The following is an 847980-nucleotide window of genomic DNA, read 5'->3' as shown; positions in this document are numbered from 1 at the left end:
AAAAAAAAACTAGTTCGGAGATCGATTCGTACCGACGGAGCGCGCGAAAATGTGATGGGAAACGTTGCTGACGTAGGCATAGAAACGGAGGATAACGAAACGAGGCAGCTGTAGCTGGCTTCGATGCCGTAACGAGAAAATTACAAGAAGCGTACGACGTCGTAACTTGGCGGTGTGTACCGCACGCTCTCTAATTGTCGAGATCAAAAGTTCGGAGTCTAGACCAGTGTTAGAGCTGGTGGTGATTATTGGCGAGAATATATCCCCGCGGTTGTTCACGCTGACTATGGTCAGTCGGTGAAAGGATCGTTGCAGCCTGCACCTTCCGACGCGACGCTTAGACACGGTCCATGGGAAAGTCGGCGAGACGACGACGACGATCGCGGATCGTCATCAACGCAGGGGAGGCTCACGCCGCACGATTCGAACACCGCGTACGATGCATCGGAGGAGCCGGTATAACTTCATCTGTAGGCTTTTACGATTTCTCGCGATCGTTCGACCGTTCGAACCGAAGCCAGACCGCCGCCGCCGCGAAGCGGACACGCGTCGCACGTACCCGGTTAAGGTGTAACAGGGTGTATATGTGTGTCAGTCACACTCGGGGTGCGTTAGCTTTACTTTAAAACGTCGATATTTTCGCCAACGCCGCTCGCCTCGCGTGGATTAAGAAAGAAGGGCAGGGGGATGAAGAGGGAGAGTAGGGAGGGAGGGAGGGGAGAAAAGGATGACGGGACGGAGTCGGGAATCGAGTTTGAGAGAGGGAGAGAGAGAGAGAGAGAGCGGTGCCAGCCAGACAGAGTATATCTTGCAAGTAAGTACGTTATACGTATACACACAACATTCGCTCGGGTGTTGGTATATATATACACATATAGTATATACATACCTATATTCGCCTACGTTCAAGGGGTACTGTACACCCGCAAAGTTTAAGGGTGATTTTAGCCGCCGCGCGATTCGCAGACGGGCAGAAAGGGGGCGCGGGGTGTGGGGCGCCCGGGTCGGTTTGGGGGTTTGGGTTTGGCTCGAATTTCGCCTCGTTGGCTTTAGTTCGGATCTCCGTGCCCGCGCCCGTAGCTTCGTCTGGGAGTACCTGTATAATCTGTTGCTTTTCATACACATACGCACACGGTTTCGAAATACGAGTGAAAAATGTTCACTCCGAGTTACCTCGCCTTTTTTTTTTTTGTATTCGACGCGATAAATGAAGGAAAAATGAAGGATAAAGGGTGGCGCGTCCGGATCCAGCTGTACGGCAGCTCCGGAGTTCAAGCGGTCTGCGTTTAAATGAAAAATTGGCGAACGCGACGCGAAGCGACGCGACGATACGAAACGCGATGAAATCAAATGAAATCGAATCGAGTCAAATGGAATGCGGGGGGGAACGCGGACGCGGCGCGGCGCGTTTTGCCGGAGGGAAATTTACGGAGGCAACCCCGGGCTAATTTCGATGATACGCGCGATACTTTTCGAAACTCGTGGCGCACGTTGCGTAGTTCCATCGGCTAGCTTCCGAAAAACAAAACTACCGATCGAGAGAAGCAAACTGTAAACGATCAATTGTACCTACATAGGTATTCACAAAATACAGGGTGAATTATTACAATATGTCAGCGCTGATCGTTCCATTGTAAACTTTGATTCGAACATTTTGATCGCGATTAATCGCGAAATTTCAACGAGGGCGAACCAGAGGGGGTGTCGCAGGTTTTCACAAAGCTATATAACCGACACACCGTGCCAACGTTATACGTTTCGACTTATTGTAAAATGAATATTACTATTATTCTCTCGGGCCGATATAACGACGATAAAAACGACAACGACTACGTCGACGACGACGACGACGACGGAAACAACGGGGATAATAATAATTCTTAAATAATAACAATAAATCACGCACACGACCGAGCGTTGGAATTAAATTCGAACGAACGAATCCGAAGACAAAAGAAATCCATATACGGGTATACGTGCGTAACGTACCCCCTGTGCCAGTGTAACGTGTAAACTAAATTAATTTGTAAGCACCGATTCTCCGTCTACCCGGTACATAGCTAGCTATTATAATCCCCCCCCCCCGCGGGGGTTTTAACCCAGCAATTTATATAATACACACTCGTATCACCCGATGTGTGAGAAACACGCATTCGTCTACGCTCTACACCTATATATGAGCGTCGCGTTGTACGAAACGGCATACGGCGCGCAACGCGACATAAATTGCGGGGGACGCGATGCAACGTTATTTCGAAAATAAGTCGACGATAGCGTAATCAAGGCGGAAAAATCGCTAGAGAATCGGATAATGAAAGAAAACGAAACGGAAAAATCGTTGGAAATCCGATGTAGTGCGCCACACGGGTCAAAATATCTCGCAAATCTACCGCGATGGACCACGTCGTGTCTATGATAAGGTGTATGAATTTAAAAAAAAAACGTTGCAACCGCGACGCGAATATCCCAACGCTGATACACAGGTGTGTTCTAGACACACACGGACGTGCGTGAGTACCGATACGGAAAAATTGCGCGGGTCGCGTCGCCTCGTATTTAATTCGCGAAAGGGGAAAAATAATAATTTCTTTCCTACGAACGACGACTACGACTACGACTACGAGCGCTCTATAATTTCCCGTCCCGTTACACGCACACGCGCAAGTTCGCCTCATTCCCGTGTACCGCTCGTATTTATCGAGGTATGAAAAAAAAAAAGCCAGCCGGCTGCAGGTGGGGTCGATAACGTATTACCTCGCGGACGCTGTGTACGGGTATAGGTATACGTTGTACACGGGAATCATCGGCGAGAGTCACAGTTTTCCCAATAGTCTCAATGACTCCGAGTATTCACCGGAGCCGCCGCGGCGTCGAGTGAAGCCGCGCGGGCACGGAGATGATCGTGCAGCGGATGGATATTGCGGGCGATGGCGGGTCGCGAGGGTTGCAACGCGTACGCGGCAGCATCCATCCATCCCCCCGTTTCGTGTACGACTCATCGGCGCGCCGATACGGAGTCGAATCGCCGCGAGCTAACGACGAGGGAAAATGAACGACAGGCGACGGTCACGGTTCGCTGCGCCGTGCGACTTTATTTTCCATTTTCATATTTTTTTCATCTATTTTCATTTTATTTTATTTCATTTCATTTTTTTTTCGATATTCCGATTCCAGCCGCGTGGAAACAACGAGCGCCGAAAATTGGCGAACTCTGCGCGGTTTGTGCGCGACCACGAAATTTCGGAGGTCCGAAGAATTTTCAAAGTTCGCGCTGCTTCGGAAAGTGCGCGGCGACACGCGTCCGTGTCCCCGTAATTTCCGTATCTTTGCGGGAATTAAGAAGTAGTCGGGCAGCGCGCGGGTCCGACCGCAACCGGTGTGTACCTGTACGGTACCGTCGGAAGACCGCGAGCCAGTCCGCAAATCCGCGGTTTCGGAGCACCGGAGAGAAGGTTGTTCTCGCGGGAGCGCAACAACCTTTCGCCGCTGTCGTGTATCTCTCTCTCTATTCCGCTCTGTTCCGCTCTACGTACGCCTTTCACCCCCCCGAATCGAATTTCGTCAGCCTAATCAAACCTGCGGAGGTCCGCGGACCTGTACCGCTTGGATGTGGTTTCTTTCTTCGTACTCGTCTCGTCGCCGGAAGACAGGAAATCGGGTCGATCGAGAGGCAGAGAGTGACGCCGCACGGCTTTCGGGGTGGATTAGGTCAGAGGTCGAAAGGGTGGCGGTGGTGGGGGTGGTGGGGGGGGGGGGGAGGGGGACCCGATTGAGTGGCGTGTGCACCAAGTCGGGGAAGGGTGACGCGCCGTACGTAAGATCAGAGGAGCGGAGGAACTGGAGAGCTTCGAACGAAAATTCGACTCGACGTCATTTCAATTACGGGCTCCGAGAGAGCACTTACGATTAATTGACACTTGTACTCCGCTCGGATGTACAGGTATATATTTATATACATATATATATATATAAATGTATAGTCGGGGGTGACGCTCTAGTCGCGAGAATAGACCGAGTCGAGACCAGTTTTGTACAGGGTTTACCCCGTCGGGGTTCGCGATATTCGACGGAAATTTGTCGATCCCATCGAATTATAGATTTTTCTTCTCATTCTTTTACTTCGTGAAATAGTTTCGTTCGGTCTTTTAACCCGCGCTATCGCGTCACAAAGGTACACGCGGGGACATAGGTGGTGGGTAGTCACGTGTACACGTATACAGAGAGTCATCGATACCCGCTCTACACCGCGCTCCACGGAAAGATCAGAGGCTGAAAGTAAACGAAAAAAACGAAGCAACGAAAAGGGAAAACAAAAAAAAATAAAAAAAATAAAAAAAATAAAATAAAATACCCACGAAAGAGGAGAAAACTCTCCACTTGCGGTGGCTGCTGCGAGTATTGATTGTCGACGGATGTATGTATCTCTCTTCGCCGACCCCCCCCCCCCCCTCTCCCTCCCCCTCCCCTTTCCTCGTTCGCTCTCCGAAATCCAGGATTCGGAATGTCCCCCTCCCCCGTCCATGTAATACGTACGTGTGCGAAGGAAACGATGAAAAAAAAAGAATTAACAAATATATATAGGGAGAGAAGGAAAAAGAAAATAGGAAAACCGCGAGGACACCGCGATCGGGAGAAGGAGACCGCGTGTACTCGATGAAAGAGAGGAAAAAAAAAGTTCGATACAAAATCAAAGGAATAAATAAAAATGCGAAAAATAACCGGGGAGATCATACTCCGCTCGCGCGGGTTGTTTTCTTTGTTTTTTTTTCCACCACGTTATACACGGTGTGTAGTTCGAAGGGAAAAATGAAAAATCTCGACGCGACTACTTATCGATATTGGATATTATATGCGCGTAGCTCGCGGCACACGCGCGCGTTCACCCGAGTCATATGTATATACCTATACGGTATATCGGGTACAGGGTCCTCTTTTTTCCCCGACTGTTATCGGGAACGTATGTATATATATTTTTTTTTCGCTAATTTTTTCACCCCCGCGACGCAGTCGGCGCATGTATCGCCGCCACCCCATCCAGCAATTAACGAGGAGACCTACCGGTCGCGAGTTATGCCTGCCCCCGTTTCGCGTTCGCCCGATCCTCCCGTTCTACCACCCCTACCCCTCCCCTGGTTTCTGCTCGCGGAGCCGCCGTCTTTATTTTCACGTTTTTGTTTTTACTGTTTCAGCTCGCACGGCGTTAATCGGGGCGTAAAAAAGTGGATTAAATTCAGCTGAAATCTCGCGTGCTGCTTCGGTTTCCGCGATTCTCCGCTCGCCCTCCTCCTCCTCCCTCATCTCCTCCTCCTCCTCCTCTTCCTCCCTCCGTTGCCTGCCGTTCGTTCGTTCGCCGCCGCCGCCGCTGCCCGTATATCGTCAGCACGCGCGTTTCGCTCTTACTTTTCAGCCGCACCGACTCTCCTCTACTCCTCGCGTTTTACGCGGGGATGACGACGCCGAGATTTTTGCGTCCTTTTTTTCCCTCCTTTATTCGTCTTCTCTCCCTTTTTTTCCTCTCTCTCTCTCTCTCTCTCTCTCTGTGCTCCCCGACGCTTCTCTCACTCTCTCTCTCTCTCTCTCTCTCTCTCGCCCCTTCAGAAACAGTCATATCGACCCGGCTCTCGTTCGTTGCCCGACGCAGTCTTTGCGCCGCTATAGTATACGTTACACACCGACAACCGGAGCTCCTCTAGGTATATATTACTCTCGCCGCACACATCGCGGATTCGTATCACTAGCGAGTGCCGGTCGTCCTCAAACAGATGGAGAGAGACGAGCGAAGGAGAGGAACGAAAGAAGAAACGGAAAAAAACGAAAAAAAAAACCAAAGAGAGAGAGAGAATGGAAAACACACGGAAAGAGAAAAGCTTCACCTCCATCTTCGATAGATCCGCGCGGGGATACTAAGAGTGTCATCCCATCGACTCCGACACGACGACTAATCGTAAGCGTATACCGTATATGTATACGTTAAGTTGGCGTGTAACGAGCGAATACGTACGTATAACGACTCTGCGTACGTGGAAGAATAACTCGCGTTACGTAGACGACGACGACGACCTGTGGAGAGACACCGGGTATCATCATTCGAATCCGTCTCGTTCGTATAATGTCGCACGGACGGCAAGCACGAACGTGTTTGCGCCGAAGTGGGAGTTTTTCAATTTTTCGTTACAACGATGCGAAAATCGATAAAAATTTTTCGGTAGCGGGTGGACCGAGGCGACCGGCGATCGCTCGTTATACTTTAATCAGTATGAATAACTGATCGAGTTCGCTGGTTCAACAACGGCGCGTCGGTTTACGGCTCTAGCGCCCCGAGTCGTTTCTCGTCATTATTAAAGCAAACTCCGTCTGATTTATGTAGGGCCTCGTTATCACCGACCAAGGATCTTATACACGATGGCGGGGCTAAAACTCCGCGGAAACTCCGTCTTAGCTTGCAATAGACACGCGTATAATATGTACAAATATGATAACCGCGCGCCCGTAGTTCCCTCTCCCTCCCTCCCACCCTCCCTCCGGTTAAACTTTCTCGATGTCGAACGTCCTCGCTAAACACGGAGAAGGTTTTCACCGGCCGAGTTAATAATTCCGTTTCTTTTCGCTACGCTGTAAAAAAATTGTTTTTTTTTTTTTTTTTTTTTTAAGAAAGATCGTTTATATCCGGTCTCGTCCCACGCCCGGATACACGTCCGCGTTGCGTCGTACGCATTTTTATGGAATTAAACTCGAAACAATCGAGCACAATGCGAACCGGTATAAATACTGGGTCACGATCCGTCCCATGGAAATCTTGGCGAAATTGTTTCCGTACGTAGAAATTTTCCTGGAATAAGTGAGAAGAAAATAAGAAAAAAAAAATGTAGAAATCTATTCGAAGCTCGTACGGTCGTTCGTACTCCGTCTTGTTAGATTCGAGAGCGTTTTAGGCGACCGTACGATCTTCTTACGATTCTCTGGTCGCCTGGGCAAAAATTTCTAAACGCGCGGGGTAGTTACCGGCGACTCCTTTTCCCACCCCGCGACGACAAAATAGTAAAATAAATTGCGGATTGCGCGTCGTACGTACCGTCGAAGGTCGGTCACGCTTTGACGATTTGTTCGGCGAGAGAGAAAAAAAAAAAGAGCCCAGGGAAGGAAAGAAGTCGGGAGCGGCGGAGCCGGCTACAGTCGCGTCGGGAAAGATTCTTCCGGAAAGATTTTATCGGGAGTTTTGCGAGGTGGTGAAAAACAAAAAACAAAAAACAAAAAAAAGAAAATAGTGGATGCAACGATTTTCGGTGCGGCGAGGACGAGACTCTAAGAAAATCAGGATCGCCGGTTCGGTTGAGGCTGATCCAGGCTAATTGTTACCGCGCGTCGTCCTTCTCCGTAAAATCATCGTTTCGCTCTGCTTTGTTCCTTCGCCGTTGGACGCTAGACTCGTTCGCGGGGCGAACGAGAAAGAATTATTAAAAACATAAAACACACGCGAAACATGTCGTCGGAGGAGGAGGAGGAGGACGGACGGACGGACGGACGGTTCGCCGTGATTTTCAACTGAAAAGTTTGTACCCAATTCGTTGGGTGGCGCGTAGTTACGGACCGCGCTCAATTGTCTCGTTGGTTAATTAGCGGCGACGACACGCGGGACGCAATTAATAAGGAAACGCTAACTCGTCACGAACGCGGCGGTATTTTTTTTTGCCTTTTTTTTTTTTTTTTTCTCATCCCTACGCCGCGCAACTCCGTACAACGGAGTTGCGTTTTGAAGCGAGCGCTTTGAAAATTCCGATTCCCTAAATTTTACGTTTCCGGACACAGAAGCGTTTAATTTAATTCGAACGTTATGTTGCGTATTATATTGTACGCGTGTATTTATATATACATGGCGTAATTAATGGAGTTCCGCTCGGAGCCCCCAGGCGAATAAATCGTTCGTCACAAGTGTGCATTATTCATCAACGTCGATCCCGCTGCAACGAAGGCGAATATACATTCCGCACGTTGAAATACTTTCTATTTCTCTGGACGGGTTTTTTTCCTTCCCTTTGTTTTTCAGAACAGTACGCGTACACCGTGTACGTGTGTAACATTCGTACCAGAGACATGGCAGCACGGCGCGTGTGTTGAGGAAAATGGCATTTCGGTTCCACAGTAAGTCTACCGTACTCGACGCTAGAAGATATAACCGTGTTACATGTACCGCCGAATGATAAATTAATATAAAGCAATCTTACTTTCCACTCGATACGGTGTATCAATAAATACACCGACTGCAGCAGCCGTGAGAAGTAATCGAACTACGGATACGTCTACTGCTATGAAAAACGAATATCGAAATCAATTGGAATTGAATAATTTTGTGGATCGCGCACACAAATCCCAGGACACGCGTCCGCTTTCGCGGATGAAAATTAAAAGTTCTTTTTTTTGTTTTTTTGTTTTTTTTTTCCAAAGAAAAACGAAGGCGAATAAAATTTATTCATTCACCTACTCCCCGATTCCCCCGGGCAATTCGTGTTGTGGAAATTAAAGACGATAAATAACACGCATACGTCGCATATATGTCAGTATGTAATATGTATATAGCATACATATACATGGTACGCGCGATTCGGCCAACTGGGATACTAAAACGGCGCGCGGAAGTGCTCGAAATTTATCCGTATAGTCGATGAAAACGTCACCTCAGCCGTCACGCGATCCCACGGAAAATTGAGAGGGGATAAAAATATCGACGAAAAAGGAGGAATAAAAGATGACGAATGAATGCAGAGAGTGGGTGGCAAAAAGGGGGGGGGGGGGGGAGGGAGCGCGACGCTACATCGGGAAGTGAAAAGATCTAATAATGGGCACGTGTATCTCATCGGCGAGTTCCTCGGCGACGACGATGATTCACATGTACACGCGAACTCATCTCATTGTCATTGAGAACGTGTATCTCTTGGCGAGCCAGACGTGACACATATCCGCGTCAAGCGTCAATCCATGGGATGTGCGCGGCGCGCGGTGTGCGTGTAAACGCGTACGCACGTTTACGCGTACGTTTTCGCACCCACGCGTATCTCTCACCTACGCACGAAAGTGACGAGGGTTGTGGGGGGGGGGGGGGGGGGACGACGAGTTTTGCCAGCCTTTCGAGTAAATCGGTGAATAATTAAAAGTGTTCCGATATCCGAGCAACCCTGGCTCTGAATCCTAAGGATATATCCTCAAGGACGGGAAAAAGGGTGATCCGTCCAGAGGTTTGCCTCTCGTTCCTTTGCTAAGGAATATTTTATTTCTACAGAGATGACTTTTTGCCTTCGGACGAAAACAGATATCGGATCCGGTTTCGACTGATTGATCAGGAGGTTGAACGTAACAGAGGAACGGAGCGAAATAGAAGAGGGAATCATCTTTGACGGGATTCGAGTTCGGAGGTAATTTTTTTTCATTTTTGTTCAATTTTTTTCTAAATCTCTCTCTCTCGCCCGTTTCTCTCCGTATCGGTTTTTTTTTTATTTGCGGTAAATATAACCCCAAGTTTAATTGGAGGTCAAGAGTTGGGGGAGGGGGAGGGGGTAGGTCGAGTTCGCGCTATCGCGGCGTTTGCATAACGTATATAAGACGAATCAAGGCGAATGATATACGAGGATTAATTAATTCAACGTTCTTGTAAAGTAATTAACCGATAACGATAATGATAAATAATCATCGAGGCGAGATATCGCGAAACGGAGAGGGATATACGTACACGTATAGAAATGCAGATGTAACGGCGGCCGGTGGTGCGCGTGTAGAAAATCTTTTGTTCCCCCAGTTCGAGATGAGGAAATTTACATTTAAATTAGATACGTGTAATCTTTTGTCTAGTGCTTATACGGCAAAAGGCGCGCTCCCGTTTACCGGAGATTTTCCACCTCGAATTTCCACCTTCGAACAATTGAAACGCGAACTTTCGTCTGTATTCCATCGCCGCCGTCGCTGCAGCAGCGGCTCTAGCGGCATCCGGCATCGCGACGCCCGTTGATTACCGTAAATAATCGCGGGCCGGCGATCCCCATTAATTAATCGTCGTCGTCGTCGTCTCGCAACGATCGCGTTCCGTCCTCGCCGATAAAATCCGAATCGCGACGAATCGAGCGAAGACCGGACTCATTCGTACGAGGCCACCGATCGCGTCCACGGGACTCGTTCCGTCCTAACGGAACGGAGGGAACGCGGTGACGCGAAGCCCCGCGCGGAACGTTCGCTACGCGAAACCCGCCGGCGGGATCGGCGGCGGCGGGGTACCCCACGCGACGTATGGGAATAGTAATTTTTCAAGCCTACACGCGTTTTAGAGAAAACAAAGGGGTTATTGTCTCGTAGCCGAGGCTCGACTCCGCGTACTCCCCACCCACCGTTCCCCTACACTCGGCGACCCGCTACCGGATTTCATTCCCTTTACTACCAGAACTCCACCAGGGGCGCCTCCTCGGCATCCGACGACTCCAGATTTCGGAAATTACGACTCGAGATATCTCCATTGATTCGTATACCTCGCCCAATTTTCGAAAATAACGACAACGAAATAGTCTGCATTCGTTCTCGACGTTGCGGACGTTTCGGCTATCGAAAGAACGCAGGTGAGACGCGAGAGCACCGTACAAGGGGGGAATTGATCGGTTGCGGGTGGCGGAAAAAAGCAGAGTAGGAAACGAAAGGAGAGGAAGGATGAAAGAAATGCTCGAGGTTGGACGCGAATAAGCAAGGTGAGCGTCCCTTTGCGGTAACCATGACGACGACCCACATTCTCGGGAAAACTTATCAAGTTAGCTTCCCGTTATTATATCGGTCCACGGGATCCACGTCGAGTTGTGCTAAAATCGTTACACTCACGTCCGCAAAGTTCGCTCCGCGTGAAATCTACTCGCGTGTACAACCGTCGATCGTTGATCCGACGCGGACTTTCGCCCTGTTTTCCTATTTTCGATAATTCCTCTTCACTCTCCGCGTACACCGCGAGAAAAAAAGATCCGTTACAAATACGCGCGACGATCCGGGCCTTCGAATACACCGGGGCGTACGTCGTAGGAGAGCGCGGTCGACGATCGCGTTTATGCGGCATAGTCGCGAAGACGTACGTGTGTTCGAGAATTTCGAATGCCGTGTGGATACTCTCGAGAAGGACAAGACTGCTTACGGAGTAAAACTCGAGGGGGTCCTCGTCGGTTCGGCCCGACGGTAGGTAGGTAGGTAGGTACGTACGGAGCCGGCTGCAGCCCGAAGTTGTCGGGGTAAAAAAAGAAGCGAGGGGTGAAAAAAGAAGGGAGAAAAAAATTGAGGGGAATAAAGGACGAAAGTCTGGGGGCGAAACGGGGTTGAAAAATAGGAGAGGGAGGAGGAGGAGGAAGAGGAAGAGAATAAGAAGAAGAAGAAGAAGAAGAAGAAGCCAAAGAAGTGCGAGAAAATAAGGAGAGAGAGGACAGTCGGTCGGTGCCGAGGCTACGGCACCGCGAATTCCTCGAATCGCCTCGAAGATACGCGTACGTAGAGGCGGAAAATATCGACCCTTTTTCGGGGGGGAAGGGGACGGTCGGTGCGTCGCCCGGAATACGGGAGTCCTGCACGGAGTCTGGGGCGAACGCCGCGACGGAATTGTTGAAAAAATGAAACGAGATTCGGCTGATCTACCGGCGCGTCGCGTGTCCCGAGGAAGGATAAAATCGAAGGAAAAAGAAGAAGAAGAAGAAAAAGAAGACTGAGATCTTTGATCTCCGGGCGAATTTATCGATACGCCCGGTCGACGTGACGAAACTATTCCGGGATCGTTCGCTTCGACCCCGTCGCCTGTCGTCCCGTGAGGGAGAAACGCGCGAGGCCGCGTTTTCTGCTCTCGCCGATTTCCCCTTTGTCGCCGATTACCCCGTTAACAACACGGGTACGTGATATTTGCGGTATAATATTTTTGAATCGAACGGAAAAATTTTTACAAAATTCGCCAACGGATTCTCGACTCATTCATACTTTATTTCATCCCTTTGACTGCTCCGTCTGGCCAATTAGGCGGGTGGGGTCTGGACCCCGTTCGCCCCTCCGGAGACTCCTCTAGTGCCGAATATAAAGAGCTCAAGATCCAAGAAAACCCGTGAATAACATCTAATTGTAAGACTCGTACTAGTTTGCACGGCCTCACCCCCCTCCTCCTCCCCCTCCCCACCCTCCTCTTCCTCCTCCTCCTCCCCCTCCTTGAAGGTAAGAAGGTGGCGCGGGTTAGTGTGGGTGAATCCGTGACTGAAACTTGTCTCGAGTAGTCGTGAGAAAAAGTGTTTGCAATTTCCTAGGTGAAAACTTCATCCGACGCTGAGGAATTAACGGCAGAAGGTGGGGGAGGGGGGGGGGGCAGGGTACAATGAGAGTCTGGAGAGAATCTGGGGAGAGTCTCCGAACGCGAAGATATAATACGAGAAATCGGACGAATAAACGAATGACTGGAATCGCGATAAAATTTAACGAAAAAAAAAATAAAGACGAAGCAATTTCTACGTGGAGGAGGCGACGCGCTCGAACTCTCCGGTGTAACCGCGAGTGCGACGTTAGGGTCAAAGTTCACGGTGCGTGACGTGGAACAACGAGGTCTCGAGGTCCTCGGTGTGCCGTTGGCTGGTGTACAAGCGACACCCGCTCGGAGCCCGAAAAAGCCGCAATTTATGATTCGGTGTTATTGCAAAAATGTCTGGCGGCGACGACGCCGTGTCGTAGCAGTCCCTTAACACCCTTCGGAATAGTTACGGTATCACCGAGGCGATCCTTTACTTTTATTTATAGCGCAACACCTGGCTAAAGCCGTTGCGACGGTGACGTTTTCGCCCTCCTCTCGTAGCGATTTTCGTCGTCTCCTTTTCCTTTTACCAGGCGAAGGACGACGACGACGATAACCCCGAAAGGGACACGGCCGTCCCGACAACGTTGAGAAAGCGAAAACGTGAGCGATGCCCCCCGTCGACGAATTTCTCTCCGTTCTATTGATCTCTCTCAATAGTCCTCGCGAGTGGCGGCGCGCGCGAACCTTGCGGCCTTCATTAAACTCGCTCGGCAAAAGTATTTCGTAACGGAAGCACATTATATCGTAAGTCGTCTATTCGAAAGTAATCGTTGTCGCTCTTATCGCAATTAGGGGACCTACGGTTCAACCGACAATCGAACACGTCTCTGCAGAGAATCTGATCCCGCGGAGGATGCGACATCCCCTTATACCGAGAATCGCGCCTCGACGAAGGACATCCGAAAGGATCACCTCGAAGGTGGCTATACGTAGTTTACCGAAGACTGGCTGACTGAAATATTCTAAACTTCTCCCCGTACGTACGAACACGGGGGATTACGCGTAGTTTAATTTTGACGAACGTCGTTTCAACCCCCTGGACGGAACGGAGGGGGGCGAGAAGGGGGGGGGGGGGGGGGGGGGGGAGCGTTTTAGCTGCAGGCGGTCGAAGAGGAGAGGAGAGGAGAGGAGAGGAGAGGAGAGGAGAGAGCACGGGATAGACGTCGACGTCGGTTGACAGTCTGGCGCTCGGTGCCGCTCGGTAACGCCGTTAACGTAATGGAATTGCGTAGCGCTCGCTGATTGGTCCGGGTCAGATGGAGCGCGTAATAAGGACGCGGGCGCTTCCGGCACTTCCTGTTTGTCCCCGTCAACCCCCGCGTTCGCTCGATCCCTCCTCGTCACCCTCGCCCTCGTCGTCCTCCCCCTCCCCCTTGCCCCCTCCCTGCCGATCCCTGCAACAAACTACCGTCACTCCTCCCGCGGGTTCGCTCATCCCTGAGGAGGGCCGCGTAACGGGCGCGCATACACCTGAGCGACTCGTCGTCGTTCGGGAGCAAAAAAAAAAAAAAAACAGAAGTCGACGGAGGTCAGGGATGAGCCGAGAGAGATCGAGGGGACGAGGGGTGACATTTATCAGACAACAAGGAGAGGCGGAGGGACCGGGACTCGCTGTTGTGAAGAAGATCTCGATGTCGGATGTCGCGAAATTAGCGATCGACGATATTTCGACTGTGTATATCAGGGTATGCGATCGAGACTCCGGAGAAGGGGAGGCGCGGTGGCGAACTGAACGAGGCGACGGACGATTCGAGGACGACCCGTCGAGCCGTCGTTATCTGTCCTCGATTCAGGAAGCGATCTCAACCCTCCCCGCCAAAGCCGCACGCATATTGCTTCCCACCTCATCGCACCCTAATTACCTCTTTCCGCCCTCCCACCGCCGACGCCGCCGCCGCGCCGCTCAAACCCCCCCCCCCCCCCCCCCCCCCCCCCGGTTATTACGTAACCGAAAATGTTATTACGTCTACGAGTCGGGTTGCAACGCGGCCCGGCAATCCACCCCCTCCCCCCCCCATAAATTATCCCGATAATACGGCTGCGTCGACGTCGTCGACTGCGACGATTTTTGCGTTTTCCGGCGCGTTTTTCACCGCGGCAACGGTAAAAAGCGATCGAGATTTTTCTCTCGCCAGATCGGCGTCGGGATCCAGTCCCGTAACGTGACCGACGTGCGTCCCCCGGTGATCCCTCAGTCGCCGGTACGAAGGAGGAGGGCTGGGTGGGCCGACGTTTCTTTCCCCGATAAGTCGTCGTCGACGTCGCCGTTTCGAGTGTATCGGTTCGATCGACTGAATCTCCGGCTGTTACAGACTCCAGGGGGGGGGGGGGGGGTGGTTGTGGTGGTTGTGGTGGCGGTCCGTCGAATCGAACCCCGGAAAACGTCGTCTCCTCCTTACGAAAAAATCAGCGAGCCGGTAAATCCAGGGTGATCGGTGTAGCCGATCGATTGATCGCCTCCGCGATTAACCCCAACCGCCAACAAAGTACACGAACCGCACGCGCGACGCAGAGTGCGATCGAATACAGCGTTGCGTATCGGTATAGGTATAGACGGTCGGCGTTACACGCGCGCGGGTTTAATTTTTGTCCAATTACCAGCAATACGCCGTCGAAATTCGCGGGATCCGATTCCCTTTGAAGGCGGTAACGCGGGCGCCGAGGGTAACGCGATATAGTAGCGGGGTGAAAAAAAAAAAAAAAGGAAAATTGGGCCATCGGACCAGCCGTTCGTCGTAATCGCAATGAATTTCACGCCGACGGAGCGAGCGACGCGGTATCCCGCGATTATCGCCTACCCACCCACCCACCCCGCGTGTCGGTCTATCGATTGATCGCGACACTCGAGATGCACACGCCGTAGGTAAAACACAAGGCGGTGGGAAACACGTCGAACGCCGACTCGACGTTTTAATGACCCTTTTGAATTTCGAAGGCGGGACGATGACGCGATTCTATCGAGACGGTACGGGTGAAGCCCGAGTGCCCTCGACCCCGCGCACACCTCCGACCTCCCGCAATTTGCATCTTTCGCCCGTGGGAAGAAAGGGGAGGGGAGGGGAAGGGAAAAACGGTCGACGGGAAAAATTCGAACGCAGTCGCCGTGATCGAGGGGACGTATTTTGCGGAAGGAATCGCTCTTTATAGGTGAATATCGGAGACGAATCCTGGAATTCTTCGACGAGCTAAAGATGCGGTAATTGAGGAGGACGCTATTAAAAGCGAAGATCTTGGCAGCGAGCTCTCAACCGACTCTGTCTGGACCGATTCCACCCCCGACTCCGCTCGAACGTTGCCATCGCGAATAATATCTCGGGCCGATTCGGGCGACCCGACAATTTTTCCGAAACCGAGACGCATCCCGAGTGAAATCGAATCCAGGAATTTGTTTTTTTTTTTTTTTTTTTTAGCTCCATTAAACCCGCCGGCCAACCTTCGTTACAACGTCGTGGGTTCGTCGCGCCCGATCCCGACGTCGAGTCGGAGGTTGAAATATTTAATCGTTGCGACGTAGGCGAGACGCGGGTCGACCCGAAAACCCTTTCGAGCAAAAAACGGGACCTCGCACCTGTCCGTGGGCGGTCCGTCGGAGTTGCCAAAACGGCGAACATATACGCACGATCGCGTATGTACATTCACTAATCGGCGATCAATAATACAATCGATCGTTAATTATTGATAATTCGTTGACGAGATAACGGACGCGACAGACCCGGAGGTGATGGCAAATATTCACAGGTTCGTGGGTCCGATTTTTTCGACCTCGTCCCGCAGTTTCCCGCGGGCGAAACGCCGTACCCTCGGTGTGCGACGGCTGAGACGACGAGTCGTTGCAAACCCCCGTCCCAACCTGCGCCCTGATTAAAATCGTCAAACTTCGGGGGATCGGAAAGACGACGAGTCGGGGTAATAAAGAGGGGAGGGGGGGAGGTGAATTAGATTACGTAGTGAAATTCACTCTCGAATCCCGCGACTCGAATCTCGTCGTTTCGTCGTTTTCACCCCCTTACATTATGGCCACGGGATACGGACGCTCGTTACGCGGTGGAGAAGCGTTCGCCGCACGTCTACGCGTCCATTTTTCACTTTCGACGAGGTTTCGAATAAACAAATCACGGAATCGCCGTGTACCGCGACACACGCGTAACTTTCCTTCGACGGTAAGCAATCTAGAATGAGTTTTTCAAGACGCACAATGAGCAAGCTGTGCGCGCTTCCGTTCAAACTTCGGCACAGCTTTGAAACAACATCTGCCCGCGACATTTCGCTACCGCTAGAATCCAACGGGAGTAAGAAAGGAGCCTATGGGAGGGGGAACAGCGGAGGTGCGAGGGTTCGGAAATTATTTCAGTTTAATATTTGAATTGAAAGGAGAACGTACGCTAGACTGTGCCGCAGGTTGAGGTTTCCAGGACTTTCTAAAATTAATCAACGCTGTAGTCGAGCTCTGTGCGAGAATTCGTGCGTTGTCGCCGATAAAGAAAATGATTCGCACGTATATATATTTTTGGAAAGAAACGTACACACCTGCGGAGATTTTCGAGCGATTAAAAATACGGAAGTAGAAAACTTGCGAGCGTATACAGTCGCGTCACGTACGTTGAATTGAAATCCGCGTAGGTTGGGTGACTTTTTTTTTCTCGTGGGTAAAGGACAAGTGTGCATACACACGTGTATATCTAAGTCATTTGTGACGAGGCCGCGTCCTTTTTGTCGCTATGGCAACCCGAGCAACGGAAAAGGAAGCTACACTCGGCTTAGAAATTGCCCGAGGGTTCGTAACTTGGTATATAGCCTCCATACTTCAAGAATTGGAAAGACGCTCTAAAGCTGTCTTCCGGTATTCGACCGATATATTATGTATATCGCATTTTTTGCTGCTCCGAAAGGCGAAGAATTGGCGACAACTCGATCACTTTTGCAGATATACCAATTTCACTTGCGGTTTCGTATTCCTCGGATCAATATACGTGATACCCTGGACAACCCCTCGAGAAAAAATATTTTTTTTTCACCCAAAATCGAAGAAATTTCAAGGGGTACACCTTTGGATTTTTTCAAATTTTCGGCACAATTTTTTATTCTTTAAAATTGATCGAATGGCACTTTTCTTATGTATTTTGACCCCAGGAATCCGAATCTGGAAGAAAAATTGATCTATCTCTAAAATTGGCCGAGTTATCGCCAATTTTCAGCTTTTTGGGGTCAAAAATAAAAAATTGATTTTTTAGTCTATATTAATGTAATTCGAGCTCAGGAATGCGAATCTGAAAGAAAAATTGATCCATCTTCAAAAATGACCGAGTTATCCCCATTTTTTCGCATTTTTTGGCATAAATTTGAGGATATCTCGAAGGGAAAAAATCGTAGCTCATTTTGGACAACGGATTCGTGTTCCTGAGGTCAAAATACATAAGAAAAGTGCCATACGATCAATTTTAAAAAATAAAAATTTTTGGCCAAAATTTGAAAAAATCGTAAGGGGTACCCCTTGGAAAAATCTCAAATTTTGACCAAAAATTTTTATTTTTTAAAATTGATCGTATGGCACTTTTCTTATGTATTTTGACCTCAGGAACACGAATCCGTTGTCCAAATTGAGCTACGATTTTTTCCCTTCGAGATATCCTCAAATTTATGCCAAAAAATGCGAAAAAAATGAGGATAACTCGGTCATTTTTGCAGATAGACCAATTTTTCTTCCTGATTCGGATTTCTGGGCTCAAATTACATTAAGATAGACTAAAAAATCAATTTTTTATTTTTGACCCCAAAAAGCTGAAAATTGGCGATAACTCGGTCAATTTTAGAGATAGGTCAATTTTTCTTCGAGATTCGGATTCCTGAGGTCAAAATACGTCAGAAAAGCATATTAAACCCAATTAAAACAATGACTTATTTTTTGCTCAAAAATCGATTTTTTTTTTTGGTTCTTCAAGAGTAATTTCCTACATTATCAGGTCAGGATTCCAAAACTGAAAGCCAAAATCATCTACTCATGCAATCGATCGAGTAATCATCAATTATTCGCTGTTGGGAGCAGAAAAATTATAAGACATATCGATCGTTTTTAGTCGTAGACCCACTTTGATTCATCGCAATTCATGCATGGGTCGAAATATTCGAATTCTTCAATTCAGCAGCAAACCCGAGCTTTGCTGGAGTCAGCGTAGCTAGCAGCGTAGCGGTTTGTTGTGGGACGTCACCTCTGCTCAGTCCCGAAGGTGACTTCTCACAACAAAGCGCTACGCTTGCTGACTACCTGACTCCAGCAAAGCTCGGGTTTGCTGCTGACTTGAAGAATTCGAATATTTCGACCCATGCATGGATTGCGACGAATCAAAGTGGGTCTACGACTAAAACCAATCGATATGTCTCAATTTTTCTGCTCCCAACAGTAAATTATTTACGAATCACTCGATAATTATTTCGATAATAATATCGCGAAGGCTGCACGAATTATTTCAACGAACGTATACGGACCTTATGTGATTATTCGCTGGCCCGGAACCATGGGAATGAAAAAAAAATATAAAAGGAAGAAATAAAACGGTGGACGACCGCAGTGAATTTTTTCGAAGGTCGCCGGAATTCCACCTGACAAACGAGAAAAGCAGAAAAATCTATTTGCAATATTAAAGAAAGTGAGAGTACACAGAGCGACGTACGCGGTATGAAAGAATGAAAAAGAAGCTTCAGAGATCAAGTCATGTAAAAGAGAGTATAGCGGGGAGAAAGGAGAGTCGGGAATACGAGACTACGTGGAACAAAAGCCGTCCTTATCAACGCGACAAAAATAAAAAGGGGAAAAAAAAGAAAAAGAAAAATAAAAAAAGAAATGAAGATACCTCAGGTCGTGACGGGAAAATGAAAAGAGACGAAGTAGAAAGTTGAATTCACCCCGAGGTACCGGGGTGCGGGCGAACATAGCGGGGGGGGGGGGGGGGGGGGGGGGGCGGTATTCATCATCTCCGATTGATTTTCGCGAAACGTTTTCCTCCCTTAATTCTTACTATATTTCTGGTATTTACGATCGCCGGAACGAGGTCGGGGAGGTCGCGAACCTCCGGATCGCGCGGCGACGAAGAAGACACAAAAATTAGGGGACTAATATTTATTTTTCAATTCGTTGTCCCGGTATCCCGGTTCTCCGCACAAACGTGACTTTGTTTTATCACCGCGAGATAGTTTCCGTCGCGTCCAACGTGGAAAAAGATTTATCGCCGGACTCGCTGGCAAGGACGCGGCGGCTTCTAATTCCGTATGGAAGAAGGAGCAATAAATAACCAATCAGAATCCTAATCTCGCATTTCTAGTCTCCGTTGCGACACCCTACGGCGCCATTCCGCTACCACCCCTCCGACTTCCGAAAACGCTACAACGCCAAAACGCCGCAACTGCAAACGCGACCTTTTTCCTCCGGCTCTCTCACTCTCTCTCTCTCTCTCTCCAAGTTTTCCCGAACATTTTCCCCCCCCCCCCCTCCCCCCCCCCTCCCCATCGTCGATTCGCTCTACCGTGTCCTCCGCGCTCTCGACACACAGGCCCATAAGTAGTTCATGGTCTATCGCTGCCCGGAGGTCTCGCCGATATCCGAGGGTGACGACGAGTGCCGACGAACGAGGTAAGAGGGAGGGCGCCCCTCGCATCCGTACACCTTAGCGTAGGTGTAACGACGCACAATAATGCTCACGTACCGGTATAACGCAGGGTACGCGTGACGAGCTGAGCGGAACTCTCGAGGTACTCGGGGGGGCGGAGGGTGGATGGGGGGCGGTGGCCTCCCCCGCCGGCATCTCGTTACTCTTCGTACTTCCTCCCCCCCCCCCTCTTCGAGGAGCGGAGAGTTTCGCGCCCCCTAGCCGCTACGTACCCCAACCCTCGCGACGCGTACCACCGGCGGGGCTTCGCTACGCGAGGATGGAATTACTCGTTAGGGTCACCGCTGTTTTTGCGACCGCCGGCTGGCCGCCCTCCCTCTCCTCTCCCTCGGGAGGGTCGTTCGTTAGCCCCCCCGGGGGCCCTCGTACTCTCGCGTTTCTCGCCCTTCTCCTCTCGTTCGCACCGCGAGGCGACGGGGGGGCCCGCGGGGGAATCGCATTCGAGGCGTAAGACTCGCGGACGTTCGAAAATATTGAAACGGAGCGGGCGAGCGTTCGAGCGCCCGATTACGCGGATTCGCGCGGCGATCCCGAAAAACGAACGAGCCTCGGTGGCACGGAGGCGGTAGTACGACGCGAGCGCGACGAAAATCCGATGTTTACTCGTAGCCGATTTAATAATTCATCATCGGGCAGCGGCGTGTTATTTGTGCACCGTCTGGCCCTCGTCGCAACTATAATGTATACGTATACGTATACGACCGTGTGGCGACGCGACGATATGACTGTACCGAACGCAACGCGAAGCCCGTATTAGACGTGCAAACATTCGGCTGGAACGACCTGTCCGCGAATAACGAGGGGCGAGGGGCGAGGGGCTGCACCCCCCAATTAGTAGAAAAGAGTTCGAAAAAGCCCCGCGCTTGTACGATACGGACTTTTGCGTACGTACTTAGAATCTCCGAATCGACGGCTGTCGGTTACAACTACACGTAGACGTCGTACGTTACAGTCGAGAATTTGGCGAGATTTGCCGGTAAGTAAAACGTACGAGTCCGCCGGGCGTGAAGAGAGGCGAAGCGAAGCCGAGCGAGGAGCATTATCTGCTCCCTTAACGCGCGCTCGAGTATCGAGTATCCGTCACTCCGTCGTACAAATTGAATTTTTATGCCCGAAAAAATCGTTTCCGCCAAAAACCTATTTCGCCCGGCAAATAAGTACAACCGAGGCAAAATAACGCGAGAGCTCAAAGAAGCCGGAGAAGAGGGTGAATGGAACAAAAAGCGTGGGAAAAAAAAAAAAGGAAAAATAAAAAAGGAAAAAAGAAATAAGGGAAATGAAAAAGAAACAGTTTCCGCGAACCACCGAATTACCCGCGTAGGTGAGATCGCGTACCTACGGCCCGTTTCGTTTTTCTTACGCTTCTCCAGCCGTTCCGTCTGCTTCTCTCTCTCACCCTCTCGTATAATTGGTCGGGACGTTTCTTCTCCGAATCGATCCTCTCTCCCGCGAGTTACCCCCCTCCCCCGGGGGTCGGTTGGGGCTTCCCTTTCGACGGGGGCCGCAGGCCTCTCACGTCTCCTCGGTTTCGTCCTCGCTCGCACTTACAATCTCACGAACGCACCACCGCGTTGGGTGTGTGTACCGATTTCGAAACGACTCAGGTTCGCGTCGAACGACGCGAAGCGAGGCGATCGGCCACCCCGCGTGTGAGTCGGGGTGGCTCTTTGCGGCTGATCAATTATTAGTGAAATTTTACCGGAAACAACGTCGGAAGGGCTCGAAGTAGCTGCGCGTGCAGGCTTCGCACCTGGCTAAAAAGCGGAGCGTATAGGAGACGGGGAAGGGGATGGGAATGGGCGAAAACGAGACGCCACCAGGTGGTTTTCTGAGCTCGCTTTTACGCAAAGTCGAACATTTTCCACTCTCGTCTGATCGCACGTAACTAGCACGACGACGACGACGGAATGAGAAACTCGACGGAAGCTTGCTTAGTACGACAAACGTGACATCGAGGAAGCCCGTTTTCCAACTGAGTGAGATCAGCTCGCTCACGTCGAACGATCGTCGAATATTTCGGCTATTGTGTAACGCCGTTTCGCGCGATAACGAAATAGAAAATCGGCGAAATATACGCAGATGCGGTCGTAGGGTGGGATGGGGGGGAGGTGGGGGTGGGCAGGTGAGGCGTACCGGTTGCCACCATCGTTTGGAAATCAATGACAGAGAGAGAGTTCGTTAACCCTAAATCCACTTGTCGAAACCGCTGACAATGACTGGTATTAATAATGGCTATAGTGAAACGGGTAATACCGCGGGTATAATCCGCGATTAGAACCGAACTGCCAACGCTGCATTCGCCGGCTCTTGCGTACTCGCTGTACCCTGTTGCGGAGGTAAGAGAAACTTGGAGAAACCTGCGTCCGGAATAGACGAAGAATCGCGGCGGAACGCGAGCCGCGAATCGTCCGATGACGACGACGTTCCAGCTTCCGGATAAGATTTAAGAAATTGGAAAAATTCGCATCTACTACAATAGCCACGCGTAGCTGTTGATTTTCGATAACGCGTCGCGTCCGATTATCCGGCGTTTGGTCCAACGACTCTTTAGCTAGCTCGAGGACCGTTTGCCGAGGGTCCCAGTGTTTACGGGGCTACGAAACACCGAGGTCATCGACCCCGATAACCGCGCGCTCCGAGATAAAAGTTCGACCGAACGAAAATTCAAGTTTCTCCGTATACTCCGAAGTAACGAACGACTCTTTTTAACCGCCGGGCCGAATAGATCACCCTACCCCCCGATTCGTCAGGGTGGCTCGATTTTTCGTTTATTTTATTTCATTTATTTCTTTTTAAAAAAAAAAAAAAAACCGTTACCTACTCTTTTCGCTCGAGTCAACGACACGTTTTCCGTTTATCTTCGTTTTCTCTCTCTCTCTCTTTGCTTTTGCGAACCCTCGACGTCGTTACCCTGATTCGAACGTTATCGTAGCACCGATTCCTTTCAATTAACGACAAACCCGTCGAGCCACGCAGTCGGCGGACAAAAAATTCCAGCGTTCTAATTTACGTACACGGATATTGATTACGTATCGTACAATTGCGTTGTGCTTGAATTTCTACGGTACGACTGCGGGTGAAACTGGGGGGGGGGGGGGGGGGGGGGCGTTCTTCTCGTTATTCTCTTTATGGATATTCATTGTTAATTACCTATGTCGCCTCGTCCCGCGATTCCGGGACTTCAATCTTCGGCCAAAATCCGACGTTCGCCGTCGATAATCATATTCCAATGTCGTCGAGCTAGTGAGCCCGACGGCTCTGCGAACGGTAGGCGAAACGGCTGCTGAACTGGCGCGACGAGTGCCGCACGAATTTCATTCCATAAAAATCCGTGCTTCCTTGTTCTACGGTACGGTGGAAATCCCGATCCCGATCACGTAGCGCGTCGACGCGACGATAAAAATATTCGAGGACATTCGCCGCCTCCGCCGTATCGAATCGTATCGCGTTCAACGCGTTTTTATCGTTACTCTCCTCCTATTTACCACCCCGTTTACGTTCATACCGCAGCTGCGGGTTCGGGCGGACGCGTAGCCAGGGTTGCTTCCGACTGCGGCGAAGACCCTTCGCTCACTGAACGTCGCCGGGGGTTCTCTGAATCAAGGCGATGATATTATTCGGGGTGGCTCGCGTGGCGGGGAGGAAAAAGGGGGGGGTGGCTGGACGGGGGAGGCGGAAATCGAGCGCGCGCACTCCTTAAAACGGCTATATTTGCCGAGAGCGTAACAACCCGCCTCTGTGTAACGGAGAGATCATGCCCTCCGCGGAGGGGGGGCCAATCGATACGCCCGACGATCGCCGATCGGATTAATTGCCGGACGCTTCGCGACCGACCCCCCCCCCGCAATTTTTTAGTTTTTATTTGCCGCGCATTCCGTTTCCATCTTCGAGCGTTTTTTTATTTTTTCGTTGACGACCGTTGACGAATCGCGTTTGGAAACTAGCGCACGTGCGGAACTGCGTTACCGATAACACCTGAAATTAGATCGCGTAAGAACACCTGCAGCGAAATAACTTTGGCGCGATATTGTAACGGGGCGCGAGTGTAGCGAAAAAAATGATTTCGTACGAAAGAGAAAGCCGCGCGATTTGTTACGACGCTCTCGTCGTCTGGGTGGAATCTTTTTATCAATTCTCGAGTTCGCTCTCTGCGACGAGACATCGATCAATTCGGATTCGGTGAGTTTTTCCACGCGTTTGTGTTTTCCCGACGATAAGCGTAAATTTTTCATCAACGAAGGGGGGGACCGATTACGTCGCGTCGCCCCCCCCCCCGATCTACGTTCAATTTCCTCTGGAACGCGACCGACGCGTCTGTCTGTTCGAATCGTCGTGTTTTTCCCTCGTTTTCTTAATGGGAAAAGTTTTTTGATCGTAGGGCCCAATTGTACACAACGGCGCGTGACGTCCCCCTCCCCGGATGGTTTTTTCGAAAACTGAATTTATCCTAAAATAAAATGAGGGAATAGAATTGTTTTTTTTCAACGAAAACGCGGAAGCATAATCGACGGAAGACGCCGAGGAGATCGGAACGATAAATATAGAGGGTTGGGAATATTTCTCGGTTAAAAAGAGGACTTAGTGGCCAGGAATTATTCAATATCTTAAGAATTCCCTCGGAGCTCGAACCGCGCGGTGGTATAAGCGATCGTTTTCTACGGCGATGAGCAACGGCGGCCGTGGGGCCCTCCGTCTCGCTTTGAGTCTCACACAAGCCGTCGTTATACGATTCCTTTCATTTTGGCATACCGTCAACGTTGCGCGAGCTTCTCGAATATGATTTCATAGTCCAACGGAGACGCGGCTGTAACGGCGGGGGGAAGGGCGAAATTTATCGAGATTCGAGTGCAGCTCGAACGGTCGCCGAAAGATCGTCTCTCCGACCACTCGCAAATATGTATATACATTTTCATAACAGCGTCGAGCAGCGCTGAAAAAATCGAACGATATATTCGTATTCGTCGAGCGAATCGGTCGCCAGCGGCTACGACGGGAACGCATCGATCCGCCGTTGGAAAATTATTCGTTCATTTTTCTTTTTTCATAGCGATCCGCATTCTCGCCGTTCTTGTATTTTCCCCTCGATTTTTTTTTGACAGCCGTCAGGCACCGCGCCGAGTCTTACCTCCGATTCGGTCGAACTCCTCCGGGTTATTCAGCGCCGCGTTGAGATCGGCGAGCCGCCGAACGAGCGCGAAGAAAGAAGGAAAAAAGGGGATAAAATGCTCTAAAAACTTTCAGCGTCGGAAAAGCTCGCTGACGACGAAGCGACGAATCGGAGAGAGAGAGCGATCATCGCCGCTAAAAATTAACCTGCAAGAGCGAAGGAGTCTCCGTGAAAATTTTCATCCTCCAAATGGAATCCGAAGGACGAATTACGTCGGACGACGTCGAAGAGACGACGATTGAACTGAACGACGTCGACGCCTCGGAAAATCCGGACGCCGATCGTCGTCCCACCGACTCCGAGGGTCGGGCGATCGCCTCGGTTTTCCTCCCCGAGGCGGAGGCGACGCGCTGCGACTGGGTTATCCGCCGCTTGCGAAATATTTCGGCGACAACTGCGATCCTCGGGGCGCGTCACCCAAATTTCACCTGGCTGACGATATTCCACTGGGCAACGAACCTCGCTTCCGCTCTGCTCTCGTGGGCCCTGCTCTACTTTTTATTCGGGGATCCGGCCGCCCCGGGGGGCGCCATTTTCACCCTTCTTCTCCTGGTCGCGGCCGCGTACTGCCTCGGCTGGGGACTGACCCACGTCCCCTACCTCCATCTGCCCCCCGTTTTCGGCATGCTCGTGGCCGGGGTGATAGCGAGGAACTCGGGCCTCTACAACATCCGGGACACCATGAGTCCGAGGGCCATGGGTGCCGTAAGGAACTTTTGCCTGACCTTCGTTATGGTGAGATCCGGCATACAGCTGAACACAACGCCCCTCCGCAGCCACCCCGTGTTCCTCCTGATCTTGGCCCTGCTCCCCTGCACCCTGGAAATGTTCGTCGTTACCTTCTGCTTCAAGGGACTGCTCGACTTCCCGTGGGACTGGGCGTTCCTCGGGGGGTAACGCGAAATTCCGTTTTACATCGCCGTTCCGAAACGCGGTCAGAGCCGGGCGAATTTCATCGATTTTTAATACCGGTGTTTTTTTCAGATGCGTTATAGCCTGCATGTCGCCCGTGGTTACCGTCAACTGTCTTCTCGCCCTCGCGGATCAAGGATACGGAGAGGACCAGGATATCGCCGGACTCCTGTGCGCGGCGTGCTCCATCGACGGGGTTCACATAGTGGCCGTGTTTTCGATAGCCTTTTCCGTGGTGTTCGATGGTTCGTCGGAAGCGACGTGAAACGAAGAAGCGAACAACGTCTCCGTTACATCCTTTGTTATTATTTATTTATTTTTTCTCTTTCTTCTTCAGATTCCACGGGGAACCAGTGGTGGGCTTACCTCCCTCGCGGTCTTCGCGACATGGTATTCGGTGTTATTCTCGGCACCGGTTTGGGACTGTTTTTCGTATTTTTCCCACATCAGAGTTCGGTGGGTAAAGGACCTTCGACTATCCGTCGCCACACGTCGTCTTTCCCCCCCCCCGTCGAATAATCCCTGCTCAGTACACGCGATTTTTTTTTTCTCTTTCCGCAGAAATACGCCACGTGGTATCGCACGATTAATTTATTCCTGGGCGCGCTCTGTTTCAGTCTCGGTGCTGGCACATTTTTGATAACCGGCGGCGGTTTTCTCGCCACGGTATTCATGGCATTTGTCGCCTGCACCGGATGGAAAGTCCTCGTCGACAACTTCGACGTGAGTGTCCGATCTGATTATCATCACCCCCTCCCACGATCGCTCTGTCGTCCTCCCCGTCTGTTACAATTTATCTAACGAAAGTTCAGGTGGCTCCGATTCGCCGAGTTACCGGTATCATCTGGCACCTGCTTCAGCCGGTTTTGTGCGGCGTGATCGGGGCCGACGTCAATTTTTCGCACTGGACGCTACCTCGGACGGCTCTCTACGCGTTCTGCATCCTGATAGGACTGGCGGTAGGTCGCTGAAAAAAAAAACGGGGGAGAAACCGCCCTCGCTGCGAGAGACGCGTAGATCCGCTAGTGTTTGCGAAGGGAGGAGAGAGAGAGAGAAAAAAAAAAACGAAATCCCAGAAATGACGGTGCGAATTTTCGCAGGTTCGACTGGGGTCAGCGGTACTGTCGACGCTGAAAATGCCCTTCACGATCGGCGAGAGAATTTTCGTCGCCCTTTCCTGGCTGCCAAAGGGCACCGTGCAGGTGAGAACGAAGGAGTTTCTCCCGATCGCGTATATTCGAGGCGTGTCGGACGACATCTCAGTTTCTGTTGCGAGGTCAGGCTGCGCTGGCACCTATGGCGTACGAGCACGCCCTGGCGAAGAATAACACGTCCGAAATCGAGCTGGCGGAGGACGTGGTAAAAATATCGGTGATGGCCATCGTGTTTCTGGCCCCCTTCGGCGCGATGATAATGATGCTGACCGGGCCCCGTTTGCTGAAACGGATATCATCGGACGCCATAGAGGAACGGAGGCTCCAGAGCCTGAGGGTGTTGACCATGAAGGTCAAGAGTCCTAGGAAACGCGAAAACCCGGCCGATCGAATCGACGAAAATCAAGAGTAAAATTAAGCAACGGAAAATGACTACTGAACCGCGGTTCGTTCCACCGACAAGGCGGGAGAGGGCCGACCCGGTGCCCTCCGCGGGGCTCTCGAGGTACAACGAGACTCGCGTATCCCCCCCCCCCCCCCCCCCCGTACCTCTGCCGCTCGCCGCACTTCAAAAAACGGCGGAGAGAACGGTCTCGGCAGCAGCCAGCTTTCATCTCTCAAGTTTCTTTCTTGCCGGATTTCTCGCTATTTCCGGGGTAATGTTACGTATAGCGTGCTCGCCCCGTCGAAGTCGGTCGGTAGCGTCGGTGGCTATCCCCCGAAAAATACCCTGTCCAAGACGCGAAGGCTACGTCGTACTTTCGCATCTTCGCTAAGACGTTTCAAAGGAGATCCTTAACCCGCCCCCGGGCTCTCGAACGCGACTCTCAGCCACTTTTTTTCGGTCGGAAGGGAACTCGCCCTACCTCGCCGTACTCATCTCGCGGCACGCGAATTCTCGCGAGTACAAGGAACAAATTTTTATCCGTCGAAAAGCATCGACCGATAAAACGGGGGGGGGGGGAGGGGGAGAGAAGGAATCGACTTCGCGCTTCTTCGTCGGTACCGAGGGGCGCAGGGACGAACAACGGAAGCGGAGATATAAAAGTTGGCAGAGATAGGCGAGGGTGCAGCTCTCGGAAACTTGGAAGCGATATACAGAGAAGCGGTGCACGGGGAGACGCGAGTCGCGAGATCGGTGTGTAAAATAATCATTATCGGTAAAGCGAAACTGGGGCATTAATTATACGAAGGCGGTAGGGTGCGAGGCCATTGTCCCTTGTAGATTGAATCGAAGCCGAGAGACGTCTGTGTGTACGCGCAAAACTGAGATAAGGGGAGGGGGGGGGGAAATTATATCGTCCCAACCGATCGGCGGCGAACGTTACCTGCGACCGCAACGCGACTCACTTTACACTTGTACATACATTCGCTCCGCTAGAAACAATTTCAACGAGATATTCATATCGCATCGGATACGTATCCGGGTGTACCTGAGCGCGCACAACTTCTACCCGTTACACGATGACTCGAACGAGTGAAATACGAAGGGAAAACGGTTGTCGTAGGAAACGAGACATCCGTTAAAAATTTTTGTAAGCTGCGGTCAAGGATATAAAAATAATCTAAGTGAGAAAAAAAAGCACAGCTCTTCAAATTTGATTTCTCCGTTCGTTGTACCCCGACGTTACGCGTGCACACCTGTGATGTTTATGCCGCGTCAGGCCTCGCGTCCCGGTCCACACAGGTATCCGCCCAGGTGAGATATTTTATTAATCATTTGGACGGCGGTGTTGATAGACGCGAGGTTGCAAAGGGACGCGAGGAGGTGGAGCGTGCGACATCGGGTCAAAGAACAAAGCATCCCCCGGTTGGACCGGAGCCCCGGCGAGCTCGCTGCAGCTAGTTAAGAACGGCGGTTCACAAAGGATTGGTGAGAGGTTCTCGCCGGTCGGCCCTCACGTTTCTTCCGCGTCGAGCTTTAGCCCTAACTAGCGGAGTGCCGCCGCGTGGCGGGGGTCTCCCTCTACCCGGCGCGGTCTCGTGGCCCCGAGCCATCCCCACTCACACGTTGAAACGTCTGATCGTACCCAACACACCTATGCAAAAGCGAAAGCTCACAGTTGTTTCGCTAAAAGTGCACCGCTTCGGAGCTGGGGGGGGGGGGGGGGGGGGGCGAGCGTGACGCCGAAGCACCGGCTGCATCCGATTACCGATTTTCGTCGGACGACCAAAGATCCGAGTCAAAGTTCACGGATTGCTACGTGGATCGGAGACCGGAGCTCGCCGCGAAATTGGTGGGTGAAAACGCTGTGAATTATTCGGAAGATGATTAATATTTTTTGCCTCCTTAGTACTCTGTCGCAAAAATTGACGGCGGAAAGGTCATCGGTATCGGTATTCTATTTCTAGATTCTCTGAATGCGATAACGCCGATTATCGAATCGGTTTCCGGGATGCAGTGGGTCGTTATCCGTATCACCCGACCTTCGGGAAACGGATCTGGAAATCTCGTGGCGTGTGACGTTTATTCGCGATTTTCGGTCACGAACGATTTATTCAATCCTCGCAGTTTATCGCCCGTATTTGATTCGGCTACGCCGAGACGCGGATGTCGGGGAGGAGGTGGAGAGGTGGAAGCGGAGGTGAGCCCGCCCTAGGTAAACGCGCCAGACCCGTGCGATTTTTATACGTAGGAAAATACCCGAGTATTCCCATTCGCGTGTACACGGTTGTATTTCGTTTTGTACCGGTGTACACGGTATGCGCGGGGTTTCCCGAGTCGTTGGAAAATATCCAACTACGAAATCCCAAGCATCCAGAAACCGTCGACGATGTGCTCGACTAAAAATTTCCCTCGGGCCGGAAGAGAAAAAAAAAAACAATTTTCGAGGCTACGCGGTGCGGATTGACGCGATACCTACCACCGGAAACGGACCGAAAATGCAGCAAAGGCAGAGAATCAGAATCAGACGCGCTTGATTTTCGCAACGATGCGGATATTGTGATTTTTTCGCAAAGGCGTATAACCGTCCGATGAAATTAGAGTACGGGCATTTTCTTACGATAATCTGGAATTTCCAATATGCGGAGAAATAAATCGAATAAACTAAATATACCGCGGTGAATTATCGGCTGTCTGCGCGTCTCTATATGTATGTATAACATATCCGGAACAACTTTTCTGCCAGGACGATTTTCAATTTCAGAAAATGAGATCCGGTTAAGCTCTTCCACGTAAATGCTCTGCGTATCGCGCTTACGATGCAGAAAACCTGTAACCCCCGCCCTCTCTTTACCCTTCGCTACGAGGGATAAACATCGCGCACGAATAAATTCCAACTGACCAGCGAGTAGTTTTCCGAAATCACCTGGATCGCGATCAGCAGCATTGGTATCGATGATAAATAGACGATACATTTGTCGGCATTAATTTTCTCATCGACGTACACGGGGGGATGATTTCTTTCAATTGTAGGATCTGATTATCGCGTGGAACAAAAAAGTTTGTCGAACGACAAACCGTAAACCATATGAAATCACATACCTACATTACTGCGTTATAGGTGTAGTTTAGGTCGATAAGTTGGCGTGCTGCCAGCCAGACGCCTGCTCTGTGAGTTTCCTTTTAACAATATCACGAACGAGCGCAGTGGGCTCATATAGCACTGCGTGAATAGAAGATAAACAAAGCAGCACCCCCGTTCGTTGAGTTTATAGAAAAGAAGATATCCACTTTTTATCGTCAGCCGAACTCTTACGCTGCGAATATAAAATGGCAAAATGCCTCACATACCCTTGCAGCGTTTCAGAGAGACATCATCGTTATACCGGTGGAATACTTCGTCTCTCATTAATGGATTTCACCCCTACCCGTTTAATTATCATATTTATCTAATATCACCGCTATATTGGAGAACGGTAGAATGCGTTCAGCATGGAACTACATCGGATTCGGTACACGGACACAGGCGGTAAATACCCAGCGAAATATAACTGGGAAATCGATATGGAAATTGAATACTTACAGGTTTGAATTTGAATCTACCGGAGATTGCACTGCACACGACGGTGCGATTCTTTGCAGTCAACGGTTTTCACCTCAGCAAACATTGAGCGATTGGAATTTTCACGTATACCGTGAAAATTCTCACGGAAATTTAAACTAAGTAGAAATCACGAACACAAGGCCCGATACACCAATTTTACACTTACTCGCATTTAATGCGTTCCAAAGTATTCATCGGTCACCAGTCCAAGTTTTTCTCAATATCGTCAGGGTCTGTCGCTGAATCGGTAACAAACTGTTAGTATCTTGGAGACCTGAACCATTCTGGTACACCCGATGACAGAAGAAACACAGCCCGACATACATCCTTTGCGGTAGAAATCTTCTTAGGAAAACACCTCGCCTAGTCCGATGACCAAAAACAAACAACTAATCAGACTAGTTCGAGATTTTCATGAAAATCACATATATTCTAATCGGACATCCTTAGCAGGCTCCTACCCATAAATGCATAAAGATATTCAATTACAAGGCGTATTTTCTGCAATACTCACTCTGCAGAATATCAACTACCAGTGCCATAACGTGGTAAATCAATGATTTCGATACAATAGTTAGAAATAAATAAATGTAAACTATAGTTCCGCCATGTCACGAGATGGAGAAGATTGAAGACACATAGACATCAAAATCAATACATGAAACTTACCGACGCTGATTCTTTTCTTCTCACTGCACCACAACTTGGAGCTGATTCCCATCAGGTCCGACAGCTATCTGAAGCTTGAAGCTCGCTCAGACATCCTCTCAGTACTCAAGTCGTCGCACACCGAACAGCACCATTGACTTTCATGTGCGACTCTCAGTCGCATGAAAATTACAACTACCTACTTACTAACTAAAAATGTATTGATAACCACTCACTACTTCCACTCATAAGTGACACGGCAATGGATTCGACTTCTTGTCCAAAGCTGATTCCCTTTGGCTGGACTTATTGCCACGTCGAGATGCCTCCTAGATTCCATCTCTCCTCCTCTCGTACCCCTCTCATCTACTTCCTCGCCGCTCATAAAAATATAAGCTTTCAGGATGCTAGTTCTGCACATTTCATTAAAACGCAGTTAGTCAAATACCTCATGCATTGATAATGCATCAAATCGATTCTTCCATAACTACTGCGAGTTGTTTGCTTTCATCTACATATCTCAATAAACAAATTACAATCGCTGGCCGTTACACTGAACTCGATCATGGAACAATAATTGATAACCACTTGCTACTTTCACTGATTCGACATGATATTTCTTTTAATGATCATTTCTAATAATTCAGTGATTATCTCGCACGAAAGTTTATCCAATAAATGTAATCGGTCTCTTTACCCTGGCGCGTGGCGATCGAGAGTAGCAACCGATCAGCAACTAAATTAATTCAATATTTCTACTCACTCAACGTCGCTGGTAGGCCGACGCGTATGCCAATTCGTAAATAGAAGCTGTAGCTCCACAATTATCAACAATTTGATGACTATTGCGAAATATTTAAACAATAAAACTTACAAATTACCTGGAGTGATGAAGCCAAGCGTCCGTTAGCGTCAACCCTGGGGATATGACGATCGCCCGGGCGATCGTCGTTTGTTTCCCGCGCTCAGCGAGGCCTCTGTGATTGCGTTCGTGAATCGAGCGATGAGTAAATTATCCACCAAAATTAGATGAATCACGCAAGTCCCTGAGCTCATTAACTCTCTAAAAAAATGATGCGTTTAGCAGAGAATAAATTGAAATCCACCGATCTGTCGCGATTTACTTAATTCAAAAAAGATTTTCCACAGAATAGAGAAACCGAAGTCAACTTCCGCACATTCAGAATCAGTCACACCAACGATTACGAAGAGATCGAGTTTTCGAGAAAATAATCATGAATACCAATATTGTTATGAATACTCACCGCAGTTCAACTTACTGATAGTTTGAAATGATCATCTTTCGCAGAGTTGTGACCGTAATATTCTTTTGAACTATCGTTTTTTTTTCTTGTCGTCGACCAGTTCGGTTTACAGCCCATTCGAATACCGCGTTCAGTAGCCGAACACTGAAGAACATTCACCGGATGTTACTCCCTGCGCTCTCTAGCGTCATTCTAGACATGCATCAGCCCCACGTTTGATTTGAATTTTTTTTTTGTTCTTCGCAGCTGTCGGCAATGCCGTGGTGCAGAACGTTGGTAAAAAATGGAGACCCTTCCTAGTATTGCGTGCAATCTATTGCACCGTCATCTGGCCGATGTTCTAGGTACTGATAACTACGGAATGCGAATACATTTCCGTTGCCTGCCTCGTCCGTGCTTTGGCCCCAACGTGCTGCTTTGCTGCGGGGTTCGAGTCTCGTCGTGGCTCTCCTGCAAGTCTCCGATTCTCCACCCTCTGCTCCTGTCCCTGCGACCCTTGCTTCCCTGCCATGCCATGTCAAACAGGACGAAACTGACCTGCCGGCTGTTCGCTGGACCCGATCGTGTTTAAATCCAAATCCGTAGGTCTCCTCGCGACTCCTCTCTCCAGAGTATAGCTCCGCTGTGTGTCGTGTGGGCGCATTGGTAAGTTGTTGGTAGTGGTGGTTGAGTGTGGTGTAACGTGAGGAGAGGACAGTCAAATAACCAATATAACGAGTAAAATAACGAGCGAGGAGGCGGCGAGACCCGCTCCACACTCCACAGCGGGAATCTCGCTGAACGAAGGGGCTGTTCGCAGCCCCAGCCCACTGCTGACCGTATGGTGTAGAGCTCGTAAGGCGATCGGGTGATCCTCGTCACCTCCTTGTGTGATCATGATTCCAGTGGTTCTGTCACGTCAAAAGATCGTAACCCGACTAAGTATGATAATTTGTAATGAAGAATTGTAATCACTGGGAGCTGATCGAACGCCTCTGCGATATCACCTTTACCCGAAGAAGAAGCAGGTAAAAGAGCGAGTTGGCCCTGGTGGCTGTAGATCATTTGAGTTTTTCTCCTATTATTAAATATAAAAAATTCCTCTAGTCGTCTCCTATTATCGAGTGAAATGTAAAACGATATCCCGCTCGTGCACCTATCTACCTGTGCAGTGCATTGTCTCGAATCGGATTTTATGAAGACACGATCAACTTCCTCTTCCCTGTGAGATAATACGTCGGAGCTACGGAATCTTTTCGAGTGAACCGCGAATACTCTTTTGTTGATGAAAAGTTCAGTGGTCAGTACCATTCAGTACTAACTCGAAATGTCAAATTCTATCATGTTAGTACATGCAACGAATACGGACGGTCTCAATGTCTCTTTATCATCACTTTAGCCTCGAACCAAATCAGTCGCAGTACGCACTCTCGTTTTGTGTTGAATGATTTTGGTAAATTGAATTTTCAATCCACTTTCGACTTGTAAAAACAATACGGGAAATGTGAAGACCCCCCATGATTTTATTCTCATTATCCCAACCTCCTAACATCAGCTGACATTTTTTACGAATTAGGGTAACTTCTTTATAATTTTCAACTCATACTTGATCTCTGCATTATAGGACCTACTTTAGGACCTACGACAACGAGGTTATTAATTGCGCTATCCAATGACTCGCACGCGAATTATTAGAATTTTTCGCTAACCTTTCGACCACTACTACGTATCGTTGCTTATCGCGTTATTTTTTTTTTGTCTTGTTTAATATTAGATTGTAACTTTCCTTATAAGTTATGTCATGGCTCAACCTTAGAAGTTCTTTCGTTTTGTTTTTTTCCTTGTCTCAGGTGGCTTGACTTTCGTATACAGCGTTAATATTTGTTTTTCTTCCATCATCTGCGCTATCAACAAAATCGCTTATCCTTGACCCATGAAAAACTGCGCATCTTTCTGATGTAAAAATCTTTTCATCACCAAAGTTGGTAGCTGCTGCAACACATACTTATTGCATCACAACCTGCCGTTCAATTACAATCTAGCTCTTCACTCAAAAAAATTTTAAATACCCAGAAAGTTTCAATACAAATTATTTTCCCCATCTCCCACAGGTAGCCACATAAATGGGGAAGATCCGGAAGAAACCTGACCTAGTCCATTGTAGTCGATCTCAAAATGTACTCAGAAATCTTATGTTGCGAGAGCTTGGCCTTCGTACAAACCATAAAACCAGTACTAAGGAGTTGGAGCCGAATGCTGAAACCAATCTTGTATTGAAAGACCATAAAGAGCTGGTAGGTGCTGTGATGAGATGTGAAGTAATTACACACAACAAAACTTTGACAGTTGAAGGTCATCTACTTTTTTTTCAGAAATGTGATGTTCCTGGTGTACCAAGAGCTACTTTCTTGATGGTTTTTAGTCCTGATGGGTGAGTTGATAGACCTTACATTTTGCAATGTCTTAGCTTTTGTTGTATTGTTTCTTATTCCTCAGGTCCAAAGTTGCGTCTACCCATGGAAATCACAATGTTTATATAACAGATTTAACGTCAGGAAAAAATATCAGAACGTTGGCCGGCCATCCTAGAACGCCATGGTGCATTGCTTTTCATCCTTCTTCAAACGAAATTCTGGCATCAGGTTGTTTAGGTGGACAAGTCAGAGTCTGGGATCTCAGTGTGAGTGTCCCTTTTTCTCTCTGTTATTTATACGAATTTAGCTGAAAGAAGCCCAAGAGTGAATCGAAATTACGTCAAGATTGGTATTTTATTTGTTCCTCAGGGAGGGAGTGAAGTTTGGAATGCCGATAGTGAAACCGTTATTGCATCCCTCGCTTTTCACCCATCGGAAAGATTACTTGTTATCGCAACGTACAATGAGGTACATTTCTGGGATTGGAGTCAATCCGAACCCTTTGCCGTGGCTACTACAAGAAATTACAAGGAAAAAGTCAGGTATGTTGTCGCAAATTTTGATTCATTTATGTGGTGAGCCAATGAAATTAGCTACCAGCATTTGACACTTGCAAGCCTCTTGTGGTATTCTGACACTTTATGTTAGGTATGTGGCGTTTGATAATTTGGGACGGAAATTGATCACTGGCATTGCTAATGACCCACAACTACAGTCACAATGGGATCGCACACCGGCAGATATAGTTCCACCTTCAAGAACTAATCTTTTTAGGTATGACGTGCTATCCTATTTTACATAGATTATCCGGTCAGTAATATCACAGTCCTGGGCGTTTCACAAGCCAATAGCTGGTTAATATTCGAAATCGAATTTACTAATGTATTGATACGAAAACTATTTCCTCTTAGATTATCAAGAGAAAGATCCCAAGATCTAGAAAGTTCCCCGAGATATCACCTTTGGAATCAAGGATTGTTTTACGGTGGAAGATGGAGAGATAACTTCAATGATCGAAATTCACGTAGTAACGATTTTAGGATGCAATATCGAAGAAACCCTCCACCCGATGATGTTCCAAATGTAACTAGAACCAATAACAATAATAACAACATCGGACCCACTAGAAACAGCGACAGATACTTTGACGAGTACGTTAGAATGCGAAGAGAGCTAGAGGCGCACAGATGTCGTTCTGACGGAGAGCAGATCCACAGATTACTACTCCACGTTAAAGAAAGAGATTTTCGAGTTCGCAGAAACCTCACGGACGATGCACTAACTTTACTCCGCAGGCAATACTTTCTGCACAGGATTTGTGAGAGATTAGCTCCTCTATCCCAGTCCAGGAGTTCAAATAACGATAGTGGTGCTGGACCTTCGCAACCTCGGGATCGCCAATCGCCAACTCCACAGCTGGGCAATGTAATGATTGAAGTTCGTAGAAATAACTATCTCAATTCCGATCCGGACACGCAACGAAATAGCTCGAACGTTTTGCTTGGAAATACTGACAGGAATGTGAGGCCAGATAGCGAAGAAAATAATCAACGCATCGAAGAAAGATCAAGTGAAGACAGCAACAATGAGGAATTGTTATCTGGTTTGACGCGAGATAATACATACCCAAACTTTGTAAGCGTAGAACAACGTCACAACAATTTAATTCGTAGATCTGAAAGTCTGGATCAACGCATAGATAATCTTTGGGAAGAAATCAACGAGAGACTCGAAGGTGCCAATGCTCGGCGTACCGAACGTCGAATAAATTTGTGCTACAGAGATCTCGTTGATCAATATGAAACGCTTGTTCGGAGGTATTTCGACATCTCCAGAAATCATGATACCGTAAGTATTATTTTATTCTGGATTCCCCCTTCCACGAGCCAATGTAAACCATTCTTTTCATAGATCAACCCAATGTTATTGTTTCAGATCGATCGTGGTACAGACCCAATGGATGCTCCAGAGACATCTCGGCCGCGTTCAGCTGAAGATATTCCAGACTCGGAAAGGAGCGAGCCAGCAACAGAATCTTCGATTAGGAGATTGAGGAATGCTTTGAACTCTAGCGCCCAGGCGAATAACGATAGCTTAGAGAGGTTACAGAGATACAGACGTCTGCTTATTCAACGTTCTCACGGACAAAGAACTGAAGAGAACAGTGTAGAAGAATCGCTCCGCAATTTGCGAGGTGCCTTGAACGCTACAGCTGAAAGTAACAACTCTTGTGTAGCTAGGCTCCAGCAATTACGTGAGCGATTACAAGGACATACAGCGAAGCTTTTCCCAAACTCTGCCACCCGAAATTCCAGATTGGAAAGATTGAGGTATGTTCTCAATCTTGAAATTGAAGCTCTGAACATCATGGAGGTTCAGTTGACCACCACGAGTTCTAGAATCGAACAGCTGAGAAATGAATTGCCCTTACTCAGGCGACATCAGAGAAATCGTCAAAATGCTTCTGATCCAGGTGACATAATTACAAGTGAATCGCAATTATACCCTCTGCGGAGACTAGATTCCTCTGTTTCCTCTTATAACATTGATATTTCAGCAAACAATGAACCTCAGTCCTCAACTTCGCAACAGGATAACGAGATATTTGCCGAAGATTTGCTGCCCGAGGATGGCAACTATTCTGCACAGAATGAGGACCTACCTTCAAATTTTCAAAGTAGTCAGGAGAGAGTCGAAACTGGAGCAGACATAAATTTATCTGTTGGAAATCAAATCAGGCCAAATGTATCTGCAGAAAGTAGCAGATCCAGGGTATTTAGACCCAATAGACGTAGACTGTTCACTGATTCTACAGCGGACGAAGGGGAACCACCTAGACTGCGGCAACGCCGCGAAGAACGCAGTGCATTGTATCCCAGGTATAATGCCAACACTCGAACCTGGATGGAAATACATGGTGGGTTTTAGAGTTCTATGTTCCGCTAGTGAATATTGTTGATCATTTGCAGACAAATTCATTTCTGAGTCTTATTTTTCTCAGGGGATAGTTCTCAATCGAGCGACGAAGGATTTTCTGGAACAAATACCCCAGCTACGTCTAACTTCACCGTCTCATCTAGGTCAGCATTTCAGCCAAGTGTACCTAGACTCCTGACGCAGGATCAACGTTCTTCTAATCCAAGTGGGCAAGATGGAAGAAATATGAACAGAAACGAAGAATTGGCCGATGTGAACAGAAACGAACAGTCTAACGACTCTATTAATGAGTTGAATGAGTTCGATGTCAGAAATAACAGATCGCTGAGAATTAGCAGAAGTACGCAAGAGATTGGGCAGGACTTGAGAAGATTTTTAGATTCCTTTCAGAGAAATTTAAACACAGATCAACCAGAGGCCGAAAGGGCTGTTCAGGAAGAAAATTTAGTGGATGAAAATCAACGAGAACAATCTGAAAATGGGTACTGGCTATTAGAAGAAAACAGCAACTCTGATTCGAACCATGAGGAACCTGCTGCTAATTCAAATGCTAATTCTAATACAAACACAAATTCGAGGCGATGGACCAGCCGCTGGATAAGCCTGGAACGTAGTTCGCTCGATCCCGGCAGAGCTTCCGATTCTACAAACGAGCGTCTTCAAACTTCTGGTACCCGAACTCGTACCCTTAGTGAAAATTTAGAGCAGAGAATCCATGTTTTTAATCCTCTCGACGAACTTAGGAGTGGAATAAGCAGAAACAATCGGGATCAGTTGTCCCCAGTTTCAATAAATCCGACTCGCTACGAGCAACCACCCCTTTTTCCTTTTCGAAGTCTGAGAGAAAATCTCTCGAGAAGATCGGAGTTAAGCCAAGGTAGTACTGCAGATGTGAATCAACAATTAGGCACAGATTCTAACATGCTGGAAGAACCAACTATAGTCGTTCCGGAAATTCCAGAACGAACCGTCGAAGTTTCTTCAGTGGAAAATGATGTTTCGCCGGAAGAAGTCCAGACAAATCATGTTCGGAATGTTGTCGATATCAGCGAACAAGAGACAGAAAGTAATCTGCAGAGGATACTTGATTTCGAGAGTGAAATATTTGACCCACTTACTGCCGCTACCAATAATCTCCCAGGCACAGATGCGCATGCAGCGGACGGTAATCGCGAAGAGGAGGGGTGGAGAGGTTGGAGGGTCTGCCCTCGAAGACAAAGTCAAGGTCAAACCGATGCTCTAGGAGTTCGTCAGGGGATACAGTTGCTGAGTCGTCATATAGATAACATGCAGCGACTGTGTAGAGCTAGACTGGAAATTGTTCAACTTCAACAGGTGCGCCGAATGTGGGAAGACCTGCAGCGGCAAATACGTTCCCTCCATCTAACGGTCAGAGTAGAAATGCAAAATAATGAAGCTCAGGTACAGGCAGGAGCTAGCGGTAGTAGAACGGTCACTCCTTCGACTTCCGCACAGAGTCCCACACCTGCTAGTGACTTACAGAGTGAAACGGCAAAAAATTTCAAGAAAGCAATTCTAGAGAACTATCAGAGAGAGAAAAGTGAGACTGATAAAGATTCTGGCAGCGTAGCCGGTGCTACACTTGACCAAAGTCAACCCTCAACCTCTAGGGGCATATCCCACTCCTCGAGGACCAACGACGAAGAGAAATCATGTAACTGTGACGAGGCCACGTGTATTAGCTTGTCTCATTTACTACCCAGCGAGTCTGAGCTCAGACTCTTGAACTTACATCCTAATAGCTTATCTGATATACTAGGAAACTTGTACTCCCCAAACTCCCAAGTACCGAACGAGTCGATGAATCTTGACTCACAGTCTTCAAACTCAACAAACGCAACCAATGATCACACTTATTCTAATTTAGCTACAGAAGGTGGCTCGACTCAACTCCCCAGCATCTCAAGTCTCGTTTCTAATATAGCAAGCCGCTTGAACTTACCGCCAATTCCACCTGGAGTTGCATCGTCCTCAAATTTGACCGAAGCATCCAATTTTGTCGCTCCCCTCCCAAGTATATCAGATCTAGTTTATGCGAATGGCAACCCCAGTGTGCCAAGTACTTCAAATCAATCGGAGACATCGAATTCAGGGACATCACCCGAGTCTCCGACTAACAATACGAATACTCGTGGAAGACAATACACTTACCAAAGAGTTTGGAGGTACGGTCGGAGAATGTATCTAAGGTTTGTAGCGTTTTTTAAGGACTTCTCAAATTTGACCATGCAAAGGTAACGTATACATTTTCAACTGATTGCAGAAGACCAAGACTCTCAACATTGGGACCGCGTAGCATGAAGCGGGGTTCCAGAGCACAAACATCTTACAATCCCTTTCGTGTTCTCGAAAATGCTCGTAGAACATGGCCGTTGAGAATGAATACTCCTGCTCGATCCATGGATAGAAGTCGGGAGCAGACAACCACTGAATCCCTGCAAGCAATGATTGTGAGACTCGAGTCTCTTGTGCAACAACAACGAGCATTGGCCAGAAATAGTAACGCACTTAATAGAGGTTCGGACAGTGACAGTCAGCCGGAAAATACAAGAGATACCAATAACGACAATCAGGAAACGGAACAAACGAGAGAAGTTACCAGACTTCGTGCTAGGCAAGTCGAGTTGTGGTCATTATTCGACCCAGGTGTTGACTATTTCATCAATTATTCGAACACGTCCATTGCTCCAAATGAATCTAACTAATTATTTGTATTTCTAGACAAGTGCTTAGTTTGATGGTCGAGAGGCTCAAGCAATTCTTTGAAGAAAATCGTCCGGGGAATGGATCTCATAACAGCGTACCTTACGAGCAGATTTACAGTGAGTAAATATTGCTGCATGATAAAATGAACATGAGGAGTATCTGACCAACTTTGTGTTATCTTTGCCTAGAAATGTATGTGCTGCTACACTTGGCATTGGAGTTGACCGATCTTTTGCTAGCACAATTGGTGACGACGAGGCGTGAGTTGGAATCGAGTCAATATGGCCCATTCAGCTCAGACTTGTCTGCTTCGAATCAAATTAGAACCGACGAGACTCGCAATAGCAACGTAGATAGTAGTCTACAGACTGAGAATAATCGAGACAACACTGCCAGGAGCGGTAGCAGCGGAAGTAGCTCGGAAAGACGGCGGACTTTCAATTTCCCTCGACGGAATTCCGACTCAGCAGTTGCGGGGGATACCGCGGGTCCATCGCAACCTTCTGCCGAAGATCTTCTCTCGAATCACACCAATAGACATTATCGAACTCTGGCAGCGGGGCTGAAAAGGCTGATCAACATATCTTTGCAAGATGCGATATCCACGCGAACCGATGGTGCCGCTTCCCCGAATCAGAGTAACAATCAAAGCACATCAACTGCCGCTAATGATGCAACTAATAATCAAAGAAGTAGCTCGCGGACCCAAGCGAACTCGAGTAACGCGGGTAACTTGTCAGCTGAAAACGCGTTGTCCGCAGAAGTACAAAGTATCGTCGAGAGAATTCAGAATACCGGAACAATCGATGACGGCGATAACGAGGATCAACATTCGCGCGGATCTGTGCCGCTATCTGTCCGTAATAGTAACAACAACAATAACAACAATCCTAGTAGTAACACAAACGAAAGTGAGCCATCGCGGAATCAGCGAAACAACCGAAGTGCCGATAGAACAGATCGAAATAGAGATAGGGAAAGAAGTGGTAGAAGAATACTTTATAATCGTTACCGTAGATCAGCGAGAGCTCTGCTCAACCTTGGAAGATCTTCGGCATCTCATCCAAGTTTGAACCTCACACCGTCCTTGTGGTTGAGACCTACAAGAAACTCTCCTCTTCGCAGAGAACGGCTTATATCCGAGCCAAATTTTGGAGGTAATGCTCACAGCAGAGATGGAGGGATTAGCAGACAAGAGTTCAATGTTCCTGTTGTCCAAGTGAACAACATCCCAGTTCGTGATTTCGAAGGATCGCAAACCACCAACACTCGGAGAAGACAAAACACGCCTCCAACTCCTCCGCAAACTCCGCCACCATATTTGATTAATAGCTATTTAAGTAGTAGAGAAAGAGGAAATACTAGTTACCCCATCGACTTCAGTGATCAACCAGGACCAAGTTCGGCTCAAACTGGAAGTAGCAGAAACCAGGTATATCTCCGTCTTTTCTTATTATACGCAGTTTTTAACGTATTGCAAATTATAATATTCAGTTTCATTCATATTCATTTCATTTCAATCTCTCCTTAAATTACAAAATTACGTGATTCAATATCTTATTTTCATTATTATTTTTTTTTTCATTTATTGATTTTTTTTTTTTTTTTCTTTTGTGGATCAATATGATTAACACCTGAATTAGGATGTAAACGGACGTCAGTCAGGGTGGTATCGCAGACCTCTGACAGGGACTGTATCGTCACAGATTCGTCGATGGTTCATAGCGCAAGCAACCTGGAGAGGATCCCGATTCCTTCATCCTCGTTTTCCTTATGGGTATCACGCAAGCGGGGCAGGAGGAGGTGGGGGAGGAGGGGGAGGACCAGGAGGAGGTGGCGGACCTAGTGGTGGTGAAGGAAATGGCAGAGGAGGCGGTGGAGCGGGCGGAAATGGAGGAGGTAGTGGAGCAGGTGGAAATGGAGGAGCTGGTCCAGATCCAGTGAATGACGACAGCGATGATCTTGACTTGAGAGGTAATTGCACATAATGTATTGAATGGATATCGCAGGTTTCGGAAAAGAAATGCAGCAGAGTGGTGATCTGTGGACAAAACGTTGCTTCAGATTTGTTTGAATCATTTTTGTCACTAGATCATGTACCGGTGAGTCCATTTATGGCGACTTTCAATGGTTTGGAGGTGCAAAGCCATCGAGTTCAAGCTTGGGACTTTTCTGATGGAGATATTCCAGACATTACGGATCGTGAGTGAAAAAAGATTGGACTATTAACTAATGTATTTCATTGCTAGCATCGTCTGAGAAACATGCATTTACTTTTTCAGCTGAAAAAAATATAGTGGTTAAAGAATGCAAGATCCACAATGATGCTAGTGTGGACATATCTTCCGATGGCAAGCTATTAGCGACTCTTCTCCCATCAGGCCGGCTTAGTGTAACGACAATGTTAGGTAATTCATTATTAGGGAGCCTTACTCTCATCAATAATGACGACTATTCACGAGCCTATCTGTTTTATTTTATAAAAACTGCTCTCCTTTTAATGAAACAGGCGTATACAGTCTTCAATGGGAAACATTGGGCGAAAGAATTTACGCAACCAAAATTGATCAGACTGCTGTATCGGTATCAATATCACCGACTCGACAACATTTACTTGTCGGGTTAGCATCTCGGCGTATTCTGGCTCCTGCTCGTCCTCTACCAATGGCTCTAATATACAAACTTGTTGATAAAGAACCAGACGATGACCCAAAAAATGCGTCAGAGAGCGTAGAGAGAGGATACTATCCTAACGACTATATTCCAATGGATGGTTATCGCCGGGATGGAATGCTTGAGAGCTTGAGCAACTATTTGATACGACAGAATAGCTCAGACTACGTATTACAAAATCTTGCTGACTGGAGAGATGAACGCCCACGGACTGATCCCAATATTAAAGATAACAGGAAAAGTATGGTGCTTCTGAGAGAGCTGACGAGAAGCAACAGGGAAACTACGGGCTACGTCAGTTTGAATTGTATCAGGTGGGCTCCTGAGCCTGGCCAAGGTATGGTATACGCTACTAACACGGGCCAGCTCAACGTCCTACATTGATGATGATCATTGAAATAAATGTTTTTTCAAAATATACTACACAAAAATAATAATTTCAAGTTTACAATTTTTAAAGAGTCAGAGGAATTTACAACGCTGTAAGAATTGAATATGTGGGTGGTCAAGATGACACCCAAATATATATATATAAAATATATGGTAGGACAACCTACACCACCATAAAATGTATAATTGTTCACTAACTACTTCTCCGCTCTGTAGACTGAACGGCTTGGTACATTTCTCTTACTTTTAATACAATTATAGTTCGGCCCAAAACCGCAACGCAATCGTATGTGAAGCTTTTAAGTTTCTTTCTATAGGGCTGTGCTGATTTCACTCTCTAAAAACATTGATTTTTCGTTCTGATATGCAAGTGTATAACAATATATTAGTGTGCTATGCGTTTATTTAATATATATATATATAATACTATATATATATATATATATATTGATATGTGTTTAGTTTGTAAGATTTCCCATATTTGTATTATTTAACATAACATAACAAACAACACAAAATTACCATCATATTTTTAATACCAGGATAACTTTAATTTGTTATCATGATCTGAGTGTTGTTTATTCATCTCAAGAAAATTTCCAGAAGGATACAAGAACGAGGCATACATACATTATGTGATAGAACCAAGATGATCGTATGTCCTTGTGAGATCACTGCACTTTTTTACGTGGGTATTCTATTAACAATTTGTTTCATCCAACAAACTTGCGATACTTGATTAAAAACTGAGAAGCTTCGAGTCATATTGTGCCATTCAATGATTTATTATTATTATTATTATTATTATTAGTGGTTATTGATTATTATTATTAGTGGTTATTGATGATTATTATTATTAGTGGTTATTGATTATTATGATTATCATTATTGTTGTGCAAAAAGGATTGCTGTCTTTGCGTGTTTCCATGTATCATGTAAATTAAAAATTGAGAGTATTTTATGCATACTGTATCGACACAATATGAACCTGATGTGATACCACAACCTTTGACCAAGTGGAAATATAACAGTATGTAGGAAAAAGGGCGGAAGAAGAAAATATCAATGTAAAGTACAAGGAATAGTTGGAGCCTATATTTCGTCAATGAAGAATATAACCGATTTATAGCGTTTTTCAAGTAGAGAACACTCATATCATGCAGCAATTATCATTTGATTTTATTTTTTTTTCAATTTTTTCAGTCATAAATTATACTATAATATAATGTCGCATCATTCTCTTATGTATTAACAGCATGTAATGCAGTTACAGCAGTGAGATTAAGAAAGATGTAATTGTAAAAATAAAAATTATTTCATGTCAATTCAAAAACAATTTTGTTGAATTGTTTTTAAGATCTTCAGATAGGTAAAAGATGGGAAATATCTCAGTGCTGTTTTTTTGTTGTTGTAATACTTATTATCAGGCATAACTATTGTCTCAATTCATTTGTGTAATCAGTTACTCGTCGTACAATAGACTGTGTAATAATTCCGGCGTTTCTGGTTGTTTTAAACACATGGAAACTTTTTCTTGCACAGCAGATGGATACTTGCTACCATCCAACTGTTGCAAATCTTGATCCAACATAGTTTCAATTTCCTCATCCATATAGATTGGACTCTCATAGGATTTACTTAGGAACGAGTTACCCTGAGTTGTTGAATTGATTGTTTCATTAATAGTTTTCTGTATTTCACTTTCTGTGATGTACACAGATTGGAAATTATCCAGGGAAGTATTAGAGCCCTCCAGATGCCCGTCATTACTCAAGTGCTGCCGACAATTCGAAGTCTCCGATATAATACATGTAACGTGATGGCACTTGAGTTGGTGTGTTTTGAGATTCCCTGTCTGTGAGAATGTGCGATCGCAATATGGACATCGATAGGGTCTTTCTCCCGAATGGCACCTGCTGTGACGTTGCAATTTGTACTTGGTAGCAAACATTTTTCCACATTCTGAACATGTTAGAGACGGATTCAGTGCGGATATACACTGATGATCTAAGAATGATGAAGAATCTGTGTCCGTATGAAATGTAACAAGATGCGATTTGAGTGATATTTTATAGCGAAACGACTGGTGACAATTTGCACACTGAAACTGCTTACGCCCCTCATGCCTTTCTTTGTGCTTTGTCAAAATCTCTAGCTGATTAAAAGACATGTTGCAAATCTGCAAAAAAGAATAAATTACTATCCATACAGATGAGGTAAATCTGTTTTCTACTCTTGAGAAAATACATTTTACAGGTGAATTAATACTGACATCGCAAATAAAGGGTCGAGCCCCTGTGTGAATACGTTTGTGTCTGTTTAAATGGGCTTGACATCTGAAGCTCTTAGCGCAAATATCGCACACAGATTTCCGTTTTTTCAAACATGGAGCCGATGTTTTAGGCATAATGTTGTTTTCTTTCAAGTGACAAAGCATGTCCTATAAAATTGTTTAATAAATTTTAGCCTCTTTGTGAGGCGAATTATATTATTCGAGTTGGTCCGTGTTACCTCAGCGAAGTGAATTTCTAAAGTAGGAGCAGTGAGTTGCTTCTGAACATTAGCAACTGTTAGACAGAACTCATCAAATACATAAATTTTCTGTTCGCAATCAATGCAAACAAATTTGGAAAACTCGTCTGAGGCTAATATATTAATCACCTGTAATACAAGAGAAGAGAGCTCAAGAGCTGGGCCTTTTACATTCAACGCATTGAAGTTCCTTAAATCAACTCAAAATTACCTCTTTTGACAAATATTTGTTGATTATCGATATTAAAACAGCTCCCTTAACCTTGTCTTTAAATACCTCGGTTCCTAGATGTTTTTCTTTGCCACATAAGCGGCATAATTTAATTGGAACTTTATGCGGCATCATTCTGTCATCCATCAATGAAGTTACACACGCAAAGTGGAAGAGAACTACGCGTCCCTATAAAACAGTTTTCGAAGGACTGTTGCGGCGTTTGACAGAAAATGCAGAAGGCCAAACTGAACGTCAAACTTGGTAGCTGTCGTATGTTTTGTACGCAGGCGCAATGAAAGTCGAGGGTCTTTAAAAGGCTGTGGAAAAACAAAAGAACTAGTTTCGTGGTTTCTTGATCGTTGAGTAATCGTGGCGGCAGTGGATCCTAAAAAATGGCAGACGTCATTGATTGTAATTTTCCTGTTTGGGGTCTTTTGCCTAAAAAAGAGACAGGTGTCACACAGTTTTTAACAAAATATCCAGAATATGATGGAAGAGGAATTACCATCGCAATCTTTGATTCTGGCGTCGATCCTGGTGCACCAGGACTGCAGGTCTTATGAATACATGATAAACCTTTTTGGAGGCTAGCTTTTCAAAGCTCGAAGTCATCTTTAATATTACGATTATTATACGAAAAACTAATCTGTTATTAAATTTTGCCAATCCAAACAAATCTGTTTTATTCCTCCGTAACTTCGTCAATCATTATAGTGTGAATAATAATTTCAGCATTAAGATTAATTGGATTTTTTACATCAACGAATACTTTGAGCAAAAATTATTCTGTAAATCTGTTTCTCCAAAAACAAACTGTCATTGCCCGTAATATTAATACTTTGCTAACTGCGTTAGCATTGCCAATGGTACAAATTTCGGTTCTTGCATTCAAATTGCAAAACAACTAATATCAATTAGATTTCTTAATTGTAATTATTTGTCAAAATTCTCGGAATTTTCTATCACCCTATCGATACTTACCTCATGATTTCAAAGTCGATGCAAGTTTTATTTTTGCTTAAGACTTTCGTAGTTGTGTATTCCAATATCCAAATGAGTAGCAGCACATTACCTAAAGCATGATAAATATCTTACGATCATATATCGTAGGTGACCAGTCATGGAAAACCAAAAGTCATTGAAAGATACGACTGCAGTGGTGCAGGTGATGTTGACACTAGCACCGTTGTGCAAACTACAGATGGCTACATCACTGGTCTTACTGGGCGTAAATTGAAGGTATGCTTTTCTGAATAATATAATCGAATGCACGTATCATTGGGCATATTGATTCAATTGCTCCCAATATTATTTCTTTTGTCTACTGTTTGCGGTTTTTTTTCATCTTTTTGCGGTACCTTGTCGGCAAAGATAATATCGATCTGATAATTGGAATGCAAGGCATAGTTACGATTACCAATATTGTCATGCTCGAATAATTTGACATAGATGTTGTCATGGATTTTAGAAAAAAGGAGCTGTTCGTAATTTCATTATAATTGGTGCCTCATTATTTTATGCAGATTCCTTCAAGCTGGAATAATCCTAGTGGAGATTATCACATAGGAACGAAAAATGCGTTTACATTGTACCCTAGCAAATTACGAGAGCGGATTGAGGCTGAACGTAAAGGAAAACTTTGGAATAATGGACATAAAACAGCTCTCACTGAGGCAGCACGAGAATTACAGGTGAGTCCCTTCACTTTGGCATCAATATCAATCGATGTGTATGAATTTTTGTGTTAAATTTTTGTTGCTACTTCCAATGACCTGTCCCCTTATACAAAGATGTATTGTAATTAGAATATTAGATCGCAAGGTCCAAAGATAGTCAATGAGAGTTACGTACAACTCATGTCAGGTGTTATTGAACTAGGCCGAATATTTTGCAACTCCTTCTTACCATTACTCCCTCTGCATATCATGCTATATTTATATTTGGCAAGTCGTAAAATATTGCAATCAAACGTATTGTGTAACTTGACCTAAGCACAAATCACATTGCTCGAGATGTATGTCAATAATAAACAAAGGGCACTCTGAGATAATTTAGGTGAATCAACACGTACTGGTTTGGGATTGATTGAAAATTTGATTATTGGATGCAAAAAAATACCGTAACGTTTTGAGAAGGTTCATGGTTGTCCAACTTCTGTTTACTCTGATAGGAATTTGAGACAAGAAATCCACAGCCTACTAGTGCGGAGGATAAATTATTGAAGGAAGATCTAGAGGCCAAAGTCGAAGTTCTAGTAAACGTGGATAAGAAGTATCACGATTTCGGTCCAACCTATGACTGTGTTGTTTTTTATGATGGACAAATGTGGAGGTATGAACAACCTACCCTTTTGTAACTGGGGCTTTCGTTAGAATGTTTTACAACATGGCTCAATATATGCATTGATTCGTATAGTTTCTGAAGTGTGTTGAATAAATTTTGTGTAACCGTTCCGATAGAGCATGCATCGATACATCTGAAGAGGGAAATTTAGAGGCAGGTGTTTTCCTCGGGGAATACTCGATAACGAGAGAGTACGCCCCTCTGACCCCAGAAGATCAACTGAATGTTACCATCAATGTACACGATGATGGTAACACCCTGGAAATAGTATTCATGTGTTGTGAGTATCTTGGTTTTTGGGTATTCTTGGTACCAGATTATGATATTAATCCGTCATTTTTTCAACAGCAAGCCACGGAACCCATGTAGCATCCATTGCTGCCGCTAATTTCCCTGAAAGTCCAGAGCTAAACGGTGTGGCGCCTGGAGCCCAAATTATTTCTCTGACTATTGGCGACGGTCGTCTTGAATCTATGGAGACCGGAACTGCCTTAGTGAGAGCAATGGCTAGGGTGATGCAGCGCAAGGACAAAGTTCATGTCATCAACACTAGCTATGGTGAACATGCCCATTGGTCTAGCGCTGGAAGAATAGGAGAAATCATGAACGAGGTTATCGACACACATGGGGTCATCTGGGTCTCGTCAGCTGGAAATCACGGGCCTGCATTATGCACCATAGGTAAATTACGCGGTCTTGACTCAGTAATCCTATGAATTCCGGATTTCGAGCACGTTTTGTAACCTTTTTAATGTTACTCGCTAGGATGTCCGCCCGATATAAGCTCGAACAGTATAATCGGCGTTGGCGCGTACGTCTCGCCGGATATGATGATAGCCGAGTATTCTCTGAGACAGAAAATGCCAGGTATGCCATACACCTGGTCTTCCAGGGGCCCAACGATCGATGGGGATATCGGAATCACGGTGTGTGCTCCAGGAGGTGCCATTACCAGTGTGCCTAATTTTACCCTCAGAAAAAGTCAGCTAATGAATGGAACGAGCATGTCTAGTCCACATGTCACCGGTGCTATAGGTTAGTTGATCGAGCGTTATAAATGCCTCAGATTGTCTGTAAATTTTATATTTTTTTACATTCAATTTTCCAGCTATACTGTTATCGGGCCTCGTCGCTAAAGGCTTACCGTTTTCACCGTACAGTGTAAAACGAGCGCTTCAAAATTCTGCAATGTACATAGAATCTATGGATCACTTCGCCCAAGGCTCAGGTCTCTTACAAGTTGAACGCGCTTTCGAGCATTTGGTTTCATGTGCTAATGCTGACGAAAGAGATGTCCGATTCTCCATCTCCTGTAATTTAAGTAACGCCAAGGGCATTCATCTGAGAGGAGGTGTTTTAGATCGTCCAAGAGACTGTCCCATTACTGTAGAGCCCATTTTTCTAGATAGTGAAAATGTTGGTGAGTTGAAAGGATATCGAGCGATCGCATGAACATTAGCGATGATACTTGGCGGGCAATCGTATTCATGTGCTTTGTTTTTACAGATCCCGCCCGTAAAATAAATTTCAATCTGAGATTATCCCTTGTTTCCGATGCATCTTGGGTACAGTTTCCCACGCATCTGGATCTAATGCATATGCCACGCGCCTTTGCAGTCAGAGTCGATCCGAGCTCTTTATCCGAAGGAGTTCACGCAACTAAGTGAGTAATTTTCATTCAGAGTAACCAAATGAACAAATTTCATGGTCGCGAAGAGAACAAATTTCAATCCCCGTCTACGATACTTTTTTACAGTATCCGAGCCTATGATGTGACAAATGTGAACAAAGGACCGATATTCCAAGTACCTGTAACCGTTGTCCAGCCAATGACATTACCTAAGGCAGCCATTCTTCCGGACTTACATTTCACTAATGTGCTTTTCAAACCCAATACCATCATGAGGCATTTCATACTTGTGCCAGACGACGCGACATGGGCAGGTCAGAGTTCGATTCTTGAATTGATTTATGCAGTCAGCGAAGTAGGTGATTCAGAAAGTTTTTTCACTTATAATTTTCTGGTCCGCAGTCCTCAGATTGAAAGGAACTGAGAAGGACAAGAATGGAAGATTCGTCATACACACCGTGCAGCTAAAACCGAAATTGTATTGCAAAGCTCTCGAGTCCACCAAGATGACCAGCGTCACAACTCAGTCAGAAACTATTCATGGATTTTCCGTCGAGGTATGGAGAAAGTCATAAAGAATTTTCAATCGATTGCTTCTTGGCTCCGTACCGAGTTAACAGTAATTTTTTAACGCAATTAGGGAAACATAATACTGGAAGTAGTCGTGGCCAAGTATTGGGCAAATTTGGGTGACATGGCTCTAGATTATTGCCTAGAGTTCCATGGGGTTCACATGACCTCCGGAAGCCTCACTATGCAGGCTGGCGATGGTATAAATCGTATGGAAGTACGTACTTCTCTAAGATACGAGGAGATAGTTCCATCTGTATCTCTGAAATCTTTTGTTCAAGTTCTCAGGTAAAAGTGCTGTCTATGAATTAATTATGAATGAAAAGGAAAACACAATTAGCTAACAAGTTATTTTCGTAAAATGAATCTTCGAACTTTCCTCGACGAATTTTTCTGCACCGCCAGGCCCACTGAATCGAAGATCAGTCCGTTACGAGCTCGCGACGTTATCCCGCCCGCACGTCAGATCTATGAACTTCAACTGACGTACAGTTTTCACGTAGCTAAGGCTACCGAAGTGACCCCAAACGCGGCATTGCTCAGTGATTTGCTTTACGAAAATGAATATGAAAGCCAACTGTGGATGATCTACGACGCCAACAAGCAACTCTTGAGTTGCGGAGATGCTTATCCATCGAAGGTACGTATTTTTTTCCCTGATTCCGCTGACGAAATGCACAAAGTTTTCAGATTACCCAATAAATTACTTTATCCACAGTACACCATTCAAAAAATGGAGAAAGGCGATTACACGCTGAAGATGCACGTCCGTCACGAGAAGAAAGACTTGTTAGAAAAGCTGACTGACATGACTATATTGTTGAGTCAAAAACTCAGTTCCCCAATTAACTTGGATGTGTTTGCCAGTCACTCACAGGCAATTATTGGCGGCAAAAAAATGATGGGTGCAACCATTCCACCTGGTTTATCACTGCCGCTGTACATTGCGCCGATTGCAAATGAGAGCAAGTAAGTGTTCCCTTTGTCCACCATTGAAAAATTCGTCTATATATCATGTCGAATATGATATCTGGTTTTTTTTTTAGAGTATCGAAAGGTGCATCGCTTGGTACATATCTTCAAGGCACATTGACTTTCTGCAAGGATGAGATTGGTAAAAAAGTTGATCAGTACCAGTTCAAATATGTATTATCAGAACCGGCCAAGAAACAAAACGGACCGAGTAAGCCCGAAAAAGAAAAAACCACAAAATGGGACGAGTACAACGAAGCTGCCAGGGATCTGAAGTGCAACTGGCTAGCCAAACTAGGTAAAACCATTTTTTTCTCGAACAGTCACATCTTCAATTCATTATTTTTTGCCGCATTGTGCATTTATTATACTTTGTTTTGCTCGTTATCATATTGAAATTGGAGTAAATATTCAAACATCATGAAACCGTTGTGCAAATATTTGCACCGTTCAGCTGTCATATTAAGTCTACTAAAGCAACTGAAGTATGACCTGAATATCACCAAATATTTACGTTTAATATTGATATTCATCTCCTTTTATTCTTGGGATTCTGCGTTCACCTAGCTCCATCAATAAGTAAGTTTTCTCTGATATCTGGCTGCTGTATTTTCACACCTTATTTAACGATTTTTCGATTCAATGTCTCCGTAGAGTACCTTTTCATGTCAATTGTTCATCAACGTCGTGATGTCGTACTCACATATCCGTGAACTTATTTGTTACCTGAAATCGATAATGCTCCGATACCTCCAGTCTAATTGGCTCTTGCAAAGTCTTACCCTATTTATCGATGATTTTTTTTTCATTAATCTTGTCGACTCTACATCTCGAGACTCTTGAATTGCCCCTGGTATTGCAGTACACGTGATTAAACTTGGCCAGTGATTGTACTCGATTACTTTTCTACCAAAGATTTCTCTAATTTTGCTCTCATCATCGACAGAGGCTGGAGAGCACGCCACCGCATTGTATGAAGAACTGAAATCGACCTACCCCGATCATCTTCCTGTTTACACCTCCATGTTGATATCTTTGGATTCTCCCGAGGCTCGCTTCCACGTGCCTCACGACGACCTTACCGAGAGCACGATTTCACACGCAAATCAGATAGTAGCTGTTGCCGACATTATCATTAACGCCATCGACCAAGAGAAGCTTCTAGCTTACTATGGTTTGAAAACTGACCAGCGTCCGGATGCAGCTAAAATCAAAATCACAATGGAACGACAAAAGAGCAGCCTGATAGAAGCATTGGTCAAAAAAGGCTGCGCCTTGTCGAGGCTCTATATTCATAGCACAAAGGATGGCGAAGGTGACGGGCAACACAAGACTTTACTCGATAATATGACCAGGGCGTGGAGAGACGTTCAAAAGTTTGCCGAAGCAACAGATAGCAAGGTATTTTTTACATGAAGTTACGAGACGTTTTTGTTTGCCCAGATTTCTGAGCATCGCCGTTAACTGATTCGTTGTTTATCCAGGTCATAATTCTATCGTTGTGGCATGCCTATCTCAACAAACAATATGGTCGATACTTGAAACTTTTGCTGCGTTACTACGAAGATAAACCGCTGAAAGAAATAGACGAAAAATGTATCGAACTAGCCAAAACAGTGGGATGGGATCACTGGGCTCGCCATTTAACCAGTTTGATTCCCACACGCTATCCTAATTCGTATAAACCCTTTTGGTGAGCGATATATATTGTTGCGATGGACCGACAGTGCGTGAGGTACACGAACATCTTTTGATATTTATTTTATTATTGCAGATGCGCTGACTTTTCTGTCTTACCCAAGGCAGTGAATTTGTAGTTGCCAATGCAACGAATAATCATCATCAGAGAAAACATTTGCAACAGCAATACGCAACAATTAGAATGAATCAGTCAAAGATTCATAAAGTTTAATTATAGGAGGAGAATTATTTAGCTAAATATTATATTATATTTATACAAATCTTCAATTATCATTATGTATACGTATATTCATTTAAAATAGTCCAACCGATGTAAGATTCGGTAATGAAACTGATGTATGACAAAATGTCTCGCTATTAGATCGACTGAGCTTTCACTTCACGATAGTTTCTATACGCAATAATCGGCTAGCTTCAGAACCTAGATTCTAAATTCAAGATGCCTGGAAGAAAAAAAATTTTATAATCGTTTAATCCATTTTTACACAATTAAAAATTTTGCCTACGTACTACTTGAAATAACTAAATATGAAATGGCAAGATGATCTTTCTGTGCGAGCAATAACACTTTTGTTAACGCATCACGGTGGTATAAAAAACGAGCCACTAGTTTAATCATACCTGTCTAATAGGAGGATATAAACTGCACGTAACGTGTATTAATTAGTATTTGGGTAAGATGAAAAAGAAAAAAAAAAGAGAAAAAATTGTAGGAATTGTTTATACTACATGTAATAGTAAGTTACAAAACCTGTGACCTATTTCATTGTCGTCATTGTATAACGTGAATCGTATCATAATGTTACACACTGACTTACGATGAAAGTTTGAAAACTTAAGTTGAACGAGCACTTCTTATTTCATCGTCGATTGACCAATCATTTCAATAATGATAATAAAACAATGGATCAATTAAAAAAAATTTATTTGATTTAATTCTATCATTTTTCCATACGAGTCTTACCAGATAAAAAATACTTTTGGCGTGTAAAATAGTTTTTATTTCTTCTTCTCTCATTGTTCGTTTTGCCCCCCCCCCCCCCCCCCCCCCCGCCCAGCCCTATGTACAAACATCGTTACAACGTCGAGCTCTGAATCAGAATTAGATTAATAAGTGATGTTACTAATTACTTTTGCAAAATATGTGGTCTTTTTTTACAGAAATATATATATAAATTTTTTTTCTATTAATCGTTTTCGTTTAAGCTAACGCAATTTTTCTGCAATGGCGAATAATCAAGCCATTAACTCTGATTTGAATAAAAGTGCACACTATTTCTTATGAAATAATATCAGGTGAAGCATTCTACTTGCTACTACCACAGATAGCTTCTAAAATTATTCTACTTACTTATAACAAGAAATATGATTCAACAATTTTTTTAGCTCACAATACAAAGCTAGATATGACATAAATTGCACGTCGACTCTGTTTCGAAACATAAGGAGACAACTGATCTCGTCGATTGTATATACATATGCATACTCAGGAAGTGAAGAATTGCAGAATTACTGAATCAATTCGTTTTTTTTTTCAATTATGAATGTATAAATTCAGATTGTTACGTTGAATCACGTTGAAATCATACGTACACACCTGTTTTTTTTTATGTATAATTCAAACTAGACAAGTCTTCAGTCCATATATTCATTCTTATTATGTTAAACCATGGGGTGTTACAGGTTTGCAGTGATAATCTCGAAAGACATCAAAACAATACAAAATTATCTTTTGCAAAAATCTCTTGTGATTTTGCAAAGATAATATAATCACTCTCATGTTATTCATTCTGCATGTTGCCCTTGATTGAAATTATTTTTGTATAAGGATGAACACAGGTCTCACCTAGAATATCTATAACTATCCTCACTCTAGTTTATTTTTTTCTACTGAGATGAGAAAGAAAATTAATTCAGACTCAGTTTTAATTTAAACAGAATTTAAAAAAAAAATTGTTTTTCTCTGCCAGAAATTACTGTTATTATTATCAATGATATTATACATACTATTAATCACTTTATAATGTGAACTATAATTATTATTACCATTCTATGTGTACAGCGACTAAATACCAATTGTTAGTAATTTTGTACTAATGTTTGAAAGGTATAAGCTTGTTCCAATTTTCTTTCTTTTTTTTTGTTTTTGTTCAATTATATACCACAGGAGAGTTTTTAAAATTTTCAATATTAGCCGTAGCCAAAAAAACTCGAGCAATCTTATCCTAAAAATATAATCTGTAAATCTTTGATATAAAGTAGCGTTTTATACGATCCAAACGTTATTTATATTCTATTATTACTATTATTATTATTATTATTATTATTATTAGTTCTTACTATTATTACGATAATTATGATTACTATCATTGTTATTTACACCAAATTTTTTCACCTAAACATTAGGTAGTTAGAGATAATTATTTTTATTCCCGTCTCAATCGTAAAGACAACTTTTTTGACCTGAAAGGTGGGACTAAAGTTGAATCTGATTCCCTACTATACTTTTCTTCCCCATTTTACGAAGAAAAGTAAATTTGCGGGACGAAAAGTAAAGTCTCAAATGCAATGCAGGAATAAAGCTAATCATTCCCTTGGACTTACTCCCTCCCGAAAATTCCCTCCAGCGAAGCGAGGGCAGTAGAGTCGTCCGCAGGAATAAACTGCAGCTTTATTCCCTTGTTGCATAATGTACTATTTTAGACTGCATGAGAGAAAAAACGATTCGCGAAAAATGAAAAAAAAAAAAATCACTAGAGCATGATTTTTCGTCTTGACCAATATTAGATGAGTAATAACGACTTTTTAAATTCTTGCTGCTTTTCCTCTTTCACGGTTATTTCAAAAAAAATTTCCTAAGGGACAGCTAACGATTTTACATTATCTGAAAACGTGTTGGTGTTCGTCATCCACATAGCGTAAGTTTTTAGTTTGATTTTAACGGTTTTTTTTAACCCGGTAACGGTTTCTTTATATGTACAAATCACGTATCATATTATGCGAAATATTCTTATCCGTGTTGTGCACATACTATACTATAGTATGACGTGGGATATTTGGAGAGTCTATTACATATCATATTCAACCCTGCAAACTTTGACTGTAGATAATTTATTTTCTTCTACTGTTCTTCCTTTTTTGTACATAATTACTGAGTTTCCTGGAAACTTGAATTTTTTAAGTATAGAGATTGAGACACTTTGGAAACACCATCACTCTATTCTTCGTTACAACTGGAACGATACAAATAATTCGCATGTAAAAAAGACTAATAATTTTTTAATAATCAAACAGGCTTATCAATCTATATGTACGTATTCACATACATATCATGGTCGCAGCCCACACCTGATTTTGTTATTTTTTATTTATTTTACAATTGGTTTTTTTTTTATGTTTTAATGTTCTTTTTTATAAAAATTTCTAGTCAATTTATAACATTCAAACGTGATAGACTTTAGAAAACTCGACTAACACACGACGCTGCTGAAGCGTCTTCACATACATCGTCACACATCAATTTGTACGTCACTGTCTTCAGCCTCGCTTTCCGTACTAACCATTGCATCTTCACCAACGAGAAGTGCGGCTGGTAAATTTTGAGGTACGTTATCAATGTCTAGCCTAGGCGTCGAATATACATTCAATACTTGTATTGTTGTAGGAGATGTGGAGAGACACTGCTGTACCGAACTTAATGGATCCGAGGTCAGTGAATCGCATTCTACCGGCGTTGATAATTGAAGTTGTAGATTATGGAGTTCAGGTATATGCGGACGAATCTGGAAGCAAATGAGTTACGTATTTGCAGTATAGTGCCACTTAGCCATCATGGAATTTTGCACCGCCGAGGGAACTGTGATGGAAAATTATCGTACCTTCAACCCATCTGCCGTATGGGGATTCCGGCAGCCTCTACATCTGCATTCGATGCAAGGCTTGCTTTCAACATAACAGGGACATCTCTGCCCACAGCATGTTAATTTCCCTGGTACCGCAGTCGCATTCCCGCATCTACAACCTTTTCTTTTGCTGCGTGTCGAACTCGATCTTGGTTTTTTAAAATTACCTGCCGACTAGAAATAGAAAAAGAAGAGTGGTGAAACTTGACTCGTACTGTGAGTGGATCGAATACAATATATAATGACAAATACTTCAGCTACGGTAATTACTTTGCTGCTCTTTGAAGATTTTTTTGGAGACGATGCCCCGTAGTTGAGATGAGACGATGTGATACATTTGACAGTTCCAAGAGAGCTTTGAGCCGTTCCATCGACCTCTTGTTGCAACAATTCGGTATCATCCGCAGCTGCCGCTTTTCTCTTAATCGTTATTTTATTTCCTGAACCAGCATACATCACTGAATATATCGACGAACCATTGGAAACTGTTCGAATAGCAGGTGACTCTACAGGACAGGTAGAATATACAAATGTATCATAGAATGAAACAAGAACGGATGTTTAATTTCATAACAAGATCAACGAGTGAACTTTACCAGGTATGACAGGAGATATGCTTTCCGTTGTTTGTACGGAATTTCCTTGAGTTTGTGTGGATGTCGTGCTGGTGTATATACAAGGCAATATACTATAAGCTGATTTAGAAAGTCCAGCGTTGCTCTTAAACTCATCTTTGAATCCTGCGCCTTCCTGGATCAATTCCATCAGACTAGAAGCTCCCATTGTGGATGCGCCGTTGTTTGGGTTATTAGAAGATATCGACAGTATTAAATTTCGGTATATATTGGTGCTTGATAGATACTCGCAGAGTTTTTTATAGCACTGTAAAAGTATTCTAAGTTGCACATTCTCCACATACTTGTCGTAGTCTTTACACCAGCTGCAGGAGGGCTTTAATTTTTTTCGACCACCCTTACAACTCTTGCATACGTGGTGTTGACAGTTTGTTTCTGTCGGTGTATGAGGTTCGATTAGCAAATTTGAACATACTGTACAGCTTAAACTTTGTCTCAAGTAGGGAACTAGTCTGTACAAATCTGTCCATGAATTAGCATCCTCGGAATCGGCTTGCAAAACTAATCTACACGTCGACACATATAAACTTGTAGCGTTCATTTTCTGTATTTATCCCCTTTATTGTTCACTCGCGCCAAACAAAAATATATGTAAACATCGCTATCGTTGCGGCAACACCAGCAATTCCCTACACAAACAAAACATCGGCCATGTTTCATGCTGCTTTTTAAGAAGCATTTCGCTTTTTTTCGTTTTTATTTTCTATTGGTCGTTGACTATATTAGTGTAGACTTTTTTCTGGCTTTTTAAACGGGACTAGAAACCGACTAAACCTTGCAAACTAACGCCCCCTAACAATTGATACCCATTGATAACCAGTCCGACTTTCAAGAGCGCAAGAGCAGAGGGTAATAATGGTGCGTCCCCACTCCAGTCGCAGGTAATGTTACCCACTGTCTTCAAATGGGAGTTCGTATTCACCCGGGAATATTGGAATATTCGCCCTTATTACCATGAGCGTTGACTGAATAGGGTGCAATGTCATGCTGACACTTAACGCAGCTTTGTAGCGTCAAATGAAGTCATGTGGTATTATTTCGACAGAAGCGTCATCGAGATTACGTCGTTAGTAAATGATGTATGAATATTACATTTTTGAAAGAGAAGCTATGAACAGATATATGGAATTTGAAAAGGTGGTAGTATCTCGATGACGCTTCTGTCGAAATAATACCACGTGACTTCATTTGACGCTACAAAGCTGCGTTAAGCGTCAGCATCCAATTTTTCTCCTTGACGGTCGAAACGTCTACTTTGCACAGCGTAAATAAATGCATCTATTGTTGAAATATCCTAGATGAGATTATGGCATCGCGATTTAGTGGTGCTCTTCAATTGACGGACTTGGATGACTTTATCACCCCATCACTGGTGAGCCTTGAACTTTTTTCTTTTCATGATATTGAGGAATTAAAAAATATCTATTCATTGCTGTTGACAATAGTTTGCCACAAATTTGAAACAATTTTTCTAGGAATGTATAAAACCAATCGAAATACCAAAGTCAAAGGCCAATACCGGAGCTAAAATAAAAATTCAAGAAGATGGAGCTTACATGGAACTGAATGAGGTTTGATTAACAAGAATGTCTGTTGAATCTTAAAAGCATGCCAACTGTTTTATTCAATGATTTTTCTTCAAATCATCTTAATCTCATGCAGTCCGGAGCCTCTGAAAAGCTACAAAAAGTTGAAATCACATTGGCTGATTGTTTGGCATGTAGCGGCTGCATTACAACAGCTGAGAGTGTGCTTGTCACCCAACAAAGTGAAGAGGAGTTATTGCGTGTTCTACAGGAGAATCAGAATCTCCATGAGGTGATAATTTGAAAAAAAAAAGCATGGCATAAATTTGTCAACAGTTCTACTAATAAATTTTATACACAGAATGGCAAAGCAGAAGAGGCAAAATTGATAGTTGTCAGTTTATCCGTACAACCAGTTCTCTCTGTTGCTGAACGTTACGATCTGCCACCAGAACTTGCTGCGCGTAAATTGGCTGGACATTTCCGTAAATTAGGAGCCGATATGATATTGGATATGACTGCTGCAGATGATTTTGCACTCTTGGAATCTGCTAGAGAATTTGTTGAACGATTCAAATCATCACAAGATGGTACAAAAGGCCAAATTCCGATGCTTGCATCTTCTTGTCCAGGTACAATAATAAATTTGATCACTCACGTATTAAACGCAAATAAAGTACAGTTCAACCACGCTACTGGTATTTGTTTGATATCACATTTTTATTTCAAATCTCCTAGGCTGGGTATGTTATGCAGAGAAGACGCATGGCAATTTTATACTACCGCATATAAGTGTGACAAAGTCCCCACAACAGATTATGGGGTCTTTGGTGAAGTATCATTTAGCCAAATGTAAAGGTCTTTCACCGGAACGCATTTATCATATAAGCGTTATGCCTTGCTACGATAAAAAGCTAGAAGCCTCTCGGGAAGATTTCTATAATGAGGTCAAACAGACAAGAGATGTCGATTGTGTTATAACATCAAGTAGGTAAAACTCGTCAAAATTATTGAGAATATGTATGTATTCTCGAGCATGGTAAAACTCCTACATGTTTGTAACGCCGAATTTTTCTTAGTCGAAGTGGAAAACATGTTGATCAATCAGGGGGTGTCTCTAAATGATGTTGAGGAGAGTGAAATTGATAGACCATTCGGTGTATATGATAATCAACAATTGGATAAAATTCTTTGGGGTCATCAGGGCTCTGGATCCGGAGGTTATGCTCACTTCATATTTCGATATGCCGCTTACTATCTTTTCCAAGAAACCAACCCTGCAATCGAGTTTAAAAATTTGAGGAATCCAGATTTCAAAGAAGCCGTTCTTGAAAAAGACGGGAAAATTTTATTAAGGTTTGCTATTGCCAATGGATTTAAAAATATCCAAAATCTCGTGCAGAAACTCAAAAGAGGCAAATCTCCATATCACTATGTTGAAGTTATGGCGTGTCCCTCAGGTGAGGCTTATAGAATAATTAAAGGATTAAACTGTAATAGTACAAAAATGTTTCGACTATTTTGCATAATCCTTTGTTTCCAGGCTGCCTTAATGGCGGAGCACAAATGAGGCCGCAGGATGGCTCCCAGCCACGTGAACTTGCTGCAAAACTCGATACTATTTATCAAAACCTTCCACAGAGCGAACCAGAAAAAAATCTTGTCATCTCAAATTTGTATAATACTTGGCTGGAAGGAGAGCACTCTGACAAGTCAGTGGCCTTTCTTCACACGCAATATCATGAAATAGAAAAAATGAATACGGCACTAGCAATTAAATGGTGAAGATGGTTGTGATACGGCTTGTGAGTTAATTATCTATTTGCACATAATATTTTTGCTTGTGTCATGTGAAAAAATAAACATCTGTGAGAAACAGAGAAATTTCATCATCATAATTGAAATATATTAATATTTATTGACATCTCTGAAATATATACAAATAAATATTACGTTAAATAAACATATGTAATATAATTCTAAAACGAGCCGACACGTGTTAAAAATTAAATTTATAATCAATTTGCATTCAGGTGCTACGAAATTCAATATTCCTAACATAAAAAGATTGTACTTTGTGTATTATGCGAAGCTCAACAATATTAGCCACTTATTTCAAACATCCGCTACGATTATCGTCTTTCTAACATTTATTTCCGGTTATATACAATCGTAAAATACCTCAATATTTTCAAAAGTATACGTAACTGAAGGAATGTCCCCGACTAAGGATCTAAGGTATTTGCGCGAAGTTTACCTATGAAAATAAATTTTACATCAAATTTTCTACGTGAAAAATTATTACATATTACTTTACGTTACAGTATTGCTTTCCATTTTATGAATTGGACCATCTGTTTCACAAACCCACTTATAATCAAACAATTATAGATCTCAGTTCACTTCTTATTTGCAGAAAAAAAAAAATTTCATTCTTGAAATCAGTCGTAATTTTTCATTGATTTATAAAATCATAGAGAATGAGTTTGAAAATATTTTTTCCCGGTTATTTGACATATTATTTAAATTTTTTTGGTTTCAATATTATACACCAAGTTACTCGCTGTGCTTTCATTGCTTTGAGCCACTTAAATTATTGTGAGCGCAAACATCAAACAGACAGATCATGAATTCCTGTGATATTTCCTACAAACAATCAAAGTTCGTTGATTAGAAAAGCTGGCTTTTATAATTCTGTAAAGGGGAATTTCTGCATATGAGTCAACACAAAACATCAATAAGGATATATCGAGTGACATTCAATACTGAAACTAAATCAACGAAGTTTCAGTTTGAAAGAGTTTGAGAGTATGTTCGATTCGCGTTCTACGGTGAATTATAGTGATTATTTTATACGTAACACATTTGACACACACATACAATGTGCAATTTTCTTATTTTTGCACAATTATTTTTAAAGTGGATACAAACTATTCGGCGTAATTTGCAATAAATACTAAATGATAAATGATTAAAAATAAAAATAATACAACCAAACGACGCGGCATTAATCCTCAAGTTGATCCGCAATATTCTGTAGACAAATTTTCGTATTTTAGAAAGAGTGATGGTAGCCAGCTCACAATATGTATTTACACACAATATCAAACCTATTAAACATCCATTGCCTATTGAACATCGAAATTGTTTTTAGATTTCTAATGAAGAATAGAACTTCTCGATAAACAAATAAATAAAAAAAAGTTCCCCTCCAATGATCATTACTTTTATCATTGAAGGTACTGCAATAATTTTATCGCACAAGTGAAGATATCTGATGGTGTAGAAATACTGTTATATCGATGTAGCAAAACACGTGTTAATTATAAAAACGCGACCTAAAACGCTGAAATCAGTCGGATATTCAGTCATTTTATTCGAGTATGATAATCATTTTGTTTGACTACTCATTCCGTCTGAAATTTGAAAGTTGGAAAAAAAAGGTCGCTGCGTTTTATTTCAGAACATTTTCTCGTCATCTCAAACATTTTTGACACCGAACACTACATTTTATCAACTTTGGTGGTTGTCCATTTCGACTCTATTATTTTGAAAATCACTCTCTGAAGGCATACTGTCTTCGATATATTGAATGGAATCTTCATCAGCATCATTTTGCAGACTGGCTTGATATGGATCTAATAACCAACCTTGTTTACTGTCAACCTCCTTAGATACAACCAAAAATAACTCTTTCTCCTTACTGTCTATTTGCTCTTTCAAATATGCTATCAATTCATTATCCTGCAAAATATAGAAATGATATTCATGCGAAATGTAATAGTTATAAAATGAATAAACTCACATGGCGTGCTTACCTTTCCGATTAGCTGAGGGCTCTCAAGTTTGGAATCAAGATTGTAAAAAGTGCCACTTATTTTTCGTAGAGCAATCCAGTGCCGTCTTTTAAGAGGTAGTAGAACAAATCCCAACTTATATTCAGTGGGTACGTTCAGAATAAAACCTTCGATATTTTCGAGACGGAGGCATTTTGGGTCTCTGTGAGAAATGGTACAAATTGAACATTGCTCAATTCCTTTCATTATCAGCATTTATGATAATTAACTCATTGAGCAGCAGCTGAAAGATCAGGCTCTCTGTTACCTGCGCTTATCAAACCACACTGCCTCATGGCCTTTACGCTGCAGAGCTGCCATGATAACATTGATGTCATAGTTGCCAAGCCCCAGTAATGACTTGTGCGGATTTATCCAAACATCAGGGCTTAGGCTGTAACATATCTGGTCTAGTTCTTGCTTGGTGAAACCGTGTTCTTGGAACAAGTTGTTTAAGGCATGTAAAGCGCATAGCTCTTTTACCTGGAATTGAATATAAGATTATGTTGGATATATAGCAATGAAAAATTAAAGTTTCAGGGATGGCCTTCAACATTAATTACCTGGCGCTCATGATAGATAGACCCATTCATGTCAAAATCTATGTTTTTCACCATTGTAACTACATAATTAAAGTAATACTGCTTTATTATTATTTCAAACTTTCCTAGATCAAATGTAAGGCACAAACGACGATAGTATTGTTAATTTTGTTTGGAAACGAGAAAATCGAAATCGTTGAAATAATATTTACATCGCACACATTCAATAACATTAATAATTATAACCTCTTTATGCCTGACACTCCTGACAGAAAGCGAAACTGACCACTGTTTATACTAGAGATGTAGCTGTTTATTCGATATGCTATTTGTCCAATGAATCTTTTGAGAGCATTTTTTGACCGCAAGGAACAGCAGTTTACAAAATACAATTTTTGACATTACCAGTGGCCATCTCACGAAATTTTACAACCCGTGGAGGCGGAGATTATCATAACCTATTGCAAGAAAAACAAATATCACAACATCAGTTTGTCATCAACTACTTGCAAATTAGAATTTTTTAAAAGATTGAACTTCATTTGCAAAAACTCGTACAATAATTATCTGTAAGTTTTTCCGAGAGCTTACTTTGTTATTTCTCATGAATGAATTTAAAATTCTAAGCATTTCGTGCTGATCACCACTGATCCTAACCTAATGTAATGTTTCCAATACGACATTATTTTATAATTTCAAATATGTAATTGTTTAGAAGTTAGCTATGCGACAACGAGTCGTATATTTTTCTATACAATCAAGTTCTGGCATACTAATGTAGATATTTTATTGGATTCTTCTGAGCAATATTCTGTTCAATTAATTTTCAGGATCTAATTGCTGCATATTTATTATTTATTAACGTCACAATGATAGAAACTTCAGAGTCGCATGCTATCGAAGCCACAGCGTCTGTCATCACAGACCACGAGCGTGAGTTAGCTCAAAATGCATTAACAGATTTTCTCAAAGGTGCTTATTCATCCTGTTTGAGTAATCTCAATAAGTTGGAGGTGCTCAGACCTAAAGATCTCAAAGTAATGCATAATAAAGTTGTTACCGAGTACTATAAAACTGACCGCAAAAAGACTGAGTTATTCAGAAAAAGCCTCAATGCAATATGTGGCCAAATAAGTACAGCTGATATCGCAGATGGTGTCGATGATGTTGAAAAATGTGTCATGCGATATAATCAAGCAGTTTTGCTATATCACACAAGACAATACGACTTGGCACTCAAAATTGTTAATAAGCTATTCACGTTCGTAGAACCAATGGGTGAGCCCTTCTCTAACTTATTATAGCATACATTTTTCCTAACCATCTGTTTACTCTTGGTAAAGCGTGAGTATTTTTATTGCAGAAGAGAGCTTAGCACACAAAGTGTGTTTATTACTGATAGAACTTCATATTGTGACAAACCAACCTGACGTGGCGTTGTCGCTATTAAATTATATTGAAAGTCAATTTGTGTCCACGGATACATCAAAAATCACCCCAACTGACAAGGAGAATGCTATCAAGCCGATTAAAGAGACGCCAGAGAAACGAGACAATGTGGATGCAGCCACTGATGCGTTCAGGATAAAATTGCTAAAGTACAAGGCTAGAGTTTATTTAATGACACACCAATTAAAGTTATGCAAGAGAGAATGGAAGGCCTTGGTTTCTTCCGGGACACCTGTAGTGAGTTTTTTCCAAAGTTGATAATTGTCCATGTCCTTTTGTTCAACAATTAGTTATCATGTTAAAATCATTTTTAGAACGTATCGTCAATATTTCTAAAAGGGCATCTAGAATACCTAAGAGGGAATTACAGAAAGGCTATTAAAATACTGAATTCCACCACTGTTGAATCTCTCGAATACAAGTAAGGGTGTCTTCATCTTTCATTGCAACCACAAAGAATTAATAATCTCAGTCCACTGATGATATTTCAATATTCCCATAGAACTAGCGGAGAATCAGCAGCTGTTTTATATTACAATAACATGGCCTGCCTACACCATGCGATGGGGAAGCCAAATTTGAGTTGTTTTTATCTACAAAAAGCATTGCAGGAGAATAAAACTGCTGTGGAGAGTGTACATGTCAAAGATGCTGGTAAACTGAATTTTGACAGCGCACCAAATCAAAGAAAACCCGTCGAAATAATGGTATTGATGTTCATCCATTCTTTTCAGATGCTCTTTCATCACAACCATTGTATACTATCGGTGGTAATAGACATTATGAATTGATGTACAGCTTAGGGGTATCACTCCTGCACGCTGGACGTGCTGCGCAAGCTTTCGAATGTTTCACAGAAGCAGCCCAACAGCTCCACAACAGTCCACGGCTATGGCTTAGAATGGCCGAATGTTGCATATACTGTCACAAGCCAGTGAGTGTTTCTATTAGTCACACATTCAGGATTGATTTTGCTTCATTGATACCGTTTGGTCAAATATTTTCTTTCAACATTTACAGACAAATGAGGTTGACTTCAACGTGCAGAAGCGACGAAAGGACTTGGTGCAAAAAGTAGTCGGCAATGGTATTTACAGAAAAATTATTTTGGCGTCAGCTTTATCTAAAGACACAAAGTATCACACCGAAGGTTTATCGTACGCAATACCTCAGCCTACTTTAGAATTTGGAATGTTATCGTTGAAAAACGCACTTTTTCTCTTGCCTGACGATAACGAAGTTAATTTGCCATTGACGCCTCTGGCAGGACCACAATCCGTTCCCATATCGTTGACGCCCTCTCATGTGTTAGGTATAAAATTTGGATAAAACACATGCAATGCTTTATTTATTAATTTTACACCAATAGAATGCCACGGTATTATGTTTCCTGCAGGTGGACAGCATGCGACACAGGTTTCCCAAGCAACAGCGCTCGAAGCATTAAATTTGAAAGCTAGTGTTCTCGCTGCCAGTGCGTACATTTCCTTGTGTCTTGGGGACCATGTTGTGGCACTAGAGCAAGCAAGAGCCTTATTATCAATGACCAAATTACCAGGAGCTTACAAGATGCTTGGAAATCTTTACGCTGCCGAGAGTTTGATACTCATGAATAAAATAAGCGAAGCGATAGAATATCTCAAGCCAGAAAACATTGAGGACATAAGCACGTTTCTACCGATACCTGAAACACTGGACAAGGATAAAGATAAATATGAGGAACCATTTGTAAAACCGGTTAGAAGTAAGTAGAAATATTTGATTCTACGTTAAAATTTTACCAACTGGGAGAACGGCGATGTTGTAAAAAACAACGTAATAACGATATGTGGATCTGATTACTAATGCATCATTCAGGTTGGTATCCAAATAGTCTTCCTACGGGAAAAGCAGTGCTTCAATACAATTTAGCCGTAGCTTATGCGATTCGTGGTGAGTTGGATAAATCGGGAGAAACTTTGAAGCAGGTAATTGAATATATTTGTCGAACTGTAAGTTACTTTGTACAGATGAACATGAATCGGATGATTGAAAATCTCTTTAATTGTCAGGTGTGGATTTCGAAGGGACCAGACTGTGACATTCCAATACATGTTATAATGTTGGCGTTGTACATAGAATTACAATTAGGTAAATAACGACCAGCCAAGCTTTTGATTAATTTAAAAACCGTCTAATTGTCGACGATTTTCTTCAGGTAATGCCGACGTCTCGAGATCATTAATAAAGCAACATTGCCCGCAATATCAATGAATTCCGACGAATTGTAGAAAAATAGACTGATTATGCTCATCGATATAAAATCTGCGACAACAAAGGGGTCATCAAACCATTGTGTTATATTTTGTATAATAATCATGTTGATACTTGTAAATTACAAGTCGATTTTGTGATTGTACAGGTTCCTCTGACGCTTAGCGTAAATACAAGTTCACCGTTCAATCAGTTCGTTGAACGCATTGAATCTGACGATATACACGAATAATATTTATATAAAATTCTTCAATAAATTCTACCTATCACTATAGAATTATATATTTTTTTTACTGTCATTGATCAAACAATTCTTTCAACTTTTTATTAATCCTAACATCTTCCAATAGTTTAAATCTCTGAACTTTTGGCCAGGATTGTATTGTTTCCGTCAGAGCCCCCCCTCCTCCATCACAGAATGGTCGAGCCAATCAAAAGACTCGTCCAAAAGTCGGTCTTGCTGTGGTAATGATTCCGCATTGTCGTACGGCCCAGTGTACGAGAAGTTCTCAGACAGGACTGTCGAGTTTTGTCGGTCATTCGTTGTGTCGTTCGCGCGCGTTGCACCGACCAGAGCGTTTCGTTTGGCATTTTGCCTGATATTGGTATTTTGCATTCGAACGGTTTGTTTATAAAAACTGATAAAAACGTGCATCGATTATTAGCTTGATAGTCGGGTACAGTTTATCGAACACATTTTCATGTAGTACAAGGATTTAATAACCGTGTACGCGATAGTGGAATCTGAAATAAACAAGAAACGGTTTAACACCGCTGTGAGCTTCTGAGCTTCGTGTTCCAAAAAAAAATCCTGCGAATTACTCAAAAATCGCCCAGACGCCAGTCAGACAGCTTGTTTGTTTACTTTTTTGTTTTTTTTTTAGTTTCGTTTCTTTTTTTTTTCGTTCGCGAGTGATATACGTAAGTGAACATAACATAGAGAAGTTGCAAAAACCGATCGAAAATGTGTCCTGACTCTACAGAGGTCACGGATCAAGTGTAGACTACACAAGTTCTTGTGAAAATCTTTATTCTGAAAAGAAAACGTAAAATAAAAAACAAAGCAAAATAACAAAAATTCATATCCAGCGTTAAAACGACGATCGAGGAGGAAACATGGAAGTCAACATCGAGAGGGAGTGCAGCGCGCTGGGCGGCCTCTTTCAACAAATCATCGTCGATATGAAGGTGAGCTAGCCTCGATTTATGCACTGGAATATAGTAAAATCAAAGCGTTGAATAACCCTCCGAATAAACGCTATTCCCCTGAAATCTGGTCGTTAATTTATCATGAGCCAGCGCAAATCGAATTGGGCATTTTGCAGGCATCGTATTCGGAATTCGATTTCGTTTCAAACCGCCCCTGGTCGTTGCAACAATTTAACTAAAAATTTCAACCGAACTCTATTGTGTTTTACATGGAGAACGAAGTGAAGGTAACAATGGTAACATTTCACCGTTTTTCTGTCGCTGGTACTATCTAATAATTCGTGATTGAGGTTCTGGCGCAAGCTTCGGCTACTTTCGTACCAAACGATCGAAATAGTAAACAAATGTTTTACGTTCGATTTACGACCGCATTTCTATTATTTTCTTTTTCACTCATAATTCTTCTTCGTCCTCTACCAGTTTTCGAACAGTTCGACGATTCTATTTCAATTTTCCGTTCTCTCCATTGAAATTATCGTTCAAACTAATATTTCGAACGTGACCGATACCCAAAACAAATCACCGATGCATTTGTTATTATTTTTCCCTTCTTCCGTTTCAAAAAAGAAACTGAGACTTAGCAACTGCTGAGGAATTTCGTTCGTCGATTTGACGAGCATGAATTTAACCGGTGAAAATCGACATGATCGTGAAATGGAATTCAACTAGGAGGAGATGTTCCTCGGCATTCTAATTATGATATAGTGCGGCGACGCGCGCGTTATTTTCTCTTGTAATTTCAACGAAAATTTTTGTCTGCGTCGCGTCGCCTCTTCACTGACGGCTGTCATACGTTGATAACGCCGTTACGACGGTTATCTGTGTGTATTTTTACCGCATATTTACCGATGTTATGACCAGCAATATGTATATCCGTCTATGGTTGATATTAGCGATTTTAAAAACCGCCTCAAAAAACAAACTAAAAGTGACAACCCTATTCCTGCATCGAATCAAAAACTATAATTACGTATTACGAAATTTTTAACCAAATTTAGGTCACACACCGCTATCGTCATTCGTTCAAAAAACACATTCGAGATTATCCGCAACCGCTAATTGTACGAAATGTATCTGTCTGCTTAAAAACCTTGAACAAAATAAATGAACAAACAAATTAATTAGAAATAAAAATATCTCACTTCTATCGGATACGAAACACTTGAATACATAAAAATATGTTACTCTCGAAGTCACGTAGATATTTTTCATTTTATGAACGTAACTTCTTCAATTTTTCATCCCAATCAATCCAAAATTTTGAGAAGGTAGTCTTATTTTTACTTCGAAGAGTTTCATTCGATTTTTTTCTTTATTTTTTACACAACACGTTGAAAGCTCCCAATTATTTTATTCACTTTTAATGAACCTGCTGTATGAAAGGAATTTTCAAATTCCTTTTCAAAAATATTTTTTGTTTCACCGAAATACTAAAAATCTTTCCCACTCTCACTGCTCTGTCGGTCCGTTGGTTGCATTTTTTCGTCTTCAGATTTCGCTTTGAAGTTTGAAATCGAATGACTCTGACCGTAGTAAAAAACGAAAAAAAAAAAAATAGAAAAAGAACCGACATTCTTACACCCGAGAAAATGAGGGGAAAAAAAAATTGTATCACTTTTTTCAGACTCACAAAATAAAAGAAATCGATTCTTATCGCCATCTCGAGTTGGTACAGCTAGAAAAAGAAATTGATAACATTTTTTTTTTCTTCGATTCACCGATGTCATATCATAGATATATAATTGCATTTCTGTTCATCTTTATCTATTTATTGCTTTGCTTACGATTAATCTCATGCAAAGTGCATCATCACACGATTATTCGATAAATTGTTTTCTTTCTCGATGAAAACCGTATCCTCTTTTTTTTTTCTACGTTAGTCTACGCCCACGGTGGATGAGCGCATACTTTAACATATTATCAGTTGTTCGTTCTACCGGAATCATAAGTAGAAAAAAAAAAAATAAATAATGAATAAAAATAATATGAATAAATAAAAATCCGTCTATTTTCGATGCGCATTAATTAAGCGTTCCACAATCTTTTTATTATGCTAACCGCCGTTGCAGTATGTAAAACGTACTACGGACCGCGGTCAGGGTGACAGATAAAAAACTCGCTGTGGAATACGTAATCAAAAATGTAATGTGATTGAGAAAATGTTTCATAACATCACTAATTTATTTACCATTATATGTATTTGGTTGTTGTTTTTTTTTTTTTTCAATTCATTTGCCATTTTTTTTTTTTGTTGTTGTTTTTTTGGTTTTCATTTTACTCTGTCTGTATATTTGTTATCTTATCCGAGTTTTATTGCACGCGGAATGGGGGAACGTTTTGCGACGAACAACGAGTAAGTGTTTCTCCAACAGTGAAAAGTATTCCTAGGCAAATTCTATGTGCATCGACTTTTCTCTGAAACAAAAAAAAGCCAGAAATATCAAGAAATTCGGAAAAATCGTTCCACAATGATGTACGTGGTCCATTTTTTATATTTTTTTTTTAATCCACGTGCAAGCATGAATTTTTTATAGAATTCTAAATTTTAGTCTAATCGTATAGGAAAATGATGAAGTGAAAAATTGAAAATATCGTTTCGTTTGAACGAGCGAAAAAAAGTTTGATAATTTTTCCGAGTCGGTCTAATGCGCGCGTACATAGGTACGTATTCGTACATAAGTACACGCATAGATATGTTGTATACGTATACATACATGTACGTATGTACAGCACGGTGATCCACCAAAGCTGAACCTGCTTCTGCATAACGTAAAACGTACGCGCATGCATCGTCACGCATATTATACATCCGTTCTTCCGCTGTTGCTGGTGCAGTTGCTTGTGTTTCTGGTGATGCATTTGCGTTCGTTAAACTCGACGAATTAGAGCCTGCAGGAGGAGTCGCCGGTGCCGCTGGGTTTACTCGTCTACGTCGGGGTTTACGGTAGTTGTAGCAGCGGCGGTAATACCCTCTGCCTCGGCGTTTTAGTCGGTTCGTTCGTTCCTCAAATAATCCATATTAAGATTAGTAGTCTGTTTAGTATTAGTTTTTGGCGGTTGGTTGCAGAGAGGAGGCGGTCGAGGCTCCACGCGAGGCTGTAATGGTAAAATAGAGGAGGGAAAAGAAGAAGAAGGACGTGTTAATGTTTCAACACACCCGACCCTCCCCGACCCTTGTTCCCCTCGCCCGATCTCGGCCACATGTATACATGTATATGCAAACACGACGTACACAATTATTACATGGAACATTCGTGTATGTATAACGGAAGCATTTTTTTTTTTTTTCTCACACTTGCGGAGGGCACGAAGCGAACAACCTTTATTTTTTTTTCTCGTCAATTTGTTATCGAGAAATGAAAATTTCACGTTTTTTTTTTTTTTTTTTTTTGTAATTTCCATCCCCCTGCAATACCGTGGCACGTTTCCACGAAATAGGTAGAGAGACTTCTTCTTCGACCACGACGACGACGACGACGACGACGATGATGATGCTGCATCTTGCACACCGAACCCAAACCCCAACGTACGCGCATCCTGTTTCAAAAGCCACACAAAATTTACTCTACTCTCCGACCGACTGTGGTAGCCGACGCCTGCTGCACTTTGCACCGGTCTTCTTCCTGCACTACAAAGAGCGGTAAATGAAAACGAGAGGGAAAAAAAAATTGTACGTGTTTCGTTTAGTTTAATTTTTTTCCATTTTAACCAAATCTTTTGATCTTTTTTTTTTTGTTTTTTTTTTTCGTTCCTCAAACGGCAGGATGCCGCCATTTCATAACGTTCTCGCTCTTTTTTCTCGACAGGATAACTCGGATTCAGGTATTCCATGTACCGTTCAATTTTTGCATCAGATTCGCGAATGTCTTAAGGATTGGGAAAATCTTGGAAAAACATTACGGAGGAAAATAGAGAAAAAGACGAATCATGGCAACGGAAAAAATGCATTTATTGTATCTGGTAGGACCGGAAACAGGAGGTGGATTGTGTGATTCGAAAAAATAGGAAATGCAACGCCAGATTTTTTGGCCAAATCTTTTATTTGGTTTCGTCGCTGGACTCGCTCTGGTTTTCTTCTTTCTCGTGCATCATTTTATGAATTTTCGTATCTTATTTTCTAACGTCGCGGTCGGACCGAGAACAGGTGTCTCGTTATTGGTATACTACTAATCTGGGGTTGAAAACTCGTCGGTTTACACGACCAACCCGCACGAAACTGAAAGACGCGTAGACTGGTTTTTAAACTTTCGTTCACGATTGCAGTAGCTCTGATAGCATTGTCGCACAGGTATAATCGAGAATCCCGTCGTTCAATCCCCACTTCATTTGAATTTTTCTTAATTTTATCAACCGCGTTTGACGCCGCACCGCCGTACGTATACGTAGTGTAACGTTTTTCGCCAAATACGCTATCGCAATCATCGTCATCATCATCAAGTCATAAATAATAAATGACGGAAGTCGCTAAACGAGTCAGTCAGTCGGTCGTTATCGTCGACGTCTGTAAGTACATATGCGTATACGCGGTAAATCTCAATGATAAAAATTATAACGTTCGTTCGTCGTCGAGACGAATAATGAAGAAGTATGAGAAAAAAAATAAAAGAAAAAAAAAAAACAACGTAAAGAAATGAAAAAGAAAAACTGAATAACCGAAGGGGGAGTCTTTCGACCAATTTATTTTGATCATCGACGATGGATCGTGTATCTCTCGTTGTTATCATCATTATCGACGTTGCGTTGCACGCGCGTTACGTCCAAACCGATACTGTACTAGGTATAATTCCACAATAGTTACATCATTGAAATTATTGAACTTTGACGTTACGGAGAGAGAGAGAGAAAGTTTTCGAATTTATTTCCAACCGTACAGAAATCGTTTGCAGTGGTTATTTCAACGCGAGTTGATATTCCTTCTCTTTGTTCTCTCTCTCTCTAATTCCTTTTTCATTTTAATTCATCTTTTTAATAACTCGCTCAAAGGGGGATGTATAATGCAAAGCCGGTTCGAATCGCGAAACCAGTTGAACCAGGTGGAGACGACGGTTAGTCTGGTCCGTTCGACCGACTCGTCGTTGTCACTGTCGTCGCTCCGTCTATTCGTCGTCGTCGTCGTCGTTTCTCCGTGTCTCGCTCTTCGCCCGCCCGTATAATACATCAACTCTCGCGAGTCTCTCTGGATTTACCGCACCTCGCGAACGCTTTTTTTACACGTTCTTTTACCTCCGTTCCTCTTCCCTCTTACCGCCGCGTCCCACCGTCTCTCCGGACACGGCCTGCCCCGGCGGAAATGCGATAAAATATCATCGCGAACGGGACGGGAACGGAAAACAGGGTTCAACTGCACCTGAACCTGAATCGAAGTGAACTTAACTCGGCTAAAACCGCCCGGCCGATCGCTACCGCTTTGAGAGAGAGAGAATATACGCGCGGCGTTAGCTAGCCGCGCTCAGCTCCACAAGCTGGACTTCCAGGCATCAAATGACAAAAAAGCTGGTCCTACCGGTATAATACCTCTCTCCGTAAAGCTCAAAGCCATGAACCTGAAACACTCGCTGCTAATGCCGCCGTACCTTATTCGCGGTCTCTCTCACAGCGAAGTGAAACTTTGGCATTGTTATCCACGCGCGTCGTCGCGTCTCTCCTTCGATCCAATTATCATTTTCACATCTCGACGGTTTTCGTTTTCATTCATTTCCTTTATTTTCTTATTCTTTGAAAGCGAAAAGTACAACGAGGTTCGGATTCGCTCGCGGCAGGGGTTGAACCCTGTTCTTTTCTCGCTCCAAAGTCCGTCGTTCGCGTCGGATTGTAGGTAACGGTCGACGTGGTAACGCTCCGCGTACCATTTATATAAATCGCGAGAAACGATTGGCGCGTCACTTGTACACGGTGTACTAGGTCGCTCGAATTGTGTACGTACGTACATTGCAATGGTTGCGCTGATCTTTTGATTTCAATTCGTAGGATTCTTTGATGGATAACGAGGCACGTGGTGTCGGACGCTCGTGTGCAATTGACCTTTGAACTTGTAAACGATTCTGATTGAAGGTCGCCCCAGTTATAGTACCTCATCCTTCTCGGTCTCGTCGTCGGACGTACGCTTTGTATTTTGCGGCTCCCGTGTATTCCGATCGTAATTCATCTACTGGAATGTAATTTTTTTTTTATCTCTCTACTCCGTGTGCAGTCGCAGAAAAATACACGATGCAATTTTGATCCTTCGACGTCAAAGTTTGACTACGTTGACTTATCTTTTTTTAGCTTTGCAGTTGTGTACCGTAGGTGCGACGACGACTCCTAGCCGTAGACTTCCTTGGATTACCGTGTCGTCGTCGTCGTATAAGAACAGATCGGAAAAGCAGGCGTTCTCTCCGTATCCCCGCAAAGTGAATGTTGGCTACGTACCTACGGGGTACACGCCGAGTGAGCAGCGCACGTTTGGTCCTGCACGAATAACGCGGTAGAGGAAGATTGCCGTTGCGAATAGTTCTTTGCTAGATTTATCGTGAGTAACGGAATAGTTTCTGCATTATATCCATCGGTATAACTATGCAGTTCGCTACCGCCGATGCGGCTACTTCTACCACCGTATAACCTGCCGCGCTCACCTCCTTCGTCGCCCGTCGAGCTGAAACCAAAATAAAAAAAAAAAAAAACTGTACATTTCGTGCGTCTCGATCATTCTTCATCCCTCACAGATTCTCGTCCGTCCCGCGCGACTTATGAATCAACGGGGGGAAAAAAATCGAGTGTAACGTTGTCGAGAATCGAATGAAGTACGATATTATTTTCTCACTATATGTATGTACATAAGAACGCACGAGTAAATTTACCAGTTGGAATAGAAGTCCTAATGGACTTATTGTCATCCAATTGAATCTCGCTGCAAAAGGCGTTGAACTTGTCTTCTTCGTCGTACACGTATATACGTACGAGTAGATACGTGTGCCGCCGATAATAACCTCTCGAACGGAGAGAGAAATTAGGAAAATTTTTTCGAAAATTCAAAATGTCTAGTGGGTCGTGAGATTTTTTTTTTTTTTTATAGGGGGGGGGGGTTGTTTTTTTTCCACCTCGGCAAATCGGTCACGATCTTCCGATCGACTGCACGCCTCGCGTACCGAACTCGATAGTAGTAGGTACAAAATGTTGGAAATAAAAAGAAATGTAGAAAAAAACAGCAACAAAAAAGAAGAAAACTAATATAACTGAACTGCAAACCACTCGTATTTACAGTTACGACAAAGCCATGATCTTTCTTTCCGTCAGCGGTAGCGCAACACCGGCAGCAGCAGCTTCTTCCCTCCCTTCATCGATATGTACTACCTGCCGCAGTGCCGAGGAAGATTATTATTACCTTCGTTTTATCGCCGCGATGCTACAGGTTGCACACGCGCAACACGAGTAACACTACATTTCTCCAATTTTTGATAAACCGAGGGAATTTCATCGCACGCGGTGGAAATTTTTTCAAATCAGCTATTCGATGAAATTTTTATTCGCTTTTCTTTCACTCCTCTTTCCGCGCGCGATAAGAAAATATCATCCACATCGAATCCTGTGTTTTTTCTAAATAATAATCGCCTCGCTATCCGCATCGCGCATACCGCTACCATTCGATGCACGTAGTCCGCTCATGTGTGTGTAAATGTAACGCGAATGTAGGTGTAGCTGGATGTGTGTCACGTGTCGGTTTTTGTAATGCATACTTACGCTGTGCAGACCGTACGGCAGAGATAGGAGATTTCGCGGTAAATTAATACGGATAAAAAGTATCGTCAATAGCAGCGTACGCGATTTGTAACAATGATTTATCAGAAACGGATGAGTAGGAGGAAACCGCGAGCGTCTGCACGCTGTTCAACGGATATCTTATCTGTCCCACCACTTTTTTCAATTTCCGCGTATCATGCGTGAGCACACGTTGTGCGTGTACGCGTGCTCGAGTACGCGATGAGCGTCGTAACTGTACGTGAAACGTTGAAAGGGAGAAAAAATAGAATAAAATGAAAATTAGAGACCAACAGGAAGCTCATTCTGCCCATGAGACGTAACAGGGAGCTTATATTTATAAAGGTTCGTTCTCTTCCCCCGAGCTACCTCAAAAATTTTCTTCTCGCCAAGAAGAATTGAAACAAATTACCATTTTTTTTTTCTTAAAATTAAATTCTAATTCGATGCATAATTTGTGTAATCTAATTTCTGCTTTTTTTCCGTTGCAGAACGGCACACCTCTCTGGGAAGATCTGATATCGAAAGCTACGAAGTTGCACACGTGTTTGAGGTGAGGAAACAAAAAACGTTGAAAATTATTATCTCCCAAATGGATGCTCGGCGTTGTTCCAAGGCGGATGCACGTTTTCGTTGGGGGATGTAAATACCATACATAGCGTATAACGTATGTACGTACGTGCGGCACATGGATCATCGTCGGTGTGCGTGAATTGAAACAATATTTAATGGCAGTAGTTATGTCAAGTTGACTTATGTTGGAGTCGCAACACCTACCTACACGTGTAGGTACGTACCTTTGTACGTACAGACGATACGTGTATCTCTCTTCGTTCTTCCTTCGTCCTCTGTCGACGCACGATTCGAAACTCTTTACGAACTAATTTAAAACGCCGACCTCCCTTTCCTCTATTCGTACGTATACACGAGATCCGCGCATGTGGTAAACGTTAGCATGTGTATATAATGTACCAGCAGTACGTTATATCATGTTCTGTCTCATTGTTACAAATTGCTTTACGAATTGCTGCTTCCCATTTTTTTCGTTCTTTTTTTTCTCCTTTACCTTTTCATTTTTTTTCATTCATTCATTCATTTCTTCTTTTCTCGTCCTTCCATTTTTTTTTTTTTTATCGACTGTACAAAAATCGTTGAAGTTTTCCAATTTTACCCAGCGGTAAAGTTTGACGTATTTTTTTTTTTTTTCAGTAAACCATTTTCTCCATTTCTTTTTTTCACCGGCACGTGCTACACGCGCGAGATATTTATTCACGTGTCCGCGGTGTTCTTTTATCGCGCATCTGTGATATACGGCATATTTTCCTACAGGTATGCATGTACCGATATTTTCGTACGTACATATATATATACATGTTATAGATAAATGTGTACTCGTAGTCGATTTTCTTTTTCTACCGATTTTGCTGCGGGCAAAAAGCTCCGCCCGAGGCATATGGAACGTACGGTAGTCGCTCCGATACCAAGAGACGAAGCTTTTTTCATTTTTAGAACCGCCTCTGGTGTAATTTCTTCGTCACGAGAAGAACGCATAGGATGTAAAAATCCACGTTTGTCGCCCATGCACACGACACACGTTACGCCTACATCTGGTGATCGTAATCTCGCGGGTCACGCGCTTCGGTATTTTACATTTTAGTTTCATTTTTTCTCTTACCGGACCGAACCGAACCAGCAACTTTAGCGAAGAATCGGAGACAGTAGGGCGCGAAGCGTCGCGACGCGGATAAGAAGAGAAAAAAAGCATGTAAATAAGAATAAGGAGAAGCCTCAGTTATGCGAAAAAAGAGTAACGATCTTAAATAAAGGCTTCGCCTTGGTTTAAAATAATAAAATGCCTCGCGGTATAATCGTGATGTACTGTAAACACACACGTGTGGGTATATGCATGTGCATTTCTATCGTCTGTCATCTCTGCGTCTTTTTCGTTTTTTTCTCGCAACGTTATCTTTGAAACTTGAATGAAAAAAATGAAAAAATGAAAAAAGAATAACACTTTTATAACGGAACAATTTTTTAATGGTATATATACATAAGCGCATGTGTATACAGATGTGCCGTATGCATATCGTATTATTTATTTATTTATTTATTTGTTCTTTTTTCTTTCACCACCTGCACATGGACGTGTACGGTTAATTTAGATAGGACAATTGAATCGTTGATTCTTTTATTCCACGGTTTAAGAGCAACGGGGTTACCCTTGATTTTTCCGCTTATGGTTTGAGAAAAGCAAAGATATTAAAAAGATTAAAGAGAGAGAGAGAGACAGAGAAAAATAGAAAAATTACTCAGGGCAATTATAAAACACCATTGAAACTGTGCACAGTTTTAACCTTTTTTTTTTTTTTCTTTTACTTTTATGGAGTCACGTTTCTCTTTTCGATAACATATGCATTCGTATATTCGTATGAACTGAGGATATCTTTTAGTCGTTTTCATCGTGCGTGATTTAACGAAAAAACAAAATCTCCGCAATTGGATAATGTGGATAAAAATGGCACATGACGTGGATCCAGTTCGTTCTTCTTTCTTCTCCTGTCGGTTCTTTTTTTTTTTTTTCAAATCTTACTCTGCCATTGTAATCTTGAAAGTTTAAATGCTACAATCGTACCACTTTCTCTGCGCCTATACCACACATGTCACGATACGCTCTCTTTAACGTTCTTTTCACGTGTCTAAATAATATTTTTCTTTTCTCTTTTCTTGACTTATTTTGTTTTTTTTTTTTCACGACTTCCGAAAAATTCATCCGTATCTACGTACGTACTTGATTGTAAGTTGTATTTTTTTTATAATTTTAATACCGCACTTCCTTCCTTCTTGAATTTCGATGATGCTGAATTTTCTCACAATCAGTCAATTTAAAGTAAACACACCTTATAATTTGTCACGTGTTAATTGTGATAAAAACATTTATTTCGTACAGCAACGCGCGCTTTTGTCAATTTGGTTAATTAATTCAAACGTGAAACACCAAAACGGTGTTTTTGTTGTCGTTATTATTGCTATTTTCTTCTGTTCGTCTGTACCCCCATCCGGTTTTCATGCACATGAAAATTTTAAACTCGTATGTATGTGAATATAAACTCTCTCCTTATAATTTCAATCACGGTTATCGAACGAAGTTGTTGCTATTGTTATTAATAATATTCGTGCTACCTAAAATTTATAGAAAAAAAAAAAACGAGAAAGGTCGGAAAAAATCTCTGCATCGTTAATTTTCAGATAAATTGACGAAATTACGTCATATCGTGCAGCCCCATATATTAAAGAGTTGAATAAACTAAGCGATGGCGGTTAATTTATTAAATTAATGATGTAACCTCAATTAAAATTTTCCCATATTACATGATAATCAGGTTTATACTCATATACAGATGTACGTATTATATAGAGTACATAATTCCGCAGGATGTAACATTATTTATTTTATTTCACTTAACATTAATGCCGTATCTTCATATATTTGATATTAATGACCTACATACATTTTACTTTTTTTCTTAGTTTGGTAAATGTAAAAAATATGATTATTCTTGTTTTTTACAGAGCTGCGATTCTGGCAATCTCCGCCTACTTGGAAGCATTTCAAAAAATTGCAGATGCAGCCACCAGTGCCCGAGGTGAGTTTAAGATTATTTTGTCGAAATAATTTATCGACGCTAAGAACAAATGGTGATAACAATAATAATAATAATTTCCAACATCTCTCTTCTCCTCATTTACAAAGATATCCATTATTACTCGGCCGATCGAGTTTTATTTATAAACACGCTCGGATCGCGCGATCCAGAGATGACTGAAAAAAAAGATGCGGAAGTAAAAATGAAGAGAAAAAGTATGAGGAAATAAAAGGAAAAAAAAAAATTGACGCCGCATATTACATAGAGGTATAAACGTATAAGAGTTGGTTTCCCGCTCCCGCTGGATGCGGAGGAGCCCGGGGTTACAAGTTTAGGAGTCGAATTTGGATTTGGGTCACGTCTACACTCGCGTTTACGTATAGGTTTTATACACCTATGTATTACATATAAAATACATAGACGTGTAACCCGTGTAGCTGCATTATTATTTCTCTCGTGACTCTGAGCTTCCCTGCGACCGCGACGCGACGCGCTACCATCATCCGGATTCGGCGTTTACGGTGTTTTGCCTGCGAAGATAGATGTAGCTGTGGAAATAGATGTAGAACGAAAGAGGAGGACGTAGAAAAAAGGAGAATATACCGTCCGAAAAATAGGAGAAAGAAAGATGGTGAGAGAGGTAACTCGACGACGCGAGGGAAACGTGCCGCCTCCCAGGGGAAGCGAAAAACTGGAACACAAACTCAGAGTGTAGGTAGCTAGTAGGTAGGTGGATAGGTGGGTCGTACGCGTTCGACGATGTAGATCAAATATGATCGGAACGAACGTCAGATGATTCTTCGTGCGGATGAAAATTTGCTATTTTTTCTCACCCTCGACGTTACGAAAGGCTGGGGGGAGGAGGAGACGAAAATATTTCACTCTTATTACGTAATATTACGAATTATGAATTACGTATTAGGTAGTTTTGTGTATACGCACCTTATACGCGTACTACGTACAGACATCAAGGCTAAACAAATTGAATCGATGGAACGGTCAACGAACTCGTCGAATTGCTGAATATTCGTCAAAAATTTTCTCATTTTTTCTTCTTCTTCTTCTCGTCGTTGTAAGTGTAAAAGAAAATCGTTTATTTTTTCTCTTCTGATTTCAACGTTCTTGAAAATTTTATCGACTTTTTTTCCTCATGGTATCCGACCGCTAGTTCCTTACAATAATTGATAGATAATTGTGTACGTTTGTCGTTTATGTACATAATTTTATGGGGGGTTAAGTCATCGCTGGTTATGGAGTATAGACCGTGAAAAATAAGAACGAGAAGAAGAAGAAGAAGAAGAAGAAGAAGATGACGACAACGACGATATTACAAACTGTGATATGTGCAGTAAAATAAATTCTTCTAATACATCTGCAGTGTAATGCTTACGTAATGTGCACGCGTACGGTATATGTATATGAGTGAAGAACGGAGAAGAATAAATAGTAGATGTAAAATTAAAGGGGGGGGGGAAGAAAACTATAAATTATAAAATCTATTGCACGCAGAATTTAAATTCATGTACTTCGAGACGCCATGTGTACGCTTGTATACGACACCGACATATTTTGTACATCGCGTAATACCTATATTTAAAATATAAATCACAGTACACGCGTATAATTGTTTCCATCGCCATTATTGCCGTCGCTATTATCGTTACAATTTATCACGTTGTTTTTTCTTAATTGTTTTTATTCACTTGGAACGAAGAGAGAGAAAAAAAAATCGAAATGCGTCAGCCGGAGCTGCACCGCTTTTTTTTTTTTTTACGTAAAAGCGCGCTTCGTTCAACTTCTCAAGTTGATCGTGCTCTCGAGATTTCAAGTGTGGAAGATGGAAATAAATAAATAAATATTATAAAACGCAAAAAAAAAAAAAAAAAAGAAAAAACTCATAACTCAGAAACGCACTGCAGGCTTCTCGAACACACCGCAAGACGAAGACCAGAACGCTCAGAATAAATATTATAATTGAACGAATTGAAAATTTTTGTTTGTGCCCGGTATTATTCGAGCTCCTGAAGCGCAATGGTTTTTTTTTTTTCTCATGCCGATTTTTGTTGACTTTTTTTTGTTCCCCAACGCACGAACAACAACAGCTGCACCACCTGCGCACGTTTGATGGACCCGTTTTTTTTTTTTTTTTTTAATACGATCAGTTAGTCATCCCTTATTAATTGATGAACTCTTGGGCAATTATTTTCGCTGCACCTTGCATGCACATACCTTGTTTTTTTTTTTATCCACCCTCCGTTATCCTCGGTAACCGTCTGGTCGATTCTGCATACGAGTTTTTGCGATTTTTTATTTCTGGTTTTTTTTTTTTTTTTTTCTAACGTGTTCCAAGTCGCGTACATCTGCATACGTGTACATAATTTAATTTTGTTAATTTTTCCACGCAAGTCGCAGTCCCGGTGCAAGGGATGCTCTCACGTCGCGCAAGGGTCGTGTCCGTCGGTCTTCCGCGATTTTTTGCAACGCGTGAAACCTGCGAAAGCAGATGTCAAACTGATGGGTGCTGTTCCTGATCTTTTCCTTTGTTCAAAAGGCAGCTGAACGACGACGACGACGACTACGACGACGAAGACCAGGACGATCAACGATATCGTTCCGTTGCCTAAAACCCCCCGGCCTCTAACGTTCGGGTCTAGGAAAATTACGTCTCCTCTTTTTCACGGTTCTATTCCCTTTTCATTTTCTTCTTTCTTTTTCCAACTATCATTACAATCGGTTCTTCGTGTGCCTGGTATGAATTTTACACGTTAATCGAGGGTAAAGTGTGTGCGGTGCGAACGAAGTGACGTACATTAATTGAAACGAAACTTTTTTTTGTCCCATGGGTTCCGACCGTTCTGTCTTTTTCCTTCTCATTCTCTCTCTCTCTCTCTCTCTCTCTCTCTACGTTCATTTTCTATGATTTTCAGTCACGATTCCACCGCGAGAATAGGGACATTTATCCGTAGCAATCTCGTACAACGTTACCTATGTCCCTTTGTCGCTTTCTACCTTCTCTCCCTCTGTACTTTCTTTTCTTCTATCTTTTTTTTTGTTTTTTATTTTTATTCTTTTCGTCGGAATACGCGAATCATATATTGGGACAATTTCACGTGCACGATTCTTTCCTTTCAACGCTTCAACTTATAGTTGATCAATTTTTTGTTTTCTTCCCGTGTACATAGATAAGAATCACCTCGCTCATTACCACATTCCGTATTGTGTCCGAGTCGACATTGTGTCCCGAAGTGAATGGGCTGTGAAGCAAGTTGATTCGATTATATCAGAAACGCAAAAGAGAAACGAAATATAAATAATTGTATATCGTTGGAATAGAGAAAACTAGATAGAAGCGAAAAACTAGGGAGGTGGGGTGGACTAGGGCAGAATGTGCCGAACGGGGCATGTCCCCTTTTCCTCAATCTCATTCTTTTCTCTTGTTTTTCGTTTTTTGTTTTTTGCTCTCGTACAAGTATCAGCGGCCACAGAGCAGCACGAGTAGAAAAGAAAGAGGAATAAAAAGAAAAATGAGAGAACGGAGGAGGAGGAGAAGGAGAAGAAGAAAAAGTGCAATGTATAGGGGCGCACGGTTCGAGTTTGGAATGGCCAGTAGTGCAGTAGCAGCAGCGGCAGCACATCGTCCCCTAGGTTTGGTTGGGTTTGGCCCAGTTGGGCAAGAACCCGCCAGGGGCTGAAGCTGAACGTTACCGGGACGTCGACCCCCAATTCCATTCTCCACTCTGTATTCCCCGGTATTGATCCTCCGATATAACTCTCCCCTAACCATTTTCCTTCCTCCTCCCCCTGCCCCCTCATCTCCTTCCCCGGTTCAACACCCTCTCGACTGCAATTCGCCAACCCCCCTTTTTTTGCACCCCCTGCCCCCCACCTCCCCCCTCCGGGCAAATTTTCTTTTTAAGTTTTTCCATATTCCTTTTTTCTCTCTCCCTTTTCTCTTCTTCTTCTTCTTCTTTTTTCTTTCTTTCCTCTTCATTTTAATCCGTCATCATCCCTCTCCACCGTTCATTCACACATCCCTGCACCGCCTCACTGGGTCATGCACTTGTTACCTTATTCCGATATGTACGCGATATGTGTGTACATATGTAGTACACTGATATGGATGCGCGTACCTATATTTTACAGTATATGGGGAACATACGTAACGTTGAAAACGGAAAGAGAAACGAAAAATGAAAAATTCAATAGAGAAAATAAAAAAAATACCCCACGAAACGAAATAGTTTATTACATTACTATGATTATTGTTGTTATTATTGTTGTTGTTATTTCCAAATAAAATTTGGAATAGATAAGTAAATAACGCGGAATGTGAAGGGGCGAGGGGTAAGGTCACAGCGTAAACAAAATCGTTTTTACAATTGGATCATTACATCCGCTCTATTCACCCCTTGAACATTTCCTGTCGATAATTACCTTCGATTTCTGATGATTCGCTGCGGTGTCAACGTACGTACACATGCAGGTAAACATGCAGGTTGAGTTAGGTGACGCGTCAAATGTGGGGTAAAATTCTTTCGTTTCACAATACCGCGTCACTATATTAAATACGTCATCGTCCCGCAAACCCTCGTCATCGAGTTTGCGCGTAATTTGTTATTAATTTTTTTATTACACCAAGACGCGAGAAAATATACGAGGAAATCATAGACGGGGTAACCGCGAAGTGCCTCACATCCTCCGTAACATATTATATTGCATACTCATCATCGTTCCGGTTATTCGCGTGTTTTACTCACGCGGCATTTCGAGACAATCCTAGGAGGTTGCGGATGTGGTTCGAAAAAGTAAATAAGAGAGGAAAAAAACGAATTGTTGAAACAAATTGATAATTAATAATTGACCTGTTATTAACGCCGCTCCACATGCCGATGAGTAATGATCGCACTCGAACCGTGAATGATGAAGTAACATTGCGCCCGTTATTTTATAAATTAACCGTTTTACGTTGATCTTGTACAATAGATACATTATTCGAAGGCGCGTGTATGAGTGGGATAGTAATTTATAGAAAAATCAAAAAAAAAAAAAAAAACCATGCAACAATCTCAGACGTAGCGAAATACTGCAGCGCATCCGTGTATCCCGGTGTACGAATAGGTGTATTAATAAAATTCTTAATTAACAATGCATTCTAAACCGGAAGAAAATATGTACGTGTAACGTACATATTTATAATCATCAATTAGATGGCGGTTGATGTTATCCAGCTGATTATACATACGGTGTTTGAGATAATTAGTAGACCGTTCTTCGTTACCATAACAAAGTACATCGTGATATATATGTTATGGATATTTTTATTTTGATTTCATCTCCCCTCTCTCTCTCTCTCTGTTGTGCGGTACAACACAACCCGCGATTGGATTTACATAATATTTTTTTTCTTCTCTCTTCGCGTGCATTCTGCAACGCATGTATATACATATGTATGGGATATAAAGTAGGTGACCTTGAATAAAAAAAGAACCATAAACTTAAACAAAGAATGAAAAACTATTAGATACGACACGATGATCCAATTTCATTTTTTATACACCTTATTTTCAATCTATTATTTTGACAGCTGTACCGCCCAAATGTACCGCATTCACATTATTTCTTTATTTATTTATTTATTCATGTACGCCTATATTTAGTCAATTTTGTTTGTTTCAGGGGCTACCAAAGAAATTGGAACTGCTTTAACGAGAATATGTTTGCGTCACAAAGCTGTCGAAGCTCGTATGAAAACTTTCACAAGGTATGAAGCGTCTAAAAGAAAAATATTACTACACTTTATACTTTTTATTCTTCTTTAGAATATCAATCTCATTCGACATACCGCAATTGAAACAATAACTAGCTATCATTAGATATATTAATTACATCTGTCAAATTTACACCAAATACTGGACGATTTTGAAGATGAGAAAATTTTTTGCCCTATAGGTCTACTCGAACGCGAATTGTCATTGACTGTATTGCAGAATTGAAATTTAATCATGTTTTATTTTCTGTTTTCTTTTCTCACATCTTCAACCGTTATGTCAACGTACTTAATTGATACCGTGTACGGAATGAGATTTTGGCAGAAACTCGAACTTTTCTCAATTTTTTTCTCCTTTTATCTCGTTTTTTTTTTTGTGTTCGGCACGTGCGTCACAGTTTCTTCGAAACACTTTTATCTTCTCTTATAAAGATTTATATTTTCTCTCTCATGTTTTTTTTTTTCTTTCTTTTTTTTTGGTTATAAACTTGTACGTATACTCGTATGTTCGCTTGGTTCGTTTATAAGTATATTGCAGCGGTGAAGTTGATTTTTATGACCACGATAATGACGATAACGATAATAATGATAATATAATATTTGTAACAACCACCGTTAAGATTTTTTTCATCTTTCTTGTTTCTTTTTTTTTTTTTTTCAATTTGTTCGACTTACCTGGTTTACATTATTCACCGTACGTATAACTTGAACTTTTGTATCGAACTGCACCTCGTAATAACGTATTGAAAATAAGACGTTTCCATTTTTATTCGAACATTTATTATTTTGCTGTGATTCTTTGCGTTTCTCTAATTCTTTGAAAATTTCTAACAGTGCCATCATGGACTGCCTCGTTATGCCGCTACAGGAAAAACTCGAAGATTGGAAGAAATCACTCGTCAATTTGGACAAGGAACATGCCAAAGGTCAGTTGAAACGAAGAGTACGAGTTTCGGAATGAAGAAAATGACGAAATTAGGCAACTTAAGTTTGACGATTCTTTTTCCGTTTGGTTGATTATTTGTTCAGTGAAGCTGCAACGTATTTTAATACGTTGAGTAGGTATTCGAATATTCCATGTGTAAATACTGAAAATAAGGAGAAAATGTTTGTAGGTATGTTTAGGGAGGTTGAAAGGTATAAAAAGGAAAAAAAAAATGTTTGAAGGGTAGTATGTGCGTACGTTATGTAGGCTACCGAATAACTTCCGGTTGATCAAAGTCAATTATGAGCGGTTCAATCGGTACGATTCGAGGGAAATGTTACCCTCGATGACAACCCTTTAATATTGGCTTCCCAGTTTTCAATATCACCGCGGCCCTTGAATTTCCTCCACGACGCATCCTTCAAAAACCCTCTCGGGTGCTCCTCTATGTATTTACATGTACATATGTATACCTGTGTACATAGGCTAATACGTATATATACATACGTATATTCGTGCATGCTCTAAGCCCTTTCCTGTCGTCTACGCAGCCCTTGCAACCTTGCTTCTTTTTTTTTTTCTTTTTCTTCCCGTACCTATTTTTTAACCCCATACGCATAGTCATGTAGACGTACTTGTATAAGGGGTGATGTGCCGGAGGAGAATCTAATGGAGGGGCATCCTTTCCATTTTTATATACTTGCATACATACGTAGGTAAAGAGAGAATTGAAAATAAAATGAATAAATGGAATAAAAAAAAAACGTAATCATTGTTTCGTAATCGTTGAGACGTTGCGAAATATCGAGTAAGAGGAGAACCTTTTTTTTTTCAATTCAAAAGAGATGCCAAAGTTACGAAATGTAACAAAACGAGGTGAAGCTTTGTGAATATACACGTTATGTGTTCATTATGGAACGGCGTTCGATTTGCCATGCGAGTACACTGTAACCTATATCCATTCGAATTATTACCTATGTTGTGTCGATTTTTTAACCGTGGTGTGAAATGCGTCGAGTAAGCGAAAATTAAGTGGATAAAGGAACGAGTGAATGAAGGTGGATATTTATATTGAAATATAATATGGAGTGTGTGTGGAACATATGGAATATTTAATTAATAACTAACATTTGAATATATATAAATATTCAGAGGGAGGGTCAAAGCCCAGATCTCCGAATGAAACATGGATGAAACCGAGCGTCAACCCCTTCGCGTTTCAACTACTATTAACAATGAATCATCCTAGACTTTTGGAACAGGGGTGCATTACTTTAATGATATTTTCACATGCTAAAAGCATGGGCATCCCGGGATCCTCGTGGGGTGATTTTTGCTTCATCATCATTCTGTTTCCCTTCTCTTTTCGTTCTTCTCCGACCGCGTTTTTTCATTTTTTCATTTTATTTATTTATTCTCTCTTTCTCTGTACTGTTACGAACGAACTCTCTTTGACGAATTTTCCAGCAGAATTTAACTCCGGCTTTTGAAGTCGATGCTTTGGAGATTTGCAATATTTTTTTTTCCTCCCCTCTTTCGGTAAAAAAAAATTCAATCTTTTTTATAGATATGATTCTTGGTTGTTTGATTACATGGCTAGATGGCGGCGAATATTTATTTAATGGATCTTTTTTTCTAATACCCAAGAAAATAATTATAAATTTTATATTCTTGCGCAAACAAATTGATGAATTATTGTTGATTTTTTTCTTCGATCGTTTTTAGAATACAAAAGGGCGAAAACAGAACTGAAAAAACGATCGACGGACACCTTGAGATTACAAAAGAAGAAGGCTCGTAAAATTCAGGGTCAAGGTCAAGGACAATGTACAGGAGGAGATTTGGAATTATGTAAACTTTTGGAATCATCAGCTGCGGTGGTCAGAGAAAAAAGACTTGGATTAGAAGAAACTGAAAGAAAAGCTGTGCGAGCTGCGCTCGTTGAGGAACGTGGACGATTTTGTTTACTAGCCAGATTTCTTAAGCCGGTATTAGTGAGTATCTAAGAACTTGAAAAATTTCGATTAAAATTTCGCTCCGTCAATGGGTAACCGATTTGATTTTAGGACGAGGAAATTGCTATGTTAATGGAGCTAACACACCTTCAGGAAGTGTCGGATCAACTACAGAGGCACACCGCATCCCCAAATCATCTGCCACCTGCTTCTGAACAGGTAGTTCTTCGAAAATATGAAAAATCTTTTCAGATATAACCGAGATTTTATCCGCGTTTTCAGGTGATCACGGATATCAAGGGATGCGATACTACACAGTGGTCGTTGACCACACCTCCTTCGAGTCCCTCCCTATCTTTAGGGTCGAGGAAAAGTTCCATGTGCTCCATAAGCTCACTCAACAGCAGCAGCAGTGGTTCGTGCAAAAGTCATCCGAGTCCGTCTGGCCATCCGTGGCACAGGTCTCTGTCTCAGGTAAACTTTGATGATTTTATTAAGAATAATAACTCGTACGCAACCTTCAGTATAACGTCGCTCGGAACCGAGGCTTTTTTTTTCAATTTGGGAATAGGAATTATGAAATTCTTTCAACTGGACTCTTTCTACGTTGGGTTTATTCGTCAGTAGTGCAAAACGCCGTTCCAAATATCAATGAGCGCTTCTTTTATGAATTATTTTTAAAATGATTTTGTTGAAATGATCGGGAGGGGATGTAACATTTGCTAATGCGGTATGAATCTTTGTGCTCTGTAAAACCACTTGGTCGATAGAAGAAATCTTTCATTTTTTTCCCTTCGTTATTCTTGGACAATGAAAATACATTTGCAGCATGAGCCAGTTCATACGTGTTTGTGTATAGCTTTAGTGCATCATCCGGCTTTGTATTTTTCAGTTATAAAATCAATGCACTGTATAAATTATCTACTCGTTATTAATCACATTATCAGTTTGTATGCCTTAGTCGTTAGCTTAGCAAATGAATGCAGTAGTTGATGTTGTACTGTGTAGCCTGTTGGTGTATCTATAAGGCCAATCAGCACAAGTGGGATGGTTACGTTGCGCCACTTGACTAGCGGGAGTTCACGAGATTCCGGGTTCACTTCTCAAGACACTCTTTATGCCCAGCCTATTAGCGAACATCAGGTAAACTATTCGATCGCCAAACGAACACCAGTTCGTTGATTATCAGAATTTTTCATGACTTTTATCCCTGGAATGCACTTATTTATTATTTTCACCTCGACGAATTCTAATATAAAAATTCCGTCACTTCTTGAATTCTATTCATCGTTCACTTTTAGGTATCGAATGTATCGTCACACAGTAATCAGAGTACAGGATCTACCACCATGAGGCCCGTTACTACTTCCACATGGCCCGATTTACAAGAGTCATCTATTCAATTCGACAGACAGGGTCAAAATACGATTAACGAACGACCGCATACCATATCTTCTGGTGAGTCGATATTTTCTTTTATCTCCTTGTTCTACGAGCGAAGACTGGAAAATTCGGACTTCCTGGGGCGTTCGTTACGTTTATTTGCATAAAAAAAATTTTCAGCATACGAGAAAGGTCATCATCAACGGCCAGCGCTGAGCGTCTACACGTTTCAAGCACCGGAAGGTACTGGTACTGGGTCAAGTTGTTGCCACAGTCAACCGGCGTCTCCAGTTTCTTCGTCTTCTTCATGTTCTTCGTCGAACCAACAGCAAACTCATCTGCAAAACCAACAACAAACTCATGTACAAAATCAACAGAATCGTGTTCAACTACGAAATAACAGACCTCCGATCCCAAGTCGGTGTTCTAGCCTCGAGCGACCGATCGTTCCGGCTAAAAATGATCCTCCTGGGAGTCCTAGAGGAAAACCTAAACTTCCGATACCGGCACACCTCGCTAAAGGTATTATTCAGTTTTTCTCAGTTTCTTTTTAAGTTAATGTGCTTCCAACGAATCGGTTTACCATGAATCTGTTTATTGTTTATTTTTAGAATTACCTGCACATCAGCTACAACAACCGATGTATGTAAACATGCACGAATTGGCTAGTCTGGCTGCTAGTCGGGCACAAGAAATGCAACAACTTCCACCTCCGCCACCACCAGCTTCCACCGCTCATACAGATAAAGTACGACTTCATCCCAATATGCGGATGTTGCACATTTCATTATTCAACGATAACTCATATATCTGGTTGTATTTATTGATTACAGACCGATGCTTCAGAAAAAGACGGTGGCAGTTTGACTTCCGAATCTAGCCTGGAATCTAGTAGCGGTTATGGTAGTCAGACAACTCTTCCTCATGTTCAACCTCAATCGCAAATTTCATGCCAAGGAGTTGACGATGAAAATTCCATGAATCAACAAGAGAAAGGTTGGGAATAAAGTCACGGTGTACACCGTTCAATATATCATTGCTTTTGGTTTGTCGTACAGTACAAAAGTCATTTTTGTAACTTGAGAAATTTATATTGCACGTTTAAGAAGATCAATTGATCAGCTCTCATCGTGGTTTTGATTCAGGGTTAATTATTTTTTTCATCTTTGTATGTTGAATTATGTAATTTTGTTCAGTGTTTCTCGCTAGTAGCATGTGTGCTTTGTATGTGTTCATGTAGTGGCCATAGATCCCGAGGAGAATGCTGCTTCTCAATGCACTCTGCGACGTCAAGAAATGACTAAAACGTCACGTCGTCCATTGTCTATGAGTGGTGAGTCCTGAGCCCTTTGATCCTTTTCTCCTTATTCCAATTTACTGCATGTCGCCTGTCGTTTTGTCGCTCATGATCCAAAATAATTACATTTAAAGAGCAGAAACTCTTACTTAGAAGAGACACAGGACTCGCTAAATTTCATGACTGGCATCGTTCAGTACATATGATTGCTAATAGTAATTTGATGCATGAAAATAGCTTTTGGCATATCAAAAACTCTTCGAGATACTCTCTGATAAGAACTAAAAATTTACGATCGTGTTACAGCTGCCTATTCTACTGGTTTGGGTTTAACGAGACAGCAAAACCAAAACCAAAATCAGATGAAAAGTGCTACTTTATTACCGCGTAGAGGATCTATGCAACAAGCTGTAAGACCAGCGCCACCGGTCAGACGTACATCTACGATTATTGGCGGTACGTTTAACCCACTGATTAACAACCCCAGCACATTCAACAGCGATGACAATAATAAGAAAGATGGAATCAAAGATGACGCACGTGACGAAGCTGATAATCTGCCGCCACCGCCAGCTTTCTTACTGGAAAGCACTTCCCCAACGCCAACGCCCACTCCGCAGCGGTGAGTTGACATTTCCGTAACACCGATGGAAAAAAGAATATGGATTGTTAGGTTTTCCTTGCTTTGTTCTTACAGATCCATCTCTGTATCAGAGACTGTTCGGACACTGACTGAGCTCCGTCACACACCAGCGAGTCCATCTTTCCTACGTAAGCTCGCTAATTCTCAACAAAATAATAATTCGGTAACAACCACCGTTGCCTCTACTACAGCAACTACCAATACATTGATAAGGCGAACCCAAAGTATAGATCGCACAAGTACAATACGTTCGCATTCTCAAGATCGTAGCTCCTTATCAACAACGGTGGGCCAGCAGGCTTACAGCCAAGGAGGGGGTCAAGGTCCCGGGGGAGTTGGGCAAGGATTTATGGCTGTACTTAGTGCTAAACTAGTCCCATCCTCTCTTTTGTCTAACAACGTTACCGGTAGCACAAATACTAACGTTAACAGTGGAAGTCCAAAATCATCGCGGCGACAGTCAGTTGAACAACAATCTAATAGAAATTCCAGGGCTCCGTCCAGCTTCCTTGGAACCTTGAACGCCAAACTGGCCCACCAACAGCAGCAAGGTGGTCAAAATCCAGTTATTAATACGGCAAATCGGTCGGCAAGTGTTAGGCGAATAATGGGTAACAGAGTTCCGATGGTTGATTTGGATCCCCTGCAGGTCAGGGATTCTCTAATGGATCAAATAAGGCGTGGTACTTCCCTACGGAAAACCAGCGGGCCCATTAACGACTGTTCTGCACCAAAAATATACTAGATTTCTCATTTGATCGACTCGCGAAAACGACAAAATAAAATAGACAACTATGAGAACGATAATCAAAATACATAATTAAAATAACAAACAATTAATTTATATTGTTAATAAATATTTTCTATCTTTTGTTTTCAATTTTTTAATTCATTTTTTTTTGCGCACAGTCTCGTGTAATTCTGTTTGGTATAATACTGACTAAAATTAACATGACCGTTCGAAAATTCGAATAATAACGAGAAATGAGATGAAATTAGCGTACCAAACGAAGATATCTAATCTGATTATTTTCTCATTGCTTTCACTTTGTTATCAAATTTCCTTATTTTTTACTAATGTGCTTATCGATAAGGTGTGTTCTTGCTCCAACTGCCAATCTTTACAAGCGTTGATAATATAATCTTAATATTCAGCCATCATTAAAATGAAATGAAAATATCAGATCGTGACATTTTTCATTTTAGCTAACCATACGCGTAATGAAAATGTTAAAATGATCGTCTGCTCAAAAATTACGAGCGTTGAATACGTCCTCCATGATTTTTTTTTTTTTTTTCTAAATGATTTCGGCTTCTATGCTGCTATAATATTCAATGATTCCAATTTGAAATGTAATAATTGAAAAAGTATTGATAATGTAATATAACTAGATACAAGAAAGAAAAAAAAAACACAAAAAAACAACAAAAAAACCATGAATAAAAATAAACATAAATAATAAATAAATAAATGTATAAAACCGAATATACACATTCATCTTACAGTACTTGAGACAAGGCCGGAAGGTTTAGTAGGTGTTGGGATATTTGTATGTTATTTTCATACGTAGAAAATAAACAATAATTTATTTGAATTGACAAATGCCTTAGGTACAAATATGTATAGAAACTTAATATCTCTCCGATTATAAAAAAAAAAAGAAGAAAACATGTAAGTAACGAAAATGGGTTTATTTACGTTAATTATTCTTTAATTTGAACTAAACAATTTATTTTTTTCCAAAATCTAGCTCTGTATTCCTTTATTGATAGTGTCTCAAATTTGTTATAGACTATATCGACTATTTTTTTCATGATTACGATTATGATTAGGATTATTTGTTCTTTTGATAAAAGGATTAAAGAAAAAGTAAGAGAGAAAAACGGACAATACTAATCGATTAGAACGTCTGTATATTGTTATTAATTGATAATAATAAAACGTGATAACTGAAACGTCTAGGATGTTAAACATGAAATACGAAATAAGTCAAATCGCGTCATTGTAGTATAGCTTTGATCTGATTGAATGATTGTCAATTGTGATTTGTTGTTTATGAAAATGCGAACAAATAATCTCTCATTAAAAATGTTCGTTTTCATGTTATATTTTTCTCATTTATTTACATATGTATAAATCACCTCACTGGCACTGGGCAGAAATGTTAGGGTATCCCTATATCTTGTAACTTCAAAATCATTCCTTTCAACTTGTACTAATTATCAAGAAGTCTTGTATGTACACAATTAACTGAACTTTTGTATGAATAATTTTCTTCTCCGTCAGACATGTTTGTTACGTTTCCAGAACTTTATTCGCCCGGAGTAAATTAGTGAGTTTACACATATCGACAGGTCAATGTAAATGACCTAGCATTGTATTGTTAACAGAGACTAAAGTCAACAATCTTAATCACATTTAAATCGATTTTAGTCTTAAATTTGTTCGCAAACCCCCCCATGAGAATATTGTATAATGTGTGAAAGTGAATAATAATCATTACGTAAGACTGTGCCACTTCAATGGCTCATTATGATTGAAACTTTGGTTCCCAAAATTTTATGTAGCAATCACCAATGTATAATATTAATGTCCGTAGTAGTTATACACGCATAAATATTGTGTATTATAAATTATCTGTTACTATTAATAATAATAATCAGAACAGTTACGCGTAATAATTAATGTTAGGGTCGAACCATTTGGTGGAAATACTTTGGTTTTTTTTTGCCAAATTGTCTGATAAAAGCTTCGAAGAAGCGATTGGAAACGGTTACACAACTTAAAATACACTTGATTCGATTATACCACGCAAGTTATTTTGTATGATACGGTTTGATGAATAGACGAGGACAAGAAAAAAAAAAAACCACCTAACCGAGCACTGTAAATATATTCTGCTACCTTCTAGCTTAACGGTTTGTGGATTTGATAAATATATGTAATCTATGTATGCGAAAACATGGAACTGAAAGGGCAACAAAAGTAAGAATAGATGTGTCTTCGTTGCACGGTTGGTTCATTGCTTTTACTTTCTATTTATTTATTTTCATTTTAGTTCATTTCATCTTCTTACGTTATATATTTTTTTTTTTGTTTTACAATAAATTCCTCGCCCTGATTTATAGACATATATTATTTCAGCGATCAATCTACAAGATTTCTATGATCAAACTGTAAAGTCTGTCGATACGTAAGAGACATGATATATTGATCTGTTGCAACGTCGTCTGGGTTCATTTATATCATTTGTATTAATTTATATTTCTTTTTTGTTCAAGAAAAGCAATCCTATGAAATAATAATAACTATAACGATAATAATTCTAATTCTAATAATAATAATAATAATAATAATAATATCTTACTAATAGTACGTAAGTGACGTAAAAATATTTTTCTTTCATATACATTTTTTTCATCCAATTAATAAAAACAAAGATCGACGATTAAGAAATACACGAGAAAAAAAATAATTTAAATAAACTTCGAGAAGAGGAGAAAATATAATCGCTATTATTTACTAGGGGTTCCACGAAGCCAAATGATGAAATATTATATCGCAATTACAGACTGTAATGTCGAAACATGAAATAAAACGATGATTAAAAATTTTTTTGTTCTAAATTACTGATTTTTGAGGGATAGAGAAAAATTGAAGAAAATTACTGGTTTAACGATAAACACCTTTCAAGCACTGTTGCTATAGGATTAGGTATTTTCAATATACATCATAGGACATGTACGTCGATTCGTGGTAATGAATTGATATTTTATTTAAAATTAGTATCTGAAGATAATGATTGTTAACTTGTAATAACTATTAAGGTATCAGTGGAAAGATATGATGAAAGAAATCGGGGGGAAACAAAAAATAAATGAATAGGAATAAAAAAAGAATAATAAATCACTTGACAAGTAAATTACTAGCTGATTTGATTAAAACCAAATGACTGGATTAATCGATTTTTTGTTTTTATTTCGACGAAACAGCCCCGAGAGTAAAATTTAATACCTCAATAATTCTCCCTAAAGAATCAGACGATATTGAGACTCTTTGTTCTGCGTCGGAATTGAAAGATTTTCTTTATTATTTACAGTTCATTATTTCAGAAATAAAAAAAATTATAATGTAGTAGTATCAACTTTGATATATCATGAGTTACTTATAAACTAACTACGAAATATCGTATATTGTAACAGCGATAAACTAATTACCTTCGTGGCATTACCGATTAAAATTAGATATCGGATAAGACTAAAGTTTGTCTCTTTTTCATCGTTTTTCTTTTTTTCTTCTTCTCTGTATATAGTTTAAAATGTTGACGTCAACGACAAAAAGAAATAAATAAATACATTTAAAAAAAAAGTAGAGTAAAACTCAATTTACGAAAATTTGCTTGAACGACAAAAAATCAATGAGAATTGTCTCATTTAATAAGGGGTGGGGTACCGTTGACAAAAGAGAAAAACCAATAAATAAAGGAAAAAAGACAAGCTAATCCTAACGTATCTCGCGAAACAGTTCTTGTCTACTTATTTTCACCGAGTGATTTTTAATGTACCTGAATTCTATACCAGTCCTTACGACCATGTTGTTTAGCTTACAAAATTGGAAAGTTTTTTCTTTTCTTTTTTTTTCTGTTCTCTACAACCCGCCACACTCAGTGATTAGCACAATGCACGGGCTTGTTTTATTTCTGGTGGAAGACCCTGCGTGTTTGGTAGTTTGTATATAGTCACGCTCTTCCCCAAATGTTGCTCAACGTGATCTACCAAAGACGCGAGAGTGCTATCTTTTTGATCAATTAGTAGCGCGAATCCTCCCGCTGCAAACAATTTTATAAATCGAGTAAAAATGTTAGACAATTGTTGTTTTTTTTTCGCTGTTAGATAATGAATCAATCGTGTTTGTAATATAATCGAGTACTTACACGTGTCAATTATTTCACACGAACAATCTGGATCAATAGTCAAGTCAATTGTGGAACGCAATCGGCTCGTTGACCTGCTCGCATGAAGATCCAATAGTAATCTTGCTTTATGGAATCGTCTGATTGCCACTTTAACTACGCTTTTTGCCTTACAGTATATTTCACTTATGTTCTTCGGTATGTTTCCCAAACAGGTCGGACATGATGTCTTTAAACTTGAAGCTGAAAATTTTATTTCATTGTTATTATTGATTGCACCTATCGTCATCGGAAATAAGAAAGCATTGCGGACATCTCGATCTCATGAAAGCTAAGATGGAAGTTGTTTTTTTTCCCGAATATCTACTAACGTGTCGAAGGAAGCGATTCTTGCTCAATCATGAATTGTTCAGGTTCTACGATCATTCCGTCTTCAAGATTTTCGCCGATCGTTCTCGTCGTCTCAACGTCTTGGCCGTGAGACACTTTTTCGTACGTTGGTTTGGTTTGTTCTGGATTTTGGATGTCGTCATTTGTTACCGATGCATCTTCGCCACGATCTTCGCCATCGAACGTAACCACCTTATCGGGTTTTACAAACACCGGTTCAGGTCCTTCTATTCCATCGGGCAATTCCAAATCGTGATCTACCTCCACAAAAGCGGGATTTAGACCGAATTCTCGTTCGTTCGGTGCTTCCCCGCTTCCCATATCTTGCATAACTGTAAGTAATAATTGTGCAATGAAACAGAAAAAAAAAAACAATTTAACGGCGATGCTCTATAGCCAGCTGCTTTCAATTATGTACATGTGACAATCGGTTTACCGTCTATGTGTTTGAAAATTTCATCGTTGTCTTTCTTATAAGCTTGTTTGAATTCTCGAACCGAATTGTCGTTCTCGGTTCTGACATGCCCAGTTTCTTCGAGTCCGTCACTGTTCATTTTTATATCCGAATTTTCTACCAGAGAAACATTTTCAAGTTTTGGTTCGATTCCTGTCGTCATAAGTGTACCATTAACTTTGGCCTTGATTTCCATATTTCTAGCGGCAATTTTCTCTTTGAACTTCTCTATCAATTCCGTGATTTTCGCCGGTGGAACCGTTTTCAATTCTGGCTTATCGGTAACCAACGGTAAAGCCGCTACCACATTTTCCGGAAGTTTCGAATCACTTCTCATGTTCTTGGCGTGCCTTAAGACAGCAGGTCCCTCCGCAACGTCCGAATGAGCCTCAACGGGCAAAAGCACAACGTTGATATCTCTATCTGTGGTACTGCGAGCAGTAGATGTGGTGGTCGGAGAGTTTCCACGTGTAGTGGTATTTCTGACATTTGGTTCGTTTGGCATTGGATTTGGTATTCCCGGACCCTCGTTTACGCCGGAACTACTGCAGGTCGGTGCGAAGTTATAACTCTGTAAATATCATGAATTTGAATTGAAAGCGAATTCCACGACAATTTTCGCGAAGAAAGTTCGTCTTCAAAATCCCTTACCGAAGACACGGTGAGTTCCTGTTGGTAGTAATCGTACAATTTAACATTCGCCGCTTCGGGGCGATCGACAACATTTTCTCTGGTCACGATGAATGATATGCAAGTTCTTTGAGTGGTTAATTTTTCCAGGTAGATACTGACGACGTCTCGATCCTCTTCGAATCTCTTGACATCTGTGAAATGAGCCATACTTAGGACCGGTACATTCGACTTATCATTGCGGTCTCGCAGACTTACACGTGCTAGGATTTTCGAGGAGGGAGTGCAGGCTGGATCTGTCGGGTATGTACCCACTGATCATGCCTATGTCGATCAATGCCATGTTGCTCTCTTCATCGGCCATTTTGTATCGTGCACAGACAGTTATTCTCTGCATCGCACACTCGTCGACGGATGCCACGGATTCAGCATTGACCGAAAGATCGAATGCGTCCGATCCAGTCGCATGTGGTACGTTGTATTTCAAGTTACTCTGAAACGAAGGCAAAAATTAATGACGAATTCGATTTGAAAATATCTATTAGCGATTATTTTACCTGCACTAGAACGCATCCCTCTCCGTCCGCAAAGATTTCAACCGTCGTCGGTAGAACGGGCAGTTGAACTTGCCTGAATAAGAGTCTGTTCTCGTTTTGCATTTTGAAGGCATGGTCAATCTCGTTGGCGGTGATCAGTACGGAGAGATCCGTATTCGCCAGGCTCATAGCGGACGCGTACTTTGTGAGCGCCTCGAGACCGAGCACGGTATCTTGAGTCGAGGTAAAACCACCCTCGGCGTTTCGCTGTTTCGATATCCAACGGACGGCTCTTAGCGCAGTCACCATATTCGTTTCCCCGCCAATTTTTACCAGCGATAAAATTGCGTACGCCGTCATTTCAACGCTCAAACCTACGGACGGCTTCGTTTTATTCTCCCACCATATCAAGTCCTGGAAGAAAATCACCAAATTAAATCGTGAGATTTTTTCCATGCGTACAACGCGTCGTGTCTCTGTGCAGAAATATCTGACGCGACCTGACCTGATGTTTAGTCGCGAGCCCTATCAACGCCTGCAAACTATCGTTAGCTCTCGGGTGTTCCAATAACGTCAGAGCGTAGGTTGTCAGCGCCAAAGTGTAGGGATTGCCGTCGCCGCTGACGGAGTCTTTTTCCAAGCAGTGTAACGCGTTGTTCGTCAACGCCGGCTGCAACGGCACCCCGGATTCGAGTAGAGATATTAAGACGTACGCGGTCAGTGCCAAGGAAGAACCGTTGTCGTCTTGAAGGCCACCCTGTCGAATGAAACGTACGATAAAGTTATCGGAATCGTACCCGTGAAATTATTTCTTTTTTCGACGTACCTTCATGTCCTTGTGAAACACTTGACCACGTACAGGGAAACATCCATTCTCCAACTGACGTTTCGTGATCCATTTGACGGAAAATTTCAAATCGCGCTCATCCACGTGAATCAAGTGTTGCGCTTGAGCCAAAGATTTGACAACGAAAGCGGTCAGCCACATGGATCCTTCGGTGGACAGATTGTCGGCACCGAACGCTGAGTAAGAACCGTCCGGATGTCGGTAGTTCAATTCTCGTTGATATCCTTGATTGTAATAGAAATGTTAAACAGTTTCGTAGAGCCTCTTAGCAATACCGTTTGCGAAGCGCACCTTTTTCCATGTTTTTGATCGCCTTGGCCTTCAGCGCCGAATTCTCCATGTGAGTCGCCTCCAAGTAATTAATGACGTGAATGTTGGGTACGAACAATACCATGTTCTGTTCTCCGCATCCCATGGGCAGACGCACCAACTTCTCCAAATTTTCTAAAGCCGGCCCTAAAATATCTCCAATCAGAGAAACGTACGCCCTCGCGCTTTCCGCTACCAGGTCTTCGGGCAAATCCAAATTCCATACAACAAATGAATCATCGACAAAATCCTTCGGGCAGATGAATGCCGATTTGGTGACCTCGACTGGGAAACCTTCCGGCAGTACAAGTATTGGTTTTGTTATAACGTCCCTTTTGAGCAAACAATATATTCAGTTACGAGATATTAAAGAGTCGCACGATATGAGGCAGAAATTATAAACGCTCGGCAAACCTGGTATGAATCAGGGTGTCCGGTCCGCAGGGGTCCGGGTACTCCGCGTCAACCGCTGCAGAAACTGTTATGTTCACGTCGCCGAGGACGCGAGGTCGTAATATGTATTCGTGGACGACGCTCGATCTCGAATCGACGCAAAACGAGACCACGGAACGCGACAGATGCAAATCGAGCCCCCTCGCATCTTCCAACTTAATTTTCACCTGGGAAATTCATCGGTCCAATAAATCGCACGCGATCGTCGATACGGGGGCTTTTACCCCGCGGGGGACAACAGCGACGTCGACTTACGGGTAGACTGTGCTGCATGTAATTGAAGAGGGACACTTTCATGTGAAGCATTTCGCCGCGTTTCACGCTGTACGGCAGGGTGTAGTCCAAGAAGAACGACTGGAATGCGGTGATCGTCGTCGGCGGGGCGATGCCGAGTCCGTGTCTCGGGGAAATGCAGGTGGTGTAACCCACCCAATCCGTGATGGTATGGGGTAGTTGACGCTCTATCGTGACCGTACCCTCCTTCCTACATTCACACGCTGCGTTAAATATTATCGAAAATAATCATTTGCTCCACGACGTCTGCTTAGAATTGATAATATACCGACCCCGTTTGCACCAACTCCCAGAGCCAAGTCTCGGGAAAATAGGACCTTATAGTCGTAGCCGTGTCCGCGGTGTCCGTAGGATCCAGATAGTCGTGGTTCAACTGCGCGTCGAACGTCAGCAGCGGATAGGCGAGCGGCATAGCGCGATGTCTTATGAACAGGGGACCGCCATCTAAACCTTCGAGTTTTTCGTTATGTTAGCGAGGAACCCGGTGGCAATTTTAACGATAACACACTCGGTTTGCGACGATACGACTCACCGGTATCCGTCTGTTCCAACGTCATCGCCGTACGCTGCGTGGAGAAATAGACCCCGGAAATTTGAGAGCACGGACGGGTTTCGAGCGTCAAATCGCTCATCACTATGACTCCGAAATCCTGAAAAGTTGAACGAATTGCGTCGTTGTAGGAACTGATTTAAAGTTGGATAAAAGTGTTTTTCTCTCACACTTCCAACTCACATCAAATGCTTGCATGGCGTCGATGTAGTGAGCACGGCCGTAGTACATCGACCGTTTTCTTCTGCGTAGATCGTAAAAGGGAGGCTCCTCTTCGGCGGGCCTAGGTAAATGGTCGACTTCCACCTCCTCTTGCGATTGTTTTTTCACTTCTGTAAAGGTACAATCGAATTATTGAAAGTTAATTTCTTTCATTGCTCGGTCAACGCGCCGAACAAGTTTCGAAGAGAGATACTAGGCGACTCACTCAAACAGTAATTGAAACGACTTTGAATGGGTGAGTCCGTGGGCTTTATGTGGAATCTTTTGAGCTGGTTGAAGGCATCGTCCTTGCTCATCATATTAGTCTTTCCTCCGCGTAGGAACATCGTCGATTTATCGAGAGCGGATATACCGCAGAGCGAAAACGGTGCCGCTTCTATGTGGAACTGAGTTTTTCCTCCCGGACTTTGCGACTCCTCGTGCCACGCGGTCTTCACTTTATTTCCGAAACAGTTACCGACGACTATCGTGTAGGTCGTTGCGACCGTTTCTCCATCCGGACGAACGTAGTACAGTAAAAGTTCCGAGACAGGGGCCATGCTGGGGGTTACTTTGACGCTCAACGGGAATCTGTTAATTTTACCAAATTTTACTGACTCGAATACTCTCCGTTCTCCCTCCTGGAACTCACCTGTGCACCACGTGAGTTTGGTCAGTTCTGTTCGCCGGTGTCTCAACGGCTCCAAGGAGGTTGCGAAATTCTGAATAATTGAGAACGGAGTCCTTGTGGGGCTTGTGTTTAACGTGGCCAAATATCAGTAGATCTCCCTTTGAATTCACCGAATAATGAAAGGAGATCGGTTCGTTCGTCTCGTGGTTAATCGGCATGGTATACATGACGTTGAACGAGTATTTTTCGCCACAAACGATCGGCTGATATCCGGGGGCCACCGACAAGTAGCTGTCCGATGGCGAATACCACGGACTGGTGTCCATGTAGGCGGATGGTTGATCCATGAAAACCTATTCGGTAAGAAAAAACAAAGAAAACTACTCGGTCAAACACCGCAATTCGAAGGTGAACTTACAATTAATGGAAGTGTGGGAGATAGATGTACATTCGAAAATCATATTTCATTTGAAAATGTGACTCACTCGCCATCTCTTATCCGGAGAGTAGTATTTCGTTGGATATTCAACCCCAGCTGCAACAAAACTGAGGGACTCGATATTTTTATGCTGCGGGGGCACTATGAAGTCGATAAATCCATCGGAGGAGGACGTAAAATTTCGACATTCTACGACAACCCTCAACCAGTCGTCTTTTCCCCTCACCTTCAGGCAAAGTTGGATCTTCTCATTCGGTGCCGGGGTATTGTCTTGCTTCAGTACACGCAACTTGCGAGAAAAAAATAAAATGGAATTGTAAGTTGGATACGTTAGAATGTGGACTGCATCGAATCTCACCATCTTTCACTTCTTTAATACTATTATCTGTAACAGACCTTTCCATGATATGGTAATCCGAGTTTGAAATATTGAGGGGTGTGTGGCAGAAACTCCAATTTCAGTGACTGATGGACAACATTTGTTCGACTGGTAGCAGTTTCAACAACTCCTGTTCCTGCCTCGGTGAAGTTAGCTGTCAACATTATATTGTTCGGCAATACCTTCCAGTCTGCCAAACCAAGTTCTGAACCAGTAACGGTAAATTCGACGCATCCATCTTCGGAATTTAACTGAAATAGGAAATATTTACAGATGTGATATTGCGCGAATCGACGATGACGTGGTGGGATAAAATTATCCGTTGTTATCAGTATCCTTACCTCGGTGAGGTAATTGATTTCTGGCAGGTTTTGCTTTCGTCTCCATGTGGGCGTCTGTGGTGTCGATTTCAAGTGAAGCGAACCCTTTACCGGTTTACCATAGCTGTATCTGTTGGGAAAAGTAGTGAAATGGGAATTTTGAATATCGCTGAAATTATTTCTACGAGCTACCACGGAACGGGAGAGCGCGTTTACGTCAAAAATTAATCTTACTTGGCGCAAACGTTCCACGTTACATTTTCAGCATTGGCGAGAATGTATCCTGGAGGAGTAATGGACACTTGGAACCTCGGAAGCACGTACTTTTTCACCTCGAAAGTTTTTGTGTCGATAATCGGTAGGTGGAATTTTTTTTTCTCAACTTTGATCTTCCATATACCCTGCAAAACATCCGACAGTCGTATTATCGAACACCGTCATCTTAGCCATCAATCAATCGAAATCTTACCGGGCTAGGTTCAGGTGACAAAGGAAACGTCAATTGTACAAGACCGAGATCTGTGGAAACATTCAACCATTGGGCCACTCTGACTTCAGAAGGGCTTTCGATCCATATTTTAGGAATCTAGAGTTGTTGGATGTTTTAAGGTAATTTAAATTTGAAAATATTGACCTCTAATCTATCGATACGTTATGTTCATGATTTCTCACAGGTTTTTTCCACGGTTTCAAGTCATGTTTCACCGTGAGGATTCTAATGTTCACGTCCTGTCCGGGCTTGTAAACTGGCTTATCTGTCTCCACAAATGTGACGTGCGAATCGTGTTCGATGTAAACATCCTTCTCAGAATTGATGGTGTAATCCGGATGCTTATCAAATCTGACTTTTAATCGTAGCCTCGCCACCGAGTATTTGGTATGAGGTACCAGAAGCTCCAGGCATGCCTCCACACCTAGAGAATATGCGGTGAAACAAGTAAGTTGCAATAACAATCGAAAATCTGTAAATTTGAAAAAACGGAGGGAGGAAGAATTGAGCCAACGTATTCACTAGCCAGTTGCACCTACGCGCGTGTACATCTTTTTCATCTCACTTTTCAGAATACTCGATACGATTGCGCACGGTGTAACAAAATTCGATCCATCAGCCTGATTTAATTTGTTCAAATATAACTTCCAGGGCGAAGGCCAAGCCGTTTGACATAACGTGAAACGGAAAATAAGTGTGGAAAATTTTTTCGTCAATTCATTCAGAAGCACCCCGTGTGCCTGTAAATAGACTCTACGTCAGGCGATGGGTTATTTCCCCTGTGGATAGGGAGATACTGGCCAATTGAACGCCTGCAGGATGTAGGGACAATTTAAATTTACAATTTATTTAAAGCGTAGTGATCAGAAGCGGAGGGAGACAAGACAGGCGAGTGGTTCGTTACAAATTATTATTTGCCGCAAGGACGCCGATAATTTGACATCTGCAGTCATTTACGTACCCTGCATATGCACGCTAACTTTGAATCGATATTGGCTCCGGAGATACTCCGCGAAAAATGTCTTTATACATCAATGACAACAAGTTAGGTCTTGAAAAGTGTCATTTTTAAATCCATCAGTTACAAGAGGTTGTTGATAAGAAGTTTCCGATGCCAGAACATTGAACTTTGACGCAGCTGCAAACGCTGTAGCAGCAATTGAACACGCGCGATACGTCTATTCCTGAATATAAATTAACAAGACGTTTATTTGCAGATAGCAATGAGTGCTCAAAGCAGCCGACCTGCACTACTCGCGGAGGGGAATACCAGCCAGACATAAAATTATCGAATATCAACCCTATCAAACGGAGAGTCAACAGAGGAATTGCATGCCCCATTAAAAATTGACTTGCCAGTTTCGAGAGTGAAGCTGCTGGCGGCCAAGATTTCTTCCTCGGCGACATCATCTGTGGTGAGGAGTTCCAGAAGAGCATGAGCAGGGGTGGATAAATGATGAATCGAGAGACATCCGCTCTCCGTTTCGCCGGCAATGAGCCTCTTCGGCGCAGTAAACACGTAGCCCCTGTTAAACGAGTTTCTATTTTAATGGTAGGATATCAAAAAGCAGCAAGATCATTACACGATTAAATATTAATGCTTCAATATTCCGCGTTCCAGACGTGGGCAGTTAATGACTGCAACTTTAAATCCGTTGGATGCATGAAATGGATGAAAATGATACCGTCAAAATTAATCGAGACCTATTTGGTTATCGCTGCGGTGTGAAATTTGAAAAAAGATCCAAGTACAGAAGCGTGATACTCCGATGCGCGCATTTGTTGAACGACTTAAACGTTGGTGTATTAAAATTAAGTCTGAAGACTTCTAATGTTAGCGCAATGAACTAAAATGATGCTGACAATTTAAGACAATTACTTTACTAATAACAAGTAATGGGCTGGGTATAATTGCATCCGCCTTCGAACAAATTGTTTTACTTGTACGTCGTAGTTGTACCTCTACGCATATGCGGAGTGTTATACTCTCGATAAATTAATAGCTGTTTACCGAGATGGTATTTTATAAATTACCGCTTCAGGAATTTGAATTACGTTCATAAAATAATCGACGCCGTTTAATTAATCGCATATGTATAATCAATGCGCGCAGGTTCTGCACCCGTCGTGAATTAGCAAAATTTAAATATCTTATCTTACAATTACCATCAGTTCGAATAGCCATGAATATTACTACAGTATAATAAAACAGTAAAATATTCCAACCTGTGCGGGTTCGCAGCCGTACCCAAAGGTGATTGCAGAAAATATTGCAATATCGCTAAAATAAATACCATTCGCGCACCACTCGACATATTGTAACGATGTGCACGCGTTAAAAGCCAAAAACTAAAATAATAATAAACGAATGCGTTTTAAAAATTCGCCAATCGGTCTACCGCATCTCTACACAGTGATTGTATACGAGTGCAGAATTGCCGCGTTTGAATCACTTAAAACGCTATCATATTTTCGTCAGTTTTTCTGCCTCTTTTTCCAATAAACGGTACAGGACACTCTCTCGTATCTTCTACGAGACAAAAAACGCTACGATCAGTTTACTCTATTCTCGAGACAAACACAAATATAAAATATCGCTCGCGGATGATCTCCTTATGAAAACTGTCGCCGAAGTACTGAACTCGGAGTGAAGCTCTAGTCTTATCAATGTGCCACTGCTATGCCGGTCTTCACTATATGTGTGATGCGTGAATGATGCATGTATAATCTTTAATGTGTATTGAATCCCTCCGGTCTCTGATGTTCCCCAATGGCTATAGATTCGCTTAAATTTAATACACCGGCTCCTGTTGCTGCTGCGGTTGCTAATGTTTCTGACTTCAACCATACGAACAACAGATTATACTCATATTATATGATAATTATTGTATTACCCCGGATGCAAGAATTTATCAGCAAACAAAAGAGGCAAAGTTTTTTTTCTTTTCTTTTTGAATCGATGAACAAAAGTTTGGTAAAATTTTTCATCAAATCTAGAAAGTATAAACGTTATCATAATTCTTAGTGAACAAAGTTATTTCAATAATGATAATAAGGATAATAACACGCAGATTGACGTGTTGCGAGAATTCAAATGTGATATAATTTATATCTAGAATCACCGAGCCATTATTTACGACTTAAACTGTGTATGTATGAAATTGCGACTGAATGTATAATATAATAAGGAACATTGATTGATAGCGTGACTCACGGGTCACCCTATCGCTGAGATAATTAACGGAGTGATGGCATTTAAGTAATTCCAAAGCAGTTGTGGTCTCATAAACAAATGCTCGATCCTGCATCTTTCTCTATACTACATAATACACGTATGGACGCAGCGTCATTTAGCGATCTTTGATCTTATGCAGCCAGACCTGAACTCATTGGTTTGAAGACTCTTTTTGGCGTTATTAGGCGGCCCGTTCTATTGTGAGCGGCCTTCCGCAATGAGCTCTTCGCGCTTCAGTGTATTATGATTTTGTTAATACCTGTATGAGAAAACGAATTAAAATATGAATTACCCATCAATTATGTAACTGTGAACGCATTTTGTCGTATTGAACGATTTAACTCAATAATTCTGCGATATACCCAATTTATTTCCGAGTTTTAACTTTCTTCTCTTTTGTTACAAGAGCGAAATTGACTGGCTCGGGATGAATCCGCCCTGCATCTAGAACACAAGACTTGACCGTGCATCTACATGATGATTTCCGAATCAGAATACAGGCATCATTTATCATATAGTCATAGATCATGTACTTTCTGAAATAACTGATATGATCATACAATAGAGAACCTCTATAATTTGCACTGTAGAACATTTATTGTCAGAGGACATTTTTCGGTGTCAATAAATACTTGATATAAGTTATATTGTGTTGAAACTTATTGTCTCCCTTGCATTCATCCATCACTCAAGAGCCCCTTAAATTGATAGTTCGATTAACACTGAATACATCATTACCTTTCTGTATGAGCAACACATCACAAAATGAGACAGCCTGGGTCTCGGAATACCTCCTCGAGTATCCTGTTCTCCTGATACAACAATAAAAGAAAAAAAATTTCGAAAGAGATTCTATACACAAGATCGAATGCATAGACATGATCAGGCACCCGGTCTCGGAATACCTCCTCAGGATTTCTGTTCTCCTGATACAAATTTTTATTTTCGGCGAAAATTTTTGTTTCCGAATTTGGAATACCTCCTCGGTTTTTCTGATCTCCTGATACCAAAAAAAAAAAAATTTTTGAAAGAGATTGAATACACATGATTGAAGGCAAGCACATGATGAGGCACCCGGTCTCGGAATACCTCCTCAGGATTTCTGTTCTCCTGATACAAAATTTTGTTTTCGGCGAAAATTTTTATTTTCGGATTTGGAATACCTCCTCGGTTTTTCTGTTCTCCTGATACCAAAAAAAAAAAAAAAATTTTTGAAAGAGATTGAATACACATGATTGAAGGCAAGCACATGATGAGGCACCCGGTCTCGGAATACCTCCTCAGGATTTCTGTTCTCCTGATACAAATTTTTATTTTCGGCGAAAATTTTTATTTCCGAATTTGGAATACCTCCTCGGGTATCCTGTTCTCCTGATACCAAAAAAAAAAAAAAAATTTTTGAAAGAGATTGAATACACATGATTGAAGGCAAGCACATGATGAGGCACCAGGTCTAGGAATACCTCCTCAGGATTTCTGTTCTCCTGATACAAATTTTTATTTTCGGCGAAAATTTTCATTTCCGAATTTGGAATACCTCCTCGGGTATCCTGTTCTCCTGATACCAAAAAGAAAAAAAAAAATTTCGAAAGAGATTGAATACACATGATTGAAGGCAAGCACATGATGAGGCACCAGGTCTAGGAATACCTCCTCAGGATTTCTGTTCTCCTGATACAAAATTTTGTTTTCGGCGAAAATTTTTGTTTCCGAATTTGGAATACCTCCTCGGGTATCCTGTTCTCCTGATACCAAAAAAAAAAAAAAAATTTCGAAAACAGATTGAATACACATGATTGAAGGCAAGCACATGATGAGGCACCAGGTCTAGGAATACCTCCTCAGGATTTCTGTTCTCCTGATACAAATTTTTATTTTCGGCGAAAATTTTCATTTCCGAATTTGGAATACCTCCTCGGGTATCCTGTTCTCCTGATACCAAAAAGAAAAAAAAAAATTTCGAAAGAGATTGAATACACATGATTGAAGGCAAGCACATGATGAGGCACCAGGTCTAGGAATACCTCCTCAGGATTTCTGTTCTCCTGATACAAAATTTTGTTTTCGGCGAAAATTTTTGTTTCCGAATTTGGAATACCTCCTCGGGTATCCTGTTCTCCTGATACCAAAAAAAAAAAAAAAAAATTTCGAAAGAGATTGAATACACATGATTGAAGGCAAGCACATGATGAGGCACCAGGTCTAGGAATACCTCCTCAGGATTTCTGTTCTCCTGATACAAAATTTTGTTTTCGGCGAAAATTTTTATTTTCGGATTTGGAATACCTCCTCGGTTTTTCTGTTCTCCTGATACCAAAAAAAAAAAAAAAATTCGAAAGAGATTCTATACACAGGATCGAATGCATAGACATGATCAGGCACCCGGTCTCGGAATACCTCCTCAGGATTTCTGTTCTCCTGATACAAAATTTTGTTTTCGGTGAAAATTTTTATTTTCGGATTTGGAATACCTCCTCGGTTTTTCTGTTCTCCTGATACCAAAAAAAAAAAAAAAATTCGAAAGAGATTCTATACACAGGATCGAATGCATAGACATGATCAGGCACCCGGTCTTGGAATACCTCCTGGGGTATCCTGTTCTCCTGATACCCAGAAGATTTTTTGCCCTAAATTCTCAACTTGAGGACCGCTGTTCTAAAGCTAAAAATTATTCTTTAGTTTTTTTACGGTCGATTTATTGAATAAATGACTACACAGGCAGGCATGTAGTTAGTCCTGCAAAGAATCAGTCGCTGTCTATCAGACTGGAAATAATCATGAAGGATTGAATGCATGCACATGATGAGGCACATAGGGTCTCGGACCACCTCCTCGGGTTTCCTGTTCTCCTGATACAAATTTCCACTTTTGGAGAAACTTTGCATTTTCAGGGCCGGTATTCTAGAGCTCTACATTATCACTTCCGGTTTATGTATAAGCATGATTGATCTATTGGATACAAGCAGGCATATGCTTACAATTAGTCTTGAAAGCAACTGGGTAATGTCTTGATGATTCGGTGAATGAGGTGTGGAAGGGTGTAATGGATAGAAAATTAACCATTGTTCATTGGTACTTGTTCATATTTATTAATAAATTGACGGTCAAGAATACATTTTAAGACAGCGTAATACCTATTATATTATGGATTCATTTCCATGGATACATTTGTTTCTTCATGGTCATTACGAGTTAAATTAGTATGGACAATACTTCCATTTCGATTAACATTAGTTTATCAGTATGATAGTTCTTAACAAACAATCACATTGTGTACAGGACGATCATGTGTAAATCATAACTTATTCATACAAATAATTTGCTCCTATTCTATATCATATGATCGGCTTGGTAGATGTTCTAAGGCTAATCTTGCATTCCCGATGTGGGCCAAACTGCCCCGGAAATTGCATGAGTGTTTCCTGAAAACAAAATCAAACAGAGATGAGCATAAAGGATGAACAAAATTGCAGTTTCGGGAAAACTGAGATATCTCAAGAAAACTCGAAGCACTTGAAAAACCAGCTTAAATCATTTTAAATAGATTCAATTCTTCTATATCCGCTGTTTGAAATTCTGCTAACAATCAGTTTTCGCTTTGGATCTCTGATTTTCTAGCGCTGTTCGTCGACTAGATAGCGTTGCAGACCCTCCGCACTACTGGATTGGAGCTGCACGAAGGTGAAAGATTGAGTACCACCGATGCGACTATGTAGATCACAATATAATTCTGGACTTATTTTTTGATTTTTTTTTTTTAATATTATTGTATAACAAAGTATCGTCAGGCATGTCTCTGTGAGGCATGGTAATACGACCAATTACGGTAACAACGTGCAGGACGATTATTAATATACTTGAAAAAAAATAAATTGAATAAGAAATTATACACATTTATACTAATATTTTCGAATAAATCAATCAGATCAATGTGAAAACATTTTTCGATCAAATTTTCGTGCTGATGTTTTCGGTTTTTTTAAGTTTGCCTACGATTTCTTCTAGTTTTCTACGTTTCACCGGCGGTTTAGCCTGATGAAGGATATTCGGAGCCTGGTTCTGAGAGCCAATCGATTGTGACTCTCTCCGTGTCAACCTGTTGATCGAATCATAGAATTATCCACTGATATACATATTAAAATTGACAAATGTAAGGATGATCTATAACACCTATACTCATCGTTAATGTACGAACGGGACATGAATCCTGATAAATACGAACCGCGACTTAAACTTACCCAGTACGTGGAGGCCACAGGGAAGGGGTGGAATGGACAACTTGGGGCTGTAAATGAACAAAAAATTAACCATTTACAACGGTTATTTATAACGGACTGTTAGTTGATTATTTCAAAGCATTATAACGAGATGTTCCAAGTACGAGATTGAGAAAGTAATTACTCTGTTAGGTAACTGGGATTGGCCGATGACAGGAAATCTCCAATCGGTATTTCTGAACCAAGGTGGACACACGGGCTGCATTGATTGCTGCCGAGAGAATTGGTGACCCATAAAAATTTGGTGTTGGTGACGTCGAAGAATCTGATTTCGTTGCTGTTGCTGTTGCAAGTAATTGTAATAGTACGGATCGAACCCAGATGGGCTTCTCACGGAGGAAATTGCCAGGGAATTTGCCACTGCAGCTGTAAATGTTAGACACGACTCAAAATAATTCATAGCTGATTAATTTCACCGTATTAAAGGGCCGAAATTGAGATTACCTTTTGCCTTCTGAATGCTCAGCAACGCATCGTAATATTGTTTTTTATAAGCTGCTAATTCAGCCATTGTTGTTGCTGGACTAATAACAGCGGGTGGAGTTTGTTGAGTCATAGAATGGGGAGACCTGAAAAATAAAGTGAAACGTTCGTTGTAATTTCAACATTGCATTTTTTTAAACTCCAAGCGTTGCCCTGTACCTGTTTGCAAACTCCTGTGAACTGCTATTCATTTGTGTAGCTAATATATTCCGTCTGTTCCCACCAGGGCTAAAGTCATCTTGGACGTCAGACAGCGCCGATGGTCTCCTTAAAGCAACCCTTTGACTTTTTGACTTTGTCGTTAGCGCGTCAATTTTCTTCTTGCGTATGACACGTTTCGGCATAGAGACTGATACCGGCAGTCCTAATTTTCCTGTCTCTCTTCCGTCGACAGGTGAAACAATTGTTGCGTCCTTTACCAAAGGGCCTTCCAATTCTCCAAGAGCCTCTATGGTTTTGGTAGTTACTGCATCGTCGACACTATCTAGGGCGTTTTTTGAAGTCAAAAGTTTCCACAAATTAGATTCAGATGGGTGCAAGACTATCGGCTGCTGAATAATACGGCTCAATGCTCTGGTCCTTGGGAACGTTGGTGTTTCTGCAAACATTCTCAGAGATTATATTTATCCGGGCACATGAAGCAGCTTATCAGTGCGTTGTGCAGTAGATGAGTCTTCAACACTAACTCACCAATTATTTCTTCGGTTTTTACACGACCGAAAAACTTCTTGCAACTAATCCTCAGCTCCTCACTTGCTGTCAGCATTTCAGGTGTTATTGACTTATGAAAAAAATAAGTGAGATCTTTCAGTTAGGTTTGGCGTCATTCGAATTGTGTGCGACTCAAATTCACTACTTACATTATCAACTTCTTCCTGAAGAAACTTCCCACACTCGGTATGAATGTCACTACACACGATATCCATTTTAAATATATCTTCCTGTATGGCCCGCTGTCGCAATCTGACTTCTTTTTCAAACTCTTCAAAATTTTCACTATTCGTCACTAGATTTTCTACGGTAACTTGGCCCTCTCTATTGCTTGGTGCATTATCATTTCTCTCGTCAACAGTATCCAATGTTTCTAACTGATGATTTAGAATTTCTGTCTGGACGTCTGCATTGCTACTCTTCAAATTGACATTGCTATTGGTTTTTTTTATGATAGAACTGTCTAGGATTGTTCGCTCTTCTTCACCTGTAGCAAATTTATCATCTAGGGCTTCAAGTTCTAGGTTTTCTCGACTGTCGGCTGGTTTTTCTTTGACATTAGCAGCTAGAATATGGCCTTCGGACTTTGTAGAGAGCCCATTTTTTGGTAAAATCTTTTTAACATCTGCCTTCTGAAGATTATGGTGTCTTACTTCTTCGAGCAAACCACTAGTCACGGTGTTACTCCTATTCCTCAAAAGATCATGTGCCGAGTACAAATTCTACAGATGTACCGATAAAATTAACGTCATATGAATTAGCTGCACTCTTGAATTTGAGTGTGGAAATAAAAACAAACATGTATTCCAACTCAGAATGTAAAAAATATTACTGACCTGATGAGATGCATGCGAAGCGTTGAGGTTCACCTGATGAAAATTGTTAACTTTCGAGGCAGGTATTCTAACATACTGGTTGTTAACTGTCTTTAAATACAAATCCTGGTACTGCGGTTGTGGGTAAGAATTTTTGTGAATCAAGTAGGGATTTGGAAACCATTTTGGTCGATATACACTTTCTACCAATCCTGTACTGAAGGGTTGTCGAGTTTGTCCTGAACTTTGACCAACAATTCGAGCAAAGTTTACAAAACTAGGCCTAGGTTGAGAAAAACTATAATTTGTTAATGGCCTGTAGAAATTTGTCATGCTCTGGACATGACTTTGAGTGTTGAATATTTCACTTGGTGGAAACCCTCGAAAAACTTCTGAAGAATCTTGAGATACCTGCAAAACATTGAAAATATGTATTTTTTTGAGTCATTAAAGGCCCGAGACGCACGATGTACCGAACAGTAACTTCAAGATGAGTATTAGCTACAATTTGCTCTAAGTTTGGAACTACCTGAGGAGAGTTTTCTTCTTGGTTGACAGGAGCAGTTTCACTTGGATCTGCAGATTTAAGCTGTTTTGCAATCTCAGTGACAGCTACTTCCTTTGGTGGGGAACCACCATCTTTTTGTTCTTGGATGACAGGACTTTGACGGAGAGGCACATGGATTTGAGATGCAGTGGAAGAGCATGGCTGAGGTAAAAACTGAGAGTAATGACTGCCTGGGATTGGTGTAGGCGTGCTGGATCTAACACTGGTGTACTGGGTATGAGTACTGAAAGGAACAAGTATGAAACAGATTTTGTTTTGTTTTGAAACCAGCTTCTCTTAGGGGAACTAGAGGAAATGTTCACTTTTTATGAAATATTGGGGCATCAACTCGCACAAAGCCGGTAGCAGTATAGAATACTTCTTTAACTATCTCATCGCTGACACCCTTTGGTGGTGGTACCATAGAAACTAACAACTGGAGTCCATTGCTGTCAAAATCTTCAAGAAGGACGAATAAGGTTCGAAGTAGTCTTTCATAAGCAGTAACTCCTTCTTCGGGCTGATACATGTGTAGAAGACGAGCAACGGTTCTGGTTATATTCGTACCCTCATAATTTACTCTGAGGGCTGTCCATAATGAAGTAAATGCTTCTAGGTCAGGTCTTATAGCGTCTATCACCTCCCCTGGAGCATCTAGAAGGCATATCATAGTACAGATTTTTTAATCTAATAATTTTTCTCATGCCTACACAAGAATACGAAAGAAACTTACGAGATGCAAACATAGTCTGCATTTTTTTCGGACGAGAACTTCCGCACTTTAGTCTGAAAAATCTAAGACAATGCCAATGAATAATACTGAATTTACCCAGTGTCCAACCTGTGTAATTGAATCAAACATGATTTATTGGAATTACAAAGAAACAACTTAAAAATCGGGTGGTAATTTCTAAACGTCATCGGTGATAAGTTACAATGTACGCGCATCGCCGCTACTGCCTGACCTTGACAAAATACAATGTAAACGTTGAAACTTTTGGAAAATGTATTGAAACGTCAAGTACCAAAAAGTGAAAGAATTCTACGATAATAACTTTTAAAGTTTAGGAAAAATGTAAGGTACGTGTTATAAGTAGTAATTACGTATAACTAACAATTTTACAACCGCAACTTATTCGAATAATGTCCAAAATACTCACGTTTTACCACGGCGGGATGTGAACGTGTTTATAATATTTCAAATCTACGTTTGGTGGGTATAATTTCCTCCCAAAGATATTCTAGCAATAAAATTGGAAACCGTATCCGACAGATTTCAGGATACAAACAATATGAGGCACAACAATATGGACAATAGAAAAAACGTATTCTTGCTGACAAATGAAAAAGAGAATTTTTCAGGCACGATTAAATAATAGCCTGGGCCAATACGCTAACATATTTCAAATGAATCCAGTATACCAGGTGTATGAAGAAAAAAAGAAATGGAAATTTTATAGAATCGTTAGAATCTAACGTAAAGCCTCGGATGGCTATGCATTCCTAATTAATGATACGTGTAGTTATTTTTAAGCAGTAAATTAGCAAGACCTCTGAAATGCAGCTGTCATATCTAATCCGCAGGTGTAGCCGGTGAAAGAATAAGTCGTGGATTAATATAATATCTGTCTGCGGGCAACAAGTTGCATTCCCAGCCCGTGAACTCCTGGAGAAAATAAAGCAATAACTAGAGATTTGCATTGATTAAAAATGAATAATGATATAAAAGCGAAAGAATAACGAACCAAGTACCACAGTTCAGCAATGATCGGGAAACAACTACGATCGTCTTTTGCTTTGTTGGCTATTGTTGCCATGCAGGTGGCGGGCAAACCACCACCGCCACCTGATGCACCGTGGGCCAAATTCGTTAGTAAGCCCGGTAAGTTTGAACTAATTTTTGCCACCCACTCATTGTTCCATTTTTGAAAAATAGTTCCGTTAACTGAAGGCCTCAGCCAACGATAATCTATTTGAATCATTGAGTAACCTTACTAGCTAGACAATACTTAAATTCTTGGTTTTCCGAGAAAGCTGTCGAGGGCATTTGAAGTGGACTCAAACTGACCTTCTTGAAATGAGTTCGAACCTCATGAGAAGTTGACGTTGGTTTATTTATCTTATACAAACATGTTCGTACAAAGAGCACATGATACAATATCATTTATTTGATCATTTTTAGAAGTTCCATGAGTCGAAAAGCCTGCTACCAAATAAAGTTCTATTTTTCAACTTTCTGGCGCCTCCAATGTTTTCTACGGAATGCCCTACGTATACATATAGCCTCCTATTGTAAACTCTGTAACAAAAATTGCTAGCTGTATTTATAAATGATTATAATAAATTTCAGCTTTCACGCGATCTTTGGGACCTCCTCCGATGTCTGGAATCGGGACAATCTCGATCCCGTACGTTCCGAAGCCGATGATGTTTCCAAAATTTGTTGACCCCAGAATAATGATTAACAAAAAAGCGGACCTCCTCGCTAATTTATTCGGCGGACTAGGACCGGTCATGGAACCTCCGGGATACATGTCAGCCCCTTCTTCAGGATACGCTTCACCTTCAGATTATACTGGCATGTACGGGTCCGACGACGTTGATATAAAGTATGCTGATTCCGTATCCCCTGCATCATCTGTCAAAACTGGTGACAACAATTTCCCGATTTCTTACACATCATCAGGTTTGAGTGAAGAATCTGGTAATTTTGGTACGGATGGCGCATCGGAGGGTAATATAATGAAGCGAGGTTTCTTCAGTCCGATGGGCCCAAAATCCTTCGGAGGACCTCTTGGTCCGAACTTTCCAATGTCTGGACCTCTTTACGGAAGTAGCGGATCCTTCGAGGCTTCTGCAGGAGCGAATGGCTCGCCTTATTATAAACGGGGTCTTTTCGGGCCACTCGTGGTTCCGTTCAGCTCCCCAATTTCAACTATGAAGGAAACAGCGATCAGCCCAAAGGATAAATCAGCAGAAGATCTGAGCGCAGCTGTAAAAACCGATTCTTCAACGGATAAAACCGAAAAACATTCCACGGTCCCTACGCAAGGACCGCCACCGTCCTACCCCGGAATGCACGTTATTCCAGAAGAAAATGAAATCGTTGACAAAGAATCCACGGGGTCTGGAACGCAACCTGCAACCGCTAAGGACCTCGTCAAACGAATGATTACCGAACCGAGCACTGTACCCAAGGAATATCTTCCAGGAATGTTCGGGCCAATGGGGCCGATGTTCGGACCCCCAGGAGCATTCGCTTCTCCAGGAATTTTTGGACCAGAAGCTTTTATGAGCAAGAAATCAATGTTCCTGGATACCTTATTCAAGAATTTGGCGACTACTACTCCTCCACCTGTTACTACCGATATCCCGATACCAAAGAGCACGATAGTTCCCCCTGGATTTTGGATTCCAGAGAGTGTCGTTCCCGATCCAGATGCATACAACGCGAAAGTTGCGACATTTCTAGAAAAATTATTCGATTCATTGAAATTGAACGCTTCATCTACACCCGGTGATGGTTCCCCTCTTCAATCACTTACTTACGCGGAATCAATATCCGCGGGATTTCCAGGAGAAAAAACAGACGTTTCACGGTCTTTGCCTTTCGGATATTTCGGGGGCGGCAGTTCTTCTCCGTATCCGAACGAAGTCCCCATCTCCACTCGGTCGCTGGCCGATCCGGAAGCGGTGGTCGCTGCTAAAGACCAGATCGTTAATTCCATCATCGGAGAACTGGGAGTCCTCAAGGACAACATGATTTCGACTTTCAATGACTTTGTTGCTTACCAAAAAAACATTTCAACGCCGCCCCCAAGTTCTAAACCCTTCAAACCTTTCGTACCACCTTTTTGGCCTGGTGCAGCAGCAGCAGCAGCAGCCTCAGATGTTGGAACTTTGGCTTACAAACGACGGATGGTTATCCTCGATCAAGTTTTCGACATGTTAACTGAACTGCAAACGAACGTGACAGCAGCGGTAAATGAAGTCGTCAAAGCAAGCTTCGCCGATTCTTCATCGACAAAAACTGAAATGACAACGACGCCTATGCCAGATGTTTCGGGCCTCAACATTTCTGTTTTGGATGCAATTCAAACTAAGTTAAATGAGCTGAATACCATAAGCTCTGCACAGCCGATACCCAAATACTCCAGAGCTATACCTGCATCGCCAACTTCTTTCTGGGTCGCTTATCCTGGTGGCGATAGTGCACGCCGAGGTCTTGCCGAAGATCAAGAAATTCCTCGGCATGCCAAACAAGATGTTGAAGAGACCCCGAAGGACATTGAAAATCTCTTCACTGTTGGGAAGGATTCTCGGGCTATTAAAATGCAGATGCATCAGGGATATCAGAGTTTTCCTCCGGGAACCATCGAGTCCATCCAGGCTGGGGGAGGATCTGTACCAGGACACGAAGGCGGTGGCGTAAAATTACTGGTGAGTTGAGTTTAATTTTTACATTGGTCTACATTTTTACATTGGAACGAATTAATTCTGTCGTTTTTTCTCTGCTGTAACAAAAGGAAAGGGAGAGAGTCGAAATTTTTAGATCATCCGTAACGGGATAATGCTGGTTTATAAAAAGGATAGATATGTTCGTTCAATATAAATCTCATTTGGTTTCAGATTAAAATGCCTGCTAAAGATACAACGATGAGAGATGTCTAAAATGTTAGTTTCTCCATGGTGGTCAGGATAAGTATAACGATTAATTTTTTTTTTTAATGTTGCATGTTCTAGGGGGGTACACGCGATTACGAAGATTATAAAAAATGGCAAGATTGGTCCAAGAGCATAGCAATGGAAAATCAAAATAATCATCATCGTCACAATCACCATTAAAATGAGTGATCGAAAAGAATTAATGCAGCATATTCTAGTCACACGCCATAAATAAGGAACAAATGAAAAAAAAAAGAAAAATGAATTTAGAAAAAGTTAGTATGTAGCAATAGAATCATAAACGAGATGTAAAATGGATATATGGCATTCAATAAAGAATTCACATACCTATAGCTGCAGATGATTGAAATTATATAAAAAAGAACTTTTAAAGTTTCATATCCCCAAGTATTAGCAACTGTACTGTATCGGTGAAAAACGTCAAAAAAAGATGTAAGTTACACATAGATTATTAAAGATGAGGAAATGACCACTCCAAGCCAAGTCAGAAATATTCAAAGGACTATACATATTTCTACAACTATTCAAAGGGATACCATAAACCGTACCGCATACAGGTGCAATCCTGCATCAAGTGCGTTGCTGAGATTTGATACTATCAGCAATGCATTGCTCGCAGGGTAGCATCGGTGTGCTCTGGACATCGACTGGATAAACTTAAACATATGCCTGAATAGATGAATTCTTCTGCACCCACCTGATTTCGTCGGCCTAAGAGTCATCCATGAAAATGTCTACAGTGAATAGAAAAGATGAAAGTTTTAACAAATATTTTTTCTCGGATGAAATGATATATTACTTTTTACAATTTTATAATATCATATTTGTACCAATTGAATAATGCAAAGATCTTTCTAAATACATAATATAATCTTCATAATCTTAAACATACCTATAGCAGATTATTTCAAAACATTCGGTAATCTCTAGCGTGAAGTGCTCCGCTCAGCGAATCACGGGTATAACTTGAGCCTCAATGAATTTGGTAAAGTACACTTAGCGAGGACGTAACTCAACACATTAGACAGCATCGATTTGGGGGTTCTACAAGTTAATCGATAATTATAAGAATGAGTAAGATTCTCGTCGAGTCCCTAGAATGATCAAAGTGACATACATGAAATTTGATAAATTCCTGGACAATAATTTTACGGCAAAGATAGTCTCACATATTCTAAAATTATCGCCCAATCGATTCATTATGCTTCACTCAGTACCTCGTAGTATAACATTTTTCAGATGTTAACAGTAACACGCATTTAACAGAATCACACTTTTTCAATCATCTCTATTTCAATATAAACTCTAATCACTGTTCGTCCACAGCCCAGAAGTCTGCAAAGTTTCTTCATTCACAAGAAATTCAAATCAGCACTGTCTAACTCTAATTATTCATTTTTCTTTTCATTTCTGTTCGTCAACTACCGCGATGTAGCACACGTTAAAAGCATACCTGTTAGTTCACAGGTCATTCTTCGTGAGAAGCCTAAATTTTCTTGAGAATATCACCTTACTTTCGATATTCGGGTTATAAGCTTATCAACCTGGTGATGTAATCTTGTCAACAGTAAAAAGGATACCATCACGCTGCCTGTTGTTACCATGAATGATAACCCCTCAAATATGAGTTTTGGGCAAAATATATTCCAAACCATTAAATGTCTGCAGTGAATTGTAGCGGCCAGCATACAGCCAAACGTCTGAAACGTTAATAAAGCATGTCAAACGTCTCACTTTCATAGATAGATAATCAATGCTATAAACATAAACTTAGTTGATGCCCACCCGAATTTCATGGAACAGCATGTATTTAGCCGATATTGTAAATGCCGTACTGAATAAACTGCCCTCGTACTCATATAGTAGAATTTCACCTCTCCGGAGATCTTTGTCTGATTGAAATTTATTCACAGCAAGACTAGGAAACATGAAGTAAAGCGTGAAGGGGGCAATGACTACCAGAGGTAAAGTAGCTCCCAACACAATGTGGGACCCAAATGTGTTGATACCTGTGAAACAAATAATTTTCTAAGGTAAGTGGAATTTGGTAAGATGATATAAAGGTATCAAATAAGAGGTGAGATGAGTAACCTACCTATGAGCATGGCAGATATGACATTTGTTTGGAAAACTCCTCCGGTACCTACAAAAGCCGCATCCCAATGAATTTTCGAAAATGTTGGCTGGTGACCGGTAGCGTAGAAAAAATATTCTGATATCAAGAACCAGGAAAGTAGCGATGGTGTTGGAATATTGAATAATTCATCTGTTGAAGAATCAAACAAATCTTTTTCAGTGACTTGATTGTTATTGGCTACACCTTTTCTCGAAGTGGACAACGATACTTACTGATATTTGTGGCATGCTGATATCTTTCTATAGCTGTGATTCCCAGTATGCAGACACAAACCACGTACATGATGATAATTGATGGCGCCAAGGTATCCCCGAGCAATAGGGTGCATAGCAGAGTTAGGAAGATGCTTAGAGAGACAAATGTTGCGCTGTAAGCGGTACCTAAGCCATAAACAACTGGCATTGCTTCTGTTTCAGTTTCTTTTTTGCGATAAATAAGGCTTTTCATTCCATTAAATAACTGAGGTATGATATTTTCTCGTCCGTAGACGTTTAAAGACTCCTTTCGTTTTGGTAAAAGATACACACAGAGCGGTTGTAAACATATTAGCAAGATTCCAGTGGAAATACACAAATAAACGACAGAAGTGAGCATATCCACTTGCCAAGGTCGTACAAATTTGATTTTTGAAGATTTAGGAACGTGCTGTAGCACCCAGTATCCACCCATACACACCACAATTATACCAGGTAGATAACGTGTAGCTGTAACATTGGGAGAAAATCCTGCCAAATTGCCGCAACTGTGCATCCAAATTCTCACAAGCGATATGAACAGGGCTATTACAACTAGAGTAGCTAATACCACCATGCGCCCAGAGGTTCCAAATAATACATCTGGCTTTCTTAGTTCAAAAAAATTACACGAACGATATTGTTCATCTCGACAAGACCAAAAGTAACTCGAACATCGAATGAGGATGGTGGCTACCAAGCCAAATGATATTGTGACCATCCAAAGTGTGGACCAGTTCAATTTCAATCCCGCCTTCAATTTTTTTTCAACGGATCCAACCTTATTATTTTTTATATTGAAGACAAGCAGCCAAATAATAGTTATCAGAAGAAAAGAAAGTACGAGAGATTCATCGACAATATAACTGTTTGAAAATAGCCCACAAACAGTCATGAGCAAAATGACTCTCGAACAAAAATTTAGCCACTGACGATTTTTTCGATTATTATACCAATTTGTAGAAATTACACCCCAATTTTGTATCACTAGCATAACAAACATGCATACTGACACCATACCAGTGCCAAAAAAAATATTATTTTGTAAACCATCAATAACATTAAACAAAAACAAAGCTGTTACAACTCCAACTGCTCCAATATTTGTAATTGCAGAGATAAACAGAAAAGAGGACTCAAAGATTATGGGAATTCTATCCTTTGGAATCCCATCCACTATCATATAGGAGAAAAATATAGTGCAAAAGGTGAGAATAAGACCTCTTGACATTAAATCTGAATCAAACTGGACCCATACTTCCACGCACATTTCTCTGATTGTATCCAAAAAGGTCTCAGCCTCTTTGGCAAATGATTGAAAACTCTGAAAACTATCAACAATTTTAACACGTTGAGAAATATCAGAATACATGTTGCGTATAACATTCAATTTTTCCTCTGGAAAGAGGGAACTATCCGCGGAGTAAGTTTCTACATACGTTTTCGTTTGAACTACATTACTCCACAAGGAATGTGAAGCATATTCAAAATCTTTTAAATTTGTATTTTTCTGGAAATTGTGTGGCAGCATATCGAGTATTGTTGTTCCCAAGTTTGAAAATGGTACTGGAATCCCTAGAATTGAAGCTACAGTAGGAACCAAGTCAATCTGGTTAACTTCTCTAAGTTTACGTCCAAACTTTCTATCTAACAGAGGCACCTTTGAATGTACAAACATTGCAGCTTCAACCTCCAATTTAGTATCCCCACCATGATCACCGCTCCTAGTCATACCATGATCACCAACAACGATGAGCATAGTATTGTTGTCGATATTGGTGATCAATTGACTTATCAAGTCATTCATTTCATTCAACTTGCGGGCCATTTCAGGATGACTTGCACCAAATCTATGCCCGCAATGATCAACTCCAAGAGTATGAGCAATCATCATAGACCAATCTTTCTTTTTTAATTCGATAAATATATGTTCCCTGACTCCGTTGTCCACAGTATCCAAATCCCAAACATTAAATGACGGATAAGGAAAGTGTCGCAAAAATCTTTTGGGGTATAATCCATTCCATGTGTCATCCCCCATGAAGACGACTCCGGCAGAAGAAGCTCGGTCAATTAAATTGTCTTCATCGATTTCTTCGGTAGCAAAGTTTGATCCAGCATCAATGAACGTAGGCAAAGACCCAGTTGTCAAGCCTTTAAGACGTTGCATAGTGGTTGTTGGAGGATCGGCTAAGAATTTATAAAAGCGTGTTGACTCTGGTTGCTTTTTCAAAGTCTGTTGAATTACAGGTAGCTTATTTTGGTAGTAGGTAGTGTTTTCCGGAGTCAAAGTATCGTCCCACACTGCAAACTCGTACTGTAAAGCATCGATCACCAATAACACAACTCTCGCTTGTTTTCCAAGACATGTTTTGGCTGCTATTTCCTCATCCTTGAAAAGTTCCTCAAAGTCTATACCTCCGGAGCAGTTTTGATCCGGCTGAAAGCCACAGGGCGTTAATGTTTTCGTACAGTCACTGACTTCCTGACGGGTTATTCGACTCAACAGGAACCCTCTTGTGAACAGAATTAGTCCGGCAATCATTAGGTACGTCAACCATGCTAGGAACGTAAAGTAGACCCACTGTTTCGGCATGCTTTGGATACGCGCATCACTTTTGGTCAAACGTTTGATACTTGTATCTCTTCACACAAGTGTTGATTCCATGTAACTTGTCACGCCCACGAGTGTTGCGTGCTTAAAAAATCACCGAAAACTTCGTAATTTCATTCACAAAAGTGAAGCTTAATTATCACAAATTCTTTCAGTTCCAGACCTGACGCAATGTGATTACACACGCCGTTGTTTACATTGGTATCGATGAAATATCCAAACTTCACGCGTGTCACCGATGTATTTATATTTACGTGAACCCATGAGACCCACAAACGCCGGCAGGATAGCCGGCACTGACTCACTGAGCATTTCGTTCAGCCACGTCCCGAGTGGGGGCATCTGTGCAAATGTTTCATGTGAACAGCGGAGCCGTAGATTTGTCTTGCCGAGAAGTTACGGAATACGGCGAAGGTAACCGATTCCCACGAGCACGTGTTGCGGTAAAAAATGTCGTACTTTAAAAATGGTTTAATGAACGACAGGCCACGCTTGGTTCTAATATTGGATGGATCGTATCTAAATTGATGCTATACGCTTTGGAGACCGAATAGAACTGTACAAATATGTTACTTGTTTCTTTATGGATAGTTCAAAAAGTACCAACAATCGTTGCTTTGCATGAGGGACCAAATAGGATCATGGAGCTGTTAAATTTACCTTTATGATAGAGTAAAAAAAGAAATAAAACATCCAATGAACTATTTTAGTCATAGGCGTCCATGTGGACGGAAACATTCGGGAACGTTAAGTTCCAAATAGTCTCGTTAAATCAGATTACACCAACCACAAGAGACAGTATCGTAGAGTAGCCTGAAGTATCTTACACGGTTGGCTTTTTGAGAGTATCGGCAAATGATTTATTCAAATTATGAAATGAAAAGTTTAAATTTTGAAACGAGTATGGAATCATAATTACAAAGCAGCTTTGATCTCCCAAGTAAATTTAATTCGTTACATTTGTGATGATAGATCATTCAAATTCTTTAGGGTGATGCTTTAGATTCTTTTTAATAAGAATGACGTTTGTAGTTTTCATTTCAATTCAACTTTGGCACCGTGTTCTAGTTTATTAATACAAAGAGTACATTGTTTGGTGCAGCTGAGTCTGGAGATGTGGAAATTCCTCTAAGGATATATCGTCCAAAGTAGTTTATGTAACACAGTTGTTACGACACGCAGTGTGCCTGATATCTCTGAATTACAGCATTCTGAATATTAGAACAAAATAATGACTAACAAACACTTAAATCTTCAAATAATCCTCGTGGTTCAATGACTAATTCATCAGATTACTTGAATTCTGAGCAACTGCCGAGTTTTAGAATATGACTATCATGCAATTGATGCAAAGTCGTAATCAAAAATGGATACAAACTCTCTAGTTATGTGAGTATAATACCATCAACTTTGAATCATTAAATAATGCATCTCTCAAGTAGAACGTGTGGACTCTAATTTAAAGAAACAAACCCCAATTGAGTTTTTGAACAGTTTCAGCTGCCTGGTGGTCTTAAGTTTTCAGAAACAGACAATTAGCAACAATGATGTTATCTCCGAAGACGGATATTACTTAGACGCTCTTAATGAAGTTCTGCCAGCATCAGCGTCAGAAACTTTACAATGTCCTTCGACAAATGTAATAAGGACTCGTTATAAATGCAGGGGCCTTAATAACGACTGGGTCGATTGTTCAAGGGCTCATTGCTGCCCTGAACATACATTACTAAATGGCCAGTGTGTACCAAAAGGCACCGATCCATGCAGTCTCAATTTATGTGAACAACAATGCAATGTATTGATGCAGCGAGTAATTTGTACTTGCTGGGATGGCTACAAGTAATAAATATTTTCGTCTCACAACCATGAAATGGCATATGAAAATTTGTAAAAAAAATTATCATTCTCACTGTTGATGTTATTGGTGTTAACAGATTTAGTCCAGAGCGTCAGAAATCAGGATTAAAACCAGTATGTATGGATATAGACGAATGCGCAGAGAAATCGGCAGACTGTGAACAGACTTGTACCAATATTCCGGGAGGATTTACTTGTGGTTGTAAAAATGGATTTGTTCTTAGAGGCGACAACAGAACTTGCGAAGAACAAAGTAAATCTGATGGTGATACAGTCGCAGCTGCATCACGATGTTACGCCAACTGTGACACAGTTCTAAGACTGCATGATAAGGTAGGATCAGGCCTCTAAGACAAAAATATCAACTTTCTGTAAGAAAGATGTGAAACAATTAGTATGTGGTAGTAAGTGGACAAATTCAACCAATATTATTCGACAGGTAAAAAAGTTGCAAGAGAAAGTTGTTGCTCTTAGCACAGCTATAAGATTGTCAAGTTATGTATCTGGACCTCCAGGTCCAATGGGACCACCAGGTGTTCCAGGGCCACCTGGGTTACGGGGTTTTCCCGGTGTTGATGGGAATACCCCTCAACTTAACGCAGAAGGTTTTCGACCTTCAGAACACTCAGAGAATGAACAGGCATACTCAATTTTCAATTCCTTCATACCAACAACTGATGGCTACTGCAAATGTCAGCGAGGACCTGTGGTAAGTAACGTTGTGTATATCCATACTCTTTAGAACTGTCACGGAAGTTGATATATGTAATATTCATGAGGGCAGATGTCAGATTGGTAATTTCTTCGATTCCACAAATTTCTGCAAACAGGGACCCGTTGGAGCTCCAGGGAAAACTGGAGCCAAAGGCGATTTAGGTGAGCGAGGGCCCAAGGGTTCCAGAGGTTCAGCTGGAAATTTTGACTTCTTATTGCTCCTTTTGGCAGATGTTAGACATGACATTGTATTGCTGCAAGAAAAAGTTTTCAAGGATGTGGCGTGAGTACGAGAAAAAATTATCAAATTTATGGTCGCTGATAGTGTTACAAGGTATATCTCTGTATTTATCTTTAATATTTTACAGACCACAAAGGTTTGACATCCACAATGCCTTAAAAAAGCACCGTTTTAATAAACAAAGATCTAAAGTGCACAAGCAGCGTGGAACACCCCGAAGTACCACAAAATCAGTGTCATCAAAAGAATTGATGAATATTTGGGGCAGTGAAATAGAGGAATTCAAAAGTGCAAAAATCGACCAATTTCCAGACTACTCCTATGACGAGGAACTTGAAACATCCGGGGACGACGCGTATTGACACGATTAATATGAACTCTGCTGATTGAAATATTTGTACCATTCATCCGTGTATTGTTCAACAACACAAATAGGTCTGAAAAATAAATATGAATACCCAAATTCAATCCACATCCGGAGTTTATTGAAATCGGTATCCACTATACCTGTAGTAATCGAACTAGAGACTTTTTACTTCCTTCGAATTGAACTGCAGCCACTATAGCCATCTATCGCTCGTAAGTTGCGTGCGTGAAATCTCGAATTTTGGAAGTGCAGTTCTCAACATCACTGCTCAACACACATTCAAAATGATAATTGAATCATCAAACGATTCTGAATTTGAGAATAACGAGAATTTGCCACAGATCGTCAAATTTGATTTATTATAATCGTAAAGCTCGAGATTGTTCAGAAACGATTCGGCGCGGCTCTCGCCGGAAATCGAGTATGTTAACCGGAAAATATAACTACGCATGCATCAGGATAAAACGGTGGAACACTTTTCTATTATCAGATAAAACGTGAATCCCCGGCTTCCGTCAAGACATGCCAGACGACTACCGTATTTTTATGTTCAGTGCGACCGGTGACCATTCGCACTTCGGAACCGATGTAAGCAAAAAGCGTTGAGCAAAGAGTTTCAAAGTAAAACTGTACACTAAAACCGTATATTAAAATGTTAGCGTCTGTGAAACAGCCATCAACTTGGGATACATCTAAATCTTATATTACATATCAGTACCATTTGGTACCGGTTTCCAGTTTTACTTCAGAGTTTGATGCAGTTGCAAGTTACTTTACCGAACCCAAAACTCAAATAAAAACTGTTGAAAGAGTACAAAATCCATATCAATACGGCAAATTTATTTTATTTCAACTTCAGAAAGGTGGAGTACAAGAGGTAAATAAACATTCACCTTCGATTACTTAGATCATTTTTGTGTGAGTATGAGAACAACGCCTTGTAGAAATTACCTGCCCTCTTGTTCTGTCGTATATTTGACACCAAAGAGAGTCATTCGTTTTCGTCTAAAATGTAGATAATCTAAAACTGTAAAATTGTTAATTAAAGTCGGACGAACACTACACTAACTTTCTATTCTTTTTCTCCTTTGTTTGAATATTCTAGAAGACATTGTTTATGCCTGTAAGTCAGGAAAAACTCACCACTGCATTAAAGCACAATTGCGATTTTCGTCGCCTGAAGCACCGGTGCGATATGTTTTACGAATCGCCTCAGGATTTGCCATCTGACAGCACGATAATCATAATTCTTAAAACACTAAGTGGGTATTCTTGTTACGATGCTGGGCGGTACCCCCAGTATATTGTGACATTAAACACCGATCACATTGAGATCCAGTAATAGATAATTGGGATCTATTATTGTCAGAGAACTCACATTGAATATCAGCAAAGACTTGTGGAAAATCATCAATACTATTGATTATATTTATCATGTTACACTTTTGTACTGTCTTGCATTTAATTAAACTTATGTTGGTTTACAACATATATGTATTACTACATATTTTTAGAAACGCAAACAACACATCTCACAGTAGCTTCTACCAAATTTGTTCAAAGTCTAATTACTTCTTCCAAGTTTATCATTTCGTTTTTCCAGTCAACTTCTTATCTCGATATCAATTTATGTGGGCAATGTTTTTGAGAGTGAATAATTTGATTTCTAATTGTTGGGAGGTATGATGTTTTTATTTTGTGTTATGGATCATCGAACAATACAATTAATGAAGTACTTTTTACGCTGCATAGGTATAGTAAGTTTCAGTAAAATGTGCAAATTCGATTATGTTGATATAAAAACTTAACAAGATTTTGACACATGGTCTGTGTACTTGATAATTTTCTCAGTTTGATTTCAGTGGTAAATATAGTCTGCTTTTTGAAAGGTATTGTGCGTAAAAAACTTGTTTCCTATTGAATTGTGATATCCTTTAGCAATTATATTGTGTACTAATTATAAGTTATTACATAATTATATGGACTTTAATGCGTGTGATCTACTAAAGCCCTTAGCTTCACGATTACCTGTAATGCAATATGGTCGCTTTTCTCTCCGTAAGTCCTTAATAGTAATATGCACTTTTAAAATTGACTCAGTATGAAAACATTTTTACAACATAACAACTTGTTCTTTTCATTTTATTTTTTTCAAAATTTACTTGAGATAATAAAATCAGTCCTCCATGCCAAGCTCTTTTGCAGATTCAGTATTATAATTGGCAAAATATTATGTCCACATCTTTAATTGATCAATTCAAAGCTTATTCAAGTATTATCATTGAATTTGGTAGCTTCTCCAAATATTTAATAGTTCATATAAAAATGAATTCCAAGACTTTATTTCTCAAAAAAATAAGATACCTTAGAAATTGAAAAAACTTTTCCAATTTGCCATGTTCAACTCTGTTATCAATACGTCATTTGTGAACAATGATCCACAATCAGCTTTATTTCCAAAGAATTATTGAAAAAATAATAGACTACGAGAAAAGTTTTATTATAATGTTAACTAGTATTCTCAAGTACATCGATTCTGGTGCAAGACAATTATTTAGTAATAAGGTACGATTGATACTTTGTACGTGTTTTGTATTATTATGTCTAGATTAAAAATTTTCCAAAATTTCCTAATATTCTGGCTTTTTATTCATTAAATTTGGATAAATTATTTTTTGTGATATTACTGTTCTGAGAAAGATAAATGATTTATAATGTATTTCTAATCAAACCTTTGGTTATATTTATAATCTAAATCCATATGAAATATTGTATGATATAGTTTTTTACTTTAAGAAAAACTATAAAATATTTGTGCTCTGAATTTGAAGGCATTGGATTACGGTTTGCTTTAAATAGGTATAAATATACGTACATTTTAGAATAAATTGATTGAATATTGACACTTTTTCTCGAAACTATTTCTCTAAACTTTTTCTCCATTGAAACTATTTCTTTGTGTTACTAAACCCATAGTTTTTCTAATTCCATGGATGTCGAATATTTTTAATTCGAATACTTTCAATTGGACGGCATTGTACTCGGTACAGTCACATGTTTGCTGGAGCGTAGGCACATTTCAGACTTTGATGATCTCAAATTACTTTGAACCTGAAAAAGATGTAATGTCAATTAATGTGGGTTTTCAACATATTCATATTTCATTGTCAGGCCAATTTGATTCCTTTTTGTTACAAACTTTTTCCATGTATGGCATTTCTGAATTCGATTTCTTCAGACCACTTTCTGTATCAAAGACTTGAGAATTTTTAGTATTGAGCCCAACAAAAGCCAATAATTCTGATAATTTATCAGAGTATTCACTGTGGCCTCCGACAATAGAACTCAAATCTATGTTCATTATTTTCTTGCACTTAATAGGCATCAGTCCTGCAACCCCCGAAGACATGGAAAGGGTACGATACAGAAAACGTAATAGCCAATCCTCGCTGAACAAAAGAAAAATGGATATCACATAGGTTTTCCATTGTTTTCAGAGGGACAGCCACATCGTGCAGTAAGTACAACCATAAAAATTTCAATAATGGTGAATTACCTGCAATACCCATTGATAAATTTGCCAGCTACTACTTTCGAACATTTTTCCCATTCGCTTTTGTTATTGGTCACTGGCGTTCCCAATAATATCGCGTCCTGTATAATTCCTTTACCTCCACCTATTTCTGCCATTTCTCTTAAACAATAATAAATTACTCTCGCACCCAGACTAAAGCCAACCAATGTGACTGGCCTTTTACCATGTTGCTTAGCTAATAAAACGTGTGCCAATTGTTTGCCAACTTCAGAACTCCTACGACAACATACTGACCAAGGATTATCTATCACAGATGCTATGGACAGTAGAGCAGCAGGCCAGGCCACAGCACTGACAAGACCTTTGAAAAAAAGGAGGTGACAATTGTAATTACATAGATTTAAAAAATGTAGGACAATATTTTCAGAAACTTACTAGATAGAATTGTGTATTTTAGTGCCTCTTGTGTAGCCAACGAAACAGCCATGCTTAGTATGTACTCTAGCGCTTGTCCTAGTTCAATTAAATACTTCGTTTCGTATCTTAGTGCATACTGCTCTCTAGATGCTGCAAGAGCCTGCCAAGGTCTGACAACGTTGTCGTCGGCCTCGTCATTCAACCAGCCAGTAATGGCAATCGCGATGTGAAGCTGTTCATCTATGGCCCCATAATTCGCCAATGTTAATGGCTGAAATTCGAATTCTTCTACTTCTCCGACTCGCTTTTTCATTTTGTAACCTAAATGAGTGATTGAACATTGAATGCGCGCGAAAAAAAAAAGAACAGAGAATCGAAAGATGACCATCAAGAAATCAAACCTGTGAGTCCAGCTCCAGCCACGCCAAACAGAGAACCTATAATTGCAACACCTGCAGTACTCCCTAGCGCAGCTGCACTGGCACCTCCGAGTATCGTTCCAACTCCAATACCGATGAGTGGTGCTGCTAAGCCACCCGTTAAACCAAGCAAAGTACCACCTCCTATGGTGGCCAAGCTAATAGCCGCATATCTCTTTATTTTGCGGACCTTGTGACGTCGCTTAGTCTCTTGTTGCTCCACGCTACGTTAAACAGAGTGATTGACTTTTGTTTTATTCTGAATTAGCATACTGAATCGACATTTCAATCTATTATTATTGTAAAATGTTTGGACAGGGTGAGTAGATTATTGTTTCTGATCAACAAAAGCATTAAAATTGTATTCAATTCAAGATAAGATACTCACTCGGTTTGAACATTATGATCCTCGCTCAACAATCTGACTAAAGAATGCTCATAAAATTCTACCAGTTGAAATGGAACATTTAATAATTCTGAGATACGTCTCACTAATACTCTTTGTCTGGAATCATATTCACCTGCAGTAAGATAACATTAACAGGATAAATAGATTTCATTATTGATGAATCATCTATGGGCTACTTATGCTATTGCTGATAATATTCATAAGATTATTACCTGACACAATCCCTGATGAAATAGTGAAAATACAAAAAACAAATAATATGAAATATTGGTTCAATGTTATTTTTAAAAATGGGTGATAAAAATTCATACACCAAAATTCGGATCAAAGGCTATACGGCTACACTGTATGAGTATTATGTGGTGTATGAAGAGGTCAGCTTAATGATGATTTTACATGATACCTGAAATTATGACAGAAGTGAAGCAATATTTTCACCACCTTGTAGAAAATGGCCAATTGTGAATTATTCTGTAGAAGAATAGATTTTAAATTCATCTCGACAGCACCAGAATTTTCAGCCAATTCTCTCCTAGTGAAAATATGTTTGAATGCATGTTTGTATGGAAACTAAATTTGTTTTTTAATGAAGTGTTATCAATTAAATTACACCATTACGTAAAAAAAAATTTTAAATAACTACCCAAAATTCATTCACAATATAACACAAATGTATTTACCATTGTGCACAGCCAATAGTACAAGGTCTTGAACCACCAAAATTGTCTTGCCCTTCAAGTTTGATTCTTCCAATAATAAAGCAATATAAGTATTATGAGATTGCCCGCTTTGTCCTTCACTTAGGAATATCATCACAGGTTCTACGCGTTCGTTCAATTTTAAATGCCGACAAATCATCTTTACGCAAAGTCTATTGTAATCATGATCGCAGGGATCTGGGAATAGTTCAGCTAATGTCAGTGAACAGGTGGCTGCATATGCATATAATCCAGCTTCAGAAATATCCAATTTCTTGCCACCTCAAAACGTAAACAATGGATTTAAATTTACTTCACATGGTATATACTTACATGACCGTGAATTTTACTCTCCATTTGTAATGCAGAAATGGAAACAATACTTACGTATCACCTCCGTAGATGTTTGTTGATTCATGTTTGGATTCTGACAGCTGTCTTTTGATGACATCTTTTGCGGGTAATATAAAAATTCATGCGTAATAATATCGTGACTAGTTGTAGAGTTTAATAAAAGTAGTGACTTGTATCTTTATATGAGAAACCTTCGTAATCAGTACATGGTATCAGTGTATCACGCAGCTGATGACATCTAAACAGTCACGATTAAAATTTAACGCCAATAGAAACTTGACGTAGCGTGACGGAATAAACGTCATTAGACGCAACAGTGGACGTAACTTAACCTGAAAAAAAAAATTGAAAGTAGAAAAAATATTTAAAAAATTGTTTGTCACAGTACGAATATTTGAGATAAGTTACGGGATACCTCTAAGTAAATAATCACTCACATTAATTGATCGCCAAATATAAATATATACTGCTTTACACGAGGATCATGATTTACCTTCACATTTGCGAGCATGGAAATACGCTGACGCGCAACGGCTTGAATTCCAGGGTGGGTGGTGTCAAATTCTTTCACTCGCAACTGGTTCATTAATCATTTCCTACCATTCCTGTAGGATGCAAGGGATTCCCAGTAGCTGGGGTTACGAATAGACGCGTGGGATAAGGAGATAAACAGAGCGAAGCAAACAGAAGAGGAAAATTTCACGATTTCAGTAGACAAGAGTTGACAGTGTATCAATAATGGCCGCTATTCATCGAGAGGCAATCCAAAAACAAATCCAACAAGATTGGGCAAACCGAGAATATATTGAAGTGATTACGGGAAGTATTAAGAAAATCACGGACTTCCTCAATTCATTTGGTACGTTTTTGTCATTTCAAAGTAGGTTATGTTTGGTCGTTTCAACTGTCCAATTGTTTCCGATGCTGTGTACTCAATCCTACTTGATCTGACAATTATGAACAATGATTCATCCAAGGCGCTCCAATATTACGGTTGATTTTCGAAAAATTCAAAATAAACCCGTAACCATCCCACCAAGAGAAAAATAGATATTTTGTTTTACTGTGTAAACTTTTTTCCCTCTTGTAGTTTAAGCCATCAACTGTTTGAGTCTGAAACGATTGAAATATGAAATTCGTACATCTAATCTTCATACCTATTATTTTCAGATATGTCCTGTCGATCACGACTTGCAGTTTTAAATGAAAAACTTACAACGTTAGAGCGGCGAATCGAATATCTGGAAGCTTGTGTAAGTACAGGTTTGACTAGCAAATTCAATAAAAGTGTACACATTTGTATGATGTTTCGAATTTTACAGGTGACAAAAGGAGAGACCTTAACATAACAAAGCGATCCATTTCTAACTGTAATTTTAATTCATTGTCAATATCATTTTTGGTAATATTATTGATAATAGTAATTACTGATATACGGAAAATTTCACTTATACGAAAAATAATAATGATAAATAATTAATACTATGCAAAATCAGAAATGTATATATATTTCTTTTTCACATAGTGTAACATCAGATGTATGGTAATGACAACATCCATTCATATTACAGTAGCACTAGTATAGCAACATTGAGTTTAATCATGTCCGGTGGTCCAACCTTTCTCACCAATTGGAACGAGACTACTATCTTGAAACGGATCCCTGTGATTTCCGTACTCCTTAATAACATTATCCAAGTTGAACGGTTTAAATCCTAGGTCGTTGGCATGCTTGTGTGCTGCACCTGCCAGAGCAAGAATTACACTGACCGTGTAACCAAGCCGCCCGGATTTTATCCATACGCCATAGATACTTCCAGCAACAACACCTTGGAAATTGAAAAAATTCAGGGCAATCAATTGATAAACTACAACAAAACAAGTTGTTGCATCGAACTATACGCTGCACAGACGAGCTTGTGTGGATAATAAATGAAAGTTTCTTTCTAAATTATTCTTATCCACAACTAAACGTAATATTCTTAGTCGATGAAAAGAGATGTTTATCATATAAAAAACTCACCTCCTAACGCGTTATTGAAGACGTCATCTTTTCCTCGAAGTTTTAAGGCAGTATATGATACTGCTGCATAACTTGTAAACATTGCTGTCGAAGGTACAATAAACATTGCCACTCGACTCATCATAGCATAGAATGAAAGGTGGTTCGAATATAGGCTTGTATCCATTATAGATAAGAATGTTCCAAAGCCAAGACCATATTTTGCGGCCACAAACAATTTCTTTTCAATATCCTGACCATCAGGAGTATCATAGTATCGGTACTGTAAAAAAAATCGATTTAAAATGATACGATCGGAAATAACTCTTCAGTCCCTTCATGCATGCATACTACGTACAATTTATTTACTTAAATTTAAATTGTTGATTAAACAGAGGATGTTTGATCATTATTGTAGGACCATGAGGTTAATGAGGAGTACATGAAATTGACAAGGTCAATATCCAGAACATCTAGATGGACAAGGCTCTGGAGTACTTACTTTGAGCGCCTCTAATTTAGATATCTTCAATAGCCAGGGTTAATAATCTGAATGTTTGTAATAACAACCTTACCGGACGTTTTTTATCACGCCATTCTTTAAATTGCCCGGTGCTGAGAGGTAGGTTTAGGACTTCTAAGAGGGTCAAATCCTTGGGATCTCGTGTAGGATGCATGTTGACCTTTCACTCCGATGTGTTTCAACTCTTGAAGATTTCAGCTGAGGTCGACCACTATCATATAAATACGAATAATTTTGTTAGATAGAATGGGATGGACAAGATTTTTATCCCGTGTTAGATTAGTTCTAAATACCATTTATATGTGTAAATATATTTAAAGTAATTAAGCAAGGGCTGCAAATAACACAAATCCAGACGGGTTACTCAGGTTATGTTTATCCGGTGTTAACACTATTACTTCCGTTTCATATCCGAATTCAGAACTTGTCAATTATTATCTAAGTGTATTTCAGGTATATAAATCAAACATGTGATGCTTTATAAATTCTCTAAATGTACCTCGTAAATCACCGTCGTTGAATATAAAATAATTCAATGGATAATTACATAAATATCCATCGACCTTTCTGCTTCGCCAAGATAGGAGCCAATCACAAACCTTCCAACAGTCTAGCAGACGAGGCGTGTACGCAACGCCCTCTAAATACGAATTTTTTCTTTGACAATTTGACAGTTTAACCATTTGACTGATCATAGGAATTGAGCATTCGAAAACTGGTAATTGAAAATTTAACCGATGCTGATTGTTATATTCAATTACGTATTGAGAGCACGATGACAGTGATACTTAATTTAAGGGCTTCCCTGCAAACAGTGGTATAGTCACAATGTTGGGAATAATACTTTATCGAAATGATGAGGCTGAGTCCAAAAACTGCTTTATATTGTGATAGTAAGATCATGAAGCCGGCTCAGGTGATGTTTTAAAAATTCTTTTCATAGTTATCCACGTTGCTAGATGGTTAGGTTTCCAATTGAGGGATGAAAACATATTTTCAGATATAGTATTTCCAACCACTATAGATAGAATCGGAGATATTCCTCTTTCTCCGAGCCATTTAGCCAGTGCAAGAACTACTACTTTAGCATAGCCTCGTTTTTTATATCTCTCCTGTGTCTGCACCATTCCCAAACCATACCATTCAGAATGAATAGCCCACGATACTAGTATATCTCCTTTTTTCAAAAAGAGACCAAAACCCTTATTGAGTTTTATTGTGGTTTCCAAATATGCCATTGAGTTTTCGGGCTGTTCCGCATCAATATGTGGATATATCTTATGTATTGTTGGAACGTGTGATGAATTCAAATCTCCCAAATAACACTCATCTGGCACTCTGTATATCACATAAAATTTTTGATCACTATATGTATATTCGCTTTTTAGTGCATTCCTCTCTATGCTGTATTGACATAGGAAAAGGAATCTGCTGACAATGAAACAGAATATAAATTTAACATCTGTTAATAAACATACCGTATTTTCATATTAGCAGAATCTGAAGCAGTTTTGAAATAAAAACATCCTGGCTTTTCTTCGTGTATTTCAATTCCTCTGGTAGTTTCAAGGGTTGCTAATGCAGAAAACACAAACGACTGCACGCATTCGTGAATTCCGCTGAATGTAACCCCTTTATTCCAGTTGATTCGGTTTGTTTCAACTATTGCGTTGTATAATCGTTGTCCAGAAGATTCTCTTGTGAAAACAACAATACTATACATTGAATGCTGCAAATATATTCATTTCATCGTTGGAATAGGATGCAATACAAGATATTAAGAAAATCAACTGTCATCCATATTAGGAGAAGCCAATATGTATGTACTTGTAAAGGTTTTACTTGTTTTATCTTCTGCTATTAGCACGGAGGAATATGTTTGAATCTATTTTGATTAGTGAATATAAACTCGCCTTGGATATTCCGACAAACGTTGCATCATTTTGATATGTTCCTTGAGGTGCATACACCTCGAGGTCCATACCTGGATCTCGTGTTTTCCATCTTATAGAATTTTCCATCCAGTAATAGTACTGAAACAGACTGACTCTGAATATCTGAATCAACTACGATACCTTTTACAAATATCTGACATATCCCAATGAAATTCATTTGAATAATGAACTCCACAAAAAATAAACACTATGTCCACCACGAAATAGGTTTTAAAGAATCACATCATACATTACTATACATTGGCCAGTCAACTTGTAATAATTTCTGAAGAGATGACCACTCCTCCAAGGGAATCGGTTGCAAAATGTCAGAACTGAATTCCTTCTCCATTGTCATGATTTTCAGTACCACACAAGACGTGTTTTATTGTGACTTTCTCTCAGTCTCTATGAAATTCTGGCAAAGTTGATTAATGGAAGTCTAACTAAAGTATTAACAAGCTGAATAAGCGAATGTGATTCTAGTTTTCAATCAACGAGAGAAAAGAATAGAGGCGTAAACACGTGACCATGTAGGTTGTGCAGATATCTAACCACATTTGTAGTGATAACTATGGTTGGATAATTTGAGCAAACTCTCACAGTCCCCCACCACACAATTTGAGGCTGGAAAGAGGCATAGTTCTCATGTAAACAATCAGAAATTCTCGATTATTGATGAAGAATATAATAGTGATCTCATAACTTTAACTAATCTAGTCAATTCCAGTCGATTGCAGCCAAACTTCGTATAATTTTTTGCCCCCTTGATAACATTGATTAAGTGATTATGTGATTATATTTTCTATTTTGTTCAAATTCTTTTACTATTTTGTTATGCAAATGAGGCAGACAACTCCGCGTATGGCAGAATCACATTAAGTCACATGCACATAGCGAATACTTTTCAACATTTCACCATGGACTTGACAATAATTTTTACATCAATCGTATGATCGACATTTTTATTTTTCCTAAATAATTCTAAGGCAATGAGGAACCGTTAATAATCTAGAATTTATAAATTTTTGTTTTCTAATTGTTATTTCTACTTATGGTTTTTTAATGGTAATTTGGCACATTATTTCGGTTTACGGAATATGCTGCTTAAGCGGCGGCCCTTCGGGGTTCCTGTAACATTCTTTTGGAATTGATCGGTAATTAGATGAGATTTTACTCTAAATAAGATTCGTTAAGAAGATTTTACGCTACATAAAATTAAAATCAATGTCAAAGTAGACTTCTTACTTCATCTTGACGTCGTGAGCTGCCTCCACCAAATATATCTTTCAGGCGTCTGGGAGTAGCAGTGGCACGCCGATCAGCATTTCGCTCTTTCAGAGCTCTTGAATTGGGACTTTTCAATTCGTTGCCCTACAATAAAAAACCAAACTGAATACAAATTTGTAGCATTAATTGATATTCAGCGCACTAAAAATCAGTTCAACGGTGAAAAGTTTGTGAATTTTTGAATGCATATAGTAAGTTCACTCACCTGCAAAGATAACCTGCCCCCATTTTTACTGGGAGTCGGCGGGCCCGGTCTTTTGTACATAGTCTAAAATGAAACACAAAATTCCAAGACCATGACCGTACAGACATTTACAAGATGAATGTCGGTGAACACGAAATTAATAATTTTTAACACAAAATCTAAATAGCTACTCACTTGAGTCCTATCTCGCTTTTTCGTCTTTTCGCCAGGAAGCAAACTCTGGCTTAGGCTATCATTGAAGATATCCTCCATGGCATTACCACTCTATAACAAACACAGAGGACATAACAAACGAACATTCACATGATAATTGTCTAACCAGGGTCAAACTAAACACACGGATACAAATAAATGTTGTGGTTAATAAGATTTTAGACCTTTCCCAAATCTTGTACAAACGACTGAAGACTTAGCACAAACTAATAGCCTCTTCCAACAATATGAGGATTAGACCCACCTTAATATCTTCTTCAGTAAATGTGCCTGGCTGAAACTGGGTCTCTGCTGGATACGATGATTTCAAGTGTGGTTTACACTGAGCGTTTCTCATCTGCAGCACCGACAGCCTCTCTAAGTCTGAAGTAGCGGAACAGCGACCTGCTTTCATATCAGCTTAAAAATAGAAAGAAAATGATGAAAACAATCAAGAGGGTTTAACGGCTCCTCATTTATCATAATAGTTCTAAATCAGAACAAAACACAAATCTAGATTTGGATGAGTTATCAAACACATACCCAAGTAGTTTGTATTGAAGACTTCCCCCTCTTCGTCCTCGACTTTAAAAGCATTGCCCATCCCTTGGATAGCTTGTACGCTTTGAATACTCTCACGTCTTGAAGAAATTGGAAATTCTTCTTTGATTGTTTCCACTAATCGGCAGGATCCTTCTTCACGAGTAGCTATTCCAAACTCACGCCGGTCTAAGCTGAATTAATCAATAGAAGAAAAAAATTTAATAATAGTACAACTAAACGAGCCAAAGATTTTGCGTTACAAGTTCTCATACTGAAGTTGTCGTTAAAAGACTTACCTTGATGTTTTACTTCTCGTATTTGGAACACCCTGAGAATTACCATTGTTCGGAGCAAAATTTCTTTCGTATTGGAGTTGCTTCTTCAATTCATGTAGCTGTTGAGCCAAATGTTCTTTTTGCTGTTTTTCTACCAACAATTTCTCACCAACATCCCAGAATTCAGAACTCAATTTAGTGACGTGGTCTTTGTACTTTGTAATCTCTTCAGCATGCTTACGGCACTGTTCTTCTACTAGTATTTTTTGAGCGTTAAGTTTTTCATGCAATAATTTCTCTTGATCACGGCTGACTTTTGCTATTTGTTCGTTGTACGTAGTTTTCTGGAAAAAATTTTCAGTCGGGCTAATTTATACCGAATGTGATAAATAAACAACTATTCCTTATCAAAAATGAATAGACGACGTATACAGTATAAGTATTAACTTACCATTTTCTGTTTGATTGTGTCCAACTTGCGATCATATTCAATGTGTACTTCTTTCAATCGAGTATCAAAGTCTTTTTCAGTGGGCCGTTCAGATAGTTTTTTCTTTTCTGCTTCGAGTTCTGCTTTTTCAAGTTGCAATTTGGAGATGATAGCCTCCAATTTTTCTGCTTCAGCTTTGCTGCTTCCAGACAACTTTTCGGATTCTAGCTTCTTATTCTCTTTCCTCAGTTCATCCAGATTTTTCTCAAGCTTTGCATTCCTCACACGTATGATATTCAAAGTCTCTTTGAGTTCTTTTTTCTCTCTGACTTGATTTCTGTTTTCTGTTTCTAATAATTCACATTTTGTTTCTAAATCCGTCCTCGTCTTTTTTTCTCCATCGTACTTAGAAGCCATTGTAGTTTTCTCTTCACAAAGTTCCAATATGGATTGGTTTTCTTTTTGAATCTGTACCTGCAGTTTCACAATAATGTCTGAAAGGCTCGCTATGTTACTCCGAAGATTTTGGTTTTGTGTCTGTATATTCTCTTCCAGGATCAATTTTTCCTTTTTTAATAAAGCTAATGATTGATTAACACACTGCAAGTTATTAACAAACAACTTTTTTTCTTCATTCAATAGATTAACTTTCGTCTTTTCCTCAGATAATTGCATTTGCAGCTTTTCCATATCATAGAGCAGAGTTTCCTTTTCTTTCACAACTAATTGTAAACTAGACAGCTCTTTCAAATGTTCTGAGATTATTCGCTTATCTTTGAATTGTGATTCCTCAAAATTTACTAAGTCAGATTTCAATTTGGACACATTAGAATTGAGGGTTGAAATAGTTGCTTCGAATTTCTGTAAATCAGTATTCTTAGAATGGAATATTAGTTCCAAGGAATCGGTAAACGTTTGAAGCTGCCTCGCTAGATCTAATATCGTTGAATTATCAATCTTCAGCACTTCAATGCCAGTTAAATAACCGCACCGATTTACTAATTCTAGTAAAATCGTCTTGCAGCTTTGCATTAGATTTTTGTGTTCAATATTTTCCAATTCCAATTTCTGAACAATAAGGAGGCTTTCTTTTCTGTTGGACTCTGTCTCCGCTAATAGGCCTTCTAAAGCGTCCACTCTGAAGCTTTTGGCACATAACGTATCTTGAATCGACTTCATCTTCTCATCTAGATCATGCGACTTTGATTGAAGTCGTTCAACATGCTTTTGAGTTTTTTCTAATAATTCTTCCTTTGAAGAAGCTTCTGTTTTAAGCTTCTTGATTTCCTCTAGTAAGCTTAAATTTTTTTCATTCAATTCTTTGATGTGTTGATTGAGTTTCTCTTCAACTTCACACGAATTTTGAATCTGTGTTTTGAGCAAAGTTATCTCAGCATTACAATTATTATTCGTGTCTTGGAGAATCTTGTTTTCTGATATGTGTGTTTCAATAATCCTGGTAGTCAACGATTTCGTTTGGCACAGTGAAAATTCCAAATCCTTAACCATTGTTGTTGCATTGGTTAATTCATCCTGGATAGTTTTCATTTGTTTTTTCACATTGATTAAATCCACTTCAAGTGTTGCATTACGTTTTTGTGACTCTACTAATAGTTCCTTTTGTACTGTCAATAAATTTTCAAAACGTTCAACATCCCTCAACTTTTCTTGTTCTAAAATGACTTGCTTTTCTTCAAGACCCTGATAATTCAAGAGATGTTTCTCGAGAAATTCTTCTTTGTCTCGCTTCAAATCAATTACAGAAGCTTCTAATTCCTTGCATTGTGCTCTCTCTGTATTCAGAGCATCCCGTAAGCTTTGAATTTCATTATTCAGGTCTCTTACGTCGGATAATAAATCAGCACTATCTTGCTGAGACTGCTTCAATAAATCTTCGTTGAATGCAATTTTCTGATTCAGATCTTTGATTTGTATCGATAGAGTTGATTTTTCCTGTTGGAGATTTGAATACTCTTTTTCAAGATCTTCATATTTTGACGATTGCTGTTTAAGACTTTCTCTTTGCTCTGATTTCAGTCGAATTATTGTCGACTCTAAATCATTGCTCCTGGATATCTCTTCAGCCAGTGAATTTTGAATAGTCTCCAAGTCTAAAGCCAAGATTGCCACCTTCTCCTGGGAGTTCTTTAATAATTCTGCCTTTGATGCAATTCTTTGGCGTAGATTTTTAATCTCATGCGACAGGTCGATCTTTTCTTGTTCCGAATTCGCATGCTTGTTTGTCAAGTTTTCGTACCTCTGTAATTGATCTTTGAAGGTTTCATCTTTCTCTCGCCTCAGTTGTGCAATTGTTAGTTCTAAATTTTTGGTGATATCTCTTTCATCATTCAATAGTTTTTGCAGTTTGTCGAGTCTGTTATCACGATCTTGTAGATCTGACAATAAATTTTCTCTCACTTGATGAGATTCCGCTAACAGATCTTCATTTAACGTGATAGACCGATTCATATTCTCAACCTCTTGCAACAGCCTCGTATTTTCTTTTTGTAAAGCTGTATACTCTTTCTGAAGATTTTCATTCTTCAATACATGCTCTTTGACCACGGCATCATACTCCGACTGTGCTTGAATCATTTTAGATTCCAAGTCATCAATCCCAGATCTCTGTGTAGCTAAAAAATCTTGAAGTCTTTGTACCTTGCTATTAAGGTCTTGTAAGTTTAATTTCAAGTCTTCATTCGCTTGTTGAGACTGCTGCAAAAGAATTTCAGTTGCTGCAATTTTTTTGTCTAGGTCTTTATTTTTTTCCAATAACTGTAATTTTTCTCGTTCTAAATTCACATGCTTTGCTGTCAGGTCTTCGAATCTTTGTAACTGCTCCTTGTAGGTTTCCTCTTTCTCTTGGGTTAAACAAGTGATCGTCAATTCTAAATTCTTGGTACACTCTCTTTCATCGTTCAGTGAATCTTGCAACGCTCCAAGTTTGTTGTTAACAACTTTTATATCGGATAATAATTTTTCGTTCATTTGTTGAGACTGCATTAATCGATCTCCGTTTGATGTGATTGTTTGTTTGAGATTTTCAGTTTCTTCCAATAGATCTCTATTTTCTTGCTGTAAATTCTTACGTTCCTCATCAAGACTTTTATTCCTTGACAGTTGCCCCTTGAGCATGCTGTCATGAGTTAATTTCATTTGACTTATTTTGGATTCCAAACCTTTAATTCTAGTTCTCTGTACATCAAAACTATCCCGAAGACTTTGCAGCTTACCGTTCAGGTTTTGCATATTTGTCTCCAGATTCACATTCGTTTGTTGAGACTGTATTAATAGGTTTTTTTTTGCTGTAAGTTGTTGAACTAGGCTGTCATTTTCTCTCGATAGTTTTAACTTTTCTTCTTCCAAATTTACAAATTTTTCCTCAAGGTTGCTGTAGTTTAGTAATTGCTCCCTAATATTTTCTGCATGTTCTAATCTCATACGATTTAGCGTAGACTCTAAATCCTGAACTCTTGTACTACATTCCGCAACAGAATCCTGTGCCCTTTGAATTTTGTCAGCTGAATTTTGCAAATCTGCTTCCAGGCTGTCATTTTTCTGCTGAGACTGGTTCAATGATTCCTCTAATTCTACGAGCTTCTTCTTTAGATTCTCATTCTCGTGCAATAGACTCGATTTTTCTTGCTTTTCATTTACGAACTGTTTTTCTAGCTCTCGATGCTTTACCAATTTATCAGCAAGTGCTTTTTGATGTTCTAAATTTATTTGAACTACTTTAGATTCCAATTCCTTCACTAGGAGTTTTTCTGACGTTAAAAATTTTGTTACAGTTACCATTTCATTTTTCAAATTGTGTACATCTAACTCAAGTGTTTCCGTACGTTGTAGAGCTTCCTTCAAAGAATTTTCCTTGAGATTCTTCAAATATTCGAGTTCTTTATTTTTGGTCAGTAAATTCATTCCTTCGTCCTCTAATATAATATACTTTTCTTGAAGTTTCTGGTATTTTAACATTTCACTCGTATGAAATTCCTGTCTCTCAGCTGCTAGTCTTTCTAAATTTTCCACCTTGTCTTTTTCTTTATTCAGCAAGTTGTGAGCCACTTTTATTTTTTCTTCTAAATCGTGCAAGGCAGCAGTCAAATTAGCATTACGCTTCTCAGAGTCTTTGAAGAGTTCTTCTTTTGATAAAAATAATGTTTCAAATTTTTTAGCTTCTTGCAACAATTTTTTCTCAGAACGTTGTAAACGGTTTATTTCAGCCTGTAAGCTGTTATTCGTTTGTTTGTAGTTCACGTTTTCTTGATTAGTGTATTCTAATTTATTTTGTAATTCATGCAGTTGAAGTTTGCAGGCTTTAGTTTCTTCTTTAGCTTCTTGCAATTGAATGTCAATTACAGAACTTAGAACTTCACTCTGATTTAATGATGTTTGGGATACCGAAATTTCATTCATGTCCATTTCAAAGCTTTGTTCTGAAATCTTTTCCTTACTCAATTCTTGAATGTGACTGCGGAGTTCTTCAATATGATTTTTGAATTCTACCAGTTCTTGATCTTTGGAATTCATTTCAATCAATAGAGTTTCCAAATTTCTTTCGTGCATGTTCGCTTTTTCTTTAAGTGTATTACAATGTCTGTCAGCGGAAGTCAATTTCCTAGCTAAGAATTGTTTTTCCTCTTGTAATTCTGTAATTTCACATTTCAACGTCTCTATTTCGTCCATAAGAGCTTGACTCTTTAAACTTAAACGCTTGGGAGTTTTATTATCTTTTTTTTTCTTTGAAGATTGTGGAGTTTCAAATCTCATTGTGTCTTCTTTCATTCTCTGTATGTCTGCGGTCTTTTCCTGTAATCTCAGATGTAGGCTATTTATTTTTTCCCGTTGAATCTGGAGGTCTTCTTGTAGATCTGCTTTCTCAAATCTCTCTGTTTCTAATTCAGCTTTTAGCCTTCGCAATTCTCTCGTCCGTTCGTCTAATAGTCTATTAAAATTTTTTCGTACTGTTGTTGCTGGAGAATTCAGAAATTCCTTCAATGGTCGCATTTTAGGGGTCATTGGTGGCGTCTTTATAACGTTATCAGATATTTCTGCAATAGCAACATCTATATTTTGTTTTGAAACACTGCTTCCATACTCTAATACTCTCTCCAAAAATGATTTAATTTTAAGTTGGGTGTCTTGACTCAGCTTGATACACATCGGTCTGTGAAGCTTGGGTTCTCCAGAGGAATGTAGCAGGAGAAGTGAGGCCAAATGAACATCTTCATAAATGCTCTGTCTATCCATGCTCTCCTTGAAAAATATAGGATACGTATCTAGAAAACATCAATTGTTTTTAGTAGCATTATACCTATAGCAGAGGATCAGTTATCGAACTGAATGAAAAATAGTGTAATAAGCATTCCGTGCAAATGAAGAGAAGCTAGCAATGTAATACCTTGTACAAATCTGGATACAATATTGTCATCATCGAGGTCATCATCAAGTTCTTTTGGCGATCTAGAAGTGAATCAAATTTTTTGTTGGTAACGTTTGTTACTGTATAAACATAGTCAAAACTAGTGGAATGCAAAAAATAAAACTTACAAAATTTTAACGAGTTTTGAATAAAATTTTCCATCCTCTAACTCCTGCAAACTATTTACATTTACATCCAATATGTCCAGACAGTTTACCTGTAATCAAAAATTCATAACTATCACTGGTAGCATATTCAAAAATGGGTTTAAACAAATAATTGATGATGTCAAATTCGAGAACAGTTTCAACATTTGATGTGTAACAAATGGTTGAAAGAAAATACACTCGATAGTATTTCGAATCGTAGGATTCAGTGTGGCAGCGACTACGAGACGTCATAACAAGTTGTTTTAATTCAAAAGATTTGTAGGTCGTACCAAATGAAATGCTTACCCATTCCAGAACCGCGGTAGACCAGGAAGACATTATAAAAACGTAACAATTAGTCTATTTACAAGATAAAGTTATTATTCACAAATTACACCGGAGGTACACAACAAATCTCAACGTACATTTTTCGCACAACTGCGTCCCTTCCAGTCATGGCTTTTGAAACTTTTTAAAAACAGAAACAACAGCTAACGCCAACTTCAGGATCGCGACTGCCTCTAATTTTTAACGGAAGAACGTTGCACTCCAACGGGTGATGGGTAAAGCAGGCTAGACAAGTTGTCAAATCCTAACCCTAACGTGACTACTCATCCAAATTTGAATAGTCCTAGTCAAGTACCAAAGCTTATTTCAATTTGTATTTCCTACAATCAATAACGATACTTCAATTACCAGATATTATAAGAAGAGTGATCCAATATTCACCATGGTCCCAGGAAGGCCTCCGGTTCCAGGTCAGCTGATAGTCATTCTACAGCAAACAGAACTTATTAATTCATAACGGTCTAATCGAAATGTCACCGACTATGTTGGATATACTTACAGATAATCCTCTAGCGCTCTCGTGGCATGACAGTGCCTGGATTCCGATGCTTAATCCAAGCAATATTATGGATTATTTTTCAGAACGTAGCAATCCGTTCTTTGATAGGACTTGCAACAATGAAACTGTTAAGATGCAAAGACTCAATCCTGATCAGTTGACGTAAGAATGGTTAATATTCTTTCAATAGTTTTTTGAAACGTACTTCTATTAATACTCAATAATTATTAACAGGAACATGACTGGATTTGAATATATTTTACTGCATGTACAAGAGCCAATTCTCTATGTGATTCGCAAACAACATCGACATTCGCCCACTGTAGCTACGCCTTTAGCGGATTATTATATTATAGCAGGCGTTGTTTACCAAGCACCAGATCTAGGCTCTGTTGTCAACTCGAGATTGGTACAGTTATTCATATAATTTCATGGAATAACAATCTATTTCTTTGCTTGAATACTACTTTAATATCGAACTCAAACTATTTTATTTTGGTAGTTATCTACAGTTCACCACTTGCAGTCAGCCTTCGAGGAGGCTAGTGCATGCTCGAGATATCATCCAAGCAAAGGATACACGTGGGATTTTAAAAATGGCAAAGCATTACCAGCCAAAAAAGAAGTACCGGTTAGAGAGGAGCCTAGTTCACTGTTTCAACGTCAAAGAGTAGACATGCTGCTTGCCGAACTGACTCGTAAATTTCCATTGCCTGTACCAAAGCCTGTACAACCGGCTGTCGAATCTGGTAAGCATTTTTTAAATTATGCATCTAAAAATTTCAAACGTCTCTTCCTACCTCACTTTTATGATTGAATTATGTGTAAATTGTTATGTTCTATTACTGCAATTATAACAAGCTGTTGTACAATTAAAACAAATACATCAATGATCAATGATTTCAGCTGTGGAAACCAAGCAAGAAATAAAGACTGAAAAGAAAGACATGAAACCACCTCCTGAGAAAAAACCGAGAATTAATTAAACTTATCAGATACTGCAACAAATGTACATACTATATAATTCCTATGAAGTTTGTTTTATGACCACAGACTATTAAGAGTTTTTATTCAGAATATGATCAAAATGAATTTAAGCTGGAATAACATTTTTATGCTCAATAAAACAATGCATTTTTTATCCATGCTAGAGCCTTCCATTGTTTTCTATATCTAAGAGGAAACAAAAATGAAAAATTGAAAAGCTGTTTTAAGTTGAACTATTGCACATATTGGCTATGAATAGAATATGAATATACTCGGAGTTCAGAGCTAAACTACTCGAGGTTATATTATGAACTTTAGCATCCGTAGAACGGATTTTTTTATATTAACTTAAGCCTGATACTTTAGTAGCGTCTAACGTATTTGATAAAACTATTGTGTTATGACGTGCATGCAGCGTTCCAGCCGATTCGAAACTGTAGATTTTGATAGCGATTTTGGAGATAACGTTGAAACTTTTAGGCCTCCCAAGGCAAATGGAGATGTCATTAAACGGATACGTCATGCTAAATGTAAGGTGATACAATTAGCCCGTGAACAGATACGACGATTCAATGAGAGACAAGTATGGTGAAAATTATTATTTAATTGACCTGATTATTATTAAAGATATTTTTCTTAAAAACTTATCAATATCGCTACGCTTACAAATGTTACCATAAGACTCTTCGAGTGATTACCATAGGTATCTTCGAGTCCAAAAATACTGATACCCTATGATACTGAGTATTGATATTTGTACTGATGTTGGTTGATGTTTCCGAAATCAGGCAAAACTCGAAGCGAGAATGCGAGCAGCAAATACGTTATGGAATCGAATACGAAAACGTGGGCATTTGATTGCAGTTGCCATAATAGTTGGAGTACTTTTGTGGATGTCTTTGGTTTACGGAGCACTACTTGGAGTTTCCCTCTGCAGTAGTGGGCGATCATGTTTTCCATTCATGTCTTTTCAAACGACAAAAGTTAAACATTCTCTTTTCTAGAGTAATTTATGAAATTTTTAATGAAGATTCTAATCAATCTATAGCTTGAAATACTATGACAATGGAAGATTCAACTAGCAATCTGTAACTTTCACACAATAAAATCGACCATTTTGAAGAAAATTAGGGACTTTTATTATTTGGACGGAAGAATTTTAAGATGATTTCAGCAAAAAGGCAAATTTTACTTATGAATAATTTACAACGATAAATCTTTAGATTTAAAACTTAATGCGATGATCGAAGATACGATAAAGTTATATAAACTATTTTATTGTTTATTGAGAACCAATCTGTTTTACATATCTATAGAGCGTATAAAAAAAAAGTAGGACTACTAAAATTGGCTACATTTTTACTATACTTTTTACCTTGTCAATGCGGTTGTATCTTGTTAACTGTAGATTATTTTTAAACCTAGAATATGCATACGCAATGTATTTATTTATCGATTTTTATATACAATTTAGTTGTTTCAATGAATTACTTTTATTTATGGACTAAATGTATTTTTGCAATTGAAGAAATGATGAGCAGTTTAAACTAATCGAAAAATATCATTTTTTGGAAATATGTGGCTTTGCGATTCAGTAAGGTAGTTCTAAAAGTAGAATTGCACGTGGCGTGGGTATCATACTGAGGCATAAATAGTCTACTAACAACGGAAAAATGAAAATTATTGTATACGATGTACGAAAATGTTGAAAACAATCAACGGCCCTCGCAAGTTTCCAAAAAATGATCGTGTAGATAATTTTAAAAAATTTCAGTCCGGAACAACATAACACGAAAGCGAAAAAAACTACGAACGAGTTCTTCATCGTAAATTTCGGTCAATATTTGATCTAAGGTTTGCGAATTACAAAATAATAATTCGAGCAAGAAAATCCATCTTCGATTATCAGTGGTATAATAACATTCATTGTACAACAACCTAAACCGAAATAGTTTTTGATTTTCAAGGGGTATTAAAATGAAATTGATGTCATAAGAATTTGTTATAAATAATTGATGGAAGCAATTAATTTTTTTTCTTCCTTTCCTTCTATTTACAAAACCGTCTAATTGTTTCCTGATTATATAGGAGGTATTAATTAACGTTTAGCTACAGGTATGCTGAAATTTGATCAACGTCATCACTGCAAACCAATAGAATTTTACTATGCTTACTACATCATGAATGCACACCACACTCACATGAAACTGCGTAAATTAGATGAACTATTATTAACAATCCAATATAAAGATACACCAGCGATAGAAGGTATATCGATTTGTGAAAAGCACAGAATATTGCTCTCTATTTTACAGGTCTGTCCACATCACTCAAGCTCAATATGTCTTCGACAAATGCTGCCACATCTGTATCCTTTGCAGCATGTACAGTTACAAAACTGAACTCCAACAATTGATTATAATTAGGTCTTGCGGTGTAGTCCTTCATTAGGCTAGAATGAATACAATACTGTATGTTACAGTGTGCAAAGGAAGCTTATTTCCTCGACCAGAAAAATTAGATAATGTTCTTCCGTCGAGCTTATCAATAGCACTATCGCATCGTGCCATTGTGATATGACTTGATGGCAATCGAGAGACTAATTAAATCACCACGATTGTTTTGTTGGACTTTTAGCTTTATACGTGGTTATGAGATTATGAATAGACTCACCATTTGTTGATGAATTCCTCAAAATCTGACGAAAATTTACCCGAAGGAAGTTTTGGAGCGTCATCCTTAACGACTTGCTTCAGTTGTTCAAACGGAGTACCCCAAGAAGCGTAAGGAAATTTGCCAGTTGCTAACTCAACGAGAGAAATTCCTAATGACCAGACATCCGAACGGATATCGTACTGAGAGGGATTACCTGTAGGGTCTATCCTTTCTGGCTAGAAGAATGATTCAATTTTTTTTTTTTCCCTCAGATTAAAGAACTATTTTGTTATTATCAGGCGATTGGGAACCCAGGGAAATGACATTAATTATGTTCAAATTTTAGTCTTGAAAAAAGCAGAGATACATACCGCCATATATGGTTTGCAGCCGGCATCTATGGTTTTAGCGACTGAATCCACAAGGTAACCTGATATTCCAAAATCACAGATTTTTACTTCTCCTTTTTGATTTATCAGAATATTACTAGGTTTGACGTCCCTATGTATAACTCGCAATTGAGAATAAAGATAGTGAAGCGCGCTAACTACCTGTGGGTTGAAATGATGTATTTTGTGTAAAACTGTCAATTGGATAATGTGATGAAATGATGCACAAATGGTATTTCAATACTCACAGCAAAGGCAATTTTTCCAAGGATGTCTTCTGGAATTGACCGGCCATGTTCATAAACTTTCATATAAAACTTGTCTAAGCTCATATCCATAACTTCCATACATATCCAGACATCTCCCTCCCTAAATAATGCACCATAAAATTGTACTGTGTACGGACAGGCAGAGCTTCGCATTGAAACATCTAAATCCATAAGCAATCTTTTTTGCTCCTGCGTATTCACCGTCGCTGTTATTCTCTGCATAAGTTAAATGAATAAAAAATAACATAATAGTCCTAATTGTAAGACATGGGATAACTTTGGTGTGAGTTAATTTATTCAACTATAAATTGTAATACACATGACCTACCTTTACAGCCATTATAGTACCGCTCTGTTTATGCTTCATTTTATCAACGACACCGTATGCTCCACGACCAAGAACGCATAAGACTTCGAGATCATCGGCTTCAATGTTGAATACTTTATCGTCAATTGTGATCGTTGTTCGTTTGTCCAAGTTTCTAGGTGGAGTTCTATCATAGTGCATGAAATAAAAGTATGTCAATCATAACACTGAGAGCTAGAACAGCAGTCATGAGTCGACCAAATTTTCTGTGTTATGGATACACGTGACTATTGAGAGATGATTTTAACTTACAATGAGGTTGGCGCCTCCTCTGAAACTTGAAGTTTCAAATTTCTTTTTCCTTTACGTAGAGCCATGCCGTTGATCTATAATGACCAGTAGACCACAATAGTTATGCCTCACCTCAGTACCTTACATGCATACTTGATTGATCTGCAAAAAATGAATGAAATATTGCGGTAAAATAAGTGTAACAAATTCACAATATAAACAATAATCAAAGAGTACCTGAGTTCTGTAGTGAACTTAGGTTATATAAAAGATGCAAATTAATTCGGTTTGTTAAACGAATGAAAATAAGGTGAAACATGTTGGTTCGTTGTATGCCATAAATAGATGAAATAATAGCGTGTTAATAAATGTAAATCTTGATATCACCTGTTAAAAATAATGGGTAAATTCCTAAATTTTCTTGCCCATATATGTATGAAGTTATTAATCAACTCAAACTAGAGATTGAATTTGGTCACAAAGTTAGAGATGATTACCAACATAGAACAATTCAAATGAGCAGCGTGCGAACCCAGACGAACGAAGACGATTTTATTTAAATTCGATGTTTAAATTCTCAAACGTGAACGGTAACACAAACCAGTCTGATGGATTGTAGCAAATGATTAGACTTTTTTCCATTGCTCATAATTGCAATCAAAGTATGTTCTATAATTTTATAAGAGATTCCTTACAAACAAACTCTATAGCATCAATCAGCTTAAGCCAACGGTTCAAATTAATATTTTTGCATCTTATTTTGTTGGCTATCTGGAATACTCAAAGATACGAAGCAATAATTGAGCACCACTTGCACATTATGCACATTTCAGGTTTCTTAGAATTGAAAATTCAAAACTTTTCTCGTTACGTATTTGTAGTTCAACACGACTGGCAGAAGTGGCGGGAAAAGCACAGTTACCATCACTAAAAAATACGGTAACACAAAGTTTGTTTGACATTAGCAATTACAAACACCTCCATTTCAGTGCTCTGTTCGAAGAATCTTTTGTGTCGACCGGAGGACATGATATACAGAAAATAGGAATGTTATGCGAATTGTTACAATGATGTGACAACGATTGGTTGCAAAGTCTAACCTATGCCTACCCCAACTAACCGCCAATTGCAATCAAAGCAAGATTTTGAGTTTGACAGGTAAAAATGTGACAACAAAACTATTCTGTCCAAAGATACTGTAATTTTTGACTCAATTATTGTACTCACTTTGCTTACAATTGATATTATAGAGCAACCTTAGAGGTAATAAGATTACCGTATGATAATTTTGGTCCATTTCTTTTTGGCGTAAAATAAGCTATGACCAGTGAAGGAAGCCAGATAGACTACGACTTGAATATATATTTTGTTATAACACACAAACAAAAAGATGAAAATGATTGTTCAAAAGACATGTGGCACGCATATAATGTAAGTACTCATATTAATCTTGATGAATAACCATATTGATATCGCATAATATTCATCTTGCAGAGTTGCGATGAGCATGAGCTATCACCGAAGTGGATCCAAGAAAAAATGTGCAACACTTTGGCACCAGGTAAAAAGGACGTTTTCGTAATGGAGGACTTTGAAGGACCCACATTTGATAAACTGTCTAAATTGAAATGCTTGTAAGAATCTGACTCAGGAATTTTATGTAACAATTATCGATTCTAGATACCATATTGAATCTTCGATTGGAAAGCCTCCCTGCAGATTACCAGGACTTTATTTAATACAGTTATTTTTTTATACTTTCAATTAGCCATATTGTATTTAAGTATTGATAATTAATACTCACGTTACAAATCGCAGCTGATGTTCATTGATGTTTCAGCAGAATAGTTGGCCCACGATGTTTATTGAGCTGCTTCATGACAGGAGAACCGATTCCCGAGGGAAATAGCCCGATATTCACAACAGCAATGCGAGGTCTAACTGTTAGTGTTTCTGGACTTTCTCCAGAAGCAAAGGTAAGCAATTTAATAACAGTTACCATTTGGTTAATGATAAAACATCTTGTTAATTTCGCTGTAGGAAAAAGTAGGCCAAAAGGTTGAGTACATGGGAGGTGTATTTACCCGACAATTTCGAAGCAGCGTCACACATCTGGTCGCTAATTTCGTAATGTCTGCAAAATACGAGGTGAGCCAGCTCAAACGTAATTCTTAGAGCGGATTGCAGACACAGCCTCCCCTAACATCGCGAATTACCAATTATACGCGTTATTACAACGTTCTTCCATCTTTCATAAGAGATCATTTTATCTGCCCTCAAAATTATTTTTTTATTTACCTTCTGTTACGGCTGATTTTCAGGCAGCCATTGAAGCAAAAATACCGATAATGACTGAAGAATGGGTAACAGCGGTGTGGGAAGCAAGTCTTGTAGAAAATGTGCGTGCTACCAGTAGCAGGTTTGACAAATACAAGTGTCCCGTATTCATGAATCTTGTTGTCACATCGACAAATTTATCAAAACGGAGAAAAGAGCAAATCGAACAATTGATTCATGCCCATGGTGGGGTGAGTCTTGAATATTAATTAATCACATTGAGATTATTTCAGCACAAAAACTTAACTAAACAGGCAATTTACATAGGTATTTATGAGAATTCTTGACGGCGAGAAAGTGAAGATTGTCATAGCACCAGAAAAGTCAGTTCACAGTCAGAAGCTCATGTATGCATTGCAGAACAACATTGCTTGTGTAAAACCAGAGTGGGTTGAGGAAAGCATTAAGCACGGTTATGCGTTGCCATTCTCGAACTTCCTGATTACTTCGACGAAAGGATCTTCCACGCCAAAAAAATCTCTTGGTTCAGTTTGATCTTGTTTTTTTTTTTCACTCTTATTGGTTTTGACCAAAATAATATAGTGAAATAGTAAGAGTATAACATAACGTCTCGTATGTATTACAGGAGATATACCTTTGGACTTTTCAACCATAAGCACTATCCAGGGTGTCGCACCTAACAATTGTATCGATGAAACTAGAATGTCAACAATGTCCTCTACGATGAATCGTACGCACATGGAATTAAAAGGTCCGTTTACTTCTCATACACTATGTTGAAATTCTTAGCGATATTGAAAATAATTAACAATTATCACACCAAAAATGATTTAGAATTCATCAGGTTCTCATTTATTATCCGTTCACAATTCATTTAGCTGCCTACGTAGAAGTGTTGACTCGGCTCAATATCCAGGCAGCAAAAAAAGCAGGTCCATTTCTGGATGGATGCAACGTAAGTAGCAGAATAAGCCATAGATATATTATTTGTGATTTTTTTCATTAGTTTTTTTACTCATTGATTAATTTCATTTTTTCTCGTTTGCAGATTTATTTAACAGGGTTTACACTGGATCATAGAGAAAAACTCAATCGCATATTGAATGTGGGTAGTGCTACACGACTTGATAATATTTCAGATGCCGTTACTCACGTCATTGTGGGAGATCAAAATAAAGCGTCGGTCGAAATGAAACAAATGAAATCTATGGGATTGAGGTACTATTTTTATCAATTCAATGCAATGGGGTCTCGTCTACTAAAATTCATTGAGGTACACAAAATTTAATGATATAATATCGGTAATACTTTTTTTCAGTCCACACTTTTTAACAGTAAACTGGCTAGAAGAGAGCATAAAATTAAAGAGTACAGCTCCCGAGGAAGACTTCATGCTCGATATAGATGAAGGAACATCTGGACAACAAAGAACGGAACCACCTTCCCCGCTAAGTAAAAAGGTTCGTTCATTGGACCTAAATAATATTGACTTTTTTATTGTGATGTGATAACGATACGTCACACGTTTTCATTTGTTCAGAATTTACAGCTTCTGCAAAAACCTAAACGACCGCCGATACCCAAGTTTGATATAGATAAAGAAAGTTATTCTCATAAGCCAATTGAGCAATCCGACCTCATTGAAGAATATCGCACATCTAATGCGCCTGGTAAGTGATGTTATTATAATTTCCTTATTTGAAGAAATAAAGTCAGGAATTTACGAGAGTTTTTACATTCCATTATCACCATAGGTCCCAGTAAAAAATCGATACAGCAGCTGTTAGGGTCAACAATTAAGATGACGCACTTGGAAGATGAAATATCCAGGAATGTTGGAAATAATAGCGAAGATAATAACTCATCTACTTTACGTGAAAACGATCATCAAGTATCTATGACCAATAGGTATAGTAAAAATACCAACACCAGTGTTGATCGTGGAGACAATAAAGAGCGACTCACTGAATGGGCGAACGATTCCTCAAGACCTCAAACGCAACCGTCAGAAATCAACGAACGAGTTCTTGAGGGTGCGTATATTCCATAAATGATGTTCTATTTCTGAAGATAACTGTTTTTTATCTGCGTAATTTAACGTGGAAAGTATACCCGATTATTTAATCACAGGTTTGACATTCGTCTTGGCTGGTTTTGATCAAGATCAAGAAAATTTAGTCGAGAACATAGAGACGATGGGCGGTCGTGTCGTTCCCAGTTTCTTCAAAGGCATACCTGATTTTGCCGTAGTTCCATTATTAGGTGCTCCGCTGAGGCACACGGTAAACGAAATCGTCACTGAATTATTCATTGTAAGTATCGCGTGCAGTTCTACCTAGTTTAAAAAATACCAAGACGCAATAGGTCAGGAAGATGATCGTGGCATTTTCAATTTTTCCCCCAATGAAATTACAGGATGATTGCATAGACCAAGATACCGTTGTTGAGGTAAAATATTACCACAAGCCTATATCCATATCACAGAATATCGCGCCCCTAGCAGATTGCGTGATTGCAATGAGCTCGTACATAGGCAAGGAACGAACGTTTTTATCCAGCGTAGCCGAGGCTTTAGGAGCAAGGTAATGTGATAAGTAAAAACCGAAGAACAAATCGGTAATCGAAAAAAGAAAACCCGGGACTTGCAGGGCAGGAAAAGTATTCTGGTTAACAATTTTTGTAGTTTAAACTATCGTTGGTACCGATTATTTGTCCGTTTAGGACCCAGGACACATTCGCACGTAGAACATATCCAGAAAGGAACACTTACGGTTGTTCCCACTTGGTCTGCCCAACTCCCGAAGGCAGTAAATATAATGCAGCAGTTAAGTGGAAGCTCCCGGCCGTGACTGCAGATTGGCTACTAGCTTGTTTAGCACAACAACGTCGTGTACCAGAAACGGCGTATCTCGTTGGTGAAAGTATAGGTAGTAATCATTTGTAAAGCATGTCCGTATTTATTTGTCAAAGGAACTTAGCGATGCGGAAATCTAACTCCTGATAATCTACAGCTCAGGAAACACCGAAGGAAAGCAACCAAGAAACACCGAATCAAACGAAAAAATCAAATTCTCTGTCAGGACCACCTTCCGATTCAAATGTAAGACAAATTATAACGCCAAAACGACAATTACCGTTGCCACAGGTAAGTGAACATCCGGTACGCTGTGCAGAGATTCTAGTCGGTTTCCGATTGATTATAAACTTCATTTATTCTCGTACTTATTGTTTAACGTTGACTGTTATTTTCAGGCATCCGGAACAGCACCTGGAACAACACCAGGGATAACACCGATAAACAAACGGCTCAATATTTCTGATTACAAAACACCGCCGTCTCCGTTTCATGTATCGACCCCGGATACACCATATGGCCAATTTTTGAAGCCAAATCCTTCGCCTGATACGAGAAAACGTTGGCTTAAATGGGCCGACGACTTGCCTGATATGAGGGTCGTTGAACCTCCATTGAAACGCAGGGCACCCAGTACTGTACGTTATACTTATAGGCTCGTAATTTTCACGGTATGCAAAATTGTGAGTTAATAAATTTTTACCCCTAGCCGCTATCCGAACTGAAGAGGCAATTGTGGACCAAAATGAAGGAGCCTCTTGATGGTAAAAACGTGAGTCTTGAGGCTGAGAGAATGATTTTTTTTCTTGCAAAATAACTGACTAATTATTGTCAATGCTGATTCTGAATTACACAGGAACAAGCATTGGAAACGGATGAAAAAAGTATAAACGGATCTGTGGAGTCGCAGAGAGTATCACAGAACAGGAGTATAAGTTCTTCATCCGCGACCAGTAATGCGCAAATACCGAAAGAACTTTCATTCGGAGAGGAGAATAGCCCCACTAAAACGGATCAGATTAATCTGTGAGTATATTTTTTTTTGCGATTTTTCACGTGGTCGAAAATTATTTAACCATGTGGCTAATTACGAAGAATTTTTCATTTCAGGCAACTTGCCCAACTGGATCAATTACTCCAGGCATCAAAATCTGAAACGAGACATTCGCTGTCTTCGGAATCTGCAAAACAAGCTATATATGATTCCGAGCCTACTGATCACATACCGAAATGTAAGCGATTAACATCCGATCAATTTCCTACAAATTTCTCTACATTATATCTGAAAAATATAATTCTTAAATGTGCCAATTTAGGTGCAGTCAAGGATTCACAACTAGATACTGTTGGGTGGGAGGATCCAGTTCACACTGCTTTACGGAGAAAGGTCAATTACTAATCCTACTAAACGATCATACCGGATTTCATTTGTTGTGAAATTTTCTCATGTAATTTTTTTCTAAGCAGTCAACCGTACCTGAAGAAACTGAAGCAGAAGTTGGAGCAGATACTGAAAATGTTGAAGAAATAACATTGCGTGAATCAGTCGATAAAGTGACATCGAAAAAGCGGACATTCATGTTATCTGGAATAAAGGTTTGTGGTACAGATATTCGATATTAAGAAATTCAGATAACTAAATGCACTTCATTAAAATAATTGATCATAGGAACGGAGTAACTACGAACAAGTTATATTAGCACTTGGAGGCAGTGTATCAACGGAAGCACACTTTGTCCCAACAGCGACACATTTATTATGTGTCAAGCCTGCACGAAATGAAAAACTTCTTTCGAGCATAGCAGCAGGATTATGGATACTTAGTCATCATTATTTGAGAGATTGTGAAGCCGAAGGCAGGTTTCTCGATGTGAGTTGGACTTGATCCGTAAATCCGAATACTTGTGACGCTGAAAAGCGTTTGGTATTATTGATCTGTCCACTAATAATAACTGGAATTATACATTGAAGGAGGAGAATTATGAGTGGGGTAACCCTAAGAGTAAGAATATTAATCCAGAACCTGCCACAGAGACTGAAAGGCAGTTAGCAGCTGCAGCCCACCGATGGAGACTATGGTCATTGGAAAATCTGGGTGGCGCATTTCACGATATGGTAGCCCTGCTCATAGGACCCGAAGAAAAATGCCAGCAATTCGAAAGAGTAATTCGCGCCGGAGGGGGGAAAGTTGTGGAAGCAAAGTAAGTCTTTTCAAATTAAAAAAAACACTGAGATCACTTATTCTATGGGCAGTTCATTGTTCACTTATCTATGTCTTGTTTGTTATTAGTATTCTGATTTTCATTTCAGACCACCTTACAACATGAATTCAAAGTCGGAAAAAATCACACATTGTTTCATACAAGTCAAACAGGTGGATCAGCCGGTAGATTGGGCAATGATGGCCAGTAAGGGAATTCTATGTTTCTTACCACAGTTCCTCTGCGACCAATTAACTGCTGAACAACCTTTGAATCCAAGAGAATGTGTGCTTCCTGAATTTAGAAAGTATCTTTCACTATTACCTAAATAAATAGCAATGGAACGCCAATGTTCCAACACAAAAATTAAAATCATTCTTGTTGATAATAAATTTTATTTATTAGAAATGAAAAAATTTTACGCGTGGTTTTTGAAATTACCATTTCCGTAACTCGTTATAACTTTCGCGCTGCTGACTTCACACTCGTTTTTTCCTATTATTTTCCCTTTGTTCAGGATGATTCCTGCCCAGAATAGATCCTCTTGGAGCTTACCGGTAGCATCTGGTACGAGTCCTGTTTGATCCGTGTCTTCTAAGCGTAGAATAAAATTTACTAGGTTTACCTGAGCCGTTGCATAGTTGCACAATGTTGCACAAAGCTGTATGGAGACCTCCGGGATGCAGGTAACCTGAAAGCGGTATCGGAGTGCAAAGAATCAAATCAGTGAGAGGAAAAACAAGATCCTCATCTTTCGACTCACAAGTAAATGTTTTCTCAGCTCACCTGTGGTGCATCGAGCAAGCCAGACACGAACTTGTTGTCTTCAGAGCAGCCTTTTGGAAAGTGTTCGAGATTCAGGAAGGAGAGTAGAGTACGCTGCACTTTGTACATGTAGCTGAATGTCACGCGTTGGAGATTATAAATTGAATGAATTCTCTCAATTTTCTCTGATCTGGGGGGTTACCTGCAAACGTCATTTGCGCCTGGAGCCACACGCATCAAGGTGAACGAGAGAGACCATCAAAATGCCAACAAATGCGACCCAGCTGCACGATTCCAGAATTATTTCCTAATTTTTCCTTGTTCCTTCGTTTTTTGAATTTAATTTTCAATCACCGCATCTTCCCCTGGCCTTAGAAGCGCTTTATAATATACAACTGAAGTTACACCATCCCAGATTAATTTCCGATTTTTTTTCTATTTTTTCCTAATTTTTCTAATTTTTTCTAATTTTTTCTGATTTTTTCTGATTTTTTCTGATTTTTTCCGATTTTTTAATTAATTATTCAAATTCTCCCGCTTATTTCTCTGGGCGCCGCCATTTTCTCTAAGCTCCGCCCACCAGGAGTACAGCTAGCGCCATGTGGCGGAATTTCGGCGAACTAACCCCCAGAAAAACGCGAAAGTTTTGACCCTCCTTCAAGCGCAACCTGAAAAGTATTGACCACTTTCCCGAGCAAAAAAACGTGAAAGTTTTGACCCTCCTTCAAGCGCAACCTGAAAAGTATTGACCACTTTCCCGAGCAAAAAAAAACGCGAAAGTTTTGACCCTCCTTCAAGCGCAACCTGAAAAGTATTGGCCACTTTCCCGAGCAAAAAAAACGCGAAAGTTCTGACCCTCCTTCAAGGGAACCCGGAAAAGTATTGACTATTTTCTCGGGTGAAAAAAGCAAAAGTTTTGACCTTTCTCCAACTGAAACCGGAAAACTATTGACCACGCAATACATCTCTTTCACGCAACACATTGCCTGACGTCAAGGGGCAAGAAACCTGGGATTTTAGTTCACGAAAATTCCGCCACATGGCGCTAGCTGTACTCGCGGTGGGCGGAGCTTAGAGAAAATGGCAGGGGTTGAAGAAATGAGCGGGAAAGTTGAATAATTAATTAAAAAATCGGAAAAATTTAGAAAAAATAGGAAAAAAATTAGGAATAAATCTGGGATGGTGTAACTTCAGTTGTATATTATAAAGCGCTTGTAAGGCCAGGGGAAGATGCGGTGATTGAAAATTGAATTTAAAAAACGAAGAAACAAGGAAAAATTAGGGTGGCTCCACGCGCAACTGACGTTTGCTGGTAACTCTGGTTGCAGGGAAAATTGAGAGAATCCATTCATCGTAGACATCGAGATTAATTGTAGCGTCTGCTACATTTAAAAATCTGCGTCAAGCGTCAGCATGAAATTGCACCTTCACGGTTGTGTTTTGATGCTCAATTTTCTGACTTTTCACAACTGACAAGTCCGCGGCAGGTTTATGTTAATAGAAGAAATTCATAAATGTTTGACGGCACTGTCGGCACTGAGGTTCATAGCGAATTCATCCATTTCGACCCAATTTCATTTCCTTCGCTCGAGGTTAGGATATTTGACATTTGTTTATCCCGTAAAAGTCACTGTCATTCGTCAATTGCATTGTACATCGATCAAATTCAAATACTCTGCCTCTTACTATGCAATATGTAATTTCATCTACAACGACAGTGAAAACTCTCCATAATCCGAACAGAGTCACATAATCTTGTTTATCTTTAATACATGATTGCAAAATTATCATTCACCTCACAACATGAATAATTTCAATTTTCAGTGTCATCTAGAAGAAGTCAGTGGCTTCTGCTCATGATTAGCTGCTAGAACAGCTTGACTAAGGATTGTCGATACTGGATGATTTTAGCGGTCGAAGATTGAAAAAATGTGGGGAGGAGAATTGACTGACGTTGTTCTACCAACGGTATCGACAATGATTATCTTTGTTTTGACTGTAAATATCGTAAGATATTTAATGGCTGAGCCACATATCCAAATACGAGACGCAACCAAGGAGCATTCTTGGAAGAATATCAAGACAATGTCTAGGGTATTTTATAATTGTTTTTTCAACACGGAATTAATTCCTGCTCAAACATTGAAATCCTTCACTACTGTTGACAATAATCAATCCATCTATTTCCAGGCATATTTCTGTAGCATTTGTGAATCTATGCTTTTGAATGTAGACAGTTTGTACTGCGATTCATGCGGAGTCTGTGCGGATCGTGGTTGTATCAAATTAGCTAATAAGCGACTAAAATGTAAAGTGATTACACTAGCCAGTGATCAGCCTATGAAACATCATTGGGTCAAAGGTTCGTAGCTGTATTATGAGTTGCGGGACGTGAACAGATTATATTTTCCGGGATTAAATGACAAAAAGTTTGTTGATAACAGGCAACTTACCAGCTACAGCGATGTGCGATGTCTGTGATGAAGAATGTGACGCCGAACCTGGACTCTTTGATTGGTGGTGTTGCTGGTGTCAACGTTGCGTTCATGAATTGTGTAAATCTAAACTCCCTGAAGTAAGTTCTTGCACTAATTCTAAAGTGTGTAATTGATAACTCTGTTCCTATTTTCTTTTTTTAGCGTTGTGACTTTGGGTGTTTCAAGCTGATGATTGTACCTCCCGGCAGCTTAGAGGTGGTCAATACTCGCAGCACTATGCGTCGTCGCTTGCATTTACGTAAAATCATTCCTCCATTATGGCCTAACTGGAATCCGCTAATTATAGTCGGTTAGTAAAACAGCTCGACGATTATAAAAATTTGGCGATTAATTGTGAATTTACAATACTTGCAGCTAATAGAAAATCAGGAAACAACGACGGCGCAGAAATATTATCGCTATTTCGACGACTCGTGAACCCTGCCCAAGTAGTTGATCTCGCTGAGCGTGATCCAGTTGCTGCCCTGGAATGGTGTCGTTTGCTCGGAGATGTTGCATGTAACATTCTTGTTGCTGGTGGCGATGGAACTGTTGCGTGGCTTCTCAATACCATTCATAAACTCCAACTGAAGGTTATTGAAAAATTCTGTGATGACACAAAATAGCGGCAATGTTTTTGAGGGCATGAAATAAATTTTTCAACTCATTATGTCATATAGCCCATGCCATCGATAGCCATCTTGCCTTTGGGAACAGGCAATGATTTATCTCGCGTACTGGGATGGGGAAAGGAGCATGACTCAAATTTAGATCCGGTGGAAATATTGCAAAAAATCCAAATTGCCCAGAGAGTAAATCTTGATAGGTGAGTCTCGAGTGGCTTAAGAATACCAACGTTCTTACAGCAGTTTTGAAATCTGCTAATCGGTATATTCTCCAGGTGGAAAGTCTCAGTGACACCATTTAGAGGACTGGGGTTCAGGGGATCCAACAAGGATTCTTACATGTACAACTATTTGAGCGTTGGAGTCGATGCACAGGTCACTTTGAGTTTCCATAAAGCCAGAGAGAGTTGCTGGTATTTGTTTAGCCACAGGATATTCAACAAGGTAAATTGGTACGGTGATTCACAACAATTGTAGTAGTTTCAGAGTAAGTATTACCTTTGTAATGTTCACAGTTGTTGTACTTGGGATTTGGTACACAACAAGTTGTTGAAAGAGAATGCAGAGATTTAGATAAAAAATTGGAGCTATATTTGGACGGGAGAAAAGTGGAGTTACCATCGCTCGAAAGCATTGTGATACTCAATATACCTTCTTGGGGTGCTGGCGTCGATCTCTGGAAAATGTTACCGTTAGGTTCGTTTCGGTTATCAAGTTATTACTTGGTGATAAAAAAAACAATATCGATACTAAATTCACATAATATCACTCCAGGAACCCTGGGTGTAGAAAAACAGAGAATAGATGATGAGAAATTGGAAGTAGTGGCGATTTATTCTTCCTTTCATATTGCCCAGCTACAAGTTGGCCTTTCACAGCCTCATTGTCTTGGGCAAGCCTCAAATATCAAGGTGATTCAAACGTGGAAATTTCAAACTAAAATTGTAACTCGGATGGGTGAAAAATAATTACCAAACGTAAATCATATTCTCAGATAAAATTGCTCGGCTCATCTGCGGTCCAAGTAGATGGAGAGCCTTGGTATCAGCATCCCTGTGAGTTCAACATTTCGTATTGTGACAAAGCCTCTATGTTGAAGAATACGGAGTAAAGATTCGTGGTATCGACCTAATCCTTCATCGAAGTCCTTACAATTATTCCTTGATGAATGATTTTCGTAACCATTGAATTTGTGTAAAGTCTTATTTCAGTAAGTTAACAAACTCTAGTCATTTTAATTAGCGTAATATAATTTCGTATCAATAATTTTCTTGTTATTTCTTTCATTCTTACGAAATAACTATTTTCAATATCACAGTGATGGCATTTATTTTAACATTGTATTGTATTTCAAATGGTTATCCTTATCAGACTTTGCGTGAGTATCAGTCTGTAATATAACAAAAAAAGGATTTATAGAATAATTGTTGTAATTTTAATCATTAGCGTATGTCCTGTATCGTAACACTGATATTTCTATTCTGCGTCTATGTTATGCAATATTATCCAGGGAAAAAAATGATTATCTTTATGTTAGTACGTATTGGAGTCATGTATTGTGATCAACATTATTTTACGTTCCACTGTCATCATTCCTTTACGACAGAAAGTTCTGTCGTAATGTTTTCTTGTTTTTATATCAGTTTTTTTTTTTCTAAAATCTTATTTTTTAGAAATCGTGGAATACTCTATAGTCTCTTGACTCGAAGTCAATGAGCTGAGCGGTGCAGAGCGCTGCAGTTTCTTGTTTGCTTATGAACTTGAACGTCTGTCACGTAAATTTAAGAATCTCGAATTGCCATGAAAGCATTGAGAGAATATTGAAAATTATACGCACCAAATCAGATACAGTAGATTGGTGATTTTCATAGATCTGTAACGTCAGCTTCAAACACAAAAACAAACAATACCTTGTTGTAATGTACATCGAGATTGAAAATCTCATGTCACCAAGTAAAGCCAATGTAAATCGTTACCATGAATGTGAACGTTGTACAAGTAAAGTCTTTGTATAAGGAAAAATTAAGCCAAATAAATATTCTGTTACATTAAATATCGTCCAACAACTTTTTATTTCATGTAAATTATTAATATTACCAAACTTCTCATTTTTCACATTACCGACCGAAACGGCATCCAGCGTGATTTACAAAAAAAAAAAAACAAACAATTTGTCACAAACTAATATCTATGTATAAAACTGTAACAATGATATATTTCATTCAAAATGACTATGTACAATTAGGTGGTCACTGTTACGACCATTTGCGGTTTGCAAATCATAAATGCGGCGTGTAAAAATTAAATCAATATTCTAACTAATTTGGATATGTCATAATTGTGCAATGCGATGGTGTACGCGGAATATGGAAAATTACTCCGAAATTACATTTAGTTTATTTTTGTGTTAAGGTGATAAGGCTATGGACTTTAAAAGTGGGCATGATACCTGATAGGTACGTAGATCAGTAAAATTATATCGTATTATATCAAAGCACTTATGTATAAATATAGGTATATGCCAGCACAGTATACACAGCAAAAATATGTTCTGTGGAATGCAACAGCTGGAATTATTTGTTTATTTTTCCTTCGTTGGCAATAAATTAGTCTATCCTGTAGACTATGAATAATCCTATGTTAAGATCCATAAAAATAAATTCTACCTTCTTCCCTCTTCCCGCAACGGGAATAATTAATTTAACCACTGGAAAAAAAAATTACAGTGGAATTTACTAGTTCAGTGCTACTGAATTCATTCACATTGGCACCCCCGTTTCATAATTAGTTTTACTTTCTCATTAGACCTAATTTTTTCTCGTTCTTATTGTTGTATTTACACAGGACTAATGTACCGGTTCAATTATTTGTTACCTATTTTGCTGCATCATTGAGTGTTAGGTAAGAAACCAAAATTCGTTCTCAGTTGTTCTAAGAAAACAAAGGTAAGGATTGTGTGCGGCGCAAGTCGCACAAATGCTGGTACGTATCCCTAAAAATAGAAATTAGAGGTTCATCTTATTTCCTAGTAATTGTTGATTCAAAACTGAATGGTTCAAAAACTCAATTAGATTTACCTTGAAAAATCCCAGAGGTCCAAGTTTAGCGGTATAAAGAACAAGGTCCATCATATTCTGAAATAGTATTCAAGTTTCACTCTATAACTTTGTTTCATGATTTCAACTCGACTGACTTACTTTGAATTCTCCAGGCTTAGCATTCATCGCCCGTGTTTTCAGGACGTCTAAGGGTTGGGTAAGAGTCGTGGCAATTGCACCCTGTGAAAGAATGGGATACATTTGTTTTTTCTCAGTCAAATTTTACTGTTAACAATTAATTACGTGCTGTTCATCGCAATGATAGTACCATTATAACAGATAATCCATGATTTGCAAGTATAATAAACTCACCGCCGACAAGCTTGATAGAAAATGAGTCATGGGATTATCGCTGAATACGCCAGATTGTAATAGCAGCATTTTGATCTGATCGTAAAAACTTAGCTGTCCAATTGTCATGAGGGCTGCTCTACTTGTTGCTGTTGAACAACCATTGAATAATTTCAAGAAACCTTCCTCCTTCCAAACTCGGACTAAGCCATCCAACGCATGTTTGTAGCTGTAATGTAAATGTCAAATCTCCCATGGAAACAGTTGAATAGATTTCACTATCTAAGAGACTTCGAAATAAACCTCACTTTCTTCTTAATTCTGACGAAAGTTTAATGTCATTCTGCATTCGAACATTAATAAGATCTGCAGGAGTGCCGATAACTCCTCCCGCAGCCCCGGATACTCCTGCTAACAATAACCTCTGGTGGAACGGTAAACTGTGACCAGGAGTTTCGAGTGACTGTTTTCCAACCTGTATAGTAGAAAAGGGAATTTAACCGAAATATAAATTACTAGTGCTTGAAAATTAACAAGTTATTTCAAACGTTGAAAATCACCTCGTAAAAACCAAATCTTGTGGTGGAGTAGGTAAGTTGACGTAGGAGTGATGCTGTAAGCCCGCTGTAAAGTGCAAGGACTCCTTGTTGCTGGATTATTTGCACAGTTAATTTTGTCACCGAAGTTTTGCCAACTTGTTGCGTTTGCAAGTGAACCTGAAAAATTTATTCAAATCCAATTAACAAACTTGAAAAAATTTCACTTTACTTTTTCAGTCTCTGTATTACCCCGCAAGTTTTAAATATAACTATAATTGTTGTGTGAATAAAATTTGCAACTCGCTAATAAAGCTGTGAACTCTACAGTGAACTAATTTACGCCTAGCTACATTTTACCTATGGTTGATTTATACTCTTCTACCAACTAAGTTTACTACCAGCTCTTTCATAAATGAAAATTTATGCTTGCGTCTCAAAAGTTACAGGTGCCAAATTACATAACACAGAGTATTTGCAAGAACTTTGCGTTAAGGATACTGTTACAAGAATTATTAATTACTTCAAACGCTAATGTATGTATAAAAGTTGATACCACAGGTCAGGCTTTTTTTCTGTTTGTTAGTGGAACAGTATTCAACTTATGTGCATGATACGTCAATGAAATATGCAAATGGTTTCATATTAACGATGGTATGAGTACGATACAATCAGTTGATCTAGGATTCAAAGATTAAAAAACTCCAGCAGAGGCCTTGAAAAACCCATCTGAAATATAGTATTTGTGTAATGAAATAGAATTCGGATACACTGTAACTCGTGATTCTATCTTTAAGCTTGGCAAATTTTCACGGTTGAACATAAGTTACATAATTGATATATTTGGAAAAGTATATTTTGATGTTTCTACCCACAATATCCATTTCCTATAGTATAAATAGACACCACGTTCATTTCATAGCTGCCATATAGAGTAGCGTGTGTTAATAACATTTAATGAAATTTGTCGACCCTATGCACTTCCTGTTAATTTAAGCGAATAAACAACAGATGTAGCCTGTTTATCTAAGAAATCTGCAAAGTATGTCTACTACATTTAGAGTCTGGTAGAACTATTTTAGTCAAATTCCTAAGTCTTTGCTAACCTTCACTTTGAGGATTTGTTCGTTTATGATATTTGCTACAGCCCTGGCATATGTAATACTGTATCTGAATGCAAAATTTTGTAATTATTTAGCTATGATATGCAGCCTCCAATGAAAACAATAAACACTTCGAGGTATGAATTAAATATAAAAACCAAAAGCTACACACAGTATAATGACATTGGCCAATAAAACCGAAACAAAGTAAGTTTTATCTCCTTATGTACAGTGAATTTATATCCATAATTATTCGATGATTTTTTTGCCAAACCTCAACTGTACCTTCAACAAATCCAACGGATGGGTGACACATGCGGCACCTGCAGAAGCCAATCCCCCAAAATACCAGCGGGATAGTTTGTCATTCTTTTTACTACCCATTTCTAATAAATAATGTTGCTTACGCTCCTCTATTGTAACAAGACTATAAAACTGAAAGTAAAATTTATAATAAGACCATCATTTCTTCTTAATTTATATAAAAAATATTGCATAATGTTGAAAAAAATATCACATCTTGAGGATAGAGCTAATTTCCAGACCTACACACATGAGATTGGAGGCATGATAATGAGCATGAACAATAGCTACATTATGTGAATAAAATTTCTGACTTTGGAATGGATTGGCATTACGTATCATCATAGATATACATAAACCAGAGAACCAAGTGTCACATGCTATTTTTTAATTGGACTGAAATTAATCCCACGCACAAAGGCTAATACTCATTGGTGCTTGACAAGTCCAAAGATAACTGAAAAGTTTGAATTTTCAGGAGAATGCTCAAGGTTCTGAGGACATGTCTAAAATAACTGAAAACGGTTCATACTTCCTTACATAACACATTACTTCAGTATTTGACGTGTTTCTGTGTTGAGAGAAAAAAAAAAATTACCAATGACGTGAGTTGCTTCTGACATAAGTGATCGTTGTGGAGTGACATCAACTACTAGTTCTTCATTCGATGAAAGTGACCATAAGTTTGGATACAGAATTGTAAAGTTCGAATTTCGTACTGGTCATTTCAAACAAAGATAGTACGTCAGGGTGACAAATAATTTATGTAATTCGAGATTACTCAAGTGACACAGAGTTGATATTCAAGATAAGCTGCATTGTTATGAGATAAATAATCTACCAGATAGATTTTATCTGCAATTTTGAAATATCACAGTGTTTGGTAATACACATGAGAGGACGTATTACTATTAAGGTATAAAATATTTTTAAAGTAAATATGATTATCATTCTCAGCTAATGCAGAATTATACTGCAATATTTTACTATACGAAATATAATGCAGAGCTTGATTCTGCTGAGGTCTTATTAAACGGAAGTGAGCAACGTGTTGTAACTAATTTAATTCATAACTCTTTACAAAATGTAGAAATACATGGATTTTTGGGGTCTGCGCCTCTATGGACAGTTCTATAAGTTTGATTTATTTTTAACATTGATCAAATGATTGGCATGCATTTTCACTTCAATGATGTAAATTTAGTAATATTTTCTACACAAAGCTAAGACTCTAAGAGATAACTGCAGCTAAATCTTAACGTCTATTTATTATCAGTTGTTACATAAATTCATCTACATGTAAATATTCGAGATAAAAACAACATTTTTGAGTCAATGGTGATACCGGCGAGGAACTCACCAGACTGGCTAGAATGATTCACTGTCAGCCTCTATCCACTCTATTCATGGATGTTATTACAAGCATGCAGAAATATCTTCAAAGTAATATAATTCCAAAGTAAATATAAAATAGTAGTCATAAAAATAAGAAACCTGCACACTCATTAATAAACTTGGACAGACAAAGGTGACAAGGGGGTGCAGTCATCATCTTTGAAATCTGAGTAGCAAAAATTTCAAACACACGAAATGTTACTCAAATCACTCTATAAGTAATTGTAAATGAAAGAACTTTGATCTGCCCTAAGCGTTTGACATAAAACAATTCAACTAGTACCTATTCGATCTACTCTAACCATGACCTTAATTCAAGCGATTCGCTTCATTTCCAATAATCGGGGATGGTAGAAATAATTGTTTTTGCGCATACTCGATGTGGAGTATACGTCAGAGAGACTTGAAAGTTAATATTGTAAAAAAGATCAAAGAACTTACAATCGGTACGGTATATGAAACAAGTGGAGTGCTGTAAAGTAATATAGTCAGCACTTGGAGATCCCCTCAAAGATAGAAAAATAAGTTCGATCAAAAAAAACGGACAACAAACTCACTAGCACCCGTTGAACAGCATTTAATTACATGCAGATCTCACCTCTTGGACCTTCTAAAGGCCACTGTAGAATGCAGGGCTCGCCCAGTCGCCGCGTTCGCGAAATCCCCGCCATGTCGAATGTAAATCGAAAATATTATCGAAGTTCAAACGACGAGGCACGAATGAACCCGTGAACGAACGATGGCTCTTGAGATAACAGCTGATGTTGGAAACAAGAAGGGAAAAAGTGATCGTGAAGAAGGAAGCCGGCCGTTGCAGGGAAAAAGGAAGAGCGAGAAGCCAAAGAGAAAGAGAGAAAGAGAAACGAGGGCACGTTTTCGCGTGGAAACGTGGATCGTGAAATGACTGATGTAAGAGCCGACCACGAGTCAACGATATTATAATTGTTGATACCCGTTAAAAGTGTAGATTAACAGTTGACCATCGATGAAGATTTATTTCTGAGTAACCTTGCCCGTTGAAATTTCAAGGTGACGAATTTATCAACGATTATGTAAACTGTCAATAGATTCGATCTGAGAAACAATTATTGTTGTTAGGTTAGGGTTAGGAATACTGTCAAATCAAACGTAACGTCATACTGTACGTGCTACTTTTTATGGAAGACAGTTTATAAATATCATTTAAACGTGCCCTCAATTTTATAAAACATGAAATACAACATGTCTTCCTGTCTTTCGTGAATGATTTATAATCGTTAATTAATTATGGAAACACGTGGTTTCCCCATTACCGCTATTCTCATTCGAAGTTTGCCGAATAAAAATAATTCGACCAATCAACTAAATTTGTTCACGGTAGAAAAAATTTTACACTCCATATTATGCGGAACATTTGGAAGAAAGTGAGAAAAATAAATTTCTATTTCAGACCCTGAACTGCGAAAATGACGGATTCTGTATGCAGCGCACTAGGAATCGATCGGGTAGATATGTGCGGTAAAACCGTATTGATAGAAGAACAACACGGCAGTGATGCAAACTTTTTAGTGAATGCCATTGTATCCGGAGCTCTGGAGAAAGGTCAGGGCATCTGTCTGGTCCTTTTCCACAATACATTTGGTCACTATCATAATGTCGGCATGAAGCTGGGCTATAATATGAAAGTACTGAGAGAACGAGGTCAGGTGACAGTTGTGGAACCGATGAAGATAGCAGCGAGCAATGTCGAGGACCTGGGCCATGATTCTATAGATGCGGCAAATGTTGACCTCACCAAATCTCATGGGAAAAAAGTTCCCGCGGAAGAAATTGGGGTACCAGATATTATGAAGTTGGACACAACTTTGGTGCGGCAGCTATTTCTACCTGTGAGAAACAAAGTTTATGAAATGCTCGAGTCCATAGGGTCTGTCAACATAATAGTAGATGATCTGAGTCACCTTTTTGACATGAGTTTAAGCCTCAAAGACGTATGGTTCTATGTCAGATATTTGAGGTCCCTTATGGAATTCGAACCCATGATCGCCGTGTGCATTATGACTCACACTTACAGAGCAGATCCTAACACCTGCCAGCCTGACATGATCGCTATAGGGCTGAAGCACATGTCCGACTTGATAGTCAGCGTTGAACCTCTAAGTACAGGTCACGCAAATGATGTATCTGGAAAAATAAATATTAGATGGAATGCAGATGAGGTGCGAAAGAAGTATCACTGGGCAGACAAAACAACGTATTTATACAAGCTGTTGGATCGTCAAGTGAAAATGTTTGCCCCTGGAGCATCCACTTTGTGTTAGCAGTGATTAGAAAGTTGCAACAAATCTGAAAGCCGGATCATTCATTGTAGTGAGACTTCCTGCTATCATCGAGCATTACTTGCTATTCATATCAGATGGAATGAAGTTTAACCCGGTTTCAAAGAGCAACAAACATTTTAACATTAATTATAACGAACATTGTCTATATCACTTCTATTTTTTTTCTTCATTCAAAATTTATTTACTACTTATATATGCAGCTTTCGACAATTAAAAAGATTTTTTATTGTTGTGGATTACGTTTGGTACTTTTACCCTACTTATATTATGTATTTATTGAAATATAGGAATAACAATTTCGTTAAAATATGGTGCGCTCTTAGTTTTTGTTATTTCTCTTAGTATTTGATTTGCTAGCCATATAGATTCAAGCCAGACATACATTTTTATCATTTCTTCAAAGGTAGATCTGACCAACCGACACTATTACTACAGGTGACTGTTTCAAACTTCACGAAATAAGGGATATTTCTTTCGTTTTATTGTCAGGCATCTCCACTACTTCATTAATTCTAATCTCCAAACAAGGAAAACGGAGTTTCAATGGGAAAACTATGATGTATTTATCTCATGCTGCATGTTTTTTTTCTCATATGTACTAAATGGAATCTTTCGTACTACCTGTCTATACGGATGATAAAGAGAATCTTTTCTCTTTTTTTTTTGATACGCGTCAAATGAAAAAATGGTTTCCATACTAAGTATAATGTATTGTTGTAACATATGATGGTATTGCGAATTCAATTGACCTCGAAATAATTTTATATGAGCTAGTGTTTTTAAACGACATTATTATATAAAACAAAGAGGACTACCGATATTTTAATTACCCAATTAATTTCACTGTAATTACACTTCACTCCAGTGTAGTGTAACAGCATCTAACAGTTATTATTTCTCATCAAAGTAATCCAAACAAATATTTTATTTCGATTATTTACTATACAGTGACATGAATTTAATTGTTCAATATCTTTTTCCTCTCAAAGTTTCTCATATTGTTGATAAAATTTCTTCAGAGAAGCATAGCTTTTCTGGTCCATTATTCGGTTTCATCCTAAAGCTTGTATTTTATTGATGCTCAAACAAAAGATAAAAATAAAATTTATTCAGCTCAACTAATACTGTTAGATTATAAATCCGCAAATGTAAATAACACAATATTTGCAGTTTCATCTACGTTTGAAAATATCGAATTTCCGCAATACCTTTGTGCGGAACACAACAATATATTGTTCGAGTAACTAGTTCGTTCCAAGGGATAATATCGCAAAAATATTATAACACATTTGTGCGTATGCAATTTGGGGTGAATGAATTTGAATTTTTTTTCCTCGGCTATCATCTGTTTGCTACTTTTTTCAAATTTATTGCTGCTAATTTCACCGCCACTTCTACGTTGTCTTCATCTTCATCTTCGAATACATAATCCATATCAATATTTTTCGCGTTAATTGCGCGACCTACGGAATTTCGTGGGTCGTTATTCGTGTATCAGGTGCTATTTTTTTGGAAGCTCGTGCCGTAGCTCATGCTGTCTTCGCTAGCCGTTCTTCTGAGCTTTTTGTCTCTGTAAATATTATGCGAAGTGAAGAAGAATTCCGTACGATATGAAAAAATGGTAGGTCATCGTCGAGAGTGTAGAATGTAAAAAGTATAATTTACTCACAACTTTCTACTACCAATAGCTGCTGATATTGGCGGGAATCGATCTCCTATTGACGTTAATGGATGTACGGCGGGTCCCATTATTTGACTGACGTCCGCCGGCTCCTCGATTTGCGGCAGAGGAGAAGGTTCCCATTCCGATTCTGTAGAACTATTACCTTTAATCAATACCTTATCGATCTGCTTTAGCTACGCATGTGCCACTCGAATTATCGGAAAACAATCCGATGGAAGTTAATTGGTTTAATGTTAAACTTTTTTCGTGAAGAAATTATAGAAGAATATCAGGTGCCTTTCGAGACTTGACTTTTAGTGCTTTCTTTCAGTTTTTGTCTACGTACCTATTATTTCCACGGTAATCGGTCATTGCACTGTCAAAACCGAATCTGAAAGTAAATTCGCAATTTTTGCGATATAAAATATTAATTCTGTTCCCATGGTAAAAATCGAATACCTGGTGGATATGGGGGGTAATTTTTTGGCGAATCCAGAACTGGATCCCGGTTGGTCGTGAATATTCGACTCGGCGTATGTCGTGGCATGAATTTCTTGTTGATACATCGAGTACAGTTCCTGCAAGTCCGCGGGAAGAGTTAATCGCCCATCTGTTTACAGAAATACATGAAATAAAAGTTATGTATTTTTGAACGAATGAGTTTGATTATTCCAAAAATTCAGAGATGGTTTGTTATGGTCGGTATTATTACCCTCCATCAACTGCCTCTGTCTCGTGATTATTTCCTCGGATATTTGACGCTGTCTGTCGTATCGAAGTATCAATAATTCGCGTCTCCGAAGTTCGTGTTGTTTCACCAATCTTTCGCTCTGTAACATCATTTTGTCAGCTTCAAGTTCGTGAACTCGCAGCATTAATGCCAACAATTCTCTCTCCTCGTCCGAACTAATTCGCGAAGGCAATTCCTTGAAAAAACAATTACACATTTTCCATAAAGAGCAGAAAAGGTTCTTTTTTTTTTTAATTATCGATGACTCACGTCTTCGAGCAGTAAACTACGCTGACGACAATTTTCCAATTCTCTATCAGCGGCGGCGCGCATTTCAGCGTATCTTTCTTGCTCTCTATTAATTTCCGCAAGCTCTGCCCAAGCGTGCTGCATGGCCGCGTCATGTTCGATTTCTTCAAGGAAATCTGTCGAATGAACGAAATAAAACATTTCATGTCATCGGTCTAAACTCTACTCTAATCTAAGCGACAAAGTATCGATCGATAATTTTAGGTTCATAATATAAAAGAAGATTCTAAATGGGTTATAATGAATAACCTCTGTCATCGTCGACTTCAAAGTTTTCCACCCCCATTCGTCGAGCGGTTGAGCTTCTGGTGTTTTTATACAATTTATTATTACGTGATTCCCACTGTGATATTATAGCATGTTGTTGTTCCGCCGCCATTTTTAATCCAAGAAGATGACTGTCGAGTTCCATTAGCTTCCGCCTGACACAGAACAAATTAGATTTCGTAAAAAAGAGAACAAAAAAGCTGCTGTTGATGGAAAAAATGTAATTTAAATTCCTTAGAATTCGCACCTCAACCTCATCTGTTCCCTGAAGGTTGACACAATTTTTTCTCTCAGTGTTTTCAGATTGCCGGTGTGCTCGTCGAGAGCTTCGTTGGACCTTGGCCTGTCGTCTTGCATTTTGTTGCGCAGTCTGGATATTTCGTTTTTCAGATCACTGATGATATTTCTATACTGGGAGACGTGATAGCTGACGTCGAGAACATTTCTTTCGACTTTATTTGATATGGAATTAGCTCTGTCGGCATAAACTAAGGTGTTCTTGCTCTCATCTCTGTGCGTGCTGGAAGGTGATACGTGGGCGATCATAACAGTACGGCAATTACCGCTCAGTGCTTCCTTCAATAATCTCGTCAATTTTGAATCTCGGTAATTTACGTAACGTGCACCACCTGACAACGCATTTATGCAGTTTCCGAGTGCTAAAAGCGAACGATTTATGTGCGCACCTTCCTGCAGCCGTTTACCTTGATTCTAAACGAACGAAAAAATCCAGTTAGAAGGATATTAAACTAAAAAAGTTATCTTATTATCAGTACATGCGTGAAAATATCATCAACTAATTCTTCAGAGTATTGCACCTTTGTTTGTTTCGCCCTTTCAGATCCGGCCAAATCGATCATGAACAGACGTCCTTGTTTTATGCGCGTCCTTACTGCAGGTCGATCATTTTCTTGAATAGGATGAGATTGTCTCACCGTGACGCTCAATAGAGCGTGACTTCTGGATGAAGTTTTATTAGCAGCCGTCGGTTCGACTGTACGAGCTCGATTACCTTTGTGCAGAAGTTGCATCACCTGCGATGGCGAATATAATAAAGTGAAAAAATGTATGCACATCGGGCGCGACAGATGAGACGAGATGAGATCTGAATTACCTCTTCCGTCGAATTGGTCGATATTTCGGAAAGTCCTGACACTTGAATATTTCTCCCTCGCGAATCTTCGCGCAATTCCAAGTACCCTGTTCCCGGGTTCAAAAGGTCTCGGATATTCTCGTTGTATATTTCCATGTATGACATCGTTACCTGAATAAGCAACGAATCATTGCTTGATCGATTGATGGCTTTAAAATTTGCTCAATTATAACGCGGGGTAGTAATTTGAATTCGATGCGATTCAATATTTATTATAGTACCCTTGATCGAAGAATTGGTAATTTTACTCGGCTTGTATTCGATATCACGTGACGACGTACGTAATTTATCAGTAGAATCGTTTTATGAATTATCAATAACTCTAATCCATCGGGGTAACTGTAAAGCTGTATAGATAGTTTGAAAAATCGTTGAAGACTCTTTTATTGCAACGTAGAAACGAAATGCCTCACTTTCATTATTTCTCACGTTTCGTCATTCAGGGTGGTACGCAAAAAAAAGGAAGAAACGAAAAGAGAATGTATGGAAAATCACATTCGCCAAGTCTCCCGCAATTCTTCTCGTTTCAGCTGATTTTTACACAATACACGGTTTTCATTTCATTATTGATAGTCTTCCGTATACTTCAAGTCAGGATAAATAGTAATTCAAAGGACATTGAACCGACGAACTACAATGTGCATCGTCGTTAGAACACACTCACAGCGTGTACGCTCTCTTTTTCCCTCGGCTAGATAATTTTTATTGGTTTTTTTTTTTTTTTTTTTTTTGTTATCGTCAAATTTCGGACGAAACTAATAATACCGCAATATCGAACAGCCCCGTGATCGGTCGAAGACTAATTGATCCACGCACGATAAGATAAAAAAAAAATATATATATATATATATCTTCAATTTTCAACGAATTTTTTACACCGTGTAAATTTTATCGTCAATATACGAATACCATTGGTTACAATTACCGTGAACTCTACATTTGCGGGTAGTTCCCTAGCTGCGAGGAAGACGTCGTTAAGAGCCCGCACCATCGTTCCAGGTTCCGACGAACTTCCAACCATCGTATGAGTTTTTCCAGCTCCGGTCGCCCCGTAAGCGAATACCGTCGCGTTGTAACCGTTCAAAACATCCTGAACAAGGGACCTGGTCGTCCCACCGTACACTGCTTCCTGAACAAAAAAAAGAAGAATAGGAAAATAAATGTTCGAACCACTTCTACCATTGCCCGTATGCGTATATACCTATGATCAGTGCGTATACAGTAGGTCGCTAAATTTTTAGTAAAAAAAAATGTCGATGCTATCTACGCACTTCGAAGAACAAACGAACGTATATGCATTGTTTTTTCGAAATGAAGTATAGGCAGGATGTTGGAAAAAAGTTTGACGTGCACTTTGGCTGTTACATTTATATACCTGTGAGGTTTTACAGAATTAACCTTGACCTCAACCTTGACCATGCGTGGTTGAAGTTGAACACGCGACTCGATGCGTGGACACAAAACGATATTGTCACGCTATCGGTTCACAGTATCAATCGGGGTATCAATTATCAGTACGCGTCAAAAATGTTGAGAATCTGAAAAATTGATTAAAAAATTTTTCCTAAGGTTCGAATATTCATATACATCTGTATTGTTTTTTTTTTTCTGTTCGTCCGCATTATAGTTTAAAACTTTAACCACCTTCATCTCATTGTAAGTATGAATCTAAACATGGGAAAAATCTCCAAAATATATGTAAGTATACGGAGATACGAATGAAGTTATGTAACATATGTCTGGCAAATGATATGTACATTTTTTTTTTTTTTAATTTAATTTTGTTTTACCCTCATACATAGGTAAGTATAAGCGTATTTACCCAATGTTCAAATATTGACGTGTCAAACATTATAATCCTATAGCTGATATAAAATAATCAATACGGAATATGATACTAATATATACTGTATATTATACATATACGTATATTATGCATCGGAAGGGTAAAATAAATATTTACATTAATATACAAATATGTAGAGTAAAAGTTTCAAATAATTATACTGGGCGTATTCCACGTCAAACGGGCCACATTTTTCAAGATATTTTTTCAACTTGACGGAATGAGGGGTATCGAAAAATGGCCCGTTTGATCCACGGATACCAAGACGCGATTAGTCGGGATAGTTTTGAATCTTTTATCCATTCATTTGATTCAATAGTTATTTCTCGATTTATCGTCAATTGATATACACATTTCTATGATATACATACTTGGGTCGAATCTTCACCGAACGCCATATCGTAAAGATATTGACGCGAAGCACCCCGTTTTTGTCGAAGAACATCTCCTTTCTCACCGTCAACATCCTCAAGAACGACCATCTGAAACGTTGATTGAATAACGTGTAGCTGTACGCGTATATGAGAACTCACAGACCACAATTAATGACTAATTGAAAGAAACTTGAAAAAAAGAAAAAAGAGATTAGAAAGCAAAAATGAGAAACTTTTCACTCCGCGTTTCATGGTCAGACATACGATATTTCATACCTTATCGTTGATCGCGTGCAGAACCCTAGTACCTCCATCTTCGGGTTTTAAAGGTCTGATGCGTACTGCGACCTGAAACATTTCCCTCTAACTTTTTAGGTAAAGTCAACGTTTCTGTAACAGCAATTTGCTCTACAGTTTTACTCATACCTAACCACCAGTGTACGTATATAACACCGCGAGAAATGGATTGTAAGTTAAAATTTTTATTCGTTCAATTATTTATTCATATATTTAGTTTTTTTTCATCGCTCAATAAAACGCGAAAACATTATTACAACTGTTGAACTTTGGACTCGGGTATGTAATCGTTGGCAAATATAATTGAAAATAACAAAGGTGGTTCGCATCGTGGGGTAGTTTTGTCTTTAATTATGCAAAATGATTAAACTCGATTATGCTCGAGGAGAGTAAACTTTGAAAAAAAAAAAAAAATCAAACAACTATTAGATTCATATTTTGACAGAATCGAGGCGTCGTTTATCAAAAGTTTCGTAAAAATTCACCTCGACCAAGTTCTCGTGAGTATAATCGACGTAGAAGTTAGCGGCGAACTTTTTATCGGAAAATCGGAGACCGCGAGGTCCGAAAGTGTTTCGGTGTTGTTTGAAAATATCGTCCATAATTTGCAGCTCGATGTGAAAAATAGGAATGTACAGCTCTGCGTTATTTCTAATATATGTCACGTCGTCCTTACGATCAAAACTCATAATTAGTTGCTCGCGGCATATCATACCAATATGGTTTCAACGTGGTAAGTATATTCAGCAAAGAAAAATGTAACGCTTGGTTTCGCATGATTATTTTTTCTCGCTACTCGTTATATTCCAGCCCCAAGATCGCCACGCTAGCAATTAGCACGTGTACGGGTACGGGACATCGAAGAAAATAAAGTTCAAGTATGCGCAACGCATTATGTGCAAAATAAATAATCAATTAATATTTCACCATCAATTTCTCTTCCGTGGATCGTTGTGATCGATCGCCAAGGTCATGTTGACCATTGCTACTCGTACTACTTCCACTACCGCTGCTGTACTGCGTCATTTTCTTGTCACCGCCGTATTTGATATGCTATTTAAGCCACATCCACCGATCATACACAGAAGCTCTCCTCTATAATTTAACTGCCTATGAAAGTGCACTTAATAATTTAAGCGTAAAAATAATAACGCCGATGCGACTGACATTTTCATCAAATATTATCAATTAAAGTTTTATACTTTCGGTCTGCATCTTAATTAATCAATTGATACGGTTACTGTCAATTATCTCCTTCCTCTTATTGCCACACGGAGAAATCTTGTTAAACTTTTATTATCTTCAGCTTGTACACGAATCGTTGAAAATTTTTTTCTCCACGCTTCGCGCGATTATGTCGTCATTTAAATTCGTAATGATTTGCTGCGGAGAATTTTTCTGCCGGTCTACTAAATTCGTAAATTTGGACGAGAAAAATTCGTGATCGGCGAATTCCTAATTTCGCGCCTTATCACGGTACGTGTTCATCGTGGAAAAGGCGATCGTTGACTGATCGCAATATTGTGTAAAGTATAGTGCGCGAGACGTGGTTGACTTCGGCTTCGGTTAGGGGTGCGGGGTCGCCGTTGTTATTATTATCGTTACTCAGGTATATCGTCAATTACAATTAGACCCCCGGAAAAAAAAACAAAAATACCGTATTCGCGATCACCCCGATTTGTAATTTAATCTGATTTCTCATTTACCTGCAAGGACCGATTCGAGTGAATTCCATAATTATCATATCTTGGGAATTTATTTTTCGAATGTGATTATATTCACCTTTCCTCTCGGGATGATTGACAGATAAATTTCAATCGATCATTCGATTCCTCCATCTTATTCTAACGGCGATCTTTGGGGAGAAATAATTAAAATTGCATACGTATGTTATTTTTTCTTTGAAAGTCAACGCGCATAGCGCGACTTTCTGATAATTCGATGTTATCAATGACGATCGATTTTTCCATACCATCTGCAACTTGTTATAGATATATAAGTGAACGGAAAGCTCCGCACGGTTATGACCCATATTGTATGTGATATGCCAATTAAATACCCATAGAGCAAAGAATTTCATTGCCTTTCCTCGTATCGAATTAATTTGGCATAAACTTTAAACAGACAAAAAAGCGAATTTCACAATTTCCAAAAACAGAAATTACCAATACATCGCACCATGTGTCGTATCTAATCAAATCTTAAAGCTCGAATATCGGGAAGAAAAAAAAGAATGGAATTTTTAAATCCTAGGACGCGGACTGAATCTCCTTGAACGATACGAATCGGTGGAGAAAATTCCACCATTTTGTGACCTCGAGAGAAAAAAAAAGAATATTTTTTCAAATCTATGGGCGCGACGAAGAACGATTATTATCGCAGCTCCCGCCTCACACGCGGTCTGACCCCTATGGGGCGTTATATTTATGTGGATAGTTCGCTATTTCTCCCTATTCACGTATAGGTTTATACATACCCTTACAAACACGCGAAATAATCGATGTTACTTATATAATATGTAAATGTAAGGTATATAAGTTGTTCAGACGGTGATGGTGGTTAACGTAGCGGTCGGCGGTGTATAAAAAATGAAGTTTTGAAGAACAGAAATGTAACAATTACCTAAGTATAAGTCATTTACTTCGTCAGGTGTGGGCGTTACCTACATGTATACGAGTAACGTAACGTATTCAAAGCTAAAAACCACGGAAGTATATTTTAAACTTGACACATTGGTCCCAATCCTCATGTTTTTTCTTTATTCATCGCTTCCAGGGAAAACTGTAACATACGAGTAGTAAAAACGCCCGGGCGTTCCGAATGCGTCCGTTTGAAAAGTGGAATATTTATACTTTGGACTTTGATTTTTTTAGATTTTCGACAAACTCCAAAAAAACGAACCTTCGAAATCTTTGTTATTAAATCAAGAACTGATTTTTCTTTCTTTTCTATTTCTCCAAAAATAGTCTCGATCAAACACAGAAGAATCTTCGGAATTTTTCGGCAGATTTCGAAAATCACCGTTTTCGAGTTAGTCCGATTTAATCTACCTTACGTATAACAGCTCCCTTGGAATTCAGAAACGAAAATTGCAGTGAAGATATTCCGTTTTTTTTTCCGAGCGCTATTACTGGCCGAAAAATGGAAAAAGAAGGGATAGGAAGGAAGCCGCTAGAGCTTGCACGGAATATCCTTGGGTGAATTTCAAGTGGAACGAAGGCTGTGTGGTCAGCCCTAACGACGCGTATTTCTACCGCAGCACGTCGCGTCGCCTCGTGCGGTGGCTGTACGCTGTGCCGGTGTGTTGTCCGACCGTAGAATTCCGTTACTACTGCGGGTCAAAATATACAGGGTGATTCGGAAGTGCGGTGATAAATTTTTTTTCGTTCAAACATCGCACGTCATGTTCACGAAAACGAATGTCTGACGATCGAATGAATATTTTTAAGAAATTATCTAATCTCGATTATCTAATTCGACGTCGGATTCGTAATTAATATTTGCAATCTTTCACAACCGAAGTATAAATATTGACAGAGATACGTATGAAATCTTAGGTGCATGAGTACATGCCTGACGTAGACGTGACATGGATGTCGTACCTAATGACGAATCTTTCCAGGTATATATGTCTCTATGTGTAACGTAGTCGCTATACTTGGATTGCAGATATCTACTGCACGCGATGAGCTTTTTTAATGCTCTGAGTCAGGGGCTGTCGAATCCCGAGATTCCAGTACTAGAATTTTTAGAATATTTCTTTACTTCGTGATGCGGATCAAACTATGCACCGATGCTATTGAACCGCAGCACGTGATGGATTAATAAATTTTCAAAGAAATGAAAACTCAGAACTGGATTTCCGGTCATTGTAAACGAATGAATTGAGGCAGTTCGTAAATTACGTCTGTAAAAAGGGGTGCCCTGATATTAACGGCTGCAATTACGATCGTCCTTCGGCGGTATAATTCTTTATAATTTGCCTCTACGTGTATCAGACGGAGAATCGTATCTAAAAGAACAAATTATGAGTTTATTTCGACGTAATTACCCCCAACAGCAACTGCAATCAAGAAAAGTAAGGTGAGCTGCCTGCGAACTTCGGGGCGTCTTCATTCAAGGCGTTAATCCTTCTCACCTTAAAACGGTTTTAAAAATATAATTTTTAACCGTAATTGTCATCCGATATAATTTTTCCACATTCGGCGAGTGCAGTCGTAGAGATAACCGTGTTCGTTAGTTAACGTCACAAGGTGGTGCGATGACTTAATTGTTGATTCGTATCTCTTATCTTCTGGATTGTTCAAATGAAACAACGTCATGATATGTCACGATAATAAACTTCGGGAGGTAATACGCTAGAAGAAAGGAATTGTTGTTGGTGCCGTTCTTCCCCCTAATCATGGTGAATAATTAATACAGTTTCGAACGTTGCGAATATTTCGCACCCTTTGCGCAAGGTATCTCAAACTACCCTGTACGTACATCTGGTGAAGTTCACTTTATCGACCTTCGTTCCGTTCCCTTAGTTTATATTTCCGAATATTCATCACCTTGTGGTAGTCGCCAGCTGCTGCACACGCACGTGATGGTATCTCTACGGTACGAGAACGTCAGAGACAAATTTGAAATTCAAATAAACCTACCGAGCGAAGCCTTTTCTAATTCTCTCTAATTTACAGATGTGAGTTTCTTGCACGAGAGAAGGGCGACATTGGAATACATGAATTATTCGGCTGGTGTGACGAGTTGCGAAATACATGAAAATCCGAAAAATATAAAAGTATTTACATTATCGGAGCCCTCTCTCGGCTGGTGAAAAATAAAACACATTGAAAAGCCTGACAATAAATCAGCGGAATCGTCGGTGACGCAAATTTTTCCGCACAGTTCAGTATCAACGATATCATGTTGGAAAATAAATTATTTATTCTTATTCTAAATATATTTTCATACTTAATAATTAAGCGTATACAAATAGGTGTAGATTAATAGAAACCTTGGTATGAGATTTGCCTCTCTGACTTTGAATACATTTCAATATAAAATCATCACTTTGGCTGCCCATCGCGCGCCAGTATCGAAACAATTCGCATATTTTCAATACGATATACGCGCATCGGCATGGCTCGGCAATTATCGATTTTTGATTGAGGATTCACTATAAAAATACTGATTCGAGAATTTTCATACACGTACCGCTAGTGATACTTATTCTCAATAGTGTTATCGTGATATGAAATTATTAAGGGTAGAAGATAATTCTTAATCACTGTTACAATAATCTATACATCATATGGCAATTGAAATCAAGCAAAATACTTTTATACGAGTTGTGCTATTCTCAATAAACACGAATAGCTCTCGGAACGAATTCGTCGTACAATTCAAATGATAGGCATAGGAAACCACGCGAATATTTCACCGGGTCTATTTTTCGTGTAGGGAACCAAAGAGGACACATCGTTATGTACATCTGCCAACAAACTGAAATACGCAAATGCCATATCGATCGCATTCAACGTCCACGGTGGCCGAATGTGCATTATTTTCGCGAACGAATATCCTTGGGCATCGCAAGGGAAGCGGCCTAATTAAATCTTTATCGTCTGAGTATTTGAGCGGTTACTTTAATTCTCTCGGACACGTTCATGACACTCGGGTAACGCAAAAGTGTATTAGGGAAAAATTTGAAAACCAATTCGTATCGCAATGAGCCGATAATCGTCCACCGCAGCGCGGAGCGATAGGAAAATCGTAAGACTCGTTAGTCGCTTTGATTACAGTTTAATTTTTAGTCGAAAACGTTCCCGAAGCTGCGATCTAATTGTAAGTACATTGTAAGTATCATTCGATTGATGCTGCGAATTCGCAAAAATGGCTACGACCCGAATCACGTTTCAGTTTCAAATAAATAAAAACAAAAAAAGAATAAACCGTTCTCTCGCCCCTGAAGTTTAGGTCTTTCCGCAAAGGAGATAGGAATCGTTCGGTAACTCTTCGGAAGTGCCGATTTCATATCCATATGAACGACCAGTAAAGAACATTGAATATAAGGAAGGCAACGGGGAATACTATTCGACTGCGTTTGTCGATCCACTGGGCTATTTCTTGGGGTGTCATAGTCGTGAAGTTGTGAAGTTGAGCAAGCGTGGGACGACGGTTTGCCGGTTTCGGTGGCGGTGCGGCGACGGTATCCAGTGTGACGATACTTCCGCCGGAGTCTGCGTCTTTGTCATCTTCGATGGTTACCGAAGGAATGTTCATGCTGCTTGGGAAACTCTGTAAAAAAGAAAATATAGCCAACTTTCGTTACGCGCTACGACCGGAGCACGGACGCCTTCCTTCTGGGTAGAAAATTTACTAACGTGTACGGTCAAGTAGTTTTGACTCGTATAAACCGATTCGGTAGCGTTCTCGTGATCGAGAGAGGACCAAGAACGCGAACGCTCTAGTCCGGTGGTATTCTTTTGAAATTGCTTCCGGGCAAGCCTCGGCGTCAACGTGGACTTGAGAATGTACTTGCTGTTAACTTTCTTGAGGGGCACGTTTTTCCTGCGGGTGACGATAAGATTTTAGAAAATAGAGGTGGTAGATAGTGACGTTTCAAACATCAATGAATCATTACTTTCGTCTGTAGATAGTGTTGACGAATGCGAATTCGACCATGGCGGCGAACAGGAAAATAGTGCAACCCAAAAACCATATTTCACTGGCTTTGATGTACGACACCTTCGGCAGTGAATTTTCCACCTTTGACGCAAGTGTCATAAATGCCAGGATTGTGTTCGTCCCTGAAAGATAATGAGTTGAAAACGGACGGCACTTCTGCCGCTGGAAATGCTCGTCGAAATAAATACATCCCGCGTGACGAGCGAAGTAGAAAAAAAAAAAAAAAAAGTAGAGGGGATAGGTACGCAATTTTTCGAAAACAAGAAGAATCATACCTAAAACGATTCTCGGTGGACTGGCGTCCATGTGCAGCCAGAAGGATACCCATGAGATGACGACGATCAGTATCGAAGGTATGTAATAATCCATGATGAAGAAGCCCATCTCACGAGCAAGTTTAAAGGTGATACTTATAGAGCTGAAATTTCCGGCTGCAACAACGAGAATTTTATGACAACCGGTTCGTCGTTGAATAGTTGAACGCCGAAAGCGGGAACGAAGTATAATAATTGAATGTTATCAGGTAAAAAAACAAAACGGAGAATTTCTCACAAAACGTAAAGTATAGGCGTACCGAAATGACCGTAGTGTTGTTGCGAAACTGTGTACGAAACTTGGGATTTATTGACCCAGTTTGCGACAAGGCTGTACTCGGTAAGGTGAAGCTCATCCGCTAAGAGAATCGGATTCTCATCCCACTCTAGCTCCATTTCTTGAATGTTGTAAGTCCCTGATAAAGAGAATCAAATGAGACTCTGCATAAAATTTAAATAAATGATACTATGAAAGAACGGTGGCATGGTATGATCTGGATTAGGCATATCTGACATCGACGTACAGCTCTCAAAAGTCAGTGGACACTCTTGAACGTCAAACGGAAACTTTTGGAGCCGCAAACCGCAGTTGAGTGTAGCCGCTAATCTGAAAAATGATACATAACTGGAATTAATGTCTGTGTAACAGCTATTCTCCGTCAAATGCTAGACAAGTAACTCTGTGAGTCGATTGTTCAATTCTGTCAACGGAGAAAAGCCTTATAAACTTGAAACGGTAGCGTCCCATGCTCACCTGGTATTGAGAATAACGACGCCCGATGAATCAATGGATATGAGTAAATCTTTGACACCGTTACCCATTATGACCGAACTTCGCTCGTTCGCTACGTGAACCGAAGGTGTCCAAATAACGTCGTGTGCCGATTGCCCACCATTTATTTGAGTAAAATTCGGCGCAATTTCGGCAAACCTCAATCGTTTGTCGAGATATCGAAATTGCAACATCATTTGAATATCAAACTGCTGCAATAATAAAAATTAACGTCATACCGGGTAGGTAGAGTGGTTCGAGCCGACCAGGGTACATTACGAGGGTTGATATTGATTCTCTATCGTTCGTCAATGACCCGATCGGTTTCTCCGATCCGACAATGATGCTGCTCTAATTAGTTACCAGTGTCTTAGCCATGTTCGATTGTATGGCGTATATGTACGCTCGGGACGATACCACGATGGGATCACTGGCATTATTTTCACCGGGTGGGCGAACCAATTTATCGTATCGGCAGTCGTTCGTTAATTCCACCAAAAGTTCCGTCTGTGTTAAAATGTTTGCCGTGTTCAGAGCGGAACAAGAACTTCTCCTGCAGCAAATATACGTGTTGAATAAGGTTTGTTCGTTACTTTGTACACCGTATGTTCATTCGGGGCAAATACAATTATTTTGTAGGTACATAATTAACTGTGCACACAGAATTATACTCATACTTCTAGGTATTTTGTTCAAGCTCGAATTGCCACAAACGTTGAGGAGAGAAATATGGGGACGTAAGACGCTATGAGTGTTCAATAATAAAATTAATATTCAGTAAGTTCCTCCGTAGAAATAATGGTTCATTATCGTATTGTATCTTCGCAGATGACATAAATGTCGTTTACATAAACTTCTGCACATGACCGAGCTAGTCACGTGGATAATATATGTATATACTCATGTACGGAACAATCGGAGGGTGTTGTGGAGAAAATAATTAACAATCTGACGAAGAATTAAGGCAAGCGCTACGGTAATCGTTAATCCCCCGAACAACCAGATAACGCGTTCGGCGTCCGTGAGAGAAGTTCCAGATAACTGGAGATAGCTCTTCTCGCCGGGGAAGGATCGATAATTAAAAATCTCTGCGAAACTTCCAGCCGAATTATCTCGGCGATTGGAACTCCGGCCGTAATGGAAGTCAAATAACTTATTGTTTTCGACTACAATAGCAGCTGCGTCACGGCGGCCTGTGTGTTAATAAACCTGTTTAATTTACCGCGTATATCAAAAGATAACAGCGGAGAGAAGAACATCTTATATCTTGTCGGTTGTTAGACTCGGTAGTCGACTTTCAGCACACATGTTTAATAGTGAATTTACAATTTATTTATATTGATGCTGTGCGGAGGTAATATCAAAAAAAAAAAAAATAAAAATATTACCAAGTTGTTAAATAAAACAAACTTCAATGCATACAAAGATTAATTCGCTTCAAAGTATTGAAAAGCACGTGCTGTTTGCTCAAGGCTCGTTAAACCAATATGACCTAATAAATTTTCTCATCTTTATCTCACATCCGGAAATTTATAATGCTAAATATTGGTTCGTTCGTATGAATTATTGATACCTGTATCTGACGTAGCCAGTGTTTCCATTTTACGCCACATTTGTTCGAGTTAAATAACTCTACAATGCCACCACCCTATTCAAGAAAATTTTACGTAAAATAACTGAAAGAACTGCATTCTTTGAGGTATAACTGCCATTGTTCAGCTACGCGAAATGAACGGTACAATAACAGACGCCACGGTTTAAAATAATGAATTCTGGTAGAGCGACGAATGATACGAAATATAAAGTTGAATAAAAAGAAATTAACAAAAATTAGGGAAGTTTATCGATGAGTATTTTTAAACACACGTCGGTGTACGTATTTCAAGATCATATTACAAGTTCCAATTATGTTACTCGCCGGGGTGACATTCCAGTTTTGGCCATACTGTTTGCACAGGTGAACCTAATTGCTATTGGCAAAAATTGCGAAATAAAAGATATTACATTTTTCACCCAAATCCAGAAGGTCTAATACCCACGAACATGCCAAACATGTTTACAGAGGTGTAGGTATTCGTGTATCAGATCATTAAAGAAATATAAAAAACAACTTTACATGAATTGGAAGAAAAAAAAAAAAAACTTTACAACCAGACGAGAATTTGAGAGAATTTATAAGTTACGCAGATCCCCTGCACCTCGAAGAAATACTTTGCAGGAAACTGCCGTTGATCCGTTATTAGTTTCTTAACGTCTATCAATACGTATGCGTGGTTTAGGAATCTTTTTGTTCATGGGGTTGAACGAAGGCTAGATATGTCCGTCGTGCTCTGATAAGTTTGAAAGTATCCGTTTTGTACCGGTACAAAAAAAAAAATTGCTCTTGAACTTGCCAGGTCACAAATACTAGTTTATGACTTTCCGATCTATCTTTTTTCTCGACAAAAACCCACTGACATTACAATGCATTTTCCGTGGGTATATAAAGATCTAAACTCAATAAAGATCGATTTGAGTATATCGTATCACTCGACGGAGCTCGTGGTTTGAAACATATAATAATCTTCGATGTGACCATGAAAATACAACAGACATAAATATCTATTAGTATAACGAGGAAGTTCTTGTAGGAATTCTTTTCGAGTAACTACCAACATATTATATTATTTGTATCGAGGGTTCCAATGGCTTCAACTGTGCCATTGAAAGATGCGTTCCAACGAGAAAGATGGAAGCTAGAAATTGAGGATGAATATCGACGACAATTTATCGTTAGCAATAGGTCAAGACTCTGTAATTTAAACGCATCAGAAATTCGCTAGTGAGAAGACAGTGCAGATGTAGCGGAGCATTCTCAGACTGATCATAACAAATCTTTGTACACTCGCCGAGATTTGGTCTGTGATTGAATATTATTCTTTTGTATCATATATGAACGTATAAAACGATGCACGTTTTTATCAAATCGAAACAGGAACTTTACAACAATTGAAGTACACGACGAATGATAAAATATCAAGACAGAGAGAACGACGGAATATTATTTTTAATATTTATATTTCTGTACAACATTGGATATACAAATTTTCCTAAGGCACGATCTAGACAGGCGGAGATCGATCGACGAAATCTTCTATCACTCGATGTGATTACAATAGTTGGGGATCTTTCGTCCGTCAAGAACGTTACAACACGAATCGTTGGGTATTACACACTATTTGAAAGTAGCCGCGATCGAAAAATTTCATTATTGAATATCGTTTGATGCTACCCATTTGAAAATACGCGGACAGTCAACTGGACCAATATTACTTATAACAAAGAAAACATGATATCGACTTACACGTCACCAGCTTCCACCGAACACATTATTTTAAATAGAACAAAGATCGCCAAAAAAATTATGCATCTCTCCCGACAAGCCATTTTGAGCTTCTTTCGCGGCAGTCAGATTATCTCTGGCTGGTTTTTCACACAGAGCGTTTGATACTCAGGAAGGCGAGCTTGCAAGAAATATGAACAACTAAACGTAGCTCCCACTTAGCACAGTTCTCTGCTTAGAGCACACAATCGTACTGAAACACGAGGCTGGGCAGCAGCTCAGTATGCTCAAGGATTACAGCTGCAGACGTTTTCACAGATCATTTAGTGTCGGTGGGTACAATTAGTAATTGTTATCATAGTAAACTTTGTTTCGGCCTAATCTAATTTATCGAGTTGGAAAAAAGCAGAAGAGTTAAAATAATGATTTTAACAATTTCAGTGTTCTACTGTCGGAACGGTGGAGAAATTATTTTCAAAACGATGAGCTACGACGATCTGACCGAATTGGCAGGATATTCCGAGGCCATAGATACTCCCCGACCGCAATTTAGTGCCCATTCCATCAATTAATGAAAATAAAAAAAAATTAAAAAAAAAAAAAAAAAAAGAACATGTTATAAACTTTTTTTACTTCGTCTTTGAATATTGATAAGAAAAGAGCCGTAACAGCTATATTATACGTCATGAATAAACTGTTAAGAAACTGTGCCGCCAACAATGCAACCCCACAAATAAAAATTGTGCAAATTGTAAAAAAGAGGTATAACACCTACATTATAGGTATGTCATGAATAAAGTATTGAGAAACTGTGCCGCCAACAATGCAACCCCGCAAATAAAAATTGTGCAAATTTATTCAACCTGACATAAGAAGAACAAGAAAAGTATTCGAGGATCTATTCTTAGCATCATCAAACTCCAAAAGATATCACACAACCTCTGACTAGTCGGTGAATAACATCCGGATTCATTGTGATGTGGCAAGACAATTTGGCAGGTGCAATAGCAATCGACAAAAAGGGGTATCAGAAAGGTGTAGATACTCGTCACCTACCAACGGATAAATTTAAAGATGAATTTCAACTCTACAAGATGGACGCGAATGTGTGAAAATCGAGGGCGTACGATGATATCGGAATTCGGCGTAATGGTGAATTATCCAACATACAAAAATATTTCGTTAATTAAGATGCAAATATCACGCGAATGATTCAGATCGAGACGTTGAAAAATCCTGGGTAAAATGGGGAACCACAGTAAACAGGATTTTGTGACGAGATAACACGAAGCTATTATCGTTCGAAGTGATTCGTTCAGGTGGAGAAATTATTCGCATAATCCAGCAAATTCTTCGTTTGATTTTTTCCATAAAAAATTTCATTTACAAATTTAGATGATAAACCGCAGACTTTAAGTTATCCGATGCTAATCTCGTCTACATTAACGCGTTTATCACCATCTGCAATTCATTGAATGTAGAGTGAAATAACGCCGTAAAAAGTATAAAAATTAACACTCCGCCCTAAATTTTTTCGAGAAACGAGATAAGGCGCTTATATAAAAACAAACGTCAATTCGGAACATTCTGAAAATATTCTAAAACCTCCCAATTTTTGCTTCGTCGAATGCGTTTTAGTGATTGCGTGAAATACCTGTAAAGACGGAAGGTAACGAGTTCCTATGACGCATTCAAGGAATACCTCTGTCTACGGCTGTTCAAATTCATGGGTCCATTCCCTCTGGAGACCTTTCTCACCTTTTCAGATAACGTCTACGTAAAAATGAAAAATAAAACACAAGTATTACCTAGCTCTAACATTTAGCAAATCAAAATTTATCCAAATAACTGCTCCGTATATTTGTAAGAATAACTGTTGATATACCTGCGTTCATTTCAAAATTGATCTATGAAACTTATCTATGTTCCATGTGAAACATTGTTGACTAATGCATTAATAACATTAAGCTTCTAGTTTACTGTCAGGAGAATGTAATCAATTTGAGTGCTGTCACTAATCATCTGTATTATTAATACGTTGATGGAATCAAATCGAATAATATTGTCAGTTTTATGCTGATGGAAAACGATGAAAATTAGTTTTTTTCACAGCGCGGTATAATCAATCCTTCAAGTCATGATCCGTAATTTTTCTTGCACGATAGACTTCAGATGATTGTGAGGAACGCAGGGAGCAATTGCAAAAATATCAAAAATGCCTTACGCGAGAAAGATTGTAAATTTGAAAAGAGATCGTCCCAGTTATCAGGAGTTCATTGAATCGTTCAAAATAGTGAATTTCATCGGGCAGATGGTCGGACTATCGCCAAATGAGGTTCGAGAAGTGAATGGTAGTTTGGAAATCAGAAAATGTGTATTTGTCAGGATGCTTACTGTGACATTAACTGCATTCTACAGCTGGAGTGTTTTTTATCACGCCTCGAATCCTGTAATGAGCAATCATTACAAAGGAGTTTCACGGTTTTTAGATACGATGGGGCTCATTGTGTTGGAGATGACTTTTTACACGATACTGCTGTCGGTTACCGTTAAGCAAAAATATTTTCTTGAAATTTCCAAAGATATTCTGAAAGTTGACATCCTTTTATTTCAATTGGGAGAACGTGTGAATTATAAGAAAGAATTTCAAATAAATTTAATCACTATTGGAGTATTGTTGACAACTATGATATGCGTCTATACTATTCAATATCTGAACTATTATCAATCAAACATTCCTTATACAGTTCATGCTGCTTTATGGATTGTACCATCGATCATGATGTTCACTATGCTACTTCAATTTTCAATTATTGTGTATTCTCTGAAACTGCGTTCTTCTAAGCTCAACAACTACGTATCGAAGATAATTAAGTCAGCTACAAAGTCAAATCTGAGTGTAATACCATATATTGATCATGATTATGAGAATTCACGATTCACCCACGATACGCTTGATAATAGAGTTTGGGATGTGTCAGTAATTTACGATCTGATTTGCGAAATTACTAAGGCTGTCAACGAATCATATTCACTTACAGTCACAGTTAGTTTGATAAGTTCATGTATTTTCATAGCAGTTGGAACATATTTCATAATTCCATGCATGAAAGATTCAGTGGACCTATGCCAGTGGACAATACTCCTAGGAAATTGCTTAGGAATTTTGCTTCAGCTTCTATCCATTTTTATGGTAACGTATTGCTGCAATGGGGCTCAAGATGAAGTAAGTATCATTGCCCGGTATGGAAAAATCTATAAAATAAAACTAGGAATTTTAAAAGTTTTTCTGTCATAACTGTCAATGAAAATTTGGTACCACATATTCCAAAATCTCCTCGGCCGCATGATTTCTAAACACGTATGCTCAACATTACGTTAAATAATTCCATTCTAGACCAACCAAGTAGCCGTTCTAGTGCACAAGATAAATGCTAAGATACCTGAGCATCGAACAGCGGTAAATTGGCTCAAATTCTTCGCGTTCTTGATGAAATTTACCTATGAATTTATTATTTGAATTAATGATTAAAAATTTTTTTTCAGATTAACACATTTTCTCTCCAATCGCTACATCAAAAGGTTCAGTTCACAGCATGCGGTCTCTTCAGCATTGATTATACTTTTATATATCTGGTAAGAAAGTTATGAATTATGATATCAACACTCGAGTGATCGATGCTTCTTCTACTCAAGGTACTCTCTACAGTAATTACATACATGGTGATTCTCATGCAATTCGACCAGCATTAAACAGTTCTGAGGAATAACCGTGATTAATGGCAGTTCGAAGAAGAATCTCATAAGATTGAGTCTAGTACTAATCAGGGGGATGAGAAACATTTCTGACTTGCCTCCCTTTCAAAATATTTTACACCATTAGTCTTTTTGCTTGCGGAACTATGAAGATCACTGAATTATCTGAAAATTAAATATGTATCACCTCTATTGATCGTCAAAATGAATGAGTCAGGTGTTACACATAATATCTTCACTTCTTTTTACTGTTTATGATAACTGCGTGTCACGTGTCTAATCTCAATTTTGAATTTTGTGGCTATTAAATACGTAAGAATAAATGTTTCAACGAACGAAAATGTTTTGCAACACATGAATATTATAGGTGAGTCACGTGCGCAAGTTATAAAATCCCAAGTACCCCAGGGCAGTCTGGAATTCAAACGTTTAATTAAGATAACATACGGTAATATTAGTCATTTGGATCGTATAAGTGATGAGTTTGTTTGCATAATGAGCAGAAAAAGCGGATGTCGACCATTCGTACCTATTCACCTCGATGAAGGAAATGGGAAGAAATATTTAACATAATTGTCTTCAAAAATTCGGAAATATGGAATTGTATTTAATGGAATAAGATTTTATTTCAAGTAGAATTCGTAATAATTAGTTTGGATTTATTTTGCTATGCGGCTGCATACAAGTAACTGTGTAAGAAAGAAAATGCAGGTCCTGCATAAGCTGAGTAAGTCGTTTGAAGTGCCTTTCCGTGTAAGGAATCATAGCTTCTAGAGAAGATGCTAAACCAGTTACCTCGAGTTCTCCACTACTGATCTCATCCAATAGCACATTTATTACCAGCTGCAATGCGTTAAAACACATAATGAAATTGTACCGTGAAACAAGATAGCGCTATACTATCAAACGAATATCCAGTCATTCAATTGTGAGCGCTTTTTCAAATATTCCTAAAATACTAAATTTTCACTCTTGTGAATGAGATTTGGAGATTGGGTACAATACCTGAGCTGACTGAGCATTACGGCTATTCGTATTCCATGTTATTGCGCATTTGAGCAACGATTCTTTTTGCAATGGTTTTAATTCATGGATCGTCTCCTTAAGACCATCTTCACCTTTTTTAATAACACCTGTAAACAAGAACGCAGTGATTGTCTATGAAAGTTAACATCAAATGTGTTTTTCGTCAAACACCTATCACGAAGAGATTGAAAAATTGTTGGCTGGCAAAAGCGATCGATATTTTGGATAATTACTTACTATCGATGATCTTTAAAACCTGGAAAGGTCGTTCTAATTTGAGAGCCAACTTCAAAGCAGCGAGTAATTTATCAGCTTTGAGTAAATTTGAAAGCTTCTGTTCTTCCAATGCCAAACGTTCAGCTTCTGCAGCGGCTGCAGCTTTTTTTTCTTCGGTAACATCCTTCCATTTAACCAACACCGAATCGCTTCCTCCACTTATGACATGACATTCTTTTTGAGACACTATGACAGTTAAAAAAAAACAAAAAAAAAACATGAGGTCAATACCGACAACTATAACGCAAGCCCGCAGGTACGATGAATCAATATTCATTTTCTAGTCCATGCAAGGTCAAATGTGGTTCATATTTTCTTACCTGCAAGTGCCCATACGCGATTTTCATGGTGGTCTAGAGTGGTAATACACTCAGACGTCTTTACGCTCCAGAGTTTAAGCAGCCCGTCTGCACCAGCTGTGATCAACTGCATTCCCCGAGATAGAAATTCAACCCTCAGAACAGACGATTCATGTCCTTCTAGTGTCTAATAAACTCCCAAGATATTATCAATCTTATTTTACCAGTATCCTCGAGAGAGGTGAGGAATTATTTGAGATTGGCAGTACCTTTAGACAGGAAATATCGGTTAACGACCATAATTTAATGCTACAATCCGCTGAAGTAGTCAAGAGTACTTGATCTATCGGTGAGAACCTTACGCACCAGACTCCTCTCCGATGCCCACGCAAAACGCCTACAAGCTGTAGACCATCTGCAGTCCATAGCTGTGAAAGGCGATTACTTACAAGTAGTGTACATGAAATCAAAATAATATATTAGAATAATAGAAAATATACCTTGGCCGTTTTATCTTGAGATCCTGTCGCAATAAGTTTATCGTTTGGTGAGATTGTTACAGTATTGATATCCTTTTGATGTGCTAATTCTGTGCAACGGACGGTCAATGTATTCTCCTTCTCTACAATATGAGAAATTCACTTAGTTTTCACATAGCCTCATTAATATTTCGCAATTACCCACCAGCGGATGATAATTTTTCCGGCAAATCCCATACTTTAAGACACATATCTTGACTAACAGAGGCAAAAAATTTCGCTGATGTTTTTGAAATGGCAACTGATCCAACAGATGCTGTGTGTCTAACAGCCTGGGCGACTGATGAAACTTCAAATGTCTGTTCATCCATGAGCCATAATCTTACGCTGTTATCCTACGAAAGAATGATGAGATCAAGCTAAGCACATTTACTTTCATGAGATTCAATGCAGTCATTTTTATAGGGAATCATGAGAGATCACCTTTGCCGAAGAAAGTAACAAATTGGGATTTATTGTCGTAGTGGCAAGAGATAAAACCAAATCAGTGTGACCACGTAATAGCTGACAATTCATTGTATTCAATTCGTAAAGCTTTATATCAGGACTGTTTGTTGCTACTGCTAAATGTGTGTCTTGATCACCCAAATATGCAATGTCTAAAATCTCATCGGTGTATCCAACTAACTGAAAATAAAAGATTGCAAATCCATGTAACATATTTAAATACAAATGAAACTCACGCGATACACTACGGTTCATTTGAACATACCTGTTTTTCACATTTAAAGGTATTCAACTCATGGATAATTATGTTGTGTTCGGTAGATACTACAGCAAAACTGTTGGTAACATTATTAAATAAAAGTTGAGTTACGGCGAGACCGCCTTCTTCTTTGGAAGCTGATACCAGAGAATTGTTTTGCTCGTAAATTGTGTTTCCAGTTTTCATATCCCATATTTTTACTACCCCTAAAGAATTTAGCAGGTCAGTTTGAATAATCGAAATTCGACGAGACAGTGTTTGTTTGGTATTTTTGTCATTGATTACAATATCCGGTAATCCAATGATTTGAGATCAAAGTTTTCTTTAAGGAAAATTCATTCGTGTTCAAATTATCATGAGAACATTCATTAGGGATAAGTTTTACCTTTCTCTCCTGCACCTGCAACGCAGACGCCCGCAGATTGGTTCGAGTTTATGAGTTTGGTGCTATTTGGTGGTAGAAGAAACGTACTCTCAATACTTTCATAAACGGGAACGGTACGAACTATATTTCCTTCTAAAATATTCCAGAGTATTAATACTTTGTCTCTTCCAGAACTATAAAAATGAGTAAATAATCACTGATAAGACATGAACAGTTAGTGGAGGTACCATCTCTTTCGAACGCAGCGAAAATGTTAAATAAATATGAACATGTAAATTTTACAGCATTAACAATCGCCAGCAATGTTTCCATGTTCCCGGAGTTTTAGAGAATAGAACGACTCAAAAACAGTAATTACCTGACTAAATGGACTCCATCATTGTGAAATGACAGCGATGTAATTTTACTGAAATGCCCATAAAGCGCTACCTTTTGCTGACCAGTTTTCCAATTCCATCCAAATATTTTTGTGTTGTCTCCAGTAGCAAATATAAGCTCTTTGTCTGTCTGTGGATGGAAAGCTAAAACGCTGAAACAAAGATTGGGATACTTTAACCAATTATACGCTCGTTGATCTTGTTTATTTCAATGCGTTTTTTCAGTGTTCCGACACAAAAAAAGCAGATCTAACGAACAAAAATAGTTAATACAAATAACCCTATGTCAATTTGATGTTACAGAATGAACCAATTAGGAAGCACAAAAATCGCAGAGAACAAGGAAAAGGCAGACTTACCTTACAACACCTTCCACACCCTTCAAATTATGTGTACAAGCTTGATGAAGCAGGTCCCATAATCTGACGCTACCATCGCTACCGCCACTTGCCATTAAATGACTACTGCCAGAAAAAGTGACTTTAGCAACGGGCCCATTATGAATTGACTTCCACATCTTCTTGAGCTTTACTTCTACCCACAGAAGAAGCAAAGAGTATTTTAAGAATTAGCAACATACAAAAAGATTCAACGTTTTGAACTGGAGTTGTAACAAATGATTTTGTGCGCTACCTTTCCAGTTCCATAATTTGAAAAGCCCACTTTTATGTTGAGTAACCACATCTTCACCATTGGGATTTATTGCAAAGGTATTTATGGCATCATCGCTTTGTTCAGCGGAAGTATCTCCTAAGGTGCATTCAACTTGTCCAGTTGCCAAGGATAAAACATGCACAGATCCACCGTTCTGGCAAAAGAATGATTTGCCATCGGAGCTCCACTAAAAAATTATTGCACAATTGTCAACAGGCAATCTTTTATTCTGCACTACATAATTTCATACAAATTGACAATGCAAGAAATGTTCAGTACAATCGTGGTTAGAAACAATTTCACTAGCAAGTTCTGACGTTTTGATATCAACAAGACCTAGAGATTTTTAATTCGGCAATCTAATATGATACAGACCTCGACATTTCCTCCGGTGAAAAATGGTCCATACTTCGATTCAACTTCGTAACTGGAAATAAATTCGACGCATGTAATAAAATATAACCTCAGCTCCAGTCACGCAAACATGTTACTCAAAGAAGAAAAAATAAGAATTGATCACTCACGATTCTTTGAGATTGGTTGGGCTCATGGTGTTTGTAAAGTCCTTCAATGTACGAAGTAATTCTTCAATCAACGGTCAAGCCTCGAAATCATTAAGTTTTTCATGGAACGCACGTGGGGCTGACAATTTACCTGTGCATCTGTACGCTTGGATCATATGTTTGCAACATAACTGTATACAGAATAGGTCTGTGTTTGTAAGGCGCGCATGTCTCTTCGCTGTTTAGTCCGCCATTATCAGATAAATTTCCGGTGAATTTGAATTTATGCCGCATGTGAAACCCACATGAAGATGTACTGCTATATGGCTAGACTCTTTGGTCAAACCACAATGACAAACACCCATCACTGTCGTTGGGCCCCATTCATGGACCAGTCTAATAGAATTAAACCTGTAAAAATATGAGACATAGAAAAAAAAGAAAAATAGACATTCTTTGAGAAAAGAAAATATCAATTCTAGACATAGAAATTTCATCCTAAATCACATAGCAATAAATTGTGTTTGTCACGATTAAAAAGAAGCACATAATAATGGACAATGAAACTTGCACATGACAACACACACGTTTACATAAAACACAAACACCTACAAGACATGGTACCACATCAAACATGAAACAATGAAACATGGAACAGAACAGACATGTAGATAATCATGATCATCATTATATATTATCAATCATCTTATTACTAAACATCCTTATCAAGAATAGAATCAAGCAATAAAAAATTTGTGTTTCAATGGCACAGCCTCTGAAAAGTGAAAAAGCATTTGTCAATTGATTCCTAACACATCAAACCTGGAACATACAAACAAGCGATTAACATATTAGTATATTAGATGAAATTGCTGCAACGAAAAAACACAATTATCAATTAATTTATGGAACATAAAACCTAGAACATACAAAAAAGTAATCAGAATATTATTATTAAATTGAATTTTTGCAAACAGAGAAAGAGCAATGTTAAGTAAAATAATTTTAACTGTCAAAATGTAGAGATAACAGTCTGTGGTTGAAGCCATATTATTTCTAGAATAGAAAAATAGAAAACAAAGTAAGCAACATGCTGATGGCTGGAACATAAAATAAATTGCATTAGTAGCCAGAGACAGCCTGTGAATAACATCTGATTAGTATTGAAACTGAGAATCTGAAAGAATCCCAAGAGTTCTTCAGGAGTTTGAATTCCTGAAATCAGAAAGCAAATTGCATATTAGTAGCCAGAGACAGCCTGTGAACAACATTGGATTAATATTAAAACTGAGAATCTGAAAGGTAAAGGTAAAACGGTTGATTTTTAGCCGATGAATGCCTTGAGATGGTTTAGCAATTGGCATGTATTTTTGTAACCCAAGAAATGTTCGTATCAATTCCAATTTATTTGACTCGAGAAACTTTTTTGAGAGTTCAGATATCTGAAATTAGAAAGCAAACTGCATATTAGTAGCCAGAGACAGCCTGTGAACAACATCTGATTAGTATTGAAACTGAGTATCTGAAAGAATCTTGAGTTGTTCCGGAATTTGAATTCCTGAAATCAGAAAACAAACTGTATATTAGTAGCCAGGGACATCCTGTGAACAAAATCTGATTAGCAATAAAACTAAGAACTAAGACCTAACACCTGTAAGAAAATTTGAATTAGTATGAAACCTGAAAGTAAGAACTATTGATTAGGACCTGTAAGAAAATTTTATTAATATTAATAATCTGAAAGGTAAAATTTTGATTAGTATCTTACAAATAATCCCGTGGAAGTCAAGTACCAGGCACAAAAAGGTGCGATAGTACTTGATTCCTTACAATTTTTCGGCTTTTGGGTTTAAAACGCATCAAGCGTTGTCATGTATATTTTAAGCGCCAAGTCCGCGCGCATACGAGCAGCAGCGACGGAACTTGGGTTTTTAATTCTCTTTAAATTCCTGAAAGAAAATCTCTCACATCAAGTTTTTAAAGCGCCTTGCAAGATGGCAAGTCACGCTAGTTATTGTTTTAAAAATGGCCCAATCGGGCGTACAAGAAATAAAATATATAAACACATAACATGCGATTCCTCGTCCGCGCGCTATATACCCGCGCGAGCAGCGTCAGACTTGGAATATTTATGCTAATGGAAATCGAAGAAATGCAATTTTTAATCGCATCCTTCTATTCCAATTAACATTGGGGAGTGGAACGGAGAAAGGTTTACAAATTTGTGGCGTGACGGTCGGCGATCCTCTTCGACGCGACGTCTTCGAGCTCAACGTCCACCTCACTTCCATGCACCACGGCTGGTACGGAGAGCAAGGCGGACGCATTTCGCCCATTCCAAGTGACCAGGAATGTTACAGGGAAGCAAAAAACTTAATTTAATTTGATTTGTTTGTGAATTGTTGAAAGGAAAATGATCTAGTAGATCTCAGCAAAGAGATCTAATAGACCGCGTGAAGAGACTCATTTGAAAAATATGGAGTTAAATGTTACATAAAATTAATTAACGGAATTTGATCGGAATTCTACTCAATTGATCACTTGGAATTGCTGTGGAAAGAAAAGTTGCGCTCCCGATTTCTTGCCTACCCATTTTGTGGAGCCCACATCCCACCCAACGGTTAAAACTATTATTCACATACACACTGCTTATAAATGCCCTCGCGATGCATGAATTTACCTATACCTGCCTTTCACCTATAATTATCCAAGAAATGATTTTACTGACGAAAACCCCAATTCATACTTGCGCCGGCGCACCGAGAATTTCGTCTCACTCACATCTCACATTCATTGCCGTGGTATCTCGTTCAAAAAACTTACTGTTGACCTGTTGTGTGTGTGGAAATATAAAGGCTGCCCATGCCCCGGCCGAAGCCGTAATTTATTTAAATTTTGAGAAAAGGTGTGTTTGCTATCTGGCCGAAATTTAAAAAACATCAATGATCTTTAAATGAATTTAGTAAATTTACTCTTGAGTAAATATCATCAGGAAGAAAATGAGATTAATTAATCTCATATAATATTCATTAAGCAAGAAAAAGTTAAGGGCTGAAAATTGTGTGTAAGGGAAGAAAATACCTGAAATGATTAGACATCCTGTTATAGTTCTAGTGAATTTACTTATCGGTACCTAAAGACGGGTTCAAGTTTGATCAAAATTGAGTTGAAAGAATTCAAATTTTGAACATGCAAATAGATAAAAAAATATAGAGATCAAATTCAAAATTGATTCAGCTGATGGCTGATCATTAAATTGAGACTAAATGAATTCTGACTACTCGCGGAAGCTATCCAAGTCAATTCCTGGTGTACCTGAAAAAGCTGAATCTATGGTAATGACCATCATTCGCACGACAAAATTTTATTACCGATCAGTGATCGACGCAAACGAGATCGGTCACCGAAAATTATAGGAAATTTATAAAACGCGACAGTCGATTGAACGACGGCCTTTACCGTTGCCTATGAGCTGCGCACTCTTGCACTTAACTTTATCAAAGATGTGATTTATTTGAACAGTTCATATTTGACGAACTAATGATTAACTACTGAAATAACTGATTGACTAATGAATAAACTGACCTACCGACTGACTAAATCATTCATTGATTTTTTCACTTATTAATTTGAAGGAAGAGTTTTACATGATTGACGCTACAGGGTGCAGATGCGCTATGCTCAACGACAACCAACCCTACAATTACCTGATATAGTGAAATTGAAAACAGAGTACCGCCACGCCACGTGACAAAAAGGGAAGGGGGATAAAAATATATAAAATACAACGACTCCAACGCCAGCGTTCACCATCGCGTGAGCTGGCAAAGAAGTCGAGGAACTTTAACTGCGCTCACCATCGCTGCCGGTACCAAGACCGGACCCGAGCCGGTTCCCAGGTCTCGGGGGTCTTGGATTTTATCCGGATGTCTCTGCCTCCCTGATGGCTATAGCTGTGTAGTAGGTTGAAACGTTATAAGTTGAATGTAGTGGGTTGAATGTAATAAGATGGGAAGTTGATGCGATGCTCCCACGAAGAACGATGCTATAAAAATAGAAAGAAAAAAACACGAATAATGAGAATCGAAAATTTGTGAATTAAAGGAAATAAAGGGTTGTAGAAAATTTTAATTACCGAGATTTTCCACTTTATGTGCGCGGTCGATAATCATGCTATGTACGTACGAGGTGACTCCATTGGATGCAGTAAAAACGATTGTCTGTAATGAAAAATTTTAGAAATTTTTGTATAAAGAATTTCAGAATTTGCAACGAATGCGAAAAAAAATATGACGAACTAATGGTTGACCACTTAAATAACTGACTAACTAACTGATTCATTCATTCATTGGGAAATTGATTGACTTGAAGGAAGAATTATTTATTTGTGATGCTACAGGGTGCAGGTGCGCTATGCTCAACAACAACCAACCCTACAATAACCTGATAAAATAAATTTGAAAACCAGGGTACCGCAACGCCACGTGACAAAAAGGGAAGGGGGATATTAGGGTGGGTTGAAATTTTTTTTTTTTTTTATTCTCTTAGCATGGAGGCAGAATTTGTACCTTATAAAAAAGAAAATTTTTCAGATGTGGGAAGAATTTTTTACTTGATATTTTGAGGTAGCCCACTCATTTTCGAATGAATAATTAATCAAGTGGGGTACTTCCAGCAACAAAATTTTTTTTTTGGTCAAAAATCAGAAAATATCTAAAAATTGTCGATCATGATTGTTTTTTACTCGTTCACTGTTAGCTTTGCTGGAGTCAGCGTAGCCAGCAGCGTAGCGCTTTGTTGTGAGAAGTCACCTTCGGGGCTGAGCAGAGGTGACGCCTCACAACAAACCGCGCGCCCGTGGCTACCTGACTCCAGCAAAGCTTGGGTTCGCTGGTGAATTGAAGAATTCGAATATTTCGACCCATGCATGGATTGCGACGCATCAAAATGGGTCTACGACTAAAACCAATCGATACGTCTTAATTTTTCTGCTCCCAACAGCGAATAATTGATGATTACTCGATCGATTGCATGAGTAGATGATTTTGGCTTTCAGATTTGGATTCCTGAGCCCAAATACAAAAGAATAGCATGAAAAATCCTCGAAAAAATGTGGTTTTTCCCCCAAAAATTGAAAATTCTCCAAGGGTTACCCCTTTGGATTTTTTCAATTTTGGACCAAATTTTTTTATTTTTTAAAGTTGATTAGACAACACTTTTCTGACGTATTTTGACCTCAGGAATCCGAATCTGAAGGAAAAATTGATCTATCTCTAAAATTGACCGAGTTATCGCCAATTTTCAGCTTTTTGGGGTCAAAAATAAAAAATTGATTTTATGGTCCATTTCAATGTAATTTGAGCTCAGAAATCCGAATCTGAAAGAAAAATCGATCTATCTGCAAAAATGACCGAGTTATCCTCATTTTTTCGCATTTTTTGGCAAAAATTTGAGGATATCTCGAAGGGAAAAAATCGTAGCTCAATTTGGACAACGGATTCGTGTTCCTGAGGTCAAAATACATAAGAAAAGTGCCATACAGTCAATTTTAAAAAATAAAAATTTTTGGCCAAAATTTGAGATTTTTCCAAGGGGTACCCCTTACGATTTTTTCAAATTTTGGCAAAAAATTTTTATTTTTTAAAATTGATCGTATGGCACTTTTCTTATGTATTTTGACCTCAGGAACACGAATCCGTCGTCCAAATTGAGCTACGATTTTTTCCCTTCGAGATATCCTCAAATTTGTACCAAAAAATGCGATAATTCGGCGATAACTCGGTCATTTTTGAAGATGGATCAATTTTTCTTCCGGATTCGGATTCCTGAGCTCAAATTACATTAATATAGACTAAAAAATCAATTTTTTATTTTTGACCCCAAAAAGCTGAAAATTGGCGATAACTCGGTCAATTTTAGAGATAGATCAATTTTTCTTCCAGATTTGGATTCCTGAGGTCAAAATACGTTAGAAAAGTGTACTATAATCAATTTTTAAACTACTTTACTATGGGCCCAAAAATCAATTTTTTTTTTGGTTTTTCAAGGGTAATCTCACGTATAATCAGCTCAGAAATCCAAATCTGAAAGCCAAAATCATCTACTCATGCAATCGATCGAGTAATCATCAATTATTCGCTGTTGGTAGCAGAAAAATTATAAGACATATCGATAGGTTTTAGTCGTAGACCCACTTTGATTCGTCGCATGGGTCGAAATATTCGAATTTCTCGGTCTACGAGGGAGCCCGAGCTTATCTAGCTAATTGCACCACGGACGCCAACAAATACGAAAACTAACGTATAGAAACAAAAGATTAGTTCCAAAACGGAATATCAACAAGACGGGATAATCGTATGTTGCAAAGCAGTTTGAACGTACGAATGACCGTCACGAGTCGAGCCGAAGATACCTGGACGCCATGCAGCGCGAATGCCGTAGTAGAAAAGTTTTAAGAAACTAATAAAATCAATACTCACCATTTTACGCAGTAAGGTGGTTCGTTACGGATGTTTACGTTGTTAAATATTCGTATGCACCCATCCAGATCATGGTAGAGATGGCCAAGTTAAGTATGTTGAGTTAGAAGAGCTCAGCGGTAAACAGCAGAAGATTCAAAGTTCGACGAGAAAATAAAATGGCGTCGTTGCGTGATGCGCAGTATACTATGCCCACCTCCTCGCGTTTGGTGGCGCGGTAGACCGAGCGGCTCCCACTAACTTTGATACGTCTGATTACCTTACTTGGTTTGTTTAATTGAGGCATGTTATTCGTTTAGTTGTAGTGAGAATTCTCCAGTTGATTTACAACACTTTTAGATCGTGATTTTATTAGGGTATAATTGAATTTACGAGGAGTCTTGCGGATACGAACCAGACGATTCGAAGTGCGGAGAGCGACTAGGGTCGCTGCGTTCATACAGACGGCTCCCCACTCTTCATTGACGGGCCAATCAGAGCCGCCCAGGGAAACGATAGACCAAGTTTCGTATGAGCTCGATGCTTGTACACATTACTACGAAATATTTATTCGACCTTTTCTCAGCCTTTGAGGATTTCTGAGCGAAAGAAAAACAAACCCATTGTTCAAAATGATGCTTGAATAATCGAATACGGAATTCATTCTAGGACCATACTATACGACCCATGTATACGACGCATTATCATTCGATTTTTGATATACTTGTCAATTCAACTTGCTGAACAGGTTGCATATCATTCATACAAGACAGACAGAATACATCAAATCTCACCTGAACGCCTGAATTCTCATTCTTTTAAAGGAGGAAGAGGACAGGGGTATCAATTTCCTTCAAACATTCCATCAATGCAATAAACGAGACACTTTATCACTTATACCCAGCACTTCGAGAAAAAACGAAACACAAATGCTCGTACCGCTGTTCCGCACTCGGTTTGTAAGGTTTGCTCACATTTCAGTGGGTTTCCTGTTTCCTGCATTTCTAGCGGCATCTGTCCACATCTGCGCAAGCTGTAGAAGTCTCACCGCGTAACCTAGAAATAGTATCTCAACATTGAGACATGTAAGATCTTCCTTGGATGGTTCTTACTGGTTTTGAATGATCATAATTTTTGAATTAGGGTAATCATTCGATGTCAAGCAATTAAAAAAATTCTTCGGGGGCCCGAAGTTGATTAGTCGTTACCCGATATTAAACACAGCTCATTTAGCAAACATGTCTTTCCTATTGAATAGCAAAACATTTAGAATGAAACAATTGATGATTTGTACAAGTACAAATTGGAGTAAAATGAATCAGCCCGTACGATTGTTATCCAACTCAAAGACTCGATATCCTGATTATGAAACAATTTATCAATTTCCATTAATTCGAGTTGCTAGTCTTGTTAACAAATTGAAATTTTGTCAATGTGTTATTACTGGTGCTGGGATACCTGTAACATCAGTCCTTGCGGCATCTAACATCATCACCACAGATGCAGCTATCGTGTTTGCAACTTTTGGTAATTGCTGAACTTAATATTCTTCTCATCTCTGCTTCTCGACAGAAAACTATTTCAATCTGCTGATCTCAAACTCAAGATTCTCTTCCTTAAACACCCTATTTGCTATCTACAGGTATCACGTTGTGCGCAATATTATACACTGCTGGTTTCCTTGGCCACAATCGAGTTGGCTTCATATATCTCAAGGATGACTCGACCAGCATCAAAATTGCATACACAGATTTTTGGGGGAAGAGGGTTGACATTGAAGTACCTGTTAATGATGTTTGGCCGATGAGTGATATACCAATTTCACCATTGAATCCTTTTTATTACGAATTAAGGCGTTATTCTAGTAAAGAGACTTTAAAGTTTAACATCAAGGGTGCAAATATTCTCAATTATGAAAAGTTTCGACTAGTGTTTGGAGATACTGTCCTGACTTGAATAATAGATTAGATTCTAATATGTTATGTACATTGAATAAATTTTCTGCAAACGAAACAGCTCGTTATTCATTGTATATCTTATCGTTGCTGAGAGTATTCAAATCCTTGGGGCTTGAAATATCTCAGAATTCGAAAAATTGATCTTATGAATGCAAGAATTAGATCAAGGATGGAAGAAAGTGGATCGCCAGGTATAAGAATCATGGATTTTATGATACCTAAGGACTTTGAATGAAATACTTGACAAGGGGATTTCCATAAACTAAGTGTTTAGCTCCATCGATAATGAGCGTAGGCTCGATTTGCTTCGCATTGTCTGTGCAAGTCTTGCTTCTGCTTGATAACGCGGCCCTAAAATGAAATTCGTTCCAGTTAGGGTTTTCAATGATTGAAAATGTGTTGTCCATGAACAGAATAGACAAAGTCTACAAACTTGATTATTGAATGCATCAATAAGTTCCCAGGCCAACTTTTCAGGAAGATGAATCTTACGATCCTTATCTTTGGCAGCAGTAAGCAGCCATTTCATAGCTACCCATTGTGCATTCTTATCAGATATTGGTACTGGAACCTCAAAAATACAAGAAGAGAAGTTCAAGAGATATATGAACACTAAACAGTAGATTCATAATTTTGTCAGTGATTATACCTTGTAGGTGACACCACCTCTTCTGATCGAGGTGAGTTTGAGGAGTGGTTTGGAATTTTCAACAGCAGTATGGAAGATCACTTTGGGATCTACTTCTATAAGTGCTTGTTGAGAGGGATTCGCTTTGTTGTATCGTTCCAACTGAAGCCTTTTAATATTTTCAAATGTTGACTCAAGCAACTGGCGTGCTAAGACTTTCCGACCACCTTCCATTATATAGTTGGTGAATTGTCTAGCCACAAACAAACAATTAAGTTCAGTCAGGATACTTATAGATGTTCAATACTTCTCAATTAACTGTGATTGCATTAATGTGAATGCAAAATTGGGCATTCTTAATGCTTGTGTTATATGCTACCTAGTAAGATCATCATAGAACGCTGAACTAGTTTGATGATTTTTGGCAGGTTTTATTGGTGTATGAGCTAATTTTTCACCCTCTTCAGTTCCTTCCAGCAGTGATTGTTGTTCTTTTCTAAAAACCGGCTTTACATAATATGAAGGAAAAACGCTGTAGTTATTTTTGAAACTGATCTCTATCCATCTGTAACCAAAAACGTTTATCAGTAAAGGATTCAACTACTGTGTTCTGATACTATTGATGTGTGATATTTCTGAACTGTTCACTAAAGATCAAATCTTGAGAAAACAATAATGTGATTCTTCTAATGCGAGACTAGTCACTAAAAAGAAGAAGCATCGTACTCAAATTGAAAGAATAGTTTACATAAAATCATTGGAGAACTACCATACAGAAAAACATATAAATATTCAAATCCTTTTGCAAAGTGATATCAAAGGTTATGACCGAATACGAGATATCGGTAAAATAAATTATTACAAGAAACCAAAATGTGTAACGACACATTGATGTGAACTCTTCGGAAATATTCACCGAATTTGTTACAGATTGACAACCAAGAAACAACGAACCTGTTTATTGATAAAAAATATCGAACCGGAGCTACGGACTTCGGAAACATTTTAAGGGCGGCCATTTTTATACGTCCCCTGCCTCCACCTCAGCTCGACAGGCGAATGCAGTAGACACGGGATTCGTGACGGGGACGGGATTAGGGAAAAGTGGTTCCGGTTATCTGGTGTTGAGACGTTGTGAAATATCTTTGGAATACCGTAGGTACAAATAGCGCGTAAAATCGTGATTCGGACAAATGATTCGTACGTTAAAGACTGCATCTGCTAGATTCATAAGTTCCCATGGAAAGGTCTCCTAAGTTAAAAGGAGAGCCTTGACAAGTGGTTTTGTGTACAGAAACGGGACATTTAAAAAACTTCAAAATGGCAGAAAATCAAGGAAATTCTTCACATCAAATAAGCCAAGGTTTGACTTCCATAATAACGTTCTAAGATAACATTGTCCTTTCAATTAGGTATTTCCCCGCGGTAACAAATAATCTTCGCTTTCAGTCACTTTCCCAGATTTGAACAATACTTTCCTAACTATGATACTTAACACTACATATTTTGACAGATTTCGATTGATTTTCGCTTGATTAAAACATTGCTATGGTCAAAATAATTAAAACTCGGCAACGAGAAATTGTTATTTCAGATGTATTATCATGACATTTTCAATAACGTCATAAACAGCGCCAACATCATCGTCATCATCATTGTCATCATTACATTATTATTATCATCGGTGTAGTGTTGTTATCATTATCATCGTTACTATGTGGATAGGGTATGAGGTTAGCAAAGAAGGCGGTAATAAGGTGCACAACAATATAATTGTAACATATTCAGACCCAGCATTCTGTTTAATGTTTCAGGGGCTGGACGAAACTTCTTTCAACGATTGGATTTCTTATCCAATAGCGATATTCAGAATGAATTGTCAGGTAATAAAGTATTCTTATCAGATTCTGTGCAGTCACCACCTCCTCCGGATGATCGATTATAAATTGGATATTTTGGTTCATGTGTCGACAATTTTTTGGAAGAAACACAGTGAGGATTGTTCTTAAACGAGAACCCAATGGGTCCTTCATAGCAATTCTAATCTATGTTCATGATCAATGAGGACAAATGAGTGGAATATCTAGAGTATTTTCCAACCCTGTAAATCATGTAAAAATGAAATACATAGGTGTTTTAAAAACAATCATTGAAATCCAGACAGTAAAAGTTTTGTCATGATATCCTTGTCATGATAAATCTTTAATGATTTTTTTTTTGACTCTAGCAGAGAAGAGGCAAACATTGAAGATTAATCTGGGATCTGGTAGTCTGTCTTTCTCAAATTCCACAAACTCGACCCACTCTATTTCCACTAGTATGTCAGCATGCCAGCCATTGCCGTGAGTAACCGTATCAAATGTATAGACCTCTGCAACACAATTTCATTCATTCATAACAATCAACTATCATTTTTGTCATTTCAGTATACACAAGCTTACGTTTTTAATGTGCTTCTCTGAATCTCATATTGAGTTCCAAAATTACTAATTCAAATAATTTTAGAGAGATTTTCATGGTCACCTGAAATCATTAGGCAGTTTGGAATATAAATTTCAAATAATGTTACTATACATAATAGGTCGTCTCGTCCTAGCTTGCCTCTACCCCTGCCAAAATTGCCAATCAGGCCTCGGCCGGCAGCACAGCAAGAATTTCTCCCAGATAAAGCTAGGTAATACAATAAAATATATATCTTTTCAAATATAGTTGTTGGAAATATATCGACGATGTTTAAACTACAGTAAACCTGGGCAAATGAGGTATTATTCCAGGGAAAAATTGCGGATGTGTCAATCCATGCAGAGCACGGGAAAGCTCCAATTATCTCCTGATACAATATACGACTTCACCAGCGAGGATTTACAAGACTTGGGAGAAATTGGGCGCGGAGGTTTTGGTACTGTAAATAAGATGATACATAGGATAAGCAATACAGTCATGGCTGTGAAGGTAAGCAAAATGTTTCAACCGATTTCTCGGACACAAAATCAACTTGAATGGGCTTTCATATTAACAATTATACAGAGGATTCGCTCCACGGTAGATGAAAGAGAACAGAAGCAACTTTTAATGGATTTAGAAGTTGTCATGAAATCCAATGAGTGTCCCTGCATCGTGCAATTCTATGGAGCTTTATTTAAAGAGGTAGCTTTAAGATTTATATTTTAAATTTTATCTGATTCCTCCCACTAATGCAAACGTATTTTTCGATTTCCTTAATGTTGTATTTTGTTGTGTCCTGTATAGGGAGACTGTTGGATTTGCATGGAATTAATGGACACGTCTCTAGACAAATTCTACAAGTTTATATACGAGAGATTAAATGAAAGGATACCCGAAAGTATCCTGGGAAAAATAACAGTAGCTACAGTAAAGGCATTGAATTATCTCAAGGAGAAGCTCAAAATTATCCATCGTGATGTAAAACCTAGCAATATATTGCTGGACCGCCGTGGCAACATCAAACTTTGTGACTTTGGCATTTCTGGACAGTTAGTGGATTCTATTGCCCGAACACGAGATGCTGGTTGCAGGCCCTACATGGCTGTAAGTTCTGATGGAATATGGATCGTTACATCTTCCACGTTAATTTGTAACAGTCTTGTGTCTGTAACGACTAATATCGTAATTATCGTATCCCATTACGTAGCCCGAAAGGATAGATCCTCAACGTGCAAGGGGTTACGACGTCAGAAGCGATGTTTGGTCGTTGGGTATAACGCTGATGGAAGTTGCCACTGGGTTTTTTCCATATCCCAAATGGAATTCTGTATTCGAACAGCTCTATCAGGTTGTGCAGGGAGATCCTCCGCGCCTTTCTCCCAACGAGAATGGGAATCGTTTCACTATGGATTTTGTGAATTTTGTGAACACATGGTAATAATATCTGCAATTGAGTAATGACATATGAGTTTATGAAATTTTTCGTCTCAAATTCAATATAAATAACAATTGGTTACAGTTTGATTAAGGAAGAAACCCAGCGTCCGAAGTACAACAAGTTACTCGAGCATCCGTTCATAAGGAAAGGCGAAGAGGCAACGATAGACGTAGCTGCATATGTCAGCGGAGTCTTAGACAGTATGACCAATAACGGGGTGACACCGTTCACCACTAACCAGCCTTAAAAGATCTGCATTCCATGGTCCTTTGTAATAATAATGTAGGTAATTAAACTATGTTCTGCTTGGAATACAGTTTTACGCAAGGGCCCCATACCCTCCCCCGAACCCCGTTATAGAGGACTTTCACACCGAGATACTCCATAGAGAGTAGAAGGTACACGATATTCAATTTATCAATTAGAACAGGAAGAAAAAATAAATAAATAAATAAGGAAAATAAGAAGTAAAGGAGAAACTCAGATATTGTAATAGCATAATTTCCTATCAGACACCAGAGTTGCTGCATGGCTGGCGCCCATACCTCCTCAATAAATATTAGATATCATCTCCAGAACGATCCGTAGTTCTTGTAATATTGAAATTAATCTTCAAATTGTTGTGAATTGTATATATTGTTTAATGTTTTAATTCCATGTTTTATATGCATATGACTTGGAAATAGTTCGCCAAAACAGTACAAAGTACCTAATTGCTCGTTCTGGCGATTTTATTAGGACAAGCTTATACCAACGTTAAAATACTGTACTGTAAGATTGATGAATAATAAGTAATAGCAAACCGTAAATCATGACGTAATAATTATCAACCTTCATGCCCCAATCAACTGGAACCGGTTTCGTTCACACGACACAGTCTAAAAATTTTTATGTCATCCATCCGAACTCGAATTTCCGTATGATCGTCAGAGTCAACGTCAGTAACTGCAATCGAATATCCTTTGCTCCGAGACTACTCCAAGCGGGAGGAATATTTTTTTCTAATTAATTAATTCAGACATTGAATTAATGAATGATTGGGGAAAGCCAATCACGTTAGCAGAGTATAATATATTAAATCCATCAGCCCGATCGAGACGTGCGGGCTATCGGTGTGTACAGACGTAAGAAAATAATCAATCGCTTTAATAAATTAGGAGCCATCTACTAAGGGCGCAGCAGTCCGCGTTATTTGAATTGCGTAGTAAACGTGGAAAACTAGAGCCCAGGCTGATAATTTAAATCAGATGATTTTTATTTCAACGCAAATCCGAAAATTTTGCGAAACGATTCGACTTGTAAGTTGATCTTTGACTAAAAATTTTAAGAAGTCTCATACGAATGAGATAGTTTCGGACAAAGATAACTGATTATTCAACATTTGAATTCTAATGTCTCCCAATTCTCGTTAATTTTTTTTCCTTATCCTTTAACAATTAAAAAAGCAAAGCTAAAGCTCAAGTTTCGAGGTGAACGCCTCTTTGGCAAAGCCATCAGCGAGCCCGCATGGTATCTACGACGCAGAAGGTCCCAAATCGTCCATCCGGTTGTAGATAACCGAGTAAATAAGGAAGGACGGCGATATTTAAGTGAAGACTAATAATAAACACATACTTAGAAGTCTCGGGCGCCTCGAGGGTAGAGTGCCAAATGGAAATATATTAATAAAAACTGCGGGTACAGGTGGCCGCATTCTGCGTGTACGTCGAAGAGCGTGTGTCGCAGGTATAGAGCTGATGGCTGGCCTGAACAGGGTGACAGAATTCTAATCAATATTCACCGTACCCATAGCTGAATATACACCTGCTGCTGCGGCTGCTGCTGCTGCTGGTGATGCGGTGTAAGAAGATGGCGGTCGAACATGAGGACTCAGGAGGCAGGAGGCAGGAGGAGGTGTGAGTTGCGCTGGTCCCAAAGGAGAACCACCGCCGCTTCATTTCATTGAAGTTGTGCGCGAAGGCGAAGCGGTCAACCAGAAGCAGATTAGTCGGTTGGTCGGTCCCGGGGTCCAACTAGTTTTTGAAGAATAGTAATTGAAACAAAAAGGAAAAATCAAAATCAAAGATATAAATCGATTTCTTTGGCGTTCGGGACATTCTGGATCCCTCAACTCCGAGGATCATCGCCGACAGGTGTGAAGAACAGAATTATACAAATAATTGTAAGAAGGCTTTACGACAATATAAATCATCGATCACATAAAAAATTAATTGGCTTTCAATAACGGTATTGCTGACGGCAATTAAACCGCGCCTAATTCAGGGCGATATATTCGTTCAGCACGGGTGAGTTAATTATTTATTTGAATTGTTTAGGTATAATATCCATCGCTCCTATTGATTTTTATTCTTCGCACATTTTCTTAAGTGGAAATTTTATTTTTTTGATTAGAGATTGTAGTTTTTGAATCTGGAGGGCAAGCTGCACGCTCTTGTAGAGTGAAAAGTGTGCCATTTTTGAAGTGAGAATGTGCAGTTTTATTTCCAAAAAATTTAGTGACTGTACCATTGTTGATTTGATCTGGATATGATGGAATTTTTGGATTTTAAAATTGATCCGATCTAATCAAACATAAAAGTCGCGATAGATAGGCGTATACTCGCATCTTCATCATGTTAAATATCCGATTGATATAAAAAACCATATTGCGAAATTTTTAACTATAGACTTTCAGTGAACGATTTCGAATATGTCATCGTAATTCGCTTTTATTGAATTTGATCTATGGCACGATTCTTCACCCCTGTAAACTTTTCCATCAATTAAAAGTCTGCATGACAAAATAAGATTTGATGTTTTTCAACGTTCGTATATTCATCATCTATAACATTAGAGCACGCATAGAGTACCTGATGTAAAGCAAGATTAATTGACACAAAGACAAGGTATCGAGTTTGAAAATTGCCAGCAATTATTTTCACCTACGATTTCATAGAAAGAAGTCTACGCCAAAAGAACAATCCCGAATAATAGATAGGTCAGTGGTTACAATTATCCATAGTAGTTCAGCATGCAAAATCAGTTTTCAACCCTATTGGTGGCTAATTCGCGGTTCGAATAACTTTTAAAACTATGCCATTCAAATTTTATAAGGTGGATTTTGAAAATCCACGAGAAGTACGATCCGATCAAACCTATTATGAATAATTAATTTCAATCCTTAGAATCTTTAGAGCTTACAGGAATTGCTAATAAATCTACTGAACTGAGGTATACCTATAGCCGGGTTGTGATGCAGATGATGTGTACGACGTGGTCTGCATATCGCGCCCAGTAAAATACGTCCACGTCTGGTTCGAGGGTTTGACGTAATATATTAATAAAGTCATCGTTTCACATGTCACCGGACAATTGTTTCTGTGAGACATCATGACCTCTGGCAAAGAACAGAAGGAATATCTCTCTCTCTCTCTCCCTCTCTCTATCTCTCTATCTGCCTCTCTGTGTCGAATAATCTGTAAAAAAGGGATCGAAATCATTACATTTTTATTGCGAAAAAAAATCCACGCGGTCAACCGATATCGGTTCGGATGTGATTGCAGCTAAACTTTATTCATCCAAGCAAACCCGTTTCAATCGCGAGAAAAAATACTTCGGATCGACGACGATAAACAAGATAACTTTTCTGTTAATTAATCTACATTTCATCCACATTCGCGCGCCGCAGTGGGAATTCAAATAATTCTTTCTCCTACGCGTATGGATGGAACATTTTCAAATAATTTGGACAGCAATTACCGCGCTAAAGTATAACTAATTTCTGAAATCGGGGAAAAAAAAAAATTATTTCTCGAATCATACGACTGACACAATGAGTCAACCTGGATGGCGCAACCTGGCAGGTGCTACAGAACCAGCTCAGGGGGATGTTCCCAGGATTATTGATCGTTCCTCCATGTAGTACCATTAACTTGTGTTGGTGTCGAACTGACAGACGGACACACGGACGGACCTACGGAGTACGACCAACCGATCGCTTGTGCCGGACACAATAGCCACGCGTTCGCCTGAAAGAACCAAAAAAGGGAAAGAAAAGAAAAAAAGGAATCTATTTTCATTTCGAATAAAGAAATTCATCAATTTTATACCCCGCATTTCATTTGCCAGCTTCCGACACTTCCGGCATTAAATGTATTCGCGAATTTGATAAATTTTGAAAGAGTTGCTATTGATATCCGAAAGTGGTACGGAAGACAGCAAAAAAATGCGCATCTAATAATAGCGAGTTTATAAATTGATTATTTTTCCGTAGATCGTAACCTGATTAAGATTAAGATCAAGAACCTCTTAAGTATCACGGATTATATATTAATTGACAAAGTAGAACTGATGATGACAATGATTTCTTCAGCCTAAAATTAGGTCTCTATTACTGCTATGTTTTGAAGAGCGTAATCGATTGGGTTGGAAAAATAAACTGGAAAACTCAATGGAAATGAATGAATGGAAGAATGAACATTTGTATAGTTCTGTTATGGTTTCGTAAAACATATCTTTCTTCGTGTACCGCGATTCCGTGTAGATGGTCGAAGTATTGAATTTTGCCTGCATTTTATTTGGGTAATTTCAATACGGGGTGCCGGTTCATCTCGCGAAAAAAGAGGAGATGGAGCTATAAGTGAGAGGTACGAGGAACACCGAGGGGGTGAAGTCAGTCAAGCTTACTTGCCTGACTTTTTGCTATCTATACCGTCATCGACCCACGCTAGCTGCTGAACTACAACCACCGAGACTACCACCCTCTGAATAAACCCCATGAACCGAATCTTTATTACCAACCCCTTCGCCAGGACCTGTAAGACGTACCACGCACCCCACGCAGGAATTCTTTATACGCATATATCGAGGGCTAAGAAACAGAAGGGCACAACTCAAAATGAGTACGATTCGTATGTTTCCGGGGTAGATGAATTTTCGGAAATAGCGCCGATTTTTCAGTCGGAAGGGCGAGTCGGTTTTCGAAATCCGAAGGTCGATCATGTGTAGATTTTTCACTCAGTCAATTGAATCTGTTATCTGAATTTGCAACGCGATTAGAAACTCGTGTCGCAGATTCATTTGCGATCAGACTTTAACTATAAGTATTATTACGTCGAATGGACTCTACGAACTGTTGGGATTAATTCGATTTGTAAAATTATTTTAAAAGTAGGAATGATCGTTGCCATTACCGACTTATTTTTTCTTTTCCTATCATTTTGTGCCTGGCTTATACTTCATCCATCGACAAGCCTTTGAATTCTAATAGATCGGTTTAATCGATGCAGTAGAACTTTAATAGAAAACAAAAGTTCTGTTCGTCGGTCGAACAACAAACGTGTTTGGTTTTCAATTAACAAAGAACTTATGTAGAAATCGAATCATCGAAATAATTGTTCGTTGGGGAAACAAAATTCTTCTGCCGATGGAAATGTACAGAAATTGGGATTTATTCGACATTAATTCATCGAACTACTGTTGGGAGAGGGTTGTTGTGCATCCAGTTTGGTACGCTTGTACCGTTAATATTCGGAATCGCGGCAGGAGCAACGGAACTTCCGGTATAGGGGTAGCCCTGCTGTTACAGCCCTGGCCTTCTTTGTTCAGGGATGGGAAATGGGAAATGGTAGCCAAGGGTGACGAAGTGTGGCGAAAGGTCCACCTGCGAGTCGCGACATATGTATAAAACATGCTGCACGTATAATACCGCAGCCCCCGGGTGCGCACCTGTCCATCGCACGCGCGCACAGATATCATTACAAATATAAGTATACCTACGGGTAGCCGAGTAAGGGTAACGGCAGAAATGGAAATAGAAAGCAGAGGGTTGTGCGCGGGAGTCCAATTTCAGCCAGCGCATGATCTGGACTAATATTCTGTTTTTATCCTTTCGTTTGCGTGTTACTAAATTTTTAACAGTTCTTGATCTACATTATTTAATCGTGAATCCGGAGTGTCGAATTATTTTATAACGCGGTTTCTAAGCTTCTTGTTTTTTGTTGTTTATTTTTTTTCTATATTTGCCATTGCCTAAGAAGGCGCTTAATAATTTTTTAAAAACCACGTGCTTGGTCGATTAGGGGTGAGTAATTTGTACTGAAATTTTATATCGATTTCATATAACTTGTTATCAAACGTTCTGGGGGCAGGTTTAGTCGCGTGTATAACGCAGAACAACCCCTCATTCAAATAAGTATGAACTTCAAATCTGGTAATATCTTTTTTGGATTTGAATTTCAAGCTGATTATAAACGACGGATTTTTAATCGCTTGTGTATACAGTGAAAAATTTGCCAATATTATTTTCACTATTTTCATAAACAGTCTGAATTGAAAAATGTTTTGCTCAGGCTTTTACGAAATTATTACAAATATAACACAATTCAATAAAGCGAGACGCTTGTAATCTAATGACTCAACTAATAATAATCATTTGGTACTCACTGAATACGTTCTTTCATCTTGATTTCAATCTGCTCATTATCAGCGAGTCGGAGTTGGCGGCAAATGCAGTCTCACATCCAAATTGGGACTTTGAAATACAAAATTTTTTTTGTAACACATTCCAGTTATTTTTAGTTGAATTAATATATGTGAATTTTCGTTACCTTAGTTTGTACATCCATCTTAGTACTTCTACATTTCTTAGAATGGCAAAGTTCATTTTATCTTGCAGGCCACCCGTGATATGACATATTGAGAATGCGAATTGAAATGATCGAAGGCCTCTCGGATGAGGGATCTCTGTCAGAGAACATGGATACGGAGAGCTACGGAGTTGAAGCAGAGCTCACAAGCCTCTCCTGGCTACAATCTCTTGATATCACTAGTGCCTCAAATTTACCAACTCCACCTTGCTCGCCTTCGCCACCTCCGGTTACTCAGCATGCACCAAAAAAAATGTCACCACTGCTTAAAGCTGAGCTAGGTACAATGGAAAAGTTCATAGATTGTATTGGGATAAATTTTACAAAGTAGTAGTGGTAGATTCAACATACCTACACTCGACGAGCTTTGAACAAGTTATTCAATTTTGTTTTCACAGATCTTGTTGAAAATGCTGAAAAATACCGATTGGACTCGGATGCAAAACCTCCGTTTTCATATGCAACCCTAATCTGCCTCGCTATGCGTGCTAACAACAACAAACTAACTTTGTCAAGCATTTATAGATGGATTCGGGAAAACTTCATGTATTATAAACATGCCGATCCCGCATGGCAGGTAAGCACATGATGGTCATTTATTGCCACGGACATCTAATCATCACACTACATCCCCTAAATTGATGTATAATTTATTCTAGAATTCTATCCGTCACAATCTATCGCTAAACAAATGCTTTGTGAAGTTACCTCGATCAAAAGATGAGCCTGGCAAAGGAGGTTTCTGGAAGTTAGATTTGGAGCGATTAGAAGAAGGAAGGCGTTCGCGAAGGCGTGCGTCGTCTCGTCGAAGTAGCACAAAAATGCCTGCTCCAAATCAAAGCTTGACACCTGCTCTGTACGAAACACCACCGAGTAGCGTCTCTCCACCGATTCCTGACAGTTTACCAGAAGTTCCTGAATCCACTCAGGTAAGTTTAAGTGAAGATGATCTCACAGGTCTACTGATCGCAACTGTAGGTTGGGACGAGAATCAGCTAGATCTTCTTGATTCTCTTTTGGATTCGTTGTAAGGTAATAATCGGTTTTGCACTAATCCGTGTAACGAGGTGATACGAGATGTGAGCCTACACTAGCCAAGTCTACGTGTTACAAGAGTACTTGTGTAGTATTCAGACAACCTTTTTAAGATTTCTTCATAGGCCTGGGATAAAAAAAAAAAAAGAAACGCGTGTAGAAAAGCCAACGAATCGCGATTGAGACAAATGAGAAAAGTTTGTTATTTTACAATACTGGCTGCAGTGTAATTAAGTTTAAAGTAAAAAAAAAAGCTGTCAGATGATAAATTAGATATGCTCAAAATGTAGGAAAATGATATTTAATGTTATGTCTACTGGCAAATATTTTGTCGATTGAAATCGCAATATCTAGAGCTGTTGTGAAAATTATTTGGCAATAATGACACGAGTGGCTTGCTAAGCAAGGACCTCTAAGGTATAAAAAAAACAAAAGCAATTTACAAGTTGAAAAAGCAATTAAATATTATTCTATGTACTTACGGTCTTTACTGTAGCATAATCTAGTTATATTCATACACAAGTTGTAGCATAGAAAAGTGATACCTTTGCGGATGAAATCTGTTATTTACTACTCAGCGTTGTAGAACCCTTGTTGTGGAAATTGTGAAAAAATGTGGAAAAATTCCTTTGCTTATGAATTGAGGCTCTTGATCGTTGAGTCCATTGAAAAATTAACATCGGGAATCTGTAGCAAAGAATGAAATAAAACAAGGGTTATCATGTGTCACGTCAAGCATGCTCAAATAAAAATTATTCGAAAGAGTATAAATTTAATAAAACAAAACAAAAAAGTTGTCTGAATATTCAGAAATGGATCGGCCCCCGGTTGAAAATATTTTCAAAACAAATTTGAATAGAGTTGGATGTTGAAAATGTGCGCCTAGCTCACATTCAAGTATTATTAGATGATATGTTTTTAATAATAGCCAGTGTAATAATCTTGCAAATGGTCGCAACGAAACAAAATAAAAACCATTTCATATAAAGTGAGTATCAAATTGAAAAAATGATATATTTGAAATATTGACAAACTAGATGAAAATTGAAACTTTATTATATACCTATACTTATATCTGCTCAATGATCATTTTCAACATCCAAATTAATATTGTAGATAAGAATATATATAATGAATTTTATGTTTTATTTATAAATGTATAATATATTCATGAAGCGATAACATCGGTGTGATATTATTTGAATTGGTGTGTGTTTTTGCGCTCTAGTTCACGCCTTTAAGAATCCGTCCAGTTGTATGAATACGATTTAAGTATAGTATAATGAGATAATACGATTATTAAATATACCATTAATTTACATTAAATATCTAAGTAACATACATCGCTAACTATATCTCTGTAATATGAAGTGTGCCATTAATGCCTTGAAACAAGTAACAAAATCATACAATTGAATAGTGGCCTTAAACCATTGCAATAAATTGTATTATTGCAGATTCTAGTGTTTAATTTTGTTTGACTCGAATCATTTTCCTGTTAGAAGGAACCTATTAATGCATTTCAGTGTATAAAACCAAAGTCTAAAGCAGGGCAGTGGCCCTCCGAAAGTTCGTTTTTGTAATAAATCTCAATATTGTAAGTTCCATTACCCAAGCTTATGGAAATCAACATTGAAAAGTTGTTTATTATGTGATTAAGTTTTGTAGTTCAAATATAAGATAGTCAGTTTGTTGTCTATCATACATGCTTAGGTTGTGATTTTAATGCAAAGGATTGTTTCATATGTATACTTTTATGAGAATAATTTATCCATACTCTATTTACAAAAAGTTAATTACTGTCAAAAATATTTCAAGTCAATCCGATATGACACGAGATAAATACAATTCTTCATCAGTTAATACTATAGCAACAATTGTGTCAGAGACAAATGATTTTTATTTCATCATACTATAGATGAGATGTTTGTATTAAATAATGTAATCAGTAACAGTATAGAGTGTAAATTATGTTGTATTTCATTATGAAAGTGCTCAATGCAGTATGTTAATAATTTCCATTTGTATCAGAATAATATATAAAATGTAGAAGTGAATGAATCGAATAATTTTTATTACCCTGAACAACTTCCAAGTGACTTCAAAGGTTGATAATTTAATGATATTCGTACATTTTCTCATATCAATATAGTAAATGGTGCATGATATCTGAAGCATGGCATTGGAATCGTTTCATATTGCTGTCCTTAATCAACAATTTCACAGCTTTTTCTGCAGACATGACCACTGCTGCGTTAATATTTCCACTCGGTAATTTCGGAAACACCGACGCATCTACTGCATAAAGGTTGTCCATGTTATAAACTCTGAAAAATAATCGGCAATTCTTGTCACTCTCGCAGATTTTGGTGATCCCTAAAAATTCTTTCATTCGAAACTTACTTAAATGATTTATCAACAACGCTGCCCATGCGACACGTGCCTGCGGGATGATAGGAGGTCAAAGTCATATGCCGAATGTAACATCCCCAATATGATGGTGAGTCGAACGAAAATTCTTTGCAACCAGGGTAGTGTTTTTTGTACAAAACGGCACCTAGCTTCTGCATTGCTTGTGTTTCAATTAATTCTTTCACAAATTGTATGCCTGAAAATTGTTTATCTGATTCAAAAATGTTCTCGATGCATTCAAGGAAACGACAATACTTTTTAATCACCTTCTATCAGAACGTCAACGTCATCTCGTACAGAAAGATATCGTGGATCGATAATAGCAGCATCGATAGGATCAGAACTACGTAATTTGATCTCACCAGAGCTTTTTGGGTGTAGTAGAACTGGTAAAATACTAACAGCGGTTTCGTGGGTCAATGGGGAAAAATATTCCCGAAAAACCTGAGTTTGGGGCCAAGAAAAGAATCAAAGCATCTCAGCATAATCCTCAGTACAATGTTGACTAAAATTCAATGATACCTCTTCGGTGATTCCCATGGATTTCCTGAACGCCATTCCGTTATCATGAGAAATTCCAACTGGCATGACCATAAACTGTAAGTCTGGAGGATCTCGTTTGTCTTTCACTCGTGAGCTTCGAAACGTACCTATTACTTCGATTCCTGCAGATGTCCATGGACCTGAAATTACCATTCGAGTGATATTTTTTTTAAAACAAAAATATCACTTATTTTTGGCTGCCATCTTAAAATTCAAGAAATATATACCATCGCCGTTAAAATAGTAGTTAAAGGCTGATAGAGGGTTGAGAATGTTCACGACATTTAGTGGTAAAGTAGTATTAAGCACAACCATATCCAGACCAGTAAGGATATGATCCACCAAATTCTGGCCCACAGGTAAATCGTTGATTACCTTGATCTGAGGCATACATGTAGATACTGTTACATACATAGAATTTATCTGATCCATCTTGCTCTGAAGTTTGTGACTCTACACTCTTACAAGCAATTACAAGCATTAATTGTAGTAGCGTCATCTTCAATTTAAATAGCTTTGGTGAAACAAAAAAGGAGTATTGAACTGCGGTAACCTTTAGTTCTTGGAGATGTTTCTTTGGACCTATTCCAGAGAGCATCAATAATTTCGGGGTGCCTACCACTCCAGCACTAAGCACAACTGCTTTTTTGGCCATGGTTTTTAGGTGTGTACCTAGTTTCACAAATTCGACTCCAATCGCTCGTTTTCCCTTCAACAACACCTTGAACAATAGGTATATAACAAAGTCTAGCTTCTACGTTGCAATAACAAATAATTTTTCATAAAATTGGTAACAAATATTAGTATGTTCACCTTTCCAACATGCGCATTAGTGATAATGGTCAGCTTAGGATTGTTTCTATCCAACAGTCTGTCGCTGCTCCATCTTTCGCCATCCTTAATGGTTAACTCTGCTTTCATAAAACCTGATTTCGAAATAAATGTAAGGCCAATCACTCGGATTTGGTATTCTGCAACGTGCTTCATGATGCGTGCACTCACCGATATCGAGCTCGTCATTGATGTTTCCAATATTTTGTCCTAACTCTTTAGCTCCATCTAAGACTGCATCAGATAGTTCAGTATACCACTTTGCATATTCGGCATGCAAGCACCCATACTTTTTGTTTACAGGCTCTATAACATTATGAAATTGATTCAAGAATTTATAAATATTTGAGAAAAATATGAATCCTACTTAATATGGAAAAAACAGACTGAAATGAGTTATTTTATTGTTTGACTTCTAATTTTCCAATCAATCACCATTGACTGATCAGGTTTGTATCCAAATGTAACAATATCCAAAGACCTGCTTTTGCTGAACAAGTTTTTCATTTTGTCTGCCCCCAAAGTAGTCATTTGAATCAAAGAATTAATACCTTCAAAATCTTGTAACCAGTCACTGTAGTCCTGTGCATGACCACGAACATAAGCCATATAATTAAGTCTGCTGGATCCTCCCAAAATTTTACCCATTGGCCATTTACTTTGCTGAAAAGTAATGCATTATTTTCATCCACTACTACCATCAATTGAAATGCAGAAGAGTACTCGAAGTAAGAAGTCAATTACATTATTAGTTAGCCCCTTACAGGCATCCTTTTGTGGGACTGTGGAGTATTTCCAATCATAAACAGATTGTTGTAACAATGGAGCAAGCACAGGTATATTCAAAAACAATGGAGCTGCACCCCCAGCCTCAAGTAGCAATGTCTCTTTGCCAGCCTCAGCTAATCTGGCTGCTACTACGGAACCGGCGCTACCAGCACCCACTGAAATTCCAATGATTACAATTCAAGGATTAGAACTCTAAAAATTGAGCAAATATTCATAGTCGACGAACTCACCTACTATGTAATCATAGATTTTCAAATCTTTAATATCGCTGTGTGACCAATTAAAGTACTTGTCATAAAAATTCGCGCATGTGAGATAAAACGTAAATAAAACAACTATACAACCGTAAATAAATAGGGCAAGGGTCTTCAAAATAAGAACCATCTTTCGACAACTTAAATAGTAGTAAATGCCTTCAAACCACACAGGTTATAAACCTAACCGTGCGGTTTATCAAGACTTTAATCCGTTTGAGCCATTTAAACTTTAGGACTCAAGATCAATATCAATCACCATCGATCATAAATCATTGTATACTGAACATTGTATATATAGTTTTACATTTCCAGCATATGTATATTGTTCCGGTGAATACATAATTCAATCGTAAACATTCTAGGCCGGTTTTGGAACGGGGAAGTATCAAGTATGGAATCAGGGTTATGTTGGGTTTTCCGCTGATGTGTCAAATGTCGATGGCCAAATTTCAAAATCTCCACAGCATGTGACCTGATGCAGAATTAATTGATTAAATTTTCAATCATTAAGAAGAAACATGCGAAGTTGTGGTCTTCTTAATAATCATGGATACAGACACGAGTATAAGACAAAAAGTTATTCAAGAATTCAATGCAGAATTAGGCTCAGACTTGAAGAACCTCAGCAAAATTGCACAGCTGCATAAAAAACTAGAAGATGAAAAACACGAAATCCAGAAATCAGTAGGTCATTAAACCTTTTACTCACTAAACTTAATTTCAATTTAGTCAGTTATAAATAATGGTTTTGTCATTGATTTGAAGCTATCACTGGCATCGACAGAGGCACCTTCCAAAGTCAAGGCGGCTATAGAAGGTGCGGACAAAATAAGTCATGATATAAACGAGATGCTGGAAAAATGTCGATCCTTGCAAGAAACTCTTACTGAACAATTGAAAGAAAATTGTAAGATCGATGGGATACAGGCAAATGTTGACAAAGTAGAAGAACTTGAACAAGCGCTATCTTATTTGTACCTGGTTAAATTCGTCAAAGATTTATGGTAAGGGAATAGATTCGTAGATCAATAGGAGTATTCCATTGTCTAAGTACGTTTATTTTACAGCAGAGAGATAGAGGCATCATTATCAGCAAAGGATGACGAGTCGACTATCACTTTGTATAATAAATTGAGCAAAACTGCTTCTCAATTGCAACCAACTGCTTGTCACCATCTTGTTATCTATCTACACGATACCCTACACTATTGGCATAATCACCTTAAGGATAAATTCTCTATGTAAGGTTCCAAAAAAAGACATCTTGGGTTGAGCTGAGAGTTAGTTATAAAAGCTTCTTACTCTGTTGAGTAGTTATTGAGCAGCTGTACACCTCTAATGTTGGTCTCAACAAATTATAGAGAATACAACGACATCCTGAAAGCGTTGAAATGGCCGTTTTGTGGGAATAATTTGACTGTAACGAGTTTACATTCACCAGATGTAATCGTGAGATTCAAGGTCGTAACCACATACCTATTACAACTACAGCTACCGTATCCTTTGCAACGAATCAAATTGTCCTGTGCAATGAGGGAAGATTTCTCAATCCTGATTTACAAAATTGATTCTTTAATTTGATATATATCAGAGAGGAGACTGCAAAACCCACTGTTACTTCCTCACTTCTCACAGATTTCATACCACCAAGCTTACCAATTCTACTGCTAATTCGTCCCCTACGACGCAGATTCATCTATCATTTCACAGGTTCAAAGCAGACTAATCGTCCCGACAAACCTGAATGGTATTTTACTCAGGTGCTCACTTGGATTCGAGATCATGCTGAATGGGTACGCAACAATGTGCAACCCATTGCAGATTCTTTAGGACTCTGCCACTTTCATGCAAAGGTAAGGTATAAGAACTAACAGTTTAGAGCTGTGTTTCAATCCCTGATCAATGAGACGTTCATACCTACGAGTATATGTCCTTGATTTATGAAGGTCGAGTTCATGCGTGGGCTTGTCCAACTGGCTGTCGAAAAACTTCAATCTGAGTTGCCAAACATACTTTACGACGATGCTCTCTTTGCGCATTTAGTTGACGAAGCATTGGGGTTTGAAAGAGAGCTGAGAGATACCTTGTTGTATCCTTCCAGTCAGCCAGCTACCGTTTCTGTACTTACTCAAGCACAGATTTTCGTCAAGTGGATCAATATGGAAAAAAAGTGTGGGTATCCTGAGAGAAACCTGAGGGTCAAAAGGGTCAGACTTGTATGTCGTTAATGATTTTATGTAAACCTCAATTTTCAGATGCAACTGAGAAAATGGACGCTATATTGAGCTCGGATACGGCGTGGCAAAAGTTACTGGGACCAGACATAGATGATATGAAAGTGACAGAGTGTGCAGAAGCATTTCTTACCCTGCTGATGACCATTACGGATAGATACAGTCATCTTCCGCAGCCTGGCCATAGGTAAATACCTATAATTGCTCATCTAGCGGTGCTGCTTCTGCGTTCTGCGTTCTTCGTTGCTATGTATTAATTATCAATTACAAATTATGACTGGATATTTGGTAGGTTACAATTTCTCGAACTTCAACTTGAATTGGTGGATGACTGGCGGGTCCGCTTACTGCAATTGCTGCATGAGAATTACGAAGATCCGTTGACGTCTACCATGCCTAGAATATTAAATACTTTACACTACGTCTCCAGTGTTTTGGTAGAATGGGGATCTACCGTCGTAAGTACATAGAAAAACAAACATATCAACTAATTGAATCGTGAAAAAAATGTTTTTTTTTAGCATTTCTTACAGCTTTACTACTTCAAAAAACAATGCGATGTAGGAAAATTCGCACATGAAACTTTGGCAGATATTTCAGATAGTATTGCTGACGAAGAAGGTTCAGTATTCTGTGAAGCTCTGGCACTGCTGCAGAGATTGGAACGTGAATTAGTAAATGAAATAAGTGATTCTGTGACACTTGATGTTAAAGCCAAGAGCAGACCTTATAGAACAGACAGGTAATGTCAAAAGTTATCACACTTGCTAATTTTTCAGTTATTCATGGGCAAACCCATCTTATATAGCAAACTTCGTGATTGTACTCTACTTAGAATAATGATATCACTCTACGTCGCTCGTGTTTGCCCTTATTGTTAGATGGTTTGCGATGCAGTCTGAAAAAGACGTGGTGTCATTATCGGTAACTTCAAGCGGATGCCCGATGTTCCATGAATTAGCTGCTCGTCTTCACACACTTCAGGAAATCCTTGCACTGCCGCTGTTCAATCAGGCTTGGAAAAATTTAGCGGCTCAACTTGATCAAGTGAGTGATATAATTCTATCAATCTGAAAAATTCCGTTTCAACAAAAACTGAACATAATGATCTTCACATATTTTCAGTACCTGCTAGAGGAAGTTGCAATGGTGAATCAATTCAACTCAGGCGGAGCAGCACAGTTGCACTACGATGTTTTCAGAAATCTGCTGCCGCTTTTTGGCTTGTACACTAATACTCCAGATGCCCACTTTCCACTGTAAATACTGAACACAAATAGATTCTTTTTGCTATAAATTTTATTTTAACAAAAAATTTACTTGTGTTTTGTAATTTCCACACAGGATTAGAGAGGCCACGATTCTTTTGAATATGGCATTGGGTTCAGCAATGCTTTTGCTACAGGCATTGGAAAACAATGAAGATGTTACAGAGGTACTAGTGGATGTTGGAATTTACAAACTTACAGTAGACATTGCAATAGTCATATTAAAAAACAGAACAGATATAAGCTCGCAATAGACAATGGTCAAGCAGCTGCTATTTGCTGTATATAAATGGAAAAATTATACTTGGAATTTAAATCTTACTATCTATATTCACATTATTATACAATATAAAGTATTTAGTAACACAAGATTGTACTATGAATGAATGATATTGTGTACATTCTTACTTGAATAAAATTACTTTTGTCAATGATCATTTTAATTCTTCATCGTATACTAACGGTTACCACTTCAATCGCAGACAATTAAATCACCTTTTTGTCCTTTATACGATTTGAAACTCTGATAGTAGTTTAGAAAAATAGGAACTTCCTTTTCATCATTCGACAATTTAATCTCAAATGAATTAGCTACTTGTTTGTCAGTATGCAGTTTTTCATCGAACTCTAAGTATGGATAATTTTTCATAAAGTTCACTTCAGTGTCAAAAGTATATTCTAATTGAAGAGGACTTTTTACTGAAGAGACTTTTTCCAGAATTTTGCCAACTTCATTTTTCAATACACTCAGTGTATCTGTTATTGTGTTGACATGGACAATCCTTGGCTCAATACAACACACTATTTCTTGTACCACATCATGTATGGAATTTAGTTCCTCAACTTTAATGGTCTTTGTCTGTGCACTCGTTGATGGGATGTTTGCATTAGCTACACTACTCAAGTCTGGATACAACCTAGTAGTTGTTGATGTTTTTGCAGCCAGCGATGTAACTGTAGAGAGTATTTTCGAGTTTGAATTTATGAAGGCATTATCCACTACAACAAAAGATTGGTCCGATTGCTTTTGCTGATGAACTGTTTTTTTTTTTGGTTTGGAATCGGTAGCTCCCTTGACCAATACCTCTGTTGTGAGTTTTGTACGCTGAGGTATCCAAGGATCTATTGCAACAGGCTTCTTGGACTCATCATTTTCGTTCGAGAAGGCTTCTAATGTATCCTCAGCAATATCCAGCCCAGACACATCAGATGAATTTTTGGATTTCTTGTTTTTTTTTAGAAGGCGAAACAAAAACATCTTGGTTAGATTTAAATTTCTATGTTTTCCCAACCAACTATCCGACCACTATTTTTTTTTTCTTAGGGAATGGACCGTACGGTCAACTCCAATGTCTGACCACTGTCCCACTGTTCTCGAGAGTTTTGTCGATGCGTTCGTATAATCAAAAACCGGGTAAGTACGTACAGCATCGTCACCAAAATTGCGAATCACAAAACACATTGATAACGTTGAGTGTGATGTACCGTTGAGTGTGACAGCCACAGTGCTGACAGCCCATATTCTCATTGGTGCTTTACATTCAACCCCATAATATTGAGCGCGATGTTTGAACGCAGCAAAACGCCCAACATAATCTGACAATGAGCACGTGATTTTGCCAATCATTAATAACTACTGATCTAAGATCAGAATCAATAACCCATAGATATTTCCTGCTATCAATTATTTAGTTTATGCTTTGTTTGTTCTCTTTCGCTCTCAAATCTGTTAGTCCATGTATGTTCCTCATCCTGATCAAAAAAATTCTTGAGATAGTAAGAGTATCAAAAATAAAAATACACAATAACAATAAAAATAAAAATAACAATAATCAAACAGCCGCACTACTAAAGAATTGAAAGATGAACGGGCAATTAACTAGGGAATGTGAGCAGAGGAACATAATCATTAGATCAGGGAGCTACACACCTAGAACCATAAACGTCAGATCTTGGTGTATGGTGTCATTCTTTAAATTAATCGGTATACTCTTTCGTAAACAATCTATTGCTCGCTCTACTTATTGTTGATATTATAGTAGCGCAAGAAATTATTTGACGTGAATGAAAATGCGCGAAACAATAAGTAAACCTTTCACTATACTAATTATACAATTGCTAGTATTATTGTAATTTTGGATTCCCAATTCAGACGACGAGCTAGATGATTTCCTTGAGGATGATCAGTGCTGCAGGATTGCCGACAAATACTTAATCGCCATGGTCTTTACGTATTTTTTGAGGGCTGGGCTGCGGTCAGATGAATACACAAGATCAAATTTCTTCATTGCCCTGTAATTTCTTTACACATACTTGGCTCCAATATTCAGAAGCAAATAATGCGTATAGTTTGGTAATTTGTTGATCTGAACAAATTTCTTCAATCTGTGCTCTAATTGGCCTGCTTCTAGGTATTTGGCTCATGATATGGAAGAGGATACAGATGAGTATCAAGTGATGCTTCGTGATTACATAGAGCTAGATGATGCAGGATTTGGTTGTACACCCTCCCTATTCTTTGAAAGGCGTGATAAACTCTGGGAGAGAATGCAACATCGCGCTGTAGTTTCCAAATCATGCTGCGACAAGGTGATGAACATGATTAGGCCATATCACAAGATATGGTCCCGCGAAAGACACGTCAACCATTCGGGGGCATCCAGAGTTTCTGAAAGGTGTAAATCATTGTTGGATCCTTGAATTTTTCCAGAACATTCAAAACAAAATTCACAATAGATCCCAAACACACAAATATGTAACTCTTGTATTTTTGCCTTAAAACAGAGAGAATATCTCCTGCCCAAATTGCCCTGCAATGATCATCCCACAGTACTCAAACTCTTCCACCGAGTTCAGTCCGGAAGTAGTTTTCAATTTTCTAAGACCAAGGACACTGAACAGTCGGATACTGAATCAGCATTATGCTTTTGATTTTGAGTAGACGGAAGTGTAATTACTGATGAAGTTTGTTTTTAAATTTTCAGAGCTTCAATAGATTCAAACAGTCACAATTACGGTAGAATAATTATAAACTGTTGTAACATTATATTTTAGCTAGTAAAATGATATTATTCACTAGTTTGTGGGTTTATTACAACTTGTTTTTTTTTTTTCTAAACTTCCTATAATTCTATAGATGTTGTATCAGATGAGTTATACATAAATCATACATTAATCAGTTGTATGAGAAGACAGATCACAATAGCAAAATACAGAGAAATTACGATAAAAATTATAAAATATTGAAATGGCGTTTCATTCGTTAAACTGTTTACATTCAAACAGATATCGGTTGCACTTTCGGGATATATAAAATTAAACATTATCTCATTTCTAACTCACAGACTTAGTTAATTGCCTCGATTTGAACGCGTTTCGAGGACTCTGTCTCTTCGGAGTGTTGAATTGTTCAGAGGTAAAGGCTAATGCCTTCATGGGAGTACGTTTGCAGTCAGTTCCCTGTTTTCTGATTATTGGCTTTACATCCTTTCTAGTCTTTGAAGTGAGAGTACGTTTAATGTGAGGTGTTTTGCAGGGCGTGTTTTCATCTGATTTTGAGATATTTCGGTTTGATTCTTTGAAGCTGCGAATCGTGCTCTGGTTTTCTCTCAGACAATAATAATTATTTGTGTTGACTTCCATCAAGTCTGCGCAGTCTGTGTCAATCTTTAACTCATTTTCCAACGCCACTAAACTCTGTGGATCATACTTTTGAGCCTCGTGACTGATATTTTGCTTTTCAGGCTGCAAATGAATGTTCTGCTGAGACGGTATTATAGTTAATTTCATTTTCAACTGCGGGGAAAAATCACCAGAGGACTGAGACACCTTCAATTTAGCATTGCTCTTTGAGCTCTTATGGGACTTTCTACGAGGTGGTCCCAATATTTTTGAGACGGTTGATTCGTCCGAATCTAAACTTTTGACTATCCTAGTACGCCCTAATTTTGAAACTTGCCTTCTGGAATTCTCTGCTCTAGTGTCACAACTTGGATTGGGGCAATAAATTTCTTGCTTTGACGTTTCGTCGAAGAGCTTCGCTTTTGCTAATACCATTCCAACATTTTGAGTTCTTAATTTTGCCACCGAAGCCCTTCCAGTCTGTGGTGCCGTAGTGTTGGTCCCGTGATCAGACTTAAAATAACAGTCTGCATCTTTCCATTTTACAATTTTTCCCGTGGGTGTTTGACTCCCTATTTCTTTCCTTCCAGAAATAGGCTCGTCATCCCGACCCACATCTTGCTGGCTGCTAACATGTTTTAATTCCTTTGTTTTATTATTCAACTGTCGACAGTCGCCTATAAAATCAGACCCATGAAAAGATGAAGCCCGACGGACGACCGATTGCATGACAATATCCGAACTATTCACTAGCTCCTCTTGATCATCGATGAAAGTGGCGTCATTGCTCAGTGAGCCCTTTGTGTGTTCGGCGGTGTGTGTTATCAATGTGTGTAATTGTTTTTGCAGGAAGTCAAGCCTCGCGATCGTTTCGTCGCTGCAAATTGTATTGCAACTTGAAAGTGTTCGGGCACCAGGTTGCATTAATCCCGTGTAGACAGTGTTGGGTCTTCCACGTTTCAAGTAGACCTTAGGTGAAAAATTATTCGGTTCTTCTTTGGATTGTTCCAAATCCTGCTGTGTTGAGACACGCCACGAGACATGACGGCTATTACGTTTGCTGTAGACAGAACGCAAGCAGAGATTCAAAGTTTTGAGAAAGTAAGGATACATTGTAAGATATGGTGAATCAAATTACACGTACCAAACAGGTCTTTCTTGAGATCGACGTCTGAGGTTCCCAATTTTCCTGGCACTTGGTGACCTTATTATCTTGTGCTCTGCAGATCTTCTTATTTTCAATTCCCTACCCAAACGTTTGGCAAGATGATCTGCATTCAAGGTGCTGCCAATACTAGCTCCTTCCAGCGTTTTTTCGTAAGCACACTGTACTTTTCTGGCAGAGCACTGAATGAGATCTTGGCTAGTATTGTTTGATTGTGAGATGCATTCAAACTCTTGAGATATCCTGGATTCTATTGCACAAACTCTACTTTTTATGTCTTCGTATTCACTTTTTGGTATAGTAACGTATTCTTCCTCGTCAAAATTTACATCGCAACAAAGTCTAGATTGGAAGGCGGTGTCAATTTTTTTAGATCTTGTATCCACTTGACCATTTTGGTAGTCTAGCTGATCTTTCTGGCGCTTGGGGTACATAAAATTATCCGATACTTGACCCACTGAGGCGCTGTCGTCCGATAAGTTGACATCAGCATCCATGAAGACTTCATCCTGCTCAGAACCATTGACAAAACCCTCAAGGGATCTAGAAGGCGACTTGACTCCGAACAACTCTTCGTGCAGTGCTTGTTTTTTATTTAACCATGAAGCACCGCTAACGGAACTCCACCGTCTTTCAATTTTTGGTGAATTTGAAATTCTGCAATCTTCAGTTTGTGGATCTGCGACTTTCTGGAAAGTAAATCCAGAAGATAATGAGGATGCTAACAAATGTTTGCCATGCATAATTTGTTATAATACTTATTTACTTCGACTAGGAAGTCTCATACTCACAAGTTTACTTTTTGAAACAAGCCGATCTAAGCTGAGACGAATCTTCCTGGTTCTCTCGATTTTTTCTTTTACTCTCGGCATATGTATAGAGCTTCCATCTTTGCAGGGACTACAAAAATGCGAAAAAAACCGATATGAATTAATGACAAGAACTCACAAGAATATGTAGAAAGCAGCATTGTAAATAATTACAAAAACGTAGAGCATGCACTACATACTTTGGATTTAGAGAAACTATAGCTGTGAAATGATTTTCTTGGAGTGGACAACCACAGTCTGGTAATACTTGAAGAATTTCTCGTCTGTGATCAAATATAATAAATAGCAAGTACAATCACAGAAAAGGCTTTCAAAGATACTACCGAGGACTAGGTTGTTGAGTACAGGAGACCAAACACTGTACAGAATACAAGGTGCATCAACAAAATAAAGGATTGCTACACCCCCTCCTTCACTCTTAGTATTTGTAACTTACTTTTTTTTTGCACTGAGAGGGGCCAGAGATTCGGCAACCTTACGTTTTTTTCCTGTTCTGATGGAAGGAGTATGTAATGAGTTGAAAGTGGTTGGAACAATCTTATTGGTTACGATGCAGGATTCTTCTGGTGAGTTACTCTTACTGACCATTTTTTTCAGCCCATTCAACATCCCTATAACACATTGGAATTTAGAATTTCATTATTTTTTGAGAGAAGTATGTATAAGGAAATGGCTCTGTGGTAGTGATTACAGAAAAAAAATTGATACTTTGGAACAGTTGAAATCCATTGTAAAAGGTAATTTTCGATGCTAAAATGTGAGTTAAACCCAGAGGTATGGACGTACTTAGGTTGATATTGGAGGCACTTGGGTGTGGCTTACGTGTAAGGCTTCCGCTGCGACGTTTCTTGTTTTTCAGCTTTGCCTTTAACAATGAATCTAAAGCATCAGATTCATTCTCAACGTTACTGGTTGTATCAAACACCATTTGTTCCGTTATATTATCTGGCAAAACACCAATATGTTCGGCATTCTCAATCAAAATCTAAAAAACATTAGAATCAATGAAAAACTCTACACCTCACTTTTGACATATGCCGTGTACCTTTTGCACAAACAGTATTACCTTGATAATAAGAATATGCGTTTCTAATCTAGATTGGACAGCAGATATGGTAGCTTCTTGAAGTGGCATGATATTCGGTCCTACAACTTTGGCCAGATTCTCTACGCTCATTTTGTTCTGTTTCTCATGTTCAGCTATTCTCTTGAGAAATCCAGCAAAGTATGCCAATGTGTTTAGGTGGTAAGGGGGAAGAAGAATGCAGGCCATAAGTAGTGCCTTCACACTGGAATTCTTCAGCAATGCACACCGTACTAATAATTCGTGATAGGACCAAGGTATTAAGGGTACTGGAAGTTCCCTGAAGAATGTTTTCAGGACATTAGCTACATCTATAACTTGGTGTTTATCTTCTAGAGGAGCACCAGTATCGAGAAGAGATATAATCTCTTTCTGGCGACGATGAGACCCGGCCTTTCTGAACAGGCCTTCGTGAGTTATACATTTTTCAATAAGGGCACAAGCCTGGCTCACAAATTGAGGTACATGAACGAAAGACCCAGAGGGGAGAATAACAAGATCTGACGGTAATTGTGTGAGGTGGGATTTGAAAACTTTATCGGTTGATTGAATAGAGTGACCATTCTCCTCGTTTTTGTCTAGTTTCGATAAGTAAGGCTGCTTCTTCACGCGCCGCTTAACCCCCAAATTCCTCAAGTTACTCGCGATTATTTCATAGACCTTCTCTTTGTTTACAACATCGTATATCAACATTTTTACGGTCTCAAAGCGACGCACAGTTGTGTAGAACATGCGCCCACACGTCCTAGGTGCGGTCGATCAGGTCTGAATGAGTTCGTAGCAAAAATGTTTGGTATACAATCGGCGACTCAACTAATACGCTCAGAGTTTGATCACTGTATGTTGAGTGGAGGCTGCACCAGCACCGATATTCATCCAGTAGTTTCGGGCACTGTCCAAATTGGTCCATACTATCGCGCCATAGTATACTGGCGCTTCTTTGCTGGTCCTTCGGCTTGGTACGGAAGCCTGGTGGGGACATCTATAATATCGAAAGCTCGGAGAGTGGGAATGAAATTTACGTCTATGGGGATAAAAGATAAAAATTGAACTTAACCTGTAGTGATCAACTGATCATACGGAGTCCACTAGAAACTAAACAGTACGCACGCCAAATTATGTGCTTGATCTTTCAAATTCATCACCAAGAGTGCTAGTGAAACTAGTCAAGAGAGCTTCTCCTGGTTGACATACAATACTTGTTGTCATCGGAGATACACATTGGTAAAAATGTTCGGCAGGCTGATAAAACAACTTTACGCCGGTATTCCAAGATATATGATTCTCCCATCACCGAAGACTTGGCCAGCACCTGCTTCATTGGACTACTTCTTTCCGCTGAAAGTTAGCAGCAACAATTTCTTACCTGGAAAATGTTTCTTCTGTTCTTCATTTTGTTCTCCAGATATTGAAGAATCTCACGAGATAGAAACTCCCGAAATAGAACTCAATTCAATCACTCAACTCGATGAAGCCAAGCTACAAACCATTCTGGATTCTGACCACACGCTGAATCAAAAATACAAAATATTACAGCTAGAAATAGACGTGATGCGACAAACTGGGATACAAGCACCTGACATTATAGACCCTGCACAATGGTTTCAGTTACTCAAATTAACAACCCGATCTTCCAGAAGGTTCATAGCATTATTCTATATATCATGTATTAGACTCCTCATGCATTCTGATTTCACCCCTAATTTTTCTTTGCAGAAAGTATCTAAAATATTTATTCAAAAGAGAAAAGGGCAAGCAAAATTCACGGGCCAAAAAGGAGTTAGCAAGATCAGCAAAGAAAACAAGTATGGCAGAACGTACAGAAAAAAACAATGATGTCTATGGATTACAAAAAACAACATTGTTTTTACGAATATATGATACTACGATACACAAATTTCACAACACAAAATTGATGCAAGCTACAATGTTTGGCTCAAAGCTTGTAATAGACTGTGGATACCATGCTCAAATGACGAATCAAGAGAGTACGGAATGCGCCAAACAGCTAACATATTTATTTGGGGACAATCGTGTTCAACGTGAACCTTTTGATCTCTACTTTTGTAATGTGGACAAGTCTTCTCAGCTTATGCAAAAATTTCATCGTAATGTACCGAACGCATATGAGGAAGATTTTCCGCTAAACATTACCGAGGCTTCATATTTGGACATTTTTGACAAAAAAAGATTAATCTACTTGACCCCCCACTGTAACGTAGAGATGAATGAATACCTCCCTGACGCCATTTATATCATAGGTGGCATTGTTGATAAAACCAATACTAAACCTCTCTCTTTGGCTAAAGCGAAGAAAGAGGGACTAAAAATGGCCAAATTACCTCTTGATAAGTATTTGTTATGGGGCCCTGGCGCAGGAAAACGACTACCACTAAATCACATGATAAGAATCTTGGGTGACATCAGGGCTACTGGAGATTGGAAAAAAGCACTACTTCATGTATCCAGAAGGAAACTGGAAAAAGGTCTTGACGAACTGAATCTTGAGAAAGTTCAGGAAGAGCAAGAACTCCAGAGGAATTTCAGGCAGCATAATCACGATAGGTATCATCGTTTGGATACTAGTGAGCTATTGAGGTACCGTAGACATACAAACGATAAACACGGAACTGATCTTGTCTCGTTCACTTATCAGGATAGACGAAAGAAACCCTTGTAAATATGTAAATTGAGACAATTTGGAGCTTAATAAATAGCTATGTTTATATAAAGTCCATTCCACGCCATGTTTGGTGAAAACAAAAATGAAGGAGTCATTCCACCACTCAGTCATTCCAATGAACGAAACTTCACAAGATAAGTTTTACTCATTGTACATGATAGTATAAAAATTGGATTTATCCAGGCGTACAAAACCTTGTTTACTTCAGGGTTGTGCTCACAAAGTTTACTGTTGAACTCAGAGTTAACAAGAGTCTACTCACCATTGTTCACAAATTCAGCGAATACCAGACCGAGCTCAGACTAGAACATTCATAAATTGACCAGAAGTAGTCAAAGAAAAAGATAAAGTGAACGGTTTAATCAAAGAAATATTTAATGTTAACAGTAATGGTTGTAATTATTATCATATCTATATAGTACTCGGAATATATGCTTATAATAAATAGCGATGAGTGAAGCGATTCACGCGCAGTCACAAGATACCGCGGTTATCAAATAGGAAATTCTTTTCTCATTGTCAGTATCACAACGGGCTGCCATACTTTTATATCAGTGGTGCTTATCCGATATGAGGTCGAGATCCTCATCGATCGAATACCACTATTTTATAAATCAGCAGACCAAAACTCGACAGAATAATAACAGAACTTATGAAAACTTTACTTAACTTGCTTGAAAGCTGCGTTTGATAGATACTTGAGGATAAAGCTGTTGCCACTCGTGGATTTTCAAATCATTGATACCCTCACAAAAGCTGAGATCGATCATTTCTAATTCAGTACAGCACAAGAGGAATCGTAGACATATATCTGGTGTAAGTGATCGTGCTCCAAGTAAATCTAGCTGTCTGAGTTTTGGACATGCTAGGAATGGTTCTAGGTCACGATCGACCAGACCGCGAAGTGCCGCAAGGAAAACTTTCTCAAGATCATGACAAGATGAGGCTAACGCACGAAGCGAATCACCTGGAGCTCCGATACCAAGACTGTAGAAGGTAGAACAATATATTAAAATCATACAAATCACCAAGTAGCTATTCCATTTTCGAATACTCACCACCATCCAAAATCAACTTCTCTGAGTTGTCTGCAACGCGCTAGAGCTCTAACTCCATGAGGTGTGAGGCTATGACTTTTCCAAAAATCTATACTCTCCAGTTGGGGACAGGAATATGCAACTTGGATGGCAATGTCATCCATGTTGAGAATGTGATCGCAGGCTGCAAGATTTAAATGTCTCATGTTTCGATTTCCTTTCAGAATTGCGCAAAGAGACGGAGTCTGTATCATTGTTCTATAAAGCTCCAATCTTTCTAACTGCTGCAAGTTTGCCAAGGGCCAAAAACCGTCCTTTGTTATCTCCAGGCAGTTGCGGAGACATAATTCTAGTATTTCAACAAGTAAACACAAATTATGTATCATCTGACAAATCAGTTTCCCTATTAATCATATACCTTTGAGATTCTTGCATATAACCGAAACTTTTAGGATAACCGAGTTGTTAACAAATTGGCAGCAGTTGAATCTGAGGTTAGTTAGTTGGGTTCCACTGGAAGTTAGAAAGTCCTGTATATCCTTGGAGGTGATTGTATTGTAGTTTCCACACCAGGAAAGATCAATACGTTGCAAGTACTGACACCTTGAAGACAAAGTATTCAGGGTTTTTCCATCCACGCAGTACCAGTATGGTTTCATATTAAGACTGGTATAGAGAAGTGCGTCCTGAGCTATGTTGTTGAAATGTCTATTTACTTGACAGCACCGACTCAGCGATTTAAGGTCCAGGTTTTTCAGAATCTTGAAGACAGCTTCATTCTAGTATAACGAGATGAAAGTAAATTCAAAACTTGACAAAATAAAAATTTTTTTTAGCACAGACTTACCGGTAGCATGGAAAAACTGCCACAACTGTCGCTTGACGGTTGAGCTGTACCTGTCTTTTTGGCTGCCACAAGACGAGTCCCAGATGATGATAAATTGATATCCTGCATAAGTTTTGGAAAATCCTCTTGGAGAAACTTGTGTAAGCTTTGAACAGCTTCTTCGATAGGTGGTATACATTGGAAGTCCGTTCCTAATTTGTCCACGATCATTCCTTTTTGTATTTTCCCTGTTACATTGCTGTAAAAAAAAAAGTATCGCTCAAACCCTAATAATTAACAGATACAAACGCAAATACTAACCCATTTGATAGTTGGCAGTGTTCGTACAATATGTTTTTGAATTCTCTCAAGTCTCTGTGAGTCTTGAGATAATCTGGTGTTAAATTGTGAATGTCATTACAGCTATAAGTACTCCTGTCAAGTAGCTGGAGAAGAGAACTCAAGTTGGTGTTATGAAATTTAAAGTGTGGTTGTATTAGCTCCGATGTTCCAATTAAAAGAATTGCATCTAATTCCGTATAGTAGTCTAACTTGCTGTGGTTGAATTCCAGTCGTAGCATCCTTGTTTTGAATTTACACTCCTGTAGAGGAGGAGAAAATATCCTTGGCTTGTGCGATACTATCTGTGGAGGTCCACTCCATAGACGCCTCCACCTTCCATTGCTCTCCATTGCCCATATCCCGACAACACTTCCCGGGTTGTAAGTCTCGTAAACCGAGACTCGGATGGGATAAACTTCGCGATCATACGCCACATCTATAAAATACAACCTCGGGTCATTATCTAGTAAGAATTCTTGAAAATCATGACCGTTACCAATATAATCCTGACAGACCACATGCTCATTGTTTTGTGGCATGTAGTCGATTAGCTTCGAAGGTGCTTTGTCCCACCAGCAACCGTAGGTCCTCTAAAAGTTTAATCACTCGATAGTTAGTTCCAACAATAACCTATCGACGACAAATCTCACCATGACAAATGCTTGAGGAAAATCGCCATAGTCGGGAAATTTACTGGGGTTTCCTGCCACATTGTAGGCAGTGTATGAAATGCTTATATCGCTTCCGTACTGAGAGCTGAAGTGGTGTACTTGCTTGACAAATTGCTCGGTGAATATTATCGAAGTTTCGTCATCTTTGTTACCCGATTTTTCCCTGGCCACAGATATCAGCTCTGATTTTTTTTCGTCACACGAAACCATACCGTGTATTATATTTGAATAGATAAAAGCCGCATATGCTTCAAAAAGATCAGATTACGAGGGGATCCCGTTACAACTTACAAGTAATGGTGTTTTTGTTCCGAATCGAATATGTATGAAAACAAATCTGTATTTATCGGATGAGTGATGGACCATCAAGTTTAAGTAACTTTAAACAGAGATGGCGTTCCATGGTGGGCCTAGATAGGGATCATGGAGGGTGAAGGCGTCTCAAAGTCACGTTTGGTACCAGCATCCCCTTTGGTACCAGCTACTGAACTATGAGTAGTAATGTAGTTCAGTGGTACCAGCCCGTACGTAACGTACAAGTGTGATCAGCTTTCGACACGTCCCTATTCTGTGGTAGTACACATCTAAAATTTAAATATATTAACTGGTATCCAATTCGTATAATTCCATCCATTCACAACAATGATTTTATTCCGCCACTTCATCACATCCGGTTCAGCCAAAAATAGCGGCGAGACGTCCGATCGGAATCCCGTGGTCTGGCTTTGGTCTGGCACCACTAAACGGTCGCAACTTGTCGGTAACAGCATAATACGCATCGAAGAGAATGGAAGAGGATTCGCACGTGCTCCAACGATATTAAAAATGGAGTTCAGAATGTTTTCGATGAGGGTACAGGGATGATCGATCAAGTGTAATGTATTCATGCAGGATTTAATACTTGGACAGCCCATGATATTAAGGTGCGTTACACATCGAATCGTCATTACAAAGTTGTAGGCAGTCACAGCTGATGGCTATTGGTATATTATTATAAACAGATGCGGATGTTGACGAAGACGTAGATGTAGATCTCTGCGGATGTAATCGTCACAAGCCGATGACGTGTGGAAGTAGGTAGCTCAAAGGTTTACGTAGGAGGAATCTCGTAGCCATTCGAGTCCCTCGCGAATGCCCTCGTGAGGTAGACAGAGATGGTTGTAACCGTGGTTGTAGCATTCTTTGCCTATGCTGGTACTACTGCAGCCGTGGCACTTGTTGCACTGGCAATCCAGGCTCTCGCCGCATTTTCCCCACATGTTGTGACGCCCCCCGCATCGCTGTCCCGGACCCTACAACCCAATCACAACCAACACGAAGGTAATTTTGAGAGCTTGCTACTTTGACGGAATAATATTACCTTCCCGCACTCAACGAAGTTGCATTCTTCGGCGAATGTGCTACCCCACATACATTCGTCACACTTGTCGCCGCAACTCTCGCGATTCCTGCACACCCCGGCTGAACGGGCATCGCATCTGTCACAATTTTTTAGAAACGACAAGGAATGTTAAAGACAAATCTTCATCCCTTTTATTATTTCACGATATTATCCGAGTAAACGTAACGCAACAGCGACAAAGCTGACGACGGACAACGACAACGACAACGACAACGACAACGACAACTACGAGAGCAACAACTGCAACACAACAGATTAACACAATATGATCAAATTCGGCTTTCAACAAATAATTATCATTCAGCTCTTAACGTAAGTTGCATCCTTCGGCAATCATCATCGAACATTCTTCATTGATACTCACGTGAAGAGAACACTTGCGAGCATGGTGAAAATTAATGGCAACGAGACGAGAAGTTCGGCAGAGTGCATTTTGTCCTGGAGATGACGATGTAATTGTATATCACCTGAAATCAATTGAGTCGTGTAAGGGGTTGCATTGTGACAATTCACCACCTCCACAGGTTGTAATAATTCGATCGATTGCGCGGATGCGCTGCCTGAAATCCAAATTTCAGATATCTACAAACGTGTGCTTCTGCATACGGTATCATTGACGTCGTTCGGATGTTTCTAGTATTCAAATACATGTGCAAATTCCTTGAAACAATAACGGACGGATATATTCCATAGGAATTACGCCTCCACTTTACATACATACATATCTATGCATATGTAAATGTAGTATATGCATGCTGAGGTAGTGAAAAAATACCTTGCCGGTTTACTTTTGGGGACTTTTACGTATGTGCATACGTACATGCAAGGTGTGAGATACACGGCTGGATCGGTGAATGAAAGTCCGATCACCTCCGACGCATACATGCGAGATACGAAGGATTGTTAGCGAGTAAACGCGTATACGAGAATCGTATAAATAATACTGCGCATTCGAACAATTTTCGTAAATAGTTGGTGTTTTCGTTGGTATATAGATCAGCGCATTAGATCTCATGCCAAGTTTGTCAGTTAACCACGGTCTCACGGTCAACGGCCAGTGCCACTCCAACGGTCCGACATTTCGGTCCTGCGATCCTGAGCTAGCTGAATTTTCCACCTGCGATTTATACATCTCGCTGCTGTGCATAAAGTCCATTGCTGTTGAATCTGTTCATTATCCGGAATTAAAAGTACGTTATACCCTTATCGAACCACCGCTTTGTCCTACGCTTTCACCGTTGAGCACCGGGATTATTAGACGAAACTATCAAACGGTAGCGGCGAACAACGCTCCGAGAATCCGGCGACGCAATTTTTACCTGTACCGCGGAAAATCAAAGTTCGAGGTGAGTCGAAAGGAAACGTCGAACCTTAATAGCAAACGTAACGCGAGCTGATCAATTTATCCTCAAACTCCTCGTTGATCGAACGTTCTTCCACATTTTTATCTCTGTACGTACACACCTATTCTCATGTACTCGACGTGTACTCTCTAGAAGGACGTCTATTAGTTTTCACCTCTAAATTAGATGGACGGGGGAGAAAAAAAAAAAAATACATAAAGCAGCCCTTGCTCTCTCGAAGGACTTTGAGTTTTGATATCCCCGGACAATATAAGTATAATCGTATGTATCCGTACGATTATATTACCCAGATTTATTGATGGGGTTGTGGGCTGAAATTTCCCATGATTTCAATGAGCGAGGCTGAAAGCGTTCGGCTGATTTGGTGGACTTTCCGGCTTCTCCCACAGTCTCGCATACTTTTCTCACAGTATCGGTACTTACCGAAGTAATGTACGTGAAAAGTGTTAGACAAGAAGCTTTTTCAAATTTATCAAGATTGACCCTCCGTAGTCACCCTGGGTCAAATTCATCCAGTCAAGTTCAAATGGTTGCTGGGTGAAAACTATCAGTCGGGTCGCGATTGAAGAAATACTAGAAAATACCTTGAACATTTTCGAAGATGTTTCAAAAGTCTGTAAACTCGTGAAAAAATACACCGAATAAAAAAACAGGTATGGGTAAAATTTACCTACGCGGTGACCAAGGAGTGTTAAATTCTTCAGTGCGTCGAAAATGTATTCGTTAAAATGAAAAAAGTATCACGCAATTATCTGCAGCGATTAGAAAATTGAATACGAACTTATTATCGGTCAATACTCAATCTCCCAAACGGACAAAGCTCGACTCGATTCGGGTCATGTCATTAGAGGAAAATCCCAGATTATTTCGTTATTTGGATTTCTATCGTATGTGCAGTAGCACGCGCGAGCTTTCGATACCGAACAGTAAACAGTTTTTGAATATCACGGTTAAAAATAACGCCTAAAATAGACGTATTTTTGTTTACCCCGTCAAAACCAGCGAGTGCATATTTGTATTTCAAAGCTTTATTCATGCATCGTATCCCGTATGTATTATTAATTGTAAACTCGAGGATTCGCAGGAAATGATGACAACGGTGATTCGTCGATCCAAAACGAAAATACCTTGTGGGTAAATATTGTAGTTGCACCAGATCATATGTTGATTCATACATATGCGTATTTATCAGGATTCGAGCCAGTAAGACGAAGAAAACCAAAAATGCCAATTTCCTCGTACATGGCACATACCTATACCATGTTCACACGTATACTTATAGGTACATTAAGCTATCTCACATTCATACGCACGTATGTCATACAATAAATCTGTGTGTATTGTGTGTACTATACCTATTCCGGACGCTTGACCTGTTTACGTCGTGCTTTTTAAGCGTCATCAACGTCATCGAGGGCGTTAAAAATAATCCAGTGAGTAAGCATGATGTATACGAATGCAACGAATACAGGTGTATACGTACACGTTCATCTCGGTTGCGGCTTATGCATTCATTTTACACGAGTTGAGGGAACGGATACCCGAATACCTTTCATCATAATCGGAAGTACCCGTACCTTTGTTTGCATAAATATATCTACGAATACAATTTGTACGCCTCACCTAGTTACATGCGAACGTAAATTTTATAGGCAACGACATGCACCCTAGTAGCGTTGCGTATCGATTGATCAACGATTCGAATGGAGGAAGAAGCTTATCCTCGGTGTAGCTAACTTGGAGCGTATGAACTGATTCGTATAATTATCTGTTTTGCAGGAGGTTCGATCCGCGATGGGAATGATAAATCGAGTGAGGGGACGCGTTAGAGCAAATTCTGTGACCGTCGACGAGGAGAGGACAGCCCAGAGTGTTTGCCTTCTCAGCGCTATTCTCCTGCTGCCCTACTGTCCCAGGGGACCGTTGCCCCTGTTACCGCCCCCGGCTCCAGCTCTCTACTCTGCCCTTGTACTGCCCTTCGTACTCAGCGCCAACTATCGATATCCGGTATCGGCTCTCAAGACCCTCGTCGAAGCCACTAAGGGTACCTCCACAATTTTTCATTCAAATTAGTTACGTTTGAATGTGTAGATATCCATACCTCTACCTCTACCTATATTCCTACCTACCTACCTACCTACCTACCTATCTTAAAAAACAAATCCGTGCACAATTATACCGATATTTATATGCTTTGGCATAATATCTATTGTGCCATACCTGTTCAACGGGGATAATTGCATAGCAGATCATCGAATTAAAAAATCTCTTACCTTGCAATAATCGTTACGAGTTGCTTTCGGAACTAGAGTGGCAGGTCCTTTTATTACAATGACGACGTTAGCTGCACACTTTTATTGTTTGTTTATTCTCTTTTGACTCTTCTCTACTTTCTTCTCGAGCTAGTGCAGGCTTCTGCGGGATTCGAGTTGCCGGTGGACCGGGAAGACGTTGGTAACGATGTAAACGAAGAAGATGGAGTGTATCAAAGAATAATCACGGGCTTCTTTTATACCCGTTCGCTGTAATCAGGTATTCCCGAAGGGTTTGTGGGTGGGTTTCCATGCGGCGAAATATGGTACAAAATTGTGCTCCTTGTCTTTTTCCTGCCCCTGCAGCCCCGTTCGAGAGAGAGTGCGTGTCGCAAAACCGTACCAACGTTCATTAATATGTAAATTTTTATCACTTGCAAAAAACAAATAAGATTCGCAGCGACGTCACCGAACAACGATTATTAATGCCTGATTATCTTCCGCAAAAAAAAAGGAATAAACTACGTTGACCGGTACCTTGCTGTCCCGTCAATGTCGGGTGAACTTGTATAACTTTGTCCCGCACTAATTATTTTGATCATTACGGCGGTTAATTGACTTGGACGTTGAATATTGATTCACTTTGGGGTATCTTGGAAATGAAACTTACAAATAATCGTACGATAGAAACTAGAAATATCGTACTTCTGCATCTCTAGCCAATGCCTTGTCTTCTATTCTGATTACAGGTGGTGTCAAAAAGGCGTGGAAGCCTCTGAGCGGTATTTTCGGGCTTCTCTACGCGCCCCTGGATCATGCAGAGAATTTATTCGTTAAAATGCGTAACATTTCTGTTATGCTGGACCAGATAGTGTTCCTGACATTGACCGACAAGATCCTCGTACCTCGGGAGAGGATGACCTGTCTTTATACTTTGATGTTTTATAATGTGATAGCGTACTGCGTTGGCTACATTAAGGAACTTGCGGAGAAGGAAGACTGGTCGCCGTACATAACTTTGACGGAGAAATCGCAGATAAAGCACTTGGCTATGTCTGCGACTAAAATTGTTTTGGAATGGACCAAGGCTATAACCTTCCTGATCACTCTCACGTTCGTGCTTCTTGTATTTGGACTCGAGCAAGGTCTGCAACATTACAAGTAAGTTGAAAATTGTCCTCTGCTCATCCTCGGGTTGGAAAGCACCGGGAACTATTGGCGAATACTTTTTTCGGCCTCTCCCGAAGTTATTTCGCCAGTTTAATGGTATCGGCGTGTTACTTTCAGACCCTCGGCGTTCTACACGGTCGTTACCTGGGCGTATTACGCTTCTACGGAAAAGGTCTTTGTGGAAATGTTTCCTGGGATTCTGAGTTTCCTAGAGCTCGATGCCCTGGAGAATATCGAGAACCTCTACGCGCCGGTAATCCTGCGTGGTTTCACAATTGCTGTATCTGCATTGTTCACGTTGATCCTGCTGCCGAGTGCTTCCTGGAAATTTTTGCTGTTCGCCGCTTATCTCAATGTGTTCCTGCGATCTAAGGACCTCTTGCGAAACTCCGTTGCCGTGCTGAGACAGGAGCGGGAAATTTTAAGGCGATATAGAAAAGCCACTAACGAGGATATCGAGAGGTTTGACGACGTCTGTGCAGTCTGCTTGTGCGGAATGGTGAAGGCTCGCATTACCCCTTGCCACCATCTCTTCCATGCGGATTGTTTGAGGCAGTGCTTGAAAAGCAGCGACAAATGCCCCATGTGCAAAAGGGAGCTGAAATTTGATTGAGGAGCCTTGCAAAGTGATCAAGGGGTCGATGATCTTGAATTAGAATCGAAAGCATTTCATTATAACCGTCGTGTTGATCGAGGGAATTTTGAATGTATTAGATTGAAGATAGACGGCACCCATCAAGTAGATAGCTCTCGGTGATTATTGACTGCAAAGTAGCAGTTCAACGATTCCGACGATCAAAATCAAATTGTTAAAGGATCGATGCTTGAAGACGGCCAAGGTGTGCGTAATTAACGGTATTCGCAAACTAATTGTGTAGAAACTTCGGTTAATATGAAGCACAGATTCCTTTAGATTAATGTTACTGTGATAATTTTGGATGGGGCACTGTCTACCAAACTGACCTCAGAATAAGTCGCTTATATTCATTATTTCTTCTCACCTCCTACTAGTACTTCATTTGTAAAGATACGTTTAGTATATAACAAACTATTTTATACCAAGAAAATAAAGCTAGTTAGTGTCACGATTCAAACAAGTGGCCCAAATTCTGTGCTAGAATAAAACTGTCGAAACCTATCACAGGCAAAGTATGCTGTCGATTGAAATATAGGGGACAGTGTCTCTGGTTTCCCATTTAGTTTTATCATTTCCACTTTTGTTATTTCCAAATCATTTATTTAACACTACAGGTAATGCACGTATTTTTTGTCAGCACAAGACACTTGAGATGAAATGGGTGTCTTTGAGTAGATCAATCCCAAGTTTTGGAGATGTTTTCATACTCGCCATCTGGGCTTGGATAATTCTTTATTGGAGGTGTGGACACCGGCCCTTTAGCGATGTATGGAAGTAGGTCGATATCCGGCTACAATGGGAAAAATAAAAAATTCAATTGCAAAATTAGAGAATTGACGACAAAAGGCTTTGTGTCGACATCTTGGAATCCTATAAATATTTTTTTCACAGCTTAATACGATTGATATGATTTACTTGTATAGCTTCCATGTAAAGTTCTTCAGATTCCATCCTGAGCTCGTCGAGTGCTTTTTGTTGCGATGACAAAACGCTATCTATCATTTGAACAAGAGAAAGTTGCTGGTGATACTTATAAGCACACCAAGTCTTCTTCAGCAGTTCTCTCTCCTCGATTACCTCATCATTCAAGATCAACTGCTTTCGGATTCGTTCCCTGTAGTGCGATAGAACACTTTACTTCTGTCTTAGAGTCTCAGGGCTGTAGCCGGATGACCATCTACTTACTCTTTTCCATCAATGAGTTTAAGCGGAACCTCGCATTCATCTATTGGTTTCAACTGTAGGGCAACTTTTTCAAGCTTTCGTATTTGTTTCTCCAATTTTTTTCTCCTCTTTTCTTCTCGCTGTTTTATGATAGCTGGATCTAAACGTTTTTTTTTCTTCAATGGCTCCGCTCTATAATTATCAACATTAATACTGTAGAGATATCGAGACTAACAGGTAACACATGGAGTTACAGATTTGTAATAAATACTAACCGAAGTATATTCGTAGTTTGGAAGAACAGGGGATTCGTATTTGTGGATATATGTCTAATAGTACTTGAGCTGTTTCCATTGATAAACAACCTGTAAGCATGTAATTTACAATGTACAGGTAGTGACAATTAAGATGAATGATACAAGAGACATCCTGTTATAGCTAACACCGATGCATCTTCCACAACTTTTACGTGCGTAAATACCTGGAGAAGTGTGACAGAAAATATGAGTAGCTCATATTGAAGCAGTTCTAGAATAACCACAAAAAAATATGCGGTAATAGTAGCTCGTCGCTTTACATAGAGAAAGAGGATACGGCCACGGTGATCCAAAGAAAACTAAGGAATCAACAGCTTGAACAAAGAGTACAGAGACATACAACAGTTTCTTTCAATATTTTATTTCTTGTTGGCTCAAATTCGACCCTAATTTTGGCTCTCACCCTCCGGTGGGAACATAACCCAAGCAAAGCAAAAGCAAAGATCTCGCGACTTGCGGCACTGCGCGACACCGACACCGACGTCACTGCACACCGGATTAATAGAATTGAAAAAGGGATCCTCGATTGAAATATATTGCCGCAGTTGAACGTATGCTACGTACGCATACGTCGATCAAGACTGAAAGGAGTCTGATTTCGTTGACTGAAAGCTGTATTCATTCGCTGCAATTGTATAAAAATGAACACACTACGTGCGGATTTTCAGCGGGACGTAAGTCTTTAGCTATTGGCTTCTGAATTATCGCTTGCAAATTGAATTTTTTTCAATCCGATCCAATGTTTTTTTTCGTCTACAGCTACCCATCAACTCTCCACCAGTTCTCTGTAACCTGGAAAATCTTCTTCAAGGGTATATAGAAGGTCCAGAACAGTTGCCTATTCACGATGTCCAAAAGATTCAGTCCTATTGGCCTAGGCAGCCAAACATTTTTGCGCTTCTTCAATCAGATCTGGCACCTATTGAAACGTACATTAAATTCAAAAGGGACACAATAACCGGGTTATTCGGTGATATGTATGAAGACTACATACAAGGTGCTGGCGCCACGCCTAGGAACTCGGTGTCTATGCGTCGAACTCCTGTCCCACCTGCCGAAGGAGTGAGAGGTCATATACTAAGATTGCATCACTTTTTGAGTAAAATCCAAACTTTTCCATTAAAGTTTTACCATAAATTTCCATTAAATTATACAAAAAACTTTAACCATTATATTATTCAATGAAATTTGAACTGATCCTCATAAAATATCTCTATCCTCGTTCAGGTAACGCAAGCAACTTTCTGTTTTGGCCCGGTGGATTCGATATGCCTGAGCCAACGCAGGATGGTCCTAGTGTGGAAATCAATTTTGAGAACAATCTAAGGGTATTGGCAAAAGGTTTCAAGTCTGGAATAAAATTTTCGGAAGATAAGTGTTCACCTGAGAATGCTAACAAAGCAGATATCACCAACCCAGATTCTCTCCCGCATCAGAAAGAGATAGAACCCTGCAGAAAGACCATAAATTTGATGGCCATGGTACACGAGCAGGAGAATTTGATCGGCTTATGGTCCATGGCTGAGGTAAACACACCCAAAGAAGATGAGCCTCTCAAATCGTCTCTTGCAGAATTGCCTGATCTAGAAAAAATAGTCCCAAAGCATTCTGCGTTGGCTGATTTGCCCGTTTTAGAAATAACAAAGAAAGTGAACGTTGCTAAGATATCTACCGAATGGGCTGAAGTCTTGGATGTTTCACTTCCAGTTTCAGACTTTGAAAAACGCATCCCAGATCCAGCTATCAAGTATCCCTATGAGTTGGATACATTCCAAAAACAGGCGATCCTGAAACTTGAAGACAATTGCAATGTTTTTATAGCTGCCCATACTTCCGCGGGAAAAACTACCGTTGCCGAGTACGCTATTGCTTTGAGTCAGAAGCACATGACCAGGTGATACTTGCGAGAAAACATTCTATTCATTACCTGTATAAAATTGCGAAAGGAAACGAAGAGAATGATTTTACATAAAAAGTTGTTCACACAGTTATTTGGTTGCAGGTCTATTTACACATCTCCTATAAAAGCCTTGTCAAATCAAAAATACCGTGATTTCAAAAAGACATTTGAAAGTGTAGGACTAATTACTGGAGATCTACAAATTAATCCAACGGCATCATGCCTCATTATGACAACCGAAATCTTGCAATCAATGCTGTATTGTGCCTCAGAAGTAGTCAGAGACCTGGAGTATGTGATATTTGATGAAGTTCACTATATAAACAACGAGGATGTAAGATAGATCGCAGAATTATCCTCTTGTGCAACAAAGCTTTCCTCATAATATTGTGTACTTCTGTTTAGCGTGGCCATGTCTGGGAAGAAGTATTGATCCTTTTACCACAAAATGTGAGCATAGTAATGCTGTCTGCAACTGTTCCCAATACCTTGGAATTTGCAGATTGGGTTGGTAGAACTAAAAAACGGAAAGTTTACGTTATAAGTACTCTTAAACGTCCGGTGCCGCTGCAGCATTACTTGTATACCGGCTGCGGTGGTAAAAGCAAAAACGATCGATTTTTGATAGTCGACTCGGATGGAAAATTCAAAAAGGATGGGTAAGTTCAAAGATTTCAAATTGTTTGTAATCCTATTTTTTTTTTGTTAAATTAAAACAAGGGTTTGGTTGCAGCTGGGAAAAAGCGTCAGCGGCTAAGACAGCAAACACGAAAAACCCAGGTGAAAGGAAGTATCAGCTGAATCCAAATCAGGAAAAAACCTTGTGGATCGGCTTTGTAGATCATCTCAAGAGAGAAGTAAGCTCAGGATACTTTTCTAGTTAATTGAATCATGAAACTAGTCGCTGAAACTTCTTGTGCACCACCCGATCTCATTCTATGTGTGAGGATGATTGTGAACTCCATCTATGCAATAACTGGAATTTTTAACATTGAATCGGTCTATTTTCAGAACAAGTTACCAGTCGTGGCCTTCACTTTATCGAGAAATCGCTGCGACAAAAATGCGGATGCTATGAGATCCGTTGATTTGACAACAGCAACGGAAAAACATCAAATCAGAAAATTTTTTCAGCAATGCATAACTCGGTTAAAAGAACCAGACAGAGAATTGCCACAAATAATAAACATGCAACAACTATTAGAGCGAGGAATAGGCGTGCACCATAGCGGAATTTTACCATTCTTGAAAGAAGTAGTCGAACTATTATTTCAAACTGGAGTTGTGAAGGTAGGTAGATAGAGAAGTAAATCCCAGATGACAATGTAACAGAAACGTGACACAACTTGATGGATTTTCCCTGCAGCTACTATTTGCCACGGAAACTTTTGCAATGGGTGTAAACATGCCTGCGCGTACTGTGGTCTTTGATTCCGTGAGAAAATTTGACGGTACAGAGTTGCGAACTCTCCATCCAGCTGAATATATTCAAATGGCGGGTCGTGCCGGGCGTAGAGGCTTGGATGACACGGGAACAGTGATAATTCTTTGCAAAACAGACGTGCCGGATACGCTGGTACTACAAAATATGATGTTGGGTAAGCCACAGAAGTTGGAATCTCAATTCAGGATGACGTACGCTATGATATTGAACTTGAGAAGGGTGACCGAGTCCGTCACTATAGAGGGAATGATGCGCCGATCTTTCAAGGAGGTCGCACTTGTTGCTCATGAGAAAAAGTATAAGGCCGAACTTGAGGAGGTAGAAAAACAGCTTTCAAACTGCGCTGATTTATCAGACTCACAAAAGCAGCTCTGCAATTTCTACTCGATTGCCACGGAGTATCTAGAAGAATGGTGCCGATTGAGACCCTATCTTTTAGACACGAAGAAGGCTGCCAAATATTTAACACCCGGTAGAATTGTACTAGTATCGCACCGCGAACACTACAATAAACTTGCTTTACTCTTGGCTACAATACATCGGCGGCAGGACACACTTTACAGAGTTCTGTTACTTACCAATATTCGGCAATCTGATTCTGAACAAGGCATAAATCCAGAAGTCATGGAATCGAAAATTGGTGAAGAAAAGTCGGACAACTGGTACAAGATTATTGGGTTCAGCAAGAAAGAACTATTTGTACCTGAGGGAGTTGCTGGTCACCAGATTCTTGTCATTTCAGCTTCGGATATTCTAGAAATTACTTCACAAGTGATAAAGATTGATTGTCAGCTCATCATAAGTGACTGGGAAAAGAGGCAAATCCCCAGATTCAAGTAAGCAAAAAGCATCAGCATATTTGGCACGCCCGGTGTTTCTCTTAATCTTTGTCCAACGCTGGTAATATATATATTTTTTTTTTCCTTCAAGGAACGATCCCCCGGGTCGCACATGTTTAGCTGCTATTCAAGAGCTGACAACGATATCATTAGACGCGGTCACGAACCACGAAACGATCGAGCCTTTCGTAGATTTAAAATTGAATGAACCGTCTTTAGCTCCTAGAATGCAGTATCTAAAAAAATTGAAAAATAAATTGGATGAAATAACGTGTACGCACATTGCCAATTTAGAGGAACAGTTTGAAGCTGTATTCACTAAGAAAGAATTGGAAGCTAGAAGAGAAAGACTCAGCTTCCGCCTCAGCCACGAAAGTCTGTCACTCTACCCAGAGTATACAAACAAGGTTGCCGTCCTCAAAACATTACGCTACATTGACGATGACGAGAGAGGTAATCAGTTTGTACAGTTTCGAGATCTTGCCAGCGTCATTTCTCGGTCGAGATTAACATAAACTCTCATATTTATTTCAGTTGCACTTAAAGGCCGAGTGGCCCTGGAAATGGGGACACATGAATTGCTCATGACTGAACTAGTCTTCACAAACGCTCTGACAGCGCTGCAGCCAGCTGAAATTGCTGCTCTACTTTCTGCCCTAGTTTTTCATCAAAAGACTAATGTGGAACCGCAGCTGATCTCATCTCTGAAAAACGTAAACCACTCAACCCTCTCAATTAAATTTGATCAATTCACAAGGTTTCATGAACAATTCATTATGGATGTTTTGCCTCCTGCAGGGATGTAAAATCATAGAAAAGGTTCAAAACAGCATTGCATTGGTGGAACAACAAAACGCCGTTGACGTGGAAGAGCCATTAAATTTCGGATTAGTGCAAGTTGTTTACGAATGGGCAAGGTCAGAACCGTTCGCCAAAATAATGGAACTGACAGACGTCCAAGAAGGTATAATCGTAAGATGTATACAGCAGTTAAACGAAACCCTGAGATATGTAAAAAACGCTGCTATCATTATTGGCGACCCAGTGCTGAAGGAGAAGATGGAAGAAGCATCTTCTGCTATAAGAAGAGACATAGTTTTCGCTCAATCCTTCTATACCCAAGATTAAATGTGCTCAGTTCAATAGCAGTAAGTAAATTGCTGTTTTTTCTACTTACTTCAGCGGGTACATTATTGTACAGTGATTCCGGAATCTTTATTTTCGATTTATAACCTGTTCCTTCCTGTTTTCTCATTAGCATTCTCTAGTTTTATGATAAACCATTTAGTAGTAAATTGTTTTTTTTTAACAATAACATTTTCTAAAAAGATTCATTCGTCTATTCATTCGAGATACGATATAAGCTTTTGCCCAATACTTGAATGAACTTTGAGTCGGGTGAAAACATACATTACCTTGGTTGCTAGATGTGTTGTAAATCGATGTTACACTATTTTTTAGAAAACCAAAGAGGTGCCTCCTATATTTGATTAAAAACAATGATGGTTCTCTTTGCACATAATACATGGTATATTTGTTGGTATAGATTGCAGAATCCGATATGATTCTATCTCTTCGTTAGCTATTTAATTTATAGCACTCGTTGTTCCGGATTATTGAGGCTCCCTTGTCCCTTGTTCAGTTCTGAAATACAGGCCCATTGACCCTCTGAGTTTTCTCGCCACAGAGACACCTTATTATCCCCCCCGCTGACCGCCAGGATCCCTCCTGTTAAAGACCAACTCAAATTCCATACAACGTCATCAAAAACATTCAACACCGTAGAAGTCCAACTCGTGCAGTCTGTTGATGTCCAAACTACTACACGACGATCTTGTGAACATGAAGCTAATGCCGCTCTTGGGGGTCCAACCGCTGGTGCCCAGGCAACATCTCTGACCTAATAATGTTTTTAACCGAAAGAATTAGACATGAATGCAGCCAAAGATCGAAGACTTGGAATAGATCTCAGATGTAATTCTATCCCTTGCACTTACCCAATCACTGTGTGCTTCTAGCTTATTTTCTTCTATCCATCTGTCGTTTTCCTCTCTCCATATTTTCACCAAATTGTCGCATCCCCCTGTTGCAAGTCTCTTGATCGGTCCACCACGTGGATTCATTGCAGTAGAATCATAGCTTGGTTCGATAGCAGGGCACCAACTGACGGCATTGCAACCAATAGTATGAGCGCTTGGAATTTTCTGGGCATCCCAACTATCTCCGTTGTTTGATAAAATTGAAATACAACCGTCGGAACTACCACAGGCTAGTATCAAGCCAAATTCGTGGGGTGCCCATGCTACAGAATTAACTGACGAATCATGACTCGCATGCTCGTAGATCTTTGTCCATTCTCCAAGCTCTTTCCATATTATGACTTTTCTGCAAAAACGGGTGATTGTATGAGAATAATTCAAAACTCGAACGCAAATCTTTCTACCTCTTGGGCTGGAAATTACCTATCATAGCTGCAGGAGGCAATTATATTCCCAAATTTGGGGTGGGCCCAGGTGACTTGCCAGACCGGGCCAACGTGTCCTTTGAGGTCAGCAGCGAGAGTTTGCGTCCCGTTCTTGAGATCGAAAATCTTCACTGAATTGTCACTCGAGCAGGTAGCTAACCTTAATCCGTAATAGTCCATTTCAGCGTCATGTATCATGTCTTCGTGGCCCGTGTCCACGGTATTTAAAACCGACACCATTCCGAAAAAATAAGGGTTTACTTATATTTTGTTTTAACTGCAGTCAGTAAATAACTGCAAGAAAAGCCCCTTTCAACTGCATGAAAACTGTTCCCAGACGTAGCAAGGGAGTCCGTATACTCGATTACCCGAGAAACAAAACTGACACGTGGACAGCGCGGAGGAACGAAGAGGGAAGGGCGGCAAACATCGCGTTTTCAATGATTAACGAAGTCAGTTTGGATTGTGTATGAATAGCATAGTAGAATTTATTACACACACATTTGATGTCATATACCACTCAAGATTAAATAAACCGACTATCATTCCAAGGGTCTTCACAAGTTTTTCAAATAATTCTCCATTTTTTCCGATCTTTTTTCGTTATTTGTCATTGATACCGCCCCTGGGCGGGGCCTATACAACCCTCGATAGACCCTTATCAACGTCACTATTTTGAAAAAAAGTAAACAAATTCAACATGTGGCGCCGCGTCATCCCACGGAATATTTCCGAATTATTCTCGACAAGAATCAATCACGTCACAATAAAATTTTGCCTCACCCATTACAACGCGATGATAGGATTGTCTACACGTTCTGATCATTGGTCGACTTTTCCGACACTTCCAGACCACTGAACTATGTCAGATGAGCCATAATTCAAAAGGTTTGCAGATCTCTTGTGACGATGCTTGTAACTGTTGGCTGAGTTGTTGCGAGACAAAAATCACTCGAAGGTTACATCACGAAATTCTATTTTGTAGTTGCGTAGGTTTATTACTTTTCCTGAGCGATAATGTTATTAGACCAATAAAACTGCCAGCTATTCGGTATGGTAAATGATAAAATTTTACGCTACTAAATTTTCCAAGTTTGATACGTAGTCCCAAATCAGTCACTGTAATAATGACAATTCTGTTAACGCTAATAGAGAAACGATGAAATAGAAGTTTCACATAATTGTTGCTGCTGCTGCTGTTGTTTCTGTCAGAGGAGTAAAATACCACCATCGTACTTTATTGAATATAATTATAACGCCGATTCAATTATGGTCTTATCCTCCGTTCACGGTTAGTAGACACAGTATACCATATATCAATCCGAAGTCCACCGGTCTCACGTAGAGGTTTCCAAGTCCGGTAAGACGCGAATATGTTTTTCAAATTTTTACGATACTTCTAATCAATTATGAATGTTTCTTCTTTGATGAAAAACTCGACAACTTCCTCTTCAACGTTTTTTGTGTCAGAAGAGAGTTCGTCTGTATCAATATCTGTGAGAGAAAAAAAGTTATAGAGTAAGACAGGATGAGATACTTGGAGATATCATAATCATTATACGTACTGAACCGCAGCTCAAGACGGCGTTTCTTTGTACTCATCCATTCCTCGATGCGTTTCGAGCGATATTCTTCGAATTCTTTCATCAGCGTACAGCGTTTCTCGATAAGTTCCTGAAGAAATAAAATGGTAATGAATCGACGGACCATGTTTGTGGATGAGATTCGATATTCTCAACTGCTGAAACATGATCTCAACGCACCTTGGAAGCCCGAGTAAGCCTCATCCGGTCCTTGCTTTCAAACTGTGCGGAATACTTCTTCAGGCTCTTTTGTATGTCCTTGATCTGTTTGGCGGATAGAAGCGTTGCGGGTCTCGGGCGCCACAGTAGCTGATTGAAAGCTGTCAAATTGACTCTTTTCAAAATACGGCCTTGGAAGGACCAAATCCAGTACCCGTTATCCACGCTAGTTTTCCAGCTCGACACTCCAGTCACCACATATCTTTGGAGATAAACTTGGTTTTAAACTGAGTTCGTTATAGAATATAATTTATTCGTTGATATCTCAACGCTTACCGTCCAGTTGGATCCCACTCAACATCTGACGTTTGATAATGATCTGTGGTATTCATAATGGTGAAATCATTGGTGTCGATAAACTCAAGTGCTCCAGCCATGGTCGTAAGACCAGCAAGAACAATGAACTGTCCAGCTGGTGACCAGAACAAGTGATTGCAAGCTTTTTTCTCCAGTTTCTCTGTAAGATTGGCAAAGGAGTATTAGCCTCGGAATTGAAAAGTTTAAATTGTCTTGAATTCAACAAAATCAATGCTTACTAAGGAGATCTGGATGCAATCCAGGGCGTACGCTGTAGAAACTCACGTTGACACTAGGAATTTCACCGTGTATAATCGCAAACTTGCTACCTACAGGTTCCCAGGCAAAAGCGTGAATGGGTTCTTTCATTTCCACGCTGTCTATGGGAATCTCTTTTTCGCGCATGTGGAAGATCTCAAAGTTGTAAGACATTCCCTGCAAGAGTCGAATGAATTTGAAGAAGCATTTTTAGAGGCTCGCCCGAAATTTGATATTTATTTAAGGTGATACTCACCGTGTACTTCTGCTCGGTCTTTTCTTTACGCTTAGCAAAACGATCGACTTTAACGCACAGATAGTCACCGCACTTTTGCCAGTGTATCTTGCAATCGGCAACATTGAAAAGATTTTTGCTACGAATTTCTGCGCGGCTATAAAATAGACATCATCCATAAACCTTTGTGATACGTTAAAAATAAGATTTACGAAACGTCGACTCACCTGGGAATCTCCAAAAGAATCACTCTTGCCGGAACATCCTTATCCTCGGGTACCCAATAAGCCAGGATGTTATCGGTAGGAGACCAACTAAAATCCCTTATTCCAGGAACCCTGATGCTTTTTTTGTCCAGTAGTCCAAAATGCTATGTGATACAAGAAAATTTATGGTTACGGAATGAGATAAATCAAATGATAATCTGTATAGCGACAAAAGCATTCCAAATTACTTACGGGAGTCTCGTAAATGCTAAGAACGTCCTCGCCCATACGTGCCAGATATTTATCGTCATGTGACCAACGGAAAATGGGCCAAACAGAGGAGTTATCGGGTTGAAAAGAACGTTTCTCTTGTCCCGAGAGAATGTCCCAAACAACGAGTCGTTTCTGATCGGCAACACTATCCGCCCTGGGAGAATAAGATACCAGGTAACGTTCGCATGGTGAAAAATCTACGCACTCTGCACCTCTTTGACCAAATTTCGCTTTCTGCACGAACTGTGGTCCACCCCATAATGCAACGCCAGGCTTATGGAATGTTGCCAAGTACGTACCCAACGGAGACCACTTTACGTAAGTCTCGGTCCATCTCTGGAATGAATAAAATCATGTTACAAACTATTGATGATAGGTCAAGGTATTGATCAGGTTTGGTAAATATTACCGCGCGTTCTTCTAGTAGGGTTGGGTCTGGAGCCGAGTTTTGCCACATTTGTACGGAAACGTTTGATCCATTGCCTGAGAGAACACAGAACTGATCATATGCATCGGGATCCAGTAGATAATAGTGAAGATCTCCACTGGATGTGTATGGCTGAGGTTGAGGTGGCTCCCAATCGTCCGGTATATCTTCAAACTTTTTAAAATCAGTGAAAAGATTTACTTTGAAAGTATGTTGCTTATCAAGCTTGTAATTGTTGGTCGATGAAACAGCTGCCAGCGCATTTACGGGGCTGTTGTACTCCAGAAATATGTATCTAGAGATAATGAGCAGACGGTTAAGTTGGTGAAACTTTATGGTGATCCATAAGATTATTCAGCAATATGATACCCTTTGATCAAGCCATCCTCGTTCTTGGGGTACCACTCATTTACGATGTCTCCAAACTTCCGATAAATCTTGTTTATAACTGACTGCAACTTTTCCAAACGCTCAGGACCAACTTGTGGCACACCATCCACAACAATAACAGCCTCTACGCCATCCGTCTCCGATGGTTTCTGTTTGATCAATTCACCAAGTAGTTCTACACAAAATATAAATAATTTGAAACCATTTTACATTAAAAGTTGTAAAACTGAAGCCGGATAAGCCGGCTGGTGACATAAGATAAAGCATCGATATTTTGACGAAATTAAATTCGTCTGCTAAAATTATCGGCACAAAAAATACAGAACGTTGGAAGATTTAATGGAATTTATCCCGAGACGGCGGGTCTAAGGGTTATGATGAGGGACAGCCATGTTAACGATGAGCATACGCAATGCCACGCCATGCTGAAAGTAGATGTGGTTTGGTAATGAATAGTGTCTTAAATACCTTCATCGTCAATATCATCGACGTACCCCTCAGGGTCACTGAAGTTTGGCTCGTCGTCGGAGTTGGTTGTATCGTCCTCATTTTTGGAGGGATCTTCATTTTGCGGCGTTTTGTCCGCCTCCCTTTTCTTTGCCATTTTGGAAACCTCTCTGTACCGGGTGAAAGTGGCCGATATGAACTTCCGTTTTTGACATATCGTTTATCGAGCTTTGACCACCCTGAAAACTCTCGATTCCCATGGAGCTACTGGTTAATCACGCCAACTTCGCGATGAACACCTATGAATCTGCTTGCTGAGTTTCGCTTCGATGAGCGTTTACCGAAGATCGGTAATGACAAACAGCCCTGGGTAAAACTTTGTCCGCACAAAGCGGGTTTGTTATCGAAACCACCCCCTGACTTACCAGTCGAATCTGCCAGATTTTGGTATGGATAGTGGGGGTAGTTTGGCGCAATTTCTATATCACGTCGCTACCAAAGGGAATTCGCCAATGATCAGGGTTTCAACAAATTGCTCCCGCATTGTTCCTAATTGCTCCAGAAAAATAGATAAATCATTAAAAAAAATTGCCTCTTTAGACGTTGACTGAAGAAACGCCATGGAAGAAACAAACTCTAAAGAAGAGTTGCAGAACGTAAGAGGTGGTGCGATACAACAAAAATATCCGAAAATGTTCCACTACTGAGCTTCATATTTCAAATTTCATGTCGGACGATATCGCCTCTAAGGAATGTTGAAAGACTGTTGTACATTGCATCGCACAAATGCTTCTGAGCTGAAACAATTTTCCACTCTGCAATCCATCCCCTCATTATTATCTCCAGGATTATCTTCGTTAATATTACTCGATGATCACCCTCACTTACACATCAGTAATCACCCTTTTGTACAATCGGACTTCCTTTGCCTGTCTTATTGTGTGATCGTAACATCAGCGACGTTGCATGGTATAAATCGTCTAGAATGGTATAAGTAATAACTATAAAATTGAAAATACGATTATTGAATCATTAACAGTTTCATATCGTGAGGAGCGAAAGAATTATGTACCCATCAAGTGAAGATGTATATACCTATATCGTCTATGAAATTACAGCCTTGAATGCGTGAGACAAAAGTTGTCTGGCTAGTACCAAAGATATATTGCTAGTGCCGATCGGAACTATCGACGAGGCAGCTAATTCATCATCAGTCAAATTCCAAGCACCAAGCACTAAGCACGCTGCGATAGCACAAGTTCAGAGATCACGATCCCAACCCACATTCCATCACCTTGAGAAATCTCCAGATCTGCGCATTTTTATGGTTTATTCCGCATCGATTTATTGTAGGATAAAATTTCTCAATGCACCCGGATTCCACAGGCTGAGTCGAAATCTTCAAAATGCAAATCATCTCCATCGTCGGAGGATTCGTTCTATTGTCTTTTCTCATCGATCCAGCGATATCCAGAAAAACAGACTACTGCTATGCCCACAATGATCGACCGTATGTTAAAATGTCAACAAAAACTGCATACCATTTCGTTCACGGTGGAAGAACGCGATACCAAGAAATACCGGGTAAGTCAAATTTTTGTTTTTACTAAAATCATAAATTATAACTTGATAGTTTGTTTCGTTGAAAATATGCGAGTGTCATTGCGATCTAATCGTAAGGTCTCTGAATTAGTAGAAAATTATTGTCTTGTCTATGAGGTCTACCGATCGAATTACTATCAGTCTCCGAATTTTCACTAACGATTCCTCTTGTACCCTAGGGCCACGAGCGATTACGAAAACTAAGATTCCAGGGAATCTACAAACATTAATTACTACTAGGTGATATAATTTCTTTGCCTCACCATGTTCAACATTTTTCCGCAGATTGTAAGTCGATACAAATATGGATGTTCATACGACACGGGACAAGGTATCCAAGTTTGAGCACAATTCCAAGCCTTCTTTCGGTTCCGAAACTCCGGGATGAGATAATTTACAATCATAAAGTTCGAGGGTGTAAGTGTTGAATGGGATTCCCTCAAACCGCTTCACAAAAAAAAACTATCGAACATAACTTATCTGGATCGTGATTCCAATAGACGGACGCCTGTGCGATGAGGACATAAAAAATCTCGAGGATTGGCGCATGGATCCAGGTGTGAATGTCAACAATGCTGATACCATTACGGCGCAGGGAGTAGAGGATATGAACCTCCTTGCTAAACGTATAAGGGCCAACTTCCCAGAACTCTTTTCGCCATTCCCTTTAAGTAATATCAGTTCACATGACTATAAGGTATCACGTGCAATCCAAAGTCTTCGGTTTTTGATTTAACTGGAATTTATTCAAACGTTCCTCATTGGTTGCTGCCTTGTATTCCGTTTCAGTTTCGTGCGGCATCTAAAGATCGAACTTTGGACAGTTTAGCGGCATTCATGTCAGGAATATACGGGAAAGAAGTATCTCCACCCCAACAAACATCACTCGATGATACATTGTTTGCAGTTAGTTTTCCAAATCTTCACTTCTTCAAAAAACAGGTTTTCAAAGCATAACTACAGATTCTTTTAAATCTCATAAGGAATTCTCCTGACTTTTTTCCAGTCGTATAAACGCTGTCCAAATTGGGTCACCGATGTGGCAGCAAACCCGAAAAACATTATAGAATGGACGACGTTTGGCAAAGGTCCGGAGATCCAGAATTTGAAATTTCAAGTCAGCGAACGAATCGGCTTCCTGTACAATCTCACAGATGGTAAATTGACACCTGGAAATGAGAAAAAAAACTTTATGAGCTTTTCAATCGGTATGAATTTAAAATTGAATTGCGCAGCTACCATTTTTGCCATGTACGATATGTGTCGTTACGATATATCTTGGAGGCCACTCAGTCCCTCGCCGTGGTGTGCGGTATTCACTGAAGAGGAATTAAGGATTCTGGAGTACAGAGACGACTTGCAAGATTATTACAAACGTAGCTACGGCCACGAATACAATACAAAGTTGGGTTGCCCACCGATGAAAGACATGTTCGACAGTTTCAAGTGGGTGAAAGTTAATCATGTACGATCCGAATGAAGCATGTGATTACATAACGATCACGAAGAAGCCTCACTTTACAGGGTTTTTGTTTCAATGTTATCAGGAGACTGGAAGACGCAGAATACGCCGACGAGCCGAAGGGAATTTTTAATATCGGTACCTCCGGTAGCCTCCATTTGTTCATGACAGCCTTGGGCCTTGCGAAAGATCCCGAGCCTCCTTTAGCCAGCAATTACCACGCCATGGGCAATAGGCGATGGAAGACTTCAGAAATCGGATCGTTTGCCGCTAATGTAGCTGCAGTTTTTTACAAGTGAGTAAACGTGATAAAAACCATTAGATTACTCACTGCTATCAAGAGGGTAATAATTTTTCAAAAAATATTCACTCAAACTAGATGCAACGATAGCAGATCTCCGAACAAGGTGATGATCTATTTATCTGAGAAACCAGTCATGTACGAAGGTTGCGACCTAGGTCTCTGCGACTGGGAATATTTGAAGAATAAGTTTGAGAAATTTGCGACCCACTGCGAAACAAATTTCTGCTTCTCGAACAGTGCGATACCCTCGCTAATTTCACCCGCAGCAACTGTTTTGCTCGCACTGGCCATGTCAGTTTTTTCAGCCCATTGACGATGACGGATACTTAATGAATTTTATCGTGGAAGAAAAAAAATAAAGACGAAGAGAAATGAAGGGATTTATTCTTATAGGCAGATGTCTTTGTTATTTTAGGACCACCTGATTCTCCAATCATTCGCCGCTGTACAGGACCCTAAAAAAACGCTAGAAAATGTGTCAATGCCCACTAGTTTTCGTAGGGTGATTCCTGGTAAAGACCCTCAAGTCAGAGATCGAACACCTCGCCTCCATTTGTGTCTAAACCGGATGTGATGAAGTGGCGGAATAATATTGTTTTGAATAGATGGAATTAGACAAAACGATAAATTTCGCATTCAACATTTGTTAAGGACATGTATTTGTTCATATCAGTAACGTGTCAAACGGATTACACTTAAACGAATATTTATTGTACAGCCGTGGATTGTTGCTATGAATGTGCGATTAGGGTTCATCTTTATATTTATAATTGCCTGCTCTTTCTATCCTATACACTTTTCTCTGTTGTACATCCAGTTTAGACACAAGTGGCGGGACTAATCATGCAAAAGTTCGATACTTGAGGCAACGCTCGAGGGTCTCTAGTTCCTGAGAGCAGGTGACCCACCAGACGGTACGGAGAGAACGGTCCAGTCGCGACTTTTTACCGTAATCTTTAGATCAACGACAGCTTGAGAAGAAGTGGGAGGCAATTAGTTAGTAACTTTACAGACATGGGAATAATTTTCAAAGTCTGTACGTGTCCGAAGCGGCGATGACGTTCACATAGATATTCTATAACACCTGTGATCGGAGATAGCTCAGATGAATATTAAAATTACAACGAACATTATTTCAGGTTCGTTACACCTGATGTTCGAAGCACTATCGTCAAATGATCCTACCTACATCATTCTTCTAATATTTCGTTATTAAAAGAATCAAACCGAGAGGAAATGAGCTTCTACGATTGTGACCTGTAGGTCAACCGGACTTAGCTCTTGGCTTCAATGCCGCATCATTCGTAGAATACATCCAGTGGAGAGATCGTGGCCGCAGAGCTAGGCCGCCAAGCTTCAAGTAAAGTTTAACGGTTGTTCGGCCGCCACCGCCCGACAGAGCGAATGTTTGTAATCGAACACAAGAAGTAGCAGCACGTAAATGGATAGCACCTGGCAAATACACGTGTGTAGCGAACTAAATGTTTAAATACATGTTTAACTAACAGTTACATGTTGATCGGAGTAATCCAAATCAAACAAAAAATAAGTACTTCGGCCATCCTACTTACTCCGGTACTCCAAACTTAAAAGTTCGTTCATTGTGGAGCCACGCCCTCGAAATTTCGACGTAATCTCCGATTGATCGTTTCTTCATTCGTTTAGGATACGCCAGATATGTATTTGTTTTCATATCTTACTGCAACCTGACAAGAATGTTGAAAAGTATTTGTACGATCGATTAATCTAAACATCGTAAAATAGGTGCACGCGCCTGTTGTATACAGGAAACGCGTTAATTAATTAAATAACAGTGACCGCTGAATCGTAGGACGAAGGCGTACATTCATTGTTGACCAACTTCGAATTACTACGTGAGGTGCGATTGTTGTAATTCAGGATCACCACCCCTGACACACAAAATCCAGGGATCTCTCGACGGACTTCCGCTGGTGGAATTTGCGTGGCTTCTCGTCTAGCTTGATATTTGCCGTATCGCTGAGACTCTAGTAGATCAGCCAAATTTCTTCAAGATGCAGATCATCCTCGGTGTTCTCTTATCTTTTCTTGCTGGTCCAGTGATCTCCAGAGACACCGACTACTGCTATGCTTACAATGATCGACCGTATTTGAAAATGGGAGGAAAAACTGCATACCATTTCGTTCATGGTGGAAAAACTCGATACCAAGATGTACCGGGTGAGTTTTGTAATTCAAAATTCTTCTTTAACATCACCTAATTTATAATGTGAGAAGATCATTCATCGTGGGATGTTTGGAATTGCGCGAACGTCTAATTGTAAGATTAATCTAATTACATTTTCCACCTAGATTAACACACGCAAGAGGAATAGTTGACTGGACTCGAATTACGGTCTGGTTTTAATCAAAATGCGTCTCGTAATGTAAAAGGCACGAATTCCATTACGAGAAATCCTTAAAAAAACAAACTTAAATACTTTTGGAAACCGAAATTCCAAGCTGCGCTGCTAGATGGTATTGTGATTTTAAAACCTCACTATTGTTTATATTCCTTTGCAGATTGCAAGCCGATACAAATATGGATGTTGATAAGACATGGAGCCAGTTATCCGAGTCCTCGCATAATTCCACAGCTCATTGCGGTCCCTAAACTACGAGATCAAATCATTTACAATCATGAAACTCGAGGGCGTAAGTTGAGCCATGTAAATGTTTTATCGTGGGCTTTTTGAAACTAGATGTGTAAGTCTCCTTGAACAACCCAATAGAAGGTCACCTGTGTGATGCGGACTTGGACAATCTGAAGTTATGGAGGCTGGATCCAGGTTTAAATTTTGAAAAAGCTGATACTGTCACGGAACAGGGTATGGAGGATATAAATCTTCTTGCTAGACGTATTAAGACCAACTTCCCGCAACTCTTTCCACCGCTCATAAGTGACATCGGTTCGCAGAACTATAAGGTATCATATGTTTGTTGGTTCAATTTAATTAATGCAATAGTAAAATCGAAAATAAAGACCCTATTTTAAATGGCCAACTTGTATTTTATTTCAGTTTCGGGCAGCTCCTGAACAACGATCTTCCGAAAGTTTAACGTCATTCGTGTCTGGAATATTTGACCAAGGAGAGACCCCACGATGGCATACACCGCTCAATGACTCGTTATTCGCAGTTAGTTACCGATAATAAAAATTCTCTTAAAACCAAGTTCAAAGTGGTACTTACATATCTGTTATGGTATGAAAATTAAATTACATCCGAGTGTCAATGAGATCTCACAGATTCGATTTCGTTTAGTCTTCTCAGATGTACTTGCAGATGCTGTTCTTGATTTAACTCAATAACAATGACATTAAAACTTAGAAAACATGTAAATTGATTACACAAGAACAGTTTTTATCTACCATTGAATTTTTTAACGCTAAATCTTTAGTATCGGCAATAAGTGCGAATATTGGCAAAGGTTTCCATGGTGAAAAAGTTTTGCTGGTTGTCGCAGAGGTGTGGAAAATAGGAGTAATAAAATAAGTTGAATGTTCGTAGTCGAACACCAATTGTCCAAATTGGGAAACTGAGGTGGCAAATAACCCGGAAAACATGATGGAATGGACAAAGTTTAAAGCGGGTCCGGAGTTTCAGAACTTAATCTCCAATGTCAGCAGACGAGTTGGTTTCTTGTACAATCTCACAGAAGGTAAATTTATTTGTAATTCGAAAAACGATTCGACTCCTAAAGGCCTACAATCAAATTAATTTTTGCAGCATCTATTTCTGGCATGTACGATATGTGTCGTTACGAAAAAGCTTGGAGGGTAAGTAGTCTTTCCGCATGGTGCGCGGTTTTCAGCGAAGAAGAACTGAAAATTCTGGAGTACAAAGATGATTTAGAGGATTATTACAAACACAGCTACGGCCATGAGTACAACACAAAATTGGGATGTCCTTTGATGAAGGAGATGTTCGATGGTTTCAAGTAGGTAGTTACTTGTATAAATCAAATGACAAATCCCATCCGACATCGAACATGAGTTGGAGTTTAAGTTTCATAGAAAATGATTTTTTTAGAAAACTGGAGAATGATGATTATTCCAAAGAGCCAAAAGGAATTTTTAGTATCAGTCACTCTGGGAGTCTGCATTTCTTCATGACGGCAATGGGTTTTGCAAAAGATCCTAACCCCCTCCTTGCCAGCAATTATTACTCTATGAGCAGAAGGCAATGGAAAACTTCAGAAATTGGGTCATTTGCTGCCAATATAGCTGCAGTTTTTTACAAGTGAGTCAACAAATTGAAGAAATTCAGACTTCTTACTCCTATGAAATGTGTAACAATTATTTTAAATTACTCTTCGAACCAGATGCAACAACAGCAGATCTTCGAATAAGGTGATGTTTTATCTAGCTGAGAAACCAGTCATGTACGAAGGATGTAATGTGGGACTTTGTGACTGGGACTACTTGAAAAACAGATTCCAAAAAATCACATCCAATTGCGACACAAGCTTCTGTTATGCGAATGGTGCAATGTCTGTGCTAATTGTACCGACAGCGACTATCATGCCTATACTTACTGCGTTGACCTTTTTCGTCCATTGATTATTACTAATTACTCTATATTTCTTATTATCCATATCAGCATTAGTACATACAGAATGGATATAATGCTAAATATTTGATATTTACATAACAACCAAACCTTAAAATTCGCTCCACAATGTGTCAACATCGTTTTTAATAGCATTAAATCTATTATAACTGAAAAACCGAAATATTTGGTATACTTGATACTTTGCACCATGAATTTTCTAAATTGATTCTAGATTCATAATCAATTTGCAACACCATGATACTTTGGCAAAAATATAAAATAGTGAATAAATGATATTTTACACTGTAAAAAAATCAAAGTTTGTTCCCTGCTATTTGCCTACTATCTCAACCCAACTAAATCTAGGAAAAGCTGAGATTTCAACTTACCAACCTCCGTCACGTTGTTTCAGAAGATTTTCTAGACCTGGTCGGTTTTTTCTGCTTGACGTTTTCGGCTGTGCAGTCGTTGTCGGAAATGGATGAATCCCTTAAAGTTTTTTTTCCACGACCAATGTTCCTTTCCTCATTTTCAGAGCCAATAGATTCACGGTTTGATTTTCGTCTCTGGCGTTGAGGTGGCTGATTGTGTGTCTCCATAGCTTCTCGCAAATGCTTTCGTTTTGCCTCCCATAGCATATCCTGTCGCTGAGATATTTCTGGATACCTAAAAGAATCAGGCAATCAATCGTTAGCTATTTCATCATGCAGAAATGTTGAATAAGTAATAATTTACCTGTCTAAAAATTCCTGGTTACGAGGCAGAATTAGAGTCCACCCTTTTTTGGGCTGATGCCGGGCAAGATTTGTAAATATTTCAGTCACCTCTTCAGAAGGCAATTTTATTACTGATGAAATGGGCTTACGATCAATATACTGAGATTCCGTGAAGGCCAACAGCTGTGGGAATCAGAAATATTTATTAGTGAAAGAGGAGCAATGACTTTAGATAACTATGCCTGGGCTACATACCACGTAATCTCTGGCTCTACACATTAAATCTGTAGGAATGCCATTATGAGCAGAAACTGTATCTTTTGGGTAGACAAGTTCGCTGTTAACGACCCAGTTTCCCTGTACCAACACAGCTACTTGTTGAAGGTATTTCAACACCGCAGCGGGATCATGACCAGGCGACAGAAGGCTTTTTAGCTGAGTGAAAGCAATAACTTTGGCTGCAAAGTTAAAAACTCATATATCTCTTTGGCCTTGTTTTTTAGCTATGATCTGGTGGTTTAGAGAGAACACAAAGTTGTTGATAATTACCATCCTTGACAAAAACTTTAATCTGATCAAGAAGAGGAAGTGTCCGTATATACTTCAGAGAGGTACTCGGGGTTAGTACAGCAGCCTTAGTAACTTCATCTTCTTTATGAGGTGGCGCTAAGAGTGCCAAATATTTTTCGCTAGACAAGTTCAAATTGTTGACAGAATCTTCGTTCGAAGAAGAGATCATCTCCATCCGTGCCAACTGTGAAACAAATATGAAGCTAGTTTTCCCAGAGAATTGTATTATATGATCTCAAAAATAAATAGAATTTAGATATATACCTCTGCCTTGGGTGCGTTTACTGGTACATAACTGGTATGTACCCATCGTTCTTCTAGGCTCTTTTTTGAATAATGCTGAAACGACTGTTCCCTTATTTTTTTAAGAAATTCAGGCTCCTGCCTGGCAAAAGTTACATTCACTTGTTTTGCGCTATCCTCTTCATCCTCTACTTCTGTGGGGTAAAAAAAGAGTAATAAAAGTGGAAAAACAGCCTGAGGGATAATGAAGTAATAACAGCTACCTTCACCCATGATTTTAGCCTCCTCTTTGGCACGTTTGTCGCTTTTGTCAAGGTAGTTGAATTGAGGACGCATTTGAACTATGCCTTTTAAAGACGTGAGGTGTAATTCCCCATCTTGTAATACTCCAATAGCGTAATTGGAGCAATCAGGAAGCGCCCGCATAGAATGAAGCACTGTTTTGTCCATAAGCTGACTGAAACCGTGGGAGAAACAGATTGGAGTTATTATGCCAAATTCAAAATTAATTACAGTGAAGTGCGTTTACCTGTCAAAGGCTTTATCAGTTTCTTTTTCATGTTTCAAAGAGCCGTCGACATTTATTGCTATCTGTTCTCCCTTACTGTGATCGTAATTGACATTTTCAGTGTCTACCGACACCTCAAGTCGCACCTCCTGGTTGTCAGGTTTAATTGAAGTTTTCAAGAAAGTTACATTGTCATATCCCTCGCGTGCTGACCGAATAGGATACTGAAAAATGAAGAGCTTCTCTGCAAGAGTCTTTGAGAGGTAAACAGGGATCTGAAAAGTTAATACCAAAGCACGTGATTCACTACATTTTTCTCTGGCAAGGTTATGAACCTGGAAATAAAATATAAATTGAAAAAATTTGTAATGGATAATAGCAAACCTACCTCGCTGACCACCGAATCGGAGTCCCCATCTTCCATTTCGTCAGCCCGTGGTTTTCTCGACTACGATGCGTTGTTTTATGACATCAAAGCACTGATTAACATCACATCATCGTGGCTATATCAAAATCCGAGCATGTGAGCAATCATTCGAAAACTTGATCTATAATCACAACAAAACCTTACATCTCAACTCGATTCTAACCTACTCATGCCGTTCTTTGAACAAGGCGCGGAACGAGCCCGAACGAAACGACTGATTTGAACCACGGAACCAACACGCAAGTTGGCGAGATCATAGCTCTGAATTTGGCTCTGAATTCGTTAACGACGCAGCGACGCAAGTATCGTACATACAGAAATAGAAATTATTTAAGATTTATTATTTGCATTGATGTGACATTTAAAAGCAATTACGAAACTACAGTGACCAATTTAAAGAAATTTTCATTCTCAATATTTATTTCCCTGTCACTAGTACATACATCCCACAATTTTTCTCATGGCTCTTAAGAAGTCCTGCATTTTGCTTGTGAAATTATCAATATCTGTCCGTAAATATTAGTTTTTGTTGAAGCATACTATTTCTGATTAATCATAATGATGAATTTCATCAAACAAAATGGTTCAGATACTGGCTTATAGCTACGATATACTCTCATCATCTCCAAAATCATCTTCATAAAAACATAAAATTTTTCAATATACTTTTATATATATACAACAAACGTTTGCTGAAGTTATGTAAATGGAATAATAAATTAATTTCGTCATGAATCTAATTCTACTCTGGTTGTTAAAATAAACTCTGTATTCTGGAATCAGGCGACTTCCGAAGCACGTTTCATGGCAGTTTTTCCACAACCAAGTCAAAGTCATCAATTTCTTGAAAAGTTTTGTTAACGTTCTTCACCCACTCGTTGATCTTCTTCTCTTCCATTTTGTTGAGTTTTGTAGCTTTCTTTTTCTTAATTATAGGTGCTGCAAGATCATCGTCATCATCCTCTTCCTCTTCAAAAGAATAATTATGGTTTCGCGTTCGCTTCTTGGCGTATGACCGTCTTGGTGGCTGTAATTGAACAAGAAATCAACATACTAGATCCAAGATTATCCATAGCTTAGTATCAACTAGCTGAATACCTGAGTAAAATGAATGGGCTCTAGATCTGTAAACAATGCACATTCCGGTGCCAAAGATGATTCATCCCCGAACTGCCTACTTTCAGAAAGTATATCAAAAGTGTCGGAGAACTGAAGAGCATTGGGAACGTCCACTGATTCCATGGCTGGCTTCAAACCCATTGTTGTTTCCACCTTTTTTGTTATTAACAACTTCTTCTCCTGAACATCTCTGAATTTTATATCCTTCCTTGGATGGAGAATGTTTTTAATTTCTTCAAGAGACATTCGCCCAGTTTTGGGGGACTCGATGACTTTGGCTTTCAATTCCTGAGGAACTCTTTTGACAGGTATTTTTTGTTTTTCATCAAACCTCAATGACGAATTTTCATTTTCAGAATAATCTTCATCGAATCCAAAGTATTTTTCAACATTAGGAGTTGTTGAGATTTGGTGAGCCTGGGATTTTTTTATTGGCGTTGAATGAGCATCTCCAAATATCCCGTGGCTAGTACTTATTCTAGTACTCTCTGGCATTGCATCAAGATTCAAAAAATTGTGAAGATTTGACTGACGCAGCTGCCTGTTCTCTTCGGGTGCTAAATTCTCATCCACAGATTCTTTTCTTTGCACTGCTAAAGATATAGATGGGGAAAAGTTGTTCTTATTATCTTCCTTAGTTCCGTTCCTCTCGTTCATCATCGGTGATTTATATAGTCGGTCTCTAAAGCTAGAGTTGTCCCTGTTCTCTCCATAACTCAAAGAACGATTTATGGAGAAATTTTTAGTTTCTTGCAGAAAAGGGGCCATTTCCTTGAAACTTAAGCTTCCAGCTAATATATTCTCCATATTGGTTCTTCTGACACCTAGAGGGTTTCTTTTAGCATGATTTATGAGAGAAGATTTATTCTCTATATTCACCGAAGTGCTCGAAACTACATTTTCAATATTTTCATGAATTTTTTTGTTAATTTTTTTTGGTTCCCCGAGACCAGAATAAGAACGGACCAGTTCGGGTCTAACAATAGGACGGGCGTCTCGTTTCAACCAGGGAGTACTTTGGACGACATGCTTGACAGTTGAGAAAGTATCAGGTACCGATGGTCGCCATGGGCTGGCAGCGTCAAAATGAGGGACATCTGTTTTAATTGGAGACATGGATTGGTTTTGAAATAAGTCTCCTGTCTTGTCGTTTTGGTCTATTGTGGGCCTAGATTTGAAAATAGACTGGGTTGCTCTGAAGGGATTGAATTTGGTCAACCGTTGATATGAAATTGTGCCATTAGGCTTCAAATTCATTTTCTTAGCGCCTGTTAATACTTTAACTTGAGATATTTTTGGCCTTGAACTTTTGTTCTCTAAACCTGTCATTGGAAGTGTATCAACTTGCAGAGAAACTGTGCCTGATGCTGTGCTTTCTTTATCCACTACTGCCATCACATGATCAACATTTTCAACTTCTGTACAAAGCGGGTCAACGTTCAGTTCGTTTTGATTATCTAGAACTCTTGAACCTTTCATTGGGTCAGGGGGCATAGGATCGGTTTCCTTGGTAGGGACAGCCTTAGCCACGGTAATCGTGGCCTTCTTGTTAGTCTTAGGTTTCTTGGATACTTTTTTCTTCTTATTTTTCAGAACCCGTTTTTCACAAGGATCATCCTCTTGAAACTCAAATTCATAGATACTGGACTTCGTATCTTTGGAATACCTATCCGAAAGTCGAATACCCTGGTACACAGGCACTTTTCCAGCAGTTTGTTGAGGCAACCTCTCTATTAGCACTATGCTATTTCTCTTATCGGGTGAAATACTTCGTTCAAGTATTGAAGGGTCATCATATTTCTTAGCCTTGTTACGTGGTCTCAGCCTCGTGCGTACTGAACCCGTGACAAAAGATTCTGACAGCTTGGTCTGCCTCAAAACCGGAGAATAATTAGGCGACAGAGATTCTTTCTCTTTGATCCTCTTAGACCTCCTAGCGACTTTTGTGTTAGCAACGGTTTTCTTCGCCACAGTATTCTTCAGGCAATCACCAGCGGCCGGTGTTTTGCTTTTGAAAAACTTATTTCCAGTCATCTCGATGTCAATCAAAAAACTTGTCACAGAAACTTGAACAACTAGCCCAGCTAACAAAGTTTCAACGATGCTACAGCTTGTTATGTTGCTTCCACCGGACTACCACGGACGAGTTCGAATTTTCGACGCAGTTGATGCGTGCGTCGCTTGGTTCAATTCCAGTCATCCAGAAATCCAGGGGATAATAACGGAATCGTGGAATGGTGGAACAAAATACGATTTGAAATCTTCGAAATATGGTGGAAAATTTCGCATCAAAAATCATTTTTTTGATTTACCTCGAACCCTTTTGATAACGTCAACGATAGTTAATGTATTAATAACGTATCCACAATTTTTACATGAAATATATTACAGTATTGTTAATAAATAACAAATTCGATAATAATAATTTATAATTCAGCGATGATGAAGCTGTTTGTTTCGTTATTATATTTTCTATGTTGTCACTTCTTTTTTTGAATTAATAAATTTTATTAAGTACGCGTACTTCATGCTTTCGTATAAAATCAAGCTCCGGTACAACTGGCTAAATTATTTAATTTCCAACTATTCATTCAGCCAACATATTCACCGTACGTCTACTCACTATATGAATACCTGTGTATACTTTATCTGTATAAGATTCTCATTCTCATTTGCTCGCGATATAACTCGTGATTATATCCTTGTCTTTTTTAATGATTGAACAATAACAGCGCAACGATATCCGTATATCTTGCAGTAAAAATTATACTGCACCAGCAATACATAAAAAATTACCATAGAAAGCATTTGAGTAGAGAAATGAATGGTGACCATGTATGATGTGTACCTCATTCCATACAGAGTTCAGCTAGGACTAAAAATGACACAAATAATGTATCGTGTACATACCTATAAACTAAAGAGGAAGTAACTCGATCTTCAACAGATACCGCATAATCTTTAAACTCCAATAGTCGATGTATGGTATGTCTAGTGTACTTGGATGTAGTAGGAGGATCGAAATATCTAAAAAAAATTAGAAGGTAATACAAAGTGTACCCATTGAGATCAAAAAAATCAATAGATAAATGTTCTGAATGTAATAAATTGCACATCATTGCAATGTGCGGTGATCAAGATTTAGATGTGGATATTAACATCCTACATGAAGGTGACTATAAATTTAAAAACGGTTTATATATTTATAGTAATACAGAAGAGCAAAGAGCCAGTTATGGGCAGGTGTTGGTCTGAACGCAAGTTTGAAAGGTAGCATTAGAATTTCGTTTGTTGATACTATAGATTTCTCCTAAAATAAATGCATTATTGGTTCCGATTTGTTGAACATATCTTAATATTTACTTTCTTTCGTAACTTTCAAATTAGCGTTCAGACCGACGTTACTCAGCCAGGCATCTTTCTGTTTATCATCGCTCCCAAGTCTTGAACGATCTGCTTCTGTTCTGGATTATACATCAATGTTCTGGCACTTAGAAATGAGAGGTCAGGCAGCTGCTTTAACACTTTTACAGTCTCTTGCCTTACCGTCATTGGTCTACCAAGTCTATCTGTCACGATATGTTCCTGCATTGAATGATCTCTTTTAGTATTCACTAAAGATTTTCTGTTAATTTCACTGTTCGATAATTCCACTTTTCCAGGTTCTAGCTTACTTATCGCTGAGGTTACTTCACTACCGCTGCTACTGCTACCTGTGCCTGAACTTTGTTTTGAGTTCATTTGTGTAGTGCTTGCTTTACTCGGCTTCTGAAGACCTTGCTTAATTTTTACAGGGTTATCAATCTCTGTTCTCTTATGCCACTCTGTAAGACTTGGACCAGGTAAGGGCTCAATAATTTTGGCGTGTTGAAGGGACTTGAAGGGTTTCAGAGGGCTGTCGAAAGTATCGACAGATCGTTGACTTACGTTTTTTGCATGCCGCTGTTCTGATTCATCTATAAAAGATTGAGAAATTTTCCTTTATCACACTGTAAATTAGCTTGTCCGATATAAATAGCTTAAAAAAGATTCAAGCACATTCAGATCAAAATGACTTTCAAATCAAGTTCAAGAGAAATTATAAATCAGAGGTTTAAAATTTATGTTTAAAGATGAATAATCAGACTTTTGGCTTCGAATATTTCAGCATATCTTATTGAGCTGTTGTTGTACAAAAAAAAAATTATGTGCATGCCAGGAATCGTAGTCAGTAGGGTTTCTAGCTTAACACTTACAGTAGTATACGGAGCTCCTGGTACAAGCGGCGTGATGATAGGATTTGGAGGATGTTGAACATTGAGGTGTGAGGAGGGGATCAAAAGGGCATAACAAGTCCAATGAGAGCAGGGCAGACAGCCCTCCGCCTTTTACGGCATCAAAAATTAATGTGGATGTCCGTTTCAATAAACATATAATTAACCGAGAGAAATTATGTGTAGAGGAAAAAATGAACAAAACACGGTGATATTGTCAATAGTGGAAGGAACCAAGGATGGACGTAAAATCAATAACAAACTTGTGTTAATTAGATATTTACAAGCAGAATACACCACAATCGCTTACATCGCAAGTTTTGGAACTACCCAAAATAATAAAACAGTGATGTCGTAGTGACAGTAATAATAATAATAATAAGGAGAATAATGAAAATAAAAATAACAACAACGACAACGACAACAACAACAACACAACAATAATAATTATAATAATGAGCTACTGTAAGATGTTCATGTGTCATTAGTATCTCAGTAAGCGATTGATTTTCTGTCATGAAATAAATTAATTTATAAATTTTACTCACTTGCATCTAACGGATTCACTAGGCCAGAGCTGTTCCAGTCGAACTGAGCAGCTGGTACTTCCTATAGAAACGGAATAGAGAGTGAATATTGATTAATCTTAATATACCTCATAGTCAGAGAGGTATTATTACATTAGCATCACTCACAAAACTGCTTACTTCAGAGGTCTGTGAACCCTGAAGCTTAGAGTTACTCGTCCCTACGGTCTGCTGTTCACTTAAAGCTTTTATAGGCTCAAGAGGAGTGAATCCTAAATTGGCAGCGAATCTTGGAATGTTGTGATTCCACCTTGGTCCAAAAAGCTTAAAAATAATCATTATACAGTCAGTTACGGAGTGTTGATCAAATTTTCAACTTTACTTGTATTATCTACTTACAATGTTACGAGAATCAATGCCTAGAGCACCCAAAAGTGTATTATTACTAGCGCTATTTGACCAGTGATAAGTTAGAGCATTCGTTTCCTCTATACTCCTGACTCCCTCCCAAATTTTATCAGACTTTTCAACCAGTTTCTTTAGCTCCGTTTCCTCGACGTTTGGTACAATAGGAAACATATTAGTTATTATATCTTCTATTTTATTAGCCACCTGAAACGAGACGAAGATAAGATTCAATTGTCGATGGTAGTGTCTTCTAGTTAATCGGAAACACAGTCTTGAAGTTACCCGCACATTTTTATTCTCAATTCTGATCATAGATTCTCGGAACTCAATACCAGCAATACTTGGCACTTCAAGAGATGACTCAAACTCTCCAAATTCACTAAAGTCTCCCAGGTCGTCATTGCTAGAAATTTTTGGCTCTTGGAGATTCCAATTTGAATTGGTTGAGACAGGCACTGAAGCACTTGAAAAATCTGCAAAATCATCCAAATTTTCCAAATCATTGTCTCCCTGACCTCCGCCAAACTCTAAGATCGATCTAGGTTCTGTCTTTACTTCCGGAGAATAGTTATCATGGTTTTCTGGCTCTTTGAATGTTGGGACATTATCCCATCTTGATCCATGATCTTGCGATTCACTTGTAATCTTCGAAACTTGGTTGTCCAGTTCCAGATTACTGGCGATCTTACTTATGGAAATTCTATCTTCGAAATTAGAGTGCATAGCATGTGTAGACACATCATCATATATTTTATTTTTCTTCGAGCATCGTGCACCATATTGAAGTTCAGGAAAACCATCGTCAGGTTCAGTCACTTCCAAAGTGTCGCTCCTATCTTCTTTCAAAACTAAATCAGCCTCCAAACGGCTCACTTGGGAGCATTCCCTACTTTCAGCGAGACCTGCCTCGTGATTGCTGCAATCGAATTTAGTAGTTGTTTCTTGCTGTCCTACTACTAGGTTTTTTTCTGCTTGCAATGCTTCACTTTGAACAGTTTTTCTTTTACTTTCCATAATTTGATCTACAGAATACAGTACAGACTTTGTTTCCCACTGAAGTTCAGCTTCATTGTCATTGCTGACTTCTTCTTGAGAGATAACAAAATTAGAAAAATTGATATCACTCTTTGAACTCTCATGTACCGTTTCATTAAGAGATGATACTTTGATTGTTCTTTTTGAATTTTCACAGTTTTCGGTGAGCTTGGATTCTTTAGCATCTTCCTCCATGTTTTCCTGGATGTTTTCAAGCCCCAAAGCATCACTGGAGTTTCCATATACATGGAAATCATCGTCAAGGTTTATCTGAGTATCTGATAAGCACCTAGGATCGTCCAGTACAAGACTTAGGGGTTCAAAGTCATCATTGATCTCTAAGTTATTTGACAAATCATCCCTCTCACTATTTGTTCTTCCACTATCCGCCAAACTACTGTCGCAGCTACCATCTAGTTCGATTCCAATAGTGTAATCTTTATCTCTTGTATCAACGATTTCTGGACTGCCATCTTTCCTTTCTCCAGAATCACCTTCAGTTCCATCATTTCTGGTATCTTCTTCCACTATTACTTTTTTATCGCTTGTCTCAATTTTATTACTAGAATTCAAACCTCTTATTCCATTTTGTTCAGACTCTTTGATCACTAAAACCTCATCATCTGAAAGTAACTCTAGATTGTACATTGACTTCAGGTTTAAATTACCAAGCCTATCCTGGCCTATAATGCGCTCTGAGATTTCACATGACTTTGGAGAAACTGTTTGAGAAGATATAGGCGTCTTGATCGGAGTGAGGTGCTTTACAGGAGAGTCTGAGGCTATTGATAGTCCTGGAGTAAAGTGAAAAGTACCCATTGATTGATTGCCCATTGTCAATAGAAGAATATGACCATATTTACTTACCATCAATCCCTCCGGCAGTGAAATCTCCAAACTCATCATCATCGTCATCGCGAATATTATCAAGGGGTGGCGGAGTGCAGCTAACCAGTGGCGGAAACGCCATGGTTTCGTTTCAGGGTTTTTGATTATCTGTAAATCGAATGATGACATACATCTATCAAATTTTCATTTGATTTGCGAACGTTTATAGTCACGGATGAAAAATTTTTATCTGTCAAACGACCGTAGTTAATTCAGCATCGTTCATACTGCACAAAAAATGATTTATCGAGGAACTCATTACGGTTAAATAGAGATCTATAAACCACAAATAATTTCACTAGGTTAAAATCACGAAAATGATTACGTAAAATCGGTTTCGTGAAACCACGTACCGAGTACTTGACAGCTGAGTGCCTCAGTGCTGTATAAAAATGAATTCTGGGTAGTAGCACAGTAGTAGCAATACGATGCACTACGGCTGATCGCCGATACGAGTATAGTGAAAAAGAAAGAGGTGAGTGGTAGTCGTCGGCCTACCTACCACAGAATATACCTACGTAGTATGTACCTGTATTATTTCCTCCACACGTCACGCACGTCACTTACCTTGTTTATTATTCATTTCTTGAAATGCAAAGTTGAAAAGTTTTGAATAATCGTTAAAGTAGACATTGCGTAGCACGAAAATAATGACTCCGTACCACGGACGACCCAGCTCTTGTAACCGTATAATTTATATCCAGTAAATCGTGGTTACGTTTAATTAGATAAAACAATATTCGATTTGCAGACTAGCAGACTATCATTTACACGTATGGTTGCAGACACGACGTTCAGTCCCACCAGAAATGATCACCTGTCGTTTCATGCGCGATGCGCAGGCACTCTGCCTGTCTGCTCGATACATTTCAGTGCTGCTCGTATCTGATGGTATCTGTTCATTGATTGCGGTGTTCGCGGCGCCGTTCAAAATTTCCGTGTCGAGATTAAAAATTTTCAAAGGCACTTATCCTAGGTTTGCAAAAAAACGTCACTTTATATGCTGCCTTAGATACATGTATAAACTGCATGGATTAAAAGTTTTTTTACAGAATTTCTATGCTTATGATTCAACCTCAAAGCTTATCAATTAACAACTATTTTAGAAAAAATACAAAACAGAAAGACAAAATTCGTAATCCCAGCTTTAAAACAGATCCCAGACGTCGTAGACTTCATCAGTCAGGCTCCTTGGTTGAACTTTAAGATTTCACACAATTTCATGTTTAGATACATGTTGAGTGCGCCTATGCTTCCGCATGTCACCTTTTTGCCTGAAGCATCTACCACAGACATCACAAGCGTGAGGTTTTTCACCGGTATGAATCTTAATATGGTTATTCAATGCCTCAGTCCTAGTGAAAGCTTTTTCACAGTAGTGGCATTTGTACCTACGATCTCCTCTGTGGATCAGACGGTGCTGATAAAAGACAGACCCAGTCAGAAAAGCTTTGTTACATACATCGCATTTGAAAGGTCTTTCCCTTGTGTGCTTCTTTCTTGTGTGATCAGCAAGATCTGGTTTAATTGTAAATCTTTGATCGCAGTACTCACATGCATAGGGTTTAACACCCATGTGAAACCTTTTGTGCGTCCACATGTGGCTTGATTGGGTGTAACTTTTTCCGCAAATATTACAAACATAGGGCCTGAGCCCACTGTGGCGTCGTTTATGAGCATTCAGAGAATTAGCAGTGGGCAAGAGGCTGCCGCAGATATCACAGGGAAACTTTGAACATTGCTCTTTCTCATGATCCTGTATATCTTTCATTTTATCAAAGGTATTTCCGCACAATTCGCAGAGAAACTTCATTTCACCTGTATCTGATCTTTGTGGCAGATACTGATGTCTTTTCTGCTTATGTTTATATAGAAGAGATAGTTCCTTTATATCTTTGCTACACCTAGTACATGAAAACGCCACAGCAACTTTAAAAATCCTTGGGTGTTCCTTCCAATGTAAAACCGCTTCTGCAAAAGACTTGTAAAAAGTAGCACATATGTTACAAGAGTATGGTTTCTCGACAACGTGTTGAGTCTGGTGCGCTTTCAAACTGTCGAGATCGGTGAAAAAACTGTTACAGTATTCACACTGGTACATTTTGGATGTTGAGAGTTCCTCAATTAGAATTATCTTGTCATCATGTATTTTGTAGTGGTTGTCCGCCTCGTTGCAGGTACTAAAGGCCTCCCCGCATTGAACACATTTCCATACAATCTGCGATTCTTCTATGACAACTTCGTGTCCAGCTACGTGTTTGTTGAGTCTTGACTTTTGGGTAAAACTTTTAGAGCATTGACCACATTTATAGGGTTTTTCTGGTAGGTGAGTAACAATGTGTCGTTTTAAAGTGTATCCATCCGAAAAGCCCTTGTTGCAAACGTCACAGACATGGGGCCTCGTTTTACCATCGATGCAAACATGAATTCTTAAATGTTCTTGATTTTCGAATAATTTTCCACACTGAAGACATGAGACCGTAGTATCTTCGCAATGGTATCTTTTGTAGTGATAAAAAAGCTTCAATTCTTTACCAAACGTTGTTTTACAGATTTCGCAATACAAGGCCTTTGCACCGGTGTGAAATTGCATGTGAAAATTCAGTCTCTCTTCAAACGTAAATGTCACAGAACAAACAGGGCATTTATATGGCCTTGAGGTACTCGGAACGTTTGGTTTACACTTATGACCGTCTAAGGTCTCTTTCGTATGGTATAAATTCATGCAGGCCCTACATTTGAGGTACTGCTGTCGGTTTCCCAGACATTGGAGCATAATCGAATTTTCCCCAAGATCTTTGTCAGCCGATAGTTCCTGAAATGCTAATTCCTCATCGCTGCTTTGAAGCACTATGTCGCTATCGTATAATTCCGCATAGCTGGGATCACTCCGGTTTGGTTGACCAGTCGTCATTCGTCCATCCAGGCATAAAGGACACGACTTTTCGTCACACAGTATTTCGTTTGTGATGATCTCTGGTATCTCAAAACGACGCTTCTCTTTCAGCATAGTCAGCAATGTCTCTTCGGCTCTCAAACACTGTGTATCAAATTCATCACAGTACAGGATTTTCTCCACGCAATTATGACAGAGCTGTTTAGGCAACGGATCAGTTCTACAAACCTGAAATCAATGTCGCATTCTTATTCAAATTCACACTCACTTTTGCCATGTTATTTAAAGAAACATTTCATACCTTCACGCTGAGACAAACGTTCATTTTATGAGCAAGTTTCATTGATTCACCGATTTCTGAGTAGATATAAATGGGATTCACAGCTCTACCAGCGCAAAGTCTACATAATAAATTACCAGCATCACCTATCGTGGGTACATTTCCATCGATATTCATAATCTCATTTGATGAGAGCGGATCTTCCTGCGACCAGATCATTGAACCATCCAAGAGGTCCATCTCATCACCATCATTGCTCAGCGTGCTCAAAGACTCTACTTCCAACATCTACATAGAAGAAAAAATAATTCCATCAGGATGTTGGGATTTACTTGTCTGTCATTGTTGTATTCCAAAAGATAAAAAAATGCTACTCTTATAACCCATCCATGGGAAAGTATAACCAATGCTTTACTTCAATACAACTTTCAAGTTGAAAAAGTTCAGAATACTGTGAGAGCAGATTACCTTATCCTTGAAAAGAAGTCAGTGTGTCAAAGATCTTTCATGGCAAACTTAGAAAATGTATTGTATGAATCGAAATTTCTGGTGCTCCCAAGATCCAGCTTCTTTAATAGTGATGCGTTGATTTTGTTTTGTTTTAAAAACACATCACCATGGAAACAACTGTTTCTGGGGTATCTTCAACTGTTTTGAATGAACGAACCAGAAACAAGATATAGCAGGTGCCATTTTGGGTAATATTTAAACCCTTCAATATTCAAGTAAGAAAATTCGCACATTATGTATGATATAACTTTTATGAAACAGTAAAAAAATATTTTCGTAATGTACACTGTATATAATTGAATTCATTTAATAATTAGATAACGGCTAGTTATGATTATCTTGCAAGTTTAGCGATTCAAAAACTGCATATTGTATAGCTTTTGCTGCCCTCACTTCCCGCAGGCGTTTGCAATGTCTTAAGACTGTTAATAAGTTCAATTTCGTCTTATCGAGCTTTGTCTTGGTCTGCCGGTGATAGTCCTCAGCAGTAAAAAAATACACCTTTCCTGCGGAGTGTGATGAAACTTAGTAATCCTAATACCAGTATAAAATGTTAGGAGTATAGAAACAGAAGTAACCTTTTCCCTTTGCATCAGTGCTTTCTTGGCTTCTGAAGCTCATGTATAAATCGAATTCTCCTTTTTTTTTAGCCCCGTTTTTCCCTAGAGCTAAAAGGCTGTATTTTGCCTTGAGAATGGAATTAATGGTGACCAAGAAATTATTCAGAGTTTCCAAAGTCTGTCTGCCGATCATATACTTGGGCAATTGGTTGAACTCTTCCTGGGTTATTAAGCTCAGCTCTGGATAACAGGTGGTAGGTTCATTGAACAGTGTCATTTTACAGTTGTGGTGTTCTTCGTATCTATCATTCTGTTTGATTGCTGACAAGGTATGTACGGAGTGCGGGGTAAAACTTTCTTGGCTTGGTTTTTTTACCCCCATGCGTGATATATCTGTCATTCCTGACAAGGTTCCAAAATTGCGCAGATAGTCAGATGGTACATTATTCTCCATATGAATGATCTTTGCGTTCAATGACTCTAAAAGCACTGATAATTTCTGAAATATCAACAAACAAAAACTGTCATGTGTGAAAGTCTGGATACCACGGAGCCAATCAAAGAAAATTCAATACCTTTAATGAGCCATTCTGGAGATTTAATACTTGCAAATCACCTCTAGCCAATCGCAATTCAGCTTTCAGTGAAGATACTTCTTCCTGCACCCCCGCCAGTTCCTCTTGAATACTCGAATGACCTATAATAATTAAATAATCAGATTTCATGAAAGATGATTATTAATTTGTAGATCTGTCGATTCGTAGACCGGTTGGAAGGAGGGAATATCACGTTACTCACTTCTCGTGCTCAGTATAAGATTCGATGCCATCCTTAGCTCCACAAGTTTCTTGGCTTGCTCACCCAATACATCTTCCAGCGATTGAACCATGTTTACCGAAATACTGAGTCAGCGTTTCGTCCGTTTCATCAGTAAATCAAATTGATGCAATATCAAAAAATTATAACAAACGAGCGATAGGCAATTAAAAATAGTTTGCGAAAGCGGCAACCGTCAACTTGAAGAGTTCAGTGGTCGGGGGTTTCTAAATACAGCAACGTTGTTCGGAGAAATGAGGAGCGGTGCCATCTGCGACGCGTTTTTAATCATTTTAATCTAACTACAAATTTTGTCGATACCCCTCGTCATACATCCCAAATCCCATGGTGGTATGCTAACCTAAAAAATTCAAAAAATTTATTGAAAGAGATCAGAGGAGCGAATACGATTGAGACGGTGTATTGCATGGATGAACTGCAATCCGCGAGAAAAATGTACCCTATAGTATTTAAGGAAATGTTAAACCATGTAGGAGAGCGACATATATAAATTGCGACGAAAGTTTGGAGGGGTAACTTTTCTCGTTGTTGCGTTCAACAGAAGTGGACGCCGGGGTTGCACAGTCGGCTTTCGACTGTTCGAATCGTCTCATCAAGACACCTCGTGGACGATTGTGAGGTATTTCCAAACATTCGGTATTCAGGGTAGTTGAAAGCAGCTAGTCCTCCGTTCTTTTGAACTGATTTTAGTAGAAAATCATCCCTTTAATTGGAAGTTAAGACGAAGTCTACGCACCCGCAGATGTGCTGGTAGGTCGCGTTCCGCCCACCCACGCACCGTGATTCGCTCGCGATAGGGCATATTTTAGGATTGTATCGCCGTCGACTGTAGTCTCGTCGTCATAGCCGTTGTACGACAGGCAGAGTAACGACGCATAGGTACACCATATCTTGGTGTAGGTGTGCGTTCGCGAATAATACACGTAGTTAAGACTGAAAGAGATTCCGAAACCAGACGAAATAGCAGCGTTGAAAGTGTAAAGAGTTTGTAATGCCTACGTGTGGAATGCGGCGTGGGGATCCTGAGGTGAATTTACGTCAAGAAAGAAGCTGTTGTAATTTGTGATATTCTGGTTGTAACACCCGGAGTTCTTCGCGAAATCCCTTGGGCACCCCTCGAGTCCCGTTTCAATGGGCTCGACGAGAGGAATATGACAAAAGGTGGCATCACTGCTGGAATTGGGATACGTGTTGGATGTAGTACAGCGCGGACCGCGCGGACGGAGCCGCATTCATTGATATTGACGCCATTTTACTAACCTTTTCGGTACTTTGGAATTAACCAGCAACATTTATAATACTACTCAACGAACAAGGGACACCGCATCAAGGATTGGTAATTGTGGTGCATGATATCTACATGTGAATCAAGTGGTTAGAAGCGACTGGGGATCAATCGTCGTTCGTCGAGGGTCCCCATATCCGTCGACTTACGCGGTATAGGGGACAGGGAAAGTACGTGGATCTAAATTCGCACGCAAAGAAACTGAGTTGTGAAAGGAAACACCGCCAAGGTTCGACATATCCTAATTCTTATCCTAGCCAAACTTTGTTCTGTTAACAACTGGCAACGCATACGCGATCACCCTACGAAATTCCTCTTTTCCTAACAACAACTGTTTGATGGTACATCAAATTATATCATAACCATTCACTACAATGATTCGATAGAATTTAGCCATTGACTTGAGATTTGCATAGACGAAGTGTTCTTCATTCTAGGACCAAATACTTTCGAGTTCATTTCTTTGGATTTGTTCCATCTCAAGCCCGAGTCAGGACGCTCATGATTTATCCAGTCGTAGCCCATGTTTTATCACACTTCAGACTCGGTCACTTCTCAAATCGTTGAATCAAGTCAAAGGAATACGTGCAAAAAATAAGGTAAACAAATATTTTCCAAATATATAAATCTATTATCATCAAAGTTCCATGAACCTAAATGGTCATTCAAGCATAAATTTGAAACATTTTCAGGAGAATTTTTCAACATTGGAATAATTTATCAAATTAATTGTCATTCATAATTACAGGTGACGCTGCAAAAGCAGTTAGCATTATTATGGAAGATGGAGATGGTGACAATGAAATTATGGATACGAGTGTTGTGGCCAACAATCTGCACAAAGATATCAACTGCCAAGAATCAAACCGTGAAGTAAACTCGAATCTACGTTCGGATCAATCTCATGCAGATAGATTAGAGACTTGTGATTTGTCAGAAAGTGAGGATTGTGCAAACAAAAGCCTAGGTAATGATTCTAAAATAATATTCAAGGGTTTTAAAAAACGAATCCTTGCTCAGACGCAAGAAAACAAATCAACTACATCTAGAAATGATGACAATGAAACAAAATCACAGCCGACAAACGTGACTCTGAGAAGTGTCAAGAACAAAAAATCTGATACGAAAAGAGGAAAAATTACCGAGTACGCTCAATATTTGGGGCTTCAACCTGCGGCAAAATATAAGTGCCTCAAGTGTCAATCGGCGGCCACGTTCAGTACAATGTCAATGCTGAAGCAGCACCAGCGAAATTGTACTTTGGCAATGACTCCGATGCAGGGAGTTTTAGGAAGCTCTGAATCCTCTTCGACGCCACTAGCGTCAAACTTCAGAATTACGCGAAAAGTTTATTTATGTTCTGCATGCGGCACATATTTTGAGAATTGGAATCTTTTTCTCCACATGAGGGAGGTTCACAAACGTCACATATGCCTCTTTTGTCTTGGAATGTTTGGACAAGCTGAAAGGCTCTCGTACCACTTATTAAGCAAACACGGTGTACCCGAAAAGGAGTTTCAATCACTTGAAGATTTTTACGACACTTTTAAAGGATCGTGTTACTTAATCTGCTGCAGTTGTGAAAAAGTGTTTTCTGAAACTGACGACTTTTACAACCACTTTTGTTCATTGCCAGAAAAGCAAACTACTGGCACAGTGTGCTCTGTATGTAGGGAAACGGATTCTCATGCATCATCTTGCACCTTGGCCATAGAACAAAGGCTAACAACGGGTAATGTAAATTCACACCCCTCAGACAGTACCTTGCCTACCCGAACAAATGCACAATCGAGTGTTGGCAATAGTAGAGGAATTTCTAAAAGAATCAGTCGAAACAAGAGGCTCAAGTCAAGTGATTCATTGAAGACTGCTAGTCCTTCTCATCAGAAGTCAACCGAAATCCCAGTGATAGATAATCGAGTTCAACCACCTTTGAGACATCAAGACGAAGACGAAATTGATCGTTCAACAAGTGAGAGCTCCAACAGTGGGTTGAAAATCGATTCGTCCAGAGACACAGTTGCTGAAACGATTATGGAAGTTTCAAGGTATGTCGAAGGAGTAGATTCAAACCATGCAATTGGTCAAAGTGAAAACCATCACGAAAAAGTCACAAACAGTGAATTGCCGAGTGATGTCAAAGAGTGTTACGATAGTGTGACTGAAACAATCATGGAAGTGTCGCGATTTCACGAAGATCCCAACCAAGTTTCAGAAAATAGGAACTCAGAAGTTGAGAACATTTCCAATGTGAATGAAGTAGCAAAGAACATGGATTCGACAGGTGAAGAAGGAGCAGAATCATTGAGTGGCAATGTAGAGCTGGATGAGCGATTAAATTCAGAAAGCCCAGTGAAAGATGTATTGGACAGTGAAGATAGAAAAGATAGTAAGACATCACCTTCTCAAGATGCTGGTGATGATGATGCAGAATCTCAAGTTTCTGACAATTCTGTTGCTAAACCATCGGCACACTCATTATTTAGTCCTCAACACCAAGCACAAATGGCAGAAGTCAATTTAAAAGAAAGTCAACTGGATGAATCAGCAGAAACTGAGGAACATGATGAAACTGGAGAAGGAGATGAACTAGAAGAGTCGACTGAAAAAGAAGAAACGAATGACGATCCCAGTGAATCTCAAATCTCGGTATCTTTTAATTCTGTGTCAGCGACTGATAGAAGTCTGGTGATTAAGATCTGTACAAACCGAGTATCAAAGTTTTCCGTGGCAACGACAAATGCTCCAGTTAACAGCAGTGCGAATTGCGATACAAGCAGGGAATCAGAGGAGAATAATAATGGTAATGGTTCTACATCAGAAGAGAAAACGCCAAATGTATCAGAACGTGAGAAAGATAGCGCCGGTAGTTATCGTTTGAACGAAAGAGAGAGCGACAGTGACTCTGAGAAATTAGCTGTAGTCGACGTCACTCCAGAGAAAACTGAAGTAGAAGCCCAAGAAGCAGATAAAACAGTTGAAGCCTGCAGTGATATATCACAAAGCATGAACCAGGATAAGAGTGAGTTTGAAACAGATGGAATTATATTAGCAGGAGAGGAAGTCCCAAGTATAGATCTCAATGTCCAAGGCACCATGGAGAGTCTTGAAATCGAAATGCTTCTGAAATACTGCATAGATGCAGCCAGTTCAACTTGTGTCTACTGTAATCATGCCCGCCAAATAGCCGTGAATGGAAAGCAGCTAGGTCTTCACATGCTTGCGGAGCATAGGTTCCTTCCTCAACATCCAGCAATTATTATTCAGAGAGAGCAGTTTACGTCTAGGATAAAAAAGGCTCTGCATGAGGTCGAAGCATACTACTTTAACTTGGACAGCTACAACACTGTGGAAGGGACCTACAATGTTCCAAACACTCGAACTTACGAATGCTTTCATTGTCGCTTCCACTCCTCTGTACACAAGGAATTATATTTACACAATCGAAAAATGCATCAGAAGACTATATTGATATGTATTATGTGTAAATCAACATTCTACAGTTATAGCGAATTGCTGTGCCACTTATGTCCAGGGGTTTATTCCCCAAACATAAACGTCAAGTACCGCTGCTGTCTCTGCCCTATCAATAATTTACCTTCTGCGTTCAGACTAATGGTGCACCTTAGAAAACGGCATCACGCATGCGACGTCTGCTTAGAAGCCACTGGAAATCAACAGCGGCTATCCAATCATGTGTGGAAACACAAACTCCATCATTTATGTTACAGATGTGGTATAGCTTACAGGAATAAACCGGACATAACAAAGCATCTTTTTTGGAAACACGGCACAGAAAGTGTTCTTTGTAAAAAGTGTCTACAGAAAAAATGGCCCCATGTCTATCACTTTTGCATACCACCAACAGCCTTTGTCTGTGAAGAATGTGGCTCCAGTTTTTCTCGTGCAGTTGCTTTAAAAGTACACAAACGATTACATTCTGGAGATACACCTCACAGTTGCAATAATTGCGCGGCACAATTCATATCGAACAAGCTGCTGCTCAAACATCAAGAAATCCACAAGGAAATAGTTAATGTCCAAATGGAAGTCACTGATCAAGGTGATGCCCAGCTGCCTCCCGATGAAGTGAAGGAAAAATTAACCAGCGATGAACCAGCATCGGAATCGCTAGACAAGTCTAAGGATGCTAAAGAAACTGTAAAAAAAGTTGTAGATGTCTATGATTTACCACCCTTGAATCTATCTTCGGACAGTGACTCTGATAGTGATAACGAGAAAGATGAGCATACTAAGGAAATAGAAAAAATTGTGACTTCTGAGGATAAACTCGAAATGAAGAAAGTTGCTGAAGATGAAAAGTCTGTTGAACCAGCTGAGTCGCTACTTGACGAGCCCAATGTAACTAAAATGGATATTGATCCTAACGAAGATGAGAAAAAAGATGAGGTCCAAATAATTGATGGGATTTGGGATAATTTCAAGTCGTACACCGCTAGTCTTGAAATGAAAGAGTCTTCTAAGAACCCGGAAAAAGAAAGAGAGGCTGAGTTAGAATTATTACGCCAAATTATATTGGCAGACCATGATTACTGCGTAATTCCCACCGAGAAGGAAAAATTGGATACGCTGCCTGGAGGAGAAGGGCCATCAAGATCAGAGGGTAACAATACTCTTGGCGAGGAACACGACTACATTGGAAAACCTCCACAAAGTCCCGGTACACAGTTGGACACTGCTCTGACTACAGGAGGGGAAAATGAGGGTGGTAAGAAGAAGCCTAAAACGCCGCGAAAGAAAAAACAAAGTGGAAGTACATCTTCTAGTGAATCATCAAGTGATAGCGATTCTAGTTGCTCGTGTGGAACAAATTGTAGCTGCAGTAGTTCATCTTCTGGAACTTCTTCGAGTTCATCAAGTAGTTCTGACTCTGATAGCTCCGCGTCAGAAGGGTCACCACGCAAACAATCGAATCGTAAGGATCGAAGAAAGGCTAAGGAACTGGCAAAACGAACCAAATCTGATTCTGTGGAACCAGAGCCCCAGCCAAGCCAAGCTGAACCATTACAAATAGAAAATGGTACAGATGCTGCCGAAACATGCGCCCCTGTACATCCTCCTGAAAAAGAAACCCTTCTCAGAGAGTCTGATCTTGACACAGATGAGACCGAAACTGATGAAGATTTCTATGATGAGCACCCTCAACAGTTAGCCAACAAACTTTTAGCAGAAAAACGCAATCAACTAATGCTTCTTGCTGCTGTGGCACCTGCTTCTACCGATTCACAAGTATCAGCACCTCTCAATAATGGATTCGTTGACACCGACGAACACCATACCAATCGTGCACCTTCTCCGATTCCTGCTCCCCTTGAAAATATTCCGCCACCAAAGAAAAAAGTGAAAACAAAGAAACGGAAGAAAAATGAAAGGGAAAAACAACGAACTAGTACTCCCACCGTAGAATCGATAAAATTAAACATTCCCAAATCCTTTTACCAAACCAAGCCTGGATTTGCCTCGTCATCGCCAGCTTTTATAACCGTTGTACCCAGTAGATCTTCCACTCCAAACCTCACCACTCCTGCCACCGAAGTAGCTTCTGGTAAAGAATCCCAGAAAGCAAAGTCAAGTACTCTCCAAGCCGTTGGTAGCGGATCAGAAACGGACAATAAACGATCTTCGAAGAGGAAGCGGGTTCCAAAACGTTTTTATGGCGATTCGAGTGGAGAAGAATCGGAAAAGCAACCAGTATTAAAGTGGCGCAAAGTTGAACCTCCATCTTGGGTTACAACTCCAGTTGCTGCGCCATCGCCTCCGCAAATGGCATTTCCTGGAAATTCACTTTCCTATAGTGCAGAAACTAAGAATGATGAGGCTCTACCCACAGCTGCACCATCCGAAAGTGAATCTGAAGCACAAGCAGACAGTAGTAGTGATTCTAGCGAATCTGAGGTGGAATCACCACCTCAAGATCAACAGCAAGTACTACAACAACAGCAACAACAATATCATCAGCAACAGCAACAACAGTACCACCGCCAGGAGCAACAGCATCATTATCAGCAGCAGCAAACCCCTCATCACCCACCACAGCCACACACCTATAGCACTGAAAATAATGCTCCGGTATTGGAACGTACAGACAACTTGTATTGTTACTGTCAGTGTCCCTATGATGAAGTATCAGAGATGATAGCCTGCGACGGAGATGATTGCAATATTGAATGGTTCCACTTTGAGTGTGTGGGGATAATGGTACCACCGAAGGGCAAATGGTATTGCCCCGATTGTCGGAAAAAGCTCGGTATCGTTAACACTACTGATGATTATTTTGACTGAATGTGTCGTAAATATTATTTTAAATTATTGGATCCGTATTACGCTGATAAACAAGTTAAATCCTGTTATTTTGAAGCTTGCTAACTAGCTAGGTAGAGTTGATTGATATTCAGCTATAGAAGTTGGAGAGCCAAGAGATGTTCACGCCAAAGGGATCAGCGTTGTAATTTTATGAGCAGCTCAATTGTGCGAAATATTCTCTCCAAGAGCTCTATTAATTCACTGTTAAATATTTTCAAACAGACGGAGTAGGTGGATTGTTGTTCATTGCAAAGATAAGTTGGAATGCTAACAGCTATATTTACTATTTCATCATTCTCCGTCACTCGGTTAATAATGCGATGGTTCCATGTTGATATTTTTCTTAAATCAACAACTGTTTGTACATAAATGTAAATATGCCCTAGAGTTTATAACAATGAATCGAAGTTTCAGTGTAAATTTATTTGTACTCCTTTTAATGACATCGATGTAAATTACTTTAGGTAGGTCATAGAATCTTAGAGACTAGCTCGCATACGCTATAGAAGAGGTCTGGTTCAAGGCAGAGGTGAAGATGGAAGTTTGTGAATTTCGAGGATTTAGGACGGTTACTGCGAAACCCATAAGATGACTACTAATCTAGCTGCTGGCGGCACTGCTGGCAGTGTCTAGGCCGCTATTCGTATAGTATACATCTAATTCCGTTTTACACGTACAAGTTTATAATTTCCATTGATGTTATGTTTCGAGACTCTTCTTTGGGTTTAAGCAACATGGTTTGGAATTGGCCATTATGGATAAATCTTAAATTATTTGTTACTCTAATTTTTTTCACATCGTCGCGCGTACCTAGCATAATATTATTTATTTTACGTGTAATTTGCCACTTGAAAATTGTTCGCCAAGGAACAAGCGAATCAATTATCTTGAAAGTAATTGAATTAATGAATAATTAAAAATCAGTCAATGATGGTATAACTGCTGCTATCAAGAATGCAGGTAGTCAAGCAGTTGGAAAATGTGCGATAAACAACGAAAAATGAAATCAAATCAAATGACTTCACCGTGTGTATGAGTGCGTACCTGTGGAAATCTATTCGGAAATCATTATGTTAATTTGGCATAGGATAAAACTGAGCAGCGATAAACATATCTTACAGACTTTTCTATTCCACAGTTTATTCTTGTGTTTCTTCCTCTCGGTTCATTATTTACGATGGATGTTATTTCGATGGCGTTCAAAGCTTATTCATCATTACAACTGTATAGCATGAACAATTTATGTTCTATGTCAATTTAAATTGTTAACATTATATAGGTATATATTTACGTTATCAAGTTCTTGGCGTATTATTATGTATTTTATGGTATTTTTAAGTCATCCAAGCAGCCATTGTAAGATGAAGATATAATCATAGAGGTGTAATGTTTGCTTTGTTATCCTCTACTTATTCACGCGTTAATTTCAATTTGCAGTTGCTTTTCTTTTACCTATTCGTGCAAAAGTGTCGCCATACGGATCCAACAGTCTCTGCCTGTACTCAAGCCTCATCAGCAATTATTCAAAGATACATCCTCGAATTCAATCTGCAGTTAACTTAATTAGGCGTGATAAGATTGGTACGAGGGTCTTAAACCCACCGTGCAAGAACTGAAGTAAATATTAGTACAACCTTAAAAAAAAGGCGAGTCGATGTGAGAAAGATATGTTAAAAAGAATTCATCGAAAAATTGTTTAATTTTAAAATCAAAGAAACTAATAATGATGATAATCTACTTTAAAATAACGTCAAGATTTGCTAAATCTAATAGGATCGGTTGATGAATTTTCAAATAATCAACAATTGTTTTGCAACATTCCGCAAATTTTTATTGTCTAATTAAATATTAATAATATCCAAACTGTGTACTAATTAAATCGGTATTCAATAAATAATTAGCTACGACAGTTTTACTGCGATCCTATACACACATACATATACTAGGTAGTAGATGATCTCGTATTATCAAAATAGGGATTGAAATTTTATAATAAATTTAAAATCATCAAAATAAGAATCGCAGCCATTGTCAGCTCGTGGGATCCGAAAACTGAACTAAATGATGATTGAACGTTTTTTTGCAAATGATGATTTTGAACCTGCAGCAATTATGACGCTTTAGGGATGATTCAGCTATGCGTGTTGAATTAATGTGTCTGTGGAATATCCTTGCCTGGCGAGGAAGAATTCATTTCCTCTACAGGTTCGATCCCCAAGATGCCCACAGCAAAATCTTTGTAAGATATATCCTGTACCATAAAACAATACACTATTATAAGTAATCATATTTGTATCAACCTCTTGTTTTATCCTATCACTGACTTAGTTTCAGAATATTTGTGTCTAGTGCAAGCAATCAGTACAGTAAATTACCGCAGGTAAAAAGGAGAAGTTTAGATCTACAGCTTTGTTCTCTCTTTCCTCTTGCGGCATCAGAAGTCTGAGGGTATCATGTGCCTGACTGACGGTCATGCGATCTCCTAATTGAGGTTTTTCCACGTAAGAATTATCAATATTTAGTTATTTCCTATTTTTTGTTGCTGGTTAAATTTAAGTGATGATATTTACCCAGCGTGGTTAATATTTCGATAAACTTTTCTCTAGTTATAACTAGATCCTTCTCCATTTCAGTATCGCAAAATGCGGCGAATGATCTTCTCACGTGTTCCATCGAGAGACCGAACACTGGACGATAGTTTACATACAATTTAACAAACTCTTCGAAAGTAATTTCTTCAACCAACTGCCCGGTCTTAGCGTAATTCTTAAAAACTACCTCTGTCATGAGCTCCTCTACCTGAATTCGGCAATTGAAAAAAAAAAAAACAGAGTAAAAGACATTATGCATAACGCATAAACTTTGATTAACCCGCAGCGGACCTACTTCGTTAGAGTCGGGATAATAACCGACAGCCCTCATAAGGTTTGGCAGTTGTGCAATGGGCACTTTGTCTGTCACTATACGACTAGCAGTCGTCTTTTCTCCTTGGTGTAATATCTGAGCGTAATAAAACAAATCCTGCATTTCGTTCAAGAGCCAACCCTCCTGCCCTCCGTCGATCATACAATAAAAAGGGGAGAGACTCTGACCGCCTAGTTTAGCCATGACGTCCACTGCCCTAGAAAATCGAATTCCAGAAAAAAATATATCCACGTTTTATGATCATGAACAGAAATATTTTCACGCAATTGGATTACCGGGGATAAATCTTCCACATTAAAACGCAGGGGTCATTGTAACCGAGGGTGAAGAGATACCCGCCGCAAAAGCTGGTACATATTCGAGTGATCTGAAAAAATTTATTGTGATTTTGTCTCTGAGAAGTGAAAAACGTTCAAACTATGTTCCACGAATTACCATTTTGGGATGACCGACAATTCCCACGATCTCAAATGGGTTACCATCGAAAGGAAGTAGCTGTAAGCCTATTTGAGTGTTCGTGGAAAACACCAAGTAAGCTTGATTGTGCATATTTCTCATTGGTAAAAACTATTAAAAGATATTAAAAAAATTATGATCAAACAAACGAGATGTATTTCTGAGGATGACTAATTATTACCGCAATTCTATTCACTGGAGAGCCAAAAGTGGGACCGAGGTACGTTCCTTGTATCAATTTGGTACAGTCGTTCAATAGTTTGAATTTGTACTGTGAAGGAAAACTTGTTGACACATCAGCTTAACTTCCTAATCATTTGAGTATGACGAACCTCCGTATTTGAGAATACAAAAAATCTCTCCACTTCAAACTTGGGGTACCAAGACAAACTGAGAGGGACGGCCGAATGTTCGACACGAACAGTTTTCAAAATTTTCAAGCCAGGCTCCGGATATGGTCCACTGTATTCGAATACAATGAATTCTCAAAGAGTTTATGAATTAAGGTGTATTTTCATAATCGATTGTACCTAGTTTCCAGATCATATTCGATCAAATTACGGTCCTCGGAGATACTGAACAGCCTAGGAACAGAGCTACCACTGTACGCTGGTCCGAAAAGAACCTCTCTTATTGGTAAAGAGTGAGAATGTAGTTTTCCCAAAAATTTCCACCCCCCAGAAATGTCCTCAGCTTTGTGTGGCTCTATGTAACGATAAGCTCCAATTGCAGTGCCGTCATCCTGAGAGTAAATTCGGTAACTGAAATGGTCTGTCCACGTGACACCGGTGGACACGGTGGAACGTACCCTGTACGCCATGTAATCAGAATTTTCTGAAAATACAATATCAAGGAGAGACCTCGAAGAGTGCTTGAATGGAATTTCCCATTCCGCATCCAAGGTATCGGGATGCAGAATCCATAAGGCACCACTCTGCATACCACAAGCCAACTCCCGGCCTAGAAATGATGAAAAAAGGTAAGTCGAGTACAAGATTTTGTAAGCCTGCAACGTAGAAAGAATTATCCAACCATTAGGTGAAAATTTCAGAGCCGTGACTCCCGTCAGGCTCTGATGATGTTGCGGACAAGTGACGTGATCCGTTATCAAGCCAGTAACATCACGAGCAATTAATTCCTCGAAGGATGGTAACGCTGGAGTTTGTTTTGAGACCAAAAGGTGATGGTTGTTGTACTCGTAGAGGGAAATACGCCCCACCATATTTCCGGTCACAAAAAGATCCCTGCAAGAATATATTGTGGCTTGAACAAATTTCGATCAGTGACTCTTTGGATTTGAATAAACCTGTCGGGATGCGTATCGAGGGCTGTAACGGCTGCCTCAGACTGGTGGAGGATGAAATGACATTTGAGACGACGGATCTCGATTCTAGCAATTCTGGACGTAACTGTAGCTGGAAGAAGTTGTATGGATGAGAGAATGTCTCTGTGGATGGACGTAACTCGTAATGCACAATTCAAACACTTTTCAAGGCTTACAGACAATGAAATCTTCCACACAAAATGGATTTCGTTTGAGTGTATAGTCTAGAGGTACGTTATCAGGGCGCTTGCTGATCGCTTGGACCTCTGGGCGAACTTGATTACCCTCTGGTTGAATTTCCGGGCCCAGATCCGCCAATATTGTAACGTTTGAGCTAAGATTTGCAAATTTTTCACCCCTTTCTATCAGGTACTTGGATCTTCTGGGCATTGACGTAACTTCCTTCGTTTGGTTCTCATCGATGTCAACTTCTTCTTCTTCGTCTTCAGTATCATCTTCCGAATCGATAATGTAGTCCAAATCGCTGCTCGTCGAAGCCACTGAGTGAAAAATAATCTTATATCTCCACTAACAATAAGTCGAAAAATACCATCATACCAAGTGATTCACTGACGACTTTTTCAGGCGCTCTCCGATGGGAAGACAGGTGAAATGATATCGAATTAATTTCATCCAGACCAAATTTCTGGCACGAAAAAATCAACTTCAATTGTCTATCGTAGAACATGAGATGCCCCAGGGCATTGCCAACGATTACAACACTGAAAAAATCCTTCAATCAATTCTGAGATTAAAGTTGTTCGTTTCGTCTGGTTTGAACGTTTCGAGCTGAAACAACGCTGACGTGGATCGTCACTTTAAACAAGGAACTCTACTCTGAATGATTAACGATCGCTGTGATTCCAGATGACTGAAGATGCAAGGATTTGACGTGTTTCTTGTTGTTGCTCACATCCTGCTTAATCTCAGAAGATTCTCTGTAGAAAACGTCACTCCATACCAGCACGTGCCCTGAAAATTATTTCTATCTATTCATCAGGAGTTAACAATAATCTGTAAAATAGAAGATTCATCATTGCACACCATTGCTAGTTCCGGTCAAAGCCTGATGACCATCTCTGACGTACGTGGAAACATTCAGCGTTCCTAAACGCTCGATATTGTCATTAATTTTTGCCCGCGTCCAGGTCAGTGTCCCATTTGCCTGAATAAGTTAAAATTATGCTTTTAATGCCGTATTGTTTTCACAATTTAGAATAAATATTTCAGACAACGTATAAACTGACCCATACGACGAAGACGATGTTATTGTCAAAGCCGAGTAGAAAATGATTCGGACAATCGATATTGAAGATGATTTCCTTTACCCTGTCGCTACCAAAGCCGGTCAAAACGGTAGACGCTTTGAGAGAATGGACGATTTCAATCATTCAACCGGGACATGGGGACGAAAAATCAATCTCACCATCGGATTCGTCACGTCCGAATGACCACAGCCAAAGATTTACTCTTATCTCAGTTTCGTTTCCAACCGTCACAACGTACTTTGCATCTGGGCTGATTTTAGCTGTTAGGAGTTCTTCGACGCCGTGAGGATTAAATAGCGTGCATATCGGCAATCTGTAAGTACGATCATAAATATGTACGATCGTTTGTAGTTTTTTTTGCATTCGTTGGGATTAATTTTTGTACAGCATTGAACCTCGATTCCGTATCCCAGACAATGACGACACTTTCAGCCCCAGCATCGGCCGTCAACAACCACTTGCCCTCCGCATCCGTGGACATCGTCGACACGTAATTTTGCTGAAATCGAGACGGCGCGATGAAATATATTTCGCTCGTACTTATCGACTAGGGATGTAAATGATATATTCCAACGTGTCCCTGTAGAAGGTGCATGTCTCTCGACGTATAATCGTAGATAGAAGTGGCGTGAGAACAGGCGAAAGCTATCAGAGACCGATTATCCGACGTTAAATTGACGATGGGAACTCGTGGATTGACTCCGTATGACCATCGAAGTTTCTGCGGAGCGACAAACGAAAAAAGTAAGAAATTTACAATGAAAAAAACCTTTGGATTTTATAGAAAAATAATATAGTGCTAACAAACGGCGTCAGTTTTGGATTGTCGAATGATGAACTTCGTCGAGGTGAGGGAGGTTTTGACTCCTCTTCATCTTCTATCGACGTACCAGATGAATCAATCACCGATTCGCCAGTAATCGAAGCCAGATCTTTTGACTCATCGCTCATTTTTCGTAGGATATATCCGCCTGGAATAAATTATACGTTATAATTACGATGAGTAACGATGCCTGGGAAATGTAATCAAAGTGTCACACGGATTACCGCATGAATCATTTATCGATAGGATAAAAAGGAAAAACGGATTCGGGTTTTTCGTAACCAATTGTTATTAACAAATGCGCTGACTCACATCGTCATTGAATGATTTTTTTTTAAAGATATACGTCGTTTGTGTATTACCGTATAAATATGAACGAGGATTTTATCAATGTCAGGTCACAGACCTTGTGAAAGGGGCGAGCTAAGGCGAAGATGAACAGAGAACGCGCGCACACAATATAATAATCTCATCTGTATTTGTAATGAATATAAATTTTGTTTACAGTCCGTTATCCGTATTTGTGGTCTTAGAATTATTCGCTGTAATATTGAAGAAATTTTTTATTCACATCGCTTTAGTCATATAGAACGGAAGTTATTTTATTTAAGCTTCGGAATGTACTTTCATTACGGTCAGAATTGGAATACACCAGTTATCTCGATCAATCCACAAGACGTGGTTTATAATGTTTAAAATATATGCCAGCAGCATATATAAGCACATATGTGGAACTTAATTTTTTTACAAGCTGTCCATCAGTCCGTGTGATCTCAACAATGGTTGGAGTGTTTTAAAACAGTGTTTAATCGGGAGTGTGAGAAAATAAAATTCCAGTTTTTCTCGGTTTCAGTTACTGTTTACCATTTACAATATTAATTCCGAGTCCGCTTATTGAATATTTACTGAATAATTTACCGAAATAAATTTACAATCACTTAATGAAATAGATAAATATGTCACGTGCTGCTGATAAACTCCGGATGAGATTCGATTGGAGATCAAGCGTCTTTTTTCGAATCGAAATCATAGTCTTCGCCTCTGTTCTCACGATTTTCAAAATTGATGCGGCGCCTATTTCTCAAAGGCATCTATCGCTCGAGGTGCCTCCGGCTCACGCGGTGCTTTTAAATTGCATTCTCAAATTTTAACACCGAATAAGATGTTTGTACATAACTAATTCATTGTATCCAACAGTTGGAGTTTATGAAAAAATTCGGGTACATAGCGAAGGGATCGGATCGTGTGGAGGCGCAGTATAGCCAGGAATCGATGTCAGAGGCAATAAGAACTGTTCAAAAATTCGGTAATATACCTCAATCGGGAATATTCGACAACGCTACACTGAAGGTACGCTGCAGTTTCATTTGAGGTGATGTAATGTCTCGACCGAATTTTCACAAACCTTTTTCCTGTTATTCCGAAGTTGATGCAATCACCGCGATGCGGTATTCCTGATATACGACCCGATTATTCGAGCACTCGAAGGAAACGTTTTGTTATCGGTTCTAGCGGTTGGAATAAACGCCGTATCACTTACTAGTGAGTTGCATTGATATCTTTTTCGCTAAATCATCGACCGTAATAATATTTAAACTGTATTTTAATTGCAGTATAGCGAATTGGAGTGCAAAATTAGGGGAAGAGGCAGTCGCCGATGAAATTGAAAGAGCCTTCGGTGCGTGGAGTGGATATTCACGTTTGGATTTCAAGCAAATAAATGACCCGTCCGCGGATATAATCGTCGCTTTCGGTCGGGGTAACCACGGCGATGGGTAAGCTGACGCAAAATCCATGTTCACCGTACAATTAAATCGAACAGTCTATTGACCGAACAGATTTTTTCCATGTATCTCAGATACGCCTTCGATGGTCCAGGAAATATCCTCGCGCATGCATTTTTTCCCGATGAAACGGGGTCGTACGCCGGCGACCTTCACTTCGACGATGACGAAGACTGGAAAACAAGACCAAACGATTTTCAGGGACAAACCGATTTTTACAGTGTCGCTGTTCACGAAATCGGTCACAGTTTAGGACTCGCTCATTCTTGGGTACCATCGTCAGTCATGTTTCCTTACTATAAAGGATCCACACCAGACATTCAGTTGGATTACGACGATATCCTGGGACTGTACCAGCTCTATAGTAAGAGGAATTATGATACTAATTATTTGATCAGGTAAACAATAATTGTTATTAATTTATTTGATATTCCATGAACAGTCACGCGACCATTGGAGGGTGATCATCTGACGAATACACATTCAGGGATATCGGAAAATGACGATGAGATTCCTACAGAAACTATCCCTGAAGAAACAACTACGCTTGAGTCTCAGGTAGAGACTACGACAAAGCATTTTCATCAATTAACATACGAAGGGGATTACGAAACTGTTGATGATTTTCTTCGTCATCAAAGTGAAAGTGGTCGCGATGTTTCCCAAATAACATCAAGGCACATCCCTCGACCTACACTGCCGTCTATTCCCGATGTCTGCGAGGGCAATTTCGATGCCATCAGCGTCTTCAGAACAGAACTTTTCGTATTCAAAGGAGAGGTGAGTTGACGCAAATTCGTAAGCTCGATTTTTTTCAAATTGGAGACCAAAAACTGATATCCTGTTTGCAAATTGATCTATCTATTAAAATGATCAAGTTATCGTCCATTCATCGCTTTTTCAAGAGAGGATTCAACTGTCCATTATCTTTTCAGTACGTTTGGCGGTTGAGTAGCCGCGGAGTAATTATGGACGGCTACCCAGCTAAATTTCGCCAGTTATTTTGGCAGCTTCCCGAAAATATAAGAAGAATTGATGCAGCATATCAGAGGGAGTATGATGGCAGCATCATACTGTACAGCGGTGAATCATATATTTTCTTTGCAGACTGATTTCGTACAAGTTTCAAAATTTACACGTTATTTTTATTATCTAGGAAATCAATACTGGATTCACGATGGATATTCACTCATTGAAGGCAGTCCTCGGCCCCTGACGGATTATGGAATTGACGAAGCTGTTGATAGGATAGATGCGGTGCAAGTTTGGGGAAAGAACGATGAAATCTATCTGTACAGGTGAGGCATGAGCTAATTCCTGCTTCTCTGAATCGGAACCTAGTTAATATTTTCGTTAAACCACAGAGGAGAGAAGTTTTGGAGATTTAATGAAACCTCCCATACCCTGGACGCTGGTTACCCACGCAATATCAGGAGCTGGCGGGGCGTACCACCTAACATTGATGCGGCAATGACTTGGCTTGACGGTAAAAGATGACTCAAAATATCCAGCAAAAACCGAATCAAATTTTTCACATAATTAATAATTTTCTCCTGCCAGGTCAAACTTACTTCTTCAAGGGCAAGCTGTTCTGGAAGTTTGACAACCATTTGATCAAAACAGATAGTCATTATCCTCTCTCAGCTCCACAATATTGGCTAGGCTGTCCGGAACAGCAGGATACAGTTCAGCGGTAAACTATTGATTCGATAATTATATTCGAGATGGTCGAAAGAATATTCGAATTTTAGGTTTCGAGAAGTTAATGTGATAACTCAAGAGTTGAAAATGTGTGGATTTTTGAATTTAGACATCAGTGTTTATTTTTGTGTCACAATTACCTATCATATAAATACTTTCCTAGATATAAACCATATGAGGAGTAATACCTCGCCACGTGAGCAAATTGTAATAATATAATTTTAGGAATAACCGTACCATTTAAATCAGTTAGTACATCTCGCCACGTTGATGACATGAAAAAAACTATATTTAATCAAAATTCACTGTGTTACAACTTTATACAATTCTGCAAAGCATATTAGTACACATGATACATCAGTGACTTTGGTGCACAATTTAGAGTGCGACGTACAAATTATCTGAGTTCCAGAAATGTAAGAAAAAAGTGATCTATCTAAGAACTGGTCAAGGATCTTGTCCTTATGTTGCCGTTGAGTGACATAAATATCAAAAATTGGTCATCAAATTGTCTTTGTAACCTGAACTTTAACTGCAGCAGCTCTGGGGGGTTGGGTCCAGCCCCGATCGCTTAGTGATGCTTATTCTCGTAAATTCTTCAGCTGTCGTTGGGTGGATTCCAACTGTAGACTTGAGTGCTCGGAAAGTCAAATTGCATCTGTAAACACAAATATAATTGATTGGTGAAGGCGTTTTTACGTACAATTGTTATCAAATATTTTACAAGAAATAACTACTCACTTTATTGCTGCAGCGAAGCCCTGGATTACTTCACCTGCATGAGGGCCGACAAAGTGCATTCCGATAACTTTTTGGTCATCCTTTCGTAGAGCAACAACTTTCACGTAACAATGCTTAACATTCTTCTGCGGTACAAAGAATTCAGTAGGTTTGTAATAGGCATGGTAAACCTCTATATTATCATCCCCATGCAAGGCAATTGCATCTTCTTCACTAAGTCCGACACATCCATACTCTAGCGGGCTGAAAACAGTCGTCGCAACATTCGTGTAGTCCATTTTCTCGTGGGAACCACCAAATAATCTCCTAGCCAGAAGTCGTCCAGCGTGAATAGCGACTGGGGTGAGTTCTGGTTTTTTCTATTATAAGAAATCAAGATATTAATATTCCTTGTCACTGAAATCCAAAAAATGTGGTTATCAGACTTGTACGTACATGAAGTACATCGCCAACAGCATAGATATTAGGGATGTTGGTTTGCTCGTTGAGAGCATCAATTTTCCCAGTATCCGGTATCAGTTTCAGACCAACATTCTCAGGTTTGAGTTCTTGGGTGAGTGCACGACGACCAATGGCAAATAGCACGGTGTCATAAGCATCCTGGTGGAGAGCGCCATCCTGATGTACGACAGAACTTTTGTGAGAAATCTATTTTTCACTAATATGATCTTGAACTAACATTATTTGAATTTTTGTTACTTACACGGTCGACCCAGTGAACGAGCAGACGTCCATCATCTTGCTTTTCGATAGCCTTTGGTTTGGCTTGATAAACAAAATGAACACCACGCTGTTCCATTTCTTCTGCCACGATGTTTGCCATCTGCTGATCAAATCCTCTCAAGACAACGGACCGTACAAGAATAGTAGTATCATAACCAAGACCATTCAAAAATCCGGCACACTCTAAGCCAATGTCTAAGAATCTCTATTAAGGATAAAAAATTCTTCAAGTGGGTCTATCACAGTGATATCTGATAGAGATTTAACTCATTGTCAGACTTATTTGTTTTCAGATTAAGGATACATCCAGCACCAACAATCAAAGTTTTTCCAGGTGCTCTATCTAGACTGAAAATATCATCGCTGGTTATACCATATTCTAAGGCACCAGGTATATCTGGGTATCTCGGCCTGCCACCAACCGCGATAATGATATTCTTAGCGCTGAGAAGTTTTTCCTCTCCATTTTTTCCAACACCAACAACGGTATTGGCATCCTTAAAATAACCCAGAGCATTGAGGTATTCAACTTTCCTGATAAATGACAAATAAAATAATGATTATAGAAAAAATAAAATGTTTTACGCAATGTAAACTTTAATTTTCATATACACACTTGTTACGGAGTTCAACACGTGTAACCCAATTTACAGACTTGACGTGACTTTGCACAGCATTTGTCAGGGCAGACCAATCATTTTGAACTGTATTTGGATCCGGCAGTTGCCATCCATAAGCAACAGCTTCCTACAACATCGGGCAAGTTCACAATTTTTAAAGATCCTTGAAGTACGATAGCAGATGACAACTTCAGAATTTAATTACTCACATGGACAGCTTCTCCAAGCAAAGCTGCCTGGTGCATCAACTTTTTGGGAATGCACCCGACATTGACGCAGGTTCCTCCCAGACCCCATTTTGTACCTTGCGGTGACGGAGTAACAAAGTCGAGTACAGCAACTTTAGCACCAAGTTCAACAGCCTCTTTAGCAGCAGCTAAGCCACCAGAACCTCCTCCAATAACGACCAAATCGTAAGTCGAACTTTTATCAGCTGTAAAAGAAATGAAAAACATTGCAAACTCCCACCGCAACTCTGTGAAAATTAGACAAATGACGTAAATATTTGCGATTATATACGTGCATCATCTAAGGTAGTGCAATCGTAATTAAAATTAAACTCACAGCAGAAACAAGCTGTTAATTTTTTATCAATCAGAAAGTAATTCATTCGTGATTTGTGAAGAGCTAACAATTTTGACGGTCTGCTACGAAGTGATATAAATCTCAGTGGCAGAGTTAACGTTGCCATGATAACGATGACAATTAGAAACAATACGATGATGTAAAACCGGGGGCGTGAGCGGCGATGATTTAATTGTAAGTTTAACTAATAGAGAACTCGAATTGAGTGTAAGTTTGCTGACGTCACTTGGCAATATTTCGCCTGTAAATCCTTCGCGTTTAAGTTTTTTTTTTCACTGTTTCTCTTCGTTTTCATTCGGTCTCTCATTCGTACTTCGGTAATACGCGGACGATGTACATCTGTTGCGATCTACTTTCTACCGACCTTGGAAATACCGTCGGCTGCGCCGAACACCTGATTTCGTGTGATCAGCGTCACGAGAAAAGAGGGAAATACTATCTATAGATTACAAGTTTTACAACAGACCCAGATTAACGAGAAGACGATAATTGCGGTGGAATAATTCCGAGTGAAACCGACGATCATTTGATACTATGAAATCGGTACTGATTACGGGATGTAACCGGGGGCTGGGTCTTGGTTTTGTAAAACACTTCGCAGCGCTCAGGATACCGCCCGAAAATATATTCGCTACGTGTCGATCGGCTAACAACGCTCCGGTAAATCATCACTTCTTCTCATATCATTATCAAATTTACGTAATCACAATACAAAGCACGAACGCAAACACGCCCCATGCGGGCTCCACATTCGACTAACAGTATCGTTGATAGACGAAACACATTTTTGACCATCACAAGAAGCACCGAGACTAGAACACTCACCAATTGGGGCCATTTTCCGGCGATTTTGTTAAAAAATTTGAGAATTAATATCAATTCGGATAAATTCTACTGTCAAATGAGCTACTCCAGTCAAGGAAGTGAAAATAACTGACGATCAGTGACGTTAATGACGTCAAAAGGAAATAGTAGTGCTCACTAGAAGCGGCAAAGTCGAACTAACGAGGAACATTTTCTACATGTAGGATACGAGTGCCTCCATCTATTGTTATATTCATATCTGACAAATATCTCCCTCCCTTTTGAATCTTGCGCAATAAGGGAGCGTAGGATGACTGGCATTGCTACTACCTTTCACATTTTTTATACAATAGCTAATGATAATGAACATGATTACATGTGGTAAACGATGACGACGCGCATCTGACGATGATGACGACAATGTGACGATGACGTATCTTTCCTCCACTTGGTATAAGCACCGATCTGTTCCGTGATGTATGTACAATTTCCTTTCGGTTCCGAAGTCGTTCTTTCAATAACAAACTAATGATTAGCTGTATTTTCAAATACAGACGGTAACATTGCATTGCATTGCGCGAACTTAGGTATTCGCGCTTTGTCGAATGATGCAATGAGGATCGGACGATTACTTGTTCTATTCTAATAATTCAATTGCACAATAATTGCAGGAAATCAAATGAGAATGCAGAATTGAAATGCACGATCGCGAATCGAGCAATCGCAATACTTGCTTGAATTTCGAGAGCTTTTACTCGGGAGAAAAATCTAAAGGTGATTCAAAATATTACCCGGCAGGAAATTGTACGTATTCTTACCTTGCTTGTCAAATAATCGATTCAATTTTTTTGCAGGAATTACAGGCGTTAGCCGAGAAATGGAAAAATATTCACATCCTGCAGCTTGGTGAGTATAATTTGTGAACATATCCAAAAGGCACATAGCGAGCGCGATGATTTTTACATTGGAAATAAGCGGTAACGTGATTCTTTCGAGTGCATTTTTCAAATTTGGACGGACCATGATGTCCTTTTCCCTGAGATTCAATTTGAGATTGCTGGTAGTAATTCGATTTTCAATTCTTCCTATGAATTCTATTCTACTATTGTAGGTATGCGCACGATCATCGAGATAAATAACAATACGTCGTTATATCACATGTTCTGAGTTTTGCACGCGTGTACGAAATTTATTTGCTAAGTTCTTTCAGCTAAGCGTCAAAGACCGGTTTGATTAACCGGTTTGCCGGCATTTTTTTTTTTTTTTTCGTATGCGTACACTTGAATGCTACATATCGAATAATAAAAAAAAAGTCTCGATGTGATTCAGTACAATGCATTAAACAGGTGCAGTACAGGTCGTGAGAAGTTTATCGATATATTTCTAGACCTTATTTACTTAAATCGGAAACTTGATTTATTGCTGCCAAAGGAGCACGCACATATAGGAGATACTTAGAAAACACTGAGCATTCCTCAATCAGATATTTCGCGACGCTAACTTAGGAATAAATATTCGCAATCTGCATGCGCGTGTCAAGTTCCTCAAATAATATTTCAATACAATCTTTAAGTATTTATCACTCAACCTTGAGCATATTTAAATTATAACGTTACACAACATAATAAACTTATAGAGTATAAGGAATTACACCGACAAACAGCAACAATCAATTGTCAAAGCCTGCAAATTGATGCATAATAATTTGCAACGATCAACACCTGCATACCTGTCTTTGGCAATTTTGCTTTCAGTTCCAATGTCACATTTTCGTTTCCATTTCTCGGCTCATCCTCTCCAGAATCGTCGTCAAGTGTTTGAGGTTTCTTACGACAAAGTCTCCAAGATTTTTCCTTTCCCGTTCTGCGTTCGCTCATGATTTTGACCCCCACCGATTTTAACTTTACGAGAGGTATTGCAGGACCACGATAGTAGCCTAAATTCAACGTCGACGACCAAGCCGCTCTCGTTTATGGAACAGAATAGCTCGGTCTATCTTTCGATTTTTCTATTGTACAAGCTTATCTATTGACGCAGAGCTTTAGATACATACATATTGGTATAACTTATGTCTCGGCGATCATCATTTGATACACTTTTACAATCAGTGCGAACAGAGGTGTTTTTTTTTCAGTTGATAATAACTGATACCTTTCAATTGAAAAGTTATATGTATATTATCTAATGCTTTTACTCCTGCAGCGAGTAGACAAATCGATATGATAAATGGTAACATGTAATTTTGATTTGCCTTATTGTTAGAAAGAGAGAAGCCCTGACCCAGATTTCTCATGAAATCGAGCGCGTGAAACGGTAACGATTTCAAGGATAAAAGGTGAAATATTTTTTTGAGACAGCGTCGACTGTCGGTTCGGGTGTTGTTTTATTTATTTATTTATTTCTGCGTGAAATGGATCGCCCGTTTTACTACGCCAGATACTCAAATGGCGATATTTACCAAAACTCGAATTAATCTTTCAAACAATCGACTATTATATCATATCAGTCTGATAAAATATAGTAATCGCAGAATCTGACGCACGTATCCTCTGCTCTTGAAATAATTCGAGCTGCTTGCGGTGATTAATTATGACGACGGTTCGGTCTGGCTGATATCTGTAGCGTTGTCTGTAAAGTTCAAACGTTTGATAATCTTCTAATGCCCCGAATAAAGATAATTGAGTTAAGATCGTACCGTAAATATTTTTATCGAGAGCGGATGTGGGGTATTGGTATTTTCAATTTTATGCTGTTGTATGCTGCAGATCTCAAAGAGACGAAAACCTACAAGCAAGTTGTAAATTCAGTCGCCGAGAAGGTTGGGGATGCTGGTTTGAACCTTTTGGTGAACAACGCTGGAATCGCCGGAAAATTTTCTCGGCTTGGCCTCGTAAAGGAGCAGCAATTGACAGAATCCTTTTTAGTCAACACTATAGCTCCGATTCTGTTGACGAAGGTAATCTGATTGAATTCCACGTTTTTAATGAGGAATATACTGATTTTAAAGATTCCACATGAGTTTACAACGTTATTCTCTCTAATGGATCGTCACAATTTCGGTCTCTGTACAGAACGTCGTAAATACACGAGAAAAAATACATAAAAACTTATTCCATATTTAATCTCCGGGCAAAAACAGCCCTGCCTGATTGATGAAAAATTAATAACTTGAATGATAGTTGTGTGTGAGTCAATTAAGCTGAATTTGCATTTTAATATTTGCTGAAAAAGCGTCGACACCTTTCCGAATAAAATGCAGTAGCATCGAAACCTTTCTATTTCAGTAACATGAAAATATCCAGACAAGGTATAACTTAAAAAATTGTTTATCTTATCTCTCAGGAGTGTTTACCACTTCTGAAACAAGCCGCTTCGAATTATGGAAAGCAAGGGATGTGCATAGAACGTGCAGCGGTCATAAATATGACTTCTATTCTCAGCAGCATTGGTGACAATACTCAGGGTGGATACTATCCCTATCGATGTAGCAAGGTACTTGATCAAAGAATTTTCTTCATAATATCGACAATCGTACGTTTCAATTACTTGACTTCGGCTTTTTTCAGTCTGCTTTAAACGCGGCGACTAGATCCATGAGCGTAGATTTACAGAACGATGGAATTCTAGTAGCCTGTCTGCATCCTGGTTGGATAAAAACCGATATGGGTGGTAAGAATGCTCCGATGGAAGTCGACAGCAGCATAAAAACAATTATATCCACGCTGCAAACTCTAAACGAAAGCCACAACGGATCGTTTTTGCAGTATGATGGCACCACTTTGCCTTGGTGATTGATAAGATGAACGTTAATTGGGTGAGACTAACACAATGCAATAAGTATCTGATATTTACGAATTGAAACCGTACCGCACCCTGTGATGGATACGACTTTAATAAACGTCCAGCATAATAAGAGAATTTCCTCTTTGTAAAGTAGATATAATATATTAGTTGATTGACAAATGCTGTACAACTGTGATGGGCAGGTACGCTAAACTGCTTCAGCGATAGTATTCCATCCAAACAAGGATGCATATTTCATTTTCATCATTGATTAATTATCTTATTTGCCAAGTTTTTTGCAATGCAAGATTACGTTCCACCATCTTGAGAAATTACACACAACTCCACAAAACGCCACAATAATTTAATAACCTCATAAATATGATGTGGAGTGAACCTTAATCAGTCTTAAGCCTCTTGGGTGTCGGTTCGCTATTCTGTGAATTTGAATCTTCGGAGAAACCAAGATGTGCAGAAAAATCCGTCAACCCTTGAGAGTCGCTGACAGTTGAAAAACCTACGTAAGCCAATAGAAAATTTTATAATTTGATATCATAGCAAGTTTTTTATTTAAACGGCAAATGAAATAATGAAATAATAGTCGGACGAGAACTTACAGGTATTAGAGTCTTCGGCAAGGCCAAAATTTGAGTTGGAAGAATCCATGCCACCCTTTCTGGCTATACTGTTTTCTTTGTCACCAACCACTTTTCCTTTTTTTTTCTGCAACAATTCGTTCATAATTTATTTATAAACTAGAAATAAGGATAGTTAAAACATTTGGAGAAGACCGATAAAAATACCTGATCAAGAGTGGATATTGGCACCCATTTGTAAATTTTCATAGTCGTTTCACCGATAGTAACCCACTTCTTCTCCCTGGAATAATAAATGCGGGAGATAGTATGCAGGTTTGTGGATTCAAAATATAACAAAATTTCATATTTTTTCAACGAATTCACTATTTTGTTTACCAGTGTCGGACTTTATCAACAACCTGCATAACCCGTTTGATATCATCTTTCGCGCGACTTCTCGTCTCTGCTCTCACGGACCGTGACATCATTATATTTTTCCTAGCACCCGGTCAAATACGCTCCTCCGGTGTATATATCACTAATTTCAGGTACGTGTTCACTCGATCATTTTTAATATTGGTTAATTAGAAAAAGGCGTCGTTCAGAGGTTAGAAATTGGTCGGGTAAACGTCAAAAATGGTTGCGCGTCACTACTAACGAGGATCACCATCGGGCATCCGGACTGCTTAAAGGTCTCGGTAAACTCTTGTGCCGGGAACACGAATAGTTTTTAAGCAAAGAGATCAAAGTTAAGGTTTTGCGAGAAGTTCGCAACACTGGCTTGCGAATTCAAAATATTATTCGATCGAAACACACCATCGGCAGGTTTCTTGATTAAGTGAGGTTACGCATGGAATGATGCATTTTTTCAACACCTCCCCGCCATCAACGGATCTTCAACAAACCTGAACCTCGCTTTGGTCGAATCCGATTTCGATTGTCGCACCGCTCGTTTCGTGTGGATTCCTAACCCAAACCTAACCCGATCTGACTCTACCTGGAATTGATTGCACATAGTAATTGTGGTTTAGATCTTTTCAATTATTAATTTATCACGATGGCAGAACAGGCTCAAGTCAAGAATCCCTTGGAATACGAATGGATGGTACGGTGTAGAATAGAACTAACGCTTTTCTTTCAGTATATCTGCCATTATGGTTGTGCTTTCTATGTTCTTTGTGAATTCACATGGATTTTCGATTGGATCCAACGTTGACCCCTTTGAATCAAAATTGTCACGATTATTTCCTATGCGTAATAATAATCCATTCATAGGTGAGACCCTGTTTCCAATACAAAGATGAATACAGCGACTGTACGAGTATAAAGAGTCGGTTCAATCAGTATTTTGTCCATGGAGAGAACACAAATTGTGAGTCATGGCAAACTGATTACAATAATTGTAAATTATGGAAACAATTGCAGGACGAAACGGCGTTTGTAAGTTTCAAATGGAATGCTAAATTTGATTGTCTTTCGAAAAATGCCGACTGATAGCTACGGTGTGAAATGATTTCATCTATAGAATGCTCTGGTGCAAAGTGAGGAAAAGCGTCGCATGGATAGATTGAGACCACACTACGCTAACTCCGTGTGGAAAAAGCGTCAAGAACCACCTAAGAATTGGAATACACCATTGCCCGATTGGTTGCAGGAAGAGAACGCTGTTTCTTTTCTTGGTGTTAAGGTAGAGGAGATGCAAGCAAACAAAATTATCGAGAAGAGAACTATGTGCACAATTTCATAGCACAAAACTTTGTTATTCTGAAATTATGTAATTATTTATTGTAAATAAATCAAGTACTCTTATGCGATAATTTAACAATTGCAATAATAACGATGTTTTTAATGTTTGTAACGTTGTTCTAGACCAAATAATCGACCCACGGTGGAAGAGGTCATTTGAATTTCCCTCCCACCTCTACGAGTGCCATCTATGCCAATGCATTTGAGTTCAGCCAGCCATGCGCGTTGGGTGATCGTCAACTAGCGACGAACTTCATTCCGTAGACATTGTGAGGATTCGAGTCTCAACAGTGAGAAAAAAAAAGTGAGGAGTACACGACGCGTGACGAGAGAGAGAGTGTTTTTAATTTTCGATCCTCCCTAGAAAAGTTGGTCGTATAACAGAATAGTGAGTGTATCCCTGTTCGGTTCTTTTAGTGTAAAATTGAGCGTGTGTTGAGTGAGTGACGTAATCAAAGTACAAATACCGCATATCAACGAATATTTTTCTTAAACGATACATTAATCAAAATTTGTATAGGGGTGAGAAAAATCACCGAAGTTAGTTCTTGTGGAGGACAAGAATTTAATAATCATTCCCGTAAAGAATTTGGTTACGATCAGCTCGGTTCGATCGTGACTGTCACTTATTTCGGGCCGAATATTATCCTTCGAAAAACAGAAGAGCGTCTAAAAATGGCTACAGACTGTGGGGACGGTGATTACCTCCGTGCATACCGCCGGTTTTTCGTGAATTTCGTCGCCGATGTTGACCCCGATGATCAGCTGCCTGTCAAAGTGAGCACTTACGATCTCACGGAAGCTGAGATTAGCGGCGAGATTATTGACTGGACGTTACAATACCTCAATCAACAGTAAGTTCAACTTGCAACAAATTTAACGACTGTCTGAGCTATTGGTTTGTTTACACTGAATTTTATCAACGTTGTTTCCAACAATGAACAAACAAATTCAACCAGTATACACGAGATAAAGAGAAGGAAAAATCGCGCGAGTTTCTTTCAGTCCGAATCAGATAACACCAACCTGTTATCGTTGTTTGATTACACACAGTCCTCTTCCACAAAGAGTAAACTGTTTCGGACGACGAGGAAGTTGAGCCGATGCGCATTCGGCGGTCTTTGGTATTCGGTGTGAGGTTGCCCACTTAAATTATCATCGGTGTTTTCTACCCCCAACACAACCGAACAGATGCACGATGCGTTCTAATCTTTTCAAGTTTTATTCCCCCTACTCACTAACAAAATCGTTCAGCGATCTTGCTACGATTTCACGTTACTCTACTACGAAGTGGGTGTGCCCCGGATTCGATAATATCCCGAACACCGACTCTTTCAACGCACATGCCCTCCCGCTATCGTTACTCATACATTTTCCTCTATTTCATTTTTTATCTTCGTTGTTCGCACGCGTCGTCGACCGCGCCCCATAGACCATTTTCTGAACGCAGTTAGAAAAACCCGCCAAGTTCGATGTCTCGTCAATAATTTTCCACAGTTAATGTCGCCCCCTTTGCCAGTACGTAGTGTAATGGTCAGTTTCCTTAGCAACACCCCCTGACCGCGTATACGTCACCTGTTCGAGTATATAGATTGCGTCATACTATACGCCCAATTTTACTTTTTTGATTCATTCATTGTCTGGTTTCCTGATGAATGATTCAACGAAACTGTGCGGTCATTCTGCGAGTTCGGCAGGTGATCAATGGGGTTGATGGCTGTACCTTTTTTTTATTCCTATTGAAATTGTGTTCGTTAATCGAAACAAACATCGAAACCCGCGGTAGTAATTCTTCTTCGTTTTGTTTTCAATAATTTTTTACGTATATAACATGCAACTCCTCGAATGCATGTTATTATCACGACTGCATATAACGACAGGTGGTATTTCCATCGTGATTCATCACGCCAAATTATAGAGACAGCTGCATTTAATACTGGGATCGATCCGTTACGGTTTGAAAATTATTTATTCAGTATTCGTAGGTTGCGAGAGCGAAGGATTTGATTGAGCTTCCTTTATCATTTGATGCTCTGTTTTTGTAGGATGTACGACAGATGGAATATCTGAGGGATGTTATTCCACATCCTGAGCTGATATAGCGTTTCTCTCTAAACGGTTACAACACGCTTGTAGTATCTCTTGGCAATTTTCCCGCTATTCTGGTGTGTCATCGTCTGAAATAATTAATATTATGATTTTGAAGTATTTCTGACGCGCATGACACGCTATCTTACTTTGTATACCACATTTATACATGCTCTGTTCCATTTTGGCATAGTATACAATTTTTCATCGACAAATCAAACATATCATACACTCTCAGAGATATGTCCGATTCATTTTTTTTTTTTTTTTTTTTCCATGCGTAAGATCTTTCGGAAAATTTTCAAAGAAATTTTAGAAAATGCCGCGCGAATTGAAATTTAATTCCCGAGACTGACGAGGCAAAGAATTTGCCAGCGACTGAAGGGCGTGTAAGAAATCAAGAAGTTCGGCCACGTTTGTTTCGTGAAAGTCGACAATTTCCTTCGTCTATTGATCTGGGGGTCTGTAGGACCACCCCACAGAATTACCCTGAGCCCTTCGCTTTCTGGGCGGGCGGGTGTCAACTCCGAAACTCGAACAGAATTATAATAAAAATCACTACGAGTTGGCCCCCACATCACGTATCACAGATACATCTCTACAGGGAATTTGAAGGTCGATTTCTGCCCTCCAGATCTCTGGCAAATGAAAACAGAAAAACATGCTACACTCACCAATACAGCTGTTTCTGGGGTGAAATCGTATCTTCGTGTTATCAGCGAACCGTTCGGAGCAACCGAGTTTGTTACCAAACTATCCCCTTCTATGGTCGTAACGTTCTGCATCAGAAAATGGAGATGTAATCTTTTTTTTTTTACCTCTATCGATCCCGCACGAGTTTCTAACGTTCTAAAGCAGGCGGCAGATGTAATATGACCTTGAGCTTGTCACCGGATGGCATCGATTCCTCGTATTCAACGCCAAGAGCAAACGTCATCTCCAACGTGCGCCCCACCGAAATACTTCGAATCGTCCATTTGTCTTCGTTTTTCGATATTTCCAACCGTGGACTACTGAAAGACATCATTTTCCTTCCGACGTATGGAACCCCTGGAATGTTAATTTGATCGATTTAAATTCTCTTCACCTGCATAGAAGAGTATTTAATAGGGTGGGTTGAAAAAAAAATGTTTTTCTTTTATTCTCTTAGCATGGGGGCAGAATTTGTACCTTATGAAAAGAGAAAAATTTGTCCACCTAATGATTACTCGATCGATTGCATGAGTAGATGATTTTGGCTTTTAGATTTGGATTCCTGAGCTGATTATATGTGAGATTACTCTTGAAAAACCAAAATAAAATTGAATTTTTGAGCAAAAAATAAGTCATTATTTTAATTGGGTTTAATATGCTTTTCTTACGTATTTTGACCTCAGGAATCCGAATCTGGAAGAAAAATCGCTCTATCTCTAAAATTGATCGAGTTATCGCCAATTTTCATCTTTTTGGGGTCAAAAATAAAAAATTGATTTTAAAGTCTATCTTAATGTAATTTGAGCTCAGAAATTCGAATCCGAAAGAAAAATTGATCTATTTGCAAAAATGACCGAGTTATCCCCATTTTTTCGCCTTTTTTGGCCTAAATTTGAGGATATCTCAAAGGGAAAAAATCGTAGCTCAATTTGGACAACGGATTCGTGTTCCTGAGGTCAAAATACGTAAGAAAAGTGCCATACGATCAATTTAAAAAAATAAAAAATTTTGGCCAAAATTTGAGATTTTTCCAAGGGGTACCCCTTACGATTTTTTCAAATTTTGGGCAAAAATTTTTATTTTTTAAAATTGATCGTATGGCACTTTTCTTACGTATTTTGACCTCAGGAACACGAATCCGTTGTCCAAATTGAGCTACGATTTTTTCCCTTCGAGATATCCTCAAATTTATGCCAAAAAATGCGAAAAAATGAGGATAACTCGGTCATTTTTGCAGATAGATCAATTTTTCTTCCGGATTCGGATTCCTGAGCTCAAATTACATTGAGATAGATTAAAAAATCAATTTTTTATTTTTGACCCCAAAAAGCTGAAAATTGGCGATAACTCGGTCAATTTTAGAGATAGATCAATTTTTCTTTCAGATTCGAATTCCTGAGGTCGAAATACGTCAGAAAAGCATATTAAGCCTTATGAAAAAAATGATTTATTTTTTGCTCAAAAATCGAATTTTATTTTGGTTTTTCAAGAGTAATCTCACATATAATCAGCTCAGGAATCCAAATCTAAAAGCCAAAATCATCTACTCATGCAATCGATCAAGTAATCATCACTTGTTCGCTGTTAGGAGCAGAAAAATTATAAGACATATCGATCGTTTTTAGTCGTACACCCAGTTTGATTCGTCGCAATCCATGCATGGGTCAAAATATTCGAATTTCTCAATTCACCAGCAAACCCGAGCTTATCTAGAGTCAGGTAGCCACGGGCGCCGCGGTTTGTTGTGGGGCGTCACCTCTGCTCAGCCCCGAAGGTGACTTCTCATAACAAAGCGCTACGCTGCTGGCTACCTGACTCCAGCTAAGCTCGGGCTTCGAAAATCGAAAAATTTCTTGCTGGAAGTACCCCACTTGAATAATTATTCATTGAGAAAACGAGCGGGCTACCTCAAAATATCAAGTAAAAAATTTTTTCCACATTTGAAAAATTTTCTTTTTTTATAAGGTACAAATTCTGCCCCCATGCTAAGAGAATAAAAAAAAAAAAAAATTTCTCCAACCCACCCTAGTATTGAAAACAAAAAAATAGATACTCCGGTATTTTCTAAAACTTACCGATGGCCTTGAGATATTCATCGAGATTCTCATTGCGCTCGTGGGCATAAGCTCCGGTGATGTTCGACATCGGAAGTAATCGCGAAATGCGACGGTAATTACGAAATGATTTCGATTCTTCGGGCTACCGTGGAGCGATTCGTCCCTTATCTTGCCTCTGCTGTTTATACGCGACCGGCGAGTGAATATTATCTCGTCTCGATGGAGATTTGTACATAATTTGTACCGAAGTAGGAGGTACAGTCGACTGCAGTTCACAGTTGAAACGCTCTTGCTTCCTTCTTCACCTCACCTCTAGTTCATATCTCGAAACGAAGATACACGCGCGATATCTCTTATAATCGCTCTTTGATCTAATCACGAAAACTGCGTGAGTCGGCCGATTCGCCACGTTATACAACAATGCGGGGAAAATTGCACCACCTTCGTTCTATTTATTTGATGTTATTTTTTTGTTTTTTTTCCAGGTGCTGTCCACCTAGCCTACAATCGTACCTGGTCCACCTCGTTATGGAGGAGGTGAAACTGTTGTGCAGTAAACAACCGGAAACATGCGGCTGGCGAGTCCAGGAGAACAGTAAATATGACTATTTTTTATTTCCAGTCATTCTTTGGCACGTGGGTCGATCCGATCGTACGGTTGTTCAACAATTACCAACGATTAACGATCCTCCAATTTTTTTTTCCAGCATTCGCTCCCCTGGGGCTCATGCACGCGGTCACTAACAAGGTCAACGAGATCTGCATGCGGTATCTCGACAACAGCAGACTGGCATTACTGCCACCACCTCCTTCGACCCCAATTCCGCTTGTCTCGAGATGCGCGATTAAAAACAGCAGACGGAAAATGGAAGATAGACACGTCGTCATACACGACTTGCACACATTATTCAGTATTCAGGTATGCGTACGGAGATTGATTTAGAAAAAGAAAAAATACTCATGCAAAAATCAGTGAGATGGAATCGGGATGTTTTTTCGAATTTTCAGGATGACTCCGTGGGTAATTACTACGCGGTGTTCGACGGCCACGCCGGACAAGATGCTGCGGTTTATTGCGCGGCGCATCTTCATCAGTATTTAGCAGAGAGTATTCATTATCCTACAGATCCCGAACGTGCCTTGCGGGACGCTTTTCTCACCACCGATGCACATTTCATCGAAAAATCAAACAAACAGGTGCGAATGATAACGAGGAGGGATTCCGTTTCGATGGAAATTTTGGAAAAAAAATCAGTCGACCGTTCGACTCGAGATGAATGATTAACCTTGCGGTTTTATCTGATTTGCAGAATCTCAACAGCGGTACGACCGCAGTATGCACTTTAGTGTTAAATAGAAAGCTCTACGTAGCCTGGGTCGGCGATTCCCAAGCAGTACTTGCGAGGCGGGGCCAAATTACTCAGCTCGTGAATCCGCACAAACCAAACAGAGATGTGAGTTGATTGGCAAAGGATTAAGGAAAGATATTCGTCGTTGAATAGGCGTGAAACGAAAGTAAAAAAGGAAGCTACGAGAGAGAGAGAGAGAAAAAGAAATTGTGACGCAAGTAGAACTGACGTAACAAATTTAGAACGATTCGTTCTAAAGTCTTCTACGTACGACGTGATCGTAGAGTACAACTTGTTCGTAATTATCGGATGAGACATCAACTCGTGTCGTACTCGTGCCAGGTGAACGTTGGAAGTTATCGATGGATATCGTGGTTCTATCGTGCAGGTTTTTGAAAACAAGCCCCTCGCCGGGATCAATGAAGGGGTGAAAATTCGGCGTATCGTTGCAGACCGTCTTACCCATTCTCCAATGATAGTAAGCCAGGTCAGTCGGCGAAGGCCAGAGCCTTTTCCTCCCTTGAAAATACGACGTCCAATCCTCGGCGTTCAATCTTTGCCTGTAGTCGATGTAGCCCGACACCTCGAATCCGTACCTTGTCAAGTGTCGTAGAAACACTATCGTCGTCAACGTCCCGAGCCTATTCCCTCGTTCGCGCAGCGCCAATTCGCGGTGGAGGTCGCTCACCGGTTTTATCAATTCCGAGCAGATTTCGTAAGGGCCACGAATCGGATGCAACAAATTCTGGACGGCCGTCAGACGCCTGTTGAATTCTTGCTTCGTAAGTGTTTCCCCTATACACCTGTAACCCAATTCTGCGACAGATCTGGCTATCGTTGTACTGCGAAGATAACATAGATCCACCACAGTCACTAGGGAATCCAAGTACTCCTCGTACGTTCGGAATTCGAGCAATCTACGATCCCCGTCAATTTGTGTACCTCGTTCCGTCATTGTCTCGGTTGAAAGTAGTAAGTTGTTTGTGGTTGTTTTTTTTTTTTTTCTTCCTAATTTTATAACCCCCTACGTAACACCTATTCGGATTCTGTCGGGTCAAAATTTATTCGCGAACTGTCAAACAGGGGCATCGGTAATTGTATTTTTTTACACCTAAAAATAAGAGAATATCGTTGTTCCCAGTATTATTTGAGATATCCTTAACCTGTTACGTACTGTTTGAAATATTCGTTTATAAGAATTCCGTATTTTCTCGTTGTTTGATTTTTGTTTTCTTTTTTTCTTTCAACTTTATCTAAAATAATATTTTATTTTCAGGACGAAAGGGAGCGTATCATCGATATGGGAGGAACGGTTATGTACTGGGGAACATGGCGAGTCAACGGACAGCTCGCAGTATCGAGGGCGATAGGTCTGTATCATATACGTTTGGCAACTTCCATCAATATTTGAACGGAAAAAAAATAATTATTCTTCCCAATGATCTCATTGGCGTAAATATCAATCTCAAGGCTCATCGTGAGAAACAACTTTCTCACTCGAAACGGATTTAATAAATTCTCCGAAAAATAATCAACTTTTAATCACTATTCACCGTACAATAGACGTGCGATTGTTGTTACACGTGATGTTATAAAACTGACGGAGAACGGAAACGAAGTTCAGTCTCGTGACTGGAACTGATACTCCATTAAAACCGTGCATATTTTTCAGGATTCTATCTACCTAGGAAATTCTTCGGTAACGGAGATGAAAGAATAAAAATTCTCATACGTCTACCGCTCCTAACAATTAATGTACCATATTTTATATCTTCATGCGTACTGTGTGGCCAGTTTTTTTTTTCTTTCTTTCTTTCTTTCTTTTTTCTTTTTTTTTATGTTTTTGTTTTTTGGGTTACGATGTACGAGGCAAAGTCATTCCGTACCGCAAGATGGTCAGGGTTCGTGATCACGAGCATATCCGCTTCGCAACGAACTTGCGATGAAACGTGCAAAATGGTTTTTTTTTTTTTTTTTCTCTTCGCTCCCGTGGAAACGCGATAATCCAAACGCGGATCGGTACATTTCATTTCGTTGATTATTTTTTTGTTTTTATCCCTAAGCTTTAAAATTCGTACGAATCAAATTTGATCGACTATCGACTCCAACTTGTATTTGTATAGCGAGGCCATTTAAGGCGTCTTTGGGGCAAATAATTGGCGCCGCGTAAAGGGGTCGTGAAAATTCCGTACGCGTGTATTGCATCCGCCAGAAGTTCGCCTTGCGGTTGACACAATCGTACGTGCAGCGACGCAGCTTTACGATTTTCACAGCGGAGCTCAACCGTCCTCGGTAGGCGCGTTTACACGTTCGGAATAATTAACGGACTATCAAACGGTCATTCGAACGAACCGGTGACGCTACTCCTTCCCATAAGAGAGAGAATTCAATATTCGACGTACACCTCTACCCACGTCTTCGCGTTAATCGCTCGATTCTCTAGTCCTTAGGTTTTCTTGCGTTCGCGCGCGCTGCCGTTCCGAGGTGGTGTAACGGGCTCGGCGACCGAAAGTCATTTCCTGTCGTCACTCAAGAGCGTGCAGTATATTTACTTATAGACACGGTGTGGAATCCTCGGAAACTTGGGGTTTTCGTTAGCGATAATCGCGACGCGCGTGGGACTTTGAGAGAAAAATCCGATGCCCCTCCGCGGTTTCGTAGATATAAAAAATGGCAGGCAGGCCGACCATCCCCGAGTTTAATATCCATAGGGACGCCAAGGCAGGAAGTGACCGCGGCAGCACCTAGCTTCGTCATTATTTAAATTAGTTTATACGCGTTCATTAATTAGATAATTAAATTTAATTACAACTAAGTGGAGAATACTGATGCGATATCGCGTGTTCGGTTCTTCCACAGTTCTTCATCTTCCCAGATACACGTGCGAAATTCGAGTTGTCGTTTTTCTTTTTCATTTTTCCTCCCTCCCTTTCTAGCGATAAATTCCAAAACTCGTCACGATTGCGACCTTTACCGACTCGCGCGTGCTAAAATAGCACCGGATAGGGGGCTGCGTAAGAAAGAAAAAAGAAAGAGATCCACTCGAAAATTTTTCAAGAGCATCCGATACGGCGGCGGTGCTGTTGAGCCGGGGGGGGGGGGGCTACCTGTGGTCGAGTTAAATTTAGGCAGCGCATGCCGAGAGATAATAAAACTCGGGGGTCGTCCAGAGGTCATCCCCAATTAAAATAGTTCGAGGTTTAATTGTTTTTTTCATTCAATACAAATACAATAACCCCGGTTGTGAAAATTCCTTCAATCTTCTCAACGGTTATTCTTATCCCCTTAATTTTGTTTTTCTTGTTTCATCTCTCACAGGTGACGTACAGCACAAACCCTACGTAACCGGGGATCCGGATATAAGGTGCATCCCCTTCGACGGAACGGAAGACTTTTTAATCGTCGCATCGGACGGTCTCTGGGACTTCGTAAACGAGGCTCAGGCGACGACGCTGGTCTACGAACAACTGCGAGAAGATCCACGTGAGTTTTTGCCGAATTTTTCATTCGCGCTTGCGTTGCTGATCTTTTCTTCCATCGGGTTTGGCGTCGATTGCGACCGCGTCATTCTCTACGGAGGTGGATTGAATCGTCGAACGTTCTCAAAACCTCGGAGAGAGATTTTACGATGTGTATTGAGATTCTGCCGGTGTGAATGGCCGCGCGGAGTACTATAAGTACCACCACCACCTTATACTTGTGCGAATGAAGCATGAACGGTAACAGTAATTGCCTGGAAGCGGGTAAAATGCGGTTGCAACGAGCTCGGAAATTCATCGATGCCCCTTTTATTCGGAATCGGTTGTTCCAGCTCCAACTTTTTCCATTCCCACTTAAGTTTCGCCCATCTTTCATTCCGCCTCGGAATTATTCAACGTACAAAGAATCTTCCTCTCACGTGACTCGCCGTTTGTACCTATCTCACCTTCCTCCACTTCTTCTTACTATTCTTTTGAGCCTGTGTAACAACTTCGCCGGCTTTTTCCCCAGCGGGACGAGAAGCAGAGCGTGACTCACGTCGCCACGCCACCGCGCTGACAATGAGGTATACGTACATTTATTAACGTGTGTGCGTTAGGCGTGTGGATTTTACGTACGTACGTACGTGTCTACTACCGTCGCGTCGAAATACCGAGGGTTCGATACGTGGAGTCATAGTTCGAGATCGTTTCGAACGAACAGCCTTCCACTCCCTTCGAAAATACATGCGGCCGAGAAAATGGAATATCGGAGAGTGAAGTTTTTAGTACTTTTAGGCGGCGGATGGGCGATGGAAAATCATTTCGTGCCACCAGTTTCGTGCAACGATGAAAAAATATCCGACGAATCGAACGGCTGTACACACCGCCGCGTGGCACGCCGTTGAAATTAAGACATAGCAGTCGATCCTGTAGAGTTTAAATAGACCGTACAATCGTCGATAGAAATTATCGTGACCGCAACTCGTAACTAATCTCATAACTTATACGTATAGAAACTATAATCATTACCGCGGTTGGTAAACCGTGATTGTTATTAATGTAACGGGCGCGTTATCATAGATCTATGATCTACGATCGTACATAATATCGTCAACCGCTACCGAACAACAGCAGACGCGTATGAGATACCAACTCTTTACGATTAAGCAATTTTTTTTCTATATCTCGTTTCTTCTCCGTCTTACTATCGATCGACCGTGGACACGCGTTTCATCTGGAACAAGAAAGTCGTTCAAACCATTTGGGAAAATATAGAAATGTACGTATGTCACGACCGTCGTCTGTGACGTGCAATACCGATTCCAATTTCATTCCGTGCATCTGTGCCGTTGCACTCGTGTTCGTATTGATTTTCAAACATCCGTCGCGGACGATACGAACGAGACGCGTTTCCATCGGTATACGGCTGCGTGTGGGTATACAAAACTGTGGAGAATAGGGTATATATGTGATCCGGGAAACAATGAAAGAGTTTAGCCGTTTATTTTATCAGATAAATTCTCATTCGTGATTCGTGTACAGTTTCGTTCCGTTCGAACTTTCGCAGTGGTCTGTAGGTAAAGAGGTACCTGTGGGAAATGCGTGGATACAGTGAGATCGTTAGTACGTTTGACAGCTGAAATTGCGCAAGATTAATTATCGGAACAACGCGAAAATTGATGGAGCAGAGTGCGTTAAATAGTCGAGGCTTACGAAATCGACTATGTAATAATTTAACGAGCAACTATAATCACGAAACAAGTTAATTCGCGAACGGTGGAAACCGACGACTTTTCTTCAATAAGCCGGATTCGAAAAAGCTTACTATACAATACGAGTATCGAAATTAAAAATGTACAAAGTATCGCAGAAAGTTTGCGGATTGGAACGTCGTATAGGAGACGTGTCAATTAAGCGATTCGTCGTCGACCCTCTTTTTCGTTCCCGGGCAAATAAATATGCCAATGTTACAACGAACGTTACATAGTATACATCAATTTTGCATGTACGTCGTACATACATACGTATGTATGTATGTAACGACGAACAGCACGCGCGGCTAACTATTTTCAAAGAGGGGAATCTGGGATACGCGCACGCTCCGTGACAAAACGTCATACAATGAGCTCATCGACGTGTGAACGGTATACCCCACGTTCTCGGCGTTCTTCGCCCTACGATACAGCCACAGCTGATACGCGGGACTCTATCTAGGCACATGTGTATATCTCTATTTTTTTTTTTAATATATTCGCCCGATGACGCGTCAAACGAAAATTGGGAGGATTCGGAGAGATGTCGGGAGATCGGCGACAGGGTATATAATCGAGGATAAATATTTGAAATGGGCGATGAACGTCGATCGGACGTAGTTTCGTAGAAATTTCGAACGATCGGTATACGGAGGATCTTTGGATCGTGAAACTCTGCAACTATTTCAGCTGAAATAACAATTGTAATTATACCGTTACACGAGAGTAATGTACAAGATGTGTAGTTCTCCCCGCATTCTATAGCCTAGATGTTTAGTCTAGATTAATAATTTAGAAATTATTAACTCACGGCTCGCGCGCCTCATTTTCGAGAGGATATACATATATTCACAACTGTATCGGTCGAGTCGGTGTACGCATTCGCGATTTAGATATAGAAAAAGAAAAAAAAGAAATAATAAGAACAATACTCGTTTAAAAATCACATTCTTTCTCTCTTTGTTACACTCCACAGTTCTCGCGTTTCTAATCATATAACGAACGAACTGAGAAGAGTTGCAAAGGAAAACAACAATTAAATGAGACATTGGCGTAAAGCGAAGGGAAAAGCTTGGCGAGGAGAGATACGACGGGTACGTAGAACGTCCCTCGGATACGTTTGCCTCTGTGTAGATGGTGGTGGGGTATGTATCTCAACGTAGCCAGGATACGGCGGTGTATATACGTACGTATACCCATACCCCGAGTACTTTTGCTCCCTGTGGCTGTAGCGGCGAAGTCGGAGCTTCGAATAGGATAGGGATAAACCACTCCGTGGCGGTTCCCCGGTTGCATTCACTTCGCATCTGTTGGCCGGGCAGGCCGCTGGAATATTATCCCTCCGCAGCACTCGGTCGTTACCCGCAACATCCTCCTACTACACTCACGAATACCGTACGTCCGTGTACACCTATACATACGAACGGAGAACGCGTACAAATATTCACCAAAAAGTATATAGCTGTGTATGTATATATATTTGTATATAGATATATATACACGCAAAGTATATCTACGAGTTGAAATTTCACCGTATTCCGACCATCTCACCTGCCCTCTTCGGGGCTCTGGAATTGGCCGAAATACAAACCGGATAAAAACAGCTGACCAACGACCACACGGCTCCGACTCGGCAGAAGATCGGCGTTGTTGTGTCTCGAACGGGGAACCTGCAACTTGTGCGTTGTAAAATTAAATTTCGTTATTCTTCTGTGCCTCGTTTAAATTATCATCGTTTCGTCGCTTTTCTCCTCAGCGGGATTCCGGTGATTGTCAAAGTGTCAAGTTTTGAACTATTTTCAACAAGTGATTCCTGTGATCCTCGTCGTCGTGTTCATCATAATTTTTCACTCGACGATTTCATTACCCCTTTTGGCTGTCGGCGCGCCGTACCGGTTTGCACGGTAAACACGTATTCGGTAAGTGCCCGCTTACCGCGGAGAACAGCAGGTTATTTTCATTCGGATGTTGTGAGTTATATTGTGACTGTAAACAGCGACCTGCCGAGGGTTCTCCCTCTACCCTCTAGTTTCTCTCGAATCTCGTTTCGTCCGAATTCCATCGAAGTCGATATTTCGAAGGACCGGAAGTTGAAAATCCTTCGTCGCGTGTTATTCGCAAAGGAATTTTCGGGTGGAACGGCGTACGACCGCGATGCGAATGTGTGGGGAAAAAAAATTCTCCCAAGAAATTATCCCGCCGTAAAAATATCGTCCAATTTTCCATTGCGGTTGCAATCGGTTTCACGCGTCAAAGATTTTATCCAATTACACGGCGGGGTTCTGTTAGCTGAATATTTCTACTTTTCACAATAATTATATCGCCGTTCATTCGCAGCGGTTTCTCATCGATCGTAAAATAGATACGCGGCGTATCTCGCGCTTCGTCGTCCCGAGCCTTTCTCGTTGTACGGCAAAACGATTTTCTTTTTTTTCGCATTTGATTCGCTCGCGTTTCGCCAGACGAAATTATCGACCGTGTCTTCTCCCTTCCCTTTTTCTTCGGGATGCACCTTGCGCCGTACTCGGGGAGAATCTTCGTTATATTATTTTCTTTCTCTCTTCTCGTACCGCTCGCGGTGCAAACTAACGACATTATCGAACATCGACGTTATTACTTTATGCGACGTCTTATTGGAATTATTCTACGACGAGGTGGCCGCAGTTTTTCAGGGTATCCGCGGCGGAGACGAAGGTATCGCTTCAGTAACCACGTCTCGTGGTTCAGTTCCGCGAAATCCTTTGTTTAATGCTCCATTGCGATATTTAGTTGCGACGAGGCCGCCTGTTGCCAAGGGTATAAAACACGGAGAATCTACTCAGAAATACTTTTATGCCATTTTAAAATCAACATCCGCGAAGCGTGTCAATTTATTTCCTCCGTCTCGCCCGATGTATACGCAACACTCTCGCGATACACGGATTTCCTAATTATTTTGCCCACGATACGCATTCGCGATGCACACCGTTGTCTTTTCTTTTTCCCCCGTTGGATATTGTTGTACAATACTCGCGTTGCACACGTGTACACGTAGCGATAAACCGGATCCCGTTGCACCGGTAACGTGCTCGCGAGTAGCCCGATCCGTCACTAGAATGATAACGACGACAACGATCCCGATAATGCCCCCGTACAATCGCATTCGCCGTTTCGCTATTTTCGGAATGGGACACAGTTCATCGGCTCTCTCGACTCCGCGTCGAGAATAAATGGCGAAGGATAAGCAGCGGGGCGGCGAGCGTATCGAATCGTAGCCCGTTTGAGAGTCGCTGTTACAATTAGCGATTGTCTCTCTGTTTACTCGGAAGACTCGTCGAACGACCGAGGGAGTGGAACGCTTCTCAAATAATGATTCACAGCGTTGCGTCAACCTTACATTTCGCCAAACTTCGCTACGCGGATTCATCTCCGAAGAAGTAATTTCGTTCGCTTGTTGGGTGTACGAGCGTACGTACGTACCCGCCACCGTCCGCGTTATCTTTTTCGCCGCGGAGATCGTCGTCGTTGCGAACGCCGTTCGATCTAGGGCTGCATCCGAGTCGGCGGCGGCGGAGCGGAGTCAACGTCGAGTCACGCCGGAGTGCGAATTATATTATTTTTACGATCTCCGCGCGCGTGTGTCGCGTGTCCACCGCGGAATAGGTTTCGAAGATATCGGGAAAAACAGATTTATTTCAAGATAAGATTACGCAACTGTAAAATAACTCGAGCGGCAATTACTCCACGCGAACGTAGATGATATTTGGCTTGCAGCGTTCGTTTTCCTCTAGCTTTTTTATCCCTACTCACTCTATTTCTCTCTCTCTCTCTCTCTCTCTCTCTGCGTACTTTTCAAACTTTTTCATATATATATATTGAGCGTATGACGACGTACGGGGCTAATTATAGACCCCTCGGGCTCTAGAGAGTCTCACGTTCTGAGTCATACGCTTCGGCATTATACACCGCATTCCTACTTCTGCTAGTTATCCTCGCTGAATTTCGTACGATCTTTTTTTTATTTTTTTTTTTCGTCCTTTTATACTTTTTACGAAACCTTTATTTGTTTATTTATTTTTTTTTTTTTATCCTCTTTCGCCAACAACACGCCCGATTCTTCGCACGCCAGCGTTCCCCTGCACCCCTCGAATTTTTATCTCGTATCCGTAGCGGGTCGTAGATGCGGAAAATGGGGTCCAAAAAATTCCCGATAACGCAACAGTGAGATCGATTATTTATTGTTATTATTATTATTATTTTTTTCTTATTATTCTTTCTCTCATATCCCGCGCGTCGTTTCGCACATTAAATTCCATCGGTGCACAAGCTAGCGCCCGATAGGCTCTGTACCACCCGTACGAATCGAATAATTTATCCACGCATCCATAACTTCGCCTCGCGAACGAACGTTAACCCGTTGAATTGCGTTATTGTTGTTATCCTAATTTTTATTCTAATCGTTATCCGTGGCCATCTCGTACTCTTAGCACGTTATTCCATTCTTCGTCGCGCATGCGTTCGCCGGTAGGAAAAATTCCGAATCCGTTGTCGCATTTTTCTTAAAAATCCTTTCTGGTTTTTTTGTTTTTTTTTGTTGTTGTTCACAACGCTCTACGGTTATCCTCGTTGTACATATTTCATGTATAGTCGCACAATTATATTAAACTATACGAGAAGCGTACAAGTTTAGCTGCGGACGTGACAGCTACTCGTGTCATGCGATGTATTTCGATGTAATTTAACCCAGTTGACGAGAGAGAACATGACGCGCGTTAACATTACGTTATATCCTTCTACTTGTTAGTCTCACGTGCATCGTGCGACACGTACGCGTCGTCTACCTGTCCCGCAGGTTTTAGCTTAAAACAATTTACGTTCAATTAGCTAATTGGCCGCCTTAAAAATTCGGGGTAAAAATGACGGTGGCAAAAAGAGAAATTAAAAAGTCCGAACCAGAACTAACGTCGGATGGAATTTTAGGCGACACGATGAGAAGACACGCGAAATGATCCGAACGAATAAAACGACTTTGGGTGGCTGGTAGAATTATGTTTTTTTTTTTCTTCTAAAATTACGTACGTACACGTAGACGAGGCACGTTTATGCATCGAACATGCGCGATTACGTCATGGTAAACGGATTTTACAGACACTTCGGTACTGCGAAATTTATTATCATAACTGAAAAGAAAGAGAAAAAAAAAAGAGAGGAAAAGATAAAAAAAACTTGAGCGGTTATTATATTATGCGGAGACGGAGTTTACATTTTTCTCGTGTCTCGTAACGTCATCCTCCCCATCTGGTTCGCTTCCTTTTGCCGCCTGGTTCACTCTCGGAGTCTGACGATCCGACGATCCGACGATCATGTTGCTAGGCGCGCACGCTCCGCTGCCACACCTCTAGCTCTGCACTCGTAGACTTGAATGAAAAGAAGAAGAGAGAAAATAAAAAAAAAAAATGAAAATGAAAATGAACAAACGATAACAGTCGATACGTGCGATGTAAAATTTAAATGTCCGCGCGACACGCGCGATAGATTTCAAAAATCCTGAACCTCGTTCATTGTTTTTTTTCTCTCTCTCCGTTTATCCCAAACCTTATTCGTCGTTTGATGACAAATTGAGGGATTTTGGATCGACGATTGCGTCTGCGAAATCCGAAATTCAGGGGATGACGACCGTACAGTGGGATACGAGAGTCGCACGCGACGGTAATTCGTCATAAATCCCGCCGCGGACAAAAAAGGGCATCGTATTCGCGGCTCATTTCTCATACCGTACGTACGACGATTACGAATCAACCGCGACTCATTAATTGAACGCGCTATGAAATTCAATCGCACCACGCTACGTATTATCATATTCTACGGATGTATGATATTTCTATATCGCATCGTACGGTGTGTCAATGAAATAGCATTTTTATACGTATAAACGCCGTGAAACCGTCGCGACGTCTGCGCTATGAAATGTTCACTTTTTTATTTTTTTCTTTTTTGCCCCCCGACGACCGAATCGACCCGTTTTTTTTCACAATTCCAAAGAATTTTCATCCGTACTACGGCGGATACAGACGGGGGTTCGTACGTACGTACAGACGTAGCGCTAATTAAGGACGTCGCGATAATTAATCAGGCGTATCCTCGTTAGGGATAGATCAATTTTAATACACGTCGTATTCGTTTGTCATCGTACCGTTCGTCACATCGCGTAATTACGACGCACCGCGTAACGTCAAAACGACAAAATTTGCAGCGATATATAATCCACGTTATTACGACGCCTGGAATCTACATATTATCCTCCCGTTATCGATTACACGTATCACCTGCGGGGCACGCGTCAGATTATAGAAAGATAAGCGGTTGAAATTTATTCAACGCGTCCGCTTTGGGCCATACCTCGTCGTCAGATCCGCCGCTACGCGCGTGGCTACTTTATATTTACGGAGTAAAATGTATACGCGATATTATACACGATATACCTGCTCCGTTTTCATACATTGTACGTCGGTCGTACCGCGCGCGTTCGATTCTCGATTCTGTATATCGCTCACGGTCAACGCTAACGCATTTTAGTTCAATTAGCCGTTCGACGTTGGCGAATTTTTCGAAGTACCGTGTCGGGGCGGGGCAGCCGCTGTTCTACAGATCTGCGAGCACCTCGGTTCCGTCGCTCGTACGCCGCACCCCTGAAAATTCCGAGCCCTGTGTACGAAATCTCTGCCTCGTTCCGCGGACGGCCTCCCACACCTCCGATCTTTGTCGTCGTTAAATATTTTTTTGCGCAGGTCGCCGCAACGCCCGCCAACCCCCTCCGATCGCGCGTATCTATTTTACCGTCTCGACGATACGATTCGAAACGCGATTGTCAAAGCGTTCGAAATTCGTTGGAAAGGACGTGTGACGATACTCGAAGGTGACGGGGATTGATTGCGATAATACCTGACGACGCGTCGTCGTCTGTGTACGGTAACACCGCGGAGCAGCGAGCTCGCCTCTCCAGGGTTTTTCTTCCTTCCCTTCCCTTTTTTTTTTTTTTTTTTTTTTTCGTTACCTTCGCGAAACCCGAGGGAGTAAAGTTGCACGGCAACTTATCCACGCCCACGTATCAACGTACTCACGTGACCGCGGTTCTTCCCCCGCACTTATTTTTTCACGATTATCCGCTTCGACGATACGGGATAAACGCGTGCGCTCGTAACGAGCTGCGAACATCGCGATGCAACGATGATTTTATCTTCGAAAAAAAATTCATCAAATTTTAACTCGAATAATCCAATGGGCGTATTTTTTCTCTACGCACACCTGGTCGGACACGTAGGTACAAGTCTACACCTACGTGTACGCGGGGGTGCAGGTTGAGGTGCGTCGGGAATACGTGAAAAAAAAAAAAATAAATAAAAAAAAAAATCGTCAGGGATACGGGGAGTGGAAGACGAGCGAAGGGGAAGGGGAATGGGAATAGCCAGACGGGGTTGAGTCGTGAGTCACGTAGTACATGGGGATACTAGTGGGGGTGGGGGGAGGGGGGAGGGAGGGAGGGGGTTTTTGGGGGGTGCCGCAGGGAGGGGGGCAATACCGTGTCGCCGGTGGAACCTTCGACAGTTCGTCGCGAAACGCCACGCCCGTTGCATTGCACGTTGTGACCGAGGAGCTTTATTTTTTTTTTCATTCCGTATCACACACACCTATTTGACAAAAAAATAAAGAAAAAGTACGTACGTACGTAGGTATATATAATATATATATATACTTAGATATATGTACATGTGGTAAACGCACCCTGGTTTGTTGTACCGCTGTCGGTTCGCACCGTACAGAAAGAAGGGGAGACGAGATAATTTGAAATTTACTAAAAAAAAAAAAAAAAACCACTCGTCGTACATCGCATCTTGAACGACACCCGGCGATTTTTATTCTCGAATCGTACGTACGTCGGAATTTTATCGCAACAATCGATTTGCCGTTGAAGGAATTGGATATTACACACTACCCTTGTTTTCTCGCGATATTTTTCACGCGTCCGGTGTGCTGCATTTCGTACGATGGAAATACAGCGAATACCTAAATCCGAAACGAAAAAAAAAGTGCGGTACAGTGTTCCGCGTGAAGATGATGACCGGGATAACGGTCGACCCCCGAATCGTTTGTTGTTTTCTTCTACCTCATCTATAAATTTCTCGTGCTGTTCGATACCATGGATGGATTTATTGTTAGTCCAACACGTGCAGACCGAATGAGATATGTACGCGTCTGCAGATCACGTTGTTATCCGGTGTAATGAATTTGAAAAAAAAAAAAAAATACATAAGGGGAACGATTCGTTCGGTTACCCCGAGACTCGACGTTCAATACAAAATACACCCGGTCGTCGTATTTTTCGCACCTATTTGGAAAAAAAAACGCCGTTCACCGATCGTCGTCCATCCCGCGGGAGAGCGATACCTAAAGATAGACGACAGAAGAGCGGAACGAACGTTAGCGGCGAACGCGAAACGGTCGGATGATTCGGTCGAGGCTTCGGTCGAGGCTTCGGATACCGATCGCCTCGCTCGATGCGTTTACCTGTACACGGAGATCGTTACACAGCCCCGTGTACACTCGTTACATACCGAAATACCTGTGTGTACCGGGTTGTACGCGTCGTACGGCGTGTTGTCTGGTACGAATCTTGAGAAACTAGTCGGGAATTCGATCGTCCTGGAATTAAGACCTGGACCGCGAACGTGCGACCGCGCTCCGACGTCTCATTATTTATAGCCTAGCGTTATTATGTTCGTATCATTGAGCAGCGGACGTACGGACGGACGGACGGTAGGACGAAACGAAATACCGAGGTGAGAGGCGCGCGATCGGCTACCGATCACTTTTTAACGTTCGCGGAGTCGACGAAAACCGAGTCGTCGACGGCCTCCGTTCCAACGAATCGATCCGTCCGACGAAACCGAACTCCGCACGGTGTACGGGATATATTCGTTCGCTCGATTGCCGGAGGTTTTCCCCCTTTTTTGAATTTTTCGATTCGCTCGACGGAATCGACGGTTGGATTATTTCGTCGTGTACCAGAAGGGAGGTTTAACTCGAGACCTTAGTTTTTATTTATTTTCTTCGTCCACTTTGAGTAACAGACGCCTGGAACACGATACTTCCTCGTAATCCAACGCTTCTTCTTCTTCCTCCACCTCCTCCTCCTCCTCTCCTTCCACTTCTCTCGTCTTCCCTTATAGCAGACTCTTTTGTGAGAGGTATACGCGCGTAACGTGAATCGCGTCGTTGCCGGTGACCATGCGAAATCGACGATCGCTAACCAGCTGCGGACTTACCACTGCAGCTTACGTTCATATATTTTTTTTCACCACCGCGTTTACCGCCGCTCTTAGTTTTATCCGAAAATCAGCGGGGATCGTCGTGACGTGCAACCGCGGGGTGGAGAAACATTCGGATCGTCGTATTTCCCCGGGGTCGTTGAAATTACGTTACAGAGCGTACACCGCTGCCGTCAGAAAATAATGGCAATACCGGGGAAACTAAGGGCGGCAGAGGGTGCGTCATCGTTCGAGGATAGATTCGCCATTTGGCGTAGGCGTGGCTCCTTCGGGTTCGGGACGGTCGTGTCCGACTTCGTGTATCGTACGCGCTTCTTCCATTATCCTCCGTCTTGTTCGTTCCTCGCGAACGAAACTCCGTCTGCTTTCTCTTTTTTTTTTTTTCTTTTTTTTTTTTTTTTTTTTTTTCTCTACATCGGTTTCGTTTCGTCTTCTCCCCTCACGCGCCGCTAGAAGCAAAATGTACGCATCCGACGCGTGTCGTGTGCGGGGTGATTCATTTTATTACCGTAGCCCTCGTACCTTTTAATCGGTTTGAAGTAGAGAGAGACATAGAGAGAGGGAGAGAGGAAAGTCGACTCCGCATATGGTGAAATTCACGCGTTCTATGGCTTATCGATCGATCGATCGCTGAATTTTAATACATCTGCGCGGAATGAGGATAATTGTATCCCTATTAAGGTGAAATGAAAAGCGACTCGGCCTTCGAGGGGGGACGTCGTCAACGGGTCGGTGGTGCGTCGCGACGTTTATTATTCACCACTCCCTTCTCCTCGGTCCCTCGTTCGATCTTGAGCGCGTGCCAAGACCCTGAAGTGCATCTCCCCTCGCGCACCCTCGTCGAGATCCTCCAAGACATCTCGACGTTTTATTACCGATTGTTTACCACCCGCACCCCTCCCCCCGATTAATTTCCCCGCGCGACTCGGTTTCGAGTCACAGGCGCGAGGCGAACGGTCGTCGGTGTAGAAACGCGATTCACTCGGAGGTGAATCGTGTGGATTGGAAAATGGGAAAATGGGTAAATGGGGAAATGGGAAAATTTCAGGTGCAGCCACGCGGGCGTCCGCGAGTCGAAAGAGGCCGTCACCGACGGACGGCGGATCCCCCGGAAAGGGGCGAACGGGTGTTGTCGACGTCGAGAGATCGGGGTCGTTGCTCCGTCTGCTCTCCCCCCACTCATCCCCCCGTCCGATTCCGACTCCCACTCCGCACGCGACTCCCACCTCCCGATTTTCACCTCCGCATCGTCTTCCCAGTCTCTTTCCGCTGCACCCTCTCCGCATGCAAATGCACGCCTACCTACGGGTTTTCGATTGTCCGATGACGCGCCGCAGGCGCCGCGGAAACCTTCGTCCGACCGTTGTTGAAAATATCCACGACCTCACCAACGTGTCCCCTAAAACTACTGTTACGGCGATAGACGAACGCGCCGCGCCTCGTTATCGCCCCGTCTGAGTAGTCGCATTTCTTCTATTTTTCATCTTTGCCCCCCCTACCTGCATTGCGCTCTCTTCGTCGGGGATTTATTCGTCCGAAATTCGAAGATATCCTCGCGGTTCATCCCCGACGTTCCCGTTTCGAGGGAAATATCATCCCCGGGGTATAGGATGGAATTGGAAAAATCAATATCCGAAGAGAAGGTGAAACGTACAGCGTGTCCCAGACGCCGGAAACTCTTTTCATTTGGCTACCTCCTCCTCTTTTTTTTTAGAGCTTTTCGCAGTCTGTCTTTCCGCAAAAACTGTACAGATAATGTACATGTTGCAGAGGCGTATCGCTAGCTAATAGAACTCCGTAGGCAATAGCTATTTCTGAATTCGTGAAATGGCATCGCGCATTTATTGGTTTCGATTTGTTTTGATCGCCAGGTGACATCGAAGCGGTCAGTCAGCGTTTGGCGTCGTTCGCGAGGAGCCAAGGGTCCATCGACAACATATCAACGATAGTCGTATTTCTGACGAACCCCCGTCAGATAGCTTCCCGTCATCCCTCATCTCACCCGCTGCTCGCGGATGTTCAACTGAACAACATGGAGTCGACGAATCCGTTTCTCAGCAACGCCAACGGCCTCCAATACGACGTGAATCCGTTCGGCAAACAGCAGCAGCAGCAGCAGACGAACGGCAGCTGCGCCGAAAATGACGAGAATTTCCACAATCGCGGCAATCCGATGGATTCGCCGAGCAACGGCGGTAAGCACGGAAACGGTACCGACGATTACGAGAACAACGCGGGTATGAGTCCCGACGACGACGACGACGACGACGACGAAGACGACGACCTTGGCCCCGAAACCGACGTGGACGCCGTCGACGAGGGTATCGAAACCCACGCACCTCCTCCTCCCCTCGTCGACGAGAATTCCTCCCGGGAGCTTTTCCAGGAAAAGCACGACGACGGAGAGAATTTGGACACGGCTCGGGATCACTTCGACGACCCCGAGGAAAAGAAACTACCGGATACCCGGAACGCTCCAGGTGTGTAAACGTTTGTAACGATGAGAAAAAACATTTATCCCCTTTCTAGATATGATTCTACCATACGGTCAAAAGAACGCGATAATTCTGCCGCTGGATAATTGAACTCGGTAGAATTGGATCAAGATGTAGGAATTCCCGGAGTAGATCGAATTGGGTTGATTGAACTGATTCGAGAGGGAGATGTACACGGATCGAAAAATAGACTATAGAGAGCTAGGGAAGCGAAACTACGAAGTCGTCGTACTTTTACGCATTTATTATACCAGAATCTCCCACGCCTGTGGTGTACCGTATCGTCGGCCTTTCCTTCTATTTTTCTTTCTTTCTTTGCTCTGAATTCCGTTCATCCGTCTGCGCGTTGTCGATAATTTTCCGAAGCATCTTCCGAACACCGCCGGGGTTACAACGCACCCCGTCCATACGGATCGTACTCTCGATAGAGTTTTAGTAACGGCATCCCGACTCGGAATAGCATTTCTTCCCCTGTGTCCGCGTCGCGTCGTCGTCGTCTCCTCGTCGTCGTCGTATTCGGATACTACGAGCGGAGGGCACTTGACTTATTTCAATTTTGACATTCTTTAGCCCCACGGAGCGCGCACCGGAATAACTCGATCTCCTACGTTTACGAGGCGAGAGCGGCGGGCAGCGGTCGTCTTCTTTCCTCGCGGTACACCGACCTCGGCCTCTCTCGGTTGCCGGGAGACTCGAAGCTTCTATATTTTACACCTACGTGTCTCGTATCGAGTGCGGTATACGTACTCTCGTTGAGCTATCCGTGATACCGTGTAGAGGCGAACGGAGGTACCGAAACTTTTACCCCGACCGACCGATTCTTCGATCGATCGGCCGATCGACCGGCCACCGAGGACTCCTCCTCGAGCGGCTCGTGCTCTCGTTCTGCAAAAAGAAAATAAAAATAAATAAATAAGTAAATAAATAAAGAGCGAGAGAAAAAAGAGAGAGAGAGACAAAAATGGCCGACTTTCCGAAGGCTTAGCTTTCACCGGCGAACTTGTCTCGGTGGCGGTGTGCCGGTCCCGGTCCCTGCACGTCCTGCACTGATTATCCTCTTACTCGCCCAAGTCCTCGCGGTTATGGCGTAGTGTAGTCCCAACTTGTGCCAGAGTCGTGCGATCGTAACAGCGAGTTGTGAATCAGTCTAGATTTTTTTCTTCTTTTCTTTACATTTGAGAACATGAGGTATAATAACAGGAGGTTAGTTAATGATATATGATGTACATCCGACGGTAACGGGCTCACTTTTTTCTCCATTCCTAGGCTTACTTTATAGAGCGGTCTTTCTTTTTTCTAATTGGCTGATTAATTATGCTATTAACTCGCACCGATCGTTTTGGATTAATCTTTATCGCGTGCCGGAAGTTACTTTCAAAAATTATTTCAAACTAGCGGAATTTCATTCGGTTTTTATCGAGAAACTATTTGTTTTTTTTTTTGTATCGTTTATTCGTTCTTCGAATTTTCACATGTCGTTTATCGTACTTCGTTGAACAGAAAAAACTATCGAAACAATTAATTAGAGAAATTAATCGCAGCGGCTTCTGCGTTATTGAATTTCGAGATAGACGTGGCGAGAAAGAAAAAATACGATAAAAAATCGTTTGCAGAACACGTGCGCGCTATTTAAATCAATTTATCGCTGCGATTGATTCGAACAATTCAGGGTACAAAATATTCTGGTTTTTCGATTTTTCGGTCGTCGTAGGTCGTTTGAAACGGTTCGAATCTGCCGCCTAAAGACAAACGCGGACCGGTTGGCGCGCCTCGTACTCCTATTGGCTCAGACAATCTACCGGGAAATGGCGACGCCTCCTGGTGGGGTAGCCCGGGTGCGCCCGGCGTCAGAAGGGGAATGGGGGGGTTGCTGGCAGTTGGATGCTCAAGGCTCCCGTCGCCGCCAGGAGTGCGTCTTTCTTTTCCTTATAGAACGAACTCTCTCCATGATATTTTTCGACAATTTAAACCGCAGTTGAGAGTTACCGGGTCGAAATTGTTCTCCTCGTTTATGTCGCGTGTGAAAAAAAGTCGTTGCTTCGTCTGTGCAGTTTGTTTCGTTTGATCTGTCACGCGTAGTTCTCGTAACAATTTATATAAGGTGAGTGAACATTCGCAGGATGTACGTTCGAATGCGACACATAGAATATTCGTCATTTTTCTCCTCTGGTCCTGTTTTTCTTTTTTTCGACGACGCGGGTCTCGACGATTTTCGACAAGACGCGTTCGCTCGACGAGCCGGACTGCCGGCTATTTTACGAATGTGCGATCGTTCGTCGAACGAAGATTCTTATTTATTTGTGTGTTTGTGGTCGCGCGGCCGTGTCCACTCTACCTATGAGGTTATAACGTTCATTTTTAAATTTACCATTCACCGTGACGGGGTGGTACATATATATATATATATATTTTTTTTTTTTTATTTTTTTCTTTCCAAAGTCTCCGCGTGATATTCCATTTTTCCAGTCAGTAGCGGAGAGACGGTCGTTATTGCGTTTCTCGTGTCGGCTCGTAAATATTGGCCGAGCTACAGGTGAGGTTAGATCGAATCGAAACTTCTCTGCGCCGGATGGTCACATTGTTTCTCACCATCCCCGTTATGCGAGAAAACGTGGATTTTTTCTCACCGGCCAACAAAAGAATTGCAGTGTCTCTACCTGCGAATCTCCGTAGCTACCTTCGCTTCGGACGTGGGCGACTTTATTGGGAAACAAGAAAAAAAAAAAAACAACTCGGATATATCTTATCTTTTGAATTTTCAACCGTCATTTGATTCGCGATAAAAAAGACAAAATATGGAGATTTGAAAAAGGCGTTTTTCGGGTTCCGACACGACTTATGGTTAGGTCGATCGCTAGGCGAGGAATAGAGAAAACTTTTCGATTTTGGCGAAACGTGATGCCAGGGGTTCTCAACTAGGACACGTCGCATCCCGATAGAAAGAATATTTCCATTTTTTCTGCCGAGGATACGCCCGAAATCCACCGAACTCTCGCGGTCCGACGACGAGTTGAGAGGTTGAAAAAAAATTTCCTCTCCCTCAACCCGCCATGTGCTTCTACCTGGCCCTTCGAGTACCCTTCGAACTTTGAAATGTTTCATTACTTTCGTAATCACCGTTTCGAATCGTTCGCCTTTGACGTAAACGTGTACTTCTTCTCCTCGAATATTTCGTCCGAATGAAATCGTACGCGATAAGGGTAAATGGTGGAAAGCAGCGGCCACTTCCGGCGATTGATATAAAATTAATGGGAAATCGCGTGTCCGGTAACTCAACTCGGCACTCACTCCGTTGCGGTGGGTGGGTGGGGGCAATAATAGATAAGATAAAGGCGGTTTAGCGGTTCGGGGTAAAATGCAATTGCCCCACACGCAGAATTATCCAACTGAAGAGTATCATCTCCTCGGTGGCTCAAACGGGCCTTAAGAATAGTGGGAGCCAAAGTGAGAATCGTGTGTAAAATTAGCTCTCGTTGGCTCCCGGTATGCCGTATTCGTGACACGAACGCGTGCATGTCACCGGGGAAATGGAGAGAGCGCAGGCAAAACTTTGTACCGGCGTACAAGTTGTGGCATAGACGTTGAATCCGTTGACGATTTTTCTATAGATTCAGATACGGATTATTCGTTAGGTTCGATCGACTCCGTGTTCTTCATTTTCATCGACGCGTAATCCCGACCGTTTAACGGCGAACGGATATCGCGTAATATTTATTCTCGAGAAGCGAAAATTTTTCAAGAAATACTATCCTGGACGCGGATACTATTTTTGAATGTTATTTGTTTATCCAATATCTCGTCTGTGGCGATTCTTCTCTATTTTAGTTTCTCGAACTACTCGGTTCCTGGAGGAGACTTCCGCGATTTTTAGGATGCCTAAGGGAACCGTTCGTTCGATTTACGACAAAGATTCAAAATCCAAAGTATCCCGCTTCTTACTTTTGTTTCTACGTATTGATCACGGTAAAAGTAGCACGTGTTACAGGTACACCGCGCTGAAAAAAAAAATAAATAAAAAAAATAAAACGGACGTTCTACTTTTCGCCGTAATCTTTCACGTAATAAAGTGAATCATTCGTCGCTTTTATACCTATGCCTGAACATGCACTATGTACACGTATACGTACGTATACGCATGAGATATAAGTAGGTGCATAGTGTGTACATTTATAAATATAGACCGTGACAGTAGCGTGTAAAAGCTCGAATAGCCGTGTTCGTCGGAAACGGCGACTGCCGTCCACAGTCATAGTTGCAACGTCAACTCAATAATTATAAAACGCTTATGTATAGAGAAAAAAAGAAAAAAAAAACAAAAAGAAATCTATTCCAAGGACGTGTTTTGATTTTTTCACCGGCTGGGTGAGTCACGGATTCCTTCCGACCCGCACGTATAACAAACTTCGCTTCGTCGTTAAAATTAATCGAGCAAACGTGAGGTATCAACGCGCGGTCATTGAATCGTTCTCGATTTGTCGATTCGTTATCTTCTCGGGTAAAATATACACATCGTCGGTAATTTGTCAGCTGGACTTAACGAGACGTGAGGAGATTCGTCTCCCCGTCATCTCGTTCGAGTCCATAGCGGCGCAACATTCGTACGGAACGGGCGTATTTCTCTCGGCAGGTAAAACGGGGGATGAAGCGCCGTCTCCGGGCTAGACAGATAGTGCATCTCTCGATGTCGACGCTCTTCCCTCTCGTCTAACGCGATCGATTTTCGTACGCCCCGGACGCGAAGCGGGAGAGGTCGGTCCCTCTTGTCGGTTGAAAAATGGAATACGTGATTTTTCAGCTTCGATAATTGCCACTAATTTGGTGCGATGTGATTGTTGAGGAGGGGGAGGTCCGTTCGACAATTTCGATGTGATTTGAAGTCATTTTATGGAAGATCATGACGAGAGAAAATCTTCGTTTCATTTTACAGAGGGTGATCAGCATGCACTGATTCCCGAGGCAGATAATGTAGCGGACAGCGAGGACTCTGAGGACGAGTGGAATTATTATCCCATAAGTAAGCAGAAGGAACGATCCGCTCCTGCGGAGGTTGCCGACCGCAAAGACGACAAGGTTATCACGGGGGAAGAAGCTGCGAACGAAGAAATCAACGATCAAATTGAAAATCAATTGTCCGATACCGCTGGCCTTGGTGCGGGCGATTTTTCAAAGGAAGAAAAAATCGAACAACCCGAGCTAATTGAAACCGATGTACGCGTAATAAAATAATTTCGACTTTGCTCTTTGTAAATTTCTATTTTTAACCGCTGTTCGTATTTCATCTATCGCAGATTTGTGCCAAACCGAAACCGCACGAAGAGATCGGCGGAGTGGAACAAGACGACATGGACTTCCAGTTGAATCCTAACGCGGCGGAATTCGTGCCGGTTTCGCCGCCGAAGTCGCTCACGTCCAGGGTGAATTTGAATCAAGATTTTCTGCTCTCCGGATCGCCGCAAAAACAAACTCCGGAAGTAAACGACATTCCCGTACCTACCCAGGGTGACTTCCAGACTGAAATATCGCTACGACCCCACGAAACCGAATGCCCCAACGGCGAATCAACCAAAGAGTTGCCTCAGACCGACTTTTCCGAGTATCTGATGGATCGTTTGAAGAGCAGCAACGGCATACCTCCCGAATTGGACGAGTCCGAAATATCATCCACGAGGGCTGAGTTCGGCGATGAATCCACCATGAGTTTCATGACCGCGCCGGATCTGCAGAGAACTGGTATTTCCGTCGCCGACGACTCCTTCACCGGATCGGACCGCGAAGAATACGACATAGCCAAGGATCCTATGGCCATGTCGTTCACCCCGGGTGATTTCCAAGCGGCTTTCGAGGCCGAGTGCGACCTCAACGTCGTTCATCAGTTGAACGACTCCGACCTAGTCGTCGAAGATGACCTCGCCGGTTTGCGCGACGAAGAAGGTCGCACACCGCAGTCCCCCGATCTTCATCCGGAGCTCACGACTCTCGTCACACCGGACACCGACCATCCTCCTCCGACAACTGCGTTCCCAGTAAGTACGGGTGACAAGATGCCGGACATTGTAGATGATAACCGCGAGACGGTCGAACGCGAACCTTCCACCGTATCGAAATCCGATTCGCCCGAGCCGTTCATCGAAAACGAAGCAGGCGTAGCTTCCGGTTTGGTGGAGATAATTCCATCCGTCGATACAGGGGCCAGCTGTGTCTTGGCTCCGTCGCCTTCCGCCGACAAAGATTCCAATACTTTGGACGCACGAGCTTCAGATACGTCCTCCGCGTTGGACGCTGGTGTCGAGCCAGAGCCGGCGTTGCAACCGTTCTGTACCATTACCAACAAAACCGAGCCATTGATTCCTTCGCCAACGGAGGAAGCTGAAGTTATGGCTTCGCACGAGGGCGCGCCGAACGTTGCTTCGGAAGTAGCTTCGTTGTTAGGGGAGGAGATTTCATCACCGTTGCAGGTCGCTTCGCCCCCCTCCGATACCGCAATCCAGGATTTCGAAAGGACGCTAACTCCTACGGCCGAGGCGATTCAGTCTGGCCCCGAAAACGTTTCCGCTGTTTCCGACTTCGATCCGTTTTCAGTGGTGGAATCTTTCGCGAAAGATTCCACGCCGATGTTCGGTGCAGAAACGGGGAGTAACGGCGTAACCGACACATCACCCCTGCCGCAAATCCGATCGTCCTTCAACGAGGAACTTCAAAGTTCACCCGACGAGAATTTCAAACTTGTTTTGGATCAGACGGAAATCAACGAATCAAGCTCGGTATCTAGGCACGAAGAAAATCTATTCGACGTCGAAACTCAGCCAGCCGAAAAACTCGGCGCTTTCGAATCGTTGTCCACTGAGAACTCGGTCAAGGAAACTCTCTCGAGTCAAAATGTTTTCGACGTTGCTCAACCGCCATTCAGCACTACGACGTTCTCGCGGAATTATTTGGCAGATGAGGTGAATCTGGAGAAAGAAGAATCTTGCCAATTGTCGTTGCAGCAGCAATCGACCGAGGAGGTTTCGCTACCGCGAGAAGAAAAACAGCTCGAAGCTGTCTCTGGGACAGAAATCGACGCTCATGAGGATATTTCGGTACCTGCGGATGCGCCCCTTCCTCAGGAAACGGAGGCGCCCCTTCCTCAGGAAGACTCGAAGACTCCGGATACCCTTGCGCACGAAGAACCGACGATTGTCGCGCCCATCATGAACTTGTCCGCGTCCATGCAAGAGTTTACCGGTCTCGAGCAACAGTTGAATCCGGAACCAAGTGCCCCCTTGTTGAACGGAGATGCTTCGGATGTGGATACAAAGTTAGAATCTCAAAGCCCAGCCGTTGAAGCCACGGAAAATCTCAGTGAACAGGAAATACCGTCAGAGGATAGTACCGCGAAAACCGAAGTGGTGGAAAAAATTGAAGAAATGGAGAAAACAGAGCGAAAGACTGCGGAATCCGTTGGCCCGCCACTGGTTGCGGTGGCTGCTGCGGCGGCAGCTATCGGCACGGCAACAGTGGCTGCCGCGGGTGCTACCAAAACTGCGAAAGCGAAACCTGGAGCGAAGGCAGCTCCTAGAACTCCCACGGCGACCAAAACAACGAATAAATCAACGCCCTCGTCACCCACGAAAGCCGCGACTTCGACTCAACGGGCAGCAGGCACCGCAGCGTCGAAAAAGCCGGCTGTAGGCTCGGTATCTCGACCGAAGCAATTGGAGACCACTGCGAAAACATCCGTGACGAGTGCAACGAGCAAATCACTGGCGCCGAAATCGGCCAGTTTGACTAAAACGACAACAGCGTCAAAAACAGCGAGTCCGCGCAGTAGCAGTTTAACGGCATCCAAAACGAGACCAATCGGTACGGCTTCCAAAACCGCTCCCTCAGCTACGGGTGACAAAAAACCAATAACAAACGGCGATGCGAAACCGCCGAGCAAACCGACTGCTCCGAAGCCAGCCACTCGATCCATACCCGGCGCAGCACCTGCCGCTCCAAAAGCATTGACCAAAACAACGACGACCGCGCGTACAACTTCGAGTGCTACCACCGGAACAACGAGATCGAGACCATCTTCCGGTGCCGCTGCAAAACCGAAACCAGCGACAACGGGGGGGGCATCGGGTGCGGGTGCGACCGCGCCCATATCTCGACCAAAAACGGCTCCGTCTTCGACAGCACCCTCGGCCGCCGGTGCAACCAAGCCGAGAGCGACTCTTCCGAAGTCACCGGCAACCGACAAACAAACCAAGGAAACGACGAACAAACAATTATCTTCTGCCCGCACGAATACTTCTGCGGGGGCGAAAACCGGTCGACTTTCAGCGACGACGACAACAACCGCCAAGCGTAGTCTGACCAATAAAAATCCCCCGTCGGCAGCGGCTGCTGCGGCTCAGCCTCAGAAGAAACCAGCCCCCATAACTAGACCGGGAGGTAAACTGTCATCCTTAGCAAAGAATACGACAAAAACAACAATCACGACTACGACTAAAACGGAGGTGATACAGAACGGAGTCTCGGAGATACACGAGAAGCAAGAAGTTATAACGAGTAATATCACCCAGGAAGACGTACCGCAGAAAGATGTTTCCCCTTTGACATCGTCGACTGATAATCAGCTCATCATGACTGCCGATTGAATATCGTTATCACGATGAGATCAATGACACAAGGACCATCGCGCGTCAGCGTAAAATTGGAGATATATAGCTTGCGCTACGGTACGCCGCGCCACTAATTTTCTTATGAGTTTAAAAGGTGAATTTAAAGAGGAAAAAAAAAAAAAACGAAAAAAAAAAACACAAAAAAAAATCCAATGCATTCACAGTAGTAGATAGGAAAGTAAAGGATAAAATTTATATATTATACAATTACGTCATACGAATATACGAATATAATATAAATACTCTACATACATACAACACACCATATATCTCTGGCACATAAAATACCACACGTAAGCGAATCGAAACACGGACATCAATGATTTATTTATGTATATTTATGTATGCACACATATGTATATTCATACACATTTTTCTCATATGCGTGTGTATGTATACATATTTACATCGATTGATGTTTATTGAAATTAAATTTGAAAAGAAAGAACAGAAACAAAACCTTACCCATTTATAATTAAGAGAATTATTTAAGTAAATACATACGATATATACCACAAAATAAATATTATCGCTTTGACTGCTTCGGTGTGCTGTGAAGTTGCATTGATTGATAATTTGAGAATCGCGGTGAAGATGAATTGAAGGATGAAAAGAAGGCTTGAAAGTTTCGTTGTGTAAATAATTTTTGAGAGAAGAGTAAGAAAAAGAAAAAAAATTAAATAACATTAAAAAAAAATTTAAAAAAAAGAAACAAAACAAAACAATATTATGCGGTGCTCTTTAACGGTACGAGCGCGGTATTATTATTATTATTACTATTACTATTATTATTAATATTAATATGATTAAAGTATAGTAAAGAAAAAAAGATATCGAAAGAGAGAGAAAATGATCGAAAAAAACTAATAAAAAAAAAAAAAGAAAAGGAAATCATAATACTTGACTGTAAGAGCTACCCCCGTTATTATTATTATTACGATTATTATTGTTGCGCGAATTTTAATCTCCGTAAGTAACACCTGACTACGTTTTACCCACGGATTTATTTCGAAAGAAAGAAAGAAAGTAATAATTATCAGAAAAAAAGAAAAAAAAAACAAATGTAAAGAAATGAATAAAAACAGCGCAATGAATATCGAGATGGTGAAAATTTATTATCAATAATGCGACAGAAAACCGAAAGGTTTTCTCGTTATTATTATTTTTCTTTTTTAAAAAACATTTTTTAATTTTATATGTGCATGTTATATTTGATAATTAATCATCGTATATCGTATATTATTATATATGTAATTCTAAATAATTAATATGAAACTCCTATTTATTTTGTTTGTTCCTACTGAAGTTGAGTACATACAGATTATTATTTTCGTCACCATACATATAATATACGTACTACCATCTGTGTACAGCACCTTTATGATTTAATGTGATACCTTATTGATAAATAAATAAATGATTAAATTCGAACAGTATGAAAAAAAAAAAAAAAGGAAGAGAGAAATAAATTACAACGGCAAAACAAAGTGTGTAATGAAGTTTATATTAAAATAACAACAAAAAAAAAGAAAAAAAAACACGTTGAGAAAAATATACATACGTATGTAGATACACGATGTGTACGAATTTAATTTTTAAACTTATTTTATTCGATAAGTCGCTTTTTTTTTTTTAAACCGAATAGCAATTAGTTTTTGGTTTGTGCTACTTATAGTGATACCGCGAAACAATTAGAACATGATTAATTTTTTTGATAACTCATCAGTCAGTTATCAGTTCTTTGATGTGATTCGTAGTTAACTCCGGTTATACCAGATATTTTTGTGACATTGGACAGTGTGTTACAGGTACAATGAATTTTGCAATTGAAAAAAAAATAACTGAGAGAGAAAAAAACAAGGCGCCGCTTCTAAAAATAATCATTTCATACAGGTATGTGAATTCTGAACATATCGTTGAATCTACTTTCTTATTTCTTATTCTATGAAGTCACTTTTCTTTCCTAATTTATTCGTACATTTTTTTCCTATTTTAGTGATTAAGGGATATTTATGAAGTGAATAAATTCATTTCGGTCCAAACACATAGACGAGGTAAATGAGAGGATTTCAATTTATCTCTGAGGGCAGGAGAGGGTGGAGGGGGGGGGGGGGGAAACAGGTACGAAGTAAGTCTTAACGAAAATGGAAGAAATTCGATTTATTCAGATTGTTCTGACAAGAAAAACGTATATCTTTGTTTTTTGATTGATTTAGATGAAAGTTAAACTGACGGAGTCAGCCAGTATAAGCCAGAAATTCAAGGAGATCGCTGAGGAATCTTTATCATATCTACATCTAAACTCTCTTGTAAGTGCGGGTGGCCGATACTCCGGAACTCTCGTCCTTCAGGTGCTGGAAGAATGAGGAAAAAAAAAGATAAGCATCCTTTCTTGCTAGGATCAATAATAGTTACGTATGTCTTCATTTGAGATGTGAACTCTCCGATTACGTTATCAATTACACAAATTCGTGCCGTACATATATCGGATACTAATCGAAATTTATCATCGATTTTATACTAGACGTCTAGACGAAAAGTTCGCTCACTCATGCTTCATCTGCACCTTACGTAATGAATGCCCGTCACTCATTTGCCGATTGATGGCACAATTATTTTTTCTTTCCCAATTTCCTCTACATTCGTCATTTGACGATAAAATTCGAAGCCTGACAAATTTTTCATTGAATTTTCAATATAAATAATACTTACCACGACGTAGCCGGTGGCATTGAATTCGTAAACTCTGACCCTCTTCTTGCCTTCGAATGAGGATTCAATGATGAATTTGTCGCCCTCGCGTTTTGTGATGCTCTGAAAATGACGAAGGTACCTTTAGATATTAACAATTTCAATAATCTTGACTAATATCATCTCAAATATTTTTGTTCTTCCATATCTCCCGTTTCTGAGTAAACGGACCTTGAAGACGACTCCCGATGTGGTTGGTTCGTCGTATAGTTCTCCAAGTTTGAACGTCGAGTTGGATTCTTTTCCGTCGTTTTTGGTGTTGATGGTCCAAACGCCACCGGCTTCTGAGATGGTCACGGTTGGTTTGCTCTTGAGCAGTCCGGTTGCGATCGGCTCAGGTGCACCGAGCTGCTTAACGTATTCGGCGAATTCAGGTGAGTCGCTGACGTGCTCGTACTTTCCGGTAATTTGAGCCATTGTTATGTTATTCGAAAGAGGGTCGTGTGCTTTAATTTATACTGAACGTACTCTGACCACGTCGAGCTAAGAGTTACTGACTGACTGACGTACAGTCGGATTTGTCTCCCTTTTATAAGGTAGAAAAGAACCACCACCTGCGGAGGTTACGCAACTAAATTAGAAAAAGAAAAAGAGAGGCAAAAAAAAACGCACTCGCTATCTTGAATGTCACGTATATGTATAGACCGTTTGATCCGGAGATTAAGCTATCGAAACAAGGATTGGACCCTGTACCACGGGTACTTTGTCGTGCGCTGCAACATTTCTTTCTTCCTTTGATTTTTCCTTTTTTTCTCTCTATCTTCTCTCTTCTCTCTTGTCCTTTGTTTTTTTTTTTTTTTTTTTTTTTATCCCTCGACCTCCGCCTGCCTTAATAATAATCACCTCGTGTGTGTGTAAATGTTGTGTTACATATGGGATGTGATGCGTCGCACGCTTCAATCGCCGGACGTTGTCGGGACATGAGATCAAGATCATGATCTTCTCTTCACATGGAGTCTGATGATGGTTTCGAATATACATTCGTGTACGGTTGTAACACGAGCAGAGTATGGCAGGTCAAATGGTAGGTACTGTATCGCACCGCCACACTATACACGACTGATGAAATTTATTTTATAAAGATGTCACGCGATAGATGAATAGCCACAATGTTTTATTATTATACAATTGATTTTATTCATATATATTTTCTTTGTGCCCTTCTATATTTTATTATTTATTTTATTCTTATTTGTTTTATTTTTTTTTTCTTTTTCTCAATTCACAACTGTATGAACTCAGCTCTATTATGTGGACAATATGCGTGCATACGTGGGTACTGTGTGCACGGTAATTTTACACTTCTTCCATTATAATTCTGACCTAACAATTGAGTCTCTTTGGTCATTCTCTGATTCGACTCACACAATTTTAAAGCACCTATCGTACTTATATTACGGTCTGTCTACGTACGTACGTGTAAAGCTTGGTCTCGAGGGCTCTTTAAAATCAAATATTAGTCTCGTGTCGGTTCTCTCTGAAGACGTATCAGACTATTATATTTACATTGAACCCGGAGTGTCCACGACGAATAATTTATAAAATTTTCATAGAATTATAAGTATCAATTCGAATCATAGATCGTGGACGAATAATTTTTACTTTCACCTATTTCTTTTACCTAAATCCCCGCACTCGATTCAATCAAATTTCGATGTGCTTGATTATCACCCCTCCCCTTTTACCGATAGAAGTCATTCCGCGCGAAATGACATTGGACGATGGAAGAGAAAAAAAAAAAACGAAGAAAAGGTTCATCCTTCACTTAGGGGTGAATTTACATCTGATATGTAATAATACGTATGTATGTATAATACGTTCGGTACATATAATCTCTGTCGTTCGATAATCTTTTCATTATAAATTATAATAAGTGGACGTACAGAAAGATGGGATGTGGGATAATATTACGGGCTTATCATCCATGAGTTGTGGACTTATTCTATGAAATATATAGATATATAACGCGGACGAAAATAATTATATAGGTGAATATAAAAATGAAATTTTTTTTTTTTTCTTTCTCTCTCTTATTATTTCATACAATTTGAATACTCGATTTCGATTTGCAAATGATGGATCGCTCGGACGGCAATTTCACAACGACGTGACAAGTAGTTTTAAAATTGAAAAAAAAAATCTAATTAATTATCAATCGTACTTGGGGTTTTACTCGAGTTACAGATAAACTTTCGACGTATTATCACGAACGATAACACGTATGTACGTATCGGTTATAATGTGGTAACAGATATCATCGCGATAAATATATCCGAGGATTAAAATCTAATGACAAGCTCTCGAAACGGGCTTGTCAATAACGTGCTGAATATTATCGAAATGCACTTGTACAGTTTTATGAAAATTTATACAATTATTCGGTTAGCAACCAAATTCGAAATGAACATTGAATAACGTCAATAAAATTATTCGCAATCGACGCATCGTACGACATCAGACCCTATTTCGAAAATTCTGGTCACATGCATTTGATAAGGCATGCAGCCAGGCACGTGATATCTCGGTACATCTCGCCTATCTTGTTCTTCTGATACGAAAATCAATTTTTGGCCTGAATTCGCATTTTTAGAGACGGTATTATAGAGCTCTACATTACAATCGAAGGGTCGAATAACGTACATGTTGGGACATTGCAATACCTGTTACGGATTCGTTTATAGAGGTACAACCATTTTCGTACGATTACATATTTTTTTTTCGTTTATCATCAGATCGATAATACGATGATTGGCTTCGTAGATGCTCGGAGGATAGTTTTGTGGTCCCGATGAGGGGTCAAACTGCTTCACAGACTGCTCGGTTGATTCCTGACAAAAAAATTCGAATAGAGGTGAGTAGTAAATGGCAGTTGCAAAAAAATTCAATCATGCAGGAAAATATTACTTCTAGTCTGATTCACTCGATAAAATTCGTTTGAGAATCAAGATGTGACGAATTTGAAAAATACGTCACTTTTCGTCCCAAATAAAACGCCAAGCCTGTAGCCTCAGATTTTTGTCATAATTTTATTGAAAAGTGAACTATTTTTTCCGTGGGGTTTCGTGAGATTTTCCTATATATTTTGAGCTCAGGATCCCAAATACGCAAATTGAAATAATCTATCATCAAATTGAACGAGTTACCATCGTTTTATCTCTCTATAATATAAAAAAGTTGGGATATCTTGATGAATTATGATAATTTTCTCCTGCTGTCAAATCATGAAAATGATTGAGCTGTGTATAAATATAGCGGGGTGAATAACGAGAGAGTGTTTGTCGGGTATTGATAAATAATCGAATGAACACTGAACAAAGATGAATATCAATATATATTTACTGATTTACTTCAATCCGTTACATACAGTCACTAGCATCTTAATCACATTTTCTCATTAAGTTTAATTAATAATATATTTACATATGAGTTTTTTTTTAAATTATTACTTTTCATCGAGTTTATGTTTACTATTTTTACTATTCATGCATTCGTTGCTCGCGTCACGTAATCACTATTTTCACAATATATACATGTTTTCAGTAAGTTATTCCTTTAACGGGTATTTCGCACACGTAGGTGTATAGAAATTTAATAATCTTTGATTTTTATTCTTAACTATTAGGGTTTCTCGATTCTGATAATACCTAAGTGCTTGAAGGCCACTTGGTTTCTTTGTTAAAAAACTTGGACAAAAACTTTCACGCGTATATCAACACGCACACCTCCGTTTCTCGCATAATGAAACTAATTACCAAACAGTCGTATTTTAGTCTCGTTTCTTTTTTTGTTCGTTCTCCATGATGTTCACATCCATTAGTTATAATTCTCGAATGATCGTGTGAAATTCTGGTATATGTATTTGTATAATCGTAAAACTGACCGCGGATACTTATAAGGATAATAAAATGCCGGAACGAAAGTAATGGCGAAGAAAGCAGACGAATGAAGGACGTAAAAAGGGACGAGACGCGACTCCCAGATTACGACGAAGATTCGCATGGTAAATTTTTCCTCGCTTTCTTCTTCACGCAAGTTATATTGCACACACTTTTTCCAATACAACATAAATTGCGGCGTGAAAACTGTTCACGTTAACCAAGTTATCCAGTGATTAAGTTATCATAACCAACGAACAAATCAAACCGCCACTATTTTACTGGGATCAACTTTCACTCTGATGAACATCGTGTCGTCCTTGACAAAGTGACGTTTTTTCACCATCTCGTGCGAAACGAACCTAGGAAAACCAAAACCCAACGAATCCGGCTCACGACTGGGTCGCTGAAAATTTTTCCAAGTCGGATCCGGTATAAAGCTTTCTACTATGTTGCACGCCTTTTCCGCGACAACGGTCTGATCGAACATCGTGAATGACACGCTGTGAGAGAAGGGCCAACGTAACAAGGCGTCGTATTCTCCGGGGAGAATCTTTATGTATATCGAGATGTGACTTCCCTCGCCGGTTCCGTTTCCATTCAAGAAAATGGAGGCCTGAAAAATTGAAACGCACGTCGTTAACGCTGCCCAAAGACCTGGATCCGAAAGGGAAAGGGTTTTTTTTCTTTTTCAATCACCTGCAACTTATACCCGTATTGACTAGTGTAGAAGGGCGGGCTGACCAGCTCCATGCCTTCTTTGACTTTTGCCTCGGACATCTTAGCGGTGTAGTCCGAAATCTTCCATATCAATGTGCCGGTATAATTGAGGGAAAGTTTGCCGATGGCCGACTTGAGACTAGTTATCTGATGCTGTTGTTTCGTGACGACGCTGCACATCAAGCTCAAATGCATCTTGGCAGATTCCTCGAGGTGTTTGTCCAAAGAGAAACGATTACCCTGTTACGGAAAACAATCGTCAGACAACCGCCGTTGATTGGAGAGGAATGAAAATCGTTGTCCCGAGTCGGGAAGCGCATCGTCACCCACCTTGAAACGGCACCCGGCGTCCTTGAAGGTGCACGACAGTAAATGAGTGGTGCAATGGTCCTTGAGGTGAACCTCGAGGTCCTCCCTGGGGAGTACGGCGGTCTCGCAGCGATGAGGACACGCCACGGGAAACCTTCCGCATTTGGCGTGATGCGCCCCGAGAGTATCGAAGACGAACTCCTTGTTGCAGTAACGGCAAGCGACCAGCCTTTTCGCGCACTCTCCCAATTTGTGCTGACTTAGATGTCTTCTTTGCACTTTCATGCCGCACTTGTTCTCGCAGTAGAGCGGTTCGTAGCCGCAGGTACCGCTGTGTTTCTGCGAACAATTCAATCGTCGTATAATCGTCGTTCGAGCGCAATGAGAAAAACGGCGTAAAATAAAATGGAAAAAATAGAGAAAAAAAAAAAGAAAATAATCGGTCGATACGGACGAGCCGACGACCGCTCGCGTAATTATCGTTACCTCCAAGGTGTGGCCTGTAAATTCCTTGGCGCAGAAGTCGCATCGAGCCCTCCGTTGGGCGCAAGTGTATTTCAGATGGTCCTCCATTAGAACTCTCGGGATCATAGCCCCGCATTTATTGCTGCAGGGTACCGCGTCGTGTTTGCAGGTGTTCAGATGGGCCTGGCGAACGAAAACTTTGTTCAAGAATTTTGGAAACGTGAATACGGAATGCGAGGGGAAATGAAAAACCGTGTACGGTAATCTGTAACAAACCAAATGTTACTCACCTTTAACTTCCTGAGTTCGTCGGACCATTTGCAGCCGTCTTTGTGATGGATGCAGTAAACTATCGATCCCATTATTGCCTTCTCAGCTTCCAAGTCGTGGAAACTCTGAAACGTTCGAAAATGAGAAATGAAAATTTCATAGGAAACTAGCTACGTAGATTTTAAATAAGAATCCGACAAAAATACTGCATAACGAAATAATATGAAAATACGTTTCCCAGGTACGACGACGGATCGCTCGATCTCAACTCCATTTCCGCAGTCTATATGTATACCAATGTTTTTTTTTCAAATGTCTCGCGCGTGTAACGAACTGGTATCGAAATCAAACGTGGGCAGTAATTAGAGATTATTATAGCCGAGAGAAACGCGGTAGACGAATAACTTGTTTTTAATTCATTTGTTCGGTCGTTTTTTGAGGGACCTCTTTTTTTTTATTTTTCAAATACTCGAAAAAAGGGGGATTCAGCTCCAGAGAGAATGAGAAAAATAATGAGAACCGCACGACGCAACTTCCGGGGATTCGGTCCAGTGTAAACAAACGTAAGGCTACGTGGCGAGCGAACGTGAACGTATAACGGAAAGCCAACGAAAGTTTTCGTTCAAAGCTTTCGGATGATCTTAAAAATAGCATTGCGTATAGTAATGCGTAATTCGATGCAGGAGGTGGTGTTGCCGGAGTGATCTCAACGCTGGAGGAGGCCGAGTGCGGTCGGCTAGACCGATTATAGAAACAACGAACGTAAAACGCGCATCAAACGTCGTGGGGGGGGGGGGAGGAAGAAACCTCCAAAGTTTCGTCGAATAGAACGAATGGAACAGATGCACCCATATCTCGAGGGTCCTCGTACGTCAAAGCTCTTTTTGATTTTCGCCGGCGGTGTTCCAACGCCCACGACAGGTAGACCTCGCGTGCCGCGTTCGCCTTTGGTATAGTTTTTTTTTTTGCTCTCATTTTTCGTAAATTCAATTTTCTAACGCCCACCTGCCGCACACCTCTCGAAAATAACATCTGGGACATCTGCGATCGATTGATGCGAAATCGAACGATCGACGTGGACACGGAGCGCGAATGTCGTCGCGAGAGGATGACGGTTATTTACAAATAACGAGACGAGGCGAGGCGAGGGGCGGTGGGGGTGGCGTCCCATCGTCGGTAATATCATTATTTTCTATGAATAAATGGAGATAATTAATTCAAAATGTATACGGGGGTCGTTACTCGGTTATTTAATGACATCACCATTGCTCGAGGCAGTTAGTTACAGCGGTTACAAGGTGCTCTGACGTCACGGCAGAATAACGGACACGATCTTTGCGTTCCACTTAAAGGAACGAACGTCGTCTATCCCATTCCCGTCGGCATATTTACGTTAGTGTTAGGCCAGGGTTAGCTCGGGTTAGTCGTCTCCGACGTACCTTCTTACATACGCCCGTGTGGAGGTCTGTATATACCGAAAACACCTATGCAAACAGCGAAATAAATAAATAAACAAACAAACAAACAATCGAACGAATGAATGAAGAATCTCTGATCGTAGGATCGCGGATTCGATGAATATCGTTGATACATCTGAGTAAGATTGAACCTTGCGGGAGTCGAAAAAAAAAAAAAGAGAAAGAAAAAAAAAAAATGAATAAGTTTGGGGTGACATAAATAATTCATCGAATAATTCAACCGGCCAAGAAGTAGAAACCGGACAGTCGTAATAGTTTAGTCACCTTCAGCTGCCGGACAAAGGACTAGAAAAATTGTTGGAATATTTTTGTATCTCATACGAAGAGAGGGAGCTCTGCACCTCAGCTCTTCGCTTAAATTCCAAAGTGATTCATTCACGCGGTTGAATGCGATAGCGCGCATTTCTTTAACCCGTAGAATTTATAGACCAGCCACGGTCGGGTCTAGATAAAAAATACAATTTATTTTTTTTTTGCTGCCTCATTCTATTCGTCTTTTTGTCGGTAAACCCCGGACTTTTTTCATCCCCCTCAATTCTGTTCGATTCGATAAAGCGACTCGGCTGTATTTATTCTTTAATTTTCTGCGACGATCGATCGACGATCTATCGTTAATTTCCGATAATATTTAGCGATCGAATCCGACAATCGCTCCTTGATATTTTCCTCTAGTTTTTCGTCGTTCAACGCGGATTAAAAAAAAAAAACCGTGGGGCACAATCGGGTGGTACCGCCCGGTTTAGCGCGTACGCGTCTCCTCCACACGTACAAAAGAAGCCCGTGTACCATTCGTTCTCGGTATTTTCACCTGGTCCGCGCGCCATTTAATTCGCCAATGTTTTTTTGGAAAGTAGGCAGTGCGAGAAGGAAGAAGAAGACCTCTTCGCGTTCAACGACGGCGGAGGTAACGACACACGGCAACGTCCTCTCGCGTCTCCCTCCTCCTTTTCTCTCTCTCTCTTTCTCTCTCACTCTCTCTCTCTCTTTCCCTCTTTCGCCGAGCGAGTTCCCTAACCGCGCGCGTAAAAGTTTCGCGATCCCTCCGAGGCGGAGGGAGCCGAGCCCTCGCGGAAGGAGCCGAGGCCATCCGTTGCGCTCGGTTCCCACGCTTCCGCCGACCAAGGAGAACCAGCAACCACCGGCAGCCGGGCCGAGACGGGCGAGCTCGGGTCCGAGCCGAGGCAGGGCGAGACCGCGACCCACCGGCTGGCCGTTCCGACCCCGTCCTCGTCGCCGCTTCGCTCGTTCCTCGCTTATTCTTCGCTCCTCGCCGCAGCCCCGGCCCTTACCTCGTAACGTTACGCTCTTCGTTTCTCCCCATTTTTTTTTTCTTTTTATCGCCCATCCTCGCAACGCGTCGCGACAAGTCGTCGGAAAATTCCCTCGCCCCCCCCGCCCCCGTAAGACGCACAGGGGGTGCGGAAGGTGAGAATCCCGATAACGCGGAACGCGCGAGTAGGTTCGATTCCCGTTGTCGTCGTCGTACGGCGAAGAAGCTGCCGGACACGACGATAAAAAATGAAAATGAAAATCTCGTCACCGTTGAACACGATATTGAATTTCACATATTGTTTTTTTCTGCAGTCGGACCTGCGGTTTCCGGCGAGCGTACAAAAACAACTACGTCGGGGGAATTGTCGCCGAATACTCGTCATCCGCCCTCTGAGCCGATACACGTTTCCAGATAATAAAGGCGATCGTAAGGGTAATTGCGCCTACGAGAGTACGAAGTGAATTTGTACATGTGCGAATAATCACGTAATACGTGGAATATCGTGCCCACGTCCTTCCTTGGCTGGAACAGCGAGAGAGAAGGAGAGGAAACGGAAAGAAGAAAAATGGGAGAAACCATCTGATAAGGTCTGGAGCGAAAAATGTAACAACGTGCGGTATACGTTATTATTGCGTGTGATCTTTGAAAGATGAGGAGAGAGAGAGAGAGAGAGAGATAGAGAGAGAGAGAGAGGGGGGAAAAGGAAGGAGGCAGCTAACGGAATACACGTGTGTTGTGTATCAGATTCGAAACGGACTTCGGTACGATATACATAAATCCGCGGATTTGGATTCAAGGTAAAATTCCATTTAATCCTATATGCTAAACTAGTTCGCGGTGATTTAAGGAGGCTAATCCGTTGTTAATTGGCACTATTGTCAGACCTGTATCTTTCTGGCGAATCGATAGCTCGTTGCATTCGAAGTTTACCGCAGCTTGGGGGGAACGCGCGACGAAAAAAGAAATGTCAACGAAAGTGAAATCGAAGGTGACGTCGTCTAACGAAGTAAAAAAAAAAAAAAACTTCCGAATCACGCACCCCCGCGTGGTTTTCTCGTCAACACCGACAGCCGACGACTGTCACCCTCGAATACCCGAGTTCGTGATCGGAAGAAAAAAAAAAAAAACCCTCCCTATTCATTGACTCAAGTTTCTCAATCAATCGAATTCCCATATTCCGTACAAACAACGGTCGTCACTTTAGGATTACGAGATAATATTTTCGTCGTCCTTTATTTAAAACAACCCCTCATTTTGACGTGCGAACGGGACGTCCCAACGACGTTCCACCGATGGTTCGTATTGTTTGTTTGTGTTTGTGTTTGTTTTTTTTTGTTGCCCTCACCTCCTCGTTTATGACAGCTGGCTTGTCGATGTTGTCGCCTATGGGGCTCGGCGGCGACGTTGGACTGGAGCTAGGGCTGACTTGAAAAACTTTGGCCTCCTTCGAGGGTCTTTGGGGTGAGACCCTCGCGGGAAAGCTGAGCGTTTTCGTCCACTGCGTGAGCCCGCGAACCATTTTGGCGATAATCGAGGCTCGACAGGAGGCGACGTTCCCTCTTCCTCCGTAGGGACGGGAGGATTCGCACCGCTTACCGATCCTGTTATTCTCACCGTTTATCGCATTCATATACCGGGGACGCGAGCGACGAACCGTCCCTGTTTATTTATCAATCGCGCGGTGATATCGCCTCACGCACTTGTCAACGGTGTCACACACATTTCGGTCTCCCTTTTCGCCTGAGGCTCTCGAGGTCGGAGAAACCGCGGGCTCCTCGAAACGATCCGGAGTCGTTGATTCCCGTTTCCCGTTTTCGTTGTTCACTCGGACGGATCGTTTCGCACGAATTCGAAGGACCTTCGAAAGTTTGGAACGCGGAGACGAGGAGCGCCGTACGTCCTTACCCTCGAAGACTCGGCGGCAGACTGAAACGTCGGTGGGTCGGTGTACGAAGAGCGGAGGAAACAGCACAGGATCGGGAGAGACAGCTGCACGTCGTCCGCCCCGGAGGTACGGGGGGCTGTGATTGGCTACGGTCGCGCGTGTGCGACGAAGACGGACGGGGTATTACCTCCGCGCGGTTTTCTCGCGAGAAAGAAGGAGGGTGATAGAAGGGAAAAAGAGATTGATGTTATTCGAAACGCGAGAGAGAGAAGGGAAACGAAGGATCGTCGGGCGATCCGGCACATGCACAGGGCAGCCTTGAGGCTCGACTCCCCCCCCCCGTGTCTCTTCCTGCGATTTGCTCGATTAACCTGTTCGGAAAATTCAGCGCCTACGCGAATCGTTCGATCCGGATACTCGACTCGACGGCGTTATCCGCGATAAAGAGAAAAAAAAGACGCGCGTTAATTCCGTCGAGGGATCTCGCGGACGCCATTTTGTTTTCCATCTTCCGGGACACTTCCTCGAAAGAAAAAACGTCTCTCGATTGACGTGGGAAAAGATCCATCGACGATCTCAACGAATTGGAAGAGCCGCTCTGAAATGTGAGTATTTCGAGTAATCGAGTACAAGGAGGAATGCAAATCGAATGAATAATGACGATTCGCGGTTGAATCGTCGCGTCGTAGGTACGAAAGACGTACGGACGGTGGTACGTGAACCTGCGCTCGTTGAACTTTACGCGCTGACGAGACGAGGTGAGTGCGGCCGATCGCATTATAGTTGTAAAAGGTACACGCCGATGGGTTGGAAGTTGGAAGACCCGGGCAGGGCAGCTGCGGCCTTCTTCGACCTTCCCCCTTCCACCGCGGTACAGTCACCGTTGGGAATGGGAATGGGAATGAAAATGGAATGGTTGTGTACCTCCGCCTCGTGGTCTCCTCGAAGTCGCTCTTAGCCGCTACGCGTATGCCTCTTCTGCTGAACTCCAAGAGAGAGCCGAGCGACTCCGCTCCTCCACTCGATCTCGCTGCCTATAGCCACATCACATGCTAGGTATAACTATCCTCCTGTATCCACGTTATTATTCCCTTGCACGTCGCTCGTACGCGCACACCGATCCGATGCATATATACGTATGCATTTTGTCGCGTGTAACAAGGTGCAGCGGGTAAATAGCGTTTGTCACAAAACGAAAAGGTCGCTCACTTGGGCAATGAAGAGATAAACGATCCCCCGATTACATTATACAGCGATATCATTCTCTCTCTCTCTCCGTGTAATAAGAGACAAGGAGAAAAACGACGACGAAGAAAAAAAAAAGAAATAGAGAGAATCACCTTTCTTCGTTCGCTCGCAGGGTAACGGGGATGGTGTATCGCAAGTTTTATACGTATACGCTGTATAAAATGGAGCAGCTGCATCGCCTTGCGAAAATAATTAATGACCATATACACACGCGTGCTGCTTGCGCAATCGGGTCAGTCGAAAATCACGGCAGCGCCGTTCGTCCGAAGATTGCGGTCTGAGTCGGATTCGGGACGTTTTTTCTTTTTTTTTTTTCATCATCATCTTCGATTCCGTAAAAGAGAAGAGGAGAGAAAAAAATTAGAAAAAAAAACTTCGTCACCGCGTACGGATTCGACTTTCGCCGGTAAAATTTTCTAGCCTTTTTTTTTGGAACGTTGTATACATTTTGGCGAGGCGTAAGAGATTATCCGGAAATCGTCAAAAGTTACGACGATAGTATTACGAGAAATTTAGCATATTTATATCATCGGCGGTTGGTCAACGTCATTTTATCGCTCCGTTGATCTGCGGTTATCCCAGAAGAATTTCGAACGAAAGACGTAACGAGTCGAATTTCGATCTATCGGAAATTCTGCTCGGTATAATTCCGAGGTATTCGAAGGTGGCTGAGGAGGCTAAAAAAAAGACGCATCGAATTCACAGGATTACAGGCGCAAGGTGGTGATACCGTAGGGATCTCCGGGGAGAACGAGGGAGGCATCATCTGCCGTCGGATCCTCGTCCTCGTCCTCGTCCTCCACTCGTGGACAAAGAAAATCGAAATTCTCAACTCCGCGCCGCATGTGCGGCGGCACACGGACGTGGAAACACCTGGTTTCGGGCCATTTACACGGCGTACGGCAACAACGACACACGTGGATATAGGTATACGTACGTATAGGTATACATAGAAGCAAACCTCTTCGAAAGAGAGGCTGCTGACGAGCGTCAAAAAATATAATATAAGGGCCGAAAGCAGCTGCTATTGCCGCCAGCAGCTGCAACATATTCTGCCCTCACAATCTGGTCAACAGACAGACGTTTCACGTATACAAAATACCCGCACACCGTACCGCCGCATCCCTCGCGCGTCCCCGCCCTCCACGAAATTTCGTCCAGACGTTGATCCATTTTTTTTTCCCCGACTTTTTCACAGTGGCTAGGGAGAATTCGGCATCGATTCAAACTCGATCGGAGAAGATCGAGGAAAACTGGAGCAACGTGTCGTGGACGGAAAAATAAATGTGGGGCTCCGCGAGTAACGACGTCTTCGAAGTCGATGGACTAAAATTTTAAGGACACCCGTGCAATCGGGACGGCGGAAAGGGCGTTACATAGGTACGTACGTACGAGAGTCGCGGGGTAGTCCGGCGGGTTTACCCGTAGCAGCTGCCCCCCGTGTAAAACCAAACTTCCTGAGAGCTCCGCTCCGCTCGCACATCTGCCGCGCGTCACAAAACCCACACACATTACAATTAGGCGAAGAACGAACGTTGTACGAATTCGTGGTGCGCGTATCGGTGGAAAAAAATGTGAGGATATTCGGTAAATTGTGTATACTTGTATACGCGGTGTACGCCCTCGCCATGGAAGCCCGCGGGTACGGGGAAGGAGGAAAAAAAGAGGAGCGAGCGGTTAATTAATGCGGCGTCGTTCGACCGGTCGCCCACCGGATGTCGAGAAGAAGATGGAAAGGGACCGGAGAAGTGAGGTAAATACCTCGGAATCGTCAGCGATCGGACATGGACCGCTCGCGAATCGATTCGACGACGCGAGGGGAGAGAGGAGTGATTTCTTCGTGCGACAATCGGCCTGATAACGCCGAGTATTTCTGGCGTAAATGTTGAACGGGTATACGTATATTAGAGAGACCGCCGTATATCCCCGCGGAGTGAAAGGTGACTAACCCGTAAACCGCGTGTGTGTGTGTGTGTTTTGCCGCCACCGCATGGGCACATTATCATAATCTATATCCGTCTTCAATGCAACGCGCAACTACTGCCGAACATTGAAATCGTAACGTGTACGTAACTGGGACACCTATGTTTCGATAGTGTACACTGTTTTGCCCATTACCGAGCGACTCTGTACGTCAAAGTATGGGGGAATAACGCGCTCGATTTATTCGCAAATTTATGAGTCAATGAAAAATAATTTGCCCCCAAGCAAGCTGCCTCGTTGTCTTTTCTTTTTGTTTCCGTTTGAAAATTTCCTTCGCTTTCTGTAAAATTCACAGAGGCGAGGGGGGAGAGGGGGGGGGGGGGGGGGGGTCTCTGTAACAATTAGCATTTCCCGGTAGACCGTTACCGTTTTACCTACATATTATTACATACCTGTTCAGCCGCAGCGGCACGCAGCACGGTATACGAGTGTGAGCTCGTAACGCGATCAGGCAGGAAAATTTCTCGGCTAAAATTTCCCGGATGTTAATTCAGCCGACGCGCGTCAGAATATGGGGACAAAAGAACAGAAGTCCACTCGAGAGCTACCCCGCATCGTTTGAGGGAGAATATCGCACGCGCCCGAGATGCTGGATAATTATCACATACGTATACATATGATAACACGTATGAGAAATTCTTGAATAACGGATGACGCATTATAATTATATAGGTACGTAACTATATATCAAGGCCACATTATTTCGACGGCGATTGTATACGGATATTATTGGTCACTTTCGAGTCGCGTCCGTTAGAAGTTTGTTCGGTGTATAATAACGTACTGTACGTATAACACCGACCGAAAAGAAGTATATATGTATATATATATCGCTTATAATAATGGACCACGTTTGCATCGAGCGCGTGGCACACGAACAGGTTTTTAAAGAGCCGTTTGGCTCGTCGGGTGTAAATATAAAAAACAAAGAAAAAAAAGAAATCAAAGTAAAGTAGAATAAAACGAATAAAAAAAAAAAGGAACGTAAAAAAACGTTGCAGAATTCAAGCGGACGAGTGTATGGGTCAAAAAAGGAAACTGAAAAGTGAAGTAAAAACAAAAATTCACTCGGCGGTATAGCGGTGGTTGAAATTACGGACTCTCATTCTCCTCGAACTTTGCGTTTATACGGCCGACCGCTCGCCGTGTGTATATGACCTCTGCAGTTATACGTGCCCTCGCGTAAGCCGAACCTGCGTTCGGATCCTTTGTAAGTTTTGTACCGATCAAAGGGGGCAACCACCTTCTCGTCGCGCTACGCCTATGAAGAGGTACTTCCTGCATTTCCTGTCCAACACCGAGAACCCGACCGTACGCGTACACCAGGGGTGTACCCGCGTGTATCGGTAGGACGTTAGAACGCGCAAGGAGAATAGAAATAAAATAGTTCGATGAAGTGCGGCACGACGCGATGTAAAACGAAAAGCGGCTACCCTAATTCGTAGGAAAAGAAATTAGACAAAGGATGTGTTTCTCCGCCCCCTCCCTCCACCGTATACAGCTACAATAAATGGTTTCCACATCTCAAAGTAAGAGCAGCTCTTCTAGACGTTTGCGCAGGTTGAAAATATTTCTAAAAGAACACCAACTGCGGTAGGTATATACACGGGTGAAGTGAAGTATGTAAAACCGATTGAACGAAAAAAAAAAAAAAGAAAAAGAAAAGAAAGGAAAAGTATAGAATTGCTTCGGTTGCGAGCGGAGGAATCCTCGAGAAGATCGAGTTGTAGAAATACCTGGTATATGCGCACGTGTGCATGCTATACGCCAAAGATTTAACCGATATTATATCACGGAGTAAGAAAATAATCACCCGTGCGCTTCTAAATTCAATGTAGGTATACGTGCAAACGGCAAAGTGAAAGGATATATCGAAGAGACACGCGTTCATCTCACGTCCGAAGTCTCGTGTTTCGGATTCTCCGAGCGCGGCGGTGTAAAATAACACCCGTCGTTGTACCGCGCGCCGTGAAATCGTAGGAAATTTTCATCTCTCCAAAAGAATTCGCCAAAAAACATTTCCAATTCGAGGGGTGAGAATTGTCGGGTATCTTCGCAAGTGGAAATGAAAATCGAACGTCGCGTAAAGATCTATATTGAAAATCTGGATCGTTCGCACATCGAGTCCACGTTTACCCCGTTCGCTCGACCGGTCGAACAATCGCCAATTATTAGGATTGTGCGCATTCGCAACGGTAGCGACAAACGATAATTGGGATTATTTCGGAGAGCCGGCGGCGCGGAGAACAAAAACATCGATATCATGATTATAATCGAAGTGCATCGCGTCGAGATGAATTCTGCATACCCCTCGTACGTTATATGACTTTTAATGAAACGAGGTACCCGCTGTTGTTGTGTACCGTACCCGGTACAAAAATATAACTCTGTATCATAAATAAAAATATATGTCGATTAAACCGAGATGCATGTAGGTGTACCAGCTGTCCCGGGCAGCTGCACCGTTCCCCAAATATATGCATATACATGTGTGCGACCACGTATACGTATAGACGAAGCCTAATTGCCGGCTATAGTTTAGCGTTACAATGAAACGACAATATTATATTAGAGATACTATTGCGCCACCGTTCGCATGCACGTGCCGTCTAAAGTTGTATACTTGGAACATTCTACGTTATTATTTTACCTAGTTAATTTACGAAATGTACGTATGTATGTATATAAAAATCTGAACGATTCTTCTGATGTTACATTAAATTGCATTTACGTAACCGTACGATAAAAAATTTGCAACACCGGAAAAGAGCGTAACACACACGTACACGAATATGAAGCAACCCGATCCATCGCGTTTATTGACATTAAATAAAATAAGAAACTTGGAAAAAAATCAATTTTCAATCCTTTGAATTCTCATGCGAAATAATATACTTATACGTACACCCAATAGAATTGCCATTAATTATCTCGTATACGGTCGTTGCGGTTGAAATTTTTAAAAGAAAAAATTAAACATTCGGTGAAACGTTAGGCACGCGATCATGCTACTTAAATTATTATAAAATATATCGATGCATAAATGTATAATACATGAGATTTACCTAGAAATTAAAAAATTTTCATCAAACTCACCGTGTGGGAGATCCGGTTGGCATTTTATAAGCAAAAAAAACCAAAAATAATAATAAAATAAATCAATAACAATAATTTCAAACAATTTTTTTATACACCAGTGAATCAAGTTTACGAGTTTTTATCAAACGGCGCCTCTATAATATGCATACGTATGTGTATACAATTACATACACACGGGACACAGATGTGATTCAAACCGTTCGTTTTCCGTTGAAAGAAAGGAAGAAAGAAAAAAAAAAAAAAAAAAAGGAAACAAATATTTGCAAAGAGAAGAAATAAATAATTGAAAAGGATAAACGAAATTTCCCAACAGTCAACTGGAACCGGTATCCGCGTTGCAACAATAATAATTAGCACAAAACTGTAACGACATATTAGTAGACCGATGGACAATTAATGTTAACTGATTATTCTAGCGAACGAAGGTAGAAGAATAAAATAAAATAAAAAAAAAAAACGGACAAAACAGCGAAGCGAATGATCGATAATGAGAAATTGTACAGGTATGTAAAAATTCACGGTGTCGCGACGTAGAGTGTGACCGAAGAACGACTGACTGCGTGACTTTGGTATCTCATATTATTATATACGAAGACAGGATAGACAGTGCAGCAGCAAAAGCAATAGCAGCAGCAGCTGTCGTGTACGACGTACGGTGAACCACCATACCATGTAAAACTGAAGCCCGGAACGTTCCTACGTATACGTATACAAGGTAGAAGGTATAAGGTATAAAATATAAGGTGTAAGGTATTGGCGTCGTCTCCTAGCTGACGCGTATATGTGGTACATTACACGTATTCCACGTATACAGAAAAAGGCTGCAGGTACTCGATATATGTGTGTACGTACGTTGTACATAGTTATAACGCAGGTGGCAAACAGGTGAACGTAGCGGAACACAGGAAGTCCCAGAGACGGAGACGGAGATAAAAAGACAAAGAGTGATCGAGCGAGAGGGAGTACAAGGAGGGAAATGGTAGCGAACCGTAGGGAACGATTCCAGAACGAGAGTTGCGAAGGGAGTCGTCGTCGTCGTCGTCGTCGTCGTCGTTTGTATTTACTCCTTGTATTCTCCTTACGCTCTAGCAGCTATCGTATACGCTTATGTTATAATTTTGAACTCGTAGGATCGTCCCGTAGGCGTGTACCGATGTTATTCGCTCGCTGCTCCTTCCTCTCCTCCAAACGAACGAACATTTTTTAATTCACGTCGCGGTCCCATGTAATTTTCCCCCGCAGTTGAAATTGTTCGAGAAATTTATTTCCCCACATCTTTCGGCGTAGGAGAATCGCTGGGGCTCCGCGTACGCGCATAAAATTTTTAATCTCTCATCTATTCGAACCCCTTACGACACGGCGGACCGAGCAGAGTTGGTTAAGTTTCTACGTGTGTATGGAGTACCTTATGCTCGCTCGGAATTGTATAATAATTGTTAGAATTTTAATCGCCGATATAAATAGAGGAGAGGAGGTATACATATATGCGGGATCATCATTTACGCGTGATACGATGCAAGGTATATTAACGTGCCCATCAAACGTCGCGATCTTTTACCTCCGGAGTCTTTGAATACTTAATAACAGAGCCCCGAGGGTTCCGCCTCCGCTTCGCGTACCCCTTCGGTATAACATAAGTAGGCAGTGCATGAAAATAAAGAAATAAAGGAAGCTACGAATCGTTTGCCCGCGGCTCAAATTAACCTAAACGTAAAAGAGGGACAGTTTCGCTTTTCGTGAGTCGGTGATATTGAACCAGTTAACAGAAGCTATAATCAGGGGTAGGTAGGCGAAGGGGGATAAATAATGCCGCAACTCGCGGGACATGAATTATCCCCTATCCTCTGTATCGGCTACCTGTGAGCCCCAAAGATCCTGCGGGACGAGAATAATCGGGGAATTGACGATAGCCGACGTCGCGGAGCTACTGGCGAATCTTAACGATAAAATACACCTCCTGCGGAAGGGAATAGCGGAGCTAAAAAAATTTCAAACAATATCAGTCGGCGAGAACTACGGAGATTGTTGTTCGGGGTAACCGTAAAATCGGAGGTTTTTGATCAAAACAAACAAAAAGATAATTAACGACGCTTCGCTTTTCAGACCGGTATCGCCGCCGTACGTCGAAGAAAGAAATTCGCGCTCGAATTTACAATCAGAGGAAAAATTATGGGAACGTGAATCCGATGACGCGAGGAGCAACAGCTCGAGATTCTGCGTTCCAGGTGCGACCGATCGTCGTCGTAATCGGGTCACGAGCTCATCCACGAGTTACAACGACGCACCTTCGTCATTTGGAACTCAAAGTGGAAACGATCATTCTTATTTTGTCGGGGTTCGAAATGCAGGAGGATCAGAGGCGAAGAATGTACTTCCGGTGAACAATTCCGGACACACGATACTTGGAAATGGCGGATCAAGTAAAAGAGGGGCGATAAATACACGCGCTGGGGATCAACGACGACGGAAATCTACCAAATCTACGATTACGGAAACGGAAAAATCCGACAAATCGTCCAGCCCCGAGTGCTACGGTAAACGTGTTAGAAAACGAATTTCTCGGGGGGTTCAAACTACGACTGGAAAAAAACAATTCTCGCACCGCGTAAAACGGAGGATTATCAAGCTGTTGAAATTCACGTGGCGTTCCAGAAGGGCTGAAACACGAAAACGGAGGACTACCGAGATCAGCGATATTCCCCCGGAAGATAAGAGCATTCGTGTGATTTACAAGTCCCGCGGGAACACCGAGGTGAAAGATGATAATCCTTCGGGCAAAGAGGGTGACGAAACCGACTCGCCGAGACTGAATACAAGAAACAGAAAATATGACTTGTCTGTGGACGGAAAGAATATTGAAATCGTTCGGAGGGAGCAGTTGAATACGGAGACAAAGGATTCGAGGGTTTCCCGCAGGAAATCCGGGACTCCTTTGAACAGTTCGAAGCGGCCTGAGAAACGTAGACAGAGGGGAAGGGTGACGACACCAGGAGGGGTAAATAAAGTTGGCAAAGATGTGGATAAATCTGGAAGGATGATTATTAAGGAGCGAAAAAAGCCAAGAACGCCGCGCAGTGGGAGGTCGATCGGCAGTGATGGAAAAGATAATAATTTAACCGCAGCATCTACTACAGGTGAAAAAATAGAGAAACAGGAGAAACCGGTCGCCGACGTTATCGGCGAACAGAGTACTGCGAAAGTGGGAACTAAAATTCCGAAGGTGACTAAAAATTTTCCCCCCTCCAAATGGTTCACAAAAAGTGGTGCCGCAAAAAAATCTACTGTAACTGATCGGCAGAAGAAGATCAAAGGAAATGCGTATCCCGATCAGAAAACGATTCGCAAACAACCCAATGTGAGAACAAACGACATTGCTGATGTGAAGAGGCGCCTCGACGCTTGCATAGAGGATCTGAATGGCATTATTTTGAATTTGTCGAAAACTTATCAAGCTGGCCTCGCGAACGGGGGACCCGCTGGCGAAGGAATTGCAACGGTGAATGAGAATCTTCAGCGGCGGGGTCGATCCCGCGATCGGCAATAGTCGATTGTTAATGCGAAGTTATATTACAGGAAAATATCTTATTTTGATTACCTTTGACGATGACATTATATCTGAAGACGTCTCGTTGGTCGTGGCACTCAAAATTAGGAAGTATCGGATCGATCATATTATTATACACACCGTTGACCTAAAAATAATAAAATTAACCACAGTTGGAAATGTGGATTATCGTTCTACCGTTGAGAGTAGAACGGTTCCGCGTACTTCTCCGCGTTTTGAACTTTAATCTACATTCTGCTCACCGATTGCAGTGCGCACTCCTTGGTGCGCGACTGTGATGTGCATTTTGATATTAAAAACAGCGACCCGTCGCGACGCCCATGGCGCTCATCCTTCCACTGGAGCAGACCAATCGAGTTTCTGACAGTTAAGCAGTGAAATCAGCTGTTGTGATTACATCCGCCACACCGGTTGCACAGTTCAGTGACCGGTTGGCATGTTGCATCTGTCTCGATGGTCTGCGACAAGAACATAAACAATTAATCAACGATGCCGCACGAAATATTGTACAGAGAAAGTTACGGTGATCATGGGGGAGAAGTTACATTCGTTAAATCTGTAGGTGAGAAGAATCATTTACGCAAAAATTATTTTTGTTATAATGCAGTTCATATGATTAACCTACCCACCACACGTATTGCCTATTTATAACAGAACACGTCACCATAACTAAAATTGAAGATTCTGAAACACCTGGAACAAAATTATATGGGAAAACTGTACTGACGTTTTTGAAAGAAGTCTTTCTACCACAGGGTTTTCCGGATAGCGTGCACTCAGATTACGTTCCCTATCAAATCTGGGACACTGTTCAGGTCTGCTTATTTGAATTCAATTATCGATAGATGATTATTACATTTTTTGTACTTCAGGCATTCGCAAGTACCATTATGGGAACTTTGACAACTCACTCAATCATGCAAGGAGTTGGCGTTGGAGATACCTCTGCCACAGCATTAGCAGCGGCCATAACTTGGATTTTAAAGGATGGCACTGGAATGATTGGGCGGATTCTATTTGCTTGGTGGAATGGGTAATGGAATATTCAACTGGAAAACAGTAGAAAATAATAACATCTTATCCTGACGATCTATATCTTTCAAGACCCAGCTTAGACGCACAATGCAAAAAATGGCGTCTCTTTGCAGACATCCTCAATGACTGTGCAATGGGTATAGAATTGACGCTTCCTTACTTTTCGAATCATTCCATGGTTATATTATGCGTTTCGACTGGAATGAAATCAATTGTCGGTGTTGCCGGCTCTGCAACTAGGGCTGCTTTAACGCAACATCAGGCATTGCAAAACAATTTGGCGGATGTTTCAGCCAAAGACGGCAGTCAGGAAACGTTTGTTAATCTGATTGCCTCGTTTGTAGGAATATTGGTATTATCCAACATTGGGGATGGTCGGTAAGTTATGAAAAGAAGCTGAACTCTTCTGTTCTGAAAATACAAATGAATTATTATGCTAGAGCATTGAGGAGTAACTGCTAAGGATGATCTGCATACAGATATGTAATGGAATTGTTTGTCTTGCTGGCAACAGTGCATCTGTACGCTAATTACCGTGCAGTTAAAGCGCTGTGCTTGAATTCGCTGAACGAAGATCGCTTGGCATTAATAATACGGAATTATCTGATTAACCAGAGTATACCTGGTCCCTCAGAAGTCAACAAAATTGAATCAGTGCTGCTCTGCGGAAATTCAAGTATGTATCAATTTTTATTTTCAGCAACTCACACTACAGGCAATCAAGTTCTGATAGCACTCATTCCTTTCATTTTTTCGCTTTCAGCTGAAAAAATGTTTGGTTTTGAGATAAAAATGGGCGTCTCGTTACAAAGTGTATTCAAAAACCGTATAATCAATCCGGATGATTTACAGCTTCTATCAAACCTCTTTCGAAATCGAAAGTACCTAATCATTATGGACGTGAAGCAGAAAACAATTTTTGTACCAATTGCAAAGGATTCGCAATCTTCAGAAGTGTTGCAGGCATACTTTCATGCATGCATATATGGGCTAATCACCTACATGACGCTCAGGTGGCCCATCGTGAGTAAAATAATGTTAGTAAAAATCTACGCATTAATCGATATTTACAACTTACTAATATTCATTCCAGGATATCTTACTCAAAGCCAGATCGTATGAACCTTCGTATCCTCTAATGCGGATATACCTTTTGAACAAGAAGTATCCATCTCGTAGCAACAGAGCACTAGCGCGAATTCCTGTGGAAATTATCCTAGCTACAGAAGACATTATATCCAAGGAATTCCGACTCTTTGAAGCAGCCCTAAAGAATAGTGGTACATCAAATGACGATGTTATTGATATTATAATTTGGAATTGGATAAGTCTATGGCTATTTTAATTACGTTTTTAATATTCTTCAGCTTGGCTGACTAATACAAATCTTTTACCTGTGGGACAATGGCGAGGATCCTGGGGCCAGCAGAGTGATGGTGGAATGAAAGGGAGAATCTCCAAACACTCTGAAGTCTTACATTATGGAGAACAGAATGTCATTGAGGACATAAGTGATTAAGCACTTGAGCAATACTAAAATATTTTTATGTTGTATTGTATCAACATGATCATTTGTTTTTTCACATTTTATACATTCTGTAACAGAATCTGACAAATTTCTAGTTTCAACCACAAGCTTATCACCTCAAATTCACGGGAATTGGTGGATGTTCACAGTAGCGGCTGTAGGTTGAAAAAAGATTATTTTCGGCAAATTCATAAAAATATCACAAGTTGGGAGAATGAGATGTGTTAGGACTCGTATTCTGGCTTTGAACCAGTCTGTGATAAGTGCTTCACGATGTCCACCCAATCCCATCCACGAGGCTTTTCTCCTTTGCCATCAGCACGATTCCATTGTCGTCGTTTCTGTGCCTTAGTCAGCTGTTCCTTTTTAACTTTTTTCGATGATTCATCCTGCAGCAAAGTGAAAGTATGTTTGAAACGATTGTGCATCGAAGTTTAAGCTATCGGATTTTCTACCTGAACATTTTCATCAGTGATTGAGAGTTTGTTGGCATCAGATTCAATCTCGTCAATTGAGTCTGGCTGATCCGCTAGTAAATCGGTGAGATTTTCCTGGACAGATTGGAACAAGGTATACGTCATTGCAGACCCCAGCCATTGCTCTGCTTCGGCATCAACGTGTGCTGCTATTTTATCCTTCACACCTTGTACACTGAATTATGCCCATTGTTTACTGCTAATTGTAGCATTTTAACATAAATTATTTCTCAATTAATCATCCCTTGATCCACTTACACGTGTTTGTTGTAGAATGTATTCATGTTGAGACATGGCTTCTGGGAGGGATATGTTGGCCCCCAACTGATTTCCAACAAAAATGATTTGAGGTCATCATTCTCTCCGTACTAGATAAAAGGAATGTAAACGTTATTGCAGTTGAAGTGAATTGCGAAAGGGTTATGTGCTTGGGCACAGAAATGTGTACACCTACTTTATATTGGTAAGTCGTAGGACTGAGTTGTTTGAATGCAGCATCGCCGTCATAGATTGATAGCAGGACCTCTCGTTCTTCCTCTTGCAATTCAGCATCACTCATTTCTTGATCTAAACTGCCCTGCAACAACTTCTATACACGACTGATCTACTAATGTCAATGAACGTATACAAATATACTGTATGGTCACAAGTGGGATGGGGTAAGGTTATGCCTAAGTCTGAATTCGTTGGTTGAAACAAGCGCGCATGAACGCCCTGGATGCCAATCAAACCATTGAGATCAAACAATTGATCAAACTGTGCCTGTTTGTTATGAAAAATTGTAAAAGGAAAATTTTTAACATTGAAATTTACATTTATTTATACTGTTTGTAGTATACATCCAAATGGTACTTATCGAAATTTGGATCGCGTTCAACAATATATTTCCAGTGAAAAAGTTCACCTGCTAGTGCAAGAAAGCTAGCTGTGTAACCAACAGAAAGAGCAACCAATGCTCCATAGAGCTTACGAAGGTCTATTAATCCCTTTGAAGAACTGCTTTCCTGGGGTCGTTCCGCATTAACCGTCCACTGCATTGAATCACTCAACCATTTTTGCACTAGACCGGTTTCAGTGACACGTCGTATCTGATGAGAAAAAAAATCAATGTAAATAATAAATTGTGGGCCTATTTCAGTAGATTCTCACCACAACATCTACGCGTTGCTTCAGCGGCGAATTTCTATCGAGCCCCAACGAAATAGGCATATGAATAGCACACTCTGACATTATATGTAGGTTTCGGTCAGCAATTATGGTCTCATGGTATCTAGTTGCATTCCACTTCTGAGCTGCTTCTACAATTTGTCGTTTTGCACGAGCATGACGGAGGAAATATTTGTTTTCATAATAAGCAAATTTACCAGCAGCAACCTGAGCAATGGCTTGGTCATCGTCTTTGATTATTTCAAATTTGTTTCCAATTTTCTGAGAGTCTCCATCTAATGAGGCCAAAAAAAAATTTTTCATTTCCTCACTCCAGCCGCCAACAGCAATTTGGCTGCTTGCCAATTGACTTAGAGTATCTATTGTCACTCTGAAACCATATTTGAAGAATTGAATTGTTATGTTATTTAATTCCGCATTTACTTCTCTGGTCGCTCGTCAGCTCAACTTTTACCTGCTCAAAGGATTAGCAAGTATAGCGGTCATGCTAGCACGATATGCTACTGCAACTAGTATACTGTAAAGCCACCACCATCCTATGAATACACGGAGTGCCCAAGCATCTGGGAGTCGTGGTAGTGAAACAGAGAGTAGAGTTCCATATGTATAGAGCATACTGTTTTGCAGTTCTGTAAATAAATACACACTTCCTACCGAGTCGTCTGCGCTGCTATTTTTTTTCAAAATTTTCACCGAATTTTCATTTTGAATAATTGCCTTTTTTTTGTATAAACTTATTGTTTTTTTATAACAGTGCGCAAATCGGTACAGAATAAATCCTCCTAAGAAGAGAGTAGACAAGACAGCAAGCCACATGTAAGCCCTGGGAATAATAGAGAAATCTTAAACTCTAATGATGTTAGATAGTATTTTAATTGCTTAGTGAAACGAACTTGAAAGGCATGATAAGGATCTTCCAAGAATTGTCGGTCAATGACTCAGGTGTGAGAAAGGTGAGACATTCGGTGTTGTATGGGGTTGATAAGTCGAACAATTCCAAGTGTTGTGCAGTGTAGTAAAGATCTCCAAGAAACAACGCTGTCTTGCCAGAGACTGCTTCCCCAAACAAACCGGTATAGCTTTCGTTCTCTCCAGCAGCCCCCCATTTCTCATTCTCCAAGTTAGGCGGAATGTAAAGTGAAGGATGAAAGTTCATTGCCTTAGCAAGGATTCTCATTAACTCAAACTCTATACCAAATGGAGCTGAATCATCTGCTAAGCGTTCTTGGAAAAGTGGCTTTACATATTCCGTAATCGCTGGAATGTGTGGAAATATAGCTACCCTAAACAAAAATAATTCCGCTGTAGTATTAAACGTTATTTCAACAATAAACAAGATGGTTGACAATCAAGATTCACAAACCTGAGCGATTGATAGAAGAGGTTTTTAGTTTTATCAGGATAAAGATCGTTTTTGTATCGCAGCCTGCCACGATACCAAGTATCTACGTACTGTGGTTCTAGATCACCTTCACTTGGATATGGGAATGGCACGGTATTGAAATCGAACCACTCAAGAGGGTCCTTCTCTCCAGGACGTTGTATTGCAGAATTGTAACGACGAATGAAAATCACGTTCACTATTCTATTCCATATGTAGTTTAATGTTGAATTAAATATTCGATCATCGTGAAGTACTATAAAGTCTCCTCGAGTATTGATCAGACGTTCCCTTGTCGAATGAAAAATCAATTTGAAACTTGAATGAAGATTCTTCAACTGCAACTGACCATTTTTACATCAAATGCTTACTTTTCTCCGTATTGAAGTAATCGAGATACCTGCAGTCCGTTTGTGTTCAATATTACATAGGCATTGCAATCAGTTGCTCTGCTAGCCCTGAGAATTTCATCGTGACGACGTTTTGGTGGAAAAAAGTCATCGTTTTCTCTAAGAGTCACCTGACGTGAGGACACACGTTTTTTTTTTTTTTTGATATAAATACATGATCAAGGCATTGCACATCCAACCATACCATGTATGTTGATACATAGCTGAACCGTTTGTTCCAATTGAGATTCAAAATTTGATGATAGTATGTGTCAACAATGAAAGTCATGCAACTATGACGAAGCAGGATTCCCTTAGCAACTGCATCAACTACAGCCATCAGAGGCTTTCCTTCTTCCACCATCTGTTCACGTGACAAATAGCTGAGAAAAAAACCAATTAACGAAATAGGTCACACCGCATGATTCGACTTTAATTTACTTGAAACTGCAATCACTCAATTTTGCTCATCTACTAATCAATTCCTATGTCTACCTCGCATTGAACACAGGAGTGCAATATGCCAAGATTAGTATGGCGAGCATGATACCATGAGCAAAAAACTTAAAGTTGGACAGCAATCTTGGAGAGGAATACGCTAAACTCTGAATGGTCATTTCGTTCACTAGAGCCAGACATCTTGTTGGCATTTCTATGTAATAAATAATCAATAGTCCTATTAGCATACAAATTGGATGCAACCTAAATTATGCAAACATAATCACAAGTTCAAAAGTGATCAGCCCTTGGCCCATTGAGGTTGAGAAACAAGCAGAAAATAACTAGGCTAGTTGAATCAAAGTTCAGCTCAGTTTCATTTGCGAATAGTATGCCCAATGAATAACAATGCAGAGTGACAGAGATTGGGTGCATGTTTATTGATGAAAGTCAAATAATCTATTTATGATTCTGAATATTTACAACTCCTTCATTTATGCTACATATGATGTACGTACAAAGATTGTTGACTTTCTTTAAACCAGACTTTTCTCTCTCCCTATTTATATATTTATATGTATATATATTTGTGAAGTCGGTCTTTTGAAGTCATTTCAATGCAATTGTTGACGTGATCCAGAATGTACCTCATCAATGTATGAATTGTTTTTTGGCTTCCAATTTTCCTTTAGAATATTGCTTGTCTATAGTATCCTGCGCTCCGGATCCCTTGGGAATCTCTTCAGAAGAAATCTTTTGGTTGAGGAATTGTGACATCCCTGTGCAGAACATTGGACCATGATTATCTGAAATCATTTTTGGTTCAACAACCTGCAGCAAACAACGATCTGCGAATCTTGGGCTATATCAACACGTGACGTGAGAATAACTATTTGACACGAAGCGGATTTAAAAAACTGACATATCAGTGATCCCAAAGCATAAACAAAGGTTAAGAGACGTGAACTGCCAATGGAATTACACGCATTATCTATTTCAAAGCTTCGATCAATAGGTACTATTTGCATAATTAATAATAATCGGTTCAATACAGGTCCAGCTTACCTAAACTATTGACAGATAAAGCTTCGCAATACTGAACGCGCCTCTGGTTATTGTTAGCAAAGGCACGTGCGCACAGCAGCCGAGTTTACAGTGATTTTAAGTCAAAAGTCAACTCAGAGTGCTGAGATCACCGGACGCGGTGAAGTGTAAATAAATTCGTGACGAAAAACTAATCCCCAATCCATAAGATTAGAACCGGATTTCGGAGTTTCACGGCAAGATGTTCAAATTCTTGGTAAATTAAGGCAAATAATAACTTGTTTAAAATTCCTGCGATGATAACCTTAAAACCCTAAATTACAGGTAACCTTGGGGATTGGAGTGTACGCAGGAATTTATATAAGTCAGAATTACGAGGTGAAGTTTTGCTCAAACACCATTCTTAGTAACTATGTCCCATTAGATTTGTTCACACTGTTTTATTCTTCAGGTACCCCGAGTGGACGAACCTGGAAAATTACTAGAAAAATTGAAGGCTTTTGCTGATGAATACAAGAAGGATAAATGATGGCTATTTATGTCTATGGTACAAGCAGTGATATATCAGCTGTGCTATCTCAAAAAATGAAATTTCGTACTTGTATCAGGCTGCAGATCTCATAGAGCTGTTATTGCCACCTCATGTTTTAATCGGAATGAATAAAGAGAAGGGTTTGGTTGAATAATAATGTAATGATTTTTTTTTCACAAAATCTTAGGCTTGTAATAACAATTAGACACATCAAATAATTATGCATATATAAGTCCTCCTCCGCAATATTCAACTCTGGTTTGTGGCTCAACGAACGCTAGCCAATCCGAGGCATGTGTTGGTAGAAGTCCCATGGACTGGCACTTGTAAAGCGCAAGAGCAACGTTTACTAGCTGTCCAAGGAAAAAAACAAATTTTTGTCCGAAGGCGTGTGTTCCTTCTATCACCTTGAAAGCTGGAAGTAATGAAAACTTAGGCTTACGACAAAAGTGAGAATGAGGAAAGGTAATCGACTGTAATTACTCACTTTGCTGGAGTGTGAAGAGTGCTTTAATCGGTCTTATGATGAGCATACCGACCATCATTATGGGGAATATCGAAATAGAGTTTCCAGCCATATACATTATGAAGAGATTCATCGGAACTTGCTTCAGAGGCCCTAATGCCAGATCCCATGATTTTTTGATTATCAAATGATTAGAGTCAGACTCTCTAAGAGACTCTGTGCTGTGCGCGAGAGCCACTGACGGATTGTACCCTGGAGGTGTTGCCACATCTAAAATTCTCTCCTGTTTGTTTCTGCGTGAACAGAAAAGGGTCTCATTGACATTCAGGTAATTTTAATTCATTCTGCACGAAGTTGTTGCTACACAGCACACATAAAATAGGATTGCTTAAAAGACTTTTTCACTCACTTGTGAGCAAAGTCTAAAGACCACTTGAGCTTCCTTGCATTTTGCTTTGACGTTGCCATCCTGATACACTATCCAATGGTACGAATCGACTAAAATGTAAATATGTGTCAAGAAAGTAACAATTTAAACTTAGCCGAGGAGTCCGTAGGTTAGAAAGTCAAAATCAGCCTCTACTATTTTATAAGTTCTTTTTACTATTATTTTGTTCTTCACTTCGCGTCAATCCGCTGATAAATTCCAATTACGATGTGGCAATAAACCTTCGGATATAAATTATACGGCCTCAGTGACAATTTTTTCCAAAACCAGCCTTTCCGGATCACAGGTGTTGTAAATGGTTGTAAGGGCGATTATTTTTCTGAATGGCTATACCAATGGGCTATACTCACGGCTGTCTAGAATGCCGATGTTAATGTCAGTCATAACGTTGAGTGTAGATAGGATCCCACGATTTTATGGTCATGAGTAACGATAATATCTTGAATCCTGAATTAGTGTGGATTGATGGAAGGTGTTACAGATTTAACGAAAGTAGTGCTTGGTCAAAGGAGCGTGGTACAGCCACTTATCAAGAAGAATCCACGTATCTAGAAAATGATTATGATAGTGGTGACGATGAACCTAGTCTTCAAAAAATTGACATAGAAGCTACGGATGGGGGAAATTTTAAACATAGCTTCTATTGTCCTAAGTTTGTTATTATTTATGTAAAATAATTTTAATGATCATGGTATTTCACACCTCCAGTAGTAGTGATTTTCTTTCAGGCAGTTCTTTGCTTTTCTCGTTGGACCCAAAGGTTTAACACGTAAGAAGCTAGAGATGGAGACATCAACGTCGATTCAAATCCCAAGGTTGGGTCAAGATGGAGACATTGGTATAGATACTTCTTTCGACGATAATTATTTCCAGTGGAATCATAATAAATTTAATTCGTTTGTAAAATAAATTCATTTGAGAATGCAATCGTTTATTCGTTACAGTTCTGATTGGACAGAGTCGAAAGAAAATTAAATCTGCACGTTATAAAATCGATGACTTCATCAGACCATTAAGGACTAAGTTACGTATTACCCACTTCTTATCCATACCTGCTAATGGAGAAGATGTGCGCAGTCGATTTGAAAAATTCAAAGAATCTGTGCTGAAATCAGACATGCCTATGCAGGGTGTTGAAGAATCGATATTCCAGAATCCACATAAACTGCATTTAACCCTTGGGGTACTATGGTTGCTTGATGACAGTGAGAAAGAGAAAGCCGTCAGAGCTCTTGAACATTGCAACGAAAATATTATCAAGTACATACATCATCTTTCTGAATAACAAGTGATGAGCAAATGAGCTTTAGTAATAAATAAACTTTACATTCTAGACCTATTATTCTCAAAAACGGGCCGATATTACTAACTATCAGAGGTGTTGATTACATGAATGACGACCCAGCAAACGTTGCTGTATTGTACGGCAAAGTACATAGTAACAATGACGTCTTGCAAAGCATAGCAAATGAAATTGTGAACTACTTTGTCGAAATCGGTAAGAACTCTATCCACTGTAAGTTAGAGTTATAGTTAAATTTTGAGTACGATTCTCAATTATGCATTTTCCTAGGTCTTGCTAAACTAGAGATTCAAAAAAAAGTAAAATTACATATGACATTGATGAATACAAAATTTAAAAACGATGAGAATCAAGCATCTTCTAAAAGACGGGATAAGTTTGACGCAAGAAATATACTAGAGGTTAGTCGCAAAAACGCAAAAGACAAAATAGGCAGATACATTCTTCTGTTGATGTTCTAATGTGTTTTATTCACAGGCTCATAAAGACACAAAATTTGGAGAATTTATTTGGGACAGCATTCATATATCCCAGTTCCGTACTGTCGCTAGCGATGGGTTTTATGATCACGTGGGCAAAATCATGATATGAAATTGTCTCGTGGAATGTAAACTCTGACGTGTTTCTCGGGGACACCGAACCTGGTTTACCATATTATAAGTTTATAAATATATTTTGATTACTTTTATTCGTAACCTTTTATGAACTACACAGCAGGCTCAAAGATTCCTGGGGCTCAAAGGGATAGGCACTGACTGAATGGTGAGAAATAAGTAACTATATAAGAAACATAAGCCAACGTTTAATAGTAGTCTGTCAAATAATAATACATATAATAACCACACGGCGATTATTTCTTAAGAAGATTGAAAAAGCGCATTAGAAACGCGTTGAACTCAAATATACGACGCAGTCTTTTATAACAATAGTTCATCTCCAAGGTACTCAAAGGCGTCTGGCGATTTAAAAAATATAGTAGCATCATATATAGCCAATAATAAGTAGTAATGTAATTGTCTTATTATTGTAATTTGTTATTAGATATATTTGTCATCTGATATTTTACGACTCCTCTCATAGACCTTTTGATAAACTTCCATGTTGAAACAAGAACTTAGTCAGTGGTGGCAAGTCTTTTAGCCGGCGGCCCTTTTCTATCCCTATTTGGACTGCTACGTCTTTTACGCCCTCCTCTATATCCGCCACGCCCTGAAAATTGAGCACAACTCACTGCTTCATATTCTGGACAGCGAAATTAGATTCATTCTCATAAAGCAATATTATCAGGGATTTGAGACATTTCCAACTCATCGAGGTCCTAAAGATCCCTCGGTATTAGCATGGCAAGTCATCATTTAAACTACTTTGTAAAGTTCAAGTAGACACTGAAAGATTTGAAAGATTTTAATGATCCCTACCTCCTTTCCTTCCCCCGCGTTTCCCTTTGTTATATTTCTGTCGTAAATTTGCCATTTCCTCTTTTGCTTTTGCCAGGTATTTGTCCTCTTCCTCTCCTTCCAAAACTCTACAGGTAACTTCTTTGCCACCAATCAATAGCTATGGAACACAGATAAATACCCGATGGGACATGTTATCCTAATGAACCTTCCCTACAAAAATTTATCTCGGCTTCTCAATGTATTAGTTGCTTACCTTTCCACCTTCTATTTTTTCAAAAACAGGAGCAGCAGCATTGTCTCCTTGAAGACGTGCCCAGCCTTCCACATCGCCTTTTTTGAAATCTACAAAGGCAACTCGGCCCTCTAAAGCTCCAAGACGCTCTTTGATATCCTCTCGTGTAGTTTCCTCAGAGAGACCTGCTAGGTGAATTACAGAGCCTTTTGGTAAGCCCTTGTCGTCCTTTTCTTTCTCCCCATCATCTGCATCTTCTTCACACTCAGCTTCCTCTACATCCTACGAACATTCGTAAAATAAATTTAACATTGAAAAATGTTGGAGTCTTTTTCAGTTATAGAAATAGAAACTTCGAAATACAAACCTTGTCTGCTTTTTTCCCTGTCTTTTCCGACTTTTTCTGTCTCCGCTCTTCTTTTTCTTTTGTCTTCAATATGAAGTAGTCTGATCTATATTGGAGCAAAATGAACTAGTTTGATCAAAGAAAGATAAAAGCTCTATGTAAGTTCAACCGACAAAAAATACAAGTCAGAACATTGGCCTACAATTCATGAAAATCTTATTTAAGTAGACTTCTCAGCATTAGCATGACAAAGTCATCATTCAATATAAATTTATCATAAACATTAGAGATTTGAAAAGAATTAGTTACTTACGACCATTTTCTGATCAATTCTGTTTCCTCATATTTGACAGACTCCTTCTCCATGAAACTTTTAGCAAGTTCAAGAGTCTTGAACTGTGCAAAAACTGAACCCTTGAATTGGAGTTTCTTTTCCTTGTCCATGTACTTACGCATCTGTAATTAACAAGTTTCAAAGTAGTTGTAACTCTTGAGATAATTTTGAAATATTTGCCAGAGCCATTTTCCTTACAACGATATTTTCAACTGGACCATAAGATTCAAAGAATTTTTTGAGTTTTTCTATGTTGGTATCGGTCAGTGGAAATCCTTTAACATATGCAGTCCTTTCTTCTTGAGCTTTTCTGTAAGCTTCATCAAATACCGGTAATGGATGACTAGGGGAGCGCCGTAGTTTTTTCTTGTCCTCTGAAACCTCCATCAAATCACTGCTGGCTAATGCTTTTAAGATAACTTTGGGATCTGTTGACATTGCTGTGAGCATCTTGAACTTCAGCAAAACTGACATAGGGATCCATCCCTCGTCAAGTTTTACCTGTTCTATCAAGAATTTGTCACGTTGCATGTTTACATCACCAAAGTAGAACTGAAATAGAATTAATCAATAGTAAAAGAGGATTGAATAGTTCCTTAATATCGAGACTCGTTGAGTCAGGGTCCATCAGTCCATATCAGATCCGCGAATTAGATACGTCAAAAGAATCGGAGGATTATAAAAAGTGTAGAATATCAATCAAAGTGTCCACTTCACCTCGATCTGGTTTTTAATCCGGACTAAAAGCTCCGGATCTGGTTCGTTAGCCGTTGGTGTTTGTGCCGGGTTTTCTTTAACCTCACTTTCCGGAGCGTCGGCCTTCTCTTCTACCTTCGCGGCGTCTTTACCGTTCTCCATTTTGTTGTCGATTGATATAGGTACGACGTATTTAATAGTGCTTTGATATTTGATACTTTTGAATGATCCAACTGCCCGATTATAAAATGGGTGTACAACTTTCGCGATCTATCGTAGAAGCACGTGTAAAAATCCGCTTCTTGACGACGTGCGACAAACGTGCAGCGGGAAAGAGGTAGAAATGAAAGAGTCGGAAATGAGCTACAAATGAGTTGTTGACGGCGCCTGTTCTCAGTCCAAGAAGGTCATTAGGTATATATGTATGTATAGAGATCAGTGGGAAAAGCACGAACTTAGCGAGACGCAAGGCAGTACGCCGCGCAGCGGTAGGAATACCAACAAGATCGAGAGCGCTTGAGGGTACCCCTTTGGAATTGTTCGATTTTTGGGCAAAAAATTTGTAAGTTGTTAGAATCGATTGTGTGACGTTTTTTCAACGTATTTCGATCTCGGAAACACGAATTATTCCCATCGAAATATCTCAATTTTTCTGTCCCCAAGAACAAAAAATTGGTAACAACAATTCGATAAGATGGATTAATTTAGTTGGCAGTTTCAAAAAATGTCTGAAAAAAAAAATCATAATTCTAATCGCCTTATATTTAGCTGGTGTTATAATAAGGCAAACATCGTACTTTGGTAACAAGAGTTTATTGGAATTCATGGTATCTTATCTAAACTCTTAAGTAAATTTAAGTGATAATAAAATTCGGTTCCGTACAAAAATATGTATACATGAAAACGTGGCTGTATCACACTTCAAAATTATATCGCAATGTTTATGGCCTTTCAGTTTATTCCATTTCACCTACTCGTTGATGAATTTGGGCGGACGCTTCTCAATGAAAGCTGACATGCCTTCCTTACGATCAGCCTGTGAAAATTAAGAAGAAACTCATACGTCTGTGCAGAATATTATCCAAAAATCATACAACAGTAAAAGTTTTCTCTTTGGTACCAACTAATGACTGTATTCTTACCGTAGCAAACGTGCCATAGAAGATCTTTTTCTCGTAGCGGAGACCTTCCTGCAGGGTTGTTTCATATGCTGGAAAATAAGTAAAAAATCATGAAAGAATGACCAGTCATTACTAAATTCAGGTACCGTTTGTGGGATTATGTTGTACCTCTATTGACCGAATCCTTTGCTAATGAAACGATAATTTGCGAATGAGTTGCGATTCTCTCTCCCAGTTTGACCGCTTCAGCCAAGAGCTGATCTGGTGGAAAAACTTTTGAGACCAAACCTGGAAAGAGTAGGTAAGCGCATTAAGGTGATGTGTACTTCAACTAGACATTGAAATCTTCTTTCATTTTTGTTAGAAAGAATCGAATTCAGAATATAATCCAAAGGACAGGTCGGGCAAAGCTCACCAGATTTTTCAGCTTCTACAGCAGAGATCTGATTTCCAGTGAGCACCATTTCCATTGCCTTGCTTTTTCCAATGACCCTAGTCAACCTCTGGGTGCCACCAGCTCCGGGAATAGTGCCAATAATGATTTCTGGCTGTCCAAATCGAGCCGTTTCACCGGCATAGATGATGTCGCACATCATAGCAAGCTCACAGCCACCACCAAGCTGAAATAAATAACGATTTACTATTGCTGTACAACAAGAAACCGTGAGAAAAGGCAATTCACAAATTTTCAGTGATTATGCAGAACAACTTCTACGTACAGCATAACCATTAACAGCAGCAATTAGAGGCTTACTGGCATCCGAAATACTGGACCAGCCTTCGAGCATTCTTCCATTGACTGTCTGTGAAAATGTCTGGTTCTGCATGGCCTTGATATCAGCACCTAAACACAAAAGTTGTAGAATATCAGAATCTCAGTTGTCCTGAATAGAAACCTGAAGCAAAGTAATCTCATACTTACCGGCAGCAAATGCTTTTTCGCTACCAGTGATGATCATTGCTCCAATACTGCTGTCCTTATCAAATTTCTCCACAGCATCTTTCACTTCAAGAATTAGGTCATCGCACAAAGCATTTAGGGCTTTTGGTCTGTTCAAAGTAATCACCCCAACATTCTGCTTTTCCCCAGCCTTCTCAGTCTTGATGTACTCATAGTTCGATGGCTGACCTGTAAGTAAAACAAATTGGAATCAAGAATAGTTATGCGAGTTATTTCACAAATCAACCGTAATAACCGGGATAAAGATATGTATTGGTCAGATATAATCAGCTTATCCTGCAGAACTGAAAAATTTACCATTTGTATCCCATCTAACATCGGTAGTTAAGCTGGGAATGTTTTGCAAAGGAACTTGAATATCCAATCCCGATAAATCGAAATCATCATTGTTCATTGATTCAACCTCACGCCTGATTTTACAAGCTACTCGAGTAACTGGATAACTTTTAGGAGCTCTCACTTGTCTCTTTATACTTGATTTTCTAGAGTACTGGTGATCAAATCCCCTGCCATTATCTATGGGAACCTGAGGGTCGACTAAATCATCCCTAGATGCCTCGTGCCTATCCCCAGTCCACAAATTAGAGGAGAGATCTCCTAAAATAATTGGGGAAACTGTCCGTGACTCATCATGGTAATTATGGTCAAGATTAACAGCATTTTGCCCATGTGCCAGCTTCTCTGGATTGCCAGATCTTCCTATGACAAGACAATCTATTTCATTCCCATCCGCAAGACTTACTTTTATCTTATTATCAGTCATTGTATCACCAACCAAAAGGTTGCTGGTAAAAGGTCTGCCAGAAGGTAATTCAGGAAAAGATTGCCACTCTTGTTGGGCAGTCTTTAATAATGTCTTATCTGAGGTATTCTCTACTAATTGAGGAACTAATCTTTTCGAATTATGGTCATTTGTGGACTGCTCACTGCATTCCGTGGCTAACTGGCTGGGCTCCTCTCTAGCATGTTTATCAGGTAGATTTTGCAGGATGAGAAAAGACTCGCTAATTGACTGAGAAGACCCTGGGCAGGATACTTCAACTTCCATCTTAGATATAGCTGTTTCGTCGCCTTGATTTTCTAAAAGAAACTCATTGAAAGTTGGACCATTAGCTTTCCAGTGTGCAGTTTTTAGGTGATGAAACATCGTAAGCAACTTTCTGCCCCCTAGAGCATAAATGCAATGTTTACATCGCCAAATTCCCCTCCAGTCCTCCTCAAAGCTGCTAAGCACTCTGTCTCGCATACGAGATCCCATATTACCAGATTGCTTCTGAATTGTTGGTATCGAAGTAATATCGTTAACCGTTATTCCTTTTTCAATTTGGTGAACTTGGCGCAAGTGACGTATCAGAGATGAAGTATTTCCTTTCTTATTTCGTATCTCATACTGACAAACCCGGCATTTTGCTGTGACTCCACGACGGTCAAAATAGTGCCACACAAATGACCTTTTGGTTTTCAAATTGTGACTTCTTGCCTTATTTGTTATTTCCTTTTGCGTCAAACCTGATTTCTTTAAAGTTGTACGCTCAGAGTGCATATTTGATGATTGGCTCATTGTACGTTCTTTCAAATCTGAATATTATTCTTGGATTATGAATATACAGATAATCTCTTTAATTATTTGAGACACTTATAAATCATTCATTAAGAAATTAGTTGGTCTCAAAGGGGTATGCAGCGATGTGCAGATGGATTATTTTGGACATAGTACGTTTACGAATGCAGTTTGTTTTGAAATTGCCAACAGCTAGTTCGGAGCGACTGTGGCAAGTGGTCGCTTAAATTCGTCGGATGAAAAGTCGGGCACGGTCTCAAGCAAGCGGTCGAATAGAAAATCCAAACGTTATGTGTTGACCGTACGCAACGTGTTCCAGTAGAAAAAAATTATGTTCCAAGTCTCAGGTGCAAGGATCATCCGCAATTGGTTGACCTAATATTTTCCTCTACTGATAGATGACGTGTTATCGAGAATAATGAAACTCTTGCAATTCGTAAGAACCTAATTTTCAGAACGAGGATCGATCGTCGCCGACAATCCAGACAAGGAGCGGTCGAACGGACGCCATTACGTGAGCCCGTTCATATAAGCACCTCTACTGACGATGGCCAATGAAAATTGGCTGTTCGTTCCGACCACAAACCGAAGCTCGCTCTCCACGTGCGCACAACAAACAATACGACTACAAATTCCACTCAACACGATCGTACGAAATATTAAATCTCTGCTCATGAGTTCACCGAAGCACGTTCTTGTTCCTAAGACGGCAGATTTCTAGAGAGAAGATACTTCAACGCCATCCACTTTTCGAATAAATTGATCTTGGAAAAAACCTCGGACGGAAGACTCGGTAGTTCACCTTATTAACAGTCACGTGGTGGACCAAAGGTTCGCCAAAATCTGCGATGTAAGGTATTGTATATGAAGTGATACAATTCGAACGCTTCACTCTTCTGATTGAGGAAAAAAAACCTGTTTTTTGGGAGTAAGGAATTTTTCATGATTTCAGAATTATATAATCGTTTACATTCACTACATGATATCTGCGCAAACAGACGTGTCACGAGGTTCCAGTAACTTCAATATGATATCACAAGTGACCTCTTCCGTAAGCAATTCATGTAATTACTATTCTATCGCCTAAATTACACTTTCTGCACATATTCAAGTAGCCACATTTTGGGCTCTAAAATCAGGTAATGACCGCATGTTGGTATCTTTAGCAGAAGAGATCATCCAGCTTCACAGAATAATTTTCTACGAACCGCATATCATTAAAATCATTATTGGTAAGTGATAACGGCAATACATCATCTACTGTGCAGAATAGATATCATTGACCTAATCTTTGATTTCATTGTAAAGACAATTCGATCGTTGACTGACGAAGGTCTACATTTATTGTTAGTTCAGATGGGATTGTAAAGCATTGATTTTAACTTATGTTGTACTCACTCGAGTAAAACTTGAGGGATGAAAATTGTGACAGATTCCTTGATACTCGTGGAACCCTGCCAAACAAGAGTCGAGCTACAGCTGTGGTGGCCATTATTACGGCGGTCCGATACTATCGAGATGCGTGGAACGAAAGATGTGAAGCCGGTCTCGGAACTTTTGATTACATATGCCACTTCCCCGCGGTTACGTAAAAGGCGGGGATTCGTATCAGATATTTATTATGTATGTATTCTACTGATATGCGTAAAATAGACTGTTTGTGGTGGATTGCCCAACAATAATGGTTGCAAAGTGCTCGATCATTGTAATATCGAAAAACCAAACAACCCACCTATTGATATAATCGTCACTGACGTCATATTATTGTTAATTATTTCGTTTGTTGAAGTTTCAAGTCTCACAAATTAAATAACTTGGTTTTAGACGCACGCAAAACCTCATATGCCATCTCTGGTGCATCAATGTAACTTGAAACCATTTTTACCGTTTGGGTTTATGCGTTTGTGCATTTGTTTCGGTCGCATGCATTTGAAATATCACTACGGGAGTGCGTTGGCTGCGCAGTCGACAGACTGCGATAGACGGGCCAAGACGGGCCACTCGGCTGTCTTGAAACGGGTGGACTGGCCTCGGAAAATAATTTATAGGTAAAACGCGGATTTATTCAGCATTCAAGTGTGATAAAGTTTTCGTATCGCTATTTCGTGAACCAGTTGCGCAATTTGTGAATGTCACCAAGAGCAAAGGCTAACAGCGCATTCGACTTGGTGCTGCTTTCGTTACTACTGTTGTTATTGCCACGATATCGGTTTCATAGGTTGATGATATTGATATGCAACTACATAACTATCTGCTTTGCTAGCTGTCAGTGATGGAATAATCGTAGCACAATGTTACGAGAAAGTGAGAAAACCTTCTGCCCCGCTAATAATTGTTACTATACGATAATAGATGCGCCGAAAATAGGTGCTGAGTAAGAACGGCGAGAGTATAAATTCCAATATAAACAAACAGCCGATGCATTTTTGGATCAACAAGCCGGCAGGCAGGTACTACGGCTTTGGGGGGCGCCGATACCCTGCCACCCCATTGCCCAAGATTCGTTCTGGTGCGAAGATTTCCTTATTTTATCTCAGTCGATTCAACGACTTTGATTATTACCTCGAATCACTTATTTGACAGTGTTCTATTTCTGTCCTAGGCCACCACCGTCGTGGCAGCGAGGTAATCAGACCGATGGTCACTCCGGTGCATCGGTTCCAGAGTTTGAACGGCGTCAACCATGCACCAGGTCCGAGCAGCACTTGTAATTACGGACCTCGACATCTAAGGCCACCTATGAGAACCCATGATGTTGGAAGCAACAACAACACAGAAAATATATCGCTGCAGCATGTTCAGTCGGCTGGCAACGGACCCAAGTATAACTATACTGAAATAATCCATATTTCACAAGCACGTACGCATGTAATGATTTTCCAGCTTCAACTTAGTTTTATGAACTCATGTATTCATCGCCTTCTCTATTCATAATCAGCAATACTAGTTGTCATGGCATCGGTGAACATGTAGGGAACAGTGAACTACGCCCTGCAGGACCTTCTGGAACTGCGGGAGATATACCACATGGAAGAGGATTACTGGATTTTTCAGACTTCACCGATGCCGAGTTAGCTGGTCACAGACTGCGTTGTGGTGTTTGGATAACAATCGTTTTGGCCGGAGGTTTCATAGTTGCTGCAAAATTTTATTTCGATCATCAGGTGAGAAAAAATATCACTATCCTTGCCTCCTCACATTTCTGAATAATAATCATTAATTTCCTAATTTTTGTTCTGCATATTCTTAGGGCACAGGTCTTGAAGTTCTGACATACTGCGGTTTGTTGGTTACACTTTTACTATCGGGTTGTTTTTACTCGATCTTGTGTCGTCGAACGGAAGACAGCACAGTTCGTGACAATGTGTTGGCAGTGGTACAAGATGACCCGATAGCTGCGCTGACAGCTGCAAATACAATTGCAAATGAGAATATCGGACTTCCGCCGTCAGTGCCTCCGGTAGGTCAGAATCCACCTCCACCCCCGTACCACATCGCAATTCTCATCCCCCCCTCTCATTCTGCGGATGAAATACCACCACCTTCTTACGATAAAATTGCAGTGCGTTAACGGAAAAAGAAAACAAGTAAGAAGTGCAATATCATAGAATTATAACAAAGTATTGATTATAATCATGGAGCTCGATAGTCGGAGAATCAGGTTTGCTGTTAACGGTCTATTTTGTAATGAAAATCTGCTTATCGTTAAGGGATTTTTGAACTTCAGATTTCACGGTTTCAGTAGCCTGTGTCGCGTGATAACACCGTTTGACAAGTATTGGATCAAAATAATAATAATACTAATAATCATACTATTATAACATAACGAAATATCGTACGTATTTACGTACTCACTCAGTGGCGATCGTTTCGACCAAAGAACTAATTTTCGTTCGCCCCAAATTGCAGATCCGTTGGTTAATAAGATAATCATTAGATTTTCGGTTCAAAGTGCCAAGCTTCGCATGCTGTTTGAATCAACGTCCTTTGAACATGATACGCGTTTACTGGATACCGATAAAAGTATTCAATACGAAACTTCCAATGATAATTGATGATATTAACAGACTGATATTACTATTGTTATCATTATCATTATTTTCGTTATCATCATCATCATCGTCGTCGTAGTCCCATGTCATAGTCATATTAATATTGTGCAAGCGTCATAGATAATTTGTTTTTCTTGCTGCGTATTCTGAATTTATTTCATATAGAAATATATATACATGTATAGATATGTTTTTTTGTTGTTGTTTTTAAATGGAACAAAGTGAAGAATCAAGCGCAAAATGTAACGATATTGATCATTAGAAATAAGGTACATTATTCGTATCTGTGATAACGACGCGATAAAATATTCGTTTGAAAATCTTACTGTGAAAAAGTAAGAATGGGGGCGTGCATTCTTAGGCAATGCAATCAAGTACCGTAGCGCGATTTTCGGACCCGTACAGCCCACGCACAAGTTCATATAGCTACGTGTTTACGTATTGATCTCTTCTCATGCGTTCGCGTAGTAGTAATCGATTGCTGACGACGAGCGTATGTGACTAGGATTACGGCAACTGCATAATCATAGGTACCAGTCTATCCACTGGGATTGTTTCATTCTTTTATTTATTTTCACCTTTTCGTGATATGTAAACCGCGTAATACGCGTAACATAAATACTGTGGATTTTGCCAATTATTTAAAAGTATATCAAGACTCGACATGATTTTACATAAATTTTTATTATATGTATAATATTATTAGGTCCTATTACGTATTCATACGTATAATGAATAACGAATTTAATTTACAATCAAAGTTTTTATATCGATTTATATTATAGTTACATACGTATTTTATATTTCTATTCTTATTTTGAATTTATGTATAATCATCACTAGCGGTAGGTGATAATGTACGCAATTATTGATAGAAATCATGTACTCCATTTTAGCACTTGAATAAAATATAATTAAATTAATTAAATTCTTTTTTAGATTATTCTCATCATTAGTCGAGCGATTTTCCTCTTCTCTTATCGTGAGTCTATCGCAAAATGTTTCCGCACTTCAGCTTCTCAGACTCTCTGAATTTCAAATAATTTGACGTCAGTATCGTACCAAATTGGAGGTTCAACATTTCTCAGGTAAATAACACCCCACATATAGGTTCTGAACCAAGCCGTGGTCCCAGCATTTGCTTGGTATCGCCTAATTAAGATGGGATGTGGTACAGGTAACAAACCCACAAGAGTACCATGCTGAAGGAACTTCAGTATTTCACTCTCATCCGTCAAGCCCCTGTGCAAAGAAAGCAGAGGTACGTAATTGTTTATCTTCGTATTTTGGAGTTCACTTTTTTATATTTACGGCAAAGTCAGCGAACTTACTTGTCGATACAAATCTTTTCGACCTGAGGCACGAGGACCTGCAATAGGCGCATTATCGTTTGTAGGGGTAGTTTACTTTTCCACTGATGCACCCAATCACCGGAGGGCACCCATTGATTGACATTTTGCGCGACATTTGTTTGTTCCGTTACTCTGATTCCACCTTTCTACGAAAATTAAAAGAACGATGTCCCATCTCCATCGAATAACAATACCGTGGAATCATTCTTAACACTTACATGGACTACGGAACTCGCTTTTGTAGAGCCCAAGGAATTTTCTTGTATTTCTTCCTCCGTCGCTGTTGGTGCTGTTGTATCTCGATGCTTGGCGTCATTCCCTGTATTCGCGGAACTTGTGCCTACGTCTACTGCCGGGCTTAAAGGGTGCGCTGATTCCTTTTCCGTCATATTTTCGATCCCTGGAACAAATATTGTGAGTATGAAATTAAACATAATCTAATTTATGAAGTTTTGATGCTATTACCCGGTGTTTCCAGCAAAGAGGCTTTGAGGGTGCCCGGTTCGGCAGGTAACGCAGGTCTGGATCCTTCCATGGCTATTTCACTAACGTTTTCAGTTGAGGTACTAACCGGTATAGGCCTTTTCTGTCTCCGATTCAATGATCTCGCAATTGTATTACAATCACTAGGTAAATTAGCTAGGGCGTGAAATACTTGACGCTTACGTATTATCGTATAAACGAGGTTACTGTTCCCGTCAAATTGATACTGAAAAATTACAACCGGTCAGAAGTAAAAACAAAAAATTAATGAAGACAGCAGAAAAAAATTTTAATTCTTTCTAGATAAAATATTGGCCATACCTGTATAATGTTATTGAAAATCTCAAGTAGAAAAAAGACCAGATGGTGATTCGTTGGTGATGAGAATAGAAACCAAGGGGTTCCAAATGCCTCGAGGAGATGCAAAAGCTTAGTACTTGCAACCATCGAAAGAGTTTTTAGATAGGGTGATACATTGACTAGTATGGTCAAAAGGCAGTCAAACAGCGGTTGAAGTCTCTGGTGTCCCGTCGTTATTATTTTGTGAAACACCGTGACCAACAAATCGGCGTGAGTACCTGCACGGAAATACCTGAGTTAATTAAAAACAGTAAATGGCGTATAATTGAAATGTACGATTATTGAGATACCTGTGAACACTGGAATATCCATTGGAATTGTAGCTGTGTAAGGTTTGTTGAGTCTGACACCAAAATTTCTCTCACCGCTCAGTAATAGAAGGATAAAAACGCCGATATGCATAAGACCAACCCTCGCTGAAACAATGGTAACGTGCGTGCATTTCATGAATATTTCAATCGCACGCGATCGTCTAGGAGTGAGGAATAACAGTCTGGCTATTGAGGTGGTAGGAGTGAGTGTATGATATGGTAGTTACATTGATCGGCCCTTGAGTCATTCAGGTGATACAAGATTGGTACAAGAACCTCTAAGACGTCGGAACTTTTCAGGACGTAATAAAGGAACTTTTTATTGTAGTCGCACATTTTCCAGAAAAAGACCAACAGTTCTTGGTGAAAGTGAACCTTCTTTGTTGAGTTAGGCAAGTAAGTCTGCAGTAAGGGATTGTTCAGAAGTCGCGTTATGCCCTTCAGAACAAAATGAAAATCTGCAATAATAAGTAAAAAAGTTATTCGTACTCGTCGTCAAAATTTACCGCAATAGGTGATTACCTTCGTCTCTGTGAACGCGGCTGAGATAATTAATGAATAAATTATCCCCTGGGACTCCCTCTTCCATCGAAAAACCCCCGCTGGTATCGTGATCGAGTGTCACGATCAAAATTTGCAATGCCACATCAACTAGAGGCTCTAACGAATCGGTAAATAAAAGATGATTGTAGGGGACGCCAAGACCGACAGGATCATACGCGCATACTGTGTTAAGTAACGAGGTAAACATCGGCAGAGCATGTCTGAAAATTGGGATTTTAATATTTATCGTATTCAGAATTTTTTTTCTCGATTTATATCCGATTCATACCTGTTCTCCGTGCTCGTGAGATGAGCGATCCATCTGTTAGGCGTTACGGAAAGATCCGTGGGCGGATTATACATGGTCTCGCTGAAGCACGTGAGTAATAATTTTAATAATTCAGTCCTGTTTGAATCCAAGTAGGGATATCTCGGCGGCGAATGAGCAAACCCGACCCCCGCTTCCCATATGTATTCACAGCTATCGATAGACTGTAACTCTTCGGCTTTGTCCTGATAGAATTGATATTACATCATTATTAAAATAATTCATACGCATTTTTAAAAACCGTAACTCACCGGTCCAGATTTTCTATTCGCCGCGACCGTAAAGTCCGGGCAGAATAGCAGATCCTGATTAAAATGGGAGAAAAGAAACATGATTAATGATTTTTTTTAAAAACAACAGCGCAACAAACGCTTTTATAATTGACACGAAATCTTATAATTGATCTAGCGCTAAGTATTCACAGAGGTTCTTTAATATTTTTTTAAAGCAAATATCTTACGCAAATCGCGTTGAGTAAAGAATGCGCTAATGGCACACTCTCTTCGTCTTCTTTTCCTGGTAAACTCGACCAAAAGAATCCCTTCCAGTCAGGATCTTCGAATATATACGGTAGGAGCCTGGTCAGAAGCCTGCAGCAGTTTAAAACGGTTTGATGTTCCCTCTGTGTCCGACAGCTGTTGTCAACAGCTTTTACAAGTTTTTCAACCGCCTTGTAACAAAGTGTTGCTAAATTCGAAGGGGCCTCTTCCCTGAGAACGCGAATTTCAGGTGCTGGTATGAGTGTGAATATATCTTGCACATTAACGACATTCTCGCACCAGAATTGGTCCCAAAATGTATCATCACCCGCGTCTATAGGCTGTGGGGGAAAAATATCATGTGTGAAAGTCGTTGATAATTCCCGCGACAAGCAATAATCTTTTTTCAAATAATTCGATGTATAAATTCTCAAATTTGAGGTAGGAGTAAAATTTGAACAACGTGATTTTCACCTGGGTTTTTGATGTTAGCTGTACCACGGCCTTTCGAAAATTCAATTTGGTGTCAGCATTCCCCATGATTTCTGCAGGAGTCCTTCCAGATCGACGACGTTTATAACAAATATACTCCTTGGTTGCCTGCGTACGTGGAAACGCGTTAATATTAGCGGTCGTCAAGCCTAATTCTTCGCCACCGAGACCCTTTTTAGGGTCGCCCTAACCGTCGACGACGACGTATGGATGTGTAAATCCTGTATCATTGAGATGATCATAGCCACTGAAGGACCGAGTTAGGGTACGACCGTAGTGGAGTCGACACCTTTATCACTGAGGTTTAGAATTTGACAGAAGCCAAGTTTACAAATTAGCTAATACGTTGTGTGCTCATAGTATTTTATATTACGTTGATTATCGATCACATTCTTCGCTAACACCTGTGTATTCTACAGTCCTCTTCCTCAGCAGACACAACCTGCACATAAATTCTGACACCTATGCAAACACCAGACTGTCACCGCACTCAACTGATACTGACGCTGACGGATGTCGACAACGGTCACTGCCCACGAAGTCTTCAGTCAGTAGAGCTTGCACGTACGTTAAAAAACTGTAGAGACCCTCGAGTTTTGTCTGACGCGCTACCTATTCCGCAGGGTTTGAAGTTTGCCGATTATTTGTCAGTCGGCTGGCGGCATTTCTTGTGATTTTGTGAGTTTAAGTCAGTTGAATCTTGTACATAACCCTTGGTTAATTATTAATTTTTACATAACCTTGATTGCCTGGAGATGGTCGATGACAATTCTTAAGAACGTATTCGGGTGATTTCTTGCCACTCCGTCACCGATGGCTTTTTCGCAGCCGAATTCAAGAGGTGAGTGTTTTGGAGCGGAGCCCTGTTGACAAAATTCTGCACATATCCTGATTGAATTTGCATTTATTATTTCTTGAATTCTGCCATTCAGAAATACAAAACCGCAAGATATTAGAAGAGATTCAACTGAAAAAGCAGCTGCTTTTGAAACAAGGGGTGGCCCCTACCTTAGGGACTCCATTGGCACCCTTGGCTGTCCCTCCAACAACCTCTGCTTCCAACTTGGTACATGAATTCTCTAATTCATTTATTGCGGATTTAACCAAAGTCATGTGACAGCAATTATTTCTGTTCAAACAGAGTCCCGCAACAACAGTGGATGGAATTGCTTTAAGTGCTTCCCAGCGAGCAGCTCTACAAAACGCTCACGCTGCATCTGCTGGATTTTTTGTCACACAAGACTCGTCTTTTGGTAATCTCATACTCCCGGTTCTACCTCGGTTTGAAGCCAAGTGACTGGAATTCAACGGAATTGGAAAATCAACACCTAGGTACCTAAATGTGATATTAACAAGAAGGTCATTTCCTTGACTTGCAAAAATATTTGTAAACCCCAATCTAGGGATGGCTTGTATGCGTCTCAGAGAACTGGAAGAGTGCCTTCAGGAGTTGGATGTTTTTGAAAATCCCAAAATACTTCTTGAGCAATATGCCACAAGTGCCCACATAGGGGCTCACATTTTGCATACTGCACAGACACACTTTGATGACATAGAAGGAAAGGCTGTGGCTGACTTAGGAGCAGGGTGTGGGGTGCTTTCGGTTGGGGCTCGACTACTGGGAGCTGACCATGTCATCGGATTTGAAATTGACCCTGACGCATTGTCTATACTACGCCGAAACTGCCTTGAATTGGAGTCTGACATTGAATCCATACAATGCGATATACTTACCTACTTGCCTGGTTTGTTGTTACTGGCTATTCCATAGCAAGATTACAATTTCTTGCAACCTAAGCTGTATTAATGAATTTCAGGTAGATTTGAGAAATACTTTGACACAGTTGTTACGAATCCACCATTTGGTACAAAACGAAACGCGGGAATGGATATGAAATTCTTGGAGATAGCAGTCAAAGTGGCTCGCAATGCAGTATACTCTCTCCATAAGACTAGTACCCGAGATCACGTTCTCAGGACAGCTAAAAAACTCGGAGCTAAACCTACCGTTGTTGCAGAATTGAGATATGATCTACCTAGAGCGTACAAATTTCATAAAAGTGCTTCTGTGGACGTTCAAGTCGATCTGGTCAGACTGCAACTTGAGCAGTCGTAGAATACTGCTTCTCTCAAATGTGATGGGATTCAGGATCGATTCAATTACCAAGTAATGCCAAGCGCTATGAATTTATATGTAGATAGAATTCTGTGTTTATTTATTTTCAATTCATTTCCATTCTGAGCCCCCCTCTTCCCCCCATCGGGATATTGTACAACACTGTAAAGTGCAAATTAATTTTTCGTTATGGTATGATTCTGCACCCCCCAGTTATTCCTGTCCGCGTCCTCTGCTTTTATTCGAATTTTATGCCTTGAGCCAGGGGAAGTTCGCTCCCATGATTAATCGTTATGGTTGATCGTCTCGCGTAGTTCTTCCATGCGTCGCTTCCACTTTCTCTTCCTCCACCCGTTGCCTTCTCTCCACCGAATGCTCCCCCAATCTCGGCACCGCTAGTACCGATATTTACGTTCACTATACCACAGTCGGAGCCAAGCGGACCAATCCACTGTTAACATATGATAACATGTGTGAATGAAGATATCCTCTAATTGAGTACTCATATAAATACCTTGAATATATCTCCGAGATTTTTGGTGAAAAGAGAACTACTCAATCCCTGCTCCACGTCATTATTCACTGCTACAGCTTCTTCCAGTGATTGGGCTTCGAAGATATAAACAATAGGAGCAAATGTTTCGTGACGGACTAACTCCGAAGTTGGCGACAAGCCAGATATTATGGTGGGTTCAACGTAAAATCCAGGTCTGTCAATGACCTTGCCACCAAATTCTACACGTCCCCCTGCCTTCACCGCTTTTTCTATAGCTAGCTATAGATTACATAATCATGAGTAAATAATCGGTGTTTGCTAGTGTATGAGACATAATGCAAAAACTTTTACCTTGTAGGCATCTACCGAGCGTGATCCATGCAATGGGCCATAAAGGGTACTTTCTTCCACTGGATCACCAATCCTTTCTAGTACAGCTGCAAACGCCTTTTTAAGTCGCTCTGAAAATAATTTTATCTTACCAATTGCTCTTTCTCTACAAATTGACAAATTCCATGATCATTTATTACCCAAAAATTCTATCTTTATTTCAGCGTGTAAAATAAGCCTTCTTGTTGTGGTGCATCTCTGGCCAGCGGTACCGACACAGGAAAATACAGCAGCTCGAATGGCCATATCCAAATCAGCGTCTTTTGCGACTAGAATTCCCATCATTTGCATTATCAGAAATTCTCGTATTAATGGTGACATGAGATATGAGTCGTTCTAATTACCGATGAGCGCGTTATTGCCACCCAGTTCTAACAAAGATTTTCCAAATCGCTCTTGCACTTTTAGAGCAACTTTTTTCCCTGCCTCCGTACTTCCCGTAAACGAAATTAATGGTACACTGCAAAAATGAATTATAAATAAGTTGCCCTGTATTTGTAATGTTTCTAGTCACAGGATAGTCACCGTCTGTCTTCAACAAGCACGGTCCCAATATCTGCATCGCCAGTTATGAGTGAAGCCACAGAACCAGGAATTCCATTACGTTCTAATACTCTAGCAACAATCTTAGTAGTTGCAATGGAAACTAATGGTGTTGTAGGAGCCCCCTTCCACACAATGGTGTTTCCACATACCATGGCTATTGCGCTGTTCCATCCATAAACCTTCGAGTCATTGTAAGTGGTACATTAAACATGTACCAACAGATAAAATCGTTTTACATGCATGTGTGTAAATATTATCGACATTACTGCTGCAGGGAAGTTGAATGCAGAGATGACTCCAATAACGCCAAGTGGGTTCCATCTTTCAATTAAAACGTGATCCTTTCTTTCAGAGGGCAAGAAACTTCCGGGAAGTGTCCTTGACAAGCCGACAGCATAATCACAGATGTCAACGTATTCCTGAACCTCACCAATGCCTTCGGCCAAAATTTTACCTGATGGAAGAAACGTAAGCTTGTACTAAGTCGTATACAATAATTGAGATTCAATGCTAAATAGCGTACGAGTCAGGGCTCACCCATTTCTAACGCGACCAGTTTTCCGAGAGGCTTTAGATTCACTCTCAATTCATTCCCAATCTGGCGCACGATTTCACCCCTGGTAGGTGCTGGTAGCGAGGCCCATTGAGGCCAGGCTTCCTTTGCCTTAGTTATAGCATTCCTGGCTTCATCTGGTGTCGAAGAATGGACCCTTGCTATCACCTTGCCACTACCCGGCGAAATGGATTCTATTACCTGTTCTTAGATGAGGTCAAACAATTAGTATCTTTCCAAAGTTTGAAACAGTCTTAAGAACAAACAACATGGATTCATTTACTCACCGGACCTGATCCTTTCCACTGACCATCGAATGTTCCCAAATTTTCGCCGGCAAGACCGAGCTCTTTTAAGAAACCAAAGTCAGAGTTTAATGACATCGTTCTGATATGCAGACGTGCATTAACGGTGAACAGCTGGAATTTTCGGAGCAGTGAGCACGTCATTTATATACGCTGGTGAAGTATCATGTAGCTGATATGAAGGAAAATTGCGTGTTTACACAGAGAGATACAATAATCGACTGATGATGTCTTGGGTTATCAGAGTTAGCTTTCTTATCTCCGTTTGCCAGTCGAATGAAGGCACGGAAAAGGCATGACTCGAAAGAGATGAAGTACTTATTTACTTCGTTGTGATTCCTACTACTTTGCGACGAATTTTTTTCTCTCTCACTTCGAAGGGCGGAGAAAATGAATTACTTATACTATCTGAAACTTACGGCCGATAGTAGATTACGCGCTAAGAATAATTATCAAGTTCTGTCGAACATTGAATTTAATTGAATGGGCGAAATTGAACAGATGAGATGATTTTTTAAAAATTTCGCAATATAATTTTATTCATAACAATGAAATCTCACTTAAATAATATTACATGATACAGTAATAAAATCTTCTCACGTTCTTAAGCTACATAGGAATATATTCATTCGTTTATGGCAGTATTCTGCGCACCGTTTGTGCGGCAATAACATTCTCTTTTTTTCTCTAAACTTTTATATACTAATTTTCAAGTCAAGATAAGTCAAATTTATGGATCGTTGCCCACAGCACAAACTTGTCCGAAATGAATTTGCAAGATCTGACTTTCACCCGTCGGAATAAATCAAATCGCACCGTCGTAGGATTGATATTCCTATACATGATATTTGCCACAGCAAGACTTCTTGAAGTTCCTTATTCCTCAACGATATCAAAGACTCTGACAAAATTGATAGCACCTAAGATCAGTCACCATACGAAGAACCGACCTGGTCAGGGTGGGCTGATCCTGAAACAAAAGTCCATTATTTTTATTCTCATATTATACAAATTTGAATCTCGTACAAATGGAGAGAAATGACAATACTAACCGTTGCTCTGTCAAAGTTATCCAGTAGCATACATCTCTGTTCGTCATCCAGCCCCTCGCAGCCAGTCAAGAATTTCGGTAAAAATTCACTAAAAAACCAGTTGGTGTCAACCAGCGCCAAACTGTAGACTGCGGAGGCAATCTCATCTGCCAATAAGTCATGAGACCTAAAACCCATAAAAAAATCGTTATTCCCTTCTCCGTCAATCTCTTTCACTCTTCAGAGAATTCAAGAAGTCTTCGAACACCTTTGGAATAAAACTGTAAACAGGGCCGCCAGGAACCTCTCCAATAGATTACTTTTAAAAATAGAACGCTGGTAGAGACGACATCTAGAATTCAGTTGCTCAAGACTCTGAAGACTCTGACGGAAAATGTTAACGTCAGGCTGGAGAAGGGCCTGTCCAAATGCCTCAAGAATAGCGACCAGTTCTTCTCTGTGCTCAACTGGCTCTTCGCGTTCCGCAGTTCCGAACGTTTGGAGCACAGAGGAATTGTAAAAATACTGCCAATGATGCATCAAAATACTGAAAAAATATGGAAAAATGTTCAACCGGATGAAATGCAAGTATACAAGGCGAAATCTATAACTTTACCTGTGTAACAAGCGCAATAAAACTATAGTTGTGTCGGGATGGTCGCTCAAATCGTTCCCGACTGCAGGCCACACTTGACCAAGGCACAAATCGGTAATCGATGGGACAAAGGCCTTGGAAGCTCTACTGGGAGCTGTCACCACCAAAATTAGGATTTCTAATAACTGATCCAATGTAGGTCCAAACGATATATTTTCCCTGGAACAAAAAAAGTTGTTCGTTATTTGAAATGGGAGATGTCTTTTGCTCATCATAAGATTTGGTCACTAAATGTGGTTTGTCTTATACCTAGTAAAAATGTGGAGCATTGTTTGGGCAGCAGTCTGAGTATATTCCGGACCCAACTGTTGCTGAAGAACTTCAAAAGTGCTGTGAAGAAAGCTAAGTAGGGCTTCAAATGCTTTAGCAAACTTGACAAGGTGTGGCAGTAGTTCCAACACTCGATTAACTACAGATTCCAGATTAGCGTGCAACAATTTTTTTATTGCTGTGGAAGATGAACGACAATCTTCCAACAACTCTTTGAGAGATAGCACCGATGACGATACTATCATTTCGGGTGGTACAGGGTGCCCTTGATCACCGAGTGGCTGAGCCAGGGCGGTAATCATTGTTCCTACGGAATAAGTGCGAATTAGATAAGTGTCTATTTATCCGTATTATGACTAGCTGATGAGGTAAAACATAGTTGGAATTATAAAAGTAGTAATAAAAAATTATGAAGCTACCCATGAGCCGTTGCCTTGCAACGTTATCTCCAGGTGGAAGAATAATGCCATTGATGAGAGCCCTCCTGAGAACCTTTGCTGTATCGAGATTCAAATGTGGATGGGATCCGGCTATGACTAAATCTCTGAATGCAGACTGGTCCCAGAGATTTGGCTTTAGAATGGCAATAGCACTCTGCATTAAATGCGCAGCTGAGTGAACGAATTTCGGTGGTATACTGTGAGTGAAAACATTTGGCATTAAAGCCCATATACACGACTGTACGCATCGGTGGCTCAAAGACTCTTTCAATTTTTCTGGTCTTTCTGAGATCCACTGACACCAAGCCTGCAGCGATGCTAGCATTTGGGAATTCCTAAAAATTACAAAAACAAGTTTCTATTATAGCGGAAAGATTTAAGACAGCGAAAAAAATCGGAATCCACTTACACTTCTACAAGATCCTGCAATATTTCAGCTGGCTGAAGATTGGCTCTATGAATTTGGTTATCCTTGGCAAATGCGCAGACTTCCAGTGTTTGGGCCACAAGTTCTTCTGCTAAAGAGCAGTTGATACCAGGCTGATCACCTGTTTTTACAAGAAGACTGTGTTGAAAACTTCCCATTCTTTTTTCAGTCGTGTTTTACTTACCAACAAAATGAACATAGAGTCGAGCAAGAGCCTGAGTACTTGAAGCCAAGTCTCGTAAGTGAATACGGACATTGGAAGCTTCTGAATCATTCAAGACTACCAGCTGACCATTGGTGATTGCAGATCCCAGTTCAGCATAAATAGAAAGACCTTCTCGCCAGGATCGATACTGAAAAAGAAAGTACCATATACCTGTAGAATAAGATATACCATAATTTTCAGACCCTCGTTCTATTAAAGGCCATAAGATCTCACCAATAATGTAAATACTGGTATAGGAGAAATGTCAGCAACTTTAGCCAAGCACTCGATGTTGCAGCGCAAATAATGCTGCCATTCTGTCTCATTCTGAAAGGATCAAGCTCAATATGATACACGAAATAATATATGAATGAATGAATCTATCAGATAAATAAGACTTACATTTTCATCGAGTGTTTCAGTGTCGAGGTCCTTTAGTGCTTGGGCATTAAATTTGAAGCTAATTTTTTGTAGTACCCGTTCCGCAAGAGCCAAAGCAACAGTGGCATAGCGAGTCTGAGTACTCTCAAGTAATATAGACCATACTTCTAGACACCTTACGTATGCATTGGGTGTTGTACAGCGTTGAAATGTGTGGTGGTACAGAACTTCGAGCAGTGCGTTAACAGGAAATTTTGGACATGATTCAACTTTCTTCAGATGATTTGTTATGAACAACTGCAGATATTCGGTGATTTTTTCCAAATAACTAGAAAAAAAAATCTCATAATTTGGACAAAGATTTTCGAAGATTATTGTTTGCCAAAATAACTACTTGAAAAAATAATATACATGTAGATATAATTACCGACGGCGGTAAAACCGTCGTTATGAGCATTCCAGAATTTCCGTTACAATTGGCCTTACGTGGGGATTCATGGACGGACGGAGAGGCGGGAACGAATGGACAGGAGCAATCATTACTCGGAAATCGTAATCACCTTTCATCCACGGATTCGAGATGTTCCATGGATTGAAAAAGCTCTATCCCTCGCTGAAATATTTGTAGCAATAGGCTCTCCGTTGCACTTGGTGAACACGGACGATAGAGCAATTCGTTTATTGTAGTCAATGCTTGCACAGCTATTTCGATCTGCCTTCCGTTCTATGATTTTTTTTCCATAACCAGAGAGTAAGTAGATAACAATCAGTCGCAATATTTTGTTGGGCATAGGTTGAAGATAATTATTATAATCATTACCATTGAGTCGTGATATTTCGCGCATGTGAAAATAGCGCTCAACAGATTACTGGGAAAGTGGTCTGTAAGAGTAATCCAGGTAAACAAATGTGCGAGAACCTCCAGAGTAAGGGTACAGATCTCGCCATTTCCAGCAGCAAGACCTTCTACATCTAAAACTGTCCGCCCCTGTAGCGGAGCACTCTGACTACTAGTTGGTGATGGTGGGGGAGTTATTGTGCCTGAACGATTTTGTTGTTTTGTTGTTTCAACAAGGAGGTCTGAATGGAAATTTGAAATATTAAATAAGATCTACTTAAAATATGACAGCAGCATATTTTTGTTGTTTATAAATTAACTTTATACCTGTAAGAACCTCTAAAGCAGTTGGTACTAGGCTATTAAACAACCTGAGTAACTCTGTCTTTCGGTGTAGTGGTAAATCCTCTCTGGGTGTGGCTAATTCCTCAGAAGCTGTTTTTAAATAAACTAAACCCAATAATCTTGTGTGCTTGTGGCCTAATAACTGCAAGTAAATAAGATGTAATGGATAGAAGCCACAAGTTGAATTAATATTTCAAAACTATTGATTTGTAGATGAAGATGAAATCATTCGCACCTGTAAAATATTAGAGAAGAAGTCTGGATAAAAATGAGGCCAGTCATGCCGGGCAATATCGACAACCAACTTGACCACTTTGTTGCGAACAAATGGAGTGACACCACGTTCTAAGGAGAGTGTATAAAGTGTTGACCTAACAAGGGCTCTATCCTCCCAACTTAGAATCAGCCAGCGACGCGCAATAGCTGTCTATTGAGTGGAGAACAAAATGCAGAATGTAAGAAAAGTAAGCAAATGAGAAATTATGATTATATGCAACTTACTTCAAGGGTTGTTAAAGCAAACATGCTGACATAGCGATTATTGGTTGATGATAAAAAATGTAAACAGGGCCGCCAGGAATTAATCTGGGAGGCAAACTCATGGAGACTGTGTTCAATTGTGCGTTTTTGCTCATTGGTAGTTTGCGGCGAGAAAAATTCCGTCATCAACTGCTCCAGTCTGCGAAGCACAGCCACATCTTCGTCCTGGCATACAATCAGAACAAATTAAAAAGCGCAGATGTGCAAGAGGCGCGGCTGAACGAGCCCACCTCAGAGGAGTCTGCCCAAATCTAGAGCACAGATATTTCGTAGCGTATTTATTTGGAAATATTGTTCATAGACGAATCGAACGCTAGCTCGTGATCGAAAAAAAGCGGATAATTTGTGAAATCGAAAAACTCGTAGTATTAGCAGCTTTCGCGTTTTATAGAAACGTCGCTCTGTTCTGTGCCCTATGTTTTACTACTGTCAAGCGTCAATCTCTGATTTTCACTTTATTCTTTTGAATAAACCTCACCATCTTCGCCGGTTACTGACTGACAGCCCTGATGACAATTGGCCGTGTAAACAAACCACTTTGGCATGTAAATCGCACCAATGCCGAATCACCTCCGACCCCACAAACCATCAATTACCCCAGTCGAGAGTTCATTTACAGAATAATATTTGCAGAGTGAAGTTTCACCCTGGTTTCACCGAAGCAACGGTGGACCAACGATCACAGATTATTTCACGTAGTGCTTGAGGGTAACTCACAACCGTAGAATTGGATGGTGAGGGAGATTTTGAAGGTCGCGAATCTAGCGCTGACTTGGACAAATGTGAAACCGCCCAATCGTTCCCGACGTCGAGTACCGACATGGGAAATTAGTTGCGGCAGATTGGTCGTTTTCTCCCCGATAAAGCTGGTTCTGAGTGCAATCATTGTAGATTCGGCATCACGATAATATCCGAGCGAGAGTTGATGTTGAGAATTCAGAACAAGTGGAGATTGAGATATTCTTCCTCAATGCACCTGTCATAGTAATTGTACAAGGGTTACGTTGCCAGCGAAATGTGTAATCACGCGGGTTCTCCATGATTTCTACGCTATGTCAAATTCAAATTCGCCTAAAACAAAGACAAACAGCCTATTGGATAATTTACGAAAATTTCGATTTCAGAAAAAACCAGTGATAAAAATGAATACGTGTAAGAAGTTTGGATTGCATTTGATAATTCACCACCTAATTTACCCTCTTTTCATTCAGCTCTCCCCCAAAATTTCCAAGTTGCCATTGTGTTACCTTTCCTCTGCTTTATTTCTCCCTCTGTCATCAACCACTCTCCTCCCTTCATCTGCTCACTTCTCGTCTTCCTTTACTTTGAGCCCCAAATTTATTTTTCTTTCATTCTACTACAGCAGATGAAGACAGCAACCTTATGGGTCCGGAGAACCAAATGCGTCGAAAATCAGTAAATAGGATCGAAGATAGTGACAGCGATGTCGGCAGTCCTACCAAGTTACAAAATCCACTGTCACATGATGACAATGGATCAGAAACCAAAGAGAGAGAGGACAAATTAAAATACCTGACAACGTTATATCCTCGCTTTGATGCTGCAGTTTGTACCACTTGATCTTTTATAATGGCATCAAGAAAATGGACATTTCACAACCGACCATTTCTTGAAATAAATCCTTTTATAAATCAGAACATATGTTGTTTTCAAAAGAGTAATTCAGTGCACGATTTACACAGCACATTCGTGAGGCGCTGAGCAACTCAAACTGGCAGACAGATGAAGCAGAGAACCAGCTTAGAAATAATAAAAAACGTGTAAACAGCAAATCACTGTCCAATAGAGTAAAGCGTCGCAGAGTTGATCATGACGAGGAAGGTGACGTTGATTCGGATGAAGCAAATTACAACAATAAAGTTTTTGATAGGTGTGATTGCGCAAACCAAGTCTAGCACTAAATTTTGACCAAGAGAGATAATATGCTCATTTTTGCCAATTGCAGTGATGAAGACTCAGACTTGGAGCTTTCCAACGAGTTAACTGGAGACAAAAAAAGGGTACTGGAGTTCATGCAAACTGCAACTTTGCAAGAATTGCTAATGATGTCCAAGTGTTCCCAAAAAAAAGCTAATGCCATTCTGCAGGCTAGACCATTTGAAGACTGGAGAGACTTGGTGCAGAAGTTCCAAAGTTATAAGCATCTAGATACAGACCTTTTGAATTCAGCTCAGTCACTCCTAGCAGCACGCAATGTGATAGAGAACCTGATGAAAAAGTGCCTTCGACTTTCATCTAACATGGAGAGGGCTGTAGCAGCTGGGGCTACAAACATTACACAGCAACCCAAGACACTGTCGGCTGACCTGACTCTAGCTCCCTATCAAATGATTGGATTGAATTGGCTGGCTGTGTTACATGTACAAAAGCTTAATGGAATTCTGGCCGACGAAATGGGACTGGGAAAAACTGTTCAAGTTATAGCATTTCTCACTTACCTCAAGGAGACTGGATTAGCGATGGAAGGGGCTGGGCCTCATTTAATCGTTGTGCCTAGTTCAACCATAGGTAAAACTTATAGAGGAATATTGTGAGTTCTTAGGCACTAGAAACTTGGATTGACTGTGAAGTATATTTTACGTTTCATTGCCCTGAACAGAAAACTGGATGAACGAATTAGAGCGATGGTCTCCAGGTTTAAATGTAGTTGGATACTATGGGTCACAAGATGAGCGAAAGGATATGCGAATGGGCTGGCGTAGTGGTGAGTTGGAAGATGTTGACATCATTTTAACAACATATGCCCTAGTAAGTAGCACGAGTGAGGACCGGCGGCTCTTCAGAGTGATGCCATTACATTATGTGGTCTTTGATGAAGCACATATGCTCAAAAATATGGGAACTATTAGATACGAGAATCTCATTCGAATCAATGTGAGTATATCTTCCTCCGGAAGCACTGTATAAGTCGTAATTTATTGTTTTCATTGTCAATTTTGTTTCAGGCAAAAAATAGAATTTTGATAACTGGTACCCCTATGCAGAACAATTTACTTGAACTGGTGTCGTTGTTAGTATTTGTAATGCCGTCGATGTTTGCGGGCAAACTAGAAGATCTGAAGAGCCTTTTTCCCAAAAATGCTGTAAGCTTATTGAAACCCTTGACCAAATGGTTTTCTTTTTATTTTATTTTATTTCCGGGAGGTATGATCCCGATAGGTCATGTCCTGAGATGGTTAAAATTGAACTAATAATATTCCAGAAGCCAGTGTCCGGCAAAGATAGCATTAATCAGTCAACATTTGAGCGCGATCAAGTATCCACCACTAAACAGATCATTAAACCGTTTATCCTGCGCCGACTAAAGTCTGAAGTGCTGCGAGATTTACCACTAAAAACGGAGAAGCTGATTAAGTGTACCTTAGAAAAATCACAGCACGAGTTGTACCAAAATTTGATCGCAGAATTTAGCGCTGAAGCTGATGAAAATAATGAAGTTAATGGTACTGGTATGATGATGCAGCTCAGAAAGCTGGCCAATCATCCCTTACTCATTAGAAACTATTATGATGAAGAGAAGTTGAAGGTATATTATACAGTGATGTTTTTACTATATTTCTCTAGTTCAGCACGTGCAAACTATGAAATGATATTTGCGATGAATTTTCAAAGGGCATATCAACAAAACTGGCCAAAGATACAACGTACAAACAAAAAAATCCAGACTATGTATTTGAGGAGTTATTATGGATGTCTGACTTCCAAATAAACCAACTAACAAGACTACACAAATGTTTGGATGGAAAAAGTTTACCTAAGGAATTGATACCAAAGTCTGGGAAATTAGAGAAATTTGATGAAATTTTACCACAACTAAAAGCGGAAGGACACAGAGTTTTAATATTTAGTCAATTCACAATGGTCCTGGATATCCTTGAAGAGTACATGATGATGCGGAAACATAAATATTCAAGGTGAATATGACTGCAGGTTGTAATATTGCATACGTACATATTATCTGGAAAAAGTTTCTCTATCTTCGTATTTTTTTTAACAGACTAGATGGACAGACACCGGTCACAGAAAGACAAATTTTGATTGACAAGTTTACTCGGGATCCAGATATATTTATATTTTTACTATCAACAAGAGCTGGTGGATTGGGAATAAACCTGACTGCAGCAGATACAGTTATTATCCATGATCTGGACTTCAACCCGTACAATGACAAGCAAGCGGAAGATCGATGTCACAGAGTCGGGCAAACTAGGTAAACTTAGAACCCTAATTATGATGATCTACAAGTTCAATCACTAGTCCTAGACATTGTAATAGTGAACATTTGCCACGATTTCAATTCGCAGGCCAGTCACTATAATAAGATTACTTAGTGAAGATACAATAGAAGAGGGTATGTGGGAGATGGCACAGGGAAAACTTAAGTTGGAAAAACAAATTACTAATAACGAAGGTACGTGTGTAATGCGCTACGCTTAACAGGCCAAATATAAATCTGCACTTCAATAGACATCGGAACCAATAAGTTAATTTTCTGTATGTTTCTAGAGGGAGAAAATACCGACAAGAAGGGTCTTGTCAAGTTACTTAAAATGGCGTTGGGATTGGACCCAAACCATAAATCCACGCTTTCGCCTACGAAGTCGCCACATGGTGCTGCGCAACGAGCGAGTACGGGCGAATAACGAATAACTGTAATATTTATTTTCTATGTAATTATTTTATGAAAAGGCAACTCCGTCACGCTGGGTATGTTAATGGATTGTGCTTTTTTCTTGAAAGATATTAATTTAAAATAATACCGCGCAATACGTCTAAACTTTTTTACACTAACTTCACATGCACATAGTCCAAAGCTTTTTTCAAGGAAATTTATTAACTTTTATTCTTTTACAAATATCGCCATTTACATGACACACGTTTTACTGTGTAAGGATTGAAATTTGAATCTTTTCTCATGATGAGCTGTGATAAGTGCATCAACTGCATAACATTATTTGATAAATTGATCAACCTTGACTATAAGTGGACAATACATACCCAGAGATATAAACTCAATGTGTAACCATAATTTATTGCATCAGTCGTGTTTAGTATTCCATGTCACTGCCTTCTTGCCATAACGTAAGATTGTATGATGCGTAGTTGGCTGGTGAACTATGCAAAAACATACCTAGCGTAATGATCATACGATCCACGTATTTTACTCAATTATCAAGAATTCCATGAACCTGTGTTATCTAGTTTGAATGTGAAATTCCGGTGAATGTTTTTAACTTTTTTAAGATGATTCCAAACATGAACAATTGTGCAGATTAATGATAATCGAACAATAAAGTCCACAGTTCTGCATGGCACAGCTATCATGGTTCGCATTATAGCATTTCTCTGTGTATCTAAAGCTCATAAACCATCTGAGATTCAACGTTAGACTTTCTCAATAATTTGATCTGCGTCAACGAGAGTAGTTGATCGATTATTAAATAATCTGTGTGGTGTTCTTACAGTTTTTTACTACAAGAGCACTATGAGTAGTGCTAGGAAGGAAGTAGTCGATAAAACAGACTCCAACCTCGTTGGCAGACCCCACTTTTCCCAACCATGTACTTGTGTGTAAGGTGTCAGTGCTATTCACGAATCCGCGAATCCTATGGAGTCGAATGTGCAGCTGCGAGCTTGAGTTACAAGTGGACCTAACTGATGTAATGATCGTTACCATAATCCGTTGTCACTAATTAGTTTATTAACGGTGCATCGAACGATCAACAGTTACATCGTAGAGATTAATGTCAACCAGTGTCAACAGCCGGTCAGTGTCATTGATCGTGGATAATTTATACATATGTATACATTCACATGTAATTGTGCGGATAAAATAATATAATATGGAGGTTTTGGATCCGACTTTATCCAGGGATGACCAACCGTTGTTTATAAACGACATACGAGTAAATGGCAAAGGTGATTCAATATTTTAATATCATATTCTATCATAAACTATCTAATAGTCTTAAAAAGTCTCGCAATTGTAGATTCATTATGCGTGCAGAAGTTTTGGTCGTTTATAGGTCACTTTTACCATTGTCAACGCTTTCACACCAAATCAAATCGAATGACATCATAGAGGGGGCGTGTGACTTCGAATCACTTTGTTCGCGGCGTGCATCGCGGGATGCATTATTATTTTTCTTTGTCTCAGCAATGCTTCCGGAAACTATTCGTCACGATTTGAGGTCACGATCACAGCTGGTGCCTTTATCAGTAGCTGGTGCTCATGATCACTTCAACGACCTTCGATCACTTATCCGAAGTCGAGGACATAGAATAATAATAACATATCAATAAAATATTAACAACACTGATAATAACAGCAGAATTATGCAAGCACAATAGTAGGCGTTATTAATTATTAGATAAGGCTGTTTACCAATTGTCCGGGTAGATTGATGAGGAACTGGTAATCATCGTAAGTGAGAAATATACACAAGACTCTATTGCTAGAAACGTTGAATGAAGTTTAGCAAACGTCATTCCATCAAAAAGTAGACGGAATTTTCTAGTTCTGTTAACAATATCTAATTATCTTATTTAGTTAATAACACACCCAGCCATGGTGTCGAGGATACAAAATCATGTATCAAGGCAAGATATACCTTTGGTTTCATGGGATTTCTGGGATTTACTCTTGTTTATGCCATGCGGGTGAATCTGTCAATTGCCATTGTCTCGATGGTTAATCATACTGAAACAGCCAATGATAGTGATGCAGATAATAATACAGACTTTTGTCCCAGACTACCACCTACCAACGGCACTTTCATACCGGTGAGAATTTTCTCTATAGACCATTATCCAGTATTTTCTATTCCATGAATGTAGTCAAGGTCACGTCATGTTTCCAGAGTGCAGGAGAATTCGACTGGGATGAAAAGACCCAAGGTATTATATTGGGTGCCTTTTTCTTTGGCTATGTATTGACCAATGTGCCTGGTGGTCGATTAGCTGAAATATATGGAGGAAAGCTTATTTATGGTTTAGGAATTTTCTTTACCGCATTGCTAACTATTATCAGTCCTTTTGCTGCTTATTGGGGGGTTGTACCTTTCGTTATAGTGCGCGTGGCGGAAGGATTTACAGAGGTTTGTAGATAGACTACATTTCATGTTATATCTATAACACTTGATTACACGTTTATGGGGTATACCAAATTCTACTGATGTATATCGTATTATTATAGGGTGTTACTTTTCCTGCAATGCACAGTATGCTGGCACGTTGGGTTCCCCCATTGGAAAGGAGTAAATTTGCTGCCTACGTGTACGCAGGTGAGACTGTTGTAACGCTAATTAGTGCAGTAAGAGAGCAATCAGCAATCTGAATCATGAATTTTATCAAATAATTCACAGGATCAAACTTTGGGACAGTCATATCATTACCTGTGAGTGGGTGGCTGTGTTCGCTTGAACTTTGGGATGGTTGGCCTCTCGCCTTCTATTTTTTTGGGGGCTTGGGCATCGTGTGGTACGTTTTCTGGTTATTGTTTGTATATGACACACCTGCACAGCACACTCGAATCGATCCCCAAGAAAGAGCATTTATCGAAGCATCCATAGAGCCAGCATATGAGGTAGATTTTCCTTTTTACATCATATCTCAACACATTTTACTCAATGACTTTGAATGATTTTTTATTTGTCAGGGTGAAGATTTAGGTGTCCCCTGGCTGGCCATCTTTGGCTCACTGCCAATGTGGGCCATCGCTGTTACACAATGTGGCCAATCCTGGGCATTCTACACTCTGCTCACAGAACTTCCAACATACATGGATCGAATTTTACATTTTGACATGCAACAGGTAATCAAAATTTTATCATAGATCACATCAGATACATTTCTTTGAAGGTACCAAAATACCTATATACTCTTTGTGTGCTACAGGACTCTTACTTGTCGCCACTCCCGTACCTCAGTGCATGGATAGTTGGCTTAGGAGTATCGTTTTTGGCTGACGCACTATTAGCTCGAGGTTTCCTAACACCTCTTAACTCGTTCAAATTTTGGAATACAATTGCTTCCTTGGGTCCCAGCTTGAGTTTCCTTGGAGCAATCTGGGCAGGCTGCGATCGTATGACTGTCCTGATGATGTTAGCTGGATTTGGGTCATTGCAGGGAGCCGTGTATGCCGGAAATCAGATGAACCACATCGCTCTTGCTCCTCGATATGCAGGGACTTTGTACGGCATAACAAATGCAGCTGCGAATACCTGTGGATTTTTGGCACCCTATGTTGTTGGAATTATTGTGGAGGGACATGTGAGTATAATGTTCCAAAGGTATCTATGAGAATATGAGTATATTTAAATATATGTTTCAGGAAACTTTGGCACGTTGGCACCTGGTATTCTGGCTAGCAGCTGGAATAAATATGGCAGCTAATGCCTTTTACTTGATTTTTGCATCTGCCAATGAGCAGCCATGGAGTAAAGGGCGCAGTTAACGATGTACTCAGCTAAAACCAATAATCATCTGAAACCTGGTGCACAAATAGCAGTTTCAGGTTGATATTTACTCATTTTTATAATGTGATAGAACCCGTATATATTTATATATACATTCATTCACATATGCATGTATATATAGGCATACATGGTTAGTTAGAAAATTTATCAGATGCTGTGAATCGTGGATCCCGAAATATGTAGTATGCCTAATCCGTACTACTAGAATAATTGATCGATTGTGCCGACACTATATTAGGTTCAATAATCGACGCTAATACTTTGAGCTGAATTTATTGTCGGACTGTCGATGAGTGATTCAAAAACTGCAGTCATACTGTCGGTTTTGAATTTGTGCTTTTTGGAACTAGAATTGTTGCGATTATCGTAGATCATCTTTCACACAACTATTCCTGGACGCATGTCACACACTTCTTAGAAACTCGAATCTTCAACAAACTATTTTAATCTTTAGGTCTCTGTTAATCTCATGCATTGTCACTGTTATTTTCGACCATGACTTCACAGGGTATAGATTGTACATCCCAGAAATATATGCAGTAGTCCTTTGACTTAAAATATTCATCAGTGTAGGTAAGTCTGAGAAAATTAATGATATAATCGAAAGTCACTACATGACAAAGTAACATTCCAGTCGCCATGAATTTTCCTGCTTATTTTTCCAAAGATCTTCAGTCGTTATTTTTAACTGATGGGGTACTAAATTTGGCAAAGGAAAGTACAAGATGAAAAATTTGTAGTAAAATAAAAAATATTTTTATTGCGCATAATGAGTGAATACAAATTATATATGAAGTCATTTTATAATTCAAATCATGGCAAATGCGAATTCGTCCACTAACTGGTATTTAGATCTTCTTTTTTTTTTGCTGTGAGCTCAAATATCATATCTCGCATTCGGCTTAAGTCAGAAAGTTCATCTCTCATTTTTTGGATGACCTCATCCCTTTGGAAAAGAGCGATTTCTTGATTGCGGCACTGTTCAGTTTGCTTCTGAATTTCCTGTTTCAGCGCCGATATTTCTTTATTTTTCTCCTCGAGTAGCTAGAATATCGTTGTAAGTCATTACTCATCTGACTAACATCGCGTTGCCATGCGTAACATACCTGATCCTTTTTAGTGGTGGCATCTTCCATTTTACGTACAACTCGGCACAACTCGTTATGCTTAGCTGTGATTTCCTTGGCCTTAGTCTCGTTGATTTGACTCTCATTCAGTAATACGGCAACTTTCTTTGCCAAAGTTTCTGTCTTTGCATTGCTCGCTTCCAGTTGTGCTGCATACTGTAGTACTGTGCAATTCAGTTGTTCAACCGTAGCTGATTTTTCAGTAACTATTTTTCTCAGTCCTTTAATCTCCTGCGAATGGACGGAATGGATGCATACAAAGAACATAAATTCAGCGACATTGTATTAATAATAAGTTTTCAAGAAAGTTGAACGTGAATTATTTACCTGAACTTGTGTAGCATGTACCCTGCCAGTTTGTGTCTCAGCATCTTTAATTTTTGCAATTAAAGCAAGTTTCTCAGCTTGACTTCCCTCCAGGCACTGTTGCGTGTAAAACAGTAGCTGATGAAGCCGACTAGATTCAGCCACTACTTGTGCCAATCTATGCTGTAGGCTAGTTCCATGACGGTTCGCAGCCTCAAGACTGGCCTGCATCGCCCTTTCCGCATGGCGCATTGCTGCTAGCTGTTTTTGGGTTAGTTGAAATTAGACACAGTGGAGAAAAAATTTCTTATTAATTTGTGAACTAAGTAATCTCATGTACTTTGTATTCATATAGCTCCATAACAGCAGATGTTGTGATATCTTGTATTTGATTGGAGTCGAATGCCTCTTGAAGTTTTGCAATGAAAATATCTAAGCGCCCTTCTTGGGCTAAAGAGAAAAGTGGAGCCTGCATTTCGCCAGAATGATTATTAGTCATCACTGAACGGTCTCTTGCCACTGGTCCATGTACCGTTGTACCCTGAACCAATACCAGTGGTTCCAATTCACTCATACACCGTGCTACCGCAGCCACGCTAATAAAAAGAGTTTGAAAAAAAAGATAGAGTAACAAAACTCCGTAATGCGTTGATAAGGTCATGCAGAAAATTTTTCACCATTCTTGGGGAAATCCAACTGACGAGGTCAATTGCAATACCCTTTGCTTCGCCTCTCCATCCCCGGTGAACAGTGCGAGTGCCATCACCATCTGAATTTGCTTCTTTCTCAGTAGTTCTGAGTACAGAGTCAGCCAATTCGAGTCCTGAACCGCCAAATCCGCGGTCAACGATAGTGCTTGTATGTATAATGTCACCATTGGATCCTAGCAATTGAGTGTGATCATTGCAGTGCTCAAACACAATTAAAATTTTTTGATATAACGGTCAAGTTTTACCTGGAAAAGATTTCCAGGCCCTGCTTCATTCATAGAAGCATCATTTTGCTCGAGCATTGGGCTTATTAGTTGGCGCATCATTTGGTCAGTGAATATCTGCATGACTTTTGGTCTGAGTGTGGCAATTCGTACCATTTCAAGTAGCAATTGTAAGAATTCTGTTAATCTGGCTTGTGATTCGACACTCCATGCAGCATTGCTTTCCTCTGCTCCACATCCAGTGTCCAAGACAAGCATGAGGACGGATAAATCAAGTTCGTTCAAAATATCAAGGGAGCCCTTCAATCGACGGGCATCCATAACAACCATTCTTATAAGACTTAATGCCTTTGAGCATACCTGAAATCACATATTTTAAAATGCAGATTTTTCCTAGATTGTAATGTTAAGCTCAAGATGAAGCCCTGTTTGCTACCGTACTCGTTCAACAGGGACCCACATCATAGCTGCTTTCACACAATGTGAATACAATTCTACTAAGGCTGGTATCTGGAGTCTGACTAAACACGCTAAAAATTCCATCATCAAAGCTACGCATTCTGGGTCAGAGTTGGATCCCAACGCCTCCAGTATATTTTGAACACCGGCAATGTAACTGAAAAAAAATTTATGTTGAACCTGCCCAGGCATAAATATTTCTGAGATGGTACATGGTTTTAACATAACTCACTTGGGATAGGTGATAAGAACAGCTTTGGAATTATCATTCTGTCGAACATCATCAAAAAAGTCAACAGTGTGCCTGAGAAGTAGAACGTTTTTGTCCTTCAAGGCTGTAACTAAACTGGTGAAGGTAACCTCAGCAAAATCAAGAATATCTTTGTCAGGAATTTGTCTATTAATGTCTTCTAGTACGATGAGCAACTTGCAGCACTGAACCCTGGTATTGATGTTATAGCTTTGTACTTTGAGTAGCGTTCTGACAAAGACTTTCGTATCAACAGCTCGCATCAATGTGTAAATTGCAGGTAGATTCTTGTAGCATAGATTGACTAACACTCCAAGCGACAGCGCAACTACATCCTCTTCTGTGGAATTTGTCACCCATTGAGTCAAAGTAGATATGAGATATGGTAGATGTGCCTCCAGCCATGATATTTTCACACCGTAGGTTAATTCTTGTAGTAGTTGTAAAACACGTATCCTTTTCTCAGCGGTCAAATTTGCCTTTAATGTACAATTTATCAAAATTTTGTCTTCAGTTAAATCTATTGAAAAGGCGTTTACAAACCTCCAGCAGTCTTGTCAATATGGGTGTGAATTTATAGGTGTGAATTAGTGCTTGTCTTGCGGCGGAATTTTTGCAGGCATGTTGAAGAACAGCTACGGCACTCCATATCAGACTTGAACGTGAAACTAAAGAATTTGTCAACTCGTGTAAGCTCACATAGAATTCAGCTGCAACACTAGAGCCTGGATCAAAAATGCTCAAGTCCAGAGATGCCCCTATTGTCTGGGTGGTTATAAAATTATCAATCAATTATCAATCAATAGAGAAATACTAATATTGGACATACCCCAAGGTTTCTCTGGAGAACAGCAGCAGTAGTTTCACTGGGATGTTTTGAATATTCCAATGCAGCGGCGATAAACGCCTTCATACAGCGGTGCTTTTCCATTAGAATTTTTTTAAAAGAATTCGAATAACACCAGCTATGTGAGAAGATACTTTTAAATTATTCACACATTAATAAAAAATATTTTTAACGTACTGGATGACAAACTTCCATTTTTAAATCACCCAGGCCGTCAGCGTTCATTTCGGTTAAAAATTTTCAAACCGAAGCCACGGCGCTCCATACGTGGCGCCATCAGTGCTAAAGAATAAAGTTTCACGGGGTAACAAACCCTTATACATCGTTGAGAGCTGTCGTCATCTGGTGGTGAAATAAAATAATCGAGTCATGTAGCACTTGACGCCTTTTTCCGCACAGTCGGCGTTTGGCCCCTAGCTTGGCAGCAACGGCACAGGAAGCAGTGATAAAAAATAAGCCTGGAGGCGACGCATTAACAAGGGGAGTCCCCGAAGAGGGATGAACATGCAGGTATATTCAACAATATAAAACTTTATTCCTTTGTAGATCGCTTTCGCGTTCATGTAAAAGCAGTCACGATAAATATTTTCTACCACCTCCTGCATTACCACGCCGCTCCTGCGATCACCCTCAACTCTTTTGGGGAAAAACTCGTAATGGGGATTCCAGGATTTCGGTTGAAATTGTACGTATTCTTTTTTTGTGAACTTGGCCACAGTTTTTTTTTTTTTACGTGTGTTTCATAGCACATGATTGTAATAAATATACAGGTTGTTCATGGAACACCGAGAATCATAGCCAAGGTGCGTATGCTTTGAGAAATTTCATGGCGAATTCGAGACCCAAAAAACAGGCAGCGTTCGCAGGAAAAGCACGCAACATTACTGGTACGACCCCACGGTATAATGCCATGAAACCTTCTTCTTGTATGACAATGGGTAGGGCAGACCTCACCCCTTTCGGAAATGTTCCTTCCGGAGCAGTCTGAAGACGAGATTTTATTACATCGGCTGGCATTCCAACCGACCAGTTAGCTATTCCTGCAGCACCCCCAGCTACGAGAGAAATCCACATCGCGTTCTGGAATTATAATTTTCGTTATTTTATCATCATTTGATGGACTGAGTCGAAACTTTGAACAAAGGCTCAACCCACTTCGGACCCGTACATGCTCTGAAGTGTCCGCGTAAGGACCTCATAGGTGTAAAAATACATTCCTGCGGCAGGAACGTCACGTAAAAGCGTCGCACAAGTGCCAACGTAAATATTCCGAATACCTCCCTCTTTCCAAAGCTTAACTCCGCAGTCTAAGAAACCTGAATATTTTTTTTCATTTCCAGTCTGCATCTGAAGTAGGCATTTTATCCGCTCTCCCGGTGCCATCACGAAAGATGTGCACATGCCGCTAAAAGCTCCAGCTAAAAATTGCTGTGAATCCGTTAATTTCTGTTGCCCAGGTCTGGCCACGAGCCTCTTGCCCAGTCCAAAACCGAAAAAGCTAACTGCAAATATCGGGGTGATCGCCACTAATGGCGCAGTGACTCCCTGAAAACAATTCGGGATATTCGACTACAAAAGGGATAATTTAATACGGGGTCGAGAGAATTAGCTGCGCCTTTCACTTTATACAATCCCATGGGACCTTCTCTGATTACAATTTTTTTCACCGCATCCAAAGTTCCCAAATATTCGCCTGGCATTGTTTGGAGTCGGACTTTCACCGTGTCCAAAGGGTGTCCGGTTATCACCGTGCATATTCCCCCGAATCCACCCGCTGGGGTGATTGATATAAATCAGAGGGGGGACGTAATGTTTAATTAAAATTGTTTTTTAATTCGGTATTGCTGAAATTACCCAACAGATATTTCAAGGGACTTTCTTCCTCGGACATAATAGCTCCTTTTCACTTCGTCGACGTAGAAACTGCAAGTCTAGTGAGCCAAAATGTTCGTCTGCGACCATCCGTAGATCACTCTTTCCGGTAACAGAGGATTATTTTTTCCCTGGCCAGTGTAATTGTGGGGTTTTTTCTCTGGCATTTGACAAACGGCGTTCCCAATTTTGCTTCAGATTTGCTTCCCTCGGATATTTTTCTCGTGATTTAATGTGGGGTTAAGATGGAACAAAGAACTGAGCGTCCCTAGAACAAATAATTGAAAGTACGCCACCTCTTGACCGAGTGTGATTAAAATCTTTGAGAAGTGACAATAGTTGCTGCAAATACAGTGCTCCCGCAAAATGTTCATTCATATTATTCATGCGTCGACAATTATGCGAAGCAGATAGCACATTAAAATACGCATCGTTATCTCTTCTACAGAAGTACTGGCATACTGATCCCTAGAGTTCGAAGCAAGAGAGCTTAAAGAATAGATAGTTGCATGGGGCATTGCCGGCGAATGGATAAAATTTATGTTATCTCCAACTACGACAGAACCCTCGAAGTCGGTGGTCATTGGAAGGCAAAGTAAAACCTTGCTGCAGAAGTTACCAGAAATATTGCCGATCTAATCGAACTTGCTCGAATTCTGCCGACCGTACACGAAGGATTTGAAGATTAAACAGGGATGAATGCTGCCACTGATGACCACACGTGTGAAGAGCCATGTGAAACCGTGGTGAAACCATTGCCCATGAGATTTCTCGGTATTTTTTCTTTTTGTTTACACATCGTGTATAACCAATTTCTTTGTTTTGACTGATCAGAGATGCGAGTCGATCAGATTTTAGACTATGATGACGAATGTTATTGCAGTGTAGCTATCAACGTGAACACTTAACTACATTTATATTTACAAATCTCGGTAACTCAGGTGACTTTTACTTTTATTACATGTATATTAGAGTGATCATGGATATCCCGAATTATCGATCATAGTTACGCTGGTAACGCAACATTTAAAATCGTCAAGAATTGACAATAGCAGATTTCCGTTGCGGTGAGGCTATTTCGGCCGTATTTAACGTCAACAAATACCCGGGGTGATATGAAGACTCGGAAGAAATCGTCGGAACGTCATAAATTCAACAACGATTCTCTCAAACGGTGGCTACTCAAGATCGGCCGAAAACGACGTAAAGGTTTACTGCAAAAGGTACGATATTCGAAACTGATTTCGAGTTTCTAATTTGTCGTTTCTGTGTACAATGGAATTCATCTTCATAGCCCCCTGAAAAGCATTTTGAATCCCCTCTGACCGCCGACCGAGGCTAACCAATCCGTGAGTTGATCTGTTTTTTTACGAGTTGGGTTATGCACTAATCTTTATGTGTTTGTAATAAGCTATAGCTAAGTGTGCAACGAGAGTTACCAAACGTTGAAGGATCTGTTAAGTTAGTTTTGGTCCAAACTGTGCCCCGTTTTAATCAGACGACCGGCTCATAATCGGCAATATTTCTTCAGGATATTGTAATGAACTACTCTAGGATTATTTATTGCATTTTTTTTTTTTTTAGTCGGAATAATGTTGTTTCAATAGTTCTCCTAAACCCATAATCCGCAGTATCTCTCACCCTAAACGTGCATATGATATTATTTCGTATGAAAAGATATTACGACCGATTCCTAACTGCGCCGAGAGTGGTCAAGTATCAAGCAAAGCGCTGACTGTGGAAATATGATGTTCTTTATTAAATACAAATATATCTATATATATAGTGATACACAATTCGTTATCGAGCGCAACATAATTCTTTGCTCGTCTTGTTGTAATATAGTAGCTATAACCATCAAAGGACTGTTCAAAGATATCTTGGTAAAGTATATTCTTATAAAATTACTGTTTTTGTGTAATCCTGTATCTAAATTATCCTGTTATAGTTTAAGGCGCAGTTGGTTGGGCTGGAAATCCCCGAAACGTCGGTGCGTGCGGGCCTCGTGCAGATTTCTACCCATTGTTCTATTCGGTTGAATAGAATACCTGCGAATAAGGTAGGACATCTTGTTGATTTCAACATTGTACTGCATGTGTCCTTACGAATATTATTCATTCACAGACACCTCCCATTCGTCATTCAAAAGTCAAAGAGTCCGGAACAGAGAGAAGTCAAAGCCATCGTCGATTAGCGTATAACAGACCTAGCAGCTCCTTGAAAAAATCTCAACATCGACCATACAGAGATGCCACGGTAGTTAGTCCGATTTTGAAAAACTCCGATTTACAAAACAACTCATCAATTTCGACACAGTTGTCGGAATTCCCTACTACCACCGACAGATCACCACATCTGAAGGACGAAACGTCCGTTGGATCGAAGATGGACATCCATCGCAAAGATTCTACTTCTGGGCAACATCGGCCGACTTTAGAATTAGAACGCATCTTTTACAAAGACGAAAATACATCCCATCATCCAGGAAAAGCTGATGACCAAATTCATATTCATGGATCCAATAAACCCGGTGGGCAGCGGAGAAGTCGATCAAAAGAGAAATGGACATCGAAGCATCGCCGACTCGATAGCGAAAATCAAAGTGACATCGCTTGGCGGTTGATTCCCATCGATGAACAGTGTGTCCGAAAACCCCCTGATACGAATATTTTGCGATGGACAAGGCTGATAAAACGAAAAGAGAAACTTTCGCAGAAATATCTCGAAATTTTCGGAGAAGGCAAGTTGTCTAGGTCCGATTCTTCTGATATGTCGATATCCTTGACGGAGTCAAGTGATCGAAACCCAGATAGCAGTGATCTCGGCAGTGACAAGTCCTGCTATATTGCCGAAATTCAAATTCATAAAATTCACGAAATCCCGGAAAATCGCAAATCTCCGATTCTTGGTTCTAGAAGCAAGAGAGTAAATTTACTAAAGAATATCAGAACTATCCAAGGTATAAAGGATAAAGAAAATTCAAAAACCGAGGTCACCGAGAAAGAATCGTTAGTAGTCCAAAATCGAATGCTGATTCAAAGTGCTGGGGATGAAATTTTTCCTACAACAGATGATCGATGTAACACTATTAGTCCAGTGTTGACATTCAGTTCGTGTTTTCCACTAAAGTCTCCCAACCCAGTCGACATCGAAGTTGCAAAAATTCACTTAGTTGAGATCTCCCAAAAGAAATTGGGGCACGTTCAAGATCAAGCCCTGCTTCAAAGTTCTCAGGACAAAATTTTCCCTATTACTGATCATCAATCTAACACTCGTGATCTAGAGTTAACGTCTCAGACTTACAACTCTGATGCAGTTAATCAGAACTCTGATAAGGGCATCAATTGTGAGCCTTTAACTACTTTGGAATTGAATACAGAAACTTTTTCTGTAGATCCTAAAAAGATCATGGAATCTTTAAGCAAGAGTAAAATAACAAATAGCGATATGGGCAGGTGTAATGACAGTGATGTGTTAACCAGTTCAATGGAATCAATCTCTGAAAAAGATATCGAACGTACCGATGAACTCAGTCCTAATTCGAAGACTTGCAAAGATGCAGAAGCTACAAACTCTCTTTTGGCAATGACAACATGCCAATTATCAAAGTTGCTCACTGGATGGGGAATATCCCATGTGAGCAGCCGACTCTTGGAGGCAACGGATGTTATCTATCTGACTTTACTTGGTCGTCGCAGACTTATTGAACGTCAACAGGCAGCCAATCAACTAGCGGTAAGAAAGAATCGGAAGAAAGAGCTTCTGACAGCAGCGCACGAGTTTGAGTCACACGTTCTAAAATTTCTAGAGGAGTTCATGTATCTTTATCAAAAATTGGGTACCCGATCTCGCGTACTACAATTCATCATGTTAGGTTTGGAGAACCGAACACCGGCAGGTTCTGAACCTTTTTCTAAATCAGAACTGGATTTCCTTATAACTGCAGCAAACATTGATGATTTTACAAATTGTGAGGAGCAGGTTTCACTCACAGGGATGAAATCTTTGCCACGGAATGAAGAACCTCGACAAAAAGTTATCTGCGAAATCGATCTAACTATCGATGAGCCTGATCAAGCGGGCACCATAGATTTGATATGTGACAGTAGTACAGACCCACAAGGGCATTGCAAGGTGAAGAGTGGCTATGATCTCAACGCTAACAAATTGCCCCTACAACTACCGAACATTGCTGAAGTTAAATCTATATCACACCAGCAGTTTGAAACCCTAAATGAAAAAGAGAAGATAAAGTTTCCATGCTGCATCTGTAGAAAGGAAAGCACTGTATCATGTGGACAGTGTGCTAAAACAAACTATTGCAATGAAGATTGTCAGAGAATGCATTGGGAAGTAGTTCACCACACAACTTGTGTGCCGCGATCAGGTGTTATCCGCTTTACGGAATAAAACCACGGAAAAGGAGCGAGCGCATGCCAGAAAATTAATCTTATTTCATGTTTGTTAGATGTACGCAACCTGTAAAAATGTATATTCGTATCAGTATTATTCGTTTAAATAACATAAGTATAAGGTACAGGCGTACGGTCCGATAGCCCGTCGTCAACATGGAGTTCATGTTTTAAGAATAATTTTGGTATCATGTGTGAGCAGTTATACATTTTGTACACAAATAATCATCGCTCGTTCCGAAAAAAGAGTTTCCTCGCTTTCGACTATTGCTGCGGCCGTGAAGAGTGGATGGATTCTGCATGGACCGCGGATATTCGTTGTTTATGTCATTTCCGGTCTGACGTCATATCCGTATAGCGTATGAATATGATCTTTCAACATCGTCGATAACATCGCAATAATATAATCAGTCAGAATTGTGGTTCTATGTGAATGTATACGTAATAATCCATCTCAAACCCACCACAGAGGCGGATGGGCAATTGTAACACCAAAAGGCAAAAATTTACACCGAAGGACAGACAGGAGAGGCAGACTCCCTATGCGAGCCACGTTAGTAAATAAACAGTTTTCTAACCTAAGTGCCACAATATGAAAACGTATCATTTGAAGCTTTTAAATCTTCAAGTATCTAACTCTTCTTGCCACAGCTAGTAAAATAACCTGCATCGTAGTAACCTGCAACTTTAACTCTTTTCGATTTAACCCCTAAAGTTGAAGCCTAATTTCATGTGGTGAAACCTAACTTATTCCTAATCTATTGATAATCGCGATTAAGTCAACTTGCCATGATAGTCCAGCCTTGACAACGCCGGTAGCAGTAGGAGCTTCAGGTATCTTATATTCGGTGGAAGCGGAGTGGCAAATTCAGCAGCATCTGCTCGTATTGAAACATCGCAGCGATCTCGTGCCTCTCGCCGAACGTAACTATGCCTTTTGAAATCATCTTATTTAATTTTATTGTAGTCAGGTAGCAGATGCTTTATTAATTTCACTTTTATTTCAGAACAAACCAGGGCACAACCTGTGATCTACATTCATTCTATAAAACAAAATGGCCAGTGCCACAGTTCGAAGCTGCCTTTCTTCCAGAATTTAAGATTAAAGAAGCTGCGTCTGAGGCAGAGTATGATTTTATCGACATAATATCCAAGGGTGCTTATGGACAAGTCTATAAAGTCCGAAATCGTAATGATGGAGAGATATTTGCCTTGAAAGTCCTCAGCAAGGCACAGATCATTGCGGAAGACGCAATAGAACGAGTCAAAGATGAAGTAGGCATTCTTCTTCACTGTGGATTTGTGTTTGCTTTTCTTGAGATGCTATTTTTTTTTCAAATTTATTACTCTAGGTTCGCATACAGCAGGTTGTTGGGCATCATCCTTTCGTTGTCAACTCATCTCGCCACTGGCAGGATAGAAGAAAACTCTACGTAGGTAAGAGATCTGTTTGTAATGATTATTTATTTATTTATTTAGATTCTCATTATTCTAATTACAGGTAGTGACTACGTTCCTGGAGGTGAATTATATACCTTGGTTCAAGATTATGGGAGTCTGCCGGAGGATGCAGTCAGAATTCTAGTTGCTGAAGTTGCTTTGGCAATAGGTGTGTAGGCATATTATATTTACTCCATCTCATTATCCGTGTACATGCAAGATACATGATCACAAGATATTTTGATCTGGTTTATAGATTTCCTCCACAATGCCGGTGTCATTCACAGAGATATAAAAGCATCTAATGTTCTCTTAGACAATGAGGGTCACGCCCAACTGATAGACTTTGGTTTTGCCAAGTGGTTACCCCATGGACATAAAACTTCAACACTTTGCGGAACACCACGATACATCGGTAGGTTCCATTTGTAATAGTGAGCAACATTATTAGTTGCGTGTTTAAGTACTACGTACTCCAAAAGTACGGTCACTTAGTCAATCCTTTCTTTTGCAGCACCAGAGATCTTACGGAGAGAGCCGTATGGCCACGCAGTTGACTGGTTCTCCCTTGGGATCCTGATGTTCTTTCTACTAACAACTGAGGTGAGTTTGGTCTGGATTATATATTAACATACATAACTACTGGTGGTGAGATCATCTTATGTGCATTAGAGGGAGGAATAAAATGAACCGACGGGCTTTTGGGGTTTGAATTTATTTTTTAAGCAAGTATATGATGGGGGGGGGGGGGGTACAGTTGGGAACCGGAAACCGCAACCCTTGTCAGGCGTGAGCGAAAAAATTGAAATTGCTGATTCTTGTTGATATAGTCAACTGAAAGATTCTTTATCGAGTAGACGATGCATGCAGTCATACAGCGTATACGTAGTACATTTTAACACTCGTATTCGTAGTACTAATACTAATAATAATAACAATAATGATAATGATAATAATAATTTTATTAATAATAATAATATTAATAGTGATAATAATAATAAAATAATAATCATAATGGGCGCTAAACGCGTGTACCGGAAAGGCGAGCAAATAATTGTAATGATAAGATCAATGCTAGTAATAGAGAAGTGGTTCAAATAATCGAAAGGCTCCTCGGTGCAGTCCTATGCCATGACTATACTACGATGTATAAATGACACCAAAGATAAATGCTGGTAATGATGGTATAATAGTAGAATAAATGATGTTATGACGTCTACACTCTAGTTGTTTAGAGTGCAGGTGAAGTGGTAAGTAACGGTCAACTGGGGCAGGTATCTAGGTGCAGCCGATATAGGTAACACCTACTTCAAGTTTAATGATGCATTAGGGAATTTAATCGAATCTTTGATTCTGGCAGCTTGTAGTGCCATAGCGGTGGCAATCGAGGAACACGCGTTTTGCGGAAGCACGGTGCCCTCCCTTCCTCTCCCTTTATCTACCTCTCACTCTCACTGTCACACTGACTCTCACTCTCTATCACTCGTTCTAGGATGATATAATAATATAATCCATTATTCTATTCTATTATTATTCTATTCTCTTCCCTGCTTTCTTTCATATACTTTTGCGTAACATATCTTCTCTGTTATGTTCCTCTCCTTTTTTCGCAACCTATCCTGTTCCTCTGGCATAATTCTATCACTCGCGAACAACTGTCCCTTTTAAGAGATCTTCTTCGAACCCTGCTCGCTCTTCTCCTGACTCTTCTCCTGACTCCAATCTTCTTCGGACTTTGTAACACCAGTTTTGTCCGCGTTGCTCTTCTCTTCCTCGCTTGTCTCTTCACTTGATTCTTCACTTGATTCTTTTGACGTTTCCGGCGCAACTATTGGCTTCTCACCCTCCAGCTTCACTGCCTCCGGCAGCGTCTCATGCACGGTCGGATCCTTAGCGACCTCGGCAACCTCTTCCTTGATCAATTTCTCTTCCTCTTTTTCAATTTCTTCTTCCTTCTCCTTCACCTCGGTCGCTTCTGCGGGGAGCGCGATTTCCTTCGCAGTTTCTTCTCCCTTTGTTGCGCTCAACTCTTCGATCGCCTCCTCCGCTTTTGCTTCCACCCCTGACTCACTTACCGTCCTTGACCTCTCTGCAGTTTCACTGGCCAAACCTGCCACGGGATTTTCTTGTCCTGCTACCTTAGATTCCTCAATTTTGGAGCTTGCAATCGGCGATGTCTCGGCTTGTTCCTTTGTTTCTGAAAACTGAATTACCTTGAGAGAGATATCCTCCGGTTTACTTTCATTATCTTTGGCAGCCGGGGCAACTGCCTCATCTGCTGTTTTTGCCTCCGTTTGCGAACTAGTGACGGCTACTTCCTCCAGCTCTTTCGGTTCTTTGTTTTCCTCGCTGAGTTTGCCATCGCGATTTATGTGCTCTGCAATCGAAACAGGCTCCTGAATATTCGCTGAGTGGTGCTCCGCTTGTTCGGGTATCACGTCGGCAATGATTGTTCGCTCCTTCAATGCCTCTTTCTCCGTCTGCTCTACTTCATGTGCAACTTCGGCTATAGCCTTCGCGTCCTTGACCTCATCTATCTTGAGCTTTTCTTCTTCAGCATTCACCGGCGCAGGTTCCTTCTGTAAAGTACATAACGACATACAGTTCTGAGTCCTATTCGTCTGATCCGTTCTATTTTTTCCATATTGAATATCGAAAACCCACCTCATTTACATTAACCGATTCCTCAGACCTCGCGACCGGGGCTGGTTCCTCCTTTATCAGAGTTATCTCTTTCACCGCGATGCTCTCCTTCGGCTCTTCCGGTTGTGAGATTTCCGCCGACGCTGGAATGACGATGTCGTCGCTCACCTTGTTCTCGTCCTTCCGTGCCTGCGGTTGATCTTCTATCTTCGGTTCAGCCTCCGCTTGTACGATGGGGTCCGAGCCGATGACGGTTCGTTCCTTAGGGATCTCCTCGGGACTGGCGACGGCGATTTCTGGTATCTTCTCAGCCGTGTAGGTGGCCTTTTGCGTGACATCCGCGACACCGTCGTCCAACTTCTTGGGGTCTTTGCTCTCGTCGGCGTTTATCAGAGTCGCCGTATCCGCCGATGTTTCAGGGCTAGCCGGTCCCTGTCCCAACGGTATAACGGGATGTGCGTCTTCGGGGGATGGCGCCGCCAGAGGAAGTCCTCGGGCGACTCCAAAAATCGTAACGGCGAGCATCAGCATCGCTGCTGTTGTCGGTACCCCTTTCATAATGGTAGACGGTTCTCGGCTGAGTAGAGAAAAGAAGAAAAAAAAAAAAAAAATGAGAAGGAATTAACGAAAAGTTGTGAAATGAAAAAACCGTAATTATTCCTAGACGAGCGTCGCGAACCTCGTGCCATTCAACCCGACGGAGTATCGGGTGATTTCAACGAGCAATGAAACTGGGCGACATCAGCTACCGAGAAGTCGTAATTACAGGATGCGCTGATAGGTGTATCTCGTACGCGTACACGGGTGCCGGGTAACATTGGTAGTTGCAAATGAAACTGGTACGCGTGTAAACTGCGGGGGTGGTGGAGTACCACGCGCTTACAAATATAGTAAGCCGAGTACATCGTACATGTACGCACACAGTCTTTTACATATCCGTTCGAAACGGCAAACGAAATAACAACAGTTAAAAGATAATTTGCTTGTAAGATCGCGTGCAAGCCCATTATACAATTTATCTATCTATCTATACGTCCGCGGTCGGTCCGGAGCCCCCAAGGCCCGTAAGCTGGGAGAATCAATCCGATTAATGATACGGTCAATTGTCCGTTTTGCTACGTGATAGGAGCTTTGATATCGAGGTGGTAACGCTCGTTCGTCCGCGAAGGAAGTCCCGACAAATTCGTATCTCTTCTAATTGATGTCGGACAATACGAGAGGAAGGAAACTGTTGCCACTGAAATACGATGCGCCTCTACGGTAGAAAGAAGTCCGTTTGGCAGAACCATTATTTCATCAAGATTGTTAAAGAAGTACAAACTACGTATGTACGTACAACGGATAAACTAGGACTTTAACTCAAACGCCGAATCGAATGAACTTTGTCGTTTTTTTTTTTTTTTTTTTTTTTTTTTTTTTTTTCAAATTTTCATCTCTACTCTGTATTCGCACAAGAGTAGTTTATTGAGAAGAGAATTAAAAATTGAAACAAAAAAAAAAAAATTCAAAATTCAAAATTCAAAAATTAAAAAACAAACAAACAGATGACGAGGAGAAAGAAGAAATTAAAATCTAACAAGATCACGGAGGATGCGACGAGTTACTCACGTTGTCTCAATTGACGTTAACAGATGATCTCTTATAATCTCCGCGTCGAATTTCTCTTTGTCCGTTAAAATCGATCCTCTCGGTTATACGAAATCCCTTTGGACGTTTCAAAATTTGTATTCACGATATGGATCTGGTTACACGGCTCCTGCGGATCGGGATGGCACGCGCTTTCTCAAAGACTCGGTGAATGAGGGCTGAGCCGGCGGGGCCCCGTTTATATACCGTGCGGGGCCCTCTGCAGATGACCCCCCACTGCCGAGATCGGCTTCCAACCGAACGTGAACATCACCAACACCATCGCCGTCGACGTCGCCGTATCATCGGCGTGTTCTTCGAGTGCCCGACCGCGTTACAACGGCAACAACGGTGGTACGACCAACAATAACAACGGCGAGGCAAGGGCGACCCTCCGCTTCTTCGGTCGTCCAAATATGCGGCCGATATGAAAAAAAAAGATAGTAAGAGGGGTAGAGATAAGTGATAAACGATCGGAGGATAACCACGTACGGTAAACTACCAGGTATATACATGTACACCTTCTATTGTAATCGTGTTTACGTTTCGAAGACGCGTTCTCCTGCATCATTCGCGTTACTTTGTTTCTCGTACTCTCTTTGTCCGACACGCGGGATGCATCGGTCCGTTCGCATTGTGCATTTTCAACGTTTTCGAACCGCGTGCCATGCCATGCCGCCGCCGCCGCCGCCGCCGCCATATACCTTGACCTGGGTCCGGAAACGCGTACCTGCGTAACGTGTCCACGTAGAAACTGGTAACGGGGTGCCGGAAGCCTCGAGCGTATACGTTCTCACGGGGTTATTTCTATTGCACGTTTATCTTCCGTCGTCGAGATCATCGGCTAATCGCGTGCCTCAATTTTCTCTCCTTACTCTCGATAAATTTCGCAGACCGGCCACCCCGCGACGAATGAATGGTGTGGTGACGCGTCGCGGTATAATCTGCGGAAAAATAACGATATCGAAGGTCTGGCCTGTCGCCGAACCTTGAAGGTGTTGCAGCGAGAATAGATAGTATAAATTATTGACCGTGCGGTGAACTCAGTCCTTTTGGTGACCTACTGCAACGAGTTGCACCTGCAGGTAGCGGCATTCCGTGGGTGTTCGTATTTATCATTATCATTGTTTGTTATTTCTCGTGAGGTATTTTTATCCTTATTTATTTATTTATTTATTTATTTATTTTGTTATTTTCGTGCGACCGTTCATTGTACGTGTGAATTTTACCACCGCGCATGTATGGAAACGTGGTAAAAGCGTGCGACGATATTAAGGGACGGCGGGTTATTATGGACGGCGGGTTGTTTTAGTCTCGCTCGAGAGCGTCAAGGGGACGGAATGGACTGAGGTAATCGTATTGATGCAATATACATCGTGCCTCCGAGATTATAATGGGTATTACGGCGCAAATCTAGTCATAATATCACCGTCATCATCATCATCATCTTGATCATCATCTCGCAAGGAGCCCAAGGTCTATGAAGCCAGCGAAGCTGGTCGTCGCCCTCCTATGGAGTGTATAGTTTTTGAAAAAAAAGTTCAACCGAGGCCTCTGCACCGCGGTTGCACTCCGGCGAACCGGTGACACTAACGTTAGTTCGCGTCTAGCTAACCGTCTAGTTCTTATGCGCGAACTATCCCCGTTAGTCAGAAGCGCGAAATACTCATTCCCATTTGCCATTGCCATTCCCATTCCCATTCCCATTCCCATTCGCATTCGCATTCGCATTCGCATTCGCGTTACTATCGGCGTGTTCTCGCTTCGACTGGATATTGTATCGCGTGGCCGTATACCTACCTTCGCGGCTTGGTCATTGGTCGTGAACCCCGCCGGCTCCGATGGTCGGACGGAGACGGTCGAGATAGCCGACTGACAAAGTAAATCGTTGCCAATTTTTTTGCCAATCGTTGACATTGTCTCGGATTTTTCGGATGCCCCGAAGCGTTTCAATATCGCAATTATTCGCCACACGGCTCTCCCAGCCGTACGGCCGGCAGTCGATGTTTGCTCTTTGCAAGTTGCGTTTCCGCGCGCTCTCCGAGATACCAAGTAGCGATTATCCGTCTCGCGAGAATAGAATACAATATACGTAGAGAGACATAGGCAGCGGTGCGCATAGGTTGTCGTCGTCGAGACGACTGGGGTATACCGTATAGGTTTCTCGCGTGCACGTACACGAGATATCGTCGTGTGCGAGATTGGTCGAGTGAGCGAGAAACGAGATACGTTACAAGGATGAGAAAAACGTCCTTTCGTCTTTGTCTCGTTGGTGGGCACCGCGCGCGGATTGCTTTATCGTCCTTTTTATATTTATTTATTTATTTTTTTTCTTTATTTTTTCTCTCTCTTTATTTATTTATTCCGCAGAGAGATGCGCTCCGCGTCTCCGCGAGGCACGCGAGATACGGAGGGTAGAGTGAAGGGTGAAGGGGAAGGGACGAAGACTTCGGACCGGCTAGGAGACGAGAAGAGGATATACGACGGTGTGTAGCTCGGCGAACCGGGCAGGACTTGGCTAAGCATTGAGAAACTGTTGATGTCGAGCGAAAACAACACAACACAACTCTTGGCTTAGCTCGGGTTATCGGCTCGATGCTGGTTTCTTTGGATTTTAAAAGCGAACCTACCGTCTCTACTGCACGCTGCGCGCTACCATGAACAAAATGAACAGCCGGCCAGCAGCCAGCAGCATCATCGGTTGATGCTCGTCGAGACGCGCCGCCTGACTTACGATTAGCCGAGGAAAACGGGGGGGTAGGTAGAGAGATATACGCGGAGGATACAGATATACGTGTACAGGGGGTACGGGGGAAAAGGGAGTTCTTTCCGATGCTATTTTCAGCATCCGTCCATCCTGCCGCTATGGTGTTCTCCACTTCTTATCCTTTTGCGAACGGACCCCTTGGGGAGAAGAGGAGGAGTAGAAGGGGGTAGGGGGTAGGGGGGGAGGGAAAGACGGCTTCCAGAGATCCTGCGGAACGGGTTGCCGGCCAGGTTTTGCGCTCCGCGAGGGATCGTTAAGATAATCACGGCTATTCCCCGCGTTGCTATCTTCGTCCTCGTCCTCGAACGACCTCATCCAGAGATGAAACCACGCTAGCTGCCGGCGTGCTACCCTAGCTACGCCCCGGGGTCCACGGATTCCCGGTTATAAACTCATTCTCTATTCGTATAAAAAGTCACACACATTATAGCGATGTTTTTCCCATTCGCGCGTTCGGATATGTTATAAAACATCGTAATTTAGATTGCGAATTGAAATTTAGAGATCTCGGAATTCGATATCGTACTGCCTCTGGTATCTCTCTCACTATACCTTTTGCGAAACTATTTCTTTCGGTATTCATTTATTTATTTATTTATTTATCTAGACGACCGATACGACTGCCCGATACCTGTACGAGGGGAGGTGGTCTATACGCGCGGCGGGAAATAACGAGCGATCGATGATATTACGATGAAGATTCACGGCGCCGTTAATCCGTGTTTTGCAATACTTAATCAAAAGCCTACGAACGTAAGATCGAGAGGTGAGAGATTTTATAAGTGGTCGCATCATCTCACTCACGTTTACCGTACTAGTAGTGTATACATTTGTATACATGTGTGTACAGGTGTGTCGACGATACGTGTACGCATATATCCATACACGTTTCGCTGAGCTACGACCGGAAAAATGTTTGTCAATGAATTCAAATCGCGTAGTATATGGAGGAGAGACACCGCGTTCGAGAGATATCGCGAGTAAAAAAAGACGAGGGCGTCCCGCTGATTTTAACGGACAATCCGTAAGCGAATCGTGGATAATATTATGTATAAAATGATATGCGCGCGAAGAAGGACGCGGACGGTACTTGTTGACCGTTTGCTTTTACATACTCGCTGCATGTACCACATACGCGAGTCGTGTGTATATACGGTAACAATAATTATGACGCACGGCCCCGCGGGCGTGGGCGAGAAGCGTGCCGTCGCGGTAACTTCTTCCGGGGCGAATTCCCCCCTCCGCCCCCCGTCTCCTGTCATTGCTAAAATAATAATCGCCCCGAGATGCTTGAACGTGCGACGCAGAGAATCGGTGTAAATCGATCGAATCGAACAAAAAAATTAAACCATCAATCAACGGCGGTGGCAATAAAACGGCAAAAAACGCGCGTTGACGCAAAAAAAAAATTTGAAGTAAAAAAAAAAGAAAAAAAAAGTATATACATACGAATAAAGAGGATAACTGCGGAATAATGTATCTATAGTATAATATGTGTACATATGTATTCCTTACCGTATACTGCGCAATAACCTGAGAATGAATTTAATGACGAAATAACCTCGCGTGTTAGCATGCCCCAATGTATAGAGAATTTAATTCGGCTATCAAAATTTTTATGCAAGGTTGTCACGAACCCGGTAAAGTCCAAGTGTATAAACGAGCGATGCCGGCCGTTCTGGACGTTGCAATTTTCGTAGGTATTAAAACATTGACCGTACAAGACCGTCGATATTATCCTCTTTTTACGCCTGGTCTTATGCCCAATCATATTATATCATACAATTTGGTAATTGTTGCGCCGGTATTCAGAGGATATTCAGCGTTAGATCGCGAAATATGCGTAAGCGAGGTGAAGAATTAATTAAATTTCCCCGCGAATGAGACATAAAAAAATATTCGAAATAACGTCGTCGTCGTCGTCGTCGTATCGTTTAGCCGATAACGCGTTCGCCGGTCGGCTATGGTGAAACGTAAGCATGCGTGTATGGATACGGTAAGTGCCGAATAATTCCACCTCCGTTGCTCCCGGTCCCCGTTAAACGTGCGTCGTGATCCCCTTCGAACGCCAAAAGAAAGTTCCCATCTGCAATTTCTCAATGGTCGGTTTCGTATATTGGATTCAATTGAATAATCGCGTATCCCACTGAGAACTCTGTCGTCTCACGCGCGCTGCCGAAAGTCTTTGCGCCTCCGTTCCCCCTCCGTCCCCTCCGCCCGCTCCCTCTTTCCTCAAATAAATCGTCGTTGCGATCCCGCGGACCCCTTTGAAATTACTCGGATCCGGGCCCAACAGACGCCCCCTCAACTTCCGCGATATCATCGTCACTCCAATGATGATAAGAAAAGAAAATAAATAAATAAATGAATAGAATAACGAACGAGAAGGAGGAAAGAAAGGAAGAGAGAAAGAAACCGAATAGGAATATGCACTCCCGTGAATATATCGTGCCAGTAGATTCGAGGAACAGAAACCTGTAGACTACGGTCCGAGTAGAGTATCCCTATGTGCAACGGATTCTTCGCGTTTCTCATCCTCTACAAAACGTTCCGTGAAGGTGAAGCTAGGTAATTGCCCCGGCCTGCAACTCTCTTGGGCTTTGCCTCTCCCGTGTGTCTCTACGGTCCCTCATATATACCTGTTGAAAGATGCTTCTAGATTTCCTTACTCGGGGTTTTCTCTCTATCCGCGGAGCTCTGCGGAGGAACTCGTAGAGGTTACGCTCTTTCGAAGACCGGGGCGATCTCAATTCGAATAATTACTCTTTGGAAAATGGCTTGAAAAATAAATGAAAAGGAACTGATTTCAAGAGCTCATCTTCCAAAGTCGGACGAGAAATTTTGAACAGCGTATCGGAGACTCGATTGGATAGATAAAATTCTATTTCGCCCCGCTGTACGACGTGGTGTGGAAATTGGAATTCCGGAATGGGAAATAATAAATTCGTGACCACAACAAGTGGCGTATTCCACGGCGTTATCGAGGTGGAGGAAATCAGTAGGAGGGCACTGCCCGATCATCCACCTGCGAAGCACGCGTCAGAGTGCCTCAGTTTGCCTACTAGATTCATCCTGCTACCGACTTCGTACCGGGGGGGGGGGGGGGGGGGGGGGGGAGGAGGAGGCTGTTGGAAACACCGCGTGTATAGAAAACCTGAAGGGATCCGGTGCGCTGCACGGATATAGCGTATCTGTTGCCATCCCCGGTTTTCTATAAATAGCGTGCCACGGCGTTTAAGGTATACGTACACTCGTACCTGTACGATATAGATTATTTTGCGCGGGTGCGTGTTGGTCTGAAAATGCAGGTGGTATTTGTGCTGCGAGCCCAACCGATGCGATGCATGCTACATAGCAGCGGCTCAAATCGCGAACGGTATAATATACCTAAGTGTAGAAATACTCGTTTAGGTCTCGGAGAGTCTTCGCCGGCTCCGAGAGCCCAAGAGGGAACCGGGGGAAAACATGCGCTCTCGAGTCCTCGGGGAGATAATTATATTCGAACACATACCGCTCGCCTACGGAACATCTTTTCATACCCTCTACCTCCTTCCACTAACTAGCCCTTCCAGAGAGACGCTAGTATTACCGCCTATGCTAGATACAGGTAAAATAATTTTACGACAAACGACGAGATACTTTCGGAATTTATCTTTAGAAACAGGAACGGTTTGATTTGAAAAAATCATTATTATATTCATAACTGTATATTAAAAATTGCCCTCGCAATGTCGTCGTCTCCCCCTTTCTTCGTTTTTAACGTTTGCGAGGAGATTCTGAAAAGATCTGTGCCAAATGTGAAGAACGATCACTCTATCGTCTGTTACAGTATCCAGAATCTTCTTCGGAGAACGGAGAACCTGCTGGGACCTCCGGCGCTTCTTCTTTATCGACTTACGCGCCTCTCTCAAATGCAGCGAGGGATCTGATCAAAAGACTTCTAGAACCGGAGCCGAGTTCGAGGCTGAAAAGCATCTTTGGACTCCAAAGAGTAGCCTTTTATCAGCACAGAGACTTTCGAGGATACAACTGCAAAACGGTGAGAGAAATAATCGTCGTCTATTCATCCTTCATGAGATCCGAATGATTCTAGAATTCACTTGCACAGGTATCGCCGTTCGAGTTCATTTCCTCAACGAAGAGGAGACGGTCGACGACGGAGGTTATCGAAGCGGAGAATGAGGCGCCAGACGTATTCTCAGGGTTTTCGGATTCAGCTGTGATGCTTCCGGATAGTGACGGCCGTCAATGACAATTTTTACAAATATACTTTTCATACTTTTTGAAAAATTTACTCGCAGACGATATTATTTTATCTTTTAGAGCCCCTGTACTATCTTTCGGCTTACCGTCTGACTACTCGCAGACACAGGTCTGACGGCTTTTTCAAACGAGGAATTTGTAGAGGAAACTTTTCAGGCCCGGCGCTCACGGTAATTCTTCTCTCCGATTCTCTATGTTCGAGAACTACAGGTAGAATTTCGAAGATTATTCGGAGTAACCGTATCTAAGAATGCAGTGACGAATCGGCCGCAGGTAAAAAGATTATAAACGTACGTAAAATACAAATAAAAATATTTATTTTTCATGGAATTTTTTAATCGCGGTACATGATTAGTACAAAATTTATAACGCATCGTAGACATACATGATTTTTTTCTACTACCCAGTAGAGACAACGACGTAAAAAATAGAAAAGAAAAAAAAACAAACAAAAATTTAACTGACAAAAAACGTACAACTAAATTACATTTAATTTATGCTCCTCAAAGTTGAGTTCGTGCCTCAATATTCCTGTTAGAATAAATTCGACGGAAAGTACGTGTACGGAAGACGGGGCTTTGGATAAAAATTTTTTCGCATTTTTTATGTCCTCTTGCCTGGAAATGATCAACGATTGTTCTGGCCAATTTGGCGGTGGACGGGCCAACGCCCTCCCTCCACACGCCTGAATCATGCCTGATAAAAATAATTCAATGCAGGTGTTTTCTGTTTTTTGTAGAAGAAAAAAAAAAAAGAAGCAATAATCGACTTTCACGATACTCACCCTTCATTTCGGCATTCGGCGGAGGCGAAGTGTTCGGCGTTAAAACCACCGTGTATCCCTCCAATAGTTTGTGGTTCGCGGCGTTTTCCAGACTCCTGCGAAGGTTGAATTTGAACTTGGCCTCCTCAACGGGGTCTTGAAGAACGTGATCCGCGGTGTCCAGGAAGTGGCCGATGCTCTCGCTCTCCGTTAGCCAACCGACCGGTACGATTGGAACGGCCATGGCCATCGCGCATAGGAATTTGTAAGTCCTGCGTACTTTGTCCGTTACCAAGACCGTGCAGTCGGTTGGTTTTTCCGTTACCGTACCACCTGAATTTTTATAATAATCTTTTTTTTTTTATGGTGTATTATTTTAAACACGTGTTATGATTTTCAAACACGAATAACTCGTTACTCGGCAACGGCTAGAACGATTTGCGTCAAAGCTTATTTATTATGCTGCATGCCTCGCGGCCCTGAGGTCAATTCCTCCGCACCCCCTCTCTTCCCAATTTTATATTATACATACCTATTCTCTATACTAGTTACCTCTGCCGTTCGACCTCATGAACATATTTTCGTTGCATTCGTCGCTCCGATAGTTCGTTACGAATGTCGTTAATATAATAATTCGATTCGTGTAATTACCTAAACTCTGAACGATGGCGATCAGTCGGGCGTCGTTTACACCAGTGAAAAGAACTTTATGCTTCGTTGTTTTAACCGATGACGCGATTTGGGTGGATATGGAACTTCTTCCTCTTCGCAGCGGCGAGGTTAGCGAAGAAGGTTGAACCTCTTCCTCTTCCTGTCGTTTTACCCGGTTCACATTTCTCTTTGCCCTCTTCGCAGGCGTAGCTTTTTCGACAATATTTTCTTTTTCCGCATTCCGAGTAGACGGACTTCTCTTGTCGCGAACTGGCGAAATATTCTTCGGCGATACTTTAACGGCTCTCTTGCCCCGCGGAGTTTTTGCCTCGGTTTTGTCATCAGATTTTTTATTATCAACAGAGGAAATTTTTTCCTCACGATCATCGTCCGCAATTACGTCGGCCCGACGTGGTCGACCGCGTTTTCTTTTCTCTGGTTTGTCGGCGGGCTTTGCAAACCCTGTGAAATTTCTCGAGGGCATTATAGGGTCATTTGTCTCCTCACCACGGTCATTTCCAGCTATGTCACTTCGGCAAATCCCCACCTCTTTCTGTATGTTAGAGGGTTTCTCTACTCTGTTAAAAATTGCCTGAATTTCTTGAGATTCCAGGCTCGATTGAACCGGCGAATCTGATTTCGCATTCGCCTCCATCGCAGCAATAAGGTTCAACCGGTCGGGGGTATTCCTTGATGACGTTTTTTTGGATCTCGTCCTTCTCCCTTTCGGCAGGAGGGGTATGGACGCGTTTGGCGGGGAAGGAACTTTGGCTGATTTTGGAGAGGTTTCGGTAGTTGGGACTGCATCGGGAACTGAAGACCTCGCTTTTTTTGCAGGCGATACAGCCAGGCCTCCGTCGCTATCAGCGGGAAGAAATTCCAAAGGTATTTTTCGCGATCTACGCGGAGTGCTTGTGGCTATAGATGTCGGTTTGGTATTGGTTTGGCTTTTGCGACGGGAAGAAGCGCGAATCGTGTCGAGTCTGGGGCTTTTCTTCGAGCGTGATTCGGATCCGTTTCCGTTACATGATAAACTCGGCGTTGGTGACTCAGGTTCTGAGCTGTCCGTTATTATCATGGCTCGCGAAGGCGATCGACGATTCGTTGGAGACGAACTGACCACCTCGTTTTGTAATTTCGATTGGGTAGATACGCGTGTCGTCGTTATACCTTGTGTCGGCAGAGCCACCGCAACTGTTGCTGCTGTTGCGACCAGTGTTAAATTTGTCGCAATCGTGGTCGGTAGAGACTTCGGTATCGTCGGAACGCCACGTTTCTTTGGTGGCAATCTTTTCTGAACTCTATTCTGATCGACGGATACCAGCTGCTCTTCGTCGGTGACTTTTGACGTCGTCTTGTTATTGCCTTTAACTGTTGCGGGCTCGCCATCGCCAGCTTTTAATGTTTTTGGTTTTTCTTTCTTCGTGACCCTTGAAGTATTTTGACTGACCTTTGTACTGCCTGGAATTTTTTCGGTCCTCGTCTTCCGTTTACCGGATGCCGTTTGCTCCTCACTAATTCCTCGTGCACTTTGCCCCGCTTTCTCAGTTACTCTCAGAGTATCTTGATTGGACTCTGTACCGTTCGGAATTTCTTCAACTCTCATTTCTGACTCACTCAATGGGATTTCTCCCTTGACGATTTTCCGCGCTTTTTTCTCCACTCTCCTTGACTTTATTTGCTCCTTAACAATCTTCGCACGTTTAACCGGCGTCAACGGTTCATCCTCTTCGGCTATTGGCTTGAGCTGATTCTGAACCAAATCCTCGGGGTTACCGGATGCAAACTTCCTCGTCCTCTTCGATTTAGGCGTAGTATTGAATTTTTTTGATACCGGGAAAGAGGGGGGAGAATTAACCCCTTCTCTTTTTTCTCTCGCGGATGAAGTTCCTAGTATATGGACCGCCGGCAGATCCGCGAACAGTTCCTGGCTACTGAGTATGCGTGGCATTACAAATTCTGGCGTGTCGCGTCCTGAATCGTCATTTTCTGATTCTTTACCTCCTTCCGCGGTCTCCTCGATTCCCGCTTCCTTCTTCTCTATTTGAGTATTATCTAGAATCCTCTCGAGGTGCTGCGTCAACATTTGCGTCGGTTCTTCATCGTAGCTTTCATTTACATCATCGAACATGTTGTTTAACTTACTCTCTATACTGTCATTAAGCGGCGCTGTTAAAACCGCACCCTGGCCCTCTATGCAGGCCCCTTTTGGCTGAGGTAAAACCGATTCCTCGACACTTTGCCCCAGAGTTTTCGTACTGACTTCTGCCTCCTGACGCTCTTCATCGTCATCAGATTCCTCAATCACTTTGCTCACCTTGCTTGCCTTCCTGGGCACCTCAAGGAGCTGCGTCGGTGCGTCAAACATATTGGCTATTCCACCCCCGCTGTCATCAAACATCCCTTCCTCGTCTGTTTCAGAGTCATCGTCATCCTGAGCGATTGTAGGTTTAAATTTTTGCGTTTCCTGGTGATGAACAGAGTTTACCGGATTGCATCCAACTGCAGTAACTTTTTCAAAGGAGGTAATCTTAGACTTGATATCGTTTGTGGTAGAGGGTTGAACCAGAGTTGCAGTGCTTTCAACGGTCAACTTCTGAGTTTCCATATCATTGATGGAGTCTGGCTGTGGTTCCAAGGTCGTGTTCCTAACTGCGCTGTTATAGATCACGTCAAACTTTTGCGTTTCGTCTTCGTTGATGTTACTTTGCTGTGTTATCATTTCGAATATATTATCTTCATCGGATTCTTCCATGGAAAAATTCGTCTGTGTTTCCAAACCTGAGATATCCTGTTGGCCACTCTCATCCAAATCCATGGGAATCTGATCCGGTTTACGAGTTGATTTCTTGGGTGAAAAAAATTGTGGAGACTTGTTGCTGCGACCTACTGCCTCCTGTGTACTTGCGATTATAGAATCGCTCGTGTCAGATGCTGATTTATACTGAAAGAAATCATTCATTTTGGTATTACAAATACAATAACTTATATGCATTACATTTTTATTCATAGACTTACGAACGAGGGATCTGGAGTGGCAGGAATAATCGTACTTTGAACGATTCTTTCTGCTGCAGGAGTTTCTGGAACAACAAAATTGTCACAGACCGAAGAGCATTCGAGTTCGTTGGTGTTTTCTTCTTTTTTTTCCTCCGATTTGAAAACCGCATGGACGGAACCAAACCTGAGTGCATCTCCATCTTGCAGTTGATACAATCTACGTGGGCGCAAAACTGCCTATTGGAGTCAGGTGTTTGAAAATGAAAGGTTATCAAATTAGAACGTAACTCCATTATCAATCATTATGAACAAACTGCTTACGTCGTTGAGTCTGGTTTTGTTCAGTGATCCCAGGTCACAGATGAAAATCGATTTCAACCCTGTACCTGCCTCAATTTCCGCATGCTCCTTTGATATAGTCTGACAAAAGAGAACAAATATTTAAAATAAAAGTAAGTGAGATATGAGTATTCATTTTATGTTTTACTTATCCAAGTGTATCCTAATACATGTACTGGCGACACGTAATGTACTGTGCAAAATTGAACGATTGGAAGATTGCCGGATCATGTTGAAATGAAAATCTTAAATCGGACTGTTCTCGGATAACGAGTTTGTTTCATGAATGACAGAATTCATAGTCATTTAAGTAACCTAGACTCTATAGTATGTCTATAATATAAGCAATTACATTATGATCAATGAGAATACTGCAGGTGTCGATTCGACCAACTTTGTTGACACCTCGATGAACAGGGTGACTGACTGAATCAATGATGAGTTCTCCAATCTGAAAGATAGGTACAATTCAGAAAAGATGATCTATTGCTCTAGAAAATAACAGATGATGTTACTGGCAGGGGTTTAACTATGAGATAGTTCACACTTAGCTTGCATCTAACTAACCTTGTTGTTTTCAGAGTGTGAAAGTGACCTCGTATCGTTCTCTTCCTCACTCTCCTCGTTCTCGTCATCGTTGACAAACATTTGAGTAGCTGGGTATTCCATCCTTGTTAGTCGAGAAGAAACGAAGTACTCAAAAAAATATCGACGGTTTTATCACTTTTGAACTTCCTTTGAACTTGAACTTTTTCTAACCAAGCAGATAGGACATGCGCCTTCTAATTCTGGGTGCGAGCAGAAGTTGAAATATTATTTGGACCGATCTTGATGGTGACAAAAATCTGAACAATCTAATCGTTGACTAGGATGATGCATTATAAGTCGTTAATCTATTCGAATTATGTCGGTACGGATACGTAAATCAAAAAATATACTTCAGGTGCAATTTAATGCTGACGCTTGACGCAGATTTTTAGCGTTAAATGTAGTCACGTGGTATTATTTTGAATTTTAAAAACGAAGCTATGTGTCGTACAGAGATGAGTAATGAATAATACATTCTGACCACAGTGGCATTTACTATTATTTATTTGCTATAAAACTCAACTTTTCAGGCCGCGACGCTGCACTTTGACGCTACAATTAATCTCGATGAGAGATTATAAATGAATTCTCTCAATTTTCCCTGATCTGGGGGGTATCCTGCAAACGTCAGTTGCGCGTAGAGCCACACACGTCAAGGTAAACGAGAAGAATCATCGGAGTGCCAAGAAATGTAACCCAGCTGCATTATACCAGTATCGTTCCCTAATTTTTCCTTGTTTTTTCGTTTTTTTCATTTGATTTTTCAATTGACGCATCTTCCTCTGTTCCTGAAAGCGTTTTACGATATGCAACTGAAGTTACACCGTCCCAGAATTATTCCTAATTTTTTTCTGATTGTTTTTGATTTTTTCTAATTTTTTCTGATTTTTTCCGATTTTTTGATTAATTATTCAATTTTTTAATTAATTATTCAATTTTTGTGGGCGCCGCCATTTTCTCTAAGCTCCGCCCACCGCGAGTACAGCTAGCGCCATGTGGCGGAATTTTCGTGAACTAAAATCCCAGGTTTCTTGCCCCTTGACGTCAGGCAATGTGATGCGTGAAAGAGACGTATTACGTGGTCAATAGTTTTCCGGTTTCAGTTGAAGAAGGGTCAAAACTTTTGCTTTTTGCCCGCCAAGTGGTCAATACTTTTCCGGCTTCACTCAAAGGAGGGTCAAAACTTTCGCGTTTTTCTAGGGGTTAGTTCACCAAAAATCCGCCACATGGCGCTAGCTGTACTCGCGGCGGGCGGAGCCGAGAGAAATAGTGGTCAATAATTTTCCGGCTTCACTCGAAGAAGGGTCAAAACTTTCGCGTTTTTCTAGGGGTTAGTTCACCAAAAATCCGCCACATGGCGCTAGCTGTACTCGCAGTGGGCGGAGCCGAGAGAAATAGTGGTCAATACTTTTCCGGCTTCACTCGAAGAAGGGTCAAAACCTTCGCGTTTTTTGGGGGGTTAGTTCACCAAAAATCCGCCACATGGCGCTAGCTGTACTCGCGGTGGGCGGAGCTTAGAGAAAATGGCGGCGCCCACAGAAATGGGTGAAAAATTTGAATAATTAATTAAAAAATCGGAAAAATTCAGAAAAAATTAGAAAAAATCAGAAAAAATCAAAAAAAATTAGAAAGAATTAGAAAAAATTAGAGAAAATCAGAAAAAAATCAGGAATAAATCTGGGATGGCCTAACTTCAGTTGATGGTCCCTGTCGTTCACCCTGATGTCTGTGGTTCCACGCGCGAATGACGTTTGCAGGTAATCCCCTAGATCAGAGAAAGTTGAGAGAATTCATGCAATTTCTAACGCTTGACATGTGCAAAGTGCAGCGTACTCTACTCTCCTCCTTGAATCTCGAAATATTCTCCAAAAGGTCGTACAGAAAGCCACAAGTTCGAATCTGGCTTGCTTGGAGCCCCACAGGTGAGCTGGAAAAACATTCACTTGTGAGTCGAGAGATGAGAATCTTGTTTTTCCTCTCACTGATTTCATTCTTTGCACTCCGATACCATTTTCAGGTTACCTGCATCTCGGAGCCCTTAGTACAGCTCTGTGCAACTATTCATTGGCTCAGGCAAACCAAGGAATTCTTATTCTACCCTTAGAAGACGTGGATCAAACAGGACTCGTACCAAATGCTGCCGGTGAACTCCAAGAGCCTTTATTCTGGGCTCGCATCATTCCAGACAAACTAACGATGTACTCGTGATTATATTTATTTAAATACATCGGGTATTATTGCGAACAATCCAATTAATAATTTTATGTCAAGCAAAATGAAAGCATTGCTCATAACATTGTAAAGCAATAGTCATAGGAATTAATTTATACATATTTGGAGATGAACCTACCCATAATGTACGTATATTATGATGTCCCAATATATGATTTCTTCTAATTTATTTATCAATAAACATATACTATCAAAACATCGATTGTTCAATTATTATTGATTACATCTCTGCTCGCATCATTCACTAACATTCGTAGTTAGCTACATATCCATACAGACGTGATTCCGCACATGATATTACCATTAGGCATTATCACATGCTTGCTCATCATCACGCTCTGACTGAAAACACCTCCTCGCCTATCCTGTTCTCCTGATACAAAAATAAATTTTTAGCGAAAATTTTCTCCACAAGATCAGACATCTAGTTCCCAAATACCTCCTCGGTTTTTCTGTTCTCCTGATACCAAAAAAAAAAAAAAAAAAATTTTGAAAGAGATTCTATACACAGGATCGAATGCACACACAGGATGAGGCACCCGGTCTCGGAATACCTCCTCAGGATTCCTGTTCTCCTGATACAAAATTTTATTTTCGGCGAAAATTTTTATTTTCGGATTTGGAATACCTCCTCGGGTTTCCTGTTCTCCTGATACAAAAATGAAAAATTTCGAAAGAGATTCTACACACAGGATCGAATGCATACACAGGATGAGGCACCTGGTCTCGGAATACCTCCTCAGGATTTCTGTTCTCCTGATACAAATTTTTATTTTCGGCGAAAATTTTTATTTTTGGATTTGGAATACCTCCTCGGGTATCCTGTTCTCCTGATACAAAAATGAAAAATTTCAAAAGAGATTCTACACACAGGATCGAATGCATACACAGGATGAGGCACCTGGTCTCGGAATACCTCCTCAGGATTTCTGTTCTCCTGATACAAATTTTTATTTTCGGCGAAAATTTTTATTTTTGAATTTGGAATACCTCCTCAGGTATCCTGTTCTCCTGATACCAAAAAAAAAAAATTTCGAAAGAGATTGAATACACATGATTGAAGGCAAGCACATGATGAGGCACCAGGTCTAGGAATACCTCCTCAGGATTTCTGTTCTCCTGATACAAATTTTTATTTTCGGCGAAAATTTTTATTTCCGAATTTGGAATACCTCCTCAGGTATCCTGTTCTCCTGATACCAAAAAAAAAAAAAAAAAAATTCGAAAGAGATTGAATACACATGATTGAAGGCAAGCACATGATGAGGCACCAGGTCTAGGAATACCTCCTCAGGATTTCTGTTCTCCTGATACAAATTTTTATTTTCGGCGAAAATTTTTATTTCCGAATTTGGAATACCTCCTCAGGTATCCTGTTCTCCTGATACCAAAAAAAAAAAAAAAAATTTCGAAAGAGATTGAATACACATGATTGAAGGCAAGCACATGATGAGGCACCAGGTCTAGGAATACCTCCTCAGGATTTCTGTTCTCCTGATACAAATTTTTATTTTCGGCGAAAATTTTTATTTCCGAATTTGGAATACCTCCTCAGGTATCCTGTTCTCCTGATACCAAAGAAAAAAAAAAAAAATTCGAAAGAGATTGAATACACATGATTGAAGGCAAGCACATGATGAGGCACCAGGTCTAGGAATACCTCCTCAGGATTTCTGTTCTCCTGATACAAATTTTTATTTTCGGCGAAAATTTTTATTTCCGAATTTGGAATACCTCCTCAGGTATCCTGTTCTCCTGATACCAAAAAAAAAAAAAAAAAATTTCGAAAGAGATTGAATACACATGATTGAAGGCAAGCACATGATGAGGCACCCGGTCTTGGAATACCTCCTGGGGTATCCTGTTCTCCTGATACCCAGAAGATTTTTTGGCCTAATTTCTCAACTTGAGGACCGCTGTTCTAAAGCTAAAAATTATTCTTTAGTTTTTTTACGGTCGATTTATTGAATAAATGACTACACAGGCAGGCATGTAGTTAGTCCTGCAAAGAATCAGTCGCTGTCTATCAGACTGGAAATAATCATGAAGGATTGAATGCATGCACTTGATGAGGCACATGGGGTCTCGGACCACCTCCTCGGGTTTCATGTTCTCCTGATACAAATACCCACTTTTGGGCAAACTTTCAATTTTCAGGGCCGGTATTCTAGAACTCTACATTATCACTTCCGGTTCGTATCAAAGCATGATTGAGTGATTGAATACACAGGCATACATATGCTGAGTCTTGCAAGCAACTAGGTGATTTCTTGTTCATGATACGATACACTTGCAGTTCTGCAAGCGCATGATATCATGATGAGTGAAAGGATGTCATGAGTTATAGGTCTAAATCAATGTTATTGGAACAATCGATTTCGAGAGTGTTCTTTATTTATTGACAATGCAACGATAAAAACCAAAGGTAACACATTATCATGCATGCAAGAAAATTTTATTTTACGATATTTCTGTTACATTATTTTGATCATATCAAAAATTACTCAACTCCTACCAATATAATAATCTATTTTTTTTATCTATTTAGTTCTAAAGCTAAACATTCAACTTGGAGTTGTAAAATATTCAATACGGCTACGTATAAAAATATAAATCATATTAACACGCTTTCATCCTTGCGTCCTTGTCATTTTTGACTCGCCAAACGAATTTTGGATTCTCGAGAGTAGCGCTTTACGTTGCAATTTGCCGTTTCCGGTTTTTGGTAGCTCGGCAAAGAAAAATACACCCCCTCTGAGTTTGTTGTGCGGTGACAGTTGTCCTTAAAAAACAACAAGTAACATACAATATTAAACAAGTGATGTTGGAAACTGCGAATAGTGATGCATCATCTCCCATAGATATAATATACGTACTCGCTACATATTCTTCAATTTCTTGGGCCATCAATTTTGAAGTTTTCTTCGCGATGATGGCAGCAGCAGGAAGCTCGCCAAACTCTTCGCTTGGCACTGCAAATACTGCAGCTTCAAGAACATCCGGTAACTCGAGGATCGTCTCCTCGATTTCAACCGGAGATACCTTAAACAATTCAATAATTTTATGGGATTGAACAGCATATCGATAATCTCTGATGCCTACACACCTGATTTCCCTGATATTTTATCATATCCTTAATTCTATCTACGACAAAAAAGTCACCATCCTTGTCAAAGTAGCCCAAATCTCCAGATCTCAACCATCCATCCTCCGGCAATGCTTCAGCAGTCGCTTTCTCGTTGTTCAAATAACATTTCATTATGGTAGGCCCTTTGAAACTGCGCACAAATAAAATTGAAAATTGTGATCATCCAACACGGATAGGATAGTTGAAAACCATCGTGAAAATAATGCTAATAACCAGAGTTCTCCTATTTCTTTTATTCCGCAGATCTTTCCTTCGCTAATAACCTGGCATTTCATAGGCGGCACAAGTTTTCCGCTCGAATCGTTTTTTTTGTATGGTCCTAGCAAGACCATAAAGGTCGTTTCGGTCATGCCATAGCCGTGCCTGAGCACTGCGTCCGAAGGGAATAATTCTTCGACTTTTTCCTGTAGTCGATTTGACATTTTTCCAGCTGATGTGCAAACGTATCGAACACAGGATAATTTTTCTTTAGTGAATTCAGAGGAATTGACAATTGACGCCAATAATGAAGGGATTAAATACAAATTATTTATCTGAAATGAATGATAAAAAAATTCACTTGGATACTCTTCTTGTTGCGGTTTGTATTTTTGGTCAAATGCTCAAGTCGTATACCTGGTGGGATTCTATGAGGTTGATGAGGCACTTTGGACCATTGAATTTGGAAAGAATGATAAATCTGGATCCCTCGCAAAGACACATGAAATTGCAGATAATACCATAAGCGTGGAAAAAAGGCATTAGCCCTAAGGCTGTTTCCCCATTTTTGGCGAATATGTAACTCAATTTTAGAGCTTCCACAATCGATTTATGCGTCCAAACCACACCTGCACAGAGGGAGGAATATACTTTGAGTTCAGGGTCGTTGCTGTTCAATGATTAAAATGCTGTTTTATAATAAAATTTCCTACCTTTAGGAAGTCCTGTTGATCCGCTGGACGCTAAAACCAGAGCTTCCCTGGTCGGCTCGAATGTTCGATCCGCAGAAATTTTATTTTCGTATTCTACTTCGGACGGCAGTAGTGTGGCCAAAGATTTGTAAACTGAGTTTTCCGAAATCGTTGTATCGCAAACAAATATGCTCTTTATGAAAGAATAATTTGAACATACTGCACCGAATGATTTCCCGTTTTCGTAAATGTTATTAGCCACCATTTTTGAACAGATAATTACTTCGGGTCTAGTGAGTTCCACATAATGTTTCAGCTCTCCTAAAATCGAGGATGATGGATTTTCAGAATACGTACGTGATTGAAAGTAAAATCTCCGTTCTTTTTCATTTATACCTACTTTCCGTATACCTTGGACTCAGCAACGAACATCTCACCCCCGCGTGTAACGCGCCTAATAAAATCCACGTAAAATATAAATTATTTTCAGAACAGATTCCGATCCCCGAGGTCAAACCCAGTTTTTGCAATGACGAAGCCAATGTTTCAACCTTTTCCGAAAGCTCTTTAATAGTTAACATTTCTCCAGTCGCCTCGTCTTGCTGATCAAAGGATAAAGAAATACTTTGTGATTAACAAATTATGATAATGTTCAATCGTGATCTGGTACGAGCCTCATTACCTGTACAACTGTGTCAGATCTAAATCGTTGAGTTTGTGATTTGATGTAACTCCACACACTCTTCGATGGAACATATTCGTCAGAATTTTCGTACTGCGAGTAATTGTCGATCATTTTTCTCAACTTGATTACTTTTACACTGTTTTATACCGATCCTGATATCTGTACAGCCGCGAGAATACACTCTGAATGAATTATCTTTGAACGATGAAGTATTTGAAGTATTGGAAAAACATGTTCAAAATGATTTGTTGGACAAGTGGGGATTAGATGTATTTGATTCCGGCTACTAATGCTTAGATTTCGTCAACGCGACCTGTTTATTTACATAATCGGTAATTCACGTTTCGTGGAAAAAAAAAACAAGAACAGTATTCCAAACACTTATCAATAGAGCAGGATACCATTAATTGGAAATGACGTGGTGTGTCAGGTTACAAAGTAATTACGAAATAATTACTCAGCATAAATTTCCAGGAGTTAGTACGTTTGACAAAATGAAATTGATCGGCTCGATCGTATTCACCGTGCAATTTTTTTTCGGCTTTAATTCGATCATTTGCGATAGAATAAAAAAAAAATATTTTCCGAGGGTTGATACTCCGACGGTAAAGATCGAAGGACATTAAAAGTTATCACAAGGCGGCAGACGATTCGAAGCTTGCGAGGGAATTCCCTATGCCCAGCAATAGAATGAGGTACAAATTAAATTAATTCATTAAAGCTCACCCATGATATCCATCCGCAGATCCCCAAACCGACTGGTACTTTGATGATAAAAAAATTCGGCGACATTTGTCTTCAGTGAACACCGATACCTTTACCAAGTCCTGTTGAAAGGCTCTAAAGATCAGAGGACTGTCTTTACTTGACATTTACACTCCGATTCGTGAAGATAGCGAAAGTAATTACCGAATTGGGGCCTTGAATGGGTTGCAAAAAAGTCAACATATTGAAATTCAACACAGGTTTTTTTAATACGGAAGATGAAAAGGTACCCGATAATATGGACCTCAAGGATCAATCCATGGCGTTACGTTGCGTTCACGATAATATCCAATCATTCGGCGGAGATCCGAAACGGATTACGATCTTCGGCCAAAGCGCGGTAGCTGTGAGCGTTCATTATCATTACATAAAAAAACGCAGCGCAGGCTTATTTTGGAGTGAGTGATGTTCAGGCGCAAAAAACGTATAATACGGTATAATTGAAGCTCAATGAAAACGTTTTTCTATAGGGGGAATGTCGTTGGAGAATGAACTCAAAGCAAAGAACTGAGTTGGCTACATCTAGACCCGCCCGATCATACCTCAAGCCTGTAAATTTACGATCAAGAATATCCGATCACATTATACTACATCGCAATTAATATTATACGGCAAATTATTCAAACCTCTTTATAATTATATTCAATCAATCCTCAATGGAAATGTAGGATCCTCGGGCGTGTATCTTATTTCGACAGGTGTTTTGGGTGAAGAGATAATTTTGAAACCGGTTTCTAATCATTTTTGTCAATACTGAAAGATGTAGCATAAAACCACTGTAGAATCCATACGAGTAACAAAATCTGATAACATACTGTCACTAGGTATAACTGAGTTTGTTATTCATTACTCACGTATTCGTATTATTCATTCCCTGTGTGATTATAATCGCTACTTGGAAAGGCTGCGAGGATACAAGCGGAGAGCAAAAAGAGCCTCGTATATTTTACCACTTCTCGTACAGCGGAACCCACAGCTTGAGCAAAGTTTTGTGCAGTGTGACCGACAACTTCGTTAAGATTTTCTATATTGCGGATGAAAAGTACAACGACATGGTAGTTGAAACCTTACGACATTGTTGCTAGGAATGAGCCGTGGGAACAACATTCTATACGAATACATATTAGACAAAGGATCCTTCGATCCTACATCTACGCCGCAAGATTAGGATATTTAAGAATAAAAAATGAAAGGTAAGTGCCGAAATAAAATTCCGAAGGTAAGATATCAAGTATAAATATATCTATACGTACATTCGAATTCATTTTGATTAATTTTGCCAGAGCTTTAATATCTTGTCCTTTCCACCTGAAGCCACTCTCAGCCCGTCGGGTGACCAATCGACCGCGTATACCTCGTCTGCATGCCCCGGCAAGTCCTGTGCCAGCTTTTTCGTTTTCATACTCCAAACTGAAATGATAAATGAAGAGTAAAAAAATAATTGTGCAAAAGCTGATGTAGGCCTTATGCGTTGATGTACGTACCTTTCAAAGTTGAGTCAGCACTTCCACTGACAAGCAGCCGCGAATCTGCGCTCCAAGATACGGAATAAACAGCCTGTACATGGCCTCGTAGCGATGTGATATATTTTCCGGTTTTTCCGTCCCATAATTTTATCGATTTATCAAACGAGGCTGATGCAAGTAAGCGACCGTCCGGTGAAAATTTGACATCATTTATCAATTGTTGATGCCCAGTCATTCTAGCTAGAATATTATTCACACATTGAAATAAATTGAAAATCTGTAGAATCGCAAAGTTCCAGCTCTTTACCGATTGGCTTTTTGTCTTTATCTGGTATCCACAAGAACAAAGTGAAATCGTCGGAACCAGAAACCATTCTTTCTTCACCCACAGAATCGTAGCGCTTTGTTGCCCGCTCCAACGGCGTGAGATCTTCTGATTTTTCCATTGGATAGTAGGACCCAGTTCTCAAAACGTAATCAGTATTCAAAGCTAATGTGTTGACCCAGTGTGCATGACCTTCTAGGGTCCTGCACAATATTCCCTATAATAACCAAAAGCTTTTGTTGAACATAGTGTAGGTACCTCCGTGCAACAGTCTACATATTTTTACTTACATCCAAAGCTCGCCAAACTTTGATAGATCTATCCTGAGACGCAGAATAGATAAGACCTCTACCACCCCACTTCACACACGTAACACTTTTGGTGTGACCTGCCAATACTCTTGTTGTCTGTCCAAGCGTTGTATCCCATATCCTCAAGTCACAATCTTTAGAAGCACTGACTAAATACCGGCATTCGGGATTGCTGTGAAACGGTTCCCAACTCAATGAGGTAACCCACATCTTGTGTCCAGTCATTGTCTTACCTGAAAAAAAAAATTTTTACGAGCTGTTCAAAGAAACTTCTTTGCCACTAATGATTCACCTGTTGATGCTCACCAACTTGTTTTCCACTTTCTGGGTCCCACAACACAATGCTCCCATTTTTGCATGCTGAAACCAGTTTATTGCCACAAGGTGCCCACGCTATACACAATACCCAGTGTTTGTGACTCTCGCATGTGAAGTGTGGGGTTTGTGTGTGAATGTCCCAAAATCTAACTGTGGTGTCCCCAGAGCCACTGGCAAGATGCTGTCCATTAGGTGAAAATGCAACAGATATTACTGCCTCCTTGTGACCTGTAAAAAAAATAGTTAAGTATGTGAAAATTATAAAACTCGCAGAGTATAGGAAGTCTTGTATTGAGTTTATACCTTCCAAGGATCCAGTGCATCTGGTAACAGCTCTGACTTTGAAAACAGCCTGGAGCTGATAAACGATTTCAACAACATCTTCACTGGTGCTGAACTCTTTTTCTAAAGATTTTTCCAAGCATTCTGTTATTTCAGTATCGTTGACAAAGAAGGCGAGTGGAACTGGGTCTTCTTCTTGCAGCAAGGCGTTGCAAATTAGTTGCAATTTGTCAACGGTGATATCAACAGGTAGATCTAACAGACCACCCGGCAAGATTTCACCTGTGTCGGATTTGAATCGCGACAAAACTCTTTTCACTTCTGGCTTATCGACTTCCATTTTATTATAAATTATTTGCTAGAATTTCGGCTTAGGTGAACCCGACGACGATGTCAAGCTATGGAAATACTGGACCACGTGCGTGTGAAGACTGATCTGTGCCTATGTTCAGGTTTTAATGGTGCTGCCGCCTTGCCGCGCATTCCAAGACCTTACATCCGCACCTTGCGCGCCAATCGTTCAGGGATTCATCGGATTATTGTCAAAAGTTGTCGAAAGACATCAATTGAAAAGATAGCACAGAAAATTTGTCAACACTAAAGCATTCCACGATGCCGAACCAGAAGATCGAGCATACTGAATTACTCGTCTTGGCTAGGCTGGCTGGAATTCATGCTGCACCTGGAGTGTTTCGGTAAATGATGGAACTTGGTGAATCACGTCGTTTACCATCACATAACCTATTTTCAGTGTCCACAATCGTCATTTTTGTGTTGCAGTATCATTACTGAGCTATTGGCATTGCAAATTCCTCCAGAGGATATCTACGCTCTTCTAGGACGGATATGTCAAGTACCTCGCAAAAAGAAAGATGATGTAGTGAAACGTAGATCTGAGAAAATAAAGTGATAATAACTCACTCTTTATTCATTCAATTATAGCGGTAATAATTTTAACCCTTGAAAATAATTCGATTCCTCGATAATCCCATTCGCCTCAGGATGTTCTATGACTGCAACTTCGCGCGCTTTTTGGTTGCCACACTTGCGTTCGCAAACCCACGATTGAACCCTGTATCCCGGAACCCCATCGGAGGACCGTTAGATTAATTATTTCGAAAATAGAAGGCAGTGGGATTGACAAAAGCGTGGCGCCATATTGCCTGCTTGTGTTTGGTTGCCGTTGTGGCGCGTGGTCAAGAATATTATCTCTGAAATAATCGTCATGTCTGATAACCAGGTAAGCGAAATTAGTAAAAAATGACAAATCCAAGTCAATAACCAAAGTATTCAAATCGTAACGATACAAATTGAGCCATCATAAACTTGCCCGCTATAACCTTTTCGTGATACAGGAACAGAAGCCTGATGCCGGCCCAGGTGACGCGAATTCGGAGTATATAAAACTCAAAGTTGTAGGAAATGTGAGTCCTAAGCAAGATACTGTTGCTTTTTTATGTAACATTTTCTTATTCAATGCAAACTGATCGAAAAACTGTTCAATTTTCTCTCCATAGGATAGCAACGAAATACATTTCAGAGTTAAGATGACCACCCAAATGGGGAAGCTGAAAAAATCATACAGTGATCGTGTGGTTAGTTACAGCCGTTTTGTTTATTAGCAATACTTTTAACGAACTATTTGGGCCCCAATGGGATTATTCTTACTTACACAATTTCAATGTCCTAATTATATCCTGAATAAGTATTGGTAACAAAAAGTATGAGTTCATTTCCATCTGTAAATCAAATCACGAAAGTTCAATGAATAGAGAAATACTGTGTTCAGGCATAAATTAATTGCTTTTTTCTCACTTTAATCACATCGCTGAGGGGTTCAGTGGTACCCTCATCCAGTGCTTATTCAATAGTTGATATTGAGACTTGAATCATTCAATAACCCAATGGATGAAACAAACTTTTCTTTCTCCAGGGAGTACCAATGACGTCGCTAAGGTTTCTATTTGATGGCAAAAGAATCAATGATGATGAAACGCCGAAACAGGTGCGTTGTCCTAAAAATTAATCTATTTAATTATCATAAAGTATAAAGTGCTTTGAAACTCATCAAGCTAATCACAAGTAGATATTTTAGAGGTTTAAACTAATTATTTAATTTCAGCTGGAAATGGAAAACGATGACGTGATTGAAGTTTACCAGGAGCAGACTGGTGGTCAGTACTGAAGATTTAAAAGCAAAAGGCCATGTAATTTGGTTTCAATATTTTTAAAGTGAAAGTGATTTAATGGTAAAAAAAAAAAGAAAAATGGACAAGATTATTATTACGCATATGTATGTTTAAAAGAAATCATTATGTAACTTAATTCTCATAATCTGGATGTGCTGTTTTACATTCCTCTGAGGTAATGATGAGTCCGTGAACATTGAGTATAAGTTTAGTTTCAAAGTCGTCCTCTGACTTCTAAATAACTTTACCTCAGCAGCGTTTAACTTGCTTCTCTATACTATTTTTTTTCTGTACACTGATATCGAATATTATAACCCTTTCGATGCAGCCGCTAGATTTATGAGTTACCTAAAAACAACGATTCAATCGAGTATCCAGTTCCACATTGAATAATAGAACTTAGGGGTGTTGCGATCTTCATCTACCAAAATTGTTAAGTGTCAGATTACAAATAAACACATGAAATAAATTAATAATATGTAAGAAAATATCATATTTTTTGGTCAGTTTCTTCAATGATAAACAGCACGTCTTAATTCAGAAGCTTGTGCTTTTCTATCAGGGTTTTTTCTTCGTCTCAGAATAACCGAAGTTGATCGAAGATTCGTTCAATTCAAAAGATGTTTTTTCAGAGAAACATTGATCATACTTCGTTAATTTGTCCAAAGCCACTATAACTTAGTTCATAAACGAGGTTTTTAAAACTCGATAGAATTGTAGAACGCCAAATAGCATTGGTTACAAGTATACATATTGCACATACCAAATTGGCGTATTCCAAAGTCATCGTATAGTCTCTTGCAAAAATTCATTTATCACAGACTACGATAATTTTGGAATAACGATTTTCTAGTATTATTCGGCATCATATTTTTCTTGCTTCACTTCCACCGCAAACTAGTAATAGGTGTTACTTTGATTTCTCTTAAATCCACTGTAAGTTCAAAAGGTTTTGTTATTGTCCACTAAGTTGTATCCATACTTGAGTAGCATGCCAAATTATTATAATATTTAATACGTGAAAGTTATTGTCATTTCAATTTAAGTATAATTGTTCAATAAACTTGGATAAAAAAAAGTATTTTTCTATATGAAACTTGAACTTGTAATAAATCAATCTAACACAATAAATTTTGGCGAGGTCGTTTGCTTAATTATGTTCGCACTCGACCAAAACTTTCATTGGATTTACACACTTGACGAGGTACGGTGAAAATAAAAATACGAGTCATTTTTTTCCGATCTTAGATTTTTAGTTATGGTTGTCGAGTAATATGTAAATCGTAATACCTTCGTCGTTTGAATAAAGAAGTTCTATTTATTTGGTACAATTGATTTTATTCATCATCAACCACGAACTTCTAATTGTGATTTTATGTTTCACACGATTTGATGTTGGACAACATGTAGCAACGTTGCCATCAAATAATAGATTATGTATGTATATACACAGAATAACTTGTCCCAAGGTCAGCAGCAGCAGCAGATAATATAACATTTGATTAATCCAACACGTTACATAATATAAACAATTAATAAAACAATTCTGCACTCACAGAACAAGCATTATCAGAATATCTCAGTTACAATTTACAATTATTTTCAGGTAGATCACTACTACCATAAATTTAATTTTGAAACAAGAAAATATTTCTTTACAGCGTATAAAATCGTTTTCCTGTTTTGTCTATTCTCAACTAACAATAAAAGTATTAATATTAAATTTAATATAGTCGTAGAATTAGCTACCCTTTCAATAGTCGACCGGAAATAGAAATTAATTTAGCCATTGTTTCGAGAACCTTTCCCTGCAGCTAGAATATGGGAAAATCTATTGAGATCTCTTGAGTTGCAAAGAAAAATCTCTTCAACAGCTCTAGGTGGATTCCTAGTAGGATAATTGAAGTGACATTTCCAAGATTACAACGGCCAGATATCGTAGCGTATTATGTGGGTAAGAAAATTACACCATATCATAAACACAGCCTATCATTATTAATATTAATATTATTATCGTTATCATTATCATTATTATTATTATTATCATCATCATTGTTACTGTTATTTCAACACGCGAAACTTTTAAATAATTCCTAAGTTCGCGGATTAATAAATATTCATGAAATTTCATGATTAGATTTGAATTTCAAGAAATGGGTGCACAGCTCTGAAGATTTACATCACCCACAGCCTTCGTGGTTTAAAGAACAATCGAATTCTGGGTGTTTTCATTGATAATTACAAAATTAATTAGATTGACGTGTCTCCAGGAGAAAGACTGAGAATTCATTATGGACCAACTTGTTATTCATCTTAGAATTATATTTATGATACAAATACTATAAAGAGTACTACCACGTACTACGTAAGTATTATTTTCTCCTTTTTTTCATTTTGAAAGTTATTGTTTTTTTATGTTTTTTTTTGTTCTTTCTTTGTTTATTAGGACAAGACTTTTTTTTATATATATATATACTTAAATAAAATATACAGTGTTCACTTGAGACAATTGCTCAAGATCTATTCAATGAATATAAACAATTTAGCCCAGCTCTCATCACGCATTAATACTTTCAATAATTATTATGCCTAGTTAATCATTGCGTCGTAATAAATATTTTAACCATAAACTATCAGAGCCATGTATTATTTCTTAAAGCGTTATTTTCGTTGGCGCGGCATTGGATGATTATGATTGTTGAATAGGTGGTCACAAAGCATCACGATGCCATACCCACGTTTTTTTTGTATGATCAAACCTGTGAGCGATCCATTGCTGCTCCAATAGTTGATACCTATCCTGACTCAGATACAATGGTTTCCCTCGCCTGAAATAATATCTAAAATCTAGAATCCGTTCCTCTGCTCAAAATTTTATTACACGAATAAGAGAGAATACTTACTTCAGATCCCTATCTTCTTCTTCAAAATCATCTAGGTACAATGAGCCCCATAAACAGGCCCTTCTGCCTCGTATCACAATAATATACGTTGACGTGACGACCAAATATATACCAGTCCCTCCGCCACAGTCAATCGAATGCTAAGTTTTATTTGAGAGAAAGAAAGATATTAATTATTCGTACTAGTATGTTCGTTGGAGTAAACATTTTTCACGTTTTCTCTTCTTCTCACCTGGACAGCCTCGCAAACGTTATGTTGCTTACAACAATTTTGTTTTAAACAAACAATCGTTCCGCATAACAGACAGATGCTCGTCTCCTGAGGCACCGATTGACACCGACGGCATTGTCGTTCGTGGTAATACTGTATTGCGTAGGAAAACATTATGTATGAGAATTATTAGATTAGACAGACGAATAATTTATTCCCCTCTCTTTCTTACCGTAAATATTTTTTCATATTCCCGCGGCAAGCTAAGTAACTTAGGAACCTCCCAGGATATGTGTTGCGTGGAAATCAAACTCCTCGCTGATTCTGCATTACGATTAATAAAAGCACTAAACTGATCTAACCACATACGTGGAACGGAGATACTAGCCTCGTCGTCTTGCCAGTTCAATGCTACCGCTGCATTGAAACATTCCCAGTCCATACCTTCCGTAACCAATTCCAAGTAATAAACTAGTCTGACGAATTCAGTTTGCGGTCGTCGAACTAACGGTATAGGTTGCTGATATAAATGATAACGTAGAAGTGCAGCGACTCGAAGAAAGGGAAGGCATAATTTTTGAACCTGAAATTAGCAAAAATTTACACAAATGATTCAGAAAATTCACCGATTTGTTAATGTGTAATTATGAATAAATAATTTACTTGTGGTTCCACCGATTGGATGTTATTGAATCTGGGCAAGTGTTTGGGTGGCGTACGGCTCTGATAAAGTTCCGTATTACTAAAATAACTGACAACGGAGTAAAGTGCTTCTTCTAAAGTGGTCGGAGCCCCTTCAGAAACTTTGCCTCGCCTCTGAACGATGCTTCGTTCGGCACGTGACAAATTGTAACCAACTTGCGTAATAACTTGGTAGTAAAGTAAGTTGTAGACTACTTTTACTACGCTTGAAAAATAAGCTGGAATGCATAAAAAATCGGTAAAACTGCTTTCTGATTTTCTGGTCATTTTACAACTGCTTATCGTAATACTTTACTCACTCTGATCTAAGTGAAGGGGAAGTAACAAGATGAACTGAATAAGGAGTGCTGTCGGATCCCTGAGTAAAAGAGGGACTTCTTTCTCAACAGGCGTTAAAGCGAGTGGAGCTGCTGGTTCTGCGGGTAACCCTGAGAGCTGTTGCCAAGTCTGCCAAACTGGCCAATTCGTTAAGACTCTCGCGTGCATGGCTAGGACATGAAGAAGGGCAACTGCAACAATTGTTGACCAGCAGGTATTAAATTGACTACTTCGATGGGCTGAAAATCATTGGAAAATTTTCAAATTAACTCGTTACTAACCAATGCAGTCTCGCTTGGGGGTCAGTGGGACTGACGCTGCAGATGAGGCACAGACAGATCCGCCCCGCTGTACTAATTCTACCTCAAAATTAGTTCGAGCTACGGAGGTAACAAAGAGAAACAAGCTTTGGTGACTAGGTGTGCTATTTTTATGTTTATACTTTAGGTACGTGCTGCTCGTCATGTCTTCCATAGCCTTTACTGTAGCATCAGCCAAGTTTGATGAAATCTGAAAATGATAAAAAAAATAAATAAAATACGAACATACCATATCTATGTGAAATTATTAATCCGTGGGTTATAGGCAAGAAAATAAACTTACAGGATTACGTTGAATTTCTTTGAGAAAGGAATTCAACTCTGTAAGAATAGCAGTTGGAGAAGCGTGCCTCGAACGTACTACGGCAGCACATTCGCCAAGTTGTGGCGATAGCGGTAAAACCGAGTTTGCCAATTGTCGACAAAGCGGACAAAGATATTCTCCTCTATCCACAGCTAAGCTTTGTTGTCGCTGTTGACTTCTTAGGGATTGCAGGTAAGATTTGAGACAATCCAAATGCAGGTGATGCCCGCAAGTTTGAACGTGAACTCCTCCTTCCCAACCTAAATTGACTGACAACAGCCAGGACAGCTGGATGGAGAGAAAAATAAATGCTTCAAAAAATCCCTATACTCGGTTCATCAATGAAAGACAAAACTTACGGTATCAAAGTCTGCCATCATCTCACGAATCCTCCGCTCGAAATGCGCGCTCCGAGTATCCCCCTTTGGAATAGGTCGATCTTCATCAGAAGTCGGAAGAACGAGCCTTTCAGACTGTTGTCGTTCATGGCCGATGACACTCGTTGCCTATGAGTACCGCAGACATTATTGTATAAAAAACCACGAAACAATGTCATTTCAATCAATAGTTATGTCGCAGTAGTTACCTGGACCAAGACCACAAGTCCCATTGGCTTATCCTCTGTACTGGGAGTAGTTTGATTACAGATAACACAGTCGTACTCTTTCTTACTAGCCACTTTGGTAGGCTCCTCTTGTTGGCTCCAGTCCATTCCAGACACGCCAGCTTCATCTGTGAAATTCAATGTTATTGACGTGGAATAAATAATTATTCCATTAATTAATTATTGATAATTGAATAGGTTTGGCTCACCAGTCTCCATAGTTTTTTCCATAAATTCTTTTTGCTTATTAGCAAAGTCTGCCATGAGTTTTTGCTGCCTCTCCTTGGCTCGTCTGCGCCTTTCTTCTCGATCACGATTCTCTTTTTCACGTTGTTCATCCTCGCAGTCGTGCATACGTGGCCAAAGTTTGTTTCTAGTTTCAATAATGTCTTCTCGAGAAGCAGGATCTAGGTTGGCGATTTTATTTAGAAGCTGAGAAATGAAAAATGGACCATCGCCTATCCGAGATTCTTGGGGAGGTGTTGATGTAGAACTAGTGCTGCCGCTACTACTACCAGCTTCATTTTCTGTCTGAGTGACTTGTTCCGGATTATAGCTGTCTGGGACTCCAGATAATTGCGAATGCAATTTAAGCAGCAGTGAAATTATACTCTCTCCTACTTTAACCGTCTGCGGTTGAGTTGGGTTAGTCTATGAAGAGAAGAATGGTCATTCAAAGCCGCGAAAAAAGCTAACGTCGGACTTACCTGAGGTTCTTTTCTCTTGAAATGATTATGAGGGGTAGAAGTGGAAGGTACGATCTCCGTAGTTGTTACTGTCGAGGTGCTGAGTCTAGGATACATCGTTTGAGCGGGTACAACTTCATTGCCGGCCATAACAGCTGGCCGCTGAGGTGTGGGAGGTAGAGCAGGGTGCTCGTCGATCATTTCTGTAACAGATTCACTGAGATTAAGAGCTACCGGATTTTTTCTCTACCACAGATTTGTTTAATCAAATAAAACAAACCATCGGCCAAGAGACCAGGCTCGTTCAGAGCTATGGCCATGGTCATTGGCTCCTCAATAGATTCCGGAAGAGCTCTTTGCGAACTTGGAGTCAAATCATCATCGCTGTCGATATGAGGTGTAATAACGACAGTTCGATCGACAGGGACCATGCTCAACTCTCCTGGAATATCATCAATTATTTGTGTCACCTATACTCTTCTACAACCGTAAAATAAGTGAAAACTAGAATATTACCACTGCTGGGTGGCAATGCTGGTAAAGAATAGGTATCCATCGGAGGTGGTGTTTCATTATTGTCACTCAGATCCAACGGAGGTAGCGCAAGCACTCCTGTTGCCTCTTCGTCTCTACTATCATCTAACATCAGAGAGGCAGACACATCTGTCATCGACCCTTGAATTATCCACTCAAATTCACCTGTTAGCAAAAAACAGGACCTCATTGACAATGGTACCGATTTAAAGAGAGTTACAGTTATCTAGGCACATCAGATACAATTACTCACTATCTGAACTATTCTCCTCTGAATCGCGCTCATCGACTAGAGTTACACGAGGTATTATTGTCCTCAGATTCTCAGACAAACTATCACCTTCGTACCAGCCTGCTAAATCCATATCTTTTATCACATGAGATGCCCCATTTCCGCTGTACTGACAAACTGGATTTTCCTGTACGAAATGGAGTAAGTTAGTTGTGCAATCATAAGTTCATTTACACCTGTAAAATGTTTAAGTATGATTTCTCACCGATTTATCAGGAATTTCAGCAGTCATCACCGCCATTTCGAGTAAATAGACCGCCAAGGCCATAACATGTTCCGAAATATTATGTCCATTGACAGCTTTGTACAATACTACAAATATCATTGCATGAAAAACTCTCGAACGCAAAACAATCCTCGGATCATCGTAATCGGAAGACACAGGGGCAGGATGCCGGAAAGGTGGCCAGGGCGTTGCACTGTTTTTCAGTTGCCCGGTTTGTTTTACGCTATAAATTTGATTAGTCCATTATATTTCCTCACATAGCATACATGAAACGGGTAAATGCTGCGGTAAAAGAAGACTCACTATTCGGTAAACCTGTCCATGGATACTTGGAAGTCCCTACGATGTACAGCTCTCAATAGAACATGAAGAGGATCGAACAGCTTGTCCCAAACATGCGGCTTCGGTCCATACATCCCCTGCTGCATATTTCCGCTAGCTTCCAAATTCGGAGCTCGGTACTGTGCCACCTATTAGATGCGGTGATTAATTTTCGTTCCAGTTCATAGAATTTTGAGGTAAAAAAATATTCTGCTTACCTCAGCCAGCACAGATTCGAAGTCTCTGTTAGCTGTTGTGCCACAACGCTCGGGCATCAGTTCCATTAGTTGACTATGAGTTTTATCTCCCATACACAGGAGAGTGACCATTTCGAGACAAGATAATTCAGGATCTGTGAGCCCTAGAAGTGAAACGACGAAAACGAGTGATTGGGGGGTTTCAGTTGTTTATCATACATGTACTTAAGGAACAAAACATACCTAGATTAGTGCGCACATTAACTAGTGTGGCTAAAAATGTTAGGCAGCTCTCTAACATAGGATTATCATGTTCTCCATCCAGATATTCGTTCTGTGGTGCATGGTAAAGACTTAAACTCATCCATTCCTGTACACGAAACCTATAAGATATGAATGATTATTAGTTTATGATCAAAGCATGATAAATTGATATATAGCAAATCCTTGGACGGTATAAAACAAGATGGTAATTACTTGTCGATTATTGTCTTCAGGAACACTTTGGGTTTCAACTGTGTAGCACAAACTTGTAACAAATATAAATCTGCATCAACCATGGAATTGCAGAAGTTACACTGGATGTACGTCATTGCCTGACCTCTGATCTGCAACCCGTTACGTACCCATCTTCCATTTAGAATTTCATAGAAAGCCACCTGGAACATTTCATGAATTCAGAATCTTGGATTAGCCATGTTTGCGTTTATGCTTCAATAATGAAATATACATAGAATCGCAAGTGAACATGTTTTCAATCCCAATGCCAAGGGTCCCCTTTCCTTGGGCATTGGATCTTCATAGCAGAGACACGGGGCTTGTCACAGACAATGATGTGGATACTGCCTAATCTAAATTTCTACTTTTTCATACGTTCCAATTATGTATAGCAGCTATTCCCTTATCAAGGAGTTCATTATGCCTGTGTATTTCTACAAAGATAGAGTCACCCTGCAGAGAGGTACTTAAAATTCTCCTAAACGTATTTCACCCCCACCCGTGCAGCAACACATGCAGGGGCTAAACGCACGTGCAGGGACATTATTAGTCATGTGTATAACGGTGTTGGCCCCTTCTCTCAGCGCGACGTTCGTCACAAGCATAATCACCCGCCTAAATACATGGCTACTTTCGTAGGTATGCCTACAAATACATCAACGTGATATTAGCGACCGAGGATGGATGTTCCTACAAATAGTTGTGAATTAGAGACCGACGAGTATAGTTAAACCCGCACAAGGATTCAGCAGTTTCGCATTGCAGTAGCATCAACAGATGTGCATACATGCGTGGGTGAATTGGGAATCCCCACTATCCTTCATAATCCATACCGATCCCCATTTCCTACATCGTCGATTAGTGCACTTCAGCTAGTTGAGTTGTTCCATCAAGTGAGTGCGGCGAAGCCTTCGGCCGTAGAATCCCCGATCCATGAAAAGGAAAGGGAGTCGGCCGTAAGTATAGAAGAATTTCCTGAAGAGGTCGGAGACAGTTAATCAGGAGGGCTTCTGCCATTTTGATAAATACAATCAAGACCTAAGTGAGTGAGCTTTGAGGGAACAAAGAACGGGCAGTCGCCTAACGACCGTTGGTCGTCGAACTCGGCCAAAGATTTCTTTCGTTGTAACGAGTAGATAACCAACTGACATAAATTTATCAATCTACGACGCTGGGTTAAACCTAGCTCAATTTCAGCCTTGAAAATGAAAGTAACAAAGTGCTGCAGTGTTAGTTTTATTTTTGCCGTATTATGCTTGCACGTGTTTCAATCGGCTAATGGAGTAGTATTGATGAACCTGGGCGATATTACGGATGTTATACAATTCGGTAAGGAAATAACGATCGATGTACTGGAATCCTGGGACTTATTCGCACGGGATGGACCCGAAGATAATTACGGTGGTGAATATTACCCGTTTATGAAACGCAACGAGAAAAGATTGATGAAAAAAATATCGGCGCTATCAACAAAAATAGAATTGTTTGAGTACAATTCAAACCTACGAATTACCGCAGCATTTGAAAACGTCATCCGACAACTCGATCGACAAACTGACTTGAGCAATCATTTGACCGAATTGAATCAACAGATTTCCCGCGTCTCTAGGAGTTATCAAGATTTCAAGCGATACGCAAATTCCACCGATAAATGGGAGCAATTTACTCTACAAGAATTTGTCATTTGGTGTGTATCACCTGGAGATGGGATTCCAAATGTATTAGAAAGAATTCACGATCTCATAGTTCCAGACAAAAATGGTTTTGGAAATAAAAACCTTCTCGAACTTCTCGCTAATAGTTTGAAGGTAAGTAATTTCTATTGATAAAATTAGGAATTACTAAAATGTAACTCTAGTATTAATGATACGTGTAAGAAAGTTAAGGCTTACTTTTCAGAGAAGTAGTCGTACTGTTCAGAGAAAAATTTTTATAACTAGAATACATACATATAACCGAGGGGTAGAAACATGACAAGGATCCAGCCGAAAAAATGACAGAGAAATAATATGAGTCCTACAAAACTTAATTAATGTGGTACCCTATATTCAGAAACGGCAGCAATTCATTTTTAATCAGCATGCATTCGTGGTAACGTGATACATGGTGATACCTAGCACATTATTTCTCAGAATGGAGACAACAATAATAATACAAGAGCGCTGAAGCTTCGACTGTGGACGTTCAACTCAACGAGGAAGAAATATTTATGAATCGATGAACAATATTTTTCAGATCATGAAAACAAAAACTAGGACGATTGCAGGAATAAGTTTTGCATATCAACGGCGCAATGAAAGACGCCCAACGGGATGAACCAAGAAGTTGAAAGTTTTATTTGGGGCCAATGAGATGATACGGTGAGACATGGTTCGGCTAATTTAAATTCCTGTTCAAAACTCTTGATGAGCCGGCATTTTGAAGGTCAAAGTATCGTTGACTTCGGTGGCAATTGCTGTACGTACAATAATTTATCGCAAGCATTACTGGGTACGCCAAGTCCTCAGGGCGCGCCGAATGGCGTCATCCCGGTAGTCTAAGGGTCGAAATCTCACCGGAGATCGGATAGATCTACGATAATATCAGGAAAAAAATAAAAATCAAGCACAAAGTTGAAACTAGTGCACATGAATGATGATTAAGTATGCCGCATGCGCGCGGCAACGTAAAGGTATGAAAGCCTCCGACATATGCATACAAAAGTGGGAGTGAATCAAGAGAGTTGAGAAGAGTGGGAATAGAGAGGACAGAGAGCAGTCTGAAAGAGGGTCTAAAAGTTCCCCACTTCCAGTTGATCACAATTCAGCTGAAACGCGGGTTGGAGTTTAGCGCATTCATTGACAGTTCCTTTTTGTCTTACTTCCATAAGGATTATCAATCAGTGTGTAAAATTATCAATTCCGTTCTCGCGGCGTTTCATCGGAACGTAATAAAATAGGTAGAAAAAACCGTTTCCAGCACCGTTCGAACGTTGTAATAAATAAAAATCAACATCGTACTGTCGTCCCCTCGTGTGTCGCAGTTGTATGTTATCCCCCAGCCGAGAATAATAATATGCATTTGGTGCATCGGTAAATAATTGCAAAAAGAAATAAAAAAACAGAAAAAAAAAATTTTGCTAATAATAATTCGGTTAATTATTTGCGTTTATCAAACGTGGGATCGATTCTCATCGCGACACTCTAATGTGGTCTGTTGACGACCAGCGGAAATCAAAGATTAATAACAATATAACAAATTGAGATTGAAAATGACGCTGTTAAACTAAAGTTCGCGGCAAGGTTTACTCTTTGTTAAGACCCCGCTATCATACGTACCTAGCAAATACCTATACTCACACATTATATTAAATACGGTGTTGGGTACAGCTGCGTGCTGCTTTGATAGCTGTGTCATTTGAGACAAGAGCGAGAGAACACGCGGTGTTCGCAAATATAGTATGCATGTATGTATCTAGATACGTTACGTATATTCGTACATGATCACACGGCTGCACAATGTATACGTACTGTGAATAAAATATCAGACCGTACGTGGTTAATTAGAAACCGCGATATCTGTCATCGTTGATGATCTAGAACGCGGTAGATTGTGGGAATGATTGGAATAAACAAACATGTAAATATAAATAAAATAAAAAAAAAAAAAGAAACGAACGGGGCTTATGAGAGAGAATTAAATTCTTAGCACGTATTTCAACACAGGTACTCGGTCTTTGATTATTTTTAGCCTTTGGAATATACGAACGGATGAAAGAAATATTTACTTATCGGCGAACCGTACGAAACTCGCGCTTTTAAGGGAATACCCGGAGATAATATCGACGCGCGATTTCCTCAAAACAAGATGGTTTATAAGACGACAAGATTTTTCGAAAAAAACCCGGTTACATCCAATTTTATCAACGACGTTATGTAATCCGAAATGAAATCCTACCGTTACGGGTTTGCGAGCGTGTAAATAATCAGTTGGTAGGATCCCACGGGCTCGCGATTAAAATCGACTGATTCATTTCAGCACGCAGAGTAATTTCCGAGAATCGTTAAGCCCATCTAATTTCCATGTTGCCCATGGACCGTTGACAAATAGTTCGACCAAACTTTAGCTCCATATCGCTTCATACCACAGTTTTTTCTTTTTCTTTTAAAGATCATTGAAACTCTAGATTCGCGGGCTGCGATAAGTGAAAAGGAAAAGCTTCCACGTTGGAATTTAATGATAAGTAGGCCTGCCACGAGACGGTAATGCAGCCGAAATGATGATCGACTATGAGAAAATCAAGTACAGCGGTGGGTTGATAATCCTACTACTTGGAACCTGCGTCAGCGTAACAGCTGGAAAAAATGAATTGCAATTATCTGAGGTCGATCACCTCAGGCAAGAATTGGTCGAGGTTGACTCAGAGCTACTGCAAAAATTGGACATACCGGTAATCGCATCGACCCCGGAAATGCTGAGTAAATCGATATCGATGATCGTCGAGGATTACTCAAAGTTCGGAGACAAACTTGAGGAGCAATTCCCTATGAATAGAGAAACGCATCTCGACGATCTAAAATCGGTATGGGCATGGGCGAGGTCGGAAATCGTACTAAGAGGCATCGACGGCCTTTACACAACCTTCAGACGAATGCAGCAGCTTTCGATGGAAACCCACTCGCCCGCCGATGACGGAACGTGGAGGGATTTTGCAGAGACGATATTGAATGACCCCCAAGCTTCCGTACCTGCGGCTCTGTCGCAAATTTTCGACCTGATCGTCGACGAAAAACTATTCATATCAGCCTATCAGGTACCTGGTCGAACGTAGAACTGAAGAATAAATACGGAACGAAAAAATTAGCCAGAGATCTTGAAAGATCAAACATGCGGGGATAGATGACATTCGTATCGTTGAGTGCAGAGTTTGAATTTTTATTGTTTCAGGAAGCCTCGGGGTCAATTTGCAACGACAAACAATCGCCGCAACAATTGCTCTACAATCTGTACAACAGCATAGCAGTGACTGAGATAAAAGGATATGCAATGATACAGTTCTCCTGGCTACTTCTGAGGCTGTACAAACAAGGTAGATCGAATAATCATATTACTAAGTCGCGCGGGATCTAATGACGTTATATTTACTGTTAGGAAATTTCACCGAAGAAGCTGAGCTAACAAAAACCAAATATGAAACAAGAATGAGCGAAACCGTAAAGGCGGTTCAGACGGCGATGGCCTTTGCTTCCCAGGACTTGTGGAAATGCGACCCGACCTATCCAAGTAATGAGAAAATCGTTCTCGCGAATTATTTTTTTCTGCAAAAGTCCTTAATGTATTTTGAATTTTTTTCCACAGCGCCGGAAACATACACGGAATTGACCTCGTTTTTGCAATCTTACGTTGTTAACGAAGTGGACTTGAACTCTGAGAACACGTGCCGTGAAAACTGCGGATACTACAATTACGCGAAAGTGCACAGCTGCTTCAAGAACCAGTATTGTTCGAAACAGAAGAGATGTAACGGGAAGTTGTACAACTGCCAGTACATTGATTCAGATATGTGGATATGCCCAGCGGTCGGTTGCTCAACAAAGATGGTTACACGAATATGACCCTATTAAAATGTGAACGCATTTGAAATTTATGTATTCGGTAATATTTGCAGGAAGAGAATAGTGGACGGAGGTATAACTACATAGAATATGAGAATGGCCGAGTATTTGGGCAGAAAGGAACATGCTCTCGTGGAACAACTAAAGTAGACAGTTGGTGGAGATGGCTGTTTTGGCATTGCAGCTACTGCGTTTGTTTTTGCGATGATCACAGTCACGATTCCGACAGATATTTCAATTTGCGTGAAGTGGTCGCAGACATCGAGTCAAACAAGTAATTGAATATCAGAGCTTCGCCAATATTTACACTATACGATACGATGATTGAACGGCAATTTTCCTTTATAGAGTAATAACAGGAATCAAATTTGTGAAAGTTAACCAAGTGATCCACCTCCAAATCGAACAAGGAGAATTATTACAGAGAGGAAGGATCAGTAATGTCACGGAGTGGAAGCCAGTGGATGAGTACAATGTCCTTGATGCTGATCTAAAGGAGGGTTTGGACTACTTGACACTATCTTGGGACCAAAGAGCCATCGATTTAGATGATCTTACAGCTGCGCCAGGATATTTATTAACAGGTAATATTCACAGCACCGATTCGTGTATCCATTCCTACCAAGTCGATAAAATTTACTTTCACGTACTTTTAAGAACCTAATGACCATTATTATCTGTCAACTGTTCGCAGGAATCAGATTCAGGAGTTTGGGTTCTCACCTAAATCTGGAGATTATGAGCACTCCGTTCAACTTTACAACTGGAGTTCTTGTAAAGCCACTAGAGAAAAGCGTGTGGCATGGAAACGACAACACGGATGCCTCGAAACCAAATCCAAGGTAAAATTTGGTTGATTATTCATCATTGGGCGGTAGTTTTAGAAGATTGAAAATCTAACGACGTTATATTTTTCTATTTCAGAACGGTTCTTGAATTGAACAAACCTGACAGATCAACGCGTTCCGAACTTCAATCACTGCCTGACTCGAAATCGGACCAATACGTGTTATTCAGTCCATCAGATTTAGACAAAGATGCTGCACAAAGCACGGTTCCTTTCATAGATACACAAGCTGTCACTCCCTACCCGAGAACTCCTATCGCTGGAGCTGGTATTTATCACAAGGGCAGATCTGGATTTGGAGGATACATCGCTCCAAAACTTAGAACCTACAATTTTGCACCACATCTGCACGTCGACCATACCCTATCCCGACCGATAATAAGAATTGGCGAAAATTTAATTGGAAAGCCCATGATCAACTGATCAAATATACTTTGTAGTTCATATCGTATTATTAGTGACAATATTTTGCTATCAAAGCTATTTTCGACGATGTGGAATATTTTTTTATAATTACTGGGGCGTTACTCTCCGTTGAAGTTGTAAGATTTACTTCTATTCAATATGTCAATAATTTAGTCACCATTCAAAGTTTACCTGTGATTGGTTATAATATACCTTATCTAAGCTCTGGACAACGTGTGCTGAGATTAAACTTTTTGTATTATCCAAAATGATCTACTTTGTAAAGATTGTAAACTGTATTTCATAAGAATAAATAACCGTTGTTTCTAGCCAACATCATCTTTTAATTTTCGCGAAATCCCTGGTCCCTAAGCGGTCAAATTTCATGGAATACCCGTTCGATCAATCATCGAAGAAACATTTAAAGCCTGTACGAAGATTCCCTCAATCTACTTTTACATCTATAAAATCAATGAGTAAACTCACCTGAACACGCAGCGGATGCATCATGATGAGATGAAGCATGTCGGTAGGTGGTAGGAGGTCATGAAGAACAGCTCCTTGTTGCCGCACAGCTTGACACATAAATACCGCGAAGTACCTATGAAGCGGAAGATGAAACGACACCTGAACACTGTCGTTCTGAAATCAAAAATCGTGATTCGTTGAGCTTATGAGAGATGGACAATATTCGTCGACTGGGATATCGTGTTCACAGAACCGAAAATCAGTACTCACCACATTCGGATGCGTGTAATTGATAGCATCTAACCAATCCTGTAAGGTCGTTAGACACACTGTAAGTACCCGTCGGCTAAGCACAAGGTTTTCTGGACCACGTAGGTGAGAAACTAGCGCCCACATTGGGTAAGCACTGGCTTCTAATTCGGCGCTGAACGCTGCATAGTAAGTATTAGGCTCAAACTCGACGTGCTCAGTCATTTCTCTTTGATTGACGTTCATGCCTAGAAATGTGAATGAAAATATAGTACCGAAAAAACTGAGCAATAAGTTCATTTATAATTAGCAGAGTGGCTCACCTTGGAACATGGATAGAAAGTCGAACCACATCTCAAGGAGGGTATCGTCGCTCATAAAACGTACTGCAACTGGCTTATGAGAAAGAACATTGTTCAGATCAGACACGAGTGGCCAATAACAATGTTCTTTCATGACTTGGCGTCCACAGTCTACGACGTAGTGAAAATTTGATCCCTGATCTGTAAGCAGCAGAGAATAATACATATTTTTAATAAATGAATCAATTATCAATAGCTAGTAAGGTTGAAGTCCTGAAAAAAATCTTACCGTGCAATGTATTGTGTATGAGTATCTTACTCATCATGTATTTCAAACTGATAACCATCACATGTAACAACTTCATTTGATCAACCATACGTAGAGCTAATTTTTCATTGCTGAATAGCTGTAATGATGCAAACGCGATTAATTTGAGATCAGTCCAGTACAGCTCATTTTATATGATGATAAGATTTCCGAAATAAGTTACCTGTACACTGACGTGCACAACTCTATTGCTCAACGTGTCAGGATCCTGAGATCGTTCTAACATCATAGAAATTCTGCTATAGTGTAGAACGAACGCTCGTGTAAGAGCTTCTTTGTAGTCGGGATCAGGAAGCATATTTAGCAAAAGGCAAACTAATTTCTGTGGAAACTCGTACGCGACTGTCCAAAATACTAATTCTTCGAGAAACGTGGAGTGCTCCAAGTGTTCTTGCAGGGAGGCACATTCTGTAAAAAAATTATTCAAAAATGTCATAATGAAATTACATTAGTTTCAATGTGTAGCTAAGCTGATAGTCACTTTTGTATTCATCAGGCGGTTCTGGATTTGGTAATGATTTGACTGCATCCTGATAGATTTTGTTGCTACTGTGGCAGTAGCTGTCATATTCGGACCGACTAGAAGATGTTGGTGTAGTCGAAGTCTCCATGAGACAGCGATACTTTTGTGGATTAGTTAGCGCAGATGTCATTACATGCCGCATCAATGCTCCCATATTATTCAAGTCTAATAGCATCGTTAGATAAGCATCAGCATCTTGAATCGCAGCTCTGTAATCATCTGGGCCTCCCACTTTGCTACAATCAAGGAAGATGCTATGATGAGTTGTGAATTTCCAGGACAAAGCTGTGTAATAACAATATCAATACCAATATTCACGTAGATGTTGTATAAGCCGTAAGATGATTCTAGGCATTATAGCTTCTGCAACACACATCAAATCTGAAGGTGCTGCCACTTTGTTCACTGCAGCTTTTGGTCCGTGCCTATCACAAAATCTGAAATGAAGAGAATTTTAAATTTCCAAATCTCTCGCAGATAATGTTTATGTCTATTAAATTGTTTTCAACCCACCCTGTTTCCTTCATGACCGAGGTGTCACCACAATCACAAGCTCCTCCAGCCTGGCTTAGAAACATGTTGAAGTCATGACGGTGATGATTTCCTTTCTTGAAGCATTCGGTACAAAGGGACATGCAGGGTGAAATTTCACAGGTGCGACAACGATAAGCGACAAAGTTAGGGGTCCATACAAGGCCACAAGTAGTTGCATTGTCGTAGATCCGTACTAAATGATCAAACAGATGTCAATTTTGAAGTGACTGAGCATGAATGAACAGAAAAAGAGGGAAACAGGATAAAAGAGTGAATAAAATTGGCACACTTTGGGGGTGAAGTAAAATTGAAGCGACGATTCCTACCTGTGTTTGAAAATTCATCAGGAGTTCTGCCACCTGCCATTAACCATTTGCACCAGTCGATAGTTTCCCAATCATCGATAGCCTTGCTTGGTATGAGTAAAATATCAAGGAGTTCATTGAGATGAGTCGGAGATTCGGAGGAAATATCGGTGTTGTTTGGATTACAGCATTCAGCATGTACATAGGCCGCGGCCCCGCGTTTTCCTTTATTCATGAGCACCTGGGCGGACGTGTTCGAGGTCGAAGCCATATTTTGATAACTAATTTTAAAGACGATCCTTGGTGAAAAATGTACGTCAAAAGTGATGCAGGTTAGATTTTTCGCTATGACTAGTCCACCGGGCAACGGTCAAAAGTTTTTCGGCTATTCCTCCGTCGACCTCCCAACCGAATGAATTGGACAAAATATATTCAGCCAGATGAAATAGCCGGAATGGCTCGGCTGCGATGTGATGTGACCGAGGTATGCAAGACGGATGGACACCCAGGCGGGTCATACGTCAAACAGCTGATCGTGTCGTTAAACTATTATGAAAATAGTCTCGACGTCGTGTCTCGGATGATTGGCTTCCCCCTTTATTGATAGCTTAATGTATTCGGGAAAACTTCTAAGTATAAGAGCCCTGTAAATCAGGGGATTCTCGACTACCTCCATATCAGCACGCATCTCCCATCGAGTCTGCACTCCTCATCAATTTTGACAGCATCACAATTTAAACGAATCCAAACTAACACTGTCTTCAGTACCAAGTTCTTCAAACTGGATTTATCTAGTCTCGATATTTAATATAATATCTCAATCTCGCGTGACGATTATGCTCACAATCAGGCAAAACCACATCCACAGAGGAGCAAAACCACTGAACAACCAATTACTTCCTGAGTTCACCAAATGCGACGACTCTGCGGTCACCTTCTCGAGTTCCTTCGCTTTTTGACTACCATCCTGCTTTATCCGCCATAGGATTTCCAATTACCGACCTCCCATCTCCACAAACAGGCCAACGCTACTTTTCGCAAGTGTGCTCGGTGTGCTCGAAGTCGAACTATTTTTGATTAAATGCAGTTCACTTTGCACAGACATCTTTCGTCTTCGAAGATGCGACTACGATGAGAATTGCGATTTTTAGCTGTGATTTTATTAAAATATGACACTACCATAATCAGATCATCAAATAAACAGGATTACAGATGACTTACAGATATCTATCCTGTCAGAAACGTCGTGAGCCAAACGTGCATTGAAATAAAACGTTTGAAACGATTGAAACCGTTACAGTTGGCAGTTAGAGCGACGCCGAGAACAGGGAATCTAGCCACCAGGCCCTCGTTGTTTACGACGCTGAATTTCTCTGAACCGCCATTATTTGGTCGTGTGGTGTTTGGGGATCATAATCTGTTATCAACAAGTAATAAAGTGCATGCAAGATGAGAATGTGGCGTAGTTAATGACACCGTGTTTCGGGTATAATTCGCGACACTCTACTATCTTTAATTAATAATAAACAGTCAGTGTATCGAGGGCTTCTGAATCGCTCTGACGCCTGTTGGAATTATCGTCTACAGGACGTGAAACCGGTGGGTAAAAAACTCAACCATAAATCTTTTCATCTATTCGGATCTGGCCATACTATTTTCAGCTTTATTTGATAGCCTGCGAATGCAAGCTATAAGTATACCTGCAATCCGAAAGATTTGGGAATGCATCTTGACGTCCTACCATCTTCACAGCCAATTAGATGACTACGATTTCCCGCCTAATTTTTACTAGATCTTTAGGGTATGCAGTCTTCAGATACTTAGTTTTCTCGACTAGTTTAGCAGCCACGGTTCTCACATTGGTGACTTAATAAACATCTTCCAACAATGCATTTCAATTCTGCTCATGATACTATCAACCAAGTTATGTCATCTTCTTTATGTTCCATTTCTTGCATTCCCAATAGTATAGAAGTATCTTAGCTAACAGGTATGCATAAAGACATATACATACGAAATTTCATGGCTGTGCCACCAGTGAGAATTGCTGTTCCTTCTGCATTACAACTCTGAAATATCATGTGTACTTGATTAATGACGTATGAATTTATTTTTGTTTCAGGATACTTAAAATTAACATTAGGAAAATGAGCGGGGCAATGGAAAATGGGGCTGGCGATGCTGCCTCAAAGAAAAAAACTATCGAGGGAATTTATCAAAAAAAGTCGCAGTTGGAACACATATTATTGCGACCTGATACATATATCGGCTCTGTGGAACCGGTGCGCGAATTAATGTGGATATATGACAAGGAAAGTGAAATGATGGTGCAAAAAGAGATATCTTATGTTCCTGGACTGTATAAAATATTTGATGAAATCCTGGTAAATGCAGCAGACAATAAACAAAGGGATGCAAAGATGGATACTATTAAAATTGACATAGATTCGTAAGTCAACATTGAGCTCAACATTGCCCTTGAAGAATAATTGGTGAAGTTTTTATCATCAATGAATGTTGAAATTATTACAGTGACAACAACACGATATCAGTATGGAACAATGGCCAGGGAATTCCAGTGGTAATTCATAAAGAGGAAAAAATGTTTGTACCTACAATGATCTTTGGACACCTTCTGACATCCTCAAACTATGATGACAAAGAAGAGAAGGTGACCGGAGGTAGGAACGGCTATGGTGCCAAATTGTGCAATATTTTCAGTCACCGATTCACCGTTGAAACCGCTTCGAATGAATACAAAAAGTCGCTGAAACAGGTAAATTACAGTAAATTTGTATGGGTAAACTCATCTTTATATGATATAATTTGAATGTTCTCTAAAACAATCATTCATTTTTATCAGACGTGGGGGAACAATATGGGAAAAGCCAGTGAACCTAGGGTCAAAGAGTTTACAGGGCGAGACTTCACAAAAGTTACATTCTCGCCAGATTTATCAAAATTTGGAATGGAGGCTCTTGACAAAGATATAGTATCACTGATGACACGGAGAGCTTACGATGTTGCAGCTTCTACTAGAGGAGTGCAAGTGTATCTCAATGGAACTAAAATACCAGTCAAATCTTTCAAAGATTACGTAGATCTATTTGTGAAGGGCAAAGAGGACGACATTGGCAACGCCTTGAAAGTTGTTTATGAAAATTGTGGACCCAGATGGGAAGTCGCTATAACTTTATCTGACAAAGGATTTCAGCAGATGTCCTTTGTAAACAGTATCGCTACTACAAAGGTGAACTAGATACTCAAACGTACAAGTATGCTATTGATTCATGAAGATCCTAACAACATATTAACGATGTGAACCAACTTGTATTAACAGGGAGGTCGACATGTGGATCATGTCACCGATGCCATTGTGAAACAGCTCATGGATACCTTAAAAAAAAAGAATAAGGGTGGATTAGCTATCAAACCGTTCCAAATAAAGAACCATTTATGGATATTTGTCAATTGTCTCATCAACAATCCAACGTTCGACTCGCAAACGAAAGAAAATATGACTCTGCAAGCTAAAAACTTTGGATCAAAATGTACTTTACCGGATAAATTTATTATTAGTGTGAGTAAATATAGTTGGTAGATCAGTTAACAACGTACCGAAATGAATAAATTGGAATCATAAATTTTGGCGATGAAATTACAGGTCACAAAGATTGGTATCGTTGAGGCAGTGTTATCTTGGGCAAAGTTTAAAGCTGATACTCAGCTGCAGAAACTTGGACCTAAAACCAAACAACGTAAACTCCAAGGTAGATGCAAATAAAGGGCTTCAAGATTCGAAACTCTTCAAATATGATGATAAAAAAAATATATTTGTGTTAATTTCTAGGTATTCCAAAGTTAGAGGATGCCAATGACGCCGGCACAGTTAGATCGCTGGATTGTACCTTAATTCTGACAGAGGGAGATTCAGCCAAGGCAATGGCAGTTTCTGGACTATCTAGCATTGGCAGAGATAAATACGGAATCTTCCCACTGAGAGGCAAGTTGGCAAAGTGCAAAGAATATCTTTTCTATTTGATATTTGATACAATATTATTTCCATTTCAGGTAAATTATTAAATGTCAGAGAAGCAACGCACAAACAGATTCTTGAGAATGCTGAAATTAACAATTTGATAAAAATTCTTGGTCTCCAATATAAGAAAAAATACGAAACTAGAGATGACATGAAAAGTCTTCGTTATGGCAAACTAATGATCATGACAGATCAGGATCAGGTGAATACAAATTTATCAATTCATAGCAGAGCAATATTGTGATATGTTAATCGCGTTTTACTGTTACTCAGGATGGTTCACATATCAAAGGATTATTGATAAACTTCATACACCATAATTGGCCGTCGTTACTCCGAAATAATTTTATTGAAGAATTTATAACGCCAATTGTGAAAGCTACAAAAGGAAGCCAGGTATTCTCGTTTTTTTCTTTACCTGAATTCGAAGAGTGGAAAAAAGAAACTGCCAACTTTCATACGTACAGGATCAAATACTACAAAGGTTTTTATTTTTCTATCAATTAGAAGACAGCGAGAATCGACATTTTCCCCCCTCAAGTTAAAGAATCTATACCGTAATATTCATCTTCACAGGTTTGGGTACGTCTACTGCCAAGGAGGCAAAAGAGTACTTCGACAATATAGCCAGACACAGAATACGCTTTAGATACGATGGTGAGCAGGATGACCAGAATATAATAATGGCATTCAGTAAAAAGTGTTGCGATCAGAGAAAGGATTGGCTCACAAGTCACATGGAAGAGACAAAGAGACGCAAAGAGATAGGGCTTGGTGAAAAATATTTATATGAAAAGGATACTCGCACTGTAACTTTCTCGGATTTCATCAACGTCGAGCTGGTTCTGTACAGTAATTATGACAACGTCCGTTCAATTCCCAGTGCAATCGATGGATTGAAACCTGGACAAAGAAAAGTAATGTACACATGTATGAAACGTAACGATAAACGTGAAATTAAGGTAGCACAGCTGGCTGGTTCAGTTGCCGAACAATCTGCTTATCATCACGGCGAAGTCTCTCTTATGTCAACCATAGTTAATTTGGCGCAAAATTTTGTGGGTAGTAATAACATTAACTTGCTCCAACCAATCGGTCAATTTGGAACCAGGCTCATAGGAGGAAAAGATTCAGCCAGTCCTCGTTATATTTTTACAATGCTCAGGTATTTGGTAATTTTTGTCAGCAATGTTAAAGTTTGATATCCAAAGTTATTCATGAAAATTCATCGATTACAGCCCATTGACAAGGTTCATTTTTCACAAAAACGACGATCCACTTCTTACTTACGAATATGATGACAATCAAAAGATTGAGCCTGTATATTATGTCCCTGTCATACCTATGGTTTTGGTCAATGGAGCAGATGGTATTGGTACAGGGTGGATGACAAAAATCCCGAATTACAACCCTAGAGATATTATCGAAAACCTCCACAGGATGATCGATGGAGGTGAAATGAAACCCATGGCAAGTACTCGTAGATTAACTTGAAAGCTTATGTAACCAGGTGAAAAATTCTTTGAATTTTTTTCCAACGTGTTTGATTTGTATTATTTACAGTTGCCTCACTACAAAAATTTCAAAGGCACGATAGAAAGATTCGGAGATCGACACGTGGTCAGTGGTGAAATTTCTGTCATAGGCCCTGATAGAGTTGAAATTACAGAATTACCCATTGGAACATGGACACAAACATACAAGGAATCTGTTTTAGAACCTATGCTGCACGGTTCGGATAAAGTACCAGCTGTTATAACGTAATTATTGATCAACTAATGATGGTAAAAAATTCTATTCAGTTATTGGTAAAATTTTGTGTTCCTTCAGTGATTATAAGGAATACAACACCGACGTCGAAGTCCGTTTCATCGTCTTCATGAACAGAGATAAATTAGTTGAGATGGAGCGAGATGGTCTCCATAAAGCTTTCAAATTACAAACCACGATGAGTAGTACATCTATGGTTAGTTAGAATTTTTGGCAAACATGAACTACAACTGTATTCTTTTGGTGTTTGAATGAATTGACGTAGCATTATTATGATTTTAGTGTGCGTTTGATGCTGAACGATGCCTTAGGAGATATGATCAAGTCGAGACTATCATGAAAGATTTTTTCAAACTCCGAACAGAGTTCTATCTCAAGCGTAAAGCTTATATGGAGGGTATACTTCAAGTCGAAGCTACTAAACTCTCTAATCAAGCCAGATTTATATTGGAAAAATGTGATGGTGATTTAGTGATTGAAAATAAAAAGAAGAAAGAAATGATTGCCGAACTGGTGAGACGAGGCTACGACTCAGATCCTGTAGTAGCTTGGAAACTTAGACAAAACAGAGAGGAAGCGTTGGTGAGTGCTGAAATTTCGAGAAAATTTTCACATACGCTGTTATCAACAACTTTGTTATAAAAAACTAAATTCTCTGTTCGACCTTGGCTATTTCTCATCAATTGTTTGATTCACAGGAAGAGATACTCCAAAATGCGAATGAAGAAAATAGCGATGATACAAGCGTTCCCGTTGAAAAAGAAAACTATGATTATCTTCTGGGAATGACAATGTGGAACCTGACCAAAGAAAAAAAAGACGAGTTGTTACGTCAAAGAGATGATAAAATTGCAGAACTTAAACGATTGCAACAGCGGACACCTGTCTCACTTTGGAAAGAAGATCTTGACAATCTCTCTGCCGAACTTAACAAGGTGACCCGTCAATTTTATTTCTTTTTTTTTGCTTCTATACTAATAGCGTACAAAAACAACGGAACACATCATCGACTAGTGTGCTTGCGGATGATCATTAATTAATTATTTCGCAATTTGAATCTAGGTTGAAGAAAAGGAAAGAAAAGAGGAAGAAAAATCCAAAAAAGGAGTAAAAAAACCGCCGACCAAAATTTTCAAATCTGAAGATGTTCGTCGTATCTTACCGACCATTGATGATGATTTAAAAAAAAAGATGTCAAAAGCGAGTGAAGTTGCTAAGGATAAGAAGATTGCGCTCAAAAAATTAGTAAAGGTGATCAGAGTCGCAATCAAATACAAACTATATCTGGTTTCATTGCATTCAATCGAATCAAGTTCTCTAATGATATGGAAAGACATTTTAAAATTAAACGTTTCAATGTTGATTTTTAGGTAAAGAAAGAGAGTGTGGATGAGAAAGATGAATTTGATCTACTGGTCGATAATAACGCCAAGCCACTTGAAGACAGAGTCGGTAACAGTCCTGATAAAGTGGAAAAGAAGGTTGGGGCTAAAAAAGGTTAGTTAATATTGAACGAGACCGCCTCACTACGGAATGAAGATAATTGACCAGATTTTTCTCATGTTAATTTTACAGCTTCAAGACAAACGACGTTGTCTTTTAAAGCAGTGAAAGAGGAAAAGGTGAAGAAAGAAAAGGTAGGTGCTGATACTGGTGAAGATGGTAGCGAAATTGATTTCGAAAGTATATCACCACCTCCCAGGGCGCGAGAACCTCGTAAAACCACTAAAGGTAGATCATTTGTAAATCTTTTCTCCTAGATTCAATAAGTAATCACTTTTTTTCTGTCAACAGTTAATATCAATTATTCATTGGACAGTGACGAAGAGTCAAATCACCAAAATGCACACGAACTTTTTAGTGACGATTCTGAACCAGAGTAAGTAAAATGTCAAAGAAAACTACCGTAACGTATACCCTTGACAGATCTTTAGTAACCCTTAATTGACACTTTTTTTTCTAGAGTGAAACCAAAGGTTAAGGTAGTCACAATAGAAAGTGACTCTGACGAAGACATGAGCACAACGAAACCGAAAAAGACAGAGCCAGAAGGTAATTTAATACAAAGTTTGGAGTTTGTTGTCCTAAATACGAATTAAAGTAACGATGATAACTTGAATATTTGATCCCACAGTGAACTACAATGACGTATTCGATTCCTTGATTGCTGATACTCCACCGAAAACGACCAAATCAAAACCTGTCATTTCATCCAGCGAAGATTCTCCTGTCAAAGCCACTCCACCTAAAAAAAGTAATTAATTCAGAAATATTTGGGGGTCATTAGTGGTTTTGGAAAAAAAATAATCAACAAATAATTATACACACTGTTCCTTTGGTTTCCAGACACAGTCAAGAAAAAGGCCGAAAATGGTGGTGGTCGGGCAACAAAAAGAGTCAAGAAAAATATTTCATTATCTTCTGAATCTGAAGAAGAGATATTCGTGAGTAAGGTGAGTATCCGGTCAAGCGAACAGAATTGAAGAGAAAAAATAATCAATGACCCACTTCTACAAAACGCCCGATTTTATGAAAACTATCTTTGTTTTTCTTTTTAGAATAATAAACGAAAAAAAGTACCAGAGCCGGAAAGTCCGGATACAGTTATTTCCCGACGAGAAGTTGGCCGAAACCGTAAGCCTATATCATACGCGATCACGTCAGACGATGAATCTGATTGAAGACAGTGAAACTAGATAGTAACAAGTGTTTGTGACTAAGTGTATTACATGATTTTACCGTGAACAATTTTTATCAGTGCCCATATCACATCCGTTGAAGTAATCTTAGCATTCCAGTCATCGATCCGAGTTGCATTCAATTATCCCGAAGATGTTGAGATGCTTAGTACGGTTCATCCTATGATAGTTTGTAATTTGGGCAGCAATGATACTAAAATAAAATTTTTGTAAATATTTTAATAATCGCACCATAATTTTATTATTGAATAATATTAATGACAAGTATTTGTAATTGGAGACAAAAAAAAAACCATTAGAAAAAATAGAAACGTTACGAACGCGTTAGATATGAAAGACAAGATTCTAGCGTATCTAAGTAGAACTATCAATCAAGCCATAATTAGCGTACCTTAATGAAGAAGTCGCGTGCGTTAATTGAAATTTATATCTTTTTACTATACCGTTTTCTATTTTAATGTCAACGAATCTAAACAATAATTACTTTATTTCGAATAATAATTTATCAAATATTTCTTAGTCGCATTCATAGCCACAGTCCGACAGAGATTTATTTGTTTTGATTTTAGATTAAAGGAGAAAAAAAAAAATAGTAATATTTACGAAAAAAAAGGTCAATTTGATACTAACAAATATTAAGTAACTGCTTACAACAGTAAACGTGCCTTTCCAAGTACGGATATTAGTTACGGAAAGAACTCGTCAAGCATATCTAATTCCTTGGATGGACAGACTGCTTGCTAAAAGAAATAAATAGATAATTATTAGGATGATTTCATCGAATCTTCTAGAGAAATGATTAAGTAAAATATGAAATGATGATTTTTATTCGAATATGGTTTGCTTTTTTTTCTTTTAAACGATTTTACAGTAACGGAGTATCAATGCAATTTAGATACTATGTCATTAGCGAATTATCTTAAAAAAAAATTGCAAAGGGAGTATTCGAAAATGATGTTGCCAAATCAATTGTCAGAATAAATACGTACTGTTTATGTATAACTTCTTCCAAAGTTATATCCTGACATTAAAATAACTTTCAGGTATACATATTTACATACAGAGAGAAAGAGAGAGAGACAGGGAGATAATCAATTTACTATTCTATGGAAGAAATTTTTAGATGTTCCATGAAACAGGAAGAAAAAATATCATACAAATCTAATTTCATTGATTGGGTAGTGCTCAATTGTTAAAAATCTCAATACGAATTGTTCTCTATGCTTCTCGTGAGATTTTTATGTGTGTATTTTGCTTTTTTATATGTATAGTATAGCATAAGTTACAAAACTTTAATACAGTTGTTTTAAAAACCTATAAATTTGTAGCTACAACTTAATATCCGATGTTGTTCCGAGTTTATCATTCGGGCTGAATTGAAATTTTTCATAATCCATTTTCCAAAAAAATTGAAATGGTAAAATGACTCTTTGCGGCAGAAAAAATGATTGTAAAAAATGGGAAAAAATTAAAAAACAAAAAAAGATAAAATTAGAAGCTCAAGCGCACTTTTCTTGTCATGTGCTTACGTACATGGAATAATTTTAATTGACTAGTAACACGCACATCTCGAAATATCCATAAAACAAAGACCAATAAAAATATATGACCATTTACCCAAACGAAATAATAAAGAGTGAAGAGGGATCTTTGTAGATCAAACTTACTCTTCAAAGGTTTTAACAGAGTCATTGCGATTATACACAGAACTTTTTTTTATTGCTATTACATTATTCTTTTGCACACCTCACTCCCTTCTACGCAAACCATGAGGATCGAAAATGGGGGCAAGAAAAGAATAAATTACGAAATTAAAAATAGAATTAGGTGCGTTTTGGATGAAAAATGAAATCCGTTATAGTACAGTAGATTAAATCGTTGATGTATTTTGTGTGATAAAACTGATGACCGTCCAATTATATGGATTGATTGTAGCATTATTTTACCTCTGTAGAAAACAAAATAAAGCAACACGGAGAAAAAAATTACTGAGCTATAATTCTGGTAAATAATTGAGCTTCAATTTATATTTTTCAGAAGTAGATCACTTGTCTCTGATAGTGGTACCCGCCTCGATACGTCAAATATCCTTTTATTGGCATGTGTTATATTCAACAGGGTTCCTACCACTTCCCTCTGTCTCTTTGAAAAAAATTTGAAGGAAAAAAAAAGAAAGACCCAACAAATGGAAGGCTTAGGCCAACAATAATTTAAATGCTATCTAGGATAATAAAAATTCGTCCTACTTACAAGCCTTCCTTTATCGGTGACTGAAATGGATCGGTAGATGGGAAACAGGGACGGGCTTGGCTTCTCGAGTATAACTGAAGTGGATATAGTAGACACTGTTCAGACTTGTAATGTATTCTCCTCTGACCACACTTTGACAATCATGTTGGTAGCGAGACATCGCCGCTGTGCCTACATCTTACCAACAAGTTTACAACATTTTAACAACTTCTTCATCTTCTTCTCTCTAGTACTCCCAAAAGCTGCGATTTGTCGACAGACGCGACTATAATACAAAGCAAGGGCACTTGATAAAATAACTTAGTCTCCTATTTCATAATTATCTATATATAACGTACATATATAAAACAAATTATAAGTAAAGAAACTATAATGATTGGGTTGGTATATAATTACGATGCTTACTTTAAAATTTAAACGCCCGATTATATGAATCTGTTCAGCACGAAAATGACTATAACGAAGCGAGTGAAGGAATCCCTCCCTCATCGTCTTCGGTAGATTTGGGTAGAGACGGCAGGTGGGGGGTGAGGTGAGTTGAGTTGAGTCAAGTTGGTTTGAGTTTGATTGAAGTGAAGTGACATGAGGCGAGGTGAATTCATCCAAGGAAAAAGATGCGGCAGATATGAGAGATGCTTGACTTTCTCACGCTTCAACGCAAGGAAAGGGATAATGGTTGTCGGGGTTGTTATTTGTTTCTTTTTCACATTGGGAGCATGAAATCAATTGTATCTTCTTTCAACCCGAGCTAATCCTGTAGCTAAGAGCCCCATCGTTTCTCCAGAATAGGAACACAACCAACCAACTCTCCACGTGTGTGTTAATCGTTATTATTCATGATATAAGTAATAATATTAATATTTGAATAAAGTAACATGAAGTGCGGTCAAATATTCATGGAATACTTGACTGCACGGCGGTCATGCGAGGATAGAGCCACCACAGTTGTCGATGCTGTCCGTCCTTTTTTTTCTTTTGTTTTTTTACACCATATATATATGCATATTATATTTATTAGCATATATATATAAATATATATATAGTATAAATATATACACGCACTCTTAGCTAACAATCTTTCGTCACACATTCACGCATACATAAAGTCAGAAGAGAGGAACCGTTCCATTAGGCAGAGTCTTTGCTCCTTCGGTACTCTGTATTATTTTTAACCATTATTAATTTTTTTCTTGTCTTTTACCCCCAAAAAGCTTCACGCGTCTCTCTGTATTTTCTTCACCGAGTAGCACTTCCACTGGATTTTCTCCTTTGAATTATCATTATTATTATTATTTTTTAGTCAACTACACTTTTTAATTCACAATGACTTATCACATATTTATCTGTTTCTCTTTTATCATTTTCATTCCTCTTCTTTCATTATTTTTCATTTTCCTCTGCTTTTTTCTTCTTTTAACACTATTTCAGTCAGCCCGCTGTTCATCGATTACAAGGAACAATAATACAATTGAATATTTACGAACACGTGTCGTCATGATGAATAAAGTAGCATGGCTCGGTTGTAAATAGATTCAAGCTCCTAGACTCGCAACGACCGCAGCACGATATTTTGGCAACTACTTCCTCCTAGATTCTTCTTCATCCAGGTAGGTTGCTAAAACGGTACAGCAGTTTCTCAATATTTACACAATTTACCTTTACAGGGAACGACGCTATCGTATCCAGGTGAAGCGGTCTCGTGCAGTTCGTCATTTAGGATTTGGCATGTATTGATTATACCCGAGGTATCGTTTCAAGTCTATTCCCACTACGAACTGCTAGACGCATTCATACCACTGAACATTCCAGTGGTAAACGACGTTTGCTGTTGCTGCTGCTGGATTTGTTGCTGCTGTTGTTGCTGCTGCTGCTGGCTGTTAGCCTGACGGTTATGCTTTGGCACCGGAGGCTGTAGGTATTCGTGTCGGGCCAACGTCAGCACGTCTATACGCTCCTCTTTCCTATACGCTAAACAGCTTCGAATAAAGCTCTGTAACAGTTATAAAAAAAATATCAGTGTAAACATAAAAGATTCGGGAACTATGGATGATTCAAAGCCAAATGAGTCGAAACGAATCACAGAATTGAGTTGGGATAATTAGTTACCTTAGCTTCGTTGCTCACTGTTGGTTTGTTGGCGAACTGAACCTCTGTTGCCTTTAGTATTGTATTTTCCTCTAAGATTGTTGCCTGCGACTGATTATGACCAAATGGCTGTGAAGAAAAACAAATAAAATAAAAAATATGGTTGGGCTATTGATCTTGTTTCAAAGATCCATCAGTGGTGAAGTGCAAATGGGAAAAGGGAAAATTCAATTCTTGGAGTGCAGTACGGATTTGTTCACCTTTTTGCCATAGAGACATTGATAGAATATAACGCCAACACTCCAGACATCAACCTTCGATGATATTTTTGGTGGATTTTTCCCAACAACGAAACACTCCGGTGGGAGGTACCTGAAAAGTATTCATTATACTTAGCATGATGAAGTTGAACTCTCTTTGAGTGTTTCTGCTACATTAAAATATCAATGACCGCATACCAGTAGGTACCAGCTCCTTGTGAAGTTAGATCCATTCCATGATCTGGATTGTAATTTTCTTCGTCCATAACTTTACTTAATCCAAAATCTGTGATTTTAATTTCACCACAGACATTTCCTTCGGTTAACAAAATATTACCTACAAAAAAATCAATAATTGATATTTATAGCATCGGTATGTTGAGTGTGAGAATAATGAACGGCTAAAAAGTGTGGACATGGCAAAGTGTACGTTATCAGTCCAGTGATTATTCGGAATTAGAGTCCTCAAAAACACGATGGGTAGATGTATGAGGTGTGAATTGTTATTAGTTCGAGTCCAGTCCTCACCTGGTTTCAAATCGTAGTGAATGACGGGTGGTTTTATTTCGTTAAGATACTTGAGAGCAGATACGACCTGCATCACGATTGATCTCGCTTCCCTCTCCGGTATAGTTTTATGCTGATGAAAAAATGTTTGTAGTATTAAAACCCATAGGTAAGGGACATCGAAGACATTGAGTTTCAATTAATTTTCTAGACCATTATAGATACCCACCTGTTTGAGGTAGAAATCTAAATCGTGACCATCGCAATACTCCAAAACTGTACAGAACGAATTAGCGTCAATTTCAAAGACATCGTATAGTTTTACAACTCTGGGATGATCTAGCGACTTGTGAATATTATATTCCCGTAGTGCGTGCCTGTAAAAAATATTTTGACATAACAAGATTGAGTTTATCCAAATTTTTTCCAAAGTTCATAGCTTCTAACTCTGTATCTAAACATGTTTCCCAATGAACATACTGGCGAATTACTCACTTGATATAATTGGCTTTTTTATCTTCTTTCCAGTCTTTATTAAGTTGATGTACCTTGCAGGCTACATAGCGTTGTTCTTTTAGATCAAATGCCTGTAAACAAGAATTTGAGAATTGTATAAGTTAAGAAGTAGAAAATCCAGCGAGCTGCAATAGAATGGAACAAATTGTTTGTTAGAGGCTCGATAGTAGACTTGCCTTATGCACTTCGCTGAAACCTCCCTTTCCTAAGAGCATGAGTAAAAGGTATCGCTCGTTGAGCACAGGATGAGAGTTGAAGCGTGATTGGTCCTCGTTGTGTATACGTTTCAGTTCTCTAATGTGTAAGTTGCGTTCCCTCTCAAGTTTTTCCATTTCAAGTTGCAGATCTGCATCTTCTTTCTTCAACGCGCTTTGTCTCAACTTTAAAAAATCGATTAGATGAGGTTCAATGAAAGTGAAGTGAAGTGGAGTGCGTGGTAGTAAATTGATCTTTACCTTTAGTATTTCATCAGCTTCGTAGTATTCCTGCCATGTATAAGAACCCGGAACTGCGTCAGGTTTGAGAAAAGTAGCTTCGGTACCATTATGCAATGACGGTTGAGGTTGGCTACGTTTTCGACCCGTCTCACTATTAGACGGCCTTTTTTTGAGAAGTAATTTTTTCTGTCTATCAATTTCTTCTCGTTCCGTCGTTATTTCTTCCTGCCGCCGCGCCAATTCTTGGAACGCGTATCCGTCGGTCCAATTTTCTTGAAAAGTAGCTCCTACCCTCTGAGTCACAAACTGACCCAGCCTCAGTCTATTTTGCATGCACTTTTGTCTAGCTTCCTTTTTTTCTATGTTTGATTTTTCTTTTAATAACTTCTTTACAACGTCTATACACTTATTTATATGTGATTTGTGCTGCTCGATCACCTTTTGCTGATTAGCCATTTGATGCCTAAGCTCCTCTGTTGTCTGAAAAGTTAATAATATAAATAGCTAATGTTGGCATTGACCAAAATGTATCGTCTTTAATTGAATTAACATAGAAAGTGATTTCTCTCGTAATTCGACATTACGAATAGTTTGAAGAAAATTTGTCATATCATTTAAATACTGAGCAAATATTATTGAATTATATCAAAATATTATTGGTTGCTTACACCTGAGAGCTGGTTATTGCTTTGTTGGCTAGAAAAACGTCCACTTACTCGGTTCAATTCGTCAATTTTATTATTACGTAGTTCCAAATCTGAAGAGGCTTGTGTTTCAAATTCTTGTATCCTCTGGCAAGTAAGCTCCGTCTGAAAATATCACAAAGAGCACTTAGTTCCAAGACCTTTAACCAATGTAACGTTAGATACATTTGTCAGCATAGTTTTATAAATAGCAGAGCTACCTTGTTGCACTTTGAACCAATTATATCAAATGACAACCCTGCCTAAGATTAATTTTCCGCAAATCCAAGAATCACACTTTCACTTTTCGCTGTTCCTGTGATTTATATTGTATTTCTTGCTTGGTAATCCCAAGTGTGGTTGGCAAACTAGTGAAGCAGTAATGCCGAAAATGTTGAGAATCAATCACGGGCAGCAAAGAAAACACCAAAAATGTATGCCACGTAAACGAGAAGAAATCGAAATTTTTTATCACCTTTACCTGTTTCTATCAGAATGAAACGTCAATTCCAAATCATTTAAATTGGTTTAAACAGTGTCATCGCAAGGTAGCTTCACTACTACAATGACAAATTACAACAACGTTACTGTTAGCCAGCGGTAAGCTAGCTCAGGTCTCTGCAGACACCTGACAAGAAAGTCCAATTACAATTTTAAAGTGAACAGTATTACTCAATTGTGATGACAAGCATGTAGCCACCTGAAAGTTAAAATGATTAACTAAAACTTCAAACTGAAGAAAAGTGAAAACATTTTCTTGCCCCAACAATGGACCTTCCACTGGATCTTTTACTACCCCGACGACTTTGATGTAACTTATGCAAAAAACTAGAGCAATTTGAAATGTCAGGCGATTCTTGTCAAACGTTTGCAGAAACAACCGATTGGTGCTTACATTTGGGGTGTTAGTCTTCGCTTGCCTGACCTGGCTTGTCCTAGGGAGGTTGGTAGGCCTTACCTGCACCTGCTTGCTGACCATCGAGCTCGCAGGCTGTGTAGAGGCCGGTGGAGGGGGAGGTGGAGGCTGTGGATGGGGTCGCGGTGGCTGCATCAACGAAGAAAATTCCGCCACCGAAGAATTTGGTGTCGTTACTTGTGGTGACAACAATTGCTGTGGCGATGGTGGGTACTGAATAACAATCAGGTCAAAGTATTAGCCGCGCAATCATTTGGCTTTCGGCAGCTTATGATCTCGAGACTAAATGAATGTATGTAAATATAAAACGGAAGCATAGGAAAGGGAACTAAAAATCATTACGTATCATGCCAGGATAATTCAACATTCACTTTGTAGAAACGAAACATCATCGGCTACTTTCTTCACTTTGTAATTTACAGTTTGCCGTGTAATTATAATGAAAAAAAAAGGTTCTACGCCATGTTTAGATGAATCCATCTAGAGCTTGAAAATTTATGGAAGTGATACAGCTCATTTCATGGATCGATTGCCCAAGCTGAAGATACATTGCTAGGCAAACGCTGTGATACCATCAAAGCAAACACGATTCCTTATTTCTTACACTTTGTGATAATGGCAAGCAGCTATGCTACAAATATTATTAAGATAAGGAATGATATGATATCTATGAACTAACCATGGGGTATCCTTGTTGGGGGGAGGGGCTCTTAGCTCCAGCTAATCGAATGGGGCTATTGCCTGGATGGTGCTTGACAAAGTACTCGTTGATCTTCTTGTTTTCCATGGCAGCGGCCGATCGAGCCCCCTTGCCCCCCACAGGTCCCCCTGGCACCCCCCCGACCCCGTCATCTACCTTGCGCTTTCTTTTCCTTTCCGAAGGAGTCCTCGGCACCTTCTCAGGCGTGTTTGGGTCCACCTCCTTGTCACTATGCGACGAGCCTGTCGATAATAAGAAAAAGTGAGTCTCCCATCTTAGGTTACTCTACAATCAAAATCTTCGAATATTATGTACTTACCGGTGCTCATATTCGAGTCTTGACTATGTACCGACTGACCAGAGTTTACAGTTGATTGGGGTGCCATCTGAATTTGTGATCCAGCAGACATCTATAAAATGCAGAAATAAAAACGTATTATAATAGGAGTGAGTAAATTATGGCGAATCTCAATGTCGTATCCAGGGACTGAGTAACAGATATTGAGATATGCGGTCATACAGATGGTGGATGAAGAAACAGACTTAAGAATGTTAAGGGAATGGAGATAGATGTAGGAAAATAATGGATAATTGTGTGTGTGCACGTTTAAATGTATGTACACGTATAGATATAGCAAGTGAGAGCACCTTCCAGGACGGTCTACGACAGAGCCCCATAATCACGTTTGCTGTTTGAGCGACTAGTCAGTATGTCAACCATTGGCACCAGTGTTAAAAAATAAAAAACACACCCGTCTGTATTGCAGATTGAACAAAATATGCAATATATGTTTAGTGCTAGAGGAATCACGACAAAATGGAGGACCCTAGTCAGAGGGGGACAGCCAGAAGGGCAAGAGGGGGGTAAGAGGGGGCAAGTCGAGCGGAGACCGGGGGGAGAGAGAGCAAGAGAACTTTGAGGGAGAGAGAAACGCGGGTTTGGTTCGGTTCTCTGTGATGCGGCGAGACGAAGTGTAGGGGGGTAAAGAGCCTCGTAGAATCGTGGGCTACGGTGCGGCGCGCACCGCGCGAACGGGGCAGTTTTACTTACTATGTATATACTCGGAAACTCACCTCTCTATGACTATGTATGTATCATTGTATATAGGTATTCATCTATCTACTTATATAGTACGTGTCGATATACTTGGTACATCGGAATAAAAAAGTCAGACTTTTGAATCATGATCAAAATCTAAATCCGGAATCCAAATACTCGTGTAGTCGAGTCGTACATATGATGCGTTGGTTGTTCGTTGATTGGTAAGTATGCCGAACACAAGTGCGAGTTCGTTCCGTTGCCTAGATTAACGGGCACGATAACCGAGCGGCGAGAAGCCGGGATCCCGTCTATCTGTTGCTACGTCATTCAACAATGACGTTTAGTTTCGACGTTGCGATACTCTACGGTTAATGAACGTTAGAGAGCGAGAGATGCGGTCAGATATAAAATGTGGAGTGGGGTGGGTGGCATAAGTATCGCAAATATGAAAGGTGTCGATCGCAGAGACATTGTATTTCTCCTGTCGGCGGAAGAATAAAATATCGAAAACTCACACGTCATGTGCACACGGATATTTGAATGAAACTGCACGTTCGTACAGCGGTGCGATCGGTGCAATCTGCGGTACGCCGATGCGTTCCTATCAGTTTTTTCTTGTTTGCGGGGTTGTTCGTACGTTCCGTGACTTTAGATAAACGGGAGTACCTAGTTATGTATTTTGGAAGGTGCGTAACACGTGATCGCCGATATTCGGATCGTCCGTGTGTACAGGGGAGGATATAGTCTACATATATACGAACCCAGATGAAATAGGGGCATGTGGGGTGCCGAGTTTAACCCCGGAAGCCAGGCGTAGTCGCGGCCATAACGTTCCGTCGTCGCGAGGCACGGCGAGAGGAGACGAGACAAGACGAGACGGTACGAGGCGCGAGGCAAGGCAAAGCGAGGCAAGGTAGGGCAAAGCGCGAACCGAGGCAAGTCGGGCAAGACCGATGCAAGCGTAGAGTCTCTCCTCTACTTCACAAACTCAACGCGACTCCTAGAACGACGGCGACAACGGTAGCGGTGTCGCGAATTGTTCAATAATCTCGATCTTCCGCCGAACGAGCAGCAGCGGCAGCGGCAACGGCAACGCCAGGAGCAGGAGAAATAACAGCAAATGCAGAATAAACGACGTCGAGTGTCGTCGTCGTGACGTCCGTGTGATTCGTAACGTTCGTTGCGTTCCCGTTCTCGTTTGTCGTCGTCGTCGTCGTCGTCGTCGTCGTCTCGTTCGAGGTCATCAATGGCCACGACATTCCAAGTACAAATGATAATGATAAAAATAATACCGCGGCCGTCACCGATACGGTCATAGTACGACAACCGACGATTAAAAATATAAATAATAAAAAACAACACGACGACAGCTAAAACGCCTAATCGAAACGTAACTGTCCAACCACCGTGCGCTCGCATACTACTAGGCAACGGAGTTTCTCCTACGTACGGCAAATGAGCAACGCGAGAATCCGAGATGCGGCAAAAGGTGCAACCTCCACCTCCCCGGCGCTACCGCCGCCCCGCGCGCCCCCGATCACAACAGAACGAACGAACGAACGAAACGAGAGGGGGATGCTAGGGACTGGGGAGGGAGGGAGGGAGGGAAGAGAGGAAGAGAGACAGCCGTATGAGACATTCCTTCGGTGAACGGCTCGGACACGCGTGTAAGTGAGACCGGTAAAATCAATGTGGCGGAGTGCTGCGGCCTTCTCTGAACGTGTGTCAGTGTCGGAAAAACAGAGGGAGCGAGAGCCATGCCGCGGGGTAGGCGAGAGAGGGAGACCGCCAGAGCAACCGGCCACCAACGTCACCCTCCCCCGGCCCGGCTTAAACAACGAACACACCGAGCCGCTGCCGCTGCCGCTGCCCCTGCTCTGGCTTTTCAGACGCTCCACTCGCTCCTCCGTTCACGTTTCTGCGTTGAGTTTTGGTTGTGAGATACGTGCGAGTTGATATCGCGGCTCAGGTTCGGTACGGTTGAAGTCGCGCGAGCGCCACGGCGACGATCATCGCCTTTGGATTCCCACCAGTTAGTCGGTTCTCCGTACTCTTTAGGTACGCCGTCGTCTTTTCACGGGACATTTCGTTCGCTCGTTCGCTCGCAGCTGGTCGCCGGTTATCTCACGTCTCTCGTTCGTTCTCTCTTCCCCTTCGAATCCTCCCTCCGAGTTTATTGTTTCCACGGTTCGCGCGTTCTCTCGTTAAACGCGAGTACACATCCCGTGTTCCTCCGTTCTTCGCTCGTTCCGAGGCCCAAGTATTTCGCGGATATTCGTTTACCCCGCCAAAACCCGTAATCCCAATAAGCGGGTGATCTCAGCCACCGCCGATTCCTTCGTATTCCGTTCAATTTTTCACCCCCTTTGCGATCGTCGCCTCGCGCACCCAACGGCCGACCCAACTCTATCAACGAACAACAAACACCATAAGCTACGAGCCGCTGACGCGCATACGGAAAATTCAACCACGCGTGAGAGAAGGAGACCGCCACAAGCAACCTATAACACAGGTGTACCAAATTACTGGGCGAATATCGATCCCTTCAAACGGCTACGAAAATTCGCATCATTTGCGTCATCGCGACACTACAATTTACTTTGCGATTTTACGATGATATGCACAAAAAAAAAAAAAAAATAGTGTTAAAACCAATGGTGAAAGGAAATTTGCAATGCCACGCCATATTATACGCCGACGAAGAGTATACCGTAGTGGGTCAAGGGCTCGAACGTTTAACGCTGATTTAAAATGCATCTTGGAAATTATTTCAACCTCAGGGTTCTTCCATATAGGACATTTTAATGATTGAATTATCATTCCCGTCTAATGAATTCATTCAATCGCACGATACTACACAGCGATCGGAAAGAGCGGAAACTTTTTTCAGTCTCCCTTACATCGGAAGATAAAACTTATCAAGGCTTTTTTCCTGCGCATTAGACGATGACGACGATGAGGAGGACGATGACAATTGGGTAGAGATCGGTTGGTCGCATGGAGGGAAAAGGGGGAAAATTAATGAGAAATAAGGTGTCTACAAAGGTGTGTGTACCTGAGAAAGCTGACCCTGGACTTGACTCGTGGAAGAGGACGAGTTCCTGTGGTCACGAGCAGGGGCATTGTCGCGTCGTGTCCAATCTATTCCCAGGGCAGTGGGCTGTCCGCACCTGCCAGGATTCGCAACCGCGGACGATGATTGCGTGCTGTTAACAGCATTTTTAGCAGGCGCGTTGTTGTTCGGACCACCCTGAAACGTCATACGCGTCTAAGCAGGTCGTCAACATTTCTCTACGTTTCTCTTTTCCCCTGCAGAGATTCAATCGAGTCCACAACCACCGGTCACATATCATGGCACATAATTGTATATCACGTTTAAAAACAATGCATGAAACTATCGGATCGAAAACTCTGTGCGAAGAAAAATCAAAGGGGGGGGCGGGGGGGGCGAAGAAAAAAAAATCATTCGTCTAACGAGATACGTTGCTCGAGGTCGGGGTTAAATTTTCCGAACTCTTCTTCTCTCCGGCGTGTTTCGATTCTGCATCACGTTGCGACGTGTCGGTAAAATCGAGATCCGCGATCTCCAGTATTTTCCCTTCGTCATCGGTCTCTGACAATCGACTCGAAATTACCGATTTTTCCGAAGCGAAATAATTTCAATTGCGTCACAACTGCGTTCTGTGCAGACCATGAAAAATCGTAGAATTATCTGCAACGGTTTTCACTGCGTGGCTTCGACTCTGATTGCATTTTTTTGTAATACACCGCACGTAATATTTCTTTCAATTTTACTACATCCGCAATTCTCTCTCCGTGTTTTTTAATATGCACGCACGGAACAGTAGAATATACATAACCCATACGTGTATACGTATTATACCTGCAGAGGCTGTGACGTCACCGCAGGCAGACGACACACAGCCATCGCCATCGACCAGAGAGAGGTATACACGCTCTCTTGTTCCTCTCTCTCTCGCTCTCTGTCTCTCCTTCCCTTATCCCCTTTCTCTATTTCGATATCTTCTCCTTTACGGAACAATACGTACGTCAATGCTAACGAAAATAAAAAATCTCCCGATTCAACGCGGAACGATAATTAGCTCTACGTATCACGTACGCGTGATGCGCACATTATGCGTACGAAAACGATAATCGAGTCGACATTGTTACGATGGACACAATTTCGGGCGCGCGGTCAACAGACTTACTCGTATCGCCATCGTTATCGTTATTTCGATCGGAAGACCATTCATACGAAATGGGAGAAAAAATCCGAACCTCGCATAAAGTGTACGATTTAAAAATTGAATACGGCAAAACGAATAAAGGGTGGGAAAAAGAAAGAAAAAAGAAAAAAAAAACAAAAACCAGCAATCAACAATTCGGTATCGAGGTAGTACGATATCGCGTAGATTTTCTTGCGGACGTAAAGCGCGTACGCGGAAGACCGCGCGCACTGACTGATCAACAACAAGTGGCGGGGCGCGAGGTCGCGCACGCGATCCGACCGAGCGAGGACTGCTCCGCGAAAAGCTTTCGAAGCCAACACACCGGTGCCTCCTCTTCGCCAACCCCTGTCCTCCCTCCCCCCCCCTCCCCCCGCCCCGCCCCCCACCGCCCCCCTCTCGGTGTATTCCCGCAGCTACAGCCCGTCGCCGTCGCCCAACACCTACGCACCCCTCCGCATATGGAACTATATAGAACGACTCCGGATTCCCGACTTCGTCGTCGTCGGCTACGAGGACGAGCCGCTACCGCGATATAATATCCCTGCAGCACGTATAAAGAGAGCGAGTGTATCGGGGCACGTGTACGTGCACCCATACGTGGGCAGGGTCGGCGGGTCGGTTCTCTTTCGCGCGGAGGTGAGAGAGGAGAGGAGAGGAGAGGAGAGGAGAGAAAAGGGAGAGAAGGGAGAGAAGAGAGCGCGGCGTAGGAGCCTCGGAGATCACAGTGCCGCGGCAAGCATAAGCCTTCTACACAGCCGGCGCGGCGGTACATACTTACTATCGAAGGATCAATACACAAGAGGGCTTCGGGGTGGTTGAAAGGGGGGGAATGGATGGTGAGCAGAGTTGGGCAGAGGAATGAGGGGGAGAGGGGGATATGCACCAACTCGCCAAGGCTCGTTCGTCGTCCGTCCATCGCGTCGGTCCGTCGATCCGCTGCCTCCGTACCGCTCTCTCTCTCTCTCTACGGTACAGCGCAAATATCGCGCGGGTGTATACACCCCCACGACGTTCCACGTAACGCACATGCCGTCCGTGAACGCGTGCATCGCGATCACCCGGGTAAATAACGTGCGAAGAAGAAAACCGGGGCGAGGGGGGGAAGGGAAATGAAATTTGAGAAAATTCGATAATTGCGTAACCCATTTTATAGGGCGAATCGATCACACCCCCCCCCTCCCCCCCTTCCTGCGAGAAAGGCAGGAATATAGAAATATCGACACCCCGTGCGGCGTATGCACAGGGGTAAGTAGAACTTTGAAGGAGAGAGAGAGAGAAAGAGATGAACGTACAGAACGCGAATCGCGGGGATCTGTATTAACGTTAAATTGTGTGCACATTATCGTTATGGAACGTGGGACATATCATCGGTGGCGGGGTATGCGAGGTATTATAATGGTGGTATGCATAATATAATGGCGCGGTGCCGCTTCGGATCTCGCGGTATAACTTCTGGTGGCTGATTTTCCAGGCAGGCGGGCAAACGGGCGGGCAGGGGGCAGTCGCGAGCAGGCGGGCGCTGTATAGTTGAACGAGAGGACGACAACCGATCGTATCACCCGCTACTACCGCGAGAGAACCCGACGACGACGACGACGACGACGACGACGAAGCGGTGTATAAATAGTCGTAGAATACGGACGTACGTATAGAGAGACAACAGGTCGAACGCCCCTCTTATTAGTCGATGCTCTCGCTGCCCGCTGCCGTTTCGATAAAACAATCTACGTGTACACGCGCCGGTTTAAAACATCGAAATTTTTCAACCGTTCGTTGTGCGGGAGTCACATTTTTTTTCATCAACTCCCGCCGTAGCACGGGGTGATCTTGAACCCTGTAGCTTTTTCGAAAAGGGAGAATAGGGAATAAAAGGCGTCATCGAACGTCTGTCGCTCGTTGCGGAAGGGTATACGTAATCGATTACGAGGCGCCGCACGGTGCACGTAGATATACGTATGTGTGTTTACGTGCGAAAGTCGTTGCGAAATGTACATCGCGAATGGAAATAATAAGGCGTACGAACGACCCGGGGGAGACTAGTACGCGCGTATTATCCTTACGGATTCGCAGGTAGCCCAGCTGCAGGTTGAGCGCGTGTATATATATTTTCGAACCCCGTACAGCCATGCTCGATATTAGAAAAAGCGAGAGGGGACCGCGAGAGGGATAAATATATTTATGCAAAGAGAGGAGAGCAGGAGAGTAAGAAGAAAAGGAAGAAAGGGAGGGTAGAGAGGGCATTGCGTATATATTTCGCCGGGGTACTTGAAGGAGGTAAGGTCGATACGCGGAGCTGTACGATCCACGTGGTGCATTACCGGATTCCCGCAAGCAAGCTTTTGACTCGAGTTGGCCGTCGACTCGGCTCGACTCAACTCAACTTGGTGTTCCACTCGATATCTACATCGTGATCGTCGTCGTGGTGCCGAAGAGACGAAGGAGAGAGAGAAAGAGAGAGAGAGAGAGAGAGAGAGGGGGGGGGAGAGTAGCGTAGTCGGTACGTACAATACACGGAGGCGACGCCATCGCAGGGACTCCGGATAGTTCTATATAATCCCGGACAAAACTGGTGGTTGGGGGGTTGCACTGTGCGGCAGTATGTACAATAACGTACGTATGTATATGCACACACGTACGTTATTGTACATACACGTAGTTATATACGCGCAATAGAATTGATAATATACAGGTTTTCCCGGGTATACCGGGAGACAATTCAGCCCTCTCTTCGCTGACGCTGACCTCTGCTCCGACAAATTTTATTCAATAATTTCCCATTTATTCCAAATTTTACCCCGCTGGCATTCGTCGTCGTGTCGCGTGGGCGATACGCGGCGAACGAATCGTCCCGTTCGAAGGATTCGAAAAATTTCACCCTCGTTTCCCCAATCCGCCGTCTACCCCCCCCCCCCCCCCCCCCCATTCGGTATTCGTGCGTTACGGGATATCGAAATGACGATGAACAGCTGATGGCTGGCGGTAATATATTACAATATTACAGATTAATAATAAGTGGCGCTGCAGTTAAACACACGGGGGATTCCCCTTCGATCAGACGCCTTTATCGATTGCGGGTGAACCTCCGCGTGAGGCGTGACCTTGTTCGCCACCGCTAGCTGAGCGAGTAAAGGAAAGAAGAAACTTATTGTACATAGGTATCCGTGTGTACGTCGTTCTATATATATCGAATTTCATTTTTCGCGTGATTTTTCTCTCCAATTTATTTTCCACAAACTCATCGCAGCCAATCGCTATCGCTGGTATTTGTTTATCGTGGCAAAATTAAAAGAACAATAAATAAGAAGTGCGCGTAACGAAATAAGATAAATTCCCTCACGACTATCCGTAATTTCGTATCGTTTGTTTTTTTTTTTTTTTGCCAATGGAAAATGACGACGTTGAAGAAAAATAAAAAAAAAATAAAAAAAACTTCGGGCGCGTGTTTCCTTCGTACTTGGTAATCCGCGGGGGGGCGTTATTCAGCAATGTTTAACTATTGCGTTAGGTGCCGGAGACAAACTGACCCGTATTACATAGAGCGAAAGAAAAAGAGAGAAAAAGAGAGAGAGGGAGAGAGAGAGGGAGAGAGGGGGGGAGAGGGGGAGAGAACTCTCACGGCGGTGTTATAGACGCGCGCGTTGCGGTCACGTGACAACAAATTCACAACGACGACAACGACGACGAAGAGGAGGAACACGACGACGACACGAATAAGTCGATGATCGGCCACACCTCTTCATGCGCCTCTCCGTCCTTCCGTCCGTGTGTTCAACTCTCCGGTATTATAGTTCTCTTCTACGCAAAGGTGGTGGTGGCGGTGGTGGTGATGGTGGTGGTGGTATCTCGTTCTCCACGTACCTACATCACACCGTGAAACTCGGCAGGGCTCTCTTTTCTAGCATCTAACTTCCCGTTCTCATAGCTATGTTTCCGATCTTCAAGATTATAACTACTTGAAATTATACCGCGCGTGCTGCAACCTGCAGCCTGCAGCTGCAGGCAAAAGCGACCAACTCCTAACGCATTCCAATCGTATCCTCCTCTTTCTTTATTTTCCTCTCTTCTCGTCTCTTCTTCTTGCAGCACCACCACCCTGCAGTACGAATCCCTTGCGCTGTTGCTGTTGCTTGCTGCTGCAGCGGCAGCAGCTAGACGGGGGGAGGGAGGGAGGGAGGAGGAAGGGGAGGATTGAGACGCGATGTTAAGACTCGCCATTTCTAAAATGGGGACGATCTGCAAACCAGCTCGATTTACGGTAGACAATTCGCGCTTCGGATCGCTCTTCACGTCGACGCGTAGGCAGGAGAGGGGAAAAATGAATAGGGGAAAAACAGATAAAGGGAATCGGCCGTTAGACGAGGAAGCGAGTCGAGTATATGCACGTTGTACTCAGGGATGTGCGTAGGTCGGCGGTGGAGGAGTGCGGAAGGTAGAAATGGTTGAGGAGGTTCTGAAAGAGAGCGCACTCTGAATCGAACGGGAGAGCGTGGACTTCCGTTTCCGGGCACTTTCGTCTCCTCGGGAGTTTTGCGTGATTCAAAATGGTGGTATACTTATAACATAACGAAGAGTCGAGTCGTTCGAGTTTTCGAATTGAAGTTGACTCGAGTCCGGTACGTCGAACGGTTTAAAAATACGAGCAAGCGCGCACACGTTGAAGAAGAAAATAAAATGAAATACCGCAGATAAAACGAAAGGAGAATAGCTGTGATATAATGAGAGAAGCTTGAGCGGAGGAACAAGGGAAATAAGAGCGACGAGAAGAAGGAGGAAAGGAGTCGAGGACTCCATGTAAGGCCGGTCGAGTGGTGGCGGTGGTTCAAGGCTAAACTAAACGAGAACCAAAAAAAAAAAAAAAAAAAAAAAAACCACCATCCAGAACCAAAATTTCTCACCCTTGCTCCGAGGAAACGAGCCTCCAGCAATTCCTGCTTCCTGGGGTCCAGGGCAGCTTGAAAGTGCTCCATCTTGACTCCAGCGCCTGTAACAGAAGTTCAAATGATGTCACACACCTGCCTATGTTCCTTCTTTCAAAAATATCTTTCAACGTATATGCGAACATTAATTTTCATTTTTTTTAATTGTTTTTTTTTTTTTTTCGTCTTTTCAGTCTTCCCCGTTCCTTTCGTTTTTACTCTCTGCAAACAACAAAATTCTTCTCTCGCGTTACCTTTCACTTTCTCTCTCTTTTCTCCCTCGACGGCGATTTTTATTTTCATCGTTCGTACGAAATAATTTCTTCTCTTGTAATTTTCAGAAAAAAATTGATGGGCTCATTTTTTAATACCGCTGGGGGTAGCCCCTAGAAGGTTGGTTCTAATGAGTCGTTTGACAAAGCACGCTGTGGGATGATGTAAACGATTTCCTCTTTAATTTTTCACTCGTTTTTTCCTATTTTCAATTATATTAGCCGAAATGTGATAAAATTATTACGATAATTTATTTAAACTACCTTATATCATCGCCGCGACTTCGATTCGATCCTCCCCCCGCCCCAAAGTAGGAGGGGGAAAAAAATACTAATTAAGATCATAAACTAACGACGGTGTAGCGGTGATCGGCGATTCATTATGCCAATAAATATTTTTTTCCATTTTTTCTTCTTCATTAACGTGCAATAGGCGTGAAATTATATCGGAGAAATTTGTGGAAACAAATGTGTTATTGAAAACTGAATCATTTTGTGAAACCACGCGGACCACGATAAAAATAAAGAAAGGGGGGGAAGAAGCAGAATTTAATTTGATAATAACTTGCTTTGTAGCATGACGTGGTTTAGTCGGTAATTCATTGATAAAATACATTTTATACCGTGCAGCAGTTATTATTTTCCACGCCTCGAAATATGCACCAACTTTGTTTATAATAAATTAAAATCTAATCTGGCCTGGAGAAGTGAATTTGATAAAACAAATATATTGCAGGAATTAACGCGATACTCGCGTACGGATGATAGGAAATTTTCCGAAAAAATATACGTTACCGCGCACCGCACAGGAAGACGTATAGTTTTTACGTTCGCTCATATCCACGCAGATCGCGATGAAGATATACGTTATTCATCGGTGATCAAAATGGCGCTCGATACGTTCATCGTCGATAAGAAGAAACGGCGACAATAATGATTCCTCGTTTACCATATTTCAGGTGCGGATGGCGGATGAAGAATCGCCTATTTTTTATCGCCGAACTATCGAGTGAAGATAAATGAGACAAACCGATCGAACTCGTCGTATTAAATAGATCGGACTTTTCAATATCCGCGATAAATCATTTATCGATGAATGGACATATCTCTGAATGAATCAATAGTTGATGGGGAAATGGGAAAAAAATACTAGAAATAGAAGGAGAATGAGCTGAAGATGAAGAGGAAGACGAAAAAAAAGAGTAGATGGAAACAGGCAAAGAAGAAGAGGCGCTGCTTGCTTCCACCTTGGCTGCATCAGTAGCGGCAGCAGCAGCAGGGCGCCGGGCAGGGTCCGACGAGGACGGGGGCGTCGTTTTCTGTTTTGCACCCGCGAACAGGATGAGCGTCGCGAAAACTAATGCGCTCTTTGACCTCAATCTTACGCTTACCAGGTTGGAAATCAATACGCAGCGTTGAACCATGGACATCGTAGCGATTAAGAGTGAACAGTATTATATAAAGCCCGCTGTCAGAAATAATAATATGACTAATATAACCCCCTCGAAATATCGTGGCAACTACGAGCGCTTTATTTATTCAATTTTCATTTTTGTTGCTCACACGACTGTCGCGACTCGATAGCATACCGATAACGTGAAGGGATCGAAGTAAATTTTCCGACGATTCGTTTCCAGTGTGATCGACGTCGAATCAATTATGTAGATATTTATTCGACCACAATTCTGGGATCGAAGAATTGCCAAAATGGCGTCGCGTGACATCGGGCTACTTTTGCTCACATCGGTAAGACGTTGATATGAAAATCGCAATTCTACATCTCGTTATATTTCGTAGATTTGATCTCCATGGTAATCGCCGTGTTGTAATAGTCTTCAAAGGACTTGTACGCGTTAACAACTACGACGTCATCACATCCAGGAGACCTATAGTAGCCAGGACAAAGAACAGGATCGCGATGCTAAATGGAGGGGAGAAACTGAGGAATTACATTTCAAAGACTGCCTGCGTCGAAGAGGAAGTCGGTATGATATTCTGGATGCTCCCGTGGTATGGAAGTTTCTTATACCACCGCGCAATTCCGTCTATATATACGTTCTAACCGCCCATTTCGCAGGATCGTCCTCCGAACAAACCCCTAAAATTCAACGATTTTAGACTTTTTTTTTCCCCTCTCCATCAACTGCGCAAAACCTATTCGAGCACTATGGATCTGGTTGTGCGAGAACGTTGCCGCCGCGGCATTTTTAATTCCGATCAAACATTCGGCAATAATCCTAAGATCGGACGTGGATTTCTTTTTTTCGTAAATAAACCGGAAATTTTGATAACCGATAATTCGTATTACATTACACGCGGAACGAAATCGAAATGATGAAAAAGAGGAAAACCCAAAAAAAAAAAAACATGGACGCCGTTATCGTTACAGAAAAATGCAGAGACTATTCTCCATATGGTCGCATCTTTCACACCGTGGACCGGAAATCGTTGGGTATTGGCAGCTTCCTCTATATATACATACATATACATAGTTAAATTTAAATCGTGTAGAAGAACTTTCGAGAGTTTTAAATCAACGGAAATCCTCTCAGCTGTTACGAAGCTGCAGGAACAACGTTCATGCATGCGTCACTGCAACGTACCGCAAGTTATTCCACCATGGGGTTGCAGCAGGTGATTAATCACCGATGCAATTTTAATTTTCAATGCTTCTTTTCGTCTCTATATCTATTCATTCTTTTTCAATTCAATTGACAAACAAACTGGAGTCTTTGCCGAACTCTAGAGCAATCTATAATCAATAACTCTCAACTTTTTGATTGCTTTATCATAACGAGTGCAATGCATCGGTTTTTTTCTCCTTTTTTTTTTTTTCAATAATATTTTTTCGCTCAAAAATGTGTAATTTGTGCAGCGGAACGACGGTATCTGATGTGTCTATTGAAAAACGTGACGCCATGGAAATAAATAATTTACGCAAATAATAAGGTGACCTTCGAAACTTTGTAATAACCGTTTGAATAATCTGTGTGTATCGTGCGAACGAGAGAATTTAAAATAGGTTTATCACATTATAGAAACTATACTGCATTTATAAGACTTCTCAAAGGACGGTACCTAAATAATAACAGTCTTATGAACGCGTACTCATTGAAAAATTTAATTACCATAAACGCGAAACTGATGATACATATATGTATGCATTATAGGTATATCGAGATAGAGAGAGAGAAGAAAAATTTGCACTTCTGTAAAAACGATAAATTCACGTAGACAAACAATCGGTAATCAAGTAGAGTAAAAAATAACACATGAATGAAATAATAAATAAATTGAAGAGAAAATTATTATCGTTAATTTTACAGGCATTTTTGTTACCGACGTGGCAGTGAATCGAGGTTTGACCACAGAGTGACTAAAAATTAAAATGTCGAGGTGGATATTTCATTTGAAGTGCGTTATGTGAAAATTATAATATGTATTTATAACTGAGTGATATAACGGGAATGAGAAACAACATTTGGAACACGCGACCCGTATAAGATACTTTGTATAAATGAATCTTAGAATCCGACGATCGTCATAAACTCCGTAGAACGATCGTAAAGTTCATAATTCTATCGCGATAATACCTTACAGAAATTAATTACGAATTTGTGATTAAATTAATATGAAATTACAAATGCCCGAATTTTCACCATATATCTTATGAGGTTTATTACCCTATTTTTATTACTTTCTTTCTTTTTCTTTCAATCTATTTATTGGTATTTCGATGTCTGAACACGCTCTCACAATCAGAAGTGGGAAAAAAGACTACTGGTTTTAAAAATTGCGAACTTGTTTGCACACTTTTCCTCATTTGCATAATAAAGTCGTTATAGATTTTTCTAATTTCTGTAAATCGCAGTTAATGGGAATCACACAGCAGAATAATTCTGCTTTGTGGTATCGTCATCAAAAGAAGACAAGACAGAGCTAAGAATTCGATGGTAATAATGAAAAATAAATTAGTTTTCAAAATTGGCATAATTAACACCCACAAGATGACGATCTAAAGTACTAATGACAGAGTATAAGATACGGGATATACGTATATGTATGTATAATGGACATGAACTGAAAATGAGTACCTAACCAGCAGGTTACTAATACTGTGATAATTATCATCGTTCACAAAAAAGACAGGCCCACAGATTGCCAGATCTTCAAAGCTATTAGCCTCGACAAAACAATATTATTATATTATACGACCTGGATATAACGGAAAAATGGTTTTTCCCTCAAAAGAAACTCATCTCAAGTCAGCTGTCTTTGACACTTGATCGTCAAACTTCGGCACGTGCTCGGATAATTTAATTATGGATTTTATTATTATCACTATTTTTCATCAACAATAGGCGACTTCGTTTTTCGATGCACGGATTTCGGGGCTACGCCACACGAGAAAAATAATCGAGACAACGTAATTAGTTAAGCAAAAAAAACGAAAAATAATTCTAACAACCAACACCGCACTTATTCGGAAATCCCGGGAGAGTGCGACACACTGTCAGATCTGATGGCTGGTAAGTTTGAAAAATACGCAGACATGTCGTAATTGAAGAACAAACCCGATCTTAAGCATTTCATACAGAAGGAAAACCGTGAGGCTTCAATACCTCGCAATGCGGAATCAGAGACACGCCTTAATCCCGTTTACTTCGGTAATATAAACATTCCGTTATTAACATTAGGCCCATCTCATCATTTCTACAGTATCTTATTCCGCAGCTATACAATTCATTCATTATTCAAAGAAACTTCTAACATTTTTTTTTTCTCTCTTCTTTGTTTCATTGAGAAACGAATATTGTTCCACTGAAACTTTTTAGAATTCAATAGTTGCGACTAGGCTACCAAATAGCTGTTACAAGATTCTACGGGTAGGTGTGAGCTGATAAAAGTTGGTATATCCGTAACAGATAGGCATGTGATACCTCTTTTGAATGAAAAATTTTATCTAGGAAAGCAAAGAAGATTACACAGGAGAAACTTGCAGAGCGATCGACTTTTGCTAGTCTATTAGGAAGATCATAAAACCTCAAGCGGACTGGACCATAGATAAACATTTCCAGATTCATTAGGAAAGCTGAGTTAATTCTCTAAATAACAATACATCGTTAGGGGACTGAATCCCACTGTATTGGTAAAATGAAAAAGTTAGAACATCGACTATGAACTGAATCTACGGAGGCCAATGGAAGCAATACTCCAGCAATAGAGAATTAGATACTCAGTCCCCTCGCATGGCATTGACAAAATTCTGGCGAATATTGCCAGCATATTTTGCAAATATTTCTTGGGATATTTAGAATCGATATTTGGATTTGAATTGTGGGAAGCTGAATAACTAGACTGGTAAATTATGATATCGTTTGATTAAAGTTCTTAGTGGATTCAAGGAGAAGAACGAAGCCTTTGCAGTTGTGCAAATAGTTGATTCGCTTATATGTTGGTATTGTAATTATAAGAAATATTGGCTCACCACCACCAGAGTTCCAGCAGTTATCAGTCATCCCTGTTTATCCATCTGCAAATCTGGCACCGGGTTACACCACCAATATCCAAAGGTACGACCCTATATCACAACACTGGCTGATTTCTCCGCTTGCGAGTACACCTGGAGGACACTTTTACTCAACCAAAGACTGGTGACGATCATTTTTAAATTAGTTGAGTTGGACACCTCGTATCTTTTTCTATTTCACAACACCTCTTGTCCCACGACAAGTAACAATTATCATCGATGTGCACTAATTTGTTATTATCACTTTGGTAAACTTAGGATAGAAATCACTTTCTTCTTTCACTAAATTTTCGTAGTAGTAAGGCCGAACCGAGATAACCGGCACAAATAACAGGAGGTCAGAAATAAACGTTGAAAAAAAAAAATGAAATAAAAATAATCCGGAAACAGCGGAAGAATGGAATTAGTCAGGCAAAATGAGGTTATGAGTCGTAAGCGAATATCTCGGTCGTATTTCGAAGGATCTCTGTACCTTTTTGTATTTGAAGGTCGGTGGTTCTTCGGCGAGGAAGTCGCTCCACGTATCGAGTAAATCTGATCACTATGGAGTGCGGGGGCTGGTTAAAATGTCAAGTATATCGAGCACTGATTGAGAGATGAAGTTTTCTTTTTTTCTCCTTTCTTTCTTTATGGAATCGGTGCAGCAGCCGTTATTCGTGCCTAATTAATACTTTCGAAGACTTTTACCGACGAACCCGAGAGTTGAGAGACCGACTGCCGTCCCTCCGTTCGTCCGAAGTACGTAGCTTCAGCTTTAGTCGTTTGGCAACGAGATTCGTTTCAGAGTTTGAGGTTATCGAACGATCAATAGGAATTTTTGGACGGATCGCGCGTTGCGAACATCGCGTAGCCGGGGATATCCGCTGGCCACGTTAAAGAAACGAAAGTTGACATAATGGCACGACGACCCAAAGGAATGGCAATGAAAACTGAAGTACGCTTCAACCACCCCAAGTCAGACGTCGCCTAATTTTTTCCTTTCCGTATTCTTAAGCCGCTTCAATCCGATCTTCTTTTTCCTTCGTCTTTATCACTTTACGTTAATCCACTTGATTACCTCCTTTCCTAATTCGATCTCTTTCCTTATTGACTTGTTTTCTCTATTCATATATTCGACAATGATAATCGCGTCGACTAATCGGAGCTTCTTCCTCGTGCAACCGACTAGTTGGCGGCTTCCTTTTGGTATATACCTATTTTTCCTTCCTCTTCCTTTTTCTCTTTTGTAATCGTTGTTTCTCCTGTCCGTTTGTTGGCGAGCCTCTCCTCGGTCCCTCTGGGTGTTATCGAGTGGATGTTCGAAGGTAATGGACGATTTAGGGGATGATCAGGCGCACGGATTTACGAACTTTGACGTACATCGTCGTCCTTTCAAAATCTAATAATTAGAAATAAAACCAAGTTTTTGTTATCAGAAGAAAGGAGAAAAACTCATCTAGAAGATGGCCGCCGCCCGCGAGTTGCCGATTTTATCCCTTTCTTGCATGCGGCCACTTTTATAAACAATGAACGCGTGAAATGAATGAAACGCTACGAAACTCCGTACGCTATGGTTACCGATCAATTTTTTAACAGTCAATCACACCTCCTTAACAATATTAAAACACTATCTCGTTACTTCATCCCAATATATATGTACATAGATATACATATATACGCACTTATTACAACAATCACCGCATGTCCGACTGCCACAATCTCAAAACTGCTCCAATTTTGTTTTGCATGCATAGGTGACGACAGTGACGTCGACTTGCCTCCTCGCCACCACCGCCGCCCCCTCCTCTCCTCTCTACGTTTTCCTCTCTTCGTGCCGCACGATACGCGGCGCTGCTCGCCCGCTGCTTACCACCTTCGGCTATTATCGGTAAACTACGATGTTTATTCGGTACATCAACCGGCTTGTTATGCCGACTACTATACCTACAGCTACACCACTACCAGAAAACTACGACACGGCACTACGAGCGATCCGAGATGCCCCGAGGAGAGCTGGTGTTCTTTTCTTTTTTTTTTTTCATCTGGTCCTTTCATTTTCAAACTACGATATTTCCTTTTTTCAATTCATTAACTGCTGTTGAAAAGGCAAAAACGCCTATTTAACGCCGATGGAGGGAGGGGAAATCCTATACCCGCGAGATTCTTGAGATCATTAAACCTTCGGACTTGTCTGTATTCAACATTCCGCCCGATACGCGCGCTTACGCGATTATTATTCTACCGGGTAGGAAGGATACAGACTTCGGAACGCCGGTGTACCAGACTTTCGGCTAGACTGTTTTTTTATTCCTATTTTCGTTTCTACCAATCGATGATATCACGGACCATCGCGCCCTCCGTCCCGATATGTGTGTGTGTGCGTGTACGATATCTACCTACACAATTTCATCGCTCTGCGCCGCACGCCCGGCAATCCGATGACGATGCGATGCGTGGAATTTGAATGTAGAGGTGGGATGCGATTATTCTACGAGGGCTACGAACCCGCCGCCTACCGCGACGTAATCTCTTTGTAAACGCTTCCGTTCTAACCTGAACAAGAAAATGCGATCCTGTCACGCCGCAACAACCGGTAACAAGCGACACGAGTAGCTACACACACAAGTCATTGTTGATTCTACGTATCAACAATGTCGCCGATTATGACGCGTGTTTAATAAATAAAAGAAAGAGAATCTCCGTACGTCAAAATTTATACACCCGTCATAAATTCCTCTTGTTTATAATCGGAACAGCAGTCGTCTCTTCACTTGTCACTTCTGTTTATCATCCAAGTTAGGAATGTTTAGAGATTTAAGAACATGATTAATTGATAATATTGAAATGCTTGAACATTGTTTTCATTTTTATCTGGAGTATGTGATCAACTGTCGAATCGAGGTTATCCTTTCGTAATAGTTGATTAACTAGAGTCGAAAGTTTAAGAGGATAAGTGATGCATGAGTGTTACCATTAATACGCACCGACAGTCCACACGTGCGCCTATCATAAATGGATGCACACGCCAACTGCCAACTGTCAAGGGTCGTAAAACGAGGCGTGCATCTCAAGGTCCGTTGATCGCGTTCTGTTTTGAGTGCAAGGTGTGAATGCGCGATTCGGTGGTTAATAATTAAAGTTCCTAGGTCGTCCAGCCCTCTATTGGCTCATCCAGCAATTCTATGGCCAATCAACGGTAGTCGGTCACCAAATGTCATCATGGCAGGGCACTGGTCCACAGACTGACCTTCGGAGGGGAAACGATGACGAGTCATGACGTCACCGTAATACTACACCCGACATCACGGTGGTGCTCAACCGTGAAAACGTGTAGAAAAACGTGCTGCCATAAGCCGTTCGTTAACCACCAGTGGGAATTTGCATGAATGGTGGGTCGTTCTTGATTCTTGTTGGACGGGGCGTGTGTATTATCCGGTTATCCGTTTGAAAAATGAATTTCATTCGGCGTAGAAGTGAGATCTACCAAGTGCAAATCTAGAATTAGGTAATAAAAACTGTTTAAATTTGAAAAATATTATCTGACAGGCACCGATTCAACTTACACGTCATATAACCTCACACAATTTTGTAGACAATTTTTGTGGGTAAGAATACTTTCGAGTACAGCGTCTACTACAACAATGAATAGTATTTTCAAAAGTGATTAATATATGCAGTGAGGTAATTGTATGGTAATTGTGAGTTCCATGTTATATTATGTTATGTTGGACTTGTAAGTTAAGTAATCAAGGACACAGTGGATGATTCATTTGGTACGTGAAGTGATATGAATGAAATAAAAGAGTTTACATTAATAAATCTACAGATTGATTTCTTTTTCTTTTTCTCTCTATTACGCAGTTACAAAAATCTTACAAATCGTTTGCGTATACGTACGTAAGATGTAGGGGGAGGCAAAAAGGGATTCCTAACACTTAATGATGAATAGTTGCGTTATCCCATGTTATTAGATTTTTCTTTCTAACGGATTTTTGTTTTCCAATCCTCATCTATACATATTTTTTTTTTTATAATGGCAATGACAAAAATTACTACGTAAAGTACATCACGTCCAATTCAAGTAAGACACATACCTAGATTTTAGCTAATATTAAGTTCATAGAAGCCTCTCAATGTATGGTATACTTTTTCATTGTATAGTTAAAAAAATTATTGTTTTATGACGAATGAAATTTAAGTCAAAATAAAGATTTACACATATATCAAAAAAGTGGAAAAAATTATTAATACATGTGTCACATATTGCTACTCTGACTTCTTATTTAATTATAAATATTATTTTATCACATCACGTTAAGTTCAGTTTAATAATACGATTTCTTAATTCAAATGTAGTAGCTAAAGGAAATACTTGAATTAATATAACTAAGTTTGATGCACAGATTATGAATCATATCTTCCAGCCACAGCTTTTCTGCATTTGTTACTTTGATTGTAAATCATGACCAGTCACTTATTTTTTTTGCTCCAAATCAAAGAAGAACTAACTTTATATAAGTGAACGTACTCGGCTATGCAAAGTAATCGTTTTGATATATTACTGTTTATCAGATTCTTATTTACTAGTATGATGATCATATTAATTACAACCCCCTCTAATGAAACTCAACACTTTCTATATCCCTATACGGTACTACAATTAAATTATTATATAAAAACGACCCTGGTTTCGTATAATCTAAAATAAATAATATTCTACTTGCCATGTATTGAATGGTATTCTGATACGGTACAACAAAATTATATTTTCCAAACAGTCACCATATTGACTAAATGGTTCATAAAAGTTTTCCCAAAAAATTAGCTACATGGAAAATTTATCAAAATAAAATTATACCAAAGAACGGATGTTAAAATTATAGCTATGCAATATACGCGTTGATTGTTTTTCATGATTCAGTATTTACATATTAATAACAAAGCCCACCATGACGATTGATCTATAATCAGTTGCGGCCACTGTACTAAATTTCTAAGTAATGTCTCGATATTTCAGAGAAACATGGGATCTTGCTAATAATAAATGATCTACACATCTATGGGAGGTGCATGCATAGAGAGAAGAATGTGAAAATCAAATGCTCGGTGAAAATCTTGAACTCAACAAATGTTATACTTAACTTGATCGTTGAAAATGAAATCTATTGAATTAGAGTAACGGTCCTTGATTCTTACTAAGATGAAAATGAAATTACTACGTCGTTATTTATAATTAATCTGTAGCAACAGAAATATCTGTTTGACTCTGTGGATTTGTATCGAGAGATTCTACACCCACACTAGACTCATTAGCTAAATTCTGAATTGATTCCTCACACTCTCCAACAATTTCATCGATTCCTTCTTCGGTGTCTGTTGCTTGAACCGTTGTTAAGGTAGTCCACCAGTTTGAAAACGCGCCCTTTGCTTGTGAGATTGCACCACCTTTAACAACGTCGATATGTACAAATTCCAGGGATTGCTGGTAGGAAAAATTGTCAATTATACTATTTCAGTGTCACTCACCTACAGCTTTACCGGTTGTGGCTACCGCTCTACCAGTAGAAGCCATTGCTTGATTAAGTTTCCGCCCGCTTTCTGTATTTTGCATCGTACTGTGAGAAGAAAAAGGTAATCAAGTCTTGTTGACAAATAGTAGCAGCTGTAAGATATGAGCAGAAGGACCCACTTACTGGGAAAGACGCAGCTTCATATCTTGGACTGAGAGTTGTCCTGCAAACGGATGACCAATCTCAACGCTATTGATTTCTGGCTTATCAATGCTACTCCACATTTTGTAATTGTGAGTATTTTTCCATGCTGCCACAAATGTGGAGTTGAAATGATCTGACTGACGAGTATCCGCCTGCAATGAAGTTCTCAACAAACTCAAGAGATATACTCGAAATTGCGTTCTGATCCATTCATCTCCGCCCTCCCATCCTACTCCGTCCAATAAAACATCTTTTCTCGGCTCAGCTACATGCCTCACTACGTAGTCAGCAAATCTCAAGTCCTCGGTCGTCAGATGCAGCTGCCGCCTCAATTCTGGATCGGTTGCCTCTATTCTGGCAGTTTCAACCTGGATCAAAGAGTTACATTTTGCAAAAACTGCCAGAACTCAATACTATACACGTACAGGTTTAAGAATTGGACAAAAAAGATTACCTCTATCAAAACATCGATCAATTGTTTTTTCTGCTTGAATAGAACATTTGTGGCTCCTACTATGTAACCTCTGACATTTACGTCACCCAATAGGTCAAGGTATGGCAGTGACAAGTATGGCAAACACAAGTAGCCCTGAAAAGATAATTAAAAAAATTCTTTTCCAGCACTTTCCACATTTTTAAAATGAGTAATTCACAAATCTCTCAATGTACCTTTGCAAAAAGAGCAAGGGGTAGGCCACAAAGTTCGGGATTGACGTGGGCAATTTGAGTGATATTACTGGTCATACGAGCATCAGAAAGTGCGTCGCTACTTGTATCTCTGGGAAGACTGTTTCCAAGTTCTCCCATACCTAATGTTATGGTATTTACACTATGGACCCTGTGAACACCCTCATTAGTTTTGGGTGAATTTTTTGAATCAATTTCATCCGTGGTAGACTCGTCACAGTCCTTTGTTTCGACAGTAGGTATCACCTTGGTGCCGGTATCATCATTTTTGTAATTTTTATTCGGCGAAATAGTTATTTCGTCCATACACTTTCCTTCCATGGTCTCGATGGTCTTATTATCATTCATATATATTGGTACATTCTCTGATTTTTCATCAATGTTCTGAGGATCTCTTGACGCAACTTCTCTATGCAAATTTGAATCCACTTTTCTCACAGGACTGTCTTCCTGGTCAAAATTGGGTATTGGAGACATGGGTCGGGAAGTTCTGCAAAATTATTACTTAAATTAGATGCAGGGATGAGATCTTGCTAATATTTCAATCAATAAACTGAGGCCAATATCTATGTTACCTGACGCAAGCTGCCTGATGCATTCCATGTTCGATCATACCTGGATGCAGAGATAATAGAGTCAGAATCGCGGCGCATAACGGCTGTACCGGAGACTGATAAAATACGACTTTTCTTTCAAGAAGAAGTAGCTTGAAGAGGAGCAAAGCCTTGTGACGAAAGTGCAGAATGAAATCTCTGGCAGACAATCCTGTAAGTGCATTTATTATTCGCAATAAATTCAATAGTTTTTTTTTTATTGTCTGTTCGAAATCTCATTTACCAACAAATATTTGTGGTGGAATTTGACTTTCACCACTCATACAAGAATTGAGATGGCGATAAGTATCTTCAAGTAATGATACTTTGCTAAAGTCTCCTTCGTCAAAGTATGCATGCGTTATTAGTGCCATCTTGACTTGGATATGACCATATAATGGTAATGTGCTTAGAACACAGACAGATTTTTGCACCGTTCCTCTAGTAATGTCCGAAGTCCTGTTCTTCAGCTTCTGAGGTTTGATTCACAAAAATGCATTATGCGAGAGCAGTCGTCATATATCAGTATTGAATAGAAATCATGAGGAACTATACCTCAACTGGAATTTGCCTAAAACATGAAACTCCATATATTGTGCGTTTTGAATCATTGAGACTGGGTAGATGAAAATAAACAGTATCTTCATCATAGTTATGAGATCCATCGGGCAAAGCAAGAGTTGGCAAATATTTCCAGCCGATCGGACACTCGTTTGGAGCATCTTGGACCAGTGGTGGATATGAATATTCGACCTGAATGAATGGAAGATTGGTAATTTCCTAAGGTTAAATGAAATTTGGAATCAATCTGACAGTATTTTAGAATAACCCACCTGACAGCCTTTCTTGTGATGAAATCCGACAACAATAACGTGGAGAATTGGTCCAGCTAATTCCGCCATGGTCTCGAATAAACTATTGTTTGTTACTGAAAAGTATCGTCGTCGGGTTATTATTAATCCTGAACGTTTACGAAATTTGTGCTCCCCATTTCGACCATTGCGGGGCTATTGACACCCCCTTTCGCTGACCACTGACGTGCTGATAGCAGCGGATAGCGACGGATGACATGCGCTTGACATGCGCCATGCTCTCATCTCTCGAAACCCGGGGTACATCAAACCTGGAACACAGATGTGCGACTCGGTTATTCACCGACCGTTCACTAATCAATTTAAAAGTTGGGTAATAAACAACAAATCGAATAAAGCGCGCGTTCGAATAACGAATTGAATTGCGTGATGAATTTTTGACATTCGAATCAAATATCTTCGACATTGATTACGCAAATTCTGAGTCAGTGACAGGCGTCTACAGTAGAATATTACAGAAGTCCGGTGGGGATATCCGACCTGAGAAAATCTAATTACCCATTATTTCAACGGAGGGTGCAGTTACAATCAGATAATTCAGTTGTTAATATATCATCATGATGCAATCACATCTCTTCGGCATCTGAAATGGATTGTGGAGTCGTGGGCTACAACGCAGATTCAATTTCAAAATGACGTCAGGCTGACAGTGTGTGTCGGTATAATGATGTAGTCCCCATCGAGTAGAAAGGTCCCGCGATCTTACGCCCTCTCACCGGACCCGTGATCAGTTTTTTGAACTAGCAGTAGCTGAAACCCTCCCCCGACTTAGGGGTGCATACCGACCGCAGTTAATTGATCGTCGATAAATCAACCGGCTATAACTACGGAAATCATTTCCGCATTTACCTTCTGAAATGAGGGGGAAATATAGGATTGTTTTAAATATGTAGATGATAAATTATTGGCTCCACTTCTGAAATAACAGAAAAGTTTTCACAGATAATTCGAAAACATACTCTGAAACATACGTAATAACAAGTTTGACAGGGAATAAAGAATCGATTTTACAGACAAGATCTTTTAGACACAAGAATGGGGCATCGTCCTCTGGAACAATCCTTCTGTAAGGGTCAAAGTTGTTGACTTTCTGCTGCACGTTCAACAAACCTAAATGATCAATTAATTTTGTGAAATTTGAATATACATTAGGGTAGGTTGGGAAATTTTTTTTTTTTTATGATCTTAGCATGGGGCAGAATTTGTACCTCATAAGAGAAGAAAATCTTTCAGATTTGGAAAAAACTTTTCACTCGAAATATTGAGGTAGCCCACTCGTTCTTTGAATAAATAATTAATCAATTGGGGGACTTTTAGCAAAAAAATTTTTCCCACCTAATGATGACTTGATCGATTGCAAGAGTAGATGATTTTGGCTTTCAGATTTGTATTCCTAAGTTGATGATATGTGAGATTACTCTTGGAGAGCCAAAAAAAAATTCGATTTTTGAGCAAAAGATAAATCATTTTTTTCTTTGGGTTTATTATGCTTTTCTTACGTATTTTGACCTCAGGAATCCGAATCTAAGAGGAAAATTGACCTATCTCTGAAATTGACCGAGTTATCGCCAATTTTCAGCTTTTTGGGGTCAAAAATAAAAAATTGATTTTATAGTCTATATTAATGTAATTTGAGCTCAGAGATCCGAATCCGGAAGAAAAATTGATCTATCTGCAAAAATGGCCGAGTTATCGTCGAATTATTGCATTTTTTGGCATAAATTTGAGGATATCTCGAAGGGAAAAAATCGTAGCTCAATTTGGACAACGGATTCGTGTTCCTGAGGTCAAAATACACAAGAAAAGTGCCATACGATCAATTTTAAAAAATAAAAAATTTTGACCAAAATTTGAGATTTTTCCAAGGGGTACCCCTTACGATTTTTTCAAATTTTGGCCAAAAATTTTTATTTTTTAAAATTGATCGTATGGCACTTTTCTTGTGTATTTTGACCTCAGGAACACGAATCCGTTGTCCAAATTGAGCTACGATTTTTTCCCTTTGAGATATCCTCAAATTTATGCCAAAAAATGCGAAAAAATGGGGATAACTCGGTCATTTTTGCAGATAGATCAATTTTTCTTCCGGATTCGGATTCCTGAGCTCAGATTACATTGAGATGGACTAATAAATCAATTTTTTATTTTTGACCCCAAAAAAGTGAAATTCGGAGATAACTTGGTCAATTTTAGAGGTAGATCAATTTTTCTTCCAGATTCGGATTCCTGCGGTCAAAATACGTAAGAAAAGCATATTAAACCCAATGAAAAAAATGATTTATCTTTTGCTCAAAAATCGAATTTTTATTTGGCTCTCCAAGAGTAATCTCACATATCATCAACTTAGGAATACAAATCTGAAAGCCAAAATCATCTACTCTTGCAATCGATCAAGTCATCATTAGGTGGGAAAAATTTTTTTGCTAAAAGTCCCCCAATTGATTAATTATTTATTCAAAGAACGAGTGGGCTACCTCAATATTTCGAGTGAAAAGTTTTTTCCAAATCTGAAAGATTTTCTTCTTTTATGAGGTACAAATTCTGCCCCCAAGCTAAGATGATAAAGAAAAAAATTATTTCCAACCCGCCCTAATGAACATTGTTCAAATACACCTTTAAATAAGAAATTTATCCATGTAATAAGATTCAATTTTTAGGGCCGTAGTAACAGCAATCAGAACCACCTGAAATGACGCGTTTCCAAACCACCTTAAATGAGGTAGCGTCCCCGGCTCGTTTCGATTTTTCCCGGGTGGAACGATCGCCAGAGGCACAGTTTGTAGAATATGTAATAGATTATATATTCTACATCCTGTGCCAAAAGCCCTATGCAAACCACTAGCAGCTCAGCATCCCAATTTCGGCAAAATAGAATCTGGAACATACAATTGGAAAAAACAATAATATAACAGACACTTTATATCATAATAAAGAGATGGTAATATACAGTAGTCCTAAATTTAGACATGGCATTTGCATTATGAATTGCACACATAGATGAACATTGCATGAATAAAAATCTTATGGATATATGGCCAATTAAAACTTGCGCAAGTTAACTACACCCAAAACATGCACGTACATGAAACACTACATAAATAACGTGAAACACGAAACACCACAGACAAATATATAAATATCATAATTTACAATCACCTTATAACTACGCATCATTGTCAAAAAATAATCAAGCCTAAAACAGTAGAAAATTTTACACAAAATACTAGACAAGGTACATAAAACGAGAAACGGAACAGACAAATAGATAATAACATAGAATCCATGATAATAATCAATTTTTACGATCACCTTATAACTAAACATCATTGTCAAAAAATAATCAAGATTAACAGAGTAAAAAATTTCACACAAAACATGCACACAAAATACATACTACATAAAGTACATAAAACAAGAAACAGAACAGGCAAATAGATAATAACATAGAATCTACGATAATATGATTACGATTTATGAGTTGCAACGTTACGATTTCTGAAAAGAGAAAAAGTATTTGTCAATTAATTAATCAAACTCGAGACCTGAAACATACAAACAAGTGATTAGCACATCAGTATTATATAGAGCGAAAATTTCTGCAAACACAAAAATACGATTGATGTTAAGTAAAATAATTTAAGCTGCCAAAATGTCTGGATCATAATGCGCGCCACGACTCCGCAATCGGAGATGTATTTCTCTGATTCCTGAAACAGAAATTTGGAATGTTATGAACTCTACGAGGCGATGAGGAACCGTCCAATCCTCCAAATTTGGATATAGAAGTACAAGGATTACGAAGTGCTGATTCCTGAAATCAGAAAGCAAACCGCATATTAGTAGCCAGAGACAGCCTGTGAACAACATTTTATTAGTACGATAAAATCGAGGATCTGAAAAAAAAACTTGGAGAGTTCTCCGAGACTTCGGTTCCCTGAAATCAGAAAGCAAACTGCAATATATTAGTAGCCAGAGACAGCCTGTGAACAACATCTGATTGATTAATATTAAAACTAAGAATCTGGAAGTAAAACGATGAATTTTCAGCTGATGAATTCCGTGCGATCATTTAGCGATTGGAATGTATTTTTATGATCCGTGAAATTTTTGCATCAATTCCAATTTATTCGCTTCAAGAAAATTCTTCAAGAGTTCAGATTTCTGAAATCAGAAAGCAAACTGCATTAGTAGCCAGAGACAGCCTGTAAAAAACATATGATTAGTATTAAAACTAAGACTCTGAAAGAATCTTGAGACTTCCTCGGGGAGTTTGAATTCCTGAAATCAGAAAGCAAACTGCAATATATTAGTAGCCAGGGACAGCCTGTGAACAACATCTGATTAGCAATGACCTTAAAAACTAAAATGCTAAAACCTAACACCTGTAAGAAAATTTTATTATTATTAATAATCTGAAAGGTAAAATTTTGATTAGTATCTTACAAATAATCCCGTGGAAGTCAAGTACCAGGCACAAAAAGGTGCGATAGTACTTGATTCCTTACAATTTTTCGGTTTTTGGGTTTAAAACGCACAAAGCGTTGACATTTATGTTTTAAGTGCCAAGTCCGCGCGCATACGAGCAGCAGCGACGGAACTTGGGTTTATATTTTACTTTAAATACCTGAAAGAAAATCTCTCACATCAAGTTTTTGAAGCGCCTTGCAAGATGGCAAGTCACGCTAAAAATGGCCCAATCGGGCGTACAAGACATAAAATATATAAACACGTAACATGCGATTCCTCGTCCGCGCGCTATATACCCGCGCGAGCAGCGTCAGACTTGGAATATTTATGCTAATGGAAATCGAGGAAATGCAATTTTTAATCGCATCCTTCTATTCCAATTAACATTGGGGAGTGGAAAGGGGGAAGGTTTGAAAATTTGTGGCGTGGCGGTCGGTGGTCCTCTTCGACGCGACGTCTTCGAGCTCAACGTCCACCTCACTTCCATGCACCACGGCTGGTACGGAGAGCAAAGCGGACGCATTTTGCCCATTCCAAGTGACCGCAAATATTACAGGGAAGCAAAAAAACTCAATCTAATTTAATTCATTTAGTTGGGAAGGAAAAGTGTCTATCAGATCTCAGCAAAGAGACCTAAGAGATCACTTGAAAAGAATTGTGAGAAAAATATAAGGTGAAATATTGCAAAAAATGAGCTAACGCAATTTGATGAACTCTACTCAATTGATCACTTGGAATTGCTGTGGACAGAAAAGTTATACACTTCCGATTTCTTGCCTACCCATATTGTTCAGCCCACATCCCACCCAACGGTTAAAACTATGACTTGCACACTCGCACTCACATACTGCACATACATACCAACTAGAGACCCTTCGCGAAACATGAATTTACCTATACCTGCCTTTCACCTATATTTATCCAAGAAATGATTTTACTGACGAAAACCCCCGATTCATACCAGCGCCGGCGCTCCGACATATTCGGTTCACATTCACATTGTCAAACTTTTGACAACTGACTCTACAGAGAAAAAAAAAAAAATAGAAAAAAGATCTTCTCAAAGTGTAAGTGTGTTTAGGCTGCCCACGCCTCGGCAGAAGCCGTGATTTTGAAGAGGTGTGTGTGTTCTTTAGGCCGAAATGATTCAAATTTGTATATTTTTAACAAGAAAAAATTAAGGGCTGTGTGTGTAGGGGGAAAAAAATTCCCATATGTTTGTACATCTCATTCATACCAATCTTACTCATACATATCACATTCATTGCCGTGGTATCTCGTTCAAAGACTCACCATTACCTGTTGTGTGTGAAAATATAGTACGGGCTGCCCATGCCCTGGCAGAAGCCAAAGAATTTATCAAATTTTGAAGAGGTGTGTGTTTTTGTGAGCCGAAATTTATATTCAACATTGAAAATCTTTGAATGATACTAGTGACTCGATTTCAATTGATTTTAATTTTTTAATACTTTGGTATAATTTCATTGGAATCTTTGAAAAATGAATTTAATCGATCTCATATCTATTTGTACTGACAGTTAGAAAAAAAAACTAAGGGCTTGAAGATTTGTGTGTGGGAGGAAAAAATCTTATATGATTAGACATCCTGGCTATTGTTAATTTGAATTTACTTTCTTAATATACGTACTGAGCGCAGACTTAACAGTTAAAACTAATTAAAACTTAATATATTTATGTTAAAACTAAATAATAATTCTTAAGTTATTTTCTTTATTCCTTAAGTATGTGTGTTGTGTGTACACAACATAGGCTGCCCAAGCCCCGGCTGAAGCCGTAATTAATAAATTTTTAAATTTGTGTATTTTTATCAGCCAAAATTCATCAAACTTTGAAGATCTTGGAATGATTTGAATAACGTGATTCTTATGAATCGAAATATTTACAATAAACTTTTGAGAATTTCATTTAGAATCGTATTGAAAAATATTATAAGCAAAATAATAATATACTTCATATTAATTAAGGGCTAAAAATATATGTGTATGGAATGGGGTTGCTTATGACTAGTTTTTTGTTTTTTTTTTTTCCTAATGCTAACAAAATATAAAATAGGTAGTGGAGTAATATTTTTCGTTGTTCTGCATTCCATCTCATTGTCAGAAGAGAAAAGGTTGTCGAAGATTCTTCTCAATTCAAAAATTTGAAAATCCTAATTTATCCATCAGACTTAATCGTAATCTTAATTATTTTCATACTTAATCTATACCTTAAATATTTTCATACTTAATCTATACCTTAAATATTTTCATACTTAATCTATACGATGTCCGCGGTAGTTTCTTGATGCTTAATCGGATACTTAAAATTAACAAGAGAATCAGGGAGAAGAGAAGATGTTGAAAAATATGTATTTACATATTCATCAGTTGAAATTGATTAACTTTGAATGAAGGAAAATGGAAAATAATTAGAAAATTTTTCATTTTCAAAAAACTAATCACAAAGTTTTAAATTGGTTGGAGCTGCTGAACATACCTGATTCTCATAGAGAAAGTGAAACTATGGTAAAGGACCACCATTCGAACGACTAAATTTTTCCTACCGTTAAGTGATCGACGTAAACGAGATCAATCACTAAAAATTACTACATAATTCAAGAAAACGCGTGGGCCGATCAAACGATGGTCTTTACCGTTGCCTATGAGCTGCACACTCTTGCTTACAAGGTTGGTGGATGATGATGATTTTATTTGAATAGTTTATAATGTAAAAACTATTCGTTAACTGACTAATAGATGCTTATAGATTGACTGACTGAATGATTTTGCAAAAGAATTCTATATCTGTGACTCTACAAAGTGCAGGTGCGCTATGCTCAACGGCAACCAAACCTGCCATTACCTGAGCTAATAAAATTATTTTTAAATCTAAAAGTACCGCCACGCCAAGAGAAATGGGGAAGGGGGTAAACTTATAACTAGTTATAAAATACAACGACCCGATGCCAGCGTTCACCATCGTGTGAGCTGGCAAACAAATCGAGGAAATCTGACTGCTGGGACTTACCCCATCGCTGCCGGTACCAAAACCGGACCCGAGCTGGTTCCCAAGCTCGGGGGTCTTGGATTTTATCCGGAAGTCTCTGCCTCCCTGATGGCTAAAGATGTGTAGTAGGTGTGATGTGATGCTCCCACGAAGAACGATGCTCTAAAATTGGCGAGGAAAAAAACCATAAATAACGAACATCAAAAAAATTCGTGAATTCAGAAAAATAAGTGGTTGTATAAAATTTCAAGTACCGAGATTTTTCACTTTATGTGAATGGTGATGATCACCTACAGTCGAGGTGACTCCATTACATGTGCAGCATAGATATATCGCATGCAGTAAAAACGATTATCTGCAATAAAAAATTTCAAAAATTTTATAAAGAATTCAAAATTTGTAAAAAACGATATGAAAAATGTTTGAATTTCAAACCCACCAATTTTTCCTGAATCTGGTGAATATTGTAGAGATCCGGTTGAAATAGCTATATCGGATTCTTTCAGGAAATTCCAATTACAGAGATTTGAATACAAGAGATCCGGTTGAAGTAGCTATCGGATTCTTTCGGAAAATTAACTCCATTACATGTGCAGCATAGATATATCGCATGCAGTAAAAACGATTATCTGCAATAAAAAATTTCAAAAATTTTATAAAGAATTCAAAATTTGTAAAAAATGATATGAAAAATATTTGAATTTCAAACCTACCAATTTTTCCTGAATCTGGTGAATATTGTAGACATCCGGTTGAAATAGCTATATCGGATTCTTTCAGGAAATTCCAATTACAGAGATTTAAATATAAGAGATCCGGTTGAAGTAGCTATCGGATTCTTTCGGAAAATTTCAAACTCGAAGATTTTCCACTTTACGTTCAAGAGTCGACGATTACCCAGCAGGAACATTGTTATCTAAAACTGAATATCAAAACTTTTATTCCAATCAATTCCGTACACGCAAGCAACAAGAATCAAGGAATTCGGAAAGAATCAGCCGAAAAACTATCAAATTCCAAACTCACCATTTTTTTTTGGAAGTCTAGTGCACAGGGATCCGCTTCAAGAAGCTTCGAGATCCTTCTCGGCCGTGTGTTGCAGGCTCCGAGTTCTGTAATGCATAATAAAACGCATATAAATATCGCAGTTGTGAATAAAATCTAAGATGGAATAATAATCGCATGTACCGCGTCCGTATTCACGAGAAAAATCACATCCCGGCATTCTAATTGTTAAGAAACTAACAATGAGCGAAAAATAATATCTTCACCTCTGTTCGGCCACTAATGCGCAGTAAACTACAAACAAGCTCAAACAAGTATACCGCAGTAGTCAACAATTTCGAAAATCAACAATTCAAAACGAAAAAATATTAACCCCAAATCGAGATATCAATGCGACGTGGTAATTGTTGTTGCGAAGCAAAAGTTTGAACGCGTGAACGAGTCGTACCGAGTCCAGCCGAAGACACCCGACCGCCAGCGGCACGAAATGCCGCTGCAGAGAAATTTCGAGAAATTAATAAAATCAAATCTCACCAATTCCCATATCAGGAAGAGCGAATATCCGGTACGAATGCTCCCAGATATTTGTAGGCACCGATAGTGCAACTCAAATCGTCCGCGAAGATGTTAGGCTCGCTGCAAGAATTCAAAAATTATTCACAATGGCGACCGGTCGAGACTTGTTACGTCCCGTATCGCCACTATTAATATGTTTTAATAACGCAATCATACCTTCAGCTAACTCAAGCTGGTTCGAGTGATCCCATCGCTGATCGTCACTTGCTTCGGGATCCGATGTTACTACGTCTGGTTCGGATGAGCAGAGAATTTGGCGAAGATGACGCAAACAATTTGAAGATTCATGTTGAAATGGCGACGCCGGGAGAAAACCGGTCGTTTTTATACCAGCTCCCTCACTCCATTTAGCGAGCCAATCAGGAGCCGCGTAGCGGCGCGCTGTACCTCCGCGACTTTCGCTGACTTTGATACGACGTATCACTAATTTTTTACGTTCAATTTAGCGGCGTTGCACACATAAAGGGGAAAGGTTCTTCGTTTATTCGTCAGATGATTAAAAATTCGTTCTTTTGCTAGTGCCAGAAGGGATGACCCTAATGGGTCATGTCCCGATTCCAGAATCCATTGCTCCGAGGCGGAGTCGAATTTCCAGGGAGTTACAGAGAGGTCCAGCCGACTCGGAGATCCAGGTTGAAATGTCGATGCCGGGAAAAAACCGGCTCTATTTATACCAGCTCTCCCCTTCCAGCGAGCCGAGTAGAGGCGCGCTGCACCTCGCGACTTCCACAGACGTTGATACGGCGTATCGCCATATCATGGCGTCCAATTTAGCGGGTAGGTTCTCCGACAAATCGTCAGAAGATTCAGGATTCGTTCTTTTGCTAATGCCAGAAGGTATGACCCTAATGGGTCATGTCCCGATTCCAGAATCCATTGCTCCGAGGCGTAGTCGATCTTTTAGTGAGTTACAGGGAGATCCTGCCTACTCCAAGATCCAGGTACAAATGACGACGCCGGCAAAAAACCGGCTCTATTTATAGCCGCTCCCCAACTCCCTTAAGCGAGCCAATCAGGAGCCGTGCGGAGGCGCGCTGCACCTCGCGACTTCCACAGACGTTGATACGGCGTATCGCCATATCATGGCGTTCAATTTAGCGGGTAGGTTCTCCGACAAATCGTCAGAAGATTCAGGATTCGTTCTTTCGCTAATGCCAGAAGGTATGACCCTGATGGGTCATGTCCCGATTCCAGAATCCATTGCTCTGAGGCGGAGTCGAATTTCCAGGGAGTTACAGGGAGATCCTGCCGACTCGGAGATCCAGGTACAAATGACGACGCCGGCAAAAAACCGGCTCTATTTATAGTCGCTCCCCTACTCCCTTAAGCGAGCCAATCAGGAGCCGTGCGGAGGCGCGCTGCACCTCGCTACTTCCACTGACTTTGATACGACGAATTACCATTTATTATGCGTTTAATCTAGCGGAGTTATGCACGTAAATAAGGTGGGATTCTCCAATCGATGATTCGAGTTTCATAACTTTCTCTCATCAGGTATAGGTCAATTTATAAATTTACAACAGGTTACGTGGAGATCGAGTAGACAACTAATCTTTTCTCAACGATTCGAAGTATGACTAGTAAATGGCGATGCGCGCCAGCGCTCTTGATGTCTTATGGATGCGTGGAATAGTATGAGCAGAATGCACTCAACTTGCTTACTTCTCAACTGACGTTTGATGGCGTCCACTCCAAATTTATATGTTGACAGATAGGCATTCAGTTTTCAGGTTACGAAAATGTGCGTACCGTAATTATATTTAATTTGTTCAACACCACGTGTTCTTCATTAAATATCATTCGAAGTAGGTGAACAATGTCGGATATTGAATGGTGAGTAATTCATCGACTAACGTTTTCGCGGGTTAGTTTTTCAGTTGAATTCGCCAGCCATAGCAGAAATTTTTTTCTATCTACCAATTCTTCTCTTTGATCTAAGGTCCGCACGTCCACTGGATCAGGGACTGATCCTGATTCCTCACATGGAAGAGGTGATAGAGCACCCGTTGAATCCAATTACAATCACTGTAAGATCTAATCAAAAGAATGTATGTAAACTAAAGGATCACTAGCTGCGATCAATTTTCAACATATTTTCTCGCACAGATGATAGACGGTCGTGCAGGGTTCAGGCGTGGAACAATACGTAGTTCAAGTACAGGATCCTCGACTGGAACCCCAACTCCAACACATGCTCCAACACCAGTTACAAATCTGTTCTCAGATTCACTTTTAGGTCACTCTTCTTTTGATGGCTCTGATCCTCTCTCGCAATTTGCTCGCCAGGATTTAGATCCCTTATCAAAGATGGCAGCGGATGAGGTAGTCCTATTCGTGGGTCCCAAGACTCAGGCAAATTTCAGCTTCCAACTCCAATATTTTTACAGTGGGATTATTCAGCAAATGCTACATCCGTGGGCAAAAAGTCCAAAGATGTTTCTGAGGATCTGACCGAGCCTTGGCAAGCGCGTAGATCTGCAATCCTCATGAAATATACAACATCAGAAAAGTTGTCTATCGTAACGAGCTTTTTACCTGGAGGAGAAAAGGGTCTGTTTTGAAATGCTCTGCTTGCAGTACTGTCATTAACAATTTTTTAATTCTATCTCCTGCTATTATAGTGGTTGTCAAAGTCCAACCTAGTGGAACCATGGTCGATAAAGTTAGGACCAGACTGGAGCAGTTGGATGATTTTGAGGAGGGATCTGTCAGACAAATGCTTGATCTAACGCAACAGGAATACGCAGCTCGTATCGAGCTACTGAACAATGAGCTTGTTCAAGCATGGCACTCAGACCAGAGAGTCAAAGCGTTGAAGATCGGAATTCAGGTAGAGCTGAGTATAATGTTTAATCAAGTCGTCCTTATGTACATGAAGTATTGTCCATTGACTAAATTTATCTACAGTGTGCAAAACTGCTTGGGGATACAGCAGCAATCGCTTTTTATCCCAGTAAGTTTGTTCTGATCACAGATATTCTCGATATTTTTGGTAAACTTGTCTATGAAAGACTTAAGATGAAAGCTGAATATTACAAGTGAGTTCCTTCTATATTGTGGGTTTAAATTCTCTACTTGCTTGTAAATAATGTTTTTTATTATCCTCTGCCAGGCCTGGCAGTAAGGTGGTTACTAGTTTACCTGATAACTTCACCCCAGAAATGATACCTGAAAGTGCCAAAGAAACTTGTAGAAATTGGTTTTACAAGATCGCATCAATAAGAGAACTTGTACCTCGACTGTATGTTGAAATGGCAATAATAAAGTCATACAGTTTCTTAACGACTAGGTAAAACAATGATCTTTTTCCCAGTTATTTGCCACGCTTTGAGCTTGCAAAGCCAAATTTTTGGGCTTATCTCATTTCAGTGAATTCAGCACAGCTTTGTTACGCATAACACGTATGATTCGAGGAATCGGAAATCCTCTGATAGCAGTTTATGCGAGATGTTATCTGTGCCGAGTTGGCTTGGCCTTAAATCAGCCAACAGACTTGGGATTTGTCAAAGAGAATTTTTACGATTTTCTGTCAACTTATGGTCAATTATTTAGTCCGATGTTAAAAGCTGATTTGAATAAACAAAATATGCAGATCTCATCATATCTAAGTCTCTATACACCCGCGTTAGATTGGATATTACAAGTCATGGCTGCTTCAGCTCCTGACACTCTCTTGATGGAAGTACTTGTTCGCTGCAAGCAGCAAACAAACAGGTACATTTGCTGAAGAACAAATTTCAAAGCTCAGTAAAAATTTCAAGAGAAATTTCATTTTTTCATACTGGATTCTAGCGGACTACTTTTGAATACAATCCTATCCGCATTCAAGCCAACTTACATAGCTGGCCGACCAATGGAATTTGTCAATCTAATCACAGCTTGCAACGAAGAAGGTAAACTAATGAAAATTCACACATGATTCTCTGTGCTGCTGTCGATTCAGTTTTATACATACAATTTCTTCCACTTAATTGCAGGATTTCCCCAGTACCTTTTATATCGAAGGCTTGGTCAATGTCTTATTCAGGAATCTCTGTCAAAAGATGATTGCAGGCCTGTCCTCAGCGCTGTCTGGCAGTATATAGTGAGTTTGAAAGATCCTGTCAAGTTTATGCAATGCGCTGAGATCTGGATTCACTTCACCGTTATCCATTTTTCTGTGAGTATTTGACTAAGCAGTGATTGCTATGAGATCTGAAGTTGGATGACCAATTTACTCCGATTGGATTTCATTATTTCCTCATAGGGAACTGAAGTCAACCTATTCTTAGGGGAAATCATTAGTCACCTGACTCCCAATCGAGCGTTTGAACAACATTACTCTCAAATGCAAAGTATTGTTGAAAGAGTAGTCGCGAATACTCAGGATTTTGAGTCCTTGCTGACCATGGTATGAAGAGATTTTTGTTTGTTTGTGATTTCATCGATCTCTTTTTTTCGGATCGAAAAGCTTAATAGTTTTCATTATTAATTGTAGGAAAATTTTCTTCCACTAATTGATCTTTTCCACAAAGAAAGTATAAAAGTAGAAGTCTGTAAAACAGTGATCGAAGGGCTTGGCTCGCAAGGCGGCTTGATAACTGACCCAATTGTTATCAATGCTCTCATGTTTCTCGCCCGAATAATGCACGACTCCGTCAGGTTCGAAAACACATTGGAAGCCTTTTTATTCATAAAATTTTTTACTGCCGTATTTATTGATCAAAAAAATATTACCCAATGTACAGCGCGCTAACGGTTGATGATGAAAAACGACAAATTGGTAATTTGATATGCGGGCTTATTCAGCGAGTTGATTATGGCAGAGATTTTGAAAAGCAGCTAAATTTTTATGCGGAAGCCAGAGCTGCATTTCCAAATCTGGATTCAGTTCATGTACAACTCGTGCAAGTGAGTACGCCTAGATAATTTTCAATTTATATATGGCCAGCTGAGTATGAGCCCCAAATTTTCTGCCCAGTGTGTCAATAGACTCTCGGTTGACACTAGAAAAATAGTCCGTGGTCATCACACTAGACGTACTTCGGCATTCGTAAGAGCTTGTGCCGCATTTTGCTTCATCACCATTCCATCCACAACTCTGGTGCATACGCGTCTACAATTATACCTTTTGTCAGGGCAAGTTGCTCTCTTGAATCAGTGCCTAGGCCAAGGTAACCAATTGTTTTACCTACGATTATTACCACCCCGTCAGACTCTTTCAGAAAATGATCAAACTATCGTTCATGTGTCCAGCTGATGCTTGTTTCAAAGCAGCCCTCAGTTTAGTGCCAGAAATGCCAAAGACTATTGAAATCGATGGGAGACAGAAGAGTTCTGAACCATATTTACTATCTTACCTATCCAATTTTTTGTCGACGCTGCTCGTTGTGCCGGTAAGGAAACGGATCTTTGAACGGAATACATCATCATATTTTTTATTACGATCCTCATATTTCCAATAACAGGACAGCCCTGAACATGGAGTATTATATTTAATGAGAGGACTTTTAAATGCAGTTCAACGATGTTTTGAAACCAATTCTTCAAGTAAATCATATCTCTATCTACGAGTTCTTGATCTTTTATCTACGGTGACGCAAGAAAATTATCCCTATCATGTGGACAAGGTAACTTTCATTTATCATTGACTGATTTCATCTGAATATGAAACCGTAAATCATGAAAGACTAAATGAATGTGTTTCGCATCCACCCAGGTTGAATCAAATGATACACTTTATGGTTCGGATAAAAAATTCATCAACGAGGTGAACAAGATATGCTCAAAAGTTTTGGAGGAAATATTAAGTCATTTGAAGTATCTCGGCTCTAGCGATCAGGGTAGTAAACAATCAGCTCTTGCGCTGGAATTATTTGCCCATTTAATCATACGAGCAGATTTAAAACAGCCCGCATTAGCAACAATTGCTGTTAATTTATGGAAACTGTCTCAAAAACATGGCTCAGCAGATCCAAAATTATCGGTAAGTTCGCATTCAGATTGTCTTTCAACACTTGAACTTGTAACATCTCATACTTTTCCTTAATAGGCTCGTACGATAGAATACATGAGGCATAAGGGTCAGCATGGATCATTCGACCATTTTCCAGAACTACTTTCAAGAATGGCACACACATAACGTATTGAAAAGCTCATGTGAACGAAAGGTAGGGTCTGAATTCCCATGTACTGCATGAAAGATACAGGGCGAGCTATGTATATACGTGAACATGTAAACCGATCAATCCTATAGAATGCTCTTCAAAGTGTTGGAGTGTAAATAATAAAGTGAAAAATCAAAGAACTTTTCACATCAATGGATAAAAGCAACAAGCACTACTTATTATTCCGAGTAATCGATTAATAACATCAATCTCTAAGTGGTATTTCATACTTAGAAGAAACGATTTTTTATTGTTTCAAAAAATGAAACATGTGCACAGTTGAATTATCAGAAGTACCATCTGATCCAAATCTATATTCTTTATGACGATTTTTCGTATTTGGAAGATAAATTACACAGATAGTTATATCATCGTATGGAAGACAGTGGATTTCGAATATTTTTTTTACCTATATACACTATTTATCTCTTCAAGACAGAGCGCAGAGCATCTAAAAATATATCTGCATGGTATTCCGTAAAAGTGAGCGCAGGCCTCAATCTGATTGATTGTACGCCACATCCACCCGATTGAATTCCTGAAAAATTACCAAAGTTGTGACGTTATTGAAAAAGTAGAAAGTTACTGACAATGAGTAATATTCTAGAGACTGTGATCTTTGATTTTCTTTCAGAATTGGACCCCTTGGATTTTGTTTGATTTTGGGGTAAAAGAAAATATTCTATTTTATATGCTTTTCTAACGTAATTTGACCTCAGGAATCCGAATCTGAAAGAAAATTCGATGTATCTCTAAAATTGACCGAGTTATCGCCAATTTTCAGCTTTTTGGGGTCAAAAATAAAAAATTTATTTTTTAGTCTATCTTAATGTAATTTGGGCTCAGGAATCCGAATCCGGAAGAAAATTCGATCTATCTGCAAAAATGACCGAGTTATCCCCATTTTTTCGCATTTTTTGGCATAAATTTGAGGATATCTCAAAGGGAAAAAATCGTAGCTCAATTTGGACAACGGATTCGTGTTCCTGAGGTCAAAATACACAAGAAAAGTGCCATACGATCAATTTTTAAAAATAAAAATTTTTGGTCAAAATTTGAGATTTTTCCAAGGGGTACCCCTTACGATTTTTTCAAATTTTGGTAAAAAATTTTTATTTTTTAAAATTGATCGTATGACACTTTTCTTGTGTATTTTGACCTCAGGAACACGAATCCGTTGTCCAAATTGAGCTACGATTTTTTCCCTTTGAGATATCCTCAAAATTATGCCAAAAAATGCGATAATTCGGCGATAACTCGGTCATTTTTGCAGATAGATCGAATTTTCTTCCGGATTCGAATTCCTGAGCTCAAATTACAATAACATAGACTAAAAAATCAATTTTTTATTTTTGACCCCAAAAAGCTGAAAATTGACGATAACTCGGTCAATTTTAGTGATAGATCAATTTTTCTTCCAGATTCGGATTCCTGAGGTCAAAACACGTAAGAAAATCATATTAAACCCAATTAAAAAAATAATTTATTTTTTGCTCAAAAATCGAATGTTGTCGATTTTGGGGTCAAAAATCAACTTCTTTCTTTATTGGGTTTCATATGTTATTCGTATGAATTTCGATCTCTAGACTCCGCATCTGAAAGCCAAATTGATTCATCTATTGAAATGATCGAGTTACCGCAGATTTTTCAATTTTGACACCGGAAAAATGCAAATATCTCGACAAATTTCATTCGTGGATTGATTTACTCGGCGAATTCGTGTTGAATAATTTGAGGAAACATTCACTTGAACGATCCAGAAAATAACTCGTTTTTGACGATTTTTTTAGGGCAGGTCTAGTAATTATAAATGTCTTTTACCTTTTGCATGAAGCTTTTTGACAATTTCGTCCCGGAGTTTAGATGTGGAACACGTAAATGCAATAAATGTCCCGCGACCACGTGTGGAATTAATTTGTTCAGGAAATTCATTTTCCAGAGTAAACAATTGCTGTAATGTATAGTCTCCAACTCGTCTGCTATTCTCTAATAGATTTTCCTTTTTGATTACATCTAGAACTGCCTCAAGAAGGAGGAATTTCCCTGGATCACCCATCCACGTATTAAAAACTTGATATGGGTGTGGAGGTCTGCAAGTTAAAATCATACAATTAATTATTCTTGTTAAATTGAAAACCTTATCTACCGTTGAGTACACACCTTAACTCAGGGAGATGATAAAAGCCACCCATTTGCATTTTTTTACTGAAAGTTACAACTTCCGGGGCTGAATCAAGGTTGAAATGTTCATGGCACCACATTTTTCCTGTCGCACCGCCTCCCGTTTGTACCTCGTCTATGAGTAAAGCAGCGCCATGCTATAAAATCATGACCAGAATTTGGCTAAGAATATCACGGTAAAAAATTACTAATCGAGAAGTTCAATATAAAATACCTTCTTAGCTATGCGCTGGAGTTGTTGGAAAAATTCCGGGGAGGCATGATTATCACCCCCTTCAGCTTGAATCGGTTCTATGATTATTCCAGCTACTGGGACTTTTTTCTCTGTATTATACTTTACAATCAGATCTTCGACCTGCAAAAAAATGACATCCCTTCAGTTAGATATTGTTTCGAGGTTCAAAACTGTTGACAGTTAATTGAGTAATGTTGATTTTACTTCAGCTAGGCAACGTTGGTCTTCCTTTTGGTTTTCTTTAATATTTTCTGCAAGGGGGTACTTGTAAACTGGGAATGATGCAATCGGCCAATCGAATGCCGGCACATCTATTTTGTGGATATACTTGCTATGTGTTGTCGAAAGTGACCCCAAAGTCCGCCCATGGAATGCTCCTGTAATTGCGCACGGTGTTCAATATCAAAAGGAAGAGTTGGATTTCTTATCAAAAAAAGGATCAAACCTTTGAACGACAAGATAGAATATCGAGGAGATCCTGGAACTTGATTGCTCATACAAGACTCCATTTCTTCCTTTGTGAAAGGAGCCCCTTGCCTCTGTTTGCCAGCGTACCATAGAAATATGTTTTTGAATGCATTTTCATTAGAGCACGAGCCACACATCATGGTCGTGATTTGGGACAATCCAGGTGGAGCAACCTGAGACGATAGTCATTATAAAGATGATTTCCCAGCTTTGTCGGAGTATTCAAATTTGGTAAATTACTCACATCTTTTCTGAGTAATATAGTTTTCAATTTATTTGGCCAATCTCGTCCGGGAAAGACACCCAGTGCTGGCCTGTTTGCTATGATTCTCTGAAAACAACTCATCGTTAATTTTGCCGTTCTGCAGTTACAATACGTTCTTGATAAATATGCAGCATATCAGAAGGCTAATTTTGTCCGGTATATGATATGAAAGCTACGGCAAATAATCTAATCAGTGATGTACATACATGTATAACTTGCACTGCCCTCATCGTAAGATTATTTACACAGCTGATTCCAAATATCCTTAGAATGTAATCTGATTCGTCGTAAAAAAGACATACATCAATTGTATAAATACCTGATTCGTGGGATTGCTTAACATCTCTAGCATAGCTGGATGATTATATCCAAGAGGCATAGACGAGATCTGCATGTATACATCTAACAGGGTGTTACCATCCACATCAACCAAATAATTTCCCACTGATTTTTCATAATCCACAAACAATTGCACCGAACCAGTTTGCTAGAAATATAATATTTACAGCACGTATGATAGTACGGAAATGTGATGAAAGTAAATTAACAGGATATATGTATGAATTATTTTCTGCAAATTATATACCTGTACATCGTTAAGTTCCTTCAATAAACTTGCGGTCGTAGGTCCGGGAATTTCTGTAACCAGGGAAGGTTTTTTCGGTTCGCCGGGCAGGGGTCCGCTGCTTAGACATCTTTTCGGAACAGTTTCTATCCCTAAAAATGTAATAATGAATTTACATTTCTTCCGAATCGTAATCAGCAAATGTCGATTGATAAATTCTATTTTTTTTTTTTATTACGAAACATTATGCAACCGGAATCGGTTTTCTGGTGGAAAAAAAAAGGCTGGATGGTACATCAAGTGGCGAAAACAAATTGAATTGATATGTATTTACTCCGGTGCTCCCTGTGCTAGAGAGAATTGATAATGATGAGGGTTCATTCCGGCTAGTTACGACCAATTGTTGAATTTATACATGGATTCGTATGGTCCAGGATACACATATGAGCGTACACCGCATTCAAATTTCTCATGAAGAAATCGAGTATTTAAACGAGTAGGTAATTCAATAATGAGTTCGAGTATGGTAAAGTAAAACTACAAGCGCAAAATTAATGAGTAGATTTAAAAAAAATTAGTGATCATGTCATTAAACATAATTAATCGCATTGAAATCACCGCGAAACTGATGTTCATGGAGATCGCTCTACGTATGAAATTGATTGTAAATTTTTATGTATTGCTTTGGTGAACTGCACCAGATATCTTTCCGAGTAAATATTAGTATTGTTCACATAACGGAAAGCGAGAATATATAGGTATCTGATATTCAAATTAGGCGTAATGAATTTATAATGATCCTCTCGTAAAAGACAAAAAAAATTATACCATATGAAGACCAGTTCTGATAATAACACGAGCACCGACTGGATCAATTTATACACACAGGTGTTTGAAAATTTTTTATTTTCAGCTATGTTCTAATAGCTGTGTCAAGTATAGTGTGTAGTGTATTTTTCTAAAGATAGTTAAATAATTTCACAACGTCACCGTCAAGATCGAATAACGATGAGCGTTTTGAGAATCTGAATTAAATTTGCCTGTGCAATATAAAAATACATTCCTACCGGTTATCAGCCTTCGACGAATCGATTGATTTTGGAATATAGTTGAAATTCTTTTCAACAACATATTTTTAATTTTTCCAATTCGTCAATTATTCTGTATCGAACGAGAATCGCATGAATTGCACACTAATCTTGCACACCTGACCTGGCCAGCCGCAATTGAATACTAACGTCTGATTCTACGTTTAGCACGATCTTTCTGACTCCGAGACGCGCAGAAGCGTCGCGCCTGGACCGGGCCTCCTGCACAGAAGCGTCTGCGTGAGTTAGCCGGTTCTGCATCGTGAAAAACAATTATGTAATTTCATTTACAACAAGGGCAAAAAAAATTCATGACAATCATCGACGAAACCACCTGATCTTATTTGATAGAAATTTCGTTCGTTTAATCTCGCTGATCTGTGTGATAAAGATCAATTTTTAATACGGTTTGTATCGTTTTTGTGCCAAGAACGGCAAAAGCCGACATTGCTGCTATTTTTTCCTTTTTTGAGAAGGATAAAAAACCTATAAATAGATCATGATAAAGATCATGATTGAATTTTATATCTAATTGTTACGATAAAATGAAGCCGGGTTGTGACAGATCGACGATAACATGATATTTGAAGAATATCGAAACGTACGAGATACCTATTTTTTATAATCGTAAGAATCGCTTTTCGAATATCTTTGTCCATTCCTTTGTCACGTGTGATCGAGGAACTCGTTCAATAATGAATTTCAAATATTATGATCATTCAAAAATTCAGAATTTTGAGTCCGCATCCGGACCGCACCGAGCTAAGGGCTGCAGACGATAATGCAGTCAGGACAAACCGCAGGTACCAATTTGGTTGCCGAAATTCTGGAAGATGGCGACAGTTAACGGTTCAAAGCTGATGCAATAATCATTGCGCTATTCGCACCACCGATTCACACCTCTTATCGATCAAGGAGGTGGCGCGCTCAACCCACCCTACGTTATTCCGATGAACTATTTTTGCCGCAAGCGGGTGGATGGCAATCGATTTAAACATCACGAGCTTTTGAGAGGCGTTCGGTGAAGCTAACTGCACATTGTTAGGTAAAGGAACTTCAATAGACGTTGCGTATTTATTAAATCAACTATTTGTCATACCTTATACAGTACATAAACTCGAACCAAACTTCATTCAAAGTTTTCATAAATCAGCGATCCCGAATCTCCGTAAGTAGTGAGGCTAATTTGGGATCGGGGTCAACGGATTTAAGTCTTCGTTCAAGGCCCTCGAGATCCACGCGTTCGATCCAAGTCGGAGGATCCGTATCTCGGGGTGGAAGAGGAGCCAGCAATCTTTCAGCGGCAGCGCATATCCCGCACCAAGTCCTGAAGTCGACAGGAACCGTAATGTCTCCGACCGTATTTTTGAACTTCAAAGATTGATCCTCCGCTAACGATCTTCCCATCACTTCTTCCAGGGCGACGGGAATATTATCCGGCAGCATGTGTTTCACCCCGTTTTCGTCTTCCTCGAAGTACCTGTTGAAAGCTCGTCTGAATATCAATTTTCTTCCGGGGGTGACGAATACGTGCCGACTCAGGTAATCCAGGGATGACATTTCTGGAATAAATAGAACTGACCGTTAATCGATCGTCTCAAGTATTTCTATGCGAATAAAATTCACATACCACCGAGCGTTCGACTGTCCAATGGAATTTCAAAGCGAGAACTTTGTCGCGAAAATACTCTCGGTACATTCAAAGACGAGGCAGCCGGCTCGGGACATTTTTCTTTGTTTTCTTTTTCACCGTAAAGTTCGGTCTTCACTCTTAGAGCTTCTTCTAGGGCTATTCTCCGCTGTAAAACATGCGACGATTCTCTTTCATTTATTTTCTTACAGAGCTATTCTTATGGATTCGTTCGACTTGCCTTCGTTGAAAATTCCCCTTCGACGGTGTCGCGATCCAACTGTCTGCCAAGATGCTTGAGGATATCTGCGTCGATAAAACTATTCGGTAAAACACGATCAGCTGGAAGAGGTATGGGTACTTCGCTCGACGGTAAGATCACCGTCCCGTCAGCGAGAGAAGGTCTTGATCTGTAAAAAATTGATTTTGCATTTTTTTAATCGCAGGGAATCCGATGGTTATTTTACCATCCATCTAAAACAACCACTAACGAATTATTCTTGTAACCAGTCTCAACCTGAGACACCTGCGTTTCCAGAGGCTCCGGAGGATCTCTGACTTCCGTTTGCTGTCCGTAAGTGGATCCGCGACGGCATTTCCTTTTCCGCAATCTTTTACCGCGTCTCCTCATAGGCGTTTCGTCGCTCTCGCTATCCACGTCTGCTGCAGCAGCAATGTTTTTCGGCGTGCTCTGCGAATCGGTGATGACAATAACAAAAATTAATTCAGACAATCAGATCCACGTTTCGCTGAAGTTCCAGCACTGGTGTCGTCAGCGACGGTTACCGCGACTATGAATCACAGTTTAATAAAATGCCGTATCGGAAATTAATTTCATAATAAAGTATTAGCATAATCAGATAAGCGCGTTTTTATCTTATAATTAAAATAGAAACACACGGCGTACCGCGTTGCTGACATTCACAGTAGGTGGGGGTGGCGCCGGAACGGATGGCGTTACATTCAAGGGTAACAACATTGTCGGTCTGGGTACGAAGATTTCACTTCTTCGTGGACTCGGCAAAGGTTCCAAGCTCAACGCGTGCCAGCTCAGAGTTTCTATGTCCTGGAAGATGTCGGTCAATTTTTTTTCTCGTACAAAAAATAGAAGAAAATATATACCGCAGACACGCCCTTCAAGACCAACATAATTCACCTGGTCCTGCGAATTCGCCCTGAGATCCAAGACGAGGGTCGTTCGCTCCCGAGGGTTCACCGCTGGGGGGTCGGGCGCGGTCACGTGGAGAGCCGGACCACTGGCCACCGTGGGTGCCGGAGTCAATGGGCGCGAATCCGTATCCGTATACCTCCGGAAGAGCTCTTCTGGGACTGCGGTAGCCTCTGGTCCAGCTGCAGAGCCATCTCCCATGCCGTTCCCGGGACGAGCGCGTCCTGGACGACCCCCGGCCAAAAGGGTCGCCCGGATCAGCTCCATTTCCGCCGGCAATAGCAGCGCTTTTCCCTCGGTCGCCTTGAAAAAATCGTCACGGTCAATCGATCGATTTATTCACTTCTATTTTTCGTTTAGTTTTCGAATGAATTCTTTCAATTCTACCCAGCAATCTTTGGCGCGGCGTACCACATCCTTAGCTTCGCCGTCCGCGGGGTGGTTACAGAGAACGGAACATCCGTAAGGATAAGGATTGAAAAGTCCCGAGAACGGTCGCAGAACAAACGGTGCCGGTTTCGTCGATCCGGAGAGATTCACTTGCTAATAACCATCGCAAATTATTAAATACATTCATTAATCCTCGGAAATTTATATTCATTGAAAGAAAAAGTGTGCCGCAGCTAGAGCGGATACAGTTATATCTAGTATACCGATCCTCGAATAACGTCATTACGTGTAACGTGGTATGATTCTGTGTGTAAAAAAAATGGATACGAGGAACCTTCTTCTTCGGTCTGGAGACCGGCCTGATGCGGGCAGCAACAAGACCTGTGTTGCTCGCGACACGCGGCATTCTTGCATGACGTTTGAATATCGACTAATCGTGTGCCGGGTCACCCCTAGCCCGTCACCTTGTACGCTTCTTCGTTTCCAATCTTGAGGACAACGTACTGCAATTTCGGATGCGTTTCTACACACGACACGTTGCCACGGAAGCAACGGGTCGATTAAATAACATGAACCGTAGCCGCTAGCCCGTTTGTAACGTCTACGTTAACGTAGGTATATCGGATCTAAATCATTCGAAGCTATCACGTGTCGTTGACGTTGACGACTGGAAATTTTACGGTTGATCCGGGCGAACCCCAAAGCATGTATGAATTATCGAAAATGGTTGTGGTCGTGTATTGGTAAATAATAACAATTTCTGGTTTTTACACTGATATTTAACACGGATAATTATAGCTACTCTATGATACATTGATTTGGGATATTTGGAATCAGAATGAGATTGGTTGTTATTTAGGGCCATTTAGTCTTGGCCGTGTATCCGGCATACTTCTTTTTGTACTTCAGACCAGTTACTATCGTCGAACTCTTTGGGAAAGCACTTTTACCCCCGAACATGGTATCAGTTTCTGAAATCATAGAAAAAATAAATCCGGCATTGTCTTTCCTTCATTCGTCTGAAAATTCGTCGATTTGTTTTTTTTTTAATTTTTTTCTATACCAACCGGGATTAAAACGATGGTACTCGTACAAAATGTGAAGATTTTCCGGCAAAATCTGACCCTTCATAGCGTCTAGTGGAATAGTAACGTTCACAGGTGTTAAGTAAAACTGGCGTAGATCAGCTGAAAGTAATTGATGGTAAAAGTAAAATATCGGTGAAACTTCACCCTTGAATAAACGTTTTTTTTTGTTTTTTTTTCTAAAAAAATGAATTATTTCTCGCACCAAGAGTCTCTACAGTGTGAAGCAATGAATTCGGCACGTAATGATTGAACTCCTTGTAGCAAGCGTTGAGTAATTTGAAACGAGACGTCAGATCGTCCAGCCGTGTTTCATCGTTAATTTCCAGACCTTCGTCGTTACAGATTTTGTCGAGACGTTGGACAACGTCAGCGCTCGGTGAGTAAGGTTTCTGAGGTCTCAAGTAGCTGAAATAGCAAACGGTAATGATCTCCAATTGCGACTAAAAAAAAAAAAGTATCGAACGAAAATGAAAAAATGAAAAAGTCATCGAGGATGTCGAATGGGGTCCCCGGATCGGGACGGTTGATTTCGAAATCTAGACGGACAGTTTTTCGATAGGGGTAGCGATCCGGGGTAGGAAAGCGCGGGAAATGGCTCCGATTGATTCGGCACGTTGCCGAATCAATACAATCTTCCGGAGGTTTCCTGGAGCCGCATATAACACGGCAAACATCCCCTCGCCACGAGCCTCGGGGTGGGAGTGCCTCGGGCGAATCGGGACTTTCTGAAGATCGATCCTCGGGTGGAGAAGCCAGGGAACCGCCAACCAACGAACCGTAGTGTGCTGCCCTCGGTGTAATTGATTGCGAAGTGAGCAGCGTGGGGTACGAGCTGTCAAATTTCGTCCCCTTGGTGGGGGGTGCGCGTATGACGACCGCAGTAGGTTCTAAGCACAGCGAGTTTACGATCGGCGGTGCGCACCGTTCGGATCATTGTCGGTGTAGATTGCCGTAGATAGTAACCCGTTTGATGTCAGGTCAGCTGATTAATTGAAGAAACTTGCTTACTTACCCTTTCGCGGCGAGCGAATCCCCTTCGGCGGCGAGGGTCCTCCCGTGTTTCGGGGTAGTGATCGGTTTCTTTACTTTTTTTCTCTTTAAAAGGTTTATGTGATTAGAAGCGAAGTCGCGGCGGTATATCCCAGTGTTGCCACCCTGAAAGCAAAAAAAAAAAATAAAATAATAATACAAACCAATCATTAGAGAATAAATACGGATCCCTCTGCGGTGCGTTGAGCTGCTACGTCGTCGTCTCGAGCACTTGGAATTGCGACGGACATTTATGGATGAAAAATCGACAACTCACGACGGATAATTGAATGGAAAAATGAGAAATGGAAGCGGCGAGCTTCGGGGGTGTATCGCAAGTGAACTAACCGTGACAGAATCGAGAAGAATCGTTGGATTTTTACGGGAACCCGCCTGCCGAGCATGCCGTATGAGCGCCGCCATATTGTCGAGAACGGCGAGCATCAGTAGCACTACGGTAGCACAATCAGCAACGGAATAGACGGTTCGGAGTCGCACCACCAATCGACGAATCGACGTCGTCCCCGCTAGTTCGTTTCCCCAGATTACGGGGGCGCTCACCGCTGCGCTTGTTGTTTCCCATCCGCCATTTTACAGTCGCCATTGAAAGGTGAAAACCCTCCTAAATGTTCTCGAATAATAACGTTATATATTCCGAAGTGTTTAACCGGGGTTAGTTCGTGAGTGCGTGAAGTGTTGTTAGTGATAAAGTTTAAAATGGAGCAGCCATGACGCATCCATCGCATCAAACCAACGGCGCGAGCTTAGAGGATTGCCACACGAACTTCTTCGCTCTGGTGAGTGCCTGAGATCGTAGGCTAAAAACCTCCGCGACTCGATCGTCTGCCCGACTTATCTCTGGATTATTTTCAACGGGATATTGAATTTCATTTTTCGATCTATCGACGCACATAACCCTAACGATTAATACCGTCGATGCCCCGCCTAGCGCGGTTGATATCGTGCAAAAATCATGACGGGAACGTCCCTTTCTCCCGTAGGCCGTAATGTAATGTTTGTATATCGGTATTAACCCAGGTATTGGTGTATACGTGTTTACGTATGTACGCGAAGTTGCGTTTGTGAATTTGAAGTTTGTTGTGTGCCCCAATGTCATGCTTGATTCACGTCACTTGCCGTAAACCGCTGCTGCTACTTCTCTCTTCGATACTTTCAAGCACTCCCGATCGGGGAAAACGACGGTCGCAAGGACACCGACTAGGAGCTAATACGAATACGAATACGCAACTGGAACTAGAACTAGAACCGAAACGGGAACGAGCGAGACACGTCCGTACTTCGATCGCATTTCCCATCGAAATCCGGCCACTTTTTGTCATCCGTCGATTTCGAAATCGGTCCAGCTTCGCCCTTTCGCTCGAGTGAATATCATAAACACGGCGTGTCCGATAATCCCTCGGTTCAATTATTGGCGAGCTTTTGTAGGAATATAGATAAGGTGAGGAGGATCTCCCTTCTTTCGTCCGTACGTCCCTTGCCATCGCTCTCTCTTTCTATCGCGCGCGCAACATTCCTTTCCCCAACATCAATTCTGCTGCCGTTGCTGGTGCCCCAGCGACTACTTTGCGAGGGAGGTGCGAATCGCCATCGCGATCACCATCGCACCATTGCACAAATCTTACCATTCTCGCGTTCTGCCTTACGGAAATTGTGTCACGCCGGTTGTGTGGTGGGTCCTTTGGCGCAACTCTACGGTCGTCGTCTGTCGTCGACAGCGCGGGGGACAAAATGGGGGGAGAGATGGAAAACGAAGAAAAGAGGATGGAAACACAATAAATAAATAAGACATAGGCCGCTCCGCTACCGAGGATGAAATAATTCACCTGGTGGTACACGCCACCGGCGCAGGGAGGAAGCGATCCTCAACGTTGTGTCGTCGTACTTCCCTTTTTCCACATGCGTGCGGTGGAAACGAAAGACGAAACTAGTAGACGGACACGATACGTGTTTCCTTTTTCGCGTTTACACGTAACAGTACGTTCAAATGTAAAACGCACAGATATCACCTACTTCGTAGGTAAGGAAAAAAAAAGAAGAAAATGAAAGAAAAAAAAGAAGAAGGAAACCTGGACGACGCATGTTCGGCTCGAATATAAATGTGTACAAGTAGCGAGTCCAGCGTGTGTATACCCAGCATAATCATACATAATACAATAACGTCGTAACGTAATCGTGCGGAGAGCAACCGCCGAAGGCGAGCGATAGCTCCACGGTGGTGCTGTGCCGCCCTCTGGATGTCAAGAAAAGCGTGGCCGTGTTGCCACATACCGCTATGTTGCTGCCGCTGCTGCTCGCTGGTGCCCGTACTGACGCCTACTCTACGGCTACTCGATGCCTACGACCGCGCGTATAATTCCCGTGGCTATTTGCCTCGAAACTGAACCTTAAGCACCAACCACTCGGTGTGTGTATACCTATCCCGCTGCTGTCGCGTTCGCCTCGGTCTGCTCTGCCCCGTAGAGCGAGTGACGCACCACCACCACCACCACCAACACCGCCGCCGCCGCAGAACATCTTCCCTACCTTCCTCTACCCGCGAGCTAACCGAAGTCACTTGACTAGATTATGCTGAAACTGGTGCTCCGAACAAGCCGCAACTTCTAGGAGTACCTACCGGAGCTCTTTCGGTTGGTTAGCCAGGCTAGGTGAAAGCCTTGCACTGAGGACATAACGTGAGGGCACGTTCCACAAACTCCGTACAAATGTATACGAGAGCGCGTGTTCCTCGTACCCGTTGGTATATTTCACATGCTTGTGGATACTCGACGTGTGAGACTGGCGGCCTGTGTCCGTTCGGAGTTTCAGTTGGGAAAATGAGGAGAAGAAAAAAGCAGCATCGGGAGATCGAGAAGAAGGAGGAGGAGGAGGAAAAGAAACCCACAAACACACGATATAATAGAGATCCGAATGTGTCTGACTTGGTCGTCGTTTGTCCGCCCTGAGGAAGCATCGGCCTGCTTTTCTGCTCTCGCCTGATGCTGATGCTGCTGCTGCTGGCTGGCTGTTGCTGCCTTTGGCGGTTGCTCGACTACCCCACCCGATTCTTTCCGCCCTCCCTCGAGACCCCTGCTGAGGTCTTCGTGCCCATGACGGGCTCCTAGCTTTTGCCGGATTCCTTTAACTGAATGTCCCTCTTCCTTTTTCTATTTTCCATAAAATCTCGCGGAGCATTCTTTGTAGAACCAAAAATTAAGATCGAACGCAACGAAAAAGAAGTTGTGTTCGTTAGATTGAAATTTGCTGCTAGTTCGTTCATTTTCACGATCTTCTTTTCCATTCTTGTTCTCATTTTTTGGCAGAGTTTTTTCCTCCGTCGATCGATTAATTGGTTGTTTTTTTTTCGATCAATCAATTTTGCGACGTCACAAGCATTCGGGTTCTTGACCTTTACGGGGTTTTTTTTTTTATCTACCTCCTTAAAATAAACCAGATAGATGTAGATAACGGATGGATGGATAGATAGCAGGGCTAGTGGCTGGCTAACTCGCGATCGATATCGTGACGTCGCGATGGTTACGACAAATGGTTGCAAAAATATGAACAAATAAATAAACCGACAAACAAAACAAATTACGCAGGTATGAGGATACCGGAAATTTCACTGCAGGAATCAGCGTCGGTTCTTATTGCCATATTTACCGCTATTATACACGTATTACTAATTACTCAATTAGCTCGAAAGTAACGACACGCTTTTGAAGTCCTCCGTACACTCGACGAGTCAGCGCGGTCGATCGAATCCACTTTTTTTTTCCCCAACACGATCCTGTCGCGGATCTCGATGGTTTATCCGTACCAATGTTTACTCGCGACGTCAACCTCCCCGTTACGTTCATTCATTTACGCACGGTTTATTTATCGACTCCTTACCCCCATCAGCTCGTCTCGCGGAAAGCGTACCTGGACGAAAAAAATTCCCCCCCTCCCCTCCTATTAGTCTCGGGGTTTTTAGAAGCAACGAACGGACCGCGTTCCGTACATCACCTGGAATAAAAACGAGCCTATCCGAAGCTCGTCACGTTTTCATATTTTTTCCTTCTCTTTTCACGTTGATACCCATTCGAATTGGTCCGAGGTAGCAGCAGCAGCAGCAGCAGCTAGCGGAGCCAGGAGTTCTCTGGGCAGAGGGCGAAGGGGATACGAGAGGAAAAAGAGAAGGACGAGAATGAGGATGAGGCGGTGCTGGCGGTCTGAGTTCGGCCCGCTTGCGGCTCGGCCTTGCACGTCGCCTTGCCCGTATTGATCAGCTTGACAGCCCGTACCGCGTGCGCCCGCTTGTAACAGCTACTTGCTATACCGACCCGTTCGTTCGTTCGTTCGTTCGTTCGTTCGTTCAGACCAGGATTCGGATTTTAGTGCGGGAAGAGGAGGGAGGAGGTGGTCGTCGTCGTCGTCGTCGTCGTCGTCGTCGAAGGGCGAAAAGAAGGAGCACGGGTCGGGGGAGGTGCAGAGACGGAGGACAGGAACGAGCCGAGAAAGAGAGGAAGAGGGATGAAGACGGATACACATGGATTTACGCTTATGCGTATGCGCGGCGAAAGGTTGGCGGAGTAGAGACACCGGAACTTTTTCCGAATCGTTGACCGCCGGCGTGCCGCTGCTCGCCGCCGCTGCTGAAAGATGAACTATCCGAGAGCGTGTAACAGGTGCATTTCCACGGAATATGCTTTCGCTGCCACAGGCTCCTCGTCGGATCGCGAGAGCCATCTAATCCCTAGGGATCGGGGCAGCGTTCTTTGTCTTCTTATTCAGATTTCGGACACCGTTGGAAAAGATTGTCAAAAATTCGCTCCTCTCGACGTCCGATTTTTGTTGATTCGATCCGCAGAGCAGCTGACTCCGCCGAATCCAGACGGGATCACCGGGCAATTAGATTCCTCGGAGCGATTGTAAACGAAACTACGGTGTCTGATGCACAAAAAAAGAGAGAGAAAAAAAAATAGAAAATAAAATAACCCCGTTTTACCGCCTCGGAATTGAATGAATGGAACGATAAAAAAAAAAAAAAAAAAAAAACAAATAAGACAAACCGACAGAGAGACACACGTTTGTCGTGTATACACGTAGGTAGGTTACATAGTAGTACACGTATACTATAGCGGTGAACGCTTTCATTCACGCCAAACGTGTATCAATCGGATGTTCATCGCTGTACGCGTATAGATATACATATATACACATTTCGTTTTATCTTTCTCTTCTACTTCAACGTGATGAATAAAGCGATCTGATCCATGTTGGAAATCAAATTAACCGCCCGTTCACCGGACGATTTGTAATTTCAATGTCGGTACGTAAAATTCCGTCCTTCCGGACCGTCAAATTCTCGAATTTTTAATATTTATGTTCATTTTATTGATGATTGACAAAGGGCTTCACGGGGCAAAGATGAAGCGAAATCGTCTCACCGGTTCACGCTCCGAAAACGTCGCCTGCACTCTTTTCATGGCTGTGGGAAACATTCTCTGGGCTCGGTAAATTTTTACCTGACACAATTGTGTTTTTTTCTGTTCTGCAGTTCCGTTAACTCAATGAAATTCCCACGCTCGATGCCCTCCTCGCACCGTTCGCTGTACGCCACAGCGGATCGTCGGAGCTGGCCCTCTTTTTTTCGTCATCTTTTCTCAAAATCCTGCGTCAAACCCCAAAATTTTGAAACCACGAGTACGTAACGTTGAGCAAAAGTGACCATCGGATTCGCGATAATCCTTCCCTCGAAATATCCTCGGTCGCAGATTCGTTGACATTTTCTTATACGCGCAAACGTTGAGTGGTATGACAAATTGGTATTTGTGTACCTCGGTTACGGCATGTAGAGAGGGTCGAAAACCATTCCTATCAGATTATCTCTCGACCCATTAGCCCCGCGCGACCCACCGTAGTTGCAGTATACCGGCAGCAGCAGCGAACCTATTCGGTAATAGTTTACCGAACGAACGAATGAATTATGAATGAATGAATGAATGAACGAACGAACGAACGAACCGGCGAACCTCGACCTCCTGTATAAAAGTGATTATTTGTACCGATGATTCATAGATTACACAAACCGCATTCAACGTATCTGTACACACATCCGTGCATACGTATAGTATACACCCGTTGAGAATTATTCCAATCTCAACAGACGCGCAAACGAACAATGAAAATTCTCCGCCCTTTTGTGTCTACCGATGATGATTAATTAACAGATTTTTCCCTCTGTTTTCTGTCCCACAGACTGACCTCTGCGGCATAAAATGGAGGAAATTAGTGTGGGGAGAGGTGGCCGGTGGATTTGGGGGCACCCCCCTTGAGGATCCGGTACTTTCGAGTTTCTCTCGTTGTCTTGCGAGCGATATCCTGTGCGTATGGCGGCGGATCGCCGCCGCACCTCCCTCGGGAACATCCGGAGCCGGCGGGGGCGGAATATTCGACCTGGGGCTCGCTCCGTCACCGGCACCCCCGCCCCTTTCGCTCACCGCCGCCAAGGAACTCTGGATTTTTTGGTACGGCGAGGAACCCGATCTCACCGGACTAGTTTCACCGGAGCTCATCGCCTGCGGTCAGTCTCGATACCTTCTCGTCATTTATTTTTTTTTTTTCTTTCTCCACCGTCAATTTTTCCCTCCCTCTCGCTCTTTCCCATTCAAAAACATCCAGGTGGGAGTCGCGAAGTCGTAGGAGGAACCGTCGTCGTCTGCGATAAAGTCGTCAAGGTCTCAACGGTCTCTCCCTTACCAATAAAAATATTATGTAGGTCCCCTTATCGCGGATCTTGAAGCGCTTCGCGAGATTCGACACGATATGACGACGTTGAAATCAGTAAGCTTGTCTTGTGTTATTCCTTTATTTATTTATTTATTTATTTATTTAGTTTATTTATTTTTTTTGTTTCAACTTTCTCAGTCACAGCTGAATGGATCAATTTTAACAACACCGAACGTTTTGAGTGATCGAAATTCTGTACGAATTCAGGTTCTAATTGGTACCTACAAAGAAACGGAGACGAATTTTCGGCACGTGGCGCGAAGTGAAGCTATATAGTTACGTCCGATCCGATCGTCGAGGGGGAAGAGATACATACTTGGCTTGGTCCGCGTCCGGCTAGATTCCAAAAATCTTATCTCACGACCGAGTGAAATTTTGGCACGAGTCAAATCTACTGTACGGAACGATGCGGAGAGGGGATATAATATCGTGCAACTTGTATCCGAAAGCCGCGCTTCGGTTGACGGATTTGACCGACAGGCCACCTTGTCGGACGGAGGCGCTCAGGACAAAATTAGAACGATCGAGAGAAACTATATCATTTTAATTAGCTTGAAGATTCTCGTACGCGGTAACGTCGTCGTTACTTTGTCGCATCACTTTGGTACAGCTGCCGGTTGCAGAACGATCCGATTGCAAAAGCTGACCTTGAATTTTGCAACGATGTGGGCTCGGAACACCCCGTAAATCTCGATGATTCTCTATTTTTTTTCTATGATACGGTTTCGTTCGGTTACATTATGGATGCACACCGTCGTTCTGCACTTGGCACACTTTGGTACGGTACAAACGTACTCCGCTGTAAAATACTTGGAATTCAAACTTTCTATCAGCGTTAGAGCGAATCCGCTGTACGTGAGTTTCATCTTATCTTTTCATGCATCGACATTCTTGAATATTACCGACAGCATAAAATGCCCTTTTTGGTATCGGGAGAGAAACGTGCGAATAAAAAAACGGGTCTCATTAGATGCTAAAGAAATATATAATTATTTTCGGCTTTTGTATGGGAAAACGATCGCTATGATACGAGGGAGAATTCCACGGGAGAGACGGAAGAAAGGAGTGCATTCCCTACGAAACGTGGTGCGAAAAAGTGTGAAAGAAGGGAAGTGAGAATGCATTCTTGGGGAGGAGTAGCGCGCGATTGTCGATGAAAAGAAAAGGTCAATGAACTCGAGTTGGTACGCTGACTTTATTCGCTCACTCCTCGCTGATTTGATCGCGTTACGTGCGTCTCTTGTAGTTTTCTGCACATCTCGCACCTACGAACGTGTATAGTATACGATAGATCAACAACATATCTAGCAGGGGCCTCTCCGTATCCAAACTAATAATATCTTGAGACAAATATCTTTTATTTTTATCCATTTTCTCGTCGATATAGCTGTACATAGACGTAATTTATTTGTCTCCTCCGCAGCGTTACGGCGATGAAAAAGTACGCGCGGACCTACGTAGGGGACCGTCGTGAAACTAAATACCGTTGCCGGTCGCTTCTACCGCTCGCTACCGCCTTCTTCCTCGAGTCGATTCAATTGCGGAACTGTACGGAATACGGAGTAACCGTTAATCTATGAACGTCACCGTTCCCCGTTCGTTCCACGCTCTACGTTCTCGGTAATACGCCGTCGATGATCATTCTAGCCATTCGTCGTGACGCGATCGTCCAAGAGGAGAAGAGAATCGGTCGTGTGTGGTGGTAGGCAGGGCAAACACGTGATTAAACTCGTGCCGTTTTTAGTCTCGCAGAAGTTTATTAACATACAGCGAAAATAGACAGAGACGGTGCATTGTCATGCTTTCCCTTTTCGGTTGTCTTTTTGACTTTTTATTTCTCTTTGTTTTTCGCTCTTCCTTTTGACTTTTAACGCGAGTCAGCGATTTTGTCGAACACGTATTTTTTATTTATTCATTGATCTTTTTCTTTCAATTAAGTTTCCGATACCGAACGTTGGGTTTCAAAGCGAAGAATAAACTCAGGGCTTTTCCCGCTGCTGGCTAAAACGAATCCAAGGTCAAGGTTAAATAACAGACGTACGTACGTACGTACGTACAGTATATCTGTGTAGGGTCGAAACTGTAACGACATTCCGGACTCAGAAACACCGCGATGAATCGAACTACCTCGAATTGCAATCTTTCCGCGGATGTGAACGTAATGTAACTTCCGATTGCTAATAAAAATCCGTATGGATTTTGCAACTGCTACACGGGGTGTTCGCATTTTCATCAAATATTTCTCAACATACCGGTTGAATTTTTGGTACAGACGATATAGGAAAATAATAATTCATAGATTCGATGATTGTCTCGACGATTATTTGGTTGATTTGTTTCTTTTCTCCCTAAAAGTTGACGCCGAATGTTCGATAATTCAGCATGCATACGGATGAGATTGTTGAGCAACGTAGCCTAATACTCGTATTATTGGAATATATTTCCATATCCAACATCCAGAGGTGTTAATTCTTACCCAACTTGTTAGCGGTAATAGCTGAAAAATTGTAAATATTCCAAGCCGAGAGTTATAAATCGTTGGGTATATCGAGAAGGACGCACGACGCGCGTGGCCCCCATCTGCGAATGTTATACATTGTATAGGTTGCTCTACTAACAAGCGTGCAGAACTAATGATGATCTCGTGACCCCTTGATAGCCTCATCTCACTACTCACAATCAGTGGAGCGACAGAGCCAAGCGCGGTGTTAGCATCGTCTGACGTTTCTAGAAGGCCTTGAAAAATGTCTCCACTGTAGTACGATAATTGGCGGCATCTGGATCTTCGAATCTCTCCATCATATTTACGACATAGTATAAGGCAGTGTGTATTTCACCGCGGCGTTGCAGTACGGTGCGGTGAAATAATTCCATTTGCGTGCGTGTGAATTATCACGCGTACGTATAGGCAGGGGAAATCCGTGCGTCGGAAAAGCTGTACGAATGAAAACAAATAGGATAAATAATAACGCGCGCGTAGTACGCGGCGTTTGTGTTGCCGCATCCCTTGGATATGACGGTAACCGCAATTACGTCGACGACTCGACTCAATTCGGTCCATGCCCGCGATGCTCACGGTATGCCGCATATGCACGTACTCGCTCATATTCTGTTATTTTTATTTTTTTTTTTTGTAATACTCGAGGGGGCTTGCCTTCTTCCCGGGAATGTGTCTGTCTGACTGCTGGCAACCATTTGGTAAACGTCTCGCAGTGTGAGATAACTCGATGTAAACACTGAGAATGAGATATTTTTGTATCTGCCGTTCGAACCACTCGGTGGTTCTTCTTTCCATCGTATACCTACTGTTCTCATCATCACATTCTCCATCATCTCCCTGGTAATTACGGAGTCGCTCACTGATTAGGTATGATCCATTTGGTGAGACAACGATAACCATCTCGTTCGACGTACGCACATCGGCCTTAAAATATTTTTTCTTATTTCTCTTCTCCGGATTCATTTATTTATTTATTTATTGGCGTTGTGTTATCAGTTCTCAAACGTCGACGGTAGCGGGGGAATCGAAGGATTTTTTGTTATCTTTGGTTCGTTGGACAGCGATTCTGTGCAACAATATCATACGGGAATGAGGATTGTGTTTTCAATGTGGATCGCACTGCGTCAGCAAGATTGCTCAACGCCAACCCGGTGACTGTCCCACCGTACCGTATAGTACATACAATACATGCATATCGTTTTATATCTCTCTGTGTCGTCGCGCGTATTTCTACAACGTTGTCTAAACATGTCTCTTCTTTCTCCTCTCAGGGACACCGATAACAATCATCGTAATAAATACGGGGGAAAATCGGTGTATCGAGGAATTCCGTCTCGGATCTGCGCGGCAATGATGTTTGTTGAATCGGTTGACAATTAACTGCGTGATATTTGTGAAAATTGACGAGAGTTATGTACGGAAATCGATTTTTGGAAAGTGGACAGCGTACAAGGTGCTCTGCTGAATGGGCTGGTCGGTGACGTTGACTATCCGAGCAACCGGCGTCTCCCTCCTTCTCGTTCGTCCTCATCTACGTCTTCTCCGTTTCCTCTCCTCTTTTCTCTCTTCCCTTGCTCTCCCTCTCGCTCACTCCGCTCCGTTCCCTGCCTTTACCCTGCGTCGTCGTCCTCTCCGCACCCCGTACCCGTCGCCATCGTTTATCGATCCGAAACACATGTCTCTCGGCTCTCCCGCTGCCCAGTGCCGCTCAACCCCTCAGAGGGTGCTGCTATCCTTCGCCACCCTGACCCTACTACCCCAAAAACGCAAGTAAACCTTCCGATCCATAACAGGCCACGAAATGCATTGATTTCTAAACCCTCTAAACCCCTTAGCACGCGTTTACCGGAGAAGAGGAGGCCCAGGGCGGATCGGGCGAACGCCGAGGGGAAATTTTATCCCCCACTTCCCTGTAGTTAATTTGACGTTTTACGCGCCAACGCTCGTGACGTCACGCTTGCGTCACGCGTTCCTGTTTAACTGTATATCACCACCATACGCTACTGATTCGTATTTATTATAAATGAAATGTATCTATGAGTCCGCGAATATCCGAATAGCTTGCAAAAAATACCTAGAAATTTTTATGCTGCCTGCAATATTCATTAAATTTCGAACGAAAACAATACCATCCCCTCCTCGATCTCGCTATCATGATTGCGAGGGAAAGCAGCCATCGCTACTGCTTTATAATTCTACAATCCATGATATTCTAGAACTTTTCCATATACCTCTTCGGCCAAATCCTCTCTCCCGTTCGAAGTCCCCTCTACACCTGCTTTCCCCCACCTCTTCTCTCTTTACTTTTCCCTGTGCCTTTTTTTAAGTTTTTAAAAATTTTATGAATTTTTCTCTTGTAATATAGGTGCTAGAAAAATTGAACTCAATTCGAACTCAACTGAACTCAATTTTCGGTCAATCATAGCTAGACACATTGTCTTAGAGGTAAACCAAGTTTTTTGAACTGTTAGAAAGTGTGAGAAAACCCATTTCGTCATAAGTCGCAATTGTAATGAGAATTGAATTACTGGAGACCTTGTATGTAAAAGAAGAGAGATGTGTTTGTTGTAATACGTAGTTGAACACCCTGTGGGTTGTTGAATCAATCTAAAAATTACGTATTATATAACTCACATCTAGCGTCCATTCCGAAAATGTGAGATTGAAACCCTTTCGGGAACTAGAATCTGATGTCGTGTCGAGCTGCCATTATCATTGGCTGAGTCTTATCTTTTATTTGTCGCTGTGACGTTGAGGAACTGTTATGCCCTGGCTGAATATTTCTTGCCATTGGCACTCTTCATCGACCAATGATATTCTGTCTGCAAAACGTTTTAAATTTATTGACCAATTTCAACTATCATTTTTACTATAAATTTACCGATACTCTAGCGATATGTCGAGTAGTGAAATTTGAAAAAAGTCTTACGTTATTTTAACTCTTTTACAGAAGGCGAACAAGGCTCTTGGGAAAGTGGATTGTCTTATGAGTGCCGATCCTTACTATTCAAGGCTCTGCACAATTTAATCGAACGCTGCTTACTTTCTCGTGATTTTGTCCGCCTTGGGAAATGGTTCGTACAGCCCTATGATGGGTTCGAAAAACATCGCTGCAATAGGTAAGTTACCCAGGAATATAATTATATTTTGACCCAATTAAATTTTTAGCTTCGATTCAGAATTAATTGTGAATTTTTATTTCCACCTTTCCAGCAGTCATTTGTCATTCTCGTTCGCATTTTTCGTCCATGGAGAGAGCACAGTTTGTGCTAGCGTGGATGTCAGGCAACATCCCGCTGTACGACATCTCACCAGAGCTTGTCTCCAGCGAACTCAAACTGCTCAATCCGCTGTCAAAGGTGAGGAAGAGTCGAGTGATGCACTACCTCCAGTTGCAAGCTAGGTGCGTTAATATTTTTGTTTCTTTGCAGTCATTTTGGCACCGTATGGTCTGGCTGGGACTTTGACAGGTCAAGTTGGCCGAGTAGACAGTCAGCTTTTGGAAGAGTGGAAACATTTTTATCCAATAAATGGTGCTTCGACGGATACCGGACTTCCACCATTGGTCGAAGTTCTTGTTGGTGGAGTTCGCATGCGCTATCCTTCTTGCTATGTCCTGGTTACTGACATGGATGACGTACCTGCAGATGCTCCTCTCTCACCACCCACCAGCCCCGCTAACTACGAGCACCCTCTTTCCACACAGAGAGACTTAAAAGCAGCCAGCGAATTACCTGAACGGGTTTGGGCTGAGTGCACGCTCAACTCGCCAACACCTACACCTAAGACAAACGAATCTTCACTGGAACCTGGTACATGGACCTTTGCCGATGCCACGAAAAAGTCTTCCTGTAGCTGCTCCAAGTAAGGATACTAAAAATCATCACACTAAGTATTTCTGACAATTGATTAAAATCTGTGATCACAGTCTGTGTGATGCGAAATAGTTGAGAAAATGTAAAATGTTTCTCTAAATTTCTGCTTTTCGGTGCACAGATTCTGATCAAAAGGTGGCTCTAAAAATTGCCAGAAGCATGAAACAATATAGTATAGCTATTTAGAATTAGCAGTCGTCTTTATCAATTGCTATAAGCTGAGCTTTCTAGGTTTTACTATATTTTCAAAAGTTTTTTTGACTTACCAGTGCTGAGCTTACAACAAATGGTATCTAGGCAGAATTTGATTATTAGAAAATTCATTATCCAGTAGCTGTAGGTATCCGTAATAGTATGCAAAATTTTCCAGTCCACAGAAGTGTTTTAAAAATCGTGTGGATCCGCGATTGCATGAAATTGAATTCGGAAATGTTTGGTAGTGTACACGTTAAAATAATGGGAATAAAAAATGTTACCACATCGATAGTAGCGCCTCATGGCTGTTGCAATGTTTGCATGTAAGTGCAGGTGTCGATTCTGGCTCGAATGCAATACGTAGTAAATTTCTCTTGCCATAGTAGATTTCTCTGTGCATCTATCCGTACGTTATCATTATTATTTCTCGTAGTTTTGCCCTATTGACCTTCGGTTCTAATAAACAACCACAGACTATAAATCCATACATATTTCAGCGCATCATTCTGTAGATTCTTATCAGTTAATGCCAGACCTTTGACGATCTACGGTGCATTTAATCGTGGAAAAGAACATTGCATTCGGGCCAGGATTAAATGATATTTTCCAAAATTATTTATTGTATAACGATTTTTTGAGAGATATTCTTCATTAAAGTCCAATTGTTTTTATCGCTAGGATCTCAAAGTACTTTTTGGTCTAGTTCATGACTGGTGCTAGTTTTGAATAAAATGTACCTAATCATGTGGAAGTCACTTCGAGATCCTTTTGATATGCGCAAAGGGTGTTAAAGAGTAAGACGAGTATCGGTGGCTGAAAACCAAGGTGGTTACAGGTGTGCGACCCCCGGGGGTTGGAAGAGTCTGGCTTCTGCGCAGTTTCATAGGGAGAAAGTAGATAAAGGTGGACGGAGGCTAGTGCCGTTCCATAGACGCTCCACAACTCAGTGGGACGTGTCTCCCCCAGTCCCTGCCAATGCCCCCAGGTGGGTAATATCTACCCCCAATAAGATGTTTCATCTTTCACCTCACGTCCATCGCAACCATAATCATCTATTGCTAAATACTTACAGTCTGCATATAATAGAACCTGTATTCATACTGGTTAAGCTTTATACCTACGATAAACATATAATAACCACGCACCGAGGTGACGAGGCACTCCATCCCTTCGCAATGCTAATATAGCCCGTAAGCAGTAACTTGAAAATATAATAAATAAGTTTAATGACATATTCCAAATCACCCCTTTTCAGACCACATTTTGTCACACCGCGATAACAATACCTTTGAATATTGATATCAGAACGCATATGATTTTTAAAAGCGTTCGTGTTATATCTCTTCAATAATGCCTCGCACAATTACAATTGGCTTTACATCTTACTTCTTTGCGATCCTTTTATTTAATGATTAACCATTTCCAAGTCGAGCTTGTCATCTCCTAGTTTCTGCTGAAATATCTCCAGGTCTGTTCTTAGAGGTGATTGTGTAGCTGCTGAATGTTTTTAACTGAAAACTTCAAAAGATATTTAGTACTTTTGATTTACTAACATACTTACATCAGTAACATTGATCAACAAGTGCTAAAACAATAGGATTAGGATGCCTACATCCATTTATTCATAGTTATGCCACGTCTGCGTTCTTTGCCATGTTATAATCTTACTAATGCATTTTAAACTGTATCATGCATGTTTACATCCATGTACCATTATCCATAGATTTTGCATATATTCATTTCTTACAATCTTGCATCTTGGGACTGCGGAAAATTGATCAAATCTGGCTTTTCTTCATTTCTCCTCGCCCTGGATGATTATTCAAATAAAAATTTATCTAGATCCTTGCTAAATCGCACGGAGGCTCCGAGCACGCCGCCTGGTGGCCCTCCATCATATCCGAGGGGACCTCCAACAGGAGGGGACTGCCTACCTGTTCCTTCGGTTGGCTCTCCAGGATCGCCGGCACCGTCACCGCTTCCGACGCCACACTCTGAACCAGCTTCCGTTCCACCAGCAGATCCCACTATGCCTACTCTCAGCCCACAGCCACCACCCAGTCAGCCAAACGCTGCTCCTCCAATGACTCCACCTCAGGGTCCAAAGTCGGCGTCGTCTACTTGTAACCAAGTGTTCAGTCCTGTTCCTGGACCAACCTTGAAAAGACCAGTACTAGCATCTAGAGAATATGAAGGAGCTCTTCTAGAAGATGAACAACCTTTGTCGTGGCTGTACGATTACTCGACACAGGAAGCGTGGCTCAATCATCCTGTCAAGAGATTTAAGGGTTCTCCCACTGGCCCTACCAATCTCAGAGGGACTAATTTGTATCCACCATCTAATCAACAACAACAATTGCAGGCTCCAAAGCTTGAGATTAAACAGGAGCCAAACACAACACCAGTAAGTTCAGTCGCAGCATTGTCATGAAAAACTATTTCTTTGGATGTATTTTAAAGGCGACAATTTCTTGCAGGGCGAATGTACCGGAGGGAGAACGGATCCTTATGAATTTGATGCAGCAGGCGAAGAGAATGGGACTGGAGTGGATGGCTTGAGAAGACCGAGAGAAGATCCTCCAAAACCCGGCTCTCTTTTCACCAGTGAGGGTCTGCAGGCTTCATATAAGGATCTTGATCAGATCTTTGACAACTCGGATCCTGATACTTCTAGTGACGAGACTGTATGTGTCCTAATATACATAATTTTTTCTCACGAGTATTATGCAAAGTGAATTTCCTTTATATTTCTTGCCTGATTTTGGTTATCTTTTTTAATTTCACAAAATTTGGGTTGAGTTTTTTTTTATTCTAAAACTATGTCTGTTTTGAGTTCGAGGTATCTTGTATTGATCAAATCATATTAGTCTCATATCAGCAAGCATCTTAAGCGGAAGGTAACTGTTGCAAAATATTCCAGTGGATTGCCTCCTACTGAATTTTACTGATCTGATGGGGGGGGGTTTTTTTTTCTTTGAAGAATTTAAACCAGCTTCAAGTGCAAACTCCACCTGGATCGAACAAGTCGGGAGGGCTTCACGAAGAGACCAGACTGGACAGTACCAACAAGCACAATAATAGAGGCGTTGGGGTACTTCGACCTGAAGAGTTGTCGAAAATGTTTCCGACCCCTCCTTCTCTGGAGCACAACCCTGTTGCGTCACCCTGCCAGCTCAGTGATCCACCAATGGACCAGACGGAACTCTCGAACAATCAACGGTCGTTGAGGCATCTGCCGGACATTTATCCAAACATGGGTTCTCCGGCTGAGGAACCCATTGATGATTGGTCCTATGTATTTAAACCTGCGCCAATTTGCAAACTTGTTGGTTCTTCCAAGTACGCCCCGCTCACTAATCTACCCAGCCAATCGTTACCTCCGGTTTCTCTGCCTTCTCACTGCGTCTACAGACCTTCGTGGCAGTGCAATCCGACTACGAATAACAATCCAGAGAAGGTTCTTCCACCCACTAGACCTGGATCGGTTCAACAGCCTTGTCCGCCTAGCCCTGCACCTTTAGGGACGCCATACCGGGCTGCTACTTTGTCTGGAAGACCACCACCTCCACCTTACGATCAACCAAGCCCAGCAACTTCTACAACTTCTTCTTATCTCAATAAAAATTTGAATAGCATCGAGGCCGATACTCCTGGGCCAACGCGAGCTCCAGAATCAAATTCTTTGGTCGTTAATATTCTACTCGGAGATACGGCTCTCAACATATTTAGGGATCATAATTTCGATAGCTGCAGTCTTTGCGTTTGTAACGCTGGGCCGAAAGTAGTAGGTAACATAAAAGGTGCCGATGCCGGAATTTATGTAGCTGGATCCTGGGGACCTGGAGGTGCATTGTTCCAAGATGACGATCAAATACGATGCAGTTGCGGATTTAGCGCAGTTGTCAATCGTCGTCTTGCCCACCGAGCAGGTCTTTTCTACGAGGACGAAATGGAGATCACTGGAATCGCGGAGGATCCCTCTGACAAGAAAAAGGGTTCTCTAGTTGGAGTCGCTTGTGGGGGTGGTAAACCACCACCGGAAGGTCTGGATTCTGTACCTCCAAATGTGCTGGAATTACTAAGAGAGCAATGTTTAATCGTTCAAAGTTCGGCAAGTAGTCTGAACAGAGCTGCTCGAATTTACGCAGGTATGCGAAGTTATCCCTCGCTTATACCCACGGTTAATACCCTTGAGTTTAACGACGGCAACGAAGTATCTCTAGCAGCGCTAGACCAGGGGAAAGTAGATGGCACTCCAAATGAAAGAACGAATCGACTGAACGGTGTGCATCGATGGGTATTCCTCAGAGCACATGGTCCTCAGTGTAGCGGAGATATCGTGAGAGTGATGAGATCATTGCAGCCCTTGTTACAAGAGGCTGTGCAGCGAAAATGTACGACCAGAATGTGGGAGGCTCCGTATACAGTCGCTGGACCTCTTACCTGGAGACAATTTCATCGTTTGGCTGGGCGGGGGACCGATGATAGATGCGAACCTCAACCTATTCCAGCACTGGTTGTTGGCTATGATCGAGACTGGCTCTCTCTGTCACCTTACGCTCTCAGTTATTGGGAAAAATTATTACTCGAACCTTATGCTGGGCCAAGGGACGTTGCCTACATTGTCGTGGCACCTGACAGTGAACCAGTTATTTCTAAAGTTCGATCGTTCTTCAGGGAGCTCTCTACCACTTATGAAGTGAGTGGTGTTTTTACATAGAGTCGAATAAACGCTTTTCTTCGATGATTATCACTCATCGATCGTTATATTTGCTTATTGCAGATTTGCAGACTGGGTAAACATACTCCGATATCGAAGGTACTACGTGACGGCATTCTTCGTGTCGGAAAAGCCGCAGTTCAAAAAGTTTCCAAACAACCAATTGACGAGTGGTTCAAATTATTGGGTGAAAATCAAATAGGAGAATTATTAAGGCTTTATGCTCAGGTATGCAACCATAGATTAGCGCCACACCTAACACAGGTCATACAGGATAGAAGTTTACTCGAGCCCGGTGAGTCACCCAGTAAACAACAGCAAGCTCCCGCAACTCCAGCTCCAGAAATTACACCGGCTACTCCTGACAGTGTAACGCCGAAGACAGAACCTACCGGTATGTATTTTGTCAAAAATTGTAAGAGTATGATTTGGTCCTGTAATTTTCATTGCTGAATCTTTGATTTGCGGTCACAGAAGGTGAAAATGTTAGAAGCGAAACACCGTCGTCCAATACGCCGCCAAATCCTGGCCCAGGAACCGGTAATACCACACCTGCGACCACCAATACTACAACTACTCCAACGACAACTGTGGGACCGGATGAAGAAGAAGTTGAACCACCAGCAGTTGTGGTGTATTTGGTCGAACCATTCTCATTAGGTGGCGCCGAGGATCCTGATAGGCGTAGATTGGCTATTTTGGCTTTACTACGTGCTTATTCTACGGCGGTTAACAGCATGCCGGAGAACATAAGATCTAACATCAACGTCCAGGTGAGTTCCAGAAATCAGTCGGAATTTCGAGTTGTATTTTTTTCGTGGAGTAGGCTCTAAGCCCACATGTATTTATAGTTGATATCCCTGGAGAGCATCATGGAGTTGGGCAGAGCAAGAGAGAGGCGGAGGGCCCAGGACGAGATGAGATCGCTGGCTCTCAATGTATTCTTACAAGGTCGACGACTGCTTAATCACAATTCAATGGTCAAGAGCCTCACTGGCTTTGGGACTGCAGCTGCCGCAGATCTCTTTCTTAAAAGCAAAGATGTAAGAATACACAAAAATTATCTCGGAGCGATTCAACATTCTTATACTTTTGAAATCTTCTGGATTATAATTATTGAAATCACGAAACAGGAACGAAACAAAGCTCCATATCGGCTTTATGCTCCTGCATACGTTTTGGCTCCTTTGCGCGGCAAAAGCGAAGCTCCCGAATCGTTTGGAATGGCAGGACCTGAAGAATGTGCAGTGCTGTACTTGAGCTATTGTTTGAGCGAAGATCAAGCCTGGCTGCTAGCTGTTGCGACGGACGACAGAGGAGAAATCTTTGAGACAGCAACGATCAATGTTGATGTGCCAAACAGAAGACGCAGAAAGCGAGCCTCTGCCAGACGGGTTGGACTCCAAAAACTGATGGACTTCATCCTTGGCGTTATGTCACAAGGGGTGAGTGAAAATAGATTGCTCAACAAAATAGAACCGGGCTTATTAAATTTTCAATCCAATATTTGTTGCACAGGTTCAGCCATGGAGATTGGTAGTCGGTCGTGTAGGTCGCATTGGCCACGGTGAACTGAAAGGCTGGAGTTGGCTCCTATCTCGCAAGGCGCTTCTTAAGGCATCCAAACATTTGAAGGATATTTGTGGTCAGTGTAGTCTCATGTACCCAGGAGCAGCACCTTGTGTATTGAGCGCATGCCTCGTCTCATTAGAACCTGATTCCACACTTCGATTGATGGCCGACCAATTTACCCCAGATGAAAGGTTTAGTCAAGCCTCCGTTAACTGTCAACTATCCACACCACAGGACGTTACGTGCACTCATATTCTCGTCTTCCCTACCTCTGCTACCACGCAGGTATGTTTTATTTCCATACCTCTTAATTCGAAGCGGAATACTTTCTCATTTTCTTTTAGTTTCCTACTTTCCAAATCCAACAGCAGTGCTAAAAATTTAAATGTTTTATCTAATATTACAGTCATCGCAAACTGCTTTCCAAGAGCAACACATAAATGGACCAGATCTTGGGGACGATGAACTATTCTCAGCCCTGGACGATGACATGCCGGAGGGAATGGAAGGAATGGGAGACTTCAATGATATTTTCAGCGTATGGCCAGAAGCAGGTGCTGGTGGAGGACAAAGTCCTGGAGGGAGTCCTCACCGACCAGAGGGTTCTCCTCTAGGTGGTGAAGGCGGAGGTTCAGGCCTCGGAAATCATGACGGACCTGGCAGTCCATTCCCATGCAACAATACTCCCAGGGTAAATTCATTTGAATGAATAACCCGACTACAAATAAAATTTCAATCAGTCATTCAATATTGGTGTCAATGTGTCAATTTTGCAGACGGCTGTGAACGATCAGGCAGAAGAAGTTGGTACGCTTCTGCAGCAACCGTTGGCTCTTGGTTATTTGGTATCAACAGCACCTACAGGACGCATGCCCTCCTGGTTTTGGTCAGCGTGCCCTCACCTGGATGGCGTTTGCCCGGTCTTCCTTAAGAATGCTTTGCACTTGCACAGCCCCGCTATTCAGCAGAACAGCGATGATCTTTTGCAACAGCAAAGTGCCCTCACCGCGCATCCGCTCGATTCTCAATACACCACCGATGTGCTTAGGTGAGTAGTTATACCCATATTTCGCTGTATTCAATTGAATTGAATTAATGAAAAATAGTTATAGTTTGATTGATAAATGACGAATGTTTATATGAAACATTATTCACTTTTTTCTCACAAGTTGTAAATAGACGCGTCAAAGTGTTAGATTTTCCTCAACAACGTGTCGTTTGTGATATTCAGGTATGTGCTGGAGGGATACAACGCATTGTCCTGGCTTGCGGTAGACGCTAATACAAAAGACCGACTTTCCTGTCTGCCGGTCCATGTCCAGGCACTCATGCAGCTCTACCACGCAGCGGCAGCCCTCGTCTGACCCAGACCCTCTCTTGTAACGCAGCAAGCGGCGCTTCTCTCTCTCACATTCGTTACCGTAAAAACATTACTCGGGGCTTGGCGAGAGCAAATAGTCTGGTATTCGCTCTACAGCGGTACAACGTTCAATGTCACAATAAATGGTATTCAACAATCAAGTTGAATGATAAGAATGAGAGAACTAGGGAGGCATTTGGAGTCTCATTGTTATACAATTTAAATATTCGGGTTCAAATGATTGCGACAAGCGTCGTACGCGCCTGTAGAGTGATTAAAAGACTTGTGAAATTGCCTCTCGGTTAGTAGATAGTTTAATTAAAAAAAAAAAAAGATCAGAACCACTAGTAATTTACGTATCCAAATGTTTTTAATTGTAAATTAAAATTTTTGTACAAAGGATTTTATTACGCTAGCGACAAGTAATATAACATATATTACATTGTTTTATAATTTTATATAGGTAAAGAAACGAAAAAAAAATAATAATAATAATAATACGGGGGTAATTTGTTATTTGCCTCAAAAAAGCCCCAAGTACGCGACGTGTGCGCGTGACAACGAGTCGATTGTTATCACGTTAGTCAGACTCTCAAGCGCATCGTTGCAAAGTATGCGAATTAAATTAGAATAATAAAAAACAGAGAAAAAAAATAAACATGGACGACCTCCGTAAACATACGTGTAGTGTAAAATATTGTTTTTTTAACAAAATATATATATATATTATTAATTTATAAAGCGATGTTATCGCTGAGATTAGCCAATTGATCAAGGTCGTTCATCGATTAAAATACTTGATATGAAGAGAGAAAACATGGGAGGAGAAGGGGGCTCGAAAAACTGCGTCGGTCACATAGTACAAATATGACCTGTACATAGGAACCCGTAACCCCCTAATTATTGAATGAATGAATTAATTAATTTACTCACACACCCACACTCACTGTATCTATAGTATTTATTACATGGGTAGTATGTCATTATTGGGATTATTATTATTATTATTATGATTATTATCATTATTATTATTATATTAATATTACGAAATACAGTTTTATGTGTATATATAATTATATAGTCCGTTCTGCATTTGAACTGCGTTTTGCAATTCAGATTTGCAAGCATAAAAGAGAAAGGCAGAATTCTACCAATCTGGTTGAATGTTTTTTCTTCGTTATCCATAAACTCTCTATCAAAAAGTGAAAAAAAAAATGTGTTGACAAATCGGAGAAGAATACGTTTAGTATGTCAGTACGTCGATAGTAACTAAAAGATAAATTCTTTCTATTTATGCTTGTCAAAACAATAATGCATACCTTAAAATACCTACCCTCTGTCTTTAATGGTTCATACGATGACCATGAACACAAATTGATTAGCGCAATACGTATTTTATCTTTTTGCTCATTTGTTTCGTTATGAATTGTAAGTACTCACTGATTACATACGTAAGTAAAAGTAAAAAGAAAAAAGATGAAAAATTAATCGTTGGCTCGAAATGACTAGTATGTAACATTATAGTGCATGTGCAGTATTAATTGCCAAAGTGCATGACGAAGACTTTTAACCTTTTGATTTAATCTTTTACTTTGTTCTTGGACTAGTGTTCAGGTGTAGCACTCGAGTGCGACATCACAGTACTCTCGATGCTGTGCGATATGCCATAGGGTCTCAAATGATAAATGAGATACTCAAGTACGTACATCATATTTGGAGATACATAGTGAAATGATATGGCACTATCGGAACAGCAGTCTAAACCCTCATTTGTTTTGTAATAAATGTACCTCCAGTACCAATAGTTTTTGTCAACGTGATTAGGTATCAGATGATGCTCTGGCACAAATGGGAAAAAGCGTCCACGACCGTGAGGATCTCGAGTGTCCATGGCACGTACACCTATATTTTCTAAACATTTTCCCATCTCAACATCCTCGGCACCCCCGTTGTCCGAACGACATTTTGTTTTGTCCGTTAATCCATTTTCTACAAATTTTCGCAGACCTTCTGAGCTCAACACGTAACCTGCCCCTCCGCTCATGTAACCTTGTTTCACGAATGGCTTGAATCTACACCCGAAGTACAGGGGAGCTTCGGGACTGTAAGACTGTAACATGTATCGCAGGTTTTCTACCACCACGTACCTGAAACGATGATGAAAATTCATTTGAAAGCATGGTATATTTCTCGTTTTAGGTTTGGAATATGAACAAGAGGACTCACGTATCATCGTCTGCTTTTATAAACCAGTCAGCCTGGTCCTTGTAATTGTCGAAAGCGTATTTGAAAGCTGCTTTGGTTTTGGCCCACAGGTTATCCCTACCTTCTTTTACCGGAAGCGCCACGGTCGGTAGGCTCGCATCTTTAAAACAATAGCAGTGCGAAGTTATTGCGAGGTAAATATTGCTGATGAAGAAATATACTGATTCTTGAACATTCATTACCTTCTTCAGAACTCATGAAAAGTAAAATGTTGCATCGTTTGCCCCAAGTCGCTTTTACATGGCGGGCTTTTGTCTGATGGTTTTTTGGCCCTGTCATCACCCAGCAAAGGACTCTAACTTTTTTTGCCAGCTCTTTTGCGACTTTGTCTTCACCTCTATGAAAGTCTTCGTCATCTCCATGAAACTTCACCTCTGTGTCGGGTCCTGCCTGAGAGATAACGGTAATGTTATTTTTTGTCAAGTTACAATATCTCTTGTCTTCAGCCAGGCTTGCATAAAGTAAGATCTTACTTGGAATATATGGAGACTGGGAATCTGATAACTGAATATTATGCAAGACACGGGATCAAATTGGGGAAACCTGGAATATCACGGGAAGCCACTCGCTTTTGTTAGTTATTGAGAGCAATAAAAGCATATTTACAATATTAGGAAAAGATGTGAAGCTAATTTCAAGGAATTCTTTCTAGCTCTAGCAGTGGGTTTCATTCCTGTGATTTGGTTAATACCTCTGTTTCAAGATCTGAGTAATGATGAGGATCTCTAGAAGATAACGTAGAGCTGCCAGTGATCCAATTAAACATGCGAGGAGCATCATTTGCCGCTGCAAGAAGCAAGCAAGCGGAAAGAAACCCACAAACCATTCCCGCAGCAAGTGTCAGTACAAATCGACGACCACCACGGCCACCCACTGTCGATGAAAAATAGTTTCGAAAATTAATTATTTTCACTACAGGTATTTTATTTATTTTTTTGATTCTTTTTATCTGCAATAGCAATGCGTGTTGATACTGAAATTGCGTGTTAATGCAAAATATCATCAATTGCTCAAGAAAATAATCTCAACTCTAACGTTAGTTTTTGAAGCTCAAAAAATATTCTAGTAAGTTAGTCTACGAAATTTAAAAATCACTCTAATCACTCACCATCCAGACCTGGTACTCGTTGTTGCACCATTATGGTCAATATTTCTTCAGTAAAATTTTAGCATAGGATAAAATGTTGATTGATCAGAACAGCACCCATAGTTACTGTTCATTGAGCAAAAATGCTGGGTAGTTAGGTGTCTCGCACACTCTGAAAATAAAGAAAACATGTCATCAATTATTTTTGGAGCAAAATAAAAAATGAGATTTCTTTTAGCAGTTTAAATGGGATTGGAGGAAAAAAACCCATGCAACATAATAGGAAATTAAGTGCAGAAATTTAGATACAGAATGTGTGTAATTATCATGCTATTTTTGAAGCATGGTACAACTTCACTTGGTATAATTTCATTGTTGATCAAAGTGACACAAAACAGGCATATTCTACGAATACCACAAGCACAATGATTTCATTGCAGACTCAGAAAAGGTATGAGCACATTTCTTGACTCTAATATCATATCCAATGGTCGAGTAGCAAACAACATGCTCACAGTGGTATCTGATATCGTGTTTACTCAATTCTCTTTCGCTTACGACTGTATTCTTACACCCAAAGACACATAACATACGTTACTAATATGATGCACAATAAAACGAGATATGCTTGCTGGATTGGATGCACGATTATCAGTATCGAACTTCTAAATACACTGATTTGGTATTTGCCATTCGTCATATGATGGTGCTTGTGGTCAAGCATTCAACGTCACAACGCTTATTTGTTAATTTAGTTTGTTTAAGTAACTAATGAAAGAACTTTGGACACAAGCAGCAGTTACAATTTTAATTTCATTGTTGAATGTTTAATAGAGAATGATATAATTGAACGGAAGAAGACCAAGTGAGATCTACCGTCGAATGATGATAGTTTATTACAGTAATGTATTCACGACTGTGTTTCAAACATAGTTTCCTGGTACCAAAAGATAAAGAAAGTCACGATAAGATAAAAACTTAGTTTAATTAATGCTGAGGGGGTGGTTCCAAATTAAAGGATCTTTGAGAATTTATATCGGAGGCATGGGAAGCGGACCACGTGACAATTCGAAAACCGGATTGCTAATTAAGGTCCAGGTATTCAGGTAAACAATAAATAACGCTGGAATAATTGTAGGTCAAAATACACGCATCCACTTACCGGCTGGTGAGGAGCGTGGCGAAACACTTGATGCACCAGCTGATCTATTCGGGTATTCCGTCTAATAATAAACATTATTCGATCGTAAAATACAAGAGTGACCTTGAGCGATAAAACTGATAAGCGTTTATACTGCTTCTCATCAGTCGAATTAACTCTGCATCTCCACTTCATTTACACAAACTGCATCTTTCTTGACGACGCCGAGATGGCGGGAGAACCATGGCGTAAAAGATTGGGGAGAACTGACGACCTGCGGCTAGCCTGCGGAGATAAGAGATCAGTCGAACCATTGGAGAGTGCGAAAATAATCTTGGGTCAACGGTTCAGCCCGTTGGATAATAGAAAAACGGCGAGTCATCAGATAGAAAGGAAAGCGGACCCGTCCTCTTCACCGCCTCTTCGGCCTACGTCTGTCAACCTCTGTTTGACAATTCACCGTTATCTCAAGGTAACTGAAATAGGTATTTTTACGTTCACGGTTAGCTCGCATGTCCGTGGTTCGGCGACACCTTCAAGAGAGTCGAAGTTCTAGGGAGATTTTTGGGCCTTTTTTGCTCCTTTCCGATTCTCATACGCATGAAGGTGCCTCGTCGAACGTATTTCGCTGGCTTTTGTGAGAATCTTATTATTTCGTTTCTCTTGTAATGTCAGCGGTCGACGATGTATTCGAAAGCTGGGAAGAAATGGAGGAGTCCGGGGTGAGTCATTATTTTCCTAACCACTTGGAGCCACGCAGCTTCAATTGCACTCCATACTTCCGTTCGAAACTACTTATGTTAACCTATATTTTTAGTCAGAATCTCTCCGACCTATACAATATTATTGCGCTTTTATCCAAGTATGCTATGTTCGTTCAACTATATTCTATTACGTGCCACTTCAATTTCATCAACTAGTCAATTTACTGTTGTATCTGCAATCATTTTTTATCTTTAAAATTCATTTTACGTCAGAAATCAAAACCTAATGCGTGTACAGTGGTGAACGTATTCAATATGTATCACCACAATCTCAAATCAGGCTGTCCCTTTTGTTTAGGAGCATCCTATAATTTCTACCTCATTGTTTTTTACTTTCATGGACTAGTCTTTGCCCCCTAGCAAGGTTCCTCATTTTCCAGATATATTCCCCAAAATTTGAAATATGTTGGAAGAAATACTTTTCATCATATTCTATATTTAGATTACAGTGTTTGCACATATCGTATTTTTAAATCACATACATGACTGATTTTTCACCACACCAGACTTTGTCTGATCAAGAACTCAAGAACCGAGTCATCTGTGGAAATACTTGATTCAGCTGATAATTGAAAACGTGGTTTCAGGTTCTGGACAAAAAGTTGAAGGCTCTTCAATTGAATCCGTTGGAAGGTCTGGATGAGGTGGAAGCATCTTGGTAATATTTAAAGCAGCTGGCAATAATAGCATCTGTCCTTTGAACAAAATCATCCAATTTTCTTATTGCAGTCTGATGGAAAATCAGAATTCAAATACAAGAATGATAATCCTGGGAGAAGATGGGTTACGCACTCAGTACGTACCACCAAAACCTACCGTGAAAATTCTAAAAAGACCAGCAAGACATTCACAGGGGAGTGGAGATGGTCCTCTTCTCAATGGAGATTGCAAACCCAAGCCAGCTATCAAGTCTTTGAAGCAGGTAAAAATTGATGCTTTTGAAACCGATGTTGGGTATTTTTTCAAAAGGCTATCATGCCAGGCGTTTTGAAAGAATATTAAAGAATTCTAGCCACAAATTCTCTTCGCTGTTTTGCCTTAACATAAATAGCCATTATCGACATAATTATTTCCAGAGAGAACAGGAGTACGCAGAGGCTCGCAAACGGATTTTGGGGGAAGAAAGAAGTCCCGAAGAAAAATCGGTGTGTGAAGTGAACAGGATTCAGCCGAAATTTACAAGCCCAACGGGCAGCAACCTGCCCCCAAACGTCCTCCGAATGCCAATAGGTCCTGATGGAACTCGAGGTTTTAACGTACGAAGGTAGCGCGTCACTTAGGGTCCTTCCCTCGTCACCCAACTTCATCCTCTCGGTCCCTCCCCTGTCCCAGGGGAGGCTAAGAGGCGGCTATGAGGCCGACTGCAGTATTCAGAAAGCAGGACTGCGTTCCTCGGCGGTTGAGGGTGCGGCTACCTTTGGAACGACCTGGAGTCTGCACGGATCTGCGTCAAACAGGCCAAAGCGCTCTACTGAGCCAGCGGCACTGCATATGCACAGCGCCAAAACACATAACAACTCTAAGTGGAATGCTATAACGGTGTGACACCGTTGCCGAAAAATAACAAAATAAGAAAAAAAGATTAAAGAAATACCGACAAAGTACCAATTTGACATTGTTTTTTATTTGTTTTATTGTAAACGGACGAGAGGTTCTTGACTCGGATACACGATTGCCTTATAATGGAGATGTTTTATTCATAAGGATCTCGAACGAAAGATCAAGAAACTAATTTCTTCTCTTCGATCGGGATACTCAACAAAAACTTATGCTTCAAGATCGAGAATTCAGTACAGACTCTTAAATAATATAAAATATTGCTGTTATCTGGCCTTCACTATTCTTGCTAATCCTTTGGAATATCCCAAAATTACCTATTATCCGTTTTTAAATGCATGGCAATATAAATTGTCCCAAAGATACAAATGTGTATTATACAGTGCGTATCGAGTTTCGGGAACGATGGATCTGAACTTTTCTCAGTAAGCGAAGTTGGTCGAATATGCCTAGTACAGTCGAACACCTTGACAATCGATGGGTGCTATTTCGATTAGCGCAACTGACTTCCTGTCTCTCTGCGCCTGCGGAATCTTCCTTTTTCTAGCGATAACCGAGCGTGAATGTCGCTGTGGTAAACAAAATATAAATCGCAGGTAATCCACGAAATTAGTGAACATCCAAAGTGAAGTTATGATAATTGGCCAACAGTTTTCTCCGATTTGTGATTTTATGTTTTTATTAAAACTTCTCCGTCAAACACTTCTCGGATAAATAATTGCCACTCGACAGGCCGGAGCTTTCGAACTCGTGATACCTTTTGCTGTTTTGAGGAATTCAATATTCTGACACCTTTTCTGAGTGCTTTGGTATCATATTAGATTTGTGAATTAGTGTACAAAAAATTAATGTTTGCATTGTTTATTAACAGTTGCGGCCTGTCGTGAAGATTTGGAGGTTATGTTTCTGTCATTATATTCGTACAATGAAACGAATTTTTGTTTTCATATTAAAGTCCTAATTTACCATAGAATTCTCGAATTTTGCCTTGTCACAGTTCAATATTTCATTACGTTATTACAGCTTCGACATCAGCCATTAATAATACCATCTGATTATGCAGTGTTAGAAATCGCCAAGCTTGACTGAGATTTTATTTATTCATTTACAGACATGGTGCGTATGAACGTTCTCAGTGATGCTCTCAAATCGATCAACAATGCCGAGAAACGTGGCAAGAGGCAAGTCCTCCTTCGCCCCTGCTCGAAGGTGATCGTCAAATTCCTCACAGTCATGATGAAACATGGTGAGCAACATTTATTACTCATTTTCGTTTATCCTTATAACTTTTGAATGTAACGACGGCAAGATTAAAGTTTACCCCATATGTGCATAGCTGTGTGTTATTTATAATTGATTTTAAATTCAGGCTACATTGGTGAATTTGAAATTGTCGACGATCATCGTAGTGGAAAGGTTGTCGTTAACCTGTCCGGAAGGCTGAACAAATGTGGCGTAATCTCTCCCAGGTTCGACGTCCCAATCACAGATATTGAAAAGTGGACCAACAATCTACTGCCATCTCGTCAGTTTGGGTGAGCAATAAACTTTCTGTACATATCTTGAAGAGCCACAATGTTTATTTCCCACAATTACAGCCGTCGAAATTATTTGTCACAAATAATTATAAGCGGGCATCGTCAGAAATTAAATAAGTCCTTTCACTGTTCTGTTCAGATATGTTGTACTGACAACGAGTGGAGGTATTATGGATCACGAAGAGGCAAGAAAAAAACATCTTGGAGGCAAAATCTTAGGATTCTTCTTCTAATTTTAATTCACACAAAAAACAAATGTGTCAACAACATCAAGAACAACAATTGTACAAAAGTAAGATGTACAGAAATCACACCAAGGCATAAATGCTGTTGATACAACCATAACTCGACTGATGCTGATGTTATCCGAAACTCTCGTCCTTTCCTCCCGTCATGGTGAAAATGATGTGCACGGTACGCCAAAAAATAAAAAGTTACGATATACTGTAATGTAAAATCGTTGACAAACTGCAGTTATGAGTGAATGATTGATATCTAAAATTAATAGTAGGAGCAACGTAGGTGTGTTTGACAGCTGTAGCATTTCTCACTAATGTACACATAACGGTGCTCCGAACAGCGATTTGCAGCATTTCCAACCACTTTTGGTCAATTGCCAATAGTAGAGTTATTGAAAAATCTATAACGTGCTCATGCAGTAGCTTCGTCATCCCTCCTCAATTACAGTAATTGAAGGTCCAAGAGATTTGCCAGTAGCTCTTCATGTTATTTGAAACCGAAAAAAATTCCAATAAATCAATGTGGAATAAATTTTCCGCCATAGCAGTGACTAGATACCGGGGTCGGATAAATTCCGATCTAAATTACCGATCTGTGATCGGTCGGTCGGCTATATGTTGCCGGTAAGTGTAAGGAAACGTTGGCAAAGTAGTTTTTCTTTTTTTGCCAGGAGCCATCCCCTACTTCTCGAAATCCCCGTGGCTCTCGCGTCGTTCGCGGCCAGGTGGTGGAGGTGGAGGGTTGGCAAGTTTTCAGTTAGTGTGAGTGCGCGTTCGTGGTAGCTTCTAGCGCTGGTATTTGGTAGTCAGTCATGCGCGCAGGGCAGACAGGATTTCAACGCGCATTCCACACTACCGTGCCGAGTTGTTTGACGGGTGGACAACATACAACAGAAAACTGAAGAAGTTTAGTTTGAGTTCAGTTCGAAGCGAGTGTTGTCGCGTGGCCGGAGATCGGTCTTGTTTTTGATTCCGCGGTGAACAGTCGTTGTTTGTAACGATTAAACAATCGCCAGGTTTGATTGCCCGGTTGAACGAACGCGCTTTTTGTATTCCAATTGTTCGGTGTATCTCTGGAATAACATTAAGTAAATAAAGTTATTTATTAATTTTTTTTTGCCAAACCGAACGAAACAAGTGAACCGCAGGTACGGCCGTTGCGCTGCGTTGCCAAGTTGCGCCAGGTGAACGTGACCGTTTGGTTGTTCCTCTGTGTTACCTGAGCCGTTCGGTCGCCCTGCAACTACAGGAAGCTTGGATACAGCCTGACGATGTAAAAAAGGAAAACTCTCACGAATTGTTCGCCGCAACTTTGGATACTTTATAACAAAGAGAAAACACGAATTAACCCGACCTACGACAAGAGTAACCGGGTGATAAAAATGAAGAAAAATCGTAAACATCTTCCGAATGGCCGCATACTCCAGTGAATAGTTATTTGATTGTTGATTTTTTTGTTTGTTTTGTTACGCTATCTAGAGTTCAAAATCGGCAATTACAAGCTGATCACGGTGCAACAGAAGAGTTTTAGGCTGTGATTGGAGTGACGGGGAAAGTGCCAGTTCTGTTTTATTATTATAATGGAGAATTTGCAACGGATTGTCAAACATGTACGGCATTGTCAGCTGCAAAATTCGACGACGAGGACAACGACGCCGAAATACACGAAGAAAATGACGAACGCGCTAAATATATTTGCCGCTCTAACTTTCGTATGCATCACATTCGGCGCCTGCGCTGCCGGTAAGTCAATTTAAAATTCCATTCAAATACACGCATATCTATCAACTATTCGTATCTAATGCAACGCAAGTAAATATACCATGTAATTTATCTTATCAGTTACTTAACACACGTGCGACAACGTTAATTCATCTCACGTGGATTTCAGCTATTCACAAAGCGGATATCCCTTCATTTCACGATCATCCCATGGACTGAAAAGTCGCGAGACTTCATTCAGAAATGAGTTTCGCTAGATCTAACCGTCTAGATCATTTAGGAGGGGATTTCAGTCCGTTTGCCGTTCGCCGTTTGCCTAGGTCACGTTCGCGATTCGAATTGGCTGCGGTTCAACGTCTGAGAAAGAGGTGCTCCAGAACTCAACCCTGTGATAAAGAGAATTATTGACCTTTATCGGTTTTCTTTCTTTTCGTTTTTCCGCCCTTACGTCACCGCTTACCCCTTCACTTGGCACGGTGCGTTATGCAGTTTGTACGTACAAAAAGAGCGTACTCCTATGCGCTTTTATGCGGTACGAACGGAAAATCTCTGATTCACGTACGTGTAACTTTCGTCGTCGATTTCTTTCGATCAAATATTGCGACGACGAGAGATTTCCGGTGATACAACTTCGATAACGGCTAATCGTGAATCACCGTGATTCAATTCTAAGAATCGATCAAGCCGAGTTTAAAACTCATGACCGAACTCACTCGTATGTGTACATGTGTATTTCTACATTTACTCGCGTGTATCGCTATCTCATATATTTAACATGTATATGTATACGGATCTTGTACGCGTAGCTTTTTATCGTACGTACGTTGTTGTAGTACATTCTCCTGCATTCGTCGACCAACCAAACCTTGAATGCCCTCGCGTGTCGGTATGGAGTTTAATATTATGTAATGTTATATTCTTTGTATTATGTATACTCAAATAACTCGACGAACTAAGTGTTTGCCGTTGTTTTTACTACAGATTACTACGTGGTTATCGTTATTTTTTGTTCATGTCATTAGCATTATTACAGTTGTACGTATCTGGCTCTACATGATATTCAGCTAATCGATACTCTTCAACGTATACACACGGTATCGTAATGCCGAAATTTTAATACGCATCCATATAATTACACATGCATGTGTACGAATGGTGTGTGCAACTGCAGCGGTGATTTATCTTAATAACGTATAAACGTGATACTCCGTAGAATAAATCTTAATTTTTTCCTCTCTTCCATTTCATTTTATCATTTTTTTCCATTCATACTATCGAATAATTGTGACAAAGAAGTCTTTGAGGAATATAAAGTATATGTATATCTCAAACGTATAACGTGTACAGGATATGATCCGACGAATGAAATTTTATTCTCATTTCTACGTATGCTAATGCGAAATGACGCTCGTGTTGTTTTCATCGTCACGATGCTGCAAGAATGAAGATTTTAACGAAGCGTACGTCTTCTTTCCTTTTTATTCATCGATCGAGACGAGTTTGCATAAATATCCGATTCCGCATGCACCGTTGCGCCACGGATTGCGTGAAATTAGTTAAAATATAATAAATCATATCGGATCGGATATACGTATAATTCATACCTATGCGATAAAATAATGTCCTTCTGCACAGGCGCGTTATATTCTCTAATTTAGATTTATTACGGGGTTAATCCGGGCAATTGTGTGAATTGAGTTAAAACGGTGACCCTTTGTAACAGCTCGGTTGCAATGACACAGCACGTGCCCGTTCGCCGCCGTCTCTTCGTCCGGATCGGTTTATCCGTTCCTTTTTTCTTTTTTATCCTCAACCTACATACCTACCCGCTAATTATACCGTCTAAAATATCCTTAAGGATGAAGAGAAACAGGCGATTGTAACGCGAAAGTTGAGTAGCATTTCAACGGTATATAACATCCTATCTTCAACCTCATGCACAGGTCACTCTCCCCTCATACGTTACGTCAAATATAAATTCTCCCAGACAAAAAACCAAGAGAAAATAAAAAGGAAACAAGCCTTCGTCTACCGAGTCATCTTCGAATTTCTCTATTCAACGTGTGTCATTCACTCGCGGTTGGACCGCTGCTGCTGCCCCGTCAAATAATCATCTCCTTATTATATGTATTTGAAAGAGAGAACACTGACTCACTCTCGAATTCATCGAAAAATACCTTGGGGATTTATATGACATAGCTGTAATTTTTCTTTTTCCTGTATTCGGAGAAAATGAGAATAATTTCGCAAGATGGTGCAACGGAATAGTACATACGACGACAACGGGTAGTCGTACGGAAATGTTGTACAAAAGCCAATATCCAATGACGATTGAATTAAAACTCATCACGTACTGTTTTTTTTTTTACAACTTTTCACATTACCCCTCGTATAACATATTTACACCACGTTCTTCGGCTGCACTTGTACCGCACACACATGTGTACAAATGTATGTAACGTACGTAGGTACATATGTACTTATGTATTATCTATAGAGGTATCAATTTACGCGCGCTTACAACGGTATTGTACAAGTTGTATGTAAAAATACATACATGGCCGGTGGTCGTGTGGTGACGCTGCAGGGTAGGAAGTAGTTTCGTAGAAAGGAGGAGGTTCTGCCTTTGCTTTTGTGAGGTGCATGAGTATAACGTGTAATAAAGGTGTGTTTTATAAATGTGGGTATCACCGACGTCAGCTGAACCGAGGGAACAATGGAGGACAAGGAGCCAAGAGGTTCGGGTATTTCGCTTCGAGTTTGTCCCAAGTTATCTCGCGGTCGGCCTCTGTTCCCTCACCTAGCTATAGGTATACAGATGTATCGCTCTCTTCACTTTACTTCTCAGCCTTTCTCCTCCTCTTCTTTTTATTTCTTTCTTTCACTTCTTCTGCACTTCTTTCTTCTTCCCTTGCGCCACCCTGCCCGTTCTCTCTCGATTTTCAGCCACCCTCCCGCCCGCCCTGCTTCACCCCATTAGATGACGCAAGGTAACCGATACGTAGGTACCACCTAGATGCCTCGGTACGTATTAGGGTGGGTTGAGAAAAATTGTTTTTTTTTTTTTTATTTTTCTAGCATGGGGGCAGAATTTGTACCTTATGAGAAAAGAAAATTTTTCAAATTTGGAAAAAATTTTTCACTTAATATTTTGAGGTAGCCCATTCGTTTTTTGAATAAATAATTAATCAAGTGGGGTACTTCCAACAAAAAAAGTTTTTTGTTTTGGTCAAAAATCATAGAAAATATCAAAAAATTGTCGATTGTGATTGTTTTTTACTCGTTCACTGTTCAAAATTTTTTTCCTATTATTTTTGTCAGTCAAGTATAAAATCAAAAAATGACATGCTCTTTCTTTGACTTAAAATTGAAGTTGAGTAGCGTAGCGTAGCGCTTTGTTGTGAGACGTCACCTTCGGGGCTGAGCAGAGGTGACGCCCCACAACAAACCCCCTCGCCCGTGGCTACCTGACTCCAGATAAGCTGCCTCGTAGACCGAGAAATTCGAATATTTCGACCCATGCATGGATTGCGATAAATCAAAGTGGGTCTACGACTGAACCCAATAGATGTGTCTTAATTTTTCTGCTCCCGACAGCGAATAATTGATGATTACTTGATCGATTGCACGAGTAGATGATTTTGGCTTTCAGATTTGAATTCCGGAGCTAATTATACGTGAGATTACTCTTGAAAAACCAGAAAAAACTTCGATTTTTGAGCAAGAAATAAATCAGTCATTTAAATGGGTTTAATATGCTTTTCTTACGTATGTTGACCTCAGAAATCCGATTCTGAAAGAAAAATTGATCTATCTCTAAAATTGGCCAAGTTATCGCCAATTTTCATCATTTGGGGACCAAAAAAAAAAAATTCATTTTCTAGTCTAGATTAATGTAATTTGAGCTCAGGAATTCGAATCCGGAAGAAAAATTGCTCTATCTGCAAAAATGACCGAGTTATCCTCATTTTTTCGCCTTTTTTGGTACAAATTTGAGGATATCTCGAAGGGAAAAAATCATAGCTCAATTTGGACAACGGATTCGTGTTCCTGAGGTCAAAATACATAAGAAAAATGCCATACGATCAATTTTGAAAAATAAAAATTTTTTGTCGAAATTTGAGATTTTTCCAAGGGGTACCCCTTACGATTTTTTCAAATTTTGGCCAAAAATTTTTATTTAAAAAAATTGATCGTATGACACTTTTCTGATGTATTTTGACCTCAGGAATCCGATTCTGAAAGAAAAATTGATCTATCTCTGAAATTGACCGAGTGATCGCCATTTTTCAGCTCTTCGGGATCGAGAAGAAAAAATTCATTTTATCGTCTAGTTTAATGTGATTCGTACCCAGGAATTTGAATGAGGATTGATCGTATGGCACTTTTCCAATGTATTTTGACCTCAGGAACACGAATCTGTCGTCCAAATTGAGCTACGATTATTTCTCTTCGAGATATCCTCAAATTTGTACCAAAAAATGCGAAAAAATGGGGATAACTCGGTAATTTCCGCAGATAGATCAATTTGGCTTTCAGATTCGAATTTCTGAGATCGAAATACATGAGAATAGCATGGGAAACCCACGAAAAAAAAATGTTGATTTTCGACCCAAAAATCGATGAATTGCGCGGGTTCGAATCCCCGTGGGGATTTTTGGGCCAATTTTTTTTTTTCCTTGCGAATTGATCGTATGACACTTTTCTGATGTATTTTGACCTCAGGAATCCGATTCTGAAAGAAAAATTGATCTATCTCTGAAATTGACCGAGTGATCGCCATTTTTCAGCTCTTCGGGATCGAGAAGAAAAATTCATTTTATCGTCTAGTTTAATGTGATTCGTACCCAGGAATTTGAATGAGGATTGATCGTATGGCACTTTTCCAATGTATTTTGACCTCAGGAACACGAATCTGTCGTCCAAATTGAGCTACGATTATTTCTCTTCGAGATATCCTCAAATTTGTACCAAAAAATGCGAAAAAATGGGGATAACTCAGTAATTTCCGCAGATAGATCAATTTGGCTTTCAGATTCGAATTTCTGAGATCGAAATACATGAGAATAGCATGGGAAACCCACGAAAAAAAAATGTTGATTTTCGACCCAAAAATCGATGAATTGCGCGGGTTCGAATCCCCGTGGGGATTTTTGGGCCAATTTTTTTTTTTCCTTGCGCATTGATCGTATGACACTTTTCTGATGTATTTTGACCTCAGGAATCCGATTCTGAAAGAAAAATTGATCTATCTCTGAAATTGACCGAGTGATCGCCATTTTTCAGCTCTTCGGGATCGAGAAGAAAAAATTCATTTTATCGTCTAGTTTAATGTGATTCGTACCCAGGAATTTGAATGAGGATTGATCGTATGGCACTTTTCCAATGTATTTTGACCTCAGGAACACGAATCTGTCGTCCAAATTGAGCTACGATTATTTCTCTTCGAGATATCCTCAAATTTGTACCAAAAAATGCGAAAAAATGGGGATAACTCGGTAATTTCCGCAGATAGATCAATTTGGCTTTCAGATTCGAATTTCTGAGATCGAAATACATGAGAATAGCATGGGAAACCCACGAAAAAAAAATGTTGATTTTCGACCCAAAAATCGATGAATTGCGCGGGTTCGAATCCCCGTGGGGATTTTTGGGCCAATTTTTTTTTTTCCTTGCGCATTGATCGTATGACACTTTTCTGATGTATTTTGACCTCAGGAATCCGATTCTGAAAGAAAAATTGATCTATCTCTGAAATTGACCGAGTGATCGCCATTTTTCAGCTCTTCGGGATCGAGAAGAAAAAATTCATTTTGTCGTCTAGTTTAATGTGATTCGTACCCAGGAATTTGAATGAGGATTGATCGTATGGCACTTTTCCAATGTATTTTGACCTCAGGAACACGAATCTGTCGTCCAAATTGAGCTACGATTATTTCTCTTCGAGATATCCTCAAATTTGTACCAAAAAATGCGAAAAAATGGGGATAACTCGGTAATTTCCGCAGATAGATCAATTTGGCTTTCAGATTCGAATTTCTGAGATCGAAATACATGAGAATAGCATGGGAAACCCACGAAAAAAAAATGTTGATTTTCGACCCAAAAATCGATGAATTGCGCGGGTTCGAATCCCCGTGGGGATTTTTGGGCCAATTTTTTTTTTCCTTGCGCATTGATCGTATGACACTTTTCTGATGTATTTTGACCTCAGGAATCCGATTCTGAAAGAAAAATTGATCTATCTCTGAAATTGACCGAGTGATCGCCATTTTTCAGCTCTTCGGGATCGAGAAGAAAAAATTCATTTTATCGTCTAGTTTAATGTGATTCGTACCCAGGAATTTGAATGAGGATTGATCGTATGGCACTTTTCCAATGTATTTTGACCTCAGGAACACGAATCTGTCGTCCAAATTGAGCTACGATTATTTCTCTTCGAGATATCCTCAAATTTGTACCAAAAAATGCGAAAAAATGGGGATAACTCGGTAATTTCCGCAGATAGATCAATTTGGCTTTCAGATTCGAATTTCTGAGATCGAAATACATGAGAATAGCATGGGAAACCCACGAAAAAAAAATGTTGATTTTCGACCCAAAAATCGATGAATTGCGCGGGTTCGAATCCCCGTGGGGATTTTTAGGCCAATTTTTTTTTTTCCTTGCGAATTGATCGTATGACACTTTTCTGATGTATTTTGACCTCAGGAATCCGATTCTGAAAGAAAAATTGATCTATCTCTGAAATTGACCGAGTGATCGCCATTTTTCAGCTCTTCGGGATCGAGAAGAAAAAATTCATTTTATCGTCTAGTTTAATGTGATTCGTACCCAGGAATTTGAATGAGGATTGATCGTATGGCACTTTTCCAATGTATTTTGACCTCAGGAACACGAATCTGTCGTCCAAATTGAGCTACGATTATTTCTCTTCGAGATATCCTCAAATTTGTACCAAAAAATGCGAAAAAATGGGGATAACTCGGTAATTTCCGCAGATAGATCAATTTGGCTTTCAGATTCGAATTTCTGAGATCGAAATACATGAGAATAGCATGGGAAACCCACGAAAAAAAAATGTTGATTTTCGACCCAAAAATCGATGAATTGCGCGGGTTCGAATCCCCGTGGGGATTTTTGGGCCAATTTTTTTTTTTCCTTGCGCATTGATCGTATGACACTTTTCTGATGTATTTTGACCTCAGGAATCCGATTCTGAAAGAAAAATTGATCTATCTCTGAAATTGACCGAGTGATCGCCATTTTTCAGCTCTTCGGGATCGAGAAGAAAAAATTCATTTTATCGTCTAGTTTAATGTGATTCGTACCCAGGAATTTGAATGAGGATTGATCGTATGGCACTTTTCCAATGTATTTTGACCTCAGGAACACGAATCTGTCGTCCAAATTGAGCTACGATTATTTCTCTTCGAGATATCCTCAAATTTGTACCAAAAAATGCGAAAAAATGGGGATAACTCGGTAATTTCCGCAGATAGATCAATTTGGCTTTCAGATTCGAATTTCTGAGATCGAAATACATGAGAATAGCATGGGAAACCCACGAAAAAAAAATGTTGATTTTCGACCCAAAAATCGATGAATTGCGCGGGTTCGAATCCCCGTGGGGATTTTTGGGCCAATTTTTTTTTTTTCCTTGCGCATTGATCGTATGACACTTTTCTGATGTATTTTGACCTCAGGAATCCGATTCTGAAAGAAAAATTGATCTATCTCTGAAATTGACCGAGTGATCGCCATTTTTCAGCTCTTCGGGATCGAGAAGAAAAAATTCATTTTATCGTCTAGTTTAATGTGATTCGTACCCAGGAATTTGAATGAGGATTGATCGTATGGCACTTTTCCAATGTATTTTGACCTCAGGAACACGAATCTGTCGTCCAAATTGAGCTACGATTATTTCTCTTCGAGATATCCTCAAATTTGTACCAAAAAATGCGAAAAAATGGGGATAACTCGGTAATTTCCGCAGATAGATCAATTTGGCTTTCAGATTCGAATTTCTGAGATCGAAATACATGAGAATAGCATGGGAAACCCACGAAAAAAAAATGTTGATTTTCGACCCAAAAATCGATGAATTGCGCGGGTTCGAATCCCCGTGGGGATTTTTGGGCCAATTTTTTTTTTTCCTTGCGCATTGATCGTATGACACTTTTCTGATGTATTTTGACCTCAGGAATCCGATTCTGAAAGAAAAATTGATCTATCTCTGAAATTGACCGAGTGATCGCCATTTTTCAGCTCTTCGGGATCGAGAAGAAAAAATTCATTTTATCGTCTAGTTTAATGTGATTCGTACCCAGGAATTTGAATGAGGATTGATCGTATGGCACTTTTCCAATGTATTTTGACCTCAGGAACACGAATCTGTCGTCCAAATTGAGCTACGATTATTTCTCTTCGAGATATCCTCAAATTTGTACCAAAAAATGCGAAAAAATGGGGATAACTCGGTAATTTCCGCAGATAGATCAATTTGGCTTTCAGATTCGAATTTCTGAGATCGAAATACATGAGAATAGCATGGGAAACCCACGAAAAAAAAATGTTGATTTTCGACCCAAAAATCGATGAATTGCGCGGGTTCGAATCCCCGTGGGGATTTTTGGGCCAATTTTTTTTTTCCCTTGCGCATTGATCGTATGACACTTTTCTGATGTATTTTGACCTCAGGAATCCGATTCTGAAAGAAAAATTGATCTATCTCTGAAATTGACCGAGTGATCGCCATTTTTCAGCTCTTCGGGATCGAGAAGAAAAAATTCATTTTGTCGTCTAGTTTAATGTGATTCGTACCCAGGAATTTGAATGAGGATTGATCGTATGGCACTTTTCCAATGTATTTTGACCTCAGGAACACGAATCTGTCGTCCAAATTGAGCTACGATTATTTCTCTTCGAGATATCCTCAAATTTGTACCAAAAAATGCGAAAAAATGGGGATAACTCGGTAATTTCCGCAGATAGATCAATTTGGCTTTCAGATTCGAATTTCTGAGATCGAAATACATGAGAATAGCATGGGAAACCCACGAAAAAAAAATGTTGATTTTCGACCCAAAAATCGATGAATTGCGCGGGTTCGAATCCCCGTGGGGATTTTTGGGCCAATTTTTTTTTTTCCTTGCGCATTGATCGTATGACACTTTTCTGATGTATTTTGACCTCAGGAATCCGATTCTGAAAGAAAAATTGATCTATCTCTGAAATTGACCGAGTGATCGCCATTTTTCAGCTCTTCGGGATCGAGAAGAAAAAATTCATTTTATCGTTTAGTTTAATGTGATTCGTACCCAGGAATTTGAATGAGGATTGATCGTATGGCACTTTTCCAATGTATTTTGACCTCAGGAACACGAATCTGTCGTCCAAATTGAGCTACGATTATTTCTCTTCGAGATATCCTCAAATTTGTACCAAAAAATGCGAAAAAATGGGGATAACTCGGTAATTTCCGCAGATAGATCAATTTGGCTTTCAGATTCGAATTTCTGAGATCGAAATACATGAGAATAGCATGGGAAACCCACGAAAAAAAAATGTTGATTTTCGACCCAAAAATCGATGAATTGCGCGGGTTCGAATCCCCGTGGGGATTTTTGGGCCAATTTTTTTTTTTCCTTGCGCATTGATCGTATGACACTTTTCTGATGTATTTTGACCTCAGGAATCCGATTCTGAAAGAAAAATTGATCTATCTCTGAAATTGACCGAGTGATCGCCATTTTTCAGCTCTTCGGGATCGAGAAGAAAAAATTCATTTTATCGTTTAGTTTAATGTGATTCGTACCCAGGAATTTGAATGAGGATTGATCGTATGGCACTTTTCCAATGTATTTTGACCTCAGGAACACGAATCTGTCGTCCAAATTGAGCTACGATTATTTCTCTTCGAGATATCCTCAAATTTGTACCAAAAAATGCGAAAAAATGGGGATAACTCGGTAATTTCCGCAGATAGATCAATTTGGCTTTCAGATTCGAATTTCTGAGATCGAAATACATGAGAATAGCATGGGAAACCCACGAAAAAAAAATGTTGATTTTCGACCCAAAAATCGATGAATTGCGCGGGTTCGAATCCCCGTGGGGATTTTTGGGCCAATTTTTTTTTTTCCTTGCGCATTGATCGTATGACACTTTTCTGATGTATTTTGACCTCAGGAATCCGATTCTGAAAGAAAAATTGATCTATCTCTGAAATTGACCGAGTGATCGCCATTTTTCAGCTCTTCGGGATCGAGAAGAAAAAATTCATTTTATCGTTTAGTTTAATGTGATTCGTACCCAGGAATTTGAATGAGGATTGATCGTATGGCACTTTTCCAATGTATTTTGACCTCAGGAACACGAATCTGTCGTCCAAATTGAGCTACGATTATTTCTCTTCGAGATATCCTCAAATTTGTACCAAAAAATGCGAAAAAATGGGGATAACTCGGTAATTTCCGCAGATAGATCAATTTGGCTTTCAGATTCGAATTTCTGAGATCGAAATACATGAGAATAGCATGGGAAACCCACGAAAAAAAAATGTTGATTTTCGACCCAAAAATCGATGAATTGCGCGGGTTCGAATCCCCGTGGGGATTTTTGGGCCAATTTTTTTTTTTCCTTGCGCATTGATCGTATGGCACTTTTCTGATGTATTTTGACCTCAGGAATCCGATTCTGAAAGAAAAATTGATCTATCTCTGAAATTGACCGAGTGATCGCCATTTTTCAGCTCTTCGGGATCGAGAAGAAAAAATTCATTTTATCGTCTAGTTTAATGTGATTCGTACCCAGGAATTTGAATGAGGATTGATCGTATGGCACTTTTCCAATGTATTTTGACCTCAGGAACACGAATCTGTCGTCCAAATTGAGCTACGATTATTTCTCTTCGAGATATCCTCAAATTTGTACCAAAAAATGCGAAAAAATGGGGATAACTCGGTAATTTCCGCAGATAGATCAATTTGGCTTTCAGATTCGAATTTCTGAGATCGAAATACATGAGAATAGCATGGGAAACCCACGAAAAAAAAATGTTGATTTTCGACCCAAAAATCGATGAATTGCGCGGGTTCGAATCCCCGTGGGGATTTTTGGGCCAATTTTTTTTTTTCCTTGCGCATTGATCGTATGACACTTTTCTGATGTATTTTGACCTCAGGAATCCGATTCTGAAAGAAAAATTGATCTATCTCTGAAATTGACCGAGTGATCGCCATTTTTCAGCTCTTCGGGATCGAGAAGAAAAAATTCATTTTATCGTCTAGTTTAATGTGATTCGTACCCAGGAATTTGAATGAGGATTGATCGTATGGCACTTTTCCAATGTATTTTGACCTCAGGAACACGAATCTGTCGTCCAAATTGAGCTACGATTATTTCTCTTCGAGATATCCTCAAATTTGTACCAAAAAATGCGAAAAAATGGGGATAACTCGGTAATTTCCGCAGATAGATCAATTTGGCTTTCAGATTCGAATTTCTGAGATCGAAATACATGAGAATAGCATGGGAAACCCACGAAAAAAAAATGTTGATTTTCGACCCAAAAATCGATGAATTGCGCGGGTTCGAATCCCCGTGGGGATTTTTGGGCCAATTTTTTTTTTTCCTTGCGCATTGATCGTATGACACTTTTCTGATGTATTTTGACCTCAGGAATCCGATTCTGAAAGAAAAATTGATCTATCTCTGAAATTGACCGAGTGATCGCCATTTTTCAGCTCTTCGGGATCGAGAAGAAAAAATTCATTTTATCGTCTAGTTTAATGTGATTCGTACCCAGGAATTTGAATGAGGATTGATCGTATGGCACTTTTCCAATGTATTTTGACCTCAGGAACACGAATCTGTCGTCCAAATTGAGCTACGATTATTTCTCTTCGAGATATCCTCAAATTTGTACCAAAAAATGCGAAAAAATGGGGATAACTCGGTAATTTCCGCAGATAGATCAATTTGGCTTTCAGATTCGAATTTCTGAGATCGAAATACATGAGAATAGCATGGGAAACCCACGAAAAAAAAATGTTGATTTTCGACCCAAAAATCGATGAATTGCGCGGGTTCGAATCCCCGTGGGGATTTTTGGGCCAATTTTTTTTTTCCTTGCGCATTGATCGTATGACACTTTTCTGATGTATTTTGACCTCAGGAATCCGATTCTGAAAGAAAAATTGATCTATCTCTGAAATTGACCGAGTGATCGCCATTTTTCAGCTCTTCGGGATCGAGAAGAAAAAATTCATTTTATCGTCTAGTTTAATGTGATTCGTACCCAGGAATTTGAATGAGGATTGATCGTATGGCACTTTTCCAATGTATTTTGACCTCAGGAACACGAATCTGTCGTCCAAATTGAGCTACGATTATTTCTCTTCGAGATATCCTCAAATTTGTACCAAAAAATGCGAAAAAATGGGGATAACTCGGTAATTTCCGCAGATAGATCAATTTGGCTTTCAGATTCGAATTTCTGAGATCGAAATACATGAGAATAGCATGGGAAACCCACGAAAAAAAAATGTTGATTTTCGACCCAAAAATCGATGAATTGCGCGGGTTCGAATCCCCGTGGGGATTTTTGGGCCAATTTTTTTTTTTCCTTGCGAATTGATCGTATGACACTTTTCTGATGTATTTTGACCTCAGGAATCCGATTCTGAAAGAAAAATTGATCTATCTCTGAAATTGACCGAGTGATCGCCATTTTTCAGCTCTTCGGGATCGAGAAGAAAAAATTCATTTTATCGTCTAGTTTAATGTGATTCGTACCCAGGAATTTGAATGAGGATTGATCGTATGGCACTTTTCCAATGTATTTTGACCTCAGGAACACGAATCTGTCGTCCAAATTGAGCTACGATTATTTCTCTTCGAGATATCCTCAAATTTGTACCAAAAAATGCGAAAAAATGGGGATAACTCGGTAATTTCCGCAGATAGATCAATTTGGCTTTCAGATTCGAATTTCTGAGATCGAAATACATGAGAATAGCATGGGAAACCCACGAAAAAAAAATGTTGATTTTCGACCCAAAAATCGATGAATTGCGCGGGTTCGAATCCCCGTGGGGATATTTGGGTCAATTTTTTTTTTTCCTTGCGAATTGATCGTATGACACTTTTCTGATGTATTTTGACCTCAGGAACACGAATCTGTCGTCCAAATTGAGCTACGATTATTTCTCTCCGAGATATCCTCAAATTTGTACCAAAAAATGCGAAAAAATGGGGATAACTCGGTAATTTCCGCAGATAGATCAATTTGGCTTCCAGTTTCGAATTCCTGAAATCAAAATACGTATGAAAAGCATATTAAACCTAATCAAAACAATGATTTAGTTTTTGCTCAAAAATCGAATTTTTTTTTGGTTCTCCAAGAGTAATCTCACATATAATCAGCTCAGGAATCGAAATCTGAAAGTCAAAATCATCTACTCATGCAATCGATCGAGTAATCATCAGGTGGAAAAAAATTTTTCAACCTACCCTCGTACATATGCCCACCTTGTTTCGCATCGCGTGCTGCTGCCGGCAGGTATGAAAAAGAGAAAAAAAAACTAGACAAACGGGGGATGTGGAGAACGAGGTTCTTAATTTTCATATCCGAAAGTAACGGGAGTACGTAAAAGTATGCAGGGAATATATCTTTCGGGATACAGATCTCAAGGGAATACTCGTATATTTGATCGGATTTGCGCGCGTTTCATTTACTCCGCTAATTTCGATTCCTGACGATGGGTCGCAATGCATCGCGTATATGCGTCTTCACATGCTTTTTGCAGCTAGGCGGATTATAGAGAAGAGGAATACAAAAAGGAAACTATACGCGAGGAGAGGAAAAAAGAGTACGACGGTGAGGAGAATTACGTGCCTGAATGTTCTCTTGATGGCCGAGCGAACGTTCATTCCCTGTATCGCTGCCGCTGCTGCGCGCCGACCGGATGTCCCTTCCACGTTTCCCTTTCAAAATCAAACTGGTGTTGTATACCAGGCATGTACAGGTATACCTGTGCCGCGATGCGCCACTATCATCATCCTCATCACCATTATCGCGACCATCATCATCATCATCATCATCATCATCATCGTCCTCGTCGTCTCCTTCTCCTTCTTCTTCTCCGTCTCTTATAGTTTCTTCCACTATTCCTCCACCTTCATCCGATCTTGTCGGACTTTATGCGTGTAACGTACGTGGAACAAAGTGCGTGCGAACAGGTGTATTATGTCCATCTTATATTCGTGTATATCTACCAAGAAGAAAGAGAGTCAGTTCGGATAAACTCTCCCAAGAACGCATCGTTCATTCTTCACATTACTATATACCGTACTGTGTACTACGGAAATTTGTTCCCACAGTATTGTTATCGTCGTCGTTATTAGCGTCTTTGGTATGTAGTGCGTGTACGCACGTTCCTTCTCATACACATATAGCAGCCACGTTTTTACAGTTTGGAATTTCGAAGCTAATTATTCTAATTAATCTTAACCCAATTAGCGACGGGCTATGTATAAATATGGGCACGTATATGTCGACGATTTTTATTTACCGTATACCGAAGTACGAAATGAGGAAGGAATGAGGAAAGAATCACCCTCGAAAAACCTTCTGTGTGTGCCGTACAGGTATACGAATGCGGAATACCTTGTGTATAAAAGTTGAAGCCGTTACAAGTGCACGAGATTTCGTATATCAATCATGCGACGAAAACGAAGCACATGTATACGTATACATATAATAAGAAGAGGAAGAAGATGGCGGTCCTCCTGAGCCGAAGTATACGTACGGCAAAGTATTATAATGACCGGCAAACGCGACGACGCTAACCATGAGAGAGAGAAAAAAACGACTCCGCTTCTGCAGTCCTGTAATTTAATCTTTCGGAGAGAAAACAGATAAAGCAAAGCTCTAGTGCTGCGGCATGCGGTGTGCGGTGTTTTACGTAACGTGTGGAGAGCATCCCTTTTTTTTTTTTTTTTTTTTTTTTGGGGGGGTGGAAAATGCACCCTCGAAAATGCTCTTACCATGCAGCAGCACCGCCAACACCGTCGTTGTAACGTTCCTACCGTTCTCATCGCCTACCTAAATACGATTTTGTGTTTAGCCCTAAAAGTGACCGCTCGACGAGCTGCGGGACGGTCCAGTCCACTTTTCCGCAAATCCCATGCACTAGTGAAAAATCACGTACACATGCGTACGTATGTCTCTCTGTAGAAAATTACTCGATTATCGACTCACAGTCAATGAAAATATATCAGGTATGTAATTAAATGTTTCACAACGTCCGCACCAATACTATTTACGGTTTAAGGTTCTTCGGCCCTTCTAATATCACTTATACTATACACACGCGTTATGCGCACAGGTATACGGACACACTGTACGTACGTAACGTGTAAACCTCGCCCGTGACGGACTGTACCGTGCAAGAAAAAAGGAACTGAAGAAAGGAAAAGGAAAAAGAGAAGTTGACGGCACAAGGAAAAAAGGAAAAGAAGGAGAGACTCCGGTCCGTTCGTCCGTCCGTCCGTCCCGCACCCGTCTTTCTAGGCTCGGATGGTGCAGCCGGTGCAACACCAAAGGCCACTGACCGCCCTCGGCAAGGTTCTTCTCTCCCGCGGCTCTACGTTAGAGATCATTCTTCCTTATAAGCTGAAAGTATAAAATTCGAGGCTTCGCGCGTGTGTGGTGGGACTGCGCGAGGACGTCAGGTAAAAGACGTGAAGGTGTACAACTGAGAGATATGCGCCCAATATTTCTGGACGATAAGTTCACACCCGTGATAGATATTGTATCGACGACGTTGTCCTGGAACGAAGGCGACATTGCTCCTGCTTCTGCTTCTGCCGATGGCGAACGGACGAATAGAAAAATCGAGATCGGAAGGATCTGGGAATAGGATAAGAAAACGAACTGAAATCAACATGTGGAATTCGTTGGAGAATCAATTGTCGATCAACGAAGACAAAGTTGTATGGTTGGTAACTTGAGCAAGGATCTGTTATAATTTTTCTCTCATTCATTTATATTTATCTTCTTAGCGAGATGTTAAGGTATCTTAATTCTTTCAGATCACTTGTTCCGTTTCTGCAACCTTACACAGGACGATGCGATTCAACGGCTCAACTTCTACATTTGTAGTCATCATTTTTTTTTTTTTGTTTTTTTTTCTCATCGCACACCGCTTGGGGGATTAGTTTTCGATTACCATCGCAGGTCCTATAATAGGATCGAAGCGAGCCTAAATTTCCTGACCTCCATATTGACAAATATTGCTTCTCGTGCACAACGAACTTCCGATACGTTATTATAACACCTATACGCTTATGTTACACGAGGTAATTATTTGACCTCTGTAATCGAAGGTGAAACGCCCGGTGTATTTGATTTTCCTTCTCCCTTTATTTCATCTCATTAGTATCCACCTGTATTGCGTCCATAGTATACGTAATGGCGGAATGCAATATGGTGGCACTGAAGATTTGAAAAAGTTTTCAACACTCGACGATCCCTCAGGAGAGCGCGCGGCGAGGGTGTCTGGAATTGACAAAAAACTGAGAAGAATAACGAAACAGAAAGATTAAGCTGACGGAGAAGAAGATCTCCTGGATTTGAAGAGAGGGAAAAGTTTCCATTCCTTGAACGATTTATTGTAACGTATACACGTCAAAATTCAGTAAATCTCACTCGAAAGAAAAGAAAAACCAAATGTATATTCTAAAGGGATCAACCGTTTAAATGTTGAGGATCCAAAAGGACCTGCGGGACGAGGATCGTTCGTGGTCGATCCCTTACAGGACACTTTGCAGATGTTTGCTGTAGTATATATAAAGAAAAAAGATGCTGTTTTGACGGTTACAAGGAGCAGTTATTTCTTATTCCGATGTTTCTCGATATTCTTATACTAAAACCCTTTTGGCAACGTTCAATTCCACAAGGGTATAAGAAATCCTTCGACTAGGTAATCGGAAACAGTTATCTCCTTTCCTTTTTTTTGTTTTCCTTTTAAATACGAATAACGTACATGTACGTCCTCACGTGAGTCAGTTCTGATTGCGGGTGCAGTAGGAGGGAAAGAAAATGGTGGACACGTTTCCAAATATTCTCTCTCTTTTTCTCTCCTCTCTTTTCTGCCTTTTTTTTTTTCTTCCTCATCACGACGTCCTTTATTTTATATTGTCTTCCTGCCAAACGCAGCAGCAGTAGCAGCAATAGTTATACCAACTATACCAATGGTACAGCCTTCGGTACGTGACTCGGTCTCGTTTACCCGATCGACGAACGATCGAATGGACAATTTTATATACACACACTACAGTAATATACACACTATATAACTACTCTTTGTAAATTAGAAGTACTCGCGTTTGATCATTTTCTGTTTTTTTTTTTTTTTTTCATCTCTGTGGAGCCAGCTTACGAAGTCATGTTACGCACGGTCATCGCCAACCCCCGCGCTCGATTCCTCGAGGGGCTTCTTACTTTACCGGGATACATGTATACGCGGGTGGGGCGTTATTTTTCACCTACACACTTCCGATTTCATATACCCAAATGTACATGCGTATAGCTACTCTCACATCTATTCCGTGTCATGTAATACATAACCCGAGATCATGCATACTATGTAAGTGTGAGTATATAAATGACAAACGTCGTTCATTTGCATATTGTCTCGCTCAGCATGGTCTGACAGCTGTTCCAGTTTACACCCTTTATATTCGTTATTATTATTATCATTATTATTATTATTATTATTATCGTCATCGTATTATTGTAGGTGCATCGGGAACGGCGTGACCACGAGGTCCGTTGTGCACATGCAGCAGAGAATGCACGCGGTTTTTGCATTTATATATCAAACACAATACCTGTATGTAGTACATACGCGTCATACGCGGGGATTAAGGAACTCATTCGCTCATATATGCAAATAATAACGCGTGCGTCGGCTCAATTAATTTTGGATTCATTGTGCGTACCTTACGTCGTTCACCGCTATTGAATTTTATTTTTTCTGCCTTTCTTTCTGATTTCTTTTTTGAATGCCCCCGAAATTTACGGCGTAACACCCCGTCCGCGCTATTTCGCGGTATTTCAATCGATCAAATTTTTTCCTAATTTTTCATAAGTGCAGCGATACGCGAACGATCATTTTCCCTTTTTTTCTTCTAGTTTTCAAAAATCAACCGGATACAAAGCGCGACGAGATTTGAATACGAAACGGTTGGAGAGTTGCCATCAGCTTTAAATTGGCGACACTCTAGCATCGACGGAGATTTTCAAGTCCGAGGAACTATATAATTCTACAGGGTGTCCGATTCGTCGCATTTTATTCAATAACGCCAGTTATTTCGAGATTATTTTCAAACCGAAAGATCACAGTGAATTTAAAATGGAAAATTGTACTCGAAACGATTTGCGATTGTCGAGTTAATTTTTCTTCTCAATTTTTTAGGTCCCGCGTGTTCAAAAATTGATCGCTCCGTACGTGAACGTATATCGAGTTTGTGGCGCGGTCTTCTCAAACTGGTAGTTGAACCGTGTATAGGAAAATTTTCTATCGAATGGAGTAATAATAGGGGAGGGAAGAATTTTACCTGATATATATATATATGTAGTTCTGCAAAACGGAAGTACATAGATGAACAGGACGGAAGGAACTAAAATAGTAGAGATATAGAATCCTCGGAGAACGGAAAGGGAAGGAGAAAATTCCCTGCAAAACGTTGCGCATTGCGTCTTGCGGAACGCAGCCTCTGTAAACCAGCGAGTTTATAGGACGAGAATGTGGTATATCTATAGACAGAAGAACTGCATTTTGCAGGTGGTCAACCTTGGCGTCTCTCTGACCCTTGAAGTTCAGCCTGTTTACTTTATTGCGTAAATAAAATAACCCTGGAAAACGGAAATATGCGTGCCGCCGATCGCGTTCAATCGGCGAAGAACATTGGCACCTGATCACCGCTGAAAATAAAAACCGCCAAATTGATTTTTGCGAAAAACTCCGATCGCGATTCTTTCGATTGATTTATATCCGTATATCAAAGTCGCAGCGTAATCCTCGTCTCTGCTGCACTGCGGCTTGATCACCGAATGATTTCAATCACTTATAGTGCGTTTTTTGGTTCCTTTGAGTGCTCGGTCTGATCAACTTTTTTTCATTCGTTCGCCTCGGTCGCTACTTTGCGTCCGAGTTGTCGATAAATTACGTTTCGATCGCCCACGTATCGCACGCACGTGCATGCGGGTCATATCCTTAAATTTCTTAATTCCTTTTTCTTTTTTTTCTAAAATTCCTAGGAATTCCAAACGCTCCGTACCATTCATTTTGTATTATCGGTGTCGTCATTAATTATTCAAGAGGTTATCGAACGTCGTTCAATGATCGTTATACCTATACAGGTATTATAATTATGTAAATGTCAAGGGCCAAGGACCGGAGGAGCAGCTTATATCCCTGAAAATTGAAAAACAATTATGCGAAGCACCGAATTTTCAAAGCACCTTAAATTCAAAATGATTCAGTTTCGAATTCCTTCCGTACTTCTGTATTCTTTTCTCGCAGTCTTTTCAATTTTCCCCATGTACAAACTTTCCGAGTACGTAGGTACCTCGCACACCCTTACGTCGGAATCTCAATTTTTTTGCGGGTTTCTTCGCACCGGTCCTCAGCCCCACTATTTATATCCGGATTCCAATTATTTTTTGCTAACCCAGCGCGTAAACATATCGATCGGATAACGTTTAATCGCTCGTCGGTTCGCGACGTTCCGTCGAGACGGGGGGGGGGGGGGGGGGGGGGGGGATTGAATTATCGAGTGACGTTGGAGCCGAATTTTGTCAAGCACCGCGTACATACTTCCGTTAAATGACAAATAGCTTAGGATTAATACCTCGGAATCTACCTAATTTCAAACCCATATGTTCCCATGTAAATGTTAGGGAAACGCGACGGCAAAAACCCTTGAAGAATCCCACTCGGCGTCCGACTGCACCCTTGTTTTGAAACAGGAATGATCCTCGATTCCTTCCCCCGAAGATATTTAAGCACACCAAACGCGCACACGTACGTTCGCGTCTGATACCTTGGACTGTACACATGTTCGTTTTTTAATTTCCAAACTCTAACCGCACACCCCTCTTACCGTATCAAGGGTAGGAAATTCCTTCCCCCGTTTTGTGTAACGGAAACTCGTTTCAACCGCTGCTCGCGCACACTTGCGTAGGTACGTACGTACGTACGTGCCCAGATAGCTCGTGTACAAAGTCACAGCTGTGGTGTTTGAAAATATAAGGGTAGCCGGCCGGAACTGGATGAATTTTTTCCACTTTTCCCCCAACTGCACATCCGTCCTCCGATCATGTGCGTATGCGTTTATCGCGTCACGAAATTAAATACCGAACTTTTTTTTTTTTTCCTTCGTCATTCGAATTCCGCTTGGAGAGAAAAAAAATCATCGATTCGATCTGGGTGTCGCACACGCGTTACGGAGGTGTATAAATTGCCTATTCATTGCTGTGTAATATGTACGTGATCCCGTCCCCATTTTCAGGATAAAGGGAAGGGAGTGAGTGCAACGTGCGGTTCAAAATCTGCAGTCGAACACGTGCAGCGGGAGAAGCGGAGCACATGCCCCATATAGAACCACTTATTAACCCCTTTTGCTCGACTCTTTGAGTGGATCTGTGGGATGATCTGGAATTAGACGAGCGGTGCCGCGATTTTTTCTCTTCTCTCGTTTTCGCTTCTTCGTCTTTTCTTCCGTTCGTTTTTCCCGTTCCTTCGAGTCGTTCGTTATTTTTCACTCTCGATCCACCTACCGCAACGAATGGATGATGAAAACCGACCGCGTACTTATTCGCGAATCAGCGAAGCGTGGATGTTACACGGTTTTTTTATTTTTTTATTTTTTTTTATTTACCACGCAACTTGGCGCGTACTCGCTATGTACTATATGTATACGTGCCATGTAAACCGACTGCAGCATCGTCCTCGCTCGACCATCGCACAATTTTACTTACTTACTCTTTCGAAATACGCGCGATTTAATTAGAAAGTGGAAACTGTAACGAATCGACGTTAGAAGTTAATTAAGATCCGTGCAGTTAATTTCGTACAGTCATCGTCTACGTAAACAAAAGGCCGATTGATTTATTTAGTTTTCTGTTGACGATATTTTCACTTTTCGGCGTGGATTTTTTTTTAACGCTCGTCCGAATCGCGACAAAAAATTTATTCAAAATGTAACCTATATGTATTAGGCAAAGGACGCGATACACCTACGCCCACTTCCTCGATAAATTATTCATGATCGCTTACCTTATGGCGTAATCGTATATTATTTGTTAACGATGAACTTACGCATGAATCTAATTAATATTGGCGATCATTAATTCAATCGAAAGTGAAAGAGAAACCTGGGGGTGGATCACCGGGCCATTTGTTAATTGAGAAAATTTCACATTGTCCGACAAATTTACCGTCGGCTCTTGATTACACCGTAGATGAATAGAAAGTAAAAATTCAAATTCGCAGCGTTCGGTGTCAAGGAGAGATAGAAAGAAGAAAAGGAAAATGAGTAGGGAAGGGAAGTAAAAAGTAGAAGAGTAATATTTAATACTCAAACAAGGTCTTTTGAAAAATAGAAACACTCTCCGGATGTTAAAGTCAACTATAGTGCAACGTTTTCATTTTACTTTTTCTTTGAAAAAAAATTGTGTTTTTTTTTTTCTCCATTTTCCTACCCATTTTATCCGCGACGTATTCAAAGGCTGAAGATTACGTATACCGTTTGAATATGCACTTCTACATACCTACCCACTGTGTCTGTACTCGATGTACCGCAAGCGTATCACGTATAACGTATACCCATACGCGTGTGTTGACTAAAGCTGGTAAGGGTGCACAAGGTCCATTAATATTTTAGTGTGCAAACTATGACTTCCTCGTCGCTCTTTATCACTGGACGAGACCTACGGTACCGCTACTCGTTCGTATGTATGTGAAAATTATGTATCTTTGGGCCATTCTCTTCGATCTTTTGACCGCGGAGATAATCATTCCCATTGTAGTTTCGGTGTACAGGTATACGCCTTGATTTCATGATCGCCAAAGAAAAAAAAAAAGCAACGAAAAACGAAGAGAAATATTCGGTAGAAATGAATATATGCGGTGTACTACCTTGTCGGATTTTAATTTGCCGGAACAAATTATCCACCTCCCCTCGCGCTTTATATTCAAAATAATTTTTTATACGCATACATTTCACATGTTCACGTTATATCTATTTCATCTAGGTATATGGGTATGTTATGTATATGATGTACACAAATAGGCGTAATTATACATAAACGGATGTGAGGCTTGAGCGATGATCAAATAAACAAACCGCTCTCAAACTGTTAACAACTCCGCTCTTACGCCCCACGGATCAGAGGAGGAGTTCGGATTTTTAATCTTCGTTTTTTATACTTCATTTTTTACCCCGTCTATTTTTACTCTTTATAACGTGTTTATTTGACAAAAGAAAAAATTCATTTCGCTCCAGATGAAGGGAGATATTCCCACCCTTCCGCACGCGTCACGTAGAGACTTTTTTCTATATTTTTTCGTTTACAAACTTTTGAAATATGGACGAAACATTTGGCGGAAGCGTGTACACATCTTATTAATTTTCGACTCGATTTCGTGGAATACCAAAGGGGGTGATAAGAATGAGTAATTTTAACTCGCTCACGTAAGTTTTAATTCGTGTAACTCTTTGTTTGCCACCCCGTGAAAAGGGACCACTTTCGAACAGAGGTACGTACGTAGGTAGGTCCTCTCGCCAGAAGTACCACTGGACCATAAAGGAATAAGTATAAGATGAAAAGAATGCGGACCACCGGAATTTAAAGGCCGCATACCAACTGAATGACTCCACAAATCTACGTGCATCTTACACGTTCTCGCGTTTTATAATCTTACCTAGTCCCCACTTTCAAACCTTGGCTAGATCCGCGATTTGTTCTAGGAAATATCATCGTCACTGTATTATTGGTAACAGGTTGACGATGAGATCAGTGCTGCAAATTTTTCATATATCTTTTTCTCGTATCGTCGACTAATTATTGCAGTGAATTATACACTTTTTCGTCCTTTATTTTTTTCAGAGTCACTTCAAGAGCCGAGATTCTTCACTCAGCCGTCGAGGGATGGGAATATTTTGAGCGAGGGCCGCATGAAGATATTGCAATGTCAAGCGAGAGGTTCGTACGCCGCGTATATCTTATTTATTTGAAATGGTTTTTTCTTTCTTTGCTGTCACGTATTTTATACTCTCATGAAATATCATGTGACGGACAGACAACTCATCCGGTGGCCAAATGAAGCCTTGTAGATGCCAAGAGTCGACGGTAACTTGATCACGTGACCCTTGTAATAATAGCATTAAATCGAACCAAGGGTGCATAATTTTACCTACATACTATATGGATTGAAGTGAACTAAATGCTTTATTTATTGTTCAAAGAATTTTATATTTGTACGTGAAATATCGTTCAGTTTGTGTACCGACAGATCAGGTGTTATACGGTCTGTTGTGATACAGCTATTGTTGGATACGTGTAAACTCTACTTCGCTAAAATGAGTCACGTTTTAAGCCCTACCAAATTTACGACTCTTTGTTCTGATAAAATTAGATGTTTCCATTTCGTTCCGTTTAGGATATCCACAACCGAAGTATCGATGGTACAAAGATGGGGCTCCTCTGAACAGCGAACTCAGTACGGAACACTATTATCGAATTTCAAATATCCGGAGAGAAGATGCCGGGGTGTATCATTGCGTCGCTACCAACGATGTCGGTTCAATCTTCAGCGAGAGGATAGCATTTTCCGTTGCATGTACGTATGATAATTAGAATGACCTCTCGACAATTTTCGGCCAATTCGTCGCTTCGAGATTACTTTGAATGTCCTACATTATTTTTTTCCAGATATGGAGGTATTCGAAGACTTGGAGGAACGCGCAGTCTTCGTTGAATCTGGTGACGCGGTGGTATTGGAATTACCGGAAATTGCGAGTCATCCAACTCCAGAAGTAAGTTGGCAAACATCGGATGGGCCACTGCAATTTAACATCAAATATGCAAATACCGCGCATCAGCACACACTTCTCATCCTCTCAGCCTCCGAAGAGGATCAAGGATATTACAGGTATAATATTCATTGAATAGTTACCGGTAATTCCAGGCGGAGTGATCGAAATATTCATTGATTAATGAATCCTCTTTTTGTTTCAAATCAGGGCACGTGCTATGAACACGCATGTTGGAAAGGAAGAGAACAGCCCTTTTTTTAAATTACAAGTTACGGGAGATCCGAATAGAGAAATAGCACCCAACATCATCATCAAACCTCAGGATATGCAGATCGTTAAAGACCAGCCCGTTACCTATCTCTATTGCATAGCCAACGCTAGGTAGTTACATGGGTTTTATGAATCAAGAAGATAGAGTTCAAATATTTCTGCGCGATTCAAATATAAAAATCCTGCGACTCGTTCGTTTTTCAGGCCTTTGCACGAGCTGGAGATTCTGTGGTTCAAGGATGGCATACCCATCGAGAACGCTGGAATATCCTATAATTTTTATGACGTTTGGAATAGAACGCTTGGTTTGACATCTGCGAATTTAACTCATACCGGACAATACACTTGTCATGTAACATTGCGAACAGGTGGTTATCCAACTGTGACTGCTAGCGCGAATATCTCGGTATACGGTAAGTCCAGGCCATTATCAATTCACCAAAATTCAATTTTTTGGTCAAACGATCATGGGATAATTTCATTGATGCAGAAAAACCCACCTTCATCACCGAATTGAAACGAGAGATACTCGGAGAGTATGGGTCGATGGTCTCTATACCTTGTGATGCCGTCGGAATTCCCACCCCGAAAATTAGCTGGTTTCGAAACGCGGAGCCTGTAGACAAACTGTTGGGAACAAGGTGAACATTACTCCATCCAAAATCAAAGACCGCTAATAATAGCTTGAAAATAATTAGGACATATTTTACCTCAGGTACGATATGGAAGAGGATGGTTCACTTGTTATTAGAAAACTCTCGATGGAAGATTCAGGCATGTTTCAATGCCTGGCCACTAACAAAGCTGGGGAAGCATCTGTTTACACTTGGTTGAAGGCCAAAAGTAAGTAATATTTTTTGGCTGGATTGTTTAGCCTTAAGTTTTGTGAGGGGTTGTTTTTCCTTTTGGTGATTCGCTTGCGAGAATCATAAATCATTAGGTAAAGTTTATGTGTAATAATATTTTTTAATGATATGTTTTCGTCGGGCAGCGGGATCAGGGACAGGAAGAATTGGCCAGAGAGTCGCCCGCTGGGCTGCTGGCTATAATGTAGTCAGAGTTCGACAGTCTGATCGTCACTTTAAGTTCTCTCAATATCCAGACAGTAAGAAGTTTGGCCATTTATTGGCAAAAGAATGAAAAAACTGCTCCGTAGTTTGATTAGGCCTACAATACTACTTTTTAGAATAGTCGTAGGCACGTGCTTAAGTTTGCAAATATTTCATAGTTCACTTTTTTTTACCGCTTATTTTATTTAATTTTTGATTTATATAGTGTGGTTTTTATTTAGATATAGTTACAGTGGATGGGTTTTGATATTTATTAATTTATTTCTTTAATTTTTTGTTCGTTTTTTCATTTATTCGGCACAGGTTTATCAATAGTTGAATGCTAGTTGTGTTATGATTGAACAGATGGAATATAAGAGTGAGATTCAAGAGCCAAAGTATTGGAACAGCGTGATCGTGTTACTAATTATTTTTCATTTATAAAGATCCTTTTTTGTCTCTATTTCTACGTGGCACTGCACCTTGACATTTTGTACACCATTACTTTCCTTGCAAGAAAAGTCATCGAATATTCTAGTTGGATATAGATCACATTTTTTAACAGATTAGATATGAAAGTTGATTTTACTTGCAAACTGTATCTTTTGCGTCGTGTTTTCGTTTTCATTAGTAACACGAGCATCTTCTCGAATACCAAATTTTAGTCATGTCTTTGTAAATAGTCGATGTACATTAGAACTACAGTAACTTATACTGTAGGATTGGTGTACAATCCTACACTATGTTTTTCTTCCTTTTCCTAGTATCTTACCTCCCTCCTCTACTCTCTTTCTGACCTTCTCCCAGCATGCTTTTACTAATTTCTTTTGAAGAAGCGCAAATATTAACAGAAAAATAAATCTGTTTTAGCATCAATACCAGTTATGGAATCTTCACCTCAAAATATAACTGTACTCGATGGTAAAGACGCAACATTCAGCTGCAGGGCTATCGCCGCTCCAATTCCGAATGTTACTTGGATTTTCAATGGTAATACCTCTGTAAATTATATCTTAATATTAGCTCATTTCTAATAACTGTATTGAAATCGGATTTTTCATCTATTTTACAGATGGGGATACCGTCGAAGTTGCTGGCAGAGTGCAATTATTAGACAACGGCGATTTATTGGTTGCAGCAGTTAAACCCAATGATGCTGGAAAATATACATGTATTAGGGCGAACGAAGCTGGGTCTGTCAATGCATCAGCTTTTCTCACCGTTCTTGGTAAGTGCTCCTGTGATCAGCTGTCACCGTACGATGCTTATGTGTTCGTCCTATCTGGTTTCTAGTTCGGACACAAATTATCCAGCCTCCGGTGGATACCGCGGTGCTACTTGGTCACACGGCTGAATTACAATGCAAGGTTTCAAGCGACCCTACAGTGCATTATCACATTGCCTGGTTTCATAATAAACAGTAAGTCGACCAAAGTCATCACTAACTTACAAATTATCTATGAATGAAAATTTTTAATCCATCCTCTACTTTCGATGATTAGAGTTATAAATACTCGAGCAAGTCAGAGAGTGAAAATGCGCGATGACGGAGCCTTGGAGTTGGCTGCAGTGCGGCCATCCGATGTCGGAGAATATACTTGTTCCATAGTTTCACCTGGAGGTAATGAAACGAGAACTGCACGTCTCAGTGTCATCGAGTTGCCATTTGCACCCATAAATGTGAAGGCGGTAAGAGTCGAAGAGATATCACCACGAACAATTAATGTGAGTTGGGTACCCGGATTCGATGGCAACAGTCCAACTAACAAATTTATCATACAGAGACGTGAGGTACCTGAATTAGGTAAGATCCTCTTGGAGATTATACCATTGATTGGTGAAATATCTCGAATAGTTTTCTCATTTTTCATTGATTCATTTGAATTTAAGGTCCAATACCAGACCCTATTTTGAATTGGGTTACTGAGCACAGTAATGTATCAGCGGATAGTCGCTGGGTGCTACTAGATAGTCTAAAAGCTGCAGCTGCATATCAATTCCGAGTCAGTGCCGTCAATAGTGTCGGTGAAGGAACTCCTTCTGAACCAAGCAATGTTGTTGCGCTTCCACAAGAACGTAAGGGCTTCTAGCAATTTTTTTCATCACGCATATTTCATACCTTGGTCAAACTATTACACGATCATTACTGTGTGTCTCTCCTTAGCTCCTTCGAGTCCACCTTTGGGATTTGTGGGCTCAGCAAGATCATCTTCAGAAATAATAACTCAGTGGCAACCGCCGTTAGAGGAGCATCGTAATGGGCACATTTTGGGATATATTTTACGCTACAGATTGTACGGCTACAACGATAGTCCATGGACACGCCAGAATATCACGAATGAAGCGCAGAGAAATTACTTGATCACAGATTTGATAACCTGGAAAGATTACAGCGTTCAAATTGCGGCATATAACGACAAGGGGGTTGGAATGTACACCGATACAGTAAAGATTAAAACCAAGGAAGGCGGTGAGTTGCAAGTAGATCAAAGTTTTCTCAGTCGATTGGAAAACATGAATAATCCATTCCCAACATTTTTCTTCTGCAGTCCCCGAAGCCCCGCCGACAAATCTCAAAGCTAAAGCAATAAATTCTACATCAATAAAAGTATGGTGGAAACCTCCGAATCCACAAAAAATTAATGGCATCAATCAAGGGTATAAATTACAAGCTTGGATTAATGGTAATTTCACCGAAGAGAACGAATACAAATCGACAACAGTTCCGCCGAGTTTGTTTGATCCCCTAGCAGAGCAGACAGCTATCATAACAGGGTTGAAGAAATACACCAAATATAACATCACAGTTTTATGCTTCACTGATCCAGGAGATGGTGAACGAAGTGCACCTGTCGAAATCCGCACAAGTGAAGATGGTGAGTGATCTACCTATTAATTCGTACCTAGGTACGAAGCTGTTTCCGGTAATTCATGCTCTATAAATTCTCAGTTCCTGGTGCTGTTGAAAATCTTCAATTTGACGAAATCAGTGATCGAGCGGTAACAGTAAAATGGAATCCACCGAGCGAAGCAAATGGAATTCTAACTGGTTATCAGCTCAGATATATGATCAAAGATTCGCCAGAGTCATTGAGGGTTGAAAACTTTACTGCCGATGTGCAGTCGACGAAAATTGAGCATTTACAGGTAAGGAAATGTTGACTGAATTAATCGAACTTGAAATAAGATAGCATAGATATATTGAAGATAGGTATCCTGCACTAATCATACGCTCATTCTCAGGCAACAACGCATTACAAATTTGAAGTAGTAGCTTGGACGTCCAAAGGTGCAGGCAAGCCTAAAGTTGCGACCATTCAATCGGGTGTTGAGCCAGTACTGCCTGAACCCCCTACCAAACTGGCTCTCTCCAATATCGACGCTTTCTCCGTTGTTCTTCAATTCACACCAGGATTCGATGGAAATTCCTCGATCACCAAGTGGATAGTGCAGGTAAAAATTATCACAATGAAATCTGCGAAAATTCCTATCACAAGCATAACAATTATTTTGAAAAATTAACAGGCGCAAACGTCCCGAAACACGACGTGGTATACAACGTATGAAGTTTCCGATCCTGACGCAAGTACCATAACTGTTGAAGGTTTAACTCCATTTATGCAATACAAATTGAGGCTGATAGCTAATAACGTTGTTGGAATATCTGAACCTTCCGAACCTACGAAGGAATTCCAAACGATTCAGGCTCCTCCCTCCCATCCACCTCGAAATGTAACCGTTAGAGCTATGAGTGCCACTGATTTACGCGTTCGATGGATCGTAAGTAGCTTTATTATTTTATGTTCAATGTATTTAAGTTCCTAGTATCATTGAGGCTCATAATTCCTTTGAATTTTAGCCACTGCAACAAGTAGAATGGTATGGAAATCCTAGGGGGTACAATATCACGTACAAAGAATTGAGGACAAACAAGTCAAAGAGCATCTCGATCGAAGATCACACGGCAAACTCTTATGTCTTAGAAGGCATGGAAGAATTTGCTCTTTACGAGATCGTCATGAAGGCTTATAACGATGTTGGATCTTCATCGCCAAGTCCAGAAGCGATTGAAAGAACACGTGAATCAGGTGAGCTTTTATCTGGGCAGAGATTATTCCACCATCCCTAATTCTTGGACCACAGTCTTCAATCCGTGTGTTTTGAATCGTAGTTCCCTCGCTCGGCCCGGTAAATGTTGAAGCAAATGCAACTTCCTCAACAACTATAGTGGTGAAATGGGGTGATGTTCCCATCGACCATCAAAATGGACAGATCGATGGCTTCAAAGTATACTATGGTGCCAATAATCGATCACCATTCCAATACAAAAGTATTCCGAGTAATTCCACATTCACGACTACATTGACAGAGCTCCGAAAGTTCGTCCAATATCACATACAAGTCTTAGCTTACACTAGACTTGGCGACGGTGCTTTGAGTGTGCCACCGATTAGAGTTCAAACGTTTGAAGACGGTAAGAGAAAAATTCTTTTTAAACATGCACTCGAATCAAACGGAATTCAGATTTGATTGATGTATCTATTTATTGGTATGCCTAGCACCTGGGGCTCCATCGAATGTATCTTTTCCGGATGTCAGCTTTTCAACGGCCCGCATAATCTGGGATACGCCAGAAGATCCTAATGGTGAAATTTTGGCATATAAAGTCATGTTCCATCTAAACAGCAGCCAAGATCATCAATTTTCTAAGGAGTTTCCAGCAGCTGATCGAACATTCCGGTAACATTCAGGAAATTTATCGATTTACTGATCACGATTGGTAGATTTTCTCACACCCATGTATCGTTGCAGAGCGACTGGACTACAACCTGAACAATATTACATGTTCTCCGTGACTGCTCAGACAAGATTTGGATGGGGAAAAACTGCATATGCGCTGGTGCTTACAACAAACAATAGAGAGAGACCTCAGCCGCCATCTGCGCCTCAAGTTAGCAGGTCACAAGTGCAAAGTCGACAGATCACATTCAGTTGGACTCCAGGGAGAGACGGATTTGCCCCCTTGAGGTATGCTAGATTCATCTCTACCTGTCCGCCCGGCAGATTACTGGAAGCAATCAACTTATGAGAACCCATTAAAATTTGTACAGATATTACACAGTGCAAAAAGCTGAAAATTCTGGAGCTTATCAGATCATACCCGAACGGGTAGACCCTTCAGTAAATTCCTACACTGCAAACAATCTCAAGCCATTCACAAACTACCAGTTTCGCATACAGGCTACAAATGATATCGGCCCTTCCACTTGGAGTACGGAATCTATTCAGGTTCAAACGCTCCCTGCTGGTATGTATGCGGTTGGGACTTAATTTTATGTCCTTATTTTGCACATACTGAAACTGCTTGATATTTTATCATAGCGCCATCCAGAGCTGTAGTTGGGCTGAAAGTTGTACCTATAACAACGTCCAGTGTAGAAGTTCACTGGGAGCCTATCGAAGAGATATACTGGAGCGGAGATCACGGGACGGGTGGTTATCGGGTTGTTTATCAGCCTGTTTCTGATTTTCCAACGGCTCTTGAAGCCACTCCCAAAAAAGAAATATTAGGAATCGAACACGATATGATAGTTTTGAGCGATTTGATGGAAGACAAAAATTATGAAATAGTCGTAGTGCCATTCAATTCGGAAGGTGAAGGTCCACCAAGTCCGCCTGTCACCGTTTACGTCGGTGAGGCTGTTCCTACGGGAGAACCGTTGCAGCTTGAAGCTAAGGCTGTATCCTCAGTTGAAGTACATCTGAGTTGGAAACCACCCCAGCTCAGTATGCAAAATGGGGATCTTCTAGGGTACAAGGTAAAGCCTTGTCTTGACATAGTAAATTATTACTTTATCAATTAAATTCCAATTGATCATTGTTGCAGATATTTTACCTAGTCACGGACTCCCCCCAGGAATTGGACAAGCCTCAGGAAGAAGAAATCGAAGTTGTACCTGCTTCATATTTGACACATGGCCTAGTATTTCTCGACAAATATACCGAATATCGTATACAAGTATTAGCTTTCAATCCTGCAGGTGATGGACCTCGAGCACCACCGATCACAGTCAGAACAAAAGAGGTACAGATTATCCAATCATGAAATCGCTCACAAAAGTTCAAACTGAATTACGAACGCATGTTATTCTTCGTAGGATATACCAGGGCCTCCGCACAATTTACAATTTATTGATATAACTATGACGAGTATGCGAGTCACGTGGGATCCGCCTAAGATGCGTAACGGAGAAATTGTTGGATATATCGTGGCTTATGAAACTGCAGAGCAAAACGATCGTGAGTATCTCAAGGATATTCTTGAAAATTTTTTCTCAACAAATTATAGATGATGGCAAAATCGTGGCGTTTTCAGGTTTTAGCAAACAAGTGAAGCAAAAAGTAACGGAAACGAGTTTACTCGTTCAGCCTTTAGAAGAGGAAGTAACTTATACGTTTACAGTTAGAGCCCAAACCATAGATTTTGGGCCAGCAATATTCGGCAACATAACAACCGGACCACAGCAAGGCTCGCCTACGGCTCCAAGTGAACTTACAATTTCGAAGACTGTCACCAGTGTAGATTTACAGTGGGTCAATGAAGCATCTGGTAAAGGGCCTATATTGGGATATTACATTGAAACTCGACGCAAAGGTAAGTTATACTTGATTGAGAATTTTTCAAAATTTAATTTCATCAAAAAACGTATTCGTTTTTTCTTACTTATTTCTTTTGGATAAATTTATGGAGGAAAGATCATTAAAGAAAACAAAATCAATTATCTTCATTTCTACCTATATATTGTATTCATTCTATTTCATAATAATATCGTATACCATTGTTGTTTCATATCACATAACAGCTATGGAAGATTGGCAGCATTGTAAGTGACAATTGTATAGATTTGCTGATGGCCAATTAATTGCAATAGACGTTGCATATCCTAGGCTGCAGTCAAGTATACTTAAAGGCAGACACATATTTTTTACTTTGATTTTTTTTTAAATCTGACAGCGGGCTGTCGATGGACTTTTATGAGGTTGATTTTAAATTCTATTTCTGGACCTTCGAATCATATACTTGACTGCATCGGCATTTTCTAGCACGTGAAATGTTTTTTAACCCCATCCGAAATACTTACATGGTGTGAAATTAGTTGTGTCTTCTAATAATACAATAATCTTATGAAAAAAAAGGAGTAGCTCATAAATTAACCGTTTGAATTTTGTCAAGTGTTTTACGTATTATTTAACCAGTGTTATTTATCAATTTTGTATAATTTTAAACAGAAATCGGGTCAACAGGAAACAAAAACCTTTGAAACTACCCGCAAAGATTGTGTGGAATCAAAATAGATTTGAGTAGTGTTACATTCTGAGAAAAAAATAATGTGTTTTGCTTCTATCAGACCTTAGCGTACTCAATCATCGAAGAGGCATCAATCCCACAGCGTAGTCTTATAAACCCTGCTGTATATAGAGAATCATTTGATCATTGTATAAAACTTAGATTTATAATCTTGAGACACCGTCATCCCATGCTTAAAAAAAAAAAACTTGCGGTGCCTCTGTAGCAAAACGTGCATAAGCTAAGCGAACTGTGATAGAAATTAACTCAAATTCGTCGATAGCAAATCGAGCGTGTTATCGTTTTAATGTGGTATATATTTTAGACACTAGGTTTTTTCAGTGTTTAGTTGCATTGACGATAACGTGTGATTAATTCATCAGTCGTAATGGCTAGAAATATTACTCTCATATGATCAATGCTTGCAAGGTTTGTTAAAAATAATCCTTCGTTTCAGATGATGCTCGCTGGCAGACAATCGTAAGGACGAGCAATGGTCCTCTTACAGAACACACCGTATCTTATCAAAATCTGCTTCCGTCAACTTCGTATTTATTTAGAGTTATATCGTATAACCGGTACGGCATCAGCTATCCAGCCTATTCCAAAGATGCGGTAATTTTCTTATATTAGCCTTCTACAGAGCAGATATAGAATAGCATAATAACATGGATATCATGTCTGTATAGGTTTTAACTCCGTCAAAGTTGTACCTGGAATATGGCTACCTGCAGCATAGACCCTTCTACCGGCAAACTTGGTTCATGGTCGCCCTTGCGGCATGCTCAGTTATTATCATAATTATGGTAATTGCCATATTATGTGTAAAAAGCAAGAGTTACAAATACAAACGTAAGTCAGCTTCATCTGATTTGCTACATTCTTCGATGAAACTTCAATTTTTGCTAACAAACGAATAATTCACAGAAGAAGCCCAGAAAACTCTTGAGGAATCGATGGCAATGGATATCGACGATCGACAGGAATCAGATTTGGAATTATACAGATCGCGTCATCCTGGTGGAGGAACGATGAATGTTGCTAGTAATTGTGGTACACTAGGCAAAAGAGGGACATTGGCTAGGAAATCAACGCATCATCCTCCGCCTCCGACGATGCTTGGAAAATCTCCACCTAGACCTTCTCCGGCATCTGTAGCATATCATAGCGACGAAGAGAGCCTGAAGGGCTATGATGAAAATCCTGATGACAGTAGTGTCACAGAAAAACCTTCTGAAATTAGTTCCACTGATTCACAGGTACGATAACTTGATCAGGTGATTTTTGTTTGTTGTATCGGTAATTTGATATTATTGAGAATTTGTCGTTGATGTACGTTTCAGGGTTCTGAAAGTGAAAATGAGAGCGTGCAATCAGATCCGCACTCGTTTGTGAACCATTACGCGAATGTCAATGATTCACTGAGGCAGTCTTGGAAACGGCAAAAGCCCGTTAGAAATTATTCTTCGTATACAGACTCTGAACCAGAAGGAAGCGCTGTGGTCAGTTTGAACGGAGGACAAATCATCATGAATAATATGGCGAGGTCGAGGGCTCCCTTACCTGGTTTTTCGTCATTCGTATGATCCGTGATTTCACTCCAAAGATCCAACGACTTAAAGACTTCAACCAAAATCCTAAATAGTGTACGTGAACGTGGACAAAATGACAATAACGCAGATTACTTTTGATGGTCACGGCTTTCGACGGTTAATAGTGTTGTGTTGTATGAATGGTGAGTAAAAGACTGTGACAGACACTGGATAAAAAGACGTTTTTCAAATTGATAATCTTAAGTTTTAGGTCATCTTGATATTGTGATATACTGTTACATATAATTATTTATAATTCTAGGCATTCTCAATTCATATGCGATGAGCTCAAGTCCATCTTCAGCAATTAGTAGCTAGCCAATCGAATTTTTTAGGTAATTGCCTCCTTGTCGAACAAACGCATAACTTTTTTAAGTTCTCATTCATTCATATACATATTGTAGATAGTTACGTGAAAATATTTGACGAGACAAGATTTGCCTATAGAAACCAGGCAAGTCTTACAATGAGAAATGAAAAACGGAGAAGATTCTGTTTCATTGATACTTACTACTTCATTTACAGATTCCAAAATAGCTCTTTATTTAAAATAAACAGCATACACAATTTTTTTTTTTTTTTTGCGTTATCACAGCTCTTGCCTGGTTGCACAATGCAATTTATTCACACGTTACAAAATCTGTGAATAAGCATGCGTTCATTTTGAATACCGGTAAGAGTTGAAAATACCAGTCGGAAATCGTCTCTTAACAAAATTTTACTTTTCGTTTCACTGCCGAATGTTTCTATACGAATACAAACATTTTTTTATTTTGATTAATATGTTGTGAATAAAATAGGAAGCCCGTCTTTAGTCAAATGAAATTGAATTAGTGCAGTTTTCCTTGTACATATAATTTTTCAACCAATGAACTGGATAGAATTTCTCTATTATTAATTTCGCGATCGTTATAGGAACTAGGGCTAGATATATGGGACAAGGTGTACCGGACTAAAGAGCTGGAAATCATAGCAAAAGCAAAGAAAAATCATCTCGGAATTTGATTACTCAATTAAAAACTGTTTCTACGAATCATAAATAATTCCATAATTCATTAAGCTTACTAAGTGGTTGTATATAGAACGGTTTTTTAATGCATTTTGTAAGGTTATTTTCCTATTACATTCTTTAGGACCAATTCAAGGGTAATAGAAAAAGGCTGATCTTTCTACTTATATCGTAACGTCTACATACTATATCGACTTATAATGATCCTTCAAGGAGCCCAGAGCATAAGTAACTGTACTTTTAAAACATAAAAATTTAATCAGGACAAAATCTACTCACCTAGGAAGAATGAAAAGGAGAAAAAACGCAAGGTTATCACAAAATTTGCAAACATTAGTAATACCCTGTTACCAATTATGCTCTAGACTTCCAAATCAATGGAGTAGATTTTACTACGTCTTATAGCAATGAATTAAAATCACCGTCCGGTGTTGTAACAAAGAGCTATAAATATATTATACTAATTAATAAGAATAGAAGGAACACAGAAGTGTCTCTTTAACACTGCCAACAAATTTTTAGTTCAAATTTTTTTAATATTTATATTACTTTACTTTTGTAATTATTATTAAAATAATATAAATTATAACTGATTATAATAAATCAATCAAATTATAATGCGTTTATAATGAAAATTCAGTTTCAGGTACATGTTATCCTTTTAATAAAGATTTATCAATTTCTACAACAAAACTTTATGTTGGCCAAGAATGGAATTACAGCAGATGCTGAATCAAACAAGTTAAATCATTCTGTGTGTACGTATGACCACTTGAACTCTGTTACCCTATGTCATAAGATAAGATTGGCAATTAGCGTCACGGTCAGCATTTTTATATCGGGAGATATAAATTTTAATGTTTTGACCGATCAAGTAAGCATACAAACATTTGAGCCGATGTAAACAAATTTCTGGGTGAGATTGTCATAATGAAAACACAGATATTTATGATAAAAGAAAATCTTGTAGCTTTATTAACATAACAATGATGACATAATGACATCGTTCACTCAGTTATAAAATTAGATATGCCCAAAAGTATCGTCACATCTTTTAAACCAGCTGTTTAAGTTTGCAGGTAATTTTCCAGAACCTAGTCGTTTGATAGCAGACCATGCAGCAACATCTGCTATGCTCGGTTCAATGCTCCCAAGCAACCATTCACCATTTCCTAGTTTCCTACCAAGAACGGAGAATGAAGATTGCACATCCTTGTGAGACTCTTGAAAAGATAGTCCGTGGCACAGGTCTAGCACAGCATCAATTTTTGTCGATTCGACAGGAGATATGTGTTCGTAATTATGACTTGCAATGGACCTGCTCAGGTACCGCAAGAGATTTACTTCACCTAATAATGGATTCCCATGGACTCCAGATATCACCACCTCCAAATCTGACACTTTGAAATAGGTAAAAATTTTATCAAAACGAAAATTACGATGGATTAGACGAAAAGAAAATCAATTACCATTCTTCCATATCAATGTCAAATCTATTCTGTTGTTGGTACTGTTAAAATTCTTTGGTTCTGAAGGAAACTGAGGAGTCTGAGTAGATAGGCTGGAGTGAATGTGGGAAGAAATATTGATGTCTGTATCTTTCCAGAGCTTTTGTAGAGCTAATATTGAAAATGGAGGCCTACAAGGATTTGCATTCACAACAAAGTCTATGTCAACCCTTTCCTGCAACACAGGTAACAAATTATGCACTCATCTATACACCAATATTTCCAATTCTGCCAAATTAGCAATGGTTAGGCAGAGTAGAAAAAAATACCTGTATGATTTGAGCAGACGTAGAGAAACATTTGCTTTGGTTTGAATTATTTAAAATAGCGCACAAGTTGGATACTTGTTTTTTGAGTTCAGCTAGTTGCACTAGAATTTTCTCTTGTCTAATCTCCAGATCCACAATTTCTGGCAACGGGCTCTGTAACGATCATATTTTATGTTATCAACAAGTCAATATTTGAAAGTAGTGCAGCTAAGAGTTGCTTGAAATATTAATGGCAAGAAAAATCAATTCAATTTTTTCGTTTAATTACTGATTGACTGAAAAAATCTACATGGTGGTGTTTTAGAATTGGATTATTGTTGGGATGTCATAAGCAGATTTGAGATCAGCAATAACTACAGAGGTAAATTTTGTTTTAGTTACAACGGTATTTTCGTTCCTTGACATGCATGTATATTGCTAAAAAACTCATCATGCGGATTAAGTTTCAAGTTTCTTTGGTTATACAATAGTACGTAGTTTTTGTTTTTTCTTATGCTGGTCAGTTCAATTGAAATTTCCTTGCTGAAGGCTGCTGTCACATAACTTGAAGGGCTGATAGTGATGCATGCCAGACATATTATTGTGCATAAGAATCGTTTCTCGTTATTAAACGTTATGCAAAATACCACTGTTATTCTAAAAAAAATTGGGGGGGTAGAGAGACATTGATCAAGCTCACACAACCGCTTTCTCAGTTGATCGTGATTAGTGCTTGTGGAAATTTTGGGAGGAGTCAAGACTGACAAAGGGCCAAAGGAATTAATCTTTCTCGGAAACAATCTCAACTAATAACGTGAGTAGATCCCAAATGACATTGCGCAAGCTTGAGGTTATAATTAAGTGAATAATGGAAATGATTAAAACCTTTAAAAACTTGATAACCTGTTCGGTAATATCCGACACTATCTTGCTCTCTTGGCTTGCGTGTTTGCTGAGCTGCTGCTGCTGTATTTCTTGAATATTTTTCATCTTGTACATAGTTTTAGGTATGCATATCTCCCCCGGCATTGAAACTATCGGTTTTAACGCGTACATTGTCATCGCACCGCTCATATTCTTCGCCGCGAGTCTGTCGTATGTTTAAAATCAAATTTTATACCCGGATATTTGTCTCGGTGTCGTATCGTTTCGTATTTTTCGCTTTTCCTAAGCGGCCATTTTATTTGCCGACGACGAGGAACAATTTTTTGGCAGAGTGACAGGATGATGACAGCGGATAGTAGGCGCAGACGGTAGAGCTTTGCTCTGAAGCTTCCGCCGGTCACCACGCGCCCCCTTCCGCTGTGAAATTGTCTCTTCTAGATGGCGCAGCCCCGCATGTTTCAAACGAGTACTAAAGAATGAAAAAAGAAAAATGACGCCATGGTTTTTTTTTACTTCAACCAGACGTTACATTCACGCGGTACGAGTTGGTAATTAAATCGAGGCATTTTTATTGTCGGTGGTTTTTGATAAAAATCCGAATCGTTTCCCCTTGAATTACAATGCTACAAGGGACTTATTTTAATGTGTAGGGGAGATTTTTTGACTCTAGTACCGTGTTTTATCCAGTGATCTCGAGGTACGATGGAAATATGGCGCTTTTTCCGAAACACCTTACGCCACCTACTGTTGATGTGTCAGGAATTCCTGTAGTTACAAACGATGTGATTGGGCGGTTGGTTCATTTCACGTGAATGTATAAAATAAATATTTAAAGGAAAGGTGGGATAAATGATTGCATTATTGAGTCCGTCAATGGAAATAATATTTAAATAATATATTTGTGATAATCGTGTGATTTTAATAATTGGTTGAGGGTGAATAACGAACAGATGCTCGGCGGGGTTGACATGGCGGCGTTTCGATGAGCCAATTGGAGGTCCGCTCTCTTAACAAGTCGGATATTGTAATTTCCCCTTACATTCGCGTCAGTGAATTATTTTGTGCTCCGTTTTGCCGTTATTGATAATAAATCGGGTTTTTATTGTTGGACTAGGCTAATTGTTAGCCGAGGTGGACTCGCGGGAGGCTCGAACGATATCGTTTTTTAACGTTTATAATGAGATATTGGTGTTTGATCACGTGACTATAGCCGAAAAATGGCGCAAAGATCAGAGTACAAACATGGGATCCATTTCGTTGCAACGGTGTCATTTGTATTTGTTTACAAGCGCGCGTTTTCATAAACCACGTGTTAAGTAGGTGACGTTAGTTAATTGACTGACGGTATCAAACAAACGATGACGGGACGAGGCACGAAAAGGCGGGGGCGTCCCCCCAAGTCCGTCGTAATGGAAAGGCCAAAAAAATTCCAATACCACCTTATGAAGAAACCTAAATACCTGCAAAATAAAGGCTCTGAAACACCCAACTCTCAGCCTAGTACACCAACTGCGTCAAGAGCCTCTTCGCCTGTTGAGAGTGAGGAGAGCAGGCGAAGTACCCGTAGCAGAAAGTCTCGGAGTCTACGAGAGAAACATGCCAGAAAAGGTGGTCACTCCGGTGCAAGTTCGTACCAGCGTCGTGGGTACAATCCTAATGTTGACTACCACGACTCTGAGTACCACTACGGTTCTGACTTTGGAGATGAATCCAGTGAAAAAAGTGATGTCGACGAAGAACCCATTCCTAGCGATGTCGAATCTTCTGAAAGTCTTGAAGAACCTGACCCATCAAGCGATAGTGACTTCTCTCTTTCCAGCTATAGTACCGCTAGCGGAACACCCCGAAAAACTTTGCTTAGTCAGCAATCGCAACGTGCCCCTAGCCCTGAACCTCTGTGGCTCCAAAATCGCGAGCTACCACCTCTTATTCTCCCTAAATCCTCGGACGATTTACTCGTGCCTCGAGAACTCGTTATGCCATCTCTTTCGATATATGAGGTATTGAGGCACTTCAGAACTCTGGTTCGTCTGTCTTCATTTAGATTTGAAGATTTTTGTGCTGCACTTGTATGCGAAGACCAAACAAATCTGTTGGCTGAAATTCACATTATGCTCGTAAAAGCCCTCCTCAGAGAAGAAGATTCTCAACAGACTCATTTTGGTCCTCTAGATCAGAAGGATTCTGTTAATGTTAGCTTGTATTTTGTTGACCAAATGACTTGGCCAGAGGTTTTGCGATCCTATGTTGAAAGTGACAAGTGCTTCGATGAAAATATTCTTAACACACTATCTTCCTGTGAATATCCGTTTACTTCAGTTGAAAATAGGATCAAAGTACTACAGTTTTTAACCGATCAATTTCTCATTAGTAATCCTGTTCGAGAGGATTTGTTGCATGAAGGTATTATTCCATAGTTACATGGCCACACATAGGATAATTAAATTGCAAAGTTTTATAACTAATCTGAATTAACATTGAATTTTTTCTTCAATTCAGGAACCGTACACTATGACGATCATTGTCGTGTATGTCACCGACTGGGTGATCTATTGTGCTGTGAAACGTGCCCAGCAGTCTTTCACTTGGAATGCGTCGAGCCACCATTGGTGGATGTTCCTACAGAAGATTGGCAATGCAGCATCTGCAAGGCCCACAAAATTACCGGAGTAGTAGATTGTATACCAGATGTTGAGAAAAATGGTCTGTTATGCAGACAAGAACATTTAGGATTTGATCGACATGGCCGGAAATATTGGTTTCTTGGTCGTAGAGTCTTTGTGTAAGTTACATTTTCATATCACCCAACATTAATTTCTATTCAGGCTCGTTGAAGTTTTTGTATGCAGATTTTCCATTCTGCTTCATAATTTAGAATTAACTCATTAATTCAGAAGTACAACTTAGTATTAGTTTTCGTAAGCATTATTGAACAGAGTACGAAAAAATTTGATGGATTATGCTATGTCCCAATTGGTTTATTATCTCTTTTTTTTATTAGTACTTTAGAATCATCGAGGTTATTGATGTTGAACAATTTCTACATTTGATATGTCATTGGTATTTTAGGGAGAGCGAAGATGGCGAAGTTTGGTATTACAGCACACCGTTACAGTTTGAAGAGCTTATGTCTTGTCTCGACCAAAATGAAATGGAAGTGGCTTTATATCGTGAACTATCTGACTATAAAGAGGAGATCATTCGTCAAATGGAGCTAACTGAGAAAATAACCAACCAGTGTAAAGGGAATAAAAAATCCTACTTGGAGGTAGAAAATGGTAAGTATACAGACTTGAAATGAAATTATGCTGTAAAAACATTAGTACAGTATGGACATAACGAATCCTTCTTTTTATAGCTAATATACAGAAGATACAAAAGGAGAAACAAGAGAAGGCCAACAGAGAAGAAGAAGAACGGAAAGAAAAAGAACGGCAAGACGCTGAGGAAATGGTTCGCAGAATGCATGAGGGAACTGATTCCTTAGAAGAACAATTAGCAGCCATCTCTGGTCAGACTGCGGATCGAGGAGCAGCATCAACCGGTGAAACTACAAGTGCAGGGGGTGGTGGTGATGGAATGGATGTAAACCGACAAAACATTCCTGAAAATGCAACCAATACTGTCGAAGTTGGTGGTGGTGATACGGCAGAGTCTACATCAACAACCGCGGTGACGACAAGCGAGTCCACGACTAAAATTAGTAAGACAGGCTCATCTCTGTCTACCTCGGATGACGTTGAGGAAGAAGTCGTGGAGGGAGAAGAAGATCCTTCAAAGCTTGGAAAAGATGGTAAGTACAAGGGGGATAGTGAGTTATCGATGAGTCTAAAAAAAGAATTGTCTAATCACGCAGGCAAAAAACATACAATTGTAACAAGATCAAAGACAGGATCTTTACAACCGCGCACCTTTAATATGGATGATTTGAAGAGAAGGAGTACAACGACTCTCTCAAAAGAAGAACAGGAAAAACTAGACAAAACCTTGAAAGACGAAGGAGATGGAACTCGAATAACTCGGCAGAAAGCACATCAGATTGCATCCGGGACTCATTTGTTCAAATTAGGAATGGATAATGGATTCAAATCGTACGTTAATCAGTACAGCACAAACCCCATAGCGTTGAACAAACCTCAACGTAATGAAGAACGTGACAAGAAGAGGCACCTCTCCCACAAATTTTCTCTTACCCAGGCTTCAGAATTCAAATGGGTTGGGAGTTTGACGGGAACTCGTGCTCTCCTGGTCAGCACCTTACGACAAACTATTCTACAACTAGAAGGGAGCATCCAAGCTCCATTCATGCACACCAACTGGCCTTTGCTCCGAAAACCGTGGACAACTGCCGTCGGAGCCTGCGTTAATCCAAGAGATTTTGCCAGAGCTCTCATCGTACTACAAGCCTGCATAAAATCTGTGGTATTTGCAAGTGTATGGCACGATCAGTTAGGCCATGTGAAACTACAGAGAGTGACTGCACTTGAGAGGGAAGAAAAAAAAAGGCAAGATAAAAAAGATAAGAAGGAAAAAGAAGATGAAGAAGAACGAAATCGGCTGACTTACAACTTTGTAAAGTATACTTTGGGTCTGAAACATCAAGTGTGGAAACAAAAAGGTGAGGAGTATCGTGTCCATGGTCAATGGGGATGGCTCTGGCTCTCTGGCGGACGCCGGTTCAGATCTCCTAATGGAAGTAAAGCAGGGTTACGCATGGGACCTCAAAAGATTATGGTGCAAATCAGGGATCAGGGTGGGATCAAAATTTTAGCGCTTGATCCGCCTACATACGAATTTCTGATAAAAGAGTATTGCGAACCAAAGGAATCGAAACAAATCAAGACCGAACTTGAAGAAACTTTGGAAGTGAAAAAGGAAATCAAAGAAGAAGAACCAGCTTCAGTTGTCAAGCAGGAAGATGAATCTGCCGAAGCCAAAACCGAAGAGAAGATAAACGTTAAAGAAGACACGGACACAAAAAGTGAACTAAAATCGGAGCCGGAAAATAAACCACATATACCTTGTGAGTACCTAATTCTTAGATAGTTTACTTCCAGTGACAATTTCCATTATTTTTTGGATGTAGGTCATTTTCCTTGTAATCAATTCTGCCTTACGTGAATCATTGACTTCTGACGAATGGTATCATGTATTTTCTGTATGACAGTTCTAGCTGGGATGAAAATAGAAAAAGTATTTTTGCCCATAAAAAAATTTGAAGAAATCGATGTTACTAAGGCATTGACAACCCCTGGTCGTCTACATTACCCAAAAATCGCTAAGAAGACTAGAATCGACGATTTCTTATCCAGGAGAACCCACCTCAAACTTTTGGAAGAGAGGAGATTATCCAAAACAGTAAGTAGCAAATTAATCTTCATTCTTTTGGTTACGTTGGAACCTGGAGTATAAGTATCTCCAAATCTTAGGAGAAGTCAAAGGAACAAACAGGACAAGCTGCTGGTCTGAAGAATATTGAAGGGGATGCTGAGGTAGATATAGAAAATAACGAAGAGAGTGACACCGATGCTGGTGATGGATCCTTGCAGAGTATCCTGTCTGGAAAGACACCCACTAAAGGGGTTTCTGCGTCGGCAAGAGATATGTTGACAGTAATTGGTAAACGAATTCAACAAGTCAGAACACAGTATGCAAATATATTGCGACTCTCCAAAAATGGCAGCTGTTATTCCCGCTACTGTAACATGACTGTACCTCCTGGAAAAGCAACCTCGGCAGCTCAAAGTCTCACCTCAACGTGTTACTCTCCGATTTGTCTGCAAAAGGCTAGGATAAAAAGGGATCTTATTACGCTTGTGAGGAAAGCAAATACGCTGAGCAACAATCAATCGGTGCCGACTCTAGCCCCAATCACTGCTGCAGCGGCTACTCAACAGACCAAGCCAAGTTTGAAACAAGAAGCACCCGATGAAGCCAAAGATGCTATCAGAAGGGACTTGGAATCGGCTGTTGCTATGGCTACGCATTGCGCTGAAGAAGTTCAAGCCACCAACGTAGTTGTTCAGAAAACCTCAGATCCAGTGACCAATGAAGATGGACCTACTCAACCATCAAAAAGAATTAAACTAGAGGCACCAACTCCAGAAGAAAACATAGACGTACGTACAGTAACGATATTCAATAAACATGAATAAATTTCTTTAACGAAGTACCACTGTCTGTATCATAATGTTGGCCTGCAGGTTGGGGACAATACTGACGCGGCAGATAAGAGCGCTGTAACAATAAAAACAACCAGTAGCGTAGTGACAACTACGACGGTAACCACTTCACAGCAAACAATTAAGACAGTTGATGGTGTGGTACAAAGTTTGCAGGAAATTTCATCGTCTCAGAACTCTGTATCCGTAACATCGGAAACGAAAACTTGGTGAGATATTGAAATAGGATTGTTCTTATATGTTGCACGGTTGAAAGACCAAATGAACTTTGTTTAACCTTTCATAATTCGTTTCTAGCAACGTTAATAAAACAGGATTGAAAACAGTATTCGTGAATCGACGCGGTAGAACGGTACAAAGAAGTTCAACTACAGCAAAAGAGTTGAACGCGGATGGCACAGAAAGAATATATTCTGCCACTTCGTCAGAGGGAAAAGTTTATTTGAAAAAAGTTACTACCTCACTAGCGGAGAGACGGAAGAAACGTACTCCCGTTAAGTATCCATTGTGTTCAACCTTTTCTACACGAACCAAGCATCGCAGCATTCTAGTCCTGCCCCAACATGAACTTCGTAAACTTGCCAGACTGGGGGGTCGCACTCCTGTTTATGGTTTTCATCACATAGCTAAGGTATTTTTTACATGCAGATTCACTCTTCCCCATTTACAAAGGAATTAAATTAATGGCGTCTCTCTATTTCAGGCTAATATGTCGGTATGGCCATACCCTTGCCCTAGACCACTCTTCAAAACCTGCTGGCTTTATCGCACTGTTGGTCTTAAATCTTTAGCATCAGCTGCTTTACAGCTACGCATTTTATGGGCTTGTTTACGGTGGGATGACATGTCTGCTAAACCACTATCAACAGATGGCAAGCACCAAGTTACAACTGATACAGAAATTATGTCTCTGGAGATATTAAAGCATCGACATGTTGGCCAATTCATGGATAGAGCCCAATATTTGCGAAGAAAAGTTGTGATACCTTTGGAGCTTCCCAAGCAAGTCAGAGGTTTGTGACATAGAAATCAGAGCTCATGAAATATTTAACTTTATTATCTATCAGCACTTTCAATTTTTCCTCACATTTCTTAGAAGTCACATCAATACGCAGTGGCTTGAGAAAAAGAAAACGTCCTGAATCACCCCAAAGTACGGAACCGCAAGTCAGCGAAGAATGGGTGGATGAAGACAAATTGGATCTATGGGAAATCAAGCAGTATGGAGACAAGTAAGTACCGCTGTCAACGTAATAGGAATTGAAGACTTCTCTTTAATATATCTGTTGATTGAATCTGAAGTATGTTTCCTGCAGTTATTTTTATTTTTTTTTTTTATTTTTTTTTTTTCTTGGAGAGGGGACTGAATGAATGCTAACATCCTAATTGCTTAACTAATTGATTTGGCTATTGATTCTATTGTGATGTCCTCCTATCCTTGCCTAACACCATCAAATACTAACCCTCCGCTTGGTGTGTGTCTGTCCTTCAGGTTAGAGAAGGCTAATGCCCAGATTATTACTAGGAGTAGATCAGGAGTTCCGCAATCTGTTGTTGTCGGAGGGAATAGAAGTTCTATCACAGGAAGTGTGGATCAGCTTGTCAGTGGCAAGGCTACCCCTGAAGAAATTAAGGAAAAAATGGAGCAGCAATTACGTTTGCAAAGGGCTGCTCATCAGCAAAAACGAGCTCTGGAAACTCTCAAGAGTCCTGTGAATGCGGGAACTGGTACCCAACTTGTTAAAGTTACATCAAATTCAAATCCAGGTAAAAATCTCCAGCTTTTGAAAAAAGAAATAATTCACACAAGAATTTGATAACGAAAACTTTTTCCTTATATCTTTAATACAGATGGCACGCTCAAGATTGTTTCAAAAGTGGCAATATCTGGTAGTCCCAATACAAGTGGGAAGTCCCAGTTAACTTCTCTGCTGACTACGCCGAGTCAGAACAAAACGTTCCTTGGTACCAGGCGTATCTATATGACAAAATGTAAGTTTGATGTTTGTACTGAGAGTAAAATTACTCAGTTTAAACCGGAAGGTTTTTGTGGATTTACTTCATATAATCATGTACTGGATTTGACAGCATCTGACGGAACAACACGAGTGGTGTCTGGACCTACAAGCATTCTCCCTAAAAATACTACGACCTCTCAAATAACCCATTCGCAGCCACAACAGCAACAGTCTCTCATCAAAGTCACAAGTCAAACAGCTGGTCAAGTTAATCATACCACCCAAGGAGGTACGTCTACATTCGTATTTACATCTTTTATTTGTAGCTCAATTGATTCTTACGATTGCTATCACACCTTTTTTAGCATCTAACACTCCAGTCCAGCACGTGCAACAGAGAGTTCAGATTCTTAGAGGGCCAGATGGGAAACTGCAGGTCCGCGGATTAATGCCTGGTCAACAGCTGGTACAAATGCCGGATGGCAAACTTCATGTTCTAAATACAGGTCAAGCTATAGCTGCAACTCCTGCGCAATCCCCGGCAACCACAACCTCTTCTACTACAACACCTCAGGTTTGTCACAAACATTGTTTCAATACAATTGTCAATAAAAGGCAGAAGGTAGATTTTTAAATTTTAAAAGATTTTAAAATTCTAGATTGTTTTGTTTTTCTTTTTTCCAGTATTTTGACTATTTCTTACGTATTCTGATCTCAGGAACACGAATTCGTCGATTAAATTAAGCGACTAAAACCAATCGAGGTATCTAAATTTTTTCATTTTTAGGGCAACAAATTCGCGATAACACGATCAATTTTATATATTCATCAATTTAGCTTTTAGATTCGTGTTCCTGAGGTCAAAATACGTAAGAAAAGTGCCATACGAACAATTTTGGAAAATAAAAATTTTTGGCCAAAATTTGAAAAAATCGTAAGGGGTACCCCTTGGAAAAATCTCAAATTTTGGCCAAAAATTTTTATTTTTTAAAATTGATCGTATGGCACTTTTCTTACGTATTTTGACCTCAGGAACACGAATCCGTTGGTCAAATTGAGCTGCGAATTTTTCTCATCGAGATACCCCAATTTTTCTGCTCCAAAAAGCGAAAAAATCGCGATAACTCGATTAATTTTATAGAGGGATCAATTTAACTTTCGAATTCGGATTCCTGGGGTCAAAATACATAAGAATAGCATATAAAATAGAATATTTTTTTTTGACCCAAAATCGACAAAATTTCAAGGGGTACCCCTTTGGATTTTTTCGATTTTTGGGCGAAAAATCAAGTATTTTTAAAATTGGTTGTAGAGCACTTTTCTTACGTATTTTGACTCCAGAAACACGAATCCGTTGGTTAAATTGAGCTACGAATTTTTCCCATCGAGATATCTCAATTTTTCTGCTCCAAAAAGTAAAAAATTGGCGATAACTCGATTAATTTTACAGGTGGATCAATTTGACTTCCAGATTCGTGTTTCTGGGATAAAAATATAAGGAATAGCATAAAAACCTGTGAAAAAAAAAATGTTGATTTTGGACACTAAATTGGAAGAATAAAAGGCCAAATCTGAGTAGTCCTGCGATCCTTGGAGCTATGAATTAAATATTCTTTGAATTTTTAGAATGACTGTTTTCCAATGTATTTTGACCTCAACAATGCTAGTGTATGTAAAACTCATATTGAACTATTTTTATTTTTCAGACTGGCGTAAAAACTGTAACTAATATCAGTCCTGCTAAAACACCTACACCAACAACTGTATCGACCAAAAGCACTCCTTCTAAAACTCCGAGTAGCCAAACCCAACAACCAGCAACTCAATCACAGGTAAATACTGTGTAATATCAACAATTGATTACGATTTGTGGATTCGACATTCAACAAGCATCTGGAATTTCCTTCATATGTTTATTATGCGTGGCCGGAACTCAGGTTGCCATGGATCAGTTGAAAAAAATAGCAGTCATATTTTTTATGGAAATAATATTCTAACCCCATAAGCTGTCAATTACTCTCATGAGCCTAGTGTGTACACGAACTACTTGACTTTGTATTGCTGAGGTTTTATTAGAAGTTTAAATTAGCGTAAAAAATATTAAAGATGAAAGTGGCGGATGATTTTTGAATTGATATCACTTGAACTGGAATTATTCTTAATAAAAATCTATTATGTTTTTAAAACAAACGATGGTATGGACTCCGAACAATTGAATTAAACCTTTTATTCCTGGTTTTATATACTATACTAGCAAGTACTATCAGTAAATTCATGTATATATTTAGAATCTGGGTGATATAATTTTATCTCATTTCCATTGCAGGTTATGACACCAAGTGGACAACTGATCAACACTAATCAGATTGTAGTAAATAATGCAGCCCTTGCTCAGCAATTAGCATCAGGCAAAGCTCAGTTAGCAACCATCGGAGGACAACAAGTTGTTATCCGTAGTACGCCAACCGGTAATCAGATCGTTCATTTAAATTCAACTAGTGGCAGTGTTGTTGTAAAAAATACCGCTTCATCGACTAAAGTTTCGAAAGGTTGGATATAATTCTTTTGCCTTTTGGTCATGTTTGAATAAAAAAGATGAAACATAAAAGCATATCAATTTTACTTTAGGTGTAGTACTGCAACAAAATCAGCCAGCAACGCCGGCAACGCAGGCTGCAGAACCCAGTGGAACGAATACTGCCACTAATGCTCAAACTGTGACTTCCCCTACTACTCCAACTACTTCCAATCCAACCCCAACGGCTCCAGCTCCTGGCAGTGTAGAAGCCTCGCTGTTAGCTGGCCAGCCACCTGGCACTGTCATCAAATGCGTTACAGCACAGGTTATTCAAACAACACAGGGGCCGAGAATCGTTCTCCAAGGACTGCAAGGTGCTGATTTTACCCCACAGCAACTTGCAATGGTTCAACAACAAGTTAAACAACAATTGCTAAAAGGTCAGTTTCACCTTATTACATTTTTCTTATTACATGCAGGCCAAAATATGCGATACTTACACTCTTTTAAATTGTAGCGCAAGCCACAACTGGAAAACAAGGTGTGCTAGGGCCTACAAAAATATACTTAGCCGTTCAACCAGCCCCAAGCACGCAGGCTGCTATCGCATCACGTACACCAGCCACTTCTGGCCAAACGCAACCTGCTCAGCAACCTTTGGCATCACCTCCACATGCTGCTGTTCCTTCAACAACTAGTATGTATTTTTTTCTTAAGTTAATGATCGATTCAAACTGAACGTTGTGACACAAAGTTGAATTTGAAAATCTTTTGGGATTCCGCAGCACCTCAAACTGAATCAGCTGCAACTCCAGCTCCATCGCAAACTGGGGCACCTGGATCTCCTGTAAAGCCTAAAGTTGTCGTACAGCAAGTGGGGCGCCCTACTACAGGAGGAGATGCAGAACCACAGCGTGCAACAGTTGCCAATGGACAGCAACCGTCGCAACCCTCACAAGAACCCAACCAGACTGCTGCTAATAAGTTTGTGCTCACTCCGGATTATATACAGCAAAGTAAGTACTTCAACTTGAGAACATCGTTGTGCTCGCTTTTTCAACTTTGCCAAATGAGATCGTGAACGAAACTAGCGTCTATTTTCTGTCGGACCGGTAATGATGACCAAATTGATATTAGTATTCGAATAAAGATTCGCAAAAGGGGGGGAAAACCTGTCAGTCGAGTTCTTTTCACATTGGAGAAGAAGACATTGATGAGGGGATTTCTTTCAGCTATAAAAAATGCACTAAAGCAGGAAAATCTTAATCCTGAAATAGAAGAGAAACTGCTGCAGCTCCAACGCTATCAGGAGAAGCAAATGAAAGGCGGTGTTGAGACTGCCGTAACCTGCAATCCAACCCCAGGCACCCCGACCATCGCTACTCCAAGAGCTCCCTCACGCAAAAGGCCTGCACCCCCCAACATTCCACCTGCCGCTTCACCGACTACACCACTTCCATCAACGAATGAGAAGGACAACGAATGGAGTGAGACACCCAAGAAGAAACCAGCTCCACGACAAGAACCCAGAGAAATAGCAAAGTAAGATTATTCAAAGAAAGTTACATTTTTTCACCATGGCTTAAGTGCAATGTGAAATAAAAATTTGATTCTTCTCTCTTTTACAGAGCACCGAAAACTAATGAAGTTGTAGAAAGTACTACTGAAAGCGCAACTCCAAAAAACCGCGTAGGAAAAATCAGAGATTCTCAAGAGCAGAGGAGAAAACAACAAGTCCATTCTCGTATGCAAGTGTTGCTATTCAGGCACAAGGAGCTTCTAAAAAAAGACATTTTGAAAAAGCGAGCCCTGCTGGAAAAAGAACTCCAGATCGACATTCAGGTAATGCAAAAAATATAAAAGCCCTCTCGCAAGGTCTATAGGGCCGACTCTGATTCAATATTAATCCGTAAAAATAAAAATTGCATTCCAGAAGGATCTCTCGGCTGAATTAGCTACAAGAACAAAGGCAGAGAGGCATAAACAAGACGAAGTTAAAGTGGGAAGTGCAAAGCGCAAATCAAATGCGCAGGCACCACAACACGTTGTGAGTCCACCAAATCGTGGAGGCAGGCCGAAAAAACATAGGTCCCAAGGGAATAGTGCAACACCACCAAGTGCTTCGACTGCGGCTGCTGCTGGACGTATAAAGAAAGAAAAGCTGTACTGTCTATGCAGAACACCTTACGACGAAACTAAGTGAGTGGCAGCGTTTATTCGGAGGGAGAAGCGTTCTGTAGTTGAATTTCCATTTGTGGGAAAACCTTGTAGTTGCATGAATGAGGAATCGGATTTTCTTTAACGTTAATAAAAAGAGAAACGGGTATCAAATCTTTTGGGCAAGTTATGGTTAAGATTTTGGGTGCAAAGTTAGTATTTCATTGTTGGCTTTGGCTGTAGGTTTTATGTGGGTTGTGATCTCTGCAACAATTGGTTCCATGGAGACTGCGTGGGTATTACGGAAGAAATGAGCAAATCCCTCTCTGAGTTTGTATGTACTGAGTGCCGGCATGCGAGAGACACACAGGAATTGTATTGTCTTTGCAAGCAGCCTTACGACGAATCTCAGTGAGTATTTTACGACGCATTTTTAACATTAGCTTTCGAAGAGAATCGATAATCTTTAAAAAAATCATAACACCATTCAGTCAATCGTGGAACCATTCTAAAAATCAATCACTAATACGTATTAAAATTCAAACGCATCGGTGGTAACCTCCTTCCTCCTCTTAATTTAAGGTTTTATATCTGCTGCGACAAATGCCAGGACTGGTTCCATGGTCGTTGTGTAGGAATTCTGCAATCCGAAGCTGATAATATCGACGAATACGTGTGCCCAAACTGCCAACGCAACTCGTCGGTTAACTTCGCAAACATGAAAAATCTTAATGGCAAGGATCTTGACCTTTTAAAGAAGCTGATCAAACAAATTCAGGTATCGAATAAATCTCGAGTCACTTTTTGTCCTAGACAATTAGAAAATTGCTAAATATTTGTCGTTATAATTGCAGGCACACAAGAGTGCTTGGCCTTTCATGGAGCCTGTAGACCCTAATGAGGCGCCAGATTACTACAAGGTCATAAAAGAACCTATGGGTGAGTAGTCAAAACGATCTAACGTGATCCGAGTTCATTCGTTGATTGTATTAGAAAGTCTGAAAATAATTTTTACAATAACTTCAAATGACGATTATTATTGCAGATTTGCAAACCATAGAGTTGAGGATAAACGACAGGTCGTACAAAAAACTCAGTGAGTTTATAGGCGATATGACAAAAATATTCGACAACTGTCGGTACTATAATCCAAAGGAGTCGCCATTCTTCAAATGTGCTGAGTCATTGGAAACGTACTTTGTGCACAAAATTAAGAGTCTAAGGGAAAAATTTTCTGAGGGTAAATAAAATTCAATCAAAACTCATGAGTGACAAGAACGAGAAAGTGGAAGTGTGAAAAAAAAAATGGCAAATATTATTACCAGTGCAGTGTAATTCGATTGACCTGTGCAAGTAAGAAAAAAATAATTGAAAAGAAAAAAAAATACTAACAATAAAAACAACAGAGTAACATAAACTCAAAGTAAGCATAAGTTACATTTAGTACATACAAAATTCACTATTTATTAGAGCTATGCGAAAAATCACTTTCTTTGAACTATAACCGTATGTACGTCACGTATCTCTAAAGTACTCGTGACATTGGATCATGATTGAAGAACTGAAATTTTACTGTTTTTATTACCTGAAATTTTGAAAGTAACAGCCGTTACTGTAGTATAATTTTAATAAGGGATATGTAAATTCGGTGCTAAAAGAATTTAGAAACTATATAATCATATTATTGGAAATAATTTCTATCATAATGTCGAATGATTAAGAAACTTCTTACTGCATTGGGTAAGAAATTTTTTTTTTTTTGCTTCATTTATCCATTCTTTTCTTTCCTCCTTGATTTATCAACGCAGGTGATTGTTTCGCAGAGTTCTATTATAATTTATACATAAAAATACATTTACAGTACATTGATTCAGTCATGTATCGTTTAATGTGCACGTTAAACAATAATCACGAGTATAATTAAAATGATATGAAATAAATAAAATTAAACGAAAAAAAAAAAATAATAATTATAGTATACCAATCACTGCCGTAGAGCAGTTTGATTGAAAAGCAGCGACTTTATAGTAATCATATTGTTAAATGAAACGATTTGTCAGACGCCGTTCCGTGAATAGAAAAAAGATAAGAACGTAATATCCCACAGGAATAATGCAGCATGTGTGAAAATATAAATACCTATTTACCTAGTGTGAATCCGCCCAACTATACGTTTCATTACGTCAGACAAAATGTTGCATGTAACATGATAGGTGTAAGACTATTAGGACGCGCATAATGAATTGTACAAATTTGTTTATCGTGCTCACAAGTAATTATTATTACTTACGTTGTTTTAATCACATAAATTTTCTATAAAAATAACAATAATAATAATAATGAATTGTTTATAAACGAACATATGATGTTAGGTCATAAGGGTGAAAAGCAGAGAATTTCAACTGCGCTTGTAAATAAAAGTAGGCAGTGTCTAGAGATACAATTGAAGAACATTGGTAAGAAAATGATAATCAGTTGCGTAAAAACGAAAGAAAAGGATAGAAAGAGAAAATGATGAAAAGTAAAGTGATTAAAATTAAACATTTAAAAGGAAAAGTTAGTTTTCAAGTAAATTGTTTATGTTTTAGATATTAAAGTATTATTAAAGAAAGAAAAAACAAACATCTGATGCTAATAATTAACATATTAGTTGCGTTCATTTGTACAATCCTTAAGCTACTATTGCGGAAATATCGCTTCAACAAAAAATGTAACTACAATTCACAGATTAAAAATCGCGTAGGCTAACAATTTTTTGTTTCCAAACATAGAATATGATTTGCAGTTGCGTTCATTTTTAGTATATCGGCATCAAATCCACGGCAAGGAGATTTATACATTTTGTATCTATCTGCACTCTGTGAGAGTCCAAGTCTTGGTATAGCAAGAAATTCAAATGATCGCAATTATCGTTAAAGGATCAAATATCATCGCTCTTGAATTGACTTCGTAGTTCGATCGCATCAAGTTTATCATATCAAAAGATTTTTTCTACCATATTTTATCGTTTCACAAATACCGATCTGAATACATCCTGATACCATAGATATACTGATACCTAAAACACAACACATTTGTAGGGTAGCGTTGCTCCCTGTAAACTTACAAGACCTGGCACTGATCTGTTTTTTTTCTTTTTTTTTTACCTAGGCTTTTCAATTGTTATAGTTAAATTTGTCTTAAAATAAGCTTAATTAATTTTCTTGTTTATATGCTATGGCGATGGTGACTGATTAAAATTCTGCAAATATATCGTTCACAATTTCTATTGTATTCTATTGGGTATATCGTTCGATGATATTCATACCCGGTGTATTGAACACTTAGCTTGTTAAATCGAGTTATATCAATTGTTGTAAGAAATATCAAAAAGTTTTATTTTCAAAACTATCAAAACTTAAGTAGTTGAAATTACAGCGATCTATTGCTAAGATTCGGAGTGTCAATGAGCATATAGATTAAGGTTTATATCGAGGAAAAAAAGTTAAGAAAAAACGCAAAACGACAAATTTTCAAACTTCACTGGCAAGCACATTCTGACAGCCCCTTTTGCTTTACCGGTTCTCTACTATTAATCATGTAAGGTATTTTAATCCTTTCACGAAAAAGCAACAAAGTGTGATTATCTAATTATATTCATCTGAAACCTAATACTAAATAGTTTATAATAAATATATTTGTACTAATTTTAATCATATACTTTGTTGTTTTTATTGCACTACAATATAAATTAGTAAAAAATATATCTGACGTATTACAATTTTATCTTTTTTTTTAATTTGCCAGCTGACTGTAGGAAATAATAATGTTCTCGGAACAAACAACTCTGCAAAATTGTATGGTGGATTTTCTGTCATCGGGTACAACAGAAAAAATCGTGGAATAAAAAAGAAGTGTTACTACTAATTAAAAACAGCTTGCTCGACTTTGCAGGAAAGGTAAACGTCAGGTAAATAAAGATTCTGATAGGTATGTATACCATTATATTAGTACAATATTTAAGCAGTTACTACTATGTGTGATAAAATTAATTAAATATATCCATTATTGCAGTATGTGGATATGAAGTTGGATGTCGCATACCACATAACGATTCTACCAATTTTGCCACAATATTCATTTCTCTGCAGCTTAGACAGATACGATTTCAAAAAATAGCGCCTCGGTCAGGAGGTCAACATCCGGTGATCATTATATCAGTTCAGCGATCCAACTACCGATGGCTCTGTCTGAAAAAAGTTTGAAAAAAAATAATTGAATCACGACCGTTCAACTTCTCATGGTTCTGAAATCGCTACATCGTTGTTCTGAAGCTGTGCACACGCATGAAATATCCGGTAATTGTTTTTCATTAATTCACATGTAACTTTAAACTGTTACGAACTTCACTTTAAAATTACAAGTTTACAATGTCCTTGAGTATCCGCGCGTTCACCCTTCCCGCAGTTGGCTGGCGCTTGGATAATGAAACGCGTATCGATCTTCGGACTCGTACTATCTGGATCCGGTGGTACGGTCGATTTCTCGTTTGGATCTTTTGGTTGCCCATTTTCATCCCCATTCAACGTCTCGCGGTTTATGAGTTCGTTGCTATTGTTTGAGGCGCTAATTATTGATAGTAATTTATTGTACTCTTCCGCAGGCTCCATTCTGACTGGAACGAAGTCGGCGTCATCATTCTTCGGAAACAAGAAGTCTTGTGCTTGAGCCTGCTGCCGTTCAATCCGCTCTCCGGGATCAATTTGCGGTATCGGTCTTGCTTCGTAATTTTGAAAAGCGGAAGGAATTTCGGCTTCCTCTATCTCGGCAGAGGATGCTTCAGGTAAATACTTCAATGGTTGGTAAAAAAAGGCGGCAGCGTCTGCCCTTGAATTTTCATCCAGGGGATCGAAATTCATTGGAAAATTATCAGAGAGATGTCGGTACGGTATACTCTTCCCGACCACCGCATTATAATTGAACAGTAACACTTGGAGGATAACGAGGAACATGATTTTTCTTAAGATTTGAAAACTTTGCTTAGTGATTGAAGAACCGGTTTCTACTGCACGTGAACGAGCGGTTAGCCTCGCTTAATTAATGCCAACTGCCTCAGAAGTGATCCTATTTTATTCAAAATGAGACGATTTTATCTCAACTGAGATCTGGTGGTTTACAAAGCCGCAGATTAATGCTTTGTAAAATTAAATCTTTATTCGCCATAAACAGCTTCCGTGGAAACTAATTACCGTACCACGATATATGGGTATGTATGTTTGTTTCAAACTTTCAAAGAACTACTCGAGATATCGTACCCTTTTCTTGATTAACTGAGTCCCCCTCTTTGATTTCCGGCGAGATAAATCGCGTAAAGTGCTAAACTAGGTGAATAACTCGGCAAAAGTTTCGTGAAAAAATCTTGACGCAATTGCTTCTGAGAATCCATTCAATTTTTAAATCACTCCTGGGGATTATCACGCGATACCTCGGACGCCCGAAGGTCCACCGTTTAGAAATACGTGATTGAATTCACGCAGAAGCCGATTTCGAAGTAACGTACTTTTTTACTCTTATCAATATTAATTCTACCGATTACGAACCCCTCCTCCTTGTCCTCCAGAGCAGTGCCATCACCTAATCGCGCTGGGAGGGGAGCAATAATTTGCGATTGTAAGCCGAGCCGGCCCAGTCCGGCATTTTTCCCTTATTATCCACCGACTTATCCTGATGATGAATTTTTTCGTTTTCCCGCTGCGCCGAGGCGAATACCAAGGACGTGGGTGGCACCTGCGGATCGTCAAAGTGTCCAAACTTCCAAGAGATGCGACGTTTCTTAGCCGGAGGTTCCGTACTCGTAACTGTGGCGGGATTAGCGGCATAATTATTTTGGCCGTGGCCCGAGGATATCAGGGTATTGCGCCCATGGAAACCATATGAATGATGGTGAATCGATCCAGATGAACCCGTGAAATCGTCTGATGATCCATGGGAAGATTCATGGAAAGATCCATGGGAGCTGATGTGCGATCCCCCATGACTACTGCCACCGTGAAAGCCTCCTCCATGGCTACTGTGGCTACCACCGTGCCCGCCGTGCCCGCCGTGCCCACCGTGCCCACCTCGTTATTGAATTTGAATTTATCGATTATTTTGGCTAAACATTATATCGATTGGTTTTCAAGTTGAAATCATACCTTTAGCACTGGTTAATTCCGCCGAAATCAAGACGCAAAACAGACTTAGCAACCCCAAGCGAAATATACGCATGGTACGACGACGCGAAAACTCCGGCATTCTTACTAGTAACGATACTTGTAACTCAATGCGGCACGGTTATGATTTATTTACCGAGAATCGCCAAGAGAAAACTGATAAAAATTACTCTCGCCACGTTACGACCCGGAGTCTTAATCGGCGACCGCAAGCAAGGTCGAAAATAGGGGCACGATTATTCTTGCTATCATTTCACCTAATTAATATTGTAACCAGAAATTCTACATTTCATGCGTGTGTGCAGCGTTTGTTACACTTGAACGGATATCGCAGAACTAATTAGTTTGTATATTTAAATTTTCAACATTGTCATCCATTTTTGTGCAGTTTGTACCAAAGGATATTCCAGTCGGACTCACCCAAGGACTAATTGAGAGCTATTAGAAAAGAAGCATCAGTCTGCATACACCAGAAGAATCTCTTCTCTGCCCCGGTGGACAGGCTTTGATGGGAGCGTCGATGATGTTCATCGTTTTTGTTGAAAATTTGAATAGAGGTGGTTTTCCTGTTGGTGAATCACCGGGATCCTGACCCTCGTTGGGTTCCTCGCCCTCAGGAACAACTGATTCCTCATCTTCCGCTGTGCCTTTGGTGGTTTCTTCGACTTCTGCAATCTGTTGCCCAACTTCAACTTCTGCAGCCTGTTGCCCACCTTCAACTTCCGCAGCCTGTTGCCCATCTTCAACGGTGAGTTGATCAGCTTCATCCTGACAGTTTGCGGGTGCAAGAAGTAAAATGAGGAAAGATGCGAGGAGCACCGCGAGAAAATTAATCTCTAATATCTTCATATCTTTCTCCAACAGATCTGAACGGTTTCCTAATTCTCGTCTAAACTGTATCTATGCTTTTCAGGATCGAGACTAACAACTCCAAAGCTTCTCCTGGACGTTTTATAGAAATTCCACGTGATGGAGCAAATGGTGTCCCCCCAGCCTCACTCATACTCTGGTATGTATGTACGTACATTATAGGTATATTATTGGATAATCTTGAGGCAATACGTTGGCGATCGCGCTTGTTCTTGAGGAACTTTGTTTGACGGAGTGGAGAGATCGGAAACTTGGTACATAGCGACGTTTCGTTTGTTTAACAAAGGCGTGATAATATAAGACGATTTACAACAAGCAGATGCTGCGGGTAAATAAACGGCCACGGTCGCCACTCTCATGGACGAAGGTTTTTTTGTTAACATTTAGCAAATTTGCTGAAATTTACACCTTCTATGGCCTCTGTAGCCATTCGTTGCGATTAATTACCCAGTTTTCGGAATTGTATAATTATTATAATGACATGAGGACTGAACGAGGATCGGGTCGATAGAATAAACTTGTCACCTAGGCAAGCTTCTGCAATTTATTCAACGGATAATTGTTTTATTTTGTGTAAATTTATAATGTCGATGAAAAAAAAGATAATCAGTAGTCTTATATTCTATATTCATGATCGATTCTAAAGCCGCAATTATTATTTTCAATTTCTGCAGTAGCTTATAATCTTATCGTGCGATAATCAATGAAGGTGGGACGCTGCATTCTTATCGTAATGAAAGGTGTTACTCATTTTTTTTGACCATCACAAGATGTGACTAATGCCGGTGGCGTCGTTATTTTATTACCAATAAAAATTGTGAGAAATGCGATTACAGAAGCGTTCGGGATTCCTCAAGAGTTCATTACAGGATCTATTGATCAGGTTTCACACCTCGCTCCTGACGTCTCATGAATATGTAAAATACTTAAAATTAAAAGCTGCAACTGTTTTACGCATAAAATATAAATGTATAATAGTATAAAAAAATATCATTAGCAGCTTACACTACTTCGCGCCGACTAAATGACGTTGACGTTTGAAATTTCACAATTTAACATTCGAAAATTTTCAACAACGAAAAGGATATAAAAATCACTCGTAAACGCCTCTCCGTCTTCCGCTCTCGTCCATTTTGGTGCTGCCTAGGCCGTTTGTTTTCTTTTTATAAGCCGGCGAGGGTCTATCAAAAGTTTGTATGATGTGTCGTTTACTTCGACTCTTCGCTTCTACTTCAGTTACATTTTGGTTTTCACTGATTCGACTTTCCTCGTCTGTTGTGGCTGTCTCTGCAGTATCCTTGGACTTGTTCTTTGAGGTCATTTCTCTTGTTTTGATGCGTACAGCTTATTATCACCCGACTTTTTTCCTCCAGAAATTTTTACCAACCGACCGACTGACTGACTTGGAGTGTTCATTGGGGACCAGAGAGACGTTTACTTATAGGTATATAAAACGCCGATACGTCACCATATATTAATTATTATACAAGCTACACAAACCGTAAGACACACCTACCCACGTACTGATACGAACGTAGTGGTAAGAAAAAATTTTATGAGTTTACATTTATCGGTAAACAATCTTTTGTAGCGGCCGTGCAGGGCTTATTCGAAGAAGATCGTGATATCGGAGGCGCGAAAGATAAAAGCTAGGCATTTCATTTGGATTTTACACGCCACTCGATATACCGTCATGTGTGCTGAATATGGCGCGTAGGAAGTTCAGCTATTAATAAATAATAAAGCGCGACGCACTGTAATTTCTATTTTCTCACGGTACATCTGGAACTGATTACCTAGCCTTGAACTTTGATTTCTCTGATTACTTCAGGATTCGGCGGAGCTTCCCGTTGGCGTCACGCCGGAAATCACTCGAAGAGGATTCTCGCAGTGGTGCCGATATGATGTTCCTCTTCCCTCTGGACTTTGCTTCACCCCCAGCGCCATCCCCTGCAGCATCGATTTCGTCCTGCAAGGTGGCAGGCTTCGTCCCAGCCGTTGCAGTTGCCTCTCCAGGTCCACCTTGCCCCGGCGAAGTCTTTCCTTCCGCATCTTTCGACTCTCCGGCTCCCATCTTGTCCGCAGACTGCACCGATCACGACGAGGTATATCGACTCGACTACTATTGTATTTATAGTCGGTTAGTAATTCTGCAGTTTTAGCTTTTCGTTTTCTTTCTACCTCACTGCTTTACAATTCCCGCACGTGCGGAGACTACGTATCCCAATTTCCTACGTCACCCCGATGAACGATCCTGCAGCACGTATCGAAGGTTCGACTCTCACGAGAGCAGTGATTAGGATGCTTATTTACTCTCTGTAGTTAAATGGTTAAATGGACGACTAATTGGAGATACGATACATCTCCTCTTCGAAGAGTGTGCGTATTTGCGATCGACCATCTCCGATTGGTTCACCTTTGGTTTTGGAATGCGGCAGAACCAGTATACCGACTTCAGTTTGTAATCTATGATAGCTACATATTTGGTTCTTTGATATTTCCATCGGCGCCCACCTCTTCGAATTATCAGCATGCTAATCTGTCGCTTAGGTTCGACTAGTTTTTAGATAAGTGACATAATAAGGCCGTTAACGGTTCATCTTTTTCATTATGCGCAGACGAACGTTATCCAGATAATCATAACTTAAAAACAAGACTTTATTTATCTTAAGGAGATTGGTTTTTTAAACGTAAGTAAATTATGTTCGTTGTTTCTTTCCTTCTATTTATTCTTTATTAATTTTCTGCTTTTCAAACTTTGCGTACTTCTAGAACTAAAAGATAAATTTGCACCGGGTAAACTGTTTAAAACATTCCTTATAAATAACATATTGGAATTTCGGAAATCCCGATTAACTTCATGCTATATTTATTCTACACATTATGTAAACACAAATGACGCACCGTACCATTGAATTCTATGCCTACGCGTAATTCGTTGTCACGATTTCTAACTTTGCGCGGCTAATTTACACGTTCATCAAATTTCCAGTGAATGGTCGCAGACGCAATTCCATCGAGAATTGGGAAGAGGATCGGGATGAATCGCTAGTAGAGCTCGGAAGAGAAAAGTCAGCTTCTTTCAATTCTGATTGTCGATCGGTTTTTTGTACAGGAATATCGGACGACATCTTCCATTGGCATCTACTCGACGGCCATGTCCGCAAGGAAACCGAAAGAAGCTGCTCATCGGAAATAAGGACCACGATCTTATGGGCGCGCGACTCTCCGACTTCGTTGCTTCGGCGCCTGTGAATGCAAGTTTTTTATTATTCGCTACGGAGGATTCGGTATGAAATTGATTTGTACTCATTTTTTTTTTTTTTCAATCTTTTCAAACGTCATACCGTGTTCGATAAACTGTTCGACGTCGGTGTCGATGTAATCTTTGGTGGCGATAAATCCGGATTGGTAGGGGTGATACAGGGCTGGTTCCTCAAGAATCGCTTTCCCGGTACTCCCAAGACATATTGAAGCCGCAACGACCACAAAAATTGTTGCAGATCGCATCTCAAGCCACGACGCGGTTCCAACGATGCTCCAGCCACGCTAGAATTACTTCGAATGTCCAGGCGGATGACTGCGGGATTCCCTTGTCGTTGGATGCGCGAAGAAACGGATGAAGGTACTTATGTGTATTAAGCACAGCTTTGCTTTCGTATGACACGACGAGGAGATTCTGAACGTCTGCATTCAAATTTCTCCGTATATATTGTGTGGCAATGACGTATGTAGTAGCAGCTGGCCGTATATAGCGTAGTGTAAACGTTCGATTGTGAGAGAATTTCTTAAGGATTTGATCTATCGTTATGGGACTCCCTAAAGTAATTACCGCAAAAACGGTCTACAGGATGTTAACAGATAAACTTATGACGTCAAGACGAAATATAAGAGTAAAAAGCGACGCTCACTTCGACTCTCGGTTACCCAGAAAATTACCGTCAACCCAAACGAATACCCAAATGTTTACCTAAATATAAAGTTAAATAAATCACGAATGCCAAATTTGGACCAGAGCCGTTTCGCAATGGTATTGATACAACTTTCGCGCGAGTATGTAGGTCAGATTCAGATTATTGTTGACATCGCCTTATGTATTCTGAATATTTATATTGTTAGTTCCCGGCAATGACTAACCACGATCATCTCAAGATCAGGTTGTTGTTACATTTCTCTTTATATTCCCCCCCCCCCCCCCCCCCCCCCCCCTTCTTTCACCGACCAGCGTTACTTTATCACTGCACAACGTGAGTAGGAATAAAAATTAAGATTAATTATGGTAACGATGATGTCAGTTGAATCGAGAGCGAATCTGTCTGGTATTCCTAGACATGCCTGGATACATATTACCAGAATGAAGGAAACTCCAGGATTTTTATGCAGACGAGAGAGGAAGATGAACATAGAGTTCACAACAATGGAATCTGTGGAAACAATTCTACGCCGATCGCGTTACTTTTATTTAATTTATTTTTTCAGATTGACTTTAACATTCAGAAACAAGCAAAATTGATCATTCGCTAACCTATTGAACCCCGTTTGATTTCAGATAAAATTATTACAAGTGCCTAATCGAAGTCGACGCGTTTATTATGCGTTCCGAAGATTTTCAAAATGTTGTGAGATACCAACGATGATCGGCTGAAAGAAAATTAAAATAGGCTGACAGATGGGGATACAACATTCTAAGAGGTATGACACGTTAATATTTTCAAATATTTTTCATTCTTTATATTTCCATTGAAGCGGTTTACATAGAACAAATATCTCCGACGGGATTGAAAATAATATAACATATCATATAAATATAAAAAGTAAAAAATTGGAGACACATTAAATAAATTAACTCGGTCCACGATGGATTTCGCTACTCAAACTTCGAAGGGCGATGCTTAATGTCTGCCTGGCGTTTACCTGTATACCCGTAGCTGGGATTGAGGATATTTCCCTGAGGCATATTGGTCCTAGATTTGAAGGATTGCATCATACGTTGATCGTGCACCGATTTTTGCTGAGGTTGATGCTGCTGAATTCCGGGGACATTTTGCACGACCTGTTGATGTCCTTGTTCATTGAATTCAACTTGCTTCTGAGTTCCTTGATCTTGCGTTACTTGTGCCATGTTCTTATCTTTGATCTGTTGGTGGTCCATAGCCAGCTCCTTTGCTTCCCCTTGCGATCCTTGATTTTGTGAGGTAAGCTGACTCGACTGAGATTGCTGAGCGTTTTCCCCCGCCTGTGGTCCTGTCTGCATTCCCTTTGTTGAAATGTTTGGAATCTGGCCTGGATTCACCATCGGTGCCGTAATCCCCTGGGAATTCTCCGCCGCTCGACCCTGTCCACTGACAAGTGCGAAGCCATCCTTATTACTTTGAAGTTGTTGATAATTGATGCCCTCAGGTGCGTAGGATTCGTACTGGGCGTTTTTCACGTAAGAACTGTCTTGTCCGCCGTAAGGCTGGAGATGAAAGAGAATAGCGATAAATTTATTAAATTCTTATTTCGCATTTCTTTTAGATTTTCAATTCTAAAGATCTTGTTATTCGCTCACCGTGTACAACGCTTGTTTTCCCGAGATAGCCGGCTGATAAATGAACTGCGACGGTTCCGTTCCTCCAGTACCAGAGATTAGGGTCCTGAAGTTAGGATAATTACTCTGACTGTTGGTAGCCGCTGCATAGGCTGCAGGTGACAACGGAATCACCGTTGGATTGCACTGGATGAGTAGTGGCTTGTCGAACTGGTTTTGTCCTGGATTGTGGGGTGTTGGTGGTTGTGGCATAATTCCCGTTGGACGGTTCTGTTGATCCAGCTGTTGATTATATTGAGGCAACTGATTTGGTTGTTGATTATGTTGAGACGGCTGATTGGCTTGTTGATTAAATTGAGGGGACTGATTCGATAGTGGATTAATTTGAGGCTGATTCGATTGTGGATTATTTTGATTTGGCCGCGTTCCCTGTCTCGTGTATATCAGATCCAGGGGGTTTTGGTATAATCCGTTGCTACTTAACTGCTGTAATCCCGAGAATGAACGCATTTCATCCTCAATGTTTTTATACCCATCGTAATCCATAGCTGATTTCGGCCTAGTCCCGTATCCACCTGACGGAATGGTTGACCATGGACTCGGGATTGGATTAGAGCCGTGATTGGAATTGCAATTGGGATCTTTGACGAATATAATTTGCGTTTGGGGAACGGGCTGCGGATACCACGGCGGTAACGTCGGAGGCTGTGGGGGATAATATGGAGGAAATATTTGCGGTTGAGAAATGATTCCTATGGGTTCGTAGATCGGCTGTGGAGGAGGAGGTTCAGGATGAGGATGAGGATTAGGAGTATCAGGAGGTGGTAAAATAATCGTTGGAAGATGTGGAGGAATCGGCTGCTGGATATCGCTTTTCGCAGGATCGCAGGCTACGATGGTTGGCTCGTCGTCTCCAGATTTGATTTCCACGCAAAATGTTGTTGTTGGTGATTTTTTGTCACGCAGTAAATCTTCACCGACGTCTTCGGAGATCTTGGCGAGATCATCAGCTTCCGCTATAGAGCGCAATTTCTTCGCATCTTCCTTCTTTTCAATCGCTGCGGAATACACGACGGCGACGAGGCCGAGGCACAGCAATATTCCAACACTCGGTAACTTCATCGCTGATCAATTCCTATTCACGGTGAATTTTTATCCAACGGAACCGACGACGACTCAGTCAACTCTGATACAATTCCTTAGAATTCAAGTAGCTTATATATCGTTTATGCATAAAATGGGAATCATGTGGAAGTTATCGGATACCACCAACTCGGTAATCGCTGACTCTGAAAAACGCCAACGCCTTTGCAGGTGGATGGAAACTGTTGCAATGTCGAACCTGCGAAATATTTCTGTTTATAGCGAATTCCTGAAGCCTTTCGTAAGACCGCGAATTGCAGGCGAGGACTCTTTACGCTGTAGAATCAAAAAGCAATTCAGCAAGATTTAATTCAATCCACTCTACATTTGATTTAATTTATCGTTGCGATGAGAGACAATTTTTCTTCTACCTCTAGAGATGACTTCCGGAGGCTATAAACATTCAAGGGATAGTGGATGGATAATCTCGATCTTCTTGCTTAATCGTACGATTTTTCTTCCTATTTCAAAATTGTCATAATCGTCAGACATTGAAAATTCTTCAACGTCACAGCGCGAACGTCACAATATAGAATCTTATCGCCCGTAACGACGTCGTTTGCTGACGATCAGCATTTTTTATTACTGCTCCATATTCCCTGCATCGTGTAAAGATATTTACAAAAATTCTTTTGTGAATTTTTTACGTAGAAATATTCCATATCGTGATAAAATAATATTTTTTTTTTCCATTGACGAAGTGAATATAGGAAATGGAATTTCAAAAATAAATGATATATTCAACGTAGCAATACAATCTCATTGCAAATCTTCTATTTACAGATCACGTATACAAAATTACTATGCTATCCCTATATGGACTTATTCTGATGAATTTTTTTCTTCAGTATTTACACTACACGATCGTCGTCATCGGGGCTTCGGACGTCGTTACGTGGATTAGAGTCTCTGAGGATGTTGAAGATCTGTTGACGTCATCTGTCGTAGCGATATTTGAGTCCTCTTCGACTCTCACCGTCTCGGTGGTATCCTTCGTAGTCGTCAGGCCGATCGTTCGAACTTCCGTCAAATCGTTCGTTTCGGGCTTTGAATTATCCCCGAAATCATTTTCATTCAGTTCGTCCTCTGTACCGATTTTCGACAAAACTATATCCCCTTCCCGGACGATACTTTCGTCGCCTAATTCTAGACTGGGTGATTGCAGTTGTTCATCGCGCATCGAAAGTTTGTCCATGCGCTCCAGCATCTTCGGGATATTCATCCGATCACGGATAGAGCCATACGAATTCGGACCACGTCTTACCTCTGCCGCAGGTCTGCGAACTACGTTCGCAGGTTCTAAAGCTTCGCGATCGAAGGGTAAAACCGACCTTCTGACCTCCTGCATTTCCGGCAGTTTTTCAATTCTGGATCTACGCTTCTCTGCGACGGTCTTTATGGCGGTCCTCACAATTTCCTCAACTTCTTTCTCGGTGAACATCCGGCTGGGATACCCTTCAACTTTTTTCATGGAAATCGGAAATGTTGTAAATTCCTCACCTGACACGATGTCCTCGTTGTAGTCGTCACTGTGCAAGTCTGTAGTATCCGTACCGTCGAAAGGACGAACAACGTACATAAGTGTCTCTGAAGGATCTACCGCCTGCAGATCCCCGGTAGAGATCAACTCGTCCATTGGTTCGGCACTCAATCCATCGTCGATCGTTTCCGCATCGCCAATTTCGGATGATAATTTAAATTGGGACGGTTCTCCACTGCGCGCGTAACGTCGTTGATAGCCATAAATTTCCCCAGAGGAATCTCGGCCGTTGTACGATTCTGGAAAATATTGCGGCTGAAATCGTCGATCGATGCTGCAGGAAGGGCAAAATGACGGATCTTCTCCTGGATAATATTGAGCGTTATCTCGAAAACGATGACCCGGATGACCGTGTAGATGATGGTGATGATTGTAATTGCCGTAAGGATGTCTGTGAGAATGATGACGATGATCTTGGCAATTGCGACATCCTTGATTGTAAGAACGTTGTTGGCCGTAGATCGTCTCGGTAGTAATTTGGGGTGCTGGAGCTGCTTCCAGAGCTACAGCGAGACCGATGACGTAGAAAATCAGAGCGTTTATCGACATGATCGCTTTTCACTTTTAACAGGCGAACGAGATTCGCCTGACAATTTATACCGGGCAAATCGATGCCAGCTCATCATTTGTGAAATAGTTATATAAAATTATTTATGTTATATTTTTTGAAAACAATGTTTATTTATCAATTCGAGTAATGGGTCATGAATTGTTGCGTAGCTTTGTGAATTCGCCGCGTTGTTTATAAGTGAATAATTTATTGATCTGAATTGCTAAACCAGGCTGGTATATTTTTTGAATTTCAGGCAAGCCGCTGGCGACGAGATCATATCTCAAAAATCCCTGTTGGCTGTAAAAGAGAGCATAACTTTCCTGAAACAACGTGAGTCCGTTTTCGAGCAATTCATCTTCGGCATAAGAATTGAAATCTCTTATATTTTTAACGCAGATGCTCGCGAAGAGGGTTTATTTCGACGAGGCGGGCGGCGAGCGTTGCGGCGTCAAATACTCTCGGCATTGACTAAGGGGGAAATTCCGCTGTTGAAAAATATCGGGGATGCTGCGCTCGAGTGTGCGGCAGCCCTGCAACTTTTTTTAATAAGATTAAAATTGCCAGTCATGCCGCAACATGTGCAGCAATTAATACTCGGTAATAATGATCACAATTCATGGCATGACACACGCGTCATCATATACACACATATAATAAGTGTACGAATTGCTATTTATTCGCTGGATCAGCGACGTAATCCTTTTTACTTTGCTGAATAATCGAAGGATTGCAAAACTGTTCAGCAATAAATTGCTCGTACGAATTTAATTTAATCATCGAAATTTTTTTCAGCTGACAATCCCGGCGTCTCTCCTCTGATCGTTGCTCGCGATGCCTTGGGATTAATTCGTCAAGATGTGAACGGACGTCACGGCGAACTTTTGAGCCATCTTCTCGGATTATTGAGACACTTGACATTGGCTGCCCCGCCTTCGGAATGCTCGGAATTGCAGGGATCGCCGCTTCCAGTCGCATTATTGCCGGTTTTTTTTACACTGGCGGTAATTCATCCGGCTCACTCCCTCTCTCGCTTTGTCTCTCTCTCTCTTATCTTAAGTTTTGGAATCAGTCGATATCTTGGATGAATTTCAGCCGGCAGATTTGATAAAATGGCGTCAGATAGCTGTTCGTTTTAGCGAATTGATAACCGAGGCTCCTGCTCATCTTCAGCTCACCGAAAGCGATACTTCCTACCCGACGAGAGATCCTTCTATATCATCAGATGTAAGAAACAGTTCTTTGTCCTCGTTTTTATGAGAGAAATTTTCAACATTTATTAATTACTAGGAATCCGAGCATTCGGATACCTCACCTCGTCAGCAGATTCTTGGATTTCGAGATCTGTCGCCTATTTATTCCGTGATTGGGATTGCGAACGATGAGCGCGACGCCGGTAAGCTACATTGCGATCAATGAAGTATAAATGAGCGACATGAGCGTTTGTTCGAAATTTTATTTCCAGGTCAACTTGGAGAGGTTGCACGAGTTTTAGCTGCTCCATTGCATCAAACACCTGTTGGTAGACTTCATCCGGCAATGTTACAATCGCAATCGGTGCGATTGTAATTTTCTCTAACAATCTATTGGATCTATTGGATTTGAATGGTATTCGTAATGTAAGTATAATTGAAATACTTTATAATTTTTTCACATATCAATGTATACATAACATAAAGAGATATGTTTCATAAATAATTATAAATGTGCGTAACAATTATCGAGCCTCTTTTAGGCTATTGGAATATTTAAATATTGTCGATCAGGATTCATTATTCAGCATTTCGTGCGCATGGTATTTCATTTGAACGAAAAGTGAACGATAAATAACATTGCGCATACTCGTACACTTATAGCTGTATAATATTACAAATAGGCGCCTGTATTATAGGTACACATACATACATATATAAAATATGATAATCATTTGTGTATACCTATAGGTATGTGCGGGTGTTTTAGAATAATTGTCACGATCGCGGATGTCGCAACATGACTGTTCAAACCAGATTCGAAAGTTCTAAATCGTGCGTAAATTACTAAACAACTAACGGTATAATTAAACACACTTAGAATTATATTGCATATGTATGATGATCATGACAACGACAATGATATTGATAATGGTGATAATACTGCGTGCTGATCTCGATTTGGTATTATTTTTTTTTTCTCAGTTTTTACTAAACGCTCTATGCAGCCCCTGATATATTTGTCATTCGAGAAACCTTTGATTATCGCCAAAATCTGATCTAAATTCGATTGATTCTTAAGATACTTTGAATATATAACAACGATATGCGATTGTTAATATTTATAAATTCGTTAGAAAAATAATTATGTACATTTTATGAATTCACTATACATATTATGTTATACCAATATGGGTATTACTATAATGTATTCTGGGTCATTGTAGCGTAGAATTCCATCAATTATTCAATCTTTCATGGTGCGTGTCTGCATATATATAATAGTTACACATAATATTTTTATTTGTAGGCATGCGTGACCCTAGCCCAATAAGGGGCAACTTGGAAATCTGGGTGCCGATCATAGCAACAGCAACATTAAAGCTTAGCGCGGGGATATTGCAGGGGATTCTTAGAGGCCTCCAGAAGTTCATGCCACCATTGTGCCCTCTGCATTCCTCCTTGGTTACATTTGAATGAAGCCTCAAGATGTTCGTATACCTTTCCGTCAGCATTGCCAAGAACCGAATTCAAAACAAAATCAGGCGGTGCCAGTGCATCTGCAATTCCTATTGCTTCTGGTTTCAACTGTTCGCACAGAACCAGGATGGCTTCTCTCAACAGATCTGCCATTCTCGGCCCCTCGCAGTAACCACCTGTAACGTAAGGGTATTTAAATTTTTTATAGATGATGTTCTCAGTTAATGGTATAGGAATTGAAATTGAATAGATGTATACCTTGGTAAAGCGTAGCCAAATGCTTCTCCAGACACGACAGTGAATACAATAAAAGTAGCTTCTCTAAAACGATTTCCAAGCTTCGATTCTCAGGTGTAGAAGGAACCAAACGTCGGATTCTTATCATGCAATACTTTTGCACTATCATCTATAAAGACATAATTAAACATGTTAGATTGACTCTAAATTTTACATCTATTTATAGCAACAATATATTTTCGCAGGTGTTACCTCTCCATAGACTCTGGAAAGAATTGCTGCCCGGTAAACCTGTGCCTTGTTACGTGCAGAAAAATTATCTAGTCCACTCTGAACTCCTTCGTTGATCCGCTGCTGTGTTTGGATGGCCAGCCAGCACAACAGCCACTCGTTAGTTTCTTTAACGACTGATGCCAAAAAAAGGTTTCTCATTTTTCAAATCAAAATCCAATGTAACAAAATAATTATCACAGAGTCCAGGGCAGTGGTCAACTCTGGGTTTAAGATCTACATACATTTGTTTGACATGACGTCAGCAACGTTTCTCCCCTGGAATTTCCTCTTCAATATCAGTGGTCCGCTTGCCAGGAAATCGACCGATCCCAGTGGGCTCGACAATGGACCACCACCTTGCACCTCTGCCCATTGACGTAAAATCCAGTTGCTCGTTTGCTGCGGCAGAACATTATTGTCACCTTCGTAGGTGACTGTGGGCTCGTGATTGACACCAAGCTCACCCAAATTTGAAGCTGAAAAAATCCATCAACAACGAAGATCAACGTCAAGCTGGGTGTAATTACGATCAAGAGGTGTAACTCATACCTTTGAGGTAGCCATGACCACCACAGGCTTCTCGGCACTCTTTTATTGCATCTCGACAAGTCCAGGTAATTAAAGGCTTTATTGCTGAGACGATAGAGTGAATTTCCGATACAATTTGACTCTATGAATACAAAAAATTAAACCGTTGAACGAAACGAAACACTTTTAGTTAAGGTATTTCTTTTTTTCATTTATACTCACAAGATCGGGTATGTTTTCCCCTTCCATAGATTTTTGGACATTTTCTAGATAAACTTGACTGAACTCTGACATGAAACATCTGAGAACTATTGCTGCCGCGAGGTGAGGGAAAAGTCGCCATCGCTGAAAGAGATAGTACACGTATGTAAGTATAACTGGTCATACGAGTATTAGCAAACTAGGGTGCTGTAAGATCGGTAAACCGATACTCCCGTTTCCGTGAGCGGTAATGCAATATCATCACGTCACACAAATAAAAGTATAGAGGCACAGAGATGGATGAAACTTACGTGAAGTTCGTACTCAATCAAAGGAGTTTCTTCTCCAGTTGCCACAGAATTGGAACTTCCGAACTGTTTCCTAACACCGGCGTATCTCACCGCTATGACAATCGCAGCTCCGAGCGTATTTGTACTTTCCTGACAGATGCCTATTCGTCCCGCAGATAAATTTTCAAGGGCCGCTCCTGTGAGCAGATAAATTATTGGAGACCGTGTTTGTTGTTGTACGAGAAGTTTTTTTTTTCGCCTTTAATTACCGATGATCTTCTGCGGGTCTGAAAATGAGCTTTCGTATTCACCCTCCGGAGTAACGTCCCCTGTTCTGTTCAATAAGCTTTCTCGCGGTATTCGGTAATTGTTGAACATGAGGAAACTGGAAGAAAAATCTCATTCAGTCGTAATTTTTGAAGAATCCATCTGCGGATAGGGCAAAGAATTTTCAGTTATCTTTACACACCCGTTATCAATTCCGTTTAGTCCCATTTTTTCTCCCATATCACCGACTATGATACCAGGGTACGGTCGATAAGTTTTTGGATCTCTAATCGGTACGATAAACGCGTGCAATCCATGGCATTCGTTGAGTGTGACCAATTGAGCAAAGACAATCGCGACAAGACAAGTTTTACCTGTATAAAATGAAAGGAGATAATTGAAGACACGCAAATTTTCGAAATAGCGTCATTTTATGCGACGAACCTAAATTCCCTATCCAGCATTTAGCAGCCTGAAAGTCTGGCGTGTGAAGTACAAATTGTTGTGTTTCTGGATCATAAGTCGCAGTCGTCCTCATCATTTTTGTATTGCTACCATGCGCTACCTCAGTTAATGCATAGCATCCTAGCATCTAAAACAAATTTTGCTGTTGTAGCGAGCATCGACTGTGGCAATAAATCTATTTTCACCTGCTTGTTCCAGACCGCATGGAACATGGAAACATGACGTTCCGTCCCCAGACTCAATATGGTATTTCCGAACAGGTAAACTCCGATGGCTATTTTTACCGATAAAGACGGGCTGACTATTGCGGTAGCTTCGTTCAACACCATCAAATAACCTGTCTAGATATAAACCAGATATTTAGTCCACAGAAAGAGATTCTCATCAATCGAACTTCGCAGCATTACGACGATTCATACCTTGGCTTTATATCTCATTTGACTAACGTTCGGTGGCAATAAATTTGCATGATTGAGCCGAACCGATTGCTTGGCGACTCTTCTTTTCTGCTCATCCACACTTGGCGTTTCTCGGAGAGGGTGAAATTCTGGGTCCGCCTCCATCGCCTCCCATACTCTCATCTACAAGGTTTGTCGGTGAAGTCTATTAATGGTATCGCTATTCGCAGATAAGATAAACATCCGCTCCAAATGTCATTTCATACATAACGAATTAATTTATACCTTTATTTTAAGGACATCTGGATCTTCTATAATGATTCTAAGTCGTTTCCAACAGAATGACGCGGACTCCCGGTATTTCGCCAATGCACCGGTACGCGGAACGTCCCCGACCCAGTCCAGGTCGTTGTTGAGCACATCGCTCGTCCTCGCCGTAGCCGTCGAAGGCATTTCAAATGGGGTTTTCTCGTATTCGGACTACCTGCGCCCGAAACGGTGAGATCAAAATGAATCCTTGAATCCTTTTTCTAATCGGACTTAGCCCGTCACTTATAACGACATTAATGAATAAGTGATTTGCGATGTTGAGTAAAAAGCAGACCTCGATCCTTGAACTATTCGACAGAAGACTGATTTCCAATCATTAATGATGTTATTAATGAGTGAATAATGAGATCTACTTTGCTACTTTGCATTGCAAAGTAGATCTCGATCCTTGGACCATCCGATATAGAATATTAATTTCAAAACGCATAATCGCGAACGATTGAAATTGATTTTCGTATGCAGTATAGGGATACCTATACATGCGGGATAAAAATGGATCGCCGAGTAGGTACGTACTGGATACCAGGTTTCCTATTAAGTGCGTAGGACTGCTGCATAGACAGAAGGATATTCTTTCTTTTTACATCGTTTAATTTATTGTTTAGTGTTTTCTTTTTCGTTTTATGCAGCGTGAAATGTTTCCCGTTACCACAACCGGACATGGGGCAAAGAGATAACATACGGAGCGATGCAAGAACACTATTATTGGATTATACAGCGGATATATTACATTACGGATAACAACTGTGCATAATGAAGAATATTTATTGCACATAACAGAAGGGAATGTTAGTTTGACAGGAAAGTTCCGTAGATATCAAAATGTCATATCGTCGTATGATACTGTGAGACATTTTGATACTTTAGAAGTAACTATTAACATTAGTAAAAATCAAATACACCCACGATGGTCTCCGCTATTATAGCTACGCATAATCGGCGGATTCATACTTGATAGTGGGGAAAACATTCAGCCTTCAAACGCGTTATCTTTCTTATTTTCGTAACGTATACGTATACCATACGATGGTGTAGACACAACTCTAATTATTGCGCGCGTGTGATCTTTTTTTAAACATGCGGTAATACTCCAGATAAGAAATAATTCGCGCCCTTAATTTACACACGTGCAAAAAAAAAATATGCGGGCAGATGCGAAAAGCTATGACTAAACAGCTGATTACTCAATCGATTCCTTGTAGATTGAGATATTATACGTGTAGCAAAGTAATTGAGCGAACTGTTGTAATTGATTGGTGAAAAATCAAGTAATGACGACGACAGTTTTTCTTGACATAAACAAGGTTAACGAGGGAGTGAGATTATCGGTTCTATCAAATTGAATTATATCAATGTCTTGCAAAAAACAACATGGGATAAGGTGCAACTCAACGAGTGCATTTTTTTCCGCATGGATATTACGTATAGCAAATTCGACTGACCTTGGTGTGCATAGTTTTTTTGAAATCGTTAAATAATTAGAAATTATTTATGGAAATCTATCCTCGTGTGTCAATTTTCATGTCTGTCAGTGTACGTATCGGTTATTAACGCTTCAGACCTCGAGCGCGTTTGGAAAATCAATTTGAAATTATGGTGATTATGATATCATGTGTAAGCAACGGGATAGCATGATAATGTGGTATTATAGTTATAAATGATATAATTTGGCGAACTACCCTGGAGAATGTAATAATTATTCGACAATGCAAGCTATCTGATGCTACACGTGCGTTCGCTATTGAATTTTTTGCAACCACTTTTCATTGTTGCTCACGCCCATCGATCACACGTGTCGGTTGGCATATTGTGACGAGGATTGGAGTTCAAGAGCGTATCGATAGTAGTAACACCCACGATATCTGTGAGGCAATAAAGAATAATCATTTGAAAGATACGTCAACGTGGTGGCGCGATGCTGATCAACTTCAAAATTCCAGGAACGATAAAAATTCACTGATTCGGGCGATGTCAATCGTTATTTTCCCGAAATAAAGCGAAAGCTGAGGGTGTGCGTTATTTATACACAGGAACGATGGATAGCCTCATCGACGGTTTTATGAATTACAAAAATATACATACGCTATTCGAACTCGTACGATACGTCTCTCGGGTGGTCAGGGCTCACGTAATTGAGTCTAATTGAAAAATTATTTCGAGAAAGAACTGGCGGCATAACAGCACTCCTCGTCGAACCGCACCGACCGATCACGTACGACTAACGTTTTTCACACAACTCTCAATTCAAGTGAACAAAACCTACACAACGACGACTACGCGAGAGGACGCACGAGACCTCGACGATCGTACGACGCTTACACCACCATATTCATCGTCGATCTTCCCATTTTTCCCCGTATCCCCGTCCAACGACGCCTAGACGCTTCATTATTTCGGTTGCACGACGCGTTGGACCCTGACATGAAATGAGTTCAACATATTCTATTGTTGAGGGTCTCAATTCGGGTGTCACGACATTCGTGGCCTATTCGCACGACCTCATGTCAATTTAGAAGTATTTAAATACGTGTACACGTACGCTGGATTAGACATATTCTGTTTTAAATTCTCAATCAATTTACCTCACTTCCAGGGGTGAATAAAATATGCCGGACCTGACGAATTCTAGCAGGCGACTAAAATTTCCCACAGCTGACGGCGTGGTGCGAATACCCCAAAGCCGGCCGGCTCGGCACCGCCCACCGAAATCCATTTCGTCGGTTGTTATGAAATACACCATACCATGCTCCCCGTTGCTATTTGCCATTCGCCCTCGGACGGCTGGACGATTTGATCACGCGTTTTGACGGAAGTTGGATTTTTCTGGATACTGGTGAAATCTGACATAAGACGATTCAGTGGTGAATGACAATCAGCTGTAATGTTATGTTGTCATTACTTAATTCGATTCATCGTTATCACACGTCTGTTCTACCTAACCTAAAATAATGGTTCGCTTTAAAAACAGGTATACCTAAAGATAGATCTCACATATTGACTTCAGGGCTTCATGACATGCGTGATTTTATAAGATCATCCATTTTTTATTCTCAGATATGTCACCATCCAGGTAAACGATATCGACGAGCCAGATAAGCCCTTGGCTATAAAATCGATTGGGCTTCATAATGCAATACAGCGAAAGGTTTTGCAGTTACATGGAGATTTTGGAGTATCGGCTATAAAATCTGGTTTCAACGGTATAACAATTGGTTCCTAAAAAAACGTTGATTCATTATCATCAAGACTTGTGAAATGTTTATTTTCTTTTATTAGCTAATTATTTCAATATGCACACGAGAATTGCTCTGATAAAATCCAGACATGGACCGCATAGATTTGTCGTCGACGCCATCAGAGCTGTAAAGATAATCGATGGGCGACGGGTCAATCTTGATATTCTGTACATCGGTGCTACGTTGAAACATTGTTTCAATTGTATCCAAGTAATTATTGCCAAATGATTCAGTCCAAAGCTATTTATTCTACTATTAGGTACAATAATCAACTTATAACGAGTGATTACATTCTAGAAATATCAACGTCATCAATTAGAGAAAGTCTGGTACACCCTTCGAAGCGACACTGAAAGAAAGAATATGGAAAATGCGCTAACAACGATGAGTGAAGCCATGAAAAATTTCAAATAAACATTGTATGTCCTTCAGCCATTTATTCTCAATTCATACATTTTATTCCCAAGTAATTTTTGAAAATGTTCTGCTCCATTTAGAGCAGTTCACACCGCGTCATACCGCAGGGGTTGCATCGGGGCGGTGCATGATGCATTCGCCTGCTGCTGATGGTAAAAAAGGGGATTAAAGTTGAGAGGGCAACCGAGAGATGTCGTTTCATTTCTGAATCGGGCGTCGTTGGCTCGTGCGGCGGTTGTCCGTGCGCATCCTGGAGTCTGGACACGGTCGTGGTTTATCGGGCTTCGTCGGTCGGTGCAGCGGAGCAGCGGGGCGGCACAACGACAACGGACTCAAGGAATAATCTTAATAATCGTAGCTGCCCGGAGGATGAGCACGAGCATAAACGTGAGCATAGAAATGATTAAAGTTGTATCCAAGCAAGTGATTATTTCCGTAGTTTCGTGTATCTGTGATACGTGATGTGCCTGCTTTTCAAATTGTTGATAAATTTCTAATGGATAACCGGTGACTGTTAAACGCGACAATTGACAACAGCTAACAATCCCCCTGGATTTGTGATGATATACACGATCCTGACGATACAAGGTAAACGAGACTTTTGGGAGAGATGCCAAGTTCATCGATTTAACTGTTATCACATTGAGAGGGGTGGCAACTACGGATACGGAAACTTTTACAAATTTTACCACCCCGAACGACGAATAACCCATCAATATTTTACTCCCCCATTGATCGCAAAAATTTCTCCGATGCACCACACAGGCGATTCGTTTTCATCCCCTGGACCTTTTCCGTTTATTTCTTTCGACGAATCGCCCCGATTTTCAAATTGACCCGAAATTTGTGAAAACTGCATGGTAAAACGAGGCATGGCTTTGTCCTTCCGATGCCAGGATACGGGCCTATAAAGTAGTCGGGGTTGAATTGCGAGCTTACTTTACATCAGCAAATGTCCACCTACGACAAATTAAGCATTAAATATGGCCGACAGGGGTTTCATTTAATATTCATTCAGCGTTTCACAAAACGATTCGCATCCCTGCAGCTGTTTTCAATTATGACAAAGACTTTCGATAAGACAAATTTAATATTCCGACGTTGTTTCGTTTTCAATGTCCAGCGTCCATCGCCAGGTACTTTGCCGATGATTTTCTCGACAATTTATACGCGTATGCATCTTGTTAAATGAAATTTCAATTGCGATCTTGCGGCAACTCAATATCACGATTCCGTAGGTCGTGTTATTCGATATTTATTGTTCAACTCCAGCAATATACTCCCTGTGAAGTATCTCGAGTACTCGGGCGCATGATCGCGGCTTTGTGAAATCTCCAAGCAATCTAAATACCGTACAACTGTACGACCACGTGCGCTTTTCTTTTTCATCCTTAGCTCTCGTTTCGGATCGTACAAGCGTAAACAATCGTCCGGCGCAATGCTAAGATTTTCCCAGAACTTGCCCGTCGTACGGAATCACAAGTAACTTTAGGGCGGAAGCGTTGCGGTTCGAACGTCGCAAGTTGTTTATCAATTTATTCCGCTTCCGGTATACGAGATAACGAACAACGCAGGCTAAGAAGACTGGTTAAAAGGCGTCGAGAGAAACCGTTATACTTGATAATTTCCGAACCCTCCGGTACGCAACGATCGACGTAATTACATCTCTTCGTCGATGATGAAATTGAAACGAAAACGGGCTACCGGGCGCATCCAGAGTCTAGCGCTGCATAAAATTCGTTTCGCAAACCGTACACCACGCGAGATAAATTCGTGGTTGACATTTTGACCGGTAAATGCCCTCGACAGAATGCTTATAGCTTTCACCCTCCTCTCTCCTTCTCTCTCTCTCTCTCTCTCTCATTTTGTTGCCGCCTGACGCAGCTTCGCGAATAAATGGGTCTTGACGCTACAGGGATGCACCCGAGTTATATTTGTCGCGAACTCGCGATCGCTACGATTTCATCTTATTTTCTCTACGACGATCAACGGGACTCCCGCTGAGCCGTAAAAATTCTCCAAAAGTTTTTTTTTTCTACTTTCGCAAACCCACGGGTACAGTATCTCTGGGTTTCCGCGGACCGGGACCGCGGGATCGCGTGTATTTTATTATCGAGTAACGAACGATCCTTCGACGTGTGGTTTTCCGCGTATCTTATATCTTACGCCGTACGACGGTTACACAACGTGTGTAACGCGGGGATCAAGGATCGATTTCGTGTTTGCTTTCTCCCGGGCGAATTGCCAACGCAAACCCAGCTGTGATGATGCAAGTAATGCACACGATATCGCGCGCGTGAAACGCGCTTGAATCCGTTTAACCGACTACGGAGGATCATCTGCATGTCTCGAGAAATGGTGGTATTAATTATCACCATTTTAAGCTCCTTCGCTGGTTCGTTCCAGATCTGAAAATAACTTTCTCGATCCACTATGGATATAACCAGCTGCTGCCGCCGCCGCCGCCGCTATGGCACCTCCAGATGCGATCACCCATAGCGATTTTATCACACGTAACGTATAGCGGGTCCGGTACATCACCAATGTGCGAACGGTTGTGGGAATGGAAAAAAAGAAACGTGGCCACAGATCGTTAAAAGAGGCATTTTAGGGTAAAATTCATTTTAATACTGTTGGTTGGTGTCCACGGATTTCTATACGTATACATATAGAATCAGACTTTGTACGTACATCCATTGAAATGATAATTAGAAGTATAGTGTAATAAATTACAATTGTAGATATACACGTTTAATTTGTGTAGGAAATGTGGCGCGGATTTCTTCTCTCCTTATTTGGCTCCTAGTCGTTATTGTCAGAGTTTCATTTCGCACGGCGAAACTCGCTGAATTTGACATTCGAAGGTCGTACCAAATATGGGATTACCAGCGCGTGTTTGGTCTAGGCTGCCCGATGCGGTAATTCTTTATTTTTCCAACGATCGTTCGATCGAATCACCCGAGCGTCGAATGAGACGGTTCTTTCCCGTACAGCTCATAACATAATCACGCCCGTTTACGATAAATACATTTTCTAGATACATTTTCCGTCTTCCCTACGCTATGAATTAAATTACAATTGATCTATATCGGCTATTTTCTATAGGCGCAGAAAATTAATCCTATCCAATTTCCGTCAAAGCGAATCGGACGAGCCGGATTTGAAGGATTTCATAACCGAGTGTGGATTTCTGAACCAGTTGTTTATCAAATTATTATTAACGGTGGTGAGCGTCGGGACATCGTCGGCGGATATTTTCGTTAAAATGATCGTCTTGTCGCGTCTCAACCGCCCCGACGATTCTTCCTTCCTCTTCTCCTTCGCCGCAGCCCGTCGCTCGTTGACGTCGTTCTCTCTGTTTTCCAGCCCCGCGTCTCCGCCCCCGACGTCCGAATGAGAAATCCGGTCGCAGCAGCGGGATTTTTCCGATCCAAGAGCGCTCTTCTCTTGCCTGATCTTCTTCTCCTTGAGGGTGACCCTCCCCCCGTCGCCTTCGTAGCTCACGGATTCGCTCCGAGATCCTGGACCGAGATAGATTCTTCCGCCGTCGCCCTTGTACTCGATTTTACCGTCGTTCAAGTTCACTTTCACCGAACAACCGTCCCCAACGACCCGGATCAATCCGCAATTCTTAGCGATCGTCAGGTGGCATCCGTCCCCGGATACCTTCAATTCGAGGCCGTTGAAATCCATATCGATCTTCAGACCATCGCCCTTAAGTTCCTTTACCTTCGAAGAATGCATGCCCGACTTTATGTTTACCATTTTATATACGGACCGAAGATTTCCAGACGTCTCCTGGGTTTGTTTGTTTTATTTTATTTTATTTTTTTTTCTTCTTCTATACGTTCACTGATTTTTATTAATCGCTCGACGATCCCCCGCGAAACTTTTTATTCCCTCGTTTATTTGTTGTTTCAATGAATTTCGCGGACGCTCTCACGCGGCTCGTGTGCGCGCAGTGCTACGACACGATTACAAATAACATGAAAAGTATGCGGCACGTTTGCCTATATCTACGAGAGGCACGTCGCTCGGTAGGTCGATTAATGTGGGAGGTCGTCCCCGAGCATCTTCCAATCGCGGCAACAAAATGAGGTCGGTTATTCCCCTACAGACTTCAGTTTCGTGTTGTCGCGTTGAAAGTTCGCGGTAAAGGACGGACAGTGGAGGACGGCGGATATTATATCGGCGTACACTCGTCATTGCAGCAGCGGCTTAGCTCCAACGGTTACCGCCTCGCTTACATTCATAACGCACACTCCCAACGGTCTCGTGTACGTGCACCGAACGCACACGCTCTTACAGGGAAGTCCCTACACATCGGAGTGGACGTTCGCTAATTCACGTTCAATGTCACAACGAACTTGAGGCGGCTGTAATTATGCCGTAATCGTCGTTCCGCGCGTTTCCCTCTTCTTTTCTTTTTTTCCCCCCTCGGTTCGGACCGCGATATCGGCGGAGCCGACGACGACTACCTGGGGGCATCGGGTCGGGGGTAACGACTTCCGGTGTTTTGATTGCCTTCGCAATTACTTTCGCATACGTTGTACACGTGCGGCACCGTCGGGTCCGGTCGATTGGCAATTTGTTTGACTTGTTTTCGATGTATCGCTCCCTCTGTTATTAGGTGGGCCTGAATTTTAATATTCCACCTTTTTACTTTTAATTATTGGCGTCGCGATTCGATTCGATTAGATTAGATTGCGTCTATGGCAACGAATCGAACGGTCCTCGCGTTCTTCGTTACGTACGGGAAAGAAATCATGCGTTCGAAGATACAACGCGAATCTTTCGACGATCTTACTATCTGCGACAATTGTACGCACTTCACCGATTCCACCGTTACAGTGAGGATTATTGCAGATGATAATTTCATATCTAATATCGTCATTCGCGATCAACGACGATTATTTCCGCACCGCAACACCGAGCGTAACGTATCTTCTTCACGTATTTTCAGAATGATAAAAATTGTCTGATAACTGGAATACACCCGAGAGCGAATACCGTTGGAAAATCGACGAACTCGAGATGGAAGTATTGAACGAAAGCGACACCCTCGCCGCGCCGTTCCCGCAAAACGTCGCCAGGCAGGACTCGGGTGTGCCCGAGGAGGACCTGGTCTCTCCGACGGACGAGAAATCGTCGGGCGACGACGACCCCAACGGCACGATGAACAGCGATTGCAACGTGACGGTGATACACATAGCCCCGGAGAGCGGCGAGTCCGGGGCGAAGGAATTCCCAGGGGACGGCAAGGACAGCAAAGACGGGAGCGACAGCGGCGTCGAGGGCTGCGCCGCGGAACCGCCCAGGGTCCGAAGCAGGAACAGCGTCGATTACGCGAGCAGTTGCGGCGGTCTGGACGAGGCTTCCTGCGACTCCAGTCTGGTCAGCTGTTGCTCCGTCTACGAGGACCCGTGCGCCGTGCTGCCCGACGACCTGAGGCTCAACGCCGGAGAGGGCACCAGCGAGGGCGGCAGCGAGAGTTCGTCGGTCGCCGGAAGTATATCCGCCCGGGCCACCAGAACTAACAACAAACGAGCGATGATCGGCACCACGGTGAACAAGAAAAAGGTCGGCGGTACCGTAGAAGCCCAGAAACCATCGCGCGGCAAAGTAACGGCGTCGAGCAACGCTCCGTCCGCCACGCCGAGGCTGAAGAGCAGAGCCGCAACACCGAGGACTCTACCGTCCAAGGCGCCGCCGGGCTCCAGGGACAGGGGACGCTCCAGGGAGAAACCGTCCTCCCTCAGGGAGGGCACGGCGAGGGAAGCGACACCGACGAACGGCGGCGGTCGCTCCGCTGCCGCGACGAGACAGGGCGCGACGCCAGCACCACCCAGAACCCGGACCAGGCCCATACCGGACTCCCTGCCCTCGGCGTTGACCACGGAAATCAACAAGGACTTGGCGCAGAGAGGGAGAGGAACGAGCGCCACGAGATCGCGAGGGGGATCCACGACGAAGGGACGGACTCCGGGATCCACTCCCTCCGACGAGACCAGGAAGCTACTCAGTACCCCCCGCCAAAGTTACAGTGCCTCCTGTGCGGAGTCGAAAAATGTCCGTAAAGATAAAACCGCTGCTAATTTAGATAACAAAACGGTAGACGCGTACGCCACTTTGCCGAGGAGAAATCGAAGCAAATTCACAGTTCCTAAGTCAAACGATAAGACGACTAGAAGCCGGTCGGGCAGTAGGGACGCCAGTCTGAATAGAATAACTAGTAAAAAATTGGTTCCCTCGAGGGATGCGACGCAGCACAAAAGTTTGCCTCCACATCCGAGGACCAAGGCCGTGGAAAAGACGCGGATCTATCACGAAACGAGCGTGCAGACCGCGTTGACGGGGCTGGATGTGGAGAAGGTCTTCGCCGGAATCGTGTCCGCCATGCCGGATCCCAAGGGAACCGACAGGCTTGACGGGAGTTGCCAGACCGAGGGTTCCTGGGAGGACGTCAAATCGCTTCGTGACGAGGTGAAACGACTCGCGGAGGAGTCGACGTCTTCGAAAGCGGAAAATGCCCAACTGAAATCGCAGCTCGCCGAATTGAAGCGGACTCTGGACGAGGAAAAAGCGGATCATGCCTTCGCTCGACAGGAATTGGACAGAAACGCCCAGAGGGTTCTGGCGATGCTGGGCACCCCCCAATCCGAGCACGCAGGTACGTTCTACGGCGGTATTCCCGTTGTTTTGAATTATTACTTGATAATCGGACAAAAATTTTGTTTGCATTTTCAGAAGGCGACAGTTTTCTCGAACTAGAATCCCACATACAATCGTCGGGGCAGGTTGTCGCTAATCAACAACTTGAAATAGAGGACTTACAATCTCTTTGTCGTATGCTGAACAGGGTATGTATAGTAACTGTAAACTTCACCGACGCGTTGTAATGAGAAAGAAAGTTTAACGAATCCAATGTTAAAAAAAACAAATCAAGGATTTGGAAAAGAGTATGGCCGCCCAAAAAACTCTGCTGCAACAACAGCAGGAATTGGAAGCAGAATCGATGGAGATGCAGGATTTTCTCCAAGAAGAGAAAGCGACGCTGTCAGAAGCTCTCAAGGAAGCGGAAGCGGAGGTTGGCAACTTCATTCCGATCTTATTATACAGCACTGGGATATTCGATATCTTTGCGTTGATACTAATCAAATGTTTTCAGGCAAAGAGGAAAGATGAAATTCTAAGGCAAACCAAATCTGAGCTGAGCAGGCAAATGGAGGAGTGCAAACACTTGGTACGCATCAGCGAACAACGAAGGTAAGTCACCGAATGCCATGGACATATTTTGCGCATCGCTCGTTCGTTGTATCTAATTCGTTATTCAACGTTGAACAGACAAGAAAACCTCTCGATGAATTTGAAAATGAATGCCGTCGAGAGACGGAGCAGAGATTTGCTGTTGACTCAGGGAGCCGCAGTTTCTGGGGCAGCCGTTGCTCTGTCCGGATTAGGGACGCGATTGGAAGGATTGGTGGATCAGCTCGTAACTTCTTACAACATCTCAGAGAAGGACCTCGAGGTACGAAGCGAATACAAACAATCGAGTATTAGATGATACAAAAATTATTTGAAGTGCCAACGTCAATTAGCGGGACTCTGTACTGCCTATCTCGGAATATCATTCTCCTTTCAAGGTATTCAAAAGCCAAGCAGGAGGATAATTTAGCCAGCTAACGTTTCGAATGTTTTTTATTTTTCAATGCACTCGTGATCACCAAATGTGCCGTTGGGTGAGTTATTGCGAGCAATGATTTACGTATTTTCAGCTAACTTAAACAGACATCGCAACGATGTACATTGGTAACGAGCTGTAACTTCGTCTAATTACCGTACACTTAGAAAATAATTTACACGACACACGCTAATTCGGAATCCGCAAACGCTTTACTCAAACAATTTACCAAACTCTCTGCTTGGCTTTCAATATCGCAAACGGCTGCTGGAGTTATTTGCATTACTCACTTTGAGGTAAGACACCGCATCATAAGGTGCTATTTGCATCGACACGCGAAGCGCTATTTTTATCCATACAACAAATCTCATATATACATTAATTATACCATAGTTGAAGTTTTAGTGGATATACCCCATGCAATTAATAAATCGGGCAAAATAATTCGTTATCGCAAAGTACGTTATCTCATCCACCGAGTATTTAAAATATATTTCGTCTTTTAGGATGTGATATATCACAACGAGGCGTACAGTCGTAGCAACAGCAGCGTCGAATCGAGTCCCGTTAGCTCTAGGCAAAGTTTGAAGGAATTCACTCCTAGTCCAAAGAGAGGATTTTTCGTCTCGGCGGTTATAGGAGCCATCAGAAATGCGGCGACGCATCCGTTCGTGGGCAAACCGGTGGATAAAAAATCGACGATTCTCGACCCCCTAAAGCAGCTGCATAAAGGTAATTCAATCTCGAGTACACACACATCAAAGCTACCTTGGGGATTTGGCGATATAGAAAAAGTTTCTCCGACAGATCTGAGTCTGGATTCGTCTTCCGATTTGCTGGACTTTGAAACTGAACCCTGCCTCATGATGGAGAGCGTTTTGGAGGACGTTCCTCTGCCCGATACCTACTCCCACAATATGGTTTCGAGCAGCGACTCGCTTCGTAGAGCGCTTGGAAATACGGAAAACGGAAATGAGGAGCATTCGAGGAATTGCGGAACACACGGTCGATTCACCGACGAATCTACCAGCCTTTCGAATCTCACCCAGGCAATCCTGCATCGCCGTAAGGTAGGATGACAAAATTCATCGATATTCATTTCTCCCCTTTTCGAAAACAATAATTTTTTACTCTTCTGAAATTATAGGTAGAGGATGAAGAGGATGACGAGTGCGAATCTCTGAGCGAATCGGAGGCCGGTATGTCCGAAAATCCAGGACAACTTGCGGATTATTGTCCAGCTGTGTCTCTCGTCGATCAAGTTATCGACGTCGACAACCTCGTCACAAAGCTTTTGAAAGTCCTTCGAATTATACAACTAGACAACGATACTTGCATCCAGGAATTACGAGACGAAAAGTAATAAATTCTCCACATTCTCTGCAGTGGGGAATCTTAGTTCGAACTTCGGCAAATATGCGTTCGTTTTTTCAGGTCCGAGCTTGAGTGCAAGGTGGATATCAGCCTCGCGGAACTCGAGGAGGTACGAAAATTGGCGGGATTGCTGCGTGCATCCGAAGATTCCATGACGAACGTGTCTGGCGGGGAGAAAACTCTGATCAACGAAAGTGGTCAGGATTATACAACGTCGCAGGTAATTGGCGTGAGCGGATGCAGTCCGCGTTACGATGTACAGCACGCTGTTTCACGATTTTCAGATTCGAGCCGGTGAAAAACGATGCGGAGATTCCGACTCCGAACATGACAGAAACGATCCAACAACGACGGTAAAAATGGGTTTGGATTCGCACGTTGCTCGCCGTTTATTAATTTGAGTATAAATTGATTTTCAACGATATAACGTGTACGACTAAAAAATTTTCAGCAACGCGCGATTGTAGTCAATGGCGTTGATAACGATAATAATTATGAGGTCGCATCAATAGCCGCTTGATATCGTTTCGTTGTTAGGTAATCGACACGAAAGCCTAAGCGATGGGTTAATTTATAATATACCCGTAAATAGTGCGCATAATCAGATTTATTTCTGTAACGATTGGGCTTTGTAAAAATGGCCAGCGTTTGCTTCATAGACTTCATGATACTTAAGTGAGATTATATTATAGGTAGATGACAGTGCATGTAAATATATATTTTGTTGTCGGAGAAATGTGAAAGTGGCTAGATAAAATTGTAATTAAAATTTATTCTAAACCGATATGAAATGTGATTCTACGGTGAATATTTTCTTATTGGTGAAAACGATCGGTGGATCGATTGATTAATTTCTTGGTCGCGCATACTTATAAATATATTATCATAAAATTCAAAAATTCGCAAACTAAGAATAATTATTATTAAAGTACCACGACGATTGACTACCGATACCATATACATTTTGTATTCGGGGCTTGATCAATTGTCGGGTTACTCATCGTACTGAAAATTGCACGGTCCGATTATCACTTACTACGAATAATCTACACGCAATTCCCTCTCGACGAAACAAACCTGCCATTTTGAGTACGGGTGTATGCATCGACATTATATCAACTGATGAGTTTATTCATACCCAAAGAAGTTTCTGTGGCAACGGTAAACAAAAATTTTTATAAGAGTGGCTGTGTTGAATTGATACTGAATGAAGAGAGATAAAAAAAAAAAAAAAAAAAAAATTGTTGTTAACGCAACGCAAGAGAACAGTGCCGACTGTACACTACTAACGTGTGCTGATAAAATTAAATTAAACTATTGAACAATAATAATTGACAAGATTGTTGGAGAATACTATGAGAGATTTATAATATTCTAGTCTGATCGACGTAATCCTGTAATTCTATGTCGTATTCTGGTAGTATCGATAGATTTTTTTCAATCCGAAATAGACAGGGTAACACGTTATACATAATGATTTAAATTTTGTCGCGTTACCGGAGGGCACCCGAAAGGGTATACGCACATAAGTTCTACCGAATACGCGAGCATCCGTAATTATTTTTTTTTCCATCCGCCAAGACGGATCTTTTTTTTTCTCGTGGTAAGAAAGCCGGAAGTTTTCGAGGACCGATCCGCGAGTACTGCGGGACAGGAGCGGTTTAATGCAAACGAACAATCATCTAGAAATCACGTGATCATGTTATGAAAGATATTCAAAATAAATTGACAAAAAAAAAAAATACGTTGAAATCTCATGCAATATATACTGAAATTTTTGGTTTGTTTCGCAGCCGCATTAAATTACAGTTATCGTGAAAAAGAACTGGCGCGATTGTGTAATTGACGAGGGTGAACATTGAGCATCGAGAGAATTGAAAAAATAAAAATATATATATATATAGATGATAAATTCAATTAATTAGCCATAGGAAAGACGAAGTATTCCACCCACTAAATACTACGAATGAAAATTATCGAACAATTACTGTATTATAGCGAAATAAAATATTATACTGTATTATCGTTTGTGTCGATCGAGTATATAGCGGTTTAAGCATTTTTTATACAATATATTATATACATATACCTACGTATAAAAGCACGTGTCAGCCGAAAAGCGACTGCACGATTCCAAGTTCCGGTGAATATATTACGTGATAATTGTAATTTAATGTTTATTTTTCCTCTATAATTCTACGCTGTTCGTAAGAAATGAATGTCGAAACGACCCCCGAGCGCATGGAGGATCGCATGCGGAATTGAAAAATTTATGTTCATCGTTATTTGACGATTTAATTTGACACCATTTTATTATATTGTCATCGTTATCGTGGACATGAACATTTATAATACGATTACAGTGGGGTATGTTTATTATTATAAATATAATTTCAGAACTCCCGACGGTGGATTTTCTTGATCAACGCAATTTTTCCCCTCCTTTTGGTACGACGCTCCGTAGAAGTGGTCCGAACAAACTGCTCAGCCATAATTTGTGACTGGAAACCGATGTGAAAGAATTAAAAACAGACAACGGAATAGAAAAGTTATTACAGAATTTCTTTTCTTATGGAACTAACATTGCAACGTTTTATGTCAACATGTATAACAAACCTGTGTCTCGATTTTTGTTTTGCCGGTTTCTGCGTTTCTTCGGTAGACCATGGTTTGTTTGGTGCATCTACAGCAGGTGGAGTGAGAATACCTGGTTTCGAAGATTCGCCATCTCCCTCATTACCAAAATTACCGATGAACGACGAAGGATCGAGATCTCCAGCTAGAAGAAGAGCTTCGGCCGGTGCGACGACGAGTAAGACACCGTCTACGTGGATGCGGAAATTTTTCGTTCCGTTTTGCCTCTGATCGTAATGATCGCCGGTATTCGTTGGCGTGGGTTTCGGAGAATGAACGAGCGGACCATCGATTCCTTCGGGTTTTTCTTCTGCGGAAGAAATGTCTGCAGGCATCGCGCGCGACAACTGCACCAGTAGTAGAATGAACGCCGATTTGAAAATCGTCGTGTTTATCATCGTGCTGGCTGTTGTGAAATTTTTATTCCAGATCAATCTGTCCTTACGCATCAGCAAAATTACGACAAACTGTATAAAAAAAAAGGTGAATTTAATCTTGCAGAGGGCGATTTTATGACACGTCCTGGCCGCTCGGAGGATCGACGTGGTTTGGTGGAGCGAAGAAACCAGCTCGACCAGCCCCAGGATCCCCACCAGCGTGTATCCGCTGGGAACGGACAAAGCTTAAGTTATACCCACCTTCTGCCCAGAAACAAGAAGTGGAACCAGCTCCGTAACTTTACGATAGATACCAAAGCTTTTATTGACAAGTTCAAGAACCGCCTGAGTTCATTCTGTAAACAATTTTTTTTTCAAGGAATGCCACCAACCTCGTCCCCTCGAGTTCAGATTAAATGGTAGTCAGTAATTCAGTTACACACGCGTTCGTGAAACAAGGTGAAAAAATTTGCAATGGTACCGTTACAGACGCGTTATAATAGCGTCGCGGATCCGAATTATGTTTACAATTATTTTTACTTGTTTTTTTTTTTTTTTTTCCAGGAGTCGATCGAAACAGATTCAATTAAAATCCATCGGATCCGCTTCAACGTTCATATCCGTACAAGACGCATACCGAAAACTGACAAGATTTATATCACATCTTTTACTCGAACGTTGCTGCACAGGCAATAAAATGAAGACTATTTGCGAAAGGGCAACGTCCTGACATGGCCCCGCGGAGTTCATTTCCCCGGTCTTCTCCTGTCTTCTTTCTATACTTCGCTCCGGTATACATAAGTATGTATAGATTTTACCTAGGTGTACATAAACTAGGTATAGCGGTAATTCAACGACTTTATATACCGATGCTATGTATGTACCGAATTAAGATGGATACATATAGCTGGCTGAGGTTTTTTTCATCCAGCTACATGATACGAATTCTAGGTAAATTTCGGTCCCCATGCTAATTGGGATGCGGAGATGAAGTGGAGGATTGATTAACTGCAGGTAACAAGATATGAAGAATATAAGAAATATATATATTTATATCAACAACATTCGTGAATCATAAATTACATATGATACTCATAATTATCCGAAAGGAACATACATTATAGGCATTATGTAAACTTGATGAGCGATTTACTGTTTTTGTTCTTTTTTTGTTTTTTTTCTTTTTAGAATTTTATCTTCGGGTTACAATTTATACGTGTATAATTTTACTCCGTAGAAATTGGTTGGCAGATGCCGTAACTGTTTCGGCGTCTGTACGGACCACAATCTTCGATGCCGGTTCCCAGGAGAGTGTAGTGATGGTGGTTTCCAAGCAGTCCAACTTCGTTATGGTCGTTGGGCAGATTTTGTCTTTCTTCGCCGGGGGCCGAATCGGTGCCCTGAAGATCCTCGAGTCCCTGAAGCGCGAGTTCCTTCTTCAACGAGCCTCCCAATTGCGGATCATCCGGTGACACGTCTCCTATATCGTTCCATAAATTTCTAGCTTTTGGTTTACCCGTCCCTTCGACGCGAACAACTTCGTCGGATTCCTTATTAGAATCTAATTTTTCCGCCGACGCTGGTGCGGCTGCCGCTGATATTTCTGTCCTCTGTTCCGCAGGTTTCTGGGGCTTCCCGACCGCAGCTTCGTTATCGTTCGTCTCCGAAGAGTCCTCGGTATCTTTGACGCGTTGAGAACCCTCCTGAGAATCGACGACTACCAGCAGATCTTTCTTCGAAGCATGTTTCCCCGGAAGTAAATCTTCGCCGGTTTGAACCAAGGTCAAATATGCGGCGATCTCGTCGGCCACAGCCGAGGAAACCGTAGGTCGTTTCGACGGGGTCGCTATCACCACCATGATATTCTCCAATTTAGCCGAAAAATTTAAATCCCCGTCTTGCCTCTGGTCGTAGGTCGTCGGGGCTCCGGATACGCAGATCAGAATTGTACCCAACAAAAATATTGCGGCAATGTCACGAGTCATGGTTCTATTTGTTTCTCTTCTTGGTTTTTTTTTTGGTTTTTTTTTTCTCTCTTCTTTCTTACTTCAATGAATGTTATCTCCGCGCACGCTGCGAACGAACGAGTGAATCTCTTCGAATCCTCTGTATACCGTGAGTCGCAGTTTCGAGTGTATACTATTTACCTGATGCGTAACGAATCTTATTGTTTATATTTATACAATTATATTATACGTTGGGAGTCGATCGTCAGCCTAACACGGCCGAGTCTGGTCAAAGACTGGAGAGCTAGGGCTACGTCGAGTCAATTCCTCCTGTGCTTCAGCTGAAACGAAGAAGACCGTGGCAACGGGGTGCTATAGCTGCGAAGATCGAAGACCAGATGAGGAGTGGACGGAACTCCGGAGGAGAGGGTACGCAATCCTCCTCCGATTTACATACGTATGTGTGTTCGCCAAATGCCTCCGCATATTCACATACACGGATATCATTTATTATATTTTATTAATACGTGTCGCAGCTGCCGCTATGCCGATGTCCCCCCGGTGTTGCGTTATGTGGTGTGTACTGTACACGTACCGTAACTGGTTCAACGTTGTGTTGGTCATGTTTCGAGTGCAATTCAGTCGACGATTATTATTGACCATACCCTGTACCATATTTAATCACGCGTTGCGTCTAGCCCGCGATTCCCCGTGGCGAAAAATTGACGCGTTAAATTGTCCTCTTTTTTTTTTTTTTCGTTCATCTCTTCAGCGGGTCAAGTTGTTCCAAACTGTACAATATTCGAATAATTATTCCTACACCCGTCGGTTAATTTCGCGGAACCCGACGTTTAAACAACCTTTACGGTTCGAGTGATCCGTACGTGAATAGTTTGGACGCTTTTTTTTATTCATCATTTTTTTCATTCTCTTTTCATTTCCGTTGAGAAATGTAAGGAGCGATTATCCGTCTGTAGTGGGATATGAATAAAAATTATAACGGGAACGCGCAAGTATATCGTCGTTGAAATTTTTTGTTCTAAAGGGAAAAAAAGATAGGCGGTAAAAAAATTAACTCGAAAATATACCATCGCGACTACGTCAGCTTGGGAATCCGTACGATAAAAGTGCAATTGATGTCTAGGTCACGTGGATGTAACTCGTAAGATATTATATACCGTATGCAAATATGAGACTATGTAATATTCATATACTCGAATAATGTTGTAAGTGGATTGGGATTGTGCAACATTACAAGCAGTTCGAGATACGCGTTGTTTCTGGGTATAGGTATAATTTTAATCTTAAAATTATGCGTAACATATAGTGTAGGAATTATAATGATTTTGTTTACAGAGTTATTCTTCGTTAGTAGCGAACGTCCATAAATGAATCCCAACAACGACGTTAATATTCATCATTGGTCGGAATCATGGACGGTAAATGAAGGTCCCTGCGTCTATGTAATTTCGGTGCCAGTCTGATCCCGAATCTGAAAATAGACGAAGAAAATATACCGAAACGCAGGTATTAATAATTCACCTAATTTCGTCGTTGGATGAAAAAAAAAAAAAATAAAATTCTATGCTTTTATTATTTCTACTCACGGCAGTAGCGAAGAGGCGACTCTGCGGCGAATGTGAAGACGGCATCGTCCCTTCTGGTCCCGGGTCTGACCCGGACTGCATCTTTTCTGACCTTTTTGGCTCTGATCCGTCGACGCTTCGCCGTTTCCCGATTCCACGGTTGCATCGGCGGAAGATTCGGGCGCGGATGCGGATGCGGAATCACCTTGGGCCGGAGAACTGGATTTCAATACAGAATCGGGGATCTGTGCCGCAGGTGTCGACTCCTTGTCGGCCACGATCTTCTCCTTATTTATTCCGGATGAAATTTTCTTCTCAGACGTTGGATGAGCAAGTTCGAGCAGAGGTACCAACTCGTGATCCGACGTCGCAGCCGACGCCTTTGTCGCTACCGCGGACGACGACTCGGGATCTTTTACCGATTCGTCTGACGATAATGCGGACGCAGTTTCAGCGGGTTGGTCAGAATCCTCGTCCTTATCCTTATCCGCAGGCTTTGATTCTATCGCGACTTCTGTTGGTTTTTCGACGGGCTTTGGAGATTCCGAGGCGTGAGGTCCCTCTTCGCTCGGAGTTTCCGGAATTTTCGACGCGGTCGCTTCGGTCACCGTGGCAGAGGGTGCGATCGTTGGCCAGGTGTGCCAAGGTTTGATGGAAGTCGCCAGGGTACTAGGACTAATCGTCGTTGGGCTCGGAGTTATCGTTGGTTTTACCGTGAAATCGGTGTAATCGTAGGCGTAGTCGTAATCCTAAAACAGAAAGTGTGGTAAGTAAGCCAAGTTCAAATGTCTCGCCTGTTCTTATATTTGATTGAAAATATGTTCAATTGAATTATCACTGTGACTCGAAGATACGATAGATATTGTGCAATATATACCCCTGAATAATCCCCCAGGAGACCAGAGTCCAGTAGAGCGACGATTTGAATATCCTTGAGGTGAAGCTGGAAGTTGAGTCCGCCAGTTTGTTGCTGATCGTAGGTCGTAGCCGGTGCCGAGTGGACTCGAAGCCCGGTGTCGGCGAGGAGGAAGACCAGGACGATCAAAGGATCAACAACGACTCGCATCGTGATTCGCGTGCGATGTATATATATTTTTATCGGTATTTTATCAGATCATCAACGTCCGGTTTCGACTCTGCCGCTGCAGCCGTAGACCGGAGAGATTATCGGACGGATTTCGGGAGGTAATGCGGAGAGACTTTAGCCGCTGCGAAGTGGCTGGGATTCGGCGATATCGAAAAAATTGGAGGAATTTGAGAAACCTGGCGCCTCCAAATAAGACAGAACGATAACTGTGAAGAAGCATCGCTCCGATGTTACCAAGAAACCGGTATACACCTACCTCCCGTCAAGGGAACCTGCAGGTGGGCATTAGGGGGCAACCCAACGAACGATCGCGATCGGCTACGCGGGGCCAACGGCCCCCAAGCTCTTCGACAATCAAGGAGAATCGGTAGCGGGAAGAAGGGGTACGGGGAAATTGGGAACGGGAATCGGCAGGGTCGAGGTGAACGGATACATGTACGGTATACAGGGACATAGGATACATATTGGCGCTGTCAATTTCGCCCTCCTGGAACCCTCTTGAGAGGTGAATGAAATCGGATAGCTTAGAGCGATCTTTAGTCGTCCCAAAGTGATTTCAAGTCCGTAACTTGAGATCGAACGATTGAAATTCTATTTCAGTTAGGCGTTATTACGCGGTGTGAATTATTTATACGAGAACATACGGTTCTTCGGATTCTACGATTACATTATTGGGAGTATGACCTAATCAGTCTTCCAGGAACTTGAGAATTTCATTTCTGGATTAATTCGACTTGAAAAATATGATCTATTATCATGCATGGCGGTATAATTATCGCGCTAAAAATCGCAAGATGAATAATTCATTCATTATTCATTGATCGTTTGCGCGCATATACATATGTATGCTGCACAATTGTTGTAGCCCCTACACATTATCAAATATAATTGTTCGAAGGTGTGGTTTCAACAAATTTGACAATAATTATGTACATGAGTTCATCGGTGTGTGTGAACGAATAATAACGTACGGCGTATAAATGAAGACTGATTCTCAATGATCTCTGACGTCCTTGTCAAAACGAATATTAGCGCGTTTCTTCACGAACAACCGGTATGCGATTGGAAATGTCGGTAACCTGAATCACTTTTCGACTCCTCACCTTGTCCTCACCATGTTATTAGCTCCCCAAGGATGGCGCCACCACTTTCTTCATGAAACTCGACGCGGTGTTATGAGCAACAGCAGTCGCGGAATGACGTTTTATCACAAGTTGTGAGTTTGTAAATATTCGTAACAGTCGGATAACGAGTAGTGAACAATAAAGTATCTTTTGGCTAGTGATTTCTTTGAACAAGTGAGAATGGTGTCCAAGTCTCCAATAACTTCATTGCCAGCTGAAGTCATCGAGTACCTGCTCGAAGATGATCAAGTTGAAATGACAGATATCATAAACCTGGCCTTGACGTGCAGGCAGTTATACATGCTTATTACAGGAAGCAACAAACTGTGGAGAGAAAAGTTTTTTCAAAGGTATTGATTTGAACCCTCAAATACGTGTCATCACCGTCATTAACGTTTTCTTCTCACCCCAGTTTCACATCGTTACGCTCCAACTGTTGTAATAATAACAATCATCACCATGTTTTTATTAATCATGCTTTTAATTTTTACCGAACATTGTCATGTACAAATAATCGCTCACCCCCACTACTCGTAATCATTTTCACGATAGCAACTGCATTTCATTCTGTGGCTTCGTGAGTTTAATTATCTTAATCAATTTTGCCAGGTGGCCGTACCTGAAGGAACTTTATGAAGCTAATGAAAAAACTAAAACAGTGGTGACAAATTGGTTGGATGAAGTTAAGAAATCGCTGATGTATAGAAAGAAATTACGACATCAACTGTCACTAATGTCAGCCAAATATTATGAGAGACAAGAGCTTTCCAACTCAGATTTAAAGGAGTTTGATCCGCCAGCAACCTGTTCACTAGCCTGCCATTTCCAAATCGATGAGCTTATAACTCTTATCCATTCTCCAGCCAAGTGAGCTATGTTTTTATAAAGATGTTGCTAAATCTGCAGATGATATACATTGGCACTTTCTATCACAATCCTATATTCTAGAGAAAGTAATTTGACTCACCAGTACTACGCCTACAAGGTCGTGAGATACCTAAGACAGAATTACCTAAAAGAAGAGTGGCGTGCATACGTTAATTTGCCTCCAGTGGAACAGATATTGGAGCAAGGGGCTGTTTTTGTAGCACAGTGGAGCCAACCGGAATTGCGAATTCCATACTCATACGTGTCTTCTATGCTGGATAATATCGCGGATCAAATCAAAGAATATCTAAGAGATCAAAACCCCTCTCACCCGATATGTTCCACAAGCAAGGAACAATTTGAGCTATGGAAACGAACAAATATCGATGATAATCAATGGGGTAGTACTGAAACCAGACAAGTTATAGCGGCACTTTGTGAAGTTATGTTTAGACGCCTTGGTTTTCATGGAAACAGTGAAATGTTCTATTCCTCGGAAAATTCTTTTATTAATCGGGTGAGAAACATCACTTGAGCTTTGAATTTTTCTTGATATACAACTATCTAGCTCTGAGTCATTCCAAACAAGATAATTATTTCCTGGTATACTGAACATCATGATTCATGTGTTATCATTTTTAGGTACTGGAAAGTAGACATGGTATTCCCATTACATTGGCCATAGTCTTTGAGAGCGTGGCCCGAAGATTAGGTGTTCGTTGTGAACCAGTCAGTTTTCCTGCCCATTTCTTATTACGTTGGAAGGAGAAATAGTAATCATTTTTTGCTTGTAATTCCTGTAATTTTTCTATTTCTTGATCCATCGATTAAGTACCATCTCATTTGTAGTAATACCCCAGAATCCGAGGATGATGAGAGTTTCTACATTGATGTGTTTAATGGAGGACAATTGCTCACCAAGAGTAGTTGTCCAAGAGTTGGCGGGGTCTCACGATGTCCCATTCAGCGATATAACGTTCATAATAGTGCAACAGCCATAGAGGTAAGTCCCTGATATTGATGGAAGCGTAATTATATACTGCAGACTCAGAACAATGGTAGAAAAATGGATGGTTTTTCATGTGCCTAGGTTATTGAACGTATGGCAAGTAATTTGGAAGTTGCAGGGAGACAACGCACCCAGCTTAACGGCAGGGCAGCCCGTCTTCGATCGGCGTTAGAATTATTACATCTTGTCCAACCATATGATACAACCACCATATCACACCTTACACGTTTTTACATGCTTCACCGAATGGATCTAAGTGGAATAGTAAGCACACTCAATGCGATAGATCAGGTAAGTGAAAATCATATGAAACTCGAGTGTTCCAAAAAATTGAATATGATATTTTTTAATTATTATTATTATTATTTTACAGGATCTAAAGATCGAGTCGAGAGGACAAGCTCGTTACATACTAACTATGATTGGGGATTTTGAACGGTACATTAAAGTTGTACCAGAGGTAATGAATTCAACTCAGATGATGCTTAGAATTAGATGTTCTACAATGATGTGTCCCAATTGTTCTGCTACAGGAAGAAACGCCACCGAAAAAAAGAGTGCCAGAATTGAAGTATGCTATTGGAATGATTATGAGGCATCGAACTTCTGACTACATGTGTGTGATAACTGGATGGGATCCACATTGCGCAGCCCCTACAGAGTGGATGACTGAAATGGGTGTTGGTGAGCTTTCTGGTGGATCTAACCAGCCTTTTTACGACGTCTTTGCAGAGGACGGATCCTTACGTTATACTGCTCAAGGTAAGTGGGGTTTTGAGAACAAGAAATAATTTGCGAATAAGCCGAACCAAAGACTGAAGATTGTTTTTTTTTTTATTCATAGAAAATTTAACACCTGCTAGTCCCGCGGAGTTAGTGCATCATTACGAGATGGGGCGATATTTTTGTAAGTTTAATGGTACACATTATGTACCTAATGCCGAAAAATCCAGAGAATATCCAGAGGATGAAGAGGTACGCGAGCGTCTATTATCATCCCATGTTTGACGAGTGAGTTTTATTATTCTCAGGCTGTCGCCAAAAAAGGTGATCCAGTTTTGTTACCTGATTATTTCTTCTCACTTCTACAGACTTGCAGGCAAAATTTGTCTGCAAGATCGCATTATTTATCTGAATTGCCGAATTTTTTCTTTGGCAGCTAGCTTCAATACAATATAAATGTTCTTAGAGTGTATAGCTTATTTTTGCCTATCAAGTATTCAGGGTAGTTTAAAATAAAAATGTATTGTGATCCACCTTCAAGTCGCAATGAACTTACGGTGCATAACAAATTTTTACATATAATGGAGAGGAGAAAGAGTGAAGTATTGGTAGATGGAATCGTAGAGTTTTTTGTTTTGGTTTCTTAAAAAATTTTAGTATAATTACCAACATTTGTGTATACATTCATTTATCTAGAATCATGTGATATCGCGCGCTCGCCGCGAGCATTGTTGAACATGATAATTAATCATTTGTCAAGCCATTATCATATTTAAAAATCGATTTTCACGATCAATAAAACTAGCTTACCTAGCATCGCCGTGATCTTCGGTCATCGATTCGTCTCAACACTGTGAATTAACGAGGCTCAACACGTTTGTAGTTTTCTAATCTAACTTATGCTCACTCCACTGCACGAGATGGATAATATAAACGCGATACAATAACCACATTTCGAAGAATCATAAATCGCGAACAAAAAAAAACCGAACTGCTAAAACTATGTATTAGATCTGCCATTACAAATGTCGCGAATGTTAGAGATTCCGAACGAGATTCCGAAGTCGACTTATAGTGTTGCATGCAACACAATCATCGAATAGTTTTGTCAAGTATTATACGTCTAGTATGTGAATAAATACAATTAATAGTACTCCGAATTATTTATTGGTTTCTATTAAATAATACCATTCGCAATTGCGACTTCCCAACTTTCTTCATGAATATTCATACAACCAACTAAACTTATGAAATTATAATGATACAAATTACGATTAGCTCCAAATATATTATTAAAAATACAATAATTATCACAAGTGTTCGGATGCATCGTAAAATTGACTATGAAGATTCGTGTGTTACAATGTCAATTACCTAAGTCACTAAATAATTTCACAACCAATTATATGAAATAAATTATTCTTATTTTCACAGACATTATGAAGAATTCAGAAATAGTGCCGGCAAGAGCATTCGTTAGAATATCTATTATATAAATTATATGTATACTTATATCCTCGTGAATTCGAATCAAAGACTCACTCGTTAGCAATGACTAATACCTTGCATTATAAAATTGGATAAATCGTAAAACTTCTTTCCGCCAAGCTACAAAAGTATCGTTCAGTTTTATAATGAAGTTTCATTTATTTGCAACAACCGGTGTTCAGCTCTTCAATTACTCGTGGGAGTTTTGTTTGATATATTGTGATTCGGATCTGAACCAGCTTCTGTGTTTTTTTTTTGACCTGGAACAAAGATAGTGATCAACAAATCCGTCAACTACTAATGGGAGTTTGATGATTGAGTCAAAACTTGTATGAGAGTATACCATGTTGATGCTGATAGAGGGATGGAGACCAACTATAATTACTACAGCTGGAAATAGAGTCGGAGAGTAAATTATTGGTAGCTGTAGACGATGAGGAGGGTCCTTCATAAGTAACTGACAACGGTGGCGGTGGTACAGTATTGTTGGTACATTTACTGTTCCGGCATTCGCCAGCTAAATTCTTCCTGTGAGTAAAGTAATCAATGAGATTTTTAATTAACAGCCAGTAACTATGACATTGAGCCATTCGTTAGGTATTTTTACTGAAAGTACCTTAGCTTAGCAAGACAGACGGCAGTATCTTTTTGCGAAAGTGGAGACAACTGAATTGTTTCTAATAATTTTTCAAATTCTGATACTTTAGTTTTATGTTGGTCAATAGCATTTGCACCAGCTGGTGATGGTGAGGATTGCCGTCGAGATGAAAGATGTTTGGATAAAATTTTGTTACTAGCCAGAGCCACTAAAAAACACATATTAGCTGCATTTTAAATTCATTCAATTTTCTTGTGCAACAAAAGAATGCCTGGTAACTCACAATGAGGAACTATCAAGTCTGAGGGTTTAAAAGCCTCGATATTTGTTCCCCTGTTTCCCAAGGAAGGGACTGCCACGTCCTTTTCACAATCCACAGAATTGGAGCGTGTTGTGGGCTCGGATCTGGTTTGACTCCCAGAAGCTACAGCCCTATTAATATCTTGATACGAAGTGCTGTCACCTTGAGTTGCTTCCATTCTACGATGGCAAATTGGTTGAGAATGACATGGATGAGAAACAGGTGACGAATGCTGCCTATCAGGATAGTCTTGGTTAGAGCCTAGGACATCTAACTCGGAACGCTTGTGTTTTTGATTGGTAGCTGATTGAGAGGAATTTCCCGTTGCACCATTTATCGGACTTGATCCAAAATGTCGTAATGGTGACACAGAGTTTATCAGCTCAGAATTTTCATCCGGATGGCGCTTCAGCACCAACGACGGAGACCACAATGATGGATCACTCCATGCAGAATTCCTATCTTGCATTTCGAACAAGTGGAGGAGCATTATCTCATCCTCCAGGCCATCGCTTCTCCGTAATCTTTTGATCAATCATCACACAAAATTATAATCGATTTATAAAAGTATGGCATTTTGAGAAAAGACTGAATCTTCAAAAGTTTACCTTGAAGCATTGCCAGAATTTTCCAATGTCTCTTGGGAACTTCCTCTTGGTTTTCTGGGTCGCCATGCAACTAACGACTCTGCCGCCTCAACATCATTCTCTCCTGAAACCAAGTAAAGTAATTTTTCACTCCAATCAATTTAAAAACAGTTATAATCTGGATACCAAAGGACAACTTCGTATGGTTATTCTGTGGCTTTAATTTAACCATAAAATTATCGGGATATACACGGTGCTATTGCCGGATCAAAAGTACAATATTTCGTTTAGTCATCTTGAATTTTCGAGTAATCAAATTTTTCATGAATGGCATAAGTTTCTCTCTGTCTCTCTCTTTTCGTCACAGATTTTTAGGAAAATGTATAGGCTTGCTGGAAACAATATCTTCTTTAATACACTCTCCTTCTTGCTTTTCATTAGTGGGCTTCTCATTTTCGGCGTTCTTATCTACTAGTTTGCATTCATTTTTGTGCCACCTGTATGACTGCCCATCCGTGATAGATGATCCTCTGTTTGAGCTACCACCTAGTCGGGCAATCGAAGGATTAAAGTAAGGTATGAAAAATTTTAATCTTTCATCTGTCCGGTTTCCAGTTACTTTACCGAATGAGATTTTCATTGTATTGATACTGTGTTCATACACGCCTACAGACATTCTCCAACAATAAGATAATGAAATATGGGTGTGAAAACTTTCACACTAACTCACCTGACATAGTTTCATCGTCAACATCATTCTCGTCGTTAGAATTGTCATCCAATATTCCCAAATTAGTATCGTTGTGATCACAGTCGTCCAAGTAAATGTCATGTTCGCTCAGTTCCTGTGACAATCATAAAACAATGAAAAAAATTTATTCGTGCCATTGAGCTCGACTGATGAGGAAGATTACGATTTACATGCGGATAAAGGATGTTATAACGTCGGATTGGCGGAATTGCTGTTGCCTAAGGCGACAGTTCGAATCTGGGATTGCCGGTAAACATGATGAATTATTCTTACACCACTCTCACTGCTGCTGCTGCTGGATGAAATTGCGGAGGGTTGCTGATTCAGCATGGTAGGAGAGGAATGGGACGGGGCTGGTGAATGGCTCACCAGAACCTGACAATCTCCAGACGATCCATCTACTCTGCTATGACCTGCACTTGGACTTGCCCCTGCGGCGGCATTCAAGCTGCTAGCTCTTGGCTGTTTGATGCTTGTTTTCGAGGAAACTGAAGTTATGGTGGATGCCGAGCCAAGTGGACGGATACCCGAAAGATCACCCAGATCGCAAAGCGGTAACAGTTGCGCGGTATTGTTTGCGACTGTTCCATTTCTATTCGCATTCCCAACTCCGATTCCACTGGGTAACAAATTCTGTATGGATCTGAAGAAAAAAAATTTGTTTACAGGGATCTTGGGCTGTTGCCTTAAAAAATCGAAGTACAACAATTAAAAACCTTGTTGGAGTGATGTTAACTGGGGGGTACGGATCAAGCATTCGCAGCTGAACACAGTTTGGGCTTAGAAGGGGGTCTCCAGCGCCAAGGGGTTGGTGTTGAGCTGAGGGTGACCCCATAGTTCCTGCTGATGGGCCACACACTGCTGCACCGCTACCAGCCCTTGTAGCTGTTACTGCATTCCGTGAGATTTCTATAGCCAGTCTCTGGAGGAAATGAAATGTGGAACTTGATGAATCATTTGTAACTTAAGTGGCGGTGAATTTTTGTTCCATATTTTCAATTCCGACAGTCGGTATTACCTCTTTCAGTTCATTTATTTGTGTTGCATATTGATTTTGAACGGTGACCAATTGACTAATGTACCATTGTTGATCTCTGCATCTTTGGAAAAATGTTGGTGGCCGTACTTGAAACCTGATTTGAAAATGTCAAGATTAAGGCTGAATTATTCAGTGAACATACGATTATAGGAAGTCTGATGGCTATCTGTGAGTTGAAATTTTATTCACCTTAATATCAAAGTATCTAGCTCAGTGTTTAAGTATCCCTCTGTGGCAAGTAGGTCGAGTCGGAAAAATCTGTTATAACCCCAACATTCTCCAATTTCAAAATCAGATGCAAATTCTCGAACAATGTTTTTGCTCGTGTCCCTCGAGCCCTGATGGATCATTTCAACTCTATATTCGTACCTGCAAGAGGACAGGGGCGAAAAATTGGCATGGCATACTAACATTGTGCGTATCACAATTATGCAAGATGAACGAATTCTTTACTTCGATGTCTCAGGTAATCCAGCACTGAGTTCTAGAAAAACAGATAGGTAGTTTCCTCGCACTACTCCGTTTCCGTCTGGGTAGACCTTAAGTCTCCAGCATAATCCATTCACATGCAATGGCGCAGAATATACCGGATCAGCTTTAAGTTGTAATTGAGTGAACTGCTGCATCGCAAACGTTGCACTGTCATATCCTGGGACTATTTCGCTGCAGAGTCAAAGATGAAGTTTGTTCTTGATTTGATATAACAAGTAAGATATTTTACTTTCAAGATAATGAAAAAATTATTCAATTTTTTTGAATATACCTATGAAAATCAGCAGGCACAGGAGCAGTGACAAAACTTGCCATTGGCTTCTTTCGCACTTGGTGTATCATGCGAGAAAGTTCGGCACTTTTAACGATAAGCTCGGAACGAGTACACGCATGTAGCTGGTGTTCGACCTCCTGCAATAGGGCTTCTAGCTGCTCAGTTTCTTGGGTAAGAGAATTTTTTTGCCCCATCAGAGTCAAGAGCTTGGCCTTTAATTGAGAATCCAAACGAGCTATCATTAGCTCCACAGCATTTCTGATCTCCCGTACTCTTTCATCTTTTGCCGCTCTCACAGACTCAACATTTCTTTCCTGAACAAGTAAAACTTGTTGAAAACCACGGGAAAATATGAGTTTTGTAAACTTTCTGAAATTGAATAGCTCTGACTAGAACCTACAACTTCTTGAACAAGGCTAATTAGCTCCATGAGCCGTCGTTTTAGCTGACCAACTTCATCTTTAATTTGCGTGACATGCTGTTCATAAACTTCTTCTAAAGGTTTGAACATGTGCCCGGAATGAGTTCCACCCCATAGAGCACATTGATGACAGATGCAGCGTCGGCATGTCCAACAAAAGACTGATAATTTTTCATGATGAGTTGTGCACCTGTTGATCACCAAGTCTATCAGAAGTTTGTTCAGCAATGAATTATGTCAAATTGATGTTTGAAAGTAGACAAAAAACAGAAGCACAGACAGAAGTTTTGGTAGTAAATTGCACTTAAAATAGTAGAAATGTGGTGGTCAGTTTGAAATAACAAAAATACCTGTCCCTAGGTGAATCCTCACTTCGTGAGTTTGATATGCCAACGGCTTGGAGTGTGTCCAGTTGCTGAGTGACTTCTTCAACCCAACGACAATTAACAAGTTCATGGAGATGGAGAGAGGCCCGACAATGAGGACATTGGGAACGTTGTTCAGTCAACCAACGTCTGATACAGACGTAGCAACACAATTTACTACAGTGTGGACAAAGGTGAGCATCTCTTAGTTTCTCCATACAAATGAAGCATCTAAAAACTTCCGCCAGTGTCTGAAATTTGGTGAAATTCATACATTTCCTTAATTAGTTTAGATGATTACGGAGTGAGGACAATCCCTCGAATGTTTCATTACTGAGAAGGGTTTGAATTATTCTCAAATGGGTGTCTTACGCTTACAGAACCTGGTAGTTGCGAACAAAGTTGTTCCATGTTCACTTGTCATATGTAATGACAACAGAGGAGAATTCCCGAGGCAATTTTGAACAAGGTAAAACTATTCTGCCAATTAATGAGTGAAGAATTTTTAATTTGTCAGTTATATGTCAAGGCTCTCTTTTTGTTTTCAACAATTGACAATGACCAGAAAGCAATTCGACTTGAAATATTTAGAGACATTCGCATACGCTGATACATATACTAACCTCGACGCTATGATCATCAGCATTTTTTCCAGCCACCAAAGAATCTCTGCTAGCCATTTTTATTCTTAATTTTTGAATTAATTACAAATGGATGAATTATTGTTACGGAGCAATACACCGATTATAAACAGAACCGCCATCTACAGCTATATAGGATATTGGGGTGATTGACATTCCAACCGTGAAATATTTTTTAACCACAATATACGAATTTCATTATTATTATCAAAATGATAATATATCATATTATAATAGACTAAGAAATTTTACATCAACTGTAATTAGCAGCAAAGATCTGATACATTGTCGTCATAGGGACAACGTTACTATTCAAAGTTTGACAGTGTAAAAAATCAACAAAACGCTTTTTGCTAATTCAGAATAACGTAAACCGTAGAATACAAATTTTCAACGACGTGTCCATGGAATAAATGGAATGTTAGAAATTCTCAACAAGGGAGAAATGAGCAAACGAACAACCGATCGCTGATTGATGGAGCAGCATTCGCAGCAAAACCAGATGTGACAGAGAAAATGACAAAAGTGTGATAAAACTATGATTTTCCATCCTGGCGATGAAAGAGAGAGTGAGAAAGTAATCGAGGTGACAGAGATGTGTAGATTATGACTTCTAAATAACTTCTGGTTTTGCAGCACATGGCAGCAGTTCTTCTTGACAGTCTCTAGTTAGCGTTGTAAAGTAGCGTTATCTGGCAGAATATTGGAGTACCAAGATTGGTTCTCCTCGTTCTGCTGTTTATCTAACCTCAGAAACTAGATTGACGTGTGAACGAAACCACGTGTAGCTTAAAAACTTTAAATTCATTCATCAATTCCGATGGATATAGTATCGCAGGTGCTTGAAAAAGCCACTAATCAAGACCGGCTGAAAAGTACAGAAGTTCAAAAACACCTGGACGTCGAAATCGATGAAGGATCTCTCCTCGTCGTTGATTACAATTCATTGGATCAACAACAAGTCAAGTATGATTATAGTCTTTCAAGATATTTTACTAAAAATTGAACCATTCAGATTAAATCTCCATTCTTCAGAAACAACCATGAGGATTACATCCGTCAGTTGACAAGGGACAATGTTCAGCTATTAATTAACAAGGTATGGGTACTTCCAACAAAACGAATCGAGGAAGCCATCGTAGCTACACTTCCAACACCAAAATTTGTACTACCAAGAGCTCAGAGGATCCCTAAGCCAAAACCCCTAACAAAATGGCAGCAGTTTGCAAAGGAGAAAGGAATTAAGAGCAACAAAAACCGAAAGCCTAAGCTCAACTGGGATGAACAACTGCAGGTAAGTTCTTAATTCAGTTAGCTTAATATTACTCATATTTTGAGTCGTCAAATTATTTCACTACCCTGTTTGATTTCTCATCTCTTGTCAGAAATGGATTCCCAACTATGGCTACAAACGGACTGAGGCTGAAAAGGAAAAGAATTGGCTGGTGGAGGTGAGCGACCACGCAGATCCGACAATTGATCACTTAGCAGCCAAGCGGTCTGAAAAAGTTGAGAAGCAGGGGAAAAACGAATTGCAGAGATTGCGTAATTTAGCAAGAGCAAAGAATATCAAAGTTCCCAGATGTGGAATACCGAACTCAGATTATTATTACGATACACGTCAAATAGCTACTGCAGTAACCGTTGCAAGATCATCAACTGCTTCTGTAGGAAAATTTCAAAGCAGGTACAGAAATTTACATCAGACCCAGAGCACGGTAAAACAATATCGAATATCCTATCGTTTTATTATAATTTCATACTCCTTGAATCAGACTCCCAAAGGAAAAAGATGCTCGAAATGTCAAGGACATGGTACCAGGATCCAAGAAAAATAAGCAACCGAGTTTCAAGCCTGGAGAAGAAACAAAAAGAAACCTTGCATTTGTTGAAAAAATTCTGTCGAAAAGACCAGCTAGCGTTTTGGCATCGCCAAATGTAACCACAGAGTAAGTTCGTGATTATAATTGGATCCAAATAATTCCTGCAAAAATTGTTCCTAAGCCACGATTGAAAGTAATAATTATTCACTTCTACAGAGTTCAGAGCCGAGAGAGTGAAGGTGAATCAAGGCAAAGGAAAAAGACCAAACTAGGTAAAAAGGGATTTAAAAAGCCGAAGAGCGGAAAAGGAAAAAGAGATCCTCACACGAAGGTAGGTGGCAGAAAACGTCGTGGAAGAAACTAAAATCTATGAATTCATAACTTGTAACTTCGCAATGAATAACATTTATTATCTGTCAATGAATATTCGCTCCCAGTTTTTTCTTAGCCCAATAACGCAAAAGTTGAAAAATCGATTTCCCGACTTGAACCATTGACCTCGAATAGGTACGTATGCCGAGTGGACATTGAAGTGGAAAGGCTATATTCTCAGGAGTCTCGATAACGAGCTTAAAATAAGCTCTTGTAAAGTATAAAAGATTTTCCCTACTCTGCAAGTTGCGCTTCAAAATCATCGAACGTACGAACTAAGAACGAACTCCCACCGAAGCGAGATATCAGACGGTTGAAAGCTTGAATAAACGCTGCATGGGCAGTTTAATCTGTTCTTTTGCTTTTTTTCAAGTTGGTCTCGTAAAATTTCCATACGTTAACAAAATCGGAATATCTGAGATAGATGCCTCTTACGATTAATTCTAGCGTAATAAAAGTAGCGGAATATCAGTTCCCAACAGCATCGTAATTTCGTTTTGCTAATCGAACAGTAATCAAAGGATTCGTTAAATGTACTCATACGGTTCGTGATACTTATTAATCAAGAAAAAGAAGCTGCGTAGATAAAATTTTAGGTGCGCGAGATATGAGTCGCGTCAAGAGTGCCTCTATAACAACAGCAGGAGCAGGCGCATTTTCCGTGAGGATCATGCGTATGATGGAGGGTGTGAAGGAGTACAAGCATCGTCGAAGGGTGTTTTAAAGCCGGTATCATAGGATATTGTTTTTTTTTTTGTTGATAAAAGTTCGGAATTAAAATCATTAAAAGTAAAACGCATCGGCAGTTTCAGTTGATAATTATGCCGCGGTATCCAAAACCATCCCCCGATATTGGGAGGCGATGCATCATTTCAACAACATCATATAAATAAAACCTTTGCGTGCCGATAGAAAGGTATTGCTACAAAAAGAAAAAAATTACATGACTCGTAAAAATAAGCTTCGATTCGCGAAAATATGTGGCAGGGTTAACGATAATTTTGATATTCCGTTGATATTTTATAAATCTGCACGACGCGTCCTTACATTAATCGCGTACAATGTCAAACGCGGTGTTATATAAATACGAAATGTGGGTGTAGCCGAATGAATTCTTAACGAAATAATAAAAATAAAAGGAAGAGAGAAAAAAGGAAATAATATAAATAAATAAATCCAATAGACTGGAAAATGCGCGTCGTTCTTAACATCGCACACAGAGACAACCGATAGAAGAAAAGAACATGTGTATAAACATGTGATCGGTAAGTGTGAGTTAATCTAACATGTAATAGAACGAAAAAAAAAAAAAAATTAAATTCCTCTATCTTCGATACCGAAAAAGAAGATACTTTCATCATCAAAAATGAGTGCAGATTCGATTTCAGAGTGTATAATATCGTTGGTATTGAGCTTGGCTTATACATCAGCTTCTGATCATCAATGATTTCGGCGCAATACCTCCTCTAATTATTCGGTCATTAAATTTATTTATCTTTAACTCACAAAAAGTAGCTGGTTTATTAGGTGTAGAGATAGATCGCGAGTATAACGTTGCCAAATATCGACTAGCGTATAGCGACTTGCCTCTAGTTCGTATTCGTCATTACGAACGAAATTTTCCATCAGGTTCGAAAGGATAGCCTCGTAAAAATTCAATTCAGCAATAAATTTTGGAAATGAAATTTATTCAGTTCAAAAATAGAGAACAGTTACAGTGATGGCGTTAGAATTAAATTGCACACTATAATCAGCTGTGCCTCAGACGAATTGATACCTACATATCTCTGGGTATAGAAAAAGAGTATACCAAATTCAATTATAAAAGTAGTCGTAGGTGCTGGTTGTTGAAAGGTGGGGTTGAAGTACCTGCGGTCTTGCAGGGTAGGCTGCAAATACACACATATGTATAGTGCAATGAGACATCCGGTAGCACATCTTTATGATAATATACAGGTATATGTGTGCATATTTCCCCCTCTTTGCCGTTTTCTAATAGCGGTTGAAAGCTTTAGCCAGTGGCAACCTACTGGTTCCACAGCTATAGCTGATAAAGTGATGCGAGGTGGGAACAGAAGGGAGTTGGGGAGTAGTCGGCGTCAACTCAGAAGAATCCTACCCTTACAGTGTGTCCGCGAATGCCATCGCAGTACGGTGTAGCTGCGAAAAAGATCAAAATTCAATATGGATAATGAATAATAAATAATAAATAACGGATAATAAATGATAAATAATGAATTAATGAATCGAAACATATAAAATTAGATTACTAACGCACATTAATTTAATTGTATGTAATAATAACTACCTGTACCTAATTGTAAATTAAATATGGCGGAATACATTTTATCGTACGGTATAAATGAGTGACGCGTGCAGATATGAGTAATATTATCCTCGGTTGATCGATTTATTAATCTTATATTATGAAGACGTAAGACATTTATTCACAATATTATATTGTCTATTACTGTGGTGTAACGTCTACGATTATAGCTGCAGTGCGTCGAAAAACGAAAGAGCATAGAGACGGAAAAGAAGATCAAGTGCATGTTTTCATAATTAGGATGATATAAAACGAAAAACCATGAATAATAATTATGATAATAGGTGTGACAATATGAAGCACGTCATAACCGCAGGAGGTCGAAAATGGGGGTGGTAGTAGATGCAATATTGTTGTTTTTCTTATTACTGTTATAATTTCGATTATTAATTTCCTAATTTTATTCTTTTCAATTGCATTGTGCAGCGCGTCGAAAATGATAACGAATCGGAAGTGTGATATATTATTGTGACAATTATAGCAACGATTACATTGGACGTAGAGTATACGAATAAACAGCGATTATACCTATAGTTTTGAATATTAATTACTGTTGCATATTTTTAATTAGCTGCGGGTCCAACAAATTGCAAATTCAGAAAGCTTAGAGGAAAAATCGGAATCAAAATATCTCCACCTGTTGTTTTGATGAAAATTTTCGTACCAGGGCAAAAAAGAACGTTCTTTTAACTAGTCGCGAAATAAAAATGGAGAACGTCGATTGAAATTAGTGGTGTATGAATCAAAACGAATACATTGAAATTGAAATTCTGGCAACTCAAAAATTCACATAAGCATAACGCGGTCGTAGGTATACATGTGGTAGGTTCGATAAATTGCGATCGATCTTCTCTGCTGTTACTGCTCTTGTAGAAGGATCCCGAATATGTATAGTTAATAAATGCGACGATGTTTTGCAGGGCCACCAGTCAGCCTTAATTGAATATAAATAACCATTGCGATGGCAGATCCTATATACGATAAGAATCATTTCATATATTTCATGTATATTTTCACTCGAAGGTATGGGGGTGTAGGCCTTTAGAACGTACCTTATTTTTACCAAAATTAGTTAGAGCCATGGAATTCAGATTGAAAATAAAAAGTAAAGGCGGTCCGTAATTTGGTGAACGCGCGAGTAGCCAACGGCATGGCGGTTTTCCGCAAAGTGAAGACCCTGTAGGAAAAAGATTTGCGGATGAGTCGGAATGATGAAATAATTAAAATACAATGAAACGTACAAGAAAGAACCGTACCATTAGGATAGCCACGTACAATACCTCCTCGACCACCTCTGGATCCACGTCGCTTTCCCTCTTGCACGCACGTTCGCCCGCTCAATACAAACGACCCTCGACCGTGCAACCGCCAATCACCGACCTAGTCACCCACAAATCACAGTCCTCGTGCCTATGGCTTGCATAGCATGTGAACGATCACCATCGTCAATATCACCTGAAAATAGAGAAGGAAGTTCGTAAGGAGGAGACGAAAAAGAATAAAGATTTTCTAGGAAGATACACCTACATACAGCAAAAATTCTACCATAGATGTAAATTAGATATCGCAATCACCCTTTGTGTCATATATTTATACGTATACACAATACCACCCGCAATTTATTTATACGGTACCGCAATGGCTGCACGACCAAATGAATTTTTGAATACTTATTTCAACTATATCTATAGACATGTTTCCAGATCGTAGATAATTGATGTACTATGTGCGTTGTTGTGACAGCTGCAGGATATATTTTATGAATATGATCGGTATTTACCCGCAATCAGAATCAGGTCATCCGGGAGTAATTTTATGACGCGCCTGTGTGCGTGTGCGAAGGGTACGAATTATCAGCTGCAGCATACTCGTACTTGTAATCGTTCAATCCAATTAAGCTTCGTAACTCGGATTTAACTGAGGGGAGGTGGAAAGAAAAAAAAAAATTAAGTTATTACAGAGTATCCAATACATCCATATGCGGTCACGTATAATAAATTATAATTGAAAATTCACACACGGATGAGTGAATTTTTGATTTTGCATCATTACTTTTGAATAATAGTTATCTTAGTTTCGTGGCGACACCGGGTACGTATAAACAGATTATTAACTACCTCTTTTCATCATACTTCCATGTTCTCTGATTATAAAATACGTAGATACGAGGGAGAATCTCATCGAATGATTCGGCAAATCACTTAAATATCTCTCGGCCTGATACTACTGAATTTCCAAATGAAATCACACTTATTTCCACCTACGTATAGAACGTGTATGATTTTAGTTTTGCTCCAAATGTTTTTGTTTTTTTCTCATAATCTAATTTACAGAATGCTTTGCACCGTCGATCCCGTGGAAGCTGTATCTGAAAGAACTTCAACAGGAATTGAGATGGATCGTTGCAAGGGAGTTGGTGTAAGAATTTTACCTTGGTCCAACGACGATAACGAACCCCTTCAGTTCGCAATAGTTAGCTTCAGCTGCAGCTAATCGTAACTTGAATTTCCTCCGGACCGCGGTGTAAAAATTAAATGCCGATGGTGCCGAGTTCACTATCTCCGGTGTCCAGCCGCGGTGATCATTCCTGCGGAAGGATTTAAGACCGATCCCTTCAGATTCTCCCAGATCCCAAGCATTCTAACGAGGCAATGTACGCCGCAGCTGGTGGTGCGAGCATCGCAAGTAGAAGAAAGCAGAAAAAGCTTTTACTGCACAAAAGAGGCGGCGGATGTGGTGGGACCGGAGGTCGTGCAGGTGCCGGAACTCTTGCCGGAGCAGGGGTTTCGGTGACGACGATCGAACCACAGGGTAATACGAATCCTTATTCGAGGCAGCAGAATTTCTACCAGCATCATCAGCAGCAGGGAAGGACAAGGAGCGCGCCATTCCCTAGACCCAGTCGAGTTTCCAGACCCCCACCTCTGGTAATCGGAGGGTTGCAACAGCAGCAGCAGCTACAACATCAAAACTGTCCACCTCATCATTGTCATCGTAATCATCACAATCGGCATAACCCGCAGCAGCCGCAGCAGCAACTGATACCAGTCTCTCCGATCACCTTTCCTATCTCGCCACCACCCCTCTCCATATCCCTAGAATCTTCAAATTCTTTGACTAATTATTCCGTATCAAAGGCCAACCACTTTCCATTCCCTCCACCCCCAGATCTAAGAATTTCATCTACTACAGATTTACAGGTGGGTCATTCAATTTCTACTATGCTCGTATCGTATATCTCAATTTATATTTATTAATATTTATCGGTAGTTCGTTATTTTGCTATGCCTAATCAATCGTTGCTATTGTTATTAATGTCGTCATCGTCATCCTCAACGTCGTCGTCATCGTCATCATTATTATTAGAGTATGGCACCGTGCACCTTTTAATTATACCTCTTTAATTATTTAATTGCTATCATTAACTCGTTTGAGATGAAAGAAAAAAAAAAAAAATGCTATAACTGGCTGTCTGGTGGCTTTTCATTGACCATCAATTGTTATGCCTGTGCATTGCATATTACAAACGATAAAAATATTGTGAATTAAATGTTTACACCAGGGAGGTATCTTTGATGTATATCATAGATAATTAGGGATTTAATTTATTCGTGTATAATGTTTATGGATGTTCGCAAGATCCGTGTTAACTGTCTTTAAATATGTACAATTGTTTTTCTTTTACTTTCAAGTCATGCTCGTTATTCGTTTACCGATTATTGTATTTTCAAATCATTATCTGTGTGTAGAAAGTCAACATATGACGATAAATGTTAATTGTTATCTTGTTTATTCGTTATATTTTTCGTTTATGAGAACGTTTTTGATGTATCATAGGTATAATGTGTTTGAATATAATTATCATGTCGTGTGATTAATCGTGGATTAAAAATCCGCAAAAAAATCCCGTAATCAAAATCTATCGTCACAGATTTCATCAATCTATCGTATGAAATTGATCGATTTATCATGTACATAGAATGATATTTTATCCTGAAACTATGATCTACAGTCGTCGACTATTTGACCGTGAATCGTGGTTGAACTTTTGATAAAAATCGAAAAACAGACTGTTGGGGGTGAAAAAGTTGTGAAAAAAAAAAACTGTAAAGTAATGATTCAAGGAGGTCGTAAAATAATTTTTCTAGTATATCCTCCTCCGACTAAAAGGAAAATGGAAATGCGTCGATCGTGGAATATCGAATGATTATTTTGGTCGGCGTATGCACAAAGAGACAGTTACATATTGAAATCATTACCATTCGACAGACGGTGATAAATATAGAGAATATATAATAAAAAGAAGTCCATTCAATAAATATAAGTGCGAATGAATGAGCGGAATGCAGGCTGCTCTATTAATTAGAAGGGAGAAGCAACGGCTAAGGGGGGGCAAGGGTGGTGGTGTAAACTTTAGAGAACTACCTTCGAACTTGGCAACCCGTCTAATTCCACCACTTCCCCGCTACCCCCCAAGGTCCTACATTTACGGGGTGAGTACCTCATGTGATAGCTCTGTTATGAATCACGTATACAGGTGCTACCCGTAATTAATTATCCAACCATACCATGTACGTACCACTTATTCATTCTATCGCATTATCATACTATACACAAACTCGTCGCAGGGATCTGCTTATTGAAGAATTCTTAAACGTCTTCTAATTTTTACCTGTTTCTCAACCTCGCCCGACTGTTCGGAGTAATGATTGGTTGTAATATGTGAAGCTTATTTGAATTCGTTCGATATAGACTTGTCTTATCGTACGTAGCATTTAGTTGTTAAATTTTTCATAGATTTCAAGGGTGAGTAAGAACTTTGAGAGCATTGATAAACGCAATCATCTACAGTTCTTTTTTGGTCTCCCTATTTCCATCAATCGCCAAAAATAAGCAATATTTGCTACCTTCAAAACTCCGATGTTCGCATTTCAGTGTAGCGGCCAGAGTCAGGCACAGGGTAAAGCAGCTTGGCAAGGATGTAGCAGGCCCTCACCTCTCCCCTTGACACCGGTTTCGCCACTTGGTTCTCGAACAGGTGAAGGTCTAAACTACAAGACAAAACAGTGCGAAGCTCATCGACGATGGATGAAAAGAAACAGGGTGAATGACACTTTTATATGGATATGTTCTCATGGAACAGAAGACAGAATGATCGTGTAATTTCTCACGTACATTAATCCTCCAGATACGAGATGCGAGTTACTGTTACGGGAGCAGTGGCGAGGAGGAAGAAGATGGTCATGACTTCGGCAGGGGTGGTAGAAGAAGAGGCGAAGTAAGCGCAGCGGTGAATACAGTTTTATACGCAGGTCTGGGTACAACTGCGTTGGGCCTAGTGATATCTTTCGTAGGTACAGGGGAGAAGGGATTTCAGAGTTCCGAGTTGAGACTCGTAGGCCCTTCTTTACTTTGCGCAGGTCTATTGTGTTGTCTCCTCAGGGTTCTTCTCTGTCTGTGCCTCTGTCACTGCGGTAAATGTAGATGGCATTCTCCTGGTTCAGATAAAATGGCAAAATCCAAAGACCAGAATCATATTCCGCCTTCTGCTCCACCTCTTCTCACAGCTTCCCTCCTTCCGCCGCAAACTCATTCCCAATCGAATTTGCAGCACCCACTAGCTGAAGTCAGCGCAGCAAATAAGGGACAAGAGCTACTTCTATCTGCAGCGCAGCTTTCCGAATGATTGTAAACTATTTTCGGGCCCAAAATAGAACCCTAAATTCTAGCTCTCCTTAAGATGTCTCTGATGAAAGTTTTTCTACGATATTCAATATTAGTGTTTTAGATGATCCGTAGAAAAGAATAAACGTCAGTCGTATGAGTCGTAACTTTGAGTGATGAAACAACAAACGCAGAGAGAGCAAAAATGTAGAATTACGACAGACAATATTTGGATCACAATTAATTTGCTTCTTGAATGATGATTCGCCGTACCACTCTTGTTGTGGCATTGACCGTTGCAAACGAAATTATTATTAGCCTATGTTATAATTATCATCGTTGTCCGCGTCGTCATTATTGTCATCATCATCATCATCATCATCGTTATGTTCATCTTCATTGCCATCAAGCTACTGTTATGATGAGATATGACGACTGACACTAAGATCGGTATGTTAGGATCAGGCAGGTTATTGAGTCTGGAAATCTAAATAGCTTCAATTTGTTATCATTTATAAAAGTTTAAGAGTGTTTTACACCATGGACTTGTTTTTACGATTATCATTATCATTATCATTATAATGAATATATACATTGATTATCACTAACTTTAAGATATTTGGGAGGTTTAAAATGACCCAACATATTATACGTATACATCAGCTTCAAGGACGCAATATAATTATTAGCGTGCCCCGCCCCTTGGAACTTTTAATAAAAAAATCCACAGTATGGAAACAAATAAAAAAAGAAAACGAAAATGACGTACTGTGTTGCGTACTTGTTGATAGATATAAAAAAGAAAAGTGGACCGGTGTGCTTGAAGAGAGAAAGATAATGAAAAAATGAAAGATTGAAAAATTGAATAAAATCAAATAGAATATTATAATGCCTAGATATGATAGCGTAGGAATTCGATCTATTTAGAAAATCAAGAATCAAAAGCATCTTTCTTTCTTAATTCCCACGCTTGATACAAGTTCATGGTAATAAAGCGTTATTAATTGCATAAGGAGTAGAGTATGTAGATCGATCGATTGATTGATCCACTATGGAACTAATTACTTAATTGACTGGTTGAAGTGTGACATATCTTTTAACGACAGAATAACTGATATAAAATAAATTAATCTTTCAAAAAAAGGGAAAAGCAATCAGACAGGCCTTTGGACTTGTGTTTCAACGCCGCTCATCTCATTGACTTGGTGTTAACAAAGCTCCAAAAGATTGTTCGAAATTCAATTATTCACAGTTCAGGAAAGTTGGAACTGCATCTGATCCGGAGGTGTGTAACTGTATATCACAGGAGCGTCAGAAGTAGCAGCGTTCTCAGTTGTAGTAGCAATTGTGAAAAGCTGGTCTTCGTACATCGCACCTTGTTGATCCCCAGATTTTCCATTGCCTGCAACAACCCCGGCAGCTCCTCCTGGGTTGTCACCCTTGGTGGCTTCTCTATATTTCTGCAGATATACCTTAAGAGGCTCCACATAATTGTCGAAGCCTAATGTGGTCATGGCAAAGAGTATATCTTCCCCGTTTATAGTTTTTCGTTTTTCCATATGGCATCTGTCACTGGCCTCCGATGTAATGAATGATATAAACTCGGATACACATTCCTGGACGCATTCCCTAGCATCTTTAGCTATTTTACCTGCTTCTGGTATCGCACGTTTCATTATCTTGGCAACATTTGCAATAGGTAAAAAACGATCTTGCTCACGCAGTGGACAACCTCCACCTCGCCCTTGAAGGGGATCACCGCCACCATGGTTCGAATCATCGGTATTTTCAGGATCATCTGTTACAAGTGAATTCGATATACATTTGAAAATTTACATTACTAAATAAATACAATATATAAATGAAATGATATGAGGAAAAGTCTCTGAAGAGTACTAATTTAGGTTCAGAATTCAACAAACCTTCTAAATCATCTGACTGCACACCAATGTAAGAAGCACCCACGCCGCTGCCGCTTAGGTATCCTGAGGTTCCCAAGGGACCCCCGTCATCCCCACTTTCTCCACTGTTTTCCATGCTTGACGATATCTTTAAGCTATCAACATCGTATACAGACTCACTGTGCGGAAAATTGAAAAATGTAGCTACTAGTTTGGACTATGGTGGTAGCAAAGGCAAAAATATAGTCGGTACACCTCTCTATGGAGGAATAATATAGAGGAATCAAAGGGGAGATGCGTCGTAGATTCAACAGATCGTGACTATCCTGAGATAATTTCGGAATTGAAACAAGACTTACGGCGGTATTTCTTCGTTTGTTGATGATCAGTAAAAGATATAAGTATCCAGGATGTAACCTCGCGTTGCCAATATGAACGACTATAAATGAAATACACAAGTACGTACGTCTAGAAAACACTCGTACGTAACAAATATGCTGCAAGTAAGCAGAATAATACAATGTGATGCAATTGATCACGACTGTTCGATAATTGCCGAGCAATTTTCAAAATGGGATACGCACTGACGTTTGTGCGTGGTTGATTTGTACCCATGTATACCACTGATACATACGCTACCCTATATGGACTGCCGTGTACATACGTACGTACACGTATACATAGCTACGTTGCGTTTCTCCATGTATAATCTAATGGGATTTGATCAAATTAAGATCACCAGAACACCTGGCAGGTACCCTTCATGCTAAGAAATTGTTTATTACATACCACGCAAAGTGAAATACATAGAAGTGCAATTTTCTCCTGATTATTTCCCATTTATTTTCGATTTTTGAATTAGCTGATCAACCATCCTATCTTCCCCGCCGAAGAAGTGACAGGCAGCGCCGAGTAGGTTAACATCAACCAGCGGAACTTGCGTGAACTAAAATTCCAAGTTTCTTGCCCCTTGACTCACCGAGACCCGCCTTACAGCGGAGGAGTCGCGTGTAATGCGGGTGCATCTATCATCAGGCGCTTTGGACGCCCACTCTGGCCCACTTGCGCGTGATGCGATGATTAAATAATTGAGGTTCAATATATCCCTATGAATTGATTAAAAAATCGGAAAAAAATCTGGAAATAATTTACACCTGCATATCATTGCAGACGATTGAGGAGGTCTATGAATTGATTGAAAATCAAGTAAAACATTGATAAAGATTCAGGAAAAATGAGGGGACAGAAAAAATAATGATGACAAGGCAGCGATTCTTTATATTTCAATCTAGGAAGCAAGAGTCTGACTACGAATTTGAACGACGACTGCAAACTACAAAGATATTACAATTTCTTTGCTTTTCAAAGTAAAAAATTCACCATTCTTTGAAAAATTCGGTTTTTAAATTGGAAATTGACCCACTTCGTGCACCAACAATTTGAGTAGGGTCAATACTTTTCCGGGTTCGCTCGAAGAAGGGTCAAAACTTCTGCGGTTTTCACCCGGGAACAGGGTCAATGCCTTTCCGGGTTCGCTCGAAGAAGGGTCAAAACTTCTGCGGTTTTCACCCGGGAACAGGGTCAATACTTTTCCGGCTTTGCTCGAAGAAGGGTCAAAACTTTCGCGTTTTTCTAGGCGTTAGTTCACCAAAATTCCGCCACATGGCGCTAGCTGTACTCGCGGTGGGCGGAGCTTAGAGAAGATGGCGGCGCCCACAGAAATGCGCGAAAAATTTAAATAATTAATTAAAAATCGGAAAAAATTAGAAAAAATAAAAAAAAATCAGGAATCAATCTGGGATTGTGTCACTTCAGCTGCACATCATAGAACGCTTCCAGGACCAGCGAAAGGTAGAGATGATTGACGAATTAATTAAGAAAACGAGAAAACAAGGAAAAATTAGGGAAAAATTCTGGAATGGGTGCACTTTGATGATTTCTCTCGTTCACCTTGACGTGTGTGGCTTCACGCGCAAATGACATTCGCCGGTAACCCCCCAGATCAGAGAAAATTGAGAGGATTCATGTGGTTTATGATCTCTATCGCGTGACATTCGGTGACATGCACAAAGTGCAGCGTGCTCTACTCTCCTCCTCAAATCTTGAAACATTTCCCAAATGGTCGTACAGAACACAAGGAGTGCATGTTCGGTTCGCCCCGAGCCCAACAGGTGAGCTTAGAAAAGATTCACTGGTCAGCTGAGAGATGAGGATCTGGTTTTTCTTCTTGCCGATGTCATTCTCTTCACTCCGATGCTGTTTTCAGGTTACCTGCATCTCGGAGGCCTCCGTACAGCTCTGTGCAACATCGTGCAACTATTCATTGGCTCGAGGAAACCGAGGAAATTTTATCCGACCCTTAGAAGACACGTATCAAACAGGACTCGTACCAGATGCTGCCTGTAAATTCCAAGGGGATCTTCTTTGGGCTGGGATCATTCCGGACAAAGACCCGACAAGCTATAGTTGAGTTTGATCAGATTTCCTCACCTCTCTCTCATTTTTATTTTCAGGAGAGCATTGGACAGTCCCTGAAGGCAACGCTGGCCCTGCACCCGCATAGAAAATACAAGACTATCCTCGATGCATTGCCATCAATAGTCTATACAATATCCTGTAGTTCAGTGATTAATACATCCAATTACTAAGTCTTCCAAGTGGATAATTATGTAGAAATGAATGATAATGTGTACGTCTCGTATCTTAGAGAATAAGGAATGAATAACTGAATGTTAATTGAAATGAAACTATCGTCCATACTCTTGTGACGCATTAATCATTAGTATATAAAAATGAATTTATATTGTCCATTGCAAAGTCTCAATATGTATTCTTGACGATTAATTTATTAATAAAAGCTCATTGTAACCAATACGTCGATTGTTCAGTTATCAATGATTACATCCCTGTATCCCTGTATGCATCATTGAATGATATCCATTGTTGGTGATATATTCATGCGTAAATCATATCATACATCCTCACATGCGTGCATGCATATCCGATCACACTGAATCTCATCCGGAAGTTATAATGTAGAGCTCTAGAATGTAGGTCCTGGGAATTAGAATTTAGGCCGAAAACAAAATTTTGTATCAGGAGAACAGAAATCCTGAGGAGGTATTCCGAGACCGGGTGCCTGATCATGTGTATGCATTCAATCCTGTGTATAGAATCTCTTTCAAAAATTTTTTTTTTTTTTTTTGGTATCAGGAGAACAGAAAAACCGAGGAGGTATTCCAAATCCGAAAATAAAAATTTTCGCCGAAAACAAAATTTTGTATCAGGAGAACAGAAATCCTGAGGAGGTATTCCGAGACCGGGTGCCTGATCATGTCTATGCATTCAATCCTGTGTATAGAATCTCTTTCAAAATTTTTTTTTTTTTTTGGTATCAGGAGAACAGAAAAACCGAGGAGGTATTCCAAATCCGAAAATAAAAATTTTCGCCGAAAATAAAATTTTGTATCAGGAGAACAGAAATCCTGAGGAGGTATTCCGAGACCGGGTGCCTGATCATGTGTATGCATTCAATCCTGTGTATAAAATCTCTTTCAAAAATTTTTTTTTTTTTTTTTGGTATCAGGAGAACAGAAAAACCGAGGAGGTATCCCAAATCCGAAAATAAAAATTTTCGCCGAAAACAAAATTTTGTATCAGGAGAACAGAAATCCTGAGGAGGTATTCCGAGACCGGGTGCCTGATCATGTCTATGCATTCAATCCTGTGTATAGAATCTCTTTCAAAAATTTTTTTTTTTTTTTGGTATCAGGAGAACAGAAAAACCGAGGAGGTATCCCAAATCCGAAAATAAAAATTTTCGCCGAAAACAAAATTTTGTATCAGGAGAACAGAAATCCTGAGGAGGTATTCCGAGACCGGGTGCCTGATCATGTCTATGCATTCAATCCTGTGTATAGAATCTCTTTCAAAATTTTTTTTTTTTTTTTTGGTATCAGGAGAACAGAAAAACCGAGGAGGTATTCCAAATCCGAAAATAAAAATTTTCGCCGAAAATAAAATTTTGTATCAGGAGAACAGAAATCCTGAGGAGGTATTCCTAGACATTATGTTGTATCATACTTTTCCACTTGCTTGCTCACTTTCCGTTATTCCCGGACTCTACATGTTAATGAATGATGGTTTCAGGGGTTTAAGGATGTAAATAATACGAAACCTTTTTTCGTTTGAAGATAGCTTCTCATTTATTCATGAGTTATGCAGGTGGAATACATTCAGCTTACATACATTATTTAAATAATTATCAAAAACTTTAGAATATCATTGACAAGATGAATAATGTTCGTTTCTATATTACAATATTGCCCCAGTAATTCGAATGAATGCAACTTATGAATACATTGCATAAGGACTTATTCGTATACATCAATTATTCGACGCTATGCATATGTATGATAATTATTTTGCAAGTTGTAAACTAGCAGGTGTAAGCACACTTCCTGTTGCAGGTAATAAGGTGCTCGTCAGAAAGTGCTGATACCAACTAGATAGCGCACAGAAATCGGTTTACCATCCTTCACTCAGGATTTTGCAAATCGAATGTGCAAGTTGAAGGGGAGGTGGCAATTTTTCCTTCAGTACAACCTCATTGCCGCAGTCTCCTTTTCTAGTCCACGATCGTTGGATTAGAGCATCCTTGTATTCGAAATAAAAAACTGAAACCAAAATAGAGATCATGCTTATATTGTTCATAAAAGAGACTGATATTATCCAACAACACCTTGCCTACATCCCTCTCGTTTTGCTGTGGCGCCGACACTCAAAGTCAAATCGCCAGCCAAACGTCTTTCTCCTACCTTGAATCTGACACCCTAAGATTCTCCTCGCCTCAATTCATCCTCCAGATCTTCTTTGCTCAGGTGTCTACACTTGTCGTACTCTGGTGTTTGCCTGAGCCTCAACGATTTTTGTCCTAAGAGCCCTAGTCTATTATCTAAACAAAAACAGAAGGCAGCCGAGCCATTTTGGAGGAAAACTTCTTGAAGCTGCTCACTACAAAGGATAGAAGTATCAGAAATTGTAACAGGTGGGTTCATACTAACGAAAGAGATATTAATCAAATTATGCTGACAATCAGCAGTACGAATGATTTATAAAGTATCTAATATTTGCCTACACACAATTTGTTCGTCCTAGATATACAGGAAATGATAATACATGTAGTGAGTATCAGTACGTCCAGATCAGATAATGACAATGTTCTATACTCATGGTATCTACTGGATATTTATTTTTTCGGATGTACATGACTTCAGCAACTTCAACCAGTCAATACTTGCAAAGAATGGGTGATCTTTGATCTCTGTAATGGTCAATCGCTCCTCCGGCTTGTACCGCAACACCTGAGATGTCAAACCAAGAAACCACATAAATTCTGGGCAATTGTGGTAAAATATTTTATAGTAAAACAACTTCATATTTATTTTACCTACTTATGGACTTTAAAATTATACTCACGCTGGATATCAGAGATTTTGCGTGTAAAGATAAATCGTCAGGCATATTGAGAATGGAGTGAGAGTTAAACAACCTGGGATGCTCGGACTGGAATTTCTAAAAATGAAATGTCAACATCACCTGTCATTCATTATGATGGTGTATAAGGATTGACTGAACTCACGATTCCAGTGAACAGTTCGTAGAGTAATACTCCGTAGCTCCACACATCAGCTGCGGTAGATGGAGGGGTTGTTGGAAGAAACATGCAGAGTTCAGGGGCTGTGTAAGGCTTCTGCACTTGTGAAAAATCAAAAGGACGACCAGGGACTTTGTAGGTCACAGCGAGGTGTCCTCCATTTCCAAGCAATATATCATCAGGCCTCAAATTTCCTACTATTACGTTATGTTGATGAAGAAAATCGAGTGTTAGGAGCAGTTCAGCAGCCCAGAATCTGATCGTTCCTTCAGGTAGCTTCCATAGCTCATCTTCCATCTCAATACCACTGTCTTCATTCGAGAATAAATTAGATCTGTCCTGATTTAATATTACACTGGTTTCTTCAGAGTACCGCCTTGGTTTTGAAAAACTATTTATATTGTTGAAACTGTTCCACGAGTCAGCATTCATCTCATTGTTTTGAGAAAAATTGACTGGTAATGAATGGGAATTCAATATAAGTCTTGTAGATTCTGAGTGAAGAGTCTTGGTTTGTCCAGTTTTTTGGAGCAATTGTTTTTCAGAACTCATCGAATGTTGAGTTAATTTTTCCATTCTTTCCTGTTGGTCAATTTTTTTGTTTGAAGATGGAATGCTTTGGTAACTATCTAAATCATTTTCTACAGTGTCTTCAGAGAAGTTTTGGGTATGCTGCTGCTCATGTCGTATCTCAAGTCTTTTGTCTATTACACGATGATCCGTCTGCATCATGCTATCAGATTCGTCCAGTCTACCGGCTATTGAATTACTTTGTTTGAGAGTAGCATCAACAGATCTGAGCAGTTCTCGAGCTTTAACAAGTAGATGTGTGGTAAGGAGAGTTCTAGAGCGTTCAGAGCTGCCCCCCGATTCATTCTGCAATGTTTTCAGTGACTCCATAGGCCCGATAGTTGGCTTCATCACCAGGTCGAAATTCCCGCTGGCGTTACTAGTCGTTGACTTCAAGTCACACGCGGCCTCCGATACTACAGGCGGTTCTAATCTTTCTTTGTCTAAATTTCTTCTAAAATTAGACTTAATTATTGCGTCATACCTTGCTGTTTTCATAAAGCTTTCATCATACCAATTGGGAAACGCATTCCGTCTTTTATAGTAAGACTTTATATACTCCCAAAGCTTTCCACCGCTGTCAAATGAAAAATCAAACTTAGGATGATCACAAATCCTGGAATCATACGGCAATCGGATACTCAGGGATGGAGGATCTTACCTCGCATACTGTAAGACTAGAAATATCATGGAGTCTGTTTCTATGCAGTCATATAGTCGGACCATGTATGGAATTTTATCCCGAAAGATGTATGCACTTCCTGCCACACTCCCTGCTGGCTTCTGGATGGTCTAAATGATGAATCATTCATTAGGATTGGAAAAAATTCGGGAGTCGCTTCTACCTCACCTTTATAACTCTATTGCAGTTCCGAGATGTGTCTCTGACAAGCATGACAGATCCCACAATCCGCAAGACTTTGTAATTTTGTAATTCATCTCGGGATTTACTAAGCGGGGATACATTGCAATTCAAATATTGGTGGTAAAGTTTCTCAGCCCTTTCTAAATATTTCAATATCTTTTCTTTGATATTAGTCTTCCGACTGTAATTTGTGTCTGATTGGACCCCATTCAAGAGAATTGATATTCCAAGTTTGTACTGCGTAAATGCTTCTCTGTATTCGGTCAAGGCTTCGTGGTGAAAAGCAGCGCTCATGTGAGCAGCAGCCAGCAAAATATAATTGCTGGAGTCTTTCTGCCCACTGGGCGAGTCAGAATTATTATGTACCAGACACTCAGTGGTTTGATTTTGCGAGACTTCCTCATTCATCTGTGTCCCTTTTCGACTGCTGATCACGTTCTTTTGCTCCAATAATTCCTCATAACTGTATTCGGATCTTTTTGCATCTCCATCAATTTCTGCATGAGTTTTTACACCCATAATGCGACAAGTATCTATCGATGATTCACCTTCTGCAGGTATGTTGACTTCAGTATTATTTACGATAACATCTTTGCTATTTTCTAGCTCACTTTCAACAAGCCCATTATTGGAGCTTGATTTCTTGCTCCAGATAACTGGCTCAGCGTTTTGGGCAACGTGTACACTTGTTGAGAGATAATTAGTCCCACTAACAGTAGAGTCGAAATTCTGGTCATCCTCTGAAGTATCCGAGCTAACTGAGAGGGTCCGGCAATTGGTCGGATAATTGTGAGGATATCCTGGTTCAAAAAATTTGACAAAAGCATTACTTGTAAAAAGTTGGGTGTACTTGGCGATGAACTCCATTAATTTTATTGCACATTGTCGCCTCTCTTCAATAACTTCAGCCTCAAAACGGCCGAAAAACTTAGGTTTTACCAATTGCGGAAATGGCTCCTTTATTTTCAAACTCTCATGTTGTATACTCATCTCGCGATGGAGATTCCTGAAGTCGTTATAACGCTTCCAAATCGATACACGTGAAACTGCATCTGGAGCTGCTTTTGGATATACCTGCAAAAATACTTAATTAGCTACTGAACTGTAATGAGAGGTTCTTAGCACTACTCGGAGATGTAATGTATCTTAGAATATGAGCAGAGAAAAACCAACTCAATCCGACAGCCTAGACAAGCAAAATGAGAAATTTCAGCAAATGAGTTTAATTTTTTGTACCTACTAGATAACTATTAACGACTTCTCTAGGAGTCTATACTTAAAATAGGCAGCAGGATGTGGAAAGTCGAATTTTACACAATACCGGTTACATGAAATCAACGAGCAAAGGGACACAGGGATAAGTCCTGAAATCATTCGACCATATAATGAACGACATCAAAATTGATTGTTAAAAACAGATAATCATACCACTGATGTTAGTTTGTAGATTGTAAATCCTTTTTTGTGACGCGAGGTCTCGCTAATAAAGAACCTCTGAACCCATTTGTCTTTAGATGTTGCCATCTCTATTGCAAGGTCCAACTATTCATCAGTTCATGTTTAGTCAACCAAAATGTCGTGGTTTTTATTCTGTGATACGGCACTCAGGGATCCTCTAGTGAACGGCACTGATTTGACAGCAAACCTTAAATGAATTCGGAACTTCAATTTCCCGAGGTTAATCGGGTCAAATTGGGCCAAAACGTTGTCTGCATGGGCATATGAATGGTACGAGGTCGGGTTACTTTTCCCAGTGGACGGCGCATGGGATAGGGTCCAACTTCGGAATGCTAGTAGCACTGTTGTTGCTCCATGTTTTTATATTACGTGATCATGGAATAGTCACACGAACGGCGGTCGAACGTATTTACCTGGGTTAAACACAACGAATTGTCATTAAAATGGTAATGTACACAAAAATCAGCCGAGTTATCTCAACGATATTGGAACGACAGCACGTGACGGCACCGTTAGCACGCCAAATGTCATTCTGGGAGAAGGATCGCCGAGGAGGTTACCCCTCGACTTCAACCGAAAAACGATCGGAGTTCTGGCACATCCGCAATGGCCTAAGTTTACTAGGAGACGAGCTCAGACTATTCAAACGGGAAGTCATCGAACGGTTTGAAAACGATCCAGTGCTCTTATATCGAGAGAACGAGATTGATGTGGTCTGGCGTTTTGACGGGGATGAAAAGTCACTTTCCAACTGGATAGTAACTGCTGACAGTGACAATGGAGAGGGATATTCGAATTGTCGGTAAATAAGATATTCGCTTGTCACTTACTTATCTAATATGGCTTTTATTACACTTATTTGGTATTTCAATTCCAAGCCTGGAGTTAACGAAGTCTGGCCGAGGGTTGTTCTCTGGTCATCTGGACACACGTCTGCCAAAGACCGGGGATATCAAAAGAGCAGGATACTGTAACATAAAAACAGTGCGTGCTCGTAAATCCTTTAAGCGAGAAGCAAACTATGACTGGAATCCCTATAATCATCTTGTAATGCGAGTGAGAGGGGACGGGCGGTCCTATCTCTTAAATATTTCAACAGCTGGTTACTTTGACCTGATGTGGCACGATGTGTATCACTATGTGCTCTATACCAGGGGTGGGCCTTATTGGCAGTATGTTAAAATCCCTTTCTCCAAATTCTTCTTTGCCAGCAAGGGAAGGGTTCAGGACAAGCAGGAGCCCATACCTCTGGACAGTATTGTGAACTTCGGAATCACTGCTGGTGATAAGGTGACAGGTCCATTCCACTTGGAAATTGATTATATTGGAGTGATATATGACCCAAACCATAAGGAGGAGTTTGCATATGAAATGTACAGAACTGACAAAAACATTGCCGCCCATTGAAGTCCTCCATATATAACAATCGATTGTATCAAGCCATAGTCTTCAGGGTGGAATGTAATAATTCGACTATGAGAAATACTAGATTTGAGATTGTATCCACAGCGTAGGTTCACAAATATTCGAGTAAAATTAATCCTAATTATAAAAAAACAAATTTTACACGTATACAGATGTCTTGAATCAAAGTTGAATTCTCAATCCTACATAATGATGAAAAGTATGGTTTGTAGGTACGTGGATAAAAAGATGGCATTTGAGTCACTTTGATTACAAGTTTTTCATCATCCAAATGATTCAAACTATTCTATAAAGTCCACTTACAATTATACAATAGGTTCACGGGGGCGAGGAGGGTGGACTAATCCTTGGTTTACGAAGAAACTTATAAGTATCTTTTGACACAAGATAACTGAGACCACCGGCAAGAGTTGTAACTGCAGTCAAGTAGCACAGGCCCTGCAGAAGAGGATGATCGACATAATGAAATACAGGGGCAGCCAAAGTAGTACCCACTAGGCATAGCTGTACCCCTGTATTTAGTTTACTAGCAAATGTTGGCGCCAATTGAACAGAAGCATAAGTAGGGTCAAAGTATTTCACCAGTGTCCTCTGAAAGTGGAATAAAGAGACAAGGATGGTCACATTTGCAGCAGTGGTATCGATGTCGTTTAAAACAGGGAAGATGGCGTATGCCTTGCTTACAGGATTTGGCAGAGAACGATATCTGATGTAGGAAGCCCCAATAACTAGAGCAACATCGCGGACAATAACGAGGCATGTGAGCTGGATAGGAATTAGTTCTACCCATGTAAGTGTAAGAAAGAGCGTTCCCACCAACATCTTGTCAGCCACAGGGTCAAGCAGACTTCCCAACTTGGAAGCTTGAGAGGACCATGTGCGTGCGATCCATCCATCGGCCAGATCTGTGATTCCGGCAAGGGCTAGGAGACATAACGCGACCTGCGATATGGATAACCACCCCTTGCATATAATAGTATTTCATATTTGATTGGAGTTATTCTTGATATAACAGGCCAGTGATGTATAATAAGGAAATTGTAAATAGAGAAATAGATGGATGAGCGATCAGAAAAGCGTAATGATAATGCAATCTACCTGGTAATCCTGTGAAACGATCAGATATCCCAAATATGGTGACGTTATTATACGACTAATGCAGAGAAAATTTGGCACAGTCCATATGTTCTCTTTCTCTATAACCTCCTCCACACGTTCCTTGGTCTGACGAATGTCACGTATCAATCGTTGTTGTAGAACTTTCACAACAGGAGTTTGAGAGGATTTTTTTTTTGCAGATGCCTGATTTTCATTGTGGCTATTGGCGTCTACATGTAGGATCCGTCGTCCCCAAAGCCTGACTGTGCCTTTAAAGAGACATTTTTCTTTGATCGCTAAACAGTACCTGCTTCTTAGCAGTACAGACTGAATCATTCTTCCAGGGTCAATCACCTTTGTGGTTCGTGCGAAAGATTCTTATATTACCGCTTCATCATCCTATATTACAAAAAGTTATGAAATGGTTTTAAGGATTATTTCCACCTGTTGGCTCATGTTAATATAATACCGGTTTTTTTCAAACGAACACCAATGCGATCACTCAAGCAGGCAACCGTCCAAAGTTACTATAATGACACCCCTGAAGGAAGAGTGTACAATGCGTACTGATCGTATGTATGTCATAGGATCAGTCTGCTGAAATGGAAACGCTAAAAAAATAACCCACAAATTTAATTCGGTCAGGTTATGTCAGATGTGATCAGCTGCAGACTGGGTCCGATAAAGCAAGGTCCTTACGACTGATATATTCAAATATTAACGTTCGTATATGTATGTATAGTATATACAAACTGACTTCATTACTCGGTCAAAAAACTCAGGTCCCTGGATTCTTCTGAAGATGATTTGAATAATAGTTCGACCCTGAAGACTAGAGACTGGAACATAATTCTTGCAATATCCAAGGATAACATTCATGTAGTTGAACTATTTCTATTTACAATTTTAATAGAGGATCTGGGAATATCCTACTACGCCCCTGACGTTGAAAGAGAGAATATATCTTCTTACTATTTCCTTCTTTGTTGACCGTGTCGTCAGTCGCGTCAGGAACTACGTCGGCGTGGCAGCCACCGGAGCGATGTGGGAGCTGGTGAAAATACTGCGGTCGCGGAAGTGACGCTGTGACCTATGTCAAAAAGAACATATCGATGGTGGTAAATGGCTGCCAACTCATCGTGTCGTGATGTTAAAATATCTTCGTGCTGTCTGTGTGTTGAGAAATTACAAATCTGACGAATAAGCTCATCACGTTACCATTGAGGGTGAAATTAGTCGACGCCAATAATCATGGCGGCGAAGACTTTGCTCCTCGTTGCTTTCTTATCACTACTAATAAACGTTAGAGCCATTAGGTGGTATTTGGAACCAAACTCCGAAAAGTGTTTGAAAGAAGAGGTTCAAGCAAACGTACTTGTCTCCGGCGAATACGATGTCTCAGTGGCTCATGGGCAGTCCGTTAATTATGTTGTAAGTATCGACCCTCGTTGATAATCTTAAATTCTAACTGAGAGCCCTAGAATATACAGTTAGATTATAGGTTATGTAGTTCAATCTTAACTCTTCAAGACCTCAATATGTTTGGTGCTATTTCAAATTTATACCATCTGTATTATTTGGTGTTATTTGTTTTTTATAGGTACGAGATTCGAAGGGTCACATTCTGTCAAAGAACGAGGATCTCTCCCACGGAAAGTTTTCTTTCGTTACCGAAAATCATGATACTTTCCAAATATGCTTCACATCTATCGTTCCGCCCCGTAAGAATTATTTGAGTAATATTTAATCAAATCTATCCAGATTTTACATACTTTATTTGAATTCAAATTCTCACAGATATGCGAGGAACAAAGCAGGAGATCTCGTTAAATCTTAAACGTGGAATCGAAGCCAAAAGCTATGAAGGAGTAAGTCAATAATCGCAAAAAGTTATAATATTGAACCTATTGTAAATCTTCACTTACTCTAGATCACTTGGTCCGGTAATGCCTACATGCATTTTTGTGGTCAGGATTTCTTTTTGTACATTTACTGGGTTTTTGAGCGAGATATAAGCCTTATGATTATTCATTTTTCTATAGATTGGTGAAGCTGCCCAGCTGAAGCCAATGGAGGTAGAGTTGAAACGTCTCGAGGATTTGTCCGAAGCTATAGTTCAGGACTTTTCAAGAATGCGCAAGAGCGAAGAAGAGATGAGAGATACAAACGGTACCAGAGCTGAGCTATTTTTATTGTTCTTTTACCATTGGATATGGTCAAATCATTGTTACTAAAAATTTTAACGAATGGGGTTTCTGTATTGTTTCAGAATCAACCAATAGCAGAGTTCTGTATTTCAGCATATTTTCAATGTGTTGTCTTTTAGGCCTGGCCACATGGCAGGTGTTATACTTGAGGAGATTTTTCAAGGCCAAAAAACTCATCGAATAAGCAGAATCATCCAGATATTTATAAATACTGTAGGGACGCACCGTTGGAGATCTCAAATGATTGAAAAAAGTGTCTCGTGATCCTATATATTTATCAGAGAAATGTTGGAAGGTGAAAACGGAGATGATTAATGATTGAAAAAGAAATCATCGACACTGCAAAGGAGTCTGATATCACGCTGACTGTATTCCCCCACTTCTTTCGCTATAATATTTTAAGTGTAATGAAAACGTGTCTGTTGCCCACAAAGAAGAGAAGAAGACCGCGTTAAAGTAGCACTTAACCATCCTTCATTATACTGACTAACAAAACTTTTTGTATCTCAAAAGGAACCTGGAAGGGTAATTAAATGATAAAGGTTTGATGAATAATCCCGTGCAACTAATTATTGGTGGTGGAAAAACTCATGTTCTAGCATCGTACGTTGACATAATAATCAGTCCTTTTATCCATCCAAGTACACAATATCAGTGGAGCACTGTAATCATTTGTTTAAATTATCCACCACATACTTCGGTCAACGAATTGCTTTGAAATCAGTGCTTGAAATTTGTCTCTTTAATTACGTGGTTGCTGCAGACGACGCTACTTGAGAATGGTATCTGCGCAGACAGAGATTAGAGTGCCCTCTAATCTCTGGTGCTGATCCATGGAGTCGGTGGATAGTGGCAATAGTATTTCCGAAGTCACAGCAGATCACGTACAGATCGGTGGAATAAAACAGATAATCTATTGAAAGACAAACACGTAGAATAGCATTAAAAGTATTTTACTTTGGAACGAAATGTCGGAAGATCATCCTAGCGTCATTGTAGGGAGAAATCGAGACTGTTTGGCATGTAGGTTAATTAGTGGAGGTGGATTGATCGGCGCTGGAGCTTATGTCGCTCATCATTCGAAGAAATTTAGTAGAAATACCGGAAAAACTATCATGTATTCCATAGCGGTTGGTACGTATTGAATAATCATGAATTTTTATGCCTAAATTCTGTAACTTCCATTCTTATACAGCTTTGGCCGGGCTAGGCGCTGCGAGAATCTTCTCTATCGCTCCTTTCAACAAGAACTTTGGTCATAGAGTCAACGGTCATAGTTAAATCATCGGTACGTAATTTTATAAAACCAAATCCCTTAAAACGTGTAAAAATTATTTTTTTTTTGATTCAATTGATTATTTATCCAAAATTAAAATAAAAAGTATTTACTGGGAAATATGAAATCGGCCAATTACGAGGGCTGTTAGTGTTGGCGCCACCGATGTTTCGTCGAAATACTTAGCGAGTTTCCATTCTCAAAATTTGATTTCATTGCAGGGTGTTACTTGAGAAATATTGGTTAACACGTAATGACAGACAAATTTTTCATCATTTAAAAATTTGTGAATCATTCAATGGTTCTTTGGCACCTACTGTCGCCAATATAGGGTGACAGGCTCCCGAATAGTGTCGCAATACCGTAGTATTCTTAGTGGGCGGAGGACGTTTTGAAGTGCGACGTGAATAAGAAAGATAATAGTTGATGGACGTTTTAAAAGCGCGAAAGAGTATTATACTTGTTATTGCAACAATAGAATATCACGGTAATGGAATTTCCACATCTCGGTGAGCATTGCTCGGAGCAATCTTGCAATAGATTGCAATTTCTACCTTTAAAATGCGACGCATGCGATGCAATATTCTGTACAGATCACATATCGTACACTGGCCATAACTGTCCAAGTGCCTATAAAAAGGATGTTCAAGTACCAGTTTGCCCCATGTGCAATGCACCAGTGCCTTTTAAGCGATCGGATCCCCCTGATATAGCGGTCAGTTTGCACATAGATAACGACTGTCAAGCAGATAAAGCTAAAAATCGCCGAAAAGTGTTCGCCAATAAGTGCTCGTCTAAGGGCTGCAAGGTCAAAGAAATTGTTGCCGTGCAATGCGGTGAATGTAGTAACAATTTTTGCCTGAAACACAGACATCCATGTGATCACGCGTGCGTCGGTAAAGAGGAAGCAATGCGGCAAAGAAGGCTTGAAGCTCTCAACAAGCGTAGTGGGAATAGACACAACAATGCACAAGATAACCACGACACTGGCTCAAGCTTGTTGAGAAATTTCCAAGGGACAATCTGCGAGGATGAAGCATTGGCGAGAGCCCTGCAAGCTTCTCTTCAGGACGAGGAAGGATCCAGGAGTAGGGAGTTCCATAATCAAGAGGAACAGACTATCGAAAGTAGAGCCAGGTGCAGACTTTCATAATCTTCAGGAATTGCTGACAGGATTTTTGCATCACCCTATGAAAATAACGTCAATTTTCTGTGCTTTCAATCTTTGCTATGCACTATCGGTTTCTACTTAATAAAGATCATCTATATTTTTTTTATCCATATTTTGTCGTTGCTATAGCTATGACCTTTTATTTGTAACACGATTGGTCGTGTATTTCTTACCAATCCACGTTATTCTCTGTAAAATGCACAGAAAGATGTGTTCAACTGTTGACTATTCATCTTCATTGTCGATCGATCTACAGGATTTAAAACTGCAGACTAAATGAACATATCCTTATTTTTGGGACGTCAGTGTAGGTTAGTAGGGTGAATTCTTGGAACTGGTTCCTGTAGAATTAGTTAGTTACGTCAGAAGTTAAAAAATCTGCTGAGAGAACGACCGTTGTTAAAAGTTTTTTCGATAAACACTTACTATACATGCAACTGCAACACATTCCTAATGTATTTTCCACATCAATTTTCCATCAAGATAACAATAACAAATCAAATAAAGAAAACTTTATTAATGCCTATAATTTTCAATATAGTTTTACTCTTGTTACTCGCACAATAAATATTATCCATACATTCGCTATCATGGGATTTATTTTCACTTACTTTTTTATTATTGGTGATTTTCAATCATCACGAATTTTCCACTTGAACAGAAGTTGGTAAACTTAAAAATAAAAGCTACCAGTGAATAATTCAAATACGAGTATTTATATTATTGGTAATTTGTTTTAGAACAATGTCTAGTAATCAACAGCCTTGAGATAGGGAAAATTTGATGAGAATGAACAAATATTTTGATATTTGTTTACTTTCCTACTTGGCCAAGTTTTGTATCAGTCTTAGGATTAGCAGTGATATTTTGTATAGAAACGATAGCCTCGTTAATCCTAGTTTGCAGATTTCTGAGGTCCTGAATGTAGAGAAGCCGCAATATTTTGGCAGCGTTTTCAAGAGCGGAATCCCCCAAGGTGAAACCAAGCCCTGTTTCTAAAATTGGAAATTCTTTACCTTTAACAACGACTGAACTTGGATGCAACAATGCGTCAGCGTTCAACCTCCTGGTCACTACCTTGCTACAGGCTTCTAGAGTAACAAGGTGATTCGAGTGACAAGGAACCCTCAATATTTTTGCTAATGTTTCCACTCCATTCCTGAACTCAGCAGTGTAAACTATCATAAGAAAAAAAATATGTATATATAAAAATATTTTATACGTTATCCATACTATATTGCCTACTGGTCTGCTGAAACCGTATTCTTTTGCATCTCGTTTAAATTTTTTGCATCAACTATTGCGCAAATGGAGTATTTGTAACTTCACGCAATACTTGATAAAACTGTACGGTTTCAGTGAATCTCCAGTATACCTATATTAATTAGAGATATTCTAGGTTTTTAGGTACTTTTGCGATACTTACAGTTCAAGTTATCTAATGGATTCGAAGACTTGACACTCGGCCCTGCCTGTTTATTCATTTCCTTTAAACTTACTCCTGTAATTGGTTGGTACTTTTTATCTGTAAATTCGGAGATCAAATTCAAATTCTGAAATTGAAGTATCTGCCGAGCAAGTGATAGCTGAAGGATTTGAGGTTTCAATACTTACAGTTGTCTTGAAATTCTAGTTTAACTGCATATCCAACAAGCCACTCTAATCGATCGATGGGTTCTGTGGTTATGGGGCAGGCGACATCATAACAGTATTTCGTAAAAGTCTCTGACCAGTTGTTAGAGTTCATATTTCTTAGCTCGCCTCGTTCTTCGATTTGATAATGACGAATTTTTTGTTCTTCCAGCCATACCACCAATTTGCGGAAGTGTTTCGGATCTGAAACAAAAGTTGCTTGAATTATTATAATTTCAAATAGGTGTATGTCGAATTACCGTTCGCGTTTACTTTATCCCAGTCCATATATTCCAGCGCTTTGAGCTTTTTTTTAAACATTTTGACACACAAACTGTACGATGACTTTTTATGGTATGGAAATTGGAGAAATCAATTGAACCATGGACGTGTTTCCAAGAGCAAGCAGGAGCAAGGATATTGTCATGCCGTGACTAATTTGAATTCATCTCCGCTCACGTCGAGCTCGTTACTCCATCAGCGCCTCGAGTGACGGAAAGCAACGGTTTTGAACTTTGAAAATTCAGCAAATCAGAGCAACGGCATCGGGCGGGCTCTGGGCAGTAGTCAGTTGTCGGTTTTGTGGTAACGTGTTGTTGTGAGGGTAGTGGTAGTGAAAAATAGAGTCCAACATAAAATTAAGAAAAGAAGCACCGCTTCGTTTATAAGCTGGATAAAAGAATAAGTACAAAATATGGTGCGGAGAAGAAAGACCAGCGATGAAAGCACCAACCTAATACCCGTCAGACAGACTCGACAAAGTAAGTGTGTGTTACCCTTTGACCATTCATTATCCGATTGAATTCGTGTAGCACGGAAAGATGAAAGATGTAACAACGCCGTAACTGCGTAAGTTTCACAGTGGTTTTGGCGTTGATCGTTTTAGTAGTACGTAATTACTGGATGGTACAAGAACAATACACCTAAAAATCAGTACCGATGTGGTTACTCCCCCTCAGCCACACTGACTTTCCTTAGAATTCTTCTCTTACTCTGGATCACAACAAACTTTCATTCTCCATTTGAATTTTAAGGACGCAATGCTGAGGATGGATCATTAGTTGAAGTAGAAACTCCAGAAATTTCACACATACTTCCATCGGCTGGACGCGGAAGACGAAATGGCCGAAAAAGTAATGTTTTTCATCTATTGTATTTATAGATATAAATTATCTTCGTCTCTCACAGATTTTCATTTATCTTGTTGCAGGAGAATATTCTTCGCCCAGCAAGGACCTGTCAGTACCGACAAGTAAGATATTTGTAGCAGTGTATATAGTCTCTTTTGTGATAGTTTGTAACCTTGTTCGAAATGGGCATATAGAAAATAACTAATCACATATTTTTTTTAGGAAGCCAAAGTTCATTTACACGTAAAAGCTCGAGTGATTCTGACACTGAAAATAAATTGGAACCTCGTCATATGGATACGAGTTACCTAACGAGATTGAGAGCAAAGCGAGTTGCATCAGACTCCTCACTCTCAGCTGTTGCAAATGCTGATGCAGTGGCTATGATTGAAACTAAACGTTATACAAAGCCAAAGAGAGTATTAGCAGCCACGTCGAACAATACTACTCTAGAAAATACTCCTGCATTCAAAACACCTGCCAAAGTAACTCGTTCGCAAGCAAAGATTGTCTCTGCCAAGGTAAACCCTATGACAGATGATTATGAAATCTCATCAGCTACAACGGTTGAATCCACAGAGAAAATTGAATCTGTTGACAAGAAACCTGCGAGAGATTCCAAGAATATCAGAAGCTTGGCTCTCAAGAGGATCATCGGCACCCCAACAACAGTTTTGCGTCAACGACGTACGGATTTTGTCTCACAAATAAGCCCTGATACCGTGACACCAGAAAGTAGCCCAATGCTGATCAACCTGACACCTCACAGGTCGACAAAAACCCCAAAAAAATCACCCAAAAACATCGGCTCTCCAAAAACGCACTCGCAGTCTCCTTTGAGGTTGTCCAAGACCCCGAGAAAATTAACTGTAAACGACGAGTCACCGACAATCTCAGATAAATCCAATACCTCCGTGAAACAGAGTCCACTAAAAGAGATATCGGAAACGCATAGTGACCCGTTTGTACTTTTAAAAGATTTTAAAAAAGAGGGAATCAACGATAGTAACGACATTCATAAGCTATCGCTGCAAGAAATTAGTTGCACACCTCAGCCTGTGATAGCTGGAAAAAAGAGGGCAAAGAGATCCCCAAAGACATCACCGCCAAAATCAAGTAAGAAAGTATTCAAAAAGTCGCCAGTTCGCAGATCGCGACGTTTTTCTCAAGACTCTACCGAGCAAGAAACTCTGTCTCCAGGCTCTCAAAAAAGTCCCAGAAATTCAGCTGGCAAAAGACGTACAATCTCAGGCTCCAAAATTCGCAAGTCACCAACAAAGACTCCGATCTCCACTAGCAAAAAATCCATAGGTCCAAAGCTGGAAACGCGAATTTTCACCCCAGCAAAAACTATTCTAAATGGTGATGGCACTGGAAAAGTGGGAACCCCGATGAGTCCTAAGCGATCCAGAACATTGGTGGAAAAACGTTCACCAATTACATCTTCTGGAACTCCTTTGCGACCAATTGCTACACCAAAGATTGACTCGGCAGTGAAATCTGGGAGGGTGCCGATTCCCATGTGCACTGTGTCTGTGAATAACATGACGATGCTTTTGGAAATCGATCCAATTTCCCCCTCTGCTATTACTCCCCGAAACAAAGTCAGGAGGTCCTTGAATCTGACACCAGACTTCAGAACGCTCTCTTCCAATTCGACTAGCAGCCCATTACCAACATCAAGAACTGGCTCAACAAAAAAAGGCCAATCATTACTTTTAAGTTTGGGAAAGTTAGGGACAGAACAAAGACCGATAAATGATGAGTCACTTGAGCTAATCGACGGTAACGAATTTATGAATTCTAGTGCCGATGTAATGGAGAACAGCGGGTCTGTGAAGGATAGAACATACGACCTCATCGAAAACACCGAGACAGAGGTGAATAAGAATGTTGAGAAAAACGTGGACCAGAAAGTGGATCATGACACTTACGAGTTGCTGGAGCCAAAGACGCCAATTCTTCAAAGAACCACACGAAAACGGTCCCTCGCAAATGTTGAACCAGACAGTTGTACTCCAGAAGCAAAAAAGAGATGCCGCGTAAGGTTTCTTAGTCCAACCCCAGAAACACGTGGAAAAGGATCTCCTGTGGTTTCAAGTAGGAGACTACCGACTGTGAAGACCCCGGCTAAGCAACAACAAACGGCCACTAGAGTGTTGAGAGGCAGCATAGGCAAGACCACACCTAGAAGATCCAGGTCGTTGACAAAAATTGATGAAAAACCCCCTGTGCTAAGAAGTGGTGTGAAAAAAAGATCAATATCTGCATCAGACTTTCCTAAGAAGAGGTCTAATCTCAGTCAAAAGAACCAAATTTCTGTTAATCGACTTAGCCAACCAAGACAGTCTGTTCACTCCGAGGTAAAAGCAGGTAAGACTTGGAATATAGCGGTGAATTTAAATATTGAAAAAATACTGTAGCAATGTACTGTTCAATGTATTTCTAGAAACGAAGACGCCCTTGGTCAGGAAAGCTCCAAACTTTGCACAAATACATCAAAGAAGATTTGCACAGATGGAGTCTCTTGTCGATGCCAAGAAAAGAGTTGCTAAAAGGCACATCGACCTCAGTACATTGCCTTGGACAATGCCGTCACATTGTTAGTATTGTTGAATTCAGTCGATTATCAATGAAATTTATTGTTTATTCTCTAATACTTCTTCCACAATGACATTCTTCCACAGCTGTTGTACCTGAACCTTTGGCGTCGTCGTCGTCTAAGACTCTGACACCATCCCAAACTACAAATGGTACTTTCAATCGATTCGGCTTCAAACTAAGAAAAGCTGAAGCTCTGAAAGTTATTACAAAAAACCTGCCTGCAGTTACCAGGTCAGAACAACGAATGCATGTACCAATGCTCCGCTTATTCTCATTTATAAATTGGTTCTTATTAATTTTTCAGAAAGAAGAACAACGAGACCAACAGGAACTTGTTGCAGGGAGTCAGAACGAACCGTAGGTTTGAGTTGCTGATGAAGGCACGCAACATACAGTAGCGTACGAAAAAAAAACAAAAGCTTTCAAAAATAATTTTCAAGTAAATCTTTACCATATTCATTTCTTCAACCTATACTTATTGCACGGTATAATATAGTCTGTACAGTTTTCATGTATTTGTTTACTTTTCATCGTCAGCATTGTAGCGCCGTCAGCAGTTGATCATTAAACTTACATACCCTGCTGTCGCACGGAACCCACATATTTCATGTCATGTAGAGAATAGTTCGACTAATTTGAACTACTTGTGTTATTCACGACGCGCTCGTGCTATACAGTTAACTTTGTATTTTTCTGCTCATTGTTGCGTTTGAAATATTGCGGTTTGATCGACGTCGTTTCGGTTCTCTTTTCTATTTACACTAAGGTGGCTACAGTGCTCAGATCGCACGTGCGCATTATTGATTAGAGTCGGGGAACGCAAACACGGTATTTTCTCTACAGCGCGCCTTTCGTCGTACGTACAAGTGTATCCAACTGTATTTATACCGGTTCTACCGGAAGTTATCCTCTACTGAAATTGGCTGAATTGGTCCATAATTGATAAAGAAAATAAAAAGAAGTTATTTTGTGAAAACTATTATTGATTATATTCTCCTGTGAAGTATATTGATGAAATCGCGGGAAACATGTTCTATGTGATTGGTTTAGGCCTGGGTGACGCAAAAGATGTAACTGTCAAAGGTTTAGAAATAATACGGAAGTGTGACCGTGTTTATTTGGAAGCGTACACCTCGATTCTGACAGTGGGACAAGATGTTCTGGTTTGAAGAATTTCTATTTATTAAATAATGTCGGCTGCTATTTTATACCCTTCTAGCTAATCACCTGAAACAAACATAACCCTGTGATTAATTGTTGCAACATTTAGCTTAGCGTTCATTTCTATAGATGGCAGTGCTCTTTTACGACTAACGATCTACATTCGAATTGAAATTTGAAAAATTGTGCTTTCAGAAAGAATAACAAACTCTAGATATTCTATTTTCATTATAAACCACTGTAGTGATAAACCGATCAATAAAGTGATAAACATTTTAATCCAATTCTTATACTTTACGTAGGAAAAATTCTACGGACGACCTATAATCGTAGCGGACAGAGAATTGGTTGAAAGTGGTGCGGAAAATATTCTAGCAGAATCCGAAACCCAGGATGTGGCCTTTTTGGTAGTTGGTGATCCTTTTGGTGCAACTACTCACACGGATTTGGTCCTCAGAGCAAGAGAAAAGGGGATCAAGGTACAAGTAATCCATAATGCATCGATATTAAATGCTGTTGGATCCTGTGGGCTGCAATTATATTCTTACGGAGAAATTGTCTCCATTCCTTACTGGACCGAAAATTGGGAGCCAGATAGTTTTTATGATAAAATAGCAGCAAATAGAGAGAGAGGACTGCATACTCTATGCCTATTAGATATCAAAGTTAAGGAACCAACTCTGGAAAGCATTTTGAAAAGGAAAAAAGAATACATGCCACCTAAATTCATGAGCACTTCAGAAGCTGCTGATCAGTTGCTGAAAATCATTGATAAAAAGTTCGAAGCTGGTCAAAAAGATTTTGGTAATTAACTTTAGTAGTAAAGATTTTTGATCGATAACCTCAAGCAAATAAATTTAGATCAGATATAATTTATATTTTCAGCATTCACCGCGGATAGTTTGGCTGTAGGGTTGGCACGTGTTGGTGCGGATGATCAAAGAATCATTGCTTGTTCATTGCGGGAAATGACCAAAACTGATTTGGGGCCACCGTTGCACTGCTTGGTGATACCAAGTCGATCACTACATCCATTAGAGACAGACTATCTTCTACAGTATGCAACTGACAAAGAAAAGTTCCAAGAAATGACTAAGCAAAAGGGACACGGCCAGTGATAAACAAGTGCGTGAGATAAATTCATCTGATTGTTCTGAAAATGGAACAATTTCACCACGGATTGGAAAAAAGAAAAAGAAAAAGGATCAATAAACCTAATTCAAGAAAATATATTGATGTAATTTTTGACGGATGGAGTTAGACTGGACGAGTAGTGACGGTGTAGGAATATTCCTCGCCGGAATCGAAGTCCGTGGTATGAATTGTTTAGCATACTAATTAAGGGATTATTTCCTTCGCCCAAAATACCCGAGGAGAGTTATGGATTCGGGGGGTGAGGTGCGTTCTGCGTCATCGATCGACCTCCTAGGGCAATACGGCGCATACCTCATTCCTCCAACCGATCCATACGGGAAAGTCGTTCTTTTCAAATTATAAGCTATACGTAAATAAGCGAGCTACAGATATATCAGGTTCACGTAAGGTATGCCGAAATTTTTCACCCATATTGGACCGAAGACCTCTCATTTATCCGAAACTTTTTCAGCTTGCATAATAGCGAATTTTGATCATTCGGATTCATCGCCGATCGGGCTGGAATTTACAAAAAAAAAAAAACCTTCATTACGCGAACTATGTATTTCAGTGTACTATAAAGAAATTTCGTACCAATGCTCGCTGATTAAGCAACCGGCTGTGGGGCTCAACTCGGCTAGCCGGGAGTCTAATCGATGGAAAACGATCGATCTGTGTCGTCCCCCCTGCCAGCACAGGTTGAGGACGCAGGTGAAAATAGAGTGGGTGGTAAAATTTGTAGGGACCGCTGCTGGTTTCGCGGTCGTCAGACCGACGAATATCTAAACGTTGCACAGGTCAAAGTGCGTCTCTCAGGCAGCGTCTGCAGGAAATCTCAGGGTATCCCGTTAATATCGTTCATCTGTCACTCACCTACAGGTACAGTTTTCACCAACTCGGCATAAGTCTAAAAATAGATATGATTTATATTCATTGAAGTGAAGTCCGATCGGCGATGTAATTATGAGTTAACAGATATTTTCTTTTATTCGCTCAACTCGAAGCATACCCAGTTTTCGTATACATTTTTCATTTCCAATTCGAATATTGAGTTCGATACATCCATAGTTGAAAGTTTGGTGAAATTCTTTACTCATTATCTCATGAGTAACATCGCCATGAACGATTTACGGACGTCTATAAATGAAAAAAAAATTTAAGAAGGCTTTTTTTTTGTTTGAAACAGAAATTCTAGAAGCTATGACAAAGTCACTAGTCCTGTTGGACGATAAGGAATCCTTTCAATTACCGTTCCTGTAAATTTTTCCCTTTAGTATGCAAGGAATGGCGAGGCGGGATCTTCAGGCTCCTTCGGGAGACCTCGTCATAGCTCCTAGAGTTCCTCATGGACTCGCAGCAGCTGTTGAGGGCTTGACGAGAGAAGTTATTCGGCATCGTCCTGAGGACATTTACGTTTTCGCTGCCCAGCATTTCGAGGAACTTCTCAAGCTACGCGACGAGTTTGGAGCTGTTACGAATCTCCCCGGAAAAAGTTCAAACACAGCTGCCCTGCGCGAAATGAACCAGTCCTTGAAAAAGAGAGATTGTTCATCGAATCCATTTCCGTTTAATAAAGATAAAAATTCACCCACAGAACGAGGTAGCGGATGGTCAATGAATGAGACTGCGAAAGTCCTTGAGAGGCATCGGAGTATTTTCGGCGATAAAGGGCGGAAAGTCAGCCCTGAGGAAATCAGGGCGCTAGCTAGTGAAAAGGAAAATAAATCTGAAACGTACACGGGACAACGAAGAAGAGGGTCTAATGAAAGATTTGTTCAGAGAAAGCTATCGAGGGAATTCGAAGATGAGAAACTCAGGGATAAAAATATTTCAAGGAGTGATTCTAACGGGAACCTTAAAATTATATCGCAGATACCGAAATTACCGGGTAATAACGGTGGAGCCGGACTTCTTGCGAAGGATATTAAATCGGAACTGAGGAAGAATAGAAATAGTAGCCGGAATGTACGAGGGTATAAGCAAAAGGCTGAAAAAAGAACGGACAGGTTTGACGGTGGTGCGAAAAAAGCCAGCTTAGCTAGAAAATCTGAATTTGCAACAGATAACTCAATCGAATGTGAGCAAAAATTACAAAAAATGAACGAAACTGATAATCAAAAATATGAGACTGATAACAAGAAATCTTCAAGGTTTGTTTCAAATGATTTTTCATTGTATCAAACTTATATCCAAGTTAACTGACAATGCCATTTGAATTTCAAGGTCATTCGCAAAGATTCCAAGGACGCTCAGCATGGACAGGGTCCGGAAATTCGTAGTTGAAAAATTCCGTGCTTCTGAAAGCTGGGAGGAGCTCAGATCGACGGATTACGTTGGTCGCGTTCAGGAGGTGATAGACGGTGCGGCCCCTTCGATCCTGAAAAGAGTACAAGAGCTGAATCCTTCGGCAAGGGTTAAGCCAGGGCGTCGTTTAGCCGAACGTGGTGGGGGCTACGAATCCATTGATGATTCAACGAGCACTTCTACAAGATCCGACAAATCTAATCAGACGGATGATGTCAGGAGTAAAAGTGCCATGTCGGTTTCCAGGAGGTCAAGAAGACCGCGGATCAGAAGACCGGAATCTAGATCGAAAATATCCACGACGGAAAGTAGAGGCGCCGATTCACTTGAAGGAATTGAAACATTAGCATCTGAGATGGAGCAAGTTATTGCGGAATCTAAAAACTCCCATGGGATTATTCAAGGTCCGGCTACCAGCGTCGCGGTGATCGACAGCGTAGGAATAATAACTACAATTGATAAAACAATCAATGGTTTCAAAGGGGAATTATTATCCGATCCCGAAGACGTGACGGATCCCGTTAGAAAGAGCAGTTCCGGTTCTTCCAGCATTTCTTTACCCGCTGTTAGACCACCATCTTCGAAGAATAATTCTAGGAGCGTTTCAAGAACTGAGTGCGATGATCTCGTACTGCCTCCAATACCTCCGGAGGCTCCACGGTCTGCCAAATTAAAGGAGGAAATTATATTGCCGAGTCTTTTACAAGTTATCGTAGGGGGTAGCGGGAAATCTGATTTTGCGGAACTCGATCCTCCCGATGCCCCTGATGGGGAGATATTCAAAGACAGTTTGAACGTTACACCGGAAGTTGGCGGCACCCCGAGACCCGATTCTCTTGAACCTGGAGAGAATATCGCAGAACGCAGGGCCAAATTCAACGAACTTGAAGGGCAAACTGATCCCGAAAAAGTCGTAGAGACAAAAGAGAGACAACATAAAATCGAAGAGAAGCTTATGAACATTGAGGACCACGAGAAAAAAATAGCTGCGATATTGCTGGCTGACGTTGAGGGGATCATAGATGACGATGTTGACGGCGAGACCATCGCGCCTGTGGTCTCGGTGAAGGAGAAGCTAATGGAAATTCAAGAGGCACAGGTAAGGCTGAGAAATGTTCTTGATCGTGACACAGGAAAACAAGAATTGGCGATTCCGGAGGAATCGGCTGACCCTGGAATTAAAGAAACGTTAATCGAGACTCACAATCAGGCAAGTGAGGAAAAAATCGAAAGAATATTGCAAGTTGAAGATCAGAAGGTTGAAGAGGATCGCGAACCCGATACTATGATCAAAGAGAAGCTGATGGAGGTTGAGGAGACTGCGAAGAGAATCGAAAGGATTCTTAATATGGAACCACAAGAGATCAAAGCGGGTGAACCTGAATCTGCAAGCGGGGAGAAATTTTTCGAAATAGAAGAACCCCAAAAGGGGATGGAACAAAAGTTTGAAACGGATACCCAGGAAATCGAGAAATTAGTCCATGAAAACCATGATATGGATTCTTTTCCGAAGACGCCATTAATTCCCGAAATCCCGTGCGAATACGTTACAACCCCGCAGAAAGAATTGAGTGAAAATCCGGTCGAGGAACGCGAACTAAATCTCAGCGCTCAAAGTATTGGAAAATCGCCGGAAAATATCGAGACAGATGAGGAACAAAAGGAAGACAATGAAGATCGATTGAGCGTGGGACGAATCACTTTGGCGACACCGGATTCCTTAGGGACATCCTATGTTCTTACCGAGGGATCGCCCTATGAAATTCCAGAGTCAGTTACAACGGTGATATTCCCCGAAAGGCAGCTAGAATCGGTCTCTTCAGATGTAGATGAAATCGTTCTCAAAAACGAGCCTATAGATGATCGGGATTCTCCTTCTGAGTACGATAATAACGTAGATGTTTCCTTGGAAAATATTCTAGATAATTTCAGTGAAACAGTGCAGAAGGAGCCAGTTTCGACATCAATTGTTGACGTGGACTTGATTCGTAGGTTGAAAACCCCCGAGGATTCCAGCATCCCTAAAAAGGATCTTGGATTAATTACCGAGGAGGAGGGCGATAGGGAGATCGTCGAAACTGAAAAAGGGGTCCGGAACGTCGATGCAGAGCACGCTCAGGAAGATGCTACGACTCAGCCGAAAATAACAAAGACCGAGGACGTCGAAGAGATTCCAAATGCCGAGGAAATCGAACGGGAAGAAACCGATACGCTACCGTTGGCCGAAGTGAACGCAACTGATTCCGGCGTAACCGATTCGACCGATGAAGTGAAGGAAACTACGATATCGGACGACTGCGTAAATACCGGAGCTGAATCATCGGGCCAGAGTTCTCAATCCGAAAGCGCTGAAATTTTGTTAGGCGTGAGAAATTCCGAGTCTTCTAACGAAGTGAAGGAGACCACGATCAGCGATCAGCCGTTGGACGAAGGTGGAAAAAACCTCTACGGTTTGGGTCAGCAATGTCACGGAATCGCACCGAATGTTCCAGAGTTAAATTTGGACTCTCTTCAAGATATCACCGTATCCTCTTTCCAGTTGTCCGACGATGCAACCGCTGATGAAGAGGACAAGGCCCATGCCGTGAGCGAAAATGAAATTCCGGAACACGACTCAAACGAAGAAGACCAGGAGTTTTCACACCCGAAGAAAGTTGACGAAGACGGTATCCTAAATAATCGAGCCCTCGTCGAGGAAGTACCGGACTCCAACGAAGACCCTCATCCAATTGGAATTGATAATGAAAATTTGGAACTTACGTCTGAAAAGATACCAGATGAACAGACGTCTTTAAAATCCATCGATTCTCAAATGGATACTGTGAGTCTGAACGACTTTAAGGCATTAGAGGCGAATTTTGCAGCTGAATTCTCTGAGGAGGTGATCCCTGCGGATATTGCAGATAAAAAAGAGGAGGAATCAGAAGGAATTCGAGAGACAATTGACCAGAAACTGAATAACGCTATTGAATTCGCAGCACAAATTACGTCGAACGAGGCTCCAGATTTATCGATCCCCGAGAAAGAAGAAAAACTTCCGGAAGACTCTGCGAAGACTGATATCGTCGCGAATGATCCCATTGACAACGAAGGGTCTGGTGATAAAATGGAGTATCATATTTACGTGCCGGAATTGATAACAGCCAGCGAAGATTTTAGCACAACTACCGAAAGCAGCACTTTCAACTCTGCAGCGACAAAAATTCAAGCTGGTAGGCGGAATATTTTTAATTGTCAAAAAATAGGTATCACAACAGAAGGATTGATCAATATTTATTCTTATTCTTTTTTTCGGGGGGGTTTAGGTGTTAGAGGATTTTTAACCCGCAGGCGTCTTCAGAGTGCTCAGAGACGAAGTTCCACCCTCGATAGCGTTCCCTCGATACAAGACAGTCTCGCAGTAAGTGAGCATAAAATGCGACAAATTTTTAACCATCGAACCATGGAATGACTTGACTCTCTTGACTCTCACTGGTGAAATTGAACCAGTTTCAGGATGTTCCGTAGCTGAACAATAATCAAAAAATACAATCAAGTTGATGAAATGAGATGAGAAAAAAATGCTTCATCGAAGCGTCTGTACAGGTATAAATTCATAATAGTCCGGAATTTGTTAATAGCGGATGCCAAAGAACGTCCGCAACCTCGACCTCCCGTCATCCGTGTGTTCGTGACTTGGGTGTGCCAAATTAATTGTCTATTTCCGCTATCGGGACGCTATCGTTGCTAACAAACTGTTGAAAAGTTGAGAAATGTGACATTGTACGTAAATACATAATACATTTAGTACCGGCATAAACCGGACATCGGTATGTGGTCTTGTAATAATCTGCTAATACTAATTAACACAAGGTTACGCTCGAGTATTACAATGATAAAGATGTTGGTAAACGGGAGTAAACAAAAGTTTTGTTATTTTTCGCATCTTTCTGAAACGGTTGATCAGCATTTATTATCGTTTCCCATAACGAAGAATACTAGTTTATTTATTTATTTGCTCGTGTCTCTATTATGCTCGGTTTCAAAGTCGAGTGAGTATTATTTTCGTAGACACAATTATAGTTGTAGCGATTTTAAATGTTGACGCAACGCATTTACGCCGCCAGAATACTCGAGCAGCGGGGTGAAGGGTTCGGCTTCGGTGACGTCACCGCGATATATTATTCGCGCGTGCTATTTTCAACCGAAAGGCATGACGTTCGCGGTACCAAAAGAAATACATTTTTCAATTCAAGTATATTACATCCTCCCTTCTGACTTCTATTTTGGTCTTTCCTTCGGCGCACCGTATTTACTTCGATACCTTCTTATAAAAAAACAAAAAAATTCAAATACTTTTCATAATTCTTATCGGCCTAACTGCAGCAAAGGGGGTCTTCTCTCAACATATTTTCACACCCCTATTGAAACGTAATCTTTGGTCGAATACGTGATCCACAAATGATAGTCGGTGATCGGTTATATGTATGTATACACGTGTATCATGTACGTAGTATAGCAACGCGCAGTTTAGATCAGCAGGGACTATTAATAGCACCTGCTTCCTCCATTCACAATTCTAAACGCTATATAAATTTATTACATCGGCATCTGTTCGGTAGAGTAAGCCCACAGGCGTTATATTGAACATTTTATACCCGTGGGAGGAGGTCACCGCAAAGAGAAAAAAAAGATGAAAGAAATACTCAACTCGTATTTTTCAACAAACTGGTTCAACTCTTTCGTGAAAATACAGATATATATATATCTATGAAACTTTTTACGTACTTGCAACTTGTTTATGTATATTATACGCACACAGATCTGTTCTCTCATTTTCGCAGGCGAACGAAGTTCGATAAGTTTGCATATCTGTAGATGTTGACTAGATAGCGAAAAATCTTTGGCACGAGCTTTCAAGTCCATCCTAACATTGATGGATATCAGCCGAGACTTGAAAACGTAACACAGGCATCATACGTTATACCTACACTCTAGACTGTACATTTCTTGACGTACTTTCGTGGGTTACATTTCAAGCTGAAAATACAATCGACGATACCTAATCGACGAACTAATGTCTGTCTTTTCTTAGATTTTTTTTTCGCCTAGTTTATTTCGCTATATTGGAAACATAATAATCACACAATCAAAGTGCGCGGTTGTTATCAATGATACCTTCTACCTTGACACGAAAAACTATTTCGGTTTCGTACCTCCCAACAATTTCAACTGAATTCAACAGATTCAAAACCAATACGATCGTAAGATGTAACAAGGTATATCGTTCAAGTTGTGACAGAAGTTCGTATGCGCTGTTTTTCTCAATCTCAATCTCAATATGATTAAATTGAACCAGCTGCAGCAGCGAGAACTCGTATACACACGTATATTGTAGCTGTAATATTATTTGTTATTGTTGTTCACGATTCTCATCTCATGTAGTACTCTCAATTATTTGTGGAGTCGGTCAGCCTTTATTACTCGATACTCGTTGACCTTACTCATTGTGAGTGTCACGCCCCAGATATGCGATAACATATTTTCCCAGAAGTTAACGTAGCATGGTTCGATTTACGGTACAATTCCGCAGTTTTTTTCGCCAATTTTAATTTCCGCATAATACGTATGCCGAATTTTTTTTAACAGACCGACGCCACTCATCTAGAACCGATCGAGGAAGTCGGTTTCACTCAGGCTGCGACCACGATTCAAAGCGGATACCGGGGCTACAAAGCACGGCAGAGATTGAGACGGGAAGATGCTGTTCAGAAAACGACTCTTTCGGTCGAAAATGTGTTCGGAGGTAACGGCCTTCGACACACCGGTGAGTTTCACGATTGTCTACCGCTTCCGATAGCGTCGAACGGTGATGAAAAAAATTCCATCGGCGACGTTATCTCGGATTCCGAGGGTCACGAGGATGGAGAAATCGGTTCGGATGGTCAGAGAAGTCGCGAAACCACGGAGCCTCGTCATCGGGACGAGGAAAACCGCGTTGAAGAAAACATGGGAACAATCGCCGATCGCCCATCGGACCCAAAAGAGATGAACTTGGTAGCTGTCGTTACTTCTGGAAACGAATCGACCCTGCAAACTCAATATTTGAATTTCATCACCAGCGTAGAGGAAGTACCGAGGGAAATGGAATCCTCTATGGTATCCGATAAGGTCCTCGACGACGAGGATTATACCTACATGAAAAGCAACGTTGGGATAGAAAATCTCCCCGTTGATATTTCGGGGGAAAACAGCAGCGTTAGCCTCAGGGAACCTCTGGCGATCCCCGGAACATTTGATACCGATGTTTTTATAGAAGAATTGTCGAAGACGGAGGAGAGGGAAGTCGACGGTGAACCGACCGAAGACGTGACCGGGGATGAAATTAAAACCGATACTATGGGAAATTCTCTCGATTTACCCGGGCTGTCGTTGGACGGAAAAGACGAGGCTGCGGAAGATGTTCCTCGGGTCGTTTTCGAAGAACAAGTTAATCCGGAAGTTGGAGTTGCTTTAGAATCTACCGACTCGCTACCCCAGGACGCTAATTCTCTGGGAACGATGTCCTTGTCCATTAACGTTGACGATATGTTGGGACTAGGGGGAGGTGAAAGCGATCTTCCGTCGAAAATCAAACCAATCCTAGAGGTGACCGTGACCCCGAGGGACCTGTTGAAACTCACGAACAGGTCGGAGGGCAGTCAGGCCAGTCGAGATAGGATAGAATCGCCGGTTACTATGATGCAAATTGTGCCTAAAAGTATCGAAGAGAAAAGTGACAGATCCGAAGAAGCTGCGGGAGACGAAGAACGAAAAAAATCGATCGAAAATCCCGAAGATTCCGATGAAAATTTGACGAAGGATCCGATTAATACAACGGATGCAGATTCCAAGATCTAACTCTTATTGGAAACAAAGTAAAGATTGAAAATTACAGCGTATCGAGAGCGAAGCGAAACGGGATCCGATCGTGTCATTGAGTCGAGTAGCACGAATTTTAGACAGTTGTTTACACTTTATCGTCGAATCGACTATTTCCGTTCTCACAGTTTGTCCGTCCGTCCCTCAATCTTTTCGTCTATTTATCCGGTAAATATCTCGGTGGTTCGCACGTCAGACGGATTCTCGAAGAAACTAACGATCTGAGTTTGCCAAAATTCCAGATTTTAACGGAGACATAGGCTGGCATTCTCCTCAAGGAGTGTTTCAAGTCATTAGTAGCGGTCCACTATTTTTGGCTTACAGGAATTTACATGCCTCTAGATCATCGTACATCTATAATGCCAGCCGGAAAATATTTTAAACCTACAGCCTAGCTGTACTGTTTATTTTTGTACAAGTAACTCATCGGTTAAACGAGATTATTATTCAACCGATGATCCAGAGCCGGGATATAATCCTTTCCCCGTTGCTCGTCCCGTCATTCTACCTCTACTGCAATCGATCAAAAGTCAAACCGATTGAAATTGCACCGAAGAAGAGGAACGGAAAGAAAAAACTCCGTGTGACGTGACGCTATGCATCGTACGACGAATTACGAATGATGACCTTGGACCATATATTTTGAGTTCGACCACAGACCCGCAAGTTTCCAAATTTTTCTTTCAGTAAATAGGTCTTTTGAAGACATAAATTCTATAGGTTCGTATTTCTGGCTCACCCCAATGTATGAGTATATCGACTATACGAAAATAAAAATGGATCGGTTATTTCCTATCTCGTTGTCAGCGCAATCTCGACAATTATTTAGTCCTATGAAAATCTGCTCCTGGACAAACTTTGATTCTATTCAATTCTATTCACGTGACAACTTGCCGACAGGGAGACCTCTGCAGATACCAACGATGACGAAGACGATGACGAAGACGACGACGATGACGATGTCCCAAGACAAAATCGAAGATCAAGTCTCCCACTCAGGCGTTGAAATCTCTCACCTGAGCACAATTATGTTCGGATCGCAGATGTGGAACGAAACGATACATATTCATCGTTGTGGTCAGTAGCTATAATTAATCCGATGATGATTAGTTCTGCTCTGTTAATGTGTATGAATACACAAAGTAACATGCGTTAAGATAATGACGACAAGCAATTCAATGAAAATACCGTTTATGCTTTTAGGTGAAAGAAGATCGATGTGCGCATGTGATAACCCACGGAGCATTTTATAGGGATCGATGCCCACTTTCGAAAAATCACGATTTCTCGAAGAGTTTTCCCTCTGTACGGTATTCCTCGTATATCTCGTGATGGATGACAATTATCTCATAAAATCGATACAATCGCGGTTTAGTTTTATCTACTTCTTTCGTGTCTCTCTTTCTTTTGCACAATGAATTCGTAAACATATTATTGTCTATAGGGCGTTACATGCGATGCGTATGTTAATTATTAATTATTCTCTTGTACAACACTCGTCCAAGTATGGAAGTTTCAAGTTTGGCACAAACGCAAGCGCGCACAGGGACCGGGGGATTCATTGCTTGGTAAACCACGTACGCGGTAACTAAACTCGGAACAACGTTGATCTCTGGCTTTCAGTCGTCGCGACGTTGTGCGGCTCAACGGTTCGTTACGAGCTAAATCACAGACACTGTTCGCGAAAATCGATCGATTCTCAAGAAATTCAATCCGATCGTTTCTTTGTTGTTCGTTCATTTCGCTTGCAAGAATTGCTCAAATTGTGCAGCGAGTTGTATTGAAAAAAGATAAGAAGCTCGACGTTTTCTTCATTTCAAAAGTGCGCCATTAGAAGACACATCCGTTGGCAAAGTGGATATAACGATAATTAATTATTGTTTGAATAACAAAAGGAAGTTCTTTTTACTGCGTACAATTTGATGACTTGCGTTTTAAAATACCAAAGATAAAAACGATCCAAGAGTACGTTTGTTAATGTCGTTGATCGAGACTGCTGATAACAGAGACTGCAATAAGAAAGAGGATTTGGAATCAGACGTTATGAGGGCTAATGCAGCGGCGACCAAAATCCAAGCGGGTTTTCGTGGGTACCGAGTGAGAAAGCAGCTCAAAGAATCTGGAATTGAAAATGATGGTTCTCCCGCGACGTCGGAATCGGAAACATCGTTCAGTCCACCACCGTTGAAACGACAAGATACCTCGACGAGGATAAAAACACTCGAAGACAAATCAGCGACCAAGATTCAGGCTGGCGTTAGAGGATTTCTTGTACGAAAAAGACAACAAGTTGCCGCCGCAGCAGCTACTAGAATTCAAGCCGGATTCAGAGGGTTCCGGACAAGGAAACAACTAAAAAAAACTGACCAGTGATTATTAATTATTTATTCTTGTAAGATTAGAATTGAAATTAGTATTAGAGTTAAAATTTATCATTGTTTTTCTCATATCAATGCACATTCTATTAGACTAAATATGATATCGATATTCTATACCTATTATTATGTAGTTGATAAGAATGTTAGTCGTTAGAAACGCGAACCGAGTAACAAAACAGAACGAGTATGCGTTTATCAATTTCTAAGTTCTTTTTTTCCTGTGGGAACGATAAAAATTGTCACAAGAAAAACAACATCGATGAGATTAAATCGACGATCTGAAATCAAAACGTAGTTGTAAGTAGAATTTAACAACCGGTTCTTCTATTTATCCGTACACATGGTACACGACATGCATACGTATACATACACGATAACTGTTGCTATACTTGTAGTGCGAACGATCGACCGTGGAATCGTACAATTCTGATTGACGGTTGTGCAGCGGAGTTTATTTGTCACTCGAATACGCTTACTCATACTATTCTGTTTCATCTACTGTATTCTGTAATTTGTAATTATTCTTTTTTTCGCATTCTTTTACTCGCCTTTTATTTTCGGTTCTTGACGAACCGTGCTTCAGTCCCCAAGGTGTAATGTGTGATATTGAAAGGATAAAAGGGACAAAAAAAGCAGGAGGATACTATGCGTTGAATAGTTATTCAGCTGCATGCTAACGACGGAATCCAGAAGAAGTTTAATTCACGTTACGGAATGCGTGATGAAAAAGTGGGAGTAGGCGGTAGCATTGACATAGTTTTTAGTGCACTGCGCGTTGATATTATTATAGGTATACGTATGCTGTTATTTCTATACGTCAGAGAGACGAAATATCGCCATGAATGAAGACGCCAATCCGATTATATCCGGTCTAATTGTAAAACATGAGAATAAAATTTAGGTTTTCAGCTTCGTTAAACGCGTCAATAAACTAAAGATCAAAGACGAATCTCTGTTTCGCATTATTGCTGTAATTATTGTATTTTATCAGCTAATATCGCCGTACATTTAGAATCAAAGATCTACTCAAAGAACATTTTTTTATTATTACACACCTTGCGGCTCGCTGTCAATAAATTGAAAGAAAATAAATAATATTCCTGATAAGGATGATTATCGGTTGGAGGATTGACGAACATCCTTAGATATATTAATCAAGAAATACATTTGCCTTGAATTCCATAATGTAATGTGATGAGTGTGAAAAAAAATATTTCATTTATTGTTATACAAACTTATTGTAGACTGCTAAAATGATTATAACTAACGAATACAAACATGAACTGCACGGTACATCGTGACCTATGGAACAAATTAACTTTCTACAAAAATCCTTGCTATTTGATGATGCCTGTGTCTATTTCGAGTCGGCGTTAAAAATATTCATCGAAAAGTGAAAAGAACTGATCTTCAACCAAGGAAAGTAAAAGTTTTTGTCGATAATTAAATAATAATTACGTTTATAAAACTGCAAAAACAACAACATTATAGCTTTTGAGTTTTTTTGACTTCGGGTATAGAAATTGTGATTAATTTTGTTATTTTTAGGATCCCCAGGTATTTTGAACTCAGGAATCGAATGCTGCTAACTCAATTATTTTTCTGTCGAATTGATAGACTAATCGCAAAGTTTCTACTTTGAAAAGCAAAGGAATCAACCCCTCTAGCATTGAGTGACATTCTGAGTCGCGGATTACGAATTTGAAGTCGGATTTTCAGAATCTCAAATGGTGGATCTAAATGGTGGATTCGAATTTGTACGATTTGAAAATGAGATCGATAAGCTTGAATCAATCAATGATAATCTATCTCTTTCTCTCTCTTAGAATTATCCAGAACAAACGACGAGGACGTGGAGAGATCCTTGTTCCACTTTTTTTTGTTCTTTCTTTATTTTGTACTCTCTTTATGTTCAATTTTTCCTCTAGCCCTTACTGACGCTGAATTATGTGCAACCCGCGATTCATCCGGTGAGCAATAATTTAAATTTTTTTAAAATCACGCGCTCGGAAAAATGAGCATCGGAGGAAATTCTTCGCGCTGGCAAAGAAGAAAGTTGAGCGTCGTTAAAAAAAGAAAAAGACGAGCATCGGTGAAATAGTTAGCAAGATTTCCGCATGACAACGTTCACGTCGGTAATTTAAAATTTTTCGTTGATGTTGATGTTTTGTTGAATTTTCTCTTCGATTCGCCAAATGAATTCGATGGTACTCAGCTTATCGTTCCTCGTAAGGCTTTACTGAGAAGAGGATCCACAAGTTCGCTGGTAGAAAATGAACAGCTCACAATCATAGCCCTAAGAATAATGCCATTTCAGATTTCTATCACTATTTCGAATATATTTATGAATATTATTTTAGTGTAGACATGTATCCTGCTCCCCTCCCGAAAAATCCGTCAGGTTGCCAATTATTCGAGACACCAAGTGAGAAGGAAGAACGAAACAATTAATTATTGTACGAGGATTCAATCATTCGCCATGAATATCTGCGGAAAGCGATCTACAAGAACATCACGTAAGTTTTTTCTATAAATTGAAACAAATAACTTCACTAATTGTATACCTTTCTGGGTATATGTGTATTGTTTTAAACTTCAAATATAAAATTTTTGAACTAGCCTGAAATTTGAGATGATCAGAATCCATCGGTCTTATTTGTATTTTTTATTTATTCCATATCATCATGTTCGTATCATATAGGCATATTAGCTGGTTTCAAATTTTTCACTGGCTAATGACCAATATATCAAACGATTCACAAACCATAAATAATAAGGTGGTATATCATATTACTAGTTAAAGGCCTTGAATCATATATATATAGATAATTAGGTAGGTACCTTCGTACATACATATGTATAAGAATTGATTTAAAAGTTCGACTTGGTCGTATACGAGCAAGTCGACGTCTTTGCGTTCTCGAGTTACATATCTATCAGGGAAATACTAGGGCCGAAAATATCTGTCAATACGTATAATGATGATGATGATGATAATTATAATAACAATAATAATGACAATGATAGTAATAATAATAATAATAATAATAGTAGTAGTAGTACTAATAATTAGATTTAATTAAGCTAGAAAATAGAGGGTAGTGCTCATCTTATACACCTGATCGTCACACATGATACCGAGGTCGAATGTCTTAAAACTTAACGGAGTTGACTGCTTCGTATTCCTTCTTTTCTTTCCAGAATATTGATTGTTAGAAACTTGTTGATCGCGATGACAGAGAAACTAACAATCATGGGGGACAAGTTTCATATAATATTTTATCGAGTTAGCTTGGATTTGAGAATAATCAAACAATTGGTCAACTAGAAAAGATTATTTATTTATTCCTCGATTTCTTATTTTTTATTTCAACTCCAAATATATGTACGGAGCTGAAAATTCACGACGATGCCGTTGTGACTGTTTTTTTATCGTTGAGTTTATTTTGGTTTTAGTTTCGTTTCTTTGTAATTGTTTTGTTTCTCGGAATAATTTTCAAGAGCGTTTTAGGAGGCACTCGCTATCATTGCATGGCTTGATTTATGTTCTCATATCGGTTGATAACCCACCAAAGAGAGCCACACTGCCAAGCTGACGCCGTGCTAAAATCAAACAAAAAAGTTTCCAATCTATGTCCCATTGCAATATTTCAATTTCCACGTAAATGAATAACAATTGACCATTTTGTGCTATGGATTGGAGGAAATGTGAACTTTTCTATCTAGTATACTAAAATAGTCTGACGACGGTGCTAGTATTCCTATTCAATTTGATTTCCGACTCAGATACAGGATCGTTCACGTCGAGTTTTGTTTATTGTAGAAAACAATACTTAGTACATGTAGATAGCATAGTTTCTTCCATTGTTTTTTTTTTTCATTCTGTGTTTTCAAGTTAAGTAATACGCATGTTACAATTAATTGGTGATATCGTCAACCTATAAATTCTTGCTAAGACGATAATAATTATATCCGATTTGTAGCCCATCTTGTTAGGTACTTTTCATATATAGATATGATACAGTTGTTTGCACTGACGTCGATTAATCCAGACCTGTACAAAAGAATAATAGAGAAAATCACACCGCGGTAAGTAGCCACTGATGATATCTCCCACCAACGAGTAATCGGCTGTATTTTTTTTATCACGAACACCGACATCATGATACAATATGAAAGGAAATTGAACACAAAACGCTGGCTACCCACTTCGCGCCATTGAACATTCATCAAAATTTTGATATTTGTTTAAACCAACAGATTGAGAAGAAATCTGTGGTCTAGGACCCCACCAGATTTGATTTGTAAGATGAATTTAAACTCACAGTAATTAGCGGTGAGAAAACACGTTTAAATGTTTCAGCAGCACCCAGACTTTGATGTCTCGATCGGACGTCCCTGATCGATTTTAACTTTGTTGGCAGAATCACTCGCTGCGCTTGACGGAGGACCTACTCTGGTCTTAATTTCAGCAGCCATGGTAATGAAAGCCTGCTCCACATTCATCGCATTCTTGGCCGATGTTTCTAGGAACGGGATTTGTAGCTGCTCGGCATACTCCTGTCATCGAATCATAATTTCATAAGATTTATCAAGTCAAGGTAATACCATTCTTTTTTTTTGTGATATGTTAATAATCGCTTCAACCGTACGGTTAAAGCTTTGAACACTGTCGGAACCAGGTGACATTTCTGGTATGCTTACCTTGGCCGTTGTGTAGTCGACAACTTTTTTAGTGTGTAAATCGCACTTGTTACCCACAAGTAGTTTATTGACATTGTCCGAAGCGTAGCGATCTATCTCTTCTAACCACTGTTTAACATTGTTGAAAGACTCTTGGTCCGTACAGTCGTAAACCACAATTATACCATGAGCCCCACGATAGTAAGAAGAAGTAATCGTTCTGAATCTCTCCTGGCCCGCCGTATCCCATATTTGCAATTTGATTGTTTTTCCATCAAGATCGATTGTTCTGATTTTGAAATCAACACCGATCGTACTTATGTAACTCTCGGTGTACGTATCATCTGCAAATCGAAGCAACAAGCACGATTTTCCAACACCAGAATCGCCGATCAGGAGAAGTTTGAACAAATAATCGCTGAAATGAAGGAAAAACAAAAATCAATTAAATCAGCTGTGATTGTACATTGACCACGGGAAAGTTGTACAATCTTAGAAAAACACCTGCTAATCGAAAGTAATACCTATCTGGGAATAGCGCACACATTCTAATTGATTCCTGTTTTAAATTAATGACGCATCATTTTTTTTAATCCAATGATGCGTTCTAGATGACGGATGATTACAACAAAGAAAAATCGAAATTGAAAGAACCGCAACTTGGCATGAGGTACGCGCATGACGATGGTGTGTAGGGACCCATTAGAGGGCAGGGGGAGGGAGTTTGAGAGAAAACAACTCTACCCAACAGTAGGCGCGACATAAGCTGGGCACACGCTAGAATTGTTGCCTGGCCGCGTAAAATCACCCTACGAAAGGATAAAGAGCATAAATGAAACGAGAGAGAGGAAGACTTGACGAATGGATAGATACAGGGAGAGGGAGCGAAACGGATGGATGGAAACAACGGGCGTAGAGTAGGGGTGGAGGGGAGTGAAGGGAGGTATCTGTCAGTGGGCAAGATTTAACGCGTGATTCAGATTTCGTGGCACATATGCATGATAATGTTGAAGGTACACAAAGAGCTCAACTGTGTATAGAATTGCATTATTTTGCAAAAGCAATTACACAAATTAAGGATAGTTCGTCCAAACAAGACTTCGTTGTTAGACTTGGTTTGGCAGATATATTTACGGTGGAGGCGGGGTAGGGTTCGAAAGTGGCACGTCATCTTGAGTGCTGGATTTCTTATACCTTGACACGACCGCGATGGAACGGGACGAGATGGGACGGGACGATGGTACGGTCAGGTATACACAAGATATACATATAATACAGCTGCGCAGAAATATAATTTGGGCATAGGTAGGTACTTACTACTCGGGATTCATTGTGGACATACTATTTGAACTAAACGCTTTTATCACTGCACTAATGGCTCGGAAACCTCGCCTGGGATATCGGGGCTTACTGGCACGACAGAACGAGTCTTTTTAAACCGACAGACACGATATACGAAGGAGTTGAATTGAAACAATGGCGGTCACGGCACCTCCTACTAAAACGTACGAGCGAGATCTACCATTGACGTAATGCCAAAGTGGCAGACGTGCTACCTTCACTTCCTCGATCTCCGGCTATTACCCGATACTACTACAGTCACGGAGCGGGCGCGGCTGCGCGCTGTATAAAATCAGAGATTAGGGGGTAAAACAAATATTGTGGCAAACGAAACTTTTCGGACGTCAGAATCGTTGGCAGCATTGCGATGTCAACCGTGAAATTATTATATGAAAATTATACGACGTTTAGGTCGACACCATCAAGCAACAACAGCTGTTAACCAGGCGCTCAACCAACGTTGTCATTGGAATCTACGCCACCATTTACTCTCTGGATATAATGTCCCACGATAAAATAAAAACAATTCTTCCACCCCGCATGGATATTCGCCCCAACAAGTAGGCTTGTCAATTTGCCACAGTTTATATTTTTTCTAATTTACTGCTTATGCTAAATTTAATGTTGCAATGTAATGTCGTTCAGTTCGTATCGACCCTGGCTCCCAAATCCAACGCACCTTTTCAATTTGGCTGGGGACTTGGTAAATGACTTACCTAAACCAGTTTGCTGGGAGTGGGATGTTCACGACGTGGCGAAATGGTTGAGAAAAGAAGTTGGCCTCCCGGAATATAAAGTACCTCTGGCAGTTGATAGCTATGATTATATTCACTAAAATCTTATCGTATTCAGAATTGTTTCATCAAAAATTTCATCAATGGACGCCGTTTGCTACGCGTCGATGCCTCCGTCTGTCCAATGATAGGAATCCAGGATCTAAGTCACACAAAGGTATCCAATTTGTTGAGATTGTTTCCATTCTGACAGAGTTGCAATTAGTGGAAAAAGAGGTCTTGGTAATAGCAATAGGAGGTTTCCTTTCAGCGAATCACATCGTCCATTCGAAAACTCTTTAACGTGGAGTTGGAGGATCCTGAAAGGAGCATAAGCCTGCCTCCTCGTTACCCTCTCACCCATTTTCTGCTATTTAGAGTACCGACTGGACCGATCAGAGAGAATACAACACGTGTTGAGCTATTCAGAAAAATGGGGATACTTAACGCCGAAGAACCATGCCCCTTTGGGCACTGGGAAATGATAGTACCAACTCAGCCAGACTTTCCTGCGAACAAATTCGGCCTGACTAAAAGAAAAACTGTTTATATTCGCGATGAACATCCCAGGCAGCCCAGAGGACACTCGTATCTGAAGGAGTCAAAACTCAAGAAAAACTACTTTTTGAGAATTGATCTGAAGTAGCATGATATTTGTGCTCTTTAAATAATTTTCAAGTTTTCGATAAAGATTCATAAACCCCATGGTCTTGTACTTCATCCTAGTACTCGGTATGAATTGTGAAAACATGGATGGTATGATGGATGTAAAGTAGCGAAGTAAATGAGTTAATAGCTTGATCGGACGTTGAAGTCTCCGAGGATTTCATACGTTGGGTTGCCTGTAATCAGGCGCAGAGTTTCATTTGATTCAAATTAAGGAGGAATTATTTAGTTTGATTTAATTGCTTACATGGGCATTCATTCAAATCGTGTCTAATTCTACGTACAATTAAACATACTCATTTCATTTTAATATCAAAGAAAAAGAGAAGAACTCGCCAAAACGCTGTACAATCCGCGCGATTCAATTGCTCCTTTAGAAAAATAAACACGTAACCATCATTGTTGCAGTTGAAGAAGAACTTAAGAATTGAAACGATGGCTCGATTTACGATCCGATGAGTCATCTGGACGGTTCACAATCGCAAGACGCATTAGAATGGTGTATGTAAGTATTTTACAACGTAGATCTCATATTTGGTTATCATATGGTCGGCAGGTGATCAAAATTCTGTTGGTGCTGTTTCGATGAACTTTTTGGACGGTTGTCGCTCTGATTATTGTGCGCATTCTGACCGGGCCCTTTTGGAAGCTGGGGTAAAACCATTTGGCTGTAGTTAGCGTTCTGCAAGACAATTATCAGCGATAAAAATATATTCAAACAAAATGATCCCGTGAGATTTTAAAATGAAACCCACTCGGCTTCTGTCGCGATACTTCCTCAGCTTCGCAAACTCCTCGAGTTCGCCGTCGGGCATTTTGAAATAGAAGTTATCGAAATACGGGTGCTCCAGAAGCTGATCGCAGCTCCATCGTTTGTCCGGATCTTTGTCCAAGCATTTCGTCAAAAAGTCAATCTTGACAACAAGACCAAGAGTCATTTATTTTCACCTATTTATCGTTTATTCATCCCTGATTATCGTCAGGAGAACATGCTCCCCAATTCTCACCTGCAAGGAAATACTCGGTCTCTCGGGCAGGGCGTCGATCAGGGGAGTGATCGTCTCGGGAGCGGGCAGTCTAACGCCCGCGAAAAATTCGTTCTGTTGAAAAATTGTTATATGTCTCGGGAGTAGATCCCCCAGGGTTTTTCGTATCAAATACAATTGATCGACGTCCGATTTACCGGGCCACAACGCCTGTCCTCTGACAAGCTCTGCGAACACGCATCCTATCGCCCATACATCCACCGGTGTTCCGTACTGCGTGTCACCCACCTGGGTAAAATAATTGAAAAAAAATTAGACTCATCGTCAATTATCTCTTTTTTGTCCAACAGATCAACTTGCCAGTAACTCCGGAGCCCGATACCACCTCGTGGCTACGTACTCCGTGTAGTTTTCACCGGGGCTGAGCATCCTGGCGAATCCGAAATCGCACAACTTAACAACTCCGTCGCCCGTGATCAGGATATTTTCGGGTTTAACGTCCCGATGGACGCATCCCAATCGATGACAGTAAGCTACTCCTTGGAGAATCTGCCAGGTCAATTGCCTGGTCGTTGTCTCGGGGCAACCCTTCGGGAACCTCTCCATTTCGTTTAAGAGCGTGTGTTCGCAGTATTCGAAAACCAGGTGGAGTTTTCGCTTTCTTCTGAACACCTCGAGAAGATTCACCAGATTCGGATGTTTCAAATTCTGGACGAGAACTCAAGATACGTGTTAGAACAACGTGCGTGTGAATGTTCTCTGCAGGCATTGACTTTCATTTAAAATTCATTTTTAGCTTTTAAATAGTTTGCACACGGTAGGTATAGCTTAACACCGCATACGGGGGAGCTTTGATTAATGTTGGAGTACGATAAAACCGTAGCCCGCACAGGAAACTTCCCCACAACACGCCAGGATATCGAACCAGCTCCGTTATTGACCACTGGTCAGCGGCGTTGGCTCACGTGCGGGATAGCGACAATTACGGCTCGTGTGCGTATACCTGTATGCTATACCTACCTGCGTTGCTCCTACAATTGAACACACTTGACTGACATTGAATAAAAAATTTGCAAATTTTTCAGCTAACCTTGAGAAGACGTATTTCCCGGAGTGCGATTTTTCTGATCAAGGGATCGTCCTCGGTCTGTTGAAATTTCTTTACCGCCACCAATTTTCCCGTCTGCCGATCTCTGCACTGGAAAACGACACCGTAACTCCCCTCACCCAGTCTGCCAAGACGCTCGTAACGCTCCATGGCTTTGCTTGGCGCCCGAGACCTGAAGGAATAATGAATAATGCTAGTTCAATCGATGCCAATTGATATTGGAAAACATTGACGAGGTAATCGCGACAGCTGGTCGGTTTATTATTATTTCTCTCCGATCGTTATTGTCCAACAATCGTAAGCACCCACTTCTTGTACTTGGCGAGACAGGGTAGCGAGAATTGTTGAGCGAATAGCATTCTTGCGCGCTCTTAAGCGAAGGCCGCAACAGAAACTGAAGCGATAAGGGTATGCCGGCGTTGACCGATGGTCACTCTTCTCTAATCCTGACCATTACGATTGCACCGTACGAACGAAAAGCGCTTGCGCCACCCCTGGAACTTTTTAAATTTCGTCGATCTACACACAACCGAAATTTAATTTTCGGTGCCAATTTATAATGTCCCGGTTTATTTCCTATGATCTAACGTGGAAACGTGCGCGTGCGCTATGTCCTATCATTGTTGCTGAATACGGGAAATTTTCAGAGCTTTTTTCGCTTTCGAATTTCAAGAAGGTGGACCACTTCAATTTTTCCATCGAAATAATTATAACAGCGAAAAAGCCCACGAACAAATCGCTGCAAGTGGTTGTATCTATGATTATTGATAATCAAATCTATTTATACGTACAGAAATCCGAATATCGCGTTCATTCGATAGCCACCCTATTCCCCCGCAGAATTTGACCACGCGATACTACTGCAGTTTGAAATAGAAATGAATTAGCCCCGCTGAGTTTGGATACGGAGGAGCAGGTTGGCTGGCGCTTTATTAACCGTCTGGTTAGCTTCCTTACAATAAAATTATACCATACTATACGTGTACGGTATACCTACACACCACATTCCGCATAGTAAGTAACCATCTACGACCACTTGATTATCCGAAATCAATAATACTTCGATATACCTATCGCGTGTAGGTATACGTGATACGTTTCTGAATTGTTTGTATTTGTATACGGGTATACACACATTGTTATGGGGGTAAATGTCAGACCCTAACTGTACAATAATTGACCAGCCTGTGTAGGAATCAACCGGGTATACCGTCCGCACATTTATACCTCGTGTACACTGATGTACATACGTACAAATTCATGTATAATGCGAATGCCGGGCGCTTCTCGAGTTTCGTGAGAACACGATCAATTAAATTCGACGTCGGAATCACCTGGTTATTATCTACGAACGACCTTGAACTTTATCTTGCAATATGCCAGGGTTGGGTAGAATCAATTTGCACGTGTAACACCTATCGAAGGAGTGACTTCCTCGGAGGAGGTGATCTTCGAATTGGTCAAGTTTGTTTTCTTGCTTACCTCCTCGGCAGCAGAGGCAGCGTACTACCAAAGAGCCAAAGCCTTCTATCTTGAAGCCATTTCTCCATACGACAGCCTCTTTTTGGACGATTAATTCCGCGGAATCGAAGCGGCATACCGCGTCGCAACGTCGATACGGTATCCCTTGCAGATCTTTGATAGAAACATTGTTAGTCAGTTGCTTCGAACACTGCACCGATGCGAAATAATTACTCGGGATTATTCAAAACGTGTTATACGATCGTATTTCGCTTAGATCCCGACTCAATAATTGCACCGATCTCGGCATCGCTATTTCGGAGGCGACTCGTTGCAACTTTAAACTTTACATATCATCGCGAACCGATATCGCTACGCTTGAAGGGAACGGACATCGTCGTGACCCAGCTGGATCTACGTCACGATCGATCGATTCAAACTGAAACGGTGAAAAAATTTTTGGCGACACCTACTAATCCTTCATTTTATATCGTATTCGTGGACTGCCACGGTCTCTCGTATCAACGATAACCCACGGTCGACTGATAATACCGCTGCCCTTCCAGAACTTATTTTACCTGAAACGCAGAATCTGAACCTCCGGCGCAATCGCAAAGCTAGGATGATTCGAATACTCGGCTTTGAAGAAAAAATAATTTTCTGTCCTCGCGAGGCTTGACAGTTTCCATTCGTCCTCCTTATTATTTGACAATTATCAGGGTCGGTAGAATCTCCACACTCGTATAATTTTCACGATTCGTCGATACACGCATAACAGTACACATTGTTTGAGATTGAAAGACAGATATTGTAACTTATAATAACACGCGATGCATTGTTAGACGCCTAATTATCGAAAATATGTTTTCGCACCGCAGACGCACGATACTCAATACACACATTTACATTTACTGTTCATCTATCTAGGTTTTCTATAGCTATGTACACCATATTTTCAACAGTCTACGTTACTATTGGCGAAAAAAATTTTCGGTTCTCACTCGCAATAATCGTGCAGTGTGCTATTACATTCGTGCCGCAGATATAATAGTATACGATACACAACGATTGGATTTACAACGGCAGCTTATGTCATTTATATTCGCGAGTCATTGTTTAAAGTTCGTTAAAATAATACACAAGGAATAATCGTTCGCTCAAACACTTTTCGCGTTTCTCTGCATGTCTAGCTGAGAATTATTCTTGGCCTTCTTCTTTCTTCCCTGGGCTTCACCGCGAACGGTAAACGTGACAAAGTATTTTTTGCTACGATCCAGCCTTTCCGCAGGTAGCGCTATCACTTGCTTATCTTCGCCGTGTGTCAACTCGACCTACGATAAAACGTAAATTTTATCAGTTTCGATCGTTCCTTGTAAATTCGATTGATGTACGAACTAGGGTGGGTTCGAAAGAAGTTTATTTTTTTATTTTCTTAGCATGGGGGCTGAATTTGTACCTCATAAGAAAAATAAAATTTTTCAAATGTGGAAAGAATTGTTTAGCGAATAATTAATGATTACTCGATCGATCGCATGAGTAGATGATTTTGGCTTTCAAATTTGGACTCTTGAGCTGATTATATGTGAGATTATTCTTGAAGAACCGAAAAAAAAATTCGATTTTTGAGCAAAAACTAAATCATTGTTTTAATTGGGTTTAATATGCTTTTCTTACGTATTTTGATCTCAGGAATCCGAATCTGAAAGAAAAATTGATCTATCTCTAAAATTGGCCGAGTTATCGCCAATTTTCATCTTTTTGGGGTCAAAAAAAAAAAATTGATTTTATAGTCTATCCTAATGTAATTTGAGCTCAGGAATCCGAATCAGGAAGAAAAATTGCTCTATCTTCAAAAATGACCGAGTTATTCCCATTTTTTCGCATTTTTTGGTACAAATTTGAAGATATCTCGAAAGGAAAAAATCGTAGCTCAATTTGGACAACGGATTCGTGTTCCTGAGGTCAAAATACGTAAGAAAAGTGCCATACGATCGATTTTGAAAAATAAAAATTTTTGGCCAAAATTTGAGATTTTTCCAAGGGGTACCCCTTACGATTTTTTCAAATTTTGGCCAAAAATTTTTATTTTTAAAAATTGATCGTATGGCACTTTTCTTACGTATTTTGACCTCAGGAACACGAATCCGTTGTCCAAATTGAGCTACGATTTTTTCCCTTCGAGATATCTCCATTTTTATGCTAAAAAATGCGAAAAAATGGGGATAACTCGGTCATTTTTGCAGATAGATCAATTTTTCTTCCGGATTCGGATTCCTGAGCTCAAATTACATTAAGATAGACCAAAAAATCAATTTTTTATTTTTGACCCCAAAAAGCTGAAAATTGGCGATAACTCGGTCAATTTTAGAGATAGGTTAATTTTTCTTCCAGATTCGAATTCCTGAGGTCAAAATACGCCAGAAAAGCATATTAAACCCAATTAAAAGAATGATTTATTTTTTGCTCAAAAATCGAATGATTTTTCCGCTTCTTCAAGAGTAATTTCACGTATAATCAGCTTAGGAATCCAAATCTGAAAGTTAAAATCATCTACTTATGCAATCGATCGACTAATCATCAATTATTCGCTGTTGGGAGCAGAAAAATTATAAGACATAGCGATTGGTTTTACAGTCGTAGACCCACTTTGACTCGTCGCAATCCATGCATGAGTCGAAATATTCGAATTCTCCAATTCACCAGCAAACCCGAGCTTTGCTGGACTCAGCGTACCCAGCAGCGTAGCGCTTTGTTGTGAGACGTCACCTTCAGGGCTGAGCAGAGGTGACGCCCCACAACAAACCGCGCGCCCGTGGCTACCTGACTCCAGATAAGCTCGAGCTCCCTCGTAGAAATATTCGAATTTCTCGGTCTACTAGGGAGCCCGAGTTTATCTGGAGTCAGGTAGCCACGAGCGCGCGGTTTGTTGTGGGGCGTCACCTCTGCTCAGCCCCGAAGGTGACGTCTCACAACAAAGCGCCACGTTGCTGGCTACGCTGACTCCAGCAAAGCTCGGGTTTGCTGGTGAATTGAAGAATTCGAATATTTCGACCCATGCATGGATTGCGAGGAATCAATTCCAGCAATAAAATTTTTTTTTTGGTCATAAATCATAGGAAACATTTAAAAATTGTCGATTGTGATTGTTTTTTACTCAACTTCAATTTTAAGTCAAAAAGAGAGAGCATGTCATTTTTTGATCTTATACTTGAATTACAAAAATGATGGAAAAAAATTTTTGAACAGTGAACGAGTAAAAAACAATCACAATCGACGCTTTTTAGATATTTTCTATGATTTTTGACCAAAAAAAAAACTTTTCTTGTTGGAAGTACCCCACTTGATTAATTATTTATTCAAAAAACGATTGGGCTACCTCAAAATATCAAGTAAAAAATTGTTTCCACATTTGAAAAATTTTCTTTTTTCATAAGGTACAAATTCTGCCCCCATGCTAAGAAAATAAAAAAAGAAAAATGTTTTTCAACCCACCCTAGTACAAACGCAAACGGTTTACCGTCATTCGTCCTCTCCCTTTGCCCTCAATATTAGGCAGGAAAGTTCCCGCTCGTTCCCGATCAACTCCAACTGAAATTAGGGGAATCTGAGATAAAGATTGACTCAGGTTCTTATTCACATTCCTAGATTCGCCTATAATTCGAAACTACGTATACGTAGGTAAATTTTTGAACATCAATTACTAATTACAGCTGTCGCTCTCGTTTTTGTTCCCAGCGATTTTGATCACGTACGATATGTGTAGACCGGAAGCGAGGTGTACGCACTGGTTGCGTGGTGACATCGGTGCGTTTTTTGGGTACACTGTTTCGCACCCGTACACCAATCGGGAGTCGCGGGACGACGTTGGAGACGCCTCAGTTGCTCGTAGAGAAAGGACTCGAAGTGTCTGCGTGGAATAAAATAGTCGAATTGGACAGGTAGGATACCCGGCTGGAGTAAATCAGATTCTTTTAATACCTGAAAGTCAACGGCTGATCGTACTTGGCGACCCCCAAAGTCGGTCCCGTCGTTCCTGCCTTGTGAAACGCCTCCACCTGAAATCCCCGTAATCCGTATTCAAAGAGTTACTGCGGCGGAGTGTAACAGTTACCACAATTCGGCAGACATCTGACCTGTCGTTTGACGAGGACTTGTTCGTTGGCCCGGCCGTGCCTTATTTGCAGTCTCTTGAGTTCCATTAGCTGGAAGAATATTTTCCTCTCCAGGTGATATCGTCTCAGACTGACTTGAACGTCCCTTGTCACAGTTTCCATTTGGAGAGCCTGCTGCTTCTCCGTGTTCGGATAGCGTCTCGACGTCCTCTTGGGTATTTTCGATATCCTCGGACTGGGCTCGATTCCGCTGTCGCGACCCCCGCTGTCCCTTCGATTTCGATCACGCGTTCTCCGCTCCGTCGATTTTTCCGCCTCTCTCTCGGGGCTGGGGTCCCCTCGGAGGACCCGGGGATGGGGTCTCGAGACGACCTGGAAAAAAATTGGTACGATTTCTCCCGTTTCCGAGTGAAACAAAATATAAAGGAGAGTCGCTCACTTGGAAAAGCGAGTCGATCCCCGAATTTCTGGATCGTCCAACGGTCGTCAGCGTAATCTCGTCGTCGCTGGTGCTCGGCAGCACCCTCATCACCCCGACGCTGTTGTCTTCGGGGTCGGTTTCGATGTCCGGATAATCGCCTATGGCGTCCCTGATTTCGTTGACGATGGCTTCGTCCTCTTCGTCCTCCCGCCACTCCGGGCTCTCGATAACAGCGACAATCGCCGTACGGGGTGGCGACGATTCCGCGTTACTGTCCGGTTCGTTCGCCTCGCGGTGCTCGCTCGGAAATTTCGAAAAACCGGCCGAGCCTCGACCACCTTCGCGACGCCGCGCGGTCGAGGCTCGCGATTCGGACCCACCGCGAGAATCCTGGGAACTGGAACGAGAACGACGAAAAGAGGAGCTGCCCCGACTCGCGGAGTTCGTCGCGATACCGGAATTATCCTCGGGGTTATCCGTTCCGAGTTCTCGCGATTCTTTGAAATCGGACTCGAGCTCGGATTTCGATGTTCCGGTAACGCCGGCCGACGACTCCTTCCCCGCGTCAAGGCGTCCCCTCGACGAACCCCGACGATCCTCGGTTTCGGGGTGCCGATCGACCTCGGCATAACTTTCTCCTTGAACACATCGATAATCAATTAACAGGACGCTTCGTGAAAGTGGATCACCGGTGAAATAAATATTCCGATACCGCTAGATACCTGCGAACGGTTTCCCGGTTGTTTCCCGAATTTCTTCGTCCACGTTCTCGTGGTCCGGCTCCGATGATTTGCCGGAAGACGTTTTACCGGAATCGGCTCTCTTCCCGCCACGTTTTACCCCTTTCTTCTTTACACCTCTGCTTCCGGACGTTTGCTTCAATTTTTCCGACGACGATTTTCCCTCCAACGCGTCCGACGCGGACTCACCGTCGACGAGAGTTTTGCCGGCGGATTCTCCACCGCTCCTCGGGTCCTTGTTTGTCTCAGCTCTTCGTTTGTCAATTTTAGCTGAGTTTTCGCTTGCAGGACTCGCGTTTCCGGCATCTGTTGACGAAATTTCCGACGGCGCTGCGACGTCCGTTTCGTCCCGCTGACCTTCGGGGTCGTTCTCGTGTCCCTGCTCCTCGCCGGGAGTGACGGAGGAATTCCGTGACGACGCGTAGTCCTCTTCGTTTGGAGGTCGATCGTTCGTCGTCGATTTACCCTCCGTTTCGTCCACCATTGACTTATCAGGGGAGAGGGACTTGTCGGATTCTTCTACTCCAGTCTTGTCGTCGCCGATTCTCTCCTCACTTTGCGACGATGAATTTCCCGGCTCGTTCTCGCGTTCGTCTTCGACTTCCGGTTCGGCGACGGGAGACGCGTCGGAGATGTGCTCGCTCACATCCTCGATCCCTTTTTTCAAATTGGCGGCCTTCTGTACGAGTGCGCTCTGCATTTCGTCGGCTCTTTCCAATATGTGATCCATCCTCGTTCTGGCGGATACGGCTCTGGATCTGCTGGAATTGGGACGGGCGGAACGAGGTCTCGTCTTCTTCCTAGAATCCGTTTCCCTTCGTTCTTTGTCCTCCTCCGTTTTGCCGGAGTCTCCCTTGCTCGTCGTTTCCCCGTCTCCGTTTTTCGACTGACTCTCGATCGACGTCGTCTTCGGGGTCTCGGACACGTGAGCTTTGTGCACCAAAGCCGTCACCGTGACTCGCTCGACCGCTTCTTGGCTCGTACTGTCCGCGGTTTCCATCTGGTACCGCGCGTACCTCGAATCGGCATCTTCGAAATTTTCACCACCTCCATTTTTCGGCGAACTGTACCGGGGGCCGGGCCGTCGGTCCGGGCTGGATTTCGAAGAGGAGTCGACCTTCGCCGGGGACTCTTCGCCCTTGGGAATCGCTTTCGAGTTCGATTTTCCGACGTTTTTCATCTCGTCGCCGTCGACGGCGGTCGGCCGCTCGTCGTAGCGTTTCCTCACCGAACGCCGACGAGTTTTCGACTTCGTCGACGTGATCGCGGAGCCTCTCCCGCCCCTCGGAGTCTTCGCGAATTTTCTGCCGGACATCTGGACTTTCTCCGACGTTTTCTCTACCGACTTCTTGACGATTACAACCTCGAGACTGTCGTCGCTCGCGTCTGAGGCGTCGCCGCCGCTGCCCCCGCGGTATTCGGGCTCGGTGGCCTCCCCCCGTTCGCTCCGGGAATCTCGGTAGCTGTCGGAGTCCGTCGAAGTCTCCCGGTTGCAATCGTGCCTGCGAATTTTCGACTTTCGCTTAGCGCGGCTCTTGCCCCTCTTTCTGAATTCGTCGTCCTCGTAGCGGGCCGATTCGCTCCTCGCTCTTCGCCCCCGACTCCTGGCGGTCTTTGCATTCGTGACCCTCGGCTCCTCTTCGCTGAAACTTCGACTCCCGGTGCGCTCGGATCTCCTCAAACTACCCCGACGCCTCGAGCGACGCTCTTCCCACCTCTCCTCGTAGTAGAGATCCGGACCCCTCGATCCTCTCCGTCGGCGACATCGTCTTCGTACGGATCCGCCGTCGTCGCTCTCGGAGCTGCTCTCGTCTCCGTATTTTATCCTCAACTTGGCGGCGAACTCTGCAACTCGGTGAAAATCGTGGATTTCAGAAAAAAATATATTCAACTCCCGATTCGATTCGAGACCAACCTTTGTGCGCTCCGACTTTCTGCGATCTGACCTGCTTCGCCGTGGTACCGCCGTGCATTTGTATGAGTTTAGCGCAGTCTCTGTGTCCGTGATAGAGAGCGGCGTCCATGGCGGTCATCTGGCCACCCTTGGTGGTCCTGAGGACGGCGTTGACCCTCGCGCCGTGGTCCAAAAGGACCTTGCAGGCGTCGAGGTGACCGTGGAGAGCGGCCACGTGCAACGGCGTCTTGCCGTCGTGAGTCGCCACGTCCAGGAGTGCCGGTCGTTTTTTGCCGAGCCACTTGATGAGCTCCACCCTACCGGAGGCCGCCGATTCGTGGGCCACCCCGCTGCCCCGTACCGTTCTCGCCTGCAGAGAACCCCCGTGCTGGACCAACAACTTCAGCGTTTCGAGCTGACCCTTGGCAGCCGCGCACAGAGCGGGCCTGAAAATTGAGCTGCTATGAGAGGGACGGCCGGCCGCGACGCAGCCGCGACGTAAATTCTTACGTTCTGCCCTTCCGGTCTTGGCGATTGGGGTCCGCCTTGAGACGGAGGAGTAGGGCCGTCGCGTCCGCGTGACCCAAGGTCGCGGCGTAGTGGAGGGCCGAACAGCCGTTGTCGTCTACGTGATCCGGCTGAGAGCCGCAAAGGTTCACCAGAGCTTCGACGCAGCCCGCGTGGCCTCTGGACGCCGCGCAATGGAGGGCGGTCAAACCGTCTTTGTCCGACGCTCCCGCAGCGGCGGATCCACCGGCCCTGAAAAAATGTCGATCGGAATCGGTGAGCGTTCGTCGCGTACACGGGTCATCCGTGCGAACGTGTTCGTCGGACTCGGTGAGGGTAATATTCGCATTATCGGGAATATTCGCGAAACGGCGATGGGTCGTTATCGACCGGATTATTCCGTGCTAAAACTGACTCGACCTCGGTCGCCTTTCGTCCGAATATACCAGGTCAATCGAATAGCGGAACCGACACGTGATCGCGACTCGAGCAATCCGAAGGGTGTTTGTTTTCTTCTTTTCTTTTCTTTTTCTTTCAACCTCGCTTCTCCGATTCTTTAATGGCACATTTTGTTTTTTTGTTTTCACCTCGCGAGCGCGAGGATCGCCTCGACGCTGCCGGCACTGGCCGCCCACAGAATCGGCTGTCTTCCGTCCTCGTCTTTCGCGTTGAAATTGGCCCCGTAATCGAGCAAAGACTGCAGTACCTTGAGTCCGACCTTCTTGGGAACAGCGAGCTCCGTAGGAGCCGCCGAACCGCAACATTGCGCCGCATAGTGAAGGGGTGAACCACCCCGCGTGTCGGGTGTGGACGGACGGGCTCCCGCGGCAAGAACTAAACGGACGCATTCCACCTCGCCGCATACTGAAAACAAATTATAACCACGTTACAATTGCCGTATTTGTAACTGTGTACTTTGAAAAAAAGTCTGCGCCGTCTGAGTTGCGATGAAAAGTCGTCTACGACCGTAGGCTCCGTATCTGCGATCCATATCTCTACCTAGCGCTATTACTACTGGCGGGGTACGAGGTAATAAGACGTCAATCTTCGGGGGTGATCCGAGTGTGATTAGGCAGCCAGGTCTCGCGTGAGCAGTCTGATTCTGGGTTAGACCGTAAGGTGACGTAATATCGTTTGACCTACTGACCTTATACTGACCGTCAGCCGATTTACGAGCACCTTGAGCCGTGCCCCGTATACCCTACTCTCTCTCTCTCTGCTTAAAAATTGGTATCGCCTCTCGATCTTGAAACGATCAATTCGTACGCCTAATTCTCACAAATTTAATCCAACTGATTGTGGGCAAGGTTGTCCCGTTGACCCTTGCGGGATTTTCGGCACTTTGTTTCTCCGGAGTCCTCGTAAATTAGTATATTCGAATCACATGCATTGTTGTAACGGTAAGATTTTTTTTCTGTACGAATACCAGTTGCCCAATGAAGGACGCTGTGCCCTTCCAGATCCTTGGCGTTGACATCCGCGCCGTTGGCCAGGAGAACGGCGACGAGTTGCGCGTCACCGGCGATCACCGCCAGATGAAGAGGGGTGTGTCCTTCGATGTCGGGTGAGTTCACCAATTCCGGTGCGGCCGAAGCGACTGCACCCCCCGAACCAGCGTCCATGCAATAGTGGAGGGCGCTCCTCAGGGTTCTGTCTCTGTATCCCACCGTTTCCTTCTGCTCCTTCAGAAGTCTGATCACCCGGTTTCTGTCCGCTTGTTGACAAGCGTGCATCAACGAGGTTGCCCCAAAGTGGAGAATCCTGCGGACGGGGATTTTTAACTACTTTTTTTTATCATCAACGGTTCGTCCCATGATGTAAATATACTCGAGACGATTCAATTTCATCTCCTCGGAAAGGAATACCTACTTTTGTCCATATATCTTCGCCTTCGATAAAATTTGTATACCTGTAAGGATGCTCGATTTCGTGGTGATTGCAACCGTTGCGGTATATCGTGGCAGGGACGGGGACTCCCCGAGACCAGGATGAGCCAGGGGTCTTGAGTCTCTGCCTGCGGTTCGGAGGCGGCGACAGAGGTGGAAGAGAGACCTGCTTCGGACGACCGGTTGCTGCTCCGGGTGTTTTGGATTTCGAATTCTCGATATTTGTATGTTGCCTCTGCGGTATCGGCGGTGTCTTAGTGTCCATCACCCGCCGCTACTCTGCGAGAGACTTAGCTGGGGTTCGCCCGCTCCATCGTCTGCAGCATCACACCGACAAGTTATATTGTACAGTTTTTATTTTATTTTATTCCGAATTTATTTATCCATGCATTGTTTCGTACCGAAATAACGAGTGTCGGCTATTCGCTCGGTAATCGAGTTTATCTGAACTATCGCCGATTGCAGGAGACCCCGTGTTCCATAACAGCGGAACTAAACCTGGAATCGTAGACCACATGGTGGGTTGACCAGGTCAGCGGGTGCCATGGATACCAGGCAACACAACATCTGGGCTCGATAAAGAACTCTAATAGCCAATCTCCACGTCAAGGTCAGCTAGCACGTGTCCAAGTATTGGAGAATTTTTTAGCCCTACAAGATCGGATTGACGTTTATTTGGCATTATGATTATACGTTGTGCGCTGTACATTTCAAACTCAATATTTCCATTTCTCATATCTATGGGAAAGAATTCTCATAGTTGGAACGCGTTACCATACACCATACTTATATTGACTTTACCTATGCGTTGTTATATTTAAGCGATCGGTTCTGAAACTAGACACCCCTGTGACAAATCTTCAGTCAACGGCGCCTGTAATGGGTATAAGTCGTTGATTGATTATACGTATCGTAATTGATCTAATTATAATAAGAGTTATTATATGGATCGGATTGGATGGGAACAAAAACTTAAGCTAAAAAACCGATGCTTGGCTGATGATCTTTTTCACATTATTCATGGATGCCCTACGAGGATGTTGTCATTACGATGGCGTTCAAAAATTTTTAATCGCTTCAGGCTGAATGCCGATGTTTGTGATGCGCTTTCGGTTACAGCACGTTATCTCAGATTAAAAGAGAAATATTCGAAATCTTAATACCCGATTCTAACCGATCGTCGAAATACGCGTGTTCGATTACAAAATGATTACAACGCCGTGATTTCAAAATTTCATTCAAATACTGCTTACCATTCATCTGCAACTTCGAGCATCTCCAGCTATAATGCTATTTTAGCAATTAACTCTTTCATCGACACGACTTTGGATTGGAAAATGATCGTGTCGTTCGTCTTTTCTCTTTCGTTAATTTGAAAATGACCGTAGACGCTAGCGGAGAGGGTACCCCCTACTAACGGAAAATTGCTCAGGAGCGACGTGCCCCCGAAGAGGGTGAAGAGCGCACTGGGCCACTGGTTCTCAAGGTACTAAAAACAACCGTAATCTCAGATAGGCAGTTGTCTGTTTTTTTAAAAGGGCGGGTTGCTTGGTTACCGGACACTTATTCAACCAATTGCGCCATCTTGTAAATGCTGTAACAATGAATGATTACTTGGGGGTATAGCTCAGTGGTAGAGCATTCGACTGCAGATCGAGAGGTCCCCGGTTCAAACCCGGGTGCCCCCTCAGATCGTTAGTTTTTGGACACGAAATTAGGGTGCTGGGAACATCAGAGCGATCTATCGCTGATCCGTCGTTAGATTTTATGGTGGATCGTATTTAAATATAATTTTATTGAATGCAATACTTGCTATAAAAAAAGGCATCACATAGTGGAAATCTGGAAATATCTCAAACTATGAAAAAAAAGACCCAACCTAGTTTACATCAAAAAATGTTCAATTTTCCGCGCGTTCACTCACGTCTTACGTTAAGGTCTTGATGTGTCACCGTCTGATTAAGTTATAAAACGAGGATTTATTATTGTTTTCCTTATACAGTGCGCTACAGCGCAAGAAAAGTGAACACTGTCATAAAGGAGTATATTTGGTTTGTCATTATTTCACTACAGGTGATTTTTTTTGTTTCTCAGTTCCTTATTCAAAGTCTGGTAGGAAAAAGTTTCAGCTGGAAGATGACCCAATGAACAATTCATTTATAGTAAAATTCCCTAATCAATCGGTGTAGTTAATTATCATACAAATACGTAGAGCCATAAGGGATGCTTCTTAACAATAGTTGGAAAGAATCATCAGAGATCGCTTGATCCCAAATATTGTTCAACGTGTTTCCTCTTCAATTTTTTTGTCATGTGATCCTTACGCTGCGGCAGTAGATGGTACAAAGTGCGAAGACAACCACCACATCAAGATCGGTTGAAGCGCAGCCACAAATAATATGAAATAAAGTCTCCTTTTATTACCACTAGCAGAATAGGAGCTGTGACCCTCAGGAATTACCCTGAGCTTCAGAGATCTGACCAAAAAGAACGCTAGAGAAATGCTAAAGTATACAAGAACTATGTAGTAACCAAATCTTTGGAATGCTAGAGATGTTAAAAGTGCTAGGTTTATCCCAACGTATTTGTAACCGCAGTAAGCTAGCAGATCTAGAGTTCGAAGACTTGTATCCATATTCATAACGTAGAGTGTTATCGTGTACACTACCAGCTCTATTATTCCCCAAGCCAAAGCTGAGCTCGCCAACATTCCAAGCTGTTCGGGCGTGAATCTTTCTTGGGTTCCTAGAGCCAATCCTGCTACTACGACGTACGTTAGGTATGCCATTGTCGGTATATACATGTCTGGGGCGTTTCTCTCGTACCTTGGCTGAAGTGGAGAATCCTGTTCATATTTGATCGACCAATCCTGCAGAGGAAAGTTTACGTCAATATCAAATGAATTCATGGAACTGGTCTATGGCTATGATACATGAGCTTTTTGTCTGAGTCAAAAACCTTGTGAGTGAAGGGAAAGAAGAGTAACGCCAATTTAGCCACGACGTAGTCTGTGTCAACGGCAAAATAATATTTCAGAGCTGTGACGGGGACGTATTTTTCTAGCTGTTGTTTTCCTGATCCAACAAGTGCCGAACCATACTGAACAGCCATATTTGTGACCATGGGTTCAGCCAGAAGTTGAGTGGCAAATGGTGGTGGACTGACATAAGCTTCCTGGCGTAGTTCGTTAGCATTGTTATATCCTGGCTGAAAATTTGGAGCTGTGTTGAATCCATATGCCGGAGGGGGTGGTTCCGCTACATCAAAACCGTAATCTGACTGTGATCTACCATTTACTGGCACCTAAAATCAAGTTAGTTATTCCAAATTGACTCTTTCAAACTGTATGTCCGCTTGTATCATCTTACCTGCTGGTTATACATATATGGGCTTTGTGGTATGACAGGTGCTGGAGATGCAAGCCCAACCGATGGATCCAGCATTCGTTTAGGTTTCCCTAGTGGTATAAAAATAAACCAGAACAAATCACGATACGAATATTTCTTTGTTAGTGAAAAGATTAGTTATTCCTCTTAGCTTTTGGACAGGAACAGTATGAGTTCATGATAGAACATAAATATGCCAACGTCTATACACTTTTTACAAATGACAATGTTTATCTCAATTCTACGACTTGAAGACGAATAGCGAAAGAATCTCATGGATCGTAGGATGTTAGGTAGATATAGTTTCGATAGCATTAATAACAGCGAGATAAAAGATTTGTCATACAAGGGGGGAATGGAAACATATCTTATTACTATACCTCTTCTAGCTCCAGAGTGATTGTAATTCATGATTCTATTCGATTACAAAATTTCAAAATATCAATTACAAATGTTGATGAGAAATCATCCGCTTCGGTGGTCACGGTATTTCTTAAATAAATATTCGGACCCCCTCGCGATTGTTGCAAGCAAAGAGAATTTACTCTTTGGTTTACAATACGCTGCACTTGCCACCGAAAACGATGAGTAGCTCCACGCGTCGCTATGACCTGTATGGCCATCTCTCTGTTCGTTGATCAAATACTGTAGGAGGCGAGGAACACAAAAAGCAACAAACAGGATTTTAAATAATATGAAGAATTCATTGGTGTGGTGATGCCACTGGCTGATGCTGAGCAAAAAGTATATGTTGAGAAGCTACGATCCTACTCCATCGCCGGATTTGTGCGGACTATAATAAACGTGAAATAGGAATATCTTATCACGAAGTGCCTTTACTTGTCATTCCTGACATGTATGTATGTTTTGCAGCATATACAGTTGACGCTGCCCTAATGTCACGTTTTATTCTCTCTTGAATATGTTTTGCAAAAGTAATCCTTTACCTCTTACAATAAGATGTATCAAAACTGTTTGGATAGATACATACAGTATATTAACAAGTAAAGTCGACAATCACTGAAGCGTGTTAAATGCAAGCACAGCTGCTTAGTGATAGCATGTGTAACAGTGCTTCGAAAACAGAAAGGCACCACTTAAACTAAGTAAACAAACAATTTTGGAGTCGTTCTGCCAACAATTGTTATATTTGTTCCATATGCAATATGTCCCAAGTCGAAACCAACAGAGATAGACAAGAAAACGAGTTTGAAGTTTTAAAGGTCAGTAAATTTTTAAAACATATTGATGTCAGCCAGATTCTGAACAACGGTTTGCTCTCAATTCTGTAGTCAATATTTGCTGAGGAGCTACATGATCAAAGGAAGACTAAAGCAAAGAAAAAATGGCAGCCATTAGATCTTTCGATCACCCTGACTCCTCAGAAAGGAATGAGCGGTCCTGCGGAAGTTTATGCACAAATAGACCTCCAGGTTATTTGTGGGGAAGGGTATCCTGAGGAGTAAGCAGACGTTGAATCAAGTGGATTTTGTTATGCTTGGCCTGCTCAAAGAGTCTATTAAGTTAACGAAACTGTTCTGCCTCCATTAGAGTACCTTGCCTTCTTCTTCGCAACAGCCGTGGCTTGTCAAACCAACAAGTAGGAGTCCTGTATTCAGAGCTTGAACAATTGGCTGATCAACTGAAAGGTGAAGTTATGATATATGAGCTCGCGCAGCAAGTTCAAAAGTTTTTGCACGAACATAACAAGCCAGGCTATAGTAGCTTCTATGAAGAGATGGTCTCCAGGCAGCAGGAAAAAATACAATGTGAGATACAAAGAAAGCAACTCGAAGAGGATAAGGAGCGACAGGTCTGTGTGAAATTTTCAGATTTTTGAGGGAATAGAGTTGATATTCTAGTTACCAACATCATTTGCAGGTCTTGCAAGACGAAATTCTCAAGAGACAAGAAGCTTTGAAAGCAGAATTACGCAACCGGAAGGAACTCTCGCGCTTTCCGATTGAAATGAACTCAGTTTCTCAATCAATACCTTCATCTCCACCTGAAAGACCCAGACGGTATTCTAGACGCCGATGTATGAGCACCTCTGAAAACTCTGAAAGTACATTTTGTGAGCATAAAGGCACAAAACTAGTTCATTTCAATAATAACCACAGAGGAGAACGTGTTGTCTGCCGAGGAAAATGTTTAGGGCACAGTGATAGAGGATCGGTGGTCTATGTAGGTTTAGACATGACCACAGGGGAACTGTTTGCCATAGTCGAATGGTCTCTGAGATGTAGAACTGAGACCCAACTTCAGGAAACCAACGATGCTTCTAACCTGCAGCACTGCATGAAGCAAGTTGCCGTTATAGAACAAGAACTTAATCATCTCACTAAACTACACCATCCAAATTTGGTGCATTACTCAAACATGAAGTATATATCAGACAAAGACAGTGTGGTTATATATCTTCTGCAAGAGTTTGTCGTAAGCACCTATTTCAGTATTGTCACCGTCACTTCCGTTTTTGCATGAGATTAAATTGAATTTCAACTTTTCATTTTATCCTAGGTAGGGACGACTTGTGCTTTTTATCTAACTGAAAATATACCTATGGATATTGATACTCTGAGACATTTGGCAGCGGGTGTATTGGCGGCACTGCAATTTCTGCATGAAAATAACGTTGTACATAAAGATCTTCGTGATACCAGTATTTACATTGATAGTAATGGTCTCATAAAGCTGTCAGGATATTCCCTGGACAAAAGACTGTATGATATTCATTGCTCGAAGGACCTAGCCAAAGCTGAACACGATTTTCCTACAATCCAGAGAAGAGGAGGAAAGAAAAGTGATATTTACAGGTTCGGGGTCTTGTTATTATCATTGATGAAAGGCAGTGTTGTTTCGGACAATGAAGGTCATCTGGATAACAATATGCAGGTAGTGAACAAGTGGGATGAATATTTCTCAATGGAAATATCTTAGCATTCATGAGATTATATGGTTCAATTATTTGCAGCCAGATCTGAAAGACTTCTTATCAAAGTGTCTTATCCCAGATGAAAGGATCAGATGGTCAGCAGAGCAGTTGCAGCAGCATTGTTTTATGAGAGTGCCAATCGAAAAGGGCTTAACTCCGCCTTGTCCGGACAGAAAAAAAGACCAGAATAGTTCAGAGCCGGAAGAACCATCTTCTGACATCCATTTGTATTTTCCCGCACTAGCTGGACAATCACGAATTCAACATGAGTTTGAAGTTTTGAAATGGCTTGGCAAAGGAGCTTTTGGAGATGTGCTAAAAGTAAAAAATAAACTGGATGGCGGAATATATGCGATAAAACGGATTGAGCTAAACCCAAAAAACATACAATTAAACAGAAAGATAACACGGGAAGTCAAGTTGCTCTCGCGACTCAACCACGAAAACGTTGTTCGCTATTACAACTCATGGATTGAAAGTGCTACTCTGGACGACCCCTCGAGGCATAGTCAATTCACACCTGCAGCTACACCTTCGACAAGAGTCACTACAGGAGAACACAACCATAGTCACGAACTCACCAATGTCAGTTTCTCTTGATATATGTATAGATCATGTTTCCATTTTCATCTTTTTTTAAAAATTTTCAATCTTATCAATGATATTTTTCCAATTCTAGCTAGCAAGTGAAGAGATTGAAAGACTCGCTCCCCCGATGCACGATGTCGAATGGAATATTTCCTATCAGTCGAAGGCTAGTGCCGTTTTGTCTGCGGATAGCGAAGATAGTTCTAGTGATTCTGATAGCGATGAAGATTGGGCTTTCTTGTGAGTTTTAAATGTAGTTTAAACAAAAACTAAATCATGTACTGAGTTCGTAAATTTTTATGGATTACGATGTCGCGTTAGGACAAGAACAAGAATCGATTCTTCAGACAGTATTGAGTTTGAAAAAAACGATACCTCTCAAACATCAGATTCCGTTCAAGATTCGCAGTCGATGTCAAACCAGCATGTGGAAAATCAGAATAACACGGTCATCGTTAAAGAAATACAATTCATGTACATTCAAATGGAATTTTGTGAAAAAAGCACGCTCAGGACTGCCATTGATAATGGGCTCTGCGAAGACGAGGAACGACTGTGGAGACTGTTCAGGGAGGTCGTTGAGGGCCTGGCGCACATTCATCAACAGGGCATGATTCACAGAGATCTGAAACCTGTAAATATATTTTTGGATAGCAACGATCACGTAAAAATTGGAGATTTTGGACTAGCAACCACCAATATTCTATCCACTTTGGCTCAGGCGGTGGATACGGACAAAGAGCTGCAACTTATGGGTACACGATGCATGATAAGTTCTCAGACTTTCGTCTTTACAATTAATATTACATACAAATTCGGTTATCATAGGTACAAGTTATGAAATTGAGGATGTCGGTTCATTGACCGGCCAGGTAGGGACAGCCTTGTATACCGCTCCAGAATTGAGTTCGAAAATTGCTAAGGCCATCTACAATCAAAAGGTAGACATCTACAGCCTTGGCATAATACTCTTTGAGATGTGTTACAAGCCTTTGAATACGGGTATGGAAAGGGTGAAACTTCTATTGAATTTGAGATCGAGAGAAATAATTCTACCACCAGAATTCACCGACACCGATACACCGCACCAAGTGCGTCTGCTCAAGTAAGGAAATATAAATACTTAGGTGTCTTTTTTTTCGCTTTTCGGTTTTGATTGACTTGTCATAATACGCAATAAAATTGTCAGATGGCTACTGAATCATGACCCCAGCCTGCGCCCGACATCTCAGGAGTTATTAGCTTCGGAATATCTACCCCCTCCGCAACTAGAAGAAGCTGAGCTGCAGGAGATGGTGCGACACACTTTGTCCAACAGGCAGAGCAAGGCGTACAAGCATTTGATAGACTGTTGCTTGGCTCAGAAAGTAACTCCCGCTGAGGACATTACGTACGATATGAATTTACCTACGAGAGGATTTGCAAGCTGCCCTACCTCGAAGCTTCAGTTTTTACAAGAAAACGTGAAATCAAAAGTCATCGGAGTCTTCCAGAAACATGGAGGTATCTGCCTAGGCTCTCCACTGCTGATGCCAAAGTCCAGCCAATTATATAATCACAATGATTCCTGCGTCAAACTGATGACTCGTACCGGCAGTGTTGTTTCTTTGCCACATGATCTTAGGGCCCCTTTTGCCAGATACGTGGCATGGAACAATATCATGCACATCAGAAGATACGCAATTGAACGTGTTTACAGGGAGAAAAAAGTTAGCTAGATTTTTTTTCGATTCCCCACGCAATTGACTCTATAACTTACGATTACACGTTATGAATTTCTAGGTTCACGGGTTTCATCCACGAGAATTATACGAGTGTGCTTTTGACATAATTAGTTCGACACCCGAAGATCTGATGGAAGAGGCAGAACTGATTTCAATTGTTGGAGAAATAGCTAACGAGATTCCAGAACTAAGAGGACGGAATTTTGTTGTTCGTTTGAACCACACTTCTTTACTTCAAGCGGTGTTGCTGTACTGTGGTATAGAAAAGGAAAAGTATCCTGACATTTACTCTATACTACGCAATGCACGGGATGGAAAGTTTTCAAAATTCCAATTACAAACGCACCTTATTAGTCTATGCTTAACGGATCAGGCTATGGAAACTCTATTTAACCTGTTTGAAACTGAAAGTTCTGTGACGAAAATTGCCAGTATATTGAGAACCATCACCAGGAGAAAAGGGAATGCCGCTGTTCTTGCCAAAGAAGGTCTTCGGGAGTTGGAAATTGTCATCGCAAACGCTGAAGCTTTAGGAATTAAAGTAACGCAAACGCTTTAACTCTTTTCAAATACACTTTATTTCGAATTCGAGATTTGACATAATTTTTCTTTACTTCAGTGGCCTATAGTTGTTGTGCCGCTTTTGGTCCACAACATACAGCAACATAGCGGTATAATATATCAGGTAACTTGCGAGTTGAAGCGGAGACGGAGACGGGCTGGCCAAGATGTTATAGCAGCAGGTGGTCGTTACGACAAAATGTTAACATCATTCCGTCAGTTCTTGGAGCGGACTGGTATGGCAAGTAAAGAGGTCAAGCAGTTTGGAGTAGGCATAAGTATATCTTTGGACAAACTAGTATGCGCCGTGAAGGAAGGCTGTGAAGACACATGTGCTGAGATTAAATGCGGTGTAGATGTGGCAGTTTGCTGTGTAGATGGACTTCCAAGAAGGGAAAAAGAAAAAGCTGAAGTTTTACGTGAACTCTGGTCCCAGGGTTTGAAAGTAACGTCGTTAGGACTACACTCTACTGAAGAAATACAAGAATACTGCAGAGAGAATTCCATAAGTTACATAGTTCTTCTCAAAAATGGAGAGTGCGGCACTCTCAGAGTCCAATACTGGGAAAAGGACAGGTATCAAGAGAAAAAAGTCAACATTCAAGATGTTACAGATTTTCTTCAGCGACAGATCGATAATCCTTTGCACGTATTGAGCAGATCTGACAGTAAAGTTAGTACAGGAACCGAGGTTTCAGTTTCTTCAAACAACCCTATAAACGTTAATATTAGTTTTGTCCTGATTGAAAGAGAGAAATTCTCGGCGAGTAGCCGTAGGAGTATGAAAAATACCATTCTTGCACAAATGGGCTCGGTATCACAGAGGGTTTCTCATAAAATCTCCATTGAAGTAGTCGCATTTTTCCTGGACACAACGGTGATAAAGTCGATGATCAGCTACTTAGAGATTGACGAGAATGAAGTAGAATTTCATAAAAGTATTCAACTTATAATTGAAAAGTGAGTGCATAGCTTGAAATTAATTGAATATCCTTGGAGAAACAAATTTTCGATTGCTGTTTTCATGAATGGAGTATAAATCTATTGTTTTTCTTTTTTAGGCACCCGAGGCATAAAAAATACATAACGGATATTTGCGAGGAAATAAGGGAAATTAGGAACGAGAAACTTCATCCAGTGCTAATTCTGTATAGCCTGATTGAGAGTAGATACAAAATTCTCATGTAATCATGAGAATGTATCTGTCATGTTGTACCTGATTAAAAAAACGAAAAAGAGAACTGTACAGTCAGTAAACGATTACTTTGCATATTTGGCTGACAATTTTTTTGCAGTCATCAGTAATACCAGAGGTATCCGAATAACGTTTGATTTCTAATCAGCAACTTCTGTTCTAATAAAAATCGTTATTAATACTTATTAAGACTACCTTTCAATCTGAAAAAATGCAGAAACGATTATAAACGATTTTATTTCCATTTAATTGATCCTGTAGCTTTATTATTATCCAAATTTTTATGATATTCAAAGATCCGCGCGGAGACCTCACGGATCACGAAATCTTTCATATTTTCATGACATAACTGGTTGGTCACCGCAGTGCAGCGCTCTTGCCGCGTCCGTGTGAACCTTGGTGTGAGCTCAGCATGAAGAAACCATCGCCCTCAACCACAGGCATAATCCGGGCATAGAATAGTGCTGCGATCAATCTATGCATCGTCAGGTTTATGCGTTAAAATTCAAGAAATAACTACAGTTAAAATGGCGTCGTTAAGCGGCGACGATAGTGAAATTGTTGCAACTGAACCAGGTGAGCTATATTACTTACTTGCTTTTGACCAGAATTAATAGCCTCGGATTTGCGGTACAAATCGAGCCCTAAAACGTTTACGAACATTTTGGGTTGCACGCGATACGCAAGCTCCGATCCTCCGGCAACTTGAGGCATCGCGCTAACCGCCATTATCCGACGATAATAATAATACGATGTAATCCATGTGATTGATATTATTTCATTTACCCCGTTGATAGAAACTTATTGTAACATGCGTTGAACTTTGCTTTATAGTTAGGCGAACTAGGTCTGGTCGAGCAGTGGCTAATCTAGTTGTTGCCAAGAAATCACCTACCAAAAAACTACTTGCCAGAGCAACTCGTTCGCAGAAGAAAGCACGCGAAGGTGAAGATTACCTTCAACCAGAGCCTGAGGTAATACAAAGATATGGGTATTTGCTATATTCTCATTGTATCCATTGTTACCGTTTGAGTCGTTTTCTCAGTTTTGTGTATAAATTATCTCTGGTACAATTGCGGGTGCCTTGAAATGATAGGAAGAGGCATCTCTGGGGGAAGAGGAGACTTTTGGGGAAATCGAAGAAGCTTCAGAGAACGGGCTGCAGTCATTTGGAGCTCCGTACAACGAACCTTCAGGCGAAGATGAAACTACCACGTTTCATCTTGAACTAGAGGACTCACAGGACATTGTTCTTATCGAGGATGCCGATGTGTGCCATGAAACACCAGTTGTTGATCCGGAGATCAGCAACATCGTTTACAGAGACGAAAAAGAAAATGTTCCTGAGCTGGAGGCTCCCCCACCACCTATTGTCACTAAAGTCACACCCACAGCTTCCATTGTGTCGACTCTGAAAGTGAAGGAAACTATTCAACTGATGGTACTTCATAATTACTGCTAAAAATTTTAGTCTAGAGTTTTGAAAAATTAGAGTTCATACTTTTTTCGTTTTTATTCGTCCTTTGTAGGATTTATCAGAAAACAGCATAGAAGCTGCGGATGATACAGAACCGGAAAATATGAATGTAATGCAGGAACGCGATGAAGTAATGGATGATTTTGAGCACGTACTCAATGACGAAGAGGAGCCATCTGAAAATGGCACCCTGAATTCATTCGCGCAAGGCGCAGAGGCAGATTTTAATACCGAGACTGTCGACTTAATAGAAGTACCTTTGGCTCACCAGAGTCTACTCAGTTTTGAGTCAATGGAAGTTGATCAGAACAAATTGAACAACGGAGATGAGAACATGGATGACCAAGAAGACAAAGTCGAGCCTGACACCGAAGCAGTTTCCGAAGACGAACTACCAACAGAAGCAGCTGCCAAGGTGAATATCCCCTAAATTTGGAATTTCTGTTTAATCAAATTCCCATCTCTCTTTTTATTTGTCCTCAATTTTCTGTGCAACATCCTCACATGGATTTTTCTTGAGTTAAGTAGTATCCAGCTTTCGGATTCAGCTTCTATTGTTGTGAGTGTTTGACGTATTTGTTGTGTGTATTTCATTCAGGATCATTATGAGATGGAAGAAATTTCGGAAGACGAGTTTATATCAACAGAATCAGTTATCCAGGTAGATCCCATCCTCCAAAATCCTTCGATCTTTTCTTCCTCTCGATATCTCACCCACTACATATTTTTTCTTACCTTTTTCACTGAACCAAGTATGTTCTAAAGAAGATTAAAATAGCTTAGTTTTTAACTTTTTCGATAGGAACCTGAAACCGAGGCAGTTTCCGACGAAGAACTGCCAGCTGCGGCACCTGCGGATCTCGGAGAGACTGAGTCTGTATCCGAAGATGAGCTGCCCCCCGATGGCGACAAAAAGAAAAAAGCAAAAACCGTTAGCAAAGAACTACCGGAGAGTGAAAAAGTCAAGCCTGAAGGAGGTGGAGGTACAAATCACCTGAATTTCTACAATATTTTACCAATTGTATAGCTCGGGAGTAAAGTTGAAAGAAAATTAGGATCTTGCAAAAGTCAGTTCAGATTTACCGATAATTTTCTACAGGTTCATTGGATTATATAAAACGGAAGACTATTTTATTAAATTTTTCGGGTTTCAGCTAAACGTAAGTTGAATGCAGAAGGAGAATATGATCCTAGTTCTCCAACATCAGAGAACAACGACGAAACACCAGCGAAGAAAGTAGCCATATCCTCAGATGTCGATGGAGCGGATGACAAGCCAGAAGCTAAACCAGCATCTCCAAAGAAAAAGACCTTGCCAGAACTGGACAAATACTGGAAAGCTGTTAACGAAGATCCCTCAGACTTCACCGGATGGACTTACCTCCTTCAGTATGTCGATCAAGAGGTGGGTTCAATTCTTGAGCTGTATATTCTCAATCGCAACTGCAATGTAGAATTATTCAAGTATAACGCGTATTTCGCTTGCAGAATGACGCGGAAGCAGCACGAGAGGCTTATACAAAATTCTTGGAGCGTTATCCGTATTGTTACGGATACTGGAGGAAGTTTGCTGATTATGAAAAGAAAAAAGGAAACCCTGAAAACTGTCAGAAGGTGAGTTCACTTTTTCCACGTGTTAATTTTATGCTCTTTTGGCTTAGCTTTCATCATTATCACTATTACTACTATTATTATCGTGATGATATTACTGTTGCCACTAAACTACGATACATGATATCTCATTTCCTTTCAATGAAAAAAAAAAATGAAAAAAATATAAACTAATGAAACTAGCTCGAGTTAGGAAGACGCCTGGGCAGTGCGCACGCACGTAAATATGGTTTTCCCTTCCAACAGCCTAGCACGTCTTGCGGCACCCATTCGACTATCTCCGTTTACCAATTAGCTGATCATTATTTAATTATCATTATTATGCTAGTAGAAATTAAATTATTACTACATATTACTTAATACTTAATCTCTAAAAACATATCAGTACTCTACTGTAACGCATACTACAAAATATCTACTACGTAAGTAAAGTAAGATTTGGAATCGTTGTCTCGGCTTGTAATCGCCGATCAACCTCGTTGATACTATGTTGTTGTTATACCATACATACATACCTATACTACGTTTATAAGGCATTTGTATTCGTAGCGTGGTGCCAAGAATCATTGGTACGAAAAAGAAATCTAAAAAACGAAGTATTGTAAAACCACAATTAGGGATAAGAAAAGATATTGCGATGTTTCTTAATACTGCTACTACTGCTGCTACTACTTATTATAATGAGTAAGTGAGTGAGTAAGTACGTACGTACGTTAATTGGTCGGGTTCAGTGTTGAGACAAAGTCAATGACTATGACTTATTGAGACGCTCACGTGCCAGAGAAAGGGGGCTTCAGAAAGAGAGGGCGATGAAGATTTGCCATGGCGTCCATGTTGGAGTCTCCCTGAGTTCTATAAGGTGAATGCACAATGATCTGCAATCTGTGTTAATTATTATTCATTTATTTACAGTATGCCTACGGTATGTGTGAGTAACTATTATTATGAGACAACGTTATAACTCTCCTTTAACATTAAGAAAGCTAATATTAAGAAATAGGTTTATCCCGCGGCCCGAAAAAGAAAGTAAAAAAAAAAGACAAGAAAAAGCAATAGCAACAATACCTCAGTTGTAATTCTAAACTTTGTCCGATGATCCAACAGGTCTTTGATCAAGGATTGAAAGCTATCTCACTCAGTGTTGATCTATGGCTACACTACATTAACCACTGCAAATCCGTCTATGAACATGATGAGGAAAAACTTCGCGAGCAGTACGAGAGAGCCATAGAGGCATGTGGGCTGGAATTTAGGTAAATAAATTCATTTCTAAAACGATGAGTTCAGAAACACTAGTATTCAACACTTCTAATGATTGGTATTCGTATTCGTGTTTATCAGGTCAGACCGCCTGTGGGAAAGCTACATAAAATGGGAAACCGAGGCAAAACGTTTGAGCCAGGTCACAGCCCTGTACGACCGTCTACTGTCGACGCCGACGCTGTGTTATCTCTCGCACTTTGAATCCTTCCAGGAATTCGTCGCCTCGAATCCCCCGAACAAAATACTTAACGTTGACGATTTTCTTACACTCCGTGCCGAGGTAAAAGCCCTTCTTAAATCCGATGAATCCGCCGGTCCAGTTTCTGCGACAGACGATGCTCCACCTGGCGAAGAACCATCGCCGTATGAGGTTCCACCGACCGATGAAGAAACGCGAGCTATAAGAGAAAAAATTATTAGCTCACGACGAAAACTACACAAGGCAAATGTCAATGCCGTCGCAGCTCGGTGGTCTTACGAAGAAGGGGTAATGATTATAATCTTTTTTTCCTCACAATTGTTGAATTCCATAAAAATCTGTGCGTTTCGCAACAGTTTTTGTTGCCTCTAGAACGTACGATGTTTAATCGGTTTTTTTTTTTTCTAATAATTTAGATCAAGAGACCGTATTTCCACGTTAAGCCATTGGAACGTTGTCAGTTGAAAAATTGGAAAGAGTACTTAGATTTCGAAATTGAACAGAAGGATCCAGCCAGAATCATAATTCTCTTCGAGCGCTGTTTGATCGCGTGCGCGTTGTATGATGAATTCTGGATGCGGGTGAGCATCGATACTTTTTACTTGTAGATAATCCAAAAAGTTTGAATTGATAAAAATTATCCATTTCTATTTCAGTTCATACGTTATCTCGAAACCCAGAAGAATGAAAACACAGAAAAAATAAGAGACGTTTACTCTCGAGCGTGTATAGTTCATCACCCGAAAAAACCAAATTTACACTTACAATGGGCAACTTTCGAGGAAGGTCAAGGGAACTTCGAAAAAGCTGCTGATATCCTTGAGAAGATTGATTCCGCGTTGCCGAACATGTTACAAATTGCGTATCGTCGCGTTAATTTGGAACGTAGAAGAGGAGATTTAGACAAGGCTTGTCTTCTTTACGAAAATTATATAAGCAACAGCAAAAATCGAACAATTGCTAACAACGTTGCCGTTAAATATGCCAGATTTCTCTGCAAAGTAAAAAATGACATCGATAAAGCGGTGAAAGTCTTACTGAAGGTGAGATACTTGATCTCTTTTTTTTTACTCATCCTGTCTTCTTTCGGATTTCAATGTTGAAAATCAATTTTCCCTAGGCAACGGAAAAAGACAAAGATAACCCGAGACTGTATCTCCAACTGATAGACCTTGGTTTGCAACGTAGTCCGGTCAATACATTAGAGGTGATCGGATACATGGATATGTTTATAGAACGAGAACACGCGGATCTTGAACAGAGGGTGCTCTTTGCTCAACGAAAAGTTGAATTTTTGGAAGACTTCAGTCCAGATATTCGCCAGGTATTGAAAGCCCACGAACAGTTCCAGAAATGCATAAAACAAGCCAAAGAGAGAAAAAAAGCCAAGAACGAAGACAGCAAAATGTAATTACGCCAGATTTATCACCATAAGAAATGGTAGTCCAACTTGATAGAATTTTCTAACCAAAGTGACTCGCGTTTTTTCAGTACCGAGGCGTCTCCGCCCAAGAAACTCAAGGCAGGGGATCAATCGAGCGTTCCTCCACCACCGTCTGTTGGTTCGCAGTCATCGTATCAATACGGAAGTGGTCCCAGTGGGCCGTATCAATCTCAGCAACCGTTCCAGAGTGGTCAATACAGCGGGCAGGGTAGTTATCAACAGGGATATCAACAATACCCACCTCCATCTGACCCTAATTATGCCAACTATCAGAACTGGCAGTATAGCCAGGGCGGACCTCAGGCATATGGTCCGTACAATCAGTGGGGTTCTTACAATTACTATTAATACTGAAGCGTGGGTTATCATTCCATCGCGCTCTCACATTCTTTGTACATTCTTTAAAGTCTAGCTGCATTATCTTACATATGACGAACTCTTTTGACTCTTCTCTTCGTCCAAAGGGCGAACTTTGACTTTCTCCCACCTAGTTTATAGGAAGGAGAACAGAGGTTGATTAAAATTGGAACGGATATACATAAATACTGCATTTCCTGATCTACGATGTCACAGTCAATGTGAATGAATCATTCAACTTTGTATCCTCTCAATAAATGAATATTAGAGTCTCTGATGATTTGCCAACTCGACGAAGGAATATTCTACCTACTTTCACTCAGCGTATTTATCATATGTATTTATTTGTCGAGTAAATCGAAAGTGAAACTATTTCTGCCAGGCGTAATTCAAGTTGCTTTTCTCCTATTTACTACGTTACTTCGATTAAAACTTTGACTTTTTCGATTAAGTATTTAACCATGGTTTTCGAGAGGAGTTTGATTTTGAGAATTTTTAAAAAGAGCAAAGTGAACCATAACAAAATTGAAAAAAAAGTCATAATAAAAATAAATGATTGATAATCATTGAATATCGGGTCTTGGAAATATATAATTTTATTATTTATGTGGCAATGAATCATTTTAACCAACTGCGATGAATGACGATAACGATATTGTTCAATAAGTAGAGTATAATGAGCAGGTATGGCGAATAAATAAATTGACGAACAATGATGATTATTACCTTTCTATTTCCACCGAAAGGCAAGGTCAAAAAATATAAATTACTCATCTGAAATTACAGCATACCTCACATACTTATACCGTGCTTGTACTTACATACGTACATTTTTCGTGCCATTCTTCTTTGTTACAAGTCATTCCCATTTCCATTTCTACTGTTTATCTATAACTCTAAACCACTCAAGTTGAGTAGTATTCGTTGCACCCAGATGAGTTCGGGTAAAGGGAGATTTTTTGGATAATATAGGTGTGTTTCAATGTCGTTTATAATCAACAATTCTTTACTAATTATATTATAAGTATATATTTGAGAAAATATCACAATGCTAGACACCAAACATTTGCCGGATAACAGCAGCCCTTTCTATTTCACAATCTTTATTTTCATTTATGGTTTCGAAAACAGGTAAATCGACATTTGTAGTGCATATATTAATGTTGATGATGATGATAATAATAAAGTATTAACACACCAACAACAACAACAGCAATAACAATAGTGACAATGATGATGATGATGGTAATCTCCAACCGAGTGGTATTCTTTATTGCAGAAATCATTATTGCACCTCAAATGTCATGCGTATACATGGCTATAGTTTGTGTCTACAGACTGAAAAAAAACTAGAATCCGGTTTAAAATTCTAACATGTTTTATATTTAGATATTACAGATTCTACTCATGAGATAATTAACTAAATTCTCGTTGTATAAGTACATTAAAAAAAAACAAAAAAAAAAAACAAAAAACAATACGCTAATATGTAAATCGATCAACAAATTTTCATACTTGATACACAGACATTATTTTCTATGTACTACAAATAATATTCAGACACTTTGCACATTGATCTTTCGTCATGGCTTTGTTACTAAAGAATATTCAGCTCAAATCGACTGAAATTTGACTTTTGGATGATCAGTCAGTACTGGGAGCTTATCAAAATTTTAATAATAATCATATTATTATTTGATAGAACAATCCTATAAATTTATGTATAGAATATTGGGAAGCATCAGAACTATCTTTCTACGACTAAGCTACCACTGCACTTGATGCCATTTGGTTCACTCCGCACGTTCCGTCTCCTCTGTACACCCTGTAATATCCCTGCTCACCCCAAAGCGGACCCCAACTGTTCTTTATTGTCCAGAATGGTAGAGTTTTGTGGAAGATTGGATATGCTGCAGAAAAAGAAAAGACAGAAATTAGGTAAAAAGACGTCATTGTTAGTTATTTTTGTACTATGTTCGAGGATGATGTTCCACTACGGATCATCGTATTAATATTGCTCTGTATTGCCACACTCACTGTGCACTCCGTATCCTACAATTAGTACGCCATGATCAAGGTTTGATGGATTACAGAGAAACTTGTACGGGTGGGAAACTCCGCCCATGTAAAATTGCATAGCGTTTGCATTGATTCCAATCGAGATAGGGCCATTCTGTACGAGCCATTGCGCCATCTGAGTCTCGTTGGTGGTTATATTTACTGCGGAAACCACCTTGACCTTCACGTCTTTTTGATTAAAACGGCAAGACTCGTTTTCTCCCTCGTACGGATAATCATTTTCCAACTCAAGGCCACCAAGTTTCTCTATCGCTCTGTAGGCATTGTCCGGTAAGCCTCCGTTGCACCCCTCATCCAGAGAATCACAGTCCACTAATTCCTGCTCAGAAAAAGACAATAATGATCCTCGTCGCAGAGCATACTGTCCCTCAATGTTGCCTGTCACAGAGAAGGCCCAGCAGGAACCACACGATCCTTGATTTTTAACTGGAGTTACCACGTTGAAGTTACGCCAATCATACTCGTCAGGTATTGTGATATTTGGAATCTCTGCCATTGGAATTGGTATTTCGTTATCAAAGCGAAGTTCCGGTCGTAACCCTAAGTATTTCTTCTTAAATTCCTCGGTTGTCAAGTCCGCAAACATCGATGCTCCGTAAATCGCGGTTCCCTGTTCATTGCGTTGAAGTTCCTGGACCATCATCATGTTTTGTTCGAATATTTTTAAGCGATCTTTTCTCTCCAGAGTAGAAGAATAACTTTTGTTGTATCTTATCAAAAATTCATTGAAAAGCTTTTCGTTCTTCATGTGCAATGATTGCTCCAGCATTTTTTGACTGTAATTCATTCCCTTTAGCATTCGTTTCGTCCTGGTGTTTAAATTACAGTTAACTGTTATTTGCAAGGCATCCTGCAACAGCCAAGGCCTCGACCATGCTCTGATCTCACATTCCTCTGTCGGGCTACCAGCCTGTATTTGACAATTTTCCGTGGTACCCTTGACACAATTACTTGGTCCAAATAATACCCTTATTTTGTAGAGAGTCCCTGCCACAACCTGGACTGTTGCATTTTTGATTTCAGCCACAACAGGTTCATTAGCCCCTTTGAAGTTGGATGCATATTTGTGCAGACCCAAAACAATATAGTTTTGGACATCTGGATCATCAACACTTATTGTAGTTGGAGATCCCACCGCGACTCGCTTACGCAAGATTCTGCTGTGACTTTTTTCTTCTATGATTTGGTTCGATTCGTTGTTTAACTCGTTGACGTTTAACGCAAAGCTTCCCACTAAACTGGTCGAGCGTCTTCTCCTTTTGTTGCGCCCTGTTCTCCTCCAACATTCGGAATTGACAACCCTTGCAGATATTAATTGGTTCTTGTCATCCGTGTGTATTTGTACTTTGCATATCCTCACTGGTCCAGAAATTTGACCAAGGCAGTTATCGTCGTTACCATCCATCTCTTCTTCTGTGCAATCCGTTGAAGCAATTTCAAGGATCAGGTGGTATAAGAAACCATCAACTTCTTCCTTCTTTGACTCCACAACACTAAGGACCACCCGTTTTTCGTTGTCCTGATCAATATTATCCAAGGTTGATACAGCCTTTTCTGCTAAATTCTTAACTAGAAGCATCTCAGAATCATTCGTGCTCACCAGACCTCGCTTCCTTCGCTGTGGATCTACCGTGTGCCCTTTACTCTCTTCGGATCCCTCAGACGAGCTCTCCGAAGAGGAGCTATCCTGGTGTGCTGAAGATGACAAGATTGTACAGGAATGTATCCATCCTTGCCCTGCGATCCCATCTCTATCTACTCTTTGTGGCCTGATAATATCTTCGGTAACAATCTGCCTGTTATTCATATTTTCTTCAACAACTTCATCTCTCTTTAAAGGTATATCAAAGTCTGACAAAAAGTCGTCGAACTCTTTTATCTTGTCCACAAATCCATGAACTGTTGGCCTACTTTCATCTCGCTCAACTTCCACTTTGATATAAGGAATTTCTGTGATAGCTGGCCTATCTTCAATAGCCTCTCTATGACTTCCATCTCTGCTTTGTACCACTCCTTCGAAAAAATGAATTTCCGTTGCCTGGGCTGTATTTTTGGTTGTATTGTGAACTGGATTTTGAAGTATTTCATCGAGCAGACTATCGTACGTTCCGATCTTTCCTTCTTGTGCAAGTTGGTCAATGTGCGCAGTTTTCCCAATGACCTCCTGTACAGAATCAACCCTCTCTGTATTTCCAGCCACTAAACCCACAACCAGGCTTGCATTTATTTCATTTTCCAGATCAGATGGCACGGTACAATTATTGCCCGTCACCTGACGGTCGTTTTGCTGCCAAGGATGCTCTTCAAAAGTCACAAGACATACCCTGGTCGGTATGTTACTCTGTAAGGAACATTCAGAGCGGTCTACAAGTGCAGCTTTGAGGCAATTAGATTCTCCGATCTCTGCAAGTAGTTTATACTGCACAAGATTAGAGCCTGCTGGTACAGCCCTAGTTATTTTTATTATCCTAATCAATTTGTGCTTGAATTCACCCTGCCCCAATCTATCCATCATGTCAAGAGCTTGCGCATTGAAAGCTACAAGTCCTGGCAAATTAGGATTCAGTTCGTAAGGGCATCCCGCACAATAGTTTGAATTTGGAGCCCTTACGGCGATAAAAGGTTCATTATCTACGGACTCTGCATCCAATCTTTGATTCCCAACCGTAGCTTGCACCTCATGGTCGAGCTCAACTCTGTTCTTAACCAAGCTTTCATCATTCCTGTCATCATCAAAGGTAGGATTTGGCCTATGTACAGATAACTCTTTATCCTTTTGAGCAGCACCTCCAGTCTGCTGCATACTCTCCAGCTCTACCATTACGGATTGGGGGTACAGGTACATACATTGGATTGAATTCCGATCTACTTCTATTGCCTCCGATTGAACCATCAGAGCTATTATACATGCCTCTCTGGGGCAGCTTGAGGAGCCAACTTCGCATATTGGCTCTAAGTTGAGAGTAAGTCTGTAGACAACACGGTTTGGTTCGATCTGAAAAAAAAAAAACCTGAAAATTATCGTGTTCCCAAAGATTAAAAGCCAGAAGGAGGTCAGATGATAAATCAGAAATGCCTTACTCAAAATAATTGTAATTTTAGAAAAAGAACCGCGATTACTTTTGTTGTGCTATAAGAGTTAAAAATAACCGGCGCTTATAAATTCTCTGTACGTTTGTATTGGGTGATATACATATAGGCATAAGCATCGAGTCATGTATTTACGTTAAATGAGTAATCAATTGACTAATTATGTGCAATTGTAGGCACAGAAACGGAACAGTTTTGAAATAACATTTATAGATCCATGTGTAGAGCAAGAGCTAAATAGCATTAAGATATTAAGACAGTTGGAGAATTCTTTCTTATATCAAATCTGAAACACAGATGAGGGTCACGCAATGATAACCCGATAACTATTGGAGTATCTGTTATAATAAACATTTATAACAGAGTAGTAGAAATATGAAAATAACATAATTAGTTTCTTGGTAATTTAGTGGTCAAAGAATCATAGGCAGCACTTATTAGAATTACGTTCATCGTCAATAATTAAATTCGAGGATGTTGATAATTCATCTGACATTTGACAATTGCCTGAAAATGAATTCGTATGGACGATATCTGAAGGGTGGTAATAAAACATGGAATGTGGAGTGCTCATGTATTTATTGATACGAAATTATGAGTTTTCAAATTATAAGTGAGTATGTTTTTATAATTACCAGTTTTTGCGCGTTAATGAGGTTCCCGCCCTTGTAAGTGTGTTGAGTTGGCGAATCGGCATTAAGAGAATCAATTGCACTTTTTACGAGGGCGTCCGGTACGCTCTCGGGGGCGATTTCAACTGGGCTACAATAATACGAGTCCAGAAACGAAGCTACGAACAGTAATGTCGAGAGAATCACGAGCAACCTCGGACATGCCATCTTGACGGCTCCCTTCGTTGCCTTCTGCATCCTGTGGTGCGGATGAAGTTTTGTTGGATCTTTTGTGCGATTTATATGCACGGTGTTTGTGGGTATGTGTACGTGTGAAGTATATCCTCGAGACGCAAGACTCCGGTAATTTGCTTTGTCACGCACGAGACCACGGACTGGCATATCACAATCGTTTTCGAATTTTGCCTCCATAGCGCTTCGAGCGCATGAAAAGGCGTGGCTTGTATAGTTCAATTGTTGAGACGATGGTGAAAGATGCGCCCTGAGACGGAACTAGAAGACGTCAATGGGTGGAAGTTAATACAGCCAAGGTTGACAGATGGTGGACAGCATTTAATGACAAAGTATATTATGCAAATGAGATGTACAAGTTTAACCTCTGCTTTTTTTAATGATTACTTGGTAACTTAAATTATAATTTTTATCTTTCGACTGACTCAACAGTTACTACGTTACACCCGAGAAGACCATTTCCACTCCAGGGTTTAGGAAGCAGAGTTAGAACATGGCCGGTAACTCCACGTTTCACTTTTACAAATACCGGCTTGTGTCTACTTCGCTCAACCAACTCCCCTATATCTCTCAGAGACTTAAAGTTGCGAGAGTCTATGGATCCAAACTCCATGATCAAATCTCCCTCCTGTATGCCCTAGAAATATTTATGAATTGAAATTCAAAAACGACTTCTCCAGGATATGAAGATTATGTTAGACCAATAATGCTCACTGCAATTTCAGCCGGTGAACCACTCGACACTATGTTGACTTTCAAAAAGGGTTCGGAAAGTATAATTTCTTGTGTACCGCTTGCAATATGTGCGATTTCTTCTGTGTTGTTGCTAGCCAAGGAATGCACTTGATGCAGCCCAGCCTCAATTTGTTTCATCAAAGCTTTGTGATCGTTTTGCAAACCTGAAAAGAATTTACTTACAAAACTTGAAATGCACTTCATTACCCTACAGCAATAGGAATATTCATTGCCATTGGAAAAATACATGGGGGACCTACATATAATTTTATGTCGTGTGTGTCTGACTTGGTAGACATCAATATCGTTGCGTGGAAATCCATCGGAGTCAACTAGTGGCTCGCTCATGCCAACATGGCTCTACAATAACAGAATAAAGAGAGTACAAACAAATTCTTGTATCCACCAAAGAATTCGGCTTGTCATCGCGAGTAAATTTTCGGGCTTATTTCAAACTTGGCAATAGTTCCTAGTAACTGACATATCTTTAATGACATCACCACGGGTACGTACAGAATCGAGAATTTCCTTAAACGCTCGCAAGTCTGATTCCACTTTATCTCTGAGTTTGATAAGCTCTAGTAAACTCTGCTTTGCTCGCTCAGCCTCCATATCGGCAACCATTTTCGTAACTTCGGAAAACTGTGGTTAGCTGCTTGTTGTGGCAATAATGCAAACCATTCTTGTCTGTACCCCTAACCTAATCTGACTGCATCATTTCCGGTGCATCGGAAATCCCCGAGCTGGAAGCTACGGTGTTTGGACAGTAAAAAAATACGTGACATCTGAGAAAATTTGGGAAAAGCAAAAAACAAATAACTATTTGTTTACCAAAGATATTTTGACAAGTTAGTAGTGCATACAATCATTTGACAACTTTCGTATGAGGAATCAGCCTGTTTGTAACTTCAGAAACAATGCTTTGAGATATCTCGCCTCGTAGGTAACAGTTTGTTTGCCATGAGGCACAATAGGAATTTCTTGAATATCGAGGGGCTGTTCTATCACCGTTCGGACATCCCTCCCGTGAACTTCACAATGCTCAAGGAACTGCACGCATTCCTGAAGCGTAGAGTCCTTCAGGACGACTAGCTGCTTTGCCAGCTGCTCAAGCAGTGACAGGAAGCACCTTTTTGCATAGAACCATGTATCGGTTCCAAGCTTTTTGCTATAAGGCTCAAGGCTCTTCATCACCCTTGATATACCAAACTCATAGTTTCTTTTGGAACAGTAAAGCGTCCCAATCACCAAGTTTATTATGCACGAATGAAACAATTTCTTATCCTGATCTTCGAACGAAACTGTTTCTTCCTCTTTCTCAATTTTTTTCATTAGTTCTTCGGCCTCTGCATTCTGAGAGGCCATTATGTAGCTTACGCATAAGTTAGCCAATACAATAGCACTGATGTCTAAAATCTGTAAAGTAAAACCTTTGCTATGTATCCATTAGATTGAGCAGGTAAATAATTTCTGAGAAACGTTCCTTACATTCTCATATTTTTTTTTTACTATAGGCTCGTAGAAACCAGTCGCTTCCTTGAACTTATTTTCCTGCATGAACAAGGTGTGAGCTACGTTGAGTTTCCAGATATCGTGCTCATTGCAGAATTCTACACTTTTTCTAAATATTTTCTCTACTTGAGTGTAGTTCTCTAGTTCCCAATATATTTTTGCTTGTGCCATCAGAACTGGGACATAACGCTCTAGAGCTTCCTCATAATCCATCACAGCTCTCTTGACTGCATTGTCGTCATGGTTTAATCTGGCTTCCTGCACCTGCTTTGTTGCTTTTCTCAATATCTCTGTATGTTTGTTTGCCAAGTCATCGAATTTCCGATAAGCCTCCTCTGGAGATGTTTGCTGAGTTATCAGCGCATCCAAAAAGTCATAGAGATACTTGAAAATAAATCACGTAGCATTTTAGATCAGTCATATTCACAGAACGAAAATCCCCCGAACCCTTAAGTCCTCTAACTAGAGGACTTAAATATTTCAAAGATTATTTTGTATACATTCCTCGCTAGAGCAGCCATGTTGTTTACTATTGTGCGCGTAGCTAGTTACACTAACCTAGAATGGTCAAAGTTCGGGGGAAAATGGAATGACAGAAATGTGCATGAATGAATAATTATTGAGGAACGTGTGAGGTCCCGGTGGTGTGTACTAGATAATCAATTTATGTAAGTTTTTGATTATTTCGTTCATTCAACAGCCTTTACTGCATTTGATCTTAATATCCACACAATTGTCATTCATCTAATGGATTTACGAAGACCGTTCGTGATCGTGGAAGTGAACAGATAGAATGACAAGCTGTGAACTTAATCAGATATTTCTTGGGGAAGTAGCTGCTGTACAAAACTATGGAGCATTTATCCGAATACCAGGATGCACTCAGCAGGGGCTTATCCACAAGTCACAGGTATGTATCCTTCGCATAACTGTTTGAAACTTTTTAATGTTGAATATTGCAATGACAAACTTAGGTCAGTGCCTTCCATGTGGACGATGTGGGCGATGTCTTACAGAGGGGCGAAAGGGTCTGGTGTAAAGTTATATCAATTAGTGACGAAGGAAAGATCAGCTTATCTATGAAATTGGTGAACCAAGGAAATGGGACAGACTTGGACCCCAATGGTGTACAGCTTCAGAAAGATGAACAGAAACGAAAATCGGTGGTCCATGGTCAGAGGAAAGCCATCCAGCTCCAAGCAGTGCTTAATACAACTTGTGGCAAGTGTGGAACTCATGGGCATCTCTCTAGTGATTGTTTCATGAGCCCGGATGGGAAGACTTATGAACTCCTACCTGAGATTGAAGAGGAAAAAGACACAGAACAAAAAGGAGCTACACTGGCAGTGGTTGCCGATAGAAATGACGACAAGATCAAAAAACATAAATCGAGCAAGAGGTCAAAAAAGAAATCTAAAAAATCAAAGACTGTGAGTGCATCAACTACCGATAGCAGCGACGATGATGAAAATCTGGGAAAAAAATCTGCCAAGAAGAGAACCAAGGAGAAAAAGAAGAAAAAAGAGAAAAAGAAGAGCAGAAGTAGCTCTTTGCAAACATCGGGAAGCAAAGATGAAGGTAAAGTGAGAAAACGAAAAAGTTCTGATCATGGGACAAGAGAAAGGTGTAAAAAGAAATGTTAATACTCGAGTATCAAACAATAAACAAAGTAATTTTAATATTAAAAGGTCGTTTGTAAGAGATTTGGGAACTTTTAAGATGGATTTTGCAACATTTTTTCAAAGTATTAACCAAACTCACCGGCGTTAAATATTTGTAAGTCAGATGGACGTTCTCTGCTAAGACATCAGCAGCCAGATCATAGTACTGATATTTACAGTATAGTAGAAGTAAATTCGCAAAAGTCTCTGGTGGAAAAGGGTTTTGCTGTAGCAGAAATTGCAGCTTTTCAAAACCCTCACTTGGTCTTGAATCCATATTTATCAATGCTTGATTATGCAACGTTACAGCATCCAATTCTTCCTCTGATCGCGGAGGCATATCTGTTAGCGCTTCTCGTGCTGCTTCATCTGGGTAAAGAAAATAAATTATTCATTATGAATTGATGTACGTCTGGCGAGAAGATTAAGGATCAATCTCGCCCAACGTACTCCTAATCACGTGGATATAAGTTGATAATTCAAGTTGGAATATAAAATTTTGTACAATTTTGTAGCTGATACTCAATGGCTGCTTTCAAATTGAAGGCTTCTGTTAATGCTGTTTCATGTAGAGTCAGAGTGTTCCCAACGCTACGTACTTCTATACCTTCTGTGGTCATTCCAACACTCAACTCAGGATGTTCTTTTATTCCTTGTTCGATGATGTCAGCTAAAATATGGAGTGATGAATTTTGTAACTGGAATTCGATCAATTTTCTCTTGTTTTTTATCAAACTGAATTCAAACCGATATGTTTCAAGGATGGAGCGTATTCCTTGAGCTTGAAAAAACACAGGGCAACATTATAAGACAAGTGTGGCTTGAACCCAACAATCTGTAAAGCCATGGAGAATTTTTTCAGAGCTTCCTCATACTGCTCTTCCTGAGGACATTGAAGGTTCGCTTTTATGCACAAGTTGGGATTTTACCAAAGATCTTTACAATCACCTTATAAAGTAAGCATCCCAAATTAATGTCTGTGTCAATGTCATCAGATGGGCATTGATCCACATATGTTTTAGCACCAGATATATCTTCCTGTCCATATTTTATCGCCGCTTGTAGCTTGGTGACATTCGACTCTAATCGGGGGTTGTCAACTATGGTCGAACAGATGTTCCAAGCTTCTTGATACATGCAAGCTTGGTGAAGGGATTGAGCATAGTAGAGTTTGTAAACATCTTCCTCTGGGCATATCTGTTCCAATTTCTCATAGCAGTTGGCTGCAGCCATAAAGTCTTGTGTATAGAAGTAGCAGTGCGCCAGTAAAGATAGACAAGGTCTGGACTGAATCAATAATGAAACAAAAGGTTAGAAAATATGGATGCAATGCCTTTTTCCACCGATCAAATGGGTTTATTGTACACATGGTATCACATACCTCAGGATGAGTTACCATAAGAGTTGTCAAAACCTGTATTGTTTCTGCGTACTTCTGTTCTTTTACCTGGATAGGTCGAGGTAAGACATTTTGATTAATTGTTCATCTTAAATTGTTAAGATATTTAAAAACAAATAACCACATTCATACCATTGTGTAAATGGTTTTTGTGTACTCCCCGTCACGAATTTGAATATTTTGAACAACGCTAGTCATTCTACGTAGTGTTTTTTTATGTATTTTATTTTTACTCTGTCTCTCGTACCTTCGATATTTCTACTGTGTTAATAATTATTGATAACCACAAAAGCGTACCGTCCCAAACGTCAAATGGTGCGTCCGTGTTATGACAGGATTCGTTTTATCCGTCCGTTCCTATAGCAACGATTACACCTAACATGGGAATGTTATGCCGCAGGAGACATTTGAAATCCTGCTTTACTACGTGTTCAACCCACTGCTTTATCGACCATAATAAAATCAAGTTCAATGGTTCAGTCTAAACGAATTCAGACCTATTGCTATTTATACAATTCTGTCGAGGTTACAATTCCATCGTTCATTTGTATCCGCAAACTTTATTCAAAAGTCGTTCGAAGGTTGGTACTTTGGCAACCCCCAACCCCCGCCAGTACGCTGTCAGCTGTTGTACGATACGCAGCAAATGGTGAACTTAAATTTCTTTTCCAAAAAATCGCTAGAAACGAAATAAAGCTAATTATAACACGATTGTGGAGTTGGATTATCATACGAATGGTTACGAATTCGGTGCTTCAAATTCGAAATCGTCGCCGGCCACACTGTGCTCGTTGACGTTCGTGTTATATTTGTGACCTTACATGACGGCATAAATTTATCGGTATATGTGCCGCGTCTGTTTTATCCGTGATCAGCGACAACTGAGTGCGTATGTGACTTGGACTGGCGTGGAAATGTCGCCTGTAGCTGAGCTCCTTACTCTCACTAGCGATAGAAAAATCGTGAGGTGTTAACCATGTCTACGTCAACCCCGGGCTCGGTCAGTCGCCCTCAGACTTTGACGAGCAGTGTTCGTCTCGGCGCTGCTGTTGAACCGTCCGGTACATCCGACACGGTCTCTTGTGCGGTCTGTAAAAAAACCGATAAACTTCTAAGGTGCTCGCGCTGCAAGGCTACGGTTTACTGTACCAAAGAACATCAGAGAATCGACTGGAAACGGCACAAGGAATTCTGCAACCATAAAGGCGAGGGCGACAACGTTGACTCTAAGTTACATTCAACGAATAATCTGAGACCAACCTCAGTCGAGTCCAGGGTAACCTCGGTTACAACAAAAACAACGCATAACCTTAAAGAAATTAATCTGGTGAACAATTCAAGTAACAGTTTGGGTGTTGAGGGACAAAATCTAACCGGTCATTATTGTGGTAGAGAAGCTGATATTGTGCCTAATTATTTTACCTGTTGTTCGGAATCTGAGAATTCCATTGCTTTGGCAACAGCGGTAACAACTCCTTTGCAGTTAGCCGAAAGAAAGGTGTCTAACGGTATAGAAAGCTTAAAAGAAGAACCTTCTAGCTCTGGGGCATCCCGTTCGAGCAGAGGTAACGGTTGGACATCTCCGATAACGCACGAAGGAAGTTCCGAGGATACAATACTGGGTGCCAGGGCAGAGCTGCTCAATCCGGCGCTAGAAAACTCGAGAATCTTAAGCAGCACCGGTCAGGTTCTGACTTCAGACATGCCTACACAGAGGCACAATGGAATCAGAAATTTTCCAGAAGTTAGTTTAGGAAGAGACCATGAATTCCTTCCTCCGTCAATGCAAAAAAATAATGCACAGGAGTGTTTTATCGATACGATATGTAGAACCGTTATACACGATATGGACATGTATGGTGTCTGCGTTGTGAAGCATTTTTTGGGCCCTGAGAAGGCTTCTATGGTACTGGAAGAAGTCCTTAATATACACAATGCAGGCCTATTTAGGGATGGACAACTTGTATCGAACAAGGGAGGAGCTGGTGATTTGAAAACTATCAGAGGAGATCAGATTACTTGGCTAGACGGAAAGGAAAGTCAGTGCCAAAACATTGGTATGTTGATATCCCAAGTTGACGCCGTTATCATGAGGGCCAACAGGATGATTGGAAATGGAAAAATGGGAAACTACACAATTAATGGGAGAACAAAGGTGAGAGAAATGGTGCTTGGTTGATCATGAGATCCGATAGACAAAATATTGATCACAATTTTTTTCCATTGTTGAAAAAATTCGGGGTTCTCTATTTCCAATACTTGACAAAACACGTTACCTTTTTTATAGCTTGAGAAGATATTTACTTTGCATGTAAAATCTTGTTTGCATACCTAGTATAGTTGTTTGCTATGACGGCTGACTAGCTCATCTGTTTGAACGGTTCGTTTTGTAAATAGTCTGCCAGAGTCTAGAGTAACAAAAGAAATGATAGAAATATTTCAAGAACTGCGTAACTAGAAGGTAAACATTTTTATCGCCTTTTAATTTGCAGTAACACTGGTTGTGTAATCCATTTCTGCCGATTGTTTCATAGGGTTTGATGAAAAAACATGTCATTGTACAGCAACTAAGTTTATTGCTATTACAGAAACAAATATTGTTAATTGATTATCGTCACTCCATCCAAGAACAAACAGGTTCAAGTTTGATGCAGCTATTTTTTTCTGAGATTTAAAAATAAATATTTAGTGCATCGGGATACTTTCGATTTAATCATTAATCCAAATAATTTCCTATCTGTATCGGTAATCACATCAACCCAAAGTTGTCGCAAATTTCTTCAAAGTCCTGTGCCGACAGTCACGTAGGCCACTAGATTCGCTCCCCTCCGTTCCCTCGTATTTTTGCAGTCAGCTTCCCTTTCCCTCCCACAAACGACGCCCATCTACTTACCACGTGACTTTGTTATTACCTACATCGTGTACGGGTTAAAAATTTATTTGTTATTTCATTTGTTGGAATTCGATTTGTCAAATATTATAAATAATATCGCGAGGAATATACGAAATTGTAATTTTTATGAAGTTGATACCTTCTACATGTCAGGGATATGATCATTCCATTTCATAAACAATTTCGACCAGCACGTCATACGTCAGGTTTAATCTTAGACCGTGACCTCGGAAATATCGAATTCAAAGATAGTCTTGAGTCAAACATTGATTTTAGATGATCGTACGCAAGATCGGAATGGGCGTTAGGTTCGATCTTGGTGTACAAAATGAGGCAATTCTAAGCAAAAATGCAAGAGCAATATCAGAAGCCTGGAATTTATATTTAGCAGAATAATTATTCGCTGCTCGCTCCACCCCTTCTCCTTTCTATGTGAATAACAATTTTTGGCGAACGGTCAAAAAATCTGGTAGCAAAATTCCACAAGAAATTGAAATAAACGTTTCACCACAATGTATTTTTGCAGTAGTCCTGCAGTTATATTTATCTATAAATCAGTGCATGTATAGTAGTACGTAGTATACTATGGTAGTAGTAGTGTTCAAGTAATACAAATGTAGATGTCAAATGTCATTGAAATTGAAATTCTAGTCCTTTAACTAAGAACTTGAAATAACATGTCTTTACGGTTTTGAAATCTGATATAATTCTTTGTCAGGTTGAACTATGGTGATTGGCATTTTATTCAAACTTTTTACGAAAGTTTAGCAATATCTGGAAGCATAAATTCTTGCGCTATCTGAATTTCCGTCTCCGTAAATTAAATTTTAATCCCTTCTATCCTTGCAGTATCTTTAAAGCCGAATCGGATTGCATATCACAACGAACGATGATTACATAAATCTCTCTTCAATTTTATCATTTATCTTTATAAAATGAAAGGGCCAATAGAATGTCAGAAAATATATAATCATTTGCTGCATCGAATTCGTTGCAGAATCGAATCATTTTTCAAGAAATTGAGGCACTTATCACAAATTCCTTGATGACCGAAGATGTTACTATTTTTGATACTCTAAGTAATCTGACTTTTTTCCTCATTATTCAGTTGCAAAATGATGTACCATCCTACACGTAGGCATTTGCTGCCATTATATTCCCAGATATGTTTGGCTTTTGATAAATAATGTAGATTAGATAGTCTCGTATTTAATGCTGCGCAGCTCTAACGGTATGCACTTAACACCCTATTTCTTTTGGTGTCTCAATTACTCATGCCGATGCTGCTCTGAAGATGATGAGTTTGCAATTTCACTTCTGTAATTTCTTAAATTAATGCATCGGATTTTTTTGTCACATTATAGGCAATGGTTGCATGCTACCCAGGACACGGTTCTCACTACGTTAAGCATGTGGATAATCCAAATCGAGACGGACGTTGCATAACAGCCATCTATTACCTCAACAAGGACTGGAACGTTGCGGTAAATTGATGAACCTGGTTAATTGTAACAAGAAAGCAATTCCTTGAACAAGTTCCCGGGATAATGGAGGTGCTTCTTTAATTTTCTAGCAACATGGCGGCCTTCTAAGAATATTTCCAGAAGGACAAGATAAGGTTGCAAATATCCTACCCTATTTTGACAGAATTCTTTTCTTCTGGTCGGATAGAAGAAACCCACACGAAGTACAGCCCGCTTACAGAACCAGATACGCCATTACCCTCTGGTACTTTGATGCCGAAGAACGAAATGAGGCTTGCCGGAGGTATAGAAGAGAAAGTAAGCTACTATCAACTAATTCATGCATTGATCAATCATGAGATCGTTTGTCGATTAAACCTACTAAACTTCCATGATTTTCCAGAAGAAATTCACTCCCATTCTACCAAAACGTGAGATAAAAAGATATAGCGTGTGAATTGCACATCTATTTCAACGCTGTAAAGTCTCATTTTTTATTTGAAGAGCTAATAAAAAAACCGATACATCGAACGAGCTCCAACTTTGAAATGGTGACTCTTCTGTAATAGGAAGAATGATGGGTAGACTACTGCAAATGTAATTACCAGGTTCAGTTCCTGTTCACTTCTCTAGAAACGACTAAGAGGCGTTTGACCATATTTATTGTTCCCCGTGTTACAACGCTCTTGAAGGTATTAAGCTCTGTAAAAAAGTTCAAAATATGTCGATGTCGATGCGTGTATGTATAATGTATATTAATGTTCTGGAGTATCACTAGACGTTGATACATGTGAGTTACTATGTATTACTATGTAATAAGATATGTGTGGCCGATTAAAAATCCCATCCAAAGAGTTGATCGGTGAAAAATGATCAATTCGAGTCATACGATAAACTTACATAAAATATATGTATACGTATTATATCTATTAGCATAATTACCCTTTACTAATTTAAAAAATAATAAATGAATAAAAAAATTCAGATGATTAAAAATCAGTGCAATAGGTGTAAGCGATCATTTTTTTCTACAAGCCGCTGCTTACCTCCTAATTAATTATCGTCCAATGTTGAAAAACAATAGGCTATGTATATTGTATAATAAATGTACAGGATTACTCTCGCTTCCATCTATTTACGCTATTCGTACATATCCGATACGCTTACAATTTGTTTTCACTATTCAATCGTTTATTTCCGGATGAATTTTAGAAAGTACGTATGACCTTTTTTCCTAACGTGTGTATGATAACGTGTGTATGTATGATAATCTGTAATCTGTAGTTTATTGTAAAAAAAAAGATAAATTCCCAATATCTTTAATGATTCAATCTTGAGATTCTTTTTCTATTGAACTACATACATAACTGTCGTTGACTATAAATTACAAAACCAATGTTATTGATGAGTTACGAAACAACAGCAGCAGAACAACCAGTATTGTAAAAAGTCGAGGATAAGAATTTATTATACCAAGAAGTGAATATAAAATAATAATTGAATAAATCTTATTGTATAAAATTGTTGCATAATCAGATAATGCTTATGATTATCAATCTTCGAAAATGAAGATAATGCGGAGAAGCATCCTCGAGCCAAGTGACATCATATCTTGAAGCTAGGACGTATCTTCACCTTTCCCTATTGAGGACTCTTCGATCTTATTATCAGCCGGATAGTAATTCATAAAGGGAAAATCGTTTTTGGAAAAAACTCCAGGATTTATCACATGGCAATCGTTGAATTTTGTAGAGTAAGGCTTGTATTGATCGGCTACGACCACCAGATCTGGAGTTGGATAAAGTTGTAGTGCGTGATCTTGGTTCCAGTAAATAGGAACAGCTATAAGGTTCATCGGAGTCAAGTGAGACTGAGATATTATGGACCTTGCATACTGGAAAAAGATGGGAAAATTGTTACTGGGTCGAGTATCCATCCAATTGTTTAAGATTATTAGAAATTATTAACCAGACTTACCTGGTTAGGAATATCATTGTCATTGTTAAAGTACAACGTGTTCCTGCAGACCTTTGTGAGAATATTTTCTCTAAAAACGATTATTTCTTTAGTGCAATATTGAATCCTACAAGGATTTGTCGCAAGAATAACATCGGGAACTTCTTTCATAAAATCTCGGATCACATGAGAGGGCAATGGTGCTCTAGGAAGTATTTTTGGTGACCCAGGATCATCGGGTCCGGGAACTAATACAAATTTACTATGTTGAGCTATTTCAGGATATCGAGATACAATCTCTGCCAGGTTCTTGAAACCCTCTTCGAGTTTTCGCGTGCTCGTAATGTTTGGAGGAAAACTCAAAAAATTTCCACATATTATGAATGCTCTTGGAGGACTAATGGCGTACCCATGAATCATTGTTTTAAATTTTTCTAAAACAATCTGATCATCGACCCATAATTCCGATATGAAGATGATCGTCTCGTCAAGACCTGCCTCCTCAAAACTTTTTAGTTTTTCGGAAATCTTTAACGATACCGGGTGTGGACCGCCAAAAGTATTTGATTTTCCAAAATACGTCCGGCTCTGATCAGATGGCTCCGATGGAGGAAAACTTAGAGCCTTCACATCGAGAACATCTTGATCATAGTCTCCTGTTGCCAAGACTATACAACCTTCTGTAATCAGGCCTGCTTGATACTTGTGTATCGTAGTTAAGGATATTTCATCATAATTACATTGTAATGTGTAGAGCAACAATCATGGAGTTTTTAGATAAAGTTTCTCAAAAGGATATTGCTTTGCTCAAGTCGATCTTCACAACTCCGGTGACATCTTCCAGGTAAAAGTGTCCATCTGTTAGCTGAGTCAAAACTCCCATTACGTAAACACCTTGAACTTTAGAGGAGCCTAGTAAATACTCTATACGGCGCAGTTCTACATGGTTTGAATTTACCAGCCCAAATTCAAGAGGAGCAAAATGTTCGTTTTTTAAAGTCCTGTACCATATTAGCTCAAGTCTCTCCTTGAATAATTTAGACTTATTGACTGAATCCGAAAATAGATCATAGTTTGGTTTATCCACAATAAATTTTTTGTTTTGTAAGTCGTAACTGATCTTTGGGAAACTCGAGACATTTAACACATTGAGCACTGTTTCAGTCTCTTCAAAATTGCTACGCGGCAGTGCGCATTCCGTTATAGCAATTTCTAAGTGATCCAATGTAACCAATGGTTCAATTAAGTTCTGCGATAGCAGACTTTCCGTGATTCTCCTAATCGAATCATTGTGAAGCTCCTCATCAATGGTGCGTAAGTGACTGACAAACCGAGCGCAGCATTCCCTGATGGATGAAAAATACTTTGAACTGGTTTGATCGGTCACAAGAAAAGTTGGTAATTAAATTATTGCGTGTTTAGCTCTATTATCGATGGATATACTATTCAGAGTTTGACTCTGGGGTCTTACCTCGATATGCTGAGTCCGGATAACTTGAAGGTTGACTGTATAGATTTAATTATTTTATCTTGTTGCATTATGTTCGGTGAATTCAATATTATCCATCTGAGCAACTGTTAATTCAAATATAGAGCTCGCTGTCACGTTGAAAGAAGAGTGCAGAAAATTTGTTGGGTTACAGCATTGAGTAACTATACTTTGTACTACAGAGGGTAACAGGAAAATTATTGACCGATCATACTCCTTCCATGGATAGGTCAAAACTTTCGCGTTTTTTGCTCGGAAAAATTCAATACTTTTCCGGTTTCGCTGGTGAAAAGTCAAAACTTTTGCGTTTTGCTCAGAAAGGAGCCAATACTTTTCCGGTTTTACTTGAAGAAGGGTCAAAACTTTTGCGTTTTTCTGAGGGTTAGTTCACCGAAATTCCGCCACATGGCGCTAGTTGTACTCGCGGTGGGCGGAGCTTAGAGAAAATGGCGGCGCCCGGAGAAATGGACGGAAAATTTTGATAATTAATTAAGAAATCGGAAAAAATTAGAAAAAATAGGACAAAATTGGGAATAACTCTGGGATGGTTTTACTTTAGTTACATATCATCAAGCGCTTCCAGGGCCAGGGGAAGATGTAATAATTGACAAATTAATTAAAAAAACGAGAAAACAAGGAAAAATTAGGGAACCATTCGGGAATGGCCGCACTGTGATGGTCTTTCTCGTTCATCTTGACGTGTGTGGCACTTGCAGGTAACTCCCCAGATCAGAGAAAATTGAGAGGATTCATGTGGTTTATAATCTCTATCGCGTGACATTCGATGACATGCACAAAGTGCAGTGTACTCTACAGAAAATACAAGACTATCCTCGATGCATTGACACCAACAGACTATACAATATCCTGCAGTTCAGTGATTTATACATCTGATTATTATGTCTGCCAAGTGAATAATTATGTAGAAATAAATAATAATGTATACGTCTCGTATCTTAGAGAACAAGAAATGAATAATTGAATGTTAATTGAAATGAACTATCGTTCATACTCTTGTAACGCATTAATCATAAGTATACAAAAATGATTTTATATTGTTCATTGCAAAGTCTTAATATGTATTCTTGACGATCAATTTATTAATAAAAACTAATTGTAACCGAAACGTCGATTGTTCAGTTATCAATGATTCATCCCTGTATGCATCATTAGATGATATCCATTGTTGGCGATACATTCTTGTGTAAATCATATCACACATCATCATATGCAGGCATGCGTATCAGATCACACTGAATCATAACCGGAAGTGATAGTGTAGAGCTCTAGAATACCGGCCCTGAAAATTGAAAGCTTGCCCAAAAGTAGGTATTTGTATCAGGAGAACAGGAAACCCGAGGAGGTGGTCCGAGACCTCATGTGCCCTATCATGCACGTGCCTTCAATCCTGTATATTTAATTCTAGTATGATAGAGAGAGCAACTGGTTCCCTGCAGGACTAACTGTATGCTTGCCTGTGTATTCAATCAGTCAATTATTTCTCGATAGAAAAGGAAAAGAATAGTTCTAAGCTCTAGAATGTAGGTCCTGGAGATTAAAATTTAGGCCAAAAATTATTTTTTGTATCAGGAGAACAGAAATCCTGAGGAGGTATTCCGAGACCGGGTGCCTGATCATGTCTATGCATTCGATCCTGTGTATAGAATCTCTTTCGAAATTTTTTTTTTTTGGTATCAGGAGAACAGAAAAACCGAGGAGGTATTCCAAATCCGAAAATAAAAATTTTCGCCGAAAACAAAATTTTGTATCAGGAGAACAGAAATCCTGAGGAGGTATTCCGAGACCGGGTGCCTGATCATGTCTATGCATTCGATCCTGTGTATAGAATCTCTTTCGAAATTTTTTTTTTTTTGGTATCAGGAGAACAGAAAAACCGAGGAGGTATTTCTGAACCTGGTGCCTGATCCTGTGGATAAAATTTTGGCTGAAAATTCATTTTTGTATCAGGAGAACAGGATACCCGAGGAGGTATTCCTATACATCATGTTGTATCATACTTCATCACTTGCTCGCTCACTTTCCGTAATTCCATGACTCTACATGTCAATGAGAGATGGTTCCAGGGGTGTAAGGGTGTAAATAATAGGAAACAAGTTTTCGCTTTGAAAATAGCTTGTCATTTATTCATGAGGTATGCAGGTGGAATACATTCAGCATACATACATTATTTAAATAATTATTAAAAACTTTGCAATATCATTGACAACATAAATAATGTTCATATCAATATTAAAATATTGCCCCAGTTATTCGAAAGAGTACAACTTATGAATACATTGCATAAGAACTTATTCGTATACATCAACTATTCGACGCTATGCTTATGTATGATAATTATTTTGCAAATTGTAAACTGGCGGGTGTAAGCACACTTCTTGTTGCAGGTAAGGGGATGCTCGTCAGAAAGTGCTGATACCGGTTAAATAGCACCCAGAAATCGGTTCATTATTCTTTACTCAAGATTTTGCGATTTGAATCCGCAAGTTGAGGGAGAGGTGGCAATTTTTCCTCTAGTACAACCTCATCGCCGCAGCATAGATATATTGAACGCAGTTTCCTTTTCTGAGATGGGCCACGATCGTATGACTAGAGCATCTCTGTATTTGGAATAAAAAACTGAAACCAAAATAGAGATCATGCTGATATTATTCATAAAAGACACCGATGATATTCAACAATACCTTGCCTATATCAAGCCGAGGCATTTTGGAGGAGAACTTCAACCTGCTCACTACAAAGGATAGAAGTATCAGAGATTGCAACAGGTGGATTAATACTAACGGAATTGGAATGGTTACTTGTATCATAGATATATTGAACAATATATTGTTCAATATATCTATGCTTGTATAATTCCAGACGTTTCAATTGAAAGTAAGGGCCTACGGGTCCACTTCTTGTCGTCTCCATCATTGGACACGAAGATATTCGAAATGAAATCGTTGTTAAACTTTGTAATTAGACCCTCGCTTCCTATAAACAATCACTGCTTTGTCATCATCATGTTAATATCTATTTCTTACTCGATTTTCAATTAATTAATAGACCTTCATTCCCTGCAATGATATGCAGGTAGAGTGACACGAACTCGAGTTTATTTCTAGATCCAATCATAGATATATTGAACACTATATATTATTCAATATATATTGTTCAATATATCTATGATGCAATCCGATTCTTTAATCAATTCATAGATATTTCGAGTGCATTAATTATTCAATCGCCGCATCTTCCCCAGCCCCTCAATGCGCCTAGCGATATGCACTCCCGCATTACACGCGGGTCCGCGACCAAAGCGCCTGATGATAGATGCACCCGCATCACACGCGACTCCTCCGCTGTAAGGCGGGTCTCGGTGAGTCAAGGGGCAAGAAACTTGGAATTTTAGTTCAGGCAAGTGCCGCGGGCCGGTGTTACGCTACTCGGCGCTGCCTGTCACTTCTTCGGCGGGTAAGATGGGGTAATTGAATAAGTCATTAAAAAATCGAAAATAAATCGGGAAAAATGGAGAAAAATTGGAAAAACTCAGATTAAGTCATGTAATAAGTCTAAAGTTAAACAAATTTCAATTCAAATTCATTACACATAAATTGACAATAATTATATAAAGTAGACTTGAGTTGTAAACTAGTTTATTAGCCACATAAATCTATATACAATTGATAGAGTTCAGTACACAGCCTCAGATGATGCGGCTTCCTGAATTTTCTCGTTTTAGTCAACAGTTTTCTCTATAGAATAAGGAAGTATCCGATGAAAGGTTGTCATAGTAGCATGAAGCCTCAATGGTGAAACTCTTCTCTGAGCTTCTCTGAAGACTGCAAGTAGAGTTTTACTGATTATGTCAACATTTAATTACAAAGATGTCGATCAGAACATAAAAGAAGATATCATTTTATCATTTCTTACCATTGCAGTCAACTGAATCAATCTACTCCGGTTCACGGACAACATCAGGAATACGTTGGGTTAATATCGGTAATTCCAATCCTACTCTGCTTTTTGCAAACTGATAGAGAGCAGTAAGCTGAAATTATCAAGCGACAAAGTGCAAGATCGCAATCACAATTGAGAGGCCATGGCTGGCTGCCTTGAGAATCTCGTGATCGTTGGATGTATGTAAAAGACTGAATACCAGTCACTGATCAAAGCCAACCTATGCTGATTACATTAATTAGTTTCGGATACGAACCAAAATATTTCTCTCTTTCTTAACTGTCCCTGCCTTTGGTCAACGACCCTTCGTGTCTGGGTACGAGACGTTCATCTTGTTGTATTTTAAGCCATAACCAAAATTGCCCGGTCAAACATGGAACAGCTATTAAGTAAAAGCGATGCTGTTTCAAAAAGTCTTTGACACGGGACATTTTTGAATGATCGATTTAAGCACGCGACTCTCTTCGTGTTAAGAGGATAATGCATAAAATTGGAAACTGCCGGAAACTCGATAACAAACTTGACAACACGTCGCGCAGAATATTATAACACTCCTTCAGACTGACGCTACGCGAAAATCATCAGCTAATAGAGAATATCCACCGTAATCTATCAACCATTTATTAACAGCTCAATGAAAAATATCTCGGTACGTGACGTAACCCAAACACGTAACCTAACACGTTATCTCACTTCATTTTTCGTGGGGCGCTGACTGCCTTGTGCTCATAGTGCATGTGCGGTGTACTATTGTATGCTCTCAGGGTGCGGTGTATGGATTCGCTACGTCAAAACACGCCTCTTCGTATTTTTCTCTATCGATAACAGCTGCAAACGGCGATGGGATATTTACTCTGGACTTGGGGATTGGCTCTGCATTTCACCATTCTTTGGGGTGTTTTGGATGTGAACTTTCATTCTCCTATACTGAGTGACCTGCAGTCTATTATGCCACCTCCGACTTCCCCACCGGCAAAACGACTGATACTATTTGTAGCAGATGGTCTGAGATATCGCACTTTTGGTGATGAACCTCCACCATACCTTTTGTAATTAAATGCGAAAAAGTTCCTTTACTTTCACTCATTTCTGTCATAGTTTTGTAATGGATCGGAGGACAATACAGCACCTTGACAAGTTTGAGTTTGACTCGGTTCAAACCAAAGTTGATTCTTTTACAGGAAGGTAATGAACCAACAAGGGTCATGGGGAGTTTCACATACTCGAATGCCAACCGAATCTAGACCTGGGCATGTTGCGCTGACAGCTGGCCTGTACGAAGATCCTAGTGCTCTGTTTAAAGGCTGGAAATCAAACCCGGTAGATTTTGACTCGGTGTTTAATCAAAGCCGAATGACTTGGGCGTGGGGTAGTCCAGATATTATACCCATGTTTGTTAAGGGTAAGATTGTTCTGAAGTAGCCAAATAACACCATGTCTATTGAAATGGTCTTTCACTTTTCTTGTACAGCCAGTAAGAATACAATCCATGGTAAAAGCTATCCAAGTAGCTGGCAAAATTTTGATGGAAACCCAGAAACAATAACACGCCTTGATTCGTGGGTATTTCAGCAGTTCCACGAATGGCTGGAAGATACCGGAGCTAAGGTGAAACAATTAGATGGTATAATTTTGTTTCTTCATCTTCTTGGCTGTGACACGGCAGGACATGCAACCAAACCACATTCTAGGTAAACCAGTGAAGAGTTCTTCAACAAAGGCCACATCCTGTAAAATAAAAATGAGAAGCTTACGGGTGTCTGGATTTCAGGGAATACAGCAACTGTTTGATTTACGTTGATCGGGAGATCGAAAGAGTAACAAAACGAGTCGACGAGTTCTTCGATGACAAAGGCACGGCTTATATTTTCACCTCGGATCATGGAATGACCGAATGGGGTTCGCACGGCAGTGGCTCCCCCGACGAGACGGAAACTCCTTTGGTTGTCTGGGGTTCGGGTGTTAATTCATCCAGGCAAAGGGTTGATGTTGAACAAGCCGATATCGCACCACTGATGTCATCTCTGCTTGGAATTTCGATTCCAGTGAACAACGAGGTCAGGCTTCGACCCTGTAATACGTCTTGATTGTAAATTCAAAGCAATTGATGATACGTTATTTCTCCAGGGTGTCCTACCTAGAAAGTATTTAAAAGATGGCAACAACAAATACGGAGCTAGTGCTCTTCTTTCAAATGTGAGACAATTAGAGCTCCAAGTGAGAGGTACCCGAATACTGAATTATGGTTACGGTAGCGAGCTCCACCGGAGAGAAATTGTCTTGTACGAGGGCATTAAAACAGCTGAAGATCTCCTGCAGATGGGTGAGGTGACGAAATCCATAGCTGAAGGGGAAAAGTTGATATCGTTTGCGAAGGAATCACTCGCTTATTTCCGCGGATATCACCGTAGCAGATTGATGTTTTACCTGACCGTTACGTGGTTGGGATGGATTGCGCTACTGTTTATTAAAATGACGGAGCTTCCCAAATCCAAAAAGCGTTCCGAATTAAAGCTAGCCTGTGACATTTTTTTCGTCTGCGCAACTATTCTTGTTCTGATAAGTCACAGAGGTAAATGTCCGCAGCAATTTCGTAAATAAGTTCATCGTCCTCCTCTTTATAAAGTGCTATCGGTGATTGGTATTGATTACCTGATTGTTAACGTTACAAAGATTTCATTGTCTCCAGGTACGAGCGGTTGGCGCTTGAGGAGCTATGGATTATTGGCATTGCTCTCGTCATGGATGGCTTGTCGAAGTTTTACCAGCTACTCGTATCCCGCAGTGCGTGGGGGATGGTATTGGATCGCGGGCACGTTACTCCTAACGACGGTGATGTCCTTCGGATTAGAGTTCAGATGGGCTCTCGGCGCTGCGACTCTAGGATCGTGTGCGATGCAAGCTGCTCTTTTCAAAAACGCTGATCATCGCCTAATTTGGACAGCGATAATCCTATCCACTTTTCCATTACTCCCAGTTGTTGGCAGTCAACCGAGGATTTATTTTGTGTAAGAACGATGGACTCCTATCTATGTTTCTCTGCATTTGAAACAAGATTTTCTCCTCTGCGATCTTGAACTCGATATTTTTGTCCACTCGACAGGTTACTGGCCTTACTGATCGGAGGTCTGACAATGATGGTTTCCAAGCACCATAACATTGGTAATTTGCTGAAAATTGTGGAGCTTGTACGATTTGGTACAGCGGCTTTGGTGTGTTTAAATTTTGTGGATGGTCGTACTTTTATATCGTGGCTTATACTGGTGAGCACACCTCTATGTGTGTTTGCTCATCCCGTGGGTCCAAAGCAAAGGATATTCGGTGTCGGTCTAGCTTTTCTACCGACCCTAGCTCTCCTCTCCGTATCCTACGAGCCCTTATTCCTTGTCGCACTAACAGCTCATCTACTATCCTGGCCTCTCCCAACCGCAACAGATTCAAATGGTCCGGTACGAGCTGGAAAGAAGACTCTCTGTGTGGAAGACTATCCAAAGGCGGCGTTTTTTGTATCCTTAATCTTGAGTGACGCAAATTTGCCGGACTTTCAATTCAGAGATTTTCGAATTATACGCTACGACAATTCCTTATATAATTTAGATGTTGTACGTGCTTCTGGGATTTTTTGGAACCGGGAACGTGGCCAGTCTCAGTTCGTTTGATCCGATGTGGACGCGGCACTTTCTGACAGTATTTTCGCCATTTACCATGTGCACTCTGATCGTCCTGAAGACCGCTATACCCCTGCTCATGGTTGGGTGTGCTATTCGCACTCTCGCCCCTGCCAATCTTTTCGCAGGGACGATGCTTCTCGGAGATTGTCTTTCGCTGCCTGTTATGTACGCCGTTACACCTCAAGGCAGCTGGCTCGACATCGGTAGCGCCATTAGTAGATTCGTCATTGCGATCACCCTACCATGTATAATGCTAGTCCTTCATTACATATCGTATCCGCTGGTCAGTTGTAGTTTCAGAAAATTCGGCGACATCCATCTCACGACTAAGCAAAGAGTGTAGCTTGTACATTCGTCAAGACAAAACAGTGAGATTAAACGATCTCAATGTAATCGGTATTATTATGATGTAATAGTTGAATACAGTTATAAATTAAATTTTATAATTTGTATATTTTTAATTTTATAATTATTATTCAATTGAAATACACGTGGAATTTTTTATTGTAAATTATTATTACCCTCACTTGGATAAATTGTCCTCGACCAGAGATTAGAACTTGAACTCCTTGTACTTTTTCGAAGATTTGGTATCTTGATTTTGTTGACGTTTCCTCTTGCTCTGTAATAAAATAAACGGTATATCAGAGAGCAGCTTCGCTTAGCTTAAAGTAGTTTACATTCGTCCGTAAAAACTAGATGCGAGACGTACCTTTTGCCTTTGTACATGGTCTTGGAGCATGTCAGAGAGATCTTCACGACGAAGGTGAGCCTGGCGAGATCGCATAGTCTCCTCGTAGCGTGACGCCATAGCCTCTGAATCCAAATCCAGCTCACTTGGATCAAGAGCTAACTCCACTGCGCCATCCCTGTCACCTTTACCCTCTCCAGAACCTCCTCCGCTAGCCCCCGTTGTACCCAGGTTGCCTCCAGCTCCTGGTGCTCCTGCTCCGGCAGCTCCGGAACGCCGAGCAGCAGCAATTACCGAAGGAGGAGCCTGCCCACCTGCGGCTCCTGTCATGTCGTACACATGTGTGCTTCCCATCATACTCGATCCAAGCCCCTCGGCACGGCGTTCCTGCAATACCTGATAGAGTGCCGGGGTATCTCCACCTTCCATTTCATTTTCAATTTTCTTTTTTCTGAGCTCGATAGTTTCCGGAGTTTCTAGTCCTGCTGGTATTGATGCAATACCACTAGGAGTGACCAGACCCTCAGCTCCCGGTGTAACCAAGCCACTTGCATCGCCCCCTTCGCCATCCTTGCCTTCATTGCCCTCACCTTCGTCGTCATCGTCACCGTTCTCGTCGTCATCCTCCTCCCCTGAAGATTCGGATTCCGGCTCACCCCACATACCTCGATCCACCTCTTCATCCATAGCATCGACCCCTGGTGTTCTAGCCACACCAAAGACGTCACCGTATAACGGACGTCCTGTTTCATCGACAGGTGGTTTTCCCCAGCCACCGGCATGATAACCGAATGCACATCCTTCTGGTATTGGGGCATTCAGCCCAGGTATTTTCAGGTTTGGATAACTCGGTGGTGGGCCGTAACGTTGCATTGCAATCAACCAGGGGGGTGGTACCTTGTGGCAATTCGGCCCAACCGGCATTCCTAGAGCTGTTCTTAATTCGTCCGATAACTCGCCTGGCTTCTTTTCTTTGAGTCGTGTTTCAAATTCTTTTCCTTCATAGTACAGGTCACCGTGAATAGTCATTCGAGGTTTCGTCTGCCACTTGAAAAAAGCGTCGTGAAGTTTTTGATAATCAATGTCAATTTTTCCAAGTTTCGGTCGTGCCCGTTCCCGCATTTTAGCTTTGAGGGTGCGCGAATCATCCCTTTCCTGAAGACTGGCTCGCATTTCCGTGATTCCGGTACGCTTTATGAAATCGGGAAGATCAAACGGCGGCTTCTCGATACCACGTTTGCCCTGGAGGTATTTGCGTTTGAAACACCAGTGCCGAGGCACAGGTACGGTGTTACGATGTGCCTTCAGCTGCACTAATAACTTTGGGTCTCGTGCGGTAACGTCGTGCATTTCAACTACGTCGGGGCGGCCTACCAATTGTTTTAGTTCAGCAACACTCAGCCGTGTTAATCTTTTCAATTTACGTTTAGAAAGTCGGGGCACACCACCCTCGCCCAAACCTTGCCCGCCACCGTGCTGATTGTGCTGATTATGCTGGACGGGATCGTCGTCAAAGTCATCGATTAAGGGAGCCTTACTCGGTGGGCCTGTAGCTGCAATGTTCGATAGAGGTGGATATTGTCCTATTGGCTCTATTTTGTCACCGACTGCCCCTGCACCTGCACCACTCCGAATTTCAGGTTCCGTGAGTTTGAAAGCATCAAAAACTCGCGCAAACTGTCGATACATCGGCTCCAGGTCGTTTATGCTTGGAATTTCTTGAACATACTCAACCTCTGCCTCCTCAATATTCCTAAATTTCGAGTCCGGAGAGAGCTGCTGACTTCCCTGTTTGCCAACACCGTTCTCCACAGTTTTTTTTATCTCTGTACTCTTCTTCTTGCGTTTTTTCTTTTTCTTCCTACTCTTATTTGCTTTTGCTTCGTACTTGGATCGTAATTCCCCTGGCACACCTGGTTCACTAACTTCCCCAGATTGTACAAGTGGATCGTCTAGAGGAACGCGCTCTGTTATCGAGCTTTCCTGAGGGTCAGGCGTTTCTGTAAAGGGGTGTGTTACATGTCCCGGTGGGTTCAGATCGATATCGCCAACTTTATCATTTGGATCACCTAGTTGTTTGGCTCTCTCGGTTTTTAAAGCAAGAGCTTGTTCCAATGCAACAGGAAGCTTAGCAGACCCAATTGTGTCAATTCCCATTACGTCATCTTCACAAGCACCCTTGATCACATCTTCATCCTCCTCATGTTGCTCTACTGTTTGAGCTAGTTGCATTGCTATTGGAGGTGGAACATTCAAACTGAGAAGGCTCGGTAGTGACGTTGAGGGTAATTCTATCGTTCCTGATGGCATCCCCATCGGAGGAGTATTTGTCATAGTTTGGTGAGGGTGATGGGTCTGTAAAGGAACACTCGCTAGCTGTTTTTGGATCTCCTGTTGTTCTATCTGTCTCAAATGATGAGGGTCAAGCATCAGCTGCTGTGCTTGCGCCTGTTAAGAATAAGTATTCAAATTGAGAAAGTGGTAATCAGCAGTTGAGCCCATGCAATGAATGATTACAGAAGTAAACGGTTCATCATACAATTACTAACCTCAGTTCCTAATGTACCATCCATTTCGTACCGATAAATTATACGTTTTGCATGTATGTCATCGGGTATTTCGGTTTCCCGATAATCACAATTTCATAAACACGGTTCACAAACTTAGTCGATCATCTATTTAATATGTTAAAGTTGGCGTCTCGATGCCACTTTATCGGTGTAGAAAGAGACCATAAGATCCATAAAAAGAACTCTGATTCATGTCATGTGCTGCCCTCAATGAAGGCCCAGTAAATTAATTTTGCGGCAAAGGATGTAGGCAAAGAGCGCGTAGAATACCTCAAAATTTAACAAGACAGAAATCCCTCAACTAAATAAAGTTATGTCTAATATAATTAGTTTTGTGATATTTTTTTCAGAAATGAAATGATCACCGTCAAGCGCTCGTGTTCGAGCATAATTCACCGACGAACGATTGCAAAAAATTATTATTCGAATCGGTCAATATTGAGAGGCTATTTGGAAATCTTGGAATCGTTTTTCAAATTCATGAAGGATCTTAATGTAAAGGTATAAATCAATAGCGTATAGTATACGAAATATTAATATTTACGAAATTAGTCTTTCTATACAATTGCTCGCAGCACGTACATACTTATACTCCCACATCTATAGATATATACCTACATACTTCTGAATTTCCGTAAATTGTCTGTGGTGATGATTATAAAATTATTTACTCTAACAAATACATTGGAGTTTGGGAAAATATTCCCAGGATTAATTCCTAATTTCTTTTTGCGCCCAGCATGTAAGAACGTCACTTTGACAATAAATAGTGGACCTGTCCTTAATAGTGCAGGACCATACACGCAAGCGATGCAATCGACACTGGACCATAGTCAAGGTAAAGTTATTCAAAGTATTACCTGTGCAAGCGCAGCTGCACGTGTGCTTAATTTAGTTGTAGGTAGCTACAGGCAGAATAGTAACGAACCCCAAAATTCGTTTTCTCGAAGTCTTTGTATACTTTTGCTCTATTTTATTACTTGACGCGTAGTTATTTTTTGTTCTTCCTGTTTTTATGTTTAATACGGCTATGTTTTTAAGGCACACTCCGCGCAAGTCATCGCTGTATATTTTATCGTATTTTCTCCTCCTTCGATACCACCCTCGTATAAATACATTATAGTTTACCAATCAATTGATGCCTCTCTCCAATTTTAATTTCGATCCATCAATCGCGCTGCCTTTAACAATAATTACCTAGGCATAGGCTACAATATCTGTTCTGTACATCAATTTATGTCTTTCTTTCATGATCTTTACATCCCCCACTAGCAATAGGTACAGGGATAAAGTGGAGAAATTGACATTTTAATGAATACCGATGATGATAATACTAATAATATTCATAAAATAATAATCGTAATAGCGGTAATAGCATTGGTAGAGTAGTAATCGTAGTAATCATAGAAATAATATTGATGATGACAATGACGATGATGACGATGAAGACGACATCAATGATAATAATAATAATAATAATAATAATAATAATAATAATAGTTGTAATAATTATAATAATAGACATAATAATAAAAATAATGATAATGATAATAACAACAACAACAATAATGATAATGATAATAATCAGAATAATAATTACAATAATACGAATAAAAATTAGTAACAAAATATGAGATTTATGAAACGTCGACAGCCCTTTAACGATTACAACCTATTTCTCCGATAGTAGAAAGTAAAATTTGAGCCAAGTTCCAATTTTCCCCTCGACTTCTTTTAAAATAAGAAGTTGATTAGAGTAGGTGCCGAAACGTTTATGTGATTTTGTTCATGATTCCCGAATAAACGAAATTTTCAGAGTATTTCTCATACATACCAAAATATGTATCCGCCAGACTATGCTTATTACAAAGGGATTGCTCGAAGTATCGCCCGATCATAAATTAACAAATGTCGGTACTTTGTAGTACAGTAATCATAGAGCATACGATTGATAAATGTTCAATCTTAGCTGACTATCAACGCGGATCGTTAACGAGGGGAAATAACAAGAGAAGACTCTCATGTTCTGTTACAGCGGCACAAAGAGCTTTAACATTCATACAGATCCCTTCGTTCAGTTCCTGTTGCAGTTGTGAATATTATAGTATGTATAATAATCACACAATTATGCGATAAATTTGCGAAATACCTGTACCAAATACGGCGATGGTTGTCGCCGATCGTATTTACAAATACACCAGCTGAGAATTGTGTATAAACAGTTACTAGACTGCTATCCGACCACTATGTTGCTCTTTTTTTGTATATGCAGAATGAGGATAAAAAATTTAAGAATACTAGTGAGGCGCGTCGTTCCTGCGCGGGCAGTGTTAGTACAGTTCCATTCGTAATTAAGGCACCAGCTTATGACAATGTCCGAGATTCATCCCGCGTGCTTCGAAAGGTTCAGCGGCATATCTGAAAAATGGAGAATGGTAACTACAAGTACAATTTACAAGATTGGGATTTTTATAAACAAGTTCCAATGCAAATGAAGATTTCATGTACCTGAAGGGGGTGTTAGTGTTTCCTCCCTGTAGTCTTTGTAGTGCTGAACTGTTGGGGATGGTGGATGGGTTGGGGATGGGGCGAAAAGAGGTATAGGTGGAGGGTAGTGGACGGGCGGTGGATAATGCATCCACAAAGGAGCTCTGTACGGTCCTGGTGGCAGCATTGAAACACCATAGGCAGGGTGATTGATCTGTACCCCTCCAGGTGCTACATAAGTGTCTACGTTCGTCCTGGGATAAACTTGGCTCAAAGAATACTTAAAAGAGGTTTGCCTGTCCTCAGGCCTGAGCAAGGTTCGTAAGAAGCCAGGTTCGGCACTGGGTTTTTCCTCCCCCAAGATACTGGTTATGCTGTAGGACGAGAGTTGCTTGGGAGAAGGTGGGTGAGCCACGGTAGTGGGAAACTGAGGTGTTGCTCGTCTCTTGGATGCCTGGTCCCCTAGAGTTACACGCTCCAGTTCTCGTAATATTCGTTTGCGAGGTGAAACAACATTTGGGTCCAAGAGCCGGGCCAGCTTGTCGATAACAACACCCAATATTTGACCAGGCGTAGCAACATTATTCCTACGCGTGACTCGGGATACACCGACCATGGAAGAGTCGGTGGCATCTAGCTGCAATGGTATCGGGTCTAGGGGCTTTCTTCTTTTCCTGGCTATCAGGCGGGGATGGGCAGATAAACGATTTCTAGGATCTCGGCGGTAGTAAAAACTGAGCTGGGAAGAAATACCACGCCTAGGAAGTGCTTGTTTCCAACAATGGTCACGCTGCCAAGGACTCGACTGTACCGAGGAATTGTCATCGGATACTGAAAAACAAAATCAACAGAGCGATAAGGCATAGTTCTATATCCTCTGCTTGATCGAGTGATTTGAAAGAAGAGGCTTACCGCTGAGGGAGGTCGAGCTTTCGTGGCGATTCGGTGTTGTGCCAGCCGGAGGCCAGAATGTCTTTTTTGGTACAGGAAACCATGTGGTACGCTCGCCGTCTCTTCTGTGGGATAGTTCAAGAATGAATTTTCCATCCTTGAAGAATTTGAGTCGCCCCCCAGGAGCTGGTAGAAGACGATTCTCCAAATGTACATGCCCCCGACGATTTTGCTGGGGACAGGAGTTCTTCCCATTTGCCTTGGCAAGGGTTGGGTGGAGGGTGGTAGGGTCGTGAGAGCACATCTCTGCTCCAACCCTCACGTGACCCGTGACCCGGGCCTGACATTCCGCTTGCTCCTCCCGCATCCTGACTCGCCACCGCTACCTATCATCCTGCCACCTCAACCATCCATAACGATACCTTGCTGATCCTCGCTGTGTCTTATTATTCTCGAGTAGTTGTGGTATTCCTCCACTCACTTTCGTCTCCACTGTTAACTTGGCTGGGAGTTTTTCGACCACAAATACTTTCAACCGAGAGATCACCCAAGAGGTTATCGCGAAAGAAACACTCTAGTGTAAAATTTTGGTAAATGACAGTTCGACAACGAGTCGGCACCCGCGAAACACCCGTAGTCCACCCACGCATCTGCCCGCCCTACGCTTTCTACCGCGGAGGCGGCACAATTTATTTATTTGTCTCTCGGGAGGTGGACGGAAAATGATCGTGGTAAAAACTCGGGCGAATCCCGAACGATTCGAGATAGTTAAGGGTTTTAATACCAACTTCCAGTCGGTGGGCAATGCGACGATAGCGATGGTGTGTTAAAGCTGATTCAAGGAATAGGCAAGGCCACGGTTCATGGTAGGTTACAGAAACTTTGCTGGATTCGAAATTTACCAATAATAAATCACAAATCACGATCGACGATTTACGATTATTTCCAGCCCGAAAACTCCGGCTCACAGAGAACGGGCTCGTAAGAAGGCACCAAACCGTAGGCGATAATGCTGCCGCTCGTTATCCATTCGTACGCGAAAACAAGGATCGTCGGACACGCACCCAGAGTCCCTAGCCGTTCACACATGTGTAAAATACTTCCTCCGTGTAATAGTTAAGTAAATATTCAGCATCTTCCACGGCTTGTCGTTTACGCGGTTTTATTTACTCGCCAAGATCCTCAACGTCGCCGTTCGTTCCATGGTTTGCCACATCTAATTGCGATATAGGCAATAAAATTACCTCCGCGACGGACCCACTTGCCTTCTCCGTTCTCGTCGGGGACAACACGAATACAACCAAATGCCACTGGCTTCCACTTACGGGCCGACGACTCGCCACCTATCGCCTATCTTGAAGTTCGAGTTGTGACTGAAACTCAAAAGCTGGAATATCCGAGAGTCGAGGATGCGCGGTCGTCAGATCGACAGTCGCCGTGGATTTAACCTAGCTTAAATCATCCGGAGTACCTTGTCCCAACTGTCACTGATAAACAAATAAAGAATTTTGATTAAATAAAGATTGGTCGGCTAATTCACGCAGAAATCGTCGAAAGCAAACGGGCAAGATGGTTCGTAATGTTATCGTTCAGATATTAATCGCAGCCACAAATACACACAATATTCATCAATGCATACCTATAAACTTTGATGTTTGTTTGTCCATAGGCACGAAATGCGGAGAAGGCTATGTAAGTAATTACCATACCATGTACTCGCTATAAAAAAAAAAAAGTCGATTCTCAAAAATATGAATTTGGGTTTTCGAAATTTTCATTAGGACAACTTTGGCACGGTGGCGAGCAGCTCAAAGTGGAGAAGGAATTCGAAAGGAACAGGAGCGAAGACCTTACCTAGCTTCAGAATGTCGTGACTTGAGAAAGGCGGAGAAATGGAGGATGCAAATAATCAGAGAGGTTGCCAAGAAAGTTGCCCAAATTCAAAACGCCGGTCTTGGTGAATTTCGGATAAGAGACTTGAACGATGAGATTAATAAGTTGCTCAGGGAAAAACGACACTGGGAGGCTCAGATCAAGGAACTCGGAGGACCTGATTATTCACGTGTCGGGCCGCGTATGCTGGATCACGAAGGGCGGGAGGTGCGTACCGCCTAAATGCCTGTAACAAGTTGTTTTTTTTTTTAGATGTGCTTGAAAATCTCATTTTACATTCTAGGTACCAGGTAATCGTGGTTACAAGTACTTTGGAGCAGCTAAGGAGCTTCCTGGTGTCCGGGAGTTGTTTGAGCAAGAACCTCCACCGCCACCCCGAAAAACTCGTGCAGAGCTGATGAAAGACATAGATGCGGACTATTACGGGTACAGGGATGACGATGACGGTATTCTATTGCCGCTCGAAGCCCGAGCTGAGCAAGAAGCCAGGGCTAGAGCGGAAGAAAATTGGGAAGCAGAAAGCGAAAAGAGGAACGAGGAGAAAAAGGCAGAAGTAGAAATAACTTCCCAGAGATCGATACCCTCACAGGCGGACATACAGGAAGCTCTGTTGGCACGTAAAAAACAAGAATTACTTGAGAAATATGTAATTTAACATTTTTTTATTCATATCTATCATGACTAGATTAGGGAATTATCAACAATTGTCAATCTTCTCATCACCACTTTGTATTTATTATATTCTGGAGTAAACTTTTATAAAACCCGATTTCAACAATGAATTGATGTTCACTGTCTTCTAATATAAGAAAAATGATTCAAGGTACGGGTGGTAGTTCATTTTGTGCAGTAGACGATTAATTAAGTTTCATTGATTATTAATTATTTAGCATTCATTAATAGGTATTGTTATTCATCGCTCATTATTACTACCGATTATTATTGATTGTACCTAGCCTGGCCGGTGTACTCGGGTCAGTTGTCATACATACATACGTATGTAAATGCTTATATCTCGAGAATGATATATAGCAACACAGGTAGAAGAAGTGCTTGATCCTTTGAAATACTAGAAATGAGATCGATATTTGCCCCGATTTAGAATTCGGATAGAATCAATGCTATATGATTCCATAATAAGATTTTCCGATGCCAGGCTTGGCAGAATACACGCGACTTTGACGTACCTGTGTGACAATTATTAACAACAAGTTGTCTGAGAGCGAACAGGCGTATGCGGACGTGGGTATAAATTTTGTGTAATTTCACTGGTACAAAACAATTTGATATAAATGTATAACACGTATCATATACCGTACTCTATAATGTATAATATTGAGATTGCTCAAGGTGAATCGTAAAATGTGAATGGTGGTGACGAGTAGTGATTACTAACTAGCGAATAGTGAATAATGAATAATGAATTATAAAATACTACCCGAGTGTGACTAGGAGGCAATTGACGAATAGAAGCACACGAGCCTACACTGTTGTTGTCGGTGTATTTTTGCCAGTGACTAGCAAGAGTTTGAAATGCGATTTTCCCGAGCATTACGAACTGCTGGGTGTAAGCGTACGTCAAGAATGGTATAAACATTATTCGATTTACCGTGGTAACAACCAAATGGAGAAGAAAACGTAAACTCTCTCAAACTCTCCGTTTCCTTAGGGTCGCAACAAAGCGTGCCATCGTTGCACCTGTGCGTTGTAAGCCGGCTGACGAACAATTCGCATATCGTTCCAGTGCTGCAATTCTTCTGGACCCGAACTGTTCAGTCCCAAGCATAGCCAGCCGATCATCTCACGTCCCTTTCGACCCATACCACCTCTTCGACGGTTGTAGACGGACAGGAATAAAGTGACCTCAGCCAGTTGGAACAGGGCAACCTGTTTTCGCATGCGAATATCAGATATAGAGTCAAAACAGAGAAGATATGGACCGGTAAACTCGGTTCGCTTACCTGAAATACAAACGTTTCCTTGTAAAGCGGATTAGGCTGCGCTCGTTTCAGACCGGTTTTCGATCGGCCCATTTCGCGAGCGTTGCTGTCGACCAGAGCCAGCTTGACATAAGTATCAGGAGGCCTGGTATCATTTCCACCGCCACCCCGAAAGTGAGATCCCTTGATAATTTCCACAGATAATCGGCCTGTGGTGCCGTTGTAAGCCAGACCGATTAGGATCTCCGCTATGCTTCCGCCACGCATCCCGGTGCCGCAGAGCGGTACCGGAGGTGGAGACGCGTAGGAACGGACCGATTGTTGGGAACCTGTTGAATCGCTGCGGGTTAAACTGCCGCTTGTTCCCCAATCTTGAGCCTTTACTCAAAAACCAGAAATATTCATGAATTAGTAAACGATGAAGGCGTTTTATGTTTTATGTCATTCCATTCCCCTCAAAGCAGGTTACCGTTGACAGAGATCGAGGTAGGCACTGAAGTGGTAGCCATAGCGTGGTTTCCAGCTGTAAGTTTATCTGATCAAAAGATACTCTCGCCTCACCCAACAACCTCTCTCTGCGCATTCGTCCACTCCACCAGTAAACCCTTAGCCTAGCACCCATCCCATTCACATCCTCGGGATTTACACGATGCAACAAGAAACTCTCCATGTACTGAGGGCTCGTTCCTTGACGGACCCGAGTTTTGCGTCGCTGCTTTTTCGTCGGGAGCAGAACCAGACGAACCTGACTACCACCGATACCGCTTGGGTAATTTCGTCCCTGCAATACGTGGATCTGCGAAATGAATATAAGATGCAAACAAAAATCAACTCTTCATGTATCAGCGGCATGAGTGATCGGTAATAACGTTGTACTTACCGTCATTTCACGCATTGGCGCATCGTACATAAACGCCACTTCTAAACTATTGACCTCATCGGTTGGAATTTCAATCAGAGGAAGTTCATCCTGATCGCGAGAACTTCTTCGTCGCACCACTTTCTCGTCCTTTGCTCCGTCTCTAGCAATTTCTTCAGTCTCAACGACATTTGGCGTTCCCACTTCTACTACACACTAGAAAAATTAATAATTAGTAGCTAGGTGTGCGCAAACTACTTCACAATGATGAGATCGGTTATGTTCCACAGAATAAAGACCCAGGCAATCTCTAGTTCACGTAAACCGTGCATACCTCACGTATCTCGCGTACCTGTCGTTGATCCTGAGATTGTTCCTCAGGGCAGCTGCCGCTAGACCCCGTACCTGCATCTGTTCAATGCATAAAACAAAACCGAATAAACTAATAAAGAATAAACCTCGAGTCCCAGCGAAAAATGAAGCAATCCTATACCTGTGATAGCCGGCTCATCTGTTTGAATAGTAAGACTATCCGGTAGAAGATGTGACCCAGAATTCAATCGGCGTAGTGCATCTTCCTCAGAGTCAGAACTGGTCTCCAGATCCGATTGGGAGAACGTTTTTCCTGGATCAAATTTTAGTCATTGAGATATTATAGAGAAACGAATCCATAACAGATGAGACAAATCTACAATTAAGAGAAAATTCAAAACCTGTTACCTATGCATCTTCCCAGCTGAGTAGATGAACTATTATTTGATTGGCAGAGTGGTACGCACATACCACCGAAATAAGCAGAAGATGCCGATGATGTAAAACACCATTTCCTCGACAAATAGAGGAACAGGACGAGAAGGAGAGCACCAAATCCGGCGATGGCACCAACAAACGCCGCTGCCTCCACAGGTACTGCAATTTAGTGACGTGACGTATGTGTCGGTGGCAGTAGAGTCATATGTGACACAAGTTAAAGACAAGTGCATGTGTGTGAGAAGAGTCTCTGCGTGAACGACAAATACGAATGGAAACATTACAGAGACCATGAATTGATCAACATTCTTTTAAGATGAAGTCGTGCTCTCGTAAATCAGAGTGGACTCACCCGCAAGAAAATGGTCCGACCCAGCGAGAATCATACTCGCCTAATTCGTAATCCTATAATATGCGTACATTGAGAAGATAACGAAACCTTTGCCGGGGTAGTGAATTCATCATCTGGGTAATCAAGAGTCAGGACGTCCTTGCGTAGGCGTTCGAGTATCCACGTTTCTTTTTATTTACAAACAATGCCATGAACGTCTGGCCCTTATCTGACCCATCCAGTGGCATCAAGTGGCATGCGCCTTCTGCCTCGACAGTGGCTCATCGTTACATTCGCGAGAGTTGTAATCCCCCACCGCTCCGACGAATTGCCACTAACCACGTTCCGATAGAAAGTCAACCCAACTTCCCTGTTTTGCCATGGACTTTCGTTAATCCTTCATCCACATTTCATTCAAGTGTTCTGGTGTTCTTCATTCATCTTGTGCTCCAATTCGTGAAGTATCAAGTAGAAAACAACGAGCAGACGACGTCTCGAGAGAATTTGGCATGGACTGCGGCTAGCAGAAGTCAAGTGGAGTCTCAATTCCATTAACGTTCTTTCGCTATCCGAGGTGCGGGAGAGAAGTAGAATCAAAATAAGCTCGGAACCGTCAGGTGGCTACTGCTGTCGCTGACGGATTGATTGACGCAAGATTTATACCATTAAGATCAGGAGAGAATAATATAGAAAAGAAAGTAAAGTAAGAACTCGAAACACACGCATACATTCTCATTTTACGTTATTCTGTAATTGCAGAAGGCAAGGACGACTCAACCATGGCTGTCGGTGTATTCCCAGCCCTTAAATTGGGCATGCTGCTCATAAGACAGATCAGCAAACCACTAACCCAAATGTTTATTAATCAGGCAAAAAATCATCCAGTTTTCAGGACTTACTTCATCATACCACCTGCCCAATGTACGTTGCCCGTTGCTAATAGATATAGACAAATTATTATGTCATAATTCTGCTCATTATCTTGATCTTATTATAGTATATCATTGGGCAGAGGTCAAAGGGAAAATGTACCTGATGAACCTTGGGAAGCCAACAAAAGTAGCAAAATTGAACGAGGCAATGGCTATCGAGCTTGGGGCTAATCTGATGGGAGAAGTGATCATTTTCAGTGTTGCTGGGGGTTGTTTAGTGCTTGAATATTCCAGGCAGGCGGCAAAGGAGGCAAAAAAGGAGGAACAGCGTTTGGCACAAATACAACAGTTCACCAATGATATTGAGATGTTGCATAGCACGACATTGAAACAAGGAATCGAAATAGCACAACTTGAGGCCATTGTAAATAAGTTGGCTAGTCAAGCAAAAATTAAATTACCTAGCAAGGGTACAGGGAGTGAGACATCTGGTTCCGAAGGTGGCGGTTTGCAAAAAAGCAGTGAAACCCGCACTGGAATTAAACTAGCAGCTCAAGATGCTGCTTCTGGAAATGACACACCAAAAAGATGGGAGACAGAGCAAAATCGATCTGTAGTCAGTCGTGCTATTGTATACTTTGAAAATGACGTCAAAAGAGACAAGCTTAGTTAATTTTGAATTGAGGAATCCCTGTTTTGGTTCTACTCTTGTACATAGTACGATCTCAGATTTTATAAAAAGCTCAGATGGAGCAGTTCACTGAAGCGTGTGTTGAGCGTATGCATTGCCTTCCTCGTACAATTACATCGGCATTGACATTTACATCCGCGTGTGTGTGCTAATGTACGTGCCTACAACAATTATGCGTATTTACACATATAAAGAACAAATAAAATCAATTTAGTTTAATTCAAGTTGATTCCATCCTTGAGCATTCTTTGCAAGGTATGTATTCGTGATTCCAAATTTCCAAAGTCAACTTCTGAAAATTTAACAAATCACATGATTAGGTTGTCACGCTTGTACTGTCCATATGCATTATAGAATGTACATGTCGATATAAACCTCTGGCATCTAACTGACGATATCTCGACGCCCTTGAGCATGGAGAATCTGCTGATTTCATTGAAGCTGCAGGAGTTGTACCTGCTGTTCAATAAAAATACCGTTCCATGAAAAATTTTCAACTTCAGGATTCAATGAGCTATTTCAGGAAACGCAATACTCAATCGTGTGGTTTAAATTGAAACTGCTATACCTGACGACAGGCTGGCATGTTTTGAGCGGGTGCAACTCGAGGCCGATCGACTTCTGCGTCTTCTGCAGACAGAACGACGACTTTGTAAAGGGAACGATGTTGGACTGGAACCTCTAGGCTTTCTGCAAGCAGATTTGTTCAAATCGCGTAACTTTGACATCAGTGTAGCATTTTCGACACGCAGCTTCTGGATACGAGCTCGAAACAAAGCACGCTCTTCAGTTACCGCGTTTTCCAAAGATCTGACTGCTTCTAGCAACCGTTTAATGCCCTTATCTGAAAGGTCTCAGAACACATGATGTACCACACTGGTTAGAACGTGACAAACTGGGAAACTGGCAAATATCCTTATCGTCAATAAGAGAGTACCATACCGCCATTGGGCACTCTCCGTTTTTCAGCAACGAGTCTCTTGTTGTCTAAGGTTAATCGTTCGACTCTCTTGTGAAGGTCTTTGATATTACTGTGGCCGGATCTGCATTTCTCGAGTTCGCTCATCAACCTTTTTATTGTCAATTGCAATACAGCCACATCCGGGGGACCACAATACTCCAGAGGCAACGGGTAATGGATTCTTAAAGGGGCAATCCAAGGGGCTGGGTTTCATCCAAGGAAGGAGGAGAGAATCAACTGTATGCCTAGGTGGAGTAAGATTCATTTGACCCTGGGACATTCAGTCCACTCAGGGTTGCATCGCTTACCGATCAAATTCGACGCTGTAAGTGACAATCAGATATCGTCTGTTACTGGTCTTGCCAGTCAATACTTCACGTCTGTCGCAACCCTGTGTTCTTTGAGAGCGTAAGACCTCCAGATCCTCAAAGGTCAGAAGATCAATGGTAACAGAGTCACTGGTCTGCATAGAAATCCATAAAACTCAGGGCAAAAGTCCACAACAACCCAAAGGAGCAGTGAGATTTTATGATTGTTATAGCTTGAAGTTGTTGCTTATAAAAGACGGTTACCTTTAACAGAGCTGATTGTAACATAGCGACAAATACATCAAACTGCTTAAAATTCCCTGTCTTCTGAGTTAGATTTTCTATATCTGTAATATTCGGAAATTCATGAAAATTTAAAGGTTCAGGGAGCAAAAGTTGATATAAAGTTGAGCAGGTACAAACAGGCTGTGTCGTAGGAAGACTGCCAATCTTCAGCAGTCTGTTTGTCGGTGACAATGAGTTCCAAGCTACGACGGCATAATCCCCCACGAGCCCTTGACACCCTCATTTTAACCACGTATTCTCTGCCCCCGTTGCACACATTCGTGGTGACAAGATTCGCGTCTAAGTCATTCATAATTGCGCTCTTCCTCGAATATGAAGCTAGAATCAAGCCATTAACCACCTGGAAACATGACGCGAAGTCATCCCCGACCAAACGTTGATCCCGAATAACAAATTGAGAGTGGTAAAATTTTCGTCTGACGATCTGACCAAGCAAAAAACCGATCAATTTGGCTACGGTTTTGATAGTTTTGACGTTTCTTGATGACACATCGTTTTGATGACAATGCTATGACATCTGAACTGACACTCGGCTTTACTCGGCATCCCTCGGAGGGAAGGAGGATTGTTTTGTGTTAGGTTAATTTATCTTATTAGTAATTACAACTTTATTCAGTACTTGCGGCGACGTCAACGAATTTGACGACGACTGTATGACCACGACTGGTTAAAGAGGTGTTTTTACATTGATTTATACTAAGGCTATGTCTTGGACTGAACCCAAGGGGCGGGTCTTCTACCCCTCAAAAAACCTACGCATGGAGGTATCTGGCATTGCCTCCCACCCCCTGGGTTCAGTCCAAGACATAGCCTTAGTATAAATCAATGTAAAAACACCTCTTTAACCAGTCGTGGTCATACAGTCGTCGTCGTCGTACCTTCTTCGTCGAATACTCGCTGAGGTGAACGTACACCCCGGTACTGACGCGATTCACTAGGTACACTTATACCTTTTTATACGGTAATATTTGACTGAGTTACCTTGCTTGGTTTAAATAATTCACTTCTTATATCATTCGGTTAATAGGTCTACTTGTACCTATTAATCAATACAGACGATCCACTTGTATCGTAGTATACTCACATTATTCGTACCCTTGTAAGCATATGCGATCAGATTTGAATAAATTACTTTGTTTATTAAAGTTGTGATTGCATCCACACACTGAGAAAATACAAGCGATTCAGGAGAACCTACTCGTGCTAACACAAACAAAACATTTTTTGGTCCTAGACATTCGTGGGCGACGTGATATCAAGAAACAAGTAGTGAACGTGCACTGTGACGTGGTCAAGTTCCTCCTCAAGTTCCTCATATTTTTTGGAGTACACACAAACGAATAAACGTTGATAAAATAAGAATTAGTGAAACTTCATACCAAGTTTGATAGGGCAGTGATAAGAATAGATGAATACCCCCTGGTTACATAGTACGTACGTAGTATAGGCCATAGGCCTATTTGTAATAAATATGTGGTCATTTTTCTCACGCGACCCAACTAAAGACTTTCCGTATGAAATTGGAGAACCTGTTGCTGGTTTGGAAGACAAGAGTTTGTGGACACTACACTGGGCAAAAAGAAAGGTAACTAAGTAATTGTTTTGGTGGAACATCATAATCACACACCTAATTTAATCTAGCGTAAAGTACCTGATAAACCTCTATCCTAATATATTTTTTATAGGGTAGAACCACAGGAGATGTAGCCGATGTGTCTGTATTTGTTTTTGAGTTGAAAACTAACGGAGAGGCACAGGCTGAAATTGTCAGAGCTGCTGTGAAAAGACTCAAGACCCTTAGGCATCCTAGCATACTGACTTATCTTGATAGTCTTGAAACAGATCAAATGCTATACCTGGCAACAGAGAGAGTGGAGCCTCTGCATACTCGTCTTCGTAACAACAACATCGTAGATGAGAAGCAGAAAGAGTTCTACCTGTCATGGGGAATTTTTCAAATCACGGTAAATACGAGTTTGATCAACAGTCAGACCTACAATAAAATATAGACAATTTGGTAATTCCAGTTGTATTGTTCCGTTCATTTATATTGCTTCTATCTTAACTAGCGTGCCCTCAGTTTTCTCAATAACGATGGAAACTTAAGACACAACAACGTCAATCTTTGGTCAGTTTTTGTTAATGTGGAAAGCGGAGAATGGAAACTGAGCGGTGTTGAGTACACCACAGCAGTCAATGCTGTATATTCTCAGCTACCGCCAGCTTTACGAATTTACCAACCTTTGGAAGCTAAAGAGAATTCCAAGCCACCTACAAAATGGTAATTATAAGGTACCTCCAAATCTTTGTCTCAATTCAACTAACAATTGACTCATTCTTTCGAATGTTCTTCCTCATGGATAGTTCAACAGATGCGTGGGGTCTAGGCTGTCTTATTTGGGAGGCATTCAATGGCCCACTAAATAGCAGCAGCGAATTAAAGACAAAAACAAATCAGGTAAGAAACTGCGTTACACTCAAATTTTCTAGTAAGAAATGGTACGTGTATCATCATTCATGTAACTCTTGATGTTTATAGTTCAATCAAATAGTCTGTTCAAAATATATAGATACCTAAACATCTGGCTGCTGTCTTTCGAGAGCTTACCAGCAGTAATCCAGAGGGACGACCAAATCCAGCCGACGTCATTGCACGTTGTAGGAGCAACGGTGGTTACTTTAAAAATGATTTGGTTGATGCTTTACTATTTCTCGAGGAAATCCAAATGAAGGAAAAAGGCGAGAAAGGCAGATTTTTTTCTCAACTCGCTGGGCAGCTGGAGAATTTTCCCGATGGAGTTGGTAGGTACAAAATTTTACCTCAGCTATTGGCTGCTTTTGAATTCGGGGATGCTGGAAGTGCGGTACTACCGCCACTACTCCAACTTGGTCGTAAATTGCCGGACGCCGAGTATCAGCAACGCGTGGTTCCATGTGTCGTGAAATTGTTTGCCTCCAACGACCGAGCTACTCGCCTTAGACTGTTGCAGCATCTCGAACGATATGTCAACAATCTCCAGCCCTCCACCGTTAATGAGGCAATTTTTCCGCAGGTAACGACTCGTGGCAAAGCCCATCTACCAATGGATCAATTTGTTTGTGACTAGTAAACGAAATGCACATGAAGCATTACTTTAATCACAGGTAGCCCGAGGCTTCCTCGACACAAACGTAGCCGTACGGGAATACACAATCAAGTCGGTAGTCCATTTGGCACCCAAGCTCGACTACAATAATCTTAATGTGGAGGTGTTGAGACACTTAGCCCGACTCCAATCGAAGGATGAACAAGGTCACATTCGAACGAATGCCACAGTATGCCTAGGAAGAATTGCACAGCATTTACATCCCCAAATTAGACAAAAGGTACGAAAAAAAGCATTACTTTTCTGGTGAGAATTAACAGTTGACATTAACCTGACCCAGTACGGAAGTCCGAAATTAACGTTATCGCTTTGGTTCCAGGTTCTGATCGGAGCGTTTGTTCGAGGCACCCGCGATCCATCCGCATCCGCACGTAGCACGAGTATATTAGCTCTTGCTGCTACTCAACAATATTTTCTTTTACAAGAAGTTGCAAACCGAATACTTCCGGCTCTATGTCCTCTTGCTACGGACGTAGACAAAGGAGTGAGGGAAAATGCCTTCCGAACGATTCGGGGATTCCTTTCCAAACTCGAGCGAGTGTCGGAGGACCCGGGGCTTCGCGAATCAATGGGTAAAACCCTCTCATCCGATCACCACCAAGTTGATCGAGTATTCCGACTCACATTGGCGATCCAATTTTTCAGAGGCTGATGTGAATACGGCTACGCCGAGTCTGAGCAATGCTGCGGCGACGTGGGCCGGATGGGCTGTCACTGCTATGACGGCCAAGTTCTATCGAAGCCAGTCCGACACACCAAAATCATCAAACAGTCACGTTTCGAGAATTCTACTGAGCAAACCAGCCTCTCTCGGTTTGTAGAATTGTACATTATTCATCGAGCAATGAAATTCCACGCTTGTTTGCACACGTTTAATCCCGCAGAGCAAGCTAGCAGTTCCCAAAGTAGTGCCAGTACGACGACGACAACGAGTAGCGCAACGAGCATGACGTCGCTGGACCACGATCAGGACCAAGATGCCCAAAATACGGCCAATACTAATTCCGACTACGAATGGGAATGCTGGGAAGCTGATAACTGGGGTGATATGGAACAACAATCTTCGGCGAACGTCAACTTCGGGACTCCTGTCACTAAGCCTTTCGGCACAACTTCATCCTCTACTGCTGGTCCAAAGGGCAGCGATCCACAATGGGCAAGTCTGGAAGAAGAGCCGGTTGGTTGATACGATAGTACATATGTATAGTTGGTTACAAACGTGGTTTTAAAACGTCGACTAAGAGCTGCGACTCATGCTTCTTTGTAGGAAGAAGAGAGTCAGCAAGCATCAAAAATTTCAGTGTACGAAGAAGGTGTACAAGATGGGTGGGAGGATTCGGAGTTTCAACCGCTCGAAGCCTTCGTCCCTCCGGAACAATCGGGTAAGATATTTTCTACACGCGTCTCTTATTTGGATACCATATTTCGGAACTGTTCCACGGAATTTTTTCAGATGCTAATAGCAAGCTTAAAGAAGCTAGAAGGAACCGGGAGGAACGGAAGTTGGCGCGTCAACGTCAAATGGAAGCCAAGAGGGCGGCGAAGGCGCGAGATACCGGTCCAGCTAAGATGATTTAATTTCACGTACCGGATTGCCAGGAAATGGGAACAATTGTATCTCGATCATGATAATAAAAACCGCCATAGAAATGGATTGCTCTTAACGAGATCTAATATTCAGACCGTATCAATCATCCGACTATCGATTGTCATTGTCATTGTTAGAATTACTTATTACTAGTTACATGAGTCGTCAGCGATTTCGAATGTACATCTTTTCATACGACTTGTTTTATCTAACGAATCAATAAACCTCGACCGAGCTGAATTTTGAAAACAGCTCGCCCGATAACTTCTGTTCAACTTCGAGAGTGATAATTTCACGTAGTTATCAGGTATCAAAATTTTACTTTATTCGGATAAAGTAATTCTGTAGAGGTACGAAAATTGCTTCTCTGGTCCTCGAGCAGTGCTCAGCTGTCGTCCATACGCTCACTGAGTAAATTCTGAATCGGCATTGGCTCGTCCGTTGCCTCTTCTGGCGCTTTTCCATCCTCCTCTGTAGATTCATTGCCGGTTGTAATACGAGTTTGTTCGTCCTCGTCATCCGTGTCATCGTCGGCACCGGGATGCGCAGGGACATGATGAGTCGGGCTGAGGGCTCTTTGCGTTGTACCGGGTTTCTGCCACTCCTTTTGCGTGCTCTAACGAACGAAAAAAAATTCGAATCAAGTTCCGGATCCAGCTGAACCGTGGACCCTTCGGAATCTTTTACACTTACGTTTATCTGCGCCTTCATGCTGCTCACTTTTTCGACGTAGTAATCGTAAACAAACTTCGCCATGTGAGGCATATCCTCGATGACGATCGGTGGCTCTGAAACGGGTGGTAACGGACCCTCGTTCAATCTCTGGGCTGGGTAAGTCTCTTGCGGTAGTATGTGAAGCTTCAACGGTCGCTGCATCAGCTGATCAAACGCCGGCGTCAGTTCGAAGCAGTTTTTGAAGAGAGAAACTCTGGCGAAAACATAGAGACCGAGCCTGGCACGGGACATGGCGACGACGAGACGTCTGACGTCTCTCAAATGACCGACCGCTCGCGTTTTCACGAGAGACAACAATATATAATCATTCTGCTGACCCTGATACTTGTCCACGGTGGTAACTTTGTTCGGGCGACCGATCAGCGGATTATTCGCGCATCTGATATTGATCACATCCCTGACGAGATGCTTCTGACCGTTGTAAGTGGTCAGTATGCTGATTCTGTCCGCGGGATAGCCCAGTAAACGCATGTACATAAAAACCGCGACGCAGTATTCAGCTTCGGCGAGGTTTTGGTAGAAGTAGGCACTGGGTTCGCTCTCGCCGACGCCATTGAAGTCTTCCACGTTGATCAATTGAAAGTCAAAAACGAAACCGGCGTTAGCAACGAGATACTCGGGGCTCTTCTTCACATGTTCCAGGTTGCCGAGCTGTTTGTAACGCCAGTTGTAAAGATTACATATGCTAGGCCTGGCTCGACCTTGGCCGTCTAAATCAACCGTAGGAACTCCGAGCCTCACGAATCGTGCGAAAAGCGACTGTTCCATATTGGAATATTTCTGAAAAGCCATATTTTTTATCACAGGAGGTAACTGATGGTGATCACCGATCATTATCCAACGCTTCAATCGATTGTAACCGTCTTGTGGATTCTGGAGTAGCAGTGGTATGAAAGTTTCGATTTCCAATATTTGGGCAGATTCTTCCATAAGTATGTTGTCGTATTTGAATCCCATGTCAACCAGTTCCCGTCTCTTGAGCGCTGCGTGGGTACAAGTCATCGCTATGACCTTCGCCTCTTTCACCAGTAAATATTTTGACCTGTCAAGCCCCGATCGGAGTAGTTCAAAGGCACGAAACTCTTCAAGTTGAGTAAACATCCTTTCGATGTACCTGCAACCGTGGAAAACCCGTCGCGGTTTATGTTGGCATTCAAGTAGATTTTCTGATTCGAGATTAATTGATAAAAATTTACCTGAAACAACCTTGCGCGATTTCCATATCCTCGTCGTACGATTTTTGCTTGAACAGTGGTTGCGGCGCATTATCGAAAAATTTGTGGAATGGAAATTCGTCGGAGATTATGCCAGGAGATGGATTTTTTCCGGACCTTTGCTTGATTCTGCCGTTGAATCGTTCCCATCTAGCGAGCACTTGGTACATGAAAAAGTGCCCCGCTGTTTCACATGTATAAGCGACGTCCCCTTTGACGTCAAGAGATTCCTGCAATCTTTGAACTTCCATTAGTAGATCCAATCTCTTTGCTAGAACGTAATTGACCCTTCCGTATCGGCTGAAATCTTTTTCAGTCTCAAGTGCTTCCTCGCCATGACCGAGACGCAAAAGATGTCGTTCGTCTATGTCCAGCGCCATGATTTTTTCGAACAATTGATTGAGGGCCTGATTCGAATGTGTCACGATCAACGTACGTTGATTAGGAAAATTGTGGTAGAGATTTGATATTATTTGAACAGCGACGTCCGTTTTACCGGTTCCGGGGGGTCCGACCACCAAAGTCAGTCCGGGTTGCATCCCAGCACGAATTGCTTCTACTTGCGTCGGTGTGAAGGGGATCTGATTTCTGAAACAATGATCTCGATATTGTGGCATCAAAATTTCAATTAAAAATCACAACCAACCTCTTTGGTTCGTTGGCTTTGTACGGTCCGCGGCTCGGAGGAACGTGGGGTTCGACGACGATGACTTTTTTCACAGGAAGCTTGTTCCGTCTATCGATTACCTCCTCAAACGTTAATCGAAACGGTCTGACCAATTTGCTCTCGTCGGTTTCCTTGATGTTGATTTCATAGCCTGGAAAACTTGCCTTGAGGTGATCGATATTCAGAAAAGTGTCGTTGAAATCCATCGTCGCAATTTCGTCAGGCATTCTAAAAATTTATTCCCATTCAACGATTATTAAATCCATCGGAATCTCAACAGCATCGCAGTTATCGAAAGCACCGCGTACCTGAAATATTGCGCAGCGCCAGGATCCCCGTATCCAAGAATGATGTTGTGGAGCCAATCGGGTACAACGCACTCCGTGTTCATCAGCTCCCTGATGGTCTCGAGAACTGCCTTGAAGTTATTTTCTTTCGGTTTACGTCTCATAATTATATTGAATCCCTCGTAGACATCCTCCTTCCCATGACTCGCCATATCCATATCTATGCGGTATTGATTGGAATCCAACCACACACGGTAAGTCCTGTTCTCACCAGGCAGTACAGGTCTCGGTTCAGGGCCATCCTCTATGACCCTTCCGTTAGAATCCAGCATACCCTCAATCTCGCATCCACGGACGGTCGTTAAACCAACCTGGGGCACAAATGGTAGCTTGTGACTGTACTTAGTACCTGAAATTTTTGTGCGAAATTTATTCGATCGTTTTTTCATTTTACACATTCTTTTATGTTTTCCCAATGCTACGTATTTCGAAAAGTGCGAAAGGCTCACCAATTGTGTTGGGAGGCTTGATGGAAATTAAAAAGCAGACGTCGTGCTTCCTGAGGCTCTCCCATTCCGTTTTGATCTCTTTACGGACACTCAGATTAACGGTAACGTCCGCTCTTACGCGGGAAGGCCTATTCTCTCCTATGTTCGGTTTTGCTACCTCAACAACGGCAAACTGTGTTATCGGTTGTGCCATTCTGGCCCATCCGCCATAATAAACGCTATCGTCTTCAGCGCGCCTGCAATGTGAGTCAGATAAATCGAATTATGCACGTGAAGGCCTGCAGAAATTAGAGAAGATTACGATTATCCGCAGAAGGCGGACGCGACACGAAGTTTGACTCATTGCATTACATATGAACATCGGATAAGGATCGAAGGTAGACGGGCATTGGAGATACTCTTCTACATATACTGACCATGGGCTCAATCTGCTGACGGAGTCCTCGATATCCTGTCGTATTTCATCTGAAAAATAAACGTAACAACGAATGTGTGAATTCGCGGTGATGCAATCGCGTCACTTGTGTCTACACGTGCTCGCCGTATGCGTAAACACCAGACGGCATGGAATGGGGCGAACGTGTTTTTTAAGCAACAGGTGCATGCGCTGGACCGACACTTACAGGTGGATTCGAGCCTGAAAAGATTGAAGTTCCTGAGTAGATAATCGTGAAGCGTTAAGAATTGAAGATTCAATTTTGGTAGCGCCAGACATCCTTCACCGGAAAAATATTCAGTTGGGACGATACTTTCGTTCCAAACGACCTCTTCGGTCGGGTAGAGCGGCATCTCATTTAATTCCTCGAGTTGCGATGACCGTCGTTCGTGTCTCGATATCTGTGAAACGAAAGACGTGTAACATCGGGACTTGATCCTCAAACACTCGTCGATTATACTGACCAGTAATTCTCGTAGAAAGTCCAAGTCTAATCGGTACCAATTTTCATCCGCTTCCCGCTCCTCGGGTGGGACGAGGTTCAGATATGTAGCGATTGATCGCAGTTTTTCCTGACTGCGAAACATTAACGATATTCAATAATTATACCTGGCCTTTTCGCGCATTCTAATATTCGGATTCAGGCCAATTAAATTCATCGAGCGTACCTCAGGGCCCCGAAGTGCTTATGGAGCGTTTCTCTGGTATCGACACTCGCCACATTTGCCAGCGCAAAACTACGTAGATCCGGAAATTTCGCAAAGGCAGCCTTCTGTTGAATAGAAATCGAAATAATATTAGTTTTCAGGGCTGCAATTAATGCAATATGTATTATCTTATATTAAAAAAAAAAAAAAGAAAACAATGAGCTAATTAGGTGTGTATTGACTTTGAACACATTTCAGAAGAAAGATAGCGAGAATAACGATCGATTCCTTTCATCGTACAATTTCGGATGGTATCCATCTGAACAATTTACCTGAAGTGATGTAATTTTCGTATAGTGTAGCTGCGTCATGTCATGATCGGTAAGGGGATCTCCGGTTTCCTCGCTAATCTCAAATCTTGCGTAAAATTTGAGCATCTCCAGCAGCTGAAATCAATTCTTATGTAAGAATTATGACACAGGAAATTACCTGTATTCGGAAGTGGATTCTCATCTGAATCGACGATGTAGCATAATATGCCTAAAATATTTCGCAAATTTATCCTTTGATAATTTTTACAATCGGTCAACATACATATCGAATATTACGAATTGTCAAGTCACGGCACTCTTCCGATCGTTAGTGAATCTTCTTTCTATCCAAATTGCCCCTCGCATTATATACCAAATAAATTATTATATTTTATAAAATCAATGCACGAATATCCGAAAGCCTGTTGGATCGCTATATTTTCGTACAGAGTTTACGATCCTGACTCAGCTACGAAATGATCGTCATACGCCCATTGATTAGATTATCATATCAAATTATCACCGTGGAACGATCCATGTTACAAGCTGATGCAAGACCGACATTCAGCTAATACGTACAAACATGTGAACCGAAAATTCTCAATTTCGTGATAACATTTTTTACGGATTTCGAAAAATAATTACGCTCGTAAATTTTACAAACAAGGCGTGCATTTGGGTGAATTTTCAATGAAAATAAATATTGTGATAATAATAACAAATTGATAAAATCTTGACACGTATCTGAATTTGTTGTTCATCAGCCTTCTCCCCCGCCACCCCCCCAATCGTCTCCTATCAGCGCTTTTTCGTTCCCCACTTTTTCCTTATCCCCTTCCTCCTCAATTCTCGTATCGCAGCACAAGCCTTCAGGCATTTATTTATAGTTGTGTGCAGAGGCAGGTACGATTACACGAGTATGTTAATAAAAGATTCTCGCCGTTCAGTGCGTCCTTTGACTTCGTAGCGTGCACGAAGGATTTGCACTTGAAAAGTGCGTACGAACCGTTACCGTAAAACCGAGTTCGGTGCGACACAAATACTGCGCGCGAGACGGTCAACTTTAAACTTCGTACATGATACAGCAAGATTATTTGTATGGATCAGGAACGACGTTACCAAATCTTTGACAAACAAATGGGCTGTGCGACCAAAAATTCCGAAACTTCGTTCCAACAGACACTGGTGATACGAATTTAATCGCGAGTCTAGCCGAAAAGTCGTCTGCAGTTCGACGGAAAATATTGTTCGCGCCAAGTGATCAATACACCTACACGAAAAAGATTTCAAAGATTCGTTCAAAGGTGGTGCGTCTCTGCCGTACGTTTTTTTTTTTTTGATTTTTTTCTTTTTCGTAACGTAGAATGAGACGTACGCGGTGAAGTGATAAAACAAGTTGTAATAAGTGTAGGGTCAAAGAACAAAAATAAAAGTCCGATGAGAGAAAAAAAAAAAAAAAAAACTGAAATAAAACGATAACAACACTTATTTTACATACGGCAGAGACTCTTTTCTTATTAAATTATTACGATTCTGGCAAGGACAAATGAGAGGGAAAGACCCACGTTTAACGGATAATAGAGAAGTGTACTATTCCTATAGATAATATATTATACCCATGCGTATAATGAAATAAAATGAAATAACTAAAAAGGATATTTCAGAGTATTAATCCAGAACTTATCGGGGTAAGGGGAACAGGCTCACGACCCTCGGGTGAAAAATAAAAGTGAAAGGAAAGCATTCGTAGCGATAAACGAGACTATATTAGTTCCGAGAAGATAGAAGATGCACGTATCAATGTTCCAATTGATCGACTGCTCTGTCTGATGACAACAACAGAAATGCGCAATTAATTTATGGCAACGTGGAAAGTGCACGCTTGATGCGAATCGTCGCTTTAGTTAGTTTTTTGGTAGCGAGAACCGAGAGTTAAAAGTATCAGGGATCGTCACGCCAATTCAGAGATAGCTATATATCGTTGTACGAAAAGAAAAATTCCGTAAAATTTTTATTCAGAAGCTCAATTCTATATAAAGCTACGACTGGTCCACTCGAAGATGTGGCGAATCAAAAGTATCTCACGGAATCAGGATGGTTATGGAATTCGCATTATTGGCTGTGGGTATACATACGTACATACATACTATATTTACTAATCCAACATGAAATAGGTAAATCGTAAATAGGTAAATAAATAATCGAACACATGTACATAATTTGAACGCACCAATGACAGTATCATTGCCGGAAGCCGTGCAGCCCTTTATTAAAAAAATCGGGTCGATGATTTCCTATCGGTTAGAATATTATACGGCGATTCGACTGATTATTGCGCAGCTAGTTTCTCGGGTGCGGTTTTCCCTCAAATTTCTCGATTTCAATCAAGCAAATAACTCGACGAAGCATCGCTCCGTACGCGGATTATAATTTTATACCCCGATGGAATTCCATGTCCGGTTTTTGCAGCGCAATTAAAATCGCGTATCGTTGATCGACAAAATTTGACTATGAAACACGTATGTTTGTTACAGTTCTCGCGATCCTCCTCGTCCACCTGATAAATCCTTGCCAGTCCGTAAACCGTTGTTGTCCCGAAAACGTGCTATGGCAGGACGGATCGAACTGTACCGACGGTTCGAAAATTCAACTCGAATGTCCGAATGGTATATTCATATTGGATCCACACGAAAATCCTGTCGGAGACAACTTTACGATAATCGATGGAGAACTCGCGATCGCCGAGGATCTGGGACGCATAACCGAGGATCGGTACCTGATCAGTTCACTACGTAATCGTCACGTTACGGATCCACGTGCTCGTGAATAATCCCTGATATTTCTTCTCCTAGATTCTGTCTCACCAGAGGACATAGTAAGGGTTCTACAATTGCATTCGTCTGTTTTGAGAATGCACCGAGTGAATGGCGTCAGATCTTGTTCGGTACACTGTGCACGTGCTCGGCTCTGTTCCTGCTGGCTACTTTGACCGTGTACATAATCCTGCCGGAATTGAGAGACCTTCAAGGAAAAATCCTGATGTCCGCTATGACGTCGTTATTATTCGCCTACATATTACTCGCTATTGTGCAACTGGATCCAGAAATGTCACTTGAAAATGACCATCTTTGCAAAGGACTAGGTAGGAGACAATTTTTTGTCAAATTCATCGGTGTATCGTTGATAGGCTGATTATTAAATCACGATGTATACGAGTAGTAGGTCCACGTTTCCCGGGAAGTTTTTTTTTCTTCGCATTACGCATAATACGTGCGATTCGAAACGGGTGAAACGGGTTGCGATCAAAGCATGCGTCGAAATATTCGAATTTCTCGGATAACTCCGAGCGAGCCCGAGCCTTGTTATTGCCGCTTTGGAAATTCGAATAATTCGACGCATGCGTTGATCGCAACCTGTTTCACCAGAATCTCACTGTAATATGCATACACGGTATCTATTTGTCGAGAGACTGCCGAAATATTACGCAAAACTCTCAATTATAAGGTCCAATTAACGCTACAAATTATTATCACGGTTACAGTTTTGACCTCGATTATCTCTACAACGAGAGCAACGCTGCTCCGCGTGTATAATTAGTGAGATAATCCTAATCGTGGCAATTTGTTCAATGTTTAGTGATGAACCTTGGGAATCGCGTATCAGATAAATTTCGATGAAATTGTTTTTTTTTTTTTTCCCTAATGGTATAATAAATTCACTCATCGATTCGTTTCAGCGTTCACCATGTATTACTGCTTCATGGCATCCTTCCTATGGCTCCATTTCGTCGCCTTCAATCTCTGGAGATCATCGTGGTAAATTTCATAGTTGTGGCGATTAGCTGCTACGAATTTCAATTCATTAGCTTAATCTGTACGTGTGGTTACGATGATATGCAACACATGCGTATGTATTAATTTACGATTAGTATCACATACGTTGTACATACGTACAGGTACGTGCGGTGATCGCAGTACAACTGGTATTCAATAGCTCTGCACCAGAGCTACAAATACAACTTGTTTATAATTTCGCAACTGAATACAACCGATATGCGACGTTTACATCAGAAATCACGTAATTGTAAACGTTGCTGATCTGTATTCAGCCGAAGCTCCTTTACGATAATCTCAATGTATGACGATAACAACTAAAATAACAACAGGGAAGATGATATAAAACGTGCTATCCGATTGCCATAGGTTTAGCAAACCACTGCTGAAAGATCAGACGTGGTATATGATATTCAGCGTAGTCGCTTGGGGCTTGGCTGTTGCATTCTTGATGGGTGCACTCATTGGGCATCACACCAGCGGATACATTTTGAGTCCCGGATTTGGCGAGCAAAGTTGTTGGTTCGCGGGTAGGTGATCCCCACCGTAGGGAAAGACATTCGAACGGTTATGTAACTTATCGAATCCCTTTTAATTTTACAGGATCTCACGAGACATGGGTTTACTTCTACGGACCTGTCGCATGCCTCATGACGTTGAATGTTATTTACTTTTCTTTGACGTGCTACGAGCTGTGGCATAAGTACAAAGATTTCAGTGGCACTAGATTAAGGATACTCAGGTTCAAGTGTATGCTTTACTTGAAACTTATATGGGTCATGGGAATCACTTGGATATTCGAAGTAATTTCCTTTGCAACAGGTTCAAAGTGGACACACTACTGGTTAGTGATGATCAGGTTTTTGCTTGACAATTGGACCGTTAACAAAACTGTGTAAATCGCAACAGAGAATGATTTTTTTTAAACTTTCTAGGATGATAACCGATGCTTTGAACAGCCTCCAAGGTTTGATAATATTTTTACTTCTTGTCGCCACTCGAAAACGTGTACTCAAACTTTTGGCAAAGAAAAGACCCCTGGGATTGAGTTTTCCTAAAAAGTGGGCTGCTGGCTATGACGAGGAGTGTGAAGTTGTTATTTCGGAGGAGGAGGTTGAACTCTCGCAAACGGGATAACGGTTCTCATTATCGAAGTGATTTCATGTTAAATAATTGCAAACAATCGTACCATTGAAAATTGCTCACCATGTACAATAGAGGAACATAATCATCCGTCAGAATGCACAACGGTCAATTATACTGACCACAGAGAAGTGTTGCAGCACTTATGCTGGATTTCACCGAGTTTTATACAATAATAATCATTTCTGATAATACTCCGCATATTTGCAGTTGATGTACTATAGATATTGATGTTGAATCTCTGTAAATTTCATATACGTATAACTATACATAGACTAGAATTCAGAATATATTCGGAAAAATATTTCAGATTATTCAAAAAACATATGTACATACGTACGTGACACCTGTTCGATAACGCAATGAAATTTTCAACATGACATTACATGATTTGTAAATTTGAAAATTCTGATCCGTGGACTTGGTAGAGATCAATGAAAGATCAGCGGCTATGACCTTGCTACACGTCTATCCTGCTGGGTAATGTAGAGTAAAGAGGACTCATGTAGCGTCGATAAGAGTAGAGGCTGGATGGACAGCCATCTACTCGAGAGATCCTGAAGTTCTACAGCTACAGATAAAACTTTTTGAGCATACATACGTACGTATCGTCGTTGCATACATGCACAAACTACTGTCTGTGTATACATGCTTAACGGGGTTCGATCAATGAGGCAATATACGGAGGTGGGTATGGTGGAAAAGATTGGCATGGAAGAAGTGAAGTTACAAGCATAGAGCAAACACATCTATCGTATGCGGTGCACTGAAATAGTGATGCGGTATCGAATGCCGGACGATGATTAACGATTGACAAAGGTGTTTGGCATACCGGGAACGCGCCCGGGACTTGGTGACCACTGACCAGAAAGGATAAAGGATATTACAGAAGTGGAATTCATGTGATTCATCCGTATTTGCAATGCTCGCCCTGGTTATTCGTGTAATTTTTGTAATCGCCGACTTGACCATTGTCTCAACTGTCTATCAGGACTCGTCGTCGTCGTTGGTAGACACGAGTGTTCGATCGAATTCCGTAATAATTGGTAAATGCTGTGAGCCCAATGAATTGATGCTAGATGGTAGATGTACCCTAGCAAAGGAAGCGCATCACGCAACCAAACTTTGGAAGCCAAAGTTCACCGACGAACAAGGCCACCCTCTGGCAGTGGAACCTGAGTTTGAATTAAGAATTGGTCTGCCACGATGTAAAAACAATGAGAAACAATGGGACATCTATCATGTTCCCGATACCAGCATAGACTTGCTCATGATACTACCCTCGGGGAAACTCCGCCATTGCATAGAGTGCGACGTCGTCGACTTGGATAAAATAGCAGAGGTCAAGGGTCAAGATAATGGGAACAACAGAATCTACTACGACTATGACTTTGGGACCTACTGTACGGATGAGATAATATTGAGTAATGACGAGACACCAAAATTCTATGCACGTGTCTGTCTGCCGTCGAACCAACGTATCATGCAGCCGGATTACATGATGAGGCGTGTAATAGACCCTGCGTTTCGAGCAATCTCTATTGTCTGTTATCTAATTGTCGCTGTTGTTTACTTTGTGTTACCCCAACTACGCAACTTGATTGGAAATATCATAACAAGCATGACCATGTGTCTCATAACCAGTCAGTGTGCAGATATGGTTAGAATTTTCACTGAATTTAGCAATCACGTCAGCTTTCTTGTAGCAGGTAACTTGCCAGCAATTGTCACATGAATTCATCAATTGACAGGATGTAGTTTAATAATTTCTGGGTTTCAGATGCCATAACATACATATCCCTGCTCTCTGCATTTTTCTGGCTCAACATTCTAGGATACTACATTTGGAAGACCTTCAGATCACGCAATGTTTTTTTGCGGGTGACCGATGGTAGAAAATATTGCTATTACTCCATTTACGTGTGGTGCTCAACTGCGGGTATGGGGGCTATGGCTATATTTGCCCACTTTGTATTGGATACAAACAAGCCTACCATTGACAACGTACCCTATGTTCCCCAAGAGACAATAGGATGGCTGGGCGTTGCTGTGTTCTTTACGCCTGTTGCATTTACCATCCTTTTGAATTTATGGTTTGTTATAACAACTATGAAGTCTATTAAGCGATTGAATACATATGGCAGGATTCACCATAAAATGAAATATAGTTTCAGAATGTTTGTATTTTTATTCATCATTATGGCAGTATCTTGGTTTTTTACTCTGCTCTCCTGGATGAGATATGAACTCATTTATTGCTACATCGTAGTTAATTTATTACAAGCAGTTCTAATTCTTTATGTATGCGTGTTCGGTCAAAGGCGAGTCACTTTTTTATTGAGAAAAACGTGCAACTGTTGCAGCCCGAATGAGACTAGCCAGGGTCTCGATTGGGGGGAAGAAATGACAGCCATCAATGTGGGTTAAAGGTATCAGAGGTAACGGATCTCATTAAAATATTGTTTAAATAACCTACATTCCACCACGGAACCCTCTTGTGAACAAAACACGAAAAAGACACGCAACATCGATACCTATATCACAAACGATCCTATCATTGACAATTGGGAAGGAATATTTTCCATGCATTTAAAAAAAGACGTATGTTTTGTAAACTACAGTATTCATTTTACATTTAAGTCTAGGAATAAGTCCAATTGGATTGTGAATGAATTTTTTTTATAATCATACCGCAGTGACGTACTTACTATTTTATTTTTTCTATTCCTAATTTCAACAATAGGAAACGGATGTAATAGAATCCAAATGCTCCTGACATTCAACGAGATCAGTTGACTGAGATATTTTATCATATTTTGCCAAACACCCCATATTTTTCAAAGTTGATAAAACTTGTCATGTAGCATGAGGCTTGACTAGACCAAAAGTAACTGTGTACCGTCCACAGTGCCTTCATTTTCAGAGTAGTTGAGAAAATTTACAATCTCGAATTTTTATACACATTCGAATCTATCGATTAATATGAATAAAGGTTTCTCATAACAATTACCCCTTATCAACTCAATCTACCTGTATTTTTGTAAGCAATCTAATTTTCACAGCTCTCACTCACCTGGTTGAAGAGTCCTCCTTCTGGGCGATGCACCAAGTTGGAAAGTTGACAACGTACGACTAGATGACTATCGTCCATAACTGTGTTGAAAAAGCGTCTGGTAGGTAAAAGAGCTTCCAAGTCAATGACCAGCTCCAGGAACCTCTCACAATAATGTACCTTATCGGGCAACAGTGGTCCTGGAATTCCAAAACAAAGGCTGTAAATTGATATTTTTATTCTTTGTTAAATGACATTTAAATAATTAACATTGTTGCTTCGATCTAGACTAACCTTCAGGAGTTATAGTTTCCAGAACAGTCATGAACTTGACCATAAGCCGCTGTAGAAATCTTCTTTCCCAGTCCAATTTTTCCTTAAGCTCTGGGTTATCTTTTTTTTGTATGATTTTCCAATACTTTCTCCACTTGGGAAATTTTCTAAACTCAAACTCGCGCCTCCCCTGTTGCAGTGAGACCCACATGGATAAAGATACAAGCCTTTTCACTTCATTCCTCACTAGTGCTACCTCCATCGAATTGAAACAATGATTCAAGAAGACGATCAGTGCTGTTTGCTCTTTGAGGTCAAAGTCCATAATACTCTCTTGGAGACAAGCCTCGAGAACTTGTTGAAAGAACCCAGGAAAATGTTCGGGATTTTTGGCAAAAGCTTCCCAAACTTGAACTCGCTCTCGAAACTTTTCATTCAGCATGACAACCACTGACATCATGTGGCTGTGCGATGCCTCTTTTGTAATGTAATTTGGCCACAGATAATTTTCTAGGTATTGACTGAACTCTAGCATCATTATGCGTCGAATTGAAAACTTTGAAGCACATATTTCTTGAATGTACACGTCTTCAACTATTTGTGGGTCGAATTTGAGATGTGAGTCGGTCGTGTGAGGAGCCCAATACTTATTTGCCAACTGAAATGAAAAATTCATGTAAATTCTTGAAGATAAATTAAGCACGGATTATTCTTTGATTCGATGTAGAGTCCCGAGGCATGTAACAATTTGCTAACAAAAACATTACTTTGATTCGTTAAGAACGTATTGACAAACCTGAGTTATTCTGTCGGCATTTATTTGTTCAACCGTTGGAGCCGGATTGTTTGTTTTGACCAGTGTCGGAGTCCCGGGATTTTCCATTTTTGAATGGTAGCAATAATTAAGAGTCTCTTTTTAACACCGCGATGCAATCATAACTTGATGAAAGTATTCAATCACTTATCACTATCTTTAACCACCGTAATCACCTAGAGAAAACCGTACCACACACACGCCAACCAAATGAACCAAACTGGTAGAGAGGAGCGGAGTTCACTACCGGCAAAACGATATTCTGCTGCAGATTGCGTGTAATCACAGTTTATCAACGAATTCAGAGCTATGAATTCGTTGGTTTAAATATTTGAAAACCGGCACAGCACACAGAGACGATGGAAACGACACATCACGTCGCCGTTGACTGAAGATTTTATTCCAAATAGGAACGTGGGATTTATATGAGATTCGTAGGGAATTCTCTAGGCATCTTATTCTTATTGTGAAGAACGCCATCTGTGAGTTGTGCAGTGACTAAAGATCCTCTTTGGCAGTGATGAAGCTGCAGCACTACCTGCACATGATCTCTGTAAGGTTGTCACTTGTTGAATTAGGGGTGATTCAAACTCGAGAACTTCAGAATTAAGTTGAATGAAAGGCTGTGAACTATAATAAAGAGTTTGTCGTCATTGAAATTATTGAAATGTTGAGACGGTCGGGCAAGGAGGAACTTGATGTTCCAGTCATTTTGGAGGAACCACTCACCAGCGAATCATGTTGCAAACTTATCTCGGAGCTAGTGAAGTATATCCTTTACCAAAAGCAACAGATACCTCTCACCTATGAGTACCTGCTCAGAATGAACGATGCTACAGTTGGAGCTAATGACCGAAATCTCACAATTGCCAGGACTACCTTGGAGTGTCTGCAAAATATTTCAGATAATTTATATGTCGAACTATGCCGTGGTAGCAACTTTGTCAGGGAGATTGTGATATCGATGGGAGCCACAATGCTATCACCGAAACTCTGCATAAGAGTTAGTCTGCCCTTAGGAATACTAGATGGTCGTTGCCATCTTACCCAGCAGCATTCCTCCCGCAAGCCTCTTTTGAGCTTAATGAAGTATGCTGAATTTTCATTTGTGATCTTTAACCTTTATCACAAATTTTGGTCACTGTTGAATTTTTTTAGATCCATTACCGAGAGTGCAGATTTTCAAAATGCTATGACAATGCCACTGGGACTTACCAACACATTTATTCTTCTTCAAAAAAATGATTGCAACAGTGTGTCGGAATTTTTCCTGCCAAAACCACGCTACACAATGCCAATCGGAGCATTGGGGAGCCGTTTCCACATCAAATTAAACCACCAAGATCAATATACCAACAATTGTAGCTGCGATAATCTTATCAAAGTGTATCATGACCAAGACTCTTCTTCCTCGAATCTGGGGGCAGGTCGGACTATACCTGAAGTTGAAAAAGTCACGACAAGCATTGAGCCATCAAAGACCAAAGCCTACCAGTGGTTCCAGTCTAGAGCAGTGATTAAAGGTTTCAAATTTTCTCGGTGACCCTTTGCTGCCAGCTATTGTGCTCCAGTGCTTTTCTCCTGGCCCTGGCGTTTTGGTTGGCTCATAGTGGGAACAGGTTCCATGGCAGGATTATGAGTTTCACTTATACCATCTGAAGAAACTAGATTACCCATTAGTGATTTAAGTGAATTTATAATTAGGGCAGATTTACACGTTAATTGAGGTTGTATACATGACTAAACAACAATCCTGTTGTGTGTAAGAGTCTTTAGGTAACAGACCTATGAAAGTATGGCAGATGTGGAAATTTCCTAATCAGATGTTCCTCGACGTATCAATAAACAGATGTGGAAATTTCCTAATCAGATGTTCCTCAACGTATCAATAAACAGATCGGATTATTTACGAATCGGTATCCATATTTAGAGTTCAGAGAGTCAGCACCCTTGATCTTGATAATCTAGACCATCAGTGCGATTCTGTTGGAGCTTGGCAAAGATAAGGTTCAAACCAACAGAAAATTAACTTGTGCACTGCATAGCCACCTCTGAGATAGATCTACATGTATGTAACATGATTGCTGCATAGCTCAGCTAACACATACAAGGCACGCAATTCAGCAAACAGTGATGAACTTGTGTAATGAGTTTCCACGGGTTAGACTATTGTTGTACATTGTGGAGTATTTTTTCACAAACAATATGCAGTGATAGTGGGGGATAGCCTTAAAAGTCTGTTGAATGTTTTGAACTTTTCAGTTTGAAGAGTTTCATTCTCAGCTTTGAATTTCATACATCGTACAATGGATACTCTTAAGTTTCTAACTGCCGAAGAAAAGGCCTCATATGACAATAATGGGTTTATAAAACTGTCTGGGATATTCACGGATACAGAATTGAAAACAATTTCAAACGAGTATAACGATCTTTTCGAACGCAAGAATGCAGATGATCAAGGTGGGCTTGAAGCAGCGTGGGTTGGAGAAAGGATGAAACGAGAAGCTGGGTACATCGATTATACGGTCAGTGCTTCCTTTGGATAATTTTGAATATTTTTTATTTGTTTCTTTTTATCATTCTATTATTCTAATCAATGGTAAATAGGTGAAAGCGGTTCATAACTTGCAAATGCATAGCGCTGTATTCACCAAGGTTATAACACATTCAAAGTTGTTGGATGCTGTGGAAGATGTGATGGGGACAGAAAATATCCTGTTACATCATACAAAAGCACACATCAAACCCCCTGAAAATGGAGCTCCATATCTGATGCATCAGGATTATTCCTACTTTCCTTTCAAAAACCATACCATGTTAGCTGTTTTCCTGCACTTGGACGACACAACACCAGAAAATGGAGGTCTTGCCGTGTATCCGGGAAGCCACAAACTTGGGCCTCTCGAAGACAAGGGTCTGACAGACAAGAATGGCGAACAATATCATTACGTGGATCAGGACAAATTTCCGCTATCAGGAGCTACTCCAGTCTCAGCAAAAAAAGGTGAAATAATTATATTCTCCTATCTCCTCCTCCATGGATCGTACTTAAACCGCTCCAATAGACCTCGAAGAATGTTCCTAATACAACTGAGAGCTGCCGAAGATGAACCTACCGAATTATGCCATCAATCTCCAGCACAGAATCTTGTGCTTAGAGGAAAGAACAAATACCGTGCTGCAAGTATGGCTACTCGATTCAATCCGTGATACGAAAAATTTGAACGGATGCATTCCTATATTCCTGAATTTGTGTTCTTATATCGCCAAAATTTTTCATTAATATTCCATACCCTTATTATATACCATTGATGGTATATTGATCTCTTTGAATAAAACCACCAAGAGGTTGACAGTTATCACTTTATTTCTTGAAATTTTTCCATCTAACACTAACTGGCTATCCGAAATGATCAGCAAAAATTATTCGTCTGGCCTTCCGGAACAATAAGCAAAAATTAATCGTTGGGCCAAACGTCAAACATTCAACCGCAGCGTTAATTGATTAGTAGTGTAGATATCGAACGATCAACTGTCGAAATCTGCAATCGAATCAGCCCTCACAGGTGACATCTGACAACAAGACGCCTACGCTGGTGATAACTCTGACTCCAGCAAGGTTCGTGCTCGCTCGTAGGCATGTCGTGTTGTGTACCGTCACATGTATCATATTATTGTGTGACAACATATGCTCTAAGGTGACAAGAATTGGATGTATCGATGGGAAAAAATGTCAAGAATGGACGAGAAGTATAATGGAAAAATTCGAGTGTTGCCAACCGACAGTTATGTGGTTATGGCTCACAAGTGAAAAGACGTACGACGTTGACTTCTACGAGATTTGAATTATGCAATTCATCCAAGGACGAATGGTGAGTAGGATATTACGTGCATGCATTCATATGCAAATTGATTTACAAGTCAATCGTGCGAATGGAAATGATGAATGGTAAGTCCCATTCTATCTACAGTCAACGGTCCCATCATTAAAAGAGATCAACGCATGCGCCTCTTATGCACACCCGTCTCACAATCTTCAATTGCGTTAGTCGCCTGCCCACCGTTACATGTGAGTTGTCAAAATCAAGAAGTCATCATGCGATGCAACTTACCACGATTCCTATTATCTCTGATTATCTCACTATTTTTATACGTTGACTTCAATCACGTTGTCGCCGAGACATCGACGTGCGTACGGAATGAGGGTAACGATGAAACATGTGCCGGTTCCGACGAACTCAAAGGATCACCGATCAACAATTTATTCGATCAGGTCAGAGATTGGAAAAGCGCCAACTCGATGTACGATTTCAGCGCTAGGGATATAAATGGACACGACGTTGATTTTTCCGTTTACAAGGGCCATGTAACCATCGTCGTAAACGTCGCCAGTGAGTGCGGTTTGACGGATAGCAATTATGCGCAGCTAGTAGAGCTGTACGATAAGTACAAAGATGAACAACTCAGAATTCTCGCATTCCCATGCGATCAATTCTACGGACAAGAACCAGGCTCGTCGAAAGATATCGCAAATTTTGCTAAGAAGTACAAAGTGGAGTTCGACATGTTTGAAAAGATCAAGGTCAACGGGCCAGACGCTCATCCCTTCTGGAAGTGGCTCAAAGAAAAGCAGGGAGGATTTCTTGGCAACGCGATAAAGTGGAACTTTACCAAATTCATCATTGACAAGAACGGACAACCAGTTGATCGGTTTTCACCTACAACACCTCCGAACGACCTCGAGGCTACTCTGAAGAAACTTTTTTAATTATTCAGATGCGATTTTAATATGTATATAATCGCATTCGAGATCGCATTACTTGTATCAGAGATTTGGGGGGCACGGAACGGGGGATTGATCTACACGAAACGTCTTTTTTTATTCGACACTCGATGTTAAAGATATACATGCCTTATTTGTTTATAATAATACATTCATTTATAATGATGATGATGATAATAATAATAATAATAATAATAATAATAATAATAATAATAATAATGTAACTCTCTACGTGTAATATATACAATTGTTGGGTTATCACTATCAAATAACATGAAGATAAAACAATTTGAAGCTGCATTCCGAACATCCGACTTGGTACTCCCTGAATGCTCTCTACAACAAATCGGACGTTGCGCGACAACAGAAATAAATAAATATACGTATGATCGATATATCTATGGTATGATGTAAAGATCGCTGGATCCAAGTCCAATAAATTAACGCGACGCTGGGAAGACCATCGCGGCGAAGGTCGTAAGGTTATAATACATTGATTATCCTTCTCCTTGCTTCGAATCGCGATGATCGTCATCGTCATTATTGTTGTGCGAAGGGGAGTATTCACATATTCCCGGATTTTCTACTGATTTCCGGTGGCTCGCTATCGTTGTTACACCCTCACAAGTCTGCAATCAGATTTGGTAAATTTATTTTTTCAGTAGGTTGCTATTTTTTTCCCCCACCGTAAGATAACGTGAATTTTTTAAGAGGGCTTTCGAAGTTGGGGAAAAAATTTAATTCAGAAGAATCGTTATACGTAAAATTGATTACCCATGGTTTCTTGTTGTATTTCTACCTTGTAGGAGGGATTGTCGTAGGCGGACGTCGTTTTTCTAGGTGAAATATCCGCTTTGCTGCTCGTCCTTCGTTTCATAAGCAGCATTAGCAATATCAACGTGGATAATATAGCCAACGACGCAACGATCGCCACGATTACCAGCGGGCCGTAATAATCACCTTCGTGTTGCGGCACCTGGTTATCCGATTTTCCTAAAACCCCAAAATGAATATACCCCGATTATAAAAATTTTGGCGAATAAATCGATTCAACGAACGTGTGCGCGATAAATCTGCACCGATTACCTTGAACGACACCAGCGGACGTCGGCACTCCGGGTTTCGTGACGAAATCTTGGACGTTGCTCTTTTTTATTCTTCCGTTTGTCAGGTAAACTTCGATCCACAGGCGATATCGTGTTCCTGGTTTCAGGTCACCGATTATCGTTCTGTCAGGTGAATCTCTCTTGGCTATTTTGAACGTCGAGGTATCCTCCTTCCCCGTGTCGCTCTGATAGATCGCTCTGTATATATTCACGTATTTATCCTCGGGGTACGGAACACCCTTCCACGCGACCTCGACTTCCGTTGCTTTTATCCCCTTGATCTCCACTTTTATGGCGAAGGAATACGGATCCGGTTCCGAGCTCGTTGTGAAATTGAGCTGCGCCGATTGAAAATTTAATCGTTATACTTTCGTTTCGTTGAAATATCTGTGAAAAATGTCGATACGCACCGTTCTTTCGCTCACGAGTTCCGTTGGCTGTCCAGGGAACGGTATGAAATAAATACCGACTTCGTATGTGACATCGGGTTTCAAATTTTCTATAACGTAGCTGGTCACCGCTCTGTGAATGAGCGGCGTTGCGGCGTAAACTTTACCCTCGATTTCTTTGTACCTCAATTGTACGCCGTCTATGAACTGCAGTTCGTATTCGGTGAATTTCTTCCACATCACGTTCGCCCACGTCGAATTAGTTTCGGTGACGACTAGTTCGGCATCCGTTGGTACCTGGGGCGGAAGCGTTACCTCCGGTTCCGACGCCTCGAACGTCGTGACTTCCCTTATTTCGCTCGACGGACTGTTCGCAAGATCGCGAAGCTTCACCGTCACCATGACTCTGTAGACCGTCGACGGTCTCAGGCCGCCCAATTCGAACTCGAGTTGCGGCGTCGCTATCAAATCGTCGGGTGGCGCGAACACCTGCGACTTCCACGTCGAAGGGTCCGAATTCCTGTCGAAAATAAAACTCGTCAATGTTGCCGCGTTACGTCGCGTGCCTCGTGATAATTGCTCGGATAATTTCGTCACGCACTTGTTACGATCGCTCGTGTATCGTACTTGAACCCTTCCGTGGAGTCCGACCAGGACACGGGGAACCGTGAAAACGAGTCTGACGCGGTCGTCGGCTATCGCTTCCAGAATTCGAACCGTGACCTGGTCCGAAGATGACTGAACTCCGTGACCGCCGTGTATCGGGAATCCGAGAGGAAGGCCGTGATCCAGACCTGAAAATCAACAGGACTACTTGGAACCGCATTTACATAGGTCACCCCGTGACGGGTATTTGCGTGTATCGATAAATCTTAAACATCGAGGCGAGTATGGGGCGGGAGGGAGGGGGATGACGTGCTCTGAGTTGTTTTTTAAATTCTCTGTTTTCCGTAACACACCTGCTGTCAACGTATGGAGATCATGAAACGTAGGATTTGTCGTCATATCCCCTGGGAACGGATGATTCAGTCGCGTGGGCTGCGTTTGGGGATTGTGCGGTAGTACTAGTTGGGGTACGATAACGCGATTCGGTCTGTTTGTCGTTTCTTGATGCGGAGGGTAACGTATAAATGGTCCCGGATTCGGATCTTTGTTCCCAACGTGCATCAACAGATCTTGTATTTGCTGGTGAACTCCGAGCGGCAACTCGGCTGCCGAATCACGATGAATCTGCAAATAACCGTTGCTCGGTTGATCCCCGTAATTTTTCGATCCCGCGACTCCGCCGGGATGCAATCGGTGGTCGTGGTACTCCGGGGGCAGGTGCGATGATCCCTGATCAACGATTTCTCCGTGATCGTAAATCCCCTGAGTATCTTCTTCGAGGCGGATCAAACCGGGATGTTGTAGGTTTATTAGGTGATAAAGTTCGTCGGGAATTCCGTGATTGTTTTCTTGACCTCCGATGACTTGCGGTGGTCTAATAGAACCGCCAAAAGCATACGCTTGATCGGACGGTTTGTTCGGAGCTTGCGGATTTATGTTAACTTTTTTACGATCTACAGGCGCGATCGTATTCTGATCTTCGATCAGCTGCCCCGTAGGGCCGACCACTCGGTGAATTTGGTCGTATTCGGTGTGATACCGGAAGTGGGGGACGGCCGCGACGTTTTCACCCCCGTTTTGGGGTGCGAACGCTTTGCGATCCTCATCGGGATTAGCGAACGAGTGATTGTAACGGTAGAACGGGATAGCGGGGGTGAAAGCAGGTTCCGTTGCGTAATGCGACGAGGAATTCGCCGATGGCTTTTTCTCCGTTATCGGCATCGAGTCGAATCTTAACACGTCCGCGTTTGCGAGGACGGTGTCTTTCGTCGGTCCGACGGGCTTACCGGTCTCGTGAGATTTCTTTGGTTCGGTTTTCGGTTTCTGTGCGTACTCATTCGGAGTCAGTCGGAAGACGTTTTCGATCAAAGGTTCGGTAGGTTTGTAATTCGGATCGTAGGGTCCGTAGTACGGTGGCGGGGTGGTCTTGACCGTCGTGGTTTTCGTCGTCGTCGTCGTCGTCGTCGTCGTCGTCGGATGCCCAGGGTCCATCGGGTAGTGAAGTTGTCCGTTTTCGCGGTCGGTCTCGTCAGGTTTCAATTTTGCGTCGATATTCAGACGTTCGGGATCGTATGCCCCTCGACCGGGTACCGTTCCGTACCGATGCCCCGACCCCTGAGCGGTCATTTTTCTGTTATCGTCAATCGACTGCAGCTGATCAATTAAATCTGAGGCTAACGGTCCTGGAAATCTTGACGTTACGTTCCTCCCTGCAATAAGTATAAAGTCCATAACCGGTAATCCGAAGATCCGTTCATCGCTTATTGTCGGTCAATAGAAAAACTCTACACCATATTCAACGATCGCAATACAACGCCACGTGCACCCATGCTTCTAACGTGCTAAGAATTAGGGACTAGGAGGACACGGACGAATGAGGAGAGAACCAGATCGAAGCCTGAACAACTCACCGATCGTCGCGGGTAAGGAAGAACCGTTCGCCGGATTGCCGCAACCCCAGTACAAACAGCAATCGTCCTCGGGAAGGTGCGTCAAGACCGCATGTGCCGGTGGACAGAGGAGATTGGCCGGTGGCAATGCCGGAACCGGAGGACAAGCCGCCTGGCACGAGACATTCCCCATTTCGCAATAGCAGCGTTTCTCGCAACCGGTAACGTTAGTTGGTATTTCGCTCCAGTTGTTGTACATCGAACCCTCGTAGAGACACGAACCGTTGTTTCTACATCTCACTTCCTGAGGACAACAGCGCGGCGCAACAGGCACGAAATCAGCGGGGACCATCTCCCAGTCGAGACAATGAGGGTCCAGAACGTCCAGTCCGAAATCCGTCGGGCACTCGATCGTAGCGCATTCCGTCGTCGGTGCTACGCCGACACCGGGGCGACTGCACGTGCAAAATGATATGCACTCGTCGTACCACTCGGCGTCGATTTTGTAAGACTTCCCACGGTGAAAGCAGACCGCGTCGTCGAGATTTTGGAGAGACGATGGCGTCGCGTTCATCGAAGATGAAGTCGACGCGGTGGACACCGAGCCGTTTTTAGCCGCTTCGGGAAGCGTTACTCGCATTTCTTCCAGACGATTGACTCCGTCCGTGTCTCCGTGCATCCGAATGTAGTAGGTGGAAGACGGTGCCAAACCTCCTATCACGCCATCTGAGGATATTCGTTATCACAATTAGATATTTCTTACGTTTAGCACTGTTCGAGGGAGTCGTAGAAATAATAACACACCTTTGCCGACTTTTACTTCCTTCCAGATGAGATTATCCGTCGACATTTCGACCGTAACGAGTTGATCGGAGGTCAGATTGTTGGAAAAAGTGAGTCTAACGGCTGTCGAATTTATCGCCTCTGTCCTGGTGAGGTTCACGTAGGCGTCGGATTTAATTTCGTGATCACCGAGGGTGACGTCGCAAAGGACGATCGTGCAACACGAGTCCTTAGGGTCTGGTACCCGTACGCATTTGTCTCGTTGAGTAGCCCTCGATCCGGACATCGTTGTCATCGAATCGGATACCGAACCCTCTGTACACCTCGGTCGGCATTTGAGTTCTCCCTGCGCCTCGCATACGCAAACTCTCGAGCATCCGTCTTGGATGGTCTCTCCTCTCTGAACGGTCTGGTCTCCCAGGTAGCACAATTCTTCCGGTTCAGGTTCTGAAAATCCAAAAAATTATCGGTAAATTGACTCGTAGACAATGAAATTGTATGTACGAATAATTAAATGGATGGAAAATGGCGTACCCGAATCTAATTGAGAACAGACGAGAAGGGCGCAACAAGGTTCTTCATGTGTCAACTTTTCCCCGCACAAGGGATCCTCTATCACTCTGCCGGCTCGAAAAAACGGATGCGAACAGACGATCGGTTGGCAATCTTGAATTTTGCCCTCCTTTCCGCAAACGCATTTCTCGCTACATCCTCTCCTGATCACGGCACCCGGTGAAAATGTTTGATTTCCATAGCTGCAGGTGGTTCCCGTTTCTTCCGTGACGTTCCTCGCGATTGCCAAATACTCGCCGCCTTCGATATCCTTGTCATCGTAATCCATGCTGACGTCACTCAAGTCCGTTATGTTACCGTGCAGCGAATTTTTCGTTACATCCGGCTTTCCGTGGCTCATTCCATCCGGTACGGCGAACACCCCGACGTCGCTTCCTTGCAAGGCACGACCCTTAGAATGAGCCTTTTTCTCTAAATCGGCTACCACCCTACTATCATTCTTCGTTCCCTCAATCGATTCGACTTTATCATTTTTAGAAAGCTCGTCGACCGTATCGCCAGGGGATGAGATCGGCCGATCCCCGAGGATGTCCTTTGCATCGTTAGGAACGACTTTGGGCTTGATCAGCTCTGAAAGACAGTTCGAAATATCACTCTTCAAGGGCTTGATACTATTCTTCAAATTCAGCATGTATATATATATATATGTATGAATGTTGCCAGCAATACAAACTGGTATATGGCGAAAGTTGTCAACCCAGGTATGTAAGTACCGAATAACTTCGTACGCGATGAATGTATGCATGTGGGTACAGTTCTTGAGGCGTATGACCTTGAACGTGAATATATAGGTCGCCCCGAGTCTATAAACTACAATATGAAATAAGAGAAAGCGATATCCAGAAGGTGGGGCGGAAGCCGGTGAAATTATCCGCGCCATTAAACATCGTGCGCTGAAATCCTCCGCGATAAAACTGAGTACGATGAGGTCATCGACGTTTGACCAACTAACCTATCGCAATCACTCCAAGTGAATATTAGGCACGGATCATCACGCGAGTATTTCGAACGAGAAAATCGAACCGCAGAAAAATTGAATCCCCGCGATCCTTTGAGAAAATTTTTCTCAAAGGGTTGAACACGCAACGATTGAAATCGTTGTGTTTGATCGAAATTCTCGTCGCACCCCCGCAAATTAGAATCACCAGCTATACCCAGGTATATAATACCTGCGTTAATACGGTCCGCAGCTCTGGCGATGGATGGTATAGCTAACGGTTCAAACCATAGCTGAATAGTATCCGTGTGCGTTACAGACGTAGCGTATCCACATACCCGTTGAAGAATACCTGGGATTATTATACGCCGCTCATACCGCTGCCGATTCCGCTATACCTGCCTGATGTCGGTGTGCATGTGTGCAGCTTACGACACGATTTGTATACGTATACGTATGCATATTACAAATACCCGCGTACCTCTCTACTCGTCTACCTATGCCGTACGTACAAGCTGGGGGAAAATTCTCTGACCTGCCCAGTATCTTTCTGCACACGAGTTATTATACCGAAGAATGTGCCGTGATTCGATTCTTATACATATATGTATATGGTATACATTAACATACCCACACCTCCAGCTACGCAATATTCGAAGCAATGTTTTTATGGGTATAACGCGCGTGACCTCATCCCGCATATCCGCGTAGAGAACGAAAATCACTACGAGGATGTCGGTGGCGATGACGCGGTAAAAACCAAAAGAAACGGTGTTGAATCATTGCTCGCGCTTATGCGGTTATCCGCAGCATTGAACTCACCTGCGACGGGAGGAGGATCTGATATTTTGTCATTGCTTCCGTCGTCGGTAGCTGCTACGATACTGACGATGATGGCTGATCCAATGATCGATAACAACAACCACCGTCTACAACAGGTACTCATGGCATACATCTTTCACGCATTATTGGCTTTAATCTAATATTTTGTATATTCCCTTTATCACTGCACTCCAACTAGACACGGTATTCGCTTTTTTTTATCGACCGTTCAATTTTCGTTATTTTACTATTTTGATATCTCCGGATACGTCGTTACCGATCCACACACTGTGGAGGAAAAGCACTTTTGCAGACACGTCTTGAGGTGAAGAGGTATGCCCGACAGTCTCGATGAAATTTTACCAGGTTAATGAATTCAAGACGGAGCTAAATTTCAGATAGAACGAGTCGCGTAACAGACTTCTTCTACGAACAATGTGTTCTGAACACTCGTTCGATGGCGATAACAACAATCCCCCGAAATTCTAAGGCAATGTTAATTTTAACGCAACTCGCAATCGGTCTTATTTTTATAATCCGGCTATTACGAACGTATAAAGACGCACTGTCCGGGTGAACGGTGAACGGTGAACGGTGAACGGCAGGCAAAGGACCTTCTTCCACTTCGCTCCTCTTCTCTTTTCTCTCTTCTCTCCTCTCTCCTCTTTCTCCTACTCCGCCTTCTTTAACTTCTTCTTACCCCACTTCTTCCCTTACCTTTCCACCTCCTATCAAATATTAAGCTCTCTTATAACTTTTCAGCTCTCTTATACGTATGTACGTACTATGTATACAGCATCTCTTCGCTCTCTGGATCTTATTCTCAGGCGAGACAATGAGGTGAAAAACCTCTCTAAGTCACCTATTATTATCAACTATTGATCATCTTTCACCTCGTGATTTTCATTCAACTCTATAGACTCGTCATTTCTACTTAATTTTTGCATTCGAGTCGGTATATACCCATCATTAGATATCGTGAAAGTGGAATACGTAATGAAAACTATGTCAAGTCGAGGATCCGCGCGCGTGGGAAGCACCGTGGTAATTAAATATGTACGTACAAATCTTCGAAATGGATATGGCCAATTACGAAATGTCAAAAATTTACCGCACGACATGAAGCATCATCCGGGAATTCGCAGTATCGGGGAAAATCGCCTTGCAACACCGAAATTGGTGCCCATGCCTGATGTGGTGGATGATTTTCAGGATCCGGTATCATGTCGCAATTCACCGCACATTTTATGTATCTACAAATACATACCTATGTATAATAACATTTAACGATAAATTAAGTTACGTATCAGGCTCTAGAAAATTGAAATATCCGAGCATGTTCTGAACGTTTCTTGGGGGCCGCATCCGAGTGCCCCGTATCCTTGGGCCACACCATTTTCGTCGGTGCAGAATCCCCAATTATTTCCGGTGGTATAATGCCACCTCAGCACGCATCTATCGCAAATCTCCAACGTATCCGGAAGCTTCAGAGGAACCTGGAAAAGTCCGGTTCGCTCTGAGACGAGCTTGTAATTGTCAGATCCGTCGATCAAACTGAGGGGATATGCGTCGAAACAAGCTTCCGTCTCCACTTCCTTTTCATTTGCCCCCGAGAGATCGCAAATGTTAAATTTGAAGTACCCCTTATGGTTAGCCGTTATCAACAGAGTCACGTTCACCTGGGATCCCCTTCTATACCTGTCGGAAATTTAAAAAAAGTGTTTACAATTCACTTCGATTATCGTGCCAATCTGTTTATCGTTGCTTCTTTTCAGTTCTATAGATATAAATACCAACGGGTAGACTCAGCTACCCCGATTGCGAGCAATACTCCAGGACAAACTGACAATGAGTCGTACTGCGATATCATATCTTTACAATCAATGCAGACTCGAGCCCTGCGTGGGTAATTCTGAATCATTGTTTTTCATACATGCTATTGAATTCCGAGAGATTAGACTTGTAATTACTATACTTACGAAGCAACGACTATTCCGGTCCCATATTTTCCCGTATTTTCGTTATCCCGTGGTCGCTTCGATGAATAATCGTCTCCGCATACTCCGCATTTACCATCGTTCGTCATCCATTGTTTCTAATTATTAGGGAATAGACAAAATCATTAATCATTATAGCCCTCTCAGTCACATCTATCAAACTATTAAGAGATCTACCGCGTATCCTCCGCAATAATTCGCGTTGTCATTGTAGTTTATCGGAGTAGGGTATCCTTTTCGCCACATACTACCCCTGTTTACAGGATCCATTACCATGCCGTGCCCGAGAACTTGAAGAATGTTCAGCACGATCAGCCACACAGAGGCATTCATTAATTGACCAACAATTACCCGCATGTTAATTTATTACTTGTTTCAAATATATATGTGTGTTGAAATTAGACGCCTGTGTCACTTGTTTGGTATTGCTTTAAAAGGGACGTGTTTGAGAATTATTTTTATCCCTGATATTCTACGTGATCACCGTTAATAATTACCTACTCGACTATTTTTATTAACGGTTGCGTCTCCCTTTATATATACCCCATACCCCTTAATCCGTGTGGTCGGTGCGATAAGAAGTACCTGAAGTAGTGCTGATTAAGTTGATAACAGTTGATAACAAATAGGGTGGCGACAGACCGGGAAAACCGGGAATCTTCAGGGAATTCCGTGAGTCGAGAAAAGTCAGGAAATAGTCCGCAACTTACGCTCCTCCACAGGGGAAAATGTCATCGAATCATTTTCTGATTTTATTTTTCATTAAGAACGCATATTCGATACAAAAGTCTCTCCTCCCCAAAGTGGATCGTGATGACAAGTACTATTTTTTGGAACTATTGGTTCCTGTGATTGCTATACGCATAAAGTGATCTTTCTAGAAAAGCATGAGACCCCTCCACAGCCCCATTTTAAAAATTTCCCGCCGAAGAGGCAAGAAATTCCATGCTGCATCTGGGAGGTGCCTGTCACCTCTGCTTTTTCATAACCTATTGTACTTTACAACGAATTTTTCGGAAAATATTGGGTTACCTACTTTTTTATACTTGTGAATGTAGTATAAATAATAATTTTTTTCATAATACATGCGATAAGAGATCGATATCTTGACATTGACTGTGGATAAGCCTCTAAGGGGTAGGTGGTGGGTAGCTGTGGATTTATCATGCTGCTGCTTTTCCTATTTCTACAAAAAACAACGGTGTCACAGAAATAATAACGACGATACTTGTGTGGATTTTGCAATATTATAGATGAGTCAGCGTCGTATTTTTAAAAGAATCTACGACAGAAAGTAGCGAGAGGTGACAGAGGAGACCATCGCACTGTCCTGATAATTCTAGGTCTTGCAAAATAACTTGGTCTTTGAGCTATGTCCCAGAGAAATTACAGCGATCTAGAAGAACGGATTTATGAATATGAAGAGGGTCGAGATTTTCGTGGCACTCAAGTATTCATTAGCTCCAATATTACTTCAAGGTCCATCGTAATGCTCATACTTTATGCCGTGCTCGTGTTTTAGATATTGCTTTATGGGGCCACGGGAATCGGCCTTCTCATAGCACTACGCCGCATCAGACCTGTAAGTACGGCACTAGCCAGAGCTCTGTCAGGTATCCTGTAGTGATAATTACATTTCTTGTTCAACAGTTTGCAACATTTGCAAAGCCGTCGGACATACCCAATCGATTTTTAAAATCTAAAGTTCCAGTGCCTGCAAATGTTTTACGGATCGAACCCAACAGCCAAGGTCCCTTCATAATGGTTGAAACTGTGCCTCTCATACCGTTACCACGATTTGGAAAGACCAAAGAGTTACCAATTAAGATAGCAAATGTTGATGTCACAGCTAATGGTAATCCTGAATAGTCAATCTTATCTTACCTATACTTTAGATTCTGCATGGTAGTTTCAATGTTGGCAAAGTTGTCGACAAACTACAGATTTTTTCTCTATTACCAGGCATTAATTGGCTCCAAAGTGTATTGAGGGGAAAAAGGATAATTTTCATACCGTTGATAAAAAAAACAGATGCCGTTGAATCCAGGGTATCATTAATCCAAACGAATGAGGTGAGGGATTAATATCAGTGAGATGTCTACTTTTCTTTGCACTTTGTATTGAACTTTTAACTCATCCTGTGATTTATTTTCAGAACAATCTTGATATTGGCAAAGAATTGGTTCAAGTGGGCTTTGGAATGGTACATGAGTCAAATCCTGAACTATCAAAAGATAAAAAAACCTTGGCCTATTACCGGTCATTGGTAGAGGCACAAAAACGTGCAAAACGACACAGAAATGGATACTGGCAGCAAGCGATTCCATTAACGCTTTCAGAAAAATTAAAGCAGTTCCTCTTTACTAAAGGAAAGTCTATTCTCCCCGCATTTTTTGCCAGGCAACTCAATATTTAAATAGCCCTTTTCTGTATTCGTATGAAGTAATATATCTATTCTATTTACATTACAAAGAATAACTTTCTGCTTTCAATTTTCTGTCGTGCTATTTCCTTGCTCGTACCTCGTTCTACTATATGACAGTATGGTATTTTGTTTGCTGGGATGTGTTAGGAGGCGTGGTTGTCGGATGAAGCCGTAACGGCAAATCCCAAACCATGGTTTCAATGTTGAGGCTAGCCGGTCCCTGCCAGTCAGAAGTTTTTTCGTCAGGCATTTCAACTGATTTGACTGTGGTTACGAATTCGAAGTGCAATCGCCATTTTAGTGTGACCAAGTCTGTTGTAAAATCAGGTGTAACGTGGAGTGGAATAGGCAACACCAGTTGTGAGTATTTTAATCCAAGGCAAACCTCGTGGTGTTTGTTATAGCTAATGAGAGCGGGCGATGATCTCGCTCTTCTGTAATCATCCGATACGTGTTCCTCAGACTGCAGTGCTACGGATACTTGGGTGCAAGAGACAGTGGCTCTCGAAAAATCAAAAGTACCCACAATATCTTCTCCAAGTTTGTAAGAATTCTTAAACAAACAAAACCTCACCACTCGTCCTCGACCATTTGTTATATTGTAAAAGTTGGGACTACGGCGTGCTGTGATATTTTGTAATGTCTGTATAGCCATATCCAATGGGGTATCTCGTTGTCGTGTTTCCATGAATGGATTATTGGGGCTGAGATCGACACTGTCATTACATGGGGCTATATCGGGCAGTTCTCTCAAAGACAGAACCCTGAATGGCACTCTCAGCAGTTTAATTGCAGAGTTCACTCTCTGAGTTCCAACAGTTATTTTATAAGAATACTTGACTGCCTGGCCTCTGTAAGTTGGGGGAGCGTCGCTCGGTATTCTTTCTCTGTAAATATCTGGAATATGCGAATGTGAAGATTTTCATACACCACTGACAATGAGCTGGACAATGTCTTTGAGTTTTTTAAATTTTGTGGAAATACGTACAAGTTTCACTCTCTCCTGGCAACAATCTCAAATCGCAGAACAATATTTTTGGTTTCGTATTCAAGACAACATGGCCATTATCTTGTCGCCACGGAGCAAATGTTGTGTCTGCAAGAAAATTCTAGTAAAATGTACCATAATTTTGGATTATGTGCCACGCTTATTACGCAGATGTTCACCTGCATTGACAGCTGCCAGCTGAATGGAATTTAGTTTCTCTGTGTGTACATCCTTTCCATTGGTAGAACATTGACAGTGAACTTGTGCACTTGCCCATGCAAGACTTTCGAAAACATCGCTGTAATAAAAAGGAGATTTTTATGATTTACGCCAGTGCTGATGATTAAAATATAAATTGTTCACGCAACCTGTGACTCTGGGATATCTGATGATTCGGATTTGTGGGATTACCGAACGTAATACAACATTCTATCATTTCACCAGAAAAATAGGTGGGTCCTCCGACCAGTTTGGCCGTGATTTCGATCATTTCGCCAAATTTCTGTCAGTCGAACTCTGAAACTGGATCTTCATTCGCAGTTTGATCCAGACTCGTCCTCATCGACTCAACTCCCATGGTAGTTGCAAAGGAGGCGCTGGTCGCTGGTGAATTATGGCCGAATTTAGGTCGAGAGGTCTGAGTTTTCGCTGATGTGATCCACATTTTGAGATTACTTGGATCACCCGAAAGCGTTTCACATAAGATTGGAGGATTTGAAAGAAAAAAGTGTCACTTCGCCCACACAAAGGAGTAGAGGTTGTTAAGCATAAGTCTGCAGCTTCATTGCTTAAGGCTAGGTCATTCGCGTCGTTCGTGTATACATATGTCGTCCGCATCATCCGAAGAGGCCGGACCTCGTCGTTACGGGTGTGTGAATGGCAACGTTATATCCCTTACTGAAAAAAGGAGCTCGGCTAACAAGGTCATAGAGTTTACCCTACGTAACGACGGTTTGCTCAGGATACAAGTCAATCTACTTCTATTCTGCTTAACCTTGTTCCTTGGCCACTTGACCAATAGTTTTACCCTGGTTACTTTATCCGTTTTGGCTCTCGCCCTTCACTGCATCTACGTTGCAACATCGATTAATTTTGGTCAGTAAACCTAAACAGCATTGAATTGCTTCACCATCCACTACGATAAGATTTTTAATATTATTTATATTTCTGTTTTTCAGACACATTATTGGTTGTAGAATCTGTTGGAATACAAATAAGTAGTAAAAAAATATTCACCGGTTTCAATTACAGCCATTTTTTACCCTGGACCACTGTGGAAGATATATTTATCAACGAGGTCATCACAGGGGTAAGGCATTTGATTGCATATTTTTCCCCCCAAAGTTTAGTGGATCTCACTTGTATCATCCACTAAATTCCTCTTCGGAAATGTGATGTATGAGCGATTACTGAATTCATTTCCTTACAGCAAAGAGTACTTTACTACCTCACCTTTGTTGTCAAAGAATTTGTCAACGGTGAGGAGAGGACGAGGCTGGTGCCATTGTTTCAAGAATTGAAACCAGCAAAAGAATGCCTGGAGTATATGTACAAGGTGCTGGCAAACCTGATTGGTCCAGAATCCTGCAAACGGAGCCAGTCTTGAATATACCTGGTTCTTACTGGCTTTCGCATCGACAACATATATACAAGTTCACCTTTAAATATAGTGAGCCAATCAGGTAGTTGATTTGTACAAGCTAGTCTAGGTTTGAATCAGAAATATAATACATATTGTTCTATGTCTAATAAGTCACCATTTGGTTTAGAAATAATCCGTAGGTCATTACAGGGAGGGCGAGGAATTTTTATACAAGACTGAATTGATGAAAGTCATCAGACGTATAATCAGGTATCAACCTGATCAAGGTCAGTTGAGTACCAGACACCTCTCTGTTAATTACAGTATCCTTTTTTCACAATCACTTGCACTTGTAAACATAAGAACGTGGATATTTTAGATTCACCTTATACATTGCTACTTAGATTTATGATCTATTTTTCTTGACCAAGTTAATCTACGATTATTAGGCCATACTTTTTGGACACGTCAAGACAAAATGTTTGCCATGTTGAAATTTCGCAACAGGCACGTAACAACGCCATATCCAGAGGCGTTCATACTGACCATTCGTGTTCATGCCGCACCAACGTTGCCACTGGTAGATTGCGGTTCGGAACAGACCGAGGGCAATCAGAACAGCTTGAGGCTTCATCAGTTTGTAAATCTCCAAAATCATCCGCAAGCAATCATGTCAAGCGTTCATAGGCGTAAATTATTGCCAGATATTTCATCAAAGTGTAAAGGTTCCGAACAGATGCGGAAAGCAAGGGGCAGATTAGTTACGTGGACGAATTCGACTGCTGTTCATAATCCGGTGGATTATGACAGTAGTCATTCAGAATTTGAAAAAGTGAAGTTGAGCAGAAATGAAATAGGAATGGCAAAGGTGAGTGGAGCAGACTCACAACCGGGTGCCTTACGCTTGTCAAACATCACCGATCAAGTCATGGAAGGCTTGATGTTTACCATAAAGCAGGATGAGGATAATATCAGGGTGGTGGAAGAAAAAACAAAAATGGAATTGGATGAAGTCTTGGAAAATTCAGAGAACATAGAAACTGAGGCAGGAGAAAAATGTCTAGTAAATTCCAGCCTACTTGGACTGCAAAATCTTGTGAAAAAAATTGAACAATCCAGCAAGAAAGTCGATATTCCCACATCGATTCACACTGCTGCTAGACTTCACGATAGAACTTTACCTTTATCGAATGTGAAAATTCCTACTTACCATGCTGATTCAACATTTTTGGGAAGAAATTTGGAGTCAAATGATAAAGATGTTCCAGAGAATACATCTTTAGAGATATCAACTCCCGTCCAAAATGAATTCACTCTGATAAAATCAGAAGGGTCAAGCTCGGTGAGCATGGGAACGGATATTGCTGGAAATTCATGTAAAAGTTTAGTGAAAGATACATGCAACGAAATTCCACAAACATTGCAGAATGTTGAGACAAAAATGGTAGATCACAACAGTGGGAGTGGCGGAAACGAAAAGAATGACGACACCAAAATTAACTTTAAATTAGGTATAGACACCAAGGTTCAAATAGACATGTGGAAGTTACTGCGAGATATTACGCGAGGGGTCAAAGTAATGGTTGAGCGTATCAGTGACTCTGCCATAAAAAACGTTACTAGATCCACAGAGATTCCTTCGTGTGTGGCTAGAAGTGTATCATGTCACGTATCAACAAAAACCTCAAAGTAAAGTGATACGCAGGAAAAAGTGCACAGGATTAATGACGTTCCTTGAAAAAATCCCCAGATATACCCATATTTGGTTGCTAATTGAGAATAGATAGTTGTAAAGATTGACATCATTTGTGATGAACATGTCCCCGATTGATTAAAATAAATCTATGCATCTAGACTATGCTGAATAAGTGAAATGAATCATTTGTTCAAAAATGTCAAGTTATGATAACTGATACTTTATTCCAAAATTCTTATTATCCTCCAATTGTTGAGTGACTATTTTCAGTTCATGAATATTGTGGATTATATTATTCCACTGTTCTTGAGTTTTGCTGCTCTTGAAAGTTTCCCGTATCTCTGTCTGCGTTTCCACGTCTATCACTTGTTGTACTTCAGGGAGTTGAGGCATCGGTTTTACTAAAATGGGTCTCAGCTGAAACGATGCATCGAATGCACATGTATTTTTCCACTCTTTCACCAATGAAATATTCAAAGAAAGAATGCTGCTACTCTCATGCATAACGAACTTACAGCAATGTCATTTTTCAAAAGCAGGTATTTGGCTAGCTCGTCTGCGCATCGTGCGGGGTAGCGTTCCCTGACGTCGCTTACTACAAATACCGCGTCTTCACATCGTTCTTCCAAAGTTCTTGGCTCGTCTATAACAAATGTACGTAGCATATAATCACCTGGCTCGACACACTATCAATTACCTGAATGATTCTTTGTTACCCATGCTCACGCCCAATCGTGTGTAGCAGCGTGTATCTTCTTGAAATTTCAAACGTCACGAAGGATCGCTGAGCAGAGTGGCCATTTTTAACGGATCTGTCATTTGCCGTCTGACAAAATGTGATTGGTCGATGGATGCCATTCATACTTGATTCAAATACTCGTTGATCGAATCGTTGAGAGTTGAGATCGAATGAAGTTTGTTTGTGCAGCCGTGCCACTCGTGCGGTGTATCGCGCGCTTTTCGCAATTGCTTTGCGTTTAACCAAGGATATTTGACTAATTGCAGCGCAGATCCATTGGAATGATTGCCGCTTCTGATAGATCTGAGCCGTGATTCGTTAACATGCCCGCTCAAGCACAGCGTGACGACAGCCGTTTCCGTGCGAGGACCACATCCAGCAGGAGTCGAAATTTCAGGTGCAACGAACTCTTGGGCCGGTGACGGAACAACTATATACATCGAACTCTTCCACTGTTCTTAACGGTCCAACTTGGTTCCCACAGGCAGCCACAGGATCTATAGCTTTACGGTACCTCGCCGTATTTCCTAACTCAGGTATATAGAATAAGTAATATTATCCTAATCAATCGTGGTAGTCTGTGGTCAAGTTCAAATCAATTTACTTCTTAACCTGAACTTAGTGATAAAGCTATTCAGCATGGATACCGATGCCTACGTGCCTCGCGGGTCGTAACAGAATGATTCCTCTGGAACAGTACCTCTGGAACAGTAAATAATGATTGTTATTTTCGTTCCAATCGTAACAACTACGCATTTACATTCTACCCAATAAATACTTTCATAATCATAACTATACCTATTTATTACCTGTTCAGGTATGTACATAATGAACATGGGCGTGTATGAGCGTTTGGCAAAAAAATTTATCTATCAACAGAATAATAGTTTCGTCATACCTTCTCTATTTCTAATGCAGGAGCGTGCCCGTGCCCATGCCTGCGCTATAAATCCGATATAATGATAGATTATTGCCAGATACTTCTTTCTACACATAGATCTACTGTTCTGAACTTTTGACGATCATGGCACATATGAGATAATTGTGATCCTGCAAATTTACAGATCACAGATATGGGATACCTCAAGTCTACTGGAACTGTCATCATCTACACTGTATTATTTCTAGCCCTTCTTGCATTTTTACCGGGCCTTCCACCAGATGCTAAGTTTTCTGAATACAGGTAAGCCAGTCATTAGAAGTAGGATGTACAGGAAACGATTATGTGGCTCTATTAAATCTGCCAAACATCTCTTATGTCGGTGGATGTAATAATTATTGTAATTTCCATATTTCTGTCAGCGTGCCTCCCTTGCTGCACAGTCCGAAGCCAAACAAGAGACTAAATAATGCGGAAATTTTGTTCAACGGAGAACTAAAGAGCGCTGAATCTTTTGCCTCATATAACGGGGAGTTATACACCGGGCTACATGGTGGAGATGTCGTGAAAATTGTCGGCAAGCACATCGTGCCTATTGTAAAGTTTGGCCAGCCTTGCGGTAAGAATTTTTTGTCATTATTCAGAGGACGCTCTTAACTTGTTGGGTCACTGATAGTTTTGCAGTAAAACTTGACATTCTTTCATCAACAGATGGACTCTGGGAGGAGAGTAAATGCGGACGACCATTAGGATTACAGTTTGATAAAAATGGTGTACTGTACGTTTCTGATGCGTACTATGGCATCTTCAAAGTCGATGTTAACTCTGGAAAGTATCAAAGAATCGTAGATTTCTCAGAATCGATTGACGGTGTGGCTGTTAAGCTACCCAATAGTTTGGACATTGCTGCAAATGGAGACATATACTGGACAGACTCTAGCACAGAGTTTACTTTGCAAGATGGGGTGTATTCATTGTTATCGAATCCCTCTGGCCGGTAAGAGTCGTCTTGTGTACTTTCAATGAATTTTGTTACTTGCAGTTAAATTTGTGTGGAAACCATGAAATTCAGCCATTGCACCTTTTGCACTTATTTTGCAGATTAATCAAATACGATGCAGCAACGAAGAAGAACACAGTGCTAATCAATAATTTAGGTTTTGCAAATGGAGTCAAGTTGAGCAAAGACGAGAGTTTTGTCATTGTTGCAGAGACCCTATCATCTCGCTTGACAAAATTCTATTTGAAGGGAAATAAAGCGGGTAGAGTCGAATCTTTCTCCGAAGGACTTCCAGGCCTACCCGACAACATTCACACGGATACCGAAGATGGGTTTTTGGTGAGTATGGTGGTCACCAGGGATCCAGAGCACCCATCGATCGTTGCTACCCTGGCACCCCACCCATACATAAGAAGAATGCTGGCAAGACTTCTATATTTATTGGAAGGGCCCTTCAAACTCATCGAAGATATATATCCAAATTACTTAGCTAAAAGAGTGGTCCACTGGATTGGCCATTTCGAAAGCTTGACCTCTTTACACCAGACTAATGTCATCGTACTCAGGATAGATGCGAGTGGTCAAATCATTGACACATTGTTCAGTTCTGATGAACAGATCGGTTTTATTAGTTCCGCGTACATATTCAAAGATTATTTATATCTGGGATCTCCATACAACGAATATCTTGCTAGGGTACCTTTGAAGCAAGCATTTCCATTCATTAAACCTCAAGTTGGCAAAGTGGTCTCGGAGCAGGTGCCGAAAGGCGTTCATAAGTCTGTTGAAGAAACAAAACCAGCGGCCCCTAAACCCGTAACAACTACGATACCTCCTCCACCTCCCGCAAAGCCTGTCACACCTCGGCCCGCTACACAGACCACAGCAAAGTCTGCAGAAACGCCGACGACACCGAAGCCAGTTCAGACACCGCCACAGAAACCAACTACCGTTCCAACGCCAGCTCCGCAAAAGCCACAGCAAAAACAACAGCAACAGCAAAAACAACAGTCACCACCGCAACAACAACAGAAGGAAGCACCCGCAAAGCCAAATGTATCATCCAAGGAAAAAAAGAGCGAACCACCGAAACAAGTGCCTTCTCCGTCTACGACACCTCCACCACCCTCGACGAAACCAGCGAGCAAAGAGAGCATTCCTGTTCAGAAGGGAGGGCAGAAGCAAGCCGGTAGCGGACAAGTTCCAAACAATGCTCAAAAGGTATCACCCAAGCCTGAAGTAAAAAATAGTGGGAATGTAGAGGCAAATAAAAAAGAACAGACCAAGCCATCTACGGTCAACGTTCCGCCACCCCAAAACTAATTCCAATTTTGGTGGCAGACAGCTAAGTGATAAGAGCGAGCGATGGTGATAACTGAACAATAAGGTTGCATCTTTCGTCCAGTAAATATGATAATAGAGTTAAGCATCGTACAGCAACGATTTTCCCATTTTCTACCTTCCCCCTTAGTAGTCCATAATATACGTCAACATACGTCATAACAAAAACAACGACAAATAGAATACGTCAGACCACAAGTGTTACAAACTGAATTCTAAAATTCTTAAGTCTATCGCTAGTAATTACTCATGATTATAATGCTATACTCGAATTTTAGTGAGATATATTATTATTATTATTATTATTATTATTATTATTATTATTATTATTGTTGCTGTTGTATGCTCCTCTTAGTATTACGGTTATTATTGATATTGAAACTGTCGTAAAATATCGGTGGGTAGGCATGAAAATTCGTTAATCATTTATGAATGAAAAAATGGATGACGAATAATCGTGTACCAGAGGCTCGTTGGGTATGACGGTTGTAGGATAGAACAAACTATGCCTCTAGACGTACACGTTATACTTAATATATTTTATCATTTTTGTTATACTCTTAATATTATTTATTATCTTCCACATTCTTGTTTTTGGTTCAAATTTATCATAGCCATTCCGACGCAACATTTTGGCTAATATAGGCCCTAGATGGACGTAACAGGACTTTAATAAGTATAGAGTACTATCATTGAATAAGTATACTTACATATGTGTGTATGTATACGTTTAGTTATAATATAAAATAATGTGAGCGATTGCGGGATGTCTATCGTATTTTGGGTGTAGGAATGTGTGGTTAATTATGGTTAATTGTGGAAATAAAATGATAATTATTCTTTATCTCATTGATCATTCGGTTTTTTTTTTTTTCAAATTTTTTTCTATACATAATTCTTTTCCTCTCGAGACTCGTTGCGCATTCCTACAAAATAACCATCCCTTTGAATTATTTAGCAAGAATTCATGACGGGAGTCTTGATTGAAATACTAATTTTTATATTATTGATCATTATTAAATCCTATTAATATCAGAAATATAATTGATTCGTCGATTGTACGGTAGGAAGAGGAAGAAGAAAAAAAATCTCTCGCTGGAGGAATACCGAGCAAAAGGAATTGAGGATGTTCGGGGTCGTTAGTCCTTCGAGCCTTCTCCCTGAGGAACCGAATACGATGACGTCTTCGGTTCGATCTGCATCTTTCATCGTCACGCTCGCGCTCGCCGTTCATCCGTATATAATACAATGGCTATGCGTATAATTTAAGTGACATTCGTTGCATGGGCTAACATGTAGATGAACACGAATGTATTCACGTTATGATACGCAAAGAAATGAGGATTACAGAGAAACGTATGTATGAAGGAGTTTAACATCGGCATTAATACCACTTGAATGGTACTAATTTCTATTGACACAGAGATGAGCACCTCTGTCGGAACACCTGAATATACTTAATGAAACGGATGAAAATTAACATTAATAACAACTGTCCACATTTTTATTCTTCTTATATCTCACTATTTTTTTTTTTTTTCTTTCAGAGACACTGTGTAACGAGAACAAGGGACAAGAGGAACGCGAGTAGATAATATTAAATATACTATAATATAGTCCTGTTAGTCGTCTGTGACAACTCAGACCTAGAAGAACCCCTCCCCGAATATTGAAACCGAAAACGGTAAATAATGTTATTGAATATAATTTTTGAAAATATTGACCAACGATCATACTTCGATTGAGACACGTGGAAACAAAATTCAGAGCTTGTACAGATTTTGGTTCCATCGATGTCTCTGCAAGATTCATAAAATTTTTACATGATCCGTGCTGCAGCCGGTAGCAAAATTCTAAAAAAAATCAGAAGCCAGGAGGGATGAAGAAAAAGGAGTAGTCGTCGATTTTTTTCATGCGAATTATCAAAATCACACACCGTACCCTTTGAATTCGTTTACAACACGATTATTATACATCTGAATTATGGAAGTTGGCGAAGAATCTTCAAGCACGCCAATCATCGAGGTATTTTCCTTTTAATCTGTATACGCAATTGATATTCAAACGATGCAATTGATAAACCACTCTTCGTATGCTTTAATACGTTACTATCGTTAGTATTCTGGTTTTTGTTGTTTTTGTTGACCCTAATATTATTTTTCATCCGAACAACGGCAGACAGCAGAAGAAGCTACGGAAGCGGATAGTTTAAAATCACCCGTCCTTTTGGATCTTGACGAAAATAATAAACAGCAGCAACAACGACGACAGGATGAATTAAGACGATCTTCGACGAGGATTCAAGAACCGATTATAGCTACCGGGCCAACAGCGGTAATCATTGACCCTGGTTAGTAAATAAATCAAAACGAATCGTATAATATATAAAAACGATTAATTTTCAAATCTCTCGTCATAGCCAGCGCCTCGCGCCCAAAATTTTAGAGACAATAAACGTGGTGAGAGGTGGTCAGCTTGGAAATTTGACAGTTTCTCTGCACAATTTTAAATTAGCTAATTGAAAGCCAAATACAAAATTTGATCGCAGAAGCTGCAGCGGGTTTGGCGCGTCGTCAACCCCTGAGGAAACGATGGCAGCACGACTCGGGGTGTTTCGATCTTCAACCTGTGGAAAATGCTGTTGAAAATATTGGTGGAGCAGATCAGGGTGAGGACGGTGGAAAAGTGATAATGATACGAGTACCAGAACCGGGAGTTGTCTGTCCTAATCCACATATGGAACTACTTCATCAAGCCAACATCAGACCGGTACTTAGGGAGCCTTCTCAAAGCGAAAAGGGTCAGTTTCCGTGGAATGGGATTGCCATTTATTTATTTATCCATTTGTTCATTCATTTATTTACTTCTTTATTTATTTTTTTGTTTTATTTCAATTTTTTTTTTTTTAATTTTCTGACACAAAGGAATGGTTTTTAAAATTCAATCTTTTCTCCGATGTGGGGATCGAAAAATTGACAAGCCATCCGTCAATGCCGTCGTAATCATCGATTCCCAGTGCTGACGTAAAAAGGGACGCTTAGACGTCTGGAAGGTTTCGGAAATATGTCGGCTATTGTAATCCCCTCGACGATCTTCGATAAACGAATTGTGGATTTTTTCGGGCTTCTTCTCGGTACTTTCTTCTACTCGCTGTATTCCTCTCAATTTTACTCCGACTTTTATCTTTATTTCATCTGGATTCATCTCGGTTGAGATTTCGGTATGTGGTTTTAAGGATGATCGGAATTTGTGATCCCAGTCTACAGAATCCCCACGACGCTCGTTGTTAGAAATTATTCTTTCATCTTTCCTTCCTTGAAGTAGAAAATCGTGTGTTTTCGTCACACGGATTTTATCACGAAGCACACATATATTTGGAAGAACGCACATCGCAGTCATTCGATTTCGCAGACGTGGAGGTGGTTGCTTGAAGTAATTATAATCGTTCAATCTCGTACCTAAATTTCAGAAATTGATAACCGGATATAAATCCATCAGCAATCGTCGAAAATTTTTAATTTGTGCTTCAAATTGTATTTCAAATTTTTCTAGTATCACAGACGTCACCTTTTCGACTCGCTTTCATAGCCGCTGGTTAGTTTGATCCTTTTTCCGGTGATATTGAAAATATGATTTCTCTATTTTCGTAGATCATCTCAACGATTTTCAAACATGAATTATTCAAAGTGGGCTTAGTGGTTCATTTTACAGGTGTTCAAGAAAAAAATTTAATGCTTTCGTCCCGTGGGACTGACGGCGAAAACTAACGCGGTCAGAAGTGTGAATCTGATTGCAGATCGCAACATAACGAACTCGAACAATCTCCACACCGAATCAACATTTGAACGAATGAAAAATAATAGAAAATTCTTTCACCCCGTGAATGTTTCAGACTACAAGAAATCTGCTTGCGACAGAGAACGGACGAGGATGCGCGATATGAACCGTGCCTTCGAACTCTTGCGATCTAAACTTCCGGTCTGCAAACCTCCTGGTAAAAAATTGTCAAAAATTGAATCATTGCGACACGCAATAACATACATTAGACACCTTCAAAGTCTTTTAGAACCTTCGTCTTCTTCGTACGATCCTACTCGAATATCCACCCGGTATTTTTACGGCGGATCGATTCATCAGCATCAAATTCATCAAGAACAACATACCAGGTGGGAAACACACGCTCCTTCGACGTACGTCGAACAATTTTACCATCATCATCATCATCATCACGATTATCACAACTCACCCACGGCTCCAGGGTCCTCGCTACCTCAACCCCCTGCTCATTATTAGACCATTAGACGCTTTTTTCAATCAACGGTGAGTTGTAAACCTACAAGCAATCAAAAATTAATCATTTCATTAAGTATGTAGGAAGTACAACAAACGTAGCTCTATTCAATAAGATACTCGCTCAACATCGCATGCTATGAGATTTACCGAATCGTTTCATATTTTATTTTTTATCGCGTACAGATGATCATGTACCATGCGATCGTTGAATTATTTTATTACCATATCGCATACGATCCGTGTTTAAGGATTTTGAACGAAAAGAGATTGAATAAAATCTTCAATTCCATTTCTGGTTGCACCCTTCACGTTGCAATCACCTTGAATATACTGTTAACTACCCGACTACAAGTAATACCATAGACATGTTTATAAAGATATAAACGATTATACCACAATACCGATCATCGCGTCGATATCTTGGGATATGTATCTGCAGCCCAAACGTAAAAAGTATAATAACGACGTATAGGCGTATCTATACGTACAATTTTGTCCGAGCGGCCTAATTATAGACACGTAGTGATTAAACACAAAGAGAGTAAAAAAGGCAAAAAATAAAAAACAACTGTATACTTATGTTGGATATGTTTGTATAATCTCTTTCCGCAAAATTACGCATTATACGCCTCGCACGTCATCGACCATGATCGTAAAAAAAGTATAATACATCGATACGTGTAAATAGGAATGTTATACAACCGATATTTTTATTACGAAACAATCGTAAATATTTCTCCTATTAATCCGAAATACCCAATTACTAAATTTCGTAATGGTAATCGATATATTTATCCGTCATTCTTTACCACGAGAAGTAAATTAACTGAATGCTGAATTAATATGGCACAACTTGTAAGATATCATTAGAAATTTATGATTTCTTCTTAATTTACCATCTTCAATGGCTGGCTTGGGAACGGGAGGGCCAGGGGAGAGTAATTACCGACTTGTTTAACGACGTAGTAAAACTAAACTAATAATATAGTTGGTGGATTCGTTCGTTAAAAAGAATAAATATTATTGGTATAAACGCCAACCATATAATATTCGGCAAATAATCACCGTTCGGCGATTCTCCACGTACTGGTAATTTTCAAAAAATAATATTATAAAAACTAAAGAAGAAAATAAAAATAAATATTTTCGCCCATGAATTCGTTTATTATACATACCTATAGTGAATATAATACATTTACGTATGTGCGTACGTATATCCTGAGGATAGTCGTGAATAGGATATAATTTCCTCGCTTTATACATAAGGTATGAAACTATAAACGTTGCGTTGCACACTACGGATCGATTCGCGTTAATTATAGGGATAGGTGTCCGGTACGTTGCTCTCCATACTTAAAAACGCCGATTACCATCTTCTTCCTATTCTAATTCATTCCTGATTCCGCGTAAACTGCTCGACTGGAGACAGTGGAATTCCTTGCTATTAGCTGTATCGGATTTACCGAGAATCGCGTACGCGTAACGGGACATCCTTGAAGCGTACGATTCTACGGATGTTCCAGTCGAAGATCCGCTACTGTTGCAGGGTGTTTCGGTAGCTGTTGGATCATTAAATTGAAATGTAACGGACGCATATTTCGTCGAGGACACACGGTGCAATACCCACATACGCATCTCCTACGACCTTGCCGAGTCCTCGCGTAGCTCGCTGATCGTCCCGAGGAATAAATTCTGGCGAATAAAGTCCGCGGTAATTCGCGATTCAACGTCAGATAGATCCAAGGATTGACGCAGCTGTTCAAACTACTCATCAGGGTCAGGATCGCAAACGCTGCTCCTGAGGTGAGAGAAATAAAAAAGAAAATAGAACGGAAGTATTTAGCGGTAATTCAAGCGACTTGAATTATTTGAATAATTGCAGAGTGGAATGCGTTTACTTCGAATCACCTTCGAAGAATGGGGAATTCACCGCGCCCGGGTCCCAAGTTACCCAGAGTAACGAGGCGACGAAGGGGCTGCTGGAGGCTGCGTAAAAACTAATCACAGCAACCATTTGTTTTATAGAGTTTATCTTCGCCCTGGATATCACGCTACCCTGTCGCAGCAGAGTCCCGTCCGTTCCACGAGCCTCACCGGCTATTCCGGTATTCCTCCATATCGCGAGGCAAATCGAAACGTTCGTGTAACCGAGGACTAAAAGCGGCAGGATGAACGCCGAGATGCTGAACCTGCGGAGGGAATGATTAGTCGTTGTTTTTAAGCGATATCGACGCTCGTGGATGATATTGTCATCATCGTCGTCGTCCTCGGCGTATCTTATTACCATGTGACATAAGCGCGTTCCCCCAATGGGGAATAGAAGGTGCCCCAGCAATCCCAAACTCCAGGCGAGGCCTCTTGGTATGAAAATACAACAAGCTGTGTGTTTTATAGAATAAATTTACTATCCAGCACACCGTCGATGAATCGAACGACCGATGGAATTAATTAATTATTGGCAGTGCGTTACTTAATTATATGTGTTTCAGAAACGTCGTACTTACTTGAGGTATACAGAGGGCCAAGGACAAGCCCCAGGCGAGGTAAACCATTATCTTTGACCTTCTGGAGGTTACGCTGCAGTAATTCAAAGGATGGCAAATTGCCTGGTATCTGTCTAACGCGGTTACCATCAATACGTAGGAGCTCAGATATGGACCGAGCGGCTGACCGAATTTCACCAATTTGCAGAGAATCGGACCACCTTGGAACCTGCGCGTAAATCACAGTTAGAAATCGGATTTAAAAGAGTTTTTTTTTACCGGTGTTTGTTCGACGATTTATTTACAACGGTTCGATGACGATATAGATTCATATACCTGTACGTTATTTCCCAGAAGAGCTGAGGAAGGACGTTCAAGAACGCGGTGATGAGGTCGGCGATGCTCAAATGAAGGATGAAGAAATACATCCTCGATGAACTTTTCTTCCTGACCGGCGTCTTCCCGTATCGCCTCAAATAAAGAGCCGTTACGACCAGAGAATTGCCAAAAACTGCTACGACGAACATCGCCGCAAGAGTTGCCACTTCCCAATTAGCGATATCCTCGTCACGAGTGTCCCGATTACCATCGTCGACTTTCAGCGCTTCTTCATTCGCGGTTGCACACATACCAGATCCGCATAGCATTTCGACCAAAGTAACCGTATCGTTCCCTTTGGTGAAATTTGCCATTTTCACGATTATTTATTTTTACGGATTATTGTAACAGATGAGTCGTGATCAGATGGTAGAAAGAAAGAGAGCTCTTCGCTGGTTAATTTCTGATTTAACGTGAAAAAAAAACGAGTCGATTGTTTGCGTTAATTTGCATTGCAAAGTAGCGTATCGTCTTTAAATTATACATCTAGCGTGGATACCGTAGGCGTGAGGTTTGACCCCGTGAATGAATTATTATACATACACACGTCTACAAGATATGCTCGCAAATCAAAAATGCAACCTAATTATTACACGGAAAACGCGTGTATTTTTTTTGGTTTCGTGATGTTATCGTATGAAACTGTCAAGTCGACCGCAAATTACTTACTATTTGGAATTTAGTCGGCCGGTGAGTATCGGTGAGGGCATTTCATAATCTCGCGTTTAAATTGTCACAGTGGTCTGCCGATCTGGTCGTGAAACGTCGACGAAAAATCGTCTCGATCGCATAGCTGTGCGAACTGATGAGGAAATCACTCTACTTGCCCAAGTAGTTGTGGAATATGAATAAAAATCTTCGGTCAACGAAGACAATTAGACATATGGGTAGATCGTTCACCGCAGCCGTTTGATTTGGGTGTCGGGACCCCCGATCATTCGATGATTTGGATTTGATTTAAGCGCGCCGACACCATTATGTTTAACTATGCGGTATGCACTATGAATTGTTCGACACCATTTTCACTCGTTTTATATTATATTTATTGATTTATCGATGCATTGACTTCGTTAAATTCATGCTCGGTAAATATTCTAGTTGGTATGATATTATAACCGTCGTCGATCCGATCCATGATAACATTATACTTACAATTAGATACTACGGAGCCGCACGACTCTCGTGGATCGCCTAGTTCCGCGATCGTCGTGCGAATGTTAAATGTGAATGAAATTGCAAGAAGATATACCTCGGTATTTTCACACTTGGATCAGAGTTCTGGTACCGTGAACGATTTGGTATTTTGCATATGGATTTAGACGATAAATCTCTTGCCGACAATAGATGAAATTTATTTACAAAGTTGTTCTCGATGAAGAGATGAACTTTCATCACGGATATATTAAACATCAGTTCTCAGAGTTTGCGAGTGGAATATTTTTACAGTTGAAGTTTAAATGCGGAGACAACTGTATAATTATAATTGTGTTGTCGAAGATGAGGAAAGTACGTATGTGATGCAGGGTAGCTTCATTTACAATTAGTTGAAATTTCTAAAGTCAAAATTCTATAGTGGGAAGCAATTACCTGATTATTGATTGGAAAAATTTTTGATTTCAGACTTCTAAACTCGATGCTGTACTCGCAGAATCGTACGCTATCGCAGACTAAAGCCTTCGTTTCTTCGCGTTTCGAGGTTTCAAATTGATTTAAAAAGTTTTAATATCGGTCTTCTCATAAGTTATGTACTAAGAAATCTGAATTCACTATTGAAATTACTTTATCTAGCGAATTGCTTGAATTGTTGTTATTTTCCACTAGCTAAAGCCAAGAAGTAGATCACCTTGGTAAGTTTCATTCGTAGGTCAAGTTTGTGAACAGATTCACGATTTTGATTCAAAATATGAAGGAATGTTGCAAAGAAAATTTGAAAAAAATTTGCAGACTGGGAATATTTTTTTCAAATAATTCCAAATCTCCAGTTTGGATTTTTTCAAATTTTGGCCAAAATTTTTTATTTTTTCAAATTGATCGTATGGCACTTTTCTTATGTATTTTGACCTCAGGAATCCAAATCTGAAATTCAAAATCATCTACTCATGCAATCGATCAAGTAATCATCAATTATTCGCTGTTGGGAGCAGAAAAATTATAAGACATATCGATATAGTTTTAGTCGTAGACCCACTTTGACTCGTCGCAATCCATGCATGGGTCGAAATATTCGAATTTCTCAATTCACCAGCGAACCCGAGCTTAGCTGGAGTCAGGTAGCCAGCCCCGTAGCGCTTTGTTGTGAGACGTCACCTTCAGGGCTGAGCAGAGGTGACGCCCCACAACAAACCACGCGCCCGTGGCTACCTGACTCCAGCTAAGCTCGGGTTCGCTGGTGAATTGGAGAATTCGAATATTTCGACCCATGCATGGATTGTGACGATTCAAAGTGGGTCTATGACTAAAACCAATCGATATGTCTTATAATTTTTCTGCTCCCAACAGCGAATAATTGATGATTATTCGATCGATTGTATGAGTAGATGATTTTGGCTTTCAGATTTGGATTTCAGAGCTGATTATATGTAAGATTACTCTTGAAGAACCAAGAAATATTCGATTTTTGAGCAAATAATAAATCATTTCTTTAATTGGGTTTAATATGCTTTTCTTACGTATTTTGATCTCAGGAATCCGAATCTGAAGGAAAAATTAATCTATCTCTAAAATTGACCGAGTTATCGCCAATTTTCAGCTTTTTGGGGTCAAAAATAAAAAATTGATTTTTTAGTCTATATTAATGTAATTTGAGCTCAGGAATCTGAATCCGGAAGAAAAATTGATCTATCTTCAAAAATGACCGAGTTATCCTCATTTTTTCGCCTTTTTTGGCATAAATTTGAGGATATCTCGGAGGGAAAAAATCGTAGCTCAATTTGGACAACGGATTCGTGTTCCTGAGGTCGAAATACATAAGAAAAGTGCCATACGATCAATTTTAAAAAATAAAAATTTTTGGCCAAAATTTGAAAAAATCGTAAGGGGTACCCCTTGGAAAAATCTCAAATTTTGGCCAAAATTTTTTATTTTTTAAAATTGATCGTATGGCACTTTTCTTATGTATTTCGACCTCAGGAACACGAATCCGTTGTCCAAATTGAGCTACGATTTTTTCCATCCGAGATATCCTCAAATTTATGCCAAAAAAGGCGAAAAAATGGGGATAACTCGGTCATTTTTGAAGATAGATCAATTTTTCTTCCGGATTCAGATTCCTGAGCTCAAATTACATTAAT

The 847980-nt window shown here is 40.7% G+C and overlaps 170 protein-coding genes, 17 long non-coding RNA genes and 2 other non-coding genes across 386 annotated transcripts; 92 read left to right on the top strand and 97 right to left on the bottom strand.

Moving 5' to 3' along the window:
* Positions 1–24850: 24850 nt before the first annotated feature.
* On the top strand, positions 24851–26777 carry LOC125500364 (sodium/hydrogen exchanger 9B1-like). 2 transcript variants are annotated; one of them, XR_007277710.1, is made up of 3 exons: positions 24851–26055; positions 26147–26530; positions 26636–26777. XR_007277710.1 is itself a non-coding variant. In XM_048653121.1 (2 exons), exons 1-2 carry the CDS (start codon positions 25352–25354, stop codon positions 26337–26339), a joined length of 897 nt encoding a protein of 298 aa, XP_048509078.1. In that variant the 5' UTR covers positions 24851–25351; the 3' UTR covers positions 26340–26606. The 2 variants fall into 2 exon arrangements, 1 of the variants encoding a protein (XP_048509078.1); XM_048653121.1 differs by lacking the exon at positions 26636–26777 and having other exon boundaries at positions 26147–26606.
* On the top strand, positions 26606–29319 carry LOC105686167 (sodium/hydrogen exchanger 9B2-like). Its single transcript, XM_012400791.3, has 4 exons — positions 26606–26797; positions 26887–27033; positions 27175–27276; positions 27356–29319. The coding sequence occupies exons 1-4, from the start codon at positions 26747–26749 to the stop codon at positions 27638–27640; spliced, it is 585 nt and encodes a 194-aa protein (XP_012256214.2). The 5' UTR covers positions 26606–26746; the 3' UTR covers positions 27641–29319.
* A 4188-nt stretch (positions 29320–33507) lies between these two features.
* LOC105686166 lies at positions 33508–45583 on the top strand. Of its 7 annotated transcripts, XM_020852745.2 has the most exons (17): positions 33508–34137; positions 35221–35403; positions 35482–35540; positions 35606–35789; positions 35893–36065; positions 36172–36297; positions 36435–37371; positions 37459–37996; positions 38081–38440; positions 38525–40670; positions 40745–41095; positions 41203–41303; positions 41376–42619; positions 42831–43161; positions 43279–43389; positions 43470–43595; positions 43697–45583. In XM_020852745.2, exons 2-17 carry the CDS (start codon positions 35233–35235, stop codon positions 44242–44244), a joined length of 7506 nt encoding a protein of 2501 aa, XP_020708404.2. In that variant the 5' UTR covers positions 33508–34137; positions 35221–35232; the 3' UTR covers positions 44245–45583. The 7 variants fall into 7 exon arrangements, with proteins under 7 accessions (XP_020708404.2, XP_048509055.1, XP_048509053.1 ...); XM_048653098.1 differs by having other exon boundaries at positions 33508–33775; positions 37459–38440; XM_048653096.1 differs by having other exon boundaries at positions 37459–38440.
* Positions 45319–47264, bottom strand: LOC105686526 (zinc finger protein 62-like). 2 transcript variants are annotated; one of them, XM_012401442.3, is made up of 4 exons: positions 46994–47262; positions 46762–46911; positions 46523–46690; positions 45319–46429 (listed from the first exon to the last, which is right to left on the bottom strand). In XM_012401442.3, exons 1-4 carry the CDS (start codon positions 47138–47140, stop codon positions 45713–45715), a joined length of 1182 nt encoding a protein of 393 aa, XP_012256865.2. In that variant the 5' UTR covers positions 47141–47262; the 3' UTR covers positions 45319–45712. The 2 variants fall into 2 exon arrangements, with proteins under 2 accessions (XP_012256865.2, XP_012256864.2); XM_012401441.3 differs by having other exon boundaries at positions 45319–46690; positions 46994–47264.
* A 63-nt stretch (positions 47265–47327) lies between these two features.
* LOC105686690 (tripeptidyl-peptidase 2) lies at positions 47328–55134 on the top strand. Its single transcript, XM_012401742.3, has 18 exons — positions 47328–47550; positions 48107–48235; positions 48520–48687; positions 49167–49327; positions 49456–49619; positions 49688–50020; positions 50105–50374; positions 50448–50759; positions 50846–51002; positions 51096–51283; positions 51372–51526; positions 51610–51827; positions 51945–52179; positions 52258–52508; positions 52586–52809; positions 53458–53912; positions 53996–54204; positions 54286–55134. Coding segments are annotated over exons 1-18 (3792 nt in total). The 5' UTR covers positions 47328–47388; the 3' UTR covers positions 54287–55134.
* A 2170-nt stretch (positions 55135–57304) lies between these two features.
* Positions 57305–59468, bottom strand: LOC105686636 (E3 ubiquitin-protein ligase MSL2). The gene is made up of 4 exons (XM_012401647.3): positions 58711–59468; positions 58385–58620; positions 58091–58288; positions 57305–57994 (listed from the first exon to the last, which is right to left on the bottom strand). The coding sequence occupies exons 1-4, from the start codon at positions 59288–59290 to the stop codon at positions 57722–57724; spliced, it is 1287 nt and encodes a 428-aa protein (XP_012257070.1). The 5' UTR covers positions 59291–59468; the 3' UTR covers positions 57305–57721.
* Positions 59469–59494: 26 nt separating this feature from the next.
* Positions 59495–62169, top strand: LOC105686633 (probable cytosolic Fe-S cluster assembly factor GJ13047). 2 transcript variants are annotated; one of them, XM_012401645.2, is made up of 8 exons: positions 59495–59630; positions 60048–60121; positions 60225–60320; positions 60412–60567; positions 60637–60907; positions 61014–61262; positions 61355–61735; positions 61819–62169. In XM_012401645.2, the coding sequence occupies exons 2-8, from the start codon at positions 60056–60058 to the stop codon at positions 62058–62060; spliced, it is 1461 nt and encodes a 486-aa protein (XP_012257068.1). In that variant the 5' UTR covers positions 59495–59630; positions 60048–60055; the 3' UTR covers positions 62061–62169. The 2 variants fall into 2 exon arrangements, with proteins under 2 accessions (XP_012257068.1, XP_048509072.1); XM_048653115.1 differs by lacking the exon at positions 59495–59630 and adding an exon at positions 59752–59779.
* A 1536-nt stretch (positions 62170–63705) lies between these two features.
* LOC105686637 (josephin-2) lies at positions 63706–65122 on the bottom strand. The gene is made up of 4 exons (XM_048653123.1): positions 64675–65122; positions 64380–64594; positions 64094–64274; positions 63706–64019 (listed from the first exon to the last, which is right to left on the bottom strand). Exons 1-4 carry the CDS (start codon positions 64726–64728, stop codon positions 63789–63791), a joined length of 681 nt encoding a protein of 226 aa, XP_048509080.1. The 5' UTR covers positions 64729–65122; the 3' UTR covers positions 63706–63788.
* Positions 65084–68632, top strand: LOC105686242 (CCR4-NOT transcription complex subunit 10-A). Of its 4 annotated transcripts, none has more exons than XM_012400883.3 (11): positions 65084–65222; positions 65484–65931; positions 66017–66339; positions 66417–66523; positions 66605–66756; positions 66837–67036; positions 67123–67414; positions 67499–67846; positions 67960–68069; positions 68154–68232; positions 68300–68632. In XM_012400883.3, exons 2-11 carry the CDS (start codon positions 65523–65525, stop codon positions 68353–68355), a joined length of 2076 nt encoding a protein of 691 aa, XP_012256306.2. In that variant the 5' UTR covers positions 65084–65222; positions 65484–65522; the 3' UTR covers positions 68356–68632. The 4 variants fall into 4 exon arrangements, with proteins under 4 accessions (XP_012256306.2, XP_025602559.2, XP_048509069.1 ...); XM_025746774.2 differs by having other exon boundaries at positions 65130–65315; XM_048653112.1 differs by having other exon boundaries at positions 65131–65625.
* A 242-nt stretch (positions 68633–68874) lies between these two features.
* On the top strand, positions 68875–97281 carry LOC105686639 (uncharacterized protein PB18E9.04c). Of its 3 annotated transcripts, none has more exons than XM_012401654.3 (16): positions 68875–69543; positions 77790–77851; positions 80869–80942; positions 86619–86703; positions 87544–87635; positions 89360–89628; positions 89701–89808; positions 89872–90063; positions 90598–90732; positions 90891–91047; positions 91153–91494; positions 91584–91720; positions 91806–91968; positions 92213–92305; positions 92576–92891; positions 92967–97281. In XM_012401654.3, exons 1-16 carry the CDS (start codon positions 69472–69474, stop codon positions 93655–93657), a joined length of 2988 nt encoding a protein of 995 aa, XP_012257077.2. In that variant the 5' UTR covers positions 68875–69471; the 3' UTR covers positions 93658–97281. The 3 variants fall into 3 exon arrangements, with proteins under 3 accessions (XP_012257077.2, XP_012257079.1, XP_012257078.2); XM_012401655.3 differs by lacking the exon at positions 68875–69543 and adding an exon at positions 77226–77643; XM_012401656.3 differs by lacking the exon at positions 92213–92305.
* On the top strand, positions 72684–74925 carry LOC125500367. Its single transcript, XR_007277727.1, has 3 exons — positions 72684–72820; positions 73003–73234; positions 73371–74925. It is a non-coding gene; the product is annotated as an uncharacterized LOC125500367 (long non-coding RNA).
* Positions 95916–107106, bottom strand: LOC105686531 (pregnancy zone protein-like). Of its 2 annotated transcripts, none has more exons than XM_012401450.3 (25): positions 106975–107106; positions 106105–106274; positions 104931–105172; positions 104728–104844; positions 104493–104659; positions 104280–104388; positions 103956–104189; positions 103606–103848; positions 103142–103473; positions 102716–103080; positions 102472–102620; positions 102271–102388; positions 102011–102188; positions 101700–101928; positions 101406–101611; positions 100974–101323; positions 100662–100906; positions 100341–100592; positions 99857–100249; positions 99558–99792; positions 99321–99493; positions 98652–99240; positions 98197–98547; positions 97847–98068; positions 95916–97741 (listed from the first exon to the last, which is right to left on the bottom strand). In XM_012401450.3, the coding sequence occupies exons 1-25, from the start codon at positions 107061–107063 to the stop codon at positions 97584–97586; spliced, it is 5916 nt and encodes a 1971-aa protein (XP_012256873.2). In that variant the 5' UTR covers positions 107064–107106; the 3' UTR covers positions 95916–97583. The 2 variants fall into 2 exon arrangements, with proteins under 2 accessions (XP_012256873.2, XP_012256874.2); XM_012401451.3 differs by having other exon boundaries at positions 102011–102182.
* On the top strand, positions 104498–108628 carry LOC125500366. Of its 3 annotated transcripts, none has more exons than XR_007277726.1 (4): positions 104498–104616; positions 104933–105195; positions 105966–106300; positions 106370–108628. It is a non-coding gene; the product is annotated as an uncharacterized LOC125500366 (long non-coding RNA). The 3 variants fall into 3 exon arrangements; XR_007277725.1 differs by lacking the exon at positions 104498–104616 and adding an exon at positions 104714–104867 and having other exon boundaries at positions 108390–108628; XR_007277724.1 differs by lacking the exon at positions 104498–104616 and adding an exon at positions 104714–104867.
* A 2568-nt stretch (positions 108629–111196) lies between these two features.
* Positions 111197–116657, bottom strand: LOC105686165. The gene is made up of 13 exons (XM_020852582.3): positions 116562–116657; positions 116368–116482; positions 115550–115611; positions 115140–115470; positions 114799–115060; positions 114291–114680; positions 113604–114176; positions 113434–113524; positions 112903–113341; positions 112705–112829; positions 112385–112626; positions 112222–112268; positions 111197–112079 (listed from the first exon to the last, which is right to left on the bottom strand). Exons 2-13 carry the CDS (start codon positions 116385–116387, stop codon positions 111932–111934), a joined length of 2730 nt encoding a protein of 909 aa, XP_020708241.2. The 5' UTR covers positions 116388–116482; positions 116562–116657; the 3' UTR covers positions 111197–111931.
* On the top strand, positions 116542–119834 carry LOC105686617. 2 transcript variants are annotated; one of them, XM_012401609.3, is made up of 4 exons: positions 116542–116698; positions 117167–119256; positions 119446–119490; positions 119560–119834. In XM_012401609.3, the coding sequence occupies exons 1-3, from the start codon at positions 116581–116583 to the stop codon at positions 119485–119487; spliced, it is 2250 nt and encodes a 749-aa protein (XP_012257032.3). In that variant the 5' UTR covers positions 116542–116580; the 3' UTR covers positions 119488–119490; positions 119560–119834. The 2 variants fall into 2 exon arrangements, with proteins under 2 accessions (XP_012257032.3, XP_012257031.3); XM_012401608.3 differs by lacking the exon at positions 119446–119490.
* A 950-nt stretch (positions 119835–120784) lies between these two features.
* On the bottom strand, positions 120785–124766 carry LOC105686616 (GPI ethanolamine phosphate transferase 3). Its single transcript, XM_012401607.3, has 4 exons — positions 121852–124766; positions 121598–121768; positions 121288–121511; positions 120785–121202 (listed from the first exon to the last, which is right to left on the bottom strand). The coding sequence occupies exons 1-4, from the start codon at positions 124466–124468 to the stop codon at positions 121008–121010; spliced, it is 3207 nt and encodes a 1068-aa protein (XP_012257030.2). The 5' UTR covers positions 124469–124766; the 3' UTR covers positions 120785–121007.
* A 491-nt stretch (positions 124767–125257) lies between these two features.
* LOC105686286 (collagen and calcium-binding EGF domain-containing protein 1) lies at positions 125258–127770 on the top strand. 2 transcript variants are annotated; one of them, XM_048652080.1, is made up of 7 exons: positions 125258–125426; positions 125589–125875; positions 125981–126325; positions 126421–126676; positions 126783–127052; positions 127174–127340; positions 127426–127770. In XM_048652080.1, the coding sequence occupies exons 2-7, from the start codon at positions 125853–125855 to the stop codon at positions 127658–127660; spliced, it is 1296 nt and encodes a 431-aa protein (XP_048508037.1). In that variant the 5' UTR covers positions 125258–125426; positions 125589–125852; the 3' UTR covers positions 127661–127770. The 2 variants fall into 2 exon arrangements, with proteins under 2 accessions (XP_048508037.1, XP_012256362.2); XM_012400939.3 differs by having other exon boundaries at positions 125258–125875.
* Positions 127771–128182: 412 nt separating this feature from the next.
* On the top strand, positions 128183–130301 carry LOC105686369. Its single transcript, XM_012401096.4, has 2 exons — positions 128183–128542; positions 128771–130301. The coding sequence occupies exons 1-2, from the start codon at positions 128318–128320 to the stop codon at positions 129005–129007; spliced, it is 462 nt and encodes a 153-aa protein (XP_012256519.2). The 5' UTR covers positions 128183–128317; the 3' UTR covers positions 129008–130301.
* On the bottom strand, positions 129336–133666 carry LOC105686360 (transmembrane and coiled-coil domain-containing protein 4-like). 2 transcript variants are annotated; one of them, XM_048652068.1, is made up of 9 exons: positions 133531–133666; positions 133126–133425; positions 132658–132669; positions 132425–132557; positions 132019–132260; positions 131636–131938; positions 131222–131561; positions 130865–131114; positions 129336–130776 (listed from the first exon to the last, which is right to left on the bottom strand). In XM_048652068.1, the coding sequence occupies exons 1-9, from the start codon at positions 133592–133594 to the stop codon at positions 130687–130689; spliced, it is 1734 nt and encodes a 577-aa protein (XP_048508025.1). In that variant the 5' UTR covers positions 133595–133666; the 3' UTR covers positions 129336–130686. The 2 variants fall into 2 exon arrangements, with proteins under 2 accessions (XP_048508025.1, XP_012256500.2); XM_012401077.3 differs by lacking the exon at positions 132658–132669.
* On the top strand, positions 133469–134992 carry LOC105686370 (probable protein BRICK1-B). Of its 2 annotated transcripts, none has more exons than XM_048652104.1 (4): positions 133469–133603; positions 134109–134356; positions 134668–134750; positions 134820–134992. In XM_048652104.1, exons 2-4 carry the CDS (start codon positions 134236–134238, stop codon positions 134844–134846), a joined length of 231 nt encoding a protein of 76 aa, XP_048508061.1. In that variant the 5' UTR covers positions 133469–133603; positions 134109–134235; the 3' UTR covers positions 134847–134992. The 2 variants fall into 2 exon arrangements, with proteins under 2 accessions (XP_048508061.1, XP_048508060.1); XM_048652103.1 differs by lacking the exon at positions 133469–133603 and adding an exon at positions 133823–134044.
* Positions 134978–136721, bottom strand: LOC105686368. Of its 3 annotated transcripts, none has more exons than XM_012401094.3 (4): positions 136570–136721; positions 136075–136233; positions 135521–135782; positions 134978–135326 (listed from the first exon to the last, which is right to left on the bottom strand). In XM_012401094.3, the coding sequence occupies exons 2-4, from the start codon at positions 136174–136176 to the stop codon at positions 135094–135096; spliced, it is 597 nt and encodes a 198-aa protein (XP_012256517.2). In that variant the 5' UTR covers positions 136177–136233; positions 136570–136721; the 3' UTR covers positions 134978–135093. The 3 variants fall into 3 exon arrangements, with proteins under 3 accessions (XP_012256517.2, XP_012256514.2, XP_012256516.2); XM_012401091.3 differs by having other exon boundaries at positions 136522–136674; XM_012401093.3 differs by lacking the exon at positions 136570–136721 and adding an exon at positions 136316–136498.
* Positions 136722–136885: 164 nt separating this feature from the next.
* Positions 136886–138656, bottom strand: LOC105686363. Its single transcript, XM_012401083.3, has 4 exons — positions 138207–138656; positions 137936–138055; positions 137501–137751; positions 136886–137360 (listed from the first exon to the last, which is right to left on the bottom strand). The coding sequence occupies exons 1-4, from the start codon at positions 138312–138314 to the stop codon at positions 136922–136924; spliced, it is 918 nt and encodes a 305-aa protein (XP_012256506.2). The 5' UTR covers positions 138315–138656; the 3' UTR covers positions 136886–136921.
* A 253-nt stretch (positions 138657–138909) lies between these two features.
* Positions 138910–147022, bottom strand: LOC105686358 (putative leucine-rich repeat-containing protein DDB_G0290503). The gene is made up of 11 exons (XM_012401072.2): positions 146769–147022; positions 146442–146530; positions 146293–146354; positions 140913–146170; positions 140483–140805; positions 140187–140377; positions 139909–140063; positions 139626–139715; positions 139452–139514; positions 139205–139330; positions 138910–139097 (listed from the first exon to the last, which is right to left on the bottom strand). The coding sequence occupies exons 1-11, from the start codon at positions 146799–146801 to the stop codon at positions 139038–139040; spliced, it is 6450 nt and encodes a 2149-aa protein (XP_012256495.2). The 5' UTR covers positions 146802–147022; the 3' UTR covers positions 138910–139037.
* A 21-nt stretch (positions 147023–147043) lies between these two features.
* Positions 147044–148456, top strand: LOC105686367 (mediator of RNA polymerase II transcription subunit 6). The gene is made up of 5 exons (XM_048652092.1): positions 147044–147220; positions 147312–147471; positions 147544–147718; positions 147812–148058; positions 148216–148456. The coding sequence occupies exons 1-5, from the start codon at positions 147193–147195 to the stop codon at positions 148293–148295; spliced, it is 690 nt and encodes a 229-aa protein (XP_048508049.1). The 5' UTR covers positions 147044–147192; the 3' UTR covers positions 148296–148456.
* A 1604-nt stretch (positions 148457–150060) lies between these two features.
* LOC105686362 (dual specificity mitogen-activated protein kinase kinase 6) lies at positions 150061–154150 on the bottom strand. Of its 2 annotated transcripts, none has more exons than XM_048652084.1 (7): positions 154012–154150; positions 152229–152369; positions 151938–152103; positions 151589–151825; positions 151323–151502; positions 150970–151187; positions 150061–150748 (listed from the first exon to the last, which is right to left on the bottom strand). In XM_048652084.1, exons 2-7 carry the CDS (start codon positions 152291–152293, stop codon positions 150601–150603), a joined length of 1014 nt encoding a protein of 337 aa, XP_048508041.1. In that variant the 5' UTR covers positions 152294–152369; positions 154012–154150; the 3' UTR covers positions 150061–150600. The 2 variants fall into 2 exon arrangements, with proteins under 2 accessions (XP_048508041.1, XP_012256505.2); XM_012401082.3 differs by lacking the exon at positions 154012–154150 and adding an exon at positions 152595–152754.
* On the top strand, positions 153080–159976 carry LOC105686359 (DNA topoisomerase 2-binding protein 1-A). 3 transcript variants are annotated; one of them, XM_012401075.3, is made up of 26 exons: positions 153080–153365; positions 153526–153638; positions 153702–153841; positions 154048–154183; positions 154248–154355; positions 154529–154735; positions 154812–155028; positions 155131–155256; positions 155384–155460; positions 155554–155723; positions 155824–155965; positions 156046–156175; positions 156260–156538; positions 156636–156817; positions 156921–157087; positions 157227–157432; positions 157517–157650; positions 157758–157997; positions 158069–158131; positions 158216–158385; positions 158470–158591; positions 158676–158746; positions 158827–158955; positions 159029–159229; positions 159331–159560; positions 159670–159976. In XM_012401075.3, the coding sequence occupies exons 2-26, from the start codon at positions 153528–153530 to the stop codon at positions 159890–159892; spliced, it is 3981 nt and encodes a 1326-aa protein (XP_012256498.2). In that variant the 5' UTR covers positions 153080–153365; positions 153526–153527; the 3' UTR covers positions 159893–159976. The 3 variants fall into 3 exon arrangements, with proteins under 3 accessions (XP_012256498.2, XP_012256499.2, XP_012256497.2); XM_012401076.3 differs by having other exon boundaries at positions 153458–153638; positions 154051–154183; XM_012401074.3 differs by having other exon boundaries at positions 153458–153638.
* A 1656-nt stretch (positions 159977–161632) lies between these two features.
* LOC105686361 (diacylglycerol kinase epsilon) lies at positions 161633–165610 on the top strand. 3 transcript variants are annotated; one of them, XM_020852587.2, is made up of 11 exons: positions 161633–161757; positions 162150–162419; positions 162516–162687; positions 162770–162900; positions 162965–163112; positions 163178–163395; positions 163483–163628; positions 163704–163872; positions 163944–164124; positions 164203–164339; positions 164423–165610. In XM_020852587.2, exons 2-11 carry the CDS (start codon positions 162255–162257, stop codon positions 164537–164539), a joined length of 1584 nt encoding a protein of 527 aa, XP_020708246.2. In that variant the 5' UTR covers positions 161633–161757; positions 162150–162254; the 3' UTR covers positions 164540–165610. The 3 variants fall into 3 exon arrangements, with proteins under 3 accessions (XP_020708246.2, XP_012256504.2, XP_048508027.1); XM_012401081.3 differs by having other exon boundaries at positions 161640–161917; XM_048652070.1 differs by lacking the exon at positions 161633–161757 and having other exon boundaries at positions 162048–162419.
* On the bottom strand, positions 165482–170891 carry LOC105686364 (mitochondrial dicarboxylate carrier). 3 transcript variants are annotated; one of them, XM_012401085.3, is made up of 8 exons: positions 170753–170891; positions 168742–168891; positions 167378–167533; positions 167126–167292; positions 166839–167046; positions 166626–166706; positions 166506–166562; positions 165482–166420 (listed from the first exon to the last, which is right to left on the bottom strand). In XM_012401085.3, exons 2-8 carry the CDS (start codon positions 168838–168840, stop codon positions 166316–166318), a joined length of 873 nt encoding a protein of 290 aa, XP_012256508.2. In that variant the 5' UTR covers positions 168841–168891; positions 170753–170891; the 3' UTR covers positions 165482–166315. The 3 variants fall into 3 exon arrangements, with proteins under 3 accessions (XP_012256508.2, XP_012256507.2, XP_020708254.2); XM_012401084.3 differs by having other exon boundaries at positions 170596–170767; XM_020852595.3 differs by lacking the exon at positions 170753–170891 and adding an exon at positions 169358–169496.
* LOC105686365 (elongator complex protein 6-like) lies at positions 169539–172711 on the top strand. 4 transcript variants are annotated; one of them, XM_012401089.3, is made up of 2 exons: positions 169539–169675; positions 171584–172711. In XM_012401089.3, exon 2 carries the CDS (start codon positions 171600–171602, stop codon positions 172452–172454), a length of 855 nt encoding a protein of 284 aa, XP_012256512.1. In that variant the 5' UTR covers positions 169539–169675; positions 171584–171599; the 3' UTR covers positions 172455–172711. The 4 variants fall into 4 exon arrangements, with proteins under 4 accessions (XP_012256512.1, XP_012256511.1, XP_048508045.1 ...); XM_012401088.3 differs by lacking the exon at positions 169539–169675 and adding an exon at positions 170909–171063; XM_048652088.1 differs by lacking the exon at positions 169539–169675 and adding an exon at positions 170923–171183.
* Positions 172712–172934: 223 nt separating this feature from the next.
* Positions 172935–183284, bottom strand: LOC105686371 (kinesin-like protein KIF19). 5 transcript variants are annotated; one of them, XM_020852573.2, is made up of 15 exons: positions 180282–181048; positions 180042–180209; positions 179094–179180; positions 178815–178925; positions 177523–177726; positions 176559–176708; positions 176263–176478; positions 175692–176155; positions 175427–175599; positions 175139–175293; positions 174851–175064; positions 174598–174748; positions 174485–174529; positions 174145–174294; positions 172935–174045 (listed from the first exon to the last, which is right to left on the bottom strand). In XM_020852573.2, the coding sequence occupies exons 2-15, from the start codon at positions 180138–180140 to the stop codon at positions 173970–173972; spliced, it is 2295 nt and encodes a 764-aa protein (XP_020708232.2). In that variant the 5' UTR covers positions 180141–180209; positions 180282–181048; the 3' UTR covers positions 172935–173969. The 5 variants fall into 5 exon arrangements, with proteins under 5 accessions (XP_020708232.2, XP_048508017.1, XP_020708233.2 ...); XM_048652060.1 differs by lacking the exons at positions 180042–180209; positions 180282–181048 and adding an exon at positions 183166–183284 and having other exon boundaries at positions 179094–179165; XM_020852574.2 differs by having other exon boundaries at positions 179094–179165; positions 180042–181048.
* A 736-nt stretch (positions 183285–184020) lies between these two features.
* Positions 184021–190446, bottom strand: LOC105686234 (pH-sensitive chloride channel 2-like). Its single transcript, XM_012400875.3, has 9 exons — positions 190216–190446; positions 187236–187425; positions 186855–187084; positions 186625–186707; positions 186361–186516; positions 186062–186217; positions 185743–185908; positions 185483–185669; positions 184021–185396 (listed from the first exon to the last, which is right to left on the bottom strand). The coding sequence occupies exons 1-9, from the start codon at positions 190296–190298 to the stop codon at positions 185130–185132; spliced, it is 1518 nt and encodes a 505-aa protein (XP_012256298.2). The 5' UTR covers positions 190299–190446; the 3' UTR covers positions 184021–185129.
* Positions 190386–194588, top strand: LOC105686163 (gustatory receptor 68a-like). Its single transcript, XM_048652081.1, has 5 exons — positions 190386–190526; positions 190636–193420; positions 193592–193654; positions 193741–193830; positions 193891–194588. The coding sequence occupies exons 2-5, from the start codon at positions 192410–192412 to the stop codon at positions 193945–193947; spliced, it is 1221 nt and encodes a 406-aa protein (XP_048508038.1). The 5' UTR covers positions 190386–190526; positions 190636–192409; the 3' UTR covers positions 193948–194588.
* On the bottom strand, positions 194537–200536 carry LOC105686162 (transducin beta-like protein 3). Its single transcript, XM_012400786.3, has 15 exons — positions 198737–200536; positions 198588–198639; positions 198192–198399; positions 197918–198092; positions 197540–197710; positions 197182–197354; positions 196803–197002; positions 196514–196717; positions 196236–196425; positions 196052–196173; positions 195821–195979; positions 195573–195738; positions 195214–195438; positions 194956–195083; positions 194537–194793 (listed from the first exon to the last, which is right to left on the bottom strand). Exons 1-15 carry the CDS (start codon positions 198760–198762, stop codon positions 194599–194601), a joined length of 2394 nt encoding a protein of 797 aa, XP_012256209.2. The 5' UTR covers positions 198763–200536; the 3' UTR covers positions 194537–194598.
* A 301-nt stretch (positions 200537–200837) lies between these two features.
* On the bottom strand, positions 200838–206163 carry LOC125500218. The gene is made up of 3 exons (XR_007277458.1): positions 205195–206163; positions 202851–202935; positions 200838–202760 (listed from the first exon to the last, which is right to left on the bottom strand). It is a non-coding gene; the product is annotated as an uncharacterized LOC125500218 (long non-coding RNA).
* A 16-nt stretch (positions 206164–206179) lies between these two features.
* Positions 206180–207186, top strand: LOC105686708 (transmembrane protein 186). The gene is made up of 2 exons (XM_012401782.3): positions 206180–206700; positions 206816–207186. Exons 1-2 carry the CDS (start codon positions 206412–206414, stop codon positions 207127–207129), a joined length of 603 nt encoding a protein of 200 aa, XP_012257205.2. The 5' UTR covers positions 206180–206411; the 3' UTR covers positions 207130–207186.
* On the bottom strand, positions 206993–208855 carry LOC105686707 (28S ribosomal protein S7, mitochondrial). The gene is made up of 5 exons (XM_012401781.3): positions 208714–208855; positions 208139–208324; positions 207781–208012; positions 207565–207702; positions 206993–207482 (listed from the first exon to the last, which is right to left on the bottom strand). The coding sequence occupies exons 1-5, from the start codon at positions 208776–208778 to the stop codon at positions 207402–207404; spliced, it is 702 nt and encodes a 233-aa protein (XP_012257204.2). The 5' UTR covers positions 208779–208855; the 3' UTR covers positions 206993–207401.
* A 128-nt stretch (positions 208856–208983) lies between these two features.
* LOC105686706 (dual specificity mitogen-activated protein kinase kinase 4) lies at positions 208984–212451 on the top strand. Of its 9 annotated transcripts, none has more exons than XM_048652078.1 (9): positions 208984–209122; positions 209574–209642; positions 209990–210101; positions 210356–210433; positions 210504–210711; positions 210787–210906; positions 211009–211308; positions 211412–211638; positions 211724–212451. In XM_048652078.1, exons 1-9 carry the CDS (start codon positions 209080–209082, stop codon positions 211887–211889), a joined length of 1323 nt encoding a protein of 440 aa, XP_048508035.1. In that variant the 5' UTR covers positions 208984–209079; the 3' UTR covers positions 211890–212451. The 9 variants fall into 9 exon arrangements, with proteins under 9 accessions (XP_048508035.1, XP_012257203.1, XP_012257201.1 ...); XM_012401780.3 differs by having other exon boundaries at positions 210341–210433; positions 210534–210711; XM_012401778.3 differs by having other exon boundaries at positions 210341–210433.
* Positions 212452–212457: 6 nt separating this feature from the next.
* LOC125500213 lies at positions 212458–219118 on the bottom strand. Its single transcript, XR_007277453.1, has 7 exons — positions 218977–219118; positions 218620–218901; positions 218230–218545; positions 218066–218153; positions 215451–215649; positions 214859–215097; positions 212458–213654 (listed from the first exon to the last, which is right to left on the bottom strand). It is a non-coding gene; the product is annotated as an uncharacterized LOC125500213 (long non-coding RNA).
* Positions 218324–221360, top strand: LOC105686600 (forkhead box protein J1-B-like). Its single transcript, XM_020852597.2, has 3 exons — positions 218324–218549; positions 218667–218845; positions 218928–221360. Exons 1-3 carry the CDS (start codon positions 218324–218326, stop codon positions 219297–219299), a joined length of 777 nt encoding a protein of 258 aa, XP_020708256.1. The 3' UTR covers positions 219300–221360.
* LOC105686598 (glucose dehydrogenase [FAD, quinone]-like) lies at positions 219396–226187 on the bottom strand. Of its 5 annotated transcripts, XR_007277449.1 has the most exons (13): positions 224223–224363; positions 224113–224146; positions 223834–224033; positions 223641–223752; positions 223261–223395; positions 223072–223184; positions 222812–222979; positions 222486–222639; positions 222238–222398; positions 221982–222159; positions 221707–221911; positions 221383–221630; positions 219396–219990 (listed from the first exon to the last, which is right to left on the bottom strand). XR_007277449.1 is itself a non-coding variant. In XM_012401560.3 (11 exons), exons 1-11 carry the CDS (start codon positions 224260–224262, stop codon positions 221447–221449), a joined length of 1764 nt encoding a protein of 587 aa, XP_012256983.2. In that variant the 3' UTR covers positions 220427–221446. The 5 variants fall into 5 exon arrangements, 1 of the variants encoding a protein (XP_012256983.2); XR_007277447.1 differs by lacking the exons at positions 224113–224146; positions 224223–224363 and adding an exon at positions 226053–226187; XR_007277446.1 differs by having other exon boundaries at positions 224109–224262.
* LOC105686597 (RAD50-interacting protein 1) lies at positions 224678–228071 on the top strand. Of its 2 annotated transcripts, none has more exons than XM_020852578.2 (12): positions 224678–224819; positions 224901–225139; positions 225203–225376; positions 225497–225631; positions 225727–225988; positions 226082–226307; positions 226391–226556; positions 226662–226827; positions 226891–227111; positions 227251–227416; positions 227495–227628; positions 227714–228071. In XM_020852578.2, exons 1-12 carry the CDS (start codon positions 224682–224684, stop codon positions 227889–227891), a joined length of 2205 nt encoding a protein of 734 aa, XP_020708237.2. In that variant the 5' UTR covers positions 224678–224681; the 3' UTR covers positions 227892–228071. The 2 variants fall into 2 exon arrangements, with proteins under 2 accessions (XP_020708237.2, XP_020708238.2); XM_020852579.2 differs by having other exon boundaries at positions 224683–224823.
* Positions 226866–227856, bottom strand: LOC125500214. The gene is made up of 2 exons (XR_007277454.1): positions 227498–227856; positions 226866–227439 (listed from the first exon to the last, which is right to left on the bottom strand). It is a non-coding gene; the product is annotated as an uncharacterized LOC125500214 (long non-coding RNA).
* Positions 228072–229357: 1286 nt separating the features above from the next.
* LOC105686582 (speedy protein A-like) lies at positions 229358–230587 on the top strand. 3 transcript variants are annotated; one of them, XM_048652093.1, is made up of 4 exons: positions 229358–229594; positions 229790–229931; positions 230049–230312; positions 230422–230587. In XM_048652093.1, the coding sequence occupies exons 1-4, from the start codon at positions 229501–229503 to the stop codon at positions 230576–230578; spliced, it is 657 nt and encodes a 218-aa protein (XP_048508050.1). In that variant the 5' UTR covers positions 229358–229500; the 3' UTR covers positions 230579–230587. The 3 variants fall into 3 exon arrangements, with proteins under 3 accessions (XP_048508050.1, XP_012256959.1, XP_012256960.1); XM_012401536.3 differs by having other exon boundaries at positions 229358–229621; XM_012401537.3 differs by having other exon boundaries at positions 229494–229723.
* A 98-nt stretch (positions 230588–230685) lies between these two features.
* Positions 230686–235323, bottom strand: LOC105686579. 3 transcript variants are annotated; one of them, XM_012401532.3, is made up of 7 exons: positions 234320–235323; positions 234076–234238; positions 233690–233864; positions 233433–233516; positions 233215–233323; positions 232403–233112; positions 230686–232318 (listed from the first exon to the last, which is right to left on the bottom strand). In XM_012401532.3, the coding sequence occupies exons 1-7, from the start codon at positions 235067–235069 to the stop codon at positions 230971–230973; spliced, it is 3339 nt and encodes a 1112-aa protein (XP_012256955.2). In that variant the 5' UTR covers positions 235070–235323; the 3' UTR covers positions 230686–230970. The 3 variants fall into 3 exon arrangements, with proteins under 3 accessions (XP_012256955.2, XP_012256954.2, XP_012256956.2); XM_012401531.3 differs by having other exon boundaries at positions 234040–234238; positions 234320–235069; XM_012401533.3 differs by lacking the exon at positions 233433–233516 and having other exon boundaries at positions 234040–234238.
* On the top strand, positions 235124–237069 carry LOC105686581 (mitochondrial ribonuclease P protein 1 homolog). Its single transcript, XM_048651840.1, has 4 exons — positions 235124–235309; positions 235504–235681; positions 235743–235977; positions 236054–237069. Exons 1-4 carry the CDS (start codon positions 235124–235126, stop codon positions 237015–237017), a joined length of 1563 nt encoding a protein of 520 aa, XP_048507797.1. The 3' UTR covers positions 237018–237069.
* A 290-nt stretch (positions 237070–237359) lies between these two features.
* On the bottom strand, positions 237360–240245 carry LOC105686580 (F-box/LRR-repeat protein 4). Its single transcript, XM_012401534.3, has 7 exons — positions 239876–240245; positions 239722–239815; positions 239205–239661; positions 238905–239142; positions 238476–238836; positions 238079–238406; positions 237360–238007 (listed from the first exon to the last, which is right to left on the bottom strand). The coding sequence occupies exons 1-7, from the start codon at positions 240104–240106 to the stop codon at positions 237686–237688; spliced, it is 2031 nt and encodes a 676-aa protein (XP_012256957.2). The 5' UTR covers positions 240107–240245; the 3' UTR covers positions 237360–237685.
* Positions 240246–240681: 436 nt separating this feature from the next.
* Positions 240682–247279, top strand: LOC105686218 (ERAD-associated E3 ubiquitin-protein ligase HRD1-like). 3 transcript variants are annotated; one of them, XM_048652072.1, is made up of 5 exons: positions 240682–240819; positions 240898–241216; positions 244442–244706; positions 245664–246075; positions 246202–247279. In XM_048652072.1, exons 3-5 carry the CDS (start codon positions 244457–244459, stop codon positions 246695–246697), a joined length of 1158 nt encoding a protein of 385 aa, XP_048508029.1. In that variant the 5' UTR covers positions 240682–240819; positions 240898–241216; positions 244442–244456; the 3' UTR covers positions 246698–247279. The 3 variants fall into 3 exon arrangements, with proteins under 3 accessions (XP_048508029.1, XP_012256280.2, XP_012256279.2); XM_012400857.3 differs by lacking the exons at positions 240682–240819; positions 240898–241216 and adding an exon at positions 242297–242488; XM_012400856.3 differs by lacking the exons at positions 240682–240819; positions 240898–241216 and adding an exon at positions 242297–242644.
* LOC105686221 lies at positions 240777–245595 on the bottom strand. Of its 2 annotated transcripts, none has more exons than XM_012400859.3 (4): positions 244936–245595; positions 241663–241765; positions 241257–241374; positions 240777–241188 (listed from the first exon to the last, which is right to left on the bottom strand). In XM_012400859.3, exons 2-4 carry the CDS (start codon positions 241728–241730, stop codon positions 240979–240981), a joined length of 396 nt encoding a protein of 131 aa, XP_012256282.2. In that variant the 5' UTR covers positions 241731–241765; positions 244936–245595; the 3' UTR covers positions 240777–240978. The 2 variants fall into 2 exon arrangements, with proteins under 2 accessions (XP_012256282.2, XP_048508057.1); XM_048652100.1 differs by lacking the exon at positions 244936–245595 and adding an exon at positions 242119–242227.
* Positions 247280–247304: 25 nt separating the features above from the next.
* Positions 247305–248681, bottom strand: LOC105686219 (39S ribosomal protein L40, mitochondrial). The gene is made up of 5 exons (XM_012400858.3): positions 248367–248681; positions 248161–248250; positions 247907–248077; positions 247637–247835; positions 247305–247511 (listed from the first exon to the last, which is right to left on the bottom strand). The coding sequence occupies exons 1-5, from the start codon at positions 248399–248401 to the stop codon at positions 247398–247400; spliced, it is 609 nt and encodes a 202-aa protein (XP_012256281.2). The 5' UTR covers positions 248402–248681; the 3' UTR covers positions 247305–247397.
* A 55-nt stretch (positions 248682–248736) lies between these two features.
* Positions 248737–253715, top strand: LOC105686557 (helicase SKI2W). The gene is made up of 11 exons (XM_012401491.3): positions 248737–248876; positions 248962–249271; positions 249430–250096; positions 250205–250436; positions 250508–250761; positions 250836–250959; positions 251114–251392; positions 251469–252382; positions 252477–252838; positions 252920–253098; positions 253184–253715. Exons 1-11 carry the CDS (start codon positions 248844–248846, stop codon positions 253511–253513), a joined length of 3684 nt encoding a protein of 1227 aa, XP_012256914.2. The 5' UTR covers positions 248737–248843; the 3' UTR covers positions 253514–253715.
* Positions 253716–253891: 176 nt separating this feature from the next.
* On the bottom strand, positions 253892–255671 carry LOC105686559 (protein SEC13 homolog). Its single transcript, XM_012401494.3, has 3 exons — positions 254848–255671; positions 254383–254770; positions 253892–254285 (listed from the first exon to the last, which is right to left on the bottom strand). The coding sequence occupies exons 1-3, from the start codon at positions 255087–255089 to the stop codon at positions 253977–253979; spliced, it is 939 nt and encodes a 312-aa protein (XP_012256917.1). The 5' UTR covers positions 255090–255671; the 3' UTR covers positions 253892–253976.
* Positions 255672–256046: 375 nt separating this feature from the next.
* Positions 256047–259386, bottom strand: LOC105686558 (eukaryotic translation initiation factor 3 subunit B). Its single transcript, XM_012401493.3, has 11 exons — positions 259206–259386; positions 258717–258912; positions 258330–258642; positions 257900–258256; positions 257669–257811; positions 257463–257598; positions 257188–257383; positions 256928–257108; positions 256613–256853; positions 256415–256523; positions 256047–256343 (listed from the first exon to the last, which is right to left on the bottom strand). Exons 1-11 carry the CDS (start codon positions 259339–259341, stop codon positions 256249–256251), a joined length of 2103 nt encoding a protein of 700 aa, XP_012256916.2. The 5' UTR covers positions 259342–259386; the 3' UTR covers positions 256047–256248.
* Positions 259387–260340: 954 nt separating this feature from the next.
* LOC105686456 lies at positions 260341–267437 on the top strand. Its single transcript, XM_012401309.3, has 17 exons — positions 260341–260768; positions 261072–261203; positions 261287–261483; positions 261576–261692; positions 261793–261943; positions 262022–262232; positions 262334–262543; positions 262628–262862; positions 262968–263078; positions 264532–264751; positions 265094–265225; positions 265303–265496; positions 265591–265707; positions 266080–266230; positions 266299–266509; positions 266602–266811; positions 266894–267437. The coding sequence occupies exons 1-17, from the start codon at positions 260591–260593 to the stop codon at positions 267129–267131; spliced, it is 3015 nt and encodes a 1004-aa protein (XP_012256732.2). The 5' UTR covers positions 260341–260590; the 3' UTR covers positions 267132–267437.
* On the bottom strand, positions 261694–269782 carry LOC105686454 (DNA-directed RNA polymerase III subunit RPC5). Of its 3 annotated transcripts, none has more exons than XM_012401307.3 (9): positions 269549–269782; positions 269182–269435; positions 268916–269109; positions 268674–268846; positions 268389–268593; positions 268095–268297; positions 267859–268022; positions 267513–267789; positions 261694–261955 (listed from the first exon to the last, which is right to left on the bottom strand). In XM_012401307.3, exons 1-8 carry the CDS (start codon positions 269582–269584, stop codon positions 267522–267524), a joined length of 1497 nt encoding a protein of 498 aa, XP_012256730.2. In that variant the 5' UTR covers positions 269585–269782; the 3' UTR covers positions 261694–261955; positions 267513–267521. The 3 variants fall into 3 exon arrangements, with proteins under 3 accessions (XP_012256730.2, XP_012256731.2, XP_048508033.1); XM_012401308.3 differs by having other exon boundaries at positions 267517–267789; XM_048652076.1 differs by having other exon boundaries at positions 269182–269384.
* A 190-nt stretch (positions 269783–269972) lies between these two features.
* On the bottom strand, positions 269973–272934 carry LOC105686453. The gene is made up of 2 exons (XM_012401306.3): positions 270686–272934; positions 269973–270614 (listed from the first exon to the last, which is right to left on the bottom strand). Exons 1-2 carry the CDS (start codon positions 272738–272740, stop codon positions 270390–270392), a joined length of 2280 nt encoding a protein of 759 aa, XP_012256729.2. The 5' UTR covers positions 272741–272934; the 3' UTR covers positions 269973–270389.
* A 99-nt stretch (positions 272935–273033) lies between these two features.
* On the bottom strand, positions 273034–278600 carry LOC105686451. 8 transcript variants are annotated; one of them, XM_012401298.3, is made up of 8 exons: positions 278385–278600; positions 277797–277925; positions 276177–277723; positions 275886–276098; positions 275655–275810; positions 275508–275568; positions 274942–275070; positions 273034–274662 (listed from the first exon to the last, which is right to left on the bottom strand). In XM_012401298.3, exons 2-8 carry the CDS (start codon positions 277897–277899, stop codon positions 274112–274114), a joined length of 2760 nt encoding a protein of 919 aa, XP_012256721.2. In that variant the 5' UTR covers positions 277900–277925; positions 278385–278600; the 3' UTR covers positions 273034–274111. The 8 variants fall into 8 exon arrangements, with proteins under 8 accessions (XP_012256721.2, XP_012256725.2, XP_012256724.2 ...); XM_012401302.3 differs by having other exon boundaries at positions 275667–275810; positions 278385–278599; XM_012401301.3 differs by having other exon boundaries at positions 276183–277723; positions 278385–278598.
* A 33-nt stretch (positions 278601–278633) lies between these two features.
* On the top strand, positions 278634–283007 carry LOC125500216. The gene is made up of 2 exons (XR_007277456.1): positions 278634–278793; positions 282812–283007. It is a non-coding gene; the product is annotated as an uncharacterized LOC125500216 (long non-coding RNA).
* On the bottom strand, positions 278792–281594 carry LOC105686161 (zinc finger protein 271-like). Its single transcript, XM_012400785.3, has 3 exons — positions 281462–281594; positions 281015–281281; positions 278792–280941 (listed from the first exon to the last, which is right to left on the bottom strand). The coding sequence occupies exons 2-3, from the start codon at positions 281279–281281 to the stop codon at positions 279028–279030; spliced, it is 2181 nt and encodes a 726-aa protein (XP_012256208.1). The 5' UTR covers positions 281462–281594; the 3' UTR covers positions 278792–279027.
* Positions 281736–283003, bottom strand: LOC105686561 (spindle and kinetochore-associated protein 1-like). The gene is made up of 4 exons (XM_012401497.3): positions 282862–283003; positions 282639–282760; positions 282082–282562; positions 281736–282009 (listed from the first exon to the last, which is right to left on the bottom strand). Exons 1-4 carry the CDS (start codon positions 282950–282952, stop codon positions 281828–281830), a joined length of 876 nt encoding a protein of 291 aa, XP_012256920.1. The 5' UTR covers positions 282953–283003; the 3' UTR covers positions 281736–281827.
* Positions 283008–284027: 1020 nt separating the features above from the next.
* Positions 284028–292793, top strand: LOC105686560. 2 transcript variants are annotated; one of them, XM_012401495.3, is made up of 3 exons: positions 284028–284414; positions 284623–284784; positions 284934–292793. In XM_012401495.3, the coding sequence occupies exon 3, from the start codon at positions 284963–284965 to the stop codon at positions 290486–290488; it is 5526 nt and encodes a 1841-aa protein (XP_012256918.2). In that variant the 5' UTR covers positions 284028–284414; positions 284623–284784; positions 284934–284962; the 3' UTR covers positions 290489–292793. The 2 variants fall into 2 exon arrangements, with proteins under 2 accessions (XP_012256918.2, XP_012256919.2); XM_012401496.3 differs by having other exon boundaries at positions 284028–284526.
* LOC105686160 (cilia- and flagella-associated protein 251-like) lies at positions 292619–295908 on the bottom strand. 2 transcript variants are annotated; one of them, XM_048652059.1, is made up of 14 exons: positions 295773–295908; positions 295391–295714; positions 295197–295305; positions 294923–295134; positions 294699–294850; positions 294421–294632; positions 294223–294352; positions 294072–294161; positions 293870–294001; positions 293710–293801; positions 293396–293630; positions 293080–293308; positions 292885–292991; positions 292619–292760 (listed from the first exon to the last, which is right to left on the bottom strand). In XM_048652059.1, the coding sequence occupies exons 1-14, from the start codon at positions 295900–295902 to the stop codon at positions 292659–292661; spliced, it is 2256 nt and encodes a 751-aa protein (XP_048508016.1). In that variant the 5' UTR covers positions 295903–295908; the 3' UTR covers positions 292619–292658. The 2 variants fall into 2 exon arrangements, with proteins under 2 accessions (XP_048508016.1, XP_048508015.1); XM_048652058.1 differs by having other exon boundaries at positions 294421–294850.
* Positions 295909–296614: 706 nt separating this feature from the next.
* LOC105686159 (72 kDa type IV collagenase-like) lies at positions 296615–300902 on the top strand. 2 transcript variants are annotated; one of them, XM_048652066.1, is made up of 11 exons: positions 296615–296797; positions 296915–297226; positions 298503–298655; positions 298732–298847; positions 298919–299080; positions 299164–299453; positions 299532–299869; positions 300025–300172; positions 300246–300387; positions 300454–300575; positions 300650–300902. In XM_048652066.1, exons 2-11 carry the CDS (start codon positions 297188–297190, stop codon positions 300784–300786), a joined length of 1647 nt encoding a protein of 548 aa, XP_048508023.1. In that variant the 5' UTR covers positions 296615–296797; positions 296915–297187; the 3' UTR covers positions 300787–300902. The 2 variants fall into 2 exon arrangements, with proteins under 2 accessions (XP_048508023.1, XP_048508022.1); XM_048652065.1 differs by lacking the exons at positions 296615–296797; positions 296915–297226 and adding an exon at positions 297466–298426.
* LOC125500219 lies at positions 297062–298834 on the bottom strand. Of its 2 annotated transcripts, none has more exons than XR_007277459.1 (3): positions 298711–298834; positions 297287–297453; positions 297062–297203 (listed from the first exon to the last, which is right to left on the bottom strand). It is a non-coding gene; the product is annotated as an uncharacterized LOC125500219 (long non-coding RNA). The 2 variants fall into 2 exon arrangements; XR_007277460.1 differs by lacking the exon at positions 298711–298834 and adding an exon at positions 298170–298250.
* Positions 300903–301057: 155 nt separating the features above from the next.
* On the bottom strand, positions 301058–306190 carry LOC105686418 (thioredoxin reductase 1, mitochondrial). 3 transcript variants are annotated; one of them, XM_048652069.1, is made up of 8 exons: positions 305993–306190; positions 303084–303307; positions 302871–303001; positions 302559–302788; positions 302235–302449; positions 301967–302149; positions 301532–301890; positions 301058–301448 (listed from the first exon to the last, which is right to left on the bottom strand). In XM_048652069.1, exons 1-8 carry the CDS (start codon positions 306138–306140, stop codon positions 301319–301321), a joined length of 1620 nt encoding a protein of 539 aa, XP_048508026.1. In that variant the 5' UTR covers positions 306141–306190; the 3' UTR covers positions 301058–301318. The 3 variants fall into 3 exon arrangements, with proteins under 3 accessions (XP_048508026.1, XP_012256651.2, XP_012256650.2); XM_012401228.3 differs by lacking the exon at positions 305993–306190 and adding an exon at positions 304285–304470; XM_012401227.3 differs by lacking the exon at positions 305993–306190 and adding an exon at positions 303439–303707.
* LOC105686419 (C-factor) lies at positions 303892–308181 on the top strand. The gene is made up of 5 exons (XM_012401229.3): positions 303892–304119; positions 305118–305169; positions 307029–307219; positions 307606–307755; positions 307830–308181. The coding sequence occupies exons 1-5, from the start codon at positions 303994–303996 to the stop codon at positions 308052–308054; spliced, it is 744 nt and encodes a 247-aa protein (XP_012256652.1). The 5' UTR covers positions 303892–303993; the 3' UTR covers positions 308055–308181.
* An 11-nt stretch (positions 308182–308192) lies between these two features.
* Positions 308193–315526, bottom strand: LOC105686424 (B-cell CLL/lymphoma 7 protein family member A). 4 transcript variants are annotated; one of them, XR_007277452.1, is made up of 5 exons: positions 315227–315518; positions 313336–313508; positions 313133–313237; positions 311397–312547; positions 308850–308925 (listed from the first exon to the last, which is right to left on the bottom strand). XR_007277452.1 is itself a non-coding variant. In XM_048652099.1 (4 exons), exons 1-4 carry the CDS (start codon positions 309064–309066, stop codon positions 308445–308447), a joined length of 324 nt encoding a protein of 107 aa, XP_048508056.1. In that variant the 5' UTR covers positions 309067–309184; the 3' UTR covers positions 308193–308444. The 4 variants fall into 4 exon arrangements, 3 of the variants coding, with proteins under 3 accessions (XP_048508056.1, XP_012256656.1, XP_048508055.1); XM_048652099.1 differs by lacking the exons at positions 311397–312547; positions 313133–313237; positions 313336–313508; positions 315227–315518 and adding exons at positions 308193–308563; positions 308664–308769; positions 309044–309184; XM_012401233.3 differs by lacking the exons at positions 311397–312547; positions 313133–313237; positions 313336–313508; positions 315227–315518 and adding exons at positions 308193–308563; positions 308664–308769; positions 309021–309163.
* LOC105686421 (UPF0545 protein C22orf39 homolog) lies at positions 309539–310827 on the top strand. 2 transcript variants are annotated; one of them, XM_012401231.3, is made up of 4 exons: positions 309539–309729; positions 309900–310064; positions 310150–310398; positions 310494–310827. In XM_012401231.3, exons 1-3 carry the CDS (start codon positions 309682–309684, stop codon positions 310369–310371), a joined length of 435 nt encoding a protein of 144 aa, XP_012256654.2. In that variant the 5' UTR covers positions 309539–309681; the 3' UTR covers positions 310372–310398; positions 310494–310827. The 2 variants fall into 2 exon arrangements, with proteins under 2 accessions (XP_012256654.2, XP_020708258.2); XM_020852599.2 differs by lacking the exon at positions 310494–310827 and having other exon boundaries at positions 310150–310446.
* LOC125500217 lies at positions 310384–311217 on the bottom strand. Its single transcript, XR_007277457.1, has 2 exons — positions 311076–311217; positions 310384–310730 (listed from the first exon to the last, which is right to left on the bottom strand). It is a non-coding gene; the product is annotated as an uncharacterized LOC125500217 (long non-coding RNA).
* On the top strand, positions 310981–343789 carry LOC105686417 (mucin-5AC-like). Of its 2 annotated transcripts, XM_012401225.3 has the most exons (10): positions 310981–311224; positions 315694–315803; positions 315916–316127; positions 316217–316405; positions 316519–316662; positions 317834–317927; positions 319876–320040; positions 332946–333554; positions 338497–338777; positions 338858–343789. In XM_012401225.3, exons 1-10 carry the CDS (start codon positions 311046–311048, stop codon positions 342191–342193), a joined length of 5319 nt encoding a protein of 1772 aa, XP_012256648.2. In that variant the 5' UTR covers positions 310981–311045; the 3' UTR covers positions 342194–343789. The 2 variants fall into 2 exon arrangements, with proteins under 2 accessions (XP_012256648.2, XP_012256649.2); XM_012401226.3 differs by lacking the exons at positions 310981–311224; positions 315694–315803; positions 315916–316127; positions 316217–316405; positions 316519–316662 and adding an exon at positions 316913–317044.
* Positions 316801–319444, bottom strand: LOC105686420 (cilia- and flagella-associated protein 299-like). The gene has a single exon (XM_048652091.1). It carries the CDS (start codon positions 317510–317512, stop codon positions 316811–316813), a length of 702 nt encoding a protein of 233 aa, XP_048508048.1. The 5' UTR covers positions 317513–319444; the 3' UTR covers positions 316801–316810.
* LOC125500220 lies at positions 325978–334698 on the bottom strand. Of its 2 annotated transcripts, none has more exons than XR_007277461.1 (3): positions 334317–334698; positions 327012–327165; positions 325978–326928 (listed from the first exon to the last, which is right to left on the bottom strand). It is a non-coding gene; the product is annotated as an uncharacterized LOC125500220 (long non-coding RNA). The 2 variants fall into 2 exon arrangements; XR_007277462.1 differs by lacking the exon at positions 334317–334698 and adding an exon at positions 330361–330699.
* A 573-nt stretch (positions 343790–344362) lies between the features above and the next one.
* On the bottom strand, positions 344363–345481 carry LOC105686288 (fatty acid-binding protein 12-like). Its single transcript, XM_012400941.3, has 3 exons — positions 345140–345481; positions 344930–345031; positions 344363–344571 (listed from the first exon to the last, which is right to left on the bottom strand). The coding sequence occupies exons 1-3, from the start codon at positions 345383–345385 to the stop codon at positions 344515–344517; spliced, it is 405 nt and encodes a 134-aa protein (XP_012256364.1). The 5' UTR covers positions 345386–345481; the 3' UTR covers positions 344363–344514.
* Positions 345482–345617: 136 nt separating this feature from the next.
* Positions 345618–367780, top strand: LOC105686549 (RUS family member 1). 5 transcript variants are annotated; one of them, XM_048652075.1, is made up of 8 exons: positions 345618–345992; positions 347729–347819; positions 366011–366171; positions 366243–366551; positions 366653–366849; positions 366937–367196; positions 367267–367453; positions 367541–367780. In XM_048652075.1, the coding sequence occupies exons 2-8, from the start codon at positions 347757–347759 to the stop codon at positions 367690–367692; spliced, it is 1329 nt and encodes a 442-aa protein (XP_048508032.1). In that variant the 5' UTR covers positions 345618–345992; positions 347729–347756; the 3' UTR covers positions 367693–367780. The 5 variants fall into 5 exon arrangements, with proteins under 5 accessions (XP_048508032.1, XP_048508031.1, XP_012256904.2 ...); XM_048652074.1 differs by lacking the exon at positions 345618–345992 and adding an exon at positions 347578–347651; XM_012401481.3 differs by lacking the exons at positions 345618–345992; positions 347729–347819 and adding exons at positions 365390–365700; positions 365793–365953.
* Positions 348282–365502, bottom strand: LOC105686210 (TNF receptor-associated factor 4). 4 transcript variants are annotated; one of them, XM_020852704.2, is made up of 7 exons: positions 365381–365502; positions 365169–365265; positions 350628–350732; positions 350359–350520; positions 349894–350211; positions 349543–349803; positions 348282–349459 (listed from the first exon to the last, which is right to left on the bottom strand). In XM_020852704.2, the coding sequence occupies exons 2-7, from the start codon at positions 365181–365183 to the stop codon at positions 349106–349108; spliced, it is 1215 nt and encodes a 404-aa protein (XP_020708363.1). In that variant the 5' UTR covers positions 365184–365265; positions 365381–365502; the 3' UTR covers positions 348282–349105. The 4 variants fall into 4 exon arrangements, with proteins under 4 accessions (XP_020708363.1, XP_012256266.1, XP_012256265.2 ...); XM_012400843.3 differs by lacking the exon at positions 365381–365502 and having other exon boundaries at positions 365169–365309; XM_012400842.3 differs by lacking the exons at positions 365169–365265; positions 365381–365502 and adding an exon at positions 354704–355342.
* On the top strand, positions 355830–357831 carry LOC125500212. The gene is made up of 3 exons (XM_048652102.1): positions 355830–356299; positions 357197–357418; positions 357690–357831. The coding sequence occupies exons 1-3, from the start codon at positions 356293–356295 to the stop codon at positions 357773–357775; spliced, it is 315 nt and encodes a 104-aa protein (XP_048508059.1). The 5' UTR covers positions 355830–356292; the 3' UTR covers positions 357776–357831.
* Positions 358796–365181, top strand: LOC110117031 (protein SON-like). Its single transcript, XM_020852699.2, has 2 exons — positions 358796–363607; positions 363677–365181. The coding sequence occupies exons 1-2, from the start codon at positions 363399–363401 to the stop codon at positions 365115–365117; spliced, it is 1650 nt and encodes a 549-aa protein (XP_020708358.2). The 5' UTR covers positions 358796–363398; the 3' UTR covers positions 365118–365181.
* LOC105686552 (RWD domain-containing protein 4) lies at positions 367705–368885 on the bottom strand. Its single transcript, XM_012401484.4, has 4 exons — positions 368632–368885; positions 368436–368545; positions 368157–368352; positions 367705–368090 (listed from the first exon to the last, which is right to left on the bottom strand). The coding sequence occupies exons 1-4, from the start codon at positions 368734–368736 to the stop codon at positions 367926–367928; spliced, it is 576 nt and encodes a 191-aa protein (XP_012256907.2). The 5' UTR covers positions 368737–368885; the 3' UTR covers positions 367705–367925.
* An 85-nt stretch (positions 368886–368970) lies between these two features.
* On the bottom strand, positions 368971–372877 carry LOC105686158 (ionotropic receptor 21a). 4 transcript variants are annotated; one of them, XM_048652062.1, is made up of 9 exons: positions 372618–372877; positions 371610–372383; positions 371320–371497; positions 371097–371245; positions 370708–371016; positions 370238–370627; positions 369799–370167; positions 369327–369714; positions 368971–369265 (listed from the first exon to the last, which is right to left on the bottom strand). In XM_048652062.1, exons 2-9 carry the CDS (start codon positions 371798–371800, stop codon positions 368993–368995), a joined length of 2247 nt encoding a protein of 748 aa, XP_048508019.1. In that variant the 5' UTR covers positions 371801–372383; positions 372618–372877; the 3' UTR covers positions 368971–368992. The 4 variants fall into 4 exon arrangements, with proteins under 4 accessions (XP_048508019.1, XP_048508018.1, XP_048508020.1 ...); XM_048652061.1 differs by having other exon boundaries at positions 371610–372358; XM_048652063.1 differs by lacking the exon at positions 372618–372877 and having other exon boundaries at positions 369327–369475; positions 369542–369714; positions 371610–371800.
* A 392-nt stretch (positions 372878–373269) lies between these two features.
* LOC105686553 (ER membrane protein complex subunit 4) lies at positions 373270–374534 on the bottom strand. 2 transcript variants are annotated; one of them, XM_012401487.2, is made up of 4 exons: positions 374393–374534; positions 374004–374092; positions 373616–373887; positions 373270–373543 (listed from the first exon to the last, which is right to left on the bottom strand). In XM_012401487.2, the coding sequence occupies exons 2-4, from the start codon at positions 374060–374062 to the stop codon at positions 373347–373349; spliced, it is 528 nt and encodes a 175-aa protein (XP_012256910.1). In that variant the 5' UTR covers positions 374063–374092; positions 374393–374534; the 3' UTR covers positions 373270–373346. The 2 variants fall into 2 exon arrangements, with proteins under 2 accessions (XP_012256910.1, XP_048508053.1); XM_048652096.1 differs by lacking the exon at positions 374393–374534 and adding an exon at positions 374199–374369.
* Positions 374459–376029, top strand: LOC105686551 (activating signal cointegrator 1 complex subunit 1). 2 transcript variants are annotated; one of them, XM_012401483.3, is made up of 6 exons: positions 374459–374694; positions 374771–374880; positions 374987–375302; positions 375377–375540; positions 375616–375746; positions 375823–376029. In XM_012401483.3, the coding sequence occupies exons 1-6, from the start codon at positions 374459–374461 to the stop codon at positions 375934–375936; spliced, it is 1071 nt and encodes a 356-aa protein (XP_012256906.2). In that variant the 3' UTR covers positions 375937–376029. The 2 variants fall into 2 exon arrangements, with proteins under 2 accessions (XP_012256906.2, XP_048508040.1); XM_048652083.1 differs by having other exon boundaries at positions 374553–374694; positions 374754–374880.
* A 98-nt stretch (positions 376030–376127) lies between these two features.
* Positions 376128–378743, bottom strand: LOC105686550 (la protein homolog). The gene is made up of 7 exons (XM_012401482.3): positions 378375–378743; positions 377856–378209; positions 377637–377779; positions 377345–377429; positions 376999–377259; positions 376764–376902; positions 376128–376554 (listed from the first exon to the last, which is right to left on the bottom strand). Exons 1-7 carry the CDS (start codon positions 378513–378515, stop codon positions 376460–376462), a joined length of 1218 nt encoding a protein of 405 aa, XP_012256905.2. The 5' UTR covers positions 378516–378743; the 3' UTR covers positions 376128–376459.
* Positions 376624–376705, bottom strand: LOC112694983. The gene has a single exon (XR_003150286.1). It is a non-coding gene; the product is annotated as a small nucleolar RNA U6-53/MBII-28 (small nucleolar RNA).
* Positions 378744–379147: 404 nt separating the features above from the next.
* On the bottom strand, positions 379148–383723 carry LOC105686767 (probable enoyl-CoA hydratase, mitochondrial). 2 transcript variants are annotated; one of them, XM_012401894.3, is made up of 7 exons: positions 383395–383723; positions 380397–380603; positions 380194–380318; positions 379890–380094; positions 379643–379762; positions 379496–379563; positions 379148–379389 (listed from the first exon to the last, which is right to left on the bottom strand). In XM_012401894.3, exons 1-7 carry the CDS (start codon positions 383486–383488, stop codon positions 379324–379326), a joined length of 885 nt encoding a protein of 294 aa, XP_012257317.1. In that variant the 5' UTR covers positions 383489–383723; the 3' UTR covers positions 379148–379323. The 2 variants fall into 2 exon arrangements, with proteins under 2 accessions (XP_012257317.1, XP_012257316.2); XM_012401893.4 differs by lacking the exon at positions 383395–383723 and adding an exon at positions 380733–382526.
* Positions 383483–386976, top strand: LOC105686689. Of its 5 annotated transcripts, XM_048652086.1 has the most exons (5): positions 383821–384044; positions 384349–384505; positions 384599–384818; positions 384935–385160; positions 385247–386976. In XM_048652086.1, exons 2-5 carry the CDS (start codon positions 384415–384417, stop codon positions 385565–385567), a joined length of 858 nt encoding a protein of 285 aa, XP_048508043.1. In that variant the 5' UTR covers positions 383821–384044; positions 384349–384414; the 3' UTR covers positions 385568–386976. The 5 variants fall into 5 exon arrangements, with proteins under 5 accessions (XP_020708353.2, XP_048508043.1, XP_020708354.2 ...); XM_020852694.2 differs by lacking the exons at positions 383821–384044; positions 384349–384505 and adding an exon at positions 383483–383619; XM_020852695.2 differs by lacking the exon at positions 384349–384505.
* An 11-nt stretch (positions 386977–386987) lies between these two features.
* On the bottom strand, positions 386988–391231 carry LOC105686688 (protein HID1). The gene is made up of 12 exons (XM_012401739.3): positions 390379–391231; positions 389886–390245; positions 389677–389730; positions 389387–389610; positions 389077–389318; positions 388782–389012; positions 388534–388659; positions 388205–388461; positions 387866–388109; positions 387619–387800; positions 387380–387546; positions 386988–387290 (listed from the first exon to the last, which is right to left on the bottom strand). The coding sequence occupies exons 1-12, from the start codon at positions 390442–390444 to the stop codon at positions 387068–387070; spliced, it is 2376 nt and encodes a 791-aa protein (XP_012257162.1). The 5' UTR covers positions 390445–391231; the 3' UTR covers positions 386988–387067.
* LOC105686157 (SOSS complex subunit C homolog) lies at positions 391210–391693 on the top strand. Its single transcript, XM_012400780.2, has 3 exons — positions 391210–391237; positions 391329–391462; positions 391538–391693. Exons 1-3 carry the CDS (start codon positions 391210–391212, stop codon positions 391691–391693), a joined length of 318 nt encoding a protein of 105 aa, XP_012256203.2.
* LOC105686416 (rRNA N6-adenosine-methyltransferase METTL5) lies at positions 391593–394457 on the top strand. Of its 2 annotated transcripts, XR_007277451.1 has the most exons (5): positions 391593–391728; positions 391800–392141; positions 392214–392563; positions 393909–394135; positions 394297–394457. XR_007277451.1 is itself a non-coding variant. In XM_048652095.1 (3 exons), the coding sequence occupies exons 2-3, from the start codon at positions 391802–391804 to the stop codon at positions 392510–392512; spliced, it is 639 nt and encodes a 212-aa protein (XP_048508052.1). In that variant the 5' UTR covers positions 391593–391728; positions 391800–391801; the 3' UTR covers positions 392513–392600. The 2 variants fall into 2 exon arrangements, 1 of the variants encoding a protein (XP_048508052.1); XM_048652095.1 differs by lacking the exons at positions 393909–394135; positions 394297–394457 and having other exon boundaries at positions 392214–392600.
* On the bottom strand, positions 392584–395026 carry LOC105686414 (alpha-aminoadipic semialdehyde dehydrogenase). Its single transcript, XM_012401220.3, has 9 exons — positions 394785–395026; positions 394482–394698; positions 394211–394398; positions 393924–394123; positions 393743–393858; positions 393539–393667; positions 393360–393469; positions 393027–393287; positions 392584–392963 (listed from the first exon to the last, which is right to left on the bottom strand). The coding sequence occupies exons 1-9, from the start codon at positions 394944–394946 to the stop codon at positions 392751–392753; spliced, it is 1596 nt and encodes a 531-aa protein (XP_012256643.2). The 5' UTR covers positions 394947–395026; the 3' UTR covers positions 392584–392750.
* Positions 395027–395309: 283 nt separating this feature from the next.
* LOC105686412 (exportin-6) lies at positions 395310–400598 on the bottom strand. The gene is made up of 16 exons (XM_012401215.3): positions 400413–400598; positions 399896–400099; positions 399630–399821; positions 399377–399536; positions 399032–399291; positions 398772–398935; positions 398233–398539; positions 398065–398157; positions 397810–397978; positions 397608–397746; positions 397178–397533; positions 396738–397065; positions 396450–396647; positions 396102–396380; positions 395855–396020; positions 395310–395772 (listed from the first exon to the last, which is right to left on the bottom strand). The coding sequence occupies exons 1-16, from the start codon at positions 400413–400415 to the stop codon at positions 395695–395697; spliced, it is 3096 nt and encodes a 1031-aa protein (XP_012256638.2). The 5' UTR covers positions 400416–400598; the 3' UTR covers positions 395310–395694.
* Positions 400599–400777: 179 nt separating this feature from the next.
* Positions 400778–405803, top strand: LOC105686156 (SWI/SNF-related matrix-associated actin-dependent regulator of chromatin subfamily A containing DEAD/H box 1 homolog). Of its 2 annotated transcripts, none has more exons than XR_007277444.1 (12): positions 400778–401086; positions 401298–401500; positions 401638–401825; positions 401901–402463; positions 402555–402829; positions 402901–403038; positions 403158–403481; positions 403568–403869; positions 403953–404165; positions 404260–404366; positions 404462–404662; positions 405421–405803. XR_007277444.1 is itself a non-coding variant. In XM_048652052.1 (12 exons), exons 1-11 carry the CDS (start codon positions 400987–400989, stop codon positions 404596–404598), a joined length of 2550 nt encoding a protein of 849 aa, XP_048508009.1. In that variant the 5' UTR covers positions 400778–400986; the 3' UTR covers positions 404599–404607; positions 405421–405803. The 2 variants fall into 2 exon arrangements, 1 of the variants encoding a protein (XP_048508009.1); XM_048652052.1 differs by having other exon boundaries at positions 404462–404607.
* Positions 405541–409202, top strand: LOC105686415 (sialin). Its single transcript, XM_012401222.3, has 8 exons — positions 405541–405874; positions 406506–406738; positions 406816–407052; positions 407151–407238; positions 407320–407540; positions 407613–407768; positions 407852–408226; positions 408288–409202. Exons 1-8 carry the CDS (start codon positions 405799–405801, stop codon positions 408408–408410), a joined length of 1509 nt encoding a protein of 502 aa, XP_012256645.2. The 5' UTR covers positions 405541–405798; the 3' UTR covers positions 408411–409202.
* Positions 409173–412581, bottom strand: LOC105686413. The gene is made up of 10 exons (XM_012401219.3): positions 412338–412581; positions 412052–412273; positions 411491–411987; positions 411241–411415; positions 410821–411159; positions 410543–410748; positions 410206–410461; positions 409887–410126; positions 409539–409790; positions 409173–409476 (listed from the first exon to the last, which is right to left on the bottom strand). The coding sequence occupies exons 1-10, from the start codon at positions 412437–412439 to the stop codon at positions 409270–409272; spliced, it is 2496 nt and encodes an 831-aa protein (XP_012256642.1). The 5' UTR covers positions 412440–412581; the 3' UTR covers positions 409173–409269.
* Positions 412582–412685: 104 nt separating this feature from the next.
* LOC105686488 lies at positions 412686–419563 on the top strand. Of its 6 annotated transcripts, none has more exons than XM_048652053.1 (5): positions 412718–412865; positions 414676–415001; positions 415200–416110; positions 416176–416286; positions 416352–419563. In XM_048652053.1, the coding sequence occupies exons 3-5, from the start codon at positions 415973–415975 to the stop codon at positions 418635–418637; spliced, it is 2535 nt and encodes an 844-aa protein (XP_048508010.1). In that variant the 5' UTR covers positions 412718–412865; positions 414676–415001; positions 415200–415972; the 3' UTR covers positions 418638–419563. The 6 variants fall into 6 exon arrangements, with proteins under 6 accessions (XP_048508014.1, XP_048508010.1, XP_048508011.1 ...); XM_048652054.1 differs by adding an exon at positions 413126–413242 and having other exon boundaries at positions 412718–413040; positions 414676–416110; XM_048652057.1 differs by having other exon boundaries at positions 412686–412865; positions 414790–416110.
* On the bottom strand, positions 413478–414246 carry LOC105686155 (mitochondrial carnitine/acylcarnitine carrier protein-like). Its single transcript, XM_048651837.1, has 3 exons — positions 414210–414246; positions 413948–414129; positions 413478–413900 (listed from the first exon to the last, which is right to left on the bottom strand). The coding sequence occupies exons 1-3, from the start codon at positions 414244–414246 to the stop codon at positions 413502–413504; spliced, it is 618 nt and encodes a 205-aa protein (XP_048507794.1). The 3' UTR covers positions 413478–413501.
* On the top strand, positions 418959–431668 carry LOC105686154 (serine/threonine-protein kinase S6KL). The gene is made up of 9 exons (XM_012400777.3): positions 418959–419192; positions 419436–419563; positions 419647–419914; positions 419992–420076; positions 420141–420248; positions 420336–420494; positions 420594–420682; positions 430945–431154; positions 431224–431668. Exons 1-9 carry the CDS (start codon positions 419115–419117, stop codon positions 431365–431367), a joined length of 1269 nt encoding a protein of 422 aa, XP_012256200.2. The 5' UTR covers positions 418959–419114; the 3' UTR covers positions 431368–431668.
* Positions 421024–424513, bottom strand: LOC105686489 (protein bangles and beads). The gene is made up of 3 exons (XM_012401370.3): positions 424331–424513; positions 422744–423299; positions 421024–422658 (listed from the first exon to the last, which is right to left on the bottom strand). Exons 2-3 carry the CDS (start codon positions 423278–423280, stop codon positions 421744–421746), a joined length of 1452 nt encoding a protein of 483 aa, XP_012256793.2. The 5' UTR covers positions 423281–423299; positions 424331–424513; the 3' UTR covers positions 421024–421743.
* A 43-nt stretch (positions 431669–431711) lies between the features above and the next one.
* Positions 431712–437372, bottom strand: LOC105686487 (mediator of DNA damage checkpoint protein 1). The gene is made up of 7 exons (XM_012401365.3): positions 436699–437372; positions 436484–436582; positions 436114–436212; positions 435811–436029; positions 432793–435736; positions 432163–432474; positions 431712–432074 (listed from the first exon to the last, which is right to left on the bottom strand). The coding sequence occupies exons 1-7, from the start codon at positions 436798–436800 to the stop codon at positions 431857–431859; spliced, it is 3993 nt and encodes a 1330-aa protein (XP_012256788.2). The 5' UTR covers positions 436801–437372; the 3' UTR covers positions 431712–431856.
* LOC125500215 lies at positions 432269–436257 on the top strand. The gene is made up of 2 exons (XR_007277455.1): positions 432269–432406; positions 435870–436257. It is a non-coding gene; the product is annotated as an uncharacterized LOC125500215 (long non-coding RNA).
* Positions 437373–438311: 939 nt separating the features above from the next.
* LOC125500408 (probable glutamate--tRNA ligase, mitochondrial) lies at positions 438312–439141 on the top strand. The gene is made up of 2 exons (XM_048653362.1): positions 438312–438641; positions 438737–439141. The coding sequence occupies exons 1-2, from the start codon at positions 438464–438466 to the stop codon at positions 438925–438927; spliced, it is 369 nt and encodes a 122-aa protein (XP_048509319.1). The 5' UTR covers positions 438312–438463; the 3' UTR covers positions 438928–439141.
* Positions 439142–441389: 2248 nt separating this feature from the next.
* LOC105686342 (luciferin 4-monooxygenase) lies at positions 441390–445432 on the bottom strand. Of its 3 annotated transcripts, none has more exons than XM_048652842.1 (10): positions 445294–445432; positions 444401–444514; positions 443672–443833; positions 443390–443591; positions 443011–443310; positions 442715–442926; positions 442313–442632; positions 442058–442229; positions 441828–441993; positions 441390–441733 (listed from the first exon to the last, which is right to left on the bottom strand). In XM_048652842.1, exons 3-10 carry the CDS (start codon positions 443783–443785, stop codon positions 441582–441584), a joined length of 1638 nt encoding a protein of 545 aa, XP_048508799.1. In that variant the 5' UTR covers positions 443786–443833; positions 444401–444514; positions 445294–445432; the 3' UTR covers positions 441390–441581. The 3 variants fall into 3 exon arrangements, with proteins under 3 accessions (XP_048508799.1, XP_048508798.1, XP_020708422.2); XM_048652841.1 differs by lacking the exon at positions 445294–445432 and adding an exon at positions 444584–444719; XM_020852763.2 differs by lacking the exon at positions 445294–445432 and having other exon boundaries at positions 444401–444539.
* LOC125499674 (notchless protein homolog 1) lies at positions 444540–448203 on the bottom strand. Of its 4 annotated transcripts, none has more exons than XR_007277643.1 (8): positions 447163–447857; positions 446848–447087; positions 446521–446774; positions 446213–446447; positions 445924–446145; positions 445693–445849; positions 444684–444783; positions 444540–444594 (listed from the first exon to the last, which is right to left on the bottom strand). XR_007277643.1 is itself a non-coding variant. In XM_048652843.1 (8 exons), the coding sequence occupies exons 2-7, from the start codon at positions 447479–447481 to the stop codon at positions 445710–445712; spliced, it is 1410 nt and encodes a 469-aa protein (XP_048508800.1). In that variant the 5' UTR covers positions 447482–447998; positions 448063–448203; the 3' UTR covers positions 445308–445463; positions 445693–445709. The 4 variants fall into 4 exon arrangements, 3 of the variants coding, with proteins under 3 accessions (XP_048508801.1, XP_048508802.1, XP_048508800.1); XM_048652843.1 differs by lacking the exons at positions 444540–444594; positions 444684–444783 and adding exons at positions 445308–445463; positions 448063–448203 and having other exon boundaries at positions 447163–447998; XM_048652844.1 differs by having other exon boundaries at positions 444540–444783.
* LOC110117036 lies at positions 447625–448077 on the top strand. Its single transcript, XM_020852767.2, has 2 exons — positions 447625–447836; positions 447922–448077. Exons 1-2 carry the CDS (start codon positions 447754–447756, stop codon positions 448049–448051), a joined length of 213 nt encoding a protein of 70 aa, XP_020708426.1. The 5' UTR covers positions 447625–447753; the 3' UTR covers positions 448052–448077.
* Positions 448204–448223: 20 nt separating the features above from the next.
* On the top strand, positions 448224–450651 carry LOC105686345 (small ubiquitin-related modifier-like). Its single transcript, XM_012401045.3, has 5 exons — positions 448224–448381; positions 448497–448565; positions 448659–448736; positions 449075–449146; positions 449264–450651. The coding sequence occupies exons 1-5, from the start codon at positions 448367–448369 to the stop codon at positions 449324–449326; spliced, it is 297 nt and encodes a 98-aa protein (XP_012256468.1). The 5' UTR covers positions 448224–448366; the 3' UTR covers positions 449327–450651.
* On the bottom strand, positions 450648–468124 carry LOC105686336 (E3 ubiquitin-protein ligase Ubr3). The gene is made up of 29 exons (XM_020852756.3): positions 467023–468124; positions 466676–466889; positions 466471–466599; positions 466121–466398; positions 465803–466047; positions 465601–465718; positions 465333–465512; positions 465031–465257; positions 464779–464934; positions 457426–457607; positions 457192–457331; positions 456970–457112; positions 456734–456900; positions 456410–456653; positions 456166–456331; positions 455895–456077; positions 455659–455820; positions 455400–455581; positions 454902–455343; positions 454675–454820; positions 454448–454594; positions 454068–454376; positions 453746–453974; positions 453446–453655; positions 453108–453364; positions 452677–453027; positions 452466–452597; positions 452234–452373; positions 450648–452158 (listed from the first exon to the last, which is right to left on the bottom strand). The coding sequence occupies exons 1-29, from the start codon at positions 467270–467272 to the stop codon at positions 452041–452043; spliced, it is 5847 nt and encodes a 1948-aa protein (XP_020708415.2). The 5' UTR covers positions 467273–468124; the 3' UTR covers positions 450648–452040.
* LOC105686340 lies at positions 458172–464626 on the top strand. 4 transcript variants are annotated; one of them, XM_012401039.3, is made up of 9 exons: positions 460193–460327; positions 461596–462238; positions 462373–462514; positions 462577–462708; positions 462784–463004; positions 463094–463314; positions 463389–463624; positions 463735–463882; positions 463965–464626. In XM_012401039.3, exons 2-9 carry the CDS (start codon positions 461702–461704, stop codon positions 464308–464310), a joined length of 1983 nt encoding a protein of 660 aa, XP_012256462.2. In that variant the 5' UTR covers positions 460193–460327; positions 461596–461701; the 3' UTR covers positions 464311–464626. The 4 variants fall into 4 exon arrangements, with proteins under 4 accessions (XP_012256459.2, XP_012256462.2, XP_012256461.2 ...); XM_012401038.3 differs by having other exon boundaries at positions 460225–460384; positions 461612–462238; XM_012401037.3 differs by having other exon boundaries at positions 460226–460384.
* LOC105686337 (DNA topoisomerase 2) lies at positions 468068–477494 on the top strand. Of its 2 annotated transcripts, XM_012401025.4 has the most exons (24): positions 468068–468600; positions 468663–468802; positions 469124–469450; positions 469534–469777; positions 469865–470251; positions 470342–470581; positions 470666–470771; positions 470852–471004; positions 471073–471242; positions 471314–471524; positions 471617–472205; positions 472279–472510; positions 472604–472800; positions 472871–473006; positions 473093–473392; positions 473509–473745; positions 473873–474061; positions 474181–474307; positions 474386–474541; positions 474605–474689; positions 474774–474862; positions 474945–475064; positions 475157–475263; positions 475369–477494. In XM_012401025.4, the coding sequence occupies exons 2-24, from the start codon at positions 468762–468764 to the stop codon at positions 475489–475491; spliced, it is 4566 nt and encodes a 1521-aa protein (XP_012256448.2). In that variant the 5' UTR covers positions 468068–468600; positions 468663–468761; the 3' UTR covers positions 475492–477494. The 2 variants fall into 2 exon arrangements, with proteins under 2 accessions (XP_012256448.2, XP_012256449.2); XM_012401026.4 differs by lacking the exon at positions 468663–468802.
* A 358-nt stretch (positions 477495–477852) lies between these two features.
* Positions 477853–503106, bottom strand: LOC105686338 (serine/threonine-protein kinase tousled-like 2). Of its 11 annotated transcripts, XM_048652829.1 has the most exons (17): positions 502819–503106; positions 499814–501233; positions 494033–494118; positions 487961–488155; positions 484183–484273; positions 483843–484105; positions 483143–483376; positions 482281–482373; positions 481583–482044; positions 481304–481507; positions 481107–481198; positions 480841–480988; positions 480633–480744; positions 480303–480441; positions 480105–480216; positions 479866–479973; positions 477853–479749 (listed from the first exon to the last, which is right to left on the bottom strand). In XM_048652829.1, the coding sequence occupies exons 2-17, from the start codon at positions 499842–499844 to the stop codon at positions 479528–479530; spliced, it is 2592 nt and encodes an 863-aa protein (XP_048508786.1). In that variant the 5' UTR covers positions 499845–501233; positions 502819–503106; the 3' UTR covers positions 477853–479527. The 11 variants fall into 11 exon arrangements, with proteins under 11 accessions (XP_048508786.1, XP_012256451.1, XP_048508788.1 ...); XM_012401028.3 differs by lacking the exon at positions 502819–503106 and having other exon boundaries at positions 499814–501497; XM_048652831.1 differs by lacking the exon at positions 502819–503106 and having other exon boundaries at positions 482233–482373; positions 484020–484105; positions 499814–501497.
* LOC125500331 lies at positions 489560–497988 on the top strand. Its single transcript, XR_007277644.1, has 2 exons — positions 489560–492292; positions 495285–497988. It is a non-coding gene; the product is annotated as an uncharacterized LOC125500331 (long non-coding RNA).
* On the top strand, positions 501775–503657 carry LOC125500332. The gene is made up of 2 exons (XR_007277645.1): positions 501775–502906; positions 502981–503657. It is a non-coding gene; the product is annotated as an uncharacterized LOC125500332 (long non-coding RNA).
* Positions 503195–508895, bottom strand: LOC105686749 (late secretory pathway protein AVL9 homolog). 2 transcript variants are annotated; one of them, XM_048652840.1, is made up of 11 exons: positions 508199–508895; positions 507662–507951; positions 507384–507581; positions 507073–507301; positions 506811–507000; positions 506218–506725; positions 506003–506137; positions 505528–505916; positions 505361–505449; positions 505172–505279; positions 503195–503329 (listed from the first exon to the last, which is right to left on the bottom strand). In XM_048652840.1, exons 2-11 carry the CDS (start codon positions 507728–507730, stop codon positions 503271–503273), a joined length of 1974 nt encoding a protein of 657 aa, XP_048508797.1. In that variant the 5' UTR covers positions 507731–507951; positions 508199–508895; the 3' UTR covers positions 503195–503270. The 2 variants fall into 2 exon arrangements, with proteins under 2 accessions (XP_048508797.1, XP_048508796.1); XM_048652839.1 differs by lacking the exon at positions 503195–503329 and having other exon boundaries at positions 503656–505279; positions 508199–508892.
* Positions 508896–518407: 9512 nt separating this feature from the next.
* Positions 518408–523066, top strand: LOC105685928 (VPS35 endosomal protein-sorting factor-like). Of its 2 annotated transcripts, none has more exons than XM_012400423.3 (18): positions 518408–518587; positions 518694–518781; positions 518861–519076; positions 519142–519304; positions 519376–519584; positions 519662–519792; positions 519867–520043; positions 520124–520468; positions 520547–520647; positions 520732–520913; positions 521001–521144; positions 521232–521395; positions 521482–521644; positions 521715–521907; positions 521990–522129; positions 522202–522363; positions 522453–522719; positions 522786–523066. In XM_012400423.3, the coding sequence occupies exons 1-18, from the start codon at positions 518571–518573 to the stop codon at positions 522873–522875; spliced, it is 2952 nt and encodes a 983-aa protein (XP_012255846.2). In that variant the 5' UTR covers positions 518408–518570; the 3' UTR covers positions 522876–523066. The 2 variants fall into 2 exon arrangements, with proteins under 2 accessions (XP_012255846.2, XP_012255844.2); XM_012400421.3 differs by having other exon boundaries at positions 518694–518802.
* Positions 523050–527846, bottom strand: LOC105685929 (4-aminobutyrate aminotransferase, mitochondrial). Its single transcript, XM_012400424.3, has 10 exons — positions 527682–527846; positions 526636–526766; positions 526369–526536; positions 526029–526115; positions 525762–525957; positions 525521–525693; positions 525296–525436; positions 525061–525218; positions 524722–524990; positions 523050–523438 (listed from the first exon to the last, which is right to left on the bottom strand). Exons 1-10 carry the CDS (start codon positions 527743–527745, stop codon positions 523323–523325), a joined length of 1503 nt encoding a protein of 500 aa, XP_012255847.2. The 5' UTR covers positions 527746–527846; the 3' UTR covers positions 523050–523322.
* An 8-nt stretch (positions 527847–527854) lies between these two features.
* LOC125500159 lies at positions 527855–529683 on the top strand. 3 transcript variants are annotated; one of them, XR_007277372.1, is made up of 5 exons: positions 527855–528329; positions 528434–528747; positions 528856–529047; positions 529122–529244; positions 529545–529683. It is a non-coding gene; the product is annotated as an uncharacterized LOC125500159 (long non-coding RNA). The 3 variants fall into 3 exon arrangements; XR_007277370.1 differs by having other exon boundaries at positions 527855–528747; XR_007277371.1 differs by having other exon boundaries at positions 527855–528747; positions 528811–529047.
* LOC105685921 lies at positions 528758–531469 on the bottom strand. The gene is made up of 8 exons (XM_048651693.1): positions 531225–531469; positions 530888–531043; positions 530489–530803; positions 530240–530398; positions 529824–530023; positions 529574–529742; positions 529333–529501; positions 528758–529264 (listed from the first exon to the last, which is right to left on the bottom strand). Exons 1-8 carry the CDS (start codon positions 531294–531296, stop codon positions 528852–528854), a joined length of 1653 nt encoding a protein of 550 aa, XP_048507650.1. The 5' UTR covers positions 531297–531469; the 3' UTR covers positions 528758–528851.
* Positions 531470–531612: 143 nt separating this feature from the next.
* LOC105685927 (39S ribosomal protein L50, mitochondrial) lies at positions 531613–533492 on the bottom strand. Its single transcript, XM_012400420.3, has 5 exons — positions 533356–533492; positions 532991–533133; positions 532181–532383; positions 531958–532077; positions 531613–531861 (listed from the first exon to the last, which is right to left on the bottom strand). The coding sequence occupies exons 1-5, from the start codon at positions 533449–533451 to the stop codon at positions 531746–531748; spliced, it is 678 nt and encodes a 225-aa protein (XP_012255843.2). The 5' UTR covers positions 533452–533492; the 3' UTR covers positions 531613–531745.
* A 173-nt stretch (positions 533493–533665) lies between these two features.
* On the top strand, positions 533666–554654 carry LOC105685923 (mediator of RNA polymerase II transcription subunit 13). 3 transcript variants are annotated; one of them, XM_012400407.3, is made up of 17 exons: positions 533666–533804; positions 539248–539572; positions 545229–545397; positions 545492–545637; positions 545710–546142; positions 547184–547333; positions 548191–548752; positions 548826–549032; positions 549329–551047; positions 551132–551462; positions 551543–551841; positions 551920–552111; positions 552202–552513; positions 552587–552925; positions 553047–553331; positions 553417–553688; positions 553872–554654. In XM_012400407.3, exons 1-17 carry the CDS (start codon positions 533736–533738, stop codon positions 554002–554004), a joined length of 5943 nt encoding a protein of 1980 aa, XP_012255830.2. In that variant the 5' UTR covers positions 533666–533735; the 3' UTR covers positions 554005–554654. The 3 variants fall into 3 exon arrangements, with proteins under 3 accessions (XP_012255830.2, XP_012255831.2, XP_048507647.1); XM_012400408.3 differs by lacking the exon at positions 547184–547333; XM_048651690.1 differs by lacking the exons at positions 533666–533804; positions 539248–539572 and adding an exon at positions 543676–543751.
* Positions 554352–558909, bottom strand: LOC105685925 (glycoprotein-N-acetylgalactosamine 3-beta-galactosyltransferase 1). Of its 7 annotated transcripts, none has more exons than XM_012400409.4 (6): positions 558515–558909; positions 557374–557524; positions 556957–557138; positions 556448–556655; positions 556227–556365; positions 554352–556147 (listed from the first exon to the last, which is right to left on the bottom strand). In XM_012400409.4, exons 2-6 carry the CDS (start codon positions 557402–557404, stop codon positions 555604–555606), a joined length of 1104 nt encoding a protein of 367 aa, XP_012255832.2. In that variant the 5' UTR covers positions 557405–557524; positions 558515–558909; the 3' UTR covers positions 554352–555603. The 7 variants fall into 7 exon arrangements, with proteins under 7 accessions (XP_012255832.2, XP_012255837.2, XP_012255833.2 ...); XM_012400414.3 differs by lacking the exon at positions 558515–558909 and adding an exon at positions 558229–558246; XM_012400410.3 differs by lacking the exon at positions 558515–558909 and adding an exon at positions 557946–558198.
* Positions 558910–559058: 149 nt separating this feature from the next.
* Positions 559059–561083, top strand: LOC105685926 (SUZ domain-containing protein 1). The gene is made up of 4 exons (XM_012400419.3): positions 559059–559215; positions 559845–559915; positions 559987–560179; positions 560334–561083. Exons 1-4 carry the CDS (start codon positions 559162–559164, stop codon positions 560523–560525), a joined length of 510 nt encoding a protein of 169 aa, XP_012255842.1. The 5' UTR covers positions 559059–559161; the 3' UTR covers positions 560526–561083.
* Positions 561084–561253: 170 nt separating this feature from the next.
* LOC105685922 (40S ribosomal protein S15Aa) lies at positions 561254–562697 on the top strand. The gene is made up of 4 exons (XM_012400406.3): positions 561254–561410; positions 561926–562060; positions 562184–562349; positions 562492–562697. The coding sequence occupies exons 2-4, from the start codon at positions 561928–561930 to the stop codon at positions 562583–562585; spliced, it is 393 nt and encodes a 130-aa protein (XP_012255829.1). The 5' UTR covers positions 561254–561410; positions 561926–561927; the 3' UTR covers positions 562586–562697.
* Positions 562698–562840: 143 nt separating this feature from the next.
* On the top strand, positions 562841–600310 carry LOC105685281 (protein sidekick). 4 transcript variants are annotated; one of them, XM_048651685.1, is made up of 34 exons: positions 562841–563986; positions 564071–564334; positions 587496–587591; positions 588049–588228; positions 588321–588540; positions 588632–588805; positions 588899–589107; positions 589185–589335; positions 589410–589537; positions 589686–589799; positions 590614–590733; positions 590816–590971; positions 591037–591163; positions 591246–591547; positions 591634–591819; positions 591908–592213; positions 592293–592619; positions 592694–592890; positions 592987–593196; positions 593269–593523; positions 593603–593831; positions 593915–594217; positions 594303–594483; positions 594556–594771; positions 594855–595051; positions 595126–595562; positions 595631–595828; positions 595902–596043; positions 596120–596398; positions 596607–596627; positions 597549–597706; positions 597781–597943; positions 598019–598350; positions 598435–600310. In XM_048651685.1, exons 2-34 carry the CDS (start codon positions 564172–564174, stop codon positions 598675–598677), a joined length of 6720 nt encoding a protein of 2239 aa, XP_048507642.1. In that variant the 5' UTR covers positions 562841–563986; positions 564071–564171; the 3' UTR covers positions 598678–600310. The 4 variants fall into 4 exon arrangements, with proteins under 4 accessions (XP_048507642.1, XP_048507644.1, XP_048507643.1 ...); XM_048651687.1 differs by lacking the exon at positions 589686–589799 and having other exon boundaries at positions 562841–564334; XM_048651686.1 differs by lacking the exon at positions 596607–596627 and having other exon boundaries at positions 562841–564334.
* Positions 600311–600637: 327 nt separating this feature from the next.
* Positions 600638–602669, bottom strand: LOC105685369 (aminoacyl tRNA synthase complex-interacting multifunctional protein 2). 2 transcript variants are annotated; one of them, XM_012399390.3, is made up of 4 exons: positions 602334–602669; positions 601470–601622; positions 601162–601375; positions 600638–601092 (listed from the first exon to the last, which is right to left on the bottom strand). In XM_012399390.3, exons 1-4 carry the CDS (start codon positions 602520–602522, stop codon positions 600716–600718), a joined length of 933 nt encoding a protein of 310 aa, XP_012254813.2. In that variant the 5' UTR covers positions 602523–602669; the 3' UTR covers positions 600638–600715. The 2 variants fall into 2 exon arrangements, with proteins under 2 accessions (XP_012254813.2, XP_012254814.2); XM_012399391.3 differs by having other exon boundaries at positions 602352–602669.
* A 205-nt stretch (positions 602670–602874) lies between these two features.
* Positions 602875–618913, top strand: LOC105685365 (nucleosome-remodeling factor subunit NURF301). Of its 5 annotated transcripts, none has more exons than XM_012399379.3 (27): positions 602875–604736; positions 604833–605115; positions 605403–605611; positions 605692–606126; positions 606190–607356; positions 607501–607691; positions 607763–608452; positions 608537–608724; positions 608813–609146; positions 609219–609528; positions 609612–609747; positions 610041–610282; positions 610367–610507; positions 610604–610762; positions 610839–611047; positions 612180–612305; positions 612800–613022; positions 613102–613431; positions 613509–613688; positions 613777–614007; positions 614224–614533; positions 614620–614833; positions 614925–615190; positions 615392–615559; positions 615731–615926; positions 616003–616087; positions 616194–618913. In XM_012399379.3, exons 1-27 carry the CDS (start codon positions 603692–603694, stop codon positions 616394–616396), a joined length of 8271 nt encoding a protein of 2756 aa, XP_012254802.2. In that variant the 5' UTR covers positions 602875–603691; the 3' UTR covers positions 616397–618913. The 5 variants fall into 5 exon arrangements, with proteins under 5 accessions (XP_012254802.2, XP_012254803.2, XP_012254800.2 ...); XM_012399380.3 differs by having other exon boundaries at positions 610008–610282; positions 614269–614533; XM_012399377.3 differs by having other exon boundaries at positions 610008–610282; positions 614928–615190.
* Positions 618914–619118: 205 nt separating this feature from the next.
* Positions 619119–622278, bottom strand: LOC105685372. Of its 2 annotated transcripts, XM_048651698.1 has the most exons (3): positions 621322–621738; positions 620728–621246; positions 619119–619377 (listed from the first exon to the last, which is right to left on the bottom strand). In XM_048651698.1, the coding sequence occupies exons 1-2, from the start codon at positions 621419–621421 to the stop codon at positions 620762–620764; spliced, it is 585 nt and encodes a 194-aa protein (XP_048507655.1). In that variant the 5' UTR covers positions 621422–621738; the 3' UTR covers positions 619119–619377; positions 620728–620761. The 2 variants fall into 2 exon arrangements, with proteins under 2 accessions (XP_048507655.1, XP_012254825.2); XM_012399402.3 differs by lacking the exons at positions 620728–621246; positions 621322–621738 and adding an exon at positions 621760–622278.
* On the top strand, positions 622220–626847 carry LOC105685370. 2 transcript variants are annotated; one of them, XM_012399393.3, is made up of 4 exons: positions 622220–622348; positions 625325–625499; positions 625713–625834; positions 626759–626847. In XM_012399393.3, exons 1-3 carry the CDS (start codon positions 622242–622244, stop codon positions 625830–625832), a joined length of 402 nt encoding a protein of 133 aa, XP_012254816.2. In that variant the 5' UTR covers positions 622220–622241; the 3' UTR covers positions 625833–625834; positions 626759–626847. The 2 variants fall into 2 exon arrangements, with proteins under 2 accessions (XP_012254816.2, XP_048507656.1); XM_048651699.1 differs by lacking the exon at positions 626759–626847 and having other exon boundaries at positions 625325–625466; positions 625713–626007.
* Positions 626848–626907: 60 nt separating this feature from the next.
* On the bottom strand, positions 626908–628861 carry LOC105685368 (RNA-binding protein 33-like). Its single transcript, XM_012399388.2, has 2 exons — positions 627761–628861; positions 626908–627667 (listed from the first exon to the last, which is right to left on the bottom strand). The coding sequence occupies exons 1-2, from the start codon at positions 628859–628861 to the stop codon at positions 627077–627079; spliced, it is 1692 nt and encodes a 563-aa protein (XP_012254811.2). The 3' UTR covers positions 626908–627076.
* Positions 628862–632596: 3735 nt separating this feature from the next.
* LOC105685367 (peroxisomal acyl-coenzyme A oxidase 3) lies at positions 632597–639372 on the bottom strand. Of its 6 annotated transcripts, XM_048651691.1 has the most exons (15): positions 638716–638953; positions 638313–638495; positions 636589–636787; positions 636325–636486; positions 636091–636246; positions 635885–636032; positions 635643–635814; positions 635443–635558; positions 635195–635370; positions 634905–635027; positions 634704–634824; positions 634397–634630; positions 634134–634288; positions 633903–634050; positions 632597–633820 (listed from the first exon to the last, which is right to left on the bottom strand). In XM_048651691.1, exons 3-15 carry the CDS (start codon positions 636754–636756, stop codon positions 633543–633545), a joined length of 2157 nt encoding a protein of 718 aa, XP_048507648.1. In that variant the 5' UTR covers positions 636757–636787; positions 638313–638495; positions 638716–638953; the 3' UTR covers positions 632597–633542. The 6 variants fall into 6 exon arrangements, with proteins under 6 accessions (XP_048507648.1, XP_020707770.2, XP_020707768.2 ...); XM_020852111.2 differs by lacking the exons at positions 638313–638495; positions 638716–638953 and adding an exon at positions 639216–639372; XM_020852109.2 differs by lacking the exon at positions 638313–638495.
* A 21-nt stretch (positions 639373–639393) lies between these two features.
* Positions 639394–640512, top strand: LOC105685374. Its single transcript, XM_020852113.2, has 5 exons — positions 639394–639601; positions 639688–639833; positions 639910–640079; positions 640167–640288; positions 640367–640512. The coding sequence occupies exons 1-4, from the start codon at positions 639582–639584 to the stop codon at positions 640281–640283; spliced, it is 453 nt and encodes a 150-aa protein (XP_020707772.2). The 5' UTR covers positions 639394–639581; the 3' UTR covers positions 640284–640288; positions 640367–640512.
* Positions 640513–640525: 13 nt separating this feature from the next.
* Positions 640526–651361, top strand: LOC105685366. 2 transcript variants are annotated; one of them, XM_012399383.3, is made up of 11 exons: positions 640526–640673; positions 645250–646956; positions 647034–647146; positions 647233–647373; positions 647455–647552; positions 647631–647814; positions 648474–648699; positions 648775–649037; positions 649115–649326; positions 649402–649561; positions 649626–651361. In XM_012399383.3, exons 2-11 carry the CDS (start codon positions 645321–645323, stop codon positions 649740–649742), a joined length of 3150 nt encoding a protein of 1049 aa, XP_012254806.2. In that variant the 5' UTR covers positions 640526–640673; positions 645250–645320; the 3' UTR covers positions 649743–651361. The 2 variants fall into 2 exon arrangements, with proteins under 2 accessions (XP_012254806.2, XP_012254805.2); XM_012399382.3 differs by having other exon boundaries at positions 640650–640874.
* LOC105685371 lies at positions 642892–644836 on the bottom strand. The gene has a single exon (XM_012399395.3). The coding sequence runs from the start codon at positions 644049–644051 to the stop codon at positions 643422–643424; it is 630 nt and encodes a 209-aa protein (XP_012254818.2). The 5' UTR covers positions 644052–644836; the 3' UTR covers positions 642892–643421.
* A 273-nt stretch (positions 651362–651634) lies between the features above and the next one.
* LOC105685373 lies at positions 651635–652505 on the bottom strand. Its single transcript, XM_012399399.3, has 2 exons — positions 651958–652505; positions 651635–651842 (listed from the first exon to the last, which is right to left on the bottom strand). The coding sequence occupies exons 1-2, from the start codon at positions 652422–652424 to the stop codon at positions 651764–651766; spliced, it is 546 nt and encodes a 181-aa protein (XP_012254822.1). The 5' UTR covers positions 652425–652505; the 3' UTR covers positions 651635–651763.
* An 872-nt stretch (positions 652506–653377) lies between these two features.
* LOC105685314 lies at positions 653378–654675 on the bottom strand. The gene has a single exon (XM_012399290.3). It carries the CDS (start codon positions 654335–654337, stop codon positions 653579–653581), a length of 759 nt encoding a protein of 252 aa, XP_012254713.2. The 5' UTR covers positions 654338–654675; the 3' UTR covers positions 653378–653578.
* Positions 654676–655575: 900 nt separating this feature from the next.
* LOC105685313 (putative uncharacterized protein DDB_G0290521) lies at positions 655576–657167 on the bottom strand. The gene is made up of 3 exons (XM_012399289.3): positions 656762–657167; positions 655906–656633; positions 655576–655790 (listed from the first exon to the last, which is right to left on the bottom strand). Exons 1-3 carry the CDS (start codon positions 656948–656950, stop codon positions 655706–655708), a joined length of 1002 nt encoding a protein of 333 aa, XP_012254712.2. The 5' UTR covers positions 656951–657167; the 3' UTR covers positions 655576–655705.
* A 352-nt stretch (positions 657168–657519) lies between these two features.
* LOC105685581 (F-box only protein 21-like) lies at positions 657520–661845 on the top strand. Its single transcript, XM_012399821.3, has 9 exons — positions 657520–658445; positions 658705–658962; positions 659044–659479; positions 659605–659735; positions 659812–659965; positions 660053–660262; positions 660345–660431; positions 660505–660733; positions 660816–661845. Exons 1-9 carry the CDS (start codon positions 658276–658278, stop codon positions 660977–660979), a joined length of 1839 nt encoding a protein of 612 aa, XP_012255244.2. The 5' UTR covers positions 657520–658275; the 3' UTR covers positions 660980–661845.
* On the bottom strand, positions 661843–668227 carry LOC105685580. 2 transcript variants are annotated; one of them, XM_012399818.3, is made up of 15 exons: positions 667634–668227; positions 666996–667261; positions 666625–666835; positions 666222–666538; positions 665912–666121; positions 665648–665827; positions 665438–665552; positions 665136–665341; positions 664693–665062; positions 664399–664513; positions 663690–663792; positions 663064–663605; positions 662799–662988; positions 662526–662710; positions 661843–662442 (listed from the first exon to the last, which is right to left on the bottom strand). In XM_012399818.3, exons 1-15 carry the CDS (start codon positions 667688–667690, stop codon positions 662369–662371), a joined length of 3141 nt encoding a protein of 1046 aa, XP_012255241.2. In that variant the 5' UTR covers positions 667691–668227; the 3' UTR covers positions 661843–662368. The 2 variants fall into 2 exon arrangements, with proteins under 2 accessions (XP_012255241.2, XP_020707775.2); XM_020852116.2 differs by having other exon boundaries at positions 664789–665062.
* A 17-nt stretch (positions 668228–668244) lies between these two features.
* LOC105685582 (ribosome biogenesis regulatory protein homolog) lies at positions 668245–669898 on the top strand. The gene is made up of 5 exons (XM_012399822.3): positions 668245–668617; positions 668687–668945; positions 669037–669338; positions 669427–669600; positions 669691–669898. The coding sequence occupies exons 1-5, from the start codon at positions 668472–668474 to the stop codon at positions 669836–669838; spliced, it is 1029 nt and encodes a 342-aa protein (XP_012255245.1). The 5' UTR covers positions 668245–668471; the 3' UTR covers positions 669839–669898.
* Positions 669899–670411: 513 nt separating this feature from the next.
* LOC105685622 lies at positions 670412–678714 on the top strand. Of its 3 annotated transcripts, none has more exons than XM_020852022.3 (4): positions 670412–671111; positions 674506–675372; positions 677108–677275; positions 677361–678714. In XM_020852022.3, exons 2-4 carry the CDS (start codon positions 674824–674826, stop codon positions 677856–677858), a joined length of 1215 nt encoding a protein of 404 aa, XP_020707681.2. In that variant the 5' UTR covers positions 670412–671111; positions 674506–674823; the 3' UTR covers positions 677859–678714. The 3 variants fall into 3 exon arrangements, with proteins under 3 accessions (XP_020707681.2, XP_020707679.2, XP_012255312.2); XM_020852020.3 differs by lacking the exon at positions 670412–671111 and adding an exon at positions 672373–672507; XM_012399889.4 differs by lacking the exon at positions 670412–671111 and having other exon boundaries at positions 673345–675372.
* On the bottom strand, positions 671514–674755 carry LOC125500158. 2 transcript variants are annotated; one of them, XR_007277369.1, is made up of 4 exons: positions 674604–674753; positions 673953–674089; positions 673429–673627; positions 671514–673349 (listed from the first exon to the last, which is right to left on the bottom strand). It is a non-coding gene; the product is annotated as an uncharacterized LOC125500158 (long non-coding RNA). The 2 variants fall into 2 exon arrangements; XR_007277368.1 differs by lacking the exon at positions 673953–674089 and having other exon boundaries at positions 674604–674755.
* LOC105685621 (nuclear transcription factor Y subunit B-3) lies at positions 678329–680380 on the bottom strand. Of its 2 annotated transcripts, none has more exons than XM_012399887.3 (3): positions 680097–680380; positions 679759–679916; positions 678329–679634 (listed from the first exon to the last, which is right to left on the bottom strand). In XM_012399887.3, exons 2-3 carry the CDS (start codon positions 679871–679873, stop codon positions 679090–679092), a joined length of 660 nt encoding a protein of 219 aa, XP_012255310.1. In that variant the 5' UTR covers positions 679874–679916; positions 680097–680380; the 3' UTR covers positions 678329–679089. The 2 variants fall into 2 exon arrangements, with proteins under 2 accessions (XP_012255310.1, XP_012255309.1); XM_012399886.3 differs by having other exon boundaries at positions 679759–679892; positions 680097–680379.
* Positions 680381–681507: 1127 nt separating this feature from the next.
* Positions 681508–682611, top strand: LOC125500157 (glutamate--tRNA ligase-like). The gene is made up of 3 exons (XM_048651700.1): positions 681508–681908; positions 682004–682139; positions 682251–682611. Exons 1-3 carry the CDS (start codon positions 681800–681802, stop codon positions 682270–682272), a joined length of 267 nt encoding a protein of 88 aa, XP_048507657.1. The 5' UTR covers positions 681508–681799; the 3' UTR covers positions 682273–682611.
* Positions 682612–683915: 1304 nt separating this feature from the next.
* Positions 683916–688710, bottom strand: LOC105685591 (ribosomal protein S6 kinase delta-1). Of its 6 annotated transcripts, none has more exons than XR_007277484.1 (8): positions 688574–688710; positions 688257–688490; positions 686814–687902; positions 686625–686755; positions 685379–686540; positions 685216–685311; positions 684555–685100; positions 683916–684413 (listed from the first exon to the last, which is right to left on the bottom strand). XR_007277484.1 is itself a non-coding variant. In XM_048652230.1 (6 exons), the coding sequence occupies exons 1-6, from the start codon at positions 688350–688352 to the stop codon at positions 684975–684977; spliced, it is 2700 nt and encodes an 899-aa protein (XP_048508187.1). In that variant the 5' UTR covers positions 688353–688396; the 3' UTR covers positions 683916–684974. The 6 variants fall into 6 exon arrangements, 1 of the variants encoding a protein (XP_048508187.1); XR_007277483.1 differs by having other exon boundaries at positions 688257–688473; XR_007277487.1 differs by lacking the exon at positions 688574–688710 and adding an exon at positions 688069–688192 and having other exon boundaries at positions 688257–688397.
* Positions 688711–688729: 19 nt separating this feature from the next.
* On the top strand, positions 688730–689858 carry LOC105685592 (complex I intermediate-associated protein 30, mitochondrial). Its single transcript, XM_012399844.3, has 2 exons — positions 688730–689088; positions 689165–689858. Exons 1-2 carry the CDS (start codon positions 688730–688732, stop codon positions 689691–689693), a joined length of 888 nt encoding a protein of 295 aa, XP_012255267.2. The 3' UTR covers positions 689694–689858.
* Positions 689113–691800, bottom strand: LOC105685593 (probable cardiolipin synthase (CMP-forming)). Of its 7 annotated transcripts, none has more exons than XM_048652238.1 (6): positions 691782–691800; positions 691279–691420; positions 690810–691208; positions 690396–690653; positions 690015–690302; positions 689113–689254 (listed from the first exon to the last, which is right to left on the bottom strand). In XM_048652238.1, exons 3-5 carry the CDS (start codon positions 691143–691145, stop codon positions 690030–690032), a joined length of 867 nt encoding a protein of 288 aa, XP_048508195.1. In that variant the 5' UTR covers positions 691146–691208; positions 691279–691420; positions 691782–691800; the 3' UTR covers positions 689113–689254; positions 690015–690029. The 7 variants fall into 7 exon arrangements, with proteins under 7 accessions (XP_048508195.1, XP_048508192.1, XP_048508194.1 ...); XM_048652235.1 differs by lacking the exon at positions 691782–691800 and adding an exon at positions 691567–691748; XM_048652237.1 differs by lacking the exon at positions 691782–691800 and adding an exon at positions 691575–691748.
* A 79-nt stretch (positions 691801–691879) lies between these two features.
* Positions 691880–693571, top strand: LOC105685625 (transmembrane emp24 domain-containing protein bai). The gene is made up of 5 exons (XM_012399893.3): positions 691880–692240; positions 692410–692530; positions 692607–692677; positions 692852–692978; positions 693079–693571. The coding sequence occupies exons 1-5, from the start codon at positions 692061–692063 to the stop codon at positions 693198–693200; spliced, it is 621 nt and encodes a 206-aa protein (XP_012255316.1). The 5' UTR covers positions 691880–692060; the 3' UTR covers positions 693201–693571.
* Positions 693572–694343: 772 nt separating this feature from the next.
* Positions 694344–696049, top strand: LOC105685624 (AN1-type zinc finger protein 2A-like). Its single transcript, XM_020851994.2, has one exon. The coding sequence runs from the start codon at positions 694783–694785 to the stop codon at positions 695443–695445; it is 663 nt and encodes a 220-aa protein (XP_020707653.2). The 5' UTR covers positions 694344–694782; the 3' UTR covers positions 695446–696049.
* On the bottom strand, positions 695961–697534 carry LOC105685623 (RNA transcription, translation and transport factor protein). The gene is made up of 4 exons (XM_012399890.3): positions 697356–697534; positions 697078–697299; positions 696890–696988; positions 695961–696641 (listed from the first exon to the last, which is right to left on the bottom strand). Exons 1-4 carry the CDS (start codon positions 697414–697416, stop codon positions 696277–696279), a joined length of 747 nt encoding a protein of 248 aa, XP_012255313.1. The 5' UTR covers positions 697417–697534; the 3' UTR covers positions 695961–696276.
* On the top strand, positions 697425–701252 carry LOC105685634 (probable serine/threonine-protein kinase nek3). Its single transcript, XM_012399905.3, has 7 exons — positions 697425–697856; positions 698130–698228; positions 698306–698347; positions 698448–700598; positions 700675–700827; positions 700913–701060; positions 701134–701252. Exons 1-7 carry the CDS (start codon positions 697790–697792, stop codon positions 701225–701227), a joined length of 2754 nt encoding a protein of 917 aa, XP_012255328.2. The 5' UTR covers positions 697425–697789; the 3' UTR covers positions 701228–701252.
* Positions 701253–701847: 595 nt separating this feature from the next.
* On the top strand, positions 701848–703218 carry LOC125500240 (diphthine methyl ester synthase). Its single transcript, XM_048652234.1, has 3 exons — positions 701848–701992; positions 702293–702794; positions 702876–703218. The coding sequence occupies exons 1-3, from the start codon at positions 701858–701860 to the stop codon at positions 703106–703108; spliced, it is 870 nt and encodes a 289-aa protein (XP_048508191.1). The 5' UTR covers positions 701848–701857; the 3' UTR covers positions 703109–703218.
* A 418-nt stretch (positions 703219–703636) lies between these two features.
* LOC105685635 lies at positions 703637–714277 on the top strand. Of its 3 annotated transcripts, XR_002305637.2 has the most exons (6): positions 703637–704003; positions 704399–705274; positions 705348–708640; positions 708734–708828; positions 711057–713405; positions 713532–714277. XR_002305637.2 is itself a non-coding variant. In XM_020851984.2 (5 exons), exons 2-5 carry the CDS (start codon positions 704400–704402, stop codon positions 712305–712307), a joined length of 5514 nt encoding a protein of 1837 aa, XP_020707643.2. In that variant the 5' UTR covers positions 703637–704003; position 704399; the 3' UTR covers positions 712308–714277. The 3 variants fall into 3 exon arrangements, 2 of the variants coding, with proteins under 2 accessions (XP_020707643.2, XP_020707645.2); XM_020851984.2 differs by having other exon boundaries at positions 711057–714277; XM_020851986.2 differs by having other exon boundaries at positions 704311–705274; positions 711057–714277.
* Positions 703872–704515, bottom strand: LOC125500241. The gene is made up of 3 exons (XR_007277488.1): positions 704374–704515; positions 704134–704261; positions 703872–704031 (listed from the first exon to the last, which is right to left on the bottom strand). It is a non-coding gene; the product is annotated as an uncharacterized LOC125500241 (long non-coding RNA).
* Positions 713912–715804, top strand: LOC105685483 (abnormal spindle-like microcephaly-associated protein homolog). Its single transcript, XM_012399598.3, has one exon. It carries the CDS (start codon positions 714306–714308, stop codon positions 714699–714701), a length of 396 nt encoding a protein of 131 aa, XP_012255021.2. The 5' UTR covers positions 713912–714305; the 3' UTR covers positions 714702–715804.
* A 1552-nt stretch (positions 715805–717356) lies between these two features.
* Positions 717357–720894, bottom strand: LOC105685481 (ras-related protein Rab-1A). Of its 2 annotated transcripts, none has more exons than XM_012399596.3 (4): positions 720707–720894; positions 719411–719807; positions 719032–719266; positions 717357–718309 (listed from the first exon to the last, which is right to left on the bottom strand). In XM_012399596.3, the coding sequence occupies exons 1-3, from the start codon at positions 720727–720729 to the stop codon at positions 719066–719068; spliced, it is 621 nt and encodes a 206-aa protein (XP_012255019.1). In that variant the 5' UTR covers positions 720730–720894; the 3' UTR covers positions 717357–718309; positions 719032–719065. The 2 variants fall into 2 exon arrangements, with proteins under 2 accessions (XP_012255019.1, XP_012255018.1); XM_012399595.3 differs by lacking the exon at positions 717357–718309 and adding an exon at positions 718504–718760 and having other exon boundaries at positions 720707–720891.
* Positions 720895–723658, top strand: LOC105685480 (liprin-beta homolog). 3 transcript variants are annotated; one of them, XM_020851993.2, is made up of 5 exons: positions 720895–721036; positions 721142–721290; positions 721376–721526; positions 721583–721681; positions 721775–722208. In XM_020851993.2, exons 2-5 carry the CDS (start codon positions 721232–721234, stop codon positions 722147–722149), a joined length of 684 nt encoding a protein of 227 aa, XP_020707652.2. In that variant the 5' UTR covers positions 720895–721036; positions 721142–721231; the 3' UTR covers positions 722150–722208. The 3 variants fall into 3 exon arrangements, with proteins under 3 accessions (XP_020707652.2, XP_048508197.1, XP_012255017.2); XM_048652240.1 differs by lacking the exon at positions 721775–722208 and adding exons at positions 722578–722674; positions 723506–723658 and having other exon boundaries at positions 720943–721290; XM_012399594.3 differs by having other exon boundaries at positions 720943–721290.
* LOC105685283 lies at positions 722369–736832 on the bottom strand. Its single transcript, XM_048651812.1, has 21 exons — positions 736538–736832; positions 736086–736158; positions 735686–735935; positions 735308–735601; positions 734825–735159; positions 733986–734262; positions 733402–733650; positions 732913–733337; positions 730980–732842; positions 730276–730895; positions 729858–730208; positions 729703–729779; positions 729477–729631; positions 729242–729312; positions 726884–727055; positions 725746–725911; positions 724246–724435; positions 723516–723863; positions 723177–723443; positions 722925–723083; positions 722369–722851 (listed from the first exon to the last, which is right to left on the bottom strand). The coding sequence occupies exons 4-21, from the start codon at positions 735547–735549 to the stop codon at positions 722711–722713; spliced, it is 6108 nt and encodes a 2035-aa protein (XP_048507769.1). The 5' UTR covers positions 735550–735601; positions 735686–735935; positions 736086–736158; positions 736538–736832; the 3' UTR covers positions 722369–722710.
* Positions 736833–736900: 68 nt separating this feature from the next.
* Trnac-gca lies at positions 736901–736972 on the top strand. Its single transcript has one exon. It is a non-coding gene; the product is annotated as a tRNA-Cys (tRNA).
* An 87-nt stretch (positions 736973–737059) lies between these two features.
* Positions 737060–739311, bottom strand: LOC105685615 (protein YIF1B-A). Its single transcript, XM_012399878.3, has 4 exons — positions 739051–739311; positions 738653–738741; positions 738243–738587; positions 737060–738153 (listed from the first exon to the last, which is right to left on the bottom strand). The coding sequence occupies exons 1-4, from the start codon at positions 739079–739081 to the stop codon at positions 737605–737607; spliced, it is 1014 nt and encodes a 337-aa protein (XP_012255301.2). The 5' UTR covers positions 739082–739311; the 3' UTR covers positions 737060–737604.
* Positions 739312–739395: 84 nt separating this feature from the next.
* On the top strand, positions 739396–745858 carry LOC105685614 (eIF-2-alpha kinase GCN2). Its single transcript, XM_012399877.3, has 13 exons — positions 739396–739893; positions 739963–740132; positions 740222–740483; positions 740552–741106; positions 741191–741565; positions 741645–742190; positions 742285–742433; positions 742515–742948; positions 743022–743298; positions 743383–743902; positions 743976–744458; positions 744537–745438; positions 745540–745858. Exons 1-13 carry the CDS (start codon positions 739837–739839, stop codon positions 745664–745666), a joined length of 4857 nt encoding a protein of 1618 aa, XP_012255300.2. The 5' UTR covers positions 739396–739836; the 3' UTR covers positions 745667–745858.
* A 232-nt stretch (positions 745859–746090) lies between these two features.
* On the top strand, positions 746091–753492 carry LOC105685513 (pre-mRNA-processing factor 39). The gene is made up of 13 exons (XM_012399666.3): positions 746091–746249; positions 746508–746647; positions 746770–747114; positions 747203–747565; positions 747953–748133; positions 748305–748555; positions 748639–748764; positions 749866–750014; positions 750103–750511; positions 750640–750804; positions 750880–751266; positions 751344–751630; positions 751715–753492. Exons 1-13 carry the CDS (start codon positions 746201–746203, stop codon positions 752013–752015), a joined length of 3153 nt encoding a protein of 1050 aa, XP_012255089.1. The 5' UTR covers positions 746091–746200; the 3' UTR covers positions 752016–753492.
* On the bottom strand, positions 753038–758373 carry LOC105685512. The gene is made up of 3 exons (XM_012399664.3): positions 757829–758373; positions 754062–757098; positions 753038–753934 (listed from the first exon to the last, which is right to left on the bottom strand). Exons 1-3 carry the CDS (start codon positions 758234–758236, stop codon positions 753786–753788), a joined length of 3594 nt encoding a protein of 1197 aa, XP_012255087.3. The 5' UTR covers positions 758237–758373; the 3' UTR covers positions 753038–753785.
* LOC105685531 (26S proteasome non-ATPase regulatory subunit 9) lies at positions 758357–759534 on the bottom strand. The gene is made up of 4 exons (XM_012399702.3): positions 759305–759534; positions 759052–759151; positions 758771–758955; positions 758357–758693 (listed from the first exon to the last, which is right to left on the bottom strand). Exons 1-4 carry the CDS (start codon positions 759413–759415, stop codon positions 758466–758468), a joined length of 624 nt encoding a protein of 207 aa, XP_012255125.1. The 5' UTR covers positions 759416–759534; the 3' UTR covers positions 758357–758465.
* Positions 759497–761990, top strand: LOC105685530 (zinc finger CCHC domain-containing protein 17-like). Of its 2 annotated transcripts, none has more exons than XM_012399697.3 (3): positions 759497–759639; positions 761004–761213; positions 761278–761990. In XM_012399697.3, the coding sequence occupies exons 2-3, from the start codon at positions 761097–761099 to the stop codon at positions 761944–761946; spliced, it is 786 nt and encodes a 261-aa protein (XP_012255120.2). In that variant the 5' UTR covers positions 759497–759639; positions 761004–761096; the 3' UTR covers positions 761947–761990. The 2 variants fall into 2 exon arrangements, with proteins under 2 accessions (XP_012255120.2, XP_012255124.2); XM_012399701.3 differs by lacking the exon at positions 759497–759639 and adding an exon at positions 760549–760971 and having other exon boundaries at positions 761065–761213.
* LOC105685527 (tetratricopeptide repeat protein 30A) lies at positions 759612–763801 on the bottom strand. 2 transcript variants are annotated; one of them, XM_048652232.1, is made up of 8 exons: positions 763661–763801; positions 763346–763411; positions 762913–763251; positions 762712–762847; positions 762470–762634; positions 762065–762333; positions 760280–760687; positions 759612–760207 (listed from the first exon to the last, which is right to left on the bottom strand). In XM_048652232.1, the coding sequence occupies exons 2-8, from the start codon at positions 763361–763363 to the stop codon at positions 759683–759685; spliced, it is 1860 nt and encodes a 619-aa protein (XP_048508189.1). In that variant the 5' UTR covers positions 763364–763411; positions 763661–763801; the 3' UTR covers positions 759612–759682. The 2 variants fall into 2 exon arrangements, with proteins under 2 accessions (XP_048508189.1, XP_012255114.2); XM_012399691.3 differs by lacking the exon at positions 763661–763801 and adding an exon at positions 763496–763636.
* Positions 763802–764281: 480 nt separating this feature from the next.
* Positions 764282–768724, top strand: LOC105685529 (egl nine homolog 1). The gene is made up of 4 exons (XM_012399696.3): positions 764282–765518; positions 767621–767740; positions 767830–768037; positions 768123–768724. The coding sequence occupies exons 1-4, from the start codon at positions 764340–764342 to the stop codon at positions 768152–768154; spliced, it is 1539 nt and encodes a 512-aa protein (XP_012255119.2). The 5' UTR covers positions 764282–764339; the 3' UTR covers positions 768155–768724.
* On the bottom strand, positions 765920–766632 carry LOC110116972. The gene is made up of 2 exons (XR_002305650.2): positions 766396–766632; positions 765920–766275 (listed from the first exon to the last, which is right to left on the bottom strand). It is a non-coding gene; the product is annotated as an uncharacterized LOC110116972 (long non-coding RNA).
* A 433-nt stretch (positions 768725–769157) lies between the features above and the next one.
* Positions 769158–771509, bottom strand: LOC105685528 (DNA polymerase epsilon subunit 2). Its single transcript, XM_012399694.3, has 4 exons — positions 771147–771509; positions 770475–771021; positions 769697–770380; positions 769158–769613 (listed from the first exon to the last, which is right to left on the bottom strand). The coding sequence occupies exons 1-4, from the start codon at positions 771212–771214 to the stop codon at positions 769338–769340; spliced, it is 1575 nt and encodes a 524-aa protein (XP_012255117.2). The 5' UTR covers positions 771215–771509; the 3' UTR covers positions 769158–769337.
* Positions 771510–773786: 2277 nt separating this feature from the next.
* LOC105685609 lies at positions 773787–775610 on the bottom strand. Its single transcript, XR_007277364.1, has 4 exons — positions 775381–775610; positions 775098–775215; positions 773867–775006; positions 773787–773801 (listed from the first exon to the last, which is right to left on the bottom strand). It is a non-coding gene; the product is annotated as an uncharacterized LOC105685609 (long non-coding RNA).
* A 23-nt stretch (positions 775611–775633) lies between these two features.
* LOC105685608 (GPI ethanolamine phosphate transferase 1-like) lies at positions 775634–779306 on the top strand. 3 transcript variants are annotated; one of them, XM_012399870.3, is made up of 9 exons: positions 775634–775773; positions 775889–776173; positions 776306–776526; positions 776596–776815; positions 776896–777181; positions 777252–777696; positions 777814–778132; positions 778228–778630; positions 778722–779306. In XM_012399870.3, exons 2-9 carry the CDS (start codon positions 775965–775967, stop codon positions 779136–779138), a joined length of 2520 nt encoding a protein of 839 aa, XP_012255293.2. In that variant the 5' UTR covers positions 775634–775773; positions 775889–775964; the 3' UTR covers positions 779139–779306. The 3 variants fall into 3 exon arrangements, with proteins under 3 accessions (XP_012255293.2, XP_048507583.1, XP_048507582.1); XM_048651626.1 differs by lacking the exon at positions 775889–776173 and having other exon boundaries at positions 775640–775773; XM_048651625.1 differs by lacking the exon at positions 775634–775773 and having other exon boundaries at positions 776007–776148.
* Positions 779229–782213, bottom strand: LOC105685607 (splicing factor 3B subunit 2). The gene is made up of 3 exons (XM_012399869.3): positions 782036–782213; positions 779508–781934; positions 779229–779417 (listed from the first exon to the last, which is right to left on the bottom strand). Exons 1-3 carry the CDS (start codon positions 782057–782059, stop codon positions 779349–779351), a joined length of 2520 nt encoding a protein of 839 aa, XP_012255292.2. The 5' UTR covers positions 782060–782213; the 3' UTR covers positions 779229–779348.
* A 360-nt stretch (positions 782214–782573) lies between these two features.
* On the bottom strand, positions 782574–786395 carry LOC105685348. The gene is made up of 3 exons (XM_012399333.3): positions 785456–786395; positions 784565–785374; positions 782574–784474 (listed from the first exon to the last, which is right to left on the bottom strand). Exons 1-3 carry the CDS (start codon positions 785799–785801, stop codon positions 784440–784442), a joined length of 1191 nt encoding a protein of 396 aa, XP_012254756.2. The 5' UTR covers positions 785802–786395; the 3' UTR covers positions 782574–784439.
* Positions 786396–786880: 485 nt separating this feature from the next.
* Positions 786881–788096, top strand: LOC105685355 (pre-mRNA-splicing factor ISY1 homolog). The gene is made up of 4 exons (XM_012399344.3): positions 786881–787006; positions 787104–787126; positions 787216–787534; positions 787611–788096. The coding sequence occupies exons 1-4, from the start codon at positions 787004–787006 to the stop codon at positions 787980–787982; spliced, it is 717 nt and encodes a 238-aa protein (XP_012254767.1). The 5' UTR covers positions 786881–787003; the 3' UTR covers positions 787983–788096.
* Positions 787959–791459, bottom strand: LOC105685344 (synaptotagmin-14). 4 transcript variants are annotated; one of them, XM_048651650.1, is made up of 8 exons: positions 791316–791459; positions 790847–791035; positions 790620–790751; positions 790461–790537; positions 790148–790342; positions 789737–790063; positions 789289–789645; positions 787959–789214 (listed from the first exon to the last, which is right to left on the bottom strand). In XM_048651650.1, the coding sequence occupies exons 2-8, from the start codon at positions 790905–790907 to the stop codon at positions 788993–788995; spliced, it is 1371 nt and encodes a 456-aa protein (XP_048507607.1). In that variant the 5' UTR covers positions 790908–791035; positions 791316–791459; the 3' UTR covers positions 787959–788992. The 4 variants fall into 4 exon arrangements, with proteins under 4 accessions (XP_048507607.1, XP_048507606.1, XP_012254750.1 ...); XM_048651649.1 differs by having other exon boundaries at positions 790847–791126; positions 791229–791370; XM_012399327.3 differs by having other exon boundaries at positions 791229–791370.
* A 181-nt stretch (positions 791460–791640) lies between these two features.
* On the top strand, positions 791641–792989 carry LOC105685356 (optic atrophy 3 protein homolog). 3 transcript variants are annotated; one of them, XM_012399346.2, is made up of 3 exons: positions 791641–791781; positions 791967–792128; positions 792205–792989. In XM_012399346.2, exons 2-3 carry the CDS (start codon positions 791987–791989, stop codon positions 792750–792752), a joined length of 690 nt encoding a protein of 229 aa, XP_012254769.2. In that variant the 5' UTR covers positions 791641–791781; positions 791967–791986; the 3' UTR covers positions 792753–792989. The 3 variants fall into 3 exon arrangements, with proteins under 3 accessions (XP_012254769.2, XP_012254770.2, XP_012254768.2); XM_012399347.3 differs by having other exon boundaries at positions 791764–791905; XM_012399345.3 differs by having other exon boundaries at positions 791769–791910.
* LOC105685351 (centrosomal protein CCDC61-like) lies at positions 792749–794953 on the bottom strand. The gene is made up of 7 exons (XM_012399339.3): positions 794463–794953; positions 794304–794386; positions 794040–794194; positions 793713–793912; positions 793339–793614; positions 793146–793229; positions 792749–793062 (listed from the first exon to the last, which is right to left on the bottom strand). Exons 1-7 carry the CDS (start codon positions 794635–794637, stop codon positions 792986–792988), a joined length of 1050 nt encoding a protein of 349 aa, XP_012254762.2. The 5' UTR covers positions 794638–794953; the 3' UTR covers positions 792749–792985.
* Positions 794954–794966: 13 nt separating this feature from the next.
* LOC105685343 (N-terminal kinase-like protein) lies at positions 794967–799145 on the top strand. Of its 6 annotated transcripts, none has more exons than XM_048651628.1 (13): positions 794967–795020; positions 795209–795283; positions 795580–795930; positions 796031–796309; positions 796415–796626; positions 796710–796803; positions 796916–797398; positions 797490–797711; positions 797811–798063; positions 798137–798304; positions 798376–798668; positions 798759–798873; positions 798945–799145. In XM_048651628.1, the coding sequence occupies exons 3-13, from the start codon at positions 795817–795819 to the stop codon at positions 799067–799069; spliced, it is 2358 nt and encodes a 785-aa protein (XP_048507585.1). In that variant the 5' UTR covers positions 794967–795020; positions 795209–795283; positions 795580–795816; the 3' UTR covers positions 799070–799145. The 6 variants fall into 6 exon arrangements, with proteins under 6 accessions (XP_048507585.1, XP_048507590.1, XP_048507584.1 ...); XM_048651633.1 differs by lacking the exon at positions 794967–795020 and having other exon boundaries at positions 795143–795283; positions 795580–795635; positions 795737–795930; XM_048651627.1 differs by lacking the exon at positions 794967–795020 and having other exon boundaries at positions 795143–795283.
* Positions 799146–799382: 237 nt separating this feature from the next.
* LOC105685342 (RNA helicase aquarius) lies at positions 799383–813124 on the bottom strand. The gene is made up of 14 exons (XM_012399325.3): positions 812983–813124; positions 812208–812844; positions 811935–812113; positions 803907–804020; positions 803596–803699; positions 803392–803503; positions 803115–803328; positions 802908–802956; positions 802492–802727; positions 802004–802391; positions 801675–801923; positions 801011–801616; positions 799773–800928; positions 799383–799695 (listed from the first exon to the last, which is right to left on the bottom strand). Exons 1-14 carry the CDS (start codon positions 813067–813069, stop codon positions 799465–799467), a joined length of 4362 nt encoding a protein of 1453 aa, XP_012254748.2. The 5' UTR covers positions 813070–813124; the 3' UTR covers positions 799383–799464.
* On the top strand, positions 804690–809165 carry LOC105685347 (G-protein coupled receptor Mth2-like). Its single transcript, XM_020852172.2, has 7 exons — positions 804690–806006; positions 806420–806657; positions 806738–807027; positions 807622–807700; positions 808088–808248; positions 808322–808562; positions 808654–809165. The coding sequence occupies exons 1-7, from the start codon at positions 805946–805948 to the stop codon at positions 808853–808855; spliced, it is 1272 nt and encodes a 423-aa protein (XP_020707831.2). The 5' UTR covers positions 804690–805945; the 3' UTR covers positions 808856–809165.
* On the top strand, positions 809314–811870 carry LOC105685346 (probable G-protein coupled receptor Mth-like 5). 2 transcript variants are annotated; one of them, XM_048651654.1, is made up of 3 exons: positions 809314–810570; positions 810642–810954; positions 811030–811870. In XM_048651654.1, exons 1-3 carry the CDS (start codon positions 809784–809786, stop codon positions 811286–811288), a joined length of 1359 nt encoding a protein of 452 aa, XP_048507611.1. In that variant the 5' UTR covers positions 809314–809783; the 3' UTR covers positions 811289–811870. The 2 variants fall into 2 exon arrangements, with proteins under 2 accessions (XP_048507611.1, XP_012254753.2); XM_012399330.3 differs by having other exon boundaries at positions 810642–811870.
* A 527-nt stretch (positions 813125–813651) lies between the features above and the next one.
* LOC105685354 (MAD2L1-binding protein-like) lies at positions 813652–814571 on the top strand. Its single transcript, XM_012399343.3, has 2 exons — positions 813652–814089; positions 814159–814571. Exons 1-2 carry the CDS (start codon positions 813668–813670, stop codon positions 814541–814543), a joined length of 807 nt encoding a protein of 268 aa, XP_012254766.2. The 5' UTR covers positions 813652–813667; the 3' UTR covers positions 814544–814571.
* A 710-nt stretch (positions 814572–815281) lies between these two features.
* LOC105685352 (probable alpha-ketoglutarate-dependent hypophosphite dioxygenase) lies at positions 815282–816359 on the top strand. The gene is made up of 2 exons (XM_012399341.3): positions 815282–815525; positions 815608–816359. Exons 1-2 carry the CDS (start codon positions 815307–815309, stop codon positions 816208–816210), a joined length of 822 nt encoding a protein of 273 aa, XP_012254764.2. The 5' UTR covers positions 815282–815306; the 3' UTR covers positions 816211–816359.
* Positions 816360–816504: 145 nt separating this feature from the next.
* On the top strand, positions 816505–818272 carry LOC105685353 (probable phospholipid hydroperoxide glutathione peroxidase). Of its 2 annotated transcripts, XM_048651667.1 has the most exons (2): positions 816505–816872; positions 816972–818272. In XM_048651667.1, the coding sequence occupies exon 2, from the start codon at positions 817004–817006 to the stop codon at positions 817766–817768; it is 765 nt and encodes a 254-aa protein (XP_048507624.1). In that variant the 5' UTR covers positions 816505–816872; positions 816972–817003; the 3' UTR covers positions 817769–818272. The 2 variants fall into 2 exon arrangements, with proteins under 2 accessions (XP_048507624.1, XP_012254765.2); XM_012399342.3 differs by having other exon boundaries at positions 816505–818272.
* Positions 817862–826138, bottom strand: LOC105685284 (putative epidermal cell surface receptor). 4 transcript variants are annotated; one of them, XM_048651621.1, is made up of 10 exons: positions 826000–826138; positions 823091–823699; positions 822578–823003; positions 821795–822499; positions 820238–821593; positions 819880–820072; positions 819300–819798; positions 818870–819227; positions 818583–818776; positions 817862–818412 (listed from the first exon to the last, which is right to left on the bottom strand). In XM_048651621.1, the coding sequence occupies exons 1-10, from the start codon at positions 826007–826009 to the stop codon at positions 818281–818283; spliced, it is 4482 nt and encodes a 1493-aa protein (XP_048507578.1). In that variant the 5' UTR covers positions 826010–826138; the 3' UTR covers positions 817862–818280. The 4 variants fall into 4 exon arrangements, with proteins under 4 accessions (XP_048507578.1, XP_048507579.1, XP_020707820.2 ...); XM_048651622.1 differs by lacking the exon at positions 826000–826138 and adding an exon at positions 825455–825753; XM_020852161.2 differs by lacking the exon at positions 826000–826138 and adding an exon at positions 824889–825481.
* Positions 824855–829360, top strand: LOC105685350. Of its 2 annotated transcripts, none has more exons than XM_048651669.1 (6): positions 824855–825004; positions 828139–828335; positions 828408–828467; positions 828536–828740; positions 828848–828957; positions 829041–829360. In XM_048651669.1, the coding sequence occupies exons 2-6, from the start codon at positions 828258–828260 to the stop codon at positions 829299–829301; spliced, it is 714 nt and encodes a 237-aa protein (XP_048507626.1). In that variant the 5' UTR covers positions 824855–825004; positions 828139–828257; the 3' UTR covers positions 829302–829360. The 2 variants fall into 2 exon arrangements, with proteins under 2 accessions (XP_048507626.1, XP_012254759.2); XM_012399336.3 differs by lacking the exon at positions 824855–825004 and adding an exon at positions 827756–828022.
* On the bottom strand, positions 826115–827386 carry LOC105685357. The gene is made up of 3 exons (XM_012399348.3): positions 827063–827386; positions 826868–826983; positions 826115–826586 (listed from the first exon to the last, which is right to left on the bottom strand). The coding sequence occupies exons 1-3, from the start codon at positions 827240–827242 to the stop codon at positions 826202–826204; spliced, it is 681 nt and encodes a 226-aa protein (XP_012254771.2). The 5' UTR covers positions 827243–827386; the 3' UTR covers positions 826115–826201.
* Positions 829277–831142, bottom strand: LOC105685349 (RAB6A-GEF complex partner protein 2). Its single transcript, XM_012399334.3, has 4 exons — positions 830667–831142; positions 830478–830596; positions 830299–830406; positions 829277–830207 (listed from the first exon to the last, which is right to left on the bottom strand). The coding sequence occupies exons 1-4, from the start codon at positions 830786–830788 to the stop codon at positions 829417–829419; spliced, it is 1140 nt and encodes a 379-aa protein (XP_012254757.1). The 5' UTR covers positions 830789–831142; the 3' UTR covers positions 829277–829416.
* Positions 831143–831476: 334 nt separating this feature from the next.
* On the top strand, positions 831477–833738 carry LOC105685345. Of its 3 annotated transcripts, XM_012399329.2 has the most exons (4): positions 831477–831607; positions 831728–831980; positions 832091–832203; positions 832330–833738. In XM_012399329.2, the coding sequence occupies exons 2-4, from the start codon at positions 831832–831834 to the stop codon at positions 833571–833573; spliced, it is 1506 nt and encodes a 501-aa protein (XP_012254752.2). In that variant the 5' UTR covers positions 831477–831607; positions 831728–831831; the 3' UTR covers positions 833574–833738. The 3 variants fall into 3 exon arrangements, with proteins under 3 accessions (XP_012254752.2, XP_048507608.1, XP_020707827.2); XM_048651651.1 differs by lacking the exon at positions 831477–831607 and having other exon boundaries at positions 831839–831980; positions 832068–832203; XM_020852168.2 differs by lacking the exon at positions 831477–831607 and having other exon boundaries at positions 831848–831980; positions 832081–832203.
* A 37-nt stretch (positions 833739–833775) lies between these two features.
* Positions 833776–834448, bottom strand: LOC105685286. Its single transcript, XM_012399261.3, has 3 exons — positions 834293–834448; positions 834092–834219; positions 833776–833993 (listed from the first exon to the last, which is right to left on the bottom strand). Exons 1-3 carry the CDS (start codon positions 834294–834296, stop codon positions 833781–833783), a joined length of 345 nt encoding a protein of 114 aa, XP_012254684.2. The 5' UTR covers positions 834297–834448; the 3' UTR covers positions 833776–833780.
* Positions 834449–834695: 247 nt separating this feature from the next.
* Positions 834696–838380, top strand: LOC105685574 (adipocyte plasma membrane-associated protein-like). Its single transcript, XM_012399809.3, has 5 exons — positions 834696–834851; positions 835380–835498; positions 835618–835814; positions 835907–836192; positions 836297–838380. The coding sequence occupies exons 2-5, from the start codon at positions 835389–835391 to the stop codon at positions 837516–837518; spliced, it is 1815 nt and encodes a 604-aa protein (XP_012255232.2). The 5' UTR covers positions 834696–834851; positions 835380–835388; the 3' UTR covers positions 837519–838380.
* A 208-nt stretch (positions 838381–838588) lies between these two features.
* LOC105685576 lies at positions 838589–842408 on the top strand. 4 transcript variants are annotated; one of them, XM_048651663.1, is made up of 7 exons: positions 838589–838892; positions 839084–839220; positions 839376–839561; positions 839715–839886; positions 840085–840336; positions 841429–841530; positions 841595–841769. In XM_048651663.1, the coding sequence occupies exons 3-7, from the start codon at positions 839520–839522 to the stop codon at positions 841600–841602; spliced, it is 576 nt and encodes a 191-aa protein (XP_048507620.1). In that variant the 5' UTR covers positions 838589–838892; positions 839084–839220; positions 839376–839519; the 3' UTR covers positions 841603–841769. The 4 variants fall into 4 exon arrangements, with proteins under 4 accessions (XP_048507620.1, XP_048507617.1, XP_012255236.2 ...); XM_048651660.1 differs by having other exon boundaries at positions 838597–838892; positions 841429–842408; XM_012399813.3 differs by having other exon boundaries at positions 838597–838892; positions 839084–839561; positions 841429–842408.
* On the bottom strand, positions 840280–841511 carry LOC125500151. The gene is made up of 2 exons (XM_048651676.1): positions 841104–841511; positions 840280–840994 (listed from the first exon to the last, which is right to left on the bottom strand). The coding sequence occupies exons 1-2, from the start codon at positions 841120–841122 to the stop codon at positions 840477–840479; spliced, it is 537 nt and encodes a 178-aa protein (XP_048507633.1). The 5' UTR covers positions 841123–841511; the 3' UTR covers positions 840280–840476.
* On the bottom strand, positions 841744–845995 carry LOC105685575 (vasopressin V1a receptor-like). 3 transcript variants are annotated; one of them, XR_007277359.1, is made up of 7 exons: positions 844649–845995; positions 844334–844541; positions 844114–844208; positions 843738–844018; positions 843457–843627; positions 843005–843388; positions 841744–841869 (listed from the first exon to the last, which is right to left on the bottom strand). XR_007277359.1 is itself a non-coding variant. In XM_012399812.3 (7 exons), the coding sequence occupies exons 2-7, from the start codon at positions 844957–844959 to the stop codon at positions 843210–843212; spliced, it is 1245 nt and encodes a 414-aa protein (XP_012255235.2). In that variant the 5' UTR covers positions 844960–844985; positions 845360–845995; the 3' UTR covers positions 842973–843209. The 3 variants fall into 3 exon arrangements, 2 of the variants coding, with proteins under 2 accessions (XP_012255235.2, XP_012255234.2); XM_012399812.3 differs by lacking the exon at positions 841744–841869 and having other exon boundaries at positions 842973–843388; positions 844649–844985; positions 845360–845995; XM_012399811.3 differs by lacking the exon at positions 841744–841869 and having other exon boundaries at positions 842973–843388.
* Between the last annotated feature and the right edge of the window lie 1985 nt (positions 845996–847980).

Source organism: Athalia rosae, chromosome 3, assembly GCF_917208135.1.
Source record: "Athalia rosae chromosome 3, iyAthRosa1.1, whole genome shotgun sequence".
In the NCBI taxonomy this organism is placed as follows: domain Eukaryota; kingdom Metazoa; phylum Arthropoda; class Insecta; order Hymenoptera; family Athaliidae; genus Athalia; species Athalia rosae.
The sequence above is the reverse complement of the archived record's forward strand: the minus strand, read 5'-3'. Positions and strand labels throughout refer to the sequence as shown.

Bases quoted from the DNA above. Each gene is read 5' to 3' on its own strand.
- LOC105686337 (XM_012401025.4), top strand. From the start codon at position 468,762: ATGACTACGATTTCCCGCCTAATTTTTACTAGATCTTTAGG. The intron at 468,803-469,123 runs GTATGCAGTCTT...TTTTTGTTTCAG, and splicing joins ATTTTTACTAGATCTTTAGG to GATACTTAAAATTAACATTA. The intron at 475,065-475,156 runs GTAATTAATTCA...TTTGGTTTCCAG, and splicing joins AGCCACTCCACCTAAAAAAA to ACACAGTCAAGAAAAAGGCC.
- LOC105686210 (XM_012400842.3), bottom strand. From the start codon at position 354,988: ATGAATGCGATAAACGGTGAGAATAACAGGATCGGTAAGCGGTGCGAA. The intron at 349,804-349,893 runs GTGGGTGACGAT...TTTCCGTAACAG, and splicing joins ACGCCGGGTGCCGTTTCAAG to GGTAATCGTTTCTCTTTGGA. The intron at 349,460-349,542 runs GTGATTGAAAAA...TCAATTTTTCAG, and splicing joins AATACGGGTATAAGTTGCAG to GCCTCCATTTTCTTGAATGG.
- LOC105686363 (XM_012401083.3), bottom strand. From the start codon at position 138,314: ATGACAATGGAGAAGGAATTCAGTTCTGACATTTTGCAACCGATTCCC. The intron at 138,056-138,206 runs GTATGATGTGAT...AGTCTGTTTCAG, and splicing joins ACTGGCCAATGTATAGTAAT to TACTATTACTGGATGGAAAA. The intron at 137,361-137,500 runs GTATGTTTATTA...TGTGATATACAG, and splicing joins TCTGCTAATATGAAAATACG to AGTGCCAGATGAGTGTTATT.
- LOC110117036 (XM_020852767.2), top strand. From the start codon at position 447,754: ATGCCGAACCAGAAGATCGAGCATACTGAATTACTCGTCTTGGCTAGG. The intron at 447,837-447,921 runs GTAAATGATGGA...TTTGTGTTGCAG, and splicing joins GCTGCACCTGGAGTGTTTCG to TATCATTACTGAGCTATTGG.
- LOC105685607 (XM_012399869.3), bottom strand. From the start codon at position 782,059: ATGGATGGTACATTAGGAACTGAG. The intron at 781,935-782,035 runs GTTAGTAATTGT...TATTCTTAACAG, and splicing joins ATGGTACATTAGGAACTGAG to GCGCAAGCACAGCAGCTGAT. The intron at 779,418-779,507 runs GTACGTCTCGCA...ATTTTATTACAG, and splicing joins ACCATGTACAAAGGCAAAAG to AGCAAGAGGAAACGTCAACA.
- LOC105686340 (XM_012401036.3), top strand. From the start codon at position 458,652: ATGAAAGTAACAAAGTGCTGCAGTGTTAGTTTTATTTTTGCCGTATTA. The intron at 462,709-462,783 runs GTAATGAGAAAA...TTTTTTCCACAG, and splicing joins ATGCGACCCGACCTATCCAA to CGCCGGAAACATACACGGAA. The intron at 463,005-463,093 runs GTCGGTTGCTCA...TAATATTTGCAG, and splicing joins ATATGTGGATATGCCCAGCG to GAAGAGAATAGTGGACGGAG.
- LOC105686597 (XM_020852578.2), top strand. From the start codon at position 224,682: ATGGATACAGACACGAGTATAAGACAAAAAGTTATTCAAGAATTCAAT. The intron at 225,989-226,081 runs GTAAGGTATAAG...TGATTTATGAAG, and splicing joins TCTGCCACTTTCATGCAAAG to GTCGAGTTCATGCGTGGGCT. The intron at 226,308-226,390 runs GTGGGTATCCTG...CTCAATTTTCAG, and splicing joins GATCAATATGGAAAAAAAGT to ATGCAACTGAGAAAATGGAC.
- LOC105685527 (XM_012399691.3), bottom strand. From the start codon at position 763,561: ATGACTAGCGTTGTTCAAAATATTCAAATTCGTGACGGGGAGTACACA. The intron at 763,412-763,495 runs GTATGAATGTGG...CGACCTATCCAG, and splicing joins CAAAAACCATTTACACAATG to GTAAAAGAACAGAAGTACGC. The intron at 760,208-760,279 runs GTAAGGAACGTT...TTTACTTTACAG, and splicing joins TAAAAAAAAAATATGAGAAT to ATTTTAGACATCAGTGCTAT.
- LOC125500408 (XM_048653362.1), top strand. From the start codon at position 438,464: ATGACGTTTGCAGGTAATCCCCTAGATCAGAGAAAGTTGAGAGAATTC. The intron at 438,642-438,736 runs GTGAGCTGGAAA...TACCATTTTCAG, and splicing joins GCTTGCTTGGAGCCCCACAG to GTTACCTGCATCTCGGAGCC.
- LOC105686453 (XM_012401306.3), bottom strand. From the start codon at position 272,740: ATGACTGGAAATAAGTTTTTCAAAAGCAAAACACCGGCCGCTGGTGAT. The intron at 270,615-270,685 runs GTATTCAGCTAG...GTTCAATTACAG, and splicing joins AGCCCATTCATTTTACTCAG to CCACCAAGACGGTCATACGC.
- LOC105686362 (XM_048652084.1), bottom strand. From the start codon at position 152,293: ATGGCTCTACGTAAAGGAAAAAGAAATTTGAAACTTCAAGTTTCAGAG. The intron at 152,104-152,228 runs GTAAGTTAAAAT...GCACTATGATAG, and splicing joins GAGGAGGCGCCAACCTCATT to AACTCCACCTAGAAACTTGG. The intron at 151,188-151,322 runs GTATGTATCTCT...TCATTCTTCTAG, and splicing joins GCTGCAAACCATATATGGCG to CCAGAAAGGATAGACCCTAC.
- LOC105686234 (XM_012400875.3), bottom strand. From the start codon at position 190,298: ATGGCTTGTCGGGAGAGATGCATAATTTTTTTGGCGATCTTTGTTCTA. The intron at 186,218-186,360 runs GTACGCCTATAC...TCGTTGTTGCAG, and splicing joins ACAACACTACGGTCATTTCG to CCGGAAATTTCAGCTCTATA. The intron at 185,670-185,742 runs GTAATGATTCAT...CGTCACCCGCAG, and splicing joins AACACTATCTACAGACGAAA to GAAAAACGTGCCCCTCAAGA.
- LOC105685591 (XM_048652230.1), bottom strand. From the start codon at position 688,352: ATGGCAACATCTAAAGACAAATGGGTTCAGAGGTTCTTTATTAGCGAG. The intron at 687,903-688,256 runs GTATGATTATCT...GTATTTTTGCAG, and splicing joins TCTACAAACTAACATCAGTG to GTATATCCAAAAGCAGCTCC. The intron at 685,312-685,378 runs GTGAGTTCAGTC...TTTCATTTTTAG, and splicing joins ACGAACTGTTCACTGGAATC to AAATTCCAGTCCGAGCATCC.
- LOC105686413 (XM_012401219.3), bottom strand. From the start codon at position 412,439: ATGGAAAAGCACCGCTGTATGAAGGCGTTTATCGCCGCTGCATTGGAA. The intron at 410,127-410,205 runs GTACATGAGATT...ACCCAAAAACAG, and splicing joins TGGAGCTATATGAATACAAA to CTAGCAGCAATGCGCCATGC. The intron at 409,477-409,538 runs GTATGTTACGCA...ACGATATTCTAG, and splicing joins CCACCACTAAAAAGGATCAG to CTACTCGAGGAGAAAAATAA.
- LOC105685347 (XM_020852172.2), top strand. From the start codon at position 805,946: ATGTGGCGAATCAAAAGTATCTCACGGAATCAGGATGGTTATGGAATT. The intron at 806,658-806,737 runs GTACCTGATCAG...TTCTTCTCCTAG, and splicing joins GGACGCATAACCGAGGATCG to ATTCTGTCTCACCAGAGGAC. The intron at 808,249-808,321 runs GTAGGTGATCCC...TTAATTTTACAG, and splicing joins GCAAAGTTGTTGGTTCGCGG to GATCTCACGAGACATGGGTT.
- LOC105686749 (XM_048652839.1), bottom strand. From the start codon at position 507,730: ATGGCGGAATTAGCTGGACCAATTCTCCACGTTATTGTTGTCGGATTT. The intron at 507,582-507,661 runs GTGGGTTATTCT...CCATTCATTCAG, and splicing joins ATCACAAGAAAGGCTGTCAG to GTCGAATATTCATATCCACC. The intron at 505,280-505,360 runs GTGAGTGACACT...ACGTTGTTAAAG, and splicing joins CACAACCGGTAAAGCTGTAG to GTGGTGCAATCTCACAAGCA.
- LOC110117031 (XM_020852699.2), top strand. From the start codon at position 363,399: ATGAATTATCCCCTATCCTCTGTATCGGCTACCTGTGAGCCCCAAAGA. The intron at 363,608-363,676 runs GTAACCGTAAAA...TTCGCTTTTCAG, and splicing joins TACGGAGATTGTTGTTCGGG to ACCGGTATCGCCGCCGTACG.
- LOC105686221 (XM_012400859.3), bottom strand. From the start codon at position 241,730: ATGCACTCTGCCGAACTTCTCGTCTCGTTGCCATTAATTTTCACCATG. The intron at 241,375-241,662 runs GTGAGTATCAAT...AAATTGTGACAG, and splicing joins CTCGCAAGTGTTCTCTTCAC to ATGCGATGCCCGTTCAGCCG. The intron at 241,189-241,256 runs GTAATATTATTC...ATTGGGTTGTAG, and splicing joins ACTTCGTTGAGTGCGGGAAG to GGTCCGGGACAGCGATGCGG.
- LOC105685576 (XM_048651660.1), top strand. From the start codon at position 839,520: ATGGAAGTTGGCGAAGAATCTTCAAGCACGCCAATCATCGAG. The intron at 839,562-839,714 runs GTATTTTCCTTT...GAACAACGGCAG, and splicing joins CAAGCACGCCAATCATCGAG to ACAGCAGAAGAAGCTACGGA. The intron at 840,337-841,428 runs GTCAGTTTCCGT...TGAATGTTTCAG, and splicing joins GCCTTCTCAAAGCGAAAAGG to ACTACAAGAAATCTGCTTGC.
- LOC105685529 (XM_012399696.3), top strand. From the start codon at position 764,340: ATGTCTACGTCAACCCCGGGCTCGGTCAGTCGCCCTCAGACTTTGACG. The intron at 767,741-767,829 runs GTAAATTGATGA...TTAATTTTCTAG, and splicing joins ACAAGGACTGGAACGTTGCG to CAACATGGCGGCCTTCTAAG. The intron at 768,038-768,122 runs GTAAGCTACTAT...ATGATTTTCCAG, and splicing joins CCGGAGGTATAGAAGAGAAA to AAGAAATTCACTCCCATTCT.
- LOC105686639 (XM_012401654.3), top strand. From the start codon at position 69,472: ATGGAAGTCAACATCGAGAGGGAGTGCAGCGCGCTGGGCGGCCTCTTT. The intron at 69,544-77,789 runs GTGAGCTAGCCT...TTTCCGTTGCAG, and splicing joins AAATCATCGTCGATATGAAG to AACGGCACACCTCTCTGGGA. The intron at 90,064-90,597 runs GTAAACTTTGAT...TGTACTGTGTAG, and splicing joins GGCACAGGTCTCTGTCTCAG to CCTGTTGGTGTATCTATAAG.
- LOC105686690 (XM_012401742.3), top strand. From the start codon at position 47,389: ATGGCAGACGTCATTGATTGTAATTTTCCTGTTTGGGGTCTTTTGCCT. The intron at 51,284-51,371 runs GTCAGAGTTCGA...TCTGGTCCGCAG, and splicing joins AGACGACGCGACATGGGCAG to TCCTCAGATTGAAAGGAACT. The intron at 52,180-52,257 runs GTACGTATTTTT...CTTTATCCACAG, and splicing joins GAGATGCTTATCCATCGAAG to TACACCATTCAAAAAATGGA.
- LOC105685349 (XM_012399334.3), bottom strand. From the start codon at position 830,788: ATGATCGAAATCACGGCCAAACTGGTCGGAGGACCCACCTATTTTTCT. The intron at 830,597-830,666 runs GTTGCGTGAACA...TTTTTATTACAG, and splicing joins CAGATATCCCAGAGTCACAG to CGATGTTTTCGAAAGTCTTG. The intron at 830,407-830,477 runs GTGAACATCTGC...ATTTTCTTGCAG, and splicing joins GCTGGCAGCTGTCAATGCAG to ACACAACATTTGCTCCGTGG.
- LOC125500157 (XM_048651700.1), top strand. From the start codon at position 681,800: ATGCACAAAGTGCAGCGTGCTCTACTCTCCTCCTCAAATCTTGAAACA. The intron at 681,909-682,003 runs GTGAGCTTAGAA...TGCTGTTTTCAG, and splicing joins GTTCGCCCCGAGCCCAACAG to GTTACCTGCATCTCGGAGGC. The intron at 682,140-682,250 runs GTAAATTCCAAG...TTTTATTTTCAG, and splicing joins ACTCGTACCAGATGCTGCCT to GAGAGCATTGGACAGTCCCT.
- LOC105686617 (XM_012401608.3), top strand. From the start codon at position 116,581: ATGATCGGGAAACAACTACGATCGTCTTTTGCTTTGTTGGCTATTGTT. The intron at 116,699-117,166 runs GTAAGTTTGAAC...AATAAATTTCAG, and splicing joins CAAATTCGTTAGTAAGCCCG to CTTTCACGCGATCTTTGGGA. The intron at 119,257-119,559 runs GTGAGTTGAGTT...TGCATGTTCTAG, and splicing joins GCGGTGGCGTAAAATTACTG to GGGGGTACACGCGATTACGA.
- LOC105685625 (XM_012399893.3), top strand. From the start codon at position 692,061: ATGGCGGCGAAGACTTTGCTCCTCGTTGCTTTCTTATCACTACTAATA. The intron at 692,241-692,409 runs GTAAGTATCGAC...TGTTTTTTATAG, and splicing joins GGCAGTCCGTTAATTATGTT to GTACGAGATTCGAAGGGTCA. The intron at 692,531-692,606 runs GTAAGAATTATT...AAATTCTCACAG, and splicing joins CACATCTATCGTTCCGCCCC to ATATGCGAGGAACAAAGCAG.
- LOC105685531 (XM_012399702.3), bottom strand. From the start codon at position 759,415: ATGGTTGCCGATATGGAGGCTGAGCGAGCAAAGCAGAGTTTACTAGAG. The intron at 759,152-759,304 runs GTACGTACCCGT...CTGTTATTGTAG, and splicing joins TTAAGGAAATTCTCGATTCT to AGCCATGTTGGCATGAGCGA. The intron at 758,956-759,051 runs GTAGGTCCCCCA...AATTCTTTTCAG, and splicing joins CACACGACATAAAATTATAT to GTTTGCAAAACGATCACAAA.
- LOC105685366 (XM_012399383.3), top strand. From the start codon at position 645,321: ATGGAAGTATTGAACGAAAGCGACACCCTCGCCGCGCCGTTCCCGCAA. The intron at 646,957-647,033 runs GTACGTTCTACG...TTGCATTTTCAG, and splicing joins CCCCCAATCCGAGCACGCAG to AAGGCGACAGTTTTCTCGAA. The intron at 649,038-649,114 runs GTAGGATGACAA...CTGAAATTATAG, and splicing joins CAATCCTGCATCGCCGTAAG to GTAGAGGATGAAGAGGATGA.
- LOC105686157 (XM_012400780.2), top strand. From the start codon at position 391,210: ATGGCTTTTTCGCAGCCGAATTCAAGAG. The intron at 391,238-391,328 runs GTGAGTGTTTTG...TCTGCCATTCAG, and splicing joins TTCGCAGCCGAATTCAAGAG to AAATACAAAACCGCAAGATA. The intron at 391,463-391,537 runs GTACATGAATTC...CTGTTCAAACAG, and splicing joins CAACCTCTGCTTCCAACTTG to AGTCCCGCAACAACAGTGGA.
- LOC105686600 (XM_020852597.2), top strand. From the start codon at position 218,324: ATGCGAATTGAAATGATCGAAGGCCTCTCGGATGAGGGATCTCTGTCA. The intron at 218,550-218,666 runs GTACAATGGAAA...TTGTTTTCACAG, and splicing joins ACTGCTTAAAGCTGAGCTAG to ATCTTGTTGAAAATGCTGAA. The intron at 218,846-218,927 runs GTAAGCACATGA...AATTTATTCTAG, and splicing joins ATGCCGATCCCGCATGGCAG to AATTCTATCCGTCACAATCT.
- LOC105686368 (XM_012401094.3), bottom strand. From the start codon at position 136,176: ATGCATCCTACACGAGATCCCAAGGATTTGACCCTCTTAGAAGTCCTA. The intron at 135,783-136,074 runs GTAAGGTTGTTA...TTTTTTTTACAG, and splicing joins GGCGTGATAAAAAACGTCCG to TACCGATACTATGATACTCC. The intron at 135,327-135,520 runs GTGAGTTTTTTA...TCAATTTCCAAG, and splicing joins CTTCAATAACGCGTTAGGAG to GTGTTGTTGCTGGAAGTATC.
- LOC105685615 (XM_012399878.3), bottom strand. From the start codon at position 739,081: ATGAATTACAATCACTCTGGAGCTAGAAGAG. The intron at 738,742-739,050 runs GTATAGTAATAA...TTATACCACTAG, and splicing joins TCACTCTGGAGCTAGAAGAG to GGAAACCTAAACGAATGCTG. The intron at 738,154-738,242 runs GTTTTTGACTCA...TTTCCTCTGCAG, and splicing joins TCTTTCCCTTCACTCACAAG to GATTGGTCGATCAAATATGA.
- LOC105686706 (XM_020852591.2), top strand. From the start codon at position 209,080: ATGGCAGAAAATCAAGGAAATTCTTCACATCAAATAAGCCAAG. The intron at 210,907-211,008 runs GTAGCTTTAAGA...TGTCCTGTATAG, and splicing joins ATGGAGCTTTATTTAAAGAG to GGAGACTGTTGGATTTGCAT. The intron at 211,309-211,411 runs GTAAGTTCTGAT...CCCATTACGTAG, and splicing joins GTTGCAGGCCCTACATGGCT to CCCGAAAGGATAGATCCTCA.
- LOC105686288 (XM_012400941.3), bottom strand. From the start codon at position 345,385: ATGGCTCAAATTACCGGAAAGTACGAGCACGTCAGCGACTCACCTGAA. The intron at 345,032-345,139 runs GTCCGTTTACTC...CGTCATTTTCAG, and splicing joins CATCGGGAGTCGTCTTCAAG to AGCATCACAAAACGCGAGGG. The intron at 344,572-344,929 runs GTAAGTATTATT...TCATTCTTCCAG, and splicing joins ATGCCACCGGCTACGTCGTG to CACCTGAAGGACGAGAGTTC.
- LOC125499674 (XM_048652843.1), bottom strand. From the start codon at position 447,481: ATGGAAGTCGATAAGCCAGAAGTGAAAAGAGTTTTGTCGCGATTCAAA. The intron at 446,146-446,212 runs GTAAAGAGCTGG...ATAATATTCTAG, and splicing joins TAAAGACAAAAAGCCAATCG to CTAGAATGACTGGGCATCAA. The intron at 445,850-445,923 runs GTACGTACATCA...TTATCATTTCAG, and splicing joins TGCTGACTCAACTTTGAAAG to TTTGGAGTATGAAAACGAAA.
- LOC105686550 (XM_012401482.3), bottom strand. From the start codon at position 378,515: ATGGAGAACGGTAAAGACGCCGCGAAGGTAGAAGAGAAGGCCGACGCT. The intron at 378,210-378,374 runs GTGAAGTGGACA...ATTCTATTTCAG, and splicing joins GGATTAAAAACCAGATCGAG to TTCTACTTTGGTGATGTAAA. The intron at 377,260-377,344 runs GTTTGTATTTCG...GAATGTTCGTAG, and splicing joins CAGGGAAAAAAGCAGACAAG to GATGTAGAGGAAGCTGAGTG.
- LOC105685348 (XM_012399333.3), bottom strand. From the start codon at position 785,801: ATGCGGGAGGAGCAAGCGGAATGTCAGGCCCGGGTCACGGGTCACGTG. The intron at 785,375-785,455 runs GTAAGCCTCTTC...TTTGTTTTTCAG, and splicing joins AAGCTCGACCTCCCTCAGCG to TATCCGATGACAATTCCTCG. The intron at 784,475-784,564 runs GTACATGAAATC...TCCATTTTTCAG, and splicing joins AACACTAACACCCCCTTCAG to ATATGCCGCTGAACCTTTCG.
- LOC105686707 (XM_012401781.3), bottom strand. From the start codon at position 208,778: ATGGCCGCCCTTAAAATGTTTCCGAAGTCCGTAGCTCCGGTTCGATAT. The intron at 208,013-208,138 runs GTAGCATATAAC...GTTTGTGGCTAG, and splicing joins TTCTATGATGATCTTACTAG to ACAATTCACCAACTATATAA. The intron at 207,483-207,564 runs GTTTGTAGACTT...ATTTCATTTTAG, and splicing joins TTGATGCATTCAATAATCAA to GGCCGCGTTATCAAGCAGAA.
- LOC105685343 (XM_048651628.1), top strand. From the start codon at position 795,817: ATGTGGTCATTTTTCTCACGCGACCCAACTAAAGACTTTCCGTATGAA. The intron at 796,804-796,915 runs GTAAGAAACTGC...CAAAATATATAG, and splicing joins TAAAGACAAAAACAAATCAG to ATACCTAAACATCTGGCTGC. The intron at 798,064-798,136 runs GTAAAACCCTCT...CCAATTTTTCAG, and splicing joins GGGGCTTCGCGAATCAATGG to AGGCTGATGTGAATACGGCT.
- LOC105685284 (XM_020852161.2), bottom strand. From the start codon at position 825,021: ATGTATGCCATGAGTACCTGTTGTAGACGGTGGTTGTTGTTATCGATC. The intron at 823,004-823,090 runs GTACGCCATTTT...TTGGATTTTCAG, and splicing joins CTGTTCTCAATTAGATTCGG to AACCTGAACCGGAAGAATTG. The intron at 818,777-818,869 runs GTAATCGGTGCA...TTGGGGTTTTAG, and splicing joins GTCCGCTGGTGTCGTTCAAG to GAAAATCGGATAACCAGGTG.
- LOC105686156 (XM_048652052.1), top strand. From the start codon at position 400,987: ATGTCAAATTCAAATTCGCCTAAAACAAAGACAAACAGCCTATTGGAT. The intron at 401,087-401,297 runs GTAAGAAGTTTG...ATTCTACTACAG, and splicing joins AGTGATAAAAATGAATACGT to CAGATGAAGACAGCAACCTT. The intron at 403,482-403,567 runs GTATATTATACA...GAATTTTCAAAG, and splicing joins ATGATGAAGAGAAGTTGAAG to GGCATATCAACAAAACTGGC.
- LOC105686767 (XM_012401893.4), bottom strand. From the start codon at position 381,996: ATGAGCCAATCATCAAATATGCACTCTGAGCGTACAACTTTAAAGAAA. The intron at 379,763-379,889 runs GTGAGCTTTGCC...TACTCTTTCCAG, and splicing joins TGTAGAAGCTGAAAAATCTG to GTTTGGTCTCAAAAGTTTTT. The intron at 379,564-379,642 runs GTACAACATAAT...CTTATTTTCCAG, and splicing joins AAAGGATTCGGTCAATAGAG to CATATGAAACAACCCTGCAG.
- LOC105685352 (XM_012399341.3), top strand. From the start codon at position 815,307: ATGGATACTCTTAAGTTTCTAACTGCCGAAGAAAAGGCCTCATATGAC. The intron at 815,526-815,607 runs GTCAGTGCTTCC...AATGGTAAATAG, and splicing joins CTGGGTACATCGATTATACG to GTGAAAGCGGTTCATAACTT.
- LOC105686637 (XM_048653123.1), bottom strand. From the start codon at position 64,728: ATGGTGAAAAACATAGATTTTGACATGAATGGGTCTATCTATCATGAG. The intron at 64,275-64,379 runs GTAACAGAGAGC...CATTTCTCACAG, and splicing joins GTGTGGTTTGATAAGCGCAG to AGACCCAAAATGCCTCCGTC. The intron at 64,020-64,093 runs GTAAGCACGCCA...TATATTTTGCAG, and splicing joins GCCCTCAGCTAATCGGAAAG to GATAATGAATTGATAGCATA.
- LOC105685344 (XM_012399327.3), bottom strand. From the start codon at position 791,262: ATGATTCTCGCTGGGTCGGACCATTTTCTTGCGG. The intron at 790,752-790,846 runs GTAACAGGTTTT...AATTTGATCCAG, and splicing joins TCAGCTGGGAAGATGCATAG to GAAAAACGTTCTCCCAATCG. The intron at 790,343-790,460 runs GTATGCACGGTT...TAATTTTTCTAG, and splicing joins AGGTACGCGAGATACGTGAG to TGTGTAGTAGAAGTGGGAAC.
- LOC105685314 (XM_012399290.3), bottom strand. From the start codon at position 654,337: ATGACTCGTGACATTGCCGCAATATTTTTGTTGGGTACAATTCTGATC.
- LOC105686160 (XM_048652058.1), bottom strand. From the start codon at position 295,902: ATGTTCTACGATAGACAATTGAAGTTGATTTTTTCGTGCCAGAAATTT. The intron at 294,353-294,420 runs GTACAATCGATT...ATTCGAATACAG, and splicing joins GAATATGATCTGGAAACTAG to TGGACCATATCCGGAGCCTG. The intron at 292,761-292,884 runs GTAATTTACTGT...TTTATGGTACAG, and splicing joins ACTTCTCCTTTTTACCTGCG to GATATATCTTACAAAGATTT.
- LOC105685365 (XM_012399376.3), top strand. From the start codon at position 603,692: ATGACGGGACGAGGCACGAAAAGGCGGGGGCGTCCCCCCAAGTCCGTC. The intron at 610,283-610,366 runs GTAAAAATCTCC...TCTTTAATACAG, and splicing joins TACATCAAATTCAAATCCAG to ATGGCACGCTCAAGATTGTT. The intron at 610,508-610,603 runs GTAAGTTTGATG...TGGATTTGACAG, and splicing joins GCGTATCTATATGACAAAAT to CATCTGACGGAACAACACGA.
- LOC105686581 (XM_048651840.1), top strand. From the start codon at position 235,124: ATGTTTGGTATACAATCGGCGACTCAACTAATACGCTCAGAGTTTGAT. The intron at 235,310-235,503 runs GTGGGGACATCT...TAGTGAAACTAG, and splicing joins CGGCTTGGTACGGAAGCCTG to TCAAGAGAGCTTCTCCTGGT. The intron at 235,978-236,053 runs GTTCATAGCATT...TTTTCTTTGCAG, and splicing joins ACAACCCGATCTTCCAGAAG to AAAGTATCTAAAATATTTAT.
- LOC105686361 (XM_020852587.2), top strand. From the start codon at position 162,255: ATGTGGGGAGGAGAATTGACTGACGTTGTTCTACCAACGGTATCGACA. The intron at 162,420-162,515 runs GTATTTTATAAT...ATCTATTTCCAG, and splicing joins ATATCAAGACAATGTCTAGG to GCATATTTCTGTAGCATTTG. The intron at 162,688-162,769 runs GTTCGTAGCTGT...TGTTGATAACAG, and splicing joins GAAACATCATTGGGTCAAAG to GCAACTTACCAGCTACAGCG.
- LOC105685528 (XM_012399694.3), bottom strand. From the start codon at position 771,214: ATGCAACAAGATAAAATAATTAAATCTATACAGTCAACCTTCAAGTTA. The intron at 770,381-770,474 runs ATATCCTTTTGA...ACTACGATACAC, and splicing joins AGATCGACTTGAGCAAAGCA to AAGTATCAAGCAGGCCTGAT. The intron at 769,614-769,696 runs GTAAGTCTGGTT...ATCTTTTTCCAG, and splicing joins ACAATGATATTCCTAACCAG to TATGCAAGGTCCATAATATC.
- LOC105685581 (XM_012399821.3), top strand. From the start codon at position 658,276: ATGGTGTCCAAGTCTCCAATAACTTCATTGCCAGCTGAAGTCATCGAG. The intron at 658,963-659,043 runs GTGAGCTATGTT...CCTATATTCTAG, and splicing joins CTTATCCATTCTCCAGCCAA to AGAAAGTAATTTGACTCACC. The intron at 660,263-660,344 runs GTAAGTGAAAAT...ATTATTTTACAG, and splicing joins CACTCAATGCGATAGATCAG to GATCTAAAGATCGAGTCGAG.
- LOC105686371 (XM_020852573.2), bottom strand. From the start codon at position 180,140: ATGACGCAGTACAGCAGCGGTAGTGGAAGTAGTACGAGTAGCAATGGT. The intron at 178,926-179,093 runs GTATGAAATATC...TCAACGTTTCAG, and splicing joins TGCACGCGATCAACGATAAG to ATGGTCGTTCTTGAGGATGT. The intron at 176,709-177,522 runs GTAATTGTAACC...TTGCTTATTCAG, and splicing joins CCGCAAATGTAGAGTTCACG to GTAACGATGTCATACATGGA.
- LOC105686419 (XM_012401229.3), top strand. From the start codon at position 303,994: ATGAAATCGGTACTGATTACGGGATGTAACCGGGGGCTGGGTCTTGGT. The intron at 304,120-305,117 runs GTAAATCATCAC...ATTTTTTTGCAG, and splicing joins GATCGGCTAACAACGCTCCG to GAATTACAGGCGTTAGCCGA. The intron at 305,170-307,028 runs GTGAGTATAATT...TGTATGCTGCAG, and splicing joins TATTCACATCCTGCAGCTTG to ATCTCAAAGAGACGAAAACC.
- LOC105686414 (XM_012401220.3), bottom strand. From the start codon at position 394,946: ATGACGTGCTCACTGCTCCGAAAATTCCAGCTGTTCACCGTTAATGCA. The intron at 393,470-393,538 runs GTAATAAATGAT...AATTATTTTCAG, and splicing joins AATAAAGATAGAATTTTTGG to AGCGACTTAAAAAGGCGTTT. The intron at 392,964-393,026 runs GTATTTATATGA...ATATGTTAACAG, and splicing joins ATCTCGGAGATATATTCAAG to TGGATTGGTCCGCTTGGCTC.
- LOC105686553 (XM_012401487.2), bottom strand. From the start codon at position 374,062: ATGGCAACGTCAAAGCAAAATGCAAGGAAGCTCAAGTGGTCTTTAGAC. The intron at 373,888-374,003 runs GTGAGTGAAAAA...CTGTTCACGCAG, and splicing joins TCTTTAGACTTTGCTCACAA to AAACAAACAGGAGAGAATTT. The intron at 373,544-373,615 runs GTGAGTAATTAC...CATTACTTCCAG, and splicing joins ACTCTTCACACTCCAGCAAA to CTTTCAAGGTGATAGAAGGA.
- LOC105685368 (XM_012399388.2), bottom strand. From the start codon at position 628,861: ATGAAGTTACCGAGTGTTGGAATATTGCTGTGCCTCGGCCTCGTCGCC. The intron at 627,668-627,760 runs GTGAGCGAATAA...TTTCATCTCCAG, and splicing joins GAAAACAAGCGTTGTACACG to CCTTACGGCGGACAAGACAG.
- LOC105686456 (XM_012401309.3), top strand. From the start codon at position 260,591: ATGCAAATCATCTCCATCGTCGGAGGATTCGTTCTATTGTCTTTTCTC. The intron at 262,544-262,627 runs GTGAGTAAACGT...CACTCAAACTAG, and splicing joins GTAGCTGCAGTTTTTTACAA to ATGCAACGATAGCAGATCTC. The intron at 266,231-266,298 runs GTAAATTTATTT...TAATTTTTGCAG, and splicing joins CTTGTACAATCTCACAGAAG to CATCTATTTCTGGCATGTAC.
- LOC105686559 (XM_012401494.3), bottom strand. From the start codon at position 255,089: ATGGTGTCGGTTTTAAATACCGTGGACACGGGCCACGAAGACATGATA. The intron at 254,771-254,847 runs GTAATTTCCAGC...CCGTTTTTGCAG, and splicing joins GCCTCCTGCAGCTATGATAG to AAAAGTCATAATATGGAAAG. The intron at 254,286-254,382 runs GTAAGTGCAAGG...AAACATTATTAG, and splicing joins TAGAAGCACACAGTGATTGG to GTCAGAGATGTTGCCTGGGC.
- LOC105685373 (XM_012399399.3), bottom strand. From the start codon at position 652,424: ATGCGTAAGGACAGATTGATCTGGAATAAAAATTTCACAACAGCCAGC. The intron at 651,843-651,957 runs GTTTGTTATACA...ATCGGTTTCCAG, and splicing joins AAACAAAAATCGAGACACAG to TCACAAATTATGGCTGAGCA.
- LOC105686154 (XM_012400777.3), top strand. From the start codon at position 419,115: ATGGGCAATTGTAACACCAAAAGGCAAAAATTTACACCGAAGGACAGA. The intron at 419,193-419,435 runs GTTAGTAAATAA...TTGCCATGATAG, and splicing joins AGACTCCCTATGCGAGCCAC to TCCAGCCTTGACAACGCCGG. The intron at 419,564-419,646 runs GTAACTATGCCT...CTTTTATTTCAG, and splicing joins TCTCGTGCCTCTCGCCGAAC to AACAAACCAGGGCACAACCT.
- LOC105686370 (XM_048652104.1), top strand. From the start codon at position 134,236: ATGGCCGCTATTCATCGAGAGGCAATCCAAAAACAAATCCAACAAGAT. The intron at 134,357-134,667 runs GTACGTTTTTGT...TATTATTTTCAG, and splicing joins GGACTTCCTCAATTCATTTG to ATATGTCCTGTCGATCACGA. The intron at 134,751-134,819 runs GTAAGTACAGGT...CGAATTTTACAG, and splicing joins TCGAATATCTGGAAGCTTGT to GTGACAAAAGGAGAGACCTT.
- LOC105685928 (XM_012400421.3), top strand. The intron at 520,914-521,000 runs GTGAGTATTTGA...ATTTCCTCATAG, and splicing joins TCACCGTTATCCATTTTTCT to GGAACTGAAGTCAACCTATT. The intron at 521,145-521,231 runs GTATGAAGAGAT...TATTAATTGTAG, and splicing joins TTGAGTCCTTGCTGACCATG to GAAAATTTTCTTCCACTAAT.
- LOC105686487 (XM_012401365.3), bottom strand. From the start codon at position 436,800: ATGGAATACCCAGCTACTCAAATGTTTGTCAACGATGACGAGAACGAG. The intron at 436,583-436,698 runs GTTAGTTAGATG...CCTATCTTTCAG, and splicing joins CACACTCTGAAAACAACAAG to ATTGGAGAACTCATCATTGA. The intron at 436,213-436,483 runs GTAATTGCTTAT...CTCTTTTGTCAG, and splicing joins GTATTCTCATTGATCATAAT to ACTATATCAAAGGAGCATGC.
- LOC105686242 (XM_012400883.3), top strand. From the start codon at position 65,523: ATGATAGAAACTTCAGAGTCGCATGCTATCGAAGCCACAGCGTCTGTC. The intron at 67,037-67,122 runs GTGAGTGTTTCT...CAACATTTACAG, and splicing joins GCATATACTGTCACAAGCCA to ACAAATGAGGTTGACTTCAA. The intron at 67,847-67,959 runs GTAAGTAGAAAT...TGCATCATTCAG, and splicing joins ATTTGTAAAACCGGTTAGAA to GTTGGTATCCAAATAGTCTT.
- LOC105686579 (XM_012401531.3), bottom strand. From the start codon at position 235,069: ATGTTCTACACAACTGTGCGTCGCTTTGAGACCGTAAAAATGTTGATA. The intron at 233,517-233,689 runs GTAAGTTACAAA...ATTTGATCACAG, and splicing joins CCTCTCAGTGCAAAAAAAAA to ACGAGAAATTCTTCAAGTAT. The intron at 233,324-233,432 runs GTATGTAGTGCA...GCATTTTTGTAG, and splicing joins ATAGTTTCTCTAAATCCAAA to TCCCTGCAAAGATGGAAGCT.
- LOC105686557 (XM_012401491.3), top strand. From the start codon at position 248,844: ATGAACACACTACGTGCGGATTTTCAGCGGGAC. The intron at 249,272-249,429 runs GTCATATACTAA...ATCCTCGTTCAG, and splicing joins ACCTGCCGAAGGAGTGAGAG to GTAACGCAAGCAACTTTCTG. The intron at 252,383-252,476 runs GTAAGCAAAAAG...TTTTCCTTCAAG, and splicing joins AGGCAAATCCCCAGATTCAA to GAACGATCCCCCGGGTCGCA.
- LOC105685286 (XM_012399261.3), bottom strand. The intron at 833,994-834,091 runs GTAAGTTCGTTA...GCATCGTTTCAG, and splicing joins TTTTGAAAAATGACATTGCT to CTGAGACCCATTTTAGTAAA.
- LOC105686561 (XM_012401497.3), bottom strand. From the start codon at position 282,952: ATGGTTCAATCGCTGGAAGATGTATTGGGTGAGCAAGCCAAGAAACTT. The intron at 282,761-282,861 runs GTGAGTAACGTG...TAATTATTATAG, and splicing joins TCTTATACTGAGCACGAGAA to GTCATTCGAGTATTCAAGAG. The intron at 282,010-282,081 runs GTTACTTCTGTT...CACACTCCGCAG, and splicing joins CACTGATGCAAAGGGAAAAG to GAAAGGTGTATTTTTTTACT.
- LOC105685574 (XM_012399809.3), top strand. From the start codon at position 835,389: ATGGGATACCTCAAGTCTACTGGAACTGTCATCATCTACACTGTATTA. The intron at 835,815-835,906 runs GTAAGAATTTTT...TTTCATCAACAG, and splicing joins AAAGTTTGGCCAGCCTTGCG to ATGGACTCTGGGAGGAGAGT. The intron at 836,193-836,296 runs GTAAGAGTCGTC...CTTATTTTGCAG, and splicing joins TTATCGAATCCCTCTGGCCG to ATTAATCAAATACGATGCAG.
- LOC105685922 (XM_012400406.3), top strand. From the start codon at position 561,928: ATGGTGCGTATGAACGTTCTCAGTGATGCTCTCAAATCGATCAACAAT. The intron at 562,061-562,183 runs GTGAGCAACATT...TTTTAAATTCAG, and splicing joins CACAGTCATGATGAAACATG to GCTACATTGGTGAATTTGAA. The intron at 562,350-562,491 runs GTGAGCAATAAA...TGTTCTGTTCAG, and splicing joins CTGCCATCTCGTCAGTTTGG to ATATGTTGTACTGACAACGA.
- LOC105686161 (XM_012400785.3), bottom strand. From the start codon at position 281,281: ATGTTGGAAGTAGAGTCTTTGAGCACGCTGAGCAATGATGGTGATGAG. The intron at 280,942-281,014 runs GTATGAAATGTT...CATTGATTTCAG, and splicing joins ACGTTTGTCTCAGCGTGAAG to GTTTGTAGAACTGATCCGTT.
- LOC105685350 (XM_048651669.1), top strand. From the start codon at position 828,258: ATGTCCCAGAGAAATTACAGCGATCTAGAAGAACGGATTTATGAATAT. The intron at 828,336-828,407 runs GTATTCATTAGC...CTCGTGTTTTAG, and splicing joins GAGATTTTCGTGGCACTCAA to ATATTGCTTTATGGGGCCAC. The intron at 828,958-829,040 runs GTGAGGGATTAA...ATTTATTTTCAG, and splicing joins CATTAATCCAAACGAATGAG to AACAATCTTGATATTGGCAA.
- LOC105686551 (XM_012401483.3), top strand. From the start codon at position 374,459: ATGGTCATGAGTAACGATAATATCTTGAATCCTGAATTAGTGTGGATT. The intron at 375,541-375,615 runs GTAAGAACTCTA...GCATTTTCCTAG, and splicing joins GAACTACTTTGTCGAAATCG to GTCTTGCTAAACTAGAGATT. The intron at 375,747-375,822 runs GTTAGTCGCAAA...TTTTATTCACAG, and splicing joins ACGCAAGAAATATACTAGAG to GCTCATAAAGACACAAAATT.
- LOC105685351 (XM_012399339.3), bottom strand. From the start codon at position 794,637: ATGAATGACTTAGACGCGAATCTTGTCACCACGAATGTGTGCAACGGG. The intron at 794,387-794,462 runs GTTTGTACCTGC...CGAATATTACAG, and splicing joins GTCTTCCTACGACACAGCCT to ATATAGAAAATCTAACTCAG. The intron at 793,615-793,712 runs GTATGGTACTCT...GAGACCTTTCAG, and splicing joins ACGGAGAGTGCCCAATGGCG to ATAAGGGCATTAAACGGTTG.
- LOC105685369 (XM_012399390.3), bottom strand. From the start codon at position 602,522: ATGAGCGGTGCGATGACAATGTACGCGTTAAAACCGATAGTTTCAATG. The intron at 601,376-601,469 runs GTATTTTTTTCT...CCTGTGTTGCAG, and splicing joins CGTCTGCTCAAATCATACAG to GAAAGGGTTGACATAGACTT. The intron at 601,093-601,161 runs GTAATTGATTTT...CCTATTTCAAAG, and splicing joins GACATTGATATGGAAGAATG to TGTCAGATTTGGAGGTGGTG.
- LOC105685923 (XM_012400407.3), top strand. From the start codon at position 533,736: ATGACGCATCCATCGCATCAAACCAACGGCGCGAGCTTAGAGGATTGC. The intron at 539,573-545,228 runs GTCAGTCTCGAT...ACTCTTTTACAG, and splicing joins ACCGGAGCTCATCGCCTGCG to AAGGCGAACAAGGCTCTTGG. The intron at 548,753-548,825 runs GTAAGTTCAGTC...AATTTCTTGCAG, and splicing joins AGGAGCCAAACACAACACCA to GGCGAATGTACCGGAGGGAG.
- LOC105686219 (XM_012400858.3), bottom strand. From the start codon at position 248,401: ATGAGCTACTCATATTTTCTGTCACACTTCTCCAG. The intron at 248,251-248,366 runs GTATTTACGCAC...ACATGCTTACAG, and splicing joins TTTCTGTCACACTTCTCCAG to GTTGTTTATCAATGGAAACA. The intron at 248,078-248,160 runs GTTAGTATTTAT...TGATAATTATAG, and splicing joins CAAACTACGAATATACTTCG to AGCGGAGCCATTGAAGAAAA.
- LOC105685622 (XM_020852022.3), top strand. From the start codon at position 674,824: ATGTACGCCGCAGCTGGTGGTGCGAGCATCGCAAGTAGAAGAAAGCAG. The intron at 675,373-677,107 runs GTGGGTCATTCA...TTCGCATTTCAG, and splicing joins CATCTACTACAGATTTACAG to TGTAGCGGCCAGAGTCAGGC. The intron at 677,276-677,360 runs GTGAATGACACT...TTAATCCTCCAG, and splicing joins GATGGATGAAAAGAAACAGG to ATACGAGATGCGAGTTACTG.
- LOC105686165 (XM_020852582.3), bottom strand. From the start codon at position 116,387: ATGACAGCTGCATTTCAGAG. The intron at 115,612-116,367 runs GTCTTGCTAATT...GCATTGTCTTAG, and splicing joins ATGACAGCTGCATTTCAGAG to ATTTTTCAGACTAAAGTGCG. The intron at 114,681-114,798 runs GTAGTTCCAAAC...AATGTTTTGCAG, and splicing joins AAGAAGAAAACTCTCCTCAG to GTATCTCAAGATTCTTCAGA.
- LOC105686360 (XM_048652068.1), bottom strand. From the start codon at position 133,594: ATGTCATCAAAAGACAGCTGTCAGAATCCAAACATGAATCAACAAACA. The intron at 133,426-133,530 runs GTAAGTATTGTT...TTACGTTTTGAG, and splicing joins AACATCTACGGAGGTGATAC to GTGGCAAGAAATTGGATATT. The intron at 131,115-131,221 runs GTAATTCACCAT...TCTTTTGTTCAG, and splicing joins TTTATCAATGGGTATTGCAG to CGAGGATTGGCTATTACGTT.
- LOC105685345 (XM_012399329.2), top strand. From the start codon at position 831,832: ATGCCTGGAGTATATGTACAAGGTGCTGGCAAACCTGATTGGTCCAGA. The intron at 831,981-832,090 runs GTAGTTGATTTG...AGGTCATTACAG, and splicing joins AAATATAGTGAGCCAATCAG to GGAGGGCGAGGAATTTTTAT. The intron at 832,204-832,329 runs GTATCCTTTTTT...TACGATTATTAG, and splicing joins ACACCTCTCTGTTAATTACA to GCCATACTTTTTGGACACGT.
- LOC105685592 (XM_012399844.3), top strand. From the start codon at position 688,730: ATGGTAATGTACACAAAAATCAGCCGAGTTATCTCAACGATATTGGAA. The intron at 689,089-689,164 runs GTAAATAAGATA...TTCAATTCCAAG, and splicing joins GAGGGATATTCGAATTGTCG to CCTGGAGTTAACGAAGTCTG.
- LOC105686365 (XM_012401089.3), top strand. From the start codon at position 171,600: ATGACGGATTCTGTATGCAGCGCACTAGGAATCGATCGGGTAGATATG.
- LOC105686163 (XM_048652081.1), top strand. From the start codon at position 192,410: ATGCCTTACGCGAGAAAGATTGTAAATTTGAAAAGAGATCGTCCCAGT. The intron at 193,421-193,591 runs GTAAGTATCATT...ATTCCATTCTAG, and splicing joins GCAATGGGGCTCAAGATGAA to ACCAACCAAGTAGCCGTTCT. The intron at 193,831-193,890 runs GTAAGAAAGTTA...CTTCTACTCAAG, and splicing joins ATTATACTTTTATATATCTG to GTACTCTCTACAGTAATTAC.
- LOC105686549 (XM_012401481.3), top strand. From the start codon at position 365,628: ATGCCGCACGAAATATTGTACAGAGAAAGTTACGGTGATCATGGGGGA. The intron at 365,954-366,010 runs GTCTGCTTATTT...TTTGTACTTCAG, and splicing joins AAATCTGGGACACTGTTCAG to GCATTCGCAAGTACCATTAT. The intron at 367,197-367,266 runs GTGAGTAAAATA...TATTCATTCCAG, and splicing joins TGACGCTCAGGTGGCCCATC to GATATCTTACTCAAAGCCAG.
- LOC105685374 (XM_020852113.2), top strand. From the start codon at position 639,582: ATGGTTCGCTTTAAAAACAG. The intron at 639,602-639,687 runs GTATACCTAAAG...TTTTATTCTCAG, and splicing joins ATGGTTCGCTTTAAAAACAG to ATATGTCACCATCCAGGTAA. The intron at 639,834-639,909 runs GTATAACAATTG...TTCTTTTATTAG, and splicing joins TATAAAATCTGGTTTCAACG to CTAATTATTTCAATATGCAC.
- LOC105686338 (XM_048652829.1), bottom strand. From the start codon at position 499,844: ATGACTGATAACTGCTGGAACTCTGGTGGTG. The intron at 481,199-481,303 runs GCAAGTCTACTA...TCTTGTTTACAG, and splicing joins GTTTCAGCGAAGTGCATAAG to GCATTTGATCTAAAAGAACA. The intron at 479,750-479,865 runs GTAACTAATTAT...TAACTGTTACAG, and splicing joins CAGTGAGCAACGAAGCTAAG to AGCTTTATTCGAAGCTGTTT.
- LOC105685624 (XM_020851994.2), top strand. From the start codon at position 694,783: ATGGAATTTCCACATCTCGGTGAGCATTGCTCGGAGCAATCTTGCAAT.
- LOC105685283 (XM_048651812.1), bottom strand. From the start codon at position 735,549: ATGGACACTAAGACACCGCCGATACCGCAGAGGCAACATACAAATATC. The intron at 735,160-735,307 runs GTATACAAATTT...CCCCGTCCGCAG, and splicing joins GAAATCGAGCATCCTTACAG to GATTCTCCACTTTGGGGCAA. The intron at 725,912-726,883 runs GAGCGAACGATT...CTGACTAACAAT, and splicing joins GAGAAACGCGAAAAGTGTTT to GTTTCTATCAAAGATCTGCA.
- LOC105686155 (XM_048651837.1), bottom strand. From the start codon at position 414,246: ATGTCCGAGGAAGAAAGTCCCTTGAAATATCTGTTGG. The intron at 414,130-414,209 runs GTAATTTCAGCA...CAATCACCCCAG, and splicing joins TCCCTTGAAATATCTGTTGG to CGGGTGGATTCGGGGGAATA. The intron at 413,901-413,947 runs GTATTAAATTAT...AATTGTTTTCAG, and splicing joins CAGCTAATTCTCTCGACCCC to GGAGTCACTGCGCCATTAGT.
- LOC105685480 (XM_020851993.2), top strand. From the start codon at position 721,232: ATGTCCCACGATAAAATAAAAACAATTCTTCCACCCCGCATGGATATT. The intron at 721,291-721,375 runs GTAGGCTTGTCA...AATGTCGTTCAG, and splicing joins ATGGATATTCGCCCCAACAA to TTCGTATCGACCCTGGCTCC. The intron at 721,527-721,582 runs GTACCTCTGGCA...TATCGTATTCAG, and splicing joins TTGGCCTCCCGGAATATAAA to AATTGTTTCATCAAAAATTT.
- LOC105686369 (XM_012401096.4), top strand. From the start codon at position 128,318: ATGTTAGCGTCTGTGAAACAGCCATCAACTTGGGATACATCTAAATCT. The intron at 128,543-128,770 runs GTAAATAAACAT...TGAATATTCTAG, and splicing joins AGAAAGGTGGAGTACAAGAG to AAGACATTGTTTATGCCTGT.
- LOC105686636 (XM_012401647.3), bottom strand. From the start codon at position 59,290: ATGAACGCTACAAGTTTATATGTGTCGACGTGTAGATTAGTTTTGCAA. The intron at 58,621-58,710 runs GTAAAGTTCACT...CCTGTCCTGTAG, and splicing joins CATATCTCCTGTCATACCTG to AGTCACCTGCTATTCGAACA. The intron at 58,289-58,384 runs GTAATTACCGTA...TTCTATTTCTAG, and splicing joins AATCTTCAAAGAGCAGCAAA to TCGGCAGGTAATTTTAAAAA.
- LOC105685342 (XM_012399325.3), bottom strand. From the start codon at position 813,069: ATGGAAAATCCCGGGACTCCGACACTGGTCAAAACAAACAATCCGGCT. The intron at 812,114-812,207 runs GTTAGTCTAGAT...TTGGAATTCCAG, and splicing joins GGAAACTATAACTCCTGAAG to GACCACTGTTGCCCGATAAG. The intron at 803,504-803,595 runs GTACGCTCGATG...AATGTTTCGCAG, and splicing joins AAGCACTTCGGGGCCCTGAG to TCAGGAAAAACTGCGATCAA.
- LOC105685483 (XM_012399598.3), top strand. From the start codon at position 714,306: ATGTCGTTGATCGAGACTGCTGATAACAGAGACTGCAATAAGAAAGAG.
- LOC105686526 (XM_012401441.3), bottom strand. From the start codon at position 47,140: ATGGATGACAGAATGATGCCGCATAAAGTTCCAATTAAATTATGCCGC. The intron at 46,912-46,993 runs GTAATTTTGAGT...CTTGTATTACAG, and splicing joins ACAAATATTTGTCAAAAGAG to GTGATTAATATATTAGCCTC. The intron at 46,691-46,761 runs GTAACACGGACC...ACAATTTTATAG, and splicing joins TAGAAATTCACTTCGCTGAG to GACATGCTTTGTCACTTGAA.
- LOC105686424 (XM_012401233.3), bottom strand. From the start codon at position 309,112: ATGATGTCACGGTCCGTGAGAGCAGAGACGAGAAGTCGCGCGAAAGAT. The intron at 308,770-308,849 runs GTATTTTTATCG...GAATTGTTGCAG, and splicing joins CAATATCCACTCTTGATCAG to AAAAAAAAAGGAAAAGTGGT. The intron at 308,564-308,663 runs GTAAGTTCTCGT...TGGCTTACGTAG, and splicing joins TGCCGAAGACTCTAATACCT to GTTTTTCAACTGTCAGCGAC.
- LOC105685512 (XM_012399664.3), bottom strand. From the start codon at position 758,236: ATGGAGGCAAAATTCGAAAACGATTGTGATATGCCAGTCCGTGGTCTC. The intron at 757,099-757,828 runs GTAATTATAAAA...TTTTTTTTTCAG, and splicing joins TCATTAACGCGCAAAAACTG to ATCGAACCAAACCGTGTTGT. The intron at 753,935-754,061 runs GTGAGTGTGGCA...CTTTTTCTGCAG, and splicing joins TGTAGGATACGGAGTGCACA to CATATCCAATCTTCCACAAA.
- LOC105686560 (XM_012401495.3), top strand. From the start codon at position 284,963: ATGGAAGATGGAGATGGTGACAATGAAATTATGGATACGAGTGTTGTG.
- LOC105685367 (XM_020852111.2), bottom strand. From the start codon at position 636,756: ATGCCTTCGACGGCTACGGCGAGGACGAGCGATGTGCTCAACAACGAC. The intron at 634,631-634,703 runs GTATGAGTTACA...GGATTTTTTCAG, and splicing joins TGGTCATGGCTACCTCAAAG to CTTCAAATTTGGGTGAGCTT. The intron at 633,821-633,902 runs GTATACATCTAT...CTTACGTTACAG, and splicing joins TTTGGCTACGCTTTACCAAG to GTGGTTACTGCGAGGGGCCG.
- LOC105685530 (XM_012399697.3), top strand. From the start codon at position 761,097: ATGACAAGCTGTGAACTTAATCAGATATTTCTTGGGGAAGTAGCTGCT. The intron at 761,214-761,277 runs GTATGTATCCTT...TGACAAACTTAG, and splicing joins GGCTTATCCACAAGTCACAG to GTCAGTGCCTTCCATGTGGA.
- LOC105686708 (XM_012401782.3), top strand. From the start codon at position 206,412: ATGTCTTTCCTATTGAATAGCAAAACATTTAGAATGAAACAATTGATG. The intron at 206,701-206,815 runs GTAATTGCTGAA...TGCTATCTACAG, and splicing joins TATCGTGTTTGCAACTTTTG to GTATCACGTTGTGCGCAATA.
- LOC105685357 (XM_012399348.3), bottom strand. From the start codon at position 827,242: ATGCGGGTAATTGTTGGTCAATTAATGAATGCCTCTGTGTGGCTGATC. The intron at 826,984-827,062 runs GTAGATCTCTTA...CCTAATAATTAG, and splicing joins ATTATTGCGGAGGATACGCG to AAACAATGGATGACGAACGA. The intron at 826,587-826,867 runs GTAAGTATAGTA...AATTTCCGACAG, and splicing joins ACCGGAATAGTCGTTGCTTC to GTATAGAAGGGGATCCCAGG.
- LOC105685371 (XM_012399395.3), bottom strand. From the start codon at position 644,051: ATGGTAAACATAAAGTCGGGCATGCATTCTTCGAAGGTAAAGGAACTT.
- LOC105685354 (XM_012399343.3), top strand. From the start codon at position 813,668: ATGTTGAGACGGTCGGGCAAGGAGGAACTTGATGTTCCAGTCATTTTG. The intron at 814,090-814,158 runs GTATGCTGAATT...GAATTTTTTTAG, and splicing joins CCTCTTTTGAGCTTAATGAA to ATCCATTACCGAGAGTGCAG.
- LOC105686451 (XM_012401298.3), bottom strand. From the start codon at position 277,899: ATGGCGTTTCCGCCACTGGTTAGCTGCACTCCGCCACCCCTTGATAAT. The intron at 276,099-276,176 runs GTAACTTCAAGA...GTCTCGTTTCAG, and splicing joins TTGAGAATAAAAATGTGCGG to GTGGCTAATAAAATAGAAGA. The intron at 275,811-275,885 runs GTAAGTAGATAA...ATTATTTTTAAG, and splicing joins GCATTGATTCTCGTAACATT to CTTTTTGGACCAAGGTGGAA.
- LOC105686633 (XM_048653115.1), top strand. The intron at 60,321-60,411 runs GTTTGATTAACA...AATCTCATGCAG, and splicing joins CTTACATGGAACTGAATGAG to TCCGGAGCCTCTGAAAAGCT. The intron at 60,568-60,636 runs GTGATAATTTGA...TTTTATACACAG, and splicing joins AGAATCAGAATCTCCATGAG to AATGGCAAAGCAGAAGAGGC.
- LOC105686420 (XM_048652091.1), bottom strand. From the start codon at position 317,512: ATGACGGAACGAGGTACACAAATTGACGGGGATCGTAGATTGCTCGAA.
- LOC105686421 (XM_012401231.3), top strand. From the start codon at position 309,682: ATGGCAGAACAGGCTCAAGTCAAGAATCCCTTGGAATACGAATGGATG. The intron at 309,730-309,899 runs GTACGGTGTAGA...ATCCATTCATAG, and splicing joins CCTTGGAATACGAATGGATG to GTGAGACCCTGTTTCCAATA. The intron at 310,065-310,149 runs GTAAGTTTCAAA...TTTCATCTATAG, and splicing joins TGCAGGACGAAACGGCGTTT to AATGCTCTGGTGCAAAGTGA.
- LOC105686162 (XM_012400786.3), bottom strand. From the start codon at position 198,762: ATGAGCCCAACCAATCTCAAAGAATC. The intron at 195,980-196,051 runs GTATATTTTCTA...CGCCTTTCACAG, and splicing joins CTCAAGATAAAACGGCCAAG to CTATGGACTGCAGATGGTCT. The intron at 194,794-194,955 runs GTATTGTACCCA...AACGCATTGCAG, and splicing joins GTAATGCTCAGTCAGCTCAG to CTGGTAATAAATGTGCTATT.
- LOC105686598 (XM_012401560.3), bottom strand. From the start codon at position 224,262: ATGGTTCTTATTTTGAAGACCCTTGCCCTATTTATTTACGGTTGTATA. The intron at 223,396-223,640 runs GTATTAATTCTT...ATAATGTTATAG, and splicing joins CTGGTTACAAGATTTTGAAG to AGCCTGTAAACAAAAAGTAT. The intron at 223,185-223,260 runs GTGAGTGCACGC...TTTCGAAATCAG, and splicing joins CAATGACGAGCTCGATATCG to GTTTTATGAAAGCAGAGTTA.
- LOC105685608 (XM_012399870.3), top strand. From the start codon at position 775,965: ATGGGATATTTACTCTGGACTTGGGGATTGGCTCTGCATTTCACCATT. The intron at 777,182-777,251 runs GTCAGGCTTCGA...TTATTTCTCCAG, and splicing joins CGATTCCAGTGAACAACGAG to GGTGTCCTACCTAGAAAGTA. The intron at 778,631-778,721 runs GTATCCTTAATC...TATATAATTTAG, and splicing joins ATCCAAAGGCGGCGTTTTTT to ATGTTGTACGTGCTTCTGGG.
- LOC105685353 (XM_012399342.3), top strand. From the start codon at position 816,947: ATGGTAAGTCCCATTCTATCTACAGTCAACGGTCCCATCATTAAAAGA.
- LOC105685929 (XM_012400424.3), bottom strand. From the start codon at position 527,745: ATGTTGTTGAAAAGAATTTCAACTATATTCCAAAATCAATCGATTCGT. The intron at 526,767-527,681 runs GTAGGAATGTAT...TTACATTTTTAG, and splicing joins TCGTCGAAGGCTGATAACCG to GGATAGAAACTGTTCCGAAA. The intron at 525,694-525,761 runs GTTTGATCCTTT...GCGCAATTACAG, and splicing joins TTCTATCTTGTCGTTCAAAG to GAGCATTCCATGGGCGGACT.
- LOC105685355 (XM_012399344.3), top strand. The intron at 787,127-787,215 runs GTAAGTAATTAC...AATTTTCATTAG, and splicing joins CGAAATGCGGAGAAGGCTAT to GACAACTTTGGCACGGTGGC. The intron at 787,535-787,610 runs GTGCGTACCGCC...TTTACATTCTAG, and splicing joins TGGATCACGAAGGGCGGGAG to GTACCAGGTAATCGTGGTTA.
- LOC125500364 (XM_048653121.1), top strand. From the start codon at position 25,352: ATGGAATCCGAAGGACGAATTACGTCGGACGACGTCGAAGAGACGACG. The intron at 26,056-26,146 runs GTAACGCGAAAT...TGTTTTTTTCAG, and splicing joins GACTGGGCGTTCCTCGGGGG to ATGCGTTATAGCCTGCATGT.
- LOC105685621 (XM_012399887.3), bottom strand. From the start codon at position 679,873: ATGGAAAACAGTGGAGAAAGTGGGGATGACGGGGGTCCCTTGGGAACC. The intron at 679,635-679,758 runs GTTTGTTGAATT...CACTTGTAACAG, and splicing joins GCAGTCAGATGATTTAGAAG to ATGATCCTGAAAATACCGAT.
- LOC105686342 (XM_048652842.1), bottom strand. From the start codon at position 443,785: ATGATCGACAATTACTCGCAGTACGAAAATTCTGACGAATATGTTCCA. The intron at 442,927-443,010 runs GTAGGAAATTTT...CCCTCTGTGCAG, and splicing joins ATCAACAGGACTTCCTAAAG to GTGTGGTTTGGACGCATAAA. The intron at 442,230-442,312 runs GTTATTAGCATT...ATTTGTGCGCAG, and splicing joins AAAGAAATAGGAGAACTCTG to TTTCAAAGGGCCTACCATAA.
- LOC125500240 (XM_048652234.1), top strand. From the start codon at position 701,858: ATGTTCTATGTGATTGGTTTAGGCCTGGGTGACGCAAAAGATGTAACT. The intron at 701,993-702,292 runs GTTTGAAGAATT...TACTTTACGTAG, and splicing joins CAGTGGGACAAGATGTTCTG to GAAAAATTCTACGGACGACC. The intron at 702,795-702,875 runs GTAATTAACTTT...TTATATTTTCAG, and splicing joins AGCTGGTCAAAAAGATTTTG to CATTCACCGCGGATAGTTTG.
- LOC125500212 (XM_048652102.1), top strand. The intron at 357,419-357,689 runs GTATACGTACGT...ACTTTTTCACAG, and splicing joins AACGACACACGTGGATATAG to TGGCTAGGGAGAATTCGGCA.
- LOC105685927 (XM_012400420.3), bottom strand. From the start codon at position 533,451: ATGCTCGCCGTTCTCGACAATATGGCGGCGCTCATACGGCATGCTCGG. The intron at 532,384-532,990 runs GTAAGTAAGCAA...TTGCTATTTCAG, and splicing joins GATTCGCTCGCCGCGAAAGG to CTACTTGAGACCTCAGAAAC. The intron at 531,862-531,957 runs GTTGGTATAGAA...CTATGATTTCAG, and splicing joins GTACCATCGTTTTAATCCCG to AAACTGATACCATGTTCGGG.
- LOC105685634 (XM_012399905.3), top strand. From the start codon at position 697,790: ATGGTGCGGAGAAGAAAGACCAGCGATGAAAGCACCAACCTAATACCC. The intron at 697,857-698,129 runs GTAAGTGTGTGT...TTGAATTTTAAG, and splicing joins CGTCAGACAGACTCGACAAA to GACGCAATGCTGAGGATGGA. The intron at 698,348-698,447 runs GTAAGATATTTG...TATTTTTTTTAG, and splicing joins GGACCTGTCAGTACCGACAA to GAAGCCAAAGTTCATTTACA.
- LOC105685481 (XM_012399596.3), bottom strand. From the start codon at position 720,729: ATGTCCACAATGAATCCCGAGTA. The intron at 719,808-720,706 runs GTAAGTACCTAC...CCTTCATTTCAG, and splicing joins TCCACAATGAATCCCGAGTA to CGATTATTTGTTCAAACTTC. The intron at 719,267-719,410 runs GTAAGCATACCA...ATTCGATGACAG, and splicing joins TCGACTACACAACGGCCAAG to GAGTATGCCGAGCAGCTACA.
- LOC105686159 (XM_048652065.1), top strand. From the start codon at position 298,262: ATGTCACGTGCTGCTGATAAACTCCGGATGAGATTCGATTGGAGATCA. The intron at 298,656-298,731 runs GTACGCTGCAGT...GTTATTCCGAAG, and splicing joins TCGACAACGCTACACTGAAG to TTGATGCAATCACCGCGATG. The intron at 300,576-300,649 runs GTAAAAGATGAC...TTCTCCTGCCAG, and splicing joins GGCAATGACTTGGCTTGACG to GTCAAACTTACTTCTTCAAG.
- LOC105686167 (XM_012400791.3), top strand. From the start codon at position 26,747: ATGGCATTTGTCGCCTGCACCGGATGGAAAGTCCTCGTCGACAACTTC. The intron at 26,798-26,886 runs GTGAGTGTCCGA...ACGAAAGTTCAG, and splicing joins TCCTCGTCGACAACTTCGAC to GTGGCTCCGATTCGCCGAGT. The intron at 27,277-27,355 runs GTGAGAACGAAG...TTGCGAGGTCAG, and splicing joins TGCCAAAGGGCACCGTGCAG to GCTGCGCTGGCACCTATGGC.
- LOC105686358 (XM_012401072.2), bottom strand. From the start codon at position 146,801: ATGTCTTCCTGGTCTACCGCGGTTCTGGAATGG. The intron at 140,806-140,912 runs GTAAGTTAATAC...AATTTTTTCCAG, and splicing joins ACACAATCAAACAGAAAATG to AAAACTACGTACAACGAACA. The intron at 140,064-140,186 runs GTATGTGTTTGA...TCTATTTTTAAG, and splicing joins CTTCAATACAAACTACTTGG to CTGATATGAAAGCAGGTCGC.
- LOC105686158 (XM_048652062.1), bottom strand. From the start codon at position 371,800: ATGCTAATAGGACTATTGATTATTTATTACATAGAAATGCCAACAAGA. The intron at 370,628-370,707 runs GTTTGTGAATCT...ATTTTTGTTTAG, and splicing joins CTCTTCTATCAATCGCTCAG to GGTAGCTATATTTCCACACA. The intron at 369,715-369,798 runs GTAAAAGTTGAG...ATATGGTTTCAG, and splicing joins CTTGCTAATCCTTTGAGCAG to AGTGACAATAGATACTCTAA.
- LOC105686552 (XM_012401484.4), bottom strand. From the start codon at position 368,736: ATGAGTGATGCTGAATTGCAAGAGGAAGAACGAGAGGTCCTGCTATCA. The intron at 368,353-368,435 runs GTAAGTGGATCA...GGCATAATTCAG, and splicing joins ACATTCTACAACAAACACGT to TGTACAAGGTGTGAAGGATA. The intron at 368,091-368,156 runs GTAGAAAATCCG...ACTTTGCTGCAG, and splicing joins TCACTGATGAAAATGTTCAG to GATGAATCATCGAAAAAAGT.
- LOC105686218 (XM_012400856.3), top strand. From the start codon at position 242,312: ATGCCAAGTTTGTCAGTTAACCACGGTCTCACGGTCAACGGCCAGTGC. The intron at 242,645-244,441 runs GTGAGTCGAAAG...TCTGTTTTGCAG, and splicing joins GCGGAAAATCAAAGTTCGAG to GAGGTTCGATCCGCGATGGG. The intron at 244,707-245,663 runs GTACCTCCACAA...TTCTGATTACAG, and splicing joins CCTCGTCGAAGCCACTAAGG to GTGGTGTCAAAAAGGCGTGG.
- LOC105686489 (XM_012401370.3), bottom strand. From the start codon at position 423,280: ATGAAAGGGGTACCGACAACAGCAGCGATGCTGATGCTCGCCGTTACG. The intron at 422,659-422,743 runs GTGGGTTTTCGA...TGTACTTTACAG, and splicing joins AATCGGTTAATGTAAATGAG to AAGGAACCTGCGCCGGTGAA.
- LOC105685281 (XM_048651685.1), top strand. From the start codon at position 564,172: ATGGAGAATTTGCAACGGATTGTCAAACATGTACGGCATTGTCAGCTG. The intron at 589,800-590,613 runs GTAAGAAGTTTG...AATCTGTTTTAG, and splicing joins GTTCTCTCAATATCCAGACA to CATCAATACCAGTTATGGAA. The intron at 593,197-593,268 runs GTAAAAATTATC...AAAAATTAACAG, and splicing joins TCACCAAGTGGATAGTGCAG to GCGCAAACGTCCCGAAACAC.
- LOC105686359 (XM_012401075.3), top strand. From the start codon at position 153,528: ATGACCAGTGAAGGAAGCCAGATAGACTACGACTTGAATATATATTTT. The intron at 156,539-156,635 runs GTGCGTATATTC...ATTTAATCACAG, and splicing joins CAACGAACGAGTTCTTGAGG to GTTTGACATTCGTCTTGGCT. The intron at 159,561-159,669 runs GTAAGTCTTTTC...TTTTCATTTCAG, and splicing joins GGGAAAGTTGTGGAAGCAAA to ACCACCTTACAACATGAATT.
- LOC105686367 (XM_048652092.1), top strand. From the start codon at position 147,193: ATGGTCCCAGGAAGGCCTCCGGTTCCAG. The intron at 147,472-147,543 runs GTAAGAATGGTT...AATTATTAACAG, and splicing joins CTCAATCCTGATCAGTTGAC to GAACATGACTGGATTTGAAT. The intron at 148,059-148,215 runs GTAAGCATTTTT...CAATGATTTCAG, and splicing joins ACAACCGGCTGTCGAATCTG to CTGTGGAAACCAAGCAAGAA.
- LOC105685635 (XM_020851984.2), top strand. From the start codon at position 704,400: ATGCAAGGAATGGCGAGGCGGGATCTTCAGGCTCCTTCGGGAGACCTC. The intron at 705,275-705,347 runs GTTTGTTTCAAA...TTGAATTTCAAG, and splicing joins GATAACAAGAAATCTTCAAG to GTCATTCGCAAAGATTCCAA. The intron at 708,829-711,056 runs GTAAGTGAGCAT...TTTTTTTAACAG, and splicing joins CGATACAAGACAGTCTCGCA to ACCGACGCCACTCATCTAGA.
- LOC105686415 (XM_012401222.3), top strand. From the start codon at position 405,799: ATGGAGGTTTTGGATCCGACTTTATCCAGGGATGACCAACCGTTGTTT. The intron at 405,875-406,505 runs GTGATTCAATAT...TATCTTATTTAG, and splicing joins CATACGAGTAAATGGCAAAG to TTAATAACACACCCAGCCAT. The intron at 407,541-407,612 runs GTAGATTTTCCT...TTTATTTGTCAG, and splicing joins CCATAGAGCCAGCATATGAG to GGTGAAGATTTAGGTGTCCC.
- LOC105686166 (XM_048653098.1), top strand. From the start codon at position 35,233: ATGGGGAAGATCCGGAAGAAACCTGACCTAGTCCATTGTAGTCGATCT. The intron at 35,790-35,892 runs GTGAGTGTCCCT...TTTGTTCCTCAG, and splicing joins TCAGAGTCTGGGATCTCAGT to GGAGGGAGTGAAGTTTGGAA. The intron at 41,304-41,375 runs GTGAGTAAATAT...ATCTTTGCCTAG, and splicing joins ACCTTACGAGCAGATTTACA to AAATGTATGTGCTGCTACAC.
- LOC105686582 (XM_012401536.3), top strand. From the start codon at position 229,501: ATGAACGGGCAATTAACTAGGGAATGTGAGCAGAGGAACATAATCATT. The intron at 229,622-229,789 runs GTATACTCTTTC...TTCCCAATTCAG, and splicing joins GTCATTCTTTAAATTAATCG to ACGACGAGCTAGATGATTTC. The intron at 229,932-230,048 runs GTAATTTCTTTA...GCCTGCTTCTAG, and splicing joins TCAAATTTCTTCATTGCCCT to GTATTTGGCTCATGATATGG.
- LOC105685921 (XM_048651693.1), bottom strand. From the start codon at position 531,296: ATGCCGCGTGTCGCGAGCAACACAGGTCTTGTTGCTGCCCGCATCAGG. The intron at 530,024-530,239 runs GTACGCCGTGTG...ACCGATTCGCAG, and splicing joins CTGTGAATGTCAGCAACGCG to AGCACGCCGAAAAACATTGC. The intron at 529,265-529,332 runs GTATGTGAATTT...TATTTATTCCAG, and splicing joins GGACAGTCGAACGCTCGGTG to AAATGTCATCCCTGGATTAC.
- LOC105686616 (XM_012401607.3), bottom strand. From the start codon at position 124,468: ATGCCGAAACAGTGGGTCTACTTTACGTTCCTAGCATGGTTGACGTAC. The intron at 121,769-121,851 runs GTAAGTATCGTT...ATTCTTCAACAG, and splicing joins TCAGCATGCCACAAATATCA to ATGAATTATTCAATATTCCA. The intron at 121,203-121,287 runs GTGGGCATCAAC...TTAACGTTTCAG, and splicing joins TGCTGTTCCATGAAATTCGG to ACGTTTGGCTGTATGCTGGC.
- LOC105685372 (XM_048651698.1), bottom strand. From the start codon at position 621,421: ATGCCGGAGTTTTCGCGTCGTCGTACCATGCGTATATTTCGCTTGGGG. The intron at 621,247-621,321 runs GTATGATTTCAA...TTCAATAACGAG, and splicing joins GGAATTAACCAGTGCTAAAG to GTGGGCACGGTGGGCACGGC.
- LOC105685356 (XM_012399346.2), top strand. From the start codon at position 791,987: ATGGCTGTCGGTGTATTCCCAGCCCTTAAATTGGGCATGCTGCTCATA. The intron at 792,129-792,204 runs GTACGTTGCCCG...ATCTTATTATAG, and splicing joins CATCATACCACCTGCCCAAT to TATATCATTGGGCAGAGGTC.
- LOC105686345 (XM_012401045.3), top strand. The intron at 448,566-448,658 runs GTGAGTCCTAAG...TTCTCTCCATAG, and splicing joins AACTCAAAGTTGTAGGAAAT to GATAGCAACGAAATACATTT. The intron at 449,147-449,263 runs GTGCGTTGTCCT...ATTTAATTTCAG, and splicing joins ATGATGAAACGCCGAAACAG to CTGGAAATGGAAAACGATGA.
- LOC105686418 (XM_048652069.1), bottom strand. From the start codon at position 306,140: ATGAGCGAACGCAGAACGGGAAAGGAAAAATCTTGGAGACTTTGTCGT. The intron at 303,308-305,992 runs GTATGCAGGTGT...TTTCTTTTACAG, and splicing joins AGCAAAATTGCCAAAGACAG to CTGATAAAAGTTCGACTTAC. The intron at 302,150-302,234 runs GTAAGTAACAAA...GTCGTACATCAG, and splicing joins TCGTTCACTGGGTCGACCGT to GATGGCGCTCTCCACCAGGA.
- LOC105686417 (XM_012401225.3), top strand. From the start codon at position 311,046: ATGGCTACAGACTGTGGGGACGGTGATTACCTCCGTGCATACCGCCGG. The intron at 311,225-315,693 runs GTAAGTTCAACT...TTTTTTTTCCAG, and splicing joins TTACAATACCTCAATCAACA to GTGCTGTCCACCTAGCCTAC. The intron at 316,128-316,216 runs GTATGCGTACGG...TCGAATTTTCAG, and splicing joins ACACATTATTCAGTATTCAG to GATGACTCCGTGGGTAATTA.
- LOC105686286 (XM_048652080.1), top strand. From the start codon at position 125,853: ATGGATACAAACTCTCTAGTTAT. The intron at 126,677-126,782 runs GTAGGATCAGGC...ATTATTCGACAG, and splicing joins TTCTAAGACTGCATGATAAG to GTAAAAAAGTTGCAAGAGAA. The intron at 127,053-127,173 runs GTAAGTAACGTT...TTCTGCAAACAG, and splicing joins AATGTCAGCGAGGACCTGTG to GGACCCGTTGGAGCTCCAGG.
- LOC105685575 (XM_012399811.3), bottom strand. From the start codon at position 845,004: ATGGCAAATTTCACCAAAGGGAACGATACGGTTACTTTGGTCGAAATG. The intron at 844,542-844,648 runs GTATATGAATCT...ATTTACGCGCAG, and splicing joins TTCTGGGAAATAACGTACAG to GTTCCAAGGTGGTCCGATTC. The intron at 844,209-844,333 runs GTAAGTACGACG...TAAAACACACAG, and splicing joins TGGCCCTCTGTATACCTCAA to CTTGTTGTATTTTCATACCA.
- LOC105685582 (XM_012399822.3), top strand. From the start codon at position 668,472: ATGGATATAGTATCGCAGGTGCTTGAAAAAGCCACTAATCAAGACCGG. The intron at 668,618-668,686 runs GTATGATTATAG...TCCATTCTTCAG, and splicing joins TTGGATCAACAACAAGTCAA to AAACAACCATGAGGATTACA. The intron at 669,339-669,426 runs GTACAGAAATTT...TCCTTGAATCAG, and splicing joins GTAGGAAAATTTCAAAGCAG to ACTCCCAAAGGAAAAAGATG.
- LOC105686336 (XM_020852756.3), bottom strand. From the start codon at position 467,272: ATGGCTTCGACCTCGAACACGTCCGCCCAGGTGCTCATGAATAAAGGA. The intron at 456,078-456,165 runs GTGAGTAATTGT...TTTTGCTAACAG, and splicing joins AGAGGAGAATAGTTCAGATA to GTGAATTTGAGTGGATAATT. The intron at 454,821-454,901 runs GTGAGCCAAACC...TGAATTTCACAG, and splicing joins GGAAAAAACTATGGAGACTG to ATGAAGCTGGCGTGTCTGGA.
- LOC105685513 (XM_012399666.3), top strand. From the start codon at position 746,201: ATGGCGTCGTTAAGCGGCGACGATAGTGAAATTGTTGCAACTGAACCA. The intron at 750,512-750,639 runs GTAATGATTATA...CTAATAATTTAG, and splicing joins GGTGGTCTTACGAAGAAGGG to ATCAAGAGACCGTATTTCCA. The intron at 751,267-751,343 runs GTGAGATACTTG...AATTTTCCCTAG, and splicing joins CGGTGAAAGTCTTACTGAAG to GCAACGGAAAAAGACAAAGA.
- LOC105685614 (XM_012399877.3), top strand. From the start codon at position 739,837: ATGTCCCAAGTCGAAACCAACAGAGATAGACAAGAAAACGAGTTTGAA. The intron at 739,894-739,962 runs GTCAGTAAATTT...TCAATTCTGTAG, and splicing joins ACGAGTTTGAAGTTTTAAAG to TCAATATTTGCTGAGGAGCT. The intron at 742,949-743,021 runs GTACACGATGCA...CGGTTATCATAG, and splicing joins CAAAGAGCTGCAACTTATGG to GTACAAGTTATGAAATTGAG.
- LOC105686558 (XM_012401493.3), bottom strand. From the start codon at position 259,341: ATGGCAAAGAAAAGGGAGGCGGACAAAACGCCGCAAAATGAAGATCCC. The intron at 258,643-258,716 runs GTATCATATTGC...CATTATCTCTAG, and splicing joins GAGGATGGCTTGATCAAAGG to ATACATATTTCTGGAGTACA. The intron at 256,524-256,612 runs GTGCGTTGAGAT...TTATTTCTTCAG, and splicing joins GGCTTACTCGGGCTTCCAAG to GAACTTATCGAGAAACGCTG.
- LOC105685593 (XM_048652238.1), bottom strand. From the start codon at position 691,145: ATGATTCAGTCTGTACTGCTAAGAAGCAGGTACTGTTTAGCGATCAAA. The intron at 690,654-690,809 runs GTAGATTGCATT...TCCATATCGCAG, and splicing joins TCGTTTCACAGGATTACCAG to GTCGCGTTATGTCTCCTAGC. The intron at 690,303-690,395 runs GTAAGCAAGGCA...TTCCACTTTCAG, and splicing joins ATCGTTCTCTGCCAAATCCT to AGGACACTGGTGAAATACTT.
- LOC105686364 (XM_020852595.3), bottom strand. From the start codon at position 169,405: ATGTCACTCCACAACGATCACTTATGTCAGAAGCAACTCACGTCATTG. The intron at 168,892-169,357 runs GTAATTTTTTTT...TTTTACTTTCAG, and splicing joins AGAAGCAACTCACGTCATTG to TTTTATAGTCTTGTTACAAT. The intron at 167,047-167,125 runs GTGAGGTTTATT...TTTACATTACAG, and splicing joins TCGTCAGAATTAAGAAGAAA to CTACAAACATGCGTTGGATG.
- LOC105685926 (XM_012400419.3), top strand. From the start codon at position 559,162: ATGTCAGCGGTCGACGATGTATTCGAAAGCTGGGAAGAAATGGAGGAG. The intron at 559,916-559,986 runs GTAATATTTAAA...TTCTTATTGCAG, and splicing joins GATGAGGTGGAAGCATCTTG to TCTGATGGAAAATCAGAATT. The intron at 560,180-560,333 runs GTAAAAATTGAT...AATTATTTCCAG, and splicing joins CTATCAAGTCTTTGAAGCAG to AGAGAACAGGAGTACGCAGA.
- LOC105685623 (XM_012399890.3), bottom strand. From the start codon at position 697,416: ATGTTTAAAAAAAAGCTCAAAGCGCTGGAATATATGGACTGGGATAAA. The intron at 696,989-697,077 runs GTAAGTATTGAA...CCGAATTTACAG, and splicing joins ACTAGAATTTCAAGACAACT to ATAAAAAGTACCAACCAATT. The intron at 696,642-696,889 runs GTAAGTATCGCA...TTCTTATGATAG, and splicing joins TCCATTAGATAACTTGAACT to TTTACACTGCTGAGTTCAGG.
- LOC105686488 (XM_048652057.1), top strand. From the start codon at position 415,973: ATGATGTTCTTTATTAAATACAAATATATCTATATATATAGTGATACA. The intron at 416,111-416,175 runs GTAAAGTATATT...ATCCTGTTATAG, and splicing joins GACTGTTCAAAGATATCTTG to TTTAAGGCGCAGTTGGTTGG. The intron at 416,287-416,351 runs GTAGGACATCTT...ATTCATTCACAG, and splicing joins ATAGAATACCTGCGAATAAG to ACACCTCCCATTCGTCATTC.
- LOC105686580 (XM_012401534.3), bottom strand. From the start codon at position 240,106: ATGGTTTCGTGTGACGAAAAAAAATCAGAGCTGATATCTGTGGCCAGG. The intron at 239,816-239,875 runs GTGAGATTTGTC...TTAAACTTTTAG, and splicing joins TTCCTCAAGCATTTGTCATG to AGGACCTACGGTTGCTGGTG. The intron at 238,008-238,078 runs GTGAGTATTCGA...TACCTTCTACAG, and splicing joins GAAGTTGATTTTGGATGGTG to TCTTGGTATCGGAGCTCCAG.
- LOC105686454 (XM_012401307.3), bottom strand. From the start codon at position 269,584: ATGGAAGATGGGGACTCCGATTCGGTGGTCAGCGAG. The intron at 268,847-268,915 runs GTAGCTGTTATT...TTTACCCCACAG, and splicing joins GGCTAAAATCATGGGTGAAG to AAGTAGAGGATGAAGAGGAT. The intron at 268,594-268,673 runs GTATATATCTAA...TTTGTTTCACAG, and splicing joins TAAACGCACCCAAGGCAGAG to TTGGCACGGATGGAGATGAT.
- LOC105685925 (XM_012400409.4), bottom strand. From the start codon at position 557,404: ATGGTGCAACAACGAGTACCAGGTCTGGATG. The intron at 557,139-557,373 runs GTGAGTGATTAG...TTTCATCGACAG, and splicing joins ACGAGTACCAGGTCTGGATG to TGGGTGGCCGTGGTGGTCGT. The intron at 556,366-556,447 runs GTAATGAATGTT...ATTGTTTTAAAG, and splicing joins TTTCATGAGTTCTGAAGAAG to ATGCGAGCCTACCGACCGTG.
- LOC105685370 (XM_012399393.3), top strand. From the start codon at position 622,242: ATGCTTTTCAGGATCGAGACTAACAACTCCAAAGCTTCTCCTGGACGT. The intron at 622,349-625,324 runs GTATGTATGTAC...TTTTTTGTACAG, and splicing joins CCAGCCTCACTCATACTCTG to GAATATCGGACGACATCTTC. The intron at 625,500-625,712 runs GTATGAAATTGA...AAATTGTTGCAG, and splicing joins TATTCGCTACGGAGGATTCG to ATCGCATCTCAAGCCACGAC.
- LOC105685580 (XM_012399818.3), bottom strand. From the start codon at position 667,690: ATGGCTAGCAGAGATTCTTTGGTGGCTGGAAAAAATGCTGATGATCAT. The intron at 667,262-667,633 runs GTTAGTATATGT...ACCAAATTTCAG, and splicing joins CTGATGATCATAGCGTCGAG to ACACTGGCGGAAGTTTTTAG. The intron at 666,539-666,624 runs GTAGGTTCTAGT...TTACTTGTTCAG, and splicing joins TTAGCCTTGTTCAAGAAGTT to GAAAGAAATGTTGAGTCTGT.
- LOC105686412 (XM_012401215.3), bottom strand. The intron at 399,537-399,629 runs GTGCGAATGATT...ATTTACTTGCAG, and splicing joins TCTTCTCTAATATTTTACAG to TTATTAGGCCACAAGCACAC. The intron at 397,534-397,607 runs GTAAGTGGATTC...TGTAATTTTTAG, and splicing joins TTGCAGGATCTTGTAGAAGT to GAATTCCCAAATGCTAGCAT.
- LOC105686689 (XM_048652086.1), top strand. From the start codon at position 384,415: ATGCATTTTTGGATCAACAAGCCGGCAGGCAGGTACTACGGCTTTGGG. The intron at 384,506-384,598 runs GTGCGAAGATTT...TTTCTGTCCTAG, and splicing joins ATTGCCCAAGATTCGTTCTG to GCCACCACCGTCGTGGCAGC. The intron at 384,819-384,934 runs GTATAACTATAC...ATTCATAATCAG, and splicing joins TCGGCTGGCAACGGACCCAA to CAATACTAGTTGTCATGGCA.
- LOC105685313 (XM_012399289.3), bottom strand. From the start codon at position 656,950: ATGCGAGTCGTTGTTGATCCTTTGATCGTCCTGGTCTTCCTCCTCGCC. The intron at 656,634-656,761 runs GTATATATTGCA...TTTCTGTTTTAG, and splicing joins TCCTGGGGGATTATTCAGGG to GATTACGACTACGCCTACGA. The intron at 655,791-655,905 runs GTGAGTAGAAAT...GTCTATTTTCAG, and splicing joins GTCGCCTCTTCGCTACTGCC to ATTCGGGATCAGACTGGCAC.
- LOC105685346 (XM_012399330.3), top strand. From the start codon at position 809,784: ATGCTCGCCCTGGTTATTCGTGTAATTTTTGTAATCGCCGACTTGACC. The intron at 810,571-810,641 runs GTAACTTGCCAG...TCTGGGTTTCAG, and splicing joins CGTCAGCTTTCTTGTAGCAG to ATGCCATAACATACATATCC.
- LOC105686416 (XM_048652095.1), top strand. From the start codon at position 391,802: ATGGCTTGTATGCGTCTCAGAGAACTGGAAGAGTGCCTTCAGGAGTTG. The intron at 392,142-392,213 runs GTTTGTTGTTAC...AATGAATTTCAG, and splicing joins TATACTTACCTACTTGCCTG to GTAGATTTGAGAAATACTTT.
- LOC105686688 (XM_012401739.3), bottom strand. From the start codon at position 390,444: ATGGGGAATGCTGACACCAAATTGAATTTTCGAAAGGCCGTGGTACAG. The intron at 389,319-389,386 runs GTATGAATCGGA...CCCAATTTTCAG, and splicing joins CTCACGAGCACGGAGAACAG to ACATGCTCTGCCGATGTTTA. The intron at 388,660-388,781 runs GTAACTACCATA...CCATTGTTTCAG, and splicing joins TGACTCAAGGGCCGATCAAT to CGAGGGTTGGTCTTATGCAT.
- LOC105686531 (XM_012401450.3), bottom strand. From the start codon at position 107,063: ATGTCGAGTGGTGCGCGAATGGTATTTATTTTAGCGATATTGCAATAT. The intron at 101,929-102,010 runs GTCGGTATATTA...GTGTGAATGTAG, and splicing joins TGGGAGTTGGTGCAAACGGG to GAAGGAGGGTACGGTCACGA. The intron at 100,907-100,973 runs GTGCGCTTCGCA...ATTACAATCAAG, and splicing joins GATCAAAAACATGGAAAAAG to GATATCAACGAGAATTGAAC.